Source organism: Pinus tabuliformis, chromosome J (assembly GCF_031772625.1).
Source record: "Pinus tabuliformis cultivar Carrire ecotype Pingquan chromosome J, CPIR1, whole genome shotgun sequence".
Classification (NCBI taxonomy): domain Eukaryota; kingdom Viridiplantae; phylum Streptophyta; class Pinopsida; order Pinales; family Pinaceae; genus Pinus; species Pinus tabuliformis.
The window spans coordinates 1,609,780,687-1,610,934,119 of record NC_142295.1 but is presented as its reverse complement, the minus strand read 5'-3'; the positions used below and the strand labels follow the sequence as shown (position 1 = coordinate 1,610,934,119).

Below are 1,153,433 nucleotides of genomic sequence, written 5' to 3'. Positions count from 1 at the left end.
TACAAGATGAAATAAGGTAGAATACTAGAGATGGGAATTAATCCAAGGGAAAGGATGAAGAAACAATTTCATTGGATGGAAAAGAAAAGAAGGGAAAAGAGAAGAAATCTCAATCCAAACCAAAATCTAGTTAAGGGGGTAAGAAGAACGATTGATCCAAAATTAAATGCTTCCATTGTCATGAATTCAGGCACTATGCCACGAAGTGTCCACACAAGAAGACAAGCAAGACCCTAGGAGGATAAATAGGTGAAGCCTTGGCTTCACAATTAAACCTTTAATTTACCCTCATTTCATACATGGCCAACATAGTGATGGCAAACGTGTGGTACTTGGACTTAGGTGCATCGTTCCACATGAAAAGGTGTAGAGACTTTTTCAGTGACCTAGAAGAAAGAGATTTGCAGATGCACATCAAGATGGTGGATGACGGAAGGTATAGTGCAACTAGGATTGGTGCAGTCACCTTCTAGAGGGAGTTAGGCTGTCCCCTCAGTCTCAAGGATGTCATGTTTGTTTTGGGCCTAAAGAAAAATCTTGTACTTGTAGTTTTGGAAGATCGTGATGATGACTTGATCTTCAACAAAGGAAAGGAATTCCTGAGACACATAGCCATGGCATAGGTGAAGAATATCGAGGTTCATGTGAAGAACTTGTATAAGCCATAGAAAATTTTAGGGGCTCATATTCGCAGGTGGGCTAATTTTCCATGGTTTTTGCAAAAAAAAAGATTCGCCATTTTCCCTTTTTTTCTAAAAATGTTTCGCCCAATTTTTATAATATAAAATTATTATAACCTAAAAAATCCCAAATTATATAGAGGCTATATAAAAAATCATTAGAAATTTGAATATTTTTACAAATATATCAACAAACATTTTATAGTTTGCATATTACAGACTATTGAAATTTTTCAAGGTTTCTAAACTTTCAGATAAATTTCCATCCTTAAAATTTTCCCTTGTATAAGCTAGATGTGGAAGACTGTGTTGCATTAAGCATAAAGGAGGAGAAGGTGTAGAGGCAGGATGTTGGTGAAATTTGGCACAAAAGACTTGGCCATTTGCATCATGACATCCCAAAGATTATGCAGCAGATAACCACAGGCCTCCCCGAAGGAGCACTTGAGCAGTAGGATGTACGCAAAGGATGTACTTTGGGGAAGTACACAACATCCACATTCCATGGTCATGAAAGAAAAGAACATGCAATCCTTGAAAGGATGCACTCTGATGTCTATGGACCTTTCTTGACAACCTTCATTTCCAAGCATAAATATTTTGTCATTTTTATTGATGACTTCTCACGGAAGTGTTGGATCTTATTCATGTGGAAGAAATATGAGACATTCTCCAAGTTCATAGAATTCAAGGCACTAGTTGAGAAAGAAATTGAAAATAAGGTGAAGGCTCTTAGGAGCTGTTATCACTCAGGTTGTTCCCTAAAGTCGTAAGAAAGGGAATACGGCTGAGATAACCACAGACCAATCTTTTAGATACATATTCTAGCCAATCTGCATCCAGAGAGGGCTCTCTCTTTATGATTTAGCTTTGTTTTGAGATGTATTAGGCTAGCTATGAAGTACAAGGGTTTTGTTTTGAGTTTGGTTGGAGAGATGGAGATTCAATAGAACAGTGAGGTAAACTAAATAATTCAGTCCATTGGGCATGATGGAGTCAAGGAAGGATAGCTTTCTGGGTTAAGTTTCTTAACAGAAGATGGCATTATAGAGAAAGGTGGTCAAACATGGAACAAATTTAGGCTAAAATTGGATGGAATGAATTCAAATGGTTGAAGGGCAGTTAAGAATCCTTCAGCATATCGAAAGAGGGAAAATGGATGATTACTGTTAAGGAGCAATTAAGAATTCCTTAGCCAATAGTTAAAATGAAAGAACCATGAAACAAGAGCAATTAAGAATTCACTGTTTATTCTAATTCTGAAGAAAACATAGAAAATAACAAAGACTGAAGACAGAGTGCAATCAAGCAAATTCTAAATTATTCTTTCTCTCTATTATTCAGATCATGGAACATAGATGATATAGTAACTAGATACTGTAAAACACAAGTTAGAAGGGACTTATTGATCCATAAGATGATTCAAGAATTCTGTAACATGGTCCTTAGCATCAATTCCTCATTCAGTAGGCCAGACAACAAATGATTCCAACAACCTTTTATTCCAGAGTTTCAGTATTACAGTCAAGAACTACGAATACCCACCAACCAACCCCAAATACTTCGTCTGGGGGGGTATTTATACAAAAATATCAAAATATCTTACAAAATATCTGATAGAAATAATATCTGGTGATGACTAACGCCTTTTTACAAAAAGATAGAGACAAACAGTCTCAGAAACAGGGAAACAATAAATTGCCGCTGTGCTGGCCGTTCCTTCTTTATTGGATGTACCGGAGGTAGGTTCTGCAAGTCGGCTTGCAGCTGTCTTCCACTGATATTCTACGCTGGCTGCTCCGTTGTTGCTGGACATCCTTTGACCCCAGGAGGAATTTTACAGGATCCCCAACATGTCTTCCCACCATTGTTGCTCTGGCAATTTATGCCTCTGAAGTTTTCTCAAGGTTTCATCAGCTTCGGTATATCTGATAAAATTAGGCTGGAGCTGAAACAGATGTTTTACTTCATGTTCAATATAAAATAAGCTCTCCAAATTATCATAGAGACTTTGGCCTGTAGGGAGTGCTTTTACTCCTGAAGTACTTGCTGATGAACCAGCTTGATCAAGAGCATATGTGTTCAACTTATGTACATAATCTGTGTGTTTCATAAGCCTGTTATTATTTCCTAAAAGACTTGGCAGCCCTCTATCTTGCAAAATTGTAAACCTTTGCATGAAAGAGTTAATTTCTACTTGCATATCCTGGCATCTTTTTTCCAAATTATGCATCAAAGTTTTCTTGGTTAGAACTCTTTTGATATCCAAAATGGTGCCTGTCCTGTCAGGGATGCCAAGTTGTTCTAGTTGTTCTCTATTTATGTAATTCAAAAAATGTATGAGCCGGTTGGCCTGCTCAGGCATTTGTCCTAGTAAAGCTCTTGCTTTTTTGATTTCACCATGTGCTGCATTCACCAAGTCAATCTGCTCATAAATGGCTTGGATAGATGGCCAAACATTACTTAGGGACTGATTAATGTTGGTCCGGAGAATTCCTTTGATTTCTACCAAAGGTTTATCCATAGTGAGATCCTTCTCTAATGCTCTGACTTTGTTCTCTAGTGTTTTCACCTCTCTTATCTTCTCTGCAACATTCATCTTGGATTTGTCATAATTCTTTTCTAATTTTGCCAAATTTTCCTTTACTTGCTTCAGCGCTGATACTTGGAGTTTCAATTCTTCCATGGATTTTATTAATTCTTCAATACTCATACTTGTACTGCTGCCTGGTGCTGCTCCTGCTTATGTTCCTGTACCTGTAATTACTTCTGCAATAGGTGTTGGAATATTTGGAGCTGATGCTGATGCAATTGTTGAGGGGGCTGCAATAGTAACTGCAGGAATTACCTCAGGTGGCTGGGAGGTCGACTCTCCCTGCTTCTATTTTAATGCTTTTTCAAGTGCCTGCTCTGTATCAGTTAATCTCTCATTGAGTTTCATGAGCAGGTCCATCATGTCTTCCTCTGATTTCTATTTTATAATTCTGCAGTCTGAGGGTGTCTGGAAGGAAGTAGCTTCAAATGTTTCCTCAGGGAAACGATGTCCTCTTCCTTCTTTTTGATTAGTGCCTTTATGCCTTTGGCATCTTTGGGATCATGTCCCAGTTCCATGATGATCTCCTCCAAAGATTTGATTCTATTATCTTTGGCCAAAGAAGAAGCTTTTTCCGAATCTAATTGAGCTGTTGTGTTGTCCAAAGAACTTTGTAATTGGTGGGCCAACATTGCCTTGTCAGTTAGTGTGGAGTAAACCATTTCTCCAGTCTGCTTATGAGGTTCAATATGGTCCAATGAATGAATGTCTTTGGCTAGGACCTCCAAGTTTGTTCTGATGAAATCTGCTGCTCACTGGGGTTGCTCCACCTTAGGCTTAAAGTAACTCATTATCATTTTACCTTCCTTAATGTCATAGGCAGACATTAATCTATGCTGGTTTGAGGGCGCCATCTTCAAGTATTGATTGTATATTTGAATTCTCACATGATCATTTTTGGCCTTAATTTTTGTAAAAGTCCGTTTGATGTCAGAGGGCTGTTTGTTGTGCGGCCTGGTTGATGATACTTCAACACTGTGCTGCCTTTCTAGCTCCTGCCTGTGTGAGCTAGTCGATGTATCTATTACTGGGGAAGTCTGCTGGCTGACTAACCTCTCAACTCTTAGGCTGTCTGTTGTTTCTTCTATGATTTCCTCTTCTGACAGAGGGTCCAATCTTTGCCTCTTTGCACCTGGTTGTTCTACAGGTCCACTAACAGGTGTGGCCTCTTCTTTGTCTCTTTTCCTGCCTTTTTTCTCATTTAAAGGAGTTTGTAATGCTGGGATTTCTGGTGCTGTAGATTTGGTAGGAGGAATTTGTATTTGCTCCTGTTCTTTGGACCCCCCTGGTTGATCAGTCATGATTGGCTGCTCTGTAGTTTCTACCTCTTTTCCCTTTGAGGTCCCTGTGATTGATGCGCTGGTTCTTTGTGCAGGCTACTGAGAAGTTCCAGCAGAAGATGTTCCAACTCCTGATTGTTGAGGCAGCTTGAAAGATACCTGTCCAAAAGAGTCCAGGTCAAGGGTTTTTTCAAGATCTTTCATAGCCTTTTCCATCTTTTCTTGCTCACTAATTTCTTCTATCAAGGTCCCTTCTACCCATTCTTCTTGATTTGCATACTGTTCAATTTCTGGGATCCTATGATGTATATACACTGATAGCCTGTACTTTACCCTTTTGTCACTTATGAAACTACATGGGTCATAAGGCACCCACCCAAAACTCTTCTTCAATCTAAGGTGGTCTTCTAAGATCTTTTCTGCATCTTTCCATGCTTCCCTATCATGGATAACATAAGGGCCTAACTGGTTTTTGATTCTCAGCTGAGCTTTCTTCTTTACATTACAAAAGCGAGTTAAATCTACATGGATGGTCTGCCTGAAATATTCTAATGCAAATAACCTCATGGGCACATATTTAGGCAATTTAAAAGGGCAGAGTTCACACCCATACATTCTGATCTCTGTGTGATTCTGGTAGAGGTACCAGTCACCTATTTTGTAGTTTTTGGACAGCTACAAAATCTTCCTCATGTCACCAGTGATCCTAGGAGGAGGGGCTCCTATCAACAGAGTGGAGGCTGGGTGCATAGACAAGTTAATGAATTCGCTATAAGTATAAGGGCACTCATAAGTATCATGGAAGACTGAGCTCCAAAAGATTACAGATCTCCGATTTCCTTTTGAATCTAATTTCCTGATGGGAAATGGAAAGCTGTCTGGCTGATAATATAACAACAGGTGGTATATATAAGATGTGTATTTGAAGATACCTTCCCTCTCCAAATTCATGAACTGAGCATGGATTTTGTTGGCAATGAACGTGGCATAGTCGTATTTGACAACAGGGGGCTGTCCTGGAGTAAATATTGATAACAAAACCAGGGTGATATCATCTACATATTCACTGGACCTAAATCCCAAGACTGAGGATATCATGTCAAGAATGATTTTACCAGTTTCAGTGAAAAAAGCATGCAGATAAGGAGGAGGGCCTTTAGGTTGGTGCTTTGGTGACACGACCATCTGGGCTATCCGGGTTATCTCTGAGCTAGGCAATTGAGAAGCTTTTTCCAGTAAAAATCCCATGGAAAGAGGAGCAAGAGGCTCGATGGAATGGAAATGTAGCATTTCATTGATGGATTCAGCAGTTATGGAGAAACAGACATTTTGGGAAGGTGACATGACTGCTCTAAGGATAGGATCATAGTTAGCACATCATTGGTGGATGATATCTGGGAAAACATGGACTAAGGGGAGGAAGTACATGGGAAGGTTTGATTCCCACAGTCCAAAAATATCAGAGTTGTTTAGCTAACTATCCCTAATTTGACAGAAGGCCTGAAGATGATTGTAATCAGTGGTTAAGTCCTTAATTTGAAAGTCCTTGTCTGCAAGAGGCAAATAATTCAAGTCTTTGTGAGGTGCATTTACAGGCGCGACATTCAGGGCTGCGGGGGCTTCCATGTTTGGTTCTTGTGTTTTCAAACTGGAACTTGAGTTTTCTGTGGAGGATTGGACTAACAGTAGGTCTTAGGAGTCTTTTTGTGGGCTTAAACAGATTGCTCTTGATTCGAATTTGGTTTCACAGGTAGAACTTTCAGTTGAAAAATGCAGAATTTATAGGGTTACCGGTAAAATCGATAAATACCTGAACTATGGAGGCAAGCTGAGTAACTGTAGGTTAAATGTCGGGGTGCCAAACGTGCTGCTGTGGTCTCATCGAGCGGGTGGCGGTTGAAAAACTGGTACAGTGGCTTCAGTCATTCTTTTGCATGGGAGAGTGAACAAACAGAATCACAGTGAAAATGACATTTCATCGCTTTTTAATGAAATTCTATTTGGCAGGTAATTTTTGGCATTTATTAGGTAGATGACGTCATCACGACGGGACAGTTTGTCATTTAGCAGGGGTACGGGATAGTGACAGGGAAGTGACGTCAGCGAGGGGTCAGCGGGAGGGCAGTAAGTAGTTTTGGCCCACACCGCTTATGGGCTTTCGGGAGGGCCGTGAGCAGTGTGGGAGGTCGACATGCGTCCATGGTACGGGCGCAATACCGCCAGTCTCTCGGGCGTTAAAATGCAACGGTGAAGGGGGTCGCAATATGTATATTGGCCATCCGATGGGAAGGCGCCGATCGGACGGTAGGCGCTCCTTGGAGGTGACGGAGGGTTAATGCGTGGAGGGCCCGATATAATAAACGCTAATAAATCATATCGGGGCTGTGTTTATTGGTTAGCGAAGTGATTTGTTAATTAATTAATGTGGGGTTAATTAATTTCAATACTGTGCGGGGAATGGTTATTATAAGGTTTCGAATAAACCTATAATTCCATTAAAACAATGATATATGGCTATAGTTTAGCCGGGGGCGGAAATAATATAGTAGTGGGGGGATTATATTATATGTAGTACGGGATAGGGTATCTTTTCAGGGGAATTATATAATACAAATTAGTGTTAATATGACAAATGAAAGTAAGCACTAAGTTTTAAATGTTTTAGAATTTTTACACAAAAACTTAGGCCCAAAGGAAAGAGAAGGGGTCTATACACAGAAGATAACCATTTTCATAAGTAAAATGGGAGTTTACTGAGGCAATAATGAGATGGAATGAGTAGGGGATATTGAGCAGATCTCAATATCTCTAGGGGGAGATTAGTAAGTGATTTGGGAAAAGGATGGAGGGGAGTTATTCATGCTTTGCTTGACCTGGATCCAGACACCTGCCATGATACTTGTGATAATAATAAGATGAACAACTTGAGAGACAAAAATCAATCACAAGTCTCTTTCTGCAACATCAAAACTGCCTACCCAGCCTACTTTGCCTAACATTTTTTCTTCTTTCTTGGGTGCACTTAGACTGGCAAACCCTTTTCAATTTTCTTTTCTTTACATGATAAACCTATCTAAATCTGCACTTATTTCTTCCAAGGGCTCAGATTAAACTATTGAGCTCCTTTGCTTCTCTACCTATCTATTTATCTGCCAAGTTTAAACAGTTTGGACAGATCTTATTCTCTATTTCTAAAACAAGAAATTCAAACATGAGCTGGCCAAGATTAAGCTATTTGGCCAGTCATCAACTGTGGTAAAAAGTTAGCTATACAAGATGCTTTATTTACTGAAAATGAAATAGTAGTGGCACTTTGACTTGCACACTTTGCTGGTCTTTTTGTTTGGGGTCATTTCTTTCATTTTTTCTTTTGACCATTTATCTTTTGACCATTTGATTTTTCTTTTAGGGTATACCCTCTTTACATTTTTTTTTAAATTTTTGGTCTTTTGAGAATATGGAAAACCTTTGCAATAGGAAAATGTATGAACATATTGTAGAGCTAACCAAGTCAATCATGAAATATGACACCTATTCGTATAGGAGCATAACACTGGCTCCACTTGGGGATGGCTTTTCCTGGTGAAAAGTCAAGAACAACAGGTCAGATGGCCTTATCTTGCTGTGCTCTGAAATCTTCCTTTGCTGAAAGTAGAAAACTGTACAAAGGATCATGTAAAATATACACATTTTTCTTGAGCAAAACAAAAATGGTAAAATTCCTTCACTATTTCTCAAAATTTTCTGCACATTCCTTCCTATTCTTATTGCTGTAACAAACAAGCCTATCACTATTTTCAAGCTGCAGAAACTGAACTTCCTTATGTACATGTTAGAGTCAGGATATATCAACAAACTGGATCAAAATAGTGTTTCAACATTCGGCCATTAACTGGCCCTTCTTCTGTTTCTGAATCATCCAGGTTCTTCAAAAAGTAGGTATTGTTTCCCTGTGAGGCCTGAATAATAAAAGGTCCCTTCCATAGGAAGTCAAACTTCCCATGTTTTCCTTTATCTTCTCTTCTGGAGTCCCATTTTAAAACTTTGTCTCCTATGTAAAAATCTTCTGCCTTGGTCCTCTTATCAAAGATTTTCTTGAGTTTTTCTTGTAACAGTTGGGATCTTTGGTACACCTCTTCTCTGGTCTGCTGCAAATGGATGGTCTGATTTATTCTTCTTTGAATGTCATTGGGCTGTACCTGAGCTTCTTGCAACAATTTCATTACAGGGACTCCTAAAGATGAAGGAAATACAACCTCCATACCATAGACTAGCTCATAAGGACTAGTTCCAATGGATCTCTTAGTAGTTAATCTGTCTGCCCATAGTGCATTGATAAGCTTCTTATGCCAGTTTTTCTTGTTTTCTTCCAACATTTTCTTGATGATATTAATCAGGATTTTATTGGAGGACTTAGCTAGACCATTGCCTTGAGGGTAATAGGTTGTGGAATGGCCTGAGGTGATATGGTATTTGTTACAGAAACTGATCATTCTCTTGGATTTGAAAGTAGCAGCATTGTCAGTTATAATCTTTTCAGGACAACCAAATCTAGACAAGATGTTGGTTTCTAAGAATTGTATGATTACTGAATCATTGGCTTGTCTACAAGGGATGGCTTCTATCCATTTGGTGAAGTAATCTGTGGCAGTGAGGATCCACTTGTGTTGGCCTGAAGAGGGAGGATGGATTTCCCCAATGAAGTCTAAACCCCATTGCTGAAATGGTCTTTCAGTGGAAATTGGTCTAAGGGGTAAAGGTAGAAGTTTCCTCTTGCCTTCAAAGATTTGACATTTATGGCAAACAGTGACAAACTTCTTGACATCAGCAAACAAGGTTGGCCAGTAAAATCCAACCCTTAGGATTTTGTCAGCAGTTGATTTCCAGTACAGATGTCCACCACAGTCCCTTGCATGAAATTCTTTGAGTACTTTGTCAGCTTCATCTTTTATTAAGCAGTTCAATAGAATACCTTCATGATTTTTCCAAAAAAGAGCACCATCTAAAATACAAAATTTTGAAGCTTTCATTTTCAAAAACTTTTTCTTTGTTCTGGATAACCCTGGAGGAGCCTGCAGGTTTAATAATACATGAGTTATGTCAGCATACCAAGGTGATTCTAAGAAGGCCTGACTGATTTGTGGAGTCGCCATCTGCCGTTCATTATCCAGTTCATTAATATTCAGGGCTTGGCATTTGGTTTCAGTCATGAGTTTAGCCAATCCCTGTTATTTTATAAGCTTTGTAGGCTTTATTTCGATATCATACTCCAATATAGTAGCAATCCATTTACCTCTCTTGCCTTCAATCCCCTCTTGGGTCAAGATATCTTTGACAACAACATTTGATACATAGGCTATTATATGGGAGTATAATATGTAGACTCTGAAGTCTTTAATGGCTTCCACAAGTGCATAATCCTGTTTTTCTATGATTGGGTATTTTAGTGGTGCATCTCTAAGTGCTTTACTAAAGAAGGCTATGGGTTTTTCACATCCTTGATCATCTTTCTGTAGTAAAACAGCAACAATAGTGTGTTGTGATGCAAATGAAAATATTATGAAGTCTCTGTCAAATTTTGGGCTTGTAAGGATTGGTGTTTTGGTCTAAGCCATTTTGATCTCTTCAAACACTTGTTTAGCTTCTAATGTCCATTTGACCTTGGAATCCTTTTTCAACATATTGTTCAGCAATCTGATTAATTTAGCCAAATTAGGAATGAATCTTCTTAAAAAGTTAATCTTTCCTAGGAAAGCTTGGAGCTCTTTGATATTTCTGGGGTGAGGTATTTGTAAAATGACTTCTATTCTGTCAGGATCAATTTTGATGCCATCTTTGGAGATTTTGTGGCCCAACAGTTTGCCTTCCTCTAGACCAAACAAGGACTTCTTAGGATTCAAGGAAATACCATATTTTCTGCACTTTAAAAACACTTGTCTCAAATGATCTAGATGTTGCTGATCTGATTTAGAAAACACAGTAAGATCATCTAGATATATGACTAGAAAATCGTGAATTTCTTTTAAAAAAGCTATGTCCATTGCTCGTTGGAAGGTTGCCCCTGCATTCTTCAACCCAAATGGCATTTTGACGTATTTGAAAGTTCCCCATGGTGTTGTAAAAGCAGTCTTTTCCTGGTCATCAGGATGGACTAGAATCTGGTTAAAGCCTGAAAACCCATCCAACAGTGAAATCCTAGAGGCACCTACCACCCTTTGTAAGATGTGGTCCATCTTAGGTAACGGGTAGTGGTCTTTCAAAGAAACCTTATTTAGATTCCTTAAATCAACACACAATCTGATTTCTCCTGTTTTCTTCCTAGTGGGTACTAAATTAGACACCCATTATGAAAACCTAATAGGAGCAACTATCCCAGCCTCATACATTATTTTGTTTTCTTTTTCAATTAAAGGGAGTAGTACAGGGTTAACTCTTCTTATTTTTTGCTTGAAAGGTTTCTGATTTTCTTTGAGGGGTATTGTATGTTGAATCACAGAGGTATCATAAGATTTGAGATCCTCATAACTCCATGCAAAAACATCCTGAAATTCCTTGAACAGTTCAACATATTTAAGCTTTTGGTCAAGGGGTAGAGTTTTGGATAGTTTTATCATTTTCGGATGTTCTTAAGTTCCTATGTTACAATCTTCAATGTCTGCGTTTAGAGGCTGCATCTTGGGTTTCTTTGGGATGTCATTAGAATCAAAGAAATCTTCCAAAGGAGTCAATCCCATGGGCAAATAATTATCTTTTAAATCAATAACTTCAGATTCTCCTCCAATAATCTCATCAATGTCTATTTCTTTAAGCTCTTGCAACTTTTCCTTGGTAAATTTTGTTGGGTGAAGTATTTGGGTTGCAGTTTCTGCTGAAATGTTTGTTTCAATTTTGTCTATTTGATCAACCATCACCAACAGTCTCTGTGTCTATATTAGTGTTACAAAACTCCTCTTCTAGGGTCAAGAAACTGTTAATCTGAATATCATTGTCAAACACTTGCCCATTCTTTACATTGTCTGGTATGGTTGGCCTATGTCTAATCTCAGCTGTAAACTGATGGTTGGGTTCAAATGGCAGTCTACAAGTGCTGGCAAACGTTGCCAAACTGTGAGCATGCAAATTATGTTTTCTTGGAATTTTGGCAAGCTGTATTTATAGAATGTATTTAGGATCTCAATTGCTGCTTCTCTGTAAGATCTTAATTTGGGATCATTTGTGAGGAAGTTCCCTTTCATTTGTTGAATGACTAAATCAGAATCTCCCAACACTGATATCCTGGTTGCCCCTAAACTTTTGATCAATTTGAGTCCTAGCAACAGGGCTTCATACTCAGCCATATTATTGGTACATTTGAAGTTCAATTTGTAGGCATGCCCTTCAGCATGATCATTTCCTAGATTATGTACCCAAATTCCTGCTCCTGTCCCCTAATTTATTGACTGATCCATCAAATTCTAGATACCATAGGATCTCATGTTAATAGTTAGTATCAGGAGTCTTAGAAATTTGTTTACTAGGGAAATCTGGATTTTTAGTTTCATTTGGTTTCTCTTGAGTGTCTGATATATCATTGTTCACAGAAATTTCTTGAATTTGAACACTGGAGTTTTGGTGTATAATTTCTTCTTGTCCAATCGCTAAAACCTTGACATCAATTGAAGGATTATTTTCAGCATTGTACATAATGAAGGAGTCCAAGTCAGAGTGCATGGAATAGATGGGAAAGTTCTGGGGTTTCTCCTGAGTGCTTACCACATATTTCATTAAAGTTTCTCGATACAGTCTCTTTGGCTGACCAAATACTGAAATAGTAGCATAGGACATGTCTAACTGTAAAGATCCTTGGAGCTTTGCACCCCAAGATCTAGACAACAACATGCCATATTTTGGTGAAATATCAGCTACCACTACATCCATTAAAGTCGTCTTGGCAGGGTATTGAACTAATGATACACATAAATCTTTAATCAATCCTAGACACCTAACCTGGCTCGAATCAAAAGAGAATAAGTCTTTGTATGGCCTGGTAATATCTAGGTCTAACTTCTCCATTACAGATTTAGGAATTAAGTTATGAGAAGCTTCAGAATCAAACATTGCGTTGTGAAGTATTTTATCATGAATGTTCAGACTTACATAAAAAGGAGGAACCCCTCCATCTACTGACTTTCCGTTTACCTCAGGGCCAAAAATTAATTCAGGCTGGTCATCCAAGACATTTACTGAATCTTTGTTTTCTGAAATTTGGAGTGATCTGCAGATTTGACCTCTATAGGCATCATGCTTAGCCAATTCTGACAATGGGATAGCTATCTTTAATTTTCCAATTTCGGTCTCAAGATTGAAAGGTTTTTCAGTTTGAAATTTTGTATTTGGGACCGTGAGATTGTCTTTTTCTGCTGTATTTTCAGTGCTTTTCTCTTTTTCAGGAGTGGTGTTATAAGCTGAAGTTGATTTCCGATCAATTTCTGGAGTTTCTTCTACATTTCTTTTGAGATAATTAGGGCTGGAAGATTATTTGTTAGGTTGTTGATCATCTGATACATCTTCAACTGTTAGATTATTTGGGTTAGGAGCTATTCTAGGAAAAGTTTGTACAGGGGGGTTCTTGATCTTAGCTTTGTTTGATTGCTCGGTGTCTTTTTGTTTGTTGTTTTTAGGGACATCTATCCTCTTGCTCCTCAGATTATACTGCTTGTGAACTTCATAGATCGCTATATCATATCCCTCCCTAAAATCAAATGATTCACCTGATTGAGTTTGGAATTGATTAAGAGTGTGAGCCTCTTGGTCTTCTTGGGTCAAGAAAATTTGTTGTTCACTATTGAGACCCATTAAGTTAATTTGAGTATCTTCTGTTGGTTCACTAGAAGTTGAAGCTTCAGCATAATTTTCCTGGAATGGGGGCCTAATGTTTTGGTCAGGCCCAGCCTTTCCAGTATTAGAATTCTGGTTTTTTCTAAAATTTGGATTTCTTCCAGTGTTGCTCGGTTGACCATCCCAAGAGAATTTCCTCTCAATTGTTTCTACTCTATCACCAAGTTTGTCCATTCCTTTGATAATAACATCTAATTTTTGTTCAAAGGCAAAAGGTTCTTCTTTAATAGGTATCCTCTTTTCAGCTCTGGCTCGAGTTCGCTTAGAAATCAGGTTGGCCTCAACGCTAACAGATATACTCTGCATCTCTTCTAAGTTTCGAGGAGCTCTTTCCCTAAGCTGGTATGCCATATCAGAGTCAAATGCATCAGGGAATTTGATCAAGGCCAAATCTAGACGAGGTCTGAGATTCTGAGGAATAGCATTATATACATTATTAAATCTTGTACAATAATCTTGAACGATTTCTTGTGGGCCTCTTTTCAAGTTTTCATATTCTGATAACATGTGGAGAGAATCCTTCTTCTTTTCCCATATGTTCAAGAAGGTCTGATAAAGAGCCTCTGGGTCATTGATAGTGTTTGCAAGGAGTGCTCTAAACCAGGTTCTAACATCTTCAGTTAAACTTTGAACAAAGATTTTCATTCTGACATCATCGTCATCAATTTCATAGTTTTCAAAATAATCTGTCATTTTCTTGGTATGTTGTTGAGCTGTGTAAGTGCCACTACTGTCAAAATAGGTGATTTTACTTTGATAATCTTGAGGCATGGCCCCTAGATTTGCAGGTAATTGCAGGGGAGCATATCGGTTTGCCATGTTTGCAGAGATAAGTGTGACAACTAGAAGGACATGGATAACAGTGGAAATGTATGCTGCAGGTGGAGGAGTGGGAAGGAAGGTTTGAAGTGCTGATGGTGAACTTGGAGAAGCTGCAGCAATAACAGAAAGGATTGGTACTTTTCCAGGAGTAAGCTCAAATTGGATAGGGTTTTGTAGATGTTTGTCAAGGTGTGAACTAGCAAGATGTTCTTGGCTCTCTTGGCTTCTAAGGATCTTGGGAATCTGATTAGGATTCTCAAACATAGGTGGGGGATTTGGATTAGGATTTGATTTGGTGTAACAGATCTTTTTCTTTGGAGCCAGTTTTTGAGTATATTTTTTGGTTTTTCTTGGAGTATTTTAACAATACAACTTTAACAGTGTCTTCTAGGAAATTTTAGATGTGAGAACTTTAAACTTTCCTAAAGACTTTTGAAGAAGGAACTAATCAAGAATTTGAAACAGCTGTTTTAATACATAAACTAGACTGGAGATAGAATGAAGCAACATTTATTTACTTCTGCAAATGCAAGGCAAAGGCAATTTCAAAAGCTATCTGGCAAACTTCAGGCTCCATCTGTAGCTTATGAAATAAACAACAGTAACAAACAGTTATTCAGGTCCCCAGTGGAGTTGCCAATGATGTTATCACTCAGGTTGTTCCCTAAAGTCGTAAGAAAGGGAATACGACCGAGGTAACCACAAACCAATCTTTTAGATACAAATTCTAGCCAATCTTCATCCAGAGAGGGCTCTCTCTTTATGATTTAGCTTTGTTTTTAGATATATTAGGCTAGCTATGAAGTACAAGGGTTTTGTTTTGAGTTTGGTTGGAGAGATGGAGATTTAATAGAACAGTGAGGTAAACTGAATAATTCAGTCCATTGGGCATGATGGAGTCAAGGAAGGATAGCTTTCTGGATTAAGTTTCTTAACAAAAGATGGCATTGCAGAGCAAGGTGGTCAAACATGGAACAAATTTAGGCTGAAATTAGATGGTATGAATTCGAATGGTTGAAGGGCAGTTAAGAATCCTTCAGCATATCGAAAGAGGGAAAATGGATGATTACTGTTAAGGAGCAATTAAGAATTCCTTAGCCAATAGTCAAAATGAAAGAACCAGGAAACAAGAGCAATTAAGAATTCACTGTTTATTCTAATTCTGAAGAAAACATAGAAAATAACAAAGACTGAAGACAGAGTGCAATCAAGCAAATTCTGAATTATTCTTTCTCTCTATTATTCGGATAATGGAACATAGATGATATAGTAAACTTAGATACTGTAAAACACAAGTTAGAAGGGACTTATTGATCCATAAGATGATTCAAGAATTCTGTAACATGGTCCTTAGCATCAATTCCTCCTTCAGTAGGCCAGACAACAAATGATTCCAACAACATTTTATTTCAGAGTTTCAGCATTACAGTCTAGAACTACGAATACCCACCAACCAACCCCAAATACTTTGTCTGGGGGGGGGGTATTTATACAAAAATATCAAAATATCTTACAAAATATCTGATAGAAATAATATCTGGTGATGACTAACGCCTTTTTACAAAAAGATAGAGACAAACAGTCTCGGAAACAGGGAAACAATAAATTACCGCTGTGCTGGTCGTTCCTTCTTTATTGGATGTACCAGAGGTAGGTTCTGCAAATCAGCTTGCAACTGTCTTCCACTGATATTCTGCGCTGGCTGCTCCGTTGTTGCCGGACGTCCTTTGACCCCAGGAGGAATTTTATAGGATCCCCAACATATCTTCCCACCATTGTTGCTCTGGCAATTTATGCCTCTAAAGTTTTCTCAAGGTTTCATCAGCTTCGATATATTTGATAAAATTAGGCTGGAGTTGAAACAGATGTTTTACTTCATGTTCAATATAAAATAAGCTCTCCAAATTATCATAGAGACTTTGGCCTGTAGGGAGTGCTTTTACTCCTGAAGTACTTGTTGATGAACCAGCTTGATCAAGAGCATATGTATTCAACTTATGTACATAATCTGCGTGTTTCATAAGCATGTTATTATTTCATAAAAGACTTGGTAGCCCTCTATCTTGCAAAATTGTAAACCTTTGCATGAAAGAGTTAATTTCTACTTGCATATCTTGGCATCTTTTTTCCAAATTTTGCATCAAAGTTTTCTTGGTTAGAACTTTTTTGATATCCAAAATGGTGTCTGTCCTGTCTGGGATGCCAAGTTGTTCTAGTTGTTCTTTATTTTTGTAATTCAAAAAATGTATGAGCCAATTGGCCTCTTCAGGAATTTGTCCTAGTAAAGCTCTTGCTTTTTGGATTTCACCATGTGCTACATTCACCAAATCAATCTGCTCATAAATGGCTTGGATAGATGGCCAAACATTACTTAGGGACTGATTAATGTTGGTCCAGAGAATTCCTTTGATTTCTGCCAGAGGTTTATCCATAGTGAGATCCTTCTCTAATGCTCTGACTTTGTTCTCTAATGTTTTCACCTCTCTTATCTTCTCTGCAACATTCATCTTGGATTTGTCATAATTCTTTTCTACTTTTGCCAATTTTTCCTTTACTTGCTTCAGCTCTGATACTTGGAGTTTCAATTCTTCCATGGCTTTTATTAATTCTTCTGTACTCATACTTGTACTGCTGCCTGGTGCTACTCCTGCTGATGTTCCTGTACCTGTAATTACTTCTGCAGTAGGTGCTGGAATATTTGGAGCTGATGCTGATGCAATTATTGAGGGGGCTGCAATAGTAACCACAGGAATTACCTCAGGTGGCTGGGATGTCGACTCTCCCTGCTTCTCTTTTAATGCTTTTTCAAGTGCCTGCTTTGTATCAGTTAATCTCTCATTGAGTTTCATGAGCAGGTCCATCATGTCTTCCTCTGATTTCTGTTCTATAATTTCTGCAGTCTGAGAGTGCCTGGAAGGAGGTAGCTTCAACTGTTTCCTCAGGGCAGTGATGTCCTCTTCCTTCTTTTTGATTAGTGCCTTTGTGCCTTTAGCATCTTTGGGATCATGTCCCAGTTCCATGATGATCTCCTCCAAAGATTTGATTCTATTATCTTTGGCCAAAGAAGAAGCTTTTTCCCAATCTAACTGAGCTGTTGTGTTGTCCAAAGAACTTTGTAACTAGTGGGCCAACATTGCCTTGTCAGTTAGTGTGGAGTAAACCATTTCTCCAGTCTGCTTATGAAGTTCAATCTAGTCCAATGGATGAATGTCTTTGGCTAGGACCTCCAAGTTTGTTATGATCAAATCTGCTGCTCACTGGGGTTGCTGCACCTTAGGCTTAAAGTAACTCATTATCATTTTGCCTTCCTTAATGTCATAGGCAGACATTAACCTTTTCTGGTTTGAGGGCGCCATCTTCAAGTATTGATTGTATATTTGAATTCTCATAGGATATTTTGGCCTTAATTTCTGTAAATGTCTGTTTGATGTCAGAGGGCTGTTTGTTGTGCGGCCTGGTAGATGATACTTCAACACTGTGCTGCCTTTCTAGCTCCTGCCTGTGTGAGCTAGTCAATGTATCTATTACTGGGGAAGTCTGATGGCTGACTAACTTCTCACCTCTTAGGCTGTCTGTTGTTTCTTCTATGATTTCCTCTTCTGACAGAGGGTCCAATCTTTGCCTCTTTGCACCTGGTTGTTCTACAGGTCCACTAACAGGTGTGGCCTCTTCTCTGTCTCTTTTCCTATGTTTTTCCTCATTTAAAGGAGTTTGTAATGTTGGGATTTCTGGTGCTGTAGATTTGGCAGGAGGAATTTGTACTTGTTCCTATTCTTTGGACCCCCCTGGCTGATCAGTCATGATTGGCTGCTCTGTAGTTTCTACCTCTTTGCCCTTTGAGGTCCCTGTGATTGATGCGCTGGTTCTTTGTGCAGGCTGCTGAGAAGTTCCAGCAGAAGATGTTCCAACTCCTGATTGTTGAGGAAGCTTGAAAGATACCTGTCCAAAAGAGTCCAGGTGAAGGGTTTTTTCAAGATCTTTCATAGCCTTTTCCATCTTTTCTTGCTCACTAATTTCTTCTATCAAGGTCCCTTCTACCCATTCTTCTTGATTTGCATACTGTTCAATTTTTGGGATCCTATGATGTATATACACTGATAGCCTGTACTTTACCCTTCTGTCACTTATGAAACTACATGGGTCATAAGGCACCCACCCAAAACTCTTTTTCAATATAAGGTCGTCTTCTAAGATCTTTTCTGCATCTTTCCATGCTTCCCTATCATGGATAACAGAAGGGCCTAATTGATTTTTGATTCTCAGCTGAGCTTTCTTCTTTACATTACAAAAGTGGGTTAAATTTACATGGATGATCTGCCTGAAATATTCTAATGCAAATAACCTCATGGGCACATATTTAGGCAATTTAAAAGAGCAGAGTTCACATTCATACATTCTGATCTCTGTGTGATTCTGGTAGAGGTACCAGTCACCTATTTTGTAGTTTTTGGACAGCTGCAAAATCTTCCTCATGTCACCAGTGATCCTAGGAGGAGGGGCTCCTATCAACAGAGTGGAGGCTGGGTGCACAAACAAGTCAATGAATTCACTATAAGTATAAGGGCACTCATAAGTATCATGGAAGACTGAGCTCCAAAAGAATACAGACCTCCGATTTCCTTTTGAATCTAATTTCCTGATGGGAAATGGAAATATGTCTGGCTGATAATATAACAACAGGTGGTATATATAAGATGTGTATTTGAAGATACCTTCCCTCTCCAAATTCATGAACTGAGCATGGATTTTGTTGGCAATGAACGTGGCATAGTCATATTTGACAACAGGGGGCTGTCTTGGAGTAAATATTGATAACAAAACCAGGGTGATATTATCCACATATTCACTGGATCTAAATCACAGGACTGAGGATATCATGTCAAGAATGATTTTACTAGTTTCAGTGGAAAAAGCATGCAGATAAGGAGGAGGGCCTTTAGGTTGGTGCTTTGGTGACATGAACATTTGGGCTATCCAGGTTATCTCTGAGCTAGGCAATTGAGAAGCTTTTTCTAGCAAAAATCCCATGGAAAGAGGAGCAAGAGGCTCGGTGGAATGGAAATGTAGCATTTCATTGATGGATTCAGCAGTTATGGAGAAAAGGACATTTTGGGAAGGTGACATGGCTGCTCTAAGGTTAGGGTCATAGTTAACACAACATTGGTGGATGATATCTGGGAAAACATGGACTGAGGGGAGGAAGTACATGGGAATGTTTGATTCCCACAGTCCAAAAATATTAGAGTTGTTTAGATAACTATCCCTAATTTGACAAAATGCCTGAAGATGATTGTAATCAGTGGTTAAGTCCTTAATTTGAAAGTCCTTGTCTGCAAGAGGCAGATAATTCAAGTCTTTGTGAGGTGCATTTACAGGCGCGACATTCAGGGCTGTGGGGGCTTCCATGTTTGGTTCTTGTGTTTTCAAATTGGAACTTGAGTTTTCTGTGGAGGATTGGACTAACAACAGGGCTTAGGAGTCTTTTTGTGGGCTTAGACAGATTGCTCTTGACTCGAATTTGGTTCCACAGGTAGAACTTTCAGTCGAAAAATGCGAAACTTACAGGGTTACCGGTAAAATCAATAAATACCTGAACTATGGAGGCAAGCTGAGTAACTGTAGGTTGAATGTCGGGGTGCAGAACGCGCTGTTGTGGTCTCTTCGGGCAGGTGGCGGTTGAAAAACTGGTACAGTGGCTTCAGTCATTCTTTTGCATGGGAGAGTGAACAAACATAATCACAGTGAAAATGACATTTCATCGCTTTTTAACGAAATTCTATTTGGCGGATAATTTTTGGCATTTATCAGGCAGATGATGTCAACATTGTTATCACTCAGGTTGTTCCCAAAAGTTGTAAGAAAGGGAATACGGCCGAGGTAACCACAGACCAATCTTTTAGACACAGATCCTAGCCAATCTGCATCCAGAGAGGGCTCTCTCTTTATAATTTAGCTTTGTTTTGATGTATATCAGGCTAGTTATGAAGTGCAAGGGTTTTGTTTAAAGTTTGGTTGGAAGGATGGGGACTCAATAGAACAGTGAGGCAAAACTGAAGCATTTCAGTCCATTGGGCATGATGGAGTCAAAGAAAGATGGCTTCCTGGGTTAAGTTTCTTATCAGAGGATTTATCACAGAGCAAGGTACTCAAATATGGGACAATTTATAAGCTGGAATCAGATGGAATGGAGTCAATGGGTGAAGGGCAATTAAGAATCCTTCATCATGTTGACAGAGGGATAATGGATGATTACTGCCAAGGAGAAATTAAGAATTCCTTAGCTAATATTCAAGATGAAAGAACCAGGGGAAACATGAGCAATTAAGAATTCACTGTTTATGCTAATTCTGAAGAAAACATTAATAATAATAGAGATTGAACACAGAGTGTAGCCAAGCAAATTCTGAGTTATTCTTTTTCTCTATTATTTAGATCATGAGACATAGATGATATAATAAACATAGAAACTGTAAAACACAAGTTAGAAGAGACTTATTGATCCATAAAATGATTCAAGAATTCTGCAACATGGTCCTTAGCATCAATTCTTCATCCAGTGAGCAAGACAAAATGGTTCCAACAACCTTTTTATTCCAAAATTGCTTAGTATTACAGTCATAGCTATGAACATCCACCACCAACCAACCAACCCCAAATACTTCGTCTGGGGGGGTATTTATACAAAAATGTCAAGATATTATGCAAAATATCTGATAGAAATAAATATCTGCTGACAATTAATGTTTCTTTTACATAGATAGAGACAAACAGTCTCGAAAACAGGGAGATAATAAATAGAGGTAATAAATTTGTGCTGCGCTGGTTGATCCGAATTTATGAGAAGTACTGGAGGTAGATGCTGCAAGTCGGTTTCCCAGCTGTCTTCCACTGATCCTTTGTGCTGATTTTCTGCTTTGGCTGGACTTTCTTTAATGCTGATGTGATAGGCTTTGATTTGCAGGACCGTGACTTATTTCTGTTCTGCGCATTATAACTGATGGTGCACAATTTTGTTTTGACCAATGATAAGTCTACAAGATCTCTAGCATGCTTTGCCACCACTCTGGTCCTGGTATTTTATGTCTCTGCAGCTTCCTTAAAGTCTCATCAACATCTGTGTACCTGAAGAAATTAGGTGGGATGGTGAACAAATGCTTCACCTCATGCTCTATGTAGAATAGATTTTCCAGGCTGTCATATAGGGACTGGCCAGATGGAAGGGCTTTTTCTGTTGAAGTACTTGAAGATGCGCTAGCTTGATTGACAGAAAATGTATTTAATTTGTGTATGTAGTCCTTGCGCTTCATCAAATGATCATTATCTCCCACAGGACTTGGCAAACCCTTTTGATTCAGGGCTGTAAAGTTGTCTGTGAAAGAATCTATTTCTACCTGCATGTCTTGGCATCTTCTATCCAGGTTTTGCATTAGAGTTCTTATGGTGAGAACTCTCTTGATGTCCAAAATGGTACCTGTTCTATCTCTAATATCCAGTGCTTCCAATTCTTCACTGGTTTTGGTATTCAAAAAATGTATTAGCCTATTAGCTTGCTCAGGCATTTGTTCCAATACGACTCTTGTTTTTTGAATCTCTACTTGAGCTAATTTTATCAAATCAATCTGTTCATAAATGGTCTGAATAGACCTCCATACACCACTAAGTGATTGAATGATGTTGGTCCACAAAATTCCTCTGATTTTTGCCAGAGGCTTATGCAGAGAGAGATCTTTTTCTAAGGCTCTTACCTTATTTTCCAATGCTTTAACTTCTCTTGTTTTCTCTGCCACACTCATCTTAGATTTATCATAGCTTTGCTCAATCTTTGCCAATTTTTCTTTGACTTGCTTTAATTCAGATACTTGGAGTTTCAACTCCTCCATGGCTTTTATTAATTGCTCTGTAGTCATAGCTGTACTGCTGCCTGGTGCTGTTGATGTTGATGTTGCTCCTGTGATGTTTTGTGCTGTTGATGTCGGGACAGAAGGAGGGACTGCTGTTATAACTGTGGGAGGGGCAGTTGTGGCTGTTGGAGTTACTTGACGTGGCTGGGAGGTCGACTCTCCCTACTTTTCTTGTAGTGCTTTCTCCAATGCCTGCTTTGTCTTACTCAATCTTTCATTCAACCTCATGAGGAGGTCCACCATGTCCTCCTCAGATTTCCGCTGCACAACAATCGCTGTCTGTGGATGCATAGAAGGAGGCATTTTGAGCTATTTTCTGAGGGCAGCAATGTCCTCTTCCTTTTTCCTCATTAGTGCTTTTATGCCCTTGGCATCTTTGGGATCATGTCCTAGTTCAATGATAATATCCTCCAAGGATTTAATTCTGTTGTCCTTTGCTAGGGAAGAAGCTTTCTCTAAATCTAGCTGAGCAGAGGTGTTCTCCAATGAGTTTTGCAATTTGTGAGCCAACATTGCTTTGTCAGCTAGTGTAGAATACTCCATCTCTCCTGTCAGTTTGTGCGTCTCAATCTGGTCTATTAGATGAATGTCTTTGGCCAAGACCTCCAGATTTGTCCTGATATAATCAGCTGCCGATTGTGGTTGCTACACCTTGGGCTTGAAATAGCTCATGATCATTTTGCCTTCTTTAATGTCATACGCTGAAATTAATCTTTGCTGTTTTGTGGGGGCCATCTTAAGATATTGGTCGTAAATTTGCAGCCTCAATGGATCATTTCTAGCTTTAATTTCTGTGAATGTTCTTTTGACATCAGAGGTCTGCTTGCTTGGTGGCCTTGTGGATGAAACTTCCACACTATGCTGCCTTTCTAGCTCCTGCCTGTGTGAGCTGGTTGATATATCTATCACTAGGGAGGTCTGTGGGCTGGTTGCCCTCTCACCTCTTAGGCTTTCTATTGTCTCTTCAATGATTTCCTCTTCAGATAGAGGGTTCAGTCTTTGCCTTTATCACCTGGCTGTCCATCAGGTCTAGTGATGGGTGTGGCCTCTTCTCTGTCCCTTTTATTGCCTTTTTCCTCATTTAGAGGAGTCTGTAATGCTGGTATCTCTGGTGCTTTGTTCTATACTGGAGGAATTTTCCCCTGCTGATCTGTCATGGCTTGCTGCTCTGTGCTTGCCACTTCCTTGCCCTTTGAAGAACTAGAAACTGGTTCGCTGGCCTCTTGTATAGGTTTCTGTGAAGTCCCAGCAGAAGATGTACCCACTTCGGCTTGTTGAGGCAGCTTGAAAGATACCTGTCCAAAAGAGTCCAGGTCAAGGGTCTTTTCTAAATCTTTCATAGCTTGTTCCATTTTTTCTTGCTGAGTAAGTTCTTCAACTAATGTACCCTCTATCCACTCATCCTGATTAGCATACTGTTCTACTTCAGGGATCCTATGATGTGTGTAAGCTGACAACCGGTTTTTTACTTTTCTGTCACTTATAAAGCCATTTGGGTCATATGGTACCCACCAGAAGCTTTTCTTGAATTTAAGATCTTCCCCTAATATTTTATTAGCATCTTCCCTTTTGTTAATGATAAAGGGACCTAATTGGTTTCTTATCCTCAGCTGAGCTTTTTTCTTGACATTGCAAAAGTGAGTTAAATTTGCATTAATAAGTTGCCTGAAATACTCCAGTGAAAACAGTCTCATAGGCACATATTTGGGCAGCTTATAAGGGCACAACTCAGAGCCATATATCCTGATTTCAGTGTGATCCTGGTAGAAGTACCAGTCACCTATCCTGTAGTTCTTAGAGAGCTGTAAAATCTTCCTTATGTCACCAGAGAGCCTAGGAGGAGGAGCTCCTATCAATAGAGTGGAGGCTGGATGTATAAATAGGTCAATGACTTCACAATAGGTGTAAGGGGGTTCAACAATTCTGTGGAAGACAAAGGTCCAAAAGATTACATAACTCCCCTCTCCTTTGGCATCCAATTTCCTGATGGGAAATATAAAAATGTCTGGGTGATAATACAAGAGCAGATGGTATATGAAAGTTGTATATTTAAACACTCCTTCTCTTTCCAAATTCATAAATTGACCATGGATTTTGTCAGCAATGAAGGAGGCATAGTCATACTTAATAGCAGGGGGCTATCCTAGAGTAAAGGTGGATAACAAAACTAGGACCATCTCATCCACAAATTCACTGGACCTAAATCCCAAGATTACTGATATCATGTCAAGAAGAATTCTTCCAGTCTCATTGAAGGAGACAAATAAATAAGGAGGTGGGGCTTGGGGCTGGCATTCTGGTTTCATGAATAACTTAGCAATCCGAGCTATTTCTGCACTAGAAAGTTGAGAGCCTTGCTCAAGTAGGAATCCCATGGAAAGAGGAGCAAGAGGCTAAACTGGATGAAAGTGTAGCATCTCATTGATAGACTCAGCAGTTATGTAAAACAGAACAGTTTGTGATGGAGTCACAACTGCTTTACTGACAGGGTCATAATTGGCACAGCAGTGGTGAATAATATCTGGGAATATATTGACTGAGGGAAGGTAATACCTGGGGAGATTGGATTCCCATATTCCATAGATATCAGAGTTGTTCAAATGACTGTTTCTGATTAGGCAAAAAGTATGAAGATGATTTTGGCAACCAATTGGGTCTTTTATTTGGAAATCTCTGTCGGCCAAGGGTAAATGATGCTGGTCTGTATGAGGTGCATTGAGAGGCGCGACATTGAGGGCCACAGGGGCTTCCATTGTTCAATTCTCTGTGTTTTTAACTGGAAGTTGAATTTCTGTGGAAAAAAGGACAAAAAAGCAGTTCTAAATGGGCTGGTATGGCAATTATGGACTGTTTTGGCTTGAATTTGGCTCTTATAGGTACAATTTTGTAGAGGAAAACTAAAAACATAGGTTCGGGAGGTGGGACGGGGTAAATACCTGTGTTTTGAAGCGCACAAGTGCAATTGGCAGGTTGATTGACGAGCTGCAGAGAAGGACGCTGGACTTTGCCGGTCGGGGTGGCAGACTGGAGCTTCTTCAGCTGCTGGACGTAATTTTGCATGCAACAGTCTTGGGAAACAAACGAATGAAAATGAACGAAAATGACGGTTTTTACGGGTTTTTTTAAAAAAAATTGGCTTCGCGGGGCTTTTTGGTCAGATGACATCATCGGGACGTGACATTTTGTCGTGACGCGGGGTACAGGCACTGACGTGGAGGTGACGTGGCGATGACGTCAGCGGGAAGGCGGTAAGCGGTATTGGCCCGCACCGCTTATGCGCCAAGGTGGTTTTGGGTGGAGGGGTCGTGAGCATGCCGGGAGGGCGCCGCATGTCCCCGGTACGGCAGTAATACCGCCAGCTCCCCGGGCGGTAAATATCGACAGTGGAGGGGCTTACGATATAATCGTGGGCCGTCCTATCCGCAGGCCTAGATCCAACGGTCAGTGCTCAACAGAGTTGGCGGAGGGCTACGGCGCGGGGACCCACACATATAAATAATGACTTTAAACATATCGGGGACACTTTGATTGGCCACAGGATGTTTTTAACGGTTAATTAACCTGGTGTTAATTAACCTTTGAATATTTGCGCAGCGGAGGTTTTTATATGGTTCCAGATGAACTTATAATTCCTTTGTAAACCGAAATATGGCCGTAATCGACCGGGGGCGGGATTATTAAACATTGGGGGTTTTATTGTACAGATATATTAATACGGGGGAAGGGAAATTTGCAAGGGGTTTATATAATAGTTTTTAGCAGTTAATATGGGTTTATGAAGGGTAAGCGCCAAGTTATAAAGTTTGATAACTTAGGTTGAGGGAACAAGAGGAATTTTACACAAGAAATGTGGTTTCTGTGCCTAAAGTAAGAATATTATACTTCTGAGGCTTTTTCATGAAATGGAGTGATTTAGGAATATTGAGCAGATCTCAATATCCTTAGGGGAGGTTAGTAAGTGTTTTTTGGGAGAAGAGTGAGGGGAAGTTAGACATGCATCACTTGATTTGTAGCCAAACAATTGCTATTGTACTTATGATAATAATAAGATGAACATCTTTGAGGAACAAAATTAATCATAAGCTTGCTTCTGCAATACCAAAACTGCCTACCTAGCCTATTATACCTAACATTTTTCTTCTTCTTCCATGGGTGCACTTGGACTGGCAAACCCTTACTCTCTTCTTTTCTTTTGACTGCAATCTTATCTAAGTCTGCCCATATTTCTTTCAAGGGCTCAAGTTTAATAGTTGAGTTCCTTTGCTTCTCTACCTATCTACTTATCTGTCAAGATTGAACTATTTGGACAGATTTTATTCTCTATCTCTAAAACAAGAAATTGAAACATGAACTGGCCAAGATTAAGCTGTTTGGCCATTCATCAACTGTGGCAAGAGTGAAACTAACTGCACACAATGAGATTCTTTTGCAAAAATGGAATAGTAGTGGCATTTTGGACTAGCACACTTTCATGGTCTTCTTTATTTGGGGCTCATTTCTTTTCTTTTTTGACCATTTCATTCTTTTTTCTCTTTGATCTTTCTTTTAGGGCATACCCTCTTCTCATTTTTTAATTTTTTATCTTTTGAAAATATGGAAACCTTTGCAGCAGGGAAAGGATGAACATATTTGGGATTTTAACCAGTCAATTATGAAATATGACACCTATTGGTATAGGAGCATAACAAACACGACAGGACAGTTTGTCATTTAGCAGGGGTACGGGATAGTGATGTGGCAGTGACGTCAGCGAGGGGTTAGCAGGAGGGCGGTAAGTAGTTTTGGCCCGCACCGCTTATGGGCTTAAGTAGTTTCGATCGGGAGGGCCGTGAGCAGCGTGGGCGGTCGACACGCGTGCATGGTATGGGCACAATACTGCCAGTCTCCCGGGCGTTAAAATGCAGCGGTGAAGGGGGTCGCAATATGTATATTGGCTGTCTGATGGGAAGGCGCCGATCGAACGGTAGGCGCTCCTTGGAGGTGACGGAGGGTTAATGCATGGGGGGCCCGATATAATAAACGCTAATAAATCATATCGGGGCTGTGTTTATTGGTTGGCGGGGTGATTTGTTAATTAATTAACGTGGGGTTAATTAATTTCAATACTGCGCGGGGAATGGTTATTATAAGGTTTCAAATAAACCTATAATTCCATTAAAACAATGATATATGGCTATAGTTTAGCTGGGGGCGGGAATAATACAGTAGTGGGGGGATTATATTATATATAGTATGGGATAGGGTATCTTTTCAGGGGAATTATATAATACAAATTAGTGTTAATATGACAAATGAAAGCAAGCGCTAAGTTTAAATGTTTTTATAATTTTTACACAAAAACTTAGGCCCAAAGGAAAGAGAAGGGGTATATACACAGAAGATAACCATTTTCATAAGTGAAAATGGGAGTTTACTGAGGCAATAATGAGATGGAAGGAGTAGGGGATATTGAGCAGATCTCAACATCTCTAGGGGGAGATTAGTAAGTGATTTGGGAAAAGGATGGAGGGGAGTTATTCATGCTTTGCTTGACCTGGATCTAGACACCTGCCATGATACCTTTGATAATAATAAGATGAACAACTTGAGAGACAAAAAATCAATCACAAGTCTCTTTTTGCAACATCAAGACTGCCTACCCAGCCTACTTTGTCTAACATTTTTTCTTCTTTCTTGGGTGCACTTAGACTGGCAAACCCTTTTCAATTTTCTTTTGTTTACATGATAAACCTATCTAAATCTGCACTTATTTCTTCCAAGGGCTCAGATTAAACTATTGAGCTCCTTTGCTTCTCTACCTATCTATTTATCTGCCAAGTTTAAACAGTTTGGACATATCTTATTCTCTATTTCTAAAACAGGAAATTCAAACATGAGCTGGTCAAGATTAAGCTATTTGGCCAGTCATCAACTGTGGTAAAAAGTTAGCTGTACAAGATGCTTTATTTACTAAAAATGAAATAGTAGTGGCACTTTGACTAGCACACTTTCCTAGTCTTTTTGTTTAGGGTTCATTCTTTCATTTTTTCTTTTGACCATTTATCTTTTCACCCTTTGATTTTTCTTTTAGGGTATACCCTCTTTACATTTTTTTTAAATTTTTGGTCTTTTGAGAATATGGAAAACCTTTACAATAGGAAAAGGTATGAACATATTGCAGAGCTAACCAAGTCAATCATGAAATATGACACCTATTGGTATAGGAGCATAACAGGAGCGATAATGGAGATGAGTACGTATGGAATGAATTTAAAAATTTCTATTCAAAAGATTACATTTGATGAGAATTGATAACACCCCATAACCCACAACAAAATGGGGTAACTGAGAGAAATAACCATATAATTGTGGGAGCAGTGAGGGAGATGTTGCATGACCAAGGGATACCTCTACTCTTGTGGGTCAAGGCATGCAACACAATAGTCTATTTGCAGAACCGATTTCTTCATCAAATTCTGGTTACACCAGAGGAGGCTTTCTTGGGGATAAATATGGATGTGTCGCACTTTAGGATTTTTGGGGCCTTTATTTACTGCCATGACTCCAAAGAATCAAGGAAGAAGCTAAAGTCGACAACATAATTGGGGGTATTTATGGGTTACACAAAAAATCTCAACAACTACCTTGTCTACTTGTCATCTCTCATAATGACAATTGTGCAAAGGGATGTAAAATTTGATGAGGAGAAAGCAATGCAGTGATATCTTGAGAGGGAGTTCCAGATCCCACCAAAGGAGGAGATTTTAACTCCAAAGGAAGAACCTCAATAAGTTGTGTAGCAACCAAAACTGAAGAGCAAAGAGTGGAGACAACTACTCAAGCAAAAACATCAAGAGAAGGTATAAAAAGGACCATGGAAGTTGAGAGACTTGTGCAGGATGTGAGGAAGAATGTGGGTGCTCCTTCAAATCAACGTAGGCAGAGAAGGTCACCAGATTGGTACATTGGATATGTGGCTCTAATGACTGAGATCGTAGAGACTAATCCATCCTATTTCGAGGAAGCAGTAGAGAAACATGTATGGTATGATGCAATGATGGAGGAATATGAATCCATTGTAAAAAACTATGTCCCTGAAGCAAGGTACTCATCCATTAGATCAATTCTTGCACTAGATGCATAGATGGGGTGGAAGATACACCAAATGGATGTAAAAAAACATTCCTCAATGGATTTATTGAGGAGGAGGTGTACATCGAACATTGAGAAGGCCTTGAGACTTTTGATTGGGATTATCATGTGTGTAAACTCAAGCGAGCATCGCTTTATTCACATTTTCTTTGGTTTTTGTTTATTTAACAAAAACGCGAATTTACATAGAAAAAGCCCTATTTTCGGATCTCAAAATATATAAAATATCATTCATAATTTTATCAAGTCCGGCTATCACAGTCATAGTTGCTATCGGCCCCACTCCTTTGCATAGCTCCGATGCGATATTGAGATGCGATTGATTGCAATCGCATATCGCATAGACCCCCGGGCTGTTTGTAAGCACTCCTCTGTAATCACCAATTGCGATATCACGAGTTATCTTGGGTCGTCGATCTGCATGCTTGATCAATGGTCCTCGTTGACCTGCGCTGATCGCAATCGCAATTGTCATATGATAGGCTCCGATATCCTCCGCCTGCCATCGCCGATTGCGATATTCCGATCGGATCTACACCGTTGATCAGACAGATCCGACGGCTCATGTGCGTCATTCCTTTGACCTTCGATAGCCCTTATTTCACTGTTTTCTTCATGTTTTTGCCTCCCGATAGTGTAATCCGCCTTTTAAAAGGTTCTTCTTAGGCGATAATCTTGAATGTTTGAAGATTTAGAGGGCGTTTTGGATCCATTTTGGATCACGCCTTCCCACTGAAAAGGATTTTAGACCACCAAGAGTTGGTTTTTAAGCATCAATCAAGTGAGGATACAACTTCCTCACTTGTCCAATCTCTATCCATCTTGCACTTCTTGGTTTTGAACCTTTGAGTCTGATTCTGAGGCACTCAACATCCCCTCTGCGCATAGTTCTCACGTTCTTGTCCAGAACTACATCTTCCTGCAACTCATTGAGATATTTAGGCAACAGATCATCAATAGAAGGCAACTGACTTTTCTCTTCGGGATCTTCAATCAATGAAGGTTCAAACAGTCTCAAGTTCTCTGCATTAACTACTGAATAGATGTGCATGTAAGCTGACAAATCAAGGCGAAAAGCGTTCTCACCAATTTTCTCAAGTATCTTGAAAGGCCCATACTGTATTGGCTTCAGCTTCTTACCTTCACCTTGCATTCTGTCTTTGCTGATGTACAGCCAGACTTGATCATCAACTTGGAAGCTATGCTCGATTCGATGCTTATCATGCCTTGCCTTGTACTTGGTCTGGCTTCTCTCCAGTTGTTCCTGCACTACCTGGTGAATTTCTTGGATTTGTTCAATGAACTTGGTTTCTTTGTCCACATCACTGTGTCCATCAACTGCTATGTCTTTAATAAAGACAAAATCCAAGGGAGACCTTGGTGTAAAACCAAAACAAGTCTCAAAAGGATATCTCTGTGTAGATTAGTGTTTAGCATGATTGTAAGCTTGTTGCACATAACACAAATGTTCATCCCAAAGCTTGGGATGCTTGCTGTAATAGCCTTTGAGCAACTGGATCACTGTCCTGTTGACCACCTTTGTTTGACCGTCTATTTGTGGATGAAATGTTGTGCTCTTCTTTAATCTGGTGTCCATTAACTCCCATAGACTTGACCAAAACTTCCCAACAAATCGGGAATCTCGATCAGATACAATGGAAGTGGGTAACCCAAAATGAACCCATACATGTTGAAAGAACAACTTCACTGTTTGTGCAGCTGTAATCTGCTTGTTACAAGGTTTTAAAATACACATTTTGCTGAACTTGTCCACAATAACATATAAATAATCATGACCCTTTCTAGATTTTGGCAATCCCCCAACAAAGTCCATGGAAACACTTTCCCAAGGATGAGAAGGAACTAGAAGTGGAGTGTACAAGCCTAATTTTCTATTATTGGGCTTGCTTGTAGCACACATGGTACACCCTTTAATATATCTAGAAACTGTTTCATGCATTCTTGGCCAACAACATAACCTTTGCAACTGTGCAACTGTTTTACTTACACCAAAATGACTTGATATTAGAGAAGTGTGTGCTTCTCAGATTATGTTAACTCTTTCAATTTGAGGAATGCATAAATTTACCAAATGATATAAGAGTTGGTCCTTAACATGATAATCCAATTCTTCTACTTGTTTTCCATGACTTAAAGTTGCATATACATCTTTAAAATCTACATCTTGAGCATATTGTTCAATGTAGCTTTCATGCAATACTGAATTATGCTTAAGTATAGTGGATGCATTTATGATTGGTCTTGATAACATATCTGCAACTTTATTGTGTATGCCCTTCTTATATCTGATGACAAGATGAAACTGTTGTAGAAAACCCATCCACCTATAGTGTCTTGATTGCTGCAATTTAGTTTGTGAGTGTAAATATTGAAGTGGTTGATGATCAATATGTATAACTGTTTCTTTGCCCATTAGGTAATGTTTCCACTTTTTCACACTCTGTACTAATGCATACAATTCTTTATCATATGTGGGATAATTAACTACTGCAGAATTAAATGTCTCAGAATGATAACATATGGGTTTACCATGTTGCATCAACACTGCTCCCATGGCATAGTCACTGGCATCTGTTTCAATCTCAAATGGTCTTTGAAGATCTGGCAATGCTAGTACTAGTGTTGTACTAATTTTTTCTTTCAAGGTGTCGAAGGCTTTCTGTTGTTTGCCTCCCCACTGAAACACCTTTTTCAATCTTGTTAAAGCATGTAAGGGAGATGCAATCAAGGAAAAGTTAGCAATAAAATTTCTCCAATATTGTGCTGCTCCTAGGAAACTCCTAAATTCTGTAGCAAATTTGGGTTTAGGCCAGTTCACAATGAATTCAACCTTAGAGGGATCTATCTTCAATTCACCACCCCCTACAATATGACCCAAATAATTTAAAGATGTTTTGCCAAATTCACATTTTGATAATTTCACATAGAGATTTTCTCTTTTCAAAACATCTAGAGTCTGCTTTACATGCTTCAAATGTTCTTCCCATGTTTTACTGAAAACAAGAATGCCATCTAAATATACAATTACAAAATCATCAATAAAAGGTCAGAGTACATCATTCATAACTGTCATGAAAGTGGCAGGAGCATTAGTTAGGCCAAAAGGCATAACCATCCATTCATACAACCCTTGCTTTGTTTTGAAAGCAGTCTTCCATGCATCTTGTTATGCTACTCTGACCTAATGATAGCCACTACACAAGTCCAACTTGGAAAAGTAAACAACTTCTTTCAGCTAATCTAATAGATCATCAATGCGAGGAAGAGGATAACGATTCTTGATCGTTATTTTATTCAGTGCTCTGTAATCAATGCACATCCTCCATGAACCATCTTTCTTTCTCACCAACACAATTGGAGATCCACATGGTGATGTGCTTGGCCTTATGAACCCTTTATCAAGCAGCTCCTGTACCTGCTTCTTGATCTCTACATTCTCTAAAGCGGATAACCTGTACATTTCGATGTTAGGCAATGGAGCATCTTGCTGCAAATGAATATCATGTACTATTTCCCTTTTGGGTGGCAGACCTTTAGGTTCTTGAAATAGGATATCATATTCTGAAACAACTTTATCTAAATCAGCTTTCTGTTTAGCATCACAGCCTTCAAATATATTGGTCTTATCAGGGTTCTTTTCCTTTACAACCATTAGTAAAAATTTCTTGCATGAATTTACAATTCTTTTCATCTGCCCTGAGTTAATGAGAGTGTAGTTATTTTTGAGCTGATGAGCTCTTACAATATATTCTATTCCATCTTTTGTGAGTTGATACTTATTTTCAGTTCTATAGAAAATGGCTTTTCTATCATACAAGTAAGGACTTCCTAAAACAATACCACATATATCCAAGGAAACTATATCTAACTCAACCTCATCTACAAAAGTTGACCCAATAGCAAACCTAAGTTTACATTATCTAGTCACTTGTAGCTTTGCTTTATCACATACCCAACCTAATGGATATGGCTTCTTGTGAGGTGTTTTTAGTAAGCCCAACTTATTTACAATTGTTTCAGAAATCAAGTTTACTTGTGAACCACTATCAAATAAAGTATCAACCTTTTGGTGCTTGGAAATAACTCTAATATGAAAAAGCTCATGTCTTTTCCTCTCATTATCTTCATTATCAATAGATTGTGCAGAATTACCTCTAGATGCTTTAAAATTTTTACCTTTTATACCTGTGGCTGTGACTATTGTTTCATCACCTAAGTCTGACCCCAAGTATTGCTGAATAGCAACAACAATCTTCTTCTTCTTACCACCAAACTTCTTGGGTTTCAGCTCCAGATGCAAAGACCAACAATGTTCATCCTCGTGCCCATCCTTCTTGCAGTGAGTGCATGAAGGTTTTTCTTTCTGTACAGTGTTTGTCTTCTTCTCCTTCGGTTTCTGCTTCCTCTTTTGATTGTTCTTGCTTGCAGTGGGTTTTGATGATCCCCCAATCTCTGGTTTCACATTCTTGCCTCTAGCCTCTAGATTTGTAGCCTGAACTGATACCTCATCTATGCTAGTAGAGTCAAACATGAGAATGGTGTGCCTCAAATAGCTATGCAGACCACCTATATACTTCAACAAAGTTTCAGGTGAGTCTAGAGAAATGCCTAGAATTAAAGCTCGTTTTATAAATTCCTGGGTATAGCTTTGTACACTTTTCCCCTTTAATTCGTGAAGAGTTTGCCAACTCATCATTGCTTGCTGCATATAAGCTAGTGGATAGAATTGTTTTTTAATGGTAGAAACAAATTCATTCTAGGTAGAAAGAATTTTACCATGCTTCTTCAAATCAGCTTGTGTCTTGCCTTCCCACCACACTAGGGAAGTTCCTCTAGGGTGAAGGCTAGCCAGCTGAATCTTTCTCCTTTCTGAATTGACGTTCTACACCCTACAATATACATCAATCTGTCTAATCTAGTTATCTAGCTTTTCTGCATTTAATTCACCATCATAAATTGGCAAATCAAATTTCACATCTAATTTAATCACAACAATTTTCTTCTTTTTCTTTTCAGGGCTAGTTTATGTGAAGAAGATGATGAGGATGGTGATGATGGAGTAGATTGTGGAGAAGGCCTCTCTTGTTTTCCTTTTCCTTCTGGATGGCCATCTAGAAGAGGTTCCTCTACTCCTTTTTCTGTTTAAGATGCTGAAGTGATTTCACCTCGGCCTTTCTTAAATTCTCGATACATCTCTTCCACCATGGATCTCATGGTCATGAAACTATCCATGAACTAAGAGTCTAATTTCGATGAGGTTTGTTCTGCCATCCTCCTCCTAAGATAGACTCTTCCAATTTCTTGATTAGCCTTAACAAGTTCTCCTTCTCCTAGTTTGAGCTTTGACCTAGTTAGCATTCAACAATCCAACACAAGCTTGTCTAACCTTAGCAAACCTAAAGCTCTGATACCACTTGATCTGAAAACGAGATCTTAGACAATTATTAAGGTATTATAGACTCATGTGCATGGATTTGCCTACACTACTTAGTGCAACGAATCAATAAGATTGCGAATAATATAGGTAATGAAGCAGTTAAAGAAACATAATAGACAAACACACTTAACACAACAAATTTAATATGGAGTTCACCCAAAACTCCTGGGCTACGTCTCCTGGTCCAGCCTTCAGTGGTGACCTCTCTATTATGTCTTCAAGAGCAGAGTTTTACAAAATGTGAGCTCAAATTGAGTCTCAACACAATAGATACAAAACAACAAGATTTTTTCTTGAATCCCTCAAGCCTCTCTGAGTACACAGACTCGTTCTCTCGCTCTCTGTCTCTGTCTTCCCTCTGTCTCAGCATTGCTTGCCTCTGTCTTCTGTCTTCTGTGGCTTTAAAGCCAATCAGTGTTGTCTGTTCGTTTCCCCTTCTCGGGCTCTCTGGCTCCCGGCCTCTGTCCGCTCGAATCCCCTTCTGAGCATTAGCAATCATGGCATAACATCTTCAGGGAAGGTGGCCACCTGTTCTGCAATGAAAGGGACCAACAGGCCTTTGAAATCCCCAAAAATAGCGTTCTCTATTTACACAGAGAAATATAGTAAATACACCGAAAAATTCGCCAAACTGCCGTTTATCGGACTTCAAATATCCTTAAATCTGCTCTATACTCCTATCGGGTCCACCTGTATATCTCTATCACATCTCCACCATTGATTTGAGTGATCTTGATCTAACGGTTGAGATCCATTTTGGGCAGCTCATGCGTACGGGGGTTAGTCGCCAAAAAAGGGTGGTTTTCTCTCTCCGGCGCCTGGCCACGTGGCAGCTAGTGTATGGGTTTTGGCGGAGCCCAGCCAAAACCACTTACCGCCTGTGGCCCGCCCAAAATCCCACTTGGTTCGGAACTCAAAACATATATATCTGCATGTATAGACCCTTTCGGGTCTAGTTTATCGCTTTATTCTCATTTTCTTTGGTTTTCGTTTATTTAACGAAAATGCGAATTTACATAGCAAAATCCATGTTTCCGGATCTCAAAATATATCAAATATCATTCATAATTTTATCGGGTCTAGCTATCATAGTCACAGTTGTTATCGGCCCCACTCCTTTGCATAGCTCCAATGCAATATTGCGATGCGATTGATCGCAATCACATATCGCATAGACCCCTGGGCTCTTTGTAAGTGCTCCTCTGTAATCACCGATTGTGATATCGTGAGTGATCTGATATGATCATATATTAAACACTGATGTAGAGTTGATTATCAATTATTGAATTGAATGAAAACTGAAAGCACAGAAAACGAGAAAGACTGCTGGAGCAAAACACCTTATGATAGCTAAATAACCATAAGAAATATGCAAAATTGAAATTAAAATAGCGAAAACACAGATATACCAGAGATCGATATTGATTACAGAGTTCGTCCTTGATGGACTACATCTTCGGGTCCGCTTTCAAGATGGGCGACCGTTTTATTAGGAATGAGAAGAAGAAGCGGATTACACAGTGATTTAGTCAGACTGAACTTGCACACAGGCAATTCTGACCACTGTCATCAGTTAGCTCTCTGAACTAGCTTTCCAACACTGCCTATGGTTTCTTAATCCGACTCCCGATGCTCCCGATACTCAGAAAACAAAATTCGCCTCTAACCTCCAGAAGCTTCACATGAAAACTGAAAACTCTCCTCCTCGCCTTAAATGAAGAATTCTGCCTTTATAGGCCCGCAAATGCATCATAACCACCTCTGACTGTTTGTATGATGAATTTGGTTGCTAATGGCTGACTTCTGGGTTGAGTTTTAGCCACCTCAGGGCTTAGTCATGGCATCGAATTAATTAAAAATCAATTTAATACCAAAAAAACCCAAATAACATTGGAAAATGCCCGAAAACCACAAACAGTTTGCTAACCGGGCGGAGGTGTTGACTGTGTTTGTGAAAAGGTGTATGCACTGACAGTTTGAATGGCGAAGGTTCCACTAACTCTTTACCGTAGCGGTTGGAGGTGGCGGTTATCCTGGCGCTCACATAGCGCTGCCACCGCCTAACCGTAACCGTCCACTGAAACTGCGGAACTAACCCTGGCGGCTACGTTACAGTGTTCACATGACTAGACACCTTCGATGCGGTTACCAAGCTGACCGCCGTTTGATGTCAACCCGCGGTTTATAAGGCATGGTCACATACCGCGGTTTCGACGCGGTCAGGGATTATGGTTAGGACTGTGTTGTAGTTCATTTGTAATGTTTTGTTTTATTAAAACATTTGAATAGGCCGAGAGTGTAATAAACTTATGTTTATCACATAGTTTTTGATGCGATAGGTTTAGGACTAGGTTTTAATGTTTTTCAATGTGTTTTTTAATACATAGATGTAATGTATTAGGGTTTAGCATAGGAAATAGGTTTTGGATTAGGTCTAAACAATGCGATGTTTGGATTTTTATAACCATTGGAATGTAATGGTTAGATTAGGACTAGGGTGTGAAGAACTTAGTTTTTAGTCATTAGGACTTAGATGTAGGATTAGGGTTTAGGTCTAGAATTTTGAAAACCCTTTACAATCTTTCGTCACAATATGACGTTAAACCACATGCGATGACAAAACCCTGCACACATCGTCGACTCCAGTTGTCTTTGCAACGACAACCTTGACGACGAACTTATGCTCCGGACGACACCTTTGTCGACACATCAAACCTCTGCCACGGACGACACAACCATGTTGACACCAATCCTGTTTGTCGAACGACAAAACACATGTCGTCGACCAAACCCTGGGGAACTGTCGATGAACTCAAGTCGACAACCAGGCACTAAACCATCTCTGCTGAACACCATGAAAACCTATGAACATTACCTGAACAACCTGATCCACAACCAACACTGTCGATCTGTGGAAGTTGAACTGAATTGACGACACTGAACGACACCCATGAACAATGATGACGACACTTTGAACATTTGTACATTTGGATCAATGGATCCTCCTGGATCAGCGAGTTATCCTGGGCCGTCGATTTGCATGCTTGATCAACAGTCCTCGTTGACCCGCGCTGATCGCAATCACAATTGTCATATGATAGGCTCCGATATCCTCTGCCTGCCATCGCCGATTGCGATATGCCGAACGGATCTGGACTGTTGATCGGCCAGATCTGACGACTCTTGTGTGTCATTCCTTTGACCTCCGATAGGCCTTATTTCACTGTTTTCTTCATGTTTTTGCCTCCTGATAGTGTAATCTGCCTTTTTAAAAGGTTCTTCTCAGGCGATAGTCTTGAATGTTTGAAGACTTAGAGGGTGTTTTGGATCCATTTTGGATCATCCACCGCTGAAAAATCTTGCATTGTTGTCTAACTAGTTGGAAAGTGATTGACATTTCTCAAACATTGTTGCATTAAGTAAATAGAATAAAAACTCATATATTTTAATATATGATCATGAGGATTATGATTACTTTGAAATTTAAAGTCAAAAAACTCGAACAAACTTGATGATTTTACTATATTAATGCCAAAGTTTTAGAAAGTGAGGAATCTTTACAAAAACACCATGATATATTCCATGTATACTGGGTGCCAACCCGCTTGATTTACCTATTGTAAGGATTTAACACTCATTTCGTAGATCACAAGATATTTCTCTAGAATTTCTGGGAACTGATAATCATTCCACGCCACTTTCATTTTGATTTCTCTCATAACTATCAACACTCTCTATGCTATTGTGCATCAAGTATTCACTATCTTCTTCATTACTTTTGGCACTGTTTTGCATTGTCTTCCTTAGACGGAAGCTCTTTTGGCACACTTTGTTGGTAGGAAGTCGCCATTTAATTCCTTCTTATAGATGTTCCAATACAAACAAATAAAATTATATCCCTAGTGACATATAGAAATCATGAGATGAGTTGTACTGATTTATGCTTGATCTTCCACAACCATCTCCACTATGGAAACATTTAATTTCTCGACCACCTTTTTCTCCTTTGCCACAACAAACAAAGCAATTTCATTCTATTTGGTTTCAGATTATTCACCAAAATCAAGTGAAACAACCCCTAAATTTCTGTCTATCAAATACATGATGAGTTTGATCCTTCCTAAAATAGATCCAATATCATTGGGTACTTCTATGGAGATACCTTGAGTGACCATAGAGTATGCAAGCCAAACCATCACATTTAAGAAGTTGAAGAATGGAAATAAGACTGGAGTGTACTCCATGATTTTAGTTATGATGAAAAGCCTCACAACTGAAAAAGGGGAAGCATACATGATGATGAACAAAACCACATCGACAATGTTTACTACTAGTCAAACATGGTGAGTCGCATCGTCATCACCTTCTTCTTTGGAAAAGTGAAATTCAGAAAGGATGTGAGATAAAATGTTTCCAAAAAAAAATTGTATTGTTGATTTTATATTCCTAAAGCAAATCGATAAGGTTTCGATGAAACTCAGATTCTATTCCGGAGATAATCCTGTAGTTGACTTTGGGGTTTGACCATGATATCCTGCGATCATCTTGATGAACTGATTCAAGGGGATAGGAAGGAATCCACTAGGGGACCATTCCTTATCCATCTGTATCCTTCGTCGTTGAGCTGGAGCTTCTGAACCTTCCAAACAATGGAGGCAGCTGTAGAAATCTGGATTATTTACGGAAACAGACCAATTCTATAACCAAATGCATTATTTAACAAAACAATAGAGTATATAGTCAAACATGAAGAAGAATACATGTTATTTTTTCCCTTTAACAAAACCTTGTGTCTATGGCATTATTTAGGTGGTAAGTATAGGAAAAAGAGGAAATATAGGCAAAAAGGGATGTCAAGGTAAGAAAATATTTAGACTCTACATTCCCCCATTCTAGAGGTTTTGTATGTCCTCATACACTTCATCATTGTTAGTCACTTGTGCCTTCTGTTCATCACCTCCAAGTTTCACTTTTTTCTTCTTTTTGGCAGCTACTGGCATCCTAGGTTTTCTCATGAGAATTTTGTATTTTAAGCTAATAATCTCTCTTTGCATTGTCTTGTTTTCCTTCTTCAGCTTTTTGTTCTTTTTATACCACAAACTCAAATGAAGGATGAGATTGTCACTTTTTGCAATCTGGATCTCACTTTGTGCCTTCAATGCTTGATTCTCATTCTTGAGATACCTGTTCAATGTTTCTAACTCAAAAATATCTTGCTTTAAAATGTTTGAGGTTGAGTGTTCCTATGGTTCATTTAATAGATTGATCCCTTCTCGAGGACTTTGAATTGTTTCTTTAGTTGCTGTCTCTTTTCTTTCCAATGACTCTATATAGTTGTTGGGTTGTGTTATATTCTTTCCACGTAGTTAACAGGGGGTTTGAAGGGCACCCATAACCCCACTTTATAGGGTCTGGGGCAGTGCCCCGGAAAAATTTGGTTTTGGACCCTATGTTAGGTTGGGCAAACCCACCTATGGTTTTGTGCATGATTTTCACACATGTTTTTGGACGCGATGGTTTTCGGTCCACGGTATTGGACACGATGGTTTTCGGTCCATGGTATTGGATGCTTTAGCATGTATAAATATGCATTGTAATATTGAAAGGAATATAATGAAAAATCAAGCTAGTAGTCCCAGTTTTGGGATCCAGGGGAAATCTTTGCGTATATGTGTTTTATGTGTTTTGCTCTCGCATTATTTATTTTCTGTGTTTTAGAATTCATTTGCAGGTAATTTCTGTACGGGGTTAAAACCTACAATAGTCATATATCACATGTTGAACAGGGTCAACACCTAGACTATGCACTGGGCTTCTTAGAGGTGAGATGCAAGGTGGTGGTGATACTCTCGATGATGATTTTGGTGACCCTTTTGGAGAACTTTCAGGGTTTTCAATTGGCTCGTTCTTAGCTGGCTCGTTCCTAGTTGGCTCGTTTTCCTCAAGATCAATGTATTCTGTAGCTTTCGAGATTGTTTGTTGCACTATGCTCAACCTTGTACTCCTCCTTAGCCCTAAGGTTTGTAATCCCTGTACTTTCCTACTTTTAGTCTCTTATTTTTCTTCTTGAGGAAGGGTCTTCGTTTGTGTTATTTCCTTTGATCTTTTGCTAACTTTCTTCCTTCTAAGATTTCCCTTTTTCATTCTCTGCAATATATCCACTATGGGCAGCTCTTCTTCTGATAATTCCAGGTGAGTTTGGGGTTCCTGCTCTTTTACTACTTCTATTGTTCTCTTCCTTCCTCTGAGGGTCCTACTACTGCTAGCTTGTTCTGGGGATCTTTCTTCAAAATGGTTCCTCACCAGGAAACTCTCCCAATTATCCCCCATACTCCGAATATGGAACTCAACCAATATCTTTATCAGGCCATGATGATACATGGTATTTTCTATAAACTAAATTCTCTTTTGAACGTTTGTGGACATTTTCTTGAGACTATGTAAGAGAAAATAAGGAAGATTCATCTGGTGATCTTCAAGAAAATGCATCATCATCCTAACATGGTAAAAATACATATACCCAAACCGACCCTCACAGGTGACAAATTTTTGAAGTATAAGCAATAAATTTCTCCATTTACTCTTAAGGGTTGTGCTGGGAATACCTTTCTTGAAGATAGTGGTGTCCATATTTGGATTTTTCAGGAAGACCTTCCAATATTCTCCATTAATTCCCCTGTTCTTGAACCATTTTTCCCCGCTCCTTGGTAATTCAATAGATTATGCGATCATGGACTCTGTTATTTTGATCTTAATGTCTCCTATTTCGGCTTCAGCTCCATCAAACGAGCGTGCAAATGTCTTTGTCAGTTCCTTGTGAAAACTATTGAATTTTTCAATGAATTGTAACCATTGCTTCTTTTGCAGAAGCTCCTTAGTCTGAGGGTATCCCTCCAAGAATTTATTCCCTCCTGGCTCGGTTCGAACAATGATCCCCATTATGGAGGATGCTTTGCCTCAAAGACTGGTTACCTTAACAAGAGACTGGTGTTGGTGGGGTTTTTCTAAGTGGAGGAAGGATGGAGCGGCTATTAAAGTTCAGAGGAGTGTAAAAATAGGTGGATTATAATAAGTGTTATAGGAATGAATCGGACCGTTGGGCGCATTTAAAATGATGATTCGGTGATTACTTCGACGGATTTGGAATGAGGATGTGACATGAATTCTAAGTGGTGGCTTATGATGTTTTGTTAGGCAACCATCACCCTTAATTTGTAATGATTTTGTTTTAATTTTCGGTAGTAATATGTCTTTTTAGTCATATATGAAATATATCAATCCCTATTGCTAAATTAAAGTAGTACATACCTGTGATCTAGTTTGCTAACCTTGTTTGTTGTTCTGAGATCTCCTGCAGGTACTTTGCTCTGTCAGTTGTCTTTCAATTCAAATCACCAAGTGTCCTTGTAGAAAAATTTATTTGGCTGTAGAAACTTGTCGTAGCTACAGAAACTTGTCCGAGCTGCGGAAACTTGCTGATTCTGCAGTTGAGAAAAAAACAACTTTTAATAAAGGAACTTTGTTAATTCTTTTGAGGGAAAATTTGAAGTGCCAACAAAAAATGGTTTTCACTCTAAATTTTATGTATAAACCTGCCAACAAAATGTTGGTTTTCATGTTTATACCTTTTTTTAATTATTATTATTATATGTATATATATACATATAATTTACTTATTATTATTATTATTTTTAGAGAGTAAACTGAGTAAAAAATTCTAAGGTGGAAAAGAAGAAGAATTCTTCTTGCCCATTTTCAGTTTTGAATTATCTTGGAACATTTTAACAAATTCCTTTTTTGTCAATGGATTTTGGTACAATCTGAGCAATGTCCATTTACTAATAGAGGAATTTTCTCTTCATCAATAGTCTTGATTCTAACTGCACCATTGTCAAAAATACTTTCAAATTCATAAGGTCCAAGCCAGTGGGTTTGGAATTTCCCTTGAAAAATACTAAAATTTGAATCAAAGAGTAATGCCCAATCTCCTGGATGAAATTTCCTTTCTTTAATGTACTTATAATGCCATCTAGATCTTTATTGTTGAACTAGGCTAGTTCTCTAGAGGACTTCTTGTTCGATTTCATCAAGTTCATTTAGTTGTCTCATCCTTTCCTTCTGTGCTTTTGATAAGTCAAGATCTAACTGGACTGTTGTCTTATAGGTCTAGATCTGGAACTCTATCGGAAGTAGGACTTGCTTCCCATAAACAAGTTCATAGGGAGTATGTCCTATAGTATTTCTCCATGTAGTTCTGTAGGCCCATAAAGCTTCTAGAAGCTTTTCCACCTAGTCCTTTTTGTGTAGATGTACAATATTTTTAAGGATTTCTTCAATCACCTTATTTGTGGACTCAATTTGTCCATTGGCTTGTGGATGTTATGGAGTGGACTTCCTATGTTTGATTTTGTATTGATCCACAAGCTTCTGCACTAATATGGATGTGAATTGTGTTCCTTGATTTGTTACAGTTTCTCTTGGAACACCTGATTCGGATTTAAACAAGAATGCAACAAATTACAGAGATAACCATAAATACAGAGATGCAGCGGAAATAATACTTCATTTCATGAATGTAAAATATTGAAATATGCTTACAAACAACAATGGAAATAAACCAGCTAGGGCGATAGTAGCTTATCTCTGAGAAGAGATGTGGTGGCTACATCCAAAAACCTAACCCTAGAAGATGAAACACCAAACTGTGGGCCCTGTGTGGGTAAATTGGTACATCAACTTCTCGAGGTTATAACTTTGGCATACGATCTCCATTTGATGCGCACGGTATCTTGTTAGAAAGATCTATCCGAGAACTACAACTTTGGGAAGAGAAACATAGGTCCATGGACCCATGTTGCTCTCAATTTTTCCAAAAAACGTCGTTTAGGGACTCAAAATGGCTCCAGAAGTTCACGACGCGAAAAAATACCAAAAATAGTAAACTGTGCTACAATTAAGGAAACTGAAAAGCTAAAACAAATAATGGTGGGGGTCCAAGTGGACTTGGCAGGTGGCCACCAATATCCACCTAGATCATTCCTCCCCCCTTAGGAAGCAATGGTCCCCATTGCGTTAAGTTCCTCCTTGAGATGAGGAAACTTCTGCTAAACTTGGTCCTTGGTGAGCCACTTGCCCTGGTGAAGGAGTTGGCCTACTTTAACAACTCGATGCAGTTGGATATTTTGCTAGTGAGTGTGCTTGATCTGTTTGTCCATGATCCGATTAGTTGCAACTTGTTCCATACGATCTGGATTTAACTCTGTGGGTGTGAGTTGTTCTGCAATGTCAGATGTGTCTAGTAATGGTGGAAAGTATGGCCGAAGGCGGTCCACATTGAACATTGGGTGCAGGCCAAGGAATGGGGGAATGTTAAGCTCAAATGCATTGTCTCCCACAGCCTTGGTAATGGTGTAAGGACCATATCAGAGTGGTCTGAGTTTCCGATAGGCTTCGGTAAGGTGTTCCTTTTGCAAATGCAACCAAACTTTGTCACCAACCTGAAACTTGTGTGGAACCCGTTGTTGATCATGTCGCTACTTGTACTTGGCATTTGATTTCTCCAGAATGTCATGGACCTGTTGGCGAATATGTTGAATTTGTTCAATGAAGTTGTTTGCCTTATCTGTTTTAGACTAGACATGAGCCGAATCTGCGTTAGTAGCTGCAAATGACATGGCCACATCAATGGGACATAGTGGTTGGAATCCCAAGCCCACCTAAAAAGGGTCGTGGCCAGTTGAGATGTGGAGAGCCTGGTTGTAGCTGTGCTGAACATAGGCGAGGCTCTCGTCCCATGTGCGTGGATGCTTTGAGTTGTACATGCGCAGAATGTGTACGATCATCCTATTGACAGCCTCTGTCTGGCCATCAGTTTGAGGATGGAAGGTTGTGTACTTAGTGAGTTTGGTGTCGAGCATCGCCTAGAGACTGGACCAAAATGTACTGAGGAGCTTGCTGTCTCGATATGAGATGATAGACTATGGGATCCCAAAGTGTACCCACACTCGTTCAAAGAAGAGTTTAGCAATGGCTTCTGCTGTGATATTCTTCTTGCAGGCAGCCATAATGGCCATCTTCGAGAACCTGCGGACAACCAAAAAAACATAGTCGTTTCCATGCTTAGTAGAAGGAAGGCCTAACATGTAATCCATGGAGATAGATTCCCAAGGTCGACTAGGGGTAGGAAACGAGGTATAGAGGCCTTGCTTCTTGATGGTCGATTTGGCAATGGCATAGGCAGTGCATGCTTTGATGTACTTCCTGACATCTTGTTGGAGATTCGGCCAATAGAAATACTTCTGCAGTACTGCCACCATTTTCATGGCCTCGAAATGTCCAACAGCTTGACTGTAGTGTGCTTCCCAAATCATCTTGGCACGCTCACTTGAAGGAACACAAAGGTGACCTAGGTGGCATAACAGGGCATCCTGGAGGTGAAAATCTGGAACCTTCTGACCCTCCAAGAGTGTTTGGTATGTGTGGCCGAATTCTGGGTTGCTTTTGTAGAGAAGTGACTAATTAGAAGTCTCATGCCCACAAGAGTTGAGCACAGTGGTTAACGCCATGATCGGTGGTTGACTGAGGCAATCTGCAACATTATTGGTGCTACCCTTATTATACTTGATATTCAAATGGAATTGTTGCAGGTATGTGGACCACTTATGATGACGATCATTTGAGAATTTCCCTTGGGTCTGTATGAACTGCAGGGGTCGGTGGTCTGTGTGGATGACCATTTCCTTCCCCAAAATGTAATGCTTCCATTGTCGACAGGCCTACACAATGGAATACATCTCTTTGTCATAAGTGGGATACTTCCGGACTGTGTCTGAAAGTGTCTCACTGTGATATGCCACTGGATCAGAGTGGTCTGCTTTTTATTTGTTTTTCTTTGCATGTCCCCAACGAGGTCAGGATATAAGGAGTTAGGGCTTGAACTAGTTGAATCTTTGCAAGACTAGCCTCGCAATTCCCGATGGCCTCCCATGCGGATGAAAAGAAAGACGAGGGGGCTGGAGATCCTATCAAAATCTTGCTTGAAGAAGCCCTCAAGTGACAAAGGAACGCGATGATGGACAACTTTGCCTAGATCCTTCAATGGCTACCTAGGGGTGACGCATCGGATTCCAACATCTACTCTGGAAACACCACACCGTTTAAGGTACAAGTTAATTTTGAAGTCACCATATTCGAGGGTCAGATAGATGCAAATGCCGTCGATAAATGGTTAAATCTACTAGAGGGTTATTTTCTGTTTATGATTTTTCCAGTCGGGAAAATATTATTTTCGCTCTTCTCAAAGCAACCCCCCACGTCAAGGACTGGTGGGAAACCTACTGCGAGCATAAGGATGAAAGTACAGGCTCACTATTTTCAGCCGCACCCACTTGGGATTCATTCTGGGATGCCATCAAGGAGCAGTATTACCCTGTCAGAAGCTATGAGGATCAATACATAAAATGGACCACATTGCGGCAGGGAAGGGACCAAGACGTGCCAGAGTTTACCAATATTTTCCATACCCTTCGCACAAAGGGTATCAAGGATTCAGAGCAGCATTTGGTACTCAAATAACATGGCTGCCTACACAAGTACATCCAGGAAGAAATAGAATTCCTGAACATCCCCTCGCTTGGCACGACATACCAATATGCCGTCAAGGTCGAGCAAAAGTTTAAACAAAAGAAGCAAGACTTCAGATCTGCGAATACAAAGCAAGGGAAAGGTGCCCCCAAACTGCAGAACAAAGGACAAAGCCAAGGCGAGGCGGCCCAAGACAACCCGCCAAAGCTGCAAGTAAAGAATAGCGTCATGAAGCCGAAAAAGGACACAGGAAAGTGGTGTGAGTTCCATAAGAGCTCCACTCACAACACAAGTGAGTGTCGGGCCAAGCAGTCACTGGTGGCCAAGCTAAAGGTTTCAGAATCAGATGCATGTTCTGACTCTGAGTCAGAACCCGACAAGGGAATGATAAAGGGAAGCAGATTATCGATGCGGAGCCCAACGCCACCATTACCACCATGAAGATCCAAAAGGAGGAACCTGAAGATCCAGAGGAGGAGGAGCATCTCTTCCACTCCCAGATGTGGGTAAAGGGCTCCTCGCTATAGTTCATTGTTGACAGTGGGAGCCAAAAGAACCTCATTTCGGCAAAGGTCGTGAAGCGGTCGGGCTTACCGACCATAACACATCCACAACCGTACACCATCGGGTGGCTTCACCAAGGACGGGGTCTTCGTGTGAGCTAGCAGTGTCACCTTCCATACAACATCAAGCCCTTCACGGATGAGGTATTGTGTGATTTCTTCCCTTGAAGTTTGTGATGTATTATTAGGACAACCATACTTGTGGAAGCAACATGTTGTGTATGAATCAAGGCCCCGTGCTGTTATTTTACTTTCGGAAATAAGTTGTACAGGATACCAGAGGTAGCACCGCCTATCGCCATCTCTTTGATTACTACAAAACAAATTAGTAAGCTCGTTTCCAAAACCGGGAAATTTGTTTTCCTGATGATACGCCCTCAAGGAAAGAAGAAGATGGTGGCCACGACCTCCAAACAGGGCCCCTCCGCATGACAACTACAGATGGACAAGGTCGTGGAGGAGTACGAGGACATCTTCACCTCCCCCACAGGGGTTCCTTTGCACTCTCAAGTCAAGCACTCCATCGATCTGACCCTAGGTGTGCCGCTACCCAAGATCTAAAAGATTGAAATGGATCTTGGGGGGGGGGGGCAAGATTTGAAAAATTGAAATTGTGAGAAGAAAAAGAGGGGAGAATGCCCAATAAACAAAACCACAAAGATTTTTTTTTATTAAAATGAAGAATAACTGTAAGAGCTACATTGTGGCGAACAAACTGTCCTTTTACAAAATGTGACTTGTTACTTATATTATTTTTCAGTTACAATACCATGGGTCAATTCCATAAGTGAATGAATACCATGGGTGGATGTCACAATACCACGGGTCAACTCCATGGGTGAATGAATACCATGGGTGGATGTCACAATACCACGGGTCAATTCCATGGGTGAATGAATACCATGGGTGGATGTCACAATACCATGGGAAAATACCATGGGTGAATGAATACCATGGGTGGATGTCACTTACAATACCATGGGTAAATTCCATGGGTGGATGAATACCATGGGTTGATGCCATTTTCCATTCGGATCATTCCTCCCTCCTTAAGAAGCAATGGTCCCCATTACGTGAAGTTCCCTTCTACGAAGTATTTGTTAAATATGAAGACCCACTGAAGAGAAGGGTTTTATGTGGTTAACCCATAACCATGATGAATGAAGATCCGAGGATAGAGATACCCTGTAATGCTTGTGACCAACTGTGATACTGACAGTGTGCAACCTAGAAAATGGACTTCGATGAAGTGTGGGTTTGTGGATGACCCATAACCATGATGAACGAAGATCTGAGGATAGAGATACCCTATAATGCTTGTGACCAACTGTGATACTGACAGTGTGCGGCCTAGCAAATGGACTTCGATGAAGTGTGGATTTGTGGATGACCCATAACCATGACAAACAAAGATCCAAGGATAGAGATACCCTGTAATGCTTGTGATCAACTATGATGCTAATAGTGTTCGGCCTAGCAAATGGACTTCGATGACAAGGATTTTGTGCGGCTGACCTATAACCATGATGTTGGTTATTGATGAAGTAGCAGGTGCCTACATAGCCTGAGGTGGGAGGGCACGTCTCCAAAGAACCCAAGCCGAATGCTGCTATGATGAAACTGATGAATGTGAACCAGGTGACTACTAAAGCGGGGTGGGAGGGCATGTCTCCAAAGGGAACTCGCTCCGAATGTTGCTCCAGAATTAAAATGGACATAACTTGGTCAATATAACTCAGAATATTTATTATAACCTATTTTTGGAAATAGAAGGATCATTTTGCATCTTCCCATGTGTTGGAAATCCTTATCTAGACACTTTGAAATCTCAGATTCATGTTGCAACTGTTCCGCCGTCACAAAAGTTCTGAAAAAATAGCTGATTTTAAATCAGCGATATCTCCCACATCCGAACTTCAATTCGACCCATTTTTTTTTAAATTGGGTGATTTTTCGAGAGGAACTTAGATATGTAATCATTGTTTCGAAATTCTGCATAAAAATGCAAAAAATTATAGGAGAGTCGTCATCCAACAATTGTCATTAGAAAAAAATCTACAACATTGCTGATTTTAAATCAGTGATATCTCCCTCATCCGGACTCTGATTCAGGCTGATTATTTTTTGAATTTTGGTATTTTTTCACAAGGAATCCAGATCTGGTATTTGTTTTTGTAAATTTTGTACCAAATGTTTTAGATATGATCTTCAAAGTCGCCGCCCAAAAACATTCCTGCAAAAAAATGAAAAATGAAAAATGAAAAATTCTTCCCGCTTGGCCCAAGAAAATGCTCTGTGGAGGACGTAGCACATGCTTGAAGTTTGTTGAATATTGCTGCAAAATTTGAAACCGAAATATGCATCAAATCCTCATTGCCATGGAATCATAACTTGCTCTGATACCACTGATTCAGATTTAAACAAGAATGCAACAAATTACAGAGATAACCATAAACACAGAGATGCAGTGAAAATAATACTTCATTTCATTAATGTAAAATACTAAAATATGCTTACAAATAGCAATGGAAATAAACCAGCTAGGGCGATGGTAGCTTATCTCTGAGAAGAGATGTGGCGGCTACATGCCTCTGAACTGCCTTATAATGAGGCTCTAAGGCCTATTTATTGTTGAGAAACAATGGAAAACCCTAAACATCCAAAAACCTAACCTTAGAAGATGAAACGCCAAACTGTGGGCCTCGTTTGGGTAAATTGGTACATCAACTTCCTGGGGTCGTAACTTTGGCATACGATCTCCGTTTGACACGCACAGTATCTCGTTAGAAAGATCTATCTGAGAACTACAACTTTGGGAAGAGAAACATCAATCCATGGACCCATGTTGCTCCCAGTTTTCCCAAAAAAAGTCGTTTAGGGCCTCAAAACGGCTCCAGAAGTCCAGGACTCGAAACACTGCCAAAAATAGTAAATTGTGCTACAATTAAGGAAACTGAAAAGCTGAAACAAAAAATGGTGGGGGTCCAAATGGACTTGGCAGGTGGCCACCAATATCCACCTGGATCAACACCAAAACGAGTAAAAATATCTTCAAAAGAAATGAAACTACAACATTTTCAGTAGCAAAAGGAAGTGCTTTAGTTTCTACCAATTTAGTGACATAATTAGTACATACTAGAATATACTTCTTTTGCTTTGAAGGTGGGCTGATTGGTCCAACAAAATCTGGTGCCCACTTCTCAAATGGTTTGCAGTGTCATTTCATTTGAAAGAGTGGGTTTTCCCATTCTTTGACAACTGTCGCATCTTTTAACATATTCTTTGGTGTCCCTGAAAATGGAAGGCCAATAATATCCTAAAAGAAAGATTTTGTAAGCAGTCCTTTTGTCAGAAAAATGTCCCCCACATGGCTCATCGTGGCAAGCTTTAAGTATTTCTGGTATTTCATCCTCTCGAACACATCTTCTGATGATGAGATCTAGTCTTGTCTTGTATAATTCTTCATTTATCCATGAATAAGATGTGCTATTGTGGACTATTCTTCTCTTTTCTCTAGGAGATAAATGAAATGGCATTTTTCATGTAGCTAAATAGTTAGCAATATCTGCATACCAAGGTGATTTAGTAGATACTGCAAAAAGATATTCATCAGGAAATTTATCCTCTACGGGTTGATCATTATTTTCATTTTGTATTCTAGATAAAAAGTCGACAATTGTATTATGCTTTCCTGACCTATCTAGAATGGTTATGTTGAATTCTTATAACAGCAAGAGCCATCTATTTATTCTTCCATTAGTGTCTGGTTTATTCATTAGGTATCTAATGGTAGAATGGTCTGTGTGAACAAAAGTTTCATAGCCAGTTATATAATGTCTGAATTTGTTAATGGCATGAGCTACAACTAAAAGCACCTTTTCAGTTACAGTATAATTTAACTCTAGATGAGTTAAATTTTTAGTAGTATAATAGATTGCATAAGGAGTAAGATCTTTCTGTCCCAACACAGCTCCTAATGCTGAATCTGAAGCATCCGTTGAGATATGGAAAGGTAATTTCCAGTTAGGTCCTTTTAAGATAGGTGCTTCAGAAATTCTCTTTTTCAAAGTTTCAAAGGTAGCTTGACATTTAGAATCCCAATTGAATTCACAATCCTTGGTGAGTAATTTAAGAAGTGGGGATGAAATTTTTTTGAATTTTTCTATGAATCTTCTATAATATCCAGTAAAACCGAGAAAACTTCTAACATCTTTTTGACAACTTGGCACTGATAACTTAGAAATGACTTCAACTTTAGATGAGTCTACCTTGATTCCATCTCCTAAAATATGATGACCTAAAACAATTCCTTTGTTAAACATCATGAAACATTTTCACGGATTAGCAAGAGATTTTTTTCTTTACATCTTATTAATACTTTTTCCAATTTCTCGAGTGCTTCATTAAAATAATCTTCATAAACTATGAAATCATCGATGTACACTTCCATGCAATCATGAATAAGATCATAGAAAATTCCGAGGACTGCTCTTTGGAATGTTGCTGGAGCATTGCATAATCCGAAGGGAACTACTCGGTAAGCATAAGTTCCCCATCGACAAGTGAATGTGGTTTTATCTTGATCTTCAGGATCTACTTGAATCTGGTTATATCCACTGAACCTGTCCAAGAAGGAAAAATACTTTTTTCCTGCTAATGTGTCTAAAACCTGATCTATAAAAGGTAGTGGAAAGTGGTCTTTTAATGTTGCTTTATTTAGTTCCCTGTAATCGATGCATACTCACCATTTTGCATTTTTCTTAGGAACGATTACTAGGGGTGAAACCCACTAACTATCAGATATCGAATAAATGAAATTTACATTTAACAATTTCTGCAACTCCTCAACAATTTCTTTTAATTTGGGTTCATTCTTTGTTGAGGCTGTCTAACTGGTCTTGCATTCTATTCAATCTAGATATTGTGTATGAAAGTTTTAGGATGAATCCCTCTCATGTCAGTGTATTCCCATGCAAAAGCATAAGAATGTTTCTGTAAAATTTCTATCAATTGATTCTTTTGCACTTCTTCCAGGTTTTCATTAACATTCAAGGTTTTTCCTGGAAACATTTTTATTGAGGAATTCCCAAATTTTTCCATGGAGAGCAATGATACCTATTTATATGAGAGATACTCATTACGAATACAATCATAATGTAAGGAAGATTCATTGTTTTCCAGTAGATTAATAATTTGGTCTTCCTCTCTTACTTGTTCAGTAGTAAAAATTGGTTGTATATGTTCTTCGTATTATATCCATTCTTTAGTTTCTGTATCTATTGTTTTTCTTGCACAAGGAAATAATGTAAATTTCTTTGTAGAATTTCCATCTGAGATAAACATGTCACCTGATCTATAACTGATGAAAGCATCAGATGTAGCTAACCAAGGTCTTCCTAGAATTAATGGATATCCTCCTAAATTATTATTGGGTGTTAAGACCATGAAATCAACAGGATATTCCCAAGAATCTAAGGATATGCAAACATCTTCCAACACACCATTAGGTTTAATCACAAACCTATCTGCTAATTGTAATAAGGTTGGTGTGTATTGAAGGTTAGCAGGCCTAAGTGAGTTCATAACTTGTTTACTCATTATGTTTATGGTTACTCCTAGATCAATCAGTGTGTTTGGTATTTCAGTTCCATTGATGTGAATCTTTACAATGGGGCTTCCTGGATTTGAGTATTTTTGAATTGTCGTCTTCACCATCATAATGTATGCAATTTTTCCAACTAACTGAATTCCTTTTATGTCTTTTCCTTTTCTCCCTGATCTTTGTGTACTTAGTTCCTTAATTGTTTTCGCAAAAATTGGTATTTCTTTTATGGCTTGTAATAAAGGAATCTTAATACAAACATTTCTCAATTCATCCATCATATTGTAATCAGGCAAGATAATTTGTTTTTCTACTCCTTCATCAATTTTCAACCATTCGGGGAAAGGTGGCCTGATTGATATCGAGGGTTGTTCTATGATGAGAGTGTTTATCAAAACATCCTCTGTTTTTTTTATTCTCCTTCTGAGGGGGAGAGGTCTCCCCTTCTTCTGATTGGTTTTTGTGTTTTTGAAGATCAGATCTTGTTTCTTGAATGACAACAGGGGGTTTTCTTGGTAACACTTTTCCAGACCTTAATTGGACATTATTTAGGTCTAGTGGAGTTATTACATAAGTTTGAGGATTTTGCCCCTCCATGTTATAGATAAGTTTTTGTGGTATTTTATTATTAGGATTCAAAAGTGGTTGAGTGGGTAATTGATTTGGTTTTTGTGGAAATGGTAGGGAGAGCTGTGGGTTTTGATTTTAAACTGGAATTTGTGGTAATTGGTTAGCTTGGGGAATTTGATTAGATGGTGGTAGAAATTGTGGTGGAAGGTAGGATGTCGAGTATTATTGATATTGAGCATAAGATCCATAAGGGTTTTTCCATCCTTGATTCCAAGGTTGTGACTATGGCTGAGCCCAAGGCTACCAAGTTGAATTCCAATTATTTTGTGAAGACTGAGCAAATTGTTGTGGTCTGAATCCTTGTGATTGATTTGGTTGGGGATTTTTCCATGGTATTTTGGCTATAAAGTAGAGAGGGTCTACTGGTTTTGATATTCCTTCATCATTAAATACAACCTTGAGACCTGGTAAGGATGGAAATTCCTTTGTATCATGATTATATGCACATATGACACAAGTTTCTATGGCTTTTGAATCTAAGGGAAACTCTCTTAAAGAATGTTTCTTTCGACATTTAGGACAGAAGATGGACAATGCAGTATTTTTAGAATTTTGCTTGTTTTTTATTTTAAGGGTGTCTATTTGCTCACTTAGGCTCCATAAAATATATGTTTTGAAGGTATCAAGCAAATTTCCTAATTTTTCCCTGCTGACTGTCCCACCTACAGATTTATTAATTCTTGACAAGGGAGGATCTCTAGGACTCCTTCCAACTCATGCTTTACCCCTTGAGATATGTACACATAAATCACAAATATCTGCAAATGGTAGTTGGTAAATATCTCCCTTCCCAGTTAGGTTAAGGAGATCAATCCACTCATCTTTAATAGCTCCGAGTAAGACGGATTTTAAGGTTTCCTCATCCAAATTATCCATTTTTTCTCTTTTAACATTGTAAACAAACATTTCCACTAAATCTTCAAGATTTTCATCTTCTTTTTGTGTCATTTTGAAGACTTCGTCTTTAAGGTTACTAGGCATACAATAATCTCTATATTTGCCTAAGAAAGCCGCTTTCATTTGTCCCCATGTTGTTATCGAATGCACTCCTAGACTCATGAGCCATTTTAATGCTGAGTATTTGAATGTAGCAGGGAACAATTTTAATTTTTGAGCATCATGCAGATAGTCATATGATTTGCATAATACTTGAAATTTGAAGAGAAATGTCTTTGGGTCTTCGTTTATTTTTCCATGGAAATTAGGAAGAGTTGAGCGTGATATATGTTTCATTGTGAGGGTTGTATCGTCATCAAGAATAGGAATCCAAAAGTATCTTGGTTTCCTTTGCCTCTATCCCCTCCTTTGTTCCTATCTCTACCTCTACCCCTTCTTCCAATCCTATTTTCCTCGCCATGGGCATTGTGTACCTCTCCTTCCCCTTCTTCAACCATGATAGATTCTTCGGAACTAATATAGTGTTCTTCTAATCTCTCTGGTTCCTCTATCAAAGGTTGCTCAAAATAAGTTTCCCGTTCCTCTTCTTCACTAGGAACTTCTAAATTTTCTCTCAAAATTTGCTCACTAGTGGAGGATAGAAAAATTACTCCCGTAGTTGGGGATGTATGATTTTCTTCAATTACAGCTTCAGTAGAGGAAGTGGGTGAGGTTCTCGATTGGATTTCTGATCTTGAGATTTCAGGAAGCCTTTGTCGACCTCTAAATGGAATTTGGGTTTGAGTAGGTGGTGTGGATTCTCGAAATCAAGGTGAAGTGAGTGGATTTGTGGGAATTAAACTTCTTCCTCACCCTACAAATCTACCTCTAGAGTCTCTATCCCTACACATATCATGTTTTGGTTTTTTTTTTTTTAACTTCTATTTGTACTTCCCCGATAACGACACCAAAATGTTTGGCTAATTTAATGTCTTTAAATTGTTAATCATAAATTGTCAACCAAGGTACGTATATTGATGAAGTACAGGTGCACTATATGTGCTAGAAGTTATTTCTTATGTCGTTATGTTCTTGTTAGGGTCTAAACTTAAGATTAGTATGGTGATTGTGTCATTAATTAAATTAATGTCTCAATCCCTAACGTTATCAGCTAATTTCTTAGGAGTTATTTTCTATTGAATTAGTTTATGGATGATATGAGAGTGATTCTAGATTTTACTTGTGTTAGACTGTTTTGGATTTTTGTCTTGAATTCTTATGCTGCAACTCTAATTTACTAAGTGCAAGAGAAATCTATTCTATCAAACTGTAAAGAAATATTATCTGAATTTAATTGTCAAGGAGAAGACTCTCACACTTTTACTTATTCAATTTCATTCAAAAAAGATATTCAGAACAGGAACTACGCTATGAAGTAAACATAGTTGGACTACACTAGATAAAAAGAAAATGAAATAACCATACTGTACTAGATAAAAAGCAATTCAAATAGCATATTAAACTAGGTATAAAGCAAAGGGAAGTGCTCATGCATATAACGATTCACTGGTGAACTCATCATACTGCATTTCTTCACACAAAAATAGAGTATTCAAGTAATGAAAGAAATCTAATTGCAATTGGTTAAAGACCTATCACTGGTCGTAGGGGCCCTCCATGAATCAATCCATAATCTCCAATCAACGCAGTGCATACAAACATCAAACCAAGTCTATTACTTGCAAAACGAAATTTAACAAACTGTTTCAAAAATTACATCATCCGGCGCACACCAAATCACAGTGCGGCCATAGTTTTTATAATAAGTCTTTGGCATAACAACATGAGCATTTTAAGCCTAAATATCTTTATTTCAATTAAACTATATCGCTAAACCTTCGATTTTCTATTCCAAAAGAAAATCGATAAGGTTTCAATGAAACTCAGATTCTGTTCCGGCGACAATCCTGTAGTTGACTTTGGGGTTTGACCATGATATCCTACGATCATCTTGGTGAAATGATTCAAGGGATAGGAAGGAATCCACTAGGGGACCATTCCTTATCCATCTGTATCCTTCGTCGTTGAGCTGGAGCTTATGAACCTTGTAAATAATGGAGGCAACTGTAGAAATCTGGATTAGCTGAGGAAACAGGGCAATTTTGTAGCCAAATGCATTCTTTAACAAAAAAATAGGGTATATAGTCAAACATGTGTTGGGATTGGAGCTTGATTATCTTCTTTATTTAGAGGTATCACCACATTGGACCCCAGTTTGTAATGTGGCGGCAACACCGCCTGTAAAATATATGCTGCAGGGGGGGTCCAGGGTGGGGGGTGGCTGCGACATTTGGGAGCCCCCCCTGGCGGGGGGATAGGGGCCAATGCCCCCAAAGCTAAAAATAGATGTAAAATTGCCTTGTAAAATGTTGTAATTTTGTAGTCAATCTAGGCCGTTCATTAGGTGAGATTTGACTATAGAAGTTATGTTTAATTTAGGGTTTTTTGCCCTAGAAGGCAACCCTCACTATATATGAGGGAATTGTATTGCGTCTAAGTAGATCTATATTCTAAGCGAGAATAGAGAGGAGATTGAGCAAGAGAGAAGAGGGAAGAGGGATTTACAACAGATCTACTGTAGGTTGTATCTCTTTAGTTTTCTGGATGATACAAAAGGAAGAATTGGCTGTTTCTCCGTGGATGTAGCCCAAATTGGGTGAACCACATATATCTGTGTCTCTCTTGTTTTATGCGTTTTCTGTGTTTATATTTCTGCAATATTTTATGTGTTCCATTTCTCTGTAATATATATAATTTTATAACAACATGAAGAAAAATACATGTTATTTCTTACCTTTAACAAAACCTTGTGTCTATGGCATTATTTAGGTGGTAAGTATAGGAAAAGAGAGGAAATATAGGCAAAAAGGGATGTCAAGGTAAGACAATATTTGGACTCTAAAAGTGAGCTGCAACCCCCTAATCAAAATTACCATCTATCTTTGGAAGGAAGCTTTGACTCCCTCACTAAAGGCTCCAACCCTCAACACCTATGTAGACCACGTTTCATAATATTTCATACTGGATCCACTTGACCCAAAACAACATCAAACCTGTAGGCTGCTTTTCATCATATTTTCATACTAGACCGACTTCCATCATTTTAGACCAATACCAAATAACAATTCTGAAACCAATCTCTGTGTCAAATCAACTCTACAAGTGAGCTGCAACCGCCTAATCAGAATTACCATCTATCTTTGGAAGGAAGCTTTGAATCCCTCACTGAAGGCTCCAACCCTCAACACCTATGTAGACCGCGTTTCATAATATTTCATACTGGATCCACTTGACCCAAAACAACATCAAACCTGTAGGCCGCTTTTCATCATATTTTCATACTAGACCGACTTCCATCATTTTAGACCAATACCAAATAACAATTCTGAAACCAATCTCTGTGTCAAATCACCCAATCACTGAACCAATTGAATCATCGAAGCAATCATTGAATCATAATCAATCAATACAACTAGACCAAACTAAACCAGGATAGATCATATCAATACACAACTACTCATCAATAAGTCAAGTCAAACAATGTTACCCATCACATAAACCAACTGCTACCACTGCAAACCCTGATCAACCATATGTAAAAATATATATGCTAGTGTTCTGAGTCATACCCGCGTATGTATGAGTTTCTCCTTAAGAGAACCTGTGTAAAAATCTCAAAATACTAAACAACTGAGTCTAAATAAATGTCACATTGAATCAATCACTCCATCACATACTGAACCCATCACAGATCATTGAACCAAATAAATATTGTCACACAGTAGCATCATCTCTAGTCAACATATCATTCCATAAACAATTCAACCTAAGCGGAACTGTCAAACACAAATTATCCTAAGAGAGAAATCATTTACAGACAACAAAAAACATAATAGAATTGATTAGACATCATTAACAACTCATACTTCAAAACCCTACTAGATGTATACGAATCTTATAAAGCATATTCATGTATGTACGTGTTTATCATTTGCCACACCTTCGTACAGATATGTGCATATTGTAGAATATATACGCGACTACCCAAAAGAGGATCGACGTATGTATGTAACTTCTCAATGAAAAAACCATGTACAGATCTATACTCGTTGAGACATACCTTTGCTGGAGCACAACATCTTCCAAACCTAAATCTCAGCATGCAAACTGTTACAAATACACATCATAATATCATCATCACATTTCTATCAAACTGTAAGAAGATTATTCAATATGTAGTCATTTCAGTTCTAATAGATCTGATCGATCATCAGACTCGGTGCACACCAATTTCATATCAAACCAATCATAAATAACCCAATACTTTCACACATAAAAGTTTGATCTCCATCTTCTTATATAGCTTAGGCCTTAGCCAATACCTTAGGCCAATTCCTTAGTTATGCCGATGTATTCTTTGAAGGGAAAAAATATCCATTTTTGCACTCAATACTATGGGCCAATAATATGGTAAAGATCCCTGGTATTCATAATACCATGGTGTGGAAACTATATGCGAATTCTCTTCATGATACCTGCATATGTACGCGACTTTTCTTCACAGGACCTGCATATACTTTCCTAAACTTGACCTTTATCATCTTTCTATCTCTGAACTGATATTCCTTTGTCCATATCACCTGTAGCATTTGCATAACCATCATATTGACATCTTTATCAAGTAGGTTGGCATCAAGGACAACACATTAGTCATAATGCCAACAATCTCCCCCTTTGGACGTTATGGCAACCACTTTGGTGTTTGGTTGCCACTACCTATAAATACCTACAAACACATTTGTAGACATACCAATCTTCTCTCCAAGCATTTTTCTCCAAACACCAAGCTACCCTCCCCCTTTGACATCAAAGGGAAAAGGGCTGATCAATGCTGAATGAATACTTCTTGCTCCCTTTGTAGTGAGGATCACTATAGGTCTAATCTGCTGCATATGAACATTGACCATACTCCCCCTGAGCATATGCTGGTTCTTCTAGAATATTTTCAAGGAGGTACATGACCCTATACTCAACCAAATATGATATTTTCCTATCACCAAGGACTCATGCTTACATCAATCAGCCAACATAGTGGTGTTACATATTTGAATCAACATTACATCAAATGCCCAAAATGGGATTACATACATAATTGACTTGACCCCCAATAGTCCAATCATGACTGAATATTACAATTATTTCATCATGGGTCTTTACATGACCTTTACATCTAGAGAAAAATATGACATTTATGACCAAAACCAAAGACAGGGACCTCAACCATGAGGTAACAAGATCATAATAGTCATCATAGGATCTCGCAACATAGATAACAACAATATGAACAACAACATGCACATCTTCATCATGATTACGCAAGAGAAGACAATGTAGCTTCAAAATCATCAACCTGTGACCAAGTATGCAACATTACCAAATTGTAGCAACAATATAAGATTGTAGATCTATTATCAACTCATCCCCTTGACCTCGTCAAGATCAAATTTATCTTTCCCTTTGTAGGAAGAGCCTCAATCCATGTACATGAAAGACATATAGATATTTTGCAACACAAAAACATATCTCTTCATGTATCAACAACATATGTTCATCATAAAGTAAGATATGACAATGTAGCGTCAATCTTCATCAGCATCACCATGTGACCAAATCTTTCAAGCATCAATATGTGACTAAATATGCAATGTCTCCAAGCATCACCCAATAGTTGTAGCAGTAGTATGTCAATAACCAACCTCTTGTCTTCATGTACCGTGATTTTTCTTCATGTATGAAGAATTGTAATTCATAGGCAGCAATATAATTCTCTTGGCCCATTATCTTCATGCAAGAAGAATTATCACACAATAAACAAATTCACCAATATGTAACTCAAGTAACCATCCATCATTGATAACTTATGGCATAGAGATAGAAATATGAAATAATTCATCATCATCAACCAATCATAGCATGAGATTATACAATCAAGATATGTTAGTATCCCATCTCTTTGATCTCATCCAGTTCAACCTTATTTATATTCGAAGAACCACAATCCTTAAGAAACATACCAGGTGTAGCATATCATGTACATGTATCATCACCATGTAACATATGTGAGAACAAAGAACAACACTATAGGCATCATCCATAACTACACCATATGCAACTTATGCATCATTGAAGACATAATGACAACATCATATAAGTAGTGAGTGAAACTAATCATCATCAACTAATGTCAATAAGGACCATGGAATGCATATCCTCTTCATTTAGGAGTAACTCCACTAAGTGAAACTTTATGAAAGACTTTATCATCACTAATGACAAAATAAAAACATCATATGTGTCTTCAGCAACAACAACTACGCATAATCAATGATATATATACTTATCACGAACAAGTAATTCTGAATAAATCATAATGCCAAAAATGCATTATTAGAAGCATAGAAAATGCTCCCCCTGAACCTATGCCAACTATTCACTGTCTGGTATGATCATTTCCATATTGATCAATCAATAAAGCCATCAAAGGAACCAAAGAAACAATGTCATATTGCAGCAACTCATAAACCATCATAAGACAATACTACTTCTAAGTAGTATCTAAGCATCAACAGACTGTAACCAACCAATGTCATAACCAGAAAACAAAATAATAACTAACTAAAGCATATCATAACTTCTCACTGAGTCTGTCCCATATTTTCTTCATCTTAGATAAGTATATGCGACTGCCTAGACTAAAACAAGCGTATATACGTGACTACCCTTTATGAGATCTATGTACAGAAAGTAAAATGATGAACTCTCATTGCCACAACTCCCCTCGAGCTTGCACTGTATGTTCTTGCTTCATTATTACTACATCAGATGCACTGTTAGTAATATAAGTAACATGAATATCAAATCAACATGGGAATCATCATTAAGATATACATATGTATAACTCCCCCTAAGATCATACATCATTGATCTTGAGGACCTAATAATCATCTCCTGCTCTTCATGAGGTCATGTACCTTACATCAATTATGAATTCATTGTGAGAAGTATTCTTTTAAGAACAATATATTGCAGTAGAGATCGTCTTCTTTTACTCTGAGTCTAAATCCTCCTCATTTCTGTGAGAATTCAGTTCTTTAAACACATATAATTTGTTTGGATTTCTGTATCCTCTTGCTATAAAATTTCCAGTTTCTTCCTCCGTAACCTTGTATTTAGTTGATGTAAACACAATTATATTTCCTTTATCCACCATTTGAACTACACTTAGAATATTCTACTTTAGCCCTTAAATAAAGTATCAACTGCTCCTCTATGTTTATTAATTTTGGCGCTACCTTTTCCCAAAACTTTTGTTGGAGAATTATTTCCAAGGATAACCTTACCATATTGGTTTTTCTTGAGAGGCTTCATTTTACTCTTATCTCCAGTCATGTGATGAGAGCATCCTCTATCTATGTACCATTCATCTTAATCTTCAAATGAGCAAAGAGAAAGACCACACCATATTTGTTCTTATTCTTTCTGAATATTATGAAAAATGTTGGTGGATCCATTGTCTGATTGTTTGCCATGTTGTCTTTGGCGATTCATTGATTTGTTCCCGCATTCTTTTGCTACATGTCCAAGCTTGTTACAAGCATAACATCTTATATGACTAGAAAAGGGAGTAGATCAATTATAATATTTCTATTTCATGTTTCTTCTATTTGTTGAAAATGCAACAAGATGATGGAGCTTAGTGAAAAGAAGTCGCCTTCACTAAGTGGGCCCGCAGGTTATTTTTGGCGCAACGTCTATTTTTAGACTATGTCTATTTTTAGACATATGGATAATGGTCTATGAGTTGCAGGATGTTATTTATGGATGATTGGTCATGTTGGTAAAAATAGATGGACTTCTATTTTTAGACATATGGGCGGAGTCTATTTTTAGACTGCCAGTCAAAAAATAGAACAATCGAATACTATTAGCTCTTAATAATATTTGGACTATAAACATTATCTTATCCTCTTGCAGCACTTCGGTTCGAGCTACGGATGTGGCACATGCAACTGCCAGAAGGAAATACGATTTTCCTATGGGTTAGTTGAGCTATTGCATGATGGACTTCAGTTAGAACTCAAGTGATTGAGTTTGGTGGAGTTGATTGAGGAGTTGATGGAGTTGTGTTCAGTTTGACTTAGTTGAACTAGTTGTATTTAGTCTAACTGACAAATACACTAGTGATGAGTGATGTGAATTAATTATTAATTAATTCACTAATTATTAACTCATAAATCAACTAAATAATACATCAGTTAACTGAGTGCATGGACAGTTCAGTGGAGACAAGTGTTAGAGGTGGGTGAAAGGGTGAGACTACTATCAGTTGTGAATATAGCTGTGCATGAGATTTGCAAAATCATTGATTGAGATTGCCAATGAGGATTGCACAGTACAAGCCAATGGAATTCGAACTTGGATCAAATCTATTCTCAACTTGGATTGTGCAGTAAAGGTAGGCAAACAGTGGAGGAGATTTGAACTCGTGACTTGTTCAGATCTGAGCTAGTTTGTGTGTAGCATGTGGAGATAGTATTGAGTACTTGTGAGGAGTATTGTACTATGTATTTTTACATGTTCTCTATCATTATAATATACAGATAGTTGGGGTTTTCAGCTGTATTCTTTCCCCATTACATACTGTGTTGATATGTGTGATTGATGTTTCAATGTGCGCATGCGATTGTTTTTTTTTATTTCGCAAATTGATGATCAATGGTAGAGGAGGTTATGTATTATGCATGCATTCCGCAAATAGTATATAATCAAGATAATCTCTGTGAATAAGTGTTATATTATTCAAATTTCTACATGGTATCGGAGCGAAGTTGATCATCAGATCTATTATTTAGAAAGTGATTACATTTTATTTCTTCAGGCAGAGTTTGTAATCGGGCCAGGTAGCCTTTGGATTCATCCTTCTTTTGGAAGGTGAGATATCCGGTAAATGCCCATACAGTCAATCTCTGTACAAGAAATACTTTGTTCTCACGAATTTTAGATCAGAAGTGGTTGAGTTTTGAGCTGGTGGAATTCGAATTTGCAGCAGTGTTTTCTTGGTGTCGAAGTTGAAATGTCTTTCAACGGATTGAAATTGGAGTATGCCCTTGAAGGTAGCTCGAATTATATTGCATGGAAAGACAGGATGGAGGTGGTGTTAGATGGCAATGGGTTGAAGGAGTTCATAGAGGCTGAGGTCCCAAAGCCTACTGATGTTGCTCAAGTTGAGGCTTAGCAAAAGAAGACAACAAAGAGTCGAAAGATTCTGTTGGAGGGCGTGAAGGATCACATTGTATCCAGCCTGCATGGAAAGGCTTCTCCATACTTGATGTGGAAAGCATTGACAGATTTATTCCAAAGCAAGAGAGACTAGAGGAAGTTGGCGCTCAAGGATAAACTCATAAACATTAAGTGTGAGAAAGGAGATAGTATGCCCAAGTATCTCACGAAGTTCACCCAATGCCGAGATGAGCTGGGAAGTGTGGGGGTGACTGTCGATGATGAGGACTTGGTGAGCTTGGCTCTCCTTGATCTTCCAAAGAGTTGGCATTCCTATTAGGACTCTGTCAATGGTCGGGAGAAATTGCCAGGATGGGAGAGACTTTGGTCTGATCTTGTGCAAGAGGAGATCAGGCGGAATACCAGGGATAGATCTTCATCAAAGGCATCTGATGAAGAAAATTGCGCTTTGGTTGCCAAAGCAAAGAAGAGGAAGAACAAGAAAGCTTCTCATTCTGGTGCGAAAGGCAAGAAGCAGGACATGTCCAAGGTGAAGTGCTTTCACTGTCACCAGAAATTATGCCACAAATTTTCCGCAGAAGAAGAAAAATAAGCAAGCTGCTGGATCTGCAGTGGGAGAGGCCTTAGCCTCGCAGTTTGATCTGGATTTTTCGCTGATCACATGCTTGGTATCAAGTGTGATGGGATCGGTATGGTTTTTGGACAATGGTGCGTCTTTTCACATGACAAGAGATCGAGATTTTTTTTTTGATTTGGATGAGAAAGATCTTGGAGTGCCCATCGAGATGGGCGATGATGGTAGATACAGTGAGACTGGTATCGATACCATTTCCTTTGAGAGGGAGTCTGGTAAACCCTTCATATTGAAGGAAGTGATGCATGTTCCAGGATTGAAGAAGAATCTTATCTCTGTGGCAATGTTAGAAGACAAGGGATATGATGTTGTCTTCAGTGAGGGAAAGGCTTTCCTACGCAATAAGACAACTGGAGAAACCCGGAAGATAGGGGTTCGAGTCAAGAACCTTTATCAATTGCATGTAGATGGCTGCACAACAATGGCATGCAAGGCAGAAGGATTGGTGAGCCGGGATGATGGCGAGTTGTGGCACCGGAGATTGGGCCACCTTCACCATGGAGCCTTGAAGATGCTGCAACAGATTTCTATTGGGCTTCCTAAAGGCACTCTTGCGTAGTTAGATCAATGCAAGGGGTGTACTTTGGGAAAATTTGTGAAAGCCACCTTTCACGAGAAGGATAGTTGCGCCACAACGATCCTTGAGAGAATTCACATAGACGTGTGTGGACCTTTCTTAGTAGCTTCGACAGCAAAGCACAAGTACCATGTGATCTTTGTTGATGATTTCTCTCGAAAGTGTTGGATCTTCTTCATGCAGAAGAAGAGTGAGACATACTCAAAGTTCTGTGAGTTCAAAGCACTGGTTGAGAAGGAATCGGGGAAGAAGGTGAAGGCTCTCAGGAGCGACAATGGTGGTGAATTCATCTCTGGCGAGTTCAAGGACTTCTGCAGTGCAGAAGGGATTCGAAGAGAGCTCATAGCTCCCCATAACCCACAGCAGAACGAGGTTGCTGAGCGGAAGAACAGAACGATCGTGGGTGCTGCACGGGTGATGTTGCATGATCAGGGCCTACCCCTTCACTTGTGGGCAGAGGCATGTAATACTGCAATATATGTGCAGAACCGTTGTCCTCACAAGATACTTGGCATGAGTACACCCGAGGAGGCTTATTCTGGTAAGAGGCTTGATATTTCCCATTTGAGGATTTTTGGTTCTCCTGTTTACATGCATGTGACGAAGGATGCCAGGAAGAAGCTGGAGCTGACCGCAGAGGTTGGGATATTTGTGGGGTACACTGATACACCCCACAACTATCGTGTGTATTTGCCAGACAGTCGCAAGACTGTTGTGTGACGGGATATCAAATTTCAGGAGGAGAAAGCCATGAAGTGTTCCCTTGAGAGGGAGCCACACTTGCATGCAGATGAGGAGCTATTAATTCATAAGGATGAGCTTCAGGATGTGGATCAGCCACATGATGAAGTTCATGGAGTGGAAGAGACCACTCATGTAGTGCCAACCATCAGAGGGCGAAAGTGCACTACAGAAGTTGAGCGACTGGCTCAAGATGCAGAGAAGGTTGTAGGACCACCTACAGCACAACGCAGAAAGAGACAATCACCTGATCGGTACACTGGATACATGGCTCTTGTGAGAAAAATGTGTCGTGACTGAGCCATCCTCTTTCGAGGAAGCTGTGGAGGATCCCGCATGGGTAGATGCCATGGTGGAAGAGTATGATTCGATTGTCAGAAACAGTGCATGGGAGATTGTCCCAAGACCGGAGGGGAAATCAGTGGTGGGTTTGAGATGGATCTACAAAGTGAAGCAGGCAGCTGACGGGAGTGTGGAGAAGTACAAGGCAAGATTTGTTGCCCGAGGCTTCTCACAGATAGAGGGGATCGATTATGAGGAGACCTTTGCACCTGTCACAAGGTATTCTTCCATACGGATGATTCTTGCTCTCTCAGCGCAGATGGGGTGGCACATCCATCAGATGGATGTGAAGACTGCGTTCCTCAACAGAGTCATTGAGGAGGAGGTGTACATAGAGCAGCTCGAAGGTTTCGAGATCTTCAACAACGAGTCGCATGTGTGCAGGCTCAAGAGAGCGCTGTATGGGTTGAAACAAGCACCTCGTGCTTGGTACACACAGATAGACAATTATTTCATCGGACTTGGATTCTCCAAGAGTGAGGCGGATCCTAACCTATACCAGATTGTGGTGGAGGGTAAGTTGCTGATCATTGTACTTTATGTAGATGATTTGATTTTGACGGGAGATGAGCTGTTGATACTTTCATGCAAGGAGGATCTTGCTAGAGAGTTTGAGATGAAGGACTTGGGCCTCCTTCATTATTTCCTGGGATTGGAAATTTGGCAGCGCAGTGATGGACTATTTGTTTCTCAGGGTAAGTATGCCCGGAGATACTGGAGAAGTTCAACATGCATGGCTGCAAGCCTGTTGATACTCCTCTTCCTGGAGGTTGGAGGAATGAGGATGCTACTTCAACGGAGGTAGTGGATGCCACTGTTTATCGACAGTTGGTGGGGTCGCTTATGTATCTAGTCAATACACGACCCGATAAATGCTATGCTGTTAACCAGCTTTCACAAGCTATGGTTAAGCCAACCAAGCTCTTCTGGAAGGTAGGCAAGCATGTATTGTGTTATCTCAGAGGAACATCGGGATATGGATTGTGGTACAGAAAGGAGGATGAGGTGAAGCTATGTGGCTTCACGGATGTAGATTGGGCAGGGAGCCCAACGGACATAATCGACATCAGGTACCATCATATCAGAGATTGTGTGCAACGGAGAATCATGTTACTTTCATACATTCCCACGGAGAATCAGGATGCTGATATCTTGACGAAGGCGCTCACCTTGTTGTTGGGAAAAGTATCCAATACGGAATGACCCTATCCCACTCTAAGGGTGATAGTACCTCAGCAACAATCAAAGCAAAGCTATTCGAGATTACTTCTTTATGAGATGTAAGAGAGAGGAGAAAGAGATCCACTAACCGTTGTCTTCCGCTAATGATTGATCCAATCTTCCCTCTTTGCTGCTTGCTCCCAGCTCCTTGCTCTTTCACTGGCCCAGCTACACCAAGATCCTGCAAAATGACAAGAGAGGGAAACTACAAGAAGCATACATTCATAATTGATTCAAGGATTAGAATAAATCAAATATACAAGTATCAATATGCCATTGAGACACATGCATATAGAAGAACCTCAAATGCTTTATTAATGGAAGAAGTAAAGTTCAGGAAGTGATACAACCATAAAAGGCCCAATCCAGCATCACCTCCCAGCAGAAAGAAATCTCCTCTTCACCTCCTTCAAGCAAATTACCCAATAGTTCTATACTCAAACCAACAGCACTTCCTTACATTCACAAGATTCCAGCCTCCTTAGACCTCATGAGAGAGCTCTATATATAGGAGATTTGGAGAAAGGATGAGTCAGCTTGAGGCTGGCATGAAGCTGACTAGTGTCCTCTCCCACTTCAGTTATTCTTCAGTTCTTGAGTCCACTTGGAGGTTCTTGCTTCCACTTGGAGATCTAGACTCTCTTACTCATCACAAGTCGAATTCCCTGATCCAAGTGTCATTTTGGAAGCTTCCTGGGCATTGACACCTTGAGGAATGACTGTGCCACATGTCCCAACTCTCCTAGCGCAGGTAGCCTTCTTTGCAGTTGACATTCAGCGCAGGTAGACAGTGGAGCTCTTGACATTCAGCGCAGATGCTCAATGGAGCAGTTGACATGATCCAGAATTAGCCTGTTTTTGAGTGTTTTCAGGTGGAGAACTGATATTTAGTGCTGTGGTTTGCTGACCTTGTTCCTCTAGGGGTAGGAACAACATGTTTAGGGACTTTGGATCCCTTAGATTATCGACATTTCATGCTTCATGCTGTAAGGCACAAAAATGTCTATAACAGTTGCCCCTTAAAGTATGAGGTCGTTTATCGGGTGAAATGCTTTATCAGGAGGATCCGAAGTTCATTCAATCGCTGAGAGGTGACCTGTAATAAAATACAATACAATACATTATTTTTCATTCTGCTTTCATGATCTAGCTGAGGCGGGCATTCCCATGCTCAGCTTTATAAATTCATTTTGGTACATATAACAGACGATCGTCTGATGGTAGACTGATAATTTTCTGCTGAAATTATCATCCTTTGAGTAGGATGATCATCTGCTGCAATGATGTACATATCAAATGTCTTTATATTTCCTAAATGTATATCGCAGCCCGGATGGATGAAACTAGATCCGGGGTCTTCAAACTCGTTCGATCTTCACTCTAAGTACAAGTCGATCCATGTGAGAATTGCGTTGAAGTCGAACATCGAAAGACATCGCTTGATTACCGGTCAATAATGTAAACCGTTAACAAGCGCGAGAGGAATCACCGATAATGATAATGACCCTCAAGGTACTGCAGTACAATTCACGTGGTGTGAATAAAGGACTTGGTGTCGAACACCACGCAAAATCTTCTGGTCGAAGGTCATTAATGTATACCTATCACCGGAAGTGAGAAACTTGCCATTGAGGCATGCAAGCTTCAAAGTACTGAGGGGGGTGTTCCTAGATCAACTTCTTGGATAATGAGCTGAAGTCGACAAGAAGCGATCCGTCAAAGGAGGGCCTTAATGAATCCGACATCAGTGACATGGAACAGAGCTAATGATTTTAGTGGAGGTGAAAACAATCTGTGAAATATGATTCAGGGTGGCGATCATGGGTGGATGAAGGATAATGTATGGCAGTGGATGGGACACGGTTGACTCTTTCTGAACAACATCTCTTGAACATATAACGACATTGATGCGATGGATCGGTAGCATTACCCCAAATGTGGATGGTTTGGCGAGGACCATGGTGATGAGACCGGTGAATGAAACAACCCAACCCGATGTGATACGGAGGAAAAGTGTCATGTTCAAGAGCGACTTGCTACCATTAAAGCTTTGAGGTTCTCCCAATTTTTCCCCAGTCATTTCTGACCAGTACCTCTTTATTTTTGTCAAGCTTGAGGAGGATAACATATGCTTGTTCTATAACCTGCCCTTCGGGCAAGCCCATCGCTATGTTTTAACGAGCCTAGCGATAGGGAAACTCGTTCTCGTCTAAAGACAAGTTTGTCGCTATTTAATCATTTTAACGAGTCTAACGACAAGGAAAACTCGGTCCTTTTCATTTTTAGAGAGTCTGAAAAGGTACAGAAAGTTAACTCCAAAATTCCTTTTTCGTCATCTAATCCCTTAAGTCCGAAAAAGTATAAAACAATACAGAAGGGATGAGTTTTCGATAACTTTAACGAGCCGAATAAAACAAGCGCTCGACCTTTTTGTGCAATAATCCCTCAGGTCCAAAAAGATTAAAATCTAGAGGAGGGATAGCTCTTCCGGTCACTTTAACGAGCTGGAAGGCCAAAACTCGGCAAACTTTTCATATTTTACGAGTCAGATGAAAAGAGCTCAAAGAAGACTCATCTTTTGAGGAACGAGTGATAAACAGGGATAGCAGCAGATTCCAGGTACAGGTTGGAATTTTCCAATCACGGCAGTGTCACAAGGATGGCTAGGTGAAATCACTCTTCGCAGCTGTTCCTCAAAATGGGTAAACAATCATATGGAGGTGAACGATCGGCCAAATGGAATGAAGGTGGCAGGTGCAAAACACGACCAAGGCTTTTATGGCTGATAAATTTACGATCACAGTGGTTATTTACCGGGGTATGTTCATTTTTAATGAGCTTGAATGCTCAATCTTATGTTTATTTTTTAACGAGCATGAACTATGTACTAAAACTGCTCGGTGATAAGTTTGCATGCCCCCAGCATAATAACGCAAATCGAGGTGCATGCATATTGGTCACTATTTAAGCATAGTAACGCTTGAGGTACAGCCCGTTACGGGGCTGCGCCAGTGGAATTCCGTCGTAATCCATTAACTCGTAGGCTCCTTTTGCTAACACCTTTTTAACAATATAGGGGCCCATCCATAAGGACTTGAATTTACCTGCTCCCAACTTATCGGATTCTTGGTCATAAAGCAAGACCAAATCACCTTCTGAGAAGATACGGGGTTTGACATTTTTGTCGAACTGAGCCTTGACTCGTTTCTTATGGGCTTCGTTAGCCAAAGCGGCATCACGACGGGTTTCATCCAACTGGATTAATTCCAAGAAACGAGCTTCTTCTTCTGAAGTTCCGGGGAGGAGATCAATTGCGAGTTTAAGCGACGAAATTTCGCACTGGATTGGCAAGACTGCTTCCAGGCCATACACCAGTTGAAAAGGTGTGAACCCGGTTGCATTCTTTACCGAGGTTCGGTAAGCCCACAAAGCGGAGTACAGGATTAGGTGCCATCTTCTTTTATGAACCCCGATCATCCTTTGCAACATACGCTTCAGGACCTTGTTGATTGCCTCAACTTGTCCATTGGCTTGCGGATAATATGGGGTAGAGCTGTCGTGAGATAGCCCTAGCTTGGCAGCTAATTCGACCATCATGTGATTGCGAAAATGCGACCCATGATCTGTAACTATAACCTGTGGTACGCCGAACCTGGCGACTACATGATTGAAAAAGAAAAGGGCAGCTGTTTCACCAGTGTTATCCAATGTAGGCATCGCCTCGGCCCATTTGGTAAAATAGTCAACAGCAACTATAATATACCCATGCCCCCCGGTCGAGGTGGGGTTACATTGCATGAAATCGATGCCCCACTTGGCGAAGGGCCCAACAACAACTATCAGCTATAAAGGTGCGGGTGGTCGTCTGGTTTTGCTATCAAAAATTTGACAAGCATGGCAGCTTCTGACTGCGGTTATGCAATCTTTGAACATGGTTGGCAGAAGTATCCTGCTCGTAAGATTTTTTGTGCTGTTGCATATCCAGATTGATGCCCTCCACACGCGCTTGAATGACACTCATTCAGGGCTTTTTCGGCCTCCTCATGGGTAAGGCACCTCCTCAGAACTGTATCGACACCACGACGGTAAAGTGTATCACCGAAGATCATGTAGTCTTTTGCTTGGTATCGTATACGTTTTTGTTCGGAGTGAGAGGTGTTAGGCCTGAACTTTTGGGTTTGGAGATAAACTATGATATCTCCATACCACTCATCGCTTACAGATATCAGAAACAAACTTTCGTCCACGATTGACTCTTCCGATGTTTCATCGTTGGACGACGATGGGAGATCGCATAATAATTCTGCGAAAACTAGAGCTTTCTTTGATTTGGATTTCACAAATTCCAGATCAAACTCTTGAAGGATCGCTATCCATTTTGAATATTTGCCCCCCAGCAACTGTCGCGACAGTATATAAGTCATGGGGTTGCAATCTGACAAGATGGTAGTTTTCCGAAAGAGGACATAATGTCGAAACCTTTGAATCACTTGAACAGCTGCAAGCGCTAGTTTTTCAACATAAGAATATTTACTTTCTGTATCGTTTAAGTTTTTACTTAAATAATAGATAGGATGTTCAATTCCATCGACTTCTTGAACTAAAACCATCGCAATGGTCGTATCCGCTGCAGCCAGATACAGGTTAAAATCTCTTTGATAGTCCGGGGCGTACATTAATGATGCTTTTACTAGACAATCTTTCAGAGCATCAAAGGAAGCTTGCGCCACCTGGTCCCAGACAAAAGGTACATCCTTTTTCAAAAGACGAGTATAACCCTTAGCAAGTTCTGCGTAATTTGGAATGAACCTCCTCAGAAAGTTTGCTTTCCCTTGGAGTTTCTGAATCTGAAGCAAATTTGAAGGTGGAGGCAAATTAATGATTGCCTGAACCTTGCAGGGGTCGAGACGAATCCCATATTTAGAGACTACAAAGCCAAGTAAGCGACCAGAACCGACGCAAAACACACATTTGTGTGGATTGAGTCTTATCTTGTAGTGTCGGCAACGTAGAAATATCGCTCTTAAATGCTGCGGATGATCAGTCCGCTTTCGCGAATGAGCCGGAAGATCGTCGAGATAAGGTTGAACAATGTTCTTGATGTCATGGAAGGCATAATTCATCGCCCTCTGAAACGTCGCCCCTGCGTTCTTTAAACCAAAGGGTAATTTTCGATAAGCGAATGTGCCCCACGGACAAATAAATGTAGTCTTTGACTGGTCCTGTGGTCGGATATTTATTTGATTATACCCGGCAAATCCATCCATAAATGAAAAGATTTCACATCCGGCGCATTCATCAATTATCTGGTCGATGAAGGGTGTAGGGTAGTTGTCCTTCGGACAAGCTTGGTTTACATCCCTATAATCGACACACACTCTAATCGTCCCTTGTTTCTTCATAACAGGGACAATATTCGATACCCAATCGGTTAGAGGAACCGGGTAGATGAATCCAGCATGGAGAAGTTTTTCAACTTCTGCCTTAATGGCAACGACTTTCTTGGGGTGCACCTGCCGAAGCCGTTGTCTTACTGGTTTGACATCAGGATACATTTTAATTTCATGTTCAACGATACTCGAGTCAATGCCTGGCATTTCATCATATGACCAAGCAAAGACATCTCTGAATTCGCGAAAAAGAGCGTTATATATTTCCAGTTCTGAAGGGGAACAACCTTTGCCGACATAAATATTCTCTACAACATCTGTTTTAGTCGAGATATTTATGGCTATAGTCTCTTCAATATTGGATAGGTTTCGCTCGGAATCCACCGTGTTTACAGTATTTGTTAGGAATTCAAAAACTGAAGGGTGATAAAGGTCACTTTGAGTATCTTCTTCGTATTCCGGAAGAAGGGAACGATGGTGGTGATCATTCCATGGTGCCCCCTCAATCATCATTGATTGTAAGATTCCTTCGTCAGTCCCATGTACTTTCGACCAAGGATCTAATGGGGTTCCATATTCTCTAGACCTATCTACCCAAACGCTTGACGAGCGTTGATTTGGGTTCGCCTCCCATGCTTGAAACATTGATTGCTACAATATTTCTAAAGGGCTTGGGGGCAAAACCATTGAACGATCCATGTTGACCTTCGTGGAAGATATCATGTTGTAGGTCGCTACAAACGGTACATTTCCTATATAAATAGGAGGTGGTAGCGCGAAAGTTCCCATCAATGTGGGGTCTTTCAATAATCCTACTCCGATATCTTGAATTGAATGGTTGCTTTCATGGATCATGGGAATGCTTCCTGTAACTTGTGAACCATTAGGGAGGAAGTTTTGTTGGTTGACGACCGTAATCCCTCCTTCAAACGAGAATGCGATCTTCCTAAAATAAGTTGACACAACAGCTGCCATGGCATAAATCCATGGTGTACCCAGTAGGATGTTATAGTCAAGATTTCCATCAATGACCTCAACATCAATTTCTACTGTTTTTCCTCCCAGTTCAACTTTCAAGTTATTAAGGATACCGTATGGGGTATAAGTCCTTCCGTTGAAAGCTTTTAATGTTGTCGATGATCGCGACAAGGTTGGAGATCCTAAAGTTTTCCAGCAACTCATCGACATAATACATGTCGATGCTCCCTCATCAATTATTGTTCTGTGAACAGTTTTGTTGAGGGCTTTCACTTGAATAAGGAAAGCTAATTGAGCTGGTAACTGAGGATCGTATCCCCTGTGATCAAAGGATACAAGATTGGAATCCTTAGGATCAACCCCACCAATTGCTGATAACAACGCCTGCCTTTGGGTTGGACAATTTTGTAATACCTCAAGAGTCGACATAGCGGATGGCGATTGGGCCAAATCTTCCACTATATTATAATGCTGCGCCGCTTTGGCGCGAGGATTAAATGTCGACTTGTGTACTACACCCTTTGGCGGTTTTATTGTTAATTCAGGAATGATGGGTGGTACAACTTCTGTCGAAGTTGTTGTCGAACTACTTGGTTGATCTTTACCTTTTTCGTTCGACAGCTGAGGATTCCCATAATCTTTGTTCCTCGTCGAAATCAAAGCATCATTCTGCTGTTTTGAAACCGACAACATAAGTACTTGCGACGGGGAAGCATTTCCACTATCAACCAGATTTTGACCTGGGTTGGGGAATGGATCAGTTAACACAACTGACGTTTGGGAACTTTTAAAGAACCTCTTTAACTCAGCTTTGAATGGGTAATTCTTTGTGCTATGATCCTTATCATCACATATTAGACATGGATAATTTTGTTTCCCCTTCCCAGGAGGGTTTGAAGAATTTTTTCCAGGGGATGACTCTCCCTGTTTCTTCTTCTTCCCTTTGTTTTGCTTCTTCTTGCTTCCTGGTTGATTGGTTTCTTTGCCTTTATCTTCTGATACGGCATTTACTTCCGAAGCAAGAATTTCTTCTTTTGCATTTTGATCCGAATTCTTACGGGCTTTCTTTGACGAAGCCTTTATCGATTTCGCGTTTGCCGTACCAATCACACCGTCACCGGCATGAGAGTCACTATTTGATTTAGGAGGAGGAGGAATTGAGAATTCTGGTCTAGGGGCGTCAGGTATTTTGTCGTAGAGCGTGCCGGACTGAGTATAAACTAAGTCCAAATACTGTGCATGAGCGATAACTTGCTCCTCTGTTACGACTCCCCCCTTAGCCACATCTTCCGTTATAGCAGGAAGTAATGACTTTACAAACCATTCAGCTAACAGCTGATCGGGAACGTATGTTTTCACCATCCTACGATGATGACACCACTCATGTATATGATCAGATATATGGGTGGCAGTTGTCTGCTTGAAGTTGGTTAATATTTATGTTCCTGTTTCATACCTTATCGGTAATTGAAAATGGGTTAAGAAAGTCGTGGCTAGGGAACTAAAATTGTCGAAAGAGGCTCTTGGCAATTCAATATACCATTTAGCCGCTGGACCTGTCAATGTCCTCTGAAAAAGGCGAAGCCTTATCGAATCGTCGTTTAGGGTGTTCGACGAACACCATAGATGAAAAGTCATCACGTGATTCGATGGGTCTTCACCTGGATTTCCATTGAATTTAGGAATGTCAGATGGAAGTTTATGAGGAATCGCTGGCCACCAAGGGGCATAAGCAATCGGATCGTTGGTTAACCGGTGTAAATCGGGTAACTCTAAAGTTGCCATGAATGGTAACTGTTAATTCAGGTTAGGCGAAGCATAACCAGGGTACGATGGAATCGCTTGAGCAGTGTGCCTTTGCATACCAGCATAATGTAATTGATGTTGGTATGACTGATACGGTTGGTGGACTTGACCACTGTAAAGTGGTTGGTTTTGACCGTTTTGGATATACGGTTGTCCACTGTTCGCAAAGATCTGCTGCTCGGAACCTTGGTACACTTGCTGGAATTGCGGTTGTTGGTATTGTACAAGCCATGGTTGTGAAGCCATGTTCTGTTGTGCTATGCTAACCATTGGACCAAGGTGTGGGGTAATTGTACCCATTTGGACCTGTGTCGCCCCACCAGTTGGCGATTGTGGTTGTGACCCATGTTCAAGGGGCTGTTGCACTACAACCTGAGAAATCTGAGGTTGACATGCAACAGGCATCACTTGAACTTGTGACACTGTTACAATAGCCGGTGTGGTTGGGATGTTCGTCATAGGTACACACTGTTGCATAGAATATACAACCCTTGGTTGTTGAGGTAGCATAGGTACCCAACTACTTGATGCAATTCCAGTATAACCTGAATACTGTTGTGAACTCACGTATGGGTACCCTCCCGGAGGGGGTAATGAAAGGGCATACTGCCCCCCATACGGTAGCAATCCGGAACTCATAGGGATTGTTAGTCCTTGAGGACTGGATGGCCCAAATTGACCTCCATGAGGATCAATCTGTCGAGTTTCAACATAAGAGTTGCCGGGTATTACTCCGGATGAACAAACTGGAACAGACCATACTGTCGAAATAGTCCCTTGGTGGACTCCTTCTAGCTGCTGTGAGCTAGTTGGGACAGCTGGTATGCCAGCAAACATCGTCGGAGTGACGGCAGGGGCTTCTGCTGTCGCTGTGTCATTTGACACAGTCCTAGATGATGACGGTTGTTCAGACATCTTAAGTCTATCCAATAGATTGCCTAGCGATTCTACAGGAACTTCCACTTGTGGTGGATTAACCTCTGATGAAGGAAAGAGGGTGACCCCGACTCCAAAATGAGTTGGAGTACTTGCTTGCGGATCCTCTGCAATTTCCTCTATCGCAATCAAATCCGGTGGAAGAGGAAGACCGTCAGGTCCGTAAAATATTTCTGGTGCCGAAGAAGTGGTTGCTTCGACAGCGACAGTTGTTTGAGGAACAAAATTCTCTGGACCGGTTACAGATGGAACTGGTTCAGTTATACAAGTATTTTCCCCCAGACTAGGATCAGTATTACTGTCCTTCTGTGGCTGTTGAACTTCTTCTATAGAGGCAGGGTTTCCAGAAATGTTAGGAGTAACCGGAACCTCAGATGCAGTTGGAACACTTGTTCTAACTTTTATAGGAGATTTTGAACCGGTTAAACGAGTTCGCTTTGTCCGTACTGTTTTCGATTCCGGAGACAAAGACGGTTGACTCGTAAGCCTCCGCGAACGACGGGGTTTCAATTGACTTTCTTCCACGATTGCGGATTACTCGATCAACCAAAATATTAAAAGGGGAAATTTGTGTTTCTGAATTGAATGAATTTTATTAGACGCTTTTAGACACAACTTGCTTTTTCACTTTTTAAGAGTCGAGAAAAAGCTAAAGATGACTCTAGTCTCCTTCGATGTATTAACGAGCCCGAAGTGACAAATGCTCGGTTGGACTTTTTCAATTATAGAGTTTGAAAAAGGCCAAAAGAAACTGCTCTGGAGATCTAGGCAGAGGGTGTGCCAAACCTTTCGCAAAACCACATAATACGTTTTACGGTACGGGTGGTCGATCTTCGTGAATGCTGTGTTCACTGCATTGCGATCAGTAGGGCGGCCGACACGGCTTCCTATGGATAAAAGATATATGCCTATAGGGGTCTTCCAATATATACGCGACGGTACGTGGGAGCACAAGTCCGTATTAGTGCCACCGACTCTCAGGAGGAATCACCCACCTTCGTCGAGATCGACAGTCACTACGTTTAACGACGCCGGAACACGTCTCTAGCTTAGACTTCTATGTGTTTGTGTTATGTTTCAAAGCGTTGTTAGGTTCATTCAATATATTTTAAGTTGATCTTTTTAAAGTTTGCCTTTCAAGGTTCACCACGAGATGTTTGATACAAATTCCTAAATGCAGTCTAAGATGAGAAGCAAGCTTTTTCAATCTTTTCGACTTATGAAAATCTTAACTTCTGAGGGAAAAGAAAGACAACATCTTTTCGCACAGATCAAAGAGCACACACTAATGCACTTTTTCCCTAAATCAACATACAAACTTATCAAAATGCAAAATGCAAAATGCAGGTATTTCTTTTCTCTTTCTTAATGTTGATGCAATACAAAAAGAAAGCTGTTGTATAATTTTGAATTCAATTTCAAGTGAAAGCAAACAAGCTAGTCCAAAATCAAAAGACACCTTAAGATTTACTTGTTTCGACACTAGAAATATATAAATTCAAACCATATGACGAAAGCAAAAGCTCAATCAGCTATGAACAGCAAATAAACTAACTCTTAAGATCAAAACGACACTTATCACAGGTCTAGATCTAAGAGGCCACAGCAAGACTAGTTCACTTTTCGTTATGGGAAACTGTAAATGATATAAGAAATACACAAAGAACAAATACAGTTTCTTTATACAACCGAGGCGGAATAGTGGCAAGGAAAGTTGGTTTCAGATAGGTACATTGACTGGTAACAGGTTGCAAAAACAAGGGTGAAAACAGGGCAATAAATAGGAGGGAAACCCAGTAGCACTAGGCAAAACTGGTTTAGCGCATATAGTACACTGGCAGTTTGACCTTCAGCGCAGGTAGCCCCTTCGGGAACTGCGCTGAAATGCAGACTGCCTTCACAGTGCCTGCACTGAAGATTCAAACTTTCGTTTTTCTCAGTTTCCGGGTCACAGATTGCTAAAAAATTCACAGTTTTTGGCCAAATCAGAAGCTATCAGTCAATTACACACTAAGGGATGAAAAGGAGGATGAAAAGCTATCACTAAGAGCTGTTCAGAGTCCTTTTGGATCAGCTCTTCAAATCATAAACTTGCCCAGAAACTGAGCTAGAGTAGCTGCCCTCTACTTTGCATTTGAAAGATCCAAATGCAGTTCGATTCGGTACTCCCTGTGTTTATGAAATGAATAGCAAAAACACAAACAACCAACAAGATACGATCCCCAGCGGAGTCGCCAATTTTTTGTTGGGAAAAGTATCCAATACGGAATGACCCTATCCCACTCTAAGGGTGATAGTACCTCAGCAACAATCAAAGCAAAGCTATTCGAGATTACTTCTTTATGAGATGTAAGAGAGAGGAGAAAGAGATCCACTAACCGTTGTCTTCCGCTAATGATTGATCCAATCTTCCCTCTTTGCTGCTTGCTCCCAGCTCCTTGCTCTTTCACTGGCCCAGCTACACCAAGATCCTGCAAAATGACAAGAGAGGGAAACTACAAGAAGCATACATTCATAATTGATTCAAGGATTAGAATAAATCAAATATACAAGTATCAATACGCCATTGAGACACATGCATATAGAAGAACCTCAAATGCTTTATTAATGGAAGAAGTAAAGTTCAGGAAGTGATACAACCATAAAAGGCCCAATCCAGCATCACCTCCCAGCAGAAAGAAATCTCCTCTTCACCTCCTTCAAGCAAATCACCCAATAGTTCTATACTCAAACCAACAGCACTTCCTTACATTCACAAGATTCCAGCCTCCTTAGACCTCATGAGAGAGCTCTATATATAGGAGATTTGGAGAAAGGATGAGTCAGCTTGAGGCTGGCATGAAGCTGACTAGTGTCCTCTCCCACTTCAGTTATTCTTCAGTTCTTGAGTCCACTTGGAGGTTCTTGCTTCCACTTGGAGATCTAGACTCTCTTACTCATCACAAGTCGAATTCCCTGATCCAAGTGTCATTTTGGAAGCTTCCTGGGCATTGACACCTTGAGGAATGACTGTGCCACATGTCCCAACTCGCCCAGTGCAGGTAGCCTTCTTTGCAGTTGACATTCAGCGCAGGTAGACAGTGGAGCTCTTGACATTCAGCGCAGATGCTCAGTGGAGCAGTTGACATGATCCAGAATTAGCCTGTTTTTGAGTGTTTTCAGGTGGAGAACTGATATTTAGTGCTGTGGTTTGCTGACCTTGTTCCTCTAGGGGTAGGAACAACATGTTTAGGGACTTTGGATCCCTTAGATTATCGACATTTCATGCTTCATGCTGTAAGGCACAAAAATGTCTATAACAACCAGGAGCAAATTCGAATACTACAGAGGTAGGATAGGGGTTGCAGATAATCCATATCTTGTTGAGAGGGAGTGTTGAAAATGCAACAAGATGATGAAGCTTAGTGAAAAGAAGTCGCCTTCACTAAGTGGGCCCGCAGGCTATTTTTGGCGCAAAGTCTATTTTTAGAGATATGGATCATGGTCTATGAGTTGCAGGATGCTATTTATGGATGATTGGTCATGTTGGTAAAAATAGATGGACTTCTATTTTTAGACATATGGGCGGAGTCTATTTTTAGACTGCCAGTCAAAAAATAGAACAGTCGAATATTATTAGCTCTTAATAATATTTGGACTATAAACATTATCTTATCCTCTTGCAGCACTTCAGTTCGAGCTACGGATGTGGCACATGCAACTGCCAGAAGGAAATACGCTTTACCTATGGGTTAGTTGAGCTATTGCATGATGGAATTCAGTTAGAACTCAAGTGATTGAGTTTGGTGGAGTTGATTGAGGAGTTGATGGAGTTGTGTTTAGTTTGACTTAGTTGAACTAATTGTATTTAGTCTAACTGCCAAATACACTAGTGATGAGTGATGTGAATTAATTATTAATTAATTCACTAATTATTAACTCATAAATCAACTAAAGAATACACCAGTTAACTCAATGCATGGACAGTTCAGTGGAGACAAGTGTTAGAGGTGGGTGAAAGGGTGAGACTACTATCAGTTGTGACTATGGCTGTGCATGAGATTTGCACAATCATTGATTGATATTGCTAATGAGGATTGTGCAGTACAAGCCAAGGGAATTCGAGCTTGGATCAGATCTATTCTCAACCTGGATTGTGCAGTAGAGGCAGGCAAACAGTGGAGGAGATTTGAACCCGTGACTTGTTCAGATCTGAGCTAGTTTGTGTATAGCATGTGGAGATAGTACTGAGTACTTGTGAGGAGTATTATACTATGTATTGTTACATGTTCTCTATCATTATAATATACAGATAGTTGGGGTTTTCAGCTTTATGCTTTCCCCATTACATACTGTGTTGATATGTGTGATTGATGTTTCAATGTGCGCATGCGATTGTATTTTTTATTCCGCAAATTGATGATCAATGGTAGAGGAGGTTATGTATTATGCATGCATTCCGCAAATAGTGTATAATCAAGATAATCTCTGTGAATAAGTGTTATCTTATTCAAATTTCTACACTATTTCTCAATAACTTTGTGACCAAATATGTTGCAAGCAAAACAATATCCCTTAAAGAAACTTGAGTACTTAGGAGCTGATGATCTTCCAATGAAGTGACTATTTTATTGAGATCGAAACAATCTGCTTCTACAATTGGCTGCAAGATGTCCATAATTGTGACATATAAATCATTCAACATTATTGATCAGAGGAGAGAATGATTAAAGTCTCTATTATTGGGTGAAAATGATTTCCTTTGAAAGTTCATCTCCTTTGGATGTTGATCTGGTTGACTTCTTATCTCTTTGACATGAATTTCAGATTTCATAATGTTATCTTTCAAGATTATTGTACAAAGCTATTAACTAGATTCTCCTTTAACATTTTCATGCAATCCAAGACCAAATTTAATGGAAGGAGAACTTTGACTACTCAGAATGTTATCCAAAATATTATTACTATCTTGAAATCTCAAATGTTTATCCTTTTCTTCTAATCTACCTTTTAGAATGTTTAGCTAAACCTCCATTCTGTGGAATTGATTTTCCTTTTCAAGATACTGCTTTCTCATCCCTTCTTCAAACTTTCTTCCTTCTTCCATTTGCTCCTTTAAGTTTATAATTTCTTCCTTCAATCCATTCTCTTGTTCTTCAAATTCTTGAAGTAGTTCTTCATTTTGTTTGTTTGACTTTTCAAGATCTACTTTTAGAGAGAATATATGCTTCAAGGCCTTCAAAATATTATTTAGATTCTACTGTAGCATTTACTGAATTAATATGATCCTGATTATCATATTCTTGCAACTTATCTTTAATATTATTAATCTTTTTCAAAGAAATATCAAGTTTTCTTCTAAGATTAAGAACTTCCTCTATTCCGTCTTCTTTTGATTTAGTAACATACTCATCTTTTGATGCATCATTATTTCTTTAGAAATAAGGTTAACTATTGGTTCTTCTGATGAACATTCTTCCTTTGTTCTTCCTTAATGGATTTCCTGTAGCTTATCCCATACTTTGTAGTTGCATAATGCATAACCCTATTTAATGCTGAATCGGGTATGCTATTAATGATATCACTTAATGCCTTACTATTCTTTTGCACTTCTTCATATGATGGAGGAATTTTGGTGAAGCCATTGCAAACTAAATACCAAACATCATGGATCATTAGATTAGACTTCATATTTTCTTTCCATTGTCGATAATTATCATATTTTAGCATAGGTACGCCTTCATTGTCCATTGTTTCTGACTTGCCTTGTTCTTATCCTTCTAGGGCCACCATTTTTGAATATGTTTTCTCTTTAGAATGATTAATTTCACTTTTACCCATGAGTGCAAGTTCAATTGATTCATTGTCATCTTCACTATCATCATTATTACATAGACAAGGAAATGGATCATAATTAAAACAAAACCCATACATGATAGTTCTTTGTTCCCATATTCTTCACTCTCGATTAATAGAAATCTGGGTGCTCCAAAAACTGAATATTTGCTAACATCCATAATTGTCACTGCATCTGATATATCACTGTCACTACCACAATTTTCTGACTCCCTCCTTTGATCTTTCTTCTTCTTTCCCATCGTCCTTGATCCACTCCAAGTAGTTAAGCTTCGACTGGAGTGACTTGCTCTGATACCAATTGTTGGGAAAAATACTGAGGGGGGGGGGGGGGGTGAATCAATATTTTAAAACTCACTTAAACCTTTCAATTTCTTATTTAGATTTCTGTATGCTACTTTCATTAAGTAAAATAGAGTATGTACGTGACTATTATGAAGGAAAACAACGTATATCTAGTTAGATAACTTTTCCTATATTTCATCATCTATTCTACTTTAACCAGTATGTTATTATTTCATTAGCCTTTAATTGAAAAGTAACCATGAGAAGAAAGAATAGAATAAATCATCACACATAAGAAAAACATCAACACAAGAGGACACCCAAATTTTTAGGTGGAAACCCAATGTGGGAGAAAACCATCGTTGTCGGCGTCTCTGCCTTCATCTTTTATTATAAAGGAAAACATTTTACAATCTTGTACTGGCACAAAGTCATACTAGTACGCAGACAACCACCTGTAGAAGGCTTCAACCTTCACCGTTCTCCAACACCCACTAGAAGGGAGCTCCAACCCCCTGATCTCATTTACTGGTACCCACAAGAAGGGAGTTCCAACCCCGTGATCGTATTTACCAATTATCTATGGAAGGAAGCTTCGACTCCTTCATAGTATTTAATACTGGATCCACTTGAACCAAAACATAAACAAACCTGTAGGCCACTTTTCATCATATTTTCATACTGGACCCACTTCCATCATTATCAAATCACCCAATCATTGAAGTAACTAAATCATCAAAGAAATCACTAAATATTAATCAATCAATAAAACTAGATCAAACTAAAACATGAAATATCATATCAATGCACAACTACTCATCAATAATTCTAGTCAAACATTGTTACTCATCACAGAAACCAACTGCTTCCACTACAAACCCTGATCAACCATACGTTAGAATATATACGCTACTGTTATGAGTCATACCCGCATATGTACGCACTACTCCTTAAGAGGACTTGCGTATAGATATAAAAGTACTTAACAAATGAGTCTAAATAATTGTCACACTAAATGAATCAGTGAATCACATACTAAACCCATCACAGATCATTGAACCAAATACATGTCATCACACAATAGTGTCATCTCTAGTCAACATATAATTCCATAAACAATTCAACCCAACAAGAACTATCAAACACAGATTATCATGAGGGAGACAACATTGACAGACAACAACAAACATAACAAAATTGATCATACGTCATTAACATCTCATATTGCAAAACCATAGCAGATGTATGCAGATCTTATAAAGCATATACACATATATACACATTTATTATTCACCACACCTATGCACAGATATGTCCATATTGCAAAATATATACACGACTACCCAGAAGAAGATCTGCATATGTACTTGACTTCTCAATGACAAACCCGTGTACAAATCTCTAATCACTGAGACATACCTTCGTTGCAACAAAACATTTGTCAAATCCAAATCTTAGAATGAAAACTATTACAAACAAACATCATAATATAATCATCACAGATCTATCAAACCATAAGAAAATTATTCAATATGTAGTCATTTCAGTTCTAATAGATATGATCCATCATCATACTCCTTGGTGCACACTAATTTTAGATCAAACCAACCATCAATAACCTAATACTTACACACATAGCACTTTGATCTCCATCTCCTTATATATCTTAGGCCTTAGCCAATACCTTAGGAAAATTTTGTAGTTATGTCGATGGTATTCTTTGACACAATCAAATATCTGTTGTCGTGCTCAACACTTTGGGCCAATAATATGGTAAAGACCCCCTGGTATTCGTAATACCATGGTGCAAAAACTGTACACAACTTCTCTTCATTATACCTATGTATTACGTGACTTTTCTTCAGAAGCCCTGCTTATACTTTCCTAAACATCACCTTTATCATCTTTCTATCTTTGAACTAACATTTCTTTGTCCATCTCACCTGTAGCATTTGCATAACCATCATATTGACATCTTTATCAAGTAGGTTGCCATCAAGGACAACCCATTAGTCATAATACCAACACTAAATAGTGTGAACACATATGGAAGCCCCAAGTACTCTTTCGTGGAATTGAACTTGTATATTCCCAATAATGTTTCTATATGTGATAAGTATAGTGCTAGTGATGTTTCGTTTCCTTCTCAAATCATGTTTAAAATATTTTGACGTTTAGATCATTGTTCCCATTCCATAGAGTTTGTTTTGGAATGGATACAACCAACCAATTTGACTACGTAACATCATTTCTACATTGACCTCCATTGCATACATCAAAATCATAGAGAAAACGAGTATCACCACTTGGCATGGAGGTTGAAAACCTATAGTAGTTACATGATGCACATGAAAGTATAAATTATCTGTGATACAAATCTCTTCCTTCAAAATTTCAACCCTTGCTATCTAAGTTTAATTATATGGTGATCAAAAGATAAGTGAGCTAATAATTTGATTTTGGGACATATTGAAATTATACATCACATAAGAGAGGAAGTGGGGATATTTCAATTAAGAACAAAACCTAATGCCTTGATAAATAATATTATTTTTTTCACATGGGATCCAAATTTCCAACACCAAGTACGCACTTGTAAATATCACATGATGAGGAACCCATTTAGCAATAGTTGGAATCTCTACATGATTTGTCCAACATTCTACATCAACGTCATATGCCTAATCAAAAACATCCACTTGGATCTTAGGTACAAATGGTCCTTCATTGAATATGAGTGTTGTATTCTCTGCCTCAATACCTTCAATTTTTTGTAGAATTTCCTACTGTAGATCACCAGATAATGAAATATACTTGATATACTTCCACAAACAAACTTGCAGAAGCTTAATTGATTTTGAGCAAGATCAAATAGAACACATATAACAGAGAATGAGAAAGCAATCACACATGAACACAGAAGAATACTCTGGGGAAAGCCTCAGCTAAAAAACCCCGATCTCTGTATTATCATACAAGTGGAAATATGTCTGGATTACACAAAGCTTTAGCTCACAAGCTATCCATCTCTCAGTACAATCCCTCAATGCTGCTAATAGACTGAATAGACACAACATATGCCTTCCCTCGGTCCTCCAAGCCTCCTATTTCCTTGCGCAGTTTCACCTTGGTCCTTTGGCTGCCACCTGTGTGAATTGACCTCTCACACAACTCATCAAGCTCAGAAGTAGGTACGCAATATCCAAGGAATGAATTCCTTCTGTATGCAAGTGATATCCTCAATGGAATATTCCTGCAACTGATAGTACACCGTCCCATCCTCTGATCTCAACTGGGTCTCTAACTGAACTGACATGCATGAGTTATTTATGAGAGAATATCCAGTTATCTGAAGTGCAACAGTTACATGCATGCATGCATTAACTAACTGAACTCACAATCAGTTCCACAAACTATTGGAACTAATCTAACTGGACTTAACTCAGTTAACTGAGCTAACTAGTTATAACTCAAAGTACAACTCATCCTGATCTCCTTAATCAAGGGATAACTTCCTCAATCAAAGGGGAAATTGTTGCATGTCTTCACATAGACTTCATGTTTGATTTTCTACAACTAATTAAATAAAGATGAATTAATTAATTATTTTACAAACAACTGCTAAGATCAAATTCGAATTTTAATTCTCAATTTTAGTTTAGGTACTAACTAAAATCGGAATGTATCCCAAAATGATATTTATAGCAGTGCTATTTTTAGCATTTATTGTTGCTATTTTCAACACTCCCTCTCAACAAGAAAGGGATTATCAGTCACCCCAATCCTATCCCTGTGGAACTTGAACTTGCATTTTGACAATGCCTTAGTCAAAATATCTGCATCCTGTTCATCGGTCGAAACATGCAGCAACAACATGATCCTCTTCACCACACAGTCTCGAAGATGATGATACCAGATATCGATGTGCTTGGACCTATCATGAAATACTGGATTCTCAAAGAGTTTGATACAACTCTGATTATTGCAGTAGATCACAGTTGGATCCATCCTCTGACCAAACAATCCAACTAGAATCTTCCGCATCCAAATGGTCTCACATGCTGCCTAACTGGCAGCCATGTATTCAGCCTCTGCTGAGCTAAGTGCAATTGACCTTTGTTTCCTTCTGTACCAAGAAACTGCAGCTGAACCAAGCTTAAAGATTCCTCCTGAAGTGCTCTTCCGGTCTAATGGACTCCCTGCCCAATCTGCATCTATGAAGCCTTGAAGCTTCACTCCCTCTGTCCATCTATACCGTATCCATACTGAGATGTGCCTCTAAGGTATCTCAGCACATGCTTCGCTGCCTTCCAAAACAACTTGGTAGGCTGAACCATATCTTGACTCAACTGGTTCACCACAAAGCACAAATATGGTCGTGTTCTCACTAGATACATCAATGAACCCACAAGCTGCCGATAAATAGTAGTAGCTACTACCTCACCTGAAGTAGCATCCTCCTTCCTCCAGTTACCAGCTAGAGGAGTCTGCATGGGCTTGCACTTCTCCATGTGGAATCGCCTGAGTATCTCATTGGCATACTTGCCTTAAGACACAAACACTTCCCCATCCTTCTGCCACACTTCCATGCCTAGAAAGTAGTGCATAAGACCCATGTCTTTCATCTCGAACTCTCTTGCAAGGTCCTCCTTGCAAGACTTGATCAACTAATCATCACTTGTCAATATCAGATCATCAACATAAAGAACAATGATCAATGGTTTACCTTCTACCGTGATGTGGTAAAGGTTCGCATCTGCTTCACTCTTGGTGAAGCCCAAACTGGTGAAATAGTTGTTGATCCTAGTGTACTAAGCATGAGGTGCTTGCTTCAGCCCGTACAAAGCCCCCTTGAGTCAGCACACATGTGACTCACGATCGAAGGTCTCAAAACCTTTCGGCTGCTCAATGTACACCTCTTCCTCAATCTTTCCATTGAGGAATGAAGTCTTCACATCCATCTGATGGATCTTCCAACCCACCTGACCTAATAGTGACAACATCGATATGATAGATGAGTTCCTTGCTACAGGAGAAAAAGTCTCATTGTAGTCGATCCCCTCGACCTGCGAGAAACCACGAGCAACAAACCTTTCCTTATGCTTCTCAACACTACCATCAGTTGCCTGCTTTACCTTTTAAAGCCATCGGGAACTCACCACTGACTTGTCCTCAGGTCTTAGGACAACATCCAAAACATAGTTCCGAACGATGGAGTTGTACTCCTCCACCATAGCATCAACCCAGACTGGTTTCTGCACTGCTTCCTCGAATGAAGAAGTTTTGGTCTCTACACACTCCCCAACCAGGGCCATGTAACCAGTGTACCGCTCGGGTGACCTCCTCTATCTGCGTTGAGAAGATGGCTGTCCCACATTCTCACTTGCATCCAGCATCAACCGTTCAGCTTCCCTTGAGCATTTCCGCCCATCTCTGGAAGACTCAGCATGAGTGGATGTCTCCACTCCCGGATCCTCTGCATGCTGCTGCTTCGCATCAGTCTGAGGCTCCTCTTCCTTAGGAACTAAAAGTTCCTCCTCTGCATGCAACTTGAGCTACCTCTCAAGTGATACTCACATGGATTTTTGCTCGTTGAACTTCAGATCTTTGCGTACCACTGTCCTCTGACTGGTAGGCAGGAACACCCGATAGATGTGGGGTGTATCAGTGTACCCTACAAGTATCCCCCACTCAGCTATTGGATCTATCTTCTTCCGGGAATATTTGGTCACATGGCAATAAACCGATGATCCAAAGATCCTGAAGTAACTCACATCTGTCTCTTCCCAGAAAAGGCTTCCATTGGTTTCTTCATTCCCAGTATACGATGTGGGCTTTTGTTCTCAAAGTATACTATTGTATTGCATGCGTCAGCCCACAAATGAAGTGGTAGGATTTGGTCATGCAACATCGCTCGAGCTAATCCCACAATCGATCTCTTCTTCCTTTCGGCCACCCCATTCTGCTGTGGGTTATGGGGTGCCGTCAACTCCCGTTTAATTCCTTCTGCTGCATAGAAGTCCTTAATCTATTGGGAGACATACTCTCCACCATTGTCGCTACGTAAGGTCCTTATTTTCTTTCCAGATTATTTCTCTGCCAAGGGTTTAAACTCACAAAACCTTGAGAAGGTTTGATCCTTCTTCTACATAAAGTAGATCCAACATCTACGAGAAAAATCATCAATAAAAATAACATTGTACCTTTGCTTAGCGGTGGAGGCTGTAGAAAATGGTCCACACACATCTGTATGAACTCGCTCTAGGATTTCTCCAGGTCTACTCTCTTGATCCTGAAAGGAAGATTTTGCATACTTACCTAAGGTACAAACTTTGCATGTATCCATCTGCTCCAGTTTTCCCTTGGGAAGTCTAGTAGAAATCTTCTGCATGATTTTCAAGGCCTCGTGGTGCAAGTGGCCCAATCTTCTATGCCATAGCTTGCCAACATCTTGGCTCTGCATCAACTCTGCTTTGGAACTTAATGCAGCACAGTCGTCTACCTCTAGCTTGTAGAGATTATTTACTTGAATCCCAATCCTCTTGGTCTGTCCAGTGCCAATATGCCTCAGGAATGCCTTTCCTTTACTAAAGACTACATCATAGCCTTTGTCTTCCAGCATAGTGACGGACACAAGATTCTTCTTCAGACCCGGTACATACTTTACATCATTCAGGGTGAGAGGAGCTCCATGCTCCCTCTGAAACACAACCGTACCTTCACCTGAAACATGGTACTTTCCATCATCGCCCATCTCGATCTGCATCTAGAGATCCTTCTCCTCCAAGGTACTGAAAAGATTCTTGTCGTCGATCATGTGGAATGAAGCTCCACTGTCCAGGTACTAAACACACCCCACCATCGATGAAAAAATACATGAAATGAGGGTGAAATCCAATTCGATCTATGAGGTCAGTGCCTCACCATCTGATCCCTTCGAGGATCCCTTCTTGGATTTCTTCAGTGGACAATTTGTAGCATAATGGACCACCTCATGACAATGAAAGCATCTCACTTTCGATTTGTCAATCTTCTTCCCACCATGGGAAGAACTGGATTTGGAATGGGACACCTTCCCTTTCCCTTTCCTCGCCTTACTCGCTAAGGCTAGATTTTCTTCATCATCTTGCTTTGATGAAGATCCATCTCTGGTGCTTCTTCTTATCTCCTCCTGCATCAGATCCAACCAAAGTCGTTCCCAATCTGGCAGTTTCTCTCTTCCATTTACCGAGTCTTGGTAGCTATGCTAGCTCTTAGGAAGACCGAGGAGAGAAAGAATCACCATGTCATCATCAGCTGTCGTGATCCCTACACTTCTAAGCTCATCCATGCAGGCGGTGAGCTTGTTCAGATATGTAGAGATCATGTTGCCTTTTTCACACTTTATTTTCCGAAGCTTGTCTTTTAGCGCCAGCTTCCTCTGATCATTGTTGTTTTGATATAGATCCTTCAATGTTTTCCACATTGAAAACAATGTCTCCTTCCCATGGAGACTCGAGACTATGTGGTCTCGAACTCCCTCCAGAAGGATTCTTCTCGCTCTAGCCACACATTTCTTCCATTCTGCCAATTCTTGGGCATTAGCAGCTGCTGGGTTGGGGACTTCTTGATCAATGAATTCCTTCAAACCATTTTCCTCTAATATCGCTTCCATGCGATCCTTCCAGGCTATATAATTCGAGCTACCATCAAGGGCATACTCGAGTCTCAAACCGTTGAATGCCATTGGTGAAATTTGAGATGTGATAAGAATTCGAATTCTATAATTGGGAACTTCAAACTTCAAACTTATCCCTTCTTTGTATATTGTTCTTTGCTTTGATCACCTTTGCTCTGATACCATGTAGAATTTCCCATTGTAGATCACCAGATAATGCAATATACGAAAGCAAAATACTTGATCTACTTTTATAAACAAACTTGCAGAAGCTTAATCAATTTTGAGCAAGATCAAATAGAACACATATAATAGAGAATGAGAAAGAAGTCACACATGAACACAGAAGAATACTCTGGGGAAATCCTCAACTTAAAAACCCCAATATCTGTATTATCATACAAGTGGAAATATGTCCGGATTACACAAATCTTTAGCTCACAAGCTATCCAGCTCTTAGTACAATCCCTCAATGCTACTCATAGACTGAATAGACACAACATATGCCTTCCCTCAGTCCTCCAAGCCTCCTATTTCCTTGCGCAGTTTCTCCTAGGTCCTCTAACTGCCACCTATGTGAATTGACCTCTCACACAACTCATCAAGCTTAGAAGTAACTACACAATCTCCAAGGAATGAATTCCTTCTGCATGCAAGAGATATCCTCAATGGGATATTCTTGCAACTGATAGTACATTGTCCCATCATCTAATCTCAACTGGGTCTCTGACTGAACTGAAATGCATGAGTTATTTATGAGAGAATATTCAGTTATCTGAAGTGCAGCAGTTACATGCATGCATGCATTAACTAACTAAACTCACAATCAGTTCCACAAACTGTTGGAACTAATCTAACTGGACTTAACTCAGTTAACTGAGCTAACTAATTACAATTCAAAGTACAGCTCATCATGATCCCCTTAATCAAGGGATAACTTCCTCAATCAAAGGGGAAATTGTTGCATGTCTTCACATAGACTTCATGTTTTATTTTCTACAACTAATTAACTCAAGATGAATTAATTACTTATTTTACAAACAACTGCTAAGATCAAATTCGAATTTTAATTCTCAATTTTAGTTCAGGGACTAATGAAAATTGGAATGTATCCCGAAATGCTATTTATAGCAGTGTTATTTTTAGAATTTCTTGTTGCTATTTTCAACATTTTTTTCCTTTTTTTTTTTTTTTTGATCTTGAAGAACAACTTCACCAGTATTTTGATCAACTTCACCCATCACTCTACCTCCTAGATGTGAAAAATTTCCACATAAATAGATTTATTTCAAAGGAGTCCTGCATCTTGATCACCTTTTAATTGGTTGTTGGAGAAAGGGAGAATTCAACCCCATTGCACCATGCAAGATGTTAACACCTATAATTTCAAACAACTTTTCATGGTCTGGAGGTGCTAAAATATCTTAGCAAATAATTGATGAACTAAAACCTGGGGCATATTCATCAATTAAGTTGAAACATTATTGAGAAAATTCATGTCTGATAGTTGGTTCTTGACAATCCCCTTATATGGCGTATATTGAATCAAAATATTAATAACATTCTTCCTTGGAGGAGAGATGGTTTTGTCTAAAACTAAAGGTATTTTTATCTTAATTAGAGGTGTTATTGAAGGATGGCGATTGAGTGCTTCCCTATATGCTTTATCAATTTCCTCCATGCTTTTATTACCAAGGTGTCTAACAACATTATGCTCAGGTCCAACTTCATTGCTTCTATGTTTGCATTTGTGGTAATCTATCTACAATATTTATTTTTGTGGTCCTTGAGGTGTAGTTCATCCCTTAACATCATTCACAAACCCTTCAGGTAGAAAATTTATAGATTTCAATTTCACAAAATTCTCTCATGGTGTTGCATTTGAGAGAACTACAAAGGCATTTATTTTGGCTCCATCCATGGGTTGGTCTAGTAGTTCAAAAATGTTACGGTAGTAATTTATGTGTACTAATATGCCTTAACAACAAGGACATATTTAAAAATTGGGAAGTTATTAGAGGTATATGTAAAGAATGATTATTTTTAATGCCTTAGGTGAGAGATTATAGTCAATCTAGGATAAACATTGCTGATGAGAAATGTCATCAACACATGTCATCCTACATGGAAGCCCCTTCTAAAAATAGACACATTTTAAGTAGTGACTACTAAGAATAGAAGGATCACCTAAAGGGTAGAAAAATATATAGAATATAATGTATATATACTGACAAATCTCGCACCATTTCCCTTGGGGTTGCACTAGAAATTGACTCGGCATGCCCCTTGTAGTATAATTTCCTAATATGGGGAATTCATTTCTATGGCATATTTATACACATCATATAGTACATAGACGTTATCATTTCCTACCTTTCAATTAGCAAAATCCTACTATTATGACATGAGAACAATAGTCTGTGATTGAACCTATCCCATCCCAATTGAACTTTCACCATCCCTAGGGGTAGGTTGCAAGCACATCATAATCCCCAATGCTTCTACTTTAGTTGTTACCTATTTTTGGGTTAGTGGAATTTGGATATGAGGAAAAATACTTTCATTAAACCATTCTTCATAATACACAAATTAAATCTAGATGGAAAACCTATCCAACCTTCTTATTAATATCCTTAATTGTAGAAATTTTGACAGTAGATTAACCTGATAATGCAATATAATTAAAGCAAAATACTTTAATCTACTTCTATAATCAAACTTGTGGAAGCTTAATAGATTTGAGCAAGATCAAGCAGAACACATATAACAAGAAGCAGAATAAATGCACATGAAACATAGAAGAATACTCTGGGGAAAGCCTCAGCTAAAAACCCCGCTATCAGTATTATCATACAAGTGGAAATATATCAGGATTACACACAGCTTCAGCTCTCACAGCTATCCAGCTCTCAGTACAATCCCTCACTGATGCTCACAGACAAAATACACTGCTCATATTCCTTCTCCTTTGCCCTCCAAGCTCCTATTTCCTTGTGCAGTTTCTCCCGGGTGATCCAGTTGTTACCAAGTGTAACACTGATCACTCAAACTGATCTTACACCCTGTAAAACTGCATAAATCTCAAGGCTTGAATTCCTTCTGCATGCATGAGTTTTCCTTATAGGAAAATTCTTGCAACTGATAGTACACTGTCCCTGTCTTTAGTCTCAACTGGGTCTTTCTCTGAATAGACATGCATGAGTTATTTATGAGAGAATCTTCAGTTATCTGGAGTACACTAGTTTGATGCATGCATGCATTAACTGACTGAACTCACAATTAGTTCTTCAGACTGTTTGGAACTAATTTAACTGGACTTAAATTAGTTAACTGAGCTAACTAATTACGACTCAAATATAACTCATCCTTATCTCCTTAATTTAAGGGATAACTGTTACATTACTTCACAAAGACTTCTAGCTTGAATTTCTCCAACTAATTAACTCAAGCTGAATGAATTAATTATTTTTCAAGTAGCTAGTGAGACTAAATTCGAATTTTAATTCTCAATTTTAATTCAAGGACAAATTAAAATTGGAATATTCTTGTTGCCACATTTCAACATTAATATCAATGATGCATTAGGATTTAGACTTTAGTTTTTGAAAGTCCCATAGAAAATAATTCTTTATTTCTGATACAAATTGGATAATTATATTATTTTTCATCCATATCGATGCATTCAGAGTGGAAAAAGTGGAGGAATTAGCTCGTGAGGTTGTTTTTACCGATAGGACCCAGTTTGGCGAAACGGGGTCTGAAACATTCCAGGAGGGTTTTGAGGCATCAAATGACGTTTTTTAGCATAAAAAGTGGCTACTTTAATGTGAAATATTTTCAATTTGTTCTACACATAGATATATTTCCAATGGCGCAAGAAGCATGTCAATCAGAGTCCGTATGCAAAAGTTTTGCCACTCAGAAGTTGACCTTCCTATTTTCACACCAATAGTTCGAGAGGATGTTGCATCAACCCCCATTATTCATGGAAAAGGGGCTAGCCATGTGTTTATTATGCAAAATATTCTAGAAAAGTCTATATTGTAACTCTAGTTAAGATTTTATGTAGTCAAACTTAACCACTAGTAGGCTATCAGGTTGTGTTATAACCAGGCCAATAGGAGGAAGAGGCATTCCATTTTTTCAAGAGAATTTTGTTCCATAGTTGAGAAAAGATATCCAGGAGATATAGGAGGTAGAACACACAGAGAGTATTTGTGCACTGTAGCATCCCATAGGCCATAGGCATTACTTCTTTGTATCTACAACCTTATTTTCTAGATAGAGAAAGAGAGGGAAGTGACTTCACCTTCCAGCTGAGTTTTCTCTATAAAGGGTTTCCTAGAGCATATCTTGTGTCTTATGTGTGTGAGATTATTTTTTCATTCTCTACTTTTATGCATAGTTTCCATTCCCATGCATGCACTAATTATAGTTAAATTTACAGATCTAGAGTTTTAATAAAACTGTAATAGTATAGAAATTCAGAATTTTACTATATTATTATTGCATATGTTGTGACAAACTATCTAGTGGGATATCCACGATAGTTTACAGATCAATTTATATGACCAACTAGGTTTGACTTACTGGAGATTTTGCTTTATATTCCATATAACATGTTAAGGATATGTCCTTGAATTTAATCTCTAGCTATATAATCTGAGATGCTTCTAATGTAGTTCTATCAAGGTTGACCAATGATTCCCTCTTTATCCACAATGCTTGACAAGATTACTGGTAACTGGCCCCAACTAGGGTTATACCACTTAATAAATGATTAAAAATTCCCCTTTTTAATGAATAATAGGCACTGCCCTCAATCCATCTATGGGAAATAAATCCCCTTTATAACTAAATTTCAATCATGATTGTGGAACGATAATGAGTAATAACATAACCAAAGGGAAGGATTTCAAAGTCAAGTGGGAGGAGCCAATGGGGATGAGGAATAACCATATAACATAAAACCATTGAATCCAAGACCTTATACTTTTATAACACAAAGCCACAATTCAAGAACATATAATATAAATGCCCTAATCATTTTATAAACCCAGTGAGAACCAACATATGTGCACAATCCAATTATTTACAATACAAAACCATTAATGAAGGGTTCAAGACTTTACAACATACGCCCCCATTGAAGTCATGACTGAATTCAAGAAGAGTAGTTAGGTTGGCCAACTATATAAAATATCCATCACAAATGGGGGTCGAATATGAGTCGGGGCCAACTTATCTACTACACTATTTCTTTAATCGAAGCTCCCTTTGAATGAAACCGGTGACCATGGGTATAATAATTACCATAAACCTCCCAAGACAAGAAATATCTCCATCTCTTGTAGCCTCCAAACTATGTCTCACTTAAAAAAAAAAATATCGTGACCCATTTAGCACTTCAATGTTTACACACAAAAACAATTTCCCAAGGAAAATATCCTTATGATGGGAATTCGATTCTGTAAATCGATTTCCATCAAGTAACCACTTCTTGAACATTATTAAAATTAATTCTCAAATATTTTTCTCCTATGTTATCGTTGTGTGGTTTGTTATAAAAAGAACGGTTTTGTAGCTTGTAGTTTCTATTATTGGTAAATTGATTTTGTTGTAGGCTTCTATTCAGGGGTTAACAAAAATTCAATGGGATTCTCCTTATCATGATTATTTATGATATTTCAGATCATTTATCACACCTTTTTTTATCAATAATCAATGGTATTTAATCAACCTTTCCTGTGGCAATTACATTCTTGCACTGCTCCTCTGAGTTCCCCTCCATTCAATCACAATTCTGCAACCTCTGTGTGCATTGTTGATTTTCCATGACACTCAAGAATCTAGTTTGGGTCTATTGGCTTAGGGGGTCCTAACCTACGTTCAAAGTTAGTTGCGCCAAACAAATCCCTACACTACTAGCCCTTTCGACATCAATCTGCGACGCGTGGACCGAAGTCTCGCCCGAAGCAGTATGGGGGGATGTTGGAACCAAGTTTTCGCACCTAGAGATCAGTGTGATGTCCTTCTGTGACCTAGATCTGCCTTCGTACATATCTTTAAGCGCTTATGGTTTATGGTAGTAACTTCCTTGAACCAGCTTGTAGACCTCCGCGAAGTTCTACGACTATCTTTTGCGAACCCTGAATAGGCGAATTAGCTACTTACGTGCACCATATATTACTTTTAGACCAGTATTTACTCAGATCCACCTAAGGGTTCGATAACTTTAAAAGATAGTGTTATGATATTCGCATAATCACTTAACATTAATTGTGTTCAAATAATAAGACAGATCAAGTAAATTCGTGTATCAATACATCATTATTTTATAAAGACATCATTCCATCACAACATATATCGCAATCATACATAACATAAATAAAGAGCTAAAACACAAGAATTTCTGCAATAATTGTCTTTATTGATCTTTAATATAGGTTTACAGACTCAATACTTCCCTGTGCACTCAGCTGCAGGGGTCTGCGTGTGAAAATCCTATCACTGCAGCAACTGATTTACTTTTCCTACTTATTTCATCAAATAAACATTAAAATAAATACTGCTGCAGATATCACATCTTAATACAAAAACAAAAATATGCACACATTGACACAATTATTTTTGACTAATGTCCCTATAAAAACCCAATGTGGGAAAACCGATGCAGCAAGGGAGGATTTTATTCTTTAGGAATTTTCTTGTACAACAGGGTGCCAAACTGGCTTACCCACATATAGACAAACTTCCATCACTTTCCTAAACCCAGGGTAAGCCCTACTGACCTCTGCTACAGCCCTAAACCCTCTGCGTCAGCCTAAAACCCTCTGTGTCAGCCTACTTAGGCTCTACGTAGCCTCTTTGGGCTTCTGCGTCACCCCTGTAGCCTCTGTGTGGATGGTGTAGGCCCTTCTGGCTCTGCGCAGTCTCTGCCTCTACGTGGCTTCCTCTGGCTCTGCGTTTGCCTCTTTTGTGATGATCTCCTATCTCTCTATTGCGTACTTGTTTCCTCCTGACTTCTCTCCAGATCACTAGTTCAATTTCTTAGCAAACCCCGCTCCAGAAATTGAACTGACTGATCTCCCTCAGTGTGTTCTCCAAGTTCACCTCAAGCCTCCTCTTATACTTTTTCTTTTGACATATCAACGGCTGAGATTAAGTCCCTAATCAATGACTAAGATTATATCTAGCTTGATCCATGTCTTTTTGACCATTCTAACATAGATTCATGTTAATACACATCAATATTTTATTTTCCCTAAGTTTAGACTTAGTGATTCCATTAAAAATATTAATTATTTTAATATCTCATGATCTGTTTAGAATCTGCCCAAACCCTTTCAGAGTATTGGAGATCTCATGTGTCGCAACCTCTCCACCAAATTTCGTGGCTAGATCACATCCAATGCTACCCCAAATCAACACTCCCTCTTAGCGAGGATTGTGCTCTAGCAATACTCCTCACTGAGTATTACTCTGATCATCCGGCATCGGTACCTCTGCTAATGCTAGGCCTCCCTACCCAACATGCTCTACACTATTGCATTTTGTACTGCTGCCCATGGTTCTGCCACTGTCACTGCTGCATCTGTACGACAACTCCCTCTACATCGATGCTGTTGTTGGTCCTTTCTCCCAGCACTGCATTCGCACTACACCTTCTTCTGCATCTGTGTTGTTGTTGTTCCTTTCTCCCAAAACTGCAACTCCCTCTATATCTATGCTGCTATTGGTCCTTTCTCCCAACATTGCATCTGCACTGCAACTCCCTCTTCATTCGTGCTGCTAACACACTACTTCTGAAAGGGGTTCTTTACCATCCCCATCTTTTCCCTGAAGTAGTCAAATTTTGACTTTCCAAGGGCCTTGGTGAGGATATCTACCACTTGTTCCCCTATAGGAGTGTATCTCAATTGTACAACTCCACATTGGACACAATCTATGACAAAGTGACACCGGATATCAATATGCTCTGACCTATCATGAAATACTGGATTCTCAGAGATTTTGATGCAACTCTCATTATCACACATGATCCTGGTCACCTCCATATTTCTTCTGAATAGTTTTACCAGCAGTTTTCTAAGTCATATGGCCTCACACAAAGTTGTTCTTGCTTCCATATATTCTGCCTCAAATGAGCTCAAAGCCACGAACTTTTGTTTCCTACTGCACCAGGAGGTTATTCCTGATCCAATGTTGAAATAGTACCCAGAGGTACTTTTCCGATCCACTGAACGTCTTGCCCAATCTACATCAGTAAATCCCCTCTACCTGATATCCTTCCCCTTGTTGTACAAGAGACCATAATCAACTATTCCCTATAAATACCTGAGAATGTGCTAGGATGATGCCCAGTGAGCCCTCTTTGGTTCCACCATGAACTGACTGAGGGTGTTGGAAGCGTAGCAAATATCTGGCCTAGTATTGACTAGATACATCAGGGAACCTATGAGCTGTCAGTATAGGGTGGGATTGACATCCTTGTCTTCTGATACATCAATCTTCTTCCAGTTGGTGATCATTGGCGTAGCCATAGGTCTACAATCTCCCATCTCGAACCTTTTCAGAATTTCTGTAGCATACCTTCCTTGCCCAAGGAAGATTTCTCCTTTCTGCTGCCAAACTTCTAACCCTAGAAAATAGTGCATTCGTCCCAGATCCTTCATATCGAACTCTGTGGCTAGATTCTTCTTACAGTCTTCAATGAGTCTGGATGATCCTATCAGGAAGAGATCATCCACATATAATACTAAGATAAGTGGCTCGCTCTCTATGACCAGATAGTAGAGATTTGGATCCGCGTCACTCTTGACAAACCCCATCTTTTGCAAGTAGCCATATATTCGACCTTACCACACTCTTGGTGCCTGCTTCAGCCCATACAGGACTTCCTTCAGTCTACATACATGAGACTTCTTCTCATGAGTTTCAGATCCCTTTGGTTGTTCCATGTATACTTCTTCTTCTATTACCCCATTTAGAAATGTTTTCTTGACATCCATCTGATGGATCTCCCATCCCATCTAGGCTGCAAGAGATATCATGGTCCTAATAGATGTATACCTGGCTACCAGGGCGAATGTTTCCTCATAGTCAATCCCTTCCTTTTGAGCATACCCCTTTGCCACAAATCTAGCCTTGTATTTTTCAATATTGTCGTCTGCAGCATATTTGATATTGTAGATACATCTTGAACCTACCACAGATCTGTCTTGAGGCCTTGACACCACCTCCCAAACATCATTTACCATTATGGAGTTATACTCCTCCACCATCGCATCTACCCAGACCTGATGTTGAGCTGCCTCCTTGAAGTTGGCTGGATCTCCATCCTGAGCTACTAATGCCTGATACCTGTGTGGCTGTTTTCGCTCCCTCTTACCGTTCCTTGGCTCTTCGATGAAGTTCTCTACATCACACAGAATCTAATGAAGTTCCGTGTTGGTTCTTCCTCTACCAACAGGTGCTTCTGTTTTCTCCTCTTCCTCATCTTGAGAATCTTCCTTATCCGAGGAAGGATTCTTCACTTTCTTTGGTTGAAGAGGCATGACCAATGGATCCTCTTTCAATTGCTCCTTGGAAGGCATTTCGTGAGATCTTCTGAAAGCTCTGTCCTCCATGAACTTTACATCTCGTTGTACTACTACCTTCCTACTCCCTGGAAGATAGATCCTGTATGCCTTAGCGTTCTCGCTATATCCTGCTAGATACTCCTTTTCTGCAGTTTGATCCAACTTCTTACTCTTTTCTTGAGGTATGTGACAATATGCCAAACTCCCAAATATCCTAAAATTACTGACTTCAGGTGTCTTCCTAGTGAAGACTTTCTCTGGAGTAATCTTTCCCAATGCCTGATGAGGAGTCCTATTCTAAACGTAGACAGTTGTGTTGCATGCTCCTGCCCACAGGAATTTTGGCATATCCTGATCATACAACATGGCCCTAGCTACTTCTACAATAGTCCTGTTTTTCCTTTTTGCCACCCCATTTTGCTTCGGATTGTAGGGAGTTGTCCACTCTCTTATGATGCCCTCCTTAGTGCAAAAATCAGTGAAGTCCTTGTCGAGATATTCTCCACCATTATCTGAGTGCAAGACTTTTATTTCTTACATGTTAGATTCTCCACTAGAGCCTTGAACTCCTTGAATTGACTGAAAACCTCATCCTTGGTTTTCAAAAAATAGATCCAAGTTTTCCTCGAGTGGTCATCAATGAAAGTAAGGAAACACTCAGCACCGCTGAGAGCTTTGATGGACATAGGTCTGCAGATATCTGAGTGTATCAATCCTAGTACACTCTTGGCCCTATGGTTGCTCCTAGAAAATGCTGCCTTGGCATACTTTCCTAGAGCGCATCCCCTGCATACATCATCTCGTTCCGTACTCAGATCTGGAACTCCTGTTACAGTGCTCCTGAGAATTCTCAAAGCTCCATGGTGCAAGTAACCCATCCTTTTGTGCCATAGTTTGTTCAAGTCTTTGTCCCCATGACTTCCTATTAGTGCCATTGGAGATTCTAGTTGTAATTTGTACACGATTACTTTTGATCTCGACTTGCACTTTCTTTTCCAGCTCGGGTGTTTGAAGTATACCTTTTCCTTGATGAAGTAGACGTCATAGCCATTTCCTTGTAGTTGTGAAATGGAAAGTAAGTTCTTCCCCAATCCTGGCACATGCAACACATTTGTGGCACAGAACATCTCTCCCGATTCTATCTGAAAAACTATGGTACCCTTTCCTACTGGAGTGCACTTTGGCTTGTTCTCCATGGTGATTTGAAAGTTCATCTTCTCTTCTTGATATTCTAAGAAAAACTCCCTGATTCTCATCATATTCCACGAGGCTCCATTGCCTATATACCATACTTCTGATGATGCAACACTTGTCATGCACACCACTTCTTCTTCCAACCTGGAAGCCAACATAGAGAAATCGAAATCTTCTCTCTTATGCAATCTTTTGAAAATCTGCATGAGTCCCCTGAGGTGGATGCCTCTGCATCATTTTCTCGACACATAACTAATTTTCCCTTTCTATCACTGATTACTTTCTCTGATACCATGTGAAAATTCTATCACTACAACAACTAATTTACTTTTTCTACTTATTTCATCATAAGTTATTCATGAAATTACTTCAATAAACATTAAAATAAATATTGTTGCAGATATCACATCCTAATACAGAAACAAAAATATGCACACATTGACACAGTTATTTTGGACTAATGTCCCTGGAAAAACCCAAGAGGGAAAACCGGTGCAGCAAGGGAGGATTTTATTATTCAGCAATTTTCTTGTACAACAGGGTGCCAAACTAGCTTACCCACAAATAGACAAACTTGCAACACTTTCCTAAACCTAGCGTAGGCCCTACTGATCTCTGCTACAACCTGAAACCCTCTGTGTCACCCTACTGAGGCTCTGTGTAGCCTCTCTAGGCTTCTGCGTCACTCTTGCAGCATCTGCGTGGATTCCTCTAGCTTTGCATCTGCCTCTTCTGCATTGATCTCCCATCTCTCTATTCTGTACTTACTGCCTCCTGATTGCTCTCCAGACCACTGGTTCAATTTCTCAGCAAACCCTGCTCCATAAATTGAACTGACTGTTCTCCCTCAGTGTGTTCTCCAAGTGCCCCTCAAGCCTCATCTTATACTTTTTCTGTTGACATCTCAATGGCCGAGATTAAGTACCTAATCAATGGCTAAGATTAGATTTGGTTTGATCCATGTCTTTTTGGACCATTCTAACACAAATTCATATTAATACACATTAATATTTTATTTTCCCTAAGTTTAGACTTAGGGACTCCATTAAAAATATTAATTATTTTAATATCTCCTGATCTGTTTAGAATCTGCCCAAACCCTTTTGGGTATTGGAGATCTCAAGTGCCCCAACCTCTCCATCACATTTCGTGGCTAGAGCACATCTGATGCTACCCCAAATCAACACTGCACACTCAGCTGCAGACACTACTCTAGGCCTCTACGCACTCAGCTGCAAAACCTTTCCCTCCTCTAAGACTTCTATCTTTTAGCTAGGCTTCTTTGCTCATACCCATAGGCTTCTTCTTTATTTTCTTAGACTCTCTAAGGCACACTTATTTATACAATCCCATGGTCTGCAGACCATGGATAGATCTCAAAATCTGACTCAACTTTACATAAAGGAGGGTAAAAACCCTTTTTGACTCTTAACTAGCTACGCGCTCCGCGACCACAATTTGCGGAGACTTTTAAGCTTTTTACATCAAAACTTGGGATTTTGCCCCAAAACTGACCCCAGGGGATCCCATCCCAACAGGCCGCCAACGCAAAGGTTGTCACTTTCCCTCGAGTTACTCTACTGGTGTGGTCATATTGCTGTGAAGATCCCCAACTCAACCTGTACAACTGTTACCTCAGCGCGCTCTGTGTGGCTGCCTGCTTGACTTGCTCCACAAGATGTTCTATGACTGGTCCTTCACCAGCTTGCTTAATTTTCTGATGCGTAAGTTGCAAGTTTTCCAACTTTTCTTGTATGTTGGCCGAGATTAGGTAGGCTTCATCCAACCAAGGACCCAACCTAGCCTTAAGGACTCCTTCCTTTTTCTGCGTGGCTTCCACTTATGCAAGGAGTTACTTTGCCTCTTGCAATTTGACGAGGCGTTGTGCTGTAGCAATGGTGTGCGTCGTCGCCCTTACTTCGTCGTACTATTGCTGGAGCTCGTGGATCTCAGTATTCAGTATCTACACAGTGGGATCCTCCTGCGAGCTCGTCACCACTTCCATGGCCTATTCAAACAAAGTTGTACAATCAGCCACTGCGGCATCCACAGTAGTTATCCCTTCCTTGACAACAGCTTCATGTTGTTCCCTAACTTCTAGCGGAGTCGAAGGTTGTGACTTAAGCTCCAGTTCAGTGATTTTCATATTAAGTTTGAATTGAACTTTGGCCACCTATTCCTTAGCATCGCGGATTCCTGCAACAAGTTTCTGGATCTTGGCCTCTAGCAGTGCCTCCTCAGGTATGTGCAAGTCCAGCACTATGTGGAATGCCTCTACAACAACAACCGCCAGCTGGGTGCTCTATTCCTGGATCATTTCATTTGCCTTTAGGGCCTCTATCTTTTCGGCAAACATTTTCTCATTTTTCACCCTATACCCGCTGATTAAATTGAGGGCGTGTTGCTCCCGCGCTCTCAATTATGTTGTCACACCAGTCTGCAGCGCGTGAAGATATTCGTTGGGGAGCACTGAAACATTGAGGCCGAGATTCTTTAGAGTGCTTACGATGACCTTTCCATCAGTTGATTCCGCACTTGGGGACCTTGTTGGGCGCAGGATCCCCCAAAGGTAGTTTTGGGGCTTAAAGCCCATATTTTGGTCAAATTTTGTAGTCCAAACGTAAAGACTCCGCATTTTGTGGTCGCAGAGCACGTAGTTGTTAAAGAGTCACATGATTGTCCGCCCTTATTTTGAAAATGTAATGTCGGCTGTAGAAGATCTACCCATGGTCCACGGACCATGGGATTGTATAAATAGAGCTAAGCTCTAAGTAGTTAGAGGCAATTAATTGAATTAGAGAATCAATGAAGATCGAACATGTTTGAGAGATAGCTCTGAAGTAGACGTCTAAGTTTTGGGTCATAGCATAGGTAAAGGCTCTGCAGCTGAGTGCGCAGAAGCCTAGAAGTTCGCAACTGAGTGCGCGGACCCTTGCAGCTGAGTGTACAGGGCGGGTCAAGTCTGTAATTGTCTGAAAGTATCAATAAAGAGAAGTATTCTATAATTTTTGCATCTTTATTTCCTGTTTATGCATCTAGTTATGTTTGGGTATGAATTGCACTGATAATACTTATATGATGCGTGAATATATGTAATTGTGTTGGTTAAGTGAACGCAAGTAAGAACATCTGTTTACGCGTAGCTAACTGAGATCTGTAATAAGACAAGTAAGATACTTAGCGTAGTTTGGGAAATATCATAATTTGCTGCCCTGGCAGTGTGAAAGTATATTAGCCTCAGGTTAGGGCTGTGCGAAAGCTGATTGTATCCTTTTGCGAAGGTACTGAAGGGTGGAATAGAGGGCTAAGAAACCTGCGCGCAGGAAGGTATAGCCGGGATAAACCAACATCACAACCATCTCAAGGGTGCAGAAACTTGGTTCCAACATCCCCCCATACTGCTTCAGGTGAGACTTCAGTTCGCGCTCCACGGACTGATGCCAAAAGGGCCAGTAGTGTAGGGATTTGTTTGGCTAACTAACTCTGAACCTAGGTTAGGCCCCCTCAAGCCAACAAATGGTTCTATAGCCGGGACTAGAATTTGCATAAGATATGTGTGATGTCGTATCACTGGAATCCAACTAAGAAATAAATCGAAGGCTGGTTGGACAAAAGGATTCACATGTTCACGACACAAGAAAATAGAAACCCATGACTATCAAAAGAACAGTGGTTGGACCAATACCTGTTTATGGAGATCAATAAAGTACTTTTCGCCTCTTTCCCTACTGAGCTATACAAGTGGATCGCGAAGCTAGCAGATAGCCAAGGAAGGTGGAAACTTAACGGTCCTATTGTGTGGACCCCAGAGCTAGTGCGAAGGTTGGAAGCATCAAAGGATAAGATCACACACACTGTCAATCATTAGTTCGATTGTATCATAGGAGGAGTTGTTACTGAATTCGCGGTTGACACCTCAGTCAGCTATAGCGAGGCAGAGCAACGATTTTTCAAAGGACCGCGAGGTAATTAGGTAAAATATTTGAATACTTGGATTAAAATATTGTTGTGCGAAAAATAGGTTATGCAGCTACCTTGATGTTTGGGACAATTGGAAGCAGAAAATTTTACAGAAACGAAGGAAATAAGGGTCCGGAGTATATCCCCTTGATTTCACCTCCGCGAGGGGATGAAGAAGGGATAGCGAAGGTCTCTCCGCGAAGTGCTATTCAGTTGATAAGACAAGGGTTTCCGCGAATACCACCTCCACCCACACCACCTCCGTCTTCATCGCCATCACCTCCAACTTCACCCATACCACCTCCACCTCCACCGCGATTTAGCATGGTAAACACAGAAAAGTTGCCTTTGTTCAAAGGTTTGGGAAATGAGGATCCGGACCAATTCTAGTTGTTGTGAGGGCTGTATGGGATGATCAAGGTATTACAGATGATCATATAAAGAAGGTGACGCTGGTTAGTGCTCTGCAAGATCACGCACTAACTTGGTATATTAAGTACTGCAACGATAACCCGAATGCTAGAGTAGCGACATCCAAGCATCAATGAATAGGGAATTTAGTAGGCCTAAATCTGAAGTGCAGTGGATTGTGGGATTCAAAGAGATCAGAGGCTGAAATGTATGATCCACAAAGCCAACATGAATTTGACAGATGGACAACATCACGAGTGGTTTGTGGCTTCGCTACTACCACACTTAAGGAGTGCGTTGTCACAACAAAAGATAACAACCCAGGAAGAGGCCTTGGAGATTTCCATGAGACTACATGAGACCTCGATGCAAGATCCTAATCTAGGAGTTTAGTAGATCCACGCGCAACTAAAGAATTTGTGCCTTGACATGCAAAGCTTGAAGCAAGATAGGACGGTTCAGCCAGAGGTACGCAAAGAGGTATGGTGCGTGAAATGCAAGAATCAGGGTCATGACAAAGACCATTGCTTGGTCCTTACAAATTACCTTTCAAGAGGAGGACCGATGCCTTTAAGGACGGAAGCTCAAGCAGGACCTAGCGCGGCATCTGCTTTGTGGTGTGCTATCTATCAAGTAGCCAGAAAATATGCCACAAATAATTGTCACTTGTTACAAAAGTATGTGCAAACACTGCAAACACGGCAACGGTTGTTCTACAACTTTTGCAGATCGATAGGACATGATGAGCGGACTTGCAGGAGCTATGAATTGCTGATGGATAGAACTCTTGCCTACAGGGTTCAGGCTGAAACGCGACCCCTTGACCAGAATGCAGGGATGGTGTGGACAGGATTTCAGGGGTGCGGACGAGGTCGAGGTGGAGGAGGACTTGGTAGAGGTCGCAGATAGTTGATTTGCTACAATTGCAGAGGGCCATGACACTATGCCTATGATTGCATTAATCCAATGTGCCCGTCGTGCAAGTATTGCGTGTTGTTTGATCATGAAATAGAAGATTGTCCTATGCTGATAGCTAGGATATGTGACAAAGGAGCGCTACCGCCTCCCCTAACTTAGAACCTGCAGATGATGAGGTCTGAGCCACGCGAGGAAGATCCAAACGTAAATATAGTGCTCCGAAGTGGAATCACGATAGGAGATGACAAGGGGAAACAACCGAAAGATAGTACATGGGTTTGCAAGGCCCCGGTGAAAGAGGCCGAGTTTGATTTGGAGTGCACTCATGAAGCATTCATGGAAGCTAAGAAGAGCTTCGCTGAAGCCTCCACTTCAGGAAACAAGAATAAATCAGAGTCAGAGATGGACCCTTCTATGCTCACCACTTTCCTGGAAACCTATATGAAGTTGATGCGCGATAGTAAGGCTCTAAAAGGGTTGTAGGAACTTATCAATAGATGTGCTGGGACCACGCCAGGTGAACCATGCGTAGTCCATAAGATAGGAAAGCATAAGACAAGGACGGGGCATGAAATGAGACTCACCACACAGATCAGAGAATACGAAATGGATCAAGTCATTCTGGATTTGGGATCAGATGCAAATATTCTACCAAAATAGACATGGGAGCGAAAGGGGAGACCTGCGCTGCAATGGCATCTGATTCAGTTGAGGATGGTGGACCAGCAAAAAATCGTACCCATGGGGCGGCTGTAGGGAGTGACCGTGGATATTGAGGGATCAAGCGCACTAATAGATTTTGAAGTAATAGAGATTGTTGATGATAACAATCCCTACCCTGTGCTCTTGGGAATCGACTGTGCTGCTGACATGAACGAGGTAATCAATCTGAAGAAGTGAAAGATGATCTTTGAGAGGAAATCACTGCGCGTAATAATACCCCTAGATCCTGCTGAAGGAACGTGCTATACAGAGCCGGTCTGTGATTATGAAATTGATGATGATCTAGATTGCATCTAAAAGATAACATCACGAGACCAAGAATGGGTGAATCCCACCACGGATGGATGGATTACATGGGAGCGCGAGAGTTCCTGCACTTCGGATTCCGACGAAGAGATAGAACGCTGGCAGAATCGGTTACATGAAGTAACTACGCTGAATTGCAACATGATGACCTGGTCATTGCACTGTGTGTCATCGGAGGTAATAAATTTGCCTACTTATGATGGAATAAATGAGGTAGATACCTTTTTGGATGCATTTGAAAGGGAGGTGCCATAAAAACAACGCTTCTAGGCCTTGGACTAGGCACTGTGCGCTACGCTTGCAAGATGGTGGGGTACGCACAAGATAAGTTTTGATGATTGGCACGAATGTAGGAGGATGATGACAGCATGATTTGGGAAGCCTAGGATGTGGTTGATAGATAAGTACAATGGGTAGAATGATCTGCGCATGCATCTAGCCAAATGGACGCAAGCCTATGGAGAAAAGCCCCAACCTGAGCAGGTGCACCTATACTCCGCGCTAAAGTACCTGGTCAATAAGCCTATGTTGGGGGGGTGCATCTGCAGATGGCTCTTATTGTTCCAAGAATATGATTTTGAAGTTTTTGCAAAGCCTGGATGATTGAACACGGGCCCTGACCACCTGTTGCGCATTGAGACAGGGGAGGAACCTAATAATTTGGAGGAAGGATTACTTGACATGCGGCTCTTTGCTGTGCATGTCGCGGATGGATATTTCGATGATATAATAGACTTCCTAACAACTGGAACTGTGCAAGAGGAATACTCTGTCCAGCAAAATAAGGAATTAGTGGTGGACGCGGTAGATTTTTCTGTCATTGTTGGGCATTTATGCAAGATGGGGACTGATGAGATATTGTGAAGATATGTACCTGAGTTTGAACGAAGTAGCATCCTCGCGGATGCGCATGGGGGTGCTGCTGAAGGACATTATGCAGGGAGAGCAACCGTACATAAGATTATACGCACAAGGTTGTGGTGGCCAAACCTTCATCAAGATTCAAAAGCATATTGCAAGGCGTGCGACGCATGTCAAAGAACAGGTAGACCATCATAGAGGGATGAAATGCCTTTGAATCCACAAATGATGTTGCAACCTTTCAAAAAGTGGGCAATAGATTTTGTAGGACCTATTCAGCCCCAAGGAAAGACAGGTGCGAGGTACATTATCACTGCGACGGAGTACTTGACTCATTGGGCAGAAGCATAGCCGGTGAAGGATTGCACGGGCGTGACTGCCGCGAAGTTTCTATTTGAGCATGTACTGAATTTCAGGTGTATCACCAAAAGATCACACCTTATCACCCAAAAGATAATGGGACAATGGAGGCGTTCAACAAAGTGCTCGAAACCGCACTAACCAAGGTATGCAATGCTCAACAAAGTGATTGGGACCTACGCATACCTCCAGTATTGTGGGATTATCAAACAACATGCAAGAAGTTAACGGGACATACACCATTTAGGTTGGTCTATGGTGTGGAAGTCATAATGCCTATGGAATACATCGTGCCTAGTCTGCGCATAGTAGCACTCACAGGTATGATGGATCGCGGAGCCCTGGAAGAGAGGCTCGCACAGTTGGAAGAGCTGGAAGAAGAGAGATTTTTGGCTAGATTTCACCAGCATGTATAAAAACAGTGTGAAAAAGCGTGGCATGATTGACATATTAAGCTACACACCTTTAAGGTGAATGAATTGTTGTTGTTGTATGATAGTAAGTTTCATAAATTTCTAGGGAAATTCAAAATGCATTGGTTGGGGCCCTATGTTATTTAGGAAATTACCGACAGTGGCGCAGTCTAGTTGGTTAAACTGAATGGAGATCCCTTCCCAGAAAAGGTGAATTGCAGTTGATTGAAGCCATACACATGTGGCCCAACCATCTAACTAGCCGACAGAAGCACAATCTTAGCGCTCTAGGCCACTGAAAGGAGGCATGGGACTATAAACTACATTGCCTAGTTTGGAGAGCTGAGCGATGTCAGGACTGTTTGGTCAATTTAGTGAAGTCTAAATTGCAACTTTTAAATGTCAACCCGGGGCTCGTAAGCTGATGAAGTGAGGTGTACTATATGTACTTAGATAACCGTTTTCTTAATCTTTTGTCGTTTTTAGCTTTTTTTTTTAAAGTTTGTTTTCAAATGTATCTTTCCTACTGTGATGTGATGGAAGTGTAATAAAGCAAGTGAAATGTGGATGATTGTGGTGATCTCTAAATGATTTCTCTAAAAAAATGTATTCTACAAGAAATCTTGAACAACAACTGCGATAAAATCAACTCTTAAAGGAAAATAAAGACATCAAATAAAAGACTAATGACATCGGCCCAGTATCTCTGCTGCTGAATAAAAATAAAAATGAAATCTACATTAAATCCAACTAAAAGTAAGAACAACTATCTCACACTATTTCAACTCTTCAATTTAATCTTCTCTATGAAAAGATATCATGAAATGTTAAGCAATGTGAAATCTAAGTGAAACTACATAAAAGAAACTAGTCACAACACTTTAACTTTCTCTTAACCTTTTGCCTTTCAGCTGAATTTATCATGTAAGAAACAGTTATGAATAAGTCAAGTAATGTGAGTTCTAAAGCAGACTAAATCAAGCTATACTAAGTGATATTTTTGCTCCGAATAAAGTTATTTGATTATGGAAAAGGAACCATCAATAGATGAACAACTTGATATCTAAGAGCAGAAAGTAAATATGCAAGTTAAAGAAATGACAGTAAGGAAAATCAAAATTGCAAAACAATGAAGGTCAGCAACATAGACAAGATGATCACGCATGCCACTAGTTATGAAAAGAAAAGAAGGAAAACTGTCCTGGGCTTGCCTAAGAAACCTGCATAACACACTGATCAGTCATGAACATAAAAGTGCAGAAATGTAAATCAACAGAAATCTAAGTTTATGTACAGCTAATATACATGTTGAAAAGAAATAAAAACGCAGCAATTTAAAAGACATCTGTACAGCTAATATACATGAAACAAGAAAAAGAAATGCAGGAAATTAAAGGTTACTGTACAGGGCTTCAGCAAACAGGGGCCCTCTGCCTACTTCAGCCAGTTCAAGGAGCAGTTATACGCTTAAATGCAAAACAGTCTTCTCATGTATTGACAGCAAATGTAAAAGTACAGTGGGGAGTTCAAAATTACATACAAAATGATTACAAAAACGATTAACTCTACAACGTTCAAGGACGCTTTATTTATAAGGAGAAAGCAAACTACTTTAACGAGATCTATGCTATTCAACCAGCTGTTTAAAAACACGTGAATCCTCTGCGTCCCCGGATCTAGGTAACTGTCATCGTGTTCATTCAATCTGGAGAATATGGCTGTTGGATTCGTGCTTCTAGATTGTCTCCGTGGCTGAGGATGATGCCACCTAGCTTCACGTGCCCAAAAACAGAGCAACGCAGAGCCGTGCCACCGCTGAACACTTCTGTTGACCGGTATTTGCCTCCTCGTTGACCGCGGGCTTTTATGGCTGTTCTGGGTGATCTGGAGGGACACGTACCATGTCCTTGACCCCTGGAACTTGCCCATGTGGCTCATCTTCTCGGAGGACACCTGTAACATATCGTTTAATAAAACAGCTGCGGAATCCTGTGCTGGCTGCAGAAACCTGGATCAGCTGCGGAAACTTGTGTTGGCTGCGGAAACGCAGCATTCTGAACCAAAATTCTAAACCAAACAACAGTCACTTAGCATAGTTAGAAAACCATGTAAAAAGTCCTAAAATACAATGATTTAATCAACTTGGTGGATGAAATGAGTGGGAAAAGGAGGCTGAGAGGTGTATGGGAAGGTACAGGTTCAAGGCTCTACATACCCCCACTGTGAAGGTGTTGCATGTCCTCATGCAACCAAAACTTAGTTCTTTTCCTCAATCCATGTGCTCTGATGCTTCTGCAAGAACATCCAACCTTCTTCTCTTTCTCCTTGATGCCAAAATGGTCCTTGGTTTCTTGACTAGACACCTGAACTTCAAATTAATCAATGCCCTGCTCAGCTTCTTACACTTTTTCTTCAACTTTCTATTCTTCTTCTGCCACAGTCCTAAGTGAAGCATGGTATTGTCATGGACAATCTTGTCCACTTTACTTTGCTCTTTTAATGCTTCATTTTCTTGTTTAATGTGCCTGTTTAGGACTTCTAGCTCAAACACTTCCTGTTTTAAAGACTGCACTTGTGCATCAAGTGGCAAGGTAGTGCTTGGTCCTGCAGCTGATTGTTCCAAGGACTCTAAGTAGTTATATGCTTCTTGCTGGGTGGAATCTATCTCAGGTGTTTTTCTCGGCCTGAACTCAAATTCTGGTAAAGGAGGACTGTTTTCTCTTTCCAGCTGAAAAGGACTTTCCTCACGTGGAGGACTTGCCTCAATGTCTTGCTGAGCTGGACTTTTTTTGGGTGTTCCTTCACCTAAATCAATAAAGTGTGATTGTTTTTCTTGGGTCACTTTCTTTCCTTTGAGCCTACTGCTCCTCCTCACATGTGGACTAGTGCTCTCTTTCTGGGCACTCTGTTTTTCTTTTTGTTTCTTTGCTGAGGCAGCAGTTTGAAGATGTGCTAACCTTTCTGCCAAAGTTTGAGATTATTCTTCTACAGATGGTTCAGGGGATGGATATGTCTCTTGAATAGTTACTTTACCTTTGTCCTTTTTCTGCTTCTTATTTCTAGTTCCCTCTTCTTCTTCCTCTTGAACAGTTTCCTGAGTGTCCACTGTAGGAAGGTCCTGGGTTGTAACATTTCTTTCTCTCCTCCTACTTCTTTTTGGGATTTTTGGGGAGCTGCTGGCAGAGGCTTCAGTCACTTCTTGGAAGTGATTTCTGATCAAATTTTTTTCCCAAGTATCGTTATTATTTTTCAATTGATCCTCAATGAGAATTTTGATGAGCCCGTGATGGTAAAGGTGGGATTCAATATGGCCTACATGTTTCTGAAAAGTAGAGCTCATTTTCTTCAGGCTTGCTAGCAGAAAGTAAGGTAAACTAAGGGCATGGCCTTCCATAAAATTCATCATAATCCTTGCATGATACATGTACATGGTGCCAAAACGACCCTCGCATGTAATAAACTTCTGAACAAGTAATAACAGCGCAGACCATTCTTCTTTGATTACATGCACAGGAATTCCTTTAGTAAATATAGAAGTATCCATACCTGTGTTTTTGAGCATGACTTTCCATCCTTGATCATCCAGACCTCTGTTTTTAAACCATCTGTCTCCCTGTTGTGGTAAACTGGTTGCTGCTGCTATTGTGGCCTCTGTTATTGTAAATTTCAAATCCCCTACCTCCACTACGTGTCCATTAAAGGACCGAGCAAAAGCTTTAGTGACTTCCTTATTATAACCTCTGAACTTTTGAATAAATTTCAGCCACTTTTCTTTCTTCAATGACTCCTTCGTCTGCGGATACCCCTCCAGGTATTTTTGGCCCTCAGGTTCAGCTCTGAGTAACTTTCCCATTCTCGGATTTCAACCCCAGCTGAAAATTTTACTATGTGTGGACGTTCAAGGGAAAAACGAGCTGATTACGGGATTCTTAAGGTAAGTGGAGTGGCCGTAGTCGAAATGCAAAGCGTATGCAGTGACTGTAATCAGGGTTTAGAGCAAAGATATGGAGGTTGCAGTGGAAATGGAGAGTAGAGAATGGTATGAGCACGAGGTAAACAACAGTCACGGGTTTAGCATCAAATGCATGCGGGAGTGGAGTGATAAATGGGCAGTATAACAGCTGAGTCCTTTCGAATCGGTTGGCTTATGCCACGTCTCAACGTTCGCTGCGGAAATTATGGTGGAGGAGAGCCGTAGTACAGTAGGTCACTTCTTCCACGTATGGCCAATAAATGAAAGAGCAGCCCCATTTCGAGTTTGAATTAATAGTAATTATCGGACCGTTAGAAAGGAATGAGGTGGATGGATTATCATTGTGGAAGAGGAGTGATATGGATCTTGCCGTATCAAATCATTGTATTTAGTGGAATTTCCATGATCTAATAAATATGCATACAATGACATTAAATTGTTATTTGGTAGAGATTTTGATCATACCTTTGGAAGTTTGCCATTTGTTGATTAAGGATTCTGACCCATTATTGCTTTTTGATCTTGCAGATGCCTCATATCTTTGCTGCCTTTGGTGATGATGATGCTAACCTTTGACTGTGATTTTCTTTTGAAAACAGAGTGCTGCTGGCTGTAGAGACAGAGTGATGCTGGCTGCGGAAATCGTTTTGAGTTGCGGAAACTGGTGCTAGCTGCGGAAACGGTTCCCAGCTGCGGAAACTGAAACAACATCCCTTTAACTGCACAAATATAGTTAGAAAAAGAACTAACTGGATGAAATAATCCTGAGAGGGACTTTTATTGATGGAATGGAATGAAATGAGTGGAATGAGATGGAAATGAAGTGGAGTGAAGTGGAATGGAGATGAAGATGAGATGGAGGTGAAGATGGAAATGACAAGTGAGGTGAAGGAAAGGAAGAGAGATTTTTTTTTTTGGAAAATATAGAGTGTCAGGTGTCCCTGATTTTCACTCTACATTTTCTGTATAAGACTGCCAATCTATGATTGGTTTTCAGGCTTATACAAAAGTTTTTTTTTTTTTTTCAACTGAAAGAAACAAAGATTAGGCTGATGGAGGAGAAGGATTCTTCTCCACCAGCCTCATTGCAGAATTTTCTTGAAATATTTTGACAAAGTCCTCTTTTGAGAGTGGCTTATGATAAATTTTCAATCGGTGGCCATTCACAATGAGAGGAGTTTGAAACTCATCAATAGTCTTGACTCGAACTGCTCCATTGCTAAAGACTTCATCAATCTCATATGGTCCAAGCCAATGAGTCTGAAATTTCCCTTTGAAGTATTTAAACTTGGAATCAAACAGTAATGCCCAATCTCCCTTTTGAAACTTTCTCTCTTTGATATATCTGTCATGCCACTTAGTTCTTTGGTGCTAAACTAGATCAGTCCTTAAAAGTGCATCTTGTCTTATTTCATCTAGCTCATTCAGCTGCTCCATTCTGTGCTTTTGGGCTTCTGATAGATTCATCCCCAACTGAACTGCCATCTTGAAGGTCTTGACTTGAAACTCAATGGGGAGCAAGACTTCTTTCCCATAAACAAGTTCATACGGAGAATGTCCTGTTGTGTTCCTCCATGTAGTTCTATAGGCCCATAAGGCTTCAGGAAGCCTTTCTGCCCAATCTCTTCTGTGGAGATGAACAGTCTTGGTGATGATGCTCTCAAGAACTTTGTTTGTGGATTCCACTTGACCATTTGCTTGCGGATGGTATGGAGTAGATTTTCTGTGCTTGATTTTGTATTCCTCCATCAGCTTCTCCATCAAGTTAGATGTAAATTGACTTCCCTGATCTATCATAGTTTCTCTTGGGACACCAAAACGAGTAAAAATATCCTCAAAAAGAAATTGAACAACTGAATTTTCAGTGGCAGAAGGCAATGCCTTGGCTTCTACCCATTTAGTAACATAATCAGTGCAAACCAATATATACTTCTTTTGTCTAGATGGTGGATTAATAGGTCCAATGAAATCTAAAGCCCATTTTTCAAAGGGTTCGATGAGTACCTGTGGCTGTAATGGCATTTCATTTGAAAGAGTTGGTCTCCCAATTCTTTGGTAGCTGTCACACCTTCTAACATATTGTTTTGCGTCTTTGAAGAGAGAAGGCCAATAATATCCTAAAGAAAGGATTTTATAGGCCGTCCTCTTGTTAGCAAAGTGTCCACCGCATGGTTCATCATGACATGCCTTAAGAATGTCAGGCATTTCATCTTCCCGAACACATCTTCTGATCACACAATCTAGCCCTGTTTTGAACAATTCATTAGAAATCCATGAATACTTTGAACTCTCCTGAATGATTTTCCTTTTCTCATTAGGAAATAAGTGTGGAGGTAGCTTCCCTGTAACCAAATAGTTAGCAATATCTGCATAATAAGGAGTTTTAGTAGTTACTGCAAACAAATATTCATCTGGAAACTTATCCTCTACAGGAGAATCTTCGTTAGTATTTTGGATTCTAGACAAGAAATCAGCTACTGTATTTTGTTTCCTGGTCTATCTAACACAGTAATATTGAATTCTTGTAAAAGTAAAAGCCATCTTGTAACTCTGCCATTAGTAACAGGTTTGTTCATGAGATATCTAATTGCAGAATGATCAGTATGGACAAAAGTTTCATAGCCTGTTATATAATGTCTAAACTTGTTGATTGCATGCACAACGGCTAAGAACTCTTTTTCAGTCACAGTATAATTTCACTCAGTGGGAGTCAAATTTTTACTGGTGTAGTAAATGGCATAAGGAACTAAATCCTTTTGACCCAACACAGCTCCTAGAGCTGTATCTGAAGCATCTGTAGAAATATGGAAAGGAAGTTTCCAATTTGGCCCTCTCAAAATGGGTGCTTCAGATATTCTTGTTTTTAAAGTTTCAAATGCAGATTGACAGTCAGGATCCCAATTGAATTCACAGTCTTTTGTAAGTAATTTGAAGAGCGGAGATGCTATCTTGGTGAAGTTTTCAATAAATCTTCTATAATATCCAGTAAATCCAAGAAAACTTCTAACATCTTTTTGACAAATTGGAATAGGTAACTTGGAGATGACTTCAACTTTTGATATATCAACTTTAATTCCATCTCTTGAAATGATGTCCTAAAACAATCCCTTTAGTAAACATCATAAAACATTTTTCATGACTTAATGAAAGATTTGTTTCTTTACATCTTATAAGGACTTTTTCCAAATTTTCTAATGCCTCTTCAAATGAATTACCATAAACTGTAAAATCATCCATATAGACCTCTACACAATCATGAATTAGATCAGAAAAGATTCCCAGTACTGCCCTTTGGAATGTTGCGGGTGCATTACATAATCCAAAAGGAAGTACTCGGTAAGCAAAAGTTCCCCATGGACAGGTAAATGTGATCTTGTCCTGATCTTCAGGTGCTACCTGAATTTGATTGTAACCACTAAAACCATCCAGAAATGAGAAATACTTTTTGCCTGCTAAAGTATCTAATACTTGATCAATAAAGGGCAAAGGAAAGTGATCCTTCAAATTTGCTTTGTTCAATTCCCTGTAATCAATGCAAATCCTCCATTTACCATTCTTTTTAGGTACTATAACCAAAGGGGAAACCCACCGGCTATCTGAAATGGGGTAAATGAAGTTTACATTAAGTAACTTTTGGAGCTCTTCTTTCACTATCTCCCAAAGGTTTGGATTCATCCTTCTTTGAGGTTGTCTGATTGGTCTACTGTTTTCCTCAATGTAGATGTGATGAATGCAAGTCTTAGGGTCAATACCTTTCATATCAGTATACTCCCATGCAAATGCAGTAGAATGTTTTTGCAAGATTTTGGTTAGCTCCCCCTGTTGTGATTTTTCCAAGTTTCTGTTCATATTCAATGTTTTTCCTGGAAAAATCTCAATGGCAGAACTACCAAACTCTTCCATAGAGAAAAGAGACATTTGTCTAGATGATAGACACTTAATGTCAGAATCCAACTGAAATTGTGTGTGGTCATATTCTGAAGATGGTTCAAAGTTTTCTAATGTGTTCAGAATTTGACTATCTTCACTAATCTCAGAAATGGTAAAGACAGGTTGTATAGTATCTTCATCATCAACCCACCCATTATCTCCTATTTCTGTAATTGCTTTTGCTGGAGGATACAGATTGAACTTCTTTGTCGAATTACCATCAGAAATATACATATCCCCAGACCTACAACTTATGAAAGCATCAGCTGTGGCTAGCCAAGGTCTTCATAAAATAAGAGGATGTCCTCCTAGATTACTCTTGGGAGTTAAAATCATGAAATCCACTGGATATTCCCAAGAGTCTAGGGAGACTGGAATGTCTTCTAATACACCATCTGGTTTAATAATTGATCGATCTGCCAGTTGCAATAAAGTAGGTGTAAAAAGAAGATTAGGAAGTTTTAGCTGTTCCATAGTCTGTCTACTCATGATGTTGATAGCAGCCCCTAAATCAATCAAAGTATTTGGTATTTCTACCCCATTGATATGTGTTTTGACAATTGGACTACCAGGATCTACATATTTCTGCATAGTAATTTTTCCCATCATGATATCTGCAATTTTCCCTACCAGGTGGATCCTTCTGGTATCTCTTGGTTTCCTTCCTGGTCTTTTAAGACTCAACTCCTTTATTGTTTTTGCTAGAATAGGAATCTCTTTAATGGCTTGTAACAAGGGGATCTTGATACAGACATTCTTCAATTCATCTAGAAAATTATAGTCAGGCAACCAAATTTGTTTTTCCACTCCTTTGTCAATTTGTAATCTTTCAGGAAAAGGAGGTGTGGATAAAGATGCAGGTTGCTCAACTATGGGAGTTGTGGGGGTTAATTCTTTTTCTTTTTGAGTGTTTGGGTTTTGAAGAGATGCTTCAGAACCCTTATTAGCTTCAAGAGACTCTTCCTCAAAAATGCTTTGCTTTTGAGCATTTATAGAAGGTTTATCTAGGACTCTACCTGATCTGAGTTGTACTTCATTGAGAGGAACAATCATATAGGTAGGAAATTGTGGACCTTCCATCATGTAAGCATTTTGAGGGTTTTTATTATTGGGGTTTGGCAATGGCTGAGAAGGAAGTTGATTTGACTTCTGTTGGAATGGAAGCAAGAGTTGAGAAGGTTGTTGTTGTTGTGGAAATGGCAATGATAGTTGTGGATTTTGATTTGGAAGTTGTGGAGCTTGTTGGTTTTGAAAAGATGGAGGATATTGGTAGAATTGAGCAAATCTCCCATAAGGATTTTGCATACCTTGTACCCATGATTGAAAATGATTTTGAGGTTGGGACCAAGGTTGTTGCCAAGGATTCCAATTTGGTGGAGGTTGAAAATTCATAGAGTTGCTAAACCCTTGATTTTGTTGCCCCTGCCAAGGTCTCCTTGCAACAAAACAGAGAGATTTGATTGTATTTGGATCTTCTTGAAAGACAGCTTTGAGCCCAGGAATTGAAGGACAATCCTTGGTCTCATGATTCTCTGAACAAATTACACATGTTTCTACAACTTTCGCATCCAAGGGACATTCCCTTAGAGCATGTTTCTTCCTACACTTTGGGCAAAAGATGGCCAAAGCCTCAGCTTCTGCTTTCTGCTTATTATGAATCTTAAGGGTGTCTAGTTGCTCACTAAGACTCCCTAAGATATCAGTTTTGAATTCATCAAGCATGTTGCCAATCTCAGCCCTACTTACCGATCCAGTTGCAGATTTATTTGCTCTGATGAGAGAAGGATCTCTAGGCCCTTTTTGAGTTTTAGATTTCCCCCTTGAGAGATGGACACATAATTCTGCTATATCCGAAAGTGGAAGTTGAGATATATCTCCTTTTCCCATCATGTTCAAAATATCTATCCATTCATCTCTAATGGCTTTTAATAAAAGGGCTTTCAAGGTCTCCTCATCCAAGTTACTTATTTTTGCTCTTTTCAGATTATATTGAAATCTTTCAAGTAACTCCTCCAAGTTTTCATCTTCTTTTTGCATCATTTTGAATACCTCATCCTTGTGATTGGTGGGCATACAATAGTCCAGGTACCTATCCAAAAATGCTTGTTTCATATCATTCCAAGACCTAATGGATTGAGTGAGTAATCCCATGAACCATTTCAAGGCTGCTCCTTTCAATGTTGAAGGAAACAATTTGAGTTTTTGAGAGTCTTCCAAATAATCATAAGTTCGACACACTACCTCAAACTCAAATAGAAATGTTTCAGGGTCCTCATTCCTAAACCCATGGAAGTTTGGGAGGACAGATGGTGAGATGTTTTTCATTGTGGCTCGGGAGTCCTCATCGACTATAGGAAACCCGAATGAGTTATCCCCATCCCTATTTCCCCCAATGTTACCTCTACCTCCTCCATTGTTTCCTCCTCCTCCTCTACCTCTACCTCTACCAAATCCAGTTGCTCCTTCCTCTGTCATGGTAGTTTGCCCGGAGACTTCAGAGTCTTCTGGTTCTTCTACTAAGGGTGTATGAGAAGGAATTTCTCCCTCTTCGTCAGATGATTCTACTTCTTCAATTACAATTTGTCTCTCTATAGAAGGAAGGAAAGGATCTCTTTCTAGTTCAGATTCGATGGAAGGTGTGGGAGAGTCGACTCCTGCCTTTTGAATTCCAGGAATCCTAGGGCTAGGAGTGTAAGTTGGGGATGATGGAGGTGTCTCTTGTCTATTCCTTGAAGTAGATGGAGTTGTAAAAATCGAACTTTTGGCTCTAGCTAAAAACCTTCCCCTAGAATCTCTTGCTCTATGCATGTCATTTTTTATTTTTCTTCAAGTAGGGCTAATAATTCTCTTTCTGATCTTCCAGGTCACTCTAGGTGCAAGAAGAGAGCATACTCAAGAAACTATTAAACTAATAACTTTCTCTTTTCTGATCCTCCAGATCACATTAAGTGCAAGAGGAGAGCATACTTTGAGATGTTATCAATTTTCCTTCCTTGAAATTTTCTTGTTTTTTTTTTTAAGAATTTGGCTACCTAATTTCACTTCCCCGGCAACAGCGCCAAAATGTTTGGTCAATTTAGTGAAGTCTAAATTGCAACTTTTAAATGTCAACCCGGGGCTCGTAAGCTGATGAAGTGAGGTGTACTATATGTACTTAGATAACCGTTTTCTTAATCTTTTGTCGTTTTTAGCTTCTTTTTTTTTTTAAGTTTGTTTTCGAATGTATCTTTCCTACTGTGATGTCATGGAAGTGTAATAAAGCAAGTGAAATGTGGATGATTGTGGTGATCTCTAAATGATTTCTCTAAAAAAAGTATTCTACAAGAAAGTTTGAACAACAACTGCGATAAAATCAACTCTTAAAGGAAAATAAAGACATCAAATAAAAGACTAATGACATCGGCCCAATATCTCTGCTGCTGAATAAAAATAAAAATGAAATCTACATTAAATCCAACTAAAAGTAAGAACAACTATCTCACACTATTTCAACTCTTCAACTTAATCTTCTCTATGAAAAGATATCATGAAATGTTAAGCAATGTGAAATCTAAGTGAAACTACATAAAAGAAACTAGTCACAACACTTTAACTTTCTCTTAACCTTTTGCCTTTCAGCTGAATTTATCATGTAAGAAACAGTTATGAATAAGTCAAGTAATGTGAGTTCTAAAGCAGACTAAATCAAGCTATACTAAGTGATATTTTGGCTCCCAATAAAGTTATTTGATTATGGAAAAGGAACCATCAATAGATGAACAACTTGATATCTAAGAGCAGAAAGTAAATATGCAAGTTAAAGAAATGACAGTAAGGAAAATCAAAACTGCAAAACAATGAAGGTCAGCAACATAGACAAGATGATCACGCATGCCACTAGTTATGAAAAGAAAAGAAGGAAAACTGTCCCGGGCTTGCCTAAGAAACCTGCATAACACACTGATCAGTCATGAACATAAAAGTGCAGAAATGTAAATCAACAGAAATCAAAGTTTATGTACAGCTAATATACATGTTGAAAAGAAATAAAAACGCAGCAATTTAAAAGACATCTGTACAGCTAATATACATGAAACAAGAAAAAGAAATGCAGGAAATTAAAGGTTACTGTACAGGGCTTTAGCAAACAGGGGCCCTCTACCTACTTCAGTCGGTTCAAGGAGCAGTTATACGCTTAAATGCAAAACAGTCTTCTCATGTATTGACAGCAAATGTAAAAGTACAGTGGGGAGTTCAAAATTACATACAAAATGATTACAAAAATGATTAACTCTATAGCATTCAAGGACACTTTATTTATAAGGAGAAAGCAAACTACTTTAACGAGATCTATGCTATTCAACCAGCTGTTTAAAAACACGTGAATCCTCTGCGTCCCCGGATCTAGGTAACTGTCATCGTGTTCATTCAATCTGGAGAATATAACTGTTGGATTCGTGCTTCTAGATTGTCTCCGTGGCTGAGGATGATGCCACCTAGCTTCACGTGCCCAAAAACAGAGCAACGCCGAGCCGTGCCACCGCTGAACACTTCTGTTGACCGGTATTTGCCTCCTCGTTGACCGCAGGCTTTTATGGCTGTTCTGGGTGATCTGGAGGGACACGTACCATGTCCTTGACCCCTGGAACTTGCCCATGTGGCTCATCTTCTCGGAGGATACCTGTAACATATCGTTTAATAAAACAGCTGCGGAATCCTGTGCTGGCTGCAGAAACCTGGATCAGCTGCGGAAACTTGTGTTGGCTGCGGAAACGCAGCATTCTGAACCAAAATTCTAAACCAAACAACAGTCACTTAGCATAGTTAGAAAACCATGTAAAAAGTCCTAAAATACAATGATTTAATCAACTTGGTGGATGAAATGAGTGGGAAAAGGAGGCTGAGAGGTGTATGGGAAGGTACAGGTTCAAGGCTCTACAAGGACTGCGTGAAGTAGCAAAGTGTCACAGGGTCCGTGACAATGCAAAGATAGTTGTGCTAGTGCGCATGTCCACCAGAAAGTGACCGTTAAAGTCACTATTCACGATTTGATGGGTGGTTTGAGGCCAAATAGAGTTGGTGGCAAGAATTTAAAGAGATATTTATGGGTTAGATTTTTGAAAATTTGCCGCCTATCTATCATTAATGGGCCGAATGTGGGGGGAATGATCGAATTTTAATTCAAAAGGCCCTATAAATTACAAGTGATTGTCTAGCGGAAAACACTTGGAATTTTGAGAACTGAGTTGTTGCACGCTCAAGTATACATGAACCGAGACCTATTCGAGACTCTGAAAGTGAATTCATTATTTGAGCAACTACTAGAGACACTACAAGAATTACAGAATGGTGCTATGTCAGCACCCGCAGAAGCCATGGACACAAGAGTAGTGACAGCCGAGGAAGCCGCACAGGAAATTGCGGTAGTAGAAGCCCAAAGAACGTCAGAATAATAGTTGAGGTCCCTAAATCACCCAGAACACCAAGACCTAAGAAGGATAAGCAGGCTATGATCCCGGTGCGTGTCTCACCACAAAACCCACAGAGGACCAAGCTCACCTTGCAAGCAAATGGGAAGGCCATTAATCTGGAGGCTGACAAGGAGGAATCTGAAGAAATCTTGGTGGAGGAGGAGGACGTAGAAATAGAAGTTGTAACCCGGGGGGGGACCCTATTACCCAGTTACCCAAATATGTTCCTTCGCGCAAGGGCAAATCCAAAGTTTCGAAGGACATAGATGAGAGCAAGAGTTCTTTGCAAACTCTGTTGCTCCTAGATGATATTGTTTTTGAGGGGCCGCACTTAGGATAAGTTCCTATATTGAAGTTTGAAGATTGGGACCTTGCGGATCATGAGAAATTCCTGCATTTAGTGACTGAGCAGCTAATGCACCGACGGATTGACGCAATGGCTGGAATGATTGAATTGGATCCATGCAAATGGCTCAAGGGTGTAGAGAAAGTCGGGTTGCTAAACCTGCTCTGGGTGCCACATTACCACCACGCCCCAGTGACTGTCTTCGTCATCAAGTAGCTGCTTTGCTTGGTGCATGATGGGTGTTTGTGGCTGGAGGAGCCCATTCCCATCACAGACTACTTGATTCATCGAATCACACGGTTGCCTTACTCAGGGGAGGATCCAACCAATATATCCAAAGGAAAAGGTGGTGAGTTGGCCCTTGTAGAAGCAATGGAGAAGAAGTTCAAGTTGGAGAAGAAGAAGCGAGGATATGCCATCTCCAGCATTAACAACCCCGCAGTCAAGGTCGTAACACAAATACTAGTAGGAAAAGTGATGCGGAAGTGCTGCGCAGATGAGGTGCCCGCACCTGTGGTTTCACTAGCGGCCCAATGCGCGGAAGGAGTCCAATTCAACTAGGAAAACTATCTATGCGGCGAGTTCCTTGTGAACTGTCGCGAGGCACAGGAGCAGGGAAAAATGTTTAACTACGCATGGCTCATATTGTTGATCATACTAGTGGAATGGGAATTGCCTAATGATATCCAATTCCCTTTGGTCACATCGGACCTTCCATAGATAGCGAAGTATGCTTCACTATGGGCGACTAAGGACGCGTAGCGAATAAAATTAAGCAATAACTTTTGGGTCTTAATGGAGATGAATATCTGGATGGGGATCAATCGCAAGCTGCAATTGTCGCCCATAGTATATGCCAGTTTACAGAGCTTTGCAATGTTCAAAGCGGATTTTCACCATGTCTTTATCAAGGCACGAAAGGACCCTACGAAGACATGGCATAACCTATCATACCTGGCGCCTGATGATGTAATTTTCGTAGTCCTTGAGTCTTGGTTGCCGGAGTGGCGCACTCTAGCTGGCTCCGTGGTGGAAGCGGACAAGTCCGCCGCACAACGCAAGGAGGAAGAGACTATAGGTTTTGACCCCGTATAGAAATTACTTGCATAAGAGATCTAAAACACAGAAAATAAACAATGCGAGAGCATAACACATAAAACACATATACATGGAGATTTTCCCTTGGATCCAAAAACTGGGACTACCCGCTTGATTTTTCATTATGTTCCTTTTAATGTTACAATACATATTTATACATGCCAAAGCATCCAATACCATGGACCGAAAACCATCGTGTCCAAAACCATGGACCGAAAACCATCGTGTCCAAAACCATGGACAGAAAACCATCGCGTCCAAAACCATGTGTGAAAATCATGTACAAAACCATAGGTAGGTCCGCTCAACCTAATATAGGGTCCAAAAACAAAATTTCACCCCATAGAGTAGGGTTACCTGCACCCCTCAAACCCCCTGTGACTCCCCCCGCTACGCAATCGGTGCAATGAAGGGGGGGGGGGGCTCTGTGCCCCCCAACCCCTCAGTTAACTAAGTGGGATAGTCGTGGAAAGAATATAACACAACCCAAATTTCTCCCACTTGTTGTTTTCTTTCCATAGGGGGGCACAAGAGAGCTTAGTCATTTATCTAGCCCTACGATGCCCATTGTTTCTCTACACCAAGAGAACTTCTCAGAGTTCACATATTTTGTTAATGCATCTGCAGTATTCTTCAAAGTGTCCAACTTTACAAGCAACACCTTTTTGTCTTCTATCATATCCCTCACAAAGTGATACTGAATATCAATGTGCTTTGTCTTTGAATGATATGCAGGGTTCTGTGCCAAGAAAATTGCACTTTGGCTGTCACAGTCTATCCTTATAACTCCCTATACTAACCCCATACTTGAACACAATCTCTGTAACCAAATTGCTTCCTTTCTTGCATGAGTGGCTACCATGTATTCTGCCTCTGTAGTTGATAGTGCAACTACAGATTGTTTCTTACTCATCCAACTGACTGCACCTCCAAATAGGTTAAACACATACCCACTTGTAGATTTTCTTTGATCCAGATCTCCAGCCTAGTCTGCATCAACAAAGCCACGAATATCCAACACTTTGTCCAATCCTGGTCTTCCTTGGTAGCACAAACCATAATCACTAGTGCCACAAAAATACCTGAAAGCCTGCTTCACTGCTGTCCAGTGCTCCTTCGCTGGTTTTGACATAAACCTGCTCAATACTCCCACTGCATGTGCAATGTATGGTTTAGTACATACCATTGCATACAGCAGGCTACCGACTGCACTTTCATATGGAACATGGGACATGTCCTCTTCCTCTTCTTGTGTCTTGGGACATTGTTCAGCAGATAACTTCACACCTACAGGAATATGAACCTTCACCGGTTTACTATCTTGCATATTAAACCTCTGCAGTATTGTCTTGACATACTTCCTCTGGTTTAACCAGAGCTTCCTCTTTTCCTGGTCTCTTTTAATTTCCATGCCCAAAATATAGTTTGTAGCACCAAGATCTTTCATGTCGAATTTGGAGGATAACTGGGTCTTCAAATCCTGGATAATTTCTTTGTCATTTCCAACCAGCAACATATCATCCACATACAATACCAAATAAATAACACGGTCACCAATTAATTTAAAATACACACAATGATCTTATTTGCTTCTGGTGAAGCCAAGTCCCCGTATAAATGTATCAAATTTATGATACCACATCCTTTGTGATTGTTTTAACCCATACAGAGACTTCTTTAACTTGCATACCAGTTCTTTCTTACCCTTCACCGCAAAACCTTCAGGTTGCTTCATGTAGATCTCCTCTTCCAGAACCCCGTGAAGAAATGTTGTCTTCACATCCATCTGTTCTACCTCAAAATCAAATGCAGCAACAACAGATAAAAGTAATCTAATAAAAGTTACCTTGGCAACAGGAGAAACAATATCACCAAAATCAATTCCCGGCACCTGGGAATAACCTTTCGCTACCAACCGAGCTTTGTATTTCTCCACCTTTCCTTCTTCATTTGTCTTCTTCTTGAACACCCATTTGCTGCCAATGGGTTTCCTTCTAGCTGGCAACTCCACCAGATTCCAAGCCTTATTTTTGTGCAAAGATGCCATTTCAGTAACCATGGCCTCTTTCCAGAGTTTTCCATCCTTTGAATCTACTGCTTCCTTCACAGTTTTGGGATCATCATCAGTAATAGATAAAGCAAAATTTGAACAAAAAGTAGATGGACTATACCTTTCTGGCTACCTTCTTTCTTGAACTGATCTTCTCACACCCGGAGTTTGTGGCTCTTCATCTTCTGATCCCTCCTCTGTTGTAGAGTCTGATTCTTCCTCCTTAAGCTCAAACTATATCTTCTCAAGTTCCTTTGGTTGGGTTTCATGTTTAATAACATCTTTTACCTCTCTAAACACCACATCTTGGCTGTACACAACCTTTCTTGTTACTGGGTTCCAAAGCTTATAACCCTTTAAACCATCCTTATACCCAATAAAGATGCACTTTTCAGATTTACTATCCAACTTGGTTCTTTTATCCTTTGGAACATGTACATATACTTCACATCCAAATACCCTTAGATGTGAAAGAGAGGGTTTCTTACCAGTTCATACCTCTTGTGGAGTCTTATCCTCCAACACTGATGAAGGTGATCTGTTGACCAGGTAACATGTTGTCTCTGCTGCCTCTACCCAGAATTCCTGTCCTAACTCGGCACCACTGAGCATGCTTCTTGCGCTTCCCATCAATGTTTTTTTCATTCTTTCTGCAACTCCATTTTGCTCAGGTCTGTATCGAGTAGTCTTCTTGTTGGAAATACTGAGAGGGGGGGTGAATCAGTATTTATTATTTTTTGTTCTAGTGATTTGTCAAAAGCATATATAGATATGTATATGTATACACAGAACAAAAAAATTGACAGCTGGAATAAATGCTTTTATTCAGACTCAAGACAGTGCAACGAAATAAATACAATATAAGTATATCTGACTGTGAATAGTTGCCAAGCTCCAACTTGGACTTCAGTGAGGCTCCAACCTCCATAGCACCAACTCTGTTTTGCCAAGACACCAATCTTGGACTTTAGGAGCACCAACTCCCAAGGACTTCAATCCAGTTCAGTTCTGAGGCTCCAACCTCTTGGGCTCCAACCCAACCTTGATATAAACTAGTTCTGCTGCTTCTGCCTCTACTGCTTTTGCTGCCTCTACAGTCTCTGCTGCTTCTGTTGCCTCTGCACCCTCTGCTGGTTCTGTTGCCTCTTCTTTGGTTTTTTCACCACAACAACAACAACTTCAGTTCTATGTTTTTGCTGCTTTTATACATTCTATGCCTCTGTCCATTCATTTCCTCTTTCTCGCTGGCTCTTTGGCTTCCTTTCTCCTCAGGCTCTTCGGCTTCCTCAACGCTCGCTTATTCTCTCAATTGCCTCCTCACTTGCTTGCTTCTTCAGCTTCCCAGACTTCATTTCCATCTGTCTATCCAACCGTTCCAATATTCACATGACACGTACAGGAGGAAGAGAGGCCGCATACACCCAGTTGTCATATCTTAATGGACAGCCACGTCCCAATCACAATCATTATCGCCAGAGTCAGTCTCCTGAACTATCGGGAGCATTATCGTATGCATTTTTGCCTTAGAGGCACGCGCAGGCCAAATATCAAATTACACAAGAAATATATGAAAAAACAGGCGACAGTGCTAAGGGCGGACTTCAAGGATCATTGCACCCGTATCTATAATGTATCGGGTCCGCAGCATTCATCGTAATCGGCGATCGCAAGGGGCCGATGGCTGATGGGCCAATCCACTTGTGGATGCGATATTGCATTGAACCCTGTTTTATATGCCCGTCGGGTTCGTTCCTTTCATCGCTATCGGCGATCGCAACATAACTGCAGTCACCAATGGCCAATGGCCGATGCGATGGACCGGATGCGATATATTATTCAATCAAACTTTCATATGCCATCTGGTCCGCATATATTGTTGCAATCAGAGGTAGGGCCTTTACCACTCTCGATACCCGCTCCGAAATGCCGGATGCGATATATTATTCAATCAAGCTTTGATATGCCATCGGGTCCGCGTATATTGTCGCAATCGGAGGCAGGGCCTTTACCACTCCCGATACCTGCTACGAAATTCCGGATGCGATATATTATAGACTGTTTTTAATAAGTCCATCGGGTCCATGCCTCTATCGCAATCGGCAGATTATAGCGCCATCCCTTATGACTTGCGATCACTGCGGATGCGATATGATATTAAGCCACAGTCTATATTCCCGTCGGGTCCACAGCCTTATCGCAATCGGCGATCTAGAGAGTGTCATGCCTTTGTGTATTGTTGCGATGGGCGGATGCGATATAACATTCAACCATAGCATAATTCTGTATGGGGTCCGCATTATTATCGCAATTGGAGGTTTCAGTGGTGGCACATAGCTGAACCGCCGATTAGCGATGTCGCCAATATACATATATATATATATATATATATATATATATATATATATATATATATATATATATATATATATATATATATATATAGATATATATGCCTTTATATATAAACTTCTCCGCCGATAGTGTGTTTGTAATATGTGCCCGCCGATAGTTGTGAATGCATATATATATGGTTTTTAACCGCCGATAATGTTAAAGCATGCATACATGGGTTTTACAAGCCCGATAACATATCTATATGAGTTCTGCTCCCGATGGCTCCCGATAGGCTGTTATGTGCATGTTTATATGATTTCTGGCTGCCGATAGTGTTATCTGTGGCATATATGGCTCTGTTTGCTGCATTTGCTCCTCCGATGGCTCCTCTTGCTCCGATATGTTCCGATAGCTCCTCTTCTTTGGCATATATATGGCATATATATATATATATATATATATATATATATATATATATATATATATATATATATATGTGGCTCCTCCTATAGCTCCTCTTTGCTCCAATGTGGCTCCTCTGGCTTGGTCTGCTCCTCTTGGCTCCATTTGCTCCTCTTGGCTCCGATATGCTCTGTCTCCTCCTCTTGAATATTGCCATATTGACATCAATGAAAATCTGTGTCCAACAATCTCCCCCTTTGTTATTGATGGCAATATTCTTCTGCTCTCTCCCCCTTTAACATCAACGGTAAAGGAATGCATACAGACTTCCCCTGTCAAACTGCTCCCCCTGTCCTGCTGCATCTTTATGAATGAACTTGAGTGATGATAAAGAAATAACCCCCATCTTTTGACGCAGATGTTCAAATGCTTCTCGAGGAAGAGGTTTTGTGAAAATATCAACTATCTGCTCCTTAGTACTGATATATTCCAGGACGATATTTTGTTTAGCTACTTGCTCACGGAGGAAATGATACTTGATTGGTATGTGTTTGGTTCTTGAGTGCATCACTGGATTTTTGCTAAGACTGATAGCACTTGTGTTGTCACAATAAACGGTAATTGGTTGATCTGTACATATGTCGAGATCCTTTAGAGCTTCCTTCATCCATAGTATCTGAGAACAACAGTCTGCTGCAGCAATATACTCAGCTTCGGCTGTGGATAATGATATGGATGACTATTTTTTGCTGAGCCAGGATACTAAACAGTCTCCTAGGAAGAATGCATTTCCACTAGTACTTTTCCGATCATCTATACTTCCAGCCCAATCAGCATCGGTGTATGCAGTTACCATCAGTGTTGAGTCCTTTGGGTACCAAAGACCAAAATCAGAAGTTCCCTTCAAGTATCTGAGAATTCTTTTTACAGCTAATAAATGAGATTGTTTGGGAGCAGATTGAAATCTTCCCACCATTCCTACTGCTTGCATTATGTCTGGTCGTGTAGCTGTTAAGTATAGAAGGGCTCCAATCATTGACCTGTAATGAGTTGCATCTACTAGAGGGGAGTCATCATCTTTGCTCAATTTGCAGTTTGTGGTCATAGGTGTACTCACGGGTGCACAGTCCTCCATTCCATATTTTTTGAGCATGTCTTTTAGATATTTGGCTTGAGATATACACAATCCTGCTCTGGTTTGAGATACTTGAAGTCCAAGGAAGTGGGACAGCTCTCCTATCATTGACATCTCAAACTCTTTTGCCATGCTTTGAGAAAATTCATGGCTCATTTCATCATTATTACTAGCAAAAATTAGATCATCGACATAAACAAGAGTAGCTAGTAACTTACCTTGATCTGTCTTTATGTATAGATTACTTCTAGCCACTCCCTTTTTGAAGCCTTGTTGTTGTAGATAGTGATCCAGTCTTGCATACCAAGCTCTAGGAGCTTGTTTCAATCCATACAAAGCCTCTTTCAACTTACAGACTAGGTCCTTTCCTGCTGTCAGATCAAAACCTTCTAGCTGCTCCATGTAGACTTCCTCTTTGAGTTCCCCATTTAGGAATGTTGATTTCATGTCCATTTTATAGATTTTGAATCCTTTTGAGCAAGCAAATGCTAAGAACATCCTGATAGCTTCCATATGGGCCACTGGTGCAAATGTCTCTTCAAAGTCAACTCCTTCAATTTGTGAATAGCCTTTGCAGACAAGTCTTGCCTTGTTTCTGATAACCTGTCCTTCCTCATTCATTTTATTTTTGAACACCCATTTGGTTCGTATTATGTTTTTTTCCTTTGGACGAGGTACCAACTCCCATGTCTTGTTCTTCTCAATTTGGGACATCTCTTCTTCCATTGCTTTTACCCAATGAGGATCCTTACTTGCTTTTGCAAATGTTTCTGGTTCTATCATAGATAGGAGGGCAATGAATTTTCTCTTGGGTGTTATTGATATCCTTCTTCGGGTCTGCACACCTTCATATTTATCGCCAATGATCTGCTCTTCTAGATGATTTTTTTGGACATATTTCAACTTTGAAGGGGTATTAGGTGGTTCTCTTTCCTCTTCTTCTTCTTCTTCTTCTTTCTCATCTATTTCTTCTTTTGTAGGTTCTTCTTCTTCAATGAGAAAGTCATCTTCATGTTCTTCAATTTCCTTTTCTGGAAGATCTTCATCAACCTTTACATCAATGCTTTCCACTATTTTCTTCAGTCGATAATTGTAGCACTTGTAAGCCTTGCTCCGTGTAGAGTATCCAAGAAATATCCCTTCATCAACCCGAGAATCGAACTTTTTGGGTGAGCCATCATTTATTTTTATGAAGCACTTGCTTCCAAAGATCTTGAAGTACTTCACTGAAGCAGGTATTCCTTTCCATAGCTCATAAGGAGTTTTATCACAATTTGGTCTCAATTGAGTCCGATTCAGTGTATAGACAGCTGTCCCTACTGCTTCTCTCCGAAATCTAGGCTGTAAGTCTGCTGCTAATAGCATGGTTCTTGCCATCTCTTGGACTGTTTGGTTTCATCTTTCAACTACCCCATTTTGCTGAGGTGTTCTGGCAGCCGAGAATTCCCTTTTAATTCCATGAATATTACAGAACTTACTAAACTCGTTTGATGTAAATTCTCCTCCTCTGTCTGTTCTGAGGCACTTAATTTTTGAATCTTTTTCATTTTCTACAAGGGCTTTTAGATTCTTAAAACACTCAAAAGTTTCAGATTTATACTTTATGAAATATATCCACATCATTCTAGTATAATCATCAACAAATAACACAAAGTACCTTTCTCCTTGGAGTGCTTGATTTCTAGTTGGCCCGCACACATCAGCAAGGATAATCTCCAAGGGCTTCGATGTACAGTGTTCCTTTGTCTTGTGGCTAGTCCTGGTCTGCTTTCCATGTTGACATGGACCACACACTGCTTGATTTGGTTTGAATAGCCTTGGGATGTCTTGTACAGCTTTGATCTTGCTGATATTGATCAAATTTTCGAAGCTTGTATGTCCAAGTCGCTTGTGCTACAACCAACTCTCATCTGTCTGACTCAAGTAGCATTTATTTTCCTGAATCTTGTTCAGAAAGTAAATGTTGTCTGGTGTTCTCACCCCTTTTTTCCACAAGTTTCCCTGAGGCAGAGTTCCTTATTTCACAGTCTTTGGTGCTGAAAACAACTTTATGTCCTTGATCACAGATTTGGCTGACACTCAGAAGGTTGTGTTTGAGTCCGTCAACCAGCAGAGCATCCTGAGCTTTTCCTTTTCCATTTATCAGAGTAACTGTTCCTTTTCCTGCAATTCTGCCATATCCACTTCCAAAAGATACATTCCCTTCCTTTTTGCTCAGTGAGACAAACTTCCCTCTGTCCCCTGTCATGTGTTTGGAGCACCCACTGTGTACAAACCACTGGTTTCCATTATTTTGAGCACATAGAGCCAGGTTGCATTTGTCCATGCTGGAGTTCTTGCTACTCGTCTTTCTTCCTTTGAGTGGGCAGTCTTGTTCATAGTGTCCATTATTGTAGCAAAAAGAGCAAATCAGATCAAATTTGGTCAAGGGATCAAATGCATTGAAGGTTTTGATTTTTCCCTGTCTTTTGGAGGCATATGAGTTGACTACTCGGTCCTTTTGCTTTGTCTTTTCACTTCTGCGAGCCATACAGTGTCTAGCTTGGTGACTGAAGTTTTTACAGTGAAATCAGTGTCCAAGAAAGATGGTTTTGAAGCAACCACGGTTTGAGTCGATTTCCTTCCTGGGAATTACTCCTCCCTCGTTCTTTGGATCTTTGATGGGCCCTTGGTGGAGTACAGGTTTGTATTTGCTGTAGTGTCCATGATTTGACTCCACATTCTTCTTTGGAGTAATTCTTTCTTCATTCTTGGAATATGGGATGCACTTTTGATAACATACTTTTTCATCTTTTGGATTGTAGGAAAGTGCATCGACATAGCTTTTCGCACTATTCTTAGTGCTTGAGGATTCTCCTTTGAAACCTATTCCAGACTTGTCATGTTGAGGTTTTTGATTTTTTAGAATAGTCTCAAGTATTTGAGAGCTTTTACAACCCTTTTTAATTTGCTCCAACTCCTTTCTCAGAGACACTATTTCGACCTCGCGTTCCTCACAAGTCTCTTCTTTTTCTTTAAGCTTTGCTACCAAGAGATCTTCTCTCCTTCTTATTTCCTCGTTTTCCACTTTGATAGAAATGATTTTGTTCCGTAGTTTCTCATTTTCTTCAATGGCGCTTATTAACAGTTCATCTACATTTCCTTCCAGTCCTGAGTCATCATCATCTGTGAGTGCCATGAATAATGCTTCTTGGCTTTCATCATGATCACTTTCCTCATCTGATTTCTTTTTGATGACCATAAACTCATCCTCATCAGACTCATCTTGCTTGGAGAAGAAGTTTTTCTTATTGAACCTTTTCTTTTTATGTGCCATTCTTTTAGAATTTCCTTCATCATCACTGTCATGTTTATGAGGAAATTTTGTTGCATAATGACCTATTTTACCACATTTAAAACAGATAAGAGGATACTTGCCTTTAAGCTTAGATCCTCTCTTCAGCTTTCATACATATTGAGCCAATTCGGATTCCACATCTGACTCATCACTACAATCATTCCTTTCTTTCACTTCCTTTGACTTTGAGGCCTTGAATGCTGCATCTTTGGAGCTAGGGCCACCTTTCCTCATTTCATAGGTAGTGAGAATTCCATGGAGTTCATCCATTTTGAGGGTATCTAAATCCTTTGCTTCTTCTATATCACTTATTTTGGAGTCAAATTTGTCTGGAAGAGACCTTAATACCTTTTGAACAATGGTACTTTCTTCCACCTTTTCGTCCAATCCTTTTAGGGAATTTACTACTTCAGCTACTTGAAGGAGGCATGCTACAATATCTTCTTCATCTTCCATCTTCAAACTTTCAAATTGTCTTCTGTGAGTTTGTAGCTTTGCCTTTTTTACTTTTGAGTCTCCATCGTATAAACCAACTAGCTTCTCCCACATTTCTTTGGCAGAGGTACAGTGCATGATTTTTGTAAACTCGGAATCAGTGATTCCACTAGTGATAGAGTTCATGGCCTTTGCATTTGCAATGTAGGCTTTCCTCTCGTCTTGGTCTGTTGGAAGAGTGGAAGTCGCTTGGTATTTAGTTTGACAAAAATGCCAGAATTCAGGTCCAAGGGACATTAAGTAGTAAGTCATCCTTTTCTTCCAGAAACCAAAGTTAGTGCCATCGAATAGAGGAGGTTTTCCTGATGCTTCATGATTTCTCATCATGGCTGCGGATCCTTCTTCAAGCTGTTAGGCTAGTATGAAGAACTGGCTCTGATACCAATTGTTGGAAATACTGAGAGGGGGGTGAATCAGTATTTATTATTTTTTGTTCTAGTGATTTGTCAAAAGCATATATAGATATGTATATGTATACACAGAACACAAAAATCGACAGCTGGAATAAATGCTTTTATTCAGATTCAAGACAGTGCAACGAAATAAATACAATATAAGTATATCTGACTGTGAATAGTTGCCAAGCTCCAACTTGGACTTCAGTGAGGCTCCAACCTCCAGAGCACCAACTCTGTTTTGCCAAGACACCAATCTTGGACTTTAGGAGCACCAACTCCCAAGGACTTCAATCCAGTTCAGTTCTGAGGCTCCAACCTCTTGGGCTCCAACCCAACCTTGATATAAACTGGTTCTGCTGCTTCTGCCTCTGCTGCTTCTGTTGCCTCTACAGTCTTTGCTGCTTCTGTTGCCTCTGCACCCTCTGCTGGTTCTGTTGCCTCTTCTCTGGTTTTTTCACCACAACAACAACTTCAGTTCTCTGTTTTTGCTGCTTTTATACATTCCATGCCTCTGTCCATTCATTTCCTCTTTCTGGCTGGCTCTTTGGCTTCCTTTCTCCGTAGGCTCTTCGGCTTCCTCAACGCTCGCTTATTCTCTCAGTTACCTCCTCGCTTGCTTGCTTCTTCGGCTTCCCGGACTTCATTTCCCTCTGTCTATCCAACCGTTCCAATATTCACAGGACATGTACAGGAGGAAGAGAGGCCGCATACACCCAGTTGTCATAGCTTAAGGAACAACCACATCCCAATCACAATCATTATCGCCAGAGTCAGTCTCCTGAACTATCAGGAGCATTATCGTATGCATTTTTGCCTCAGAGGCGCGCACAGGCCAAATATCAAATTACATAGGAAATATATGAAAAAACAGGCGACAGTGATAAAGGGCAAACTTCAAGGATCATTGCACCCGTATCTATAATGTATCGGGTCCGCAGCATTCATCGCAATCGGCGATCGCAAGGGGCCGATGGCCGATGGGCCAATCCACTTGTGGATGTGATATTGCATTGAACCCTGTTTTATATGCCCGTCAGGTCTGTTCCTTTCATCGCTATTGGCGATCGCAACATAACTGCAGTCACCAATGGCCGATGGCCGATGCGATGGATCAGATGCGATATATTATTCAATCAAACTTTGATATGCCATCGGGTTCGCGTATATTGTCGCAATCGGAGGCAGGGCCTTTACCACTCTCGATACCAGCTCCGAAATGCCAGATGCGATATATTATTCAATCAAACTTTGATATGCCATCGGGTCTGCATATATTCTCGCAATCGGAGGCAGGGCCTTTACCACTCCCGATACCCACTCAAAAATTCCGGATGCGATATATTATAGACTGTTTTTAATAAGTCCATCGGGTCCATACCTCTATCGCAATTGGCAGATTATAGCGCCATCCCTTATGACTTGCGATCACTGCGGATGCGATATGATATTAAGCCACAGTCTATATTCCCATCGGGTCCGCAGCCTTATCGCAATCGGCGATCGAGAGAGTGTCATGCCTTTGTGTATTGTTGTGATGGGCGGATGCGATATAGCATTCAACCATAGCATAATTCTGCATTGGGTCCGCATTATTATCGCAATCGGAGGTTTTAGTGGTGGCACATAGCTGAACCGCCGATTAGCGATGTCGCTGATATACATATATATGCCTTTATATATAAACTTCTCCGCCGATAGTGTGTTTGTAATATGTGCCCGCCGATAGTTGTGAATGCATATATATATGGTTTTTAACCGCCGATAATGTTAAAGCATGCATACATGGGTTTTACAATCCCGATAACATATCTGTATGAGTTCTGCTCCTGATGGCTCCCGATAGGCTATTATGTGCATGTTTATATGATTTTTGGCCGCCGATAGTGTTATCTGTGGCATATATGGCTCTGTTTGCTGCATTTGCTCCTCCGATGGCTCCTCTTGCTCCGATATGTTCCGATAGCTCCTCTTCTTTGGCATATATATGGCATATATATATATGTGGCTCCTCCTATAGCTCCTCTTTGCTCCAATGTGGCTCCTTTGGCTTGGTCTGCTCCTATTGGCTCCATTTGCTCCTCTTGGCTCCGATATGCTTTGTCTCCTCCTCTTAAATATTGCCATATTGACATCATTGACAATCTATGTCCAACACTTCTACCGTGCTATACCACTCTTCTTACAGAATTCTTCAAATTCCTTACTAAAAGACTCTCCACCATTATCTATCCTCAACACCTTTATCTTCTTCTATGTCTAGTTTTCCACCAGAGCCTTAAATTCTTTAAACCTATTAAACACTTCAAATTTATTCTTAAGGAAATATATCCATGTATTCCTTGAGAAGTCATCTATAAATTATACATAGTACACAGACTTACCCAGTGATGGAACCTTCACAGGTCCAAACACATCACTTTGCATAAGTTCTAATATCTGTTTCGCCCTCTTACCACCAGAGGGGAAACTCACTTGATTCTACTTCCCATATACACAATTTTCACATAAACTCAAAATCCAGAGAGCTATTACTCATACCTTCTACCATACCTTTACCATGAAGTATTCGAAGGCCCTTCTCTCCAATATGTCCAAGCCTTTGATGCCACATCATGATCTTCTCTCTAGAGACCACTAGATTTTTTGCTTCACTTTTAGGAACCACAAAACTGTTGCAACCATCAAAAACAGTTCTACCTTGCAGCTTGTACAAAGTTCCAATCCAAACTCCCCACATCAATACTAGTGCTCCCCAAACCATCTTGCAGGTATCCTTCTCAAATACTGTTTTTACACTTGCATCATCCAGCTTGCTTATAGAAATCAGATTTCTGGCCAATGCAGGAATATGTAGAACACTCGGAAGTGTTCTAATCCTTCCACCTTGCAACTTCAACTTTACTTTTCTGCGACCAACGATTCTAGCCTTCCTATCATCCCCTAAGAAGACATCACCACCATCGTATTTCTCATACTCGCAGAACCACTCTCTATGGGGAGTGAAGTGAAAGGATGCACCTGAGTCAATCAACCATGCCTCATGATCTACATGTGTACTTGAAGAAGCCAAGTACACATCCCCACCTTCATCTGAGGCTGTTTTTGCCTCTACAGAAGGAGCTTCATCAGATCCCTTTCCTTTGTCAGGAGCTTTAGATTTACAGTCCCTTTTGTAGTGCCCTTCCTTTTCGCATTTCCAGCACACCACCTTTACAAGGTTTCCTGGAGATTTAGATCTCCCTCTCGATGACTTATTTTTGTTTCTGTTCTGGGACCGTCTTTGTACAGACAAGGCATCACCATTCTGGTTCTCTATATTTTTCTGTCTCATCTCCTCCGTCAGCAAGGATGAGACTATTTCATCAAACTGCAAGGCAGTTGCATTGCTACCTATTGTAATAACCAGACTATCCCACGAATCTGGAAGAGAACACAACAAGCTGATGCACTTATCTTCATTTGAAATTTTAATATCAACAGATGATAACTGAATTACCACAGTATTAAATGCGTTCAGATGCTCTGTCACCGAGTCTCCATCTTTCATCCTCAGGTTATACAACATTTTCCGTAGGAACAATTTATTCACCAGAGACTTAAATTGGTACAAAGTCCCTAACTTGTCCCACAAAGCCTTCACCGTAGCTTCCCTTGATACATTCAACAATAATGAATCTTAGACACATAATCGTATTGTGCTCTTTGCCTTCCGATCCAAATTCTTCCATTCTTCATCAGACACTCCCGTTGGTTTAGTACCCAGATCTCCTGCGATCCATTGATCTTTATCCACCAACAGATCCTCCATCTTGAGTTTCCACAACTCAAAACTCTGACCATTACAGTTCGCGATCTCTATCTTTCCACTGCTCACCATCTTCTTTCACCACCAGAATCGATCTCACAGATCTCCCACTGAACAGGGTCTACCATAGGCTCGAGCAAAGCCTGTAGGTTTTAACCCCATATAGAAATTACCTGCATACGAATTCTAAAAACACAGAAAATAAACAATGCGAGAGCATAACACATAAAACACATATACAGAGAGATTTTCCCTTGGACCCCAAATTTGGGACTACTAGCTTGATTTTTCATTATGTTCCTTTCAATGTTACAATACATATTTATACATGCCGAAGCATCCAATACCATGGACCGAAAACCATCGCGTCCAAAACCATTGACCGAAAACCATTGCGTCTAAAAACATGTGTGAAAAACATGTACAAAACCATAGGTAGGTCCGCCCAACCTAATATAGGTTCCAAAACCAAAATTTTCCAGGGCAGCAGAGTGGGGTTACCTGCACCCCTCAAACCCCCTGTGACTCCTCCCACTACGCAATCATCACAACGAAGCGGGTGCTCCGCCCCCCTTCTAACCCCCTAGTTAACTACATGGGCTAGTCGTGGAAAGAATATAACACAACCCAACATTATCCCACTTGTTGTTTTTTTGCACAGGGGGGCCAGAAGAGAGCTTAGTCATTTATCCCGCCCTGCAATGCCCATTTTTTCTCTACTCCAAGGGAACTTCTCAAAGCTCACAGATTTTGTCAACGCATCTGTAGTATTCTTCAAAGTGTCCACCTTTACAAGCAACACCTTTTTGTCTTCTATCATATCCCTCACAAAGTGATACTGAATATCAATGTGCTTTGTCTTTGAATGGTAAGTAGGGTTCTTTGCCACGAAAATTGCACTTTGGTTGTCACAGTCTATCCTTATAGCTCCCTGTACTAACCCCATACTTGAACACAATCTCTGCAACCAAACTACTTCCTTTCTTGCATGAGTGGCTGCCATGTATTCAACCTCTGTAGTTGATAGTGCCACTACAGATTGTTTCTTATTCATCCAAATGACTACACCTCCAAATAGGTTAAACACATACCCACTTGTAGATCTTCTCTGATCCAAATATCCAACCCAGTCTGCGTCAGCAAAGCCATAGATATCCAAAACTCTGTCCAATCCTGGTCTTCCTTGGTAGCACAAACCATAATCAGTAGTGCCACGCAAATAACTAAAAACCCACTTGACTGTTGTCCAATGCTCCTTCCTTGGTTTTGACATAAACCTACTCAATACTCCCACTGCATGTGTAATGTCTGGTCTAGTACAGACTGCGCTTGCATATGGAACATGGGACATATCCTCTTCCTCTTCTTGTGTCTTGGGAAACTGTTCAACAGATAACTTTACACCTACAGGAATAGGAATCTTCACCGGTTTACTATCTTGCATATTAAACATTAAACCTTTGTAGTATTGTCTCAACATACTTCCTCTAGTTTAACCAGAGCTTCCTCTTTGCCCAATCTCTTTTAATTTCCATGCCCAAAATATATTTTGTAGCACCAAGATCTTTCATGTTGAATTTGGAGGACAATTGGGTCTTCAAATCCTGGATAATTTCTTTGTCATTTCCAACCAGAACCATATCATCCACATACAAGACTAGATAAATAACACGGTCACAAATTAATTTAAAATACACACAATGATCTTCTTTGCTTTTGGTGAAGCCAAGTCCCCGTATAAATGTATCAAATTTCTGATACCACATCCTTGGTGACTGTTTTAACCCATACATAGACTTCTTTAACTTGCATACCTGTTCTTTCTTACCCTTCACCGCAAAGCCTTCAAGTTGCTTCATGTAGATCTCCTCTTCCAAATTCCCGTGAAGAAATGTTGTCTTCACATCTATTTGTTCTACCTCAAAATCAAAAGCGGCAGCAATAGATAAAATTAATCTAATAGAAGTTACCTTGGAAAAAGGAGAAAAAATATCACCAAAATCAATTCCCGGCACCTGGGAATAGCCTTTTGCTACCAATCAAGCTTTGTATTTCTCCACCTTTTCCTCTGCATTTGTCTTCTTCTTGAACACCCATTTTCTGCCAATGGGTTTCCTTCCAGCCGACAACTCCACTAGATCCCAAGCCCCATTTTTGTGCAAAGATGCCATTTCATCAACCATGGCCTCTTTCCAAAGTTTTCCATCCTCTAAAACTACTACTTCCTTCACAGTTCTGGGATCATCATCAATAATAAATAAAGCAAAATTTGAACAAAAAGCAGATGGACTATACCTTTTTGGCTGCCTTCTTTCTCGAACTGATCTTCTTACACCTAGAGTTTGTGGCTCTTCATCTTCTGATTTCTCCTCTATTGTAGAGTCTGATTCTTCCTCCTTTAGCTCAAACTCTATCTTCTCACATTCCTTTGGTTGGACTTCATGTTTAATAACATTTTTCACCTCTCTGAGCACCACATCTTGGCTGTACACAACCTTCCTTGTTGCTGGGTTCCAAAGCTTATAACCCTTTAAACCATCCTTATACCCAATAAAGATGCACTTTTTAGATTTACTATCCAACTTGGTTCGTTTCTCGTTTGGAACATGTACATATGCATCACATCCAAATACCCTCAGATGTGAAAGAGAGGGTTTCTTACCAGTCCATACTTCTTGTGGAGTCTTATCCTCCAACGCTGATGAAGGTGATCTATTGACCAGGTAACATGTTGTCTCGACCGCCTCTACCCATAATTCTTATCCTAACCCGACACCACTAAGCATGCTTCTTGCCCTTTCCATCAACATCTTGTTCATTCTTTCTGCAACTCCATTTTTCTAAGGTGTATATGGAGTAGTCTTCTACCATGCTATACCACAATTTTTACATAATTCTTCAAATTCCTTACTGCAAAACTCTCCACTGTTATCTGTCCTCAGCACCTTTATCTTCTTCTCTGTTTAGTTTTCCACCAGAGCCTTAAATTCTTTAAACCTGTCAAAGACTTCAGATTTCTTCTTAAGGAAATATATCCATGTATTCCTTGAGAAGACATCTATAAATGATACATAGTACATAGACTTACCCAGTGATGGAACCTTCACAGGTCTAAACACATCACTGTGCACAAGCTCTAATATCTGTTTCGCCCTCTTACCACCAGAGGGGAAACTCACCCGATTCTGCTTCTCATATACACAATTTTCACAGAAATCAAAATCCAAAGAGCTATTACTCATACCTTCTACCATACCTTTACCATGAAGTATTCAAAGGCCCTTCTCTCCAATATGTCCAAGCCTTTGATGCCACAACATGGTCTTCTCTCCAGAGACCACTAGATTTTCTACTCCACTTTCAGGAACCACAGAACTGTTGCACCCATCAACAACAGTGCTACCTTGCAGCTTGTACAGAGTTCCAGTCTGAAGTCCCCGCATCAATACCAATGCTTCTCGAACCATCTTACATGTATCCTTATCAAACACTATTTTTACACCTGCATCATCCAGCTTGCTTACAAAAATCAGATTTCTGGATAATGCAAGAATATGCAAAACACCCGAAAGTGTTCTAACCCTTCCACCTTGCAACTTCAACTTTACTTTTTCGCGACCAATGATTCTATCCTTCCTATCATCCCCTAAGAAGACATCACTACCATCATATTTATCATACTCGCAGAACCACTCTCTATGGGGAGTGGAGTGAAAGGATGCACCTGAGTCAATCAACCATGCCTCATGATCTACATGTGTACTTGAAGAAGCCAAGTACACATCTGATGGCCCCATAAATGGGTAATTATATGGGCTCATTTTCCCTCCTAACATAGCTAAATCAACCATTCTCTTAGCTTATTGCATATTTTTTGATTATATTTATGCTTCTGGAGTGAGTTGAGTTAGTTATGATGCCATGTGGTCTAATATGTGTTTAATGCAGATTTTTGTTGAATTTTGAAGACAAAGTCAAAGATTCAATGGACAATTGGTAGAAATAACTTGAAGTGGACAAATGAGAGGATTTATAGGAGGGAATCCCCCTCATTTATTTCTCCCCACTTCGAATTCCCCTTCATGCAGCTCGTAGTACAAACAGCCAAATCAATGCACTAGGAGGCAACCGAACAAGTGGAGGATAACTGATGTTTATCTCGAGTTTTGGGAGCCAAGCCTCCTTGATTTTAAGGAAGCTGTTGGGAGCTTCAGTTGTATAAGTAGAGAGGCCTAGGGCCTCACTAGGGTCAAATTTTTGTCAGATTTTTGTTGTACTTTTGCTTATGTAAACTCTGCTCAACTTCGAGCTTATTTTTGGTGACAGTTTCATGTAATCTTATTACTATTTTGATAATAAAGATGAGATCCTTTTTGAGCTAGCACTGAGTTACCTCAGAGGATTGAAGCTATTGGGTTAGGGCCCAATCCAGGCAGCCAAGCTCCTCTTTGTTTGTATTTATATGCTTTGTTTCAGTTTATGGATTAGTTGCTGGTAGATGAATTTCTTTCTTGGTTAAGAATATGTTGTTTTTGATGGTTTAGTAGTTTGCTTTCATTTGTGATTTCTATAGCAGGTTAAGTAGTGATAGAAATAAGATTCAAAAGGCTAGCAACAGTGCCTTGGCCTCTCTTTCTCCCTTTGGGACTATGAATTGAGGCAAAGACCCTCTTGCTGCCTCAAAAACACATATTTTCCTTCTTCATAGGACTTGTAGTGTTTGTAGTTTGTTAGAAGGTTAATGATTTGCTTTAGATCTCTTCCATCACTTCTATATTTGTAATAAGTCTTCTTCCATGCTTTATTTTCTTGTAGCATTGCTCAACATTCACTTCCATAGATCATAGTTTAGACTAGCTTGATGCAAAATTCTGTTTTTCTAGATGCACTCATTTCATTGCTTGTTTTGATCTTATTGGTTGACTGTCAGTTCTTTTATAGCAGATCTCTTCTCATAGCATGTCAGCCTATCAACCATCACATTCTCTACCTGATCCATGCCCTACAGGTCGCCCAAAGTTCACCTCAAATCTGCCTTAGTTTTCTGCCCTTTTCCATAGAACTTCTTCCTCCCTCCTTGAGCGAACCCAATCATCCTTCTCTCTCCTAGTGATTCTTGGTGGACCCTAGGTGCTTTAACATCTCATCCAAACCTTCATCTACCTTTTCCACCCACTCTCACACCCTAAAAACCTTCAAAACTGCTCTCGTCATCCTCATGTAGACCTCCTGTAGATTCCCTGCGTCCTCTTGTAGATTTTCCTGTAGGCTTTCTTTTGAAGGCCGAATATGGAAGAAGCCTCCAGAAGGCCACCCGAGACCTCATAGTACCCTTCCACACGATCCTACATCCCCTCAAGTCCCAAAGTCTCCCTCCAACACCACCTATTCGCTTCCACCTTCACACACAATAAAATACATGCATGTCAAATTCACATAAAAATACATAAAAATCCAAAAAGATGTTTTTTTTTTTCTCAATTTCTTCGAGAAATAGTTTAAGTAGATGTTGTTTACTTCATTGAGTAGGTAATGGCATTCATTTCATGGTTTTCATAGTGCTTTCTTCAAAAGTAGGATTAGTTGGTTAATTAGGGTTTACTAGGTTTGCTTTACATTTCAGTCTTTCTCCTTTCTGCAATTAGAGTAGCCTCTGTAGAGTAATCTCTTCTTTCATCACATATAAAGCTTCTTCTAGAATCCATAGAAGTTGGCTTGAGCTTCTAGTGATCTTGCACCAACTGACCAAGTGACAACCTGCAGTAAGAACTAGTACTTGTGCATACAACACCGTCGCTTCCAAGTTTGTTACGAACTGCCCGGTTGATAAGAGTAAAGTAGGCAGCCCAGGAGTTGCAAAATTATTGCTGCAATACTGGTGCTCACCACTTTTTGGTGCCGCTGCCGGAGAAGCGTCAGAGTATTCTGTGATTACTACTTTCTTCTATTTCCTATTGCAACATTCTGCTAAATAGTTTATTTCACCAAAAATAGAATAGTCATTTCTTTCAGTTTCTGCATTTCCTTGCTTTCCTTTTCAATTCTGCAAATTTCATTTCAACAAGTTCATTTCAGGTAGTTGCAATTTTTGTTGTTCACTCAATTTTAGTTTTGCAGGTGCAATCAGTGTGAAAAAAAGAAAAACCAACAAAAAAGATTTCCTTTCATGCCTCGTAGGAATAGAGATAATTCAAGAAAATTCTTGCCCAACACCCCCGCCACATCACACAGCCAACCTTCTCTCTTCTTCGGTGGCAGTGATCAAGAAGAACTTTTAGGTGAACAATCAAAGATATTTGAAGAACCTATAGGGGAAGAAAAAGAAGAAAACATCCCTCCTGAGCCAATGGATGAAAACATAAATGCTAGGGGAAATGGAGAAAGAATAGAGGGTACCTTTCCCATTCGGGAGACCAATGGGGACACCAAAATGAAAAATATAAGCCCTTCAGCCCTACCTCATTTCCATGGTTTGACTACAAAAGATCTTGACACCTTTTTGTTTGAGTTTGCTGTCATCTGTCGAACCTATGACTGTACAGAAGACGAGCAAAAGTTGAATCTATTCCCTTCTACTCTCAAGGATGCAGCATTGCGCTGGTTCATGGGGTTACCTGGCAATAGCATCACAACTTTGGCTTAGATGCAACAGACCTTTAATGAAAAGTATCGAGACTACTGTAGGTCAAAAGATACTAAAGAAGAAATCTTCTGAATGACCATGGGAAGCAATGAATCCTTGGAAGATTATGAAGAGAGGTTCCAGCTCAGTTATAAAAGGGCTAGGTGTACACTTGACCCTGAATCTCTAAAGTTGGTCCTGCTCAGGGGAATTCCAGAAGACCTTCTAGACACCCTCCATCTATTGGCCGGGGGAGACATCTACCAACTATCTTATGAGGACATAAACACTGTTTTTAGAAACAATTCTAGAGCAACCAGAAAGAAAGGTAGGGGGAGTCAATCCATAGCCAGTACCTCCTCTTCCAATTCATCCATTAAAGGTGAAATTGGCAACATGCTAGAAGACTTCAAAAGTGAGATGCTGTAGATTCTTGCAATGCAAATGGATACCTTGCATATCAAAAGAAAACAAGAGGAAGCAGAGAGGGCTTTGGCCATCTTTTGTCCTAGATGCACCAGGAGGCATCCTAGGAATGAATGTCCATTGAACTCTATAGAGGTTTGTTTAGTCTGTGAAGAAGATCATTCTACAGATAAGTGTCCTTCCTTGCCCGGACTTAAAGCTGTATACCAAGGGGCCAAGGGAGCCACTGAACCACTCTATTTCATGAACCAAAGGAGACCGCATGGACCTAGACCATACCAGCAAGGGATGCAAGGGACATCTCAGACATACTACAACCCCAACCAAGTCACTTCCATACCTTCTTGGGGCCCTCCTGCTCATCCTTCTTGGTCCACGCCTCCTCCTTGGTCCTTCCCATCTCAATATCATGCCCAACCAGCCGCTCATTCATTTCAATCCTATGTTCAGCCGCAACCTCAGTGGAATGCATCTCATTAGGGGTGGAGGCCCCAATACAACTCTCCTCCCGCTCTTTTGCCTCCACCACCTGCTCAACCACAACCATTACCTTCTGCTCCACTAAGGCAACCCCAAATGCCTGCCCAGCCGAACCTGAACCCGAACAATAGACAGGCTCAACAAGTATATAGTGGGGAACCATCATGCCCAACTTATGCTGTGGAGATTCAGGAGATTAACCTGCAATATGGGAAGGTTCTCCCAGATAGCCAGCCTCCACCCAGAGAGGTTGAGGAAAATAAAGAGGAAAGTGAACCTAAAGCAATTCCACCCTTTCCTGAGAGACTATCCGGGACAACACAACCTACCCTAGAAGAAACTGAACTTCTGGGAGAATTGAAATAGTTATGTGTGAAGATACCACTTCTCAAAGCCATAAAAGATGTGCCTATTTACAATAGGTTGATCAAAGATAAGTGCTTTAGGCATCCAGGAAGGCGCAAGAGAGATGCCATAACCATCAATGTCATAGGACAACTGTCCAACCTAATGTTGGGGTAGGTAATCTGTTCGAAATATCTGGACCCTCGAAGCCCAGTAGTTGCTGTCCACATCAATGGCACCATGATCCCACATACCTTGATTGATTTGGGAGCTGCCATTAATGTGATGACAAAGGACAAAATGCTCAAACTTAACCTCTAGGGCTCCTTGAGGAAGACCACGTCAGTACTGCAGCTAGCAGACCCCTCCACCGTGATCCCCGAAGGGATTGTGGAAGATGTGATGGTCTCCATTGATTCTTGAGAGTACCCTGCTGATTTCTTAGTTCTCCAGCCGAAGGCAAAGCTCACTGGGTAGACTCTCATCTTGGGAAGACCCTAGTTGGCTACTGCCGACGCCTAAATCAGTTGTCGAGTTGGGAACATGACCATAAAGAACAGGCATATGTCCAAGTAGTTAATCCTATACCCTCCTGCCCAACCCTTCCTAGAATATGATCTACCTCTCTGGTTGGAGGAGGAGGATGAGGATGAAGTCTATTCTACACCGCTTTGTCCATTAGAAACCGCCATGGGGGGAAAACTGCCAGATGAGGACGATATGATTGAAAATTTGATTCAAAATCCACCCCCCAGTGTATTACCATTAGAGGACATAGTAAGAGAAACCCAAAAAAACCCCTCAACTGATCTCTATGTGGCCGACCCAACCTCTCTCTGTGTTAAGAATATAGAGTTCGGCCCAGAAAGAACCTTGAAAATCAATCCATCCCTATCCACTTCCCAGGAGAAGGAGCTGTGCAGCTTATTGAGAAAACATTTTGATGCCTTCACCTGGAGTTATAAGGAGATGAAGGGAGTGCACCCTTCAGTATGTACTCATCATATATACATTAAGGAAGATTGCAAACCAGTTAGGAAACCTCAAAGGAGGATGAATCCAACACTTAAAGATATTGTTAAGGAAGAGTTGCAAAAATTGCTTGATGAAAGATTCATCTGCCCCATCTCTAATAGTGAATGGGTCTCTCATTTGGTGCTAGTGCCACAGAAAAAAAGTAAGTGGAGAATCTGTGTCCACTATTGGGAATTGAAAAAATCCACTAAAAAGGACCATTTTCCTTTACCTTTCATAGATCAAGTGTTAGATGGTCTGGCGGGGAAAAAGTTTTTCTCCTTCTTAGATGGGTTTAGTGGGTACAATCAGATTCACATCAGCCCAGAAGACCAAGATAAGACCACTTTCACTTGCCCTTGGGGCACCTTTTCATATCGCGTCCTTCCTTTTGGTTTGTGCAATGTTCTAGCCACTTTCTAAAGAGCGGTATTGAGTATATTTTCTGAATTGGTTCATGATGCAGTGGAAATATATATGGATGATTTTACTCCTTATGGTTCTGACTTTCAGGAAGCTTTATCTAACCTAGGAAAAGTTCTAGACAAGTGTATTGAGATGAACCTATCCCTCAGTCCAGAAAAATGCAAATTTTTGATGATTGAAGGGACCGTGTTAGGTCATGCAATATCTCAACAAGGACTGCAGGTGGACCCCAACAAGATTACCATTATCCAAAGGGTCCCACCTCCTCAAAAGGTGAGAGATGTCAGAAGTTTCCTAGGCTTAGCTGGATATTACAGAAGATTCATTAAAGATTTCAGTAAGCTAACCTCTCCTTTGTTTGGCCTTTTAGGCAAAGATGTTGAGTTCATATGGTTCGAAAATTGTTAAGAAGCCCTAGATACCTTGAAGAGCAAGTTAGTAACTGCCCCAATTCTCAGAGGGCCAAATTGGGCCCTACCCTTTCACATTCACACAAATGCTTCGAAAAAAGAAATAGGAGTAGCCTTCAGACAAATTGATGAAAAGTTTCCTTATGCCATATACTTTATAATCAAAAACTTGTTAAAGGCAGAGATGAACTATACAGTGACCAAGAAGGAACTCCTAGATGTTGTGCATTCCTTAAACAAATTCAGACATTATATCACAAGCTATCAAACCTTCGTGCACACTGATCATGCTGCAATTAGATATTTGATGAACAAACCAGATGTAAATGCTCGTATTATTAGATGGTTGCTTTTACTGCTGCGGTTTGATCTGACCATTATTGATAAGCCTGGTAAAGAAAATGTTGTTGCTGACTTTTTGTCTAGAGTAAATTTGCTTGCAGGTGAAGAAGGAATGGTGGATGAACAAATGCCAGATGAACATCTGTTTGCTATTTCAGTACTCTCTCCATGGTTTGCTGATATAGCAAACTACTTGGTTTTAGCACAGTTTCCACCACACCTGTCCTCAAAGGACAAGATAAAGAGCACACCTTTCACCTGGATTGGGGGTAATCTCTTCAAAATTGGCTCAGATCAAATCTTGAGAAGATGTGTCAGGGAGGAGGAAGTCTTTGACATTCTCCTGACCTGTCATGATGGGCCTTGTGGAGGTCATTTTGCAGCAAAGAGAACTGCCTTCAAGATATTAAAAGCAGGCTACTATTGGCCCACTCTTCATCAAGATCTGAGGAGATACACCAGCCAATGTGATCGGTGTCAAAGGATGGGGAAAATTACTCCAAAGGATGAGATGCCCATGCAACCTCAAGTGACATTTGAGCCATTTGAGAAGTGGGGCATGGAATTTGTGGGTCCTATCTGCCCTCCTTCAAAATAGAAACAATACATCATAGTGTGCACCGATTACCTGACAAAGTGGGCAGAAACAAAAGCAATCAAAGTAGCGATAGAGGAAAATGTAGCTGAGTTTTTCAAAGAAAACATATTCTACAAGTTTGGGTATCCAAGAGAAATGGTCACAGATCAAGGCAGTCAGTTCACTTCCAATTTGATTGAAGACCTGCTCACATATCATAAAATCAAGTACAGGACTTCCACCCCTTACCATCCACAAACCAATGGGCAGGTGGAAGTCACTAATAGAGCTTTGGAAGGAATTCTAACCAAGGTAGTGAGCAACAACAGAAAATATTGGGCGGACAGATTAGTTGAGGCCACCTAGGCCTACAACACAACATGTAAGACCACTACAGGGTTCACACCCTATGAACTGGTCTATGGGAAGAAGGCTTTGCTGTCAATAGAATTTGAATTCAATACACTGAGGATGGCGGCTTAGCTGAACCTAGACCTCAGCCATGCACAAAAGGAAAGATTATTCCAACTCAAAGGATTGGATGAACAAATATTGTAAGCCCTTCTCCACATAGAGGTAGTTCAGCTTCAGAGGAAGATATGGCATGACAAAAATATCAAGGAGAAGCAATTCCAAGAGGGAGATTGGGCACTGCTCTATGATTCAAAGTATAAAGACTTCAAAGGAAAGCTGAGGACAAGATGGCTGGGACCCTACATTGTGGAAAAATGCAATGACAATGGTTCAGTTATGATCAAAACCGTTGATGATGAAGCCATCCCCATGCTTGTCAATGGACATCGGTTGAAAATTTACAAGAATCCCCTCTCCAAGCGAGATTTAATTGAAGATTTGAATAATATAGTGATGGTAGTGGAGCATGTCTTAGCCTCCACTTCACCCACTCACTGAAGAAAGAGAGAAAAAAAAAAAAAATAAGGACTTCAGTAAAAACCTCCATGAGGCGCTTGAGTCCCATCATTGGGCTGAAAACCTCTTCTGAGGTGGCCTAATGATGCCAAAAACAGAAAAAAGAAAAGAAAGGAGAATAAGATCCTTGGGTGAAAACCTCCCTTGGAGGTGCCTAGGGCAGGAAACTAGGGTGAAAACCTCCCTGAGGCGCCTTGGTTGTTTTCAAAAAAAGAAAGAAAAAAAACAAAACAAAAGAAAAGGAAAAGAAAATTGAATTTTAATGTGCATTGCAGATTTGTAGGAGGACCACAGGGAGCAAGATAAGATGCCATAGAGCCCTGACACTCACACGAGCACCTATTTCATCTCCTCCACACTCTTCTCCATCATTTCTGACCTTTCTTCCACCCCACTGTGCTCCTTTTTCAGAAACTGTGTGTTCTACAGGAGGCTCCTGTAGGAATTACAGAGAGCCAGAAATGGTTCCAAAAAGCAGTTTGAGGCACAAGGAAGCTTTATAAAGGACTTGTAAACACTCCTACAACTATTAACCCTCCTTTCCATCCATTCCACTCCTGCATCACATCATCATCATCATTTTTTCTTCCTGTCACAGAAAAACACAGAAAAACAATTTTTAGTAAAAAGAAAAAAAAAAAAATAAGAGAGGAAGCAACACCTTAAACCTCACCTGCAGCTTACCTATTACCTCTCCATCTCCATTTGCATCTCTGGCATCATCCTCACAGCTCCCAGCATAGAAATAAGCAAAAATTTCAAGGGGAGAAGCAACTACAGGAGCTCCTGTAGGAATTCCTATAGCAGTTGATCCCATTGAAATCAAGCCACAACAACAAAAAAGTGCAACCATGAAGATTGAAGGAGACATCTGAAGCTTAAATCCAGCCAGAGGATACTTGCACAAGACAAACAACCACACATTAGAAAGCAGATAGCATGCAACAAAGGAAATACAGGCATGTAGCAGTAGAAGGAGCCAAAATACCTCACAACACATACATTCGACTCACAGGTAAGTGACTAAATCGCTCTGTTTGCATTTATGTAATTGAAAGATATGCATGAGAAATGAGATGGTTGAGGTTGAATAAGGAAAAGGTGGCCAGTTAACTTGGCCACCCTCATCTAGTTGACTGCACTCATCCGAAGATGTCACCTACATGTGTGCATAGTCAACTCAGAGAAAGATACCAAGGACAGGTAGTGGACGGTATGTAAACTCTGATGCAATAATGAGATGTGATTGCGGGAAGGAACCATGATGACAAGGAAGGTGGGGACTAACGGTCCAAATATGGCCAACGTACATTTTTTTTAGCTCACCCCCATCATCAGAATTATCCAAAAGAAGTAATAAGTACTCCTCCTCGAGCACTCTCACCACCCTTTCCTTCATTCTCTCCTCGTAAAATTAGCTGCAACAAACTCCTTGTGCCCCCACAGCCTCAAAACCATCATTCTCCTTCGATCTCACCCATCCTCCTGCTCTCGGTGTTGTCTATAGGAGCACTTACAGGTTCTACAGGAGCACCTACAGGCAAATCTACAGGAGGGGCAGTGAGATGTTTTTAAGAAGAAAACACGGATTTTTAGCACGATTTATGGCTTGAGGAGGTAGGTTCCATGCATACCCACCTTGATTATCAGTATATACAAGAAATGATATCAACTTAAGGAGGAATTAAGTCCATAGAAGAAGGAGAAATACATAAAAATTTCTGCCTCTTTTTAAAAAAACACAACTCTCCTATGTTTTCTTCAAAATTATTGTCTCCATCTCTACATTTGGTGTTCCAAAGGGGTATAAACACAATGACAGGAGGGTTCATGACGAAGGAACCCACTAATTCCGCCAGGCTCCATGAACATCCCAAGTAGTGGCCATATTCACAAGGGCAAATTGGATGAACTTTTTTGAGAAATTCCGAGGGTTTGATGAGGAAATTGCCCAGGAATTTTCCCTCTCTTTAGTCCCTTACTCAAGAACACATGCCACTGTCACTTTTAGAGGTATTTCCATGGAGATAAATGCTGAATTTATCAGTAGGGTTACTACCCTTCCTCTTGGATTACCTTGGAGCAAAGATGAAAAACCAATTGGATAGACTGCCAAGAAAAACTTCTTCCAGAACAATGAACATCCTGTAGAGGATAAAAATGGCATTAAAAGGGCTAGCATACCATACCCTTGGTATGAAGTTAGTTACTAGATCATCAAATACATGTCTTGTGACGGGAGGTACAACATAGTCTATGGCTACCATTTTAGAATCCTTCATGAGCTAAGATATGGCATGGACACTCCAACACCCTAGAAGCTCAGCATACCTTATTTCCTCCTGCAGTCCCTCATAGACTCCAACATTAAGTTTAAGGCAGGGAATCCACATCAGCTGGCTCACCATGGGTTAATCAAAATCTTAGTGGAAGAAGCCCTCCATACATTCACACTCCCTATAGCATGGAAAGTCTTCCGAAACATGACAACAGAAGATGACATAAAGGTCCTCACCTATGGTATCAATCTTTCTGACAGTGAGGAGAAAGAGAAGAAAGGGGGAGAAGGTGAAGCAACTGATGACTCAGTAGGACAAGAAAAGGAGGAGGAAGAAACTGAGATAGAAGAGGAGAAGGGTGAAGAAACATAATAGGAAGAACTAGAGCAAACAGAGAAAGAAAAAGAGACAGAAGGAGGAGAAAAAGACGCAACAGAGGCAAAACAAAGAGAAGGGTCCTCTGAGACTCTGGAAAGGGAGACAATAGCTGCCCTCACTGCCCTGAGCACACCAATTAAACCAAAATAAAAGAGAAAAAAGCAGGCATCCCTGTGTTTGAAGGCTAGGAAAAGCACAAGGATCAAAACAAGAAAACCCCAGCCATCTTCAACAGTGCCCATTACAATTGAAGATTCGCCCACTGTCAAAGGGGAAGAATCTCCCGCTAAAACCCATATCACATATGAAAGAGGGACTCCTAGATCTTCCACCTGGAAGGAGAAAGTGCAACTACAGGACCCAAAAACAGTCCTACAGGAGGCACAAACAGTTCTACAGGAGACACTGTCAAAGCTACAGGAGACCCAACAACTTGAGAAAATAATAGAAGAACAACCAAAGGGGAAGGAGGGAGATACAGAGCCATAAGGACCTGATCCCCAACCCAACCTTGCCTCCTATTACCATCTTCTTGAAGGAGGTAGGATAATTCCACAAACATTTGCAATGCCACTATTCTTTGAATTAGAAAAGGAAAGAATAAGAACACATCGGTGGATGCAAATAACCAAATCCAAGGGAGTTGAGGATGTTGGCCATATGGAAAATAAACTTAGAGAAATGGGCAGAGAGTTAAGTGCTGTCAGACATAGGGAAGCAATTGCAAGAAGCCAACTTCAAACTGAAAATGAATTGCTAAGGAGGCAGCTAAAGGAGAAAGAGACCCAGCTGGCATGCATGGCTAGCTTATCCATGGAGGCACTGCAATGTAGAACACTAGCAACATCCTATGGCTTATACCTCAGGGACCAATGGCTACAATTTTAGATCAGACTTTGGCACAAAGAGGCACAATGTCTTTTCAAGATTACAGGCAGTTTATGGACCTGTGTGACCAAAGCAAAGTAGAAGATAAGGCAAAGATGGGAGAATTTTACCTGCATAATATGGTCCTCACAGACATGAATGTGTGGGATCCCAATGCTAGGCTAGGGGAGCTACAACTAATGGCCATGGCTTCATGGATGAACCATGAGGAGTTAAGGGCAACAGAAGTAAAAAGGTTGATGATAAGAGAGCAGAATGAGCCATTAATGATTAGATCTGAGCCATCAGATCCCATGGCTCTAATCAGCACACACCAGCTGCTTGCCAATAATCCTCAAATTGGCCCTAGATATATAAGTGATCAAACACAGGCCATTGCATATTTTGAGAACATGGAAAGGTTACTTGGGGATGACTATGTGCATGCATGTATGAGGAGATGGAACACTAAGGATGAGGATGAAGGAGGCACTAAGGAGAGTGCCAATGTACAAGCACTCAATGCAGAGGCTGCAGGTCAATTGGATTGGCCTCAAACTGAGTCCACCACTACTGTTAGGCATGCTAGAAGGAAGAATAGAAGAAGAAGAGCAGAGGCAATGGGAAGAGGTAGACAAAAAAACAGGCTTCTATGAAAAGGAAGAAGAAAAATATCAGAAGCTTGGGATGCTAGAGAGGCCACCAGGGGGGTGATGATGAGCCCCATAAATGGGTAATTATATGGGCTCATTTTGCCTCCTAACATAGCTAAATAAACCATTCTATTAGCTTATTGCATTCCTTTTGATTATATTTGTGCTTATGGAGTGAGTTGAGTTAGTTATGATGCCATGTGGTCTAATAAGTGTTTAATGCAGATTTTTGTTGAATTTTGAAGATAAAGTCAAAGATTCAATGGAAAATTAGCAGCAGTAACTCGAAGTGGAAAAAGGAGAGGATTTATAGGAGGGAATCCCCCTCATTTTTTACTCCACACTTCGAATTCCCCTTCATGCAACTCAGAGTACAAACAACCAAATCAATGCACTAGGAGGCAGCCGAGCAAGTGGAGGATAATTGATGTTTATCTCGAGTTTTGGGAGCCAAGCCTCCCTGATTTTAAGGAACCCGTTGGGAGCTTTAGTTATATAAGTAGAGAGGCCTAGGGCCTCACTAGGGTCGGATTTTTGTCAGATTTTTCTTGTACTTTTGCTTATGTAAACTTTGCTCAACTTCGAGCTTATTTTTGGTGACAACTTCATGTAATCTTATTACTGTTTTGATAATAAAGATGAGATCCTTTTTGAGCTAGCACTGAGTTACCTCAGAGGAATGAACCTCTTGGGTTAGGGCCCAATCCAAGCAGCCAAGCTCCTCTTTGTTTGTATTTATATGCTTTGTTTCAGTTTATGGATGAGTTGCTGGTAGATGAATTTCTTTCTTGGTTAAGAATAGTTTGTTTGATGGTTTAGTAGTTTGCTTTCATTTGCTCTTTCTATAGCAGGTTAAGCAGTGATAGAATGAAGATTCAAAAGGCTAGAAATAGTGCTTTGGCCTCTCTTCCTCCCTTTGAGACTATGAATTGAGGCAAAGACCTTCTTGCTGCCTCAAAAACACAAATTTTCCTTCTTCATAGGACTTCTAGTGTTTGCAGTTTGTTAGAATGTTAATGATTTGCTTCAGATCTCTTCCACCATGCTCACTTCTGTATTTGCAATAAGTCTTCTTCCATGCTTTCTTTTCTTGTAGCATTGCTTCACATTCACTTCCATATATCATAGTTTAGACTAGCTTGATGCAAAATTCTGTTTTTATAGATGCACTCATTTCATTGCTTGTTTTGATCTTATTGGTTGACTGTCAGTTCTTTTGCAGCAGATCTCTTCTCATAGCAGGTCAACCTATCAGCCATCACATTCTCTCCCTGATCCATGCCCTACAGGTCGCCCAAAGTTCACCTCAAATCTGCCTTAGTTTTCTACCTTTTTCCATAGAATTGCTTCCTCCTTCCTTGAGCGAACCCAATCATCCTTCTCTCTCCTAGTGATTCTTGGTGGACCCTAGGTGCTTTAGCATCTCATTCCAACCTTCATTTACCTTTTCCACCCACTCTCACACCCTCAAAACCTTCAAAACTACTCTCAGCATCCTCTTGTAGACCTCCTGTAGATCCCTTGCGTCCTCCTGTAGATTTTCCTGTAGGCTTTCTTTTGAAGGCCGAATGTGGGAGAAGCCTCCAGAAGGCCACCCGAGACCTCCTAGGACCCATCTACACCATTCTACATCCTCTCAAGTCCCAAAGTCACCCTCCAACACCACCTATTCGCTTCCACCTTCACACACAATAAAATACATGTATGTCAAATTCACATAAAAATACATAAAAATCCAAAAAAAAGTTTATTTATTTATTTATTTTTATCAATTTCTTCCAGAAATAGCTTAAGTAGATGTTGTTTACTTCCTTGAGTAGGTAATGACATTCATTTCATGGTTTTCATAGTGCTTTCTGGAAAAGTAGGATTAGTTGGTGTTGATGCCTCAAAAATCGCTGCAACAATAATGGGGGATCACCACCCGATCCGGACCTTAAAGCAGCTCCTTTTCCATTTGGTGTGGTGGCTCCAACTGGTTTAACTAGGTCCAGTTACCTTCTCCCTGTTGCTATTGATTTATGATGTATCTTTAACTACCAATAGATAAGGATATCAGATCACTTCTTCTTGCTGATCAGGCAAGAGAATGATCCTTAAGTTGATTTGGGTTCAGCCAAGCCACAACTAAAATTTTTCCTCTTTGAGAAGAGGACTTAAAAGAATGTATAAATTAATCTAAATGCAAACTTATTCTATAATGCAAGCAAAATAAACTAATCTTAATCCTATCTTAATTAAGCAGATATAGATCTAACCCAACCAAGAGCAAGATATTTAAAATTTGGGATTTAAATATGTCTTGCTAATAATAAATATCAAGTTAATGAAGTAGTTCAATTAACTGACATTATGGATACCAAAACACATTCTATTGAGACCTCTTAACTGAAATAATTAATCAACAACACTTAGGAAGAAATTCACAAAAATGATATTGATTGTCAAATCAATAAATCCAATAATTAAACAATAATATGTAGAAATAGTTCATAACACATCACTATTTAATAAATCAGTTTTGTAAGATAGATTTCTGAGTAAATGGTTACTCAGAAATCAGAATTTAATTCATAAGAACAGAGATACATAATAAAAATATTGAGACAAATTACCCATATTGACAAAAGTGCACAAACATGAATAAAATGACACATTCTTGTTATCATAAAAATGAAACTGATATTTGAAATAGTAGTATTAGAAATACCAATTTATTGCATCCATTTCTTTGACCCTAGTCTCCAACAGTGATTTACATTGCTTGAACTTTTGCTTTCAAAGCTAAAGCCACAATAGTGAAAACTTTGCCTATTATGCATAATTCAAGGTACAAAAGAAAAATCCTCAATATCCCTAGATCTGAGATTTTCTCTACTCCCTCCCACAACTCTAAATTCTTATTACAGAAGTGATTTTAGAAGTCCAAAATTGCAGAGGAGAGCAACCCCTTATTACATTCTGCAATCTATTATTTATAATATTTCCAAAAGTATTTTGAAAGGAGAGTTTGTTGAAGAAAAAATCTGTCCAATCCAATTTTATTTGCTAAAAAATTCCAATCTTTAATTGTTGGAGCATTCTCATTGATTGAGATCCTTTTCTCCATATCTCTTCTACTGTTTTCCTGTAAAAAGAAATAAAAAATGAAATAAGATGCAACAATAAAATCAAAATATCATTTCTGACATTAAAACAAATCCAATCAATTGCATTTGATTAAATAATTGAAAATAAAATATAAGCTTTCTATTGATGCCTGAGATGATTTAATTGGCCAAGGATATTATTGACGAATGGATCTGTATTAAGAAGAGGCTTGGACAAATGAAAATGCAGAAAATAGAACTCAGAAATTGATTTTGTTTTAAAAATTCGTAGTTTGGTTTTCTGCCTGATTTTTGACCCAATAAATAACTAAATTTGTTAGTAAAACCTCTTCAGAAATGTTCTCCTTGATTTTATCTTTCCAATAAGCTGTCCTGGGCCTCATTTGGCCAAGTAAAACTCAATCTATGAGCTTCCAAATTAGATGAGTTAATTCTCGCACAATTCTAGAATTTCTATTGTTGGACCAAAAAATCAATATTTTAATTAAAAATATAATCCTAAATTAAAATTCTAATTATGTAATAATTAATTCTAATTTAATTATTAATTATAAACTAAACTAATTGATTAATAAACTATTATTAATTAATCTTTATCTAACTAATTAATATAATTAACTATTTATAAACTAAATAATAATTAAATTAAATTATATATATAAATTATTTTTAATTAATTTAAAATTTATTATTTTTAAATTAATAAATATTAAATTTAATATTAAAATTAATTAACCTACCTACCTTCATTCACTCACGTCTGAGTGAAACTTCATAATAAAACAAACTTTATAATAAAACATATAACCTTACGCAATGCCTTTTAACCTTTCACGATCGGCGATGGGCGTCGGGGGTATGGAGGTATCAGGGGTTAAAAATGATGTGCGCTGACTAAAACTTCCGATCCGATCCAAAGCGCTGATGCGATCGATTTTTTTATTTTTTTATTTTAATTATTATTTTATTATATACATATTTTATGTATTAAATTTTATTTTAACTAAATTAATTATATATTAATTAATTTAAAATTTAACATTAATTTTAATTTTGGTTTTATTTTTATGAATTTTAATTTCTAAACTACAACTATTTTGAAAATAAAAATAAACTATAGCCACTTCGATATTCTAGGTTTTCGAGATTAGTAATCAATTTTGGAAATTGGAGTAAATTTCTAAAATCTCAATGTTTCATGATTTGGCTGTATAAGTTAAAAAAAAATGAAAAATGTTAGTAAGAACTAATTAGGGGTTAATATTTAAAATAAATGCATTATTGAATTAATTTATTTACAAAAAAAAAGATATTGTACATTTTATGCATTTTAACCTAGGCTAGATAAATGATCAGAGTTCAAGGAGTGCCATTTACAAATTAGTTGACCAAATGAGGCGAGACAAGTATCAATGAGAAGCTTGCCAAAAATCGATTTCAACAAAGCAATAAAAAACGAAAGTCTAAAAAATGAAAAACTAACAAAATCGTAGGATAATCAACTAAATAAAAATCTTAAAAGGTGTTTAGCCAAAATTTTTATAGAAAGGGTCCCTATTATTTGAAGTGAACAAATCAATAATGGGGGGTTGTGTTTTTACCACAACAGTTGGTTAATTAGGGTTTACTAGGTTTGCTTTACATTTCAGTGTTTCTCATTTCTGCAATTAGAGTAGCCTCTGTAGAGTAATCTCTTTTTTCATCACATACAAAGTTTCTTCTGGAATCCATAGAAGTTGGCTTGAGCTCCTAGTGATCTTGCGTCGGCTGACCAAGTGACAACCTGCAGTAAGAACTAGTACTTGTGCATACAACACCGTTGCTTCCAAGTTTACTACGAACTACCGGGTTGATAAGAGTAAAGTAGGCAGCCCAGGAGTTGCAACATTATTGCTGCAATACTGGTGCTCACCAACATCCCCACCTTCATCTGAGGTGGTTTTCGCCTCTGCAGAAGAAGCATCATGAGATCCCTTTCCTTTGTTAGGACCTTTAGATTTATAGTCCCTTTTGTAGTGCCCTTCCTTTCCGCATTTCCAACACACCACCTTTACATGTTTTCTTGGAGATTTAGATCTCCCACTCGATGACTTATTTTTGTTTCTGTTCTGGGACCATCCTCGTACAGACAAGGCATCACCATTCTGGCTCTACATATTTTTCTGTTTCATCTCCTCCGTTAGCAAGGATAAGACTATTTCATCAAACTGCAAGGCAGTTGCATTGCTACCTATTGCAATAACCAGACTATCCCACGAATCTAGTAGAGAACACAACAAACTGATGCACTTATCTTCATCTAAAATTTTAATATCAACAGATAATAACTAACTTACCACTGTATTAAATGCGTTCAGATGCTCTGTCACTCAGTCTCCATCTTTCATCCTCAGGTTATATAGCTTTTGATCCGGATTTAAACAGGAACGCAACAAATTACAGAGATAACCATATACACAAAGATGCAGCGGAAATAATACTTCATTTCATTAATGGAAAATACTGAAATATGCTTACAACCAGAAATGGAAATAAACCAGCTAGGGCGATGGTAGCTTATCTATGAGAAGAGATGTGATGGCTACATGCCTCTGAACTGTGTTACAATGAGGCTCGAAGGCCTATTTATTGTTGAGAAACAATGGAAAAACCCTTAACATTCCAAAACCTAACCCTAGGAGATGAAACGCCAAACTGTGGGCCCCGTTTGGGGTAAATTGGTACATCAACTTCCCGGGGTCGTAACTTTGGCATATGATCTCCGTTTGACGCGTACAATAGCTCATTAGAAAGATCTATCCGAGCACTATCATTGTTGGAACGAGCAACATCGGTCCATTCCATTCCATGGACCCATGTTGCCCCCAGATTCCCCAAAAAATGTCGTTTAGGGCCTCAAAACGGCTCCGGAAGTTCAGGACCCGAAAAACTGCTAAAAATAGTAAGTTGTGCTACAATTAAGGAAACTGAAAATGCGGAGAAAGACAATGGTGGGGGTCCAGGTGGACTTGGCAGGTGGCCACCAATATCCACCTGGATCATTCCTCCCCCATTAGGAAGCAATGGTCCCCATTGCGTTGAGCTCCTCCATGAGATGAGGAAACTTCTGCTGAACTTGTTCCCTGGTGAGCCACTTGCCCTGCTGAAGGAGTTGGCCTGCTTTGACAACTCGATACAGTTGGATATTCTGTTGGCGAGTGTTCTTGATCTGTGTGTCCATGATTCGATCAGTTGCAGCTTGTTCCATGCAATCTGGATTTAATTCTGTGGGTTTGAGCTGTTCTGCAATGTCGGATGTGTCTAGCAATGGTGGAAAGTATGGCCGAAGGCGGTCCACATTGAACACTGGGTGCAGGCCAAGGAATGGGGGAATGCTGAGCTCAAATGCATTGTCTCCCATAGCCTTAGTAATGGTGTAAGGACCATATCGGAGTGGTCTCAATTTCCGATAGGCTCCAGTAAGGCGTTCCTTTTGCAAATGCAACCAGACTTTGTCGCCCACCTGAAACTTGTGTGGCACCCGATGTTGATCATGTCGCTGCTTGTACTTGGAATTTGATTTCTCAAGAATGTCATGGACCTGCTGGCGAATATGTTGGATGCGCTCAATGAAGCTGGTGGCCTTATCTGTTTCGGACTGGACATGAGTTGAATTCATGTGAGTAGCTGCAAGTGGCATGGCCACATCAATGGGGCATAGTGGCTGGAATCCCAAACCCACCTGAAAAGGGCTATGGCCAGTGGAGCTGTGAAGAGCTCGGTTGTAGCTGTCTTGAACATAGGGGAGGCTCTCGTCCCATGTGCGTGGATGCTTTGAGTTATACATGCGCAGAATGTGCACAATCATCCTATTGACAACCTCTGTCTGGCCATCAGTTTGAGGATGGAAGGCTGTGGACTTCGTGAGTTTGGTGTCCAGCATTGACCAGAGACTGGACCAAAATGTGCTGAGAAACCGACTGTCCCGATCTGAGATGATAGACTGTGGGATCCCAAAGTGCACCCACACTCGTTCAAAGAAGAGTTTAGCAGTGGCTTCTGCTGTGATATTCTTCTTGCAGGCCACCATAATGGCCATCTTCGAGAACCTGTCGACGACCACAAAAACACAGTCATTTCCATGCTTAGTGGAAGGAAGGCCTGACATGTAATCCATGGAGATGGATTCCCAAGGTCGACTAGGGGTAGGCAACGGGGTATAGAGGCCTTGCTTCTTAATGGTCGGTTTGGCAATGGCACAGGCAGTACATGATCAGATGTACTTCCCAACATCCTGTCGAAGATTCGGCCAATAGAAATAATTTTGCAGTACTGCCACTGTTTTCTCGACCCCGAAATGCCCAGCAGCCCGACTGTAGTGTGCTTCCCAAATCATCTTGGCACGCTCGCTTGAAGGAACACAAAGGTGACCGAGGTGGCATAATAGGGCATCCTGGAGGTGAAAATCTGCAACATGCCGACCCTCCAAGAGTGTCTGGTATGTGTGGCCAAATTCTGGGTCGCTTTTGTAGAGAAGTGGCCAATCAGAAGTCTCGTGCCCACAAGAGTTGAGCACGGTGGTTAGCGCCATGATCGGTGGTCGACTGAGGCAATCTGCAACATTATTGGTGCTGCCCTTTTTATACTTGATATTCAAGTGAAACTGTTGCAGGTATGTAGACCACTTCTGATGGCGATCATTCTGCAATTTCCCTTGGGTCTGTATGAACTGCAGGGGTCGGTGGTCTGTGTGGATGACCGTTTCCTTCCCCAAAATGTAATGCTTCCATTGTCGGCAGGCCTGTACAATGGAATACATCTCTTTATCATAAGTGGGGTACTTTCGGACTGTGTCTGAAAGTGTTTCACTGTGATATGCCACTGGATGTCCATGTTGAGTAAGGACTGCCCCAATAGCATAGTCAGAGGCATCTGTCTCGACCTCAAATGGTTGTTGTAAATCTGGTAACGCGAGCACTGGTGCCGTGCAGAGGCGATCCTTCAACTCCCTGAATGCCTTCTGTTGAGATTCAGACCAAAAGAATTTTGCTTTCGCCCCTCCCTTGGTGACTTGACTCAAGGGCCAAGAAATATGAGAAAACCCCAGCACAAACCTGCGGTAGAAGTTGGCAAGACCTAGAAAGCTGCGGAGCTCTGTTAGAGTGGTTGGAGAGGGCCAATCCTGAATGACTTGGACCTTGGCTGGATCGACATGCACCCCCTGTTCATCAATGATGTATCCCAGATACTGAACCTCGGTCATGCCAAAAGTGCATTTCTCCAAATTGGCACATAGCTTGTGTTGCCGCAGTGTTTGGAGAACCTGTCGGATGTGGTGGAGGTGCTCTTCCCAACTCTGGCTGAAGATCAGAATGTCATCCAAGTATACTACTACAAAGGAGTTGGTGAATGGCCGCAAGATGTCATCCATTAGCCTCATAAAGGTTGCAGGAGCATTCGTCAATCCGAAAGGCATGACCAACCATTCGAAGAGGCCCTCCTTGGATTTGAAGGCAGTCTTCCACACATCTGAGGGTTCGATTGGTACCTGGTGATATCCTGACTTCAGATCGATCTTGCTGAAATATTTCGCCCCCTTTAGTTGGTCTAGGAGGTCATCAATCCGCGGGATCGGGTACCTATTACGGACAGTGATCTTGTTCAGCGCCCGATAGTCAATACAGAGTCTCCACGTCCCATCCTTCTTCTGTACCAACACGATCGGGCTCCCACAGGGCGATGAACTCGGACGGATGTGACCTTTCTGCAGGAGCTCCTGAATCTGCCTCTTGATTTCATTGTTCTCCAGAACGGAGCGCCGATAAATTGGTCCATTGGGTAGCGGCGCACCTGGGGTCAGATCGATGGAGTGCTTGACTTGACAGTGCAGAGGAACCCCTGCCGGGGAGGTGAAGATGTCTTCGTACTCCTCCACAATCTTGTCCATCTGTAGCTGTCGTGCAGAGGGACCCCGTTTGGAGGCCGCGGCCACTGTCTTCTTCTTCCCTTGAGGGCGTATCATCAGGAAAACAAATTTCCTGGTTTTGGAAATGATCTTACTGCATTGTTTTGCAGTAATCAAAGAGATGGCGGCAGGTGGTGCTACCTCTGGTATCCTGAACAACTTATTTCCCAATGTAATAATAACAGCACGGGGCCTTGATTCATACACAACATGTCGCTTCCACAAGTATGGTTGTCCTAGTAATACATCACAAACTTCAAGGGGAGCAATGTCACACAATACCTCATCCGTGAAGGGCTTGATGTTGTATGGAAGGCGACACTGCTGGCTCACGCGAAGATCTCGCCCTTGGTGAAGCCACCCAATGGTGTATGGTTGTGGATGTGCTGTGGTCGGTAAGCCCAACCGCTTCACGACCTCTGCCGAAATGAGGTTCTTTTGACTCCCGCTATCAACAATGAACTGTATCGGGGAGCCCTTTACCCACATCTGGGAGTGGAAGAGACGCTCCTCCTCCTCTGGATCTTCGGGTTCATTTTTCTGGATCTTTGCGGTAGCAACAGTGGCGCTGGGATCCGCATCAATGATCTGCTTCCCTTTTTCATACCCCTTATCGGGTTCTGACTCAGAGTCGGAACATGCATCTGATTCTGAAACCTTTAGCTCAGCCACCAGTGACTGCTTGGCCCGACACTCACTTGTGTTGTGAGTGGAGCTCTTATGGAACTCGCACCATTTTCCAGTGTCCTTTCTCGGCTTCGCGGCGTTGTTCTTTGCTTGCAGCTTCGGCTGGTTGTCTTGGGCTGTCCCGCCTTGGCTTTGTCCTTTGTTCTGTGGTTTAGGGGCACCTTTCCCCTGCTTTGGATTCGCAGATCCAAAGTCTCGCTTCTTTTGTTTAAACTTCTGCTCGACCTTGACGGCATATCGGTATGCTGCGCCGAGCGAGGGGATGTTTAGGAATTGTATTTCTTCCTGGATGTACTTGTGCAGGCAGCCACGGTATTTGAGTATCAAATGTTGCTCCGAATCCTTGATACCCAACTTTGTGCGAAGGGTATGGAAAAGATTGGTGAACTCCGGCACGTCTTGGTCCCTTCCCTGCTGCAGCGTGGTCCACTTTATGTATTCATCCTCATAGCTTCCGACAGGGTAGTACTGCTCCTTGATGGCATCCCGGAACGAATCCCAGGTGGGTGCGGCTGAAAATAGTGAGCCATACTTTCATCCTTCTGCTCGCAGTAGGTTTCCCACCAGTCCTTGACGTGGGGGGCTGCTTTGAGAAGAGCAAAAACAATCTTTTCCCGACTCGAAAATTCATGAACAGAAAAATAACCCTCTAGCAGATTTAACCATTTATCTACGACATCGGCGTCTATCTGACCCTCGAATATGGGGATTTCAAAATTAACTTGTACCTTAAAGGGTGTGGCGTTTCCAGAGGAGCTGCTGGAAGCTGATGCGCCGCTTCTGGGTAGCCGCTGAAGGATCTGGGCAAAGCTGTCCATCATCGCGTTCCGTTGTCGCTCGAGGGCTTCTTCGAGCAAGATTTTGATGGGATCTCCTGCCCCCTTGTCTTTCTTCTCGTCCGCCATGGGAGGCCGTCGGGATTTGCGAGGCTGGTCTTGCAAAGGTTCAACCAGTTCAAGGCCTAACTCCTTATATCCCGACCTTGTTGGGGACATGCAAAGAAAAACAGAGAAAAAGCAGACCGCTCTGATACCACTGATCCAGATTTAAACAGGAACACAACAAATTACAGAGATAACCATATACACAAAGATGCAGCGGAAATAATACTTCATTTCATTAATGGAAAATACTGAAATATGCTTACAACCAGAAATGGAAATAAACCAGCTAGGGCGATGGTAGCTTATCTCTGAGAAGAGATGTGATGGCTACATGCCTCTGAACTGTGTTACAATGAGGCTCGAAGGCCTATTTATTGTTGAGAAACAATGGAAAAACCCTTAACATTCCAAAACCTAACCCTAGGAGATGAAACGCCAAACTGTGGGCCCCGTTTGGGGTAAATTGGTACATCAACTTCCCGGGGTCGTAACTTTGGCATATGATCTCTGTTTGACGCGTACAATAGCTCATTAGAAATATCTATCCGAGCACTATCATTGTTGGAATGGGCAAAATCAATCCATTCCATGGACCCATGTTGCCCCCAGATTCCCCAAAAAACGTCGTTTAGGGCCTCAAAACGGCTTCGGAAGTTCAGGACCCGAAAAACTGCTAAAAATAGTAAGTTGTGCTACAATTAAGGAAACTGAAAATGCGGAGAAAGACAATGGTGGGGGTCCAGGTGGACTTGGCAGGTGGCCACCAATATCCACCTGGATCAGCTTTTTCCATAGGAACAGTTTACAAAGTCCCTAACTTGTCCCAGAAAGCCTTCGCCATAGCTTCTCCTGGTACATTCAGCAATACTGAATCTGAGACACACAATTGTATTGTGCTCTTAGCCTTCCGATCCAACTTCTTCCATTCTTCATCGGGCGCTCCCGTTGGTTTAGTACCTGGATCTACCACGATCCACTGATATTTATCCACCAACAGATCCTCCATCTTGAGTTTCCACAACTCAAAACTCTGACCATTAAATTTCTCAATCTCTGTCTTTCCACTGCTAGCCATCTTCTTTCACCACCAAAATCGATCCCGAAGATCTCCCACTAAACAGGGTCTACCACAGGCCCAAGCGAAACCCCTCAGCAATAAAGGTGTCCCCTTGAATCCAAAACAGCTCTGATACCAAATGTAGGTTTTAACCCTGTACAAAAATTACCTGCATACGAATTCTAAAAACACAGAAAATAAACAAAGCGAGAACATAACACATAAAACACATATACACAGAGATTTCCCCTGAATCCCAAAACAGGAACTACCAGCTTGATTTTTCATTATGTTCCTTTCAATGTCACAATACATATTTATACATGCCGAAGCATCCAATACCATGGACTGAAAACCATCACGTTCAAAACCATGGACCGAAAACCATCGCGTCCAAAACCATGTGCGAAAAACATGCACAAAACCATAGGCAGGTCCGCCCAACCTAATATAGAGTCCAAAACCAAAATTTTCTGGGGCACTACCTCGGACCCCATAGAGTGGGGTTACTTGCACCTCTCAAACCCCCTGTGACTCCCCCCCACTACGCAATTATCGCAATGAAGGGAGTGCTTCGCCCCCTTCTAACCCCTTGGTTAAATACGTGGGCTAGTTGTGCAAAGAATATAACACAATCCAACAAAAACCCTTAGCAACAAAGGCGTCCCCTTTAAGCCAAAAACAACTCCGTTACCAATTGTAGGTTTTAACCCCGTATAGAAATTACCTGCATACGAATTCTAAAACACAGAAAATAAACAATGCGAGAGCATAACACATAAAACACATATACATAGAGATTTTTCCCTAGATCCCAAAACTGGGACTACCAACTTGATTTTCCATTATGTTCCTTACAATGTTACAATACATATTTATACATGCCGAAGCATCCAATACCATGGACCGAAAACCATCATGTCCAAAACCATGGACTGAAAACCATCACATCCAAAACCCCCTGGGTTTACCTGCACCCCTCAAACCCCCTATGACTCCCCCCGTTACGAAATCAGTGCAACGAAGGGGGGGCTCCACCCCCCCAACCCCCTGGTTAACTATGTGGGCTAGTCGTGGAAAGAATATAACACAACCCAACAGAGACAAAGCTCCAAATGGCGCAGCTAGTGGAAAAGCACAGAAAGGAGGAAGCAGAGGCTAAGGCCAGACAATGCGCGATGCTGCGAAATTGGCCGAACAACAGAGGACAGGAGGGAAAGAACGCGAAAGACAAAAGTCACCTTCGCCCAGAACTAAGGCAGAAACAGGGACAGAACAAGGTGGTGTGGACTTGCAGATGACATCCACCCAACTTAAGCGTCCATGACCATGAGAGCAGGCAGTGCCACGAAAGAAAACAAAGGCATCAAAGACATATTTCGACCCAATCACCCTCACTGAGGGGGATTTGCATGAAATCAGAGAAACGGTGAGGGATGTCACCGCAGAGGCCCTCCAACAGTTCAAAGAACAACAATAGTTGTTATTGGGGGCTCTCGGGACAGAGTTGCAGGAGTTGTAGGTACGCACTCCATAGGTTGGCACAGTGTACACTAGCCTCACCATCGGCACTTCAGTTGTCGAGGAGATGTTGTGCACAAGGGTGACCAACACGATAGTGCTACCAAATGGGGCATTTACTACAGAGAAGGAGGCCGACAGGCCCACGGTTAGCAATTTGAAAGTGGTCATATTGAACATGGTCGCGCTCCCTCAGGAAACGCTCTACCTCTTACAGGATGGAGTTACCACGGAACTCAGGGCCCGCGAGAGCCGCGCTCTACAGGTGATAAGCGAGCAGCATATCAACATAGAGCAGTTGGGCCTGTAGCGCAATGAGGCAGTGGAGCAGAACAAGAAAATAATGCAGGTAGTAGAGGAAGCTTGCCAGATGGTCCCAGAGTTGGACATTCAGGCAGAAGAGCCAGTGAGGCGCGCATCCACAAGTTAGCCACAGGGGTGCGCGATGCTTGAGTGGAGGTGGCTAGGGTTTAGCTAGAGCTGAACCTCCAGATCGCAGAATTGCAGTTGAAGGTGCAGCCTTCAACTCCACCAGAAGTCAGGGAATAACGTACCGCTGCTGTTACAACAGCAATGGCGGCAGTTGACAGTGTAGTGGCAGACTGCATGTAGCTTTTCGAACAGTCATTCGAGGTCCTAACCAGCTTACAGGAGGAACCGAATGTGGAGCGCCTAGAGACAGAGGCGCTCAAGCTACAATAGAGGTATGACGAGGTAAAAGGGACCACGCAAATGGTCACCCTTACGCATAGGCTTGCATGGATGTAGGAGGCAAAGGTGCTCAAGGAACAGGTGGATGTCGCTCAGCATAAAGAAGCGGTCTTAAAAGTGCGCCTACAGCCATAGATAGATGAGGCTTATGCGATCACAACTTCCATTGAAGGAAAGCTTGTGAAACTGCAGGTAGCTCAACAGAAGATTCAGAGCAGCAGTTTAGCAGCAGTCACCCAACAACGAGTGGAAGAATTCCAACAGGCGACCACTTAGTGCGCTGCCAACATTGTGGTGATCCAAACAGAGCTGGGAGGTCTTCGCGCTAAATATACAAAGTGACTCGAGGGTGAGTCACAATGTTTATGTTGGGGGCCCTGTTGGGTGCGGGATCCCCCAAGGGCAGTTTTGGGGCTTAAAGCCCATATTTTACTCAAATTTTGTAATCCAAATGTAAAGACTCTGTGTTTTGTGGTCGCAGAGCACGTAGTTGTTAAAAGTCATAGAGCTGTCCGCCCTTATTTTGAAAATGTAATGTCGGCTATAGAAGATCTACCCATGGTCCGCAGACCATGGGATTGTATAAATAGAGCTAAGCTCTAAGTAGTTAGAGGCAATTAATTGAATTAGAGAATCAATGGAGATTGAACATGTATGAGAGATAGCTTTAAAGTAGAAGTCTAAGTTTTGGGTTGTAGCGTAGGTAGAGGCTCTGCAGCTGAGTGCGCAGAGGCCTAGAAGTCCGCAGCTGAGTGCATGGACCCTTGCAGCTGAGTGCGTAGGGCGGGTTGAGTTTGTAATTGTCTGAAAGTATTAATAAAGAGAAGTATTCTACAATTTTTGCATCTTTATTTCATGTTTATGCATCTGATTATGTTTGGGTATGAATTTCACTTATAATGCTTATATGATGCGCGAATATATGTAATTGTGTTGGTTAAGTGAACGCAAGTAAGAACATCTGTTTATGCGAAGCTAACTAAGATCTGTAATAAGACAAGTAAGATACTTAGTGTAGTTTGGGAAATATCATAGTTCGCTGCCCTAGTAGCGCGAAAGTATATCAGCCCCAGGTTAGGGTTGCGCGAAAGTCGATTGTATCCTTTCACGAAGGTATTGAAGGGTGGAACAGAGGGCTAAGAAACCTACGCGCAGGCAGGTATAACTAGGATAAACTGACATCACAACCATCTCAAGGGTGCAGAAACTTGGTTCCAGCATCCCCCCATACTGCTTCAGGTGAGACTTCAGTCCGCTCTCCGTGGGCTGATGCCGAAAGGGCCAGTAGTGTAGGGATTTGTTTGGCTAACTAATGCTTAACCTAGGTCAGGCCCCCTCAAGCCAACAGACCCTTCTGGTAGTGCATCTGTCCTGAGATCCACTGACCTAACAAGTTCTGCATCCTGACTTGTCCCTGGTGCCAGGCTCGTTTGTGGAGTGCCCACCTACCCTTCTCCCACCTTTATCCTGTTGGTCTGGATCTGCAGTTCCCACAGATCCTTATGAATAGTACCTAATGACTATAGGTGTTGTTTTTCAAATCATTATAATAGCTCAATGGTGGTGTCGCGCACTTTATCCTCGAACTCGTCAAGGTCACCCTCTGTCAGCGTAATGGGATTCAACGATGGCTTAGTCGCCTCGAGACCCCTCTATCTGCTGTTCTCTATACCTCTTGACTTGGAATGGAGTGCTTTGTCCTTCATCACCGCCACCGCCCTGCGCTGACTGCTCTTCTTCCTCGGTCATGGGCAAAGGGGATTTACCGCTTTGTTCAGAGTCGCATTGTTCTTGTTCGGCTCGCTGCTTTGTAGAGATCTCTTTTTCTAATTGGGCCTTCTCCTTGACCTCCTTTGTTCACTGCGCAGCCAACTTCTGGACCGCCTGTTTTGCTACCTCCTTCTTCTTCTTCTCTGTGGAACTCCCATGCCTTTGCTGGTACCCGCGGCCAGGTCAGATGGAGAATGCCAATCTACTAGCCACCACTTGATGACTTCTTGAATCGCATCATCTATGGCAAGATATGGCAGATCGAACCACTTCTGATTTGGATCTTTTTGCACCTTGATATACATGCAGTGGAAGTCTACCTTGAACTCCGCGTACTTTGACAACTGCTCATACAAGGTTGGGGACAACCGTGGCCACTATTTGATGGCCATGCGAATGCTTAACTCCATCAAAACACATAATTTTTTTGTCTTAGTGACCTGCGTGAGGTCCTTCTTGGCCCAAAGGGAGGAAAACTGTGCTGCCTCTGGCAAACCTTCCTCCAATGGAGAGAACTGACTATCCTCCAGCAGTTCCCAGGCAACCAACAGAATAGAGAGCAACAACCATGCATAGTGGAAGGTCTTTCTCTCATCTTGAGCCTTGCAACAATTCGTAAGGAACTCGCTACATAGATACTGTGATCAGTTGAACTGCACGCCCTCCGCACATTATGTAGCAAACGCGATTACCCACACCGGAACCTCATCTGCGCGACACTTCGTCATGACCTTACTAGCTAATATTTGCATCGCAATTTTCACTGCGGGGTTGTTGATGGATGTTATGGAGTACCATCGCGGCTTCTTGATAAGCTCAAACTTCGCCTTCATCTTCTCTGCCAAGTCCCACTCGCTTGTCTTTCCACCAAACTCCTTGGCCGGATTCAAGCCTTTTGTTGGCAGGAGCGTGATCCGGTGGATAAGCATGTTTATGATGGGGATAGGCACGTCAAGCCATAAACACCCATCATGCACCAGAGTCAGTAGTTGCTTTATGTTGGAGCAGTGATAGTGGGGCACCCATAGCAAGTTCAGCAACCCCGATTGATTTACTCTATGAATCCACTCAATTCGCTCCAACGCAGTGACAATGGATTCTTTGTAATACACCTGTTTCATGTAATTCTCTATCGCGAGGTGGGGGAACCTCTCATGGTCAGCCAAGTCCCAGTCCTCCATCTTTAAAAGGGGAACCCTCACCAAGCGTAGACCTTCAAAGGTTATATTTTCTGGCAATAGGGGTGTGTGAATGCCGAATTTCTCCACATCTGGGTCCTTGGTGACCTTCACCTTTCCTTTACGCGGAGGGATATACTTTGGCAACTTGGATATGGGCTCCACGCCCTCAGCGTCGATATCTTTAGCGCTCTTCGGCCTCCAAGTCTACAACCTTCTCAGGCTGCTTGTCCTTCTTCTGTGCCTGGGTAGCAAAGTTCTTTCTAGGCGACTCACGCACTAGCATTGGCCTCTTCTGCTTATCTTTCTTCGGCTTGTGGGTCTGGCACACTGGTGTAGGCTTCGGCCTAGGCAGCCTTGGCGCCATACACACAGGATCTAGAGCTTCCATGCTCACAACTTCTAGGGCCGCTCCTTCGGAGGCAACAGTTCCTCTGGTGCTTGTAGTCTCTCTTGGTCCTAACATAGTGTTGCAAATAAATTTCTAGGTTTCCTCGGGTAGATTATCAAACATAGAGCTTGTGACCAAATCCTCGAAAAACTTGTGTTTCATAAGCGACAAACAGAACAACGCAAAAATTCTAAGGATGTAAATTGTTCTTTGTTGGAGGGTCATGCATAATTTATAGGATATTTTGAATTCAAATTCAACGTTCCCCCCAAAATCCATCCATTAATGCTAAATTGGCGCTAGATCTCCAAATATTTCAGCCTTAAATGTCGCCCCCCTCACTCAACTATCTCCTAGCTGTCAAATCATGAACAGTGACCATAAAAATCATTTTCTAGTTGTGTTGAGTGGTATCTCCTTTCATAGTGCAGCTCCCTACGCGATGCTTCTGGCACTATGACATCACCCTCTTCCGCGCAGCCCCTCTGTCACGTAGCTCCCAAAACCGGGCAACGTAGTTTATAATCTCGCACTCCCTTGCAATTGTCTGGAGCACTAAGATTGTCTTATCGTCATGTGGTCATTGAGTTGGGTCTCTTGCATACAGCCTTAACCAGCTCCCATTTACTTTTCCTGAGAAAGGTTGTCCGTTTAGCTTTGCGAGATGAACCGCGCCCTCGTCTGTGATTTATTTGATGACATATGGTCCCAACCCATGCATCTGAAACCTTCCTGGAAATTTAGTGAACTTAATACCATATAATAAAACCAAGTCATTTACCTTGAATGTACACAGCTTGATGTGTCAATCGTGCCATGCCTTTTCACGTTCCTTTTGTACTTGCTGATGAAATCCAACCAAGAATATGTCCTCTTCGAGCTCCATCAATTGCACGAGTCGTTTTTCCAAGGCTCCACAATCTAACATCCCTATGAAGGCTGCTATGCGTAGACTAGGCATGATATATTCCATAGGCATCACAACTTCTACACCATAGACCAACCGGAAAGGTGTCTGACTTGTTAGTTTTTTGCAAGTAGTCCTGTACGCCCATAATACTGCTGGTACGCACACGTCCCAATCATTTCATTGTGCGTTGAAAATCTTTGTCAGCACATTCTCCAATATCTTATTAAAGGCCTCCACTGTTCCATTAGCCTGGGGGTGATACAGTGTACTCTTCTAATGATCACCCTGAAATTCTTCTGTCAATGCGTTGATCATTTCGTTGAGGAAGTGTGTATCGCGATCACTCATCAACACTTTTGGGCACCTGAACCTAGTTAGCATGTACTCAAACAAAAATTTAGCTATTGTAGCCCCTGTAAAATCCTTTATAGGCTGTGCCTCCACCCATATGGTCAGATACTCTGTTGTGGTGATGATGTAGCATGCACTTGTTTTCTTACCGGGAGGCTGAATCGGTCCTACAAAGTCAATAGCCCATTTCTCAAATGGTTGTAATGACACTTGAGGATTCAGAGGTAGCTCATCCCTTCACAATGGCCTGCCCTTTCTTTGACATGCATCACATGCCCTACAATATGCTTTGGAATCTTTATGCAACGTAGGCCACCACAACCCAACGCGCAAAATCTTTTGCGTTGTTTCCTTTCCTGCATAATGCCCTCCTACAGCTCCTCCATGAGCCTCCGTAAGGATGTTGTTTCTTTCGAAATCGGGCACATACCGTCAGAGTATCTTGTTTGATCCCATTTTATACAAATGTCCGGAAATTACTGAGAAATCAGCCGCGCATACTACTAATTCTTTCTTTTACTGTCTGGTGTCCCTGTGGTAAAAAAATGGATAATATCTGCAAAGTGGTTGTCCGCTACACACACCACGAAGAGCTGCGCATCGGGTAGCCCTTCCTCCAAATTAGTAGGCTCCTCCCTCATTTCAATGTGCGACAAATGGTTAGGTCCTGCATTCAACCTTCTTGGCTTGAAAATTACCTCAAAGTCGTATTCTTGAAACAACAACAACCATCTGCATATCTTCCCCCCCCCCCCCCAACAGAGGCTTATTGACTAGGTACCTCAACGTGGAGTGGTCTATGTACATCTTGAAATGTCCTTCCAACGTATAATGTCGAATTTTTTGGAGCACATATACCATAGACATTCCCTCGTGCTTTGTCATTGAGTAGTTCTTCTCAGCGTTTGATAATTTTCTTCTTGCAAATTCTATAGGGTGTTCCATCTCTCCTTCACTAGCATGTGTTAGCACTGCTCCCAGAGCAATACACGAGGCATCAATGTGCACATGGAATTCCTTCTTCCAATCCGGGAATACCAATATCGGTGTGGTGACCATATTTTCCTTCAAGACATCTAGACTGTGCTGACATTCTTCATCCCAACAAAATGTAGCATCCTTCTTTAGCAACTTCTCCATGGGCATGGTAATAGGAGCATAAGCCTTGATGGACTTTCGATAGTACCCAGTATGGCCTAGCATTGCGCACAACTGTTTAACACTCCTCGTGGCTTCCAAATTGATTATTACCGCGATCTTCACAAGGTCCACCATGAGTCCTTGCTTCCATACCACATGACCCAGCAAAATCCCAAAGGGGACACAAAACAAGCACTTCTTCAGGTTCATTGCAATCTGATACCTTCAGCACGTATCCAACATTAAGTGCAGACTAGCTACATGGCGCTTTACTAGCCCAAACACTGTCCAATCATCAAAATATACCTCCAAGAATTTGTGAATAAATTCTTTGAACACTGTGATGACTACGTGAGAGAATATCGTCGGTGCATTCTTGAGTCTGAAGGGCATCACTGTGTACTGAAAACACCCCCATTCCATCACGAAGGTTGTTTTACTCCTGTCTTCTGGTGTAATCTTGATCTGATGGTATCCAGAGAACCCATCAGTAAATGAGTAGGCCTCCTGCCCTCCAACATTTTCCAGTACCTCATTAGTAAATGGTGTCGGGAAAGGATCATGAATGCAGGCATCATTAAGATTTCTTAGATCTATGCAAATCCTTATCTCTCCCTTCTACTTCTTTTCCTAAACTACCATTGGGCTCACCCAATCAGATTCCTCCACTAGTTCAATAATACCTGCCTCAAGCATCTTGTCCAATTCCAAGTAGACCTTTTCCTTGTATTTGGGATTAAGGCGATATGGCCTCTGATTAACAGGCTTCGCACCCGGTTTCAAAGTTATTTTCCTCACTCCCAAATCGTCTATGATGCCTTTCAAATCTAAAAATTTTATAGGAAAAAGATCCTGGTACTCATGGAGTAACTCAACAACTTTATCCACTGTGGTGTCATCCCAATAATCTCCGATCTTCACGAATTTAGGCTCCGCTTCAGTACCAATGTTTACTAGCCTAGTTTTTAGTGGCATGGTGATATCTGGGTTCTCTACCTGCAGACCTCCAACCCCAAGATGGCCTTCCACTTCTGGGATATTGATATTCGTTGGATCTGCATCCTCTGCTTCAACAGTCTTATTATAGCATTCCAGCACATGGCACAGATGGGTGCTCTAATCTGGTTGAAACAATTCCAAAGGATCCTGCGGAATTTAGAAGATCACTGCCTTAACCTCCTACGTCGCTTCAGAAATGCTTTCAAACCCATCTTCAAAGTTGAAGGTCATCAAGAATCCTTCTCTTAAGATGTCCCACTCCACGGTGCCATGGCGGAGCTCCGTTTCCAAATACCAATTCATAGGGATTATATCCAGAGTGTGACAGAATAAATGCACCCATTCTGGTTGCGGCTCCGTTCCATACACCTTAGTCCATTTGGCCAAATGATCGCGCGGATCATTCCTCCCATCATACTTCTCAGTTAACTGTACTTTAGGATGACCAAATCACATCCTCATCATCCTCCTATAATCACGCCACTCATCAAAGTTGTCTTTGTGCGTACCCCACCACTGAGCGGGCGTAACACGTAGTGCCAAATCCAGCGCCTAAAAGTGGTGATCCTCTGGGACTTCTCTTTCAAAAGCATCCAAAAACTTATCTACGTCAGTTAAACCATTGTAATAAGGTAAATTTCTTACCTCCGACGACACATAGCATAGCAATTTGGTCATCATGTTGCAGCACAGTGTGGATACTTTGTGAACCCGTTTTGCTAATGTTCCAATTCTTCATCTGAATCCAAGGTACAGGAACTTTCGCGGTCCCATAAAATCTGTCCATCACCTATTGGATTCACCTAGTCTTGGTCTCGCACTGTTATTTTATAGATCTGATCCAATTCATCATCACTTTCTTCATAGTCGCGGACCGGTTCAGTATAGCGTGGTCCTTCTACAAGGTCCAATGGTACTACAACGCGGAGTGATTTTATTTCAAATGGAATTGTATGCTTATTCAAGTTAATTACCCCATTCATATCAATAGCACAGTCTATTCAAAGCAGTGCAGGGTATGGATTTTTGTCATCAACAATTTCTATCACTTTAAAATCAACCAGCGTGCAAACACCTTCTATATCTACGGTAACTCCCTGCAATCATCCCATGGGAATAATCTTTTGCTAGTTCTCCATCCTCATTTGAATCGAAGACCACTACATCACAAGTCTCCCCATTCTCTCCCACGTTTGTTTAGGCAATATGTTCGCGTCAGACCCCAAATCCAAAATAACTTGGTCCATCTCATAGTCTCCTATTTGTGTTGTAAGCCTCATCTCATGTGCTGTTCTTTCCTTATGCTTACCAATATTTCTGACTATGTGGGGTCCATCAGGAGAATTATCCTTACCGACACACTTGTTTATCAACTCCTGTAGTCCTTTCACAACCTTGCTATCGTGCAGTAGTTTCATACAAGTCTCCAAGAAGGTGGTAAGCATAGAGGGGTCAACCTCTGTAGGCACGCTGGTGTCTGGCAGTTTGTTCTGACTCCTTGAGGTAGAGGCTTTAATGAAGCTTTTCTTCGCTTCCATGAATGTTTCCTTAACGTGCTCCAGATCGAAACCAGTCTCCTTTTCTAGGGCCCTGCAAACCCATTCACCTTCTTCAAGCTGTTTTCCCTTATCCTCACCAGTCGCGATCCCACTTCGTATCATGATATTCACATTCATGTGCTCCTCGCAGGGCTCGAACCTCATCATTTGTAATTTCTTGTTAGGATGTTGAGGTTGTGCCTTCTTCTCTTGCATCTCGGTCATCAACACATGACATTCTTCGATTGTGTGGTCAAAATGAGTGCATTATTGACATGACGGGCGTGTATGATTTGTACACTCCGGTGCGTAGTGTCTTGGCATTCCGCAATTGTAGCAAATGACCTACCCATGACCCCTACTAGGTCCTCCTCCTCCTCGGCCTCGTCCACGACCCTGATATCCTTTGCGTGCTCCCCCAACACCATGATTTGGAGGCCGCGTTTTTGCTTGCATTTGATACGTAGGTGTCCTCTCCATCATTAATTCAGAGCTTCAATAGTGGCGCTCATCATGGCCATCGATTTGCAAAAATCGCAGAACAATTATTGTTGTGTCTACACAAACTTTTGCAATAAGTGACAATTATCTGTTACGTGTTTTCCCGCCACTTGGAAGATATCACACCATAGCATGGGCCCCGCACTTGGTCCTGCTTGAGCTTCCTGCCTTAGGGGCATTTTCCCCCCTCCTGTGATGTAATTCACGAAGACAGGGTAGTGAGCTTTATCATGCCCCTAATTTTTACACTTGAGACACCAAAATTCTTTGTGCACCTCTGGCCGTTCCACTTTTTCTTTTTTCAAGCTCTGCAGTTCCAAGCAAAGGTTCTATAGTTCTACATGAATTTGTTGAACCCCCAACGAAGCATCCTAATTAGGAGTTTCATGCAATATCATCGTAATTTCCAAGGCTTTCGTCTGAGTTCCTATCTTTTTTTGTGATAAAGCAATCCTTAAGTGGGGAAAGAGCGTGGCTATAAACCAATCGTGGTGTTGACAATTGTGAGATTCATATTAGCTTCGCAGATCCCACACTTCAGTCTTTGATCTAGCTTCCTGATTTGAAAATGGGGCACTTAGGCTTCTTGTCCAACTTACAAGCACCTCTCCCACTTTCAAAGCTTGAATATTCCCAAGTCTTATTGATTAACTAATGCAGAATTAAAAATGCTTGAAAACGATGGTGTATGCTTGTATTGATTTTTAATTGTTCATGTGTTGTAAATTAATGTGCTGAAACTGATATATAAATGCATATAATAGTAAATAAAACAACAGAGAAAATGTAGCAGTAAAACACACAAAGAAACAACAATTTAATTAGGATTTCACCCACAACTCTTGGGCTACATCTCCGTGAGCTCTAGTCAACTCAACTAGGTTCTCTGGGATTATGGTATAAGTCCTTTTTACAAGCTCTTGGCTTAACTCCTGCTGTTTTACATACAAACAATGGGTTCAGACACCATGTTATTCCCTGGCTCTTGAAGCTCTGGCTCTTGGCTCTGGCTCTTGGCTCTTGGTTCTGGCTCTTTGGCTCTGGCTCTGGCTCTTTGGCTCTAGCTTCTTTCTGCCCTCTATCAATTTACAACCCTCTTGGCTTTTCACTTGGCTTCCAAGTGACTCCCTTGGCTGCCTTTTTGCTTCTACGCTGCCTCCTTCACCTTAGCTTCCTGCTTTGGCTTCACTTTCGGCAACAAACAATCAACAACAGCAACCAACCACTTGTTTTTGTTGTTCTGTGGCTTTTTAAGCCAAATCGGTTCTATTGGTTCATTTCTGCTTCTTGGCTTTCTGTCTTCCAGTCACAGTCCACTCAAATCCCTTCTCTGAGCATTGGAAATCATTGCTAAATGCCCTGACATGGTGCCCACCTGTGCTGTAACGGAAGGGGCAATTGGTGCTTGAAATCCCCAAACTTTGGCATTCTCCGCTTACACAGGTAAATATACTAGACATGGGAAAAATCTGTAGAGAAAACTGTTCCCCCGATTTCAAATCTTCATAATTGTGCCCTAAACTCCTATTGGGTCCGCCCATAATTGCTGTCACAAGTCGCTTCGACCTTGTTCCAAGGTTTCCCTTTGTATTTAAAAAATATGTTAAACACATTGAAAATCTGGAAAATGGCCTTATGGGTGATTTCAAAATAAGATGCATTGGCATTTCGGAACCCTTTCGGGTTCGGTTTCATTGGATCGGTGCATTCCTTCACTTTTCGTTTATTAAACGAAATATGCAAAATACACATAAAACTGCCTTTTTAACGGACTTCAAAATATCTCAAATATCGTTTATTGTCCCGTCGGGTCCGTATATATATAGATATATATATAGATATATATATATATATATATATATATATATATATATATAGATATAGATATAGATATAGATATAGATATAGATAGATATAGATATAGATATAGATATAGATATATATATATATATATATATATATATATATATATATATATATATATATATATATATATATATATATATCGTAACTTGCGTATCGTGGAGGGGGGGGGGGACCCGGCGTAAGCCATATTGCGTGACCGATGCCAACACCGATTGCGATCCGCTAATATCGGCGACCAGCACATTGCGCGTCGCGAGGACCTGTCTTTGCCTCGTGGCATAGCCGATTGTGATCCGCCGATATCGGTGTTCGGCATATCACTTGGCTCAATCCCATCACATGTTATGCCTCTGATTGCTTCCCGACTGCCTTCGCCGATTGCGATTGCCGATCAGACCTGGATTTTTGATCGGCTGGATCCGATGACTCCTGTGCAGATTTGGTTTAAGCCTCCGATAGGCCTCATTTTACTGTTTTCTTCAGGTTTTTGCCTCTTTCCCAAAGAACAAAAAGGGAACTTCTTTTTATGATAACTCCTTCATCTGAAGTCTATTTTCACCCATTCAAGTTGCGTTGGATTTAGAATGAGGAGATATTTGCAATGAAACTATTTTCGAGAGCAGCCCGTGATTTTCATTTTCCTCTGATTTACAAAGGATTTGTGCCATTTGGCACCTTTTACCTCTTATATGAAGTCTTTTAGACTTAGAGGTTTATCCATGATCCATTTTTAGATCACGCCTTCCCACTAAGAGAAATTTTGGTCCAAAAGAATGATATACTGATATGAGCAGTAAATGAGAGTGACTCACCCTCTTCTTTTAGCCTCCCTACACTTGCCTTTGCATAGTGCCTCTGAACCAAATTTTCTGACCACTTCCCTTCTTGGATGGGCTGGTCTTCTTGGGAAGAACTATCTTCCTCCTTGCCTTCCTGTAGAACTTCTGCTGAACTGGTCATAGAAGGTGGTTTGAACTTATTTGCCTTGATCATTGATCCAAGGTGGCTCAAACAAATGTGAAGTACATCTGCTCCACAAGACTTTCATTTGTACCTGTTTGAGAAGCTTCCAACAACATCTGTTAACAACAACAGGCATACAGACAACAACTGGATGGACTAAATTCCTGCTTCAACAAGGAAACAGATTTCACATCTTGTGAACACCTCCATGTCTTACATCTGCATACAAATGATGGACTAGGTAACAAGCCCACAAAACATGCATTTAAACAAATGACCCTTCAAGTCAAGCATGTAGAAAAAGACCATTAGGACCCTTTTTCAAAAGATGAAACACTTCATCATTATCTCCATTTGGAGACCAAGTTAACTTCTCCCAAGTCAACATGGCATCACATGCATGTCAAAGCAATCAACCCTATAAGTTAATTACACATACATGTTCAAAAACAAGGAAATCATAAACATCCCTGTGTTCATGCATCTCATGCTTCTGCATGCATTTCATCCTTCAAATTTCACTTAAGCACACTATACTTTCACAACTGAAATGAAATATAATGTAGATGCATCAATAGACATGCAATCTTAATCGGATAAGAACTCTACCCGTTTCTTACCAATCCCTTTAAAAGGTACTACCTTTGTCTGCACATTAGCATCAACATGTGAATCATCTTGAGACACATCAGTCATGGAATCTTCCCTTCCATTTTTGCCATATTCTCTTTCCATTTTCTTCAGCTTTTGTGGAAGCATTGTTGGATTCAAAGTCCAACATTTTGCAGCAAGATGTCCTTGCTTATGGCAGTAAGTGCACTGCACGTGCATCCTCTTGACAGCATGATTTGCCTTGTCCAATGGACCTTTGGCTTCTTGCTTCCTTTCCTTCAAAAGTTTCCTGTGTGTGGTCATTCTCTTCCAACATCTAGAAACATGATGGTTATCCAAACCACAAAAGGAACATGCAATTCTTTTCCCATACATATGTGGAAATTTACCATGCTTTGCAAGATCAAAAGGAAAACGTTTAGAACTAGATTTATACCTGCTTCTTTCACCTTTATTGCCTTCATGAGGAGGTGAAGCAAATGAAGAAGTGGCTCCCTTTGGAATCCCATCAATATCTTCAAGGTTGTTAGAGTCTCCCCAACTCTCTGGTTCAAGTGTGTGCTTCTGAACACCTGCATCCTGCAAATGATGTTTCAAGTTATTGCATTCCTCCTGAATACAACCTTCACACTCTGAAATGTAACCCCCTCTTGGAGTTGTTTCAATGGCCTTCATGGTAGCTTTGGAAATCTCTCCATAAGCTTGTCCATATAGCCAAGACCCAAATACTTAGGTCTTTCCTCAATCATTATTGGCTCAACAATACCTTGTGCATGTCTACCCAAGCCTTTCCCTTCATATCCCATCTTGGACATTAGCTTGGAACCTATGCCTCTAGTATGTTTTTCAAAAGAACCAATATAAGCATCCTTAGAGGAATTTGAAGACAAACTGGAATGGTTTACCTCTTCTTCAAGCTGATACTTGACTAAGGCTTCTTGGGAAACAAAGAGCTATGTTTCCAACTCATGCATCCTCTTCAGGTTCATATTTGCAATATGAAGTTGCCTCTCCATTTCCTACAGTTTGTCAGCAAGCAACTGCTTCTCTTCCTTCATGGAATTTAGCTGCTTTCTAAGCATGCTGCTCTTCCTTCCATCCTCATAAATTTCTCTCACCATATCCATCATGGTGGACAATTCTTGCTTCATGTCTTCATCAAAGAATATTGTGAAGAAAGCAGAATTCGAGGACTCACTTGTAGAAGTTGTCATTATGCCAATGACTTCTTCTTTCTTCTTGTCCTTGCTGGACTGAGCTATCTATAGCTTTCTCTTCACCTCTGCAAACTCAGAAAATAGTCAGTCTGCAACAAGCATACATCAATCAGAAAATCAATCCTTGACTGCCCAAACACCTTTCAGACAAGCAATCTTTGCTCTGTCAATCAAGCATTCTGATATAACCTTCTTTGAAGGTGTGGTTAACCAAATGATAGCTCCGATACCACCTAATCTGAAAATGGGGCACTTAGGCTTCTTGTCCAACTTACAAGCACCTCTCCCACTTTCAAAGCTTTAATATTCCCAAGTCTTATTGATTAACCAATGCGGAATTAAAAATGCTTGAAAACAATGATGTATGCTTGTATTGATTTTTAATTGTTCATGTGCTATAAATTAATGTGCTGAAACTGATATATAAATGCATATAACAATAAATAAAACAACAAAGACAATGTAGCAATAAAACACACACAGAAATAACAATTTAATTAGGATTTCACCCACAACTCTTGGGCTACATCTCCGTGAGCTCTAGTCAACTCAACTAGGCTCTCTGGGATTATGGTATAAGTCTTTTTTACAAGCTCTTGGCTTAAGTCCTACTGTTTTACACAGAAACAATGGGTTCAGACACCATGTTATTCATTGGGTCTTGGCTCTTGGTTCTGGCTCTTTGGCTCTGACTCTGGCTCTTCGGCTCTGGCTTCTTTCTGCCCTCTATCAGTTTACAACCCTCTTAGCTTTTCACTTGGCTTCCAAGTGACTCCCTTGGCTGCCTTTTTGCTTTTGCATTACCTCCTTCACCTTATATTCCTGCTTTGGCTTCACTTTTGGCAACAAACAATCAACAAAAGTAACCAACCTCCTTTTTCTGTTGTTCTGTGGCTTTTAAAGCCAAATTGGCGTTGTTGGTTCATTTTCTCTTCTCGGCTTTCTATCTTCCAGTCACAGTCCACTCAAATCCCTTCTCTACGTGTTAGCAATCATTGCTAAATGCCCTCACCTATGCTGTAATGGAAGGGGCAATCGGCGCTTGAAATCCCAAAACTTTGGCATTCTCGGCTTACATAGGTAAATATACTAGACACGGGAAAAATCCGCAGAGAACACTGTTCCCCGGACTTCAAATCTTCATAATTGCGCTCTAAAATCCTATCAGGTCCACCCATAATCTCTGTCGCAAGTCGCTTCAGCTCTATTCCAAGGTTCCCTTCGTATTTAAAAAATATGTTAAACACATTGAAAATCCGGAAAATGGCCTTATGACGGATTTCAAAATAAGATGCATTTGCATTTCGAAACCCTTTCGGGTCTGGTTTCATCGGATCGGCGCATTCCTTCGCTTTTCGTTTATTAAACAAAATATGCAAAATACACATAAAACTGCCTTTTTAATGGACTTCAAAATATCTCAAATATCGTTTATCATCCCGTCAGGTCCATATCTTTCATCGGATCGACGCATTCCTTCACTTTTCATTTATTAAACAAAATATGCGAAATACACATAAAACTGCCTTTTTAACGGACTTCAAAATATCTCAAATATCGTTTATCGTCCCGTCAGGTCCATATATATATATACATATACATATATATCTATATCTATATCTATATCTATATCTATATCTATATCTATATATATATATATATATATCTATATCTATATATATATATATCTATATCTATCTATATATATATATATCTATATCTATATCTATATCTATATCTATATCTATATCTATATATATATATATATATATATATATATATATATATATATATATATATATATATATATATATATATATATATATATATATATATATATATATATATATATATATCGCAAGTCGCGTATTGGGGGGGACCCGAGGTAAGCCATATGGCGTGACCGATGTCAACGCCGATTGTGATTCGCCAGTATCGGTGATCAACACATCACGCGTCGCGGGGTCCTGTCTTTGCCTCATGGCATCGCCAATTGCGATCTGCCGATTTCAGCGATTGGGCATATTGCTCGGCCCGATCCCATCTCATGTTATGCCTCCGATTGCTTCCCGACTGCCTTCGTCGATTGCGATTGCCGATCAGATCTGGACCATTGATCGACCAAATCCAATGACTCCTGTGTAGATTTGGTTTAAGCCTCCAATATGCCTCATTTTACTGTTTTCTTCAGGTTTTTTCCTCTTTCCCTAAGAACAAAAAGGGAACTTCTTTTTATCATAACTCCTTCATCTGAAGTTCGTTTTCGCCCATTCAAGTTGCGTTGGATTCGGAATGAGGAGATCTCTGCAATGAGACTATTTTTGAGAGTAGCTTGCGATTTTAATTTTCCTCTGATTTACAAATGATTTGTGCCATTTGGCACCTTTTACCTCTTATATGAAGTCTTTTAGACTTAGAGGTTTATCCAGGATCCATTTTTGGATCACTCCCATGGCATTTCAATGGGCCTCATCATGATTTCCTTAAATCCAATTATTGATTGCGAGGAATACTTAGGCTTACCAAATTCTTTGTTTAAAGTGGTATGAGTATCTTCTAATGATGCCAATGGATTATCGATGCAGTACTTAACATACTATGTCAGCGTCCAATCCTATAGAGCGGTAACCAACTGCACCTTTTTTATATTATCATCTATAATTTGTTGTGTTGTCCACACAGCCTTCGCAACAAACCAAAACTGATCTAGATCCTCACTTCCTAAGCCCTTGAAAACTGGAAACTTCATTGTATTCGACATATTTACTAGCGGCGGCGGTGGTGGCGGTGTGGGTGAAGGTGTATGTTGTGGAGGTGAAGGTGGAGGTGGTGTGGAAAGATGAGGTATTTGTAGAAAACCCTGCCTTATCAACTTGAAAGCACTCTGCGGTGAAGCCTGTGCTGCTCCCTCGTCGTTACTCACAAGAGGTTCAATGAACATGCTATATTCAAGGCTTGATCTTCCCCTATCCCTGAAGAGCTTCCCACTTCGAGTAGCTCCAAACATCAAGGAAGTGGCATAACTTGCTTTTCACACAACAACATCTTAATCCAAGTATTCAAAGATCTTAGATACTTACCCCACAGTCCTTTGAAGAAACGTTGCTCTGCTTCACTATAACTGACTGAGGTGTCGATCACGAACTCTGTAACAAATCCTCCTATAACTCGATAAAGCCAATGGTCAATAGTGCACGCGGTCTTATCTTCAGAAGCTTCCAGTCTTCGCACTAATTCTGGATTCCACACTGTTGGACCATCAAGCTTCCACCTTGCTTGGTCGTCTGCCAATTTAACTGTCCACTCGTATAGGTCAATCGAGAAGGCGTAGAACAAAATTTCATGTATTTCAGTGTACAAATATGTTTCCAACCACCGTTCTGTTGTTAGGTGTGGATTCCTATTTTCCTACGCCACAAATTCGTGGATCATTCTATCCAACCACTTCTCAATTTCATTTTTGGTCAGATTCCAGTGATGCAACATCACACATCTCTTTATGCAGATCATGGTCCCGTAAATGGAACCATTTGTTGGCTTAGGGGGTCTTGACCCAAGTTTAGAGTTAGTTGCACCAAACAAATCCCTACACTACTGGCCCTTTCGGCATCAATCCGCGGTGCACGGACCGAAGTCTCACCTGAAGCAGTATGGGGGGATGCTGGAACCAAGTTTTCACACCCAAAGATCAGTGTGATGTCCTTCTGCAACCTAGATATTTAAGCGCTTATGGATTACGACAGTAACTTCCTTGAACCAGCCTCTAGACCTCCGCGAAGGTCTATGACTAGCTTTTGCGGACCCTGAATAGGCGAATTAGCTACTTACGTGCACCATAGATTACTTTTAGACCAGTATTTACTCAGATCCACCTAAGTGTTCGATAAATTTAACAGACAGTGTTATGATCTTCGTGTAATCACTTAACATTAATTGCGTTCAAATAATAAGATGGATCAAGTAAATTCGCACATCAATACATCATTATTTTATAAAGACATCATTCCATCACAACATATATCACAATCATACATAACAGAAGTAAAGAGCTAAAACACAGGAATTTTTGCAATAATCTTCTTTATTGATCTTTAATATAGGTTTACAGACTCAATAATTCCCTGCGCACTCAGCTGCAGGGGTCCGTGCACTTAGCTGTAAATACTGCTCTAGGCTTTTACGCAGTCAGCTACAGAGCCTTTCCCTCGTCTAATACTTCTATCTCTATGCTAGGCTTCTTTTCTCATACCCATAGACTTCTTCTTTCTTTTCTTAGACTCTATAAGACACACTTATTTATACAATTCCATGGTCTGCGGACCATGGGTAGATCTCAAAAGTTGACTCAACTTTACATAAAGGAGGGTAAAATCCCTTTTTGACTCTTAACTAGCTACGCGCTCCACGACCATAATTTGTGGAGACTTTTCATCTTTTTACATCAAAACTTGGGATTTTTCCTCAAAACTGACCCCAAGGGACCCCATCCCAATAGGGTCTTATAATATCTGATGCAAACACACCCAAATGCCACAACAATCCTAATTTACATAGCAAAATAAACACAATAGTCAATCAATGCAAATAAAATATACAGTTTTTAACTTTTTCAGCCAAACTTTGTTATATTAATAATCTTTAATACAACAGTCTAGGGCTCCCATACCAGGGATCATGGCCATCATATAATCTACCCTGATACAAGACAACTAGGGCTTGATATCACCAACTATGATAATCAAACTGCCTTGTACAAAGTAAAACTGGCCTACTCCTATCGGTGCACATCCACAATCCTTTCGGTCCATTTACCTTGAAAACTTTTGCTGGTCCTTTTGCTTCCCAATATGCAGCTCCTCAATCTGCCTCTATTAGTCAACACTTCTCCCTTAGGTCACTAAACATAGGCACAGATACTTATGTCCTTTAGCTTCTCCTTTGTCCTTTAAGGTATGCAACACATAAGGTTTTATCTCTGCTGCCTACTTCTCTCACATTGCTGCTCCAAAATGATAAGTCTAGGGAAATAGATCCTACTCTCTTTCCACTAAAGAAGTCCATCTTTACACAGTGAACTAGGGCTAATTCAATATCCCTCTTGGCTTCCCTTTATTCCTTCAAAGTTCCAACCCTTAGGCTCCAAATACTCTACCACTCCTATCAACCTTGTTTTCCTTCACAAGTATTACGCTTAGAGCTCCAAAGACACCTTCTAACATCCCTCCAACTTTAATCAATATGCCCAACAAACTAATGTTTAAAAAACCCCACACCACCTTGTAAACATCAACTAGGAAAGACAAATATCATATCTTGAGATGTGAATGTCTATCCCCAAATTAGTGGACCTATGCAAGCATCAAACTTGTAACTTTTAGCCTTAATTAGGGCTACATCTAGAAACTACTATATCCCACCAAGTCAAACTCAATCTACTATAAAACCTTCACTCTTCCCTACTTTACCAAGTACTCTCCTATGCTAAACTTTTGAGACAAGTAGATGCTTGTTTCCAACCACTATTAGGCATTATGGCCCCCTCAATCTAGGCTATGGGAGCTCAACATCCTGCACAACAATTTGTGGCCTGAACTTGAGAGAATTAGCCCCAAAACCATACATCAAACCTGCCCAAATTTTTTCTCCTTGACCTCAACTAGCATCTTCCTTCTCTTCTAGACCTATCACAATAAACAATACCAAAACTACACCTTTCATTAACTTTGACTAGGGCTCCTTAGGGTGTGACTCCCTCAGATCAAATTCTCCTTTGATATTGTGCTCTTGTGATGTGCTAAATGAGGTCTCAAGTATCTTCTATTTATATGCTTCTAAGGTATAACATCTAGCCCATTCTAGGGCTCTCCTTAAAGTCAAGTTGGCCTTAAGTTTATGTCACAAGCCCACTAACACATAAATAAAAAACTATTTTCTCCCATTTGACAAATGCTCCCTTGGTTTTCTTAGTAACCCCTTTCTCCATTAAGGGTGTGGCACATTCTACAAGGGTGATCTGTTTTTGATTGTTAGTATTTGTTGTGCTAATATCAATTACAGATTTATAAACATGTGCTTGCTTATTGCTTCTTGTACTTATTTTTCATTAGTTGTTTGTGTATGTAATTAGGTAAATTTCCGTAAGTTTAATATGACATTCATGAGAAAAATAGTTTCAAAAACAAGTACTGAACAATAGACATTCAAAGTACATAAAACCATCAAAGAGGCACTTTAACATAATGTTTTGATGAAGGAGTTCACCCCTCCTAGGCTACATCTCCTTGGTCCAACTTCCATGGCTTGGGCCTCTGTATTAGCTCAATATGGAAAATATTATGTTTACAAATCTTTATTGCTCCTGATACCTACACCAATGTGTTCAGAATGTCCAAATTAGCCTAGAATACCTCTTCTTGAGTTTAATTTTGTCGAAAATTTCTCTCTCTATGAGTCATACAGTCTTTTCCTAGAAAAGTGCCTCTAAATTTGGAATGACTCCAGTTAGCTCCGCCATTTTTGGAGTTCCCGCTGAAATAGGAGGTTTGCCAAAATTTTCGCCAGTCTAAACTTGGAGTTAACTAACTATTAAGCAGGTTTAATGGAGGCAATTAGTGCTAACCTCGCAGATTAGGCTAACTGTAGCCGAAACTGCTAGCAGTTTAGATGGGGTCACACGTCGTGGTTACCTCGTAGTTTTGGAGCTTGCCGCACTGACCATTTGGTGTAAAATCAATTGCGTTCACATGTTTCATGTTGAAATCTAAGGTGACAGTTTATGTTGCCAACCACCTAAACTGTTGCTGGTAAAAATGTTGGCATTCACATGCAGAGGGCTCGCCTGCAGGCTGGCCCTCCTAACCCCCAAACTACACGTGGTTACTCTTTAAATATTAGTGGAGAACTAATGGGGTAAGAAACACATGATATCAGAGGTGAGTAAGACATGCATAAGATATGCCGGAGGTCGTCGGTTCAGCCCTGACCTCCACCCAAAAATTTTTCTCCACTACCGAGCCCTGCCTAGGCCTTTGGGAGGTGCCACATGGCGGCCTCGCGCTTTCCACGTGGCATTCTTTCATTGGCCCATAAAATAAACCAATCACATTGTGCCACATCACCACCTGTGTAACCCAATAACAAGATGACACTTGGTGAACTGTGATTTGATATGGACCACCTTTGACCCTACCTAGTCACTTGCCACGTCAGAAGTACAGACTGCTCACTGTGCAGTGACTGGGCATTTTTTTGTTGTTGTTGCAAATTTTGCCTATTTAGCAAAGTGATCAGAACACAATAACCTTCTCATATGAACTCGGTTTTCAGTGAAACGAGTTGCGTTAGGATCGTTTTTCTAAGATGGATGTGGTCATTTAGGTTTTGAGACATTTTGAGAAATTTGACTTTTAAGCTAAATACTAAGCGCCTGATCATTCCTCCCCACTAGAAGCTGTTTGGACCCCAAAAGATACTATTATTGTTCAGCAGGTGAGGGTACAACTCCCTCACCTTCTCAATCTGCAACCATTTGGATTTATAAGGCTTTTGTCCCTTGAGTCTCACTCTAAGGTATTCGATATCCCCTCTCTTCGAAGTTCTGATTCTTATGTCAAGTATGAGATCCTGTTGAAGTTCATCAAGATATTCTGGCGAGAAATCATCTATTGATGGCAGCTAAACATTCTCTCCTTTATCATCAATCAAAGGAGGCTCAAATAATCTCAAATTCTCAACATTAAAAATTGAGTATATTTGCATATAAGGAGGCAAATCAAGCTTAAATGCATTGTTACCAATATTTTCCAGAATTTTAAAGGGACCATAATAGATTGGCTTAATACTTTTACCTTCCCCTTGAAGTCTCTCTTTGCTAATATATAACCAAGCTTTGTCACCAAATTGAAATTTGTGATCAATCCAGTGTTTGTCGTGCCTTGCCCTATAGTTGCTTTGACTTTTCTCAAGTTGTTCCTGCATTGTATGATGTATCAACTAAATTTTCTCTATGAACTTCCTTGCATTATCGATGTCACTTTGACCATCGATGGTGACATCTTTCTCAAAGATGAAGTCCAATGGCTATTTTGGAAAGTACCCATAACATGCCTTAAATGGAGATATGTATGTGGAAGAATGCTTTGCCCTATTGTATGCATGATGTATGTAATGCAACTGTTCATCCCTCAACTTGGTATGTTTGTTGCAATATCCTCTAAGAAGATGAATAATTGTTTTTTTGACCACCTCAGTTTGTCCATCTATTTGTGGATGAAAGGTTGTAACATTATTCAACTTTGTGTCCATCATGTCCCACAAATTTGACCAAAAATTCCCAACAAATCGAGAATCTTGATCACTTACAATAGAAGTAGGAAGACCAAAATGAACCCAAATGTTTTGGAAGAAAAGATGAGTTGTTTGTTCAGCTATAATTTTCTTTTTACATGGTGTTAATATGCACATCTTGTTGAACATGTCTACAACTAGATACAAGTAATCATGACCTTTCCTAGACAATGGAAGACCTCCTATAAAATCCATTGAGATACTCTCCCATGGATGTGAAGGTACTGAAAGTGGAGTGTATAAACCAAGTTTCCTATTGCTAGGCTTACTTGTAGCACATAAAGAACATCCTCTTATGAAACGAGAAACATTATCCAACATGCGTGGCCAATAATAATACCTTTGAAGATTCGCTATTATCTTGCCTACACCAAAGTTTCCATCAGGGAAAATTTTAAGAACCCCCCCTAAATTTACATGTATAATAAATGGGCGAATCTCCATGGTATATAGGAAAAGTGGAAAGCGATTTTATCAATAATATGATATGTATATATATTTTTTTGGCGAATCTCTCACCAGCATGGTGAATATTTTACTCAATTATAAAATTTTGTGTTTATTGAATACACAAATGAAATCATTGCATTTCTTTAAAATATCTTTTGAAATCAAAATTACCGAAATTACATATCGATAACTTAGTGGGTGTAGGATAAAATTCACCCGTGTCATTCACAGAAAGCATGAGAAAAAACCTAATACTATATATAAAACCAAGAAAAATTCAAATTCATCACTTCTAGGGACCTCGTAACCACCCTGCCAATACACAAGTATGTTCCTGTTTGGAATTAGAAAAATTACCCAAATTACAATCTGTTTACTCCAGCATATGTTGGAAAGTTATAGAAGGATGACTAGTGCAATCAACCCATTCTTTTTAGCCCTGGATTTGTTTCAGTTTAAAACAGAAGTATACAAATATACTTGTCCAATGTCTATGCTTTAACCATTCACCTTAAGATGTTTTTACAATATAATTTCCTAAGTTTATTTAATATCTTCATTATCATAAAAACCAACCTATATCCATCTTAACTCCACATATACCACTCTTAGGGGGATGAAATCTATTTATCCCTCTGAGCACTTGGTAGACCCAGAATTAATATGGATCTAACATGATAGAAGTTCCCCTTTAAATAGTCTATGCTCACATGAATACCATGGTATTACCATGGGTCAATACCACGGTTATCATAAACCTAGAGCTTAAAAATTACTATTAGTAATTTATAAAAATTAATAAAATTAATAGTTGATTTTTATTTTATTTTTTATTTTAACCAAGCTAAAATGTTTAACATACATTAAATTACAACATCCATTTTTACTCTTGATCAGATCAAATATTTTTCACTCTATGCTAGTTTGCATATCACGATATTTGATACCTCTCAGGGGTTAGTAGATCCAAAGTAAAGATGGATCTATGCTGGTTTAATTCCCCCATTTAAATATGCTACATTCCAGGTGAATACCATGGGTCAATACCATGTGCTATTTTGGTGAATACCATGGGTCAAAACCATGTGCCATTTTTATTTTTATTAATACTAATATTAGGGTTAATAATGTTTTTTTTCATGGTATTAATAACAATCTAGTCCATGGTATTTGTCCCATAGTATTTTTCCCATAGGTTTCACCTAAATATAATGCATTTTTTGAGTGTTCGTAAATATAAGGTGACTTATGGAGTAAATATAAAAAAATGTTTTATTTGTTTACCATACCTCCCCTTTATTCATATTTTTATTAATTTACCATACCTCTTTTACAAATATGGTATTTGGCCCATAGGATTCACTTAATAAAACGTATTTATTGAGCCTTCATAAATAGAATGAGGGTTATGGACTAAATATAAAAAGAGATTTTATTTATTTACCATGCGTCTAGTTTATTTATATTTTTATTTATTTACCATACTTTTTGAGTAAGTATAAAATGACGTTTTATTTATTTACCATACCTCCACTTTACTTATATTTTTATTTGTTTACACCCTTGCATGTATATAAGGTGACTTATGGAGTAAATATAAAAAATGTTTTATTTATTTACCATACCTCTCATTTATTTGTATTTTTATTAATTTACCATACCTCTTTTATAAATATGGTATTTGGTCCTTTAGCCCATAGGATTCACTTAAATAAAACCTATTGTTGAAAATGGGCGAGTGGATTCACTTAAATAAAACCTATTCTTGAAAATGGGCGAATGGAAGGTTGTAACTCCTAATTTCAAGGGCTAAATTTACCTTTTTTACCCTCTCCCTTAAAATAAGGTGGGCTATTTGAGGTGATTTGTAAAAATGTACTATGATACAAAATATTCGCCCACTAAAAATTTAAAACCCCTTAATTTCGCCAAAGGGCGAACATTCACCCCTAAAATTTTCTATGGTGTCCATCAATCAATGAAGTGTGTACCTCCCTTATGATATTGTTTCTTTCTCCCCGTGGAATACACAACTTGCCCAAGTGATACAACAAACTGTTATGTACATGATAATCCAACTCTTCAATTTGATTTCCTTGACTCAAGCTTGCATATACTTCTCAAAAGTCACTATCATTTGCATATTGTTCTATGTAACTTTCATGAAAAGCATAATTATGCTTGAGTATAACAGATCAATTTACAATAGGCCTTGAAATAATATTAGATACCTTTTTGTAGATTCCATTTTTATACCTGATAACCAAATGAAATTGTTGTAGAAAACCCATACATCTGAAATGTCATGACTGCTGCAACTTTGACTCTGACTGTAAGTACTGTAATGGTTGATGGTTGGTATGTATGATGGTCTCCTTCCCCATCTGTTATAGACATTTTTGTGCCTTACAACTCCAAGCCTAAAATGTCCATAAACCAAGGGCTCCTAAGTCCCTAAAAGTGTTGTTCTAACCCCTAAAGGAACAAGGTCAACAGATTACAGCTTCTCCCAGAAGTTCTCCACCAGAAACTGCTCAGAATAAGTCAAAACAGGATCATTTTAGCTGTTCCACTTGCTAGGTGCGTTGCATTGCACCTAAATACACTGGCTAGTTGCGTTGCAATGCACCTAAATACACTGTGAGGGTGCGTTGGGCGAGAAATGAAAAATGGCATTGTCATTCCGCGAGGTGGAGAGACAATGGAAGCTTCCAGAATCTTCTCCTGTGACACTTGCCTCATTGAATTCTACCAAGGATGAGTAAGAGGCCTTCAGTCTCCAAGTGGAAGCAAGAACTGACAGAGAGAAGACACTAATCAAATCACAAGCTGACTCATCCTCCTTACACATATCTATATATGGATCCCTCATCCCAGAGATCCAGAGGCTGGAATTTTGCACATTGTAAGGAATTTCTGTTGGTTTTGAGACAAACATCAGAGTATTGGGTGATCTATGCTTTGTTGGAGGTGAAGAGGGGCTTCTTTGCTGGGAGGTTGATGATGGGTCAGGGACCATCGGTTGTAACTCCTCCTGGATCTTTTCTTGTTTATCAATAGAAACTATTTGAGCTTTTCCTCCATGCTTTTGTATCATTGAGGCTTGTTACATTTGTATGGTTAACTTAAATCTGATCCTAAGTTGTTTATGAATATAGATCCATGTCTTTGTATAGTGTTCTTCTTCTGTGATCTTACAGGTACTTGGTGAAGCTGGGCAAGTAAGGGAGCAGGTAGCTGGAAGCTGTCAAAGAAGAGAGGGATTGGATCAAAGGATTAGCGCAAGACATAGGATGGTTCTTTCTATTCCTCTCTATCTATAGTTCATAAAGGAAATACAAAAGTAGTTTTTCTCTGTTTGTTTCTAAGGCAGTTGTCACACCTTAGTGGGATAGAGTAGTTCTAAATAGACACTTTTCCCGGTAACAAAATGGCAACTCCACTAGGGAGAATGTCTAATTAGTTTGTTTGTGTATCTCTTTGTTGTTTGTTTCATAAACTTATAAGTAGCATTCGAACTACATTTGCCATAACAAATGCAAAGTAGACATCTGCTGCTTCAATCCATTCACTGGATCTATTTATGATTTGAACAGCTGATTCACAAACTATCTGATTGCCCTTGTGATAGCTCTTAGACCCTCCTTAGATCTACCCCTGATTGTGCATTACTGATTGCTTTTACTCGGCCAAAAACCAAAGACTGAACTGCAAACTGTGACCCAGAACCCGGACAGATTCTCGTTTCTGGCCCAGCGCAGGTACTGTTAAGAGATCCTGAATTTCAGCGCACTTCCCGAAAGGGCAACCTACGCTGCAATGCAGTTTCTCTGTGTTACAGGTGCGCTGATCAGACTAGCCCTGTGCAGCTGAGGTTCTTGTGCTTCATTCTCTCCAGTTCTATCTCTGAATTTTGCTGCCTGTGATCAGTATATGTCTGTTTAAAACCCCTTTTCCTTGCTGTTATTCCGCCTCCTTTGTACAAAATAACTATAGATGTTTTTGTGTGTTTGTTGAGTCGTTTACAATTTTCCATTGCAAAAGTAGAATAGTCGTACTGTCGTCCTTTGATTTGGATCTATCGCAAGTGTCGATTTCGATCATAGGAGAAAGTTTGATTGCTGTTGATGGTCGATTATACTGTTACTATTGCCTTTGGTCTGAATTTGTGATTTTCTAGTGTCAAGTACAGCGTTCATTTCAAAATCGCAAGGTGTCGTAATCATCTCTATCTTTTGATTTTGAAAAGAAGCTTGTTTGTGTTTGTCGCTTGAAAGCAAATTCAGATTTGTACATCAACTTTCTTTTTAGCATCAATACTAAGAAAGTCGAAAACAAATACATGCATGTGCATTTGCATATAGACAGTCTGTTTGGCTTGATTTAGGAAAGTGCATTTACAGTGTGCTCTTTGCTCTTTGTGAAAAGATTGTGTCTTTCTTTTCCTCTAGTAGCTAGGATTTTCATTGCACAAAAGAGATAAAAATTTGTTTATCATCTTTAGATTGCATTTTAGGAATTACATCTACATCTCGTGGTGAACCCAAAAGGCAAACTTCATAAGCAAGATCAACTTAAAATAAATTCAATGAATCTAACAACGCTTTGGAACTTAACGCACAACATTTAGAGGTCTAGGCTAGAGACGTATTCCGGCGTCGTAAAGCCTGGTAACTGTTGTCCTCACTGATGGTTGGGTGATTCCTCCACTTTGAGACGATAAGTGCCAGTATGGACTTGTGCTCCCACGTACTGTCGAGTATATTTTGGGAGACCCCTATAGGATTAAATCCTTTATCCATAGGAAGCCGTGTCTGCCGCCCTATCGATCACAATGCACTGAACACAACATTCAGGAAGATTGAATGCCGTACCGTAAAAAGTATTATGCAGTTTTTCGATTGGTTTGGTACTCCCTCTACCTAGACCTCCAGAGCAGTCCCTTTCGTTCCTTTTCAGACTCCTTAACGGAAAAGGTCCATCTGAGCACTTGTCACTTCAGGTTCATTAAAAATCGAAGGAGACTAGAGTCATCTTTTGTTTTTTCTCGACTCTTAAAAACTGAAAAAATAAGTTGTGTCAAAGCGTATAAAAATTTATTTTAAACGGAATATTCATTACCCTTTCCTACGTTGATCTTGGGTTGAGAAAATGGAGTCTACCAACCAAGGAATTCCCCTTGGAGGAAATCCTAGTCCCTTCTCCTCTTGGGGAGATGTTGGTGTGCCCCATATGGCCACATTGTCGCTTCCAGGGCTGACAATTGGTTTGCCTGTATGGCTCTTCTCAACCTCCATCGTTCAGAACACCACTATTCCTGAACAATTGAATCGACAATTAGACGAGTCCAGAGTTGCCCACCAACCTTCTACTTCCTCTAATTCTTCCTCTCCTCCTTCCTCTTCGCTTGATGGGGATGGTAAAGCCAAAAGTCAAGTTCCTAAGGAGAAGAAGGAAAAGAAGAAGAAAGAGAAGAAGAAGAAGGAGCCAAAGGCGAATGGGGGAAAACGAGTGTCGTCTAACGAAAATCCACACACTGCACCGACTAGGCCTAAATCGCCATGTGTCATTTGCAAAGGAGACCACTTTCACAGAGATTGTCCTTGCATCCCTCGGATCTTAAGGGACTGGTCTCCTCATTTGCACAACCCGGTGTTGTCAACCTCTGATGATCATGTTGAAAACACACCGTCGACTAGTGAAAGTGAAACCCCAGGACAAAAAGGAAAATATAGATTTCCTTGTAAACTGTGTGAAGGCGATCATGCCGTTCACCGTTTTCCCTTCTTAGACGAAGCTAAAAGAGTTTTGGATGATCGTCCGGTTTCACCGTTACGACTTCCTCCTGGATATAAAAAACTCTTGCCGAGTCCGTCACTAGTTGAAAATCCGGCTGGCCCGCTCAGGTGGTCGGATGAAGCACTTATCACTGAAGATAAACCATCTAGATCCATACCAGATGAAAGTCAAAAGGTCGAGGTGGCAGTTGACCCGGTCTTGCCTTCAGAGGTTTCATCTTCAGATGATACAGTCACTGAAGAGAACAAGGATGACATCGTCCAAATTCTCTTCATAAACACAGATTCCGACGAACAAGGGGGAAATTTACCTGTTCCTTTACCGCAGGAAGGAAGTTCGTCAGAGCCGTACCTGGCCGTCTATTCGGTCCCACCTCCAAGCAACCTAATTGTCTCCTTCGACTGGAATCAACTAGGCATACCCCATTTACCAGCAAGCGTACCATTCCAAATTATCGTTCAAATATATAGAATGGTTATGGCTGGCACCATCATAGATGAGGGGGCTTCTGTGAGTATCCTTTCCTCAACTGCTTAGAAAGTGCTTGGTTCACCATCACTTTTGCCTGAGATGAGAAATCTGACAGGTTTTGATAAAGGAACCAGTCGACCTTTAGGGATCCTTCCCGATGTGCCCATAACATTGAGAAGGAAAACAGTTCGCATGAACGTAATGGTAGTTCAAGGACCCCTGGATTACAATCTACTCCTTGGACGAGACTATATTTATTGCATGGGAGCAATTGTCTCCTCACTCTTTAGAGTAATGTGTTTTCCACATGAAGGAAGAACGGTCAAGCTCGTAGACCAACTTTCATTTCCTGGATCACGCATAGAAAATAGTCATATACCATCCCTGAATGGTCTTTTCACGCAAGAAATGTCTCAACCTCTAGTCCGTCCTCCCGATGAATGCGAGTAATTCAGAGGGATATGACTGAAACCCAGGGGGCATGCATCCTGGTCTGCTTCGGCAGGAAAACTTCGGGTATAAGGTAGGTTTCCTCGAGAGAATATGACCTCCGTACTCCCGTCCGTGACTCGTAAAATATGAAAAGATTGCCGAGTCCTTGGCCTTCCAGCTCGTTAAAGGGACAGGAAGTGCTATCCCTCCTCTAGATTTTAATCTTTTTGGACCTGAGGGATTATTGCACAAAAAGATCGAGTGCTTGTTTTGTTCGGCTCGTTAAAACTATCGAAAATTCATCCCTTCTGTATTGTTTTATACTTTTTCGGACTTAAGGGATTAGATGACGAAAAAGGAATTTTGGAGTTACCTTTACGTACCTTTTCAGACTCTCTAAAATTGAAAAGGACCGAGTTACCTTTACGTACCTTTTCAAACTCTCTAAAATCGAAAAGGACCGAGTTATCTTTGTCGTTAAACTCGTTAAAAAGATTAATAGCGACAAACTTGTCTTTAGACGAGAACGAGTTTCACTATCGCTAGGCTCGTCAAAACATAGCGATGGGTTTGCCCGAAAGGCAAATTATAGAACACGCATATGTTATCCTCCTCAAGCTTGACAAAAATAAAGAGGTACTGGTCAGCAATGACTGGGGAAAAATTGGGAAGAAAACTCAAAGAATCTTTATTGGTAGCAAGTCGCTTTTGAACATGACACTTCCACTCCGTGTCCGAGTCGGGTTGGGTTGTTTCATTCACCGGTCACATCGCCATGGTCACACCATACCATCCACATTTGGGGTTAATGCTACCAATCCATCACATCAGTGTCACCGACATGTTCAAGAGAAGTCATCCATAGAAGCCACCTGTGTCTCACCCACTACCATACATTATACTCCATTTTTTCACGACCGCCACCCTGAACCGTATATCATCAGATTGTTTTCACCTCCATCAAAATCATTTGCTCCGTTCCATGTCATTGATGTGGGATTCATTAAGGCCCTCCTGTGACGGATCACTTCTTGTCGACATCAGCTCATTATCCAAGAAGTTGGTCTAGGAACACCCCATTCAGTACTTTGAAGCTTGCATGCCTCAATGGCAAGTTTCTCACTTCCGGCGACAGGTTTACATCAATGACCTTCGACCGAAAGATTTTGTGTGGTGTTCGATGCCAAGTCCTTTATTCACACCACGTGAATTGTACTGCAGTACCTTGAGGATCATTATCATTATCGGTGATTCCTCTCGCGCTTGTTAACAGTTTACATCATTGACTGGTAATCAAGCGATGTCTTTCCATGTTCGACTTCAGAACATTTCTCACATGGATCGACTTGTACTTCGAGTGAAGATCAGACGAGATTGAAGACCCCGGATCTAGTTTCATCCATCCGGACTGCGATATATATCCAGGGAAATAAAAACATTAAATGTACAACATTGCAGCACAGATAATCATCCTACCAAAAGGATGATGGCTCTATCAGAATCATCAGTCTACAATCAGACGATTGTCTGTCCTATGTACATGAAAATGAATTTATAAAGCTGAGCATGGGAATGCCCGCCTCAGCTAGATCATGAAAAATAGTATGAAGATAATGTATTGTATTGTATCTTATTACAGGTCTCCTCCCAGCATTGAAAGAACTTCGGATCCTCATAATAAAGCATTTCACCCGACACCAAAAGGTTAACGGCCTCATACTTTAGGGGGCAACTGTTATAGACATTTTTGTGCCTTACAACTCCAAGCCTGAAATGTCCATAAACCAAGGGCTCCTAAGTCCCTAAAAGTGTTGTTATAACCCCTAAAGGAACAAGGTCAACAAATTACAGCTTCTCCCAAAAGTTCTCCACCAGAAACTGCTCAGAATAAGTCAAAAAAGGATCATTTCAGCTGCTCCACTGGCTAGGTGCGTTGCATTACACCTAAATACATTGGCTAGGTGCATTGCAATGCCCCTAAATACACTGTGAGGGTGCGTTGGGCGAGAAGTGACAAATGGCAGTGTCATTCCGCGAGGTGGAGAGACAATGGAAGCTTCCAGAATCTTCTCCTGTGACACTTGCCTCACTGAATTCGACCAAGGATGAGTAAGAGGCCTTCAGTCTCCAAGTGGAAGCAAGAACTGACAGAGAGAAGACACTAATCAAATCACAAGCTGACTCATCCTCCTTACACATATCTATATATGGATCCCTCATCCCAGAGATCCAGAGGCTGGGTTTCGGACGAAATATATACCATTGAGTTGTAGTATTACGAGTTGTGAGTCTAGCCTGACAATTAGTCGGCGTATACCATGAGTGATGGCATCAGAGAGAAGCTCTATCAACGCGCTATACTCAGCGATGTTATTCGTTGATCGACTAATACATACACCTCTGAAACTTACTAACTCGCCGCTTGTTCCTAAGGGTTAAGATTTTGGAAAGACAATTTGATCTTATTCAATATCAACATATTTCCAAAAACTTAAACACATTAACTGACTCATTAGCAAACTATGTGTTAGATAGACATTTGCAACATTTATAAAAAAAAAGAAACACATCATCAATGTTTTGCATGTGGATCATGTAGCTCAACCAAAATAAAACTCCGAAAATCAAAAATATATATAACTGTTTATGGTTTACACATAATGTTCTGTAACCAAGACAAAATCGGTCAAACGACCCAAAAACTCAAAATGCTAGGGGACACCCTAGTCTAATGATGCTCGTGATAGCAAGTCACAGCCTGTGCGATCATGCGTAGGAGACGAGTCCATCGTCTGGGCACACCAGTAGTATTGCGCTGTAACCGCAAAGGTAGCTCGTCGCTCCTCACATATGGAATACCGAGAGTGAGGCCCTCAACCTGCTCCTGCAAAGCTGTGAGAGTCTCGGCCACATCGAGGTCACGAAGAATAGCCCTTCCGACGGCCTCTCCTGCTGGGGCAGCAGCTGGTACTCTCAGGCGAACTACTGGACGAACGGGACCAACATCTGCATGTACACATGAGTTTGATTAAAGTCTTGATAGAATAAAGCACAAGGACATTATAAACAAAAAACGATAAACAAAAATATGGTCAAAGATTTTACCAATGGCGCCCCACTGCTCGCCATCCGGCAGTACTAAATCTGGATCACCCCGGAAGTCCATGCCAGCGTATGGATACTCAGAATAAATCATCTCCTGACGATAAAACCACTTGAAGAAGGTATGAGAAAATGAAATCTGAGACTGGCCAGAATGCCTAGACATATGGTCAACCCATCTCTGCATACGTGGTTCAGTGGGAGAAGGTAAATTGAGTGCAATGTACTGCGGCTGCATTAGTGGTATCTTCTCCAAGGCAAAGGCGGTCAAAATAGAACCATACCCAAAGTTCTTCAACCTCCCGCTCTTTATCTTGGTCAGCTGTTCTTTCATCACAAGAAGTACTGCGTCGCACCAGTTGAACACCTTCGGTTGGAGGCATTCCAAGGCATGCTGCATATAAGATCAATTGGCTACATGAAGAGACGCACCACCGGCCATCCTACCAAAAGTAAACAGAATAGTCCTAAGGGACCTGTCAGTGACATCACGGATGATGATCTTGCCATCTTTACTCGGCTGAGATCCTTCTCTGCAGTACCGGCGGACATAATCTCTCACAGAATCGCCTCCTCGAGCCGAACTTGACAAAGAGATGGGGGCACCCCGCCTCGACAAGTCAGTCAAGAAATAGATGTCTACTGCAGTCAAGGGGATATATTTGCCCCTGATTTGGAAAACCTGATTGGTAGGATCCCAAGCATCGAGCAAATACTGCAGTAAGTTGATCTGCTGTCTCATGCTAGAAATGCGGAAGAACTTCAACAAGCCACAATTCCGCAGCGCGTTCACTGTAACTGGATCATGTAGGGCAAGCATGTCCTCTTCTTCATGCTCACGTTCTCGCCATGTAATGGTCATCTTACTCCAAGATCTCTGAAACAAACAAGAGAGGAGTTAGGTCCTGATTTTGGTGAGAAACAGGCAAAAATTTCATCAAAAATTGTGCATCAAATTCCCTTTTTGCGCCCAACGCACCTGCAGCAGTGTTCTAGGTGCATTGAATGTCAGATAGCCTTTAGACAGGCCAACATTCAACGCAGGTTTCGATACACTGAGGGTGCGTTGATGGCAGAACGAGTTCCTTAAACCCCAGGGGCTCAGAAAAGCTAGGAATCAAGCTCAAAATGCAAAATGGAAACCATGAAATGAAAGAGCTCAGGTTTAGCTCCTACCTGGTCCAGACGGTGCCGAGAATCGTCCACAGAATCTCCCGAAATCAACTGATGAAAATCGAGGGGGAAAAGCACCTCCAAAGCTCCAACAAACCAAGTTCAAATGAAATGGTAAAATGAGAGGTAAAAAACACTTTTTAATTACTTTTACGTAGTTCAAAGTAAAATATTAGCGTTTTAACTCATTTTCAAGCAAATATTGTTCATTTCTGACTAGTTTGATGAAGCAGTTGAAAATACAGTACGATCTTTGAAAGGACAAAGCTATTTATGGTAAAATCAAAACAAGACCATCTAATCGAGCAGTTTTAGCACATAGTTCAAGCTCGTTAAAAAATAAACATAAGACATGAGCAAATGTTTCCACCCGCGTTTAAGCTCATTAAAAAATGAACTATTCCCCGGTAAATAACCACCGTGAATGTAGTACTTCAGCCATTAAAGTCTTGGTCGTGTTTGCACCGTCACCTCCATTTTTTCATTGGCTGATCATTCACCTCCACTTGATTGTTTACCCATTTTGAGGAACAGCTGCGAAGAGTGATTTCACTAGCCATCCTTGTGACACTGCCGTGATTGGAAAATTCCAAACCTTACCTGGAATCAGCTGCTACCCGTTTTATCACTCGTTCCTCAAAAGACGAGTCTTCTTTAAGCTCTTTTCAACTGACTCGTAAAATATGAAAAGATTGCCGAGTCCTTGGCCTTCCAGCTCGTTAAAGGGACAGGAAGTGTTATCCCTCATCTAGATTTTAATCTTTTTGGACCTGAGGGATTATTGCACAAAAAGATCGAGCGCTTGTTTTGTTCGGCTCGTTAAAACTATCGAAAATTCATCCCTTCTGTATTGTTTTATACTTTTTCGGACTTAAGGGATTAGATGACGAAAAAGGAATTTTGGAGTTACCTTTACGTATCTTTTCAGACTCTCTAAAATTGAAAAGGACCGAGTTATCTTTGTCGTTAAACTCGTTAAAAAGATTAATAGCGACAAACTTGTCTTTAGACGAGAACGAGTTTCACTATCGCTAGGCTCGTTAAAACATAGCGATGGGTTTGCCCGAAGGGCAAATTACAGAACAAGCATATGTTATCCTCCTCAAGCTTGACAAAAATAAAGAGGTACTGGTCAGCAATGACTGGGGAAAAATTGGGAAGAAAACTCAAAGAATCTTTACTCGTAGCAAGTCGCTCTTGAACATGACACTTCCACTCCATGTCCGAGTCGGGTTGGGTTGTTTCATTCACTGGTCACATCGCCATGGTCACACCATACCATCCACATTTGGGGTTAATGCTACCAATCCATCACATCAGTGTCGCCGACATGTTCAAGAGAAGTCATCCAGAGAAGCCACCTGTGTCCCACCCACTACCATACATTGTACTCCATTTTTTCATGACCGCCACCCTGAACCGTATATCATCAGATCGTTTTCACCTCCATCAAAATCATTTGCTCCGTTCTGTGTCATTGATGTGGGATTCATTAAGGCCCTCCTGTGACGGATCACTTCTTGTCGACATCAACTCATTATCCAAGAAGTTGGTCTAGGAACACTCCATTTAGTACTTTGAAGCTTGCATGCCTCAATGGCAAGTTTCTCACTTCCGGCGACAGGTTTACATCAATGACCTTCGACCGAAAGATTTATAAAGCTGAGCATGGGAATGCCCGCCTCAGCTAGATCATGAAAAACAGTATGAAGATAATGTATTGTATTGTATCTTATTACAGGTCTCCTCCCAGCATTGAAATAACTTCGGATCTTCATAATAAAGCATTTCACCCGACACCAAAAGGTTAACGGCCTCATACTTTAGGGGGCAACTGTTATAGACATTTTTGTGCCTTACAACTCCAAGGATGAAATTTCCATAAACCAAGGGCTCCTAAGTCCCTAAAAGTGTTGTTCTAACCCCTAAAGGAACAAGGTCAACAGATTACAGCTTCTCCCAGAAGTTCTCCACCAGAAACTGCTCAGAATAAGTCAAAACAGGATCATTTCAGCTGCTCCACTAGCTAGGTGCATTGCATTGCACCTAAATACACTGGCTAGGTGCGTTGCAATGCACCTAAATACATTGTGAGGGTGCGTTGGGCGAGAAATGACAAATGGCAGTGTCATTCCACGAGGTGGAGAGACAATGGAAGCTTCCAGAATCTCCTCCTGTGACACTTGCCTCACTGAATTCGACCAAGGATGAGTAAGAAGCCATCAGTCTCCAAGTGGAAGCAAGAACTGACAGAGAGAAGACACTAATCAAATCACAAGCTGACTCATCCTCCTTACACATATCTATATATGGATCCCTCATCCCAGAGATCCAGAGGCTGGAATTTTGCACATTGTAAGGAATTGCTGTTGGTTTTGAGACAAACATCAGAGTATTGGGTGATCTATGCTTTGTTGGAGGTGAAGAGGGGCTTCTTTGCTGGGAGGTTGATGTTGGGTCAGGAACCATCGGTTGTAACTCCTCCTGGATCTTTTCTTGTTTATCAATAAAAACTATTTGAGTTTTTCCTCCATGCTTTTGTATCATTGATGCTTGTTACATTTGTATGGTTAACTTAAAGATTTTGCATGGTGTTCGACGCCAAGTCCTTTATTCACACCACGTGAATTGTACTGCAGTACCTTGAGGATCATTATCATTATTGGTGATTCCTCTCGCGCTTGTTAACAGTTTACATCATTGACTGGTAATCAAGCGATGCATTTCCATGTTCGACTTCAGAACATTTCTCACATGGATCGACTTGTACTTCGAGTGAAGATCGGACGAGATTGAAGACCCCGGATCTAGTTTCATCCATCCGGGCTGCGATATATATCCAGGGAAATAAAAACATTAAATGTACAGCATTGCAGCACAGATAATCATCCTACCAAAAGGATGATGGCTCTATCAGAATCATCAGTCTACAATCAAACGATTGTCTGTCCTATGTACATGAAAATGAATTTATAAAGCTGAGCATGGGAATGCCTGCCTTAGCTAGATCATGAAAAACAGTACGAAGATAATGTATTGTATTGTATCTTATTACAAGTCTCCTCCCAACATTGAAAGAACTTCGGATCCTCATAATAAAGCATTTCACCCGACACCAAAAGGTTAACGACTTCATACTTTAGGGGGCAACTGTTATAGACATTTTTGTGCCTTACAACTCCAAGCCTGAAATGTCCATAAACCAAGGGCTCCTAAGTCCCTAAAATTGTTGTTCTAACCCCTAAAGGAACAAGGTCAACAGATTACAACTTCTCCCAGAAGTTCTCCACCAGAAACTGCTCAGAATAAGTCAAAATAGGATCATTTCAGATGCTCCACTGGCTAGGTGCATTGCATTGCACCTAAATACACTGGCTAGGTGCATTGCAATGCACCTAAATACACTGTGAGGGTGCGTTGGGCGAGAAATGACAAATGGCAGTGTCATTCCGCGAGGTGGAGAGACAATGGAAGCTTCCAGAATCTTCTCCTGTGACACTTGCCTCACTGAATTCGACCAAGGATGAGTAAGAGGCCTTCAGTCTGCAAGTGGAAGCAAGAACTGACAGAGAGAAGACACTAATCAAATCACAAGCTGACTCATCCTCCTTACACATATCTATATATGGATCCCTCATCCCAGAGATCCAGAGGCTGGAATTTTGCACATTGTAAGGAATTGCTGTTGGTTTTGAGACAAACATCAGAGTATTGGGTGATCTATGCTTTATTGGAGGTGAAGAGGGGCTTCTTTGCTGGGAGGTTGATGCTGGGTCAGGAACCATCGGTTGTAACTCCTCCTGGATCTTTTCTTGTTTATCAATAGAAACTATTTGAGCTTTTCCTCCATGCTTTTGTATCATTGAGGCTTGTTACATTTGTATGGTTAACTTAAATCTGATCCTAAGTTGTTTATGAATATAGATCCATGTCTTTGTATAGTGTTCTTCTTCTATGATCTTACAGGTACTTGGTGAAGCTGGGCAAGAAAGGGAGCAGGTAGCTGGAAGTTGTCAAAGAAGAGAGGGATTGGATCAAAGGATTAGCACAAGACACAGGTTGGTTTTTTCTATTCCTCTCTATCTATAGTTCATAAAGGAAATACAAAAGTAGTTTTTCTCTGTTTGTTTCTAAGGCAGCTGTCACACCTTAGTGGGATAAAGCAGTTCTAAATAGACACTTTTCCCGGTAACACCATCAAATAGTGTTTCCATTTCTTAACACTTTGTACCAATGCATAAAGTTCTTTGTCATAGGTGGGATAGCTGTTACAACTCCATTAAAAATTTTAGAACGAAATGAAATGGGCTTACTATGCTGCAATAGAACTGTTTCCATGGCATAATGGCTTGCATCTGTTTGAATCTCGAATGGCTGTCTAAGATTCGAAAGAGACAATACCGGTGTTGAACTTATCTTTTGCTTCAATGCATCAAATGCTTTCTGTCGTACATCTCCACAATGGAAGACTTTCTTGACACTTTCCAATGCATGTAATGGAGATGCAATGGAGAAAAAAATAGTAATAAACTTTCTCCAATATTGTGTTGCCCCTAAAAAGATTCTTACCTCTGTAACTATATTAGGCTTGGACCAATTCAGAACCTTAGAGGGGTCGATCTTTAGCTCACTTCCTCCAACAATGTGTCCCAAATACACTAAAGAAGTGTTGCCAAATTCACATTTCAACATCTTTAAAAACAACTATTCTTTTCTCAAGACATCTAGTACTTTGTTTACATGCATGACATGTTCATCTCTTGACTTGTTGAGTAATAGAATATTATCTAAGTAGACAATGAAAAATTCATATAGAAATGGTCTCAATACATCATTCATTACCCTCATGACAGTAGTTGGAGCATTTGTAAGACCGAAAGGCATAACAAGCCACTCAAACAATCCTTGTTTAGTTTTAAATGCGGTTTTCCAAATGTCTTCTTCAGCTATCGTAACTTGATGATAACCACATCGTAAGTCTAATTTAGTGAAATAATTTGCATACCTCAACTGATCAAGAAAATCAACAATTATTGGGAGTGGATAACAATTCTTTATAGTGATTTTTTTTAGTGTGCGGAAATCCACACACATGTGCCAAGTTCCATCCTTCTTTGGCACTAAGACAATGGGCGAACCACATGGGGAAGTAGATGGGCGTATGATACCTTTGTTCAACAATTCTTGAATTTGTTTTTTGATTTCCATGCTCTCCATAATTGACATTTGATACATGCCAATGTTTGGAAGTGGAACATCCTATTGCCACTGAATCTCATGTTGAATTCCCCTCTTGGAAGGTAACCCCTTTGGTTCCTGAAACATATCGCCATGCTTGCTTACCACATCAAACAAATCAGATTTCAATCTATCATCACAACCTTCAAAAGATTCATAATCAATATAATTATTTTTCTTGATCATGAGAAGGACAAAGTTTTTACTTGCATTTACTAGTATCTTCATATGCGTTGCATTAACCAAAGAAATGTTCAACTTTTTGCAATGGGCTCTCACTATTTACTCCACCCCTTTCTTGAGCAATATGTATTTGTTGTCATGGAAATAAAATACTTCTTTCCTATCATACAAATAAGGACTACCCAAAATGATTCCTGAGATTTCAAGTGGAACTACATTTAACTCAACTTCATCAATGAACTTTGCAGTAATGGCGAACTTGAATAAACACTTCCTTGTAACCTATAAGTTTGCATTGTTAACTATCCAACACAATGGATATGGCTTATGATGAGGTACAGTTTCAAGGTTTAGTTTTTTAACCAAGTCCTCTGAAATCAAGTTTGATTGTGACCCACTATCGAATAATGCATCAATATTTGCATGATTTGAAATCACTCTTACATGAAACAACTCTATTCTTGACTCTTCATTTTGAGTGTTGTTTTGACTATGTGAAGAACTAGTGCTTGCAACAGTTTCTTTCCATTTTGTGACCATGGATGAAATCTTGGTCTCATCACCAGAATCTGAACCAAGGTCATGTTGTGTAGTAGTTTTTGATGTCCCAAATTGCCCTATTTTCTACCCCATTTTAACCTCTGTTTTATCTCACATAAACCTCTCTTTCCCGCACTAGTCCAAGATAACTACCTATTCCTCCACATGCTTCGTATTTTACATTAAGAATTATTAAAGTGCTTTATTAATCATTTTTGTATGGATTTCATGCCTATTATGTACCTATTGTAACTTATGTTAACTTCCTAGAAGTAATTGATGAACTTAATATTAATTATGAGTAAGTATGACTAGTGCAGGTAGATTCCTGCACTGCCACGAGGACTATCCGAGATTTCCATGAGCCAAATATTTCGATGAGGATGGGTTTGATCCTTGACTCTGAGTTTAGTTGCTAATGAATTGAAGAAGGATACCGGTGGTGCAAAATCAGGGAATGTTTTCCAAAGTTAGTCTACGACCAAGCGAGATACATGTTCCATTATAACTGCTGACCGATTTTGTAATTTCGGTTGTTAGTTTGTTCGGTCGAAAGGCCTAAATTATAAAATGTCTATAATTAATGGAAAATGGCTAAGGCCGAAAGGATGTATAAGATATAGATCATAAGTAGGACTAGCTAGCGAACCATCGACTGTAATTTCATTTTCATGTAATCTGGGTATCGCCTCAGCTATGGAGCTGGACTTGCACTGTTATGTACATTTTATGAATCGAGTAATACAAGAAATCTGCCATGATTTTCATACATCCTGTTTAATTTATCTTTGATGCATATTTGAGTGTTGATCCTTTTCGTTTCTTAGATGGGAAACAAGCTAGTTGCATGGGGTCCAGCCAACCCAACTCGTTTACCCCTTGTACTTCTATTATTAAGAAAGACAGTGTGTATATTTCCTTTTGTAGCTGCGTGGTGTGACAGTTCTGATATTTATTTCTGAAATTCTGATTTAAATCTCTTTTGTAGTTAAAGTGTGAAATGGATCCGTGACTTTGGGAGTTATCTGAGTTTATTTCGTTTATGAAATTCCTTTCTCACATTTTCTTTACTCTCAATCCTTGTCTCAATTCGCTTTCACTCGGATCGTGCAGGAAGCTCTTTCCTGCACCAATGCATGTGGTTGACGGCACTTTGGTTCAGTTCTTCATTTTGCAGTAAACATTAAATTACTTTCCTGCATATTATTTCCCGTTATTTTGCAAGCGAATGAACTGCTAACTTCATTAATTGTCTTCAGCATTAAAAGTATATCTCTAGAAGATCTGAGAACAGTTGCATGAATTTATCATAAACATATTATACTTGCATTTTATGTCTTATGAATAAAGAACATAAACACTTCGAGTGGATTACCAAAGTTAGTTGACACATGCAGATCACTTAGACTACTATCTTGATTCCTTTTAGTTGCTTTCATTTCATGAAGTTTACTTCCTTTGCAGGATTTAATTAATTAAAGCATTTCTTTTCCACAGATAATTTACTTTAGGATTTCATTTGCAGTTGCAATTCTTTTCAGCACATCTTTCAGCCCTTTCGGAATTAAGCTGGAAAATGGGTGAAGGAAACTATGCCTCGATGCAAGAGCCGGTCTCTTGTCACAGAAACAGAGTGCTCTAAGCCCTGAAGCTTAGAGCACCTTCACTAAGACATAAATCTTCAATAAGGGAGGTCAAATATACTTTTACACAGAGACACTATACCTGCACTAGTGCAAGAAGATTGCAATAGTGCAAGAACAGGTTGTTTGTGTAGAAGGAAGATCAAGAGGAAAGTAGATCTCTACAAGGGCCCAATTGTCAAATTGTTAGCCATCCATCTGAAGATGAACATATCATTTAATACCAGCATTTAATATTATTCTAGTTGTGTGAAAACTCCTTTACTTGATTTACATGCAAATTGTTCTTTTACATTCCAGCACTAGAGTTACTTTGGTGTCAATTGCCTTTACGATTGTTTTCTATCTAATTCTGCAAGAATTTCCTTTAAGTAGGATTAGGAACAGGAAAATTTCATACCACTTCTGGCATTGCCTGTGCTTCGTCTCTAAGTTTACAAAACCCCTGGGTTGAAAATTAAGTGTTGAGGAATTTGCTTAAGCGCAATTCCTGCACCCAACATTTTGGCACTGTTGCCGAGGAAGCGATTTGAATTGGTAAGAATTTTCCATTTTTTGCAATAGGGGCAAGTTTGCTATTATTTTTTCCTGCAGTGTGATTGTATTGTTTGAAGGAATTTATAGGTGTTGATTTATTTTTTGAAAATTGCAGTTTTTATTTCAATATTGTTTTGTCATTTTTTGAAATGAATGCCTAAAATAGGTAGGGGTCCGAAGACCACTAGGGGCCAAAGAAATACTGACAAATATGAAACCAAAACTCATATTAGGCCTTCTTTTGTAGGCATAAAGTCCAAACAAACTCATACTCAACACGCAGGAACAATCCACCTAGGCTTTGGTCGCAGTGGTCCAGGTGTGACACAACCCATAAAGGGGAAGAAGGGGACTGTTGGAATCCATAGTCAGGATTTTGAGCCTGTTGAGAGTGGTTCGTGTGGAAGAACAACAATGGCAGATATGGAAAACCATGCAGAAGGAAGTGGTGAAAATAAGGTAAATAAGGAAATGTCCACTTTCGGATTCCCGATTGTGAATCCTAATATACAAGTACAAATGAAAAATATTTCACCATCATCTCTTCCTAATTTCTACGGTAAGGTACATGAAGATCCAGACTCTTTATTATTTGAGTTTGATATTTTGAGTAGAAGTTATGATTACTCATCTCATGCCTAGAAGTTAAAGTTGTTTCCTGCAACTCTCAAGGATGCAACACTCTGCTGGTTCATGGGACTAGGAGGAAACACTATAAATTCTTGGGAGCAAATGAAGAGAGTGTTCTTACCAAAATATCACGAATATTGTAAAACTAGATATATTCAAGATGAAATCTTTACTATTGCGCAAAATGATGATGAAATGCTAGGGGACTACTTGGAGAGATTCCTGTACATCCTCCAAAGGTCAAAGCACAAATTTGATCTAAGTACCATTAGGAACTTGTTCCTACATGGGCTTACTGATGATGCTAGAAATAATTTAAATCTGTTAGGACAAGGGGATATTGCTCAAAAACTTTTGATCAAATCTGTGACTTGTGCAGGAAATTCTCGAGGAACCAATATAGATTCGGTAAAGGAATTTGGAATAGAAACAGGAAAACTGAATCTATTGATGCTATGATTGTTGGATTAGAAAGAAAAATGGACAATATGAAAATTGAAATAATGAATACTATTAGTAAACAGATAGACTCTTTGAAGTTTCAACAAAAACTTGTAGAAGAGCAAGATATATTGTCTATTTTCTGTCCTAAATGTATAAGAAAGCATCCTTTAAGAGAATGTCCTCTCGATATTAAAGAAACTAATAAATGTGCAATTTGTGCAGATAACCATGCTACAGAAAAATGTCCCTCCATACTTGGGCTAAAAGATATACTTGAAGGGGGACAACCTGAAGCTGAATCACTACATGCTATGGGAGCACGAATAAATTGGCCTTAGGTAAGTGCATGTATGATTCCTGAACCTCCACCACATTTTTTGGTTATAATGCATGTTATCACTCAGAGCTTTTCCCCAGAAGTTTTCAGAAGAAGGAAAGAACCGAGGTAACCACAAACCAACTTTTAAGCATAGGCACTAGCCAACCTATGGCTTAGAGAGGGCTCTCTCTATATGATTTAGCTTAGTTTGCTAGGATTTTAGGCTAGTTCTGAAGGTTCAGGGGGTTTTGATTTGTATTGAAGGTTGGATGGTGGAATCCTTAAAACAGTTGGATAGAATGATGTTTTGAACCATTGGGCTATGGATTCAAAGAAAGGCAGCAGCACTGGATTTGACTCATTAAAGGGAGTGTTCAAAGGGCAAGCTAGTAGAGTAAATTGTAGGTCTTTGGGCTAGATGGGTGAAATGATCTTAACTAGGGTGAGAGAGCACTTAAGAATTCTTAGACCGAGATTAAAATGAGGAACAAAGGATAATCATGAACAAAGGGAAATTAAGAATCCTTTTCTATATATTACAGGGATACTACCTAAATTAGGGAGCAATCAAGAATTCCTTAACTTAGATTAGGAGAAAACATTAAAATGCATAATAGTTAAAACAGAGTGCAATGAAGCAAATTTTGAGATATCATTCCATATTATAGCATTCAGATTTCAGATAGACAATAAAGATGGTGGAACAACTTTAAGAAAGATAACAACACAAGAGAAAATACTTGTCTGCACTTCGCTCTACACATGAATCCTATGAAATATCTTGTCTTTATTCATTAATCTAGCTTGTTGGTCCAATCAGTGATACAATAGCTTACAGTCTTGTGATCAAAAGGTCTATAGAAATGTCTAAGAATCCACCACACATACTTCAAATTGTGAAGTATTTATACAAAAATTATTACAAAATATCTCAAACTAACTTGAGATTTAATCTAGGAAATACAAATATCTTCTTGCAAGAAGATAGAGACAGCTATTGAACTGTTTCATGTTGTCCCTTTTATTGTGGTACTGCTGGCTTTTATGGTTGGATTTGTAGCCCTTTATGTTGGCTTGCTGTTGTGGTATTTTACGCTGGAATCTTCATTGACTTTTATCTTTCACCTGATACTCTTTGACACTAATACACTTTGGCATGCTGACCTGTTTCCATTTGTTTACCTGGTTGTTTACTTTTACTGTGCAGTGACTTTTTTACTATGAATTTCTTACAGTAAATCAATCATCTTTTCCCACCATTCAGCTTCAGGTAACTTGACATTCATCATTCGCCTGTATATCTTGTCAGCCTCAGTATACTTGGAAAAATTGGGCTTAGTGATGAACAAGTGTTTTATCTCATGCTGGAGAAAAAACAAGTTCTCAAATGTATTATACAAAAATTTTCCTGTTGGCAGTGCTTTTATTCCTGAAGTGCTAGCTTGTTCTTTAGTCAACTTCCCAAGTCTTCTATAATAGTCCTGTTGTGTCATAAGTTTATTGTTAATGACCAATGGACTAAGCAATCCTTTCTCCCTCAAAATTTGGAATTTATCCATGAATCTATCAATGGATATCTGCATGTTTTGGCATTTTTCCTCCAAGTTTAGCATTAGGTTCTTTTTTTTGTCCTTTGATTTTTGTTTTAGGACATACCCTCTTTACATTTTCTAATTTTTTTAATATGAAAAACATTTGCAGAAAGCAAAGGTATGTACAATATTACAAGTCTTACCCTTAGTCATTCAAAATTATGACTCCTATTGGTATAGGAACCTAACAGTGGCTCCACTTGGGGATGGCATTTTCTAGTGAAATGTCAAGAACTTTCTAGACCAGTAGCCTCTAGTTTGTTGCTGATGTTACCTTGCAAAGTGTTCGTCCATGAATCTGCATTATTGATACTTATGACAGTAAACCTTTGAAGCTTAGGGCCTTATCTTCGAGCTTCAACTTCAAAAATCACCATCCAATCCAAACTAGACTTTAGAAAATAGAATATGTACAAATGGGAAATGAAAATTAGTAACTAGGTTCAAAGTAGTGTTTTAGCATTTGACCATTCACTGACCCACCTTCTGCTTCTGCACCATCAATTTCTCTTAGGAAGAAAGCATTATTTCCTCTGTAAGCATAGATGACATAGGGACCTTTCCATAGGAAATCGAATTTCCCATGTTTACCTTTGTCCTCTCTCCTTGAATCCCACTTGATCACCTTGTCACCAAGGTAGAAATCTTCAGCCTTGGTTCTTTTATCAAAAATCTTTTTAACCCTTTCTTGCACAACTTGAGACCTGATGTAGACCTCTTCTTTGATTTGTTGAAGGTGAATAGTTTGATTGATTCTTATTTGGATACTATTTGGTTCAACCTGCAATTCTTGAAGTATTTTCATTACTGACACTCCCAAAGAGGATGGAAAGACAACTTACATTCCATAGACTAGTTGATAGGGAGAAGTACCAATTGACTTCTTAGTAGTCAATCTGTTTGCCCATAAGGCATTGACTAGCTTTTTATTCCAAGTCTTCTTATTGTCCTCTAGTAACTTATTGATGATGTTTACCAGCCTTTTTTTTGAGGATTCTGCCAGTCTATTTCCTTGAGGGTAATAGGCTGTAGAATGGCCCAAGGTGATATGATACAGTTGACAGGGAGAATTTTTGCTATGCCAAAAGGGGGAACTAACCCGATTGCAGACCCCAATTAGATCTGCTTTCGTTTGGAATGGCTAGTTCCAATGGGTTTTAAAGGATCCTGTAAACCGTTATAGGTGTTGAAAGATTGCTTCTCGGAGGAAGAATTCCATTAAATAAACAAAAGAAGCAACTAACATATATGTATAAATTCCTATCTACACTAATTTTAACTACTTATGCTAATCCTAACTATTCTGATCTATCCTGCAGGAGAATAACAAAAGAGATTAAACATCATATATAGATTCCAAGTCCAAATGAATCAATTACTGGTTCACATAAGAACAAGGTTGTATTAAATCCTAATTGCAATCCAATTACTTATACAGGAATACACATTCCTTTCCATACAAATAACACTTGCAACTGATGTTTAACAAAGTTTCGAATCAACAACCTTTCATGAGTTAAGCATGCTATTGAATTATATTCGAATAACCAGGAATAACCATGAACTGTATGTTATCAATATGCACAAAGCAAAACACATTTATCTTTATGCCAACAACAACACTCTGATTCTAAACACATGAAAGCAGAGGAAAATAAATTTGAAAACAAAGGCTCCTTCTTGACCCAAACAATCTTCTTTATTCACAATAAATCAAAAGTCGTTCCCTAAAAAAAAAATCCCTCCTCTCCTATCCGGAGGTAACACTTATGTCACTGGAAATGACTCTTGGTCTTCCCTTCACTTTTCGCTCCCCCCCTGTTCTTTTCAATATACAAATCACAACACACGGACGTAGAATAGTCGGTGTCAATGCTGACACGTAGAAGGCATATTTGCTAGAGCACTTCATTTCCCTAGGGAAATGAATAGATGTTGATTAGAAGAGGATGACTGTGTGTCATCTCTTCATAATGAAACCTGGGACAATTTCTCTTTCGGAATACACAAGCAACACGTGGAAACTCGACTGAGAACGCCTAAGGCTAGATCTTTAAACAAAATGCATCCGCATATATGAACTCTTCGGATCTGCTCATGTGTCTTTTACTCCTCGCCTGTAGAGATAACCAACATCAGCTATGCTTATGAAAATATGATAAGAATGCTTTAAAACACAAATCTTGCCTTCATTAAAATGTTTATAACATCAAAAGGAACAAGTGTAAAAGAATCGCCCCCTGGTTTTTAATTCATGCCTTGAATAAGTCCTGCAAGCATAAATCCGATTTACATTGAAAACCGTCACATAACACAGAATCGAATCCTAAATCCGGACTTGAGATATTATGGACGAGAACCCTATACCCTATCGAGTCTGCAAAAAACTATTGCATCGCATCGTTGATCCAGGTGGATATTGGTGGCCACCTGCCAAGTCCACCTGGACCCCCACCATTGTCTTTCTCAGCATTTTCAGTTTCCTTAATTGTAGCACAACTTACTATTTTTAGCAGTTTTTCGGGTCCTGAACTTCCGGAGCCGTTTTGAGGCCCTAAACGACGTTTTTTTGGGAATCTGGAGCAACATGGGTCCATGGACGGATGTTGCCTCCCAAAGTGGTAGTACTCGGATAGATCTTTCTAATGAGCTATCGTACGCGTCAAACGGAGATCGTATGCCAAAGTTACGACCCCGGGAAATTGATGTACCAATTTACCCAAACGGGGCCCACAAGTTGGCGTTTCATCTTCTAGGGTTAGGTTTCGGGATGTGAAGGGTTTTTCATTGTTTCTCAACAATAAATAGGCCTTCGAGCCTCATTGTAACACAGTTCGAAACAGTTCAGAGGCATGTAGCCGACACATCTCTTCTCAGAGATAAGCTACCATCGCCCTAGCTGGGTTATTTCTATTTGTAAGCATATTTCAGTATTTTACAGTAATGAACTGAAGTATTATTTCCGCTGCATCTCTGTTTTTATGGTTATTGCATCTCTGTATTTATGGTTGTCTCTGTAATCTATTGCGTTCCTGTTTAAATCCGGATCAGTGGTATCAGAGCAGTCTGCTTTTTCTCTGTTTTTCTTTGCATGTCCCCAACAAGGTCGGGATATAAGGAGTTAGGGCTTGAACTGGTCGAACCTTTGCAAGACCAGCCTCACAAATCCCGACGGCCTCCCATGGCGGACGAGAAGAAAGATGAGGGGGCAGGAGATCCCATCAAAATCTTGCTCGAAGAAGCCCTCGAGCGACAACGGAACGTGATGATGGACAGCTTTGCCCAGATCCTTCAGCGGCTACCCAGAAGCAACGCATCGGCTTCCAGCAGCTACTCTGGAAACGCCACACCCTTTAAGGTACAAGTTAATTTTGAAATCCCCATATTCGAGGGTCAGATAGACGCAGATGCCGTAGATAAATGGTTAAATCTGCTAGAGGGTTATTTTTCTGTTCATGAATTTTCGAGTCGGGAAAAGATTGTTTTTGCCCTTCTCAAAGCAGCCCCCCACATCAAGGACTGGTGGGAAACCTACTGCAAGCAGAAGGATGAAAGTACTGGCTCACTATTTTCAGCCGCACCCACCTGGGATTTGTTCCAGGATGCCATCAAGGAGCAGTACGACCCTGTCGGAAGCTATGAGGATGAATACATAAAGTGGACCACGCTGCGGCAGGGAAGGGACCAAGACGTGCCGGAGTTCACCAATCTTTTCCATACCCTTCGTACAAAGTTGGGTATCAAGGATTCGGAGCAACATTTGATACTCAAATACCGTGGCTGCCTACACAAGTACATCCAGGAAGAAATACAGTTCCTAAACATCCCCTCGCTCGGCGCAGCATACCGATATGCCGTCAAGGTCGAACAGAAGTTTAAACAAAAGAAGCGAGACTTTGGATATGCGAATCCAAAGCAGGGGAAAGGTGCCCCTAAACCACAGAACAAAGGAAAAAGCCAAGGCGGGACAGCCCAAGACAACCAGCCGAAGCTGCAAGCAAAGAACAGCGCCGCGAAGCCGAGAAAGGACACTGGAAAATGGTGCGAGTTCCATAAGAGCTCCACTCACAACACAAGTGAGTGTCGGGCCAAGCAGTCACTGGTGGCTGAGCTAAAGGTTTCAGAATCAGATGCATGTTCCGACTCTGAGTCAGAACCCGATAAGGGGTATAAAAAAGGGAAGCAGATCATTGATGCGGATCCCAGTGCCACTGTTGCTACCGCAAAGATCCAGAAAAATGAACCCGAAGATCCAGAGGAGGAGGAGCGTCTCTTCCACTCCCAGATGTGGGTAAAGGGCTCCCCGATACAGTTCATTGTTGACAGCGGGAGTCAAAAGAACCTCATCTCGGCAGAAGTCGTGAAGCGGTTGGGCTTACCGACCACAGCACATCCACAACCATACACCATTGGGTGGCTTCACCAAGGACGAGATCTTCGCGTGAGCCAGCAGTGTCGCCTTCCATACAACATCAAGCCCTTCACGGATGAGGTATTGTGTGACATTGCTCCCCTTGAAGTTTGTGATGTATTACTAGGACAACCATACTTGTGGAAGCGACATGTTGTGTATGAATCAAGGCCCCGTGCTGTTATTATTACATTGGGAAATAAGTTGTTCAGGATACCAGAGGTAGCACCACCTGCCGCCATCTCTTTGATTACTGCAAAACAATGCAGTAAGATCATTTCCAAAACCAGGAAATTTGTTTTCCTGATGATACGCCCTCAAGGAAAGAAGAAGACAGTGGCCGCGGCCTCCAAATGGGGTCCCTCTGCACGACAACTACAGATGGACAAGGTTGTGGAGGAGTACGAGGACATCTTCACCTCCCCGGCAGGGGTTCCTCTGCACTGTCAAGTCAAACACTCCATCGATCTGACCCCAGGTGCGCCGCTACCCAATGGACCAATTTATCGGCGCTCCGTTCTGGAGAACGATGAAATTAAGAGGCAGATTCAGGAGCTCCTGCAGAAAGGTCACATCCGTCCGAGTTCATCGCCCTGTGGGAGCCCGATCGTGTTGGTACAGAAGAAGGATGGGACGTGGAGACTCTGTATTGACTATCGGGCGCTGAACAAGATCACTGTCCGTAATAGGTACCCGATCCCGCGGATTGATGACCTCCTAGACCAACTAAAGGGGGCGAAATATTTCAGCAAGATCGATCTGAAGTCAGGATATCACCAGGTACCAATCGAACCCTCCGATGTGTGGAAGACTGCCTTCAAATCCAAGGAGGGCCTCTTCGAATGGTTGGTCATGCCTTTTGGATTGACGAATGCTCCTGCAACCTTTATGAGGCTAATGGATGACATCTTGCGGCCATTCACCAACTCCTTTGTAGTAGTATACTTGGATGACATTCTAATCTTCAGCCAGAGTTGGGAAGAGCACCTCCACCACATTCGACAGGTTCTCCAAACACTGCGGCAACACAAGCTATGTGCCAATTTGGAGAAATGCACTTTTGGCATGACCCAGGTTCAGTATCTGGGATACATCATTGATGAACAAGGGGTGCATGTCGATCCAGCCAAGATCCAAGTCATTCGGGATTGGCCCTCTCCAACCACTCTAACAGAGCTCCGCAGCTTTCTAGGTCTTGCCAACTTCTACCGCAGGTTTGTGTTGGGGTTTTCTCATATTTCTTGGCCCTTGAGTCAAGTCACCAAGGGCGGGGCGAAAGCAAAGCTCTTTTGGTCTGAATCTCAACAGAAGGCATTCAGGGAGTTGAAGGATCGCCTCTGCATGGCACCAGTGCTCGCGTTACCAGATTTACAACAACCATTTGAGGTCGAGACAGATGCCTCTGACTATGCTATTGGCGCAGTCCTTACTCAACATGGACATCCAGTGGCATATCACAGTGAAACACTTTCAGACACAGTCCGGAAGTACCCCACTTATGATAAAGAGATGTATTCCATTGTACAGGCCTGCCGACAATGGAAGCATTACATTTTGGGGAAGGAAACGGTCATCCACACAGACCACCGACCTCTGCAGTTCATACAGACCCAAGGGAAATTGCAGAATGATTGCCATCAGAAGTGGTCTACATACCTGCAACAGTTTCACTTGAACATCAAGTATAAAAAGGGCAGCACCAATAATGTTGCAGATTGCCTCAGTCGGCGACCGATCATGGCACTAACCACCGTGCTCAACTCTTGTGGGCACGAGACTTTTGACTGGCCACTTCTTTACAAAAGCGACCCAGAATTCAGCCACACATACCAGACACTCTTAGAGGGTTGGCATGTTGCAGATTTTCACCTCCAGGATGCCCTATTATGCCACCTCGGTCACCTTTGTGTTCCTTCAAGCGAGCGTGCCAAGATGATTTGGGAAGCACACTACAGTCGGGCTGCTGGGCATTTCGGGGTCAAGAAAACAGTGGCAGTACTGCAAAATTATTTCTATTGGCCGAATCTTCGACAGGATGTTGGGAAGTACATCCGATCATGTACTGCCTGTGCCATTGCCAAACCGACCATTAAGAAGCACGGCCTCTATACCCCATTGCCTACCCCTAGTCGACCTTGGGAATCCATCTCCATGGATTACATGTCAGACCTTCCTTCCACTAAGCATGGAAATGACTGTGTTTTTGTGGTCGTCGACAGGTTCTCGAAGATGGCCATTATGATGGCCTGCAAGAAGAATATCACAGCAGAAGCCACTGCTAAACTCTTCTTTGAACGAGTGTGGGTGCACTTTGGGATCCCACAGTCTATCATCTCAGATCGGGACAGTCGGTTTCTCAGCACATTTTGGTCCAGTCTCTGGTCAATGCTGGACACCAAACTCACGAAGTCCACAACCTTCCATCCTCAAACTGATGGCCAGACAGAGGTTGTCAACAGGATGATTGTGCACATTCTGCGCATGTATAACTCAAAGCATCCACGCACATGGGACAAGAGCCTCCCCTATGTTCAGCACAGCTACAACCGAGCTCTTCACAGCTCCACTGGCCATAGCCCTTTTCAGGTGGGTTTGGGATTCCAGCCACTATGCCCCATTGATGTGGCCATACCACTTGCAGCTACTCACATGAATTCAGCTCATGTCCAGTCCGAAACAGATAAGGCCACCAGCTTCATTGAGCGCATCCAACACATTCGCCAGCAGGTCCATGACATTCTTGAGAAATCAAATGCCAAGTACAAGCAGCGACATGATGAACGCCGGGTGCCACACAAGTTTCAGGTGGGCGACAAAGTCTGGTTGCATTTGCAAAAGGAACGCCTTACTGGATCCTATCGGAAATTGAGACCACTCCGATATGGTCCTTATACCATTACTAAGGCGATGGGAGACAATGCATTTGAGCTTAGCATTCCCCCATTCCTTGGGCTGCACCCAGTGTTCAATGTGGACCGCCTTCGGCCATACTTTCCACCATTGCTAGACACATCCGACATTGCAGAACAGCTCAAACCCACAGAATCAAATCCAGATTGCATGGAACAAGCTGCAACTGATCGGATCATGGACACACAGATCAAGAACACTCGCCAACAGAATATCCAACTGTATCGAGTTGTCAAAGCAGGCCAACTCCTTCTGCAGGGCAAGTGGCTCACCAAGGAACAAGTTCAGCAGAAGTTTCCTCATCTCATGGAGGAGCTCAACGCAATGGGGACCATTGCTTCCTAAGGGGGGAGGAATGATCCAGGTGGATATTGGTGGCCACCTGCCAAGTCCACCTAGACCCCCACCATTGTCTTTCTCAGCATTTTCAGTTTCCTTAATTGTAGCACAACTTACTATTTTTAGCAGTTTTTCGGGTCCTGAACTTCCGGAGCCATTTTGAGGCCCTAAACGACGTTTTTTTGGGAATCTGGGGCAACATGGGTCCATGGACTGATGTTGCCTCCCAAAGTGGTAGTACTCGGATAGATCTTTCTAACGAGCTATCGTACGCGTCAAACGGAGATCGTATGCCAAAGTTACGACCCTGGGAAATTGATGTACCAATTTACCCAAACGGGGCCCACAAGTTGGCGTTTCATCTTCTAGGGTTAGGTTTCGGGATGTGAAGGGTTTTTCATTGTTTCTCAACAATAAATAGGCCTTCGAGCCTCATTGTAACACAGTTCGAAACAATTCAGAGGCATGTAGCCGACACATCTCTTCTCAGAGATGAGCTACCATCGCCCTAGCTGGGTTATTTCTATTTGTAAGCATATTTCAGTATTTTACAGTAATGAAATGAAGTATTATTTCCGCTGCATCTCTGTTTTTATGGTTATCACATCTCTGTATTTATGGTTGTCTCTGTAATCTATTGCGTTCCTTTAAATCCGGATCAATCGTTTCAGTGGGGAGGAATCAGGCTTACTGGACTGCTGAACTCCGATATTGCGATGGCAGAAGTGGACCCGAAATCATATTATGTTGCATTTTAATAATCTCGGTGGGTCCATTAGGTTACAAAGTGCCTTACGTATGGGCCTTGGGTTCCGCCAATTGCGATATGCGATTGCCTGGACCCGATATATATATATATATATATATATATATATATATATATATATATATATATATATATATATATATATATATATATGTGCTGTGGTTCATAATCCCCTTGGATCCGCAACATAAGATTTCCTTTTGAAAACCCGACCACAACATATTATCACAATACATGGAAATACACAGGAAAACCCGTGGCCGACCATAAGGCCGGACTTGAAATATTATGCACCCGGGCCTATAGTTATCGTCAGGTCCGCCCATCGCCCCTTCGCATATCGCATATCGCTTTACTGTTGCCGACTGCCGATTGCGATTTGTGATTGGGCTTCGGACCCAAAATAGATATGTGTTACAATTTCATAAGGCCGACGGGTCTGGTGCATCGTGGTGTGCATTGTGTATAAGCCCCGGGCTCCGCCGATTGTGATTTGCGATTGGGGGAAGCAGACCCAAAAATATGTATATTATGGTTAATGATCCCAATGGGTCCGGCAGATCGTGGTGTGCTTTATATACAAGCCTCGGACCCCACCGATTGCGATATGCGATGGGCCCCGGACCCGAAATAGATATGTATTATGGTTAATAATTCCATTGGATCTGGAGTATAGTGGTGCACATTATGTATTAGTGTTGACTGCAATAAGCGAAAAGGGTGAGTTATGCATGTTTGTAGAGTATTATCTATTATCAAAGCATTGATATAGAAATAAAGATGCGATGGGGAGTTTTGAGGGTTGGAAAGGTCCTGATGAAAGATATGAATGAAGGGCTAGAAAGGGTTATAGATGAATCATGTGGCAGAGGTTTATTAAAGGGGGATTAACCATTAGGAATGGAAGATTTGACTCGGCATAGATTTAAAATCTCTGGGATAAAGCAGATCGTTCGGCGAGGTGAAAGATAAAACTTATAGGGGACCCATTCAAAATTGCTACCAGGGCAGGTTTTGATAGGGTGGTGGTTGTGGCCACAACAAATGGTGAACTGCTGGGTGAACCAGTTATCTCTGTTTCCAAATAAACCTTGGATCAATAGAACATCAGGGTGTTAAGATAAACTTGAAATGCAAATTGTATAGATGGACAGGCATGGGTTCCACTTCAACATTAATTGCTTCAAGTGGGATAAAGACAAATAGCTTCAACTTACTGATAGGGTTTTTACAGGAATTCTCCAATGGTAGTATTATGGGATTTATTGACCTTCCTTTACCTATTTTCTACTTTCAAAATCCTTTCGGGGCCATCACTGGTCTGCCAATACCTGTTTAGGTGTGTACCTCAGCTCTTTATTGCATCATCAAAGTTGATGTAGATATGTTTATCTGCACATTATGTAAGAATTTTCGTGCTATACTTTCGTGTGGTTGAATGGGGCGCAATCATGGATCATGCCATATTTTTAAACCGCTTAAGCAAGGTTGGGTTTGTTGTGTCAACCGGTACTCTAATTCCAGTAACAACCCCTACTCTAGCCGGCTTCCCAAACAACCTGTCCTTCCAGATTGGCACAAGGACTCAACATTTCATTTTCTTTTACATAAGTCCTTCCAGTTTTAGGCACAAGGACTAGAGCACAATTAGATTTGCCACAAGATATATGACAGTGAGCTTAACCCATGAAAGGAGGTTTACTTGTAGATGACAGGTATTGGAAAACTTAGTGTGGTGGATGGGACCAATGGAGAATAACTACAAACCTTACAGGCAAGTATAGGCTAGGTCTGAGTGGGATTTTAAAAATGCAGCGTTCCGCCATGCCAGTCTAGCTATGGCTACACATTTTTTTTTTGTTTTATAAAGATGCCCCTACATGCTCCAGGTATCCAAGTTATCAACATATCCTACCTATTTCCCAACAGATTCTAATGAGTGGCTTCGATTTAAATTCCACTGCTGATTTTCCAGTTCTCACAGGCTCATTGAAAGTTTGCTTGATTTGCAAGGTAACGATGAATTTAGGATTGGCCGACTCATCAGTAGGTTAATGAGGGAGGCAAAAGCTGAAGGTGGCGAATGAGGGAAATCTGAAGAGAGTTGTAAAGGTGAAGACGAGACTAAAGGACTGAAATCAATTGGCTAAAAAGAACTGAAATTCAAAAGGAAAATAAACTTTGCATAAAACAGGAAAGGACAGGCCGAAAATGTAACTAAGCTAACAACAAAAATAAAATGAATCCTAACCTACTCAGGAGGTAACCACCATGTGGTGGCTACTGGAAGTATCTCTTAAGATGCTGGCCATTAACAGGGAGTTTTTCAGTTTCTCTCTATAAAGTTTTCAATCTGTAAGTTCCTTGACCAATTTTCTCCTCAACTTGGAATGGGCCCAACCATAAGTGTTGGAATTTTGTGTGTTTACCTTTTGGCTCACTCAACTTGTCCCATTTCAGGACTAGCTCTCCCACTTGGTAATCTTTATCCCCTGCCAAATGGTGATCAAACCATCTCTTCACAATCATTTGGTGATTTCTAAATTTATTTATGGCTTTATCTCTCAATTCCTCCAACCTCATTAATTGGTTGATCCTTTCTTGAAGTAAGGCTAAAGGGGTCCCTCTTGAGTCTTGGGAGAGCTGTAAAGAGGGAAGGGTAACATTGGGAGGCAAGATGGCTTCCTGTCCATAGATGAGGAAGTATGGGGAGTTTCCTAAGGCCACTTTTGGGGTGACCCTATCAGCCCAAAGGGTGTTTGTTAGAGCGTTGTGCCAATTCCTCTGGTTGTTGGCGACAAATTTACGAATTATGCAGATGAGGTTTTTATTTGAGGACTCTGCAACTCCATTTCCCTGGGGGTAATAGTTTGATGCATACCTTATGTGAATTGATTTATCAATAGAAAACTCAGTCAATTTCAGTGATGAAAAGTAAGAAGCATTGTCAAATATGAGAGTGTCAGGGATGCCAAACCTGTTAATAATGAATTTCTCAATAAATGATATTACCTCGTCTTCATTTACCTTCCGAAGTGGGATGGCTTCGGTCCATCTGGTGAAGTAGTCAGTCGCAGTGAGTATATACTTAGGTTGTTGTGAAGATTTCAAAGTGATCTCGCCTATGACATCTAGGCCCCATTGCTGGAATGAGCGATAAATCATAGCGAACCTGAGGGGAATGACTGGCTTTTTTTCTCGTCCTATGACAGTTTGACATACCTTACATTTTCGAGCATAGGCATGCGAGTCTTTGAACACTGTGGGCCAATAATATTCAGCTCTTAATATTTTCTGAACAATGGTCTCCTTGCCATAGCGACCACCTGTTGGGCCATTGTGCATTTATTTCAAGACATGATCGGCATCATACTTTTCCAAACGCCTCAACCAGATTCCATCATAATTTTTTCTGTATAATGTGTCATTGTCCAAGTGATATTGATTAGATTTCAATCTGAGCACTTTCCTTTGTGATGAATCCATGTGTTTAGGACATAACCCCCATGTGAGATAAAAGCGTATGTCATAATACCGTGATTCAGGATCCAAAAGGGCTTCCGACATTTTACACTCATACATCAGCATCTCATTAATCCATAGGGGCTCCTCCCTAAATTCTACTTGTGTATTTTGCATGCTCTACGCTTCTGGTTCTTTGGATGCCCCTTCTTTATCAGCCAAGGCTTCTGCAGCTAGCCTAAACAATCCTTGCCCTCGAACTATCTTCGCCGGCTTAATCTCGAGGTTGAATTCTTGAAGTGCAGTTATCCAGTTCCCTCTCCATTCACCCAGTTCTTTTTGCACAAAGAGGGCTCTTACGACAGGATGGGGAATGATTACTTTAGTCCCGGCCTTTAATAAATAAGGGCAGAAGTGTTTTACGGCTTTAAAAACTGCAAAGCCTTGTTTCTCCATGTCTGGGTAGTTCAGTTTGGCCCCTTGAAGATTAGAGCTCATATAAGAAATAGGGACCTCATTGCTGTCATAATATTTTTGAGTGAGGATTGTGGCATATGAAACATCAGAAGCAAACGTGTGCAAGGGGAATTCCTTGTCGAAATTGGGGCTGACCAACATAGGAGCTTCCGCGATGGCCTCCTTAATTCGCTGAAACAATTTCTTAGCTTCATCGCTCCACTTATTTCTTCATCATTAGCTGCATGGGATGCACTATTTCTGTGAAACCTGAGACAAATTTCCTAAAGAAATTGATCTTCTCGAAGAAAGATTGCATTGCCCTTTTATTTGAAGGGGGTTGTATTCTCATGATGGTCTCTATTCTTTCAGGATCAATAACAATCCCTTCTTTAGAGAGGATATGAACTAGTAGTTTCCCTTCTATAACTGTGAAGACACTCTTATTGGGATTCAACGATATTCCGTATCTTCGGCACCTCTCGAAAATCTGTTTCGGGTGATAAATATGATCCCTTTTGTGATATGAATACACAGTGATGTCATCCATGTAAACCACTATTGATCTGTTAATCAACCCTTGGAAAGCTATGTCCATAGCTCTCTGGAATGTGGTGCCCGCATTAATAAGTCCAAAAGGCATTTTAAGATATGCGTAGGTGCCCCATTTAGTGTTGAAGGTTGTCTTAAGTTGATCTTCATTAGATACCAACACTTGATTATATCCTGAAAACCCATCTAATAGGGACAACATTTCAGACCCAGAAACACATTGAAGAATGTGTTCCATAGAAGGGACAGGATAGTTATCCTTTTGCGATGCTTTGTTCAGGTTTCTGAAATCGATACATAAACTGATGTCTCCATTTTTTTCTTACTAGCATGAGATTGGCTACCTAGCGGGTGTGTTTGATTGGAAAAATGATTTTGGCATCCAACATTTTGTTTAATTATTTCTTCACCAACGGTTCTAGGCTTGGATGCATCTTGCGAAGCTTTTTTTGGTAGGGCTTAGCCTCCTCTTCTAGAGGAATTACATGCTGCATAACTCTGGTATCAAAGGTTTTTAAGCCACCATATGTCCATGCAAAGACGTCCTTGTACCCTTTAAACAGATTAACAAATGCAACCTTCTCTTGTGGAGAGAACCCCAAGCCCAAATTAACAATTTTTGGGTCTTCTTTGGTTCCAAGGTTGACTGATTCATACTTCATGGATGAGCTATGCGTTTTGCAGTTAGTCGGATTCTTAAATTTATCATGTAGGTCATACAAGTGCTCCATCTTGACAACTGACTTGGGAATTATATTGGACTGATCCTTTTCCTCATCTTCCCTCTCATTCATAAGCCTGTCATGCTCTTTTTCATCAATGACTACATTCTTGAATGTCTTCTCGCAGTGCAAGAACTCAAGGATTTGCTCGTCATCTTCGAACACCTGCCAATTTGAGATGTTATCAGGCATGGATGGTCTAAAAATCAATTCAACATAACATTTATTCTTCTTTAATCTAAAATCAGGCAAAAGTTTTGCAGCCATACCAGCCATCAGATCGGCATCTTGATTTTTCCCTGGTGGTATGTATGTGATATTAAAAGAATCAAAACTGTTAATTAAGCTCCCTACCTCATGTTGGTACCTTACTAGGTGTGGAAAATTGCAGTGTATCCTTTTCCTCACCTGGGCCACAATTATCTATGAGTCACCAAAAAATTTAAGATTTTTTACCTTCATATCAATGGCTTTTCTCAGGCCCTACAGCAAGCCTTCATATTCTACCGTGTTGTTGGTGCATGCGAACTCCAACTAGCTAGCCATCAGATGTTGGTTCTCTTGCGGGTCAATGAGAATGCTCCAAGCACCTGCACCTTCAAGGAAGTTAGAGCCATCAAAGTAGAGTGTCCAAAAAATAGAATCTAATGTTACATTAAATGAACTGCTTCCTATGAAGTTGGTTCTATCATCTACTATATTACAGGGTGTTTCATCAGTTGGACTATGGGGAAGAGGTTCCAACTGTGTGTTTGTCACAATTTCTTCAATTGTCTCTGTATGGAATTCTTTGAAACAGGTTTTGAAGGCACAAATGTCAAAACTCTAATTCCTAAGGATAGAGTTGGTAAACATTACAGGTTCATTGGGACCGTTTATCTTCGTCACTACATACTTCATGTATCTTTCTCGATCAAGTCTCAACATATCACCTTTTCCCTTCTGAGGCAGCAAGAGATGGGACCAATTAGTTGAGAAATATCCATTCAGTTTTGTTGACCAGTCCCTACAAAGCAGCATTCCATAAGCCTCGGGTATGTCGACTACAACTATATCAACGACTTGTGTGTATTGTGGTTTAGTAACCATCCGAATCAACACATCTTTCAATTCCCCAAATACTTTCGCATTCGTCCTATCCAATTTCATAATTCGAGTTCTAGTTTCTCAGGTATTGCATGAAGTCTTTTAGCAACAACGTAAGGCATCACCATAAACGAGGCACCTGAGTCTAGCAAGCAATTGTGGACGTTCATGTTGAAGATTTCAAATGTGATAAGGAAAGGGGGAGTCATGGATTTTGATTTCCTTCCTATCATGGCCACATTGACATCTTGGGGGTTCGATTCATTTTGGACAGAGTGGCATCCATAGCTGATGGGGTTTGGGCTGTACTAGGTGTATTAGCAGGTCTAGACGCTGAATTCTTGGTTTGGCTGCTCGGGATGGTGGGAATTTTACAATTCTGTTCATTCATAGCTTTCAAAAGCAAGTCTCTTTGCTGCATTAACTTTAACAAATCGAAGTATGTAATATTAGCTCGAGATTTCTTAAGATCATCCACAATATTGTAATCAATGCTATACACAAGATAGGGTAGAGTAAACATACCAGTTTTTCCATTCTTATATGGGAGTTTACCATTTTGAGTCACCTTTGTTGCGGTCATGGGTGTATTATATTTCTCTGGATAGTTTGCAACTGGAATACTCTTGGAATCTCCACTAGGTTTTCCCTTCTCAACAGGAACTTTGGGAGCGGATGCCTTCAAATGGTGAACATCTTTCTTTGACTGGTCTACAGGCTTCATCACACCCACAAGTGGCCTTTTACTTCGTGTATGGATTTCATTAGTGTGGATTTCTTCCATACTATCTCCTTCGTCGTCATCGTTCTCATTTGTATAGAAATCCCACAATACGTTGATTTGAGATTCTTCATCCAAGGGCTCTTCTACTTGGTATTCTTCCTCATTTTCTTGTTCTCAATCTAGCTCCACTATAGGTTCTTCTTTGTTAAGGAGCGATCCGATAAGAGCTAGCTCTTCTGTATTTAAATTCCCTTCATTGGGTGGAGTAGGTAGCGCAAGTTGACCATGACCGCCTTCTATCTTCTTACGATAGAAAGGTTTGAAAGGTTTTCTGTTGTTATAATCTCCTCCATTCCCACTTGTACTCTCTCCAGAATTCCTTTTCATATCGATTACTGTGTTCGTCAATTTCATAATGATCCAATGCAAACCTTCCACATCTGTGGTGTCCTTTTCTTTGCCCTCAGCCACTTTGTTATCACTCCCATTATTCTTCTTGGATGACTGAGAGGCTTTCTTTCCTTCGGTTGTATGATGACATGCTGTGAGACTGATCATTTCATTCTCGACTTTTACCGCTTCATCGATAGCACCTTGTAAGGTTTGTGCGTTACTCCTCTTGACCCACATCGCAGTAGGGACAGGGAGAGCAGTGATGTAGAATTCCATGAGCACCTCCTCAGTAGGTCTAGCATTAGCTGGGATTCTGTTGAACAAAGTGTTGAACCAGATGTTAAAATCCTTGACCTTTTCTTTGGTTTCCATTTTCAAACGGGATAGTTCTAAAACTAAGGCTGTGGGTGTTTTTTCATCACCAAACTTGTCTAAAAAGGCCTCTTGAAAGGCGACCCATGAGGTGATTGATCCTATTCTCAAGCTAAAGTACCATGTGGAGGCCGCTCCAATCAGGGTAAAAGGGAACAAGCGACATACCACATCTTCATCGGCTACCCCCAACATGCGCACGACTAGGAAGAAAGAGTGAATATGGTTATCAGCAGTGTCTCCCCGCTCAGGGTCGAATTTAGGCAATACTCTTTCTGCATTCTTGGGTAAGGGATGCTGCTGCCCAGGTACTGCTATGGCATCCTAAGCGAGCCAGGGAGGGAGTGCTCCCAGGGGAGGTGGGAGTTGGTTCCCACCCGGTTGAAGCTGATTCCCACCTGGAAGAGGAACGTTAGCCATATTATGGATAGGGAGGTTCTGGTCGAGGGTGTCTTCGAGGTGTTATTTATTAGGATTCCCCAAATCAGGCCAGGGATTACCTTCAAAGAGTGGATCCTCAGGAATTTTTTCCCAAGGAGTGTCGATACTTTGCAAGGATTCTAGCACAATATCTTCAAGAGAAGGGGATGCAGATGTCTCTTCATTTATGGAACAAATCCTTGGCTTTATTTTAGTTGTCGGAGGTAAAGAGTGAAATATGGGGAGCTGAGATAGGGAACGAGCATAATCCCGAGTAAGTATTCTGACTGGTTGTTCCTGAGTGACAGGATACTCCCATAGTGTCTCTTCTTCAGGTGACCCAAGCACGAGACTTAGAGGGATCTTTGTTTCTTTGAAATGAGGGTTTTCCAAATGGGAGGAAGGATATATTCGACCTTTACAATCCATGCATTAATATTTTCAAGTCCACGTGTGACATTTATAGATGGAATCATAAAAAGTTGTGGACGGCGGTTCAGGCCCTCCTTCTAGCGCCAATTTTTTGACAGGGTGAATGTTCATTATGCCAACAAGGGAGAACTAACCTGATTGCAGGGCCCAATTAGATCTGCTTTTGTTTGGAATGGCTAGTTCCAACGAGTTTTAAAGGATCTCGTAAACTGTTATAGGTGTTGAAAGATTGCTTCTCGGAGGAAGACTTCCATTCAATCAACAAAAGAAATATCTAATCTATATGTATCAATTCTATCTACACTAATTTTAACTACTTATGCTAATCCTAACTATTTTGATCTATCTTGCAGGAGAATAACAAAAGAGATTAAACATCATATATAGATTCCAAGTCCAAATGAATCAATTACTAGTTCAAATAAGAACAAGGCTGTATTAAATCCTATTTGCAATGCAATTACTTATACAGGAATACACATTCCTTTCCATACAAATAACGCTTGCAACTGATGTTTAACAGAGTTTCAAATCAACAAAATTTCATGAGTTAAGCATGCAATTGAATTATATTCGAATAACCATGAATAACCATGAACTGTCTGTTATAAATATGCACAAAGAAAAACACATTTATCTTTATGCCAGCAACAACACTCTAATTCTAAACACATGAAAGAAGAGGAAAATAAATCTAAAACCAAAGGCTCCTTCTTGACCCAAACCGTCTTCTTTATTCACAATAAATCAAAAGTCGTTCCCTCCAAAAAAAGCCCTCCTATCCTATCCAGAGGTAATACTTATGCCGTTGGAAATGACTCTTGGTCTTCCCTTCACTTTTCGCTTCCCCCCATTCTTTTCAATATACAAATCAGAATACACAGACGTAGAACAGTTGGTGTCACTGCTGACACATAGAAGGCATATCTGCTGGAGCGCTTCATTTCCTGGGGAAATGAATAGATGTTGATTAGAAGAGGATGACTGTGTGTCATCTCTTCATGATGAAACCTGGGACAATTTCACTTTCGGAATACATAGGCAACGCGTGGAAACCTGACCGAGAATGCCTAAGGCCAGATCTTTAAATGGAACGCATCCGCATACATGAACTCTCCGGATCTGCTCATGCGTCTTTTACTCCTCGCCTACAGAGATAACCAACATCAGCTATGCTTATGAAAATATGATAAAAATTCTTTAAAACACAAATCTTGCCTTCATTAAAACGTTTATAACATCAAAAGGAACAAGTGTGAAAGAATTTCCCTTCTGGTTTTTAATTCATGCCTTGAATAAGTCATGCAAGTGTAAATCGATTTTACATTGAAAACCGTCACATAACATAGAATCGGATTCGAAATCCAGACTTGAAATGTTATGGATGGGAACCCTATACCCTATCGGGTCCACGAAACACTATCGCATCGCGTCATTTTAGTGGAGAGGAACCGGGCTCATTGGACTGCCGAACTCTGACAATGTGATGGTGGAAGCAGACCCAAAATAATATTATGTTGCACTTTAATAATCTTGGAGGGTCCGTCAAGTTACGGAGCGCCTTATGTATGGGCCTTGGGTTCCGCCAATTGCGATATGCAATTGGCCAGACCCGAACTCTATATATAGATATAGATATAGATATAGATATGTGCTGTGGTTCATAATCCCCTCGGATCCACAACATAAGATTTCCCTTTGAAAACCTGACCACAACGTATTATCGCAATACATGGGAATACACAGGAAAACCCGTGGCTGACCATAAGGCCGGACTTGAAATATTATGCACTTGGGCCTATACTTATTGTCGGGTCCGCCCATCACCCCTTCGCATATCGCATATCACTTTACTGTTGCCGACTGCAGACTGCGATTTGCGATTGGGCTCCGAACCCGAAATAGATATGTGTTACGATTTAATAAGGTCGACGGGTCTGGTGCATCGTGGTGCATATTGTGTATAAACCCCGGGCTCCGCCAATTGCGATTTGCGATTGGGGGAAGCGGAACCAAAAATATGTATATTATTGTTAATGATCCCGATGGGTCCGGCAGATCGTGGTGCACTTTATATACAAGCCTCAGACCCTGTTTATTGGGATATGCGATGGGCCCTGGACACGAAATAGATATGTATTATGGTTAATAATGCCGTTGGGTCTGGAGTATAGTGGTGCACATTATGTATTAGTGTTGATTGCGATAAGCGGAAAGGGTGAGTTATGCATGTTTGTAGAGTATTTTCTATTATCAAAGCATTGATATAGAAATAAAGATGCGATGGGGGGTTTTGAGGGTTGGAAATGTCCCGATGAAAGATATGAATGAAGGGCCAGAAAGGGTTATAGATGAATCATGTGGTGGAGGTTTATTAAGGAGGGCTTAACCATTAGGAATGGAATATTTGACTCGGAACATAGTTAAAATCTCTGGGATAAAGAAGATCATTCGGAGAGGTGAAAGATCAAGCTTCTAGGGGACCCCTTCAAAATTGCTACCAGGGCAGGTTTTGATAGGGTGGTGGTTGTGGCCACAACAGATACTTATTGCAGAAATCTATCATTATTTTGGATTTAAAGGCTGCCGCATTATCAATAAGGAGCTTAGTTGGACATCCAAATCTTGATAGAATATTGGTTTCAAGGAAGGTTATGATAACAGTATCTGTGGCTTGCCTTGAAGGTATGGCCTCTCTCCATTTTGTGAAGTAGTTTGTGGCTGTGAGGATCCATTTGTGCTAGGCAGGGGAGAGTGGGTGGATTTCACCAATGAAGTCTAAACCCCATTGTTGAAAAGGTACTTCAGCAGAGATTGGATTGAGGGGTAAAGGTAAAAGCTTTTTCTTTCCCTCAAAAATTTGACATTTGTGACAGGAGGTCACATATTTTTTGACATCAAAAAACAAGGTAGGCCAGTAGAAACTAGCTCTAAGGATTTTATCTGCAGTGGTTTTCTAGTAAAGGTGTCCTCCATAGTCACCTACATGAAACTCTTGTAAAACTATATCAGATTCATCTTTTAACAAGCAATAAAGAATAATACCTTCGTGATCTCTCCAAAATAGAGCATTGTCTAATATACAAAATTTCAAGGATTTCATCTTTAAAAACCTACTTTTAGTCCTAGATAATTCAGGAGGAGCTTGTAAGTTCTGTAAAACATAGATAATATCAGTGTACCAAGGTGATTCAATAAAGGCCTGACTGATTAGTGGAGTTTCCATCTCCTCTCCATCATCTGTTGTTGCAATAAAGTTTATATCCAAGGCCTAACAGTTCAATTCAGCCATGAGCTTGGCTAAACCTTGGCCCTTGATTAACTTAGTAGGTTTGATTTCTATATCATATTCTAAAATAGTAGCAATCCACTTTCCCCTTTTTCCATTTGGACCTTCCTGACTTAGGATTTCTTTGACTATTGAATTTGGAACGTAGGCTACTATATGAGAATATAGGATGTATACCCTGAAGTAATTAATGGCTTTGACTAAATCCAATGCTTGTTTTTCCATTATATTGTATTTTAAGGGGGCAGCTCTCAGGGATTTGCTAAAGAAAGCAATAGGTTTTTCATAGTCCTAGTCATTTTTCCGCAATAAAACTGTAGCTATTGTGTGCTCAGAAGCAAAGGAAAATAAGATAAAATCTCTATCAAATTTAGGACTGATTAACTCTGGTGTTTTAGTTAAGGCCAGTTTAATGTCTTCAAAGGATTTTTTAGCCTCAACAGTCCATTTTATGGTTGAATCTTTTTTCAACATATTGTTGAGTGATCTAATTGATTATAAATCTTCTAAGAAATTTAATTTTTCCTAAAAAAGCTTGTAACTATCTAATGTTCCTCGGGTGTTGTATTTGCAAAATGGCTTCTATTCTCGGAGGGTCTATTCTTATGCCATCTTTTGAGATTATGTGACCTAACAACTTTCCTTATTCTAACCCAAACAAAGACTTCTTGGGGTTTAAGGAGATTCCAAATTTCCTACATTTAATAAAAAATTGTCTTACATGATCCAGATGTTGATTGTCAGATTTTGAAAATACAGTAATGTCATCTAGATATATCACAAGGAAATCATGAATTTCTTTTGCAAAGGCTATATCCATAGCCCTCTGGAAAGTGGCTCTTGCATTCATTAGTCCAAAAGGCATTTTCACATACATAAATGTGCCCCAAGGAGTAGTGAAGGTAGTTTTGGGTTGGTCATCTGGATGAACCAAGATTTGATTGTAACTAGAAAATCCATCCAACAATGAGATTTTGGTTGATCCAACTACCCTTTGTAAAATGTGGTCCATTTTGGGGAGAGGGTAATTGTCTTTTAGTGACAATTTTTTGAGGTTTCTGAGGTCCACACAGAGACTGATGTCACTAGTTTTCTTCCTAGTTGGCACCAAGTTTGAGACCCAATCAGAAAATCTGATTGGTGCAATTATTTTAGCATCATACATTCTCTTAATTTCTTTTTCAATTGAAGGTAATAAGATAGGATTAATCCTCCTAAGTTTTTGTTTGAAAGGCTTTTGATTTTCTTTAATAGGAATCGTGTGCTGGATGATGTTGGTGTCATAGGATTTGAGGTCCTCATAACTCTAAGCAAAAACATCCTGAAATTCTTTCAACAACTCAATGTATTTTACTTTTTCAGTGGGAGGTAATGATTTTGAGAGTTTGATCAGTTTAGGGTTTTCACTGGTGCCTATATTACATTCCTCTATATCAGACCTTAATGGTTCCATTTTAGGTTTCCTAGGAACATCATTTGAATCAAATAAATCTTCTAGAGGGGTTAATCCCTTTGGTAAGAAATTATCCTTGAGATTAATTATTTCGGTTTCTTCACTGATTATTTCATCAATCTCAATTTTCCCTAAGTTATCTACATCTAATTTAGTAAATTTAGTTGGGTTAAATCTATCTATTTCTTCACCTTCTATCTCATTTATCTCTAACTCATCCTTAGTGTCAGGATCTATGGATATATTAGTGTCTATATTGTTATTTACAAACTCCTCTTCTGAAATTAAAAAGTTATTTATCTGTTTATCACTAGAAAATGTTTGCCAATTCTTCAAATTATCTGGAATTTCAAGTCTATGCCTAACTTCAGCAGTGTATTGATGGTTAGGTTAAGAGGCTAATATGCAAGTGTTGGCAAACATTGCTAAACTATGGGCTTGCATATTGTGTTTTCTATGGATTACTGCAAGCTTTGTTTCTAGGAAAGTGTTCAATATTTCTACAACAGTTCCTCTATAACAACTTAATCTAGGGTCCTTTGTCATATTTACAACATCTATTTGTTTTATAATTAGTTCAGAATCTCTCATGACAGAAACTCTTTTAGCTCCTAGATTCCTAACTATCTTAAGACCTAAAATTAAAGCTTCATACTTAGCCATATGCATGGCCTTCTGAGTGATTGTTCTCCAAATTATATATCCATACTCCTGCTCCTGCTCCAAACTTATTGACTGACCCATCAAATTCAAGATGCCACAAAATATCATGCTCATAATTTTCATTATCTGGTGCAACAAAATTTTCATCACTTATAGCAGTTTGACCATCTTGTTTATTGAAAAATTCTGAATTTTGGTTAGTTTCATTTTGTGTAGAAACTACAATTTCTTTTGGTTCTGTATTAATACTGTCTGAAATTTCTTTTTGTGTTTGGTCAACATTACACAAGATAAAAGAATCGATATCTGAGTGTATGGAGTAGGTGGGAAAGTTTTGAGGTCAATCCTGGCTACTTACCATATATTTCATTAAAGTTTCTCAATATAGTTTCTTAGGTTGTCCAAAAATAGAAATTGTTGCATATGACATATCTAGTTGTAAGGATACCTAAAGTTTGGCTCCCCATGATCTCGATAACAACATGCCATACTTTGGTGGGATGTCAGCAACTACAATATCAATGAGGATGCTTTTAGCAGGATATTGGACTAGAGTAACACACAAATATTTAATCAATCCTAGACACTTTACTTGACTCGAGTCAAATGAGAATAAGTCTTTGTAAGGCCTTGCAATGTCTAGGTTTAATTTCTCCATCACTGATTTAGGCATTAAGTTGTGAGAGGCCCCAAAATCCAACATTGCATTATGTAGAATTTTATCATGGATATTAAGGTTGATGTAAAAAGGTGGAACCCCTCCTTCTACTAGTTTTCCATTAACATCTGGACCAAATATGAGTTCTGGTTGGTCATCAAACAAGTTAATAGAATCCTCATTTTCAGTAATGTTTAACGTCTGGTTTATCTGTGACTTGTAAGTTTCATTCTTGATTAGTTCTGTTAAAGGGACTGAAATATTAAGCTTTGCTATCTCCACTCCCAGATTGAATGGTGAAGAAACCTTTTCTGTTTGAAGATTTTGGATTTTTGAAGCAGGGATCTGAGTAGACTTGTCTTCCTTTCCTTTGTTGGGGACCTGGTGTTTTAAGTTTTGTCCACTGGTTCCTTAGGTGGAACTGAGGTGGATGGTTTTGTTAGCACCTAAATCTGCCTTAGGCTAAAGGAAGGCAAAAATTAGGGTAACCAAAAACCACGCTCAGTCTGGTAGCTAGCCCTACCAGAGCAGGAGCAGGCTCTCTCCGAGTCACGCTCAATGAATAGATAATCGAAAACAGTCTGAGATGACCTACAATGAAATATTTACCTTAGGCTAGTAATTGAATAGGGATTCTGGAAACAATTTTCATGAATGACCAAGCTTCTGGGATGGTATGGGACCAACGGTCAGCAAAGAACAGAGAATTTAATACAAAGGCACAGATTATTCCATGAGGCAAGGTAGGCGGAAAATGTAACAATTTAGTTTGAAGTGCTGCGGCATGAATAGATTGTTGAAGAAAGTGAAAAGAGCATAGTGACATGAATCGTTTTCAACAGAAGAATAACACTGAACATGAAATTTTCCCACAGGCAGAGCAATAAAATTGAATTCTACCTAATCTCACTCAGAAAATTTCACTAGAAATGAACATGAATTGAATTATGAAACATAACGAAATACATATGAAAACATAAGAGACACATTTGCTACACTCACAACCACAAGAATCTCATGAAACAGAGCCGCTGCCTTTCATTAATTCTCTGTCAAAAATACACAGTGAAGAAACAAAGTTTCTTTCCCACAGTCTCCCAGAAGTTACAAGCCAACCAACCCTTTGCAAATAGCTTGCATACAATATATAGAATGTGTAAGGAAGAGATAGAATGCCCAAGGGTTGGGGAGTTACTCGAATCATTGCAAAATGGAGATGGAGAGCCAACCATCAGCTACAGGTGCAGCGCTACAAACATGACATTTGGCTTGGGTGACCGTTTGCCTTCCTTCGCCACTTGGATAGAAGCCAATCTGGAGAAAAAACACTTTAAATTCCACCTTTGGTTCCAAAAAACCGAAGTGTAGATGAGCGGGCCCACTTGGAGAAGTCGCGAACCGAAATTTCGCGAAACGGAAGCAAATTGGGCAATTTTTCCTTTGTGCGCCACGCTACTTTGGGGCCTGTTTTGGGGCACTTGCAGGTGTCCAAAATGTACCCAAGTGGGCTTGTTGGAAAGCATGTCCTGTCTACTTTCTAACTCCACTGGAATTTTTCAATTTGGTGCTCATTTTCCCCTCCAAATCTTCATTCTCCCAAGACTGCTTCCTGTGTGTCAAAAAAGTGGCAGAGAGGCCATTTTTGGGTGTTTTTTGACCTTTTGGAGACTCATACCTTGCCAAAATTTCTTGTCTGGACACCAGTAGTCGTGATTTTCCATGCTGAATCCAAAAATCCAAACCATTCCTCATTTGGAACCCTAGAATTTTAGCGGCACAGGGAAAAAAACCCTGTTTTTTGCCCAAAAATTTGTCATGTGACCCAAAATGCTCCAAATTTCTTGTTCGGGCACCAGTAGTCATGATTTTTCATGCTAAATCCAAAAATTCAAACCATTCCTCATTTGGAGTTCTAGATTTTTAGCGCTGCGCACAGGGAAGTGGCGCGGCGCACTGGGCTTGAGGCGCGACGCATATAGCCTGTGCGTAGCGGTTTTTGCAGGAGACCTTTGGAGGCCTTCCTAGTGTCCAAATTGGGTATAGGATATCTCATTGGAAATTTATTTGAGTATAATTTCCAACCCAACTGGAATTTTTCAATTTTGAGTTTATTTTCCCTGTCAAAAATCAAATCTCCCAAGACTGGTCAAAATGTGCCAAATGAGGCTGCCTAAAGGCAGAGTGTTGTTACAGTCAAATTTTGAATGCCTTCCTCAACTCCAAATTGAGCTCATGATATCTCATTGGAAATATATTTGTGTCTAGTTATCATTTGACTCATCAAGCAAGTCATTTGGCCAACTGAGCTAGGAGAAAATTTGATTTTCCCAAGGTCACTTCAGAGGTGCATCAATTCTCCCGAGGCAACTATATTTTTGACATTTCTCCAAAACCATGACACCTGTGTAAAACTTGAAGGAGGGTTTTATTCCTTGGCATGTTTTGGACAAAAAAATCTCTCAGTTTTCCCAAATTCATCTTTTATTGCTCAGAAACCTCATTTGAGTGAAACCTATCCCGATGTGTGGAACAAGGGATTTGTCGAAATGAAGCGAAATGAAGGGGATAGGGAGTTTCTAAATTCTTGAGGAAATTTTGGGAAGTAGGGAGGGATGTTAGGAAGTAGGGGAAAGTGTAATCTCAGGGATTGAGTGAGGGGAAGGGGTCCAAAAAGGAAAAACACAGGTCCAACCTAGAAAATTGCCAGGTTGTAGCAAGAAACTAGGGTTTGTGCGAAAATGAGGAATTTGGGGGATCTCAGTGATGGGAAGTGTTTGATAAGGTACTTTAAGGATAGGGGAAGGTGTATGAACATCAGGATACAAGTTTTGCCGATGATTTGGCCGTCCAAGAGAAATTTCCTTCAAAACCCTAGGAGAGGGAAATGACCTTACCTAGGCGCAACTGAAGCATGAACAAGGTGTAAAATGACCCAGTGGGACTTGACATGATAATGAAAACTCTCTGAATGATGGTACACTCAGCTGAATGGTGACATGGACCGACATTTGGACAACTTTGACAAGGGTAAAATCAAACCCTAGACCTAATGCCTAGTGACCAAATTTTGCTTGAAGACTCACTGAAATGACAAAATTTGACCTTGACACCTTAAAATCACTTTGTAAGAGCATATTTGATCACTAGAGGAAGGCTGAAAAGACTGACACTAACAGGTTGATCAGAGGTTATATCTACAATGGTGGGGCCAGAAAGATTTGAGTTCTGCCTAGGGAGAATTTGGAGGATCTTTGACACAGGGGATTCTTTTATTTTCTTAGGTTGATTTTGCATTGTTTTCTTGGTTTGGTCAGGGACATCAACATTCTTTCTTCTCCTTAGATTACACTGTTTATGTACTTCAAAAATGGCAGAATCATATCCCTATTTGTAATCAAATGACTCTCCAGACTGGATCTGTAGTTGTTGCAGCATATGCAGTTCCTACTCATCTTGGGTTATAAAAACAGTGACCTCATCATTTATTCCCATTAAGTTGATTTGTGTATCTTGTTCTGGATTTTTGTGCATAATTTTCTTGAAAAAGAGGTCTAATGTTCTGATCTGGTCCATTTTTCCTAATATTTTGATTTTGGTCTTTTCTAAAATTTGGGTTTCTAACTGGAGGTACTTGTTGGTTATCCCATTGGGGTTTCCTTTCTATGTTATCTATTCTATCCATTAGTATTTCCATACTTTTGGCTAAACTATCTATTTTGATGTCAGAGGGTGAAGCTTCATCGTTAGCAGTTCCTATCTTTTCATTTCTAACTCTAACCATTTTAGCTAACAAATTAGCTTCAACACTAATAGATACACTTTTCATTTCTTCTAATGTTGGGGGGTTTCTTTCCCTAAGTTGGTATGCCATATCTGTGTCAAAACCATCAGGGAACTTTATTAATGCTAAGTCGGGTGGGGGTCTAAGATTAACTGGGATGGCATTATATATACCATTGAATCTATTGCAGTAATCTTGAACAGTTTCATTAGGTCCCCTTCTAATGTTATCATATTCTGAAAGGATTTGTAGGGGATTCTTTTTCTTTTCCCATCTATTAAAAAATTACCGATGAAATGCTTCTAAACTATCAATACTATTAATAAGCAATGCTCTAAACCATTTCCTAACATCACCAGCTAAAGTTTGGGCAAAGAGTCTCATTTGAACATTACCTGTGTCAATTTCATGCAACTCAAAGTAATCTGTTATCTTGTTGACATGTTGCTGTGCAGTGTAATGTCCTGTGCCATCAAATTGAACAATTTTACTTTGGTAGTCTACTAGCATAGCACCAAGTTGGGCAGGTAAAACAAGAGGAGCATATCTATTTGCCATGGTTGTAGGCTGGGAGGGGTTAAGATGTTGATGAAGAGTAGATGAAGCACCAAGACTAGTGGGTGATGAATGGGAGATGATAGGTTGGTGAGGAAGAGTAGGTATAAATGGTGGTGAAGAATGAACTTCAAAAGGTATTATTGACGAAGTTGAAGGGAACAATGGTGAACTCAAAGTAAGGGACGATGGTTTAGAAAGCTCAGGGGCTGTGGAAGTGTTAATGGATGGTTGTGGAGATTTTAGAATGTATTCATCAATGGATTTGTCGGCCTTTTGAACTTCAAGTTCTGCAATGAATTCTGGATCTAGAACAGTTTCACTGAGTGCACTTTCAGATTTTGTTCTAAATAATGAAATATTAAATGACTCATCAAAGTAAAATTCTTCTAAAAATAACCATTCATCAGGGCATGAATTAGCTTTAACTAATGGTATCTAGCTAATTGAACTTTCTTCTTTTTTAGATTTTCTTGAAATTAGGTTGGGATTATCAACTACTGGAGCAGGATTTGGGTCTGGATTTTCCCTAGTAAAATGAGTCTTCTTGGAAGCTAGAATTTCAGATTTTTTAAATTATTTTTTGAGATTTTTTAAGAGAACTTCTGACAACTGACTTTAAGAGGCTTGAAATGAAGATTGAGGATTTTCTTAAAGCCTTATTAGGACTGAAGATTCGAAGTCCCCAGCGGAGTCACCACTATGTTATCACTCAGAACTTTTCCCCGGAAGTTTTCAGAAGAAGGAAAGAACTAAGGTAACCACAAACCAACTTTTAAGCATAGGCTCTAGCCAACCTATGGCTCAGAGAGGGATCTCTCTATATGATTTATCTTTGTTTGCTGGGATTTTAGGCTAGTTCTGAAGGTTCGGGGGGTTTTGATTTGTATTGAAGGTTGGATGGTGGAATCCTTAAAACAGAGGGATAGAATGATGTTTTAAACCATTGGGCTATGTATTCAAAGAAGGGTAGCAGAACTGGATTTAACTCATTAAAGGGAGTGTTCAAAGGGCAAGCTAGTAGAGTAAAGTTTAGGTATTTGGGCCAGATGGGTGAAATGATCTTAACTAGGGTGAGAGAGCACTTAAGAATTCTCAGACCAGGATTAAAATGAGGAACAAAGGATAATCATGAACAAAGGGCAATTAAGAATCCTTTTCCATAGATTACAGGGATACTACCTAAACTAAGGAGAAATCAAGAATTCCTTAACTTAGATAACTAGCATAAAACATGAAAATGCATAATAGTTAAAACTGAGTGCAATGAAGGAAATTCTGAGATATCATTCCTTATTATAGCATTCAGATTTCAGATAGACAATAAATATGGTGGAACAACTTTAAGAAAGATAACAACACAAGAGAAAATACTTGTCTACACTTCGCTCTACACATGAATCCTGTGAAATATCTTGTCTTTATTCATTAATCCAGCTTGCTGGTCCAATTAGTGATACAATAGCTTATAGTCTTGTGATCAAAAGGTCTATACAAATGTCTAAGAATCCACCACACATACTTTGAATTGTGAAGTATTTATACAAAAATTATTACAAAAATCTGAAACTAACTTGAGATTTAATCTAGGAAATACAAATATCTTCTTGCAAGAAGATAGAGATAGCTATTGAACTATTTCATGTTGTCCCATTTATTGTGGTACTGCTGGATTTTATGGTTGGATTTGTAGCCCTTTATGCTGGCTTGCTGTTGTGGTCTTTTACGCTGGAATCTTCATTGACTTTTATCTTTCACCTAATACTCTTTGACATTGATACACTTTGCCATGCTGACCTGTTTCCATATGTATACCTGGTTGTTTACTTTTACTGTGCAGTGGCTTTTTTACTGTGAATTTCTTACAATAAATCAGTCATCTTTTCCCACCATTCAGCTTCAGGTAACTTGACATTCCTCATTTGCCTGTATATCTCATCAGCCTCAGTATATTTGGAAAAATTGGGCTTAGTGATGAACGGGTGTTTTATCTCATGCTGGAGAAAAAAAAAGTTCTCAAATGTATTATACAAAACTTTTCCTATTGGAAGTGCTTTTATTCTTGAAGTGTTAGCTTGTTCTTTAGCCAACTGCCTGAGTCTTCTATCATAGTCCTGGTGTGTCATAAGTTTGTCGTTAATGACCAATGAACTAGGCAATCCTTTCTCCCTAAAAATTTGGAATTTATCCATGAATCTATCAATGGCTATCTACATGTTTTGGCATTTTTCCTCTAAGTTTAGCATTAGGTTCCTCTTGGAAAGGACCTTCCTTATTTTTTTTGTCCTTTGATTTTTCTTTTAGGACACACCGTCTTTACATTTTTTAATTTTTTAATATGGAAAACATGTGCAGAAAGCAAAGGTATGTACAATATTACAAGGCTTACCCTTAGTCATTCAAAATTATGACTCCTATTGGTATAAGAACCTAACATTGCACACTCATATTCGTATCCTAACACTGGTCACTCTCAACATTGGAAGCATGGGAATCAATATCGGTATGGACAACCCTCCTAATCTTGGCAACAAGGATGGAGAGGGCCAAACAATTCACATCATTCACATCATTCCTATCCTACACCTATGAAATCATACCCTCCTACATATGCACCTTACCCAATGCCTCAGCCATCATTACCTTAGTTGAGTCAACCTATGCCACCATTACCTTTACCTCCACCGTTTTGACCTTCTCAGCTACCTGCTCAAACTTTACCCAACCACAATAATAAAGTGGTACAAATGATCCATTCTATGAACCTGCTTTCTTCATCCAGATATCACACTATGCTAGTTGGAGTCAATAATCTCCAATTGAGATCAGGTTAGGTAGTAACCTCAGAAAATAAAAAGTAGCCTATGGTGATTATCAATGAGAAAGGAGAGGAGGAAACTCTTGACCATTCTAGAAAAGATGACACCATTCAGCCTATCCCTGTACATTCTGAGCCCTTATCATCTTCTTCCAACCGACCTCCCTATCCAGAGAGGTTAGTTGTGGAGAAGAAATACCCCATTCCTGAGTCTATCCTGGCTTATAAGCTTAGGAACCTTTTCATAAGGGTACCTTTGCTCCAAGCTAATAAAGTGATCCCTATATGTATAAAAATAATTAGGGAACTCTGTCTCAATAAGCCAGGAAGGAGAAGATTGGAACCTCAAACTATTCCATTTGTTGGTAGAGCAGCAGAGTTGATAATAGGATGTATGCACATGGAAAAATATACCAACCCTGGAAACCCTGTTGTCTCTGTTCATATAGGTGATGTCCTTCTCTCCAATGTACTTATAAACCTAGGGGTAGCCATTAATGTTATGACCAAGCAAACCATGGATCAACTTGGATTGGTCCATATTCATCCTACTCCCACTGTGCTTGAACTGGTGGATAGATCTAAAATCAAGCTGGAAGGGGTGTTGGATGATGTAACCGTTTCCCTATATTCTTGGGAATATCCTGCAGATTTCATTGTGCTTCAGCCAAAGAACCCTATGGAATGGAATCCCTTGATCTTGGGACAACCATGGCTTGCTATGTCCGATGCTTATATCGGATGTCGTTTTGGTGATATGTATATTTCCCATGGAGATTCCAGAAAGAAGGTCACCTTATATCCACCCGCTAGATCCATTCAGGAGATCCAAAATAATTTATGGTTAAACTACAGTATTGATGAGGAGACTCAACCTGTTTCCTTGATACACTAGAATGCTAAGTCCTCACAGGAGGGTGAGATTCAAGACTTCCTGAACAATCTAGACACCATGCCTAATTTCGAGTCATTGAGTCATATTTTTAGTCTAGAGTTTTAGGAAAGATATGACTCTCTACCTCCATCACCATCATATCTATCGATACCTTTGTGTACTCTTGAGCCTGATACTACTCTTGTTGAGATTAGTCCAGGTAAATCCTTGTATATTAGTTCATACATGGATCCTTCTCAGCAAGAGAAGCTTGTGAATTTGTTGCGAAACCATCTCGATGCCTTTGCATGGGGTTATGAATATATGAAAGGCATCCCTACTGAAACTTGTACACACCATATCTATATTCAGGATGATGACTGACTTGTTCGACAACCCCAAAGGTGAATGAATCCAGCTCTAAGAGACGTTATAAAGGAAGAATTGTAAAAACTCTTAGATGCTGATTTTATCTATCCCATTTCTAACAGCCAGTGGGTCTCTCCATTAGTATTAGTCTCAAAGAAAGATGGGAGATGGCGCATTTGTATTGACTACAGAGAATTGAATAAAGCCACTCTCAAATATTACTTCCCCCTTCCTTTCATCGATCAGGTACTCGATACCCTTGCTGGTAAGAAGTACTTTTCTTTTCTAGACGGCTTTAGCGGATATAACCAGATATAGATAGCACCCGAGGATCAAGAAAAAACCACTTTTACATGTCCATGGGGTACATTTGCTTACCGAGTACTTCCCTTTGGGCTATGTAATGCCCCGACTACCTTTCAAAGGGAAGTTTTGGCTATTTTTGCTGACCTTGAGTGCGTAGAAATCTATATGGACGATTTCTCTGTGTTTGGTGATTCATTTCAGGAAGCCCTCAAGAATCTAGAAAAATTTCTTCTTTGATGCCAAGAAGCTCATCTCGCCTTGAGTGAAAAGAAATGTAGATTAACGTGCAAGGCGGGAATGGTTCTTGGCCATCTTATTTCCGACAAAGGTATCCAGGTCGACCCTGCAAAAATAGAAGTCATTTTGAGTCTTCCTATACCCAAAACTCAACGGGAAGTGAGAGCTTTTCTAGGACATGCGGGCTACTATAGGATATTCATTGATAATTTCTCAAGGATAGCTACCCCCCTTTTATGAATTTTCGCTAAAGATAGCGAGTTTTCTTAGTCCACAACTTGCCAACAGTCCTTTGAGACATTGAAGGAAAAATTAGTCCAGGCACTAGTTTTGAGGGGACCAAATTGGTCCCTACCATTCCATATTTCCTCTGATGCCTCAGATACTGCTATTTCCGCAGCTTTAGGACAAGAAGAAGACAAACAATCTTATGCTATTTATTTCATTAGTAAAAACTTATCACCCACTGAATCAATTATACGGTTACTGAGAAAGAGTTTTTAGCTGTAATGTTTTCTATTAATAAATTTAGACATTATATTACAGGATATGAAGTCTTTGTACATACTGACCATTCCGCAATAAGATATTTGATGAATAAACCGTTAAATAGAGGTAGAATGACTAGGTGGTTTCTATTGTTACAAGAATTTAATATTACTATTGTTGATAGACTAGGAAAATCAAATGTAGTAGTAGATTATATTTCAAGATTAAATAATCATGGTGAAGCAATTCCTGTTGATGATGATTTTCCTAACGAACATATTTTTGCTGTGTCAACAAAATCCCCATGGTTTTCTAACATAGCTAACTATTTAGTCACCAGAAAATTACCACCTCACTTATCCCCTCGTGAAAAGTGGAATATCATTCAGAAAAGTGTTGCATATTCCTGGATCCAAGGAGACCTCTTTTACACTGGAGCATATCTCATTATCCGTAGATGTGTAATAGAGGAAGAAGTGTTAGATATTTTAAAATATTCCCATGATGAACCTTGTGGGGGTCACTTCGCTGATAAGCGGATTGCATACAAAGTGTTACGACTTGGCTAATTTTTTCCTTCTTTGTTCAAACATGCCAAACAATATGTCAAGCGGTGTGACAATTGTCAGCGAGTTGGCCAGCCTAATCAAACCAATGAAATGAATTTATGTCCTCAGGTTATGATTGAGCCTTTTGAAAAATGGGCCATTGATTTTGTAGGACCAATAAATCCAGCATCATCAAATAAAATGCATATTTTGGTTTGTACAGATTTTGTTACAAAATGGGTAGAAGCTAAAGTTGTTTCTTTTGCTATTGAAAGAGTTGTTGATTTTGTTTTTGCTGAAATCTTTACTAGATTTGGTGTGCCTAGAGAAATTGTTTCTGAAAATGGACCGTAGTTTATTTCTAATCTGGTACAGGGTGTGATGGAGCAGTACAAAATACGACATAGGAATTCTACACCATATTACGCACAAGCAAATGGTCAGGTGGAGTCCACAAATAAGGTGATTGAGTCCATCCTCACAAAGATGGTAAACATGCACAGAAAGGATTGGGCTGACAAATTACTAGAAGCATTATGCGCCTATCGAACCACTTGGAGAAACAACATAGGATACACACCATATGAGCTGGTGTATGGAAAACAAGTCCTCTTGCCTATAGAATTCTAGATCAAGACTTTCAGGACTGCAGTCCAATTGGGACTAGATCTCTCTAAAGCACAGTAGCAGTATATTCTACAATTAAATGAGTTAGATGAATTCTGAAGGGATGTTGTTCAACAGAACATCTTGGTTCAACAATAGTGCAAGAAGTGGCATGACAAGTCCATTTAGAATAAGTAGTTCCAACCAGGTGATTGGGTACTCCTTTACGATTCGAGATTCAAATATTTGAAAGGAAATTCCATACACATTGGATGGGACCCTATGAGGTGGTCAAAGTGTTCGAAAATGGAGCAGTAGAAATCAAAAATATTGATAGACGAAATTTTGTGTTCTTGGTAAACGAGCATAGATTGAAGGTATATTTTCAGCCCCTTACCAAAGAAGATTTTATGCAGCAAGTCCAACAACCATTTGAAAAAGAGTTGGTAGGTGGTAACACCAACCTTTTGAAGATTTGATTCCTTCTTATCCTTATTGAAAAAATAAAAAATAAAAATGAAAATGAAAAGTATAAAAAGAAAAAAAAATTCCTATAATTATGAAAATCAGTTGACTGACATGATTGCAGAAGGATCAACCTGAAAACCAGCACGCTGGCAGGAAGACCAAAATTTTAATAAAAATGGAATGTTACTTGATTTTTAGATATGCTGGTTGCCACCAAGAAGAAGTGGGTTCACGAAACTGAGCACTTACCCAAGCTTGGGGTAACTAGCATGGACATTTTTATTTTAAGTAAATGCTTACTTCCCACTGCAGTTATTTTTTCCTGCACTAGTGTAGGCAGATTTCAAGGTAAAAATGTTGTCTTTCTTCTATCTCCCATTTCGAAAATTCCCACTAGTTTCTTTTCTAAAATCCCTAATGAATTACCTTCCTCTTTCTTCTAAGAAACTACCCTTGCCCGATTTCATAAAATCCCTCTTTTCCCTTGAATTTTTTCCACATCTCATTTCGTTTATCCCTCTTGGTGATATTGTTTCTGGAATCCCTACTGTAATATTCCTTCCCATTCTAAAAATTTTTACCCCCTTCCCACTTCTTTATTCCCTCATAAATTGATTGCAGAATTTGATGTAGTCAATCTAGAAGGCATGCTCGTGAAACACCAAAGGATGGAGAATAAATTTTTCTTGTATATTGAGGAATTTTTTTTTAAGTCCAGCTATAGAAGTATGTTCTATCAGATTCTCTATTTTGGTAAAAGTCTCTGGTGCAAGATGCATATTGCAAGCAGGTTTAGTGCAGGAACACAGTTGACTGTGAAAGCAAGTAAAATTCACACAGTCCTGGAGTGCTTTATCAAGGATATTTATGGATCTGTACTTTCCTGTACATGTGTACTGATATATCATAGCATTGCATGTTTTAATTGATACTCTGTTTCATTATTTACTAACCTAGGAAAAATATTTAAAGTGCAAGATGTATAGGGTTTTGAAATCTAATATTTTTAATAAGTGCTGAAGTATGTCTTGATTAAATTATGATGCTGAATGTGGGATAGTATTGTTGTCTGATAGCCTGTATTCACCCTCCTTGAAATAATTTCACATTGCTTGTCCATTATTACCTTAGCCGTAATTCGATCATTGTAACCGTTGCGCCACCGCTGCCTACACCTCCATTGCACCTAATCATTATGATTCACCCGTAGTGGGCTGACATGAATCTGCACCTGATATGAAGGGATGTTCCATCATAACTGGGTGAGTGGGTTTGAAAAGACGGAGGGCGACGAACCTCCGGCATAAAGTTCTCGGCAAATGTTGGAGTCACTCGCAGAAATTATTTCGAGGGTGTGATTAGAAAGGGTGAAGTGCAGTTTGAAATGGCACCTGTAAGGAGTGAGCTGTTGTCTTTGCAGGAGATTGAGAAAACTGCAAAGTACAGGAACAGTCTTGCACTATTGCAAGAATCTGGGTTCCTGCCATTCCTATAGAAGTTTAATGGGTTCGACATCGCTGTGGTACTAGAGTTTGCAAGGACATTCAAAGGAGGCCGAGTCAGGATTGGATCATTGAAGTTTAAAGTTACAGAGGAGTCTATTGTGCAAGCCATAGGATTGCCACTTACATGAGAATACTGGTTTAAAAAGGAGTAGCTCACGAAGAAATGATGGCATTGATTCGTGGTTGACAAGAAGATTAAGGTTGATTGGAGGAAGGGACTTCCACAAAGTGCCATGGATGGGAAGTGGTGAGACCTATTGTTTATACTGCAGAAATTCGTAACTGGGGAGGGACATTATACATTGGTGTTTGTATATCACCTTCGGTTGTTGCTGCACTTCGAGTCGGGAAAATTGATTAATTTCCCTTACTACTTGCTCAGGAGTCTTGAGAAGATGGCGACAGACGTGCAGAGTGGAAATGCAATCCAAGTGGTGGGCTCCAGTATTGTAGCAATAATGCTGCAACTCTTGGGACACCCTTCTTTACTTTTATCAACCTGGTAGTTCGTAACAAACTTGGAAGCGATGGTGCTATATGCACAAGTACTAGCTCTTGCCGTAGGGTGTCACTTGATCAACTGGCACAAGTCCACAAGGAGCTTAAGACAACTTCTATGAGCTCTTAGAAGAAGCTTTTAACTGTGATGGATGAAAGCTAACTCAACCAGAGGCTAATCTACTTGCAAAAAGAAGTTGAAAGCTAGAAAGGAACGCAAACCCTAACAAACCCTATTTTTACCGACTAACCCTACTGGTGCAAGTAAAAGGATAAAAGCTACAGAAATGGATGCCATTGACTTATAGAAAGGTAAAATGCATGTGACTAAGCTACTTCTGAAGAGAAATATGAAGAAAACATCTTTTTGTATTTTCGAATAATATTTGTGGAATCACTTTGCAGGGGTTTTCACTATTTTGACTGTGTAGAGGTTGATTGGCGAAAGGAAATGGAGTGGACGCTTGCAGGAGGTTGGGAAGGTGAGAAGAGGGCCTAAGGGGGTCCCTAGCACCCTTCCAGAGAGGTTCACAGTGATTGGATCTCAAGAAACCGCTTTCGTGAGCTTCTACAGGAAGTCTGCAGGGGTTCTACAGGATGTTCTGAAAGGGGATTTTGGAGGGTTGATGGTGGAAGAAAGGTGAAGAAGTGGGTACGGAGGTTGGATGATGATGTGGAGGGGTCCAAGACCTGGCGAACGAAGCGGGTGAGTGATAAGGATGGTTGGATTTGTTCAAGGAGGGGTAGAGCAATGTTGCACAAAAATATGGAAATTAGGTCAAAGTGAGGGAACGTAGCAAATGTGAGGCAAGAATTAGAGTTAGAGGATGGAGCAGGTGGTATTGATGGAGTAGGGGTAGGCAAAGAGATATCACAGGTGCTTTGCAAGTTATTTTCCAAACTATTCAAACAAAGACTCGGAAAACCAAAGACCTAGCTACTTTAACCTAATCTGACTTAAATATCAACAAAGAAAATGAACAGAAGTTTATTGGCAACAAAATCATGTGAAATAGCTATGCAAACTAAGAAATCATGAACCTGAGCATGTAACCGCAACTGGTATCAACTTCCACAAATGAGAATCTAACACTAACAATTGCACGATGAAGAAAAGACAGTGTTTTTGGTGGCGGCAAGGATGCCTTGGTCCTAGCTCATGGTCCCATGGAGGGAGAGGTGAGATTAGGGGTGCTTGATAGCCCTTTTCTGAAGATCTTCTCTGTTATCAATCTATCAAACCAATCTGAACATGAAAAGCCTTTTTAATCATCAACAATGACCTAGGTAACCAAGCAATATTTTAATCTACTTAACAGAAATTATTTGATAAAGACATCAACAACACATAACAGTACACAAAGGAAGCCTTGGCACTTGGGTTGGGCCCAACCCCAAGAGCTATAGGCTCCTAAGAAGAAGCTCAGAACTGGTGCCAAATGAAATTGCTTTCCATTACTAAAAAATAACCATGTCACAAAAGAAGCTGTACAACAGAAGCTACAAAATGAGCTGAGAAACTAGCAGCACTATAGTGCAAAATACAATTGTTCAAAAAGTAACCTACGAAGGCTAGAAGCCTTCCTATTTATGCAAGGACCTCCAACAATCCTCCTTGATTTGAGGGGCTTGGCTGCCCAAACTACTAGTACTCAATCACTTCATAAAAGCTGCTCGACTGCCCTTGGGAATCAACGTTGGTGGGTTGCTAAACTCCGAGCTGATGGTGGAGAACTTGAGGAAGAGGCCATTTAGTGCAGGAGGCACCCTCCCTATGAATCCTCAGCCTTGTCCCCTTGCATTCGGCTGTCAAATGGCTCATAAATGCTTGACCTTGGTCCAAAAGTTGTCCAAAAATCTGCAATAAACACGTATTAGTCTTCATGGTCAAGTGACTATCCTCATTCGTTCAATCAACATAAATATACTCAAAAGCATGCATAAACTATGAATAATGGTGGATTAATGGAGAACAATAGGCAAAATGAGCCCAATAAGTTACCCATTTTTGGGGCTCATCATCACCCCCCTGCTAAATGGGTTTCTCATCCTCTGAGCAACTAGTCCAGCTCATCATCCTTGATTGCTTTGACTGCCCCCCTCACATCCTAGGCCTCTGCGCTAATGTCTTCTTCATAGTCATGGAATCCTGCTTTTCTTTCCACTTCCTCCCACTGCCTATGTTCCTCTTCTTCTTTGACTCCTTCTAGCAATCCTAAAAGCAAGGGAGGACTGAACTTTAGGCCGATCCAGTTGGCCTGGAGATTCTGCATTGACTGTTTGTAGAGGGGTACTCTTGCCAAGGCCTCCCTCATCCTTGTTGGGGAGTGGTATTCTCTCATTTTCAGGCTGTGGGACAGTGTGTTCCACCTCCTTGTGCAAGCATGAACGCAGTTATCCCCCAACAGTCTTTCCATGTCCTCGAAGTGAGCGATGGCTTGAGCTTGTCGTTCAATGTAATCTGGTAGGGCCTGAGAGTTGTTGGCCAAGTGCTGGTGGGCACTTATCAATGCTGAGGGATCCTCCAGCTCTGCTCTGATCATTAGTGGCTCACTGAGTTCCCTGTTCATAATATTTCGGACCTCTGCTGCCCTTTTTTCCTCATGATTCAACCAAGAGGCCATGGCCATAAGTTGCACATCTCCTACCACAGCGTTGGGATCCCACGAATTCATGTTTGGAAGGGCCAAGTTGTGTAAATAAAACTCTGATAATTTAGCCTTGTCCTCTGATGAGCTACTGTCACATAAAGCCATGAATTGATGGTAGTTTTGAAATGGAGTAGTGCCCCTTTGGGCCAAGGTGTTAATCTAGAACTGCAACCATTGATCTTTAAGGTACAAAGCGTATGACTTGGTAGGCTGCCTACACTGTACGACCTCTATTGCCCAGCTGGCCATGCAGGCCAGTTGGGCTTCCTTCTCATGTACCTGTTGCCTTAGAGACTGTATCTCCTCTGCTGCCTGCAACTCCTTCTCCTGTAGCTGTTTTGTTAGTGCCTCGATCTCAGCCTGCAGCCCATCCTTTCTTTGCTGTTCATCCAAGGTTTCTTTGTCTGTTGGAGGCTTTCCTTGTTGCTGCTGTTCTCCCAAGATGTGGGGCCTGTCTTCCTTGTAGTGTCCCTGTAGCCGCAGCTGTTGTTTCAGCAACTTGTTCTCTTCCTATAGCTTGGCCTGCCGACTGCTTTCCACATGCCTTACCATAGCCAACTCTTTTCTTGATTGCTTGAGTTGTTCTTCCAGGGGACCTATCTCCGCCACACCTTTGGACTTGGTGATCCTCATCCAAGTGTGAGTCCTCACTCTCTCTTCTTCCAGCGCAAAGAAAAGTGGCACTGCGAACTTCTGGGGAATTATCTTCCCAGCTTCTAACAGGTTATAGTAGGAACCCAAGCTAGGCTGAGGGCTTGGTTCCAATATCTTCTTAGCCTTTTCTTCTTCCTGTAATGGTTTAGCTGCCTTCTCCTCCATTTTCTCTGTCTCTTTCAGCTTAGCCAGAGTTTCCTGTAGAACCATCTCAGCTTCCTGTAGAGCTGTCTTTGAGTCCATCATTTCAATCCTTTCTCTCCAGGTGGATGTTTTTGGGCTCCCTCGTTCATAGGTGATAGATATCTTTGGGGGAGACTCCTCCTTTTGTTTAGTTGTGGCGTCCTCAATGATAATTGGCTCTTTTGACTGTGGTTGGGGTCTGCCCACTTTTATCTGTGTGCTCCTTCTTGCTTTAAAGTACATGGATGTTTCCCTTTTTCGCTTCCCTTTTTGTTTTGGAGATGTGCTTAGGGCAGCAAGCACAGCTGCTGCCTCTCTAGCCAATATCTCGGGTGATTTCTCCTCTTGCTGCTCTTTTTCCCCGCTTCCTGTAGAAATCCCTGTGCCTGTTTCTACCTGTTTTGCTGACTGTGTTTTCTCCTTTTGTTTCTGTGTGGTTGCTTTGGCTGTGACACTCTTCAGTTGGACTTTTTCAGCCCTCTCGGCTCTACTCTGCAATCGTTTTTCCCTAGGTGTTTGTGCCGTTGTTCCTCCCACTGTTTTGGGCTCAGCAATTTGGCCCTTTCCCTCTTTCTCTTTTTGTCCTGCTTGTGCTTGTTTGTCCTGTGTTTCTTTACCACTGGTTTTCTCTCCTACTTCAGTGTGTTCCCCTTCTTCACTGCTGGATGAGGTGAGCTCCTCGGCCAGAATTCTAATATCGTCATCTCTGGACATGTTTCGGAAAATTTCCCAAGAGAGGGGGACAGTGTAGGTGTGGAGGGCATCTTCCACTAAAATTTTGATGAGCCCATGATGGGCTAACTGATCCAGTGTCCCTTCATTCAATTTTGTGCCACATTCACTTAATGACTGCAGAAGAAAATAGGGGATGCTCAACTTCTTTTCTGGAGGTAAATCCATTCCATGTCTTAGTTCACTCAGCAACCTGAAATGATAGCCGTAGACAATGTTGAACCTCCCTTCACAGGTAATGTATTTCATGATTTGGAAATTGACTTCGCTCCAGAGAGGAGGTAAGCTGGTTCTTCAGACCCCGTTCTTGTCTTCTACAGGATGTTCCTCAGGCAGGAAGAATGCTTTCTTGGCTGCCTGGCCCAATGACCTTTCTTCTTTGCTCCAAGGGAGCCCTAATGGGAGACCAGTAACACGACTGATGAGCTCAGGGGTAACTTCTAGGGTCAAACCCCTAAAATTCACTGTGGCATGTGTCTTTGATTCAGGTTTTAGGGACATTAAGAATTCCTTCGTTATCTCATCGTCATGACCCTGAATTTTGTCACAAAAGGACATCCAATTGGCGTGGGTGAAGAGGTCCACCACCTCCGGATGCTCACGCAGCTTGCTGGGATCCGAAGGTTCTTTCCTGATAAACCCCCCTGGCATGGTGAGAGTGCCTTGTTTTATGCTCTGATCAGAAAAGGGAATGCTGTTTATGGATTTCTCCCCTGAACTTTGAGAAGGGATTTCAACTATCAATTAGCACCAATTCCCTGGCTTTAAGGCTATTGCTGCCCAGAACTCGGCTGTATGTTTATGAAGGAAGAAATTAGGTTTCCACAGACAGAGTACAGAGCTCAATGTTTATTCCCAGCATACATACAAACATGCAAATTCAAATTCTTCATACACAGGCTAGCCCTCACAGTTGCGTATCTTTCCTACAGGAGAATTTTCTTTTTTTAACAGGAACTGTGGAGGAGAATTTTGACGCAAAAACGACTGAGAAATATCATGCAACACACAGGCAAATTGGTATTTCCAACTCACAGGCAAAATTTTCTCGGACTCCCCAATTTGAGATAGTTCAATTCAACACCTTTTCGAAACATAACATGCATGGAAGAATGTTTTCGAGCCTACCTCTCTCGGAACTCCAAATTCGATGAAGAAAAGTCCAGGCTTCCCTGCTCCGGAAAGCTGTGTCGTACTTCCTGTAGAACTCTTGCCGGCTTCTGTAGGATGTCACTGCGCCTCTGAACGAGCCCAGTACGTGGGAGATTTTTGAAACAAGCCGAAAAACTCGATGGAGGACAACAGGTTAATAGATTTTGGAAGCAGAGGATGCGTACTTCGGCCGAGGATGTTGCAAGTGTGAATGAACAGAGGGTGGTGAGAGTCTTTAGCCGAGCATCTTTTAACTGCGGCGCAATTCATGGTGAGGGGATGAGGTGGCCGGACTGAACCGTTGATCCAACGTCACGGCCATCATTTCTCTGCATGTCTCTGACTGCCATCACCTCCCCTTCTGCCATTAACCGCTGCCACCACTGCGAGTCCCGATGATTTTCCCCGACTGGACACTCCACACGTGTTGGCTGCACATCTCTTCGGAAAATTTGAACGTAACTGAGCTTGTTCGGATCCAACGAAGCTATGTAACTGGTTGAGGGTGGCCAGTCGATCCCATTAAATCCAAACCATTTTCATAGGCATGCAGCGTTCGAAATATAGTTTATGGAATTGACGAATGGGTTTAGACACTTACCTGCGTGGCCATGGACGCATTATGCAGACTTCGGGTCTCGGGACCATTCCTTCGCTTGCTGCTGCCTCGTGCACGGGTGTTAGAACCCATTCCTTCATTCTTTGATGTTGTATGCACGGGTTTTGGAACCCGATCCTTCGGTTGTTAATGCTGCATGTACAGGCTCTGTTTGGTTTCGGCTGCCGAGGATGTTTTCACGTCCAAGAGGAGCCTTTTACATGTTCCCTTTGTTGGTTTCGGCTGTTCCTGCTTCTAGAATATGTCTCCCAGAGGGATCAGCTGCTACAGGATTCCTGTAGGATGTCCTGTAGCTGCTTATCCTCCTGGAATGCAAGCTAAACGAGCAGGGTTATATTGCTGACGAGGGATTCGGTTGATGAAGAGTCCAGATGGAGATTGACAGGTAGGGTGAGTGTTGTAGGGAAAAGTATCCGATTCGGATGACCCTATCCCACTCTAAGGGTGATAGTACCTCAGCAACAACTGTAAACAAAACTACTTAAGGTTTACTTCTTTATGAAAGCAAGAGAGAATGAAGAAATGCACTAACCGTTGCCTTGCGCTTAATGTCGAATCCAAACTCTTCTCTTTGCTGCTTTCTCCCAGCTCCTTGCTCTTTTGCTGGCCCAGCTACAATGAGATCCTGCAAAATAACAAAGAAGGAAACTACAAGAAGCATGCAATCATAACTGATTCAAGGATTAGCATAAATCAAATATACAATTATCACAATACATCATTGAAACAAGTGCATATAGAAGAACCTCAATAGCTTTTATTAATGGAAGAAGTAAAGTTCTGAGAGTGTTACAACCATTGAAGGCCCCAATCCAGCAACACCTCCCAGCAGAAAGAATTTCTCCTCTTCACCTCCTTCAAGCAATCACCCAATAGTTCTATAGTGAAACCAACAGCATATCATTACTTTGCACAAAATTCCAACCTGGCGAGCTCATAGGAGAGAGCTCAATATATAGATGAATTGAGAAAGGATGAGTCAGCTTGCAACTGATGTGTAGCTGCCTTGTGTCCTCTCTCTCTTCAGTTGATCTTCAGTTCTTGAGTCCACTTGGAGAACCTTGCTTCCACTTGGAGAAACAGAGCCTCTGACTCATCACAAGGCGAAATCCCTGATCCAAGTGTCATTTTTGGAAGATTCCAGAGCAATGACTCAATGTGCCACTTGTCCCATCTCGCTCAGCGCAGGTGGCCTTTGTTCTACCTGCTTTGCAACGCAGGTACACCATGGAGGAGTTGAGTTTCAGCGCAGAAGCCTAGTGGAGCACCTGCTTTGATTTCAGGATTGCTTGTTTTTGAGTGTTTTCAGGTGGAGAACTGATCTGAGAGCTGTTGGTTTGCTGACCTTGTTCCTCTAGGGGTAGGAACATCATGTTTAGGGACTTTGGATCCCTTGGATTATTGACAATTCATGCCTGATGCTGCAAGGCACAAAATTGTCTATAACAGATGCCCCCTAAAGTATGAGGTCGTTTATCGGGTGAAATGCTTTATTAGGAGGATCCGAAGTTCATTCAATCTGCTGAGAAGTGTCCTGTAATAAGATACAATACAATACATTATTTTTCATAGTTTTTCATGATCTAGCTGAGGCGGGCATTCCCATGCTCAGCTTTATAAATTCATTTTGGTACATAGAACAGACGATCGTCTGATGGTAGACTGATAATTCTCTGCTGAAATTATCATCCTTTGAGAAGGATGATCATCTGCTGCAATGATGTACACATCAAATGCCTTTATATCCTGAATATATATCGCAGCCCGGATGGATGAAACTAGATCCGGGGTCTTCAATCTCTTCCGATTTTCACTCGATGTACAAGTCGATCCATGTGAGAATTTCTTGAAGTCGAACATGGAAAGACATCGCTTGATTACCGGTCAATGATGTAAACCGTTAACAAGCGCGAGAGGAATCACCGATAAGGATGATGACCCTCAAGGTACAACAGTACAATTCACGTGGTGGGAATAAAGGACTTGGCGTCGACCACCATGCAAAATCTTCTGGTCGAAGGTCATTGATGTATACCTGTCGCCGGAAGTGAGAAACTTGCCATTGAGGCATGCAAGCTTCAAAGTACTGAAGGGGTTGTTCCTAGATCAACTCCTTGGATAATGAGCTGATGTCGACAAGGAGTGATCCGTCAAAGGAGGGCCTTAATGAATCCCACATCAGTGACACGGAACGGAGCTAATGATTGTGATGAGGTGAAAACAAATTGTGATGTATGATTCAGGGTGGCGGTCATGAAATGGATGAAGGACAATGTATGGCAGTGGATGGGACACGGTTGACTCTTTGCAAAACAACCTCTCTTGAACATATAACGACACTGATGTGATGGATCGGTAGCATTACCCCAAATGTGGATGGTGTGGCGAGGACCATGGTGATGAGACCGGTGAATGAAACAACCCAACCCGATGTGATACGGAGGACAAAGTGTCATGTTCAAGAGCGACTTGCTACCATTAAAGCTGTGAGGTTCTCCCAATTTTTCCCCAGTCATTGCTGACCAGTACCTCTTTATTTTTGTCAAGCTTGAGGAGGATAACATATGCTTGTTCTATAACCTGCCCTTCGGGCAAGCCCATCGCTATGTTTTAACGAGCCTAGCGATAGGGAAACTCGTTCTCGTCTAAAGACAAGTTTGTCGCTATTTAATGAATTTAACGAGTCTAACGACAAGGATAACTCGGTCCTTTTCATTTTTAGAGAGTCTGAAAAGGTACATAAAGTCAACTCCAGAATTCCTTTTTCGTCATCTAATCCCTTAAGTCCGAAAAAGTATAAAACAATACAGAAGGGATGAGTTTTCGGTACTTTTAACGAGCCGAACAAAACAAGCGCTCGATCTTTTTGTGCAATAATCCCTCAGGTCCAAAAAGATTAAAATCTAAAGGAGGGATAGCTCTTCCTGTCGTTTAACGAGCTGGAAGGCCAAAACTCGGCAAACTTTTCATATTTTACGAGTCAGGAGAGAAGAGCTCAAAGAAGACTCGTCTTTTGAGGAACGAGTGATGAACAGGGCAGCAGCAGATTCCAGGTACAGGTTGGAATATTCCAATCACGGCAGTGTCACAAGGATGGCTTAGTGAAATCACTCTTCGCAGCTGTTCCTCAAAATGGGTAAACAATCATATGGAGATGAACGATTGGCCAAATGAACGGTGGAGGTGAGACTGCAAGAACATGACCAAGGGCTTTAATATGGCTATCAAAGGTTACATTTACCAAGGTTATTTACCGGTTCATTTTTTCTGGGTGAGCTTGAACTCTAGGGGAAGATTGCTCACAACTTATGTTTATTTTTTAACGAGCATGAACTATGTGCTAAAACTACTCGGATCTTACGTTTATTTTTTAACGAGCATGAACTGTGTGCTAAAACTACTCGATTATACCAGTCATAATACAAGAAACGCCTCAGGTGAGATAGCTATTTTTTAAGGAGCTTTATCTCACGAAGCTATGCTCCTATTTGGCAAGTTTTGACTTTTGCCCCACATCCTTTCTTTATGCAAGCTGGAAACGGCTAATCCTACGAGTTTAAAGGGTTAGACCTACAGGTTTAAAGGGAGGACCTAAAAATTTTAAAAAATAAATAGTCGTCCCATGCTTGCACTCCAAAAGGTTTGCATGCCCCCAGGTATAAAGTACAATTTCAAGGTTACCCCTACTTCTTTCCGCCAAAACTTTCGTTCTACCGAGAGAGGCCTACCTCTTTCTGGTTACCCGAAGAATGGTTTTATCCGCTGCCACAAATGAAACTCTTTCTTCGGCGATATCTATCATTAGGTTACACAAGGATGGTTACAATTTGTTGCAGCAATAGAAACTCATTCTTTGGAGGCTGCCCCTACTTATCCTTTAAAACATTTGTTTTAATGGGTGAGGCTTGCCTTTTATCCAAAGACGGTTACTACTTACTGCCACAAACGGATCCCCTTCCTTGGCAGAGCCTACTTATTTAGATAAAGATGAATGACCTTTGTCAAACAAGTAACCTTGACAAAAGAATCTTATTCTAGAACAACCCCTCTTCCATGCCGGACGGGGTACGGACTAGTCATCTTCCTCCGCGGAAATTGACTTTATACCCAAGGTTTCCTCTGCCCAAGGCAGGCCAGGGTGCATGCCCCCTGGGTCCCAGTTATACCTTTCTGAATCACTCGCACTCATCGGGAAGTAGAACCGGGGGTGGAGGCATTTCTTGAGTGAATAAGCCATTCAGGGATGGTATTTGACTATTTGCGATGCGAGATCCCGGAAATGAAAGTTGGTCTACGAGCTTGACCATCTTTCCTTCGTGTGGAAAACACATTACTCTAAAGAGTGAGGAGACTATAGCTCCCATGCAATATATATAGTCCCTTCCAAGGAGTAGGTTATAATCCAAGGGTCCTTGGACGACCATGACGTTCATATGAACTGTCTTCTTCCTCAATGTAATGGGAACATTGGGGAGGATCCCTAAAGGGCGACTGATTCCTTTATCAAAACCTGATAGATTTCTCATCTCAGGTAAAAGCGCCGGGGAACCCAGTGCTTTCCAAGCAATAGAGGAAAGGATACTCACAGATGCCCCTTCATCAATGATAGTTCCAGCCATTACCATTCTATAGATTTGGACGATGATTCTGAATGGTATATTGGCTGGTAACCGGGGTCTGCCTAGTTGGTTCCAATCAAAAGACACAACCAGGTTGCTTGGTGGTGGGACCGAATACACGGCCGGATACGACCCTGACGATGTTCCTTCCTGCGATAAAGGAATGGGCGCATTGCCCTGATGCTCATCAGAGTCTGTGTTGATGAAAAGAATCTGGATGGTGTCATCCTTATTCTCTTCAGTGAGGGTGTCATTTGAAGATGAATCTTCAACGACGGTGTCATTTGAGGATGAAACCTCTGAAGGAAGAACCGGGTCAACTGCCGTTTCTACCTTTAGACTTTTGTCTGGTCTGGATTCAGTAGGTTCATTCTCAATGACCGACACTTCAGCTGACCACTTGATCGGGCCAGCTGGATTTTCAACTATCGAAGGACTTGGCACGAGTTTTTGGTATCCAGGAGGAAGTCGTAACGGTGAAACCGGACGATCTTCCAAAACTCTCTTCGCCTCATCTAAGAATGGACAACGGTGGATGGCATGATCGCCTTCACACAGTCTGCAGGGTGATCTTGGTCTCCCTCTTTGTCCTTCACTCTCGCTAGTTGACGGACTACAATCAACATGATTGTCAGAGGTTGATGCTACCGGATTGTGCAACCTGGGGGACCAGTCCCTTAGTATCCGGGGAATACAAGGACAATCATGATGGAAGTGGGTCCCTTTGCATATGACACATGGCGATTTAGGCCCGGTCGGTGCAGTGTGTGGATTTTTGTCAGATGTCTTTTGCTTGCCCCCAGTCGCCTTCGCCATAGGCCCCTTCTGCTTCTTTTCTTTCTTCTTCTTTTCCTTCTTCTCCATGGGAGGCTGACTTCTGCCGGCTCTACCTTGTGAAGATGAAGGATCAGAGGAAGAATTGTAAGAAGTGGAAGGCTGGTGGGCAGCTCTAGACTGGTCTGACTGTTGATTCGACTGCTCAGGATTTGTGGTGGTCTGAACTACATTAGTTGAAAAGAGCCATACAGGTAGGCCAATTGTCAATCCTGGAAGTGACAATGTGGCCATATGGGGCGCACCAACATCTCCCCAAGAGGAGAAGGGACTGGGACTTCCACCAAGGTGACTTCCTTGGTTGGTGGGCTCCATACTTTTCAACTGAAAGATCAACGTGGGAATAACAGGTGATTATGTTCCGTTTAAAATAAATTTTATTAACGACGCTTTAGACACAACTTTGCTTTTTCATGTTTTAAGAGTCGAGAAAAAGCTAAAGATGACTCTAGTCTCCTTCGATGTTTTAACGAGCCCGAAGTGACAAATGCTCGGTTGGACTTTTTCAGTTATAAAGTTTGAAAAAGGCCAAAAGAAACTGCTCTGGAGATCTAGGCAGAGGGTGTGCCAAACCTTTCGTAAAACCACGGAATACGTTTTACGGTACGTGTGGTCAATCTTCGTGAATGCTGTGTTCACTGCATTGCGACCAGTAGGGCGGCCGACACGGCTTCCTAAGGATAAAGGATATATGCCTATAGGGGTCTCCCAATATATACTCGACGGTACGTGGGAGCACAAGTCCGTATTAGTGCCATCGACTCTCAGGAGGAATCACCCACCTTCTTCGAGATCGACAGTCACTACGTTTAACGATGCCGGAACACGTCTCTAGCTTAGACCTCTATGTGATTGCGTTATGTTTCAAAGCGTTGTTAAGTAAATTGGATTTATTTTAATGTTGATCTTGCTTAGCAGTTTGCCTTTAAGGATCACCACGAGATGTATGTAACAAATTCCTGAATGCAGTCTAAGATGAGAAGCAAACTTTTCAATCTTTCAACTTTGAAAATCTTAACTACTGAGGAGAAGAAAGGCAAATCTTTTCACACAGATCATAGAGCACACACTAATGCAAAATTTCCTAAATCAGCATGCAAACAGTCAAATGCAAAATGCACAATGCATGTATTTTCTTTTCCCTTTCTTAATGTTGATGTATTACAAAAAGAAAGTTGTTATATAACTTTGATTTCGATTTCAAGCAAAAGTAAACAAGCTTGTCCAAAATCAAAAGACACCTTAAGATTTACTTGTTTAATCACTGGAAATACATGAAATCAAACCATAATGACGAAAGTAAAAAGACTAATCAGCTATGGACAACAAACAAGCTAACTCTTTAGACCAGCAAAATGCCTAACACAGGTTCAGATCTAAGAGGCCAAAGCAAGACTAGTTCACTTTCGTTATGGGAAATTGTAAATGATGTAAGAAATACAAAAGAACAAGTACAATTTCGTTATATAACAGAGGCGGAATGATGGCAAGCAAGGTTGGTTTCAGAACAGGTACAAGACTGGTAACTGGCTGCAAAATCTATAGTGAAAACAGGCAAGAAAAAGGGAGGAAACCCCAAATGCACAAGGCAAAATTGGGCCAACGCAGGTGCTGCACAGCCAGTCTGGCTCTCAGCGCAGGTAGCCCCTTCGGGACCTGCATTGCAAAGCAGGTAGCCTGTGTACTACCTGCTTTGGAAAACGAAAGTTGCGTTTTCTCAGTTTCCGGGTCACAATTTTCTCAAAAATTCACAGTTTTTGCTCAAATCAGAAGCTATCAGTCAAGCACACACTAAGGGATGACAAGGAAGATGAAAAGCTATCACTAAGAGCTTACAAGAATCCTTGTAGATCAGCTCTTCAAATCATGAACATGCTCAGAAATGAGCTAGAGTAGCTGCCCTCTACTTCGCTTTTGATATAGTCAAAAGCTTTTCGATTTGGTACTCTTTTGTTCAGGACATGAATAGCAAAATACTACAAACAATCAAATAGATACGATCCCCAGCGGAGTCGCCAGTTTGTTGTAGGGAAAAGTATCCGATTCGGATGACCCTATCCCACTCTAAGGGTGATAGTACCTCAGCAACAACTGTAAACAAAACTACTTAAGGTTTACTTCTTTATGAAAGCAAGAGAGAATGAAGAAATGCACTAACCGTTGCCTTGCGCTTAATGTCGAATCCAAACTCTTCTCTTTGCTGCTTGCTCCCAGCTCCTTGCTCTTTTGCTGGCCCAGCTACAATGAGATCCTGCAAAATAACAAAGAAGGAAACTACAAGAAGCATGCAATCATAACTGATTCAAGGATTAGCATAAATCAAATATACAATTATCACAATACATCATTGAAACAAGTGCATATAGAAGAACCTCAATAGCTTTTATTAATGGAAGAAGTAAAGTTCTGAGAGTGTTACAACCATTGAAGGCCCCAATCCAGCAACACCTCCCAGCAGAAAGAATTTCTCCTCTTCACCTCCTTCAAGCAATCACCCAATAGTTCTATAGTGAAACCAACAGCATATCATTACTTTGCACAAAATTCCAACCTGGCGAGCTCATAGGAGAGAGCTCAATATATAGATGAATTGAGAAAGGATGAGTCAGCTTGCAACTGATGTGTAGCTGCCTTGTGTCCTCTCTCTCTTCAGTTGATCTTCAGTTCTTGAGTCCACTTGGAGAACCTTGCTTCCACTTGGAGAAACAGAGCCTCTGACTCATCACAAGGCGAAATCCCTGATCCAAGTGTCATTTTTGGAAGATTCCAGAGCAATGACTCAGTGTGCCACTTGTCCCATCTCGCTCAGCGCAGGTGGCCTTTGTTCTACCTGCTTTTCAACGCAGGTACACCATGGAGGAGTTGAGTTTCAGCGCAGAAGCCTAGTGGAGCACCTGCTTTGATTTCAGGATTGCTTGTTTTTGAGTGTTTTCAGGTGGAGAACTGATCTGAGAGCTGTTGGTTTGCTGACCTTGTTCCTCTAGGGGTAGGAACATCATGTTTAGGGACTTTGGATCCCTTGGATTATTGACAATTCATGCCTGATGCTGCAAGGCACAAAATTGTCTATAACAGTGAGCTAGACATCATTGCTTGATTTGTCGCTGAAAAATTCTTGCTGGCAATCTGAGGAAAACAGGGTTTCTTGTATGACTGTGCAGGAACACATAACCAGGTGGGTGACGGAGGTGTAAAGAGATGGAACAGGGTGCCATATGGTGATGGGTGGAAACAGGGGTGGCTGCAGGCCTAACAAACAGATTCCAACCTTCAGATTCCCCTCCAAGATCGATTTTGGCTTGCCCGAAGGTTCTACAGGATGTTTCCTGTAGAAGACATAGACTGCCTGTAGAATAGGTAGAACTTCCTGTAGAAGGTGAAATCTGCCCCCGAATATGATCAAATCCTAGGAGAGGTGAGTGGTCATGGAGGAAGTGTTTGTGAGGGTGTCCTGTAGCCTGGTGCGGACCCCTGTCCTTGTTTTGCGCGACCTTCCTAACCTGCAATATATTCCCTACAACCTGCAATTATTCCACAGAGATTAGGCCTGTTTTTCTTTTTTCTCTCTTTTTTTTTTTGAGAGATAGCTGGGGCACCTCCATGAGGTTTTCACCCTCACTGTCTGCCCCAGGGATCTTTTTATTCCATTTCTCTGTTTTTTTTTTTTTTGATGCTCAAGGTGTGGGTGGAGTAGAGACAGGGCCCTGCTCCACTACCAGCACTGATTTGTCCAAAGTTTCAATGAACTCCTGCCTCGAAAGGGGTTTCCTGTAGATTTTCAATCAATGCCCATTGACGAGCATGGGGATGGCTTCTTCATCAATGGTCCTGATAAGGATTGAACCATTGTCATTGCATTTCTCCACTGTATATGGTCCTAACCACCTTGTCCTCAGCTTCCCTTTGAAATCCTTGTATCTTGAGTCATACAACAGCGCCCAATCTCCTGGCTGGAATTTCTTTTCATTAAGGTGTTGGTCATGCCATATCTTCCTCTGGAGTTGAACTACTTCTGAGTGGAGGAGGGCCTGCATTCTCTATTCATCTAATCCATTCAGTTGCAGTAATCTTTCCCGTTGTACATGGCTGAGATCTAGGTCCAGCTGAGCTGCCACCCTCAATGTGTTGTACTCGAATTCTATGGACACCAGAGCCTTCTTCCCATAAACCAGCTCATAAGTTGTGAAACCTGTTGTAGTTTTCCAAGTGGTGTTGTAGGCCCAGGTGGCCTCAACCAAATGATATGCCCAATCCTTCTTCCTGCTGCTCACCACTTTAGTCAAAATATCTTCCAACGATCTATTAGTAACTTCCACCTGCCCATTAGCTTGTGGATGATAAGGGGTGGAAGTTCTGTGCTTGATCTTGTGATAAGCGAGCAGGTCTTCAATCAGGTTAGAGGCGAACTGACTTCCTTGATCAGTGACTAGCTCTCTTGGGTAGCCAAATTTGTAGAAGATATTTTCCCTTAAAAACTCAGCCACTTTTCCTTCTGTTGCTGCCTTGATTGCCTTGGTTTCTGCCCACTTTGTTAGGTAGTCTGTGCACACAATGATGTAAGACCTTTGCTTTGAAGGAGGGTTGATAGGACCCAAAAAATCCATGCCCCACTTCTCAAATGGCTCGAAGGTCACTTGAGGTTGGAGGGGCATTTCATCCCTTGGAGTCGGTTTCCCCATCCTTTGACATTGGTCACATTGGCTGATGTATCTTCTGACATCTTGATGAAGAGTGGGCCAATAGTAGCCTGCTTGTAGAATTTTGAAGGCAGTCCTTTTTGCTGCAAAGTGACCTCCACAGGGCCCATCGTGATAGGTCAGGAGGATGTCGAAAACTTCCTCCTCCCTAACACAATGCCTCAAGATCTAATCTGGGCCAAGTTTAAACAGGTTGCCCCCGATCCAAGTGAATGGGGCACTTTTCCTCACAATTTTTCTCTTCTCTCTTGAGGATAGGTGTGGAGGGAACTGTGTTGAGACTAAGTAATTTGCTATATCAGCAAACCATGGAGAGAGTACTGAAATAGCAAACAGGTGTTCGTCTGGCATCTAGTCATCCACTGTCCCTTCTTCACCTGCAGGCAAATCCAATCTAGACAGAAAGTCAGCAACAACATTTTCCTTACCTGGCTTGTCCACAATGGTCAAATCAAATTGTTGCAACAAGAGTAACCATCTAATGATACGAGCATTTACATTAGGCTTATTCATTAAATATCTAATCGCAACATGATCAGTGTGTACAAATGTTTGATAACCAATGATGTAGTGTCTGAACTTGTTTAGGGAATGGACTACAGACAGGAACTCTTTTTCGGTTACAGTATAGTTCATCTCTACCTTGGACAGGTTTTTGCTGACAAAGTATATGGCATATGATAGTTTCTCCTCAACTTGTCCTAGGGCTGTCCCTATGGCTTTGTTCGAGGCATCAGTGTAGATGTGGAAAAGTAGGGCCCAGTTTGGACCTCTCAAGATCGGGGCAGACACCAGCTTATCTTTCAACTCATCCAGAGCCCCTTGATAGCCGTTAGTCCATTTAAACTCAACATCTTTCCCTAAGAGGCCAAACAATGGCGAGGCTAGCTTACTTAAATCTTTAATGAATCTTCTATAATATCCTGCTAAGCCTAGAAAACTCCGAACATCTCTTACCTTTTGAGGAGGTGGAACCTTTTAGATGATAACAATTTTGTTAGGATCCACCTGTAACCCTTGCTGAGAAATGGTATGACCTAACACGGTCCCTTCAGTCATCAGGAATTCACATTTTTCAAGACTGAGGGACAGGTTCATCTCAATACACTTGGTTAAAACTTTTCCCAGGTTAGACAATGCCTCTTGGAAGTTAGACCCATAAGGAGTAAAGTCATCCATATAGATTTCCACCGAATCGTGAACCAGCTCAGCAAATATGCTCAATACTACTCTCTGGAAAGTGGTAGGAGTGTTTCAAAGCCCAAAGGGAAGGACCCGGTGGGAAAAGGTACCCCAAGGACAAGGGAAGGTGGTCTTATCTTGGTCTTCCGGGTTGATTTGGATCTGATTATACCCGCTGAACCCATCTAGGAAAGAGAAGAACTTCTTCCCTGCCAGCCCATCCAACACTTGATCTATGAAAGGCAAAGGGAAATGGTTCTTATTGGTGGCTTTGTTAAGTTCTTGGTAATCTACACAGATTCTCCACTTCCCATTTTTCTTGGGCACAAGCACCAGAGGTGAGACCCACTCGCTGTCAGATATGGGGTAGATGAATCCTGCATCCAACAACTTTTGCAATTCTTCTTTGACAATGTCTTTAAGGGCTGGTTTCATTCTCCTCTGAGGTTGCCTGACTGGTTTGCAATCCTCTTTGATGTAAATGTGATGGGTATAGATCGAAGGGTGGACTCCTTTCATCTCCTTATAGCTCCAAGCAAAGGCATCCAAATGGTGGCTCAATAAGCTACACAGCTCCTCCTGGGAGGAAGATAGGGATGAGCTGATCTTTAAGGTTCTTTCAGGGCCAAATTCCACATTTTTAACTCTGGGTGAGGTCGGATCGGCCACACAGAGGTCCACTAAAGCGCTGGCTTGGGTACCTTCCACTAACTCCTCTAACGATAGTGCACTGGGAGGTGGATTTTGAATCAAATTCTCGATCAAGTCATCCTCGGCCAGAGAAACTCCCCTGGCGGCTTCTACTATGCACAATGGTGCAAAGTAGACTTCACCCTCATCTCCCTCCTCCAACCAGAGTGGTAAGTCATGTTCTAACAGAGGTTGGGCAGGAGGGTATAGGACTAGCTGTTTGGACATAAGCCCATTCTTGATGGTCATGCTCCCAGCTCGACAACTAATGTAAGCATATGCAGTAGCTAACCAAGGCCTTCCCAAAATGAGGGGGTATCCAGTGAGTTTTGCCTTTGGTTGAAGGACCAAGAAGTCCGCAGGGTACTCCCAGGAGTCAATAGAGACCAGGACATCTTCCACAATCCCTTCAAGAGTCACAGTGGAGCGGTCCGCTAACTGCAGTACTGTCGAGGTCTTTCTTAAGGAACTCTGAAGGTTAAGTTTAAGCATAGTGTCCCTGTTCATCACATTAATGGCAGCCGCTAGATCAATCAAGGTGTGGGGGATTATGGTGCCATTGATGTGGACATCAACTACAGGACTCCCAGGGTCCAAATATTTTGGACATATTAGTTGCCCCAACATTAGATCGGACAGTTGTCCTATGACATTGATAGTTGGGGCGTCTCCCTTGTGCCTGCTTGGGTGCCTGAAACACTTCTCCTTGATCAATTTGTTGTATATTGGTACATCTTTTATGGCTTGGAGAAGTGGTATTTTGACACACAACTGTTAAAGTTCTCCCAGAAGTTCAGTCTCCTCTGGGTTGGGTTGTGTGGTTACTGTTAGTCGCTCAGGAAAGGGTGGAATGGCTTTGGGTTCACTTTCCTGTTTCTCTTCCTCTTCCTCTGGGGGAGGAGGTTGGTGATCTGGAAGGACCTTTCCAGACCGTAGGTTGATCTACTGAATCTCCACAGCATAGGTAGGGCATGTTGTCTCTCCAGTGTATACTTGTTGGGCTTGTATGTTGTTGGGGTTTGGGTTCAGTTGAGCAGGCATCTGGGGTTGTCTTGGAGGAGCAGGAGGTAATGGTTGTGGTTGAGTCGGTGGTGGAGTCAGAATGGTGGGTGGAGAGTTGTGTTGGGGTCTCCACCCCGGTTGAGGTGCATTCCACTGAGGTTGCAGCTGGACATGTGAGTGAAACGAATGAGCAGTAGGTTGAGTATGGTATTGAGATGGATAAGACCACGGAGGAGGTGCGTACCATGGAGGATTAGCAAGGGGCCCCCAAGAAGGTATATGAGCGGATTGGTTGGGGCTGTAATAAGCTTGGGATGTCCCTTGCATCCCCTGTTGGTAAGGTCCGGTTCCTTGTGGTCTCCTTTGGTTGAGGAAGTAGAGTGGTTCAGTGGTTGCCTCAATTCCTTGGTACATGGCTTTAAATCCAGGTAAGGTTGGGAACTGGTTTGTGGGGTGGTCTTCCTCACAAACGAAACATACCTCCACTAAGTGCAATGGACACTCGTTCTTAGGATGCTTCCTTGTACATTTGGGACAAAAAATGGCCAAAGCCCTCTCAGCTTCCTCTTTCTTCTGTTGGATTTGGAAAGTATCCAGTTGCATGGCAATGGTTTGTCTCATCTCACTTTTGAGGTCTTCCCTATGATTAGCAAACTCATGCTTGGAGAAGGTGGTACTAGCTGAGAGTGGATTCCCCCTACCTCGTTTCCGGGTTGCCCTAGAGTGATTTCTAAACATAGTCTTTATGTCCTCATAAGGTAGTTGGTAGATGTCTCCTCCAGCTAGCAGATGGAGGGTATCTAGAAGGTCTTTGGGGACTCCTCGGAGTAGAACCAGCTTCAGAGATTCAGGGTCGAGCATGCACCTGGCCCATTTATAGCTAAGTTGGAACCTTTCCTTGTAGTCTTCTAAAGACTCATCACTTCCCATGGTCATCCGAAATATCTCTCCCTTTGTTTCTTTTGACCTACAGTAGTCCCGGTATTTGTTGTTAAAGGCTCGCTACATCTAAGCCCAAGTTGTGATACTGTTTCTAGGTAACCCCATGAACCAGCGTAGTGCTACATCCTTGAGGGTAGAAGGAAAGAGTTTCAACTTTTTCTCATCCTTTGCATAGTCATAAGTTCGACAAAGGACAACAAACTCAAACAGGAAGGTATTAGGGTCTTCAATGGTCAGTCCATGGAAGTGAGGTAAGGCTGAGGGACTTATGTTCTTCATTTTCATGTCTCTGTTGGTCTCCCAGATGGGAAAGGCACCTTCTATTCTCTCCTCATCTCCCATACCATTTCTGTGTTTAGCCATGGTCTCAAGAGGAATGTTTTCTCGCTCTTCTTCTATTATAGGATCATCGTATATCTCAGGAGGTTCACCTATAGGTTCTTCTAGATCACTGCCACCAAAGAAGAGAGAAGGGTGACTTAGTGATGTGGTGGGGGTGTTGGGTAGGAATTTTCTGGTATTGTCTCTGTTCCTATGAGGCATGAAATGAAATATTTTTGTTTGCTTTTGTTTTTTTTTTTGTTTTTTGTTTTTTTTTTGTTTTTTTGGTTTTGTTTTTTTTTTGTTTTTGTTTTTTTTGTTTTTTTGTTTTTTTTTTTTGCTTGTACCTACAAAACCAAAATAGATTGAATGCAACTAACTATCTTGCTGAAATGAAAATGTAGAATTGGAATGAAAGCAGGAAAGGACTAATCTATTTTGCTGAAATGAAATTGCAGAAACAAAATGCTAAGTTACGCTTGCAGAATGGAAATTGTAGAAATGAAATGCTAATCTACGCTTGCAGAATTGAAATTGCGGAATTGAAATGCTAATCTATGAAAGTGGGAAATGTCTAATCTACTTTTGTGGAAATGAAATTGCAGACTCGAAATGAAACAACTACTCTACGCTTGCTAAAATAAACTACTTAGCAGAAGGTTGTAGTAGAAAATAGAAGAAAAGCAGCAATCACAAATACTCTGACGCTTCCTGGCAACGGTGCCAAAAAGAATGGTGGGCTCCAGTATTGCATCAATAATGCCACAACTTCTGGGACTCCCTTCTTTACTTTTATCAACCTAGTAGTTCGTAACAAACTTGGAAGCGACAGTGCTATATGCACAAGTACTAGCTCTTGCCGCAGGCTGTCACTTGATCAGCTGGCACAAGTCCGCTAGGATCTTAAGCCAACTTCTATGAGCTCTTAGAAGAAGCTTTTAACTGTGATGGATGAAAACTAACTCAACCAGAGGCTAATCTACTTGCAGAAAGAAGTTGAAATCTAGAAAGGAACACAAACCCTAGTTTTACCGACTAACCCTACTGGTGCAAGTAAAAGGATAAAAGCTACAGAAATGGATGCCATTGACTTCTAGAAAGGTAAAATGCATGTGAATAAGCTACTTCTGAACAGAAATATGAAGAAAACATCTTTTTTTATTTTCGAATAATATTTGTGGAATCACTTTGCAGGGGTTTTGACTATTTTGATTGTGCAGAGGTTGATTGGCGAAAGGAAATGGAGTGGACGCTTGCAGGAGGTTTGGAAGGTGAGAAGAGGGCCTAAGGGGGTCCCTAGCACCCTTCCAGAGAGGTTCACAGTGATCGGATCTCAAGAAACCGCTTTCGTGAGCTTCTACAGGAAGTTTGCAGGGGTTCTACAGGATGTTCTGTGGCTTCTACAGGATGTTCCGAAAGGGGATTTTGGAGGGTTGATGGTGGAAGAAAGGTGAAGAAGTGGGTATGGAGGTTGGATGATGATGTGGAGGGGTCCAGGACCTGGCGAATGAAGTGGGTGAGTGATAAGGATGGTTGGATTTGTTCAAGGAGGGGTAGAGCAATGTTGCACAAAAATATGGAAATTAGGTCAAAGTGAGGGAACGTAGCAAATGTGAGGCAAGAATCAGAGTTAGAGGACAGAGCAGGCGGTATTGATGGGGTAGGGGTAGGCAAAGAGATATCACAGGTGCTTTGCAAGTTATTTTCCAAACTATTCAAACAAAGACTCTGAAAACCAAAGACCGAGCTACTTTAACCTAATCTGACCTAAATATCAACAAAGAAAATGAACAGAAGTTTATTGGCAACCAAATCATGTGAAATAGCTATGAAAACTAAGAAATCATGAACCTAAGCATGTAACCGCAACTGGTATCAACTTCCACAAATGAGAATCTAACAATAACAATTGCATGACAAAGCAAAGACAGTGTTTTTGGTTGCGGCAAGAATGCCTTGGTCCCAGCTCATGGTCCCACGGAGGGAGAGTTGAGATCAAGGGTGCTTGATAGCCTTTTTCTAAATATCTTCTCTGTTATCAACCTATCAAACCAATCTGAACATGAAAAGCCTTTTTAATCATCAACAATGACCTAGGTAACCAAGCAAGATTTTAATCTACTTAACAGAAATTATTTGATAAAGACATCAACAACACATAACAGTACACAAAGGAAGCCTTGGCACTTGGGTTGGGCCCAACCCCAAGAGCTGCAGGCTCCTAAGAAGAAGCTCAGAACTGGTGCCAAATGAAACTGCTTTCCATTACTCAAAAATAACCATGTCACAAAAGAAGCTGTACAACAGAAGCTACAAAATGAGCTAAGAAACTAGTAGCACTATAGTGCAAGGTACAACTATTCAAAAAGTAACCTACGAAGGCTGGAAGCCTTCCTATTTATGCACCATGAGGACCTCCAACAGTCCTCCTTGATTCGAGGGGCTTGGCTGCCCAAACTGCTAGTACTCAATCACTTCATAAAAGCTGCTCGGTTGCCCTTGGGAATCAACGTTGGTGGGCTACTGAACTCCGAGCTGATGGTGGAGAACTTGAGGAAGAGGCCATTTAGTGTAGGATTCACCCTCCATACGAATCCTCAGCCTTGTCCCCTTGCATTCGCCTGTAAAATGGCTCATAAATGCTTGACCTTGGTCCAAAAGATATCCAAAAATCTGCAATAAACACGTATTAGTCTTCATGGTCAAGTGACTATCCTCATTCATTCAATCAACATAAATATACTAAAAATCATGCATAAACTATGAAGAATGGTGGATTAATGGAGAACAATAGGAAAAATGAGCCAAATAAGCTACCGATTTTTGGGGCTCATCACCAAGTTGCAACCAAGCTCTACCATCATGGGCTTATCATGATTCTAGTCAAGAAGAAGCTAGAAGAAAAGGGAGTAAGTTAGGGAGAATTTCTGAAAGAATTTCGAGCAAGGGGTGCAGAGAAGCTTGATAGCATGAGTATAGGTAAGAAGAGGAAAGTAGAGACATCGTCTCTTGCCAAGCAGCGAGATGAAATTCCACTAGTGCAAGCAGAGAAGAAGACTGTTGAAAATACTCCACCCACGACTAAGAAGAGAAAGACCAAAACATCGGTGAGAAGGAAGATCGTCTCCCAAGGGACAAATTAGTCAAGCTCTCTGATCATAATCGATGAATCACCCCAAGTCTCCCCTACAGTTCATTATCTCTCGGTGCTTGTAGATGCAGTACCACACACTATGGAAGATGAAGAGAATGTGGAGGATGACGTATTGTTGTCAACTTTTATCAGTAGATTAAGGAAAAGGAAGACGACACCGAGTACTCATGAAGTCCAAGCAGAGGGTCATGAGGATGAAGAGGAACAACATGTAGATACCCTTGATAATTTCAGTGAAGTAGACATGGAAACCCTCAATGATTTCGAGGAATGAGGTACTGAAGCCCTTACTGTTTTAGAAGGAAAGGGTACTGAAGCCCCTGAAGTTTTAGAAGGACGAGGTACTGAAGCCCCTACTGTTTTAGAAGGACAGGGTACTAAATCCCCTACGGTTTTAGAAGGACAGGGTGTTGAAGCCCCTACTGTTGTAGAAGAACAGGGAACTGAAACCCCTACTGATTTGGAAAGACAGGGTGTTGAATCCCCTGAGAAACTAGAAGAACATGGTGTTAAAAGCCCTAAGGAATTGAGTGCACAAGGTACTAAAACCCTTGGCACAAATATTTTGGAGGGCATCGAAACCCTTGGTGACAAGAAAACCCTGTGTAGAAGCCCTTGGCGACATCATAATGTAGACATTCGACGGCCTTGACCTTGATGACGATGGGACCTGTTTCAATTCTGTTGCAGATAATACATTCACTCCTGAAGATTTTAGCACGAAACCCTCCACTCTCTATATCAACAGCCGAATAGTAGATTTGGAGCAGCAAGTTCATGATTTGGAGGCTTTGAACTAGGTCATGAAGGAGGAGAGTTGGCAGAAGCAGACCGAGGTGGAGTTACTTGCAGAGGTAAAAAGGTAGACGCAATAAGTAAAGGTATGGAATTATCAAGCCTCCAAATGCTAAAAATGCCTCAAAAAGGTGACTAAGTAGCTATGAAGAGCCTGAGACAAAAATCCGAACATAGTGAAAGCAAGAATAAACATTGAAGTTCAGGATTGAGGAGTTAGCCATTCATTTTTGAGGAATTTTTGCAGAAGGTAAAACATTGTGTGAGGACACACAACAACTTAGGGATGGGAGGATGTTGGTGTCCCAAATTGCCCTATTTTCTACCCCATTTTAACCTCTATTTTATCTCAACATAAACCTCTCTTTCCTGCACTAGTCCAAGATAACTACCTATTCCTACACATGCTTCGTATTTTACATTAAGATTTATTAAAGTGCTTTATTAATCATTTTTATATGGATTTCATGCCTATTACATACCTCTTGTAACTTATGTTAATTTCCTATAACTAATTGATGAACTTAGTATTAATTATGAGTAAGTATGACTAGTGCAGGTAGATTCCTGCACCACCATGAGGATTGTCCGAGATTTCCATGAGCCAAATATTTCCACGAGGATGGGTTTGATCCTAGACTCCGAGTTTAGTTGCACTGATGAAATGAAGAAGGACATCGGTGGTGCACAATCAGGGAATGTTTTCCAAAGTTAGTCTACAACCACGAGAGATACATGTTCCATTATAACTGCTAGCCAATTTTGTAATTTCAGTTGTTAGTCTGTTTGACTGAAAGGCATGAATAAGAAAATATTTGTAATTAGTGGAAAATGGCTAAGGGCGAAAGGGTGTATAAGATATAGATCATATGTAGGAATAACTAGCGAACCATCGACTGTAATTTCATTTTCATGTAATCTGGGTATCGCCTCAGCTTTGGGGCTAGACTTGCATTGTTATGTACATTTGCTTAATCAAGTAATACAAGAAATCCACCATGATTTTCATACATAGTGTTTAATTTATCTTTGATGCATATTTCAATGTTGAGCCTCTTCGTTTCTTAGATGGGAAATGAGTTGGTTGGCTAGGGCCCAGCCAACCCAGCTCATTTACCCCTTGTACTTCTGTTATTCAGAAAGACAGTGTGAATATTTCCTTTTGCAACTGCGTGGTGTGGTAGTTCTGATATTTATTTCTGAAATTTTGATTTAGATCTCTTTTGTAGTTAAAGTGTGAAATGGATTCATGGCTTTCAGATCTTGCACTTTGGTTAAGTTCTTCATTTTGCAGCAAACATTGAATTACATTCCTGCATATTATTTCCAGTTATTTTGCAAGAGAATGAATTGTTAACTTCAGTAATTGTCTTCAGCAATAAAGTATATCTCCAGAAGATCTGAGAACAGTTGCATGAATTTATCATAAACGTGTTATACTTGCATTTTATGTCTTATGAACAAAGAACAACAACACTTCGAGTGGATTAGCAAAGTTAGTTGACACATGCAGATCACTTAGACTATTGTCTTATTTCCTTTGAGTTTCTTTCATTTCATGAAGTTTAATTCCTCTGCAGGATTTAATTAATTAAAGCATTTCTTTTACACAGTGTTGGGCTTGGGATCCCCCAAGGGCAGTGTTGGGGCTTATAGCCCAGATTTTGGTCCAATGTTGTAATGTAAAGACTCCGCATTTTGTGGGCGCGGAGCGCGTAGTTATTAATGAGTCATAGGTTGGTCCACCCTTTATTGATAATGTAATGTCAGTTGTAGAAGATCTACCCATGGTTCGCAGACCATGGGATTGTATAAATAGAGCTAAGATCTAAGTAGTTAATCAATAATCTAAGGAAGAATCAATGAAGATATATGCGAGATAGCTTTGAAGTGTAAGTCTAAGTTTTTGGGTCATAGCATAGGTAGAGGCTTTGCAGCTGAGTGCGCAAAGGCCTAGTAGTTTGTAGTTGAGTGCGCGGACCACTGCAGCTGAGTGCACAGGGCGAGTCGCGTTTGTAATAATCTAAAAGCATTAATAAAGAGAATTTTTCTATAATTTCTATGTATTTATTTCTTGTTTATGTATATGTTATATCAGGTATGAAATTCACTTACAATGATTATATGATTCACAAATGTGTATAACTGTATCGGTTAAATGAACGCAAGTTAGAATATCTGTTTACACGAAGATAATTAAGATCTGTCAATAAGATAAGTACGATACTTAGTCTAGTTTTGGAAATAGTGTAGTTCTCTACCCTAGCAACACGAAATGACTTCAGCCCATTAGTAGGGTTGCGCGGAAGTCGATTGTAACACTTCGTGAAGGTACTGAAGGGTGGAATAGAGCACGAAGGGACTTGTGCGAAGGCAGGTCTAGTTGGAATAAACCGACATCACAAGCATCTCAAGGGTGCAGAAACTTGGTTCCAACATCCCCCCATACTACTTCTGGTGAGACTTCAGTCCACACTCTGTGGGCTTATGTCGAGAGGGCCAGTAGTGTAGGGATTTGTTTGGCTACCTAATGCTAAACCTAGGTCAGGCCCCCATAAGGCAACAAATGGTTCCGTTTCCGGGACCAGAATCTGCATGAGAGATGTGTGATGTTGTATCACTGGAATCCAACTAAGAAATAAATTGAAGGCTGGTTGGACAGAAGAATTCACAAGTTCATAGCGCAGGAGAACCGAAACTTGCAACTGTCAAAAGAACCGTGGCTAGACAGCTACCTACATATAGAGATCCACAAAATATTTTTCGCGTCCTTCCCTACTGAGCAATACGAGTGGATCACAACGCTAGCAGATAGCCAAGGAAGGTGGAAACTTGACGGTCCTATTGAGTGGACCCCAGAGCTAGTGCGAAGGTTGGAAGCATTGGAGGATAAGATCGCGCGTGCCGCTGATCATTGGCTCGATCGCATTATAGGAGGATTTGTTACTGATTTCACAGTTGCCACCTCAGTTAGCTACAACGAGGCAGAACGACACTTTCTCAAAGGACCGCGAGGTAAGTATGTAAAATCTTTGAATACTTGGATTAAAATGCTGTTGTGCGAAAATCTGGTTATGCAGTTACCTTGATGTTCGGGGCTACGTGAAGCAGAAAGGTTTACAGGAATGAAGGAAGTAAGGGTCTAGAAAATAGTCCCTTGATTTCACCTCCGTGAGAGGACGAGGAAGAGCTCGTGAAGGTCTCTCCGCAAAGTGCTATTCATATGATAAGACAAAGAATTCCGCAAATACCACCCCTACCCACAAAAGCACCGCTTCACCGCCATCACCTCCATCTTTGCCCATACCAACTCCACCACCACAGTGATTCAGTATGGCAAACACAATGAAGTTGCATGTGTTCAAAAGTTTGAGAAATGAGGATTCGAATGAATTGTGGTTCATTGTAAGTGCTGTATGGGAAGCGCAAGGTGTTACAGATGACCATATAAAGAAAGCAACGCTGGTTAGCACCCTGCAGGATCACGCACTGACCTCGTATATTAATTACTCCAATGATAACCCGAATGTGAGAGTCGCAGATATCCAAACAACGCTAAATAGAGAATCTAGTAGGCCTAAGTCTGAAGCGTAGTCGATTGTGGGATTTAAAGAGATCACGATGATACCAGGCGAGACTCCTTGGGAACTAGATTAGAGGCTGAAATGTATGATCCACGAAGCCAATATGAATCTAACAGATGGACATCATCACGAGTGGTTTGTAGCTTCCCTACTACCACACTTAAGAAGTGCGCTCTCGTAGCAGAAGATAACAACTCAGGGAGAGGCCCTGGAGATTTCCATGAGACTACATGAGACCCTGATGCAATATCCTAACCTAGGAGTTCAACAGATTCATGTGCAACTGAAGAATTTGTGCCTTGAGATGCAGAGTCTAAAATAGGACAGGACGGTTCGACCAGAAGTGTGCGAAGAAGTGTGGTGCGTGAAATGCAAGAGTCAGGGTCATGAAAAATCCCACTGCCCGGTCTTTAAAAATTACCTCATAGGAGGATGATCAATGTCTTTAAGGCTAGAAGCTCAAGCAAGACCTAGCACGACACCTGCTTTGTGGTGCACTATTTGTCAAATAACAGGAAAACATGCCATGGATAACTGCCACTTGTTACAGAAGTATACGCAAACTTTGCAAAAGTTGTTCTGTAACTTTTGTAGGTTGGTGGGACATGATGAGCATACTTGCAGAAGCTATGAATTTATGATGGATAGAACTCCCACCTACAAGGTTTAGGCCGAAACATGACCCTTTGACCAGAATGTAGGAATGGTGCAGATAGGATTTCAAGGGCGCGGACAAGGCCGAGGCGGAGGAGGACTTGGTAGAGCTTGCGGATAGTTGATTTGCTACAATTGCAGAGGGCTAGGACGCTATGCCCGCAATTGCACTAATCCAACGCGCCCGTCGTGCAAGTATTTCACACTATTTGATCATGAGACAAAATATTGTCCCACGCTGATAGCTAGGATACGTGATAAAGGAGCAATACCACCTCCCTCGACTCAGAACCTGCAAATGATGAGGTCTGAGCTGTGTGAGGAAGATCTGAACGTAAACATTGTGCTCCGAAGTTGAATCACGATGGGAGATGACAAAGGGAAATAGCCAGAAGACAGTACTTAGGTTCGCAAAGCCCCGAAAAAGGAAGCTAAGTTTGATTTGGAGTGCGCTCGAGAAACCTTCATGGAAGCTAAGAAGAGCTTCACTGAGGCCTCCACATTAGGAAGCAAAGATAAGCCTTAGCAAGAGATGGATCCCTCCATGCTCACAACTTTCCTGGAAACCTGTATGAAGTTACTGCGTGATTGTGAAAGTGTTACAGGAAATCATCAATAGATGTGTTGGGACTGTGCCAGGAGAACCGTGCGTAGTCCAGAATATCGGAAAACATAAAACAAGGACAGGATGTGAAATGAGACTAATCATGCAGATTGGAGAATACAAAATGGATCAAGTCATCCTGGATTTGGGATCAGATGCGAATGTTATATCGAAACAGACATGGGAGTGAATGGGGAGACCTGCACTACAGTGGTCTCCAATTTAGCTAAGGATGCTGAATCAGTAGAAAATAATACCCATGGGGTGGTTGTAGGGAATAATTGTGGATATTGAGGGAGCAAGTGCGCTGGCAGATTTTGAAGTAATAGAGATTGTTGATGACAAAAATCCCTACCCCATGCTCCTAGGAATTGACTGAGCTACCAATATGAATGAAGTAATCAATCTGAAGAAGCGAAAAATAATATTTGAGAAGAAATCACAGTGTGTAATTATACCCCTGGACCCTGCTGAAGGATCGCGCTATACAGAGCTGGTCCGTGACTATGAGAGTGATGATGATCTAGACTATATCTACAAGATAACAATGCGATACCAAGACTGGATAAATCCCACCGTATATGGGTGGATTACATGGGAGAGCGAGAGTTCCTGCACTTTGGATTCTGACGAAGAAATAGAATGATGGTAGAATTGGTTACATGAGGTAACTACACTGAATTGCAATATGATGACCAAGTTGCTGCGTTGCGTGTCGAGAGAAGCAAGAAATTTTCCTACTTATGATGGTCTAAATGAGGTAGATACCTTCTTGGATGCATTTGAAAGGGAGGTGCCGGAAAAGCAACGCTTCCATGCCTTGGATTGGGTACTCTGCGCTACGCCCGCGAGATGGTGGGGTACGCACAAGGGGAGTTTTTATGATTGGCGCGAATGTAGGAGAATGATGAGAGTACGATTTGGGAAGCCTAAGATGTGACTGACAGACAAGTATGATGGACAGGATGATCCACACGCACATCTGGCCAAGTGGATGCAGGCCTATGGAGAAGAGCCCCAACCTGCACAGAGGCACATGTACTCTACGCTAAAATACTTGGTCAATAAGCATGTGTTGGGGGGCGAATTTGTAGATGGTTGTTAATGTTGGGAAGATATTATGTAGGAAGAGGAACCACGCAGAAGATTCTATGCGCAGGGTTGTGGTGGCGAACCCTTCATCAGGATTCAAAAGCATATTGCAAAGTGTGCAACGTATGTTAGAGAACAGGTAGGCCATCGCAGAGGGACAAGATTCCTTTGAATCCACAAATGAGGTTGCAACCTTTCGAAAAATGGGCAATAGATTTTGTAGGACCCATTAAACCTCAAGGAAACACAGGCGCGAGGTATATTATCACTGCGATGGAGTACTTGACTTGTTGGGCAGACGTAGCCAGTGAAGGATTGCACGAGAACGATTGCTGCAAAGTTTCTATTTGAACATTTACTGATGCAATTTGGATGTCCGAAGGTCTTGATGAGTGATTGCGGTACACGCTTCCTCAATGAGACGATCTGTGCGCTAATGGAGGAATTTTAGGTGTATCATCAAAAGAGAACACCTTATCACCAACAGGCTAACGAGACAGTGAAGCATTCAACAAAGTACCGGCGACCGCGCTAACCAAGGTATGCAATGCACAACAAAGTGATTGGGACCTATGCATACCTGCAGTGTTATGGGCTTATCAGATGACATGCAAGAAGCTGATGGGACAGACAACTTTTTGGCTTGTTTATGGAGTGGAAGTCGTAATTCCTATGGAATGTATCATGCCTAGTCTATGCATAACAGTGCTCATAGGTATGATGGATTGTGGAGTCCTGGAAGAGAGGCTTGCGTAGTTGGATGAGCTCGAAGAAGAGAGATTTTTGGCTAGATTTCACCCGCAAGTCTAAAAGCAGCGTGAAAAGGCATGGCATGAGCGACACATGAAGCTGCGTACATTCAAGGTAAACGATCTAGTTTTGTTGTATGATAGTAAGTTTGATAAATTCCTCGGAAAGTTCAGAATGCACTGGTTAGGGCTGTATATTATTAAGGAGATTACCAATGGAGGTGCGGTGCAGCTGGTTAAGTTGAATGGAGATCCCTTCCTAAGAAAGGTGAATGGCAGTCGTTTGAAGCCATACACTGGTGATCTGGTGATGTGACTATATGAAAGTGGCACAATATTAGCGCTCCAGGAAGTTGAAAGGAGGCACAAGACTAGAAACTACTCTGCTTGGGCACTGCATGAAGTCAGGATAACGCGTAGTAGCGAAGTGTCACAGGGTCCGCAACAGCGTGAATAAGTTGCATTGGCACGCAGGTCTACAGGAAATTGACCATTAAAATCACTATTCACGATTTGATGCTTGGTTTGAGGCCAAATGGAGTGGGCGGAAGGCATTTAAGGTGAACTTTATGGGTTAAATTCTTGGAAATCTACCGCCAATCTAGCATTAACGGACCAAATGTGGGGGAAACGGTTGAATTCAAATTCAAAAGGCCCTATAAATTACAAGAGGTTGTCAAATGAACAACACTTTCCATTTTGAGAACTGAGATGTTGCACTATCAACTGTGTATGGACCTTTCGATCTTTGAGGCTTTGAGAGCAAGTTCAGCGTTTGAAACACTACTGAAGGAGATGCAGGACCTCCTAACGAGGGTGATGTCAGCACCTGAAGAAGCCATGGACACAGGAGTAGCAACAGCCGAGGAAGCCGCGCAGGAAATTTCGGAAGTGGAAGCCCCAAAGGGCGCTGAAAAAATCGTTGAGGTCCCTAAATCACCGTGAACACCAAGACCTAAGAAGGATAAGCAGGCCATGATACCAGTGTGCGTCTCGCCCAGAAATCCACTAAGGACCAAGCTCACATTACAGGAAAAGGGGAAGGCCATTAATCTGGAGGCCGATGAGGAGGAAGAGTTTGAAGAAATCCTGGTGGAGGAGGAGGATGTAGAGATGGAAGTCGAAACCCAGGGTGTAGACCCTATGACACGGTTACCTGAATATGTTCCTCCACGAAAGGGTAAAGCCAAGGTTCCAAAGGATATAGATGAGAGCAAGAGCTCTCTACAAACCCCGCTGCTCCCTGACAATATTATTTTTGAGGGACCGCACTTGGGACAGGTTCCCGTGTTGAAATTTGAAGATTGGGACCTTGCAGACCACGAGAAGTTCCCGCATTTAGCAACTACGAAGCTAATGCGCCAGAAGATAGACACATTGACTGGAATGATTGAATTGGAGCCACACAAATGGCTCAAAGGTGTCGAGAAAGCAGGGTTTCTAAACCTGCTCTGGGTGCCACATTACCACCACGCCCCAATAACCATTTTTGTCATCAGGCAGCTGCTCTACTTGGTGCATGATGGGTGCTTGTGGCTAGAGGAGCCCATCCCCATCACAGACAATCCAATTCACCAGATTACACGGCTCCCTTGCTCAGGGGAGATCTAGAAAACATTTCAGAGGGAAAAGGTGGTGAGTTGGCCCTCGTGGAGGCAATGAAAAAGGAGTTTAAGTTGGAGAAGAAGAAGCGAGGGTATGCCATCTCCAACATCAAAAACCCTACAGTCAAGGTCCCGAAACAGATATTGGAAGGGAAGGTGATGCGGAAGTGCCACGCGGATGAGGTGCCCGCGCCAGAGGTTACATTAGCGGTGCAATACGCAGAAGGGGTCCAGTTCAACTGGGCAAACTATCTATGCAGTGAGTTCCTTGCGAACTGCCGCAAGGCATAGGAGCAGGACAAAATGTTTAATTATGCATGGCTCTTGTTTACGATCGTATTGGTGGCATGGGAGTTGCCTGAAGATAACCAGTTCCCTTCGTTCGCGTCGGACCTTCTAGAGGTAGTGAAGTACGCTTCACTATGGGCGACCAGGGATGCATAACGGATCAGAGAAAGCAAGATATTTTGGGTGCTAATGGAAATGAACATCCAGATGGAGATCAATTGCAAGCTATGGTTATCGCCCATAGTCTACAATAGTATACATAGCTTATGTAGAGTTCAAAGTAGATTTCCACCATGTCTTCATTAGGGCGCGGAAGGACCCTACGAAGACATGGCACGATTTATCGTATCTGGTGACTGACGATATGATATTCGCAGTCCTTGAGTGTTGGCCGCCGAAGTGGCGCGCTCCAGCTAACACCGCGGTAGAAATAGAGAAGTCCGCTGCACAGCACAAGAAGGAAGAGACAAAACTTAGGATGGTGCAGCTGGTAGAAAAGCGCAGGAAAGAAGAAGAAGTGGCTACTACCCAGGCAGTGCACAATGCTGTAACGTTGGCGGATTAGTAGAAAATAGCAGACGAGGAGCGCGAAGGACAGAAGTCACCTTCGCCTCAACCAGAGACAGACATAGAACAAGGTGGTGTGGACCTACAAATGACATCCACCCAACTAAAACGTTCGCAACCACGAGAGTAGGTAGGGCTGCGAAAGAAAACAAAAGCCTCAAAGACATCTTTTGACCTATCACTCTCACTAAAGGGGACTTGCATGATATTAACGAAATGGTGAGGGATTGTAGGTTTTAACCCCGTACAGAAATTACCTGCATATGAATTCTAAAACACAGAAAATAAATAATGCGAGAGCAGAACACATAAAACACATATACACAGATATTTTCCCCTGGATCCCAAAATTGGGACTACCAACTTGATTTTTCATTATGTTCTTTCAATGTTATAATATGTATTTATACATGTCGAAGCATCCAATACCATGGACCGAAAACCACCGCGTCCAATACCATGGACCGAAAAACCATCGCATCCAAAAAACATGTGCGAGAATCATGCACAAAACCACAAGTGGGTCACCCCAACCTAACATAGGGTCCAAAACCAAAATTTTCCGGGGTGCTGCCCCAGACCCCATAAAGTGGGGTTACGGCTGCCCCTCAAACCCCCTGTTAACTACATGGAAAGAATATAACACAACCCAAAATTCTCCCACTTGTTGTTTTCTTTCCACAGGGGGCCACAAGAGAGCTTAGTCATTTTTCCAGCTATGAAATGCCCATTGTCTCTCTACACCAAGAGAACTTCTCAGAGCTCACAGATTTTGTCAATGCGTCTGCAGTATTCTTCAAAGTGTCCACCTTTACTAGCAACACCTTTTTGTCTTCTACCATATCCCTCACAAAGTGATACTAAACATCAATGTGCTTTGTCTTTGAATGATATGCGGGGTTCTTTGCCAAGAAAATTTCATTTTGGCTGTCATATTTTATCCTTATAGCTTCCTGTATTAATAGTGCCACTACAGATTGTTTCTTACTCATCCAACTGTCTGCACCTCCAAATAGGTTAAATACATACCCACTTGTGGATCTTCTCTGATCCAGATCTCCAGCCCAGTCTGCATCAACAAAGCCATGAATATCCAACACTCTGTCCAATCCTGGTCTTCCCTGGTAGCACAAACCATAATCACTAGTGCCACGCAAATACCTAAAAACCCGCTTCACTACTGTCTAGTGCTCCTTCCCTGGTTTTGACATAAACCTGCTCAATACTCCCACTGCATGTGCAATGTCTGGTCTAGTACAGACCATTGCATACATCAGGTTACCAACTGCACTTGCATATGGAACATGGGACATGTCCTCTTCCTCTTCTTGTGTCTTCGGACATTGTTCAACAGATAACCTCACACCTACAGGAATAGGAACCTTCACTGGTTTACTATCTTGCATATTAAACCTCTGCAGCATTGTCTCGACATACTTCCTTTGGTTTAACCAGAGCTTCCTCTTTGCCCGATCTCTTTTAATTTCCATGCCCAAAATATAGTTTGCAACACCAAGATCTTTCATGTCGAATTTGGAGGACAATTGGGTCTTCAAATCCTAGATAATTTCTTTGTCATTTCCAACCAGCAACATATCATCCACATACAAGACCAGATAAATAACACGGTAACCAATTAATTTAAAATACACTGTTATGAAACCAGCTCAAGAAAAGATAGAAAAGAAAGATCAACGCCTTAGAATTCAGCCTCTTCGAGGGGGCAACCTCCTTTACATTACATAAATGAACAATTCTTGGATGATACAAATGAAAATACTTCCTTTCTATATATAGGAGTCTAAGTGGTCCCAATACAATCAAAGCCTACATAACAATAATATTGTAGGGCACAATAGTAACAATGGTGGGCTTCTATGTGGCATAATAGTAACAATATTGGCACTACATGGGTACATCAATATAATAAGTGGGTTATACTAATAACAATAAGGGGTTACACTAGTAGTATAGGGGCCTAACATGCCCCTCTCCTTCAAAAAGCGTTGTCCTCAACGCTTGAGTAGTTCTTGATGCTTCTATATAAAATTCTTGTCCTCCCATGTGGAATATTCAGCGGGTAAGTTCTTCCACTTGATGAGATACTCTGAAATTGATCGATTTCGTAGCTGTCGGGTTCTTGTTTCTATGACTGCTCCAGGTTCCAATATGATTGTTCCTTCCTCTTCAATTTTTGGCAATATTGCTTGAATTGGGATCTTTTGCAACTTTTGAATAAGTCGCCATACTTCTTCGTTCTTCTTCCATTCATCCGTTGCTTCGTTTATCCAATTTGGTTGGATAATATAAATAGCACAAAACAATGCTTCCACATCCTCATCCTCGAAGCGTCTTCCCATTCGGTAAGGTCGCCATTTTTTAAGTGCATGTAGTATTGCCAACATTTCCTTCTCATAAATAGCTTGCTTGAGATGTAGCAGTAAAAATACCCAATCACTCACATCAAAACATTTTTCACTACGATGTTGATCTACCTGTTGTTTCATTTGATTTTGCACCGAAGTGGCGTTATCCTTTAAAAGTTGGAGAACTTGCTGTTGATGCTCGATATGGTCTTTCTCTACTTGAACCTTTTTCTTCTTGATATGTCCTATCTTTTGAGGAGTGGTAATTTCTTCCAGTCCTTTACAAGATATGGTCGGATTCATTTCTTGATGCTCGATGTGATCTTTCACTTCTTGAACATTTTTCTTCTTGATGTGTCCTTCTATCTTGATAGTTTGAGGAGTGGTAATTTCATCCATTGAATTACAAGATATGGTTGGATTCATTTCTTCTTTCTCGATGTGATCTTTCACTTCTTGCACCTTTTTCTTCTTGATATGTCCTTCTATCTTGATAGTTTGAGGAGTGGTAATTCTTGCCAAGGCTTTACAAGATATGGTCTGATTCATTTCTTCTTTCTCTGGGGTGGTGTCCTGACGTATATCCTCTTCTTTTGATGTTTCTTGATCATTTTCTTCATCCTCTTCATATTCTATGTAAAATAATTTCTTCTCAGCACACCTATGACCTTTAGTGCATTTGCTATCACAATTGTAACAAAGCCCTTTTTCTCTTTTTTCTTCCAATTGTTGTGGTGTAACCCTTGTAGGTTGTGGAAGGCTGGGAGAAACAACACTTCCATCTTTATAGTTGTGAGGGGTATGCTTCCTGGTTTCCATAATTTTGCTTTCCATTATGTCACAAAGCCCTTTTGCTCTTTCCAATTGTTGTGTTGTTGCTCTAAAGAAGGTGTTGCTCTTTATATCCTCATAATGTGCTATCATTTCCTCCGTGAAAATTGACCACGTAACAAGTTTTTTACGAGAACAAAGCCCTTTGTACCATAAAAATTGATCTGGTTCTAAATATGAAGATGCAATACATACCTTTTGTAACAGTTGTACACCATGTATATCAAAATATTGCTCCATCTGAAGTATCCAATTTACCGGATCCTTGCCATCAAACTTCCTCATCTTGCTTTTTCTTGATTTTAGGAGCTCTACCTTGAAACGACTGTAACTCTGCACTTTCAGATCTTTAAGTTCTGAACTTGTGACCTGTAGTAGCCCTCTGTGTTCTCTTTCCAATGCCACAAGTCTGATCCAAATTGGATTCTCCAAGAAAAAGTTATGCACAATCTCCCGCAGTGACCTGATTATAGACTGGTTCAGTAGAGCAAACTTGTATGAAGTGCCACGTGTCACTGTTTCAACCTTTGACTCTGAAAAATATATAAAAAGAAACTACAGTCCGTTCTCTTTCTGTACCTTCTTATGAAATTTCAATCCGATGCTCAGAAAGAAAGTTATGACGATTTTCCCCAGGTCACCTGTTTTGAGTGTAATTCAGGAGTCTGCAAAAAGACCAACTTCCGCAGATCATATCTCCGAAAATTTCGCGCGCAAAGATTTGAAATTCGGACCCAAAGTTCAGAGCCAATTCTTCTCAAATGGGTTTTTTTTGCGACTTCTGAAACATCACAGAAAAAACGTTATAGTGAAAATTCCACGATGACCTGTTTGGAGCAGCGAAACCCTAGAATCCAAAGCTCTGATACCAAATGTTATGAAACCAGCTCAAGAAAAGATAGAAAAGAAAGATCAACGCCTTAGAATTCAGCCTCTTCGAGGGGGCAACCTCCTTTACATTACATAAATGAACAATTCTTGGATGATACAAATGAAAATACCTCCTTTCTATATATAGGAGTCTAAGTGGTCCCAATACAATCAAAGCCTACATAACAATAATATTGTAGGGCACAATAGTAACAATGGTGGGCTTCTATGTGGCATAATAGTAACAATATGGGCACTACATGGGTACATCAATATAATAAGTGGGTTATACTAATAACAATAAGGGGTTACACTAGTAGTATAGGGGCCTAACATACACACAGTGATCTGCTTTGCTTCTGGTGAAGCCAAGTCCCCGTATAAATGTATCAAATTCCTGATACCACATCCTTGGTGACTGTTTTAACCCATATAGAGACTTCTTTAACTTACATACCAGTTCTTTCTTACCCTTCACCACAAAGTCTTCAGGTTGCTTCATGTAGATCTCCTCTTCCAGATCCCCGTGAAGAAATGTTGTCTTCACATCCATCTGTTCTACCTCAAAATAAAAAGTAGCAGCAACAGATAAAAGTAATCTAATAGAAGTTACCTTGGCAACAGGAGAAAAAATATCACCAAAATCAATTCTCGGCACCTTGAAATAACGTTTTGCTACCAACCAAGATTTGTGTTTCTCCACTTTTCCTTTTGCATTTGTATTCTTTTTGAACACCCATTTGCTGCCAATGGGTTTCCTTCCAGCTGACAACTCCACTAGATCCCAAGCCTCATTTTTGTGCAAAGATGCCATTTCATCAACCATGGCCTCTTTCCAGAGTTTTCCATCCTCTGAATCTACTACTTCCTTCATAGTTCTGGGATCATTGTCAGTAATAGATAAAGCAAAATTTGAACAGAAAGAAGATGGACTATACCTTTCAGGTTGCCTTCTTTCTCGAACTGATCTTCTCATAGTCGGAGTTTGTGGCTCTTCATCTTCTGATTCCTTCTATGCTGTAGAGTCTGATTCTTCCTCCTTTAGCTCAAACTCTATCTTCTCAGGTTCCTTTCATTGGACTTCATGTTTAATAACATCTTTCACCTCTCTGAACACCACATCTCGGTTGTACACAACCTTTCGTGTGACTGGGTTCCAAAGCTTATAACCCTTTAAACCATCCTTATACCCAATAAAGATGCACTTTTCAGATTTACTATCCAACTTGGTTCATTTCTCCTTTGGAACATGTACATATGCATCACATCCAAATACCCCCAGATGTGAAAGAGAGGGTTTCTTACTAGTCCATACCTCTTGTGGAGTCTTATCCTCTAACGCTGATGAAGGTGACTTGTTGACCAAGTAACATGCAGTATCCACCGCCTCTGCCCATAATTCCTATCCTAACCTGGCACCACTGAGCATGCTTCTTGCCCTTTCCATCAACGTCTTATTCATTCTTTCTACAACTCCATTTTGTTGAGGTGTATATGGAGTAGTCTTCTGTCGTGCTATACCACACTTCTTACAGAATTCTTCAAATTCCTTACTACAAAACTCTCCACCGTTATCTGTCCTCAACACCTTTATCTTCTTCTCTATCTGGTTTTCCACCAGAGCCTTAAATTCTTTAAATCTGTCAAAAACTTCAGATTTCTTCTTAAGCAAATATATCCATGTATTCCTTGAGAAGTCATCTATAAATGATACATAGTACATAGACTTACCCAGTGATGGAACCTTCACAGGTCCAAACACATCACTGTGCACAAGTTCTAATATATGTTTTTCCCTCTTACTACTAGAGGGGAAACTCACCCGATTCTGCTTCCCATATACACAATTTTCACAGAAATCAAAATCCAGAGAGCTATTACTTATACCTTCTACCATACCTTTACCATGAAGTATCCGAAGGCCCTTTTCTCCAATATGTCCAAGCCTTTGATGCCATAGCATGGTCTTCTCTCCAGAGACCACTAAATTTTCTGCTCCACTTTCAGGAATCACAAAATTATTGCACCCATCAATAACAGTGCTACCTTGCAGTTTGTACAGAGTTCCAATCCGAACTCCTTGCATCAATATCAGTGCTCCCCAAACCATCTTGCAGGTATCCTTCTCGAACACTATTTTTACACTTGCATCATCCAGCTTGCTAACAGAAATCAGATTTCTAGCTAATGTAGGAATATGTAGAACACCTGGAAGCATTCTAACCCTTCCACCTTGCAACTTCAACTTTACTTTTCCGCGACCAACGATTCTAGCCTTCCTATCATCCCTCAAGAATACATCACCACCATCATATTTCTCATACTTGCAGAACCACTCTCTATGGGGAGTGAAGTGAAAGGATGCACCTGAGTCAATCAACCATGCCTCATGATCTAGATGTGTACTTGAAGAAGCCAAGTACACATCCCCACATTCATCTGAGGTGGTTTTCGCCTCTACAGAAGGAGCCTCATCAGATCCCTTTCCTTTGTCAGGAGCTTTAGATTTACAATCCCTTTTGAAGTGGCCTTCCTTTCCTCATTTCTAGCAAACCACCTTTACAGGTTTTCCTAGAGATTTAGATTTCCCTCTAGATTTAGATCTTCCACTCGATGAATTATTTTTGTTTCTGTTCTGGGACCGTCCTTGTACAAAAAAGGCATCACCATTTTGGCTCTCCATATTTTTCCATCTCATCTCCTCCGTCAGCAAGGCTGAGACTATTTCATCAAACTGCAAGGCAGTTGCATTGCTACCTATTGCAATAACCAAACTATCCCACGAATCTGGTAGAGAACACAACAAACTGATGCAATTATCTTCATCTGAAATTTTAATTTCAACAGATGCTAACTGACTTACCATAGTATTAAATGCTTTTAGATGCTCTGTCACTGAGTCTCCATCTTTCATCCTCAGGTTATACAACTTTCTCCGCAGGAACAGTTTATTCACCAGAAACTTAGATTGGTACAAAGTCCCTAACTTGTCCCACAAAGCCTTTGTTGTAGCTTCCCTTGATACATTCAACAATACTGAATCTGAGACACACAATTGTATTGTGCTCTTTTCCTTCCAATCCAACTTCTTCCATTCTTCATCGGACACTCCCGTTGGTTTAGTACCCGGATCTACCGCGATCCACTGATCTTTATCCACCAACAAATCCTCCATCTTGAGTTTCAACAACTCAAAACTCTGACCATTAAATTTCTTGATCTCTATCTTTCCACTGCTCGCCATCTTCTTTCACCACCAGAATCTATCTCGCAGATCTCCCACTGAACAGGGTCTACCACAAGCCCGAGTGAAACCCCTCAGCAATAAAGGCGTCCCCTTAAAGCCAAATCTGCTCTGATGTCAAAGCTAGGTTTTAACCCCGTACAGAGATTACCTACATATGAATTCTAAAACACAAAAAATAAATAATGCGAGAGAAAAACACATAAAACACATATACACAGAGATTTTTCCTTGGATCCCAAAACCGGGACTACCAACTTGATTTTTCATTATGTTCCTTTCAATGTTTTAATACATATTTATACATGCTGAAGCATCCAATACCATGGACCGAAAACCATCGCATCCAATACCATGGACCGAAAAACCATCGTGTCCAAAAAACATGTGCGAGAATCATGCACAAAACCACAGGTGGGTCCACCCAACCTAACATAGGGTCCAAAACCAAAAAGTGGGGTTATGGGTGCCCCTCAAACCCCCTGTTAACTACGTGGAAAGAATATAACACAACCCAACAAGGATGTCACCGCGGAGGCCCTCTAGTAGTTTGAGGAACAACATAAGTTGGTATTGGGGGCTCTCCAGGCAGAAATACAGGAGTTACAGGTGTGCACTCCACAGGCTGGCACAGTGTCCACCAACCTCGCAGTCAGCACTTCAGCTATCGAGGAAATGTTACGCGCCAGAATGACCAACACAATAGTGCTACTAGATGGAGCACTCATTACAGAGAATGAGGCTGACAGGCCTTGGTCAGTAGTTTTAAAGGGGTCGGATTAGACATGGTTGCGCTCCCTCGGGAGATTCTCTATCTCTTGCAGGACGGGGTCATCACAAAACTTCGGGCTAGGGAGAGTCGCGCTCTACGGGTAATGAGCGAGCAACGCATCAACATTGAGTATTTGAGCCTGTAGCGCAACAAGGTAGTGGATTAGAACAAACAGATAATGCAGGTTTTGGAGGAAGCCTACCAAATGGTCTCGGAGTTGGCCATTCAAGCAGAGGAACCCGTGGAGGTGTGTGTCTGTAAGATAGCCACAGGGGTGCGCGATACAAGAGTAGAAATGGCCAGGGTTCAGCTGGAGCTGAACCTGTATATCACAGAACTGTAGTTAAAGGCTCAGCCTTCAACTTTGTTGGAGGTCAGAGAACAACGTACCACCGCGGTCACAATAGCAATGGCAACAGTTGAAAGTGCAGTGACAGACTGCATAAAGTTGTTTGAATAGTCATTCGAGTTCCTAACCACCCTGCAAGAGGACCCGAATGTTGAGCACCTAGAGATAGAGGCGTGCGAGCTACAACAGAAATATGATGAGGTAAAAGGGACAACGCAGATGGTTACCCTTTCACAGAGGCTTACAAGGATGCAACAGGAAAAGGCACTCAAGGAATACGTGGATGTTGCTTAGCATAAGGAGGTAGTCTTGAAAGCACGCCTATAGCCTGAATTGATGAGGCTTATACAATTACAACCTCCATTGAAGCAAAGATTGCACAACTACAAGAAACTCAGGAGAGGATTCAAGGCAGCAGCTCAACAACAGTAGTCACCAAACAGTGCGTGGAGGAAGTCCAAAAAGAAGCTTCCCAGTGCGTTGCCGAACTTGCAACAATCCAAACAGAGCTGGGAGATCTTTGCACTAAGATCTCTGCACCTGTAGAGTGACTCGAGGGCGAGTCACAATGTTTGTGTTGGGGGCCTGTTGGGCGCGGGATCCCCCAAGGGAAGTTTTGGGGCTTAGAGCCCAGATTTTGGTCCAATGTTGTAATGTAAAGACTCCACATTTTGTGGGCGCTGAGCTTGTAGTTGTTAAAGAGTCATAGGGTTTTTTCCCCTTATTTTGATCATGTAATGTCGATTGTAGAAGATCTACCCATGGTCCGTGAACCATGGGATTGTATAAATAGAGCTAATCTCTAAGTAGTTAATAAATAATCTAAGGAAGAATCAATGAAGATGTATGCGAGATAGCTCTGAAGTGTAAGTCTAAGGTTTTGGGTCATAGCATAGGTAGAGGCTCTGCAGCTGAGTGCATAGAGACCTAGTAGTTTGCAGCTGAGTGTGCGGACACCTGCAGCTGAGTGCACTGGGTGAGTTATATCTGGAAGCATTAATAAAGAGAAGTTTTCTATCATTTTTGCGTATTTATTTCTTGTTTATGCATTTGTTATATCGGGTATGAAATTCACTTCTAATGATTATATGATGTGCGAATGTGTATAACTGTATCGGTTAAATGAATGCAAGTTAGAATATTTGTTTACGTGAAGATAATTAATATCTGTCAATAAGATAAGTAATATACTTAGTCTAGTTTTGGAAATAGCATAGTTCGCTACCCTAGCAGCGTGAAAGGACTTCAGCCCATGAGTAGGGCTGCACGGAAGCTGATTGTAACACTTTGTGAAGGTACTAAAGGGTGGAACATAGTGCGAAGTGACCTGCGTGAAGGCAGGTCTAGTTGGAATAAGCCAACATCACAACCATCTCAAGGGTGCAAAAACTTGGTTCCAGCATCCCCCCATACTGCTTCGAGTGATACTTCAATCTGCGCTCCGCGGGCTGATGCTGAAAGGGCCAGTAGTGTAGTGATTTGTTTGGATACCTAATGTTGAACCTGGGCCAGGCCCCCATAAGCCAACAGATAGATAATTTACTTTAGGATTTCATTTGCAGTTGAAATTCTTTTTCAACACATCTTTTAGTCCTTTCGAAAGTAAGTTGGAAACTGGGTGAAGGAAACTTTACCTCGGTGCAAGAGCTGGTCTCTTGTCACAGAAACAGAGTGCTCTAAGCCCTAAAGCTTAGAGCACCTTCACTAAGACATAAATCTTTAGTAAGGGAGGTCAAATATACTTTTACATAGAGACACTGTACCTGCACTAGTGCAAGCAGATTGCAACAGTGCAAGAACAGGTTGTTTGTGTAGAAGGAAGATCAAGAGGAAAACAGATCTCTGCAAGGGCCCACTTGTCAGATTGTTAGCCATCCATCTGAAGATGAACATAGCATTTCATTCCAACATTTAAGATTTTTTCAGTTGTGTGAAAACTCCTTTACTTGATTTACTTGCAAATTGTTCTTTTACATTCCAGCACTAGAGTTTCTTTGGTGTCAATTTCCTTTACGGTTGTTTTCTGTCTGATTTTGCAAAAATTTCCTTTAAGAAGTAGGATTAGGAACATGAAAAGTTCATACCACTTCTAGCATTTCCTGTGCTTCATCTTTAAGTTTATGAAACCCCCGGGTTGACAATTAAGTGTTGAGGAGTTTGCTTAAGCGCAATTCTTGCACCCAACAATAGTGGCCATCTTTTGTTTTCACTTATTGTTTTGTTTCTTAGGCCTTAATTCAGGATGCAATTTCCAACAGTGGGCTTCATCATGCCCCTCTTTGGAACAATGTTTGCATGTGATTTTCTCCCCTTCTTTCTTCACTCTTGCATTCTTCTTTCCCTTTCATTTTCCACCCTTCTATTTCTCCTTTCCATTGAATGGCTTCCTCTTACTACCCTCTTCCTGAATGTTCTTTCCTCTAGATTCAAGGTGCGTGGCTTGCACGCATACATCATCTAAATTGTTTGGATTGAAAATAATAATAGTATGTTTCAGATACGAATGTAAACCCCTAATATATTTTAGCAGTGTATCTTGGGAATTCAAATTTACTCCTAACAACAAAGCCCTTTTCCCAAACTCCAGTGTATAATCTTGGTCTGTTTGGCCTTTGAGCTACCTAAAATTTTACCAACTCGTAATGGCTTTTTTCATATAGGCTAAAGGATAAAATTGTCTTTTAATTGCAGAAACAAATTCAACCTAAGTAATGGATATCTTACCATGGATTCACATTTCCTCTTGAGTCTTTGCTTCCCACTAGACTAATGTTGCTGCTTCTAGCCTCAATGAAGACAACTAGATCTTTATGCCATCTTCTTGAAGGTTCTGAACTCTATAGTATACCTCCAACTGTCCAATCCAATTGTCCAACTTTTCTACATTCACCTCTCCATTGTACATGGGAAGTTCAATCTTAATGTCCAATTTAAGTAAGGGAGTCTTTTCTTTTGGGGTTTTTGAACGAGTATGGGAAGTTTCAGTGGTGGTAGTGGAAGATGATGTTGTGTGACATGATGAAGATGATGAGGATGGTGGAGATGGAGGTGGATTTCAATCATTACCCTTGGAATCCTTCTTATAATCTTTTTTGTCTCCTGAATTTCCTTCTCCATGTGGAGGTTTAGAACTCTCTCCAACCATTCGAGTGTTCCTCTCTTCATAGAATACTTTAACCATATTAGTTAAAGTGAAGAAATCTTTCTTGAATTCTTCCTCTTCTGAAGAAGGACCTTCAGGCTCTCTTTCTCTAGACATAATGGCTATGGATTCAGGCTCACAAACTAGCACTGCTGGTACCTCTTCAATCTTAGGTGAAGGCAAAACTTGAGGAGTTTCAAGTGAAGATGGAATTGGAACTTTGGGTGGTGGAGATTGTGGTCTTGTGGCTCTCCTTCTTTTGGGCATTACCTCAGGATTTTCTACCAATAAATTGCCTTCTGCTTTCTGCAACTTTAACCTTGTAAGCATCACAATTTTGCAACCATTAAAACCCTACTTGCACAAACTCAAGCAATCAAGCAATTCAACCTTTCTTTGATACCAACTTGATTTGTTTTTTATTGTTAGTATTTGTTGTGCTAATATCAATTACAGATTTATAAACATGTGCTTGCTTATTGCTTCTTGTACCGAGTTTTCATTAGTTGTTTGTGTATGTAAACAACTAAATTTCCCTAAGTTTAATATGACATTCATGAGAAAAATAGCTTCAAAAACAAGTACTGAACAACATACATTAAAAGTACAACAAACCACCAAAGAGACACTTTAACACAGTGTTTTGATGGAGTTCACCCTTCCTGGGCTACATCTCCTTGGTCCAACTTCCATGGCTTGAGCCTTTGTATTAGCTCAATATGGAAAAAATAATGCTTACAAAGCTCTATTGCCCCTAATACCTACACCAATGTGTTCAGAATGTACAAATTAGCCCAGAACACCTCTTCCTGAGCTCAATTTGGTCGAAATTTTCTCTTTCTATGACTCAGACATTCTTTTCCTAGAATAACTCCCCTAAATCTTGAATGACTCCAATTAGCTCCGCCATTTTTGGAGTTCCTGCCAAAATAGGACATCCACTAGAATTTCTGCCAGTCTAAAATCGCAATTAGCTAACTATTAAAAGGGTTTAATGGAGGTAATTATCGCTAACCCTGCGGATTAGGCTAATTGTAGCCGAAATTGTTAGTGATTTAGATGGGGTCACACGTCGTGGTTACCTCGCAGTTTTGGAGCCCGCCGCACTAACCGTTCGGTGTGACATCAATTGTGTTCCCATGTTTCATGCTGACCACTGAGGTGACAATTTATGGAGCCGATCACCTAAATCGTTGACGATACAACATTGGTGTTCACATGTGGAGGGTTGGCCTACGTGTTGGCCCTCTTAACCCCCAAACTACACACGATTACCCTTTAAATATTAGTGGAGAACTAATGGGGTAGGTAACACATGGTATCGGAGGCAGTTAAGACATGCAGATGGTATGCCAGAGGTTACAGGTTCGACCTTGACCTCCACCCAAAAATTTTGCTCCATTGTCGAGCCCTACCTAGGCCTTTGGGAGGTACCACATGGCAGCCTTCGGGCTTGCCATGTGGCATTCTTTCATTGGCCCATAAAACAAACCAATCACACTGTGCCACATCACCTCTTGTGTAACCCAATAACAAGTTGACACTTGGTGAACTATGATTCAATTTTGACCACCTTTGACTCTTCCTAGTCACTTGCCACATCAGTAGTACGAATTGTTGACTGTGCAGTGACTGGGCATTCTTTTTGCAAATTTCGCATGTTTAGAAAAGCAATCAGAACATAATAACTTTCTCATACGAACTCATTTTTCAGCGAAGCGAATTGCGTTAGGATCGTTTTTCCGAGACGAGCACGCTCATTCAGGTTTTTAGCCATTTTGAGAACTTTTATTTTTGAGCTAAATATTGAGCACCTAATCAGTGCAATCAATAAAATAACTCATGGTTTCACACCCACAACTTTGGGTGCAAAGCCCACTGCTTGGGTACTTATCCCACAAATAGATTTTGTGGTTCCAACTCACACAAGCCCAATACCCAAGGCTATGGAGTAGCTCTAAAGCTACAAAAATCAACACTCCCTCTTAGCAAGGGAGGTACTTCCACCACTAGAAAGTATCTTATCATCATCATCATTTTTAGTGACACTAACCCAACTCCTAGTGCTCACAACTCCAACATACCCTGAAGAATGAAATACACTCATCTTGGTAGTGTCTATGCCACAAGAAGCCTCCTACTTCTTCTCCTGAAATGCTTCCAAGCCCTCCCACTGTTCCTTCTTACCAGTTGTGGAAGCACCCTTTCTCCCCACTAACCTCACACTCTTCTTAGGTTGCACATTCTCCCTATGAACTTGCATACTCTCACTAGAACTTGGCTCCCTCTAAGCCTCAGGATCCTACACCTGCTTCTTCTCATGATCTATAGGCTTTCCTGTTAGCCGATATAAACCATTCTTTCCTAAATATGGTGACCACTCCATCATAGTTTGAGCGTTTGGGCCTGAGATTCACTTTCCCATCCTAGAAAATCATTCCAAACCCCTTCTTCTTGATCACTAAGACATAAAACTCATTATATATAAGCTTTGGTACAAATAATACATCCTAAAATCACATTATCCAAGCTGACTCCATCCTAAATGGCACGACCCCTGATCCTATGATCTCCTTCTAATTCTTGTAACCCACCATCATGTGCAACTTTGAGTCCCACTTAGTTAGAGTCTCAAACCCATCACGTGAACATATCATATACTTCGATGCACCATTTTCCACATTCCATGTAGTCTCGTTAATGGGAGCCTTGGGAAATGAGACACTAGATAAAAATATTCACTCTCTAATATTCTAGAGATAGCATCCATCTAAGAAGAAGTGGTGACATTTGCTACCACCTTCCCCTTCTTCTTCTCATTATCTACCTTCTTCTTCTTCGGACACTTCATTGAATAATGATCATATTTTCCACAGTTGAAACACTTTAGCATGCTCACTCTCTTATTTTTCTTTCCCTTCATTCTCATTGCAAGAGCCACGTCATCATCTAAAGACTTCTTCTTTGGATGAAGATCCTTGTCTCGCAATTCTTCATGAATGAAGTCATCCCACTAATTGTTCTAGTATGACAGCCTCTCTCTAGCAATGATCCTTTTAATGAAGGGATTCCATTCCTCTATGAACACTTTCAAAGCAATCCTCATCACCTCAGAATCTGTAATAAACTCACCTTCAATGGAAGCAAGCTCGTCTCGAACTTGAGATAATTTTGTTAGATACTGTGCCACTACTTCTCCATCCATCATCTTGGTGCTCTTGAACTTGTCCTTGAATACCAATAGTTAGTTCTCATTCTTGTTCTGGAACAGATGCTAAAGAGATTTCCACATCTCATGGGAACTGCTCTTCCCTAACAAATTAGGTATCAAATGATCCTTGACATCATCTAGGATGATCAACTTGGCCTTCATATCCAACTCCTCATACACCTCCAACTCCTTAGGGATAGTTGGTTACTTGATCTCCTTGTCTACAAAATGATAGATCTTGTTGACCATCAAGTCCAACTTGATCCTTTCCTTCCACGAACTATAGTTAGAAAACCCATCCAACCTGTCATCATATTGCAGACCAACTCAGAACTTCTCCATTGCTAGTCCTTGTACAATAATGAAATCAACTCCCTCTTGGGTTGTATGTTGTGTTGTGCAACCTATGATTCACTAGCCCTTCAAAGTAGCTTTGATTCCATGTTTTTTTTCATGGCACTCATAAGTCTAGTTTGGGTCTTATAATCTCTTACACAAACACACCCAAATTCCACTACAATCCTACTTTGCATAGAGGAATCAACACAACAGTGAATCAACATGTACACAATATAATTTATTTTTCTTTTTCAACCTAGATTTGTCATATTAACAATCTTTAATACAACATTCTAGGGCTCCTATACCAGGGATCATGTCCCTCACACAATCTACACTGATACAAGACAACCAAGGCTTGATATCAACAACAACTATGATAATAAAACTGCCCAGAACAAAGTACAACATACCTACTCCTATAAGCATGCATATCCCAATCTTCCTCTATCAGTCAACACTACTTCTTTAGGTTACTAAACATAGGCCCAAATATTCTTCCCTCTAGCTGCTCCTTTGTCCTTCAAGGTCTACAACACATAGGGTCTTATCTTTGTTTCCCACTTTTGTCACACTCCTATTCCTAGATGACAAATCTATGGCAATGGAGGTCACCCTCCTTCCATTGAAGAAGTACTTATGTACATAGTGAACTAGGGCTGATTCACTAGCCCTTATGGTTGTCCTTTAGTCCTTCAAAGCATTAACCCTTAGGCTCCAAATACTATGCCACTCCTAGAATCCTTATTGTCCTTCACAAGTCCTACATTTAGGGCCTTAAAGAGACCTTCTAACAATCATCCAATTGTGCTTAGGATGCCCAACAAGATTTTTTTCAAGCAACCGTACACCACCCTGCAAACATCAACTAGGAAGGACAAATATCATACCTTGATATGTGAATGTCTGTCCCTAATTCACTAGACCTGTGCATGAATCATGCTTGCAACTTTTGACCCTGTTTACGGCTACATGTAGCAGCTGATATAGCCCACCAACTTAGCCTCCATATATTGCAAAAACTCTGCTCTTCCCTCCTTTACAAAGTCCATTTTTACGCTAAAATTTTGAGACAAATCAACCCATGTTTCCAGCTAATGCTAGGCCATATGGCCACCCCAATCTAGGCTACAAGAGCTCAAATTCCTACACAAAAATGTGCGGCTTGAACTTGAGATAATTAGCCCCAAAACCATGCATGAAATATACCCATATTTGTCCTCCTTAACCTCGTTCGACATCTTCCATCTCTCCTAGACCTGTCACAAGAAATAAGACCAAAACTACACCTTTTCTCAACTTTGGCTAGGGCTCACTCGGCTGATGCTCCCTCAGATCAAATTATACTTTGATGTTGTGCTATTGTAATGTGCCAAATGAGGTCTCAAGTTTGTTATATTTATATGCTTCTAAGGTGTAACGTATAGCTCATTCTAGGGCTCTCCTTAAATTCAAGCCGACATTAAGTTTATGTCACAAACATACTAACACATAAATAAAAAGTTATTTTCTCCCATTTGACAAATGCTCCCTTGGTTATCTTAGTAGCCCCTTGCTCCATTAAGGGTACCACACATTCTACAAGGGTTCAATCAACAAAATAACTCTTGGTTTCATGTGCACAACTTTGGGTGCAAAGCCCACTGCTCGGTACTTAGCCCACAAATATCTTTTGTGGTGCCAACTCACACAAGCCCAATACCCAAGGCTATGGAGTATCTCCCAAGCTACAAAACTCAACATGCACCCGCATTACACTCGAATCAACATGAATTTCAATAGTTCAATTCACACCATAATAGAAGTTCTAGTCACATAATGTCAAAGGTTTCACAATGAGTCCATTCAAAACCTAAATATAGAATGTTTCTTCTATTAATACATGCTCTATACATAAATTACAAAAGGCCCTCTCCTAGTCTAATTTACACATATCTGTCCCCTTTTGGCCTTGTGGCCATACTTAACCTCCCTAACTAAATCCTCTTGACTCTCCTCTCAATTTTTTTTTGATTATTTTCACTACACACATATGCATAGGATTCTTAAACCATAATCTAGTTCAGATCCATAAATCACTAAACAAACCCCTATTTCTAGGATATTTAAGATCTAGATATCTCTCTAGAGATATAATTGATCCAAAAGTCTCTCTAACTGACATTTAAACATTCTCAAGATATAGTCAAAGAGAAGATCTTATTATAATATCCTCAATCTCAATCACTCATATACAATTATTTTATAATTGTAAGAAACATATAAAAATACATTCAATTTAACTAATTAAACTCAATTAGGGAACCAAATCCCTTGGAAAAGGAAAGACCCCTAGGTCTAGTCAAAGGTACTTTTACTTGGAGGCTAGATGCTCCTACATCATACTCCCAAGATGGAAAATGTTCATGGTATCCTAATCATGAGTTTCTTTGTTAAGTCCTCCTGGATCGAAAAATTTAGTTTGAAGTTGTCCAAAAGATTTGCTACCTTGCTGCTACTATGTTGTCTCCACCTCTCCAGGATTCCATAATTTATGTTTCTACTGTCCATTTTCTTTGTTGATGCAAAGTTCTTTAGTCATCCGCACTTCCTTGTTGGTTGTCTTTATTTTTCTATTGTACCTTTTCTTGAATGTTCTCCTCGTTAGCATCCCCAATCCATCAATTGCATCATCAAGTTATTTCTTTTGTTGAACTTCATTGTTATTTTCCACAGGCTGATGCTTATGTTCCTTTGGTATAAAATCTATAAGACTCTTATTAATCTATTGATTACATTTTGTAGTCCTCTCTTCATTATCTTTGAAGAAAATTTCCGCTTATTCCAACTCTGATTTTGTATGTTGAATATGCAATTTTTGGCTTATTATCATTTCCTCCAAGAAATTGAAGTCCTCATACAATTCAACAAAATAATTTTGAATTGTATTTGTATCCTCTATAAAATATCCATTACTTATAATTTTTTCTATCCACTCCCCCAAAATCTCCATATTTTCTTACCATGTGATTCTTTTTTCTAGCATAATATTATCACTTGGTGCTCCAATGGTTGGAATTTCTTAGATTGTTCTATTCTTTCTCTCTATTGATCCATTTTGTTATGGAGTTTTGGCCACCGAGTATTGCCTCCTTATGCCATGCTCTTTGATGCAGGAGCATTCAGGCTAGTCAGCAATGTGATAGCATGGTCACATGTTGTGACTAACAAGGGGTTGGAAGAAAATAATTTTATTAATTTTATTTGTTTAAATGAGAGTGTTTATTATTGTTAAATATGAGGTTAGGGTGTATGTGGCTGAGTGATCCTCCTTGTATGGAGATCAGGCCAAATAGTTAGATTTATTTGGCTAAAATAGAGTTTTAAAAGCTTGATTTAGCATTGGTTTAGAAAAGAGTGGGTTTGAAGAGATTTTTTAGGAGAGGTTGAGAGATTTCTGGTTCAGAATCAGAATTGGTTCATGAAACCATGTATTTGTATCAATTGTGTTTTCCTTATATAATTTGAGAGAGTGAGGATAGAGGTAGTAAGAGTGCGTGAAGTCAGTCTTTAGAAGTTGAAGGGCCATCAAATGAAGATCTGGCCAAGGCGAGAGATTAGAATAGGTTTTGTGTGGAGTGTCAGTTCAGAATTCTGTGGACTGTGGTTTGTATGTTGACAGAGGTCAATTTTTGTGAATAAGTTCTGAGACGGAGACCCTGTATTGCTATTTTCTATGAATAGAATTTGTGCTGTGTGTATCATTTTCTGATGAGCGTGAACTTGAATATCAGTCTTTTTATTGTAAGATAATGTAATGATAGCGGCCTGTGTGTGTTCTTATTTTAAATTGTAAGAATCTCATGATTAAGTCAAACTCGGCATAGTGGGAATTTGCGAGTTGCAAAAGTCATTTAATATATGATTTGGTGTAAATCATCTGTTAGAACCTTTAAACGAAATTAAATTTGATGTTAATCGATTTATCGGGTCTGTGTATAGCCTTCGTGTTGGACCGGTGAGGATTCATATCACAACGTATGACAATAGGAAATGGATGCGAAAAGCTGTAAAGTTGGTTGAAATGAAATTGGATCCGGAGAATCCGATTGGGAGTTAAGCAGCAAATTCTGATCGCCGGTTGAGTCGCATTCGGGATTTTGAAAAGTGTCAAAGGTGGGAGCGCAATGCAAATTGCGATTTGCGATTTCCGAAACATCGCATCGGCAATGTGTGTAGTTGCCATAGGTGTGACATCTAATCATTGCGATCTATGATCGCCGATTGATATCACTTCAGAAACGTGGAAGGTTTGACTTGTGATTACATAGAGAAGTAATAAATCAATTTGCAGAGTTAACGCAGAGTAATTGCGTTAAATTGCAGCGAGGATAAGCTGTAGCGTTAAATGTGGAGTTCTGTAATTGCCACAGTGACAGCAGATGTATGAAAGCATCAGTCAAATTGAATAACGTGAAGACGCATTATGAGTTTGAAAATTAAATGGAAGCGTGTAATTACCAGCGAACCATACGTGGAGGTAAGTCATATTTTGTTTACCAAACATGCATTAAGCCCGTAGCCATATTTGTTATTACGTTGAATGGAATTGGAGACTTGCAAGGATCGAAAGGCGTGTAGCTTCATGTAAGTCAAATGTTGTTTTTGAATGGCGTGTGTGAAGATTGGAGGATTTGTGTAATGTTTTTAAATTGGGATTTTAATGAATGCTGTTAAGATATAAATTCGATACGGATATGACAAGGGTAGTATCCAAAAACCTGGCAATTTGCGACATCGGATTGACACTGATGCTAAACAATAAAAGTGATAGCACATCATCAGTGCGTTTTGCAAATTGATCTGAATCATCGGATCCTTCAGATCTGTGGAGCGGCAAGTGAATTTAGACTCCGTAGTTGGCAGAAAGTGAACAATATTCAATTTGGAAACTGAACATAAGGTGAGTAAGGTATCGAGAACCAGATCTGTGGCGCGGTATGAATTGCGTTCAGTTGGATGGGAGGTAAGAAATTGAGCGCTGGCTGTTTTTAATTAAAGCACATTTTTTGGCATTTTGCAAAGGTTTCTGGTCCTGAAAGGGCAAAGCATTGTTTAAAGCCTTTTCAAAGGCTTTGGGTTCCGAAGGGAAAAGGGCGTAGTTCCAATTTACAGGAATGTTCGGCGAGGTAAGGATTGTATGGGATTGAGGAGTCGATTTATGTGCAATCGATTCACAACGGAGAAGACAGGATTGTAATTTCGATTTCTGTTTATGAGTATATTATACAGTGAATTAACATTTTGAAATTGCTTGGTATGCGGATCGGAGTATTGGTAATGTGTGAATAAGCCAGATTGGAGTCTTAATTGAATTAAAGATTGGGTGAAACATTTATATGCACACAGTGTAGAGAACAGGTATGCAGGGGTGACTCTGCATCACTCTTCTAAAAACTATTCAAACTCTTTTGAGGTGAATTCTCCACCTCTATATGATCTTAGGCATTTTCTCATTAGATATTTCTCATTCTCAACCAGATCCTTGAATATCTTGAAATTCTTCAGAGCTTCTGATTTGTCTTTCAAAATCATTATCCACACGGCTCTAGTAAAATCATCAATAAATATATAAAAGTACCTTTATCCTCTTATGTTGCTACTGGAAAAGTAAAAAAAATTGGTATTCGAGTTAAAAATCTCTACAAGCTATAGGTATATTTCTCCATGCATGCAGTCATACCTCCAGGAGTGAGGTGGGGTGATGTAGAGCCTTCATCCCAGAGTTGCAAAGATTTGGGTAGGGTCCATAAGAGAGTAACAACAGTTTCAATATACTCTTCTCATGGATCCTTACCCTTACTACAGGGGCCCACAATATTTAGTAGCAGAAGGATCGATGTCAGTTTATGTAGTCAGATCTTGAGTTATAGTAGCAATGAAAGACTCAAGAGATAATTGTAGTATAATAACATATAGAAAAAATTTATTGGATGCTTCTTAGTTGCAGTTGTTTTAGTAGCAACAATAACAGTGAGGGGGAGTTTTAATTGTGTTACAATACATTCCATTGGAGCAAGATTGAGGTTTTGCGTAATCCTTTTCTTGCTAAGAAGGAGTTTTAAAATTGTAGGAAGAAAAGGTTTCATTTGACTTGTTCCTTAGTTAAATGGATAAATTCGATTTTTCCACATTGGCAGGATGACTTGGATTGCAGTTAACTGGAGTGACATGGCCTTGTCTCCTAGTTAAATCAATAAATTTGAGTTTATAGGCTAGAAGTAGAGTTGTGCATGGGTTGATTGCCAAAATATAGCAATCTAATGGAGTTATTGTTAATTAAACTCAGTTATCTAAGCTCTAGTCATTAGTAGAGGTAGTAGGAGTTCAATTGAGTAACATAACTGTTGTTAACTCACTAATCTCTCAATTGACTGATCAATTTACTAAAACTAGCCCTAGTCATGCATGGAATTCGAATTGCCTAATTGAGTGGAGGAAAAAGGCATCAATGTATTTATTATTGTATACTAGTTGAGTGTACAGGTTTTGCATTGGGGTAGGCGGTCAATTCCTTCAAGATTTGCGCAATGAAATAAGGAATTCTCCTATTTTTTAGGGGCTAACTTCCTTAAGGATTGCACAAGGAAATAGGTGGAAATAGGAGGAAATATGAGGCCTATTTTGGCTAAGTGTTGGTCAAAGTATGTAAGTTAGAAAGAGATCATAATTGTAGTGCAGGGTGTGCTTCATGTGTGAAGAATTCATTGTAATTGATCCATATTCTCATATGAATTAATGCAAAGCACTAGAGGGGTTGTTCCTAGTTGGGTTACCCTGTAAAAGCATTGTGTTCCTTGTGTTTTGATGGTTGCATGTTATTGTATGTGTTTCTATCACGTGTTTTCCTTTCTGCGGAATAGTAGAAGAAATTTGTGTCTCTTGTTTTTAATTTGAATTCATTAGTAGTAGAAAATTTCTTACAATTTATATAGAGAAAACCACCAATCTATTTGTTATTATGATGTAATTTAAGCTCCTACTTAATTACATCAATTTTTTTGTGAGAACCCACTCACAGGAGGCCCCAACCCCCTTTAAGTTTGCAAGCCACAACTTTCCAAAAGGAACCAACCTCTTATGAATGCATATCACAAATTTCTTTAGCCAACTGTTCTATTTTTCATACAGTTTTTAGAATCAGAAAATATAGGCCTATTAATATTGCATAGAAATATAAAGATCTCATCAGCTATTCCACACAAAACCTTCCTCTCTTCTTTTCAGTCCTTCTACCCTCTTCACTACTCCATCTGATTTTATCTTTGCCTTTAGTTTCTTAGTATAATCATCAGTCCTAGCTACCACATCCCTTCTATTCTCCCACACTCACTTGCAACAATCCACACTCTTCACTCGACATTCACACCTCGTTCACCATTGGAAAACTTATCATTTCAAAGTTTTTTCCCCTCCAACACAGGGAATTATGCAATCTATTTCCACCATAATTCTATTATCCACACTGCCCAAGAGTGAGTACTTTAGCATGGATATCTATTCTATTGTTGCATCAAATTTTCTGGGAACTGCAGCTACATTAAACCTGAGATTTGGAATCTGAGACTTTACCATGATGAATAGTCAATTCTCATTCCATTTGTGCACTCAACCAATTCCATTCATGCTTATTAATTAATCTAGATGTTTAACTTGTACCTTATGCATGACTCATTTGATCTATGATCAATTCTTCTGCACCCAACAATCTTTTCCATTTAATTCTCCATAGCATGCAAGGAATATCAAAGATGGCTTGCTTTTGTTTAAGTCAATCTTAATTAATTAATTCTACAAGTTGTGGTCCTCTCTGTCTCAATCCATAGCTCTCGACATTCACCATTGACTTAAATAACAATTTTAGTTGCTGACTCATTCACCCCTTGAACTCCAGAAAGCACACAACAATTTTACATTCAATCCAAAGGCTCTATTTAACACATGGCCATTTCCAATTACAATTAGCCCATAAGGTCATGGACACTAAAACACTACGAAACTTCCACAAATTGGCTCCTAGGCACCTCTCTTTACTATAGCCCCGAGGGCTTAATCACCATGCATCAAACCTTTGCGCCCTTAGTCATACAGTTGCATAGAACCCAGTCCTGGGTCAACCTTATCCTCCTGCCTACTTATCCCAACACCTTTTTCTTTGTATTTGGCATGAAGGCCCTTGGTCATCCAACACATGAAAACACCACATGACCAAGACCTGGGTGTGCCTTCTGTCATTTCATGAAACTATTAAATGTCAAAGAAATATTTGTTTCCCAGCTCTGTTATCTTGACCATATCTCTAGTGCACCTTCGTTTTCCACCAAGGTAAGCCTTATAGGCTTACATGTCTAGTGGGTCTGTCATGTGCCTATTTCCATTGGTTCTCTGTTGCCTCTCTATTTTCCACCGTGACTCGATGCTCAGTTAGCCCATAACTTCATTTCTGCATTGTATTAAAACCTTCGAGGGTCAAATCCTAGGGATGATGTGTCCCATGGGTCTGCCTAGAGAATTTTTCATCGGCTCTGTGATCTTCGCATTGGCCTAGTACCATGTTATCCCACTGCTTTCACCTGTGCGCCATTCTAAACCTATTGGGATAAAGCCGCAAGGATGACATCATGCTTATATCATTGTTACCACGTGGCACCATAAGATTGGTCCACGTGTGACACATTTTTGGCCCACTTGGGTACTAAAAAATTCTGAATTTGTATGCCACATGTCCCCTTGTACTGGCATCATGTTGATGTCACTGACCATTGTTGCTGCCAACACATCACCACGAGCCAATCACACTGTGCCATTTATCCCATTCTCATTCATCCATGTTGTTCTGGGTATGGAGACATAGGGGGTCTGAACCTTTGTTCCGTGTCAAATTCCCTTGTTATAAAATTTAAGGTTCCTGACCCATTTAATAGCTGCAATGCCCTGTCGTGCTCGCCTGATGCTTCCATCCCATGCCTCCAACTTTTATGCATGCTATGAGGCTTCCGGGGTACACTAGTTGGGATGAGTCATCCCTGACTTGCATCATCCTTGTGCTTCCCCTATGTGCTCAACATTGAACCTTTTGAGTAAGAGTCTGTTGGGATTATGTGTTCCGTGGGTACCTCCCACTACTATTGTCCTTATGCACTGACACCTGTTGACTCCTACCAATATGATGTCATCCCTGGTGCTTCACCTTTGTGCACATTATGATTCTTCTTGGGTATTCCGGCCAGGTTGAGTTGTGTAATGGTATCCGCTGCCAACCAATGAAAAATTTCTCTACTTCTGCTATGTTTTCCCACGTCTACTTGATTTTCCTTTAGTAGTTGCGCTTCCTGTTATACTACATTTGACAATGCTGCCAAACTAAACTTGCTCCAAACTAGTCCTCCAACCACTTTTAGCTCTGCAATTTTGGCTTTGGGGCACTTGACTTTGATGGGTAATAATTTATGTCTAGGAGTCCATTTGTGGACTTCAATATATTATTGGAAGGCTATTTTTGAGCACTATCCAACTATGTCATCTTGAAGAGAAACTAAGTTGATATCCTAAGGAAACAACTCCTCCAAATCCTGGACTAGCAAACCATCATAGCTATAAGATTGTATAGCTTCTTTGCATATCCTGCTACTATGATAGTTCTCTATTAAATACTACAACAACCATAGGACTCACCCTGAGTTTGGCACACCATGCGTCTGTCTACCTTTCTCATGTGACATCAATGCCAACAATGTTATGCTCAACTATATATATATATATATATATATATATATATAAACCATATAAGTTTATGTCTATTATTGTTTATGGTGCATATTGCGTATGGTGAAGAAAGCAACTTTTTGATGCCTTCTACTTTTCTTTATGTTTTCAATGAACATATGAATGCATAAACAAAACTATATTTCAATTAAAAAGTTAAATGAATGTTGCACATCCACGATGTGCACACACATTCTTTTGTCAATGCCTAAATAAAAATGAAAGTGATTAGTTAATAGTAGCCAATTTCAATCACGTGATATCAGAGAAACAAAGGAGAATAATTTTGATTTCAATGAAAAAATGAGCATGCAAATTAAAGTATTGGCATCATAATTAGTTGAATAGACTGAAATCACAATGGTCCATAATGATATTAAGAAAAGATAAAATTTACAACAATGCCAAGTCCACTTTCTCAAAATATTCAAAATCCTTTCCCAGGTTATTCTTCTATTGATATAATATCAAAAAACAATGGATAAAGTTTTTCCCCACATTTTTCCTGACCAAAAAATTATAAAATAAAATTAGAAAAGTAAAAGTATGTTTTAATGTTGAGATAAAATTAGCCTTCATCTCATTGAAGTAACACCCTAAGAAGCATGATTTGATAACTACCATCGACAATGAATCTCTAGAAGATATGCAAGTTGTGAAGAAGCATTGAGATAGACATTGACCTGACATTCATATACAACTTGTATAATTGGAAATTATTTTGTTATTATTTGACTAATTAATTTGGTCAACAAGAAATAACTCTTTGGTTTGACCATTTTTTCCAAATGGAACCCAAGTCAATTGTTTGCATTTTTCTAATTTTATTTTGATGTCCTTATTGCTATTCTTGTGCCTTGTTTCTTAGTGTATCAACTTCTTGTAAATTGTACTTTGAACCATCTGACTTTTGCTCAATATCTCTGACTACCTGCATTATATATTGCATTAATAGGGTATAAATTTGTTGTAAAATTTTTATCATTTCTTCAGAACTTTCCAAGTGAACTTTGCAAGATTTCAAAATTCTTTTCTTTTGCATCATAGTGATTTTGGGTAGGTTAGGGGCACTTCTTTTCTGTATGTTTTCCGTTAAAATCAACTCAAATAGTTTCCTTTATTTTTCATCTACCAGGATCTGTTCAACTGAGCCACAATTATCTTCTTGAAAAAATGTTCCTATATGTGAGGGAACTATTCATTTCCCTCAAGTGATTCATCCTAAAATTTTTAGCTCAATTACATTGTTCATCGTTTCTTGTATTTTCGATTAAATTTCATCCAATTGAGCACCCTACCTGTGATATGAAACATGAAATTCATGCTAAAGTCTATTGATTTCATCCTTTAATTTCTATTGTAACCCTTCTATTTTCTAGAGGTGTCATTTTTGACCTTCATGTTCTTATTGTCCAACTAGTTTTGCAATTTCTCTTCTTTCTTTGATAATTGTTGCTCCAATTGTAGGATTTTAACAACTTTTTCCTCAATAATTTTCACCAGTTTGGTGACATGGAACACATTGGCATTTGCATCAGCTCCAATGGAATGAGATGGACTCTTTGCTCATCACTTAATTGAGGGCCATCCCAAACTATTTTCCCAAGAGCCTCTATGGTTTCCTTTTCATTTTCAATTTTTTTCTTTATACTTATTTTAATCACAACCTTCTCTTGAGGACTGAAATAGAAATCTAGTGGGGGAATATATTCCATCTCAATGGTGCACAAAGAGCTGACTATCATCTCTTATTATGACCTATTACTAGGAAGTGTACTGATGGGAGTTTTCATTATCACCTCATAAGTATCTAAACAAATATCATCATGGAAACCAACATAGTTAGAAGGAATTATAAATTGTTGGTGTGCATGTTTTACAAGAGTAGAAATCTCAAGAGCTTCTATAGCCTTTTGTTTTTCAAATACTTGTCATAGTCTTTAGGGACTCATCCAATCGCTGATGTATTTTGATTCTTGTTGTAGCCTTTTTAGTAATGCATTTTTTAAGAAGTTCATTGCCAACATTCAACATCACCTTCTCAATCTCTATTGAATCCTCATATGGGATACCTATATGGGATTTGGATGAAAAAACTTATGTAGCAAGGGTTTCATCAGTTGATTGTTGCAATATGAGATATGGCATCTTAGCTAGAAATGCCAATACTCAATTGATAAAATATAAGTAACAATGCTCACAAAAATAGTCAAAATATTGACACCAAGGGAAATGAGACATAAAATAGCAGTTGGACAAAGATTTTTAATTATTGTTAAGTTTCAAAGGCCTAATCTCCTGCAAGCACATGGATTAAGTAGTCATTACATATCTTGGTTACCTATAAACATGTTTCTTGCATTACAATTTTTTAAAGTTGTTTGCATAAGCTATTCATTTATAAATATAATTTTTAAGGTGTAAAAAACCATCAAACAATGACAAATATATACCAGGAAATCTTTGTAATGACAACATGAGGTGTAGAAGAAGTTGATAGCGTTGAGTAGGAAATTGTGCGAGAAAGGGCAAATGTGGGAAAACAATTGTGTAGAGTAGTGCACATACAGAAGAAGTGATGTTCAAGATGTAGGTGTACTGAAGAAGTGTGTGGAGGTGGGAATACATACAAACTTGTTGAATTGAGGATTTGTGCCAAAGGGGAAGTGTTGTGTCACAGATGAATGTGTGGAGTTAAAGACTATGTGAATGCAAGACATGTGGCAAGGTAAAGTCTATGCGGAAGTGTTGGCCCACCAAAAACTCCCATACTTTTTTTGGTCAAAATGAAGGGACCCCTATAATAAATTTTGAAAAATTCTCCCTTCTAATTGCACTTGAATAATTGATGGTTTCCCCTATCCTAATCATCAAGCTTTTTCACTTCTTGCTCAAGGATTTGATCATGTCTTGACATCATATTTTCTTTGATCCTGGAATTTATCACTTTGATCGCTTAGTCTTGGGTGGGTTTTCATATTGTTTTTTTTATTGATTTAGGTGTATGATGATTGGCTTTACCTCTTCCATAACCTTTTGATTCTCTCAACGACTTTGATTGTTGAGCTTCTTTTGATAGTCTTCTAATAAATAGAATTTTGGCGCATTCCACTCACAATTTCAAAATTTAATTTTCTCCATCATTTTAGGACCTTCCTTCGATGACTTTTTTTTATTGTATAACCAGTTTAGTAAATATCAATTTAATTTAATTTCCACATAACATTATCATAATCCATATCTATGTAAATACAAATAAATATATATATATATATATATTATATTATAAATATATTCATATGTATATTACAAATTTCATTTATAGCAATGTGTCCACATATCTAAACTTTAATGTATTATAAAAACCCGCATTTTCATTATAATAAATACATTGTACATAATATGTTTATATTATTTATAAACTATATAGAATCAAATTCTATACACATATTTAATATTACACACCACTTTAATTATACAATACATATTTTATATTGTGTATAAATAAAATAAACATTATGTATATATATATATATATATTTATTTTATGCGGAAAAAAAAAACAAACTAAAGGGCAAAGGGAAAAATGAATCCAACCATGTGGAGATAAAGCAGTGAGTAAAGCCATCATACCAATTACATATTGTTGAACATTGAATGTATCATACGTTCACATTATATAAATGTTTTCAGTTATATCATACGTTCTTTATATTAAAAAAACACACATACGTATAACCCACGTAATATAAACTGTGAACATTGTAAAAGTGACTATATGCTATTGAAAGTGACATTCCAATAAATAATCATGTTCCAAATGACTTTCCATATTCCCTATGAACCTGCACCTCACGCCATGGACGTTGACATAATATCTATGCGTGCAACCCTTTTTCTTGCCACGTCGATTGAGGCAGACCATAGTTTGGTTATTATGGGTTAAACAGTGTTTTTTTTTTTTTTAATATTTATGAGGTTAAAAATAGTTTATGGGATATATTGTTTTTTCATCTCGTTGATGTATTAGATTATTTTTTAATTTTTCTAGTTTCTCTACAAACTCTTCACTAAATAGATTATCTCAAGAGCTAGCTGTCAGAAACAGAGAGCGCAGAACTTCAGAGATGAACACACAAAAAACTCAAAACACTTACCTTTATTCGATGGTGAATAGGTATTTATACACAACAAATAAGCTTCTGGAGTTCGGTGTGGCAGTGGCTTCCCTAGGAAGCTATCCATTGGTCAATGCATCCGCTGAATTCTAGAAGAAGTTACCTGCTGAATTCTAGAGGTGTCCAGCTACTGCATTAATGGCAGTGGTTGGAATTACCATTGTTTTCCAACACTCCCCCTTAATTCCAACCATATAACAAATATACTATAGCACAATATACAAGACACTATACTCTTAATTGTCATGCCTGCTGGTCTAAGTCTCAGCTAGGCTTACAATATAATCTTGATTTTCTACAACACATAACTTACTTCTACAAAACTCAAATTTTGCCTTCCCAAGAGGCTTAGTGAATATGTCAGCTACATTCTCATTTGTATTACAGTACATTAGAGAAATTTCTTTTGATTGGACCTTTTCTCTTACAAAATGATATTGTGTGTCTATATGTTTTGACCTTGCATGACATACAGGATTGTTCCCCAGTTTGATGGTGCTTTGATTGTCACATCTGATCACTGTAGGTTCTTGTTGACCTTCACCAACATCTTCAAGTATTCTTCTGAGCCATATAGCCTCACAGGTGCCACTACATAATGCTTTATATTCTGCTTCAGTTGATGACAAGGAAACTGTTGCCTGTTTCTTACTGCTCCATGATATAGCTCCCGATCCTATGTTGAAGACGTATCCAGTGGTGGATTTCCTGTCATCTGGATTTCCAGCCCAGTCAGAATCAGAATGACCTGTCAATTCAACATTACAAGCATTAGTATATTCAATACCAAAATTGATAGTTCCCTTTAAATATCGAAGGACCCTTTTTGCAGCTATCCAATGGCTTTCATGAGGCTTAGCCATGAATTGACTAAGTATGCTTACTGCATAAGCAATGTCTGGTCTGGTGGTAGTGAGATAATTCAGACTTCCCACTAATTGTCAATACAATGTTCCATTCACCTCTTTTGTTCCATCATCACTTCTTAATTTGATATTTTGTTCCAATGGAGTACTTACTGCTTTACATCCATTCATATGAAATCTCTTTAGTACTTCATTTGTATATTTGCTTTGTGTGATTAAGGTTCTTCCATTATTTCTCCATACTTTAAGACCTAGACAATAGTGCATCTCACCAAGGTCCTTCATCTCAAATTCCTGTGATAACTTCATTTTTATATCTGTGATTAATTTATCAACACTCCCTGTTATTATTAGATCATCGACATATATAGAAAGTAATACTATATCCCCATTTCTGTCTATCTTGACATACAAATTAGGATCATTTTTACTCCTTTTAAATCCTTGCTGAAAGAAGAATTTGTCGATTTTCTCATACCAATATCTGGGGGCCTGTTTTAGTCCATATAAGGCCTTCTTTAACTTGCATACAAGATGTTCTTGACCCTTCTTTACAAATCCTTCTGGTTGAACAAGATAAATTTCTTCTTTTAAGTCACCATTTAGAAAAGTTGACTTTACATCTAATTGATGTAGCTTCCAATCATATTTAGTTGCCAATGCTATCATTATTATGATTGTATTCATTTTTGCAACCGGAGCAAAGGTATCTTCATAATCTATACCTTCTTTTTGTGAATAACCTTTTGCAACCAATCTTGCCTTATACTTGTCTATGCTACCATTTGCATTAAATTTTGTCTTGTACAACCATTTTGATCTTATAGGGACTTTATTTTTAGGTAATTCTGTTAATTTCCAAATTTCATTTTTCATTATAGAGTCATACTCTTCTTTCATAGCTTCCATCCATTCTTTATGATTTTTGGCTTGTTCATAATTTAAGGGCTCAAAAACAGTCATTACTTGAGACATTAAAGCATAATCTTTATACCTGATGGGGGCTTGAATTTGTCACGTTGACCTTCTTAGAGGTTCATTACTTTGTGGAGTACCTTCTCCTTTTCTTCTCTGTGGAGTGCCTTCATTACTTCTTTGTGGACTTTGATTCCTTGATGTGTCTTAATGTCCTTGCGTTCTGGTTCTTGAGTTGATTCCACAACTTCTTCTTCTTCCTTAAAGCTTTCATAAGAAGACTGCCATGTATTGTGTTCATCTTCTTTTATTTGTTTATTTACATGCTCATGAAATATAACATCTCTACTTGCAAAGACCTTGTGAGTACTTGGATCATACATTTTATATGCTTTTTTATCAATGAAATATCCAATAAAGATATATTTGATGGCTTTGGCACTTTCTCCTATCCTCTTTAGGAATATGAGCAAAGGCCTTGCATCCAAATATCCTTAAATGACTAACTTTAGGTTTAAAACCATAAAATGCTTCAAATGGTGTTTTGTGTTCAAGATACTTAGTAGGGCTTCTATTTTTAAGATATACAGTTGTATTAATGGCTTCAGCCCAAAAAATATTAGAAAGTCCTTTACTTTTTATCATACTTCGTGCACATTCAACTAATGTTCTATTCTTTCTTTCAACTATTCCATTTTGTTGAGGTTTATGTGGTATTGTAAATTGTTGCATAATTCCATTTTGTTTGCAATATTTGATAAAATATCTTGAAGTGTATTCACCACCTTTATCTGATCGAAGAATTTTAATGCTCTTTCCTGTTTGCTTTTCAACTATACTCTTGAATTCTTTAAAGTATTCAAACACGTCACTTTTGTTTCTTATAAAGTATACCCAAGTGTATCTAGTGCTATTATCAATAAATATAAGGAAGTAATACGCTCCACCAAGTGACTTAGTTTGCATTGGACCACATACATCAGTATGCACTAGTTCAAGTATTTCACGTTTTCTTCTATTGTCATGCACAGGAAATTCTTCCCTATGTTGTTTTCCTAGTGCACAACCTTCACATTCAAAGTGTTCTCCCTTAATAGTTGGAAGACCTTCTACCATCAGTTTCTTTTGTAGTAACATTAGGTCATTATGATTTAAGTGTCCATACCTTTGATGCCAAAGCTCTATAGTTGACATGCCTGTTGATGCCAAAGCTTGATGCCCATTCTTCATTACATCCAACTTGTATAAACCTCCAACTCTCATTCCTTTTGCAATAACCTTGTAGTTGTCCTGCACATCCTTTACCAAACAATGTGATTTCACAAATTCAACTTTTAAATGTTGATCTGTGATAGTAGAGACTGAAATTAAGTTCTTCTTTAATCCTGGAACATAAACCACATTTTGAATTTGTTTTTCTTGTCCATTAGGCATCATAACACTTATATTACCATATCCTTTAATTTCATGTGATCTATTATCTCCTAAATAGATGTGTCCACCATTATTAATCTCATGATAAGTATCAAACCAATCTCTTTTGCATGACATATGGATTGATGCACCAGAATCTATAAACCAAGCATTATCATCATCAGTTTCTGCTGATAAAGCAGCATTGGACACAAACAATTTAAGATTGCTAACATCTTGACTAATTGCTTCATCTCTATCAACATAATTTCTTGAATGCCTTCTTTGTTTAAATTGATCAGACCTCCTTTTCATGCAATTCTTAGCAAAATGACCAGGTTTTCCACAGTAATAACACACATCATCTCTAATTGATTTGGCATTTGTCCTCGGTAAAGGGGTACCTTGAAATGATTTTACCTATGGCTTTTTTCCTTTATTTTTCTCCCACTATTTACCTTTGAAGGACTTCTTCCCTTTGACCATCAATGCTAAATCTGAATTAGGAGATTTTTTTTTAATGCTTCTTCTCCACTCTTCTTCCTGCATAAGTATACCTGCCAACTCATCAAAAGTATAATCCTTCTCTCTAGCTGAAAGACCAATTATAAACATTTGATATTCATCAAGCATTCCACTTAATGTCACAGTAACCAAGTCTGTACTAGATACTGATTCACCAATGTCACCTAGTTTATCCTTTAGATCTTTAATTCTAGAAATGAAATCACTAACACTTTCATTTTCTTCCATCTTAATTGAAAGAAGCTTACTCTTTAAATACAATATTTGATTTGTAGTCTTCGTCTCATACAAATTTTTGAGAGTGTCCCATGTCTCCTTGGATGTTTTGCACTCTCTAATATGTGGAATAATGTTGTCCTTAACCGTCATCCACAGAAGCACCTTTGCTTTGTTTTCTCGTCGCTCCCAATCTTGAATTGCAGCATCTATGGCTTGAGGGGATACTGGCTTAACTTCAGCTCCAGACACAATCGCCCATGTATTGTTGCCTTCCATCAAACTCTGCAACTTAAACTTCCAATTTGCATAATTTTCACCATCTAACTTGTTAGATTCAGATAAATAAGATTCTGCCAATATATTAGCCATTGTTACTTATTTTCACCTTACCAATCACCAAAAATTACTAATTTTTACAAATATAAATCCTCAAGCAAAAAATTTTATCCAATATATGGTTGCCTTTCCTTCTTCCTTTTTTTTTTTTTAAACTGTGGTGAAAAATTAAATTTATATTACTTAAGGTGCTGTAGTAGGGTACAACAGTTCACCATATATTAACCACCAAAAAATATCTAGCTTATTCTCGCTATCATATTTGGACTTTTCCTATATACTTTAGCAAAAGTAACAAACAATCCACCCTCGGATAAGCGATAATTGGCCAATCTATGAGCTCCCACTCCAATGCTTTTACAGTGGCACTGTTCCAGAACCTCGGCGACACTCATTCAGCATATCCAAATAGAACTGGCATTTGCCAATATCACTCCCATAGAAACAAAGAACACACACTTAAACAAAGATCAGAGATCACACAACCTCACCTCAGAGATCACAGTAAAAACACCGTTTTTCAATTTTGTAGAGATGCCATCCGCATTCACATCAGCCGGAATTGCCTCATGAATCGTCCACTCGACTGTTCCACATGATGTCCTCCTACACATCTTCTTTGTGCCTTTCTTCGCTTATTCTCAAAAAACACCTCTGCAACACTTCAGTGCATTTCCAAAAGACATTTCAGACGGCACAGAATCATCTGATTAAGTTAGTTTTGCACAAAAAAACACCATAAATAATTCATCCCAAAACCAGCAAATTAATATATCAGACAGACTGCAACTTAAAAAAAAAAATTCGCACACAATCCTTCATCTAGGATTTCCCTTCCACACTTCTGCTGCACCACAGCTCGTTCTACAGGTGAGCAGTCACCGTCACACGCGTCTCTGGTCACCGCACGACCCTCACCCCACCACGGATTTCCCAGCAACAAACAAAACACTCGGCTGCAGTCTCCAGTTCTTCATCCAACGGACCAATCTGACGGCCAGCAAGCACAAAGCAGCCTCACCAACACCAGAAAACAGAACTCTGTCGCCCATGCTCACTGCTCTTTACCAACACTCATTGAGCTGTCTCACAGCTCTTCACAACTCAATCTCACACCTGCTCTGATACCAAAACAGAGAGCGCAGAACTTCAAAGATGAACACACAAAAAACTCATAACACTTGCCTTCATTTGATGGTGAATAGGTATTTATACACAACAAATAAACTTTTGGAGTTCGGTGGGACGTTGTCTTCCCTAGGAAGCTATCCATTTGTCAATGCATCCGCTGAATTCTAGAAGAAGCTACCTGCTGAATTCTAGAGGTGTCTAGCTACTGCATTAATGGTAGTGGTTGGAACTACCATTGTTTTCCAATGGTCAACATATCTGCATAACTTTCTTTGTTGTCTTTGAAGGCCTCATATTCTAAAATGAAACTTTTTTCTATTTCCACTTTTCTAGAAAAACAAAAAATGCATACTCTTTCTTTCCACAATTCTTTTGACATTTTCCAGCACCCTCTTTCCTAAATTAATAAAAATTAATCCTTAACCGAGCAATAAAAATTTTAAATCTCTAAAATTCTATATATTTTATATTTTTTTGATTGATAAATATTAACCTCTGTTTGTTGACTACCATCTTACCTCACCAACTCTTTTGCTATGACATCCTTGACCACACCACGGTGGGTTTCTGGGTTTCTTCTTGATGTTTAATCAGCACGTGCGGCCGGACATGCCAATCCTTATTCACTTGGAAGCGTATTATATGTGGTAAATTAGGAGTGCCGCTTATGTTTATATTTCGAAACTTATGCATTATGTCAATTGAAACCACGTATCATACATTTCTTATACCTCCAAATGAACGCATCAATGTAAAAAGTCTTCATGTCGATCGTAAGCCAATGAATAACCAATTATAACAATCAATCGTATAAAATCAAAAATTTCGTTGACTCAATATAAAGTTCATTGATTTTTTTAGCCATGGATCACACATCAAGCCATCTTGAAATCCCTTTTGATTTGCCATCAAGCTTATGAACAGCATAATGTAGGGATTGGGTATAGGGATCGGGTATGGGTAGGGAAATCAATCAATTTACGGAAATAACTTTGATTATTGAGTTGAGAAGTTTATTTTATGGTATCGTTGTTTATCTATTATCAAAATTGAAATTTTGTTCAAATGAGATAAAATAAAAATTTTAAAAGATTTAAAAATTAAAAAATTAAATAACTATAAAATATCTAAATAATGTGGGTTCATAAAAAAAATTGTATGTGAAAAAATTGGATCTTTTTGGGCTCATGTTAGATTTGTATTTAAGATGGATCTATGCTGGTTTAAATGCAGTCATTTCATGCAAATCTACATGCCTTGCTCTTGAACTACAAATCCACCCTGTCAATAAGAGAAAACCTAGAAATGTTAACGCCCACCATCATGTCATCTTTAAATTCAATCTACATGATCACTTATTTATCAGTGTATAGGCTCATTAATTTGGTCCCGTGTATATGTCCACCATTAAATTTAAACAACGCACCCTTAGATTTAAACAAATATATTAGATCACTTATTTATCAGTGTATAGGCTCATTAATTTGGTCCCGTGTATATGTCCACCATTAAATTTAAACAACGCACCCTTAGATTTAAACAAATATATTAGAGCTGTATTTAGTTATGGGTATATATAGCATGAGGCATTAATGGTTCTACAGCTTGTTAGATATTAGTTAGACAACACTTATTTCCAGCTCTGTAGACCATTAATACCATAAGCTATTTACAACCACCCATAAATAAATAAACATATTATATAACAATAAACCTATACAACCTGACTACATTAACAGACGTATAAACTATTAAATATTAGTTTACACTGATCAATGCATGTCACATGGATCGCCAGATTCTACCTGCAGAGGTTATTGGATCACACATGGATAAATGAGAAGCCCAAAGTTTGCGTGTTCTATTGCCTAACCATCTGTAATACATTACCAATCTGTAAGATAAGAGAACACACATTACTAAGTGCACATTGGGAAAGGCAACCGCGTGTAATTAATTCATAGGCACAGTTCCGTCTTACACATTCTAAATACATTAACAATTTTGTATATGCTGACCCACGTTACACACAAATTTCTTTTTGACGCACCCACATCTCAAGCAATCGTGAATCTCGTCGTTGAAGAGAATAGAAGATCCACAATATCATTAAAACTTAAACTTTGAGTGATTTGCCGGTTGTGAAGAGGTCCAGGTGAAGCCGTAATATAAAAATATTTTAAAAATTTTTGTAGATGCAGTGTTTAAATCATATTTTTGATGAAAATTCAGCACCATCAAAAACGTCAAAGGCATTTAAAATTATGAATTTTGATAGTTTTTATTTGGGTTTACAAAAATCATTACAAGATTTTTTCAAAATATAGCTAAAATTTCCATAACTTTTAGGGAAAAAAAACATAATTTTTAGACTACTGCCATAAGAATTGTTATTTGATCCTTCTTGATCTTGTTAATTTGTTATGACAATGGCTTATTTTATCCTATTTTATCATCTTTTGTTTTGTAGGTTAGATTAGTATTATTTCAGTGGATTATTTATGATTCAAAAAGTTAAGTATCATTACATTTAATTTTGTGATTGTCTTTTAAGTATTATAGTCAATTTAAAATTATTTCACCTTAGTTAAATTTTTTTCAATCATTTATTGTTGATGTTTTCTATATAATCTATTTTAAATATTAAAAACAATAATTTTTGTTTTAAAATTTATGTTCATTCTTTGTTAAAGTATCATAACTTAAGATTGCATAAGATTCCAGAAAGAGGAGCAAAGACGAAGAAGTTGAAACAGAGAAAAACCCTCCATTATTTTGAAAAAGCTAATTGTGCAAAGCCGGTTCTGCGAAGAAAACGAAGAAGGTCGTTACTAAGCTAAGGCCTCGAGAAGGTTTAAAATTAGTGCCCAACGCACCCATGTCTGCGGCTCACACAGCCTCGACAGGTGAGTTGTCCCGTTAAAAGCGCTGACGTCACCGTTTCACATCACCGTTGAAGCCTAAGGTTAAAGAAGGTCAAACGAGCTCCACGAAGTCGCAATGAACGTCTTTTAACGAAGTCACACAAAGGGTGAATCCGCCTGTCAAACAAAGGTTCATGTGTTTGTGTTTTTGAACTTAAAGGCTTTCGAATCTTCTTGAAGACTCACAGTAAGGCTTTTGAAAAGGATTGTGTTTAAAGCTTTCTAAAAGATTAGAGCCTCGAGAGTTTGTTTAGGGTTTTAAAAAAAAACTTATTGGATTTTAAAGAAGTTTATTTATTTTTTTCTTGGGTTCAAATTAAAAAAATATATATTTAAAAAAGGAAGAAGAGCATATTTCATTAAAAAAGCAAAAAAAAATAATTAAGAGGTTGTGTTTGATTCAAAAGTAATAAAAAATAGATTTTTTTTTTTTTGTTGACTTTGCTTAGTAAAGATTACGAGTTTTGGTCTTTAAGGATGAAGACATTTCTGCAAGTCCAAGAGTGTTGGAAGAGCCGACCCAAGAAGCAAGAGCGACCATGACCAATAATAAGAGGAATGTAACTATTCAATTCAGAAAGAAAGAGCACAGAGCTAAATGTTGGATACAAAACTCAGTCGATGACTCTATCTTCGACAAGATAACCGGCACATCAACAACAAAAGAAGCTTGGGATATTTTGAAAACTGTGTATCAAGGTAATGATACAATGAACACTGTTAAATTGTAGACATTGAGAGCTTAGTTCGAAACCCTGGAGACGACTGACACAAAGAATGTGGACCAGTTCATGACTAGAGTCATGGGAATAGTAAATCAAATCAAATTCATTGGTGAAGCCATTACAGATCAGAAGATTGTTGAAAAAGTCCTTTGAAGTTTGCCCAAGAAATATGACATGATTGTAACAACCATTTTGGAATCCAAAGATTTTATAACTTTCTCAGTAGAACAATTGACTAGATCACTTATGGCACACGAGACAAGACTCAACTTTGCATAATACTCCATGGAACAAGCTTTCAAAGCACATCTCTCTCTTGGCAGAGGCAGAGGCAGAGGATATAGAGGAAATAGGAAGCGACACAGAGGAAGATCATAACATCATCGTGCAACAGAGCAATGGAGACCTCCACAAAACCAAACACAAAGAAGCAAAACATGGAGCAAATCTAATGTTCAATGCTATTACTGCAAGAAATTTGGGCATTATGAACATGAATGCAGAAAGAAACAATGAGATCAACAAAGAGGCAGTGTCCATATCTCCAACAATGAAAGAGAATCCTCTGAGACAATGTTTCTTTCTTGCCATCTTTCTGAAGACATTCATAGCGAGGACCTTTGGTTGCTGGACAGTGGCTACAACAATCATATGACAGGTAACAAAAATATGCTTTCTTATCTTGATGCTTCCATAACATCAGAAATTACTCTTGGAGATCGTTCCTATATTAAAGCTAAAGGAAAAGGTATTGTCCCTATTCTTACCAAACAAAATCAACAGAAATACATACCTGATGTTTATTATGTTCCATATTTGAAGCATAACCTCATAAGTGTAGGTCAATTAATGGAACATGGTTATGATGTAATATTCCAAGGGAACACATATCATATCTATGACAAACCTCCAAATACAAGACTATTAGCAAGGTTTAAAAAACCAAGAATATAATGTTTCATTTGACTCTTAGAAGTCAAAATATTTCATAGTCTTTTTCCCACAATGTGTCAAGAATAGATGAGTCTCAGCTATGGCATTCTAGGTATGGCCACATCCCATTCAAGAGTCTAAGTCTGCTTCAGAAACATTCAATGGTCATTGGTCTCCCTGTTATGAATGAAAAATATTGTAATTGTGAAATTTGTGTTCTAGCCAAGCATAAAAGAGATAGCTTTCTGACATCTTTCTCGAGAGAAAAAGAGCCTCTGGAGCTAGTCCATACAGATTTATGTGGTCCAATGCAAACACAGTCCATTAGTGGTAGTCTTTATTTTTTGACCTTCATTGATGATTATAGTAGGAAGATATGGGTGTATTTTCTCAAAAATAAATCAGATACATTCTCAAGGTTCAAAGAATTCAAAGCAAAAGCAAAAAAACAGAGTGGAAATCCTTTAAAAGTCCTCAGGTCATGCAGAGGAGGAGAGTATAGTTCCAATGACTTCAAATCTCTTTTTAACATTAAGGAATCATAATTCAAAAGATAACAAAGATATACTCCATAGCAGAATGGAGTAGCACAAAGGAAAAATCAATCAATCATTAACATGGCCATATGTATGCTCCGTGAGAAGAAGTTATCAAATGATTATTGGGCTAAAACAATTTTGACAACAATGTATATTCTTAATGGATCTCCAACAACTAGTCTCCAAGATACAATACCTCAAACAACATGGGATGGAAAAAAGGCAAATGTATCTCACTTTAGAATTTTTGGATCAGTAGCATTTGCACATGTTCCTGGACAGCTAAGAAAGAAGCTTGATGATAAGAATGAAAGATGTATTTTCATAGGCTATAGTGAGAAGTCAAAGGTCTATAGACTTTACTATCTAGTTACCAAGAAATTTATTTTAAGTAACGATGTTAAATTTTTTGAAAATAAAACTTGGTTTGATCATGTTGATGAAGCTTCAAATCAGTCTTTTTATCCACCACATCTACCAAGATTGCATGTTAAAAAAGAGCCATACCATTATGAAAACGGTACATCTTCAAGCAGTGAATTCACCAGTGATTCAACATCTTAAGAAGACATTCAAAAAACAAGAGGCGTCAGAGAAATATATGAGCAGAAGCATGACTTTGACTAGCAGAACATGTTTTCATTTCTTTCATCTCAACCAACCCATTTTGAAGAAGCAGTTAAAGAAAAGCATTAGGTTGATGTAATGAACCAAGAAATTTCTTCCATGAAGAAACAAACTTGGGAATTAGTTGATTTCCCAAGAGACGAAATAAAAATTGGTGTAAAATGGGTATATAAGACAAAGCTGAATGAAAAAGAAGAAATTGAGAAACATAAGGCAAGGTTGGTTGCCAAACGTTTATCACAACAATTTGGTCTCGACTATGGTGAAACCTTTTCTTGGTAGCAAGGTCAGACACTATCAGAACCATTTTTTCCACAACATCTCAACACAAATGGAAAGTCTATCAACTTGATGTAAAATCTGCTTTCTTAAATGGGTGAAAACGTGAAGTTGGGTTACACTTTTGTGAGAAACGCCTCCGAAAATTTCACATTCGCAATTTTTCGACTGAACAATTTTATTTTATTTTCTGAATTTCATAAATTTATTCAGTCGAACTATTTTACTAAAGTTCGGTTGAACATTTTTCCGTTTAAACTAATGTCGGACGTTAAACGAAATTTTTGCCGAAGTTGAAAAAATCGGCACAAAAATAGTTCGGCCGAAACACGTTTTATATATACGACGGGCTAGACCCTGTCGTGGAGTTTTTAGCACTGTTGATTTGTCATGCGCTATGAGGTCTGTTGATTTTTAGTTGTGTTTTCCAGCGTTGTGAGGTTTGTTGACTTGAGCTGAAGCCTTGCTGAGCACTGTGAGCTTGGTTTGAGATGAAGCCCTGCTGAGCACTGTGAGCTTGGTTTGAGTTGAAGCCCTGCTGAGCGTTGTGAGGTAAGTTAATTCAAGTTTTTTGTAATTTAAATTCTTTATGAAGTTTTTTGTCTTTTATTTTTTGTATTTTTTTGTAATTGGAATTTTTAATGATGTATTTTTAGTTTTTTTGCAACTCGGCGCGAGAGGAATTGGTTGGTTGCACTTGTCGCTGGCAACTTTCTCAGCCTCCTTGTCTAGCCTCCTCCTCCAGACCAAGTAAGTCTCTCGGACCAATTTTTATTATTGTTTTTATTATTATATATTTATCAATGGTACATACAAATGAAATTTAATGTTATATCAACCATATTAATATTTTTAACGTAGTTATATTAGTATTTATAAAATCACATTTCAATGTTAAGTCTTTGACCAACTAGATCTTTAGAGATTTTCATTTAATCTAATTATCAATTTGCTAGTCTTTTCTTTATTCTTGTTTGTATGTGGGAGCTTTGCGAGAACTGCTGAGCTCGCTTTCATGCAATTTGTGGTTCTTAATTTGTTTTAATCACCCTTCTGTGAGCCCCTTCAACTTTTATCATTGAAAAAAATCATTCATGTTTGCATTATTTCTCACTCTCACATGTAATGTATTAAGAAACTACAAGATGTTCTCACTCTTGAATGTAATGTATTAAGCAACTACAAAATGAAATATCTGATCTTTTTCAACTTTTCTATTGGATTGTTGCGGCCACTTTACTGAACATTTCCTTGCGTATATACTATCCGTTATTCAGGTTCCTTTCTGTGTGACAGGGACTGTCCCTATCTAGTTTCGATCCATGGAAAAATGGTGTGTTGCTTTAACTTGCATAATATTTTTATATCAATTTTATGAAAAAATTATATATTTTGGTTAAGAAGGTGATTTCCAAATTTTCTATAAATAATATTCATCAAGTTAGTAGGTTGGTCAAATTAATTGGGTGATTATTTTAAAGTAGATTTTATTGAAAGTTTTAATTCTAATTCAATAATGTTCTCTGTTCTTTGTTTTTTGAAAAACATTAAACTCCCCTGGGGAATTCCAGTGAGTTTTTTTACTGTTCTTGGCTCAGTGTCTCTGGCCCAAATGACGCCTCTGCCATGATTTTCGTTATTTCTCATGCATGGAGCTTACTAAGTCTAATAATATTATATCCTTATGCTTGTCATTATCCCGACCTATGAGATATTGCAATATCGACCCTTTTTTTTTCAATATAATTTGGAGGATGGTTGTGAATTATTATAGACTTTTCGAACTGGGAACATTAGTGAATGTTAGTGTCGTTGTTGTTGGCGTTTCAATTTTCTGTAATTCCTTGTTCATATTGAGCTTGTCTGCAATATCCTTATTATGGATCTATGTGACTGTCGTTGATTCACCGTCAACCAATTCACCATACAATTTAATTATGTGAATTTAAATTTTGACCAATCCACCATACAATTAGGTTCTGTGAATGCAATTTTCTTCTATGGAGGGTGTTAGCCTCCTGTTGCAACAGGTGTTCATCTTTCATGATTGACAGTTTTACATGCCAAATATGTCATACTTTGCATACTGCAATGCTCCATATTTCTTAAAGAGGCCAAAGAAGAGGCCATGAAAATGTGCCAGTCTAAATGCCATTTCTGTATTCCAATTTTGATGACTTAACCATTTTTGAAGAATGTTCTGTAAAAGGGAAGTCCAAACAGCTTAATCTTGGCTTCCTTAGGTTTCAATTTCTTGTTTTAGAATGTAGAGAATTGATATCTATCCAAATAGTTTAATCTTGGCAGATTTGTAGATAGGTAGAGAATCAAAGGAGCCCAACTGCTTAATCTGGGCCCTTGGCAAAAATAAGGGTAGATTTAGATAGGAGGGCAGTCAAAAGAAAAATTGTAAAGTAGGGACTGCAAGTCTAAGTGCACCCAAACCAAAAAGAAGAAAAAATGCTAGGTAAGTAGGCTGGGTAGGTAGTTTTTGAGGTTGCAGAATGTTGATATCTGATCAGTTTTGTGTTTTAAAGTGATATTGTACTTCAAATCACAGGTACAAGGCAGTTTTCATTTGGAGGAGCTCAAACTCGACATCTCTAACCTCCCCTTCTTCCTCTTCCCCCAAATCACTCACTAATTTCCCTAAAGAGGTCAAGATCGGCTTCATTCCTCTTAGTTTCATCATTTTCCATATCATTTGCCTCGTGAAGATCTGCTTCACTCAAAGATTTCCATTCTTCCTCTATGAGTCACTTTTCCCCCTTTGATAGCCTAAGATCCACATACTTAGCGCGTTCTTTTCATTTCCATATTAACTACTGACTCTATTATGTAAATCCCTATCTGTGTTCCCCTTCCCCTACTAAAATTATGTTAATAGCTCCCCTATATACTTATCCCCTCCCCCTGGTTGAAACATAACCATAAGTTCATTGGGAATTGCTAAGTTTATCTGAAACTCAGCAAGAACCCTCATCTCCACCCTCAAACTATCTCTTCATGCATATTACTCCAACACACAGCATAAAATTCCTTTCATGTGTATAAAAAACCATATTATTTGACTTATTTTCACCCTCCCAAGGCATAAACCCCTCGTTTTGCCTTAAAACCTTTCTCAAACTACATAAATCCATCTTTCCAGGCTTTCGGACCCCTCTCGATGCCTTAAAAAAAAAAAAAAAATCTGTTGTAACCCATAAACCCACTTCCCTAAAGTTCTCCCCCCCCCGTCGAATCAAATAAGTTAAAAAGGCGCCGCGGGCCCCGTCCCTTATCCTTCCGCCGCCTTGTCCGCCCCGCCAGCCGTTAGATTTGGCGCGCCCAAGATCTACGGTGGGCGGGTGTTTTCACGCCCGGACATGCCGAGGGTTAATGCCCGGGAGATCGGTGGTTTTGCCGTCGTACTCCCGCCACGCGTCACCCTCCCGGATGTGGCGGAGCCCCCTCTGCCGAAACCGCCTACGCGGATAGGCAGTGCGCCCGAAACCGGATACCGCTCTCTCCCCCCTCCTGCGTCAGCATCACGTCACCCTGCCACATCACCATCCCGCGTCGGCCTCCTACCGCCGTGTCCTTGCCACATAGTTGCCACCGTACCGCCACGTCACCTCCTCCGCCGTACCGCCACGTCACCTGGCCATACTGCTGACGTCATCCTGCCACGTCACTGCCGTATTGGGACCCACTGTTGACGTCATCGTCAAAAAGTGCGAAAGGCGCAAATCGCAGCCTAGGAAGCCCGGAATCAGAATCTGAGGCAGTTTTTCATGCGCGATTAGCGCCAGGCGCTAATCGTACATGGCTACGGGAAATAGGCCAAAATGGAAATCCCCTCACCGCGCGGCCCCTAGCAAGCCCGAAAGGCGCAGAATGACCCAATTTTCTTCGCGAAGCATTCCAGAAGGGGCAAACACAGTTTTTAAAGCAACAGAGGGTCGAACAACTGCCATGAAAGATCGATGGGACAGTCTAAACCACTCAAAAGATATTAAAGACTCCAGGATCAGCGCCAAAGAGTATCAGAGGGAAGATGAAGCGGCAAAGAGTATCAGTTCAACAACATCAAAGTAGGTGAAAATTAAAAACCTTCATCAAAGTCAGCAAAGCAGTTAAGGCCATTTAAAAGCCTATCTGGTCGGGATTAGTGCACATTAATGCCAGCAAACAGCAGCAAAACCAAGTTAGAGGTGGAGATAAAGGACAAATCACAGTTATTACAGGAGGACTGCACCGAGCCACCCAGGACAGACATTAACTCAGTTTTGATACAGCTGCCCTCAGCGCAGCTCAAAGATATTTTCATGCATTTATTTCTGGATAAGATTAGGTTAAAGTAATCATTTTCTTTTAGACCTGTTTAGGTTGGCTGTAATAGATTAATTTTTGGATAATTTTCCCTATTTATACTGACCCTCTGTATTGTTTAAGGGGTTGGTTGGTTGATAATCCTCATTAGAGACTCGCACTGGATATCTGAGATGTTTTACTTAATCAAAGATTGCTTAAAAGCTTTGGAGGAATGATTGTCTGCTCTGTGTCTAATGGTTTGAAGAATTGAATGCGGAATTCTTGTGCTGCTATATGAATCAATAAGTTTTCCTTACCTCTGTTATTTCAATTTCACATATGCTCAAGTCACAGAACAAAGGATTGGTTTAGAATTTGCTTGGTTGCACTCTATGCTCAGTTTCTGTGGCTTCTTAATGTTTTCCTCTTGAATTAGGCATAAATATGAATTCTGTTATGGCTCATGTTTGACCTATTTTCACATATGAATGACTGTTATCTAGGAATTCTTAACTGCTCCTAGATAGGGCTCATTTGTCTTCTCTCTGCTAACCTGAATGAGAGATTCTTAATTTCCCCTCATTCCTTAGCCTTTAATCCATCTCTTTTACCTTGAATGATTGTTTCATATGCAGCTAGCTTGCTCCATATTCCTTCTTGTGACCAAGAAAACGCACCAGCAGTCCTACTCCTTGACTCCACGCCCAATGGTTCTAAAACTTTCATGCTATCCCTGCCTCTTTACTTGAGAGCATCATCCTTCCCACCAAAAAACAAAACAAAACCCCTTGAACTCAATAACTAGCCTAAAAACCTTATCAACAAAGCTAAATCCGAAAGAGAGAACCCTCTCTGATTGCAGGTGGGCTAGAACCTGCAGTCCAAAGATTGGTCTGTGGTTACCTCAGCCATATCCTTTTGAGCTGACTAGAAGGACAACCTGAGTGATAACATAATGGCGACTCCACTGGGAAAATCCTCAGATATTTTCACAAATCAAGTTGGAAAACTCCATAGGAACAAAAATCAGTGTTGTCTATTCCTTAAAACTACAGATGAAGTCTGAATGTCAGCCAGGAAGCCTTTGAAACTATTCTTGCTTTGCAGTTACAGGAGTAAACAAATGCTGCTAAAGTCAATCTTCATGCTAGTTTCAAACTACAGATAGTTGTCCCAGAAATTTGATCAGTTCCTTGCTAATTCTAAAAACATTCGCAGAAAATACCAAAAAATTCAGAATCTGGCTCCCAAAAAGAATTCTCGTTATACTAGGTCAAATCCAGACCCAAATCCACCAGCTACTTTTAAAAATCCGAACTTAATCCCAAAAATCTTTAGGAAGCAAGAACAAAGAGAAGATTTTGCTGATAACAGTCCTGAAGCAGTTCACCCAAGCAGTGTTCCAACCCCTGTCAAAGTTTTATTTCGTTCAACCCCTGCTTCCCCTTGTTCATCATCTACTTCCCAAAGCACTCCTTCCACACCTCCATTCGCTGCACATACTCCCATTACCACTATTGTTGTTCCAGTTGTCCTAGTTGTTCCACTTATCCATGTTGTTCCGGTCGTCCCTGTAAACATGGCCAATAGATATGCACCCCTGCAATTACCTGCAAACCCTGGGGCTATGCCTCAGGATTATCAAACTAAAATCACATATTTTGATGGAACTGGCACTTGCACAGCCCTTCAGCATACAAAGAAGATGCAAGACTACTTTGAGAACTACGAAATAGATGATGATAGTGTGAGAATGAAAATTTTTGTTCAAAGTTTAACAGGTGATGTAAGAACTTGGTTCAGATCACTTGATGCAAATTCCATAACCACTCCGAATGAGCTTTACCAATCCTTTACCAATAGATGGGAGAAAAAGAAAGACCCCTTGCACATACTTGTCGAATACAATACAACAAAAAGAGGCCCTCAAGAGTCTATCCTAGATTACTGTGCAAGATTCAATAATGTCTATAATGCAATACCACAGAACCTAAGACCTCCACCTGACCTTGCCTTTTATAAATTCCCTGATGGATTCGACCCAGATATGGCCTACCAGTTAAAAGAAAGAGCCCCTCAAACCCTTGCAGACATGCAAAATGTTGCTGTTAGTGTAGAGGCCAACCTAATTGCCAAAAGAAATAAAGCTAGAATGGAGAGAAGAACCACTTTCAAAGAAGAACCCTCAGCCTTAGATCAGAAACTTGATGCTATTATCAATGGCATGCAAAGGCTGGGAGATAGAGTAGAAAGTGTCGAGAGGAAATCATCATGGGAAGGACAACAGTCCAATACCATCAGGAACCCAAATTTCAGGAAAACGCACAACACAAATGCTGGTAGGTCTAGTCCAGACCATGATATAAGACCACCTTTTCATGAAAATTATGCGGAAGCATCTACATCTAGTGAACCCCCAGAGGACACTCACATGAACCTGGTGGATTCGAGGGTTGAGCAACAAATTTTCCTAACTCAACAAGACCAAGATGAGCATGAATTTAATCAATTTCAGACTAAGTCTGGTGAGTCTTTTGATTTTAAACAAGGCTATGATACTGCTGTGTATGAAGTCCACAAACAATATAAGCTAAGAACTAGGACCATTGACATTCCTGAACCTAACAAACCAAAGGATGGCAAACAGCCCAACAAGATTAAAGGCAAGGTTGTCATAACAGAACTAGCTGATATACCTGTCCCAAACCTGCATCAAGTGACTGTAGAGGACATAACACAAATGCAGCCTTCTATTGACCAGCCTCTACCACCTTCTTCCTCGAAAGAAAATTTGAACAACATTCCGAAAAGCCCTCCTAAAACAGAAAAACCGCAATCAAACACTTCCCATAACACTAATAAACAAGACCAAGTTGCTGATACTCCAATGGAAAAAGTGAAACCTGCCTCTCACATTACTAAAACCCAATCTGAAAAATCATTTGACTTAGAGGCAGAAAAAGGTAAATTGAAGATATCCATCCCCTTATCCGAACTGGCCAAACATGATGTGTATAGGCAACAAATTCAAAGATCACTTCAAATGCAAGAGGTAAAGGATGATGTGAATGTTCGTGATGATCAACCTGAGCTGCTGTTTGGTCCAGAAGTTAATGGAAAATCAACATATGGATCTGTCTTTCCCTTTTATGTCAGTTTACATATACATGACAAAGTCCTGCACAATGCCATGTTTGACTCAGGTGCCTCACACAACCTTATGCCCAAAGCTGTAATGGAAAAGCTGAACCTTGATGTTACAAGACCCTACAAAGATCTATTCTCCTTTGACTCAATTCAAGTCAAGTGTTTAGGCCTCATCAAAGACCTGTGTGTCTCCTTAGTCCAATTTCCTAACAAGACAATCCTCATGGATGTGATGGTTGCTGACATTCCACCAAAGTATGGCATGTTATTGTCAAGATCTTAGTGAGCAAAACTCCAAGGATCCCTCCAATTAGACCTCTCTTATGCCATTATATCTGTCTTTGGGCAACCAAAGAGACTGTATAGAGAAACACTGATGAAATATGTGGTAACTAGTGAGAGCAAGCCTGAAAATTTTCCCATTTACTTAATCCATTCTGATATGGATTCTTTTATTTTATTTAATGATGAAATAAGTCCTCGCATTGATGACAAGCCGTTGGCTTTAGAACTGAACACACACATCAATGAATAATCGGTTGCCCATACTGATAAAACTGTCAAAACAATCAAGGCAACCAGCTTACAAGAAGAACCTCCTCAAACAGAAAATTCAAATCTGTCCACTGCAAGAATGACTGAAACTTTTGACACTAACCACAAGCATGAAATCACATGGTATTTAGAGTTTGATGGCTCTGTCAACAAGTTAGGAGAGAGGGCAGGTGTCTGGATTCACAATACACGTAACAATCATGTAGAAGGCCATGCCTACAGACTAAATTTTAAATGCACTAATAACATGGCAGAGTATGAGGCTCTCCTCTTAGGCCTTAAATTGCTCAAAGCTCTAGGAGCTGCAAAAGTATCCATTTTAGGTGACTCTGATTTAATCATACAACAGATGAAAGGTAATTTTGTTACCAATGACAATAGAATGAGGGCCTATAAGACTGCTGCCACTACTATACTCAATACATTCACTGAATCCAAGCTTGCCAAAATTTCAAGAGAGCATAACATTCATGCACACAACCTAGCCACTTTTTCTAGTACATGCAAGCTTCCCTTTGAGCCAAATCATCATTTTACTGTTGAGATAAAACACAGGCCCGCTGTCCCAAATAATGTTAAAGATTGGCAAGTGTTCGAGAATGATGCCCAGATTAACAATTTCCTCACTCTTGAGCATGAGTTTTCAAATATTAACATTGACATGGATGCTATGACGGATGAACAACAGCAAACGAATGAAAATCAGCAGGCTGTAACACCTATAACGGCCAAACGAATGCTGAACCCAACTGTTTTTGATAATACAAATATAGAAGAGCTGAAACTGATGCATTTGGAGGAAATAGCCGAAACAGAGGCCGAGATCATTGATCTGAAAGATAACTTACTCCCTGCTGGCCTCACTCCATTGGAAGACATGTTTGATGCTAATGATGTTCCCAAGAAACCAAAAATGCAACCCCTAAACGCTGTTATAGAAGAACATAACATCGGAACAACAGAGCAGCCCAAAATGATCAAATTATCTAAAAATTTGCCACCTGATCAAAATCCTAAATATGTTGATTTGTTCAAAGAATTCCAAGATGTATTTGCTTGGAGTTATGAGGATTTGAAATCATATGATACCGTAGTAATCCAACACACCATTCCCTTAAAACCAAACCAAAAACCCTTCAAACAGAAACTGAGGAGAATCAATCCCATGCTTCTCCATTTGATTGAAAAGGAAGTGAAAAGAATGTTTGAAGCAGGTATCATAGCACCCATCAGATTTTCTGAATGGGTATCCAATCTTGTTCCTACAAGAAAAAAGACAGGTGAGATTAGGCTATGCGTAGACCTAAGAAATTTAAAACAAGTCTCCCTAAAATACCACTACCCATTGCCCAAAATGGATCATATTCTACAGAGAGTAGTGGGATCATCTAGAATTTCTTTGCTAGATGGCTTTTTAGGTTTCAATCAAATACTGGTTCACCCGGATGACCAAGACAAGACAGCCTTTACCACACCGTGGGGAACATTTAAGTATGTGAAGATGCCATTCGGACTTAAAAACGTTGGTGCTACCTTTCAAAGGGAAATGGATATTGCATTTGCCAAAGAAATACATGATTTCCTAGTTGTATATCTTGATGATCTAACCCCTTTCTCTAAATCTGATCAAGAGCACCTGAAACATTTGAGGCAAATATTCATGACATGTAGGAAATATGGCATTTCCTTGAACCCCAAGAAATCCCTCTTTGGCCTTGAAGAAGGCAAACTCCTTGGCCATATCATATCAAAGGACGGGATTAGAATTGATCCTGAAAGAATCCAAGCCATCCTCCAAATCCCATATCCAAGAAACATAAAAGAATTGCAAGCATTCCTGGGAAAGATCAACTTCCTAAGAAGATTTATTCCAAATCTAGCTGAGCTGATAAGACTATTAAGCAATACGTTAAAAAGGGATGCCAAGGTAAGATGGTCTCTTGAAACCAAACAAGCCTTTGAGGGCATAAAATCTTCCTTAACCCAAGCCCCTGTCCTCACAAGTCCACAATTTGATAGGGACTTTATCATATTTTCTTTTGCATCTGATCACACCATAGTTGTTGTTCTTTTGCAAAAGGATGATCAGGGAGCTGAAAAGCCAATTGCATTTTTTAGCCGAGCCTTAAGAGATGCCCTTTTGAAGTACCCAATCATGGAGAAGCAGGCCTATGCCTTGGTCAAAGTAATCAAAGATTTCCGAGTGTACATTTTATATTCACATGTGATTGCCTATGTCCCAAATGTTGTTGTAAAAGACATATTAACCCAAGAGGGATTAGAGGGAAAAAGAGGCAAATGGATTGCAAATATCCTGGAGTATGACATAGAAATAAAACCAACCAAGCTCATAAAGGGAAAAGGTTTAGCCAAACTGATGTCCGAAACAAACTTTCAAGCCTTATACATTAACCAATTGGACAATGAACAGGAGCTAGCGACTCCACAGATCAGTGAAACCTTTTTGCAATCCCCATGGTATGCTGATATATGCTTTGTTTTGTTAAACCTGTTTGCTCCCCCAGGATTGTCTAGAACTAAGAAAATATTTTTAAGAATGAAGGCCTCAAAGTTTTGTGTCATAGATGGTGCATTATTTTGGAAAAATCATGAAGGTGTATTGCTTAATTGTTTAATCATGAATGAAACTAACAATGTCATGAAAGAAATCCATGCAGGTGACTGTGGAGGGCATCTATATTGGAAGTCCACTGCTGATAAAATTCTAAGGGCTGGTTTCTATTGTCCCTCTCTTTTTGTAGATGTAAAGAAGTTTGCTATTTCATGTCACAAGTGCCAAATCTTTGAGGGCAAAAGAAAGCTGTTGCCCCTCCCCCTTAAACCCATCTCAACTGAAAAGCCTTTTCAACAATGGGGTCTTGACTTCATTGGAGAAATCCATCCCTCTTCCTCAGGCTAGCACAAATGGATTTTAACAGCCACTGACTATTTCACCAAGTGGGTTGAGGCCATCCCATGCAGACAAGCCAATGACACCATCATTATCCAATTCCTTGATTGCAACATCCTTTCTAGATTTGGCTGCCCTGAGAAGATCATTAGATAACGCCGCTGCTTTTAAATCCAAAAAAATGATCAATTTTTGCCACAAATTTCACATCACCTTGGGGCATTCCACAGCTTACTACCCCCAGGGTAATGGCTTGGCTGAGTCATCTAATAAGAGCCTGATTAATATCATAAAGAAAGTGCTAGAAGAAAACAAGAAGAAATGGCATAGAAAGCTCACAAATGCCCTATGGGCAGACAGACTTTCAACAAGGAAATCCATTGGGATGAGCCCTTATGAGCTAGTATATGGCATGGAAGCCAGGTTTCCTTCATCTTTGGGCATCCCTACTATCAGTCTGTTATAAGAGATTCAGGCTTAACCAAACGACATTCAATGAAGAATCAACCAAACCATTCATCTTCAACAAACTAGAGAGAAAGTTTATGACATAGCTCAGATTTTGCAAGAAAAGCTCAAAAAGATGTTTGATAAGAGAGCTAAGGCTGAGGATTTCTATATTGGTGACAAAGTTCTAAGGTGGGATTCACGAAGAGAAGACAAGGGAAAACATGCAAAATTTGATTTTTTATGGAAAGGGTCATTGGTTATTTCTGCTGTTCAGGGAAATAACACATATTTTCTCAAATCTGTAGAGGGCAGCACGGCTGAAGAAGGCCCTGTAAATGGCCGAATGCTGAAACATTACCATGATCCCCTTTAAAGGGATATAATCTAGCTCTGTACATATCTCTTTATACATTGATATTTGTATATATCAGCGCTTTGTTTTTAGTTTTTGTTTAAGCAATCTGAGTGTTAGAGGAGCAGCAGCAATGTTTGTGAAGACACAGCCAATTGCCAGTATTCCATTTTTAAAGCTCTGTCTCTGCATTACTCTCGGTAAAACAACAATAGTAGCATTGTTATATCACAGAAATTCATGGTAAAAGAAAACAGTGGGCAGCTTGCAGTCTTCAGTCAAATAGTATCAATAAGAGCGGAGCATTTTTTTAATTTCACATCACCAACTGTTTCTAGACCAGAGCTAAAGGAAACACATCAGTTTTGATCTATGTTTATCAAAGGCACAATGCTCAAAGCAATACTATACATAACATCAAGCACGCAGAAGAAAGCAGGCGATGCTATACAGTTCACAGTAATTCAGTTGAGGAGGGAGCTGTTCATATTTCAAAGTTTCACACTTTAACAGCCAGCATAAAGAAGTTTTTCAATCTACAACAACAATAGAAGATCAAGGCAGTCTGACTTGCTGTTCTTGGCTTTTCACAAGGAAAAGCCATCCCCAAGTGGAGCCACTGTTAGCCTCCTGTTGCAACAGGTGTTCATCTTTCATGATTGACAGTTTTACATGCCAAATATGTCATACTTTGCATACTGCAATGCTCCATATTTCTTAAAGAGGCCAAAGAAGAGGCCATGAAAATGTGCTAGTCTAAATTCCATTTCTGTATTCCAATTTTGATGACTTAACCATTTTTTAAGAATGTTCTGTAAAAGGAAAGTCCAAACAGCTTAATCTTGGCTTCCTTAGGTTTCAATTTCTTGTTTTAGAATGTAGAGAATTGATATCTGTCCAAAAAGTTTAATCTTGGCAGATTTGTAGATAGGTAGAGAATCAAAGGAGCCCAACTGCTTAATCTGGGCCCTTGGCAGAAATAAGGGTAGATTTAGATAGGAGGGCAGTCAAAAGAAAAATTGTAAAGCAGGGTCTGCAAGTCTAAGTGCACCCAAACCAAAAAGAAGAAAAAATGCTAGGTAAGTAGGCTGGGTAGGTAGTTTTTGAGGTTGCAGAATGTTGATATGTGATCAGTTTTGTGTTTTAAAGTGATATTGTACTTCAGATCACGGGTACAAGGTAGTTTTCATTTGGAGGAGCTCAAACTCGACATCTCTAACCTCCCCTTCTTCCTCTTCCCCCAAATCACTCACTAATTTCCCTAAAGAGGTCAAGATCTGCTTCATTCCTCTTAGTTTCTTCATTTTCCATATCATTTACCTCGTGAAGATCTGCTTCACTCAAAGATTTCCATTCTTCCTCTATGAGTCACTTTTCCCCCTTTGATAGCCTAAGATCCACATACTTAGCGCGTTCTTTTCATTTCCATATTAACTACTGACTATATTATGTAAATCCCTATCTGTGTTCCCCTTCCCCTACTAAAATTATGTTAATAGCTCCCCTATATACTTATCCCCTCCCTTGGTTGAAACATAACCATAAGTTCATTGGGAATTGCTAAGTTTATCTGAAACTCAGCAAGAACTCTCATCTCCACCCTCAAACTATCTCTTCATGCATATTACTCCAACACACAGCATAAAATTCCTTTCATGTGTATAAAAAACCATCTTATTTGACTTATTTTCACCCTCCCAAGGCATAAACCCCTCGTTTTGCCTTAAAACCCTTTTCAAACTGCATAAATCCATCTTTCCAGGCTTTCGGACCCCTCCCGATGCCTTTAAAAAAAAAAAAAAAACAAATCTATTGTAACCCATAAACCCACTTCCCTAAAGTTCCGCCCCCCCCCGTCGAATCAAATAAGTTAAAAAGGCGTCGCGGGCCCCGTCCTTTATCCTTCCGCCGCCTTGTCCACCCTGCCAGCCGTTAGATCTGGTGCGCCCAAGATCTACGGTGGGCGGGTGTTTTCACGCCCAGATATGCCGAGGGTTAACACCCGGGAGATCGGTGGTTTTGCCGTCATACTCTCGCCACGCGTCACCCTCCCGGCTGTGGCGGAGCCCCCTCTACCGAAACCGCCTACGCGGATAGGTGGTGCGCCCGAAACCAGTTACCGCTCTCTCCCCCCTCCTGCATCAGCATCACGCACCCTCCCACATCACCATCCTGCGTCGGCCTCCTGCCGCCATGTCCTTGCCGCATAGTTGCCACCGTACCGCCACGTCACCTCCTCCGTCGTACTGCCACGTCACCCGGTCGTACTGCTGACGTCATCCTGCCACATCACTGCCGTATTGGGACCCACTGCTAACGTCATGCTGACTTCATCGTCAAAAAGTGCGAAAGGCGCAAATCGCAGCCTAGGAAGCCCAAAATCAGAATCTAAGGCAGTTTTTCATGCGCGATTAGTGCCAGGCGCTAATCGCGCATGGCTACGGGAAATAGGCCAAAATGGAAAGCCCCTCACCGCGCGGCCCCCAACAAGCCCGAAAGGCGCAGAATGACCCAATTTTCTTCGCGAAGCATTCCAGAAGGGGAAAACACAGTTTTTAAAGCAACAGAGGGCTGAACAACTGCCATGAAAGATCGATGGGACAGTCTAAACCACTCAGAAGATATTAAAGACTCCAGGATCAGCGCCAAAGAGTATCAGAGGGAAGATGAAGTGGCAAAGAGTATCAGTTCAACAACATCAAAGTAGGTGAAAATTAAAAACCTTCATCAAAGTCAGCAAAGCAGTTAAGGCCATTTAAAAGCCTATCTGGTCGGGATTAGTGCACATTAATGCCAGCAAACAGCAGCAAAACCAAGTTAGAGGTGGAGATAAAGGACAAATCACAGTTATTACAGGAGGACTGCACCGAGCCACCCAAGACAGACATTAACTCAGTTTTGATACAACTGCCCTCAGCGCAGCTCAAAGATATTTTCATGCATTTATTTCTAGATAAGATTAGGTTAAAGTAATCATTTTATTTCAGACTTGTTTAGGTCGGCTGTAATAGATTAATTTTTGGATAATTTTCCCTATTTATACCGACCCTCTGTATTGTTTAAGGGGTTGGTTGGTTGATAATCCTCATTAGAGACTCGCACTGGATATCTGAGATGTTTTACTTAATCAAAGATTGCTTAAAAACTTTGGAGGAATGACTGTCTGCTCTGTGTCTAATGGTTTGAAGAATTGAATGTGGAATTCTTGTGCTGCTATATGAATCAATAAGTTTTCCTTACCTCTGTTATTTCGATTTCACATATGCTCAAGTCACAGAACAAAGGATTGGTTTAGAATTTGCTTGGTTGCACTCTATGCTCAGTTTCTGTGGCTTCTTAATGTTTTCCTCTTGAATTAGGCATAAATATGAATTCTGTTATGGCTCATGTTTGACCTATTTTCACATATGAATGACTGTTATCTAGGAATTCTTAACTGCTCCTAGATAGGGCTCATTTGTCTTCTCTCTGCTAACCTGAATGAGAGATTCTTAATTGCCCCTCATTCCTTAGCCTTTAATCCATCTCTTTTACCTTGAATGATTGTTTCATATGCAGCTAGCTTGCTCCATATTCCTTCTTGTGACCAAGAAAACGCACCAGCAGTCCTACTCCTTGACTCCACGCCCAATGGTTCTAAAACTTTCATGCTATCCCTGCCTCTTTACTTGAAAGCATCATCCTTCCCACCAAAAAACAAAACAAAACCCCTTGAACTCAATAACTAGCCTAAAAACCTTATCAACAAAGCTAAATCTGAAAGAGAGAGCCCTCTCTGATTGCAGGTGGGCTAGAACCTGCAGTCCAAAGATTGGTCTGTGGTTACCTCGGCCATATCCTTTTGAGCCGACCAGAAGGACAACCTGAGTGATAACAGAGGGATCACTCTTCATTAATGTTTTGTTGAGTTTTTCCATGTTACCTTACAATAAATATTTTATATTTATCAGAAAATACAAATTGTTTACTAGTTGTGGTACTAGTTTGAAAAAGTCCACATCTAAAAAAGCGTGGACTTCATTGCTTCAAGATGCGGCCCTTAATGTCCTTCAGATTGAATTATATTCTTCAAATCTAAAAGATAAATAACTACTTTGAGTAAACCACAAATATATTATTGAAAGTACAGGTGAAAAGCCAATTAACAATATCAAAAGCAATTCTCACACAGTAGTCCAACTGTTTGACCATGAGAATTTATTGGAATAATAAGTTTATTTGTGAGTTCTACACAATTCGAATGCCTTGGATGTTACTCTATTATTATATTAAAAACACATTTTAAATAATAAAAAATAAAAACTAACCAAAATTTATTTAACCCAATTCCAATCAAAAACTCTGAAAGGTAGAATAATTAAACGTTGTCAATAATCCAAAATTGTTGTTGAAGATTCTGAATAACCAGAAAATGATTATAATCCATAGAATGTTCCTACGTAGACCCATTATATTGTTCAACAATGGTAGGTAATACATGTCTTTCCATGACCAACCTGATGGAAAATCTGGGAATTACATGAACTGGTCTATAATTCCGTTGGTTGATAATAGACTCTAATCAATAATACATGTGACATTCTTAATCAAATTATAAATATCCTGATCCTTATTTATGATCCATCCGGAAAAAAGGTATGGTCTCGACCCATCAGTCCAATTGTTTATTGTCCTATATTCATTATATGTATTGTTCATCCATAACATGACACTGATTGGATGGTGATTTTCCACATTTAGTATGAGATAATATGTACCATACATGTCTATATGTACCATTTTTTTTTATGAATTCAGACACCTGAAAAGCTAGGATTGTGAAGTGATTTCAAGAAATCTGATTCCAGAGAAAAATATGCTGAAAAAATTTCCAAAACTTATAATGGATAAACTATCAGTGATTGTGTTGATGTGTATTAAGAATCTTAGTAATAAATTTCCACTTAGTTTGAAAAAAAATAAACCTCCCATGGTTAAGGCACCACCTGAATTTGGGTTGGTAATTGTAGAAGGTAAACCTAGTAAAGACATGCATAGACCACCGTAAAGTGCCATGTTGAGCTAGAGGAAAATAGAACTTGGCCAAAAGTGGTATATGGTTATTAGTCTCAATAATTGAACTTGTAATTGATCTCACTAAATGAAATTGAAACTGATAAATTTCTTGAATATCTAAATCAAGTATTTAAACCCTTTTTAAATTAATTTTTTTATCAAATTGTGATTAAAAATTTGTTGCACCTATTGTTGGGTCATGATATTGGAGCTAATTAGAGTGTTGGCATTGCTTTGTCATCTATTTTTGGTGTTTCAATTTCAATGTTATTGGGTTGACTTGTTCTACATTGTTTTATCTCGTAGAACAACCTTTATGCTTCTTGGTAACATACTTTCTTTGCTTTTGTTGTTATATGTTCATTTATATTTCTTTTTTTATTATCTGTAATTCACTTTAAGCTTCCCTATTTTCTTGGAACATGGTCATATTAGCTTTCTAAAATGAGGTAGAATACACTTAATTGAAGGTTCTTGTACTTGTTCTTTTCAAGAATCAGTTTCTTTTCTAGATACATCTTTTTCATTTCTATTTTGTTGGGTGCATGAGATTGAAGCTAAGTAGAGTGTTGGCATTACTTTGTCATCTATTTTTGGTGTCTTAATTTTAATGTGATTGTGTTGACTTGTTCTACATTGATTTATTTCGTAGAACAGCCTTCATGCTTCTTGGTAACATACTTCTTTGCTTTTGTTTTTATAGGTTCATTTATGTTTCCTTTTTCATTATGTGTAATTCACTTCAAGCTTCCCTATTTGCTTCGAACATGGGTCTTATTAGCTTTATAAGATGAGGTAGAATACACTTAATTGAAGGTTCTTGTACTTGCTCTTTTCAAGTAGTAGTTTCTTTTTGAGATACGTATTTTTCATTTCTATTTTGTTGGGTACATGAGGTTGAAGCTAATTAGAGTGTTGGCAATGCTTTGTCATCTATTTTTTGTGTTTTAATTTTAATGTTATTGGGTTGCTAATTAGAGTGTTGGAATTTTTTTTTCATCCATTTTTGGTGTTTTAATTTTAATGTTAATTGGGCTGACTTGATTTATCTTGTAGAACAACCTTGATGCTTCTCGATAACATAATTTCCTTGCTTATTGTTGGGTTGTGTTATATTCTTTCCACGTAGTTAACAAGGGGTTTGAGGGGCACCTGTAACCCCACTTTTTGGGGTCTGGGGTAGCGCCCCGAAAAATTTTGGTTTTGGACCCTATGTTAGGTTGGGCGGACCCACCTATGGTTTTGTGCATGATTTTCGCACATGTTTTTTGGATGCGATGGTTTTCGGTCCATGGTATTGGATGCGATGGTTTTCGGTCCATGATATTGGATGCTTCGACATGTATAAATATGTATTGTAACATTGAAAGGAACATAATGAAAAATCAAGCTGGTAGTCCCGGTTTTGGGATCTAGTGGGAAAATATCTGTGTATATGTGTTTTATGTGTTATGCTCTCACATTGTTTATTTTCCTATGTTTTAGAATTCGTATGCAGGTAATTTCTGTACGGGGTTAAAACCTACATTTGGTATCAGAGCAGATTTGGCTTCAAGGGGATGCCTTTGTTGCTGAGGGGTTTCGCTCAGGCTTGTGGTAGACCCTGTTCAGTGGGAGATCTGCGAGATCGATTCTAGTGGTGAAAGAAGATGGTGAGCAGAGGAAAGATAGAGATCGAGAAATTTAATGGTCAAAGTTTTGAGTTGTGGGAACTCAAGATGGAGGATCTGTTGGTGGATAAAGATCAGTGGATCATGGTAGATCCGGGTACTAAACCAACAGGAGTGTCTGATGAAGAATGGAAGAAGTTGGATCGGAAGGCAAAGAGCACAATACGATTGTGTGTCTCAGATTCAGTATTGCTGAATGTATCAGGGGAAGCTACAGCAAAGGCTTTGTGGGACAAGTTAGGGACTTTATACCAATCTAAGTCTCTGGTGAATAAACTATTCTTGCGGAAAAAGCTGTATAACCTTAGGATGAAATATGGAGACTCGGTGATAGAGCATCTGAACACGTTTAATACTATGGTAAGTCAGTTAGCATCTGGTGATATTAAAATTTCAAATGAAGATAAGTGCATCAGTTTGTTGTGTTCTCCACCAGATTCGTGGGATAGTCTGGTTATTGCAATAGGTAGTAATGCAACTGCCTTACAGTTTGATGAAATAGTCTAAGCCTTGCTGACGGAGGAGATGAGATGGAAAAATATGGAGAGCCAAAATGGTGATGCCTTGTCTGTACGAGGACGGTCCCAGAACAGAAACAAAAATAAGTCATCACCCATCTCTTGAATGGTTCCAATATAAGCTATGGTTGGAGAGGCATTTCTTCGGACTAAATGAGATGCCCCATCCTTTGACAACTATCGTAGCTTTAGACATATTTGTTAAAATCTTTGAATATTGTGGGCCAAAAATAACCCATTTGTAATACGTCATGCCCAGTCATGCAGTCGGAAAAATGGCCTCCGCAAGGTTCTTCATGGCAGACTTTCAGGATGTCATAGATTTTGTCCTCTCTAATGAATCTGCAAACTTGGATATCTTCTCCTATATGAAAGAGATAGCCATCTATCCATCAGAATTGAGCACTTTGCTGAATAATGTGCTTCTTTTCTTGGGGTGATAAGTGCGATGGAAATTTTACAATCGTCAAATGGTTTGCAACATCAGCGTACCATGGTGTTTTGACAATCATGACAATCAAATATTCATCTGGAAATCTTTCTTCCACAGGTGAGGAATTGGCCACGGGTCAAATTCTAGATAGGAAATCTGCAACATGGTTCTCCTTTCCTGGTCAGTCCTTTATAGTGATGTCAAATTCCTGTAACGAAAAAAGCCAATGAGTCACTCTGTCGTTGGTAACAGGTTTATTGGCCAAATATCGAATAACATAATGATTGGTATACAAGAACCATAAATTCTTTTTATATCATAATGTAATTTAGTTCTGTAGGTGTTACTTTTTTGCTGATATAATAAATTGCATAGGGTTTCTTATCCTCTTCCTGCCCTTGAATTGCTCCTATCACTACGTTTGATGCATCTAAAGATATGTGGAATGGTAGGCTCCAATTTTGTCCCTGCATCACAGGTGTTGTTGACACTAGTTTCTTCAACTTTGCAAAAGAAATATCACACTTATCAGTCCATTCAAATTCCACATGTCCATTTAATGCATATAACGGCACTGCAATTTTTGAAAAACATGCTATAAAATGACGATAGTATCCAACATAACCAAGGAAGATACATAGATATGTTAGTGTAAAGGGACATGAAGTTTAAGGATTACCTCAATTTTAGTTGGATATATTTGAATACCTACAACAGAAATAAAGTGTCCTAAGACTACACCTTTTGTCATCAACATGTGGCATTTTTCATTACTGAGGCATAGTCTAGTAGCTATACATCTTACAAGAACCTTTTCCAAATTATCCAAAGCTTCATCAAATTTGTTACCATAAGGGGTAAAATATCCATATAACAATCAATTCCATCATTAATTAGATCAGAAAATATACTCAGAATTGCTCTTTTAAAAGTAGTTGGTGGATTAGAAAGCCCAAATGGTAAGACTCGATATGCAATCATTCCCCATGGACATGTGAACGTATTTTTATCTTGATCATACAGAGAAATATGAATATAATCGTATCCACTGAACCCAACCAGGAAGGAAAAGTATTTCTTCCCAGCAAGGGTATCAAGGACTTGATCTACAAATGAAAGAGGAAAACGATATTTCTATGTGGCCTTATTTAATTCCCTGTAATCTACACAAATCCTTCATTTTCCATTCTTTTTAAGGACTAGAACCAATGGTGAAACCCATTGGCTATCATATATAAGGTATATAAATTTGACATCAAGAAGTTTCTGGAGCTATTGTTTGACTGTGTCCCTAAGATGTGGATTCAACCTCCTTTGTGGTTGACAAATAGCATGAGCATCTTTTTAAATGTAAATGTGATGTGCACATAACTGTGGGTCAATGCCTTTCATATCTACATAATCCCGGGAAAATGCTTGTTTGTATTTTTGAAGGACTTGTATTAATTTATCACGTTGAAGGTTATCAAGACTGGAATTAATGTTCAACATTTTTCCTGGTTCAATCTCAACAAGAATATTGTTATGGACTATTGTTGTGGGTATGTGATCATTTTTGGCTCTTCCATTGGATCACCTTGGGCTTCATTATCGAGTACAACTTTCAACATTTGACATGTTGGATGTCCTACAGTGGAGGGATGATTGATAAAACTATTGATTGTGTCATCCTCAGTTAGTCTCTTGAAAATAAGAGCCTTGTCAATGGTAAGAGCATAATGTAATCTACCTTCTTCGTACTCAAAACGAAGCCATTTAATATTGTTAGATGGTATGTTGGGTTTAGCATGTGGGTACATAATAAGTTTCTTAATGGTGGTTCCTTTGGCAATAATCATGCTACCGGTTTGACACCCAATGTATGCATTAACAATGGCAAGCCAAGGTCTTCCCAATATAAGAGGGTGTCCTTCCAACTTATTTTTAGGATTAAGAACCAAAAAATCTACAGGATACTCCCAGGAATCTACTGAAACATTAATATCATCCACAGTTCCTTTTGGCTTTATCATGGATCCGTCATCTAACTCCAACATCGTTGTTGTTGTTTTTAATGTGTTTATTCCAAGGAGGGAACATGTCTCAAGTGTTATGATGTTTATAACAACTCCTAATTCCACTAGAGTATTTGGAAAGTTGAGGCCTTGGATCTAGATGGCGACCATGGGGTTTTTGTGATCATTGTACTTAATGGGTGTATTCCTTCCCAAAATAAGGTTAGAAAATTTTCTGATGACATGGATTATAGGAGGGTCTCTTGGTTTTCTTCAAGGTTTCTTGGCACATAAATATTTGATAGTTTTAATGTAAATAGGTATGTCTCTAATAACCTGGAGGAGTGGAATTTTAATACACATTTTTTTTAATTCCCCTACAAGATTAAATTCCGGGTACCTTGATGGTTTTACTATGCCCAATCTCTTTGGAAACAGAGGAGAAACATTTGTATCTTTACTAGGTTCCTGATTCCTAATGAGAATACCAAGTGATTCCATTTTAGTGATAGTCACGACCGAAGGGGTTTTTCTAAATGATGCAGCTCATTTAGGAGCACATTTAAGGCTTCCAACTCAACATATCATAGGTACCATTTTCCATCACATAACATAGGTAAATATGCAACTTAAAATTGAAACCAACAGTTATAATTACACAATTTCTGAAGAATAAAAACACATATGAAGTGATAAACAGAGATAGAAACACATACTACACATCTCAATGCTTGGAATCACTAGAAAACTTCTTCATTAATCTTAAAAAATGGTATACATCTCATAAGTCCAAAACTTGCAAAAAAATTGCAGAAAAATTACATCCTTTGTGACAAAAATTTGAACCCTTACTAATGATTCTCTCTTCCCTTTTTATAGGGAGAATCAAAACTAGAACAATTACAAAAATATCTTGAAATGCAACAACTATCTAAACTACTCAGTTGTGCAAGCATGTAGCTAGTCTAGCTATCCTAATGATTACATAACAAACTTGATTCTTTTCTTGAAAATAAAATATTTACAAAACTAAAAAATGACATGGATATGTCATGATTTCCCAAATCAAAATATCTTCACTTCTAACTCCTTTGATCTCTCGAGGTGGACCTAGGCTCCACTGTTCAGACCTGTGGTGGATTGATAAGTAGGCCATACTTCTTCTGTAATGTTCGATCTGAAGTAGGAGTGTGAATGAGTGTGTTGTAGGCCACCTTCAAATTTGTAAGCTCGGTAAAATTAGGCTTGGCAACGAACAAGGTTTTCACCAACCATAGAAGTTGAAAATCCCTTTGCAAATAATTGACTATAGTTCTACCCTTGAGAGTGGTAGTATTTTCATGTGAAGAATCCACTTTTATTTTAGCCTCAACCAACAATTTCTCATACTTCTCCCATGGAAGCAGGTTCCCTTGAAAGTCCCAACAACTAGGCAATCCTACTCTAGTTCTCTGATCAAAATTGGAATCAAATGTTGCTACCAACTTTTCCAAATCATGCAAACATTCCTCAGTTATATCCCTCGTTAAGTTTCTCTAAATAATTTTGGTAACCTGAATGATTACCCCTATCATGTTTATGATATCCATTTATATAAGGTCATTAGCTAATTTTTTTTTGAGGTACCTGATGAATTTTTATGCAGTCCTAGCATTTTTAGCATCCTCATTCTTAGGTGACAGGATGAAAAATTCAGTTTTCTTGACTACAACTCTTTGTTCTACAACTAAATTCATATGCTCCCATATGTTTTTCACCTCAGAAATAATATCATCCCATATTATTTGTCTAGCTTGAATGAGATACATGTTACCTTTCAATTTATTCTTCAGCTCTTTGATTTCATCATTTGTAGCCTATAATTTACTGTTGGCTTGCTCCACACTTTGCCTGGTTGTCTCAATTTGTTTCTCCTTGTTTGCCAGTAGGTACTTGGTATTTTCCAAGTCAATTTGTATCTTCTTGAGCTCGCTCTATGATAATTGCAAATCAGTGAGAGCCTTGGTCAACTATTCTGTAGGGTTTTGAGGGTTGTCTGGTACAATTACAACACAAATATGAGAATCAATTTTTTTTTGAAGCTCTGCAATCTTTTGTTTGAGGGCCACCACCTCATTGTTTCTTTCTATCAACTGTTTGGCCAAAATTTCCTTTTCATTCTCTACCTGGGTCAATTCCTTTGTTTGTACATGTTTTGTTGTAGGCATCTTAAGCTTTTGCCTCAACGCTTGAATTTCAAATTGAGAGCCTTGGATAATGGCATCTACAACAACTTTGTCATTTGGGTCTACCCCAAGTTTGACAATCAACTCCTTGAAGCCCTCATTTTGAAAATGAAGGGCTCTTGAATTAGCCTTCTCCTATTTTAGCTTGGTATCAACTTTCTCCAACAATTTCTCGGCCTTGCTAATAGTCAAGGCTCCTCTGCTCAATTCACTGTAGATCATTTCCCCTGCTTGCCTATGCAAGTTGATATTATCTTGCAATGGAACACTAGCCATATCCAATGAAAAATCCAATGTCCTGAATTATGGTCCAGATGGAATGGACTGCACTAAAGCATGATATAATGAAAACTTCATTTGATTTATTTCTAGGTCCATGGCAGCCAAAAGCCTGGTTTGGTATGGGACTGAATGAGATGCTAGTTGTGATAGCATTTCATCCCTAATCTTCTTTTTCTTCTCCTATATCATCTTCCCTTCCTCCCATTTAGGACATGTTGTTGATGTACTCCCTAATGAGCCAAGAATTGCTACCTCAGTTGAATTGGAGGTGGTAGCCTGTTGAGGGTCTTCTAAAAGCACCTGGAAACCTAGCTAGTCCATATTTCTCTCAGTCAATTTGACCTCAATTTCTTCATCATTTTGTTCCTGTAGTTTGTCCTTTTTGGTTGATGGTGCATCCTCCATCACCATGTCTCTAGCCTCATCAACATTCCTTTTCTAGGTTTTTATTCTTTTGTGGCTAGTGTCTCGACCTCCATTTTTGTACTGATAGGCTAGGAGTATAAGTTAGCTTTCCATTCCAACTCAATTCTAGATTCATGTTCCTAAGAAGAAGCCTAATTTCTTTCCTCTTTTTAGATATAATACTATGGGGATCATAGTGACAAACTTTTCCTATCTCAAAATTTAACTCCTCTAATATATCTTCTGGTTGTTTGAAAGCTTGTCTAGTATTTACAATGAAAGGGCCCACAATTTTTCCAAGCTTAAACATGTAACCTTTCTTAGTAGGGACAAAATGGATCTTATAAGCATTTAAACTCTAACTGATAAATTCTAAGGCAAACATCCTCATAGGCATGAACGTAGGTAATTGATACGGGGCAGCTCAGATGCATACACCCTGATTTCAGTATAATCCTCAAATAGGTACTAGTCACCTACCTTAGTATCCTTACTAAGTTGAAGGAGCTCTCTTTGGTGAGGCAAGACTCTAGGGGGAGAGACATTATTGATGATCTTATAAGCAGTAGACATAAAGGTATAAATGAATTAGGAAAACCCTTCATTGTTGGATGTCTTCTTCAAAGCACTGTTCTAGTCAACTACTGATTTTTTCTGCTTATTAGAGTCTATAATACTCAGGCCTAGGTAGTCAAAATCCTCTACATGAGTGTACATGAATAGGTAGACCAATATGGAGTAATATATGAAGTAGGAGGTAAGGTGAAAATGGTTGAATTGAAACTTGATAGCTTCAACAAGAAATGAGGGAATGTTTAGAACAATGTCAGGCTTCATAATTAAATGCAAAAATCTAGATCTGCTATGTTAGAATTTTCTATTTCATCCTCACCTAGCAGTTGAAGAGTTATGGCCAAGATAGGCTATGTAGTTTCTGAAAAACAAAGAAATGGGGAATGTCTCTAAATTTGGAGGCAATTGAGCATTGGGAGCTAAAATTTGCTGGAACAGGGCTTGTTTTTCTTTAGCTAAGAGTGTATTGTAATTAAAAAAGAGGATGGTGTTTGTGAATTTCTCTAGATTTGGGTATTTGGGTAAACAAATGTGTTTTGAATCAATTCTAGGGTGACTTCCAAAATTTTCTTCCCAGTTGACGAAATGCAACAATTATTTTCTTTGACATATGTGGCCATGAGCCAGGATACAAATTCAAGGAATGGGTAGACAATTGGGGCAATGAGGTAATACAACCCTGACTTGACAACTCAGAATGGGTCTTCTTTGCTCAGGTAATTATTGTATAGGTCAAAACGAAGGTTGGCCAGGTGTAGAGGATAGAAGGGGTCATGTATCTCTGCCTTGGTGTCCATGAGTGGTTTTGTGTGGCTCAAGGGTTTTGATTCTTTGGGTTTAGGGGGCTTAGGTGCAATTTTCTTTGTTTTATGCATTATAGTGACACTGCAAGGACACAGGGACTACAAGTTACCTGGTGACTGGAGGTTACCAGATGCTATGGGCATGAGAACAGTCTTATACTGGTTGATCGTTGGGCAAACGACGTTTGCAAACAGGGAAGACAACAGAAATGGGTAAATTTGAATTAGAACAGTCGATTTATGGATGGGTGTAGGTAGGAAAAACTAGGAGGTGACGTGGAGGTGACACGTGACATGGTGGGATTAAATGAGAGGTTAGGGGGGTATGACTAACTTTCGAAATTATGCACTCGCCCACCATGCTCACTTGATGAGTGGTCCCAATTTACTGACATAGCCACCACACTGGCATGATGGGTGGCATGTTTATTTACCACCCTCTAGTGAGGTGGCTGAACGGATTTGGGAACAGGACTCGCCCCCAAGAATTAATCGCGACTGTAGATTTGTTGCAATGTATCTTTGACCTTTGACTCTTTGGGGGGATGGCACTAGCTTAATAATTGTGCGTGTTACCTTGTTAAAGTCTTGCTGGGATTGGTTCGCTTCAGAACGGACAATGATCCACCCGAAAGGTGTTTTCTATTTAGCTATTCAATTTAAAATGCGAGGGGGCACATTCCATTACTTTGAGCGGCAGTATACATTAGGACTTAGCAGAATTTTTTTTGAAAAAATAATATTACTCCCCTTTTCATCTTCTTCTTCTTATTTTCTTTTTCTCCTTTCCCTTTTTTTTAAATATTTTCTTTTTTTCAAAACCTTTAAACATTCCCTATGTACATGAACAAAATTCCTCTGCAATAGAAGGAAAAATGAAGAGGATACAACACATGCATTGCACTATTATATATACTAATATTTGGCTATGACGAATATCTAAAGTTAGATAAATGAATTAATAACTAAAATTAAATGCCTAACTACTAATAATGTAATAAATGTATTATTTTTAACATTCTATAAATTTTAATGGATATATTAAACTAATATTACAGTTAATAAACCCATTAATTAATAGGCCCATTTAAAAAGATCATTAATCAATAAGCTCATTTAAAAGAAACTTAAGAATCGATTGAAATCATTATATCAAATTTTATGATTATAAATATAGTTTTAAAGGGGGGTGACTGCCTAATATCAAATAAAATCCATTCGTGACCACATCAGATGGCAGATGATCAAATAGAATATATATATATATATATATATATATATATATATATATATATATATATATATATATATATATATATATATATATATATATATATATATATATATATATATATATCTATATATATAGATAATGCATTCCATTTATTATGAGGAGGGGAGGATCGATGACCGATAATAAAACTTAACAAAAAATCTATGCAAAGGTGGTGAGGGGTTTTTCAATATAAGGAGGTTGAATAGGGTAAAATCGGGGGAGTTCCTTTGGATCAAAGTTGGAAGAAAAAAATTATAGAGAGAGCCATGGTGAAGGGAATTTAATGCTAGAGCGAATCTAAGGGACGATCTTTGGGTTCAAGACTCAACAAAATACTTGGAAACTTGAGCATTGTTCTTGGGGTTTTGGGCACAGGGGCTAGAAGACTTTGTTCTCGAATTCTTCTGGGTCTGGGAATAAAGAGGTTGATCTCAGATAAGTAGGGAGGAATTGGTCGGTTGGATAATGGTATAAGAGGACTTAGATTTTCCACGAAGCAACATCATCCAGTGATCAACATCAGATGGGAAAACAAGGTACATACATGTATTTAATTTGATATATTTTACGTAATTTTTTTCTTCTATGATGGAACTATAGTTTTAGATCCTACATATGAACGTAGTATTTTTGTATATATGTATGCAAGGACAACAATTCTTTTTTGTTTTCCTTTAACACCGACTACATTTCTTCAATTATTTCATCTTTATGTTTAACTTCATTCACCAACTTTGCACAAGTTGTTCCTTCTCTTGTTCCTGAATTTTAATTTGTTCTTCAAGCTAAACAACCTTTATTTTAAAGAAATTAATTTTATATGGATCAATATTTCCATATAGGAGCTGAGTGAGGTGACTGGAGCGTTGCTGGACAAACGCGCAGTACCAATGCAGAGTGCGCAGCGCCTCAGGAAAATGCGCAAAACCTTAAGGGAACACGCAACACCTTAAGGAAATGCACAGCACCAAGTAAATGCACAACGTCAGAAGAGAACACGCAGCTCTAGAAGGAAATGCACAGCGCCTGCCCTCTCTCTGTTTATTTCGCCCAGAAATGTGAAAAGGCTCTCTTGGGGTTTTCTCAATGAGTGCTAGGAGGCAAATGAAGGTGAGTTTGAAGCCAAGAAGTCCTTTATAGGTGAGTGAGTTTGATATTTTACTTTTCAAACCCACTTTCTAATGTTTCATTTGACCCCTTTTTGACCTCTTTTCTGTTTTGCTTTCTGACTTTTTCTTTACAGGTAGATGATGTTGAAGCTTTGGCAATCTTCACTTTTGACTTTTGTTTGGATGATATTGGCAATGGAGTTTGAGTAAACAGCTAAGAATAGTGACTTATTACATATGATAAACATAAAATTACATAAATAAATAACAATTATTTTGAAATAAAATTACAAACTGGAATGAATTTCTTGCTTAAAATCAATTTGGAACTTTAGTAACCATGGTTACATGCTTATAAACCCTTATCTAACTGAAAAAGGGATATTATTTTCTTCACTATTATACTATGCTTTCCTTATGCAGTGAAATGGCGTTTTATTCAACCTTGGAAAATAAAACCTAGTGGCCTAATGGGACCTTGAATGACTTCAGGTGGACTTGACTGACACAAAACATGATGAAATGAGCTTTTATAGTCAATGTATGCTCAGCAAGACACATGAAGGTGGGCCAATTTTTTTTTATTTTTGAGAGGGGATAGGGTTTTAACTTGGGCTACCATGAGCGAGTAAATTTTTACATGATGACCTAGGTGGAATGATAAAAGTTTCAACATGGGACACTAATATGATATAAAAGAGGAGTTTTGATCACTGATGGCGGTATGTAAATACTGACTCTAACATCGGCCTTATTTGGGGATGGCAGCTCCTTGGAGGTGTCAAGAGCACCGTAGACCAAGTGCCTAACCATATGGGCCAATACGGTCAAAAACTCAAACTGGAATGCATGAGTAAATGCTGACAACTAAAATAACTCATACTGACTCAAAATGGACTCAAAACTGACTCAAAAAGGATGCTCGGAATTGAGCTTATTCAATAAAACCTACTCTAACTGATCCATTCATCATCTGGTCAAGTGAAATGGAACAACCAATGCAACCATGTAAACATTTTGGCTGCTATTTGAATTCTCTGCAAGTGCTTGCTTATGAGAAAGAAGAGAGAACTACTAAAAGGCAACTCCCATGAAAACTTGAAATCAAATTGAATCTTGATGAAATTGCAAAGCATGAGCCCTCCAGCTGACCTCAAAAATGTTGCAAAAGGATCTTCATAGGAATACATATTGATTTCCAACCCATATAATACATTATTGTTCTGCTCTAGGTAGTCTTCGTGCCTTGATTTTAAAATTTTCCCAACATCCGTGATTTCTTCCCTTGATGACTGCAACAAGTTGACAAAAGGATCCTGAAACTCATGAATGACTAATTTTTCTTGATGATCAACAACAAAACAAGAATCTTCTTCATTACTATCCTGATATGACTGCAAATTTTCAAATGAGCTTTGTAATGAGACTCCTGTTGAAAATGACAAAGAAACCGGCTGTCAGATCAAGTTTATATCAACACTCTTTTCAGGCTCACAGTTAGCTAATGGAGAAGGACTTTTACCACAGATATCATCCAACACATCAGCTATAGGGTCATGAAAAACTTGAAAAGACTGTTGCAACCTATTTTCCATTGGTTCAAATGAGACTGCATGATTTTCTACAGGCTGCTCATCCTTTGTTTTAGAGATATTATGAAAATTTTCCTTTAAAGACTGAAAGGCTTCAAAACATAATGGTACAGAATCATCTTGCATCATTTGATCACATGTTTCAGCTTCCAAGCCTTCATCTGCAATTTGGGATTCAATGGAATTTGGTGGCTGCAAATCTAGAGCTAAGGAGGATTCTATGTCGCAAATGATTTCCTCAACCATTTCAGGAGAAGGTTTATCATTTATAGTGTTGACCACTCGCTTATCTGCTTTCTTATAGTTTTCTCTTATTTTTTCAAATGAGGAGAAACACAAGGGTAAGGAGCTCTGATCAAGAATTTCATTATCCTTTTGACTGTCAAGATCGAAAGTTAATGACTGCTGATTTCTGATTACATCAAAGTTGTCTCTAATGAACTGAAATCAAATAAACAAAGAGACAAAGATCATTCACTTACTTCCAAATTTTCTGCAGTTTCCTCCTCACTGCCATAGCTGATATGCATTGGCTGATCACTGTATTCGAGCTGTTGAAACTAAACTTCCTCCTCCCATAAACCAAATTTTGATTGGTCTTCAAGATTAGCTTTTGTTTGGAGAACATAATCATCGTCATACTGATCAAACTTCGACAAATCATCACAAGTAATGCCATCAAACATACACATTAGATTAGCAAATTGTTTCTCCTCAGATTGATCTATAAATCCATTTTCTAATCTATGGTAGTTGGGATTAGTAGGAAAGTGTTTAAGGCCAACAAATTTTTCTTCTTCTGGGATAAGTGGGTCATGGTGATCTTGAACGGAAAATTCATCTCTCACGGTGATCTTTTGCATCATTTGCTCCACTGCACTCACCAAAATGTTGAGCTTTACCTCTGAATATGTCAGGTGCTCTGCATCTATGTTCTCCCTCTTTTCTTCCTTCAACTTTTCCCTTCTGATCAATAGATTAGCCTCTACATCTATTGCATTGTTCTGCATCTCTTCAAGTGTTGCAAGGTTCCTTTCTCTTAGTTGAAACTCCATTTCCGGATCAAAGGCATCCGGCTAATGTAAGAGAGCTAAGCCGAGAGGAGGTCTTATATTGGAAGTTATGAAACAATAGACTTGATTGAATTTGGCAGAAAATTGTTGTACCGTATCCCCTGGCTGTCTTTTCAGCTGGTCATACTCTTCTAGAATCAGGAAAGGGTTTTCTTTGACCACCCACTTGTCAAGGAAAACTTTGATAAACTACGGGAAATCTGAGATGCTTGCAGCCGGTAGGTTTTTGAACCAACTCTTGACTTTGCCTTGCAAATAAAGAGAAAATACACTGATACTAACATCCTCTTCATCAAATTTAAAAAGGTCAAGGAAAGTATCAAAATTATGCATATGTCTCTCAGCAGTGATGTTGTCACATTCACCATCAAACCTTGGCAAATATAGGTAATGACTTTCAGGGAAAGCATGGAGTATAGGAGGTAAGATGAGTGGTTTGTATCTATCTGGAATTTTACAAGGTGTAGGAGTATGTATAGAAGTTGTAGGATCAGTCTTGATCTCTTGAGGTTCATCAATTTGAATATGGTCATCATAAGATTCAGAAAAAGGGTCTAGACCAAGATCAAAGGCATACGGGGAATTTGTATTTACAATCTTCAAATGAGAGGAATCCAATGAAGGTCCATGATCTTTTCTCAAACATAATATACCTTGGAAAACATTCTGGAAATTTTTAGGAAAGAGAAGAGATATTTCATGATAAACAACATGATGTCTTGAATAAAAGTCCAAGTTGAATACTTGATCTTCCCATGTTTTCCTTTCATATTTTTTGGTAAGGTTCATCCTCTAGTGGAGTCTTTGAATTTGATTTCGAAACAGATTTGGAGTTGCCAGGTGGATGATTTCAGCCTTCGTGTGCCTGATCATTGTCCACCATCAGCAATCAAATCTAAACTTTGTCGTACACCCAAGTAAAATGAATCTTTCATTCCCCGACAACGGCGCCAGTGTGTTATCACTCCTCCGGATCTCTAAGGCTGAGGAAGAGTCCAGCTGAGGTAACTACGGACCAATCTTTTGACTTGGTAGCTAGCCCTACCAAGCCGGAGATGGCTCTCTCCAAAGGATCACAACCAAGAGGGCTGGATGGATTAGGGTTTTAGGCTAGATATAGTAGCTCAGGGTTTGTTTGATTTTATTGGGGTAGTCACCGGATGAGTGAATTAGATGAGAGAGTGAACTAAGTCAAGGCAAAATAGAATCAGAATTGCAGACATCTGATGGTGCAAGGTAGGCAAGTTACTTTAACACTTTGTAGTATAGTGATGAAATGGTTTAGACTGATGAGGTGATAAAAAGAGAATGGAAATCATGAATTCTTTTTAAATTGAGGAAATGAAACAAATTATGATGATTTTTCCAAAACAGAGCATAGAAGATGAATTCTGCTTATCAAACCTTGAAAATCAAACATAATTATAGTGAAATGAATCATGAGAGGTACAAAACATTCATACATATGAAACTGAAGAATAAACAATATCAAAATACCATGCCACAGGAATCCCACCAAAATAGTTGCAACTCATCCAATATATTCCATGCCAAAGTCTGAAACACTAGTACAACATCCAATGGAGTCCAACCTGTAGAATGAATGAGAAATTACATAACATAGGCCTAAAACCAACTCATCCTAGCCTCAGGGGTCGAATCCATGAGAGGAGGAGAAATTGCAACAAAGGCTGAACAAATAGCTAGAGTGTAGGGTGATCAAAGTGACTCATACCTAACTTAAGCAAACTGATTCATTACAAGTCATAGAGGCCATTTATCTAATGTATTTACCCTAGGTAATAGTAAAAACATAATAATTACATCATCCTTATCAATTTCATCAGTAAAACACTAATTTCCCATAGGTAAAAATCAAATTGGAGATAAACAGTGAAAATTTGGGCTGACTGTCAAATGCGCAGCGCCAGTGTCAAATGTGCAATGCCATCTTTAAGTTGACTTTTACCTACCTTCATGATGTCCAAATCTAGCCAGGATAGCTCATTGGAAAGCTTATCCTGTCTAGTTTCTAAAACTTCCATTGGTTTTTAAAATGGGCTTTATTTTCCCCTCCAAATTTCGTTTCTCCCAAGACTGCTCAAACGCTCAGCGCCTGGTCCATAAATGAGGTAGAAACATGATTTTTAGGTGGTTTTTTGCCTTTTTGACCCACTAGTTTTGCTTTCCAGGGTTGGAAACATGGTTTTCTTTGATGTCTTGGTCCTTATAAATCCAATGGTGATGGCCATTCCTCCAAAAAGTGCGCAACGCCTAAGGCGTTGTGCGTTTGACCAAACTGTTGATATAAAAATTGCCTTAAAAATATATGAAAAGAAAGATGACAAAAATTGAGTCAAGGGTCTTCAAAATTGTTCAAGAAGCTGATATCTAAGGTGGCTAGGCATGGACTGAAGCCTTTGCAAGTATATCAAGCTTCTTCTTCTCCTCATGGTGAGTTAGGGCTTCAATTATTTCCCTAGCAGCTTTGAGCTTTTCCCTTGCTATTTGGTGTCTTCGACAATAATACTTTGCCATATTTCTCTGAATGTCAGTGTCTCTTTTGGCCTTGTCTAAGAGGCTTTCAAGATGGGTGTTCACCCTCTCAAGCCAATTCTCTCGGTTCTCATTTACCATTTTGGCAAATTGCTCATTTAGGGTGAGCTCATTAGCTAGTTCAACCTCCTTTTGTTTTTCTAGCTCCAAATCTCTCTTTAGGCATCTATTCCTTGGCCTTTTTACTGGTACGTATTCCTCCAACTGGTCACTATATTCTCCATATGCTTCATCAAGTAAGGCCTTAGTATTTTCAACCTCCCTCTTTTCCTTGATGAGCTGAATCTCCATGAGCTCATGTTTGGTCACAAACTGCTTGTTTTCCTGCTCATAGTATGAAATGATGTATTTTTCCCTTTGAAAATTTACCTGGAGCTCTCCTATGAGTGCATTCTTCTCTTTGATAACAATGGATGTGCTTTCACTGTCATCATTTTCACTTAGGTCAACTAAGTGAAAATCTTGCTCTGTCTGATGGAGGTCTTCCTCTTGTTGCTGGATCTTTGCATCTGTCACCTTTTCCTTGCCTTTCTGTACCTGCTTTATTGATGAATAAGGCAAGGCCCCTCCCATAAATCTATGGGGAAAAAACTTGCCTATGCCCTCTCTGATAGATATGTGTCAAGGTACCCAAACAAACCCCTTTAGGCCTGCTAATCTCACCATGTTCAATGTGCTCTTGCTCTCTGACTTCATCTCTGCTAGGTGAATGAATAGGCTCATGAAATGGTGGTGATGGAGGTGATGGTGGGGCTAACTTATCAGATGAGGATGCATGATGTATGGGCTGAGATGGAGGAATGGAGGTGGATGGATGAGATGATGAAGGGATGCTTTGAATATTTTGAGTAGATGCATGAGTGAATATGGGATTAGCTATGAAGGTACTCCATGCAATGTTGAGTTCCTTGAGATGGTAAATGACTATAATTTTAATGAGGGAATCATGAAATAAGCTCTTCTTTTGATCTTTGTACTCCCTCTTTTGGGCAACGTAGGCTATCTTCTCAACACTCCGGAAAAGATAGTAGGGTATATTGATATTTTTTACCCTAGTTAAATGCATTAAGAGTTGGATATGATAAGAATAGACCCTAGAGAATCTACCTTCACATGAAAAATATTTCATAATAATCTTCATCATTGGGGAATATCTGTCAAGGAGGTGTGAAAAAGGAAAATAGCCCCTTCTTTCATTTCGGTACCTTGGTTTCATGTAAGGCTCATAATAATGCCTCTCCAAATCACCTTGTTTAAACCATTTTCCCCAACATCTGGAATCCCGGTGGAAACTGATATATTGGCAGTAGATAAAGTGAAAGTTATACTTGCAAGAGTGACTTGGTTGTCTTGGAGTTTAGAAATGAAGAGCCTAGTCAACTCAGGATGATGTTGGACTGCCTGCACTTACTCACAGAAATCATAACAGCCTAGCCATTTGAAGGATGTCACAGTCATAGGGGATGCTAAGAGTTCCCTGAGATCTGTGGGTTCAAACCTATGTATCCGGCCTCCTTTGTGTGGTCTCCTATGTTCCCTATATTCTTCTCTATCTGTTTCCTCTTCCTCACTATGTGGTCTGTATTCCTCCTTTGCCATGGTGTTTAGTATCAAACCCTAGGGAGGTGTAAGGTAGGGGATTGTAGTTTTTTAGGGAATAATAAATGGGGAAGGGTAAATATGAAGATGATGGGTGATAGGATATATGTATTGGGGAGGGATACAGGGTAGTAGTATTATAGTTTGGGGATGGGGGAAATTGTTTGCAATATATGGGTTTAGGAGCCTAGGTAGTTGTATCACCTAGGACTTAGGGTTTTGGGACAAAGGGTTAGAGGGTATCTAGGATATAAAGATTTAGGGAAAGAGAAGGATGGTGGAGGGAAGTGTATAAAAGGGAATGCGAGTGGAAGGTAGTTTTTGGGGGAAATCTAGGGTTTAGATGTAACAATTAAGCTAAATCTTCAATAAAACCTTTCAAACACTTAGGAATTCACTTGAGGAGGGGGAAAATCACATCCCTTAGCTGTCATTTACTTGCATTGAGGTTGAAAGCGTTTTGGAGGAGTTGAGGAGGTGATTGGAGCGTTGCTGGACAAACGCGCAGCGCCAATGCAGAGTGCGCAGAGCCTCAGGAAAACGCGCAATGCCTTAAGGGAATGTGCTGCACCTTAAGGAAATGTGCAGCACCAGGTAAACACACAGTGCCAGAAGAGAACGTGTAGCGCTAGAAGGAAACACGCAACGCCTGCCCTCTTTCTGCTGATTTTTCCCAAAACTACGAAAAGGCTCTCCTGGGGTTTGCTCAATGAGTGCTAGGAGGCAAATGAAGGTGAGTTTTAAGCCAAGAAGTCCTTTATAAGTGAGTGAGTTTGATCTTTTTCTTTTCAAACCCACTTTCTAATGCTTCATTTGACCCCTCTTTGACCTCTTTGCTAATTTGCTTTCTGACTTTTTCTTTGCAGGTGGATAATGCTGAAGCTTTGGCAATCTTCACTTTTGACTTTTGTTTGGATGATATTTGCAATGGAGTTTGAGTAAACAGCTAAGAATAGTGACTTATTACATATGATAAACATAAAATTACATAAATAAATAAAAATTATTACAACTCTCTTTTTGAAATAAAATTACAAACTGGAATGCATTTCTTGCTTAAAATAAAATTTGGAACTTTAGCAACAATGATTACATGCTTATAAACCCTTATTTAACTGAAAAAGGGATATTATTTGCTTCACTCTTATACTTTTCTGGCCTTATGCAGTGAAATGGTGTTTTATTGGACCTTGGAAAATAAAACCTAGTGACCTAATGGGACCTTGAATGACTGGAATTCAGGTGGACTTGAATGACACAAAACATGGTGAAATGAGCTTTTGTCAATGTATGCTCAGCAAGACACATGAAGGTGGGCCAGCGAATTTTGATTTTTGAGAGGGGATGGGGTTTTAACTTGGGCTATCATCAGCGAGTAAATTTTTACATGATGACCTAGGTGGAATGATAAAAATTTCAACATGGGACACTAATATGATATAAAAGAGGAGTTTTGATCACTGATGGCAGTTTGCAAATACTGACTCTAACAGTACCAATGTCATCCTTATAAAATATTGATAAACTAACTATCCTATTTTCCAAATATTTAATCCTATTTGCTTTGCTAACAACTACCTTAACATTATTCAACTGTACTTCAACCCTGGTTAACAGAGTCTACAACCTTTTTTTTCTAGTGGTGGACTCTATTATCCTTTTAGCAACCACTTCTCTTATTTTCTTACACTATTCCACCATATACATATCAAGCACCTAACCTAAAGCAACATTAATTGAAGTAATTCTGGAACCATTGAGCTATGTTCTAGACTTGATATCTAGCCAAATAATAGTTAAAGTAAAGGTATTATGATCAAAATTAGTGGATGATAAGAACTTGGACTTGTACTGAAAGTCATTGCTTCACTAGTTGATTCTTTTGTAACCTTTATTCTCTTTGCAAATATCGTCACTTATTTATCCTTTTGCCTTGTAAAATTTTTAATATTTACATTCATGGTAATGAGCACAACTAGACTTGTCGATTATTTAGGTTGCATTTATTTCAATAAACCTTGTACCTGCTCTTATAATTCCTCATTAATCTTTTGTAACACAATTTCTTCATCATCTTCTTGTTTTCCCTTAACCACGTGATCCTATTCATTGAACTTAGTATCAGTTGCTCTTTCTTTCACGGGTAGTTGTTGATGGTTGTTGTTTAAAGCTTTCTTTATAGCATTTGAAATCTATCTAATAGATGATTTTTCTACTTCAATGTTCTTTGTAGAATTTGCTTTAACTGGTTCAATTTCCATCTCTAATCTCCCAGTTGTAACATCTTCAGATACCTGCATACTTTCTTCTTTATCATTGTCTTCAGGCCATGTATTAGTATTGGCCAACTTTTCAACCTGAAAATCAGACATATAGATATAAGAAAAAAAAAAACCTACATTTTTTTGTAAGTAAAAAATTATATACAATTGATCTTATTTCCAAGGACAAGCCTTTTCCAAACCATACAAAAATAAATCTTTTTGAATGATTTCCAAAGCAGATTTATTCCTAATAATAAAAGATAAAATTTTTAATGGACTTGTAATCATTGAATTTTTACTTTTAGAGATGAAGTGAATATCATCAACATATAAGCTTTGTCTGACTACTTCTAAAGAAAAACGTAATAGGGTTGGCCTTTAAAACCATATATTCTTATGATAATGTACTTCTAAAAAGATACCCATCCATTATACTAGTTTCCTTTTTTAATTGTAATATCTTCCTGAAATACTTTGGTATTTTTTCTGGGGCTTTATCAAGCAATTTTGATTGAATGTGAAATAGGAAATAATCTACAAATTTGAGATAACCTCCCTGTATCCTCTCTGGATATAATACTTTAGTCCAATTTTCAACTCCCTTCACTCTTTCTTGCACACCTTCAATTCCTAAGAATAGTTCTTTACTGACTAAATGCTCTGAATAATAAAACAAGACTAGATGCATGAGATATGTAACGTGTTTGAATAACTCAAAAGATGGCATAGTGTTGAGGTGAAATGTATACACTGAGCTATATAACCTTGGAAATTAATCCTATTTCAATGGGATTTTTCATTACTACCCTTAAGCACATAAGGACAACTTCATTCATAACCATGTCATTGCATTATCCTAAAATAACACTTAGCAAAGCAACCATCACCTTAATTTGTGGCTTCGATACCTTAAGCCACTAGTAATTCGATTTTCACTAATTAACTAGGGTTTTCGACCAGACTTTGTAAAAAGCTTAATTTTTCATCTTCACAAATTCCTCATTCGATTCTTTATCACTAATACTTTTTTCTTTCACAGTCATCCTCAACATTTTTGCCATAGTTTCCTTATACACTTCTAAGAAACTATGTCAATCTATAGGATGAACAATATTTCAAGTTGAAGAATCATAATGACTAGCTAAAAGAAGAATTATATTAGGGTTGAAATGAACACTCGACAATGCAACCCTAAGGAAACTAATATTTAATAGACAACTTTATGGGTTACTTGATTGGCTCAATTCATTTATAATTGAGCTCTAAGGACATGCATGCCGATGTTTTGTACATGGGTGTCATGGATTTGCACTAGTGTATTAATGAAAACCTCATTTTGGGGTTCAATATCCATTCTAAATTTGTAAAATTTATGGGCTACTATTATTGTACTACAGTAAGGTTTGGAATTTCTTAGAGACTAGAATGGTAAGCTTCAATGTTCACTCTGATTGTGAACCAGAGATTGAAAATCAATTCCTTTGACTGTACCAATCTAATAAGGAGCGTAGAATGTAGGAAAATGAGAATTGATAACCTAATAACCTCAATTATGGTGAATACTTGTCAGTTAAATTTCAAAACATGCCTCGTTTACATCACGCTACATGTTTTGGTCTTATTAATGTCATCATATTACTGATTGGGTATAATTGTAAGCTAGATCCACTTTCCATATTTTATTACATTGGCATTCCTCTAAGATCCAATGGCCCAAACTTCTTTGATCTGACGACCCACATGCACATCGAGTTCCCACTGGTACATAATTTTAAAATGGAGTTGTGCTCCGATGATATCCAACAACTAGGATATATTTGATCCAATGGCCCAACAACATATCATGCCCCAACTAGCATGAGCGCTAAAACATACTTGCACTCCTGATGAAATCCAACCCCCCTAGTTAATTGCAATCAATGACCACCATCAACTATTGGACTCCAAACCGCTCAACAATTAAGACTACCTAAAATAACACAACCTTTCGTGCCTGATGAGATCCAATAATCCGTTATCGTTCCAGATCAATGGCCTTGGTTCTACCACCTAGCTTATCATGTTTGATTGCCACCTCATCACTCACGCCATTCTGTATATTAATTTATTGGATTTCCATATCTCTCTCTCTCTCTCTCTTTATATATATATATATATATATATATATATATATATATATGTATGTATGTATGTATGTATGTATGTATGTATGTTTTAATTTAGTAGATATACCATACCTCAATGTCGGTCGCCATTGATTTAATAAGTGTGATCACTCTTCAAAATCCATAACTCACAACAATTCCACCTCCCCTTATGACTTCAGTAAGGATCGGGGGAAGGAGGGGCACTACGGGTTCCACAACAGAGTTTCACCACCTCAATCTAATGGCAAAGATTTTACTTGCAAAGACCCATGGTTCTCACGCATTGCGCGGGGGGGGTACCCCCATGATGTCACTGGGTGGGATGTAATCATGGTACTACTCTCTCCCCAAAACTCTTCCCTTGATGAAAATTCCACTATATGCTGCCGAAAATTTGATTTTATGAAGTGATACAAATTAACCAAATGGATCCTCCTACCCATAATACTTTCCCTTCATAATTTTTCATTTTATGTGATCTTAACACCTTTGTTACCAACATCTACCCATCATTCTGGTTCCGCAAAGTTCCACCCTAACTATTTTTCTTTTGCAACTAAATCCCTTTGTATCTAAAAATCTATTATCTGACGTATACCACATTTGGTGAAATAAGAAAAGTAAGCTCAATCGCCTTGAACCCATTGAGACATCCAATTTTCGACCATAGTTTTCAAAACCGGGTATTGAACCCTCCACAATGTGGTTTTGGTGCAACTCCATTAGAATCCAATATTAAATAAGGTGAGTCCACGTCAACGTAGTGGTGGGAATCAACCCACCCATCAAGTCACTTCGCACAATTAATCACCCCCCTTTTTTTCACTCGATATACATTGTCCACCATTGATTTAGAGAACATGTGTCAAGCCTTTCACATAAGATGCATTTTATTAGAACTGTGAGGGAGGAGTTGTGAGTGCAAAACCCTCCTCCTTGCTTATGTAAGGGACCTCACTCCCTTCCAACTGTCGATTTGTGTTGTGAAACCTTGTCGTTAATCCTTGTCATTAGAGAATTAACATGGACTACAGTCTCCACTGCAAATTAATCATGACAATTATGATAGCTAGTTGCTTTGACGTTTTTTTCCTTTCTAATTTATAATTATTTTCCAATGTCTGACATATATCAAAATTAAATTTCTCTCCACCAGGGGAATTATGTCACATCAATGCTCACTCAACCAATGATAAATTATAAATAAGATTCTCAAAAATTAGAAATATATATTTTTAATTTACAAAAAAAATGGAAATTATTAGTTTTTTTTTAAAACTTTGGTTAAAATTACAAAAACTTCACAACCTAATGCACAACCGATGGTCTTTGATCATGAGGTGAAAGTTATAGTCCCTAACAGAAACAAGAACTATTATCATGATATTATTAGTAACATAAATTTTAATAATAAATAAAATTTTATGTGACTTTGATTACATATTTTTTAATATTCATAATACCAATATTGATAAAATAGATATGCACATACTTCTCATTATTCAAAAATGAAGTTTGATAATATTGTCTTTTCGTTATGACAAAAGCTAATGCAGATGCAAAAGAATTAATAAAATTATTTAAAAATAAAATTCCAAAATCTAAACAGGATGAATACTAGATTGAGAAACCACCACATTTAACTCACATACAAACGATTTCTAAATAATCCAAATAAAAACTTTAATAAATTGTTTTTATACCTATTACATCAAATAAATGAAAACAAGTTTGGAAGTGATAAAATGATATCTAGAAATAATTTAGTTTTGATATTTAGATATTTTTTAAAATCAAAATCGAGTAATATATTTTTGATGTGATTATAATTTTTTATTATTTAAAATATATATTTAAATATATAAATAGATTTATTTATTTTTTTAAATTGTTAAAATATTTTAATTATACCTATTAAATAACTTAAATTTACAAATTTAACGAATTTTTATTAAAATTTAAACAAAATTCCAAAAAAAATAAAAAAATCCAATAGTCAAGAAAAATTAATTTTTACTTTAAAAAACAACCAATAATGAAAAAAACAACTTCAATTACATTTAAAAGCAACTCCCCAAAAAAAATACACCCTCCAACGCAATTTATTTATTTGAACATAACTTGAATGCACTCATATGCCTAAGCGACAAAGAGAGCTTCCAAGTGGGCCTTTCACCATTAAAATGAACAAACTATAATGAACCCCCTCCGACAATAATTTTGCCTTCCAAAGCAAAGTATCATTTATATATATATAAATAATGAAAAGTGATGCGTAAATATACAATGTTTCCTCTTTTGGCGTTAGTGCATCTCGGATCATACTCTTTTTTATTATTACGGCAGAGAAATCTGCCCGTCTTGTTCACACTAAAGATTCGCGACTTTTCTTAAGTATGAACTAAAATGGTTAGTTATATCATTTATTTCATAACATGGCATATAGTTAATGTCGTCTTATGAAGGAAAGAGAGTATGTGAGTAGAACATGAAGAGTGGGGAGCTACAAGATTAATAATTCAAAAGAGAATTATTTTGTTAGAAGATTAGTTTATTTTTAATGGAAAATTTATATGATTATGTAATAAACTTTTTATTGGGTTAAAATGGATTAATTCTGTAATAAACTTTTTGTTGGGTTAAAATGGATGATATACAAGGTTAAACTTTAACCTCTTGTATCATCATTTTAAACTAATAAAAATTTAATACATAATTATATAATTTTTTCATTAAAAATAAATTATTTTTTAATAAAATTATATATATATATATATTTATATTTTAACAAAACAATTATGGGTGTTGTTTTCTTATTTATGAACTTTGTATTATAATGACATAATTTATATATATAATTTAAAATTTAACCAAAAAAAAAGTATCGGTGTTGTTTTCTTATTTATGAACTTTGTATTATAGGGACATTTTGTTTATGTTTAAAATATTTATTGGATGTTTATTAATTTAAGGTTGAAAAGAAAGTTGGTTTGTTAGGAGATTAACTTATTCTATTTTTCTCTATTCAAGAATCCTTAAACTAATATGGGATAAGTTTGATATTTGGAAGCAATACATTTTTAACAATTTTCGGAACATTTTAAGCCAAGAGAATGTCTGCGATAAAATTTATATTGATTTTTAAGAGAAACAACATCTTCTTTTTAAGGCAAATATCTCATGAATTCTTGAAATTCTGCACATAAGAAGAGAGTATTACTGTGTAACAAAATTTCAAAATAGGGATTGTCACAAACGATATAGGGATACACTATATGTGACAAGTGAAAATGACCCACTAAACATAACACAATGGAGATATCACACATTAAGATACCCAAGCTATAAGTCAAAGAAAACCCACAATAAATAACATACCAAAACTCTCGATGATGATAAAGGAAAAAAAGAAGAAAAACGAGAGGAAGAGAGTTAATGTGGAATGAAATCCAAACATAAAAATACACTCATGTCACAATATATCATGTAACATCACTTTAACAGGGACGGTTGAAAGAAGACAACAAAGCATGACACCAAAATTGTCGATAATGTAGGTACTAGAGTGAAAAAGGATATAATCAAATCCTCAAAATTTATGCCTCCAAGCTAATTTTTCGCTTCGAAAATCTTTTGTTGTGCATGATGCCTCAGTACCAACATCTCACAATGGTTATGTATGGAGATTATTCACAACATCCCCAAATGCTAATGTTAAAAAACAAAAAATTGAAAAAATGACTATCAATATAAAACATAATTTTAACATAAAATTATGCCACTAAAACAAAATAATCTTACATTATCATATAAATAAATACACAAATTAAAAAAATACACAAAATATAACACCAAAACCCCTCTCTCTCTATATATAATTATTATCGCATAATTATTAAAATATACTTTCAAATCAATTTTCTATATAATAAACCTTTCAATATAAATAACTTATATACTCCAAAACTAATTTCCATATCAACACAAACTTTTCACATATTATATACTCCAAAAATAATTCCCATATGAAGAAGACTTTCAACCTAATATCATATACTCCAAAACCATTACCATATGGAGTAGACTTTAAAGATAAATATCATATACTCCAAAACCATTTCCATATCAATACAACATTAAATGTCTTATATACCTTTATGTCAAACAATTATATGGCTTTGGAGTAGACTCTTAAGATAAATATCATATACTCCAAAACCATTTCCATATCAATACAACATTAAATGTCTTATATACCTTTATGTCAAACAATTATTTTATATATATAACTATTCACCAATGCATTATATACCTTTATATCAAACAATTATTTTATATATATAGAACTATTGGCCACACAAAAAGACATAGCCATTCACTACACAGAAAACATTTAGGCTTTGGATATAGATGTGGCCTCTTTCTTTCCATATATAAAGAAGGCTTTAGATATTGATGTGGCTTCTTTTTTCCCATATCCAACCTCTATGGTCTATTCTAGCAATGATGTCTGTTTCCGTATCTAAGGTCCTGCCGGTCTATTTTTGCATTGATGTGATTTTATCATCCTAAAAGCCAAAGCCTATGATCAAACGAAAGGGGGCAGGTGAGGCTATAGACAAAAACACATTAAAAGCCAACCTAACCCTGTAAAAGAACCACGGTTGGCATGCGGTAGGCATCTCGGGTTGTGGATAAGATGCGATCATTTAATCCATGACTATATCCCGTGGGCCCACTGACTCTCTCTTTCTTTTTATCCCTTTACATGGTGTTTTCCCTTTCGATCAAACATCAAATATGTTCAAGTTTTGTAAAATTAATTGTCTATTATGGTGCGAGATATAATTTGATGAGATAATTTTTTAGAAGTGTAGATACAATTTTTAATAATATTTTTATTAAATTTAATATACCATGTTTAAATTTAGGTTGAAGGAGTCATATATAACCATTTTAATGATAATATTATAATAATTATATGAAAAAAGTTTGATTTTTTTTGGAATCTAATTTATCATGAATATTATTTTAAAAATGAAAATAAACATTAAATAGAAAAAACTACCTTCGGAGGAAAATAACAATAAACATTAAATAGAAAAAACTACATAGGAAGGAAAAGAACAACTATGAAATAATAATAATGGTTATTGTTTCATAAATCAACTTTGTTATTTGTATCAATTTAGATTTTATGATATAGAAAGATTGTTTAATTTTATCGATGAGGATAATTATTAATTTTTATTTATTTTTGTTTGTTAAGTTGTTTGTGGTTTTTTAAGTTTGTTGTGATTGAGGGTTATTTAATCTGTAAAAGATATCGAGGGATCGCATTTGGCTTGGACCACACTAACCCTAAATTTACTGGATTTTTTTGCATGTCTCTTCCCCTAGCATAAAGCACAACCACCCCAATAAAATTTGATCTTGAGTGGCCTTGCTAATAAGACCCATCTTAATCCCATTATGTAAATAAGACTTGACATAATTATTAATTTCTATTAAATTATAATAAAATTATTTTATTTAAAAAAAATAAAAAATATTTAAATTACTTTAAAATCTTATTTCTAAATTCACACAACACTAACAAAAACGTTTTGAGATTATCATAATGTTAAAATGACTCCGGAACTTAGAAAAATCAAAATCAATATTATAAGATAAGATATTTATATTAAAGTGTTGCTTTTGGACATATTTATGATATATTTATAACCGATGATATTTATGTTAAACTTTGCATTAATTTGTACCGTCACTAAATATTTTACACAATGCTTTAAAGTTTTATATAATTTTTTTTTTGTTTTCAATTTGAAATTCATTTCTTTGTTTTGTTTTATGATTGGTTGGTTAATTGTAAGTTTTATAATCGCTGTGATTTTCAATATTTTCGATTATTTTTTTATTTTCAATTTAATTGTCTTAACTTATCCATCACTTTATAAGAAATTTCAATTTTTTCATTAATTAATGATCAAAAATTAAATTTTAATATATTAAAAAATATAGTAGATCTAAGACTTTTGTGATCTTAATAATTACATTATTAGGATTTGGTCTACTTTCAAACCTTGTCTTGAGATAGACCACATTAAACCAAATCATAATAATGTAATTAATCCCAAAGACATTTTCTAATGTAATTAATCCCAAAAACATTTTCTATATTAAAAACACTTTATGTAATAATAACAAATAAATTAATTTTTAATTATTTAATATATTATTTTAATTAATAATAAATATTTTAAATTAACTTTTTAATTTTGTTTAACTATTTTTCATATGTTTTTTTGGTTCAACTCACTTACAATAATTCCACGAGTACTTTAATTCATAAATTTTTAATAAATTGCATTTAATATATTTTTTCAAAACAAGTATAAACTTTCATCCAACTTATATGGGAATAACTATTTTTTAACACGTAGTCTAATGAGGTAGAGGAGTTGCTCGAAAGGTTATGGAAATTCCAATGATATTTAGAGAAAATCTGGCAAGGATTTTTGTAAATCCATGTTATAGTTGTTAAACTTCAAAATTTTAGGTGTCTTAGACATTTTTGATGGTGCTGAATCCATTTCCACCATCAAAAACATGATTCAAAAACTGTTTCTCCAAAATTTTTTGAAATTTTTTACCTGGATTCTGGCCACTTTTGACTGTCCAAGCAATTCCTCCACCTCGTTAAAAGACTCCATTTTTTAATAAATTGCACTAAATACTTTCCTTAAAAATGAAAAAGTGAAAATAAACTAAACTAAATGATATAAAGCGTAATGAAAATTACATATTCCATCTCATCCCCAACAACTAAGAGTCAAGTACACTTATCTATAAAAAAAAATTCTCATAATTACCCTATAACTTCTTAGACAAAAAACATAAAGTCAAAATAATTTAATGAACGCGAAAACTACGGGTGCCCAGTAACCTGAACGTAACTCTGCAGTGCGGACAGATGCTGTGCATCAACATGACCCAAGGGCTCACAAGGGTTTGTTTAGGTATAGGCCGGCGGAGTGACTACAAAAGAAGGGCAAAGAGCCACGTTATTTATTCTTATATATTATATATATTTTTGTGTTTAGTTCGCGTCGTCCACCACTATCACCACCGCTTTTTTGTCGGATACTGAGGTGGGTGCGCGCTTTTGTCGGTTGTCGCGACATGGAAAGAAGGAGAGGGCCCCGTTGACCAGACGCTTCTCTGTCATTTCCGGTGGCGTCTCCACCAGAAACTAAGTATTCCTTCGTCGTTTTGCACGATTTATTACGGCTTAAATGCACCCCACACCGGTCCCTCTCCTCGACCGCTCCCGTCCTTTCACCTCATCGCTCCACGGTATTTCGTTTCGCTCTGTTTCTTGCTGTTGCAGGCATCCATTATCTCTGCTTCTATTATCTCTTCTTTGGACCATTCCCGTTGCCCCTGATTCTCGTCTCCTTTTCCTTTTCCTTTTGGCTCTCCACTTTGTTTTCTTGAGCCCAAGGGTTTGTCGAGGTTGAGTGATTCTAAATGGCCAGGGTCGACGAAGAGTCGCAGGATCGAATCGCAGCGGGCAAATACAAGAAACTGGCGCCATGCCAGGATGAGGTCGCCGGCAACGTTGACATGCTGAACGAGATATTCAAGCATCTGGATGCGGCGTCTTTGGCCATGGCTTCTTGCGTCAGCAAGAAATGGAAGCAAGCCTCCGACGATGAGGGTCTCTGGGAAGCAATCTGCACACGCCATTGGCCTTCCACAGCCTCGTCTCAGTGCGGGCAGTTGAAATCCGTGGTGGTGGCTCTCGGCGGATTCCGGCGCCTCTATGTTAACTGCTTGCATCCCCTTCTTTCCAGAAATAATAACAGTCTGAAATCTTGTTCAATATCCAAAGGGGGTTTGTCTTCTGGCAAGCAAAAGTGGAGCAAAGACGAGGTCTATCTTTCCCTCTCGCTCTTTTCCATCGATTGCTATGAGAGAATAATACCTCCTGTGGCTCCGCATCCACGTCGAATGACCGGAATTGCGAGGCCCTGTTTGGATGAGCAACAGCCAGGCTCCTCTTCCACCGCCTTTACATCCGATGTGCGGCGTCTTCTGGACGGGTGGAGAGGCAAATGCAGCTTTCATCCATGTAACGCAAATAACAACACTGCCCCTCATCATTCATCCAAAAAGACGGGCATTAAGGCTGAAGATGCTAACTATTGCTGGGGATCCATGGATTCACAATCCTCTCCCAAATAACCCTTACATACAGATATCTTTAAAGGTACCAGCTACTCATTTCAGAATCTTCAATTCTGTAATAGTAACGTTATTTGTCCATTATTTCACAGCGATGTATCGAAGAATGCTCTTCCTCCTCACGCTTTGCAGCGATTTACATTAAATTCTCCACTCAGCAAAACGGCATATTTATTTTGTTTGGATTGTTGTGCATATTTGGCTTCTAGTTAAAAAAAATATTCAAAGTTGGAACCAATGGATATGTACTGCGGCCGTAGATAAGATATTTAATTTGCCCCCTGTTCAAAATGGCTTTTCGAAACGCTGGGAAGCCGTGGATTGCTCCGATTGTTATCCCCATAAATTCACTTCACTGCATCCTCCTTACGGCAACGCCTCTTTTCGGATTTAATTTCATACTGTGCATCAATTCTCTTGTATTCTTCATTGTCCGAAATATATTTTGAAACTTAGAGGAAAAACCAGTGTGTCCATCGTGTTTTTGCAGATTTTTATTAATGTTATAATCTCGTCTTGCTTTACCAAATTCAATGTTGTTTTTCTTAGATATATATTTATTTGAATATTTTTATGAAACTTTGTCTGAGTTCCAGTCAGGTAAACTTTTACGATTTGAACAATAATACTTGAAAGTTTTTATTAAACTTTGTTTACAGTTCCATTATTGTAAATTTCCGGAATTTGAAAGAAATGTTTATAATATTTTATGTTTAAAATTTAATAAAAACAATATGAGAAATTGTAATATTAGTTTCAAAATTTATTGAAAATACAGGAAAACACCATTTCAAGTCATATATGCCACATATTTATTTCAATTTTTTTATTAAACTTTATTTACAGTTGAAGTGCAACTCATGTAATCCTCTTACAATTCGAAAATTCGTTTATGATGTTTTGGGTGTAAAATTTAATAAAAACAATTATTTAGTTTTAAAATTTAATAAAATTACAGGTACACCATCACAAGCCATAATAGCCATAATTGAGCAGCTTGCTAAAATAAATAGGATTATGAGTTCCCATGAAAAAAAATATAATTATTAGTTTAGACCAAAATTTTTGGATCTGAGAACTTAAATATAGTTTGGATTATTAAAATTTAATAATATATAGAAATTAATATTATTAATGAGAACTTAAATATGCAAGTTTAGATTATTAAAATTTAATAATATATAGAAATTAATATTATTGATTATTATTGTTGAATAGGTTTATTGGGTTTGGAGTATGTCTTAAAACTACTTCTCTTTAGGTAAGAGCTTGTTTTCCTCCCAAGTAAGGAAACGAGTTAAGGGCTTGTTGATGGTGTTAGACCCGCCAACATTCACGGGATCACCTCGGTATGAAGTCCTAACTAGACCTCACATCGTTTGGTGTGGAAGTCCCATCCGGTATGATGGCCCAGTTGCCACTATCTTAAAGATTTGCCTCAACTCTTACTTGTCAGCACAGGAGAGTGGTCTGCTTTGTTTTCGAGAAGTGAGGTTCGCGTGCTTGGTGAGTGTAAGTATTACTTGTGTCAATGGATCTTTCACTGTAGAGGGAGAGAGGGTGAGAGTGAGCCCCAAATTAGTTGGGAGAAGTGCCAACTCTACTAGGAACACAACACAACAGAACATGCACAGCTTCTGGCGGAGCAGTCCACACGGATGCGGCAGTCACAATACACAAGGGAAGATAACATGTATAACACTCAGTGGATTAGTTTGCACGAGTGAAACAGTGGTTATAACAAGTTTTACGTGAAAGATTTGTCTGATGTCCGGGAGAGTAGTCTACACGAGCGAGACAACTTTAACAGCATATACAACACATTTCCATTAACATCTGTGTATTACAACAAATGAATTAGTTCAAGTGTTAAACACAGGTTCAAACAACATGCATTACAAGTGTTCAAGATTAGTCTTACAACATATACAATACATGTGTGAAAACATGCTGGCTTGTTAGCAGGCTTCTGAATTAAGCGAAAGTTCCAAGACACATTGTTACATCATACATCACTAACTCCATGTGAGGGGCGTTGGAGCCACCGTTTATTCCTCAAATAAAAGATAAAAGACTCTCTTGGCTATGTGGGAGGAGCTGAGTTTGCATGTACAAATGAGGGGGTATTTATAGCCAAGGGTAAAACTGACCTTTGTGGCTGTTCGACTACCCTCATGACTGTTTGACTTCCATGACTTTTCGACTTTGCATGAATCTCCGTACAACAAGTGGGTCTCTTGGACTTCCACGTTAAATTACATTGATTGACAACATGGCCCACAGTAGAGATGCAGACGACATGACTCATGACACGACTTGACATGATAGTGTTGTTACATTCGTGCTACTGTTGAAGTGCATATTGAGCTGCAATGCTGCTGGATGGTGGATGTCTTCATGGTGTGTCATAGGTTCACCTCCACATGGCAAGGTGTGCAGAGTCTTCGATGGTCATTGGTTTGCTTGATGTTGCTTTGGCATGTTGCTCCTTGCTTGTATGTTGGAAGGCTTGACAGGTTCGTCTGTTCATGAAAGTTGCATGTTTGTCCGTTCGTCCATCCGTGAGCACATCTTGCATGTTTGCTCATCCGTCCGTCCGCGAACACATATTTGCATGATCATCTGTTCGCGAGCACATCTCTTTGCATGCATCGTTCGTTCGTCTGTTGGTGAACCTGTCCTTTTGTATGTGCTCCCTTCGTTCATCCCATTTGTCGGCGTGCTATGTTTGTTGGTGTACTTGTACCTGCAGTCACTCATGACGAGACAACATCAAATCCAAAAACCGCCTAGTCTACCATGACACATGATCATTTCAGATGCAGGTGATTGGGAGAGACAACAAGGTTGCGAGGTAGGATGATGGCTCCAGACACTACCGAGGAAAATTACACAAGGGTCATTGGGTGATCAAGATGAGCAATCTGAGTCGACAGTGACTGTCTGCGAGATATGGCTCGGCTGGAGGGAAAATTTGCGCAAATTTGGGGATGAGCAATCTAGGCTGCGGGAAAGCAGGGCAGACCAAATCTGCGCATTTTTCGGAACGAGCGGGCAGCGGGGGCTTGACAGCAAAATTTGCGCAATTTCTTGGAGGAATAGGTCAAGCTGCAGGGAGGATTGGCAGATACGATTTGCACACTTTTTTGGAGGAATTGGTCAGGAGCTTGTCATCGAAAACTGTTCAATTCCTGGAGGGAACTAGAAGCTGGTTGTTGGGTCACTGACAGTGGAAATTAAGTAATTCCCAAGGGGAACAGATAGTCAGCTGCTAGGAGCTTGGCAACATAAATTGCGCAATTCCTGGAGGGAATTGTCAGTCTGTTGCTGGCGAGAGAAATTGCACTAATGCTGGGAGCTTGGCCTGCTGATCATCTCTGTGCAATTTCTGAGCTGAGCGGACTGCTGGGCAGCAGAGGGCCTGCCTATGAAAACTGCACAATTTTCTGGATGAGCAACCGGTCGACTATCGGGAGGACTGGCTAGGAAAACTATGCAATTTTCTGAGGGAGATAGGGACGGGCACTGGGTATCTATCTGGCCTGTCTATGCAATTTCCTTAGTGAGTAGAGTGGGCAAGGTCAGCAGCCTCTGCACAATTTTTGAGGGGAGTCAGTCCCGAGGTGGATGCTGGGCCCAACTCTCTGGGTGGCCAACATGAAGGTTGATTGCACTGCTTGCGGGTAGCACAACTTGAAAAGATTTGCTTGGTGCTTCTGCACTGTTCTGGGTGACAGTCGATCAAGTCGATGGCAGGGTGATGGTTCGGCTCTCAGAGGGGAGTCCAGTCGTCAGAACTTTAACAAAATGACTAAGTGTGTGAACGAGTGAAAGATGCCACTGTAATCTTACAAACACACACCCACATGACTTGACAACGAGACGACTCAAACCAACCAGACACACATGTTCAACATGACTGACCGACGGTGCAAGCGACAAGCGCGACACTTTTGATTGATCATTGATCAACCGTGACGATGCTTGTGCGACAGTGAATGTAACTCCGTGTGTGAGTGCGACAGATGTTTTCATAGCGAACAGAACATGTGCACACGAAGCGAAGACCTTGAGCATGACCAGAACCTGGTCGCAAGCATGACATTGACACAACATGCAAAAGTTTGGCTGGAATGAACAAGCAAGGCGAACGCGAAGACTCACATGAGCTCACAGAGTGAACCCGATTGTGTGCAGTCATCAAGTGAAACTCTCAAGGGAGGATCCAAATTTGGGTGCAGGCCAAAATTTTAGAGGGTGGTTGTAACTGCTATAACACTTGGCGACACACTGGTAGGACTCCAGTTTCTTTGTTTTGGTTCATTGATGGCATAGGGCCTTGGTCTTTCGAGGAGTATTGAATCACTGTGCGAGCTACTTCGGCTTCCCCACTTACCCAATGGATATATATGGTTCACCTTTTTCCAACTCAGTCAAGCACAATCAAAAGTTCAGCTTGATTACAATGTTTCGAATTTGGGAAGGATAGTTTAGCTCGCAAGTTGAAGATTTTCATAGTATAAGTTTTCATCTCTGGTGTGGCTTTGCTGCCAGTAGGCCTGGACAGTACCTCGATGGAGTCACGTAGGATCACACACATTATACCACTGCCAGTGAGCCTGTTTAATATCCCACTGGAGTTGCATGCTTCACCTCTCTGCGCAGAAAGCCTTTCTCTTCTTTCACCTTTGTATTTTTCAAGAGGATTGTGCATAAGCACTTATTTATTTTTGGGGCAAAAGAGGGATCTCGACTTATTGAGAGCAGAAGAGGTTGTTCCTTCAGAGAAGCATGTGAGACCATTGACATAGGTTTGTTCATTTAAATTTTTCCCTTCTCTGTTTCTACTAGTTGGATGAGCTTGAATACATAAAGCAGAAGATCGAGTATGGGCATGGAGCTTCCCAGTGTGGACACCATCGGCCGAAGGTTATAACCAAGCACAGAGAAGACAGACACAAGACTGGCCAAGTGCTACAGTGTCACACGTCTCTTCAAATTCCAGCCACATACTCTATTCAAAAGCTAGAACGTAGTAGTTGGCAACACTTATTTCCAGAAAGAAAAATAGTAATATACCAAGCAAACAAAATAGACGTAAACAAAAATAGTAAGCAGAACAAACAAAGTAAAAACAAAGATAATAAGCAAAGCAAACAAGATGAAAACAACAAGCAACAAGAAGACTATGTACATGGCATGAGCGTGGCCCAACCTACTGGAAATAACGCTTCAGATCTTGGCCGTTGACAGGGAGGTTGTCAACCCTCCCGTAAAGTGATCGCAGACGGCATGTGTGTGTGCCAAGTTTCTCATGGACCAGTGTAAGTCCATCGGGTTCTGCTACTGGAACTCGGTGGTCTTCAAATGACCTTTAAGTGAAGATGACACCACTGCTTCAGATACTGTGTGCAACATAGGCTCAGATGATGGCATGGGTTAGTTGTTTTTATTCCGAGAGCGGTTCAAGTTCCTGAAATAAATGCATAAGTGGATTTCCCCAGATTTCTTACGTGCAGGATTTAAACTAGAAACCCAAGTATGATGATGAACTTTGCAAGTAATCCAATCATCCAAAATCTTAGTCAATTTTTTCTGTATAAGGAGTTCAAACGACATATGTGTTTTACCTGGCCTTTGTTGCAACGGCTTGACTCCTCCTTTACTTGGAATCTCGTGTTGGATTGCTCGCGTATAGTGTGTACTCAGGTCATCATTTGTCCATGTAGACACATCCTAATACCGTTTGATCAAACGGTCAAAGACTTGCCGTTGCTACGGTGTGTCGTTTGTACCAAGACTAGCTATCTTCGGACCGTGATTGGTTCCCAAGTTGCTCTGTTCATTCGTAGTGGTGGACCTATGGGTTCTGCTGTTTTTTGCCCCTTGATAGAAGTTTTGCAAATCATAGAGCTTGTTGAGGGAAATCACACCTTTGGGGGTGGGATTGCCTTTCTTGCCCTCAAATGTAGTTTTTAGAGGTTGCTCGTGCTTTCCTTCATCAATTGTTATGTCTTTGAAAGCATCAATACTGTCCGTGGGTTGTAGTATCACTTTGAGAGCGAGCACGTTGAGGCTGATGGTCCTTTGTAAGCTCAACATGAGTGCTTCATACTCAGCAACGTTGTTTGTGCATTCGAACTTCAAGCAGCTTGAAATCGTGCATTTTCTGTTATTTTGGGCGACTGCTATACACCTGGTCTTCGAGTTGTCATGTGTTTTTGATTCGTCAAAATCCATGGCCCACAACTTGTCTGTACATGCACTGTTTGACATGCTAGTACTGGTGCTACTACTGTTGCTACTACTACTACTAATATTGGTATTGATGTAATGTACATGTTTCATTACCATCAGTTGGGCAAGGAAGGAGTCCTAACTGCGTGTCTGGTGGGGTTGGAGTTGGCTGTGTCAGATAACACTCCAATGTTGTTTCTAGTAGGTAATTTCCAAACATGAGTTTTGTGAAGGCCAACGGTTCGTTCTCGTCGTTAAGGGGAGTGACATTGTGATTCATATACCTCTCGGACACTACTCGGATTTGGTTGCATTTGCCCTTGTACGGAAGCCACATGTGCGACCAGTCTGTAGAAAAATATCGTCCAGCTTGCTAGACCAGTCTCTGCTGAGTAGTAGACCATATGCTTCCAGTATGTCCACAACAACTATGTTGATGCATTGGTGGACTCGACCATCATGAGATAGTCAGATGATCACGTCTTGTAGTTCACCAATGGTTGGTACTGATGTTCGATCAAGTTGGATGATCCGCGTGGATTTCTTGCTCCATTGTGCATTGATTTTTTTTGCAATGGAGAGCAACATGACGTTGGTTTCTGCGCCAAAATCAACCAAGCAATTATGAACATTGTAGTTAAAAATTTCAAATGATAGCATGAATGGAGGGCAACCTGAGTTTACTTCTTCCATTCGGAGTGTGTTGAACACAATAGAAAGTGATCCCAAAGGTGTGCTTTCTCCCTTGCTAGTAGAGGCTGTGCTGTCCATTACTATCTATCCCAATGCACACAACAGGATGTCTCACTGACTCTGGAACTTAGATCACTCGAACAAACTGATGTTTGCTCATGGTTTCTTCATGTCATCTACAATGTTGTAGTCCAGAGGTGTAATACTGATCGAGGTGTTCGGGGCAAGACTGATGTTCGCGTTGTCTGGTGGAGTGTTCTGCGGTTCGCTGCTCATGGAGGTACTCTTACCCGTTGTTGTCTTCCCAAACTTGTTTTGTGTTTTCTACTTTTGGGCGGCCTGTGGATCAACCTTCCTCATCAGCAATCTCATCTTTTCTTGTACTTCACCAAGCGTAAGGGGAGCCCCTTTACTCCTAAGATTGTAATGATCATTTTGTCTTGGGGGCTGCTTCTCAGTGTTTGTCTTCAACATTGCTTGCGAGCATTGATATGCATTCAGCACATGCCCAGAAGTAACGAACGGTTGGCCTTTCAGAATCTGACGGTTCCGGCTCTAAGTCCGTTGGTTTGTCTCCACCTTCGCCTCCTCCACTGCCTCCCCCTCCGCCTCCCCCTCCGCCTCCTGTACCGGAGTCTGATCCCAAGATCACAAGGGTGTCTCTTTCATCTTGTCGGAAGATCGTAGGTTCCTCTCCATCTTCAATAGCTTCTGCCAGACCTTCAAGTGTGGCAAGGACTACTTCTTCCACTGATGATACAACAACCCCTGTAGGAGTGGCTTTTGGAATTCTTGATGCTTATGGAAGATGTATCCCTGGGATCAATCCGACTGCTTTTGTGAACTTGCAAGTGATGGGACAGACAGAGCGAAGGTGGTGATACGGAATTTCGTGTTCAGTCCTGGGAAGTGAGGAGTAACCAACTGCAGAGTCGTGCGTAGGTGGGAGGTAGTGCGAGTTACTGCCTTGACCAGATGGTTGATAAATGAGTGTGAGAGGACGTTCAACCATATACAACTAGCGGCCCTCCTTCTAGTGCCAAAAATTTTGACGGTGCTGGACCCGCCAATAGTCAGGGGATCACCCTGGTATGAAGTCCCAACTAGACCTCAGACCGTTTGGTGTGGGAGTCCCATCCGGTATGATGGCACGGTTGCCATTATTTTAAAGGTTTGCCTCAACTCTTGCTTGTTAGCATAGGAGAGTGGTCTACTTTGTCTTCGAGAAGTGAGGTTCGCATGCCTGGTGAGTGTAAGTGTTACTTGTGTTAATGGTTCTTTCACTGTAGAGAGAAAGAGAGTGAGAGTGAGTCCCAAGTCGGTTGGGAGAAGTCCCAACTCTGCTAGGAACACACAACACAACAAGATATGCACAACTTTTGACGGAACTGTCCACACGAATGCAGCAGTCACAACACACAAGGGAAGATAACACGTATAACACTCAGTGGATTAGTTCGCACGAACGTGAAAAGCTTGTCTTATGTCTGGGCGAGTAATCTACACGGGTGAGATAGCGTTAACAACATATACAAAAAATTTCCATTAATATATGTAACAATGTGAACTTTGAAACGAGAACCCCAACTGTTACCTGTTTTATAGAGATAGCAAAAAAGTGACCCGATTTTGAAAAGGGGTGATGCAGAACACACATGTTTTTTAGAGCTTAGTTTTTGGCATTATAATTTTTTATGTACATTGCTTTTTATAATGGTAGTGTTCTTTATGCTAATTTAAAAACGTCGTAATTCTACACCAGGCTCTTTTTTTAAAAGTTTTTTTTTTTTTTTTTTTTTTTTTTATTTTTTTATTTTTTGATTTTTTTTTTTTTCTAATGTATGAAATGTAAATAATTATTTTGTAAATTTAATAATTTTTGAAGTGGTCTTTTTCTTCATATTTTCTTGTTTTTATTTTAATTTTATTTTTTTTGTAGTGAGGTTTTTATTGTTTCGTATATTTAAAGAAGAAGGTTGATATTTTGAATTTTCGATATTTTACATATTTATACATCGTTCATTAAATTTTCAATCCACAAGAAATAATTGTTTCTAAAAAACAATATTTTTTAACAATGGACATAAAAATATCCATTTTTAACATAAATATAATTAAAAAACTATACGTTTTGATAATTTTTTGCTACAATTGACATGCGAAAATCACAATTTTTATACGAAAATTTTAACTAAAAATAGTTAAATAATAGTTTTTTTAATGAATTTCATGTCAAAAAAATAATAATAATTTTTTTTTCAAAAAATAATGATTAACTTAAAAATTAATGCGTAAATCACATATTACAAATATTGAACGCATAACAACCTTAATTGAGTGTATATTCTTCTCATAAAATGTCAAAGTCAAAACATTGCAAGTATAACTACTTGATAGTTACAAAAAATGAGCTTGATTTCCAAGCATAACTTAAATTTAATCAACAATGTCACGTAATCCAAACTCTTCGTTCTCTAGAGTTTCATCATTGTCTTCCTCTGCAATATTTTCTGCTTCCTTTTTCTCATTTTCGTCCTCTAATGGATCTTTGATGTCTGCGAATCTCTCAATGTATGTCTTTCCAAACATCCCATGTAATGATGGTTGAGGTTCCTTTGCCTTTTTTGCCACACGTGATTCATTAAAGTCCCCTTTCTTCAACCCAATTTCTTGCATTACATTTGGAAGATATTGAAGAGCATTAATTTTTTGCTGAATGAAATTGCACTATAATGGATCTTTTTCAATTGCAATGCAATTTCTTCCTTTTTGAAGGTAACATGCTAGTGTTGTATCTTATTATCAAACACAAAAGATATAATGAAGTAAATTAGTACAATGACATATTAATTAAAAAAATAACATATTGAAATTCAATTCTATATAATAAAACTTACTTGAGCCAGAAAATAAATCCAGAACCCAATCTCCTTCATTTGAACATATGTCTATAAGATAGTTAATTAATAATTGTGGTTTTTGATAAATGTTAACTATCTCTCCTTTTGCTTCTTTGTCTTCATATGTTAGTTTTCTCACATCAACATCATAAGTCAGTATTTGGCTATGACTCTTTCCGTCTACCCGATTAAAAATCATGGACATATAGCTATCATTTTTTGCCCAACTATCAATATGAATGAACTCACAATCATTTATAAATACTTGATTGTCACGGTTAAGAAGATTTGACTTTTGCCTGTTACATGAAATAGTAAAAGTTCAATCAACTTGTACATAAATGAATTTTTCAACATTAATCAAATATACATTTTAAACATCTTACCATGTAAGCTACATCCGTGAATTTGTTTTCCTTTTGAAGCTTGACAATATCATTTCCAATTGTGTGTCTGAATGAAATGTCACAAATCTCCATAATGGTGATGACGTGACTTCTACAAATCCCACAACCACTTTACTAAGAGCTTGATAAGTATAAGGGTCACTATCATAGTCAATGGTTGGAATATTGAAACCATGGGAAATATCTACAATAACTATGGCATACTCCCTTTTAGGTACGAGTTTAGCAATGTCTTCACAATCGCCTTGTATTACTTGATATTGAACAGTGTCTAGCCCATTCCAAATGAAATGAGTAAGAGTTGGATCAAGTTCAACATTCTTAACACGTTGCTTCCTCAGTCTTTCGATTTTTATTTTTTCAATAAAGGTTCTGAAGCTAGTTTGCGCTCCATTATCATATTTCTTCATCTTTTATAAAATAAACAAATATATGTGTAAGTTATAAATTAAAAATAGTACACAGATGAATAAAAATGAATGTGTAAATCAAGATACTTTTTTAAATGCAAGATAAAAGGCTTTTAATGTTGATGTAGAACTTGAATCTGGATAGTTGCGTACAACATCATTCCAACTATCTTCATTCAACAATCTAACCATTTGTTCTTGAATTTTCATGTAAACTTTGTGACCGCATAGATAAAGTAACAAAAAGTCAATATAATGATATGTGTAACAAATACTGCCAAAAACAACATGTTTTATCTAAAAGAAAATTTATAATCTAGAAATAAATAAAAATAATTCAACAAACTTACTTTTGAAATTCCTCAAACATTTCCTCCAATGATAATTCCTCTGACTTCATACGAGATAATATTGTTTTAATAATTTTTTCATATTTCACTCCTTGTATTGCTCTCCAAGGCGTGATAGTCATATCTTCTGGAAGCTGCTTCAATTCAAGACCTGATTTACTGCCGCCACATATCAATGGCTTAGACTTTTTGACCTTCTGGTTTTTAATGCCAATGTTTTCCCACATGCTAAAAATGTCATCAATAAACTTCCAAACATCTCCAGTTCTAAATGAAAATTGGAAAATGTTATCAACACCTGAATATATCACTAGGAAAGTTGCATTTTCCACCTTTTGAATTGGGTTTCTCTTCGTTTGATAGTCTATTTCCATACAACATTTCCTTCGGAAATCTGCAGTAACATTTATCCTATCCCCACCACATTTTTCTTGAAATTCACTATGAATAAATCTAACCCTTTGGATGAAAGTCATAGACATCTTATAGTCATTATCTGAATTATGATCCCATGCCACTAACTTTGCTTTTGTATCCGATAAACCAGCATAAATGATACATTTCACTGTTTCAAAACGTGGGTTATTAGGATATTCCTCCATCAATTGTCTTTGAGCTTCTACAGAATGGTTCCCCCAAGCACATAATAATTGTATTCAAAACATTTTGACTTATCAAATGCTTCTTTGTTGGGAACTTGAATTGGATCAACAAGAAGCACATAACTAACCACATGAGCATATGGATTGTACCTCATCAATGTTTTCAAGTTGTGAACATGTAGATGGTGTGGTTTTCTGAATTGATATTGACATTGTCCTTCACTTGCCTTATATGTTTGTCTGACATTAAGCTGAAATGCACGACCACCATCAATTAAGTTTTTCTTTGTAAAATTCTATCGAATTGCATTTTGTTTTGTTTTGATAATGCCATCCTTTAAAGCAGCTCCTGATGTAACGATTTCTCTGCTTTCTTTTGAAGTTTCACTAGGTTCTTGACTACTGGTAATGAATACTTCAAAATATTCAACTTTACTTTTCTTCGTCATAACATTCTCAACAATTTTATTCTTGGGCATTGTTACTTTTGGTATTTTATGGCTCTTCTCAGTTCCAATGTCATCTTCAGTAACGACAACATATGCTTCACTGTCAGTTTCAACTTCATCGCCCTCAAAAGTAACTTGTCTACCCTTGCTAGATTTATCCACTAGAGGTATTTTTTTCTGATCCTTTGGATGTAGTTTTGTAGCATCATCAATAACTACATTTTGCTTGTTTTCCATATCTTCTTCTGACACTGAGTAAAAACTGCTGACAACTTTCATGATATCATGCTCTATGAAATGAATGCCTCCCAACCTAATTGAAGAACTTTCAACAAAATTTTTCCAAATAAAATATCACATGTCAATAAAAACAAAATTAAAAAAATATAGTGAGACACTTTCAAGAAAGCAAAATACAAATATAAATAACAATACTTACGATGTTTTGTTTCATCTCATTTACGATTTGTTTACACAACTTTGTAGATACCTTTTTCGTGTGATACAATGAATATGCTAATCGATATTTGATCCTTTCATGTGACTTGGGAGCTTTTATAAGTATGTAAACAACTTCAGTGTCCGGTACCGAACACATATCTATGACTCTTCCCATCAGCTCAAAAATTCAATTTTCATTCCGTATATCAATATATAGATATATATTCACATTTTGTCTTTCTCTTTCTTTCACATACCAGATTCTTGATGGGAATTTACCTCTTTTGAATTCTTCCAGTCTGAAATCATCTTCTTATCATTTAAGGCACTTGAAATATTTGTAGCCATGAGCTTAGGTGGAGTTCGTTCACCAATGTTTTTTGAAGATGCACCTTTAAGAGTCTTTGGTCTAGACATATTCACAAAAATCTTCTTTGATGCCATTTTCCTGAAAAATAGAAACACATAAATCAATAAATAATGAAAACATATTAACTTAAACCACAACGAAAATATTTCATAAATTTTTAATTTGTATAATCAGATAATTGAAATTAAAAAAATATTAACACTAAGAAATGAAAGAAGCCTATCGACACCACCACATCCATCCGCGGAGTAGAGGGGTGTGGTAGGGGGGCGGGTAGAGGGGTGTGGTAGGGGGGCCGGGAAGGGGAAGGGGGTGTTGGCATTATGGCACAGGTTTGGAGCTATGGCACAGGTGTTGTCCTTAATGGCAACTCTCTTTGGTAACAGATCTTAGTTCAGGCTTTCAGAATGAAGGAAAAGACATATACGCAGGTTCATCTAGACAAAGACGCGTATACACGCGGGTTAGACATTTCAAAGGCGCGTATGCGTATACACGCACTTTCATGCACCGAGAAGCGTGTATATGTTGGAGAACTTACCTTTGGTCCGTGGTAGTTAGTCCTTGGTATTTGAACCTATGGTTTTGGACCATGGTACCTCGTTAGAAGGTTTGATCCCAAGTATTGGGTCCGTGGTATTGGTTTATTGTGGTTTTGGACCGTGGTATTGTGGAAGGCCTAAAAATATAAAAGAGGAAGGAGATCATGTGCCAAAAGATCATCTGAATTATTATTGAATATCTGATAAAGTGCTAGATCTGGAATACTGGTATTTGGGTTATGGTGTAGATCTGGATCTGAATGAAGGAGGAACCTTAGCGCAAAGAGAAGGATAAGTTCTATTGATGGGTCATAATCTTTAAGCTTGAAAGATAGTATCTTTGTATGATTTTGATCTGCTATATGTGGCGCTTGCTTGATCTACAAGTCTGATAATCTGGGTTAATTAGTATTTGAATATCTGAAAGAGCGAATTATCCTTTATAGATCTGTACGTAGGTTCAATGAAGAGAAGGCGCGTATACACGCTGGTTTAGTGAAGCGAAGGAGCATATACGTAGGTTGTTCCAACAACAGAAGCATATGTACGCAGGTTTCAGGTTATTAAAGCAGAGTATATCTTTTGAGTTGTGATCTAGCTGCTTTTGTTTATTACTGCAGTGTTCTGGGTTCAGATTTGGTGTGTGGTTACTGTTACTGTGATCTGCGTACAGTCGTCAGATAGGTGTTTATTTTGATTCAGTTTTGATTGGTGAAAAGGTGATTGGTTGATGCAGAAATTCTTGATGTTTGATGTTATTTGTGGATCCAGTCTGAAAATTTATGAAACGTGGTCCCTGAAAGAAAGAGAAGGTTGTAGCCTTCTGTAGGCTAGCACCTACATACTAGTATCTTGGCTAGTGCAAGAGTTAAGGGGGTTGTAGCTCCCTTTCAGGAGAAGATGGAAAATGAGAGAGGGTTGTAGCTCTCTGCAAGTTGCAGCCTGCGCACTGGTAAAGGACTGCACCAGTACAATTGTAAAAAGAAGTTTCTAATTAAAGAGAAGATAGAGACGAATTGCAGCAGGTGGTTTTCACCCACATTGGGTTTCCACCTTATATCTTGTGTTCTTGTGTGCGATTGTCTTTCTGCTCTACTTTACTGTTTCTGGTTACTGGTTATTTGATTCTCAAACACAGATTAACAATCAACATTAGAAAGATAAAGTAAATTAAAAGTTTGCATTGTATACGCGGGTTTCCTTCTGCATAGTTGCGTATATATGCGGGTTTAATTAACTGAAGTAGCGTATATAATTTTATTTTGAAAAAGGAATATTTGACTTGATAATAATGATTCACCCCCCCTCTCAGTATTATTTCCAACAATTGGTATCAGAGCAGGTTCTTCAGAAGAAGCTTGATCGCTTGAAGGAAGATCTTTCATCATGAGAAACTATGAGAGGGAAGCATCAATCAGAGCACCGATTTTTGATGGGACAAACTTCGTATATTGGAAGGTAAGAGTTACTGCCTATCTTCAATCTCTTGGTACAAAAGTCTGGGATATCATAGATACAGGGTATATTTTTCCATCAGCAACTCCTACAGATCCGACCGAGAAGAAGAAATATGAAACAAATGCAAAGGCGGTCAATACTCTATTAGGATGCCTATCTCAATCAGAATTTGTCAAGGTAATGCAGTTTAAATCCGCAAAAGATATATGGGACAATATTGTTCTAAGCTATGAAGGAGATGAACAGGTAAAACGAGCAAAATTTCAAACCCTTAGGATTCAGTATGAAAATCTCAGAATGCACAATGATGAAAGTGTGGCTAACTATTTCCTTTGTGTAGATGAAATTGTTAATTGTATGAAAAACTTGGGTGAAGAAATAAAAGAGGCTATTATGGTTGAAAAAGTTTTAAGATCTTTGTCCCCTAGGTTTGAATCTAAAGTTTCTGCAATAGAAGGAAAGGAGAATCTTCGAAACCTTACCATGTCACAACTACACGAGATTCTAACTGCTTATGAAATGAGGAAAGGAGGACCATCACACAGGAGAGAAGCAGCTTTCAAGGCTTCAGGCAAAGGAGACTACTATGAGTTAGGACATGCATCAGAAGAGGAAGAAGAATCAAATTTTGTCAAAAACTTTCAACGGGGGGTCGGAGGATTCCGAGGTAAGTTACCTTTCAAATGCTTTGCTTGTGGAAGAGTCGGTCACTATGCTGCCAAATGTCCTCATAAGGATAAGGCTTACAAAGGGAAGGAACCTGTTAGATGGAACAAGAAACAGAATGCAACTAAGAAAAGTTACTACACTCATGAAGACAGTGATGGCCTATCAAATAGTGATGAAGATGAACGAGGTAATGATTATAAACTTTTAATGGCTTTTGAAGATGATGATTACATGGATGCTATAGATGTAGATGGTTTTTATGAAGAAATTTCTAGACTCAAAACATGTTTAGAAGAAAAGAATATGATCATTGATACTTTGCAATTCCAACTTGATGAAAAAGAAAAATTTCTTGAGAAGTTAGAATGTGAAATTGTTGGCCTTAGAAAAGAAATTGAGAAAACAAAGGCTCTTAATCTTAAATTTGTTAAAGGATCTGAAACTCTGGATGAGATTATCAATGTACAACGTTCTCCACTAATCAAGACAGGTCTGGGGTATAATGGAGAAGCATCTCAAGCATCCACCTCAAAGAGTTATCTTGATGCAGCAAGGAGGAATGAGCAAAAGCCCAATGGAGATCACCAGGTAAAACAAGGACGAATTACATCAAGAATAAACAAAGATCACCAGGTAAATCATGGGCAATGCATCTTAAGGGTGAAAAAAGCTACAACCAGCCACAAGTAAAAACTTCTCAATTTGCTTCAAGAATGGATGACAATCGAAACTACAATCATTTGGCTAGTAGATTTGATAATCGCAAAAGTTTCTTCAATGGCCAATGTTTCTCTTGCCATAACTTTGGTCACAAAGCAGCTCAATGTGTTGCCTATAAGACAATCATGACTAGAAATGCTCAAAAGCAAAGAAGTATGACTGGAATCACAAAAAGGACCTATAACAACTTTTCCGCCCTTGAAAATGAAATTGAATGTTCTATTTGTAATAACTTTGGTCATGAATATTTTGAATGCAGGAGCGGGTTTTGGAAGACAACTCAGAAGGAACAAACCTCAAGTGCCAGAACATGGAGAATGAAAGAACCACAACCAGAAAGATGTGGGATAGCTTTTTATGTAGAAGGACAGGAAAATCTATGGTACATCGACAGTGGATGTTTGAAGCATATGACAGGTGATAAAGAAAAACTTGAATCATATAGTGTTTTAGAAAAGGGAAAGAAAGTTTCTTTTGGAAATGATACCCCTGCAGTCATAAAAGGAAGAGGCACTGCTCAGTTGAAAGAAAAGGTCAAAGCTGGAAATGTTTTGTATGATGATGGCTTGAAGCATAATCTACTGAGTGTCAGTCAGATGTGCGATCAAGGAACCGAGGTAATATTTCGATCAAATGGATGTAGTGTTCGTGATCTTAATACAGGAAAAACAGTGATCAAAGGTAGAAGAATTCAAATAATCTATACATATTTGAAGAAGGACAACAATAATGCTATTTGAGCAAGGATGATGAACACTGGTTATGGCACCGGAGGTTGGGGCATCTAAGCTTTTCACAAATAAGGAAAGCATGCAAATACCAGGCAGTTCATGGTCTTCTAGATATCAAAATTCCAAACAACACAATATGCAAATCATGTCAGTTTGATAAGCAAACCAGAACTAACTTCCCTGAGAAGGAAGGATCAGCTAGCAGGCCTCTTGAGCTAGTCCATACAGATGTATGTGGTCCATTTAGGACAAGGTCACCTCTAGGAGAAGAATACTTTATATTATTCATTGACGACTTCTCCAAGATGGTTTGGTTAGGACTTATGAAGCACAAAGATGAAGCATTCGAAAAATTCAAATCCTTCAAAGCCTTGGCTGAAAACGTATCAGATCACAAAATTAAGTGCCTCAGGTCCGACAGAGGTGGGGAGTTTACCTTAAATGAATTTTTCGATTTCTGTGAAGAACATGGAATAAGAAGGGAATTCTCTACAGCTAGGACTCCTTAGCAAAATGGAGTAGTGGAAAGGATGAACAGAACAATCCAACAAATGGCTCGTGCTATGCTTGATGAGTCTGGAACTCCCGCAACCTTCTGGGGTGAAGCTGCATTTGCTGCGGTTGTTATTCTCAACAAAACAAATGTCCGAGTGAACAGCACTCAAACTCCTCATGAGCTCTGGTATGGTGAGACTCCTTCGGTAAAGCATTTCAAAATTTTTGGAAGCAAATGCTATATTAAGAATAATGATGAACAACTTGGTAAACTTGAACCTAGAGCAGATGAAGGCATTCTCCTTGGTTATTCTCCCCACAGAAAAGCATATAAGTGTTACAATAAAAGACTTGGAAGAATTGTTGACAGCATTGATGTAGTGGTTGATGAAAAAGGATACATTCCTAGGCAAGTAAATTATGAAACTATCGAAGAGGATGAAGACTACTCTCCAAATCAGACTAATGATGAAGAAGAACCTCAAGAGGCACCAGAGGAACATATAAGGAAAGAAGAAAAGACTCCATCCAGGTATGTTCAGAAGAATCATCCAGAATCTCAAATTTTGGGGCAAAAAGAGGCAGGTATACAAACAAGAAGAACAATTGCAAAAGCCTCAAGCTATTTGGCTTTGCTCTCCTCCACTGAGCCACAAAATGTAAAAGAGGCATGCAAAGATGAATGATGGGTCAAGGAAATGAATGAAGAACTTGAGCAGATCGAAAAGAACAACACTTGGGAGTTGGTTCCTATACCAAAAGATAAGAATGTCATAGGGACAAAATGGATCTTTAAAAATAAGTTGAATGAAAATGGAGAAGTAATCAGAAACAAGGCCAGATTTGTGTGTAAAGGGTATGCTCAACAAGAAGGAATAGACTTTGAAGAAACTTTTGCTCCCGTTGCTAGACTTGAAGCCATCCGAATGTTCCTTGCTCTCTCAAGCTTTCAGAAGTTAAAAGTATTTCAAATGGACGTGAAATCAGCCTTTCTGAATGGAGACTTAGAAGAAGAAGTGTACATTGAGCAACCAGATGGTTTCATTCTTGGGAATGATCCAAATCTTGTATGCAGACTAAAAAAGGCTCTCTATGGTCTTAAACAGGCTCCAAGGGCTTGGTACTACCGTTTGGACAAATATCTTCATCAACAAGGTTTTTCAAAAGGATCAGGAGATAGAAATCTCTATATAAAAATTGAAAATGACAAATTGCTAATACTTGTTGTGTATGTAGATGATATTATCTTTGGAAGTAATGAAGAAGCTATGAGTCAAAGCTTTGCTTTGGTGATGCAGAAAGAATTCGAAATGTCCTTGCTTGGAGAACTGACATATTTTATTGGATTGCAAATCCAACAAAATGAAGGCGGTATCTTTTTGTCTCAAACCAAATATCTCAAGCAGATCTTGAAAAAATATGGCATGGAAGATGCAAAACCAGTATGTACCCCCATGGTTATAGGATGCAGCCTCAGTGCAAATGATGAATCAGCAACAGTGCATCAACCAACCTATAGATCTATGATTGGAAGTCTACTTTATTTGATAGGTACATGACCAGACATCATGCATGCAGTGGGAATAGTTGGAATATTTCAAGCAAATCCTAAGGAAACTCATCTTCAAGCAGTTAAGAGAATCTTCAAGTACCTTCAAGGAACTCAAAACTATGGCTTATGGTATCCTAGAGAAACAGATCTCACACTTCATGCTTATATAGATGCAGATTGGGCCGGAAGCGTGGATGACAGGAAGAGCACAAGTGGTTGTGCATTCTTTATGGGTTCCAGATTAGTATCTTGGTTCAGCAAGAAACAGAGTTTGATTGCTTTATCTACAGCTGAAGCGGAATATGTGGCTGCTGCATCTTGTTGCACTCAACTTCTTTGGATGATGCAAACCTTGCAGGACTTTCAAATCACTTTTACACCACCTATCTCCATCTTATGTGATAATACAAGTGCAATCAACATTTCAAAGAACCCAGTCATGCATTCAAAGACCAAGCACATACTGATCAAGTATCACTTTCTTCGGGAACAAGTGTTGGAACAAAAGGTCAAATTGGAGTATGTTCCTTCTAAGGAACAAGTTGCTGACATTCTCACCAAACCACTGCCCAGGGAGGCATTTGAGTACCTCAGACAGAAGCTGGGAGTAGTTGATGCATCATCTTGCTGTTAAAACTTGTCTGTTTCAGAGAAAAATGGGTGTACGTGAGTTGCCCGAGGAGGATCCGCGTACATACGCCAGTTTGTGTAGAGACAGTCGCGTATATGGAGGTTTGATGGATATCAGTAGGGAAAGGCTCTGGTTGAAGATATTCTGATATGGGTCTGTTAGAGACCATCCAACACAGGTTCAGGGGGAGCAGATAATATTCTAATAATGCATTGTTGGCATTATCTTAGAAGCTTTTGGTTCTAGTTCACAGCTGTTGTTGGTTTCAGGTGGAACAGAGGCAGAGGCAGAACAGAAGGACATCTTGGTGGTGATTGACAGATGCTACTGCTATCAGTTATTGGTGACTTTCATAAGTCTTGTTCTAGATATTTCATCTCTATGTCATGTATCTCTTTTATGGTGTCAAGGTCATGTAACGGCCTATTTCGGTTTCCCCACTATGCCCGGGATGAACATGTAATGAACTTGGTTGTCATATATAAATTTCTGATGTATCCCCACTTGGTTGGGTGATGGATGTATGTATTGAGTCTTTTGGTGATAGGAAGGTCTTTTATGATGTATAAGTCATGGTTCTTCTTGAAGAACATCTTTTGCAGATCTTGCCTACAATTAGGGGGAGCATGGTCAGCACAGCAGGGCAGAATTTCAGCATGTACTCAGGGGGAGCACAACCCTTTGCCCTTGATGACAAAGGGGAAGAATGACTTTGAGGATTTTGGGTTGCCATCAAGTCTAAAGGGGGAGATTGTTGGCATTATGGCACATGTTTGGAGCTATGACACAGGTGTTGTCCTTGATGGCAACTCTCTTTGGTAACAGATCTCAGTTCAGGTTTTCAGAATGAAGGAAAAGACATATACCCAGGTCCATCTAGACGAAGACGCGTATACACGCGGGTTAGACGTTTCAAAGGGGTGTATGCATATACATGCACTTTCATGCATCGAAAATCACATATATGTTGGAGAACTTACCTTTGGTCCATGGTAGTTAGTCCTTGGTATTTGAACCTATGGTTTTGGACCATGGTACCTCGTCAGAAGTGTTGATCCCAAGTATTAGGTCCGTGGTATTGGTTTATTATGGTTTTGGACCGTGGTATTATGGAAGGCCTAAAACTATAAAAGAGGAAGGAGATTATGTGGCAAAAGATCATCTGAATTATTATTGAATATCTGATAAAGTGCTAGATCTGGAATACTGGTATTTGGGTTATGGTGCAGATCTGGATTTGAATGAAGGAGGAACCTTAGCGCAAAGAGAAGGATAAGTTCTATTGATGGGTCATAATCTTTAAGCTTGAAAGATAGTATCTTTGTATGATTTTGATCTGCTATACGTGGTGCTTGCTTGATCTATAAGTCTGATAATCTGGGATAATTAGTGTTTGAATATCTGAAAGAGCGAATTATCCTTTATAGATCTGTACGCAGGTTCAGTGAAGAGAAGGCGCGTATACACGCTGGTTCAGTGAAGCGAAGGGGCATATATGCAGGTTGTTCCAACAACAGAAGCATATGTATACAGGTTTCAGGTTATTAAAGCAGCGTATATCTTTTGAGTTGTGATCTAGCTGCTTCTGTTTATTACTGCAGTGTTCTGGGTTCAGATTTGGTGTGTGGTTACTGTTACTGTGATTTGGGTATATTCGTCAGAGAAGTGTTTATTTTGATTCAGTTTTGATTGGTGAAAAGGTGATTGGTTGATGCAGAAATTCTTGATGTTTGATGTTATTTGTGGATCTAGTCTGAAAATTTATGAAACGTGGTCCCTGAAAGAAAGAGAAGGTTGTAGCCTTCTGTAGGCCAGCACCTACGTACTAGTATCTTGGCTAGTGCAAGAGCTAAGGGGGTTGTAGCTCCCTTCCAGGAGAAGCTGGAAAATGAGAGAGGGTTGTAGCTCTCTGCAGGTTGCAGCCTGCGTACTGGTAAATCACTGCACTAGTACAATTGTAAAAATAAGTTTATAATTAAAGAGAAGATAGAGACGAATTGCGGCAGGTGGTTTTCACCCACATTGGGTTTCCACCTTATATCTTGTGTTCTTGTGTGCAATTGTCTTTCTGCTCTGCTTTACTGTTTCTGGTTACTGGTTATTTGATTCTCAAACACAAATTAACAATCAACATCAGAAAGATAAAGTAAATAAAAAGTTTGCATTGTATACCCGGGTTTCCTTCTGCATAGTTGTGTATATACACGGGTTTAATTAACTGAAGTAGCATATATCATTTTATTTTGAAAAAGGAATATTTGACTTGATAATACTGATTCACCCCCTCTCTCAGTATTATTTCCAACAGGGGGTAGGGGGGCCGGGGGCCGGGTAGGAGGGTCGAGGGGGGAGGGGGCCAGATGGAGGGGTAGGGGAGTGGGGTGGAACGACCGAGAGGGGAGGGAGAAGGGGGTTGAGCTGGGATAGGGGTTGAGGGGCAGGAGGTGAGGGGGTGAGGGGTTAGGCGGGTGGAGTGGGATGGGGCTAGGGAAACAAGGTGAGGGTGGGGTGGTTGAGGGGACAAGGTGGGTGAGTTTGGGTAGGGGGCTGGCAGGGTGTGCGGAGGGAGTGGGTGGCTGGCCGATTGCAGGATGGGGGTGACCCGGGCCCACCATGCTCACGGCGGAAATATTGGTTAATTTGGTTGACAACAAAATTTTAGTTAAAAAATAAAAATCTACTTTGTTAAACTAATTTAATATGAGAATTTTCAAGGAAAAAAATTTCACTGACCTTTCAATTGCGAGAATTATTCGTTGAATATGTTGTTGATACCAATATAGTTGCTCCCCAAATTTGCTCAAAGTCTTTCAATGAACCTTGGAAAACCTTGATGTAATGTGAGTAATAGTGATAATGGAGTATATAGGTGAAATTATGGAGATGTTTTACCGTATGGTGAATGCGGGATTAATCAGTTTTAATAAATTTTAACATGTTAATTTTTTATGGCGATGAAGGAAAATATGATAAAGAGAATATTATGAAATTGTTTACAGCAGGGTGAATGTGGGATTAATTTTTTTCACAATGTATTATAAAAATTAAAAAAAAACATTTAATTGTTTAGTAAATATTATATACTTTGACTATCAAAATAATTTAGGTAGAAGTTGTAGTTTATAGTTTTAACTTTAATGATTTATTTCATAAAAAAATTTAGTTTACATTTTTCATTAAATATTAGAATAAAATAATGAAGATAAATAAATCTCACAAACTTTTAGGAGGGAATATTTTCGCGAAATTTTTTTTGGGGGAGGGGGGAATTTTTGGAGGGAAAATTTCATTTTCTAAGCTATATAATATCTTTAGGAGACTCTCCATTTGTATCATTCAACATCCTCTATTTGAAAGGGATGGATTGTCCTAATAGTGAAGTTTCGATTTATACAACATCAACATCTTAATCGCATAACAACTCTATTCATATGGATGAATATAGCAAGAATTCTTCCACTATGAATAGAAATTCAATTCTTCCATTTAGTCTTGATCCTAAGGACTATGAGAGCAGCACTGATGAAAGAGGGGATGGAGAATTTCAAATAAATAAAGAGTCACAGATTCCACTTAGTCTGAATTTGAAGGACTATGAAAGCTATAGTGATGATGAGCTTGATGACAAATTTCAAAAGAATGGAGTCTCACGGTGTCCACTTAGTCCTAATTCTAAGGACTATGAAAGCAACAGTGATGAAGATCATGATGGTGAAGTTAAAAAGAATGGAGTGTCACGATGTTCACTTAGTCCTAATTCTAAGGACTATGAGAGCAACAGTGTTGAAGAGCATGATGACGAATTTGAAAAGAATGGATTGTCATAGTGTCCACTTAGTCCTAATTCTAAGGACTATGAGAGCAGCAGTGATGAAGAGCGTGATAACAAATTTGAAAAGAATGAAGTGTCAAAGTGTCCACTTAGTCTTAATTCTAAGAACTATGAGAGCAACAGTGATGAAGTGCATGATGATGAATTTCAAAAGTATGGAGTGTCACGGTGTCCAGTTAGTCCTAATTCTAAGGACTATGAGAGTAGCTTTGATGAAGAGTGAGATGATGAATTTCAAAAGTATGGAGTGCCACAGTGTCCTGTTAGTCCAAATTCTAAGGACTATGAGAGCAGCTTTGATGAAGAGCGGGATGCTGAATTTCAAAAGTATGGAGTGCCACGGGGTCCAGTTAGTCCTAATTCTAAGGACTATGACAACAGTAGTGATGAAGAGAAAGATGATGAATTTCAAAATAATGGAGTGTCACAGTGTCCACTTAGTCCTAATTCTAAGGACTATGAGAGCAACAGTGATGAAGGCGTGATGATGAATTTCAAAAGAATGGAGTGTCACAATGTCCTCTTAGTCCTAATTCTAAGGACTATGAGAGCAACAGTGATGAAGGACAAGATGATATACTTAGTCCTAATTCTAATGAGTATAAAGTTAACAGTGATGAAGGACAGGATGATGCACTTAGTCTTAATTCTATGGATTGTGAGAGCAGCACTGAAAATGCACATGAGGAAGAATATCCAATAAACATCGAGTCAAATTTTCCATTGAGTCTGAATTCTAAGGACTATGACAGTAGCACTGAAGAAGGGGAAGATGAAGAATATCCTCTAAAAGTCAGTATTTGAAAAGCACAGTTGATCATAGTGTGGATAACATTCCTCTTAATGATGATGAAAATCCTTATACAAATGATGATACAATGATGGAGATGTTGCCAAGCAATATTGTATCGAGGAGTAGGAGCATACCTTTTTGTATCAATGAAAGATGTTCTAGTTATACAAGGGATAGAGCAGAATATTTGATAAGAAGAAGTTCTATCAGTGCACTCATTTCAAGTGAATGTTGCCAAAAAGATTACATGAAACATATGGATTTCAAATTTGCATTAGAGAGCAGCAGGAAGAGATATTTGTCAATGAATAAAAGCATGCAAAATTCATATTTAGTTGGGTGCATGCAATCTACATTGTCAGGTTATGATTATAATATTAGGACTTTATTTATCTGTAGAAAAACTTTCAAAATGCTTCATTTGATTGGGAATTTTTGTCTCTCGAGAATTCAAGAAAAGTTGGAAAAGGATCCCACATTTTATTCTGAAGTATTTCATAAAAGACAGTTTGGGCCATTATCAAATACTGCAATGTCATGGATGAAAGAATTATTTTCAAAGCATGGAGAGTCTATGCCAAATAGAGAGATAATACATATTCTAGATAATTTTTCAAGACGAGAAATCTATAACTTATACAAAGAATATGCAGAAGGTGCTGAGGGACATGGCCGGTTTATTATATATCAATATTTTGTGAAGGTATGGAAGAAAGAATTCAGCAATGTCCGTATTCCTAAGAAGACAAGGATGGGGATTTGGAGTACATGTGCTTCTCTTAAATAAAAAAGGGACAAATGTGAAGGGTCAGAAAGAGGTAGGCATTCATAACTTTAACTTTTAAAATTGTATATTCATCAAGTATGAAAACATATTTCTTAATGGCTTTCTTTTATGTTGTGTAGATTCAATTGTCAAAGAACTTCAGGAGCATCGTGAACAACAAACAAATGAAAGGAAAAAGTTGTACAAGCATCAAAAGAAGTGTAATGAAAATCTGAATAAATATTTGGGTTTGATAATTGATGGTATGGACCACAAGAAAACAATTTTACCACATTTTGTTCGCACACCCAAAAATTTACAGGAGGACAATTTTATTCAGTATCACTTGGTCGGTTGTATGGTCTTCAATGGGAAAATGGTGCCAAAGGTGTACTTCACAGCTCCAAATATTCATAATGATGCAAATCTGACCACAGCCATAATTCATGATGTGCTTTCTCATTGGTCTAGTAATCTTCTTGAAGTTTTGTATCTAGAATTGGACAACTCTTGCCGTGAAAACAAAAATCAGGTTATTTTTGGATATCTAAACATGCTTGTTGAATTGAGAATTTTTCAAAAGGTAAAGGTTGGTTTCCTTCTTGTTGGGCACACTCATGACCATATTCATTAAATGTTCAGTCGTTTTTCAGTCACATTGAGAAGGAGGAAGTTGGGAGCTTGCCATCATTAATTGAATGTATTAAGAAATCATACATGCCAGAGCCTACTTTTGATGTGTTGGAAGAAGCTATTGACATGCGAAGGTTTATTATGGGATCATATGGTAAGGGGAAATGCATTGAACAACTTAATGACATTATCTTCCAACATCAATTTCGTATCAAAAAAATTGATGGGAAAACACTAGTATGGGGCAAGAAGTATTAGACTACTGCAGAATGGACACCGTCATCAGGTTTGCAATTTCTGAAGTTTATTCCAGATCATCCAATATTTGCATCAAAAATATTATTATTACAATCATTTGGTGAAGTTCATAATGAACACAAACAAAATAGAGATATAAATTATTCTGATTGCTTAGAAGAAATTAAAAAATGTATTAGATATACATATGAGTGCTTTGACGTTGCTGATTTAGTTTGGTGGGAGTCATTTTTCAATAATCAAAGTGATATCATTTCAACAACAACAAATGAAGATATACCTTTGAAAAATCCATTTATTTGGCCAGAAAATGTGTCGAATGCACATGAGGAAATAAACATTGTTAAACAAAAACAATCTGAAGGTATTATTAATTCCTCACAGGCGGAGGAAAGAGAGATGTATATTGGTTCCAGAAGATCTCGTGCACAATGTGAAGCCATGGAAGACCTTTACAGGGGTTTAGTACAGGATATTAAGGAGGGTTGCATGATCGCAGTGCTAGCAGATGGAGATCCCAATGGCTATCCATTTTGGGTTGCTAAAGTTATAAAGGTATTTACAGAAAATGAGGATGTTACAAGTGTTGAAGTACATTGGTATGCCACAAATACACACCGATTCAATGGTGTGTATAAGCCAGAGATGGTAGCTAACAAAAAAAATGGCGGAAAGAGAAAAAGAAAGGGCACGAATATAAATCGTCACCACACAGACATATTGAAATTGGAGGATGTTGACATACTTGTTTATGACTTCAATTTAACAAAGAGAGGAACTTTTCGCTTCAAGACGATAGAGATTCTGAAAAGGTTGTTACCAGAAAGAACAATGTTGAGATGGGAGTCTGCTGAAACCAGTCGTAGATCTAGAAGAATTTTGAAACCTGAAATGATGGGCATGCATGTGGACTCAGATGGGGCACTAGTTGATGAAAGAGAAGAATATGGAACATCTTCGTCAGCATCCAGTCACTCATCTGAAGATGTGAATTCTGATGGTGTGCAAGAAAATATGAGTGATTTTGAATATAAGACAATTTATCTAATTGATGTATGCATCATATCTTGAAATAAAATTTTTGATTTCCATATGGTGTTAAATGAGAAGTTATGAGTCATTTTTATGTTGTTGGATCATTTTACTAGCATTTTTTAAAATTTTGAAGATTGACCCTAAAAAAAAATCATCATTCCAGTATAATCACTTTTTCGTTTTCTAGCTGTATTTTGCACGAAAATTTTGTTTTCACTGCCATTAGTAAAACATGTTCAAAATTGTCCCTAAAAAAAAAAAACATCGTTCCAGTATACACACTTTTCGTTTTTAGCACTATTTTTGATGTTTTTTTGGCGTTTTTTGGCCAGAGTTCCCGTTTTGAGTTTATAGTTCCCGTTTCAAAGCTTACATTGTTATGTGTATTACAACAAGTGAATTAGTTCAAGTGTTAAACATAGGTTCAAACAAAATTCATTACAAATGTTGAAGAAATACAATACATGTGTGAAAATGTGCTGGCCTGTTAGCAGGGTTCTAAATTAAGCGAAAGTTCCAAGACACATCGTTACACCATACATCACTAACTCCGCGTGAGGGGCGTTGGAGCCATTTCTTACTCCTGAAATAAAAAATAACAGACTCTCTTGGCTATGTGGGAGGATCTAAGGTGAAAACGTCCCTTGCATGTACAAATGAGGGGGTATTTATAGCCAAGGGTGAAACTAACCCTTGTCGCTGTTCGACTACCCTCATGACTATTTGACTTCGATGACTTTTCGACTTTACATGAATCTCTGTACAACAAGTGGGTCTCTTGGACTTCCACGTTACATTACATTGATTGAAAACATGGCCCACAGTAGAGATGTAGACGTCATGACTCATGACACGACTCGACATGACAGTGCTGGTACACTCGTGCTACTTTTGGAGTGCATGTCAAGCTGTAGTGCTGATGGGTGGTGGATGTCTTCATGGTGTGTCACAACTTCACCTTTGCATGGAAAGGTGCGCGGAGTCTTCGATGGTCATTAGTTCACTTGATGTTGCTTTCACACGTTGCTCCTTTTTTGTATGTTGGAAGGCTTGACAGGTCCGTTTGTTTACAAAAGGTGCATGTTTGTTCGTTCATCCGTTCGTGAGCACATCTTGCATGTTTGCTCGTCTGTCTGTCCAAGAACACATCTTTGCATGATCATCCATTCATGAGCACATCTCTTCGCATGCATCGTTCATTCATCTATTGGTGAACCTATCCTTCTGCATGTGCTCCATTCGTTCATCCCATTCATTCTCGTGCCATGTTTGTTGGTGTACCTGTGCCTGCAGTCACTCATGACGAGATGACATCAAATCCAAAAAACTCCTAGTCTACCATGAAACATGATCATTTCGGATGCAGGCGGCTGGGAAAGGAAACAAGGTTGCGAGGCAGGATGATGGCTCTGGGCACTACTGAGGAAAACTGTGCAAGGGTCATTGGGTGATGAAGATGGGAAATCTGAGTCGACAATCATTGTCTGCAAGATCTGGCTCGACTGGAGGGAAAAACTGTGCAAATTTTGGGAGGAGCAGTCCAGGCTGCGGGAAGGCAGGGCAGACCAAATTTGCACATTATTTGGAATGAGCGAGGACTTGATAGCAAAATTTGCGCAATTTCTTGGAGGAACAAGCCGGGCTGCAGGGAGGATTGGTAGACAAGATTTGCAGTTTTTTGGAGGAACTGGTCGGGAGCCTGGCAGCCAAAACTACACAATTCCTGGAGGGAACTGGAAGATGGCTGCTGGGTCACTGGTAGTATAAACTACGCAATTTGTAAGGGGAAAAGGAAATCAGCTGCCGGAAGCTTGGATGCAGAAACTGCGCAATTCCTGGAGGGAACTGTCAGTCTGCTGCTGGCGAGAGAAATTGCACTGATGCTGGGAGGTCGACTTGCTGATCATATATACACAATTTATAAGCTGAGTCGATTGTTGGGCAGCAAAGGGCCTGCTCATGAAAATTGCGCAATTTTATAGATGAGTATCCGGTTGACTGTCGGGAGGACTGGCTGGGAAAACTGCACAATTTTATGAGGGAGATAGGGATAGGCACTGGGTGTCTATCTGGCCTGTCTGCGCAATTTCTTTAGTCAGCAGAGCGGGCAAGGTTAGTAGCCTCTCTGCAATTTTTGAGGGGAGTCGGTTCCGGGGTGGCTGTCGGGTCCAGTTCTCTGGGCGGCCAACATGAAGGATGATTGCACTGCTTGCGGGCAGTGCAACGTAAAAAGACTTGCTTGGTGTTTCTACACTGTTCTAGGTGACAGTCGATTGAGTCGATGGTGGGGTGATGGTTTGACTGTCAGAGGGGAGTTCGGTCATCAGAACTTCAACAAAATGACTAAGTGTTTGAGCAAGTGAAAGATGCAACTGTGATCTTACAAACACACACCCACATGACTTGACGATGAAACGACTCAAACCAACCAGACACACATGTTCAACATGACTGACCGATGGTGCAAGCGATAAGCACAACACTTGTGATTGATCATTGATAGACCATGACGAAGCTTGCGCGACAGTGAATTTGACTCCGTGCGTTGAGTGCGACAGATGTTTTCATAGTGAACACAACATGTACACACGAAGCTAAGACCTTGAGCATGACCAGAACTTGATCATAAGCATGACATTGACACAACATGAAAAAGTTTGGGTGGAATGAACAAGCAAGGCGAACACGAACACTGGCACAAGCTCACGGAGTGAACCCAAGTGTGTGCAATCATCAAGTGAAACTCTCAAGGGAGGCTCCTAATTTGGGTGTAGGCCAAAATTTTGGAGGGTGGTTGTAGCTGCTACAATAGGACCCAAGACCTAGAAGCATTTGGAAGAAGTGAAAGCTTACCTCTTTCCGGTTGGTGTGGTTTTCCTTGAATAACAATGATGAGTCAACCTGCATTAGTGCATTGTTGCCAATGATGGTTGTCCCCACTATTGGTTTGACAATTGAGTTATGATAAGTTTTCCCACTGTATAAAAAAAGGTCTATAAAATAAAATTGAAAGTATAATTTAATTTAATTGAATTAAGTTGAAATGTAAATTTTATAAGTTTCAATGGTGGAAAGCAAGGGTTTTTCACGATTGGACAAGGTCCAATTCTCATGAGGGTCTAACCCTGAAGCCATGGGGCACTTTACACTCAAAGAAGCTATAAGTTTTCTTGACCCATCACATATAAATGGATCAAAATCATTTACAAATTCAATTGGGGTTATCTTGGATGGTTGGGTAGAATGCTTGTTAGTTTCCCCACCCAAGTTCAAATCCCCGCAAATGACATGATGAGTTATAATGCCTTAATAACTAGTTGGTTTGAGTGAGGCTTATTCTGCATCAAGTCTCAAGTTCAAACCTTATGGGGAGGGATTAAGGATGCAAGCCATTTTTGGGGAATTAAACTATCCCTGGCGGTGTTATTTTCCCTGCTAGTGATATGATGAGTTATAATGCCTTAATAAATATAGATCCATGAATGGGATTTAGTTTGTGCAAGGGCTCAGGGTCAAACCTCATGGGGAGGGATTGAGGATAGAAGCCAGTTAAACTATCTCAAGGAGCATCCAGGTTCGACCAAGCCTCAAGCCTCACACAATCGTGGTAATAACATCCCATCGTGAGTTGATCGTTCTTCTCCCATCCAATAAATGTGTTGGCCCTAGCCTAGGTTCAACCCAATCACCAAAAAATATATATTCTCTATTTATAATGCCTTAATAAATATAGACCTATGAAGTGGGTTAATCATTCTTCTACCATTCAATAAATGTGTTGGCCTTGGCCTAGGTTCAGCCTAATCACCAAAAAATATATATTCTCTATTTATAATGGCCTAATAAATATAAACCTATGAAGTGTAGAACAATTTAAATGGGGTTTAGTGAGGTTCACCCTAGTCACCAAAAAATAATCTTCTATGTGTAATGCTTTAATAACTAGTTTTTTTTTTAAACTAGCTTGGTCTACACCATACCCAATTAATTGATTTGATGGAATAACGATCTACCCATAATAAAATGTTATAACCAAAATTCAACCCAATCACCAAAAAATATATATTCTCTATTTATAATGCCTTAATAAATATAGACCTATGAAGTGGGTTAATCATTCTTCTACCATTCAATAAATGTGTTGGCCTTGGCCTAGGTTCAGCCTAATCACCAAAAAATATATATTCTCTATTTATAATGGCCTAATAAATATAAACCTATGAAGTGTAGAACAATTTAAATGGGGTTTAGTGAGGTTCACCCTAGTCACCAAAAAATAATCTTCTATGTGTAATGCTTTAATAACTAGTTTTTTTTTTTAAACTAGCTTGGGTCTACACCATACCCAATTAATTGATTTGATGGAATAACGATCTACCCATAATAAAATGTTATAACCAAAATTATATATATATATATATATATATATATATATATATATATATATATATATATATATATATGAGAAAATTGGTAATATATATATATATATATATATATATATATATATATATATATATATATATATATATATATATATATATGAGAAAATTGGTAATATTTAGGAATCAAATAAAGGTATTCCAACAACTAAATTGGATAGAATAGGATTTTTTTTAAAGCTTACATAAAGTCAAATATCATATGATGTAAATAAATATCAAATTATTAAATTGAAATTATTTTATTAACGTAGTTGTTAAGGTTAGAATTATTAATTGTGATTTATTTAGAGTAATTAATTGACGCAGGGTTACCCCTGCTTTACCCACAATATGCATGTCAAATGCATAAATCCTGTCTGTCCGAGGAATTTTAACCCTCTAAGGAGTAAAATCTTTAAACTTTAAGGTTTAAGGCCCTTTCTTAAACTCTGCGGAATTATTTATAGACTTAACAAAGTCTAATATTTAATCCATCCCATTCCTTTTCTATCAGAATTCATTCTCCTTTATAAACCTTTGTTAACCTTATTATCGGGACTCATTCACCCTTCTAAACCTTCATTTCCCTTAGCCACATATATAACTCTTCCCACTCTTTAACATTGGTTATATATGGTTAACTCATAAAACCTTCTTGTCGCGCCTTATTTCTATTATAATGCTTTATAATAGAAATACATTAATAAACATACATAGCATACCATTTCCGAACTTTTCAAAGCCTCTGCACAATTCTCAAGATTACCTTTATCGCTATCACAATATCGAGTTCTCCGCGGTCACACGACACACTCTACCTTCTGCCTCCAATATGCGATCATATTCCGGATTTCAAACACTATATAATTGCGCCTATACCCTTATCGGTTCCGCCTTCATCACATGTCACATTCATTCTCTGATCCAACTCCATATAACATTTGCGATGCGAATTAATCTCCGCCGTTGATCTTCCGCCATTTGATGGATTCTGCGCTTTAATCCAATTCCTCTGCCATATACCATGTCACACACGACATAACAATTAATTCGTTTATATTTAGATCGCCATCGATCCTCGTAGTGATCGATGGTCGATCAATACTACACACGCATACTCAGACTGTTCAAGAAATACAACACACAGGGATACAATATCAACACTGAACACACTTTTCTATTATATACAGACAATTACAAGCTAAGGCATTTCAGCCTTAGAACAAACTCCCTCTCAACTACATTGTATCTATCTCTGTTACACAATTTCTATTTGTTACTCTATATCTCACTCTGTCTATCTCACGATATATATATAGAATACATTGGATTGTATCACTAGAAGGATCCAATCAAATCCTCTCCACGATTTGCTCAACAACCCCTAAATCTCTCTATTCATATACATATGGCATATTACATTTAATTAAGTCTTCGAGAGGTTTTATCTATTCCATCATTTAAGCTCTATTTTAAACGGAATTTTCCCCCTATTTTGCTCCGATGGTCCACGTCCTCTTCCTTGCTCCGTTTGGATTCCTCATTTGATGAAGAGTGCCGGATGCTCCTGCATCATTAATGTAGACTTATTTTAATTTTTAATTTATTAAATATTAAATTAAAGTATTCAAATATTTAGATATATTTTTATTAAAATGGTGTATATTGTTATTATTTTTGGTGTCAGATTATTTTGAATTTCGATTATTTGGTTAAGGTTGTATAAGGATTTTTAATGCTTATTATTATTTTTAATTAATATTTTTATTTTTAAAGAAAAATATGTTTTTTAAATTATAAAATTTGAAATTCAGAATTTTCTATTGGATAAATAATATGACAAGACTATTTTCATTTAGTTTTAATATAAATTATCAAGTTAATTTTAAAAATTAAAAGATAAAAAATATTTAAAGATTTCACTTATCATATTTAATGTCATCATTTTTGTAAATAAATAAAAAATTCAGAATAATCAATAAAATATGGATGTCAAATTTGAAAGAACCATCTAGCAGGTTAATTTTTTAGATCTCTTTTAATGAAATATGCATTAGTCTTTATTGGAAGGTATCCCTGAATAAATATATTTGGATTCCACTATCTTAAGTCATTATCCCTAGCCCTCATTTCTTAAGTAATAGTCACACTCAGGGGCTAGGACCAGACTAGAGGACTTCACTTTCCCTCAAATTCTCTTGCACCCTTTCTCTTCTCTACAATTCACTTTGTTTGCTCTGTGCATTTCTATTTGAGAGGGATTCGCAACCCATTCCTCCATTCAATCATACAAGTAGGAAAATTAGTTGATTAAGGCCACAAGGATGAAGTCTTTGTAATTTCTTGCTTGCTTGTGGCAACATATACTTGGATACATTGAACTTAGTTACAATGGATAGGCAAGTTGGGTGACTTCGACTCTAAGTCTAGTGAATAAAGTACCTTAAGATTATGGGACACCACAATTGATGTTTAAGGTTCCTACAAAGCGCGTAAAGCATAATACTAGAATGTGACAACTTGGTTTAGTCAAATTATTGAGCTTAGCCTTGAACAATGGGCTAATTCTAGCATAACTAGTTTTCTAGGTGAAGCAGTAGCAAATCTAGATTAAATTTTATTGTTCAGACCATTGTGACTAATTTATACCGAACATATCATAGGAGACTCCCATTAGTAACACACTTAAGCAACATATATATAAGTGAAATAATTTTAAGTGGTGCATCATAAGCAATGTACATAGAAGTGACACTTTTCAAAGTGAGACACATAGTAAACACACCATTTAAGATAGCTACCATAAGTGACATAGTTAAGCATCAATGCACTGAAGCAAAACACACAAGCCATCATACAAAGTTGTAAGTCACATATATTTATATTTCATTTGGTCCAACTAAATTTTTTCATACAAAATGGAGTATTATTGCCAACATACATAATGGCAACTCATGCCCAACAATGATAAAATGGCAACTAGTGCCCTAGACACAAAATGGCATCTTGTGCCGAAAATGCCACATCATGGCTAATTTACATAATCAATCTCTCAATCACCATCACCACCCTTTCTACTTATGACGTGTTTCCAAAATCGATCTTCCTCCTCTTCAACATCGAGGGACCTCGACCCATCTCTAGCCTTGGAGTACTATGCCTCTTTGGCCTTTGAAAAGGAAACAAAAACACATTAGGTCATTTTCCCATAGTTCAATCAGTTAACACACTTAATAAATACAATTAGGATTCACATAAAAACTCACCTTAAACATGAATGTAAATTGTCGAGGGGTTATCCTCCTACGTGTTCCAAGCCTCTCAACAATGCACACCTGCAAGAATTACAAAATTCAATTAATTGAAAAAAATCAAAATGTATATAAAACCAATTTAACTCATGTGCTTAATAAGAATTATATCAAATAGTTAGTATCACTGTGAAATCTAAGGCAATGGAGATGATCTCCCTTCTTGACTTGGAGGTGGAGCACTTGGCAGGACAACATAATCCAAGACAATGATGGGGGTCGGGGAGGATGCAATTACAACAATAGTAGGTGCAACCATTGTAGATGTAGCTATAATATATGCAATACTTTTTTCTGCAATAATGGATGCACTGATAGCAGGTGGAGCACTAGGCTAAACAACCTGCTTTGAGGCAATTATGGAGGTTAGAGAGGATATAGTTGCAATAACAATAGATGCAACTATACTAGGTGTAGCTATAGTAGATGCAATATTAGTTGTTGCAACAACAAATGTGATGAGAGGAGCAGTCTGATGATGGAGTGGTGCAAGGTGAATGGTTGTGGACATGGTGGAAAGGTGTAAAGGAAAATGTACAAGGAATTAGAGGTGATAAACCTCCACTAGCTATACAATAAGAGGAACCACCCTAGGAGAAGAAATTAGAATGCCAAGTCTTGGTGGGGGATCCAATGGTCAGACTTGGCCTGAATTGTGGACTCATTGTGACAAAAGGGGATGGAACCGGGAAGAATGGCACCTACATAGAAATTTGTAATATGTTTGATTAGTACGGAAACATCAAATTCAACTAAACTAAGATAATGAAAGTTGGATTAAAAGTAGATATAATCTAACATATGATACCTCATTGGGAGGTGGTTTGGTAATCTTAAATGGAGATGTTTGTTGAGACTCTCTTGTGGATAATTATGGAAACATAACAAAATTAAGATTAATTTATCCTAAAAAACATGGATATTTATAAAACAACAAATTTTTAAATCTTTCTAAGTTATCATTGAGGTAGACTAGAATAAAGACAATTAAATACATGTGTGTGAGGCATCACAATATTGAATTTTGTAGCCAAGGGTGCAACGAGATTCGCAAAATTGACATATTTCCATCTCGATTATGTCATATCTTCTTGTAGAATTTGTACATGGAAAAAAAAACAAAAATAAAAAAGTACTTTAAAGTTACATTTGTTGAAAATTTATCAATTGTACAACTAGCTTTATAACTGATGATTTAGCATCAATTAAAAATTATACTAACCTTAAATTGCTCCAAGAAAGGACCCTCCATTGGGCCATGACAAGTATGCCACAATTAGAGCATAAATGTGGCACCATTGGACTCGAATCAGGAACATCGACCAACTTATGTGGAGTCAATGATATGTGATTAGTGTAGCTCAAAGGCCTTGCACATAGAGGTCTAAAAGACTCATTTGCTGGATCTCATCTAGAGGCCACCAAAATTGAACTAAGTTGCACTAGACTATGTGTGAGATGTGTTATCGCATTGATAGTGTTAGCAAAGAAATATGAAAGCTAAAGTGCCTGTGGGGGGGTTAGGCATATGCCTAGGAGTAGGTGGCCTTTTGATCTAGGGGATAAAAAAATGCACAAAAATCAAAGTGCTCAAAATCTCTCGAAGCCAATGCCAAATCATATAGCTTGTCGTTCTAATTCCAACGATGTTTGAATCGGCTCAATTCGACACCATATGAGAAAGTTATCGCATTTTGAAGTTTTGGGAAAACATGCAAAAAGTCAAAGTTGCAAGTTGACTGTGCAGGTACAGATGCTGAAGTGGCAGTCCATACGCTGACATGGTGTTGACATCATTTGATGACTGGGAAATACAATTTTTTAGGAGGGAGCCAATAAAATGCCGATAATTAGGCCAGTTGTGTGAGGACACGTGGCAGATTGTTATTGGGTTGAAGGTTTGGGAGATGGGCCGATCACAGAGTGACATGTGGCCCAATCATAGGGTGCCACATGGCACTCTGGATGATGCCAAAAATTGGTTAAGTTGACTGACAAGCTCCATAGAAATCGAATGTACGTCTTGTTAGTTGTGAATTGGACACTCTATCAATGCGCCAAGGAAAATGCTTATTAAACATAAGCCCCAACATTTGATTTATTATGGTTTGAGTGGATGAGTGGGGGTAATGAGTGCGCCCGATTGGCCCGACCCATGGTTTTCGTTTGGCATATGACTGTTGGTGGCGAAAGAGAGGGGTCAGGTGCATGGCATTATTTCTCACGCCCTTGGCCATTGTTTTGAACGTGATCGAGAGTGGAGGACATGGGCAAGGGCTACGACCTATTTAAATAAAAAATATTTGTTATATATTAAAAACAACATCAAAACTCCTTCCTACACTGCTGGATCAAACTCGGTACCTTTGAGTTCCTCACTAATGCGCCCAGCCAATAGGCCACGGGCCTGTTTGTTGAACAATTAGTAGAAATTTTTTGTTTTTGTTGTAGAGCTTACAAGCAGTTTTGGAAAAATGGGGTATTTTGGCCATTTGGAGACCTTTTCTAGTGCAACAAGAGCCTAGAAATTGGTTTTAAGCATTCTGGACAACATGGGAATGCTATTTTTTAGTTTGAAGCTTTGAAACTGATGTAATTAACATTTGATCATTTTAATGAAGCGGTCACCTTTGGAAGCTTGACCTGTAGACATAACCCAAGATGGGTGAAATCCCTTATCAATTTTCTGTTGTCTTATGCTGCAGTTTTGTCCTCTCATTTCTGTATATTTTCTGGAAATTGACCTATGTTTGTGTACTTGTGCAATTTCTATCCATTGCCTAAAAGGACATAAACTAACTTGCAAATTAATCAATGAAACCTTCACTTTCATTTTTGGATCAATTTGGTATTAGAGTTAGATTTTTGTGAAGGTTTGACAAAATTTGCAATGTTTGAATGCTTAAAAGGTCTATATTGAGAAGAGGAGAAGGAGCACTTGAAGAGCTTAACCCTAAATTTGGCTCAAGAAGACCACATGTTCTATAAGTCATGGCACATGAAGAAGGACAAGGATAAGAATTAATGTCTAAGGATGAGAGAGCTTTTAGAAAAGCTTTCTTTGATATGACTGAGATGGTGAAAGTGTTGTATAATGAAAGAACAACACAATTGCAAGGAGAAAGTTCTAATCAACCAAAAGGTGATGGTGGTAATGGGAGCAACCCTCCACCTCCTCCTCCTCCTTCACCTCCATCCTCACCTCCTTGTTCACCTCCTTCTTCACATAGACCAACTCCTCCAACATATCCAAGAGGACATAGTAAGTCTTCTTTTCTTAAGCTTGATATCAAGTTCTAATTGTAAATGTATAATGGTGAAGTAAATGCTGAAAAGTTGGATAATTGGGTTCATCAAATTGAAGTTTATTGTAGGATTCAAAAGATTAATGACAACGTCACGAAGATCCAACTTGCTTCTCTTCATTTGGAAGGTGCAACTCTTATCTGGTGGGAGGACAAAACTCAATAAGATTTGAAGAAAAAATGGTAAAATTATCTCTTCTTCGAATTATTTTATAGCTACATTAAGAAGGAAATTTAATCCATTAGCTTACATGCAAAAATAAATAGTGGATTGGTAAAATTTTAGACAAGATAAAGGTTAGAGTGTCCAAAGTTACATGCAAGAATTTAGAAAAAGAGCATTAATCTTGGGTGTTGATTTGACCTCACAAGATACTCTTCTTAAGTACATAGGTTGATTGCTTAGTTATTTTAGACATACTATACTTATGTTTAATCCCACCAATCTAGATGAAGTATGTGTTTAGGTTACTCATTTAGAATCAAGAGGAAAGAGTGTTCCTCAAGAGACTAGCAAGAAGCCCTTTAAATCTACATACAAAGGGAAAGGGAAAGCTAAATAAAAGGGAAAGAAGAATGGCACTACAACCATGAAAGAGGGAGATAAACGTATTTGCAAACATTGTTCAAAAGATGGCCATGATGAAGACCATTATTGAATATTACATCCAAAATTGAGACGAAAGAAGTTTTATAACAAGGGAAAACAAAAGATTTCTCCTACAACTCAACAAGATCTAGGATCTGATTCAGGTGATGAAACTAAAATCACAGCCACGGGGATGAAACATATAACTTCTAATGCAAGTACTAGTTCTTCTAACAAGCTTGTTGAATCTCAAAATGATAAAGAAATAAGTGAGATTTGTCATATCAGGGTCATTACAAAACATACAAAGGTTGATGCATTATTTGATATAAGTGGATCTCAAGTCAATCTTATTTCTTAAACAATAGTCAAGAAACTTAATTTAGAAACTACACCTCATGAAAAATATCACCCTTTGGGTTGGGTATTTCATGATGAAAAATTGCAAGTAACAAGAAAATGTAAACTCAAATTTTCCATCACTGCTACTTTTATAGATGAGTTTGAGCTTGATGTTGTACCACTTGAAATTTGTGGGATTGTCTTAGGGAGTCCATATTTATATGACCAAAAAGCCATATTCTATTTTCATGAGAACAAATATAATCCTTTCAAAGATGGAGTTGAGAATATTGTTAGAGCACATCGCAGGAAGATGAACTTATCTCTTGTTAGTACAGGACAAATGAAAAGGCTTGTGAATGCTAGTAAGAATTTTGTGTTATGATGATAAAAGCTAAAGACAGTGCTGAATTTGAAGCTTTCTAGAGAAGTGATTCTAAACTCAAGAATGAATTGGTTGAAGTTTTTAATACTTATAACAAGATGTTTTAGGAACCTGAAGGGCTACCTCTAAAAAGAGGAATCCAAGATGAAATACAATTGCAGCAGGATGCACCACTTTCAAATATTGGCATGTATAGAATGTCAATTTTGGAAAATGCAGAGATCAAGAAGAAAATTCAAGAGATGCTTGAAAAGGGGGTTGTCATACCTAATAAATCTCCTTGTGGGTCTCCTATTGGTTTGGTTCTTTTGAAAAATGAAGCAAGAAATTATCAATTTGATTTTTCCTTGATTAACTTGAGAAAATTTGAATTTTCACATCAACAGACAACATGGATATAGTTAACTTGTGTGACATGGCTTGTGTCACCTAGTTTAATTAGTAAATTTGAGTTGGAAGAGTTAGAGTTTAGTTAAGCATGTTTGATTGCTAATTTATAGCAATCAAAGTCAATTATATTAAGTTGTTTTCAATTAAACTAGTTCCAACTGTTGGAGGAACTAGTGGAAGGTCAGTTGTGTAGTGGGACTTCAATCCAATTGAGTGATCATCCAATTAATTGATAAATCAACCCAAAATAGCTAGTGCATGTAGAGAATTCGAGTTACCCAGCTGAGGTGGAGATTCTAAGGCAATGTAACATCGGTTGTAGACTAGTCTTGAGTGTACAAGTGTTGCATGCAGTCCAATGATCAACCTTGGGAACTGCACAATCCATTTTGGAGAAATTCCTAAATAATAGGGGCCTAATTTCTCAGGAATTGTGCAAGGAAATAGGGGCTCAAGTAGAGGTATAAATTGAATAAGTATGGGTCAAATCGTCTTAGTGAGCATATATATAGGTTATGTACTTTTAGGTTGTTCTCAGTTGAGCAAAGCAATTGTAATACATCTTTATTCATCAAATTAATGCAAACAAGAATTGGGGTTGTTAGCATATTTCTTAGCTCGAGAAAACTATTATATGCATGTGTGTTATTTCTTATTGCATGTATGAAATTTTTGTTCTAAATTGTGAATTAAATTATGCAAAGTAGCAGAGTAGATTTGTGTCTTGTGATTTTGATTAAAATTTCACGAGCAATTGAAAATATATACCATAAGTTCTACATGTTCCAAAGAAAGATTATACATGGCATAGCTGTGTAGATTTTCGAGCTTTGAACAAGATCACTCTAAAGAATCACTATCCTCTTCCTCACATTGATGATTGTCTAGATCAATTAAATGATGTTGTTTATTTTACTAAGTTATACTTGAGAAGCAATTATCATCAGATAAGGATTGTTGAATATGATATTTGGAAAAATGTTTTTAAGGAAAAAAAGGACTGCTTGAATGGTCAGTTATGTTTTTTTGGCTTTGTAATGCACCTGCTACATTCATGAGAGTTATGAATAATGTATTACGACCATTCCTTGATGATTTTGTCATAGTCTACTTAGACGATATTCTAATTTTTAGTAAGACTCGTGAAGAGCATATTAAGCATGTAAAGAAAGTTTTAGATGTCTTAAAAAGGAAAAGTTGTATTTGAAGATGTCTAAATGTGAATTTGGGTAAACATCTTTGGCTTACATAGGTCATATTATAAGATGTGTTGAATTGAAGATTGATCCCTCCAAAGTTGAAGTCATTGTAAATTGGCCTAAACCCAATAATGTAACATAAGTTAGGAGCTTTTCGGGAGAAACCTGTTGTGGCCACCAAAAACCCCCCTTCTTATCCAATATTAGCGATAACACTATATAAGTGGGGACCCTTAGTAAAAAATTTTAAAAAAATTTAAAAAATCAGTTAGTGTTAAAACTTACCATCATGGACTTAGGAGAATACTTTTGAAAAATCTAAAAAGCTTAAGTTTCATGATGAGGAAAGTAATGTCACTCCTTAAGGAATATCGCATCGCGCGAAGAATGATAGGGCATCTTCTTATGAGTCAAAATGACAAAATGCAAGATTGCAACGCGAACTCCATTGCATCACATACATTAATGAACACTCACGTTGGAAAACCTTAAAATCGCCGATATACGATATCGCATATCACATGTCGCAAAATTGCATAAAATACACTAAACGATTAAGCGATCTTCGATCTTGCGATATTGCGATCTGCGATATTTGTGATAGTGCGATCAAACAACCTTGCGATAGAACAACACGAAGATATTGCGGTAATGCGATACAGTGATATGCAATACTGCGATGCAAATCTTGGAAACATTCCATCGCAGATTTTCCTGGCTCAATATTCAAGAAAAAGTTTTTCCATAAACCAAGAACCGGTTACGCGCTTTAATGATAATTAATGAGTTACATGCTAGTTGTTAATAAAATATGGTTTTGTGTTTTCGAAAAGCCAGTTCACATAAGATGGCATGTTTTTGCATATTCGTGGCATTTAAAGCTTTCCTGTCATTATTTATTATCATTACTCTCTCCTCACTTATGAATTGCAGGAACGAAGAACAAAAGTTACACAAAGCAATGTGCAGGAAACTATGGGGAAAAGGGTAAAGCTTTATACTTGATAAGAGAAAGAGGCGCAAAAGGCGAAAAATGCATCAGAGAAGCCCAGATCAAAGAACAGAGGCAGTTTCTGATGCACGATTAGCGCCTAGTGCTAATCGCGCATCGCTGAGAAAACTTGCTCAAGAAGGAAAGCTTCTAACTGCTCAGTCACCTGTAAGCCCGAAAATTGCAAAAAAGCAATGATAAAAACAAACTGGAAACATAAAGCTAAAGAAAAGGCAGAAGCAATTCAAGGGTTAAACAAGTTGAACTTGGATTATTACTGGGCATACATGGTAAAGCCACATAGTCAGTGGATGACTCTCAAGTATATCACTGGTTTTGCTGAGAAGATGGTGCCAACTCTTGCCAATTCTGTTTTCTTATCTCAACTAAAAGTGAAAGATAGTTAGCCGACTCTACTCAAGCAAATACTCAATGCTTGCAACATTAAGGAGTGAATGCAGAAATAGCATAGCATTAGATTAAAGTTAGAATTAGAATATCTTAATTAGGAACTGTTAGATCAGGAACATCAAATTCTACGCACACACACTCATAGATTGGGAAACTGGTCCCATATCCCCAGTAGGACCCGCTATACCAAACGGACAAGGAGCTGCCAACCAAGGTCCGGACCGGGCGGGTATCCCCCTTGTTGTAGACCTGATTTTTGGGGCTTCAACATATTTGGTGCTAGAAGGAGGGCCTGAACTATGAATGGCAAGTAAATCTAAATTTGAATACCATTTTGAGAGCAAATCACCCTCACCATCTCCCTCGACTTCTCCATTACAATTAAATCCAGAGTTAGAAGTCCCAGGAGCATCAACCACTACTACAAACCTTGACATTTCAGAACAATCTACTATTGAACCTCCTGAAGTCGAATCTCTGATTCACAAACTTCAACGATTTTCTATATCTCCTCAAAGATCTGATAAATCTCAAGGCAGCGTGACTTCGCAATATAACCCTGCTCATCCCCTGACCAGATTAAAGAGTGAAAAGTTTGGCATTCAACCAACCAAATTACCTCTGCCCACAAGGAAAAGAGCAAGGAAATCACCTAAGGAGTCTGACAACGAGACTCTTTCATCATCATCATACATCTCAACTTCTTCACCACGAAGTCAACCATCCACTCCTCCACTTCAGATCATTGTCCATCCATCCACTGGAACCCCCACTACTTCTTCTCAATCATCTGTAATCGTAATATCTTCATCTTCCCAACCGCAGGGATCATCTTCTGCACTTTCCTCTGTTAGTAGTTCAGCAACGGCCCAATCTCCATGGAATAACCCTGGGGCAGTCTTGACGCCTGCATCCTTGAGTCAAATACCGGCCCATCCTAAGAAATGGCTGCCTAAGTTTAATCCCGAGGTAGGCATGCTAGCAGAAGAGCATATAAACAACTTTATGCTATCCATTAATCTCAATGGGGTTACTAATGGAGATGTTTTTGTTCGACTATTTCCTTATACTCTGCAAGGAACAGCCGGATCATGGTATTTCTCATTACCCTCTCGATCCATCACTAGTTGGAACATCTTCCAAGAGCAATTCCTGACCAAGTTTGGTGATGAAAGGTCTACGGAAATGCTAATCAATGACCTATCTAACCTTAGGTCCGAGTCAAGAGAGCCCATCAAAGATTTCAATTTACGTTTCAATAAAATCCTAAACAAAATTCCTACTGCTTCCTAGCCTAGCGAAGAAGTACGAAGTGAATGGTATATCACTGCTTTACCATCAAACATAGCAATCTTCGTGGACAGGGCTAATAAAATAACCTTAGCCGAAAACATGAAAGAAGCAATAGCAGTAGAGAAACGTATAATAGCCCTTGAAAAGAAATCCGCGATAGAGGAACGGAAATCCAAGAAAGTCACCTTCAAGGAAGATTCCAAAAAGAAACAAACAAAAGATCCATTCGATTTGGAAGGATTACAAAAAGTTCTGAAGACCATGTCCAATGAAATGGTCGACATCAAAAAGCAAGTAGCAGAAACTTCTTCAAAAAATCCCTACAGAGCTTTTAAAAGAGGCCCTTCAACGGATTCAAATCCACCCAATGCTATTTCAAATGTTGAATCCGAAGAAGAGGAAGAGGAAATTGCCACTGAAGGGAAAACTGATGAAGAAGAAGTTGTAGAGTTACAAGGAATGTGGGATTTCATCCTCCCACAAGAAGAAGATCAAGAAGTATTCCCAGTTAGCACACGAAGTAAAAATCAATTGGATCCTCCCCAGACTACCCCTAAGCCAAAGAGCGCAAGCTCTGCAATAAAGGATAAAGTAGCAACAAAGAAAACGACATCTAAAGCGACTCAAACTAGCCCAGTCCAAATAGATTCATCAACTCCATCTAAAATGCTGATCATTTTGGATGAAATGGAGTATAATATTATAGAAGATATGAAAAAGACTAGGGCCAACATCACTCTTTATGAATTGAGCAAGTTAAAGCATCAACAGAAGACAATGTTGAAAGAATTACATGCTGTGCCAGCTGCACCTTTTCCTGCTGCTGTACTTTCTCAAGCTTCCCATAACATGGGAATACCTCCAACTAATGCGACCAATAATATTGATCCAAATGACATCGCTCTAATTGGAGGAAGATCGAGATCTCATACTCCCCCGTTTCTCCTTACTTATGAAATTTTCAATAAAAATGTACACAATTGCTTAGTGGATTCTAGTGCTTCATCGTATATTTTTCCAAAGTCCATATGTGCCAAGTTAAACGTTCAACCACAGAAATCCGCTGTGCGCATAGTTCAGCTAGATCGATCTCAAGTCGAAGTGATTGGTGAACTAAATCAAGTAACCATAAGGCTGTCATCCAACCCAAAGGTATGTCAAGTTATTGACATTTTAGTTGCTGATATTCCAGAATTTTATGGCTTAATTCTTAGCAGGGATTGGTCAGAAAAACTTCATGGATACTTCGCAACTGATTGGTCGCATATGTGACTACCCTACAATGGTAAACCAAATCAAATAAAAGTTGAACGAGAACTACATCAGAAGTACATAGTAATGGAGCTAGAAGGGGAAAATGAACCAGTAGCATATAACAGTAGCATTATTGGCAATTACTCAGTAGATTCTTTCCTCGGAAATTTTAATGCTCATACGTCACCATACTTAGAACATTCTGTTTTGTCCCAAGTCGAAATTTTTTCTCAAACGGATAGTTCAAAATGTATCAATTTTTTAAATAGTCCTGTAAATAAATCTTTGTTTTGGAAATTATTTTTTGATGGTTCTAAATCTAACGAAGGAGCAGGAGCAGGATGCATTCTAATTAGTCCAGAAGGAGAGAAAATTATGATAACATGCAGACTCGAATTTGATTGCACCAACAATACAGCAGAATATGAGGCTTTGGTCCAAGGGTTGTACAAAGCAATCAGGTTAGACGTCAAGTACCTTCAAGTTTTCAGAGACTCGGAGATTGTAGTCAGACAGGAATGTAATACTATACATTGCTTATTAGGTCATTTAAAACATTATCAATCCTTAGTTCAAGATCTGACTGAGAATTTTATAGCATTTAATATTTCTTCAGTTCCCAGACTCCAGAATGCAAGTGCAGACCTTTTGGCTAACGTAGCTTCTAAGCTTATTCCTTCAGAAGATTTTAGTCCAGATAGATTTTCAATAGAATTAATCTTTAGACCATTTATTCCTGATAACATCACAAATTGGAGAGTATTCAACGACGATCCTGATATCGTAAATTTTCTCACATCTAAAGGATCCTACTCCAATCAAATAATTGATGAAGACCAACATGATCGACAATTGCAACAAGATAGCACTAGCAATGCTATACCTAAGTCGGTGGTCAAGTTAGAAGACTTGTACGATTTGAAAGATCGGTTTAAAAGGTCTACCAATTCAAAACTCCAAAGTTCAACTTTAAAATACGAATTAGTAAACCTAGGGACCGATGCCAAACCAAAAAACATTAATCTAGGTCTCGGCCTAGCCACTGAAGAAAAATTAGCGTATATTCGTCTTTTGAGACAATATAAAAATGTTTTTTCTTGGAACTATGATGAACTCAAAACATACGACACTTCCATCATCCAACATACTATTCCAATGATCGATAACGAAAAACCTGTCCAACAAAAGTTGATAAAGATCCACCCCAATTTAGAAAATCAGATAAGGACTGAACTCAATAAGTTATTGAAAGCCAGAATAATCTTTCCCGTCAGACATTCTAAATGGGTCTCCAATATGGTACCTGTTAGAAAGAAAAACGGAGATATTATGATTTGTATTGACTTTTGAAACCTTAACAAGGCCTGCCAAAAAGATAATTTTCCTTTACCACCTATGGAACAGATATTGCAGGCAGTGGTGGGCTCAGAATTAATGTCTTTCTTGGATGGATTTTCAGGATACAATCAAGTGTTGGTACATCCTAATGATCAATTAAAAACCACATTTATAACCAAATGGGGCACATACGCATATCGAAATATGCCATTTCGTTTGATTAATGCTGGTGCCACATTTCAGAGAGCCATGGACATCGCATTCAAAGGTTTAGTCAATAAATCAATAGTAATTTATTTGGATGATATAACAATGTACTCCAAGAAACGAAGCAACCATCTTAGAGATTTAAAACAAATCTTCCAACGTTGTTTAAGGTATGGAATTTCACTCTGTTATCTCAAAATCAGACCCTGGAAGGCTGCTGACTAGGAAGACTTCAAGTAACTGTTTCAAACCAATCTTTTGACTAAGGTTTAGCCTCCTTAGCCTGAGAGGGCTCTCTCAAAAGGTTATTGATTTTGATTAAAAAATAAGAGGGCTAACTCTTGTGAAATAACAGTGACAAATATGAAGGTTGGACAAACATTACATAAGTTTCCATTGGGCCTATGGAGTCAATAAAACCTCAGCAAATAATGATACAGCCTTTACATAGAAGTCAGGGCATGTGGCATTTAAATGTTCAAAACACAACTCTTATAAAACCACAGTTCATGAATGTGTACAGGAAATCAGAGCAGCATAAGTGAATTCTGAGTGATTACACATCTATGCAACTGTAAAATAAATCAAGGATAAAGTAAAACCACACATCTTGAACATAGAAACACTTTATGAATCCTGAGAAGAAAAGCAGTTCTATTATATTACTGAACTCTGTCTTTCTACATAAGCCAAAACAGTACTCTGTTTTATAAAATCTCCAACCCTCATTACATAGATGTTCCAGCTATATATAGAATCCTTATTCTAACTACTTCGAGCTTCCTCCTCCAGCATGAGGGGAACTCGATAACTGCCTCTAATGACACCTATTAGCTATTGAACTAACTAATAAATACAATAAGGAACTGACTGTAGTGTTTAAGAGTTCTAAATTAACTATGACTCTAACTCCATTTTGCATGCATAATGACTTCTTCTTATTCTCTGACACCTGGTCCTCTTTCGACTTGGCTGAGCTGGATGTTTAATACTCCATAGTGATCTTGAACACTGAACCTTTCAACTGCTCAGAAGTATTAGGAGATTTACCTTACTTCTTGGCTCCAGTTTTCCTCAAAATGCTCGAATGTACCAAGCATGTTTCTAGCCTTTAATAACCCATAATATGGAACACTGCCACGTTCTGGATGTGTTGTGAGCTGCATCGATTGACATGTGTGCAAGCAAAAGGTCCTTGTATGCAAAAGATTTCCTACCTCTTGAACGGTGACAACGGGGATATCACAGAACTTTAAAAATGGGTTGAAATATTCCACCTTTTTAAATCCTCCACCTGTCTTGTTTTGATTGGCTATTGTCGTTCCCGCTGATATCTTGTATACCCTTTTGGCGTTTCCTTTTCAAAATTTCCGCTCAAAATACAAAACTGCCTGTTCTGTGTTAAAATCATCACCTTCAACAGTTTCGTAGCGCGCTACAAAACTGCTGAATTATTTAAAACAACATGCCTTTACCCGAGACCTTTATCACCGAAACATTTGATTGCCAAAACTCCCTTCGACTTTTCATATGTATAGCAGGGATTTATATGTCTTCAAAAACAATAAGACTAAGCATATTTGACAAAAATTTGGAACAAAACCTCTCTTGAAGAGAAAATTCATTTAGCAAATAATTGGTACAGCTGTACCTTCAGGTCTTCAATCTTCTTCTTCAGAGCTTTATTCTCAGCCCTTAATTGCATATTTATTTTTCTAACGAACTGGGCCTGTTTGATGGCTGGTACTGTCCATGTGTGAAATTGTGCATGGCCATCAACTACTGAATTCAACTGGTTTTGAAAGGTTTCAGTTCCACCCCACAGAGCTTTACGATATTTTGTATACACATCTGCATGCTTTCTAACTGCTTTCTTCAGTTTGGCAATCTCATATTGGGCTGCTTCTAATTGGCTCTTCATGACTGCTATATTATCTTCTTGAGATGTGATGATTGTTCTGCTTGCATTATTTTGCCTAACTCTCTCGATTGCCTCTATCTTTGATAGTGCTTCTTTTACTTGCTTCCTTGTAATAGGTCTTCTGGGTTTTAAAATGAATTCTTCACCTGGCTCATCGAATTTGAGCTTTTTTGAGGCCTTAGACTTCTTGGCAGTTTCTGGTGATGACTGTGTCAAATCAATATGGACTGGTTCAAACTGCTCGAATTCGATGGCCTGTAATAAATCATTCAAGCTTGCCTTGGATGTTGGGCTCTCTTCCACAGCTATGGCTTTACCCTTTTCCTTATTTATTTGACCTCTTGTCCTTACCCTTGAGATTGCTTCAGATCTGCTTGTTTCAGGTGCAGTCTTCTTATCCTGAGTTTTTTCCTTTGTTGATTTCTGAGGTTGTTCTTGAATGATTAGTGGCTTCACTGGTTTTCTTGGCTGTGACTTGTTTTGCTTTTTGGCTCTTGCTCCTTTCTGAAGTTCAGCTATTGTGAGTTCTCTGACTGGTTGTGGAGTAAGGCCAGTCTTGCTTTGGAATCCAGCCATGAAAATAAACGAATTCCAGTCTCTGCCTATCTTTTGGAGGCCATCTAAAACTAACAACTTAACCAAACCATGATGAAATAAAGAGGTTTCACAGTCCTCTTTCCTTAACTGCACCTTGTCACACATCTTACTCAAACTGCGAAATAGGTAAAAAGGAATGTCTATGGAAACTCTCCCAGTGAAATGTAAAAGCAATTTGAAATGGTAAGAATAGACCTTATTGTACCTTCCTTCACAGGTCAAGTATTTTTGAATGCAGGTGAGAAGAAGAGCATAATGTTCCTTGACATAATTTCTGGGCACTGCTTTTGTTAAGTCTTCATTTACATATGCCTCCTTTAAAAATTCTTTACAAGGGTTCATATCAAACTTAAAATTTTTAAACCATTCTTCCCGTCCTCTTGGGATCTCTGTCACAGCAGCTATGGCTTCTGGAGAAACTTGGACTTCTAACATAGCTATCTTTGAATTTAAACCAGTGAAGTTTAGCGCAAATTCTTTGGTTACCTGCACATGTCCTCCTTGTAGCTTCTTGCAAAAGTTCCAGCAGCCGACATCTTTGAACGCTTTCTTCACGCCTTCATCCCTCAACGCTATATCCAAGCCCTTAGGTTCAGTCCTCTGGCATTTACTGGATCTGTGCTCTTTTCTCTCCATTTTCCTTTCAAAATCTTCACACACACAGAGTCTAACAGCTTCAGTTGCAATGGTAGTTCAGTTCCTTTTAATTCAGCCTCGCTTGAAATCAGGCTCGCTTGAAAATAGCCTTGCTTGAAATCCAAATTCTTTGTCACTCATGCAGCACTTACGACTATCATTAAGTACATGCACGGTAAAATCCCTTAGGAATGATATTTCTGTGCATGTTGATAGAGCTTGTAGTGGGATAGTGTCAAATGAGTGTTCAAACGTGATACGAGAGGTACAAAAACTAACATGAGTGGACACAACTGATGACTCGGATAACAGACTTGACCTTTCAGGAAAGATTCGCTGCAAAAAGCACGAATCCATGATTTCGCAGCGCTGTTAGTTTGAAATTCTAATAATGCGCTGCGAAACGGCCTAATCATGACACGCTGCGAAATTGCTAAACCATAATTGCGCTGCGAAATTGGCCAATGGGATTTATGCTGCGAAATCACTAAAAGACACGATGACTCGGACATGGATAAGACATGACTATGGAACAATGATGGATGAATTAGAACCAATGGGAGTCGAGTATGGTTTAACTTAAGAACTTTAACATTCAAATCCTAAGTAAGAAAAAAAAATGAAATCAACCTAACACAGACTTTGGCTATTGGACTAGGGTAGACGATTATATACATCAATTTTTTTTTTAGTTCTGAGTGATAACAGTGGCTCCACTTGGGATAGTGTGCTCTTGTAGTACACTAAGAACTCGTAGATCCAGTGCTTTTTCCAAAACATAAACAAAGTTGACAAGCATTCCTTTATAGCTTTATGGGCCTTCACCTCGGGCTTGAGCTTCCTGTTCAGCCTGTCATTTATTTTCAACAAGAAAGACTAATAAAACGGTTATATACAATGTTTGTGAGACACTTGGCAGAGATTCAATCAATTGTAATGCTTTAGGAACCTGCCATTAACAGGTCCTCCAGCATATGGTGTTCCATCAATCTCCTGCAGAATGTAGGTGTTATTCCCATGAAAAGCAGAAATTTGATATGGCCCTTTCCATAAATTTTCGAATTTACCATGTTTACCTTTCTCTTCAATTCTAGCTTCCCATTTCAGGACTTTATCATGAATCTGGAATGTTATCTCTTTGATCTTTTTGTCAAATGCTCTCTTGATCCTGTTCTGGTTTTGTTGATGACTGTCAAACACCTCATTTCTTTTCTCCTGCAAAGCTATTAGCTGATTGATCCTTCGCTGTATAGCATTTGGTTCCTCTTCTAATCCTTGAATCAGCTTCATTACTGGTACTCCGAGAGATGTTGGAAATATAGCCTCTGCCCCATACACAAGCTCATATGGTGATGTTCCAATGGACCTTTTTGTGCAAATCCGGTCAGCCCACAAGGCATATTTCAGTTTCAAATGCCAAGCCTTTTTATTTTCTTGCAGCAGCTTCTTAATGATTCTCACAAGACTCTTGTTTGAGCTTTCAGCTAAACCATTTCCCTGTGGATAATAAGCAGTGGAATGTCCAAGGGAAATGTGATACTGATGACAAAAATTAATCATTCTTTTGGACTTGAAAGCCTGAGAATTATCTGTAATGATCTTGATTGGACAACCAAACCTTGATAATATGTTATTTTCTAAGAAAGAAATAATCACAGAATCATTTGCTTGCCTTGTGGGTATTGCCTCTATCCATTTTGTAAAGTAATCGGTGGCTGTGAGAATCCAGCGATGTTGTCCTGATGAAGGAGGATGGATTTCCCCTATAAAATCTAATCCCCATTGCTGGAAAGGTGCTTCAACATAAATGGGAACCAAGGGCATTGGCATGAGCTTTCTCTTTCCCTCAAACAATTGACATTCATGGCATGTGGCTATCTTTTTATAAATATCTCTAAACATAGTTGGCCAAAAATAGCCAGCTCTCAAAACCTTGTTTGCAGTGGCTTTCCAATAGTGATGACCTCCACAATCCCCTTTATGAAACTCATCAATTACTTTATCAGCTTCTTCTTCAATGAGACAATTTAATAATATTCCTCCTGCATCCTTCCAAAACAGATTTTGGTCATATACAAAATATCTGAGAGATTTCAACTTGGTGAACCGAGCTTTGGATTTTGAAAGGTTATCAGGAGCTCTATTATGCTGCAAGACAAATGCTACATCCTTATACCATTCTGAGATCAAAAATTTCTCATTGATTTGGACCAACTCTTCTTCATTTTCAGAAATTTCTGAGATTTCTGTGCTTAAATTAATATCAATACAGTCCAGATTTGACTGAGTCAACAATTTGGCTAGGCCTTGACCCTTTACCAGCTTGGTGGGTTTGATCTCGATGTCATACTCCAACAGTTTTGCTATCCACTTTCCTCTTTTTCCATCTGGATCAACTTGTGTAAGAATATCTTGACCTCCTTTTTGCAGTAAGACTCCAGCAATTGTGTCTTCAGAAGCAAATGTGAAGATCAGAAATTCCTTGGTAAAATCCAGGCTAATGAGGACTGGTGCTTGAGTGAGTGCTTTCTTGATCTCTTCAAATGATTTCTTTGCTTCAGCTGTCCATTTAAAATCTGCTCCTTTCCTTAACATCTTTGTTATGTTCTTGACCACTTCAGCAAAGTTAGGAATGAATCTTCTAACAAAGTTAACTTTTCCAAGAAAGGATTGAATCTCCTTCTTACTCCTTGGTAAATCTAACTTTTGAATTGCACTAACTCTATTAGGATCAATCCTAATTCCTTCTTCAGAAATAATATGTCCAAGCAGTTTGCCAGAAGTTAAAGCAAAAATACTTTTGGTTGGGTTTAAAGAAATACCAAACCTCCTACACTTCAGTAGGACCCTTTCAAGGTGCTTTAAGTGGTCTTCTTCCTTTTTTGAAAAGACTGTGATATCATCAAGATAAACCACCATTGATTTGTCCTTTTCTTCAGCAAAAGCAATATCCATTGCTCTCTGGAAAGTTGCTCCTACATTCATGAGGCCAAAGGGCATTTTTGCATACATGAATGTTCCCCGTGGTGTAGTGAAAGCTGTTTTCTCCTGATCATCTGGGTGAACAAGGATCTGATTGTACCCTGAGAAGCCATCAAGCATAGACATCCTTTGTGAACCAACAATGTTTTGCAGAATGAAATCCATTTTTGGGAGAGGGTAGTTATCTTTCAATGAAGCTTTGTTTAAGTTCCTGAAGTCTATACAAATTCTGATCTCCCCATTCTTTTTCCTGACTGGTACCAAGTAAGCAAGCCAATTTGAGAATCTGATTGGAACAATAATTTTGGCATCAAAAAGCTTTTTCACTTCTTTTTCAATCAGTGGCATTAGAAGAGGATTAATCCTTCTTAGCTTCTGCTTAAAAGGTTTCTCATTCTGCTTAATAGGGATGGTGTGCTGTATGATTGAAGAATCATATTGTTTCAAATCAGCATAGCTCCATGCAAAAACATCAATGAATTTTTTCATCATTTCAACATATTTGGTCTTCATATCAGCTGAAAGGAACTTTGAAATCTTGACTATTTTAGGCACAACTGAGTCACCTAAATTACAGTTTTCTATTTCCTCTTCATTAGCTTGCAGCCTTGGTGCTTTGAATACATCATTTTGATCAAATAATTTTTCAAGGGGAATGAGGCCTTTAGGGATTAAGTTGTTTTGTAGCTGTAAAACTTCAGAACTTCCCCTTGACTCTGTTAACATATTCTGCTGATCTATTTGATTGTGCTCAAACTCTTCTTTTAATTCAATGAAATTCCTTACCTGTTGATCATCCTCAAAGACTTGCCAATTTATGATATTATCTGGTATGACCGGTCTATGGCGAACCTCTACTTCATAGCTTTCAGAAGAATGCTTGGGAATAATAAAGAGACTAGCTGAAACAACAAGAGAATCTGCAATAGAATTTTGATCTCTAGTTTTGATGCTGAAGGAATAGGATTGAAATTTTTCCAACAGTTCCAACACTAAATTTCTGTATGATCTCATCCTTGCATCCTTTGTTTGATATGTACCTTGTACTTGTTTAATGATCAATTCAGAATCTCCACAAACAACAATGTTTTTTGCTTTCAATTTTATCAAGGTTTCCAAACCTAAAACCAGAGATTCGTACTCAGCCATGTTATTGGTACAATCAAAGTTTAGTTTGTATGAAAGAAACTTACTTTCTTCAGTTGGACTAGTGATCCAAATGCCAGCTCCTGCCCCTTCTTTTCCTGCTGCTCCATCAAAATACAATGACCAGCAGCCCATGATATCCTTTTCATCTCCTTGCTGTCCTTCTTGACACTGATTTTCTGCATGTTCATCTTGTGATTCTTTTCCAACTGATTCATTGAAAAGGATAGCTGATCCAAGACCAGTATCACATGAGTAAATAGGAAAATTCTGAGGCTTGTCTTTGCTGCTTACCATGTAGGCCATCCTTGTTTCACGATACAACCTCCTTTGTTCACCAAACACTGGGATGGTAGCATATGTTAGATCCATTTGCATGGTACCCTTAATTTTTGCTGCCCATGACCTTGAAAGGAGCATCCCAAACTTAGGTGGAATATCTGCAACAACAATGTCCATGACAGTTGTTTTTGCTGGGATTTGTGTGAGTGCCACAACAACATCCTTTATTAAACCAATGCAATGAACTCTCTTTGAATCAAAGGAAAATAAGTCCTTGTATGGTCTGGTTACTTCTAACCCCAGTCTTTCCATGATTACCTTAGGCATGAGATTATGCGATGCCCCTGAATCCAACATAACATTATGTAGAGTCATATCATGAATATTAATGCTTATGTAAAAGGTGGGAAACTCATCATTTTGTTCATCCTCAAGTCTTGGACCTAAACAGATAATAGGATTATCCTCTTGTACATTTAGGATATCAGCCACTCCTGGTGGAGAATTAAGCATTTCAACAATCTTGCTTCTGTATTTGTCTACCTTGAGAATTTCATTGAAAGGAACTGATATTTTAATTTTTGCAATCTCATTTTCAATGTTAAAAACAGAAGTAGACTTTTCAATTTCTTTAGAAGGAGAAGGAGTTTGAATATCCTTTTTATCAAGAGGGGAATCACCTTTACCTTCAACCACCTTTGATTTTTCCTTTTTATCCTCAACTGCCTTTGAGATATTCTTCTTGGGCTGTGCTTTGTTTGCTGTAATAGGAACATCTCTATTCCTAAGATTGTACTGCTTCTGTATCTCAAATATAGCATGCTGATAACCCTTAAAGAAATATGAAGACTCTTCTTCTGATTTTATCATGCTGGACTCATCATGTTCCTCCTTAGTTAAGAAAATTCTTGAATCTTCTTCATCAAAGCAATGGATAGATTCCTCAGGGACTTCAGGTTCTTCTTCTTCATCCACCAAGTTTTGTTGGAAAGGAGGTCTCACTGGAGGATCTGCCTGCTGATTTCTGTTGTCTCTTGGCCTTTGCTGATTCTGAGGCCTTCTGAATTGAGGGTTCCTAAATTGAGGTTCTTGCTGTGCTTGGGGAGCAGAAGTATTCCCAAGAGCTAATCGGTCCATCAATTTCTCCATGGTTTTCATCATTGTTTCAAACTTGTCTTCTTGAGCAGAGGTAGAAGGCTTCTCTTCTTCCTTTATCTTTGTCTTTGCCATCTTTGATTTCTTAGCAGCAAGCATATTCACTTCTACCTTAATTGCATCATTTTGCATGTCAGCAAGAGTGGCAGACTCTCTTTCTCTGAGTAAAAGAGAGAAATCTGAATCAAATGACTCAGCATATCTCAACTGTGCCAAAGCTCCAGGAGGTTTCAAATGTGCTGGAATAGAATTATATGTTTTATTAAACCTCTTAGAAAAGTTTTGGACAGTTTCATCTGGAGCTCTTCTTAGATTATTGTATTCGGTGAGGGCTTGAACAGGGTTGGTTCTGTTTCCCCATTTCCTCAGAAAGCTATCTTCAAATTCAGCCCAACTACGAATGCTACCAGCTCCAAGGGCTTTAAACCATTTTCTGACTTCCCCAATGAAAGTTTGAGCAAACAGTCTTAATTTTACATCTTCATCATCCACTTCTTCCCTGTCAACAAAATCATTGAACCTATCCACATGTTCCTCGGCTGTAATATCTTCATCTCCTCCCCATGTTGGAATTCTGGCAGCATATTTACTAGGAAGATCATGCAAAACAATAGGGAGAGCTAGAGGGGCATACCTAGCAGGTATAGCCATAGTGAATGGAGGAGCAGTGATAACAGGTATTGTATGACCAGTGGAACCAGAACTAGTATGAGATGTTTTCTGAGGACTATTTGGACTAGCAGAGGCAGAAGATAAAGTACGGGTACGAAAAGGGCTATTTGGACTTTGTAAACCACTGACAAAAGAACTCCAATTTGGGAGAGGTAAACTAGTTTTAGATTTGAGCAAAACTTCAAAAGGGTCAAGCTCTTTGAGCTGATTCAAGTCCTCTTCCTCTAATAGCAATTCTGAAGTAACAACCTCCCAAAACTCTTCTTTATCCTTTTGTGACACTAAAGATGAAGTATCAATGCCTCTTTTTTGTAAATCCAAGATGATTCCAATAAGCTCTTCTTCATTCTCAGACCTCAACAATACCTCATGAATTTTATCATCTACAATCTTATCTTCAGGACTTCTAGAAAATTCAGGGAACAAAGATTTTGATACAGATGAGGTACCTGGTATATCAGAAAATCTTTGCCTGCTCCTTGAGATGATGTTTGGGTTATCCACAGGAGTAGGTGGATCTGGGTCAGGATTACTCCTTGTATATCTTCCTCTCGAAGCCACCTTTTAAACTTTAAGATTGAATGGAGTCACCAAGGTAGAATGCAGCCTCGAAAATCCTCTGAGCTCCTGCTACCTTCAGAAGTTCAGCTTCATAATATCGGGAATGAGTAATCTTCAGACTCCCGGCAGACGCACCAAAATGTTATCTCAAAATCAGACCCTGGAAGGCTGCTGACCAGGAAGACTTCAAGTAACTGTTTCAAACCAATCTTTTGACTAAGGTTTAGTCTCCTTAGCCTGAGAGGGCTCTCTCAAAAGGTTATTGATTTTGATTAAAAAAATAAGAGGGCTAACTCTTGTGAAATAACAATGACAAATATGAAGGTTGGACAAACATTACATAAGTTTCTATTGGGCCTATGGAGTCAATAAAACCTCAGCAAAATAATGATACAACCTTTACATAGAAGTCAGGGCATGTGGCATTTAAATGTTCAAAACACAACTCTTATAAAACCACAGTTCATGAATGTGTACAGGAAATCAAAGCAACATAAGTGAATTCTGAGTGATTACACATCTATGCAACTGTAAAATAAATCAAGGATAAAGTAAAACCACACATCTTGAACATAGAAACACTTTATGAATCCTGAGAAGAAAAGCAGTTCTATTATATTATTGAACTTTGTCTTTCTACATAAGCCAAAACAGTACTCTGTTTTATAAAATCTCCAACCCTCATTACATAGATGTTCCAACTATATATAGAATCCTTATTCTAACTACTTCGAGCTTCCTCCTCCAGCATGAGGGGAACTCGATAACTGCCTCTAATGACACCTATTAGCTATTGAACTAACTAATAAATACAATAAGGAACTGACTGTAGTGTTTAAGAGTTCTAAATTAACTATGACTCTAACTCCATTTTGCATGCATAATGACTTCTTCTTATTCTCTGACACCTGGTCCTCTTTCGACTTGGCTGAGCTGGATGTTTAATACTCCATAGTGATCTTGAACACTGAACCTTTCAACTGCTCAGAAGTATTAGGATATTTGCCTTACTTCTCGGCTCCAGTTTTCCTCAAAATGCTCGAATGTACCAAGCATGTTTCTAGCCTTTAATAACCCATAATATGGAACACTGCCACGTTCTAGATGTGTTGTGAGCTGCATCGATTGACATGTGTGCAAGCAAAAGGTCCTTGTATGCAAAAGATTTGCTACCTCTTGAACGGTGACAACGGGGATATCACAGAACTTTAAAAATGGGTTGAAATATTCCACCTTTTTAAATCCTCCACCTGTCTTGTTTTGATTGGCTATTGTCGTTCCCGCTGATATCTTGTATACCCTTTTGGCGTTTCCTTTTCAAAATTTCCGCTCAAAATACAAAACTGCCTGTTCTGTGTTAAAATCATCACCTTCAGCAGTTTCGTAGCGCGCTACGAAACTGCTGAATTATTTAAAACAGCATGCCTTTACCCGAGACCTTTATCACCGAAACATTTGATTGCCAAAACTCCCTTCGACTTTTCATATGTATAGCAGGGATTTATATGTCTTCAAAAACAATAAGACTAAGCAGATTTGACAAAAATTTGGAACAAAACCTCTCTTGAAGAGAAAATTCATTTAGCAGATAATTGGTACAGCTGTACCTTCAGGTCTTCAATCTTCTTCTTCAGAGCTTTATTCTCAGCCCTTAATTGCATATTTATTTTTCTAACGAACTGGGCCTGTTTGATGGCTGGTACTGTCCATGTGTGAAATTGTGCATGGCCATCAACTATTGAATTCAACTGGTTTTGAAAGGTTTCAGTTCCACCCCACAGAGCTTTACGATATTTTGTATACACATCTGCATGCTTTCTAACTGCTTGCTTCAGTTTGGCAATCTCATATTGGGCTGCTTCTAATTGGCTCTTCATGACTGCTATATTATCTTCTTGAGATGTGATGATTGTTCTGCTTGCATTATTTTGCCTAACTCTCTCGATTGCCTCTATCTTTGACAGTGCTTCTTTTACTTGCTTCCTTGTAATAGGTCTTCTGGGTTTTAAAATGAATTCTTCACCTGGCTCATCGAACTTGAGCTTTTTTGAGGCTTTAGACTTCTTGGCAGTTTCTGGTGATGACTGTGTCAAATCAATATGGACTGGTTCAAACTGCTCGAATTCAATGGCCTGTAATAAATCATTCAAGCTTGCCTTGGATGTTGGGCTCTCTTCCACAGCTATGGCTTTACCCTTTTCCTTATTTATTTGACCTCTTGTCCTTACCCTTGAGACTGCTTCAGATCTGCTTGTTTCAGGTGTAGTCTTCTTATCCTGAGTTTTTTCCTTTGTTGATTTCTGAGGTTGTTCTTGAATGATTAGTGGCTTCACTGGTTTTCTTGGCTGTGACTTGTTTTGCTTTTTGGCTCTTGCTTCTTTCTGAAGTTCAGCTATTGTGAGTTCTCTGACTGGTTGTGGAGTAAGGCCAGTCTTGCTTTGGAATCCAGCCATGAAAATAAACGAATTCCAGTCTCTGCCTATCTTTTGGAGGCCATCTAAAACTAACAACTTAACCAAACCATGATGAAATAAAGAGGTTTCACAGTCCTCTTTCCTTAACTGCACCTTGTCACACATCTTACTCAAACTGCGAAATAGGTAAAAAGGAATGTCTATGGAAACTTTCCCAGTGAAATGTAAAAGCAATTTGAAATGGTAAGAATAGACCTTATTGTACCTTCCTTCACAGGTCAAGTATTTTTGAATGCAGGTGAGAAGAAGAGCATAATGTTCCTTGACATAATTTCTGGGCACTGCTTTTGTTAAGTCTTCATTTACATATGCCTCCTTTAAAAATTCTTTACAAGGGTTCATATAAAACATAAAATTTTTAAACCATTCTTCCCGTCCTCTTGGGATCTCTGTCACAGCAGCTATGGCTTCTGGAGAAACTTGGACTTCTAACATAGCTATCTTTGAATTTAAACCAGTGAAGTTTAGCGCAAATTCTTTGGTTACCTGCGCATGTCCTCCTTGTAGCTTCTTGCAAAAGTTCCAGCAGCCGGCATCTTTGAACGCTTTCTTCACGCCTTCATCCCTCAACGCTATATCCAAGCCCTCAGGTTCAGTCCTCTGGCATTTACCGGATCTGTGCTCTTTTCTCTCCATTTTCCTTTCAAAATCTTCACACACACAGAGTCTAACAGCTTCAGTTGCAATGGTAGTTCAGTTCCTTTTAATTCAGCCTCGCTTGAAAACAACCTCGCTTGAAATCCAAATTCTTTGTCACTCATGCAGCACTTACGACTATCATTAAGTACATGCACGGTAAAATCCCTTAGGAATGATATTTCTGTGCATGTTGACAGAGCTAGTAGTGGGATAGTGGCAAATGAGTGTTCAAACGTGATACGAGAGGTACAAAAACTGACATGAGTGGACACAACTGATGACTCGGATAACAGACTTGACCTTTCAGGAAAGATTCGCTGCAAAAAGCATGAATCCATGATTTCGCAGCGCTGTTAGTTTGAAATTCTAATAATGCGCTGCGAAACGGCCTAATCATGACACGCTGCGAAATTGCTAAACCATAATTGCGCTGCGAAATTGGCCGATGGGATTTATGCTGCGAAATCACTAAAAGACACGATGACTCGGACATGGATAAGACATGACTATGGAACAATGATGGATGAATTAGAACCAATGGGAGTCGAGTATGGTTTAAGTTAAGAACTTTAACATTCAAATCCTAAGTAAGAAAAAAAAATGAAATCAACCTAACACAGAGTTTGGCTATTGGACTAGGGCAGACGATTATATACATCAATTTTTTTTTTAGTTCTGAGTGATAACACACTCAACCCGAAAAAATCCTTTTTCACATTAAGTGAAGGGAAACTTCTAGGATTCATAGTGTCAAAATCCAGAATTCACATCGATTCCGACATAATCAAAGAGATTTCTGAAATATCCCTACCTCACAACAAAAAAGCCATGCAATCTTTCCTTGTTGAGGTCAACTTTGTAAAGAGATTTGTTCTAGATTTTTCACGAATCATGTCTCCTTTGCAAGCCATGATTAAAAAGAACTCAAATTTTAAATGGGTCCAAGATGAACACGAAGCATTCAACCTAATCAAACAAGCTATTATTAATGCTCCATCTTTAGCAACTCTGAATTTTTTAGAGCCTTTTATTTTATATACATTTTCCTCAGATAGGTCATATGCTGCGATACTCACTTAAGCAAATCAAGAAAAAGCGGAAGCCCCAATTGCTTTTTTCAGTTCAAATTTACAGGGTGCTGAATTAAATTATTCAGATGTGGAGAAACAAGCTTATGCTGTTTTCATATTTCAGACCTTTTCTACTCAAAACCCATACTAAAATTATAGTACCGTTTCCAGCGGTAAGGAATCTTCTAGTATAGAAGGATGTGGGTGAGAAAAGGGCCAATTGGGTTACTGCCTTACAGGAATATGACATTGAGATTAAACCAACAAACATTGTAAGAGGTCAAGGCTTTTGCAAAATGTTGGCTAGAGCGTCGCAAATTTTTGAAATTCCATTTGCAGAGGTACAAATGTGCGAGGTAAGCCTAAACGATGCAGAATCACTATACGCTGATATCATTTATTATCTTAAGAATGGGTATGCTCCTTCACACCTCGATCATACTAAGAAAAGAGCTCTAAGGTTGAAAGCTAAACAATATCAGCTCATAAATGATATTCTTTTCAGAATAAATTATGATTATGTTCTTCTTAGATGTCTTGAGAAATCTGAAACTGAAAAAGTTTTGCAGGAACTCCACAATGGGCCAGCAGGCGGACACTTTGCTGGAGATGCTACTGCACATAAAATCTTGCGCACAGGCTATTACTGGCCCATGTTATTCAAAGACTCACACAGTTACGTGAGGAAATGTCAAGTCTGCCAAACTACTGCTGGAAGACAAAAGAAGCCATCCTTGCCACTACAGCCGTCAATATTGAGCAACCTTTCAGTCAGTGGGGATTGGACATAATAGGTGAGATCGTTCCTCACTCTTCTAAGCAACATAGATATATCCTTACAACAACATATTATTTTACTAAGTGGGTAGAAGCAGTTCCACTCAAGACGGCTAATGCTGAAAATATCATTGAGTTCATAGATCAATTTATAATCACTAGGTTTGGATTGCCTTCCGCTTTAATGTTTGATAATGCATCATACTTTTCTGGAAATGCAATGACTGAATTTGCACTTAAGAGAGGATTCAAACTTAAATATTCGGCCAAATATTACCCACAAGGAAATGGGTTAGCTGAGTCTACAAATAAAAACCTAATAAGGATTATCAAAAGAACAGTTGACCAAAATCATAAAAATTGGCATAAGGCTTTGATATATGCTTTATGGGCAGACCGAATAACGCAAAAAGCTTCTATCGGAACTTCTCCCTTTAATTTAGTTTATGGGAAAGAAGTGGTTCTTCTGACTCATTTAGCAATTCCCTCTTTGTCTCTAGTTCAATACATTAATGAAGTACCAACTTCCTCCTTATAGCTAAGACAAATGGAAATAATCAAATTAGAAGAAAAATGAGAACAGGCTAAGAAAACCCATGCTCATCATCAAGCACTAGTAAAATCTTCTTTTGATTCAAACATCATGACCTGAAAAGATTTTCAGATAGGAGATTTAGTTTTAAAATGGGACAAGGCTCATGAAGAGAAAGGAAAACACACAAAATTTCAAAGAATGTGGCTTGGTCCTTTTCAAATTGTAGAAGTCATAGGTCCATCAACGTTTGTGTTACAGGATTTAGTAGATAAGAGAGACACGTTGCCTGTTAACGAATATATTCTCAAGAAATATTTTCCATAGAAGATTATTCTTCTATTTTTGTAGAGTAGTTGTTTTTCTTTTCATAATAAAACCAGTTGTGAGTGGTTACATTAGGCATTTACGAATAAGACACCAATTCTCTTTTAGATTTTGAACTTTTGGCTTGTATAAATAGAAAATCTTTTGGAAAATTGATCTTTATTATTGATAGATACAGTTAAAGACTCTAGCCTAGATATGATCCTAGTTTCAACTTCATAAAGTTTGATGAAAATAACCTTTAGTGAAGAAATTGTTTTATGTCAGTACAATGAAAGATATCAATAACAAAATAAAGATTCTCTGCAGAACAACTATTTCCAAAAACTCTATTATTGTCATCCAGAGCTATCTCAAGGAAACAATGACTTCCTCCCTGCTAAGGAAATCACAACTTTCAGAGGAACAACCCAAGGATACACTTCATCTTAAAGAATAAGAGGTCTCATCACGAGCCGGCTTATCATAATCACAGATATTATAACTTGCTGACTTTGCCAATACTGCACACCACAACAGGGAAATGACTCAATATTGTTGCACTCAAAATACAAGGGGTCTAATCATGATCCAGCTTGTTCAGCAAAGTTATAAATCAAGTGAATGACTGTGTCATAAATTGGCTATCAAACCAGGAAAGAGTAAAAAGAAAATCAAAGCAATAAGTATGGATGTGGATTCTTCTTTGAGGGTTGTAGACTGCTTTAAGTAGGATACAGGATCATTGCTGGGTAACAGGTAACCCTGTCGAGGCTATAAACGCCTGCTGGTAGCAGAGGCTCTACCTACGACAAATGAGCATATTTAAAACTATTTACAGAGAAGACTTTGTTTTATCTTTATAGACCAAGTAATGACTGATGTAAATACAAGGACTAGCCCGAGGAAACAAATAATCAAAGTTGAAAATAGTTGGAACAAAATGTCATTGACAGGTTAGAGCATAATGTACTTTATCTTTCCATAATAAAGTTTAACTTTCTGAAAAATTTTCTGTTTTGGAAGTTTAGAAAATTCAATAGAAAAAATAGAGATAACTGGTTCTTCCAAGTGAATCGCCAATTGTTGTGGCCACCAACAACCCCCCTTCTTATCCAGTATTAACGATAACACTATATAAGTGGGGACCCTTAGTCAAAAATTTTAAATTTTTAAAAAAATCAATTAGTGTTAAAACTTACCATCATGGACTTAGGAAAATACTTTTGAAAAATCTAAAAAGCTTAAGTTTCATGATGAGGAAAGTAATGTCACTCCTTAAGAAATATCGCATCGCGCGAAGAATGATATGGCATCTTCTTATGAGTCAAAATGACAAAATGCGAGATTGCGACGCGAAATCCATCGCATCACATACATTAATGAACACTCACGTTGGAAAACCTTAAAATCGCCGATATGCGATATCGCATATCGCATGTCGCAAAATTGCATAAAATACACTAAACAATTAAGTGATCTGCGATATTGCGATATTGCGATCTGCGATCTTTGTGATAGTGCGATCAAACAACCTTGCGATAGAAAACACGAAGATATTGCAGTAATGCGATACAAGAATATGCGATACTGCGATGCAAATCGCAGAAACATTCCATCACAGATTTTCCTGGCTCAATATTCAAGAAAAAGTTTTTCCATAAACCAAGAACTGGTTACGTGCTTTAATGATAATTAATGAGTTACATGCCAGTTGTTAATAAAATATGGTTTTGTGTTTTCGAAAAGCCAGTTCACGTAAGATGGCATGTTTTTGCATATCCGTGGCATTTAAAGCTTTCCTGTCATTATTTATTATCATTACTCTCTCCTCACTTATGAATTGCAGGAACGAAGAACAAAAGTTACACAAAGAAATGTGCAGCAAACTATGGGGAAAAGGGTAAAGCTTTATACCCGATAAGAGAAAGAGGCGCAAAAGGCGAAAAACACATCAGAGAAGCTCGGATCAAAGAACAGAGGCAGTTTCCAATGCGCGATTAGCGCCTAGCACTAATCGCGCATCGCTGAGAAAACTTGCTTAAGAAGGAAAGCTTCTAACTGCTCAGTCACCTATAAGCCCGAAAATTGCAAAAAAGCAATGATAAAAACAAATTGGAAACAGAAAGCTAAAGAAAAGGCAGAAGCAATTCAAGGGTTAACCAAGTTGAACTTGGATTATTACTGGGCATACATGGTAAAGCCACATAGTCAGTGGATGACTCTCAAGTATATCACCGATTTTGCTGAGAAGATGGTGCCAGCTCTTGCCAATTCTGTTTGCTTAGCTCAACTAAAAGCGGAAGACAGTCAGCCGACTCTACTCAAGAAAATACGGAATGCTTGCAACATTAAGGAGCGAATGCAGAAATAGTTAGATATTAGATTTAATTTTAGAAATAGTTTTGCTTTATTTTTTCTTAGAAAAAGGACGGTCATTTAAACCATATCCTGAATTTTTGTAAATAAGTTATTATTAGATTTAGTTAGTAGTATTTAAACCCTTCTCATGCATTTAGAGAAGGGTCCATAAATTTATCAAAAACTTGTCCTCAGAACATGCACTTTTGCACCCTCCGAGGAGGTTTTGATGAATGAATGGAACAAGATTTGTTGACGTTTGCATTTGATATATGCTACTGATGTTGCACTTCTGTACTATTAGTGGATGTTAGAGGAAGGAGAGATAAATCATTGTCGCTTGAAGCTCATGAGTAGGACTAGTTATAAATGGTACTTTTATCTCTTAACCATTTCTGCTTATGTGTTAAAGTGATATACAGTTTTTAGTTGTTTATGTATTATTGCATGAATGCCTGAGTTATCATTTGGCACTTTTGTATGGTGATAGCTATTTGTTTACGCTTAATGTATGAATAGCTCATTATGCGATATGTTTTTAACAACTGTTTCGTCTAACTTTTTATGCGAAGTGGTTCATCCTTATTGATTTCTTTCTCATAATAGCTGAATGATCTTTATTACCAGTTTTTATTTGAAATATTTTTAGATCGTGTAATAGAAGAATTACATCCCGGGTTAGTATAGACTTAGATGTCGTTGTTTATTATAATAGAATAACATTATATTAGAGTTAGAATTAGAATATCTTAATTAGGAACTGTTAGATCAGGAACATCAAATTCTACACACACACACTCATAGAGTGGGAAACTGGTCCCATATCCCCAGTCAGAACCGCTATACCAAACGGACAAGGAGCTGCCAACCAAGGTCTGGACCGGGCAGGTATCCCCCTTGTTGTAGACCCAATTTTCGGGGCTTCAACACAACCCAATATTGGAGAAAATTTATCGCTAACTTCTCATCCATTGCAGCACCATTACATGCTTTGACAGGTGTAAATAAGGTCTTTTAGTGGGGATGCAAGTAGCACAAAGCCTTTGATACTTTGAAAGAGAAAATCAGTCGAACACCAGTTCTAGCACTTCCAAATCTTAAACAACCATTTGAAATTCAAACCGATGCAAGCGAATATGTTATGGGAGAAGCATTGATGAAACATGGTAAGCCAATTTGTTATCATTCTGAAACATTTTCCAATGCAGTGATTAAATATCCAACTTATGATAAAGAATTGTATTTTTTGGTACAAAGCGTGAAAAAATGTAAGCATTATTTGATGGGTAAAGAAATGATTATTCATTCTGACCATCAACCTTTGCAATATCTTTAATCACAAACCAAGCTACAACAAGCTAGACATTTCAGATGGATGGAATTTCTGCAACAATTTCATTTGGTCATCAAGTATAAGAAAGGTATTTACAACAAAGTTGCATATATGTTGTCAAGGCCTATTGTTAATGCATCTGTCATTCTTAAGCATAACTCAATCATGCATGAAATTTACATTGAACAATATGCTCAAGATGAATATTTTAAAGATGTTTATGCAACTTTGAGTCAAGGAAATCATGTTGAAGAGTTGGATTATCATGTTCATAACAAATTGTTGTATCATCTTGGAAAGTTGTGTATTCCACAGGGTGAAAGAGTTAATGTCATAAGGGAAGCCCATACTTCTCTTATTGTTGGTCATTTTGGTGTACGAAAAATAGTTTCTTAGCTACAAAGGTATTTTTATTGGCCTCATATGAATGAAACTATATCAAGATATGTAAAAGGATGTACTATGTGCGCTACTAGTAAGCCAAGTAATAGGAAATTGGGTTTGTATACTCCACTTCCTCTCCCTTATCATCCTTGGGAAAGTGTTTCTATGGATTTTATAGGGGGACTACCTATGTCTTGAAAAGGACATGATTATTTGTATGATGTAGTGGATTGTTTCGATAAAATGTTTGTGTTGATGCCTTGTAAGAAATAGGTCACAACTGAACAAACCGCACAGATCTTCTTCCAAAATGGTTGGGTTCACTTTGAGTTACTGTTGTCGCTACTACAACACCCTCCAAAATTTTGGTCTGCATCTAAATTTTGGAGCCTACTTTCACTTTTCATATTGTCATTACAAGTTTTAAGAGTCATTACATGTGTTTTCTAAGTGTTCTTGTCCCATTTAGAATAAAATCAAAGCGTCGTCTTTTAGCATGGAAAGCGTCGCACATTGCACAAGTGTGCTTTTGTTTTGTTTCAAGGGATGACCATTTTGTTAATGAGTTATTCTTATCATGTAAACATGTGTTGCAATCATTTCCAAAGTTTCAAGCATTGTTGCAAAAGTGTCGTCACTGTCATTGTAAAGTGTACCTTTAGTGTCACACTTAGAGAAAGCTATCACGATGTCATCACATTGAGGAAAGTATGTTGCTTATATTTTTTGGGTGATCTATGTTTTGTTGTCAAGTTTTCTAAGTGTGTGATCATGCTAAAGTCTTGTCATTGTTCATTTTCACCTCACTGATCACACACTTAGCAAAATCTGGAAAACTTCCTGACTGAGCAACCTGACATCACTCAGCCTTCCTAAACTATGAATTGTGTAGTCTCAGACCTTAAGCTTAAAACTTGCCTCTTGGCACTATGCATTGCGTAGTCCTTGCTTTCCAGAACTGCGAACTGCGTAGTTTCAGTGCTTAGTCCCGACCCTTGAACTCCAGAACTGCACAGTCCCTACATTCAGTCAATATACTATGTGCATTACAAAATCTCAAGCAACAAGCCTCAACCTTGAGCCCTTGAATTGTGTAATACCTTGGCCCTTGTCCCTCTGGAACTATGCAGTGGGAAACCTTAAGCCTTAAGCCTTCAACTTAACCCCTTGATCCCCTCAACTACGTAGTATGAACTGTACACTATGCAATCTCAAGGCTCAGTCCTGGCCCCTAAACTCCTAAGCTGTGCAACTGTAAAATCCTTAAGCCTATGTCTCAGTTTGCTACTAAGTTCCAACTCAATTAATGGATTATCATGAAGGATGTTAGACTAGGGGTTTATCAAACTGATGTCATCTTGTCATGAGTGGATTTAAATTACATGTATCATTTCATACCATGATGGGATGATGATGAAGGATATGAAGAAGGAGACTTTGCTAGAAGACACCTTTGTAGCTGCAAAGAAAATTTGATCAATTGAGAGAATACAAGGGACACTAGATTGTGACAACAGTTGGAAATCAAGATTACATTGAAGACTCCCTATTTTGAAGCCTCAAGAAGGAGGAAGAGAAATAACATGTACCATCTCTAATGAAGACTCAAAGATAGCAACAAAAAGAATGACTTGAAATTGCCACATCATCATGCAGTCGATGCCATCAATGTCTTGTCATTCTTGTCAAGGTGTCATGTCATTATTGGCCACATCATTTTTGGATTATTAATTTCACTGTATTAGAAATGTAATGTAAAGAGGAAGTTCAAGAGACATGTATAGAATTTGAAAAGTCATGTAGGAGTAGAAAGGTCATAGAGAAGTCAAATAGACATGAGGGTAGTCCATGAGTCACTAGGGAGGTGAATGATCACCCCATTTGTAATGTTGGGGATCCTAGAGACAACCTTTGGGGTGATAACGAGGTCAATGCCTAGGACATATTAGAGTTTTTGAAAGATATACCCGTAATGCTCTAGATTTGATGTAAGATATGGTAAGTTGGTTGAGATATACTGTCTAAAGGTAGAATTGGTTAACACACATGAAGAGTACTCTCTTTAAAATAATTAACACCCAAGTATGGTGGCCTACACATAGAAACTGTAGCTCTATAGGTCTTCACAATACAAGTGATAGATGAAAATAGATAAGGGAAATTAACATAGGGGGATAATATGAGAATCCTGTGCATTAAATTCCAACAAAAACATGGAACGATTGATGTGAATGACATTTAGAAAAAGTGGAGCACATTTTTAAGGACTTTTACCTCAAATATCATAGGCATCACACACCAAACATCACATAAATGAATCTACAATTATGAAATTAAGTCTAGCAACTACAATTCACACAATTTCTGAGAAGAAAAACACATATGAAACAATAAATAGAGAAAGAAAAACGTACTTCATATTTTATTGTTTGGAATCACCAATGATTATTTATTAATCTTCAAAATATAGCACACACTTCATGGATCTTAAAAAATTTGAACTACTCGTAGACTAGAACAACCTCTGGAACGTAAAACTCCCACCCTTTTAATGAGTTTCTTAAGCACTTTTATAGCGTCTCAAAAACAAGGACCCCTTATAGAATATTCCTTCTTGAGATTTCATGACTACCTAACCACTAAAAAGCTCAAGCATGCTACTAGCAAAATTTTCCTAATTATTACATAACAACCTTGACTCTATTCTCAAAATTAAATATTTACAAAAACATCAAAGACACAAGGTGTCATGATTGGAACAACAAAATATATTCATTGTGAGCCTATTGGTTCCTTTGGAAGCGAGCCTAGATCAATGATTCAAAGTTGAGTTGAATTAACAAATTGATCACACTTGTGCCATAGCATTGGGTTTGACAAGGAAGAATGAAAGTAATTTTGATATGATATCTTCAGGTTGCTAAGATTGGTGTAATTTGGCTTGTCAGTGAATAAAGTTTTCACCAACCAAAGTAATAGAAAGTCCGTCCTCAGAAAGTTGACTATAGTCTTCCCTTTGAGGGTGGTAGTCTTCTCATGAGAAAAATATGCTTCTCTCTTTGCTTCCACTAGCAACTGTTGATATTTCTCCCATGTGAATAGGTTCATTTTGATCGGAAAAAATTTCCTCCGTCAATATTAGGGGAGACCACCCAGTCGGGAACTTAAAGCAGCTCCTTACCCGTTGAATATGGTGGTTCCGACTAGTTAGGGTCCAGTTACCCTTAAACATAAATATAATCTAATCTAAAACTAATATAAACTAAACTAATAACTAATATATTTACACCTATATTGCATCATGTTACATTTCCTTTGCATCGATCTTTAAGATGTGGGTTAAAGAAGTAAATCGACACAAAGGTTTGAAGACCAAGGGCTAGAAGCAACACCTGAGTGGGTTCCAGATAAATACTGGTAACCTGATGGGACAGATGGAACACCATACAAGTGTGACTTAGGTGTCATAGTAAACATCGAAGAGGTTGTGACAGAAGATTCTGCTGTAGCTGTAACAGATGGTACAGTCTGGGATGTTGACTCTGCCATAGTCAAATGTCCAAATAAATTTGTTAATGAATCAACGGGTGTCTGAAAGTAATCAAGATCAAAAGGAGCAGTAAAATGAGGAGTATGAGGATACAGATAAAGTCCAGTTCCAAAATGGAATGGAGTTTTGGGTGTTTCTACCTTAGGTTCCTATTCTATAAAAGTCAAACCAGGTGGAAAGATTTCACTGTTAGGTCCGTAATAGATTTTCGATATTTGTTCCTAGGGTAAAGAGGAAGTCTCGATAGTTAAGGATGTTTGAGGATGTACCGGTCGATATTATTCCGGTATGGTAACAACTTATAATTGTTCAACCTCAAGATCCAAGTGTTCTGGTCAAAGAACAGGTTCAAGTTGGGCTTCTTGAACAAATTTTGGTTCAGAAGTAACTTTTGATTGAACAATGATAGGTTCAAGATCAATTTCTAGTTGAACAAATTAAGGTTCAGAAGTAATTTCTTGTTGAACAACTTTAGGCTGAGAATCAACTTGTTTTTGCACAACTTGGGTTACCGTTTCACTAGATTCAGTTCTAGTATCCTCAGGTAATTGTGGAGATTCCACTTCAGTAATAGATGTACCAGTAACTGTAGGAGTAACTGGGGTCACAATACTTACCGGTGTGGGTGTTTCTGGTAATTCAGATGAAGAACCAGAAGTTTGTGAAGTACTAGATTCAATCAAATGAGACTGCTTTGACTGGATAGGTGTAGCTTCAGGCGGTAAAGGCAGTTTATTCTTTGTCCTCCGCGAACAATGGGGTAAGGGTTGATGTTCCTCCTTGATTACTGATTGATTTTATTACAAAAAAGAAATAAACAAAAAGCAGTAAGCTAGGAAAAAGGTTTACCAAGCAACTGTGAACTGCAAAATACCTCCTGGTGAACTGAGAAGTACGGGCAGACAATCTCCCCCAATGCTGTGTTCGGTGTATCACAGTGTACAAGGGCCAACTCGGTTACCTAAGGATGGATAGAAACCTAGTGTTGTCCTCCCATATATACCTGAAAGTACATGGAGGCCCAATTCATATTAGCATTGTCTAATGCAAAACCGCACAGTGAGAGCATTCCTTTATACTTTACATACTGTAACACCGCCCTATATACTTGAAGGTACATGGACAAGCTACGATATAATCACACACGTGGAATGAGGTATCACACTCGGAATGTATCACAGACAAGTTAGCGACAGTTGCTATGTTTTACAATGCCAGAACATGTCTCTAGCCTAGAACCTCTAAATGTTTTGCGTTAGGTGACAATGCTCCATTAGGTTAATTGAGGTTAATTTTAAGTTGATCTTGATTAAGAATTTTCCTTTCAAGGTTCACCACGTGATGTCTTTGAAATTCCTAGAATGCAACTAATATGATAAGCATTCTTTTCATTCAATTTGAACAATGAAAACCTTAGCTAGTAGGGATAGAGCAATCATATTATTTTAATCAAAGAAAAAAGAGCACATCTAATGCAATTTCCCTAAACTATTCCTATGAGCACACAAACTTTTCCATGCACAATGCAAGTTTTTCTTTTCAACTCCCTTAATGTTGAGATGAACAAAAGGAAACTAATGCACATACAATCAATCAATCTTTTTGCAAGAACGAAGACTTTACGATAGTTCCTTTTCGAAAGAAATGAAGACTTTTATGACACTTTCTTTTGAACAAAGATTAATTGACTATAAACTAACTTTGACAAAGAATTGATAGTGATAAAGAAATCATTTAAGAAACACTAAAAAATCAAGGCCAAAGTAGGGGTTAGCAAAGGAAACACAAATTGATTTCAGAAGTACAACAATCATTGATCTTTCAGCAAGCAAAAACAAAAGGAAATTTGGTAAAAATCAAGTCAAAGATGGGATTTTTTTGACCTAAGGAGGATCAATGCAGTTCTGAATGGGAGATAGTGCACTTCAGAGCACTATCCTCAAGCTAAGGGTGATCTGCAGCACTGTCTCTTGACCAAACCTGCGCTGGTGCCAGAGAGGCCGTCTTGGGATCTTTCAAGCACAATTTTTACCAAAAAACACTTCAAAAAGGCTGAAACAAGATCAATGGAAGAAAGTAAAGTCTACTAGGGTGTACTAGGATGAAGGTAAACCACCCAGAATTGTGATCGTTCCCCAGTGGAGTCGCGAATTTGTTATGTGGAATTTTGCATCTATGGATAAATACAATCTCCCTAGGTGGGTAGCTACACCTAGAACAATAGATTTAAAGCATTTATCCTTTTTCTATAGAAGATAAATAATACAAGGGACCTACTTGTTATCTTTCACTTTCCCTTTGTCTCCTTTGTATGGCTCCCGTCTCTCCTTCTCGAATGTAATCTACTTGACAAGTACCTACAATCATAAACAAGGGACAAAAACCAATCAAAGCAAGAGATCTATCTACTATAAGCAAATGGAATCGAAAGAAATTACACATATAATCACCACACATAAAGGCAAGAATATGAGAAAAGGTGTAAAAAACTTTATTAAGTAGAAGGAAGAGTTACAACCATGAAGTCCGATCTAATGTCACTCCTCCAGCTTGAGTTCCAACCAACATCACATCAAAAGAACAACACTCAGGCAGCATAGCAATACTTTCTTATGATCTCAAACCTCACACCAACAACATCTCCTTACAAATTCTCAAAGTCCAGCCCCTGATCACTTGGATGAGTGCTCAATTTATAGGAAAATGGAGGAGGTTTGGTCATAAATGAGGGTATTGAATGGCCTTCCAAACTTAGAGTTAGTTTCCATGGAGGAAGGGATGAGAGGATAGGAGGTTACTTTACTCATTCCCTATCCAATTTCAAGCTCATAGGAGATGATAAGTGTGTGAATCTTCTAGAAGTCTCCAGAAGATAAGAATATTCCCAGAACCCTATGAGGATTTCACTCAATCTCGCCCAACGCAGGTCAAAGTGGGCCTAAGTGATCTGAAATACACCATTACATGGGCCTACCTACAGTGAAGCGCACTGACCCTTGAACAAGGTTGTGCTGGTTCCTCAAGGAGGTATTTCTGGAGGGTTTCAGGCCATGAAACTTTCAGGGAAGGAGGCATTCAAAGTAATGACTTGTCTAGGGCATGTAGAAACTAGATTAGGGTTTGATGAGCCCTAATAGTACTGATCTGAATAATGGGTGTGATGTGCCCAAATGGATCTATAACAGGCAATCTTCTCATGAGAAAAATATGCTTTTCTCTTTGCCTCCATTAGAAACTATTGATATTTCTCCCATGTGAATAGGTTCCTATTGATTGGAAAAAATTTCCTCCATCAATATTAGGGGAGACCACCTGGTCGGGAACTTAAAGCAACTCCTTATCCATTGAATATGGTGGTTCCGACTGGTTAGGGTCCAATTACCCTTAAACATAAATCTAATCTAATCTAAAACTAATATAACCTAAACTAATAATTAATATATTTACACCTATATTACATCATGTTACATTTCCTTTGCATCAATCTTTAAGATGTGGGTTAAAGAAGTAAATCGACACAAAGGTTTGATCGATTAAAAAGTTGATCAAACCAAAATTAAATGATCTATTTGCCTCTTTAAGAGACGACTAGATGTAAATGCAGAATTAATCTAAAACATTCAAAACATATCTCGAACTAGAATGGGATAGCCCTCTCCCAATCTGAGAGCAAATTAAATAAAGTAGAGGGAAGGACTAGTTTATGAATGAATCCAGAATTAATATTCAATTATGAATTCCAAAATAGTTTGTAAACTCATAAAATGTTAAAACAACTATGTAAATGAATCTACTTTAATAAATAGTTATTAAGGTAAGTCCACCTACAAGCCTAAATTCATATTAAACATAATTCATTATAAAATTTGTATTAATCAAAAGAAATAGTTCATTTCAATTAATACACATAAAAGAAAAATACACCTGTAAATGAATAATAAATAGTTATCATTCACCACAAGTATAATTCAATGAATTAAGTATGATTTCGATCTCATTCTGCCTCTTGGAGATAGCTCCTACGAGACTTCAACAACATATCACAATATGACTCAACAATAGTGTTAGAGATCAAAGAAACATACTACTTAGGATGTAGATCAAAACCAATTATAAAACTTTGACAAAAATATGAAAATTCATCATTCCGGTAATAGTACACAAGAATGGAAATTTATTAAATAATGCCAAAGCTTATTACAAAATATGCAGTCTTGGAGTAGCTCAGACCCATAATCACATTGCCTGCAATAGTGCTAAGCAATGAGAACAGAGCCAGAAACCCTCTGTTTTCTCTATAATCGGCCTTTCTGTACATAACAGTAGTGCTATTGCACAAATCAAACAACTACAGAGAATCCCCTTTATGTGGATCACGAAATCTCTTCCTCCCCTTTTGCATCGAATTTAGGGGTATTTATACAATATTTACAGAGCTAACATCCCCCCTTATAGCTCTCAACAACCGAATCTAGAGGTTTTCTTTAGCAATCCGAATATAGATTGTTTTAGTTGAATGCTGGCCAAATTTGGGAAATCATTACACTAGTCAAACCAATTGAATCTATTGCTAGCCGAAGGATCCATTAGTTGTTATTGGTCATGGCTTATTATGGAGTTTGTTACAATAGTTGAGTTAATTTCAAATAGTATTTTCCACATGGAAGGGGGTCTTTAGAAGCATGGACCAAGCACGACATTATGTCCTGTTACACAAATCATAGAGGAGATCAAAACTTTTATTAAACTCGGAGAAAAATAAAATGTAATCAAACTTAATAAAATAGACCCGTAAAATCATTCAACAAAGTGACTTTTTAATTATAATAGTGGCCCCATAAATAAGAAACAGGTGGAAAGAGCTGGTAATACCGAAGGATCCAGCCATCAAGAATTTTTAAGTGTGGCAAGATATGATATCGCGAGGCTTTGATGAGGAGTGGATGTGAAATATTTATGTAAAACTGTTAATATGCATATCGGGTACGACATATCGGAGCCTCAAAGATATCAGAGGCCTTGTATCAAAGATTTGATATCGGGGGTTGAAAAGAGTGACAACCTATTGGAAATTTCGATATGGAAGTTCTGATATAGATAGGATGGGTTTATCGGAGAATCAAAGGATTGGGAATATTGAAGATTAGCGATATGAGGATATCAGAGTATTGACGATCATATATCCTCATATCACCGGTCATGAACATTGGAATATCAGAGTGAATATTATGTCGGAGGTCGGAAGGATTGTATATCAGGGTATCGGTGGAGTGCCATATCAGAATATCAATGATCGGAGGGATATGAATATCGGAAGTTGGAGAGGCAAGGTGTATCAGAATATTGGAGCGGGAGTCATATCAGAGTATCGGCCAAGAACCATATCAAAGTTTTTTAAATGTGTCTCGAAAGTAAATCTCTGATATGCATTACCTCCAATATGCAGGAGCAGAAACAATGATGTGGAATGTGGGTCCTTTACTCCGACACTTGATTATCATATGCTTTATGGACTAACCAATTTATGATATACGTTTATTGAAAAGAGTCACATTCATATGATGGATCAGACTTTGGGTATTGGTTTATTATGACATATTAATATAGCTCAAACCTTGGGTTTATATGATTTAATATGCCTCTTTATATAGCTTAGACTTTGGGTATCAAAGATTTCCAAAAGGATTCTTCAGATATCAAAGTCTCAATGCCCAAAAGCTTCAATATATATTTAATCAATATGCCACATTGTTTAATGATTAAGCCTTAAAGCTTATGCACATATATTGGTCTTAGGGACTATTTTATTCATTAATCTAATTAACTAAGATGTTTAAAACAAAATTTCATTTACAAAGTTGATTAAAAAACAAACTTAATCAAACTTAGGAAAAATATAAAAATAAAACAAGTGTAAATAAAAAGCAAATTAGACTTGAAATGAAGCAATCACACTCAAAGTCTACATGCAATGCAAAAAGGGTCCACATGTCTATTATGATAAAATAAAATAGGGGTGTTGTGTTTTCACTACAATAATTCCCTAAGACATCCTAATAGTTGCATAATCTGGCTCCAGTTATTTTGTCAAAGTTCAAATAAAACACAACCATTGAGTTCAATGGGTCACCTAAACACTCCTCAGCTTTGGCCTTGGCTGCTTCTTTTTGAACCATCTTAGAGATCTCAATGATTGTCCCTGTCTTGTCCACACTATCCATTTTCATCAACTCACTAGTTGGTTTTTCGTTGAGGTACTTGATCATTTTCTCTGTTGTTTTGGCATTTTTTCCATCCTTCTCTTTGGATGATATGATAAAGGACTAGATATCTTTGACTGCAATCTTATTCTCTGCAACCACGGTTATATATTCCCATATGTTCTTTACCTCAGAAATAATCTCATCCCAAATTAGTTTTCCAGCCTTTAAGAGGGACATATTACCCTTTAGCTTGTTCTTTAGCTTTGTGATCTCCTCATTGGCCTTCTTCAAGTCACTACTAATTTGTTCCACATTCCCTCTAACTGTGTCTAGCTAATTTTCCTTCTGTGTGAGAGTATGCTTTCTATTCTCCATATCACTTTGCACTTTCTTGAGTTCGCTCTCATACAGTTGCAACTTAGTGAGGTCCTTGGTCACTTTCTCAGTAGTGTTCTATGGATTGTCTGGCACAATGAAAACAAATATGTGGTAATTGACATCTTTCTTAAGCTCATCCACCTTCTGTTTGAGGAATACTATCTCACTATTTTTTTCTATCAGCTCCTTGGCCAGGATCTTTTTCTCACTCTCCACATGTGCAACTTTTTGGAATATACACGCTGAGATGCAGGCATTTTTAGATTTTTCGTTAGTTCTTGAATTTTAGATTGTGATCCCTGAATGATGGCCTCCACAACAATTTATCTTCTAGATTTACTCCCAGTTTGATAATTAACTCTTTGTAATCTTCATTTAGCAAGTGAAGGGCTCTAGGTTCAGCATTTTCTTGCTTTACCCTGATGAAATTTTTTTCTAACAGTTTCTCAGACTTGATGACAATCTAGGCACTCTTACTCAATTCAATATATATAATTTCTCAAGCCTGCCTGTGCTAATTTATTTTATCCTCCAATGGGATGTTATCTATGTCTAGTGACAAGTCTACACTCTTGAATTGTAACCTTAATGGGAGGGACTGTACAATAGGGTGATGCAAAGAGAACTTCATTTTATTCCTTTCTAGGTCCATGGTAGTTAGAATCCTAGTCTAATAAGGGTTTGAGTGTGATGTCAATGGCTGCAATGTTTCTTCTCTGACTCTTTTGTTCCCCTCCTCCATCATTTGTCCTTCTTACCCTTTTAGGCCCGCTGTGGATGAACTTCCCAAAGTGCCCAAGATTTCCACCTCTATAGAAGTGGACACTGTAGTTTGTTGGGAGACCTACAGGGATACTTGGAACCCTGGTTGGTCTAGGTTCCTCTCAATCAATGGGGTTTCAATCTCTTCCTTGGTCAACTTGACTCTCTTGCTAGACGAATACTCGTCCATCTATGTGTCTTTAACTTCGTTCAGGCTTCTCTTTTGAGTCTTTTCATGTGGAGTTGGTGTCTCAATTTTCATTTATGTATTAATAGGAAAATAATCGAAATTATCCTTCCATTAAAGTGGGGGTATATACTCATGCTCATAAGCAGAAGCATTAATAGTGGTCTATACTCACGATCATAAGAAGAAGCATTAATAACCTTTCTCCTTTTTGATATAATCTCGTCGGGATCTGTTATAGACATTTTTGGGCCCTACAACCCCAAGCATGAAATGTCCATAAACCAAGGGCTCCTAAGTCCCTAAAAGTGTTGTTCTAACCCCTAAAGGAACAAGGTCAACAGATTATAGCTTCTCCCAGAAGTTCTCCGTTGGAAAATGCTCAGAATTGGTCAAAACAGGATCATTGCAGCTGCTCCATTGGCTAAGTGCGTTGCATCTCACCCAAATACACTGTGAGGGTGCGTTGCATTTCAAAATTCCCTTTTGTGGGGTGCGATGGGCGAGAAATGACAAATGGCAGTGTCATTCCGCGAGGTGGAGAGGCAATGGAAGCTTCCAGAATCTTCTCCTGTGACACTTGCCTCACTGAATTCGACCAAGGATGAGTAAGAGGCCATCAGTCTCCAAGTGGAAGCAAGAACTATCAGAGAGAAGACACTAATCAAATCACAAGTTGACTCATCCCCCTTACAGATATCTATATATGGATCCCTCATCCCAGAGATCCACAGGCTGGAATTTTGCACATTGTAAGGAATTGTTGTTGGTTTCCTGAGACAAACATCAGATTGTTGGGTGATCTAAGCTTTGTTTGAGGTGAAGAGGGGCTTCTTTGCTGGGAGGTTGATGTTGGGTCAGAACAACTGGTTGTAACTCCTCTTGGCTCTTTTCTTGTTTATCAATAAAAGCTATTTGAGTTTTCCTCCATGCTTTTGTGTCATTGATGCTTGTTACATTTGTATGGTCAATTTACATCTGACCCTAAATTGTTTATGATTATAGATCCATGTCTTTGTATAGTGCTATGCTTCTGTGATCTTATAGGTACTTTGTGAAGCTGGGCGTGCAAGGGAGCAGGTAGCTAAGGACTATCAAAGAAGAGAGGGATCAAATCAGGAGATTGGCGCAAGACAGAGGTTGGTCTTTTTGTTCCTCTCTATCTGTAATTCATAAAGGAAGAACAAAAGTAGCTTTTCTCTGTTTGTTTCTAAGGCAGCTGTCACACCTTAGTGGGATAGAGCAGTTCTAAATAGACACTTTTCCCTGTAACAAAATGGCGACTCCACTGGGGAGCTAATTAGTTTGTTTGTTTATCATTCTTTGTTGTTTGTTTCATAAACTTATGAGTAGCATTCGAATTGCATTTGCCATAACAAATGCAAAGTAGACAACTGCTACTTCAATCCATCTACTGGATCTGTTTATGATTTAAACAACTGATTCACAAACTATCTGATAGCCCTTGTGATAGCTCTTAGATCCTCCTTAGATCTACCCCTGATTGTTGCATTACTGATTGCTTTTTATTCGGCCAAAACCCAAGAACTGAACTGCAAACTGTGACCTGGAACCCGAACAGAGTCTCGTTTCTGGCCCAACGTAGGTACTGTTCAGAGATTCTGAATTTCAGCGCACTTCTCGAGTGGACAACTTGCGCTGCATTTCAGATTCTCTGTGTTACAGGTGCGCTGAACAGACTAGCTTTGTGCAGTTGTGGCTTCTGTGATTCATTCTTTGCAGTTCTATTCCTGAATTTTGCTGCCTGTGATCAATATATGTCTGTTTGAAACCCCTTTTCCTTACTGTTATTCTGCCTCCTTTGTACAAAAGAACTGTAGATGTTTTTTTGTGTTTGTTGAGTCGTTTACAGTTCTCCTTTGCAAAAGTAGCGTAATTGTACTGTCGTCCTTTGATTTGAATCTGTCACAAGTGTCGATTTCGATCGTAGGAAAGAGTTTGATTGCTGTTGATGGTCGATTATCTTGTTACTATTGCTTTTGGTCTGAATTTGTAATTTTCTAGTGTTGAGAACAAGTATTCATTTCAAAATCGTAAGGTGTTGTAATCGTCTCCATTTTTTGATTTCGAAAGAAGCTTGTTGATATTTGTCGCTTGAAAAGAAATTCAGATTTGTGCATCAACTTTATTTTTAGCATTCATATATTAAGAAAGTCGAAAACAAATACATGCATGTGCATTTGCATATAGACAGTCTGATTGGCTTGATTTAGGAAAGTGGATTTAGAGTGTGCTCTTTTCTCTTTGTGAAAAGATTTTGTCTTTCTTTTCCCTAGTAGCTAGGATTTTTATTGCATAAAGAAGATAAAAAGTTTGTTTATCATCTTAGATTGCATTTTAGGAATTACATCTACATCTCGTGGTGAACCCAAAAGGCAAACTTCATAAACAAGATCAACTTAAAATAAATTCAATGAATCTAACAACGCTTTGGAACTTAACGCACAACATTTAGAAGTCTAGGCTAGAGACGTATTCCGGCGTCGTAAAGCCTGGTAACTGTTGTTCTCACTAATGGTTGGGTGATTTCTCCACTTTGAGACGATAAGTGCCAGTACGGACTTGTGCTCCCACGTACCGCCAAGTATATTTTGGGAGACCCCAATAGGCTTAATCCTTTATCCATAGGAAGCCGTGTCTGCCGCCCTATCGATCGTAATGCACTGAACACAGCATTCGGGAAGATTGACTGCCGTACCGTAAAAAGTATTCTGCAATTTTGCGATTGGTTTGGTAATCCCTGTACCTAGATTTCCAGAGCAGTCCCTTTCGTTCCTTTTCAGACTCCTTAACGGAAAAGGTCCATCTGAGCACTTGTCACTTCAGGCTCATTAAAAATCGAAGGAGACTAGAGTGATCTTTTGTTTTTTCTCGACTCTTAAAAATTGAAAAAACAAGTTGTGTCAAAGCGTCTAAAATTTATTTTAAACGGAATATTCATTACCCTTTCCTACGTTGATCTTGGGTTGAGAAAATGGAATCCACCAACCAAGGAATTCCCCTTGGAGGAAATCCTAGTCCCTTCTCCTCTTGGGGAGATGTTGGTGCACCCCATATGGCCACATTGTCGCTTCCAGGACTGACAATTGGTTTGCCTGTATGGCTCTTCTCAACCTCTATCGTTCAGAACACCACAATTCCTGAACAATCGAATCAGCAATTAGACGAGTCCAGAGTTACCCACCAACCTTCTACTTCCTCTAATTCTTCCTCTCCTCCTTCCTCTTCGCTTGATGGGGCTGGTAAAGCCAAAATTCAAGTACCTAAGGAGAAGAAGGAAAAGAAGAAGAAAGAGAAGAAGAAGAAGGAGCCAAAAGCAAATGGGGGCAAACGAGTGCCGTCTAGTGAAAATCCACACACTGCACTGACCAGGCCTAAATCGCCATGTGTCATTTGCAAAGGGGACCACTATCACAGAGATTGTCCTTGCATCCCTCGGATCTTAAGGGACTGGTCTCCTCATTTGCACAACCCGGTGTCATCAACCTCTGATGATCATGTTGAAAACACACCGTCAACTAGTGAAAGTGAAGCCCCAGGACAAAAAGGAAAATATAGATTTCCTTGCAAACTGTGCGAAGGCGATCATGCCGTCCACCGTTGTCCCTTCTTAGATGAAGCTAAAAGAGTTTTGGATGATCGTCCGGTTTCACCGTTACAACTTCCTCCTGGATATAAAAAACTCTTGCCGAGTCCGTCACTAGTTGAAAATCCGGCTGGCCCGCTCAGGTGGTCGGCTGAAGCATCTATCATTGAAGATAAACCATCTGAATCCATACCAGACGAAAGTCAAAAGGTCGAGGCGGCAGTTGACCCAGTCTTGCCTTCAGAGGTTCCATATTCAGATGATACAATCACTGAAGAGAACAAGGATGACACCGTCCAAATTCTTTTCATAAGCACATACTCCAACGAACATGGGGGCAATTTACCCGTTCCTTTACCGCAGGAAGGAAGTTCATCAGAGTCATACCCGACCGTCTATTCGGTCCCACCTCCAAGCAACCTAGTTGTCTCCTTCGACTGGAATCAACTAGGTAGACCCCGCTTACCAGCTAGTGTACCATTCCGAATTATTGTTCAAATATATAGAATGGTTATGGCTGGTACCATCATAGATGAAGGGGCTTCTGTGAGTATCCTTTCCTCAACTGCTTGGAAAGCGCTTGGTTTGCCATCGCTTTTGCCTGAGATAAGAAATCTAACAGGTTTTGATAAAGGAACCAGTCAACCATTAGGGATCCTTCCCAATGTGCCCATAACATTGAGAGGGAAAACTGTTCACATGAATGTGATGGTAGTTCAAGGACCCCTGGATTACAATCTACTCCTTGGACGAGACTATATTTATTGCATGGGAGCAATTGTATCCTCACTCTTTAGAGTAATGTGTTTTCCGCACGAAGGAAGAGTGGTCAAGCTCGTAGACCAGCTTTCATTTCTCGGATCACGCATAGCAAATAGTCATATACCATCCCTGAATGGTCTTTTCACGCAAGAAATGTCTCAATCTCCAGTTCGTCCACCCGATGAGCACGAGTGATTCGGGGGGGCATGACTGAATCCTAGGGGGCATGCACCCTGGTCTGCTTTGGCAGGAGAACTTCGGGTATAGAGTAGGATTCCGCGAGAAAATATGACTAGTCTGTACTCCCGTCCGTGATTGGAAGAGGGGGTTATTCTAGAACAAGATTCTCTTGTCAAAGTTACGTGAGTAGAGTAACTTCCTCCACTCACCTTTGGCTATTTCGATAGACATCGCTGAAGAAGTGTTTTGTTTGCGCTGTGAATAGAGCAATCTTTGGGTAGCCTGAAAGAGGTATACCTTTCCTGATAAAACAAATGTTTTGTTAGCTCGAATAGAAGGTGACCTTGAAACTCTGTTTTATACCTGGGGGCATGCAAGCCTTTTGGTGTGCAAGCGAAAAGCGACTATTTATTTTTTAAATTTATAGGACCTCTAACCCTTTAAACTCGTAGGATTGGTCGTCTCCTAACTTGCATAAAGAAAGGATGTGGGGCAAAACTCTAAAAGTTGCCGTTTTATATGAGACATTCTTATCACACGACTGGATTAATCGAGCAGTTTTAGCACATAGTTCAGGCTCGTTAAAAAATAAACATAAGACATGAGCAAATGTTTCCCCCCGCGTTTAAGCTCGTTAAAAAATGAACTATTCCCCGGTAAATAACCGTCGTGAATGTAGTACTTCAGCCGTTAAAGCCTTGGTCGTGTTTGCACTGTCACCTCCACTTTTTCATTGGTCGATCATTCACCTACATTTGATTGTTTACCCATTTTGAGGAACAGCTGCGAAGAGTGATTTCACTAGCCATCCTTGTGACATTGCCGTGATTGGAAAATTCCAAACCTTACCTGGAATCAACTGCTACCCATTTTATCACTCGTTCTTCAAAAGACGAGTCTCCTTTAAGCTCTTTTCAACCGACTCGTAAAATATGAAAATATTGTCGAGCCATTGGCCTTTCCAGCTCGTTAAAGGGACAGGAAGTGCTATCCCTCCTCTAGATTTTAATCTTTTTGGACCTGAGGGATTATTACACAAAAAGATCGAGCACTTGTTTTGTTCGGCTCGTTAAAAATATCGAAAATCCATCCCTTCTGTATTGTTTTATACTTTTTCGGACTTAAGGGATTAGATGACGAAAAAGGAATTTTGGAGTTACCTTTACGTTCCTTTTTAGACTCTCTAAAATTGAAAAGGACTGAGTTACCTTTGTCGTTAAACTCGTTAAAAAGATTAATAGCGACGAACTTGTCTTTAGACAAGAACGAGTTTCACTATCGCTAGGCTCGTTAAAACATAGCGATGGGTTTGCCTGAAGGGAAAATTATAGAAAAAGCATATGTTATCCTCCTCAAGCTTGACAAAAATAAAGAGGTACTGGTCAGAAATGACTGGGGAAAATTGGGAAGAAAACTTGAAGAAACTTTGTTGGTAGCAAGTCGCTCTTGAACATGACACTTCCACTCCGTGTCCGAGTCGGGTTGGGTTGTTTCATTCACCGGTCACATCACCATGGTCACGCCATACCATCCACATTTGGGGTTAATGCTACCAATCCATCACATCAGTGTCACCGATATGTTCAAGAGAAGTCATTCAGAGAGTCCACCTGTGTCTCACCCACTACCATACATTATACTCCATTATTTCATGACCGCCACCCTGAACCTTATATCACCAGATCGTTTTCACCTCCATTAAAATCATTTGCTCCGTTCCGTGTCATTGATGTGGGATTCATTAAGGCCCTCCTGTGACAGATCACTTCTTGTCGACATCAGCTCATTATCCAAGAAGTTGATCTAGGAACACCCCATTCAGTACTTTGAAGCTTGCATGCCTCAATGGCAAGTTTCTCACTTCCAGCGACAGGTTTACATCAATGGCCTTCAATCGGAAGATTTTGCGTGGTGTTCGACACCAAGTCCTTTATTCACACCACGTGAATTGTACTGTAGTACCTTGAGGGTCATTATCATTATCGGTGATTCCTCTCGCGCTTGTTAACAGTTTACATCATTGACTAGTAATCAAGCGATGTATTTCCATGTTCGACTTCAGAACATTTCTCACATGGATCGACTTGTACTTTGAGTGAAGATCAGACGAGATTGAAGACTCCGGATCTAGTTTCATCCATCCGGGCTACAATATATATTCAGGGAAATAAAGACATTAAATGTACATCATTGCTGCACAGATAATCATCCACTCAAAAGGATGATGGCTCTATCAGAATCATCAGTCTACACTTAGACGATTGCCTGTCCTATGCACATGAAAATGAATTTATAAAGCTGAGCATGGGAATGCCCGCCTCAGCTAGATCATGAAAAGAGTATGAAGATAATGTATTGTATTGTATCTTATTACAGGTCTCCTCCCAGCATTGAAAGAACTTCAGATCCTCATAATAAAGCATTTCACCCGACACCAAAAGATTAACGGCCTCATACTTTAGGGGGCAACTGTTATAGACATTTTTGGGACCTACAACCCCAAGCATGAAATGTCCATAAACCAAGGGCTCCTAAGTCCCTAAAAGTGTTGTTCTAACCCCTAAAGGAACAAGGTCAACAGATTACAGCTTCTCCTAGAAGTTCTCCATGAGAAAATGCTCAGAATTGGTCAAAACAGGATCATTGCAGCTGCTCCACTGGCTAAGTGCGTTGCATCTCACCCAAATACACTGTGAGGGTGCGTTGCATTTCAAAAGTCCCTTCTGTGGGGTGCGATGGGCGAGAAATGACAAATGGCAGTGTCATTCCGCGAGGTGGAGAGGCAATGGAAGCTTCCAGAATCTTCTCCTGTGACACTTGCCTCACTGAATTCGACCAAGGATGAGTAAGAGGTCATCAGTATCCAAGTGGAAGCAAGAACTATCAGAGAGAAGACACTAATCAAATCACAAGCTGACTCATCCCCCTTACAGATATCTATATATGGATCCCTCATCCCAGAGATCCAGAGGCTGGAATTTTGCACATTGTAAGGAATTGCTGTTGGTTTCCTGAGACAAACATCAGATTGCTGGGTGATCTAAGCTTTGTTTGAGGTAAAGAGGGGCTTCTTTGCTGGGAGGTTGATGCTGGGTCAGAACAACCGGTTGTAACTCCTCTTGGCTCTTTTCTTGTTTATCAATAAAAGCTATTTGAGTTTTCCTCCATGCTTTTGTGTCATTGGTGCTTGTTACATTTGTATGGTCAATTTACATCTGACCCTAAATTGTTTATGATTATAGATCCATGTCTTTGTATAGTGCTATGCTTCTGTGATCTTACAGGTACTTTGTGAAGTTGGGCGTGCAAGGGAGCAGGTAGCTAAGGACTATCAAAGAAGAGAGGGATCAAATCAGGAGATTGGCGCAAGACAAAGGTTGGTCTTTCTGTTCCTCTCTATCTGTAATTCATAAAGGAAGAACAAAAGTAGCTTTTCTCTGTTTGTTTCTAAGGTAGCTGTCACACCTTAGTGGGATAGAGCAGTTCTAAATAGACACTTTTCCCTGTAACAGGATCATAGTGCCACACCTATCCCATTTCAAAATTAAGCTCCTTCAACATGTATTCTACCTGCTAAAAGGCTTGTCTAACATTAAAAATGAAAGGACCTACCACCCTACCCAAATTAAACATGTAGCTCTTCTTGGTAGGGAAAAATTGGATTTGATCAACATTCAAGCTCTAAGTGATGAATTCTAGGGAAACAATTCTCATGGGAATGAAAATAGGTAAACAGTATGGGGAAGGCTCTGACCCATAAACCCTGATCTTAGTGTATTCCTCAAACATGTACCAATCACCTACAATTTTATCTTTGCTGAGCTACAAGATCTCGTTTTTCTTGGGCAAGATCCTGGGAGGTGGAAGATTGTTTATAATTGTATAGGTAGTGGCCATATAAGTGGAAAGGAACTGGTAGAAACCCTCATTATTTTATTTTTTCTTAAAGGAGTTGTACTAATGAAATAATGACTTTCTTTTCTTGTGAGAATCTATGATACTTATGCCCAAGTATTAAAATTTATCTACATGAGCGTACAAAAAAATATAGACCAACAAGGAATAATATTTGAAGCAAGACATAATAGGAAAATGGTTGAAATGGAATTTTATAGATTTTTCCAGAAACGAGGACATGTCAAGGACAAGGTTTGGTTGCATCATTGTGTGTAGGAGTGCCATGGCAGATTTGGTAACATTACCAATTTCTTCTTATCCAAAAAGCTAGGCAATAACAATGAGAATGGGTTGTACTGCCTCTGAAAACATAGAAACAAGGAACCTACCTGCAATAGGGAGGGTTTGATTGTTAGGTGCTATAATTAGTTAGAGGAAGTTTGTTGTGCTCCAGCTAAGAGAAAATTATAAGCATAAAAGAGAGTTGCTTTAGTAAACCTCTTGGATTTGAGATATTTTGGGTACATGACGGAATTTTGGATTAATTTTGGTGTGATTTCCAGAATTTTCTCTTGGTTTGAGGATACAAAGAATTTTTTTTCTTTAATGTAGTAGGTTGTGAGCCAAGAGACAAATTTAGGGAAATGGTAAACGGTGGGAGTGACCTGGCGATATAACCTAACTCTACGACCTGGAATGGGTCTTTAATTTTCAAGTAGCGATCATATAAGTCAAAGGGAGGTCTGATAGGTGGTAAGAGAAAAATGGGTCACAAATTTTAGCCTCTGTGTCCATAAAAAGTTTGGTGTGATCAAAGGGTTTCATTTCTTGGGATTTGGGAGTTTTAGGTGCCGACTTTTTCATTTTAATCATAAGGGAAAATATTGAGCGATGGGGATTGTGGATTGCCTAGTGACCAGAATAAATTGGGCATGGAGGCACTAGAGGTGCTATGACCTGGATGATGGCTGAATGGAGTCGAGCACAAGAGGCATGAAAAAGGGATGAATTTTATTTCTAACAACTAACATGTGGTGAATTTAAATGCAGACAATGTGGTGGAGTGATGAATGGGTGGGGAGACAGTGTAGAGAGGTTTGAGAATGCCACATGGGGCCACCAGGTTGGATGGGAAGTGGAGGGGGAAGATTCTTAGTGTTAGACAGTTGGCATTATATGGATGGCCAGTGGCCTAGTGAAGGCATCTGTAAGGGTGTTGGCATTGATGTCAATTGTCTCGCTGAGAATATGTGTTGGGAAGTTAGGATTGCCTAATTGTTAGCAGGAGTGTTGGCATTTATTTCAACCAGACTAGCTTGAATGGTTGTTGCAACAGATGTTGGTGTAGGAATTTATAGGGTAAGTTCCTTAGATAGAACACCAAAAGACAAAGCTCACAAACAGATCACAGATCAATAAATGGTCAAAGTGGTCCATAAGATCTTTTGTGAATGTGTCCCAAGTCAAGGGCCTTCGATAGCAACGTTGATGCCATTGCCACCATTGCCGTCTTTCATTGTCCAAGTGCATTATTCCCACACTCAACTGAGTCTCATCATCCATGATGTAATTCAATCTAAAATATTTCTCCATTTGTGCTAGCCATTTGGCTGGATGAGAGCCATCAAATTTATACAAATCCCTAAAATTCTAACCTAGGGCCGCCATCACAAAAAAATGGGCGAAAATTTGAAATGGTCACGATTTCGTCAATATTGCTCATTATCCCTATTATGACCTGTTTTTGGAAATGGAACAACCATTCTGCATCTGCCCATATGATATAAATCCTGATCCAGGCACTAGAATTTCAGATCTGCGCTGCTACTTTCCTGCCGTCACCAAAATTTCTGAAAAAAGAGCTGATTTTAAATCAGTGATATCTCCCTCATCTGTACTCCAATTCGACTGATTTGTTTTTTTTAAATTGAGTATTTTTTCACAAAGAATCCAGATCTACAATTAGATTTTGTAGATCTTGTACTAGGACGCCCAGATCCATGCCGCAAACTCACTTCCCTGAAAATTGTCTGCAACCCCACTGATTTTTAGATCAACGATATCTCCTTCATTCGGACTCCGATTCAACCGATTTTTTTTTTGAAATCGACTATTTTTTCACAAAGAATCTAGATCTGCAATTATATTTTGTAGATCTTGCACCAAAATGTATAGATCTGATCTGCAACTCGCCGCCCCAGAAATCCTGCAAAAATGAAAAAAATTCTCCACTGTTTGCCCAAGAAAGTGTTCGGATACCACTTGTTATAGATCTAACCCAGAAATACTATATATTTGATATGAAAATACAATATAATGCAAATAAACCCATAAATAATATGAAATGATTTTTTTTATTGATTAAACCCTTATGGTAGGGCAACACCATACATTCACTCCTTAAGGAAGGAGAACACTCCACAAGCCATATTCCTGTTCATACAATAATCCTTGACTATATAATGTTATATAACTAGGGGGTATAATATGGGGTACCCAGGGAGGTAGCCAAGGTAATAATGTAATAATGGGATGGGTCATAGTAATAAATAAGGTGGTTAACCCATATCATGTAAGGGACCACAAGTAGTTAGTAATAATGTAATGGGCCCATGGTATTAGTTCGATGGTATGAAGGAACCATATTAAAGACCCATGGTATTGTATGTATGAGGCCTATATAGAGGCTAAAGACTCCACATGGAGGGATGTCAAGGATTATTGTATGAACATGCATATGGCTTGTGGAGTGTTCTCCTTCCTTAAGGAGTGAATGTATGGTGTTGCCCTACCTTAAGGGTTTGATCAATAAAGAATCATTTCATATTATTTCTGGGTTTATTTTCATTGTCTTATTTTTTTTTATATCAGATCTATAATATTTCTGGGTTAGATCTATAACAAGTGTTGGCATTGATTTCAACCAGACTAGCTTGGATGGTTGTTGCAGCAGATGTTGGTATAGGAATTTATAGGGTAAGTTCCTTAGATAGAACACCAAAAGACAACGCTCACAAACAGATCAGAGATCAATAAACTAGTATTATTGATGTGGTTAAAACCATTAAAGAGGGAAACAATACATGACCTAAGCCAATGCGGCCACCTCAGACAATTTTTTAATGTAAAAGAAAGAAAATTTACATAAGCTTATCTCATGAACAGTCACCTAACAAATGACCCTCCATGCTATTTAAATAGAGATCATGGACTCCAACCATAAATCGAAGTTTAGTAAACTTCTCCTCTGTGAGAGCCTTTGTAAAGATGTCTGCAACTTGATCATCGGTTGAACACTAGTGCACTTCAAGGACATTTTCATCAATGAGCTTTCTGATGAAGTGCATGTGTAGTTCAATATGTTTTCTTCGCTAATGTTGGACTGGATCTTTGCATAGTTGAATGAAACTTTGATTATCACACCAAAGTGTAGTGGGAGGCTGCTGCTGAAAACCAAACTATGATAGGATCTAACAAAGCCATAGGGCTTTCTTACTAGCTTCAATGGTGCCATGATACTTTTCTTCTACTGAAGAAAGAGAAATGGGATTTTGTTTCTTGCAATCCCATGTAATAGGTCTAGAACCAAGAGTGAAGACATAACCTGTAGTAGACTTCTAATCATCACGATCATCACCCTAATTAGAATCAGTGAAACCAACCAATAGAAGAGATGCTTATGCACTGTAATGAATCCAAAACTGAACTGTACCTCAAACATAAAAAAGTATTCTTTTAGCTACTTTCCAATGACTTTCATGTGGGTTTTGCATAAACCAAACAACAAGGCCAACAATAAAGGAAAGGGAAGGATGGGTATGTGTCAGTCCAAAAGTTTTCCAACAAGATAACAGTATAAGGTAGCATCAATTTTAGGGGCAGTACAAGCGACTGAAAATTTGGCTCCAGATTGAAAGGGAGAAGGGGTTGGATTACAATTTTCCATGTGAAAGTGGCGTAGAATATCACAAGCATACTTGGACTGGGAAAGGGAAATATCTTCTTTGGATTGCAAGAATTGAAGACCAAGAAAATAATGCAATTGTCCTAAGCCTGTCATTTCAAATTGCTTTTTAAGGCTCGAATTCACATGGTTTATAAGGTTGGGATCACTACTAGTAAGGATAAGATCATCAACATAAAGAACAATAATGATAAGTGATTTACCCACTTTCTTGGTGTAGACAGTATTGTCAGAATGACACCTAGAAAAGCTAGTATCTAAAGAAACCTATCCATTTTGGCATATCAAGCCTAGGGGGCTTGCTTGAGACCATAAAGGGATTTCTTAAGATGACATAAAAGGCTGGAGTCTATTTGTATAAATCTATGATTTTTTTTCCATATAGATTTCTTCATGCAATTCCCCATGCAGGAAGGTGGATGTAACATCCATTTGATGGAATTCCCATTTGAAAGAGGCAGCAAGGGAAAGAACAACGTGGATAGAGTTCATTTTGGCAACATGGGAGAAGGTTTCATTGTAGTCGATGCCTTCAACTTGTGAAAAACCCTTAGCAACAAGATGAGCTTTATGTTTATCAACTTTTCCATCTGCTCCAAACTTGGTTCTGTAAACCCATTTGCATCTAACAAGTTTTTGTCCCTTTGGGAGAGGAACAAGGTCCCATGTATCATTTTCCAATAATGAACGATATTCTTCATTCATATTTGTGTCCCAATCTGGATGGCCTCAAGCTTCTGCAAAGGTTTCAGGATCATAATTCACTGAAGCTTGAGCTAGTAAAGAAGAGGCTTTATCAAACTGAGAACGTGTACGACGCTGATCTGTAGGATCACCTGTAAGAGAACATGCTGCATCCCGAGTAGTGCAGACCAATTTTGGAAGCTGAGGAGTTGAAGGAGGATCCTAAGAAGGTGGGGGAGGATTGTCATCATCGTTCTCATCATCTGAAGAAGAAATATTTTCAGAAGTAGAAGGGATAGAGAGAGGTGGCACATCCGCCAAACTAGGCTTGTAGGCTGATATATTTTCAAAAAACTTTACATCTCTTCTAATGATAACATTCTTACATTTAGGTTGAAGAAGTCTATATCCTTTGACATCTTCAAAATATCCAACAAAAATACAATTTTCACTCTTAGATTCTAAGGCTTTATGTTTCTCATCTAGAATATGAGCACATGGTTCACTTCCAAAAACATGAAAGTGACTTACATTTGGTTTAATTGAGCTCCATGCTTCTTTTGGAGTGATATTGTTTAAAACCTTAGTAGGAGTGTGATTTACTATGTAATTTTCACGGTTAATTGCTTCTTCCAAAAAATTAAGACTAAGTCCTTTAGATTGAAGCATACAATTAGCCATTTCCTTTAAGGTGCGATTATTTAGTTCAGCTACACCATTTTGGTGTGGAGTATATGGAACAATATGTTGCAATTGAATTCCATGCTAAGTGAAAAAGTTGATGAATTTGTTGTTAACATATTCTTTACCATTATTAGATCTTATCTTAAGAATTTGATGTCCAGATTGTTTCTCAACAAAGGCCTTAAAGACCAAGAACATGTTAAAGACTTCACTCTTGAGTTTTAAGAAGTATACCCAAGTGTGTATGGAGAAATCATCAATGAAAGTTAAAAAATACTTGTAGCCAAGGAATGAAACAACTGGAAGTGGACCACTTAAATCACTATGCACAAGTTGTAAAGGGGTGGAGGTGTGCCAAGAGTCACATTTTCCAAAACTATCTCGATGATGTTTTCCAAGTACACATCCAAAACAAACACCATCTCTACAAGATACCATAGGAAGACCTGTCACCATATTTTATTTACATAGATTTTGAAGGGAGCGATAGTTTAAGTGAACAAATTGCTGATGCCAAAGTTTTCTCACTTCATCATTATGAGCAAAAAAAGCCGAGGGAAGAGTTGGTAACCCAAAGTTTCTAAACTCAAATAACCTTGTAGAATCATCAGAAATTCCAGTAACTAAAATTTGTCTAGGATCTCTTAGGTTCTTAATTACAACATCATGAGGTGAAAATTCAACAGTTTTACCTTCACTTGAATGAGTTATCTGATATACAGATAGAAGGTTCAAGGATAAGGTAGGAACACAATACATAATTAAATTGACCATTTTCTAGATGAATAGTTCCAGTCCCTACACCACTAAGAGATCTATCATCACCAACATATATATTTTTGGTGTTACAATCATTTAAAAAAGAAAACATGGATTTATTTTTGGCCATGTGATAAGAAGCTCCAAAATCAATGAGTCACTCATGAGAATGAGAAGAAGAAGATACATTTAGTGCATAACCAGACTGAGATGCTTGACAACCACATGCAGAAAGTGTTATTCCTGAACATGAAGTTTAAGTTGAAGAGTGCTCCAAATGGATGTTATGCTTCTTCATGGATTCTTTCAAAGCTTCCATATTCTTAAAGCATTGTGATTCTAGGTGGCCATCATGATTACAAAAGCTGCAATGTATATCAGTCTTATTCCCTTTATTTTTAGTTGCCTTGTCATTTTGTTGAGTTGATTTTTCATTGTGAGAATGAAATTTCATAGGACCCTTGTTTGGTTTAGGACCATTCTTTTTAGGATGCTTCTTCTTAGGATTATTTGAACTTGGTTGTTTTTGGGCTGCTTAGGTTTTATTAGAAGAGTTTTCAGTATTAAGAAGACCAAGTTGTAAGAGTTTTTTATTGATATCTTATTAAAGAATCACAAAAGGCATCAAAAGTGGGGGACTTGTAGGCTCGTCCTTGAGAAATAAAGGCTTCTATAGTAGAATAGAAGGTGAAAAAAAGCACAGAGTAGGCTGGTCCTAACTTAGTAAGAATGGAATAAATAAGGATACCATATTATTTCTTAACCTTAACACCTTCCAAGAGAAGTCTAAGGGTTTTGAACTTGGACCAAAAATCTTCAATAGAAGAAAAATTATTGGGGCCTAATGTAAGAAACTCATTTTCGAGCTGATGGGCTCTAATTTCATTTTTAATTCCAAAAACTTTATTGAGTTGTTTCATTGTTTCATAAGGGGTATCAATTTTTGCGATATGGAATCGAAGGTCTGGAGAAATAGACTTCCCTATCAACCCACATGATTGATCTTTTTTATTTTCCCATTTGGCTTTCTTATCTTCATATTTGGGTTTATACTCTTGGACTGAGACTATTCTATAAATACCTTTACTCCTAAGTAAATTCATGATGTAGGATAACCATTGGAAGTAGTTAGTGCTGTTGAGAATAAATAGGCATGTAATTTCCATTTTAAAAGAAACTTATACTATATATGCTAAAACTAAGTGTTCCAATGGAAATATATCGAAAAATTAAGCCAATTTAAAAAAACGGCTCTGAAAATAGCTTACAGATGAAGAAGTTATGACGTTTTAACGAAACGTTGTTGAAGATGCTAGCGAACCAGCTGAATGTTTGGAAGTGGATGATAATGTTATATTTTAAAAAAATCCCCCCCTTGCCAAACTTAATCTCATTAGCTCACTTTAAAAAAAATATTACTTTATGTGACCCACTTTTATAAATAAGTGAAAGTCACTTTTACAATGGTACTTTCTGAACTAAGTGACTGAGTTTTTATAATGGGTGAGAACACTTTTACTTAAAGTAACTTTAAAATATAAGTTACATGTACTTTTTGAAAAAGTAACTCAACAAAAAGAAAGACTTGAACCCAAGACCTCTATTCTCATAAAGTAACTTTAGACCAAGTGAGCTAGTTTAAAACGTTTGTACTTTTTGGAAAGGAGAAAGGGTTTTTTTTTTTACTCAATGAAGCTTTGGGGTGCTTGCTTACTTGAAAAACCATTTTTTTCCCTGCAAAACAAAAACAAAAACACAACCACACAAACCAAAAGAACAAGAAAAATTATCCAACTCTTACGGCTTAAATGGATATTTTCCTCAATGTTTCTTATTTTCCGAGATCACACTAAGGCGCAGCAGAAAAGAGCATACGCATGAGAAAATCCTTTCTTTATGATTTTGGTTTGCCCAGATCGCATAGAGTCACGGGGAAAAGAGCATACACATAAATGAAAGGTATATATCCGGTAATATAAAAAAATTTATAGAGGACTATAAATCGAAATAAACATAGAGATAAATAACTATAACTGCAAATAAAGATTGCATACCTCCATATCTTAAAATTGATGTACCTAGGGTTGCCAGGAACTTTTTTGCGTGAAACAAAAGGGGTTCCTCGCTAGAACATATGATCCTAACACAATAGAACAATAGTCTCAACCCAAAAGTGGTTAAAAGCAGTAGATCTAGGAAACACTAGTCAGATGCAGTTGTACTGGCTTTAGATTTGGATCACCAACGGATGCGACCCTCGAATAGTTCTGATACCATGTAGGAATTTACAAGGTAAGTTCCTTAGATAGAACACCAAAGGACACCTCTCAAAAATAGATCACAGATCAGTACACCAGTATTCTTTACGTGGTTAAAACCCTCAAAGAGGGAAACAGTCCATGGCCCGAGCCACCACGCCACTTGAGGAAATTTATTAATGTAAAAGAAAGAAAATTTACATAACCTTCTCTCATGAATGGTCGCCTAAAAAATGACCTTCCATGCTATTTAAATAGAGATCATTGACCAATCAGGTGTCAAGCCACGGATCAAGTGTCGGTAATACCGAGGAGAGAATGAACCGTCAGATCACTTCATGTCTAGAACATACCGCGACCTTCAGATTGTAAGTTACAAAAAGTACATACTAAAGAAACACACTTTACCTAACTATACACTAGACCAAGTTTACTTAATTATTTCCTATGTGTCAGAATATCCTAATAGTTTCCAGTGATGGTCCAAGAGGAATCTCATGGTAGTTGAAAGTTTCATGTAAAAAAATCATCACAATAGCAAGGTTATTGGAGAAGCCATAAAATGATGATTACATTGATGGACTAGATGGAAATCCATGATAGCTGTAGGCTTCATGAAAAGGACCACCATGGTGGATGTGATTTCAGTTTTCCAGAGAGTCAAGGAGCAGAAGAGTGGCATAGAGTTTGGAGCCATCTTAGAGGTAGAAGATGGGCTCAAATCCTACATCGTACCCTCTCCATTGGAAAGTTCTCTGGAAGAGATTTCGAACGATATGTGGAAGTCAATAAATGGATTCTTGGTTCAAAAGTTATGGCCTGCTGAAGATCAGGAATTTGAAGCCTTAGGCAGGAAGGAATATTGGCATATCGGTGATCGACAATCTAGCATAATGGATATCGAAAGGTTGGAGGTCATCATATCAGCGCATCGATGATCAGAGGCCAGCGTATCAACATATCGAATATCAAAGGACCAACATATCAACATATCGATGATTAGAGGCTAGCATATCGGTGCATTGGTGATCGAAGGTTAGCGTATCGGCATATCAGAGATCGGCAGACCAACATATTGGCATATCGGTGATCGAAGGTGAACATATCATGCATATTAGTGATTGGAGAATCAGAACTTCTGAACGTGAGAACATTTTAAAAGGTGTGATATGGGTGAAGCGTCAATAGCGTTAAAAGCCTTTGGGAACATTGATAAAGGATTAACAAAGGATTTCATTGCAAAACCAAAGGTAGGTGAGCCCTTTTCTCTCTCCTCTAGCAGGACACATGGCTACATATGATTGGCTGCAATAAGGACACATGGCAACATGTGATTGGCTCTGATAAGGACACATGGGAGGATCTGATAAGGAACAAGTGGCAGCTGGCGTTAGCATGACATGGCAGCATGTCATGACACGTGGCAGGCATATTCAACCTTATTGGGTAGGCTAATGGGCCATAATCAAGTGACACTTTTCACCGCTAAGGAGTCACCATGTGGAGTGATTAAATCATATCGGAATTCGATGATTGGAGTTTGAAGAAATCATAATTCTATAACAATTGGAGTATTAAAAAGTTTTGATATAGAAGGGCTTCCGATATTAGGCTGGCACATGGTCGCGAGAGTTCAAATGACCAAATACGCACAGTTTGGGCCAAGCACTGAGAGCTATGGGCTATATCAGAAGTGGGAATATCGCAACTCCAAAGTTAAATCCCCAATTTGAAACTTCCAATGAGAGGGGCTCCGATATTTGGCTAGCACATGGTTAGGAAGAACTTAATGAACCAAGGGAATTAAGAACTTAACAAAGGAAAAATAGCCTCTAGTAGGATAAAAAATGCTCTAGCACCTCAAGGCTAAGTGCTAGGTCATGAACCTCAATCCTATGGTGAGAAATATGGAAAGGGCTAAGCAAAAGGAGCTTGTCATATCAGAGGTCGGAAATCAGAAGATTAGAATACTGCACCACTGTGAATATTGCGATATGGAATCACTCCGATAAGGAAGTACAGGGCTTTAAAGAGAATATGGGTCAACAAATTCAAAGTTGAATGCAAGAGAAGAAGTGTTGGTCTCATGAGTAATGGCCACGGTTAAAGATCACCAGGTCAAGGAAGCAAGGATGATGATCTTCAGGAAAGAGTGTTGGGTCTGCCTTGAGATGAGACAAGCCATCACTGTGCTCTGATGCACGTCTTCAGTGAGTTAAATGGAAGTATGGGACTCATGAAGCAGTGTGTAGGTCATTTGAGAATTAATTTCTCAGCATGGAGCTCCATGCAGTCAGATAATGAAGGACTACAAGGTCGATCTCTGATTATGCACTATGACCAGAAACTGACAGGAGTCGCAATAACGACAAGGGAGGCCATTTCCAAGTACAGTTGAGAAGCCATGCCAAAGTACAACCAAGCCTTGCGAAACCATGAATAAGCATGGAGAGCCTCAGTGATCGAGAGTTGCACACAGAGAGGACTATGCCTAGTTGGTGTGAGAAAGTGGACTGAGAATTCATTCTCAGTATGGAGAAACTATTAGGTTCCCATTCTCATGGTTAATGTAGTGGTAGAGACAAAGTCAGATGCAATAGTAGAATGGAAGGGCCATGCTGAGGTAAAATCATGTAGTATGAATGTAAGACAGAGTGGAAGCATCGATCGGTGGGCAACAACGTAAGAAAACCTAGGAGCTCAGATGAGAAAACTGGGGGAAAGCTATATAGTTGCAAGAGATCTAAGTGGAAAAGCTCCATGTCTGTGCACTGTGGTGTAAGGCTGAGTGAGATCTAGTTCTACAGAGAAAGGCCGAGAGTTCTTATACAGAGGTAAGAGACCCTGAGAGCTGTGCAACTGTGAGCAAGGCTGAAGTTGTTTGTGTTGTGTGAGCAAGGCCGAAGTTGCCTGTTTTGTGTGAGCAAGGCCGAAGGCACCTATGATGTGTGAGATGTGAGAAAGGCTGAAAGTGCCTGTGTTGTGAGGAAGGCTGAAGTTTCCTGTGCAGAGAATGAAGGTTGAGAGCTAAGCCTGTGCTGTGGGGAGAAATATGTCGAGAGCTGAGTGACTGTTGATGAAGAGCAGAGATCAGAGAGTGGAATGGATAATGATGAGTGACTATTGTTGAGTAGATTAGTGGGCTACTATAGAGTGAGTAGAGTGAGTAGCGAACAAAGTTGAGATCAAGCAGAGTGGATGCCATTTATAGAGAACATTTAGTTCGTTTTTGAGCTTGGGTTGGTGCCTGCATACAGGAAGTTGGTGCTTCCATCTCTAATGGGTGCTTGAGAAAGCTTAGGGGTTGGTGCCTCCTGCAAGTTGGCTTGCAAAAATCCAAGGAGCTGCAAGATGGTGCTTGAAAAAAATCCGTGAGTTTCTCACATGGTGCTTCTAGTAAGCTGGATAGGTGTCTACAAAAATAGGGAGTTGGTGCTTCCTGCTAGTTAGTGCTAGCAAACAATCAAAGGGAGTTGGTGCTTCTTGTGAGTGGGTGCTCACAAAACAGATTGATGTAATAGAGTAGGTGCTCTTATTTACATCAATAACAACAAAAAGCTTTGGTGGGTTTTTTCCAAAAGGGTTTCTATGTAAAACCTTGTGTCTCATGTGTATGATGCTCATGGTGTGTATGCTTGTATGTTGAGTTAATGTTGCTGCCATATTACATATTGTTGCTGATTATATAGATAGTTTCCAAGCTTGAATAAAAAAGTTAAATAGGCTTAAAAAGTTAAAATTGGCCTTAATACTAATTCAACCTCCCCCCCCCCTCCTTCTCAGTATTATCATCGTTTCCAATAGTTGGTATTAAAGCTAAGTTCATTAAAATTGCTATAAGGTAGATCAAAGGGAAACAATGGCTAATCGAGTTTGGCTAATAGTAGAAGGAGTTCCATTTTTAAATTGATTAGACTATGAGCTATGGAAGGTTAGAATGTTAGACTATTTGATGGCCTTAGATTTTGATATATGGCTCTCCGTATTGAATGGAGAAAAGTTTGATAAGAATGAAGAAGCCCAGAAGATTATCATGAATGGGATATCTAAGTTTGATGCCGATAAAGTGAGGCATTGTGAGTCAACAAAGGAAGTGGTGGGAGACTACAAAATGAGGTAGTCTCATTGGGACATGACTTAGAAAAGTTAAATAAAGTGTTGTCTCATTTTGAGAAGATTGAGGGGAGCAAGAAAGTCTTGGATGAGATGCTTGGCAAGAAAATATCCCCTCTCATCAAGAATGGTATGGTTTCAAGGAAAACACTAGCTCCAATAAGGTAAAGGATGAAGGGTCAACTTCCAAAGTAAAGGAAGTCCAAGGTTCCAACAATAACAAAGAAATAAAGGTTGTTGGACAACAACAACAACATGGAAAGTAGAAAAAACAAGAGAAGGAAAGGCACCAATAGAAGGCTAAGAAGAAGAAACTGGTAGCGCAACAGAAGAGGTCTAGGAAGCTGCAAGAGAGAGTGCATGGTAGTAATGAAAACTGTCATGGAAGGCACATGAAGAGCCAACAAAGGTCCTTTCCTACTCAAGGACAAAGCCTACAAATAAAATGTAATCGTTTTCATCAAAAGCCTTTTCATGGATATTGTTTTTCTTGCAATAATTTTGGACATAAAGCCATAGACTATAGATGGCATACAAGGAAACAAGATGTATTCGGTAGTAGCAACCCAAGAATGCAAAAAAAGTCTAGGAGAAGGCATGTTGGCCATGATATGATTTTTGGCAAGAATGTTGTCAAGAATGGTAACTCCTATGCCCTGGTCTTAAGCCATGTCGAATGCTACAACTGTGGAAATCTCTGGCACAAGAGAGATGGCTGCAGAAATGAGAAGAAATGGAATGCTTCTCATCATATGCATGCGAATGCAAAATCTTGGGATTTGAAGACAAGGAGAAAGAACGGAGTTGAGAGATACACATTTGTCTTCAATAATCTGTGTCAATAGAGGAATTTGAATAGAGGAGGGAGAAATAAAAGGAATGATACTCCTACTCTTTTAGAAAACCCCTCTTTAAGGCACAAGGGCTCCAAGTAGATTTGGGTGAAGAAGAAGAGGTGAAATAGAAGTTTTGTCTATTCATGCACAGTCAAGAGAAGACCCAAACAGGCGTAAAGAAGAAGCAAGATGGTAATTTTTCTGTCAGAACTCGACCATTGAATGCCTGGAGGAAGAAGGGGGATGATCTACTCAAGGGTAGTAGATCTTATGTTTCTCTTCAATAAAGGAAGAGAAGGGCCTCAAGAGAGGCCAAATAAGTCAGATGAAGGAAGCCAAGAAGAATGAACATAAAGGTGCATTTGATTGATGAAGGTATGGCTGTGTTTTCTTGCTCATTACAAGAATGAATTGATTTATTTTGACTGTATCAACATTAAAAAGGAGGACTACAACCAGCATGAAGAGTACACAACAATATCTTATGTTGTTGGAAGAACATGGGCTGTAATGGAAGTGTTGAATGACAAGAAGCTCACAATAAAGTCAAGTCCATAGCATCAATCCCCACGCAGAGGCAATAAAGTTGTTGTAGGAGATCAAGGAGCATTGGATCGGAGGGGGGGGGTTTGTTTTTCGTTTTGGTCTTGTAGTAGCTCCGAGCTTAGAAGTTGTAGGGACCTCAGATCACCTTGGTGTCTACCAACCTTCTTATGAGTCTGACCATTTATGAAATATACCCTTGTTGAGGAATCCGCTTTGTGTTTTCTCTTTACAAAACTTCGAAAAGCTTGTGTTTAAAAGTTTGGATTTTAATTTTTAAAAAAGAAAACAAAATTGGTTGTTTTTTGACTGATTTGTGATTCTGCATAAATTGGTCCGTAGCTTATATCTAGCTAAGTAAAACATCCTTAAAAATACATCTTGTAGGCTTTGACTTCAAATAGGTTTTTATAGTTTATAGATCTCAAAGTTAGTTGTTTGCATAGTTTTGAGTGTTTTATAAAAAATAAAAAAAATCTCTTTTGGAAAAAGGTTGTTTTTGTAGTGGTTGAGTGCTTTGAAAAGAAAAGGGAAATTTTTATGAAATAACTAGTTGTCTCGTTTTCAGTGCATTGGAAAGGACAAAAGCTCTTATTTTAATTTGTGTGTTAAGAAAGATTTGTGTTTACAAAGTATTTTGCATTCTCAAACTCTTTCCTAGCTAGAAGTTCGTCGAAGAGAAAAGATTGTTTAAATCATCTTAGGTGCATTTTTAGTGATTTTGAGTAGAGTCTTCATACCACAAGTTTCATCTCTGCACCTTTTGACTTAAACAAAGACCAATAAAAATAACGCTTAAAGTAAAATTCATCTAGCAACATTTTTATTTCTAGGGCTCTGATACACCAACTTAGCTTAGGCTAGTGTCTTGGAGTAGGAGAGTAATTAACTCTCCAAGACAGTAAAAACAAACAAGTAGCTGTATCTTGTGGTAGGGAAGAAATCCAATTGTTGCATTTATGCTCTGGGAAAGCTCCTCTTAAAGGAGAAGCACAAGATCGTGTCCGAACCAGTGTGGGAATCAATCCTTCCTCATTGGGAACGACGCCAGATATTCACGTATTAAAAAAGGTAAACCTCGGATTAACCATTGTCGAGGAGCCTGGGGTCACTTGTTGGTAAACCTTGGATTATGTCAAGGAGCCTTCAAGGGGATTGAGCTTGCTACTCCGCCCTTGCGTGCGTATCGGATCGTAGACTGTTCCCCCAGGTATATTTGTTTCAGTTGGTAACCTTAGTGGCCATATTCTTTAGGATTCTTCCTAAGGTGACATTGGTGGGAAGATCCCACTGTACCTGGAACAGACGTCGACTAGACTCACTTGGATTTTCCGGGGGGTTCTCTTCACTCGAGACGGTTAAATGGAGGAACTTGTGTCAGACTATTCATTAAGCAGGTTGCCGGGGTAACTGTTCCAACCGCCATTTCTGTATTGAACTCTGCGACGTTGGATTTCATCACCAACTAGTGTTTTCAGTACGGAAAGTTACTGTTTGTGTGTGTTTTATCTCCTAGATTCTTTAGGTGTGTGATTCAAATTTGTTTGGTTCTTTAGAGGCTTTAGGTGGTTTTCATTGAGATTTTACTTTGTTTGTGTGTGAAGTAGTTAAAAGTTTTTTAACCGTGGCTGAATTACCAAGGAAGTCCCGTAGACTTCGGGGCCAACCTCCTAAGTTTTCACCGAGCCAGCTTGAAGGTTTGAAAGTCGTCGTAACTCATAAAGACAGTAGAGTTGGGTCACCTGAAGAAGGAGAGTATTCTTTGGTGGTACATCCTAATTTTCAAGCTTTAGTAGCAGATTATAATCCAAAATCAGTGTCTGTTTCCGAAGTTACTGGTAGCTTTTCGTCTACTAGTGATATAGGCGAGGAACTTGAAATATCTAAACCTGAAAGTGAATTTTCTGCTACTCCGACATCAGGGTTTGCTTCTCCATCTTCTAGTGGTCCTGGTTCACCTAGGGTAGAAAAAGTAATCACCCAAGATATTCCTTCTGGACTTATAGCTATTGAAGAACTTGCTACTCCGAAAGAAGAAGTAGGCATCCCTATCCCTGAAAATTAACCTATTACTGAGTGAACCTCGTTAAAAAATGAATCAGGTTTGAGGACAGTTCTTTTCCTGTGTCAACCTCGTTAAAAAATGAATCAGTGGTTTTGAGGATAGTTCTTTTACTGTGTCGACCTCGTTAAAAAATGAATTAGTGAGTATGAGGACAGTTCTTTTCATGTGTCAACCTCGTTAAAAAATGAATCAGATGGTTCGAGGGAAGTTCCTTTTACTGAGTCAACCTCGTTAAAAAATGAATCAAGTGCGAGGATAGTTTTTTCCTATATCAACCTCGTTAAAAAATGAAACAGGTTGTCACGAGGATTGTTATTTTCTCAACCTCATTAAAAAATGAATTAGTTGGTCATAGGATAGTTCCTATTACTGAGTCAACCTCGTTAAAAAATGAATCAGGTTTGAGGACTGTTCTTTTCCTGTGTCAACCTCGTTAAAAAATGAATCAGTGGTTTTGAGGATAGTTCTTTTACTGTGTCGACCTCGTTAAAAAATGAATCAGTGAGTATGAGGACAGTTCTTTTCCTGTGTCAACCTCGTTAAAAAATGAATCAGTGTTTTCGAGGAAAGTTCCTGTTACTGAGTCAACCTTGTTAAAAAATGAATCAGTTGGTCAGAGGATAGTTCCTGTTACTGAGTCAACCTCGTTAAAAAATGAATCATGTTTGAGGACAATTCTTTTCTTGTGTCAACCTCATTAAAAAATGAATCAGTAGGCGAGGATAGTTTTGTTCCTGTGTCAACCTCGTTAAAAAATGAGACAGGGTGTTAGAGGATAGTTCCTGTTACTGATTCAACCTCATTAAAAAATGAATTAGGTAGATCATAGGTTATATAGGTAGACTGTAGAGAGTAGTTATGAGCATAGTTCCTTGTCTTGTGTCAAGCTCGTTAAAAAATGAATCAAGGATTTTATGAGCATAGTTCCTTGTCTTGTGTCAAGCTCGTTAAAAAATGGATCAAGGATTTTAGAGCATAGTTCCTTTTCTTGTGTCAAGCTTATTAAAAAACGAATCAAGGTTTTTTAGAGTATAGTCCCTTGTTAGGTAGATTGTAGAGAGTAGTTATGAGCATAGTTCCTTATCTTGTGTCAAGCTTGTTTAAAAAATGAATCAAAGGTTTTGAGGATAGTTCTTTTCCTGTGTCAACCTCACTAAAAAATGAAACAAATCCCACGAGTCTTTCCAAGATTTTTGAAGTAAACCTTCATTTCATCCACCTGGTTGAATGCAATGAAGCTTGGGGGGCATGTACCTTGATATGCGTCAATATGCTGGGGGCATGCGAACTTATAACAAGCATAGTTTTTCGTTTCAAGCTTGTGCAAACATGAAACCGAATCCGAGCATAGTTCTTTTCCTGTGTCAAGCTCATTAAAAAATGAAACAAATTCTCCTATAATTGAGTCGAGAGTTTGACTAGATCTCATAAATGTTAAGTTGTATATTTAGGTTAGTTATTTCAGTTTTTTGCATAATTTTCTTACAGTTGTAGGTCAAGTATTTCAAATGATCTCGTAACTGAACCTTCATTCCATCCAGCTATTAATTAATGTACTTAGTTGAATGAAATGAAGCTGGGGGGCATGCGCTCTAGTAGTTATGCTTAGGGGGAATCAAGCACAATTTTCTCTCTGTTTCAAGCTTGTGTAAAAATGAAACTACTTTGAAGCATAGTTTTTCTCTGTTTCAAGATTTTGTAAAAATGAAACCTATCTCGAGTCAATTTCAGTTATTTTCAAGACTCGTTAAACTCATGAAAATCCCGAGATTATTTTGCTAACTTTCATTGTCATAAAACAAATGAAAATGCCGAGTTCTTTCCGTCTTTTCCTGCTCGTAAATTAAATTGAAAGTCGGCCATATGAGTATATTTTTATCATTTTTTCGAACTCATTAAAACTTACGAAAAAAAGGAAAACCATGAGTACATTTTTATCATTTTTTCGAACTCGTTAAAACTTACGAAAAAGTGAAACATTAGAGTCACCTTTAAGCTCTTTTCTGACTCCTAAAACATGAAAAGATCGCCGAGTTTTTCTTTTTAAACTCGTTAAAACAGAACTAAAAAGACGATCCCCTTATAGCTCTTTTCTAACCGTAAAAACATGAAAAGATTGCCAGATTTTTGTCGTTTCAAATTCGATATTGGTTATAAAACGATGTGTCATTGATCACTTTTTTACTTTTTCGGATTAGGGACACTAATTACGAAAAGTACTCCTTTGTCGTAAAGATCAAGCGGTTCTCTCAAGTATTATTTTATACTTTTTCGGGCTTGGGAGACACAAATTTACGAAAAAGGTCAACCCTGGAGTCTTCTTAAGTTTTTCAGACTCTCTAAAATTGAAAAACGCCGAGTTTCTCCTATACTGGACTCGTTAAAATTTCACAGTAAAGGACCTGTTCAATTACATACAGGAACGAACCACTCCTTCTTAGGGTTCGAATTTAAACTAAGTTGGACTCATCCGAAGGATGAGCTTATAATCAAGCAAATGTTATCCTCCTCAAGCTTGTCAAAAATGAAGAGGTACTTGTTAGAAATGGTGGGGGGAATGAGAGAAAAATGAGCCTGTTTGTCATACTTTGTAACCACTCTTGAACACGACACTGTTATTCACCTGGGTTGGGAAATCCTTTGCCTAATAGTTGATCAAACCACATTGAAAGTATTCAGCTGGTTTTTGGGTATTAACTTTGGGTCAATTGTCACCAAGCCATCTGTTGTGTCGTTACGTGTTCAAGAGGTCACTGCCAATAAGCCATTCATCTGCAAAATATCTGTCATCCATCTTGACCATCCCTGTGTCAGTCCTTGCAACTAAATTTCTTCAACTTGATCTATGATTTCGTGTTGTGGGATTGCCTGCGACGGATCGCTTTCTATCGACTTTAGCTCATTATCTAGTAAGATGATCTAGAAATCGTCAGTACCTTGGGATCTACATGCCTCAATGGCAGGTTTCTTGCCTTCGATGACAGGTTGCATCATTGACCTTCGATCTAAGGATTCCGTGACATGTTTGACATCAGCACATTTATTCACATCTCATGGATTGTACTGGGTACTTTGAGAACCATTGACATCACTGGTGGTTTCTCTCACACTTGTTAATAGTTTACATCATTGACTGGTAATAAAGTGGTTTCTACCATGTTCGACTTCAACACATTCATTCGCATGGATAGAATCGTACTGTTTTGGGAAGTAGAAATGAAGACCCTAGATCTAGTTCCCACAATCCAGGCTGCGAGGAATTTTGTATTCATTATATAATGGACTATTCATAAACAGATGGCTACGTCCATACTGTGTCCACATCAGTCTATACTTGTGATGTATTACAAGATCATTCCTATATCAGAGCAGTAGTTAGTTTTCTAAGTCAGTTTTGATCTGAGTATGGGAATGCCTACCTCAACGATGATATGATCTCATATATATATCTTGCATTGAATGTTTTTACAGGTTCCAACTGGGCTCTCCACAAGATGATCCTTGAAATGATAAAGTACTTCACTCTTCCTAAATGATAAATGAAATCCTCATCTACTACAGACTTCACACTTTAGGGGGCAATCTGTTACACAAAGATATCGTCACCATGATTATTTGCAGTCAGTATGGGTCTATCATCACTTGTACTGTCCTCCTAAGCAAGTCTCAGGCCTCAGCTCTTCAAGTCAAGCTTTGAAAATGAGAGAAAGACATTGAAAATCAATGAAACTCTGGTTCAACACTTTCTCTCACTATTACTGCGGTCCCGCATTTTCTGTTTACAAAAACTATGGACCTGTCTGCTCTGTCCCTAAAGGTGTGGGTGCAGACCCCTGTGAAAGTAAAAAAGGCACAAGTTTATTCTAAAAAACTCACTTTGGGTTAATTCTAGATTATTCTAGAAGGAATTTTGATGTGGATTTGCCGCTATTAGGTGGTTCATGCATCCCAAAAGAGAAGGAGCTAATCCCTTGATGAGAGGAGCTATCCCTTTGAAGGAGGACCTAGTAACTTCCCTCCATTGCACTATAAATTCAGGCATTGGGCTGGTTGCTGGGGAGGTTAGAAGCTGAACATTTTTGAGGGTAAATGATGGTGAAATTAAGACTTCCTCGCTGAGCTTAAGAGGAGAGATCACCAGGGAAAATTTTAAGAACCCCCCCTAAATTTATAAATATAATAAATGGGCGAATCTCCATGGTATATAGGAAAAATGGAAGGCGATTTTATCAATAATATAATATGTATATATAATTTTTTGGCGAATCTCTCACCAAGCATGGCGAATATTTTACTCAATTATAAAATCTTGTAAGATCTTGGCGAGTCTTTCACTAAATAATAAAACTTTGTAAAGTCCTAGTGAATCTTAGCATAGGCTACATGCTGGTTTAATTCCCCCATTTAAATAGTCTACATTCCAGGTGAATACCATGGGTCAATACCATGTGCCATTTTGTTGAATACCATGGGTCAATACCATGTGCCATTTTTGTTTTTATTAATTCTAATATTAGGGTTAATAATGGTTTTTTGCATGGTATTAATAACAATCTAGTCCATGGTATTTGTCCCATAATATTTTGGCCATAGGTTTCACCTAAATATAACCCATTTTTTGAGTGTTCGTAAATATAAGGTGACTTATGGAGTAAATATAAAAAAATGTTTTATTTTTTTACCATACATCTCGTTTATTTATATTTTTATTAATTTACAATACCTATTTTACAAATATGGTATTTGGCCCATAGGATTCACTTAAATAAAACCTCTTTCTTGAGCCTTCATAAATAGAACGAGGGTTATGGACTAAATATAAAAAGAGGTTTTATTTATTTACGATACGTTTATTTATATTTTTATTTATTTACCATACCTTTTGAGTAAGTATAAAAATACGTTTTATTTATTTACCATACCTCCACTTTACTTATATTTTTATTTGTTTACACCCTTACATGTATATAAGGTGACTTATGGAGTAAATATAAAAAATGTTTTATTTATTTACCATACCTCCACTTTACTTATATTTTTATTTGTTTACACCCTTACATGTATATAAGGTGACTTATGGAGTAAATATAAAAAATGTTTTATTTATTTACCATACCTCTCATTTATTTATATTTTTATTAATTTTCCATACCTCTTTTATAAATATGGTATTTGGCCCATAGGATTCACTTAAATAAAACCTATTCTTTAAAATGGGCGAATGGATTCACTTAAATAAAACCTATTATTGAAAATGGGCGAATGGAAGGTTGTAAGTCCTAATTTCAAGGGCTAAATTTACCTTTTTTACCCTCTCCCTTAAAATAAGGTGGGCTATTTGAGGTGATTTGTAAAAATGTACTATGATACAAAATATTCTCCCACTAAAAATCTAAAACCCCTTAATTTCGCCAAAGGGCAAACATTCTCCCCTAAAATTATCCTTGGAGATCACATACCTTTTTGGCTTCATTTGGAAGAGAGTGAAACTTGTCAAAGTAGAGGAGACTTCCTGCTGGACCCTGGGAGGAGCTTGTACAGCGTCAAGGCACAGGTTGTAAAGTTATTCTTCTTTTGAATTAATACAATCAAACTCATTTTTCTCAACAAATGGTCTCATGTTATTTGTTTCATGAATTCCTTGACTTTCATGTTAAATATTTTTTATGATATTGGCTTTTCAGGTGCTATTTAATTTGTTTGCTTGTTTGTGTTTGCAGATTCGCGACAAGGGAGCTCATTTGGATCGAAGGAGCGAGGGCATCCACAAACTTGCGTTGGACCTAAGGTAGGCCTAAAACACTTGTTTGCCTTTGTTTAAAAAAGCATATTTAGAGAAAGATAGTGTGTGATTGGTTTGAATGTCATTAGGTCTTCTTTAGATCCTAGGAAGGTCTATCTTGTCCGCAAGATCGACTTATTCCATGTGACAAAATGAGTACATTTTTATCATTTTTTCGAACTCATCAAAACTTACGAAAAAGCGAAAACCATGAGTACATTTTTATCATTTTTTTGAACTCGTTAAAACTTACGAAAAAGTGAAACATTAGAGTCACCTTTAAGCTCTTTTCTGACTCCTAAAACATGAAAAGATCGCCGAGTTTTTCTTTTTAAACTCGTTAAAACGGAACTAAAAAGACGGTCCACTTACAGCTCTTTTCTGACCGTAAAAACATGAAAAGATTGACGGATTTTTGTCGTTTCAAATTTGATATTGGTTATAAAATGACGTGTCATTGATCTCTTTTTTACTTTTTCGAATCAGGGACACAAATTACGAAAAGTACTCCTTGGTCATAAAGATCAAGCGGTTCTATCAAGTATTATTTTATACTTTTTCGGGCTTGGGAGACACAAATTTACGAAAAAGGTCAACCCTGGAGTCTTCTTCAGTTTTTCAGACTCTCTAAAATTGAAAAACGCCGATTTTCTCCTATACTAGACTCGTTAAAATTTCACAATAAAGGACCTGTTCAATTAAAAACAGGAACGAACCACTCCTTCTTAGGGTTCGAATTTAAACTAAGTTGGACTCATCCAAAGGATGAGCTTATAATCAAGTAAATGTTATCCTCCTCAAGCTTGTCAAAAATAAAGAGGTACTTGCCAGAAATGGTGGGGGAAAAGAGAGAAAAATGAACTTGTTTGTCATACTTTGTAACCACTCTTGAACATGACACTGTTATTCACCTTGGTTGGGAAATCCTTTGCGTAATAGTTGATCAAACCACATTGAAAGTCTTCAGCCGGTTTCTGGGTATTAACTTTGGGTCAATTGTCACCAAGCCATCTGTTGTGTCGTTACGTGTTCAAGAGGTCACTGCCAATAAGCCATTCATCTGCAAAATATCTGTCATCCATCTTGACCATCCCTGAGTCAGTCCTTGCAACTAAATTTCTTCAAATTGATCTATGATTTCATGTTGTGGGCTTGCCTGCGACGGATCGCTTTCTATCGAATTCAACTCATTATCTAGTAAGATGATCTAGAAATCGTCAGTACCTTGGGATCTGCATGCCTCAATGGCAGGTTTATAACCTTCGACGACAGGTTGCATCATTGACCTTCGATCTAAGGATTCCGTGACATGTTCGACATCAACACATTTATTCACATCTCATGGATTGTACTTGGTACTTTGAGAACCATTGACATCACTGGTGGTTTCTCTCACACTTGTTAACAATTTACATCATTGACTGGTAATCAAGTGGTTTCTACCATGTTCGACTTCACCACATTCATTCGCATGGATAGAATCGTAATGTTTCGGGAAGTAGAAATGAAGACCCTGGATCTAGTTCCCACAATCCAGGCTGCAAGGAATTTTTTATTCATTATATAATGGACTATTCATAAATAGATGGCTGCGTCCATACTGTGTCCACATCAGTCTATACTTGTGATGTATTACAAGATCATTCCTATATCAGAGCAGTAGTTAGTTTTCTAAGTCAGTTTTGATCTGAGTATGGGAATGCCTACTTCAGCGATGATATGATCTCATATATATATCTTGCATTGAATGTTTTTACAGGTTCCAACCAGGCTCTCCACAAGATGATCCTCGAAATGATAAAGTACTTCACTCTTCCTAAATGATAAATGAAATCCTCATCTACTACAACCTTCGCACTTTAGGGGGCAATCTGTTACACAAAAATATCGTCACCATGATTATTTGCAGTCAGTATGGGTCTATCATCACTTGTACTGTCCTCCTAAGGAAGTCTTAGACCTTAGCTCTTCAAGTCAAGCTTTGAAAATGAGAGAAAGACATTGAAAATCAATGAAACTCTGGTTCCGCACTTTCTCTCACTGTTACCTGCAGTCCAGCATCTTCTATTTACAAAAAATACAGATCTGCCCGCTCTGTCCCTAAAGGTGTGGGTGCGGAACCCTGTGAAAGTCAAAAAGGTGCAAGTTTATTCTAAAAAACTCACTTTGGGTTAATTCTAGATGATTCTAGAAGGAATTTTGACGTGGATTTGCCGCTATTAGGTGGTTCATGCATCCCAAAAGAGAAGGAGCTAATCCCTTGATGATAGGAGCTATCCCTTTGAAGGAGGGCTTTATCCCTTTGAAGGAGGACCTAGTAACTTCCCTCCATTGCACTATAAATTCAGGCATTGGGTTGGTTGCTGGGCAGGTTAGAAGCTGAACATTTTTGAGGGTAAATGTTGGTGAAATTAAGACTTCCTAGTTGAGCTTAAGAGGAGAGATCACATACCTTTTTGGCTTCATTGGGAAGAGAGTGAAACTTGTCAAAGTAGAGGAGACTTCTTGCTGGACCCTGGGAGGAGCTTGTACAGTGTCAAGGCACAGGTTGTAAAGTTCTTCTTCTTTTGAATTAATACAATCAAATTCATTTTTCTCAACAAATGGTCTCATGTTATTTGTTTCATGAATTCCTTGAATTTCATGTTAAATATGTTTTATGATATTGGATTTTCAGGTGCTATTTAATTTGTTTGCTTCTTTGTGTTTGCAGATTCGTGACAAGGGAGCTCATTTGGATCGAAGGAGTGAGGGTATCAACAAACTTGCGTTGGACCTAAGGTAGGCCTAAAACACTTGTTTGGCTTTGTTTACAAAAGCATATTTAGAGAAAGATAGTGTGTGATTGGTTTTCTTGTCATTAGGTCTTCTTTAGATCCTAGGAAGGTCTATCTTGTCCGCAAGATCAACTTATTCCGTGTGACAAAATGAGTACATTTTTATCATTTTTTTGAACTCATTAAAACTTATGAAAAATTGAAAACCATGAGTACATTTTTATCATTTTTTCAAACTCGTTAAAACTTACGAAAAAGTGAAACATTAGAGTCACCTTTAAGATCATTTCTGACTCCTAAAACATGAAAAAATCGTCGAGTTTTTCTTTTTAAACTCGTTAAAACGGAACTAAAAAGACAGTCCACGTACAACTCTTTTCTGACCGTAAAAACATGAAAAGATTGCCGAATTTTTGTCGTTTCAAATTCGATATTGGTTATAAAACGACGTGTCATTGATCGCTTTTTTACTTTTTCGGATCAGGGACACTAATTACGAAAAGTACTCCTTGGTCGTAAAGATCAAGCGGTTCTCTCAAGTATTATTTTATACTTTTTATGGGCTTGCGAGACACAAATTTATGAAAATGGTCAACCCTGGAGTCTTCTTAAGTTTTTCAGACTCTCTAAAATTGAAAAACGGTGAGTTTCTCCTATACTGGACTCGTTAATTTTTTTATTTTTTTATTTTTTTTCTGAGTAAAGACTAATTCTATTAAGAAAAGAAGAGTATAGTACAATCAAGCTTGCAAGAAAGCAAAGAAGAAAAGCAAGGGATCCCAAGGAGATAGGCTCCACCTTGCTCCTTGGCGAAGAATCAGGAGAGGGCTATAGAGAGCATGGAATAACAAAGAACTGGAACTAAGCAGAGAGAACTACCCTGAGGGGGCTGTTACTGTCACACGACTTTTTTTTCCTTTTTTCTTGCTTACTTTGACCCATTCAGTGGAGTTTGGCTGAGCCGAAACAAGTTGAAGACTGTTCTGCTCTGGCGGCGGAATATCCTTCTCAGAGTCTGAGGATGAAGTGAAATGAGAACGTTTCTGGGATATCTGAGAGACCGAGGGGTTTGCCGGATCGTCCAAGGGAGCATCCAGCGGAATCTCAACATTCTGCCCATCTGCAACAATTTCCTCCTCATCCGAACTGGAGGAATCTGAATCGTCCATAGGGGGAGGGGGCGCACAGGGGTTCCAACTTTTGGACTTGGGCTTGCGCTTTGGAATCTTCTTTTTGTCGAGGTACTGGGGACAGGAACTTTGGAGGTGTCCTGTCTGATGACAATGGCGGCAATGGAAGGCTGTATTCTCTGGACTCGTTAAAATTTCACAGTAAAGGACTTGTTCAATTACAAATAGGAACGAACCACTCCTTCTTAGGGTTCGAATTTAAACTAAGTTGGACTCATCTGAAGGATGAGCTTATAATCAAGCAAATGTTATCCTCCTCAAGCTTGTCAAAAATAAAGAGGTACTTGCCAGAAATGGTGGGGGAAAAGAGAGAAAAATGAGCCTGTTTGTCATACTTTGTAACCACTCTTGAACATGAAACTGTTATTCACCTGGGTTGGGAAATCCTTTGCCTAATAGTTGATCAAAACACATTGAAAGTCTTCAGCCGGTTTCTAGGTATTAACTTTGGGTCAATTGTCACCAAGCCATCTGTTGTGTCGTTACGTGTTCAAGAGGTCACTGCCAATAAGCCATTCATCTGCAAAATATCTGTCATCCATCTTGACCATCCCTGAGTCAGTCCTTGCAACTAAATTTCTTCAACTTGATCTATGATTTCATGTTGTGGGCTTGCCTGCGACGGATCGCTTTCTATCGACTTCAGCTCATTATCTAGTAAGATGATCTAGAAATCGTCAGTACCTTGGGATCTACATGCCTCAATGGCAGGTTTCTCGCCTTCGACGACAGGTTGCATCATTGACCTTCGATCTAAGGATTCCGTGACATGTTTGATATCAACACATTTATTCACATCTCATGGATTGTACTGGGTACTTTGAGAACCATTGACATCACTGGTGGTTTCTCTCACACTTGTTAATAGTTTACATCATTGACTGGTAATCAAGTGGTTTCTACCATGTTTGACTTCAACAAATTCATTCGCATGGATAGAATCGTACTGTTTTGGGAAGTAGAAATGAAGACCCTAGATCTAGTTCCCACAATCCAGGCTGCGAGGAATTTTGTATTCATTATATAATGGACTATTCATAAACAGATGGCTGCGTCCATACTGTGTCCACATCAGTCTATACTTGTGATGTATTACAAGATCATTCCTATATCAGAGCAGTAGTTAGTTTTCTAAGTCAGTTTTGATCTGAGTATGGGAATGCCTACCTCAGCGATGATATGATCTCATATATATATCTTGCATTGAATGTTTTACAGGTTCCAACTGGGCTCTCCACAAGATGATCCTCGAAATGATAAAGTACTTCACTCTTCCTAAATGATAAATGAAATCCTCATCTACTACAGACTTCGCACTTTAGGGGGAAATCTGTTACACAAAAATATCGTCACCATGATTATTTGCAGTCAGTATGGGTCTATCATCACTTGTACTATCCTCCTAAGCAAGTCTCAGACCTCAGCTCTTCAAGTCAAGCTTTGAAAATGAGAGAAAGACATTGAAAATCAATGAAAATCTGGTTCTGCACTTTCTCTCACTGTTACCTGCGGTCCCGCATATTCTGTTTACAAAAACTATGGACTTGCCCGCTCTGTCCCTAAAGGTGTGGGTGCGGACCCCTGTGAAAGTCAGAATGGCGCAAGTTTATTCTAAAAAACTCACTATGGGTTAATTCTAGATGATTCTAGAAGGAATTTTGACGTGGATTTTCCGCTATTAGGTGGTTCATGCATCCTAAAAGAGAAGGAGCTAATCCCTTGATGAGAGGAGCTATCCCTTTGAAGGAGGACCTAATAACTTCCCTCCATTGCACTATAAATTCAGGCATTGGGCTGGTTGCTGGGGAGTTTAGAAGCTGAACATTTTTGAGGGTAAATGCTGGTGAAATTAAGACTTCCTAGTTGAGCTTAAGAGGAGAGATCACATACCTTTTTGGCTTCATTGGGAAGAGAGTGAAACTTGTCAAAGTAGAGGAGACTTCTTGCTGGACCCTGGGAGGTGCTTGTACAGCGTCAAGGCACATGTTGTAAAGTTCTTCTTCTTTTGAATTAATACAATCAAACTCATTTTTCTCAACAAATGGTCTCATGTTATTTGTTTCATGAATTCCTTGACTTTCATGTTAAATATGTTTTATGATATTGGCTTTTAAGGTGCTATTTAATTTGTTTGCTTGTTTGTGTTTGCAGATTCGCGACAAGGGGGCTCATTTGGATCGAAGGAGCGAGGGCATCCACAAAATTGCGTTGGACCTAAGGTAGGCCTAAAACACTTGTTTGCCTTTGTTTACAAAAGCATATTTAGAGAAAGATAGTGTGTGATTGGTTTGCTTGTCATTAGGTCTTCTTTAGATCCTAGGAAGGTCTATCTTGTCCGTAAGATCGACTTATTCCATGTGACAGCTAAGGAAAAAGCATTAAAATGCAAAAAGAAATTTTTGGCACATTTATTAATGAAAAAAGAAAAATTGGAGAAAAGGAAGGTAAAAGGTCATAGGTTGCATGTGAGGAGGATATTGAAGGAAAATAATGGAAAATGAAGAAAACAAAGGCCTCATTAATAAAATGGCTTATGAGGATAAGTTGGTAACCTTTTGTTAGTTCAAGTTTTGAGCTCTCTCATTATTCTCTCTCTCTCACTCTTGGTCACTTAAAGTTTTCTTGGATAACTCTAGCTTTGGATCAAGGAAGGAAAAGAAAACAAAGGGAAAAGAAGGAAAGAAAGGATCAAGGAAGAAGAGAAGGATCAAGTAGCTTTAGTAGGAATACTTGCAGGTAATCCTTTGCATGTTTGATTTCCTAGTTGGTTTGGGCATGGATGGCTTTTCATGTTGGTGTATGGTTCTCTTGTTTTCGGTGGCAAGGTTTTTCCAAATTATGATAGTGGTTTTCAGCTTAGCCTTGCCGTTTTCGTGATTCCATGGTGTTGGGATGTTTATTTCAGTTTCAAGCTTTGGTTTTCCAGATGGATTTCAGAATCTGGGGTGGAGGTGGTTTCAAGTTTCATTCCCAAAGGCCTAGGAGTCCCTTGACCAGTTTTGGTGGGATACATGGCAAATCCTGAGGGAGAAGTCTCGGTTTAGGGCCTAGTGATCTGGGTTTGGATTACGATAAAGCTTGAGAGACTGGTCTCGGTTTAGGGCCTAGAGATTCGGGATCCTTCTGGTTATGTTTCATAAGTTCTTTAGGTCATTTATGCTTTGTCTTGTATCCTAGACCTATAGGTTGCATTGATGCTAAGTGTTTGACAGAATTTCAATCTCAGTTTGGCAAGCTCAGGCCTAGTCCTAAGGTTGATTTTTTATTTATCAACATTATTATCACGTCTTTGATGGATTATGAAGGTTGTAGTAAGTTCTGGGTAGAGGCCAAGATTCTGGGCTAGAAAAGTGGCTTAAATCTCTAGGTCGCTGGCATAGGTCTACTTAGAAAAGTCCACAATCACTGGCACAAAGGCCTATGAGAGCAACTCTAGGTTAAAAGGCTTAAATCATTAGTGTGACTTAGGGACAGGATGTCTGAGTGGTTGACATGTCTTCTAGGGGTCTAATTGCTAATATGAATGGCTTTGTTTGATGAGTTCCATTGATTCAATTTCCTTAAGGTCACCAAGAAGATTGAATCCCTTATCGTAACCTCTCTCATCACATGCTTACCTAACTAGTTGGCTACTTGGGCGGACCTGGGAGGAGGGGGTGTTATATATTGGTATCAGAGCATGGTTGTGCTCTCTTTGGGTGAAGGTGATTTCTCATGCATGCATGTTAGTTTCGTTTGTTTCTCTGACACTTTCATTCCATGTTCTTGTTGTATTGCATCATGTTGATCATGGTTGTAATAATGTTGTCATGAGGAGCTTGATGTGATTTTGTGGGATGCATCATCATAATTTTATGACTAGTTTAATATGGTTATATGTCACTTACATGTTGATTACATATTTCTTGACTAAATCCTTGTCTGTAAGGTGCATTCTTGAATTTTTTGATTACATGTATTAGTCTTGTAGGTTGATTACAGGAATTGATCACTTATGCTCGACTACATGTGTTCATACGTATGTGTAGTTTATTAGGAATTGCTTATGCATGTTGATAGTTGCATGTGGCAATGTGTGCAACAGAGCGATGGTTTTTGTCATGCATGAGGTCACAACATGCATTTTTGATATGGCCTTGCATTGATGGTTGGACCCCAGATAGAATGGTGTTTATGCGTTGATACATTTATTTGATATATGTCTATATGATGTTATGATTATGTTATACATGTATCACATTGATATGATGATCTTGCATACAAGGTATCCTCCCCGAATTATGCTAAGGTACATTGGTTTATTGTGATTTGGCTTAGCTCACATAGTATGCCTTGTAGGAAAGAGATCAAATGGCTAGCAAGGTGGTAGACTACATAGAATATACCTATGCATCAGATGGGTAGGGCGGTGTGGGGCACTATTATGACTTGGCAAACACATTGAGAAGCCCGAAGGAAGAAATAATGAGTTTCAAAGTAGACAATGACAAAATCATGCAAGCACAAGAGAAACAAGTAGAGGTGAATGTGATACTACTTCAGAGTTTGTCATATTTGTAGCGACAGGGACCACTCCAGATCAACCATGGACATGAGGAAAGAAGTAATGGGGCATATGGCAATAGGTATCCTAGTAGACACAGGTCAGATAGATTGGACATGATTAGAAATGGCACGTTGTTGGACACTCTAGATAGGAGAGGTGATCGACATTGGTACTATTTCAGTTCTGGTTCTAATAGACATCATCATCATCATCGTCGTCATCATCCTTACAGGAGTAGTGATAGGGGGTACTTTCTGGATGATTTTAAGAAGGAAAACCCACCTAACTTTGATGGAGAGATGAAGAAATCATAAGATGCATAAGCATGGTTGCTTGGTATGAAGAAATTATTCTGATTTCATGATTATTCAGAAAACATGAAAGCAAAGATAGCCACTTTCAGTCTCAAAGGTCAAGCGAATATTTGGTGGGAAGACGTGAAGAATTTCAAAGGTATACATGAGGAGGATTTTACTTGGCATGCATTTGAAAGGCTCTTTAAGAAGAAGTACTTATCTGAGAGGTACTATGATGATGGAGCTAAGGAGTTTTATGAGTTGCGGATGGGTTCTATGACAAATGATGAGTATACTAGAATATTTTTGGAGCCATTGAGATATGTGCCTTACCTCATGGAGGAGAAGGACAAGGTTTAGAGATTCATCAGTGGATTTCCAATTGCATATAGAGATCGAATTGAGTTCGATGAGCCTAGATCATTGGAGAGGCCAACCAAAAGTTGAAGCATTGTGATGAGCAGTCGAAGCGCAAATTTTAGCATAAGCATGACTTGAAAAGAAATGAAAAAGCTAAAATAAAATGGCCACCAAAGAGAGGAAGACCTCAAGATGCAAGTGAGGAAGAAAATACAGTTCCTTACAAGAGATTCAATACAATTGTGAAAGGACATGGAGAGAAGCAAGGTGGAGGCGGTGGTAGAGAACCATTGCAGTGTTGGATATGTGGTAAGGATCATCATAAGAGGGGTTTTCCATAGTATCAGAGTGGTGGTAGAACCCAGATCTATAGTGCTCAGGAAGCGCATACATTTGGTGATGTTGGTCATACCATTCCTTGGATCTATGCAGTTGTGGACAATAGGCAAGTGGATCATTAGGAATCAATCATTGAAATGGATGGTAAGATTTGTGATCAGGTTGTTTATATTTTGGTTGATCTTGGATATAACTATATTTATATTAATCCTGACTTGATGGATAAGTGTGGTTTGAGAAAAGAAATGCATGCAGCATCTTGGTTGGTATAGTTGGCTACATCTACAAAGACATGAGTTCACCATTGGGTAAGAGCTTGTGCATTTGAGTTAAATTTTATGCCTACAACAACACATTTGAATGTATTGCCATTGCGTTTGTATAGTAATGTTTTGGATATGGATTGGCTATACCTCATAGAACCAAAGTGGATTTCTCTGATAAGGCCATTGAGTGTGTAGATGATAGTGGGGAAAAGAGGACTTTTCAAGGGAAGAAGAAGCCTACATTAGTGAGGATGGTTACCGCTATGCATGCTAAGCGTAGTTGCACAAAATGTTATGTGATGTTTGCAATACACATTTCTAGTGACAAGGGTAAGGAGGTTGAGGATGCATATGTGTTAAGAAGATAACCAGTTTTGTAGTAGTTTTAGGATGTATTTCCTGAGGAAATTACAGAGTTTCCACCTCACAGGGAGGTATACTTTTCTATTGAGTTGGTGCTAGGGGCAGCTCCAACATTAAAATCACTTTACGAGATGAGCACACCTGAGTTGGTTGAGTTAAAGTTGTAGCTGAAGGAAATGTTGGACAAGGGTTACATTAGGCCGAGTGTATCGCCTTGGGGCACAAAGATGTTGTTCGTGAAGAAGAAAGATGGTACTCTTAGATTGTGCATTGACTACAAGGAGCTAAAAAAAGTAACGATCAAGAATAGGTACCCTTTATCGAGGATTGATTATTTGTTTGATTAGTTGAAGGGAGTAGCAGTGTTCTCTAAGATCGACTTGAGATCGAGATACCATCAGGTACGCATCAAGGAAGAGGATATCTTCAAGACTTCATTCAAGACCATGTATGGGCTTTATGAGTTTGTTGTTGTTTCATTCAGTTTGATTAATGCTCTAGCTACATTTATGTGTTTGATCAATGGTGTGTTGTTTCCTTATCTGGACAAGTTTGTTATTGTATTAATTGATGACATACTTGTATATTATAAGAATGAGGAAGGAAATGTCGAGAATTTAGCAACAGTGTTGAGGTTGCTAAGAGAGAATATGTTGTATGCTAAACTTAGCAAGTGAAACTTCTTTAAGATGAAGGTACATTATTTGGGGCATGCTGTCTCCAAGGATGGCATAACAGTGGATCCAGAAAAGATAAGGGCTATTATGGAAGGGGCAACTCCTAAGAATGTGGATGAGGTGAGATCATTTATGGGATTGACAGGCTACTACAAGAACTTCTCACGCATTGCATATCCTATCACATCATTGCAGCAGAAAGGTAAGAAGTTTGAATTGACAAAAGAATGTAAGGGTAGTTTTGAGCAGCTTAAGCAGTTTTTCACACATGCATTAGTGCTAAAGATTGCGGATCCAGACAAGGAGTTTGTAGTGTGTATAGATGCTTGTGAGAGAGGACTTGGTTGAGTTCTCTTGCAAGAAGCGTAGGTAGTGTGCTATGAGACACAAAAATTGAATTAGTATGAGCAGAACTATCCAACGCACGATCTTGAGTTAGAAGCGATTATACATGCATTGAAGATGTGGAGGCACTATCTTCTTGGCAGGAGGTTTAAATTGATGAGCGACCCCGGTGGGTTGAGATATTCATTTGATCAGCCGAATCTGAATGTTAGGCAAGCTAGATGGTTGGCTACCCTTAGTGAGTTTGACTTTGAGATAAGATACATCAAAGGGAAGGAGAACTGGGTTGCGGATGCTCTTAGCTGGAAGGTACATGTTAATCATATAGTAGCTATGAGCTATGATGGGACAGTATTATATGATAGGATCTTGTAGGTAGGAAAGAGGAATCACAAATACATGGAGAGCATGCACAAGTTACAATAGAGCACAAGTACAGGTATAGGTATAGGTCTAGGTACAGGTATAAGTGCAGGTACAGGTATAGGTGATCAGGATAAAGACTATCATCTCACGACAGATGGTTTGGTGAGGTTTAGAGACAGGATCTATGTATCGAATTGCAATGAGCTCAAGAATCTTATCTTGAGGGAGTTTCACGCCAATCCATACTCAGGTCATCTAGGATATCAGAAGATGTTGATGGCGGTAAAGAAGTTGTACTATTGGCCGAATTTGAAGAAGGAAGTGGTAGAGTTCGTGGTTAGATTTTTAGATTGTCAGCATGTCAAGGGAGAATGAAAGCATCCAAGTGGTTTACTACAACCTATAGCGATTTGAGAATGGAAATGGGAGGTCATTTCCATTGATTTCATTACAGGTCTTCCGAGGACAGTAAAACAACATGACTTTATTATGGTCATGGTTGACAGGCTGAGCAAGTTAGCTCACTTCATTCTAGTAAAGACTACATATTCAGCTAGTGAGGTAGCAGTGGTGTTCATCAGAGAGATAGTGAGACTGCATGGTGTTCCAAAGAAGATTGTGTTGGATATGGATACAAAGTTCACTTCCAAGTTTTGGAAGCAGCTATTTGCAGGCTTGAGTAGCGAGTTGGCCTTTAGCACAGCTTATCATTTCAGAGAGATGGATAGACCGAGATGGTCAATAGGATCTTAGACGATATGTTGAGGATGTATGTGATGCACCAACAAAAGAAATGGGAGAAGTATCTTCCATTGATTGAGTTTTCACAAAACAATGGTTATCAAGAGTAATTGAGGATGAGTCCTTTCGAGGCATTGTATGAAAGGAGTTGTAACACTCCCATTAGCTAGAGTGATCCAGTGAACATGGTACTTATTGGACTAGACATGTTGGCAGGCATGGAGAAGGAAATATAGGTTATAAAGAAGAATCTAAAGGTAGCACATGATAAACATAAGATTTATGCGGATCAACACAAGGTGTTAAAGGATTTTTAGGTTGGGTAACATGTTTATCTAAGCCCAAGAAAATCTCTTTGAGGATTGGTTCATGTGCCAAGTTGGCAACACGATATTGCGAGCCTTTCGAGATCCTTGAGAGGATTAGACCAGTGGCATATCGACTTGCAATTCTTCCAATAGTGAAATTCCATGATGTTTTCCATATTTCATTTCTTATGAAGTATATAAAGGATGTTGATCATGTTATTGATTGGTATGTATTGCAGGTGGAGCAAGAAGGAGAGTTCTAGCTGGAGCCTCAGTGCATATTGCAGTGGAAGCATCACATGCTCAGGAATAGAGCCATATAGAAAATTAAAGTGTAGTGGAAGCACTTTGGGTCTGAAGAAGCTACATGGAAGATGGCGGATCAGATGCATGCCATGTATCCTTCATTGTTTGCTAGGTTAGGAAAAGCAGTTTTGGTTTGATGTTGGTATATATTTGGCATATGTTTTGGTATATGTAAGTATATGTATATGGATGTAAATAACACCATGAGCTAAGTTATAAAGCTCCAATAAGTGATATGGGTGTCATATTATTATGGTTGTTATATTGTCATGTTGTCATTATGTTTTGCTTTTAAGTAGGTCTTTCATTGTAAATATTGCAACGAGCTTAGTTATAAATCTCCATGGGCAATATGTTTCCTTTTTAGTGGTTTTTCTGAGGTCTTGGTGTGGTTTAACACCAAGGATGGTGTTCCCCAAGGGGGAGGGTTCTATAGCAACCCTGGTGAAAAGTTCATGTAATAAAATTTAATAAAGGAAAAATAAGACCACGGTTAAGGGACACTTATTCCAAGCTGAATGTTGGGAAAATATATCTTGGTGGGAATCATTAGATGTGTGTTTTGGGTAAGGAAAATTGGAAAAGGCTAAGGAAAAGGCATTAAAAGGAAAAAATGCATTTTGGGCACATTTACTAATGAAAATAAAAGAAAATAGGAGAAAAGGAAGGTAAAAGGTCACAAGTTGCATGTAAGGAGGATATTGAAGGAAAATAATGGAAAATTTAGAAAATAGAGGCCTCATTAATAAAAAGGCTTTTGAGGATTAGTTGGTAACATTTTGTCAGTTCAAGTTTGGAACTCTCTCATTATTCTCTCTCTCTCTCTCTCACTCTTGGTCACTTAGAGTTTTCTTGGAGCACTCTAGCTTTGGATCAAGGAAGGAAAAGCAAGGATAAAGGAAGAAGAGTAGGATCAAGCAACTTTAGCAGGAATACTTGTAGGTAATCCTTTGAGTGTGTGATTTTAGAGCTGGTTTGGACATGCATGGCTTTGCATGTTGGTGTATGGTTCTCTTGTTGTCGTTGGCATGGTTTTGTCGGGTTATGATAGTGGTTTTCAGCCTAGCCTTTCCTTTTTCTGAATGCCATGGTGTTGGGATGTTTATTTTGGTTTGAGCTTTGGTTTGTAGGATGGATTTCAGAATCTGGGGCAAAGGTGGTCTCAATGTTCATTCCCAAAGGCCTAGGAATGCCTTGATTGGTTTTGGTGAGATACACAGTAAATATTGAGGGAGAATTCTTAGTTTAGGGCCTAGTGATCTGGGTTTGGATTGTGGTAAAGCCTGAGACTGGTCTCAGTTTAGGCCCTGGTGATCCAGGATTGGATTACGGTAAAGCTTGTGAGACAAGGAGATGAAAATTTCCTCAGGGATAGTGATGGATTCCAGATGGCATTCCAAGTTCGGTTCAGTTGTGATTGGACACCAGTTTTGGTGTGATCACAGTTTGGTGAGGGTGGAGGTGGTTTAACCTCTAGATTTCCTTTGTTGTTCTTCAATTGATTGTACTATGAGATCCCACATTCATTCTCGGAATATGGCATGAGGGTGACTAGGTGAAAGAGATATTTGGTTCAGCCGTGTCTATGGTTAGGTGGTATGTGGAAGTCCCGAACCTGGTCGAATTTTCCTATGATTAATAAAAGATAAGCTCTATTACTTTTTCACTGGAATATATGTGGATTTAGTGGCTGTCATATCTGTGATATTTATATCATTTAATGATGGTTATAAGCGTGGTTAAATGATTGTTTCATGTCATGGTTATTTCATATATTTACTTGTAATTGTTAAATGGATGGATGCAAGACCTAATTAATTATATAATAGTCCAATGGAGAAGGAGGTGATCCTTATGGATATGTTTCATAAGTTATTTCAATCATTTATTCTCTGTCTTGTCTTAGACCTGTAGGTTGCATTGATGCCAAGTGTTTGACAAAATTTCAGTCTTAGTTCAAGATGCTCAGGCCTAGTCCTAAGGTTGATTTTTGATTTATCAGCATTTTTATCATGTCTTTGATGAATTATGAAGGTTGTAGTAAGTTCTGGGTAGAGGCCAGGATTCTGGGCTAGAAAAGTGGCTCAAATCTCGAGGTTGCTGACACAGGTCTGCTGAGAAAAGTCCACAATCTCTGGCACAGAGGCCTATGAAAGTGACTTTGAATTGCTGGTCATTGTCTTTCCTATAGCATGAGAGCGACTCTGGGTTAAAAGGCTTAAATCATCAGTGTGACTAAGGGACAGGATGCCTGAGTGGCTGACATGTCTCATGGGGGTGTAATTGCTTATGTGAATGGGTGTGTTTGATGCATTCTGTCAATTCCATTTCCTTAAGGTCACCAAGGAGATTGAATCCCTTATAGTAATCTCTCTCATGACATGTTTTCCCGACTGGTTGGCTTCTTGGGTGGACCTAGGACGAGGGGGTGTTACAGTGATGGCCCATGAAGAATCTCATGGTAGCTACAAGCTTAATGTAGAAAATCGTCACAGTAGTAGGTTTATTGGAGAAGCCATAAAATGATGATTATAGTGATGGACTAGATGGAAGTCCATGATAGATGCAAGCTTCATGAAAATGACCACCATAATGGGTGTGATTTCAGTTTTCCAACGATTTGGAGTAAAAGAGTGGCAGAGAGTTTAGAGACATCTAAGAGGTAGCAAACCTTTTCCATTTGAAAGTTCTTTGGAAGAGATTTCCAACGATATGTGGAATTCCAGAAATGGATTCCCGGTTCAAAAATTATGGCTTTTTGAATTTCATGGATTTGAAGCCTTAGGCAAGAAGGAATATCAACATATCTAAGATCAGCGATCCAACATATAAGATATTGGAAGATTGAAGGTCAACATATTGGTGCATCGACGATTAGAGGTCAACGTATTGGCATATCAAAGATTAGAAGACCAACATATTGACATGTCAATGATTGGAGCTCAGCATATCGACGCATCAATGATTGAAGGTCAATGTATCAGTATATCGGAGATTGGCGGACAAGAATATCTACATATCGACAATTGGAGGCCAGCATATCAGGCATATTGGTGATCAGAGAATCGAAACTTCTAAACGTGAGAACCTTTTAAAATTTGCAATATGGGTGAAGCGCTGATAGTGTTAAAATCAAACGGGAACGTTGATAAAGTATTGACAAATTATTTCATCACAAAACCAAAGGTGGGCGAGCCCTTTTCTCTCTCCTCTAGAAAGACACATGTCCGCATATGATTGGCTCTGATAAGGACACATGGTAGCATGTGAATGGCTCTGATAAGGACACATGGCAGGATCTGATTGGCTCCGATAAAGGACAAGTGGTAGCTCACGTTAGCATGACATGGTAGTACGATAGGAAATGTGGCAGGCATATTAAACCTTATTGGGTAGGCTAATGGAACAGAACCAGGTGACACGTGTCACCACTAAGGAGTCACCACATGGAGTGATGATGTCAGATCAGAAGTCGACAATCGAAGGTTGAAGAAATCAAAACCCTATAATAGTTGGAGTATTGAAAACTTTTGATATAGAAGGGCTTCTGATATTGGGTTGGCACATGGTCGCGAGAGTTGATAGGACCAAAGGCATAGAGCTGGGGCCCAGCACCAAGAACTATGGGCTATATCGGAAGTGGAAATGAGAGGGGATCTCATATTTGGCTAGCGCATGGTCAAGAAGAACTTTAAGAACCAAGGGCTTTAAGCACTTAACAAAGGAAAAATGGCCCCTGGAAGGATAAAAATTTCTCTAGCACTTCAAAGCTAAGTGATAGGTCACGACCCTCGATCCTATGGTGAGAAATCTAGTAAGGGATAAGTAGAAGGAGCTTGTCATATCGGAGGTTGGAAATCAAAAGATTAGAGTACTGCACCACTGTGGAGATTTTGATATGGAACCACTCTGATAAGGAAGTACAAGGCTTTAAAGAGCGTATGGGTTGGCAGTTGCGAAGTTGAATTCAGGAGCAGAAGTGTTGGTCTCAAGAGTAATGGTGAATGCCAAATATTGTTGTGTTAAGGAAGCAAGGACCACAATCTTTAGGAAAGAGTGTTGGGTCTACCTTGAGATGAGACAAACCATCATCATTCTCCAATGCATGTCTTCAGTGATTTAAATGGAAGTATGGTACTCATGAAGCAATGTGCAGGTCATCTGACAATTAATTTCTTAGCATGGATCTCCATGAAGGACTCAAGTTCGATCTCTAATTCTGCACTATGACCAGAAATTGATAGGAGACGCAACAATGGAGAGGGAAGCCATGCCTGTGTATAGTTGAAAATCCATGCTAAAGTATAGCCAAGCCATGCGAAACCATGAATAAGAATGGAGAGCCTTAATGATGGGAGAGTTGCACACATAGAGGACTGTGCCTAGTTGGTTTGAGCAAGTGGACTGAGAATTCATTCTCAATATGGAGAAAATGTTAGGTGCCCATTCTCATGGTTAGTGTAGTGGAAGAGACCAATTCAGACGCAGGAGTAGAATGGGAGGGCCATGGTGAGGTACACTCATGCAGTGTGAATGCAAGACAAAGTGGAAACATTGATCAGGGGGAAACAAAGGAACAAAGCCTAGGATCTTAGATGAGAAAACTAGGGGAAAGGAGTATAGTTGCAAGAGGTCTAAGTGGAAAAGATATGTGTCTGTACACTATTGTAAAGAGCCGAGTGAGAGCTAGTTTTGAGGAGAAAGGCCGAGAGTGCCTATGCAGAGGTAAGAGACCATGAGAGCTGCACAACTATGAGAAAGGCCAAAGTTTCCTGTGCTGTGTGAGCAAGGCCAAAGTCGCATGTGCTGTGTGAGAAAGGATGAAGTTGTTTGTGCTATGTAAGAAAGGCTGAAAGTGCCTATGCTATGAAGAAGGCCAAAGGTGCCTGTGTACAAAAACAAGGCCGAGAGTTGATCCTGTGCTATGGAGAGCAAGAGGCCGAGATCTGAGTGATTGCTTATGAAGAGAATAGATCAAAGAGATGCGTGGACAATGATGAGTGACTTTTGTTGAGAAAATCAATGGGTTGTTGCAGAGTGAGCAGGGTGAGTAGCGAAAAAACTTGAGATCAAGCAGATTGGTTTCCATTTACAAAGAAAATTCAGTTCCTATTTGATCGTGGATTGGTGTCTGCATATAAGAAGTTAGTGCTTCCATCTCTAGTGGGTGCTTGAGAAATCTTGGGGGTTGGTGCCTCTCACAAGTTGGCTTGCAAAAATCCAAGGAGCTGCAAGTTGGTGCTTGCAAAAAATTTGTGAGGTCAGTGCCTCACATGGTGCTTCTGGTAACTATATAGGTGTCTACAAAAACAGGGAGTTGTTGCTTCTTGCTAGTCGGCGCTAGCCAACACTCAAGGGGAGTTAGTGCTTCATGTGAGTGGGTACTCACAAAACATATTGATGTAATAGAGTAGGTGATCTTATTTACATCAATAACAACAACAAGCTTTGGTTGGTTTTTCCCAATAGGGTTTCCACGTAAAACCTTGTGCTCTTGTGTATGATGCTTATGGTGTGTACACTTGTATGTTGAGTTAATGTTGCTTCCATATTACATATTGCTACTGATTATGTGGATGGGTTCCAATATTGAATAAGAAAAATTAAATAGGCTTAAATTGTTAAATTAGCCTTAATAATGATTCACCCCCCCTCTGAGTATTATCATTGTTTCCAACACTCGGTCCTACAAAAATTGCACTCACTTGTTGACGTTGCTATTGTGCTAGTGCATTGGTGGCAGGAGTGGTCCCCCTACTCCAATGGGGTGAATGAACAAGGTTGGAAGTGGGGCTTGAACCCCCTAGAGTTGATCCTAGATGTTGATCGGCCAAATCCTGACGCTTAAATTTGTAAACTCTTAACATTTCATCGGGGTAACTTCAGCGAGTTAAGCTCATCAGGTGGGTTCTCCCTTTATCCAATAGAGTATCTTTTTGCTGCTAACATGTCGGCCATGTCCACCTAGAGCTTCACATAGAGGCTATGCTGACGTTGCTGTTGGTCTTGAAATCTAACCCTACTTTTTGTATGTGCTAAATTCTTACCCAAACACTTTTTATTTCTACAATATTTGCACCATTCCTTTTGGTCTCTATGTAGATTCCACCTTAGATCTTTTGCGGCCTTGGTTTCCTTTTTAATCTCTTTTTTCTATTATGGAGTTTCCAATCCTTCCCTGCATAAGAGAACAAATCTCTTCTGCTATATGCAAAATAAGAGAGAAAATGAGGATGGTAAAACATGTTATATATACATCCTCATTGCTCATGTAAAGGAATTTTCACCTTGGAGCTAGTGGTGTTCTTTGTACTGATTTATCTTGGGACTATTTCTTAATTACAAAGTTCGTTGAACGAACACACTTTACCGCATATGTCGTAAATATTGTAAGACTATTCTTTGAATGTTTGCAATGTATGTTGTTTTAATTTGTACTAAGGAAATTGAACTATATAGGTGGCTTTGGTACTTATCTTGTTGAAAGTGTGTTGTATTTGTTTTAGCAATCATTACTTCCATGTGATCTATTTCATTGGTTGATCAATGATTCATTCTTATTTATATGATCGTGTGTCTTTATCAGAACGATACTATTACTCCTCTTTTAAAGGTTCACTTTTCCTCTCCCTTTTAGTAGAAGAACCTTGATACATTCTGCAGTTGAACATACCACAAGGCGTATCCACTTGTTCATTTGAAAGCTCATGTACATTGCTCTCTTGTGCTGAAATTTGTAGCCAAGTCAAATCTATGAGAACATATGGCAGTCGAGCCTTGATTCTAGAAGGGATCCCACCACATGGTGTGAATTCTAATTGGGAATTTTCATTGGGGAGACCCCCTTACATGTTAGCGGTGTCCAGCACCATCAACATTTTGGTGCTAGATGGAGGGAAACCACCTTTTTCCAGATGAAAACTCACTACATCCCTACAGAAAAAAAATTGTACAAGGAAGTAACATTCCTACCACCACTCTCGCTCGTACTCGTGAAAATGAAGGAACTATCCAAACTAGTATGGGACAAGCCTTTGAATTTACTTATGACCAAATCTAGGTTATTGATCATATTACTCATCGGTTTGCTAGATCTCTTGGTTTGCTCCTTGTTGCTACCTCATAAGACTTTGAAGAAAGAAGTCACACCTAGTGGCATACTGGTTTCATTGATGGAATATTTAATTATCGCAACCCTTGCAGATCTGGTTGAACTTACAAAAAACCAAGGGGAACTTTCACCTGTTGAGGAGAATCTAGATAGTGAAGGGGGAGATTTTCATATTTCGGACGAAGAGCACCCTAATCACAACGTAGTTCTAAATGGTGAAGGAGAATAATTTTCAAATTCAAAAGAAGAGGAGGAGGACAAAGACATAGACATGGCTGACACAGATTTGGATTGGATGGACCATGGGCCACTCACTCTTCTAGACAATCTCCATAAGATTCCAAACATTGGGAAAAGTTGTTGTGAAAGTTTGATCCAGACAAGAAGACTAAATCTTAAGACCATATAGACGAGTTATATATGCATCCATGGATATTAGAGGTATGTTTCAACGATGTTTCTTGTAGACTCTTTTCGTATATTTTAGAGGGTAGAGCGTGTTAGTGCCTGTCAGTCATGTCAGTCACCGATGATCAAATGTGTTGTTACAAAGTTTTTTTTTACTAGGGTCTTAGGTCAAATTTTTATGGTTTCAAATAGTTTTTCAATAAAAATTTGGTCACTGGTTAGGGAGGTTTAGTCTTTACTACTCTTTTCAGACTCATGGTCTTCATCAATCATCATGGTCATTGTCTTCTTCGAGGTATCATATCTCATGAAATGGTTAAATTCCCTATTTTAGGTCATGGTATAGGGTTTTCACTCCATGTGTCATCATGATACCATATGTCAAAACAAAAAACATGTCCATCATGTGAGTTAGTGGGTAAATGGATTTAGAAGCTTAGGGAAAGAAAAATAAAGGTAAAGGTAAATGTTTTATTTTAAATAAGACAATGTTGCAGTACACTACCTCATCTCATCATTTCTCAAAGGGACATATGATGTCATGCCGCTACCAAAGAAAAATCAAATTTCAAGCTACAAAGGACCATCCAAACCATCAAATGGTTTCATTTCATATTTCACAGGTTTAATAATCTCCTTTTAAAGTAAGTAAACATTTGGCACCTCTTATGCATCCTTCATTTTGAAGAACTCAATGAAAATCCCTCTCCTAGGGTTTCACTATGCTTTTGGTCTCCAAATATTTTTGCTCCATTGCAGCGATAAAAATACTAGTTTTTATGTTCCATAAAACCCACACATACCTTATATACCCCTCCCAACCATTTCCCATACCAATTCCCTTCATTTCCCCTCATTTTCCCTAAACCCTAGATCAATGCCGCATTTTTGCAAATTTCTAGGCTAGGATTTTGTTTAAGAATTTTTCACACCTTTACCTCACTATTTTAAAGAAATTACACCTACCTACACTCCCTAACATCTATCCATAACCCAATAAAATTTCCCAATAATTTAGACACCCTTAAACCCCTTCATCTCCCTCCATTTTCAAAACAATCCCTTTTCTCTTTGAGGCCATTTGCTGCAGATAGGGAAATTTTTGGTTCAAAATATGTTTCTGACCAAATGGAGAAGAATTTTACAAAAGATAAAGATTTTTTTGTCAATTATAGGCCAAGGAACAAACAAATTCTTCCATTTATGCACAGGTGTTATGATTTGAGAGAAATGCCCAAACTACACTTGCTACGGGAGAGTTGTTGCACTTCTGGACAACTTGACTTCAAGACAATTTTTCAGGGATTTGGAGCATGTTTTGGAAGTGATTAATGACCATATTGTGTAACAGACATCATAATATATCCAACAAAAAACTTTCAGCCCAAAAATCCTCCAGGAAGGCAGTTAAAAGTTATCTGAAATTTGGCACTGTGCTTTTGTCAGAGACACCCTGCGTTTTTTGAGTGACCTTGGGAAAGTCAATTTTTCTCCCTACTTAAGTGTCCAAATTGCATTCCTAAGGCATCCATATTCTATCCAAATTCAATATATTTCCAATGCACTATCCAATTCCCAATTTGAAGTAGTCTAAGGAATCCAAAACCGGGTTGGAAGACAGTGCGCTGCGTTCAGGAGGCCTTCGCTGTGCACTTGGAGACACCTTGGGAGAATGGCCATATCTTAGCCACAAATGGGTCATTTTGAGTGCAAAAAGACTCTAAAGACATAAAAACTCCCCCATGTTTCCAGAACATGCTTCATATCTGGATATGGAATTTAGAAAGGCACTCAAAAATGGCCTCCAATAGCTCGCTGTGCACCTAGAAATTTATGATATTTTTGTAAAATTTTCACTGTGTATTTTTGTTTTTTGTAATTCCTAGTTCGACTTTGGTAAAAGTCAAAATGGTGAAGTGGATGAATGTGAGGGTAAGATGAAATCTTAATATGATGTATTAATAAATGGTTATTATTTGTTTGATGTAAATTTGGCCTCATTTATGAGAGAGGTTGCAGTCAAAGTTAATTGTAGAAGTTGTTTTTAACTTCCATAGACATTAGGGTTTGGTTCGAACACCTCATGGAAAAATTCCTAGAGTCATGGATTCGACCCCTGAGAGTGGGGAGAGGTTGTTTTGGTATTTATGTATCAGTTTCTCAATCATAAAATGGGTTAGAAATTAGAGGAGAAAACTATTGTAGCTTGTACTTGGACATTTATGGAAATCAATGGACACATTTTGCAGCTATTATTTAGGAATTCATGTGCAGTAAGTTTGTGATGTTTTTTTTCTCTGTTATAGATTTATATAAAAGATATTAGTCTTCTTTTTCCATTCATCATTTCCTCAATTGTTTTCCTTACAGTTTATAAACAGATTTCTTTGCATAAAGCTTTGTTTTAATGGAAAAATCATTATGTGTTACTTTCTCTCTTGCTTAATGAATTCATGTTTTATTCTCATTGAGACCTTTTGCTTCTCCTAAAAACTACACTACACCGAAAAACCCTAAGATCCATCACAAAAGTATTGCTACCTTTCTCCTTTATATCTTTGCTGCTATAACCCTTTGATCCTCTAACCTAGCTACCTAGTTTTTTTCCCTTATCCAGCAAAAAAACCTTAAATTTTCCAAAACCTACCTAAACCTACCTATCTAGCCTAAAATACTTTATATCCTAGTCATCTCTTGGCTGTGATTTCATAGAGAGAGCCCTCTCTGGTTTGGTAAGGCTAGCTACCAAACTAAAAGCTTGGTCTGTGGTTACCTCCATTGATCTCCTCGTCAGCATGGGACATTGTGGAGGATAACATTTTGGCGCTGTTTTCAGGGAAACGAGAGATCATATATTCCCTGGGAAAGAACAACAAGGATATGATCTGATCGTTGATGGTGGAAAATGGTGAGACACATATTAACGCTGAAATCATTCACTTGGTGACTCCAAATCACTTTCAAATTTAATTCAAAGACTCCATTGGAGGATGAATCTTACCAACAGAAACATGAAAGGACAATATGGGAAGAACAAATATTCAAATTGGACTTTCATCCAAGACTTCATGTTCTTTATTGTAAATTATTTCTTCTCTTTTCCTGAGAATTTCAAGAAGGTTTTCTAGAGTATAATGTATTTGAGAAAATATCCTAGACCCGCATTTGATTCCTTTCCTTTGAAGATTGTGAATACAAATTCTCCGTACGCCTTTGATGTTGGTAAATATCCTTCTTCTGAATCTTATGATGACCATATTCGACTTGATGAGCCTCAAGACATCAAGAATATTCCTACAACCTCTGTAGATACTCCTATACCTTGTAAAATTCTAGATAGATACAAGCCACTCATCTTACCTCCTATACTCCATGATTTCCCTGAAAATTACTACAAATATCTTCCCAGGTTTGATGGAGAATATGGTAACATCACTTTTGAGAAACACATTCAGAATTGTGAAAATTTTCTCGACCTTTTTGAGGTTGAAGAAGATGATGCCCTATCAGGATTTTTTCTTTACCTTTGCAACGTGAAGCTAAGAAATGGTTCAAGAGCTTGCTGGTTGCAAGCATTTTCGATTTCCATTAGTTTGTGAAAGTCTTCCTTGATAGATGGGTGATCAAGAGAAATCCTTTTCTGATTTTAGAAGAATATAATCATTTGGAAAGACAACTAGGAGAAACAATGCAACACTTTTCATCTAGATTCAATCAAGTATACCATTCAATCCCTGCTAATATCAAACTGCCACCCGATTTTGCACTCTTACACTACCCGGATGCTTTTGACCCGTAAATGGAATTTCAATAGAGAGAAAAGGATCCTACCACACTCAAATAAATGCAGGACAATGCAATAGTTTTGGAAGCTAATTTGTTGGTCAAAAGGTCAAAGTTGAAAGAATAAACGTGGGAGAACATAGAGAAGGAACACCTCACATCTTCAGAAGTGAAGCTTGACATTTTGGTAAGCACAATGGAATAAATGATGTAAAATATCATCATGAGAGATGAACTTTCTGTTCAAAAAAACCATGTCCCACTTATTGCAGATGAAGAAGAAGAGATTGCTTGATGCTAACCATTATCCTACTCATTCCAGTTACCATAGATCAGAAAATGATTGTTTCATGTATTCATTTATGGACAGTCATGAAGATAGACTTCTAGATCAACCCATGGAGGATCAATCTCCTGATCTAATGTGTATGTTTGATTTCATTCGTTATAATGATGAGTTACCCAAGTATGATTAGTATGATGGTGATTATGTTGTTTAAATAGAGGCTGACTCTACAAGGAAATCAATGACATGTTTTTGGGAGGAAGAATCATCATTATAGCAGCTCAGAAGTAGCACTCAACTTATGCATATCAATCATGACAGCAATGAAGAGAATCCAGAAAATTTCAAAGCAGGTGAAAGGTCTTTTTCTTTATGTTTTAATTCATTTCAATTACTGAGAGAAAAATTTCCCAAGATTAGAAATTAGCAGTCTTTTAGTTGTGATATTTAGCACAAAGATGCCAATGAAAATCTTGATCAGGACTTCTTACCCTTGTGTTTCTCCTCATTTCAAAAAATAAGAGAAAACTATAAGCAAGCAGATAAGCAAGTTATCAATAGCATAAATGGGCAACATTCTCATGAATCGGTTGAGGAGGTCACTTGTGATATGGAAGCTTCTTTCGCTCTAGGATCACATCCACTGAGTTACATTGAGTTTCAAATCACAAATGAAAGTTCATAATTTGAAACATATTATGAAATGATGCAGGATAATTCTATACAATTAAGTTTTGATTCATTTAAGTTTTTGAAGAAATTTTTTGATAATATTTCTGAAACAAAGAATGACGAGGTTATAGAAAATCATGTAGTCTCATTGGAACCAATGTATGACAAGTTGAAATAGTCCTCTCAAGTTCTCCTTGATCCAGTAGCTGATGTTGTGGATGGTATATGTAGTCAATGTCCTTCTCCATTAGTTAACTATGAGATTCAAAACAAAGATGACATGAATTTGATCAGGCAACTGACTTCATTGTCTTTTTCTGTAGGAGTCCCATTGCAAAGTTCATCCAAAAATTTGTAGTCTACATATGTTTCGCTTGAGAATGACAAACTTCATTTTATAAAACAACCAATGTCTGAAAAGGAAGAATACTTGTCTCGTTGTTGATCATCAAGAAAAGGTAGTCATTCACGAGTTTCAGGATCCTTTTGTTAAGTTGCTACAGTCATCAAGGGAGATGAGTTTCATTATATTTATGGGTCATGAACACATGTTCAGTGGACACTTGAAGTGGCCAATCTTTTGTTTTTTTATGCATGCTCGAGGAAAGTGTGAGCATGATTCAAATAAGTAGCCATTTACTAGATTGGTTACATTGGAGGGATCACATCGCATGATTGTATATATATATATTCATAAAGTGGGTGGTTATCATCTAGATTTGAAGTCCGCAGTGAAGGCCTTAAGATCCCGATGGTATGCTTCCATAAGTAAGTTTAGTTAGTATGTTTTTTATAGTCAAGTCAGTTCAGTTAGTCAGTCAATTTTCAGTTTTGAGTTTAGTCTTTTTGCATTTTGACTCCATGCCTAATGAATAGGTTACCTGGTCTACGGTGTTCTTGACACCTCCAAGGTTCTTCCATCCCTAGCTGTAGCCAATTTTAGTGTCTTTCAGTCATTGGTGATCAAATGTGCTCTTACAATTTTTTTTTACTAGGGTCTTAGGTCAAATTTTTATGGTTTCAAATAGCTTTTCAATAAAAATTTGGTCATTGGTTAGGGAGGTTCAATCTTTACTACTCTTTTCAGTCTCATGGTCTTCATCACTCATCATGGTTATTGTCTTATTCAAGGTATCATATCTTCATTCAAGTGTTTTGGGTCATGAAATGGTTAAATTCCTCATTTTAGGTCATGGTCTAGGGTTTTCACTCCATGTGTCATCATGATACCATATGTCAAAAAAAAAACATGTCCATCATGTGAGTCAGTGGGTAAATGGAGTTAGTAGCTTAGGGAAAGAAAAATAAAGGTAAAGGTAAATGTTTTATTTTAAATAAGACAATGCCGCAGTACACTACCTCGTCTCATCATTTCTCAAGGGGACATATGATGTCATGCCACTACCAAAGAAAAATAAACTTTCAAGCTACAAAGGACCATCCAAAACATCAAAAGGTTTCATTTTAGCATTCATTGGTTTAAGAATCTCCTTGGTAGGTAATTAAACATCTAGCACCTCTTCTACGTCCTTCATTTTGAAGAACTCAGTGAAAATCCCTCTCCTAGGGTTTCACTGTGCTTTTGGTTTCCAAATACTTTTGATCCATTGCAGTGAGAAAAATCCTACTTTTTATGTTCCATAACCCCCAAACATACCTTATATACCCCTCCCCACCATTTCCCATATCCATTCCCTTCATTTCCCATCATTTTCCCTAAACCCTAGCTCAATGCTCCATTTTTGCAAGTTTCTAGGCTAGGATTGTGTTTTTGATTTTTTCACACCTTTCCCTCACTCTTTTCAAGAAATTCCACCTCCCTACACTCCCTAACATCTCTCCATATAAAAAAAAAATCCAAATAATTTAGACACCCTTAAACCCTTCATCTCCCTCCATTTGCCATCTCCCTCCATTTGCAAAACAATCCCTTTTCTCTTTGAGGCCATTTGTTGCACATAGGGACATTTTTTCTTCAAAATATGTTTCTGAAAAAATGGAGAAGAATTTTACAAAAGTGAAAGAGGGTTTTGTCAATTATAGGTCAAGGAATAAAACCTTCCATTTATGCACATGTGTTACGATTTGATAGAAATTCCCAAACTACACTTGCTACGTGAGAGTTGCTACACTTATGGAGAACTTGACTTCAAGATATTTTTTCATGGATCTGGAGTTTGTGTTGGTAGTTATCAAGGAATCTATTGTGTAGTGTACATAATAATATTTCGAAAAATACCACTTTCAGCCCAAAAATACTCCAGGAAGGTAGTCTGAAGTGCTCTGCAAGTTGGCATTGTACTTTTGTGAGAGACACCCTGCATTTTTGGAGTGACCTTGGGAAAACCAATTTTACTCCCTGCTGGATTGTCCAAATTAAATTCGTGAGGAATCCATTGTCTAGAAGGCCTCAATATTGTTCCAATGAGCTATCAAGTTCTTAGTGCGGAGCAGTTTAAGGCATCCAAAAGCGGGTTGGAAGATAGCACGTTGCACATAGGAGGCCTTCGCTGCGCACCTGGAGAAAGCTTGGGAGAATGACCATATCTCGGCCCAAAATGGGTCATTTTGAGTGAAAAATACTCTAAAGACATATAAACTCTCTCCTATTTCTAGAACAGGCTTCATATATGGATTTGGACTTCAGAAAGGCACTCCAAAATGGCCTCCAACAGCTCGCTTTGCACCTGGAAATTTATGATATTTTTGTAAAATTTTCACTATGCATTTTTTGTTGTTGTAATTCCTAGTTCGACTTTGGTAAATTCAAAATGGTAAAATATATGAAAGTGAGGGTAAGAGGAAATGTAAATATGATGTATTAATGAGTGGTTAGTCTTTGTTTGATGTAAATTTTGCCACATGTATGAGAGAGTTTGCCGTCAAAGTTAATTGTAGAAGTTGTTTTTAACTTCCCCAAACATTAGGGTTTGGTTAGAACACCTCATGGAACAATTCCTAGAGACATGGATTCAACCCCTGAGAGTGGGGAGAGGTTGTTTTGGTATTTATTTACGAGTTCCTCAGTCATAGAACGGGTTGGATATCAAAGGAGAAAACTATTGTAGCTTGTACTTGGACATTTTTGGAAATCAAAGGACACAGTTTGCAGCTATTATTTAGGAATTCATGTGCAGTAAGTTTTTGATGTTGTTTTTTCTATGTTATAGATTTATATGAAAGATATTAATATTATCTTTCCATTCATCATTTTCTCAATGGTTTTCCTTATAGTTTATAAACATAATTCTTTGCATAAAGCTTTGTTTTGATGGAAAAATAATTATGCTTACTTTCTCTCTTGCTTAATGAATTCATTTTTCATTCTCATTAAGACCTTTTTCTTCTTCTAAACACTACACTACATCGAAAATCCCTAAGATCCATCACAAAAGTATTGCTACCTTGCTCCTGTATATCTTTTCTACTGTAACCCTTTGATCCTCTGACCTAGCTACATGGTTTGTTTCCCTTATCCAACAACAAAACCCTTCCAAAACCTACCTAAACCTAGCTATCTAGCCTAAAATCCTTTATATCCCAGTCATCTCTTAGCTGTGATTTCATAGAGAGAGCCCTCTTTGGTTTGGTAGGGCTAGCTACCAAACTAAAAGCTTGCTCTGTGGTTACCTTTGTCGATCTCCTCATCAGCCTGGGACATTGTGGAGGATAACAGAGCGTATGGATAGTATCATAGCCTTACAACCAATTTGATCTGAAACTAGAGGGAGTTTAAGAAGTTGTTTCCTGAAAAGTTTGTTGATGATAAAACTCCTGCCATGTTATTGAAAGAACTCAGGAATTTAAAACTGGGGGATAAATAAAGAATGAAATATTTTAATTAGATATTTATGCATTTGTTGAACACGTTCCCCACCAATGTGAAACCTCATGATGATATCACTAAAGACTACTACATGTCAGACTTATTGACTAACATTTCTGTTTTCGTAAAGAGAGATGTGAAATAAACTTTGGACTTTACAAAAGCTATTGCTGGGGAGAAATATTTGCGATCCATTGGAATCATTGTAGATGATGAGGATTGCAAGGAATCCAAACAAGCTGGTAAGAAAAACCAAGCCTCTTCCAGTAGAACTAAAGGAAAATATTTGATTGATATGGAAGGCTTGACCAAGGCTCTAAAGTTGCTCATGAACAAATTATCACAATTGAGGAGACGGTCAAGCTAGATGTCCACTACTAACAACAAGTATTTGAGGCCACTATTCTTCAAAATAAATAACAACTCTCAACCGACCAATTATGCTCAGAGTTCTAACATGGTGTTCAATATCGAAAGCTTGGGCATGGATAATTTTTTCACCTTTCATCAAGAAAAACATTTTGAAAATACATGATCATAGTGGAACCACAACATGAACACCATGATGGTGAATCTCGTTGACATCATGATTAATGGAAGAGAAACCTTAGCAGAATGAAGAGACCAATGAACTTTCTGCGACTGAAGAAAGTATGGGTGTTGGATATTTAGTGAATATGTTTAGTATCATATATAACACTAACAAACAGAGTGTTGATCAACTAACAATGAGTGAAGCTCCACCTAAGCAGTCATATGAATGATACAATTTGAGGAGCAAGGGACCTATTTCTGAGTAAGATATTAAGAAGCAGTTATTGTGCAGAATTATTTTTCCTTCCACCCCAGCTCAGAATTCATAGAATAAGTCTAAAGGCACTCCTTCTCTCAAGAACACTTCCCGAAATAACAAAAACAATTCCATCACTTCTACTGCAGCGGATAAAGTTACACCACAAGACTCATTAGCACAACTCATTACAATAGTAATAATTTATTACAACATTATGGAAGATATGAAGAGAGACCGCGCTAACACTTCACTATTCTAGCTCACAATGACAATAGTACAACAAGAATTGATTCTCCAGGCACTCTCATCACACACTCTGATAGGTAACGACGTTTCTTCTACTCAAGTAATGTTAGGTAATTCTCACGATATCCTCGAATCTGTTGTAAACATTATAAATTTAAGTTCTAACACTCTCTTCCCACTATTTCTATTAACATTTAAAATTTTTAATTATAATGTTCACAATTTTTTGGTCGATTTTGGCACAACCGTAAATGTGATTCCATTGTCGATTTCCAAGAAAATAAATGCACAATGGGATAAAACTGATGCACAAATTATACAACTAGACATATCACTTTTCTAGGCCATTGGTGAACTCTAAAATGTTCTTATTCGACTATGATTTGATAACTGAGTTCACCAATGTATTAATATTGTAATTGTAGACATTACCAAAGCATATGGTTTACTGCTAAGTAAATATTTGTCCAAAAAACTCCAAGGATACTTTTCGACGGACTAGTCTCACTTATGGCTTCCATACAAGGGAAAAAATAATAAGATTCGAGTTGAAATTCAACCCTACATCAAGTGTACAGTGACACAACTTGAGGAAAAGAATAAACCAATGGGCTTCGTAGAAGTGATCTTCGGAAATTATTTCCTTGAAGTGGATCACAGATGTTACCTAGTTCAACCTTCACCAGTCCCACCAGACACAGTTGGAAATCCTTCCTAGAAATCCAAATGGTGATAATGACATTTATACATTAGATGTAGGTAGTACTAGTGTAGGACGCAACTCTATTTTTTCTAATACTTGGATTTTATATTTTGATGGTTCAAAAATGTAGAAGGTCTCTGAAGCTGGTTTCATTTTATTAGACCTGCAAAAGAGAAAAAATTTGATCTCCTGTCGCTTATAATTTGAGTGAAACAACAATATCGTAGAATACAAAGCACTCACCTTGGGTTTGAAGAAATATATCGAACTCAAAGTTAAGGTACTCAAATAAATAGGTGAATTTGAAATCGTCTTACGACAGGTACAAAATTCTATACATAGTGTGTCACTTAGTCTCAAAATTTATCAACAAGAAATTTAATTTCACAATTCTAGGATTTCAATATTGTTTATGTTCTTAGGATTTGTAATGTTGTTGCTAATACATTAGTAAATTTTGCTGCTAGGTTGTCACCGCTTAGAGATGGATTTTCTATTGAAATTATTTATAGGCCAAATGCATATGATAATATCACTAACTTTCATGTTTTCAATGATGACTAGAAGATAATGGATTTTATGGAGAACATTGATGTGTTCAAGGATGAAACCATTGATGAAGACAAGCATGATAAAGCATTTCATTATGCAGCAAAAGTGAGCAAAGGGAACCCCATGCCCAGGGGTGTGGTGTCACTTGAAAGTCTATATGACTTGCAAAATTGCTTCAAGGGACCAGTAAAATTGAAGACTCGTAGCTCCACCCTATGACATGAGAAAATAAATCTTGGTACAAAACAAGATCCGAAGTTTGTTGATCTCGGTACTTGCTTCACACCTAAAGAGTGACAAGATTTCATTTTCCTTTTCAAGCAATACTAAGATGTTTTCACATGGACATACATTGATCTCAAAACTTATGACACAAATAATCCAATATTTAATTCCAATCAAGGAAGGGGCCACACATTTTCAATAGCAGTTGTATAAAGTTCATCCGACAATTGAGCCCCTAATTTAGAAAGAGTTGCAGAAGTTTTTGGATGCTCGAACCATCTTCAAAGTGTGATATTCAACCTAGGTATCAAATTTGTCCCGGTGAGAAATAAGTCTAGGGAAATACATTTGTGCATATATTTTCGTAATCTTAATCGCACCTCAAAAAAGGATAATTATTCAGTGTCGTCGATGGAACAGATCCTATAGAAAATATTAGGGTTTGAGATGCTTTGCCTTGCTATATAGATTTTCTAGCTACAATGAGGTTATTATTAGAAATTAATTAATGGAGCAATGACATACATAAATTATGGTAGAAACACAAATACGAAAACGCATAAAATAAGAGAGACACAAATATACATGGTTCACCCATAAATATACTAGTGTAGACCCCTTATTGTTAGTGTTATTGTTGTGCCCATGTAGCACCCATATTGTTATTGTTGTGCCCCATAGAAGGCCATTATTGTTATTGTTGTGCCCTTACATATTTTGTTATGTAGGCTCTAATTATATTGTGACCCCTTAGACTCCTATATATACCAAGGAGGTCTTGTCATTTGTATCATCCAAGAATTGTTCATTTATTTGATGTAAAGGAAGTTGCCACCTCGAAGAGGCTATTTCTAAAGTCATTAATTTATCTCTTATTTTATTTTTGTGAGTTGGTTGCATAACATTCAAAATATCCATCAAAAATATATTTCTCATTTTTAGGTTGTAAATCATTCCTTTTTTCATTAGTAATGTGAGCCCATGCTATAATACCAAAGATATAGAAGTGGTTTACATCTGTCTTGATCTTATTCCATGCTTCTTATACTGTTATATTTGTTAAATCGTTTCTATGAGTGTGATTTATGGTGAATTTGCACGATTGATTGTGTCTTCACAGTAACAAAAACTTAATCGTTTAGATTTATCATACAATTAGCCATTTCCTTTAATGTATGATTCTTTATTTCAACGACACAATTTATTGTGATGTATATGGAATAGTCTGTTGCATTTGAATGCCCTGTATAGTGTAGTAAGTTGTCAATCTTTTATTGATGTATTCACCTCCATTATCTATTCTTAAATTTTGTTGTTGATGTCTAGATTATTTTTTTATAAGGGCCTTGTAGGCCAAGAACAAGTCAAAAAATACACTCTTAAGCTTTAATAAATAAACAAAAATGTGTTTAGAGAAGTCATCAATGAAATTTAAGAAGTACTTGAACCAAAAGAAAGAAGGAGAAGAAAGTGGATCTTTGATCCAAATTTATGAAGGGAACAAAATGAAATATATATTTATAACCAAAACACAGAGATACAATGAAACTTGACTTCAATTAATAAATGGAAAATGTTGAAATTGTATACATGCAAAATGAAAGCAAACTAGCTCGAATGTTGCTAACTTATCTCTGAGAAAAGGTATGATAGCTACACACCTTCTTGAATTATATTAAAATGAGGATCAGGGGCCTTTTTATCACCAAGAAGCAATGATAAACTCTAAACATCCAAAATCCTAACCTTAGGAGATGAAGTTCCAAAGGATTATGGGACATGATGGGGTAAGTTAGAACATCAAATTCTCGGGGTTGTAGCTTTGGTATACAATATTTGTTTGATGTGCATGATAACCCATTGGAAAGGTCTATTTGAGGAGTAAAATTTACTACTTTTGATGGAAAAATATGACTACAATTGGCTCATTTCCCCTAAAAAATTATTTAGGGCCTCAAAATGGCTCCAAAAATTTAGGACCTGAAAATTGCCAAAATAGGAAATTAGGAAATTCGTGTTCTGAGCTAGTGGAATAGGTGGGTGGTCATTGATATATACCTAGATAAGTATCCCCCCTTAGGAATCAATGTTATCCATTTCGTTGAGTACCTCCATGACATGGTTAAAATTTGGTTAAACTTGGCCCTTGGTCAACCATTTACCTTGATGCAAGAGTTGCCCTGCTTTGAAAACCAAATATAGCTAGACCCTCTATTGGAAGGTGCTCTTAATTTGTGTGTCCATGTTGTGATCAATGGTAGCATGTGTTAGGTATTGTCATTTGTATCATCCAATAATTTTCCATTTATGTAATGTAAAGGAGGTTTCCCCCTCAATTAGGATAACTTTTAAGTCATTGATCTCTCTTTTCTTCTATTTTGTGAGATGGTTTCATAACATTTGGTATCAAAACTTTGGAATTCTAGGGTTTTGCTTATTCAAATAGGTCATATTGGAATTTTCGTTATAATTTTTTTTCTACAAGGCTTCATAATTTGTTGTGACCACGGGGATAGAAAATCTTGATGAAATTCATGTACAAAATTCAGATCTTGGTTCTTTATATTTTCAGAGATATGATCCGAGGAAGTTAGGGTTTTTGCAGGCTCCAAAATTAAGTCCCAAACATGTGATTGAGGGAAAATCGTCATAACTTTCTCTTTGAACAGCAAATTAAATTTTCAAAAAAATTACTAAAAGTGCATGGACTGTAGTTTTTCATGTATCATTTTCTGGGCCGAAGGTTGCAATAGTGACACGTGGCATCCAATACAACTTTTCTCTACCGAACCAATCCATAATCAGGTCAATGTGGGAGATTCGACATAACTCTATATTGAAGAATCCAGTATCAGTCTGACTTGTGTCATTGGAAATAAGATTCAGAGGGATACCACAAGACCGAATTTTAGACCTTGGATATCCAAAATTATAGAGTTACAACTGTTCCAAGATCGATCTCCTAAAAACCAAGAAAAAGGTGTGTAATTTTTTAAAATTTTGCGTAACTTTTGTTTGAAAAAATCAGCTTGAAGTGGTTTAAAGAGCATAGAGAAGTAGAGATATCATTGTTTGATTCCAAAATTCCTCGAAACAAAAAAATGGACACACCTAGTAAGCAACCAGAAATCTCTTCTATGATGCATCAAAAAGAGGAAGAAATGCAAAATGATGTATCAAAATTATGAGACCAAGTGCAAAAAAAATCACTCTCACAAAGAGTAACCAAAAATGAAATAAAAGTGTTGATGAATGTTAAGATGGATGGTTTAAAAGGGAACATGGATGATTTAGAATAAAAAATGGAATGTTTGAAGGACGGTTTAAAAGCAGAAATGGAAGGTTTGACAAAGTTGCTACAATAAATTCTTCCTAATGGCGAGAAGGTGTTAGATGAAAATCATGATGAGAAAAAAAGAATGTTAATCATGATTTCATGGACTATAAATTTATATTGAAGACCCACCATATTCCAAAGTTCAATATGAAGAATTTTCATGGGAAGGATCCGTTAACATGGATACTACATATGGAGCAATATTTTTATCTCCATAATGTGCAACACATACAAAAGGTATGCATTGCATATTTATACTTAGAACCCAATGAATTTGAATGGTATCGATGAATTTGTTCTAGTAAACCACTTGTCACTTGGTCAAATTTTTACTGAGGAAAAGATAGCGCATTATGAGGATAAAAAGAGAAACACCTTCCTTAGCCAATTGATAAATATCAAACAAAAGGGTTCAATGGCGGAGCACATTGAGGATTTCCAAAAATTGAATATCAGGGTAAATGATATTGTAGAGGAGCATAGGATTGATGTCTTCATAGGGAATTTAAAGGATAAAATTTAACATGAGGTTCGCCTTTCAGAACCTAATTCATTAGAGAAGGCATTAAGGGTGGCAAGAAAAGTTGAAAGAAAAATTATGGCAAGAAGGAAGTTTACCACTCACAACTATAAATATAGAAATGTTGTTGCTCCTAGTCTTCTACAACCTACAAGGGTGACACCACAACAATTGGAGGAAAAAAGAGAAAAAGGGATTTGTTACATTCGTGATAAAAAATACACTAAAGGTTAAAAGTGTGCTGAGAAGAAATTATTTTACATAGATTGTGAAGAAGAGGAAGAAAAGGAACAAAAAATGTTAAAAGAACAAGATATACACCAGGAACCAACCTCGAAGAAAGAAGAAATGAATCCAACCATATCTTGTAATTCATTGGTAGAAATCACCACTCCTAAAACTCTTAAGATAGAAGGACATATCAAGAAGAAAAAGGTAATATTATTGATTGATTTAGGTAGTACCCATAATTTTATTCATTATAAGATAGCCAAGGAATTGAATTTCTTCCTATATCCAATGATAGAGTGTCAAGTGATGGTTGCAAATGTAGGAACTATAAATTGCTTTGGAAAGTGACATAATATTAAGCTATCCATGGGGGAATATGTCTCAGATAATCCTATGCTTTCCATTCCAGTGGGTGGTGTTGATGTTGTACTGGGAGTCCAATGGTTACAATCTATGGGGACAATAGCTTTTATTTTTCAAGAACTTTTCTTGAAATTGTTTTGGGAAGGAAAGAAAGTTGAATTAAGGGGTATCAGAGGGAAACCTGGAAAGTTAATTAGCTCTAATGGCATGAAAAAGATTCTAAAGAAAGAACAACGAGGTGTAATTGCACAATTATGCTCACTAGAGGTTCAAACATTGAAATAATTTATTTCTCTAGGTCTCCAAAAATTATTGGAAAATCATTCCAAGGTATTTGAGACTCCCAAAGGCCTCCCACCTATTCGTGATCATGACCATGTTATTCATTTGTTACCAGTAAGTGTTCCTCCAAAAATAATTCCTTACAGATATCTCTATGCCCAAAAGCGTGAAATTGAACATATGGTTCTAGATATGCTAGAGGCTCGTATAATTCAACCTAGTTGATGTTGTTTCTATGCTCCAGTAGCATTGGTGCACAAGAAGGATGTATCATGATGCATGTGTCCAAATTATAAGGAGCTCTACAAGCTCACTATTAAAGATAACTTTCCCATCACTATCATTGGTGAATTGTTTTTTTTGGTGTAAGATTGGTAGATCCCTTTTTCTATTAATATTTCATAATAACAAGTTTGATTTCAACAAAATTGTAGGTGGCCTCAACCTGCCCGCAGGAAACCATGTCTATTGGCCACCTGTTTGCATCAAACACTGTCCAAAATTTAAACAAAGTTTTTCTAATCATCCATGCTACATTTGCGACTTTATCTTCTATGTAATTCTTGCTAAAAAAGTAAATGCTAATCGTCATCAAGACAAAAATAAACTAGCAGGGATACTTCATTCATCTAAAGAATCAACTGGGGCTCGGGCTTTTGTGCTTGATCCTGGAACTTCACTTCGCATCGTTTTCTGGAGACTCTGTTCAATCCTATTTAGGCAGAGTTTGTTTTGATACAACTGCATTTGGACAGATTGTATCTCCCTCTCTAGATCCTTCAGACTTGGCTCTTATGGCCTGTCCTCTTCTAGGTCTTCTCTTTCCTTATAGTTTGTCATAGCACAAGACAAGATGCTTTTCATGACCCAATACTGCTGGATGGTCTGGTGAAACAAATTTTGGTGACCTCTGGTATTACCTGGATGTTTGAATATTGTCTCCCATTCCTCTGCCTAAATCTCTTCATTTTCAATGTTTGCGGTTAGTTCTCTTTCCCATTTAGAGATGACATCTTTCACCTCATCTGGGGTTCCTATGTAGCATGAGTTGATAAGGTTATGCATACTCTCCTTCCTTGTTTTCCTGCCTCTTTTTCTCGGTCCTTTGCTTGTAGTCAGTTCCAGGCCTTTCATCTTTTTCTTTGCCTTTCCCGGTCTTCTGTTTCCTTTCCTTCCCTATTGGTTGCCTTCCTTTGCCATCCATCTCTTCTTGTTGATTTTTACTTTCCTATCCAAATGACTCATCTGGACCCGGGCTTGGTACTCACTGGCATGGTTCAAGTTTCGAGCCGTCAGAGTCCTCTACACCCTAGTTTTTAAGCTACCTATAACAGAAACCAGAATTAAAACATTATGAACTGTCATCAAATTTACCATAGTGAACACATAATATTTTATGCTCTGTAAGTTGGTCTTGAATTTGAAAGCATTCCTTATATTCTTATTTTGATACTCAACCTGAGATCTGGCCTCGATCCTTTCAGGATTCCCCACATACTTCCCCCAGTCCGGATGAGACTACTCAGGAGCAATCTCTTTCATTCGCTCTATGCCCTGATGACTGTTTTGACCCCCATCTACACCTAGGTTCCACAAAATCCCCACAAGGTTTTGCAGGATAATGATAACACCATCTTCCAAGTTGCTTCCCATGAAACATTGAATATCCCCTTTGTCCGGCCCCCACAAGACCACCCTGCACCTCCAACATTCTATACTCCCGACCCTGCCAACCCTTTTCCTAGGGTTCTTTCTTTCCTGGGTTTCATCACCTAGAGGGAAAGATAGTGCTTCTCACTCTCCCACTAGACTATAATTCTTTCCCTGAGCCACAAAATTCCCAACCTTCGCCATTTGATCCTCTCAGAGGAGATGAGCCAAATCCCCATTTGGACGTTCTCCCTTCCCCAATTACGGGCCCAGTTACTGCACCTGCTTCTGCCTTCCCTTTCTAGGTCATGAATTGAAACTGGACTAAGGAGTTGCAGGTAGGCTAATCGATGAGGGTGTCACCAAGGTCAAATAACACTTTAGGCCCATTGCAATTTTCCTTGAATCCTTCCCTCTCGATCCACATACCCATCATTAACTGCCAAAAGAAGTTTTTCCTATAGACACAATTAAAATCGCTTAGGATGACGCTGCTGGCATCAATTTGACTAAGCCTTCTTCTTTAGTCCTAGAAACTATCTAGCTTGAGGCTAAAATCAGATGTCCCAACCCCCCTTTCCCAGATAGAAAACTAGTCAATCCCACCCGAGTTTGACAGGCCAATTACCCAAGAATATCAGGAGGCCTCAACTCTTAAATTGACAGGGAACACCATAATTATTAACTAGTGTTCTTCTTCCAGATTCATTACAGTGCCTCTTTCTAATTGAATTCTTCACAGGATCAAATTCATATTTTCCGAACCAACACAAGTGAAGAAAGGGAGCACATACCAGGTTTTAGAGTCGAAAATCAAACAATGCTCGACATCCTACAACACTCAACTCTTACCACCTCCAGCTGCACGTCCTACCTTTTCTTTTTGCATTCAAATGCTTCTCATCCTTACCACCTTTCCATTTTTTTTCTCATCCACCTGCCCGACATCCCTTCCGAGAAGCCCGCCACATGATCAACTCCACTTTCCACCGCCCTTCCTCTTGTGTAAGGGTCTCGGGATGGGAGTCCACTTACCTTCCCATAAATTTCGATCATTAATCCTTTCCTACCACCAGATGCTCTTGTCGTGAGGTTCCTGCTTCTCCCTCACTCCTTGCCAGCTCTCGTGCCAACTGTCCATGCCTTCGTCCCTCTGCCTGTTGTGCCATGTGGCTGGCTTCTCTTGCCTCTACCCTCCTTGATAGTTGTTCCTGTTGAAAATAATACTGAGAGGGGGGTGAATCAGTATTATCAAATTCTTTTCAATATATCTTCCATATTTATACTTTAAATTATTCTTCAGATATTGTTCATTAGTTTATATGTCAGTACCATATAATAATGAGCAAGAATAAGAAAAGCTGATAATCACACCAAGGAACACCAGATATAAGGTGGAAACCTAATGTGGGTGAAAACCACCTGCTGCAATATGTCTCTATCTTCTTTCAATTAGAAACTTCGTTTACAATGGTTTTGTACTGGTGCAGTCCTTTACCAGTACGCAGGCTGCAACCTGCAGAGAGCTACAACCCTCTCTTGTTTTCCAGTCTCTCCTGGAAGGGAGCTACAACCCCCTACTTTTCTTCCAAGGACCACTTTTCATAAATTTTCAAACTGGATCCATGAACATCAAATAATCATCAAGTATATGTGAATCACCCAATCAACCAATGAATCAACCAATAACTTCTCAGAATGCAGTAACCAGATCAGCAATACCAGTAATCTAACCCCAAAACTCTTCAGCAATAGATAAAAGACAGCCAAAAAATGTTTCAAGAAAGGTCCACAACTTCACCAAATAGAAGCTTGCGAATATCCGCAGCTCTTCTGTGTCTAAAATACGCAGATCCGCACCTGGTCCTTCTTCTGCTCTGCGTACTTCCATACCTACTCCTTCTGCTACCCTGCGTACCTCTGCTTAGATCCGCACCTGCACTGCTTGCCTGACAGCGTACCTCCGCACCTAGTCCTTCTGTGCGCCTGCATACCTCCACACTGTGCCTTCTTCTGCGCTGCGTACCTCGCACTGCGCCTTCTGCTGCACTGCGGATCCCCGCACCTGCGCCTTCTGCTATGTTGTGAACCCCCACACCTGCGCTGTGGATCACATGCGGACCTCTGAATAGAGCCAAGTTAACAGTCCTCTAATGTGCCACAGACAGTCAGATCCACAGATCTGATCATGCGCCCGAGAGATCACGACCTATCAATAGATTCGCCTTAAAATTCACCTTGATTTAGATCTAGCTTTTAAAACCAATCACCCAAAATTTTAGATCTTAAGATATTCAATTTTCACAAGTGTCTAGCCAAGTGATCTCCTTTCCTTTTTATAGGCAAGCCCTTATTCACACCATGGGACAAAACCATCGAAGACCAATACAAGGGATCCAAACCGGGGTTCAATACTTTAGATCCTATACCACGGACCAAAACCATAGGATCATGATCGACGGGCTAAATACCAAGGGCAAAACATAAGAAACCCCATGTGTGCGTGCTTCTCTGCAGTGGAGTGAGTGAACTGGGGTCCGCACCTTCTGAATGGAGCACCTGCGGATATGTCCGCACTTCTTGGTCGGCGTACCTGCGGGTCCGCACCTTTTGAACGGTGAACCTGCGAACCCCTTATTTTCCATCATTTTGAGAGCGTGAACAGAGTTTTGCCACTTGAATGAGTTACCATCAAGTACAACACCTGTGCCATAGCGCCAAACCAGAATCATAATGCCAACAATCTCCCCCTTTGGACTTGATGGCAACCCCAAGATCCTCAACGTCATTCTCCCCCTTTGACATGAAGGGCAAAGGATGGGCCAAGATATTCTCTTCCTTTGCTATCCATACTCCCCTTGAGTGCTTGCTGAAATTTTTGAATGAGCTCCCCCTGACTATATACCAGATCTACAAAAGAAAAATTCTTCAAGAAGAACCATAATCTACTATACACCATACATGACCTTGATAAGAGAGATAGAGACATATTAGCAACAATATTCAGATCAACATCCATGTTCTCCTTCTATACTTTCTCCTCCAAGATCTTCTACCATAATGCCAACAATGCATTATTAGAAGAATATATGCTCCCCCTGAACCTGTGCCATTCGATCTTCGACCAATCCATAAACCAGCAAATGTACGCGTATACCCAATATGAATCTTGCTTACAACCAACAATCTCTGAAATAGATAAGATGATGCATCAACTACCCCCAGCTTTTGCCTGAGGTATTCAAATGTTTCCCTGGGCAATGGTTTGGTGAGAATATCAACAACTTTTTCCTTAGAAGGAACATGTTCCAATTTGACCTTTTGTTCCAACACTTGTTCCCGGAGAAAGTGATACTTGATCGGTTTGTGTTTGGTTTTTTGAATGCATGACTAGGTTCTTTGAAATGATGATTGCACTTGTATTATCACATAAGATGGATATAGGTGGTGTACAAGTGATTTGAAAATCCTGCACAGTCTGCATCATCCAAAGAAGTTGAGGGCAGCAAGATGCAACACCCACATATTCTGCTTCAGCTGTAGATAAAGCAATCGAACTCTGTTTCTTGCTGAACCAAGATACTAATCTGGAACCCATAAAGAATGCACCACCACTTGTGCTCTTTCTGTCATCCACGCTTCCAGCCCAATCTACATCTGTATAAGCATGAAGAGTGAGATCTGTATTTCTAGGGTACCATAAGCCATAGTTTTGAGTTCCTTGAAGATACTTGAAAATTCTCTTCACTACCTGAAGATGAGTTTCCTTTGGATTTGCCTGAAATCTTCCAACTATTCCCACTGCATGTATGATGTCTAGTCAGGTACCTTTCAAATAAAGTAGACTTCCAATCATAGATCTATAGGTTGGCTGATGCACTACTGTTGATTCATCATTTGCATTGAGGCTACATCCTGTAACCATGGGGGTACATACTGGTTTTGCATCTTCCATGCCATATTTCTTCAAGATCTGCTTGAGATACTTGGTTTGAGACAAAAAGATACCGTCTTCATTTTGTTGGATTTGCAAACCAAGAAAATATGTCAGTTCTCCAAGCAAAGACATTTCAAATTCTCTCTGCATCACGAAGGCAAAGCTTTGACTCATAGCTTCTTCATTGCTGCCAAAGATAATATCATCTACATACACAACAAGTATTAGCAATTTGTCATTTTCAATTTTTATATAAAGATTGCTATCTGCTGATCCTTTTGAAAAACCTTGTTGATGGAGATATTTGTCCAAACGGTAGTACCAAGCCCTTGGAGCCTGTTTAAGACCATAGAGAGCCTTTTTCAGTCTGCATACAAGATTTGGATCATTCCCAAGAATGAAACCATCTGGCTGCTCAATGTATACTTCTTCTTCTAAGTCTCCATTCAGAAAGGCTGATTTCACATCCATTTGAAATACTTTGAACTTCTGAAAGCTTGAGAGAGCAAGGAACATTCGGATGGCCTCAAGTCTTGCAACATGAGCAAAAGTTTCATCAAAGTCTATTCCTTCTTGTTGAGCATACCCTTTACAAACAAGTCTGGCCTTGTTTCTAATTACTTCCCCATTTTCATTCAACTTATTTTTGAAGACCCATTTTGTCGCTATGACATTCTTACCTTTTGGTCTAGGAACCAACTCCCAAGTGTTGTTCTTTTCGATATGCTCAAGTTATTCATCCATTGCCTTGACCCAACATTCATCTTTGCATGCCTCTCTTACATTTTGTGGTTTAGTGGAGGAGAGTAATGCCAAATAGCTTGAAGCTTCTGCAATTGTTCTTCTTGTTTGTACGCCTGCCTCCTTTTGCCCCAAGATTTGGGATTCTAGATGATTCTTTTGAACACACCTGGATGGAGTCTTCTCTTCTATCCTTGTCTGTTCCTCTGGTGCCTCTTGAGTTTCTTCTTCATCTTCAGTCTGATTTGCAGGGTAGTATTCATCCTCTTCGATATTTTCATAATTTACTTGCCTAGGAACGTTTCCTTTTTCATCAACCACCACATCAATGCTATCAACAATTCTTCCAAGTATCTTATTGTAACACTTATATGCTTTGTTGTGGGGAGAATAACCAAGGAGAATGCCTTCATCTGCTCTAGGTTCAAGTTTGCCAAGCTGTTCATCATTATTCTTAAAATAGCATTTGCTTCCAAAAATTTTGAAATGCTTTACTGAAGGAGTCTCACCATACCAGAGCTCATGAGGAGTTTGAGTGTTGTTCACTCGGACATTTTTTTTGTTGAGAATAACAACCACAAAAAATGCAGCTTCACCCCAGAAGGTTGCAGGAGTTCCAGACTCATCAAGCATAGCACGAGCCATTTGTTGGACCGTTCTATTCATCCTTTCCACCACTCCATTTTGCTGAGGAGTCCTAGCTGTAGAGAATTCCCTTCTTATTCCATGTTATTCACAGAAATTGAAAAATTCATTTGAGGTAAACTCCCCACCTCTGTCAGACCTGAGGCACTTAATTTTGTGATCTGATTCATTTTCAACCAAGGCTTTGAAAGATTTGAATTTTTCAAATGCTTCATCCTTGTGTTTCATAAGTCCTAACCAAACCATCCTGGAGAAGTCGTCAATGAATAATATAAAGTATTCTTCTCCTCGAGGTGACCTTGTCCTAAATGGACCACATACATCTGTATGGACTAGTTCAAGAGGCCTACTGGCTGAACCTTCCTTCTCAGGGAAGTTGGTTCTGGTTTGCTTACCAAATTGACATGATTTTCATATGGTGTTGTATGGAATTTTGATATCTGGAAGACCACGAACTGCCTGGTATTTGCATGCTTTCCTTATTTGTGAAAAGCTTATATGCCCCAACCTCCGGTGCCATAACCAGTGTTCATCATCCTTGCTCAAATAACATTGTTGTTGTCCTTCTTCAAATATGTATAAGTTATTTGGAGTTCTTCTGCCTTTGATAAGTGTTTTTCCTTTTATGACTGTAGGGGTATCATTTCCAAAAGAGAATTTCTTTCCCTTTTCTAGAACAATATATGATTCAAGTTTTTCTTTATCACCTGTCATATGCTTCGAACATCCGTGGTCAATGTACCATTGATTTTCCTGTCCTTCTGCATAAAACGCTATCCCACATCTTTCTGGTTGTGGTTCCTTCATTCTCCATGTTCTGGCATTTGAGGTTTGTTCCTTCTGAGTTGTCTTCCGAAACCTGCTCCTGCATTCCGACCTTTCATGACCGAAGTTATTACAAATAGAACATTCAATTTCACTTTCAAGGGCGGAAAAGTTGTTATAGGTCCTCTTCGTGATTCCTGACATACTTCTTTGTTTTTGAGCTTCTCTAGTCATGATTGTCTTATAGGCAACACATTGAGCTGCTTTGTGACCAAAGTTATAGCAAGAGAAACATTGGCCATTGAAGAAACTCCTGGGATTATCAAATCTATCATCCAACGATTGTAGTTTCTACTGACATCCATTCTTGAGGCAAATTGGGAAGATTTTACCTGTGGCTGGTTGTACCTTCTGTTTGTCCTTAAGGTAGCTTGCCCCCGATTTTCTTGATATTCTTTGTTCGTTCTTGAGGTAAACTATCCCTGATTTACCTGATGATTTCTATTAGGCCTTTTCTCGCTCCTCCTTGCTGCATCAAGATAACTTTTGGAGGTGGATGCTTGAGATGCTTCTCCATTATATCCCAGACCTGTCTTGATTAGTGGAGAATGCTGCACATTGATAATCTCATCCAGAGTTTCAGATCCTTTAACAAATTTAAGATTAAGAGATTTTGTTTTCTCAATCTCTTTTCTAAGACCAACAATTTCACATTCCAAGTTTTCAAGATGTTTTTCCCTTTCAGCCAGTTGACATTGCAGAGAATCAATAATCACATTTTTCTCTTCTAAGAAAATTTTGAGATTAGAAATCTCTTCATAAAGACCTCCTTCATATATAGCATCCATGTAATCATCATCTTCAAAAGACATTAAAAGTTTATAATTATTACCTCTTTCATCTTCGTCACTATTTGAAAGTCCATCACTATCTTCATGAGTGTAATAGCGTTTCTTATTTGCATTATGTTTCTTGTTCCATCTAACAGGTTCCTTCCCCTTGTCAATCTTATCCTTATGAGGACATTTGGCAGCATAGTGACCGACTCTCCCACAAGAAAAACATTTGAAAGGTAACTTATCTCTGAATCTTCCAGTACCCCGTTGAAGGTTTTTGACAAAATTTGATTCTTCTTCCTCTTCTGACACATGTCCTAAGTCATAGTACTCTCCTTTGCCTGAAGCCTTGAAAGCTGCTTCTCTCGTGTCTGATGGTCCTCCTTTCCTCATTTCATAAGCAGTTAGAATCCCATGTAGCTGTGACATGGTAAGGTTTCGAAGATTCTCCTTTTCTTCTATTGCAGAAACTTTAGATTCAAACCTAGGGGACAAAGATCTTAGAACTTTTTCAACCACAACAACCTCTTTTATTTCTTCACCCAAGTTTTTCATACAATTAACAATCTCATCTACACGAAGGAAATAGTTAGACACACTTTCGTCATTATGCATTCTGAGATTTTCATACTGAATTCTGAGGGTTTGAAGTTTTGCTCATTTTACCTGATCATCTCCTTCATAGCTCTGTACAATCTTGTCCCATATTTCTTTTGTGGATTTATACTACATAACCTTGACAAATTCTGATTGAGATAGACATCGTAATAGAGTGTTGAACGTCTTTTCATTTGTTTCATATTTCTTCTTCTCAGCCGGATTTGTAGGAGTTGTTGATGGAAAAGTATACCCTGTATCTATGATATCCCAGACTTTTGTACCAAGAGATTGAAGATAGGCAGTAACTCTTACCTTCAAATATATGAAATTTGTCCCATCAAAAATCGGTGGCCTGATTGATGCTTCCCTCTCGTAGTTGCTCATGATGAAAGATCAAGCAATCAAGCTTCTTTTGAAGGACCTGCTCTGATACCAATCGTTGAAAATAATACTGAGAGGGGGGGTGAATCAGTATTATCAAATTCTTTTCAATATATCTTCCAGATTTATACTTTAAATTATTCTTCAGATATTGTTCATTAGTTTGTATGTCAGTACCATATAATAATGAGAAAGAACAAGAAAAGCAGATAATCACACCAAGGAACACCAGATATAAGGTGGAAACCCAATATGGGTGAAAACCACCTGCTGCAATATGTCTCTATCTTCTTTCAATTAGAAACTTCTTTTACAATGATTTTGTACTGGTGCAGTCCTTTACCGGTACGCAGGCTGCAACCTGCAAAGAGCTACAACCATCTCTCGTTTTCCAGTCTCTCCTGGAAGGGAGCTATTGTAGGAATTTACAGGGTAAGTTCCTCAGAAAGAATACCAAAAGGACACCGCTCACAACCAGATCTCAAATCAATACACCAGTATTTTTGACGTGGTTAAAACCCTCAGAGTGCAAGGAGGGAAACAGTCCACGGCCTGTCCCAACGTGGGTACAGACAATTTATTAATCAAAGAATGAAAATTTACATAAGCTTCTCTCATGCACGGATTACACGAACAATGACCCTCCATGCGCTTTAAATAGAACTCATGGACCAATCGGGTGTCAAGCCACGGATCAAGTGTCGGTAATACCGAGGTGAGAGTGAACCGTCGGATCACTACATATCGTGACCGTCGGATTGTAAGTTACAAAATGTACAACGGTAAAGAAACACACTTTACCTAACTCTAACCTAACTCTATGCTAGACCAAGTTGAACTTAACTATATCCTATGTGTCGGAATATCCTAACATCCCCCCTTAAGAACAACTTGGGATAGGATTGAAGGATTTACAAATATGACACAATAGGAGAAGGAAGGAGGCACTAGAGCCTATCCCCCCTTAGTGACAACTTCCTGAACTCCAAGCATATATCGAAGTTTAGTGAACTTCGCCTCTGTGAGAGCCTTTGTGAAGATGTCTGCAACCTGATCATCCGTTGGACAATATTGCACTTCAAGAACATGGTCATGAATGAGCTTTCTGATGAAGTGCATGTGTAGTTCAATGTGTTTGCTGCGCTGATGCTGGACTGGATCTTTGCATAGCTGAATGGCACTTTGATTATCACACCAAAGTGTGGTTGGATGCTGCTGCTCAAAGCCAAATTCTGATAGGATCTGACGAAGCCACAAGGCTTCCTTACTAGCTTCCACGGCACCACGATACTCTGCTTCTGCTGACGAAAGAGAAATGGCAGCCTGTTTCTTACAAGCCCATGTAATAGGTCCTGAACCAAGAGTGAAGACATAACCGGCAGTAGACTTCCGATCATCAAGGTCACCAGCCCAATCAGAATCAGTGAAACCAACTAACAGAGGAGCTGCTTTGGCACTGTAATGAATCCCAAACTGTACTGTACCTCGAACATAACGAAGTATTCTTTTAGCTGCTTTCCAATGACTTTCACGGGGGTTTTGCATAAAACGAGCAACAAGGCCAACAGCAAAGGAAAGATCAGGACGAGTATGGGTTAAATACAAGAGTTTTCCGACAAGTTGACGGTATAAGGTAGCATCAACTTCAGGAGAAGTACAAGAGACTGAAAGTTTGACTCCAGACTGAAAGGGAGAAGGGGCTGGCTTACAGTCTTCCATGTGAAAATGACGAAGAATATCACAAGCATACTTGGACTGGGAAAGGAAAATACCTTCTTGGGATTGCAAGACTTGAAGACCGAGAAAATAGTGTAAGTGTCCTAAGTCTGTCATTTCAAATTTCTTTTTAAGGCTGGACTTCACATGGTTTATAAGGTTGGGATCACTACCAGTAAGAATAAGATCATCAACATAAAGAACAAGGATGATAAGAGAGTTGCCCACTTTCTTGGTGTAGACAGTGTTGTCAGAATGACACCTAGAAAAGCCAGATTCTAAAAGAAAGCTATCCATTTTGGCATACCAAGCCCGAGGAGCTTGTTTGAGGCCATAAAGGGATTTCTTAAGTCGACAAACGAGGCTGGAGTCTGTTTGTATGAAGCCAATGGGTTGTTCCATATAGATTTCTTCCTGCAAGTCCCCATGCAAGAAGGCAGATTTAACATCCATTTGATGGACTTCCCATTTTAAAGAGGCAGCAAGGGAAAGAACAAGGCGGATAGAGTTCATTTTGGCAACTGGAGAGAAGGTTTCAGTGTAGTCAATGCCTTCAACCTGTGAAAAGCCCTTAGCAACTAGACGAGCCTTATGTTTATCAACTTTCCCATCTGGTCCATACTTGGTTCTGTAAACCCATTTGCATCTAACAAGTTTGCGTCCCTTTGGTAGAGGAACAAGATCCCATGTATCATTTGTCATCAATGAATGATATTCTTCATTCATAGCTGCTTCCCAATGTGGATGGCCTGAAGCTTCTGCAAAAGTGTCAGGATCATGATTTACTGGAGCTTGAGCCAGTAAAGAAGAGGCTCTTTCAAACTGAGAACGTGTACGTCGCTGATCTGTAGGATCACCGGCAAGATCACCTGCTGCATCCCGAGTAGCACGGACCCATCTTGGAAGTTGAGGATCCTGAGAAGGTGGGGGAGGATTATCATCCTCGCTTTCATCATCAGAAGAAGAAATGTTTTCAAAGATAGAAGAGATAGGAAGAGGTGGCACATCCGCCGGACTAGGCTCGCAGGCCGATTTATTTTCATCAAATTTTACATCTCTTCTAATGATAACATTTTTGGACTTAAATGGAATAAGTCTATAACCTTTTACATCTTCAGAATATCCAACAAAAGTACATTTCTCACTCTTAGGTTCTAAAGCTTTATGCTTTTCATCTGGAATATGGGCCCATGCTTCACTTCCAAACACACGAAGGTGACTTACATCTGGTTTAATGGAACTCCAAGCTTCTTCTGGAGTGATATTCTCTAGAACCTTAGTAGGAGTGCGATTGATTATATAATTTGCACAATTAATTGCTTCGGCCCAAAAACTAAGACTGAGTCCTTTAGATTGCAGCATACAATTAGCCATTTCCTTTAAGGTGCGATTTTTCCTTTCAGCTACACCATTTTGTTGTGGAGTGTATGGAACAGTATGTTGCATTTGAATTCCATTTTCGGTGCAAAAGCTGATGAATGCGTTTTTAACATATTCTCCACCATTATCAGTTCTTAGCTTAAGAATTTGATGTCCAGATTGTTTTTCAACAAATGCTTTGAAGGCCAAAAAAGTGCTAAATACTTCGCTCTTGAGTTTTAAGAAGTATACCCAAGTGCGTCTAGAGAAATCATCAATGAAAGTTAAGAAGTACTTGCAGCCAGAGAATGAAGCAACAGGAAGAGGACCACATAAATCACTGTGCACAAGCTGTAAAGGGGCTGAGGCGTGCCAAGAGGCACGTTTGTCAAAACTGTCCCGATGATGTTTTCCGAGTACACATCCGGAACAAACACCATCTTTGCAAGATACCATAGGAAGACCTGTCACCATATTTTCTTTACATAGATGCTGAAGGGAGCGATAGTTTAAGTGACCAAACCGCTCATGCCAAAGTTTGCTCACTTCATCATTATGAGCAACAAACACTGAGGGAAGATGGGATGACCCAAAGTTGTGAAACTTATACAACCTTTTGGAATCATCAGCAAGACCAGTAGCTAGAATCTGTTTAGGATCTTTTAGATCCTTGATTACAACATCATGAGGTGAAAATTCAACAATTTTACCTTCACCTGAATGAGTTATCTGATAGACAGATAGAAGGTTGCAGGATAAGTTTGGAACACATAATACATCATTGAACTGACCATTGTCTAGATGAACAGTTCCAGTCCCTACAACATTAAGAGATCTATCATCACCAACATATATATTTTTGGTGTTACAATCATTTAAAGAAGAAAACATGGCTTGGTTTTTGGCCATGTGACAAGAGGCTCCAGAATCAATGAGCCACTCATGAGAATGAGAAGAAGAAGAAGATACATTTAATGCATAACCAGACTGAGATGATTGACGATGACATGCAGAAAGTGCCGTTCCGGAAGTTGAAGTTGAAGTAGGCTCCAGATGGATGTTATGTTTCTTCATTGCGGCTTCCAAGGCTTCCATCTTCTTAAAGCATTTAGATTCTAAGTGGCCATCTCGATTACAAAAGTTACAATGTCTGTCAGTCCTCTTCCATTTGTTTTTATTGGTCTTGTCATTTTGCTGAAATGATCTTTCATCTTGAGGCTGAGTTGGTTTAGGACCATTCCTTTGAGGATAAGACTTCTTAGGATTCTTTGAATTTGGTTGCTGCTAGGCGGCTAACGCTTTCGAGGAAGAGTTTCCAAGATTAAGAAGACCAAGGTGTAAGAGTTTTTCTTGTTCTCTTATTAAGGAATCACAAAAGGAGTCAAAGGAAGGGGGTTTGTAGTCTTTGCCTTGACAAATGAAAGCTTCCCTTGTAGAATGGAAAGTGGAAACAAATACAGAGTAGGCTGGTCCCAACTTAGTAAGGATGGAATAAATAAGGTTACCATCTTCTTTCTTAACTTTAACACCTTCCAAGAGATATCTAAGGGTCTTGAATTTGGACAAGAAATCTTCAATGCAAGAAAAATTATTAGGATCCAAAGTAAGCAACTCATTCTCAAGTTGATGGGCTCTAATTTCATTTTTAATCCCAAAAACTTTAGCAAGTTTTTCTAATGCTTCATGAGGAGTTTCAATTTCTGCAATGTGGAATCTAAGATCAGGAGAAACAGACATTCCTATCAAACCACGTGCTTGATCTTGTCTATTTTCCCATTTTTCGGCCTTGTCTTCATCTTTGGGTTTCTTCTCTTGGTCTGTGGCTATTCTGAAGAGACCTTTACTTCTAAGTAAATCTCCCATGTAGGCTACCCATTGGAAGTAGTTAGTGCTGTCAAGAATGACTTGGCATGGACTTTCCATTTTTTGAAAAAAACCTGAAGCTGAAGATGCTGAAAGTAAGTGGTCCAATGGATAGATCTCGAAAAAATAGGCGGTTTTAAAAAAAACGGCTCTGAAAAAGGCTTCCGGATGAAGAAGTTATGGCTTTTTGAAAAAAAAATTGTTGACGTTGCCGGCAAAGTGCGCGAATGTGCGGGAATGAAAAAATCCGCCCCCACAAAATGGAGACTTGAACCCAAGACCTCTACTCTCTTAAAAAGTCTTTGAACCAATTGATCTATACAAAATATTTGAGAGAGAGAGAGAGAGAGAGAGAGAGAGAGAGAGAGAGGGGGGGGGGGGCCTCGATTTGCGTGCTTGCCTTGGGAAGGCTCTTTTCCCCTACAAAACACAAAACACAAAACCCAACACGAATATGCAAAGAAAAACGAACCTTACGGCTCAAAGTTAGCTTTAGCCAAAAAACTAGAATTTTAAAAAAAATCTCAAAGTTAGCTTTTAACCGAAAAACTAAATATTTTTCTCAATGTTTCTGATTTTCCAAGATCACACTAAGGTGCAGGGAAAAGAGCATACGCATGAGAAAAATCCTTTCTTTCTGTTTCTGATTTGCCCAGATCGCACAGAGTCGCAGGGCAAAGAGCATACGCAGAAATGAAAGGTATAGATCCGGGAAAAAAAAGGCTAAATAAACCGAAACCGAAATAAGCAGAGAGAAAATGACAGTAAACTGCAAAAAAACACTGTATACCTCCCGATCTGAAAAATGACGCAGCTAGGGCTACCGGAAACCTTTTCGCGTGAAACGAAAGGGGTTCCTCACTGAAACAGATGCTCCGAACGCAACAGAGCAGTCCTCTCGGCCCGAAAGCAGTCAGAAACAGCAGATCTAGGAAACGACAGCCGCATGCAGTTCTACCGGCTTCAGATTTGGATCACCAACGGACGCGGCCCTCAAATAGCTCTGATACCATGTAGGAATTTACAGGGTAAGTTCCTCAGAAAGAATACCAAAAGGACACCGCTCACAACCAGATCTCAAATCAATACACCAGTATTTTTGACGTGGTTAAAACCCTCAGAGTGCAAGGAGGGAAACAGTCCACGGCCTGTCCCAACGTGGGTACAGACAATTTATTAATCAAAGAATGAAAATTTACATAAGCTTCTCTCATGCACGGATTACACGAACAATGACCCTCCATGCGCTTTAAATAGAACTCATGGACCAATCGGGTGTCAAGCCACGGATCAAGTGTCGGTAATACCGAGGTGAGAGTGAACCGTCGGATCACTACATATCGTGACCGTCGGATTGTAAGTTACAAAATGTACAACGGTAAAGAAACACACTTTACCTAACTCTAACCTAACTCTATGCTAGACCAAGTTGAACTTAACTATATCCTATGTGTCGGAATATCCTAACAGCTATAACCCCCTACTTTTCTTCCAAGGACCACTTTTCATAAATTTTCAAACTGGATCCATGAACATCAAATAATCATCAAGTATATGTGAATCACCCAATCAACCAATGAATCAACCAATAACTCCTCAGAATGCAGTAACCAGATCAGCAATACCAGTAATCTAACCCTAGAACTCTTCAACAATTGATAAAAGACAGCCAACAAATGTTTCAAGAAAGGCCCACAACTTCACCAAATAGAAGCATGTGAATATCCGCAGCTCTTCTGTGTCTAAACTACACAGATCCGCACCTGGTCCTTCTTCTGCTCTGCGTACTTCCGCACCTACTCCTTCTGCTGCCCTGCATACCTCTGCTCAGATCCGCACCTGCACTGTCTGCCTGATAGCGTACCTCTGCACCTAGTCCTTCTGTGCCCCTGCATACCTCCGCACTGTGCCTTCTTCTGTGCTGTGTACCTCACATTGCACCTTCTGCTGCGCTGCGGATCCTCGTACCTGCGCCTTCTGCTGCGCTACGGACCCCCGCACCTGCACTGTGGATCGCCTGCGGACCTCTGAATAGAGCCAAGTTAACAGTCCTCCAAGGTGCCACAAACAGTCAGATCCACAGATCTGATCATGCGCCCGAGAGATCATGACCTATCAATATATTCACCTTAAAATTCACCTTGATTTAGATCTAGCTTTTAAAACCGATCACCCAAAATTTCAGATCTTAAGATATTCAATTTTCACAAGTGTCTAGCCAAGTGATCTCCTTTCCTTTTTATAGGCAAGCCCTTATTCACACCATGGGACAAAACCATCGAAAACCAATACAAGGGATCCAAACCGGGGTTCAATACTTTAGATCCTATACCACGGACCAAAATCATCGGGTCAAGATCGACGGGCTAAATACCAAGGGCCAAACATAAGAAACCCCATGTGTGCACGCTTCTCTACATTGGAGTGAGTGAACTGGGGTCCACACCTTCTAAACGGAGCACCTGTGGATATGTCCGCACTTCTTGGTCGGTGTACCTGCGGGTCCGCACCTTTTGAACGGTGAACCTGCGAACCCCTTATTTTCCATCATTTTGAGAGCCTGAATAGAGTTTTTCCACTTGAATGAGTTGCCATCAATTACAACACCTGTGCCATAGCGCCAAACCAGAATCATAATGCCAACAGTTCCTGCCCTGAGTTGCTCATTCCTCCACTTTTTTTTTAGCTCCTGTGGCCCTTGAACAACCTCTCTTCCCTCTTCTTGCCATTCCATTTGGTCGGCTTCTCTTTCCTCAGCCCGTCGTGACCTTTGGCTGTCCTCTCTCCCCTCTAACTTTCATGGTTCGTTGCACCCCAATTGGGGATTTTCTCCTTTTTCCTTATCTATTCTTAGGATTTCCTCTAGACTAATCATTTCTCCCATTTGACTTAACTCGTCGCCCCTTATATCAAGGTTTCTTCCTCTGTGTCCACATCCCCATTTGGCTAAGTTGTTTGCTGCCACGTTCCCCGATCTACGGATATGCGTCGGGACAATGTAGTCTATCCTTTGTATTAGATTTCCTATTTCTTGGACCAACCGTGTCATCCTCCAACTTTGGCTTATCTTCTCCCATCTGGTTCCTTGCTGGAGTTTTTTAACCATTTCTATTTCCAGGCTCAAGTCTCCTTCCACCTATATTCTCTGAAACCTCTCTCCTTGCAATATCTATTCCCTACTTTAACTCATAGAGCTCGACTTCATTATTACTCACTATGCCACAATCCATGGCATACAGGCGAATGGTGTTGCCTTGGAAGTCTCGGAACACCCCTCTGGAGCTTGCAGCCCCCGAGTTTCGTTTCACTGCTCCATCAAAATTTAGTTTGAAGAAATATTCCTGGGGAAAGACAAAGAGGTTTGGGGAGCTACTGGGAGGAGTTTTTTGTTTCCATGAGTTATCATTCAGCATGTTGGGATTCAGGCTTAACCTTTCCAGTATACAACATTCTTTAGGGTTGGTTTCCCAATCATCTGGGTACCAATTATCTACTAAAATAATTTCTTGGATGTTTTGGACTATCATTCCCCCATAATTATACTGTTGTTCTCTTTTCCCCTTTGAAAATTATTTTGTTTCTTTCCTTCCACACTGCCCAGAGTAGGAATCCAATGGATATCTACCAGGCTCGGTTCATAATGGGACTCTGGTAAGGCTTCCTTCTCCATTTTTCCATTGTTAATTTCGTACTAGTCTGATCCCTGTCTCTAAGGCCGAATAGTTGCTCATGATCCTGCCATAGAAGCTCACTGTAACTGCAGGTGTTTAGTAAATGTTCCATTGATTCTGATTTAATTTCACATGTACAACAGGCTGATGGTCCTTGGATCCCACATACTTGTAGCTGGTCCCAAGTGAGTGCTCTACCATGCGAGACTATCCACAGGAAAAAATCTATTTTAGGCCATAGTTTGTCCTTCCAAATTCGATCCCATATGGATGACCCTTAGTATTGATGGTGTGATGCTTGCACACGGTATCCTTCTTGGATGGTGAACATCCCTTTTATTCTGTATCCCCATATTATTATTTCTGATCATTTTGATATCACTATTCTTCTGGAATCCATCTCCTTCTCATAGGTTTCCAACTGAATCGACTCTGGTGCATCCGACCAATCTTTTTCTGCTTCCATTTCCTCCAATATTTCCCTATGTACGATCCCCAATAATTTTTCATCATCTGATTTGTAGGGTTATTGGTAAAATGGTATATTTTCGCTAGGTCTGGATTACTATGTATTTCTCTCTCTGCTGACATGCCTCTTTCCAGAATCTGGCTTTGTCTCCTCCTGGTATTTCTCAGTTCTCTCTTTTCTGATGCTAGATTCCATATGGCCGACCTCTTTATGTTTTGATGAACTCTTAGTCTTCCTTCTGTCGATCGTGGCATTCCATATTTTCTCCCCCATATTTATTTCCATAGGTTTGTTCCTCCCTGAATCCATCTCAACCATAGCTTGGCCCCCATGACCTGGTTTAGAATATATGGGTCTCGAGGCCCAACCCTCCTACTTTGATCAGTTTGCTTAGCCAATTCCAAGATGAAAGTGCCCATTTTTTAGCAGTGTTTGGCCCCTACCATAGGAATTTCTTGAATATGTCAATAATCCCTTGGCACACTGTTTTAGGTATAGCTTGACTTGATAATTGGTATATCGGGATTGACTGAAGCACTACTTTCAAAAATATTATTCTACTCGCCATGTTGAGAGTCATGAAAGTCTAGTTCTGCAGCCTCCCTTGGATTTTCGCCAAAAGAGTCTTCCAGTTTTCCACTTTGATTGGGTGAAGACTTAGCGGGATCCCTAAGTATTTCAAGGGTAGATTATTTATGTAGAAGCCCATGATTCTTACTAGAAAAGCTTGGGATTGGGTTGTTGTATTGAAAAATAAGATGCCTGACTTCTCTTTATTAATCTCTGTCCCTGAGGCACTCATGAAATTGTTTAATATTTCCATCAGGGCTCTGGCTTCCTTGAGGGTTTCTTGCCCAAACATCATTATGTCATCAACAAACTGTTGATGTGTTAACGACAGATCATTACCCCACATTTGCAGACCTGTAAATTGATCGCCTTGCACTTTTTCTTTTACATATCTTCCTAGTCCTTCAACAACCAATATGAACAAGAACGGGGACATTGGATCACCTTGTCTTAGCCCCCTTGTTGCATTAAAAGCCTCTGTCAGAGCTCCATTGAGAAGGATTGAGAACACAGGGGTAGATATCATTGAATAGATCTAGTTTATCCATCTGGGATCAAAGCTGAATGCTTTTAGGATTCCTTGTAGGTAAGTCCAGCTCAGGTAATCATAAGCTTTTGATAGATCTAGTTTTATCATCATTCCTTTAGCTTTTTGGATTTTCAGGGAGTGAATCACCTCTTGTGCCATGACTATTCCATCCATGATTTGCCTCCCTTTGACAAAGCTAGTCTTCTCTTAAGAGATTAATCCAAGTAGGATAGGTTTGAGGAGGTTTAGCATGATTGTGGCCATAATTTTATATATTACATTGGAGAGATCTATTGGTCTAAACCCTTGAGGCTCTTTCGAATGGTCTGTTTTGGGGATAAGAGCTAGGAAGGTGGATTTCAGGGCTGGATGCATCCTTTTATTGCATCGTGACTCCTCCACTACTACCACGATAGCTTCTCCTATAATCGAACAATTTTTCTAAAAGAACTTTGTTGTAAAACCATCCGGGCCTGGAGCTTTGTTCTTTGCTAAACCTTTGATTACTTCTTCCACCTCAGACTTAGTGATTTCCCTTAATAGGGCTAGGCTCTGATCCCTACTCACCAAAAATTCTCCATATCTTCCTTTTGAGTGAGGTGATTTCCTTCCTGGTCCACTAGGGAGAAGATCCTAATATGCAGGTGATGTTGAATCATTGCTTTATGAAAAAATATAGTGTTCCTTCCCCCCTCTCTCAGCCACTAAATTCTTGATTTTTGTTTCCACGGGATCTCTTCCTACTCCCTCTTTTCCTCCATTCTATTTAATAGTTGTCATTCTTCCTCCACTAGGGTTTCAGTTATTCAATCATTTATTATCTATTGTTGCACCTTTTTTTATCTTTTCCTCTAGTAGTTCCTGTTCCTATTGGATATTACCAAACTCTTCCTTGTTCCATCTTTTTATTTTGTCTTTAGTTTTTTAAGATGGAGTTGGAATGTATGCATTAGGTTTCTTCCTTCTTTCTCGCTTTATTTCCTCCATTCCTTTAGTTTTCATAGGAAGGTGGGATCTCTCAATCAAAATGCTTCAAACTTGAAGGGTCTCTTAGTTTTCCCTTGTTTCATATCCAATTCTAGTCTAATCAGCCAATGGTCCAAACCCATACATGGCGAGATGGATGCCTCATAGTATACCTATCTATTGATTAAGTTTTAGTTTCCAAGAATTTGTTTAGGCGAGACAATATTTTCCTATTTCCTCCTCTTCTATTATTGCACGTGTACATTCCATTGATTATCAGGATAACAACTAGCTGTGTCTCTTCTTAGATGTCCCTAAATTGTTCCATTTCAAGTTCCTCCCTTCTAATCCCTCCTTTTTTCTCCTCCAAAGTTGTTATTAGATTAAAGTACCCTACAATCAGCCAAATCTTTTCATCATGAATTTGGTTTAGGGTCCTTATGTTTTGTATGAAATTTTCCTTTTCTATTGGAATATGCGGTCCATAGACTGTTGAGAGCATAAACCATTTTTTGGCCCCTATGTTTTGGAAGCTGTGAGGATTCATTGCATCCCTATCTAATAATCTACCTTTACCTCTACTGTGTTCCAAATTATTGTTATACCTCCTGCAATTCCTTTCACATCCACTGCTACTACCTCGTACCTTGGTTTCATATTCCTTAGAATCTCTTCTATATTTTCTCTTGTTATCTTGGTTTCTTGGAGAAGCATTATTTGCGGTTTTTCCTTTTTCAAGTGATTCATTAAATATCTTTGTTTTCCCCAGATGTTTAGGCCTCTTATGTTCCAGGATATTACTACCATTTGGTAACTTTGTTCAGTAGTTGGAAGACCGTTGATAGTGGTACCACACTGCCAGTGTTTACTAACATCTCTCCGATTTATATGGATCAATTCTTGTAGGTTTCTCCTTCCCCTTTTCTTTCCTCCTTTTGTTATGTTTTGAAATTCTTGGGAGTTTTCTTGTTGCATACCAATTTTCTCTGCAATCTCTACTTGTCTCTGTCTTTGGTTGGCCTTATATTGTTGGAAGGTATCCTTGTACAATTTCTTTTGGTCCTCTGGGATAAATCTTTTGTCTGGATGCCTCCATTCATTTAACAATTTCATTAGAACTTCCTCTTTCATGCTTAGCTTCTCCCCCTTGCTTGGGTCAATTTCCATTGTAGTTGAGATTGGTTAATTGTTTCTTGGTTGTGGGGTCCCTTTGGTGGCCTTCTCTTGTTCTTAACTTCTTGGAACCCCTTGTTTCCTTCCTGTGGTGGTTTCGGTTGTTTTTATTTTAGCTCTGTCCCGTCCTGGTTCAATGGGTATTCTTTGAAGAAGTGGCCATATTCATGGCACCTTCGGAATCGAAATGGGATATTCTCATAGTCTAGGGTCTATTTCTAGATGTATTCATGGTATTATAGCTCTTCTGATTTAGGGATGGGCTCTTCTATATTCATATGCATGCAGATTCTAACATATGAAGTATAGTGACCTCTTTTGTGGTTTCAGCTCTTTTAACAAATTTTCCTATTGTGTTCCCTATTCCTTCTAATATGTCTGGATCCTGGAAGTCCATTGTTATCTGAAAGAGTCGTACCCAGATTGGGGCTACCAGGAATTTCTCTTTATCCGGGTTGTAACATTCTTCCTAGTATCACATGAACATGCCTGCATTATAATGAAAATAGGAACCATTTTCAAATATTATTTCCTTAGCTTGCAAGTTTTAAAAGATTACCATGAAGAATCCTCTGGCTCCCAGCTTGAGTTTGATATGGCCTTTGGGATGCCATTTCTATTGTATCCACTTGATCAAGTCCTTCTCTGTCGGCCATACACCTACGAACTTGCAGATCATTGCATGGTCCTTCATGAAGTTGTGGTATCTTTCCAGTTTGTTCATCGAGATTACAAATCTGGGTTTCTCTGTTGGACATGGCAAACACTGCCTTTGCTTCTTGCCTACCATCGCGCTCTGAGGATTGGGCCACTTGTTGTATTAGCCATTTCTTGGAAACTCGACTGGTGTTTGGTTTTCTAGCTTGATTCTCCATCCACTGTGTCCCGGTAGGAGGGGATCTCCCCCCCCCTGTCTGCTATCATCTTGTTCTATCTGATGGTTTTTTGTTTGTCATTCCTACTATGTTTGTAAAAAAATGCAGGTTTCATACCTTAGGGTTTGGACATTCCAATGGCACAGAGCTCCTAGGGTTTGCAGCATCCCTTTTATAGAAAGAATGAATTTAGCACTTGATAAAATTTTGATGCATAGCAATTTTTTCTTTTAAATTGATATGTCATTGATGAATTGTTGGATGCATTACATGGAGAAATTTACTTCACCAAGCTAGATCTTTGTTCAAGATATCATCAAATTAGAATGAAGAATGAAGACATTCTGAAAAGAACATTTAGAACTCAAGAGGGTCATTATGAATTTTTGGTCATGACTTTTGGCCTTACTAATGCACCTTCCACATTTCATGGTTTGATGAATTCCATTTTCAAACCCTTCCTTAGAAAATTTGTGTTCGTATTTTTGGATGATATACTAATATATAACAATTCTTGGAAGGATCATGATGAACATGTTGACATGGTTCTCAAACTACAAGAGGTGGAATATTTGAGTCATATTGTATCTCATGAGGGTGTTAAGGTAGACCCTAACAAAATTAAATCTATTAAGGAATGGAAAATCCCCACAAACATAGAGCATCTTCGAGGATTTCTCCGGTTAACAGGGTATTATCGCAAGTTTGTTAATAATTATGGGAGAATAGCATCCCCTCTGTAACAACCCTAGTGAAAATTCCATGTAATGAAAGTTAAAAAAATAATAACCACAGTTGAAGGGATACTTATTCCAAGCTAAATGTTTGGCAAGCCATCTTAGGGGGTGTTCATTTTTTTGTTTATGGCTAAGGAAATTGGAAAAGGAAATGGCTAAGGATTTCGAAAGGCAAAATGGCATTTTTTGCACATTTATTTATGTAAATAATGGAAATTAGGAGAAAATGGAGGTGGAAGGTCACATATTGCATGTGAGGAGGAAAATGAAGGAAAATAATGGAAAATGAAGAAAATAGAGGCCTCATTCATAGAAAGGCTTATGAGGACCAATTAGGAACCTTTTTTCAGTTCAGTTCTGGAGCTTTCTCATTATTCTCTCTCTCTCTCTCTCTTATTCTTGGACACTTAGAGTTTTATTGGAGCACTTTGGCATTGGAAAAAGAAATGCAAAGAAGGCAAGAGAAAGTAAATATCAATAAGGGAAAGGCAGGATCAAGAAACTACAATAGGATTCATTACAGGTATCGATTTTCATGTGTATTTTCTTTGCTAGATTTGGCATGCATGGTGTTGCATGTGGTTGTTTTCTTTCATGGCATGGGTTTTTCCAGGTGTGACAGTGTTTCCAGCCTAGTCTTTCCATTTCTTGATAGCCTTGATGAGATGTGTTCTCATATTTTGGTTGAGTTGGATTGGGTTCTCATAATCCCTAGATTAGACTGTGGATTATGATAAAGCCTAAGAGACTAGAAGGCACTCAAATTCCTCAAAGTGTAGGCTGAGAACTCTGGTAGCATCCATGCTTGTTTGGTTCTTTTCGGTTGGTTATGGATCCCACACTCATACTTGGAATATGGCATGTGGGTGATTGGCTGAAGAGAGACTTGGTTCAGCCCATCTATGGTTGGGTGGAACGTGTAGTCCCATCTTTGTTTGGTTTTTGTACTCATTAATGAGAAATTCATTCCCTTGGTTTTCATGTGTAAATGTACTAGTTTATATGTGGACTTTATGGCTGGCATATTTATGGTATTTTTGTTGTTACTATGCTAGTTATATGTATTTTTTATGATAGTAGCTATGTATATCCCTTAGTATTTTTCACTTGTAAATGAATGGAAAATATATCCATGACTTAATAGATGATAATGCAGAAAAATACATGAGGGAAGAATGGTTCTTAGTGATTCTCATATAAGTATGATATCCCTATGCTTAATTATGTTGTTTACACCTGTAGATTAGATGTTTGCGATATGTTTGACGAAATGTTTGTCAAGGCTATTAGCGGTTTGGTTAAGGCACAAAACTGGACGGATTGATCCCTGGACATTGGCATGCAAGTCTATGAGAGAATCGAGAGGTCCTTAGATGCTGGCATTCCCATAACATGAGAATGTCTAGAGGGTAGGTGACCAGAAGTTTTAGAGGGACCCAAGGGAAAGCTTCTTGAAGTGTTGGCATGGTTCTCAGGGTTCCTGTAGCTAATGTGGAAGGCTTGTTTGTTGTGTTTCCATCAATTCCATTTCCTTAAGGTCGCATAGGAGGTCTAATCCAACCATAGTAGCTTCTCATTGCATGTTTACCCCTGTTGGCCGGTTACTTGGGTAGATTTGGGAGGAGGGTGTTATAGAGTGGCATCAAATCATGGTTCATCCCTTAGACTAGATGGGTTGTGTGTTGGTCTAAAATGCATGTCAGTTGCAAGTGTGTCTCTTACCCTTGCATTCCATATGCTTGTTGCATTGCATAATGTCAATCATGATTGTAGTGGTGTCATGAGGAACTTGATGTTGTTATTATGGAGTGCCTCAGCATGAGTGTATGACTGGTTACATGTTGTTATATGTCGCTTACATGTTGTTATATGTCTCTTGGTTACATTCTTGTATGTTAGGTTGCATTCTTGTATGTTTGGTTACATGTATTAGTCTTATAGGTTTGGTTACAAGTATTGTTCTCTAATGCTCTATTACATGAATCCATGTGTGTGTGTGGTTTCTTACGCATTACTTATGCATGTTGATGTTGGATGTGGCCATGTGTATAGTGGTGTAATAATTGTTGTTGTCATGTGTAAGGTCATGGTATGTGTAGTCGATATGGTCATGCACTGATGACTGGACTCTAACTAGAATGATGTTTATGTGTTGATGCACTTATTTGTATATGTCTATATGTTGTTATGATTATGTTATACATGTATCGCGCTGATTTGGATGATCTTGCAGATGAGGTAACCTCCCCAAATTATACTAAGGTACATTGGTTTGTTATGATATGGTTTATTTGACATATTATGCCTTGTAGGGAAGAAGTTAAAAATGAATAGTAAGATGGTAGACTACAAGGACTCTCCCTATGAATCAGATGAGAAACGTGGTGGACACTCTCTCAATTTGGCAGACACATTGAGAAGCTTGAAGGAAGAAATAAGGAGTTGTAAGTGTTAGAGAATTATATATTACAGAGCAATGGAACACATAAAATATTGTAGAAATATAAACACAGAAAATGCATAAAACAAGAGAGACAAAAATATACGTGGTTCACCCTGTTTGGGCTACATCGACGGAGAAACAACCAATCCTTCTTTTTATATTATCCAGCAAACTGAAGAGATACAACCTATAGTAGATCTGCTGTAATTCCCTCTTCGCTCTCAATCTCCTCTCTCTTCCTCACTTAGAGTACATATATACATAGACCCAATACAATTCCCTCATATATAGCGAGGGGTTTCCTTCTAGGGAAAAAAACCCTAAATTAAACATAACTTCTACCGTCAGATCTCTGCCTAATGAATGGCCCAGATTGACTACGAAATTACAACATTTACAAGGCAATTTTACATCTATTCTTAACTTCGGGACCCCCACTGGACCCCCCCTGTAGCGAATATTTTACGGGCAGAGTTTATGCCCCATTACGAACTAGGGTCCAATGCGGCGATACCTTTGAATATAGAAGATAATCAGGCTCCACACCCAATAGTAAGGTAGATAATGACAGGATCGTACATGCATAAAAGAAACAAGTGGAGGTTAATGAAATACTCCTTCAAAGTTTGTCCCAACTGCAGCAACAAGGGCCACTTCAGATCAACCATGGATAGGAGGACATATCTAATGGGGCATATGGCAGTAGGTCTCCTGGTAGACACAAGTCTGATAGAGCAAACACAGTGAGAGATGGATGGTTGTTGGACAATCTAGATAGGAGGGGTGATGAGTACATGTACTATTCTAGTTCTGGTTATGACAGACATAATGATCATCATTGTTAATATCCTTATAGGAGGAGTGATGGGGATACTTTATAGATGAATTTAAGAAAGAAAAACCACCTACTTTTGATTTAGATATGAAGAAGCCAAAAGATGCAGAGGCTTGGATACCCTGAATGAACAATTATTTGATTTTCATGAGTACACAGATAACATGAAGGCCAGAATAACTATCTTCATCTTGAAAGGTAAAGCAGACATTTGGTGGGAAGATGTGAAGTGGGTTAGAGACATCAGGATGGATGACTTGAGTTGGCGGGAGTTCAAGAGGCTTTTCAAGAAGAAGTACTTGTCAGAAAGGTACTACGATAGCAAGGCCAAAGAATTCTATGAGCTAAAGATGGGGTCAATGACAAATGAAGAGTACACGACCAAGTTTCTAGAGCTATTGAGGTATGTACCATATCTTACAGATGAGAAGGCTAAAGTTTAATGATTTGTCAGTGGTTTTCCATTAGCATTTAGAGATCGGATTGAGTATGATGGGCCTCAGATACTTGAGGAAGTCATTGGGAAATTAAAGCATTTATATGAACAGTCAAAGCATAAGAATGAATCTCAGAAAGGATGGAAAGGGAAAGACTAAGGTAAGGGTAAATGGAAGCCTAAGAGAGAAAGGCCTTAAAATGCAAATGGGAAAGAAAATATGGCACCATAAAATAATTTTAATGTAGCTAGATAGGGACATGGGTCACAGTAGCAACATAGAGGTGAGGGCACTATTCAGTTGGAGCGTTGGACATGTGGTGAGGAACACCTTAGGAGAGATCATCGGTAGAATAAGGGTGGTAAGCCTAGATATACAATGCACATGAGGCACAGACTGTTGGGGATGCGGGGAAAAGTATTCCTCGTATATATGCAGTCGTGGACAATAGACAGACAGAGCACCAGGTATGCACCATTGATATGGACGGTAAGCTTTGTGGTCAAGTTATTTCTATTTTGATTGACCCTAGATCTAATTATGGTTATGTTAGTCCTAACTTGGTGGATAAGTGTGGTTTAAGTAAGGAATTGCATGCAAAATCTTGGTTAGTGCAGTTGGCTACAGGTACAAAGAAGTGAGTTCACCATTGGGTAAGAGTTTGTTCATTTGATTTGAAGGGTATGCCTACCACAACACATTTGAATGTATTACTATTGGGATCATACATCATGTTGTTGGGCATGGATTGGTTGTATCTTCATAGAGCTAAAGTGGATTGTTATGACAATTCCATTAAGTGTGTTGATGACAATGGAGAACCAAGAGTCTTGGAGGGTAAGAAGAAATCCACATCAGTTAGGATGATGACAACTATGCAGGCAATGCGTAGTTAGAGGAAAGGGTGTCTATTATTCTCAGTGCACATTTCTAGTGATAAGGGAAATGAGGTTGAGGATGCAGATGTGTTGAGAAGGTACCCAGTTCTGCAACAATTTCAAGATGTATTTCCTTAGGACATTACAGATTTTCCACCTCACAGGGAGGTAAAATTTTCTATTGAGTTAGTGCTAGGGGAATCTCCAGCATCAAAAGCACCTTATAGGATAAGCATGCCTGAGTTGGTAGAGTTAAAGTTGTAGATGAAGGAAATGTTGGATAAGATATACATTATGCCAAATGTATCACATTGGGGCACACCGGTATTGGTTGTGAAGAAGAAAAATGGAACTCTTAGATTATGCATTTACTTCAGACAATTGAACAAAGTGACCATCAAGAATAGGTACCCTTTACCGAGGATTGATGACTTGTTCGATCAGTTAAAGGGAGGAGCAGTGTTCTCAAAGATTGATATGAGATTTGAATACCATCAGGTAAGCATCAAAGAGGAGAACATTTACAATACAACTTTCTAGACTAGGTATGGACAATGTGAGTTTGTTGTAGTTCCATTTGGCCTAACTAATGCTCCAACTACGTTTATGTTCTTGATGAATAGTTTGTTGCATCCATATTTGGATAAGTTTGTTATTATGTTCATTAATGATATATTAGTATATTCTAAAAATGAGGTAGAGAATGCTGAGCATTTAGCAGTAGCGTTGAGGATGTTAAGGGAGCATCATTTGTATGCTAAGCTCAGCAAGTGTAGTTTCTTTCAAATTGAGGTACATTACTTGGGGCATGTTGTCTCCAAGGAGGGCATTGCAGTAGATCTAGAGAAGATAAGGGCCGTCATGGAGTGGGTAGCTCCTAAGAGTGTGGATGAGGTGAGATATTTCATGGGGTTGGTAGGTTATTACAGGAGGTTCATCAGGAAATTCTCACAGCTTGCTTATCTTATCACATCATTTCAGACGAGAGGTAAGAAGTTTGAATGGACAGAGGAGTGTGAGGCCAATTTTGATCAGCTCAAGAATTTGTTGACACATGCAAGAGTGTTAAAGATTGGAGATCTAGATAAAGAGTTTGTAGTATGCATAGATTCTTACAAGAAAGGACTTGGTGGAGTCTTTATGCAGGATGGACAGGTGGTATGATATGAGACATGAAAAGTGAATGAGTATGAACATAAGTACCCCACACATGATCTTAAGTTAGTAACGATCATACATGCATTGAAGATGTGGAGGCACTATCTTCTTGGTAGGAGATTTGTATTGATGAGTGATCATATTGGGTTGAGGTATTTGTTTTTCCAAATGAATTTGAATGCCTCACAGGCTAGATGGTTGTCCATGATCGATGAGTAAAGAGAACAGGGTGGAAGATGCTCTTAGTGGGTGGGTATAGGTAAATCACTTGGTAGCTATGAGATCCTATGGGATAGGCTTATAGGATAGGATCTTGCAGGCATGTCAACAAGATGTCATGTATATGGAGATTGTGCATAGGTTGCAGCAGAGTACTGGTATAGATACAGGTGATAGTATATGTATCAAGTGATAGTACAGGTGAAGGTACAAGTGGTAGTACAAGTACAGGTATAGGTACAAGTCCAGGTGCACAACATGTAGATTATTGTCTTACAACAAATGGATTGGTAAGATTTAGAGATAAGATATATGTGTCGGATAGCAGTGAGCTCAAGAAGGTGATCTTGAGAGAGTTTCATGTCAAACCTTATTCAGGTCACCCAGGTTACCAGAAGAAATTATGTACAATGAAGAAATTTTATTATTGGCTGAATCTAAAGAGGGATGTAGCAAACTTTGTGGCTAGGTGTTTTGATTGTTTTAAATTTCAGAGAATTCCTAGGTTTTGCCTTTGATGGTTGAAAACACTCGAGCTCACCCCATGAGCTCCTGTGAATTACTTTTCAACTTTTTCTTGCTTGACCAACGGTCATCTTTCAGCATGTTGATTGCTTTTTCATGCTTGCAATCTTATTCTGGTGAGTTTGAAGGTTTGTCTTTGTCTGTTTGGGTTGTCTTCACTATGTGAACACTCATCGTACTCACACACAAAGTTGTAAGCACTGTCGCGCAAGTTTCATCACGGTCGTCCGAAGGTCTATCACAAGCATCATGCTTGTTGCTCTTAGATCTAAGACAGTCTCATCGAGGCCATGTTTTGTCTTGTTCTCATGGTGGTGTATGTTGTCTCATCATCAAGTATGCTAAGTGTATGATCACAATGTAAAGTTCGCATAAGTTCACTTGCTTTCGACACAACCATTTTCCTGAAAATCTACCTGATCGAGCAACCCTCTTCCACTGAACCCCGACTAAGATGCACTATGCAGTCTCAACCCTCAGTGACTCTCCTCTACTACCCAGAACTGCGTAGTTCTTGAGGCTATCCACCAAATCAGCTGCACTACGCAATCCTGAAGGTGAGTAGCTTGTATGCTTCCTAGAATTGCGCAGAGATTGCCTCAATGTCCCAACTGAACTGTGCATTTCTCAAGCATAGTCATCAACCCTCCTTCTTTCCTTCTGGAAGCCTACACTACTCTGATACCTGGGTTTTCATTGTTCCCCAAAATGTCGTAGACATCCCAGTTGGTCCTCTACTGCCTTACCCTGCACTATTCTCAGAAATTGCACAGAACTGCCTAGTTGACCCTTACTGCCTTGCTCTGTATTATCTTCAGAAATTGCGTAGACATGTCTAGTAGTTCCCGTGCTACCTATCTTGCACTATTCTCCAAGACTGTAGAATCAGGATTAACAGGTCTCTCTACAGTACTGCTCTATCTTCCATCTATAAATTGCGCAAAACTGCCTTGTTTTCCCTTGGCAGCTCCGCTCTGTCTTCCCTCTGGAAACAACACATCATTGCCAAGTTTTCCCTCTATAGCCCCGCTCTTCCTTCCCTATAGAAATTGCGCAGAGGTGCCCCCCCTCAAGGTCCCACCTTGCAGTTTACACCAATGACTTTCACTGCACAATTTTTCCTCCCAGTGGTCACTACACAATTGTTTTCCTGGTAGTGCAGGTTGTCCTCCCGAAATTCCTCATTCCAGCCTGAGCTGCACTCTACACTGTCTTAGTGAGTTGTCCTCCCTCCCTATCACCCAGAACATGAGAACAATGCATCATTCTAAACTAGGAGGTTTTGGATTGGATGTCTTCCCGTCATGAGTGAATTGCAGTAACAGGTACACTAGTAGATCATGGCAAGATGATGGACATGATGAAGAAGAAGCACACATGCTAGAATACTTACTTGCATCTAGACAGACATACCAAGAATATCAAGCAACAAGCAAAAGGAACACATGCATTGAACCATCAAACAAGACCAATACCATCGAATACCATGCAACATTATGCCATGTGGAGGATAAGATAAAGCACACCAAGAGTACATCCATCACTCAGGAGTGCAAAAACTTGACATGGACATGACAATCATCTCGTACATGCCAACAGTGTCATGTTGAATTCTGTTATGAGCTATCTCGGCCACATTAGCATTATGGGCCATATCCGTTGTAGCTAAATGTAATGCAAAGTGAATTCCAATGGAAACAAACAAGAAGTCGAAGAGTCATGTCAGTTAAAAAGTCATGGGAAGTTGAATAGTCACGAGGGTAGTTCAAGAGTCACAAGGGTCAAGAATCACCCTTGGCCATATACACCCCTCCCATTTTATGAGCAAGCACTTTTCACCTTGGCTCCTCTCACATAGCCTCGAGACTCTATAGTATGTTCTTTGAGGAGCGAGGAGTGGCTCCTGTTAGAGTTGGTTTGTTCAGCCCTCCGTCAAAGATCAAAACCTCTTTTGTTGCATTTCATTTTAGGTGTCTCATTCAGCTCGATCATCTGCATTCCATTAGGAGCATCGATCTTCTGACAGAAGGGTCTTGTCTTCATACTTCCCTCATGTCATGTACCTGCTGTTTCGTGTCTGATCATTAAAGTTCATCAAATTCAATTTTATAGTCATTATGGATGGTCTTTTGGTCAGCCAAGAGTCATGTCAGCCAGTAGGTCTAGGGTTTCATTAGGGTTTTGTCAATAAATGCTTCAAACTGTTCAATAATTACCAGCAGGCACATGAGGGAGGTTCGAAATAAGTTTTCATGATATAAATTTCATCGTCAATATGCTTGATCATGATTCTTCTTCAAAACTTTGTTTTGAAGAAAAATCGTCCATTTTATCTTTGTAATAAATATGTAATTCTCAAAGCTCCTTCAGTTGTGAAATTCTTCAAGCGCAGCCCTGGTCTCCTTTTCCGAATCCAATGATAGCCATCCCTGTAAAAAAATACAAGAGTTTCATCGTTTAGCTCAAAAAATCATAAAGGAAACAAAAACAGAGTTTCAGAGTGAAGTGTCAAAGTTTGCAACATGACAATTTGGTTTTTGAAATCAAGAGTTAAATCCTTGGCATATATATCATTTTTGTGTTCCAAGAGTTCATTTGCATAATAAATACATCAAAGAGCTAAAGTGGAAACGTGGAGAAGCAACATAGAGCAATTTTGGTAAGCTAGTGAGGTTATTGGGTGAAAATCGTTCCAATTCAGGAGGCGCAGTGCAATAGACAAGAGGCGTAGCGCACCCACCAGGCGCGGTGCATTGGGCTGCATTTCAGAGTGTAAAACAACACTAGAGCGGTGCACTGGGGAGGTTTGGCACATTGGGCGTCCTGCGCGACGCATACACTTAAAGGCCCGAAACTGCTCAAAATTCCTCCAAATTGCCAATAATTCGCACGGATTTTCCAGATAGAGCCTCAATCATTGCATTTCATTCAAATTTTTCCTATGATATGGTGATTTATCAATGGTGATGGTCTAAACCCTACCATGTCAAAGTTCTCATATAAAAATGGCTGCCTAGGGTTTTATCAACTATTTGCCACCAAGTTTGCTCTTTCCATCATTATCTTGTCTCCCTTATTCATTTTGTCTTTGATTTCATTGTTCCCTACCCCCCTAAATTACGAAAACCCCATCCCATATCCCAAATTCCCTTTCACAAAATTTCCCAATGTAAAACCCCAGAATTCTAACCATAAATCCCCAAACCCTAATTTCCTCTCCCACTGAGCAAGCGTTGGCTATGGGATCAGAGATATCTGAGTAGAGGAGGTGTAAGGGATATCAGAAGGTATGATGTCATTTCATATCATTGAACATCAGATCTCCATCATTTGTCAAGAAGTCATTCCAAGGAGCAAGCCATTCATCACACAAAAGGGATGGTTTTTCTTAAAATTGTGTTTCTAAGCTAGAAAGGATGAATTTGGAAAAGGCGAGAGAGGTTTTTGTCCTTAAATGACCCAAGAAGAAAAGCCTCTTTCAGTTTTTACACAGCTATTATGGTTTTAGAGAAATGTCAAAATACAGTTGCCTCGGGAGAATTGATGCACCTTTGAAGTGACCTTGGGAAAATCAAGTTTTGTCCTAGCGTGGTTGGCCAAATGACTTGCTTGATGAGTCAAAAGATAACTAGACACAAACAGATTTCTAATGAGATATCATGATCTCAATTGGGAGTTGAGGAACACCTTCAAAAGTTGACTGCAACAGCACTCTGCCCTTAGGCAGCCTCATTTGGCACATTTTGACCAGTCTTGGGATATTTGACCTCTGACAGGGAAAATGAACTCGAAATTGAAAAATTCAAGTTGGGTTGTAAAGTAGACTCAAACACATTTCGAACGAGCTATCCAACACCCAACTTGGACACCGGAAAGGTCCTCAAAACTGGTCTGCAAAAGGGTGCTACGCACAGAAATTCTTAACATAGGGTTTTCCCCCCTATGTGCCGCGCCACGTGGCGCGCGCTTTTGCTAGGGAGCTCCAAATTGCAAAACGTTTACATAATTGGATTTTTCATGAAAAATCATGACTTTTGGTGCATGAGTAAGAATTTTGGGCAAGTTTTGAGTCCTCAGGAGGTCAAAAACACTCAAAAAATGACCTCAATGCCCCTATTTTGACACACAGGAAGCAGTCTTGGGAGATTGAAGTTTTGGAGGGGCAAATGACATTCAAATTGAAAAATTACACTTGGGGTGGAAAGTAGACAGATAGGGATTTCAAATGAGCTATCTTGGGCTCAATTTGGACTTCAGGAAGTGCCTCAAACTCATTCTCAAAGTGGCGCAATGCATAGAGGATTTGGCGCGGTGCATAGAGGATTTTTGCTCAATTTTTCACCTTCCAGCTTAGAAATTCGACCAGTTTGACTAGTTTTTATTTTTGATGTAATTTTTTATCTATCTTAATGTAATTGGATAAACATGATGTAATTTTGGCACTTATTTACTTGTTCTAGAGGATTCATTCACTAAAAAGTGAAAATTTAATGAATGAATCAGTTTCCTACCTTATAGAGGCAAGTTGTTTTGATTGCCTAGATTTTAGTGCTTTGTTTAGAATTGGTTGAAACAGCTCCTAGAATGATGATCTCGACCCCTAGAGGTATGGGAAGGAGTTAGGCTTGTATATATTGTGTAATTTCTCAGTCATTTTCAGGGTTCGACACTTGAGATTGCTTGGAATATCATTGTACATTCTATCTCTGCACTTTTGGCTAAGGAAAGACCAGGGTTTTGCAGCATTGTTTGGGATCCATGTGGCTTTATGTTTTGATGGTGTTCTTCTCTAAGTAATTGTAAGTTCATTAGTGTTATGTGTATCATTTTCCTATCTCTTCTTCTGAATTTGAACAAATGAGTGATTAAGGTAGAATCCATTAACTGCTATGCTCTGCCTTTGAATTTGTTTAAATTTCCATGTTTTCATCTGTTGAAGGAGAATTCTTGAGACTCTCTTGCTCTCCTTAGATCCTAACTAGTCTGATCTATCCATTCACTCACTTTAAAGCATCAAAACGATTTCCTTCTTTTCCCCAATCAGAACTCTGCAGAAACTGTGCCTCATCCCCGAGCCCAATTTTCCTTTTCCTGTTTCCAGCACAGAACCCCCAAAAACTCAAATCAAACCTTTGTACTTCATACCCAGCCTAAAATTAGCTTTTATTTCAGTCATCTTGAGCCCCATCGCTTGTCTTTTGTCGAGATCGACCCGGAGAGAGCCCTCTCCTGTCCTTGTAGGGCTAGCTACGAGGCTGAGCGTGGTTTGATGTGGACCTAGAACTTTTCCTTTTCAGCCTGAGGCAAATCTAGGCTCTAACAGCTCCAATGTCCCACTACTAGGACTAGTGATGTATGGTGTACAAATGTGTCTTGGGACTTTTTCTTAATCCAGAAGATTGTTAAGGCCAACACATTTTCACACATGTTTTGTAGATGTTTGTAAGACTACTCTTTAAACATTTGTGATGCATTTTTTCTTAACTTGTACTAATATAGTTGAACTACTTTGGTTATTTTAGTACTTACATTGTTGAAGATGTGTTGTATTTGTTGGCATTATGTTTTCTGGTATGACTGTATGTTACAGATGTTGTACTTGATGGCAACTCCAGTGGTAAGGCTCTCAGTTTGTTGAAAATTAAGAAGGACGCAGGCAATTGGTTTAGAAAGTGCGTCCCCGCAGGTATACCATGCAGAACCCGCGTCCAGGGACGTCGGCCAGCCGTTCCGGGGGTGCGTCTACCCAGTGCACACATTTCAAGGCAGAGAAAAGCACGTGGGGGTTTCTTGTGTGGTATCTAGCCGATGGTTTTGTGTTTCTATGGTGTCGGCTCGTGGTATTGTTCCATGTTTTGGGGAGGAGCTTGGCTATATAAAGCAAAGGAGTTCATTTGGATGGTGCAATTGTCTTGGGTTGAATATCTTATTTGGTGAGATCTAGTCCAGATCTAAGAGGGCGAATCTTTTAATGGACTGTGATCTCTATGGCGCATGATCAGATTTGTAGATCTGACTGATTGGGTTTGTCTTGAAGCCTTCATATCATTTATATCTGAAGGGTCGCAGGTTCAGTGAAGGGAAAGTGCGCCGGGACGCAGGTACTGTAAAGGGAAAGTGCGCCGAGACGCAGCACAGTAGAGAGAAACCTGCATGTGGACGCAGAGCGATCAAGGTTCAGGTGCGTCTCTGAAGCAGAAGGACGCGGCGCGATAGTGTTTTCAGGTGCGTCTCTGTAGCGAAAGACGCGGCGCGATAATATATTTGGGTGCGTCCCTGAAGCAACAGAACGCAGAGCAGTCAAAGGAACAGTGCGTGGACACGCAGCAGAGCAGAAGGATATCTGCGTGCGGACGCAGAGTAGCAGAAGGTTAACGGCGTCTGGTCGCAGGCCACAGAAAGAAAATCTGCGTCTTTGTTTTAAGATGTTCTGTTGATTGAATTTCTCTGTTGATAAGGTGTTCTGGGTTGGTTCTGTTATTGCTGATCTAATATCTGTAGTGGTCTATATCTGTTATGTACTTGTTGATCATCTGATGCTTTATGAAAAGAAGTAGGGGGTTGTAGCTCCCTTCCAGGAGTAGACTGGAAAACGAGAAAGAGAGAGAGTTGTAGCTCTCTTCAGGTTGCAGCCTGCGTACTGGTAAAGGACTGCACCAGTACAAAATCATTGTAAAATAAGTTTTCTAAATTGAAAGAAGATAGAGACATATTGCAGCAGGTGGTTTTCACCCACATTGGGTTTCCACCTTACATCTTGTGTTCTTTGGTGTGATTATCTTTTTTTCATGCTCATTATTTTATGGTACTGACATGCAAAAATAATTCAAAGATCAAATAAGGAAGACTTATTAAATTGCTTGATAATACTGATTCACCCCCCCCTCTCAGTATTATTTCCAACAGTATTATTCATCGTTGTTGTCTCATCCATGTGGACTACTCCACACGACATTAGACATACCATTCTTGTTTATTAGTTATAATGATATCACCTTCATGTGGACTACTCTACTGGATGGTGTGCATGTTTTCCCTTGCACTTTGGTTTTAATGACTACCACATCTATTGTGGACTACTCTGCTAGATACTGGACAGACCCCTGTTGGTTTGCATGTGTCTCTCCCTAGGTGGTACTATTACCTATCATCTAAAGGCTCTCTTTAATCTCTCCCTTTACAATAAGAGAACCCGGACATAAGTTACATTACACGCTCACCATGCATACTCACCTTGCATTTTGAAGATACAAATGTAACACTCTCATGTGTTGAATAGCAAGAGCTAAGGAAAATCTCTATGATAATAGCAACCGGGCCATTGTACTAGATGGGACTCCTACGCCAAACAATGTGAGGTCTAGTTGGGACTTCATATCGGGGAGATCCCCTGAATGTTGGTGGGTCCAGCACCGTCAACATTTATGGAGCTAGAAGGAGGGCTACCAATAGTTTATGGCTAAGTTCCCTACCAACCTCACTCATTTATCATCTGGTCAAGGAAGTAACACACACTCCCTCTCCCCTATGCGAAACTCTGAAGTTGGTTATTCCTCACCTCCCAGACCTGAACAAGAAATCTCATATTAGCACATCTGTGCTATTCATCCCATCACCTATAAATTTTCTAAAGTTTTTGGACTGATTCCAAGAGTGCACACTCTTCCTTGTTCGTAGAAGAAGCAAAAGGCTACTCCCACAGGAGTGGTAGTCTCATCAGTTGAATAAGAAATCCTTACCAATCTTCAAGAGCTCACAGAAGCTATTGAAAATGAAGAGGAACCTCTTGTCTTTTGAGAGGGGGAGGAATATAACCTCTTACTCTTGGGCTCAGGTTCTGATAGAGGAGGCAGAGGGGAAGGAAATGGAGGAGGAGGAGATAGAGACAAACAAGTAGATTTAGAGTTAGAACCATCAGATTCATAAGAAGAGGAGGAGGGGGAAGAATAGGACAACATGGCTAACCAAAATCTAGAATGGCTGACCTAGGGCCCATTGGCACTCCAGGGTGTCTTGCACAAGATGCCAATACATGCAAAGAAGTTATTAATGAAGTATGACCCTGACAAGATAGTGAAGGCGGAAGATCACTTAGAGACATTCTACCTACATGTATAGACACTCGAGGAACATTATGACGATGTTGCATGTAGACTATTTCCATGTACCTTGGATGGAAGAGCATCTGTATGGTACCATAACCTTCCTATGAACTCCATTCAGAATTGGGGGGGTGTTCAAGATAATTTTCCTTGAGAAGTTTGCTAAAGACAAAATCCCCTCCATATTGCTAAAAGAGTTGGGCAGTCTCAAGATGGAGCAGAAAGAAAAAGTCAAAGATTTTAACTAGAGGTTTAAATACATCTTGAGAAAGTTCACAATAGACACCAAAACTCATGACTCCATCACTATTGACTACTACACGTCTACACTACTGACCAGCATTGCAATTCATCAAACGAGCTGGGAAAACAACACTAGAAAATTTCCAAGAGGAAATTGTTGCAAAGAAAGACCTGCGTGCTATCGGAGTCATTGTATATGATGAATTATCTAAGGACTCCAAAGACACGGGTAGGAGGTCTCAGACTACTATGTGTAAGGCAAAGGAAAAGGAAGCAAGTGAAATTGAGAGGCTTACTCGTCTCATCAAATCCTTGACAACCAAAGTTTCTGAACTCAAATAATGGATGAGCGAGACAACTGTGAGAAGTAGGTCTCCCAAGTTTGCACAAAGGAAGAGCATGATTGTAGGGAGCAATAGTAACCACCCAGGAAAATCTACACAGTGCTCTAACCTTGTGCTCAACGTGGATGTGATCGCGATAGATAATTACTATGAGTTCCATAGCGAATGACATTCAAAAAAGACTTTCCCAGAATGGAACCAAGGAATGAGTGCTCTGGCTACACAGTTAACCGACGAATTCGTGACCAGTGAGAACACTCAGCCTAAGGATGAAGACAAAGAATAATTTGCTGCATCTGATGAAGATCCAAGTGTTTAGCATGTAATCAACATGTATCAATGCGCTCGTACTGCCCAGCAGACGACCACCGAGAAGGAGCCTCCGAGCGACTGTCCAGCCCCAAAGAAAAATAATCGATAAAACTTGAGAAGTTCAGGGGGCCCCACTATGTTTGAGATACCAAAATAAAAAGTGAGACAACATCTGCTAAGAGCAGTTGATCTATCGATCAAATCAACACAAAAAATGCAACGGAAGTCCAGGAAGAACAGAAAAAAGTACGTTCATGAGCAGCAAAGACAAGTGTAGCCCACCAGACAACACGAACATAGGTCTACACCTGAACATCTTGGTGAGTCTTCCCCCTCTGGACTATAACATTGTTGAAGACATGAAAAAGACCCGTGCAAACATATCTCTGTATGAATTAACCAATATCACAGGTCAACGGGATATTCTTTTGCACGCACTGGGGCAAACCGCCACAAAATGTGTTGGCTCTTCTAGCAAGGGACCAATTAAGTCTCTCAATTCACTCACATCCATGCTCAACGCGCTCTGTATGGAGGAAGACAACTCGCTTTTCCCACCATTTTTGTTGTCATTCAAAATATTCAACTTCAATGTTCACAACTATTTGGTTGACTCTGGCACATCAGTCAATGTCATGCCACTCTTCATTTTTAAGAAGATCAATGCTCAATGGAGTAGCATAACTACATAGATCATCCAACTTAATAGAACATGTGTGACAGCCATTGGTGAACTTCGGGATATGATCATCCAGTTATCATCCCACAGACGAGTTCATCAGTGCATTAATATTGTGATTATGGACATCCTGGAAGCATATGGCTCATTTCTCAGTAGAGACTGGTCTAGCAAGCTGAAAGGATACTTTGCTACGGATTAGTCACACTTATGGATTCCTCACAAGGGAAGAAACAACCAGATCCGTGTGTTCTTGGAAAGATATATGAAACACAACGTAGCTCCCTTGAATGGTGAAAATGAACTATTGGGTTTTGTAGAACTCATGTTTGTAAATTTATTTCTGGAAACACAACTGGGGTGTTATCTTGTACAGCCAACCCCCACCCCACCAAACACACATTTGGGTCTCCTTCCTTACCTAACTGGTGAAAATGAAAAATGTATAGTAGATTGTAACAATAATAATAGTAGAGTTAGTAGTACTAGTGTGGCAAGCGGTCCTTGTACAAATAATATGTGGACCTTATATATTGACGGATCCAAGGCACAGGGGGGTTTTGGAGTTGGTTGTGTCTTGACAGACCCATTGCAAAGGAAACATTTAGTCTCTATCCACTTGGAGTTTGAGTGCATGAACAACATTGCCGAGTATGAAGCACTCATTTTTGGCTTATAGAAAGCCATCAACCTCAATGTTGTTGTGATAAAATTGGTAGGTGACTCATAGATAGTGGTGCATTAGGTACGTAACACTATACACTGTGTGTCATCCCGTCTTAAGAGTTATCAACAAGAGTTATGGTGACTTGTCTCTAATTTCCAAGTTTTCAATATTATTTTTGTACTAAGAATGCACTGCGAAGCTCCAAATTCTATGGGGAATGAAGTTGCTAGGATGAAACCATTGAGGGATAGATTTTCAGTTGAAATTTTGTAAAGCCATCTATCCCTGATAACATCACTAATTTAAATGTTTTTGATGATGACCAACATATACTGAATTTCATGGCTAACACTAACGTCTTCAAGGGTGCATTAATAGATGAAGACGAGCACGAGAAGTCTTTGAAAAGTGCAGCTAATGACATTGAAGGAAACCTCATTTGCAAGGGTGTGGTATCACTCAAAAATTGTACAAAGTACAAAACCACTTTCAAGGGACTGTGAATTCCAAAACACACAGTTCCACATTTCTATACAAACAGATAAACCTGGGAACAGACAAAGATATGATGTTTGTGAATCTTGGTACATGTTGCACACCACAAGAGCTAAAAGATTTTGTTTGCCTATTTAAAGAGTATCATGATGTGTTCGCATGGACGTACGATGACTTGAAAACATATGACATGCGAATAATCCAACACGTCATTCCAATCAAGGAAGGGCCCAAGCCATTTTAGCAGAAGTTAAGGAAAGTGCATCCATCACTTGAGCCCATCATACAGAAAGAATTGAGTAAGTTGTTGGATTCTCAGATCATTTACAAGGTTCATCATTCCATGTGGGTTTCAAATTTAGTTCTTGTCAGAAAGAAGTCTAGGGAGATCCGCCTGTGCGTTGATTTATGAAATCTAAACCATGCCTTGGAAAAAGATAACTACCCAATGTCATCTATGGAACACATATTGTAGACAGTATCTGGAGTAAAGATGTTCTTTTTGTTAGACGGTTTCTCAGGACATAATCAAGTTTTGATAGCAGAGCTTGACAGACTGAAGACAACATTGCGTACCAAGTGGGGTACGTTCTCTTACTGTAGAATGTTTCTTGGTTTGGTAAACAGATGTGCTACATTTCATGGTGCAATGGACATTGATTTCCGTGGGCTCATCAGATAGAGTGTAGTGGTCTACCTTGACGATGTGACAGTCTTCTCTGGACAACAGTTAGACCAGATGTGCCATCTTAAAAAAATATTTGAGCGATGTCAGAAGTACGGGATATCCTTGAATCCCAAGAAGAGAGTTTTCATAGCGTCTAAGGGTAACCTCCTTGGGCACATCATTGCCAAGAGTGTGATCAAGGTAGATCCGAATAGAGTTCAGACCACCACACAAATTTCTTATCCCACGAGCAAGAAAGCCATGCAGTCCTTCCTAAGGAAGATCAACTTCCTCAGAAAGTTCATCTCAGATTATGTGAAGATTGTCAAATCCATTCAAGAGATGACCAAGAAGGACATAGTGTATAGTTGGGGAAAAAAGGAAAAGGAAGTGTTTGCCCAGATCAAGCAAGTTATAGCAGAGGAACCTGCACTGTACAACCCAAACTTCAACAAAGATTCCTTGCTCTACATGTTTTCTTCTAACACTTCATTCGATGTTGTGCTCACTCCGAAAGACGATCTGAACAATGAACGCCCCATCTCTTTCATGAGCACGAGCCTGCAAGGACCTAAACTGAACTATCCTACCTTGGACAAACGAGCATATGCAATATACAAGGTGGTTAAACACTTCAAACCCTACCTCTTGAAAAATCATTGCATTGTCTTTATGTCGCATCCAACAATTAGATCACTACTTGTTTAGAAAGAGCTGGGTGAAAGAAGGGCGAACTAGATGACAAGACTGCAAGAGTATGATCTTGACATCAAGCTAGTTCACACCATAAAGGGTCACAGTATTTGCAGACTAGCAGTGGAAGCAATACATGTGCAAGAGGAAGAAGAAGAGCTCATTGGCTGGGAGAAAGAAATTGAAATGTATAATGTCGAGCGAGCCCCCCGCACTTCGCACAGAAAATCTTGGTACATGGATGTGTGCCAGTACCTTGAGCATGGCACTGTGCCCTCTCACTTCTCTATGCCACAGAAGAGGGCACTCAAACTAAAAGCTCTATCTTACCAGTTGGTGCATGGAGTACTTTACAGTAAACATCACAACGACGTTTTTCTCAGGTGCCTGGAGGCACAGGATTCAGATAGGGTGTTATGTGATCTCCATGATGGACTAGTCAAGGGTCATTTTGCGGGAAATACAATAGTGTACAAGGTCATGCCGACTGGTTTCTACTGGCCTACATTATTCAAAGACGCACATGCATATGCCCACAAGTGCTCGATCTATTAGAGATGTGCTAGCAGAAAACAAAGGTTAGTAGCCCCATTGTAGTAGACCAACCATTCCAACAGTGGGCTTGGACATCATCGGGCAGATTTTCCCACATTCATCAAAGAAGAACCACTACATCTTAACTGCTACAAATTATTTTACATGGTGCACAGAAGCAGCTCTACTAAAACAATTGAATGACTAGGAAGTCATCATATTCCTAATAAAAATCATCATCTCGAGGTTTGGCATTCCTGTATCACTTGTTTTTGAGAATGCAATGTACTTTTCTTCGTTAAAGCTTTATTACTTTGCATTGAAAAATGGTATTTTGTTAAACCATTTTTCTAACTACTACTCGTAAGGAAATGGTCTTGCCGAGTCCATAAACAAAAATCTTATCTGCATCATAAAAAATACCATTTACTCTTAACAACAAAATTGGCACTCCACTCTAGTGAATTCTCTATGGGCTGATTGAGTCACACCCAAACCATATTTGAATACCTCCCCCTACTTCCTGGTATATAGAAAAGAATCCATCCTCCCACCACATATCTACTTGGTTTCTCTTCAATTGTTCGAAGAATATAAAGGAAAGCCATGTCTATTAGTTCAGCATAAGATGGACACAATACACAAGCTACATGAATAGAGGGTGAAATCAAAAGAAAAGTTTACACTTCACCAGAACCATATCAAGAGATGGTTCGACAGAAAATCTGCAGGGAGTACAAGCTTCACTGGGTGACATAGTCTTGAAGTGGGATAAACCCCACGAAGACAAAGGCAAACAAATGAAGTTACAATCGATATGGATTGGCCCATTCAACACTCACAAGAAGCTTGGCCAATACACATATCAATTATAATTACTTGACGGGAAGATTAACACTCTCCCTGTTAATGACCAAGACTTAAAATATCATTTTCAATGATCTGGGGCCGTTCCCTACACTGTGTACATACTCCTTTCATTGTTTTTCCGTTATTTTCTTTGCTTGATTGTTTTGTTCTTTTCTTTATTGTTTTTCTTTGCTTTACTGTTATTTTTTTTTGTTTTGTAAATAAATGTTGTCCCGCACTGCGTTCTGCTTTTGAATGTGCATGTGGCTGAAGTTCAAAGAGTCTTGTGACATCATAGTACTTGGCAAGTCCCATGTCTGTCTTCTTTATGATTGGTTAAACTTTTGGTCGATGAAGTTTTGATAGAAAATATGATCCGTCTGTAAGGAACGTTTTGGTCAAACCATGAACCCGTGTCCAGCCTGGGAAACCTCATGCTTATACTCAGTTTTCTGCTCTGGTGTGTTCAAGCTTATCCAACTAGTAGAAATGGAGAAGGGGAAATCTAAATGAGAAAAACTGAATCAGAGGTCTTTACATGCTTCTCTGAAGGAAAAACCTCTTCTTCTCTCAAGAAGTCGGGATCCCTCTTCCGTCCAAAAAATAAATAAGTGCCTATGCACAATCCTCTTTCAAAAACGAAGGTGAAAGAAGAGAAAGGCTTCGTTTGTAAATCGGTGAAGCAAGCAACTCCACAGGGGTATTGTCTAAGCTTGTTGGAAATGGAGCAATTTTTGTGTTCCTACATGACTCCGTCGGGGTACTATCCAAGCCTGCTGGTAGTGGAGCAATATCAGAGATAAAATAATTTACTCTAAAAATCTTTAGCTCGAGAGCCAAATTACCCATCCTTCTTTAAAACATTGTGATCTGGCTGAATTTTGTGTTGTGCTAAGCTAAGTCGATACAAGGGAACCATGTCTATCTATGGGGTAAGTGGGGAAGCCGAAGTGATCTGCATAATGAATCAATAATCCTAAAAAGGCCAAGGCCTTGCGCTGAAAATGAACCAAAACAGAGAAGCTAGTATTCAACAAGTGTGTCACCAAGTGTTGTAGTGGTTGCAACATACTCCCAAATTTTAGCTTGCATCCAAATTTCATAGCCTTCCTTGGTTTTTCCTTTGATGGTTGCAAACATGTGAGCTCACTACATGAGCTACTGTGAAGTATTTTTCAACCTTTACTTGTTTGACCATCGGTCATATTTTGACATGTTGATCTCATTGTGTTTGGCATGGAATCCCCCCCAAGGCATGTTTTGGGGCTTAAAGCCCAAGTTTTGATGAAATCTTATTGTAAAAGCTCCGCGAATTGCAGGCGTGGGGCGTGAAAGTATGATAGAGTCACAAGGTTGTCCACCATAGTTTTGTAATGTAATGTCGGCTGGATAGACCTACCCATGGTCCGCGGACCATGGGATTGTATAAATAGAGCGAGGCACTAAGTGTAGAAAACAAGGGAATAACAAAGAGAATAGAAGTAAGAGAAGTCTAAGTGATTGAGTTGAAGTGTAAAGTGTGTCTGTGGGTCGTAGAGTAGGAGAAGGCTTTGCAGCTGAGTGTGTAGAGGCCTAGTAGTACGCAGCTGAGTGCGCGGACCCCTGCAGTTGAGTGCATAGGGCGGGTCGAATCTGTAACCATTGGAGAATCAATAAAGAGAAGTTTTGCTATAATTCTGTGTCTCTTTTCATGATTTAGTGCATGATTGGATATAATTTGCAAATATACTATTTATTTGCGTGAACCTGTATGAATGTTTTGTATTGTTAAGTATAACTTAAGACATTTAAGTAGGCGAAGGTACTTAAATAATATTGGAAGATAAATAAGATCTTGGGCAATAGCGCAGAGTGCAGCACAACCCTAGTTAGCGCTGCATGAAGGCAGGGCATCAAGCCACAAGGAGCGGAAGGTGCACGAAGCCACCTGCGTGCAGGAACAAACAGTGGACCAGTCGAACTCATCAAACATCTCCAGGGTGTGGAAACTTGGTTCTAGCACCCTCCCATACTACTTTGGGTGAGACCTCAGTCCACGCTCTGCGGGTTGTTGCCGAGAGGGCCAGTAGTGTTTCCAGGAAAACTAGTGTCCATTCAAAGCTGCTAGTCCCACTAAGACGGGTAGCTATCTTAGAAACAAACAATTCAAAGTAACTTGTGTTTTCCTTTATGAGAGATAGATGAGAGAGAAGCAGAGAGTACCAACCTCATTCTTTCACTTGGATCCTTGCTTGTTTCCTGTCCCCTTTGATAGAGCTTTGCCACTCACTTCTCACTTGTATCGCTTCAAAGAACACTTGTAGAGTCAAAGCAGCAAAATACCATCAAAGCATAGAGATCTATAACCATAAAAAATGTAGAATCAGATGTACATTAACCATACAAATGCATACACAAATACAAGATTCAGAAATATACAAGTATATGGAGGAAAAATCAAATATCTTTATTGATAGAAGTAGTAGAAGAGAGGATTACAACCCAGCTGTCTGATCCAGCATTATCCTCCCAGCATGAAAGCCCTCTTCACCTCATGAAAAGCTATATCACCCAACTATACAATGTCTCAAAGAGAAACCAACAACACTTCCTTACAAATTACAAAATTCCAGCCTTTGGATCTCTAGGATGAGGGATCCATATATAGATATTTGTAGATTGGTGAGTCGGCTTCTGGGATTTTGATTAGTGTCATTTCACTGATAGCTTTTGGTTCCACTTGGAGATTTCATGATCTCTTACTCATCCCTAGGTGAATTCAGAGAGGCAAGTGTCATATGAGCAGTTTCTAGAAGATTCTCAGGGTTTCCACCTAGAAAACTGCCTCTACCATTTGTCTGCTCTCACTCATCACACCCTACAGAAGGGATTTTCAGTATGCATCGCACACTTTGTGTGCTGCAGGTGAGATGCATCGCACCCTCAACATGGAGCAGTTTGTATGGTCCAATTTTGACCAATTCTAAGCAGTTTTTCAAGGAGAACTTCTAGGAAATGATGTAATCTGTTGACCTTGATCCTTTAGGGTATGAAACAACACTTTTAGGGGTTTGAGAGCGCTTGGTTTATTGACATATGTGATTGGGGTTGTAGTGCCCAAATATGTCTATAACAGTTTCCCCCTAAAGCATGTGGTCGTAAATCCTCTGAAGTCAGGTGAAATGCTTTATCATGAGGATCCGAGGTTTTTCGAACTAGAAGGTGACCTATAATAAGATATAATACAATACATTATCTTCATAATATTTTCATGATCTATCTGAGGTGGGAATTCCCATGCTCAGCTTTATAAATTCATTTTCATGTACATAAGACAAACAACCGTCTGTGTGGCAGATTGATGATTTTGGTAGAGCCATCATCCCTTAGCTTGGATGATTATCTGTGCAGCTATGGTATACATTTGATGTCTTTATTTTCCTGAATATATCGCAGCCTGGATGGATGAAACTAGATCCGGGGTCTTCAAACTCATTCAATCTTTGCCCGAAGTACAAGTTGATCCATGTGAAAAGATGTTCTGATGTTGAACATGGAAAGACATCACCTGATTACCAGCCAATGATGTAAGCTGTTAACAGGCACGAGAGTAATCACCGATAATGATAATGACCCTCAAGGTACTGTAGTACAATTCACATGGTGTGAATACATGAGTCGATGTCGAACACCAGGCAAAATCTTTCGGTTGAAGGCCATTTATATAAACCTATTGCCGAAAGTGAGAAACTTGCCATTAAGGCATGCAAGCTTCAAAGACTGAAAGGGTTGTTCCTAAGTAAACTTCTTGGATGATAAGCTGATGTCGACAAGAAGTGACCCATCATAGGAGGGCTTTAATGAATCCCACATCTACGACATGGAATGGAGCAAATGATTTTGTGGAGGTGAAAAACGATCTGATGATACAAGGTCCAGGGTGTCAGTCATGAAAGAATGGAGCGTGAAGGTATTGCAGTGGATGAGGTGTTAGCTAGGTTGGTGAATTCTCTGAGTGACTTCTATTGAACATTACGGAAACACTGGAATGGATTGGTAGTGTTAACCCCAAAATGGATGGTACGAAGGACCAATGGTGATATGACCAGTGAATAGAATAACCCAACCCGACTCAATCATGGTGATGGAGTGAAAGTGTCATGTTCAAGAGCGACCTGCTACCAATAAAGTTTTTCAAGTTTTCCTCCCTTTTTCCCCAGTCATTGCTAACCAGTACATCTTTATTTTTTTGAAGCTTGAGGAGGATAACATATGCTTGTTCTATAATTTTCCCTTCGGGCAAACCTGTCGCTATGTTCTAGCGAGCCTAGCGACAGTGAAACTCGCTCTTGTCCGTATGGAAAAGTTTGTCGCTATTGTTTTAACGAGTTTAACGATAAAGATAACTCGGTCCTTTTCTGTTTTAGAGAGTTTGAAAAGAGACGGAAAGGAAACTCCAGTAGTCCTTTTTCGTAGTATAATCCTTTAAGTCAAAAAAGTATAAAATAATACAAAAGGGATGACTTTTCCGATCACTTTAGCGAGCCAAAAAAGACAAGCGCTCGATCTTTTTCTGTAATGATCCCTCATGTCCAAAAAGATTAAAATATAGAGGAGGGATGGCACTTCCAATCACTTTAACGAGTTGGAGAGGCCAATTGCTCGGCAATATTTTCATATTTTACGAGTCTAAGAAGAGCTTAAAGGAGACTCGTTTTTGAGGAACGAGTGATGTTTTCGAATAGCAACTAGTTCCAGGGAAGTTTGGAAATTTTCAGTCACAGTAGTGTAAATACGGTGGCTTATAGAATCACTCATCGCAGCTGTTTCTTAAAAGGGAAAACAAGCAAGTGGAGGTGTATGATCGGCTAAAAAAGAGTGGAGGTTATGGTAAGAACACGACCAAGGCTCAAAAGCTGATAGTGATCCGATCACAAAGGTTATTTACCGAAGGTGGGTTCATTTTTTAATGAGCTTGAACTCTGGTGGAACATATGCTCATTGCTAGGTTTATTTTTTAACGAGCTTGAACTTCGCGTAAACCTGCTCGTGATAATATTCAAAGATGTTCAATTCATCATTAACACTATGTTCTTTTGATGGTCATACTGCCTGTTCAATTGCTCCATCAAATTGATTAGAAATGTAAATATATGCTTAAAAAATGAGTTAAACACTAACATGTTACTTGAATTACGTGAATAGTAACATAAAAGTAGTTTTTACCTCTCATTTTTACCATTTCATTCAAATTTGGGATTGTTGGAGCTCTGGAGGTGTTTTACCCCTTGATTGTCATCAGCTGATTCTAGGAGATTCGGTGGACTATTTTCGGCGCTGTTTGGACCAGGTAGGAGCTAACCCTAAGCTCTTCAATTGAGTTCTTTCCTTTTTTATTATGAGCATCTTTTCCTATTTTTCTGGGCCTCAGGGGTTGGAACGATTCGTTCTCTCCCCATCGCACCTAGTATACATCGAAAGGTGCAATGCATACTGAGTTGGCCATTGGCCATTCAGTATGCATCCCACCCAATACACAACTAGGGTGCGATGGACGCAAGGAGGAAAGTTTATGCAATATTTTTTCATGGAAATTTTGCCTGTTTTTTCCCAAATCAGGATCCTAATTCTTCTATTCTTTGTTTTTCAGAGATTCATCTGATCAAGATGGTCATTACATGGTGTGAATGTGAGCATGAAGAAGAGGATACGATTGCCTTACATGATCCCGGTATGGTGATTGCATTGCGGAACTGTGGCTTGCTCAAATTCTTCTGCGTATCCAGCATGAGGCAACAAATAAATTTGTTGCAATATTTTCTCAATGCATGGGATCCTACTAACCAAGTGTTCCAGGTTCGAGGTAAATCCATCCCTTTGATAGTTGAGGATATCTACTTCTTGATCAGTTTATCGAGGCGTGGTGCCCCCCTCTCACTATCAGGATCCGCCCATGGGGGTGAATCCATGAGGGATTATATTTTCCGTTTCTGTAGATATGGATCTTAGCCGAGCAGGGATGACAAGATCAGTATTCGAGATGTCACTGACCGGTCCTTTGCTAGATTGGCTGGTAGTGCGGCTCTTCACTTGGCTAACAGGTCCTATATTCAGTATGCCTTGGAATGCCTTGAACCAAAGGTATTCAACTGGTGTGATGCAGTACTTATGGTTATAAAAGAACAACTTAACAGGGTGAAGAACATAAGATCTAATAACTTTGGTTATGGTTCTATTCTAACCACTTTCACCTTGGAGAGGATCCCACTGATGTAGCCACAGTAAATTTCACTTGGACTGCCAGCACTGACGGAACCACAGATGCAGAGATGGGTTGATCTCATGGCCAAATACGTTGGTCAGTCGCAGATTTCATTCTCTGATGCCTTCTTTGAGTGGTTTGACCATCAGGAGATGGTCCTTGCCGAGTACCCATATGTTGGGATGGATTTCCGGGGTGACCCAGATTTGGTGCTGCCGGCTGGCTAGCAGTGGGGTGTTATAGGTAAAAATATCTAACCATATCTCTGTTTATTGTTTTTATAATGTTCTTGTGTTTTTTAAATGTTATCAAGACTAAACAAACTCATATGTTCATGCAGATATTGGACCAGTACGACTAGCAGTGCACCAAAGGGTAGCAGCTGCCATTCCAACAGGAGAGGCTGTAGGGAGGGCTGTCCTTCGCGATTGGGACATAGCCGAGACCCTTGTAGTATTGCAGGATCAGATCGAGGGTCTCACCCTTGGTATTCAGGATGTGAGGACCAACGAGTTACCTCTGAGATTACAACGCCATACCATTGGCGTGTCGAGTCGATGGACTAGGCTCTTATGTATCATCGCACAGGAGGTGACTTGTTATCACCAGCACCATTAGCCTAGGGTGCTTCCCTGCATTTTTGAGTTTTTGGGTCGTATGACCGATCTTTTCCTGGACATAAAACATTTTGTAAAAGAATATAAATAGTTATATATATATTTTTGATTTTCGGAGCTTTATTTTTGTTAAGTTATATGATCCTGATGCAAATGTTGATTGACATGTTTTTATTTTATAAATACTGTAAATGTCTATCTAACACATAATTTGCTAATGAATCAGTTAATGTGTTTAAGCTTCTGGAAATGTGTTGATATTGAATAGAATCAAACTGCCTTTCCAAAATCCTGACCCTTAGGAACATACGATAGATAGTTGGATTCCAAATGGAATAGATGCCAATAAGCTGTAGGATGACGAGTTGTGAGTCTAGGCAGACAACAAATCGTCGTATGCCATGTGCGATGGCATCAGAGAGAAGCTCTATCAATGTGTTGTATTCATCGATGTTGTTAGTTGATCGACCAATACATACCCCTATGAAACTCACTAACTCTCCGCTTGGATCAAAAATGGCCCAGGCTACAGAAGATAGGTTCCGCGTACTACGACTAGCTCCATTGGCATATCCAACAAATGATTCCAATAGGTTTTACATCTGCAACAAATGAAAAAGTGGATTACCTAACCAAAACAATCACTCTTGATGAAAATAAAAAACGTAACAAAAGAATATAAAGAGATTACTACACTTAGTCACGCATAGTAACACTTAAGGTACAACCTGTTTCGGGGTTGTGACAGTGGAATTCCATCGTAATCTACTAGTGCGTAGGCTCCTTTTGCTAATACTCATTTAACAATGTAGGGGCCTATCCACAATGATTGGAACTTACCTGCTCCCAATTTATCGGATTCCTGATTGTAGAGTAAGACCAGGTCACCTTCTGAGAAGACACGGGGTTTGACATTTTTGTCAAATTGCACCTTGACTCGTTTCTTATGAGCTTTGTTAGCCAAGGCGACGTCACAATGGGTTTCATCCAGTTGGATTAGTTCTAAGAAACGAGCCTCTTCCTCTGAAGTTCCGGGGAGAAGGTCGACTGCGAGCTTGAGAGATGAAATCTCACACTGAATCGGTAAGATAGCTTCCAGGCTGTATGTTATCACTCAGGTTGTCCTTAAACTCCTTAAAGGATACGACCGAGGTAACCACAAATCAATCTTGGGATTGTAGGTTCTAGCCCACCTGCAATCAGAGAGGGCTCTCTCTTTCTAATTTAGCTTAGTTGATGATGATTTTAGGCTAGTTATTGAGTTCAAGGGGTTTTGTTTTGATTTTGGTGGGAAGATTGATGCCTTCAAGTAGAGAGGCAAAGCATAGTGTGGTAAGTTTCAAACCATTGGGCATGGAGTCATGGAGTAAGACTGCTAGTGTGTTTTCTTGATCAGAAGAGAGGAAAATGGAGCAAGACAGTTGCATATGAAACAATCATTCAAGGTAAAGAGATGGATTGAAAGGCTAAGGAATGAGAGGCAATTAAGAATCTCTCATTCAGGTTAGCAAGGGGAAAATAAATGAGCCCTATCTAGGAGCAGCTAAGAATTCCTAGATAACAGTCATTCATATGTGAAATAGATCAAACATGAGCCATAAAAGAATTCATATTTATGCCTAAACCAAGAGGAAAAACATTAAGAAGCCACAGAAACTGAGCATAGAGTGCAGCTAAGCAAATTCTAAACCAATCCTTTGTTCTGTAACTTGAGCATATATGAAATTGAAATAACAGAGGTGAGGAACACTTATTGATTCATATTGCAACAAAAGAATTTTAAATTCATCCTTTAGAAACCATTAAAAACACATCAAACAGTCCATTCTCCAAGCTTTCAGCAATCTTTGATTAAGAAAAACATATCAGATATACAGCGTGAGTCTCTCATGAGGATTATCAACCAACCAACCCTTTAAACAGTGAATTAGGGTTGTTTATATAAGAAAAATATCTACACTAATCAGATCTCAGACAGATCTGCTGTAATAAATGTCCTAAACCTAACACATGTTTGAAATAAATGCAGGAAAATATCCTCGATCTGCGCAAGGTGCAGCTGTAACAAAAAGGAATTAATGCATTGCCTTTATGGCTCTGTGCTGATCACTTAGCCATAACTGTGCTTTGGGTTTTGATCCATGCACTTGAGTAGTTCTGAGGTGCATTAACTGTGATGGGAGAGCCTTGATTAGAGCTTCACCATTTTCTTTGACTTTGTTGGAGGTCATTTAATGTTCACCTGCATCAGGAATGAAAGTTTTCATTAAAAACATTTGACTGATACTCTTTGCCGCTTCCTCTGGTACACTTTGGCGCTGAACCTAGCCTCTTTAACGTCTTCTGAGTGCTTTAGACTGTCTCATCAACCTTTCATGGCAGCTGTTTGGCCCTCTGTTGCTTTAAAAACTGTGTTTTCCCCTTTCTGTATGCTTCGCGAAGAAATTCTAGTCGTTTTGCACCTTTCAGGCTTGCTGGAGGCTGAGTCACGAAGGGGCTTTCCATTTTGGCCTATTTCCTGTAGCCATGCGTGATTAGCGCTAGGCGCTAATCGCGCATGAAAAACTGCCTCAGATTCTGATTCCAGGCTTCCTAAGCTGCGATTTGCGCCTATCGCACTTTTTGACGGTGACATCAGCATGACGTCAGCAGGCGGGTCCCAGTATGGCAGTGACGTGGAAGGGTGATGTCAGCAGTACGGCCGGGTGACGTGGCGGTACGGTGGAGGAGGTGATGTGGTAGTACGGTGGCAGCTACGTGGCAGGTTCACGGTGGCAAGAGGCCGACGCAGGATAGTGACGTCAGCATGACGTGGTGCTGACGCAGGAGGGGGAAAAAACGGTATCCGGTTTCGGGCGCACCGCCTTTGAGCAGAAGTGGTTTCGGCAGAGGGGGCTCTGCCAAAGGCAGGAGGGAAACGCGTGGCGAGAGTACGATGGTAAAACCGCCCATCTCCCGGGCGCTAACCCTCGACTGGTTCGGAGGGGAAAGGACCCACCCACCATATATCTCGGGCGCAAGCGATCGGATGGCTGGCGGAACAGATGAGGCGACGGAGGGATAATGGACGGGGCCTGCGCGAATATTCGAATTTGTATAATGCCGCCGGGGGGGGGGGGCGCTAGACTTTGGTTTAGTGGTTTTTTTGTGGGTTTTTCATGGTTTGAGCACCGGGGTCATAATTTAATCAAATATTTTTAAACAAGCCCGAACCTGTGAGCGCGAGAGGTTAAAAAAGGATGAAATGTTATGGGTAAAGGGGTGAGAAAAAGGTTATTAACTTAACCAGATATCAAGTTAATCCCAGGGTTAGGACGCAGAAGGCTAATGCTGAGTCCTAGATGAACTCGGCATTTTCCAAACTGATATTTATAGGGCTAAAATGCCAGGGGATGGGAATATGTACATAGGGAAGTTATTAACATAGTTTTAGTAGGGGAAGGGGAGACAGATAGGGAGTTACATAGTAAAATTAGCAGTTAATATGAAGTGATAAGAAAGCGCTAAGTATGTAAATTCTTAGGCTATTTTTGGGAAAATGATTCATAGAGGAAGTATGAAAACTCCTTGAGTAAAGCAGATCTTTACCAAGGCAAATGATATGAAAAAAGAAAAAAAAAAAGAAAATGATGAAACTAAGAGGTATCAAGCAAATCTTGACCTCTTCAGGAAATTAGTGAGTGATTTGGGGAATGAGAAGAAATGGTAGTTAGCCATGCCTCGCTTGAGCTCCTCCAAATGAAAACTGCCTTGTACCTGTGATCTGAAGTACAATATCACTTTGAAACACAAAATTGATCACAAATCAACATTCTGCAACCTCAAAAACTACCTACCCAGCCTATTACCTAGCATTTTTTCTTCTTTTTGGTTTGGGTGCACTTAGACTTGCAGACCCTGCTTTACCATTTTTCTTTTGACTGCCTTCCTATCTAAATCTACACTTATTTCTTCCAAGGGCCCAGATTAAGCAGTTGGGCTCCTTTGTTTCTCTACCTATCTACAAATCTGCCAAGATTAAGCTGTTTGGACAGATATTCATTCTCTATATTCTAAAACAAGAAATTGAAACCTAGGGAAACCAAGATTAGGCTGTTTGGAGTTCCCTTAACAGAAAATTCTTCAAAAATGGTTAACTCATCAAAATTTGGAATACAGTAGTGGCATTTATACTGGCACACTTTCATGGTCTCTTTTTTGACCTCTTTCTGGAAATATGGAGCATTGCAACATGCAAATTATGACATAATTGGCATGTAAAACTGTCAATCATGAAAGATGAACACCTATTGCAATAGGAGGCTAACAGTGGCTCCACTTGGGGATGGCTTTTCCTTGTGAAAATCCAAGAACAGCAGGTCAGACTGCCTTGATTTTCTATTGTTGCTGTGGATTGAAAAAACTTCTTTATGCTGGCTGCTAAAAGTGTGAAACTTGGAAATATAAACAACCCTCTACTCAACTGCATTGTCATAAAAAGTGAAGCACTGCCTGCTTTCTTCTGCGTGCTTGATATTATATACAATGTTGCTTGAGCATTGCCTTTGAAATAGATCCAAAACATGGATCAAAACTGATGCATTTCCTTAGCCTCTGATCTGGAAACAGTTGCTGATGTGAAACTAAAAAAATTGCTCCTCTCTTATTGATATTGTTTGACTGAAGACTGCAAGCCGCAAACAGTTTCTTTTTACCATGAATTTATGTGATATGACAGTGCTATTCTTGCTGTTTTGCTGAGATTAATGCCGAGACAGAGCTTTAAAAAATGGAATACTGGCATTGGTTGTGTCTTCACAAACTTTGTTGCTGCTCCTCTAACACTCAAACTGCCTATACAAAAAATAAAAACAAAGTGCTGACATACACAAATATCGATGTAGAAAGAGATATATACAGAGCTGCATTGTATCCCTTAAAAGGGATCATGGTAATGTTTTAACATTCAGCCATTTACAGGGCCTTCTTCAGCCATGCTGCCCTCTACAGATTTGAGAAAATATGTGTTATTTCCCTGAACAACAGAAATAACGAATGGCCCTTTCCATAAAAAATCAAATTTTGCATGTTTTCCCTTGTCTTCTCTTCGTGAATCCCACCTTAGAACTTTGTTGCCAACACATAAATATTATGCCTTAGCTCTTTTATCAAACATCTTTTTGAGCTTCTCTTGCAAAATCTGAGCTCTGTCATAAACTTGCTCTTTGGTTTGCTGAAGATGAATGGTCTGATTGATTCTTTGTTGAATGTCATTTGGTTCAGCCTAAATCTCCTGTAACAGTTTGATAGTAGGGATTCCCAAGGATGAAGGAAATCTGGTCTCCATGCCATATACTAGCTCATAAGGGCTCATCCCAATGGATTTCTTTGTTGAAAGTTTGTCTACCCATAGGGCATTTGTGAGCTTTCTATGCCAGTTCTTCTTGTTTTCTTCTAGCACTTTCTTTATGATATTAATCAGGCTCTTATTCGATGACTCAGCCAAGCCATTACCTTGGGGGTAATAGGCTATGGAATGCCCCAAGGTGATGTGAAATTTATGGCAAAAATTGATCATTTTTTTGGATTTAAAAGCAGCGGCGTTGTCAGTAATGATCTTCTCAGGGCAGCCAAATCTAGAAAGGATATTGCACTCAAGGAACTGGATAATGATGGAGTCATTGGCCTGTCTGCATGGGATGGCTTCAACCCACTTGGTGAAATAGTCGGTGGCTGTTAGAATCCACTTGTGCTGGCCGGAGGAAGAGGGATGGATTTCTCCAATGAAGTCAAAACCCCATTGTTGAAAAGGCTTTTCAGTTGAGATGGGTTTAAGGGGCAGGGGCAAAAGCTTTCTTTTGCCCTCAAAGATTTGGCATTTATGACATGAAATGGCAAATTTCCTTACATCTGCAAAAAGAGAGGGCCAATAGAAACCAGCCCTTAAAATTTTATTAGCAGTGGACTTCCAATATAGATGTCCTCCACAGTCACCTGCATGGAATTCTTTCATGACATTGTTAGTTTCATTCATGGTTAAACAATTAAGCAATATACCTTCATGATTTTTCCAAAATAAAGCACCATCTATGACACACAACTTTGAAGCCTTCATTCTTAAAAATCTTTTCTTAGTTCTGGACAATCCTGGGGGAGCAAACAGGTTTAACAATACAAAGCATATATCAACATACCATGGGGATTGCAAAAAGGTTTCACTGATTTGTGGAGTCGCAAGCTCCTGTTCATTGTCCAATTGGTTAATGTCTAAGGCTTGAAAGTTTGTTTTGGACATCAGTTTGGATAAACCTTGTCCCTTTATCAGTTTGGTTGGTTTTATTTCTATGTCATACTCAAGGATGTCAGCAATCCACTTGCCTCTTTTTCCCTCTAATCCCTCTTGGGTTAATATGTCTTTTACAATAGCGTTTGGTACATAAGCAATCACATGTGAATATAAAATGTAGACTCGGAAATATTTGATTGCTTTGACCAGGGCATAGGACTGCTTCTCCATGACTGGGTACTTCAGAGGGGCATCTCTTAAGGCTCGGCTAAAAAATGAAATTGGCTTTTCAGCTCTCTGGTCATCCTTTTGCAAAAGGAAAATGACTATGGAGTGCTCTGATGCAAATGAAAATATGATGAAATCTTTGTCAAATTGTGGACTGGTGAGGATAGGGGCTTGGGTTAAGGCAGTTTTGATACTCTCAAAGGCTTGCTTGGTATTAAGAGACCATTTTACCTTAGCATCCTTTTTTAACATGTTACTTAACAGTCTTGTTAGCTCGGCTAGATTTGGAATAAATCTCCTCAAGAAGTTGATTTTTCCAAGGAATGCTTGCAACTCTTTTATGTTTCTTGGATATGGGACTTGGAGGATGGCTTGGATTCTTTCAAGAACAATTATAATCCCGTCCTTTGATATGATATGGCCAAGAAGTTTTCCTTCTTCGAGGCCGAAGAGAAACTTCTTGGGGTTCAAGGAAATGCCATATTTCCTACATGTCATGAATATTTGCCTCAAATGTTTTAGGTGCTCTTGATCAGATTTAGAGAAAGGGGTTAAGTCATCAAGGTAGACAACTAGGAAATCATGTATTTCCTTGGCAAATGCAATATCCATTTCCCTTTGAAAGGTAGCACCAGTGTTTTTTAGTCCGAAAGGCATCTTCACATACTTAAATTTTCCCCATGGTGTGGTAAAGGCTGTCTTGTCTTGGTCATCCGGGTGAACCAGTATTTGATTAAAACCTGAAAAGCCATCTAGCAAAGAAATTCTAGATGACCCCACTACTCTCTGCAGAATATGACCCATTTTTGGCAAGGGGTAGTGGTCTTTTAGGGAGACTTTATTTAAATTTCTTAGGTACACACAGCCTAATCTCACCTGTCTTCTTTCTTGTAGGAACAAGATTGGATACCCGTTCGGAAAATATGATGGGTGCTATGATACCTGCTTCAAACATTCTTTTCACTTCCTTTTCAATCAAAGGGAGAAGCATAGGATTGATTCTCCTCAGTTTCTGTTTGAAGGGCTTTTGGTTTGGTTTTAAAGGAATGGTGTGTTGGATCACTAAGGTGTCATAAGACTTCAAGTCCTCATAACTCCAAGCAAATACATCTTGGAATTCTTTGAACAAATCAACATATTTGGGCTTCTGATCGGGTGGCAAATTTTTGGATAATTTGATCTTTTTGGGCTTCTCTGTCGTCCCGATGTTATGTTCTTCTATAGCAGTGTTTAAGGGCTGCATTTTTGGCTTCTTGGGAACATCATTTGCATCAAACATATCTTCTAACGGAGTGAGGCCAGCAGGGAGAAAGTTATCCTTTAGATCAACGATCTCGGCCTCTGTTTCGGCTATTTCCTCCAAATGCATTTGTCTCAGCTCTTCTATATTGGTTTTGTCAAAAACAGTTGGGTTTAACATTTGTTTGGCTGTTACAGCAGTTACAGCCTGCTGATTTTCGTTCGTTTGTTGTTGCTCATCTGTCATGGCATCCATGTCAATGTTAATATTTGAAAACTCATGCTCAAGAGTGAGGAAGTTGTTAATCTGGGCATCGTTTTCGAACACTTTCCAATCTTCAAAATTATTTGGGATAGCAGGCCTATGTTTTATCTCAGCAGTAAAATGGTGATTTGGCTCAAAAGGTAGCTTGCATGTACTAGCAAAAGTAGCTAGGCTGTGTGCATGAATGTTATGCTCTCTTGAAATCTTGGCAAGCTTGGATTCAGTAAATGCATTGAGTATATTAGTGGCAGCAGTCCTATAGGCCCTCATTCTATTATCATTGGTAACAAAGTTACCTTTAATTTGTTGTATGATTAAATCGAAGTCACCTAGGATGGACACCTTTGCAGCTCCTAGAGCTTCGAGCAGTTTAAGGCCTAAAAGGAGAGCCTCATACTCTGCCATGTTGTTGGTGCATTTAAAGTTCAGTCTGTAGGCATGGCCTGCTGCATGATTGTTATGTGTATTGTGAATCCAGACACCTGCCCCTGCTCCTAACTTGTTGACAGAGCCATCAAACTCTAAATACCATGTGATTTCTTGCTTGTGGTTAGTGTCAAGAGTTTCAGTCATTCTTGCAGTGGACATATTTGAATTTTCTGTTTAGGAAGGTTCTTCCTGTAAGTTGGTTGCCTTTATTGTGTTGACAGTTTTTCAGTATGGGCAACTGTTTCTTCATTGACGTGGGTGTTCAGTTCTAAAGCCAACGGCTTGTCATCAATGGGAGGACTTGTTTCATCATTAAATAAAATAAAAGAATCCATGTCAGAATGGATTGAGTAAATGGGAAAATTTTCAGGCTTTCTCTCACTAGTTACCACATATTTCATCAGTGTTTCTCTATACAGTCTCTTTGGTTTCCCAAAGACAGATATAGTGGTGTAAGAGAGATCTAATTGGAGGGATCCTTGGAGTTTTTCTCCCCAAGATCTTGACAATAACATGCCATACTTTGGTGGAATGTCAGCAACCACCACATCCATGAGGATTATCTTGTTAGGAAATTGGACTAAGGAGACACACAGGTCTTTGATGAGGCCTAAACACTTGACTTGAATTGAGTCAAAGGAGAATAGATCTTTGTAGGGTCTTGTAACATCAAGGTTCAGCTTTTCCATTACAGCTTTGGGCATACGGTTGTGTGAGGCACCTGAGTCAAACATGGCATTGTGTAAGACTTTGTCATGTATGTGCAAACTGACATAAAAAGGTATAACAGATCCACATGTTGATTTTCCATTAACTTCTGGACCGAACAGTAGTTCAGGTTGATCATCAAGAATATTCACATCATCCTTAACCTCCGGCATTTGAAGTGACCTTTGAATTTGTTGCCTATACACATCATGTTTGGCAAGTTCAGATAAGGGGATGGATATCTTTAGTTTACCTATTTCTACCTCTAAGTCAAATGATTTTTCAGATTGGGTCTTAGTATTTTGAGAGGCAAGCTTCCCTTTTTCCATTGGAGTATCAGCAATTTGGTCTTATTTATCAGTGTTATGGGAAATAGTTGTTGCGGTTTTTCTGTTTTAGGAGGGCTTTTTGGAACGCTGTTTGAATTCTCTTTTGAGGAAAAGGGTGGCAGATGCTGATCATTAGAAGGCTGCATTTCTGTTATGTCCTCTACAGTCACTTGATGTAGGTTTGGGACAGGTATATTTGATGGTTCTGTTATGATAGCCTTTGCCTTTAATCTTGTTGGGCTGTTTGCCATCCTTTGGCTTGCTAGGTTCAGAAATGTCAATGGTCCTAGTTCTCAGCTTATATTGTTTGTGGACTTCATACGCAGCAGTATCATAGCCTTGTTTAAAATCAAAAGACTCACCAGACTTAGTCTGAAATTGATTCAAGTCATGCTCATCTTGGTCTTGTTGAGTTAGGAAAATTTGTTGCTTAGCCCTCGAATCCACCAAGTTCATGTGAGTGTCCTCCGGGGGCTCACTAGATGTAGATGCTTCCACATAATTTTCATGAAAATGCGGTCTTATATCATGGTCTGGGCTAGACCTACTAGCATTTGTGTTTTGCGTTTTCCTAAAATTTGGGTTCCTTATGGCATTAGGTTGTTGTGCTTCCCATGAAGACTTCCTCTCAACACTTTCTACTCTGTCTCCCAGCCTTTGCATGCCATTGATAATAACATCAAGTTTCTGATCTAAGACTGAGGGTTCTTCTTTGAAGGTGGTTCTTCTCTCCATTCTAGCTCTATTTCTTTTGGCAATTAGGTTGGCCTCTACGCTAACCGCAACATTTTGCATGTCTGCAAGGGTTTGAGGGGCTCTTTCTTTTAACTGGTAGGCCATATCCGGGTCGAATCCATCAGGGAATTTATACAAGGCAAGTTCAGGTGGAGGTCTTAAGTTTTGTGGTATTGCATTATAAACATTGTTGAATCTTGCACAATAATCCAACACGGACTCCTAAGGGCCTCTTTTTATTGTATCGTATTCAGCTAGTATGTGCAAGGGGTGTTTCTTTTTCTCCCATATATTGATAAAGGATTGATAAAGCTCATCCTAATTGGTTATGGAATTTGCAGCAAGTGCTCTGAACCAAGTCCTGACATCACCTGTCAGACTTTGGACGAAAATTTTCATCCTCACACTATCATCATCTATCTCGTAGTTCTCAAAATATTCTTGCATTTTCTTTGTATGCTGAAGGGCTGTGCAAGTACCAATTCCATCAAAATATGTGATTTTAGTTTGATAATCCTGAGGCATAGCCCCAGGGTTTGCAGGTAATTGCAGGGGTGCATATCTATTAGCCATGTTTACAGGGATAAGTGGAACAACTGGGACAACAGGGATAAGTGGAACAACTGGGACAACAGGGATAAGTGGAATAACTGGAACAACATGGATAAGTGGAACAATTGGGACAACAGGGACAGTGGGAACAACTGTAACAACAGTGGTGGTAGTGGTAGTATGTGTAGTGAATGGAGGTGTGGAAGGAGTGCTTTGAGATGTGGATGATGAACAAGGGGAAACAGGGGTTGAATGAAATAAAACTTTGACAGGGGTTGGAACACTGGTTGGGTGAACTGCTTCAGGACTATTATTAGCAAAATCTTCTCTTTGTTCTTGCTTCCTAAGGATCTTTGGGATTAAGTTCGGATTTTCAAAAGAAGCTGGGGGATTTGGGTCTGGATTTGTCCTTTTATAACGAGAATTCTTTTTGGGAGCCAGATTCTAAATTTGTTTTGGTATTTTCTGTGAATGTTTTTTAGAATTAGCAAGGAACTGATCAAATTTTTTGGGTCAGCTATCTGCAGCTTAAAACTAGCATGAAGATTGACTGAAGCAGCATTTATTTACTCCTGTAAATGCAATGCAAGAACAGTTTCAAAGGCTTCCTGGCTGACATTCAGACTTCATCTGTGGTTTTAATGAATAGACAACACGTGAACAACTGATTTTTGTTCTCATGGAGTTTTCCAACTTGATTTGTGAAATTAACTGAGGATGGTCCCCAGTGGAGTCGCCATTATGTTATCACTCAGGTTGTCCTTAAACTCCTGAAAGGATACGGCCGAGGTAACCACAAACCAATCTTTGGACTGTAGGTTCTAGCCCACCTGCAATCAGAGAGGGCTCTCTCTTTCTGATTTAGCTTAGTTGATGATGATTTTAGGCTAGTTATTGAGTTCAAGGGGTTTTGTTTTGATTTTGGTGGGAAGATTGATTCCTTCAAGTAGAGAGGCAAAGCATAGTGTGGTAAGTTTCAAACCATTGGGCGTGGAGTCATGGAGTAAGATTGCTGGTGCATTTTCTTGGTCACAAGAGAGGAAAATGGAGCAAGATAGCTGCATATGAAACAATCATTCAAGGTAAAGAGATGGATTGAAAGGCTAAGGAATGAGAGGCAATTAAGAATCTCTCATTCAGGTTAGCAAGGGGAAAATAAATGAGCCCTATCTAGGAGCAGCTAAGGATTCCTAGATAACAGTCATTCATATGTGAAATAGATCAAACATGAGCCATAAAAGAATTCATATTTATGCCTAAATCAAGAGGAAAAACATTAAGAAGCCACAAAAACTGAGCATAGAGTGCAGCTAAGCAAATTCTAAACCAATCCTTCATTTTGTAACTTGAGCATATATGAAATTGAAATAACAGAGGTGAGGAACACTTATTGATTCATATTGCAGCACAAGAATTCCAAATTCATCCTTCAGAAACCATTAACAACACATCAAACAGTCCATTCTCCAAGATTTCAGCAATCTTTGATTAAGAAAAACATATCAGATATATGACGCGAGTATCTCATAAGGATTATCAACCAACCAACCCTTTAAACAGTGAATTAGGGTTGTTTATATAAGAAAAATATCTACATTAATCAGATCTCAGACAGATCTGCTGTAATAAATGTCCTAAACCTAACACATGTCTAAAATAAATGCGGGAAAATATCCTCGAGCTGCGCTGGGTGCAGCTGTAACAAAAAGGAATTAATGTATTGCCTTTATGGCTCTGTGCTGATCACTTAGCCATAACTGTGCTTTGGGTTTTGATCCATGCTCTTGAGTGGTTCTGAGGTGCATTAACTGTGATGGGAGAGCCTTGATTAGAGCTCCACCGTTTTCTTTGACTTTGTTGGAGGTCATTTAATGTTCACCTGCATCGGGAATAAAAGTTTTCATTAAAAACATTCGACTGATACTCTTTGTCGCTTCCTCTGGTACACTTTGGCGTTGAACCTGGCCTCTTTAACGTCTTCTGAGTGCTTTAGACTATCTCATCGACCTTTCATGGCAGATGTTTGGCCCTCTGTTGCTTTAAAAACTATGTTTGCCCCTTTCTGTATGCTTCGCGAAGAAATTCTGGTCATTTTGCGCCTTTCGGGCTTGCTGGAGGCTGAGTCACGAAGGGGCTTTCCATTTTGGCCTATTTCCCGTAGCGATGCGCGATTAGCGCTAGGCGCTAATCGCGCATGAAAAACTACCTCATATTATGATTTCAGGCTTCCTAGACTGCGATTTGCGCCTATTGCACTTTTTGACGGTGACGTCAGCAAGCGGGTCCCAGTATGGCGGTGACGTGGCAGGGTGACGTCAGTAGTATGGCCGGGTGACGTGGCGGTACGGCGGAGGAGGTGACGTGGTAGTATGGTGGCAGCTACGTGGTAGGTTCACGGTGGCAGGAGGCTGACGTGGAATAGTGACGTCAGCATGATGTGGTGCTGACGTAGGGGGGGGAAAAAACGGTATCCGGTTTCGGGCGCACCGCCTTTGAGCAGAAGTGGTTTCGGCAGAGGGGGCTCCGCCACAGTCGAGAGGGCAACACGTGGCGGGAGTACGACGGTAAAATCGCCCATCTCCTGGGCGCTAACCCTTGACAAGTTCAGAGGGGAAAGGACCCGCCCACCGTAGATCTCGGGCGCAAGTGATCGGACAACTGACGGAACAGATGAGGCGGTGGAGGGATAATGGACGGGGCCTGCGTGAATATTCGAATTTATATAATGCCGCGGGGGGGGGGTGGGGTAGACTTTGGTTTAGTGGGTTTTTTATGGGTTTTTCATGGTTTGAGCACCGGGGTCATAATTTAATCAAATATTTTTAAACTAAGCTCGACCCTGTGAGCGCGAGAGGTTAAAAAAGGATGAAATGTTATGGGTAAAGGGGTGATAAAAAGGTTATTAACTTAACCAGATGTCAAGTTAATCCTAGGGTTAGGACGCGGAAGTCTAATGCTGAGTCCCAGATGAACTCGACATTTCCCAAAATGATATTTATAGGGCTAAAATGTCAGGGGATGGGAATATGTAAATAGGGAAGTTATTAACATAGTTTTAGTAGGGGAAGGGGAGACAGATAGGGAGTTACATAGTAAAATTAGCAGTTAATATGAAGTGATAAGAAAGCGCTAAGTATGTAAATTATTAGGCTATTTTTGGGAAAATGATTCATAGAGGAAGTATGAACACTCCTTGAGTAAAGCAGATCTTTACCAAGGCAAATGATATGAAAAAAGAAAAAAAAAATGATGAAACTAAGAGGTATCAAGCAAATCTTGACCTCTTTAGGAAATTAGTGAGTGATTTGGGGAATGAGAAGAAAGGGGAGTTAGCCATGCCTCGCTTGAGCTCCTCCAAATGAAAACTATCTTGGCCCTGTGATCTGAAGTACAATATCACTTTGAAACACAAAATTGATCACAAATCAACATTCTGCAACCTCAAAAACTACCTACCCAGCCTACTTACCTAGCATTTTTTCTTCTTTTTGGTTTGGGTGCACTTAGACTTGCAGACCCTGCTTTACCATTTTTCTTTTGACTGCCTTCCTATCTAAATCTACACTTATTTCTTCCAAGGGCCCAGATTAAGCAGTTGGGCTCCTTTGTTTCTCTACCTATCTACAAATCTGCCAAGATTAAGCTGTTTGGACAGATATTCATTCTCTATATTCTAAAACAAGAAATTGAAACCTAGGGAAACCAAGATTAGGCTGTTTGGAGTTCCCTTAACAGAAAATTCTTCAAAAATGGTTAACTTCTCAAAATTTGGAATACAGTAGTGGCATTTATACTGGCACACTTTCATGGTCTCTTTTTTGACCTCTTTCTGGAAATATGGAGCATTGCAGCATGCAAAGTATGACATATTTGGCATGTAAAACTGTCAATCATGAAAGATGAACACCTGTTGCAACAGGAGGCTAACACCGTACACCAACTGAAAGGGTTTAAACCCAGTCGCATTTCTTATTGAGGTTCTGTATGCCCATAGAGTTGAGTACAGGATTAAATGCCAATCCCGCTTGTGGGATCCAATCATTCTTTGCAGCATGCGCTTGAGGACTTTGTTGATTGCTTCAACCTGTCCATTAGCCTACGGATAATATGGAGTAGAACTATTGTGGGATAGTCCTAATTTTACAGTCAATTCAACCATCATGTTATTACGAAAATGCGATCCATGATCTGTGACTATAGCCTGTGGAACACCGAACCTAGAGACTACATGATTGAAAAAGAAAAGAGCAGTTGTTTCGCCACTGTTGTTTAATGTAGGAATCGCCTCGACCCATTTTGTAAAATAGTCAACTGCGACTATGATATACCCATGCCCCTCGGCCGAGGTGGGGTTACATGTCATGATATCTGTGCCCCATTTTGTGAATGCTCCAACAACAACTATTGGATGCAGAGGTGCAGGTGGTATTCTAGTTTTGCGGTCGAAGATTTGACAAGCATGACAACTTTTGACTGTGATTATGCAATCTTTGAACATAGTAGGCCAGAAGTAACCTGCTCGTAATTTATTTTGGGTCGTAGCATAACTAGATTGATGCCCCCCACACACGCCTGAATGGCAATCATTTAGGACTTTTTCGGCCTCCTCATGGGTGAGGCACCTTCGCAGAACTGTATCGATACCATGATGGTAAAGTGTATCACCGATGATCATGTAGTCTTTTGCTTGGTATCGAGTACGTCGTTGTTCGGAGCGAGAGGTATTAGGCCTAAATCTTTGGGTTTGGATATAGATCAATATATCTCCATACCACTGATCGCTTGATGATATTAGAGACAAAGATTCATATACAATTGATGCTTTGGATGTTGAATGGTTGGATGACGATGGTAAGTCACATAGTAACTCCATGAATACTAGAGATTTATTTGATTTCGATTTTACGAATTCCAGATCAAACTCTTGCAAAATGGCTATCCATTTCGAATATTTTCCCCCAAGTAACTGACGCAACAGAATGTAAGTCATAGGGTTGCAATCTGACAAAATGGTGGTTTTGCGAAAGAGGATATAGTGTCAAAATATCTGTACTACTTGAACAGCTGCAAGAGCCATCTTTTCAACGTAGGAGTACCTGCTTTCTATATCATTTAAGTTTCGACTTAAATAATAGACAAGATGTTCGATTCCATTGTCTTCTTGAACTAAAACCATTCTGATGGTCGTATCTATTGCAGCTAGATACAGGTTAAAGTCCTTTTGATATTCAGTAGCGTACATTAATGATGCTTTTATTAGGGATTCCTTTAGAGCATCAAAGGAAGCTTGCGCAACCTAATCCTAGTTAAAGGGCACTTCTTTTTTCAAAAGACGTGTATAACCTTTAGCAAGTTCAGCGTAATTTGGAATGAACTTCCTTAGAAATTTTTCTTTCCCTTCGATTTTCTGAATCTAAAGCAAATTTGAAGGTGGAGGCATGTCAATGATTGCCTGAACCTTACATGGGTCGAGTTGAACCCCATCCTTAGAAACCATGAAACCAAGTAAACGACCAGAATTGAAACAAAACACACACTTGCGCAGATTGGAGTCGTATATTGTAGTGTCGGCAACGTCAAAATATAGCTCTCAAATGCTACGGATGGTCAGTCCGCTTTCGCGAATGAGCCGCTAGATCGTCGAGATATGGTTCAACAATGTTCTTGATGTCATGGAAGGCGTAGTTCATAACCCTCTGAAAAGTTGCCCCTGCATTCTTTAAACCGAAAGGTAGTTTGTGGTATGTGAATGTGCCCCACGGACATATAAATGCAGTCTTTGACTGGTCCTATGGGCGGATATTTATTTGATTATACCCAGAAAATCCGTCCATAAATGAAAAGATTTCGCATCCGGTGCATTCATCAATTATCTGGTCGATGAAGGGTGTAGGGTAGTTGTCCTTTGGACAAGCTTGATTTACATCCCTGTAATCGACACACACTCTAATCGTTCCTTGCTTTTTCATCACAGGAACAATATTTGATACCCAATCAGTTAGAGGAACTGGGTAAATGAAACCAGCATGTAAAATTTTTTCAACTTCTACCTTGATGGCAGCGGCTTTCTTTAGGTGTACCTGTCGAAGCCGTTGTCGTACCGGTTTGACATCTGGATACATCTTGATTTCATGTTCAACTATACTCGAGTCTATGCCTGGCATTTCTTCATATGACCATGCAAAGACATCTTTGAATTCGCGAAAGAGAGCGCAATATATTTCTAGTTTTGCATAAGAACAAGATTTGCTGACATGAATATTCTCTACAACATTAGGTTTGGTTGAGATATTTATGGCGATATTTTCTTCAATATTGGACAGATTTCGCTTTGAATCCACCATAATTACAGTATTTGATAGAAAATAAAAAACTGAAGGATGATTAAGGTCGTTGGAATAATCTTCGTTGTAATCCAGAAGATGGGAAGAATGGTGGTATTATTCCCATGGCGCCTCTTCTATCATCATCGACTGAATAATTCCTTCGTCTGTAGAATGTACATGCGACCAAGCATCTAAAGAGGTGCCATATTCCTTAGACCTATCTATCCAAACACTTGATGAGCATTGATTTGGGTTTGCCGCCCAGGCCAAGAAAATTGATTGCTACAAAATTTCTATTGGGCTTGGAGGCAATACCTGTTGATGATCCATGCTAACAAAATGTTCAGAAATCTTCTGAATCTGTGTAGATATGGAAGATATCATATTGCAGATTTTCACTGTGGCCACTTCCGCCAGATTACCCAGAGGCGGTAGGGCAAAAGTACCCATTAAAGCAGGGTCTTTTAGGAGGCCTACTCTGACATTTTGAAGTGAATGAGAGCTTCCATGGATCATTGGAATGCTTCTTGTAACTTGTGAACTGTTGGGGAGGAAGGGTTGTTGATCAACAATTGTAATTCCTCCTTGAAAGGGAAATTCAATCTTTCTAAAGTACGTTGACACAATAGCAGCCATAGCATAAATCCAGGGCCTTCCTAGTAGGATATTGTAATCGAGGTTTCCATCTATAACTTCGACGTCAATTTCTACTGTTTTTCCCCCCAGTTCAACTTGCAAGTTACTTAAAATCCCGTACGGGGTGTATGTTCGTCCATCGAATTCTTTTAATGTTTTTGATGATCTTGACAAAGGTGGTGAGCCTAAATTTTTCCAACAAATCATCGACATAATGCAGGTAGATTCCCCCTCATTAATAATTGTTTGATGAACAGTTTTGTTGAGGGCTTTCACTTGTGTGAGGAAAGTGAGTTGAGCTGGTAATTGAGGTTCGTATCCTTTATGATTAAAGGCCACAAGATTGGAATCCGCTAGGTCAATCCCACCTATTGCTAATAATAGAGCCTGCTTTTGGGAGGGGCATTTTTGTAGTACTTCAAGCATCGACATAGCAAATGGCGATTGGGCCAAATCCTCTACTATATTATAATTCTATGCTGCTCGAGCATGAGGATTAAATGTCGATTTGTGTACTACTCCCTTTTGCGGCTTTATTGTTAGCTCAGCAATGATGGGTGGCACAACTTCTATCGAAGTTGTTGTCGAACTACTAGGTTGATATGTAGCCTTGTTGTTCGACGTCTATGGATTCCCATAATCTTTATTCCTTGTCGATATCAAAGCATCATTTTGTTGTTTCGAAATGGACAACATAAACACTTGCGATGGGGAAGCATTGTCGCTAGCAACCAGATTGGTTTCTGGGTTTGGAAACAGATTAGTCAACCCTGCTAAGGTATTTGAACTCTTAAAGAACTTCTTAATCTCAACTTTATGCGGAAAATCTCTCGTCCAGTGGTCTTCATCGCATATGTGACATGGCTGACTAGGATTCTTTTGCCCAGAAGGGTTTCCAGAAGATTTTTCAGGAGTCAAATCTTCCTGTTTCTTCTTTTTGTTTTTCCCTTTCTTCTTGCCCCCTAGTTGCTTCGGTTCTTTGCCTTTGTCAGTCGACATGGCATTAACCTCCGAGGTAGGAAGTTTGTCATTTGCCTTTTTACTGGAAACTGTAAGGGATTTACCAGATGGGGCCTTTGCGGTTTGCGTACTTGAGGTGCCAATCACACCATCACCGACATGAGAGTCCCTGTTCGATTTAGGAGGAGGAGGAACGGAAAATTATGGTCTAAGAGCATCAAGAATCTTGTCATAGAGCGTGCCACACTGAGTATAGATCAAGTCTAGATATTGTGCACAAGCAATGACTTGCTCTTCAGTGACGACTCCTCCCTTGGCCACATCTTTTGTAATAGAAGGTAACAATGATTTAATAAACCATTCAGCTAGGTTGATTAGGAACATATGTCTTTACCATTCGACGACGACGTCGCCACTCATGAATATGATTAGATATGTGAGTGGCTGTTGTTTGTTTAAAATTGGTAAGGAGTTCCGTTCCTGTTTCGTACCTTATGGGTAACTGAAAATGGGTTAAAAAGGTGGTGGCGAGGGTGCTGAAGTTATCGAATGAAGCATTAGGCAATTCAATGTACCATTTCGCTGCCGGACCAATTAGCGTTCATTGAAAAAGTTGAAGCCTAATTGAATCATCATTGAGGGTGTTGGATGAACACCATAGATGAAATTTTATCACCTGATTCGATGGATCTTCACCTAGATTTCCATTGAATTTAGGAATATCTGACGGAAGTTTATGAGGAATCCCTAGCCACCAAGGGGTGTAAGCAATTGGATCATTTGTTAGTCGATTCAGATCTAGTAATTCTAAAGTTGCTACGAAGGGCAATTGTTGATTCAGGTTTGGCGAAGCATACCCAGGATAAGATGGGATCGCCTGAGCAGTGGGTCTTTGCATACCAGCATAATGCATTTGATGCTGACAACTTTGATAGGGTTGATGGGCATAACCATTATAATATGATTGTTGGTAAGCGTTTTGAATATACGGCTGCCCATTACTTGCAAAGCTTTGCTGCTCAGGTCCTCGGTAAGCTTGTTAGAATTGTGGTTGTTGATATTACACCAACCATGGCTGTGAGACCATTTTCTGTTGTCCAATACTGGATGTTTGACCAAGATGAGGGGTGATAGTACCTGTTTGAGCTTGAGTCACTTTAGTTAAGGAGCCACTAATCGGTAGTTGTGATTGGGTCACAGGGACAAAAGGCTGTTGTATTACAACCTGAGAGACTTGAGGTTGACATACAACAGGCAACACCTGTACCCGCGACATTGTCACAATAGCTGGTGTAGTGGGAATGTTCGACACAGGTTGATTTTGTTGTTGAGGCAGTATTGGCACCCAACCATTGGATGTAATTCCAACTTGACCCGAACTTTGTTGTAAACTCTCATATGGTTGCTTCCTCGGAGGGAACAATGAAAAGGCATACTGCCCCCTATATGGAGGCAATCAAGTGTTCAAAGGGTAAATTGGTCACTGGAAACTATACTGCGCAAATTGATACTAATGTGAAGGATCAATTTGCTGAGTCTCAACATAAGAAACTACATATAAGATTCTGAATGAACAAATAGGAACATACCATGCTGTCGAAACAGTCCCTAGGTGGACTCCATCTAGTGATTGAGAACTAGTTGGGATAGATGGTATACCAGCGAACAATGTTGGAGTAGCGGCGGGAATTTCTGCTGCTGCTGTATCAGATGACACAGTCCTAGATGTCGATGGTTGTTCAGACATATTGAGTCTATCCAAAATATTTCCTAGCGATTCGACAGGAACTTGCGATGAAAAAGAACTAACTTCTGCAGTAGAAGGATGTAAGTGGATACCAGTTCCAAAATGCACTGGAGTATTGGGTGAAAGATCCTCCACTATCTCTTCTATAGCAATCAATCCGAGTGGAAGAGGTAGACCGTCAGGTCCGTAAAATATTTCTGGTGCCGAAGAGGTATAGAGTCTGTAGCGACAGATGTTGGAGGGGTGACACTTTCTGAATCAGCCCTAGATGGAGCTGGTTCAGGAATAGAAGTGTTTAACGTTACACTAGGATCAGTTTTAATGTCCTCTTGTAACTGTGGAACTTCTTCTGTAGAGGCAGGGGTACCAGAAATAATTGGAGTAACTGGAGTCTTTAAGGATGTTGAAACACAAGTTTCAAATAAACTAGGAGACTTCGACCCAGTTAAACGAGATCACTTGGCCCGGAATGGTTTCGTTTCCGGAGTCAAAGAAGGTTGACTCATTAGTCTCCGCGAATGATGGGGTTTTTATTGAATTTCTTCCACGATTGCAGATTAGTTGATCAACTCAAAATAAAAAGGGGAAAATGTTATTCCGAATTAAATGAATTTTATGACGCTTTGACACAACTCTCTTTTTCAATTTTTAAGAGTAGAGAAAAAGCTAAAGATGACTCTAGTCACCTTCGATTTTTAATGAGCTTGAAGTGACAAGTGCTCAAATGGACCTTTTCTTTTAAGGAGTCTGAAAAGGAATGAAAGTGACTACTATGGAAATCTAGACAGGGGGATTACCAAACCAATCGCAAAATTGCAATATACACCTCGGTGGTAAATTATAGAGAAATTACCGAGGACTTTACGTATGGCAGTCAATCTTCCCAAATGTTGTGTTCAATGCATTGCAATCGATAGGGCGACAGACACGGTTTCCTAAGGATAAAGGATATCAGCCTATTGTGGTCTCCCAATATATACTTGACGATACATGGAAGCACAAGTCCGTACTGGCACTTGTCGTATCAAAGAGGAGGAATCACCCAACCTACGATGAAAACGATAGTTACCAGGCTTTACGACGCTGGAATACGTCTCTAGCCTAGACTTCTAGATGTTGTGCGTTAGGTTCCAAAGCATTTTTATGTTCATTGAGGTTTATTTTATAGTTGATCTTTCTTAAGAAGTTTTCCTTTCAAGGTTCACGCGTGATGTAGATGTACAACTCCTAAATATTGAATCAAAAATGATAAACAGTCGATTATTTTCTTTTAGCAATGAAAATCCTAGCTACTAAGGAAAGGAAAATATGATTCTTTCAACATAGAGCAAAGAGCACACACTAGATGCACTTTTCCTTAATCAATTTCCACATGCAGCCTGAATGAAAATGCACATGCATGTATTTGTTTTTTAGTTCCCTTAATGTGAGAATGACAAAAAGAAAACTAAGTACAGATCTGAACTATTTTCTTTCAAAGCGACAGTACTAACAATTTTCTCTTTTCAAAATGAAAGGAAGACTAAGACGACACTTTGTGATTTCAAATTTAAAACTGCTTTTGACACTTGAAATACTAATAATTTCAAAATCAAGTACAATGGCAAAAGTGTAATCGACTATCTAAAAGAGGAAGACTTTACGACACTCTTTTTCTTGAATGAAAATGACAGTTGCGACACTTTCGAATCAAAAGATGGCAGCTCGATTAAGCTACTATTTGCAAAGGAGGACTGTAAATGATGAAAAATACATAAAAAACATTCAAAATTCCTTATCAATGGAGGTTGAATAATGTGAAGGAAGAAGATTTCAATAGTGATATACTGATCATAGACAGCAAAACTACTGAATAGCATTGAAAACAATGAAGAAAAAACCAAAATCTGGAGGCAGAAATAGTCTCATTCAATCATCGCACCTGTCCTTAAGGAAAACACAGATGCATCTCACCTGCAGCACACGGGAGGTGCGATGCATCCAGACTGCCAATGAGAGACAGTGTGATGGTCCAGGGACGAGACTGAGGTTGGTTTTCACCCATAGTTTGTAGCTAAGTTCAGGGATTTAGGCTAAGCTTATGATAGATAGTAAACACAAAGTATAGGGGCTGACCTAATGAGGTTATTGAGCTACCACCAGGGCACTTAGGATGTTTGCAAGTTAGATGTTCAGTTCATAAACCAACCCGGAGATTGACTAAAGTAGCGTTGATCTACTTTGCAGTTGCATAGCAAAAGTAGTTCGAAGGCTAGCTGGCTTAACTTCAAGCTCCGTTTGTAGTTTATAAACCAAACAACAGTAACAAACAAACAAACTATTCTCTCCCCAGTGGAGTCACCATTTTTTTTGTTGGGAAAACTACTGTCCATTTAGAGCTGCTAGTCCCACTAAGATGGGTAGCTATCTTAGAAACAAACAATTCAAAATAACTTGTGTTTTCGTTTATGAGAGATAGATGAGAGAGAAGCAGAGAGTACCAACCTCAGTCTTTCGCTTGGCTCCTTGCTTGTTTCCTCTCCCCTTTGATCGAGCTTCGCCACTCACTTCTTACTTGTCCCACTTCAAAGAACACCTGTAGAGTCAAAGCAGCAAAATACCATCAAAGCATAGAGATGTATAACCATAAACAATGTAGAATCAGATGTACATTAACCATACAAATGCATACACAAATACAAGATTCAAAAATATACAAGTATATGGAGGAAAACTCAAATAGCTTTATTGATAGAAGTAGTAGAAGGGAGGATTACAACTCAACTGTCTGATCCAGCATCATCCTCCCAACATGAAAGCCCTCTTCACCTCACGAAAAGCTAGATCACCCAACAATACACTGTCTCAAAGAGAAACCAACAACACTTCCTTACAAATTACAAAATTCTAGCCTTTGGATCTATAGGATGATGGATCCATATATAGATATTTGTAGGGGGGTGAGTCAGCTTTTGGGATTTTGATTAGTGTCATTTCACTGATAATTCTTGGTTCCACTTGGAGATTTCATGATCTCTTACTCATCCCTTGGCGAATTCAGAGAGGTAAGTGTCATATGAGCAGTTTCTAGAAGATTCTTTGGGTTTCCACCTAGCAAACTGCCTCTGCCATTTGTTTGCTCTCACTCATCACACCCTACAGAAGGGATTTTTAGTATGCATCGCACCCTTTGTGTGCTGCAGGTGAGATGCATTGCACCTTCAACATGGAGCAGTCTGTATGGTCCAGTTTTGACTAGTTCTAAGCAGTTTTTCAGGGAGAACTTCTGGGAAATGATGTAATCAGTTGACCTTGATCCTTTAGGGTATGAAACAACACTTTTAGGGGTTTGAGAGCCCTTGGTCTATTAACATATGTGATTGGGGTTGCAATGCCCAAATATTTCTATAACAAGTACTACAGGGATTTGTTTGGCTAATTAACTATGAACCTGGGTCAAGCACCAACAAGCCAATAAATGGTTCCGTTGTCAGGACTGGGATCTCCATAGAGATGTATGATGTCATATCACTGGAATCTGACAAAGAAAGGAATTGAAGAGTGGTTGGATAGAAAGATTCACGAGTTCGCGGTGTAGGAAAATAGGAATCCACGACTGTCAAAGGAACAATGGTTAGATTGCTACTTGTATATGGAGATCCACAAAATTTTCTTTGCATCCTTCCCCACTGAGTTGTACAAGTGGATCATGAAGCTAGCAGATAGCCAAGGAAGGTGTAAACTCGACAAACCTATTGTGTGGACTCCAGAATTGGTACGTAGACTGGAAGCATAGGAAGATAAGATCGTGCATGCTGTCAATCACTGGCTCGATCGAATCATAAGAGGGTTCATTACCGAATTCACGGTAGATACTTTAGTCAGCTATAACGAGGCAAAACAATGCTTCCTCAAGGGACAACAAGGTAAGTACGTTAAATATTTGAACACTTGGATTAAAATGCTACTGTGTGAAAAATGGGTTATGTGAATAAATTGATGTTTGGGGCTACGCAAAGTGGGAGAATCTACATAAACAAAGGTAGCACAGAACTAGAGAATAGCCCCTTGATTTCACCTCCACGAGGAGGTGAAGAAGAGCTCACGAAGGTTTCACCAAGAAGTGCGATCAATCTGATAAGGCAGAGAATTCCGCGCATACCACCCCCACCCACACCACCACCAATTTCACCATCTTCACCCCCGACTTCACCCATACCACCTCTGCCACCACCGCGAAGTAGTATGGCCAGCGCAATAAAGCTACCAGTGTTCAAGGGAGTAGGGAATGAATATTCGAACCAATTTTGGTTCGTGGTAAAAGTTGTACGGGAAGCACAGGGTGTCACGAATGACAATATAAACAAGACAATATTGTTTCAGCACTTTGCAGGATCGCGTGCTAACCTGTACATTAAGCATTCCAATGACAATCCGAATGCGGGGATAGTAGATATCCAAGCTATGCTAAACAAAGAATTTAGCAGGCCAAAATCGAAGGCACAATCGATTATTGGATTCAAGGAAATCACAATGCTACCAGGCGAAACCCCATGGGACTTGGATCAAAGACTGAAGTGCACAATTCATGAAGCAAACATGACATTAATAGATGGGCAACACCAAGAATGGTTTGTAGCATTGTTAACACTGCATCTACAGAACCTGCTGTCGCAACAAAGGCTAACCACTCAGGCTGAGGCTTTAGAGGTCGCGATGACATTGCATGAGACTCCGATACAAGATCCTAACCTGGGAATCCAATAGATTCACGCACAGTTGTAAAATTTGTGTCTTGATATGTAGAGTTTGAAACAAGACAGGACATCCTGTCCAGAAGCGTGCGACGAGGTATGGTGCATAAAGTGGAAGGGCCAGGGGCATGACAAGGACCACTGCCCAGTGTTCGCAAATTACCTCACAGGAGGAGGACTAATGCCATTGAGACCAAAGGCACAAGTAGGACCAAGCACAGTGCCTGCATTATGGTGTACAATTTTTCAGATAGGAGGAAAGCATGCTACAGATAACTGCCATCTATTATAGAAGTATACGCAAAATTCACAGCAGTTGTTCTATAATTTTGGTAGATCAGTAGGCCATGATGAGTGCACCTATAGAAGTTATGAGCTGACGATGGATCAGACTCCTACCTATAGTGTTCAAGCTGAAACACGGCCCCTTGACCAGAACGCAGGGATGGTGCAAACCGAAGTTCAAGGGCGTGGACGAGGTCGAGGTGGAACGGGACCAGGAAGAGGTCGCAGACAACTGATATGTTATAATTGCAGAGGGCCAAGACATTATGCCCGCGATTGTATGAATGCAACGCGACCATCATGATTGTATTGTACATTGTTTGATCATGAGACAGAGGACTGTCCAACACTAATAGCGAGGTTGCACGATAAAGGAGCACTCCAACCTACCCTGACTTAGAACTTACAAATTATGAGGTCTGAGCCGCGTGAGGAAGACCCTAATGTAAATATCGTGCTCCAGAGTGGTATTACGACAGGGGATGACAAAGGCAATTAGCCTAAAGAAAGTACATCGGTTCACAAGGCTCTAATGAAGGAACCCGAATTTTATTTGGAGCGCGCTAAGGAGACCTTCATGGAAGCAAAGAGGAGCTTCGTAGATGCCTCCACTTCAAGATGTAAAGACAGTCTAGAGCCGAAAATGGACCCATCGATACTCACTATGTTCTTAGAGACATGCATGAAGCTGCTAGGCGATAGTAAGGCTATAAAGGGGCCACAAGAACTCATAACTAGATGTGCTGGGACTGCGCCAGGAAAACTGCATGTAGTCCGTAAGCTCGGGAAGCACACGATGCAAATAGGAAGGGAGATGAGATTGACCATGCAGATCGGGGAATATGAGATGGATCAAGTGATTTTGGATCTAGGATTGGACACGAATGTCCTGCCAAAACAGACATGGGAGCGCATGGGCAGGCCTGCGCTACAATGGTCTCCTATCCAAATTCGAATGGTGAAGCAGCAAAAGATCCTACCTATGGGGAGATTAGAGGGAATCACAGTAGACATTGAAGGAGCAAGCGTGCTAGTGGATTTTGAAGTGATAGAGATTTTTGATGACAAAAATCCCTACCCCGTGCTATTGGGAATAGATTGGGCCACTGACATGAATGGAGTGATAAATCTAAAGAAGTGCAAGATGATTTTTGAGAAAAAGGCTCTACGCGTAGTGGTATTGTTAGACACTGCAAAAGGATCGCGCTACATAGAGCCAATGCACGACTATGATAGCGACGATGATCTGGACTACATCTACAAGATAACCGCATGGGAGAAATATTGGGTAAATCCAACCACAAACGGCCGAATCTCATGGGAGCATGAAAGCTCCTGTACATCATATTCTGACGCAGAGATAGAAAAATGGCAGAACTGGTTACACGAGGTAACCACGCTCAACTATATCATAATGATGAGATCATTGCACTGTGTACCAACAGGGATAAGGGATCTGCCTACGTATGACAAGTTAGGTGAGGTGGATGATTTCCTAAACAAATTTGAAAAGGAAGTACTGGAATAGCAACATTTCGATGCTCTGAAATGGGTACTGCAAGCTACGCCCTCAAGATGGTGGGGTACAAACCAACAAAGTTTGGAAGACAGGTGCGAATGCAGAAATATGATGCGCATGCAGTTTGGGAAGCCTCAGATGCGGTTAAAAGACAAATATGACAGACGGGATGATCCATGTGTACACCTTGCAAAATAGGCAAAGCTCTATGGGGAAGAGCCACAACCTGAGTGGGTGCACCTATTTTGTCATACCCTAGACATTATACCCATGAATTAGTATATAGAAACGGAGCTCCGCCATGGCATGAATAAATGGGATATCCTGCATGAAGGATTCCTGTTAACTTTCATGTTTGAGGATCATTGCTAGGATACTATTGATGATGCGCTACAAGTAGTAAAAGCATATATCTTTAAAATACCCCAGGAACCAATGGAAGCGCTTCAGCCTGAATGGGCGACCCAGGTGAGCTGCACACTCGAGTGTTACAACGTAAACATTGAAGAAAACGACGAAGATCTGCGAAAAGTTAACATTCTAGAAACTAAAGGCTATTGCGAGGTTCAAGGACCATTGATTGAAGACCTTGACATTACTGCGCTGGTACAAATGAAGCAGGTGAACATTGGTACGGAGGCCAAACCAAAGTATGCAATGCTGAGTGACTACTGGGATGATGCCACGTTGGATAAGGTCACTGAGTTACTCCAGGAGTACCAAGACTTATTCCTGACCAGGATCACGAACTTAAAGGGGATCATTGGCAATGTAGGGATGATGAAGATCACCTTAGAACCCGACGTGAAGCCGGTTATGCAACGACCTTACTGCTTGAACCCAAAGTACAAGGAAAATGTCCGCATATAATTAGACAAAATGCTCGCAGTTGGAATTATTGAGTCGGTGGCAGAATTCGACTGGGTAAGCCCTAGGGTGAGATAAGAATATGTGTGGACCTCAGAAAATTGAATGATGCCTATCTGCACGACCCATTCCCAACCTCATTCACAGATGAAGTATTGGAAAATGTTGGTGGGCAAGAAGCATATTCTTTCACCGACGGGTTCTCAGGGTACCACCAAATCAAAATCGCGCCGAAAGATAGTGTTACACTAAAAAATGTCACCATGACTATTTACAGTTAGTATGGCTCTATCAACAGTCATGCTATCCTCTTAGGCAAGTCTTATGCCTCTGCTCTCCATGTCAAACTCCAAAAAGAGAGAAAGCCTTTATAAATGTATTTATCTCTGGGTACGCAGGTTCTCTCAACCTTACCTACGGGTACGCACCCAATGTTCACAAAAGCTGCGTCTTTGGACGCTCTGTATGTAAAGGGGCCGGTGCGTCCCCCTGTAAAGGTCAAAATGCGCAAGTTTCATCTTTAAAAAGTTACTTGTGGTCATTTCTAGAGCATTCTAGAAGGTTGTTCGACGTGTATTGAGCGCCTCCAGATGGTTCATGTACCCCTACCAAAGAGGAACTTATCTCATCAATAAGGGAGCTATCCCATCCAAAGAGGGGATTATCCCATTGATGGTGGACCTGAATAACTTCCTCTTGAGCACTATAAATACAGGCATTGGGCCAGAAGGAGGAGAGGTTGGAAGCTATACATTCCTAAGGGTAGATGCTGCTGGAATTAGGACTCCCATTTAGAAGCTTGTGAGGAGAGATTGCCATCTTTGCTTGTTCTATTTGGAAGTGGGTGAGCTTTGTCAAAGTAAAGGAGAACTCTTGATGGACCCTGGGAGGGACTTGCACAACACCAAGGCTCAGGTTGTATTTGTTCCTTTTGTTACCTATTAATGCAAATGAGTCCATTCTTCTCAATAACTTGTTATTTATGAGTTTTTTCATGTACTCCTTGGTCTATGTGTTAAATATGTTTTATTCTATGAGATTATCAAGTGCTATTTAATCGTTTGATTGTTAGTGGATGCAGGTTTCAAAGTGAAGGAGGAGCTCATCCGGATCAGCGGAGCTGGACTGCTACAACAGCGTTGGACTACAGGTAGGATCTAAACACTTGATTTCTTATATAGTAAATGCATGTTTAGAGAAGGATTGCTCTTGTTTGTCTTGTTTGTCACTAGAGAGTCTTAGGCTCCTAGGGAGGTTGGTTGTGTCCGCACAATCGACTCTTTCCGCCTGACAAATTGGCGACTCCGCTGGGGACTCCATTGATGTGAAATTCTTTTCCTTTGTATGCAACTTTGCTCTGAGAAAAGTCATTTATTTTCTGGTTTTTGGCTCTGTGACTTTGTTTTTGGGTGGGTTAGCTTAGGGTTAGATTCAATTTAGTTTTTCTTGAATTTTTCAGTAGGACGCACCCTCTGAGTATTGCACAGTGCGTCCCCGGACGCACTGTCGCTGTGTGCACAGAGCGGGCCTGCACCTGTCTTAACGGGTTGCCTGCGTCCCCTGCTAAAATTTAAGAAAATTCCATTTTTTACATTTTTCCTCTTAGATTTTGCTTTTTCTTAGTTTTTACTGCCCAGATCCATTAGTCTCCTGTCAAAGATCTTCACCTAAGCTTGTTTGATTGGCATTCCTGCTTTAAGCTTTCATCAATTGGGTGTTTTGAGTCTCTTTTTTGAGAAATTCTTGATTTGATTTCCTTTGGTCATTACTTGGAGGTTTCTCTCAGTCCTTTCACAATTTTGCATCTTTTTGCTTTTGTTTTTGCAAAAAAATTTCCCCCTCATTCGCCGGGGGGGGGGGGGGGCTAAATTGTGTATGAGTGTTAATCGCCTTTGAGTGTTTTTATTTTTGATCTTTGGAACTCTCACCCAATTTTCTTGACTTGCACTTGATTGATTCTTAGACTACATTAGAATCGTCTTGTGTTTGAGAATTCTCTTGCATAGATCACATTTGCATAATTAGAATTCTCATTTTCAGAATATTAATGAAAAATGTGCATAGATTACATTTGCATACTGTTCAAGTGAATTGTGCATAGATTACAATTGCATAGTTTACATTCTGAAAAATCAATCGTAGATTTAGATCAGCTTTCTTTGATTTGAATTTACACAAAAAATAAAAATGAAAAAATGGTTTGGAATTGATTTGCATTAGTTTTTTCTTGATAAAATTAGTGCATTAGAGAATTTGTTATATTTTCTCTTAGTGATCAATTTTTTGCATTGTTGGAAGTGAATGGAAACTCTCTCCTTACTTTAGTTAGGATTCATCGAATTGAAAAGATTACATTATCATATTTGATTGCATTCAGTTGAGTCGGGTCATAACACCATTGGTTTCGTATCCATTTACCCATTTGAGTAATAACAGCCTTAATAACACAGCGCTTAATTAAAATTCATCTAGTAATTTTTACATTTCTAGGGCTCTGAAACACCAACATAGATCAGGCTAGTGTCTTGGAGTAGGAGAGTAATTAACTCTCCAAGACAGCAAAACCAAACAAGTAGCTCATCTTGTGGTAGGATAAATCCAATTGTCTCATTTGTACTCTGGGAAAGCTCCTCTTAAAGGAGAAGCACGAGCTCGTGTCCGAACCAGTGAGGGGATCAATCCCCCCTCGTTGGGAACGATTCCAGACACGCACGTATTACAAACGGTAAACCTCGGATTAACCATTGTCGAGGAGCCAGGGGTCACTTGTCGGTAAACCTTGGATTATTGTCAAGGAGCCGGCAAGGGGATTGAGCTTGATACTCTGTCCTTGCGTGCTGTCGGAGTGTAGACTATTCCCCCAGGTGCATTTGTTGCTGTTGGTAACCTTAGTGACCATTATCTTTAGGATTCTACCCGAGGTGACGGTGGAGGGAAGATCCCACTGTACCTGGAGCAGACGTCGGCTAGACTCACTCTGATTTTCTGGGGGGTTCACTTCACTCGAGATGGTTAAAGTGGAGGAACTTGGTCCAGTCTATTCATTAAGCAGGTTGCCGGGGTAACTGTTCCACCCACCACTTCTGTACTGAATTCGGCGATGTTGGGCTTCATCACCAACTAGTGTTTTCGGTCCGGAAGGCTACTGTTTGTGTATGGTTTGACTCCTAGATTTGATAGCGTGTGTTAATTTGTTTGTTTTTACTTTTAGAGACCATAGGTGTGAATTGTGAATTTTAATTGTTAGGTGTGAATTGTGAATTGTTAATTTTAGTTTTGAATTGTTAATAAAATTCACAGAAGTTGAATATAATGGCAAATGTTCCGGAATTTACCAACCTAGGAACCCCTCCTAATGAGAATCCTAGTACTTTTCCTTACTTTGGAAATGTTGGTCCTCCTTATATGGCTACTTTGTCATTACCTGGATTTACAATAGGATTACCGATATGGTTATTTTCGACTTCGTTGGCCCAAAATACTCCAATTGTTCCATCTCAACCGGATGCTTCACCTCAGCAGAGTTCACCATCTCAACATCACCAACCTTCTGTTGACCCTTTACCTTCTTCGCCTAATTTTTCTTAATCCATTTCTTCCTCTTCGCCTGGTAAAAGCCTTGATGCTAGTAACCAGGAGGCTAAGAAGAAGAAGAAAGGGAAGAAGAAGAAGAAGAAGAAGAAGCAAGATAAGAAAGAAGTCAACCAACCAACCGTGGCTGTGAATGTTAGTTGTGTTGAGGAAAACTCCGACATGCATCGTAAACCCAAATACCCTTGCAGGCTTTGTAAGGGTGACCACTTCCTTGTCAATTATCCTGGTATTCCAAAGGTCTTGGAAGTATGGTCAGAAAAATCTCATCAACTTTCTATTGATCCATCAACCAGTGATAGTCAGGTTCCTGGGAAAAAGGGTAAAGTTAGGTTTCCTTGTAAGTTATGCAAAGGGAGTCATCAAACTCACATTTGCCCTCACATGGATGAAGCCTCAACATTGTTGGAAAAACTTACTGTTCCACAGCAAGAATTTCCAACTGGTTACCGTAAACTTTCTCCCAACCTACCATCAACTGACGGAGTGATTGATCTAAATTCAAGTACAGTCGATCACACTCTTCCATTGAAGAGTGAAACTCATGTCACTCAGGTTGATGATCCAGTAGTTGATCAAGTGGTCGATTCAATTTCACATTCGGTCGATCCCACTTTCCCTTTAGAAAGTGAATTTCATACCGCTCAGGTTCTTCTTGTTACATCAGATTCTTTTACGCCAGGGGGCATTTCACCTGTTTCTATAGAACCCCCTCCAAGCACTGAGGTCTTTTCATTTGATTGGAATAGACTGACAGAACCTCGTCTTCCTTCCTCCATCCCTTTCCAAATCATTGTCAAGGCTGGTGGTAGGGACATTCATCGTACTCAGGTAGATGAAGGTGCTTCTGTTAGTATTTTATCCTCAACTGTTTGGAAAGCTTTGGGTTCCCCTCAGCTTGCACCTATTACGCAGAATCTGAAAGCTTTTAACAGAACCATTAGTGAACCTTTAGGAATCCTTCCTAAGTTTTCTATTACCTTGGAAGGTAAAACTGTCTGTATTGATCTTATGGTAGTTCGAGGTCCCTTGGATTTCAATTTACTCCTTGGGCGAGACTATGTTTATGCAATGAAAGCTGTCGTATCGACACTCTTTCGCGTGATGTCTTTCCCTCACAATGGCAGTATTGTGACTGTAGACCAGCTTTCGTTCCCTAGTCTTTTTTCAACTACCAATAATATGACATCCCTAAATGTTCCTGATTCTAAAGTGGTATCTACCCTGCCACGGGTTAATTATGTGGCAACTGGTCCCATGTTTTCAGTTACCGATGTACGTGAGCCTCCCATTGTTTGCTCATCTTCCTTTGATTTAGATCCGGTAATTGACATGGAAAACTCTATGGGATTACTTGAACACGATGTTCTTATCCCTTTTGAGTCCCTTGACATGTGTTCCTTCCAAAGCACTATTCTTCCTTCGGATGAAGACCTCTTGGAAGCCATGATCAAGGTGTGTCCACTGAAATGTCTTTCTTCCAGTTGGAAGCCATGATCAAGGATTGCGAGGATAGTTTTTTCTTGTATCAACCTTGTTAAAAAATGAAACAAGGAGTGTGAGGATAGTTTTTTCTAGTCTCAACCTCATTAAAAAATGAAACTGGAAGTCATGAGCATAGTTCCTTGTCTTGTGTCAAGCTCATTAAAAAATGAAACAAGGAGTTGTGAGGAAAGTTCCTTTTACTGTGTCAACCTCATTAAAAAATGAATCAGTGTGTACGAGGAAAGTTCCTTTTACTGTGTCAACCTCGTTAAAAAATGAATCAGCTAGATTTTAGGATATGTAAGTAGATTGTAGAATCAGGTTAGAGGATAGTTCCTGTTACTGAGTCAACCTCGTTAAAAAATGAATCAGGTATGAGGATAGTTCTTTTCTTGTGTCAACCTCCTTAAAAATGAAACAACTCCCTTTTCAAGTTAAATATTGAAAGTAAACCTTCATTCCATCCATCTGTTTGAATGCAATGAAGCCTGGGGGGCATGTACCTCGCTTTGCATCGTTATGTTGGGGGCATGCGAACTTTTAGAGCATAGTTCCTTGTCTTGTGTCAAGCTCGTTAAAAAATGAAACAAGGAGTCTTGAGCATAGTTCCTTGTCTTGTGTCAAGCTCTTTAAAAAATGAAACAAGGGTAGGTTAAGTAGGTAGATTGTAGAACGTAGTCATGAGCATAGTTCCTTGTCTTGTGTCAAGCTCATTAAAAAATGAAACAAGGATTTTAGAGCATAGTTCCTTGTCTTGTGTCAAGCTCGTTAAAAAATGAATCAAGGTTTTTAGAGTAGAGTTTTTTGTTAGGTAGATTGTAGAGAGTAGTTATGAGCATAGTTCCTTATCTTGTGTCAAGCTCGTTTAAAAAATGAAACAAGGCTTTTGAGGATAGTTCTTTTCCTGTGTCAACCTCACTAAAAAATGAAACAACTCCCACAAGTCTTTCCAAGATCTTGAAAGTAAAGCTTCATTCCATCCACCTCATTGAATGCAATGAAGCTTGGGGGGCATGTACCTCATTTTGCGTCATTATGCTGGGGGCATGCAAACTTATAACAAGCATAGTTTTTCGTTTCAAGCTTGCGTAAACATGAAACCGAATCCGAGCATAGTTCTTTTCCTGTGTCAAGCTCGTTTGAAAATGAAACAAATCCTCCTCTACTTGAGTCGAGAGATTGACTAGATCTCGTAAATGTTAAGTTGTATATTTAGGTCAGTTATTTTAGGTTTTTGCATAATTTTCTTACAGTTGTAGGTCGAGTCTTTCAAATGATCTCATAACTGAACCTTCATTTCATCCACCTAGTTGAATGAAATGAAGCTGGGGGGGCATGCGCTCTAGTAGTTATGCTTAGGGGGCATCAAGTACAGTTTTCTTTCTGTTTCAAGCTTGTGTAAAAATGAAACTACTCTGAAGCATAGTTTTTCTCTGTTTCAAGCTTTTGTAAAAATGAAACCTATCTCGAGTCAATTTCAGTTATTTTCAAGACTCGTTAAACTCATGAAAATCTTGAGATTATTTTGCTATTTTTCATTCTCGTAAAACAAATGAAAATGCCGAGTTCTTTCCGTCTTTTCCTACTCGTAAATTAAATTGAAAGTCGGCTATGAGTACATTTTTATCATTTTTTCGAACTCATTAAAACTTACGAAAAAATGAAAACCATGAGTACATTTTTATCATTTTTTCGAACTCATTAAAACTTACGAAAAAGAGAAACCTCAGAGTCATCTTTTAAGCCCTTTTCTGACTCCTAAAACATGAAAAGATTGCCGAGCGTTTCTTTTACACTCGTTAAAACGGAATTAAAAGATGGTCCCCTTATAGCTCTTTTCTGACCGTAAAAACAGGAAAAGATTGCCGGGTTTTTGTCGTTTCAAACTCGATACGGAAATAAAACGACGTTTCCTTAATCGCTTTTTACTTTTCAGGTCAGAGGCATTAATCATGAAAGTACTCCTTGGTCGTAAAAGATCAAGCGGTTCTCTCAAGTATTATTTTATACTTTTTCGGGCTTGGGAAACACAAATCTACGAAAAAGTTCAACTTGGAGTCTTCTTAAGTTTTTCAGACTCTCTAAAATTGAAAAATGCCGAGTTTCTCCTATACTGGGCTCGTTAAAATTTCACAGTAAAGGACCTGTTCAATTACAAACAGGAACGAACCACTCCTTCCTAGGGTTCGAATCAAAACTAGGTTGGACTCATCCGAAGGATGAGCTTATAATCAAGCATATGTTATCCTCCTCAAGCTTGTTAAAAATAAAGAGGTACTTGCTAGAAATGGTGGGGGAAAAGAGAGAAGAATGAGCCTATTTGTTATCTTTTGTCTCAGAAGAAACTTTATTACCACTCTTGGACACGACACTTTTCATTCACCTGGGTTGGGAAATCCTTTACCTCACAGTTAATCAAACCACTTTGAAAGTCTTCAGCGAGGTTTCGGGGATTAACTTTGAGTTATTCATCACCAAGCCATCTGTCGTGTCGTTATGTGTTCAAGAGGTCTGCAAGCAAAACTTTCATCTGCAAAATACTTGTCATCCATTTGACCATCCCTGAGTCAGTCCTTACAGCAACATTTCTTCAACTTGAACAAATGATTTTGTGTTGTGGGCTTGCCTGCAACGGGTCGCTTTCTATCGACATCAGCACATTATCTAGAGAGATGACTTAGAAATCGTCAGTACCTTGAAGTCTGCATGCATCAATGGCAGGTTTCTCGCCTTTGACGTCAGTTTACATCATTGACTTTCGATCGAAGGATTCCGTGAAATGTTCGACATCAACTCATTCATTCACATCTCATGGATTGTACTGGGTACTTTGAGAACCATTGACATTACTGGTGGTCTCTCTCACACTTGTTAACAGTTTACATCATCGACTGGTAATCAAGTGGTTTCTACCATGTTCGACATCAGCTCATTTATTCGCATGGCTAGAATCATACCAATTCGGGAAGTAGAAATGAAGACCCTGGATCTAGTTTCCACCATCCAGGCTGCGAGGAGTTTTGTATTCATTATCTAAGTAGACTAATCATAAACAGATGGCTGCGCCCATACTGTGTCTACAAAAGTCTATGATTATGATGTACTGCAAGATCATTCCTGTATCAGAGTAGTTAGTCTGTTAGTTAAAGTTTTGATCTGAGTATGGGAATGCCTACCTCAGTGATGATATAATCTTATACATGTATTTTGTGTTGAAAATTGCAGGTTCTGACCAGGCTCTCCACGAGATAATCCTTGAAATGATAAAGCACTTCACCCTTCCTAGATAATACAAAACCCTAATCTATTACAGGCTTCGCACTTTAGGGGGCAATCTGTTACACTAAAAAATGTCACCATGACTATTTACAGTTAGTATGGCTCTATCAACGGTCATGCTATCCTCTTAGGCAAGTCTTATGCCTCTGCTCTCCATGTCAAACTCGAAAAAGATAGAAAGTCTTTATAAATGTATTTATCTCTGGGTACGCAGGTTCTCTCAACCTTACCTGCGGGTACGCACCCAATGTTCACAAAAGCTGCGTCTTTGGACGCTCTGTATGTAAAGGGGCCGGTGCATCCCCCTGTAAAGGTCAAAATGCGCAAGTTTCATCTTTAAAAAGTTACTTGTGGTCATTTCTAGAGCATTCTAGAAGGTTGTTCGACGTGTATTGAGCGCCTCCAGATGGTTCATGTACCCCTACCAAAGAGGAACTTATCCCATCAATAAGGGAGCTATCCCATCCAAAGAGGGGATTATCCCATTGATGGTGGACCTGAATAACTTCCTCTTGAGCACTATAAATACAGGCATTGGGCCAGAAGGAGGAGAGGTTGGAAGCTATACATTCCTAAGGGTAGATGCTGCTGGAATTAGGACTCCCATTTAGAAGCTTGTGAGGAGAGATTGCCATCTTTGCTTGTTCTATTTGGAAGTGGGTGAGCTTTGTCAAAGTAAAGGAGAACTCTTGATGGACCCTGGGAGGGACTTGCACAACACCAAGGCTCAGGTTGTATTTGTTCCTTTTGTTACCTATTAATGCAAATGAGTCCATTCTTCTCAATAACTTGTTATTTATGAGTTGTTTCATGTACTCCTTGGTCTATGTGTTAAATATGTTTTATTCTATGAGATTATCAAGTGCTATTTAATCGTTTGATTGTTAGTGGATGCAGGTTTCAAAGTGAAGGAGGAGCTCATCCGGATCAGCGGAGCTGGACTGCTACAACAGCGTTGGACTACAGGTAGGATCTAAACACTTGATTTCTTATATAGTAAATGCATGTTTAGAGAAGGATTGCTCTTGTTTGTCTTGTTTGTCACTAGAGAGTCTTAGGCTCCTAGGGAGGTTGGTTGTGTCCGCACAATCGACTCTTTCCGCCTGACAGATAGGAGCAAGACTACCTTCTCGATTGAGTGGGGCTACTTTCAATACACCGTCATGCCATTTTGGTTAAATAATGTGCCATCCATCTTTCGTGCATAGTTGTTGTCGCATTCAAAGAATATATCGACAAATTCCTGCAGGTCTATCTGGATTATTGGACTATATTTGGATTGGTTAAGCATCACATAACAAGCTTATGCTTGATGCTGGATACTTGCCGACGACACCAAATCGTTCTGAACCTTAAAAAGTGTACATTCCTCATTCCCTTTGGGAACATGTTGGGACATCTGGTCTGCAAACAGGGACTAATGGTAGACCCTGTGGAGATTGCAGTAATTATGAATTTGGAAGCACTGCGCAGTGTTAAATAGTTGCACACTACCTTGGACATACGGGGTACTACAGGAAGTTCATCGGAATCTATGTTCAGATCACCATGCCAATGGAGAAACTATTGAAAAAGGATGTCACGTTTTGCTGGAATGATGACTGCATGAAGAGCCTGGATGTACTAAAAGAGAAATTGGACTCCGCCCCAATTCTGGTCTTCCCAAAATGGGATGTGAAGTTTCATGTCCATGTTGACGTGTCATGTATAGCACTAGGAGTGGTGCTAACATAAGAGGGTGGAGAGGGCTTGGATCACCCTATCGCTTTCACAAATCACAGGTTGTCCAAAGCGGAAAAGAACTATTTCATATTCGAATGTGAGGGGTTAGCTATGGTGTACGTGCTCCAAAAATACCAGCACTATTTGCTAGGAGGACATTTCAAGATGTATACAGACCATTCCATGCTAAAGTACTTGGTCAATAAGCCTGTGTTGGGGGGGCGCATATCCATGTGGCTCTTATTGTTCCAAGAGTATGACTTTGAGGTCATGGTAAAACTTGGACACCTGAACGCAGGACCGGATCACTTGTCGTGTATTGAGACGGGTGAGGAAACTGCTAGTTTGGAGGAAGGATTACCTAACACACAGCTTTTTGCTATGCATGTCGTGAACGTAAACTTTGAAGATATAATCCAATTTCTGACAATAGGGACTGCATCAAAGGAATACTCCGTCCAGCAGAAGATGGAACTGGTGGTGCGTACGACTGATTTTTCTGTCGTCGCGGGGAACCTATACAAAATGGGCAATGATGAGATACTACGAAGGTACGTACCTAAATTTAAATGAAGTTAGATCCTCACAGAAGCACATGTGGGCACTACAGGAGAACACTATGTAGGACGAGTGACCATGCAAATGATTCTCCGCATAGGGTTGTGGTGGCCAACCCTTCACGAAGATTCAAAAGCACACTACAAGGCCTATGATATATATCAAAGGACAAGTAAACCATCGCGGAGGGACGAGATGCCTTTGAATCTGCAAATGACACTGCAGCCCTTTGAAAAGTGGGAAATCGACTTTGTAGGACCTATCAAACCTCAAGGAAAAACGGGCGTTCGATACATCATCATCGTGACGGAGTACCTGACTCATTGGGCGGAAGCGCAACTGCTCAAAGACTACATGGCCGCCACAACTGTGAAGTTTTTTTTTTAACACATGTTGACTCGATTTAGCTGTCTGAAAATCTTATTGAGTGATCACAGTATACATTTCTTGAACGAAACCATCAGCGTGCTAATAGAAGAGTTCCAGGTGTATCATCATAAAATCACACTGTATCACCCACAAGCTAATGGGATAGTAGAAGCATTCAACAAAATACTGGAGACTGCGCTAACCAAAGTATGCAATGTGCAGTGGAGTGATCGTGACCTCTGCGTACCTACAGTACTATGGGCTTATAGGACAACATGCAAGAAACTGACGGGACAGGCACTTTTCCGGTTAGTTTATGGCATGGAAGTTGTCATGCCAATGGAGTATATTGTACCTAGTCTGCACATACAAGTGCTCACAGGTATGACAGACCATGAAGCTTTGGAAGAAATACTAGCACAGTTGGTAGAAATCGAGGAGGAATGGTTCCTCGCTGGATTTCATCAACAGGTGAAAAAGCAATGTGAGAAGGCCTGACACGATTGCCATATTAAGTTGCGCACCTTCAAGGTAAATGATTTATTGCTGCTATATGAAAATAAGTTTGATAAATTCCTGGGAAATTTCAAAATGCATTAGCTGGGACATTACATTGTTATGGAGGTCACAGATGGAGGCGCGGTATAGCTATTCAAACTAAATGGAGAGCCTTTCCTAGGAAAAGTGAATGACAATGGCTTAAAGCCCTACACGAGTGGCCCGACTATCTGACTAATTGGTAGAAGCACAGTCTTTTCGCTCCAAGGATCTAGATAAAGGCGCAGGACAATAAACAAATGCAAGGGATACTGGCATAGATGCAGAGAAGTAGTTCTAACACAGAGATCTCGGAAAAACATATGCAGCATATCCAGCAAGTAGCAGCTCAGTGTTCTGTTGACCTTGCCGTAGTTCGAGAACAGTTGGAGGGACTCCGTGTCGACAGAGTGACTCGAGGGCGAGTCACGATGTTTGTGTTGGGGACCTATTGGGCATGGAATCCTTCCTAAGGCATGTTTTGGGGCATAAAGCCCAAGTTTTGACCAAATCTTGTTGCAAAAGCTTTGCGAATTGCGGGCGCGGGGCGCGAAAGTATGATAGAGTCATAGGATTGTTCGTCCTAGTTTTTTAATGTAATTTCGGCTGGATAGACCTAACCATGGTCCGTGGACCACGGGATTGTATAAATAGAGCGAGGCTCTAAGTTTAGAAAAAAGGGGAATAACGAAGAGAATAGAAGCAGGAGAAGTCTAAGTGATTGAGTCGAAGTGTAAAATGTGTCTGTGGGTCCTAGAGTAGGAGAAGGCTCTGTAGGTGAGTGCGCAGAGGCCTAGTAGTCCACAATTGAGTGCGCAGACCCTTGAAATTGAGTACGCAGGGCGGGTCGAGTCTGTAACCATTCGAGAATCAATAAAGAGAAGTTTTGTTATAATTCTATGTATCTTTTCTTGGTTTAATGCATGATTAGATATAATTTGCAAATATACTGTTTATTTACTACGCGAACCTATATGAATGTTTTGTATTGTTAAGTATAACTTAAGACATTTAAGTAGGCGAGGTGCTTAAATAATACTAGAAGATAAATAAGATCTCGGGTCATAGCACATAGTGCGGTACAACCTTGGTTAGGGCTGCGCGAAGGAAAGGCATCAAGCCACAAGGAAAGGAAGGTGCATGAAGCCACCTGCGCATAGGAACAAATAGTGGACTAGTAGAACTCATCAGACATCTCCATGGTGTGGAAACTTGGTTCTAGCACCCTCCCATACTACTTTGGGTGAGACCTCAGTCCTCGCTCCACGGACTGTTGCCGAAAGGGCCAACAGTACAGGGATTTTTTTGGCTAATTAACTTCGAACCTGGGTTAGGACCCAACAAGCCAACATTTTGTCATGCTTTCGATCTTATTCTGGTGAGTTTGAAGGTTTTTCTTTATTTCCTTGGGTTTTCTTCACTATGTTAACACTCATCGTACTCACACACAAAGTTGTAAGAATTGTCACGCAAGTGTTGTCCCGATCATCTGAAGGTCTATCACAAGTGTCACACTTGTCACTCTCATCTCTAAGAGAGTCTCACAGAAGGAATGTTTTGTCTTGTTTTCATGGTGGTATATGTTGTGTCTTCATCAAGTATGCTAAGTGTATGATCATAACGTCAAGTCCACACAAGTTCACTTCTTTCAACACAGCCGTTTTCCTAAAAATATGCCCGACCGGACAACCCTATTCCATTGGACCCTGACTGAGTTGCACTACAAAGTCTTAAAACTTAGTCATTCTGCTCTCATTCCTCAAAATACGCAGTGCTTGAGGTTGTCCACTAGGTCAATTGCACTACGCCATCTCGGAGGTGAGCAGCCTGTCTACCTCCTAGAATTGCACAGAGACTACCTCCATGTCCCAACTGAATTGCGCATTTCTCAAGCACATTCATCAACCCTCCTTTTTTCCTATCGGAAGCCTACACTTCTCTGAGACCTGGGTCTACAATGTTCCCCAAAACTATGTAGACATGCCCAGTTGGCCCTCTGCTAACTTGCTCTACACTATTCCTAGAAATTGTGCAGAAATTCGCACCTGACCCTTGTTGCCTTACTCTACACTGTCTTCGAAAATTACATAGACATGTCTAGTAGTTCCCCTGTTTCCTGTCTTGCAATGTTCTCCAAGACTGCACAGTCAGGCTCAGCAGGTCTCTCTGCAGCCCTGCACTATCTTCCCTCTAGAAACTACGAGGAAATGCCCAGTTGTCCCTTTGCATACCCACTCTGTATTCCCTCTAGAAACTACATAGAACTGCCCAGTAATCCCTCTACAAACCCTCTCTTCCTTCCCTCTGGAAACTGTGTAGAGGTGCCTCCCCTTAGGGTCCCACCTTGCAACTGACACTGGTGACTTTCACTGCGCAATTATGCCACCCAGTGGTCACTGTGTAGTTTCTTTTCCCAACAGTACAGGTTTTCCTCTCAAAATTCCTCATTCGATCCTGAGCTGCACTCTGTGCTATCTTAGTTAGTTGTCCTACCTCTCTGTCACCCGGAACATGAGAAAAATGCATCATGCTATACTAGGAGGTTTTGGATTTGATGTCATCCTGTCATGAGTGAATTGCATGAATAGGTACACTGGTAGATCATGGTGAGACAATGAACGGGATGAAGGCGGAGCACACATTCTAGAAAACTTGCTTGCAGTTCGATAGACGTACCAAGCAAATCAAGCAATAAGAAAAATGAACACATGCAATGAACCATTAAGTAAGACCAAGACCATTGAAGACTCCACAACACTATGCCATGCGAAGGAGAAGACAAAGCACACCAAGAGTACATTCATCACTCAAAAGTGAAACAACTTGACATGGACAACACATTCAGCCAGTACATGTCAACAGTGTCATGTCGAGTTGTTATGCTCTTAACCTGCAAAATGATACACAAATACAGAATATGTGAAGAAAAGATACCCAGAACACAGAATAGCAATGATTTTATTATTCAGAGAGTAATGTTCACTTGCCTCTTCGAGGGGGCAACCTCCAATAGAGCAGAGCTCGATTACAAAATAAGACACGATGCTCCTTGCAGGGAGTCTCTATCCTTTATATATGACTCATACATGCAATACCACGGGCCAATACCATGGGTTTTATTAATACCATCTATTTAATACTACGACCCATTTGCAACTAACTGTGGTTCCGTCATTAATTGCGGATTAACCACTTACAATTATTAATATGGGCTTTATTGACTCTTGACTATGACGTGATCCCATTACATAAATAAGGGGGTTAGGGTGGGACCCTAACATGCCCTCCCCCTTAAGACGAGCCTTGTCCTCAAGGCTAAAGTTGCGGAAACTGCTGAAGAATAGTGGCTGGTTCCCAAGTTGAATCTCCCTGAGAGGTGTCTTTCCATTTGATGAGGACTTCCTTAATCATGCGGCCGTGCAGTTTCCTGTCTCGTGTGTCTAGGACCTGTTTGGGTTGAAGCCAGATGGACCCTTCTTCGTCCAATTCAGGTAGACTGGTCTGAATTCTACAATTGTTGCCAATCACTTTCTTGAGGCATGAGACATGGAAAACTGGATGGATTTTTACAGTAGGTGGCAAGGCCAACTTGTAGGCCGCTTCTCCAATGCGATGAAGTACTTGATATGGTCCATAGAATTTGGGAGAGAGTTTCTGACACCCCTTGTCCTTGAGTGATGTTTGCTTATATGGTTGTAGCCATAAAAAGACCTGATCCCCTTCTTGAAATTGGCGCTCTGAGCGATGCTGGTCTACTTGTTGCTTCATGCGATTCTGAGCTTGATGAAGATTCTCTCGAAGATGGGCGAGCATGGTTGCGCGGTGTTGTAGGAGTTGATCCACTGCTTGTACTTTTGAGCATCCCTTGAGATACGAAGTAGGTGAAGGCGGGAGTTGACCATATACTGCTTCATAGGGAGTCATTTTGGTGGTGGCATGATAGTTGGTGTTATACCACCATTCAGCCAGAGGTAACCACTGTACCCAAAGGTGTTTCTTTTCTAAAGTGAAACACCTAAGGTAGGTTTCTAGACATTTGTTGACGGCTTCAGTTTGACCATCTGTTTGTGGATGATAGGAAGTACTGACTTTGAGTTGAGTGCCTTGTATTCTGAAGAGTTCCTGCCAAAAATTACTGGTGAAGATCGGGTCGCGGTCGGACACAATAGAAGTGGGCATGCCATGCAATTTGAAGATCTGATCCATGAAAGATTGAGCAACCAAAGTTGGTGTAAATGGGTGGGGTAGGGCGCAGAAATGAGCATACTTCGACAGTCGGTCCACAACCACCATGATGACTGACTTGTTCCCTGACTTTGGAAGACCTGTAATGAAATCCATAGAAACCTCCGTCCAAATTGATGCTAGAATGGGCAATGGTTGTAACGTGCCTGGTGTGTTGACGGTTTCCCCTTTGTGGCGTTGACAGACATCACATTCTGCTACGAAAGTAAGGATGTCGTTTTTCATGCCTGTCCAAAAAAATGATCTTCTGGTGCGAGCATACGTCTTCTGAAAGCCCGAATGTCCTGCAATGGGAGATGAGTGCAATTCTACCAAAATGCAACTTTTGAGGGTGGATGTTGGTGATATTACAACTCTGTCCTTGTAGCAAAGAATATCATCCTGCCATGAGTATCCCTTGGTGGAATTTGGATCTACTTGCAATTGAGAAATGAGTTGGGAGAGCCCGGGGTGTGAAAACCATTCCCTGCAAGCCTCTTCAATCCATTCTAGAATGGGGAGGGAAATTGCTAGCAGAGTACTTTCCTCCTCAAATTGGCGAGATAATGCATCTGCTACACTATTGTCTTTCCCTTTCTTGTAAATGATCTCATAATAATATCCCAGCATTTTGGCTAGCCATTTATTTTGTTGTGGGGAAAATAGGCATTTCTCCAAAAAATATTTAAGACTGTGATGATCTGTGCGGATTTGGAAACGTCGCCCCAATAAGTAAGGTCGCTAGGTCTCAACTGCATGTAAGATGGCCATCATTTCCTTCTCGTAGGTAGATTGGCCCAAATTCCTCCCACTGAGTTGTTGGCTTGTGAAGGCCAACGGTCGCCCTTCCTGCATTAAGACCACCCCAATACCTGTACCCGAAGCATCACATTCAATGAAAAAAGATTTGGTGAAGTCAGGTAGTGCTAAGACTGGAGTGGAACACATGGCATTTTTTAGAGCTGTAAAGGCCTGTTGTGCTTCCTCATTCCAGAAGAATGAATTTTCTTTCGGAGTTGGGTGAGGGGCTTCGCTATGCGACCATAGTTGCGGAAAAATTTACGATAATAGCCTGTGAGACCCAAAAATCCTCTCAAGCTCTTCAAGGTCTTAGGTTGAGGCCATTCCTGCATTGCCTGGATCTTTTTGGGGTCCACCTTGACACCTTCACGCCCCACAATGTGGCCCAAATACTCTACTTCTGCCATTCCAAACGAACACTTGGACATCTTGACAAATAATTTATGCTTGCGGAGCAGTTGCAAGAGTAGATCTACATGCTTAAGATGTGTGGCCCAAGTGCAACTATAGATGAGGATGTCATCGAAGAAGGCAAGGTCAAATTTCTTGAGATATGGTTTGAGAATGTGGTTCATAAGGCTCTGAAAAGTAGAGGGGGCATTACAAAGACCAAATGGCATGACCAGGAATTCATAATGGATTTCATGAGTTCTGAAAGCAGTCTTGGGGATGTCGAATTCCTTCATGCGAATTTGGTGGTAGCCTGAGCGAAGATCCAGCTTAGTGAAGAATTGAGCCCCATTGAGTTCATCCAGCAAATCATCAACCACCGGGATGGGAAATTTATCTTTGACTGTCAACTTATTGAGGGCCCTGAAGTCGGGACACATCCGCCACTCCCCATCTTTCTTGAGCACCATGACCACTGGGGATGAATAAGGACTAATGCTGGGAAGAATGACACCTGCTTCCAAAGTTCCTTGATGATTTTTTCTATTTCATTCTTTTGGGTGAACGGATATATTTATGGGTGCATGTTTGGGGGTTGGGCCCCTGGAACCAAGGTGATGCTATGATCATGTTCCCCTCGCGAGGGTGGAAGCTCATGAGGCTTGTCAAAGACCGGTAGATGGTTATTTAAAATCTGTTGCATCTCAGGATGAATTGGCAGAGGCTTTGTTTCGACTGCCTGGATGGCATTAAATTGAGCTACAACTCCATGATTGCCCTTTTTTAACAATTTTTCCATCCTATGCGAGCTGATGATAGAGGGGGCTCCTGCCTGGAGTCCACAGAGGGTATGTGTGTAGTTGTTCTGCTTAAAACTCATATATAACTCCTGGAAATCCATTGTGATTGGCCCAAGAGTGCAGAGCCATTCAGCGCCAAGGACAATGTCGCAACCCCCCATGTGTATGGCAAACATGTGGGTTTTCAACTGATAATCCCCCATTTGAAGTTTGACATTTTCACAGCGGCCTTCACATTTCATTGTGCCTCCATCTGCAATTTGAACTTGGAAGTTAGAAACTACTCGTACAAAACAATACAGTGCTTCTGCGACTTTTTGATGGATGAAATTATGTGTACTTCCACTATCAATCAAGACTACTATTGGGCGATGTTTAATAAAACCTCTGATTTTGAGAGTTTGAGGGGAAGAAATCCCTACCAAAGCATGCAACGAAATAACTGGTTCATCAGAGACATTGTCCTTTTGGTTGTCTTCTTCTAGCGGCTCCTGTTCCTCCGGTGGTGGATCTTCCTCTGTTGAGCTGTAGTCAGTGGCATCAATTTGAAAAAAATTGGGCTCCTTGCATTTATGACCTGGGGAGTATTTTTCATCACAGTAGTAACATAGGCCTTGCTTTCTTCTTTCGGCCATTTCCGCAGGTGACACCTTTTGGACCTTAAGTGTTTGAGTCGTGTTGTGAGCCTGTGGGGGGCGACTTTTAGAGGAGAAATTTGGGCGACTATATTGGGCTGCTAATGCACGTTCCACGTTACGAGCTACCTTGCAAGCCTCCGTCCATGTGGGAGGGTGGTGTAGTAGGACTTGGGCTTTGATAGCTTCTTTAAGAGCGCTAATAAAACATTCCGTGTAGAACACATCTGAGAGACCCCAAGTGTGGAAGGCTAATGCTTCAAAAGCTGTAATATATTCATCCACTGTACCAGTCTGTCGGAGCTTAGTAAGACGACCCAAAAAGGATGATTCCTGGTCAAAGCAGTCTTGAAGAGCTTTGGTGAATTTGGTCCAAGTCCTAAAAGGTCCAGTGCAACGCTGATGCCATTCCCACCATTGCCACCTTTCATTGTCCAAGTACATGATCCCCAACATAAGCTGAGTCGCATCATCGAAGATGGGATTTAGTTTGAAATACTGCTCCATTTGTGCTATCCAAGCCGACGACTGAGAACCGTCAAATTTATGCATATCCAACTTGGGAGGTCGCTGACTGGGTGGTGGGTGGGTGTGCCAGACGTGAGGAGAGTGGCTAGACTCACCCTCATTGTGTTCAGTGCCATTATACTCCTCCTCGTGGGCTTGCTCCTTGCCCTTTGGGACTATTTTCTCGACCATGCTACATAGTCCAGTAAGCTAAATGTGGAGGTTGTGCATTGATTCTTCAAGTTTGTCCATCCTTTCATTGGCCATCGCTTGAGCTCTAGTTTCTACCATACACCAACCAGATTTTTTTAAAATTGGGACCGCCTAAAAAATTTTCACTAAGAAGTGAATGGTACCACCGTGCTCAACTCGTCGTCCTGATTCTGATGGGCTAGATCACCAATAAGCACCACGAGGATTTTTTTTTTTTACTGAAAACTCCTAACGGAGGTTTACTCCTTCCTTATCAATACTGCAGTGGCCAAATCCTCAAAATGTCAATGCGGCCAAAAGTCCTGCAAAAATTATACCCCAGTATAGGAACCCTTCACAACGACTCCGATCTGGTGGATCTGAGAGATCTGAATGGCAGATCTGATGGCGGAACAAACTGCTTCTGCGGATCTGATGGATCTAATAGATCGGAATGGCTGATTTGCGAACTCGAGACTGTGGAACTGATGTCTGCTGCTGCTACACCCCTTTGCACAAGCAGATCTGGAAGAGATGCTGTGTGATCCCCCGATAGAAAAGGGAACTATGGTCTTGAGGAGTGTCAGGTGCTACAGATCGCAATATACATAAGGGTCTGGCAGTAGTACTCGGCCCAATGTTTCAGGGCTCTAACTAAGGAGGATCGACCGTACCCTTAGCCGTACAACCCGACTACCCTATCGTACGGGTGAGTAATCTCCTCGAGTGCTATTCTCGGTGTACTGTAGCCACAAGACGGCTGACGGTTTATCTATGGCGAGGTTTAAAGGGAGCCTAGGGGGCTTTCGATATAGGCAGAGGGTACGTGGAAGACAATCCGTGCGCGATTCTGTCTAATGCGCTACTACTCGAAGGGGTACCCACAGGGGTTACAAGGGAGTCCAACAGAAGTGACCACCTCTTGTATTTCCTGCGTGCATGCCTCCCCAAATCCACAGGCTTATGTGCTCAACGATAGATCCCGTGGTTTAAAGATGTCGAAACACGTCTCTAGCCAAAAAAAAAATTGCTAAGAAATGGAGATCCCACCGGCCCTGGAAAGTGCTCTGATACCACTTGTTATGCTCTTAACCTGTAAAATGATACCCAAATACAGAATATGCGAAGAAAAGATACCCAGAACATAGAATAGCAATGATTTTATTATTCAGAGAGTAATGTTCACTTGCCTCTTCGAGGGGGCAACCTCCAATAGAGCAGAGATCAACTACAAAATAAGACACGATGCTCCTCGCAGGGAGTCTCTATCCTTTATATATGACTCATACATGCAATACCACGGGCCAATACCGTGGGTTTTATTAATACCATCTATCTAATACTACGACCCATTTGCAACTAACTGTGGTTCCGTCATTAATTGAAGATTAACCACTTACAATTATTAATATGGGCTTTATTGACTCTTGACTATGACGTGATCCCATTACATAAATAAGGGGGTTAGGGTTGGACCCTAACACGAGTTGTGTCATGAGTTGTCTCAGCCATATTGCCATTATGGGCGATACCTGTTGTAATTGAATGTAATTTCAAGTGAAGTCTAATGGACACACACAAGAAGTCGAAGAGTCATGGGAAGTTGAACAGTCACGAGGGTAGTCCAAGAGTCACACAGGTCAAGCATCACCCTTGGCTATACATAGCCCTCCCATTGTATCAACAAGAACTTTTCACCTTGGCTCCTTCCACATAGCCTTGAGGGTCTGTATTTTGTTCTTCGAGGATTGAGGAGTCCCACTATTGGGACTAGTGATTTATGGTGTATAGATGTGTCTTGGAAATTTTGCTTAATTTAGAAGCCTGTTAAGGCCAACACATTTTCACAGATGATCTGTAGATGTTTGTAAGACTACTCTTTAAAAATTTGTAATGCATGTTTGCTTAACCTGTACTAAGATAGTTGAACTACTTTGGTTATTTTAGTACTTACATTATTGAATATGTGTTGTACTATTCATCACTTCTATCTCATCCATGTGGACTACTCCACAGGACATTAGAGATACCATTCTTGTTTATTGGTTATAATGACCATCACCTCCATGTGGACTACTCTGTTGGATGATATACATGTTTTCCCTTTCACTTTGGTTTTAACAACTGCCACATCCACTGTGGACTACTCCGTTGGATGTTGGACAGGCCCTTGTTGGTTCGCATGTGTCTATCCCTGGGTGGTACTATTACCTCTCATCTAGAGGCTCACTTTAATATCTCCCTTTATAGTAAGAGAACCTGGAAACAAGTTACATTATGCACTCACCAAGAATACTCACCTTGATTTTTGAAGTTACAAGCATAACACTCTCATGTGATGAACAAAAAGAGCTAAGGAAAATCTCTAAGATAATGGAAACTAGGCCATTGTATTGGATGGGGCTCCTACACCAAATGGTGTGAGGCCTAGTTGGGACTTCATATCGGGGAGATCCCCTAAATGTTAGCGGGTCCAACCACATAAAAAAAAAAGGCAATGGCTAAGGCTTTGTAATTTAGGAAAATGGAATTTTTGGCACATTTATTTATGAAAATAATGGGAATTAGGAGAAAATGTAGGTGAAAGGTCACATGTTGCATGTGATGAGGAAAAAAAAAAAAAATGAAGAAAATAGAGGCATCATTTATAAAAAGTCTTATGAGGATCAGTTAACCTTTTAGCAGTTCAGTTTTGGAGCTCTCTTATTCTTCTCCCTCCCTCTCTCTCTCTCTCTCTCTCACACACACACACACATAGCCTTGGACATTTAGAGTTTCCTTAGAGCACTTTAGCATTGGAGCAAGAAAAGCAAAGAAGGCAAGAGGAATCAAAGTTCAAGTAGGGAAAGGTAGGATCAAGCAGCTACAACAGGATTCATTACAAGTATCGATTTGCATATGTAATTTCCTTACTAGATTTTTTATGCATGGTGTTGCATGTGGTTGTTTTCTATCATGGCATGGAGTTTTCTAGGTGTGACTATGTTTTCAGCCTAGACTTGCTATTTCCTGATAGCCTTTATGAGATGAGTTCTCATACTTTGTTTGAGTTGGATTATCGAATGGATTCCAAGCTGAGTGGGGTGGATTTTCAAAATGACAAACACATGGCCAAGTGGTCCTTGAATTGTACTGTGGATCACAATGAAGCCACTAGCCTAGTAACCATTGAGCCAGATTTTGGGTTTTTGGAAATCCAGGATTGTGTGCCTCAGTGGGTCTAGGAATCTTTATTGGTGAATGGTGGGATATACGAAAAAACCAAGAGGTTGATTTCTCTCCGTTGGGCATAGTAGTCTTGGGATGGGATGTACGGTAAATCCTGGAGAGTGGGTCTCTGTGTAGGGCCTAGTGATCCCTGGATCAAACTATGGATTACAATAAAGGCTAAGAGACTAGGAGGCACTCAAATTCCTCAAAGTGTAGGCTAAGAACTATGGTAGAATCCATGCTTTTTTGGTTCTTTTCGGTTGTTTATGAGTCCCACATTCATGCTTGGAATATGGCACGAGGGTAATAAGCTGAAGAGAGACCTGGCTCAGCCAATCTATGGTCAGGTGGAATGCGGTAGTCCCATCTCTGGTTAGTTTTTTCAATCATTAATGAGAAATTCATTCCCTTGGTTTTCATGTGTAAATGTACTAGCTTATATGTGCATTTTATGGCTGATATATTTATGGTATTTGTATTGTTACTATGTTAGTTATATGTATGTTGTATGATAGCAACTATATATGGCCCTCAATATGTTTTTACTTGTAAATGAATGGACAATGTATCAATGACCTAATAGATGATAATGCAGCAAAAGACATGTTGGAACAATGGTTCTTAGCAATTCTATAAGTATGAGATTCATATCCTTAATTCTATTGTTTACACCTCTAGATTACATTTTTGGGATATGTTTGATGAGATATCTATCAAGGGTAGTAGGGGTTTGGTTAAGGGCTTGTTTAATTCATTGCTTATACTTCATTTTTTTCTTGTTATTTTACTTCTCTTAAGATATCATTCCATTCTAGGCAGTGACCTGGGCTCTGGGCCAGAAAAATTGACTCAAATCCCAAGGACGCTAGCACAAAACTATTTAGATTGATCCCTAGACACTAGCATGTAGGCTCGTGAGAGCGTCCATAGGTCCTTGGTTGTTGGAATTTCCATAGCATGAGAGTGTCCAAAGGGCATGTGATCAGAATTTTCATTGGGACGTAGGGGAAAGCTACCTAAAGTGTTGGCATTTTTCTCAGGGGTATTGCAAGCTGATGTGGAAGGTCTGTTTGTTGTGTTTTCGTCAATTCCATTTGCTTAAAGTCACATAAGAGTTAGAGTCCAACCATAGTGTCCTCTCGTTGCATGTTTACCCCTGTTGGTCGATTGCTTGGGTAGATGTGGGAGGAGGGTGTTACAACCTCTAACATCATTAGTGAAGAAAGATGCATTTTCTTGGACTCCAGAAGTAACTAAGGCCTTCGAACATCTTAAAGATGCAATGTGCCAAGCACCAGTGTTAGCTACTCCAGACTTCACAAAACCCTTTATTGTGGAATGTGATTCCTCGGGAAATGGAACTGGTGTTTTTTTAATGCAATAAGGAAGACCCATTGCTTTTGAAAGTCGTCCAATAAAAAGAAATTATTTACACAAACCTATTTATGAGAAGGAAATGTTGGCAATACTACATGCACTAAACAAATTACGACCTTACCTAATGGGAAGAGACTTCAAGGTAAAAAAAGATCATGATAGTCTTAAATAGTTTTTGGAACAAATATTATCTTCAGAAGAGCAGAAAAAATGGGTCAGAAAGATGTTGGGTTATGACTTTGAAATCATCTACAAAATAGGGAAGCAAAATGTTATTACAGATGCACTCTCAAGAAAGGATGAGGATGTGGAAGCATTGCTTTGTTCCATTTCTATTATCCAACCTGAGTGGATAAAAGAAGCAAGGGATGAATGGAAGAATGATGAAGAGGTGTGGAAACTCATTCAAAAGTTGTAGCAAGATCCCAGTACATATGATACATTCAACTGGAAAAATGATTCATTATGGTACAAAGATCACTTATATATTTGTAAGACTCCGAAATCAAACAAAATATTATTTTGGAATTTCACACCTCTCCCTTAGGAGGTCACTCATGTTTTTTAAAAAATTACCAAAGGATTAAGAAGGATTTTTTTTGGGCTAGCCTTAAATATGATATTCAGATGTTTGTGGTAGAATGTTTGGTTTTCCAACAAAATGAAGTTGAGACAATTAAGACCCCAGGTTTATTACAACCTTTAGCCATTCCAACTCAACATTGGGAGGAGGTATCAATGGATTTTATCACAGGTTTACCCTAGTATGAAGGAAAGAGTGTCATCATGGTGGTAGTTGATAGACTTACCAAGTATGAACACTTTTGTGCATTATCTCATCGTTTTAAAGATAGTACAATTGTTACTGGATTTATGGAAACAATTAAAAAGATTCATGGAAACCCAAAGATTATTGTAAGTGATAGAGATCCCATTTTCACTGGAAATTTTTAGATAGAATTATTTTCTTGTTTTGATACTCAATTAGCTCATAGCTCATCTTATCGTCCTCATTCTGGTGGGAAAACTGAGATCGTGAACAAATGTTTGGAGGATATCTTCATTTCTTTGTATACGATAAACAAACATAATGGGTCAAGTGGTTACCTCTAGTTTAATGGGGGTATAAAACTTCCTTCCATACTGCAAAAAAGATGACCCCGTTTATGGCACTTTATGGATATCGTCCACTATCCATCACATCTTCTTTAAGATAAAATTCTAAGGTTCAAGCAGTGGAAGATCACATCAAGCACCAACCACAAGTTTTCCAACCCTTAAAAGATAACCTCACTCTAGCACAAAATCAAATGAAACAACAGGTTGATCAACATCACAGTGAAAGAAGTTTTGAGGTAGGTGACTAGGTATTTTTACAGCTACAGCCATACAAAAAAATGTCCCTCAAGCAAGCTAATAAGGATAATAAATTATCACCCAAGTACTACGGCCCTTACAAGGTGAGCAAAATATTTGTACTATGGCATACATATTGGAGCTGCCTACATCTTCTCGAGTACACCCAGTTTTCAATGTTTCATGCTTAAAGAAGGTTATCAGTGACAAGCTTCTAGATCAAACAATGTTTCCAGAACTTGACGAAGAAGGAAAAATAATATTTAATCCTGAAGCAGTCACAGAAAAAAGAACCCACAATGATGGAATCAATCAATTTCAGAATATCTCATTAAGTGGAAGAACTTACCTGCTGAAGATTCCACATGGGAGGATGAAAATTTTATATAGAAGCATCCAAAACTACTCAAGTGTTGAGGAAAAAAAAAAAATTGAAGGAGAGGGGCATGTTAGGTACCTATAAAACTAGTGTAGCCCCCTTATCGTTATTGTTGTGCCCATGTAGCCCCCATATTGTTATTGTTGTGCCCCACAGAAGCCCACTATTGTTATTATTGTGCCCTTACATTATTATTGTTATGTAGGTTTTGATTATATTGTGACCCCTTATACTCTTATATATTCAAAGGAGGTTTTCTCATTTGTATCGTCCAAGAATTGTTCATTTATGTAATGTAAAGGAGGTTTCCCCCTCAAAGAGGATAATTTTTAAGTCGTTGATATATCTGTTCTTCTATTTTGTGAGTTGGTTGCATCACAACATGTTCAATGAAATTTGGGTTGAGCTCTATTAGTGTCAGTTTCTCTATAATTTTTTATGTGTCCAATAATGGTGGAAAGTGTGGCCGAAGACAATCCACATTGAACACTAGGGGCAAGCCAAGGAAGAGGGGATACTTAGCTCAAATTTGTTGTCAACCATAGCCTTACTGATGGTATAAGGTCCATAGCAGGGTGATCGAAGCTTCCAATGGAGTCATGCAAGACATTCCTTCTGCATATGAAAGAAAACCTAATCTCCTACTTGAAACTTGTGTGGCACCGGGTGTTGATCATGGCATTTCTTATACCTAGTATTGGATTTTTGGAAGATATGATGGAAAAGATGGTATATGTGGTGAAATCATTCAGTAAACTTGGTATCTTTATTGGCTTAATATTGAACATGTGCAAATCATGTTTGTGTAGTTGCAAGGGGTTATGCAACATCAATGGGACCTAATGGTTGAAACCCCGAGCCCACCAAAAAGGGGTTATGTCTAGTTGAGATATGGAGAGACATGTAGTATTTTTGATGAACATATGCTGATAATTTCATCCCATGTGTGTGGATTCATGGATTTTTACATGTGCATAATCATCCCATTGACAACCTTTTTCCGACCATCAATCTGGGGGTAGAAGGAAGTTGATTCGGTGAGATTGGTATGCAACAACGGCCAAATGCTCAATTAGAACTCACTTAGGAACTTAATATCCCAATATAATATCATGGTACGTGGGATCCAAAATGTACCCGCACACATTTGAAGAAGAACTTGTCAATTATTTCTATTATGATACTCTTTTTTCACGCAGTCAAGATGGCCATCTTAGAAAATATATCAACAACTACAAACACATGTTAGTCCATTGAGATAGATTCCTAAGGTTGATTTGGAGTAGGCAGAGGGGTGTATAGGTTTTTATTCTTAATGGTTAGTTTGGAAATGGCACAGATAGTGTAGGACCTGATATACTTGCAAACATCAAGTTGAAGTTTTGGCCAATAAAAATAATTCTACAGTACTACCACTATCTTCTCCGCACCAAAATTCCTTACTACCTGACTGTAATTTTCCTCCCATATCAACTTACCACACTCGCTTGAAGGAACACAACGATATCCTAGGTAGCATAATAGTGCATCCTAGAGGTGGAAGTATAGAACCTGCTTTACTATGATACATTTGGTATGTGGTAGAAAAATTATAGTCATTTTTGTATAACTGTGTCCATCTACAGGTCTCACTCCCACAAGAGTTGAGAACGGTGGTCAGTGCCACAACTAGGGGTTGACTAAGATAATTTTTGGTCTAACTGGTTCTACCCTTCTAGTTTTTAATGGTCAAATGGAGGTTGTAGACATGTGGACCATTTATGGTGGTGGTTTTTCTATAACTTCCATTATTTCTACATAAATGGAAGAGGCCTATGATCCATGTGTATGATTTTCTCCTTCCTAATAATCTAATGTTTCCATTATTGATAGGCCTGCATGATAAAATGTAACTCTTATAATAGGTGGGGTATCTTTGAATAGTATCATAGAGTCTCACTATGACAGTGCGTTGAATGTCCTTGCTGAATCAGACTGCACCAATGGCATAAGTGGAGGTATTTGTCTCAATATCAAATGGTTATTATAGGTACGATATGGTGAGGATTGGTGCAAATAAAAGGAAAATTATGTTTCAATTCATCGAATGCCATTTATTATGACTGAGAAAAAAATATTTTTGATTTTTCTTTACCCTTAGTAACTGAAGGGCCAAGAAATATAAGAGAAACCTGACACAAATATTTAGTAGAAAACAGCAAGGCCCAAGAATTTTTGAATCTATGTTATAGTTTTCAAGGCCGACCAATCTCGATGACTTGGATCTTGGTTGCATCTGCATGCACACTTTGATAACCAATAATGAAACCTATATATTGGACCTTTTCCATGTCGACAAAGCATTTTTTCAAGTTATCACATATCTTGTGTTGTCACAGAGCGTGAAGGACTTACCTAATGTGTTGCAAATGGTATTCCAAACCCTTGCTAAAGATGATGATACCATCTAGATATGCAACCACTAAATAGTTGGAAAAATGATGCAAGATGTCATCCATTATCCTCATGAAAGTTTCTAGGGTATTTGTCAAACCAAAGGGAATGACCGACCATTTAAAATGACCCTCCTTAGACTTGAAATGGTATTCCACATATTAGTTGGTTCTATTGGGACTGAGTGATAGTCAAACTTCAAATAAATCTTACTATAGTAATCAACCCCCTTCAGCTAGTCAAGAAAATTGTCAAAATGGGGAATAGGGTACCTATTCTAGACTATGATTTTGTTTAGATCCCGATAATAAATGTAGAGTCTCCAGGTCCCATCCTTTTGTAGGAGTACAATTGGTCTTCCATAAGGTGAGGAACTTGGTCCAAGGTGCCCTTTTCATAGTATCTCTTGGATTTTCCACCCGATTTCATCATTTTCTAGAAGTGATAGATGATGTATTGGGCCATTAGGTACAGGTGCACTAGGGTTAGATCAATTGAATGTTTGACCTGGCAGTGTAGAGGTACCCTGGTAGGTGAGGAGAACAAGGATAATTTTAGGGGTGAATGTTGGCCCTTTGGCGAAATTAAGGGGTTTTAAATTTTTAGTGGGCGAATATTTTGTATCATAGTACATTTTTACAAATCACCTCAAATAGCCCACCTTATTTTAAGGGAGAGGGTAAAAAAGGTAAATTTAGCCCTTGAAATTAGGACTTACAAACTTCCATTCGCCATTTTCAAGAATAGGTTTTATTTAAGTGAATCCATTCGCCCATTTTCAAGAATAGGTTTTATTTAAGTGAAGCCTATGGGCCAAATACCATATTTATAAAAGAGGTATGGTAAATTAATAAAAATATAAATAAATGAGAGGTATGGTAAATAAATAAAACATTTTTTATATTTACTCCATAAGTCACCTTATATACATGTAAGGGTGTAAACAAATAAAAATATAAGTAAAGTGGAGGTATGATAAATAAATAAAACGTCTTTTTATACTTACTCAAAAGGTATGGTAAATAAATAAAAATATAAATAAACTAGACGTATCGTAAATAAATAAAACCTCTTTTTATATTTAGTCCATAACCCTCGTTCTATTTATGAAGGCTCAAGAAAGAGGTTTTATTTAAGTGAATCCTATGGGCCAAATACCATATTTGTAAAATAGGTATGGTAAATTAATAAAAATATAAATAAACGAGAGGTATGGTAAACAAATAATTTTTTTTTTTTATATTTACTCCATAAGTCACCTTATATTTACGAACACTCAAAAAATGGGTTATATTTAGGTGAAACCTATGGCCAAAATACTATGGGACAAATACCATGGACTAGGTTGTTATTAATACCATGCAAAAAACCATTATTAAACCTAATATTAGAATTAATAAAAATAAAAATGGCACATGGTATTGACCCATGGTATTCACCAAAATGGCACATGGTATTGACCCATGGTATTCACCTGGAATGTAGCCTATTTAAATGGGGGAATTAAACCAGCATGTAGCCTATGCTAAGATTCACTAGGACTTTACAAAGTTTTATTATTTAGTGAAAGACTCGCCAAGATCTTACAAGATTTTATAATTGAGTAAAATATTCGCCGTGCCTGGTGAGAGATTCGCCAAAAAATTATATATACATATTATATTATTGATAAAATTGCCTTCCATTTTTCCTATATACCATGGAGATTCGCCCATTTATTATATTTATAAATTTAGGGGGGGTTCTTAAAATTTTCCCTGGAGGAGAATATGTCTTTGTATTCTTCCACAACCTTATCCAATTTCGTTTACTACATTGAGGAACCCTATATGGAGGCCATCAATGTGGCCACAATCTTCTCCTTAATTTGGGAGTGAATCAGGAAGAAGACAAATCTATCTTCCTAAAAGATGACCTTACTACATTTCTTAATAGAGATCAGAGAAATGGAAGTAGGAGGGGCTACCTTTGGTATCATGTATAGTTGTATTCCCAATGTAATAATAACACTACGAGATATAGATTCATACACACTATGACACTTCCAAAATCATGGTTGGCTTAACAAAACATCACAAATTTCAAGGGGAGAAACATCACACAATACCTCATCCCAAAAATTCTTGATGCCATAGGGCAAGTGGAATTGTTGGCTAGTGTAAAGATCTTGCCTTTGGTGGAGGCCTCGATGGTGTATGGTTGTGAGTGTGATTTTATCAACAGGCCCAACCACTTAACGAGATCTACTAAGATGAGTTTCTTTTGACTCCCATTGTCAATAATCAAATGGGGTGGATCACACTTCACCCACATTTGTGAGTGAAAGATATGCTCACCTTCCTCCATATCTTCATATTCATTTCACTAGACGTTGGTGGTGGCAATGGTGGCACTATGTTCCACATCAATGATTTATTTCCCCTTGTGTAGGTCTGGTTTAGAGTCAGAATCTGTGTCTGACTCTTAAGGTTTTATCTCAGCCACCAACAACTGCTTTGTGTGGCATTCATTAGTGTTATGAGTGCGGCTCGTATGGAATTGACACCAATTTTCTATGTATTTTTTCATCTTCCTATTACCATTATTTGATTGCAGCTTTGATGGGTTGTCATAGGGTTTTCCACCCACGCTTTATGCTTTTTTGCGGTTTGGGGATGACCTAGCCCTAATTCTATTGTGAAGGGTTCACAGATCTAAAGTCTCACTTCTTTTGTTTAATTGTGTTCTCGATTTTAACACCATATAAATATGCTACATCGAGCAAGGAGATGTCTAAGAACTCCATTTTTGTCTAGATGTATCTATGCAGAAAACCACGTATTTGAGCATCTTGATACCCAAATATATTTGTGAACTCTGGCACTGCCTTGTCCTTTTCCTCCTGTAGTGTGGTCCATCGCATGTATTAGTGTTCATATCTTCTAATAGGGTAATATTATTCCTTAACAACATCCCTAAAAGAGTCCCAAGTCGTTGTGACTAAAAGTAGTGTGGATACCTTCGTGGCCCTTTTATCAAAGTAAGTTTCCCACCTGTCCTTGACATGGGGGTGGCCTTAAGGAGTGCAAAGGTTTTTCTATCAGAAAAAAATTGACTGAAAAATATCATTCTAGCGTATTTAACCATTTGTCTAGAGAATTTGCATATAACTGTCCTTTAAATATAGGACTATTAAAATTAACTTCTACATCAAAGGGTATGGCATCTCCAAAGTTCCCACCAGATGAAGAAGCGTCACATATTGGTATCTGTCGAAGGATTTGGGAAAAATTATCCATCATATCATTCCTTTGTTGCTCTAGGGCTTCTTCGATCAATAGTTTGATAAGATCTATTTCTCCCTGATCTTTCTTATCTTTCACCATGGGAGGTCATTGGGGTCGACAAGGATGGCCTTATAAGGGCTCAAGCATTTCAAGTCCCAACTCCTTATACCCCAACCTCATTAGGGACATGAATATAAAACAAAGAAAGAGAAAACCTCTTTGATACCACTTTTCCAAATTTATGAAAGGAATGAAATGAAATACATATTTATAACCAAAACAAAAAGATACAGTGAAACTTGACTTCAATTAATAAATAGAAAATGTTGAAATTGTATACATGCATAATGAAAGAAAATTAGCTTGAACGATGATAGCTTATCTCTGAGAAGAGATATGAAGACTACACACCTTCCTAAAATGTGTTACAATGAGGCTCAAATTCCTTTTTATCATAAAAAATAAATGAGAAACCCTAAAAGTCCAAAAACCTAACCCTAGGAGATGAAGCGTGAAAGGCCTATGGGTCTCGATGGAGTAAGTTGGAACACAACTTCCTGATGTTGTAACTTTGGCATACAATATCCATTTGGTGTCCACGATAGGTCATTGGATAGGTCTACCCAAGTAGTAAATGTTTTGACTTTTCATGATATTTATGATTTTCATTGCCCCTTTTCCCCAAAAAACACCATTTAGGGCCTCAAAGTGGCTCCAAAAATTAAGGACCTAAAATCTACAAAAATAGGAAAATTATATTATCAGCTAGTGGAATATGTGGGTGGCCACCGATATCCACCTTGACCAATATGAAAAATAAGTGTGAATAAGCTGCAAAGATAATAAGGCATGAAAAGAGGCACTCTTGTCAAAAATTGTCATGATGATGTTTACCAATAACACAATTGGCACAAAAAACAAGTCTGCAAGAAATGAGAGGAAGACTAGTCACCATATTTTGATTATATAGTTGCTGCAGTGAGAAATATTTTAGATGACCAAATCACTCATGCCAAAGTTAAATCAACTTATCACAATGAGCAATAAATTCTAAGCGAAAATGTGATGGCCCAAAGTTGTCAAACTTGTACAACTTGGTAATATCATCAACTATTCTAGTGGTAAGGACATGCTTAGGATATTTTAAATCATTAGTTACAAGTTCGTGAAGTGAAAACTATTGTTTTACCTTCACCTGAATGAGTGATTTGATAAATTTAAAGAAGGTTGCAGTAAATAATTGGAACACTTAATACATCATTGAAATTACCATTATCTACTTGAACCCTTCTAGATCGACAACAATGAGAGATCTATCATCGCCAACAAATATTTGTTTGGTGTTACAATCAATAAGAATATAAAAATGCCTTTGTTTTTTATCCATATGATAAGATTCTCTGGAATCAATAAACCAATCATTAAAATAAGTAGAAGTTGTTTAAAGGAGAAACTAGAAGCATAAAGTGTATGTCCATGAAAAGACATGTTAGAAGAAATATAAATATTGATGTTGTGCCTATTCATTGTTTATTACAAGGTCTCCATTTTTTTAAAATGTATACACTCCATATGGCTACCTTTCTTAGATAATTGTAATCTATATCATTGTTCTTACTATCTAATTTTGATCCTTTGTTTCCATTGGGAGTAGAAGTTGTTTGAGAGGGTTTGAGACCCCTATTTTTCTTCTTGTTGTGAGGATGCCACTTCTTTGGAAGCTTGGTTTGATATTTATATCGGGTCCATTTAGAAGTACCTAAATGTTAATCACTTCAATATACAACACTTATATTTTTATGTAATCAAAGAGTCACAAAAAGATTCACGAGAAGGATTTTTGTATGTAGCACCTTTAGCTTCTATAGTGGCATAAAATGTAGAAGTAAAAATGGAATATGTAGCACCCAACTTCTAAATAATAATACATATGTAGCACTCATCAATTAGATCAATTTGATAATATTTAAGTAAATTCTTATTTATTTTGTGTAGGTTTTAACCCTTTATAGTTAATTGTTGCAAATAGATTCTTCGTAAAATAAAAAAGCTGCAATCACGAACACGCACATTAACATAGATATTTTTCCTTGGGAACCCAAACTGGTAAAACTAGAAAGTTTTTTTAGTATGTTATTCTTTGCAAATATATCTATATATATATATATATATATATATATATATATATATATATATATATATATAGATAGATATATATATCCATAAACCACCAATCCATTTACCCTAGATTTGAATACAACCATAGTTCCTTTATCAAAACTATAAATCCATGGGCTAAACCACCATTTTCCAGAAAACTACTAAAGGTGAAAATCATGTACAAAAAAATACCAACAATGGATAGAAAAAAACCGCCCAGTTCTTTTTTTTGGGGCAGGGGACATTGCCCCCAAAGCTCCATCTAATGGTGCTTCCTCGCACCCCCACCGCGCGCCCCCCCGCCCCCCCTCCCAATCCTTGATGTAACATACAATGTGTGGTGATAGTCATGGATGGAATATAACACATACACAACATTTTGAGCTTAGATAAATAATATTCAATGAAAGAGAAATCATTAGGATTTAAAATCATGATCTGATTTTGAATTAGTTAATGAAATCTAATAACATTACATTGAACAAACATATTTTTCAATTTTTCCTAAACTTCAACTAAGTCATTGGTTCCTTGAATGTGAAATCACAAATAAGGATAAATTGACATTCTAATGCACCACATGCTTTATCATTCCTATTATCCCATTTGGTTCTCTTATTAGCATCAATGGGGCCTTTTTCTTTTCCTAAGGTAATCTGATACAATCATTTACTTCTTAGTACATCTTCTAATGGGGTTTCCATGAGAATAAATTGATACTAGTAAGCTAAAGTTCACTTGTAGTGGCCATATTAAAATATGCAGATAGTGTGGCTTCAAAAGTCGAAGGTGACTATCTTGATGGAAAACTCTTGAAAAAATGGACTATTTCATACAAAATTGGCACTAAAAATGAATTTTGGATGTGAAAGTTATGCCATTTTTAAAAAAGGCATTAACAATAAAAAAGAGCCACATGATAGGTAGAAGTTGGTCCATGTGGTGATGAATGTTGCTGAAAAAAAAAAAAAAAAAAAATTTCACTCGCTAGCTTTTCCTATAAGCTCACTTTTACAAATAAGTTCCTTTATGAAGTGACCCACTTTTTTCACCGAGAGGCACTCTACAATCTAGTATGGAAGGGATGATGTCTTGTAATATTACATTAAAATAATAATAATAATACCTACATAAAAACAATTAAAAAATGATAATGACAAAAAAGTCTTTCAATAAGGAACATGAGAAAAATATTTCAATGTCCACTATAAATTAAATACTTTCATGTTCACCTTAAATAATGTAATTTTGCATGAAATTTATATATCAATATATAAAGTTATAAGTGCTTTCTACATTTTCGTATGCGTGAATGTGCAATTTTTCATTGGAAATTTTATTTATTTCATCCGTTTTTCTTGGTGTATTGTTCAAAATCAAGGATATACAAGATTCGTTTAATGTGCAACAAGGAGTTGGCATGCATACATACATACATACATATGTATCTATGTGTGGAGCAAAAATCGGTATAGATACATCTTAAGCACGAATCATGCAGAGAGATGGATCAAACCTCTCGAGGTGCAAACCTTATTTCAAAATTTTCACTTTAAAAGAAGTTTGCACCTTGGGAGATATGTTCTCTCTCGACGCTTAATAGATATAAGATCATGATGGATTTATGCCAGTCCAAAACAAGTGAGAATAACTTTTATAATGAAGTTATTTTATAAATGAGAGCTATAAGAAAAAAATAACTATATATATTATTTTATAGTAATTCACTTTTATAATAAAAGTGAGATATTATTTACAATGAAGTTATGAAATAACTTGATTTGAACTCGATACCTCTTTCTAAATAAAGTAACTTTTAACCAACTAAGCTACTGTAAAACACATAACAATAGTAGTGGAGGTGGTTGTTGTCATTGTTGTTGTTTCACTTCAAGGTCCATTCTTATGAGAAAAAATGATCATAAAAAAAACAATAGTTTGAAAAAAAATTCCAAAACTCAAATAACAATTGCCTTACATATCAGTTACCTTACATGGAAAATGCAAGCTTTCACTCTATTTTTGATTTTCCAAGATCACACAGAGCATACAAAAAATAGCATACACGGTCAATAAAACACTTTATGTTTTATTTATATTTTGTTGAGATTGCACAAAGTGTAGGGAAAATAGAATATGTAGAGTAGAAAGAGTAGCGAACCTGGAATATAGATGAAAAATTGAAAAATGAACTTTGAAAAGAAAAAAAAAAACATATTTAGACTGTATACCTCCAGATCTAAAAAAAACATACACCTTTTTGGATGAAGTGAAAGTAATTCCTAATTGAAAGTAGTGTTTTCGACATAATGGAACAATATGTCAAGGCTCAGATTGTATAGAAATAATATATCTCATAAATCAATGACACAAGCTCAAGATATCAATCAATAATGTGAGTAACTCTTCAAATGGGCTCTAATTCCATACAGGATGAACACCTTCAGTAACCACTCATACAAGCAGATCAAAAATAATAGTGCTCATATTTTTATGTAGCTAAAACCCTCTAAGAGGGAAATAGTCAACGACCCTACCCAATGTGGTCACTTGAAGCAATTTTATTAGTGCATTTTTTTTTTTTTTATTTGCATAAAATAGTTCTCATAATCAATCATTAGTCATGACCCTTTGTGCTCTTTAGATAGAGATCATGGACCAGACAATTGGAAATCCATGGATCAATAACCATTAGTTTCAAGGAGAATATGAGCCTTTGGATCACTCTATATTTATAATATATCATGACTATTATATTACAATGCAACTAATGCATACTAAAACAACATATTTTTACCTAATAGTCACATTAGACGAAGTTGAACTTAACTAACTCTTAAGTGTCTAAATATCCTACTATGGGAAAGATTTATTGGGTCTTAAGAAAAAGGAGAGTTAGGTGTTATGGAACTTTGATAAACATGAAAGATCCAACAATAGTACTTGACCCATTCTAGTCACTAACTAGGGAGGCTCAATTATTCTCTTAGTCATAGTACCTCACTACCCAAGTACTAAAGAGTGGTCTCCCGAAGTGTTGTTTTTGTTGTACTATAAAAAAAAAGATAGATTAATAGCTTATTAAAGCTTGTTTTGGGTATATTTAGGGAACTCCCTATATACCAAAAGGTATGTTGAAGTGAACTTCCCTATATAGTGACCATGATGCAGTACTACTCTAAGGGGAACCAAGTGGGGTTACAAGGGTTGCTAAAAAGGTGAAATCATGTGTCATTTATGGATTTATTCTTACCCAAACCTAGTTTAACCCATTGAATGATTTATACTATGTTATTTAAAGATGATCGAAGATATTTAAAATAAAAATAAAAATGAGCTTGTTAACCCCCAAAAAAGATCTCAAAATCACCCAAATTTACATAAGAAACATGTCATCAATTATTCAAATTTAGAATCTAAAATTTTTATCACATGTCACTCACAAGGTCTCCTTGGGATTTTTAGAATTTTAGAACATGAAACTTCACCAAAATTATTTTATAGAAAAAAGTCCTAGATGGCTCTTTTAGAATGATTTTAAGATTACTAACATTCATTTCCTCCATAGACCATATCTCCAAAATTATAATGAATCAAAATTTGAAATGATGACTACATCTGATTTAATATTTCTACTTAATGTCCTTGAAATTTCATTATCTTAAATGTCCAAGGAGAAAAGTTATAGCAAAAATAATAGCAAAAGTTATAGCAAAAATGTCCAAGGATTAGTCACAAACCATAACTTCCAAATGATGCATCTATGGAAGTAGAGCGAACAAAAAAATGAAATTTTAAAAACTTGTACTTCTCTAAATCTCCTTCATCTTCTCAAAATTTCACTATTTGAAGCTTCCCCAAAAAAGGATATAATAAAAATACCATGAAATATTGATTAAAGGATAAAAACCCCAGGATCGTATGTCTAATACCAAATCTTATGAACCAATCACCTTAAACGAGAGAAAAAGTCAATGAATATAATACATTTTAAGGGAGAAACCTGATTTTACAATGAATCCAGTACAAAGACAAGATATGATAATCCTACGACTAGGTCTCCTTAGTGTATACATATAAGAAAGAAAGGGTATAATGAAAGGTTCTAGTTGACCTACTAATGTAACAAATACACTTATAATGAATACTTATTAGGAGTTTGGGGGCTTGACCCAGGTTCAGAGTGTGCAATGCACCAACAAAACCCTCAACCACTGGCCCTTTCAGCAATAACCTGCAAGCAGGTCGTAGTCTCACTTGAAGCAATTATGGGAGGCTGCAGAACCAGGTTTCTGCAACTAGATGGATATGCACGTTGCTAAGTCCGTGTATTTACTTATGTTTCCTACATTCATACAACTTCACATAAATGAATAAATTCACGATGATGATTAACTTTACATAATTACTCTTATCGCATCAAATAACAGGAAACAATATAACATGCATTCTTTCGCACAATTCAGTAAAAAGCATGCACAACTATAATATCACATGAAAGAATGGACACAGAAAGATACACAATATTTCGCCAAAATTCTTCTTTATTAATGAAAATCTTCAATACATATACTTCTTTGACCTGCACACCCAGATGTAGGTGGTTTGCGCACTCAGCTACAGACTCTTCTCGGCCTCCGCACACTCAACTGTGGAGACTTCCAAAAAAATACAAACTCAAAAATAGAGAATACGGACAATCTATGTTTCTATAATTACATCATTACAAAAACCATGGTCCACATACCACGGATTCAACAAAACCATGACTAATACACAAAACCATTACAAAACACTAAACACTGCGCGATGGATAAAACTTCACCAGCTCCGCGTCCTACGATCCTCAAAATGTGGAATCTTTGGCCCAAACCTTTGACCAAGTTGGGTTGTTCCCAACAAGCCCCTAACACTCACCTGTGATTCATCCTGAGTCACTCCACTGCGGTTCCTTTAATATTCACTACAATTCTGTTGTATACTGCATTATACTATTGTAGTGTCTCTGCCATTTATTTCTCCTATTTGTGTGTCTCTTCCAGCAATGCCTCTGTGGTTTAGCCAATAGCCTTCTGCAGTATCTCTTCCTCCCTTTTCTTTAATTCTTTGAGCTTTTCGTCCACTACTTGAGCCAGTTTGAGTGCCTCATCCTACCATGGATGATTCCTTGCTTGCAATATCTACTTCTTCCTCCAAAGATCATCTATCTACTTTTGGAACTTCTTCCCTTCAATAATGCTCGTGAGTCTCTGCAAGACTAGTAAGGTATTTATAGTTGACAAGATCTCGTCATGCTACTTCTACTTCACCTGTAAATCTTCCTTGACTTTTTGGATCTTTGGATCCTCTTGTAGTCAGGTCCAAATTTGCATCATGTCATCCAAGAGCTTCCTGTAGTTCACCACTATGTCAGATATTCCTTTCAACGTTTCCTTTAAATATTTCTGCCTCTACTCCCATACTTCTAGTGGTATGGCTGTTTGCAACCTTATTTTCAGCTCTGATATTCGCACTTCATACTCGAATTTGATCTATGCCAATGTATTATTTGATTCATTGATTGTGAGGGCAAGCTTCACAACCTTTTCTGCTGGTGGTTCCTCATCACCGATCTTCATATCAAATACTGTGCTACAACTCTCTTGGATGTCCTTTTCCAAATGCTCTTTTCATTGAATTTCATCATATCTGTGGTTATCCATCTCCTCCAGCTGCTTCTTCTATGCAGCTTTCTCCTTTTCTGTCTACATTGTCATCATCGAGGTTCGCTACTCCCACTCCTTCAACTTAGTTGTTAAACTTTGATGGAATTCATGCAACATTTGAATGGGCATCATGACAATATTTATGCTAACATTCTTCCATGATTTGGTTCATTCGTTGTCCTCTAGTGGGTACTAATCATGTGCCCCAGTTGGCACCTTCACAATTCTAACACCGAATTGTGTTTCTATCCTTTTCTCTCCTTGTAGTGACTAAGCTCTTTCTTTTGGTTGTTTTGCTACTTGCGAAAATTGCTTTAGCTCAGCAATGCATTTCTTTACTTTAGTCAAGATCATTCTATATCAAACATCAATTCTATCCTAGGTGTCCATCGTGATCTCCTAGACCTTTTCTCTGATCTCGTCGATGTCCCGATCAGTGAGGGCAAGCATTTCTATGCCCTTGCACTTAACCACCTTTTGCTTTTTCCGCTTGCCTGCCACAGTTGTGTCTCTCCTTTTGACAATGAAAGGAGACTCCTATGATACTCTTGCATCACTGAGGGGTTCCTCATGCTTCTACTTCGTTTCCTCTATTTCCGCCTCTGCATTCTTTGTTTCAAATTCTCGACGAAGTGGAGTCATCCATTCTTCCAGCTATTGGTGTACTACGGCAAGAAAATTGTCTTTAGTTACTAAGTATGGCAATGGGTGCCATGTCTTAGTTGGGTCCTTCGTCACCTTCACATAAGCTCTGTGGAAGTCTTCTTTGAAATTTGTAATGTGACAATACTGCTTATACAAACTAGGTGACAACCTTGGATGTTGATTCACCACCATGTGTAGATCCATTGCCATCACCACAAAGAAAATCATATTTTTTGTTGCACACGTTATCTCCTTAGTAAACTAGAGGGAGGCATACCTTGCTACCTCACAAACAATCACCTCGACAGATGGAAATTACAAGTCTTCTGGTTCTTTCCACATGATCAATACAATGAGTATTAACAACCAAGCATAGTGGAATGGCTTCCCTTCTTCTTGTGCTTCCCTACAGTCTATCAAAAATTCCTCGCATAGATAGGCAATCCAGTTAAATTAGAATCCTGTACTACAGTGCGTAGCCAAAGATACTACTGCTGCAAGCACCTCATTGGCCCTGCACTTCCTCATTATATTTCCTGCCAAGATGTGCACATAAAAACACACTCCTTGGTCATCAATTGAGTTGATGTCATATCCCCATGACTTCTTCACTAAGCCAAATTTTTCCTTCATCATTTGTGTCATTTCCTTATCCTTATTCTTGCGAAAAATTCTTCTGTGGGGTCTTTTCCCTGATGAGGAAACATTGTGATTTTGTTGATTAACATCTCATCATCAAGATCCTCATACCTAGCCAAATGCATTTGTCATGTACTAGTGCGAGGAGATGGTGCACATAGATTGTACTAGCTGTGATTTGACTAAAGTGTGGCATATTCAACATGTTCAAGAGGCCCACTCTCTGCAATCCTGCAGCCCATTGGAATGGTTCTAGCCTCGTCACTCCACTATTTGGGTACCAAACTTGCTTTAGACACCTACCTGGTTCAAATTGAGGGTATTTGCATCGATTGTTAAAGTCCCAATCTTCCATCTTTAGCCGGGGGATCCTCCCCAACACTTTGCCCTCAAATGACACTTCTTCTCACAGCAACAAAGTGAACACATCCAATTTTCCATCCTTTGGCTCCTTAACTAACTTGGTGCTTGGGTTTCTTGGTGGCATGTAAGGTGGGAGCACAATGGGAATTTCTTCGTCCTCTGTCTGCATGCATTGAAACTCGGCCTCCTCTTCACTATCGTTGATCTAATGTTCACCTTATACTATATCAAATTATTTCCTTTCTACATCGTCTTCTTCCCCTTATCTTCTTTGTTCTTCGTACAATATTTTGTCTGTGTTTTCTTCCTTGAGGATGTTCCAAGTTCCACCGCAGAGACCTCAACTAGTCTGTTCTACTACCTCTTCTATGGTTGTCGTTCTATGGGCACCTACTTTCTTGATGACCTCTGACATCTTGGGGACATGGGTACCTTCGCTCCTTGTGCCTCCATAATACCCACTAATCCTCTTTTTGCAAATATTCCAACAAGTTCTTGAAAACTCCTCTTAGACATACAATAGCTCTCTGCTATGCCATTTCTTAATTTCTCCAGAAACAAGGTGTCAAATGTGGCATGTATGTAGTTTTTATAACAAATTTGAATTCCAACCTCATGATTGCTTCAATATTTTCTCATTTAATGTAGGTATGGGGCTAGATACAACCAGTTGTGCTTCATAAATTCTCTTTTCCCACGTCCCTTAATGGAAATTTCCTTTTAACGGTAGACTTTTCCTTCGAACGGTAATATTTATGGCCAACTTCGACAAACCATTCCTCATGGCATAGTCACCTTTTATTTGTCACAGTTCCTTCAGACTTCATCATATTCCTAAATATCGCGCAGTAATATTCTTTTAGCGAAGTCCCTTTCTGCAGAGTAGTTTATAGTCTCGTGCCCACTTTCAACTGCAAGTGTCACTAAGAATTCCTTCCCTTCATTTTTTAGTGTGAAGTTCCAAGGACACCGTTGTCCCTGTATATCTTTAATATACTTCCATTCACTCATCCTAGAATCAGCTGACCATTCAACTTCGCAAGTTGAACTGCACCACCATCAGTGATGTGATTGATGATATATAGTCCTAACCAATGTGTTTTAAATTTTCTTGAGAACTTCATGAATTTGCTGTCATATAGTAATACAAGATATCCTTCTTTAAATGTCTTCTTCTTGATATGCCTATCATGCCAAGCTTTCTCCCTTTCTTTTTTTACTTGTTGATGGAACCCTGCTACGAAGCTGTCTTATTCTAGAGCTAGTATCGGCGAAATTCTCTCCTTCATAATGTCAAGGTATTCCATATCTATGACAACTATAATTCTCAAGATTGGAACAATGTATTCCATAGGCATAATTGCATCTTGTCCATATACCAACCTAAACGGTGTCTTCCCTATCAATTTATTGCATGTTGTTCTATATGCGCACAACACCACCGGAATTCTCAAATCCCAGTCATCTTTGTTTACATTGCATACCTTGGTCAATGCATCCTCCATAATCTTATTGAAATCTTCCATTGTTCCATTTGATCGGGGATGATAAGGAGTGCTCTTCTGGTGATAAATATGGAATTACTCAGTTAGTGTATCAAAGGTCTTGTTCAAGAAATGTGTGACTTGGTTACTCATCAAGATCTTCGGACAACCAAACCTGGACATTATATATTCAAAGATGAAATTTGGAGCAGTTTTTGCACTACAATCCTTCATTATTTGTGCCTCATCCCATCTTGTCAAATAATCAGTTGCAATGATTATATACTTCACACCAGTCTTCTTTCCTGGAAGACTGATAGGTCCAATAAAGTCAATTGTCCATTTGTCAAAAGGCTGCGAAGTTACTTGTGGTACTAGCAGTATCTCGTCTCTTCTAGATGGCTTTCCTATTCTTCGACATACATCACATGCTTGACATAATTCTTTTGCATCCTTATGTACTATGCGCTACCATAACCCAGATCTCAAGATTTTATGCGCAGTGGCTTTTCTTGCATAGTGCCCTCCTATGACTCCTCTGTGAGCTTCTATCAGAATACTCTTTCATTCATGTTCAGGGACGTATCTGCGTAGTACTTCATCCGATCCCATTTTGTACAAGTGTCCAGCAATCAATGAGAAATCAGCTGCTTGAACACCAAACTCCTTCTTTTTCTTATTAGTGTACTCCGCAAGCACCATTCATATGGTCAAAAACTGAATAATATCCACGAAATGGTCATCTATGACTCTAATTGCAAATAGTTGTGCATTAGGTAGGATATCTTTAATATTTGTGGGTTCTTCTCCTGTCTCTATTCTTGATAGATGATTAGGTCCAACATTCAATTTCCCTCACTTTACTATAACTTCAAGGCCATATTCCTGGAATAAAAACAACCATCGACAAATCTTTCCTCCTAAAATAGGCTTATTCACCAAATATATTAGCGCAGAGTGATCAATGAACATTTTAAAATGTGTCCCCAATAATTAGTGCGTGAACTTTTATAATGCATACACCATATCTAATCCTTCTCTTTTTGTCATGCTATAGTTCTTTTCTGCGTTGGACAGTTTCTTGCTTGCAAATGCTATGGGATGATCAATTTCCCCTGCTCCTAGTTGCGCTAGCACTACACCCAATGCTATGCAAGATGCATCAACATGTACATGGAACTCCTTCTTCCAGTCCAAGAAAACTAGAATAGGCACAATTACCATCTTCTCTTTCAGTACATCCAAGCTCTTTTGGAACTCTTCGCTCCATTGAAAAGTCACGTCTTTCTTCAGCAATTTATCAATTGGTGCAGTTATTTGCACGTATAAAGTTCATGTAGTAGCCAGTGTGTCCAAATTTCATGCACAATTGCCTCACTATTTTTGGTGCTGGCAGGTTCACAATAACTATGATCATCACGGGATCCACCATTAATCCCTATTTACAGACTACATGTCCCAACAGTATACCAAATTGTGCAAAAAATATGCACTTCTTCAAGTTCAATGAGATCTAGTGCTGCCTACATGTATCCAACATCAACCTTAAGCTTACCACATGCTTCTTTAAGAGACCAAATACTGTCCAATTTTCAAAGTATACTTCCAGAAACTTATGTATATATTCTTTGAAAGGTACAATTACAACTCTGGAAAATATAGCAGGCACATTATTTAATCCAAAAGGCATCACCATGTACTATTAAGAGCCCCACTCTATCCTAGAAGTCTTTTTATGTTTATCATTTGGCACAATTTTGATATGACGGTATCCTGAAAACTCATATGTCAAAGAGTAGGCCTCCTGTTCTCCTACATTGTCCAATACTTCGTTTGTAAATGGTGTAGGGAAGGGGTCATGTAGGCATGCATCATTCAAATTCCTTAAGTCAACACAAATTCTGATTTCCCCTCTTGCCTTCTTTTCCTGGACCACCATGGGACTTACCCATTCAAACCCTTCGACAAGTTCAATTATCCCAACTGTTAACATTTTGTCTAATTATTCTTTCACCTTCTCCTTGTATTTTTCGTTGAATCTATAAGGTCTCTACTTGACAGGCTTCACATATGGCTTCGAAGGAATCCTCATTACTCCTAAATATCCTTATATTCCCTTCATATCTGAAAACTTAGTAGGGAACAACTCCTGATATTCATGCAAGAGATATGTTATATTGTTGATTGTGTCTTCCTTTGAGTAATCTCCTATTGTTGTGTACTTCATTTTAGCCGCTAATCCTGTATTCACCTTCCTTGTCTTCAATGGCTTTGTTATATCAGGCATCTTTATCTCATGTCCATTTACTTCGCGATGAAATTTTGACTCTTTAGTTTCAATGTTGCGAGGATCTTCATAATCTTCTCCACTGAGATTATAAAATTCCATTACATTACCTATCTGCGCAGCCCAATCAGGTTCGCAGATAACTGGAACTTCCTTTTCAAAAATTTTCTTCTTAACTATATTCAGAGTTGCATCTATATATGGACATTCATGTTCAAATCTGAATGTCATTATGAATCCATCAACCATCTCTTCCCAGCTAATAGTTACCATGTCAAAGCTCGGTTTCCAAATACCAATTATGAGGAATTGTCTCCAAGCTATGGATGAAGCCATGCATCCATTTTTCTCATGGAATTTCTCCCAAAGTTGCCATACAGAGTTGTATGTGGTCCCTAGGATCAATCTGGACATCATACTTGTCTATGAGCTATGTTTCTACTTGACCAAATCTTACCCACATCAACCTTCTACATTTTTTCCAATATCCTATATTCTTCTTATAAGTACCCCACCATCTAACATGAGTAGCCCTTAGTGCTTGATCCAGATCTAACCGTCTCTAACATTCGGGTGCCCGTATTTCATAATCTCTAAATAAAGTATTTAAATCACCTAAACCATCATATAAAGGTAAGTCATTTACCTTAGTTGTCATACAACGCACTACTTTAGTGATCCTTGCACATCACCTTGTAGACACTGCATGCAACCTATTCTGCCAATTTTCTAATTCTTCTTCTGAATCTAAAGTGCAAGAAATATCTTTCTCCCAAGTTAGTTTTCCATCCGTAGAAGGGTTGATCCATTCTTATCCTTTTGATGTTATCTGATAAATGTTTTCGATGTAATCCAAACTGTATTATTCTCTGACAGGTTCAATATATCTGGCTCCCTCTGATGGATCTAATAGCACAATAGCTCTCATAATTTTAAATAATGAATCCATACAGATGAGGAGAATATTCAGTAGTGGAGGAATGACCTGCTATATAGTTTTATGAATCCAACGTTTCAGACTACCAAGTGAGTCCATCATCAGGGATGCGTCAATAGATTTAAGAAGATATTAATGAAGTATCCAGGAGCTAGTCATGAGAGTATATATATGGATTGCGAAAAGGAATATTGTCAGAGATTTAGTAGGCCAAATTCTAAATAATTTGGTAGTATATTGACCAATTAGAAATTAAACCATTAGGGTTTAATTAATTATAATCTATTTGTAAATTCTCTTGTTAATTAGTAATGGTTTAATTTTTAATTCTGAAAGTTTTTAAATTTTTAAATTAACCTCCTGAATTTCTTATAAGATTATTATTAATAAAATGTGCTTAGAATGTAATAATTTTTTTAAAGTGTTCTTGATTTTAGGTTAATAAATGACTGGTTATGAAATTTAATTAATCTTGTGAATTAATATTGATGTCAAGTATTGAATTTGCAACCATAGGGAATTTAATTAGATAATTCATTATAAATGTAAAGTCTAGTGTTAAATATATTTTATTTATTTATTTTTTAAGTGTTCTTGATCTTAGGTTAATAAATGACTCGTTATGAAATTTAATTAATCTTGTGAATTAATATTGGTGTCAAGTATTGAATTTTGCAACCTTAGGGAATTTAATTAGTTAATTCATTATAAATGTAAAGTCTAGTGTTAAATATATTTAATTTATTTATTTATTTTTTCTTAAGTCATGATTTACTTTTGAATTAAGAAAGCTAAATTAATTTTCATCACTTATAAGATTATTATTAATCAATTATTGTCTTATATTGAATTTGCAACATTTAGGGGTTTGATCAGTTAATTTGCTATAATCTAATATGTAGATTCTAGTGTTAAATTAGTTTTTATGAAATACGAAAGCTTTATTATCCTCTTTGGTTTAAATTCCTATAATACTTATAAGATTGTAATTAATGAATTATGATTTAGAATGTAAATTTTTATTTTTATTTATTTTTATTTTTTTATATAAGTGTTCTGATCTAGATTAATTCATGTAAGAGGGATTAAATCATTCAAAGGGATATGAGTTAATTATTGTTTTTTTAGGATTTCAAATTAAGATTTCCAGGTATTACTTAGTCTTAATCCATCATCACGATTCAGGTTGTTCTTTCTTTTTTCTATTTCGATGGCTTCTTTGATTTTTCTTTTAAGATAGCGGTCCTCTTTTTTAATGAATTTGGCTTCTTCCATGTGTTATGATCCTATACCAATAGGTGTCATATTTGATGATTGACTTGATGAGCTATGAATATGTTCATACCTTTCCTTGTTGCAAATGTTTTCCATATTTTCAAAAAAATCAAAAAATTTAAAAAATGTAAAGAGGGTATACCCTAAAAGAAAAATCAAAGGGTGAAAAGAATAAGATGGTCAAAAAAGTGAAAGAAAATGAACCCCACCAAAATAAAAACCAAGGAAAGTGTGCAATTCTAAATGCCACTACTTCTTACTCTTATGCAATAAACAATTGTGTGCAGCTTGTAACTTATGCTACAATTGATGAATAGTCAAACATCGTAAGCTTGGCTAGTTCATATTTGAATTTTATGTTTTAGATATAGAGAATAAAATCTGACCAAACAGTTTAATCTTGGCAGATAAGTAGATAGGTAGAGTGAACAAAAAGAGCTCAACAGTTTAACCTGAGCCCTTGCATATAATAAGGCTAGATTTAGATAGATTTCTCCATGTAAAAGAAAAGAAAAGTTTGATAAAGGTTTTCCAGTTTAAGTGCACCCAAATAAATAAGGAAAAATGTTAGGTTAAAGTAGGTAGGGTAGGTAGATGATGTTGCAGAATTACATGTGATGGATAATGACTCTAAATGTGTTAATTTTTACTTTCATCACAAGTGCAAGGCAGACATTACATTGGAAGCATTTTAAGCAAGGCAAGATCAAATAATTAACTCCCCTTCTAATCTTTCCCTAAATTTTTACTAATTCCCCCTAAGTACTAAGGCATTTGAAAATTAGAGGGGCTTAGAGAATTTCTCTAACTTCTGGAGGGACCAGACCCTCGGCCCAATAATTTAAAAGCCTAAGCACTTAAAACCATTCATAAGTCATTCATTTACTTTTATAAGTCTTTTCCTAAGTAAAATCCTATTTTACTTAGGAAAATTACACAATACCCTATACAAACCCTTTTTTCATTCAAGCCTAAGTTAAATACACAATTCTAATGTTTTTTACTTGGCGCTTTTCATTACAATACCATATTAATTTATAACTTATTTTATATAATTCCTTTATAAAATTACCCACACCCATATTATATTATTATACAAAATCCCGAGAAATGACATATCCCGCCCCGATGGTTAAATATAACCATAAATCAAACAATAAAATGAGATTAATTAACTAATCCGTAGTTAATTAAGAGCACAACTCCGCCACCATTTAATGAGGATTAATTATGTCATTTGGACAAATTCATAAATCTAATAACCAATCGCATCACCCCCGATATGATTAAATCCTTTAATATATATCAGGCCCGCCCTCCTCTAACCTTCCGCCACTTCACCTCCCCATTGACCATCCGATCAGGTCCTCCAGATCTGATGGCCTTAATGAATATCACGCACCCCTTTGTGACCGTGTGTTAGCGCGCGATCATTAAGAGGTTTTCTCCTCGTACCTCTGCCACACGTCACACATCTTATGGAATCACTTGCTCCCGGCTAGTTACCGCCCATCCCCAAAAGCGGTGCGATACAAAAACACTTACTGCTTTCCTGCATACGAAAAAAATGTCACTTCACTCTCTGCTAATGTCATCCGCCTGAAAACCAAAAACCCCCGCCAACCCTTGAATTTGTAAATAAAACAAACAAATTGTCGTTTTCATTGCTTTTTACCATGAACCTGTGCTCCCATGCAAAGAATGTCGAGGTCAACTACCCAAGGTTTTCAACCACAAACTTGCTCAAAAAACTTGCAGCTGACGTAGCCCAGAACTTGTTAGCCACTACCAACACCTGTTATTTCACTATTCATCCCCCGAACACAGGCATTTGTCCAAATTCCCAATAAAACCCTACAACTTCTCGTTTTCCACTATAATTCGATAGAAAAAGCCCAAATTCATTGCAATTCAGTCTTTGTTTTCATTATATAATTTCCCAGACCCGCTGTTTGCCCAGTTTTTATAGAGAAACGTTGTTTCCATCTGAATCCACAAGAACTAGACATGGAAACCCCAATGGCCATAAGTGTTGCACCCTTAAATGCTCCCCACAAAGATTTATACTATCTACCTTTGGCAGATAAGGACTTCCAGATAAAAGACCTCATCACTAACAAAAATCACCTGAAAGTTTTTTTCCAAAGCAGAGATAACTACCTAAATGGTTTTGATATCATAGGATTGTGGGAATCCAACCTTCCTATGTATTTTCTACCCTCAGTTCGTATTTTCCCATAAATAATTCATCATTGTCATGCCAATTACGACCCTAATCGCCGAGCAGTCATGTCCCCGAGCCAAACAGTCCTTTTTCCAATAACTGCTGAGTCAATTAATGAAATGTTACAGTTTCATCCCAGTCAAGCCCTGACTCCCCTTTCCATGGGAGATTTACTTGAGAAATTAGTTAAATTATCCCAAGAGGAACTCACTCACCTCTGTCAAATTTTCATGTCACCAAAGCATCAGCCTGATGGCCCACCTCCTTACATGCAAACTTTCTTCACAGATATGGGACAACTCATAATTGACATGATATCATCAATAATGGGTTTCAATACTAGTGAATTTGTTGATGAGTTAACCCTAGTACTGTTGTCAATTTTTACTCCTGGACAACCCCTTGCTATCAAATATGACTTTGCCTCCTACATTGCTGACAAGATTCATGACCAATTCATAAGACTAGAAAATGAAAGAGTTTTCAAGTACTCCACCTTTATATACCATCTTATGCTCTTTTATCAATCAGACAATTTCCCATTCCCTGTCTTGAAACTTAACACCAGAGGAAATCCAAGGTCTGTAATCTTCTGGACTACAGTCTTCCATGATTCTTTTGAAACCCCTTACTCCTATAATGAATTCATTGACATATTTGTTCACCCAGCAACCACCTTGTTGACAGGGGTTCCCCCCCCCCAGGATCAATGGTGATATTAAAAAGACCCTTCAACTTTCCAAGTAGTACAAATTGGGAGACTGGTATCTATACCATAACTTCACAAAATTGAAAATATATGGCTGTGAGCTTGCCCCCTTCAAGTTACCAAAGTATGTTCCAATGCGACTATTTGCATTGGAATACTATAGGCAGATGTGTAATGCTGATTTGATCCATTTTACTAAAGCCAAAAAGAAAGCACAACTAAGGATCAAACATCAAATAGGCCCTTTTGTATGCAACAATAGAGAAGCGGGAGAAGCAGCAAAAAGAATTGTAGAAGACTACCTTAGATACAAAAGAGTTTTGGTTGGGCCCCATATGACCCTCAGGGCTTTATCTGTGATAGAAGAATGAAGAATAGGTTGTCCCCTTATATGCATCATAGGATCCCAGAAATTGAAAAATTTGCCAATATGGATGAATGGAGATAGGGGACCTTAGTAGCTGCTGACAGTGAACAGGTTAATATTGAAAATGTAATGAGAGATCTTGAAAAGACTCTTGAATTAGATTCGTTTGGGCAGGTACATGTTAGTTCTTAGAGATCAGTATCAGGATTAAGTGCCTCAGCAGCTGGGACCTTAGAAAGGCACTCACAGTAGACTAATACACCAGCCACAAAGACCTCCAAGGGCAAAGAAATATAGACTAGTACACAGGCCACTGAGCAATCTACAATGTCAAAACAGCCTGAAACTTCCAAGGAACAGGCCCAAATGAAAACTCTCCCAACTCAGGGTAATGTGGGAGAACCTCCAATTTTGCAGACTGCTCTGAATGAGAAAAGGAATAAGAAAAGAGACAGGGAATTAGCTACCCCTACCAGTGGACCCTCAGTGAAGCCTGGTGCAAAAAGACAAAGGTTAAATCCTCTTTCAGAGGAAGAATTTTTTGAAGAGAATACTAATAGTCAAAGGAAAGAAGGAAAAGATAGTCATCAAACATTCCTAGTAGGTGGAACATCTACTAGCTCACAAAGACAGAAGCTAGAGAGACAACAAAGTGCAGAGGTATCATCTTTCATACCACCAGGAAAGGACACTTCAAATATCAAGAAGACATTTATGGAAATAAAATATAGAAATGATCCATTGAAACAGATTGATGTCAACCTATGACATCAAGAAAAGTAAGATGATAATGAGTTATTTCAAACCTAAAGTGCAATAGCCTCAATCAGTAGCAGACTATCTTAGAACCAGTTTTGAGGTCATGGCAAAGGATATTCATCCTTTGGATCAAATTGAAATGCACAAACAAACTAGAGAGATGATTTATTCCACCTTGACTGGTAAGGCTATGATGGCCCAAAGGCTGGAAAATTCTTTGAATAACACAACTACCCAACTATAGCTGGAGAAAGCCTCTTCACAGGCTAAAGACAACATTGTCAAAACATTAGAAGAATTGATCATTGGGTTGGGTCATGATCCCAAAGATGTGAAGGCTGTAGAAGCCTTAATCAAAAAGAAGGATGAAGACATTATTGCTTTGAGAAAGCAATTGAAATTTCCACCTTCAAGACACCCACAAACAGCTGAGGTAATACAACAAAGAACTGAAGAAGAGCTGATGGACTTAGTCCTGAAACTTAATGAGCAGCTAAAGGAAACTGAACAAGAATTGGAGAAATCAATGAAGGATAAGCAGGGAGAGGTGACCTCTTAGCCTCCTACTGTGATTCCAGTAGTTTCCACTGCAGTCCCTTCCACCCTTGGAACAGCTCTAGCACTTAATGTTCCAGTACTCACAGCAGAGGCAGTAACAACAACAATAGTAGGTAAAACACAAGCAGGAATTACAGGTCTTAGCCCAGATGAATTAGTAAAATCAATGGAGGAATTGAAGCTCCAAGTTACAAAGCTGCAAAAGGTAAAAGAACAATATGATACGTTGGAGCAAAGGTATGATCTCTCAAAGATAAATGTTGCAGAAAGGACAAGGGAAATTAAAGGATTAGAACAAAGAGTGAAATCATTAGAAAAGGATCTCACATTTGATAGAAATTAGGAAAATTCTTTGGGCCAACATCACTCAGTCAATAAATTATGTTTGGCCATCAATCCAAATAATTTTTTAGCAAATTGATTTAGCAAAAGCAGCTCGAGAAGAGGTTCAAAAGAAAAGAGCAGAGTTAGGAAATATGCCTGAGGAAGCCACCAGGCTCATACAGTTTTTGAATACCAAGAATAAGTACCAGCTTGAAGAATTGGGCATTCAAGACAGAATAGGAACAATTATAGAAGTCAAAAGGGTTTTAACTAAAAGGACTCTGATGCAAAATTTAGAAAGAAGATGCCATGACATGCAAGAAGAAATGAATGCTTTCATGAAGAAATTTGATATTTTGTAGAGTAAGTTATTAATGACAGATTGATGAGGCATATAGACTACGTGGAGAAATTGAATCAATATCCAAGCAACCAGGCAAGTTCATAAACAAGTGCATCAGCATCAAAAGCGTTGCCTACAGGCAGAGTTCTCTATGACAATCTAGAGAAATTATTCTATGTCGAGGATGAAATAAAGCACTTTTTTCCAATTCAACCTACCTTTTTCAGGTACACCGAAACTGATGAGACCCTGAGAAAACTTCAAAGAATCAGAATACCAGAACCACAATGGTGGGAAGAAATGTTAGAAATTTTGTAAATTATCCTTGGTAAAATGTAAATTTTGGTTATTTACTATAGTAAGTAATGGTAAAAAGGATAAACAAAGATCAAACAGGTCGAAGAGTATCAGAGTAGGTAAAGAGTATCAGTGAAAACAGGGTAGCCAGCACAGAATTACCAAGAAGACAGCAGCAAGCCAAAGCATAGGGCCTGCCTCCAGCACACTCACAAGAATAGGAACAACATAACATCATTTTACCTCTTCTTCTATCTACGAGACCATCTGTCTCTACTTTTCTTGTAACTTATTTTTCAGGCCAAGAAGTAACTCCATTAGGCAAAAATGATTCGTGTGTTCTATTCCATCAGGTAGGTCTTCATTATATACATGAGGGAGAGACTGTTCAGTTCATCTCTCGATGACTATTTATATTTGCTATTTATCTATTTACATAAATTCACCCAATCACAAGGATTAGGTGTCAACATTCCCCCCCTTAATCTGAAGGGATGTTGGTGAGTCCAAGCATCATTCTAAATCATTCAAGCTTTTCTCTTCCAAGCGCTTTGGTGAAGATGTCTGCAATTTTCTCATTTGTGGAACAATGACGGAGATGGATTGTTTTGGCCTCAACATGATGTCGAATCAGATGATATTTAGTATTGATGTGCTTTGTTCGATCATGGAACTTTGGGTTCTTGGCCAACTTTATTGCAGAGGTATTGTCAATCATGAGTGGAGTTGATTGTACTTGTTCTACCTGGAAATCTTCAAGAATTTTCTCAAGCCACACAATTTATTTTGTTGCTTCAGCTGCTGCCACGTATTCTGCATTTGTTGTGGAATCTACTAGAACTGATTGTTTGTGTGATCTCCAGGAGACAGCTCCTGATCGAAGACTCATAGCAAATCCTGAAGTTGATACCTTAGTTTCTTTGTCTCCATCGAAGTCTGAATCAGAGTATCCAATCAAGTTGAAGTCGTCCACCTGTGTATACTTGATTCCAAAGTCTTGAGTTCCCTTCAAGTACCTTAGAACTCTTTTTGTAGTAGACCAATGTCCCTCACAAGGCTTTTGCATAAACCTGGAGAGGCTTCCAACATCAAACAAAATGTCTGGTCTGGTAGTAGTTAGGTAGTTGAGACTTCCTACAAGTTGTCTATACTTTGTTGCATCCTCAAATTATTGTCCTTCAATAGATGTGAGATTTAAGTTTTGTTCCATTGGAGTAGTAAGAGGATTGCACTCTATCATTCCAAACCTGTTCAACAGATCTCCAATGTATTTCTTTTGAGAAAGAAATATGGACTTTGGATATTGGGTTACTTCAATGCCAAGATAGTAATGAACATAGCCCAAATCAGTCATTTCAAAACTTTTCCCCAATTCCTTCTTTATGGATGCAATGTAGCTTTCATTGTTCCCTATCATCAAAAGATCATCTACATATACCACAAGATATACAATTGTTTTGAAACTTTCTTGACAAATAAAGTTGCATCATCAAGATCAAAATGTTTGAAATTGAGTTTTAGAAGATGCTCAATTAGTTTTTCATACCAGGCTCGTTGTGCTTGTTTGAGGCCATACAAGGACTTCACAAGTTTGCATACTTTATGTTCATGTCCTTTCATAGCAAATCCTTCAGGTTGGGACATAAAAACATTCTCTTCTAGATCTCCATTCAAGAAAGCAGTTTTTACATCCATTTGATGGACTTTCCAACCGTTCTGAGCTGCTAGTGCAAATATTGTCCGGATGGTAGCCCATTTTGCTGCGGGGGAAAAAGTCTCCTCATAATCGACCCCTTCCTTTTGTGCAAAACCTTTTGCCACAAGCCTAGCTTTGTGCTTGTCAAGTGAGCCATCAGCTTTATACTTGTTCTTGTAGACCCACTTGCAGCCAATTGATTTGGTTCCTAATGGAGGATCAACCAGCTTCCAAGTGTCGTTCTTTATGAGTGAATCATACTCCTTTTGCATGACTTCTTTCCATTCATCATGAGAAGTAGCTTCTTTGAAGGAATTTGGTTCAAAATCTGTAGACAAGTTCAATTCACAATGATAAGAAACATCCATATCAACAGGTGAATTAGAGTCATCTACATCACCTCCATTCTACCGGTTTGAATTTCTGGTTCCTGTCTTTCCAACTTCATCAGGGTGTACAATTTCAAGTGTCTTTGTCAGCCACTTTGGGGGACCTTTTTCAGATGGTCCAGGTTGCTCTGTTGATTGAGTTGGGACTGAATCAAGATTGAGTCTCCCAATTCTATCAATTACATCACTTAAAGCATCATCCGTTGTTGGAGTTTCATGTGGGGGAGAGTGTTCTTTAGAAGAAGATTCCACATGTTGATCTAGTATAGGAATCCCCCCTTCAAGAGGTGGAATTTGATTATCAAATTCTTGAAATGATTTTTCTTTTGAGATCTATCCAAGTGATCAAGTTGCCGCTCAAAAACATTGTCAGTTTTGGATGATTCAAGAAAAAATACATCTCTAGATAGAACAAACTTTTTATTTACTTCATCATAGAGACGGTATGCTTTGGAGGTGTTTAAATATCCCAGAAAGATACACTTATGACTTCTAGCACCAAGTTTGTTTCCATGGTCCTTTGGTATCAAGGCATAACAGGTGGAACCAAAGACCCTGAGATCCTTTACTGAAGGAACATGTCCATACCACATTTCATATGGAGTCTTGTTTCTTATAGCGTTATATGGACATCTATTCTTTATACATGCAGCACATAGAACAGCGTCAACCCAAAACATTATCTTTATATTTTTGAAGAAGAGCAAGGATCGTACCATATTTAAGATTGTCCTATTCATTCTTTCAGCTACACCATTCTGTTGGGGATTATAAGGCACAGTTTTTTGATGTTTGATCCCATGTTGGCAAAGATAGTTTTCAAATTCATTTGATGTGTATTCTTTTCCATTATCAGTGTGAATAGACCCAAGATGAGATTGTGCATCATTTTCAATCCATTTATGAAAATTCTTGAATGTTTGAAAAGCATCAGATTTGTTCTTCAATAAATAAACCCAACACATTCTGGTGTAGTCATCAATAAATTTCATGATATATTTATTTCCATTTGCAGAAGGAACAGGCATTGGACCACATAAATCTGAATGAATGAGTTCAAGTTTTCTATGTGCTCTTGAATGTGAATCATGAAAAGACTGTTTTCTATGCTTTCCTAGAATGCAAGCATCACATTGCTTAAGTTTCCTAGGAATTGTAGGCAAACCAGCAACACCATTTTTCGTCAATAAGCGAAGACTGTCATAGTTCAAATGTTGAAATCTAGCATGCCATAATAAACTTGATGGAAGTGTACCTTCTTCATGATGAGAATTGTATGAGAAATGTTGTGCATGAGCAGAGGTTCCTTGCAGCTTGAGAAGCCTTTCTTCTTCTATTCCCCTCATGACAAGTGAGTGGTCAGATGCTTTTCTTACCTCAAGCTTGCCATCAAACATATGAATGGAGTGACCTTGCTGGTGGATGTGGACCAGGGACAACAAGTTTCTCTTGAGTTGTGGGAGATATAGAACATGATGCAGAAGAAAGTCTGGAAGACCAGGCAGTTTAAGCCTGATTGTGCCAAGCCTTGATGGCTTGATTTTTTATTGGTCTGCAAAGTATACTGCTCCATCAACATTGTCAGTGAAATATTCAAAAAAATCTTTTCTATGAGTCATGTGGCAGGTTGCTCCTGAATCAAGCAACCAATCATTTTTCCAAGAAGCAAGTGAAGCATTAAATAAATCTTCATTTACTCCAATGTTACATTGTGCCACAACATAGTGAGTGGATTCAGGTGCTTTACCTTTGTCTGTATCATTAGTTTTACCTTTCCGTTGGTTTATTTTCTGCTCAATTTTGTCCCATGGTAGCTTGCATGTAGAGGCATCATGTGATCCATTTCTTTTGTAGCGTATGCAGTGCAAATCTACCTTTTCTCCTTGAGAATGTTTGCCCCCCTGCCTCTGAAATATCTTCCTCTTCCTCTTCGATCACCTCTTCCTCTTGTAGAATCTTGAGCAGGATGCTTTTCTTTATGAGCAAGGCACACAGCCTCTTCAGAAGATTCAGGGGCTGCCTTCTTTCCAAAAGCTTTGTCTCTTTCAGCAAACTTTTTCACAAGAGAGTCAAAGGTTATATCTTTCAGATTTCCATTTGCTTGCAACGACTCAAGATAATTGGAGTAAGTAGGATAAAGTGCCTTGAGAAAAGCAATAAGAGGAATATCCAATTCAACTTTAGTGGATTTGATATCATGCATTATAGACTTTACTTCAGATGTAAGAGCAAGAGGATCATTATTTTGCAGTTCAAGAGTAAAGAGTTTGATCATGAGTTGAACAATTTCGAGTGCAGAATGTGAGTCATAGAGTTCTTTCAGCTTTTGTAAGGCTTCAAAGGCAGTTGAATATGACTAAATATGGGGACTAACCTCTTCATTTACAGATGCTGCGATTAATGCATAAGCTTTGTTGTTCTTGTTTCCCCAAATGACGAGCTCTTTGTCTAAGGTAGGCTGTATTGGTTCATTGTCTCTGTCTCCGACACACACTCCTTTCCACAACTCATTGAAAATGAGGGTGTGTTTTATCATCTGGGACCATTTAGGATAGTTCTCCTTGCCAGTGAGAACTATTCCCACCATGGATATGATTGAATGCATTCTGTAACAAACACTTATGCTGCAAAATTTTACTCCTGATAGGAAAAAATATACATCTGATATGATGGGACGGAAAATTCAAATATCAATTTGCATTCATCTGCACAATGTTAAAGTATAGAATATGGTAGTATACTAAGTCCAAAAAATACCCTCAACAGCATAAAGCACTGCGTCCACTAAAAGGCCGAAGAACGTAGTCCAGACGTATTTGGACTCTCAATATCACATATATGAACAAATGGCATGCCACCTTTTCTTGCTTGATTTAGAATTACTAGGTTTGGATGGGATACCAATAAGTATATAAACCCCACAACGATTGTAAGGATGGACGTTTAAATATTTGTATGCCCATGTTTCCTCATGAAGAATTTAGAATTGCCAACTTTAAACTCAGGCGCATTACTTAATACAGAACTAGAGTGAACAGAGTTAAAAAGTATGAAGTCTTCATGTGAACAAAAGAGAATTCTAATCCGTAGACAAGTTCAATACCATATAGACTATCAACGCACGTGATTCATATGGCATTCAATATGGGTATTCAGTATGCTATGTCAAACCAACACAGATACCATATAAAACTCGAACACAAGAGAACACACCATATATGCACATACCAGTGCTCAAATTAACCATAGTAGATGCGCCACCATACATGGTCGCAACACTCAAACCAGCTGCAACGCACACCATACGACTCTCTGTAATCGACCATTCAATGCACCACCATTAAAAAAGGAACTTGCAACATTTACAACCATACACACAACTTGCAGGCCTCTCCACACATCGCACTTAAACAATGCTCAACAGAGGTTCCAGCGTACGCAGGACTACCAATAATAATTATTTTGTAATTCTTTCAAGAATCGAAACCAACATAGCTTCATACACAAAGGACCAACGCTTGTGACAGTGGAATTTCGGCATGGTCTGTAGCTCTGGCCCTTCAAAAAAATTTAATGCACATGGACAGTATGGACAGCATGGACAGCGCTGGACAGTGGGGCAGTATGGACAGTGCATTTTTTTTTATGAAATGTTTAAAGCAGCGTTTAGACCTGGCAGCGACAATGCTAAATACATGGAATATGGCTGACAGAAGGCACAAACACTGTAAGGCAGCAACATTCAGGTGATAGCGTGGAGCAGGCTACCAACATTTATGAATAGGAAACATTTTTTGAATGGAGAGCAGAGGAGCAGTGGAGCAGAATAGGGAGTTACAAAGGGCATAAAAGCTAAAAAAAGGAGTTGGCTCTGATACCATGTCAGGCCAGGCAGCAACTCCATTAGGCAAAAATGATTCGTGTGTTCTATTCCATCAGGTAGGTCTTCATTATATACATGAGGTAGAGACTGTTCAGTTCGTCTCCCGATGACTGTTCATATTTCCTATTTATCTATTTACATAAATTCACCCAATCACAAGGATTAGGTGTCAACATTATTCATAGTCATCCTAGAATATATCTCACTTTGTTATGAGATATTTTTTGTAAATTTTTTGTATAAATACTCCCTCAATTGGAGTATTGAGGGTGGATTCTTAGACATTGTTGTAATACTGATTATCTTGGAATAAAGTGTTGTTGGACAAAATTTTGTATGGATAGCTAGATGAAGAATTGATGCAAAGGACTTTTCACAAGATTCATGAGTCAGACACCGGATCAATAATTCTTTTATATCTCATGTTTTAAAGTTTTCTTGTTTATTATATCAACTGTGTTTCATATTCGAATGATAAACGAAAAAGAATAATTCAGAAAGTGCTTGAGTGCAATCTGTTTTCAATCGTTTTTGTTCTTAATGTTTTCCTTTAAACTGGCATAAACAGTGAATTCTTAATTGCTCCTGTTTCCTAGTTTATTCACTTTGATTATTTAGTAAAGAATTCTTAATTGCTCTTTATTGGTAATCATCTAAGTTCCCTCTCTTAAAATATGATGAAGGATTCTTAATTGCCCTTCATCCCGTTTGAGTCCATTCCATTTTTTTTTAAAGTCTCTATTTGTTCCCTGTTTAACTATCTTGCCTTGTGAAACCATCCCTTGTTAAGAAACCAAATCCAGTTAAGCCATCTTCTTTGACTCCATTAGCCCAATGGCCTAAACACAATCAAAACCCCTAAACTTACATAACTAGCCTAATATCTTTCAAAACAAAGCTAAAACTTAAAGAGAAAGCCTTGTCTGGGTACAAATTGGCTAGATTTTGTACCTAAAAATTGGTTTGTGGTTACCTTGGACCCCTTTCCTCTTCCCCAACAACTTCAAGGAAAATCTGAGTGATAACACCATGCAAATATAATGTGAGGAAGAGTGAACATGTTCCACTAAGGCCAATTTTGATGTCCTTTCTCTTCTTAAGTCTGCTGAGTGCTCTTTAATTCTGATGTTGAAAGACCTTCTTATTTCACCTATGTATTCCTTACCACATGAACAAGGAATAACATAAACGTCTTTTTGAAGGTTAGGGTTTATGGGATCTTTAACTAAGTTGAATAAACATAATATAAATGTAGTCTTCTCCCCTCCTAACACCATCAGACAACTATTCAACTCGGTTAAAGATCCCATAAACCCTAACCTTCAAAAAGGCGTTTATGTTATTCCTTGTTCATGTGGTAAGGAATACATAATTTTTGGAAATAATACTGAGAGGGGGGGTGAATCAGTATTATAAAATTCTTTTCAATATTCTCTCTAGATTTATAATTTAATTTATTCTTCAAATGTTTACCATTAATTTGAATGTGAGTACCATATAATAATGAACAGGAACAAGAAAAACAGATAGTCACACCAAAGAACACCAGATATAAGGTGGAAACCCAATGTGGGTGAAAACCACCTGCTGCAATATGTTTCTATCTTCTTTCAATTAGAAACTTCTTTTACAATGATTTTGTACTGGTGCAGTCCTTTACCAGTACGTAGGCTGCAACCTGCAGAGAGCTACAACCCTCTCTCGTTTTCCAGTCTCTCCTGGAAGGGAGCGACAACCCCCTTAGCTCTTGTACTAGCTAAGCTACTAGTATGTAGGTGCTAACCTACTTCTTTTCTTCCAAGGACCACGTTTCATTAATTTTCAGACTGGATCCATGAACATCAAATAATCATCAAGTACATGTGAATCAACCAATCTCCTTTTACAATCAACTAATGAATCAACCAATAGCTTCTCAGAATGCAGTAACGAGAAAAGAAATACCAATAATCTAAACCCAAAACTCTGCAGCAATAGACAAAAGGCAGCCAACTAATATTTCAAGAAAAGTCTGCAACTTCACCAATAGAAACCTGCGAATATCCACAGTTCTTCTGTGTCTAGCCTGCGTAGCTTCGCACCTGCTCTGTCTACTCGATAGCGTACCTCCGCACTTGATCCGTCTACTGAACTGCGGACCTCCGCACGTACACCGTTTACTGGACTACGAATCTCTGCACCTGATCCATTTGCTGGACTGCGCACCTCCGCACCTACAGCTTTTGCTGAACTACGCACCTGCGCCTTCTACTGGATTGCGCACCTCCACACCTGCACCTTCTACTAGAAGGCCAATTTTGATGTCCTTTCTCTTCTTAAGTCTGCTGAGTGCTCTTTAATTCTGATGTTGAAATACCTTCCTATTTAACCTATGTATTCCTTACCACATGAACAAGGAATAACATAAACGTATTTTTGAAGGTTAGGGTTTATGGGATCTTTAACTAAGTTGAATAAACATAATATAAATGTAGTCTTCTCCCCTCCTAACACCATCAAACAACTATTCAACTCGGTTAAAGATCCCATAAACCCTAACCTTCAAAAAGGCGTTTATGTTATTCCTTGTTCATGTGGTAAGGAATACATAATTTTTGGAAATAATACTGAGAGGGGGGGTGAATCAGTATTATAAAATTCTTTTCAATATTCCCTCTAGATTTATAATTTAATTTATTCTTCAGATGTTGACCATTAATTTGAATGTGAGTACCATATAATAATGAACAGGAACAAGAAAAACAGATAGTCACACCAAAGAACACCAGATATAAGGTGGAAACCCAATGTGGGTGAAAACCACCTGCTGCAATATGTTTCTATCTTCTTTCAATTAGAAACTTCTTTTACAATGATTTTGTACTGGTGCAGTCCTTTACCAGTACGTAGGCTGCAACCTGCAGAGAGCTACAACCCTCTCTCGTTTTCCAGTCTCTCCTGGAAGGGAGCGACAACCCCCTTAGCTCTTGTACTAGCTAAGCTACTAGTACGTAGGTGCTAACCTACTTCTTTTCTTCCAAGGACCACGTTTCATTAATTTTCAGACTAGATCCATGAACATCAAATAATCATCAAGTACATGTGAATCAACCAATCTCCTTTTACAATCAACTAATGAATCAACCAATAGCTTCTCAGAATGCAGTAACCAGAAAAGAAATACCAATAATCTAAACCCAAAACTCTACAGCAATAGACAAAAGGCAGCCAACAAATATTTCAAGAAAAGTATGCAACTTCACCAATAGAAACCTGCAAATATCCACAGTTCTTCTGTGTCTAGCCTGCGTAGCTTCGCACCTGCTCTGTCTACTCGATAGCGTACCTCCGCACTTGATCCGTCTACTGAACTGCGAACCTCCGCACGTACGCCGTTTATTGGACTGCGAATCTCTGCACCTGATCCATTTGTTGGACTGCGCACCTCCGCATCTGCAGCTTTTGCTGGACTACGCACCTGTGCCTTCTACTGGATTGCGCACCTCCACACCTGCACCTTCTACTAGACTGCGTACCTCCGCACCTGATCTTGTCGCTGAGCTGCGTACCACCGCACTTGTGCTGTGGATCGCCTGCGGACCTCTGAATAGAGCCAAATTATCAGTCCTCCAATGTGCCACAGACTGTCAGATCCATAGATTTGATCATGCGCCAAAGAGATCACGACCCCTCAATTGATCTGTCTTCTCATGCTCATGTTCAACTCTAACTCACCAACTGATTACAATTATTTCAGATCTAGTTCCTGTTAAGATATTGATCACATAAGTGCTTAGCCAATTGTTCTCCTTTCCTTTTTATAGGCAAGCCCTTACTCAAACCATGGATCAAAACCATAGAAAGCCAATACAAGGGACCCAAAAACGGTGTTCAATATTTTAGATGCAATACCACGGACCAAAACCATAGGATCAAACACGTCGGACTAGATACCATGGACCAATCATAAAAATTCCCACGTGCGTGCGCTTTTCTGCATGAAAGTGAGTGAATTTGACGTCCGCACCTTTTGTTCAGAGAACCTGCGAGTATGCCCGCACTTCTTGTTCGGGACACCTGCGGGTCCGCAAATTTTGTTAGGCTCACTTGCGGGTATCACATTTTCTATTATTTTGAGAACCTGAATAGAGATTTGCCACTTGAGTGAGTTTCCATCAAGGACAACACCTGTGCCATAGCGCCAAACCTGAGTCATAATGCCAACACCTCGGACCCCTTTCCTCTTCCCCAACAACTTCAAGCAAAATCTGAGTGATAACACCATGCAAATATAATGTGATGAAGAGTGAACAAGTTCCACTAAGGCCGATTTTGATGTCCTTTCTCTTCTTAAGTCTGCTGAGTGCTCTTTAATTCTGATGTTGAAAGACCTTCCTATTTCACCTATTTATTCCTTACCACATGAACAAGGAATAACATAAATGCCTTTTTGAAGGTTAGGGTTTATGGGATCTTTAACTGAGTTGAATAAACATAATATTAATGTAGTCTTCTCCCCTCCTAACACCATCAGACAACTATTCAACTCGGTTAAAGATCCCATAAACCCTAACCTTCAAAAAGGTGTTTATGTTATTCCTTGTTCATGCGGTAAGGAATACATAGGTGAAACAGGAAGGCCTTTCAACATCAAAATTAAAGATCACTCAACGGACTTAAGAAGAGAAAGGACATCAAAATCGGCCTTAGCAGAACATGTTCACTCTTCCTCACATTATATCTGCATGGAAGAAGCCAAACTAATTAAAAAAGAGGACCACTATATTAAAAGAAAAATCAAAGAATCCATCAAAATATAAAAAATAAAGAACAACCTAAATCATGACGATGGATTAAGACTAAGTAATACCTGGAAACCTTTATTTGAAATCCTAAAAAACCAATAATTAACTCATATCCATTAGAATGATTTAATCCCTCTTACATTAATTAATCTACCAGAACACTTATATATAAATGAATAAATAAATTACATTCTAAATAATATTTCATTAATTACAATCATATAAGTATTATAGGAATTTAAACCAAAGAGGGTAATAAAGCTTTCATATTTCATAAAAACTAATTTAACACTAGAATCTACATATTAGCTTATAGAAAATTAACTAATCAAACCCCTAAATGTTGCAATTCAATAAAATTCAATAAAATACAATAATTGATTAATAATAATCTTATAAGTGATGAAAATTAATTTAGATTTCTTAATTCAAAAGTAAATAATGACTTAAAAAAATAAAAAATAAGAAATAATTAAATATGTTTAACACTAGACTCTACATTTATAATGAGTTAACTAATTAAATTCCCTAAGGTTGCAAAATTCAATACTTGACACCAATATTAATTCACAAGATCAATTAAGTTTCATAACGAGCTATTTATTAACCTAAGATCGAGAACACTTAAAAGAATAAAAATAAATAAATAAATAAAATATATTTAACACTAGACTTTACATTTATAATGAATTAACTAATTAAATTCCCTATGGTTGCAAATTCAATACTTGACATCAATATAAATTCACAAGATTAATTAAATTTCATAACCAATCTTTTATTAAATTAAAATCAAGAACACTTAAAAAAAATAAAAAATAAAAAATATTACATTCTAAGTGTTAGAGTCGGTATGGTCAGCCCTCCGTCAGAGATCAAAACTCTTTGTGCATTTCAATTTTAGGTGTCCCGCTCCATTCACTCAACTGCATTTCGCTAGGGACATGCCCTGATCTGATGGAGAAAAGTCATGCTAGTCATTTTCCCTCATGTCTGGCTCCTGTCGGTTCAGGTCTTGATCCATAATCACTTAAATTCATGATAGTCAAGGTCTGGTCCTATTACAGGACAAAGTCATCTTTTATATTTGGGTGTAGGAAATCATCAATGTGGTCTTTAAAAAACATGTCCAGAACAAGCCATGCAGGCCAAAGGGAGCCCTTATACAGCTATGGTTCTGAAAGCTTCATCATCAGACATCGACTCTTCTTCAAAACTCTGTTTTGAAGAAAAGTCAAACAAGGTCAACTATGACAAAATTTTCCAAAAATTCGCCAGTTGATTTTTTCAGATGCAGTCATGGTTTCCATGGCCAAATGCCTAGTCACACAGTCCCCGCAAAGAAATTCCGAAAATTTCATTATTTGAACCAAAATTTCAAAGAAAAATGAAAATCAGGGTGCTTTAATGTCAATGAAAAAAGTGCAAAACACAAACATTAGAAAGTGGGTTTTCAAGGAAGAAAAAATCAAACCAATTTCTCTCAAGCCTATATATATGCTTGTTGTGGCCCAAAGCAAAGCCATTTGTGCTCTTGCAAGCTTGGGAGAGACATTGTTAAGGTAAAAGAGTGCAGTTTTAGGAATTCGAGTGAGTGAGAGCCGGTTTCAAGGAGCGCGGCGCATACACCAGGGAGCGCGGCGCACACGCAACCTGCTCGCCATTCAAATTTTACAAGGGCAAGACATAAAACCAGCGCGCGGCGCACTAGGCTTGGCGCGCGACGCACACAGCCAGGGGCATAAGAACATTGCAAATCATTTCAAATGTCGATGAAGGCCAGCAAATCAAGAGGTAGGCCCTGTTGACACCTCTTCTCCATCACTTTTATCATTAATATGGGGTTTGTAAGATATTTAAATGGTACCCAAAAGCACAATGGCCATCCATGGAAAAAATCACCAAGGAAAGTGAAAAATGGGGTTGCAAAATGTGATGATAAGCACCAAGGTTCTGCTCCCGTCCCCTTGTCCCCTCACTCCTCATCATTCCTGCCTCCATTTCATCATGTTTCCTAAAGAAACCACCCTAAAACTGCCCTAAAAACCTCTCCCCCATTTTTCAAGCAAGTCTGGGTGACTTTTACAGTGCGCGACACACACACAAGGTGGCGCAGCGCACTCAGGGCGCGCGGCGCACTGGGAGCCTGGCCACAGTGCAAAATCGCCATTGGCGCGGCGCATACCTGGTGCATGGCGCACAGACTTATAATCCCAAAAATGTACTAAATTGCCCAAAATGTTTGTGAATAACCCTCAAGGTTGGAGAGGTAGCCCAACTACCTTCACCATTGACATTTAAACTTGAAAAGGAATGTGATTTTGATGACCATGAATCAAATGTAAAAAAAAATTAAAAAGTAAAGCAAATATGACACAAAGAAGGTCAAGAAGCTAGGGTTTTTCTATAGTGACATTTTTGCTAAAGTAGCTACTACCCTACCTCTATTAGCTAATTCCCCTGTAGCAGTTTCCCCTAATAATCACCCTAGCTCCACTGTAATCATATCCATTCGTTCCCTTTATTCCTATGGCTCAAAATATCCAAACCCTACCCCATCAAACACCATACCCAAAACGCTCCCAAATCCCTAATAAACTTCTCCTTTTAAACCCATATTCCCCTTTTCATCATTCCCCTCCTAACACTCCCTGTTTTATTGTCCCCTTGGTGACAAATTTTCAGAGCATCTATCAGTTTCATTGGATTCAGAGGGCAGCATAAAACTCAGGGTACAAACAGCAGTAATGGCATCAGAAAATTCATCAGAGTATGAGGAGGGGACCCACAGTGACACATCTTCAGGAGAGAGGGCCCATAGGAGACATCACCGGAGCGACAAACATCTTAGAGATGAGCCAAACACCCTCACTGAGCTGCAGGCATGCCCACTTGCCATGTCTTGTTTCCAGCACTTGGCATGTTATGAATTTTGTCAAAGGGTGGCAAATGTCAAAGTCCATCATGAGTTGGCCCACCTTTTTGCACTTCATCTATAGGGAGGTCAATCTATCCTGGCTAGGGTCACTTTCACATTGACACCAGAAACCATATCAGTGGCAACAGGAATACCGAACATTGGGGAAAAGTGGCATAAGAAAATGAAGGTGGAGAGGCATCATTATGAGCCTTACATCAAGAACAACTGCTTGAACCAACTCACCAGAGTTTTTCCATTCATATTTTTGAGAGATGAGTATGCCCCACTCATGAGATTGATCATGAAGTATTTCAGTTGCGAGGGGAGGTTCTCACGCCTTTATGCATATCACATCAGGTTGCTCATGCACGTCACCCAGGTGCGGATGATGAGCCTCCCATTTTTCATTTGCAACAACATTGAGAAGATGAAAAACTTCATGCAGCGCAAAACCCCTCGACAGCAACTAAACATTGTCTATCATTTTGCGATCATCCAGATTTTGGTGGACCATTAGTTGGGATTGCAAGGTATTGCTTGGGAGGACTGCATCTCCCGTGATTTCTTCAACGCTCCACCAGTGGTATCAGAGGCAGAGCATGAGGTGGGGTGTCCTTCACGTCAGTTTGAGCACCATGAGACTGCCCCCATGCCAGTATACATCACATACCAGAAGGGCAGTAGACTGTTGTTTGCAGCAACAAAGCGAGTGTTATCTCTACCTGGGGTGGAAGGGGCCTCGCTTCCGATATCAGCACCACAGGAGCAGGGTAAGGGCAAGGAGCCAGTGCAGGAGGAAGGGCCATCAGGTGAGCAAGAGACCGAGTTTGTTCTCCTCTAGGATGATGAGATAGATGCAGAACCTACATATGCTGAACTGGGAGAGATCATTCAGGAGAAGCAATCAGTGATTGAGAACCTGTCCCTGGACTTGGAGAGGGCCAAGTGGAACATGCAGTATCTAGAGCAGAGGAACAAGCAACTTGAGGATCAACTAGCTGAGATAGAGTTGCAAATGATCAAGGAAAACCGGCGACATATCCTGGCATTACAAGGCAGACCTATGGAGCAAAGAGACGAGGACCGGGAGTATGTGTTAGAGAAAGTGAACGTTCATTTGGAGCAGAGTTTTGATAAGGCTAATAGGGAGAAATACATGCTGAGGTGCATGACTCATCACTACCAGGCCCGAAACATGAGCTCCAAAGCAAGAATCAGAAACCTAAAGGCAAAATTGAGCAAAGCGACAAAAGAGGCAAAGGAGGCAAAGGAGAAAGATCGGCTTCGAATCTTGGCTGAGGCTTCCTTGGCATAGCATAGCACTTCATAGGGAACCTCTAGCCCAAATTTCAAAAAATTTGGGCAAATTTTGGTCATAGGAAAATTTTTTGGACACAAAATAGGAAATTCCTCCCTGTGCGCCGCGCCATTGGCGTGAAGCTAAAATTCTAGGGCTCTAATAGAGGAACAACTTGCATATTTGGATTTAGCATTGAAAAATATGACTACTGGTGTCCAGGCAAGTAATTTTGACAAGATCTAGGTCTCCTAAAGGTCAAAAAACACCCAAAAATGGCCTCTTTGCCACTTTTTTGACACACAGAAAGCAGTCTTGGGAGAATGAATATTTGGAGGGGAAAATGAGCACCAAATTGGGAAATTCCAGTGGGGTTAGAAAGTAGATAGGACAGGCTTTCCAACAAGCCCACTTGGGAACATTTTGGACACCTAAAAGTGCCCCAAAATAGGCTCCAACGTGGCATGATTCACAAAGAATTTGGCGCGCCGCACAGAGGAAAAACTGCCAATTTGCTCCCGTTTCGCGAAATTTCTGGTCGCGACTTCTCCAAGTGGGCCCAGTCATCTACACTTCGGTTTTTTGGCACCAAAGGCAGCATTTAAAGAGTTTTCTCTCCAGATGGGCGTCTATCCAAGTGGAAAAAGAATGCAAAGGGTCACCCCAGCCAAATGTCATTCTTGAGAGCGTTGCACCTGTTATCACAAAATCAAGCACTGAAGGCTGCCAATCAGCAAGACTCTGTGTAACTGTTTCAAACCAGGCTTTTAACTAAGGCTTAGCCTCCTTAGTCTGAGAGGGCTCTCTCATAGGTTATTGATATTGAGCAAGATGGCTAACTCTTACAAGACACATGAAAAATGTACTGGCTGGACAGAATTGCTTCCCATTGGGCTTATGGAGTCACTAATATCTCAGTAAACAATAACACTATCCTTTCATAGAAATTAGGGCACTTTACATCTAATGTTCAAACATAACTTACATGAAACACAGTTTGCCTAGGCATACAGGAAGTCAGAGCATGATTCATGAGTTCTGAGTGATTATGCATTAACCAAACTGTAAAAGAACATTAAAGAGAATAAACCATCATACATTTGAACAATAAGATCTATTGTGAATCCTGAGAAGAAACAACAGTCATTTGCATTACTGAAATCTGCTATACATAAACCAAAACAGTCTTCTCCAAAAACATCCCACCCCTATTACATCCAAGTCTGATCTATATATAGGGATACATTCTTAACCACCTTGAGCTTCCTCCTCCAGCATGAGGGGAGCTCGAAGACTGCTATTAACTACTCCTATCTACTGTTTAACTAATTCATTAAATACATTAAGTGCTGAACTGTAATTACAAAGAGACCTAATTTAATCAAAACTCAAATTCTGTCCTCCTCGTAGCATGATTCCTTCTTGATTCTTGACACCTGTCTTCTTTCTGTTTTGGCCGAGATAGCTTAGAGGAGAATGCAATGAACAAACTGGCTTTGGATACTTGATGCGTTGATGGTTCATTAATCATCAAGATAAGTCCCCTGTTTTCCCGGTCCTTGTCTCCCATCATTCTTCACAAATTAAGTAACATGTTCCCAGCTCTTTAATTCCTCAAAAACTACGAGCATCACCATATTCCCCAATGTGCTGGAAGCCTTGTTGATTGAACAGGTGTATAACCAAAATCTCCGTATGCATTTCCTATCAGAACCCTAACAACCGGTAATAAAGTACCTTTATCAAAGCTTTCACTTAAGACAAAACATTTCACCTTTTCAAAAAGGTACACTTGTCATTATCTGAATGGCTATGCTAGCCTCATGTGGTCTCCTAAATGTCCCTTAGGCATTTCCTTCAAAAATTTGCTGATCTTACCATCAAACTGTTTGTCTTCATCATAAAACAACACCTACAGCAGTTTCGTAGCGCGCTACGAAACTGCTGTTTTTGCTAAAACAATGTTTATTTGCCCTGTTTTATTTCATTCATGATGGATTGAATCCAGAACCTTTACCAAGCCGCAGAAGAATGTTTGTTACTGGAATCCAAAACCGATTATCAAATGCTGAGAGTAATGCGCTAGGCATCCTCAACTTCCTAGAAGGACTGTTCAACTTACACCATTACTTTTGTTTGGTCTCGACAGGAAGCTCAATATCCCCATTTTCTAAAAGTCTTCCAGGCAAACAGGCTTTGAATGCAGTCATGGTAGCTACAGGTTCAGCTGATACTGGACATGGGGCAATTGTAAGCACATCAGGAACCAAAGGCACTGGTCTGGCAACCCTAGGTGCCACAACAGTTGGCGGATTTATCTGCCCTGATCCAGCTACAAGTGGTTCAGCCTTGACAGCCTCTGAATATTGGGTGGCTCTCCATTTTCCAACTGTCACAAGCTCTTGTTTAGCATGATCAGTATGTGAGAAAAAACAGCTATTCCCCCTTTTACATATTCCCTTGGCAAAGAACTTGCTTTCTCAATGACAGCTTTTGCATCGCTGGCTTTTCATATTTATCAAAACTATCAAACAAATGCCGTGAAACCAGTCGGAAAACCTGACCATCACATGTACGGCCTGTCCTTCCTTTGCGTTGATCTGCCTGAGATTTTGACACCCAAACCAGATGTGGCACATGTCTTTTGTTGTCGTCATTCCAAAATATGTCTAATGAGCGGCATGAATCAATAACGTAAGATAGCCCAGGTATGGTCACAGAAGATTCTGCAATATTTGTTGCAAGTATTACCTTTCTATAAGAATGGCAAATTTGCATAGCTCTTGTTGCTTGTTCAATATCAATGCTACTGTGAAGAACGTGGACCTTGAAACACATCCTAGAATGTCTTACAAGCAGCCACTGCTGCTCCAGGGACCGATATGTTGGTAGGAAAACCAAAATGCTATTCTTTAGGTCTTGCTCCTGTTCATGCATATGCATCACCAGATCTCGAATCAGGTAGTGCACTTCATCATTTATATCAGCTTCATCACGGCCTTCTTTAGATGATTCCAAATCTGATAGACATTCAGGATTCTTTTTAAGAAGTTCAAGTACCTGTTCAAGGTACATCACTTTGCATTGAAAAATAGAACGTTGCACTAAGGAACTCGGTAGTGCAATCACTTCAACCCTTTCATTCTTACCAAGATCCTTAAAGTAGTCCCTGTATCTTGTTATATCTGCACCTTTGGGGATTAGGTTGTTTTGCGGCTGCAACACTTCAGACTTTTCCCTTCAGATTCAGAACTGATGACAAGCATACACGCAGGAGCTTGAGAACATGCCACCTGTAAAATGCATCCACCCCAGAGCTATTTTGCATGACAGTTGCTATGGATTCGAACAAATCCCCAATTTCGTAGCACGCTACGAAATCACTAAAACAGGTTGCGCTGCGAAACTGCTAAAGGATTTATGCGCTGCGAAAACACTTTGTCCTTAAGCTAGTCTGAGCAATTTTGGCAACAGAATTTTCAGTGATAACAGCACCTATAGCTGATGGTTGGCTCTCCATCTCCTTTTCGTAATGATTTGAGTAAATTACCAACCCTTGGGCGTTCTATCTCTTCCTCACACATTCTATATATTGTATGCAATTTATTTGTAAAGGGTTGGGTGGCTTGTAACTTCTGGGAGACTGTGGGAAAGAAACTCTGTTTCTGCACTGTGTATTTTTGACAGATAATTAATGAAAGGCAGCGGCTCTGTTTCATTAGATTCTTGTGGTTGTGAGTGTAGCAAATGTGTTCTTGTGTTCCATATGTATCTTGTTATGTTTCATAATTCAATTCATGTTTCATTTCAGTGAAATTTTCTAAGTGAGATTAGGTAGAATTCAATTTATATTACTCTGCCTGTGGGAAAATTTCATGTGTAGTGTTATTCTTCTATTGAAAAGGATTCATGCAACTATGCCCTTTTCACCTTCTTCAACAATATTTCCATTCCACATTACCTTAAACCGAAATTGCTGCTCTTTCCGCCTACCTTGCCTCACGGAATAATCTGTGCCTTCATATTCAATTCTCTATTCTTTGCTAAGCGCCAGTCCCATATACATCCCAGAAGCTCGGTCATTCTTAAAATTGTTTTCAAAATCCCTTTTCACTTACTAGCCTAAGGTAAATATTGCATTGTAAGTCATCTCAGACCACTTTTTCTTATCCATTCATTGAGCGTGACTCGAAGAGAGCCCTTGTTATGCTCTTAACCTGCAAAGCAATACCCAAGCGAAGAAAAGATACCGAGAACACAGAATATGCGAAGAAAATATACCCAGAACACAGAATAGCAATGATTTTATTATTCAGAGAGAAATGTTCACAGGCCTCTTCGAGGGGGCAACCTCCAATAGAGCAGAGCTCGATTACAAAACAAGACACACTGCTCCTCGCAGGGAGTCTCTATCCTTTATATATGACTCATACATGCAATACCACGAGCCAATATCGTAGGTTTTATTAATACCATCTATCTAATACTACCGCCTATTTACCATCTATCTAATAATTCCGCCCATTTGCAACTAAATGTGGTCCCGTCATTAATTGCGGGTTAACCACTTACAAATATTAATATGGGCTTTATTGACTCTTGACTATGACGTGATCCCAAGACATAAATAAGGGGGTTAGGGTGGGACCCTAACAGCCCTCTCTTGCTCTGGTAAGGCTAGTTACCAGACTGAGCGTGGTTTGTGGTTACCCTAATTTTTTCCTTCCTTCAGCCTGAGGCAGATTTAGGTGCTAACATAGTGGCGACCATACTGGGGACAAGTTGAAAATCAAATCCCCTTGTTTCATAAGAATTCTAGGCTTCCAGATGATGAGCTTAGGATTGGAAAGGTTGAGTAAGTTGGTTGTGTCTCGTAATTTCTCCCAATAGCACGCTGGCTTCAAGACGATATACCAGAGCGAATCCAAACCCGGACCCTCCTCGTATTTACGAAAACCCCAACTTTATCCCAAGACTCCTTCGTCAAGAAAGCACCATAAATCCCGTGTTCAAATCCCATTCATGTCTCGATATTTTTGAGTATCTTGAAGAGCTTGAGTTTGACGAACGATTTGAGATATCACTGTTTGAATCTAAATCCGAAAGGGCTGTCGATTATACCGTCCCCAATCCGCAATTTCTTGTAGACCTTGAAACGGAAAGAGCCAATAGGCTAATTGATAATTACGTTGCAACACAGCCCCAGACTCCAAGTGCAAGCCCCTTGCAAACTGTGCACACTCCTCCAACACCTCCAAGGCCAAATCCACCGAGAATGATGGCTGCCCGTTTCACACCCCTTGTTCTGCCCTATGTCCTAGATGACATGCCAAATGATTATCAGAGTAAAATCCCATTTTTTGATGGCACTCCTAACAACATTACTGCTTAGCAACATGTGGACAAAATGGCAGACTTCTATGAACTTCATGAGATCGATGCGGAGAACGTGGCAATGAGGCTCTTTGTACAAACTTTTGTAGGTGATGTGAGGAAATGGTTCAGAGGTTTCATGGCTGCAAGTATCACTACCTTGGCTGAGCTACAAAGAAAATTTTTGAACCGGTGGGAAGTGAAAAAGAATCCCCTTCAAATTCTGGACGAATACGAGCAAATCAAACAGAATGCCAGTGAGTCGGTCCAAGATTATTGTGTTAGATTTAATGCAGTCTACAACAAAATTCCAGACCATCTAAAGCCACCTGTGGGACTGGCGATGATGAAGTTTCTAGATGGTTTTGATGCTAACATGACATACCAATTAAGAGAGAGAGAACCGGCTACAATGGAAGACATGCAGAAAATTATGGTCAGCGTTGAGGAAAATCTGTTGTCCAAAAGAGCTAGAGCGAAAGCAGAGAAGAAAACCACGGTGAAAGAAGAATATTCTTCAATGGATCAGCTTCTCAAAAAGGTAGAGCAGATGCTTGAAAGGGTAAAACTTGACAAGCCAGAGCCACAAGTTAGGAATCCTAACTTTCGTGGCCAACAACAGCCACAATATAGAATAAGACAAAGAGATCAGCGAACTCAAGAGCAGACAGCACAACAACCGGTACAAACACCTTTGCAGCAGAATTTTGTGCATGGACCGGAGTCAGATGAGGACGAGAATGTAATAGGCGAGGAAAACCATCTCTTCACTCTAGATGAGCTGCCTACTTACATCACCGAAGAGGAAGAATGTGCAGTAAATTCAGCTACACACCAAGACACTGATTTTATTCTAGCTAGCAACACCGTGTTGGAGGAAGAGTCAGAAGAATATCAAAGGGGGTATATGAATGCTTTGTCCACACAACAACAGCGATATTCCCTTAGAAACAGAGATGTGCCGGCCAAACCAATTCAGAAAAAGAAGGAGGGTGAAATGACAAAGAATGATCCATCAGCTACACAAAGAAAGGGAAAGGAGGCGGTTGGTCCGAAGAGCAGCAAATCAAAATCAGCAGAACAATCACAACAACCAGCCACATCAAAAGAGAAGGAAAGGAGAGAGATCCCAGTCAAAGAGGTAGAAAAAACTCCCACTTTCAGCCTAGAGAATGAGATTTCTAAACTAAAGGTATCCATCCCTTTGACTGAAATCATGAAGAATAGCAGTTATAGAGGACAGATTTCTAAAATGTTGAATTTGGACCCAATGTCCGACATGGTAAATGTAGAAGATGATCAGCCTGAAATGATTTCTGGGCCAAAAACGAATGGTGAGTCTCCCGATAGCGATGTGCCACCCTTCTACATCAGTTTGCAATTGCATGATTTTGTGTTACACAATGCCATGTTCGATTCCGGAGCTTCTCACAATCTCATGCCCAAGGCTATCATGGATAAGCTTGGTCTGGACATCACCTGGCAATATCATGATCTCTATTCATTCGATTCCAGTAGAGTAAGATGTATAGGACTCATCAAAGACTTGGTTGTGATTTTGGATCAACTTCCTATGAAAAATGTTCTGATGGATGTGGTGGTAGCGGATATTCCTCCAAGGTTTGGCATGCTTCTTTCCGGGTCATGGGTAGCGAAATTGAAAGGGACACTACAACTGGATTTCTCCTATGCAACCATCCTGGTGTTTGGACAAATGAGGAAGTTATACCGAGGACAAAAGATGAAATATATGATCACAAGCAAGGAGAAACCGATAAATCATCCTATCAACTATGTACATACAGATTTAGAGTCTTTTGTTTTGTTTTCAGATAGTTTAAATGAGATAGATATTCAGATAGTAGAAGCAGACGAAATTTCGGAAATAACAGAAAATTTCAGAGAAATCTTGAAGAAAGAAGGACAAGAAAAGCAGCGAAAGATTGGGCAATCAGCTGAAAATGATGGATAGCAAGCAGACAAAGCACGACAAACAGATTTTCAGCACTTGCAAGAAGACGAAGAAGGCTTGTGGACCATGGATTTTGATGGAGCAGTAGGGAATGATGGCGCTGGTATTGGTATTTGGGTACGTAGTCCTTTCTCCGCCCCAAACAAAGTGCCTAGCAGCGTGAGAGTTTTCTCTTACAAGCTAGCCTTTGAATGTTCAAATAATGACGCTGAATATGAAGCTCTGATTGCTGGCCTGAAAATTCTTAGAAATCTAAATGCAAAGAGGATTTCGGTATATGGCGACTCCGAGTTGGTGATAAAACAGGTCAAAGGTGAATATCAAGAAAAACATCCTAGGATGCGGGCCTATCGTAATGCAGTTTTAGACATCTTGAAGCTATTTTCCGAATACACCTTGACATGTGTACCATGTATACAAAATAGTATTGTTGATGCTCTTGCCAAAGCAGCGAGCAGCTTGAAGATCCCCATGAACTCCAGCAATAAATTTGAAATCCATGTCAAGCATCGTCCAACCATTCCGGACAATCAGCGACATTGTCAAGTGTTCCAAGATGATGAGGAGATTAAGGATTTTCTACTCAACAAAGGCAAGTTCAAAGAAACCTTAATTGATGTAGAAAACAATGAGGGCAAAGGGAATTGTACAGATGAAGTGTGGATCAATCAAATGGATGTGTTTCAGCTGAAGAATAACATCATTCCTAAAGGCTTGATACCCCTAGAAGAAATTTTTGATCAGGATGATGTAGCCCGCAAGCCAACATTGCAGCCGATAGAGAAGGGTGTAGAAGAGGTCAACATTGGTACAACTGCAAATCCAAAGTTGGTAAAATTGTCCAAAGCATTACCGCCAAAGATCAAGGACAAATATATCAGTTTGATGGCTTCATTTGCAGATGTATTTGCTTGGGATTATTCTGATTTAAAGACCTATGATACGAATATCATTCAGCACACAATACCCATCAAGCCCAACCAAAAACCATTTAGACAAAAGCTGAGAAGGATAAATCCAAAGTTGCTGCCATCCATCGAAAAGGAGGTAAATAGGTTGTACAAGTCAGGTATCATTGTGCCTATCAGATTTTCAGATTGGATATCTAACTTAGTGCCTATACCCAAGAAGACCGGTGAGATTCGCCTATGCATCGATTTCAGAAATCTAAACAAGGTCTCATTGAAGGACAACTATCCGTTGCCCAAGATGGACCGTATACTTCATCGAGTAGTGGGGGCATCTCGTATGTCGCTGCTTGATGGTTATTCTGGATATAACCAAATTTCCATCCATGAAGATGATAGAGACAAGACAGCATTCACCACTCCATGGGTAACCTTTCACTATGCCAAAATGCCCTCCGGTTTAAAGAATGCAGGTGCCACATTTCAGTGGGAAATGGACTTGGCATTTGTGAATGAGAAGGATGTGTTTTTGGTGGTGTACTTGGATGATTTGACAGTGTTTTCAAAGTCTGATGAAGAACACATGCATCACCTAAAAATTGTCTTTCAAAGATGCAGGAAATATGGTCTATCGCTGAATCCTAAGAAGAGCTTGTTCGCCATGGAGGAAGGAAAATTACTTGGGCACATCATTTCAAAGGATGGCATTCGTATAGACCCAGCACGTGTGCAAGCAATTCAACAAATCGATCTGCCCAGGAACAAAAAGGAGATACAATCATTCAATGGTAAGATGAATTTTCTGCGTTGCTTTGTACCTAATCTTGCAGAACACTTGAAAGAAATGACCAACATGCTTAAGAAGGACAACCAAGTGAAATGGATAGAGGAGGCTGTAAAATCTTTCAACTTGGTCAAATTGGCCCTTTCTTCAGCTCCAGTTCTAGTTAGCCCGGACTACACTCAAGATTTCCTATTGTTTTCATTTGCGTCTGAGCACACTATGGCAACGGTATTATTGCAGAAGAGGGATGATCATGAAAGACCCATTGCATTCTTCATCAGGGCTATAAGGGATGCAACTTTGAAGTACAACATCATTGAGAAGCAAGCCATGGCATTGGTGAAGGCATTGAAGGATTTCCGGGTGTATATCCTACATTCTCACATTCTAGCCTATGTTCCTAATAGTGCTGTGAAAGATGTTTTAGTGCAGACCGATCCGGAAGGGAGAAGAGGAAAATGGATCGCAACCTTGCTAGAATACGATGTGGAGATAAATCCTACAAAGCTGGTCAAAGGACATGGGTTGGTGAAGCTAATGGCTGAATCAAATTTGCATGCATTGGACATAAATCTGATCACTGCCATGTCTGATGAAAATGAGGAAGGAACGTCAATTTAGGTATCCGAAATGTTTGCTTTGTCCCCATGGTATTCTGATATAGTATATGTGCTGAAAAATCTATCACCACCACCCGGCATGACTAGAAACATAGCGAGAACACTCAAATTGAAAGCTGCCAAGTTTGTATTTTGAATTCCGCACTGTATTGGAAAGATCTCGGTGGCATTTTGTTAAATTTCTTGGTGGAAGAGGAGGCAAAGAAAGTCAAGGAGGATTTCCATGGAGGAGAATGTGGAGGTCATCTTTTTTGGAAATCAACAAAGAACAAAATTTTGAGAGCAGGGTACTACTGGCCTACTTTGTTTGTTGATGTGCATAAGATGATCAAGCATTTTCATAAATGTCAGATTTTCGAAGGAAAACAGAAATTACAGCCTTTGCCACTTAAGCCTATTGAAGTGAGCTCTCCCTTCCAGCAGTGGGGGTTGGATTTCATTGGGGAAATTCATCCCGCCTCTTCCGGACAGCATAGGTGGATCCTTACAGCGACGGACTATTTCACAAAATGGATTGAGGCAGCCCCTACTAGAAAAGTGACGGACACGGTAATCATTTCATTTATCAAAAATAACATCTTGTCTCGCTTTGGTTGTCCAAACAAATTAATCACTGATAATGCAGTAGCTTTCAAATCGAAAAGGATGGTAGAATTTTGTCATAAATATCATATAATTTTGGGTCATTCAACTGCCTATCATCCACAAGGAAATGGATTGGCGGAATCTTCGAATAAATCTTTGGTCAACATCATCAAGAAGCTGCTGGAAATAAATAAGAAGAGCTGGAACAAGAGGTTGGTCCATGCGCTTTGGGCAGATCGGATCATTAAGAAAAAGTCTATTGGTATGTCACCATTTGAGCTGGTTTATGGAGTGGACACAGTATTTCCCGCTTCCCTTGCTGCCCCTGTGGTCAAACTTCTTCAGGAGGCTGGCAGTGAGGAAGATCCCATGCAGAGAAGGCTGAATCAAATGACCCACCTGCAGCAAACAAGAGAAGAAGTTTTCAAAAACACATCCAACTTGCAGGAGAAGATAAAGAAAATCTATGACAAAAAAGCAAAAGCGGATAAATTTCAGTTGGATGATGTGGTGCTGAAGTGGGATGCAAGGAATGAAGAGAAAGGCAAGCACGAAAAGTTGAAAAATCTGTGGAAAGGTCCTTTCAAGATCGCAGCATATAGGGGTCAGAATGCCTTTCTTCTTAAGGAAATGAACGGGGAAGACTGTCCTGGAGGGCCGATCAACGGTCAGCTACTCAAGCGATATCACTGTTGATCTATTAATGTTGCTCCCACTGTCATTGTAAATACCATTTTTATTTCAGTTTGGTTTCAGTCTGTAAAGTCAGTTTTTGAGTTATTCCAATTGTCAAGTTTGAGTCAATTTCTTGGTTATTCCAGTTTTATAAACGAGTCAGAGTCCTGTGTTGTTTATCAAAATGATGACTCCATAGCCCAATGGACAAAAGGCACTGTCTAGCTCCTCCAGAGATCTGCTGTTCTTGGCACCTCCAAGGAGCTACCATCCCCCATTGGAGCCAATGTTAGAGTCGGTCTGGTCAGCCCTCCGTCAGAGATCAAAACTCTTTGTGCATTTCAATTTTAGGTGTCTCGCTCCATTCAGTCAGCTGCATTTCGCTAGGGACATGCCCTGATCTGACGGAGAAAAGTCATGCTAGTCATTTTCCCTCATGTCTGGCCCCTGCCGATTCAGGTCTTGATCCATAATCACTGAAATTCATGATAGTCAAGGTCTGGTCCTATTACAGGACAAAGTCATCTTTTATATTTGGGTGTAGGAAATCATCAATGTGGTCTTTGAAAAACATGTCCAGAACAAGCCATACAGGCCATAGGGAGACCTTATACAGCTATGGTTCTGAAAGCTTCATCATCACCTGAAGAGACATAGACCCTTCTTCAAAACTCTGTTTTGAAGAAAAGTCAAACAAGGTCAACTATGACAAAATTTTCCAAAAAAACGCCAGTTGATTTTTTCAGATGCAGTGATGGTTTCCATGGCCAAATGCCCAGTCACACAGTCCCCGCAAAGAAATGCCAAAAATTTCATTATTTGAGCCAAAATTTCAATGAAAAATGAAAATCAGGGTGTTTTAAAGTCAATGAAGAAAGTGCAAAACACAAACATTAGAAAGTGGGTTTTCAAGGAAGAAAAAAATCAAACCAATTTCTCTCAAGCCTATATATATGCTTGTTGTGGCCCAAAGCAAAGCCATTTGTGCTCTTGCAAGCTTGGGAGAGACATTGCTAAGGTAAAAGAGTGAAGTTTGAGGAATTCGAGTGAGTGAGAGCCAGTTTCAAGGAGCGCGGCGCACACGCAGCCTGCCCACCATTCAAATTTTGCAAGGGCGTGACGCACACCCAGTGTGCGGCGCACTGGGCTTGGCGCGCGACGCACACAACCGGGGGCATAAGAACATTGCAAATCATTTCAAATCTCGGTGAAGGCCAGCAAATCAAGAGGTAGGCCCTGTTGACACCTTTTCTCCATCACGTTTATCGTTAATATGGGGTTTGTAAGATGTTTAAATGGTACCCAAAAGCATAATGGCCATCCATGGAAAAAATCACGAAGGAAAGCGAAAAATGGGGTTGCAAAATGTGATGATAAGCACCAAGGTTCTGCTCCCCTCCCCTTGTCCCCTCACTCCTCATCGTTCCCGCCTCCATTCCATCATGTTTCCTAAAGAAACCACACTAAAACTGCCCTAAAACCCTCTCCCCTATTTTTCAAGAAAGTCTGGGCAACTTTTACAGTGTGCGGCGCACACACGAGGTGGCGCGGTGCACTCAGGGTGCGCGGCGCACTGGGAGCCCAGCCACAGTGCAAAATCGCCACTGGCACAGCGCATACCTGGTGCGCGGTGCACTGAGCAAAGCACACGACGCACAGACTTATAAACCCAAAAATGTACTAAATTGCCCAAAATTTTTATGAATAACCCTCAAGGTTGGAAAGGTAGCCCAACTACCTTCACCATTGACATTTAAACTTGAAAAGGAATGTGATTCCGATGACCATGAATCAAATGTAAATTTTTTTTTAAAAGTAAAGCAAAGATGACACAAAGAAGGTCAAGAAGCTAGGGTTTTGCTACAGTGACATTTTTGCTAAAGTATGCTCCTACCCTACCTCTATCAGCTAATTCCCCTATAGAAGCTTCCCCTAATAATCACCCTAGCTCCACTGTAATCATATCCATTCATTCCCTTTATTCCTATGGCTCAAAATACCCAAACCCTACCCCATCAAACACCATACCCAAAATGCTCCCAAATCCCTAATAAACTTCTCCTTTTAAACCCCTATTCCCATTTTCATCATTCCCCTCCTAACACTCCCTATTTTATTGTCCCCTTGGTGACAGATTTTTAGAGAATCTGTCAGTTTCATTGGATTCAGAGGGCAGCATAAAACTCAAGGTACAAACAACAGTAATGACATCAGAAAATTCATCAGAGTATGAGGAGGGGACCCACAGTGACACATCTTCAGGAGAGAGGGCCCATAGGAGACATCACCAAAGCGGCAGACATCTTAGAGATGAGCCAAACACCCTCACTGAGTTGCAGGCATGCCCACTTGCCATGTCTTGTTTCCAGCACTTGGCATGTTATGAATTTTGTCAAAGGGTGGCAAATGTCAGAGTCCATCATGAGTTGGCCTGCCTTTTTGCACTTCATCTATAGGGAGGTCAATCTGTCCTAGCTAGGGTCACTTTCACATTGACATCGGAAACCATATCAGTGGCAATAGGAATACCAAACATTGGGGAACAGTGGCATAAGTAAAATAAGGTGGAGAGGCATCATTATGAGCCTTACATCAAGAACAACTGCTTGAGCCAGCTCACCAGAGTTTTTCCATTCAGATTTTTGAGAGATGAGTATGCCCCACTGGGAGAGATCATTCAGGAGCAGCAATCAGTGATTGAGAACCTGTCCCTAGACTTGGAGAGGGCGAAGTGGAACGTGTAGTATCTAGAGCAGAAGAACAAGCAACTTGAGGATCAGCTAGCTGAGATAGAGTTGCAAATGATCAAGGAAAACCTGCGACATATCCTCGCAGCACAAGGCAGACCTATGGAGCAAAGAGACGAGGACCGGGAGTATGTGTTAGAGAAAGTGAACGTTCATTTGTAGTAGCGGTTGGATAAGGTTAACAGGGAGAAAGACATGCTGAGGCGCATGACTCATCACTACTAGGCCTGAAACATGAGCTCCAAAGCAAGAATCAGAAACCTAAAGGCAAAATTGAGCAAAGCGACAAAAGAGGCAAAGGAGGCAAAGGAGTCAAAGGAGCAAGATCGGCTTCGAATCTTGGCTGAGGTTTCCTTGGCACAACATAGCACTTCATAGGGAACCTCCAGCCCAAATTTCAAAAAATTTGGGAAAATTTTGGTCATAGGGAAATTTTTTGGACATAAAACAGGAAATTCCTCCCAGTGGTGCAGCGCTAAAATTCTAGGGCTCTAATCGAGGAACGACTTTCATATTTGGATTCAGCATCGAAAGATACGACTACTGGTTTCCGGGAAAGAAATTTTGACAAGATATGGGTCTCCTAAAGGTCAAAAAACACCCAAAATGGCCTCTCGACCACTTTTTTGACACACAGAAAGTAGTCTTGGGAGAATGAAGATTTGGAGGGGAATATGAGCACCAAATTGGGAAATTCTAGTGGGGTTAGAAGTTAGACAGGACAGGCTTTCCAACAAGCCCACTTGGGCACATTTTGGACACCTGCAAGTGCCACAAAATAGGCTCCAAAGTGGCGTGACGCATAGAGAATTTGGCACGACACACAGAGGAAAAAACTGCCAATTTGCGCCCGTTTCATGAAATTTCATGTCGCGACTTCTCCAAGTGGGCTCGGTCATCTACACTTCGGTTTTTTGGCACCAAAGGTGGAATTTAAAGAGTTTTCTCTCCAGATGGGTGTCTATCCAAGTGGCGAAAGAATGCAAAGGGTCACCCCAGCCAAATGTCATGCTTGAGAGCGTTGCACCTTTCGCTGATGGTTGGCTCTCCATCTCCTTTTCGTAATGATTTGAGTAACTTACCAACCCCTGGGCATTCTATCTCTTCCTCACACATTCTATATATTGTGTGCAAGTTATTTGAAAAGGGTTGGCTGGCTTGTAACTTCTGGGAGACTGTGGGAAAGAAACTCTGTTTCTGCACTATGTATTTTTGACAGAGAATTAATGAAAGGCAGCAGCTCTGTTTCATGAGATTCTTGTGGTTGTGAGTGTATCAAATGTGTTCTTATGTTCCATATGTATCTTGTTATGTTTCATAATTCAATTCACGTTTCATTTCAGTGAAATTTTCTAAGTGAGATTAGGTAGAATTCAATTTATATTGCTCTGCCTGTGGGAAAATTTCATGTGCAGTGTTATTATTCTATTGAAAAGGATTCATGTGACTAGGCCCTTTTCACCTTCTTCAAAAATCTTTCCATTCCGCATTACCTTAAACCAAAATTGCTGCTCTTTCCGCCTACCTTGCCTCACGGAATAATCTGTGCCTTCATATTCAATTCTCTATTCTTTGCTGAGCGCCAGTCCCATATACATCCCAGAAGCTCAGTCATTCTTAAAATTGTTTTCAAAATCCCTTTTCACTTACTAGCCTAAGGTAAATATTGCATTGTAAGTCATCTCAGACCACTTTTGCTTATCCATTCACTGAGCGTGACTCGGAGAGAGCCCTCTCCTATTCTAGTAGGGCTAGCTACCAAACTAAGCGTGGTTTGTGGTTACCCTAATTTTTGCCTTCCTTCAGCCTGAGGCAGATTTAGGTGCTAACACTAAGCACATTTTATTAATAATAATCTTATAAGAAATTCGGGAGGTTAATTTAAAAATTTAAAAGCTTTCTGAATTAAAAAATTAAACCATTACTAATTAACAAGAAAATTTACAAATAAATTATAATTAATTAAACCTTAATGGTTTAATTTCTAATTGGTCAATATACTACCAAATTATTTAGAATTTGACTGACTAAATCTCTGACAATATTCTTTTTCACAATCCATATATATACTCTCATGACTAGCTCCTGGATACTTCATTAATATCTTCTTAAATCTATTGACGCATCCCTAATGATGGACTCACTTGGTAGTCCGAAACGTTGGATTCATAAAACTGTATAACAGGTCATTCCTCCACTACTAAAAAAGCTCTCATATTATTATTTTCAAATATCATTCACATTTTCTTCAAGTTAATTATAGCCATGTTATCAAATTCCCAATCCAATCCAAGAAACGTGGGGTAGGGATTTCTATCATCCACAATCTCAATCACTTCGAAGTTAGTGGTAGTGTGCACTCCAGCAATGTCTACTATGATTCCTGACAATCTTCCTAGAGGAACAATCTTATGTTGATTCGCCATCTGCAGCTGGATAGTTGACCATTACAACTTCGACGTGCCCATCAATTCCCAAGTTTCCTTCGATAATACATTAACATCAAATCCTAGATCCAAGATAACCTGATCCATGTCGTATTCCCCAATCTACACTGTGAGCCTCATTTCCTTCCCATTCCGCTTCTTGTGTCTATGTAGATTATTCACTGCGTGCATCTCACTTCATGGTACTTCTTTAGGAGCATAAGAATCTATCAATTCCTACAATCCCTCTACGACCTTCTGATTTCTTCATAACTTCATGCAAGTCTGTAGAAAAGACTTCAAAATATTCAGATCCACATCTTGTGCTGCAACTGGTATTATCTCACAGTTATCCTTTTGAGTCAGTTGTGTAGTAGAGGTCAAGGTTCCATCATCCATAAAGCTTCACCTTGCCTCCATGAATGATTGATTTTCCTTCAAGATATCAAATGTTGGAGCTTTTTTAGTAGTTATTCTTACCCATGTACGTTCAAATTCCTTTTTCCCATTGGCTTTATCATTCCTAGTCGCAACTCTGCTTCTTATTACAATGCCAATGCGTTGTTGATATTCCCTTGAGTCAGTTGTCATCATTTGAATATTTGCTACAGGCTTCTAGTTTCTTTTCTCATGTATCTTCGTAATAAGAATGGAGCATTCTTCTATCGCATGATCAAAATACTTATAGTAATTGTAGGTTGTTGTAGGGTTATGACAGTCTCTTGTGAAGTGTCCAACCTTTCCACAGTTGTAACAGATAATTTGGCGGCATCCTCGACGAGCTCCTCCTCCTCCTCAACTAGTGTGCTAGCCTTGCTCTTAATGTGTATGTCCTTCAACTTGCAATCTATAACTATAAACAATGCGCTCCATCATTATTAAGTCATCAATTCAGAATTTTTTCTCATCATGGCCTACTGATCTATAGAAGTTACAAAATAACTACTTCGGGGTTCGTACATAATTCTGTAATATGCTTCTACAACCATTCTTTAGTTGATAATCGAGGGTTTCTGTTCTCTTTTTCCCAAAATTCTCTTTCTTTCTGTTCAACCCACTCCTAGATTTATTTCTTCGATGGATGCCAAAACATATCCCTTAAGCAGATCCCGGTCTCGACAACATAACCATTTGTTTGTTTAAGGGGGCTTGACCCAAGTTTAGAGTGTGTTGTGCACCAACAAAACCCCTAACCACTAGCCCCTTTTGCAACAACCTGCAAGAATATCGCAGTCTCACCCGAAGAGATTATGGGAGGATGCGGAACCAGGTTTCAACAACCAAAGGGATATGCGCGTTGATGTGTTCGTGTATTTACTTATGTGTTCTTCCTTCTTACAACTTCACATACATGAATAACTTCGTGTTGATCATTAAATTTACAAAATTATTCTTATAGCATCAAATAACAGGAAACATTGTAACATGTATTCTTTTGCGCAATTCCGTAAAAAGCATGCATAATGATAATAACACAACAGAGAATGAACATAGAAAGATTCATAATATTTTTCCAAAATTCTTCTTTATTAATGCATATATTCAATATATATACTTCTTCGACCTGTACAGCCAGCTGCAGGTGGTCTGTGCACTTAGCTATAGACTCTTCTAGGCCTCTGCACACTCAGATACAAAGCCTTCCCAAAAATACAGGCTAAAAGACAAATAATATGAAAAATATATGCTTCTATCATTACATCATTACAAAAACCATGGTCCACATACCACAGATTCAACAAAACCATGACTAATACCCGAAACCCATTACGAAACAAGGGGCTTTTGACCCACTCCAAAACCTCTAAACATTGCATGATGAATAAAACTTCGCCAACTCTGCTCCTCGAAATGTAGAGTCTTTGACCCAAACCTTGGACCAAGTTGGGTTGCGCCCAATAGGGCACAAGGGGAATCAATAGTACATTAGCTTGTGGTATAGAGGGTGTATTTTTCTAGAGTATAATTCCCATTTAAAACAAAAGGTATTAGAGGAGTTGCATTCATCCCCTATAGTCAGTCACTTAGGATTTCAGAAACCTATGAGCAAGTTATCAACTCATTCTTTTACAAAAAAGGCATGAGAAAATAATTTCATATTTTTCTCACTAAATGTGAAGCTTTTGAAAGGAAAAAAGGTTAAACAATGAAGAATCTTAGTGTATTGTATCCATTTCCAATATGTCCCACTATTTTCATTTACATTTCCATGAATTTTATATTGGACCACCTAGAAGTCAACAACAAACTAATCATTAGAGTAGTAGTTCACAACCTTTCCATATATGTTCATTTTTGTTCCTCATATCACCCATTTATGCCCTTCACATTAACCAAGTCTTCATGGATTAGATTTGAAGTTAAATGGGATGTCCTTTCCATTGTGTCGAATCATTATCATTCAAGAGAAAATTCTTGTAGGAGTTGTTTAAAATCTATGATACACAATTGAATATGAGAACAACTTATCATCCCCAAATAGATGGTCATAATGTGGTAGTCAAAAATGCTTTAAAAACCTACTTACAATGCTTTGTAGTGGATTGAAAACACAAATATTTTCAATAGCTACCTCTTGTTGAATGGTGGTATAACACCACTAACTATGTCGCTATAATTTCACCATATGAAGTCGTTTATGGCCAAAACTATCTATATAAATTGCTTCATATCCATTAAGCACATCCAAGGTTTAGGAAATGGATCACACACTTAGCACCAAAGTAGTTGTGGTTAAGCACAATTTGGTTTTGGCTAGGAATAGAATGAAGCAATAAGCAACTCAACATTGCCCCAAGAACTCTTTTGAAGAATAGTGGTGAGCTCTAGTATTGCAGCAATAATGCTGCAACACCTGGGGCTGCCTTATTTACTTTTATCAACCCGGTAGTTCGTAACAAAGTTGGAAGCGACGACGTTGTATGAACAAGTACTAGCTCTTACTACAAGTTGTCACTTGGTCAACTGGGAGCTCAAGCCAACTTCTATGAATTCTCAGAAGAAGCTTTTAACTGTGATGAAAGAAAGCTAACTCTAAAGAGGCTATTCTACTTGCAGAAAGAGAAGGAAAACTGAAATGTAATGCAAACCCTAGCAAACCCTAATTTACCCACTAACCCTACTATTGTAGGAAAAGAGATCAAAACTGATGAAATGAGTGCTATTGACTACTGAAAAGGTAAATTGCATTTATTCAAGATACTTCTAAAAATAAATGAGAAGAAAACATCTTTTTGTGCTTTTGAGTGTTTTTATGTGAAATTATTATGCTTGTGATTTATCTGGTTGTGACTGTGCAGAGAGTTGGTGGCAAAGGAAGATGGATTTGGCTTATGAAAAGGGTGAGGAAGGTGTGGAGAGGTCCTAAAAAGCCCCTAGTACCCTTCTAAAGACTTCCCTTGTGATCAGATTTTGAAAAATCACTCACAGGAAATTCTACAGGAGGCTGCAGGGAATCTACAGGAGGTTCTAGAGGAGGATCTATAGGAGGAGGCCGAGAGCTAATTGTGGAGTTTTGAAGGTAGGAAAATGATGGGAAAGGGGAAAATGAAGGCTAGATGAAGGTGTTGAGGTGTTTAGAACTTGTCAAGGAAGATCAAGAATGAATGTGATGGTTGGATTTGTTCAAAGGGCAAGAAAGAAGTTTATGGAGAAAACGCAGAAATTAGGGCAGATTGGCAAAATGTTTTGAATGACTTGGGAAATCTATGAGAAGTGAGCTAGTGTTGGCTATTTCCTGGATGGATGGTGAGCTAAGATGTCCCAAAAGAGATCTGCACATTTACTTATCAAAACTGATCAAAGAAAGAACTAACTATGTAATGAAAACAAAACTTTTTCTAGCTTGACCTAATTTCTGACCTACAAACAGAAAATGCTGAATAGTAACTTGTGAACAGAAAAGCATGCAAAGAGAACTATGGTAAAAGAACAAAAAATGATCTAAGCAGTTGAATCTGAACCAATATATCAATCTTCCCAAATCAAGTTATCACACTAGCAGTTGCATGGAAGAGAAAAAACTGTGTTTTTGGTGGCAGCAGAAGTGCCTTGACCTCAAATCATAGTCCCAGGAAGGGAGAAAGAAGATCAAGGCCTGTTGTTGGCCTTTTTGAATCTTATTTTGTCACTGCAGTGACCTACTTGAGCAACTGAAACAAAAAAAAACTATACTAACCATCAAAAGCAACCTAATCTAACAAAGTAAAATGAATCTATGCAACAGAAATTAACTGATGAACTGAAGCAAAACCATATAAGTACACAGTAGGAGGTGATGGGAAGCTTGGGTTGGGCCCTAAACCAAGAGCTTCAGCCCTCTGAAAGAGATCAGTACTTGCTCAAAAACTGTTTCATCTTCATTATCAAAAATAGCAATTACATTACATAATCTATTCTCAAAAGGAACTCGAAAATGAGTTGAACACAATGCTGCACAAAAGTGTGAAAATCAACTAATAACTGGCTAACCTACTGAGGCTCTAAGCCTCCTTATTTATACAAATGGAGTCCTCCAACATTCCTCCTAAAATCAAGGAACTCGGCTTCCTAGAACTTGAGATAAACAGCAGTCCTACTTTACTTGCTCGGCTACCCCTTGCAATCATCAATGTGGACCTTTGTGCTCCGAGTTGCTGATGGAGGATTCAAGGAAAGGGGCCATAAATGAAGGAGACACACCCCTACAAATCCTCTTCCCTGTTTTCCTTGAGTTTTGGCTGCTATTTTCTCATAAATCCCTTGACTTTGTCCAAAACTAGCCAAAAAATCTGCATACAACACACATTAGACTACATGGCAAAGTGACTAACCCAATTCACTCTATTAGCATAAATATATTCAAAAACATGCATTAAACTAATGAGAATGGTGGATTAAGTTGAAATAAGAGGCAGAATGAGCCCATATAATTACCCATTTCTGGGGCTCATCATCACCCCCCTGCTGAATGGGTTGCTCATCCTCTGAGAAACTAATCTAACTCTTCATCCTTAATAGCTCTGACAGATTCCCTGACATCCCAAGCCTATGATGTGATGTCTTCCTCTTTATCATGGAAACCTGCTTTCCTATGCACTTCTTCCCATTGTTTTTGTTCTTCCTCTTCTTTTACTCCTTCCAGCAGTCCTAGCAACAATGGAGGACTGAGTTTAAGGCCAATCCAGTTGGCCTTCAAATTTTGCATTGAGTGCTTATATAGGGGCACTCTCCTCATGGCTTCCCTCATCCTATTTGGGGAGTGATACTCCCTGATCCTTAGGTTGTGTGGCAAGGTATTCCACCTTCTCATGCAGGCATGAATGCAGTCATCTCCGAACAATCTCTCCATGTCCTCGAAGTGAGCAATAGCCTGGGCCTGCTTATCAACATAGTCTGGGACAACTTGAGGATTAGCTGCAAGGTGTTGGTGGGAATAGATGAGAGCTAAGGGGTCTGTTGGTTCTGCTCTAACCATCAGGGGCTCACTTAGCTCCTTTTCCATCATTTTCTAGATTTCCATTTCCCTTTTCTCTTCATGGCTCATCCAAGATGCCATAGCCATCAGCTGCAAGTCTCTCAACGCAACATTTGGATCCCACAAGTTCATGTCAGTAAGTTCTTAATCTGAAATTGGAGCCACTTATCTTTAAGGTACAGTGCATATGATTTGGCTAGTTGACTACACTGCAATGCCTCCATTGCCCAGCTAGCCATGCAGGCTAACTAGGCTTTCTTTTCCTGTAGCTGCCTTTTCAAAATCAACACTTTACTATCTGCCTAGGATTATTTTTCCTATTGTTGTTTCATCAATGTCTCACTGTCTGTCTGGGGTTCCTCTTCTTGTTGCTGTCCTTTGAAGATTGAAATCTAATTTCCTCCTTGAGGTTCCCTTTCTTGTAGCTGCTTTTTCAACATTTAATTTTCTTCCTCCAATTGAGCTCTTTTCATGCTTTCTGTATGCCTTACCATGCTCAATTCTTTGCCCATCTATATCAACTTGTTTTCCATATGCCCAATGTCTTCTACCCCTTTTGATTTTGCAATCTGCATCCATTTACGGGTCCTGAGTCTTTCCTTTTCCAGCTCGAAGAAAAGAAGCACTGCAAACTTTTGTGGGATGATCTTCCCACCTTCCAGAAGGTTGTATTAGGAGCCTAAGTTAGGCTGAGGTCCAGGCTCTGGTATCTCTTTTTCCTTATCTTCCTCCTGGGTCTGTTCTTCTACCTTCTTTTCAAGTTTTTTAGTTGCTTTGAGCTTTGCCAATGTTTCCTATAGAGAGGTCTGCGCCTCCTGTATGACCGCTTTAGAGTCCATTAATTTTATCCTTTCTTTCCAGGTAGAGGTCTTAGGACTTCCTCTCTCGTAAGAGATGGAGATTTTGGAGGGAGATTCCTTCTTTATTATAGTAGGTACATCCTCAATGATGATGGGTTCCTTTGAAGGTGGTTGAGGCTTCCCCATCTTGATTCTGGTGCTCTTTTGAGCTTTGAAGTACATAGATGGTTGTCTTTTTCTTTTCCCTTTTTGCTTGGCTGGAGTACTAAGTGCAGCAAGAACAACTGCTGCTTCTCTTACTAGTGTCTCAGGAGACACTTACTCTTGCTGTTTTTCTTCTTCTTCATCTGTTGTTTTTCCTGTGTCTACTGTATATGGTGTTGTTTTTTCCTCTACTTGTTGAGTTTCTGCCCTTCCTGTGGAAGCCTTCTTCTGAGCTGTCTTGGGCTTCTTCTTTTCAATTCTTGTCCTTTTCCTTTTCTATGCTGTGGTTTTCCCTTTTTCTGCTTTTGATGCTTCTTTCTTTTCTGCTTTAGGTTCATCTGTGGTGCTAGTGTCATGTTTCTCCTCTCCTCTCTATTTTTCTTCTTTTTCTTCTTCCAATGGAATATTCTATGCTTCTTCATAGATTTCTTTCTCAGGTTCGTCTTTCTGTTCCTCCTCTTCACTGCTAGATGGACTAAGGTCATCAGTGATAGTTTTTATGTCATCCTCTTTAGTCATGTTCTTGAAAATCTCCCAGGCTATAGGGATTGTGTATGTGTGGAGGGCATCCTTCACTAGCAATTTAATGAGCCCATGGTGAGCCAGCTGGTCTGGAACCCCTACATTCAATTTGGTGCTACACTCTATCAAGGATTGGAGGAGAAAGTATGGAAGACTGAGTTTTCTAGATACAGGCAGGTCCATGCCATATCATAATTCATGTAACAGTCTGAAATGATAACCATAAACGATGTTGTATCTTCCTTCATAGGAGATATACTTCATGATCTGATAGCTGACCTCACCCTATGGATAACGTATACTTGTCCTTTTGATCCCATTCTTATCCTCCACATGATGTTCATCAGGCTAGAAAAAGGTCTTCGTAGCAACCTATCCTAGTGGTTTTTCTTCCTTGTTCCAGGGGAGCCCAAGTGGAAGACTTGTAATTCTGTTGATGAACTCTGGTGTAAGTTCTATGGTTATACCCCTGAAACTGACTCTAGCATGGGTTTTTGAGTGGGGTTTTAAAGAAAATAAAAATTCCTCTGTAACTTTCTCATCATACCCATGAAATTTCTCAAAGAAAGGCATCTAATTTTCCTTGGTAAAGAGGGCTACCAATTCTAGGTGTTCATGCAATTTGGTGGAATTCAAAGGCTCCTTTCTCATAAAACCCCCTGTCATGATGTTTTAAAGACTGCTGGAAATTCTCAGGTGAGGAGGAAGGCAACAAATTTTCAAACCTGAAAATAGAGGAATAGCTGAGGTTTTTCCTTTCTGGAACCAGAGAGGTAATTTTTCGTTTTTCTTTTTTTAACAAAAACAATTTTTAATTTTCCTTCCCTTCAAACTTGGTTCTCAAAATTAATTTACTTGTCAGTCTGTTTGAGGGAAACAATATCTTTAAAAGAAATAGAGAGTATACGAGACAACGTTTCTCCCTTTTCACAAAATAAGCAAGACACCCAATGCAAATTCACTGTCTTACAGTCTTAATTTCCTATGGTTGTATCACTTCTTTACACAGCAGAATACCACGGAGGAGAAAGAGACAGAATTTTGGTGCAGAGAGTAAAATGGAGAGACTATGTATATTTCAAAAAAACACAGGCAGACTTCTGTTCTCACTTTTTCTTTCTTTTCAACTCAATACTTTGCTTCAAATCCCACCACCTTTTGTAGATATATGAAATGCAAAGTGGGTTTTCTGAGCCTACCTTTTTCTGAGCTCAAATTTGGCATAAAACCTGAGTTTTCCCTCTGCAGAGCCACTCACTGGCCTTCCTGTAGAAAGGCTCCTGTAGGCTGTGTTTCTGCTCCTGTAGAGTGCGATAATGCTCCTGTAGAGCCCGATAAGCGGAAGGGTTTTGAAACTGACAGAGAGCGACTGCTTCAAGGTTCTGGAGGTGGTAGATAGGTTGCTACAGCCGAGAACTCATCGATGCAAATGAAAACAAAGGTGGTGAAGGCGTCGACTGCAGCGTACTTAAGCTTACAAGAGCTTACAGGCATGCCCTGTAGTGATGAGGTTAGGTGGTAGGAAGGGTACTCTGCCTTCATCTAGACTGTTGGTTCCCACTCCAGTGCCATTATGATACTTCATGCCACCTGCCCGCAATCACTTCTGTTATTCCCGTTATATGCCACCACCACTACTTGTTTTGAGTATTTCATCCCGAATTGACTGAACATACGTGCCGATTGCACCCGCTGAATGCTGTTTGAATTGGACGAGGCACTGGTTAGACTGGACGAGGGGTTCTGTTTGAACTGGACGAGGGTGGCCAGTGAGCTAGCCACCGATTACATTTAATCTCGACCATCTCAATTTTTCATGCATTTTCTAAATTATACTCATGCAACAGAGGAACAAGTTTTGTCACTTACCTGTTAGTCGCTACCGTGTTGTTGCATGCTCAGACTTTGATACTATGTTCATGTATTGCTGCTGTTGTTGGTGCCCGTGGCTTTTGAACTTGTGACTTGGCTACCTCATGCTGGTGATCTTCTAATCAGGAACGACCCTGCCTCTGGAGCTTGTTTTTTTAAGGGGATAAGTTGTTACAGGAATCCTGTAGGATTTCCTGTAACTGCTTCTCCCTCTGAAATTTCTGGCTGATGCTTGAGTAGGGACTGGAGAGATAGTTGAGGAAGGTTCTGAAGAAAAAGGAAAAATAGCTAACATGCACTGGGTAAGTGTTAAATTTAGAGTGCTGCTCGTTTATTCTTCATTTTTTTCTTTTTTTTGCTTTTAAAAAAAAAAAACAAAAGAAATAGGATTTTGAATTTTCTGTGCAGGGAGAAAAGAAGTGAGTGAAAATGCAGTGGTGCAGCTATGGAATGGAGAGTGGGGAGGATGGCTGGTGGCAGGGAGGTCCACAGGTCTTCTGGATAGATTTCTAGCCCTTTGATTCTTTTCTGAACTTGATTTCGAGCTCTTTGTGGTTTCTACCGGATCCTCTTGTAGAATGCACAAAGCTTCCTGTAGGATGCATAATTTTCAAAACAAATGAGACCAGGGCATGGGAAAAGACAATGTCGATGGAAGAATGATCTATCAGGGGTGTATTCAGCTTGCCCATGTTCCTTTTTTCTTCTGTGACCCTCCTGCAATGCATTCAAAAGAAGTTACTTTTATTGTTTTTTTTCGCTTTTTCTCTATTTTTTTCCCTTCTTTTTTTTTGAGACATTTGGGGCACCTCCAGGAGGTTTTCACCCTCATTGCCTACCCTAGGTGCCTCCAGGAGGTTTTCACCCAGGGATATATATATATATATATATTTTATTTTTTTTTGGTTTAGGGTGTGGGTGGAGTGGAGGCAGAGACCTGCTCCACTACCAACACTGTTTTACTCAGATTCTCAATAAATTCTTGCTTGGAGAGGGGCTTCCTGTAGATCTTCAATCTATGCCCATTGATGAGCATGGGGATGGCTTCTTCATTGATGGTCTGGATCAGAACTGAACCATTTTCATTGAACCTTTCTACTGTGTATGGTCCTAGCCATCTTATCCTCAGTTTGCCCTTGAAATCTTTATATCTTGAATCATACAATAGTGCCCAATCTCCTTCCTGGAATTTTTTCTCTTTGAGGTGTCTATCATGCCATATTTCCCTTTGAAGCTGGACTACCTCTAAGTGGAGAAGGGCCTACAGTCTCTATTCATCCAATCCATTTAGCTGAAGTAACCTTTCCTTTTGTGCATGGCTGAGATCTAGGTTCAACTGAGCTGCCATCCTTAGTGTGTTATATTCAAATTCTATTGACAGCAAAGCCTTCTTCCAATAGACCAGCTCATAGGGTGTGAACCCTGTGGTGGTTTTCTAGGTGGTGTTATAGGCCCAGGTGGCCTCAACCAATCAATCTACCCAATCTTTCATGCCGCTACTCACTACCTTGGTCAAAATCCCTTCCAAAGCTCTATTAGTGACTTCCACCTATCCATTTGCTTGCGAATGATAAGGGGTGGAAGTTTTGTGCTTGATTTTGTAATGTGTGAGCAGGTATTCAATCAGATTGGAGGTAAACTGACTCCCTTGATCTATGACTAATTCTCTTGGATAGCCAAACTTGTAGAAAATATTTTCTCTCAAAAACTTAGCTACTTTTCCTTCTGTTGCTACCTTGATCACCTTTGTTTCCACCCATTTTGTCAAATAATCAATGCACACAATGATGTAAGATTTCTGCTTTGAAGGAGGGTTGATAGGACCCACAAAGTCCATGCCCCACTTCTCAAATGGCTCGAAAGTCACTTGAGGTTGCAGGGGCATCTCATCCCTTGGAGTAGGTTTCCCCATCCTTTGACATCAGTCACATTGGCTGATATATCTCCTGAAATTTTGATGAAGAGTGGGCCAATAGTAACCTGCTTGCCGAATTTTGAAGGCAGTCCTCTTTGCTGCAAAATGGCCCCCACGGGGCCCATCGTGACAGTCTAGGAGAATGTCAAAAACTTTCTCCTCCCTAACACATCTCCTCAAAATCTGATTTGGGCCAAGTTTGAAGAGATTGCCTCCAATCCAGGTGAATGGGGCACTTTTCCTCATGATCTAGCTCTTCTATTTTGAGGAAGGGTGTGGCGGAAACTGTGCTGAAACCAAGTAATTTGCTATATCAGCAAACCATGGAGAGAGTACTGAGATAGAAAATAGGTGTTCATCTGGCATTCGATCATCCACCATTCCTTCTTCACCTGCAGGCAAATCTAGTCTAGACAGAAAATCAGCAACAACATTTTCCTAACCCGACTTATCAACAATGGTTAAATCAAATTGCTACAATAAAAGTAACCATCTAATAATACGAGCATTTACATCTGGTTTGTGCATTAAATACCTAATTGCAGCATGATCAGTGTGTATGAATGTTTGATAGTCGGTGATGTAGTGACTGAACTTATTTAGGGAATAGACTATAGTTAGGAGCTCTTTTTCGGTTACAGTGTAGTTTAATTCTGGCTTGGACAAGTTTTTACTTACAAAATATACAGCATAAGGAAACTTCTCATCAACTTGACCTAAGGTTGTTCCTATCGCTTTGTTCGAGGCATCTATATGAATGTGAAAAGGCAGGACCCAGTTTGAACCTCTCAAAATTGGTGCAGTCACTAGTTTACTTTTCAAGGTATCCAGAGCCTCTTGATAGTTGTCAGTCCATATGAACTCAACATCTTTTACCAAAACACCAAACAGTGGAGAGGCTAGCTTACTGAAATCCTTAATGAATCTTCTATAATACCCTACTAAGCCTAGGAAACTTTGAACATCTCTTACCTTTTGAGGAGGTGGAACCCTTTCGATGATGGCAATTTTGTTGGGGTCCACCTGTAATCCTCGTTGAGAAATTGTATGACCTAGCACGGTCCCTTCAGTCATTAGGAATTTGCATTTTTGAGAACTGAGGGACAGGTTCATTTCAATGAACTTGTCTAAAACTTTTCCCAAGTTAGTCAAAGCTTCCTGGAAGTTAGAACCATAAGGGGTAAATTCATCCATATAGATCTCCACTGAATCATGAACCAGTTCAGCAAATATACTCAGTACTGCTCTCTGGAAAGTGGCGGGAGCATTGCACAACCTAAAGGGAAGGACCCGGTATGAAAAGGTACCCCAAGGACAAGTGAAAGTGGTCTTATCTTGGTCTTCCGGGCTGATTTGGATCTGGTTGTACCCGCTAAACCCATATAGGAAGGAGAAGAACTTCTTCCCTGCCAGGCCATCTAATACTAGATTTATGAAAGGCAAAGGAAAATGGTCCTTCTTGGTGGCCTTGTTTAGTTCCCGATAATCGACACAGATTCTCCACTTCTCATTTTTCTTTGGCACTAGCACCAAAGGAGAGACCCATTCATTGTGAGAGATAGGGTAGATGAATCCTACATCCAACAACTTTTGCAGTTCTTCTTTGACAATGTCCTTAAGGGCTCGATTCATCCTCCTTTGAGGCTGCTTGACTGGTTTACAATCTTCTTTAATGTAAATATGATGAGTAAACACTAAAGGTTGGACTCCCTTCATCTCCTTATAGCTCCAAGCAAAAAAATCCAAGTGGTTTTTCAATAAGCTACACTGTTCTTTCTCCTGAGAGGTGGATAGGGATGAGTTGATCTTCAAGGTTCTTTCTGGGTTGAATTCCACATTCTTAACTTAGAGAGAGGTTGGATCAGCCACATAGAGATCAACTAAAGGATTGGCTTGGGTTTCTTCCACCATCTCTTCTAATGGCAACACACTAGGGGGTGGATTCTGAATCAAGTTTTCAATAAGATCATCCTCGGTTTGTGGGCCCCCCATGGTAGCTTCTACTGCACACAGTGGTGTGGAATAGACTTCATCCTCATCTTCCTCCTCCAACCAGAGAGGTAAATCATGTTCTAACAAAGGTTGGGCAGGAGGATATAGGACTAGCTGCTTGGACATATGCCCATTCTTAATTGTCATGTGCCCAGCTCGACAACTGATGTAGGCATCTGCAATAGCCAACCAAGGTCTTTCCAGGATGAGAGGATACCCAGTAAGCTTTGCCTTTGGTTGAAGAACCAGGAAATCAGTGGGGTGCTCCCAAGAATCGATGGAGAGCATTACATCTTCCACAATCCCCTCAGGGGTCACAGTGGAGAGGTCTGCTAATTGCAGTACTATTATGGTCTTTCTCAGGGAACCCTGAAGGTTGAGCTTGAGCATAGTGTCCTTGGTCATCACATTAATGTCAGCCCCTAGATTAATCAGGGTATGGGGGATTACAGTGGCATTGATGTGGACATCAACTACAAGAATTCCAGGGTCTAGATATTTCAGACAGATTACCTGCCCCAACATCAGGTTGGACAACTGTCCTATGACATTGATAGTTGGGCCATATCTCTTGCACCTGCCTGGGTGTCTGAAGCACTTCTCCTTGATCATTTTTTTGTATATAATAACATCCTTTATGGCTTGGAGACGTGGTATATTTACACATAATTTTTTCAATTCTCCTAGAAGTTTAGTCTCCTTTGGGGTAGGCTGTGTTGTGCCGGTTAATCTATCAAGAAAGGGTGGAATGGCTTTCTGTTCACTTTCCTATTTTTCTTCCTCATCCTCCTTAGGTGGAGGTTGGTTGTCTAGGAGAACCTTCCCAAATCGTAGGTTAATCTCCTGAATCTCCACAGCATAGGTCGTGCATGATGTTTCTCCACTATATACCTACTGAGCCTGTCTGTTATTGGGGTTCGGGTTCGGTTGAGCAGGTATTTGAGGTTGACTTGGTGGAGGAAGAGGCACTGGTTGTGGTTGAGCAGGTGGTGGAGGCAAAAGAGCAAGAGGAGAGTTGTACTGGGGCCTCCACCCCTGATGAGGTGCATTCCACTGAGGCTGTGGCTGAGCATAAGAGTGAAACGAATGAGCAACTGGTTGAGTATGGTATTGAGATGGATATGACCAAGGAGGGCGTGTGGACCAGGAAGGATGAGCAGGGGGACCCCAAGAAGGCATGGAAGTGGCTTGATTAGGGTTGTAATAAGTCTGGGATGTCCCTTGCATTCCCTACTGGTAAGGTTTGGGCCCATGTGGCCTCCTTTGATTCATGAAATAGAGTGGTTCAATGGCTCCTTCGGCCCCTTGATATGCAGCTTTAAGTCCAGGCAAGGAAGGGCACTGATTCGTAGAATGGTCTTCTTCATAGACTGAACACACTTCTATAGAGTTCAATGGACATTCATTCCTAGGATGCTTTCTAGTGCACCTACAACAAAAGATGGCCAAAGCCCTCTCGAATTCCTCTTGTTTCCTTTTGATATGCAAGGTATCCATTTGCATGGCAAGAGTCTACCTCATCTCGCTCTTGAAATATTCCAGTCCATTCTCAAATTCACTTCTAAGAGATGAACTAGATGAGGATGTACTGGCTAAAGGTTGACTTCCCCTACCTCTCTTTCTGGCTACCCTAGAATGGTTTCTAAACATAGTCTTTATGTCATCATAAGGTAGTTGGTAGATGTCTCCCCCAGCCAGCAAATGGAGGGTATCTAGAAGGTCTTCAGGGACTCCTCTGAGCAGGACCAACTTCAGAGATTCGGGGTCAAGTGTGCACCTGACCCTTTTATAACTGAGCTGAAACCTCTCTTCATAGTATTCTAAGGATTCATCACTTCCCATGGTCATTCGAAAGATTTCTTCCTCGGTATCCTTTGATTAATCTATAGTAGTCCGGGTATTTGTTGTTAAAGGCTTGCTACATCTGAGCCCAAGTTGTGATGTTGCTTCTAGGTAACCCCATGAACCAGCGCAATGCTGCATCCTTGAGGGTAGAAGGAAACAGCTTCAACTTTTGCTCATCTTCTGCATAGTCATAGGTTCGACAGAGAAAAGAAAATTCAAACAAGAAGGTATTAGGATCTTTGGTAGTCAATCCATGGAAGTGAGGTAAGGCTGAAGGACTTATGTTTTTCATTTTAGTGTTCCCATTGGTCTCTTGGATAGGACAGGTATCCTCTATTCTTTCCCCATTTCCTCTAACGTTTCTGTTTTCAGTCATGGTCTCAAGAGAAATGGTTTCTTGCTCTTCTTCTGCTATAGGATCTTTGTATATCTCTGGTCCACTTATAGGTTCTTCTGGATCACTACCACCAAAGAAGAGAGAAGGGTGACTTAGTGACGTGGTGGGGCTGTTGGGTAGGATTTTTCCTGAATCGTCTCTGTTCCTACGAGGCATGAAAGGAAATCTCTTTTTGGTTGATTTTTGTTTTTTTTTTCTTATACCTAAAAAAATGAAAGGGATTGAACAACAAATTTCAACTACTGAAATAAACTTGCTGAAATGAAATTGCAAAATTGAAATGAAAGCAAGGAAATGACTAATCTACTTTGCTGGAATGGAAATTGTAGAATTGAAATGAAAGCAGGAAATGACTAATCTAAGTTTTCTGAAATGGAAATTGCAGAATTGAAATGAAAGTAGGAAATGCCTAATCTACCTTTGCTAAAATGGAAATTGCAGAATTGAAATGAAAGCAGGAAATGCCTAATCTACTTTTTCAGAATTGAAATTGCAGAATTGAAATGAAACAACTACTCTACTTTTGCTGAAATAAACTACTTAGCAGAATGTTGTAGTAGAAAATAGAAGAAAAGTAGTAATCACAAAATATTCTGACGCTTCCCCAGCAATGGCACCAAAAATATGGTGAGCTCCAGTATTGCAGCAATAATGCTGCAAGTCCTGGGGTTTCCTTCTTTACTTTTATCAACCCGGTAGTTCGTAACAAACTTGGAAGCGACGGTGCTATATTCACAAGTACTAGCTCTTACTGTAGGCTGTCACTTGGTCAACTGGTGCAAGATCACTAGGAGCTCAAGCCAACTTCTATGAATTCTCAGAAGAATCTTTTAACTATGATGAAAGAAATCTAACTCTAAAGAGGCTATTCTACTTGCAGAAAGAGAAGGAAAACTGAAATGTAACGCAAACCCTAGCAAACCCTAATTTACCCACTAACCCTACTGTTGCAGAAAAAGAGATAAAAAACTGATGAAATGAGTGCCATTGACTACTGAAAGGGTAAATTGCATTTATTCAAGCTACTTTTGAAAAGAAATGAGAAGAAAACATCTTTTTGTGCTTTTGAGTGTTTTTATGTGAAGTTATTATGCTTGTGATTTATCTCGTTGTGACTGTGTAGAGGGTTGGTGGCAAAGGAAGATTGATTTGGCTTCTACAGAGGGTGAGGAAGGTATGGAGAGGTCCTAAGAATCCCCTAGTACCCTTTTAAAGACTTCCCTTGTGATTGGACTTCGAAAAATCACTCACAGGAAATTCTACAGGAGGCTGCAGGGGATCTACAAGAGGTTCTACAGGAGGAGGCCAAGAGCTAATTTTGGAGTTTTGAAGGTGGGAAAATGATGGGAAAGGGGGAACTGAAGGCTAGATGAAGGCGTTGAGGTGTTTAGAACTTGTCAAGGAAGATCAAGAATGAACGTGATGGTTGGATTTGTTCAAAGGGAAAGAAAGAAGCTTATGGAGAAAACATAGAAATTAGGGAAGATTGGAAAAATGTTGTGAATGACTTGGGAAATCTATGAGAAGCGAGATGGTGCTAGTTGTTTCCTAGATGGATGGTGAGCTAAGATTTCCTACAAGAGATCAACACATTTACTTATCAAAACTGATCAAAGAAAGAGCTAACTATGTCATGAAAACATAACTTTTTCTAGCTTGACCTAATTTTTGACCTACAAACAGAAAAGCATGTGAAGGGAACTATGGTAAAAGAACAGAAAATGATCTATGTAGCTGAATCTGAACCAATATATCAATCTTCCCAAAGAAAGTTATCACACTAGCAGTTGCATGGAAGAGTAAAAACTATGTTTTTGGTGGCAGCAGAAGTGCCTTGACCTCAAATCATAGTCCCAGGAAGGAATAAAGGAGATCAGGGCCTACTGTTGGCCTTTTTGAATCTTATTTTGTCATTGTAGTAACCTACTTGAGCAACTAAAACAAAAACAACTATACTAACCATCAAAAGCAACCTAACTGATGAACTGGAGAAAAACCATATAAGTACATAGTAGGATGTGTTGGGAAACTTGGGTTGGGCCCTAACCCAAGAGCTTTAGCCCTCTAAAAGAGATCAGTGCTGGCTCAAAAACTATTTCATCTTCATTATCAAAAATAGCAGTTACATTACATAAACTGTTCTCAAAAGGAACTCGAAAATGAGTTGAACACAATGCTGCAAAAAAGTGTGAAAATCAACTAATAACTGGCTAACCTACTAAGGCTCTAAGCCTCCTTATTTATACAAATGGAGTCCTCCAACAGTCCTCCTAAAATCAAGGAACTTGACTTCCTAGAACTGGAGATAAACAACAGTACTACTTTACTTGCTCGACTGCCCCTTGGAATCATCAATGTGGACTTTTGTGCTCCGAGTTGCTGATGGAGGATTCGAGGAAAGGGGTTATAAATGAATGAGACACCCCCTTACAAATCCTCTTCCCTATTTTCCTTGAGTTTTGGCTGCCATTTGCTCATAAATCCCTTGACTTTTTCCAAAATTGACCAAAAAATCTGCATACAACACACATTAGACTACATGGAAAAGTGACTAACCTAATTCACTCTATTAGCATAAATATATTCAAAAACATGCATTAAACTAATGAGAATGGTGGATTAAGTCAAAATAAGAGGCAGAATGAGCCCATATAATTACCCATTTCTGGGGCTCATCAAATAGGTCATGGGTTTATTCACCTCTAGTGCTATAAGTAGACCTGTATCAAAGACACATGCCCCCAAAGACCAGTGAAAATTTTCTTTGGATCTTATTAGATACTCTAGCACAATGGTCTTGTTTCTTTTTGATTGATTCTTCCAACCCACTCCAAGATTCACTTACTCTTTCATTGGTCATGTTTGAATAAGGTAGTGGGGACAAATTGTCAAGTTAAGATCAACCTTACAAAACTTGATGAACAAGGTTCCATTTGTTTACAACTTGAGGCAGTATTAAATTGAGGGGTACTTAAGAGTTAGAAATTAATGTATGAGTTCATATTTTATGAATAAGGTCTATTAGGTAGTTAATAGTTAGTGACTCTGTTATGAGACCATATCACAAAAAGATAGAAAATATAGATCAATGCCTTAGAATTCAGCCTCTTCGAGGGGGCAACCTCCTTTACATTACATAAATGAACAATTCTTGGATGATACAAATGAAAATACCTCCTTTCTATATATAGGAGTCTAAGGGGTTATAATATAATCAGAGCTGACATAACAATAATAATGTAAGGGCACAATAATGGCAATAGTGGGCTTCTATGGGGCACAATAATAACAATATGGGGACTACATGGGTACAACAATATAATAAGGGAGTTGTACTAATAACAATAAGGGGTTACACTAGTACTATAGGGGCCTAACATGTCTCTCTCCTTCAAAACGTGTTGTCCTCAACGCTTGAGTAGTTCTTGATGCTTTTGTATAAAATTATTGTCCTCCCATGTGGAATCTTTAGCGGGTAAGTTCTTCCACTTGATGAGATACTCTGAAATTGATCGATTTCGTAGCTGTCGGGTTCTTGTTTCTATGACTACTCCAGGTTCCAATATGACTTTTTCTTCCTCTTTAAGTTTTGGCAATATTGTTTGAATTGGGATCTTCTACAACGTTTGAATGAGTGGCCACACTTCTTCGTCCTTCTTCCATTCATCCCTTGTTTCGTTTATCCAATCTAGTTGGATAATAGAAATAGCACAAAACAATGCTTTCACATCCTCATCCTTTCTTGAGAGTGCATCTGCAACAAAATTTTTCTTCCTTTTTCTGTAGATGATGTCAAAGTCATAACCCAACATATTTATGACCCATTTTTTCTATTCTTCTAAAGATAATATTTGTTCTAAAGAGTATTTAAGACTATCATGATCCATTTTTAGATTGAAGTGTCTTCCCATTGGGTAAGGTCACCATTTCTTAAGTGCATGTAGTATTGCCAACATTTCCTTCTCATAAATAGCTTGCCTGAGATGTAGCCATAAAAGTACCCAATCACATACATCAAAACTTTTTTCACTGTGATGTTGATATACATGTTGTTTCATTCGATTCTGCACCAAAGTGGCATTATCCTTTAAAAATTGGAAAACTTGTTGTTGATGCTCGATGTGATCTTTCACTGCTTGAACCCTTTTCTTCTTGATATGTACTTATATCTTGAGAGTTTGAGGAGTGGTAATTTCTTCCAATGCTTTACAAGATATGGTCAGATTCATTTCTTGATGCTCAATGTGATCTTTCACTTCTTGAACATTTTTCTTCTTGATATGTCCTTCTATATTGATAGTTTGATGAGTGGTAATTTCAGCCAATGCATTATAAGATATGGTTGGATTCATTTCTTCTTTCTTGATGTGATATTTCACTTCTTGAACCTTTTTCTTCTTGATATGTCCTTCTATCTTGAGAGTTTGAGGAGTGGTAATTCTTGCCAATGCTTTACAAGATATGGTCGAATTCATTTCTTCTTTCTATGGGGTTGGTTCCTGGTGTATATCCTCTTCTTTTGATGTTTCTTAATCCTTTTCTTTCTCCTCTTCATAATCTATGTAAAATAATTTCTTCTTAGCACACTTATGGCCTTTAGTACATTTGCTATCACAATTGTAACAAAGCCCTTTTTCTCTTTTTTTCTGCCAATTGTTGTGTTGTAAACCTTGTAGGTTGTGGAAGGCTAGGAGAAAAATCACTTCCATAATTATCGTCATAAGTGGTGGGATTCCTTGTTTCCATAATTTCACTTTAAATTTTTCTTGCCCACCTAAATGCCTTCTCCAATGAATCATATTCCCAAAGACAACCCTCATGTTGAATGTTATCATTTAAAGTCCCTATGGGGACATCAATCCTCTGCTTCTCTGGAATATCATTTTCCCTTATATTCAATTTTGGAAGTCCTCAATGTTCTCTGCCATTGAACACTTTTGTTTGAGATTTATCAATAGGCTAAAGAAGGTGTTTCTCTTTGTATCCTCATAATGTGCTATCATTTCCTCTGTGAAAATTGACCACGTAACAAGTGGTTTACGAAAACAAAGCCCTTTATGCCATAAAAATTAATCTAGTTCTAAATAATTAGATGCAATACGTACCTTTTGTAATAGTGGTATGCCATGTAGATCAAAATATTTCTCCGTCTGTAGTATCCAATTTACCAGATCCTTGCCATCAAACTTCCTCATCTCGCTTTTTCTTGATTTTAGGAGCTCGATATTGAAACGATTGTAACTATATAATTTCATATCTCCAAGTTCTCAAATTTTGTCCTGTAGTAGCCCTCTGAGTCCTCTTTCTAACCCCGAAAGTATGATCAAGATTGGATTCTGTAAGGAAGCGTTATGTCCAATCTCCCACGATGACATGATTTTCCCAAGGTCACCTGTTTAGGATGTAATTCAGGAGCCTTCCAAAACCCTAAATGTCTCATTTTATATCTCTGAAAATATAGCGAGACTAGATCTGAAATTCAGACCCGAGCTTCACCAAGATTTCGGTTCAAATGGGTTTAAATTTCAGAGTTTGAACCTTTGTAGAACAAATATGATAGCGAAAATTCCACGATGACCTGTTTGAGATGAAATTCTGGAGCTTACAAAAACCCTAACTTCCTCAGATCATATCTGTGAAAATATAGCAAGACAAGATCTCAAATTCAGACGCGAGGTTAACACCGATTTCGTCTCAAATGGGTTTTTTTTTGGCTTCTGAAACTTCGTAACGAAACAGTTATAGTAAAAATTCCATGATGACCTATTTGGAGCAGCGAAACCCTAGAATCCACAGTTCTTATACCAAATGTTATGAAACCATCTCACAAAAAGATAGAAAATATAGCTCAACACCTTAGAATTCAGCCTCTTCGAGGGGGCAACCTCCTTTACATTACACAAATGAACAATTCTTGGATGATACAAATGATAATGCCTCCTTTCTATATATAGGAGTCTAAGGGGTCATAATATAATCAGAGCTGACATAACAATAATAATGTAAGGGAACAATAATAACAATAGTGGTCTTATATGGGGCACAATAATAACAATATGGGGACTACATGGGTACAACAATATAATAAGGGGGTTGTACTAATAACAATAAGGGGTTACACTAGTAGTATAGGGGCCTAACAGACTCAATGTAAAAGTGTCATCTTTCTTAAGGCACACTATGTGGTTGGAACTAATTAATAATAGTACCACAAGTCATTATGGTTTTTCTAAAGAAAAAATATGTATAGAACTAGTAGGCTATGTGAGATATTTTTTAAAGTGTTATTGTATTGAAGTTTCAAGTAGGTTACATTTTTTAAAAGTCTTGTAAACATTTCTTTCTCTTTTCTAATTACTAATATAAAAGCTATTGCATTGAGAGGCACTCTCTAGGTTAGTATGGAAGAGATGTTACAATTTCTTGTTCTATCTTGTTATGTAAACATTTCGACTTGGATAAATTTTATAAAAATAAAATAAAATACAATACAATTTAAAATAATAAGATAAAGAAAAATTAATAATTAAAATAAAATTGAGATAAAACAATCAATTTAACGTTGGTGGTTTTTGGGCTCCAAGTTTTGAAACTCGTGGTTTTGCTAATGGTATTATTATGTAAGAAGAACACACACATACACACATATAACTAGCCTAGATCCATTTTATCTTTGGATCTACCGAGAAGGATCAAATCTCTTTTCACTCTAAAATAGATTTGTTCCTCAAGATATTTCATCCCTCTCAATGCTTAATAAATCTAGATTGATATTTATTAAATTCTATCTAATTATTTATTTTATTTACTTTTCTATAATTTATATTTCTTAAATTATTATTTGATAATGATTATTTCTATTAATAAATTAGATTATGTATCATCTGAACTTTTATTAAATAAAATACCCTAAATAAATATGAACTAAATTTTTATTCCTTCATAATTAGGTCGTAAGGCGTTCCTCTGGGAAGAACTCTCCTCACGTTCCATTTTGTACCTTCTTGCACCATTTTGGTGTTAGACGATGGAATTATTATTAGTCATTGGTTCATAGTTAAAAATGTTAAAAATTTTAAGTGGAGATAAGTTGGGCGGTTTCTTAAATGGTTTGGCAGTTTGAGAGAGAGAGTACGACTTGGGAAAAAGACCTTTGATATGGCTATTGAAGGACGTTGAGCTGAGGGTGGCATCAGATGAAGGAAAATCATGGCATCTCTCATAAGCCTGGTTGGCATGGTCGTCTGGATACTTGGGTTCGTAGTTATATTAATTCACAAGCTCCTTTTATACGATGTGTGCAACATTAGAAAATTAATACTATATGTTCTTGAGTGAAGAATCAATATTATATTTGCTGATGGTTGTGTTGTTTTTTGTTATGTTTCAGGATGTTGGTTATGTTGATATGCCTGGGCATTATGCACCATGTAATATTGGTAGAGGTTTCTACAGAGCTTGTCAAATCTTCTCTTTACACAATGGAGATGAGACATCGATGGCAGCTCCAATCCATCCACAAGAAGATGAATTATCTGCAAAGACACCACAAAAGTGATACGAGGGATTGGTGACAGTGTGCACTATGGAAAATTAAAGGAAAAGGAACATGGTAATAGATACACCTTCAACCTATTTTGTTTCAAAATCAAGGTATTGGAGTTTACAATGCTGTGAAGTTGGGTCCGGATAAACGTAGACTCACTTCTGGACTTTTGTGGTAGGTCTCTTTAACAACTTCCATTGAACCTTATGTTGATGCCTCTGCATCTATAGATTTTGATCCCTTTGGAATCCATGTTTTCATATCTCACAAACATATATGTGAGATTCCATTAGAGTCATGGGCAACATTGCCACCACTTTTGCATTGAGATCCACAAATACATTAAAACAACTCAATATCCTAGTAAAATATTTTGAAGTATAAAGCCATGGCTAAAAGCAAAGGCGATTCTTGCTACCATACTAGGTGTTCTTGCTGGATGACATTTCGTTTGTTGTTGTTGTTCTTGTTGGAAAAGATGGGAAATGGGGACAAAGCTTGGAGCGACGAAGTATGAAACCCTGAAACAACTTGAATGTGCATAGATATTCCATAGAGTGAGGCAAAAGTGTCTGAACTAGAGGTCATATTTGATAACGAAGAAAAAGTAGCAACCTCTTCATATTTGGGGTTTACAAAGAAACATAACTTATGAACTATTGCAGTCATGCATGTGCTTAGAGAGACTCCATCACACACTTTGATTGCAGCAAATACACTATGATTACAACTTTTTCTTTTATTTACTATCTTGGTTAGAAACATCCACATATAATCCATAAAAAGTAGTATTCCTTATCCTCATGCATGTTCCCAATATTGTTCATATTTTAGCATTTAAAAAAGGCTCACATGTCTAGCTGATAATAGATCATCATATAATAACAAAAATATCCATTAACTATTCCTTGTCCCTAGCTGGAGATAAAAATGATAGATTAGATGTTGAGGGCTGACCCAAGAGCACCTGAATTTGCCCTTGCCCAAGTGCAATTTAATTTTGAATAAATTTTATTTTTAATCGTAGTTAATAGGTGATAAGAGCAAAAGAAACTTTTATTTTTTCATCACATACATTTTTTAAATTTTATTTTCTCATTATTAGTAAGATTTCAAACTTTTCCAAATATGGTAAGCATTTTATTATAAAATATAAAAAAATTATAAAAAATAATAAAGCCAATATTTTTAAGAAGTTTATTGGTTAGTAGACAACTTATTTTTGGAATTAAAGTCATATTTATGATTAGTTTTGAATAAGTTTCCTTTAATTAAAGTTCAAATAAAAGAAATAGAAAAATTGGTATAATAGTTCATTAATATGTGTTAATATATTATTATGAAGAAGTTTAAAAGATGGACATAGGCATGTAGTACATTCTTCAATTGTTGGAGCATTTGGACATAATTTCAACTATACCAAGAAGAGGGAGATCCTTGTAATTGTTTAGCCTCATTTTCTTGCTTAAGATAGTGTTAGTATGACTATAAAAGTTAAGAGACAAAATTAATCTAATTGTTGACACCTAATCATTGGGATTGGGTAAGTATATGTAAATAATGTAAATAGTAAATAATGGAGAATAGGAATATGAAGAGACACTAAGAGGTGAAGCCCAAGATTCTCTCCCTCCTTGTATATATCCATGAGAAATCTTAATGAAAAAACACAATTTCATTTGAGGAGTTACCTCTTGGTTTGACATGGTATCAGAGCCAACTCCATTTTTAGCTTTCCTGCCCTAGTAACTCCCTTATGTAATTTTTGCAATCAATCCCATTTTTTCAATCTTCCATATTCTCTGTCCTTTTGTATCTGCCTTAGTTTTGTTGAATGCACATCTCTGTGGCATTCAAATCGCACTGGATGAATATGGGAGTGTTGTTGTCATGTGAGGAGGAGAATCGCCATCTAAAGAAATTAGTAAGCCAATGAAACCTTGTTATTTGACTATGTTAATCTTGCTATTGGATTTTTGTGGGCTGGAACGTTGGTCTCATCTCACAGTCAGCCTATGCACCTCGACCTCCAGTGGTATCTTGACTATCATCTCCAACTGAAAATAATACTGTGTTACCACTCCCGGTTCTCACCGTTCACAGTCACACTCTTATCACACAGGTCCCTCGACTCCTCTCTCTCCCCTCGGCACATTTAACAATTTTTATATCACCTGGAACACTGGCTTGTATTTCTCATGCCAATACCACTTCCTAGTAACTCCCTACAACCATTTCTGTAGTCAATCCCATTTCTGTAGTCTGCCATATTCTATGTCCTTTTGTATATCTTAGTTTTGTTGAATGCACAACTCCATGGCATTCAAATCGCACTGGATGAATGTGGGAGTGTCACTATCATGTGAGGAGGAGAATCACCAGCTAAAGAAATTAGTAAGCCAACAAAACCTTTTTATTTGATTGTGTTAATATTTCTATTGCCTTTTTGTGGGCTGGAACGTTGGTCTCGCCTCATAGTCGGCCTATGCACCTCGGCCTCCAGTGGTATCTCGAATGTCATCTCCAACTAAAAAAAATATTGTGTTACCACTCCCGGTTCTCATCGCTCACAGTCTGAATCTTATCACATAGGTCCCTCAACTCCTCTCTCTCCCCTCTATGCGTTTAACAATTGTTATATCACTTGGAACGTTGGATTGTATTGATCATGCCAATACCACTCCCACCACTCTAGTCCACTCGAATACCACTACACATTGCGTACTGGTTCACAACTCATATCACTTACTCCCACTACTTCCTTGGTATAAACTCCTGGTTTTCTTGAATGTTGTATAGACCACGTCGGCCTCGGCCCTCTATACACATCAACCTCAGTTTCATGTCTGCTCATGACCTCATGACCTCAGTCCTCTCCCTCAACCTCGGTCCCTCAACCTACCTAATGTGCTTCCACACCATACATGACCTCACACCACTCCTCATTGCACTGCCACACCATACGCGGTCCTCTCTCTCCCCCATCCACTCCTTTTTATCCCATACCTCTCTCCCAAACACAGTTACATTATTGTGTTAGTTATAGCAGTCTTTTGTTGTATGCATTTTTTTAAACTCGCATATCATAATCTACCTCCTTCATATAAGCCCTCGCCCATATACTCCCTATCCCATATAAAAAATACCCCATATATTACCCCTATCCCATAAATATCAGATTGCATTTTTTTTACACCAGAAGTGCAAAACTGCATTTTTTTTGCCATCAGAAGTACATTTTTTTTGTATTATACATTTTTAAATGCATTCATTGATCTCTATACTTGGAGCAGTTCTCTCTGGGAAAGAGAACTATCCATAATGGTCGCAGAATATAAAACACATTCTAATTTTCAATGAGTTGTGGAAAGGAGTTTGTGTAGGAGAAGGAGATAATGAACTTGAAAAGCCCACCACATATAAGGAGATCACCATTTGGGAAAACAAGAACAATGAGGCCTATACCTTGATTGTAACATATGTAAATGAAGAGGTGAGTCTCCATATTTCACCATTTTCAAATTCTTTTGAAGCCTTGCAGAAGTTGAAGGAACACTATGACTCACACTCTGAACTTGAAGTTGTCCAATTGATGATTAAATTGTCCAGTCTTGAATTGAAAAATGATGATCCTCTTGCCTTAACATCAGAAGTAAGATATATTATGCATGATATCAAAACCACTAATGTTCAACTAGAAATTCCTCTCATAGATTTTGTCAAGGCACTATATCCCACTTATTCAAATTATCTTGATCCATTGCAAGGAAGTGGAAACCTCAAGGAAATTACCTTTGACTCCCTTGTGAAGAAATTTGCTGAGAGAGAGAAGGCTTTTGGGAAGAATACAAATCCTCAGTCTTCTGAAGAAACTATGTGTCTTGCACATAGAGAAAAGGATCATGCTCAATATTCTTCTAGAGGAAGAGTTGGTTGAAGAGGAAGAGGAAGAAGAAATTTCAGATGCAGGGGGGCCATACACTCTCAAGGAGAAAATCTTGATTTCCAATGCATACGTTGCAATAGAGAAGGACATGATGCATCTACATGTTAGTTGCCTTGGGATAGAATTGAGCAGGAAAGAAATCAAACCAAAGGTAAAACCAATGACAAAGAGAAAGGTAAATCACCTGAATCTACTCACTATGTTGTCACACATTGTAATATTGGAGTAACTGAAGACTTGTTCAATGCTTCACTTGCTTCTTGGAAAAATGATTGGTTTCTTTATTCAGGGACAACTTGCCACATAACTTTTAGAAGATTTCTTTTGAATAATTTACTGACAATGTTTATGGAGAAGTATACTTTGTAGACAAATAAAAACTCAAGCCATCAGGGCTTGGCATAATCAGGCTCAAATTTCCTGGTCTTCCAGACTTTCTTCTACATGATGTTTTATATCTCCCAGAGTTGAGGAGAAACTTGTTGTCCTTGGTCCATAGCCACCAATAAGGACACTCCATTCATATGTTTGAAGGCAAGGTTGAGGTCAGAAAATCATTAGATCACTCACTTGTCATGAAGGGGATAGAAGAAGAAAGACTTCTGAAGCTGCAAGGTACCTCTGCTCATTCATAAAATTTCTCATACAGTTCTCATTATGATGAAGGTACATTTACATCAAGTATTTTATGGAATGCTATATTTGGACACTTGAATTATGACAACCTCCATATGTTGAAGAAAAGTGGTGTTACTAGTTTTTCTACAATTCCTAGGAAACTTAAGCAATTTGATGCTTGTATATTAGGAAAGCACAACAAACAATATTTTCATGATTCACATTCAAGAGCACAGAGGAAACTTTAACTTATTCATTCAGACTTATGTGACTCAATGCCTATTCCTTCTACAAATAGAAATAAATATATGATGACATTTATTGGTGACTACACCAGAATGTGTTTTGTTTATTTATTGAATAACAAATATGATGTTTTTCAAACATTCAAGAACTTTCATGCATGAATTGAAAATGATGCACAATCTCATATTGGCTCTATCTGCACTGATAATGGAAAAGAATACACTTCAAATGAATTTGAAAACTATCTTTGCCATCATGGGATCAAACATCAAACAATTGTGCCTTATAATCCCCAACAGAACAGAGTAGCTGAAAGAATGAATAGGAAAATCTTAAATATGGTACGTTCCATGATGTTTTTCAAGAATGTAAAATTGATGTTTTGGGCTGATGCAGTTCTATGTCCTGTGTATGTAAAGAATAGATGTCCATCTAATGCTATTAGAAACAAGACTCCTTGTGAAATGTGGTATGGCCGCATTCCTTCGGTTCCACCTGTTATGCCTTGATACCAAAGGAACAAGGAAACAAACTCGGTGCAAGGAGTCATAAGTGTATCTTCTTGGGGTATTCAAATACCTCCAAAGAATATTGTCTCTATGATGAAGTTAATAAGAATTTTTTTGTATCTAGAGATGTAATATTTCTTGAATCTTCCAAAGTTGACAATGTTATTGAGCAGTGGCTTGATCGCTTGGATATATTTAGACATGCAAATAATTTCAAGAATTTGATAATCAGATTCCACATCTTGAGGTAGGGATTCCTATAATGGATCAATCTGTGGAATATTCTTCTGAAGCACTCTCCCCCCCACATGAAGCTCCAACCACTGATGATACTTTGAGTGATGTGATTGACAAAATTAGGAGACTCAATCTTGATTCAGTCCCAACTCAGTCAACTGAGAAGCCTGGGCCATCTTAGAAAGGTCTTCCAAAATGGTTGACAAAGACACTTGAAAGTTTTCATCTTGATGAGCTTGGAAAGATAGGAACAAGAAATTCAACCAGGCAAAATGGAGGTGATGTAGACGATTCTGATTCACCTGTTGATATGGACGTTTCTTATGATTATGAGATGAATTTGTCTACGGATTCTAAACCAACTTCCTTCAAACAATCTGCTTCTCATTATGAATGGAAAGAAGTGATGTAGAAGGAATATGATGCCTTGATAAAGAACGACACTTGGAAGTTGGTTGATCTTCCATTAGGAACCAAACCAATTGGTTGCAAGTGGGTCTACAAGAACAAGTATAAAGTTGATGGCTCACTTGACAAGCACAAAGCCAGGCTTGTGGAAAAAGGTTTTTCACATAAGGAAGGGGTCAATTATGAGGATACTTTTTCCCCCACAACAAAATGGGCTACTGTCCAGACACTATTTTCCTTGGGAGCTCAGAACGGTTGGAAATTCCATCAAATGGATGTAAAAACTGCTTTCTTGAATGGAGATATAAAAGAGAATATTTTTATGTACCATCCAGAAGGACTTGTTGTGAAGGAAAAAGAACACAAAGTATGTAAACTTATGAAATCCTTGTATGGACTCAAGCAAGAACTGCGAGCCTGGTATGAAAAGTTAACTGAGCATCTTCTGAAACTCAACTTTAAACATTATGATCTTGATGATGCAACTTTATCTGTCAAGAAATTTGGAAAAATAATTGTATATATTGTGGTATATGTAGATGGTCTTTTGATGACAATGAATAATGAGACCTACATTGCATCCATAAAGAAGGAATTGAGGAAAGGTTTTGAAATGAATGACTTGGGCTATGTTCACTACTATCTTGGTATTGAAGTAACTCAAAATATGAATTCTACATTCCTCTCTCAAAATAAGTATATTGGAGATATTTTGAATAGGTTTGGCATGGCTGAGTGAAATCCTTTGACTACTCCAATGGAACAGAACTTGAAGCTCACATCCATTAAAGGAAAATAATTTGAGGATGCAACAAAGTCTAGACAGTGTGTAGGAAGTCTCAACTACCTAACCACTACCAGACCAAACATTTCATTTGTTGTTGGAATCCTCTCCAGGTTTATGCAAAAACCTTGTGAGGGACATTGGTTTGCTACAAAAAGAGTTCTAAAGTACTTGAAGGGAACTCAATACTTTGGACTCAAGTATACACAAGTGGGAAACTTCAGCTTGATTGGATACATTGATTTAGACTTCGATGAAGACAAAGAAACTCGGGTATCTTCTTCATGTTATGCTATGAGTATTGGAATAGGAGTTGTCTCCTGGAGATCATGTAAACAATTAGTTCCAGCAGATTCCACAACAAAGGCAGAATATGTGGCATTAGCTAAGGCAACAAAGGAAATTGTGTGGCTCAGAAAAATTATGGAATATTTCAAGGTGAAATAAGCGCATTCAATTCCACTCATGATTGAAAAGACCTCTACAATATAGTTGGCCAATAACCCAAAGTTCCATGATCGAACAAAGCATATCAATACAAAATACCATCTGATTTGACATCATGTTGAGGCCAAGAGAATCCATCTATGCCATTGTTCCACTAATGAGTAGATTGTAAACATCTTCACCAAAGCGCTTGGAAGAGAAAAGTTCAAAAGGTTCAAAATGATGTTTGGACTCACCAACATCCCTTCAGATTAAGGGGAGGAATGTTGACACCTAATCATTGGGATTGGGTGAATATATGTAAATAATGGAGAATAGGAATATGAAGAGACACTGGGAGATGAAGCCCAAGAGTCTCTCCTTCTTTATATATATCCATGATCAACCTTAATGAAGAAAACACAATTTCATTTGAGGAGTTACCTCCTGGCCTGACACTAATAGTGTGGGGACTCATATGGAAGCACCATAATTAACATTTCATCTATGGTGGACTTTCATAATCTTTATGCTAACAATTTAAGAGAATGCAAAGGGGATTAATAATAATTATTATTTTTTTTCGAAGGAAAAAATTGAAAGCCTTTCAATAAAAACTAAGAACAAAATTTTGGGAGACAAAAATAGCTATAAAATAGAAAAAACATAGAAATCATCATTTGTAATCATGAAGATTTAGTTTTTTCCCTTTATTTCTATGCACTTTATGTCAGTTACCACCCCTAAGATTCCATCAGAATGATTACCAGATCCAAACTTGGCTCCACTTGGGGTCGGTCTTTGTTCAAATCTAAATTTTTCGATTCATGAGCTCTCTTTGTTTTTGCAGCCCCGTTTGCTTGTCTTACGATTTGTCTTAAAGGAATTCCATCCTGAGTCCTCTCCCCATTATGGTCAATCTGTTCTAACTGGTAAGTACTTACCATGTTATGATTATCCTTAGTATCCTAAGAAGGGATATCTTCCATCTTCCTCAAATTCCTCCATTAATTCTGTAAAGTCAATGTGTTTTAGGTTTTCTTTTTTGAGTTGCCCCCTTTTTCTTCTTCATAAGTTTTTTGACCTGTGGACATGAATACTGTAGGTTTCATGTTTGAAAACAAGTACGACATTTCAATGGTGTGTTTTGATAATCCAAACTTTGGTTCCATTCATATTTTCCATTTTTCAACAATATGTTGTCTAGTAAGCCTTTGCTCAAATCTATCTCTATACAAATTTGAGAAAAGGTAAAAAAACCTTCTTGTATCCAATAACGTTTTTTTGTAAGTCCCCAAATTATTCCCTATATCTTCCAGGACCTAATAATGCCAAAATGGTAGTGGGAGGTTTGGTAGCCTCACCCACACCGACATCGTTGACACGAACATCATTACAAGGTCAAATTTAGGGAACCAATGGGTCATAAAGAGCCCAATGCATCTAACAAAAATATCGAGTAACTATTCACTACCCCTAGTTGGAGATAAAAAGGATAGAATAGATGTTGAGGGTTGACCCAAGAACCCTGAATTTGTCATTGACCAAGTGCAATCTAATTTTGAATAAATTCGATTTTAATTGTAGTTAATAGGTCATAAGAGCAAAAGAAAATTTTAATTTTTCATTGCATAAATCTTTGAAAACTTATTTTCTTAGTATTAGTAAGATTTCAAACTTTTCCTGGTGTGTGATTATTATTATTATTATTATTAAGATATTTTTATTTTTTTTATTTTTGTAGTGAGACTCTCAACCATGTAATATAAGAAAGATGTTTATAAAAAATATGATAAGTTAACTTTTACAGATCTGGTAAGCATTTTATTATAAAATAGAAAAAAGAATTACAAAAAATAATAAAGTTGATTTTTTAAAGAAGTTTATTGGTTAGTAGACAACTTGTTTTTGGAATTAAATTCATATTTATTATTGGTTTTGAATAAGTTTCCTTTAATTAAAGTTCAAATAAAAGAAATAGAAAAAATTGTATAATAGTTCATTAATATGTGTTAATATATTATTATGAAGAAGTTTAAAAGATAGACATAAACATGTAGTACTTGCTTTAGTTGTTGGACTCCCTCTTTGTGGTTGTTTAGTCTCATTTTCTTTCTTAAGATAATCTTAGCATGACTATAAAAGTTAAGAGACAAAATTAATCTAATAGTGTAGGGACATGTAAGGAAGCAACATTATTAACGTCACATCCATGGTGGACATTAATAATTTTTATCTGAACAATTTAAGAGAGTTTAAGAGAATGCAAAGGGGATTAATAATAATGATTGAGGTGTTATTTTTTTCCCAAAGAAAAAATCAAAAGCCTTAAAAAAATACCAAGATCAAAATTTTGGGAGACAAAAACATCTAGAAAACAGAAGAAAAAAACAAAGAAATAATCACTTGTAATAATCATGAAGATTCCTTGTTTTCCATTTCTTTTTATGCACTTTATGCCATTTATCACCCAAATATTCCATCGTAACGATTTCCATATGCAAACCTAGCTCCACACAGGGTTGGTCTTTGTTCGAATCTGAATTTTCCTAATTCACAAGCTCTCTTTGTTCCCCAACCCCATTTGCTTGGCTTACCATCTATGTTGAAGGAATTCCATCATGAATCCTATCCCCATCATGGTCAATCTATTCTGACTGGTAAGTACTTTGCATGATCTGATTATCCTTAGTATCCCGAAAAGGGATGTCTTCCTCAACTTCCTCTTCTGATTTTGTAAAGTCAGTGTGCTGCCATACTTTATTTTTTTGAGTTACCCCCTTTTCCTTCTTCGGGTGTTTTTTTTCTTGTGGACATGAATATTCTAGGTGACTTGTTTCAAAACAAGTACGACATCTAAATGGTGTGTTTTAATATTGAAAACTTTGGTTCCATTCATATTTTCCATTTTTCAACAGTATGTTGTCTGGTAAGCCTTTGCTCAAATCTATCTCTATACAAATCTGAGCAAAGGTAAAAAAACCTTGTTGTATTTGATCATTATCTATTTTTTTGTAAGTCCCCAAAGTATTCCCTATATCTTCCAGGACCTAATAATGCCAAAATGGTAGTGGGAGGTTTGGTAGCCTCACCCACACCGACATCGTTGACACCAACATCATTACAGGGTCAAATTCAAGGAACCAATGGGTCATAAAGAGCCCAACACATCCCCAAAACTAGGGGTCTTCGTGAAAACCCTTTTGAACATAGGTAAATCTCACAATTTTTTGACCACGAGGTGTAGATCCATTGATGCAAAGCATCTGATTTGTGCCAAAACCCATTAAATTTATAAATGAGGGCATTAGAATGAAGAACTGAAAAATATCAATTACCTGATGATTTTGGACCTCTAATGTTGGCTTGTTCTCCAATTTCTTTGACCCCAATCCCCCTTTTCCCCACATGTGCAAAGCCAACTTGTACACCTACGAAAACCCTCAATCTCACTCACGCAATTCCTCTGCCAAGAGTTCAACTTATGGTAAGTATGTTATTTACCAAGTTGTTGATGAGTTGCAAGGAAGAAAACAAAAGTTTCTCATTTGCAAGAAAATAATAGACAAAATTTGATTGAGGTGTTATTGTTTCTAATGCATATTTTATTAATGATGAGTAGAACTCTATCTTGATTGTAAAAGCTATAGATTTACCACGTTTTCTTTGCAACATGTGTAATTTCTACTTTATACATAATTTTAGCAATACTTAAAGACATGGAAAACACAATTTCCTCTATGTTGACAGTAACAATTAGAAATGAATATATATATATATATACCAAATATAAAGTATTTATTGTTGCCATTAATACTATTAATTTAACAAACAAAAGATAACTATAATCTGTAGCATTGTTGTACCTGTCTCTTATGCAGTAATAATTTTAAATAATAATAATAACTTTATTGATAATTTTAAATTTATATAAAAGTTAACATAATAAGAGTTTAATAAACTTTATATTGCACTTGTTTACATCTTGTTCTTATCCATTTTTTATGCAACTACATTCTTAAATTATGGTGGGCAGCTATCCACATGGTATTTTGTTGTGCAAAGACTGCAATACCAATCATTATTATAACACTTGGGAAGAGAATGCAATACCAATCATTATTATAACACTTGGGAAGAAAAAAACAGTTTACATTTTTTTTTTGTAAGCTGAGGTGGTACTCTTTCTATTACTGGATAGAAAATAAAACATTACATCGTATCAAAAATATTGAAGACCCGCCCACATGGGGAAACCGGGTAATTACTCCATCTATAGTTTTTGATGGCCGCCCAAAAGTAAAAGGCCCAAAGTCTGATAATCTTAGCCAAATAGACAAGGCAGTCTTGAGAATTCCTAATACTACTAGTCTGCAAGAAATATATATCTCTATCTAAATCATGCAAAAAACTGTAACTAAAAAGACTATGAGTTTTCCTGCACATATCTCATATCAAGCATTGTCCATTGCTGGTTTCTGACTTGCTCCTTTCTCTGCATCTTGATGATCTCCCTTCAGCAGCTGATGAATTGCGTCCAGTTTCTCCTCTTGCCTCTCCATGGCAATGCGGATGAAACTTAATTCTCTGCGCATGTCAGGGTTCCCCTGGGCAAGCTTAACCATCTCCTTAGCCACTTGCTCTAGGGCCTTTGACAGCAGCCCTTTCATAACCCAGTATATGTGCAAAGACTGTTTAAACAGGGACATTCTTCCCCTGGTATGTCCTGGATCATGAAACAGGAACTCCCAATCCTCCATTTCATCTTTAGAATGTTCCTGGAGAGACTCCTCCTCCAGGTACTGCATAATTCTTCTAACTGCTGGGTTGGTGTTGCGTTGGTAGGCCCTTTCTGCCCGCCGGACCCTGTGATTCACCGTCCTTCTTGCCTTTTTAACAGGATTCGTATCCTGCCTGGAGTTCTCTCCTTTTTCCTGCGTCCTCCTATTCTGTCCCCGACCCTTTTTCCTGCTCGAGTCCGCACCTCTGTCGGGACCCCTCTCTCGTTTTCTCATACCATAACGACGAACCTTCACCTCCTGCGGAGCAGGGTGGTCATTTTCCATCTACTGGTGCTCGTCATCTGCTAACCTGTCCTGAGGAAAAGACCACACATTCCCCTCGCCATGGGGCAACTCCTCCTCAGACTCATCCTCAATCTCCCAGATCTCATTTGGTTGATCGTCATTCATAACTCCCTTTCCTTTCCGGCTCTTATTCTCAGCAGCTGAATTATACTGCTCCTCAATCTCCCTAGCTCTCTGCCTTGTTTCCATGTTGCCCGCTGATCTGACGCAGAGAAATCTCTGGTGCCCGGAAACTTTTATCCTAAAATGCTATCTCTCAGCAGCAATGTCCGCGCCTCTCCAAATTAGGAAACAGTTGAATAACTGATCTTCCTTCCCTGTTTGGGTATATATCGAATTTCTGTCCTCATCGTACACCTTTGGTTCGAATTTCGTTTGCCATCGGTAGCTTTCCGGGATGACATTTCCTTTGGCCATCATTCCTTGATTAATATCCGCTGTCAAGAGGTCTGACAGACTGCTCCACCCTCCTCTAAGATCTCAATCATTTATTGCTTCACCTTGGATGTAATCCTGGGCCGTTCTCCACTCACGCCGCCACTGTACTACCCTATATCCTATGATCTATCTCTTCTCTGCCCCGGCTGATCTAGGTTCATTACTCAGGACCTCCACGTCCTCTCATTGCTCCAGCTCATTGATCCTCGTGTTTCCGCTTGTAGCTTGATCATGGTCTGTATTAATTATTTCTGCCAGGTCCTTCCACTCCCTGTTCCCGCACACCGCTCTCCATTGATTATCCACCGTGCTGCCACGACCTCTACATCCCCAGTTTGCCATGAAATCGGCCGCCTGATTCCCCTTCCTCAAAAACAGTTTACATTTTTAAAAAATAAAAAAATATTTTTTAATTTTCAAAATATTCAATCTAATATTTATTTTTTTCAAAATTTTTATAAACTTTAACGATCATTATTATAACATTAACAAAGAAAAAAACAGTTTACATTTAAAAATAATAATAATAATAATAATAATAATAATAATAATAATTTTTAGTTTTCAAAATATTCAATTTAATATTTATTTTTTTTCAAAAATTTAATAAACTTTAGTAACACCCAAGAGAATACGAAGGTCCATCTTATTATCACAAGAAGTATAATCTTTTAGTTTTCAATCTCGTCCATTGATTTAAACAAAAATAATTTTTTTGCAAGTCTACTTCGCCTTTTTCATTGGAATTCTCAATATAATTTCAAGCAAGATTGTGAATTTTTGTTGTTTAAAATACATTTTTGAATGCATAAATGGATTCAACACCTTTAAAAACCCCGAGGACACTTGAATTCTACATATTAAACAACTTAAACTCAAGTTTTTAAAAATCTCTCTGAATTTTGACATTTTCCTAGGAAGTGATACAATCTCAAACAAGATTGGGATTTTTTGTTGTTTAAAATACATTTTTGAATGGATAAATAGATTCAACACCTTGAAAAATCCCTAGAATACCCAAATTCTACAGATTAAACAACTTAAACTCAAGTTTTTAAAAATCTATGTGACTTTTAATCAAACTTTATTAGAAAATACTATAAAAGAAAACATTTCGTGTGTATATATATATATATATATAATTTCTACTTTTAAAAACTAAATATACCATTTTCCCACATTTTATGTTTTAAGAATTGATTGATGTATCTCCCTTAAACCCTAAACCCCCAACTTTTATTAAATAAAATAGTAATAAAAAAATTACAAAACGTAAAATTCTTGAACTTATTTTTTTTCAAACCTTCTCCTTTTTTTTGAAAGTCAACATTATCCATATTAAATATGTTAGTTTATAATATATATTACATAGATAATAACACGAAAGGTAGGATGTTGTAGAGTAAAAAACAAAAAAAAGCATGTTTCTAACGCTTATTTTGTGGATATTAAGAATGGTTTTTGGGTTTTAGGTTTTGAAAATTTATAATTTTGTCAATGATATTTTAATAATTTTAGATTTTACAATCAATAAAAGGTATCAAATTTTATTTTATTTCAGTCTTTTCAAAAGAGTTTTAGTCCAAAAACTAGCCCTGTTGACTATATCTAGAAGTCTAAAAAATGTAACTGGGCCTCTAGGGCCTGTAAGGAAAGCCCCAGGTGTGATTACTTGTTAACATGTCTGAAGAAGTTCTATCTACAAGAATTTTAATTTGCGGCAATGGCCTGATATTAACCAAATGTATATTGATAACCGTCAACATTGAGGGAGCCCCATTGGCCTTAAGCTATACAGGCTGAGTTTATTTGGAACTGAAACTACCCATAACGGGTTTATTCTACTATGCTTCTGTATAGATTCTGAGTTTTGTTTCTTGATTATTGAATATACTTAAATAGGATTTCATCCTTTAAATTATCACAGTTGAAAGGCACTTTGTTTATGGTTTATGCTATGCTCATAAGGAAAAATTAGTCTTCTATTTCTCTTGATTTAATGTAGTATAGCTATCTTGTTTCTGAAATTTTCACCTTTTAATAAACATAACTCTGCTATTTTTACTTCCAGTCACCGAGGGCAATGGAATGTCGTGGCGGCAAGTCTTCAGCCCAACCCACAGCATTTCAGTTCTTAATTCAAACTCACATAATCATTTTTATACTGGTACCGACTCTATGACAGTTGTAAAGGGGCGTCAACATTTCATTCTGAGTACAAACCCATGAGATTACGTTCCTCTTCCATCGAAAATGACGCATATCCATTTCAGAATCATGGTGGCAAACCCTCAAACGAAGAAGTCATGGAGAATAGAAGTAATGAGTGCTTAGTGTCAGGCCAATTAGACGGAAGGGCTTTGCAGGGGTTTAAGCGCTGTTCCGATGTGGTGGGCAGGGTTGGGAAATGGTTCGAGGGCAGGACTGAAGACAAGGGAATTTGAGAAAATGAACAGTTCTTCAGGGACTGGTCTTCTGGAAAAATCTTTCTAGGAAATACTACAAATGTTTGTTCATCTAAACCAGAGCCTGATCGACAGCAACCGAAGGATAACATAGGGTTACATTTTAGTGTTGATACAGTCTTCCATTGGACAGGCCCAACCAGATACAAAATTTCAGTCTTTTCAAAAGAGTTTTAGTCCAAAAACTAGCCCTGTTGACTATATCTAGAAGTCTAAAAAAGGTAACTGGGCCTCTAGGGCCTGTAAGGAAAGCCCCAGGTGTGATTACTTGTTAACATGTCTGAAGAAGTTCTATCTACAAGAATTTTAATTTGCGGCAATGGCCTGATATTAACCAAATGTATATTGATAACCGTCAACATTGAGGGAGCCCCATTGGCCTTAAGCTATACAGGCTGAGTTTATTTGGAACTGAAACTACCCATAACGGGTTTATTCTACTATGCTTCTGTAGAGATTCTGAGTTTTGTTTCTTGATTATTGAATATACTTAAATAGGATTTCATCCTTTAAATTATCACAGTTGAAAGGCACTTTGTTTATGGTTTATGCTATGCTCATAAGGAAAAATTAGTCTTCTATTTCTCTTGATTTAATGTAGTATAGCTATCTTGTTTCTGAAATTTTCACCTTTTAATAAACATAACTATGCTATTTTTACTTCCAGTCACCGAGGGCAATGGAATGTCGTGGTGGCAAGTCTTCAGCCCAAACCACAGCATTTCAGTTCTTAATTCAAACTCACATAATCATTTTTATAGTGGTACCGACTCAATGACAGTTGTAAAGGGGCGTCAAAATTTCATTCTGAGTACAAACCCATGAGATTACGTTCGTCTTCCATCGAAAATGACGCATATCCATTTCAGAATCATGGTCGCAAACCCTCAAACGAAGAAGTCATGGAGAATAGAAGTAATGAGTGCTTAGTGTCAGGCCAATTAGACGGAAGGGCTTTGCAGGGGTTTAAGTGCTGTTCCGATGTGGTGGGCAGGGTTGGGAAATGGTTCGAGGGCAGGACTGAAGACAAGGGAATTTGAGAAAGCTGAACAGTTCTTCAGGGACTGGTCTTCTGGAAAAATCTTTCTAGGAAATACTACAAATGTTTGTTCATCTAAATCAGAGCCTGATCGACAGCAACCGAATGATCGACAGCAACCGAAGGATAACATAGGGTTACATTTTAGTGTTGATACAGTCTTCCATTGGACAGGCCCAACCAGATACAAAATTTCAGTCTTTTCAAAAGAGTTTTAGTCCAAAAACTAGCCCTGTTGACTATATCTAGAAGTCTAAAAAATGTAACTGGGCCTCTAGGGCCTGTAAGGAAAGCCCCAGGTGTGATTACTTGTTAACATGTCTGAAGAAGTTCTATCTACAAGAATTTTAGTTTGCGGCAATGGCCTGATATTAACCAAATGTATATTGATAACCGTCAACATTGAGGGAGCCCCATTGGCCTTAAGCTATACAGGCTGAGTTTATTTGGAACTGAAACTACCCATAACGGGTTTATTCTACTATGCTTCTGTATAGATTCTGAATTTTGTTTCTTGATTATTGAATATACTTAAATAGGATTTCATCCTTTAAATTATCACAGTTGAAAGGCACTTTGTTTATGGTTTATGCTATGCTCATAAGGAAAAATTAGTCTTCTATTTCTCTTGATTTAATGTAGTATAGCTATCTTGTTTCTGAAATTTTCACCTTTTAATAAACATAACTCTGCTATTTTTACTTCCAGTCACCGAGGGCAATGGAATGTCGTGGCGGCAAGTCTTCAGCCCAACCCACAGCATTTCAGTTCTTAATTCAAACTCACATAATCATTTTTATACTGGTACCGACTCTATGATAGTTGTAAAGGGGCGTCAACATTTCATTCTAAGTACAAACCCATGAGATTACGTTCCTCTTCCATCGAAAATGACGCATATCCATTTCAGAATCATGGTGGCAAACCCTCAAACGAAGAAGTCATGGAGAATAGAAGTAATGAGTGCTTAGTGTCAGGCCAATTAGACGGAAGGGCTTTGCAGGGGTTTAAGTGCTGTTCCGATGTGGTGGGCAGGGTTGGGAAATGGTTCGAGGGCAGGACTGAAGACAAGGGAATTTGAGAAAGCTGAACAGTTCTTCAGGGACTGGTCTTCTGGAAAAATCTTTCTAGGAAATACTACAAATGTTTGTTCATCTAAACCAGAGCCTGATCGACAGCAACCGAAGGATAACATAGGGTTACATTTTAGTGTTGATACAGTCTTCCATTGGACAGGCCCAACCAGATACAAAATTTCAGTCTTTTCAAAAGAGTTTTAGTCCAAAAACTAGCCCTGTTGACTATATCTAGAAGTCTAAAAAATCTAACTGGGCCTCTAGGGCCTGTAAGGAAAGCCGCAGGTGTGATTACTTGTTAACATGTCTGAAGAAGTTCTATCTACAAGAATTTTAATTTGCGGCAATGGCCTGATATTAACCAAATGTATATTGATAACCGTCAACATTGAGGGATCCCCATTGGCCTTAAGCTATACAGGCTGAGTTTATTTGGAACTGAAACTACCCATAACAGGTTTATTCTACTATGCTTCTGTATAGAATCTGAGTTTTGTTTCTTGATTATTGAATATACTTAAATAGGATTTCATCCTTTAAATTATCACAGTTGAAAGGCACTTTGTTTATGGTTTATGCTATGCTCATAAGGAAAAATTAGTCTTCTATTTCTCTTGATTTAACGTAGTATAGCTATCTTGTTTCTGAAATTTTCACCTTTTAATAAACATAACTCTGCTATTTTTACTTCCAGTCACCGAGGGCAATGGAATGTCGTGGTGGCAAGTCTTCAGCCCAACCCACAGCATTTCAGTTCTTAATTCAAACTCACATAATCATTTTTATACTGGTACCGACTCTATGACAGTTGTAAAGAGGCGTCAACATTTCATTTTGAGTACAAACCCATGAGATTACGTTCTTCTTCCATCGAAAATGACGCATATCCATTTCAGAATCATGGTGGCAAACCCTCAAACGAAGAAGTCATGGAGAATAGAAGTAATGAGTGCTTAGTGTCAGGCCAATTAGACGGAAGGGCTTTGCAGGGGTTTAAGTGCTGTTCCGATGTGGTGGGCAGGGTTGGGAAATGGTTCGAGGGCAGGACTGAAGACAAGGGAATTTGAGAAAGCTGAACAGTTCTTCAGGGACTGGTCTTCTTGAAAAATCTTTCTAGGAAATACTACAAATGTTTATTCATCTAAATCAGAGCCTGATCGACAGCAACCGAAGGATAACATAGGGTTACATTTTAGTGTTGATACAGTCTTCCATTGGACAGGCCCAACCAGATACAAAATTTCAGTCTTTTCAAAAGAGTTTTAGTCCAAAAACTAGCCCTGTTGACTATATCTAGAAGTCTAAAAAATGTAACTGGGCCTCTAGGGCCTGTAAGGAAAGCCCCAGGTGTGATTACTTGTTAACATGTCTGAAGAAGTTCTATCTACAAGAATTTTAGTTTGCGGCAATGGCCTGATATTAACCAAATGTATATTGATAACCGTCAACATTGAGGGAGCCCCATTGGCCTTAAGCTATACAGGCTGAGTTTATTTGGAACTGAAACTACCCATAACGGGTTTATTCTACTATGCTTCTGTATAGATTCTGAGTTTTGTTTCTTGATTATTGAATATACTTAAATAGGATTTCATCCTTTAAATTATCACAGTTGAAAGGCACTTTGTTTATGGTTTATGCTATGCTCATAAGGAAAAATTAGTCTTCTATTTCTCTTGATTTAATGTAGTATAGCTATCTTGTTTCTGAAATTTTCACCTTTTAATAAACATAACTCTGCTATTTTTACTTCCAGTCACCGAGGGCAATGGAATGTCATGGTGGCAAGTCTTCAGCCCAACCCACAGCATTTCAGTTCTTAATTCAAACTCACATAATCATTTTTATACTGGTACCGACTCTATGACAGTTGTAAAGGGGCGTCAACATTTCATTCTGAGTACAAACCCATGAGATTACGTTCCTCTTCCATCGAAAATGACGCATATCCATTTCAGAATCATGGTGGCAAACCCTCAAACGAAGAAGTCATGGAGAATAGAAGTAATGAGTGCTTAGTGTCAGGCCAATTAGACGGAAGGGCTTTGCAGGGGTTTAAGTGTTGTTCCGATGTGGTGGGCAGGGTTGGGAAATGGTTCGAGGGCAGGACTGAAGACAAGGGAATTTGAGAAAGCTGAACAGTTCTTCAGGGACTGGTCTTCTGGAAAAAGCTTTCTAGGAAATACTACAAATGTTTGTTCATCTAAATCAGAGCCTGATCGACAGCAACCGAAGGATAACATAGGGTTACATTTTAGTGTTGATACAGTCTTCCATTGGACAGGCCCAACCAGATACAAAATTTCAGTCTTTTCAAAAGAGTTTTAGTCCAAAAACTAGCCCTGTTGACTATATCTAGAAGTCTAAAAAATGTAACTGGGCCTCTAGGGCCTGTAAGGAAAGCCCCAGGTGTGATTACTTGTTAACATGTCTGAAGAAGTTCTATCTACAAGAATTTTAATTTGCGGCAATGGCCTGATATTAACCAAATGTATATTGATAACCGTCAACATTGAGGGAGCCCCATTGGCCTTAAGCTATACAGGCTGAGTTTATTTGGAACTGAAACTACCCATAACGGGTTTATTCTACTATGCTTCTGTATAGATTCTGAGTTTTGTTTCTTGATTATTGAATATACTTAAATAGGATTTCATCCTTTAAATTATCACAGTTGAAAGGCACTTTGTTTATGGTTTATGCTATGCTCATAAGGAAAAATTAGTCTTCTATTTCTCTTGATTTAATGTAGTATAGCTATCTTGTTTCTGAAATTTTCACCTTTTAATAAACATAACTCTGCTATTTTTACTTCCAGTCACCGAGGGCAATGGAATGTCGTGGTGGCAAGTCTTCAGCCCAACCCACAGCATTTCAGTTCTTAATTCAAACTCACATAATCATTTTTATACTGGTACCGACTCTATGCACTCCCGGAGGTCTTGATTATTTCTTGTATTTTTTTGGCTTTCGTCCATGGTAGTTTTAAAGAACACACAGTATATATATTTATTCTTTTTAAAAATAAATTACTATTTCGATGGCGTTATTTTAGAAATAATACACACGGTTCTTTCTTTTCTTCACTTTTTAGAACTATTGTTCAGTTTCTTTAAGAAAATATATTACACCTCTTACAGAAAATATTATACAGTTTCTTTTAAAGAAATCATTACATAGTATCCTGTCACTTAAAGGTTTGGATTTGTCACAGACTCCAATAAAATCATTGCCTGAGAACTTTTGTAATCTATCTAGTCTTCAAGTTTTGAATCTTAATTCTTGAATGTTACATTCCTTAACTCGCCATTCTGGAACATACATCCAGTCTATTGCAGGTTGGTAATTAATAAAAAAAAATTCGAGTGTGAGAGTTAAGCAAGTTTTGTGTTGATTTGTATTTGTTTGCAATAAGAATACATTGGAATAGATGTTGTTCTTATTCACAGCATTTCTCCTACATACTGTCCTGCAGGAATGTGGTAATAAAACATGTGACCATATTGGCTCCCCTTGATGCCCCATTGATCCAGGTAGTTTTCGCTGCTAACAAAGTTTTATTAGTGGTTCTGTTTGCATGCTTTGATGAACTCACTCCTAGTTCTATCTCATTTTCTAGATACTTTCTTTTTGTCCAATTATCATGAATGTTGTTTAGAATGTTGCCTAGGGCTAAATTGCTGCCTAACAGAAATGATGTGAAAAGTACAAAGAATGTGGATTCAATCAAGGGATGAACTATAGGATTTCTGTTTATCAACTTAAGTTTTGGTGATTTCTCCCACCTAATTTCTAGTATGTTATGTATTGTTATGATCTTGCTCTATTTGGTGAATTTATGGGGTGCATCACTGTGAATATACTTGATAGCTAATGGAAACATATGAATCCAAATAATAGATAGCCCATGACAGGATGCCGTGATATCAATTTTAAGTTTCTCAAGCTGGAACACAACTTACAGTTCAGATCTTTCTCTCTCTACCAAAGAATGATTTGTTTTGAGGAAATTTATCTGAAGATTTCTTAAATTATGGGGAATGTCAAGCAAAAGAGTAATGAAAACCAATCAAAGCTTCTCTTTGAAGATTGCAACTCTTTCCATAGATAGCTTTTTCAAAATGCTCTATGTTTTTTCTACTGAAATGGATGTCGTTGATACTACCTTGGTAACTATCTCTTTATATCGATTCCTCGTTGAAACTGCTTTGGGAACTGTGCTTTATTTGTTTTTTAGATCTCTGATTTCCCCTGTGTATCTAAAAAAAATGAAATTTACATTCTTGTTAAATGCATTGACAGAATCAGAGACCTTATGGCTGTGATGATAGTTTATATTAGCAGTTTCAGACAATATTTCGGGTAGCTAAAGACCCTCGTAATGACGGGCTACAATTTGATTTCAAATGAACTTTAGGGTACATAAGCGGCTGTGTCATGATTCTCTACAATTTGGTTTGAGTCTTCACTTCTGAAGACATTTTAGAAGGTAGGTTCTATCCCTCTCTTCCAGGACTTGAAATAAACCAGGACTTCTCTTGTTCATTTATTCGAATGCTCTAGGATTGACAACATGGCCTTAGCAATAACAATGGTAGATGAAGATCTGTTAATCGTTACGGGAGAACCTTACTTGATGGAGGATTTTGAATTTTCACATTTCTCTGAAGGCCACCGGAGCTTTCGTTCATGACTGAGATTAACAAATGCTATTTATCCTTAGGTTTCAGGGGTCATCCTTATCATGTATATTTGGGCCATCAGAGGGCCCAGACACAAATCCAAACTGAGCTTTCATTCACAACTGAGAATAACAAATGTTATTTATCCCTAGGTTTCAGGGGTCATCCTTATCGTGATTGTAGATTCGGGTCATCTGTGCCTTGCGATGACCCCAAGCTACAATGGCGTTACAGTCGGGGAGTTTGAAGTAGGATGAGTAAAGGATTCTACTGTCATGTTTAAAGCTTAGTAAAGTCTAGTGTACACACAGTCGGACATTAATCGATTGACAATTGGATAGTAAGAACAGGCTGCAAATCTGACAAGTACCCTTTGTTTATTGAAAACCTGCCATAAGTCTGGTCAAAATAACCTCAGTTTGGATAGTTTCAAATATAAAGAAGCATATACTAGGACCATAAGAATTCCACGTTAATACTGGACATATGCTCTGACGCTTCTTTCCTCTGATATTCTCTAAACAATGGACCATCATGAGCATTGCTATAGTATGCATCAGGTTATCATGAGCTCGAAGTTCATTTTGCATTTTTTCTGTATATTATCCATAAATTTATGTGGCTATATAACATCCTACATATTCTCAAATAGTAATTCTGCTTTTGGGGTATTAACTCTTGACCTCACTAACTTTTACCAGAAACTTTCAGTTTTATCTCCAAGGCAAAATCTGAGATACGTCAGACACTTCTTCCTTGTATCCATTCCGCTAAAAGTTTCCTGAATGTAGTTGATGTTTTCATCTCCCGTGAGAAGAAGCTTCTGTTGAATGATGTATCTTGCGTCAAGGTTTTTGCAAGTGATCTTTCTCCAATTCAATGATCTATCTTTCATAACCTGAATGAATATGGAATCATCCTTATCAGTCATGGTGTAAAAATCTTCTAATGAAACTGACTAGTGATGTCATTATTTGACTTTCTTGACATGTAAACATTGCTAAGGTCACCTTAACCCTGTTGTTCTTTTCTATTTCAATGATTTACTTGTCCTTAATCACTTGATTTCTTTGTGCCAATTGGGTTTTATGTGCTTTGCAAGAACCAAATTCTTCTTTTTCATTAGATGATGTGGAATTAGATATTTCATGGCAAGTTTTTGGACTTATCAAATCTGAAAATTAAGAGTATGGAAACACTGACTTGCTCTTGCGGCTCAACGGAGGACATAGAAAGCAGGATGCATAGTTGGGGTCACCAATTTGGATTCGTCTCTCTTAGGAGCTTCCATCTCTAACACCAAAGTAAGCCCAATGACAAGATAGAGTTTGATGGTTATTAGTTAGGAGGATGACCATCAATAATTTTCACCATATTCTCATTCCTAGGGCCAGAAGTGAAAAGGTATCACCTTATTCCTTTTTGTCTTGTGAAGTAAATATTTCTATTGCCTGATAACATAGGGTTACATTTTAGTGTTGATACAGTCTTCCATTGGACAGGCCCAACCAGATACAAAATTTCATTATTTTCAAAAGAGTTTTAGTCCAAAAACTAGCCTTGTTGACTATATCTAGAAGTCTAAAAAATGTAACCGGGCCTCTAGGGCCTGTAAGGAACTAAAACAAACAAAAATGTTGCATGAGGATAAACAAACTAATTGAGAAAACCATCATGAGGAGTGATCAGATTCATTGGCTTTTACTTGTATGGGCTACTTATTGCTTCCTAGAGAGCAACTTGGTTTTGGAGGGATGACCATGTGCCTTTCAATGTGTCAAAGCCTTCGATCTATTGCTGCCAATTGTCTTTACATACGATCCAAGGAGAGAAGCTGCCTGGAGAGCAATCTGGTTCTAGAGGGATGCCCATGTGCCTTTCAATTTGTCCAAGCCTCTGAACCATAAACACTAATTGTCTTCGCATACGATCTAGGGAGAGAAGCATGTCCTCTCTGGTTGCATTTTTTCAAGGAGAACCCTACCAAGGAAAAATTTCAGGTGCCAGTGGATGTCCACAGTGTACATATATTGGTTGTATCTTCCTCGAGTATGACCAATGTTGGTCATCCACTATGCAACCTCAGCCAAAACTTCGGAATCAGTGAGGGTGCACTGCTCATTTGCCAACTCTCGTTTCAGCTGAATCAATTCATCTTGAATTGGCTGCAGTGTAAGTTCCCTAAACCTGGCTGCTGAGCTTTCTACTCTCATTTGGGCCTTGGCGAAGCCACGCTCCTGTTAATGAGTCGCACCTAAGCGGACTTAGCACGTTGATGCAACATGTCTTGCTGCTCAAACAGAGTAGGGGAGTCCGCTGGAATGGAAAGTGTTTTTGACTCGAGGTTGGACCTCCCAAAGTGTCTTGGGATGGGTTGTGAAGATCCAAGGATGATCGTCATTGGCTTGGGCGGGGGGCGAAGGGGAGCTAATAGGCCCATATCTAGGGGCAAGCCTTGTGCTACTGCTAACCCCTTGACTGAAATCTACAGACCACTCAAAAACGACCACAGTGAGAATTTGAAAAAATGTCGTAAAGAAAAGACCCTAGACATGCAAAATGTGGCACAGACACATTCCATCATTGGAAGAGAGTGAAATTTGGAATGAGTGCTCCTACTGGCATGGCTAATTCCATCCCCTTCCTCACTAAGATTCAGGAAAGCCTAACAATGGACTAGGAGGTCGCTAGGAAATCACTGAGGCAGGCCAGAGGTCTCAGCCTAAACGTCTGACTCCACTGCCAATGTGTGCATTATCCCAATGTGTGCATTATCCCAAAACAACCACAAGACACAAAACCATAACAACATAATCCCGAATTCACTCTCCACAACAACTAAAAGACAATGAAATTGCAAGAGCCAAGGACGAGCATTTTCTTGATAAACATCCTGAGACTTGAGAACTGTCCAGAGGCTTTCCAATATACAATGCATAATAAAAGCTTGGAGAAAAATGCAAAAGCTAAGTGCCTTTGCCTGCCCTTGAATAAATGTCGAATTGATGGGGCAGAGCAAAATGACAAAGCTCTTGATTGAGCTGAAATCCATCAAAAATACAAAATAAAGTTGGATGGTGCTACGTCTCATTGAGCAGTGGATGGTGTAATGAGGGAGGAGCTTCATGTGTGCGTTGGAACTCCCATGCTTGTTCCATGTACCTTTCAATCCTCTAGAGGGGCGTGCTCCCACGTCCCCTGGGCGTGTTGATTGGTGGGATGGTGGCATCCCGTCCCCCACCCTCTCATGCTTCTGGCATCCCATTCAGGGAGTACTACCTTATTCCTTTAAGGTAGTCGTGTATCATATTTTGTCCCAATAAAATTTTATTGTTAAATAAACATAGGTTTGAAGTCTATCTTGCAAGTGCATTACTAATTAATAAATGATCATAGTTCCAAACTTACACGCATCAACTGGGAAATGGTGTGCAGCGCACGCATCAACTGGGAAATGGTGTGCAGTGCCATTACATCCATATCCTTGAGAGCTTGTGTTATCCATGTTGATGTAATTAGATGTAGCCTTAAACCTATTTATTTAAGGAGAAGCACCATTAGGAAATTTTAGGAAGCTTCTCTCAAGAGTAGCAAGTTCCCACAAATTCTTTTTTGTATTATTTTCGAATAAGAATTGATGTTTATCTTCTTTTTTTATTTAGTGACCTTATCTTCTTTAGCACATCTCTAAACATATTTAACTACTCTCTAAAATATCTTAATATGTTGTTAACAGGAAATCTATATAGGATTCTTTATAAAAGCTGTTACTACACTTTTCCCAAGCTACCTTATCCTGTTCATTAGCAAGCATCTCTTTTGTAACATTGAGTCGTTTGTGGACATTAAAAGCATTTTCCTCTGTCTTTCTTTCTTTGATATTAAGTTTTTTCTACTCATTGGAGATCATATTACATGATGCATGATTAACAAATGCTTCTTATTTGTAAGAAAAATACACTGGAGATATAAAAGACTTAAGACACATGATAAATGAAGAGTTTGGTTTTATTTATCTAGATCACAATATCACGCATATGAAAATTATCACCATTTGAAAAACTTATTATTTCTTTATCCACTCACTATATGAGCTCCATTGGGAATGTAGAGCCTTACAACAATAATATATTAGTGCAATTTTCATAATTTCATATAATCTACTAATTATCAGCACTAAACTCTTTATAAATGAAGTTGAAGCACTAAAAAATGATGCTTGCCTTTTAATTTAAAAGAGAATTATCATGGTAAATTGGTATAAGAATATTAGTGGAAAAAATCACCTAGTCATATTAAGCCTAAAAATTGGCAAAGGCTAATTCTTCATGTGGCATAATCAACTAACCATGTGATCTTGCTACATGATGCAAAAAAAATGACCCATGGATCCTAATACTTTTTAGGGTTCTTTTTCAATTCAATAGGCTTTTTTCTTCTTCTTCTTCTTGAGATGGTAAAGATAATGACTCAAGAATGACTCTAAGCTTACTAGATAACCAAATTCTCAACATACCTTGCAATTTCCACACTAACCACTTACGGATTTTCAATCAATGTTTAGATAATAAATAATGGATGGGCATAAAAAAACATAAACAATAACACCAAAAATAATAATAATCACATGAACCCACTGAGAAAGTGGAAACACATAAGATATCATCTTCACATTGGATACTTTGGAGAAAGGCAATCTTGAGTACCATGATCAAATAAAGAAACACGGAAACACATAAGATATCATCTTCACATTGGATACTTTGGCGAAAGGCAATCTTGAGTACCACGATCAAATAAAGAAACACCAGACTACGGGAGAAGTGAGTGTTAATTTTTAAAATTTTGATATAAACATTGGTTTTCAAGAGAGATTGCAATTAACAATGTACAAATTACTGAATAAATAATTACCAATTAAACTTTTAAGTCGCGTTTTAAAGGTGCAATTAAGTTGAGCTTTCATCTTGTCATTCAATTGATGGACACTGAATATTAAATATAACATAAATATATAGGAGAAGCATGTGAGTGTCAGCGTTATAAAGAAGATTCTTTTTATTATTAATAAAAAAATAGGTAGTCAGTTTCATTTTAAAGGGTTATAAATATGAGCTATAAATACAAGACTTAAAAGGTTGTAAATATTTAAAGGGTTGTAAATATGAGTTATTAATTGTTTTTACTCAAAACCTGATAAATAGAAATTTAGCAATTTCTTTTTAATTGAGTGACTCAAATTCATGTTTCTTTAGGTTGAAGGTAAACCCACTAAAGTGGAAAAAAATGTGATGCCAATAATTAGAGGGATTGTCATCATGGCGTGATAAGAAATTTGATATTCCAAGAAGAAGAGGTAGTAGTAGATTCTAAATAAATTAGAAATGCAACAACATAAATGTTTGCAAGGAATTTAGAGAGATCCACCTTGTTGAATAATGCACACACTACATGGATGATGGATTTCCGCACTTTATGCCTTACGGCGTTTTCTTTGCAACATCTGGTGCAAATGCTAGTTTATAATATATATTACATAGATAATAACACGAAAGGTAGGATGTTGTAGAGTAAAAAAAAAAAAAAAGCATGTTTCTAACGCTTATTTTGTGGATATTAAGAATGGTTTTTGGGTTTTAGGTTTTGAAAATTTATAATTTTGTCAATGATATTTTAATAATTTTAGATTTTACAAGCAATAAAAGGTATCAAATTTTATTTTATTCTAAAAAAATATGATTTTCAAGAAATTTGATCTTCTCAATTATTATTCTATATTATTATTTTTTTTATTTTTCAGAAAAATATCATTATTTTTTATTTGCTTTTATATAATTTTATTTCTTAAATTATTATTTAATAATTATTCTTTTTATTAATAAATTACATTGCATATTAACTAAACTTTTTATTAAATAAAATACCCTTAACAAACTAAACTTTTATTAAATCCTTTAAAACTTATACATAATTTTAGTAATACATATAAACATGGAAAACATAATTTGTTTTAAGTTGGCAATACAACAATGGAGTTGTCTTTAGTGCGACTTTTTGAACTTTCTGATAATGGAATCGGGCGAAAAATTTGACGTGAAATCTTGATTTGTGTTATTTAAATTGGTTTTTTGATTGTATATATGGATTCCTATGGCACTTGGATTGTGCAGGGGTTACCCATCAAATTTATGGTTTCAATAAATTATTGCCAGATTTTAGAGAAATTACGTAGTAAAAACCTCCAAAAAATCGCACTAAAAACAAATCGATACAACAATTAATAATTTTAAATAATAATAACAATTTATATATATATATATATATATATATATATATATATACAACATACTTTAATATAATTTTAAATTATTATAATATAAAAAACTAAAAAAAAATAGTACTTAGCATTGTGTTGTGCAAAGACTACAATAACCATCATTATTATACCATTTGGGAATATATATTTTTTTATATTTTCTATTTTTTAATATAATTTTTATATCTCATAATTAAAAGTACATAAAATTAGTTAGCAATCAACTAGAAAAAAATTATTTACATTTAAAAAATATTTTTTGGTTTTCAAAATATTTAATTAAATATATACATTTTTTAAACTTTAATAAACTTCATAAAAATTCTTTAAAATTTTCAAAAATAATTAAAAATCAAAATTTTTTAATCAAAATAAAAAACAATACAGCCTTCTCTTCCATAGATATAATAAATAATAATATAACCAACTCTTCAACAAATAGAATAAATAACATTAAAACACAGTTAAACAAGCTAAACAACAAATAGTTGAAAACAAAGAGATTACAACATATAAAATTACAAACTGCATTTTGTTATATATATCTTAAAATAGAAAAATGGAATATCTTATACATCGGTTTACTTTTAGCAACTAAGTATTTTGATGCAAGAGCATCCAGCTAAGGGCATCATGAGCGGGTGGCTAAGGGCATCATGAGCGGGTGTTGGTCTTAGCGAAGAAGGATAGGTTCAGAAACTTTAATTTCATTTACGTTTGATGAATAAAACAGTGTCTAGGAATTAGTTTGTTTTATTATTAATTAGTTAAGAAGCATTAGAAATAATAGAGTTAGGGTAGTGTCATAACAGTTACATTGTTTTGTCATTTTCTTAGTCTATCTTACAGATGTCCGTTCATGAACAAAAAAAAAAGTATAATATTGTAACTCCTACAATACAAGAAAACCCAACAAGATTATCAACTATGTAACTACAAAGGGTAATTGTATGGTAACCGAGAACAGTTTGAGTAACTGTTCCAACACAATATAAAAATCAATATAATACAATCATGGAGGGGTTCAGCACATGAGAACAGAAATATAATACAGAGAATAATTTATTTCATCCAAGAACATTCAAGTCCATTTGTAACAGTTCACTGTAATATTCATTTACTTTTCCCTTCATCATTGAGTAAGCCAAACTAAGCAAACACTGTGGATTCCTATACTTTCCTTTTATTTTTCTTTCTTAAAGAACAGAACACAAACAAAGTTACTTTTCCCTTAATCATTGAGTAAGCCAAACTAAGCAAACACTGTGGATTCCTATACTTTCCTTTTATTTTTCTTTCTTAAAGAACCGAACACAAACAAAGAAATTGCACGAGTATTTTCCAGCACGAAGGCTGGCAATCAACATACAGAGTTCACGAATGAAAGCCAAGCACATTACGAACAGTTCGACCAAGAACGAGAATATAAATGTTGAGTAACAAAACCCAGGACAAAGGTAACAAAGTATAACCAAATACACTGTTATTTCTTTTGATTCCAACAAAAAAAAAAGATATTTGTATACATATAACAGTCCAGGGATAACCCTTCGAACGGTGGAAGAACCAAACGAACCAGCAGAACCCTAAGGGCGAGGGTTTTGGACAACCACCCTCCAAACAGTGTTTTACAATTACAAAATTGCAAGAGCACAAATGAGGGTTTGTACAAGACTAACCCAGGTCGCATAGCGACAACAAAGAAGTTCAAGTGGACGAGGACTGGGACTTTGCCCAGCAAACTGACAGAGACCAACTATTAAAAGCAAATTGATAACAGTGGCAGAGCCTACCGGGACAAGCCGTAGTGCTTACATCAACCATGCCAAAGAACGAACCCCCAACTACGCAAGTAAAACAGGGCAGCATTGTTAGCCCAAAGGTCAACGGAGTGAAAGGCGAGAAGCAAATGAAGAGCAAGGAATTGTATGTACAGTGAACAAATTGCTTACCTGAAGGTTTAGTCGCGCAAAAAGAATGCAAGCCCACTGAGTCACAATCCACGGTGATACGCTGAGACCAAGGACCCGTTTTTGTTAGAACCGGAGGAAGACAGAGAGGGAAAATGAATCATGGAAAGACAACATACCTGAAGAGAACTGCGAGCATAGGAGACCACCGCGATTGTGACCTGTAGCATGCAAACCCATTAATCAAATTCAACAACCAGAAGAACCTCAATAAAATGAGAACAGTGGAGCAAAAACAAGTTTAGCAACCAAACAAACAAAGACAGTAGCCATTCTCTTACACAGACGAGCAGAACCGTCACACTGTGCCCAAGGAACCGAGCAACGAAGCCACCAGAACAAACAAAGGTGCCATACCAACAAGCAGCACAACCCATAGTTGGGTGCACGCAGAGCTCGTGGCTCACCTCCATACATTTGCAACATGAAACCTCACTTCCAGACCAAACCCTCAGCGCAGCAAAGTCGCAAGAGAAAAAATGAAGAAATGACATAGAAGGTAGGGTTTTGGCATAAACCAAAGAGCGGGAAACAATAACCGAGGTAAGTGCCGCTAGCACAACAGAATTAAAGTTTGTCATAAAGGCCAACCAACGCAATCTAGAACCATCCTATGATTAAACCCTAATCACAAGAGTTAAGTCCCAAATCATTCTTTAAATCATTTAATTGTTGATTAGAGCATTCATATATTATTGTCAACCATTATAATGTGGAATTGCTGGCTGGTCCCATCATATTCCATTTTCTCATGTTTTATGGATTGATTGATTGATTGATGTATCTTCCCTAAACCCCCAATTTTTTATAGGAGTTGTCTTTAGTGCGACTTTTTGGACTTTTCAGTGCGGCTGATGGAAAAATTTGAGGTGAAATCTTGATTTGTGTTATTTAAACTAATTTTTTGACTCTATATATGGATTCAACACCTTGGAAAACCCCTAGGGTACTTAGATTGCACAGAATTACCCATCAAACTTGTCATTTCAATAAATTCCTGACGGATTCTAGAAAAATTACAACAGAAAAACCAACCATAAAAAATTTCAAAAAATTACACTAAAAACAACTTCCTTGGCAAAATGTAAAATTCTTGTTATTTTTTTAAATATCCTTCTCCCTTGAAAGTCAACATTATCCCTATTAAATATCTTAGTTTATATATATCACATAGATAATAACACGAAGAGTAGGATGCTGCCGAGTTGAAAGAAGAGGCATGTCTCCACCACCGCTATTTTGTCGGATAGTGAGGTGGGTCCGCCTTTCCGTCCGTTGGCGTGACGTGGAAAGAGCAGGGAGTGCCCTGGTCACTAGACTCTCTCTGTCGATTTTAGTGGCCTCTCCACTCGTCTACTTTTGCTTCCATCATTTCTTTTTTTGTTGGAAAAAAAACGCTGGTTTATATAATATATCAGTATATATTAAGCAAAATATATCCTATGATAGTGTATAAATTCAAAAAAAAAAAATTGTAAAAAGTTAGTGCAGAAATTGTAAATATAGATGCCGACAGTCTCAGAATTACATCCATTTTCAATTTTTTCAAAAAGGCATTTTACTAACCCTGCAGCAACCTATAGAAAAGACAAGTAATAAAACAAAAGCTAGGGGAAGGGGATAGAGCCCTCCCCTCTGGTGATATCGTGTTACAGGTAAATGTAGTGCATGTGACCAGCATAGTCTTAGAGGATTTTTTTGAAAAGGGAGTCCGCCATCATATTAGACTCCCCATAAATGTACTGGAAAGTGATTAACAGAAAGACCGCTTCAGAAGTAGTATCTGAGATATCTAACCATTAAAATGAGGGGAAAAAAGTTTGTGTTGGCCAACATCCCATTAATAAAGAAGACTAGAGAATCCTCATAGACATGTAAAATGTCAATGGACAATCTTTGGAAAACCAAAAAACCCAATCAATTAAAAAAAATAGAATTTCTGCCTTCATGTTAATGCCAAATCCTCCCTTCCAAAGAAATCTTATAATTTGGACAATGATCCACCCTTAGTCACACTCCACAGTGCATAGTTTGACAGTCGGAGCAGTAAGCTTTCTCGCACCCCGACGGTGTTCAATTCCCTATAATTCCCTATAATATCGCTGCGTCTCAGCTTATGATGTATCATCGTGATTGTATATCAGTTTGATGTGATGGATATGATTGATGTATATATTGTAACATCGTGATTGTATATCAGTTTGATGTGATGGATATGATTGATGTATATATTGTAAATAACGTTCACTGCACCTAATATAACATATAACTTCTTCAGGAGACTAGCCCCCATTAATTTAAACAGCACAGTCCAAAAACCCAGCCAAGTAATCTTCAATTCTGTAATATTCTAATTACCTGTTACTTCTAAATCTTTTAATCACAGAGATGTATCAGACTTTATTTTATACTGTGCATCGATTCTATTGTTTCGTTTTGTCCGAAATACAGATGAATTTAGGTGAGAGAATAATGGCATCCATATCCTCTTTAGATCTGTACTGTCTCTTTTGTGTCAGCTTGATGCACCAGATTCAATGTCTTTTTTCTTCTCGCTCACCACGTATTTGAAAGCCAAACCTGGTTTGCAGTTCAATCCATGTAAACTTTAACAACTGGCAAAGCTGTCCATAATATTTCTGTTTTTTATGTGTTTTAAAATTCAATAAACACATAGAATAATAATGCTATGACCCCTTATCGCTGAGCAGGTTTTTCGAATAAAGAGTAATCGTTAAAATAAAAATAAATTGGAGGGCAATTGAGATGCTTTTTAGTTACCAAGATGGGTGTAAACTAATTCCGTTGGGATATTTTTTACCTTTTTTGACGCTACGTCCGAGTTAGACTTTGTTGTATGTGCTTGGCAATTGCGTGAGCGAACTCTATTTATTTTATAGAGTTAAATGTTAAGTCTTTTTTGTAATGGAAATATAAATGCCAGAATTGGTATTATTCGCCAATCCAAACCGCCAAATGGATGGATTTAGAGGTAAAGTTGATGGGATTTATTTACTTTATTCTCTTAAATTATTTTATTTAAAAATGAATGTTACTTATACTTCGATTGCTGGAATACAATAACACAAAATGTCAGAATTCTTATCCACAGTTTTTTTTGGAATATGCGTTAATGTTTTTATTTAAAAAAAATCAACGTTAAATAGGAATACAATAATACAAAAAGTCAGAATTCTTTAAGTTATTATAAGAAGGTCATCAACCCCACCTTTGAAGATCAAAAGTATCTCTCTATTCTAACTAGCTCAAAAAAGAAAATTAATATAGCAAAGATTAGAACGAATTCTCATGAGCTCCATAGTGAGACTGGCCGCTGGGTAGTTCCTAAAACGCCATGGATGGAAAGGATCTGCCATATTTGTGAGAATAAGAGCATCGAGGATGAAAACCACTTCCTCTTAGAGTGCCCTGCATACAACCACATTAGATCTCAATTTCACAACCTTTGCTACAATACTGACCTTTCTAGACTTTTACAATGCCAAAATTATAGTGAACTCGGGAGGCTTCTCTCCAAGCTTTTTGAGCATCGGAATAAAATCTTAAATCAAAAATAAATAATTTGTCTTTTTAGGTCCGATAGATCATTATTTGGTCTCAGTGGACGTTAACAATCATCATCATCATCATCATCATCATCCAGTTTTTGTTGGAATATGCATTGTTTCAGTTTTTTTTGTAATATCTGATTTTAGTGACTATTAATATCCAAAGAGGAAACTAAAATTTACCGTTGATATATATTGTAGCATTTTGTTTATTGTTGCAGTTAAAAAAGTTTGTGTTTATATAACTAGTATTGATTCATTTTAAATAAGGATTTAATATGAGTATAGAGGGATCCAATTTTTTTATGCACAATTTTTTTTATGAATTACATTATTTAAATATTTTGTATAGTTATATAATATTTTTTATTTTTAAAATTTTTATTTCGGCTCACATGAGTAAAATTTCAACTTTGATAACAAATGGACATGGTTACACATCATACTGGGTTGTAGAATGAGCCTCTCGGCTCAACCAGAAGTCATTGTTGTTCTGCCTTTGAGTAAAGGCATGAGTACATGTTATTATATATAACGACCACACTAAGTTAACTGAGTGACACAACAAGCTCATTATTGGAACAATACAATATACATAACAAGCTCATTACTGGAACAATACAATAGACATAACATAACACATAAGAAACAAACTTAGAAACCAAGTAGTGGAAAGGCACTAATAGTAGAAATGGCACAGGAAAATCATTCATCAAGGATGATCACTGGCTAGTTTGCTGAGGTATTATCGCTAACCATACTGACTAGGGTGGCATCATGATTGCTTCTCCATTTTGAGGTGTTTAGTAGTCGGATGTCTGAATCTGAGAAAATGTAGCACTCAATTTTATTCAACCGAACCACAATGTCATCCATATCATATCTAATATCTTGTAGTATACGCTCGAGATCCTCCTGACCCACAAACAACTTATAATTGTCAACTTGTTTGTCCTGCGGCACCATATGCATCAGCGATGCCATCTGTCTATGAGAGAAGATTAAATGCAAGAAGTGGAGGTGGTGCTTTCTCCATTTACCTAGGTTTGGCACCCACTCTGTTTTCCGATCGCACACCTCAAAATCTAAAAGATATTCTTGTTCATCGAATTATTTTACCTCGAGAGATCGAATTTCCTGTCCAACTTCCAAGGGTACATCATCATAAAAATTTGCCAAGGACTCCCAACCGAAGAGGTAGCGTTATGTAGAGGAGGATGTTGCAGATGAGCCTCCTCTTTTGCTAATGAGTTGTTGTCATGGTGCCATTGAACAAAAGGACCTACAACAAATGTGGACTGACAAAAATCGATCACCCACAAGGAACTTGAATTAAAACAATAGGGATAGCGAAGACAAAAATCTCTTGAAGCCCCGACTACCAGACACAACTAACAAGGATACAAAGATAAAGAAACTATGTAAACATCATCAACATACCTACACCCATAAATATGCCAATCAAACTGGACTGTAAACTTGGGATCACTGTAAACCACATACACATACACCTCATGAGCTAGCTTAACTATCCAGGGTTCACAATGTTGAGAAAAAACCATTTACCTACTGGATAGTTAAAGGATAACCTAAATGGTTCAAAAGATTGTAAATCCACCAGACTTTATTATCACTCATATGTGAACTCATATAACTTTATATTATAAAAAAAATTATTTTATTGTTTTCATTTTCAGATTAGGGTTGTCTCACAACACATAATGACTGGTTACCCTCAAGTAGCGTTAATGTGTGTTTCGGGGGTTTAATTCAAGGTTACGACTCTACTATTCATTGAGTATGAGTATATTGGCATGTATATGTCATTATTATGAGTATGGTTGCATGTATTTATTTCATTATTTAATAGTTTAAGTATTTAATGAACTTAAGAAATCTTGGTAAGTAAACTATCTATTGGTAGGAAATTTTGAATCATGAATAGTTAAATCACAATTCAATTAACTACATTTTTAAGAAGCATACGAAGAAGGTGTTTGATATATAACGTATACAATAAGTCAAGAATTTCCAGTGTTATATGTTTAACTTTTATTTTTATATGTTTACATGTCTACCCAAAGTTAAGTAAATATTAATGTGAATGCAAGCTAATCAACTTTATCCCACTTAAAGTGATTATGGAGATTGGTTAAGTCTCTAAAATTTATACATGGGTTATCAACCCTTGATGTCACAAGTTTAAATCCTATCTCCACGTTTTGCAAAACTACTTTGAAGCATCAAGTCGATTTTTTTAAGTGTTATGATTATATTTGGTCACCCTTGACCATTTATAACATGAGCAACATACACATATGAACACATATATTTAACGTGGAAACCCAAAGTGGAAAAACCACCAATCTTTGTTTTATGATGTGAATCTAAGCTCCTACTTTTTTCCATCAATTTCTTTGTGAGCTACCACTCATAGGAAGCATCAACTCCCTTAGAATGCCTTTGCTAGCCACTACTAGCAGGAAGCCCCAACTCGTTTCTTTGTAGACACATGTTCAACTTATCTGAAATACCAACTTGTAGGAGGTACCAACCTCCAATCTATATTTAGATACCTACTCAAATGTAATCCCTAATGTCCTGTTTTGTAATCAGCAACCTACAATTAATAATAAAATCAATTTCTCACTATTTTGGCACCCACTCAGCGTGATTTCAGCTTTGTGTTCTTTAATCATTGGCCCTCTAAACTGGAACTAACTTTTCCTGTTGTTATTCTCTTCTCTTCACCAATTATCGGTCGTCTATAATTCTTAATAGCATACACTTAGCCTTCTCCTCACTCTTCCCATTCTACAAAAACACTTTGTTCTATGCTATTGGTCCCCATACAGTCATCATAACATCTCTCGTCTTTTATTCTCCTCAGGTACACTCAACCTTTCTTAGAAACACTCTCTCAAAGAGCTCACATGCACATAAGCCTATTGCATACCCCACTATCTCAATCTACGTTTCAAACTTTTGTCCCTCTACAACTTGGGGAATGATGCAATTTCTTATGTCAATTACATTGCTCGAGTGTACTTCAGCACAAAACACCATTCTCTTGTTACATCGTATTACTCAACCACTGCAATAATATTAAATCTGGAATGGGCTCTTGATATTTTTCCATGTTGAGAATTAATTCTCAATCCAACTGTGCATTCGAGGAGTTCTTCACCTTATTCAATCAACATGTTTTGTCCTATTTCCTTAATCCTTGCAAGTGATTTCGATTCAAGGAATGGGATCTTGACATAGTTATTCTACACCACGCCATCAACATTATTAACTTCTAAGCATGAATTCTCACAAAAGGCATAGCTCCATCAAGTCTCTGTGCAATTCATGGTCCTTGATGTCTCAGTCTCTTGGCCTCAACAGTTTCCATTAATGGCAATTTTACTGTTGACACCAATTCTTTCAAATCCAGTTTCCAAACGGTTTAATCATATTAAATATGAAATAGAAGGGATCCAATTTAGTAGAACTATAAAATGCACATGAGCTATGCCAAAGTGGTCAACCCATTCATGAACACAGGCGCTAAGACCTCAATGCTACGCACTTAGGCCTAAGCCTTTTGTATATTCGAGCCTGCAACATTTCTAACTGTAATATGGCCATAGGCCCTTTGTCACTTAATACGTACAAACACCACAAAACCATGACCTAGGTACCCTTTTGTCAATTAATAGGACGTTAAGTGTTGTGAACATCTCCATCCCTTGGGCCCATTACCCTGGCCTTTTCATAATGCACCTCCTTTGAGAATCGCAGGGGAAAAACTTTTAGGGCACCTCCATTCAATAACGTCAGGGTAGGGTGACGTCACTCCCATGTCACATCAATGCCAATTGTCTACCACCTGTGCGCCCACCAATCTACTACTACCACATGTTGCTTCCTAGGAAGTACACATGTCACTCATTTTCAGTCCACACTAAGTTAACTGAGTGTCACATGTTATTATATATAACGACCACACTAAGTTAACTGAGTGACACAACAAGCTCATTATTGGAAAAATACAATATACATAACAAGCTCATTACTGGAACAATACAATAGACATAACATAACACAAAAGAAACAAACTCAGAAACCAAGTAGGGGAAAGGCACTAATAGTAGAAATGGCACAGGAAAATCATTCATCAAGGATGATCACTGGCTATTTTGCTGAGGTATTGTCGCTAACCATATTGACTAGGGTGGCATCAATGATTGCTTCTCCATTTTGAGGTGTTTAGTAATCGATGTTTGAATCTAAGATAATGTAGCACTCAATTTTATTCAACCGAACCACAATGTCTTCCATATCATATCTAATATCGTGTAGTATATGCTCGAGGTCCTTCTAACCCACAAACAACTTATAATTGTCAACTTGTTTGTCCCGCGACACCATATGCATCAGCGATGCCATCTGTCTATGAGAGAAGATTAAATGCAAGAAGTGGAGGCAGTGCTTTCTCCATTTACCTAGGTCTGGCACCCACTCTGTTTTCCGATCGCACACCTCAAAATCTAAATGATATTCTTTTTCATCGAATTATTTTACCTCGAGGGATCGAATTTCCTGTCTAACTTCGAAGGGTATATCATCATAAAAATTTGCCAAGGACTCCTAACCGAAGAGGCGGCGCTGTCTAGACGAGGATTTTGCAGATGAGCCTCCTCTTTTGCTAATGAGTTGTTGTCATGGCGCCATCGAACAAAAGGACATAAAACAAATGTGGACCGACAAAAATCGATATCACCCACAAGGGACTTGAATTAAAACAATAGGGATGGCGAAGACAAAAATCTCTTGAAGCCCCAACTACCAGACACAACTAATAAGGATAAAGGAACTATGTAAACATCATCGACATACCTACACCCATAAATATGCCAATCAGACTAGACTGTGAACTTGGTATCACTAGGAACCACATACACATACACATACACCTCCTGAGTCAGCTTAACTATCCATTGCTCAAGTCGAGGCTTCACAATGTTAAAACCAAATTGAGAAAGAACCATTTACCAAATGTCAACAAACAAGACTGGATAGTTAAAGATAACATGAATAGTTCAAAAGATTGTAAATCCGCCGACTTTATTATCACTCATATGTGAACTCATATAACTTTATATTATCAAAAAAGTTATTATTTTATTGTTTTCATTTTCAAATTAGGGTTGTCTCACAACACATAATGACTTGTTGCCCTCAAGTAGCGTTAATGTGTGTTTTGGGGGTTTAATTCAAGGTTACGAATCCACTATTCATTGAGTATGAGTATATTGGCATGTATATGTCATTATTATGAGTATGGTTGCATGTATTTATTTCATTATTTAATACTTTAAGTATTTAATGAACATAAGAAATCTTGGTAAGTAAACTATCTATTAGTAGGAAATTTTGAATCATGAATAGTTAAATCACAATTCAATTAATTACATTTTTAAGAAGCATATGAAGGTGGTGTTTGATATATAGCGTATACAATAAGTCAGGAATTTCTAGTGTTATATGTTTAACTTCTATTTTTATATGTTTACATGTCTACCCAAAGTTAGGTAAATATTAATGTTAATGCAAGCTAATCAACTTTATCCCACTTAAAGTGATTGTGGAGATTCGTTAAGTCTCTAAAATTTATACATGGGTTATCAACCCTTGATGTCACAAGTTTAAATCCTATCTCCAAGTTCTGCACAACTACTTTTAAGCATCAAGTGGATTTTTTAAGTGTTATGATTATATTTGGTCACCCTTGACCATTTATAACATGAGCAACATACACATATGAACACATATATTTAACGTGGAAACCCAAATCGGAAAAACCACCAATCTTTGTTTTATGATGTGAATCTAAGCTCCTACTTTTTTCCATCAATTTCTTTGTGAGCTACCACTCATAGGAAGCATCAACTCCCTTAGAATGCCTTTGCTAGCCACTACTAGCAGGAAGCCCCAACTCGCTTCTTTGTAGACACATGTTCAACTTATCTGAAATACCAACATGTAGAAGGTACCAACCTCCAATCTATATTTAGATACCTACTCAAATGTAATCCCTAATGTCCTGTTTTGTAATCAGCAACCTACACTTAATAATAAAATCAATTTCTCACTGTTTTGGCACCCACTTAGCGTGATTTTAGCTTTGTGTTCTTTAATCATTGGCCCTCTAAACTACAACTAACTTTTCCTGTTGTTATTATCTTCTCTTCACCAATTATCAATCGTCTATAATTCTTAACAGCATACACTCAGCCTTCTCCTCACACTTCCCATTCTGCAACAACACTTTGTTCTATGCTATTGGTCCTCATACAGTCATCATAACATCTCTCGTCTTTTATTCTCCTCAGGTACACTCAACCTTTCTTAGAAACACTCTCTCAAAGGGCTCACAACACATAAGCATATTGCATACCCCACTATCTCACTCTACGTTTCAAACTTTTGTCCCTCTACAACTCGGGGAATGATGCAATTTCTTATGTCAATTACATTGCCCAAGTGTACTTCAGCACGAAACACCATTCTCTTGTTACATCATATTACTCAACCACTGTAATATTAAATCTGGAATGGGCTCTTGATATTTTTCCATGTTGAGAATTAATTCTCAATCCAACCATGCATTCAAGGAGTTCTTCACCTTATTCAATCAACATATTTTGTCCTATTTCCTTAATCCTTGCAAGTGATTTCGATTCAAGGAATGGGATCTTGACATAGTTCTCCTACACCACGCCATCAATGTTATTAACATCTAAGCATGAATTCCCACAAAAGGCATAGCTCCATCAAGTCTCTGTGCAATTCATGGTCCTTGATGTCTCAGTCTCTTGGCCTCAACAGTTTCCATTAATGGAAATTTTACTGTTGACACCAATTCTTTCAAATCCAGTTTCCAAATGGTTTAATCCTATTAACTATGAAATAGAAGGGATCCAATTTAGTAGAACTATAAAATACACATGAGTTATGCCAAAGTGGTCAACCCATTCATGAACATAAGCGCTAAGGCCTCAATGCTACGCACTTAGGCCTAAGCCTTTTATATATTCGAGCCTGCAACATTTCTAACTGTAATATGGCCATAGGCCCTTGGTCACTTAATACATACAAATACCACAAAACCATGACCTAGGTACCCTTTTGTCAATTAACAGGATGTTAAGTGTTGTGAACATCTCCATCCCTTGGGCCCATTACCCTGGCCTTTTCATAATGTACCTCCTTTGAGAATCGCAGGGGACAAACTTTTAGGGCACCTCCATTCAATAACGTCAGGGTAGGGTGATGTCACTCCCATGTCATGTCAATGCCAATTGTCTAACACCTGTGTGCCCACCTATCTACTACTACCACATTTTGCTTCCTGAGCAGTACACGTGTCACTCATTTTCAGTCCACATGTTTTCCTGAAAGTGCCAAATTTGCATACCAAGTGTCACTGTCCTAGACTGCCACATCACAATGACATCATCATAGGCCTTTGAACTGCTTATGACATCGACCGCTTGTGCTTCCATATCAGTTTTGTTGTCCAATGACATTTCATCATTTGTCATAGAGCCATGTCATCAGTGTGAAGAAAGGGGGGGTCTAAGCCATTGGTTTTTCAAACATATTCTTTAAAAAATATTTTAAGTTTGGGATGTAAATTATTCTCAAAAATAACAATACGACACTAGACGTGAATATTATTGTCTCTCAGACCCTGGAACCTTGGGACTTTGGACTTGAACATTGCAATGAAAACGTCGAGGTTGATCCACCAGTGTTACATGTTTCAGGCAGGATCAAGACAATTTATCCTAAGCTTTGATTGGTTAACTCTGCAAGCTCACTTGGGTCCATGTGTTCATTCATTCCTATGATCTTGTCCTCAAGATTTTGGATGTGGGCTCGCTTTGGAACCCCTAGGATTATTCACCAGGGTTACTTGTCAAGGGTGGACTCACGCAACCCTCTTAAGCTTACCACACACCAATCGAATATTTCCTCTTATCCATCAAGTGCCACTTGTATGCAGAATAGACTGATGGGCCCACATGGCCAAAACAAAAAATTTGACCTTGAAGGTCAACCAACTTTGACCAACCATAACTTTCGCTCCTAAGGGCCAAATTCAAATTTCAACATACTGTTGGAAAGCGCTTTCTGAGCACTATCCAAATATGCCACTTCTAGGAACATATAATCTAATCTCCTCAGGAAAAAAATGCTCTCAAATCCTGGGTTACATAACCACCATAGCTATAATATTTATAGCTTATTTAGTTGACTTTCTATTGTGATGGTTCTCTAGTAAAGAATGCAACAACCAGAAGACTCCCCCTAACTTGAAACGCCATGCATCTGCCATCCTAACCCAGTTGACATAAATTGCAACACACTTGATGCCACATATCATCATAACAATGCCAACTGTCCAACATGTCTTCCTTTTGATTTGTTCTCAAATTAAGGGGAAGATCGCGACCACATCCATTTCCTCCACATAGGGCTCCTCTACGTGGAAAAATCAAGTGGATAAGGTGATGAAATACTATAGAGACATCTTCTCCTCACCCACAAGGGTACCTTTATACTATTAGGTCAAGCATTCCATTGATCTGACCCCCAACACACCTCTACCTAATGGGCCAATCTACCGCCACTTTCTTCTGGAAAAAGATGAAATAAAGCAGCACATCAAGGAGCTACTATAAAAAGGGCACATCGAACCAATTTCCTCATCCCATGGGAGCCCAATTGTATGTGAATTATACTCCTGAAGAAGAATGATGGGACTTGGAGGCTCTGAATTGATTATTGAGCCCTAAATAAAATCACATTTAGGAACAGGTACCCGATACCATAAATTAACAACTTTTTTATCAACTCAAGGGAAGGGGGGGGATTTTAGTAAGATTGAATTGAAGTATGACTATCAGCAAGTTCCAATAGAACCCATGGATGTGTGGAATACTTCTTCCAAGTCCAATGAGGGTATTTTTGAGTGGTTGATCATGCCCTTCGATGTGAAAAATGCCCTCACAACGTTTATGATATTGATGGATGACATCTTGCGGACTTTCATCAACTTGTTCGTGGTTGTATATCTCAATGATATCCTCATCTTAAAAAATATTTTGGAAGAACACTTGCAACATATTTAGCAGGTCCGAGATACTCTACGGAAACATAAGCTATGTGCGAACTTGGAAAAATGCTCATTTGGCATGGACAAGGTCCAATATCTGGGTTACATTATTGATGAGAAAGGTGTGCATGTGTGATCCAGGTGGATATTAGTGGTCACCCATCTATTCCACTTGGACCCTCACCTTTGTACCATTATTTCTTTCAGTTTCCATAATTGTAGCACAATTTACTATTTTTGGTAGTTTTTCGGGTCATGGAATTTTGTTATGCTCTTAACATGCAAGACGATACCAGAATACCAAATATGCGAAGAAATATACCCAAAACATAGAACAATGAGAAATAACAGCAAGTATTTTATTATTTAGAAAGAAATGTTCACTTGCCTCTTCGAGGGGGCAACCTCCAATAGAGCTGAGCTCAATTACAAAATAAGACACGATGCTCCTCGAGGGGAGTCTCTATCCTTTATATAGGATTCATACATGCAATACCATGGGGCAATACCATGGTTCTTATTAATACCATCTATCTAATACCATGGCCCATTTGCAACTAACTGTGGTCCCTTCATTAAATGCGGGTTAACCACTTACAATTATTAATATGGGCTTTATTGACTCTTTACTTAACTATAACTATGACTCGATCCTATTACATAAATAAGGGGGTTAGGGTTAGACCCTAACATGCCCTCCCCCATAAGAATAGGCTTGTCCTCAAGGCTAAAACTGCAGACACTGCTGAAGGATAGTGGCTGGTTCCCAGGTTGCATCTTCCCGAGAGGTGTCTTTCCACTTGACGAGGACTTCCTTGATCATGCGGCCATGCAGGTGTTGCTCTCGTGTGTCAAGAACCTATTCAGGTTGGTGCCAAATTGACCCTTCTTCATCCAGTTTAGGTAGACTGGTTTGAATTTGCAATTATTCCCAATCACTTTCTTGAGGCATGAGACATGGAATACTGGATGGATTTTTGCAGTGGGTGGCAAAGCTAGCTTGTAGGAAACTTCTACAATGCACTGAAGTACTTGATACGGTCCATAGAATTTTGGAGATAATTTCTGACAACCCTTGTCTTTGAGTGATGTTTTCTTATATGGTTGTAGCCTCAAAAATACATGATCCCCTTCTTGAAATTGGTATTCTGAGTGATGTTGATCTACATGTTTCTTCATGCGGTTTTGGGCTTGATGAAGATTCTCTCTAAGGTGGGCCAGCATGGTTTTGCGGTTCTGTAGGAGTTGATCCATTGCTTGTACCTTCGAGCATCCCTTGATATAAGAAGTAGGGGAGGGAGGGAGTTGACCATAAACTACTTCATATGGAGTCATTTTGGTGGTGGCATGATAGTTGGTGTTATACCACCATTCAGCTAGAGGTAACCACTATACCCAGAGATGTTTCTTTTCTGAAGTGAAACACCTAAGGTAGGTCTCCAGACATTTGTTGACTGCTTCAGTTTGACCATCAGTTTGTGGATGATAGGAAGTACTGAGTTGTAGTTGGGTACCTTGTAGCTGGAAGGGTTCCTGCCAAAAGTTACTGGTGAAGATTGGGTCATGATCATACGCAATCGAAGTGGGCATGCCATGCAATTTGAAGATCTAATCCATGAAAGATTGAGCGACCAAATTCAGTGTAAAAGGGTGGGGTAGGGCGCAAAAATGAGCATACTTAGAAAGTTTGTCCACAACCACCATGATGACTAACTTGTTTCTTGAATTTAGAAGACCCGTAATGAAATCCATAGAAACCTCCGTCCAGATTGAGGTCGGGATGGGCAATGGTTGTAATGTGCCTGGGGATTTGACTGTTTCTCCTTTGTGGCAATGATAGATGTTGCATTTAGCTACAAAAGTAAGAATGTCCTTTTTCATGCCTATCCAAAAAAATGATCTTCGAGTGCGAGCATATGTCTTCTGAAAGCCTGAATGTCCTGCAGTGGGAGATGAGTGCAACTCCACCAAAATGTGGCTTTTGAGGGTGGATGTTGGTGATATTATGACTCTGTCCTTGTAGCGAAGAAGCTCATCCTGCCACAAATAGCCCACTGTGGAATTTGGATCTGCCTGCAATTGATTAATGAGTTGGGAGAGCCAAGGATGTGAAAACCATTCCTTGCAAGCCTCTTCAATCCATTCTGGAATGGGAAGGGAAATTGCGAGCAGGGTACTTTCCTCCTCAAATTGGCAAGATAACGCATCTGCTACAATATTTTTGTGCCCTTTCTTGTAAATTACCTCATAATCATATCCCAGCATTTTGGCGAGCCATTTATTTTGTTGTGGTAAGGATAGGCGTTGCTCCAAAAAATATTTAAGGCTTTGATGGTCTGTGCGGATTTGGAAACGTCGCCCCAATAAGTATGGTCGCTAGGTATCTACTGCATGTAAGATGACCATCATCTCCTTCTCATAGGTAGATTGTCCTAGATTCTTCCCACTTAGTGGTTGGCTCGTGAAGGCCAAAGGTCAACCTTCCTACATTAAAACCGCCCCAATACGCATACCAGAAGCATCACACTCAATCACAAAATATTTTGTGAAGTCGGGTAGTGCTAAGACTGGAGTGGAACACATGGCATGTTTGAGAGCTGTAAAGGCCTGTTGTGCTTCATCATTCCAGAGGAATGATTTTTTCTTGAGGAGTTGAGTGAGGGGCCTAGCCATGCGACCATAATTGCGGACAAATTTCCGATAGTAGCCTGTGAGACCCAAAAATCCTCTCAAGCTCTTCAAGGTCTTTGGTTGAGGCCAATCCTACATTTCCTAGATCTTCTTGGGGTCCACCCTGACACCTTCACGTCCCACAATGTGGTCCAAATACTCAACTTCTTCCATGCCAAAAGAGCACTTGGAAATCTTGACAAATAATTTATGCTTGCGGAGCAGTTGCAAGAGGAGATCTACATGCTGAAGATGTGTGGCCCAGGTGTGACTATAGATGAGGATGTCATCAAAGAAAACAAGGACAATTTTTCTGAGATATGGTTTGAGCAAGTGGTTCATAAGGCTCTGAAAAGTGGATGGGGCATTACAAAGACCAAATGGCATGACCAGGGACTCATAATGGCCTTCATGAGTTCAAAAAGAAGTCTTTGGAATGTTTACTTCTTTCATGCGAATTTGGTGGTAGCTCGAGTGAAGGTTGAGCTTAGTAAAGAATTGAGCCCCATTTAGTTCATCCAGCAAATCATTGACAACTAGGATGGGAAATTTATCTTTGACCGTCAACTTATTGAGGGCCCTGAAGTCTAGACACATATGCCATTCCCCATCTTTTTTGAGCACCATGACCACTGACAACGAATAAGGATTAATGCTAGGATGAATGACGCCTGCTTCCAAGAGTTCCTTGATTATTTTTTCAATTTCATTCTTTTGGGCGAATGGATATCTATATGGGCACACGTTTTGTGGTTGGGCCCCTGGGACCAAAGTAATGCTATGATGATGTTCCCCTCTCGAGGGTGGAAGCTCATGAGGCTTGTCAAAGACTGGCAGATGGTTGTTTAAGATTTGTTGCATCTCAGGATGAATATGAAGAGAATTGGGTTCGAAGGCCTAGATGGCATTAAATTGGGCTATAACTCCATGGTGGCCCTTTTTAACAATTTTTCCATCCGTGAGCTGATTATAGAGGGAGCTCCCGCCTGGAGTCCATGGAGGGTATGTGTGTGGTTGTTCTGCGTAAAGTTCATATATAACTCCTGGAAATCCATTGTGATTGGACCAAGTATGCGAAGCCATTAAGCACCTAGGACAATGTCACACTCTCCCATGTGTATGGAAAACATGTGGGCCTTTAACTTATAATCCCCCATTTGAAGTTTGACATTTTCACAGTGGCCTTCACATTTCATTGTCCCCCCATCAGCAATTTGGACTTGGAAGTTAGAAACTGCTCGGAAAAAACAATGCACTGCTTTTGCGACTCTTTGATGGATAAAATTATGTGTACTGCCACTATCAATCAAGACTACTACTGGGTGATGCTTAATAAAACCTCTGATTTTGAGAGTTTGGGGAGAAGAAATCCCTACCAAAGCATGCAGTGAGATAACTGGTTCTTCAGGTACACTGTCCTGTTGGTTGTCCTCTTCTTCCTCCTTTGGTTCTGTTGTGGTCACCAACAACCCCCCTTTCTTCACTTGACATTAGCAATAACGTCAAGCGAAGAGGGGACCCTGAACGAAAATCCCAAAAAAAAATATTTTTTCTAAAGTTTTTGTATTTTTCTCCCTAAGGTTCAAATCGCATCGCAAGGAAAGGCCAAAGCATAACTCGAGCGCGAAAAACAAATACTGCGAAATTGCGATGCGAAGTTCATCGCATCGCATACCTCACACACGCCCCTTAAAATAAAAACCTTCGAGCAATGCGATCGCCGATATGCGATATCGCAAATCGCAAGCATTACGCTATACAACGTAACCATTAAACGAGAACTTGCGATATTTGCGTTTTGCGATTTGCGATCTGCGATGGCATCAGTCTGCGATCTGCGACCTGCGATCTGAAAAGACTTACCATACGATAGACCCATGCATTAAGCGCGCGCCTTGAAAGAATTTAATGACCGCATGCTTAAGTATCTAGGAATGATTGTGTTACATTTATCGAAGAGTCAAGTGATGATGGATGTCAGAATTATGCGTTCATTAGAGATTAATGCTTTCACGTCAAGTCTTTTCATTTCACTTCTCCTTTGCGTAAACTGCAAGACACGCAACTGATATAAGTTTATATGCAGGAAACATCTGAAGGAAAGAGGAAAGCGCCAATCAGCAAAGAGAGAATGCTTTCGCAAAATGGATGCCGCATGCAGCAGAACCGCGGATTCCAGGCTATCAGCCAACCGGCACTGATGAAATTAGACTATCCAGGACTCAGAGTCAAAGGCGCACAAAAGCAGCGTATTCAGAAAAGATCCTGAAGCTAAGACTTAGTGAAGCAGAGAAAGAAGCGCATGAGAAGGAGAACGCTTCAGGAAAACCTGGAACAAAGAACGGAAGAAATTCTCGACACAGGGAGTTGCCCATGCAGCACGACTCTTAACCCACTCAGTCATTCGCACGACCGGAAACCGAAAACGGCAACAGCAAAATCAGTTCGAGAAGAAACTGGGACACGCTAAGTATACACACGGCGAATACACCCAGCTAGAGAAAGGTTTTCGAAAATATCTTCTGGTCTGCCGGAAGGAAGTGCCAGCTCCTGCTATTTCCACTTTTATCTCCCGAGCGAAACAAGAAGGCGGCTAGCTGACTCTTCCCAGGAAAGCATTACACTGTTGACAGCACTAAAGAGAATATACAGAAACGGTCAGAAATTAGATTTTAAATTTAGAAATAAAGTTGCTTTTAGTAAAAGGGCGGTCATTTGAGGCCGATTCCCTAATTTCATGTAATTAATATTGATTAGTTAGTAGTATTTAACCCTTCTCATGGTTTTTGGAGAAGGGTCCGGAAATCTGTCAAAAAACTTATCCTCAGAACATGCACTTCTGCACCCTCAGAGGAGGTTTTTGATGAATGGATGGATCGAGATTTATTTATGTTTGCATTTTAATATCTGTTACTGATGTTGCACTTCTGTACTCTTAGCAGATGTTAGAACAAGTAGAAATAAATCATTGTTACTTGAAGTTTATTAGTGAACTTAGTCATAAATGGTACTTTTATCTCTTGGCTAGATTCTGCTAGTATTCCTAAAGTGATATGTGGCTGAGTTCTTTGTATGTTATTGCATGAATGTCTGTATTACCATTTGGCACTTCTGTACGGTGGGGTCATTTATTTATGTTTAACATATAGAAAACTGATTATGCGATATGCTGTTCACAACTACTCTGCCTAACTTCTTATGCACAATGGTTTATCTTTATTGATTTATATTCTGATATCAGTTGAATGATCTTTATTACCGGATGCTGTTGGAAATCTTTCTAGATCGCATAACAAAAGAAAAACACCCTGGGTTAGTGTAGATTAGATGTATTTTTCTTCATTAGATTACATTAGCATAGAGTTAATTTAGCAGTTAGAATTAAAACTAGATTAGAAGAACCCCCCCCCATTCCTTAGATTAATACCATCAGACTCTACGCACACACACACACCCATCACATTGGGAAACTGGTCCCATTACCCCCAGTCGGACCCGCTACTCCAAACGGGCAAGGAGCCGCCAACCAGGTTCCGGACCGGGTGGGTATCCCCCTTGTTGTTGACCCGACCTCGGGGCCCTCAACATTTCTGGCGCTAGAAGGAGGGCCATAGCTATGAATGGCACATAATTCAAAACCCAAATACCATTCTAAGAGCAAATCACCCTCACCAACTTCCCCGACTTCCCCAATACGACTAAACTCGAAACTGGAAGTCGCTTGGACATCCACCGCTGCTATACATCACGATACATCAGAAAAACTTATTATCGATCCCCCTGAAGTTCAAACCTTGATCCGTAAACTCCAGGGATTCTCTATTTTTAACCAGAAATCTGATAAATCTAAAAGCAGCTTGACTTCGCAATACAACCCTGCTCATCCCCTGACCCGATTGAAGAGTGAAAAGTTTGGCATTCAGCCAACTAAAATCCCTATCCCCACTAGGAAAAGAGCAAGGAAAACATTTCAAGAGTCTGACAGAGAGACTCTTTCATCCACCTCATCCATTTCAACTCCCTCTCCGCGAAGTCGACCACCCACATCTCCACCTCAAATCACTCATCCATCTTCCGCAACTCTTCCTCCACAATCGTCAAAGATCATAACATCTCTATCTTCTCAACCTCAAAGATCATCTTCTACACTTTTACTAACCAGCAACTCAGCGATGGCACAATCTCCATGGAACAACCCTGGGGCGGTTCTAATGCCTCCACCCCTGAGTCCAATACCTGCCCATCCCGAGAAGTGGTTACCAAAGTTCAATCCAGAAACTGGAATGCTAGCTGAAGAACATATCAATAATTTCATGCTTTCTGTTAATCTCAACGGAGTTACCAATGAAGACGCCGTGGTCCGACTCTTCCCCTATACGATGCAAGGGACGGCCGGGTCATGGTACTTCTCACTACCCTCCGGATCTATCACCAGCTGGGATATTTTTCAAAATCAATTTCTCACTAAATTCGGCGATGATAGATCGACAGCGACACTGATCAATGATCTGTCCAATCTTAAAGCTGAGGCTCGGGAACCCATTAAAGATTTTAACTTACGGTTCAACAAGATCCTCAATAAAATCCCCGCTGCTTCCCAACCCAGCGAGGAAGTAATATGCGAATCGTACATCACCGCCTTACCTTCAAAGTTGGCCATCTTCGTAGATAGGGCAAGCAAGACAACCTTAGTCGAAAATTTGGCTGAGGCATTAGCAGTCGAAAGACGCGTAGTAGCCCTAGAAAAGAGGTCTACAATCGAAGAGCGTAAATCTAAGAAAATCTCTTTCAAAGAAGAAACCAAGAAGAAGCAAACGAAGGATCCTTTCGACATGGAAGGATTACAAAAGGTATTAAAGGCCATGTCAAATGAGATGATTGATATCAGGAAACAAGTAGCAGAATCGTCCCCAAGAAAGCCTTTTAGGAGTTTTAAGAGAAATCCTCCTATGGAGATGAAGCCACCCAACATGGTCTCTAACGTGGAATCTGAAGAAGAAGAAGAAGAGAACACCGTTGAAACACATACCGACGATGAGGAAGTGGTGGAACTGCAAGGAATGTGGGATTTCATCCTCCCACAAGAGGAAGATCAAGAAGCACTTCCCGTTAGCACAAGAAGCAGAAATCAACTTGATCCTCCCCAGACTACCCCAAAACAGAAGGGCGCAAGCCCTCCAGCAAGAGAAAAGGTCGCAACAAAGAAGACAACCCCTAAGGCGACCTCATTTAGCCCAGTCCAATCAGAGCAATTGCCTCCATCAAAGACACTAATAGTGTCGGATGAAATGGAGTATAACATCATCGACGACATGAAGAAGACTAGGGCTAATATCACCCTGTACGAGCTGAGCAAATTGAAACACCAACAGAAGATCATGATGAAAGAGTTACACGCCGTACCTACTGCGCCTCTACCTACAGCTATAGCTTCTCATAATATAGGAAGACCCCCAATCAACGCGATCAATAAAATCGATCCAAATGACATCGCCTTGATTGGAGGGAGGTCTAGATCTCACACTCCCCCTTTCCTCCTCACTTACGAGATCTTTAACAGAAACGTGCATAACTGCTTGGTTGATTCTGGTGCTTCAACCAATATTCTACCTAAGTCAATATGTGCCAAACTTAATGTTCAACCGCAAAAATCCGCAGTACGTATAGTTCAACTTGATCGATCACAAGTCGAAGTGATAGGCGAACTAAATCAAGTGAACATAAGACTATCGTCCAACCCCAAGGTGTGCCAGGTCATCGATATTCTAGTTGCTGACATCCCTGAATTTTATGGTCTAATTCTTAGCAAGGATTGGTCCGAGAAGCTCCATGGATATTTTTCGACTGACTGGTCGCACATGTGGTTACCCTTCAACGGGAAGCCAAATCAAATAAAGGTTGAACGAGAACTGCACCAAAAGTACATAGTGACGGACCTGGAGGGAGAGAACGAAGCCATAGCATACAACAGCAGCATCATAGGCAACTATTCGGTAGACTCTTTCCTTGGAAATTTCAATGCTCACATATCACCATATTTAGAAAATTCAGTCGTGTCCCAAGTAGAAAACTTTTCCCAGACTGATGATTCAAAATGTGTTAGTTTCTTAGATAACCCTGTAAATACTTCTTTATTTTGGAAATTATATTTTGATGGCTCTAAGTCCAACGAGGGAGCAGGAGCAGGATGCGTCTTGATTAGCCCAGATGGAAATAAGACCATGCTCACATGCAGACTGGAGTTCGATTGCACGAACAACACAGCTGAATACGAAGCCTTGGTGCAAGGCCTATACAAAGCAATCGGCTCCAACGTCAAATATCTTCAAGTCTTTGGAGATTCCGAGATCATCGTCAAACAGGTACGTAACACCATACACTGCCTGTCTAGTCATTTAAAGCACTACCAATCTTTAGTGCAAGATCTCACTGCGCATTTAATATTTCATCAATCCCAAGACTTCACAATGCAAGCGCAGACCTGCTAGCAAACGTAGCCTCCAGACTCATTCCCTCCGAAGACTTTAGTCCAGATAAGTTTTCGATAGAATTAATTTTTAAACCGTCTATTCCTGACAACATCACCAACTGGAGAGTATTCAACGACGACCCAGACATCATAAGTTTCCTTACGTCCGAAGGATCCTATTCAAACCAGATAATCGACGAGGACTGTCACGACCACCAAATACAACAAAGTGGCACTGATAACGCTATACCCAAATCAGTGGTCAAATTGGAAGATTTGTATGACTTAAAAAGTCGGTTCAAAAGGTCAGCTAATGCCAAACTTTATAGTTCAACTCTAAACTACGAATCAGTGAACTTAGGAACCGACGAGAAACCCCAAAACGTCAATCTAGGCCAAGGCCTAGCTCCTGAAGAAAAATCAGCATACATCCGTCTTCTACGACAGTACAAAAACGTCTTTGCCTGGAACTATGATGAGCTGAAAACTTATAACACTTCTATCATTCAGCACACTATCCCTATGATCGATAACGAGAAACCTGTCCAACAGAAGCTCAGAAAAATTCACCCCAACCTGGAAAATCAGATAAAAACTGAGCTGAATAAGTTGTTGAGAGCCAAAATAATTTTCCCGGTCAGACATTCCAAATGGGTATCCAATATGGTACCTGTTAGGAAGAAAAACGGAGATATTAGAATCTGCATCGACTTCCGGAATCTCAACAAAGCCTGTCAGAAGGACAATTTTCCCCTCCCACCTATGGAGCAAATATTACAGGCTGTAGCAGGCTCAGAATTGATGTCTTTCCTGGATGGATTTTCAGGATATAATCAAGTGCTGGTACACCCAGACGATCAACTAAAAACCACCTTCCGAACTAAATGGGGTACCTACGCGTATCGAAAGATGCTGTTCGGTCTGATCAACGCCGGCGCTACTTTTCAAAGAGCTATGGATATTGCGTTCAAAGGGTTAATCAATAAATTAGTTGTGATTTACCTGGATGATATAACTGTGTACTCCAAAAAACGAAGCGACCATCTCAGAGATTTGAAGCAAATCTTTCAAAGATGTTTAAGGTATGGAATCTCGCTTAACCCGAAGAAAGCTTTTTTCGCGTTGAGTGAAGGAAAATTGCTAGGATTCATAGTGTCCAAATCGGGCATTCACATCGAATCTGTCAGAATCAAAGAAATTTCCGAGATATCCATGCCCCATAACAAAAAGACCATGCAATCTTTCCTAGGACAGATCAATTTTGTGAAAAGATTTGTCCGAGATTTTTCACGTATTATTTCTCCTTTACAAAAAATGATAAAAAAGAATTCAAACTTTAAATGGGGTCTAGACGAGCACGAAGCGTTTAACTTGATCAAACAAGCCATCATCGACGCTCCATCCCTAGCAACCCCAAATTTTTTAGAACCATTTGTCTTATACACGTTTGCCTCAGAGCATTCTTATGCTGCGATCTTGACCCAGGCAAACAAAGAAAAGGCAGAAGCCCCAATCGCATTCTTTAGCTCAAACTTACAAGGTGCTGAGCTGAAATATTCGGACGTAGAAAAACAGGCATATGCCGTCTTTAAAGCAGTCAAATATTTCAGACCCTTCTTGCTAAAGGCCCATACCAAGGTCATAGTACCATTCCCGGCGGTAAGAAACCTCCTGATTCAGAAAGACGTGGGCGAAAAGAGAGCGAATTGGATCACCGCCTTGCAAGAATACGATCTGGAAATCAAGCCGGCACACATCGTAAGAGGCCAAGGCTTCTGCAAGATGTTAGCTGGAGCATCGCAAATCCCCGAAGAGTCACCTGAAGAGGTGCACGCGTATGAGGTAAGCCTAAACGACGCAGAATCATTTTATGCCGACATCATTTATTTCCTAAAGAACGGATATGCTCCATTTCACCTGGATCACATAAAAAAGAGAGCCCTGAGGTTAAAAGCTAAACAATACCAGCTCGTAAATGATGTCTTATTTAAAAGAAACTATGATACTGTGCTTCTTAGATGTCTTGAGAAAACTGAAGCCGAAAAGGTTTTGCAGGAACTCCACGATGGACCAGCAGGTGGACACTATGCTGGAGAAGCCACCGCACACAAGATCTTACGTGCAGGATACTACTGGCCCACGCTGTTCAAAGACTCGTACAATCACGTGAGAAAATGCCAAGTCTGCCAAACTGCTGCAGGAAAACAAAAGAAGTCATCCATGCCACTGCAGCCGGTTAACATCGAACAGCTGTTCAGCCAATGGGGCCTGGACATAATAGGTGAGATCGTTCCTCACTCCTCTAAACAGCATAGGTATATCCTCACTGCAACCGACTATTTTACTAAATGGGTAGAGGCAGTTCCACTCAAGACAGCTAATTCTGAAAACATTGTTGAATTCATAGATCAGTTTATCATTACTAGGTTTGGATTGCCAACGGCCTTAATATTTGATAATGCTTCATATTTTTCTGGAAATACCATGACTGAGTTCGCGCTCAAAAGAGGGTTCAAACTGAAGTATTCTGCCAACTACTATCCGCAAGGTAATGGGTTGGCTGAATCAACGAACAAGAACCTAATCGGGATTATCAAAAAGACAGTTGACCAAAACCAAAAGAATTGGCACAAAGCGCTGGTAAACGCCTTATGGGCAGACAGAATTACCAAGAAAGCCTCTATCAGGACTTCTCCCTTTAATTTGGTTTACGGGAGAGAAGCAGTTCTTCCTACTCACTTACTCATCCCCTCTTTGTCCTTAGTACAATACATTGATGAAGTACCTACTTCTCCCTTACAACTAAGGCAAATGGAGATAATCAAGTTAGAAGAACGACGAGAACAGGCCAAGAAAACTCATGCTCACCACCAAGCGCTGATAAAATCCTCTTTTGACTCGAACATAAAGACCAGAAAAAACTTCCAGATGGGTGATCTAGTTTTGAAGTGGGATAAGGCTCACGAAGAGAAGGGCAAACATACGAAATTCCAGAAGCTATGGCTTGGTCCTTTTCAAATCATAGAGGTCATAGGCCCGTCGACTTTTGTGTTGCAGGACTTGACAGGCAGGAGAGATTCTCTGCCTGTAAACGGACAAATCCTCAAAATGTATTTCCCATAGAAGGTCATCCTTCTGTTTTTGTAGGGTAGTTTTAAATTTTCATGTTAGTTTCATTTTTCATAGATAGGGCTGGTTGTAAATGATCATAAATAGTATTCATGAAGAAACATACCATTTCTGTATCAGATTTTGATTTCACTTGTATAAATAGCAAAACTTTTCGAAAAATCTAACTTTTATTATTGACAAATAGAGTTAACTTTAACCTGAATATGATGTTAGTTTCAAACTTCACAAAGAAACCTGGGATGAGAGTAACTTTTGGCAAAAATTGTTTTATGCCAATGCTATGAAAGGTATCATCGATAGCAAAATAAGCATTCTCTGCAAAACTGCTGTTCTTAAAACTCTATTATTGTCGTCCAGAGCTTTCTTAAGGAAAAACAATGACTTCCTCCCTGCTAAGGAAAATCGCAGCATCCAGAGAGACAATCCAAGAAAACACTATATCTCAAAGAATAAGAGGTCTCATCACGAGCCGGCTTATCATGATCACAGATATTATAACTTGCTGACTTTGCCACTACTGTCTACCAAAACAGGGCAACGACTCAAGATTGTGCAATCGAAAGACAAGGGGTCTCATCACGAGCCAGCTTGTTCAGCAAGAAGTATAAATCAAGTGAATGACTGTGTCATAATTTGGCCACCAAACCAAGACATTGTTCTTTAGAGAATAAAAAATCAAAAAAGAAAGAAAAAGTGTCAAAAGGATTTTTCTCTGGAATGTTGTAAATAACCTCAAGCAGGAAAAAGGATCATTGCTGGATAACATGGTAACCCTGTCGAGGCTATGGACGCTTGCGGGCAGCAGAGGCTCTACCTGCGACAAATGAGCATACTTTACAAAGCCAGTATGCAGAGAAGACCTTATTTTGTCTTTGAGGAGACTGAGTAATGACTAGGTATGAATACAAAAAATAACCCAGGGGAAACAAACAATCAGAATCAAATAAGAAGTTGTGACGAAGCATCATTGACAGGATAAAAGGTAATACTCTATCTATCCATAACAAAATTTAGGCATAAGAAAACTTTTCTGTTTTGGAAGTGAAAATGAAATAGAACAAGCAGAGATAACTGGTTCTTCACAGTGAATCGCCATTGTTGTGGTCACCAACAACCCCCCTTTCTTCACTTGACATTAGCAATAACGTCAAGCGAAGAGGGGACCCTGAACGAAAATCCCAAAAAAAAATATTTTTTCTAAAGTTTTTGTATTTTTCTCCCTAAGGTTCAAATCGCATCGCAAGGAAAGGCCAAAGCATAACTCGAGCGCGAAAAACAAATACTGCGAAATTGCGATGCGAAGTTCATCGCATCGCATACCTCACACGCGCCCCTTAAAAGAAAAACCTTCGAGCAATGCGATCGACGATATGCGATATCGCAAATCGCAAGCATTACGCTATACAACGTAACCATTAAACGAGAACTTGCGATATTTGCGATTTGCGATTTGCGATCTACGATGGCATCAGTCTGCGATCTGCGACCTGCGATCTGAAAAGACTTACCATACGATAGACCCATGCATTAAGCGCGCGCCTTGAAAGAATTTAATGACCGCATGCTTAAGTATCTAGGAATGATTGCGTTACATTTATCGAAGAGTCAAGTGATGATGGATGTCAGAATTATGCGTTCATTAGAGATTAATGCTTTCACGTCAAGTCTTTTCATTTCACTTCTCCTTTGCGTAAACTGCAAGACACGCAACTGATATAAGTTTATATGCAGGAAACATCTGAAGGAAAGAGGAAAGCGCCAATCAGAAAAGAGAGAATGCTTTCGCAAAATGGATGCCGCATGCAGCAGAACCGCGGATTCCAGGCTATCAGCCAACCGGCACTGATGAAATTAGACTATCCAGGACTCAGAGTCAAAGGCGCACAAAAGCAGCGTATTCAGAAAAGATCCTGAAGCTAAGACTTAGTGAAGCAGAGAAAGAAGTGCATGAGAAGGAGAACGCTTCAGGAAAACCTGGAACAAAGAACAGAAGAAATTCTCGACACAGGGAGTTGCCCATGCAGCACGACTCTTAACCCACTCAGTCATTCGCACGACCGGAAACCGAAAACGGCAACAGCAAAATCAGTTCGAGAAGAAACTGGGACACGCTAAGTATACACACGGCGAATACACCCAGCTAGAGAAAGGTTTTCGAAAATATCTTCTGGTCTGCCGGAAGGAAGTGCCAGCTCCTGCTATTTCCACTTTTATCTCCCGAGCGAAACAAGAAGGCGGCTAGCCGACTCTTCCCAGGAAAGCATTACACTGTTGACAGCACTAAAGAGAATATACAGAAACGGTCAGAAATTAGATTTTAAATTTAGAAATAAAGTTGCTTTTAGTAAAAGGGCGGTCATTTGAGGCTGATTCCCTAATTTCATGTAATTAATATTGATTAGTTAGTAGTATTTAACCCTTCTCATGGTTTTTGGAGAAGGGTCCGGAAATCTGTCAAAAAACTTATCCTCAGAACATGCACTTCTGCACCCTCAGAGGAGGTTTTTGATGAATGGATGGATCGAGATTTATTTATGTTTGCATTTTAATATCTGTTACTGATGTTGCACTTCTGTACTCTTAGCAGATGTTAGAACAAGTAGAAATAAATCATTGTTACTTGAAGTTTATTAGTGAACTTAGTCATAAATGGTACTTTTATCTCTTGGCTAGATTCTGCTAGTATTCCTAAAGTGATATGTGGCTGAGTTCTTTGTATGTTATTGCATGAATGTCTGTATTACCATTTGGCATTCTGTATGGTGGGGTCATTTATTTATGTTTAACATATAGAAAACTGATTATGCGATATGCTGTTCACAACTACTCTGCCTAACTTCTTATGCACAATGGTTTATCTTTATTGATTTATATTCTGATATCAGTTGAATGATCTTTATTACCGGCTGCTGTTGGAAATCTTTCTAGATCACATAACGAAAGAAAAACACCCCGGGTTAGTGTAGATTAGATGTATTTTTCTTCATTAGATTACATTAGCATAGAGTTAATTTAGCAGTTAGAATTAAAACTAGATTAGAAGAACCCCCCCCCCCCCCATTCCTTAGATTAATACCATCAGACTCTACGCACACACACACACCCATCACATTGGGAAACTGGTCCCATTACCCCCAGTCGGACCTGCTACTCCAAACGGGCAAGGAGCCGCCAACCAGGTTCCGGACCGGGTGGGTATCCCCCTTTTTGTTGACCCGACCTCGGGGCCCTCAACAGGTTCCTCAAGTGGTGGGGCTTCCTCTGATGAACTGTGATCAGTAGCATCAATTTGAAAGAATTTTGGCTCCTTGAATTTATGCCCAGGGGAGTATTTCTCATCACAGTAGTAACACAGTCCTTGCTTTATTCTTTCCGCCCATTTTTCTAGTGACACCTTTTGAATCTCTAGTGTTTGGGTAGTGCTTTGAGCCTGTGTGGGGCAACCCTTGGCGATGAAATTTGGGCGATTGGATTGGGCCGCTAACACAGGTTCTACTTCACGAGCTATCCTGCAAGCATGCAGCCATGAGCTAGGGTGGTGCAGTTCGACGTGGGCTTGTATGGCTTCTTTAAGACCACTGACAAAACATTCCATGTAGAACTCATCTTGTAGACCTCCAGTGCGGAAAGCTAAGGCTTCAAAGGCTGTAATATATTCGTTCACTGTTCCTATCTGTCGAAGCTTAGTGAGATGACCCAAAAAATCAGGTTCATGGTCAAAGTGATCTGTAAGAGATTTTTTGAATGTCTGCCAAGTCAAAGGCCTTCCATAGCAACGTTGATGCCATTGCCACCATTGCCATCTTTCATTGTCTAAATACATGATACCCACACTAAGCTGAGTCGCATCATCCAGGATGTAATTCAGTATGAAATATTGCTCCATTTGTGCTATCCATGAGGCTAGGTGAGAGCCATTAAATTTATACATGACTAGCTTGGGTGGTCACGGATGGGATTGTTGGTGGGTGCCAAAGAGGTGAAGAGAGTAGCTAGACTCTCCCTCAATGTTTTCATTGCCAATAGATGGCTCCGTGCGTGCCTCCACCTTGCCCTTAGAGAGTGTTTCATTTAAGGTCTTCAGCTACAAAATGACATCTTGCAATTGTGATTCAAGGTTGTCAATCCTCTCATTGGCCATAGCTTGAGCTCTAGTTTATACCATGCACCGATCCGATGTACTGGAAATTTGGGACCGCCCGAAATTTTTGGCCCTAACAATTGAATGGTACCACCTTGCTCAGCTTGTCAACCTGATTCTTATGGGCTAAGTCACCAATAAGCGTCTCAGGGGGTCTCAGACTCGTTTTTTTTACTCCAAACGGAGTTTTACTCCTTGCTTAGGCATAATGTAGTAGCAAAATCCCAGAAATGTCAATGTTGCCCAAAGTCCTGCGAAAATCACGCCCAGGTACAGGAACCCACACAATTAGTTAGATCTGAATGGCGGATCTAATTTTTGCGACTGCTACATGTTGTGGGGAAAAATGCCTATGCAGGACGATCCTATCCACCTAAGGTGTGACAGTGCCTTAGCAACAAACAGAGACAGCTATTCTAGTATTCTTCCTTTATGAATTAAGAATGAAGAGAGAGATGGATGGACTAACCGGTGTCTTCCGTTTGTCCCTCGATCCGGCTTCTGTTCTCTTGGAGAGTTCCCAGCTACTTGCCTTCTCGCTCGCCCAGCTTCAAGAGGTTTCTGCAAGATCACAAGAAGAGAACTCTACACAAGACATGGATTCATATTCATAACTAGTTCAGGATTAGAAATAAACTAAACATACTAATGCAATCATACATCAAGAATACATCAGTATATAGGAGAAACCAAGATAGCTTTATTGATGAATAACAAGGTTCAGGAAGAGATACAACCCAGAGGGCTCCAATCCAGCATCTCCTTTCCAGCAAATGGAATTCCTATCTTCACCCCCTTCAAAGCATTAAGCACCCAATGATTCCAATCTCAAACCAACATCAATTCTTTGCAATAACAAAATTCCAGCCTCTAGATCTCATGGAGGAGAGATCTATATATAGATGTTTGGAGAGAGGATGAGTCAGCTTAAGATCTGACTAGTGTCCTCTCCCTCTGTCAGTTCTTGATTCCACTTGGAGATTTGGAACCTCTTACAAATCACCATTCGAATTCCCTGAGGCAAGTGTCATTTTGGAAGCTTCCTGGGTTTTGACACCTTGAGAAATGAGCTTGCCACATGTCCACTCTCGCTCAGCGCAGGTAGCCAGTGTTCCCTTTGACATTCAGCGTAGGTAGCCAGTGTTGGTTTTGACATTCAGCGCAGACAGCTAGTGTAGCCACTGAAATGATCCTGAATTGACTTGTTTTTGAGCAGTTTCTGGTGGAGAACTTCTGTGAATTGCTGTGGTTTGTTAGCCTTGTTCCTCTAGGGGTAGGAACAACATGTTTAGGGACTTTGGATCCCTTATATTATGGACATTTCATGCTCAATGCTGTAAGGCACAAAAATGTCTATAACACTACAGAGCCCAAACTGCTAGATCTGGATGGCGGATCTGATGGATCTGAGAGATCTGAATGGCAGAACTGATTGCTGCTGCGGATCTAATGGATCTGAATGGCTAATCCGATAGATCTGAACGATGGAACTGATTGCTACTACTGGGACAAAACCCCACTTTCAAGATCAAATATTATGCGTGATCCAGAGATAGAGAAGGGAACTATGGTCTCCAAGAGTGTCAGGTGCTACAGATCGCAATATACATAAGGGTCTGACAGTAGTACTCGACCCAATTTTTCAGGGCACTAACCAAGGAGGATCAACCGTACCCTTAGCTATACAACCCGACTACCCTATCGTACGCGTGAGTAATCTCTTTGAGTGCTATTCTCAGTGTACTGTAGCAGCAAGACGGCCGACGGTTTATCTATGGCGAGGTTTCAAGGGATCTAGGGGGCTTCCGATATACCCAGAGGGTACTTGGAAGACAGTCCATGAACAGTTCTGTCTAATGCACTACTACTCGAAGGGGTACCCACAAGGGGTTACAAGGGAGTCCAACAAGCATGACCACCTCTTGTATTTCCTGCATGCATGCCTCCCTAAATCCGCAGGTTTATGCGCTCAATGACAGATCATGTGGTTTAAAGACGTTGGAACACGTCTCTAGCCAAATTTTTTTTGCTAAAAAATGGAGACCCCACCAGCCCTGGAAAGCACTCTGATACCACTTGTTATGCTCTTAACCTGCAAGTTGATACCAGAATACCAAATATGCGAAGAAATATACCCAGAACATAGAACAATGAGAAATAACAACAAGTATTTTATTATTCGGAAAGAAATGTTCACTTGCCTCTTCGAGGGGGCAACCTCCAATAGAGCTGAGCTTAATTACGAAATAAGACACGATGCTCCTTTAGGGGAGTCTCTATCCTTTATATAGGATTGATACATGCAATACCATGGGGCAATACCATGGTTCTTATTAATACCATCTATCTAATACCATGGCCCATTTGCAACTAACTGTGGTCCCTTCATTAAATGCAGGTTAACCACTTACAATTATTAATATGGGATTTATTGACTCTTTACTTAAATATAACTATGAATTGATCCTATTACATAAATAATGGGGTTAGGGTTGGACCCTAACAAATCCTGGAGCCGTTTTGAGACCCTAAACGAAGTTTTGTTGGAAAATGGGAAAATGTGAATCTTGGACTAAACTTTGTAGTCAAAAGTTGTATTCCTCAGATAGATATTTCCAACGAGGTATATCCACATCAAATGGAGATCATATGCCAAATTTATGACCCCAGGAAGTTGATGTACCAATTTACCCAAACGGGGCCCACAGTTTTGGTGTTTCATCTCCTAGTGTTAGGTTTTTGGATGTTTAGCATTTTCCATTGTTTCTGAATAATAAATAGGTCGTCGAACCTCATTGTAATGCAGTTCAGAGGCATGTAACCATCACATCTCTTCTCAGATAAGCTACCATCGACTAAGATAGTTTATTTCCATTTTGTATGTAAGCATATTTCAGTTCTTTGATATTAATGAAATGAAGATTTATTTTTGTTGCATCTTGTGTTTAAATTTATATCTGTATTCTTTTGTCTTCCTTCTTAAGTTTCGATCAATGGTATTAGAGTGGTCTTCTCTTTCTCTATTTTTCTTTGCATGTCCTCAACAAGGCCGGGGTATAAGGAGTTAGGGCTTGAAATGGTTGAACCTTTGCAAGATCATCCTTGCAAACCTTGATGGCCTCCCATGGCAGAAGAAAAGAAAGATGAGGGAGTAGGAGATCCATTAAAAAAATTGCTCGAAGAAGCCCTCGAGTGATAAAGGAATGAGATGATGGATTAATTTTCCCAGATCATTCGGCGCCTACCCACAGATGATGCATCTTCATCTAATAGCCACTTTGGAGGCACTACTCCCTTTAAGGTACAACTCAATTTTGAAATTCCCATATTTGTAGGCCAGATATAAGAAAATGTCGTAGATAAATGGTAAAATATATTTGAAGGCTATTTTTTGGTTCATGATTTTTCCAATAGGGAAAATATTACTTTTTCACTCCTCAAATTTTCCCCCCACGTCAAGGATGGGTGGGAAAACTACTCTGAGATGAAGGATGAGGAGGAACTCTCACTGTTTTCAGATGCATCCAATTGGAATTATTTATGAGATGCCATCAAGGAGCATTATTACCCTATTAGAAGCTATGAAGATAAGTACATAAAGTGGACCACACTATGGTAGGGAACAGACCAAGACGTTCTAGAGTTCACAAATATTTTTAATACCCTTCGCATGAAGTTGGGTGTCAAATATTCTAAGTGACATTAGGTACTCAAGTACCACGATTGTTTACATAAGTACATCTAGTACAAGATGGAGTTCTTATACATCTCCTCATGGGGCATTGCCTATCGATACATTGTTAAGATCAAGCATAAATTTAAATAGAAGAAGTGAGACTTTGGATCTGTGAATCTGAAGTAATGGAAAGGTGCCGCCAAATCACAAAATAAAGGACAAAACCAAAGCAGGGTGACCCAAGACAACCCGTCAAAGCCACAAGCTAAGAACAACACCATGAATACAAATAAGGACACAAGAAAATGGTGTGAGTTCAATAAGAACCCCACTCACAACATAAGTGAGGGTTGAGGTAAGTAGTCACTGGTGGTCGAGATGAAGGCTTCAGAGTCAGATGCATGTTTTGAGTTTGAGTCAGAACCCGAAATGGGGAATGAAAAAGGGAAGAAAATTATTGATGCAGAGCCCAATGCCACTATTTCCACCACCAAGAGCCAAAAGATTGAGCCCAAATATTTAGAATAGGGGGAGCATCTCTTCCACTCGCACATGTGGGTGAAGGGTTCTCCACTACAATTCATTGTCGACGGTAGGAGCCAAAAGAACCTCATTTTAGCATAGTTCATGAAGCATTTGGGCCTGCCAACCATAGCACACCCATATTCGTACACCATTGAGGGATTTAACCAAGGAAAATATCTTCGTGTTAGCCATCAATGTCGCCTTCCCTACAACATCAAGCCCTTCATGGATGAGGTATTTATGTGATGTTTCTCCTCTTGAAGTTTGTGATGTATTATTAGGCCAACCGTACTTGTGGAAGTGTCATGGTGTGTATGAGTCTAGGCCTCTCACTATTATTATTTCTTTAGGAAATGAGATATACAGGATACTGGAGGTAGCACTGCCTACCGCCATTTCTTTGATCTCCACTAAGCAGTGTAATAAGATCATTTTCTAGACTAGGAAATTTGTTTTCATCATGATTCACCCTCAGGGAAAAAACAATATCATGGTCACGTTTGCAGCCTCTAGACAGGGCTCCTCTACACGACAACAATAGATGGACAAGTTCATGGAGGAGTACAAGGACATCTTCACCTCACTCACAGGGGTACCCCTACATTCTTAGGTCAAGCACTCCATCGATATGATCTTGGGGGTGCCGCTACCCAATAGTTCAATCTGTCGATGCTCTCTTCTAGAAAATGATGAAATCAAGAGGCAGATTCAGGAGTTGTTGTAGAAAGGGAACATCAGGCCCAGTTCATCACCCTGTTGGATTTGGATTGCATTGGTACAAAATAAGGACAAAACCTGGAGGCTTTGTATTGACTATCGGGTGTTAAATAAGATTGTTGTCTGGAATAGGTATCTAATCCCACAGATTGATGATGTTTTGGACCAACTCAAGGGGGGAAAGTATTTTAGAAAGATTGACTTGTAGTCCAGTTATCACCAGGTACCAATCGAACTCTCCTATGTATGGAAGACTGCCTTAAAATCCAAAGAGGGCCTTTTCAAATGGATGATCATGCCTTTTGAGTTGACGAAATCCATTGTAACCTTCATGAAGTTGATGGACCACATCTTGTAGCCCTTCACCAACTCATTTGTGGTATTATATTTGGACGATATCCTGATCTTCAACCAGAGTTGGGAAGATCACCTACACCATTAATGAGCAAGGTATGCATGTGGAGCTAGCCAAGATTCAATTTATTCGGGATTGACCAGCCCCAACCACTCTAACAGAGCTCCACATCTTTCTGGGTCTTACCAATTTCTATCACAAGTTTGTGTTGGGATTCTCCCATATCACTTGGCCCTTATTTCTAGTCACCAAGGGTTGAGAGAAAGAAAATTTCTTTTGGCCTGAATCCAAATAGAAGGATTTTGTCGAGTTTAAGCATTTCCTCTACTCTACACCAGTGCTCACATTACCGAACCTATAGCAACTATTTTAGATTGACAGAAATTCCTCCAACTATGTTATTAGTGTAGTTCTTACGTAACATGGGCATCCAGTGGAATATCACAATGAGACACTTTCTGATACAGTCTGAAAGTTTCCAACCTATGACAAAGAGATGTATTCTATTGTGCAAGAATATCGACAATGGAAGCATTACATGCTGGGGAAGGAATCAGTCATCCACATAGATCATTAACCCCTCTAGTTCATACAAACACAAGGTAAGTTGTAGAATGATTGCCATAAAAAATAGTCCACATATCTACAACTGTTCCATTTGAACATCAAGTACAAGAAGTGAAACACCAATAATGTTGTAGACTGTCTCAGTCTACTTATGGTTATGACATTAACCACTGTGCTAGAATCTTGTAGACACGAGACTTCTGAATGGCCACACCTTTACAAGAGTGATCCATAATTTGGCACCACATAGAAGATTCTCTTGGAAGGTAAGAAAGTTCTATATTTTCACCTCCAGGACACTATTATGCCTCTTGGGACACCTCTGTGTTCCATCAAGCAAGCGTGCCAAGATGATTTGGTAGGCACACTACAATCAAGTTGCTAGACATTTTGGGGTAGAAAAGACAATGGTAGTGTTGTAGAAGTATTTTTATTGGCCTAACCTTCGACATGATGTTGGGAAGTACATTAGATCCTGCATTGCTTGTGCCATTTCCAAACCTACAATCAAGAAGAAAAAATTGCATACTCCTCTTCCTACTCCTAGCCGGCTCTAGGAATCCATCTCCATGGATTACATGTTGGGCCTTCCTTCTACCAAGTATGGGAACGATTGCGTTTTCATGGTCGTCGATAGATTCTATAAGATGGCCATTCTGGTGGCCTGCAAAAAGAGTATCATAGTAGAATCCACTGCAAAAATATTCTTTGAACTAGTATGGGTAAACTTTGGGATCCCATAATCCATTATCTAAAATCGGGACAACTGGTTTCTAAGTGCATTCTAGTTAATCCTATGGTCATCGTTGGATACCAAGCTCACTAAGTCCATGACCTTCAACCCCAAAATTTATGGCCAGACAAAGGTCATCAACAGAATGATCGTGCACATCTTGTGAATGTATAAATCAAAGTATCCATGCACATGATATGAGAGCCTCCCCTATGTCTAACACAGCTACAACATAGCTCTCCACATCTCAATTGGACACAAGCCTTTTCAAGTGGGACTGGGATTCCAGTCACTATGTCCCATTGATGTTTCCATACCACTTGTAGTTACTCAAGAAGATTCGACTCATGTCCAGTCTGAGGTTAACAGGGCTAATAGCTTCGTTGAGAACATTCAACACATCTGCCAGCAGGTTCATGACATATTGGACAGAGAAAATGTTTAGTACAAACAACACAATGATCAACATCAGGTAGCACATAAGTTCTAGGTGGATGAAAAAGTTTGGTTACATTTGTAGAAGGAGCACCTCGCTAGGGCCCACTACAAGCTTCTCCCACTCCAATATGGGCCTTACACCATCACTAAGGTTTTCAGAGACAATGATTTTGAGCTTAGCGTTCACCCATTCCTTGGCCTACACCTAGTGTTCAATGTGGACCGCCTTCAGCCATACTTTCCACCATTACTAGACACATTAGACATTGTAGAAAAAATCACAACTGTAAGAGAGCTAAACCTAGACTAAATGGAAAGGCCACAATTGATCAGATTATGGAAACGCAAATCAAGAACATTCACCATTAATCCAACTGTATCAGGTTTTCAACACTGACCAACTCTTGCACCAAGGCAAGTCGCTTATTAGGGACCAAGTTCAGCAGAAGTTTCCCCATCTCATGGAGGCAGAAAACACAATGGGGACAATTGCCTCCTAAGGGGGGAGGATTGATCCAAGTGGATATTGGTGGCCACCTGCCTATTCCACTTGGATCCCCACCATTGTACCATTATTTCTTTCAATTTCTATAATTGTAGCGCATTTTACTATTTTTGGCAGTTTTTTTGGGTCCTAAACTTCCGGAGCTGTTTTGAGGCCCTAAACGACATTTTGTTGGAAAATGGGAAAACATGATTCTTTCACTATTGTTTTTATTCGAAATTTGTACTCCTCGAATAGATATTTCTAACGAGGTACCATGCGCGTCAAGTGAAGATCGTATACCAAAGTTACGACGTGGGGAAGTTGATGTACCATTTTACCCCAACGGGGCCCACAGTTTTGGAACTTCATCTCCTAGGGTTAGGTTTTTGTTTGGTTATGGTTTTCCATTATTTCTCAATAATAAATAGGCTTTCAAGCCTCATTGTAACATAGTTCAGAGGCACGCATCCACCACATCTCTTCTCCAAGATAAACTGCCATTGCCTGAGCTAGTTTATTTCCATTCTATATGTAAGCATCTTTCAGTTTTTTGATATTAATGAAATGAATATTTAATTTTGTTACATATCTAGGCTTATGTTTATATATTTATTCTATTGCGTTCTTTCATAAGTCCAAATCAATGTGGATCCAGCTAAGATCAGAGTCATTTGAGATTGGTCGGATCTTCCGAGTCTCACAGAGCTTCTCAACTTCTTGGGCCTTGCTAATTTCTACCACAAATCTGTGTTGGGAATCTCTCATATCAATTGGCCCTTAAGTAAAGTCACATAGGGTGGAGCGAAAGTTTTTTCTTTTGGCGTGAATCAAATCATAAGACATTCATTGAGCTAAAACACCACCTTTGCTCTGCACCAGTCCTCACATTGCCAAACCTATAACAACCATTTGAGATTGAGACATATGCCTCTAACTATGTTATTGTCATGTTGTGGCCACAACCATCACCCTATTAAAATTTTCCCTAAAGAAATTTTGAATGGGTCCCCTAGAGGTTGATCTTGCAATCCTTCGAATGATTCGTTTTATCCCAAGGATTTTAACTCTTTGCCAAGCCAAATCTTCAATTCCTAAATGGTTAAGGACCCCTTTATAATCTCTATTGCATAGTTTATTCGTAACCCATCCTAGCCCTTTATTCAGTCCCTTCATGAGGGGTTTCAATATTCATAAGTATTCATGGTACATTTATGCCCGCACATATAATCGCCCCTACTGTTACTATGGTCGTGCATGTACTTAACACGCAAAACCTTCTATCGCATCTTTATCCCCCTTTTAACTCTTCACAAGGGAAATGCTTCATAAAACACGTTTAACATACCCATTTATCACTTATCGCACGTCGCCTTGATTAAGGGCAAAGGCTTGTTTATCAAGAATAATTGCGATGCGATTAAGTCTTCAATCACATTACATATCACAATCGGCAAGACCTAAGGGTTATTCATAACGCAACCACAATGCACTGGATCCGCCGGGGTCATTAACCATAGCGTATATAATTTCAGGTCCGGAGCCCGAGATTATATAAAAAACACAATGTGATATGGCGGACCTGCCGCGTTAATAAATACAACCTATATATATATATATATATATATATATATATATATATATCTATATATATATATATATATATATATATATATATATATATATATATATATATATATATATATATATATATATATATCTATATATATATATATGTATATATATATATATATATATATATATATATATATATATATATATATATATATATATATATATATATATATATATATATATAGATATCGGGTCCGGACGAATCACATATCGCAATCGGTGGGGTCTTAGGCCTGCGCACATTGCGATATGCGATTTGGTGGACCCGCCGATCTTATTAAACGGAACATATATGTTATCAGGTTTTCCTCCCCCATCGCTAAATCACTATTGGCGAGGTTTAGCGCTTATGCATACGGTCCAATTCGATGAAGCGGACTCGCTGATAACTATGCATCCGGGCTTATAAATTTTGAAATCCGACCTTGTTGTCAAATGTAGTCTTTTCCATGTATTCCTGTGTTTTCTATAAGATGTCATGATCCGGGTTCTCAAAGGAAATCTGGTAGGGGTGATATGGCACATGATTTCCTGTTGAGATGTGTGATTGTGACTTGGTCACATCATGACGTTGGCTAATCCAGGGGCCGATTCTTTCACACTCACTCCTTTTGATTTCATTACGCCTTATCATTTAAAGTTTCAATGATGACGAGAGGTGTTATTGGGCGTTTTTATCATATTTTCATAATCACAACTAATATGAATTATCTCTGCAAGCGAATTTGAGTGGATCTGGTAGTAGATAAAGGCGTTGTATGTCAAGATGACACCTCTGCACCCTAGGTGTCGATACTACAAAAGTGTAGTCTGCAGGAAGGGGGATGAACCGCCACAATGCATAATGAAGGCACGCTCTGTGTCAAAAGGGAAGCATAGTGCTGATCCACCAAGATGTCACTCCCTCCAGATAAACCTCAAGGCATGCCAGATGTGGGATGATGAGCGCAACATATTCAGTTTCCTTCAAGAAATGACATGGAATAATAGCCATCCCACACGAGTGCAACGAAATGATACGCAGTCATTCTCTGTCCCTCCCCTAGGAAGTAGAACGCTCTAGCAAAGATGACTTCGACGTGTCAATAGCCTCATCGACCGTTCTCCTCTGTATGTTCGAATCTATTTAATGAAAAGAAAGGAGGTGAAAAGTCAGGAGAGGAGGGTCATTTTGAGCTGTGTAAGTATTACCTCCGGATAGGAGAGGGTATTTTTTTATTTTGAGAAGGACAACTTTGATTATTGTGAATAAAGAGAGATTGTTTAGCTCAATAAGGAGCCCGTGTTTTAGATTGATTTTCCTCTTTTATCATGTGTTTTGATCGGAATGTTGTCACTAGTATAAAAGAAAATGTAAATTTGTTTTGTGCATATTGATGACTTTCAGTTCATGGTTATGCCTAGTTATTTGAATATGATTCAATATCATGGTTAAAAAATGAAAGGTTTCTGACTCAAAACTTTGTTGGACATCAGTTGCAAGCTTCCATTCCATAAAATGGAATGTGTATTCCTGTATGAATGATTGGATTGTAATTAAGTATTAATGCAACCTTGTTCTTATATGAACCAGTAATTGATTCATTTAGACTTGGAATTCATATATGATGTTTAACCTCTCTTTGTCATGCTCTTGCAAGATAGATTAGGATAGTTAGGACATAGACTAGAGTAGTTAGAAGAAGTGTAGATAAGATTTAATACATAGCGGTTAGTTGTTTCATTTTTTTGATGTAATTGAAGCATTCTTCCCAGAAGCATCTTTCAACTCATTTAATAGTTTATGGGGTCCCTTAAAACCCGTTGGAACTAGCCATTCCAAACGAAAGTCGGTCTGATTGGGCCTTGTGATCGGGTTAGTTCCCCTTGTTGGTATAGCGAAAAGTTTCCATGTCAATAAATTGGCACTAGATGGAGGGCCTGAACCGCTGTCCACAACTTTTCAAGATTTCATCTATAAGTGCCACGCATGGATTCAAAAGGATTAATACATGGATTGTGAAGGTCGAAAAGACCCTTCCTCTCATTCAGAAAAGCCTCATTTTGAAGAAGAAACACTGTGGGAGTATCCTGTCACTCAAGAACAACCAGTTAGAAGAATTACTCAGGCTTACGCTCGTTCCCTATCACATCTCCCTATCTTCCAATATTTACCTCCGACAGCAAAAAGAAAACCAAGGGTCTATCACATAAATGAAGAAACATCTACAACCCCTTCTCTTGAAGATATTGTGCTTGATCCTTTACAAAGTATCAACTCTCCTTGGGAAGAAATCCCTGAGGATTCCCTGTCTGAAGGCAATCCCTGGCCTCATTGGGAAAATCCTAACGAAGAAACCCTCAACCAGAACATCCCTATCCTTAATATGGCTAATATTTCTCAATCGGGTGGGAACCAACTCCCACCTCCTTCAGGAGCATTGCCTCCCTGGCTCGCTCAGGATGCCATGGCGATACCTGGGAAGTAGAATTTCTTACCCAAGAATGCAAAAAAGGTACTGCCTAAATTCGACCCTGAGTGGGGAGACACCACTGAAAACCATATTAATTCGTTCTTCCTGGCCGTGCACATGCCGGGGGTAGCTGAAGAAGATATAGTTTGTCGCCTATTCCCTTTTACCTTGATTGGTGCAACTTCCACATGGTACTTTATCTTGAGAACAGGATCAATCACTTCGTGGGCTGCCTTTCAACAGGCATTTTTAAACAAGTATGGCGATGACAAAACCCCTGTGGCTTTAGTTCTAGAACTATCCCTTTTGAAAATGGAAACTAAAGAAAAGGTCAAGGATTTTAACATTTGGTTCAATACCTTGTTCAACAAAATCCCAGCCACCGCTAGACCTACTGAGGAGGTGCTCGTGGAATTCTACATCACTGCTCTCCCTGTCTCTACTGCAATGTGGATCAAGAGGAGTAATGCATAAACCTTACAAGGTGCTATCGATGAAGCAGTAAAAGTTGAGAATGAAATGCTCAGTCTCACAGCATGCCACCCTACAACCGGAGAAAAGAAATCCTCTCAAGCATCCAAGAAGAATACTGGGAGTGATAACAAGGGAATTGAAACCAAAGAAAAGGATACCACAAATATAGAAGGTCTGCATCGGATCATTAAGAAGCTGACAAATACAGTCATCAATATGAAAAGGAATTCTGGAGAGAGTACAAGCGGGAGTGGAGGAGAGTATAACAACAGAAAACCTTTCAAACCTTTTTATCATAAGAAGGCATAAGGTGGTCATGGTCCACTTGCACTGCCTACTCCACCTAATGAAGGGAATATAAATACAGAAGAGCTGGCTCTTATCGGATCACTCCTTAACCAGGAAGAACTTGAGTTAGAGCCAGAACAAGAAGATGAGGAAGAATACCAAGTAGAGGAGCCCTTGGAAGAAGAATCTCAAATCAATGTATTGTGGGATTTCTATACAAACAAGAACAATGATGACCAAGGAGACAATATGGCCGAGATCCACACTAATGAAATCCACACACGAAGCAAGGGGCCACTTGTGGGGGTGATGAAGCCTGTAGATCAGACCAAGAAAGATGTCTGCCCTTTGAAGACACCCACTCCCAAAGTTCCTATTGAGAAGGGTAGACTTGGTGGTCATTCCAAGAATACCCCAGTGGAAAACCATCCAGACAAAGAAAATGCATCTCCCACTGCAATGAAGGCGACTCAAAATGGTAAACTCCCACCTAAGAATGGAAAACCAGTATGTTTACTCTTCCCTATCCTATGTACAACATTGATTACAATATTGTGGATGATCTTAAAAAATCTAGGGCTAATATCACATACTTTGATTTGCTGAAATTAACGCAGCAAAGAGATTTGCTGTTGAAAGCTATGAATGAGAGAAATTCCAAAACCCCCACCGTCTCAAGCAACCAAACCAAGAAGTCAGTGTCTAGACTTGTCAACACCTCCATTGTAGCCCAAATGCCATCAGCTATGGAAGCCACTCTATCCAAAATGATTCGAAACCCCCAAGATGTCAGTGCAACCATGATAGGGAGAAAATCAAAATCCATGACCCCACCTTTCCTTATCACATTTGAAACCCTCAACATGAATGTACACAATTTCCTAGTAGATTCCAGTGCCTCATCCACTGTGATGGCTTATGCTGTTGCTAAAAGACTACATGCAATACCTGAGAAAATCGGGACTCGAATTATGCAATTGGATAGGACAAATGTGAAAGAAATTGGAGAATTGAAAGATGTGTTGATTCAGATGGCTACTAAACCACAGTACACACAAGTCATTGATATAGTGGTAGTTGATATACCCGATGCCTATGGAATGCTGCTTAGTAGGGATTGGTCTGCAAAACTCATTGGATATTTCTCAACTGATTGCTCCCATCTCCTACTGCCTTAGAAGGGAAAAGGTGATATGCTGAGAGTTGATCGATAAAGATACATGAAGTATGTGGTAATGGAACTAAATGGTCCTAATGAGCCTGTAATGTTTACCAACTCCATCCTTGGGAATTATAGTTTCAACGTTTGTACCACAGAAACCTGTTTTGGAGAATTCCATGCAGAAACAGTTGAAGAAACTTTGACATACACATAGTTGGAAATTCCCTTCCATAATCCAACTGATGAACCATCATGTATTATAGTAGATGATAGGACTAATTTCTTAGATATTAGTTCAATTGATGTAACATTACATTATATATTCTGGACACTCTATTTTGATGGCTCTATCTGCCTTGAAGGTGCAGGTGCTGGGAGTATTCTCATTAACCTGCAAGGGAACCAACATTCAATGGCTAGTCGGTTGGAGTTTGCATGCACCAACAACACAGCAAAATATGAAGGCTTACTGCAGGGCTTGAAGAAAGCCATTGATATGGAGGTGAAAAATATTAAAGCTTTTGGTGACTCATAGATAATTGTGGATCAGGTAAGGAAAAGGATACACTACAATTTGTCACACCTGGTAAGGTACCAGCATGAGGTATGGAGCTTAATTGACAATTTTTATTCCTTTAATATCATGTACATTCCTCGAAGGCAAAACCAAGATGCTGATCTAATGGCTAGTATGGCTACTAAACTTTTGCCTAATTTCAGATTAAAGAAGAATAAACGTTATGTTGAATTGATTTTCAGACCATCTGTGCCTGATAACATCTCAAATTTGCAGGTGTTCAAAGATGATGAGAAAATCTTGGAGTTCTTGCATTGTGAGGAGACATTCAAGAATGCAATCATTGAGGAGAAAGAACACGACAGGCTTATGAACGAGAGGGAAGATGAGGAAAAGGATCATCCCAATGTGATTCCCAAATCAGTTGTTAAGATGGAGAACTTGTATGACTTGCATGATAAATTCAAGAAACTGATTAACTGAAAAATTCATAGCTCATCCATGAGGTATGAAACGGTCAACTTTGGTACCAAAGAAGACCCAAAAAATGTCAATCTAGGCCTTGGGTGCTCTCCACAAGAAAAGGTTGCATTTGTCAAGCTATTTAAAGACTACAAGGACGTCTTTGCGTGGACATATGAAGACCTAAAAACCTTTGATACCAGTGTTATGTAGCATGTAATCCCTTTGGAAAAGGAGGCCAGGCCCTACCAACAAAAGCTACATAAGATGCATCCAAGCTTAGAACAGTTGGTGAAGAAAGAATTAAACAAAATGCTGGATGCCAAAATCATCTTCCCGGTTAGACATACGTGCTGGGTAACCAATCTCATGCTAGTAAGAAAGAAAAATGGAGACATCAGGAAGTGTATTGATTTCAGAAACATAAACAACGCATCTCAAAAGGATAACTATCTTGTCCCTTCTATGGAACACATCCTTCAGTGTGTTTCTAGGTCTGAACTGTTGTCCCTATTAGATGGGTTTTCAGGATATAATTAAGTATTGGTATCTCATGGGGATCAGCTTAAGACAACCTTCAAAACTAAATGGGGCACCTACACATATCGTAAATTGCCTTTTGGACTCATCAACGTGGGCACCACATTCCAGAGAGCTATGGACATAACTTTCCAAGGGTTGATTCACAGATTAGTAGTGGTTTACATGAGTGACATCACTGTGTATTCATATCACAGAATGGATCATATTTATCACATGAGACAAATTTTCAAAAGATGCCGAAGGTATGGAATTTCATTGAATCCCAAGAAGATCATCTTTGCAGTCACAGAGGGGAAATTACTGGGTCATATCCTCTCTAAATAAGGAATTGTTATTGATCCTAAAAGAATAGAGACCATCATGAGAATACAACCCCCTGCCAATAAGAAGGCCATGCAATCTTTCTTCGGGAGGATTAATTTCGTTAGAAAATTTGTCTCAGGCTTCGCGGAAAGAGTGTGCCTCATGCAGCTAATGATGAAGAAGGACATTGTGTATAAATGGAGCGACGAAGCCAAGAAAGCATTTCGGTGAATCAAGGAAGCCATCGCTAAAGCTCTTGCATTAGTCAGCCTCGATTTCGATAAGGAATTCTTCTTGTACACTTTTGCTTATGATGTTTCATATGCCGCAATACTCACTCAGAAAAATAACAAAGGCAATGAAGTCCCTATTTCTTATATGAGCTATAATCTCCAAGGGGTAGAACTCAAATACCCAGAAATGGAGAAACAGGGCTATGCAGTTTTCATGGTCGTAAAACATTTCCGCCCTTATTTACTAAAGGCCAGGACCAAAGTAATCATCCCCCATCCTACTGTAAGAGCCCTCTTCGTGGAGAAGGAAATGGGTGAACGAAGAGGGAATTGGATAACCACCCTTCAAAGAGTTCGACCTCGAGATAAAGCCGACACAGATAGTTTGAGGGAAAGGACTTTGCAGGCTAGCAGCAGAAGCCTTTGCGAACAAAGAAGGGGTGTCCGAGGAACTAGAAATGCTGAGCATGCAATATGCACAAATGGAACTCAGGGAGGAGCCCTTATGGATTAACGAAGCGCTGATGTATGAGCAAGAAATGTCAGAAGCCTTTTTGGACCCTGAGTCGTGGTACTATGACATACGCTTCTATCTAGTACGGGGATCGTGTTCTGAACACATGGATGCATCACAGAGGTGAGCACTCAGATTGAAATCCAATCAATATCATTTGGCCAATAACGTCTTATACAGAAAAAATCATGATGGAATCTGGGTGAGGTGTTTGGAAAAGGATGATGCCGACCATGTATTGAAAGAAATGCACAATGGCCTAGCAGGTGGTCACTACGACGGAGAGACCATTGTTCACAAAATATTAAGAGCTAGGTATTATTGGCCCACAGTGTTCAGAGACTCGCACACCTACGCTCGCAAATGCAAGGTGTGTCTAACCATCGCAGGATGAGAAAGAAAGCTTGTTGTTCCCCTCAGGCCTGTTATGATTTATCGATCATTCCAGCAATGGGGCTTAGACATCATAGGCGAGATCACTCCAAACTCTTCATAGCAACATAAGTATATACTCACAGCGACTGACTACTTCACCAGATGGATCGAAGCCATCCCTCTTCAGAAGGTGAATGAAGATGAGGTAATATCATTCATTGAGAAATTCATTATCAATAGGTATGTCATCTGTAGAATTGAGGCTTCAGTGATCCATATCAACTTTACGAGAGATTTTTCGGTGAAAATCACATGAATTTCATCCCTGACGCTCTCATATTTGATAATGCTTCTTACTTTTCATCATTGAATTTGACTGAGTTTGATATTGATAAATCAATCCACATAAGTTATGAAGCAAACTATTACCCCCAGGGAAACGGAGTTGCAGAGTCTTCAAATAAAAACCTTATCCGCATAATCTGCAAGTCTGTCATTGACAACCAAAGGAACTGGCACAACGCCCTAAGAAATGCTCTTTGGGCCGATAGGGTCACCCCTAAAGTGGCCTTAGGAAACTCCCCATACTTCCTCGTCTATGGACAAGAAGCTATCTTGCCTCCAAACATTACCTTTCCCTCCTTTCAGCTCTCCCAAGCTTCAAGAGGAACCCCTTGAGCCTTGCTTCAAGAAAGGATCAACCAATTGATGAGGCTAGAGGAATTAAGAAGAATTAAATTCAAAAATCACCAAATGATTGTAAAAATATGGTTTGATCATAATCTGGCAGGAGATAAAGACTTCCAAATAGGAGATTTAATCCTGAAATGGGACAAATTAAATGAGCCAAAGGGTAAACACACAAAATTCCAATACTTATGGTTGGGACCATTCCAAGTTGTGGAAAAAATTGGTCAAGGAACTTACAAGTTGAAAAATTTACAGGGAGAAACTGAAAAACTCCCTGTTAATGGCTAGCATCTGAAGAGATACTTCCAGTAGCCACCACATGGTGGTTACCTCCTTAGTAGGTTAGAATTCATTTTAGTTTTGCTGTTAGTTTAGTTGCATTTCTGCCTTTTTCTTTTTGTTCCCTGCAAATTTTATCTTCCTTCTATTTTGAATTGTAGTCCATTTCAGTCAGCTGATTTTGGTCCTCCAGTGTCATTCTACCTTTTAGATTTGCCCTCATTCACCACATTCTGCCTTTCCCTTCCTCATTAACCTGCTGATGATTCTGATGTTCCTAAATCCATCATTACCCTGCAAATGAAACAAACCTTCTATCAACTCATGAGAACTTGAAAATCAACTGTAGAATTCAAACCAAGCCACTCATTGGCATCTGTTGAGAACCGGGTAAGATCTGCTGATAACTTGGATATCTGGAGCATGTAGGGGCATCTTTATAAAACAAGAATGTGTAACTATAGCTGGACTGGCATGGAGGGATGTTGCATTTTGAATAAATCCCACTCAGACCTAGCACATACTTACCTATAAGGTTTACAGTCATTGTCCATTGGTCCCATCCACTACACTAAATTTTCCAATACCCGTCATTTACAAGTAAACCTCCTTTTAGGGGCTAAACTCACTGTCATATACCTATGGCAAATCGAATTGTGCTCTAGTCCTTGTGCTTGAAACTGGAAGGAAAGGTTGTTTGGGAAGCTGGTTAGAGTAGGGACTGTTGATGGGCTCAAAGTACCGGTTGATACAGCAAGCCCAACCTTTCTTAAGCGGTTTAAAAATATGGCAAGATCCATGAATGTGCCCCATTCAATCATATGAAAGTATAGCACTAAAATTTCTATATAAAGTGCAGATAAACATATTTACATCAAGTTTGATGAGCAATAAAGAGCTAAGGTACACACCTAAACGGGTATTGACAGACTAGTGATGGCCCCGAAAGGATCTTGAAAGTAGAAAATAGGTAAAGGAAGGTCGATAAACCCCATAATATGACCATTGGAGAATGCCGGTCAGAACCTTATCAATGAGAATAAGCTATTTTTCTTTATCCTGCCTGAAACAATTAATGTTGAAGTGAAACCCATGCCTCTTCATCTGTACAGTTTGCATTTCGAGTTTATATTAACACCCTGATGTTTTATGAATCAAAGGTTTATTTGCAAACAGAGACAACTGGTTCGCCCAACGGTTCGCCATTTGTTGTGGCCACAACCACCACCCTATCAAAATTTTCCCTAGTAGTAATTTTGAATGGGTCCCCTAGAGGTTGATCTTGCACTCCTCTGAATGATCTATTTTATCCCAAGGATTTTAACTCTTTGCCAAACCAAATCTTCAATTTCTAAATGGTTAAGGCCCCCTCTATAAATATCTGATGCATAGTTCATTCGTAACCTAGCCTAGCCCTTTATTCAATCTCTTCATCAGGGGTTTAAATCGTCATAAGTATTCATGGTATATTTATGCCCACACATGTAATCACCCCTACCATTACTATGGACGTTTGTGCACTTAACACACAAAAACTTCTATCGCATCTTTATCCCCCTTTTAACTCTTCACAAGAGAAATGCTTCACAAAACACATTTAACATACCCATTTATCACTTATCGCACATCGCCTTGATCAACGGCAAAGGCTTGTTTATCATGAACAATTGTGATGCGATTAAGTCCTCAATCAAATCGCATATCACAATCAGCAAGACCCAAGGGTTATTCATAACGCAACCATAATGCACCGGATCCACCGGGGTCATTAACCATAATGTACATAATATCGAGTCCAGAGTCCCCACCGCATATCACAGACACAGACACAGACACAGACACATACACATACACGTACACGTACACGTACACGTACACGTACACGTACACACGTACACGTACACATACACATACACATACACATACACATACACATACACATACACATACACATACACATATACATATACATATATATATATATATATATATATATATATATATATATATATATCTATATCTATATCTATATCTATCTATATATATATATATATATATATATATATATATATATATATATATATATATATATATATATATATATATATATATATATATCGGGTCTGGTCGAATTGCATATCGCAATTGGCGAGGTCCTAGGCCTGCGCACATTGCGATATGCAATTTGGTAGATCCGCTGATCTTATTAAACAGAACATATATGTTATTAGATCTGCTTCCCCCATCGTTAAATCGCTATTGGCGAGGTCTAGTGTTTATGCATAAGGTCCAATTTGATGAAGTAGACCCACCGATAACTATGTGTTCAGGCTTATAAATTTTGAAATCCGGCCTTGTGGTGAAATACGGTCTTTTCGTGTATTCCTATGTTTTCTATAAGATGTCATGATCTGGGTTCTCAAAGGAAATCTGGTGGGGGTGATATGGCACATGATTTCCCGTTGAGATGTACGATTGAAACTCGGTTGCAGCACGATGTTGGCTAAGCCAAGGGTTGATTCTTTCACGCTCGCTCCTTTTGATTTCATTGTGCCTTATCATTTAAAGTTTCAATGATGAAGAGAGCTATTCTTGGGTGTTTTTATCATATTTTCATAATCACAGCTAATATGAATTATCTCTACAGGTGAATTCAAGTGGATTTGGTAGCAGATAAAGGCGATGTAGTCAAGATGACACCTCTGCACCCCCGGTGTCGATACTGCAAAAGCGTAGTCTGCAGAAAGGGGGATGAACTGCCACAATGCATAATGAAGACACTCTTTGTCTCAAAATCGAAGCACAACACTGATCCACCAAGATGTCACTCCCTCCAGATAATCCTCAAGGCATGCTAGATGTGGGATGATGAGCGTGGAATCTTCAGTTTCCTTCAAGAAATGACATGGAATAACAACCATCCCACACAAGTGCAACGGAATGATACACATTCATTCTCCGTCCCTCCCCTGGGAAGTAGAATGGTCCAGCAAACATGACTTTGACGTGTCAACAACCTCACCGACCGTTCTCCTCTGTATGTTCAGATCTATGTAATGAAAAGAAAGGAGGTGAAAAGTCAGGAGAGGAGGGTCATTTTGAGCTGTATAAGTATTACCTTTGGATAGGAGAGAGGGGCTTTTTGATATTGAGAAGGACAACTTTGATTATTGTGAATAAAGAGAGACTATTTAGCTCAATAAGGAGCCTGTGTTTTAGATTGATTTTCCTCCTTTATCATGTGTTTTGATAAGAATGTTGTCGCTAGTATAAAAGAAAATGTATATTTGTTTTGTGCATTTTGATGAATTTTAGTTCATGGTTATGCCTAGTTATTTGAATATGATTCAATATCATGGTTAAGACATGAAAGGTTGCTGACTCAAAACTCTGTTAGACATCAGTTGCAAGCTTCCCTTCCATAAAATGGAATGTGTATTCCCGTATGAATGATTGGATTGTAATTAAGTATTAATGCAACCTTGTTCTTATATGAACTAGTAATTAATTCATTTAGACTTGGAATTCATATATGATGTTTAACCTCTCTTTTTCACGCTCTTGCAAGATAGATTAGGATAGTTAGGACATAGACTAGAGTAGTTAGAAGAAGTGTAGATAGGATTTAATACATAGTGGTTAGCTGTTTCATTTTGTTGATATAATTGAAGCCTTCTTCCAAGAAGCATCTTTCAACTCATTTAATAGTTTACGGGATCCCCTAAAACCCATTGGAACTAGCCATTCCAAACGAAAGCCGGTCTGATTGGGGCTTGTGATCGAGTTAGTTCCCCTTGTTGGTATAGCAAAAAGTCGCCATGTCAACATGTCACAATCCTCGATCAGAGAGGGCATCTAGTGCCCTATCACATTGAGAAACTCTCTAATACTATTCAGAGATACCTCACCTATGAAAAGGAGATGTATTCCATTGTGCAGGCCTACCAGTATGTAACAACCCTGGTTGAATTTACATGTAAAAAATTATTAGACCAAGGCCATAGGACATGTATTTGAAATTGAATGGTGGGAAAAATATCCTATTGGGTGTTCATTTGGCTTATTATGGATAAGGAAATTGGAAAAGGCATTGAAAAGGAAAAGAGGCATTAATTGTCATTTTATTTATGGAAATAACAGAAAATAGGAGAAAAGGAAGGTGAAAGGTCATATATTTGCATGAGAAGTAAAATAAAGAAATTAGAAGCCTCAATGATAAAAGGCTTCTAAGGATCAGTTCATGGCTTTTCTCAGTGTTAGCCTCTTGACGAATTTGAGTTGAGCACACTCACATTCTCTCTCTCGCATCCTCTTGCACCCTTAGATTATTCTTGGTGCATGTTTGGAGCACTCTAACATTCACTTGGATTGGAAAAGAATATAAAGAAAAGTAGAAAAGAACAAGGGAATAGTTGGATCAACAACTACAACATGATTTCTTTGTAGGTATCAAGTTGCATTTATAGTTTTGTTACTAGTTTTGGCATGCATAGTACATGCACGTGGTCATTTGTTATGATCTATAATTGGCATGGATGATTGCCTGGATTGACAATGGTTTTTCCTATCCTTTACGTTTCCTAAATATCCATCCTGTTGTGTGTTTTCCCATTTGTTTTCTAATTGGTGCTCATGTTCCTCATGGCTATGGGTTGAGTTACTAGTTCCTGGAGCCGTAGTGAGACAAATGCTCTGGAGCCCTGCGAAATTTGTGGGTTGATTTACTAGTCCTGGAGTTGGGTTGGAACAAACACTCTGGAGCCTTAGATAGTTTGGGTAGAGACTGATATAGTGATTTTTAGTGATGTCTAACCATGAGGTGGAATCATTGGTTGAGGGTTGAGGTGGTTCTGCCTCTCGAAGCCCTGGTTTGGTTTTGTTTCATTTATTCCATGAGATCCCACATTCATGCTTCGAATATGGCGTGTGGGTGATTGGATGAAAGAAAGAATTGGTTCAACCCAATCTATGGTCGGATGGTATGTGCAAGTCCCTGACTTGGTTGAAAATTTCATATGTTAATACAAGTTATTATTCTATTTTGCTTCATGTATACATGTATTGATTATGATGGTAATATGATGGTTGAGTTCCCATGGTTTATATGTTGGTTATATGGTGTATATTGCCTATGGCTCTTGACATGATTGATGAATATATGAATGGTTGATGAATGCATGGGATGAAAATTGTTATTGAAATTATTAGGAGAGGGTATTATACCTTCTTTATGATTCTCAGATAAGTATTAGACCCCTATGTTTAAATATGCATTTATGACCTGTAGATCACATGTTTGCCATATGTTTGACGAAATTTCTATCATGGTTAGTCTTGGTTAGGTCAAATCCTTGATCAAGTTTTATGTTAGAGGATTTGTCTTGGTGTCATTCATTGTTCCATAAAGTCTCATCATGTTTAGGGCAGTGACCTGACATCTAGCCTTGAAAAGGTCGTACGGATTTCACGGTTGCAGGCACATAACTGGTAAATTGTGACTACAGTCCCTCCCTTGTAGCAATATGCATGTGACAGGAGGCCTATAGTGGCATGGATGCAGGCTTGTGTATGTGACTGGGAATTCAGGTTTGTGAAAAATAAATTTAACTCAGGGTTTGGGTAACTGGAGTGATTGTTTATCTCTTGGGGGTCCTGTCACTCCCGAGGAAGGTCAGTAAAGTTTTAGTTTGTCGATTCCAATTCCTTAATTGTACTTATGAGGTTTATTCATATCATGGTAAACCGATGAACTTGGGTAAATGTGGGAGGATGGTGTTACAAATTGGTATCAGAGCATGGTTCAACTGTTGGATTGAATGAGAAGAATGTGTTTGTCATGCATGGATGCTAGTTGTCTATGTGATTGTCATGCATGCATTGTGATATTCATTGTTGCAATTTGTGTCATAATGATGCTGATATGTTGGCTGAGATAGAGCATGAGAAGAAGATTATTAAAGCGAGGTTGCAACACTAAACCTCGGGGTAAGATCATATCGTTGTACAAGTTTGTGTGTTTGGAATGTAAGTATGTTGGTTAATTCTTTTTATAAGAATTATGGCTATGTACATGCATGTCAATATATTTTTGTTGTGGTTATGTGTATGATAGATGCTAGTTGTTTAGTGCAGTCATAAACACATGCGTCAGATAGTCATACATGGTAGTAACTTGTTGTTATATGCATTGTAGTCTATGCATGATGGTTATGGTCATTGAATTTAAGATCTTGATGTTATTATATATATCATGTTAATCTATATTGGCCTATACAGATGGTTGTGGTTATGATATTCATGTATTATTTGACATGCTTATGATATTGTGTCATACTAATTTGGACTGACTTGTGCAGATGTGATAGCCTCCCCTAATATACATTGAGGTGTGAGTTTGATTATGTCATCTATTTGGTTTATCTAGCACGGTATGTTTATAGGTTGTTTGAATGTCTGACTAATTGCATGATATGAACATGTGTCTATAGGTTTGCATGAAGGAATGATTTTGTTTTAAGATGCATGTACTAACACAATATATGTTGAGACAACTGATATGTACTTGAGTGTAAGTGGGTGCTAGTTGTAGTATAATGACTTATGACTTTGAGTTGATTATTGATTATGACATGGTTGTTAGTCTTGGTAAAGGTTGATTTCAACTTAATAGATACAATGTCTTGATCTTTGGAACATGTTGCTGAAATGTGTGAGCAGTTTGCAAGGAAACATGCTTGGTATTAGCGTGATAAGGTAATAGTTGATTTGTGTTAGGCGGACTAATCCTTCTTGCAAACAGAATAATGTCCCTATATTTCAAACAAAACCTAGTAAAGACCATCAAAACAATTGATACCTTTCCTTATATTATGACTAAAACATGAAACATTTATTATGCGAAGAATCAATTACCTATTAGCGAAGTGGTTGTTGAAGTCCTTTAGTGCTTTCCATAGCAAACTTTTCCTCAATGCCTTAGAGGCTTTCCCAATGCTTTCCACAATTTCTCCATGATGCTCCAAAATAGATCTGCATAGACAAAAACATTCAAAGTGATCAAAGCAACTCGAATATAAAATAAAAGGTAAATGAAGTTATTAACTTAACATACATGATATAATTGAATCAATAATCAGTTATAAACCATGTGAGTGATCAAGGAATCTCATAAATAACATCAAAAGAGACATAATTAGGAAAGAACAATTGCTTGTTTGCCTTGACGTCACAAGCCTCTTCCCATGATCTCCAACCTTCTCCTTGGATGACAAGCCTTCTAGCCCCATTTCAGAAGCATAAGTCTACTTTCAGTGGTCCTCCCCAACCCTCTAATTTGTCTTTGATTTATAGGCCAAGAGGAGGAGGTTTGAGATCCTCTTCCTACGGGATGAGATCCTCAAAAGTTGGGATTAGGGATCCAAAAAGAGAAGGAATTAGATCCATGAAGAGAGGGATAAGGCTTGAGTAAGCATCAACTCGAAGCTTTCAATTGGGAAATATTTTCCCAACAAAGCTTCTAGAATTTACTTTTTTATTTTTACTTGCATTGAGTCATGTGCATCATCTACAGTGGAAGACAGAGCGCACGTTTCCGCTGACTTTAATCATCAATTCTGTGTATGCACTGGCTAGGGAACCATCAGGTACTCAAAAATAGCTTTTTAGACCATGTAATACAGAATTCTCATTCTCTTTGGGATTGTTTAGCTTCTAGACTTGTAGGGGAATTCTTTAGAACACTTAATGGATAACGAAAGATCTATATTGATGGTCATTTTCCTAATGGTGACAAAAATACATGTAACAGATTACCCCTAAAGTTCAAAGTCAGAAAAATGTTTGAAGACTGAATCACTTTATCATGCTAAGGTTTAGGTTAGAGACCATGGTTGGAGACTTGAAACAATCAGTCAAATGTTACAATACAATATATAATCATCACTGAGGCATGCATTCCCATACTCAAAGCACAAATATATCAAAGAATAAGTATGGAAATACATTTGAAGATCCATTTCAATAGAGGACACAGTATGGGCGCAAACATCAATGGATCTATGTTTACAATTATGAATATCTAATAACTCCACACAACCTAGATGGATGAAGCTAGATCTAGGGTCGTGATCTCCATCTCTCGATCTGTAGTATGAATTAACCATGTGAGTTAATGTCTCATAGTCGAACATGGTAGAAACCACTTGATTACTAGCCACTGATGTGAATAATTAACAAGTGCAAGCGAAACTACCAATAATGACAATGGTTCTCAAGGTACTTCCAGTACAATCTATGAAGTGTGAAAAGATGTCCTAAAGTCGAATACTCATAGACCCATTCAATCGAAGGTCAATGATGAGAACCTGGCATCGAAGGTGAGAAACCTACCATTAAGGCATGTAGTCTCCAAGGTACTAAAGAAGGTTTCTAGATCAACTTCCTCGATAGTGAGCTGAAGTCGATAGGAAGTGACCCGTAATATGAGGGCCTATGACATGAAACTCATGTCAAGTTTTGAAGAAAAAATTTGGAGTGATCTAGGACTGACTCAGGGATGGTGAATGTGATTAAGGGCTACAAATTGCAAGGTAATTTTGATTGAGGTTGGACTTCTCTTGAACATATCGGTGACACGACATTTTGACTTGGCAACATTTGACTCAAAAATAGGACCAGAAACCAGTTTGAAGACTTTCAATGAGGTATGGTCAATTGAGAGACAAATGGATTTCCCAACCTGGACACAAAGGTGATAGAGTGTCATGTTCAAGGGCGACATACCGCCTTTTGTAATACAATTTTTTTTTTTTTTCCCAATTTTCCCCCACCATAACTGGCAAGTACCTCTTTAGTTTTGTGCAAGCTTGATGAGGATAACATATGCTTGTCCTTTAAGCTCATCTTTCGTATGAGTCCTTCGGAGTATTTTTAAAAAACCCTAGGAAGGAGTGGTTCGGTCTCATCATGATTAATGAAACCTACACTATTTATGTTTAATGATTCCATCAAAGGGGTAACTCGATGTCGTTTTCACATTTAAAGAGTTTGAAAAGACACAAAAAGGAAACTCATTCAGTTCTTTCAACATAGGGTTTTAACGAACCCGAAGAAGGTAAAGCTCAGTGTTTTTCATTTTTAGGGAGTCAGAAGAAAAACATAAGTAAACTTCGAAATGTCCTTGTTTGTAAATTTAGTCTCTCAAGCTCGGAAAAGGTTAAAATAATGTAGGAGAGAACTCTATTGACCATGATTAGTCAATATATAAATTTTTCGTAAATAGTCTAGTTTACTCTATAAAAGGGTTAAACTTATATTGAATAAACGACTCTTCATTTACTTTTACGAGTTCGAATAGTCAAATACTTGACGATCTTTTCATGTTTAGGGAGTATGAAAAGGGCTTAAGGAGAAATCCAGCATTTCGCTTTTTTGTAAGTTTTAACGTGTCTGAAAAAAGTGATAAAAATGTACTCATCACCAAAATGATTCATTTTCATAATTAAACTTGTGTTCTGCACATTTAAACTCAAAACATTATCGTAACTACTAAAAAACACATTAAAAACATTAAGAATTTGAACTTTTAGAAGCAAAAGGAAAAAAATAATATTTTAATTGGCCTAAAAAGCTTATAAAAGTCCAAAAAGTAAAAAAAATATTACCATTTGTGTTTTTACCATTTGAGAGTCATTGAGAATGCATTTTTACCAAAAACTTTAGAGGTGGATTCTGACCAAACTAGTGGACCAAATCATGAACCACTTTCTCTATATAAGACATCTTTCCATTATCTTCGTTTTGATTGCTTTTATTTTGCATTTCACCGTGAATTTAGCATTTTTAGGGGGTTTTATTTAATTCAAATTACATCCTTAGTGTGCGTAGTTCCTCTCAGTTTGGTCTGTGCACACTAACTCTTTTTTTAAAGCACGATTTGTGTAGTTTTTCAATCTAGAACCATGCAAATTGGCTTTGTTTGTAAAAGAGGCCCACACACAACATAGAGGGTATTGAAAAAAAATGATAAAACAACCATATTTTTTTGTAAAAATTATCACATTGTTTTCTAGTCATCCTCCATTTTTATTTTTAGGGTTTTGATCTGCAAAAATGGAGTGGAGGGAGAGAGACCACGAAGATCAAGATGATGCAGCTTTAAATAACTGAGAAACACCACAGGCCTTGAGACATTCTAGTCTTTAATAATTTTTCATGATCTTAGTTATGAAGGCTCAACTATATTTACTAACATGGATGGTAAGAAAATGGAATGTTCAAGAAGAGCATTTCTAGATTGGAGACCATAGACTTACCATAGATGTAGATGACATCTATCTTTTGACTGGGCTTTCACACTATGGGGTTGATATTTATTTATATGGCCACAAACGAGGTGGAGAAACAATGACAACTTACCTACAACAACATTGTTTTCAAGGGGCCCAACTCAAAGATGGATAGATTGACATCAAAACTATTGAGAGGCTTCCATTGAGGACCATTTATTTCACTGTTTAATGATTGTGTGGAAGTGCAACACTTCATTTTCTCACTAAGGCTCAAATGCATATTTCTGTGGAGTGTTCGCAAACTACCATTTTCAACTTGTGTGAAAGGGTTTTTTCCAATCTCAAAGGGCAACTAACTAGAGTAAAGACTGTTAAACTCAAAAACTTTGGGTATGGTGTCATCATGATCCCATTTTCTCTAGAGAGGTTTCCCCTTCTTTCCCCATAGGTATCTATAGATGTAGGAGGACCTCGAGATCCTCGTATGCTACAATGGGTTTCGTTGATGGCACGCCACGGAGGTGGTGATGACCCAATTGTTAGATACACTCCTGACTTTTTTGGGTGGCTGGAATACTAGATCATCATGATTGAGAACTTCCCATATGTGAGCATGGATTACATTGGTGATAAGATATCCCACTTCTTTCTGGAATGTAGTGGGGTGACATAGGTAAAAATTTCACATTTTACTTATTTTGTGTTTTTCGATTTTTGTTTTTGTTTTTTGACATCCAAATATAACTATATAATATAATCATGCAGATGTGGGCCCAGTAAAACTAGCAGGATTACATCAATTTGAAAGACGTGGTGAGAAACTAGCAACTCCTGTGGTATAGAATCCTGATGCAACAAAGGCTTTAATTGAGCTTGAGCACAACCTGGAGAAGTTAACTCTAGATACCTGATGTTGGGATTGATGATTTTCCTCTCCATTATCAGAGGATCCCATATGTTGGGATCGATGATTTTACTTTCCGTTATCAGAGGCATACCGTGGGATTTCCTAGGTCGACCAGTTGCTTCCTATGACAAGTAGATCGCACCATCATCTACTACCATGATAACCATGCTTAGATGCTAGTCATAGAGCTAGATTTTTTTTTTTGATATATTGACATGTTTGGATAATAAAGGCCATGGGGCATCATATGTCTTGGATGACATTTTGTAAAGCCACACTTTTTATAAACATTTTGATTAATGAAAAAAACTACTATTATCTCAGTTTATCTTGTACAATATGTGGATGGATATTTTTTTATTTCTTACATATGTTACAAATGTCAATTTAACACATAATTAGCCAATGCATCAGTTAATGTGTTTAAATGTCTTAGAATGTTTTGATATTCAATGTAATCAAATTCTTTTTCCAAGAGATGAACCTGCAAAAAATCCTTAACATTCTAGAACTTCTTACTGAATAGACACCATTTACATGTCATACTATGAGTTGAGAATCTAACCTAATGATCAGTCGATGAATACCAAATGAAATGGCATTAGATAATAGCTCAATACTTGCACTATATTCTGCAATGTTATTCGTTGTTCGACCAAGGAATATTCCATGAATACTAACTAACTCATCAGTGGGTGAATAAATAGCACAAGTTGAGGAAGACAAATTCTTAGTACTATGACTAGCACCATCAGCAAAGCCAATGTAAGTTTGAGGGAGTGTCGACATCTGCAAATCAAGTGTAACATAAGATAAGTAGGAGAAGTAGTAGAAAATCATAAAAAGATGCTAAAATTTCCACATACACATAAAAAATATGATACAACAATGTACAAAATATTCATGGAGTGAATTAAGCATAGTATTTCTTCAGGTAAAGACCAATTCTGGGCTTTCCTAAAGAAATATCATCATAATAAACTAGTTCATAAGCCCCTTTTGCAAGTACATGTTTTACAATATAATGACCATGCCACATGGGATCGAATTTACTAGCACCTAATTTATCGTGCTTTTGATCATAAACAAATACTAGGTCACCTTCTGAGTATGAGCGAGGATTTACATTTTGATCAAAATGTGTTTCAACTCGTTTCTTATGAGTCTCACTAGCTAATGAAACATCACAACGAGTATCATCTAATTGTGCTAAGTATAAAAAAACATTCCTCCCTGCCTAGTTTTAATGACCTAATTTCACATTCAATAGGAAAGACTTCTTCCAGGATTGTAAAAACTAGTTGAAATGTACGATATGCCCACAAGGCTTAATTAGATGTCAAATTTAATTCTGACAATTTGTTTAATCATGGGTTTTGACTTCTACTTGGCCATTTTCTTGTCGGTAATATGGATTAGAAATGTCATGATGCAAGCCTAGATTCGCAGTAAGTTTGATCATCATAAAATTTCGAAAATGGCTACCATGGTCCATGACGATGGCTTGTGGAACACCAAACCTAACAATCACATAATTGAATATGAAAATGGTTTTTGTTTCACCCTCATGCTTATATTTAGGCATCGCCTTGGCCCATTTTGTAAAATAATCCACTGCTAGGATAATATACCCATGCCCCCCGACCAAATGAGGGTTACACGTAAGGAAATTGATGCCCCATTTTTCAAAAGGACTGACAACAATGATTGGGTGAAGAGAAGATGGAGGTGCATGAGTTTTTCAATTGTAAATTTGGAAATCGTGGCATTTCTAGACCGCATTTATACAATCTTTGAACATCAAAAGCAACAAATACTTAGCGCGGAAGATTTTTTGGGAAGTGGAGAACTCCAACATATGGCTACCACAAGTTCTAGAATGCCAATCATTCAATACTTTTTCGGCCTCTCCATGAGTCAAACATCATCTAAAGATAGAACTAGCACCACAACGATAATCTGTATCACCAATAATAGTGGATTGTTGGGATTGGTACTGAATACGAAAATGGTTGGTTCAAGTTAATTTTGGCCAAAACGTCTGGGTTTAAAGATACACAAAAATATCTCCATACTAAGGGTCTACAATATTGATAAAAAAAAGTATTCATCTGGAAGAGAATTGTCTACCATGATTTCGTCTCAGTATAGGGAAAGTCACATAAAAATTTGGAAAACACCAATGGTTTCTTGAACTTAGATTTTATGAATTCTAAATCAAATTCTTGCAGGGTAACTATCCATTTAGAATATTTCCCCCCTATAAACTGTCTCGTAAGAATCTAAACCATAGGGTTGCAGTCTGAAATCACTATTGTTTTACGTAAGAGAATGTAGTGACGAAATATTTGGATAGTTTGAAGAGATGCAAAGACCAATTTCTTCACATGTGCGTATTTTATCTCAGTTTTTGCGAAATTTCTACTCAAATAATATATCGCATGCTCATCGTTCAACTCATCTTCTTGAAATAAACCTGCCAATGGTGACATCAGATGCAACTAAATACAAAAATTAGTCTCGATGATAATCGAGTGGATGCAAAAATTGTCTGAGTCAACGCGTGTTTGAGTGCATCAAAATATTTTTGAGAAAATTCATCCCATGTAAATGAGATTACCTTTTTCAAAGTCAAGTAAAACCTTTAGTTAGCTCAGCATAGTTAAGGATGAATCGACATAAAATGGTTGATTTCCCTTGTAACTTTTGGAGTCTGTGCAAGTTGGAAGGAGGAGGTAAATTCATAATAGCCCTACCTTAAGTGGATCGACACAAACGCCTTCTTTTGATACGAAAAATCCTAGTAAGTGACCAGATTGTACACAAAAAACACATTTGTGAGGATTCAAGTGTATATTATAATGTCAACATCTGATAAAAATAGAAATGCATTGGATGATCTTCCCATTTAAGTGAGTGAGTTGGTAAATCATCTAAATAAGTTTGTACAATATGCTTGATATCGCAAAAAGCGTAAGACATATCCCGTTGAAAGGTTTCATCAACATTATTTAATCCAAATGGGATTTTTCAATAAGAAAAAGTTCCCCATGGTGCTGATCAGTAGGGAATATGTTGATTTGGTTGTATCCAAAAAATACATCAATGAAAGAAAAAATTTCATTACCGGCACAATCGTCATTGTTTTGGTCGATATAGGGGGTAGGATAGTTTTCTTTGAGACAAGACTTATTAATATTCCTATAATATATGCATACTCTGATAGTCCCTTGCTTTTTGTTAATAGGAACAATATTAGAAACCCAATCAATCAAGGGAACATGATAGATAAAACCTGCTTTAAGTAGTTTTTCAACTTGAGCTTCGATAGCGGCAGCCTTTCGTGGATGTAATGGATGTAATATTTGCCTAATAGTTTTAGCATCCGGGTAAGTCTTAATTTTGTGAACAACAATACTTGGGTCAATTCCTGGCATTTCCTCATGAGACCAGGCAAAAATTTAATGAAATTCTTGAAATAGGGCTTTGTACATTTGAATTTCTTCAAGTGAGCATGAAGCGCCTATGTGAATGTTCTCGATAGTTCCAGACTTGGATGAGATATTAATTGGAATGGTTGTAGATATATTTCCTAAGTTATTTTCAGATTCAAATTGAAGAATTGAGAAAGGAAATTCACAATGATCTAATATCATAGGAAAAAATATGGTAAAAAATCATTCTTGATTTTATCAAGGTTAGGAAGAAAAGATGAATGATGATGATATTCATCCCATGAAATTTCATCCAAATTCGTAATATCCATAATAGCTTCATCGGTTGGAAACATATTATCAAAAGGATCAGGAAATGATATTGGTTCTAACCAAGATAATTGAGAATAATCATCAGTGATCACATTCACTTGATCAATTTCAGAGGGTTGTGGATTAGAAAATGTTTGAACTTCCTGATAAGCTAATTTGAATGGGATTAAAGTCATCTCGTTGCCATATGAGGTCAATTTAGATGCTAAAGGCACGATCCAAGGATCATAAGATTCCATAGTGCTTGATGAGATGATGTTAACTTGGGAAACATTAGAAGGAAATTTCAGTGGAGGGAGTGAAAAAGCTCCCATCAATGATGAATTCTTAAGCAAACCAACACCAATATCCTCAAACAGAGTAATAATTTTCCCCACAAAAGGTACACTATTTGTAGGGTTAGGGTCAGAAGTATAATAAGATAACTAGTGTACTTTTACTATTTTCCCTTGATGAAAAAATAGTATCATGCGGAAAAGTGATGAGACCACTGCAGACATAGCATAAGTCCAACTTCGGCCTAGTAAAAGAATGTAATCAAGTTGGGAATCAATGACTTCAACTTCAATTGCAACTATCTTACCTTCTAACTCAATTTGTAGATCATTTAAGATATCATAAGGATGAAAACCTCTTCCATCAAATGCTTTCAGAGTTGTAGGAGATTGTTTGATAGTTTGATAATCCAAAGAATTCCAACAAGAAATAGACATGATACACATAGAGGCTCCTTCATCAATTATTGTGCAAAACACTTGTTTAGTTTTGACAAAAACTAGTAGTTGGAATTTGAGTTGACGTGGGAGTCTACATATATGAATTTCAAGATCAAAGATGATAAGATTAGAATACTGAAGATCAATTTCTCCTAATGCTGATAAAAGTAACTTCCTTTGTGCTAGACATGTTTGCATCATTTCAAGAGCTGACATTGTTGAAGGAGACATTGCCAAGTCTTCAACAATGTTGTAGTTCTGAGTAGCTCTAGCATGTGGGTTGAAAGCTGGTTTTCGAACAACACCTTTGGGAGGTGTTCGACCATGTTAGAGTTTGGTTTCTCAATTTGTAATGGTTCAGAAGGAGGAACTGAAGTGGAAGGTTGACTAGATGGACAAACATCCTTTCCATTTACTATAGGACCCTTAGATCCAAAATATTTAGATCTTGTTGCTACCATAACCTAATAAGAAATCATCATGATATCTACCAATGTGGAAGAAGAATATTGATTATGTGAAAACATTTTACTGTCTTGAGAAGGAAAAGGATCCTTCAAAATAGCAGGAGTCGGAGAACCTTTTATAAATTTGGTAACCTCTGCCTGATGTTGGCATTCGTTTGTATAATGATCTTCATTAGAGATCAGACAAGGATAACGAGGTTTATTTTTCTCATCAGAAGGTTCATTTATGGTTGGCTTCTCTTTCTGAGAATCATTCTACTTTTTTTACCTTTCCCATTCTTTTTATCTCCGCATGGTTGATTCTTGTGAGTAGATGATTCTATGACATTAATTTCAAAAATAGTTTCTGGAGAAATGTTTTCACTGGGTGAATCTTGTATAGCCAAAGTATGAGCGTTTTTAGAATTATTTTTTTTACCCTTATAATGATGGCTAACAAAACCAATTACACCATTAGTGGTGTGATATCCTGTAGGATTTGAGTTTGGTTGAGCTAAAATCGTTGGGCAAGATAGATTTGGGATTTTCTTGTATTAAGTGCTAGATTGTGTAGCGACAAGGTCTAGGTATTGGGCATGAGAAACTACCCACTCTTCTATTACAACACCTCCTTTAGAAACATCCTCGGTAATATCATGAAGTAATGATTTTGTGAACCATTCAGCCAAAATTTGATCTAGAATATAAACCTTGACTAAATGACGCTTACGTATCCATTCATGTATATGATCTAAAATGTAAGTACATGTCAATTGTTTTAGGGAATTCAAAAGTTTAGTATCGTTGTCATATCGAATTTGTAGCTGAAAATGTGTCCAAACTATTGTTGCTAAAGAGTTGAAATTATGGAAGAGGCATGTGGTAACTCAATGTACTGTTTTTCAGCTGAATCAATTAAAGTTCATTGGACAAGGCATAATCTAATAGAATCATCAATCAATGAATTTGATGCGCACCAAAGATGATATGTCATAATACAATTTGATGGGTCCTCTCATTATTTTCCTTCAAACTTTGGTATATCGCTTGGTAACTTAGTAGGAGTTTCCGACCAAAATGGATAATAATAGATAGGATCATTTGTCAACCAAGATAAATCTAGAAAATCTAAAGTTGTGATAAATGGTAACTGTCGGTTAGAGTCTTATTGTGGATTTTGATAACCCTAAGGGTTAAGTACAACCCCTGGAGGAGGATACCCCATATATCCTGGAATTACTTGTGCAGTTGGTATTTTCATTCCTTCGGGGTAACTAGGGTGAGACATACCAGGTTGTAGTTGAAATGGAATTTGAAAAGTATGATGAGGGTATGGCTGACTTTGAAAAGGTGGATTTTGAACAATTTGACCCAAGTAATATTGCCCCTGTGAAGGTTGAGTTTTCAAAGGTTGACCTTGAACAAATTGACTTTGAAAAGGATGGCCTTGGAAAAATTGAGCTTGTAAAGGCTGGCTTTGAAAAGATTGACCTTGAAAATGATGGCTTTGGAAATCTTGACCTTGATACGGTGTTTGCATTATCCCTATACTAGGTTTTATTATAAGAATCTGTGTTGTAGACTGGAAAGTAGGACCAATTTGATAAGCATGTGCTTAAGGGATAGCGTGTGTAGGTTGTGAACCAGTATTTGAGGTGTAACTTGGACAATCGTTTGTGATACTCTCGGGATAGGTTTTTGAGGTGAACTTGGAACTGGTTGTTGACCATATGTTTGAATGGAAGACTGAATAGGTGTTTGAGGATGACCCTGAATAGGTTGCTGAACAAGTTGTTGAATAGGTGTTTGTGGAATTCCTTAGACATGCTTTTGGACATATGTTTGTGAAATCCCATGGACAAGTATTGAAATACTTTGAATAGGTATTTATGGAATAGATTATCTAGTAGGCTAAACAAGTTGATAAACTGACACTGGTGGAGCAACTTGAATAGGATGTTGAGAAAAATCAGGGTTCTAAATAGTATTCATCCCATGGAAAGGAGCATCAATCAAGGGTCGAGACACAACAGGTTGACTTCGACCAACCTGAGGTACCTGACCAAAATTTTCATAAGTTCCAGCATAAGGTTGTCCTCTAACCGTAGGATATGACCTGACAAGAGGTTTTCCTCTAGGTGGAGGATAAGGTAGTTGCCCCCCAGTAGGATAATTAACACTAGTTAAGGTTACTTGAGGATTACGTAAATTACTAGATACCATGTTAACATATTAGTTTGATGCCAAAGGTACTTCAGACATGGAAGTCATGCCCTGAATAGTAGTGGTAGATAAACTAGATGACCAAGTAGAAACTTGAGGGGCAAGAGTGGCTCCTCAAAAATTTCTAGTAAGTGATTAGTACCTAGCAAGAATCAATGGACCACCATATAATAATGGCTTCAGAGAGCTTATATACATAGAGGTATCAGTAGGTTGACTACTAGGAGGAATTTCTGACATGTTTCATCTTGGTGAAAAGTAAAAAGGAGTGCGGTAACATGGAATACCTTGACCTAAAAATTCCAACGAGGTGGAATACCAAGGATCTGGTTAGAAAGGATCAAAAGGAAGTCTTGGAAAAATTGTTGTTCTACCAGTAGTAACAAGAGTACTTGGTGATTCTTCCTCCTCTTCTGCAGCGATAGCTTCAATACTAATTATACCAAAAGGTAGACCAGATGTAATTATAAGTCTCCTTCGAGGTGAAGGTGATGTAATAGAGGCTATAACAGATGAAGGTGATTCGGGTTTAGAAATATCAGATTCAGGTTCTTCAATGTCTGGTTTAGTTAGTTATGTGTTTGGAATTTCTCTGGTATCAGTTTCACTTTGAGTAACTATGGTAACTGCTAGCTGATGCAGGAGCATCGGACCTGGCTAGCAATGTGGAAAATTGTCCACATGTTGTGGCCTAACAGGGTGAAATTCATTGCTATGTGTTAAAGTCCAGTTGCTAAAGAGGTCGATTTCATAAATAATTAGTTATTATTGTAATAGGTGTGTCTATCTTATTGATAAGATTGTTACAACAGGTGTAAGTGAGCTACTAGTTAGGAGTTTTATTTGTTAGAATTTTAAATTAGAAGGTTGTGTATCGATTAGTTAGTAGACAATGTAATAAAAAAACGGAGAGATTTTCTTCGTGGGAGAGTTAGTTTTTGGTGTGATCTTGGAGAGCGCGAGCTCAGAAGATAGTGTGAACCGTGTGTTGTGTGTAATAGAAGTCAGTTTTTATGCAATTTGAGTAAACACAGAGTTTCTGTTTATTAACAAGTTCATATTGTGCGCAGTGATGTATGAGGATATGGGAAAAGATATGTGTTGAATTCTGTGTTTAAATTGTTGATTAATGTGATTGTGAATTAGTTTTAATTTTAAAAATCGTCTTACACAAGGACCAGGAGCTTACACGAGAAGATTCTGTAAATTTTATTGGGAAAAACTGGATCAGAGGCGCCAGATCAAGTGTCAAGAGGCACTTTGTGAAATAGCAATTGATGCTTGCCGATTTCGATTTCGGATCGGAATTCTGAATGCAGAGTTGAGAACAGTTGAAATGTGATCTCCGATTAGATCGGATCGGATCAGAACACCGAAATTTTGTAAACGTAGATCCCCGAAATCGCGGCATCGGAGTTTGATGTGGAGTGTTAGTTGCGGTAATTAAAGGTTCAGTGAATTGAAATCCTCTGCCAGTTCATGCGTGGGAGCGTATTGATTCCAGAATTCTCGTGGGAGATGCCGATTAAAGTTGCATAGAATCGGATGAAACAATATATTTCTATGTTTGTGTGACCGCCGATTGAAGAGATGTCGTTGTAACGTGTCGAATGTCGGTCAATAGATATTCACAAATATTATAACCATGTTAATTGGTAAATGCAAATATATCGCATTGGGATTGCATCAATCTAATAATGTATAGTGTTCTCTGTTAATGGCAACGGAATGCAACGTAGATATGTGGCAAATATGTTTGTTCTTGTTAAAGAAAAACAGTGGTTTGTACCTGTTAGAGAGGCGATCCAAAACGGCGCATGCGTTGATGTTAGGGCAGACAAAATCTTGGTGAATCAGGATTCTGTATATCACGTTCTAAGCCATTGAAATGAAACCGCAGATCTCCTATGTTATGCAGAATTTCCACAAAAAAGAGATTTAGATCCCGTGTTAATGTGAAACAGGATTTCTATTTCGACATTCCAGCGTTTTAGAAGTCAACAAGAGCTTTTTGTTTGTATTTCCTGAAAGCTATTGCTTGTAATACTATAGGAGTGCGCTAAGAGCTACAGGTACATTACTAGCCCACATTGAACTAAGCTTGATTCTACTTTGTGAAGTTGAATCACTTCAATTTCTGTTGTCTCAGATTGATTCGATTTTCTGAATCTTGTTGATTTTGACTTCTCAGTTTTAATATTTTCCAATTGACTAGGTGTATATTGACGGGGTAAGCCTTACATTCTACATGAATGCCTCAGTGAATCAGCCACAATGAATTTTTATTAAGAATTCAAATAATATTCACGATCCACTCCTAAGGTCTGTAAAAAGTAAAAATAAGAAAATAACACACGCTAGTAAATATAAGGAGTCAAACCATGCAAATAAAATTTTCATAGCGAAATCACTAGTTGGTGATGAAATCACGTCGTGGAGATCAATGTGAAAAGTGAATAAACATAGAGCAGGTGGAACTAGTTACATTGAAAATATTCTTAATGTACACGATCTGGTGCAAGTAACTTCACTTATGCCATCTCGAGTGAAGAATACCCTCCAAAAAGGTCAAAGTCAGTCTAGCCAACATCTATTCCAAGTACAACAGAGACTTCCCCTCCACCGTCACCTTGGGTAATAACCCTAATATTATGGTCTCTAAGGTTACCACTTAAGACAATTTAACCTGGGGGGACAGTCATAGATCAGATGTACACGCAAGGAAGAGTAACAAAGCTCAAACCCCTTGAATGTTCCTCAACATGGTTAATTTGATGTTTACTTCCAAGTGGCTTCCAAGCACCTTTTGATCATTCCAATAGGTCTGATATGATATCATGCTTAACTCCTTCGTAAGGGGAGCTTCCCAAAGCCTAATTGCAATAAAAGGATTTATTCCCTATCGCAAGATTCTAGTGTTTGTTTGCAGCTTTGGAAAGTTAAGTCACTTCCCTATTCCAAAGCCCTACAACCTGATCTAATGTAGGTGAAAAGAGCTCTAAAATAATAAAAATCTAAATTGATTTTATTAGAAGTATTTTTTAAAGTCGTTACTTAATGGGTAAATGGATGTTGGATGTGAAACTAATGGTGTTATGACCTGACCCAAAACCTTAATGCAATCGAACATGATATTTTGATATTTTTATTTCGATGAATTTATAATTAAGGTAAAGAGAGACTTTTCAAATTTTCAAAGAAAATACAAAAGCTCCTAATTTCCACACATCCCTTTTCATGAATGCAAATTTTTAGTTTCGAATGACCCAAATGTAGAAATTAACCTTTAATATTTCAATTCGCCCAATAACTCAAAAACCATGAAACTTTCCTTTAACATACAATCACTCAAAATTTTCAAAATGCATAAGGAAACCAATCAAATCCTTTAAATGAATTTCTTCCAATGAATGTTATAAATTTAATGTTGTCTAGAGTACAATTTTGAAAAGCTTCATCACTGAAAGAAGAATAGTTGTTGTTTCAAGTTCCACAAAAGAAACACTTTCATAAAAATACTCATTCTTGAAAAACATTGCTTTTCATTAACGAAATAATCTTTCACAAACAAGTAAAATAAACACTAGATTTGATTTGTTTGAAAGAAGAAAGACAGGAAGACAGAAAATCAAGACCAACCAATCGTTCTTTTGATAGATCTACAAAATGCCAGATGAATCTTTTACCCTAATTCATGAAAACAAGAAATTTTCAAGAGGACTCTTTCACAACACTCAATTGAATTGACCGAGAATTTCTGAAGGTGTAAACAAGTGTAATCAAGCATAAAAAACAAAAATTCCTGGACTTAGTGAAAGGAAAAGTTCAATTTTCAAAAATTTCAACTATATGTGTAGGAAAATAGGTTTATCGAGTGCACATATGCACTGTTGCTAAAGGCACTTTGCACAGAAATATGCTCTATTGATAAAGATAAAATGTGCACTTTGGGAAAATTTGAGAAAACATAAAAATAAAACCAAACAAATCACAAAATCCAAAATTTTGATATCTTTTAGACACTCAAACAAGGCTATGAGAAAAAAATAAAAAGTCAAAACAAGGAGATGATGGAGAATGAGACATTCCCCAATGGAGTCACCAATTTGTTAGGTGGACTAATCCTTCTTGTGGACAAGAAGAATCTCCCTAGATTTCAAAGAAAACCTAGTAACAAGCATCAAAATAATTGCTACTTTTCCTTAGCGCATGACTGAAACATGAAACATTTAGTATGCGAAGAATCAATTACCTACTAGTGAAGTTCTTTTTGAAGTCCTTTCAACGCTTTACACAGCCATCTTTTCCTCAATACCTTAGAGGTGTTCGGTTGTGTTATATTCTTTCCACGACTAGCCCACGTATATAACTAGGGGGTTAGAAGGGGGGCGGAGAGCCCCCTTCATTGGGCCGATTGTGTAGTAGGGGGAGTCACAGGGGGGTTGAGGGGTGTAGGTAACCCCACTCTATGGGGTTCTGGGTAACGCCCCAAAAATTTTTGGTTTTGGACCCTATGTTAGGTTGGGAAGACCTACCTATGGTTTTGTGCATGATTTTCGCACATGGTTTAGGATGCGATGGTTTTCGGTCCATGGTATTGGATGCTTTGGCATGTATAAATATGTATTGTAACATTGAAAGGAACATAATGAAAAATCAAGCTGGTAGTCCCGGTTTTGGGATCCAGGGGAAAATCTTTGTGTATATGTGTTTTATGTGTTATTCTCTCGCATTGTTTATTTTCTGTGTTTTAGAATTTATATGCAGGTAATTTATGTACAAGGTTAAAACCTACATTTGGTATCAGAGCTATTTTGGCTTCAAGGGGACACCTTTGTTGCTGAGGGGTTTCGCTCGGGCCTGTGGTAGACCCTGTTCAGTGGGAAATTTGTGAGATCGATTCTGGTAGCGAAAGAAGATGCGAGTATTGGAAAGATAGAGATCGAGAAATTTAATGGTCAGCGTTTTGAGTTGTGGAAACTGAAGACGGAGGATCTGTTGGTGGATAAAGATCAATGGATCGCGATAGATCCACATACTAAACTAATGAGTGTGTCTGATGAAGAATGGAAGAAGTTGGATCGGAAGGCAAAGAGCACAATACAATTGTGTGTCTCAGATTCAGTATTGCTGAATGTATCAGGGGATTCTACGGTGAAGGGTTTGTGGGACAAGTTAGGGACTTTGTACCAATCTAAGTCTCTGGTGAATAAATTGTTCCTACAGAAAAAGTTGTATAACCTGAGGATGAAAGATGGAGACTCGGCGACAGAGCATCTGAATGCATTCAATACTGTGGTAAGTCAGTTATCGTCTGTTGATATCAAAATTTCAGAAGAAGATAACCGCATTAGTTTGTTGTGTTCTATACCAGATTCATGGGATAGTTTGGTTATTGCAATAGGTAGCAATGCAACTGCCTTGCAGTTTGATGAAATAGTCTCATCCTTGCTGACGAAGGAGATGAGACAGAAAAATATGGAGATCCATAATGGTGATGCCTTGTCTGTACGAGGATGATCCCAGAACAGAAACAAAAATAAGTCATTAAGTCAGAGATCTAAATCTAGAGGGAGATATAAATCTCCAGGGAAACCTGTAAAGGTGGTGTGCTAGAAATGCGGAAAGGAAGGGCACTACAAAAGGGACTGTAAATATAAAGCTCCTGAAAAAGGAAAGGGATCTGATGATGCTCCTTCTACAGAGGCAAAAACCACCTCAGATGAAGGTGGGGATGTGTACTTGGCTTCTTCAAGTACACATGTAGATCATGAGGCATGGTTGATTGACTCAGGTGCATCCTTTCACTTCACTCCCCATAGAGAGTGGTTCTGTGAGTATGAGAAATACAATGTGGTGACATCTTCTTAGGGGATGATAGGAAGGCTAGAATCATTGGTCGCGGAAAAGTGAAGTTGAAGTTGCAAGGTGGAAGGGTTAGAACACTTCCGGGTGTTCTACATATTCTTGCTGATCTAAAAATGAGATATTAGACAATTATTAAGGTATTATAGACTCATGTGCATGGATTTTCCTATATTACTTAGTGCAATGGATCGATAAAATTGCGAATAACATAGACAATGAAGCAGTTAAAAAAACATAATAGACACACACGCGCATAACAGAGGAATATAATCCAGGATTTCACCCAACACTCTTGGGCTATGTCTCTTGGTCCAATCTTCAGTGGTGACCTATCTATTATGTCTTTGAAAACAAAGTTTCACAAAAGTGAGCTCAATTTGATTCTCACATAATAGATACAAAAGGACAAGGCTTTACTTGGATCCCCCAAGTCTTTTTGAGTACACAGACTCTCCTCACTGACTCTCTATCTCAACACTGCTTGTCTCTGTCTTCTGCCTTCTGTGGCTTTTAAACCAATTGGCACTGGCTTTTCATTTCCTCTTCTCGGGCTCTCTGGCACCCGACCTCTGTCCACTCGAATCCCCTTCTAAGCATTAGTAATCATGGCGTAACCTCTTCAGGGAAGGTGGCCACCTGTTCTACAATGGAAGGGACCATCGGACCTTTGAAATCCCCAAAAATAGCATTCTTTGTTTACACAGAGAAATACACTAAACACTTTGAAAATCCGCCAATCTGTCATTTATCGGATTTGAAATATTATAAATTCTACCTTATAACTCCTATCGAGTCCGCCTTTATATCACCATCGCATATCCACTGTTGATCTGAGAGATCTTGATCCAACGACTAAGGTTCATTTCAGGCGGCTCATGCGTGCAGGGGTTAATCGCCCGAAAAGGGTGGTTTTCTCTCTCCGGCGCCTGGCCACCTGGTAGCCAGTGTATGGGCTCGAGCGGAGCCCAACCAAAACCACTTACCGCCTATGGCCCGCCCGAAATCCCACTCATTTCGTGGTTTCTCTTTGTATTTGAAAAATACATTAAAACATTGAAAATCCTGCAAAATGGCTCATATTGGACTTGAAATAATATACAACTACATTAACAAACCCTTTCGGGTCCAGTTTCATCGCATCGGCGCATTTCCTTTCTATTTCATTCATTTTAGTAGAAATGTGAAATACACAGGAAAATGTTGTTTTCTAGATCTCAAAATATATAAAATATCATTTGTAACCTTATCGGGTCTTGCAAGTCTATCGCAAGTCACATTTGTTATCGGCCCTGCTCCTTTGTAATGCTTTGATGCGTTATTGCGATGTGATATATATCGCAATTGTACATCGCATAGTCCCTAGGCTGTTGTAAGCGCTCCCTTATAATCTGCCAATGCAATATGGGGGGTTAACCTGGGTCGTTGATCTGCGCACTTGATCTATGGTCCTCGTTGACCCCGTTGATCGTTGTCACAACATTTATATGGTCACCTTCGATAGCCTCCGCCTGCCTTCGTCGAATGCAATATTGGTGAGCTCCAGTATTGTAGCAATAATGCTACAACTCCTGGGGCTTCCTGTCTCTTAATTTTATCAACTCGGTAGTTCGTACAAACTTGGAAGCGACGGTGCTGTATGTACAAGTACTAGCCCTTGTCGCAGCTGTCACTTGGTCAGCTGGCACAAGTCCGCTAGGGCTTAAGCCAACTTCTATAGGCTCACAGAAGAAGCTTTATCAATGATGGACGAAAGCTAACTCAAAGGAAGGCTACGCTGCTTGACAAACTGAATCAAAAGCATGTAAATCCATGAAACCCTAATTTAACTAGTCTATCTTCTATAATGCAAAGAATGTGGATGCAACTCCTATGAATGCTGTCATTACCTCTAACAAGTGTAAATGCATGGGTCTAAGCTACTTGCATCATGAGAAATGTGTTTTTGTGTTTTTCCTTTAGGTGTGTGGAATGAGTGTGAACTTGGCCTAATTAGGGTTTGATTGTGCAGGTGGGATGGAGAAGGAAGGAAAGTGTGGGGCAGGTTGGGGAGGCTAGGAGAGGTTCCTAAGGATCCTTAGCACCCATCCACAGAGGTCCCTCACGTTCAGAAGCTCGGCAACGAAGTGAATGGCCTCCTACAGGAAGGTTGCAGGGGATCCTACAGGATACTCTGTTTTCTACAGGATGGTTGTGCACGTCTACAGGATGGTTGGCCGTGGAGGTTTTTAGGAGTTGATGGAGTGTTGAAGTGGTGTGGGAGGCTAAGGGAGATGGAGATGGACCTAATGATGTCTTAGGAAATGGCAAGTCAGACGAAGGAAGGGTGCATGCAATTGGTTGATGTTTTGGAAGGGTGGAATCAACGAGAGTGAAGGAGATGGAGCTGTACGTGAAATGAGAGAGTTGGAGGGCACGTGAGTGAGATAGAGGGTGAATAGAACTTGCAGGTGGATGAAGAAAACGACGAAGGAAATCGCTTAAGCAAAAGCAGTGTAAATAAAACAAATGACCTATGCATGAAAACAAGGAATTCATTAACCAATTATGCCATGAAACCTATAAATCCAAAATTGAAACCAAGCAATAAAACTAATGCGTGAGAGTGCAGTATGGATCAATGTCGAGAATGTATGAATAAATCCTTAATGAAAAACGTTCATGTGGCAACTTGCGTGGAGATGAAACGACTGTTGTTCTTTTTGGTGGCTGATCATGGTCTACACCCCAATCCCAAACAGTGAGATGGCAGTGAGCCTTTACAACCTGTTTTTGTTGGAGCTCCAAGAGGTTTATTCTACCAACCTATCAAACTTGAATACTGAAAGCAAAGCATCATACCAGTCCTATCTATGCTAATGAAAACAATTAAACTAACAAGCTGGAAATCCGAATTGCATAGGAAACTAAACAAACTCAAGTGCTGGACCTAATTGTAAATGCATTACAACACTGAGGAGGTCTATGGCTCTCAGGTTGGGCCCTAACCTGAGAGCTATAGCTCCTTGAGAAAACTCAGAACTAACTCAAAAGCAAGGAAAATTTTAAGGATGGAAAATTTTCTTGAAGTTTAAAAACATTGGCGAATCTCACTAATCCCTAATATGAAAACTATAAAAATTTATTGATATATTTGTAAAATTATCCAAATTTATAATGATTTTATACGTAATCTCTATATAATGTTGGCGATTTTTAAGGTAAAATAATTTTATATTCTAAAATTTGGGCAAATCGTCTTTTGTAAAATTGGAAATTGGCGAATATTTTTTGTGGAAAAATCATGGAAAATTAGCCCATTGGGCGAACATTAGCCCCTAAAATTATCCATGCTCAAAAGTGGCCTTCTTTATTCATAATCTGATAACATGCCAAATTGGCTTACAAAAGAGAACGAAACTTGAGCTATGCTCCAAAATTACAATAGTAATACGAGAGTTTCAACAACCTAACCAAGTCTAAGGCCTCTATACTTATACAAAACGATGATCCAACAAGTATCCATGATTCTAGGAGCTCGGCTGTTTAATCTAGAGTTTAACTGCTGATCCTGTAGGATGGTCATAAATGTTGTTTCCTGTAGAGCAGTTTTGAACTACTGTTCCTGTAGAACAGCTGGCCTTGTATTAAGCTCGGAGGGAGGATGGAGTGGGGCTCGGAGTTCTTGGTGAGGATCACGAGGAATGTCCCCCAAGACCGTGGACAACCTCTCCTTACGTCAGCAGTGCCAACTCGTTGTCTCCTTGCCACCTTTTCGTTGTCTTTTGCTCCCTTTTAATGCCAAAACCTGGAATCACAATGCATTAGCTACGTAGATAAAGTGCCTATCCTTTCTCCTACAAACAACATGAATAAACTAAGAAGTGTATGCATAAACAATAAAAATGAATGGTTTGAGCAAGAAGAATAGGCCAAAATGAGCCCAAATTGTACCAAAATTGGGGTTCATCATCACCCCCCAGCTGAACCATTTGCTCATCCTTGAGCAACCTTGCTCCTGCTTCTCGTCCTTGGCTGAGGACTCGGGACCGGAACAGGCTCTTTCTTTTCTGCTTTTGATGGCCCTGCCTTCTCTGCCCCTGGTGGTGATGAAGGTGACGCTTCCTTCCCCTTTTCCATTTCCTTGAGTCGGGCTTCGGAAGGTGACTGGCCTATCTTTCGAGTCCAAGAGGTTATTTTTGGGCTCCCCTTTTCTGGGGTGGCTGATGTTTTAAAGGGGGTCCTTGGACTGGGTGAAGTAGGTACATCCCCTGAAGTGGTTTGGCTACTGGGTGGAGGCTGTGGCTTGCCCGTGGTCATCCTTTTGCTCCTCCTGACTTCAGGTGGTAGAGGGGTCTCCATCTCCCTTTTCTCTTTCGGTTTTGGAGGTGTGCTTAGGGCAGCCAGTGCCACTGCTGCCTCCTTCTCAAGAATGCCAGCCTTCTCTTTCTTGCGATTTGCTCTCTCAGAGCTCCTTGTAGAAGGCCTCTCCTTTTTAGATTTCGGGCTTCTTGTGGAAGACCCTGCTTTGCCTGCTTCCGAGCTTCCTGTAGAAGACTCTTTCTTTGTCTTCGGACTCTCTATAGGAGGCTGTTTCTCAATGACCTTCGGGCCTCTTGTAGAAGCCCCTCTTTCCAATCTTGGGCTTCTTGTAGAAGCCCCTGTCTCTGTCTTCGGGCTTCCTGTAGAAACCCGGGGTTGCACTTTCGGGTTTCCTGTAGAAGCCTCTTTCTCCGTTTTTGGGCCTCCTGTAGAAGCCTGTCCTCCAATGATTTTCGGGCTTCCTGTAGAAGCCTTGGTTGTTGCTCTTGGGCTTCCCGTAGAAGCCTACTCCTTATTGATCTTCGGGCTTCCTGTAGAAGCCTTTGTCTTTGTTTTCGGGCTTCCTGTAGAAGCCTGTTTTTGTGTTTTCGGGCTTCCTGTAGAAGCCTGCGCTTGCGTTCCTGTAGATGCAACTTCCGCCACCTTTTCTTTCTTGGCTGCATGGATTTTGCTTTTGGTTTTGCCTGCAGGAGCTGACGAGGTGCTTGGGCTGGCAGGGACCACCTCAGTTTTGACTGCCCTGCTTTTCAACCTCTGTTCCCTTGCTGACAGGATGGGGGTGTCTTCTTTTGCTTCGTCATCCTCTCCCTCCTCCTTCTCTTTTCGTTCTTTCTTCTGTGATGGAGTCGGGGCCTTTTTGCTTTTCCCTTTCTTTTTCTTGGCTACGGGCTCTTCTTCTTCACCGCTAGAGGACCCTGTCTCTCCAAGCAACATTTTTATGTCCCCTTCTCTTGTTAAGTTCCTAAATGATTCCCATGCGAGGGGGACTTTATATGAGCGGAGAGCATCCTCCACGAGCAATTTTATCAGCCCATGATGGGATATCTGATCAGGGATTCCGTCCTTGAGCTTTGTAGAGCACTCTATCAAGGACTGCAGTAAAAAGTAAGGAATGCTCAGCCTCTGTGCTGCAGGGAGGTCAATCTGGTGTCGTAGTTCGTTGAGAAGCCTGAAGTGATACGCATATATGATGCTGTAACGACCCTCACAGGTGATATATTTCATAATTTGAAAACTGACTTCGTGCCACGGTGGTGACAGGCTGGTCCTTTTCACCCCATTCTTGTCCTCTGTGAATGATTCTTCAGGCGGGAAGAACTCCTTCTTTGCTTGCTGGCTCTGCTTCCGCTCTTCTTTATCCCACGGCAGACCCATGGGCAGTTTCGTGACTCGACTGATGTGCTCTGGGGTGAGTTGGAGGCTGAGGCCTCGGAATCTTACAGTGGCCAGTGTCAGGGATTTAGGCTTCAAGGCCTGCAAGAATTCCTCGGCTACTTCATCATCGTAGCCCTGTAGTTTATCACAGAAAGGCATCCATTGTGCTCTAGTGAAGAGCTCAACCACTGCCGGGTTTCTCCTTAATGCATTTGAATTAGTGGGCTCTCGCCTGATAAACCCGCCAGGCATGATGAACACAGTGGTTTATACCAGAGGTGGTGGATACACAAGAAATTCGGTCTTAAAGACAGAACATGCAATGAATTTTTAGATCACAGTTTGATTATACAGCTATCCTGTAGGAGCGATAGTATAGGCACGGCAATCCAATTCTTTATGACCACACTGTGACTAATGGCCTTGCCACCTTTAAAAACCAATTGCGGAAGGAGTTGCAGGGTTACCTCTTTTCTGCCACCTTTTTTTTACGTGAAGACTTCACCTTCCTGTAGAGCCGCGTTCCTGTAGGACGGCGTTCCTGTAGAAACTGTTCCTGTAGGAGCAGTGCGCAGGCTTCGGGAAGAGCTTTAGTTGGCTGGCGGTCGAGAGGTGCTTTACCAGCGTTCAGGTAGCCGAGAGCTCGGCGTATCAACATGCAGAGGTAAGCAGAGGATCTACTCGAGTTTTGAAGTGAGGTTGATGGAGATACACGCTTAATTGAGCCGATTAGATTTTGAATCAGCGCAGCTCATGGCGCGGGGGTGAGTTGTCCCCGCCGGACCGTTGGGTGACGTCACCCATCATCCGCCTGCACATTCGTTTGTTGCCGCATTCATTCCCACAGATCTGCTGCCGCCCTTTTCGGTTAAACTTCACTTCTCGGTTGACGGGACTGATCTTCACGTGCTTGCTGCGTGTTTCTTTCGTCGTGGCTGCCACCTCGTCCTCTGACTAACCCTTTACTAACCGACGTGGCCAATCACTGGCCTTTAGGCTGCTCAACCATTCACCTTTATGCCATGCAAAACAAATCGAAGTAATAATCATGCAGTTTGATGGAGAGAAGGATTAGAACACTTACCTGCGCGCGGCTGCACATGATTTCCAGTTTTTTTGAGCGATGGATCTACCTGCCGCCTGTGGCTGCACATTCCTGTAGGCTCGTGGTTACAGGATGCTGGCGATGGAGTGAATGGTTCTGCGTTCATGCGCCCATGTTTGATCTCAGATGGCGGTGCTGTGAACGGTCTTCACTTGAGCAGGTTGAACTGTTACAGGATCCCCGCGAGGGGTCTTGTCACCGTTCTTTCTCCTCGGTGTATGCTGCATGCTAGCGGTTCTGGCTTCTCGATCACGATCCCAGCGCTTCTGATGTATCAACGTGGATGTGGTATGGTTCTCGGTGCTTAGTTTTTCTTTGACAGATGCTTCCTCACGAGAACTGATTACTTTGTTGTGCTACTGCAGGGATCTTGGTTGCATGGCGACGAGGATGGTGGAGGATGATAATGGCAATGTTCAGGGGTGCCATCATTGGCATGCATGCATTCAATCCACTCCTCAGTCGCTAGATCTTCATTTGAAACACATTTCGGCCATCGTAACCTTTTACAGGAAGTTTCCTGTAGAACACAGAGTTTCCTGTAGAAATTTGGCATTTTCCTGTAGAAGATCCGCGTCTTCCTGTAGGAGGACTGTCTGTTCCTGTAGAAAAACTGTATCCTCCTGTAGAAGATCCAAAGCATGATAATAATTGCACATACCTTAAAAAAAATTGCTGTTCTTGGAGGAGGTGCTGATGACATCCTTTGCTAGCATGATGAAGGCCCCTGGCTTGGAGTGGAGAGGCTTCTTCTCCTCCATAAACATCTGCATGCAAACCTTTTATTGTGCTGATTGCTCTTTCCTGTTTTCTTTCTTTTTTTTTTTTTTTAGAAAGACAATAAGAGCGCCTCAATGAGGTTTTCACCCCTACTGCCTGCCTTGGGCGCCTCAGAGAGGTTTTCACCCAAAGATATTTTTCTCTTTTCTCTTTTTTCCAACCCATTGACCGCCTCATGGAGGTTTTCAATCAATGAGCCAATCTAAGGCGCCTCCGAGGAGGTTTTCACCTTAGATTTCTATTTTCCTCTTTTTTTTTTCATTTTTTTTCTTTTCCTTTTTTCCCTTTTTTTTTCTTTTTTCTTTTTTCTACCCTACCCTACTTGAAAAACAAAATCATTTTCAAGTATAAGAATACTTCCAATGGAGCCATGTGCACATCGAGATTAGAGACAAGATGATGTAAAGGCTCGGAATGCATGCTTTGACAACTATCCAACTTTCAGAGACAAAATGATCTGACTTTGAAAGTACAAAACATAGCTGAGGAGGAAAGTACTGCTGCAACTTAGTGACCTTCTGAAACCATATCTCAATATAGCTTTGATATCCTTGGTTCTTTTGCTGATCTGGATCATTCTTCATGTCACCTTTCATCATGACCTTCTGATCTTCCTCTTTTTGTTGATCTTCCTCTTGAGTACATGGAGGATCTGATGATAACCCTGAGGGAACTCTCTTGATCTCTGATTCTGATCTCTTCTCTTCATCAAGTGCAGCCCATGGTTCTTTGATCTCATCACTTGAATCTTCTTTTGCTGGATGTGATCCTTCAATGCTTTCAAGATGATCTCTTTTTTGCATTACTTTCCCTGAGCTTTGGTGAACATCATTGAGCTCACGAGGAATCATTTGCACATGTTGTGCCTCAGATTTGCAATGGGGTTGAGCTGCTCCATTGCATGGTTTTGGAAATGGTACGGGTAGTTGAGTGGAGGTGTGAAATTGAGATGGAGATAGATGGCATTGTGGTTGGGTAGGCATTTGGGGTTGCCTTGGTGGAGGAGGAGGCGATGGTTGTGGATGAGCAGGTGGTGGAGGAAAATGAGCTAGATGAGAGTTGTACTGGGGCCTCCACTCCTGATAAGGTGCATTCCACTGAGGCTGTGGCTGAGCATAAGAGTGACATGAATGAGCAACTGGTTGGGCATAATATGGATCTGTGAAGGAACAAGGAGAATATGACCAAGGAGGAGGTGTAGACCAGGAAGGATGAGCAGGGGGATCCCAAGAAGGCATGAAAGTGGCTTGATAAGGGTCATAATAGGTCTCGAGTATCCCTTGTAGTTCCTGCTGGTAAGGTATGGGTCCATGTGGCCTCCTTTGGTTCATATAACAAGGTGATTCAGTGGCTCCCTTGGCTCTTTGATATGCAGCTTTGATTCTGGGCAAGGAAGGGCACTGATCTGTAGGATGGTATTCTTCACATACAAAACACACTTCTAGGGAGTGCATTGGACATTCGTTCCTAGGATGCTTTTTAAGGCACCTAGGACAAAAGATGACCAAAGCCCTCTTGGCTTCTTCTTGCTTCTTTTGGATCCGCAAGGTATCCAGTTGCATGGCAAGAAACTGCCTCATATCTCTCTTGAAATCTTTGATCTGATTTTCAAATTCATCTTTGGACAAGATGTTGCTCCCAACATCTCTACTTGTAGCCATTTGCTCAAGAGGAATGTTTTCTTCTTCTTCTCCCCTAGAGGTTCTTCAGATATGTCTTGATGTCCACCCAGGGGTTCTTTAATCACAACCATCGAAGAAGAACGAAGGCTGTGTGAAGCAGTGGGGGTGTTTTGCAATCATTTTTCTAACTTATCTCTACTCCTACAAGGCATGAAATGAAATCTTTTTGGTTGATTTTTTTCTTTTTTCTACTTCTACTTGCAAAACTAAAATAGATTGAACTGCAACTAACTGTCTTGCGAAATTGAAATGAAAGCAGGAAAGGACTACTCTATTTTGATCAAATGAAATTGCAAGAATGAAATGCTAGTCTATGCTTGCGGAATTGAAATGCTAATCTACGCTTGCAGAATTGAAATGCGGAATTGAAAGGCTATTCTAGGAAAGCAGGAAATGCTAATCTATGAAAGCAAGAAATGCTAATCTATGAAAGCAAGAAATGCTAATCTACTTTTGCATAAATGAAATTGCATAATGGAAATGAAATAAACTACTTAGCAGAAGGTTGTAGTAGAAAATAGAAGAATAGCAACAATCACCAATACTCTGCCGCTTCCCCGGCAACGACGCCAAAAAGATGGTGAGCTCCAGTATTTTAGCAATAATGCTACAACTCCTGGGGCTTCCTGTCTCTTAATTTTATCAACCCGGTAGTTCGTACAAACTTGGAAGCGACGGTGCTGTATGCACAAGTACTAGCCCTTGTCGCAGCTGTCACTTGGTCAGCTGGCACAAGTCCGCTAGGGCTTAAGCCAACTTCTATAGGCTCACAGAAGAAGCTTTATCAATGATGGACGAAAGCTAACTCAAAGGAAGGCTACGCTGCTTGACAAACTGAATCAAAAGCATGTAAATCCATGAAACCCTAATTTAACTAGTCTATCTTCTATAATGCAAAGAATGTGGATGCAACTCCTATGAATGCTTTCATTACCTCTAACAAGTGTAAATGCATGGGTCTAAGCTACTTGCATCATGAGAAATGTGTTTTTGTGTTTTTCCTTTAGGTGTGTGGAATGAGTGTGAACTTGGCCTAATTAGGGTTTGATTGTGCAGGTGGGATGGAGAAGGAAGGAAAGTGTGGGACAGGTTGGGGAGGCTAGGAGAGGTTCCTAAGGATCCTTAGCACCCATCCACAGAGGTCCCTCACGTTCAGAAGCTCGGCAACGAAGTGAATGGCCTCCTACAGGAAGGCTGCAGGGGATCCTACAGGATACTCTGTTTTCTACAGGATGGCTGTGCACGTCTACAGGATGGTTGGCCGTGGAGGTTTTTAGGAGTTGATGGAGTGTTGGGGTGGTGTGGGAGGCTAAGGGAGATGGAGATGGACCTAATGATGTCTTAGGAAATGGCAAGTCAGACGAAGGAAGGGTGCATGCAATGGGTTGATGTTTTGGAAGGGTGGAATCAACGAGAGTGAAGGAGATGGAGCTGTACGTGAAATGAGAGAGTTGGAGGGCACGTGAGTGAGATAGAGGGTGAATAGAACTTGCAGGTGGATGAAGAAAACGACGAAGGAAATCGCTTGAGCAAAAGCAGTGTAAATAAAACAAATGACCTGTGCATGAAAACAAGGAATTCATTAACCAATTATGCCATGAAACCTATAAATCCAAAATGGAAACCAAGCAATAAAACTAATGCGTGAGAGTGCAGTATGGATCAATGTCGAGAATGTATGAATAAATCCTTAATGAAAAACGTTCATGTGGCAACTTGCGTGGAGATGAAACGACTGCTGTTCTTTTTGGTGGCTGATCATGGTCTACACCCCAATCCCAAACAGTGAGATGGCAGTGAGCCTTTACAACCTGTTTTTGTTGGAGCTCCAAGAGATTTATTCTACCAACCTATCAAACTTGAATACTGAAAGCAAAGCATCATACCAGTCCTATCTATGCTAATGAAAACAATTAAACTAACAAGCTGGAAATCCGAATTGCATAGGAAACTAAACAAACTCAAGTGCTGGACCTAATTGTAAATGCATTACAACACTGAGGAGGTCTATGGCTCTCAGGTTGGGCCCTAACCTGAGAGCTATAGCTCCTTGAGAAAACTCAGAACTAACTCAAAAGTGGCCTTCTTTATTCATAATCTGATAACATGCCAAATTGGCTTACAAAAGAGAACGAAACTTGAGCTGTGCTCCAAAATTACAATAGTAATACGAGAGTTTCAACAACCTAACCAAGGCTAAGGCCTCTATACTTATACAAAACGATGATCCAACAAGTATCCATTATTCTAGGAGCTCGGCTGTTTAATCTAGAGTTTAACTGCTGATCCGGTAGGATGGTCATAAATGTTGTTTCCTGTAGAGCAGTTTTGAACTGCTGTTCCTGTAGAACAGCTAGCCGTGTATTAAGCTCGGAGGGAGGATGGAGTGGGGCTCGGAGTTCTTGGTGAGGATCACGAGGAATGTCCCCCAAGACCGTGGACAACCTCTCCTTACGTCAGCAGTGCCAACTCGTTGTCTCCTTGCCACCTTTTCGTTGTCTTTTGCTCCCTTTTAATGCCAAAACCTGGAATCACAATGCATTAGCTACGTAGATAAAGTGCCTATCCTTTCTCCTACAAACAACATGAATAAACTAAGAATTGTATGCATAAACAATAAAAATGAATGGTTTGAGCAAGAAGAATAGGCCAAAATGAGCCCAAATTGTACCAAAATTGGGGTTCATCAAATATGACGATCAGATCTGGACCGTTAATCAACCAGATCCGACGGCTCCTATACAAAGTTGTTTAAATCGTTGATACTGTGTTTTTCCACTATCTATTCATGTTTTTTCACTCCCAATAGTGTAATTCGCCATTTCTAAGAATTCTTCTTTTGTGATAGTTTTGATCTTTAAAAGACTTAGAGAGTTTTCAAGGATCCATTTTGGATCACGCCTTCCCGTTGAAAAAGCTTTTGGACCCCAAAAGTTGGTTTTTAAGCATCAATTAAGTGAGGATACAACTTCCTCACTTGTCTAATCTCTATCCATCTTGCACTACTTGGTTTTGAACCTTTGAGTCTGATTCTAAGGTACTCAACATCCCCTCTACGCGTATTTCTCACCTTCCTTTCCAGAACTGTATCTTCCTGCAACTCATTGAGATATTCATGCAACAGATCATTAATGGAAGGCAACTGACTTTGCTCTTTGGGATCTTCAATCAATGAAGGTTCAAACAGTCTCAAGTTCTTTGCATTAACTACTAAATAGATATGCATGTAAGCTGGTGTTGTGGCCAGCAACAACCCCCCTTCTTTTTTAGTTTTGTCACTAATACTAAATAAGTGGGGACCCTTATCCATAAAATTAAAAAAAATAAATTAGGACTTGTATTCCCTTTTTGAATTAATCTTACTATCATAAACTTAGGAGAATACCCGGAAAATCTAAAAATACTTAAGTTTTATGATAAGTTTGAACAAAACCGTTCTCTCAATAAAAAGATTCGCATTGCATCGCAAAAGGGTAATAGATGCTTTCCTACAAACAGAATCCTAAGATTGAGAAATCACGATGCGAGATCACATATTAAAGAAATTCATCGCATCGTAGTTTTCATGTGCTTCAAGTATCACTTAAAGTGAAATACCTTAAACTGCCGATATGAGATGGCGCGTCTCGCAAAATTCATTTCGTAGAAAACATATGGTAATGGATGATTGCCACACATAACGGATCAACGATATTGTGATCTGCGATATTGTGAAGCAAATCACAAAATCGCCTTATCGCAAATCTGCAAGGATCGTCGTTCGAAAAAGCTTTTCCATAAACCGATGCCCAGTTATAAGAATTAATGTTAATTTAATGAGTTAGTTGGTAATCATTAATAAAATATGGTTTTGATCTGATCGAAGAGCCATTTCACGTAAGGTGATATATTTTATATGATTTCGGAATTTAAAGCTTTCCTGTCACCTTTTTCTTATCATTACTCTTTCCTCATTTGCAAATTGCAGGAGTGAAAAGCGAGGTATACATAGCAGTGTTCAGAATATTATGGGAAAGAAAGGAAAGGCTCTGAGTTTTGAAGACAAAGAAATGACGCCATTATACACGGACACCATCTGTAATAGAGATGTCGGAGTTACTGCATGGGAAGGCATGCACAGTTTACTCGAGGAAGAAAATCCCAGAATAATGAAGGTTACAGCTACTGCAGACTCACGCGGGTCATCTGAGGTGTCATTTATAGAACTAGCATGCTCGTTTTGGCACCGGATACCAACGAGGCCCAAGATTCTTCCATACACAGACATGGTCAAATGGGTACTGGATAGAGCTAAGATAACAAATAGACAGTTTAAGACTCAGAGCCAAGGAATCATTGGCTCATTCACTACGCAAGATTTGAGGCTCATGTATCATCTACCAGAGCCACAGGTGACCTATACCAAACAGTTCATGGAGAATTTTGCTAAAGAAAATGAAGATTTGGCACAATGCACTAAGGACTGGTCGAGAAGGGATGAACCACTAAAAAAGGATAAGCATGGTATGTATAGTACTGGTTCTCTCACCTCTCCCTATTGCTTTGCTGCTGCTATGCTTTGTAGACTTTTTGGAAAGCCTGACGTTAACAAATTTTCATCTGAATGGCTACCATTATTAGATGTCGCCACTAATGCTACTATTGTGGATTGGGCTAAAATATTGTCTGACAATTTAGCCACAGCCATTTTGAATTATCGGTCCAAAAGAACTGCTCAGAGGATTTATCCCCCTTTCTACTTATCTGCTTATGTAATGGATGCAATTTGTTATGATTCCAAGTTTTCTCTGATGGGTTGGAAATGGACTACTCAGGACCCCTTACCCATTCATGTTTATCACAAGGAATTATGGGATTCCAAGTTCATTCCATATTTTTATAAGATCTGTCATAGGGTCATGCTACCTCTAGACAAGATTTTGTATAATAAAGACGCGCCAAGATTTTCTCCCGAAGCGGAGGTCAATATGCTCCCTGTCGCAAGATGGTTTGGAGAAGAAATTTTCACCTATGTTAGAGTATTTGAAAGTCTCATTTCCCATCATGTCCTAGCTTTATATGTCCCTGATAAACTACTAGCACGAGAGATTGAGTTACTGAATATCTGGTTTGGCAGGAATCAGATGAAGGGAAAAAGGCAAGCACACCCATAATCAATGAAGCCCACAAAGAAATGCTCCTTAATAAGTGGGATGCACAGATCAGGAAAGCAGAACAAACGATAGAAGAAGCAGCCACTGCAGCAAACAATTTCATCGACTGTGTCAATGAAAAATTACACAGGGCAAATCTCATATCAGAGACCACTCCAGGATTTCTACCAAATGTGCAGCATCTACAGACAAGCTAGAAACAAAAGGCTCAAGAAAGAGCAGAGTCCATCAAAAGGTTAACCAAGTTAAACTGGGATGCTTACTCGCAATACTTGGTTAAACCACACATCAGTATATGACTCTCAAGTGTCTCACTAACTCTGCCGAGAAGATGGTGTCAGCACTTGTCGATTCTGTTTTTGCAAGATAGCTAAAGTTTGAGGTCGGCCAACCAACTCTGCTCAAGCCAATACTAGATGCTTGCGACTACAAAGATCAGATACATAGATAGTTAATTGCCAGTTTTACTTTTAGATTCAGTTTTAGTTTTAGTTTTGCTTCATTTTTTCCTGAAATGAGGACGGTCATTTAAACTGCCTCCTATATTTTTGTAATAAACTATTTTTAGATCTAGCTAGCAACATTTAAACCCTTCTTATGCATTTAGAGAAGGGTCCTGAAATTTGTCAAAAACTTGTCCTCAGAACATGCTCTTTTGCACCCTCTTGAGGAGGTTTTGATGAATGGATGGAACAAAATTTATTGACATCTGTGTTTAATATCTGCTACTGAAATTGTACTTTTGTACTCTTAGTAGATGTTGAATTAAGAAGAGATAAATCATTATTGCTAGAGCTCATGTGTAGAACTCGTTATAAATGGTAATTTTATCTCTTAACAATTTCTGCTTATGTGTTAAGGTGATATTTATGTTTAGTTATTTATATGTGAATGCCTGAATGCTTGAGTTATCATTTGACACTTATGTACGGTGATAGCCATTTATTTATGCTTAATATATGAATGACTTATTATGTGATATGTTTTCATAACTGTTCGGCTAACTTTTATACGAAACAGTTCATCTTTATTGAATTCTTTTCTTATAGCAATTGAATGATCTTTATTACCAATTGCTGTAGAAACTATTTTAGATCACATAATTGAAAGATTAAATCTCGGGTTAGTTTTAGAATTAGATATTTCTGTTCATTATAATACAATTGCATGTGGTTAAATTAGATTTAGAATAAAAGCATTTTACTTAGAAGCTATTAGGAAAGAAATATCAATTCTCAACACACATACACATAAATTTGGAAACTAGTCCCATATCCCAGTCAGACCCACTATACTAAATGGAAAAAGAGCTGCTAGCCAAGGTTCGGAATGGGTGGGTATCCCCCTTGTTGTAGATCCAATTTTCGGGGCTTCAACATATTTGGCGCTAGGAGGGCCCCAAACTGTGAATGGAAAGTAAATCTAAATCTAAATACCATTTTGAAAGTAAATCGCCCTCACCATCTCCCCAGACTTCTCCATCACATTTAGAATATTTAAATATTGAGCGAGAAGTCAATAAAACAACAACCACTGCCAAAAACTCGAACATTTCAGATAAATCTACTATTGAACCTCCTGAAGTTGAATCTTTGATCCATAAACTTTAGCGATTTTCTATATCACCCCAAAAATCTGAAAAATCTCAAGGTAGTGTGACTTCACAATATAACACTTCTCATCCCCTTACCAGATTGCGGAGTGAAAAGTTTGGTATTGAACCAACTGAATTACCTCTACCCACAAGGAAAAGAGCAAGGAAATCACCTAAAGGGTCTGATAGTGAGACTCATTCGTCATCATCATCCAACTCAACCTCCCCATAGTGAAGTCAGCCATCCACTCCTCCACTTCAAATTATTGTCCACCACACCACTGTAACTTAAACATCTCCTTCTTAATCATCTAGAACTACAATATCCTCATCTTCCCAACAGCAAGGATAAGCTTTTGTGCTTTCCTCTATTAGTAGTTCAACAATGGCCCAAACTCCATGGAATAACCTAGGGGCAGTCTTAATCCCTGCACCCTTGAGTCAATTAGCAGTCCATCCTGAAAAATGGTTGCCTAAGTTTAATCCTGAAACAAGCATGCTAGCAGAAGAACACATAAACAACTTTATGTTATCTATAAATCTCAATGGGTTTACTAATGAAGACACTGTCGTCTAACTCTTTCCTTACACTTTGCAAGGAGCATCCAGAACATGGTATTTCTCATTACCATCCATATCTATCACTTGTTGGGATATTTTCCAAGAACAATTCTTGACTAAGTTTGGTGATGACAGGTCTACTGCGACACTGGTCAATGACCTATCTAACCTTAGGACTAAATCAAGGGAACCTGTCAAAGATTTTAACTCGCATTTCAATAAACTTTTGAACAAAATTCCTACCACCTCCAAGACTAGTGAAGAAGTTCAAAATGAATGGTACATATCTGCTCTACCATCAAACATAGCAATCTTTGTTGATAGAGCTAACAAAACAACTTTAGCTGACAATATGAAGAAAGCAATAGTGGTAGAGAAATGTATCATAGCCTTAGAAAAGAAAAAAGCCATTGATGAATGAAAATCTAAGAAGGTTACTTTTAAAGAAGATCCAAAGAAAAAATAGTCCAATGACCCATTCGATTTAGAAGGATTGTAGAAAGTTTTGAAAACCATGTCTAACGAAATGGTTGACATTAAGAAACAAGTAGCAGAGACTTCTTCTAAAAAGCCTTACAAGCCTTATAGAAGAAATCCTTCAACTAATTCAAAACCTCTCAATGCTATCACAAATGCTGATTCAGAAGAAGAAGAAGAGGAAATTTCCAATGAAGAGCCTACTAATGAAGAAGAAGTTGTAGAAGTACACGGAATGTGGGATTTCATCCTCCCAGATGAAGAGGATCAAGAGGCATTACCAATCAGTACTAGAAGTGGAAATCAACTCGATCCTCCTCAACCTACTCCTAAGCCAAACAATGCAAGCTCAATGTCTAAGGATAAAGTTGCAGATAAGAAAACGTCACCCAAAGCGACTCAAACAAGCCCAGTCCAAACAATTTCACCAACTCCATCTAAAACATTAATTATTTCTGATGAGATGGAGTATAATATCATAGAAGACATGAAGAAGACTAGGGCTAACATTGCCTTCTACGAATTGAGCAAGTTAAAACATCAACAAAAGCTACTTTTGAAAGAGTTACACGCAATACCAGTTGCACCTCTGCCTATCGCTGTAATCTCACAAGCTTCTCATTAGATGGGAAGGCCTCCAACTAATGTGACTAGTAAAGTTGATCCAAATGATATCACTCTAATTGGAGGAAGGTCAAGATCTCATACTCCTCCATTTCTTATTACTTATGAAGTTTTCAACAAAAAATTGCATAATTGTTTAGTTGATTCAGGAGCTTCTTCTAATATCTTACCTAAATCAATATGTGCAAAGCTAAATGTTCAACCTCAAAAATCTACAGTACGCATATTTCATCTAGACTGGTCGTAGGTTGAAGTGATTGGTGAACTGAATCAGGTTACCATAAGGCTGTCATCTAATCCCAAGGTATGTTAAGTTATTGATATTTTAGTTGCAGACATTCCAGAATTTTATGGCTTAATTCTTAGCAGGGATTGGTCTGAAAAGCTTCATGGATATTTTGCAACCGACTAGTCGCATATGTGGCTCCCTTACAATGGTAAACCAAATCAAATAAAGGTTGAGAGAGAAAGGCATCAAAAATATATAGTAACAGAATTGGAATGAGAAAATGAACCTGTAGCATACAGCAACAATATAATTGAAAACTATTCTGTTGACTCTTTCTTAGGAAATTTCAATGCTCATACTTTGCCTTACTTAGAACATTCTATTTTATCTCAAGTAGAAAACGTTTCTCAAATAGATAGTTGTAAATGTGTTAATTTCATAGATAGTTCTGTAAATAATTCTTTATTTTGGAAGTTATTTTTTGATGGTTCTAAGTCTAATGATGGAGCAGGAGTAGGATGCATATTAGTTAGTCCAGAGGGAAACAAAACTATGCTAACCTTTAGACTCGAGTTTGATTGCACCAATAATACTGCAGAATACGAGGCTTTAATCCAAGGATTATACAAAGCAATCGGACTAGATATCAAGTATCTACAAGTTTTTGGAGATTTTGAAATTGTAATTAGATAGGTACAAAATACTATACATTGTCTATTAGGTCATTTAAAGCATTATTAATCTTTAGTACAAGATCTGACTGAACATTTTATAACATTCAATGTTTCATCAATTCCAAGACTCCAAAATGCTAGTACTGACCTCTTGGCAAACGTAGCTTCCAAGCTCATTCCCTCAGAAGACTATAGCCCGGATAGATTCTCAATTGAATTAATCTTTAGACCCTCAATTCCTAATAACATTACCAATTGGAGAATTTTCAACGATGATCCTGATATTGTAAGCTTCCTCACATCAGAAGGATCTTACACTAATCAGATTATAGATGAAGACCAACATGAAAAACAGTTGCAACAAGATAGCACTAATAATGCTATGCCAAAATCAGTAGTCAAATTGGAAGACCTATATGATTTGAAAGATCGATTCAAAAGATCTACCAATTCAAAACTTCAAAGTTCAACTCTGAACTATGAATTAGTAAATCTAGGAACTGATACCAAGCCGCAGAATATCAATCTAGGTCTTGGCCTAGCCCCTGAAGAAATATTAGCGTACGTTCGTCTCCTGAAACAATACAAAAGTGTCTTTGCCTGGAACTATGATGAACTTAAGACTTACGACACTTCTATCATTTAGCATACTATCCCAATGATAAACGATGAAAAACCTGTCCAACAAAAGATGAGAAAAATCCACCCTAATTTGGACAATCAGATTAAGTCTGAGCTTAATAAATTATTGAAATCCAAAACCATTTTTCCTGTTCGACATTCTAAATGGGTTTCTAATATGGTTCCCATTAGAAAGAAAAATGGAGACATTAGAATTTGAATTGACTTTCGAAATCTTAACAAAACTTGCCAAAAAGATAATTTTCCTTTACCCCCCATGGAGCAAATATTACAAGCAGTTGCAAGATCATAATTAATTTCCTTTTTGGATGGTTTCTCCGGCTACAACCAAGTTTTGGTCCACCCTAATGATCAATTAAAGACGGGTACTTACACATATCAGAAGATGCCTTTTGGTTTGATCAACGCTGGCGCTACATTTCAAAGGGCCATGGACATTGCATTTAAGGGATTAGTAAACAAATCGGTAGTAATCTACTTGGATGATATAATTGTATATTCCAAGAAATGAGGTAATCATCTCAGAGATTTGAAACAGATCCCCCAATGTTGCCAAAGGTATGTAATTTCACTTAATCCACAAAAATCTTTTTTTTCATTAAGTGAAGGAAAAATTCTTGGATTTATAGTGTCAAAATTTGGAATCCATATTGATCCCAACAAAATCAAGGAGATTTCCGAAATACCCTTGCCTCATAACAAGAAAGATATGCAATCCTGCCTTGGCCAGATTAATTTTGTAAAGAGATTTGTTCTGGACTTTTCAAGGATCGTATCTCCCTTACAAGCAATGATTAAAAAGAATTCAATCTTTAAATGGGGCCAAGAAGAATATGAAGCATTCAATCTGATTAAACAAGCGATTGTAAATGCCCCAACTTTAGCCACTCCAAATTTCTTCGATCCCTTCATTTTGTATACATTTTCCTCTGATAGATCATATGTTGTGATAATCACTCAAGCAAATCAAGATAAGGTGGAAGCCCCAATTGCCTTTTTCAGTTCAAATTTACAAGGGGCCGAATTAAATTATTCTGACATCGAAAAGCAATCTTACGTTGTTTTCAAAGTGATCAAAAATTTCAGACCCTTCCTACTTAAAACCCATACAAAAATCATAGTGCCATTTCTAGCGGTAAGAAATCTCTTAGTACAGAAAGATGTGGGTGAAAAGAGAGCAAATTGGGTTACGGCCTTACAAGAATACGACGCTAAAATTAAACCAGCAAATATTGTAAAAGGTCAAGGCTTTTGTAAAATGTTGGCTAGAGCATTGCTTATTTCCGAAATACCATCTTCAGAAGTACAAATGTATGAGGTAAGCCTAAACGATATTGAATCATTATACGCTAATATCATATTTTATCTAAAGAATGGATATGCTCCTTCAAACCTAGATTATACAAAGAAAAGAGCCCTAAGGTTGAAGGCTAAGCAATATCAACTCGTAATGATATACTTTTTAGGATGAATTATGATTTTGTTCTCCTTCGATGTCGTGATAAATATGAAGCTGAAAAGGTGTTGCAGGAACTCCATGATGGACCGGCAGGTGGACATTATGCTAGAGATACTATAGCACATAAAATTTTGTCCACGGGGTACTATTGGCCTACACTATTCAAAGATGCGCATAGCTACATAAGGAAATGTCAAGTTTGTCAAATTTCTACTGGGAGACAAAAGAAACCATCATTTCCTTTGCAACCAGTCAATATTGATCAACCTTTTGTTCAATGGGGATTGAATATAATAGGTCAGATCATTCCTCATTCTTCTAAACAGCATAGGTATATCCTTACAGCTATAGATTATTTTACTAAATGGGTAGAAGCAGTTCCTCTTAAAACAGCTAATGCCGAACACATCATTGATTTCATAGATCAGTTCATAATCACCAGGTTTGGTTTACCCTCCGCCTTAATGTTTGATAATGCATCGTATTTTTCTAGCAATTTTATGACTGAATTTGTGCTCAAAAGAGGTTTTAAGCTTAAATACTCTGCCAGTTATTACCCACAGGGGAATGGTTTAGCTGAATCAACAAATAAAAACTTAATCAGAATCATTAAGCAAACCATTGCTCAAACTCATAAGAATTGGCACAAATCCTAACATATGCTCTATGGGCTAACCGAATAATGCAGAAAGCCTCCATTGGCACTTCTCTCTTTAATTTGGTTTATGGGAAAGAAGAGGTCCTTCCAACTCATCTAGCAATTCCCTCATTGGCCTTAGTTCAATTTATTGACAAAACACCAACTTCTTCCTTGCAACTAAGGCAACTGCAAATCCTTAAGCTAGAAGAGCAACAAGAATAGGCTAAAATAACTCATGCGCATCACCGAGCATTAGTAAAGGCTTCTTTTGATTCAAACATGATATCCAGAAAGGACTTTCAGATTGGATATCTAGTTTTAAAATGGGATAAGGCTCACTAGGAAAAGGGAAAACATACGAAATTTCAATGAATGTGGCTTGGCCCTTTCCAAATCGCAAAAATCATAGGTCCATCTACCTTTATGTTATAGGATTTAACAGGAAAAAGAGAATCTTTGCCTGTTAACAGTCATATCCTCAAAAAATATTTTCCATAGGAGATCATTCTTTTATTTTTGTAAATTATCTTTTCCTTTATTTTGATAATAAAACCAGTTGTAAATGGTTACATTTGGAATTCACGAAAAAGACTAGAATTTCTTTTAAATTTTGTTTTTTCGCTTGTATAAATAGGATTGATTTAGAAAATTGGATATTATTATTGAAAGATACAGTCAAAGGCTATCAACTTGAAAATGATACTAGTTTCAACCTTGTAAATTTTGATAAAAAATGACCTTTAGTGGGAATTTGTTTTATATCAGTGAAATGAAAGGTATCAATAACAAAACGAAGATTCTCTGTAGAAAAGCTCTTTCCAAAAAACTCTACCATTTTCATCCAGAGCTATTCTTAAGGAAACAATGACCTCCTCCCCACCTAGGGAATTACGAGCTTAAAGGAATAATCTAGTGATACACTTTAACTTAAAGAATAAGAGGTCTCATCACGAGCCAACTTATCATGATCATAGATATTATAGCTTGCTGACTTTGCCAAAACTGCATATCATAACAGGGCAATGACTCGAGATTATTGCAATCAAAAGACAAGGGGTCTCATCATGAGCCAGCTTGTTCAGCAAAGTTATAAATCAAGTGAGTGGCACTGTCATAATTTGGCTACCAAACCAAGGCATTGTTCTTTAAGAATTAAAAAAAAAAAACAATAAGTGTGGATATGGATTTCCCTTTGAAAGTCGTATATTTCTCTAAGTATGATACAGGGTCATTGCTAGGTAACAGGTAACCTCGTCGAGGGTATAAACGCCTGCTGGTAGCAAAGGCTCTACCTACAACAAATGAGCATATTTAAAACTGATTTACAAAGAAGACTTTGTTTTTATCTTTATAAACCAAGTAGTGGTTGATGTAAATACAATGACTAGCTCTAGGAAGTAAATAAACAAAGTTAACATAGAAGAAACAAACTATCCTTAATAGCTGAAAGCATGATGTACTTTATCTTTCTATAATAAAGTTTGATTCTCTAAAAAACCTTTTGTTTTGGAAGTTTAGAAAATTCAAAAGAAAAGCATAGATAACTGGTTCTTCCAAGTGAATCGCCAATTGTTGTGGCCAGCAACAACCCCCCTTCTTATTTAGTTTTCTCACTAATACTAAATAAGTGGGGACCCTTATCCATAAAATTTTAAAAAATAAATTAGGACTTGTATTCCCTTTTTGAATAAATCTTACTATCATAAACTTAGGAGAATACCTAAAAAATCTAAAAAGACTTAAGTTTTATGATAAGTTCGAACAAAACTGTTCTGTCAATAAAAAACATCACATCGCATCGCAAAAAGGTAATAGATGCTTTCCTACAAACAGAATCCTAAGATTGTGAAATCACGATGCGAGATCACATATTAAAGAAATTCATCGCATCGCATTTTTCATGTGCTTCAAGTATCACTTAAAGTGAAATACCTCAAACTGCTGATATGCGATGGTGCATCTCAGAAATTGCATTTCGCAGAAAACATATGGTAATGGATGATTGCCACATGTAACGGATCAACGATATTGTGAAGCAAATCACAAAATCACCTTATCGCAGATCTGTAGGGCTTGTCGTTCAAAAACGTTTTTCCATAAACCGATGCCCAGTTATGCGCGTTAATGTTAATTTAATGAGTTAGTTGGAAATCATTAATGAAATATGGTTTTGATCTGATCGAAGAGCCATTTCACGTAAGGTGATATATTTTATATGATTTCGGCATTTAAAGCTTTCCTGTCACCTTTTTCTTATCATTACTCTTTCCTCATTTGCAAATTGCAGGAGCGAAAAGTAGAGAGGTATACATAGTAGTGTTCAGAATATTATGGGAAAGAAAGGAAAGGCTTCGAGTTCTGAAGACAAAGAAATGACGCCATTATACATGGCCACCACCTGTAATAGAGATGCCAGCGTTACTACATGGGAAGGCATTCACATTTTACTCAAGGAAGAAAATCCCAGAATAATGAAGGTTACAGCTACTGGAGACTCACGCGGGTCATCTGAGGTATCAATTACAGAACTAGTGTGCTCGTTCTTGCACCAGATAGTAGCGAGGCCCATGATTCTTCCATACATAGACATGGTCAAATGGGTACTAGGTAGCATTGAGATAACAAATAGACAGTTTAAGACTCAGAGCCAAGGACTCATTGGCTCGTTCACTACACAAGATTTAAGGCTCATATATCATCTACCAGAGCCACAGGTGACCTACAACAAACAGTTCATGGAGAAATTTGCTAAAGAAAATGAAGATTTGGCACAATGAACCAAGGACTGGTCGAGAAGGGACAAACCACTAAAAAAGGATAAGCATGGTATGTATAGTACTGGTTCTCTCACCTCTCCCTATTGCTTTGCTGCTGCTATGCTCTGTAGACTTTTTGGAAAGCCTGATGTTAACAAATTTTCATCTGAGTGGCTACCATTATTAGGTGCTGCCACTAATGCTACTATTGTGGATTGAGATAAAATATTGTCTGACAATTTAGCCACATCCATTTTGAATTATCAATCCAAAAGAACTGCTCGGAGGATTTATGCCCCTTTCTACTTATCTGCTTATGTAATGGATGCAATCTATTATGAGTCCAAGTTTCCTTTGATGGGTTGGAAAAGGACTATTCAGGACCCATTACCCTTCATGTTTATCACAAGGAATTATGGGATTCCAAGTTCATTCCATATTTTTATAAGATTTTTCATGGGGTCATGCTACCTCTATACAAGATTTTGTATAATAAAGACACTCCATGATTTTCTCCTAAAGCGGAGGTTGATATGCTCCCTGTCGCAAGATGGTTCGGAGAAGAACTTTTCACCTATGTCAGAGTATTCAAAAGTCTTGCTTTCCCTCATGTCCTACCTTTATATGTCCTTGATAAACTACTGGCATGAGAGATTGCCTACCAGACTTGTGGAGTAGGAGGAATGAGTAAAGAGCTGAAGGACAAGAAGAAGGCCATTTGGCCACAATTTCCTATGGCCTATGGGTCCTTTTCACTATTTGATGTAGGTCATGCATTCAAAGAAGTAGACAACATGTTATGTTTATGATTGTTCAAAATTCCAGGAAGACAATTTGACCCTTATGATATTGTTAAGAATTTCACTACTGCGGTCAAAATAAAAGTGTTCTCTAAAGAAGATGATCTTTTTGATGATACATTTCAGCAGAAAAGTACACTTAAAGAAATTATTCATTCGGCAAAAATGAAATTTCCTCCAGCAGAATTTCAAGAATTCAAAATATATAGAGAAAGGAGATTAGCCAATATCCCTTTGGATAAATTACGCTTTGAACCAGTGAGGGAGCCAACTCCCAATATCAGTCTCAGTGGAAGTTCAGGCACAGACAGGTCTAGATCTAAGTCTAGGAGAGAAACACCAGAACACTCTAAGAGGTCTGAGAGTGACCATAATAAAAGCGAAGGGTTGGTAAGGGATACTGCTCAGTCTAAAGAGTGCCCAGAACAACAAGTTTTGACCACTCCACAAGTAAATCCTCCCCCTCTCATCATCTAGCCACCACCAGTGAGAACAGAGTTGGATAAAGAATGGGAGACATTCAATGACTTAATCAATACTGAGGGGCAGAGCACAAAGACACCTGAGAGTAATGTGCAGACAGTGGATGATATAGTCACTGGAACAATCAGCAATGTCCCAGAAATGGAGCATATTCCCATTACCCCATCTTTTGAAATTATGCTCAAAATAGAGGAAATTCCTCCTCTCGATGTATTTTATAGTCCGTAGCATAAGGTGGTGGTGAGAAGACAAAGAAAGAAAAGGAAATTGGAAAGTGTGCTCTCTTCTGATGCAGAGCAATTAGACATCCTTTGGCAAGATCCTACCACTGACCCTACTGAAAATCTCACTAAATTATCTCAGATCGCAGGAGCATATGCTTCTGCAACCATTGATAAAGCATCCGAGGTACAAAAATTATTGAAAGAAAAAGAGGATCAAATATAGATTTTGCAACAATAGCTACACCAAGCCAGCATCAACAGCGAGGCAGAGAAAAAGCTAGAAAAATTACAGCAAGACTTTCAACAAATGCAGCTAGGATACCAGAATAGTTTGGCCGAAAGAGAAAAATAGCTACAGGTTATGCAAGAGATGCATAAGGACGATCCTAAGCTTACAGAGTTTGTCACAGAATCCATTTCCTTAAATGATCAACTCCTACAGCAGCAAGAAACATTGTGCCAAAGGATATCGCAGTGGAGCTCTTATTGCGAGATAAGCGATAGAATTACTAATCAAGTCGTGGACTTGCGACATGATTATGATTTAATTGATAAAATAGTTACTGAATATTTGGTTTGGCAGGAATTAGAGGAAGGTAAAAAGGCAAGCGCACCCATAATTAATGAATCCCACAAAGGAATGCTCTTTAATAAGTGGGATGCACAGATTAGGAAAGCAGAACAAATGATAGAAGAAGCAGCCATTGCAGCAAACAATGTCATCGACTGTGTCAATGAAAATTTACACAGTGCAAATCTTATATTAGAGACCACTCCAGGATTTCTACCAGATGTGCAACATCTACAGACAAGCTGGAAACAAAAGGCTCAAGAAAGAGCAGAGTCCATCAAAAGGTTAACCAAGTTAAACTGGGATGCTTACTGGCAGTACTTGATTAAACCACACAGTTAGTGCATGACTCTCAAGTGTCTCACTAGCTCTACCGAGAAGATGGCACCAACACTTGTCGATTCTATTTTCATAGGACAGCTAAAGTTGGAGTTCGGCCAGCAAACTCTCCTCAAGCTAATGCTGGATGCTTGCGACTACAAAGATCAAATACATAGATAGTTAATTGCCAGTTTTACTTTTAGATTCAGTTTTAGTTTTAGTTTTGCTTTATTTTTGCTTGAAATGAGGACGGTCATTTAAACCGCCTCCTATATTTTTGTAATAAACTATTTTTAGATTTAGCTAGTACTATTTAAACCCTTCTCATGCATTTAGAGAAGGGTCCTAAAATTTGTCCTCAGAACATGCACTTTTGCACCCTCCAAGGAGGTTTTGATGAATGAATGGAACAAGATTTATTGACATCTGTGTTTAATATCTACTACTGAAATTGCACTTTTGTACTCTTAGTAGATGTTGAACTAAGAAGAGATAAATCATTATTGCTGGTGCTCATGAGTAGAACTCATTATAAATGGTACTTTTATCTCTTAACAGTTTCTGCTTATGTGTTAAGGTGATATTCATGTTTAGTTATTTATATGTGAATGCCTGAATGCTTGAGTTATCATTTGGCACTTCTGTACGGTGATAGCCATTTATTTATGCTTAATATATAAATGACTTATTATGCGATATGTTTTCATAACTATTCGGCTAACGTTTTATACGAAACAATTCATCTTTATTGAATTCTTTTCTTATAGCAATTGAATAATCTTTATTACCAATTGCTGTAGAAACTATTTTAGATTGCATAATTGAAAGATTAAATCTTGGGTTAGTTTTAGAATTAGATATTTTTTTTCATTAGAATATACATGTGGTTAAATTAGATTTAGAATAGAAGCATTTTACTTAGAAGTTATTAGGAAAGAAATATCAATTCTCAACACACACACACATAAATTGGGAAACTGGTCCCATATCCCCAGTCGGACCCACTATACCAAATGGAAAGGAGCTACTAACCAAGGTCCGAACCAGATGGGTATCCCCCTTGTTGTAGACCCAATTTTTGGGGCCTCAATAGCTGGCAAATCAAGACAAAAAACATTTTCACCAATTTTCTCAAGTATCTTGAAAGGCCCATACCTTATTGGCTTTAGCTTCTTACCTTCACCTTGCATTCTATCTTTGTTGATGTATAGCCAGAGTTGATCACCAACTTGGAAGCTATGCCCAATTCAATGCTTATCATGCCTTGCCTTGTACTTGGCTTGGCTTCTTTCTAGCTGTTCCTACACTGCCTAGTGAATTCTTGGATCTATTCAATGAACTTGGTTGCTTTGTCCACATCACTGTGTCCATCAACTGCTATGTCTTTACTAAAGACAAAATTCAAGGGAGACCTTGGTGTAAAAACAAAACTAGTCTCAAAAGGAGATCTCTGTGTAGAAGAGTGTTTATAACGGTTGTAAGCATGTTGCACATAACATAAATGTTCATCCCAAAGCTTGGGATGCTTGCTGCAATAGCCCCTGAGCAATTGGATCACTGTCCTATTGACCACCTCTATTTGGCCATCTATATGTGGATGAAATGTTGTGCTCTTCTTCAATTTGGTGTCCATTAACTCCCATAGACTTGTCCAAAACTTCCCAACCAATCGGGAATCTCGATCAGATACAATAGAAGTGAGTAACCCAAAATGAACCCATACATGCTGAAAGAACAACTTTGCTATTTGTTCAGTTGTAATCTACTTGTTACAAGGTATTAAAATACACATTTTTCTAAACTTGTCCACAATAACATATAAATAATCATGACCTTTTTTAGATTTTGGCAATCCCCCAACAAAGTCCATGGAAACACTTTCCCAAGGATGAGAAGGAACTGGAAGTGGAGTGTACAAGCCTAGTTTTATATTGCTGGGATTGCTTTTAGCACACATGGTACACCCCTTAATATATCTAGAAACCGTTTCATGCATTCTTGTCCAATAACAGAATCTTTGCAGCTTTGCAACTGTTTTACTTACACCAAAATGACCTGATATTATAGAAGTATGTGCTTCTCGGATTATGTTGACTCTTTCAGTTTGAGGAATGCATAACTTTTCCAAATGATACAAGAGTTTGTCCTTAACATGATAATCCAATTCTTCTACTTGTTTGCCATGACTTAAAGTTGCATATACATCTTTAAAATCTACATCTTGAGCATATTGTTCAATGTAGCTTTCATGTAATATTGAGTTATGCTTAAGTATAGTAGATGCATTTATGATTGGTCTTGATAACATATCTGCAACCTTATTGTGTATGCCTTTCTTATATCTGATGACAAGTTGAAATTGTTGTAGAAAACCCATAAACCTATGGTGTCTTGATTGCTGCAATTTAGTTTGTGAGTGCAAATATTGAAGTGGTTGATGATCTGTATGTATAACTGTTTCTTTGCCCATTAGGTAATGTTTCCACTTTTTCACACTCTGTACTAATGCATACAATTATTTATCATATGTGGGATAATTAACTACTGCAGAATTAAATGTCTCAGAATGATAGCACATGGGTTTACCATGTTGCATCAACACTGCTCCCATGGCATAGTCGCTGGCATCTGTTTGAATCTCAAATGGTCTTTGAAGATCTGGCAATGCTAGTACTGGTGCTATACTATTTTTTCTTTCAAGGTGTCGAAGGCTTTCTGCTATTGCCTCCCCACTAAAACACCTTGTTCAATCCTGTCAAAGCATGTAAGGGGGCTGCAATCAAGGAAAAGTTAGCAATAAACTTTCTCCAATATTGTGCTGCTCCTAGGAAGCTCCTAACTTCTGTAGCAGATTTGGGTTTAGGCCAGTTCACAATGACTTCAACCTTAGAGGGATCTATCTTCAATTCACCACCCCCTACAATATGACCCAAATAATTTAAATATGTTTTGCCAAATTCACATTTTGATAACTTAACATAGAGATTTTCTCTTTTTAAAACATCTAGAGTTTGCTTTACATGCTTCAAATGTTCTTCCCATGTTTTACTGAAAACAAGAATGTCATCTAAATATACAATTACAAAATCATCAATAAAAGGTCTGAGTACATCATTCATAACTCTCATGAAAGTGGCAGGAGCATTAGTTAAGCCAAAAGGCATAACCAACCTTTCATACAACCCTTGCTTTATTTTGAAAGCAGTCTTGCATGCATCTTGTTTTGCTACTCTGACTAGATGATAGCCACTACGCAAGTCCAACTTGGAAAAGTAAACTGCTTCTTTCAACTGATCTAATAGATCATCTATGCGAGGAAGAAGATAATGATTCTTGATCATTATTTTATTAAGTGGTCTGTAATCAATGCACATCCTCCACGAACCATCTTTCTTTCTTACTAACACAATTGGAGATCCACATGGTGATGTGCTTGGCCTTATGAACCCTTTATCGAGCAGCTCTTGTACCTGCTTCTTGATCTTTGCATTCTCTAAAGCGGATAACCTGTACATTTCAATGTTAGGAAATGGAGCATCTTGCTGAAAATCAATATCATGTACTATTTCCCTTTTAGGTGGCAGACCTTTAGGTTCTTGAAATAGGATATCATATTCTGAAACAACTTTATCTAAATCAGCTTTTTGTTTAGCATCACAGCCTTCAAATACATTGGTTTTATCAGGGGTCTTTTCCTTTACAACCATTAGTAAAAATTGCTTGCATGAATTTACAATTCTTTTCATCTACCCTAAGTTTATGACAATATAATTATTTTTGAGCTGATGAGCTCTTACAACATATTCTATTCCATCTTTTGTGAGTTGATACTTATTTTCAGCTCTATAGAAAATGGCTTTTCTATCATATAAGTAAGGACTTCCTAAAACAAAACCACATATATCCAAGGGAACTATATCTAACTCAACCTTATCTACAAAATTTGACCCAATAGCAAACCTAAGTTTACATTGTCTAGTCACTTGTAGCTTTTCTTTATCACGTACCCAACCTAATGGATATGGTGTCTTGTGAGGTGTTGTTAGTAAGCCCAACTTCTTTACAATTGTTTCAGAAATCAAGTTTACTTGTGAACCACTATCAAATAAAGTATCAATCTTTTGGTGCTTGGAAATAACTCTAATATGAAAAAGCTCATGTATTTTCCTCTCATTATCTTCATTATCAATAGATTGTGCAAAATTACTTGTATATGCTTCAGAATTTTTACGTTTTATACCTGTAGTTGTGACTGTTGTTTCATCACCTGAGTCTGGCCCCAAATATTTCTGAATAGTATCAGTAGTCTTCTTCTTTCTACCACCAAACTTCTTGGGTTTCAGCTCCAGATGCAAACGCTAGTAGTGTTCATCGTTGTGCCCATCCTTCTTGTAGTGAGTGCACGAAGGTTTGTCTTTCTTTACAGTGTTTGTCTTCCTCTCCTTCCATTTCTGCTTCTTCTTTTCCTTGTTCTTGCTTGCAGAGGGTTTTGATGATCCCCCAATCTCTGGGTTCACATTCTTGCCTCTAGCCTCTAGACGTGTAGCATGAACTAATACATCATCTAGGCTAGTGGGATTAAACATGAGAATGGTGTGCCTCAAATAGCTATGTAGACCACCTATATACTTTAGCAAAGTTTCAAGTGAGTCTAGAGAAATGCCTAGGGTTAAAGCTCTTTTTTTAAATTCCTGGTTATAGCTTTGTACACTTTGGCCCTTTAGTTGGAAAAAAGTTTGCCAACTCATCATTTCTTGTTGCATATAAGCTAGTGGATAGAATTGTTTTTTAATGGTAGAAAAAAATTCATTCTAGGTAGAAAGAATTTTACCATGCTTCTTCAAATCAGCTTGTGTCTTGCCTTCCCACCAGAATAGGGCAGTTCCTCCAAGGCGAAGGTTATCTAGCTGAATCTTTCTCCTTTTTGAATTAATTTTCTACACCCTGCAATATACATCAATCTGTCTAATCCAGTTATCTAGATTTTCTGCATTTAATTCACCATCATAAATTGGCAAATCAAATTTAATATCTAATTTGTCACAACAGTTTTCTTCTTTTTCTTTTCAAGGCTAGTTTTATGTGAAGAAGATGATGAGGATGGTGATGATGGAGTAGATGGTGAAGAGGGCCTCTCTTCTTTTCCTTTGCCTTCTAGATGGCCATCCAGAAGAGGTTCTTCTGCTCCTTTTTCTGTTTGAGATGCTGAAGTGCTTTCACCTCGGCCTTTCTTAAATTCTCAATACATCTCTTCCACCATGACCCTCATGGTCATGAATCTGTCCATGAACTGAGAGTCTGATTCCGATGAGATTTGTTCTACCATCATCCTCCTAGGATAGACTCTTCCAATTTCTAGATTAGCCTCAACAAGTTCTCCTTCTCCTATTTTGAGCTTTTACCTAGTTAGCATTCAACAATCCAACACAAGGTTGTCTAACCTTAGAAAACCTAAAGCTCTGATACGACTGAACTAAAAATGAGATCTTAGAAAATCATTAAGGTATTACAGACTCATGTGCATGGATTTGCCTATATTATTTAGTGCAATGGATCGATAAGATTGCGAATAACATAGACAATGAAGCAGTTAAAGAAACATAATAGACACACACATGCATAACATAGCAAGATAATCAAGGAGTTCACCCAACACTCCTGGGCTACGTCTCCTGGTCTAGCCTTCAATGGTGACCTCCATATTATGTCTTCGAAAGCAAAGTTTTACAAAAGTGAGCTCAATTTGAGTCTCACACAATAGATACAAAACGAGAAGGCTTTACTTGGATCCCCCAAGTCTTTTTGAGTACACAGACTCTCCTCATTAACTCTCTGTCTCTGTTTGCTCTCTATCTCAACACTGCTTGTCTCTGTCTTCTATATTTTGTGGCTTTTAAATCAATCGGCATTGGCTGTTCGTTTCCTCTTCTTAGGCTCTCTGGTTCCCGGCCTCTGTCCGCTCGAATCCCCTTCTGAGCGTTAGAAATCATAGCATAATTTCTTCGGGGAAGGTGGCCATCTATTCTGTAATGGAAGGGACCATTGGGCCTTTGAAATCTCAAAAATAGCGTTCTCTGTTTCCACAGAGAAATACACTAAAAACTATGAAAATCCGCCAATTTGTCGTTTATTGGATTTGAAATATTATAAATTATGCCTTATAATTCCTATCAGGTCCACCTTTATATCGCCATTGCATATCCACCGTTGGTCTGAGAGATCTTGATCCAATGGCTGAGGTTCATTTTGGGCAGCTCATGCGTATGGGGGTTAACCGCCTTAAAAGGGTGGTTTTATCTCTCCAGCGCCTGGCCACGTGGCAACCAGTGTATGGGCTCGGGCAGCCTGGCCAACACCACTCACTGCCTATGGCTCGCCCGAAATCCCACTCGTTTCATGGTTTCTCTTTGTATTTGAAAAATACATTAAAACATTGAAAATCCCATGAAATGGCTCATATCGGACTTGAAATAATATACAACTACATTAATAAAACCTTTAGGGTCCGGTTTCATCGCATCGGCACATTTCCTTTGTATTTCATTCATTTTAGCGGAAATGCGAAATACACAGGAAAATGTTGTTTCCCGGATCTCAAAATACAAAAAATATCATCTGTAACTTTATCGGGTCTGGCTATCGCAAGTCACGTTTGTTATCGGCCCCAATCCTTTGTAATGCTCCAACACGATATTGTGATGTGATATATATCGCAATTGTACATCTCATAGTCCTCGGGTCGTTGTAAGCGCTCCCTTGTAATCTACCGATGCGATATGGTGGGTTAACCTGGGCCATCGATCTACGCTTGGTCGATGGTACTCATTGACCCCATTGATCGCTATCACAACATTTATATGGTCGCCTCCGATAGCCTCCACCTAACTTCACCAATTGTGATATGCCGATTGGATCTGGGTCGTTGATCGGCCAAATCTTACGGCTCCTGTACAAAGTTGTTTAAACCACCGATACTCTATTTTTCCACTATCTCTTCATGTTTTTTCATTCCCAATAGTGTAATTCGCCATTTCTAAGAGTTATTCTTTTGCGATAGTTTTGATCTTTAGAAGAATTAGAGGGTTTTCTAGGATCCATTTTGGATCACCTGCATTGGCCAGAAATCTGATTTCTGTAAGCAAGCTGGATGATGCAGGTGTAAAAACAATGTTCGAGAAGGATACCTGCAAGATGGTTCAGATGGCACTGGTATTGATGCGGGGAGTTCGAATTGGAACTCTGTACAACTGCAAGGTAGCACTATTGTTGATTGGTGCAACAGTTCTGTGGTTCCTGAAAGTGGAGTAGAAAATCTAGTGGTCTCTAGAAAGAATACCATGCTATGGCATCAAAGGCTTTGACATATTGGAGAGAAGGGCCTTCGAATACTTCATGGTAAAGGTATGGTAGAAGGTATGAGTAATAGCTCTCTGGATTTTTTTTCTGTGAAAATTGTGTATATGGGAAGCAAAATCGGGTGAGTTTCCCCTTTGGTGGTAAAAAGGCGAAATAGATATTATAGATTGTGCACAGTGATGTGTTTGGACCTGTGAAGGTTCCATCACTGGGTAAGCCTGTGTACTATGTATCATTTATAGATGACTTCTCAAGGAATATATGGATATATTTCCTTAAGAATAAATTTGAAGTCTTTGACAGGTTTAAATAATTTAAGGATTTGGTGGAAAACCAGAGAGAGAAGAAGATAAAAGTGTTGAGGTCAGATACTCGTGGAGAGTTTTGTAGTAAGGAATTTGAAGAATTCTGTAAGAAGTGTGGTATAGCACGACAGAAGACTACTCCATATACACCTCAACAAAATGGAGTAGCAGAAAGAATGAACAAGACGTTGATGGAAAGGGAAAGAAGCATGCTCAGTGGTGTTGGGTTAGGACAAGAATTCTGGGCAGAGGTGGTGGATATAACATGTTACCTGGTCAACAAATCACCTTCATCAGCGTTGGAGGATAAGACTCCACAAGAGGTATGGGCTAGTAAGAAACCCTCTCTTTCACATCTTAGGGTATTTTGATGTGATGCATATGTACATGTTCCAAAGGAGAAATGAGCCAAGTTGGATAGTAAATCTGAAAAGTGCATCTTTATTGGGTATAAGGATGCTTTAAAGGGTTATAAGCTTTGGAACCTAGTAACAAGGAAGGTTGTGTACAGCCGGGATGTGGTGTTCAGAGAGGTGAAATATGTTATTAAACATGAAGTCCAACCAAAGGAACCTAAGAAGATAGATTTTGAGCTAAAGGAGGAAGAATCATACTATACAGCTGAGGAGGAATCAGAAGATGAAGAGCCACAAACTCCGGGTGTGAAAATATCAGTTCGAGAAAAAAGGTAGCCAGAAAGGTATAGTCCATCTTCTTTCTATTCAAATTTTGCTTTATCTATTACTGATGATGATCCCAGAACTATGAAGGAAGCAGTAGATTCAAAGGATGGAAAACTCTGGAAAGAGGCCATGGTTGATGAAATGGCATCTTTGCACAAAAATGAGGCTTGGGATCTGGTGGAGTTGGTAGCTGGAAGGAAACCCATTGGCAACAAATGGGTGTTCAAGAAGAAGACAAGTGTAGAAGGAAAGGTGGAGAAATAAAAAGCTCGGTTGGTAGCAAAAGGTTATTCCCAGGTGTCGGGAATTGATTTTGGTGATATTTTTTTTTCCTGTTGCCAAGGTAACTTCTATTAGATTACTTTTATTTGTTGTTTCTTCTTTTGATTTTGAGGTAGAACAGATGGATGTGAAGACAACATTTCTTCACGGGGATTTGGAAGAGGAGATCTACATGAAGCAACCTGAAGGCTTTGCAGTGAAGGGTAAGAAAGAACTGGTATGCAAGTTAAACAAGTCTCTGTATGGGTTAAAACAGTGACCAAGGATGTGGTATCAGAAATTTGATATATTTATACGGGGACTTGGCTTCACCAGAAGAAAAGCATATCACTGTGTATATTTTAAATTAATTTGTGACCGTGTTATTTATCTGGTATTGTATGTGGATGATATGTTGCTTGTTGGAAATGACAAAGAAATTATCCAGGATTTGAAGACCCATTTGTCCTCCAAATTCGACATGGAAGATCTTGGTGTTGCAAACTATATTTTGGGCATGGAAATTAAAATAGATCGAACAAAGAGGAGGCTCTGGTTAAACAAGAGGAAGTATGTCGAGACAATATTGCAGAGGTTTAATATGCAGGATAGTAAACCGGTGAAGGTTCCTATTCCTGTAGGTGTAAAGTTATCTGTTGAACAGTGTCCCAAGACACAAGAAAAGGAAGAGGACATGTCCCGTGTTCCATATTCAAGTGCAGTTGGTAGCTTGATGTATGCAATGGTTTATACTAGACTAGACATTGCACATGCAGTGGGAGTATTAAGCAGGTTTATTTCAAAACCAGGGAAGGAGCATTGGACAACAGTGAAGCGGGTTTTAAGGTATTTGCGTGGCACTAGTGATTATGGTTTGTGCTACCAAGGAAGACCGGGATTAGACAGAGTGTTGGATATACATGGCTTTGTTGATGCAGACTGGGTTGGAGATCTGGATCAGAGAAGATCTACAAGTGGGTATGTGTTTAACCTATTTGGAGTTGCAGTCAGTTGGATGAGTAAGAAACATTTTGTAGTGGCACTATCATCTCCAGAGGTAGAATACATGGCAGCCACTCATGCAGGAAAGGAAGTAGTTTGGTTGCAAAGATTGTGTTCAAATGTGGGGTTAGTATAGGGAGCTATAAGGATAGATTGTGACAGCCAAAGTGCAATTTTCTTGGCAAAGAACCCTGCATATCATTTAAAGACAAAGCACATTGATGGTCAGTGTCACTTTGTGAGGGATATGATAGAAAACAAAAAGGTGTTGCTGGTAAAGGTGGATACTGAAGAATACTACAGATGCATTGACAAAATTTGTGAGCTCTGAGAAGTTCTCTTAGTGTAGAGAAACAATGGGCATTGCAGGGCTGGATAAATGACCAAGCTCACTTGTGGTCCCCTATAGAAAGAAAACAACAAGTTGGAGAATGTTGGGTTGTGTTATATTCTTTCCACGACTAGCCCACGTAGTTAACTGGGGGGTTAGAAGGGGGGGCAGAGCCCCCCATTCGTTGGGTCGATTGCGTAGTAGAGGGAGTCACAGGGGGTTTGAGGGGTGCACGTAACCCCACTCTATGGGGTCTGGGGCAGCACCCCAAAAAATTTTGGTTTTGGACCCTATGTTAGGTTGGGCGGACCTACCTATGGTTTTGTGCATGATTTTCACACATGGTTTTGGACACAATGGTTTCCGGTCCATGGTATTGGATGATTTGGCATGTATAAGTATGTATTGTAACATTGAAAGGAACATAATGAAAAATCAAGCTGGTAGTCCTGGTTTTGGGATCCAGGGGAAAATATTTTTATATATGTGTTTTATGTGTTATGCTCTCATATTGTTTATTTTCTGTGTTTTAGAATTCGTATGCAGGTAATTTCTGTACGGGGTTAAAACCTACAAGAGGCTTTCCTAAAGCTTTCCACTACTTCTCCATGATGCTCCAAAAGAGATCTACATAGACAAACACACTCAAAGGAATCAAAGCATATCGAATATAAAATCAAAGGTAAATGAAGTTATTAACTTAACATACATGATATAATTGAATCAATAATCAATTATAAACCATGTGAGTGATCAAGGAATCTCACAAATAACATCAAAAAAGACATAATTAGGAAATAACAATTTCTTTGTATTGAATTCAAAGGAGAACAAGCTTACAACCTAGTTTCCTTGATGTCACAAGCCTCTTCCCATGATCTCCAAACTTCTCCTTGGATGACAAGCCTTCTAGCCCTATTTCAGAGCATAAGTCTATCTTTAGTGGTTCTCCCCAAGCCTCTAGTCTATGTTTGATTTATAAGCCAAGAGAAGGAGGTTTGATATCCTCTTCCTAAGGGATGAGATCCTCAAAATGTGGGATTAGGGATCCACAAAGAGAAGGAATTAGCTCCACTTAGAGAGGGATCAGGCTTGAGTAAGCGTCAATTCAAAGCTTTTCGTTGGGAAATATTTTCCCAATAAATCTTCTATAATTTACTTTTTTATTTTTACTTATGTTGAGTCATGTGTGTAGTCCACAGTGGAAGATAGAGTGCAATTTTGCACTGACTTTAAACGTAAAGTTTGTGTATGCATGGAAATTGGCTAGGGAAATGTGGAGGTACTCAAAAATAGATTTTGAGGCCATGTAATCCAGAATTCTCATTCTCTTTGGGATTTTTTATCTTCTAACCTTGGAGGGGAATTCTTTGAAACACTATTATGGATAACGAAAAATCTGGATTGATGGTCATTTGCCTAATAGTGATAAAATGATGTGTAACAATTTTTATATATAGCTAACAACTGAGTGATGTGATAGCACATAATAAGGCTCAATTATAGCAAGGTAAAAGGTAAAATAAAGGAATTGGGTGAGAATTCCTTTGGCTATGTTTGGAAACCACAATTCCAAATGAATGAGTGCTTTGCATGAATACATGAAGTCTTCTTAATCTTGATTTTTTATGGAATTATTTGGATATGTACTAGATTCATGAACATGTATTTGATAGGTATAATAATTGGTTTTCAGTTATGGATGGATTTGCCAAGGAATGAGAGTCCCTTAAGAGATGATATATGTACGTGTTTAGTTACAAGGCCGCGTGTTGGGTGCAATAAGGTAAGATAACCGGTATATTACTATATTTATTTATACACTGATAGTTATGTGATTATTGTAGTATGATGCACGTGATTGCATGGAAAAAGAGAGTACCATGGAATTTTGGATAAGGTTCAAGTTGAGCCTTCCCTTGGAAGCACTGGGGACCCATAGGGTTGAGTCAGGTGTCTATTATTTCTAGTTTTGTGCCTTCAATATTTATTTTTATTTTTTTGCACTTGATTTTGAGTTTTGTTTATGTTTGACGCATGGCCATGCCACTTTGTTTGTGTTGTCACATTGCTATTGGTTTTTCATGGTTTTCTTCTTGTTTATTTATTGTTCTTTCCTTTTATGTTTGGAGGGCTTGGGAATTGGTTTTGGAAAGAGGAAGTTAAAGGAGTTCGGGGAGATTTGAATGAAACCCAACATGTAATGAAAGACTTGGATGAAGCCTGGTGCATGAGTAAAGGGCAGTTGAAGGCAAGAGTATGACATCCAAATGGATAGGTTGGGTCCATTGGAGTAAATGGAAAATGGCAAGATAATCATGAGAAAGGTAACATGAAAGGTAAAGTAAGTGAATTTGAGGTATCTGATGCCTTGGTTATGTTGGGAACTACTGTTCTCAATGTTGTGCATCTTGTGCATGGATTAAGGGAGTTATCTAAAGCAAACAAAGTTCGTTCTTCAAGTTAAATACTCCAAAAGACTTGAAATATAAAGATATCCATTGAGATAATATATATATATATATATATATATATATATATATATATATATATATATATATATATATATATATATATATATATATATATATATATATATATATATATATATATATAATATATATATAATAAGAATGATGATACAAATGAGAATGAGGGGCTTGCTTATATACTAGGCAGGTGCCTCTTCATGGAAAGTCATGTCCCATTTAGACATGCCTCTTCAACCTAATTACTAATTAACTAATCACTATTACAATTATCATTTTATATTTAATATATTTTATTCATAACATTGCCTTCCTCTTCAAAAAGCTTTGTCCTCAAATATTACTGAGGAAAGGATTTATCTCTTTTCTCTGCTTCGAATGTCTTCTTGTCTCGAAACTATCATCTTCATCGAAACAAGACAATATGATGCTCTAAGTGATAAACAAAATTGTTGCACTGAGAATGGATCTGACCATCCTAAATTAATCTTCTGTGGAATCTTGCGGTGATTGTAAACTTATGATGAATTGTTATCACATGAATGGATTGCACTGACATTAGTATTCTTCGGAACATTAGTTTGTTGTTTCTGTTCTAAATGTGTAGCTTGATTGAGTTTTCTACTCTCGTGATTCAAATGTTGATAAGGAATTCTAGGGATTTGATTTTCCCTTATCTTGTTTGTGTCATTTTCTTCAATTATTTGAAGTACCCGATTTCCTTTAGCTATGGAAGTTGAATGGTTAATTTCTGGAACTTTACTTGAACCTTTTGTTGCTAGAACTGCAGCTTTTGAGTACACCTTTACTTCAACTAGTTTGTCCTCTTCTTGAGTTGTGTTATTGACTGGATCAGTATTTGTTGTCTTTTCTCCAACTTGAATCTCTACATTTGATGCTTCCTTTTCGATAAGTTGTTGTACCTTGTTTTGTAATAACTTCTTGTCCTTCTTAAGTTTCTTAATTTGTGTTAGTAATTTTTCACTATGGTCTTTAAGTCACAAAACTTCTTCATTTTTTTCAGTAGTGATCTTGTCAACTTCTCTTTACATATTTGTAATACCTTTTTACCTTCTTGAAAAATTACTTTTGAGATACCTAATATGTCTTCTGGTGTTACTGAATTTGGCTTCACTATAACATCCTATAGCATTATTTTTTTTATTTTTGTATGAAAATGTCAAAAGCTTCTTTTTCGTATTTAGGATGAAGGAACCAAGGGTTTCCATTGAGGGTGAACCTAAAATAATATCACCTTGATCACTCCATAGGGTTTGAACTAATAATTGTGATACGAATGTATAATCTCCAATGTTTAATTGTAAATTGGTTATGTCATATATTTTGTTGTCAAAATAGTCTAATTTTTCGATTATATTTGACTCGGGAATCACTAATTGGTTTGTGATTTTAGGTTTTATATATTTTTTATCTTTGGATGGAGAGATAGCAATAGTAACATATTTTCCCATAATAGACCCTTTAATTCTAAATAGCACTAAAGCATAGTTATATTCAGTTTCTGGAAATCTTCCACTATTGATTTCCATTTTATTTTAATTTTAATTTTTTTGGAATGAGCTAGGGTTTCAAGGGTAACCCTTTTAACCTTTATACTAATACTTTTTAATACTTTAAATACCTACTTTTACTTTTCTATTTTAATTAAAGTATTTGTTTATTTACTTAAGTATAATTCCCCCCTTTTTTTCCTTTTGAATTTTTAATTATACTTTTTTTTTTTACCTTGGTATACTATCTACTTATCTTCAATGTTATTATGGTACCCTTTTTTTCTTTTTTTTCTCCCTGCTTTAATTTATTAATTATTCACTCCAATATATAAATATGTTATTATTTATATTTTAATTATAATATTCTATCAATAGTATAATCATATATAATTACATTATATAGTTTAATATAATAATTATTATATACTATATAATGAATTTATAGATATGATTAACTATAGCAGTATACCTATATTTTCAATGATGGTGATTGCTGATAATTAAAGTGAGCTATCATAAAGAAGGAAATGATTATTGATTAGAGGGCATGATTGTTGGGAGGAGACAACACTTGTGCACCAACATCGTTATGGAAAATCCCAGAGATATAGTGGATAGGGACACGATGGAGTGCGATGCCAGATTTGGATTGTGGCATGGTACTGTAGAGCGGATGAGATCAATCAACAATGGAAGAGTGGTGGATCGAACAGTGGCTGGTTGAGTGGGCACAATGAATGAGAAGAAAAATGCGATGGGGAAGAAATGTAACGTGAAGGCAGCTGCAGATGGACTATTCATATGTCATACAGATCTGCAGGGTCTAGGGAAACGTAGAAGGAAGGTACGATGAAACAAGTAATTTTACAATAGATTCACTAGATGTGGTGGTGGCTTGACAATTTATTGTATGGCCTTAAGTGGCTACAACTAAATCGGTGACTGCAATCCAATAGCGACTAAATTTGTGAGTAGCAGGAGTGGTGGCATTCCATAGACAACGTATGTGGGGCCGATGGTCGATGACTCTTCAGACGTATTTTGAGTGTGGACCTCGACGGAGATGGAGACTGCAATGGAGGGTGCAAGTAATATTTTATTTTTTTATATATATATATATATATATATATATATATATATATATATTTTGTTTTTTAAATCAATTTCTTTTTACACAATTTTTTTGTTTTCTTTTTTTTATATAATGTTTTTTCCTTTTATTGTTATATATATATATATATATATATATATATATATATATATATATATATATATATATGATAATGATATTTTTTTTAAATGGCAAAGGGCCTCTGACAAAATCAATGATGGAGAACCTCCAAGTTCACTGTATAAAATTCTTCACTCACGATGGCAAAAAGTTGTCGATTTTTATGGCCAAGGACTTGGATCGGAGAACGAAGTTCTTGCAGCAGTGGAGCGACCGGAGGATCGAACAACTCTGATACCAAATGAAGTGAACAAAGTTCGTTCTTCAAGTTAAATACTCTAGAAGACTTGGAATATAAATATCTCCATTGAGATACAATCTATATATATATATATATATATATATATATATATATATATATATATATATATATATATATATATATATATATATATATATATATATATATATATATATATATATCTATATCTATATCTATATCTATATCTATATTAGAAAGTATGAATAAGAATGATGTTACAAATGAGAATGAGGGGCCTGCTTATATACTAGGCAGGTGCCTCTTCAAGGAAAGTCATGTCCCATTTAGACATGCCTCTTCAACCTAACTACTAATTAACTAATCACTATTACAATTATCATTTTATATTTAATATATTTTATTCATAACATTCTCTTAACCTAGACCTTATGATATATGGTAATTAGGTTATGATCTTGATTATGCTGATGTGTATATATGTATACATGTATGTATGAATGTCGTTGTCTGACAGGGTCTTCAGGGATCATGATTGTTTTATGCTAATGTTTATATATGTGTATGTATGTATGTCATTATATGACAAGGTTGTAAAGGATCATTCTTAAGGAAGAGTGATTGCTTATGCAAGTGAATGGCATGAAGAGGTTCCTGGATATGAGGAATCAAGTGAGAAGAGTAGCCCTGAAAGATCTATAAGGCTAGTATCATGTGGATATGATTTTATATTATGTGTTTATACTATGTGAATGTTTATGCTATGACAAGTAATGCTGAAGGATACATTAGTGGAATGAAAGCCGTGCAATTTGTGGCATGTTGGGATAAGCATGGTGGAAAGACACTAGAGGCAAGGTTGCTTGGCAACGTCAGTGTGGTCTCTTGATAGTGTCATGTGCATGTTGTATGTGCGGTACATGTTGTATATATAGTGTTTTCTGAATGTTTTAGGTGCGGTATTGTGTGCATATAGTGTTGTGTGCATGTTATATGTGCGGTATTGTGGACATATAGTGTTGTGTGTGTGTTTTATATGCGGTACTGTGTACATAAAATGTCATGCGCATGTTGTATGTGCAGTGTTGTCTACATATGGTGTTGTGTGCATGTTGTATATATGTGGTGTTGTGTAGATATGGTACATGCGGTGTTGCATACATGTTGTGTTGTGTACACATTATGCAGGGGTTGTGTACACATGGTGTTGTGCACATGTTGTGCAGGTGGTGGTGTGTACATGAGGTGTTGTGTAGGTGGTGTTGTGTATGTATGGTACATGTCATGCTGTTGTACATGTGGTATTGTCTACATGTCATACATGTTGTTTTTTGTATATGTTTTTTTGTGTTACGAGTATTATGTAATCATTGCATCGCAACATGTGTATTTGTTTTGTTGTACTTTGTGTACACATATGTATTGTGTTTTATACCAAATGTAGGAGTATGTATTGTGTTGTGTTGTGCACTAGTTGTAGGTGTATGATTTGTTATGTATACTGAGTGTAGGTGTGTGTATTGTGTAGTGTCATATTCCATATATGGATGTATGTGTTATGATGTACATTGTATGTATGTGTATGTGATTAAAGAGCAATAGGAGGTATTGGGTTCTTGCCAGGTTTGGAAACCGATCAGTGTGTGTACAGAAAGGACAAAGAACAAAGGTAGAAGCAAAGGACTGATTGAAAGATAAGTATTGGTATTTTATTTCATTTTTATTATGCATGTGATCTATGAATCTGATTTATGATGGTTACATGTGATTTATGACTCTAATTTATGATGGTTACATGTGATTTATGATTATGATTTATGATGGTTGTGTTTTGAGCTAACCAGATGTGATATGCTTATACATGATGGTTTGATCAAACAACTAGCTTTTGTTATGACAAGAAGTAAACATAATTGTGAGTGTACCTTATTAATGTGCCACTAATGAGGTATGATTTGAATTTATTTCAATTTGTGTTGAGTCTAATGGAAATTATGTGCTTGGTACAAGAAATCATGGAAAATGACCAAGCTGGGTAGTTGAAACTTACTACAAGCATTAGTAGTAGCAACAAAAGGAATTGGAACAAGCAGTAGTATGTTGGTAAAGCACTTTAGGAGTAGGGCCATTGTGGGACACTGGTACCCAATAGTGTCCATTAATTTCCATGAGCATGTTATGATCGATATGATGGTTTTGAGGCAGGTATACGCCTTGGTTTTTGAAACTTCCAATGAGAGGACACCTTTCCAAGGGAGGGGTCACCCAAGGGACTATTTAGTAGATAAGGGGGTGCCCGCGAGACTTGGAAGGTGTGTGACTGCGTAGAAAGGGGTTATTAGATTGCTCGAGGGACTGTGTAGCAAAGAAGGGAAGGTTGGGGAATGAAATTATTATGGTCATTAGCATTTCCAGATGGAATCAAAAGTACATTGACAGTGTGCCCTAGAATAATGAGATGGTAATCGTTAATTGAGGGAACAAGTAGCGCAACAATTGTAGCATTGAACATTGGATGCAGACTTTGGTTTTGAAAGTAGATTCTAGACTTCCTGGGAAGGATTGAATCCTGGTACAACTTTTGAGGGTGGATTTGTGAGGCTCTGGATTCCTTTGTTGTTGATGCATGCATCGTATCCTTTTATTTGTTGGTTGAGCAAATGTGCATATGTGTATGTGTAAATTATTGTAAATATTATTCGAGTTGTGTTGATAAAGCTCCATAGACAGTATGGTTATTTTTTAGTTGAAGCAAATGTGCATGAGTGTGTATACAGTTGTGATTGTAAAATACCATCACGAGTTGTGTTATAAAGCTCCATAGGCACTATTTTTTGTTTTTAGTAGTTTTCTTTTCATAAGTGTCATTGAACATAGAGGACGGTGTTCCCCCAAGGGGGAGGGTTATGTAACAGACCTAGTTGAATTTCCATGTAAAAAATATAAGACCAAGGTCATGGGACATGTATTCCAACCTGAATGGTGGGAAAGAAATCCTAGTGGGTGTTCATTTGATTTATTATGGCTAATGAAATTGGCAAAGGCATTGAAAAGAGAAAGAGGCATTAATTGGCATTTTATTTATGGAAATAACGGAAAATATGAGAAAAGGAATGCAAAAGGTCACAAATTTTCATGAGAAGAAAATTGAAGGAAAAAAATGAAGGAAAATGAAGAAATTAGTGTAGACATTATTGTGGATATCTGAAACTTCTCACAAAATTTACTAAAACACAAGACTCAAATCTACACTACTATTTTGCAAAATTCAATCCACAATTGAGCACAAAAATCATAAACATGCAATAAGAGTTTTCACACATGCACATAGATTTATCTAGGGAAAATCAATTGTTCAAAACGCCTTCCTATCTGTATTTCATTAATCAAAGAATAGAGATGAATACATATTCTTTCTCAGGCCTGAACAAAACCTGCAAGTGTATAGTCTATCTCTCTTCCTGACTGATTGACTCTGGCCAACACTTATCCAATTTTCAAGCCCTCCAAGTTCTTATTTCCTTGGGTCGTTCCTTGAGGAAATTATCCCCTATTATTTAGAAAATTCCCTCAATTGGATTGTGCAATTCCTCTAGGATTATCCTTTGACTGCATGCACCACCTATACACTTTGAAATAGTCGACAACTGATAGTACACTGCCTTGGAATCACCATCTCAACTGGGTAGCTAAAATTCTCTTCATGCATTAATTATTTTGGTTGATTGATTGGTTAACTACTTGGTCATTGAGTGTGGTTGAAGTGACACTTCCACAACTTGACCTCCATTAGTTCCTTCAATAGTTAGAAGTAATTTAATTGACCATGACTCAATTTAATTGAAATAGATTGCTACAAATTAGAATTCAATCATACTTAATTGAACTCAAGCTTCCCCAACTCAAATTAACTGAGTTAACTGAGTGACAAGTGCCATGTCGCTTCAGTTAGCTACCTCCATGATTTTTTCTAAAATGGAAATTTGAATTTTCTCTAGTTTGACCAAGGCAAAGTCAAACTGATATTTTATTGCTGCATTTTCAATAAATAGAGGCCTCAATGATAAAAGGCTTCATAGGATCATTTCATGGATTTTTTCACTGTTATAATTTTGAGACTTTTGAGTTGATCACATTCCCATTCTCTCTCTCATCATCTTTCTCCCTTAGAGTATTCTTGGTGCATGCCTGGTGATGAGCCCCAATTTTTGGTACAATTTGGGCTCATTTGGCCTACTTGCTTTGCTCAAACCATTCATCTTTTATTGCTTATACATTCATTTCTTGGTTTATTCATGTTGTTTGTAGGAAGAAGGGTAGGCATTCTATCTACGTGACTAATACATGATGATTTCAGGTTTTTGGCATTAAAAGGGAGCAAAGACCACGAAAAAGGAGACAAGGAGACAGTAAGGTGGCACTGCTGGTTTTTAGGAGAGGATGTCCACAGTCTTGGGGACCTTCCTCGTGATTCCCACCATAGCTCCGAGTTCCAACCAATCTCCCCACCGAGCTTAGAGGCAGCCAACCGTTCTACAGGAACAACAGTTACAACTATTCTACAGGATCAACAGTTTAACCTTCAGTTGGACAGCAGAACTCCACAAATCAAGGAAACCTGTTGGATTATCATTTTGTATAAATATGAAGGCCGTAGCCTTTGCTAGGAGCTTTTTGAACTTTTGCATTACTATTGTAATTTTGAAGTACGAGCTACAGCTCGGTGTTGGTTCTTTCTGTAAGCCAGTTGTGGCATGACATCATATTTTTGGTTATGAATAAAGGCAGGCAGATTTTGATCTCATTATGAGTTTCTAAGGGAGCTATAGCTCTCAGGTTACGGCCCAACCTGAGAGCAATAGACCTCCTCTGTGTTGTAATGTTATTTGCCTTTCATTCTAGCACCTTGTTTCTTTACTTTGACATGCAATTCGAATTTACAGTCTGCTGATTTAGTTTTCGTATGATTGAGTAGGATTAGCTTATGGTTACTTTGCTTTCAGTTGCTTAGATTCGATAGGAGGTTTGTAATACACAGGAGCTCCAAGAAAAAGGTTGTTAGAGATCACTGCCATCTCTGTTTAGGGATTGGGGTGCAGTCTATATCAACCACCAAATAGAAACGCAGTTCTTTTCACGTCTATGCAAGCTGCAACAGTTACTTTAGTCGTAGATCCATCCATGCACTTTGGTCTTGATCATTACTTCTTCATTCCACTTCCATGCACGAGTTTCTTTTACAAATTGCACTGCTGTTCATTGGTTCAAAATAGCACAGTTAACATAGGTTAAAGAGTTCTCGTTTTTGGTGACATTCATAGACAATTTGTTTCATCTACACTGCTCCACACCATTCCATTACCTTCCTCTTCTTGTCAACCACGCCTAAAGCCACTCAACAGACCTCTGTTCAGCTCGTTTACCTTCCAGCTCTTCCATTACTCACGTAGCTCCATTTACTTAACCTTCCGTTGATCCCATCCTTCCAGCCATCAACCCACTGCATGCACTCTTTCTCCATCTGACTTCTCTGCTCCTGAGCCATCACCAGTTCCATCTCCATCTCACCTATCCTCCCATACCACTCCATCACTTCACCATCTCCCAAAACTCCCACGGTCGAACATCCTGTAGAATTCCACAGACTTCCTGTAGAACCCCTGAGTTTCCTGTAGGATCCCCTGCAGACTTCCTGTAGAAGCCTGCAAACTCGGTTGTTGAGCATCCGAACGTGGTGGACTTCTGTGGACTGATGCCAGAGATCCTCGAGGGCCTCTCCTAGCCCCCCTGACCTTGCCCATGCTTTCCTTCCATTCGAACCACCCCTGCACAGTCAAACCCTAATCAAAAGCATCATCACAATAAATCCAACCACTTAATGAAAAAATACAAAAACATGTCTTTTCAGATGCAAGTAGCTTAGATGCATGTATTTCAGCTCACTGCAAGTAATGGCATCATTGGTAGAAGTTTCATTCACAGTTTTGCATTGTAAGGGCCTCGCTAGTCCAATTAGGGTTTACTAGGGTTTTCATGCTTTGTTGGCTTTCAGTTTCTTTCTGCAAGTAGATTAGCCTCCTTTGAGTTAGCTTTCATCCATCACTCATAAAGCTTCTTCTGTGAGCATATAGAAGTTGGCTTGAGCCCTAGCGGACTTGTGCCAACTGACCAAGTGACAGCTGCGACAAGAGCTAGTACTTGTGCATACAGCACCGTCGCTTCCAAGTTTGTACGAACTACCAGGTTGATAAAATTAGAGATAGGAAGCTCCAGGAGTTGTAGCATTATTGCTACAATACTGGAGCCCACCATCTTTTTGGCGCCGTTGCCGGGGAAGCATCAGAGTATTAGTAATTGTTGCTTTTCTTCTATTTTCTTACTCTTGCCTTCTGCTAAGTAGTTTATTTCATTTCCATTCTGCAAAAGTAGCATAGACATTTCCTGCTTTCATAGATTAGCATTTCCTGCTTTCATAGATTATCATTTCCTACTTTCATAGATTAGCATTTCCTTTCTGCAAGCGTAGACTAGCATTTCCATTCTTGCAATTTCATTTGAGCAAAGTAGATTAGTTCTTTCCTGCTTTCAGTTTAATTCTGCATCTTTCATAGTTAGTTGTAGATCAATCTGTTTCAGTTTTGTAGGTACCAAAGGAAAAAAGCAAAAACAATCAAAATAAAAAGAAAGTCTTTTCCATTTCATGCCTCGTAGGAACCGAGATAGATCAGGCAAATTCCTACCAAACACCCCCACCACATCACTGAGTCACCCTTCTCTCTTCTTTGGTGACAGTGACCCAGAAGAACCTATAGGTGAACATCCAGAGATATACAAAGATCCTATAGTAGAAGAAGAGTTAGAGACCACTCCATCTGAAGCTATGACTGACAATAGAAGAGAAGATGAGAGAATAGAAGGTGCCTTCCCCATCCGAGAGACCAATGGAGAGATGAAAATGAAGAACATTAGCCCCTCTGCTTTACCTCACTTCCATGGGCTGACTACTGAAGATCCTGATACCTTCCTATTTGAGTTTGCTGTCCTTTGTAGAACCTATGACTATACTGAAGATGAGCAAAAGCTGAAACTCTTCCCTTCAACTCTTAAAGATGCAGCATTGCGCTGGTTCATGGGCTTACCTGGGAATAGTATCACCACTTGGGCTCAGATGCAGCAAGCTTTCAATACCAAGTACCGGGATTATTGTAGGTCCAAGGAAACAAAGGGGGAAATCTTTTGGATGACCATGGGAAATGATGAGTCCTTAGAGGATTATGAGGAAAGGTTCCAACTTAGCTATAAGCAGGCCAGGTGCACACTTGACCCCGAATCCCTCAAGTTGGTCCTGCTCCGAGGAGTCCCTGAAGACCTCTTAGATACCCTTCATATGTTAGCTGGGGGGGACATTTACCAACTGCCTTATGAGGACATCAAAACTGTGTTTAGAAACCACTCCAGGGTAGCTCGAAAATGAGGTAGAGGAAACCTCCCCTCAACTAGTGTCCCTTTCTCCAAACATGAGCTTGCAAATCAATTAGAAGATCTCAAGAGTGAGGTGAGACAGACCATTGCCATGCAGCTGGACACATTCAGAATCCAGCAGAAGAAAGAAGAAGCTGAGAGAGCCTTGGCTGTCTTCTGCCCTAGGTGCACCAGGAGACACCCTAAGAACGAATGCCCATTGCATTCGGTTGAAGTATGTTTTGTTTGTGAGGAGGACCATCCCACAAATCAGTGTCCAACCTTACCTGGGTTTAAAGCCATGTACCAAGGGACAGAAGCTCCCACTGAACCTCTCTATTACCTCAACCAAAGGAGGCCACAAGGATCTAGACCTTATCAGCAGGGGATGCAAGGGGCACCTCAAGCTTATTACAGCCCCAACCAATCGACTCCTATGCCTTCCTGGGGTCCCCCTGCTCATCCTTCGTGGTCCATGCCTCCTCCATGGTCTTATCCACCTCAGTACCCCACTCAACCTACTTCTCATTCATATCATTCACATGCCCAGCCACAGCCTCAATGGAATGCACCTCAGTCGGGGTGGAGGCCCCAATACAACACTCCTCCTGCCATCTTGCCTCCACCACCAGTTCAACCTCAGCCATTACCTCCTGCTCCTCCAAGGCAACCTCAAATGCCTGCTCAACCAAACCCGAACCCCAACAATAGACAGGCCCAACAGGTATACACTGGGGAGACCTCATGCCCTACCTATGTTGTGGAGATCCAGGAGATCAATCTTCAATCTGGAAAGACTCTACCAGATCGCCAACCTCCTCCCCCAGAGGATGAGGAAGATAAACAGGAAAGTGAACCAAATGCTATTCCACCCTTTCCTGAGAGACTAACAGCCACCACACAACCCAACCCAGAGGAGGATGAGCTTCTGGGTGAGCTCAAGCAGTTGTGTGTAAAAATACCACTTCTCCAAGCCATCAAGGATGTGCCAATATACAACAAATTGGTTAAGGAGAAGTGTTTCAAACACCTAGGCAGACGGAAGAAAGATGCTTCAACTATCAATGTCATAGGACAACTGTCTGACCTTATGTTAGGACAAGTCATCTGCCCAAAGTACCTAGATCCTGGAAGTCCTGTAGTAGATGTCCTCATCAATGGCACCATCATACCTCACACCTTGATTGATCTGGGGGCTGCCATTAATGTGATGACCAGGGATACCATGCTCAAACTCAATCTTCAGGGTTCCTTGAGGAAGACCTCGACAGTACTGCAATTAGCAGATCGCTCCACCGTGACTCCCGAAGGGATTGTGGAGGATGTCTTGGTCTCTATTGACTCTTGGGAAAACCTTGCAGACTTCCTGGTTCTGCAACCAAAGGCAAAGCTTACTGGATATCCCCTCATTTTGGGAAGGCCTTGGTTAGCTACTGCAGATGCTTACATAAGTTGTCGTGCAGGAAACATGACCATCAAAAATGGTCCTATGTCCAAGCAGCTAGTCCTATACCCTCCTGCCCAACCCTCCTTAGAGCATGACTTACCTCTCTGGTTGGAAGAAGGAGAGGAAGACGAGGTGTACTCAGCACCTCTGTGCACCTTAGATACCACTAGAAGAGACCCCCCAACCGAGGATGACTTGATCGAGACCTTGATCCAGAATATACCTTCCAGTGCACTACCCTTAGAGAAATTGGTGGAGGATGCCCAAGCTAGCACCTTAGTGGATCTTTGTACAACCAACCCTGTCACTCCCAGAGTTAAGAATGTGGAGTTCGGCCCTGAGAAAGCATTGAAGATCAGCTCCTCCCTATCTCCTTCCCAGGAAAAGGAGTCGTGTAGTCTGTTGGCCAACCACCTAGATGCTTTTGCTTGGAGCTATAAGGAAATGAAAGGAGTCCATCCTTCGGTCTGTACCCATCATATATACATCAAAGAGGATTGTAAACTGGTTAGGCAACCCCAGAGGAGAATGAATCCAGCTGTTAAGGACATTGTCAAGGAAGAATTGCAAAAACTGTTGGATGCAGGATTCATCTACCCCATCTCAGATAGTGAATGGGTGTCCCCTCTGGTGTTGGTTCCCAAGAAAAATGGGAAGTGGAGAATCTGTGTGGACTACCGAGAATTGAAAAAAGCTACCAAGAAAGACCATTTCCCTCTACCTTTCATAGATCAAGTGTTGGATGGACTGGCAGGGAAGAATTTCTTCTCTTTCCTGGATGGGTTTAGCGGGTACAACCAAATCCAAATCAGCCCGGAAGACCAAGATAAGACCACCTTCACTTGTCCTTGGGGTACCTTCGCCTACCGAGTTCTTCCCTTTGGGCTATGCAATGCTCATGCTACCTTCCAGAGAGCTGTCTTGAGCATCTTCTCGGAGCTGGTCCATGATGCAGTGGAACTCTATATGGATGACTTTACTCCTTATGGGGGCAACTTCCAGGAAGCATTGTCCAATCTGGGAAAAGTCCTAACCAAATGCATCGAGATGAACTTGTCCCTTAGTCCTGAAAAATGTGAATTCCTAATGACTGAAGGGACCGTGCTAGGCCATACCATTTCTTGCCAAGGGTTGCAGGTGGATCCTAACAAAATTGCTCTCATCAAGAGGGTTCCACCTCCTCAAAAGGTAAGGGATGTCCAGAGTTTCTTGGGATTAGCAGGATATTACCGGAGATTCATTAAAGATTTCAGCAAGCTAGCCTCGCCATTGTTTGGCCTGTTGGCAAAAGATGTGGAGTTTTATTGGACTGACGATTGTCAGAGGGCTTTAAATGAATTGAAGGACAAGTTGGTGTCAACCCCAATCCTGAGAGGTCCAAACTGGGCCCTACCTTTCCACATCCACACTGATGCCTCGAACAAAGCCATAGGTGCAGCTTTAGGACAGGTTGAGCAAAAAATTCCATATGCCATTTACTTTGTTAGCAAGAACTTGTCCAAAGCTGAGCTGAATTACACTGTAACCGAGAAAGAATTCTTGGCTGTGGTCCATGCACTGAATAAGTTCTGACATTATATTACTAGTTACCAGACCTTTGTACATACAGACCATGCTGCAATTAGATATTTAATGAATAAACCAGATGTGAATGCTCGTATTATTAGATGGTTACTTTTATTGCAGCAGTTTGATTTGACCATTGTTGACAAAACAGGTAGAGAAAATGTTGTTGCTGACTTTTTATCTAGATTGGATTTGTCTGCAGATGAGGATGGAACAGTGGATGACCAGATGCCTGATGAACATCTGTTTGCTATTTCAGTACTCTCTCCATGGTTTGCTGATATAGCAAACTACCTTGTTTCAGCACAGTTCCCTCCGCACCTATCTTCCAGAGAGAAGAGCAGAATCATCAGAAAAAGTGCCTCATTTACTTGGATCGGGGGCAATCTGTTCAAGCTTGGACCCGATCAGATCTTAAGGCGTTGTGTAAGGGAGGAGGAAGTCTTTGATATCCTCCCCACTTGTCATGATGGGCCTTGTGGAGGTCGTTTTGCAGTAAAGAGAACTGCCTTCAAAATCCTGCAGGCAGGCTACTATTGGCCCACACTTCATCAAGATGTCAGAAGATATGTCAGTCAATGTGACCAATGCCAAAGAATGGGGAAACTGACCTAAAGGGATGAGATGCCTCTCCAACCTCAAGTGACTCTTGAGCCATTTGAGAAGTGGGGCATGGACTTTGTGGGCCCAATCAACCCTCCTTCGAGGCAAAGGTCTTACATCATTGTGTGTACCGACTATTTGACAAAGTGGGCAGAGACTAAAGCAATCAAAGCAGCAACAGAAGAAAAGGTGGCCGAGTTCCTAAGAGAAAACATCTTCTATAAGTTTGGCTATCCAAGAGAGCTGGTCACCGATCAAGGGAGCCAGTTCACATCCAACCTGGTTGAAGATCTACTAGCTCATCACAAGATCAAGCATAGGACTTCCACCCCCTATCACCCTCAAGCAAATGGGCAGGTGGAAGTCACCAATAGAGCATTAGAAGGGATCTTGACTAAGGTGGTGAGCAGCAGCAGAAAGGACTGGGCAAATCGCCTGGTTGAAGCCACATAGGCTTACAACACCACTTGGAAGACCACCACCGGCTTCACACCTTATGAGCTGGTCTATGGGAAGAAAGCTTTGCTGTCCATTGAGTTTGAATACAACACTTTGAGGATGGCAGCTCAGCTGGACCTAGATCTCAGCCATGCACAACAAGAAAGGCTATTGCAGCTGAATGGCCTAGATGAGCACCGAATGCAGGCCCTTCTTCACTCAGAAGTGGTTCAACTTCAGAAAAAGGTATGGCATGACCAACATCTCCATGACAAGCAATTTCAGCCGGGAGATTGGGCTTTGTTGTATGACTCCAGATACAAAGATTTCAAAGGGAAGCTGAGAACCAGATGGCTAGGGCCATATTCAGTGGAGAAATGTCATGACAATGGATATGTGCTTATTAGGACCATTGATGAGGAATCCATCCCCATGCTTGTCAATGGGCATCGATTGAAGATCTACAGGAAGCCTCCCTCAAGACAAGAGTTCATCAAAACTATGGAGAAATCTGTATTGGTCATAGAGAAGGGTTCTGCCTCTGCTTTTGGCATACCCTGAAGGATAAAAAATAATAATAATAATAATAATAATAATAATAATAAAGATCCTTGGGTGAAAACCTCTCTGAGGCGCCCAAGGCAGGTGGTAGGGGTGAAAACCTCATTGAGGCGCCCCTATTGTCTTTCAAAAAAAAAAAAGGGAAAAGGTTTGGAAAAGATCCTTGAGTGAAAACCTCTCTGAGGCGCTCAGGGCAGATGGCACGGGTGAAAACCTCTTTGAGGCACCCCTGTTATCTTTCAAAAAAAAAGAGAAAAAAAGAGGAAAAGAAAAAAAACAATAAGCAAAATATGGTAAAATTGCATGCAGGTTGCAGATGTTCTACGGAGGAGAGGAAGCCTCTCAACTCAAAGCCAAGGGTCCTTATCATGCTGTCAAGGGACCTCACTAGCACCTCCTCCAAGGATACCCATGTTTTTTTCAGGGTATGTGCAATTTTATCATGGTTTGAATCTTCTACAGGAAGATGCAGTCTTTCTACAGGAAGACGCAGATTTTCTACAGGAAAGTGTAGACTTTCTACAGGAAGCCCGAACTTTCTACAGGAAGCTCTGTGTTCTACAGGAAACTTCCTGTAGAAGTTTGGGACGGCCCAGAATTCATTTTAAAAGGAGATCTAGCGACTAAGGATCGGTTTGGACGCATGCAAGCCTCTGTTGGCACCCTTGCACATTGCTGTTACCTTGCTCCACCATCCTTGTCGACATGCAACCAAGTTCCCTGCACTAGCAAAGCAGATCGATGAGTTCTCGCGGGAAAAGCCATTTTCAAAGATAAACAAGTGTTGAGATCTCATACCACAGGTGTCAGAAGCTCCGGGAGCATGATCGAAAGGCTAGATCCTCCGTCGTGCAGCATGCACCCAAGGAGGAAGAACTGTTACGAGACACCCCGCGGGAATCCTGTAACAGTTGAACCTGCTAGAGTGGATACCATTCACAGCACCACCATCTACAATGAAACGCGGGCGCATGCAACCAAAGCATCCACTCCATCGTCGGCAGCCTGTAACCATGAGCCTCCGGGTCTGTGTAAGTTCACATGCAGCAGGTAGATCCACTCACCATTGTCCAAAAACTGGAAAAATTGTGTGCAGCCACGCAGGTAAGTGTCTCGACCCTTCCTTCCATCAAATCGCATGAATTTTACTTTGAATTGTTTGCACAACGTAAAAGTGAATGGTTGAGCGGCCGTATGGCCAGTCGACTAGCCATGTCGGCTAGTTATGGTATAGTTGGATGTTCGGGTGGCGGCCACGACAAAGAGAATGAGCAGCACGCACATGAGAACAATCTCGTCGGAAGCAATGAGTTTAATCAAAAGAGGCGGTGGCAGATCTGTGGGAATGGATGCGGCAGCAAGTGAATACGCAGGCGAATGATGGATGACATCGCCCAACGGTCCGGCGGGGACAACTCACCCCCCGTGCCACGGATTGCGCCGATTCAAAATCTAATCGGCTAGATTGTACGCATGCATTTATCAACCACCACTTCAATCTCGAGTGGCTATTATGATCTCTTCTGCACTTTGATACGCCGAGCTTTTGGCTACCAGAACGCCGGTGAAGCACACCTCGAGCGCAGACCAACTACAGTCCTCCCCGAAATTTGCGCACTGCTCCTACAGGAACACAGTTTCTACAGGAATGCAGTCTCTACAGGGACACAGTTCTACAGGAAGGCGGGTTCCCCACGTAAAAAAGGTGACAGAAAAAGGTAACCCTAAAACTCTTCATGCAATTGGTTTTCAAAGGTGGCAGGATCATCGTCCACAGTCTGGTCATAAAGATATCGGTGAAATTGCTGTTTGCTGTGCCTATACTGTCGTTCTACAGGATGTCAGTGTAATTAGACTGTGTTGAATTTTGTGGATTATGTGCATGCTCTGTCTCAATAGACCAAATCTCTTTCGCATTTGCCACCTTTAGTTAAAACAACCGTGTTCATCATGCCGGGTGGGTTTATTAGACGAGAACCCACTGATTCAGCCAAATTAAGGGAAAACCAGGAGGTGGTAGAACTCTTCACACGGGTTCAATGGATATCTTTTTGTGATAAGTTGCAGGGTTACGATGATGAAGTGGCCGAAGAATTTCTGCAAGCTTTAAGGTCGAAATCCAAAACACTAGCTACAGTAACCTTCAGGGGCCTAAGCCTCAAGCTCACCCCACAGTATATCAGTCGGATTACAGAACTTCCTATGGGTCTGCCGTGGGATAAGGAAGAATGGAAGTTGAGCCAGTAGGCCAAGAAAGAATTCTTTCCACTTGAGGAGGAATTCTCGGAGGACAAAAATGGGGTGCGAAGAACGAGTCTGTTGCCACCATGGAATGAAGTCAGTTTGCAAATCATGAAATATATAACTTGTGAAGGCCGTTTTAGCATCGTGTATGCATATCACTTTCGGTTGGTCACTGAATTAAGGCACCGGATTGATCTTCCTGTAGAACAAAAACTGAGCATCCCTTATTTCCTATTGCAGTCTCTAATGGAGTGTGCTACCAAGCTAAAAGAGGGCATACCAGATCAGATAGCCCACCATGGGCTGATAAAGCTTCTTGTGGAGGATGCGCTGCATTCATATAAGGTTCCCCTCTCATGGGAATCCTTCCGGAATTTGACAAGAGATGGAGACATTAAAATGTTGATCGAAGAAACAGGGTCCTCTAGCAGTGAGGAACAAGAAGCAGTGACCGAGGAAAAGAGAGTAAAAGGCCAGAAGACCCCGACCATAGTGCAGAAGAAAGAACAAAAGAAGAAGCATGAGGAAAAGGATGACAAAGAAAAAGGTGGCACACCTATCTTGTCAGCAAGAGAAAAGAAGCTGAAGAGCAGAATGGACAAAGCTGAGGTGGTCCACGTCAGCCCAAGTACCTCATCAGCACCTGCAACCAAAGCAAAAAGAAAAACTCAGGCAGCTAAGCAAGCAAAGGTGGAGACAGCCGTGTCTATAGGAAAGCAGAAACAGGCTTCTACAGGAAGCCTGAAAATAGAGACAAGGGCTTCTACAGGAAGCCCGAAATTGGAAAAAGGGGCTTCTACAGGAAGCCCGAAAATCATTGAGAAACAGGCTTCTACGGGAAGCCTGAAGACAGAGAAAGGGTCTTCTACAGGAAGCCTGAGAGTGGCTAAAACTGGGTCTTCTACAGGAAGCCCAAAATTGGTAAAGAAAGGATCTTCTACAGAAGGCCCGGAAGTGGGCAAAGCAGGGTCTTCTACAGGAAGCCCGAAATCTGAAAGGAAGGGGCCCTCTACAAGGAGCTCTGAGAAAGCAAAACACAAGAAAGAGAAGGCTGGAATTCTTGAAAAGGAGGCAGTAGCTGCGCTGGCCGCCCTCAGTACACCTCCCAAGCCGAAGGAGAAGAGAGAGAGGGAGACCCCTCTACCATCTGAAACCAGGAGAAGTAAGAGGATAAACACGGGCAAGCCGCAGCCTCCACCCAGCAGCCAAACCATTTTAGGGGATGTCCCTACTTCACCCAGTGCAAGAACCCCCTCTAAAACATCAGCCACCCCTGAGAGGGGAATCCCAAAAATAACTTCCTGGACACGAAAAATAGGCCAATCGCCTTCCGAAGCTCGGCTCAAGGAAATGGAAAAGGGGGAAGAAGCGCCACCCTCGTCACCACCAGGGGCAGAAAAGGCAGGGCCACCAAAAACAGGAAAGGAAGAGCATGCTCCGGGCTCTAGTTCTCGGCCAAAGACGAGGAGCCAGAGCAAAGTTGCTCAAGGATAAGCAAATAGTTTAGCTGGGGGGTGATGATGAGCCCCAATTTTTGGTACAATTTGGGCTCATTTGGCCTACTTTCTTTGCTCAAACCATTCATCTTTTATTGCTTATGCATTCATTTCTTGGTTGTGTTGTTTGTAGGAAGAAGGGTAGGTATTCTATCTACGTGACTAATACATGATGATTTCAGGTTTTTGGCATTAAAAGGGAGCAAAGACCACGAAAAAGGAGACAAGGAGACAGTAAGGTGGCACTGCTGGTTTTTAGGAGAGGATGTCCACAGTCTTGGGGACCTTCCTCGTGATTCCCACCATAGCTCTGAGCTCCAACCAATCTCCCCACCAAGCTTAGAGGCAGCCAACCGTTCTAAAGGAACAACAGTTACAACTGTTCTACAGGATCAGAAGTTTAACCTTCAGTTGGACAGCCGAGCTCCACAAATCAAGGAAACCTGTTGGATTATCATTTTGTATAAATATGAAGGCCATAGCCTTTGCTAGGAGCTTTTTGAACTTTTGCATTACTATTGTAATTTTGAAGTACGAGCTACAGCTCGGTGTTGGTTCTTTTTGTAAGCCAGTTGTGGCATGACATCAGATTTTTGGTTATGAATAAAGGCAGGCAGATTTTGATCTCATTCTGAGTTTCTAAGGGAGCTATAGCTCTCAGGTTAGGGCCCAACCTGAGAGCAATAGACCTCCTCTGTGTTGTAATGTTATTTGCCTTTCGTTCCAGCACCTTGTTTCTTTACTTTGACATGCAATTCGAATTTACAGTCTGCTGATTTAGTTTTCGTATGATTGAGTAGGATTAGCTTATGGTTACTTTGCTTTCAGTTGCTTAGATTCGATAGGAGGTTTGTAATGCACAGGAGCTCCAAGAAAAAGGTTGTTAGAGATCACTGCCATCTCTGTTTAGGGATTGGGGTGCAGTCTATATCAACCACCAAAAAGAAACGCAGTTCTTTTCACGTACATGCAAGCTGCAACAGTTACTTTAGTCGTAGATCCATCCATGCACTTTGGTCTTGATCATTACTTCTTCATTCCACTTCCATGCACGAGTTTCTTTTACAAATTGCACTGCTGTTCATTGGTTCAAAATAGCACAGTTAACATAGGTTAAAGAGTTCTCGTTTTTGGTGACATTCATAGACAATTTGTTTCATCTACACTGCTCCACACCATTCCATTACCTTCCTCTTCTTGTCAACCACGCCTAAAGCCACTCAACAGACCTCTGTTCAGCTCGTTTACCTTCCAGCTCTTCCATTACTCACGTAGCTCCATTTACTTAACCTTCCGTTGATCCCATCCTTCCAACCATCAACCCACTGCATGCACTCTTTCTCCATCTGACTTCTCTGCTCCTGAGCCATCACCAGTTCCATCTCCATCTCACCTATCCTCCCATACCACTCCATCACTTCACCATCTCCCAAAACTCCCACGGTCGAACATCCTGTAGAATTCCACAGACTTCCTGTAGAACCCCTGAGTTTCCTGTAGGATCCCCTGCAGACTTCCTGTAGAAGCCTGCAAACTCGGTTGCTGAGCATCCGAACGTGGTGGACTTCTGTGGACTGATGCCAGAGATCCTCTAGGGCCTCTCCTAACCCCCCTGAACTTGCCCATGCTTTCCTTCCATTCGAACCACTCCTGCACAGTCAAACCCTAATCAAAAGCATCATCACAATAAATCCAACCACTTAATGAAAAAATACAAAAACATGTCTTTTCAGATGCAAGTAGCTTAGATGCATGTATTTCAGCTCGCTGCAAGTAATGGCATCATTGGTAGAAGTTTCATTCACAGTTTTGCATTGTAAGGGCCTAGCTAGTCCAATTAGGGTTTACTAGGGTTTTCATGCTTTGTTGGCTTTCAGTTTCTTTCTGCAAGTAGATTAGCCTCCTTTGAGTTAGCTTTCGTCCATCACTCATAAAGCTTCTTCTGTGAGCATATAGAAGTTGGCTTGAGCCCTAGCGGACTTGTGCCAGCTGACCAAGTGACAGCTGCGACAAGAGCTAGTACTTGTGCATACAGCACCGTCGCTTCCAAGTTTGTACGAACTACCGAGTTGATAAAATTAGAGATAGGAAGCTCCAGAAGTTGTAGCATTATTGCTACAATACTAGAGCCCACCACCTGGAGCACTCTACATTCACTTGGAATGGAAAAGAAGGCAAAGGAAAGTAGGAAAGCACAAGGGAACAGTTGGATCAACAACTACAACGAGATTTATTTGAAGGTATAGAGTTACATGTATGGTTTCCTTGTTAGTTTTGGCATTCATGATGCATTCATGTGGCTATTTGGTTATGATCTGTCATTGGCATGAAGGATTGCCTAGATTGAGGGTGGTTTTGCCTAGTCTTGCCATTTCCTTGATAACCATGATGTTGTGGGTTTTCCCATTGTTTTCTAATTGGTGCTCATGTTCCTCATGGATGTGGGTTGAGTTACTGGTTCCTGGAGCCTTAGCTGGAAAAACTCTCTAAAGCCCTGGAATAGCTTGGGTTGAGTTACTAGTCCTTGAGCCCTGGTTGGAAAAATGTTCTAAAGCCCGGCAGTAGCTGTGGGTTGAGTTACTAGTACTAGAGTCAAGTTGGAAAAATACTTTGGAGCCTTGGATAGCTTGGGTAGAGATCAATCTAGTGATGGTTAGTAATGTCCAACCATGAAGTGGAATCATTAAGGGCTGAGGTGGTTTGGCCTCTAGAATCCCTAGTTTGGTTTTTTTTGGTTTATTCCATGAGATTTGATATTCATGTTTGGAATTTGGCACGGGGGTGATTGGTTGAAAGAAAGATTTAGTTCAACCCAATCTATGATCGGGTGGTACATGGAAGTACCTAACTTGGTTGGAAATTTGATATGCTAATAAAAGTTATTCTTTCTCTTGACATGTTTGATAAATATATGAATGGTTAATGAATGCATGGGCTAACAAATGTTATTGCAACTATTAGGAGAGAGTACTGGATCTTATTGATGATTCTGAGATAAGTATCAGACCCATATGTTTAAATATGAATTCATGACCTGTAAATTACATGTCTTTCATATGTTTGACGAAATTCCTATCATGGTTAGGCTTGGTTAGGTGATCTATATTTTCTGAGGAATGAGACCAAAGAAAGTGACAAAATAATAAGAACTAAAAATTTCATAGCAGGTCAATCATCACACTACTATTCTAGTCCAAGTGTGCTTAACTATAGAGTTCTCATGAGTAATGACCCATTAATGTTGATGAAATCCAAGTTATTCATGAAATGAAACTTAATGGATGAAAAATGAATATATCACCATGTAAAAATAGCTAAGAATATGACACATTATGTAAGAGAAAAATTTCAGAAGAAACACATAAAAATAATAAAACTATTTTTATTGAATGTGAAATATAGCATAAGACTACATTAGGACAAAAAGGTTTCTTTACTCCATGGTGAAGTCCCATATTTATACCTTTTACATAAATATTTCATTAAGATCCATGCCTCTCATTACATTTCAAATACCATGGTTTACAAAATCCATGGGTAAATACCATGGGTAAATATAATAAATTACAGTACCATGAGTAAATACCATGATTTACAAAATCCATGGGTGAGAACCATAATTACGATGGTAAAATTGATTGCGATGGTAAAAATCATCGTGTGATTAGATTCTCACTTTAAAATTATGATTTATTTTATTTATTATCATGCATCATCCATGGTTTTAAAAGTTACATTGATCTATAAAAATAATTATTGACTATGGTAATTATTATCCACCTCGATCAATCCTCCCCCTTAAGAAGCAATGGTCCCCATTGCATAAAGTTCCCTCATCACATGAGGAAATTATTGTTGAACTTGGTTCCTGGTGAACCCCTTTCCTTGGAGAAGAAGTTGTTTTGATTTAACAACTCAAGAGAGTTGCATGTTCTGCTAGTGAGTATCCTTCATATCGGTGTCCATAATCTCATTATTTGTACCCTAAAACTTACACATAAAATGTTGTTGGTCATGTCATTGTTTGTACATGGCATTGGTTGCTGGTAGGGCACCATCGACCTGTGGTCGAAAGTGTCAAAATCGTTCAACAAATTTGGCTCCTTGAGGGGAGGACTTTGTTAGTGAGGATGTAGTTCAAAAAGAGACATCCATGGCGATTGTTAGTTGGAACCATGAACATGTTTGAGAATACTTAATGGATTTGTAAAGAGATCTATTATAGCCACACTGAACATATGGAAGGTTGTCATCCAATTTAAGTGGATGTAGGGGCACCTTTGTATGTGAGGTGAATATATCTTTGGACCCTTCTATAATCTTGTCCAACTATTTGTATTCTCTAGAGAGAGCTTGTACTGAAGCTGTGGTGGTTGCAGTGACCTGTGGTTCACCTTCAGAATGAATTGTGGAAAGGACAAACCTATAAGTGTGAGAGACTACCTTCTTGCATTTTTTTGCTAATATCATAGTAGTTGGAACTACCTTTAGCATCCTGTAGAGTTGATCCCCTAGAGTAACAGTGACAATATGGGGTTGAGACTCATATAAGGTTGTCCTAAAATAACATCACAAAATTCAATTGGGGAAACATCACATAATACCTCGTCTATAAAGGGCTTGATTCTGTAGGAAAAATGACACCGATGGTTGAAACAGATGTCTCTTCCATGGCTCAACCAACCAATGGTGTATGGTTAGGGGTGTGGAACTATTGGAAGCTTCAATCTCTTGATGACCTTGGCTGATATTAGGTTCTTTTGGCTCCCACTGTCAATGATGAAATGTAGTGGGGCCCCTGTCACCCACATTTATGAATGGAAGAGGTTCTCCCCCTCCTCAGAGTCTTCTGACTTTACTGGTTGGATATTCATAGTTTCTATGGTAAAATTTGTTTCTACATCAATGTTCGCCTTTCTTTTATCCTGCTGAGAATCAGAATCAGAACTAGATTCTATTTTTTCTCTTTAAACTTTGCTAAGAAATATTTCTTTAAACGACATTCATCAATGTTGTGTGAGGGACTTTTGTGGATACTACACCAATTCCTAGTTTCTTCCTTTGAATTTCCATTACCATTCTTTATTTTTTGATTGGGAGTGTCATTTCCCTACTTATATTGTGAAGGATTTGTAAATCCAAAGTCTCACTTCTTCTGTTTAAATTTCTACTCTATTTGGACAACATATTGATATGTTACACCAACTTGTGAGGAGATGTCGAGGAACTCCATTTATGTTTGTATGTATCTTTGTAGACAACCATGGTACTTGAGTACCAAATGTCATTCAAAGTCTTTGATACCTAGCTTGGTGCAAAAGGTATGAAAGATATCTGTAAACTCTAGCATTGTTTCATCCCTTTCCTGTCATAGTGTGGTCCATCTCATGCATTGGTCTTCATAGTATCATACAGGGTAGAATTACTCCTTGAAGGCATCAACAAAAATGGCCCAAGTGGGGCCTGCCTTATATACCCCAGACTCATCTTCATTGTGTCTCTCCCAGTAACCTTCCCACCAATATTTGACATGGGGAAAATAGTTTAGGAGTGCGAAGGTGATTTTCTCATTGTCAAAAAAATTATAGACTAAATAATAGCCCTCTAGTAGATTCAACCATTTCTCTAAATCTTTTGCATCTCTTTGTCCTTCGAATAAGGGGATATCAAAGTTAACTTGTATCTTGAAGGGTGTTGAGCTTTCAAAATATCTATTGATTGAAGGTTTCTTGGCCATTGTTGAGAGTCTCCAGAGGATCTCAGAAAAATTGTCCATCCTATCATTATTATGTCGTGTAAGTGCTTCCTCGAGTAACAATTCAACAAGATCTCTTGCTCCATCATTTTTCTTTTCTTTTTCCATGTGAGGTTGTCAGTGCCAATGAAAATGGCCTTGCAAAGGTTGTAGTATTTCAAGTCCCAGCTCCTTGTGCCCTGACATCATTCGGGACATGTGCAAAAAAATAGATAAGAGTAGACCACTTTGATACCACTAATATGGACAGTCCGAGGAATGAGACCAAAGAAAGTGACAAAATAATAAGAACTAAAAATTTCCCAACAAGTCAACCATCACATTATTCTATCCCAAGCGCGCTTAACTATAGATTTTTCATGAGCCCTGATGCATTAAAGTTAGTACAATCCAAGTTATTGAAGAAATGAAACTTAATGGATGAAAAAGGAATATATCACCATGTAAAAATAGCTAATAATATGACACATTACGTAAGAGAAACATTTCAAAAGAAACACATAAAAAGAATGAATAATTTTATTGAATGAAACATATAGAATAAGACTACATTAAGATAAAAAGCTTTCTTTACTCCGGGGTGAAGTCTCAGTGTTGAGCGCATCCCAACTTGGTCCAAGTTTTGGGTCAAAAACTCCGCATTTTAAGGAGCTGAGCACGCTGAGCCGACAAAGTTATATTCATTGCATGATGTTTTAGGGTCTTTAGGACAAGTCAAAGCCCCTTATTTTATAACGGTTAGTGGGTTTGAGTCATTGTTTTGTCGAATCCATAGTATGTGAACCATTCTTTTGTAGTATCGAAGTCTATATAAAGAAGATGTAATACTTTGTCGAATAATATATAGAAGAACTAAGCATAGATTGTTCATATTCCCCGTCTTGAGTCTATATTTTCGGGGAAGGCTTCGCAGTTGAGTGCATGAAGGCCTTGAAGAGTCTGTAATTGAGTGTGTAAACCACCTGTAGCTAGTTGCATAGGTCAAGGAAGAGCATGTATTGAAGATCCTTATTAATAAAGAAGAAGTTTGGCAAAGTATTGTGTATATTTCTATGTTGATTCTCTATTGTTATTGATATTGTTATGCGTGATTTTTACTGAATTATGTGAAAGAATACATGTTATATTGTTTTCTATTATATCTATGTGTTAAGTACCAATCTGTAAGGTTAATCATCAATGCGAAGTTATTCATGTATGCAAAGTTTTAGGAAGATATAAGACATAAGTGAACACACAGATGCAACAACGTGCATATCCCTCTGGCTATAGAATCCTAGTTCTGCAACCTCCCATAACTACTTCGGGTGAGACTATGATCTACTTGCAGGTCATTGCCCAAAGGGCCAGTGGTTGAGGGTTTTATTCGTGCGCGATACACTCTGAACTTGGGTCAAGCCCCCTTAAGCCAACAAATTATTCCATTTTCGGGACTGGAATCTTCTTAAGGGATATGTTTTAGCGTCCAATGAAGAAAGAAATCCAGGAGTGGGTTGAACAAAAAGAAAGATAATTTGTTGAAAAAGCAAACAAAAACCCTTGATTATCAGTTGAAGAATGGTTGCGGAAGTCTATCTTCTAAGAGCAATAAAAAATATTCTTTATTTCAAATCACATTGAATTGTATGAGTGGGTATCGACTTGTTTCAAGAACAATGAACGTAAGGAGTGGAACCCTGAATTGATACAAAAACTGAAGAATGTCAATAGCATTATCTCAAGGGTTGTTGATTTCTGGATCGATAACATTTTCGGAGGATTTATCACTGAGTTCACGATAGATGTGATTGTGTCCTATAGTGAAGGTGAATGAAAAATTTTCAAAGGACCACGAGGTAAGTGTTGGGTTTTGTTATACTCTTTCCACGACTAGTCCACGTAGTTAACTGGCGGGTTAGAAGGGTGCAGGTAACCCCACTCTATGGGGTTCGAGGTAGTGCCTTGGAAATTTTTTTTTTTGGAGCCTATATTAGGTTGGGCGGAACTACCTATGGTTTTGTGCATGATTTTTTGGGCATAGTTTTGGACGCAATGGTTTTCTGTCCATGGTTTTGGATGCGATGGTTTTGAATCCATGGTATTGGATGCTTCGGCATGTATAAATATGTATTGTAACATTGAAAGGAACATAATGAAAAATCAAGTTGATAGCCCCGGTTTTTGGATCCAGGGGAAAATCTCCGTGTATATGTGTTTTATGTATTATGCTCTCACATTGTTTATTTTCTGTGTTTTAGAATTTGTATGTAGGTGATTTCTATATGGGGTTAAAACCTACAGTAAGTTCTTAATATATTTTAATCTATGGATTAATATGTTATTGTGTGAAAAATGGATTCTGCGAATGCAATCAGATTAATGTTTGAATGAAGAGGAAATAAGTTTGAATTAGGGCCTATGCGAAGTGGAAAATGATACAGAACAGATCTAAAGAATTTTGTTGAGATTGACTATAGCCTCTTGTTAGGAGGATCTGAGAGCGAAGATGAAAGAAGTACTCCTACAAACCCACAACATTCCCCTTCCCATCTTGAAGGTGCGTCAAAGTTAGAAGTTGAGAAGAATTAGGGCATCTTTGGGATTTTCCATCCATCCACCCCCTTTACACCCGACCCCCCTCCACTTAGCCCCCGAGAAGGAGAATGATCGATGACATTAAGCTGCCTATTTTTAAAGGATTGGGATTAGAGGATCCTGATCAGTTCTGATTTGTAGCTGATGTAGTATGGAATGCAAGACAGATCACTAGTGATGATGTAAAGAAGGTGCAACTCATCATGTCATTACGATAAAAATCACTAACACGGTATATTGATGCAAGAGCATTCAACCCAAGAGAAAATCATTGTAATTAAGTAGACATAGGGGGTCATGTATTTTTAGGAAGTTGGATTCCTAAGTGATAAATTGATGTAATATTAGGTTTTTGAGTGCATAAAATAGAAATTAATTAGATAGTGAGAGGAAGTTGTAAATGCTCTCAAATAAATGAGAACATGAGTGGTGAATAAATGACAAGAGTTAGAAGTCAATCAGAACTCTTAAAACAGTTTCATGATTCGAGGGACAAGGGAGAGTTTTAGGAATTAATTGAAGTAGAAATGGACGGAGTATTTAGGAGTCAGTTCAGAGGATTTAGGAGTCGAACCAGGATTAGTTCAACAAAACTTTCTGGCATAAATGTAAGCCTATGGGTAGATCACAAGAGGATGCCATGATATTGAATAACATGCCTGTGCGAGACATAGAGTCCTGAAATTAATGAACTACTTGTGAATTCGTAGGCTCTGTAACAGGTTGTAGACAGAATTCTGAAGGCCATGGAGGAACAGAATGATTCAGAAGAATCATGAATGGATCTTTGAATCTAATTGAGGAAATAGAGGGGAGCTCTAGGGTGAAATGGCGAAGTGAGATTTCGCAGAAGAGTAGAGCTCAGAGGTAGCTGAGCAGCGGAAGCAGAAGGCGGAGTTTTGAAGAACTACACAAGAGAAGAGTGATACAGAGGACCATAATGGGTCGTTGAATCCATTAGAGGGATTAAATCTAAGCTCAAGAGGAATCACACAGTAAAACAACAGAAAGGTCAAAACCTTTGAAGAAGAGAAAAACCACAGAAGAACTGAAGACTTATCGTAAAAACTAAGTAAAATGGAGGAACGAAGGAGTAAAGTGTCAATGCTCAGTAGCCGTTGGATTTGGAAGATCAATGGTCCAGATGATGTTGCTGAGGAGCAAAGCGAAATATTGCATCGACGGATTTTATTACATAGTTTAAGTCCCACAAGTGAAAAACCCAACTTACACTAAGAATCGTCGTAAAACATAGTCGGATTTGAAATCCGGACTTGAAATCCTATAAAGAGTGGCTTATATCCATATCGGGTTTGTAAGGATATTGGATCGGTGCATGGAAGTAGAAGGGGTCTAGCCTTGAGGTTGAGTGAAATGCGATCGCACGAGTTAATCACAACTGTCGGATCGCGAACCAGATCGACAGTTGTGATTTGATCGCTAATTCGCAATTGGAGGAGTTAAGGGCTAGCGGACATAGTGATATTCCAATATGCTGACAGTGATAAAACGTTGATCGGTGATCAGAGGTCGGGGTGATCTGAGTGGCGGAAGGATTTAATACAAATGAGTGGACCCGATGATAGTTATGAATGCGGGTGCATAGAATTTGAGATCCGATATATGTGTTCGGAGCGAGATTTCAACGTAATTCCATGTAATTATTATAGATGTGTTGCCGAGCCTTTTTAAGGCTAAAACATATATTAACGATTTCGATAGTCGCATATCAGAGTCGGAGGGGTGATGAGGCATGTATGTATGACCCGCAAAGGAAGCGATGCCCGATTGCAATAAAGGTAGCCTCGAGGATTGTGTAGAAGCCGTATAAAGGCGTAAAAAGGTGTGTTTTTGTATGTTTTCCTTTGTAAATGGTTTATTAAGGAAATAGTGCTGATAAAAGGTTTTGTGGGTTAAATATATATATATAACCAATGATAAGAGGGAAAAGATTTACATGCATACTGTGGGTGTAAGTGGGGGTAACCTTGCATCATTAGCGGTATCAGAGCTAGGTTAAAGGAGTTCTATGTGAACATTTCTTGAAAGAATTGAGAACAGAGTTATGTATTAAGGTGTTTATGCAGGCAAGAGTAAGGATCAAATTCTAATATGACAGAAATTAGACACACAGAGGTGATGTGTAGAAGAACTTGTAGATGCAAGAGACAAAGGAAATCCATTCAAGATACAGGTGGAATGATGAAACAAGATCATGCTGAGATCTTGAAGGTGAGATGACATGTTTGTTTTAATTTGATTGAAGATTGTGATTGCAGATGAAGCATCTCAACAAAGGACAGCAAGAGAAGCTTTGAGAAGAGAACCAGATGTGTTCTTGAAGATAGAGTAAAGAAAACACTCTGAAGGAGAAGTGGTAGTGAACCTGAAGAATCCAACAAGAGGTTGGACAGAGAGACAGGATAGATGAAGTGTTCTCAAGAGATTGCAAAAACCTAGAAGGAGCCAAGGTGTTGCTCAAGAGGAGGTTCCAGACAGAGGACCCGTGCTTACCAAAAGACTAATTGAGGAGAGCTTAGTGAGGTAATATTGCAGCGAGGAGGACTAGTTGTTGAAGAGGCTTGTTGTAGATGAGTGAGGAGCTCATGAAGAAAGAGGAGAAGAAGATGACTACTGATAGTCATAGTAGAGGTTCAGAGAGAAGCCACATCAGAAGAAAGATAAAGAAAGAGGATGCAAAGGCAAATTGCAAGAGAATGAGTCAAGAGGAAATTGACAAAGAGATTACAAAGTTAAAAGAACAACTCAATGCATTAAGGAGAATACTAGAGGAAAACTAAAGACTAGGTTGGGTCTTGAGGAAGAAGCCAGTGAAGTGGCATATGTTGCAGAGAAGGCTACTGATGAGCCCCAAAAATGGGTAACTTATTGGGCTCATTTTTCCTATTATTCTCAATTAATACACCATTCTTCATAGTTTATGCATGCTTTTGTGTATATTTATGTTAATTGAATGAATGAGGATAGTCACTTTGTTGGAATTTACAGGGTAAGTTCCTCAGAAAGAACACCAAAAGGACACCACTCACAACCAGATCTCAAATCAATACACCAGTATTTTTGACGTGGTTAAAACCCTCAAAGAGGGAAACAGTCCACGACCTGAGCCAACGTGGCCACTTCAGGCAATTTATTAATCAAAGAATGAAAATTTACATAAGCTTTCTCTCATAGACGGATTACCCGAACAATGACCCTCCATGCGCTTTAAATAGAACTCATGGACCAATCGGGTGTCAAGCCACGAATCAAGTGTCGGTAATACCGAGGAGAGAGTGAACCGTCGGATCACTACATATCGTGACCGTCGGATTGTAAGTTACAAAATGTACAACGGTAAAGAAACACACTTTACCTAACTCTATACTAGACGAAGTTGAACTTAACTATTTCCTATGTGTCGGAATATCCTAACACCCCCCCTTAAGAACAACTTGGGATAGGATTGAAGGATTTACAAATATGACACAATAGGAGAAGGAAGGAGGCACTAGAGCCTATCCCCCCTTAGTGACAACTTCCTGAACTCCAAGCATATATCGAAGTTTAGTGAACTTCGCCTCTGTGAGAGCCTTTGTGAAGATGTCTGCAACCTGATCATCTGTTGAACAATATTGCACTTCAAGAACATGGTCATGAATGAGCTTTCTGATGAAGTGCATGTGTAGTTCAATGTGTTTGCTGCGCTGATGCTGGAATGGATCTTTGCATAGCTGAATGGCACTTTGATTATCACACCAAAGTGTGTTTGGATGCTGCTGCTCAAAGCCAAACTCTGATAGGATCTGACGAAGCCACAAGGCTTCCTTACTAGCTTCCACGGCACCACGATACTCTGCTTCTGCTGACGAAAGAGAAATGGCAGCCTGTTTCTTACAAGCCCATGTAATAGGTCCTGAACCAAGAGTGAAGACATAACCGGCAGTAGACTTCCGATCATCAGGGTCACCAGCCCAATCAGAATCAGTGAAACCAACTAATAGAGGAGCTGCTTTGGCACTGTAATGAATCCCAAACTGTACTGTACCTCGAACATAACGAAGTATTCTTTTAGCTGCTTTCCAATGACTTTCACGGGGGTTTTGCATAAAACGAGCAACAAGGCCAACAACAAAGGAAAGGTCAGGACGAGTATGGGTTAAATACAAGATTTCCTACAAGTTGATGGTATAAGGTAGCATCAACTTCAGGAGAAGTACAAGAGACTGAAAGTTTGACTCCAGACTGAAAGGGAGAAGGGGCTGGCTTACAGTCTTCCATGTGAAAATGACGAAGAATATCACAAGCATACTTGGACTGGGAAAGGGAAATACCCTCCTTGGATTGCAAGACTTGAAGACCGAGAAAATAGTGTAAGTGTCCTAAGTCTGTCATTTCAAATTTCTTTTTAAGGCTGGACTTCACATGGTTTATAAGGTTGGGATCACTACCAGTAAGAATAAGATCATCAACATAAAGAACAAGGATGATAAGAGAGTTGCCCACTTTCTTGATGTAGACAGTATTGTCAGAATAACACCTAGAAAAGCCAGATTCTAAAAGAAAGCTATCCATTTTGGCATACCAAGCCCGAGGAGCTTGCCTGAGACCATAAAGGGATTTCTTAAGTCAACATACAAGGCTGGAGTCTGTTTGGATGAAGCCAATGGGTTGTTCCATATAGATTTCTTCATGCAAGTCCCCATGCAAGAAGGCAGATTTAACATCCATCTGATGAACTTCCCATTTTAAAGAGGCAGCAAGGGAAAGAACAAGGCGGATAGAGTTCATTTTGGCAACAGGGGAGAAGGTTTCAGTGTAGTCAATGCCTTCAACCTCTGAAAAGCCCTTAGCAACAAGACGAGCTTTATGTTTATCTACTTTCCCATCTGGTCCATACTTGGTTCTGTAAACCCATTTAGATCTAACAAGTTTGCGTCCCTTTGGTAGAGGAACAAGATCCCATGTATCATTTGCCAACAATGAATGATATTCTTCATTCATAGCTGCTTCCCAATGTGGATAGCCTGAAGCTTCTGCAAAAGTGTCAGGATCATGATTTACTGGAGCTTGAGCCAGTAAAGAAGAGGCTCTTTCAAACTGAGAACGTGTACGTCGCTGATCTGTAGGATCACCGGCAAGATCACCTGCTGCGTCCCGAGTAGCATGGACCCATCTTGGAAGTTGAGGATCCTGAGAAGGTGGGGGAGGATTTTCATCCTCACTTTCATCATCTGAAGAAGAAATGTTTTCAAAAGTAGAAGAGATAGGAAGAGGTGGCACATCCGCCGGACTAGGCTCGCAGGCTGATTTATTTTCATCAAATTTTACATCTCTTCTAATGATAACATTTTTGGACTTAAATGGAATAAGTCTATAACCTTTTACATCTTCAGAATATCCAACAAAAGTACATTTCTCACTCTTAGGTTCTAAAGCTTTATGCTTTTCATCTGGAATATGGGCCCATGCTTCACTTCCAAAAACACGAAAGTGACTTACATTTGGTTTAATGGAACTCCAAGCTTCTTCTGGAGTGATATTCTTTAGAACCTTAGTAGGAGTGCGATTGATTATATAATTTGCACAATTAATTGCTTCGGCCCAAAAACTAAGACTGAGTCCTTTAGATTGCAACATACAATTAGCCATTTCCTTTAAGGTGCGATTTTTCCTTTCAGCTACACCATTTTGTTGTGGAGTGTATGGAACAGTATGTTGCATTTGAATTCCATTTTCGGTGCAAAAGTTGATGAATGTGTTTTTAACATATTCTCCACCATTATCAGTTCTTAGCTTAAGAATTTGATGTCCAGATTGTTTTTCAACAAAGGCTTTGAAGGCCAAAAATGTGTTAAATACTTCGCTCTTGAGTTTTAAGAAGTATACCCAAGTGCATCTGGAGAAATCATCAATGAAAGTTAAGAAATACTTGCAGCCAGAGAATGAAGCAACAGGAAGTGGACCACATAAATCACTGTGCACAAGCTGTAAAGGGGCTGAGGCATGCCAAGAGGCACGTTTTTCAAAACTGTCTCGATGATGTTTTCCGAGTACACATCCGGAACAAACACCATCTCTGCAAGATACCATAGGAAGACCTGTCACCATATTTTCTTTACATAGATGCTGAAGGGAGCGATAGTTTAAGTGACCAAATCGCTCATGCCAAAGTTTGCTCACTTCATCATTATGAGAAACAAATACTGAGGGAAGATTTGATGACCCAAAGTTGTGAAACTTATACAACCTTGTGGAATCATCAGCAATACCAGTAGCTAGAATCTTTTTAGGATCTCTTAGATCCTTGATTACAACATCATGAGGTGAAAATTCAACAATTTTACCTTCACCTGAATGAGTTATCTGATATACAGATAGAAGGTTGCAGGATAAGGTTGGAACACATAATACATCATTAAACTGACCATTGTCTAGATGAACAGTTCCAGTCCCTACAACATTAAGAGATCTATCATCACCAACATATATATTTTTGGTGTTACAATCATTTAAAGAAGAAAACATGGCTTTGTTTTTGGCCATGTGATAAGAGGCTCCAGAATCAATGAGCCACTCATGAGAATGAGAAGAAGAAGATACATTTAATGCATAACCAGACTGAGATGATTGACAACGACATGCAGAAAGTGCCATTCCTGAAGATGAAGTTGAAGTTGAAGTTGAAGAATGCTCCACATGGATGTTATGTTTCTTCATTGCGGCTTCCAAGGCTTCCATCTTCTTAAAGCATTTAGATTCTAAGTGGCCATCTCGATTACAAAAGTTACAATGTCTATCAGTCTTCTTCCATTTGTTTTTATTGGTCCTATCATTTTGCTGAAATGATCTTTCATTTTGAGGTTGAGTTTGCTTAGGACCCTTGTTTGGTTTAGGACCATTCTTTTTAGGATATGACTTCTTAGGATTCTTTGAATTTGGTTGCTGTTGGGCGGCTAACGCTTTCTTGGAAGAGTTTCCACGATTAAGAAGACCAAGGTGTAAGAGTTTTTCTTGTTCTCTTATTAAAGAATCACAAAAAGAGTCAAAGGAATGGGCCTTGTAGTCTTTTCCTTGACAAATGAAAGCTTCCCTTGTAGAATGGAAGGTGGAAACACGAATATGCAAAGAAAAACAAACCTTACGGCTCAAAGTTAGCTTTAGCCGGAAACTAAATATTTTTCTCAATGTTTCTGATTTTCCAAGATCACACTAAGGTGCAGGGAAAAGAGCATACGCATGAGAAAAAAAACTTCCTTTCTGTTTTTGATTTGCCTAGATCGCACAGAGTCGCAGGGAAAAGAGCATACGCAGAAATGAAAGGTATAGATCTGGTAATAAAAAAAACTAAATAAACAGAAACGGAAATAACCAGAGAGAAAATAATAGTAAACTGCAGATAAACATTGTATACCTCCAGATCTTAAAAATGACGCAGATAGGGCTACCAGAAACCTTTTCGCGTGAAACGAAAGGGGTTCCTCACTGGAACAAATGCTTCGAACACAACAGAGAAGTCCTCCCGGCCCAAAAGCAGTCAGAAATAGTAGATCTAGGAAACGAAAGCCGCATGCAGTTCTACCGGCTTCAGATTTGGATCACCAACGGACGCGGCCCTCAAATAGCTCTGATACCATGTTGGAATTTACAGGGTAAGTTCCTCAGAAAGAACACCAAAAGGACACCGCTCACAACCAGATCTCAAATCAATACACCAGTATTTTTGACGTGGTTAAAACCCTCAAAGAGGGAAACAGTCCATGGCCTGAGCCAACAGGGCCACTTCAGGCAATTTACTAATCAAAGAATGAAAATTTACATAAGCTTTCTCTCATAGACAGATTACCCGAAAAATGACCCTCCATGCGCTTTAAATAGAACTCATGGACCAATCGGGTGTCAAGCCATGGATCAAGTGTCGGTAATACCGAGGAGAGAGTGAACCGTCGGATCACTACATATCGTGACCGTCGGATTGTAAGTTAAAAAATGTACAACGGTAAAGAAACACACTTTACCTAACTCTATACCTAACTCTATACTAGACCAAGTTGAACTTAACTATTTCCTATGTGTCGGAATATCCTAACACACTTGACCATGAAGTCTAATACATGCTTATTGCAGATTTTTGGACATCGTTTTGACCAAGGTCAAGCATTTATGAGCCAGTTGATAGCCAAATACGAGGGAACAAGGCTAAGGATTAGTAGGAAGGGTGTCTCCTGCACTAAATGGCCCCTTCCTCGAGTTCTCCACCATCAGCTCAGAGTTCAGCAACCCACCAAAGATGATTTCCAAGGGCAGCCGAGCAACGTTTGTGAAGTCGCTTATTACTTGCAGTTTTGAGCAGCCAAGCCCCTCAAGTTAAGGAGGGTTGTTGGAGGTCCTCGTGGTGCATAAGAAGGAAGGCTTCAAGCCTTGGTATTTTAGCTCTTGAATAGTTGCTTTTTCACTTTGGTGTTGCTCTTCCTTTCAGCTCATTTTCGAGCTTTTGTTGTAAACATTTATGTGACATGGTTATTTTTTGAGTAATGGAGATACATTTCACTTTGCACCAGCTCTGAGATTTTATTAGGAGGCTGTAGCTCTTGGGGTTGGGCCCAACCCAAGTGCCAATACCTCCTTTGTGTACTATTATGTTTTTTCTTTGCATTCATAGAATAATTTCTGTTATTTAGGTTAAAATCTTGCTTTGTTACTTAGGTTGTTTTTGATGATTAAAATAGCTTTTCATACTTTAGGTTGATTTGATAGTTTGGTAAAGGAAAATATTTGCAAAAAGGCCATCAAGCAATCCTTGATCCCATCTCTCCCTCCTTGGGAACATGAACTGAGACCAAGGCATACTTGCTGCCACAAAACTGTTTTTTCCTTTCCATGCAATTGCCACTGTTAGATTTTTAGTTGGAAAAGTTGATACTAGTTGTACTTGCATATTTAGATCTATTCTTTCTTAGTTTCCATAGCTCTCTTTCATGATTTCCTGTTTATACACTATTGTTCATCATATTTCTGGTTTTTACGAGTAGATTAGGTTGACATAGATAGATCTATGATTTTTTAGTCTTTCTTTGATTAGTTTTGAGAAAGTAATGTGCAGAACACCTGTAATACATCCCTACCTACCCTTCCTCCATCATCCAACCTATTTCAGCCCCTAATTCAAGATTCCTTTCCTTCATTCACCACGCTTTTCCAACTTGACCTAATTTCCATATCTTTATGCAACCTTGCTCCTTCCATACTTGAATGAATCCAACCACCTTAATCACTTCTTAGCTTCATATAATAGGTCTTAGACCCCTTTTTATCTTCATCCATACTCCATTTCCAATTTCCCACTTTTTTTCCTCCATCAACCCTCAAAAATCCTCCCTCGGCTCTTCCTGTAGAACATCCTGTAGAACCCTTGCAGACTTCCTGTAGAAGATCACGTGAGCAGTTTCTCGAGATTTGATCGTTGTGAAACTCCCTGGAAGGATGCTAGGGAGCCCTTAGGCTCTTTTCTCACCTTCCCACCCTCCTGCAAATTCGCACTCCATTTCCTTTTGCCAATAAACCCCTGCACAGTTAAACATAGTTAAAGCACATGCATAATAATCCTGCAAAATTACTCAAAAATACAAAAAGATGTGTTTTCCATGTTTTCCTTTAGAAGTAGCTTATTCACATGCATTTCACTATTCTAAGAGTCAATGGCACCCATTTCTGCAACTTTCATGTCTTTACTTGCACCAGTAGGGCTAGTCGATAAAACTAGGGTTTGTTAGGGTTTGTGTTTCCTTTCAGCTTTCAGCTTCTTTCTACAAGTAGATTAGCCTCCTTTGAGTTAGCTTTAGTCCATCACAGTTAAAAGCTTCTTCTAAGAGCTCATAGAAGTTGGCTTAAGCTCCTAGCAGACTTGTGCCAGTTGATCAAGTGACAGCCTGCGGCAAGAGCTAGTACTTGTGCATACAACACCGTCACTTCCAAGTTTGTTACGAACTACCGGGTTAATAAAAGTAAAGAAGGGAGTCCTAGGAGTTGCAGCATCATTGCTGCAATACTGGAGCCCACCATATTTTTGGTGCCATTGCCGGGGAAGCATCAGAGTATTTGTGATTGCTGCTTTTCTTCTATTTTCTACTACAACTTTCTGCTAAGTAGTTTATTTCAGCAAGAGTAGAGTAGTTGTTTCATTCCCATTCTGCAATTTCATTTCTGCAAAAGTAGATTAGACATTTCCTGCTTTCCTAGACTATAATTTCAATTCTACAAGTGTATATTAGCATTTCCATTCTGCAATTTCAATTCCACAAGCGTAAATTAGCATTTCCATTCTGTAATTTCAATTCCTCAAGCGTAAATTAGCATTTCAATTCAGAAATTTCCTTTCAGTAGCATAGATTAGTCCTTTCCTGCTTTCATTTCAATTCTGCATTTTCATTTCAACAAGATAGATTTTAGTTAGTTGCAGTTCAATCTATTTCAGTTTTGTAGGTACAAGCAGAAAAAAGCAAAAATCAACCAAAAACATTTCATTTCATGCCTCGTAGGAATAGAAACCATACAGGAAAATTCTTACCCAACACCCCCACCACATCACTAAGTCACCGTTCTCTCTTCTTTGGTGACAGTGATCTAGAATAACCTATCGGTGAACCACCAGAGATATACAAAGATCCTATAATAGAAGAAGAGCAAGAAAATGTTCCTCTTAAGACCATGGCTGAACACAGGAACGGTATAGGGAATGAGGAGAGAATAGAAGGTGCCTTTCCCATCCGAGAGACAAATGGGGACACAAAAATGAAAAACATAAGTCCCTCAGCCTTACGTCACTTCCATGGATTGACCATTGAAGACCCTAATACCTTCTTGTTTGAGTTTGTTGTCCTTTTTCGAACTTATGACTATGCAGAAGACGAGCAAAAGTTGAAACTCTTTCCCTCTACCCTCAAGGATGCAGTACTACGCTAGTTCATGGGGTTACCTAGAAACAATATCACAACTTGGGCTCAAATGTAGCAAGCCTTTAACAACAAATACCAGGACTACTCTAGGTCAAAGGAAACGAAGGGATAAATCTTTCGAATGACCCTGGGAAGTGATGAGTCTCTGGAAGACTATGAAGAAAGGTTCCAACTCAGTTATAAAAGGGCCAGGTGCACACTTGACCCCGAATCTCTGAAGTTGGTTCTACTCCGAGGAGTCCCTGAAGACCTTCTAGATACCCTCCATTTTCTAGCTGGAGGAGACATCCACCAACAACCTTATGATGACATAAAGACTGTGTTTAGAAACCATTCTAGGGTAGCCTAGAAAAGAGGTAGGGGGAATCCACTTTCAGCTAGTGCCACCTTCTCCAAACATGAGTTTACAAATCAGATGAAAGACCTTAAAAGTGAGGTGAGACAGACCATTGCCATGCAATTGGATACTTTCCGAATCCAATAGAAGAAAGAGGAAGCTAAGAGGGCTTTGGCCATCTTTTGTCCCAGATGTACAAGGAAGCATCCTAAGAACAAGTGTCCATTACACTCAATGGAGGTATGTTTCGTTTGTGAGGAAGAACACTCTACAAACTAGTGCCCAACCTTACCCGGACTTAAAGCTGTGTACCAAGGGGCTGAAGGAGCCATTGAACCACTCTACTTCCTCTACCAAAGGAGGCCACATGGATCCAGACCTTACCAGAAGGGGATGCAAGGGACATCCCAAATGTATTACAACTCCAACCAATCCACTCACATACCTTCTTGGGGTCCCCCTGCTCATCCTTCCTGGTCCATGCCCCATCCTTGGTCATATCCACCTCAATACCATACTCAACCTGTTGCTCATTCGTTTCATTCTCATGTTCAGCCACAACCTCAGTGGAATGCACCGCAACAGTGTTATAGACATTTTTGGGCCCTACAACCCCAAGCATAAAATGTCCATAAATCAAGGGCTCCTAAGTCCCTAAAAGTGTTGTTCTAGCCCCTAAAGGAACAAGGTCAACAGATTACAACTTCTCCCAGAAGTTCTCCATGAGAAACTACTCAGAATTGGTCAAAACAGGATCATTTCAGCTGCTCCACTGGCTAGGTGTGTTGCATTGCACCTAAATACACTGTGAGGGTGCGTTGCATTTCAAAAGTCCATTCTGTGGGGTGCGATGGGTGAGAAATGACAAATGGCAGTGTCATTCCGCGAGGTGGAGAGACAATGGAAGCTTCCAGAATCTTCTCCTGTGACACTTGCCTCACTGAATTCGACCAAGGATGAGTAAGAGGCCTTCAATCTCCAAGTGGAAGCAAGATCTGACAGAGAGAAGACACTAATCAAATCACAAGTTGACTCATCCTCCTTACAGATATCTATATATGGATCCCTCATCCCAGAGATCCAGAGGCTGGAATTTTGCATATTGTAAGGAATTGTTGTTGGTTTCTAGAGACAAACATCAGATTTTTGGGTGATTTATGCTTTGTTTGAGGTGAAGAGGGGCTTCTTTGCTGGGAGGTTGATGCTGGGTCGGAACCACTGGTTGTAACTCCTCCTGGATATTTTTTTGTTTATCAATAAAAACTATTTGAGTGTTCCTCCATGCTTTTGTATCATTGATGCTTGTTACATTTTGTATGGTTAACTTAAACCTGATCCTAATTTGTTTATGAATATAGATCCATGTCTTTGTATAGTGCTCTTCTTTTGTGATCTTACAGGTACTTTGTGAAGCTGGGTAAGCAAGGGAGCAGGTAGCTAGAGACTATCAAAGAAGAGAGGGATTGGATCAAAGGATTAGCACAAGACACAGGTTGGTTCTTTCTATTCCTCTCTATCTATAATTCATAAAGGAAATACAAAAGTAGTTTTTCTCTGTTTGTTTCTAAGGAAGCTGTCACACCTTAGTGGGATAGAGCAGTTCTAAATAGACACTTTTCCCTGTAACAAACAGGGGTGGAGGCCCCAGTACAACTCTCCTCCCGCCATTTTTCCTCCACCACTTGCTCAACCACAACCATTACCTCCTGCGCCTCCAAGACAACCCCAAAAGCTTGCTCAACCAAACCCGAACCCCAATAACAGATAGGCTGAGCAGGTATATACTAGAGAGACAACATGCCTTACCTACATTGTGGAGATTCAAGAGATCAACCTTTTATCTGGGAAGGTCCTCCCAGATAGCCAACCTCCTCCTAAGGAGGATGAAGCAGGGAACAGGAAAGTGAACCAAAAGCTGTTCCACCCTTTCCTGAGAGACTAACTGGAAACACGCAACCAAACCCAGAAGAGACTGAACTTCTGGGAGAACTTAAACAGTTGTGTGTAAAAATACCACTTCTACAAGCCATCAAAGATGTACTAATATACAACAAACTGATCAAAGAGAAGTGTTTCAGGCACCCAGGAAGGCGCAAGAGAGATGCCCCAACTATCAATGTCATAGGACAACTATCCAACCTAATGTTGGGACAAGTAATCTATCCAAAATATTTGGACCCTGGGAGTCCTGTAGTGGATGTCCACATCAATGGCACCATAATCCCCCACACCCTGATTGATCTAGGGGTTGCCATTAATGTGATGACCAGGGACACTATGCTCAAACTTAACCTTTAGGGTTCCCTGAGAAAGACCTCGACAGTACTGCAGTTAGCAGACCGCTCCACCATGACTCCTGAAGGGATTGTGGAAGATGTCCTGGTCTCTGTTGATTCTTGGGAGTACCCTGCAGACTTTTTGGTCCTTCAGCCAAAGGAAAAAATCACTGGATACCCCCTCATTTTGGGAAGGCCTTGGTTAGCTACTATAGATGCTTACATCAGTTGTTGAGCTGGGAGCATGAGCATTAAGAATGGGCCAGTGTCCAAATAGCTAGTCCTATATCCTCCTACCGAACCTTTGCTCAAACATGACTTACCTCTCTGGTTGGAGGAGGAAGATGAGGATGAAGTCTACTCTACACCTGTGTGCACTGTGGAAGCCACCAGGGGGGGTCCTCAAATCGAGGATGACCTTATTGAGAATTTAATCCAAAATCCACCTCCCAGTGTACTGCCATTAGAAGAGTTGGTAGGAGACACCCAAGCCAGTGCTTTAGTGGTCTCTATGTGGCTGATCCAACCTCTTCCTGAGTTAAGAATGTGGAATTTGGCCCTGAAAGAACCTTGAAGATCAACTCATTACTATCTCCCTCTCAAGAGAAGGAGCTGTGTAGCTTATTGAACCGTAATTTGGATGCTTTTGCTTGGAGCTACAAGGAGATGAAGGGAATCCACCCTTCAGTCTGTACCCATCACATTTACATTAAAGAGGATTGTAAACCAGTTAGGTAGCCTCAGAGGAGAATGAATCCAGCCCTTAAGGACATTGTCAAAGAAGAATTGCAAAAGTTGTTGGATGCAGAATTCATCTATCCCATCTCTGATAGCAAGTGGGTTTCTCCTATGGTGCTTGTGCCCAAGAAAAACGAGAAGTGGAGAATCTATGTAGATTATCGAGAACTTAATAAAGCTACCAAGAAGGACCATTTCCCTTTGCCTTTCATAGATCAAGTGTTATATGGCCTGGCAGGGAAGAAGTTCTTTTCCTTCCTAGATGGGTTTAGCGGGTATAATCAGATCCAAATCAGCCCGAAAGACCAAGATAAGACCACTTTCACTTGTCCATGGGGTACCTTTGCCTACCGGGTCCTTCCCTTTGGGTTATGCAACACTCCTGCCACTTTCCAGAGAGCAGTACTAAGCATACTTGTTGAGCTGGTTCATGATTCGGTGGAAATCCATATGGATGACTTCACTCTTATGGGTCTAACTTCCAAGAAGCATTGACTAACCTGGGAAAAGTTTTAACCAAGTGTATTGAGATGAACCTGTCCCTCAGCCCTAAGAAATGTGAATTCTTGATGACTGAAGGGATTGTGCTAGGTCATACAATTTCTCAACAAGGCTTACAGGTGGATCCCAACAAGATTGCTATCATCCAAAGGGTTCCACCTCCTCAAAAGGTAAGGGATGTTCAGAGTTTTTTAGGCCTAGCGGGATATTATAGAAGGTTCATTAAAGATTTCAGTAATCTAGCCTCTCCATTGTTTGGTCTTTTGGGGAAAGATGTTGAGTTTATATGGACTGACAGCTGTCAAGAGGCTCTAGATGTGTTGAAGGATAAGCTGGTAACTGCCCCAATCTTGAGAGGTCCAAACTGGGCCCTACCTTTCCACATTCACACAGATGCCTCGAACAAAGCTATAGGAGCAGCCTTAGGACAAGTTGAATAGAAGCTACCGTATGCCATATATTTTGTCAGTTAAAACCTGTCCAAGGCAGAATTAAACTATACTGTAACCGAGAAAGAGCTCCTAGCTGTAGTCCATTCCCTAAACAAGTTCAGACACTGCATCACTGGTTATCAAACATTCATACACACTGATCATGATGCAATTAGGTATTTGATGAATAAACCTGATGTAAATGCTTGTATCATTATATGGTTACTTTTATTGCAGCAATTTGATTTGACCATTGTTGACAAGCTAAGGAAAATATTGTTGCTGATTTTTTGTCTAGACTAGATTTTCCTGCAGGAGAAGAAGGGGTGGTGGATGATCAACTGCCAGATGAACATCTGTTTGCTATTTCAGTACTCTCGCCATGGTTTTCTAATATAGAAAATTACTTGGTTTCAGCATAATTCCCGCCACACCTATCCTCAAAAGAGAAGAGCAAGATCATGAGGAAAAGCGCCCCATTCACTTGGATTGGGGGCAACCTATTCAAACTTGGGCCAGATTAGATTTTAAGGCGTTGTGTTAGGGAGGAGGAAGTTTTTGACATCCTCCTGACCTGTCATGATGGACCCTGTGGAGGCCACTTTGTAGCAAAAAGTACCGCTTTCAAAATTCTACAGGCATGCTACTATTGGCCCACTCTTCATCAAGATGTCAGAAGATACATCAACCAATGTGACCGATGTCAAAGGATGGGGAAACCGACTCCAAGGGATGAAATGACCCTCCAACCTCAGGTGACTTTCGAGCCATTTGAGAAGTGGGGCATGGACTTTTTGGGTCCTATCAACCTTCCTTCAAGACAAAAGTCTTACATCATTGTGTGCACAGACTACCTAACAAAGTGGGCAAAAACAAAAGCAATCAAGGCAGCAACAGAAGAAAAAGTGGCTGAGTTTTTAAGGGAAAATATATTCTATAAGTTTGGCTACCCAAGAAAATTAGTCACAGATCAAGGAAGCCAGTTTACCTCTAACCTGATTGAAGACCTTCTTTCTCATCATAAGATGAAGCACAGAACTTCCACCCCTTATCATCTACAGAAAATGGGCGGGTGGAAGTCACTAATAGGGCTTTGGAAGAGATCTTGACTAAAGTGGTGAGCATCAGCAGAAAGGATTGGGCAGATCACTTGGTTGAGGCCACCTGGGCCTACAACACTACTTGGAAAACTACAACAAGTTTCACACCTTATGAGCTGGTCTACGGGAAGAAGGCTTTGCTATCCATAGAATTTGAATACAACACATTGAGGTTGGTAGCTCAGCTAGACCTAGATCTCAGCCATGCACAACAGGAAAGATTGCTTCAGCTGAATGGACTAGATGAACAAAGAATGCAGGCCGTCCTCCACTCACAAGTGGTCCAACTCCAAAGAAAAATATGGCATGACTAGCACCTTAAAGAGAAGCAATTTCAGCCAGGAGATTGGGCACTATTATATGATTCAAGATACAAGGATTTCAAAGGGAAGCTGAGGACAAGATGGTTGGGACCATATACAGTGGAGAAATGTAACGACAATGGTTCAGTCCTTATCAGGACCATTGATGAAGAAGCCATCCCCATGCTCGTCAATGGGCATTGATTGAAGATCTACAGGAAACCCCTTTCTAAGCAGGAGTTCATTGAAACTCTGGATAAATCAGTGCTAGTAGTGGAGCAGGCCCCTGTCTCCATCCCATCCACATTCTAAGCACGAAAAAAAAAATAATAATAGGAAAAGAATAAAATACCCTTGAGTGAAAACCTCTTAAAGGCGCCCAGGGCAGGCAGTGAGGGTGAAAACCTCGTGGAGGTGCCCCGACTGTCTCAAAAAAAAAAAAAAAAATCACAGAAAAATAAACCTAACTTCTGTTGAACAATTTGCAGGTTGCAGGAAGGACATTGCAGGTTAGGAGGATCGCACAAAGAGAGGATAGAGGTCAGCACCAGGCTGCAAGCATCCCTCCCAATCAATTCCTCCATGACCACCACCCTTTCCTAAGATTTGATCTCATTTGGGCCAAAATTTCACCTTCTACAGGAAATTTTGTGCCTTCTACAGGAAGGATTCTACAGGAAAGGCAGAATAGCTTTACGGACCAGGAAAACCTGGGATTTTCGTTGAATTTGGATCTCCAAACGAGGTAGGATTGAACAAATTCCTCTATGCCTGATGTGTTTGTGCAAGGTGGTGAATTGAATGGCATCATATTGAAAAATCAGAGGAAAAGTTTGCCTATGTATTGGAAGTAAAACATTTACCTGCATAGTGCACTAAATTTCCCCAGTTCATCTGCATTAAAAATCTCCTTCACGTTTTCTTTTTAAATTCTCCTATAAGGAAGATATATACAGCTGTAGAGGCTAGCCTGTGTGTGAAAAAATTTGAATTTGCATATCTATGTGTGTGTTGAAGAGGGAACCTGATCCTTATGCTCTGTCTGTAAAAACAAAATTCTTCCTTTCATAAATAGACAGTCGAGTTCTGGGTGACAGTGGTTTTCAAACAAGGGAATTGTTGCTAGTTGATCTTGAACATGAGAAATTCCTTCTTGAGTTCAAGGGAAACTAAATTTAGCTATCCTCCATTTCAGATTGACTGTTTGGTTGCCTGAGCATCTCCTTTTCTGATTAAAACATAAAAAAACACTCTCACCATGCCAGGAGGATTTATAAGGGAAGAACCATCGGACTCTAGCAAACTGCACGAGCACCTTGAGGTGGTGGACCTTTTCACTCGAGCAAATTGGATATCCTTCTTTGACAAAATTCAGGGTCATGTTGAGGAGATAACTAAGGATTTTTTAATGTCCCTGAGACCACAGTCAAAAACACATGCCATAGTTAGTTTTAGGGGGTTTGACCCCAAAACTCACCCCTAAGCTCATCAGTGCAATTACTGGTCTACCATTTGGGCTCCCTTGGAGTAAAGAAGAGAGATCATTGGGCCAGATTACTAAGAAGTCATTCTTTTTGCGCACGGAGCATCCTGTAGAAGACAAAAATGGGGTTAGAAGAACCAGCTTGCCTCCTCTTTGGAGTGAAGGCAGTTTCCAAATTATGAAGTACATCACATGTGAAGGGAGGTTTAGCATCATCTATGGATATCATTTCAGGTTACTGTGTGAACTAAGGCATGGGATTGACTTGCCTCCAACCAAGAAAATAAGCATCCCCTATTTCCTTCTTCAGTCACTAATTGAATGTGGTACAACGCTCAATGAGGGGATCCCAGATCAATTCGCCCATCATGGGCTCATCAAACTATTGGTGGAAGATGCTTTGCACACCTACACTGTCCCCATATCTTGGGAAATCTTTTGAAACATGTCCAGGGATGACAACATTAGAACTTTGGCCGAAAACATCACACCATCCAGCAGTGAGGAGGGAGAACACACTGAAGAAGGTGAGAAAAACAATGATGAAGGAACACAGGACACTCAAGCACAGAAAGAATAGAAAGAAAAAGGGGAAATGGGCCAGATTGCTGAGCCTAAGACAGAGGAAGAAACAACAGCAAAAACACCAAGGGAAAAGAGGATGCAGAGTAGAACAGAGAAGGTCGAAAAATCCCAAATGAAGGCTGCCACAGCCAAAGCAGGCACACAGAAACAAAAGGAAAAGACACACCCTGAAATCTCAGCAACACAAACAGAAACAGTTGACACAGGGATTTCTACAGGAAGCAAGGAAAAAGGACAACAAGAGGAGAAATCACCTGAGATATTGGCAAGGGAGGCAGTAGCTATGCTTGCTGCCTTAAGCACACCTCCAAAACAAAAAGGGAAGAGAAAGAGGCAAACCTCCATGTACTTTAAAGTAAGGAGAAGCACAAGGATAAAAGTGGGCAGACCCCAGCCACATTCAAAGGAGCCAATTGTCATTGAGGACACAACAACTAAACCAAAAGAAGAGTCTCCTTCAAAGATGTCTATCACCTATGAATGAGGAAGCCCAAAATCCTCCACCTAGAGAGAGAGAATTAGGATGATGGACTCAAAGACAACTCTACAGGAAGTCGAGACATCTCTACAGGAAACTCTCGCTAAGGTAAAAGAGACCGAGAAATTGGAGGAAAAGGCAGCCAAATCATCACAGGAAGAGGAAAAGACTAAGGAGATAGTGGAACCAAGCCCTTAGCCTAGCTTGGGCTCATACTACAGCCTGTTAGAGGGTGGAAAAATCATCCCATAGAAATTTGTTGTGCCACTCTTCTTTGCATTGGAACAGGAGAGGATCAGAACACACACATGGATGAAAATTGCCAAATCTAAGGGAATTGCGGACATAGGCCACATGGAGGAGAAGTTAAAAGAGTTAAGAGGAGAACTCGCCATGGTCAGCCATGTAGAAAGCTGCAAAAGGGCCCAGCTGTAGGAGGAGAATGAGATGCTAAGAAAATAGTTGCAGCTACAGGAAGTCTACAAGGAAGTTAACCCATCCATTTTGGGAGGGCAACAGCAGCAAGAAGGAACTCCAACAGATAAGGACACAACTGAGAAACATCAGAAGGAGGCAGAGCTACAAACTAATGTGGATATGCTCATAAAACTGTTGCAAGAACAGGAGTCTCAGGCAGCAGAAAAGATACAAGGTTTAAAACAACAGTTGCAAGAAAAAGACGCCGAGACGGGCAGTAGAAGCCTTACAATGTAGGCAACCTACCAAGTCATATGCCTTATATCTTAAAGATCAATGGTTGCAATTTCAAATTAACACCTTGGCCCAAAGGGGCACCATTCCATTTCAGAATTACCATCAGTTTATGGACTTGTGTGACAGTAGCTCAACAAAAGATAAGGCCAAGTTATCAGAGTTCTATTTACACAATTTGGCCCTTCCAAACATGAATCTGTGGGACCCCAATGCTTCATTGGGAGATGTGAAACTCATGTCCATAGCCTCTTGGTTAAACCATGAGGAAAAGAGGGTAGCATGAATTTGGAATGTTATGGATAGGGAGCTACGAGAGCCACTCATGATCAGAGCAGAACCAGGAAATCCCTTAGCTTTAGTATCTACCCATTAGCACCTCGCCAACAACCCCGAGGTTCACCCAGACTACATTGAAAGACAAGCTCAGGCCATTGCTCACTTTGAGGACATGGAAAGACTGTTGGGGGATAACTGCATTCATGCTTGCACAAGGAGATGGAACACACTGTCCCACAGTCTGAAAATCAGAGAATACCACTCCCCAACAAGGATGAGGGAGGCCTTGGCAAGAGTACCACTCTATAAATAATCAATGAAAAATCTGCAGGCCAACTGGATCGGCCTAAAGTTTAGTCCTCCATTGCTTTTAGGACTGCTGGAAGGGGTCAAAGAAGAAGAAGAGCACAGGCAATGGGAGGAAGTAGAGAGAAAAGCAGGGTTTCATGACCAAGAAGAGGACATCACCTCAGAAGCCTGGGATGTTAGAGAGGTAGTCAAAGCAATCAAAGATGATGAGCTGGATTAGTTTCTCAGAGGATGAGCAACACATTTAGCAGGGGGGTGATGATGAGCCCCAAAAATGGGTAACTTATTGGGCTCATTTTTCCTATTATTCTCGATTAATTCACAATTCTTCATATTTTATGCATGATTTTGAGTATATTTATGTTAATTGAATGAATGAGGATAGTCACTTGACCATGAAGTCTAATACGTGCTTATTGCAGATTTTTGGACATCTTTTGGACCGAGGTCAAGCATTTATGAGCCAGTTGATAACCAAATACGAGGGAACAAGGCTAAGGATTAGTAGGAAGGGTGTCTCCTACACTAAATGGCCCCTTCCTCAAGTTCTCCACCATCAGCTCGAAGTTCAACAACCCACCAAATATGATTTCCGAGGGCAGCCGAGTAGCTTTTGTGAAGTGGCTGATTACTTGTAGTTTTGAGCAGCCAAGCCCCTCGCGTTAAGGAGGACTGTTGGAGGTCCTCATGGTGCATAAGAAGGAAGGCTTCAAGCCTTAGTAGTTTAGCTCTTGAATAGTTGTTTTCGCACTTTGGTTCTGCTCTGCCTTTCAGCTCATTTTCGAGCTTTTGTTGTAAACATTTCTATGTCATGGTTATTTTTTGAGTAATGGAGATACATTTCACTTTGCACCAGCTTTGAGCTTTTCTTAGGAGGCTGTAGCTCTTGGGGTTGGGCCCAACCTAAGTGCCAGTACCTCCTTTGTGTACTATTATGTGTTTTCTTTGCATTCATAGAATAATTTCTGTTATTTAGGTTAAAATCTTGCTTTGTTACTTAGGTTGTTTTTGATGATTAAAATAGCTTTTCATACTTCAAGTTGACTTGACAGTTCGGTAAAGGAAAAGATATGCAAAAAGGCCATCAAGTAATCCTTGATCCCATGTCTCCCTCCTTGGGACCATGAGCTAAGACCAAGGCATACTTGCTGCCACAAAAACACTGTTTTTGCCTTTCCATGCAATTGCTAGTGTTAGATTTTTAGTTGGAAAAGTTGATACCAGTTGTACTTGCATATTTAGATCTGTTCTTGCTTAGTTTCCATAGCTCTCTTGCATGATTTCCTGTTTATACACTGTTGTTCATCATATTTCTGGTTTTTAAGAGTAGATTAGGTCAACGTAGACAGATCTCTGATTTTTTAGTCTTTCTTTGATTAGTTTTGAGAAAGTAATGTGTAGAACACCTGTAATACATCCCTACCCACCCTTCCTCCATCATCCAACCTATTCCAGCCCCTAATTCAAGATTCCTTTCCTTCATTCACCACCCTTTTCCAACTTGACCTAATTTCCATATCTTTGTGCAACCTTGCTCCTTCCATCCTTGAATGAATCCAACCACCTTAATCACTTCTTAGCTTCATCTACCAGGTCTTAGACCCCTTTTCATCTTCATCCATCCTCCATTTCCACTTTCCCACCGTTTTTCCTCCATCAACCCTCAAAAATCCTTCCTCGGCCCTTCCTGTAGAACATCCTGTAGAACCCCTGCAGACTTCCTGTAGAAGATCACGCGAGCAGTTTCTTGAGATCTGATCACTGTGAAACTCTTTGGAAGGGTGATAGGCACCCCTTAGGCCCTTTTCTCACCTTCCAACCTCCTGAAAATGCCCACTCCATTTCCTTTTGCCAATAAACCCTTGCATAGTTAAACATAGTTAAAGCGCATGCATAATAATCCTGCAAAATTACTCAAAAATACAAAAAGATGTGTTTTCCATGTTTTCCTTCAGAAGTATCTTAGTCACATGCATTTCACCATTCCAAGAGTCAATGGCACCCATTTTTGCAACTTTCATCTCTTTTCTTGCACTAGTAGGGCTAGTCGGTAAAACTAGGGTTTGTTAGGGTTTGTGTTTCCTTTCAGCTTTCAGCTTCTTTCGACAAGTAGATTAGCCTCCTTTGAGTTAGCTTTCATCCATCACAGTTAAAAGCTTCTTCTAAGAGCTCATAGAAGTTGGCTTAAGTTCCTAGCGGACTTGTGCCAACTGATCAAGTGACAGCCTGTGTCAAGAGCTAGTACTTTTGCATACAACATCGTCGCTTCCAAGTTTGTTACGAACTACCGGGTTGATAAAAGTAAAGAAGGGAGTCCCAGGATTTGTAGCATCATTTCTACAATATTGGAGCCCACCAGCTACAATAAAAGCAAGTAAGGTGGCTAATGGACAAACTCAAAGAAGTTGAGTTGGAAATGGAAGAATACATTTGCGAACCAGAACAGGGAGAAATTCTAGGAGAAAGTGAAGACTACACTGGAGATGAAGAATGGAGATCAAGTGAAGATCTCATGGACTATTGGGATAGTTCAAAACAACCTGAGGAGATGCTAACTGAATATGAAGACTTGAACACTGAAACTTCAAGTGAGACCAAAAGGTATGATGATTTTAAATCTGACAATTTGTGTATGCTTGTAGGTGAAACATGTAAAGGACAATTTGTTGATATTGTCATAAAGGAGGAAGAATACAAGCAGAATCTAAATTCTATTCTAGAAGAATATGAGATAGATAGATCTCATGTACAGTTGGGAAAAGATATCAAGCAACCAAGTGAAGGGCTTGAGGAGATTGAAGAGGAGACCATCGAAGAATTTCTAAATCATATGAAGGATTTAGAACAACAAGGAGATATGATGGCTGAAATATCAAGTGGGATCAAAGGGTCTTATGTTTTTAAGACTGATAGTTTGTCTGTGGATGAAGAACAAATTCAGGAGAATATTAATGCAGATGGTGAGGTAAGTATAGCTCTTGAAGAAGGTAAACAACAAGAGATTAAAAGAAAACTTGAAGAAAAGACTATGTTAGCTGAAAAAATAGTAAATGATCATCAATTCACTATGATGATAGGCACAATGGAAATAGCCATGGAAGCTATTGAGACAGTTATTAAGAAAGGACATCTACTGAAAGATGTTAAGAAGGAAGAAACCTATGCAAAGGATTAAACTTGAGAGAAGGAACACTAACAAAGGAGTGTTTTGTAGAGGATGAGCAATATTTTGAAGCTATCAGAAGTATGGAGAAGTATCTTCTAGAATATAAAAACTCTGAAGTAAAGGAGGATGGAGAATGTCTCTTAAATGAGAGAAGCAGTGACTTATTGCATCAGAAAGAACTTAGGATTATAAGTGATGATGAAATACTTGTGAAGTGTCATAGAGAAATTGCATTGGTGGAATATTTGCTGGAAGATTCAGAGTATGACAATGTGATTGTAGAAGAAGAAGCTCACTACAGTGAACAAGAGAAGGAAGACATCATTAGAGAAGATGATGTGGAGGAGAGACTAGTTTAAAGTCTCATGAATTCTTTTAAGAATTCAAATCAGTGTACTGATGTGCTAACAGAGGAGAAAGAAACAGAGTAGCAAATCGAATTGTTGCCAAAGGAAAATAAGGAAAAGAAGCCTTATGTCTTTTATTTTAACAAGTGTTTTGTGAATGCAGGTTTTGTTGCAGATACTGAAGGAAATTTGGCACAGATGAGCAGCCAAATAAATATGAAAGAAGAAGATTCTATGGAAGAAATTTATCCATGGAACGGAGATGTGCAATTGCTAGAGAGAATGTTGGAAAGTCATGATTCAGTACATGAAGAGATAATCATGAAAGAGGGTAAGGAAGATAGGGAGGTAGTAAGCTCAACAAGCATAAAAAAGTTGGAGCAAGAGAAAAAGTGGAAGAAAAAGTAGACCAACAACTACAAAGAGAAAGTAACCAGCATCACTTTGAAGAATTAGTGGACAACAACAACAACTTGAAGCAAAGAGAAAGAGAAAGAAGTAAGTGGTTGAGTATAGACCAGTCCAAGAATATGCTGGAGATAGAGATTGAAGAAATGTAGCAACCGATGATGAAGCAGCCCAAATGGAGGAAAATGATAGCAGCAGGAAGCATGATAAATCAGAGTTTGAACCTAATTGACAAGAAGAAGAAGATGGAGCAAAAGACAACAGAAGTGTAGCAGCAACAAAAGAACAAGAAATTTGGACAGATACAACACAAAGTGTTGGATCCAGGAAGACAAAGATCAGAAGACACATGATCAGGAGATCATGAATATTTTCTACTTTGGGATTCTGATGCAGGAGCATTCAACCCAAGAGAAAATCATTGTAATTAAGTAGACATAGGGGGTCATGTATTTTTAGGAAGTTGGATTCCTAAGTGATAAATTGATGTAATATTAGGTTTTTGAGTGCATAAAATAGAAATTAATTAGATAGTGAGAGGAAGTTGTAAATGATCTCAAATAAATGAGAACATGAGTGGTGAATAAATGACAAGAGTTATAAGTCAATCAGGACTCTTAAAGCAGTTTCATGATTCGAGGGACGAGAGAGAGTTTTTAGAAATTAATTGAAGTAGAAGTGGACAAAGGATTTAGGAGTCAGTTCAGAGGATATAGGAGTCGAACGAGGATTAGTTCAAAAAACTTTCTGGCATAAATGTAAGCCTACGGGCAGAGCACAAGAGGAGGCCACAATATTGAAGAACAGGCCTGTGCGAGACATGGAGTCTTGGATATGTAATTGACTATTTATATTTATATATATAGATTTTTATTCCTGACTGTGTCAGTATGTTGAAGAGTATTTCATTAATGAACTACTTGTGAATTTGTAGGCTCTGTAATAGGTTGCAGACAAAATTCTGAAGGACACAGAGGAACAGAATGATTCAGAAGAATAATGAATGGATCTTTGAATCTAATTGAGGAAACAGAGGGGAGCTCTGGGGTGAAATAGTGAAGTGAGATTTCGCTGAAGAGTAAAGCTCAAAGGTAGCTGAGCAGCGGAAGCAAAAGACAAAGTTCTGAAGAACTACGCAAGAGAAGAGCGATTCGGAGGACCATAATGGGTCGTTGAATCCATTAGAGGGATTAAAGCTAAGCTCAGGAGGAATCGTGCAATAAAATAGTAGAAAGGCCGAAACCTTTGAAGAAGAGAAAAACCACAGAAGAACTGAAGACTTAGCGTAAAAACTAAGTAAAAAGGAGGAGTGAAGGAGTAAAGTGTCAGTGCTCAGCAGCCGTTGGATTTGGAAGATCAATGGTCCAGATGATGTTGCTGAGGAGCAAAGCGAAATATCGCATTGGTGGAGTTTATTACACAGTTTAAGTCCCACAAGTGAAAAACCCGAATTACACTAAGAATCGGCATAAAACATAGTTGGATTTGAAATTTGGACTTGAAATCCTATAAAGAGTGGCTTATATCCATATCGGGTCCGTAAGGATATCGGATCGGCACATGGAAGTAGAAGGGGTCTAGCCTTGAGGTTGAGCGAAATGTGATCGTGCAAGTTAATCACAACCATCGGATCACGAACCAGATCGACGGTCCTGATTTGATCGCTAATTCACAATCGAAGGAGTTAAGGGCTAGCGGACATAGTGATATGCTGATATGCCGACAACGATAAAGCGTCGATTGGTGATCGAAGGTTGAGGTGATCGGAGTGGCAGAAGGAGTTAATGCTGAGGAGCGGACCTAAAGATAGTTATGAATGGGGGTGCATGGAATTTGAGATCCGCTATATATGTTCGAAGCGGGATTTCAACGTAATTCCATGTAATTGTGATAGATGTGTTGCTGATCCTTTTTAAGGCTAAAACATATATTAACAATTCCGAGAGTCGCATATCGAAGTCGGAGGGGTGATGAGGCATGTATGTATGACCTGCGAAGGGAGCGATGCCCGATTGTGATAAAGGTAGCTTCGGGGATTGTGCAAAAGCCGTATAAAGGTGGGAAAAGGTGTGTTTGCATATGTTTTCCTTTGTAAATGGTTTATTAAGGAAATAGTGCCGATAAAAGTTTTTTTGGGTTAAATATATATATAACCAATGATAAGAGGGAAAATATTTACATGCATACTGTGGGTGTAAGCGGGGGTAACCCCACATCATATATGAAATACTTTGTGACTAACCTGATTGCTTCATTGGGTGATATTAAGAAAGAATTGGTATCATAATTCAAGAAGCTGAAATCAAAATCATAGTGCATGACATAGCTAAATGAAATCAAACAAACAACAACTGAATCTATGTGTGTTGGGTGTGGAGCCTGATTATCTTCTTTATTCAAAGGTATCACCGCATTGGACCCCAGTTCGTAATGTGGTGGCAACACCGCTCATAATATTTGCGCTGCAAGGGGGGTCTGGGGGGGGAGGCTGTGATTTTTGGGAGCCCCCCCGGGGGGGGGATTGGGGGCAGTGCCCCCGAAGCTAAAAATAGATGTAAAATTGCCTTGTAAAATGTTGTAATTTCGTAGTCAATCTAGGCCGTTCATTAGGCGGAGATCTGACGGTAGAAGCTATGTTTAATTTAGGGTTTTTTCCCCTAGAAGGCAACCCCTCGCTATAAATGAGGCAATTGTATTGCATCTATGTAGATCTGTATTTTGAGTGAGAAAGAGAGAGGAGATTGTGTGAGAGTGAAGAGGGAATTACAATGGATCTATTGTAGGTTGTATCTCTTCAGTTTGCTGGATAATATAAAAGGAAGGACTAGCTGTTTCTTTGTGGACATAGCCCAATTTGGGTGAAACACGTATATATGTGTTTCTCTTGTTTTATGTGTTTTTTGTGTTTATATTTCTGCAATATATTTTAGGTGTTTCATTGCTCTGTAATATATAATTTTCTAACATTGTGGGAGTTGGATCAATGATTCAAGGTGTTTATGGGTCACGTAAGCTTTAATATACCCCCAGAACAACATAAAGAGTGATTCATCATCGTGCTACTGCCACATATTAGGTTACCTTTGACACAGCAGAAGATCACGACTCAAGCTGAAGCATTAGACATTGCGGTGAAGCAAGGAGCTTCGCTAATTGGAGATACTCATGCAGGGGTACAACATATATAGAGTCAGCCAGCCAATTTAACCTTGGAATTGTAGGATATCAAGAAAGGTAAAGAGACCAAATCAAAAGTATGGTGTCCAAAATGAAAAGAAAAGGGTCATTATAAGGATCAATGCCCTGTGTTCAGATATTATTTGGCAAGTGGAGTGCTTAATCTAGTAAACCTAGGTCTGTGGTGCAATATTTGTGGAACAAGAGGCCAACATCACTCTAAAGACTACTACCTATTAAAGAAGTATTTGCAGACCCCGAAGCATCTGTTTTGTAACTTTTTTAGATCAATAGGTCATGATGAGAAAAAATTCTGAAGATATGAGTTAATGATGGAGTGCACTGTTGATACTTATAGATTGAAGCTGAAGGACATACACACTAAGAGCCAAGCCAACAAACTGGTCGAGTAGGATTTCAAGGACGAGGACGAGGAGCTGGTCGAGGATGTAGCCAAATTATCTATTACAACTATGGATAGGCCTGACACTTCATAAGAGACTATCAGAACCCTACGACAACCTGCAGTTACTGTAAGTATTTTGATCATGTGATAGAATAATGCCCTGTCCTTATTACGAAGATGCAAGAGAAAAGAAACAGGCAGCCTACAAAAAATATCCAAATGATATCAACTAAGCCAAGGGAGGATCAACCGTGCATTGACATTGTAACAAGAAGCGAAGCTGCGATTGGAAATGATAAAGCCAATGGGAAAAAGGAAGTTGAAGCCACATGGGTAAGAAAAACTACTGAAAAAGCTCTTGCATTTGATATCCTGAAGGAAAATAAAGTATTCATGGAGGCAAGGCAAAGCTTTATGGATGATGGGGCCTCAACCTCTACCACACAGCCAACTTAGAAGGATAATTGTGAGATAGTACTGGTTGTGACACAAGATGTGGATCTGAATATTTTGAAGTCTTTTCTATAGACTTGCATGAAGTTGTTGAGAAATCAGAAGGCCGTAGAGGGATTGCAGGAATTGATAGACTCTTGTGCTCCTAAAGAGGTACCACAGAGTGAGATGCACGCAATGAATAATATACATAGACATAAGAAGCAGACTAGAAAGGAAATGAGGCTTATAATGCAAATTGGGGAATACAACATAGATCAGGTTATCTTGGATCTAGGATCAGATTCCAATGTTTTTCCAAAACAAACTTGGGAATTGATGGGTAAGCCAAAGCTACAATTTTGAACTATCTAGCTGAAGATGGAGAATTAGCAGAATATTGTCCCTCTATGAAGATTGTTAGGTATGACAGTAGAAATTGATGGAGTGTGCACTACCAATGACTTCAAAGTGATTGAGATTGTGGATGAGAGCAATCCCTATCCCACATTGCTTGGATTGGATTAGACATTTGATAACATGTCTATAATTAACTTGAAGAAAAGGCAAATGGTATTTGAAAGAAATAATATGAGAGTTATTGTGCCATTAGATCCATCATCATGAGTCAGATATACAGAACCTATCAGAGAAGAGTAAAACGCAGATGACATCAACAACATTTATCAAATAACAGAAAAAGAAGAAGAATGGATTAACGCTACTGCAAATGGAAAACTGACTTGGGAGAATGATAGTTCCTGCACTTCAGATTCAGAAGAGGAATTAGAAAACTAGAAGAATAGGTTGCATGAAGTGATTACAAGGTGATGTGCAAGGATCACTAAAGTAGTGTGATGTATGATAGTTGAGGTATGTGATTTACCTTTGTATGATGGTTTGGGTGATGTAAATACTTTCTTTGGAGATTATGAAAGGCATGTACCCAAATGTTAGAGATTGTTAGCTCCAGATCAAGGACTAAGGGCTACTCCTTCTAGATGGTGGGGTATTCATAAGAAGAATATAGGAGACTCAAAAAAATGTAGAAGTTTGATGTCGGTAAGATTTGGTCAAGTAGAAACAGAGCTCGTAGACAAGTATGATGGCCAGAATGATGCTAGAGACCACATACAACTTTGTATGACAGCTTGGGGATAAATTCTGTGAGAAGAATCGATGCATGGCTTCATCCATACCTTGGAGACAATTCCTCAAAATTGGTATCCAGAAACCGAGCTTGAACATGGTACTGCTAGCTGCGTAAAGATGTTGGCATTATGATTCAGGTGTTGTACTTGATGGCAAACTCTTTCAGATGGTAAATCAAGAAGGACGCAGGAAATTTTGTTCAGCAAGTGCGTCCCCGCAGGTATTCCATACAGAACCCGCGTCCAGGGATGCTGGCCAGCCGTTCAGAAGGTGCGTCCGCCCAGTGCACACATTTCAAGGTAGAGAAAAGCTCGTGGGGGCTTCTTGTGTGGTATCTAGCCGACGGTTGCGTGTTTCTATGGTGTCGGCTCATGGTATTGTTCCACGCTTTGGGGAGAAGCTTGCCTATATAAAGCAAAGGAGTTCATTTGGATTATGTATCATCTTGGTTGATCATCTCTTGGTGTGATCTAGTCCATATCTTTAAGGGTAAATCTTCTAATGGACTACGATCTATATGGCGCATGATCAGATCTGTGGATCTGAGTGTTTGGGTTGGTTCTGAAGTCCTCTTATCTTCTATATCTAAAAGGACGCAGATTCAGTGAAGGGAAAGTGCGCCGGGACGCAGTACAGTAAAGGATCAGGTGCGTCTCTGAAGCGAAGGACGCGGCGCGACTGTGGTATTGGGTGCGTCTCTGAAGCAAAAGACGCGGCGCGATAGTGTTGATGTGTGCGTCGGTCGCAGACAAGCAAAAGTAACAGTGCGTCTGCATGCAGAACAGCATAAGGTATACTGCGTCCAGTCGCAGGCCACAGAAAGAAAATATGCGTCCCTGTCTCAAGATGATCTGTTAACTGTATATTTCTGTTCATAAGGTGTTCTGGGTTGTTTCTGTAATTACTGATCTGATATCTGTAGTAGACTGTATCTGTTGTATACTTGTTGATCTTTTTGAAAAAGAAGTAGGGGGTTGTAGCTCCCTTCCAGGAGAAGTCTGGAAAACAAGAAAGAGTTGTAGCTCTTTGCAGGTTGCAGCCTGCGTGCTGGTAAAGGACTGCACCAGTACAAAATCATTGTAAAAAGAATTTCTTGAAAGAAGATAGAGACATTATTGCAGCAGGTGGTTTTTCTCCCGCATTGGGTTTCCACCTTACATCTTGTGTTCTTTGGTGTGACTGTCTATTTTCTTTATTCATGCTCATTGTTTTATGGTACTAATATGCAAGAATATTTCAAAAGATCAAATAAGGAAGATTTGGTAAATTGCTAGATAATACTGATTCCCCCCCCCCCTTCAGTATTATTTCCAACAATTGGTATCGGAGCAGGTCCTTCAGAACAGCTTGATCGCTTGAAGGTAGATCGTTCATCATGAGCAACTACGAGAGAGAAGCATCAATCAGGCCACCCGTCTTCGATGGAACAAACTTCAATTATTGGAAGGTAAGAGTTACTGCATATCTTCAATCTCTTGGTACAGAAGTTTGGAACATTGTAGAATCAGGCTATGCCTTTCCTTCAGTTACTCCTACAGATCCAGCTGAGAAAAAGCAGTATGAAACAAATGCAAAAGTAGTCCGTACTCTATTAGGAAGTATATCTCAAACAGAGTTCATGAAGGTCATGCACTTCAAATCAGCAAAAGAGATATGGGACAAAATGATCACTAGCTATGAAGGAGATGAACAGGTAAAAGAAGCTAAACTTCAAACTCTCAGGATTCAATATGAGACTCTCAAGATGTATAATGATGAAAGTGTGGCTAATTATTTTCTTCGAGTAGATGAGATTGTTAATTGTATGAAAAATTTGGGTGAAGAAATAAAAGAGACTATAGTAGTTCAAAAGATTCTAAGATCTTTATCTCCCAAGTTTGAATCTAAAGTATCTGCAGTAGAAGAAAAGGAAAATCTCCGTGTTCTCACTATGTCTCAGCTGCATGGAATTCTAACTGCTTATGAAATGAGAAAGGGAGGTCCATCAGACAGAAGGGAAGCTGCTTTTAAAGCATCAGGCAAAGAAGATCACTATGAAGCATGTCATGTTCCAGAAGAAGAGGAAGAAGAATCAAACTTTGTCAGAAATCTTCAAAGGGGTTCTGGAAGGTTCAGAGGTAAGCTACCTTTCAAATGTTTTGCTTGTGGAAGAGTAGGTCATTATGCTGCAAAATGCTCTTATAAGGATAAAGGAAAGGAACCAGTTAGATGGAACAAGAAACAGGGTACAAATAAGAAAAGCTACTACACCCATGAAGATAGCGATGGCTTATCAAACAGTGATGAAGATGAACAAGGTAACAAATATAGATTGTTAATGGCATTTGAAGATGATAATTATGAGGATGCTATAGATGTGGATAACCTTTATGATGAAATTACTAGACTCAAGAGATGTATAGAAGAAAAGAACATGATTATTGATACTCTACAATTTCAGATTGATGAAAAGGAAAAACATCTTGAAAAATTAGAAGGTGAAATTGTTGGTCTTAGAAAAGAAATTGAGAAAACAAAAACTATTAATCTCAAGTTTGTCAAAGGATCTGAAACGTTGAATGAGATTATCAGTGTGCAGCGATCTCCTCTAAATAAGACAGGTCTGGGCTACAATGGAGAAACTTCTCAAGCTTCCACTTCAAAAAGTTATCTTGATGCAGCAAGAAGAAATGAGCAAGAACACAAGGAAGATCATCAGGTAAAGCAGGGACAAACTTCAAACTATCAGGGGCAATCCAGCTTAAGGGTGAACAAAAGCCACAACCAGCCACAGGTAAAACCTTCTCAATTTGGTTCAAGAATAGATGAAAATAGAAATTACAATCAGTCGGCTGGTAGATTCAATAATCGCAGAAACTTCTTCAATGGACAATGCTTTTCTTGCCATAACTTTGGTCACAAAGCAGCCCAATGTGTTGCGTATAAAACAATCATGACTAGGGAAGCTCAAAAACAAAGAAGCATGACAGGGAATACAAAAAGGACCTATAACAATTTTTCAGCTCTTGAAAATGAAGTTGAATGCTCTATTTGCAATAATTTTGGACATGAAGATGTTGAATGTAGAAGCAGGTTTCCGGAAAGAAAGGTACAAGAACAAAAAAGGGAACAAACCTCAGGCACCAAAACATGGAAAATAAAGGAACCTCAAACAGAAAGATGTGGGATAGCATTCTATGCAGAAGGACAAGAAAATCTATGGTACATTGACAGTGGATGTTCAAAGCACATGACAGGTGATAAAGAAAAACTTGAATCTTATTCTAATTTAGAAAAGGGAAAGAAAGTCTCTTTTGGAAATGATACTCCTGCAACTATAAAAGGAAAAGGTATTGCTCCTTTAAAAGAAGATGTTAAGGCTGGAAATGTTTTGTTTGTTGATGGACTAAAGCATAATCTTCTAAGTGTAAGCCAGATGTGTGATCAAAGAACCGAGGTTATATTCAGATCAAATGGATGTCTTGTTCGTGATCTTGATACAGGTAAAACAGTTCTCAAAGGAAAAAGAACTTCAAATAATCTATACATTTTTGATGAAGAACAACAACAATGCTATTTAAGCAAGGATGAAGAGCACTGGTTATGGCATCGAAGATTGGGACATCTAAGCTTCTCACAAATAAGGAAAGCTTGCAAATATCAGGCAGTTCGCGATCTTCCAGATATCAAAATTCCTGACAACACCATGTGCAGATCATGTCAGTTTGGAAAACAGACTAGAACTAACTTTCCAGAGAAAGAAGGATCAGCCAGTATGCCTCTTGAGCTAGTACATACAGATGTATGTGGACCATTCAGAAAAAGAACACCTAGAGGAGAGGAATACTTGATATTATTTATTGACGATTTCTCCAGGTTTGTTTGGTTAGGACTTATGAAGCACAAAGATGAAGCTTTCGAAAAATTCAAATCCTTCAAAGCCTTGGCTGAAAATGAATCAGGTCACAAGATTAAGTGCCTCAGATCCGACAGAGGTGGAGAATTTACTTCAAATGAATTTTTCGATTTCTGTGATGAACATGGAATAAGGAGAGAATTTTCTACAGCTAGAACTCCTCAGCAAAATGGAGTAGTGGAAAGAATGAACAGAACAGTCCAGCAAATGGCTCGTGCTATGCTTGATGAATCAGGAACTCCTGCAACCTTCTGGGGTGAAGCTGCACATGCGGCAGTTATTATTCTCAACAAGACAAATGTCCGAGTGAACAGCACTCAAACTCCTCATGAGCTCTGGAGTGGTAAAACTCCTTCAGTAAAGCACTTCAAAATCTTTGGGAGCAAATGCTATATCAAAAATACTGAGGAGCAGCTTGGCAAACTTGATCCTAGAGCAGATGAAGGAATTCTTCTTGGCTACTCTCCACATAGCAAAGCATACAAATGCTACAATAAAAGACTTGGCAGAATTGTTGAAAGCATTGATGTAGTGGTTGATGAGAAAGGATACATTCCTAGGCAAATACATCGTGAAGACATTGAAGAAGATGAAAGCTACCCTCAAAGACAGAATGATGAAGAAGAAGAACCGCAAGAACAATTTCAAGACGGACCTCACGAAGAAGCAGAAGAAAGAACAAGAATAGAAGAAAAGACTCCATCCAGATATGTTCAAAAGAACCATCCAGAATCTCAGATCATGGGACAAAAGGAAGCAGGTATACAAACTAGAAGAACAGTTGCAGAAGCTTCAAGTTATTTGGCATTACTCTCCTCTACTGAACCACAAAATGTGAAAGAAGCATGCAAAGATGAATGTTGGGTGAAAGCAATGGATGAAGAACTTGAGCAAATCGAAAAGAACAATACTTGGGAGCTGGTTGCTAGACCAAAGGATAAGAATGTTATCGGAACAAAATGGGTTTTCAAAAATAAATTGAATGAAAATGGAGAAGTAATTAGAAACAAAGCCAGACTTGTTTGTAAAGGGTATGCACAGCAAGAAGGAATAGACTTTGAAGAAACTTTTGCTCCTGTTGCAAGACTTGAGGCCATCCGAATGTTTCTTGCTCTCTCAAGTTGTCAGAACTTCAAAGTATTTCAAATGGATGTGAAATCAGCTTTTCTGAATGGAGACTTGGATGAAGAAGTGTACATTGAACAGCCAGATGGTTTCATTCTTGGAAACGATCCAAATCTTGTATGCCGATTAAAAAAGGCTCTCTATGGTCTCAAACAAGCTCCAAGGGCTTGGTACTACCGGTTGGACAAATATCTTCATCAACAAGGTTTTTCAAAAGGTTCAGCAGATAGCAATCTTTATATAAAAGTTGAAAATGACAAATTACTAATACTTGTTGTGTATGTAGATGACATTATTTTTGGCAGTAATGAAGAAGCTATGAGTCAAAGCTTTGCCTCAGTCATGCAGAAAGAATTTGAGATGTCCTTGCTAGGAGAACTGACATACTTTCTTGGTTTGCAAATCCAACAAAAGAAAGGAGGAATCCTTTTATCTCAAACCAAGTATCTCAAGCAGATTTTGAAGAAATATGGCATGGAAGATGCAAAACCAGTATGTACACCCATGGTTACAGGATGTAGTCTCAGTGCAAATGACGAATCTGCAGCAGTTCATCAACCAACCTACAGATCTATGATTGGAAGTCTACTATATTTGACAGGTACCCGACCAGACATCATGCATGCAGTTGGAATAGTTGGAAGGTTTCAGGCAAATCCAAAGGAGACTCATCTTCAAGCAGTAAAGAGAATCTTCAAATATCTTCAAGGGACTCAAAATTATGGCCTATGGTATCCTAGAGATACAGATCTCACTCTTCATGCTTATACAGATGCAGATTGGGCCGGAAGCGTGGATGACAGGAAAAGCACAAGTGGTGGTGCATTCTTTATGGGTTCTAGACTGGTATCTTGGTTCAGCAAGAAACAGAGTTCAATTGCCTTGTCTACAGCTGAAGCGGAATATGTTGCGGCTGCATCTTGTTGCACCCAACTTCTTTGGATGATGCAGACTTTGCAGGATTATCAAATCACTTGTACACCTCCTATTCCTATCTTATGTGACAACACAAGTGCAATCAGCATCTCAAAGAATCCGGTTATGCATTCAAAAACCAAGCACATACCAATCAAGTACCATTTTCTCCGGGAACAAGTACTTGAACAGAAGGTCAAGTTGGAGTATGTTCCTTCTAAGGAACAAGTTGCTGATATTTTCACCAAACCGTTGCCCAGGGACACTTTTGAATACCTCAGGCAAAAGCTGGGGGTTGTTGATGCATCATCTCACTGTTGACCATCTTCCTATTGATGGTATAGGCTCAGGGGGAGCACATAATGCATTGTTGGCATTATGGAGAAGGAGATCTTGGAAATAGCTGCAATATGTCTCTGTCTCCTTCATGATGGATTTCTGGTTACAAATCTGGAGAAGCATGAGCATAGGGGGAGCATACCCTTTGCTCTTGATGTCAAAGGGGGAGAATGATGAAGCTGAAGATTATGTGGTTGCCATCAAGTCCAAAGGGGGAGTTTGTTGGCATTATGATTCAGGTGTTGTACTTGATGGCAAACTCTTTCAGATGGTAAATCAAGAAGGACGCAGGAAATTTTGTTCAGCAAGTGCGTCCCCGCAGGTATTCCATACAGAACCCGCGTCTAGGGACGCTGGCCAGCCGTTCAGAAGGTGCGTCCGCCCAGTGCACACATTTCAAGGTAGAGAAAAGCTCGTGGGGGCTTCTTGTGTGGTATCTAGCCGACGGTTGCGTGTTTCTATGGTGTCGGCTCGTGGTATTGTTCCACGCTTTGGGGAGAAGCTTGCCTATATAAAGCAAAGGAGTTCATTTGGATTATGTATCATCTTGGTTGATCATCTCTTGGTGTGATCTAGTCCATATCTTTAAGGGTAAATCTTCTAATGGACTACGATCTATATGGCGCATGATCAGATCTGTGGATCTGAGTGTTTGGGTTGGTTCTGAAGTCCTCTTATCTTCTATATCTAAAAGGACGCAGATTCAGTGAAGGGAAAGTGCGCCGGGACGCAGTACAGTAAAGGATCAGGTGCGTCTCTGAAGCGAAGGACGCGGCGCGACTGTGGTATTGGGTGCGTCTCTGAAGCAAAAGACGTGGCGCGATAGTGTTGATGTGTGCGTCGGTCGCAGACAAGCAAAAGTAACAGTGCGTCTGCACGCAGAACAGCATAAGGTATACTGCGTCCAGTCGCAGGCCACAGAAAGAAAATATGCGTCCCTGTCTCAAGATGATCTGTTAACTGTATATTTCTGTTCATAAGGTGTTCTGGGTTGTTTCTGTAATTAGTGATCTGATATCTGTAGTAGACTGTATCTGTTGTATACTTGTTGATCTTTTTGAAAAAGAAGTAGGGGGTTGTAGCTCCCTTCCAGGAGAAGTCTGGAAAACAAGAAAGAGTTGTAGCTCTTTGCAGGTTGCAGCCTGCGTGCTGGTAAAGGACTGCACCAGTACAAAATCATTGTAAAAAGAATTTCTTGAAAGAAGATAGAGACATTATTGCAGCAGGTGGTTTTTCTCCCGCATTGGGTTTCCACCTTACATCTTGTGTTCTTTGGTGTGACTGTCTATTTTCTTTATTCATGCTCATTGTTTTATGGTACTGATATGCAAGAATATTTCAAAAGATCAAATAAGGAAGATTTGGTAAATTGCTAGATAATACTGATTCCCCCCCCCCCCTCAGTATTATTTCCAACAAAAGATGGTTGATGGATTTATAATGACATTCATATTTGAAGATGACTATCCACATATAGATGAAACTTTGGATATAGTTAAGAAGAAATTTTTTGAGAAAGAAGTTCTAGTTATCTGGAAACTTGGTTGGGTTGCATAGATACATAATGTAATGGAATTCTATAATCTCACTCCGAAAGAGGATGAAGATCCTCGCAACATTGACATCAAAGAATTGGAAGGTCATCATGAAGTAAATGGGCTTGAGATAGAGATGCCTGATATAACAAAGTCATTGAAGACAAGGAAGGTGAATATAGGGTTAGAGGCTTAACCAAAGTACACAAAAATATGATATTACTGGGACGAAGACACAGTCAACAATATAAAAGATCTCTTGCATGAATATTAGAAGTTGTTCTCTACTAATTTTTCAAATATGAAGGGAATATTAGGAGATTTGGGATTCATGAGGATTCCTCTAAAGCCTGATGCGAATCCTGTCAAGGGGAGACCTTATAGATTGAATCGAAAATACAAGGAGAAGGTGAAAAAAGAATTAGACAAAATGTTAACAGCTGGGATAATCGAACCTATTGAAGAATCTGAATAGGTAAGTCCCATGGTGGTTTAGGAAAAGAAGGAAAAAGGGGAAATTAGAATTTTCGTTGACTTAAAGAAATTGAATGATGCATGCCTGCATCACCCCTTCCCTACACCATTTATAGATGAATTATTGGGCAATGTAGGAGGACAAGAGGCTTATTATTTCACAGATGGCTTTTTAGGATAGCATCAGATCAGAATCGTGCCAGAAGATACACCTAAATTGACTTTTGCAATAGAGTGGGCCTCTTATTAGTACATGGTGATGCCTATTGAATTAAATAATGTGCCCACTATATTTTGCAGAGTTTTAATTGCGGCCTTCAAAGAATATATAGATAAGTTTATGGAAGTATACTTCGACAATTGGACAGTCTTTGGTCCATTAAAGAAGCATGTGGCAAGCTTGAGGTTTATGTTGGATATCTGTAGGCATTACCATATCTTTTTGAACTTGAATAAGTGCATATTTTGTGCACCATTTGGCATACTATTTGGACATGTAGTTTGTAAATATGGATTAATGGTGGATCCCATGAAGATCGCAATTATTGTGAACCTGTCAGCACCAAAAACAGTGAGACAAATGCACATGACACTAGGACACACTGGCTACTACAAAAATTTTATAAAGGGGTATGCATAGATAACTGCGTCGATGGAGAAATTTCTAAAGAAAGATGTGAATTTTCAATGGAGTGAAGAGTGCAGGAAGAGCTTGGATGTACTAAAAGAGAAGATGGAAACTGTGCATATTCTAATTTTCCTGGATTGGAAGAAGGAGTTCCATGTACATGTTGATGCATCTTGTATAGAATTGGTTGTAGTGTTAGCGTAGCTAGGAGTAGGGGAAATTGATCATCCCATAGCATTTGCAAGCAGGAAATTGTCTAACACAGAAAAGAACTATAGCACAACGGAAATATAAGGACTAAATATGGTGCATGCATTACAAAAGTGTAGGCAATATTTGTTGGGGGCACATTTCAAAATGTTCACTGATCACTTCACGCTGAAATATTTAGTGAATGAGTCTGTTTTAGGAGGAAATATTTGTCGATTTTTGTTATTATTCCAGGAGTATGACTTTGAAGTTATAGTAAAGCCAGGGAAATTGAATGTTGGACCTAATCATCTATAAAGAATAGAGATAGGAGAAGAACCCACAAATATCAAAGATAACCTAGCCGATGCACAAGTATTCACAATTAGAGTCATAAATGATCACTTCGTGGATATTATTCAGTTTCTGACCATAGGAATGGCACCCGCAGAGTACTCTATAAAGAAAAAGAAGGATTTGTTCGTTTGAGTAGCTGATTTCTCATTGATTGTTATACACTTGTACAAAATAGAATCGAATGAAGTACTGTTGTTTCTATGAAAACTAGTGTCTTTTCAAATGACTAGCCCTCTAAGTTTGGCAGCTGTTGAGCCCTGAAACTACATCTCTTCTACACACTTTTCTAGACTTTTTCCCCTCACCAGTGCCCCACAAGCTATCAAAAATCATTACATATTGATTCTGAGAGTGCATTTAAGTGGTTTTCTAACTATATTTTTGTGTTTTCTATTTGACTTAGATTTTGCTCATCAGCTGTGGAATGTAGCCACTTTCCACAGCTGACTCGACTTTCCGCAATTGTTTTTGTTGATCTCTAGGTTACAGGTGTCATCAAGAAAAATGAGGCACGTGGGCAGTTCAGAAATGATCTAGACATGGACCAGGTCCTATTGGTTTAGCCAGATTCATAAAGGAAAGCCTTGGTCAAACGGTGGTCAAACGAGGAGTTCTACGGCAAGTAGGTCTCTATTTTTCAACACGTGAAGGGTCCGAGACCATTCCTAGATCCATGGCTACATTTTGACAGCTGTAGACTGTCCCCACAACGTAAATCCAATAGCCACCGTTTGGTAGATTGAATGATCCTTGCAACCATCATGCTAAGCTCACGGATGCTGTCTTTTTATGTGTCTTCTACTGAAGGAGTTCCATAGGAAAAATAGTGATGTAATTTCCCTTATAAATAACGTGTTTGCAAACACATGTAGCTAGTTAGTTTTTGTTGATGTAATCTTGCTGTTAAGTTTATGTACTGTGATATGACACTGGTCCTGCTGTGATAATGAGAGGATCCTTCCTCTGTTTTTCAATATAATAAGACTCTGTTTTATATGATTGTGTGAGCATAATCTCAGACTGACAGCGTGTTAACCAAGGCTATACAGAGGGCCCCTGCTGGCTAAGGTTTCATTCTTTTATTTCTATAAAGTTTTCATATGCTGTTGTTTTACTTCCATTGTAGATATTTCGTAGTTCTCACATTTCAGTTATGGTGTTAATGTTTCATTCCTATACATGATTTTCCAAATGTTGCATATTTTTGCTAACACTGATCAGTGTGTTTCAGGTTAGGATAGGCCCGGGCATTTTCATACAATTTTTGAAGTAAATAGTGACATGAGATTTTCCTCTCTGCTGACTTTGTTTTCTTAGCTTTCAATTTCAATTATGCTTTGATTTCAGTCTTATTCATTTGCTATTGATAGTTAGTTTAGATATCAAATTCTTCATGTCATTTAACGTTATCTCCAGAGCCATGGCTTAACCCCAAAAAGCTACTTGGCGAGCTATCGGATTTTGAGTGAAGTAATTTGATTCTTCATGTTATTGACGTTATCTCCAGAGCCATGGCTTAACCCGGAAAAGATACTTAGCGAGCTATCAGACTATAAGTGAAGAGACTTGATTTTATTTTCATTTGCAAGTAGATAATTTAGATATCAATTCCTCATGTTATTGACATTATCTCCAGAGCCATGGCTTAACCCAGAAAAGCTACTTGGCGAGCTATCGAACTATAAATGAAGTGAAATGGTTTTCCTTTTATTAGTTTGCAATTTTTGATTTGTTTGAGTGCAATAGCTTAACTTTTATTTCTGTATTTAGGTGAGCAGTAGAGATAGATATTTCATGATCAATAGTTCATCACTTGTTTGATTCAAATAGCTGCACATTTACATTCTTTTTCAAGTATTAATTTCATCATTAGCACGTTTTGAGATCCTCTGAAGTGTTAAGTTCTGGAAGTCATCATAAAGGACATAATTGCCTTAAAATCTATACCCATACTTGCCTTCTAAAGTATTCTTAAAACTTAGGAATAGGATTTCCATTTGCATTAGGAGACAAACCAAGATAAAATCCCCAAAAACAAGATAAAATTGAAAACAATAAAAAGTAATAAAGAGGTTTACACTTCATCAGTTTACGACGCCCAGATTGATAATTAATGTAGCAATTTAGGACATACTAAATTGACTAAACAACAGCTACCCTAGAAAAAACAGTTTAAATCAATTCAAAGATTTCTTCTATGTGTAATGGATAAAAGAAAGATAGTGGGACCAACTTGGAACTTTCACTTAGTCCCTTGCTTGATCTCTCTCCCCCTTGACAGAGCTTGAAGCTCCTCCCCGTACTTATCCTGCTTGGAGAGTACCTGTAGAAACACAGTAACAAAGAACCATCAAAGCATCTTGATCTATTACAACATACACATTACAGAATCAGATATATAATGAACATATAATAGCATTCACAAAGGATAACATTCACAATTGCATAATCATATGGAAGAAAACTTGAAGAACTTTATTAAATAGAAGGGAGAATTACAACCCAGTTGTCTAATCCAGCATCATTCTCCTAGCATCAAGCCCTCTTCACCTCATGAAATATCAAGATCACACTAACAATACAATGCTCTTTCCTCAATTATAGACTATCAACACTTCCTTGCAATTCACAACATTCCAACCTCTTGATCTCTTAGATGAGGGATCCATTTATAGATGTGTGCAAGGGTGTGAGTCATCTCTGGGGTTTTGATTAGTGTCACTCCACTTGTTACATTTGGTTCCACAAGAGAAGAGATAACTGAAGTTTAGATCCCTTACTCATCCTTGGGCGAATTCAGAGAGGTAAGTGGCAGAGGGGAAGTTTCTATAAGATTCTATGAGCATCCACTTAGCAAACTGTCCCAGACATTTTTCCATCCTCGCCCATCCCACCCTATAGAAGGCCTAAATAGTATGACTCATAGCTTAGTAGTGTATCACTCAGTATGCATCGCACCTGGCCAGTGTCGCAGTCAGTATGGTTCAGTTTAGGCCAATTCTGAATGGTTTTTCAGGTGGAACTTTTGGGGAATGATGTAATCAGATGACCATGTTATTTTAGGGTATGAAAAAAATATTTTAGGGGTTGATGAGCCTTATTTTATATACATATAGGTTTGGGGTTGATGTGCCCAAATATGTCTATAACAGTTGCCCCCTAAAGCATGAAGTCGTAAATCTTGATGTCGGGTGAAATGCTTTATCATGAGGATTCGAGGTTTCGAACTGGAAGGTGACCTATATAAGATACAATACAATACATCATCATAATATAATTTTCATGATCTAGCTAAGGAGGGAATTCCCATGCTCAACTTTATAAATTTATTTCATGTACATAGATCAAATAGTCGTCGGCAGATGCAGACTAATGCTTCTTCAGATGTAGAGTCATCATCCTTGGTTCGGATGAATATCTGTGCAGCGTCTTTGTATATTTGATGTTTTTATATCCCTGAATATATTGCAGCCCGGATGGATGAAACTAGATTCGGGGTCTTCAAACTCGTTCAATCTTCGCCCTATGTACAAGTCAATCCATGTGAAGAGATGTCCTAAAGTCGAACATAGAAATACATCGCCTGATTACCAGCCAATAATGTGAGTTGTTAACAGATGCGAGAGGAATCACCAATAATGATAATGACCCTAAAGGTACTACAGTACAATTCACGTGGTGTGAATATATGATCCGATGTTGAACACCACGCAAAATCTTTCGGTCGAAGGCCATTGATGTCAACCTGTCATTGGAAGTGAGAAACTTGCCATTGAGGCATGCAAGCTTAAAAGCATTAAAAGGGTTGTTTCTAAGTCAAATTCTTGGATAATGAGCTAATGTCAACAAGTAGTGACTCATCGTAGGAGGGCCTTGATGTATCCCACATCTACGACACGAAACGAAGCAAATGGTTTTCTGGAGGTGAAAACGATCTGGTGACACAAGGTTCAGGAATGGCAGTCATGAAAAATGAAAGCTAAAGGTATTGCAGTGGATGAGGCATTAACTGGATTGTGGTTTCTCAACTGAATGACTTCTCTTGAACATGTCGGCGACACTGAGATGGATTGGTAGCGTTAAACCCAAAAGAGGGATGGTGCGAAAGACCAATGGTGAGATGATTGGTGAATAGAATAACCCAACCCGACTCAATAATGGTGATGGAGTGAAAGTGTCATGTTCAAGAGCGACTTGCTACCATAAAGTTTTCAAGTTTTCTTCCCTTTTTTCCTAGTCATTGCTGACCAGTATCTCTTTATTTTTGTCAAGCTTGAGGAGGATAACATATGCTTGTTCTATAATTTTCCCTTTGGGCAAACCTATCACTACGTTTTAACGAGTCTGGCGACATTGAAACTTGGTCTTATCTAGAATGGACAAGTTTGTTGCTATTGTTTTAACAAGTTTAACGATAAGGATAACTCGGTCCTTTTCATGTTTAGAGAGTTTGAAAAAGGAAACTCCAGAAGTTCTTTTTCATAAAATAATCCCTTAGGTCCGAAAAAGACTAAAATAATACAAAAGGGATGACTTTTCTGATCACTTTAACGAGTTGAAAAAGACAAGCACTCGAAATTTTTCATGAGATAATCCCTCAGGTCCAAAAAAGATTAAAATCATACAGGAGGGATGACATTTCCAAGCACTTTAACGAGTTGGAAAGGCCAGTTGGTTAACAATCTTTTCATATTTAATGATTCCGAAAAAGGTTTAAAGGAGACTCGATTTTGAGGAACAAGTGGTTTCTAGGATAGAAACTGGTTCCGAGTAAGCTTGGAACTTCTCAAAACATGGTGATTTCTGTGAAGAGACTAGCTAATAAGACCACTCGTTACAACTGTTCCTCAAAAAGGGTAGAAAACCAAGTGGAAGCGTATGATCGGTTAAAAAAATGGAGGTGATGAGAGGTACACAAGCAAGGTTCAAAAGGCTGATAGCATGGAAATCACAAAGGTTAATTACCCGAAGGTAGGTTCATTTTTTAACGATCTTGAACCATGGGGGAACTATGCTCGGATTTATTTTCATTTTTACTCAAGCTAGAAATGACAAAACTAAAAAGCTAGAAATGACAAATCTAAAAATAAAAATGAAATTGAAAAAGGAAATGGAAAGTTTGCATGCCCCCAGCATGATGAAAAGGAGAGTCTCCAGTAGCCATATGGAAACTTACTGAGGTTAGGTAGGACGATTTCGTCCAAAATACAAAACACTTCCTTGGCTTCATCCACAAAATAGATAAAGGTGAATGGTGTGTCAAACCAATCACGTAACCTACAGGGAAACATATCTTTTCAACTGGGTTTGTCTATAGAATAGACAAGGGTGCATGCCCCCTAAGCTTCGTTACATTCACCAGACTACTCATGGCAATTAGGTGGATGGAATGAAGGTTCAAGAGATACAACTGATGTAAAAGGACCATTTAGGGATGATGATTGACTTGGAGCTATGCTTGAACCGGGAAATGAAAGCTAGTAAATGGTGACAATTTTGCCTTCATGCGGTAAACACATCACTCGGAAGAGTGTTGAAACAATAGCCTCCAGGTTATAAACATAGTCACGTCATGTTATAAACATAGTGTTGGAAGGTGACCTGTATAAGATACAATACAATACATCATCATAATATAATTTTCAAGATCTAGCTGAGGCAGGGATTCCCATGCTCAGGTTTATAAATTCATTTCATGTACATAGATCAAATTGTCATCGGCATATGCGGACTGATGATTCTTTAGATGTAGAGTCATCATCCTTGGTTCATATGACCATCTGTATAGTGCCTTTGTACATTTGATGTTTTTATATCCCTGAATATATCGCAACCCGGATGGATGAAACTAGATCCGAGGTCTTCAAACTTGTTCAATCTTCGCTCGATGTACAAGTTGATCCATGTGAAAAGATGTTCTAAAGTCGAACATGGAAAGACATCGCCTGATTACCAACCAATGATGTAAGCTGTTAACAAACGCAAGAGGAATCACCGATAATGATAATGACCCTCAAGGTACTACAGTACAATTCACGTGGTGTGAATATATGATCTAATGTCGAACACCACGCAAAATCTTTCGGACAAAGGCCATTGATGTCAACCTGTCGCCGAAAGTGAGAAACTTTCCATTGAGGCATGCAAGCTTAAAAGCACTGAAAGGGGTGTTTCTAGGTCAAATTCTTGGATAATGTGCTGATGTCGACAAGAAGAAACTCATCATAGGAGGGCCTTGATGTATCCCACATCTACGACACGAAACAAAGAAAATGATTTCTAGAGGTGAAAACGTTTTGACGACACAAGGTTCAGGAATGGCGATCATGAAAAATGAAGGTTGAAGATATTGCAGTGGATGAGGCATTAACTGGATTTTGGTTTCTCAACTGAATGACTTCTCTTGAACATGTCGGTGACACTGAGATGGATTGGTAGCATTAACCCTAAAAGATGGATGGTGCGAAAGACCAATGGTGAGATGACCGGTGAACAGAATAACCCAATCCAACTCAATAATGGTGATGGAGTGAAAGTGTCATGTTCAAGAGCGACTTGCTACCATAAAGATTTCAAGTTTTCGTCCCTTTTTCCCAGTCATTTCTGACCAGTACCTCTTTATTTTTGTCAAGCTTGAGGAGGATAACATATGCTTGTTCTATAATTTTCCCCTCGGTAAAACCTATCGCTATGTTTTAACGAGTCTAGTGACAGTGAAACTCGGTCTTGTCTAGAATGAACAAGTTTGTCGCTATTGTTTTAACAAGTTTAACAACAAGAATAACTCAGTCCTTTTCATGTTTAGAGAGTTTGAAAAGGGACGAAAAGGAAACTCCAAAAGTTATTTTTCGTAAAATAATCCCTTAGGTCCAAAAAAGATTAAAATAATACAAAAGGGGATGATTTTTCAATCACTTTAATGAGCTGAAAACGACAAGCACTCAAACTTTTTCCTGAGATAAACCCTCAGGTCCGAAAAAGATTAAAATCATACAGGATAGATGACATTTCCAAGCACTTTAATGAGCTAGAAAGGCCAATTGCTCGACAATTTTTTCATATTTAATCAGTCTAAAAAGGGTTTAAAGGAGGCTCAATTTTGAGGAACGAGTGGTGTCTAGGATAGCAACTAGTTCTGGGTAAGCTTGGAACTTCTCAAAACATAGTGATTTCTGTGAAGAGGATGGCTAATAAGACCACTTGTCCCAACTGTTCCTCAAAAAGGGTAAACAACCAAGTGGAAGCGTATGATCGGCCAAAAGAATGGAGGTGATGAGAGGTTCACAAGCAAGGTTCAAAAGGCTGATAGCATGGCAATCACAAAGGTTAGTTACCCAAAGGTAGGTTCATTTTTTAACGAGCTTGAACCATGAGGGAACTATGCTCGGATTTAGCTTCATTTTTACACAAGCTAGAAATGACAAAACTAAAAAGCTAGAAATGACAAAAAATGAAATTGAAAAAGGAAATGAAAAGTTTGCATGCCCCCAACATGATGAAAAGGAGAGTCTCCAATATCCATATGGAAACTTATTGAGGTTAGGTAGGATGGTTTCATCCAAAAGACAAAACACTTCCTTGGCTTCGTCCACTCATGAATGGTGTGTCAGACCAATCACGTAACCTACAGGGAAACTTATCTTTTCAGTTGGGTTCGTCTGTAGAATAGACAAGAGTGCATGCCCCCTAAGCTTCATTACATTCACTAGACTACTCATGGCAATCAGGTGGATGGAATGAAGGTTCAAGAGATACAGCTGATGTAAAAGGACCATTTAGGGATGATGATTGACTTGGAGCTATGCGTGAATCAGGAAATGAAAGCTAGTCAATGGTGACAATTTTTCCTTCATGCAGGAAACACATCACTCGGAAGATTGTTGAAACAATAGCCTCCATGTTATAAACATAGTCACGCCCAAGGAGTAGATTGCAATCTAACGGTACTAGGACTACCATCACGTTTAGATGAATGGTTTTCCCTCCCAAAATGATCAGTAACTTAGGAAGGATCCCTAACGGTCGACCGGTTCCTTTGTTAAAGCCTAACATCTTCTATATAACAGGCATAAGCGATGGAAAACCAAGCGCTTTCCAACCAGTTGAGGAAAGGATACTCACTGATGCCCCTTCATCTAGAATAGTGCCAGACACAATCATTTTATGAACTTGTACTATGATCTGGAAAGGTACATGATAAGGAAGGCGGGATCTTGCTAGTCGATTCCAATCAAAGGAAGTGACTAGCCTACTTGGAGGGGTACCGAATAAATGGGTGAATTAACCTCTTGACTTATGATAACTAGAGGATTTTCCTCTTGTTGTGAAGGAATAGTTGGATTGCCCCAAAGTTCATTAGACTCTGAAGTAACAAAAAGAATTTGAACAGTATCATTCTCAATCTCTTTTGGAAGGGTATGATTATCTGAAGATGAACTTGGGTCAACTATCACCTTGACCTGTTGACTTTGGTCGCGTATAGACTCATAAGATTCACTTTCAGAGATAGTGGTTTCGACCGACGATTGATTTAGGTCAATATGCTTTTCAACTAGTAAAGGACTTGGGGAGAGTTTCCTATGGCCAGATGGAAGTTGTTGTGGTGAAGTAGGACGATTATCCAACACTCTTTTGGCTTCATCCAAAAAGGGACAAAGGTGAAGGGCATGGTTCCCTTCACATAACCTACATGGAAACCTAACATTTCTCGTCTGTCCATGAACTTTACTATCACTAGTTGGAGGTGTGTTATCAACATGATCTCCAGAAGTTGATGACACAGGATGGTGCAAATGGGGAGACCATTCTCTCAAAATCCGAGGAAAGCAAGGATAGTCTCGAGAAAAATGGTCACCTACACAAATTACGCATGGAAATTTGGCTTTGGAAAGTCTAATGTGTGGGTTCTCACCAGACGATGTATTCAAAGCAATGGTTACTTGGTTGCCCCCTTGCTGAATTGGCTTCTTCTTCTTCTCCTTCCCTTTCTTTTTCTTCTCAGCCACCTGGTTACTAGCGTCACTACTTTCACCAAGCGAAGATGAGGAAGGAGAGGGAGAAACAAACGAAGAAGAAGGCGAAGGGTCAACTTCAGTATCAACTGGAGTTTGATTCGATTGCGAAGGAATCACGGCATTTTGAACCACAGAGGTTGAAAACAGCGATACTAGCAGGCCAATGGTTATTCCCGGAAGGGACAATGTAGCCATATATGGAGCACCAATATTTCCCCAAGAAGAAAAAGGACTAGGATTCCCTTCAAAAGGGATTCCTTGATTGGTGGATCCAGGATTTGTCTCCATATATCTCAACCTAAGATCAACTAAGGAATAGGGATGTTATTCCGAATTCAATTAATTTTAATGACTCTTTAACACAACTTTTCCTTTTTAGTTTTTAAGAGTCGAGAAAAAGCTAAAGATGACTCTAGTCCCCTTCGATTTTTAATGAGCCTGAAGTGACAAGTGCTCAAATGGACCTTTTATTTTAAAGAGTCGAAAAGGAACGAAAGTGACTACTCTGGAAATCTAGACAAAGGGATTACCAAACCAATCGCAAAACTACAATATACACCTTGGTGATAAATTAAAGGGAAATTATCAAGGACTTACGTACGACAGACAATCTTCATGAATGATGTGTTCAGTGCATTGCGATCAATAAGGTGGTAGACTCAACTTCCTATGGATAAAGGATATAAGCCTATTGTGGTCTCCCAATATATACACGACGGTACAGGGAGCACAAGTCCGTGCTAGCACTTGTTGTATCAAGGAGGAGGAATCACCCAACCTTCAATGAAAATGATAATTACTAGTTTTTATGATGCCGGAACACATCTCTACCCTAGACCTCTAGATGTGTTGCGTTAAGTTCCAAAGCGTTGTTAGGTTCATTGAAATTTATTTTAGAGTTGATATTGTTTAAAGTTTGCCTTTCAATGGTTCACCACATGATGATGATTTGAAATTCATAAAATGCAATCTACAATGATAAACACTCTTTGTTTATTTCGATCAATGAAAATCCTAGCTACTAGGGAAAGAAGATTACAATTATTTCAATAAAGAGGAAAGAGCACACACTAGTGCATTTTCCTAAATCATTTTTCGCACACAAACCAAAGATGCAAAATGCAAATGCATGTATTTGTTTTCATTCTCCTTAATGTGAAAAATTCAAAAAAGGAAAACTAAATGCAGCAAAGATCTAAAATATTTCTTTCAAAATGGCATTTCGACAATTTCTTCTTCAAAAGAGAAAGGAAGACTAAACGACATTTTTCAATTTTGAATAAAAACAATGCTTTCGACAAAAAATGAAACCAAATACATGACGAAAAGTTCAATCGACTATTCAGGGAAGGAAGAATCCATGACACTTCTCTTTTCGACACAAAATGACAATTACGACACTTTTTTCATCAAAGCGACAAATCGATTTAAACAACTTTTTCGACAAAGGATTGTAAATGGTGAACAAATACAAAAAAAATTCACTAATCCTAATCAATGGAGGCTGATCTATGTGATGCAAGCAGGCTTCAGTAAGGAGGCATTGTTCATAAGTAGAAAAACAACTAAACAAAACTGGAAACAAGGACAAAAACCCCCAAATTCTAGAATGGAAATAGGTTCAGTCAGTCATCACACCTGGGCTTCACAGAAACAGGGATGCATCATTCTTTACACACTCGGGAGGTGCGATGCATACTGGTTTATAGTGACAGATAGTGCGATGGACCAGGGAGCGCAATTGAAGTGGGTTTTGGCTCAGATGTGCAGCTGTTTTTAGTGAGTTAAGCTGAGCTATGATGGACAGTAAAGAGCAAAGTACATAGGAATGTCTTGGGAGGTTACTAAGCTACCAAAAGGGCATCTAGGATGCTTGTAAGTCAAATGTTTAATTCATAAACTAAAACAGAGATGGACTGAAGCAGCATTCATCTACTATGCAATTGCAGAGCAAGAGAAGTTCGAAGGCTACCTGGCTGACTTCAGGCACTGTCTATAGTTTATAAAACAAACAATAACAACAAACAAACATCTAATCGATCCCCATTGGAGTTGCCAATTTTTTTCTAGTAAAACTGATGTTTTTTCAAGCAACTAGCCCTCTAGGTTTGGCAGCTACCCTAGAAACAACAGTTTAAAGCAATTCAACGATTTCTTCTATGTGTAATGGATAAGAGAAAGATAGTGGGACCAACCTGGAACTTTCGCTTAGTCCCTTGCTTGATCTCTCTCCCCCTTGACAGAGCTTGCAACTCCTCCCCGTACTTATCCCGCTTGGAGAGTACCTGTAGAAACACAGTAACAAAGAACCATCAAAGCATCTTGATCTATTACAACATACACATTACAGAATCAGATATATAATGAACATATAATAGCATTCACAAATGATAACATTCACAATTGCACAATCATATGGAAGAAAACTTGAAGAACTTTATTAAATAGAAGGGAGAATTACAACCCAGTTGTCTGATCCAGCATCATCCTCCCCGGATCAAGCCATCTTCACCTCGTGAAATAGCAAGGTCACACCAACAATACAATGCACTTTCCTCAATTACAAACTATCAACACTTCCTTGCAATTCACAACATTCCAGCCTCTGGATCTCTTAGATGAGGGATCCATTTATAGATGTGTGCAAGGGTGTGAGTCATCTCTAGGGTTTTGATTAGTGTCATTCCACTTGTTACATTTGGTTACACAAGAGAAGAGATAACTGAAGTTTAGATCCCTTACTCATCCTTGGGCAAATTCAGAGAGGTAAGTGGCAGAGGGGAAGTTTCTAGAAGATTCCATGAGCATCCACTTAGCAAACTGTCCCAAACATTTTTCCATCCTCACCCATCGCACCCTATAGAAGTCCTAAATAGTATGCATCACACTTCAGCAGTGTATCACTCAGTATGCAACACACCTGGCCAGTGTAGCAGTCAATATGGTTTAGTTTAGGCCAATTCTGGATGGTTTTTCAAGTGGAACGTTTGGGGAATTATGTAATCAGATGAATATGTTCTTTTAGGTTATGGAACAACTCTTTTAGGGGTTGATGAGCCCTAGTTTATCGACATATAATTTTGGGGTTGAAGTGCCCAAATATGTCTATAACAACTGCATAGATACGTCCCTGAACATGAACGACAGAGTATTCTGACAAAAGCTCATGGAGGAGTTGCAGGTGGGCACTATGCAGGAAAAGCCACTATACAAAAAAATATTGAGAACGGGGTTATAGTGGCCCACAATACATAAGGATGCAAAAGAATTATGTTAAGCATGCAATGTATGACAAGGAACAAGAAATCCATCTAGAAGAGATGAGATGCCACTAGTGCCACAGGTAAATTTGCAAGCTTTTGACAAATGGGTGATTGACTTTGTTGGACCTATCTGTCTCCCAGGAAATAAGACTGATGCAAGGTATATAATCACTACAGCTGATTATTTGACAAAATGGGCTAAGGCACAATTAGTGAAGGATTTCAGTGTGGAAACTGTTGTGAAGTTCATCTTTGAATATACACTTTCCAATTTTGGATGTCTGAAGATCTTGATGAGTTATTTAGGCACACATTTCTTGAATAAGACCTTTGAAACACTAATTGAGGAATTCTAGGTTTATCACCAGAAGAGCACTCCTTATCATCCTCAGGAAAATGGAACAATGGAAGCTTTCAATAAGATTATGGAGAATGCATTGACCAAGGTATGCAATGTGAACAAAGATGACTGGGATTTGAGAATTCCAGTGGTGTTGTGGGCATATAGAACAACATGCAAGAAATTGATAGGGAAGACATCGTTTAGGTTGGTATATGGACAAGAGGAAGTTATGCCTATGGAATACATGGTGCCAAATTTGAGAATTACAACTGTCATAGATATGGCATATTCTGACATTATAAAGGAAAGAATGTTGTAGATACTAGCTCTGGAAGAAGACAGGTTCATAGCAAGATTCCATTAGCAAGCACAAAAATAAAGGGAGAAAGCCTGGCATGAAAGGCATATCAAGAAGACATTCCAGGAAGGAGATATTGTATTATTATATGACAACAAATTCACGAAGTTCCCAGGAAAATTTAAAACACATTGGTTAGGACCATATATCATCAAGCACATCTCTGATGGTGGTGTATTTCAGCTCGCGAAGTTAAATGGTTAGTTGATTCCGGGACAAGTGAATGGTAGCAGATTGAAGATATACATGGACGACTCTGTCCCTGGTGCTTCACACTAAAAATTGAAGGGAAGGAATTCTTAGTGCCACCTGCAATTGGAAGTGGGCATGGGATTATAAACTACTCTGCAAAAAGGGACTTTGTCGAAGGAATATTATTTCACGATACTTAGGAGTATGGCAAAGTCCAAAGGAACTACAAAAAAAGAAAGGGTGATTGTGCCATGAGGAAAGGTTTGTCAAAGATATCCATAAATATGACCGTTGGAAGGAAAAAACTACCTTTAAATGGAAATTATCATTAAGGGATGCAGGAAAAGAGAATTTATGAAGCACAACTGGTTGTACCTAGCTCCATACCTGCATTAAATGAGGAAATCTTGAAGCAATCATGAGATGGGAATTTAAATTTATTATAAAAACCATATCCCATGCCACATTTGACACTTTACTATCTAAAGAAGTTGAGAAATTACATAGAAGAGAGCTACTATATGTCTGAGAGGAGTTTTGAAGAAATTTTTGGAATATTTGTAGAGAAAGGATTAGCGGGTATTATGGAGACACAAGGAGCGAAAATACACTAGAGGTCACCAAGAAAGCAAGTACCCATAGAACCACATCCACAAAAGTAGCAGGAGAAGAGACCAGTTGAGGTCTCTGGGGCGGACTTCAAAACATCCCCGAGGAAGAAAACACAAACAGATGTCTGCATAAAGAACAAAGAAGATAAGGGAAGAAGCTGGTGCAGAAAGGAAAGAAGTTGATACAATAGAAGGCACCTTAGCAGATCAATGATAGTGAAGAGGAGGCCAAATTTCAACACATGAAGATAGAGAACGAAGATATTTCCGTGTGCTCCCACCTTACATGCCACCAAGAAATCGAAATGCCAAGCAGGTTAAGAGGCCAAAGGATGGAAAGTTTGACTTCTTCACTTCTTTTTTGCTAGAGGAAGATTCATTTGATGGAAAAGTGTTGGGGAGGATCCCTTAGCTAAAGATGGAAGATTAGGATTTTAACAATCGAAGAAAATACCCTCAATTTGAACCAAGTAGATATCTGAAGCAGGTTCAGTACCCAAAAAGTGGAGTCACAATGCTGGAGCCATTCTGGTGGGCTTCAGGATTACAAAGATCAGGCCTCTTGAATATGTTGAATGTGCCACACTTCGGCCGAATTGCATCCAGTATAATCTATGTACGACAGCTGTTCACACTGGTACATGATGGATGCATCTGGCTAGGGACGAGGATCCTAATTGATGAGGTGTTAATCAGAAAAATCATAGCATTGCCTCATTAAGGAAAAGATCCCTCAGAATAATTTTTGGGAAAGAATAAGGATAAGGAGATGGCACAAATGATGAAGGAAAATTTTTGATTAGTGAAGAAGTCACGAGGATATGACATCAATTGCATTGATGACTAAGGGGTGCATTTCACAATGCACATCTTGGTAGGTAAGATAAGAGGAAGTGCAGGGCCAATGAGGTGCTTGCAGCTGTAGTGTCTTTCACTGCACAGTGCAATGCAGGAGTCTAGTTTAACTAGGCTACCCATCTGTGCAAAGAATTTTTGACAGATTGCAGGTGTTGTGGGGAAAAATGCCTATGCAGGACGATCCTATCCACCTAAGGTGTGACAGTGCCTTAGCAACAAACGAGTACAGCTATACTAGTTTCTTCCTTTATGAAATGTGAAAGAAGAGAGATCAATAGACTTACCGGTGTCTTCCGTTTGTCCCTCGATCCAATCTCCCTTCTCTTTGGATGTTCACAGCTACTTGCCTTCTTGCTTATCCAGCTTCACCTTCCTGCAAGATCACAAGAGAACAGCTACTTGCGACAAGAGAACAGCTACTTGAGACAAGAGAAGAACACTACACAAAGACAGATATTCACATTCATGACTAGTTTAGGATTAGAAATAAACCAAATACACTAATACATTCATACATCAAAATACATCAGCATATAGGAGAAACCAAGATAGCTTTATTGATGAATAACAAGGTTCAGGAAGAGAAACAACCCAGAGGGCTCCAATCCAGCATCTCCTTCCCAGCAAATGGAATGCCTCTCTTTTCCCCCTTCAAAGCATTAAGCACCCAATGATTCCAGTCTCAAACCAACAACAATTCTTTGCAATAACAAAATTCCAGCCTCTAGATCTCATGGAGGAGAGATCCATATATAGATGTTTGGAGAGAGGATGAGTCAGCTTGAGATCTGACTAGTGTCCTCTCCCTCTATCAGTTCTTGAGTCCACTTGGAGGTTCTTGCTTCCACTTGGAGATTTGAAACCTCTTACTCATCACCAGTCGAATTCCCTGAGGCAAGTGTCATTTTGGAAGCTTCTTGGGTTTTGACACCTTGAGAAATGAGCCTGCCACTTGTCCACTCTCGTTCAGCGCAGGTAGCCTTTGTTCCAGTTGACATTCAACGCAGGTAGCCAGTGTTGGCTTTGAAATTCAGCGCAGACAGCTAGTGTAGCCACTGAAATGATCCTGAATTGACTTGTTTCTGAGCAGTTTCAGGTGGAGAACTTTTGTGAATTGCTGTGGTTTGTTAGCCTTGTTCCTCTAGGGGTAGGAACAACATGTTTAGGGACTTTGGATCCCTTAGATTATGGACATTTCATGCTCAAGGCACAAAAATGTCTATAACAATTGCCCCCTAAAGTATGAGGCTGTTTATCGGGCGAAATGCTTTATCAGGGGGATCCGAAGTTCATCCAATGCTGGGAGGAGACCTGTAATACAATACAATACAATACATTATTTTTCATACTGCTTTCATGATCTAGCTGAGGTGGGCATTCCCATGCTCAGCTTTATAAATACATTTTTCTGTACATAAAACAGACAATCGTCTGATGGTAGACTGATAATTTTGATGAAATTATCATCCTTTGAGTAGGATGATTATCTGCTGCAATGATGTACATGTCAATGTCTTTATCTTTCCTGAATATATATCGCAGCCCGGATGGATGAAACTAGATCCGGGGTCTTCAAACTCGTTCGATCTTCACTCTAAGTACAAGTCGATCCATGTGAGAAATGTTCTGAAGTCGAACATGGAAAGACATCGCTTGATTACCGGTCAATGATGTAAACCGTTAACAAGCGCGAGAGGAATCACCGATAATGATAATGACCCTCAAGGTACTGCAGTACAATTCACGTGGTGTGAATAAAGGACTTGGCGTCGAAGACCACGCAAAATCTTTCGGTCGAAGGTCATTGATGTATACCTGTCACCGGAAGTGAGAAACTTGTCATTGTGGCATGCAAGCTTCAAAGTACTGAAGGGGTTGTTCCTAGATCAACTTCTTGGATAATGAGCTGATGTCGACAAGAAGCGATCCGTCACAGGAGGGCCTTAATGAATCCCACATCAGTGACACGGAACGGAGCTAAATATTTTAATGGAGGTGAAAACGATCTGTGACATATGATTCAGGGTGGCGGTCATGAATGGATGAAGGATAATGTATGGTAGCGGATGGGACACGGTTGACTCTTTCTGAACGACTTCTCTTGAACATATGGCGACACTGATGCGATGGATTGGTAGCATTGCCCCAAATATGGATGGTATGGCGAGACCATGGTGATGTGACCGGTGAATGAAACAACCCAACCCGATTGTGGTACGGAGGAAAAGTGTCATGTTCAAGAGCGACTTGCTACCATCAAAGTTTTCTTTAGTTTCTCCCAATTTTTCCCCAGTCATTGCTGACCAGTACCTCTTTATTTTTGTCAAGCTTGAGGAGGATAACATATGCTTGTTCTATAACCTGCCCTTCGGGCAAGCCCATCGCTATGTTTTAACGAGCCTAGAGATAGTGAAACTCGTTCTCGTCTAAAGACAAGTTTGTCGCTATTTAATGATTTTAACGAGTCTAACGACAAGGATAACTCGGTCCTTTTCATTTTTAGAGAGTCTGAAAAGGTACATAAAGTCAACTCCAAAATTCCTTTTTCGTCATCTAATCCCTTAAGTCCGAAAAAGTATAAAACAATACAGAAGGGATGAGTTTTCGATAGTTTTAACGAGCCGAATAAAACAAGCGCTCGATCTTTTTGTGCAATAATCCCTCAGGTCCAAAAAGATTAAAATCTAGAGGAGGGATAGCTCTTCCGGTCGCTTTAACGAGCTGGAAGGCCAAAACTCAGCAATCTTTTCATATTTTACGAGTCAGTTGAAAAGAGCTTAAAGAAGACTCGTCTTTTGAGGAACGAGTGATAAACAGGGATAGCAGCTGATTCCAGGTACAGGTTGGAATTTTCCAATCACGGCAGTGTCACAAGGATGGCTAGGTGAAATCACTCTTCGCAGCTGTTCCTCAAAATGGGTAAACAATCATATGGAGGTGAACGATCGGCCAATAGAAAAGTGGAGGTGACGGTGCAAACACGACCAAGGCTTTAATGGCTGATGATATTCATAGTGGTTATTTATCGGGATAGTTCATTTTTTAACGAGCTTAAACGTGGGTGGAAACATTTGCTCGATCTTATGTTTATTTTTTAACGAGCATGAACTATGTGCTAAAACTGCTCGGATCTTGTGTTTATTTTTTAACGAGCATGAACTTTGTGCTAAAACTGCCCGATGATAATTTTGTATGCCCCCAGCATAATAACGCAAATCGAGGTGCATGCATATTGGTCACTATTTAAGCATAGTAACGCTTGAGGTACAACCCATTACGGGGTTGCGCCAGTGGAATTTCGTCATAATCCATTAACTCGTAGGCTCCTTTTGCTAACACTCGTTTAACAATATAGGGGCCCATCCATAAAGAATTAAATTTACCTGCTCCCAATTTATCGGATTCTTGGTCATAAAGTAAGACCAAGTCACCTTCTGAGAAGACATGGGGTTTGACATTTTTGTCGAACTGCGCCTTGACTCGTTTCTTATGGGCTTCGTTAGCCAAAGCGGCGTCGCGACGAGTTTCATCCAATTGGATTAATTCCAAGAAACGGGCCTCTTCTTCCGAAGTTCTGGGGAGGAGATCAATTGCGAGTTTAAGAGACGAAATTTCACACTGGATTGGCAAGACTGCTTCCAGGCCATACACCAGTTGGAAAGGTGTGAACCCGGTCGTGTTCTTTACCGATGTTCGGTAAGCCCACAAGGCTGAGTACAGGATTAGGTGCCACCTTCTTTTGTGAACCCCGATCATCCTTTGCAACATACGCTTCAGGACCTTGTTGATTGCTTCAACTTGTCCGTTGGCTTGCGGATAATACGGGGTAGAGCTGTCGTGAGATAGCCCTAGTTTGGCAGCTAATTCGACCATCATGTGATTGCGAAAATGCGACCCATGATATGTAACTATAGCCTGTGGTACGCCGAACCTGGCGACTACATGATTGAAAAAGAAGAGGGCAGCTGTTTCACCAGTGTTATCTAATGTAGGCATCGCCTCGGCCCATTTGGTAAAATAGTCAACAACGACTATAATATACCCATGCCCCCCAGTTGAGGTGGGGTTACATTGCATGAAATCGATGCCCCATTTGGCGAAGGGCCCAACAACAACTATCGGCTGTAAAGGTGCGGGTGGTCTTCTGGTTTTGCTATCGAAAATTTGACAAGCATGGCAACTTCTGACTGCGGTTATGCAATCTTTGAACATGGTTGGCCAGAAATATCCTGCTTGTAAAATTTTCTGTGCTGTAGCATATCCAGATTGATGCCCCCCACACGCGCCTGAATGACACTCATTCAGGGCTTTTTCGGCCTCTTCATGGGTGAGGCACCTCCTCAGAACTGTATCGATACCATGACGGTAAAGCGTATCACCGACGATCATGTAGTCTTTCGCTTGGTATCGTATACGTTTCTGTTCTGAGTGAGAGGTGTCAGGCCTAAATTTTTGGGTTTGGAGATAAATTATTATATCTCCATACCACTCATTGCTTGCAGATATCAGAAACAAACTTTCGTCCACGATTGACTCTTCTGATGTTTCATCGTTGGACGACGATGGGAGATCGCACAATAATTCTGCGAAGACTAAAGCTTTCTTTGATTTGGATTTTACAAATTCCAGATCAAACTCTTGAAGGATCGCTATCCATTTTGAATATTTTCCCCTCCAGCAACTGTCGCGACAATATATAAGTCATGGGGTTGCAATCTGATAGAATGGTAGTTTTCCGAAAGAGGACATAATGTCGAAATCTTTGTATTGCTTGAACAGCAGCGAGTGCTAGCTTTTCAACATAAGAATATTTACTTTCTATGTCATTCAAGTTTTTACTTAAATAATATATAGGATGTTCAATTCCATCGACTTCTTGAACTAAAACCATCGCAATGGTCGTATCTGCTGCAGCCAGATACAGGTTAAAATCTCTTTGATAGTCTAGGGCATACATTAATGATGCTTTTACTAGAGAATCTTTCAGAGCATCAAAGGAAGCTTGCGCCACCTGATCCCAGACGAAGGGTACATCCTTTTTCAAAAGACGAGTATAACCTTTAGCAAGTTCTGCGTAGTTTGGAATGAACCTCCTCAGAAAGTTTGCTTTCCCTTGGAGTTTTGAATCTGAAGCAAATTTGACGGTGGAGGCAAATTAATGATTGCCTGAACCTTACAAGGGTCGAGCCGAATCCCATCCTTAGCGACTACAAAGCCAAGTAGACGACCAGAACCGACGCAAAACACACATTTGTGCGGATTGAGTCTTATCTTGTAGTGTCGGCAACGTAGAAATATCGCTCTTAAATGCTGCGGATGATCAGTCCGCTTTTGCGAATGAGCCGGAAGGTCGTCGAGATAAGGTTGAACGATGTTCTTGATGTCATGGAAGGCATGATTCATTGCCCTCTGAAACGTTGCCCCTGCGTTATTTAAACCAAAGGGTAATTTTCGATAAGCGAATGTGCCCCACGGACAGATGAATGCAGTCTTTGACTGGTCCTGTGGGCGGATATTTATTTGATTATACCCGGAAAATCCATCCATAAATGAAAAGATTTCACATCCGGCGCATTCATCAATTATCTGGTCGATGAAGGGTGTAGGGTAGTTGTCCTTTGGACAAGCTTGGTTTACATCCCTATAATCGACACACACTCTGATTGTCCCTTGTTTCTTCATAACAGGGACAATATTCGATACCCAATCAGTTAGAGGAACCGGGTAGATGAAGCCAGCATGGAGAAGTTTTTCAACTTCTGCCTTAATGGCAGCGGCCTTCTTGGGGTGTACCTGCCGAAGCCGTTGTCTTACTGGTTTGACATCAGGATACATTTTAATTTCATGTTCAACGATACTTGAGTCAATGCCTGGCATTTCATCATATGACCAAGAAAAGACATCTCTGAATTCGCGAAAAAGAGCGTTATATATTTCCAGTTTTGAAGGAGAGCATCCTTTGCCGACATAAATATTTTCTACAACATTTGTTTTAGTCGAGATATTTATGGCTATAGTTTCTTCAATATTGGATAAGTTTCGCTCAGAATCCACCATATTTACAGTATTTGATAGGAATTCAAAAACTGAAGGGTGGTAAAGGTCATGTTGAGTATCTTCTTCATATTCCGAAAGAAGGGAACGATGGTGGCAATCATTCCATGGTGCCCCCTCAATCAACATTGATTGTAGGATTCTTTCGTCAGTCCCATGTACTTTCGACCAAGGATCTAATGGGGTACCATATTCTCTAGACCTATCTACCCAAACGCTTGACGAGCGTTGATTTTGGTTTGCCTCCCATGCTTGAAACATTGATTGCTACAATATTTCAATGGGGCTTGGGGGCAAAACCATTGCATGATCCATTTTGACATCGTCTTCTGAGATCTTCGTGGAAGATATCATGTTGCAGGCTCTTATGAATGCTACTTCTCCTATATAGAATTGAGGTGGAAGTGCGAAAGTTCCCATTAATGTGCGGCTTTTTCAGTAGGCCTACTCCGATGTCTTGAAGCGAATGGTTGCTTCCATGGATCATGAGAATGCTTCCTGTAACTTGTGAACCATTAGGGAGGAACTCTTGCTGGTCGACGATCTTAATCCCTCCTTCAAACGGGAATGCGATCTTCCTAAAATAAGTCAACACAACAGCTGCCATGGCATAGATCCATGGTCTTCCTAGTAGGATGTTATAGTCCAGATTCCCATCGATGACTTCAACATCTATTTCTACTGTTTTTCCTCCTAGTTCAACCTTCAAGTTATTAAGGATACCGCACGAGGTGTATGTCCTTCCGTCGAAAGCTTTTAATGTCGTCGAAGATCGCGACAAGGTTGGAGATCCTAAAGTTTTCCAGCAACTCATCGACATAATACATGTAGATGCCCCCTCATCAATAATTGTTCGGTGAACAGTTTTGTTGAGGGATTTCACTTGAATAAGGAAAGCTAGTTGAGCTGGTAACTGAGGATCGTATCCTTTGTGGTTGAAGGATACAAGATTGGAATCCTTAGGATCAACCCCACCAATAGCCGATAACAAAGCCTGCCTTTGGGATGGGCAATTCTGTAGTACTTCAAGAGTCGACATAGCGGATGGCGATTGGGCCAAATCTTCCACTATGTTATAATGCTGCGCCGCTCTGGCGCGAGGATTAAATGTCGACTTGTGTACTACTCCCTTTGGCGGTTTTATTGTTAATTCAGGAATGATGGGTGGTACAACTTCTGTCGAAGTTGTTGTCGAACTACTTGGTTGATCTTTACCTTTGTCATTCGACAGCTGCGGATTCCCGTAATCTTTGTTCCTTGTCGAAATCAAAGCATCATTCTGCTGTTTTGAAACTGACAACATAAGTACTTGCGACGGGGAAGCATTTCCACTATCAACCAGATTTTGACCTGGATTGGGAAATGGATCAGTTAACACAGCTGACGTTTGCGAACTTTTAAAGAACCTCTTCAACTCAGCTTTGTATGGACAATCCCTTGTCCAGTGATCCTCATCACATATTTGCCATGTATATTTCCTATTTCCAGGAGGGTTTGAAGAAGTTTTTTCAGGGGATGACTCACCCTGTTTCTTCTTCTTCCCTTTGTTTTGTTTCTTCTTGCTCCCTGGTTGCTTGGTTTCTTTGCCCTTATCTGCTGATACGGCATTTACTTCCGAAGCAATAATTTCATCTTTTGCATTTTGATTCGAATTCTTACGGGCTTTCTTAGACAAAGCCTTTGTCGATTTCGCGTTTTCCGTGCAAATCACGCCATCACCGGCATGAGAGTCACTATTTGATTTAGGAGGAGGAGGAATTGAAAATTCCGGTCTAGGGGCGTCAGGTATTTTGTCGTAGAGCATGCCAGACTGAGTATAAACTAAGTCTAGATATTGTGCATGAGCAATAACTTGCTCCTCTGTTACGACTCCCCCCTTTGCCACATCTTCTGTTATAGCAGGAAGTAACGACTTTATAAACCATTCAGCTAACAGCTGATCGGGAACGTATGTTTTCACCATCCTACGACGACGACGCCACTCATGTATATGATCGGATATATGAGTGGCAGTTGTCTGCTTGAAGTTGGTTAATATTTTTGTTCCCGTTTCATACCTTATTGGTAATTGAAAATGGGTTAAGAAAGTCGTGGCTAGGGAGCTAAAATTGTCAAACGAGGCTCTAGGTAATTCAATATACCATTTTGCCGCTGGACCCGTTAACGTCCTCTGGAAAAGGCGAAGCCTTATCGAATCATCATTTAGGGTGTTTGATGAACACCACAGATGAAAAGTCATCACGTGATTCGGTGGGTCTTCACCTGGATTTCCATTGAATTTAGGAATGCCAGATGGAAGTTTGTGAGGAATCGCTGGCCACCAAGGGGCGTAAGCAATCGGATCGTTGGTTAACCGGTGTAAATCGGGTAACTCTAAAGTTGCTACGAATGGTAACTGTTGATTCAGGTTAGGTGAAGCATATCCAGGGTACGATGGAATTGCCTGAGCAGTGGGCCTTTGCATACCAGCATAATGTAATTTATGTTGGTATGACTGATACGGTTGGTGGACTTGACCACTGTAAAGTGGTTGGTTTTTACCGTTTTGAATATACGGTTGTCCACTGTTCGCAAAGATCTGTTGCTCAGAACCTTGGTACACTTGTTGGAATTGTGGTTGTTGGTATTGCACCAGCCACGGTTGTGAAGCCATGTTCTGTTGCGCTATGCTAACCGTTGGGCCAAGGTGTGGGGTAATTGTACCCGTTTGGACCTGTGTCGCCCCACCAGTTGGCGATTGTGGTTGTGTCACAGGGTCAAGGGGCTGTTGCATTACAACCTGAGGAATCTGAGGTTGACATACAACAGGCAACGTTTGAACTTGCGACACTGTCACAATAGCCGGTGTGGTCGGGATGTTCGGCATAGGTACACACTGTTGCATAGAATATACAACCCTTGGTTGTTGAGGTAGCATAGGTACGCAACCACTTGATGTAATTCCAGTATAACCTGAATACTGTTGTGAACTCCCGTATGGATACCCTCCCGGAGGGGGTAACGAAAGGGCATACTGCCCCCCATACGGTAGCAATCCGGAACTCAAGGGGATTATTTGTCCTTGGGGACTGGATTGCCCAAATTGACCTCTAAATGGATCAATCTGGCGAGTCTCAACATAAGAGTTGCCGGATATTATTCCGGATGAACAAACTGGAACAGACCACACTGTCGAAATAGTCCCTTGGTGGACTCCTTCTAGCTGTTGTGAGCTAGTCGGGACAGATGGTATGCCGACAAACATTGTCGGAATGACGGCAGGGGCTTCTGCTGTCGCTGTGTCGTTCGACACAGTCCTAGATGCTGACGGTTGTTCATAAATTTTGAGTCTATCCAATAGATTGCCTAGCGATTCTACAGGAACTTCCACTTGTGGTGGATTAACTTCTGATGAAGGAAATAGAGTGACCTCGACTCCAAAATGGGTTGGAGTACTTGCTTGCGGATCCTCTACAATTTCCTCTATCGCAATCAAACCCGGTGGAAGAGGAAGACCATCAGGTCCGTAAAATATTTCTGGTGCCGAAGAAGGGGTTGAATCGACAGCGACAGTTGTTTGGGGAGCAAGACTCTCTAAACCGGTTACAGATGGAACTGGTTCAGTAACGCAAGTATTTTCCCCCAGACTAGGATCAATATTACTGTCCCTCCGTGGCTGTTGAACTTCTTCTATAGAGGCAAGGTTTCCAGAAATGTTTGGAGTAACCGGAATCTCAGATGTGGTTGGAACACTTGTTCTAACTTTGATAGGAGATTTTGAACCGGTTAAACGAGTTCGCTTTGTCCGTACTGTTTTCGATTCCAGAGACAAAGACGGTTGACTCGTAAGCCTCCGCGAATGACGGGGTTTCAATTGACTTTCTTCCACGATTGCGGATTACTCGATCAACCAAAATACAAAAGGGGAAAGTGTGTTTCTGAATTAAATGAAATTTTTTAGACGCTTTTAGACACAACTTGCTTTTTCAGTTTTAAAGAGTCGAGAAAAAGCTAAAGATGACTCTAGTCTCCTTCGATGTTTTAACGAGCCCGAAGTGACAAATGCTCGGATGGAATTTTTCCGTTATAGAGTCTGAAAAAGGCCAAAAGGAACTGCTCTGGAGTTCTAGGCAGAGGGTGTGCCAAACTTTTCGCAAAACCGCAGAATACTTTTTAGGGTACGGGCAGTCGATCTTCCTGAATGCTGTGTTCAGTGCATTGCGATCAGTAGGGCGGCCGACACAGCTTCCTAAGGATAAAGGTTTTATGCCTATAGGGGTCTCCCAATATATACGCGACGGTACGTGGGAGCACAATCCGTGCTGGCGCTATCGTCCCTCAGGAGGAATCACCCACCATCCACGAGATCGACAGTCACCAGGCTTAACGACGCCGGAACACATCTATAGCCTAGACCTCTATGTTGTGCGTTATGTTGCAAAGCGTTGTTAAGTTCATTCAATTTATTTTAGGTTGATCTTTTTAAAGTTTGCCTTTCAAGGTTCACCACGAGATGTATGATACAAATTCCTAAATGCAGTCTAAAGATGATAAGCAAGCTTTATATCTTTTCAACTTTGAAAATCCTAGCTACTAAGGGAAAAGAAAGACACCATGTTTTCTCAAAGAGCAATCAGCACATTCTAATGCACTTTTCCTAAATCAATCATGCAAACTATCAAATGCAAATGCACAATGCAGGTGTTTGTTTTCCGCTTTCTTAGTATTGATGCCTACAAAGAAAGCTTTTTGTACAACTTTGAATTTGCTTTTAGATGACAAATACAAGCAAGTTTACTTTTTCGAAACCAGAGAAGATAGAAGAGATTACAACACTTAACGATTTTCGAAATGAATACTTGTTTCGACACTTAAAAGAGACAAACTCAAACCAATAAGCAAGAGTAAATGTATAATCAATCTGCAAACAACCAATGAACTCTCTTCTAAGATCATAATCAACAGATCTGAATCAAGGGCTACAGGATGACTATTTCACTTATGCAAAGGAAAACTGTAAGTGACGCCACAAACACATAAAAACACTCACAGTCTTTTTGTACAAAAGGAGGCAGAATCTAAGCAGAGAAAAGGAGTTATCAGACTGGTACCTATGCTGGTTACAGGCTGCAAAAATCAGAGATCAAAACAAGGCAAAACAGAGCGAACCCCAGCTGCACAAGGACAAACCGGTTCAGCGCAACCTCAACACAGGGGTTTTGACATTCAGCGCAGGTAGCCTTCACGGGACCTGCGTTGAAATGCAGAATCCCTTCACTGGGTCTGCGCTGAAGGAGAAACTCTCGTTTCCCTCAGGTTCTGGGTCACAGATTGCTATTTAATTCACTGTTTTAGGCCAAATAAAAGCAACAAGCAAGGTGTAATCAAAGGGATGCTTTGAGAGGCTACTAAGATCTATCACAAGGATCATCAAATCATTTGTGAATCCATTGTTAAGATCATAGACAAGTCCAACAATTGGATCAAAGCAGCAACTTTCTAGTTTTGCATCCGGGAAAGATGCAGTTCGACTGTTGCTGTCAAGTCTATGATGCAAACAATGATAGAAACACAAATAAAATGACTAAACAAATTTCCCCAGTGGAGTCGCCAATTTGTTGTGACAAAAAATTCCTATGCAGGACGATCCTATCCACCTAAGGTGTGACAGTGCCTTAGCAACAAACGAGTACAGCTATACTAGTTTCTTCCTTTATGAAATGTGAAAGAAGAGAGATCAATAGACTTATCGGTGTCTTCCGTTTGTCCCTCGATCCAATCTCCCTTCTCTTTGGATGTTCACAGCTACTTGCCTTCTTGCTTATCCAGCTTCACCTTCCTGCAAGATCACAAGAGAACAGCTACTTGCAACAAGAGAACAACTACTTGAGACAAGAGAAGAACACTACACAAAGATAGATATTCACATTCATAACTAGTTTAGGATTAGAAATAAACCAAATACACTAATACATTCATACATCAAAATACATTAGCATATAGGAGAAACCAAGATAGCTTTATTGATGAATAACAAGGTTCAGGAAGAGATACAACCCAGAGGGCTCCAATCCAGCATCTCCTTCCTAGCAAATGGAATTCCTCTCTTTTCCCCCTTCAAAGCATGAAGCACCCAATTATTCCAGTCTCAAACCAACAAAAATTCTTTGCAATAACAAAATTCCAGCCTCTAGATCTCATGGAGGAGAGATCCATATATAGATGTTTGGAGAGAGGATGAGTCAGCTTGAGATCTGACTAGTGTCCTCTCCCTCTATCAGTTCTTGAGTCCACTTGGAGGTTCTTGCTTCCACTTGGAGATTTGGAACCTCTTACTCATCACCAGTCGAATTCCCTAAGGCAAGTGTCATTTTGGAAGCTTCCTGGGTTTTGACACCTTGAGAAATGAGCCTGCCACTTGTCCACTCTCGTTCAGCGCAGGTAGCCTTTGTTCCAGTTGACATTCAACGCAGGTAGCCAGTGTTGGCTTTGACATTCAGCGTAGACAGCTAGTGTAGCCACTGAAATGATCCTGAATTGACTTGTTTCTGAGCAATTTCAAGTGGAGAACTTTTGTGAATTGCTGTGGTTTGTTAGCCTTGTTCCTCTAGGGGTAGGAACAACATGTTTAGGGACTTTGGATCCCTTAGATTATGGACATTTCATGCTCAAGGCACAAAAATGTCTATAACAGCAGGGAAGCACAGGAAGAGGGGAATATGTTCCACTACACTTGGTTGATAATACTATTTGCATTGATTGAGTGGAAAGACCCAGAAGACTCGCAGTTTCCATCTATCGAGGTGGATGTTTGTGAGGCAGTGATGTATGCCTCCCTCTAGTTTACTAAGGAGCCGACGCACACAACAGAGAATAGGATTTTATTTGTGGTGATGGAAAGGGATCTACACATGGTGGTGAATCAGCTTCTAGTGTTGTCACCTAGTTTATATAAGTAGTATTGTCACATTACACACTTCAAAGAAAACTTCCATAGAACCTATGTAAAGGCAATGAAGGACCCAACTGGGACATGGCACCCATTGCCCTATGTAGTAACTAAAGACGATATGCTCACCATAGTGCAACAATGGTAGAAAGAATGGATAACTCCACCTGGTGGAGTTGTTGGAATAGAGAAGGGTACCCTACATGATGTAGGTACAAGTGGAAAGGATGAAGAGGTGGAAACAAAGGAAACAGATTAGGAGCATGAGGAACCCCTCAGTGATGTAGGAATATTAGAGGAGTCACCTTTTATTGTCAAAATGAGAGACACAACAACTATGGCAGGCAAGAGAAAAAAGCAGAAAGCGAATAAGTCCAAGGGCACAAAAGCACTTGTCCTCACTAATGGTGACATTGAGGAGATCAGAGAGAAGGTCCAGGAGATCATGATAGAGACCTGGGAAAAAATCAATGATCGATATAGAAAGATCATAAATGAAGTACAGAAGGGAATCAAGGAGCTGAAGGAATTTACACAAGTAGAAAAACAACCAGAACAAAGAGGTTAGCCACTGCAGGTAGAGAAAAGAATAGAAACAAAATTAAATGTTAGAATTTTGTAGCTGCCACCTAGGGCACTTCACTGGTATTCACCGGAGGAAAAAGAACAAGCTAAAGCATGGAAGAATGTCATCATAAATATGTTCACGTTGCCCATTCAGATGTTGCACGAATTCCATCAAAGTTTAACAACCAAGCTACAGGAGCAGGAACAATGAACCTGATGCATGTGGAAAAGGAGAAAGTTGCACTAAAGAAGTAGCTGGAGGAGGTGGCTAAGAAAAGAGACAAAGCATATTAGCGACAAGAATAGTTGGAAAAATCCATCGAAGATAGTTGTAGCATAGTCCTGGTTATGAAGGTCGATGAGGAGGAACCACCAGTAGAAAAGGTCTCGAAGCTCACCCTCACAATCAAGGAATCGAAGAACAGACTGGTGAAGATAAAATTCTAGTATGAAGTGCAGACATCAGGGTTGCAAATAAGGTTGCAGCCAACCACACCACCAGAAGTGTGAGAGAAAGGGCAGAGAGACTTAAAGGCAACATTGAAATGGATCTCCAAAACCTGCGGGAAATTATTGGATGACATGATGCAGATTTGGACCTCATTGTAGGAGGATCCAAACATCGAAAAGATTGAGGAAGAATTATATACAAATCAGAAGTAGTGTGATGAAATCTTGGCAGCTGTAAATATCCTACCAGTATTACAGAAACTCACCAATATTACTGAAGGGAAGAACCTCCAAAAGCAGATAGATGATCTTCAGAGGAAGAAGCAAATTTTGAAAGCAAGGACTCACTTATGGAAAGATAACGCCCTTAAACTATCTCAGGCAGTGGATGAAAGGCTCAAAGAGTTGAAGAAAAGGGAGGAAAAAATACTGCAGAAGGTTGTTGGACAAACCACGAAGGCATTGTTGGAGGAAGTGTGTAAATAGGAGAAACAAATGGCAGAGATAGTCCAACAATATAATGCAGTATACAACAGAATTGCAGCGAAAATCAAGGGAACCGATGTTGAGTGACTCAGGACAAGTCCCAGGTGAGTGTTGGGGGAAAGTTGGGCACAACCCAACTTGCTCCAAGTTTTGTGTCAAAGACTCCACATTTTGAGGAGCGGAGCATGCGGAGCCGATGAAGTTATATTCATCACACAGTGTTTTAGAGGCTTTAGGATGGGTCAAAGCTCCTTATTTTGTAATAGGTAGTGGGTTTTAGTCATTTTTTTTGGATCCATAGTATGTGGACCATTGTTTTGTAATATCGAATTCTATATAAAGAATATGTAATACTTTGTCGAATAAGATATAGAAGAACTAAGCATAGATTGTTCGTATTCTCTGTATTGAGTCTACATTTTTGGGGAAGGCTCTGCAGTTGAGTGCATGGAGGCCTTGAAGATTTTTTCGTTGAGTGCACATACCACTTGTAGTTGGGTGTGTAGGCCAAGGAACAACATGTATTGAAGATCCTTATTAATAAACAAGAAGTTTGGAAAAGTATTGTGTATCTTTATGTGTTGATTCTTTGTTGTTATCGATATCGGTATGCGTGCTATTTACTAAATTATGTGAAAGAATACATGTTATATTATTTTTTTGTTATGTCTATGTGTTAAGTACGAATATGTAAGGTTAATCATCAACGTGGAGTTATTCATGTATGTGAAGTTGTAAGAATATATAATACATAGGTGAACACACAGACGCAACAACGCACATATCCCTCTGGCTGCAGATACCTGGTTCTGCAACCTCCCATAACTGCTTCGGGTGAGACTGCGATCTGCTTGCAAGCCATTTCCAAAAGGGCTAGCGGTTGAGGGCTTTGTTGGTAACGCCCCCTTAAACCAACACTCGTATGTATAGTTTTTAAAAGGATCTTTCACTGAGATACATGCCTCTCATTACATTTCATATATCATGGGTAAATACCATGGTTTACAATATCCATGGGTGAATACCGTGGGAAAATATAGTAATTATGATACCATGGGTAAATATAATAAATTGCAATACCATGGTTTACAAAATCTATGGGTGAGAACCATAATTACAATGATAAAATTGAAATCATCCTGTGATTAGATTCTCACTTTAATATTATGATTTATTTTATTTATTATCATGCATCATCCATGGTTTTAAAAGTTACATTGATATATAAAAATAATTAATAACTACGGTAATTATTATCCACTTATATCATTAGGTCAAGTCCATGCTCAAGTTTTATGTTAGAGACTTTGTCTTGGTGTCATTCGAAAGTCTCATCAAGTTTTGTGTTATGCAACTAGCTCACTTAAAAGATAGATCAATGACTTAAAAATTATCCTCTTCGAGGGGGAAACCTCCTTTACATTACATAAATGAACAATTATTTGATGATACAAATGAAAAGACCTCATTTTTATATATATGAGTCTAAGGGGTCACAATATAATCAAAGCCTGCATAAAAATAATAATGTAAGGGCACATCAAAAACAATAGTGGGATTCTATGGGGCACAACAATAACAATATGGGGGCCACATGGGCACAATAATAACAATAAGGGGGCTATGTATAACAATAACAATAAGGGGGCTATGTATAACAATAACAATAAGGGGGTTACACTAGTATTATAAGGACCTAACATGCCCCTCTCCTTAAAAAAAGTGTTAACCTCAACGCTTGAGTAGTTCTAGATGCTTCTGTATAAAATTCTCATCCTCCCGTGTGGAATCTTCAGTGGGTAAGTTATTCCACTTAATGAGATACTCTGAAATTGATCACTTCCATAGTTTTTGAGTTCTTGTTTTTGTGATTGCTTCAGGTACAAATATTAATTTTCCTTCTTCGTCAAGTTCTAGAAAACTATTTGAACTGGAAGCTTGTCACCGATAACCTTCTTTAAGCATGAAACATGGAAAACTAGATGTACTCGAGAAGATGCAGGCAACTCTAATTTGTATGCCATAGTACTAATATTTTGCAACACCTTGTAAGGAAAATAGTACTTGGGTGATAATTTATTATCCTTCTTAGTTTGCTTGAGAGACATTTGTTTGTATGGTTGTAGCCATAAGAATACCCAGTCACTTACATCAAAACTTCTTTCAATGCGATGCTGATCTGCTTGTTGTTTCATTCAATTTTGCGCCAGAGTGAGGTTATCCTTTAAGAGTTGTAGAACTTGTTGTTGATGCTTGATGTGATCTTCCACTACTTGAACCTTAGAATTTTATCTTAAATATGAAGTGATGGATGGTGGATGATATCCATAAAGTTCCATAAATGGGATCATTTTTTCTGCAGTATGGAAGAAAGTGTTATACCACCATTCAGCTAGAGGTAACCACTTGACCCATTGTGCTTTTTTATCAGATACAAAGAAACGAATATATCCTTCCAAACATTTTTTCACTATCTCAGTTTTCCCATTAGATTGAGGATCATGAGACGAGCTATGAGATAATTTAGTACCAAGATAAGAAAATAATTCCATCCATATATTTCCAGTGAAAATGATATATTTTTCACTTACTACAACCTTTGGGTTTCCATGAAGCTCTTTAATTGTTTCCATAAATGCAGTAGCAATTGTACTCGCTTTAAAAGGATGAGATAATATACAAAAGTGTGCATACTTGGTAATCCTATCGACTACCACTATGATGACACTCTTTCTATCATACTTGGATAAACTTGCGATAAAATACATTGAGACCTCGCAACAACATTGGCTTGGAATGGATAAAGGTTGTAACAAACCTGTGGTCTTAATTGTCTCAAATTTTTTGTTTGCAAACCAAACATTCTACCATAAACTTATGAATATCAAATTTAAAGCCATCCCAAAAAAATTCCTTCTTAACCCTATGGTTGATATAAATAGAAAATGGCATCAACCCATGGTATTCATCCACCCATGTTATTAATCCACCCATGGAATTTACCCATGGTATTGTAAATAAAACCACAAAGATACTTTTTCTTAAAACCGATAATAACTATAAAGGCCACATTATGGCAGACAATCTGTCCTTTTACAAAATGTGGCTTGTTACTTATAGTCTTTTTCAGTTACAAAGAAACTTTTTATTAAAACAGATAATAATTATAAAGGCTACATTGTGGCGAACAATCTGTCCTTTTACAAAATGCGAGTTGTTACTTATAGTCTTTTTCAGTTACAATACCACAGGTCAATTCCATGGGTGGATGTCACAATACCATGGGTCAATTCCATGGGTTAATGAATACCATAGGTGGATGTCACAATACCATGGGAAAATACCATGGGTGACTGAATACCATGGGTGGATGAATATCATGGGTTGATGCCATTTTCTATTCGGATCAATGGTAAGATATTAAAAGTCTTGAGTGCCCTCCTAAGGGAGAGGTGTGCAATTCCAAAAGAATCTTTTGTTTGAGTTGGGAATTATTACAAAGGTATAACCGATCTTTGTACCATAATGAATCATTGTTCCAGATAAATGTATCATATGTACTGGGATCTTGCTGCAACTTTTGAATGAGTGTCCACACCTCTTCATCATTCTTTCATTCATCCCTTGCTTCAGTTATCCACTCAAGTTGGATAATAGAAATGGCACAAAGAAATGCTTCCACATCCTCATCCTTTCTTGAGACTGCATCTGCAACAACATTTTTCTTCCCTTTTTTGTAGATTTCAAAGTCATAACCCAACATCGTTTTTCACCCATTTTTTTTGCTCTTATGAAGATAATATTTGTTGCAAAAAGTATTTACAACTATCATGATTTTTTTTTACCTTGAAGTATCTTCCCATTAGGTAAGGTCGCCATTGCTTTAGTGCATGTAATATTGCCAAAATTTCCTTCTCATAAATAGGTATGTGTAGATAATTTCATTTGATTGGACGACTTTCAAAAGCAATGGGTCTTCCTTCTTGCATTAAAACAACACCAATTCCATTTCCTAAGGCATCACATTCCACAATAAAGGTTTTGTGAAGTCTAGCGTAGCTTAGACCAGTGCTTGGCACATTGCCTCTTTAAGATGTTCAAAGGCCTTAGTTCCTTATGTAGTCCAAGAAAATGCATCTTTCTTCAGTAATGATTTTAGAGGTGCCACTATTCTCCCATAATTCTTAGCAAACTTGCGATAATACCCTGTCAACACAAGAAATCCTCGAAGATGATTTATGGTTGTGCGGATTTTCCATTCCTTAATGGCCTTAATTTTTTTATGGTCTACCTTAACACCCTCATGAGATACAGTATGACAAAAATATTCCACCTCCTGTACTCCAAAGAAACATTTAGAGTTTTTTAAATATAATTGTTTCTCCTCCAATAGTTTGAGCACCTAAAGGTGAATTAGTAAGGCCAAAAGGCGTGACCAAAAATTCATAATGACTCTCATGAGGTTTGAATTTTTTTTCAGAATGTGTTCATTCTCCATTCTAATTTGATGATATCCGAAATGAAGATCCATATTGGTGATGAAGTAAATTTATCCATGTAATTCATCCAACAATTCATCAATGACATGAATGGGAATTTATCTTTAATAGTGAGCTTGTTGAGCTCCCTATAATCTGAACACATGCACCATGATCCAACCTTCTTGTGCACCAATACTACTGGAGCAGAGAAAGAACTTTGACTAGGTTGAATTAGACCTACCTCTAGCATTTCTGCAACCATACATTCAATTTCACTCTTTTGGGCATAAGGATATCTATAAGGTTTGATGTTTGGAGGAACACTTCCTGGAATCAAATTAATAGTATGATCATGATCACGAATAGGTAGGAGGCCTTTAGGAGTCTCAAACACCTTGGAATGATTATCCAAGACCTTTTGGAGATATGGAGAAATATATGATTTCGATGTTTGAACCTCTAGTGAGCATAATTATGAAATTACGCCCCATTGTTCTTTCTTCAGAATATTTGTCATGCCATTAGAACTTATTATCTTTCCTAGTTTCCCTGTACCCATTAATTCAATTTCCCTTCCTTCCCAAAAAAAAATAATTTTTTTTTATGAAAATTGAAAGTTATTATCCCCAAAGATTGTAACCATTGGACTCCTAGTACAACATCAGCACAATCCATTGTTATGGAAAGCATTGGACTATTCAATACATATTCTCCCATGGTTAACTTGATATTATGGAACTTTCCTAGGAAATTTATTGTTCCTCCATTTGCAACCATCACTTGACACTCTGGTGCTGGATATAGGAAGTAATTCAATTCCTTGGCTATCTTACAATGAATAAAATTATGGGTGCTACTCGAATCAATCAACACTATTACATTTTTCTTCTTGATATATCCTTCTATCTTGCGAGTTTGAGGAGTGTTAGTTCCTTCCAATGCATTACAATACATGGTTGGAATCATTTCTTCCTTCTTTGGGGTTGGTTCCTGGTGCATATCCTCCTCTTTTGATGTTTCTTGTTCCTTTTCTTCCTCCTCTTCACAATCTATGTAGAATAATTTCTTCTCATCACACTTATGACCTTTAGTGTATTTTCTATCACAACTGTAACAAATCCCTTTTTCTCTTTTTTCTTCCAATTTTTGTGGTGTCAACCTTGTAGGTTGTGGAAGACTAGGAGAAACAACACTTCCATATTTATAGTTGTGAGTGGTAGACTTCCTTGTTGCCATAATTTTTCTTTCAACTTTTCTTGCCACCCTAAATGCCTTCTCCAATGAATCAGGTTCCTAAAGTTGAACCTCATGTTGGATATTATCATTTAAAGTCCATATGAAGACATCAATCCTATGCTCTTATAGAATATCAGTTACCCTAATATTCAATTTTTGGAAGTATTCAATGTGCTCCACCATTGAACCCTTTTTATTGAGATTTATCAATAGGCTAAAGAAGGTGTTGCTCTTTGTATATTCATAATGTGCTATCATTTTCTCCATAAAAATTGATGAGGTGACAAGTGGTTTACAAGATAAAATCCATCTATACCATACAAACTAATTGGGTTATAAATATAAATATGCAATACATATCTTTTGTGAGAGTTGCACATCCCATATATCAAAATATTGCTTCATTTGTAGTATCCATGTTACTAGATCCTTTCCATAAAATCCCTCATATATATCTTTGGAATGTGGTGGTTCTTAAACCCCACATTAGAGTCTCTAAAATCATAATTCATATTCCTTTTGTCCTCTTCATGATTTTCATGGATTACCTTGTCACCACTGGGAAGCCTTTCTTACTACAACTTTGTCAACCCTTCCAACTTGACATTCATCATATCCATGTTTACTTTAAAAACCTCCACATTGCCTTTTACACCATCAATGTCCCCTTTTAGTTCATCCATGGTTTCTCTTTGTGAGAGTGAAATTTGTTGCACTTGGTCCCGTAATTTTGATATATCATGCTACAATTCTTCCTCTTCATGTGTCATAGTAGAGATTTTTTAGAGCTTAATGGGTGTAGAATTAATTTTTTTGTGAGGAATTTTAGAACAAAATACTTATATCTATGCTTCAATATTCCCTTTGAATTACTTCAAACTAATTTTTGAAACAAAAGTTATGAAAAATTAACAAATACACACATTTTTCTTGCTTTTTAGGAGATCTATATTGAAACTGTTGTATCTCTATAATTTTAGATCTCCAAGGTCTGAAATTTCTTCCTGTGGTAGCCCTATGATTCTTCTTTCTAACCCCACAAGTCAAACCAATATTTGATTCTTCGAGAAAACGTTATTTTCGATCTCCCACAATGACCTGATTATAGACTAGTTTGGTAGATTGAACATGTACGACATACCATGTGCCATTGTTTGGACCTTCAATTCTAAAAACATTATAAAATAAACTAGAGTCTGTTATGTTTCAATCAATTTTTACAAAATTCAAATCCAATGCTTAGAGTGAAAGTTATGACGATCTTCCCTAGGTCACCTGTTTGAAATTGATCTTTGGAGCCTACAAAAACCTTAACTACCTCAGATCATATCTCTAAAAATATAGCGAACCAAGATCTGAAATTTTTACATGAAGCTCAACATGATTTTGGATCCATGTGGAATTTGTTTTTAACTTTTGAAGCCTTGTAGAAAAAAGTTATAGCGAAAATTCCAAGATGACTTGTTTGAAGAAGCGAAACCCTAGAATCCAAAGCTCTGAAAACCAAATGTTATGCAACTAGCTCACAGAAAAGATAGATCAACGACTTAAAAATTATCCTCTTCGATAGGGAAAAATCCTTTACATTACATAAATGAAAAATTCTTGGATGATACAAATTACAATACCTCTTTTGTATATATAGGATTCTAAGGGATCACAATATAATCAAAGGCTACATAACAATAATAATTTAAGGGAACAACAATAACAATAGTGGCTTCTGTGGGGTACAAAAACAACAATATGGGGGCTACATGGTCACAAAAATAAGAATAAAGAGGATACATTAATAATGAAAATAAGTGGGTCACACTAGTATTATAGGGATCTAACATTTTGGGCAGTGACCTAGAGTCTAGCCCTAAAAAGGTGGCACAAATTTCATGGTTGCGGGCACATAATTGGTAAATTGGGATTGCAATCACTCCCTTGTATGATTATTCATGAAATTGGAGGCCTACAGTCACATGGATGCAGGATTGTGCATGCAACTAGGAGTTTAGGTTAATGAAAAATAAAGTTAACTCATGGATTGGGCACTTGGAGTGATTTGTTAGCTCCTGGGTGTCCTATAGCTCCTGAGGAAGGTTAGTAAAGTTTTTGTTTGTCAATTCCACTTCCTTAACTATACTTAGGAGTTTGAGTCATATCTTAGTAACCCTTAGTCACATTTTTATCTCAGTAGACCGTTGAACTTGGGTAAATGTGGGAAAAGGGTGTTACACGGTAGTGGATCATTATATTCTGGGGAAGGAGACAATCATCCACATAGATAAAAAAACACTCTTCAATTTATGCAGATAGAGGGAAAGTTACAAAAATATCGGCATTAGAAATGGTCCATATATCTACACAAATTCCATTTGAACATTAAATATAAGAAGGTGAGCACCAATCACGTTGCAGAGTGCCTCAGTTGGCCCTCAGTATGGAACTGACCACTGTTATCAACTCTTATGGGAACGAGACGTATTGATGGCCATAACTATACAAAAATAACCAAAATTTGGCACCACATATTAGATGTTGATGGAAGGAAAGCAATTTCCACACTTCCACCTCCAAGATGCATTGCTTTGCTACTTGGGTCACCTTTGTGTTCCTTCAAGCGAGCGTGCCAAGCTAATTTTCGAGGCGTATTATAGTTGGGTAATAGGGAATTTTGGCATGGAGAAGATAGTGGTAGTACTGCAAAAATATTTTTATTAGCCGAAGCTATGAAATGATGTTTACAAATATATCAGATCTTGCATTGATTATGGCATAGCCAAGGCAACCATTAAGAAGCAAGGCTTGTACACCCCTCTCCCTACTCCTAGTTGGCCTTGGAAATAAATATCCATGGAATATATGTCTAGCCTTCCTTCTACCAAGCATGGTAATGACTTTGTTTGTGGTTATTAATAGATTTTCTAATTTGGCCATATTGGCTGCTTGCAAGAAGAGTATCATAGCAGAATCCATTTCCAAGCTCTTCTTTGAATGGGTGTGGCTACATTTTGGGATCTTGTAGACCATCATATCATGTTGGGATAGTAGGTTCCTAAGAACACTTTGGTCGAGTCTTTGGTCACTATTGGATACCAAGCTCACCAATTCGATTGCCTTCCACCCCTAGACTGATGGCCAGACAAAGTTCGTCAACAAGATGATAGTGCACATTCTACGCATGTACAACTCTAAGCATCCATGAATATGGGATGATATCCTCCCCTATGTTCAATAAAACTACAAAATATCTCTCCATATCTCAATTGGCCACAATCCCTTTCAAGTGGGCCTAGGATTTCAACTATTGTGTTCCATTGATGTTGCAATGCCTCTTGCAACTACACAGGAAAATTATACACATGTTCAATCCAAAGTTGATATAACCATCAAGTTTATTGAACACATTGAACACATCCACCGCCAGGTTCATGATATCTTGGATAAAACCAAAACTAAGTATAAACAATGTCATGATTAACATCAGGTGCCACATCAATTTCAGGTGGGCAATAAGGTTTGGTTGCATTTACAGAAGGAATGCCTTGTAGGAGCCTTTAGTACGGGCCTTACACCATCACCAAGGATGTAGGTGACAACAATTTCGAGCTAAGTATTCCCCCATTCCTTGGCTTGCACCCAATATTCAATGTGGACCACTTTCAACCATAATTTCCTCCATTGTCGGACTGTCAGGCGGAAAGAGTCGATTGTGCGGACACAACCAACCTCCCTAGGAGCCTAAGACTCTCTAGTGACAAACAGGACAAACAAGAGCAATCCTTCCCTAAACATGCATTTACTATATAAGAAATCAAGTGTTTAGATCCTACCTGTAGTCCCACGCTGTTGTAGCATTCCAGCCTCGCTGATCCGGATGAGCTCCTCCTTCACTTTGAAACCTGCATCCGCTAACAATCAAACGATTAAATAACACTTGATAATCTCATAAAATAAAACATATTTAACACATAGACCAAGGAGTACATGAAACAACTCATAAATAATAAGTTATTGAGAAGAATGGACTCATTTGCATTAATAGGAAACAAAAGGAACAATTACAACCTGAGCCTTGGTTTTGTGCAAGTCCCTCCCAGGGTCCATCAAGAGTTCTCCTTTACTTTGACAAAGCTCACCCACTTCCAAATAGAACAAGCAAAGATGGCAATCTCTCCTCACAAGCTTCTAAATGGGAGTCCTAATTCCAGCAGCATCTACCCTTAGAAATGTTTAGCTTCCAACCTCCCCTCCTTCTGGCCTAATGCCTGTATTTATAGTGCTCAAGAGGAAGTTAATCAGGTCCACCATCAATGGGATAATCCCCTCTTTGGATGGGATAGCTCCCTTATTGATGGGATAAGTTCCTCTTTGGTAGGGGTACATGAACCATCTGGAGGCGCTTCATACACGTCAAACATACTTCTAGAAGCCTCTAGAAATGACCACAAGTAACTTTTTTAAAGTCAAACTTGCGCTTTTTGACCTTTACAGGGGTACGCACCTGCCCCTTTACATACAGAGCGTACAAGTACGCAACTTTTGTGAACATTGGGTGCGTACCCGCAGGTAAGGTTGAGAGAACCTGCGTACCCAGAGATAAATACATTTACAAATACTTTCTCTCTTTTTGGAGTTTGACATGGAGAGCAGAGGCATAAGACTTGCCTAGGAGGATAACATGACTGTTGATAGAGCCATACTAACTGTAAATAGTCATGGTGACATTTTTTAGTGTAACACGGACACATCAAACATTATCGAGCAGCGAACACCAAAAAATATTAACCCAGATTAAATTGAACAAACCACAACTGATTAGATCATGGACACACAAATTAAGAAAAATTTCCAATATATGATCCAATTGTATCAAATTGTTAAAGTTGGTCAACTCCTGCACTAAGGAAAGTGGCTCACTAGGAACCAAGTTCAGTAGAATTTTTCCCATCTCATGGATGCATTCAACACAATGGGGACCATTGCTTCCTAAGGGGGGAGGACTGATGCAGGTGGATATTGTTGTCCATCCTTATATTCCACTTGGACCCCCAACACTGTTTCCTATCAGTTTCCTATTTTTGAGCTCAATTTCTTATTTTGACAGTATTTGGTAGTTTTTTGGGTCTTAAACTTTGGAGCCGTTTAGAGGCCCTAAACGAGATTTTTAGGGGAAAGGGGAAAACATGAGTCAAAGGCTCATGTTTTTATTCAAAATTTGTTTTCCTGGGATAATCCTTTCTAACAGATTATTGTGTGCACCAAATGAAGATCATATGCCAATGTTATGACCTGTAGAAGTTGACATTCAAACTAATCCCATCGAGGCCCACAAGCTTTTGTCACTTCATCTCCTAGGGTTAGGTTTTGGATGTTTATGGTTTCTCATTGTTCATTCATGGTAAAAAGGCCTCAAAGACTCACTGTAACACAATTAAGAAGGATGTAGTGATCACATCTCTTCTCAAAGATAGGCTACTACTACTTGAGCTAGTTTGTTTTCATTCTGCATGTAAACAACTTTCAACATTTTCTATTTATTAATTGAAGCTTAGTTTGATAATATCTCTATGTTTTTGATTTATATATGTATTTCATTTCATTCCGTCATAAATATGGATCATCGTTAATGTAAAAATCATGTAGGAGTTGTTTAAAACACAAGATATACAACTGAATATGTGCATAGCTTATCATCCCCAAATAGATGGTAGAATGAGGTGGTCAAAAAATGCTTAAAAACCTACTTACAATTTCTTGTAGTGGATTTATAACATAAATTTATTCAATAACTACCCCTTGTTGAATGATGGTACAACACCACTTGTTATAGTGCCATTGAAATTTCATTGTATGAAGTTGCCTATGGCCAAAACCCTTTGTATAAATTACTCCATATCCATTAAGCACATCCAAGGTTTAGGAAGTGGATAACGCACTTAGCACCAAAGAAGTTGTGGTTAAGAAAAATTTGGTGTTGGCTAGGAATATAATGAAGCAATAGGGAACTCGACATTGCCCCAAGCACTCTTTTGAAGACGAGATCATGGTTTTATTCACCTCTAGTGCTATAAGTAAACCTGTATCAAAGACAAGTGCTCCAAAAGCTTAGTGCGAGATTTCTATGGACCTTATTGGATACTTTATCACAATGGACTCATTTCCTTTTGATTGACTCTTCCAACCCACTCCAAGATTCACTTACTCTTTCATTGGTGTTGTTTCAAGAAGGTAGTGGGGACAAATTCTCAAGTTAAGGTAAACCTTCCAAAATTCGATGAACAAAGATCCATTTGGTTATAGCTTGAGGTAGTATTAACGACAAGAGAAGGTCAATTGTGCCAAGACACAATTCAAGAAATTTTAACATAATGGAAGGATACATAGTCAAACAATGCTACTTGGGAACCAAAAATGATTTTATATCAATTTCTACTTCTCCAACCTCGAAGAAAACATTGCTTTTCAAGGTGGAGGGCATGTTTGAGCCCTACACTAACCTTCCTACTATGGGTTACTTAATAGTTGTATATTAATATACGAGGTCATATTTTATGAATAAGGCCCATTAAGTAGTTAATGGCTAGTGACTCAATGTAAAAGCATCATCATTCTTAAGGCCTCCTAAATGGTTGGCACTAATTAATAATGGTAGCACAAGTCATTATGGTTTTCTAAAGAAAAAATATTTATAGAACTAGTAGGCTATGTGATATATCTTTTAACTCAGTTATTGTATTGAAGTTGGTGGGCACTAATTAATAATGTTAGCACAAGCCATTATGCTTTTTCTAAAGAAAAAAGTGTTTATAGAACTAGTAGGTTATGTGATAGATTTTTTTAAGTGTTATTCTATTGAAGTTTCAAAGGAGGTTAATTTTTTGAAAAGTCGTGTAAACATTGTTTTCTCTTTTCTAATTACCAATATAAAAGTTATTGCACCAAGAGGTGTTCTCTAGCCCATTATGGAAGAGATGTTGTAATGTCTCATCCTGTCCTATTATGTAAACATTTTGACTGGGTTAAATTAAATAAAAATAAAATAAAATTTAAAATAATAATAATAATAATATTTTAAAAAATAAAAAACAAAGTAGGGATATCATCCATCTGGAAGGCTGTGCTTCATGCTCTGCCTCTCATCAGGAATAACATTGTTTGGAGAATTAAAAGTGGGGACAGAGCACGAGTTGGTCTAGACCCTTGGAATGGTAGTGGGGGGAGACACATATTGCCACAGGACCTGGTCGACTTCCTATCTGCACATGACATCAAAGTAATTGCACAGATTGCGGATCAGGACCTCTCAGACATTTTTCACCAAGCCTGGAAGACTGCTCACCAACTCAACCTCCCAGCGAGATGGCACACGACCTGGCAAGATTATTGTGCTGCCCTGACTGAATCCCATATCAGAATTACTGAGGGTCCGGATGAACTGATATGGTTTCAAGCTGACAGCGGAATGTACACTCCAAAGGAGGGATACACACATCTTATCATCCAGAAAAAGCCCGAGGTTCTTGACAGTTGGTGGCGGAAAATTTGGAAGCTCGCAGCCTCTCCCCGGTCAAAGCTATTTTCCTGGTGTGTCCTGCGAAACAAGGTGCCCACGGGTGACTATCTAATGCGACGAGCATTTCATGGTCCGACGAGATGTGCACTCTGTAAATCGGACACGGAATCCACTGCTCATCTATTTCTGCACTGCACTTCTGTACAACAAATTTGGACCAACATAAAGCCTTTCATTCCTTTCAATGGGGACTGGGGAGGTCCCGACCCAATCAGTGCTTGGATTGATTGGGATAAGAGGCACAAAGGAACGAAGGCAGCAAACCTCCCTATTATTGTAAACTGGATTGTATGGAAAGTCAGGAACAGCCTGATCTTTGATGATAAGGTCCCTCGATGGCCGCTCATTGAAGCGGGCATTATCACAGCATACAAGGAGCTACCTGACCCGCCCCCCTCAAAAGCCCGTCGACCAAACCCTCCACCAAATATTGATCTAAGCACTCCATGGGCATATTTCGATGGAGCTGCAAATGCTCAAAGCTGTGGGGGTGGCTTCATTCTGCACCTAAACTCAAATCACTCCTACCATATCAAAGCGGGCTTGGGCGCTGGAACAAATAATTATGCTGAGCTAATCACTTTGCGTCACCTCTTGCATTTTGCTCTTAGTCATCATTGCACTAGCATCAACATATATGGGGACTCACAGATCATTACAAATTGGTTCAATGAGATTTCTTCATGTCACATGCACACACTCAGAATTATTATGGATGAAGTTCGACAGTTCAAAGAGGCTTTTACTCATATCTCTGTTGCTCACATTTACAGGGAGCATAATATGGAAGCTGACAAATTGTCCAAGGAGGCCGCGCTGATGGATCGTGGCACTTGGGAGATCACTGAAATTTTGGATCAGCAGGAACGAAAATTCTACCATCGGCCCTATATAGACCCGGGTTATCCAACAGCGGGTCTACCCCATACATAACTTATCAAATCGGCAGCAGTTTTCACATACTACAGTTTTTTGAAACAGACCTTTTATTTTTGAACAACTGAAGGTTGCTGAAAGGCAACAAATCTATTTACAGATAAAGCAGGAATGCACAAGTGTTTATATCAGACAAATGAACAATGTAATTATTTTGAAAATGTACAGATCCACAACGATCATGGCATATGCGTAATAGCATCTACATATGTAATCTTTTCATATTAATGAAAACTTTATGGATTTTTCCAGGGGAAAAAAAAAATATTTTAAAAAAAAAAAAAAAAATTGAGATAAAATAGTACCACTGGGGTTTTTGTGCTCCACGGCCCATGGTTTTGATATATATATATATATATAACCAACCTAGATCCATATTAATTCTAGATCTATGAAGCCCTCAGTGGGATCAAATCTATTTTCATTTTAAATGAGGTTTGCACCTCGAAAAATTTAATCCTTCTCGACACTTCATAAATACAAAATTAAAATGAATATAAAATAATAATTATTAAAGTTGTTTCTTTTATTCATTTATATATAATTTATATTTCCTAAACAATAATTTAATAATTATTAATCATTTTAATAAAATACATTACATATTAACTAATTTTTTATTAAATAAAATACTCTTAACAAATACTAGCTAAACTTTTATTAAATCCTTCCTAATTTATAGATAATTTTATTAATACATATAGACATAGGAAACACATTTTCCTTTATGTTAGCAATAACAATTATAATTTAAGGGAAAAAATATGTACCTCAACCATTCACAACCCAAAACATAAAGTAGTTAAACAACATTGTTTTGTGGGGATTTCGTGTGGAGAGGCCTTATAAATTCAATCGTACATGGGCTGAAAGATAAGGAATCTAATAAAATGGTTCGGGATTTTTGGTCGGTGTCTGTCAATCTATCTGACTTAAAGTGGCTTGTCAAGGCTTGGGAACGGGGTAAAAAGTGGTGCCCTATAAAGGAATTTAGGGATATTGATATGAGAATTCTCTGGGTATCTGATCCATCTTCACTATATTAATTTTCAAAGGATCATAAGGAATTAATTTTGGCTATTAAAGGCTGCAAGGGTGACATATATTATTGTTACATCAAGAAGAAGGATGACTTAAGATTCATGCCATATGGTTGACTTGAGGGGATAAAAACACGAAGTTCTATTATCAACCTGACTTAAGATTCATGCCATATGGTTGACTTGAGGGGATAAAAACACGAAGTTCTATTATCAACCTGCCACAAATAGGCGGAGGTAGAGCACCATATGGGGATGAGATATGAAGGGCGTCGACATATAGTATATCTTGAGAAATTATCCCAGAATTACATTAAAGGGTCGTTGATTATTTTGGGAAGATGTATAAAGCCAAGGCCAAAGTGGATCTTGTCAATCAATTGGATAACATTCATACTAAGGAAAATTTCAAGGATGGAAATTTATCTTAAAGTTTAGAAACCTTGGTGAATCTTACTAGTCCCTAATATACAAATTGTAAAATGTTTGGAAATATTTTTGTAAAAAATTATATTTCTAACGATTTTATATTAGTTTATATAAAATTTTGGCAATTTTTAGGGTACAATAATTTTATACTATAAAATGTGGGCGAATATTTTTTAGAAAAAAAGGAAATTGGCGAATTTTTTTTTTTTGGAAAAAACATGGAAAATTAGCCCACTTGTGAATATTAGCCCCTAAAATTTTCCTTGATTCATACATATCCAAATATGTTTAATGTAGATAAAAATCTAAGTATTGGGAGGCCTATTACCATTGAGGAAGTGGCAATGGTTTTAAAATGGTTTGCAAAGTATAAAAGTTTGGGTCTAGATGGATGGATGGCGGAACTACTTCTCCATGTCATGGATATTATGGGGTGAGACCTACTGCTTATGGCGAAGGAGTCTTTGTCTATGTTCAAATTTTTTTGGCACAATCAATTCCACTTTCTTTGCACTAAATCCTAAAGTTTCATTGGCAAAATCGTTCGCGGACTACTAACCCATATCACTATGCAATATTGTCAATAAGATGATATCCAAGATTATTTATCTGCACATTAAAAATGCATTGACAAAATACATCTTTGTTACACAATTTGGGTTTTTGGAACACCGAAAGATTCAAGATGTGGTGGTGATTCCATCAAGGTAAAGAAAAAAACATGAATTATATATGATCTCATGAAGGCGCCTTTTGTTATGTCTGTTAGAGTCGGTCTAGTAGCCCTCCATCAGCAATCAAAACTCTTTGCATTTCATTAGTAGGTGTCTCATCAGTGTCCTCTTATTGCATTCCATTAGGCATGCCATAACCCTAATGGAGGAGCTTATGTCTTTTATTCCCCTCTTGGCACTGCTGGGTTAAGTTTGTTTCAGTCAATAAATTCTTTACAGGGTCATTGGTCTTGTCTTGAAGTCAAAGTACTAAGTCTAGGGTTTAGTCCAATTTGTCTTTGAGGTCAAGTTTTTAAGGTCAATAAATGCCCAGCAGGCCAGAGGGATGTCTATCAAAGCATCACTTCAAAGGATTTCATATTGTACAGCTAATTTTTACCTTGAATTCAAAAACCCTGTTTTTGAAGACAAGGTCATTTTCTCATTTTTTGTAAAATTGGTAAAAATTCAAACTCTTCGGAAGTCAGCATGTGGCCCTGGTCCCCTTTGCCAAGACTCCTCAGAAGCTACCTCTGCAAAAATTTTCAAGAAAAAGCATCATTTCAACCAATTTCAGGACAAAAAGGAAACCATAAGTCAGCAGCATTTAAATTTTGAAAAGTGTCATGTTATAAACATTAGAAAGTGGGTTTGAGGGGAAATTAATTCAAATCAAGTTTATAAAAGCCCCCTCCATTCATTTTATCATTATTTGCCTCCAAGACTCTAAGAGCAAGTGTGAAAGGCGACTTAGTGAAAAAACTGGGCGAAATTGTTGTGAGAGCCCGCGCGCTACGCATTAAGACCTGCGCGCTACGCGTTGGTCAGGCGCTACGCGTCGGGGCAGTCATCACAGTGGGAAAAAGACACAGGCGCTACGCGTTGGGCGCGCGCTACGCGTCAGGACCCGCGCGCTACATGTTGGGGTTTACACACAGAAAAATTGCCTTCAAACCTCAAATCGACCCCAAATCTCTTCAAGGTTGTAGGTAGGCCTCCAAGCATCAAAGTATATTGCTTGCTAAAGCTTGAATGAGCATTTAAATGTCATCATTTTGAAATGAGAAGTTCATGTGTATTTTGCTTACAAATGTCAAAGTGCAAGTAAGGCTAGGGTTTTGCTCTTGCTGCTTAAGGTCATCCCTTTTCACCCCCATTTTTTCCCCACATCCCATTACCATCTCCCTTGTGTTATTTGTCCCCTTGAAGTAGCATTTCAACAGTTAAAACAATAGGTTTTTGAGCAGAAGCAGCAGTACATTTCAGCCACTTTGCTCTTGAAACCATGTCAGAAACCGAAACCGACTATGAGCAAAGTGATGATCGTGAGTCAACACCAGAGGTTGAGGTACAAAGGAGGCCTCACAGGGGTGGTAAGGGTGGTCACCATGTGAGAGAGGAGCCCACCTCTTTGACCTATTTACAGGCTTGTCCACTTGCAGTCACATGTTTCCGCCATCAATCATGTTATGAATTTTGCGAGAGGATTTCTCAAATTCAGCACCATAGGGAATTGGTCCGCTTGTTTGTTTTGCATTTGCATGATGGGCATGTGAATCTTGCAGGGGTGGATTTTACATTGTCACCTGAGATTGTTGCTCAAGCAACAGGGATACCCAATGTTGGAGAAGAGTGGAACAAGCGCAAACTGTTGGACAGATTTCAGTATGAGCCCTACATTAAACCTGTGTACATGAGGCACATGACTGGTGTATTTCCTTTCAGATTTTTGAGGGATGAGTATGCTCCCTTGATGAGGCTCATCATTCGCTATTTCACCTGTGAGGGCAGATTTTCACGTTTGTATTCGTACCATATCCGCTTGTTGATGCATTTCACACGGGTACGGATGATGAACATACCATTTTTCATGTGCCAGAATATTGAGAGGATGGTACCCTTGATGTAGAGAAAGAGCCTAGCACAGCAACACAGGAGCATCTATCATTATGGTTTGATCAAGCTTGTGGTCATACATCAGTTGGCCCAGCAGGGCCTCCCATGGGAGGATTTCATCTCTCGATATTTCTTCACAGCACCACCACCCCCTGAGGTTGTTCATGAGGAGGGAGGACCATCACAGCAGTATGACATCCCCGAGCCCAGACATGTGAGCTCCCCTCCATTGGTCACATATCAGAGAGGCCACAAGGCCTTATTTTCATCAGCTCGGCGAGTATTTTCTCCACACCAGGTGTAAGGGGTCTCGCCATCTTCATCAGCACCGCGAGTGTTATCTCCACATCAGGTGGAAGGGGCCTCGCTTCCGATAGTAGCACAGGTATCAGAGAGGGGCAAGCAGCCCATGATTGAGGAGGGATTGTCAGGTGATCCAGATATCAACATCATTGATCTTGACACCCGTTCTCCTAGCACGGAGCTTCACAAGATCATTCAGCAAAAGGAGGCTGAAAATTGCTTGTTGCAAGAAAAATTAGAGATGGCACAATGGACGATTACATATTTGGAGCAGCGCAACAAGCAATTAGAAGATGAGCACACTCTTGATGAGTTGCGGAGGATCCATGAAGACCGCAACTTGGCTCGTAAGAGACCCGGTGATTTGGTACCCATTGAGCGAGAGGCTATGCTTCTCCGGGTCAATGCTCATTTGGAGAGGTTGCTGGCCAAGGCCAACAAAGATAAGGACCTACTCCGAAACATGAAGAACCACTATTGGGCCCAAATGCAAGTATGCAAGGCGAGAATGAAGGTGCTCCAAGGATGGTTGGCCAAAGCACTAAAACGAAGAAAAAGGCCTGATCCCCTCCACATCTTGGCTAAGGCTTCCTTGAAGGACCATGATGCTAAATGACTCAACTCCAGCACAAGTTTCAGAAAATTTTGAGCATTTTTGGTCACTTGTGAATTTTTTGGGCTAAAAACAGGTTTTCTTCACCAACGCGTAGCGCACCGCGCGCGACCCTTAAGATGGGCAGCTCCATTTCAGGAAAACTCAGCATTTTTGGATTTTTCATGCAAAAATACACCTTCTCAGCAATTGCCAAGAAATTTCACCAAGTTTTGAGCCTCCAGAAGGTCAAAAAACATGCAAAAAATGACTTTCTGCCACTTTTTTGACACACAGGAAGCAGTCTTGGGAGATTGCCATTTTGGAGGGGAAAATGGAAACCAAATTCAGTAATTCCACTTGGGTTGGAAAGTAGACATCCAGACCTTTCCAACAAGCCCACGTTTTCCTCATTTGGACACTTGGAAGTGCCTCAAAAGTTGTTCCAAAGGCGCGCTACGCGTTCAGAATCAGGGCGCTACGTGTTGGGCAATTTTCACAGAAATGCACCTACAACTCAGCAAAACGCAGTTTTGACTGGATTTGACTTTTTGGAGTGGATTTTGATCCTCCTTTTTGTAAATGATGTAATTTTATGATATTTTGACACTCATTTATCTCTTCTAGAAGATTCATTCATGAGATAGGCAAAAATTTAATGAATGAATTGGTTTCCTAGCTTATAGAGGCAAGTTGTTTTGACTGCCTAGTTTTCAGTGCTCAGTTTAGAATTGGTTGAAACATCTCCTAGGATAGTGAGCTCGACCCCTAGAGGCAAGGAAAGATGTTAGATTTCCTATATTATGTACTTTCTTGGTCATTTTCATGGTTGGACTCTTGAGGGAGAAGCTTCTATTGTATTACTCATTGTATCTCTGCAATTTTTGGCAAAGGAAGACCAGGGTTTTGCAGTCCTTTTTGGGATTCCTGTGGTTACATGTATTGATGGTGTGTTTCTCTTTGTACTTGTAAGTTTTTTATGTGATTCATATTCTTACTTTTCCTTCTGCAAATTAGGAAAATGAAGTGTTAAAGTAGAATTCATGATTTCCATGCTTTGCTTTTAAGTTTGCTTAATATCAATGTTTTCATCTATTTAAGGAGAACTCAAGGTGTTTACTTGCTCTCCTTAGCTCCTCACCAGTCATTCTTGCCCATATGACTCTTTCAAAGGCATCAATACAGTCTCCTACCTTGCCCCAAAGAACACCCTGCAAAAACTGTGTCCAATCCCCACACCCAAAATTGCCTTTCCCCGATTTTCCACCAAAATCCCAAAAATCTCAAATCAAACCTTTTATCAGTTTACTAGCCTAAAATCAGTGTTCTTTATTGGTTATCTCCGTCCTTTGAAGATTTTTGCTGAGATATACCGGAGAGAGCCCTCTCCTGCCCCGTAGGGCTAGCTACGAGGCTAAGTGGTTTGATGTTGCCTTGGAGTTTGCCTTTCTCAGCCTGAGGTGAAATTTCAAGCGCTAACATATTGGCGACCATACTGGGGAGAACAAAATTGTTTGCTGACTGATGTGTTTATTTCATAAGTCTTAGACGGAGTTTGAAGATACGCCAGGTAGCCTTCAAAAACACTCTTGTTTTGCATCAGCGCAAGTAGATAAACGCTGCTTCAGTCGACCTCCGTGAGCTAGTGAATGTAACACTTCATTTGCATTTCACCCCAGTATATTTGCAAACTCTGAACTTTTGGATGATTAGTTAAGAGTTTTCACAGGCTAATTGGTTATTTGTTCCTTGATATCCAAACTGGCTTTAGATTCTGGTCATATATTCAAATCTCATTCATGTCCAGCTGTTTTTGAGTATCTTGAAGACATTGATTTTGACGAGAGTTTTGAGTTGTCCTTGTTCAAAACCAAATCTGAAAGTGCACTTGATTCTCTAGTTCCCAACCTGATTTTGCAGCTGCCCTTGAAATTGAGAGACACAATAAATTGGTTGACAATTTCATCCTACAATCTCTTCAGTCAAATATTCATGCTATTAATCTTGCTGAGTTCATTGAAACTATATCTGTTCATATTGGATCCACTATCACGGCGCATGAGCAGTCCAATCCTCCTTTTATTTATGTTTCTCCTATAATCACTTATCCAGAATCTACAGTTGGTTCACCCTCTACATCCCATACCACTTCTCCTCCTCATACTCCTCATACTACAGCTACACCTACTCCACCTGCTACTCCTAGACCCAATCTACCTAAAGCAATGGCTGCCCGATTTGCTCCTCTTGCTCTTCCCCAAAATCTGCATGATATGCCAGCCGATTATCAGAGTAAAATTCCCATGTTTGATGGCACTCCACAAAGTATCTCTGCTCAGCAACATATTGACAAAATGACGACTTTATTTGATCTATATGAGATAGATGAAGAGGATGTAACTATGCGTTTGTTTGTACAAACATTTGATGGAGAAGTAAGAAAATGGTTCAGAGGTTTGACAGCTAGAAGCATACCCACCTTGGAAGCACTTTAGAGGCAGTTTCTAGATCGATGGGAAATCAGAAAGGATCCACTTCAAATTAATGCCGAGTACAACAACCTCAAGCGTAATCATGGTGAGTCAGTCCAAGATTACATTATCAGATTTAACACAGTTTACAATGCTATTCCAGATGATTTAAGGCCATCTAGAAAATTAGCACTTCTCAAATTCCCGAATGGTTTTGATCCGGAGATGGCTTATTCATTGAGAGGTAGAGATCCGCCTACCTTGGAGGATATGCAGAAAATTGTTGTTAGTGTTGAAGCGAATTTGAATGATAAAAGAGCAAGGATGAAGGTGGAAAAGCGAGTCACAATCAAAGAGGAAGCTTCTACATCAGATCAGCTCCTCCTCCGTAAGGTTGAAAAGATTGAAATGGCACTTGAACATACTCATCTCAGCAAGCCGGAGCCTCAGATTCGCAATCCAAATTTTCGAGGTCCGCAGCAGCCGCAATATAGAATCAAACAGCATGAAACAAGGGCACAAGAGGCAACAGTTCAGCAGCAAATTAAACCTCCTTTTCAACAGAATTTTGTTAGCCAAGAATCCGAGGATGAAGGTGATACGGTGGGAGAGGAAAATCATTTCTTCACTCCTGATGATCTGCCCACTTATATTACAAAAGAAGAAGAGTTGGTGAGAAACTCCATCGTCCCTTAGGATGAGCATTATATCCTGTCAAATGATGCAGCGCTTGAGGAAGAATCAGAGGAATACCAAAGAGGATATCTCAATGCTTTGTCTGCTCAGCAGAGACAGTTAAGAAACCGAGCTGTTCCCATAAATCCCATTCAGAAAAGGAAAGATACTTCAGCAAAAAATGATTCAGCTGCCCCACAGACAAAAGGAAAAGACATAATTGATCCCTTAGCAGGTCAATCATCATCAACAAGCAAGATAGATCAGCCATCAAGTACACCGAGAGATAAAGTTGAAAAAAGAGAAGTTCCGGCCAAAGAAGGTGAGAAGGTTTCAGCTTTCAGTTTGGAGAATGAAATTTCAAAGTTGAAAGTGTCCATTCCTTTGACGGAAATCATGAAGAATAGCACTTACCGAGGCCAAATCTCCAAGATGCTGAATTTTGATCCAATGCTAGACACAGTGAATGTAGAAGATGATCAGCCGGAATTGATTTTTGGGCCCGCTTTAAATGGTGAGTCTCCTGAAAGTGATGTTCCTCTATTCTATATCAGTTTGCGATTGCATGAGTATGTTTTACATAATGCTATGTTTGACTCAGACGCTTCGCATAATTTGATGCCGAAAGCAATCATGGAAAAGCTGGGACTAGACATCACGAGGAAATATCATGATTTGTATTCATTTGATTCCAGTCGAGTAAAATGTATTGGTTTGATCAAAGACTTGGTAGTGAGCCTAGATCAAATCCTAGCAAAGAATGTTTTGATGGATGTGGTGGTGCCGGATATTCCTCCGCAGTTTGGTATGTTGCTTTCGAGATCTTGGGGAGCTAAGCTCAAAGGTACACTTCAGCTCGATTTTTCCTATGCTACAATTCCGGTCTTTGGTCAGATGAGGAAATTATATCGAGAACAAAAGATGAAATACATGATCACTAGTAAGGAAAAGCCAGTTAATCATCCTGTAAATTATGTACATACAAATTTAGAATCATTTGTTTTGTTTGCGGATAATTTTAATGAGATAGATAGTCAGTTAGTTCAAGCAGAAGATATACCAGACATTACAGAAAATTTTAGAGAAATTTTGAGAAAAGAAAGTGAAGAAAGGTCTGCTGTCATGGAGCCAACAGCTGAAATCAATGGACAGCCAATAGAAAATGCAGAGACAACACATTTTCAGCACTTAGAGGACGATGAGGATGGTCTTTGGACCATGGATTTTGATGGCGCTGTGGGCAGTGATGGTGCTGGTATAGGTGTGTGGATTCGAAGTCCATTTTCTGTCCGAAACAAAGTCCCAAGCAAGGTACGAGTATGTTCTTACAAATTGGCATTCGATTGTTCAAACAATGAGGCGGAATATGAGGCTCTCATTGCTGGCCTGAAAATCCTTCAGAAGCTGAAGGCAAAGAAGATAGCAGTATATGGCGACTCTGAGTTGGTTATAAAGCAAGTGAAAGGTGAGTTCCAGGCCAAGCATCCTCGTATGCGAGCATATCGAAATGATGTCCTAGATATCTTGAAACTGTTTTCTGAACATACTTTGACATGTGTGCCCCGCATTCAAAATGGTGTTGCGGATGCGTTGGCTAAGGCAGCAAGCAATCTAAAAATCCCCATGAATTCCAGCAATAAGTTTGAGATTTATGTGAAGCACCGTCCTACAGTTCCAGACAATCAAAGATGTTGGCAAGTTTTCCAAGATGATGAAGAAATCAAGGATTTTCTACAAGTTGAAGGTGAGTTCAAAGACATCTCCATAGACACAGAACCTGAGGAAGTAAATCAAATGGATGTATTGCAACTTAAAGATAATTTCATTCCTAAAGGATTAATTCCTTTGGAGGAGCTGTTTGATCAAGATGGCGTGGCCTGCAAACCACCCTTGAGGCCAACGGAAGAAGGTGTCGAAGAAGTGAATCTCGGAACAGCTGAAAATCCAAAGATGGTGAAGCTATCGAAGGCATTATCGCCAAAGGTAAAGAAAGAATATGTCAGATTGTTGTCTTCATTTTCTAATGTTTTTGCATGGGATTATTCAGATTTGAAAACTTATAACACAAGTATCATTCAGCATACCATTCCCATAAAGCCAAATCAAAAGCCTTTCTGACAAAAGTTGAGAAGAATTAATCCTAAGTTGCTGCCATTGATTGAGAAGGAAGTCAACAGGTTGTACAAGTCTGGAATTATAGTGCCAATCAGATTTTATGACAGGATTTCCAACTTGGTGCCCGTGAGAAAGAAGACCAGTGAGATCCGCTTGTGTATAGACTTCAGAAATCTGAATAAGGTGTCACTAAAGGACAATTATCCGCTGCCCAAGATGGATCATATATTGCATTGGGTAGTTGGGGCATCTAGGATGTCGTTACTTGATGGGTATTCCGGGTAAAATCAGATTTTGGTGCATGAGGATGACCGCGACAAGACTGCATTCACTACTCCACGGGGGACATTTCATTATGCCAAGATGCTGTTTGGATTGAAAAATGTAGGTGCTACCTTTCAGCGGGCTATGGACATGGCCTGTGCTAATGAGAAGGATGTCTTTTTGGTCATTTATCTTGATGATTTAACTGTGTTTTCTAAATCTGATGAAGAACATTTGTATCATTTAACAATGGTGTTTCAAAAGTGCAGAAAATATGGTATCTCATTGAATCCGAAGAAGAGCCTTTTCGCCATGAGTGAAGGCAAGCTGTTGGGCCACATCATTTCCAAAGATGGCATTCGTATAGATCCTGCACGTGTGGAAGTTATTCAGCAATTAGAGCAGCCCCGAAACAAGAAGGAGATTCAGTCCTTTAATGGCAAGTTGAATTTTCTACGTCGCTTTATTCCGAATCTTGCCGAACACCTCAGAGAAATCACTAGCATGCTAAAAAAGGACAACCAGCTCAAATGGACCGAAGAGGAGGTAAAGTATTTCAATTTGGTAAAGTTAATTTTATCTTCAGCCCCAACTCTAATTAGCCCGGATTATACACAAGATTTTATTTTATTTTCATTTGCTTCTGAGCATACATTGGCAGCTGTGCTGATGCAAAAGAGAGATGGAGTTGAGAAGCCCATTGCTTTTTTCAGTCGTATTATAAGGGATGGAGCGCTGAAGTATAATATCATTGAAAAACAAGCATTGGCACTGGTAAAAGCCTTGAAAGATTTCCGTGTGTACATATTGAATTTTCACATTTTGGCATATGTTCCTAACGCAGCTGTTAAAGATGTTTTGGTACAAGCAGAACCAGAAGGAAGGCGGGGTAAGTGGATTGCTGCACTATTAGAATATGATGTGGAAATTAAGCCTACCAAGCTGATCAAGGGTCAAGGTCTCGCTAAATTGATGGCTGAAACAAATCTCCATGTTCTAGACATTAATTTGATTGCTGCCCTATCCGATGAAGACGAGGAGAATTCAGCACTACAGGTATCTGACATCTTTGTTTCTTCTCCTTGGTATGCTGATATTGTATATGTGCTTCAAAATTTGTCTTCACCTCCCGGAGTGCCTCGAAACAAAAGTAGGACATTGAAATTAAAGACTGCCAAATTTTGCATCATCAAATCTGCACTATATTGGAAAGACCCCGGTGGAATATTGTTGAATTGCTTGGTCGAGAAGGAAGCTAAGAGAGCTGTAGAGGATTTTCACAAAGGTGATTGCGGGGGCCACTTGTTTTGGAAGACCACGGCAAACAAGATCCTAAGGGCAGGTTTTTATTGGCCTTCATTGTTTTCAGATGTGTATAAAGCAGTAAAGAGTTGTCATGAATGTCAAATTTTTCAAGGAAAGCAGAAATTACAGCCCTTACCTCTCAAGCCCATTGAAGTCAGCACACCATTTCAGCAGTGGGGCTTGGATTTCATTGGTGAAATTCATCCAGCATCTTCCGGACAGCATCGATGGATATTGATAGCCACTGATTACTTCATGAAATGGATTGAAGCCATTCCTACTCGGCAGGCCACGAACTTGGTAATTATTTCTTTCCTTGAAAATAACATATTGTCACGTTTCGGCTGTCCACATAAGTTGATTACAGATAATGCAGCAGCATTTAAATCAAAGAAGATGGTTGATTTTTGCTACAAATATAATATCAGCTTGGGGCATTCGACCGCCTATCATCCGCAAGGAAATGGGCTGGCTGAATCTTCGAATAAATCTTTGGTAAACATCATAAAGAAGTTGCTGGAAATCAATAAGAAGAGCTGGCACAAAAAGTTAGTAAATGCATTATGGGTTGATCGTGTAAGTCAAAAAAAGTCAATTGGTATGTCACCCTTTGAACTAGTTTACGGGACAGATGCGGTGTTTCCTACTTCACTTAGTATTCCGGTAGCAAAGTTGCTTCAAGAAGCTGATGGTGAGGAGGATCCAATGCAAAGGCGGATTAGTCAAATGATTCATTTACAGCAGACACGGGAGGAGGTTCTTCAAAATACTCTTAAATTGCAAGAGCGCATAAAGAAAATCTATGACAGGAAAGCAAAACCGGATGATTTCCAAATAGATGATGTTGTTTTGAGGTGGGATGCCCGAAATGAAGACAAAGGGAAACATGGAAAGTTTGACAACTTATGGAAAGGTCCTTACAAAATTGCGGCATACCGTGGTCCAAATGCCTTTCTTCTCAAAGAAATGAACGGTGATGATTGTCTTGGAGGGTCGGTCAATGGCCGGCTGCTTAAAAGGTACCATGTATGAGCATTTTCTGCTCTAGGCATTATCATTGTAATTACCATTTTACTTTTATTTCACTGCAAGTGTGAACTGATCTTTCATCTTTAGTCTGGGGCCCGCGGTGAAGGCTATAATTCTGAAGATGGAGATTAGTTGGTGTGAGTTTTTCATGTTGTTTTTATCAGTCCATTTTCTGTCCAAAAGTTGAGTTAGTTTGGGTCAAAATTAGTCCAATTTTCAGTCAGTTGTCAAAGTCAATAAAGTTGTTCCGGTTTGGGTCACATGTGTAAATAATGACTCCATTGCCCAATGATTGTAAGGCACTGGTCTGCTCTCCCAGAGGTCTAAGGTTCTTGGTACCTCCAAGGAGCTACCATCCCCATTGGAGCCAATGTTAGAGTCGGTCTAGTAGCCCTCCATCAGCGATCAAAACTCTTTGCATTTCATTAGTAGGTGTCTCATCAGTATCCTCTTATTGCATTCCATTAGGCATGCCATAACCCTGATGGAGGAGCTTATGTCTTTTATTCCCCTCTTGGCACTGTTGGATTAAGTTTGTTTCAGTCAATAAATTCTTTACAGGGTCATTGGTCTTGTCTTGAAGTCAAAGTACTAAGTCCAGGGTTTAGTCCAATTTTTCTTTGAGGTCATGTTTTTAAGGTCAATAAATGCCCAGCAGGCCAGAGGGATGTCTATCAAAGCATCACTTCAAAGGATTTCATATTGTACAGCTAATTTTTACCTTGAATTCAAAATCCCTGTTTTTGAAGACAAGGTCATTTTCTCATTTTTTGTAAAATTGGTAAAAATTCAAACTCTTCGGAAGTCAGCATGCGGCCCTGGTCCCCTTTGCCAAGACTCCTCAAAAGCTACCTCTGCAAAAATTTTCAAGAAAAGGCATCATTTCAACCAATTTCAGGACAAAAAGGAAACCATAAGTCAGCAGCATTTAAATTTTGAAAAGTGTCATGTTATAAACATTAGAAAGTGGGTTTGAGGGGAAATTAATTCAAATCAAGTTTATAAAAGCCCCCTCCCTTCATTTTATCATTATTTGCCTCCAAGACTCCAAGAGCAAGTCTGAAAGGCGACTTAGTGAAAAAACTGGGCGAAATTATTGTGAGAGCCCGCGCGCTACGCATCAGGACCTACGCGCTACGCGTTGGGTAGGCGCTAAGCGTCGGGGCAGTCATCGCAGTGGGAAAAAGACACAGGCGCTACGCGTTGGGCGCGCACTACGCGTCAGGACCCGTGCGCTACGCGTTGGGGTTTACACACAGAAAAATTGCCTTCAAACCTCAAATCGACCCCAAATCTCTTCAAGGTTGCAGGTAGGCCTCCAAACATCAAAGTATATTGCTTGCTAAAGCTTGAATGAGCATTTAAATGTCATCATTTTGAAATGAGAAGTTCATGTGTATTTTGCTTACAAATGTCAAAGTGCAAGTAAGTCTAGGGTTTTGCTTTTGCTGCTCAAGGTCATCCCTTTTCACCCCCATTTTTTCCCCACATCCCATTACCATCTCCCTTGTGTTATTTGTCCCCTTGAAGCAGCATTTCAACAGTTAAAACAACAGGTTTTTAAGCAGAAGCAGCAGTACATTTCAGCCACTTTGCTCTTGAAACCATGTCAGAAACCGAAACCGACTATGAGCAAAGTGATTACCGTGAGTCAACACCAGAGGTTGAGGTACAAAGGAGGCCTCACAGGGGTGGTAAGGGTGGTCACCATGTGAGAGAGGATCCCACCTCTTTGAACTATTTACAGGCTTGTCCACTTGCTGTCACATGTTTCCGCCATCAATCATGTTATGAATTTTGCGAGAGGATTTCTCAAATTCAGCACCATAGGGAATTGGTCTGCTTGTTTGTTTTGCATTTGCATGACGGGCATGTGAATCTTGCAGGGGTGGATTTTACATTGTCACCTGATATTGTTGCTCAAGCAACAACGATACCCAATGTTGGAGAAGAGTGGAACAAGCGCAAACTGTTGGACAGACTTCAGTATGAGCCCTACATTAAACCTGTGTACATGAGGCACATGACTGGTGTATTTCCTTTCAGATTTTTAAGGGATGAGTATGCTCCCTTGATGAGGCTCATCATTCGCTATTTCACCTGTGAGGGCAGATTTTCACATTTGTATTCGTACCATATCCGCTTGTTGATGCATTTCACACGGGTACGGATGATGAACATACCATTTTTCATGTGCCGGAATATTGAGAGGATGGTGCCCTTGATGCAGAGAAAGAGCCCAGCACAGCAACACAGGAGCATCTATCATTATGGTTTGATCAAGCTTGTGGTCATACATCAGTTGGCCTAGCAGGGTATCCCATGGGAGGATTTCATCTCTCGAGATTTCTTCACAGCACCACCACCCCCTGAGGTTTTTCATGAGGAGGGAGGACCATCACAGCAGTATGACATCCCCGAGCCCAGACATGTCAGCTCCCCTCCATTGGTCACATATCAGAGAGGCCACAAGGCCTTATTTCCATCAGCTCGGCGAGTATTTTCTCCACACCAGGTGGAAGGGGTCTCGCCATCTTCATCAACACCGCGAGTGTTATCTCCACATCAGGTGGAAGGGGCCTCGCTTTCGACAGCAGCACAGGTATCAGAGAGGGGCAAGCAGCCCATGATTGAGGAGGGATTGTCAGGTGATCCAGATATCGACATAATTGATCTTGACACCCGTTCTCCTAGCACGGAGCTTCACAAGATCATTCAGCAAAAGGAGGCTGAAAATTGCTTGTTGCAAGAAAAAATAGAGATGGCACAATGGACGATTACATATTTGGAGCAGCGCAACAAGCAATTAGAAGATGAGCGCACTCTTGATGAGTTGCGGAGGATCCATGAAGACCGCAACTTGGCTCGTAAGAGACCCGGTGATTTGGTACCCATTGAGCGAGAGGCTATGCTTCTCCGAGTCAATGCTCATTTGGAGAGGTTGCTAGCCAAGGCCAACAAAGATAAGGACCTTCTCCAGAACATGAAGAACCACTATTGGGCCCGAATGCACGTATGCAAGGCGAGAATGAAGGTGCTCCAAGGACGGTTGGCCAAAGCACTAAAACGAAGAAAAAGGCCTGATCCCCTCCACATCTTGGCTGAGGCTTCCTTGAAGGAGCATGATGCTAAATGACTCAACTCCAGCACAAATTTCAGAAAATTTTGAGCATTTTTGGTCACTTGTGAATTTTTTGGGCTAAAAACAGGTTTTCTTCACCAACGTGTAGCGCGCCGCGCGCGACCCTTAAGATGGGCAACTCCATTTCAGGAAAACTCAGCATTTTTGGATTTTTCATACAAAAATACACTTTCTCAGCAATTGCCAAGAAATTTCACCAAGTTTTGAGCCTCCAAAAGGTCAAAAAACATGCAAAAAATGACTTTCTGCCACTTTTTTGACACACAGGAAGCAGTCTTGGGAGATTGCAATTTTGGAGGGGAAAATGGACACCAACTTCAGAAATTTTACTTGGGTTGGAAGGTAGACATCCAGACCTTTCCAAAAAGCCCACGTTTTCCTCATTTGGACACCCGGAAGTGCCTCAAAAGTTGCTCCAAAGGCGCACTACGCGTTCAGAATCAGGGCGCTACGCGTTGGGCAATTTTCGCAGAAATGCACCTACAGCTCAGCAAAACACAGTTTTGACTGGATTTGACTTTTTGGAGTGGATTTTGATCCTCCTTGTTGTAAATGATGTAATTTTATGATATTTTGACACTCATTTATCTCTTCTAGAAGATTCATTCATGAGATAGGCAAAAATTTAATGAATGAATTGGTTTCCTAGCTTATAGAGGCAAGTTGTTTTGACTGCCTAGTTTTCAGTGCTCAGTTTAGAATTGGTTGAAACAGCTCCTAGGATAGTGAGCTCAACCCCTAGAGGCAAGGAAAGATGTTATATTGCCTATATTATGTACTTTCTTGGTCATTTTCATGGTTGGACTCTTGAGGGAGAAGCTTCTATTGCATTACTCATTGTATCTCTGCAATTTTTGGCAAAGGAAGACCAGGGTTTTGCAGTCCTTTTTGGGATTTCTGTGGTTACATGTGTTGATGGTGTGTTTCTCTTTGTACTTGTAAGTTTTTTATGTGATTCATATTCTTACTTTTCCTTCTGCAAATTAGGAAAATGAACTGTTAAAGTAGAATTCATGATTGTCATGCTCTGCTTTTAAGTTTGCTTAATATCAATGTTTTCATCTGTTTAAGGAGAACGTTTACTTGCTCTCCTTAGCTCCTCACCAGTCATTCTTGCCCATTTGACTCTTTCAAAGGCATCAATACAGTCTCCTACCTTGCCCCAAAGAACCCCCTGCAAAAACTGTGTCCAATCCCCGCACCCAAAATTGCCTTTCCCTGATTTTCCACCAAAATCCCAAAAATCTCAAATCAAACCTTTTATCAGTTTACTAGCCTAAAATCAGTGTTATTTATTGGTTATCTCCGCCCTTTGAAAATCTTTGCTGAGATATACCGGAGAGAGCCCTCTCCTGCCCCGTAGGGCTAGCTACGAGGCTAAGTGGTTCGATGTTGCCTTGGAGTTTTCCTTTCTCAGCCTGAGGTGAAATTTCAAGCGCTAACAATGTCCACCCATGAAGTATTACAAAGTTGTCCAATACATCTCTACACTCACACCAACTTGCATTCCAAGTGCATGTTCATACGAAAGGAAAATCCATTCACCTTACTGTCATTGATGATGGTGCATATAATTGTGTAATGAATACCTCTTATTGGCTCGCCCTACGCTCACCCACTCTTACTCCACCATCAAATTCCCTTCAATATTTTGATGGCCATACTTCCATCCCTAAGGGATATATCACTACTTTTCCCATCATTGGAGGGAGAATAGTTTTGGTTGATATTGAAGTTGTTGAGTACCCCCTCAATTGCAACCTTTTGTTGGGGCATAGTTGGACTTACGCCATGAAAGCTATTGTCTCGTTAGATTTCCAACCTATCTCTTTTCCTTACCAAGGAAAATTGTGACATTAGACCAATTGTCTTTCTATGCCCCTTACTTTCAACCACTAACTTCTAACAATTTTCCCTTAGTAGGTGGTACTCCCAATACTTTCGTCAGTATTGGTACCAACCTTTTGAAAGACTACACACTTCTAGGGTGTTTTCCTCTTCCCGCACCCCAAGTTTCTCTAACCATTTATATAGTATCTACTATATCTGTTGGATCTACAGATCCATGGATCATACCTACCCCTTCTTCCATTGAACCCTTTGGAGAATAGTGTTACACAGTAATTTGTCACTATCTTCCTTCCAGTCCTTCTACTATGTCATGTGTCCAAGTCAAAAATGCTCACATTAGACAAATTCTCTCTGATGCTGCCAAATGACCCACTTTTCCTAGGTTATCTGCCTCATCACGACTATGGGATAAATAAACACGCTGAAGGGTGCTCCTAAACAATCCAAATGCGTTATCAGCGTGGAAGTACACATGATTCCCGCGATGGTCCGATTTCATGTCCTAACGCGAGGTTGTTTATAATCTTTGGCAATGACCTGACTAGCTACGTTATTCAAAATCGATGTCAGCGTTGTAGATCAGTTATGCCACCAGTGATGATCCAGATTGGGTGAATTTGTTCCAACAGTCAGCCTTCCAAATGACTCCAGACCTGGTTGTTGGCATAGTTTGTATCGCCCTCCTTTCTCTAGCGTGGTTGTTCCTTCATTTGTGCTACTTTCCTTGGAGATAAGCTTACTTTTCCACCTTTCATGGAGACTCCTTCTCCTATTTAAACCCTCACCATTGCTATGCATTGCTAGTTTTCGGATAGTTGGCTAGTTGAGCAGTGTTGTTAGTGCTTGTGAGTTTGCTAGATAACTGGTGTGAGTGTGACAAGTGTGGGATTGTTGATAGCTTGTGGAAGGTTGTGAAGTTCCCTTAATCTTGTGTAAAACTTGTGAGTGAGAGAGACTTGTGTATTGGGAGATCCATCTTCAAAGAGTGAATGATTGAAGAAAAGGTTGGCTGGATCCCTCTGAGAAGGCTTGTGACATCAAGACTTTGGTTGTAAGCTTACTCTTATTTCATTAATTAATGCAATCAATGATGTTTTCCTATGACTTGTATGTAATTTACTTGATAGCTCATGACTTCTTGACTTTGTGAGTAAATAGATCATTGTTGTTCTGGTTACGTGTTTTGTTGTATTTCCTTTGCATTGTTTCAGGTTGATCACTCGTTAGGAGAAGGAAGTGGAAGCTGGAGCAGCGCAATGGAACTCTATCGACCACCAGTTGAGGTAGGCCTCCAACTATGACTATTTAAGGAAAGCTATTGTTGATCTATCCTTGTTTGTGACTAGACCCACTCTAGGGCTAGAGGGGTTGCCTCTGTCCATAGAGGGAACACTTTCCTGCATCACAAATTGGTGACTCCACTAGGGAAATTTGTGATGCAGGAAAGTGTTCCCTCTTCGGACAGAGGCAACCCCTCTAGCCCTAGAGTGGGTCTAGTCACAAACAAGGATAGATCAATAATAACTTTCCTTAAATATTCATAGTTGGAGGCCTACCTCAACTGGTGGTCAATAGAGTTCCGTTGCACTGCTCCAGCTTCCTCTTCCTTCTCCTAACAAGTGATCAACCTGAAATAATGCAAAGGAAATATAACAAAACACGTAACCAGAACAACAATGATCTATTTACTCACAAAGTCAAGAAGTAATGAGCTATCAAGTAAATTACATACAAGACATAGGAAAACATCATTGATTGCATTAATTAATGAAATAAGAGTAAGCTTACAACCAAAGTCTTGATGTTACAAGCCTTCTCAGAGGGATCCAGCCAGCCTTTTCTTCAAGCATTCACTCTTTGAAGATGGATCTCCCAATACACAAGTCTCTCTCACTCACAAGTTTTACACAAGATTAAGGGCACTTCACAACCTTCCACAAGCTATCAACAATCCCACACTTGTCACACTCACACTAGCTATCTAGCAAACTCACAAGCACTAACAGCACTACTCAACTAGCCAACTATCCGAAAACTAGCAATGCATAGCAATGGTGAGAGTTTAAATAGGAGAAGGAGTCTCCATGAAAGGTGGAAAAGTGAGCTTATCTCCAAGGAAGGTAGCACAAATGACGGAACAGCCACGCCAGAGAAAGGAGGGTGATACAAACTATGGCAACAACTAGGTTTGGAGTCATCTAGAAGGCTGACTATTGGAACAAATTCGCCTAATCTGGATCATCGCCAGTAGCAGAGCTGATCTACAGCGCTGACATCGCTTTTGAATAATGTAGCTAGTCAGGTCATCGCCAAAGATTATAAACAAACTCATGCTGGGACATGAAATCGAACCATCGCGGGAATCAGGTGTACTTCCGCGTTGACAGTGCATTTGGATTGTTTAGGAGCACCCTTCAGTGCGTTTATTTATCCCATAGCCACGATGAGGAAAATAACTTAGGAAAAGTGGGTCATTTGGCAGCATCGGAGAGCATTTGTCTAATGTGAGCATGTTTGGCTTGGACACATGACACAATAGAAGGACTGGAAGGAAGACAGTGACAAATTACTGTGTAATAGATGCCCCCTAAAGTATGAAGTCCGAGAGAGTGGGAGGGGTGAAATGCTTTACGAAACTAACTGAGCTAGAACCTCATCTAGAAGAACCTGCACACAAGTACAATTGATATCTCTGATAATGACGTACATGTAGTCTAGGCATGGGTGCTTCTATCCAAAAGACATACAAAATAGGTCTGTGGTATGGACGCAGCCATCCAGTTAACGAGACCGTGATAATGATAAAGGTATGGTTGCAGCCAACCATGAAGACTCAAGTATGGTCGCAGCCATCCATCAATGAGTCATGCAATCATAAACCAATCCACACATCCCAAAAATTTGTAATCTGAGTTCGGGACCTTGAACCCATCCGATCATAGTACAAATTCTAACATGCGAATAGATGTGCTGGGGTTGAGCATGATAGAAAATCACTTGATTACCGGCCAATGATGAAAACCGTTAACAAGTGCGAGAGAAACCACCAATAATTCCAATGGTTCTCAAGGTACTGTCTAGCACAATCCATGAAGTGTGAAGAAGGAGCTGAAGTTGAACACTCGTGGAATCACCCAATCGACGACCAATGATGAAAGTCGACCGTCAGGTGTGAAGAACTTGCCATTGAGGAATGCAAGCTCTAAGGTACCATAAGGGGATCTCTAGATCAGTCTCCTGGATAATGAGCTGATGTCGACAGGAGACGACCCATCACAAGAGGGCCATAATGTTTCCCCCATCAATGACACGAGATAAAGAACAAGTGGTAGATGGAGAGGGTGTAAACTACAAAAAGATTATACTCTTGAACATGTTGGCGACACGACTCCGGAGGGTGGCAGCATTCAGGTACCAAGGGATTAGAGGCTCGATAGAAATGGCATGAATCAAATGGAATGAGGCTGAATGATAACCCAAACCCACAGAAGGCCAAATGACGATGTGTGGATATCCCAACCCGACAAGAAGCAAAAGTGTCAATGTTCAAGAGTAACTAGCTGCCATAGACAATCAATGATAAACCTGTTGTTGAATCCAACCTAGTGATAGTTTAACGAGCCCTAGGAAGGAGAAGCTCGAGTCTCATCATGGTGATGAGTCTAATGTCGTCAGAGTTTAACGACTCTGACACAGGTAAAACTCGGAGTCTTTTTCATGTTTAGGGAGTTTGAAAAAGACATGGAAAAGAAAACTCCAGGGGGGTCCTTTTTTGTAGATTTGTGTCTCTCGAGCCCGAAAAAGTATAAAACAATACTTGAGAGAACTACTCGATCATTACGATCGATGAGTACTTTTCATAACTAGTGCCTTCGACCCGAAAAATTAAAAAAATGGTTGGAATCACGTCGCTTCGGAACCGATAACGAGCTTGAAACGACAAAAGCTCGGTAACCTTTTTGTGTTTAAACAGTCGGAAAAGAGCTTAAAGGTGACCGCCTCTTATTTCTTTTAACGAGTCAAGAGGAACAACTCAGCTATATTTTCTTTTTCAAGTTGGAAAATGGCATTAAAGACGACTTTAGATCAAGTGTACACAAAGCTGTCATAGCTCCACTACCTGTAGCGCTGCACAAAGCACATCAAACATAAACCCATTCAAGATAAAATGAACAATATACATAAAAACATAGTTAAAAGTCAAAATTTTGATTAACCATGTGACAAAAAATGAGAAAAAATCCACATTTATAAAATATCATTTTTTAATTCGCAAAAATTACTATAAAAAGGGCTTTAATCCATCCATTTTTACCATGTTACTGTTCAATCCACTGTGGAGCATTTGGAGCACCAAAGTTGGCGAGCTAAATTCGGTTTCGTTCATCCACCATTTACTCTGAAACCTATTCCAGGTAAACAAACCTCGCCCTGCGCTTCAATTCCATACCTTTTTCATGCATTTTGAATGTTAAATGTGTTAGTTTAGGCAGTTTATTGGACCGAGCTCCGCTGTTCGGTCATTGCGGGTATAGCTCTCGGGTTCGCGATGACCGAAAAAATTGACACATACGTGCTTTGATCATCGTGGAAAAGTGGTGTACTTCTGCGATGACCGTGAAAAAAACGAACTAGAGGCCTTGCGTCATCGCGTCTGTTTTAAAATCAGACGTGATGACGACGCGGACTTATTTTTTTATGCAAATTACGCATTGAATTTGGTGAACGAAGTGCTAATTCAATTTTTCTCATCATGCAGGCCATAATGGCGTTTGTCTGGCAAGAACAAACACATGATGACAATGATGTAGAAGCTTTTGCTGATATGGGGTGCTGAAATGCATTGCGGGCATGCGGATTGCTCAAATTCTTCCTGACTCCACACCTTCGGTCACAACCTGACTTGCTGGAGCTACTGATTTGGGCCTGGAATCCCACAGATGGGAAATTTATCATCCGAGGCCAAGATATCGAGTTTGACGCTACAGACATTTATTTTTTGACCAGGCTATCCCATCGTGGTGAGAGGCCCATCCTAGAGGGGTAGCGACCTGGGGGCGATTCCTTAGAAATGCTGATGGCTCAAGTGTGCCCGCGGGCACACAAATCGAGGAGCAGGAAGGTGGCAATCCCGACAGTGGAGGATGTAGTCCTTCGTGCTATTCTTTTCATGGTGACACGGGTAGCGGGCTCCCAAGCCCAACATGAGGCTTCGAAGACCCATCTCTGGCTGGCTCTCGAATGTCTCAATCCAACCATGTTTAACTGGGCAGAAACAGTGACAACAAACATGAAGAGGCAACTCACCAACTGCCGTCGAGGAGAGATGAAGCAGTTTGGTTATGGATCCATCTTAGTCTTGCTCATGCTGGAGTGGGTGCCGGCACTGCAGTTACAAGACATCGATCTGGATTTGCCTAGACCACGTGAGCCCAGGGCTACACGCTGGGCACATGTCATGCCACGAGGAGGTGGTGGACGACCAGTGTCATGGGGGACACTGTTTCGAGAGTGGCTGGAGCGCCAGACGATCTTCATGGAGGATTGGCCATACGCAGGCATGGATTTCCGTGGAGATCCGGACATGCAGCTGCCCGCTGGAGAGTAGTGGGATGATGGTGGTAAGACACTTGATCACATTTTCTTAAATTTTTATTTTTTATGATGTTTTTGATTTTTCATGTATATGTCCTAATGGCGAACGCTATGGTATGCAGATGTAGGACTGGTGAGACCTATCGAGCTAGCTCCAGAGGCGCGGAGGGATGCGTAGGGCATTGCAGCACTAGCCTTGGCTCCCCCAACTAATGATACGGTGGAGATAGTGGCCCAGAACATGGAGGGCCTAATAGCAGGGATCCCAGATTACATGGGGATCGAGTAGGTCCCCGTAGTGTTTCAGATCCACACAGTAGGAGTGGAACCCAGGGTGCACCACATGTTGAGGTGGGTGGCACGAGTGGTGGTGTGCTATAGAGAGCACAACCCACCTCAGTAGTCACCTAGGTTTTATTTCCTGCTGTTGATTTTTTGAGAGACTTGTGTCTCGGATGTCTGGAGAACACGGACTCTATTTGGACATGTACACTTATTTTTTTAGTGCCTCGGTGCGCCACACGAGATATATATATATATATATATATATATATATACATTCCTATGGTTCATTATTGTGTTTTACATGCTTCTTGTATGTTGTTCTGATTACATGTTACGCAAATATCTGTCTAATACATGGTTAGCCAATGCATCAGTTAACGTGTTTAATCTTTGTGGAATATGCTGATATGTGATGAAATCAAAATTCCTTTCTAACAATTTAACACATAAATACAACCTTAAAATTCGATGGTCTCTAATGGAGTATCACCCATTGAGCTGGTGGACGACAAGCTGAGAGTCCAGGTTCACAACCAATGTACGAATATCGAGATTGATCGCCTTGGCCAGTAACTCAATAATAGCACTATATTCAGCGACATTGTTCATGGTACAACCTAGAAAAACACCTTAGAGGTCTATCAACTCACCATGAGGATCGTAGATCACCCACGCCGCATATGACAGGTTACGTGTACTGCGGCAGGCACCATCAGCGAAACCAACATAAGGTGCACCAGACATCTGCACAAGAAGCAAAAAGACACAATAAGCGGTAATCACGCCTGCACACCAAGCTAAAACATGAAAACACACACACACAACACACTTGCTAAAAACACACGTATGTACAAATCAGAGTGCATCGATTGGCTGGGTTTGCGTGATGTTTCCCATGTTCCCTTTAGAAGACACTTGATAAACTTGAATGGGTGTCTGAAAGGGTTGGGATGGGAGACAAGGAGAAAACTGCTCGAGACAGGTAAGCATTTCTCGGTGGACAAGGAGAAACGAGGAACGATGGTGATGATCGAACCAAGGGGGTTCCTCGAGGGACATGGTCTCGATAATGGCTTCATGAGAAGGAAATATTTTCTTTAATGGGTCCGAAGAAGCGTTGTCTCCAAGCCAAGGGGAATGAGCATACGAGTCAAGAGCTCTGTTCGAAGAAGTAGATTCAGAAGATGGAGTTGATGCAGTAAAAATTTCGACATAGTTGAGCTCGGAAGGACTCAATGGCATCTCATTGCCCCATGACTCTATTTGATCAGTGGGGGGAAGAACCCAAGGATCAGAACAAACATAAATCATGTTGATAGGAGCGACGTTGGGAGGTGGGAGTGAAAAACACCCATCAGGGCAGGATCTTTAAAAAGTCCAGCTCCCACACTTTCACATGGGATGGAGGTATGCTCCACAAAGGGCACATTGCCTTTGGAAGAGGAGGCAAAGAAAGACAGCTGGTCTACTATGACGATCTTCCCCTGATGAGGGAAACGAACGACACGAAATAGAGATGAAGCCACAACTCGCATGGCGTATGTCCAGCTTCAGCCCATAAGGAGGTTGTAAGTAAGATTGGCATCAATAACTTCAACTTCCACTTCGACTGTCTTCCCTTCCAAAGTAATAGGCAAATGTTGGAGTATACCATAAGGGCAAGACTCTCTTCCATCAAAGGCTTCCAAGGTCGTAGGAGATTGGCTAAGAGTCGGAGAACCAATAGCCTTCCAGTAAGAAACAGACATTATACAAGTCGAAGCACCTTCATCAATGACGGTACGATGAATCATTTTAGAATTGATGATGACCTAGATAAGGAAGGTGATTTGGTGAGGCAATCTCGGTATATGGCTCTCTAGGTCAAAAGTAATCAGATCTGAGTCAGTCAGGTCAATGCCACCGATGGCCGATAGCAAGGACTTCCTCTGAGAAGGGCAGCTCTGGAGAACTTCTAGAGCATACATAGCTGATGGAGCCTGGGCTAAGTCCTCAACAATTATATAGTGCTAAGAAGCACGAGCATTAGGATTGTAAGAAGATTTCCGGAGTACACCTTTAGGAGGGGGTCAGACGAGCATCTCAATGCTAGGTCTCGATATGGAGCGGACCAGAACTGGACAGAGGAGTGCTAGAGGGGACCTCAGGATCTTTCCCAGCAGGCGACAGATACTCTTTTGCCCGAGTACTAATGTAGACGGGAATCGTCCCAGCCGTAAACACTTGAGAACCAAAGGGAGAAGAGGATTGGGTTGGATCAGCCACCATTTGAGTTTGCTGTGAGGGAAAAGGCTCTTTGAGCATAGCAGGGGTCCCGGGAGCACCTTTCAACAAACAACTAACTTTAGACCACCTCGGGCAGTCTTTAGTATAGTGATCCTTGTCACAGATAAGGCAAGGATACTTGGGTTTGCGTTTGGCACCTTCCTCGGGTGGAGGTTTAGGGGAATCCTGCTTAGGTTGATCAGCTTTATTCTTTCCTTTTCCCTTCTTCTTTCCTTTCAAGGCTTTATCCACCATGGTGGACTGGACGATGTTAACCTCGGAAGTATTACTACAATTGGATACAGCCTGAGAAGTATTTTCATTTGGAGCATTCGAATTTTTCTTCCCAAGGTTCGGGAAAGATTTCTTAGAAGGCGGATTAACCGACCCAATAATGCCATCAACGGATGGTGTTGGCGGGGCTTTGGAAGTTCTGGGTCTCGGGGCATCGAGCAAATAATCATATAGCATACCGGACTAGGAGTAAATCAAGTCAAGGTACTGAGCACGCGCGATAGCCTGCTCCTCAGTCACACATGGCCCCATAGCAATGTCTCACGCTATCAGACCGACAAATGAGGTCGTAAACCAGTCGGTCAGAAGTTGATCGAGAATCCAAAACTTAATCAAATGGAGACATTGTCTCCATTCATGGATATGATCGGAGATATGTGTAGCCATTGTCTGTTTTAAGGATGTCAGGAGGTGTGTGCCCATTTCATATCGAATCGATAACTGAAAATGAGTTAAAAATGCCATAGCCAACGAGTTAAAATCGTAAAAAGATCTGCAAGCTAACTCAATATACCATTTAGCAGCAGAGCCAATGAGGGTCCTTTGAAAAAGGCGGAGCCAGATTGAATCATCAAGCCACAAATTTGATGAACACCATAGATGATAAGTCATAACGCGAGCTTGGGGATCTTCTCCAGCTTTACCATCAAATTTGGGACAGTCACCAAGAATCTTAGTTGGAACTGGTGGCCAATACGGGTTATGAAGAATAGGATCATTGGTCAGTTTGGACACATCCGGTAATTCCAACGTTGCTAAAAAGGGTAATTTATGGTTAAAGGACATTTGAGGCCACGAGTAGGAGGTAGCATCAGAGTTCCAGCCAGCCGCTTGTTGCCCCCATTGATTCTATCTAGATGGATTTGGCCCAGTAGGGTTTTGTCCGTAGGGATTTTGTCCATAGGGGTTAGAGGATGGCTGACTCTGGATTTGCCCCCCAACATTCCATTGATTACCAACTTGACCTGCAGGAGCAACATAGGGTTGCTGGTAATTCTGATAAGGACTCACCTGTAGTTGTTGATAATTTTGGTATGGGGAAAATTGAGTTTGCCCCTGGGATTGCTGGAAACCATAAGGTTGTTGTGCTCCAAACTGAGCTTGGGAACCAGGCTCGTTTGATAGGCAGGTTGAGATTGGGACCCAACTTGCATTTGAAGACCGGATTGGGTCTGGAGCCCAGACTGGGGCTGAAAACCGAGTTGAGCTTGAGAGGCAACAATCATTTGAGTGCCCAATTGAGTAGGCCCAGATGGATGTCCTTGAGAGAACTGAGACTGAGCCACCTGGCCAAAAGGTTGACCTAGTTGAGATTGGCCCATTTTCCTAGAAGGTTGAGCTTGCTAGGTATTGGGTTCTCCTTGCACAACTGAGGGTTGTCCTGATGGATCGGATGGTTGAGCAGACTGGACAGTTGGTTGACCTGATTGGATTTGAGGCTGACCAACTTGCCCAGACAGTTGACCAGACTGGACAGTGGATTGGCCTTGCTAAACATAAGGTTGACCGAATTGCCCAGAAGGGTAACCTTGCTGGACACCAGGTTGGCCTTGTTGCATGCAAGGTTATCTTGGATTACTAGAAGGTTGCCCAAAATAGGTAAAAGATGAACCACCAGAGGCTGAAGGTTGTCCCTGGAAGGGTTGTCCTTGTGGGCCTCCAGGTTGCCCTGGATAAGTCTGTCCGTAATACTGCTACCCATAGGAGGGTTGCGTGTAAGACGGCTGACCTTGATAATGTGGTCCTTGAAAATTTGCAGGGGATACTTAGCCACTGCCATAACTAGTGGTACCCCAAGCAATAGATAACGAGATCGTGACCTCAACCGTAGGCTGAGATGGAAAAGGTCCGCGGTGATAGATATGAGCTCCTCAAGAATCATAATAATGAAACGGATTTTGAGGGTCCATATTCTGAAGAGCGTACAAATATTTATTGTATGCCCCCCCTGTTGGAATGGGACCAGAAGAAGGTGGGGTACCTAGTGTAGGATCAACAACTCCAGGTATAGATGTTGATGGGCCACTATTTGCTGATCTGGACGAAGGTCTAGCAACAGTGGTGACAACTGAGGATGCAGAAACGACAACAACAATGGGGGTTGAAGAAGCCTTAGAGACAGTTGGAATAATTGGGATAGAAGTGACAGACACGTCGTGAATTTGAGAAATAAAAGACTTCGAGGTCGGAGTGACGGTGTGAGACCATATGGAACTCGTAAGAGAGGTCCTAGAACCCATAACATCCCTCAAAGCCTTATAGCGTAAAGGCAATGTGACACTGAGAGGGGTGATATGAAAAGGTGTAGTTTCTATTGAGATGGGAATTTCACCACTCGTCACAACGGATTCTTCACTCATGACAAGGGATGTGTCCTCCATGTCAGAAGAAGACATTGGGACCGAAACACTAGGAGGAGTACCGGGAATATCTTCTTCAGAAGGCTCCCAAACGGGGTTCTAGTGAATATCGTAAGTCTCATCTTCTGGAGCGCGAGAGTTAATCGGCTGGATACTCGGAATAATAGGGAGAGTATCACTAACAACCGGTACCTCAGGAGCAACAGAAGAAGGAGACCCTTTGTTAGGGTCCCACCCTAACCCCCTTATTTATGTCTTGGGATCACGTCATAGTCAAGAGTCAATAAAGCCCATATTAATATTTGTAAGTGGTTAACCCGCAATTAATAACGGGACCACAGTTAGTTGCAAATGGGCGGAAGTAGTAGATAGATGGTAAATAGGCGGTAGTATTAGATAGATGGTATTAATAAAACGCACGATATTGGCTCGTGGTATTGCATGTATGAGTCATATATAAAGGATAGAGACTCCCTGCGAGGAGCATTGTGTCTTGTTTTTTAATCGAGCTCTGCTCTATTGGAGGTTGCCCCCTCGAAGAGGCCTGTGAACATTTCTCTCTGAATAATAAAATCATTGCTATTCTGTGTTCTGGGTATATTTTCTTCGCATATTTTGTGTTCTCGGTATCTTTTCTTCGCTTGGGTATTGATTTGCAGGTTAAGAGCATAACAAGTGGTATCAGAGCACTTTCCAGGGCTCGGTGGGATCTCCAAATTTTAGAAAAAAAAATTTAGGCTAGAGACGTGTTCCGGCGTCTTTAAACCACGGGATCTGTCGTTAAGCGCATAAACCTGCGGATTTGGGGAGGCATGCACGCAGGAAATACAAGAGGTGGTCACGTCTGTTGGACTCCCTTGTAACCCCTGTGGGTACCCCTTCGAGTAGTAGCGCATTAGACAGAACCACGCACGGACTGTCTTCCACATACCCTCTGGGTATATAGGAAGCCCCCTAGCTCCCTTGAAACCTTGCCATAGATAAACCTTCAGTCGTCTTGTTGCTACAGTACACTGAGAATAGCACTCGGAGAGATTACTCGCCCGTACGATAGGGTAGTCGGGTTGTACGGCTAAGGGTACAGTCGATCCTCCTTAGTTAGAGCCCTGAAACATTGGGTCGAGTACTACTGTCAGACCCTTATGTATATTGCGATCTGTAGCACCTGACACTCCCCAAGACCATAGTTCCCTTTCTATCAGGGGATCACACATCATCTATTCCAGATCAGTAGTAGCAGTTGTTCCACCATTCAGATCTCTCAGATCCACCCGGTCGGATATTCCAGATCAGCAGCAGCAGTTGTTCCACCATTCAGATCTCTCAGATCCACCAGATCGGATATTCCAGATCAGCAGCAGCAGTTGTTCCACCATTCAGATCTCTCAGATCCACCAGATCGGATATTCCAGATCAGCAGCAGCAGTTGTTCCACCATTCAGATATCTCAGATCCACCAGATCGGAGTAGTTGCGAAGGGTTCCTGTACCTGGATATGATTTTCGCAGGACTTTTGGCGGCATTGACAGTTTGAGGATTTGGCGACTGCAGTATTGATCAGGAAGGAGTAAAACTCCGTTAGGAGTTTTCAAAAAAAAAAAAAAAAGTCTGAGATCTTCCGGGGCGCTTATTGGTGACCTAGCCCATCAGTATCAGGACGACGAGCTGAGCAAGGTGGTACCATTCAATTTCTTAGTAAAAATTTTTAGGCGGTCCCAATTTTTCATCAGGTTGGTGTATGGTAGAAAATCGTGCTCAAGCGATGGCCAATGAAAGGATCGACAAAATTGAAAACTATGTCAACTCCCTCCAAACTGCGGTGGACAAGATAGCACTTAACCTTCAAGGAATGAGTGACCACATAGAACTTGAGCTTAAAGGAATGAGTAACCAGATACAGGAGGCATTCTCAAAGGGCAAGAAGCCAGCCCACGAGGAGGCGTATAATGGCCATGAATACCATGAGGGTGAGTCTAGCCACTCTCCTCACGTTTGGCACTCCCATCCACCACCCAGTTAGCAACCTCCCAAGTTGGATATGCAGAAATTTGACGGTTCTCACACGTCCGCATGGCTAGCACAAATGGAGCAGTACTTCCAATTGAATCATATCACAGATGAGGGGACTAAGCTTATGGTTGGCACCATGTACTTGGACAATGAACGATGGCAATGGAAGGAATGGCATCAGCGTTGCAATGGACATTTTTAGAATTGGGCCCAATTTGCCAAAACTCTTCGCAGTCGCTTTGAACAGGAAGACTCTTTTTTGGGGTGTCTCACTAAGCTCCGACAGACGGGTACAATGGAGGAATATATTACTGCTTTTGAAGCCTTAGCCTTCCGCACTCAAGGTCTCACAGATGAGTTCTACAGGGAATGCTTTATCAGCGGTCTTAAAGAAGCCATCAAAGCTCAGGTTCTACTCCACCACCCTCCCACATGGACAGAGGCTTGCCAGGTAGCCCGTAAGGTGGAGCGTGCATTAACAGCCCAATCCATCCACCCCAACTTCCCCGCTAAAGGTCGTCCCTCACAGGCTCCCAATATGACTCAGACACTTAAAATTCAAAAGGTGTCACCTGCGGAAATGGCCGAAAGAAGGAAGCAAGGACTATGTTACTACTGTGATGAAAAATATTCCCCTGGTCATAAATGCAAAGAGCACAAGTTTTTCAAATAGATGCCACTGACTACAGCTCCACAGAGGAAGATCCACCACTTGAGGAACCGGAGGCGATAGAAGAAGATAACCAACAAGAGATTGTATCTGATGAACCAATTATTTCGCTGAATGCATTGGCAGGAATTTCCTCCCCTCAAACTCTCAAAATCAGGGGTTTTCTTAAACATCGCCCAGTAATAGTCTTGATTGATAGTGGAAGTACCCATAATTTCATCCACCAAAAGATCGCTGAAGCAGCACATTGTTTCGTCTGGGCAGTTTCTAACTTCCAAGTCCAGATTGCAGATGGGGGCACAATGAAATGTGAAGGTCGCTGTGAAAATGTCAAAATCCAAATGGGGGATTATCAATTGAAAACCCACATGTTTGCAATACACATGGGGGGTTGCGACATTGTCCTCGGCGCGGAATGGCTCCGCACTCTTGGGCCAATCACAATGGATTTCCAGGAGTTATATATGAGTTTTAAGCAGAACAACTCCACACATACCCTCCGTGGACTACAGGCGGGAGCCCCCTCTATCATCAGCTCGCATAGGATGGAAAAATTGTTAAAAAAGGGCCATCATGGAGTGGTAGCTCAATTTAATGCCATCCAGGTAGTCGACACCATGCCCCCGCCAATTCATCCTGAGATGCAATAGATTTTAAATAAACATCGGACTGTCTTTGACAAGCCTCATGAGCTTCCACCCTCGCGAGGGGAACATGATCATAGCATCACATTGGTTCCAGGGGCCCAACCCCCAAATGTGAGGCCATACAAATATCCGTTCACCCAAAAGAATGAAATAGAAAAAATCATCAAGGAATTGTTGGAAGCAGGTGTCATTCGTCCCAACATTAGTCCTTATTCATCTCTAGTGGTCATGGTCCTCAAGAAAGATGGGGAGTGGCAGATGTGTCCAGACTTCAGGGCCCTCAATAAGTTAACAGTCAAAGATAAATTTCCCATCCCAGTGGTTGACGATTTGCTGGATGAACTCAATGGGGCTCAATTCTTCACTAAGTTGGATCTTCGCTCAGGCTACCACCAAATTCGCATGAAGGAAGTCGACATTCCCAAGACAGCTTTCAGAACTCAAGAAGGCCATTACGAGTTCCTGGTCATGCCATTTGGTCTCTGTAATGCCCCCTCTACTTTTCAGAGCCTTATGAATCACCTCCTCAAACCATATCTCAGAAAATTTGTCCTTGTCTTCTTCGATGACATCCTCATCTATAGTGGCACTTGGGCGGCACATCTTCAGCATGTAGATCTACTCTTGCAACTGCTCCGCACGCATAAATTATTTGTCAAGATGTCTAAGTGTGCGTTTGGCATGGAAGAAGTTGAGTATTTGGGCCACATTGTGGGGCGTGAGGGTGTCAAGGTGGACCCAAAAAAGATACAGGCAATGCAAGAATGGCCTCAACCTAAGACCTTGAAAAGCTTGAGAGGATTTTTGGGTCTCACAGGCTATTATCGTAAATTTGTCCGCAACTATGGCCGCATAGCGAAGCCCCTAACGCAACTCCTAAAGAAAAATTCCTTCTTCTGGAATGAGGAAGCACAACAGGCATTTACCGCTCTAAAAACCGCCATGTGTTCCACTCTTGTCTTAGCACTACCGGACTTCACCAAATCATTTGTCATTGAATGTGATGCTTCGGGAACAGGTATTGGAGCGGTCTTAATGCAGGAAGGGCGACCATTGGCCTTCACCAGCCAACAACTAAGTGGGAAGAATCTGGGCCAATCTACCTACGAGAAGGAAATGATGGCCATCTTACATGCAGTCGAGACCTGGAGACCTTACTTGTTGGGGCGACGTTTCCAAATCCGCACAGATCATCACAGTCTTAAATATTTTTTGGAGCAACGCCTCTCTTCCCCTCAACAAAATAAATGGTTAGCCAAAATGCTGGAATATGATTATGAGATCATTTACAAGAAAGGGAAAGACAACAGGGTAGCAGATGCATTGTCGCGCCAATTTGAGGAGGAAAGTACTCTGCTCACAATTTCCCTCCCCATTCCAGACTGGATTGAAGAGGCTCGCAGGGAATGGTTTTCACATCCAGGGCTCTCCCAACTTATTTCTCAATTGCAGGCAAATCCTAATTCCAGCAAGGGCTACTCGTGGCAGAATGATATTCTTCGCTACAAGGACAGAGTCGTAATATCACCAACATCCACCCTCAAAAGTCGCATTTTGGCAGAATTGCACTCATCTCCCATTGCAGGACATTCGAGCTTTCAGAAGACGTATGCTCGCACCAGAAGATCATTTTTTTGGACCGGCATGAAACAGGACATCCTTACTTTCATAGCAGAATGTGACGTCTGTCAACGCCACAAAGGGGAAACCGTCAACACACAAGGCACATTACAACCATTGCCCATTCCGGCATCAATTTGGACAGAGGTTTCCATGGATTTCATTACAGGTCTTCCAAAGTCTGGGAACAAGTCAGTCATCATGGTGGTTGTGGACCGACTATCGAAGTATGCTCATTTCTGTGCCCCACCCCAACCATTTACACCAACCTTGGTTGCTCAAACTTTCATGGATCAGATCTTCAAATTGCATGGCATGCCCACTTCTATTGTATCCGACCGTGACCCAATCTTCACCAGTAATTTTTGGCAGGAGCTCTTCAGAATACAAGGCACTCAACTCAAACTCAGTACTTCATATCATCCGCAAACAGATGGTCAAACCGAAGCTGTCAACAAATGTCTAGAAACCTACCTTAGGTGTTTCACTTCAAAAAAGCAACACCTTTGGGTACAGTGGTTACCTCTGGCGGAGTGGTGGTATAACACCAACTATCATGCCACCACCAAAATGACTCCCTATGAAGCAGTCTATGGACAACTTCCGCCTTCCCTACTTCTTATCTCTCGGGGTGCTCCAAAGTACAAGCCGTGGATCAACTCCTACAACACCACGCAACCATGCTTGCCCATCTGCACGAGAATCTTCATCAAGCTCAGAACCGTATAAAGCAACAGGCTGACCAACATCGCTCGGAGCACCAATTTCAAGAAGGGGATCAGGTCTTTTTGAGGCTGCAACCATATAAGCAAACATCACTCAAAGACAAGGGTTGTCAAAATCTCTCCCCAAAATTCTATGGACCATACCAAGTACTTCAGCACATTGGAGAAGTGGCTTACAAGTTGGCTTTGCCACCTACAGCAAAAATCCACCTAGTTTTCCATGTATCGTGCCTCAAGAAAGTGATTGGGAACAATTGCCGAGTTCAAACCAGTCTACCTGAATTGGACGAAGAAGGGTCAATCTGGCTTCAACCTAACAGGTTCTAGACACAAGAGACAAGCACCTGCGCGGCCGCATGATTAAGGAGGTCCTCGTCAAATGGAAAGACACCTCTCCGGAAGATGCAACTTGGGAACCAGCCACTATTCTTCAGCAGTTTCCGCAGCTTCAGCCTTGAGGACAAGGCTAGTCTTAAGGGGGAGGGCATGTTAGGGTACCACCCTAACCCCCTTATTTATGTCTTGGGATCACGTCATAGTCAAGAGTCAATAAAGCCCATATTAATATTTGTAAGTGGTTAACCCGAAATTAATAACGGGACCACAGTTAGTTGCAAATGGGTGGAAGTATTAGATAGATGGTAAATAGGCGGCAGTATTAGATAGATGGTATTAATAAAACGCACGATATTGGCTCGTGGTATTGCATGTATGAGTCATATATAAAGGATAGAGACTCCGTGCGAGGAGCATTGTGTCTTGTTTTGTAATCGAGCTCTGCTCTATTGGAGGTTGCCCCCTCGAAGAGGCCTGTGAACATTTCTCTCTGAATAATAAAACCATTGCTATTCTGTGTTCTGGGTATATTTTCTTCGCATATTTTGTGTTCTCGGTATCTTTTCTTTGCTTGGGTATTGATTTGCAGGTTAAGAGCATAACACCCTTGGTCACTTGGAATGGGAGACGGGATTGGTGATTCCGCCAGGATGATGATTCAAAAACCCTAGGAAAACTAACGAGAAAGGACCCTACTCAAGCTAATGCAAACAAGATCTAACCAGGTAAATGTGAACGTGGCCAAATAAATTTTAAGACACAAGAACAAAACTTGACCTTTTCATCTTTAAAGAGTCGAGAAAAGGACAAAAGATGACTCTAGTCGCCTTCGAATATTTAATGAGCCTGAAGTGACAAGTGCTCAGATGGACCTTTTCTTTTAGGGAGTCCGAAAAGGAACAAAAGTGACTACTTTGGAGAACTAGGCAAAAGGTTTACTAGACAAATCCGTAAAACTGCATATACACCGTGGCAGTCATATGAAAACCAAGGACTTTCCGTATGGCATTGAATCTTCCCGAATGCTGTGTTCGGTGCGTTACGGTTTGTAAGGCGACAGACACGGCTTCCTAAGGATAAAGGATGATAACCTAGTGGGGTCTCCCAACATATACTCGACGGTACATGGGAGCACAATTCCGTGCTAGACCACTATTGAGTCACAGAAGGAGGAATCACCCAACCTTGAGTGGAAACAAAAGTGACTAGGTTTAACGACGTTGGAGCACGTCTCTAACCTAGACCTCTAAATAGTGTGCGTTATGTTCCAATGCGTTGTTAGATTTATTCAGTTCATTTTAGAGTTGATCTTGGATTATGTTTTAGTTTTCAAGCCTTATCGTATGTATATAACAAATCCTAGGATGCAGCTAGAATGAATGAAAAATATCCTTTTTCTTCGATGAACACCTACCTATGGGAGGGTAGAGAGATCATTCCCAAACCAAGAAAACCAAGACAATAAGGCAGTCACTCAATGCATACAGACATCAATTCCTAAAGTGCTTGGATACTACTAATGAGAGATTTAAACATTCGCTTTCCAATATGCAAATTTGAAATGCAAATTTACTTTCACTTTCATATACTAAATGAATGCAATCTTTTTTATTTTGATGTCTTTAATCTAGAAGAAATAAACAGGCAACAAGCAAGTGTGGAAAAACGGTTGATCCAAACAATTGTGATCTATGTTTGGGTAGTGAGGAGAGATTGAATCAATGCCAAAGATTGGTCCAATAATAGTCACTAAACAATCAACCAAAAGCAAGCGAAGGGGAAGGCTCAATCAAACCAACACCAAGCTGCAAACGAACCTTGAGCAATCAAGCAACCAAGCCAAACTGATCCAAGAGACTTGAAACAATGAAACTAGGTCACATAAGCAAGAAAAAAAGATTCATTCGACAAAGCTCACAAGAGAGTGCCTCAACCTATAAACAGTGAAAAACAAGTTATCAAACAAGTGAGAACAGCAAGGGACTAGCAAGACTGATGGACTTAGGAAGCAGAATTGAGAAAATCAATTCTACAGCAATCAGCGCGGATAATACACAAGAAACAAGTGCTGATAAAGCACTAGCCGCAGCAACAAGGTGATGTCAGCGTGGAAGTACACGACTTTTCCGCGATGGTCCGGTTTTAGAACCGCTGCGAATGTAAGGCGTAATTACGCGATGAACAGGATACTACAAAAGGGTGAGTGTGATGATAGCACGACTATTAAAATTAAATCCGCGATGACTTTCAAAACAATAACAAGCGAACCAAAACTCCCAAATAAAAAACAATCAAATCTTCAATCAAATAAGGGCATTTCCCAGATCAAGCCAGGAAACTTAGAAGACTGGTAACTAATCCACAAAACTTCAAAAGAGACCAAACCAAAAAATCAAGACAAGAGTAAACAAAAAGAACAAAGGCCAAAACTCCCCAGTGGAGTCACCAATTTGTGATGCAGGAAAGTGTTCCCTTTGCGGACAGAGGCAACCTCTCTAGCCCTAGAGTGGGTCTAGTCACAAACAATGACAAATCAACAATAGCTTTCCTTAAATAGTCATAGTTGGAGACCTACCTCAACCGGTGGTCGATAGAGTTCCGTTGCACTGCTCCAGCTTCCGCTTCCTTCTCCTAATGAGTGATCAACATGAAACAATGCAAAGGAAATACAACAAAACACGTAACCAGAACAACAATGATCTATTTACTCACAAAGTCAAGAAGTCATGAGCTATCAAGTAAATTACATACAAGACATAGGAAAACATCATTGATTGCATTAATTAATGAAATAAGAGTAAGCTTACAACCAAAGTCTTAACGTCACAAGCCTTCTGAGAGGGATCCAGCCAACCTTTTCTTCAAGCATTCACTCTTTGAAGATGGATCTCGCAATACATAAGTCTCTCTCACTCACAAGTTTTACACAAGATTAAGGGCACTTCACAACCTTCCACAAGCTATCAACAATCCCACACTTGTCACACTCACACCAGCTATCTAGCAAAGCAAACTCACAAGCACTAACAACATTGCTCAACTAGCCAACGATCCGAAAAATAGCAATGGTGAGAGTGTAAATAGGAGAAGGAGTCTCCATGAAAGGTGAAAAAGTGAGCTTATCTCCAAGGAAGGTAGCACAAATGACGGAACAGCCACACCAGAGAAAGGAGGGCGATACAAAATATGCCAACAACCAGGTCTGGAGTCATGTAGAAGGCCGACTATTGGAATAAATTCGCCCAATTTGGATCATCGCCGGTGGCATAACTGATCTACAGCACTGACATCGCTTTTGAATAACGTAGCTAGTCAAGTCATCACCAAATATTATAAACAACCTCACGCTGGGACATGAAATCGGACCATCGCGGGAATCAGGTGTACTTCTGTGCTGACAGCACATTTGGATTGTTTAGGAGCGCCCTTCAGTGCGTTTATTTATCCCATAGCTGCGATGAGGCAGATAACTTAGGAAAAGTGGGTCATTTGGCAGCATCAGAGAGCATTTTTCTAATGTGAGCATGTTTGACTTGGACACATGACACAGTAGAAGGACTGGAAAGAAGACAGTGACAAATTACTATGTAACAAATAGATGCCACTTTCACCAGTGGAATTGGTTTATCAATCTACTCCATCTATATCGGAATCTCCTTCTTCCTTATTTGGGATCCATGGTCCTACTAACTCTTCCACTGCATCTTCCTGTATTGATATTCTTAACACTGCCTTTTCCTCTGATGAGGCTATTATAGAGATCATTTCTCTAGATGAGCAGCCTTGGGATGAGTCCCACAATCATGCATCAGTCTCTCTTCCATTTACATTGAACACGAATCCCCTAAAAATATGATAACTCGATCAACCTCAAATTGTCCCTTCCTTTTTAAAAATTGTTCAAGAGTTTTACTCAGAATGAAACTTAGGAAATCTCTTGGTGGAAGGAACCTTTCCACCCATCTGGCTTGGTCCTTACACTATTACTCGACTACTTTCTAAAGGGGCTTATGAACTTATAGACTATGATGGGGACCCACCCAAAAATGTACTACGCCTAGCACCATGCTAGCATGTGATTTGTAACTTTATGTTCAAAGTTTTGTTTTTTTCGGTGTGCCTCTTTCCCTTTTGGTTGATTTTCCTTCTCTTTAGATCAAATCAAGTATTTAGTACATAAAAAATCTCAAGTTTTTTCTTTCTTGTTCGTTAATCCAAAAAACCTTAACTTTACTTCTTCGGGCTCGTTAACCTCCCATGAAGAAGGTTGAGCCATTATTTTTCTATTTCCATGGATTGACGATTTTTTTTTTCAACTCAAGGGGGGGAATATTTTAGCAAGATGGAATTCAATTATGACTATCAACAAGTTCCAATATAACCCATGAATGTATGGAAGACTACTTTCAAGTCCAATGAGGGTCTTTTTTAGTGGTTGGTCATGCCCTTCGGTTTGAACAAATACCTCGCAACTTTTATGATACTGATGGATGACATCTTGCATCCTTTCACCAACTCATTTGTGGTTGTATATATCGACGATATATTCATCTTCAACAAGAGTTGGGAAGAACACTTGCAACATATTCAACATGTCTTAGATACTCTACGTGTCAAACACAAGTTATGTGCGAACTTGGAAAAATACTCCTTTGGCATGGACAAGGTCCATTATCTAGGTTACATTATTTATGATCAAGGTGTGCATGTGTTATCCAGGTGGATATTAGTGTCCACCCACTTATTCCACTTGGAACCCCACCATTGTACCTTTATTTATTTCAGTTTCCATATTTGTAGCACAATTTACTATTTTTGGCAGTTTTTGGGTCCTGAAATTTTGGAGCTGTTTTGAGGCCCTAAAAGACGTTTTGTTGGAAAATGGGAAAATGTGAGTCATTCATTGACATTTGTAGTTGAAATTTTTAGTCCTCAGATATATATTTCTAACGAGTTATCGTGCATGTGAAATGAAGATCATATGCCAAAGTTACGACCCCGAGAAGTTGATGTACCAATTTACCCCAACGTGGCTCACAGTTTTGGCACTTCATCTCCTACGGTTAGGTTTTTGGATGTTTAGGGTTTTCCATTGTTTCTCAATAATAAATAGGCATTCCAACCTCATTGTAACACGGTTCAGAGGCATGTATTTTCCACATCTCTTCTCAGAGATAAGCTACCATCACCCTAGCTAGTTTATTTCCACTTTGTATGTAAGCAACTTTCAGTTCATTGATATTAATGAAATGAAGATTTATTTCTGTTGAATCTCTTTGTTTGTGTTTATATCTATGTTCTGTTGTGTTCTTGCATAACTTTAGATTAGTGGTATCAGAGTGGTCTCCGCTCTCTATTTTTCTTTGCATGTCCCTAACAAGGTTGGGGTATAAGGAGTTAGGGCTCGAATTGGCTGAGCCTTTGCAATACGAACCTCGCAAACCTCGATGACCTCCCATGGCAGAAGAAAAGAAAGATGAAGGAGCAGGAGACCCCTTCAAAATATCGCTTGAAGAAGCCTTCGAGCAACAAAGGAATGTGATGATGGATAACTTTTCCTAGATCCTATGGCGGCTACCCACAAGCAATGTGTCTTCATCTAGCAACCACTTTGAGATGCTACTCCCTTTAAGGTACAAGTCAACTTTAACATTCCCATATTTGAAGGTCAAATAGATGCAGATGTCATAGATAAATGGTTAAATCTGTTGGAAGGATATTTTTCAGTTCATGATTTTTCCAATAGGGAAAATATTACTTTTTCACTCCTCAAAGCTGCCCCCCACATTAAGGACTGGTGGGAAACCTATTGTGAGAAGAAGGACGAGGGGGGAACCCTCACTGTTTTTAGCCACACCCACTTGGAATTATTTTCAAGATGTCATCAAGGAGAAGTATTCCCCTGTCAGACGCTATGAAGATAAGTACATAAAGTGGACCACATTGTGGTAGAGAAGGGACCAAGATGTGGTAGAGTTCACAAATATTTTTCATACCCTTTGCATGAAGTTGGGTGTCAAGGATTCTTAGCGACATCTAGTACTCAAGTATTTCATATGTCTACACAAGTACATCCACGACGAGATGGAGTTCCTAGACATATTTTGTTGAGCACTTCCTATCGATACGCTATTAAGATCGAGAAAATTTTTAAACAAAAGAAGCGAGACTTTGGATCTGTGAATCTGAAGCAAGGGAAAGGTGCCCTCAAACCATATAAAAAAGTACAAAACCAAGGCAGGGTGACCTAGGAAAACCCATCGAAGCTCACAAGCAAAGAACAACACCATGAAGACAAAAAAGGACATAGGAAAATGGTGTGAGTTCCATAATAGCCCCACTCACAACATAAGTGAGTGTCAAGCCAAACAATCACTAGTGGTTGAGCTAAAGGCTTTAGAGTCATATGAATTTTTTGAGTTTGAGTTAGAAATTGACAAGGGGAATGACAAAGGGAAGTATATTATTGATGTGGATCCCAAGGCCACTATTTCCACCACCAAGATCTAGAAGATTGATCCCGAAGATATAGAGGAGGGGGAGTGTCTCTTCCACTCACACATGTGTGTGAAGGGTTCTTCGTTGTAGTTCATTGTCGACAATGAGAGCCAAAATAAATTCATTTTCTCATAGGCTGTGAAGAGTTTGGGCCTACCAACCACACCATACCCACAATCCTACACTATTAGGTGACTTCACAAAGGACAAGATCTCTGCATCAACCATCAGTGTCGCATTCACTACAACATCAAGCCCTTCACAGATGAGGTATTGTGTGATGTTGCTCCTCTTGAAGTTTGTGATGTATTATTAGGCCAAACATACTTGTGGAAGCATCACGTTCTGTATGATTTTAGACCTCACATTGTTATTATTTCTTTGGGTAAAGAGTTACATAGGATACCAGAGGTAGCACCACCTACATCCATTTCTTTGATCTCTGTTAAGCAGTGTAGTAAGATCATTTCTGAGACTGAGAAATTTGTTTTACTTTTGATTCGCATTGAAGAATATCATTTCCACATCTGTAGCATGTAGACAAATCTCCTTTGCATGACAACAACAAATGGACAAGGTCATGGAGGAGTACATGGAAATCTTCACCTCACCCACAGGGGTACCCCTACATTGTTAGGTCAAGAACTCCATCGATTTGACACCATGAGTGATGCTACCCAATGGACCGATCTACCAACACTCTGTTCTAGAAAATGATGAAATCAAGAGGCAAATTCAGGAGTTTTGCATAAAGGGCACATCAGGCCAATTTCATCACCTTGTGGGAGCCTGATCGTGTTGGTATAGAACAAGGATGAAACCTAGAGGCTTTGTATTGACTATCGGGCATTAAATTAGATAATTGTCTGGAATAGGTATCTAATCCTACAGATTGAGGAACTTTCAGACCAGCTCAAGGGGGCCAAATATTTCAGCAATATTGATTTATAGTCTAATTATCACTAGGTACCAATCGAACCCTCTAATGTATGGAAGACTTCCTTCAAATCCAAGGAGGGCGTTTTCGAATGGATGGTCAGGCCTTTCGGGTTGACGAATGCCCCCGCAACCTTCATGAGGCTAACGTATGACATCTTGCAACCCTTCACCAACTCGTTCATGGTAGTATATTTGGATGAAATCCTGATCTTTAGCCGGAGTTGGGAAAAGCACCTACACCATATTCGACAGGTCCTCAAAACCCTGCAACAACACAAATTGTGTGCCAATTTGGAGAAGTGCATTTTTGGTATGAACTAGGTTCAATACATGGGGTAAATCATTGATGAGCAAGGTGTGCATGTGGAACTAGCCAAGATTCAATTTATTCAAGATTGGCCAACCCCAACCACTCTAACAGACCTCTGTAGCTTTCTAGGTCTTGCCAATTTCTATCAAAAGTTTGTGTTGGGATTCTCCCATATCACTTTACCCTTGACTCTAGTCACCAAGGACAGAGCAAAAGAAAAGTTATCTTGGTATGAATCCCAATAGAAGGAATTTTTCAAGTTGAATCATCGCCTATGTGTTGGCCGGATAAGTCGTCCTTGCGGACAAGACCGACCTCCTTAGTATCTAATGATATCTAGCAACAAGCAAACCAAACAAATTCTATCTTTATCTAAATATGTAATTTATAGATAAAGGAAAACAAGTGTTTTATGCCTACCTCGGGTCCAGTGCTAGTTTGTGGAAGCCACGCTCCGTTGATCCAAATGAGCTCCCTTGTAAAGAATCTACAAACACAAACAAGCACACACATTAAATAGCACCTGAAAAGGCAATATAATAAAGCATCTTTATCATGATGATCAAGGAATTCATGAAACAAACCATATAAGACAATTTATTGAGAAAAATGAACCTGATTGTATTAACTTTAATCAAAGAAGAACTTTACAACCTTGGTTCCTTGATGTTGTACAAGCTCCTCCCAAGGTCCAGCAAGAATCTCCTCTACTTTGACAAGTTTCACTCTCTTCCCAATGAATCCAAAAGGTATGTAATCTCTCCTCTCAAGCTTAACTAGGAAGTCTCAATTCCAACAGCATTTACCCTAAAAAATGTTCAGCTTCTAACCTCCCTAGCAACCAGCCCAATGCCTTAATTTATAGTGCAATGGAGGGAAGTTACTAGGTCCACCTTCAAAGGGATAAAGCCCTCCTTCAAAGGGATAAGCTCCTATCATCAAGGGATTAGCTCCTTTAGTTTTGGGATGCATGAACCACCTAGGAGCGAACCATCCACATCAAGATTCCTTCTAGAATCATCTAGAATTAACCCAAAGTGAGTTTTTAAGAATAAACTTGCACCTTTTTTACTTTCACAGGGGTCCAAACCCACTCCTTTAGAGACAGAGTGGGCAGTTCCACAAGTAACATGAACCAGGGGTGCGGGACCACAGGGAACAGTAAGAGAAAGTGTGGAACCAGAGCTTTATTGATTTTTAAGGACTTTCTCTCATTTTTAAAGCTTGACATGAAGAGCTGAGGTTTGAGACTTGCTAAGGAGGATAGTATGAATGATGATAGACCCATACTGACTGTAAATAGTCATGGTGACAATATTTTGTGTAACAGATTGCCCCCTAAAGTGCGAAGTCTATAGTATATGAGGATCTCATTTATCATCTAAGAAGAGTGAAGTACTTTATCATTTCGAGGATCATCTTGTGGAGAGCCTGGTTGGAACCTATAAAAACATTCAATACAAAATATATATATGAGATCATATCATCGCTGAGGTAGGCATTCCCATACTCAGATCAAAACTGACTAGAAAACTAACTACTACTCTGATATAGGAATGATCTTGTAATACTCACAAGTATAGACAGATGTAGACACAGTATGGACACAGCCATCTGTTTTATGAATAGTCCATTGTATAATGAATACAAAATTCCTCGCAGCCTGGATGGTGGAAACTAGATCCAGGGTCTTGATTTCTACTTCTCGAAATAGTACAATTCTATCCATGTGAATGAATGTGTCGAAGTCCAACATGGTAGAAACCACTTGATTACCAGTCAATGATGTAAATTGTTAACAAGTGTGAGAGAAACCACCAGTAATGTCAATGGCTCTCAAAGTACTCAGTACATTCCTTGAGATGTGAATAGATGTGTTGATGTCGAACATGTCACGGAATCCTTCGATCGAAGGTCAATGATGCAACCTATCGTCGAAGGAAAAAAACCTGCCATTGAGGCATGCAGATTCCAAGGTACTGACGATTTCTAGATCATCTTTCTAGATAATGAGCTGAAGTCGATAGAAAGCGATCCGTCATAGGCAAGCCCACAACACGAAATCATAAATCAAGTTTGAAGAAATATAGTTGCAAGGACTGACTCAGGGATGGTCAAGATGGATGACAGATATTTTGCAGATGAATGGTTTATTTGCACTGACCTCTTGAACACATAACGACACAGCAGATGGTTTGGTGATAACTGACCCAAAGCTAATACCCAGAAACCGGCTGAAAAATTTCAATATGGTTTGATCAACTGTTAGGCAAAGGATTTTTCAACCCAAGTGAATAAAATTGTCGTGTTCAAGAGTGGTTAAATGTTTTTATGAGACACAAAGTATGACAAACAGGCTCATTTTTCTCTCTTTTCCCCCACCATTTCTGGCAAGTACCTCTTTATTTTTAACAAGGTTGAGGACGATAAAATTTTCTTGATTATAAGCTCATCCTTCGGATGAGTCCAACTTAGTTTAAATTCAAACCCTAAGAAGGAGTGGTCCGTTCCTTTTTGTAATTGAACAGGTCCTTTACTGTTAAATTTTAACGAGTCCAGTATAGGAGAAACTCGACATTTTTCAATTTTAGGGGGTCTGAAAAAACTTAAGAAAACTCCATGGTTGTCCTGTTTCGTAAATTTGTGTCTCCCAAGCCTGAAAAAGTATAAAATAATACTTGAGAGCCCACTTGATCATTATGACCAAGGAGTACTTTTCATAAGTAGTGTTTCTGATCCGAAAAAGTAAAAAAGCGACCAATGACACGTCGTTTTATAACCAATATCGAATTTGAAACGACAAAAATCTGGCAATCTTTTCATGTTTTTACGGTCAGAAAAGGGTTGTAAGTGGACCGTCTTCTTAGTTCTGTTTTAACAGGATTAAAAAGAAAAACTCGGCAATCTTTTCATATTTTAGGAGTCAGAAAAGAGCTTAAAGGTGACTCTAATGTTTTTTGTCAAAAATGATCAGTTTTGCCTGAAAAATCCGTTATCCTGCACAAAAACTGAAACATTACTCATACCTATTTAAAATAGATAAAAATGCTTCAAAAGTTACCTCTTTAAAGTGAAAAATAAACAAATTAAAAATTCATTTATTCAAAAAAGCTTATAAAAATGGCTTTTGTAAATTCATTTTTACCGTTTGACTTCAGAGTGAGAAAAGAGAGCTTTTGGTCAAAAACTTCCAGTGAAGATTGTGGAAAATCCGTCCGTTGGAATCGAACACCGTCTCCTCCAAGTAATCCACATCATCTTACTCTTTTATTTCATCCGTTTGAAAGTTGTTTTTAGGGCTTTATTTTGCTTTTTAGGTTAAAAACCCGCGCGCGGGGATCCGCAGGCATAGCATAGGAAACCTGCGGACCTCGACTTTTTCGTAAAAGGAAAAAAGTCAGGGGTCCGCACCTGCCGTGAAGGCAGAGTGCAAACCTACGCACTGTCTCTAACTTAAAATTTTCAAATTTCACCCAAAAATTTTGATTTTAAATATTCTATCTGCCTTTTTATTGAATGTAGGGTATACATCATGCTTGATTGGCGGGAACATGAGCACGAGGATGTAGATCTTGCTGTGATTAATCATCAACCTTCGATTGATGCATTGAAGGCATGCGGTTTATACAAATTCTGGGCCATACCTGGCATGAGGGCCTAGGTGGACTTTTTGCAATGGCTGATAGACAGGTGGAATATACAGGACCATTGTTTCTTTATTGGTGGCCACCAGCTCGAAATGGAGCCGGAAGACATTTAATTTTTGACTGGTTTGCCTAAGAGAGGTGAACATTTGACTCTATTCGGGACTAGGCCAGGTGGCCAGTCTGTCGATAGCCTCCGGCTAGAGTTTTGCAACGACCGAACTAGAGACAAAGGGATTGATATCAAAACCATATCTTGTCATGAACTCAAAGTGATTGTGTTTACTGTTACCAGGCTCTGCGGAAGTGCAGCACTACATGTGGCCATTGGATCCCAAATGCGGATGGCAGTAGACTGCTTTCGAGGCACCATCTTCAACTGGTGCGAGGCTGTGTTGGCTAATGTAAAAGGCCAACTGGCTAGAGCAAAGAACGAACAACTGGAGACCTTTGGATATGGTGCTTTAGTTGTGAGCTTTGGTCTAGAGAGGGTCCCAATGTTGGTCCCACAGCATCTTACCGTTGGAGTTGGACTTCCCCAAGAGCCCAAACTGATGCGTTGGGTTGCAGTTATGGCCCGTCATCCTGAGGAGGAAACAAAATTCGTTTGATTTACTCCTGAGTATTTTCATTGGTTGGAGAACCAAGTATTTGCTATTCAGGATTTTCCTTATGCTGGGATAGATTATCGTGGTGACCCAGACATGGCTCTTCCACCAGGAGAGCAATGGGATGACTCAAGTAAAATCATTTTCAACATTTTCTATTAATTTTTTTTTTTGTTTTTAAGTCGTCCCAAAATTGATAGTAAAAGTTTCAAATGTAGATGTAGGTCCACGGTGACCAGCCACTCTCCGGCCCTATGAGAGGAAATATCTAGCTGCAGCAGCACCAGCCCTATAGGACGAATCTATAGAGACTTTGGCCGAATTGGAGAGCCATCTAGAGCGTTTGACAACAGACATTCCAGAGACCAGCATAGATGACTTTCCTCTTAGGCTACAGCGCTATGTGATTGGGGTCCCAACACCTTTCAAGAGGTTCCTTTGTAGGGTGGCTTGTACAGTGGTTTCTTATCATGATCATCACCAGTGATAGGATGATCGCCTGTTGTAGACTCATATGACATTTTTTTCTTTTTGTACTATCATTTTTGTCGATCATAAGGTGTTTTTCAACCTATGATCGAAGACGATGTATATTTGACACACTTCTACGCTATACTATATCACTATTACCAACTTATCTTGTAAAACATGTTATGGAATGTTTTTAAATTTACTTGTATGATTATTGCAAATGTCTACTTAACATTCGAGAAGCAATTGCATCTGCTAATGTATTTAAATATCTTGGAATATGCTGATATTCAATATAGTCAAATTCACGTTCCAAGATATGAACTCTCAAAAATAATCTCAATAACACTGGATTTCTAATGGCATATACTCTATTAAGCTGTAACACAACGAGTTCAGAATCTAACCTCACAATCAAACTCCGAATCCCAAATGAGATGGATTCAGATAATAACTCAATCACTGCACTATACTCTGCAATGTTGTTCGTTGTTTGACCGAGGCTTACCCCATGCATAGATACCAACTCATCAGAGAGCGAATAGATAACCCAAGCTGCGAAAGAAATGTTCCGTGTATTACGACAAGCACCATCAGCAAAACCAATGTATGTTTGGAGAGACGTTGACATCTACAATATCAAGAGTAAAATCAAGATAAGTAGGAATAATGACAAAAACACTCTCTAAGCTAAGCACAAATTTTAATCTAAAACACACCAGCTAGAAATAAAACTAACCTAACTAAAAATCTCCACACCCAGATTTAAGCATAATATCTCTTCAAGTAAAGACCATTTCTGGGTTTACCTAAAGAGACCCCGTCAAAGTCTACCAATTCATAGGCCCCTTTTGCCAGCTTTCGCTTAACAACATAAGGACCATGCCACATGGGTACAAATTTTCCAGCGCCTAATTTATCATTTGCTTGATCGTACAGTAAGACTAGGTCTCCTTCCGAAAAATTACGAGGTGTAACATTTCAATCATACTGAGCTTTAATACATTTGGCATGAGTTTCGATTGCTAATGTAGCATCATGTCGATTCTCATCTAGCTGATCCAAGTACAACAAACATTTTTCCTCTTCAGAAGTGACTGGAAGTAATTCTATGGCCATTTGCAATGATGGGATTTCGCATTCAATGGGTAACACAGCTTCCAAACCATAAACTAGTTGGAATGGAGTGAAACCGGTTGACGTTTTTACTGAGGTTCGATATTCCCAAAGCACTGAAAATAGCATGTTATGCCAATTCGACCTATGAATCCAAATGATTCGTCGGATCATGATGACTAGAACTTTGTTGATAGCTTTAACCAGACCATTAGCCTGTGGATAATATGGAGTTGAACTATCATGATGCAGGCCAAGTTGGTTTGTAAGTTCAGTCATCATAACATTTCGAAAATGATGCCCATGATCAGTGATAATCGCTTGTGCAACACCAAACCTAGCAATTATATGATTGAACACAAAAATCGCAAAAGTTTTTCTGTCTGCCTCAAATGTAGGCATTGCCTCGGCCCACTTGGTAAAATAATCTACCGCAAGGATGATATACGCATGCCCCCCGGCTGAGTGAGGGTTACATGTAATAAAATCGATACCCCATTTCGTAAAAGGACCGATGGAAATTATAGGGTGGAGAGGAGCAGGTGGAGTGCGCATCTTTCGATCAAAAAATTGGCAGTTGTGGCATTTTTGGACCGCGTTAATACAGTCTTTAAACAAAGACGGCCAGAAATAGCCAGTGCGCAATATCTTTTGGGCTGTGGAAAACCCAGACATATTCCTGCCACACACTCCAGAGTGACATTCATTTAGAACCCTTTAAGCTTCCTCATGAGTTAAACAACGTCGGAAAATAGAGTCCACCCCACGACGATAAAGGGTATCTCCAATAATTTTGAATTGTTGGGACTGGAATCGTATTTTTCGATGCTCTAATCTTGAAATTTCTGGCTGAAAGGATTGGGTCTAGAGATAAACTATGATATCCCCATACCATGGATCTAAATTGCTGATTAGAAACAAGGATTCGTCCATAATGGGCTCCTCCGCCACAGTTTCAGTGTCAGCACGCAGGAAGTCACACATCAACTCCACAAAACTAAAGATTTCTTTGACTTAGACTTTTCAAATTCCAAGTCGAACTCCTGCAGGATCAAAATCCATTTGGAGTACTTGCCCCTAGCAATTGTTTGGTCAAAATATAGATCATAGGGTTGCAATCGGAAATTACTATAGTTTTGCGTAGTAAAATGTAATGACGAAAACATTGGATAGCTTGCACAGCTGCCAATGCCAATTTCTCCACATGTGAATATTTTAGCTCAGTTGGATTTAAGGTTCGACTAAGGTAATATATCACATGTTCACTACCAAATTCATCTTCCTGAACTAACACCATTCCAATGGTGGAATGCGAGGCGGCGAGATATAAGAAGTAGTCCTGGTTGTAGTTGGGAGGATGCAATAACGGTGCATGGGTCAACGTGTGTTTTAGTGCATCAAAAGATTTGTCAGCTATCTCATCCAAAAAGAATGGAGTATTATTCTATTTCAACAACTGGGTAAAACCCTTTGTTATCTCGGCATAGTTAGGAATGAATCTGCATCAAAAGTTTGCTTTCCCTTGCAAACTTTGGAGTTGGCGAAGACTCGAAGGAGGAGGCAATTTGACAATAGCTTCAACCTTCGAGGGATCGACGTGAATGATGGCTTTCAAAACAACAAACCCCAGTAACCGACCTGTTTCTATATAGAAAACACACTTATGTGGATTCAACCTAATTCGATAATGCCTACACCTCATAAAGATTGCTCGTAAATGGATGAGATGATCAGCTCGATGTAATGAATGAGCAGGTAAATCATTGAGATAGGGTTGCACAATGTGCTTGATGTCATGAAATGCGTAAGTCATGGCTCTTTGAAAAGTTTCCCCGGCGTTCTTAAGCCCAAAAGGTAATTTGCAATAAGCAAATGTCCCCCATGGACAAATGAAAGCCGCTTTTGGTTGATCAGCAGGTAGAATATTTATTTGATTATATCCGGAAAAACCATCCATGAAGGAGAATATTTCACTGCCAACACAATCATCAATGATTTGATCGATATAGGGAGTTGGGTAATTGTATTTTGGACAGGCTCGATTAATATCCCTATAATCGATACATATTCTTATTGTTCCTTGCTTTTTGTTAACAAGAACAATATTCGATACCCAATCCGTTAACAGACTTGGATAAATGAAACTTGTTTTAAGTAATTTTTCAACTTCTGCTTTAATAGCAGCAGCTTTTCGCGGGTGGATCTAACGCAAACGTTGCCGGATGGGTTTTGCATCCGGGTAAGTTTTGATTTCATGAACAACAATTGCTGGGTCAATTCTTGGCATTTCCTCATATGACCAGGCAAACACGTCGCAAAATTCTTGAAATAGGGCCTTATATGTTTGAATTTCATCTTCCGTACAAGAGGCATCTATATGAATGTTTTCAACAATTCCAGGCTTAACCGAAATGTCAATAGGAATAGTTCGAAAAATGTTTCCCAAATTTAACTCAAAATCAGGATTTTTCATTGGATTCTGAGGTTCCTTGACATAATCAGTCGTACAAATAGATGAAAAATCATTTTCAAAGCGATCAATCTTAGGTAAAAATGAAGATCTATGATGAAGATCTTCCCATGGTAAATCATCAACACACAGGATTTCACAAATTTGCTCATCAGTGTGAACAAGTTCGGAAAACGTTGTTGAATTTGAGTTTGATGTTGAAAGTGATTCTTCATAGACCACATTCATTAAGTCAATTTCGGTTGAAGAAGGGTCGGAAAACGACTGCACGGCTTGACACGCAATTTCATATGGACTCAAAGGCATAGCATCACCAAATGAATCTATCTCATATTCGGAAGGTACGATCCAAGGATCATCATAAACAATAGTGTCTGATGAAATCATATGAATGGTTGCAGTAGAAGATGATGCGTTTGGAGGAGGAAAGGAAAAAGTTCCTAATAAACTAGAATCTTTAACTAATCCTACTCCAACATCCTTATAAGGGATAGTTGTTTTACCAACATGTTGTATACTTTCAGAAGAGGCTGGATCGGATGAAAAGTAAGTTAGCTAGTCTATAGTTACGATCTTCCATTATGAGGGAACTTTATAAGCCAAAAGACTGATGAAACAACAGCTGTCATAGCGTAAGACCAACTACGACCCAAGAGAAGGTTGTAATCTAGAGGGGCATCAACCACCTCCACATCTAGATTAACAGTTTTGCCTTCAACCCCTATAGGTAAATCCTGTAGAATGCCAAAAGGATGGAACCCATGGCCATCAAAGGCCTTTAGAATCGTCAGGGATTTATTAAGTGTAGGAGAACCAAGCGATCTCCAACACTGGATCGAAATAATACACGTTGAGGCTCCCTCATCAATCACAGTCCTATAGCAAGGTCTATTTTTGACTAACACTGGAATCTGGAAAGCCATTTGATGAGGTAAGCGACGTGTACTATTTTCTAGATAGAAAATTATAAGGTTTGAGTCCTGAATGTCAACAGCTCCTATAGCCGACAATAGCAATTTACGTTGTGCTAGACATGATTGCAGCACCTCCAAAGCCGACATTGCTGAAGGTGAAATAGCCAAATCTTCAACAATGTTATAGTTCTCAGCCACTCATGCATGTGGATTGAAATCTGAATTTCGAAGTATACCCTTGGCGGGCGGTTTGATTACTAAGTCTAGGTTAGGTTTCTCGATCTGTAGTGGATCGGAACCGAGAGTTGAAGTTGATGGGTTCGAATTAGAATATTCTGCTTCCTTACCACCAACAGGACTTTTACTTCCATAATCTTGCGATCGTGTCGCAATCCTAACATGGGACATCATCATTATGGGTTCTTCAGAGGCATTTGAGGAAGAACCTATCATCTTACTGTCTTGACTAGGAAAAGGATCCTTCAAAACAGCAGGCGTTTGGGAACCTTTGACGATTTTTGCAACCTCAGCACGATGAGGGCAGTCTCTTGTAAAATGTTCTTCGTCACAAATGAGACAAGGATAACGAGGTTTGTGTTTCTCATCAGTAGATTCCGTTTTTCTGGTTTCTCTTTTGAATTTTTATCTATTTTATTTTTCTTCTTCCCTTTCTTTTTACCACCGGATTTTGATTTGGCTGTAGATGACTCTACAACATGAATATCGGCAGAAATTTCCGCAGAAGAATCTCCTGTCGAGGAATCTGGTAAAGTTATGATAGGAGAAGAATTCTTGGAAGATTTCTTCTTACTTTTGGTATTAACCGTACCAATCATACCATCAGGGGCATGAGACCCTGAAGGAGCTACAGTTATTTGATTTTGTTTAGGAAGGTCGGGGATTTTCTTGTGTAACGTACCTAACTGCATATAAACTAAGTCAAGGTACTGAGCATGAGCAATTACTTGCTCTTCAATAACGACTCCTGCCTTAGCTACATCCTCAGTGATTTTCGGTAATAAAGATTTGACAAACCATTCTGCTAAGATCTGATCCTGAATAAAAAAATTCACTAAACGTCGTCGACGTCTCCATTCATGAATGTGATCTGAAATGTAAGTGGATGTTGAATGTTTTAATGAAGTTAATAATTCCGTTCCATTGTCATATCTGACTGGAAATTGAAAATGATTTAAAAACGAAGTAGCTAACTGACTAAGGTTATAAAAAGTGGCTCGTTGTAACTCAACGTACCACTTGGCCGCAAGACCAATTAGAGTGCGTTGAAAAAGCCTTAAATGGATTGAAGCATCTAAAATGGAGTTAGACGCACACCAGAGGTGATAAGTCATCACATGGTTCGACGGGTCCTCTCCTGATTTGCATTCAAACTTAGGAGTATCACTAGGCAACTTATTCGGCATTGGCGGCCAAAACGGAAGATAGTTAATTGGATCGTTTGTAAGGCGCGACAAATCAGGCAAGTCCAAAGTTGCAATGAACGGTAACTGATGATTAGGGTCCCTAAAACCCTGGGTCATGAGACCAGCCCCAGGAGGAGGATATCCAGGATAACTAAGAATTGGAATTTCATTTGGGATATTATATCCTCCTGGAAAACCAAGATTAACCGGACCGTACTGGGATTGTTGAGGTGGACGATATGTATATCCAGGGTATGGTTGATACTGATAGACTGGTTGCTGCACAGCAAGACCGAATTGGTACTGTCCCTGGTACGGTTGATAAGTAAATTAAGGTTGACTTGTGACAACCGTACTTGGAACAGGTTGTCCTATAGGCATTTGAACTGAAGTCTGAATTGTGGGTCCAGACTGAGGTAAAGATGCTTGAGGAGTTGATACAGGAACAATAGAAACCGAAGCTGTAGATACTCCAGAAGTAGGTGGGGTAGATGGAACAGATGTTGCAATAGTCTTTTGAGGCGGAGTTCAAGGCGAACTAGGCCCAGGCTGAGAAGCTACAGAAGGTGCAGAAGTTTGAATAGTAGACTGGACAGGTTGGTGGGTTGAACCAGAAACCAAGGGTTGTTCATATCGAGATGACAACTGCACATTCAGTTGCAAGATCTGTTGTGATTGAGATGGATCCCACACTAGGTTCATTCCGGGGTATGGACCCATAGAAGGTTGATCATATTGAGGACCATAACTGGGTTGAGGGTAGGATTGATAATTCAAAGGTACATTTCCAGTTCCTTGGACAAATGACTGACCGGAAGGTGGTTGGAAACCTTGGGTTGGGTACTAACCTTGAGGTTGATAACCTTGAGGCACGTATTGATACTGGGGTTGACCTTGAGGTACATATTGATACTGGGGTTGACCTTGAGGTACATACTGAGTCTGGGGTTGGCCTTGAGGAATGTACTATCCCGTAGGTATGTACTGTCCTTGAGGTTTCCCCCCAAGCAGTATTTGGGAATCTTGAGGTTGCCCCCCAGGTGATAATTGAGGACCATGAGGCTGCCCCCCAGGCGGTAACTGGCCACCTTGAGGTTGCGGATTTAGAATGGTACCTGACATCATAAGAATATCTTCTACACTCAACGGCTTAGTTCCATTATTACCAGTTAATAACCCTTGTTCAATAGGTTGAGGAGATACTCCCGAAAAAGTACCAATAAGTGACTGATACCCAGAGGGAACAAAAGGACCGCCATATAAAAAGGTTTCTGGAGATTGAGAAAACATGGATGACTGTCTCAACATATTTAACGAAGGATAATAACCCCTAGGTGTTGGATGAAAAGGAATGCGAGGTGGAGAAAAACTTAGTCCTGGGTTTTCCAAAAAATTGGTCAATGAAAGATACCAAGCGTCCCTCCTAGGTGGACTATAAAAGATCGATTCACGCTCCCTAAGTTCTATAGCTGGTTGATTTTCAGGGATAGGTATACCTTCTTCCGGAGTAACAAGTTCTTCAATAGCAATAAGTCCAGAAGGAATATTTTGGGTAATGACTCTTTCTACCCTAGTGAACCAAGACCACTGGAAGTTGGATAGGAAAATCTTGATGTTGGAGCAGCAGCAGGTTCGGTTTCAGGTTCAGATATTTCAGGTTCCTCAGCTAAATCACTAGTAGAAGAAAAACTACCAGTAACTTCGGAAAAAGAAACAGGTTCTAAAATATACTCTGGTGCTTGAACTTGGTAATCATGATGTACAACCAAAGAAGACTCTCCTTCTTCAAGTGACCCAACTCTACTGTCACTAGGAGTTACAAGGGTTCGTAGCCCTTCAAGCTGGCTCGGTAAAAACTCGGGAGGTTGGCCCCAAAGTCTACGGGACTTCCTCGGTAATTCAGCCACGATTAAATATTTTAACTACTTCACACGCAAACAAAGAAAAATCTCAATGAAAACCACCTAAAGTCTCTGAAGAACCAAACAATTTTGAATCACACGCCTAAAGAATATAGGAGGTCAAACCACACACAAACAGTAACTTTCTGTACTGAAAACACTAGTTGGTGATGAAATCCAACGTCGTAGAATTCAATACAGAAATGGCGGTTGGAACAGTTACCCATGAAACCTGCTTAATGAATAGACTGGCACAAGTTTCTCCACTAAACCATCTCGAGTGAAGAGAACCCCCCAGAAAATCCAAGTGAGTCTAGCCGACGTCTGCTCCAGGTATAGTGGGATCTTCCCTCCACCGTCACCTTAGGACAGAATCCTATAGAATATGGTCACTATGGTTACCAATGGAAACAAATATCCCTGGGGGAACAGTCTGTGATCCGATACACATGCAAGGGCAGAGTAGCAAGCTCAATCCCCTTGAAGGCTCCTTGACATAATCCAAGGTTTACCAACAAGTGACCCCAGGCTCCTCAACAATGGTTAATCCGAGGTTTACCATTTTTAATACGTGTATATCTAGTATCGTTCCCAATGAGGAAGGATTGATTACCCCACTAGTTCGGACACGATCTCGTTCTTGACTCCTATAAGAGGAGCTTCCCAGAGCATAGATGTAACAATTGGAATTTATCTCCTACCGCAAGATATAACTACTTGTTTGTTTTACTATCTTGGAGAGTTAATTACTTCCTACTCCAAGATACTAGCCTAAGCTATGTTGGTGATAAAGAGCCCTAGAAATAAAAAGATTACTAGATAGATTTTACTTTAAGCGTTATTTTTATTGGTTTTTTCTTAAGTCAAAAGGTGCGGAGATGAAACTTATGGTGTGAAGACTTGACTCCAAATCACTAAAAATGCACTTAAGATGAAAAACAATTCTTTTTCTTCAATGAATTTCTAGCTAGAGAAAGAGTTGAGAATGCAAATGCTTGTAAAAACAAATTTTTCCTTAACAAACAAATAAAAAGAAGAACTTTTTGTCTTTTCCAATGAACTCAAAAATGAGACAACTAGTTATGCTCACGAAAATTTCCCTTTCTTTTCAAACACTCAAATACTACTAAAACAAAACTTTTCAAAAGAGATTTTTTTTTATTTTTATAAAACACTCAAAACTATTGAAAAGTCTAATCTTGAGATCTATAAATTCTAAAAAACTATTTGAAGTAAAAGCTTACAAGATTTCTTTTCAAGGATGTTTTACTTAGTTATGAGAAAACTAAGGACTAATTTGTCGAGAATCACAAATCAGTCAAAAAACAACCAGCTTTTGTTTTCTTTTCTAAAAATGAAATCCAAAACTTTCAACACAAGTTCTTTCGAAGTTTCGCAAAGAGAAAAACAAGATGGATTCCTCAACAAAGGCGGATTTTACAAAACGGTCAGACTCATAAGAAGGCCAGCAAAAACCAAGGTGATCTGAGGCTTCTAAGGCTTCTAAGCTCTGAGTTACTACAAGACCAAAATGAAAATCAAGCCCGACACACAAAACTTCTAGGAATTTCACCTAAAACCCTAATGCCAATGGAATTAACCTAAGAAACATTCCTGACAAGTCACGTGCAGATCTGGGCAGAGGCTAAAAATACATAAACAAATCCTAAGCTGACTGAATGAGAAAATTTCAAGTTTTTCAAAATTTTGACAGGGTCCGCAGGCCCCCAGTATACCCAGGTGTGGTACCACTCTATGTGTAAAACAAAAGTGCGGGGATGTCCACACTGTGTTACAAGAAGAGGGTGTGGTCCTCTTCCAAAAGTACAAAAAACAAAAAATAATTCAAGATCTACTAAACCTACCAAATCCCACACACATCAAGTTAAAAACCAGAAACAAAGACACAGTTTCTCAAGTCAAAGTAAAAGCAAAGGAAAAAATAAAAAATTCAAGTCCCCAATATGGTCGCCATTTTGTCGACCGGATAAGTCATTCTTGCAGACAAGACCGACCTCCCTAGTATCTAATGATATCTAGCAACAAGCAAACCAAAAAAATTCTATCTTTCTCTAAATATGCAATTTATAAATAAAGGCAAACAAGTGTTTTAGGCCTACCTCGAGTCCAGTGCTATTTTGTGGAAGCCACGCTCCGTTGATCCAAATGAGCTCCCTTGTAAAGAATCTGCAAACACAAACAAGCACACACATTAAATAGCACCTGAAAAGCCAATATAATAAAGCATATTTATCATGATGATCAAGGAATTCATGAAACAAACCATATAAGACAATTTATTGAGAAAAATGAATCTGATTGTATTAACTTTAGTCAAAGAAGAACTTTACAACCTTGGTGCCTTGATGCTGTACAAGCTCCTCCCAGGGTCCAGCAAGAATCTCCTCTACTTTGACAAGTTTCACTCTCTTCCCAATGAAGCCAAATGGTATGTAATCTCTCCTCTCAAGATTAACTAGGAAGTCACAATTCCAAAGGTATTTACCCTAAAAAATGTTCAGCTTCTAACCTCCCTAGAAACCAGCTCAATGCCTTAATTTATAGTGCAATGGATGGAAGTTACTAGGTCCACCTTCAAAGTGATAAAGCCCTCCTTCAAATGGATAAGCTCCTCTCATCAAGGGATTAGCTCCTTAAGTTTTGGGATGCATGAACCACCTAGGAGCGAACCATTCACGTCAAGATTCCTTCTAGAATCATCCAGAATTAACCCAAAGTGAGTTTTTAAGAATAAACTTGCACCTTTTTGACTTTCACAGGGGTCCGAACCCACTCCTTTAGAGACAGAGCGGGCAGGTCCGCAAGTAACATGAACCAGGGGTGCGGGACCACAGGTAATAGTAAGAGAAAGTGCGGAACCAGAGCTTTATTGATTTTTAAGGACTTTCTCTCATTTTTAAAGCTTGATATGAAGAGCTGAGGTTTGAGACTTGCTAAGGAGGACAGTATGAATGATGATAGACCCATACTGACTGTAAATAGTCATGGTGACAATATTTTGTGTAACAATATGCTTTGCACCAGTGCTCAAATTACCAGATCTGTAGCAACCAATTGAGATTGAGACAAATTCCTCTGACTATGTTATTGGTGTAGTTCTTACACAACAAGGGAATCCGGTGGCATATCACAGTGAGACACTTTCTGATACAGTCTGAAAGTATCCCACCTATGAAAAATAGATGTATTTCATTGTGTAGGAATGTCGACAATGGAAGCATTACATTATGGGGAAGGAAATGGTCATCCACACAGATCATTGACCCCTGGAGTTCATATAGACACAAGGAAAGTTACAGAATGATCGCCATAAAAAATAGTCCACATATCTACAACAGTTCCATTTTAACATCAAGTACAAGAAGGGAAGCACCAATAATGTTGCAGACTATCTCAGCTGACCACCAGTTATGGCGTTGACCACTGTGCTAGACTCTTATGGACATGAGACTTCAAAATGGCCACATATTTACAAGAGTGATCCAGAATTTGACACCACATACAAGATTCTCTTGGAAGGTAAGAAAGTTCCAGATTTTCACTTCCAGGACGCACTATTATGTTTTCTAGGACACCCTTTTGTTCCTGCAAGCGAGCGTTCCAAGATGATTTTGGAGGCACACTACAATTGAGTCACTAGAGATTTTGGGGTATAAAAGATTGTGGCAGTGCTGTATAAGTATTTTTAATTTCCGAACCTTTGACAAGATGTTGGGAAGTACATTATATCCTTCACTTCTTGTGCCATTTACAAACCTACAATCAAGAAGAAAAGATTGTATACTCCTCTTCCTACTCCTAGCCATCTCTAGGAATCCATCTCCATGGATTACATATCGGGCCTTCCTTCTACCAAGTATGGCAACAACTTAGTTTTCATAGTCCTCAGCAGATTCTCTAAGATGACCATTCTGACGGCCTATAAAAAGAGTATCATAGCATTATCCACTACCAAACACTTATTTGAATGAGTATGGGTAAAATTGTGGATCCCACATTCCATTATCTCAGATCAGGACACAGGTTTCTAAGTGCATTCTAGTTAAGCCTCCGGTCATTGTTGCATACCAAGCTCACTAAGTCCATGACCTTCCACCCCCAAACTAATGTCAAAATAGAGGTCATCAAAAGAATGATTGTGCACATCCTACACATGTACAACTCGAAGCACCCATGCATATGGGATGAGAGCCTCCCCTATGTCCAACACAATTACAATAGATCTCTCTATAGCTCAACTGGCCACAAACATTTTCAGGTGGGACTGGGATTCCAACCACTATGTACCATTGATGTTGCCATACCACTTGAAACTACTTAGGAAGATTCAACTCATGTCCAGTCTCAAGATGATAGGGCTAACAGCTTCATTGAGTGCATTTAGCACATCCACCAGTAGGTCTATGACATATTGGATAAAGCAAATGCCAAGTACAAACAACATCGTGATCAACATCAGGCACCACACAAGTTCTAGATGGGCGACAAAGTTTGGTTACATTTGTAGAAGGAGTGCCTTGTTGGGACCCACTCAAAGCTTCGCTCACTCTGATATGGGCCTTATACCATCACTAAGGTTTTTGGAGACAATTCTTTTGAGCTCAACATTCCCCCATTCCTTTGCCTACACTCAGTGTTCAATTTGGACCGCCTTCGGCCATACTTTCCACCATTACTAGACACATTAGACATTACATAACAACTCACAACAATAGATTTAAACCTAGATTGCATGGAAAAGGCCACAACTGATCAGATCATGGACATGTAGATCAAGAAAACTCGCCAGTAGAAGATCCAAGTATTGAGTTGTCAAGGCTAGCCACCTCTTGCACTAAGGTAAGTGGCTTACCAAGGACCAAGTCCAGCAGAAGTGTCCCCATCTCGTGGAGGCAGTAAACACAATGGGGACCATTGCTTCCAAAGGGGGGAGGATTGATCCAGGTGGATATTAGTGGCCACCCACCTATTACACTTGGAACCCCGCCATTATGTTGGGTTTGGAGCCTGATTATCTTCTTTGTTCAGAGGTATCGCCGCATTGGACCCCAGTTCATAATGGGGCGGCAATGCCTCCCGTAATATTTGTTCTGCAGGGAGGGTCTGGGGGGGGGACGGCTGCCTTGTAAAATGTTGTAATTTTGTAGTCAATCTATGTCATTCATTAGGCGAATATCTGATGGTAGAAGTTATGTTTAATTTATGGTTTTTTGCCCTAGAAGGAAACCCCTCGCCATATATGAGGGAATTGTATTGCATCTATGTAGATCTGTAGACTATGTGAGGAAGAGAGAGGAGATTGAGAGCGAAGGGGGAATTACAGTGGATCTGCTTTAGGTTGTATCTCTTCAGTTTGCTCGATAATATAATAGGAAGGACTGGTTATTTCTCCGCAGACGTAGCCCAAACTGGGTGAACCACGTATATCCGTGTCTCTCTTGTTTTATGTGTTTTATGTGTTTATATTTCTGCGATATTTTATGTGTTCCGTTGCTTTGAATATATAATTTTATAACACATTATACCATTATTTATTTTAGTTTCCATAATTGTAGCACAATTAACTATTTTTTTGGTAGTTTTTTGGGTCCTTAACTTTTGGAGCCGTTTTGAGGCCCTAAACAACATTTTGTTGGAAAATGGGAAAACATGAGCCTTTGATGAACGTTTCTAGTTGAAATTTTTACTCCTCAGATATATATTTCTAATGAGGTATCATGTGCATCAAATGAAGATCGTATGCCAAAGTTACAACCCCAAGAAGTTGATGTACCAATTTACCCCAACATGGTCCACAATTTTGGTGCTTCATCTCCTAGGGTTAGGTTTTTTGATGTCTAGGGTTTTTCATTTTTTCTCAATAATAAATAGGCCTTTGATCCTCATTGTAAAACTATTCATAGGCATGTATTTTTGACATCTCTTCTCAGAGACAAGCTACCATCACCAGAGCTACTTTATTTCCATTTTGTGTAAGCATATTTCAGTTCTTTGATATTAATGAAATGAAGATTTATTTCTGCTACATCTCTATGTTTGTGTTTATATCTTTATTCCTTTGAATTCTTGCACAAGTCCGAATCAATGTGGATCCATCTAAGATCAGAGTCATTCGAGATTGGTCATCCCTGATGAGTCTCACAAATGTTCGCAAATTCTTCGGCTTTGCAAATTTCTACCATAGATCCATGTTGGGATTCTCTCATATCACTTGGCCCTTAAGTCAAGTTACAAAGGGTGGATCGAAAGAAAAGTTTTTTTGTTGCGAATCAAATTAGAAGACATTCATTAAGCTTAAACACCATCTTTATTCTACACCAACCCTCACATTTCCAGACCTACAACAACCATTTGAGATTGAGACAGATACCTCGGACTATGATATTGTCACAATCCTCAATAAAAAAGAGCATCCGATGCCCTATCACAATGAGACACTCTCTAATACTATTCAAAGATACCCCATCTATGACAAGGAGATGTATTCCATCATGAAGGACTACTGGTATGTAACAACCCTGGTTGAACTTCCATGTAAAAAATATAAAACCAAGGTCATAGGACACGTATTCCAAGTTGAACGGTGGAAAAAAAATCCTATTGGGTGTTCATTTCGTTTATTATGGCTAAGGAAATTGGCAAAGGAATTAGCAAAGGCATTGAAAAGGAAAAGAGACAGTAATCGGAATTTTATTTATGGAAATAATGGAAAATAGGAGAAAAGGAAGGTGAAAGGTTAGAGATTTTCATGAGAAGGAAATTGAAGGAAAAAAATGAAGAAAAATGAAGAAATTATAAGGATCAACAATAAAAGGATTCTAAGGATCAATTCATGGCTTTTGTCAGTGTTAACCTTTTGACAATTTTGAGTTGAGCACACTTACATTCTCTCTCTCACATCCTCTTTCCCCCTTAGAATTTTCTTGGTGCATGATTGGAGCACTCTAGGATTCATTTGGATTAGAAAGGAAGGTAAATAAAAGTAGCAAAGCGCAAGGGAACAATTGGATCAACAACTACAATGGGATTGCTTTGCAAGTATCAAGTTTCATGTATGGTTTCCTTACTAGTCTTGGCATGCATGGTACATGCATGTGGTTATTTGGTTATGATATTTCATTGGCATGGATGATTGCCTAGATTGATAGTGGTTTTGCCTAACCTTTCCATTTCCTAGATAACCATGATGTTGTGGGATTTCCCATTTGTATTCTGATTGGTGCTCATGTTCCTCATAGCTATGGGTTGAGTTACTAGTTCCTGGAGCCTTAGTTAGACAAACAGTCTGGAAGCCCTGGAACAAATTGGGTTGAGTTATTAGTCCTAGAGCCTTGGTTGGAAAAACACTCTAGAGCCATGCAATAGTTGTGGGTTGTTAGGGTCCCACCCTAACCCCCTTATTTATGTCAGGGGATCACGTCATAGTCAAGAGTCAATAAAGCCCATATTAATATTTGTAAGTGTTTAACCTGCGATTAATGACGGGACCACAGTTAGTTGCAAATGGGCCGTAGTATTAGATAGATGTTATTAATAAAACCCACGGTATTGGCCCGTGTTATTACATGTATGAGTCATATATAAAGGATAGAGACTCCCTGCGAGGAGCATTGTGTCTTATTTTTTAGTCGAGCTCTGCTCTATTGGAGGTTGCCCCCTCGAAGAGGCAAGTGAACATTACTCTCTGAATAATAAAATCATTGCTATTCTGTGTTCTGGGTACCTTTTCTTTGCATATTCTGTATTTGGGTATCATTTTGTAGGTTAAGAGCATAACAAGTGGTATCAGAGCACTTTCCAGGGCCGGTGGGATCTCCAATTCTTAGCAAAAAAAATTCGGCTAGAGACGTGTTCTGGCGTCTTTAAACCACGGGATCTGTCGTTAAGCGCATAAACCTGCGGATTTGGGGAGGCATGCACGCAGGAAATACAAGAGGTGGTCACGTCTGTTGGACTCCCTTGTAACCCCTGTGGGTACCCCTTCGAGTAGTAGCGCATTAGATAGAACCGTGCACGGACTGTCTTCCACGTACCCTCTGGGTATATCGGAAGCCCCCTAGGCTCCCTTGAAACCTCGCCATAGATAAACCGTCGGCCGTCTTGTGGCTACAGTACACCGAGAACAGCACTCGGAGAGATTACTCGCCTGTACGATAGGGAAGTCGGGTTGTACGGCTAAGGGTATGGTTGATCCTCCTTAGTTAGAGCCCTGAAACATTGGGCCGAGTACTACTGCCAGACCCTTATGTATATTGCGATCTGTAGCACCTGACACTCCTCACGACCATAGTTTCCTTTTCTGTCAGGGGATCACACATCATCTATTCCCGATCCACGAGTGCAAGGAGGTGCAGCAGCAGCAGACATCAGATCCATCAGATCCACCGCAGCAGTTGTTCCGCCATTCAGATCTCTCAGACCCACCAGATCGGAGTTGTTGTGAAGGGTTCCTATACCGGGGTATACTTTTCGCAGGACTTTTGGCAGCATTGACATTTTGAGGATTTGGCGACTGCAGTATTGATCAAGAAGGAGTAAAACTCCATTAGGAGTTTTCAAAAAAAAAAATGAGATCTCTCGAGGCGCTTATTGGTGATCTAGCCCATCATAATCAGGACGACGTGCTGAGCAAGGTGGTACCATTCAATTTATTAGTCAAATTTTTTTCGGCGGTCCCAATTTTTCATCAGGTTGGTGTATGGTAGAGACTAGAGCTCAAGCGATGGCAAATGAAAGGATGGACAAACTGGAAGAATCCGTGCAATCCCTCCAAAAGGAGTTTCGAGGACTAAGTCTCCAGATACAGCAATTTCTTCCGAAGGACAAGGAGCAAGCCCACGAGGAGGAGTATAATAGAAATGAATACAATGAGGGTGAGTCTAGCCACTCTCCTCACATCTGGCACACCCATCCACCACCCAGTCAGCGACCTCCCAAGTTGGATATGCATAAATTTGACGGTTCTCACCCGTCCACATGGCTAGCACAAATGGAGCAGTATTTCAAATTGAATCATATCCCAGAGGATGCGACTAAGCTTATGTTGGGGAGCATGTACTTGGACAATGAACGTTGGCAATGGTGGGAATGGCATCAGCGTTGCAATGGACCTTTTAAGACTTGGACCCAATTTACCAAAGCTCTTCGAGATCGCTTTGAACAGGAAGACTCTTTTTTGGGTCGTCTCACTAAGCTCCGACAGACTGGTACAGTGGATGAATATATTACCGCTTTTGAAGCCTTAGCCTTCCGCACTAGGGGTCTCACAGATGAGTTCTACACGGAATGTTTTATCAGTGGTCTTAAAGAAGCCATCAAAGCTCAAGTTCTACTTCACCACCCTCCCACGTGGACAGAGGCTTGCCAGGTAGCTCGTAAGGTGGAACGTGCATTAGCAGCCCAATACAGTCGCCCAAATTTCCCCGCCAAAGGTCGTCCCCCACAGGCTCACAACATGACTCAAACACTTAAGGTCCAAAAGGTGTCACCTGCGGAAATGGCCGAAAGAAGGAAGCAAGGACTATGTTACTACTGTGATGAAAAATACTCGCCAGGTCATAAATGCAAGGAGCCCAAATTTTTCCAAATAGATGCCACTGACTACAGCTCAACAGAGGAAGATCCACCACTTGAGGAACATGAGGCGCTAGAAGAAGACAACGCAAAGGAGAATGTCTCTGACGAACCAGTTATTTCGCTGCATGCGTTGGCAGGGATTTCTTCCCCTCAAACTCTCAAAATCCGAGGTTTTCTTAAACATCGTCCGGTAGTACTCTTGATTGATAGTGGAAGTACCCATAATTTCATCCATCAAAAAATCGCAGAAGTAGCGCATTGTTTTGTATGAGCAATTTCTAACTTCCAAGTCCAAATTGCGGATGGGGGCACAATGAAATGTGAAGGCCGCTGTGAAAATGTCAAACTTCAAATGGGGGATTATCAGTTGAAAACCCACATGTTTGCCATACACATGGGGGGTTACGACATTGTCCTCGGCGTTGAATGGCTCCGCACTCTTGGGCCAATCACAATGGATTTCCAGGAGTTATATATGAGTTTTAAGCAGAACAACTCCACACATACTCTCTGTGGACTCCAGGCGGGGGCCCCCTCTATCATCAACTCGCATAGGATGGAAAAATTGTTAAAAAAGGGCCATCATGGAGTTGTAGCTTAGTGTAATTCCATCCAGGTAGTCGAAACCATGTCTCTGCCAATTCATCCTGAGATGCAACAGATTTTAAATAACCATCGAATGGTCTTTGACAAGCCTCATGAGCTTCCACCCTCGCGAGGGGAACATGATCATAGCATCACCTTGGTTCCAGGGGCCCAACCCCCAAATGTGTGGCCATACAGATATCCGTTCACCCAAAAGAATGAAATAGAAAAAATCATCAAGGAACTATTGGAAGCAGGTGTCATTCGTCCCAGCATTAGTCCTTATTCATCCCCATTGGTCATGGTGCTCAAGAAAGATGGGGACTGGCGGATGTGTCCCGACTTCAGGGCCCTCAATAAGTTGATAGTCAAAGATAAATTTCCCATCCCGGTGGTTGAAGATTTGCTGGACGAACTCAATGGGGCTCAATTCTTCACTAAGTTGGATCTTCGCTCAGGCTACCACCAAATTCGCATGAAGGAAGTCGACATTCCCAAGACGGCTTTCAGAACTCATGAAGGCCATTATGAGTTCCTGGTCATGCCATTTGGTCTCTGTAATGCCCCCTCTACTTTTCAGAGCCTTATGAATCACATTCTCAAACCATATCTCCGAAAATTTGTCCTTGTCTTCTTCGATGAAATCCTCATCTATAGTGGCACTTGGGCTGCACATCTTCAGCATGTAGATCTACTCTTGCAACTTCTCCGCAAGCATAAATTATTTGTCAAGATGTCCAAGTGTTCGTTTGGCATGGAAGAAGTTGAGTATTTGGGCCACATTGTGGGGCGTGAAGGTGTCAAGGTGGACCCCAAAAAGATCCAGGCAATGCAAGAATGGCCTCAACCTAAGACCTTGAAGAGCTTGAGAGGATTTTTGGGTGTCACAGGCTATTATCGTAAATTTGTCTGCAACTATGGCCGCATAGCAAAGTCCCTCACTCAACTCCTAAAGAAAAATTCCTTCTTCTGGAACAAGGAAGCACAACAAGCATTTACCGCTCTCAAAAACGCCATGTGTTCCACTCCAGTCTTAACACTACCTGACTTCACCAAATCCTTTGTCATTGAATGTGATGCTTCGGGTACAGGTATTGGGGCGGTCTTAATGCAGGAAGGGCGACCATTGGCCTTCACAAGCCAACAACTAAGTGGGAGGAATCTGGGCCAATCTACCTACGAGAAGGAAATGATGGCCATCTTACATGCAGTAGAGACCTGGCGACCTTACTTATTAGGGCGACGTTTCGAAATCCGCACAGATCATCACATTCTTAAATATTTTTTGGAGCAACGCCTATCCTCCCCACAACAAAATAAATGGTTAGCCAAAATGTTGGGATATGATTATGAGATCATTTACAAGAAAGGGAAAGACAATAGTGTAGCCGATGCATTATCTCGCCAATTTGAGGAGGAAAGTACTCTGCTCGCAATTTCCCTCCCCATTCCAGACTGGATTGAAGAGGCTCGCAGGGAATGGTTTTCACACCCCGGGCTCTCCCAACTCATTTCTCAATTGCAGATAGATCCTAATTCTAGCAAGGGCTACTCGTGGCAGAATGATATTCTTCGCTACAAGGACAGAGTCGTAATATCACCAACATCCACCCTCAAAAGTCGCATTTTGGCAGAATTGCACTCATCTCCCATTGCCGGACATTCGGGCTTTCAGAAGACGTATGCTCGCACCAGAAGATCATTTTTTTGGATAGGCATGAAAAAGGACATCCTTACTTTCGTAGCAGAATGTGATGTCTGTCAACGTCACAAAGGGGAAACCGTCGACACACCAAGCACATTACAACCATTGCCCATTCCAGCATCAATTTGGACGGAGGTTTCTATGGATTTCATTACAGGTCTTCCAAAGTCAGGGAACAAGTCAGTCATCATGGTGGTTATGGACCGACTGTCGAAGTATGCTCATTTCTGCGCCCTACCCCACCCGTTTACACCAACTTTGGTTGCTCAATCTTTCATGGATCAGATCTTCAAATTGCATGGCATGCCCACTTCTATTGTGTCCGACCGCGACCCGATCTTCACCAGTAATTTTTGGTAGGAACTCTTCAGACTACAAGGCACTCAACTCAAACTCAGTACTTCATATCATCCGCAAACAGATGGTCAAACCAAAGCCGTCAACAAATGTCTAGAAACCTACCTTAGGTGTTTCACTTCAGAAAAGCAACACCTTTGGGTACAGTGGTTACCTCTGGCTGAATGGTGGTATAACACCAACTATCATGCCACCACCAAAATGACTCCCTATGAAGCAGTATATGGTCAACTTCCGCCTTCCCCTACTTCTTATCTCAAGGGGTGCTCCAAAGTACAAGCAGTGGATCAACTCCTACAACACCGCGCAACCATGCTCGCCCATCTTAGAGGGAATCTTCATCAAGCTCAGAACTGCATGAAGCAACAGGTCGACCAGCATCGCTCAGAGCGCCAATTTCAAGAAGGGGATTAGGTCTTTTTGAGGCTGCAACCATATAAGCAAACATCACTCAAAGACAAGGGTTGTCAAAAGCTCTCTCCAAAATTCTACGGACCATACCAAGTACTTCAGCGTATCGGAGAAGTGGCTTACAAGTTGGCTTTGCCACCTACGGCAAAAATACATCCAGTTTTCCATGTATCATGCCTCAAGAAAGTGATTGGGAACAATTTCCGTGTTCAAACCAGTCTACCTGAATTGGACGACGAAGGGTCAATCTGGCTTCAACCCGAACAGGTTCTAGACACACGAGACAAGCACCTGCGCGGCCGCGTGATTAAGGAAGTCCTCGTCAAATGGAAAGACACCTCTCCGGAAGATGCAACTTGGGAACCAGCCACTATTCTTCAGCAGTTTCCGCAGCGTCAGCCTTGAGGACAAGGCTAGTCTTAAGGAGGAGGGCATGTTAGGGTCCCACCCTAACCCCCTTATTTATGTCAGGGGATCACGTCATAGTCAAGAGTCAATAAAGCCCATATTAATATTTGTAAGTGGTTAACCCGCGATTAATGACGGGACCACAGTTAGTTGCAAATGGGCGGTAGTATTACATAGATGGTATTAATAAAACCCACGGTATTGGCCCGTGGTATTACATGTATGAGTCATATATAAAGGATAGAGACTCCCTGCGAGGAGCATTGTGTCTTATTTTGTAGTCGAGCTCTATTGGAGGTTGCCCCCTCGAAGAGGCAAGTGAACATTACTCTCGGAATAATAAAATCATTGCTATTCTGTGTTCTGGGTACCTTTTCTTCGCATATTCTGTATTTGGGTATCACTTTGCAGGTTAAGAGCATAACATGGGTTGAGTTACTAGTCCTAGATCTAGGTTGGAATAAACGCTCTGGAGCCCTAGACAATTTGGGTAGATAATGATATAGTGATGGTTAGTTATGTATGATCATGAGGTGGAATCATTGGTTGAGGGTTGAGGTGGGTTGGCCTCTAGAAGCCCTAGTTTGGTTTTGTTTGGTTTATTCCATGAGATCCCACATTCATGTTATAGACATTTTTGTGCCTTAAAGCTCTAAGCATGAAATGGCCATAAACCAAGGGATCCTAAGTCCCTAAAAGTGTTGTTCCTACCCCTAGAGGAACAAGGTCAACCAATTACAGCCTCTCCCAGAAGTTCTCCACCAGAAACTGCTCAGAATCAGTCAAATCAGGATCATTTCAGCTACTCCACTAGCTAGCTGCATTGCATAGCACCCAAGTACACTAGCTAGGTGCATTGCAACGCACCTAAATGCACTACCAGGGTGCGCTGAGTGGGAAATGACAAATGGCAGTGTCATTCCGCGAGGTGGACAGACAATGGAAGCTTCCAGAATCTTCCCCAATGACGCTTGCCTCACTGAGTTCGACCAAGGATGAGTAAGAGGCTCTCAGTCTCCAAGTGGAAGCAAGAACTGACAGAGAGAAGACACTAGTCAAATCATAAGCTGACTCATCCTCTTTGCATACATCTATATATGGATCCCTCATCCCAGAGATCCAGAGGCTGGAATTTTGTACATTGCAGAGAATTGTTGTTGGTTTTGAGATAGAGATTAGTGTATTGGGTGATTTATGCTTTGTTGGAGGTGAAGAGGGGATTCCTTTGCTGGGGGGTTGATGCTGGATCAGGAATCATCGGTTGTAACTCCTCCTGGACCTTCTTGCTATATCAATAAAACTATTTGAGTTTCTCCTACATGCTTGTGTACCAATGATGTTTTGTTATATTTGCATGTTTAGCTTAAATCTGATCCTAAGCTATTTATGAATATAAATCCATGTCTTTGTGTAGTTTTCCTCTTTTGTGATCTTGCAGGAACTTGGTGAAGCTGGGCAAGTAAGGGAGCAGGTAGCTGGAAGCTGTCAAAGAGGAGAGAGATTGGATCAAAGGACTGGCGCAAGACACAGGTTGGTTCATCCTATTCCTCTTCATTTATAGTTCATAAAGAAGAATACGAAAGTAGTTTTCCTTGTTTGTTTCTAAGGTACTGTCACACCTTAGTGGGATAGGGGCGTTCTGAGTAGACACTTTTCCCGTTAACAAAATGGTGACTCCACTGGGGAACATGTCTAGTTAGTTTGTTTGTGTTTCTCTTGTTGTTTGTTTCATAAACACAGAAGTAGCAATCGAACTGCATTTGCCATTATCAAATGCAAAGTAGACACCTGCTACTTCAATCCATTCACTGGATTTGTTTATGATTTGAACAGCTGATTCACAAATGATCTGATCACCCTTTGTGATAGCTCTTAGACCTCCTTTAAATCCACCCTCTGATTGTGCATTACTGATTGCTTTTACTCGACCAAAATCCATAGGTTAAACTGCAAACCGTGACCTAGAACCCGGAAGGAATTCTTGTTTCTGCCCCAGTGCAAGCTCTGTGAAGAGATTCTGCATTTCAACGTAGTTCCCGAGAGGGCTACCTGCGCTGCAATTCAGTTTCTCTGTGTAACAGGTGCGCTGATCAGCCTAGCCCTGTGCAGCTGAGGTTCTTTGCTTCATTTTTTCAGTTTTGTCTCTGATTTTGCAGCCTGTGATCAGTGTGTGTCTGTTTAAAAACCCCTTTTCTTTGCCTTAATTCTGCCTCCTTTGTACAAAAAGACTGTAGATGTTCTTTGTGTGTTTGTTACATCATTTACAGTTTTCCATTGAAAAAAGTAGAATAGTCATATTGTCATCCTTGGATTTAGATCTGTCGTAAGTGTCGATTTTGATCTTAGGAGAAAGTTTATTTGTTGTTGACAGTCGATTATGCTTTTACTTTTGTCTTTGGTTTGAATTTGTCACTTTCTAGTGTCGAAACGAGTGTTTATTTCAAAATCATAAAGTGTCGTAATCTTCTCTACCTTTTGATTTCAAAAAGAAGCTTGTTGGTGTTTTTCACTTGAAAGAAAATTCAGATTTGTACATCAACTTTCTTTTTAGGCATCAATATTAAGAAAGTGAAAACAAATACATGCATATGTGCATTTGCATATTGATAGTCTGTTTGGCTTGATTTAGGAAAAGTGCATCTATAGTGTGCTCTTTGCTCTTTGAGAAAAGATTGTGTCTTTCTTTTCCCCTTGTAGCTAGGATTTTCATTGCTGAAAAGAGATAAAAGCTTGCTTATCATCTTTAGATTGCATTTTAGGAATTACATCTACATCTCGTGGTGATCCCAAAAGGCAAACTTCTAAGAAAGATCAACTTAAAATAAATCGAATGAATCTAACAACGCTTTGGAACTTAACGCAAAACATTTAGAGGTCTAGGCTAGAGACGTATTCCGGCGTCGTAAAGCCTACTAACTGTTGTCCTCACTGATGGTTGGGTGATTCCTCCACTTTGAGACGATAAGTGCCAGTACAGTCTTGTGCTCCCACGTACCGTCAAGTATATATTGGGAGACCCCTATAGGCTTAAAACCTTTTATCCATAGGAAGCCGTGTCGGCCGCCCTACTGATCGCAATGCACCGAACACAGCATTCGGGAAGATTGACTGTTGTACCATAAAAAGTATTCTGCAGTTTTGCGATTGGTTTGGTACTCCCTCTACCTAGATCTCCAGAGAAGTCCCTTTCGTTCCTTTGCAGACTCCTTAACGGAAAAGGTCCATCTGAGCACTTGTCACTTCAGGCTCATTAAAAATCGAAGGAGACTAGAGTCATCTTTTGTTTTTTCTCGACTCTTTAAAACTGAAAAAACAAGTTGTGTGAAAGCGTCTTAAAATTTATTTTAAACAGAATATTCATACCCTTTTCCTACGTTGATCTTAGGTTGAGAAAATGGAGTCTACCAACCAAGGAATTCCCCTTGGTGGAAGTCCTAGTCCCTTCTCCTCTTGGGGAGATGTTGGTGCACCCCATATGGCCACATTGTCACTTCCAGGACTGACAATTGGCTTGCCAGTCTGGCTCTTCTCAACCAATGTCGTTCAAAACACCACCATTCCTGAACAATCGAATCGGCAATTAGACGAGTCCAGAATTGCCCACCAACCTTCTACTTCCTCTAATTCTTCCTCTCCTCCTTCCTCTTCACTTGATGGGGCTGGCAAAGCCAAAAGTCAAGTTCCTAAGGAGAAGAAGGAGAAGAAGAAGAAAGAGAAGAAGAAGAAGGAGCCAAAGGCGAATGGGGGAAAACGAGAGTCGTCTAACGAAAATCCACACACTGCACCGACCAGGCCTAAATTGCCATGTGTCATTTGCAAAGGAGACCACTTTGACGGAGATTTTCCTTGCATCCCTCGGATACTAAGGGACTGGTCTCCTCATTTGCACAATCCGGTGTCATCAACCTCTGATGATCATGTTGAAAGCACACCGTCAACTAGCGAAAGTGAAGCCCCAGGACAAAAAGGGAAAGCTAGATTTCCCTATAAACTGTGCAAAGGCAATCATGCCATCCACCGCTGTCCCTTCTTAGACGAAGCGAAAAGAGTTTTGGATGATCGTCCAGTTTCACCATTACGACTTCCTCCTGGATATAAAAAACTCTTGCCGAGTCCGTTGCTAGTTGAGAATCCAGCCGGCCCGCTCAAGTGGTCGGCTGAAGTGCCTATCATCGAAGATAAACCATCTGAATCCATACCAGACGAAAGTCAAAAGGTCAAGGTGGCAGTTGACCTGGTCTTGCCTTCAGAGGTTTTATCTTCGGATGATACAGTCACTGAAGAGAACAAGGATAACATCGTCCAAATTCTCTTCATCAACACAGACTCCGACGAACATGGGGGCAATCTACCCATTCCCTTACCGCAGGAGGGAAGTTCGTCAGAGCCATACCCAGCCGTCTACTCGGTCCCACCTCTAAGCAACCTAGTTGTCTCCTTCGACTCGAATCAACTAGGCAGACCCCGTTTACCAGCAAGCATACCATTCCGAATTATCGTTCAAATATATAGAATGGTCATGGATGGTACCATCATAGATGAGGGGGCTTTTGTGAGTATCCTTTCCTCTATTGCTTGGAAAGCACTTGGTTCGCCATCCTTGTTGCCTGAGATGAGAAATCTGATAGGCTTTGACAAAGGAACCAGTCGACCTCTAGGGATCCTTCCCAATGTGCCCATAACATTGAGAGGGAAGACAGTTCAAATGAATGTAATGGTAGTTCATGGACCCTTGGATTATAACCTACTCCTTGGACAAGACTATATTTATTGCATGGGAGCCATCGTCTCCTCACTCTTTAGAGTAATGTGTTTTCCGCACGAAGGAAGAGTGGTCAAGCTCGTGGACCAGCTTTCATTTCCCGGATCACGCATAGCAAATAGTCATACACCATCCCTAAATGGTCTCTTCATGCAAGAAATGTCTCAATCCCCAGTCCGTCCTCCCGATGAGCACGAGTAATTCGGAGGGATATGACTGAAACCCAGGGGGCATGCGTCCTGGTCTGCTTCGGTAGGAAAACTTCGGGTATAGGGTAGGTTTCCGCAGGAGAATATGACTAGTCTGTACCCCGTCCGTCGGTGGAAGAGGGGTTATTCTAGAATAAGATTCTCTTATCAAAGTTATGGGAGTTGACAGAACTGAGTCACTCGCCTTTGTTTATCTCGGTAGACATCGCCGAAGAAGTGTTTTGTTTGCACCGTGAATCGAACAGTCTTTGGGTGACTTGTAAGAGGTAGGCCTCTCCCGGTAAAACAAATGTTTTATTGGACTAAAGAAGGGGTAACCTTGAAACCATACTTTATACCTGGGGGCATGCAAACCTTTTGGAGTGCAAGCGAGGGGCGGCTATTTATTTTTTAAATTTTTAGGACCTCTAACCCTTTAAACTCGTAGGATTAGTCATCACCTAACTTGCATAAAGAAAGGATGTGGGGCAAAAATCTAAAAGTTGTCGTTTTATATGAGACATTCTTATCATATGACTGGATTAATCGAGCAGTTTTAGCGCATAGTTCAAGCTCGTTAAAAAATAAACATAAGACATGAGCAAGTGTTTCCACCCGCGTTTAAGCTCATTAAAAAATGAACTATTCCCCGGTAAATAACCACCGTGAATGAAGCATTTCAGCCATTAAAGCCTTGGTCATGTTTGCACCGTCACCTCCACTTTTCCATTGGCCGATCATTCACCTCCATTTGATTTTTTACCCATTTTGAGGAACAGCTGCGAAGAGTGATTTCACTAGCCATCCTTGTGACACTGCCATGATTGGAAAATTCCAAACCTTACCTGGAATCAGCTGCTACCCATTTTATCACTCGTTCCTCAAAAGACGAGTCTTCTTTAAGCTCTTTTCAACCGACTCGTAAAATATGAAAAGATTGCCGAGTTTTGGCCTTCCAGCTCGTTAAAGCGACTGGAAGTGCTATCCCTCCTCTAGATTTTAATCTTTTTGGACCTGAGGGATTATTGCACAAAAAGATCGAGCACTTGTTTTGTTCGGCTCGTTAAAACTATCGAAAATTCATCCCTTCTGTATTGTTTTATACTTTTTCGGACTTAAGGGATTAGATGACGAAAAAGGAATTTCGGAGTTACCTTTACGTACCTTTTTAGACTCTCTAAAAATGAAAAGGACCGAGTTATCTTTGTCGTTAAACTCGTTAAAAAAGATTAATAGCGACAAACTTGTCTTTAGACAAGAACGAGTTTCACTATCGCTAGGCTCGTTAAAACATAGCGATGGGTTTGCCCGAAGGGAAAATTATAGAACAAGCATATGTTATCCTCCTCAAGCTTGAAAAAAATAAAGAGGTACTGGTCAGCAATGACTGGGGAAAAATTGGGAAGAAACTCAAAGAATCTTTATTGGTAGCAAGTCGCTCTTGAACATGACACTTCCACTCCGTGCCTAAGTCGGGTTGGGTTGTTTCATTCACCGGTCACATCACCATGGTCACGCCATACCATCCACATTTGGGGTAAATGCTACCAATCCATCACATAAGTGTCGCCGACATGTTCAAGAGAAGCCATCCAGAGAAGTCATCCGTGTCCCATCCACTACCATACATTACACTTCATTCTTTCATGACCGCCATCTTGAACCATATATCATCAGATCGTTTTCACCTCCATCAAAATCATTTGCTCCGTTCCGTGTCATTGATGTGGGATTCATCAAGGCCCTCCTTTGACGGATCGCTTCTTGTCGACATCAGCTCATTATCCAAGAAGTTGATCTAGGAACACCCTATTCAGTACTTTGAAGCTTGCATGCCTCAATGGCAAGTTTCTCACTTCCGGCGACAGGTATACATCAGTGACCTTCGACCGAAAGATTTTGCGTGGTGTTCGATGCCAAGTCCTTTATTCACACCACGTGAATAGTACTGCAGTACCTTGAGGGTCATCATCATTATCGGTGATTCCTCTCGCGCTTGTTAACAGTTTACATCATCGACTGGTAATCAAGCGATGTCTTTCCATGATCAACTTCAAAACATTTTTCACATGGATCGACTTGTACTTCAAGTGAAGATAGGACGAGATTGAAGACCCCGGATCTAGTTTCATCCATCCGGGCTGCGATGTATATTCAGGAAAAATAAAGAAATTGACATGTACAGCATTGCAGCATAGATAATCATCCTACCGAAAGGATGATGACTTCATTAGAATCATCAGTCTACCATCAGATGATTGTCTATCCTGTGTACATAAAAATGAATTTATAAAGCTGAGCATGGGAATGCCCGCCTCAGCTAGATCATGAAAACAGTATGAAGATAATGTATTGTATTGTATCTTATTACAGGTCTCCTCCCAGCATTGAAAGAACTTCGGATCCTCCTAATAAAGCATTTCACCCGATAAACGGCCTCATACTTTAGGGGGCAACTGTTATAGACATTTTTGTGCCTTACAGCTCTAAGCATGAAATGTCCATAAACCAAGGGATCCTAAGTCCCTAAAAGTGTTGTTCTTACCCCTAGAGGAACAAGGTCAACCAATTACAGCTTCTCCTAGAAGTTCTCCACCAGAAACTGCTCAGAATCAGTCAAATCAGGATCATTTCAGCTACTCCACTAGCTAGCTGCGTTGCATAGCACCCAAATACACTAGCTAGGTGCGTTGCAACGCACCTAAATGCACTACCAGGGTGCGCTGAGCAGGAAATGACAAATGGCAGTGTCATTCCGCGAGGTGGACAGACAATGGAAGCTTCCAGAATCTTCCCCAATGACACTTGCCTCACTGAGTTCGACCAAGGATGAGTAAGAGGCTCTCAGTCTCCAAGTGGAAGCAAGAACTGACAGAGAGAAGCCACTAGTCAAATCATAAGCTGACTCATCCTCTTTGCATACATCTATATATGGATCCCTCATCCCATAGATCCAGAGGCTGGAATTTTGTACATTGTAGAGAATTGCTGTTGGTTTTGAGATAGAGATCAGTGTATTGGGTGATTTATGCTTTGTTGGAGGTGAAGAGGGGATTCCTTTGCTGGAGGGTTGATGCTGGATCAGGAATCATCGGTTGTAACTCCTCCTGGACCTTCTTGTTATATCAATAAAACTATTTGAGTTTCTCCTACATGCTTGTGTACCAATGATGTTTTGTTATATTTGCATGTTTAGCTTAAATCTGATCCTAAGCTATTTATGAATATAAATCCATGTCTTTGTGTAGTTTTCCTCTTCTGTGATCTTGCAGGAACTTGGTGAAGCTGGGCAAGTAAGGGAGCAGGTAGCTGAAAGCTGTCAAAGAGGAGAGAGATTGGATCAAAGGACTAGCGCAAGACACAGGTTGGTTCATCCTATTCCTCTTCATTTATAGTTCATAAAGAAGAATACGAAAGTAGTTTTCCTTGTTTGTTTCTAAGGTACTATCACACCTTAGTGGGATAGGGGCGTTCTGAGTAGACACTTTTCCCGTTAACAATTCATGCTTGGAATATGGAACTAGGGTGATTGGACGAAACAAAGATTTGGTTCAGCCCAATCTATGGTCAGATGGTATGTGGAATTCATTGACTTGGTTGGAAATTTCATATGTTAATAAGAGTTATTCTTCTATCGTGATTCCATGTATATATGTATTGATGGACCATCATGTCTAGACATGATATCTACCCATCGTATCATTTGTGGTGCTCTGGGATCTAGAAGATAAAGTGAGATAGGTTGTGGATGGAGAAATGGAATCCTTTCCAAAGTGAATGAGATCAAAAGGGAAACATACCCAAAGTTTTTCAATCACCCATCATTTTCTTTGGTGAGTTGTTCCTTCATTTTTGCTAATAACCCCTCGCTCCAGTTGAATAATGTTGGATCTATGCATTCTAATGCGTATTGCATTTGGGACCTATTAGTCAACTGCAAGGTAGTGTTATCGAAAAATATAGAAATAATGAATAGGATTGTCCTGATAGGCAAACAAACCACATCCTTTATCTTGATTTTCCCATATTTTGTTGGTTGGGATCGAGGTCTACAATGTGCAGCAATATAATCCTTGACATTTTCTTTGCCCCCTCTCGAACTAGATAGTGAGATAGGATCACCTCTCCTTGATAAATCTGTCAAGAAATAGATATCTTCGGACTGTATGATGAGAATATGTGCTCAAATCCTGAAGGATTGTGCCTGCACATCCCATGCTCTGACAAGATACTCCAATTGTTCCATCTGTTGTCTCATCCTAGGAAGCCAAAATAACTTGAGAAGACCATATTTTCTCAATGCCTAGATGGTTATTGGATCATTGACAGAATCCATGTCTTGGATTTCATGTTCTCTTTCTCGCAAAATCAAATCCATTTCATTCTGATGGATGCCTGGAACATGACAAGAAAAATCATGAGAATAAATCCCATGCAAAAATTTGAGTGAAAGAAGTAAAAACAAAATTTCAAATGCACCCAACGCGCCCTACTAAAGGGAGAGAGTGCGTTTCAATTCTCTCCACATTTATTTTTTTCCTATCCCAACGCACTTTTTGACATTGCTAGCGTGCACTGGAGCTAGGATGCAAAATTTTAGCCCTAGATACTTCAAAACTTGAAAATTTTTGCATGAAATGAAAAACTGGAATGAAAAAAGAAAGAGGAAGGTAAGATCTCCTACCTAGAAGTGATGAAACCAAAAATTATCCATCGGATTGGCCGCAATCAGCTATTGAAGATTAGGGGAAAAATGCACTCAAAGATCACCCACCAAGAGGTAAAATGTGAAATGGTAAAAATGAAATTACTTTTCACCTATTTATGGTCATTTTTATGAAGTATTTTATTATATTTTATTAATTCGATCTAAATTTGACCTAATTTTATCATGTATCATATATTTTTAATCTTTTCATGACGTGCTAAGTAGGTTAACAGTTATTTGAAGGAATTAATGGTGTTTGAAGTTAAAATAAAACATTTTGACTATGGAGCATACTTTTATCACTTTTTTAGGCTCTGTAAACTCATGAAAAAGGAATCCTTCGAGTCCTCTTTCGGCTCTTTTCTGACTCTCTAAACATGAAAATATTTCTTAGCATTTGTCTTTTCAAGCTCATTAAAGTAAATGAAAAGAAGTCTGCCTAGTATAAGTTTAACCATTTTTCGGACTGGGATAGAATATTTACAAAAATGAATACCTTAGTCGAACATGGCTAAGAGTTTCTCCTAGGTATTTTTTTCTGCCTTTCTGGACTCAAGAGATTATTTACAAAAAGGAACCTTTCAAGTTTTATTTTTCACCTCTTTTTCAAACTCTCTAAACATGAAAAAGGAGCTGACTTACACCTCTACTGGACTCCTAAAAGCATAAAACAATGTTGGACTTGTTGAACATGATGGGAGTGAACCACCCCTTCTCAGGGCTCATTAAATATACTCAAAGCGATTTATCTAAAGGATGAACTTGCAAATCAATAATATGTTATCCTCCTCAAGCTTGTCAAAAAATAAAGAGGTACTGACGAGAAATGGTTGGGGAAATTGGGAAAATATGCTACTTGACCTATTAATGGTGGCGAGTCGCTCTTGAACATGACACTCTGTCACTTCATCTTCATGATTGTTGGGTTGGGAAATATGTTTGTCCTTTGGCATCACACCATATCAAAGCCTCCACTTTGGTTTTGGATCAATGCTTTCAACTCCATAAAGTGTTGTTGATATGTTCAAGATAATTCATTGAGTTAATATCTACTACAATACTCCTAAGCCTTCATTCATGTCTACCATTCCTGAACCGGTTCTACATCAACATCATTTTGTCTCCAAAATCTTGATGCTTGTTTTGTGTTGTTGATGGGGGATACATCAAGGCCCTCTTGTGATGGGTCACTTCCTATTGACACTAGCTCATTATCGAGGAAGTTGACTTAGAAACTCCCTTCAGTACCTTGGGACTTTCATACATCAATGGCGAGTTTCCTTGCTCTCGATGATAGGTATTCATTATTTGCCTTCGACCAGAAGATTCTATGTGGTTTTCAACTTCAACTCATTTATTCACACCATACAAATTGTACTATGGTACCTTGAGATCCATTAACATCATCGGTGGTTTCTCTCATGTCTATTAATGACTTACATCATTGGATGATAATCAGATGGTTTCTTCCATGTTCAACACCATCTACTTTATTCGCATGGTTATACTCATATGTTGGATGATCAAGTGAATGAGATAGAAGACCCTGGATCTAGTTCCATCCATATGGGTTGCGATTTTAGGATTAATGAAAAATTACCAAGCATGATGACCATGATCATACAGTCATCCAAGCATGGGTCCACTCTCTCGTGGAAAAACTTCTTGATCACTGTACATGTAATGTTAGCTTATATTTTGAGCATGGGTATTCCTCCCTCAAAAAAGATATCATGATGAAAATGTATTGTAACAAATGATGATCTCGACCAGTTGTTATTGATCTAGACTTGTCACAAGGTAAAGCACTTTAGTCACCAGTTGTCGTTTCAACGTTTGTACTTTAGGGGGAAATATTTTATAGGAATTTTTGTCACATCTAGTCAATAGGCTTGCAAACTGGATAAATCAACATTCGTGAACATGTTTTCATCCATTCACAAAACCCTAAGCATGAACTTTTCAAAAATTCTGAGTTTTTGGGATTAATAGCTCAAAATAAATGTTTTAGCCCTAGCACACCTTGTCCCTTTAGCCACCTGCATTCAATGTTGATTTATCCTTTCTGCAACAACATTGATCAACACTTGTTTCTCCCTTCTGCAAGTGTTTTGATTCTATAATTTAGGAAAATTAAAAAATATTCTTAAGCTTCCTCTTCCAAAAGATTCCAAGGGTTGCTTTAACTATTTACCATGGATAAGAGCTCAAATCCTATTTGATCCTACCTTGGATACTTCATCTCTTATCCCTTGAGTTCATCCTCTCATCATATGTGGATCTCAAGCCTATAATGGTAAATCCTAAACTACCATCCTTCTCCTATAAATTTATAGCCATCCATAGCATCAGGGTTGGCTTTTGGAGATTGATTTTTTCCTTATGCTACTCCATTTAACCTAAAGGATTCATCATGTTCATGCATTAGAGTTTATATTGAGGTGTTCTTTGTGGAAAGGAAGGACAAGTCAACTTGGGGAGACTTCTACAAGATCAGCTAATATTTATGGTTGTAAAACTCTCTCCTATTTATTATATTACAAAGAGTATCTTGTTTTTCTATATGTGTTGTATTATGTTTGCACTCATGTATTTCAATTCCTTGTTGATTCATTGAATAAATATATTATATTATGCTACTTGGTTGTTTTATATCCTTTGCTTGTTTCAGTCGTGTGTGCCGGTTCTAATTATAAAACTTGGAGCTACAATTAGATATTACAAGAAAGGAGGAATGAGAAGCTTGCTACAGATTCAAGGTAGACTTCTCTCCATTCTCTAACTTCTCTATGGAAAATTCTATGTTCTTTGTCTTCCATTTTTTTAGATCAATCCACTAGGACTAGGGAATTCACCTTTGTCCACAATTGTAGATCCTGCATAAAACTTTGTATATTCATATACCGAAGGACAAGAGAAATAAGTTGGATCCTACTAGTGTAAAGGGAATCTTTGTTGGGTATAGTGCTTCATTAAAGGAATATAAATCTATATAAAGGAGGATCGATGAATTGAAATAAGCAGGGATGTCATCTTGGATTAAAGTATAGCTTACAAGAAATCAAAGGATATTCTAGTTGACTCTAATGAAGAATAGATACCTATCTTTGAGGATATACCAAGGGAAAATGATGGTCAAGATCAAACATCTACTCAAGAAGATGTTGAAGGTCCTAGTGAGCCTATACAAGAAGTGATTGTTCCATAAAATCGAAAGAGGCTTCTTGATTGAGAACTATTCTACAAGAAGTAGAAGGACATACAACATTAGGGACCTTTAGGGAAAGTAAAATACCAAAAAGGTATTCTAGGTATGATGCATATATGAAAATTTTTATTAAAGCACAACCTTCCTAATATGAAGATGCAACTAAACATCAAGAATGGAGGAATGCTACGCAGGAAGAATATTAGTGCATAATGAAGAATGATGTTTGGGAAATTTTCCCTAGGCAAAGTGACAAATCTATATTCACTTCAAAATGGATTAACAAGGTAAAGAACACTACAAATGCGAGAATTGATAAATACAAAGAAAGGTTTGTAGAAAGAGGCTTCTCGCTTAAATAAGTGATTGATTACAAGGAAACCTTTTCTCCCACAACTAGATATACAACAATAAGATCACTTGTTTCATTGGCTGCTACTATGGGATGGAACATCCATCAAATAGATGTTAAGACAACTTTCGTGAATGGGACCATTGATGAGGAGGTTTAAATTGATAAACCTCAAGGATTTGATAAATTAGAGGGAGACTCATGTCAACAGGTTATATGGCTTAAAGTAAGCACCTAGAGCTTGATATGCAAGAATGGATGCATACTTATTGAGACTTGGTTTTATCAAAAATTATACAGACCCTAATCTATACTTCAAGGTGGTCCAAGGTGAAGTATTCATCATACTTTTGTATGTGGATGATCTACTAGTCAGAGGTGCAGAGCATCGAATTCAAGAATGTAAGAAGAAGTTAACAGTCAAGTTTGAAATGAAGGATCTTGGGATTATGCATTATTACTTGGGACTAGACATTTTCCAGAAGTCAGGTGAGATATATCTTGGTTAAGGTAAATATGTGATCAAGATACTTTAGAAGTTTGGCGTGATAGATTGCAAACCTATGATGAATCCTATTATTACTAATCTAAAGAAGTTGAGTAGTTAAAAATATAGTCCAGTGGATCCTACTTGCTACAGACAGTTGATTGGGTCCTTAATGTATCTGGTAAATATGAAACTGAACATTTATTTTGTAGTGAATGTCCTTAGTTAGTTTCAGATGGATCCAAAACATCATCATTATATTGCAGCCAAGCATATCATAATATACTTGCATGGAACCATACAAAAATACCTCTGGTATACTGGCAATAAAATCTAACTCATGGGATATACAGATTTAGATTTGGATGGAAGTGAGACAAACTGAAGAATCACAACTGATGGATACTTCAAACTAGGGTCTTCCAAGGACTCATGGATGAGTAGAAAGCAGGATATAATTGCTTTAAGTAGTGTCGCAGATGAATATGTTGTTGCAAGTGACATATTTTGAGAAGAAGTTTGGCTAATTTATTATCAGATTTGTTTGAAGGACCACTTAGCCCTAAACATATACATTGTGATAATGAAAGTTTCATAATATTGAAGGAAGATCCAATGTTTCATGCTAAGACGAAGGATATAAACAAAAAGTACCACTACATCAGAAGCATAGTACGAGATGGGGTCATGGATTTTCACTATCTACTTACAGATGAATAGGTAGCAGATATTTTGACTAAAGTGTTTTATATTTTGACTAAAGTGTTACCAAACAAGAAGCTTGGGTACCTAAGAAACAACCTTGATTTGGTGGATATCTCTTCGCTAATTGAGAGGGAGTGATATTGGATATTTCTTGTCTTTATGGGTTGGGAAATAGACTAGGACAAACAACCATAAGTCTTATTGAGGGCCATAAATAAATAAAGGAGTTTGAAGGATTGGATAAGCATCTAAAGATTGTAACTTCTTATGGATTAGAGAATCTACGAAAAACAATTTATTGACCAATACTCTTTGAGGATGAGGTAGCGCATCCAAGATAAGAGTAGTCGAAGAGGACCAATATTCTTTAAAGATTTAGGAATGGAAATCCAAGATAAGAATAGTTTTAAAAGGAAATGCTTGGTTAACATCCAGATGAGGTATGTGCCTTACAGGTAGTGTGGTAGCTTACGTAAAGCCTTCCAGCATAATGATCTTGAACAAGGATGAGCTTGTCTAGTTAAGGCCTTTAATGATAGTGTTGGTTATGATAAATTTGATTGACAAAGATGGTCTACTTATGATAATGCTTCAAGATTGAGATTCATTGTACCATGTAATGAGATTATGAATACCTCCCTAGTAAAGAGGGAGTATTAAAAATTGTAACTAGGTTCAATCTTCATAATGACCTAATTGTAATCATGACATTGTATATTCTTTATAAAGAAAGAAAGATAAATAAATATAGATTGTATTTTATTTTAGAGTATGGGTTTCATATTCAATTTCAATTCAAAAGCATGTTCTTCATGCTTTTAGGTTTTCTAGCTCTTTTAGGTCTTTCAACGATAAATAATAATACTGTTCATGTGTCATATTCCCATTCAGACTCTTTGTAATAAAGAAATATATTTGTTTTCAAGAAAAACTCATTTTGTATCCCAAGACCAAGTCAGCCCAACAGAAAATCAAGTTGGCCTAAGGAACAACTATTCAACCCTTCAAGAAGGCTATAGATACAAGGAGCTTGACCTCATTTGAGATAGTCATACAAGTCAAGTTCAATCTACAATAGTGAAGGAGAAGAAGAGATAGAAGGGCAAGGAAAGAAGGAAGAATCGAGTTTCTTAGGATAAATATCTCTCTCTCTCTATCCACACGTGCGAATTTAGGGTTTTTGTGAAGTTGGAATTGCAGGAGGTCGAAATTGTCGGGTTGAAATTATGAGGAGAAGTTACAGGGCCAAAATTCTAGAATAAAGTTGCAGTAGGTCAAATTTTGAAGCTTCCTTGGACAAGATCTTGCTAGGGGGTGACTTGGTGCTTGTTAGGGTTGTTTTCTTTGGTATTTGGGTCTTGGAAGTCGCTTTGTAAATAGATTCTATATAATAAGAGAAGCATTTTCTGGGTTTTCCCCTAGCTTCAAGCCTATATCTTGTGTACTTTGTCTTCTTGTGATCTTCATTGTTTTGGTAATTTCCTGATGAAAAAGATCTAATAAATTAATAAAAGGGAAATATATATCACAAGTAATTATCAAGTTAAGTAAAATAATTTATAATACATAAGTCACCTGATTTTCCAATAAAGAGTTTGAATCACTGTAGTGGAAAAATTATCATTTCAAAACATTTTATCAATAATTAACCATGTAGTAGGGTATCATATTGATTTTCATCATAACAATGAATGAAATTATGCATCAGTAACCCAACATCACTTCAATGCAAGAGCACATAATATTTTATGTGGAAACCCTTGCAGGAGAAAACCACAAATTATTTTTGTCTTCTTCTTCAATTCATTTACATAGATTTGCAAGAACCAACTTGTGGGAGGCACTTACCCCTAAGATATGCAATGAAATACTCACAATAGGATACAACATGATTGAGGCACCAACCTCGAAAATGTGCAAGCACCCACTTGCAATAGGCTACAACTTAATTGAGGCAATGACCTAGAAAATGTGAAAGCACCCACTTGCAATAGGATACATCTTGGTTAACGCAACAAAGTTTGTGGAGGCACTCACCTCCTTCTTCAACCTAATGTGGAAAATTTTTAACAATATTTCAAACTAGATTCACATGCCCCTCAAACAATATAGGTATTCAAAAATTGATCATACTATTGTTGACATAATGTTGTCATAACCTTCTCTGCTCATTACAAAAATATCTTCATAAATCTAGTACCATGATACTTTTCCCAATCTTAATTTGGTCATACATACACCATATATTACAACTTGCTCATGAACTCTTAAGCATCCCAAAAGAAAGATTATAAGTTATGGACATAAGAAATATACCATCAAGGCTCTTTGTTCCCCCTGGACTAATCACAATAGTATTTCGATCATGATATTTCTTCCAAAAATTAATTTGGCTTCATAATGACTACAAAAATCATATAAAGCAAAAAAATTAAATTAAAGGTTCAAAAAAGTAGCACAATTTGGGCGTGCTCTACAAAATGGATTTTACGGGCTCAACAAAATGATAATTTAAGGGCTCTATAAAATGAATTGAATCGATGCGCAATTATTCCTTACAAAAAATCAAACCAAGTTTGACAAGACTCGAACTCATAACCTCCATTACACAAAATGAGTTGCATAACCAACGAACCAAAGTGCTAAGTTGTGATAGGATTACACCTAAAAGTTCTTTATTTAGTACTTCACTCATATAATGAACATGCCCAATGAGCTCAAACCCTAGGTATATTGCGATCCAACAAATGATATTGTATTTTGAATAGCCTCACCAACCCATGAGCTTACAATGTAACAAAATGATTAGCTCCACAGATTAAACAATATAACACTACAATGAGCCCCCTTTAGGCCACATGCTTAAAGAATATAACATTGTGGTGAGCTCCCTCTAGTTTGTAGGATTATTATATAACACTAGGATGAGCTCCCTCTTGGCTATGGCCTTATGATATAACACTATGACAAGCACATGGACTTAACCAATATAATATTGTAGTGAGCTCCCTCTGGGTCATAACCTCAAACAATATAACATTGTAGGGAGCTCCCTTCGAGCTACATTCCTAAGATATAACATTTTAACAAGCCTATGGGCTTAACCAATATAACACTGTGGTGAGCTCCCTTCGTGCCACGGGTCAAACAATACAACATTGTAGTGAGCTCTGTTGGGTTATGTTATATTCTTTCCACGACTAGCCCACGTAGTTAACCGGGGGTTAGAGGGGGGGAGGTCACAAGGGGTTTGAGGGGCACCCGTAACCCTACTTTATGGGGTCTGGGGCAGTGCCCCAGAAAATTTTGGTTTTGGACCCTATGTTAGGTTGGGTGGACCCACCTATGGTTTTGTGCATGATTTTCGCACATGTTTTTTGGACGTGATGGTTTTTCGGTCCATGGTATTGGACGCGATGGTTTTTCGGTCCATGGTATTGGACGTGATGGTTTTTGGTCCATGGTATTGGATGCTTCGGCATGTATATATATGTATTGTAACATTGAAAGGAACATAATGAAAAATCAAGCTGGTAGTCCCAGTTTTGGGATCCAGGGGAAAATCTCGGTGTATATGTGTTTTATGTGTTCTGCTCTCGCATTGTTTATTTTCTGTGTTTTAGAATTCGTATGTAAGTAATTTCTGTATGGGGTTAAAACCTACATTTGGTATCAGAGCAGTTTTGGCTTCAAGGGGACGCCTTTGTTGCTGAGGGGTTTTGCTTAGGCCTCTGGTAGACCCTGTTCAGTGGGAGATTTGTGAGATCGATTCTAGTAGTGAAAGAAGATGGCGAGCAGTGGAAAGATAGAGATCGAGAAATTCAATGGTAAGAGTTTTGAGTTGTGGAAACTCAAGATGGAGGATTTGTTGGTGGATAAAGATCAATGGGTCATGGTAGATCCAGGTACTAAACCAATGGGAGTGTCCAATGAAGAATGGAAGAAGTTGGATCGGAAGGCAAAGAGCATAATACGATTGTGTGTCTCAGATTCAGTGGTGTTGAATGTATCAGTGGAAGCTACAGTGAAGGATTTGTGGGACAAGTTAGGGACTTTGTACCAATCTAAGTCTCTGGTGAATAAATTGTTCCTGCAAAAAAAGTTGTATAACCTGAGGATGAAATACGGAGACTCGGTGACAGAGCATTTGAATGCATTTAATACTATGGTAAGTCAGTTAGCATCTGTTGATATTAAACTGTCAAATGAAGATAAGTGCATCAGTTTGTTGTGTTCTCTACTAGATTCGTGGGATAGTCTGGTTATTGCAATAGGTAGCAATGCAACTTCCTTGCAGTTTGATGAAATAGTCTCAGCCTTGCTGATGGAGGAGATGAGACAGAAAAATATGGAGAGCCAGAATGGTGATTCCTTGTCTATACGAGGACGGTCCTAGAACAGAAACAAAAATAATTCATCGAGTGGGAGATCTAAATCTCCAAGAAAACCTGTAAAGGTGGTGTGCTGGAAATGCGGAAAGGAAGGCCACTTCAAAAGGGACTGTTAATCTAAAGCTCCTGACAAAGGAAAGGGATCTGATGAGGCTCCTTCTGCAGAGGTCAAAACCACCTCAGATGAAGGTGGGGATGTGTACTTGGCTTCTTCAAGTACACATGTAGATCATGAGGCATGGTTGATTGACTCAGATGCATCCTTTCACTTCACTCCCCATAGAGAGTAGTTCTGCGAATATGAGAAATATGATGGTGGTGATGTCTTCTTGGGGGATGATAGGAAGGCTAAAATCATTGGTCGCAGAAAGGTAAAGTTGAAGTTGCAAGGTGGAAGATTTAGAACACTTCCGGGTGTTCTACATATTCCTACATTGGCCATAAATCTAATTTATTTAAGAAAGCTGGATGATGCATGTGTAAAAACAGCGTTCGAGAATGATACTTGAAAGATGGTTCGGGGAGCACTGGTATTGATGTGGGGAATTCATATTGGAACTCTATACAAGATGCAAGGTAGTATGGTTGTTGATGGGTGCAACATTTTTGTGGTTCTTGAAAGTGGAGCAGAAAATCTAGTGGTCTCTGGAGAGAAGACCATGTTGTGGCATCAAAGGCTTGGAAATATTGGAGAGGAAGGCCTTTGAATACTTCATGGTAAAGGTATGGTAGAAGGTATGAGTAATAGCTCTCTGGATTTTGGTTTCTGTGAAAATTGTGTATATGGGAAGCAAAATTGGGTGAGTTTCCCCTCTGGTAGTAAGAGGGCGAAACAGATATTAGAACTTGTGCACAGTGATGTGTTTGGACCTGTGAAGGTTCCATCACTGGGTAAGTCTGTGTAATATGTATCATTTATAGGTGACTTCTCAAGGAATACATGGATATATTTCCTTAAGAAGAAATCTGAAGTCTTTGACAGGTTTAAAGAATTTAAGGCTCTGGTGGAAAACTAGACAAAGAAGAAGATAAAGGTGCCGAGGACAGATAACGATGGAGAGTTTTGTAGTAAGGAATTTGAAGAATTCTGTAAAAAGTGTGGTATAGCACGGCAGAAGACTACTCCATATACACCTCAGCAAAATGGAGTTGCTGAAAGAATGAATAAGACGTTGATGGAAAGGGCAAGAAGCATGCTCAGTGGTGCCAGGTTAGGACAAGAATTCTGGGCAGAGGTAGTGGATACTGCATGTTACCTGGTCAACATGTCACCTTCATCAACGTTGGAGGATAAGACTCCACAAGAGGTATGGACGGGTAAGAAACCCTCTCTTTCACATCTAAGGGTATTTGGATGTGATGCATATGTACATGTTCCAAAGGAGAAACAAACCAAGTTGGATAGTAAATCTGAAAAGTGCATCTTTATTGGGTATAAGGATGGTTTAAAGAGTTATAAGCTTTGGAACCCAGTCACATGGAAGGTTGTGTACAACTGAGATGTGGTGTTCAGAGAGGTAAAAGATGTTATTAAACATGAAGTCCAATGAAAGGAACCTGAGAAGATAGAGTTTGAGCTAAAGGAGGAAGAATCAGACTCTATAACAGCGGAGGAATCAGAAGATGAAGAGCCACAAACTTTGGCTGTGAGAAGATCAGTTCGAGAAAGAAGTCAGCCTGAAAGGTATAGTCCATCTACTTTCTATTCAAAATTTTCTTTATCTATTATTGATGATGATCCCAGAACTGTGAATGAAGCAGTAGATTCAGAGGATGGAAAAATCTGGAAAGAGGCCATGGTTGATGAAATGGCATCTTTGCACAAAAATGAGGCTTGGGATCTGGTGGAGTTGCCACCTGGGAGGAAACCCATTGGCAGCAAATGGGTGTTCAAAAAGAAGACAAATGCAGAAGGAAAAGTGGAGAAATACAAAGCTTGGTTGGTAGCAAAAGGTTATTCCTAGGTTCCGGGGATTGATTTTGGTGATATTTTTTCTCCTGTTGCCAAGGTAACTTCTATTAGATTACTTTTATCTATTGCTACTGATTTTGATTTTTATTTTTAGGTAGAACATATGGATGTGAAGATAGCATTTCTTCACGGGGATTTAGAAGAGGAGATCTACATGAAGCAACCCGAAGGCTTTGCAGTGAAGGGTAAGAAAGAACTAGTATGCAAGTTAAAGAAGTCTTTGTATGGGTTAAAACAGTCACCAAGGATGTGGTATCAGAAATTTGATACATTTATACGGGGACTTGGCTTCACCCGAAGAAAAGCAGATCACTATGAGTATTTTAAATTAAATGGTGACCATTTTATTTATCTGGTCTTGTATGTGGATGATATGTTGCTGGTTGGAAATGACAAAGAAATTATCTAGGATTTGAAGACCCAATTGTCCTCCAAATTCGACATGAAAGATCTTGGTGCTACAAACTATATTTTCGGCATGGATATTAAAAGAGATCAGGAAAAGAGGAAGCTTTGGTTAAACCAGAGGAAGTATGTCGAGACAATACTGCAGAGGTTTAATATGCAGGATAGTAAACTGGTGAAGGTTACTATTCCTGTAGGTGTGAGGTTATCTGCTGAGCAGTGTCCCAAGACACAAGAAGAGGAAGAGGACATGTCCCATGTTCCATATGCAAGTGTAGTTGGTAGCCTGATGTATGCAATAGTTTGTACTAGACCAAACAATGCACATGCAATGGGAGTATTGAGCAGGTTTATGTCAAAACCAAGGAAGGGGCATTGGACAGTAGTGAAGCAGGTTTTTAGGTATTTGTGTGGCACTAGTGATTATGGTTTGTGCTACCAAGGAAGACCAAGATTGGACAGAGTGTTGGATATTCGTGACTTTTTTGATGCATACTGGGCTGGAGATCTGGATCAGAGAAGATCTACAAGTGGGTATGTGTTTAACCTATTTGGAGGTGCAGTCAGTTGGATGAGTAAGAAACAATCTGTAGTGGCACTATCAACTACAAAGGCAGAATAAATGGCAGCCAATCATGCAAGCAAGGAAGCAGTTTGGTTGCAGAGATTGTGTTCAAGTATGGGGTTAGTACTGGAAGCTATAAGGATAGACTGTGATAGCCAAAGTGCAATTTTCTTGGCAAAGAACCCTGCATATCATTCAAAGACAAAGCACATTGATGTTTAGTATCACTTTGTGAGGGATATGATAGAAGACAAAAAGGTGTTGCTGGTAAAGGTGGACACTTTGAAGAATACTGCAGATGCATTGACAAAATCTGTGAGCTCTGAGAAGTTCTCTTGGTGTAGAGAAACAATGGGCGTTGCAGGGGAGGATAAATTACTAAGCTCTCTTGTGGGCCCCTGTAGAAAGAAAACAAGAAGTGGGATAATGTTGGGTTGTGTTATATTCTTTCCATGACTAGCCCACGTAGTTAACTGAGGGTTAGAGGGGGGGAGGTCACAGGGGGTTTGAGGGGCACCCGTAACCCCACTTTATGGGGTCCGGGGCAGTGGCCAAGAAAATTTTGGTTTTGGACCCTATGTTAGGTTAGGCAGACCCACCTATGGTTTTGTGCATGATTTTCGCACATGTTTTTTGGACGCAATGGTTATTCAGTCCATGGTATTGGACGCGATGGTTTTCAGTCCATGGTATTGGATGCTTCGGCATGTATAAATATGTATTGTAACATTGAAAGGAACATAATGAAAAATCAAGCTGGTAGTCCCAGTTTTGGGATCCAGGGGAAAATCTCTGTGTATATGTGTTTTATGTGTTCTGCTCTCGCATTTTTTATTTTCTGTGTTTTAGAATTCGTAGGCAAGTAATTTATGTACAGGGTTAAAACCTACAAGCTCAATTGTGATTTGTGCAAAACAACAAACAAACAAATAAAAAGAATTTCCAAATGGACCTACATAATATAACATTGCGAAAAGACTCCTTGCAGAATTGAACCAACAACCTTTTCTACCAAACAATCCATGTACATTCACATAACCACAAATCCACATTGATCCACACTTCTTTTCCATTCCACTAAGACTTATACTCTTTGCTTGGGGTAAATTGTTCCATTGTTTGGCCATGAACTAACGTTAAGTGTTAGCCTCACTCTCTTAAAAATCAATAATAAATCCAATTATTAAATTAAATTAATAAAATCATGAGAACTCCTCAAACTAAGGAGTCTAGTTTTGGATGAGAGATTCTCTCCAACTAGCTTTCCTAAATTAGTGCATAAGTTGAGAAATTGTCTCAACCAAGTGAGTCTAAGATAGACACACTATCTTAAGACCACTTGCTCATGTATTTAAATGTATTATTAAATTATTTGAATAAGAGAGAGAAATACATGAGCATGAGAAACCACATGATGGCTCTCTGCCTTTTCCGCCAATTTGTCTTTTGTGTGTTGCTGGTTTATTTTCTGTGAGTTAATTTGGGATGAATACGGTTTTATGGCTGTGTGATTTTCCTTCATGTGGTATGAGAGCTATGTTAGACCTGTGTGAGGCTGCATACCTATATTGACTGCCTGAGATCTACATGAAGCTGTGTACTTGTATTGGCATGAGAACCGCGTGAGAGATATTGCTAGGAAGGAGGTTGCATTCAAAGCCATGAGACTGCAAGTTATTTGTAAGGCGGTTTTTGTAGCGTGAGCATTAACCTGTAACAAAAATGCCAAAACCGTTGAGGAGCTAGAGGAATGAATCAGAATATATATTGGCCTGAATGAGTCATGGGATGAATATCAAGAAGAAATCCCGATGCAAGGAGTGAGTTATTTAAGGGACTTATCTTCAGTATCTATCAAGTACAAGCACAAGTTGGAGACCTGGATTTCCTTGTTGCAGACAAGGGCAGAATGCCTGCATAAGAAGAAAAGCTATCAATTGATTGGACCAAGAAACAGATCTTGTGAGACGTGGTTTCAAAATATTTTTATCTTCTTCCAGAGAGATCATTCCCAAATGAGAAGGGTCCTCTAGCATCATTTTGGAAACAAGATACCCAGCAACAGACCAGGTTTGGTGTTTTCGAGCTTGTTTCCCTATATATGCACCAGTCTTGCCATCATAATATTCTGGCCAACCATCTTTAGCCAGTCATTGTTCTACAAGGTCAATTTCCTTACGAGTGATCTGTGGTCATCCTCACTTAATGCATGCTATTGTCAATAACCATAGCAAAATTGGCTAAGAGCCACCATTGTGGTAGCTCCATCTTATATTTTTAGGATCACAACCTGTCACAATGAGCCATTCATGAATTTTCAAAGCTAATGGTTTTCTCTTTGGGAGCGAGAGAGAAATGATCAATCGAGTTTCTTTGAAGAGTCCAACCACTGTGTTAATAAGCCTTTTTGTAGGTGAAACAGAATTTACTGAGTCACTCAGCAGTTCTACTATTGATGAAACAGAAGATGTTTGCGATGGAGTTCCCTTACAATTCCAGGACTCGAAAATATTATTGATTCTATAGATTTGCAAGGTGGGGTCATCGCCAACAATGTGGATGCTTGAAAAAAAGAAGAAGAAAAAGTCCAAGAAATCGAATAAATTCCTGTTAGGGATGCTTGATTATATAGTCTTAAGTCCCGTTTGTGTTTGCCAATTTCGTACTAGTTCTATACTTCTGACAAGGAAATTATCTACAGTTTGTGTATTTGCTATGACAATTTGATGTCTGGCAATACTGCGCTCTAGTTAACTCCTATGGATATAAGACATGTTTTGAATTTGATGTTTGGCATTTGAATGCCTGTTTTTTAGATAATTCGAGCCATTCATAATATTTAAACAAAAATGTTTGCTAGTTGAATCATGTGCATGGAGCAAGAGCTGGAATGTAGAGGTGTGACCAATATTGGATTGTTGAAGAGTAGCTGCCAGAACTTTAAAGTATGAAATTGGAGCTACGTAGAGCCAGTATGGGCTTCACTCCCTCTGGGAGAGCCTAGAGAAATTGATTTAATAAATGTTATCTTTTTTTTGTTAATTAACTTGTTTCTCTAAACTCTGCATCATTTAGGTATCAAATCTCGAAGGAACTTGTGCCCATGTTGAAGAAATTCTATCAAAAGAATGAAATATGAATTATTTTTTTGTTTAAAGGGATAAATACAATGGAGAAATTGTAAATCATTGCAAAATGAAGGCATGAAGAGACCACTACCAGAAGATAATGTTCTTCAGCGTATCTTAATTGCTGGGGAGATAAGCCTCTGTTAGTAGGAGGAAGATATCATTGACATCTGCGTAACGATTTTTAGTGCAATCTACTTGTATTGCAGATCATTGGTTGAGGAGTCGAGATCATTGTGTGAGGACATTTAAAACGTAAATGGTGGAATTTTCCAGAGAATATAATTAGATGTGCAGAACTCTAAGATTGGTTGATGTTGCATGTTGAATATGGTAGAAAACATATTGTTGGAGAGTGTCATCATTTCCAGAGTTGTAATGTGTAAGCCATAATAATCGTAGGTCATTTGAGATTGTTGGATCGTGCATTGTCAGATATCTGGCGAAGGGCTTTGCGACACGATTTGATCATGTCCACTCCAGCCATAGTGGTGGATAATTTAGCATCCAACATTCGCAAGTAGCCAAGAATCAAATATACAATTGGGACCACACTGGTTTTCATAGTCAGGAGTCGTTAAGCCTTTCTTGAAAGAAAGAAGGATATCATTTCATTCACAGAAGTTGCATGAGGCTGAAAAGAAGCTCGCCACCGCTTACAAGCATGATGATTTTCCACAGAACACCGATTTTCATTCTTGCCAATGGAGCTTCTAACACTGTAACTTGTGGTTTGAAAACTTCCTTTTATTTTTTGAAGAAAAGTTGCTTCAAGCATTTGTGAGCTTAGCATTCTCATTGTTGGAGAAATTTCATTCATGATGTTGTGAAGGTGAAGGTTGATGTAATTCACTATTTAATAAAGACATTGTTTTTGTGGTGTTTGTGTCCTAGATCCGCCTGAAATTGAATAAGGGGATCTTAGTTACATGGTGTGTAATGAATGCATGTGCATGACTTGTGATCAAATTATCTCTTTGTCTTATGCTTAAAATAACTACATGCACATAAGTACACAAGCACAAAGCATCACATCATCAACTTGATAAGATGATCTTCCAAGTAAGCACATTTCACATTATGTAATCAAAGAAATAAAGTTAAGGACGCTACATAATCAAGTTGTCAAAGATGATTCTACATCAACATCCAATTAAGTTGTCATCTACATCAACAACAATTTTTTGGCAATTGCAGTTGCACCATTTTTTAATAAGCTCAATACAAAACTGTAACTTGCAAATCATCATTTGTAAGTTGGATTGTAATCAAAGCCAAATTAAGTTAAATTGTAAGGTTGCATTCTCAGTTGAAACTGACACTCACGCTTTGAATTGATAGGGAATCAATTAAACCAAGTGAATCCATTGTCTTCAATTGAGTCATCAAGATTGAACTTGTCATTTGTGTCTTAGGTGCATTTTCGACATTGTTCGACACCCTTTCATTTTTTACAAATCATCACATTCAGTGAGTACATTCAAGAAATCACAAGTGTCAGTAATCCATCAAGCAAGTTCAAGTGAGCATCAAATGAAGCCATTGTTTAAAGCAATCATCATTCAAACAATCAAAAGCAAGCAAGTGTGAAAGCAGGCGAGCGTGCAATAATCAACCAAACATCAAGCGAGCGAGTTCTACAAATTCAGCAAGTATTAAAAGCAAGTGAGCCTGTGTAAAGTTCATTACAACATTCATCTTCATCAAGCAAGCGTCAAGTCAACAATTTAAGCAAGTGTTTAAAGCATCAACAATCAGCAAATAGTACAAGCGAGCCTGTCATTTCAATGATCAACTCAAGTGTGCAATTTTCAAGCATGACTTCTACACCAAGTGAACCTGCCTTCAAAATAAGCAAGACAACATGGCAACACACATTCATTTGTCTCAAATTATTCACAATTTGATGTTATCATCAGTTGACGCCATGGTGCACATCAGCGAAACCATTCTTGTTGACATTCTAGTGCATATTCAACATGCACATGAAACAATTGAGTTCCTTCAACTGGAGTCGCAACTGCAGAGAACATAATTGCAAGAGAAGCATGTTGCTTCTAAGTCTTTGACCAATCCAAATACAGCTGATCATTCGACTTCATTCATCCAACCAGCTTCAAGTGTTAGAGTTGTTCCAGTTCAACTTTCTTCCAAACCCATCATCGAGCCATGGGAAGAAATCCAAAGTAATTGAAATCGACGTGGCTTAGGATATGTCGAAGATGATGACAACTTACATATCCCTGATTACGCAAAGCCCATTCAGTTCGCCAGTGCCGGATTACTTGAACATATCACCTCAGCAAGTTCTCCGCAAGTTGCAGATAGACATCAATGCACACAAACTGAAAGTGCAAACAAACTGAAATTCATGCAAACTCAAGTTGCAAATAAACCAAAATGTTCTCATTGTCAAAGAAATAGTCATCTAGAAGATCAGTGTTTTGATCTCCATCCTTGTCACCATTGTGGCAAGCAGAATCATTCATCAGAGAAATGCTGCAAATAAGACCAACCCGGTAGATTGAATATAAATTATTCATGGATTGATCCATGGGAATGGTCATCCACAGCCAGAATATTGTACAAGTTTTACAATTGGATTCTTTCACACATATTGCAGCCAACAGTCAAATGATGATGGTACTATTGTGTAGTTGAACAGGGGAGTACACCAGTGAAACACTCCTACACTTGAAGAGGGGGAGTTCCACAATAATTTGAAGAATATTGTTTCTCCTTTCAGCTGACAAAGGGGGGAAAATGTCAATGAAATTGGCAAGTGGTTGTCAGACTGAAAGTCTCGACAACATCAACAAAGCAGCTAGTGGGCATCTTCATCATCCAGTGGGAATTTTTCATCAGCAGTGAGAATCAACAAATTCGTTAGTGGGAGATCGACAGCAAAAGCAGTAGTGAGCAGCTTTCATCATAGAAAAAGAAACATTGAGTTGTTTTTTGACATCTTATGCCAGTGGGAGATCATCATCAGCAAATACACCAGTAGGCGTTCATCAAATTGTGTCAGTGGACACCGGATGTTGTTTTCAAGCAAAGGACAATTGGATCCTTTTGTAGCATGGCACGTGATGGAGTTGTCAAGAGACATTCAGAGATTAATTAGACATGCAGCTGATTCATTTTCTCTTCAAATTTGAGTTTTTTCTAGCATCCAGCTTTGGCGGTTTTTTGAGGCAAATGTTTTTTGAGGATCAACTTGAGAATTTGGAAGATGGTTCCTTGTTCATTTTGGATTTATCATTGAGGGGGGGAATGTTAGCCTCACTCTCTTAAAAATCAATAATAAATCCAATTATTAAATTAAATTATTAAAATCATGAAAACTCCTCAAACTAAGGAGTCTAGTTTTGGATGAGAGATTCTCTCCAACTAGCTCTCCTAAATTAGTGTGTAAGTTGAGAAATTGTCTCAACCAAGTGAGTTTAAGATAGACGCACTATCTTAAGACAACTTTCTCATGTATTTAAATGTATTATTAAATTATTTGAATAAGAGAGAGAAATACATGAGCATGAGAGACCACATGATGGCTCTCTGCCTTTTCCGCCAATTTGTCTTTTGTGTGTTGTTAGTTTATTTTCTGTAAGTTAATTTTGTATGAATATGGTTTTATGGCTATGTTATTTTCCTTCATTAAGTTCCTTAGCCAACCATAGAACCTTTCCACGTGACCCTGGTCTTAAGGGCCATTGGGAGCCCATGTGCTGGCACCATCATTCCATGTGGCATCTTGTGATTGGGCCACATGTCACTTCAATTTGTGCTTATTGGATAACCAAAAATGCCATGTTGGTATGCTATATGATAGGATTCCACATCATCATCAGTGTGCCACATCATCCTTCACTATCATGTGGACTTGTCACAAGTCTCCATGTGTCCTTGTGCTACCACTTGGATATGTCACATGTACAACCATTGGATTCCTGCCATGTGTCAATGTCTCATTAGTTCAATGGGGGAGGTTATATATCATGCATCTCTACATACCACCCACCAAACAACATTTTCACCATCATCATATTAGTCAAAAGGTACGTGTTGTTTAACTGCATTAAACAATCCACATGTTCATGCACCTAGAGCCATTGATTAATTTGATAATGGTGGTATCTTCCATCAACATGTGCAATCTTTAACAAATTTGGTGACTTACATAAATTTGGTGTTTTTGGTCTTTATCACTAGTTCCAACATTAAACAATCATAACTTCTCAACCAGGAGGATTTTTTCCAAGTGTGATGTATCATTGAAAAGGCCTTAGAGAGGAATATCCAACCATACCATCCATAGATGCATTAGGACATCATGACTTTGAAAAGAATGCAACAAACTTCAAACAACTTTGACTTCATTTGATAAGATCATGCAAGAGATTGGACGATCACTTTGATTCATGAATGATATTATGGCTCTCTTTAGGCATCCCCTTTTCTTCTTTGTAGGAACCAATCAATCGAAGCCACCAATTTTGTATGTTTCTTTGTAGGCATGAACCTATAGGAGACATCAATCCCTACTACTATGAATATTCGTAGGCACCAACCTACTTCAATGAGTCTACTTTATGCTTCACAATGCCTATTAGCTACTTCTTCTTTAACCAAGTTTTCTTGTTGCTTCTACCTTCACCAGGTCTATTAATTTCTTATGATTTTAGTAGGACTGCTTGCTACTTCTTCCTTCACCAAGTTTACTTCTCCTAAAAATTGTTGCTTTTGAATTCTTCCTAAGACTGAACTTATACAACATGCCATGTATCAAATTCTACAATTCTACTACTGAAACTTCTACCATAGGTACCTAGTGCTCTCTTCCTTATCTCCTCCAAATTTCACAGTCTAAAATATATTAAAAGAATGTTATAGCGAAATTTTCATGATGACCTGTTTGAATCATGTTTAAAGAGAATTCAGGAACACTAAATCCCCTATATCATATCTCTAAAATTACAATGAAACAAGGTTTGAAATTTTTACCACACATACATTGACATATGTTCTTTGTCTCCTCCATATTTCATAGTAGGAAACATCTTAGAAAGAAAGTTGTATAAAAAATGCCAATATGACATGTTTGAAGCATGTTTTAGGGGCATTCAGGAACACTATCTCCTTTAAAAAAGGTCTGAATCTACCACAAGTACCTTGAGATCGCTTCTCTATCTCCTCCAAATTTCATAGTTTTAAATGTCATAGAAAGAAAGATATAGTGGAAATACCAAGATGACCTATTTAAAGTAGATTTTAGGAGCATTTAGGAAGCATATCTTCCTTAGACCATATATTTGAAACTACACTGAACTGAGGTCCAAAATTTTAACCAAAGGTACATGAATATATTCTTTTTGTAACCACCAAGTTTCAAGTTCCAAAATATCCCAAAATAAAATTTATAGAAAAAATACCAAATTAACATTTTTTAAGAAGATTTCAGGATCATTCAAAAGAACTAATTTCCTCAGAGCATATCTCCTAAATTGTATTAAAATAAGTTCTAAAATTTCAACCATGTGTACATGAATATATTCTCCTTAGAACCTCCAATATTCATCATCTGAAACATTCCAGAAGAAAAGTTGTAGAAAATTTTTTTAGATGACTCGTTCACCTCATAAATCACATTTTTGCTTCCACCTTTAGACTCCAAGAATCACCCCAAAAATTATTCCTCATCTCTTCTTACAGTATTATATCTCTTCTTTCTTAGATGGTGTTCAAATTCACTCATATTCCCTTTATTTATCGCATTTTTACATTCACTCATGGGGTTGAATTGAAAATTAGTTAGATTGTCCTAATTGTATTTTGGTTGGGCCATCATGACAAAATCTTTCATATCTCCTTATTCCTAGGGAGTTATAGGGAGTGAAATATACCGTTGGAAATTTCTTAGATGAATATTTCCAACCATATATCCCATGCTCCGATTTGAGATAAATTTAGAGTACAAATTCTTTCAAATATCTGGTATCCAAATTGGGCATCAAAAGTCCAAAAACAATATTTCCAACAATATTCATTTTCCAATATTTATCTTGGAAAATATGTTCTCTTCCTTTGTAGTCTTCCCTTCTCTTTGAAATTAATGACAAAATTATTTCCAACAATCTCCCCCATTTTAATTGATGTCAAACCTTAGTCAATTTTGCAATAATATTGAAGAACTCATCCTTTTTGAAATTTTCCATGTGCCTGCAACTTCTCCCCCTTTGACATCAATGGCAAATGAATGACCCCCCTGAACTTGTACTTATCCTTATATATAACTCTTCTTCTAGTTTATGCAACTTTTTTTAGTGTCTGCAAATTTTGTTGTATCTACAATTTCTCTAAGTAACTACTAATTCTCCCTTTGTCTGTTATCTTTCCTTATGTATGCATATTATCCTCCTTTGACATCAATTGCAAAGGGTTGTTTTTACCCTTTTCTACAATTATCCCCTTAAGATCTCAATAAAAAACAATTACTTCCTTTGATTTCTTAATTTTCCTTTGTCTGAAACTACGCTCTCCCTGTCAAGGTTATGTCTATTTGTGCCTATATGCAACATTTCTTATTTCGTAGCTCTATCTTAGAATTACTTCCCTTATGCTTGAACTTCCTTTTAATTCTTCATTTTGGGACTTCTCCCCCTAGAATTATGCTTCCTTTTGTCTATAAATTAACTCTTTTGACATCAAAGGGTTTCTCCCACAAAACCGATGCTTCTCTGTATTTGCAACTCTCCCCCTTTTGATTTTATTTCCAAATGAATTTCACCATCCACTTCACTTTAAACTGCTAAATCATATCCTGCAAAATTCCTTTTCATCATCCTTCTCCTGTAGCTCACTCTCTCACATCTTCTTAATGTGGTCTAAGGTGTTGTAATATCCCACTTATCTTATATTTTTCTTTTACTAATGATTTGTTAGGGATACTACTCCTATAGATAAGCTTATCTTTCTTTTAATCTCATTCAAAACATATACAATGTTTGGAGACATGATTGAATTTGTTACTTATCTTCCTAAACCTACTTTTCTTATTTCACATCCTTTAGAATGCAATCTACTATAATACCCTTGATCAACCATTTGGCTTATGCTCAATAAGTTTTTCTTTAACCCTTCAATAAGTAGAACATTCTCAGTTTTTGTCCTTCCATCACTAATAGTTAATGTGCCTTTTCCAATTATCCTTTGTGAACTATTATTTCCAAGGGTGACATTCCCTCCTTTAACTTCCTTTAGAGAGAGAAATTTGTTTTTATCTCCTATTGTATGATTTGATCATCCATTGTCTATATACGATTGGTTATCTTTTCTTTGAACATGTCGAACTAGATGGCCACATTATACCTACTTTTATTGCTTCCTTCTCGATACCATTGTTATTTTATTTCTATTTCTGACAATATCTTCCTCTTATTTTATTTGGAAGCTTAAATACGTTGCTTCTACAATCATGAGCTTTGTGCCCAAACCTATTGCACTTGAAACATTCAACATGATCTAATAAGTGGGAAAATGAATTTCAGTTTTACAACATTCTTATTAAAACTTCTAGGATTGTTGTTCACACAACCATTCTTTAATATTTTATATGATCCCCTATTTATATTCCTCATATAATCATTTCTTACATAGGATCTACAATCTATTGCATTATGAACAAAATTATTTCATGAAAAGTAATATCCATAAAAGAAATTTCAACATATTGATGTGAATAACCCTCTTGGTGGAGTAATTCTTATGAATCCATTCCTAGGTTTTGTTTGGTCTTCACTTTCTTTCCTACTTTTTTTTTTTGTTGCCCATAGGGTCATGCATTTTTTTATCCTTAGCTTTATTTTTCACTATGTTTGGATTACTTCTAGATCCTTTAAGCAAATTTGACATAACTTTTACGTTCTTCTTTGTTTGTTATCATTGAGCTTGATTCTCCTTTGAACATATCATGATATTATTTGTAGCCAAGACTTATTTTAATATATGGATATCTCTTGTAGCTAAGAATTTTATTTGATGATTTATTCCCTTTTTCAAACTTTATGTTCAAATTCAACTCAGCATTTTCCTTCTCTAGATCGTTTCTTAAGGATGCAACCTCTACATCTAGCTTCTCATAATTTCTTTAATTTTGTTTCAGCGAACTTATTACTGTATCCTCTATTTCCTTGGCCTCTTTTAGTTCTATCTTTAGGAGGATGATTGATGCTTCATCAAAATAATGATCATTATTTTCATGTTTCAACCAATAAATGTAAAAATTGGATCTTTATTGGAAAATGAAATTCCTTTTGGGTCGCACCATCCTGGACAAACATGAGAAACAAATTAATGTTCTCCATTCCTTGGAGCACCTTCACCAGCATTTAAGAGACTTGGAGCAGAGAATGGAGAGAATTGAATAAAATCTTAGCATTTCTCTGTTGGCTAGGAAAACACATAAGGGCTCTAAGGAGCCCATCCAAGTTGTAGGTTCTTATTCGAATCACTCTACCTAATATAGTTTATTTGCTTTGTTTCCTATGGTGTAGACTCAATTCTATATATATGTTTTGGACAATGTATCTAGTTTACGATGTTTACTTTAAGCTCACCTTGTATTCAAATGACTCTCTCTTCCTTGAGAAGAGTGAATTTTTAGATTTGGTCAAGTCTCCCTAGTGAGGGACTGACCTGAAGTATTTTTAGTATCTTTTTCAAACTCTTATTTTCGAAGGCAATAAAAAATTTCACCTTACAAAAAAATATTAATGCTAATATTAAAATTAACATTAGTGTTAGTGTTAATATTAATACTAAGACACTTGGTTATGCGTTTTGAAATCAAAAAATGATTAACATTAATTCTGATATTGTTAATGTTAATATTAAAATTAACATTAACGTTGGTATTGATTTATTAATATATTAATATTCTCTTTTATATTGTGTTATTATTTTAATTTAAATAATAATAATATGTTTTTAATATTAATATTAATGTAATGCTAATAAAACATTAAATTAATTATATAGAGTTGTAGATATAATACTGTAACTATTGATATGAATAAGTGTTAATATCAGATATATTGTTTCAAACCATCATACATTTTTCTCCAAAATGTTATGTATGTGTTATATTCTTTGCATGACTAGCCCCAAACATTGTTAAATTGCAATGGGCATAGCGAGGGGGTCACCCTCCTTATTGGGGGGTTTGGAGTGGGGTGGTAGCCCCCTTGCATAGGGTTCAGGGTAATGCCTTGATTTATTTTTTGGGCGAAATCACCCATGTTTTTACACATGATGGTTTTTCCCATGGTATTTTGTAGATTCGGTCAAGGGAATTATGATTATGTTCTAATCCATTGTTAATGGATTTAGAGTTTATAAATGCTTCAACATGTATATAATGTATTGTAACATTGAAAGGAATATAATGAAAAATCAATCTGGTTTTCCCAGTTTTGGGTTCCAGGAGAAAAATATATGTGTTTATTTTTTGTTCTTGCCATTGTATATTTGTCTATTTTTTTAAGAATTCATTTGCACGTAACTTTTGTATAGGGTTAAAACCTTCACAAAATAAATGATTTTTTTTAAAGGACATTTTTTTCCTTTTTGAGTTAATATCAATATTATCTCAATAATCCAGAATGGTAGAAACTTCCAAATGTCTTGATACATAAGGAAACAAATGGATTTCCTAGTACCAAAATAAATATTGACTATTATATAATGAAGATGAAAAGTATTAACATAATTGAGATGGTAAAGAATATGAAACAACAATCATAAGGTTGTTAAACATTATTTATTATGTTAAAGATGTTAATCATGCCTCATACATATTAGCATTAAATGTTAACATTAACATTTAACATTATTTATCATGTTAAAAATGTTAAACATTATTGATACTAAATAGAACGTAATATTAAATGTCAAGGCAATGTGATGATAAAAAAATCAATGTCTCATTACGTCAAGCAAAAAAAATAAGCATTGTTTTTTTATGAACAAAAACCATCATCAAAATGTCACATTACAAAATTAACCTTTCAATGTGATTATGCAAAAAAATGGTTTCAAATTGTCATGAAAACAAATGTTAGGACAATGTGATGAAAAACACCAGCATGACATAGTGAAAAATAAATCAACATCACCATTGTCACAAACAAAATAATAGAAATTTCATTTTTATGAATATTACACATCATCACAACGTGGTTGTGCAAATAAAATGACATGAACATTCAATGTGACATTACAAAACTAACAATGTAATGTGCGTGTGTGAAAACAAATGTGTGAAAGTGTTATGAAGATAAATTCTTGGACAATGTGATGAAAAAATCTAGTATCACATTGTGACAAATGAACTAATGTGACAAACAAGCCAACCTCACATTGTGACAAATATGTTGTGACATTGGAATGGTACAAAAATTTATTCAATGTCGTAATGTGACAAACATTATCACAATGTTACATTACATTGCAATTTATCCAACATCACAATGTGACATTACAAAACTAGCAACATGATGTGGTTGTGAAAAAAAAATGTGTGAAACTATTATGAAAATAAATGCTTAGATAATGTGATGAAAAAAGTTTGCATAGCATTGTGACAAATGAACTAACATGACAGACAAACCAACATCACATTGTGGCAAACATGTTGTGACATCAGAATGGTACAAAATGTATCCAACATCACAATGTGGCAAACCACAAGAAACACATGGTCAAACATGGGCATCCATGGTCAATCATAGACAACCATATTCAACCATAGAGAACATGGACAACCAAGGTCTACCATGGTGAAAATTGTCAACCGATGGTCAAACATAGTCGAAATCCCCAACAATGGTCAACCATGATCAAGATGATCAAACATAATGAACCGTGTTCAACAATGGCTCATCGTGGTTGACTATAGTAATCATGGTTGACAATGGTCAGCAAAGGTCAACCAACCATAGGAAACCATAATAAACAAAGGTCAACCATGATCTATCCTCTTTATCCTTGATCAACCATGGTAATCATAACAAATTATGACCAACCAAGGTCAACCATAAGCTACCTCAATCAACAATGGTCAAATCGCTTCAAATGTGGTCAACCTTTTCATCCCTCTTCAACCATTTTTGTAATATTAATGTAACATTAACATTACTCTAACATCCATTGTGGTCAACCATGATTGAGAATGGTCAACCATGCTCAACATTAATGTAACAATGTAGAAATTATCAACATTAATGTTACATTGTTAGATTAGTGTCACATAAATACATTGTTATATATATGTTTGACCATGTTTAACCATTGTAAAAATATAATTAACCATAGATCTATAGTTATATTTTGACAATCGTGTTCACTCATTGTAAAGCATAGGTGACCATAGTCAACCATGGTCAAATAAACTCAGGGATGGGAAAAAATTCTCAACATGGTCAAACATGGGAAACAAGTTAGACGATGGTCAAATCATCTCAACTATAGTCTAGCATGGTCACCATGCTTGTCATGTACTTTACTTTGCTAACCATGGCCAGCCATGTTTGATAATTTTTTAAGAGGTCAACATTTTCATTCATTATTAACCATAAACATGTATAGACAATATGGTCAACCATGATTTGTTTAAAGGATACTTGGCTATGGTTGACATGGCCAACATAATGAACCATGGTTAGTCATGTTCAACCATATCCCACATGGTCAACAATATTCATCTATCTAGTTAAACATTGATAACCATGGTTAAATGTGTTCCCCATAATCACCCATAGTTTACCATAGTTAAATTTTGTCTAACAAGTTCAACCATGGTTGAACAAGCTCAACGTTGGTTATACATGGTCACCAAGCCGTACTTTAATTGACCATTCTCAAGCATGATCAAACTAGTTAAACAATGGTCAACCATGGTGACCATGCTCATCCATGCCCAACCATAGTCAACCATGGACACCATATTCAAACCATACCCATCCATGGCCAACCATCCTCGACATGGTCATCCATGGTCATGCTTACTAAACCATAATATATCCTCTTCATTCTTGGTCAACTAAGGTTAACCATGGTCGACAATGGTGAACCAAGATGAACCATAACTAGGCATTATCAACCAAGGTCAACCATAATATTTCTTCCAACCATAACCAACCATAACCACATAAACAACCAAACATAACCAACCATGGTCAATGTTATCAACCCTCCTCAATCATTAATGAAACTATTTTTATAACATTAATGTCACATTAACCATGGTCAACATTAATGTAACAATGTAATAATTATCAACTTTAGTGTTACAATGTTATATTAATGTTACATAGCAGTGTTATATTTATGGTTGACAATGGTGAAACTCAATCAACCATGTTCATCGATAGTCAACACTCTTCAACTTCAGTCAACCTCATAAGCCATGGTAAACAAAGGTCAACCATAATATTCTCCTTAATCCCTGGTCAATAATGGTAATCATTGTCAGTCATGGTCAATTGAGGTCAACAATGGTGTGCTCCATGGTTCACCTCAGTCTGTCAAATGATAGACTAGCACAAGCACATTAGTAAATGTGGTTGATATGCGCCAATATGGTCAATCATGGTCAAATTAGTCAAACCACATCATTGGCATATATCAACTATATTTACTAATGATATGGTCAACCATGGTAAAATTGGTGAAACCATGTTCACTCATGGTCAACATCATCAACCATGGTTAACATACCCAACCATAGTCAACCATGGGCAACCATGGTGAAACATAAACAACCAAGGTCAACCATAGTCTATCTTACCCAACTATGATTAGTTTTGGACAACCATGGTCATCCATAGTCAACTAAATATTAAATATGGTAAAAATGGTCAAACACAGTGAACCATGTTCAACTCTGTTGGCCATGGTCAACCATGGCAAATCATTTTCAATTATGGTCTTTGTTGTCACCTACTGCAAAATGTGTTTTCAGCTGCCCAAAGTGTGCAAAAGAGTAGAGATGTTTGCAGTCATATTCCAATCCATAGAAGCACTCAAAGCTAAATCGTACCCTCTCAATTGGATAGTGCTCGGAATAAGATTTCCAACAGTATGTGGAAGTCCAAATATGGACTTCTGGATCAGAAGATATGGTCCGTTGAAGTTAAGGGGTTTTGTTCCCTTTGAAAGGAAAGAAAGAAGAGCATATCGGAGGTCTGAGACATCGACAATCGCAATATCAGAGGTCTCACAAATCGGAGGTCATGGAATATCGACAATCTCAAACAGTGTGATATTGGCATTTCATAGAGGAGTGTATCGGGGTTTCTTTAGATATGCATATCGGAGAAACACCCAATACTGTGGGCCAAAAGCAATGCAGATAGGTGGCATAAGGTGGGTGACATAAATATGTTTGTGCTGTGTGTTTCGACCAATGGTTGGGTGGAAGGTTAATAAAAGTTTTTATAAACTGGGAAAATTTTATCAAAGGTTTTTATGTGTTCAAGCTTTAGCACGGGCCCTCCCTCATTCCCTCTACATGTGGATTGGGCCACATCACGCATTGCAATCGCAAGTTTTTCAAGGGTGAAACCAAATACAATGTATGAAATTGCCGATCGCCGAGTTACGATATTTCAAATGGGCCCAAGCGCTTAAGTGTGTGGTCCCATGTGTTACACATGGGGACCATTAGTGATATAATGTTTCGAAGAATCGACCCCCATCCCAGCTACTGGACTTTTAGCTCCTTAAACCTTAGCCCTTAAGTCCACATGCCTCTATCCTATAGTTTCCACCTAATCCCCTGGGGCTAAGGCAGAAGGGGCCAATCAAAGATCGATGTTTCGCAATTTTATAAAGCATGTTCAATTTAAAGTTCTTGAATGGCCAAAGCTCTTACATGCTTGTGTGATTGTGTTACTGGGCATTTCATGGCTCCTATAGTGTTATACAATATGTCTAGAGGGATGGATGAGATGGAAGTTGCGATTCACGAGAAACACAGAGTCCACCACTATTAATCGCTCCCAGCTCTAGAAAGTGGGAAGTTCATTGAATTCACATGGTTAAAGAGGAAAGCGACACGCGGACTGGCCAAATCATTGAGGCAGAGACATGGCTTGAGCAGAGGCCATAACAGGAATGACGTGGAGATATTTTCCTCCCATCATCATTTAGTTTTTCCTTTTTCTTTTATTCTGCAATTTTTGTATTTCAAGAAGGGAATCAAATCTATTGTTATCAACTGGGCAGCTGAGCTATCGCACTAGACAGCTAGTCGATCAAACAACTGGAGCTCTGATTGAGATATTTTGTAACTGATTTTCAAAGCTCTCCCTCTCCTTATAAAAAGAGGGAAGAAACACTTAATAGTGGTTCTATAATTCTACACCTGTGGGGTCCAAATTTTGTGATTCCACTTTTGGTTCTATTTTCCTGTTCATGAGGGACTTGAGCTATGTATTGCTAAATGTAATGGACTAGTGAATTGGACTCATTTTGAGGATTAATGAAACTCTTTGGTGATTCCAATCAGATCAATGCACAATATGTTTTTCTCCTCTGTATATCACTTCATGTATGTTCTTTCTCCCTCTGAAATAGTGTAATGAAGTTGTCGGTTTCACTCTTATTCATGGTTGTATGTTTGTTGCTAAGTAGTGAGAAGTACCTTTGTAGTTACAAATTTACTTGTGTTATTTGATAGCCTACAGTACCTGTAATGTGCACTGATTTACTAATTATTATTTGGTGATACATGTATCCATGATGCATATAGTTTGGGACCTTAATTAGTGCTCCATTGTTTCTCCCATTCCACCTCTTCAGTCTTCCATACTTCTACCGGAACATTGTTTCTTAGGATTTTGTCTTGTTTCCAGCCCCATGCATCGAATTCCCTCCTCTATTTCCTCCTCTTCATTTTACTACAAATTCAAGATTAAGCTGCCTATTGTTGTGTGTCATCCACCAAAACCAGACATTTCTCTTTGAGATTGGCCTGATTTACCCCCTGTGCATTTAGATCCATGTATTGGTTTGAACTCACCTTGATGAAATATTATTGAACCAAGCCCCCTTTATTATGTTTTCAAACTACGTGACAATTGGAGTGAAGTAGAAAGCCCTACTCATAATATACAAAAGCACTCCTCTCTTTAAGATGTCCTAGGCACTGGTCTACAATCAACCCAGAGGTTGTCTCTAGGAAGCTTTCTATATCTCCCGAAGAATTTATGCTATAGGTGCTATAAAAAGTGACAATATATTTTTGGTGGCATTGTCGGGGAACGAATCAAAATATTTTTCCCTGGGTACAACAAATTTTTACATTCCCTCTGTCAGGTGAGCAAGGGAAGCGTGGGTTGAATATCTCTCACCTTGGCAACTCCATTGTCTGAATTTCATTATAAACATCCTGGCGACTCCACTGTCTATATATTTATTTGATCATCTTGGATTTCAAGAGGCCTCATACTCGCTTTGATGCTAAACAGCTAAAAATTTTCCCTACTTTGAACTTGAGATCACTCACCTAAAGGGGTTTTCAAAATGGCCATTCCTGCATTCTTCGCTAACTAATTTTCCCCACTAGATTTTTCTTCTATTGTTGGTTATCCCAAACATGTCCCTTCATTTCATGAATGGAATACCTATTTGCCTAGATTAAGTGGAAACACAGATAGAAGGTCGGACCAACACCTTAAGAATTTTCATGAATGCACAAAACAACAGGGCATTGTTTTTGAAGATGCCCAAATGAAATTGTTCATGTACTCTTTAGAAGAATATGTTAGATTTTGGTACAGAACAATACCTCGTGGCATAATATCTCCCTTAAAAAGTTTTCATATAGCATTCAATCATTATTGCAAAAGATTATATCCACTGAATGCTCTGTTTGAAGATTGTTGCGTACATTTTAATGTTGAAAATATTCCTGAGGTTAATGACCCTAATGAAGATGTTTGTGAGACTACATTCCAAGAAGATATCTACTCACATCAAGAAGAATTGCCCAGTGATCAAGAAAGAAAAGAAGGAAACACCATCGAGCTACAAATAAACCCTCAGAGATCTTATTCAGCCGAATTTAATGACTCTCCTTCCTATGATGAGTATGAATCTGATGGGAAGTCGAGTGATGCAGAACTACAAGAATCCCAGTCATGGGAAGATGCACAGAAAGAAGAGGCTCCAGTTTACGATTCACATCCTTCACCTGGAGAACAAGTTCAAGAACCTCCTCCGATTTATGATTCATATGATTCTTAGGAGGATGAGATGGTCATAGATTGTCAAAGGGATCTACTTACAAAAAATTGGAGAGAGGGCTTCCAGCGAATCTTTTTTCAAGAAGAGCCCAAAGTTGAAGAGCCAAGCAAAGTCTATGGCTACCTGTTTCAGAAATATTCCTCCCTGAAAACTGTTCAAGAAAGGGAGACAACTACAAATTTTCCTCATCAGTTCCATGATCCAGTAGCTGACTACATGGTATCTTTCTTTGGCCTGCAACAATATACATCTATTCCAAGGTATGTGTCAAACCTTTGGTCTGAAGCTCTTATGGGGTGCATGCACATGTTAGCCACTGATTTTCAAGAACACAACCCCATTAGAAGGTTCATGGAGGAGATTAAAAGAGTTGAGCATCAACTACCAAGTTGGGGGCACATATCAAAATTTTTGTCCAAAGCTTTTATGTGGTACATGCCTATTTTAATTGTTGAATTCCTAGAGAACGATGGCATAAGGTCCAGTGCCCTAATGTTGAGATGGTATCATTGGAAGGTTGACTTCACTTGGGTGAACTGAGCCTTGTACATAAATAAGCTCACTAGGTAAGCATTTAATTTCCAATTGTTAGAATTTATTTTTCAGCATTTTAGTTTGATGAGGAAAGGACTCCCTGTGAATAAATTTCCATGGAGATTTTTTGATTATATAAGTTCGTTATATTTTTAACTCCATGCCCAAGGGTGAAGGCTTCTACTCGCAACACCTTTCCAGTAAAGCACTATCCCCAGTTGGAGCCAATGTTGTCACCTACTACAGAATGTGTTTTTAGCTGCCCAAAGTGTGCAAAAGAGTAGAGATATTCTCAGCCATCTTCTAAGCAACATAAGCACTCAAAGCTAAATTGGACCCTCTTTGTTGGATAGTGCTTAGAATACGATTTCCAATGACATGTGGAAGTCCAAAAATGGACTTTTGGATCATAAGATACGGTGAGTTGAAGTTAAGGGGTTTTGTTCCATTTGAAAGGAAAGAAAGAAGAGCATATCGAAAGTCCGGGAGACATCGACGATCGCAATATCAGAGGTCCTACAAATGGGAGGTCATGGAATATCGACAATCGCAAATAGTGTGATATGGACATTTAATAGAGAAGCGTATCGGGGTTTCTTCTTATATGCATATCGGAGAAACACCTAATACCATGGGCCCAAAACAATGTGGACAGGTGGCATAAGGCAGATGACATAAATATGTTTGTGTTGTGTGTTTCGACCAATGGTTGAGAAGAAGGTTAATAATTTTTTTTATAAAGCAAGAAAATTTTATCAAAGGCTTTTATCTATTTAAGCATTGGTGTGGTCCCTCCCTCATTCCCTCTACACACGGATCAGGCCACGTCACGCATCACAATCACAAGTTTTGGGAGGGTGCAACCAAATACAATGTTATGAAATCTCCAATCGCTAAGTTGCGATATTTCAAATGGGCCCAAGCGCTTAAGTGTTTGGTCCCATGTATTACACATGGGGACCATTAGTGATATAATGTTTTGAATAATCAGCCCCCATCCCAACTAAAGGGCTTTTAGCTTCTAAAGGCTTAAGACTCGAGTCCCCAGGCCTCTATCCTATAGTTTCCACCCAAGCTCCCAGGGCTAAGACAAAAGGGGCCAATCAAAGATCAATTTTCACAGTTTTGTAAAGCATGTTCAGTTTAAAGTTCCTTAATGACCTAAGCTCTAATACGCTTATGTGATTGTGTTACTGGGCATTTCATGGCTCTGATAGTGTTATATAGGAAGTATAGAGGGATGGATGAGTCAACAGCTACGATTCACGAGCAACACAGAGTCCACCACTATTAATCGCTCCCAACTCTAGAAAGTGGGAAGTTCATTGAATTCACACGGTTAAAGAGGAAAGCGACGGGTGGACTGGCCGAATCATTGAGGCAGAGACATGGCTTGAGCAGAGGCCATAACAGGAATGACGTGGAGATATTTTCCTCCCATCATCATTCAGTTTTTCCTTTTTCTTTTATTCTGCAATTTTTTTATTTCAAGAAGGGAATCAAATCTATTGTAATCAGTTGGGCAGTCGAGCTATCACACGCCAAGATAGCTAGTCGATCAAATAGTTGGAGCTTTGGCTGAGATATTTTGTAATAGATTTTCAAAGCTCTCCCTCTCCTTATGAAAAGAGGGAAGAAACACTTAATAGTGGTTCTATAATTCTACACCTGTGGGGTCCAAATTCTGTGATTCCACTTTTGGTTCTATTTGCCTGTTCATGAGGGACTTGAGCTATGTATTTCTAAATGTAATGGACTGTTGAATTGAACTCATTTTGAGGATTAATGAAACTCTTTGGTGATTCCAATCAGATCAATGTGCAGTATGTTTTTGTTACACAGTAATTTGTCACTGCCTTCCTGTCAGTCACCCTGCTGTGCCCAGAATTCACAATCACCAAGTTCCTGCTTCCTGAACTGGCCCAATAACCCATTTTCCTAAAGTTTTGTTCATCAGCGCGTCTGTTTACAAAATACCCGCGATGACTGGCGCTCCATAGTGTATCTCGCGCGCTGCCAGCTCGGAATGACATCACTTTTCCGCGCTGGTCGCCAGCGCGCCTTTCCCGTGTCCTTCCGCGCTGACATGACTGTCCTAGTTATGTAGACGCGGCGCCATCGCGTCAGTTGCCTCATAATCCGCGCTGATCCAGTTTGGGCGAATTTGTTCAAACAACCAGCCTTCCAGATAACTTCAGGCTTGGTTGTTAGCTTTGTGAATGTCGACTCCCTTCTATGGCATGTCTGTTCGACCCTTTGCAACCATTTCCCTCAAGGATAAGCTCATCCTTCCACCCTTTTAGGAGGCTCCCTCTCCTACATATACTTTCACCATTACCATGAGCAGCTAGTTAGACTTAGCTTGGAATAGCTTGGATTGTACAGAGCTTGTAGTGCTCAGATTGCTACTATAGGTATTTGGTGTGCTAGGTGTGGAAGTGATTGATTGCTTAGGGAAGGTTGTTTTGTGTTGCTTGTGAGAGAGAGAGTTGTTTGTCTTGGGAAAATCATCCTCAAAGGTGAATGCTTGAGATACATGCTGACTGGCCCCTCCTGAGAAGGTTACCGACGTCAGAACATTTGGTTGTACTCTTCTCTATTCTGATTAATAATAGATGGCTGCTATTATTGTTCCATTCTCATTTGTCTATGCAATGGTTAAATGTGAATTACATCTTTTCTGACTGATGTATGGTTGCTTTTACTAGATTTCACGCTTGCGTTTGTTTCCTCTTCGTGTGTGCAGGTATCTATTCGCGGAGATCGCGGAGGATTGTGACCAGCTGAAGCGAAGGAGCGAAGGCAACATCTCTTCGTCAAACGACAGCGCAGGAATCCAAGTAGGTGCTTTTTACCTCTTGTTTAATTGTAATTAGGAACATGCGTAGCAGCATTGTGTGATTGTTGCTAGACCCCTGCTGGGCTAGTAGGGATCGCCTCTATCCGTAGAGGGGATTTACCTCTCCAACAATTTGGCGACTCCGCTTGTTCCTGGTGGTGTTCCAGTTCGGCGTGTGTTGTAAAGCATTTCACCCCTCCCACTCTCTCGGTCTTCATGCTTTAGGGGGCATCTGTTACACAGTAATTTGTCACTGCCTTCCTGTCAGTCACCCTGCTGTGCCCAGAATTCACAATCACCAAGTTCCTGCTTCCTGAACTGGCCCAATAACCCATTTTCCTAAAGTTTTGTTCATCAGCGCGTCTGTTTGCAAAATACCCGCGATGACTGGCGCTCCATAGTGTATCTCGCGCGCTGCCAGCTCGGAATGACATCACTTTTCCGCGCTGGTCGCCAGCGCGCCTTTCCCGTGTCCTTCCGCGCTGACATGACTATCCTAGTTATGTAGACGCGGCGCCATCGCATCAGTTGCCTCATAATCCGCGCTGATCCAGTTTGGGCGAATTTGTTCAAACAACCAGCCTTCCAGATAACTTCAGGCTTGGTTGTTAGCTTTGTGAATGTCGACTCCCTTCTATGGCATGTCTGTTCGACCCTTTGCAACCATTTCCCTCAAGGATAAGCTCATCCTTCCACCCTTTTAGGAGGCTCCCTCTCCTACATATACTTTCACCATTACCATGAGCAGCTAGTTAGACTTAGCTTGGAATAGCTTGGATTGTACAGAGCTTGTAGTGCTCAGATTGCTGCTATAGGTTTGGTGTGCTAGGTGTGGAAGTGATTGATTGTTTAGGGAAGGTTGTTTTACTTGTGTGAGAGAGAGAGTTGTTTGTCTTGGGAAAATCATCCTCAAAGGTGAATGCTTGAGATACATGCTGACTGGCCCCTCCTGAGAAGGTTACCGACGTCAGAACATTTGGTTGTACTCTTCTCTATTCTGATTAATAATAGATGACTGCTATTATTGTTCCATTCTCATTTGTCTATGCAATGGTTAAATGTGAATTACATCTTTTCTGACTGATGTATGGTTGCTTTTACTAGATTTCACGCTTGCGTTTGTTTCCTCTTCGTGTGTGCAGGTATCTATTCGCGGAGATCGCGGAGGATTGTGACCAGCTGAAGCGAAGGAGCGAAGGCAACATCTCTTCGTCAAACGACAGCGCAGGAATCCAAGTAGGTGCTTTTTACCTCTTGTTTAATTGTAATTAGGAACATGCGTAGCAGCATTGTGTGATTGTTGCTAGACCCCTGCTGGGCTAGTAGGGATCGCCTCTATCCGTAGAGGGGATTTACCTCTCCAACAGTTTTTCTCCTCTATATATCACTTCATTTATGTTCTTTCTCCCTCTAAAATAGTGTAATGAAGTTGTTAGTTTCACTCTTATTCATGGTTGTATGTTTGCTACTAAGTAGTGAGAAGTACCTACGTAGTTACAAATTTACTTGTGTTATTTGATAGCCTGCAGTACCTGTAATGTGCACAGATTTACTAATTGTTGTTTGGTGATAAATGTATCCATGATGCATATAGTTTGGGACCTTAATTAGCACTCCATTGTTTCTTCCATTCCACCTCTTCAGTCTTCCATACTTCTGCCAGAACATTGTTGCTTAGGATTTTGTCTTGTTTCCAACCCTATGCATCGAATTCCCTCCTCTCTTTCCTCCTCTTCATTTTACTACAAATCCAATATTAAGCTGCCTATTGTTGTGTGTCATCCACCAAAACCAGACATTTCTCTTTGAGATTGGCCTGATTTACCCCCTGTGCATTTAGATCCATGTATTGGCTTGAGCTCACCTTGATGAAAGATTATTGAACCAAGCCCCCTTTATTATGTTTTCAAACTACGTGACAATTGGAGTGCAACAGAAAGCCCTACTAATAATATCCAAAAGCACTCCTCTCTTTAAGATGTCCTAGGCACTGGTCTACAATCAACCCAGAGGTTGTCTCTAGGAAGCTTTCTTATCTCCTAAAGCACTTGTGCTACAGGTGCTAGAAAAAGCAACAACAGTCTCCATGGTAAACCATGGCCAATTATTGTCAACTATGAGCCCCATGGTCAATCATACTCAACATGGTCATCCATGGTCACCCATTGCCCACTTTAATCTATCTTATAATCTTGGCTCAACCATGGTAAACATGGCCAACCACTATTGACTATGGTCAATAATGATCAACCATCCAACCATGGTGAACCATAGACAACCAATGTTAACCATGGTCAACTTGGTCTTCTATGGTCATGTTTAGTCGACCACATTCTCTCTTCTTAATCCCTAGTTAACCATGGTAATCATGGTCAACCATGGTAAGCTATTGTTCACCATAATCAACAAAAGCCAACCATTGTAATTTTGGTCAACTATTGTCAACCATGGTCAACCCTTGGTCAGCCTTAACCTTGCCAATCGTGGTCAATCATTGTCAACCATGGCTGATGTATGCTCACCATTTTTAACCATAGTCAACCAATGTCAACCATAGTCAATCATGGTCAACAAATACACCACATGCATGCCAGTTGTCAACTAACACAACCACATTAGTAAATGTGGTATATATACACTGATCAACGTCATTTTCCACCCTTTATGTGCCAATCGACTTTGAAAATAACGCCCATCAACATATCTCAACCATATTTACTAATATGGTTATGTTAGTAATATTATTCTATATTTTTATTAAATTTTAAATCACTTCAAAACCAGAAACATTATGGACAATTCTGCAAATCGTGAAAATTTGCATTACTTCAACCATAAACAAAGTTGTCAGACACCGACATGGTCTGTAAGAAGGATAAATATTGAAGACTCTAGTCCATTCAGCTGACACGGGCGGGACTACTTGCAAATCAATTCCAAACACCAAAACTCGAGAGGCCGGAGTTGGTGATGGGACTTGCATCTGTATTACTTGTATCCTCCTACACTACGGGCATATAGATGATGCCTCTAAAGATTTGAACATGGATAAGACTACTTGAAAATCGATTCCAAACACCAAAACTCCAAAAAAAAAAAAACAATGGACAACATTAGTTTCTTCTCTAAATCCCTCTGTATTTTGAGCACTAATGGATAAATAAAAAAAACAGAATTGATGCCTGAAAAAAACAGAATTGATGCCTAAAATAAAATCTAGAAAGAGGCTTGTACAATATTATGCCCCCATAGGAGAGGAAGGGAGAATGCAGTGAATTTATGAGAAGTAAAACCGGGAGCAGTCCACGGCTTCAATATTTTGAACAGTAGCAAATTCAATAACATTATTTGTGGCCGTAATGCATCTCCAAGGTTCCAACTTTTAAAAAGTTTTTAGCTAATGGCCAGATATGCACAACAGCACTAATTAATTAAACCATTTGATAGCCGACGCTAAATTGGCGGAGAATTTAGCGTGGTGTGAGTGCAAAGAACAAACCCTCCTCTTTCCATGTCGCGACAAACGAAAAAGACGCGGACCCTGACAAAAGAGCGGCGGTGGCAGTGATCAAATTTGAACACATCAGAGCCCTTCAAAGGGCCTCTGGCACGTCACAGAAGTAGGGAGAAAATTTTACTAGTCAAAAAAAATTTAAAATTTGAATTTTGCCATTTTAAAAAGAAATTGGAATAATATTATAAAATTTTTTAAGAAGGGCTGTTAAGTTGTCAACTCGTCTAATTTTTTTTTTAAATTTCATTTTTTCTGAAATCCAGACTTTGAGAATTTCAATTTCCAACTGATGTGCCTCTATCACAAATTACAATAGTTAAACTTGTAAATTTCCTTAGAATAGTTAAACTTCTAAATTTCCTTTCTCAACTGATGTTAAATCCCATTTCAGAAATGACAGTTTCCAAGTTGCTCCAATTTCAAAAACAGCAGTTTCCTTTTGAATTGCATTTTCTAATTTGGGCTAAAGCTTTCCATGCTAGCTTCAAATGAAATAAAACTAGATTCAAATGGAATAAAGCTTTCCATGTTAGCTTTTATAGAAAGTCAGTGACGATCGAGATTAGGGCCAACCAGTGCAGAACGAAGAGGAAAACATTTCGGAAACAAAAGTATTTCAATGAAACACATTAGGTTGTTCCTATGTTGAATGGATGGATGAATTAGCTCGTTTCTCTGTTGAATGGATGCATAAGGTACGAGAGATCTGAACTTTCTTCATATTATTATGAATAGCAATTGGAATCTCTAATTTTTCTGGTTTCTGTTTCAGTAATTCATTTGTTATTTGTAGGTGTTTCTGGATTAACATTTCTTTGTCAATTTGTTTTTAATTTCTTTATTCCAGCGTCGAGGGCAGAGCATTGGGTGAAAAGCACCTAGTGAATAGTAACAATACTACTGTAATTTCTTGATTCCAGCGTCTAGGGCAGAGAATTGGGTGCAAAGCGTCTAGTGAATAGTAAGAATACTACTACAGAGTCATACTTTTTTAAGGTATTATATAGTGTGGTGTTTATGGATTTGATTTCTTTGTGAACAATAATTCATCTAATTATTTTCAAAATTGGTAAGGTGATTTGTTTGTTCATTTATTGTTTTCAGTGACTTTGTTAAGTGTGTAGGGTGGAGAGTTTCCTGTACAAAGGTTCCGGTGAGCACTGTTTCTCTCAAGCAATATCATTCTCAGGTACCTTCCCAACTTGTCTAGACTTTTCTCTAGACTTCTGCTCCTATTCTTCGTGATTCCGCTCTTGTTGGTGCAGTCTATTCAATGAGCAATTATCTCACGAGAGAGCTGCATTTTTTTCAAATTATGTCATTATTATTTTTTATCTATTACTGATAAAAACCATTAAGGCTTAATAGCTTTCTATTTCATAATGGTAAAAATCACCGCTGCTTAATAGCTTTTCATTTATAAGTCTATGTGCTCAGCAATAGCAAGGTGTGGTTATACTATGTTTTAGAGTTTTTAGTTGAGATTTGGTAAAAATATTTTTGTTGGATTATGTTATTTCAATGATCCATGTTGTTATATCATGTTTTGGAATTTTTAGTTAGAATTTAGCAAAATCATTTTTATTAGATTATATTTTTTATTTATATATATATATATATATCAATGAAAAATCAAACTATGATTCTAATAAATTTCTGCCAAACAAATTTGATAGAAAATATCATAAAAACCCTGATAACATAGAATAGTTACACCAACGCTTCACAATCAATAGTTGCAAGTGTGAGATGTTACAACAGATTCGATTTTGACAATTTTACTTGTATGGAATTGGAAGAACTGAGGTATTGAATTAAACATTGTACTAAATACTGATATAGTGAAGTTATAAAAGAAACTTTGGTATGCACAGGAGAAACAATCTATCATAAACATCTTACAAGCCAGAATGAAAGTTTGCCATACAACATTGTTGGAATTGGAGGTATTGTATTGAACAGTGTACTACATACACACACACACAAATATATATATATATATATATATATATATATATATATATATATATATATATATATATATATCTGTATATATATAGATATATATATATATATACATTGTGTGCTCAGTGGAAAGATTCTATCATTAAGTAAAACTGTTAATCTCACAAAGTCTCAAACAAAAAATCCATAAACAATACACATTAACCTCACAAATTCTCAAACAACATATAAGAAACGACATGCTAAGCATTGGAGAATTATTACATTCGAACTTGGAACTGTTGTATAAAAGAAAAGTTCAATATATAAAAAACTGAAGCCTTTCAAATGCTGGCAATTGAATATTTATAGAAGATCAAAAAGCATGCCTTGAGTTTAGATTAATTACCATATGCAACAATTATATATTCTATTGTAAATGCAGATCAATAGGTCTTCAAGCTATTCTTGTTGGAAGGGAAGTCTAGTGAGAGGAAACACCAATTCCTACTCCAAATAGATTAGTACAAGTTCCTTCTCTAGGTGAATTAGTACAAAGACCAGGAAGTAATGATATAGCAAGATAAATGTCAAACCACAAAAGCAAAGGCAGCAAGACATTACAAAATATGAATGATAGAAATTAGTTGTGGTAAGGGAATTCTTGGCCCGCAAGAGTGGAATTGTAAGTTGTTGAAATGAAACAGATAAAGAAGGGCAGAACTGCCATTTGCATGAAGTCCAGACAACAGAGAATGCAACAAACATGTTAAAAAGGGGCCATTCTTGATGTTGTAAGGCAAGGGAGAAGAGTTTCTTTTATCAAAGAAAAAAAATGCTTTGATGTGGTAAGCATGTTTTTCTTAACTTTGTGAGTATTATCATAAAGTTTAGTTTAGTTGAGTAACATTTAAGGAATAACTCTTCAGCTAAGGTGCTGAGTGTGGGTGAAGGTATTTATTCCACCAAAGATACTCGGTTAATCCCAGAAACTATTGGAAACCTGTTTATATGAGCAAAATGGCCTTGTTACTCTTAGAAACTTGAAGAAATCTGGCTATCTGAGCAAAATGGCCCATAGATGGCAAACATGTCCTATTGGGGAAGTTGAATTGATGTAAAATATAACCATTCCTTAGAGCAACAAGGAGTTCCATCTCCTTAGATACTTTATTCAAATGCCACATCTATTTTACTCATCGCTTGAAAACTACCAAAAGCACTCTTTCAGTCCAATGTAGCATGTTTGTTATTACAAATCCCATTAACCATAGTTTGATCATGCATCGAAACAATTTCCTTTTACTGTTTGGATAACATTGTATTTCTTACACATATTTTCTTCACTACTCATATCAATTTAATATGGCAATTTCCCATACCACATCAAATGACTCTTGGCATAGTGGAATTTGTACTGTGAAATCATCTTATTGAGGCTCTTCTGCCCCATGTTTTCTTCAACTGCATGTTGAGATGTAAAGTTTTTCTTTCATCTCAAACTAATTCTTTTTTGGATGTCCTTACACCAATCTCTGCGTAATATAACAGTAATTCAAAGACAGAAAACATAACATTTGGTGAACATAAATGTTATGAACACAGTTGCCCTATCACTTGTTAGTTACAATGCGTATGAATTGTATGATGAATATTAGACTTGCAGATGTGTTGGAAGGGGTTATTGTTCTTGATAAACTGAGGAATATCTTGTAGCTTGCAACATTGTAAAGGCATTGGAAACCAATAATATGTTGTCTTCAAACTCAATATTAGTTCCAAACTATTACCAATTCACCATGTGTTAAAAAAAGAAATTTGAAGATAATTTATTGTTGTCAATTGAATTGCTTCTTTTTTTTATGCTTTTCATTATGGAAGGGCACCCTAAATGTGCACCCTTCTAAATAAAATTAAGTCTTGCCCTTCAAATTTGATCACTGGGCGGTGGTAGTTGTGGACGGCCCAATCACTAAACCATTAATAAAACATTTTAAATTTGTAGCATCTGCCGTACTCACTTGGTCACCATTCGCATCGTCTTTCGATGCTACTTTGTGATCTGGTTTTATTTAATATTTGGATTCGGTGTTGTCTATTATAAATTAAATTAATATATTTAATGTGTGTAATGTCGAGTTAAAAAGAAAGAGCTACAGCTGAAGATATTTTTTTATATTATTTATCGTATTTAGTGATATTCTCTAGTTTTGAAAGAGATCTTGTTTTTTTTATGTAAATATTTTGACTTAGTTAAATTATATAAAAATAAAAATTAAATCACATAAATTATAATCAATATAGATCTATTTTAAATACAGGGATCCAATTTCTTTACGTGTATTTTTTTTTTTTTATGAGTTGACATTATTTAAATGTTTTCTATAGTTATTTAAAAAAATTTATTTTTAGGTTTTTCATAATTTTTATTTTGGCAGATATGAGTAAAATTTCAATTCAATTTTGATGACATACAGATAGCGTTACACATCACACTGAGCTGTAGAATAAACCTCACATGTCAAATTACATAAAAATAAAAATAAAAATTTAAAATAAAATAAAATAAATAATTATAATTATAATCATTAATTAAATCAATTTAAATCTATCTTAATTTTATATGTACCAAGTTAAAAAAAATAAGTTTAAAGTGTGAGTTTCTTAAAAACAAATTATCTCAATACTTAATAAATCTAGAACTAAAATAAATATAAACTAATTTATAAATCTAGAACTAAAATAAATATAAACTAATTTATAAAAAATAAAAAATTAATAATAATGAAGGAAAAATTTTAAATGTAAAAAAATTAAATACAATCCCTAAAAATATAAATAATTTTTTTGCTAAGATATTCCATTTTCCTATTAAGGAAATTTCTGTTTCACATGTTTACATTACATTTGTCCTTTGAATCAAACCATATACTAAAAATATAAATATTTTTTTGTTAGGATATTCCATTTTCCTATCAAGGAAATTTCTTTTTTCACATGTTTACATTACATTGGTGCGTTGAATCAAACCATATAAATTTTATATGTTTTTTTCTTTGTGGATTTATCTATTGATTAATCCTTGCCTTAAGTAAGGAGTATAGGTTTTCCTTCCTGCTCAAAGCGTTTTGACATTGTATTGTATGAATTCAATGGAATTCATAACTCTACTTAATTTTTTTGCGAAATTTGATATTATATATAATTTAATATGTTTATGGGTTAAGAATTATATGATATGGTATTATTTATGTATGTTATTATTTTTTTTCAAATATTAGAGTTAATAAATTAATTAAAATAAGCAAAGTATTTTCGGATAATGTATTTGATTATTCTGAAATATTGTATTGACAGATTTTGACAATTCATAATGCATTTGACTTTCTAATGAGCATGCATGTCGTGCAAATTTCTTTTATATATTATTATGCTTTAGCAACGAAACCATAAACACCACGTTGCATATTATTTCACAAAGACCATGCTCCATGCCACCTCCTCACCACCTCATCTCACTATTGTCTTTGTACATAAAACATTATGCTCTAAGACCATCAATAAACCTTAAATTATGAAGTTGAGGATTTCCTTATCCCTTCACATTAAGGTATGCCACTGAAGAATGACCCTACAGGGACTAACTATTATCAAACATAGCAAAAGAAAAGAGGTGGGAAAGTAGGGATTTACTTATTACTTACTTAGAGAGAGATATATTGCTTATAGGTTTCCTCTCTGTACAATGCCCCGATATTATTTTCAATATCTTTTGTGCCAAAACCATCAAGATTTCGTTGTAATTTTCCACAATTTCCCTATGAATACATTAATAACAATTTAGTGTTGAATTAAATTGTTTAAATTTGATGAATACGTAACTGTCCCTTTCCTTTTTTGTGTATATGAGACACTATATTTTGTAGTTTGGAATGTTTAAAAGAGCATGGATGATGACCACATTCACTCACCACTCCCATGGCATCAATGATGACTAGATTCACTGACACGCTCCTATAACATCGATGATGACCAAGAGTCACCTTCGAGGCCCTTAAAAGAGTAGATCCATGAGTGATGCCCCTTTCATGAATGGTCTCTTGGGAACAATATAAATGTGTGAGAAGTTGGAATAGGGATGGATGCAAGGAAATAAACTAGACTAGATCCCCTACTATGGGCAACATATAAATGATTGCTTTTAATCAATATATATTGTACTATGACTAGCACAAGTAGCTTTGTGACAACCCCTCACTAGTTCCCCTGTTACAAACATTGTAACCATTTTGTTGTAATAAAAATGGATGAGAATTGGGAAACAAATTTTAGAGCTTGGGGAGGGAGATTACTTGAGAATATGAAGGAATATGGTTATTAATTACAATTGTGGAGGTTTATTGGTATGCCTTCAACGGGATGACTACCCGATTAATTTTGGTTGAAGAAAAAGGATGAGTACCATACCCCTTGGAAAAATCTACAAGAAAAGAGAACAAAAATTGAATGAGGGAGAGTCGTGCTGGCATGGAGGTCAGCCAGGGCAAGTGCATGACATCACAACCAAACATGGTTACAATGACATCATGAAGGGTTGTAGAGACACTTCTTAGGAAAGGGATAACATGGCAAAGGTAAAATGGGCTAGTGGAAAATTAGAGGCCAAACAAACAAAACCAAAATTCAAGCAAGTGTGGGTAGGGGATTCATTCATTAATAAGGGTACTAGAGTCGATCAATGAAGGGGGGCATGGAATTTCAATGAAGGAGAGGGGGTCCTCATTTGATCTTGATCATAGGTTTCCTTGTCGTATAAGGGTTGTTGATCAGTCGAGAATATATATATATATATATATATATATATATATATATATATATATATATATATATATATATAAATATATATATATATATATATATATATATATATATATATATATATATATATATATATATATTGTTATGGAACCAGCTCAAGAAAAGATAGAAAAGATAGATCAACGCCTTAGAATTCAGCCTCTTCGAGGGGGCAACCTCCTTTACATTACATAAATGAACAATTCTTCGATGATTCAAATGACAAAACCTCCTTTCTATATATAGGAGTCTAAGGAGTCACAATATAATCCAGCCGACCTAAAAATAATAATATAAAGCCACAAAAATAACAATAGAGGAATTCTATGGGCACATTAATAACAATATGGGGGCAATGGGGGCACAACAATATAAATAAGGGGTATAACTACAATAGTAATGGGGTAATCACTAGTATTATAGGGACCCAACATGCCCCTCACCTTCAAAAAAGTGTTGTCCTCAACGCTTGAGTAGTTATGGATACTTCTGCATAAAATTCTCATCCTCCCATGTGGAATCTTCAGCGGATAAGTTCTTCCACTTGATAAGGTACTCTGAAATTGATCGATTTCGTAGCTGTCGAGTTCTTGTTTCTATAACTGCTTCCAGTTCCAATATAATTTTTCCTTCCTTGTCAAGTTCTGGCAATATTGTTTGAACTGGGGGCTTGTCGCCTATAACCTTCTTTAAGCATGAAACATGGAAAACTGGGTGCAATTGAGAAGCTGCAGAAAGCTCCAATTTGTATGCCATAGTACCAATCTTTTGCAACACCTTGTACGGACCATAATACTTTGGTGATAATTTATTATCCTTCTTAGCTTGCTTGAGGGACATTTGCTTATATGGTTGTAGCCGTAGGAATACCCAATCACCTACATCAAAACTTCTTTCACTGCGATGTTGATCTGCCTGTTGTTTCATTCTATTCTCTGCCAACACGAGGTTATCCTTTAAGAGTTGGAGGACTTGTTGTTGATGTTCGATGTGATGTTCCACTGCCTGAACCTTAGAATTTTCTCTTAAATATGATGTGATGGATGGTGGTTGATACCCATAAAGTGCCATAAATGGGGTCATTTTTGTTGCTGTATGGAAGGAAGTGTTATACCACCATTCAGCCAGAGGCAACCATTTGACCCATTGTGTTGTTTATCAGATACAAAGCAACGAAGATATCCTTCCAAACATTTGTTTACTATCTCAGTTTGCCCATCAGATTGAGGATGATAAGATGAGCTATGAGCTAACTGAGTACCAAGACAAGAAAATAATTTTGTCCAAAAATTTCCAGTGAAAATGGGATCTCTGTCACTTACAATAATCTTTGGGTTTCCATGTAGCTTTTGAATTGTTTCCATAAATGCAGTAGAAACTGTACTGGCTTTAAATGGATGTGATAATGCACAAAAGTGTGCATACTTGGTAAGTCTGTCAACTACCACCATGATGACACTCTTTCCCTCAGACTTGGGTAAACCTGTGATAAAATCCATTGAAACCTCCTCCCAACGTTGGCTTGGAATGGATAAAGGTTGTAATAGACCCGGTGTCTTAATTGTTTCAACTTTATTTTGTTGGCAAACCAAACATTCTGCCACAAACTTTTGAATATCTGATTTAAGGCCATCCCAAAAAAATTCCTTCTTAACCCTGTGGTAAGTTTTTAAAAATCCTGAGTGCCCTCCTAAGGGAGAAGTGTGCAATTCCATAAGAATCTTTTGTTTTAGCTGGGAATTCTTACAGAGGTATAAGCGATCTTTGTACCATAACGAATCATTTTTCCAGCTAAATGTATCAGACGTACTGGAATCTTGTTGTAGCTTTCGAATAAGTGCCCACACTTCTTCGTCATTCTTCCATTCCTCCCTTGCTTCATTTATCCAATCTGGTTGGATAATAGAAATGGCGCACAACAATGCTTCCACATCCTCATCCTTTCTTGAGAGTGCATCTGCCACCACATTTTGCTTCCCTTTTTTGTAGATGATTTCAAAGTCATAACCCAACATCTTTGTGACCCACTTTTGTTGCTCTTCAGAGGATAATCTTTGTTCTAAAAAGTATTTAAGGCTATCATGATCCGTTTTTACCTTGAAGTGTCTTCCCATTAGGTAGGGTCGCCATTTCTTAAGTGCATGGAGTATTGCCAACATTTCCTTCTCATAAATAGCTTTGCTTAAAAACTTTCCCTTGATTGGACGACTTTCAAAAGCAATGGGTCTTTCATCTTGCATTAGAACAACACCAATTCCATTTCCTGAAGCATCACATTCCACAATAAAGGTTTTTGTGAAGTCCGGTGTAGCTAAGACCGGTGCTTGGCACATTGCCTCTTTAAGATGTTCAAAGGCCTTTGTTGCTTCTAGAGTCCATGAAAATGCATCTTTCTTTAATTCGTTATAGGTGCTGCTATTCTCCCATAATTCTTAACAAACTTGCGATAATACCCTGTCAACCCAAGAAATCCGCACAGATGCTTTATGGATGTGGGGATTTTCCATTCCTTAATGGCTTTAATTTTGCTAGGGTCTACCTTAACTCCTTCATGAGATACAATATGACCCAAATATTCCACCTCCTGGACTCCAAAGAAACATTTGGATCTTTTTGCATATAATTGTTTCTCCTCCAATAGTTGTAGCACCCTGTCAACATGTTCAACATGATCCTTCCAAGACTTGCTGTAGATTAGTATATCATCAAAAAATACTAACACAAATTTTCTAAGGAATGGTTTGAAAATTGAATTCATCAAACCTTGAAATGTTGAAGGTGCATTGGTAAGGCCAAAAGGCATGACCAAAAATTCATAATGACCCTCATGAGTTCTAAATGCCGTTTTCGGAATGTCTTCAATCTTCATTCTGATTTGATGATATCCTAAACGAAGATCCAACTTGGTGAAGTAAATTGATCCATGCAATTCATCCAGTAATTCATCAATGACAGGAATGGGGAACTTATCTTTAATAGTGAGCTTGTTGAGCTCCCTATAATCCGGACACATGCGCCATGATCCATCCTTCTTGTGCACCAATACTACTGGAGCAGAGAAAGAACTTTGACTCGGTTGAATTATACCAGCCTCTAGCATTTCTGCAACCATACGTTCAATTTCACTTTTTTGGACATAGGGATATCTGTACGGCCTGATGTTTGGAGGAACACTTCCTGGAATCAGATGAATAGCATGATCATGATCACGCATAGGTGGGAGACCTTTGGGAGTCTCAAATACCTTGGAATGATTGTCCAGGACTTTTTGGAGATCTGGAGAAATAGATGATTCCAATGTGGAAACATCTAGCGAACATAATTGTGCAATTACACCCCTTTGCTCCTTTTTTAGAAGCTTTGTCATACCATTAGAGCTGATTATCTTTCCTGGTTTCCCTGCAATACCCCTTAATTCAACTTCCTTTCCTTCCGTAGAAAATTTGATGAAAAGTTCTTGAAAATTAAAAGCTATTGTACCCAAGGATTGTAGCCATTGGACTCCTAGTACAACATCAGCACCTCCCATTGGAATGGAAAGCATTGGGCTAGTCAATACATATTCTCCCATGGATAGCTTGATATTATGGCACTTTCCAGAGCAATTTATTGTTCCTCCATTTGCAATCATCACTTGACACTCTGGTGCTGGATATAGGAAGCAATTCAATTCTTTTGCTACCCTACAATGAATAAAATTGTGGGTGCTTCCTGAATCAATCAACACTATTACCTTTTTCTTCTTGATTTGTCCTTCTATCTTGATGGTTTGAGGAGTGGTAATTCCCGCCAATGCATTACAAGATATGGTCGGATTTATTTGTTCTTCATCTAGGCTTTGTTCCTGGAGTATATCCTTTTCTTTTGACCTTTCTTGCTCCTTTTCTTCTTCCTCTTCACAATCTATGTAGAATAATTTCTTCTCAGCACACTTATGACCTTTAGTGTATTTGCTATCACAACTGTAACAAAGCCCTTTTGCTCTTTTTTCTTCCAATTTTTGTGGTGTCAACCTTATAGGTTGTGGAAGACTAGGGGCAACAACACTTCCGTCTTTATAGTTGTGAGTGGTATGCTTCCTGGTTGCCATAATTTTGCTTTCCATTTTTCTTGCTAACCTGAATGCCTTCTCTAATGAATCAGGTTCCCAAAGGCGAACATCATGTTGGATATTATCCTTTAAAGACCCTATGAACACATCAATCCTATGCTCCTCTGGAATATCTTTTACCCTTATGTTCAATTTTTGGAACTCCTCAATGTGCTCCATTATTGAACCCTTTTGTTTGAGACTTATCAATTGGCTAAAAAAAGTGTTGCTTTTTGTATCCTCATAATGTGCTATCAATTCTTCCGTAAAAATTGCCCAAGTGATAAATTGTTTACGAGAACAAAGCCATTGATACCATACAAACTGATTTGGTTCCAAATATAAAGTTGCCATACGTACCTTTTGTGTGTTTTGCACATTATTGAGATCGAAGAACTGCTCCATCTGTAATATCCATGTGGCGGGATCCTTGCCATCAAACTTCCTCATATCGATTTTTGGAATATGGTGGGTCTTCGATCCAACATTAGAGTCTATGGAATCATGATTAACATTTCTTTTGTTCACATCATGAGTTTCCTTTACAACCTTTTCACCATTAGTAAGTATTTCTTGTAGAAAATTTGTCAAATCTGTCTTCAAATCTGCCATGTCTGTCTTCAAATCTGTCCTCAAATCTGTCTTCAAATCATCCATATTAGCTTCCATGTCCTTTATCTTAGATTCCACGCCATTTATCTTAGCTTCTGTTAGCTTTTGTGAGCGTGACATTTGTTGCACTTGTTCTTGTAATTTTGATATATCATGTAGCATTTCTTCCTCTTCTTCATGAGTCATGCTAGAGCTTTCAGGTTCCTTACTAGGTGTTTGCATTTTCTTTCCTCGGGCATCAGTTACCGATAATAATGCTTTACTATGCCCTTTGAATTCCTTCAAACCAAGCTTATGCAAAAATAAAAAAAAAAAACTACACACCTTTTTTCACTTTGTAGAAACCTGATATTGAATCTGATGTATCTCTGTAATTTCGGATCATCCAGTTCTAAAATTTTGACCTGTAGTAGCCTTCTGAGTCCTCTTTCCAATGCCACAAGTCTAACCCAAATTGGTTTCTCCAAGGAAGAGTTATACGAAATCTCCCACAGTGACTTGCTTATAGACTAGTTCAATAGAGCAAACTTGTACGACGTGCCACGAGTCATTTTTTCGACCTATGGATCTGAAAAATGCATACAAGAAACTACAGTCCGTCCTCTTTCTGTACCTTCTTATGAAATTTCAATCCGATCCTCAGAGAGAAAGTTATGACGATTTTCCCCAGGTCACCTGTTTTGAATGTAATTCAGGAGTCTGCAAAAAGACCAACTTCCTCAGATCATATCTCCGAAAATATCACACGAAAAGCTCTGAAATTTGGACTCAAGGTTCAGCACGATTTATTCTCAAATGGGTTTTTTTTGCGACTTCTGAAACATCACCGAAAAAAAGTTATAGTGAAAATGCCACGATGACCTGTTTGGAGCAGCGAAACCCTAGAATCCAAAGCTCTGATACCAAATGTTATGAAACCAGCTCAAGAAAAGATAGAAAAGATAGATCAACGCCTTAGAATTCAGCCTCTTCGAGGGGGAAACCTCCTTTATATTACATAAATGAACAATTCTTCGATGATTCAAATGACAAAACCTCCTTTCTATATATAGGAGTCTAAGGAGTCACAATATAATCCAGCCGACCTAACAATAATAATATAAAGCCACAAAAATAACAATAGAGGAATTCTATGGGAACATTAATAACAATATGGGGGCAATGGGGCACAACAATATAAATAATGGGTATAACTACAATAGTAATGGGGTAATGACTAGTATTATAGGGACCCAACATATATATATATATATATATATATATATATATATATATATATATATATATATATATCATTGACGAAGGGAATTCCAATAAAAAACATGCGATAGAGGGTTGTGTCCATCATACTAAATCCTGGTCCCCGACGTTTAAAACCACGCAAACTTGAACCTTGAACCAAAACTCGGAGGATATTTACATCCCAAGGTATTCACGTCACAATACAGGAATCATTACCATTAGTTGAGAGAAATTCAATTAGGACTCAAAGCCAAGAATCCGGTGGGACCCAGGCCATGTGAGCATTGATGTGGACTCAAGCTATCATGGCATGCCACGTAGCAGTTGTATTCGACCTTTTGGAGAGGCAAAGTGGGCCAAAAATGGGTGACACATGTCACACATAGAGGTGGCCATGTGGATAGGATGACATGACCCCGACAGTTTTAGAAGGAGGGCTACGAGGAAAAGGGTTAGGGGAAATGTTACAGGACATGTCGCCATGACAAGGGAATGACATCACCCTAGTATTAGTGTCACCCTAGAGGTTGTTAGAAACATTGGAAACTAGGACACTACTAAGAGGGGAGTGAATCAATGGTGTGACCAAATTATACAACTCTTAACAATTTTCACTTTTTAATCACTTCAAAAACCACTCATGCAATCAACATCATAACTCAATCATGTAAAACATAACATCATAATCATTGTTATACACGTGTGTTGGGTATGTGTTATATTCTTTCTACAGCTAGATTTAGGTGTTGTTATGTTGCGACGAGTTTAGTGGGGGGATCGTAGGGAGGGGTAGGCAGCCCCGCCCTGTCGGGGGGTTTATAGGGGGGCGGTTTCCCTCCTGCACGAGGGCTGAGGTAGAGCCTCGAGATTTTTATTTTATGTGGAACCAATAATGGTTGGGTGGACCCAAAGATGGTGGACGAACCTACCCATGGTTTTTTCTGCATGGTTTATATGCATGGTTTTGGGCATGACAATTTTTTCTCGTTGTATTTTGTAGAGTCAGTCAAGGTAACTATGATTATGTTCTAATCTAGGGTTAATGTATTGGGGTTTATGAATGTGTTGTAGTGGCTACAACCACTCTCCAAAATTTTGGCCTACGCCCAATTTTGGAGCCTCCCTTGAGAGTTTCACTTGATGACTGCACACACTGGGGTTCACACGTGAGCTCTTATGAGTCCTTGCATCTACCTTGCTTGTTAATTTCATTCAAGTTTCTGCATGTTGGTGTCTAAGTCATGCTTGTGACCATGTTCTAGTTAAGCTCAAAGTCTTCGCTTCGTATGTGCTTGTTTTGTTCGCTATTAAAGCATCTGTCGCACTCACACACGGAGTCACATTCATTGTCGAGCAAGCTTCATCTCGATCAATGAACGGTCAATCGCGAGTGTTGCACTTGTCACTTGCACCGTCGGTCAGTTATGTTGAACATGTGTGTCTGGATGGTTTGAGTCATTTCATTATTGAGTCATGAGAGTGTGTGTTTGCATGATCACCTATGCATCTTTCGATCGTTCACACACTTAGTCATTTTTGTTGAAGTTATGACGAACAAAATCCCCTCTGACAGCTGGACCATTAGCCCGCCATCGACTCGATCGACTGTCAACCAGAACAATGCAGAAGCATCAAGCAAATCTTTTCAAGTTGCGTTGCCCGCAAGCAATTCAATCCACTTTCATATTGACCACCCGGATAGTCGAACCCGATATTTACCCGGGGATTGACTCCCCTCAAAAATTTCTCAGAGGCCGCTGACCTTACTTGCTCAGCTGACTGAGGAAATTGCACAGACAGGCCAGACAGACACCAAGTTCCCGTCCCTGTCTCCCTCAAAAAATTGCGTAGTTTCCCAATCAGTCATCCCGGCAGTCAACTGTTTGCTCATACAAGAAATTGAGCAAGCCTTCTACTTCCCAAAAGTTTGCTTAGCTCATAAATTGAGCAGAGATGATCAGCAAGCCGGCCTACCAGCCTCAGTGCAGTTTCCTCTACTAGTAGACTGCCATTTCCCTCCAGGAATTGCGCAGTTTCTGCTACTAGTGACCCCAGCAACCAACTGCCAAGCTCCTGGGCAGTGCCTCCTAAAAACTGTGCAATCTCTCCCTGTTGATCCTCCTTGCAGCATGACCTATTCCTCCAAAAAATTGCGCAAATTTGGCCTTCCAGACCCTACTGCCTGCTTGTTCCGGAAATTGCGCAGATCCTGCCTACCTTGCCTTCCTGCAGCCCGAACTGTGCCTCCCAAAATTTGTGCAATTTTTCCTTCTAGCCAAGCCAGACCTCATAGACAGTCACTGTCGACTTGGATTGCCCATCTTCATCACTTAGTGACTCTTGTGAAGTTTTTAATCAGCAGTGCCTAGAGCCATCATCCCTCTTCACAACCTTGTTGCCTCCCTCAGTCACCTGCATCCGAAATGATTATGTGTCATGGTATATTAGGAGGTTTTGGATTTGATGTCATCTCATCATGAGTGACTGCAAGTATAGGTACACCAACAAACATGGCAAGATGACGAATGGGATGAACAAAGGGAGCACATGCAAAAGGACAGGTTCACCAACAGATGAATGAATGATGCATGCAAAGGGATGCGGTTGCGAATGAATGATCATGCAAAGATATGTTCGCAGATGGACAGACAAGAAAACATGCAAGATGTGCTCACGAATGGATGAACGGATGAACATGCACCTTTCACGAATAGATGAGCCTGTCAAGCCTTCCAACATGCAAGCAAGGAGAAACATGCCTAAGCATCATCAAGTGAACCAAATACCATCGAAGACTCCACACACTTTGCCATGCGGAGGTGAAGCTGTGATACACCATGAAGACATCCATCACCCAACAGCACTATAGCTCGACATGCACTCCAGCAGCAGCATGAATGTACCAACACTGTCATGTCGAGTCATGTCACAAGTCATGTCGTCCACATCTCCACTATGGGCTATGTTGTCAATCAATGTAATGTAACGTGGAAGTCCAAGAGACCCACTTGTTGTACAAAGAGTCATGTAAAGTCGAAAAGTCATGGAAGTCAAACAGTCATGAGGGTAGTCGAACAACCACAAGGGTCAGTTTCACCCTTGGCTATAAATACCCCCTCATTTGTACATGCAAAGGACTTTTTCACCTCAACTCCTCCCACATAGCCAAGAGAGTCTGTAATCTTTCCTTTGAGGAGTAAGTAGTGGCTCCAACGCCTCTCACACGGGGTTAGTGATGTATGGTGTAACGATGTGTCTTGGAACTTTCGCTTAATTCAGAAGCCTACTACCAAGCCAACACGTTTTCACACATGTATTGTAATTGTTGTAAGACTAATCTTTAACACTTGTGATGCATGTTGCTTTAACCTATGTTCTACATTTGAACTATTTCACTTGTTGTAATGCATAATCTATTAATGGGAATGTGTTGTATATGCTGTTAACATTGTCTCACCCTTGCAGACTACTCTCCCAGACATCAGACAGACCTTTCACATGAAACTTGTTGTAAACTACTGTTGCACTCGTGTGGACTAATCTGTTGAGTGTTATATGTGTTATCTTCCCTTGTGTGTTGTGATAGCTGCATCCATGTGGACTACTCCGCCGGAAGTTGTGTATGCCCTGTTGTGTTATGTGTTCCTAGCAGTGTTGGGATTGCTCCCAATCAACCTGGAGCTCACTCCCACCCTCTCCGTTGACAGTGAAAGAACCATTGACACAAGTGACACTTGCACTTACCAGGCACGCGAACCTCACTTCTCAAAGACAAAGCAAACCACTCTCTTGTGCTGACAAGCAAGAGTTGATGAAAATCCTTAAGATAATGGCAATCAAGCCATCGTACTGGATGGGACTCGCACACCAAACGGTGTGAGGTCTATTTGGGACTTCATACTGGGGTGATCCCCTGACGTTGGCGGATCCAGAACCGTCAACAGAATGTTTCAACATGTATATAATGTATTGTAACATTGAAAGGAATATAATAAAAATCAATCAAGTTTTCCTAGTTTTGGGTTCCAAGAGAAAATATCTATGTATAATTTTTATGTTCTCACCATTGTATCTTTTTCTATTCTTAAGAATTCATTTGTAAGTAATTTTGGTATAGGGTTAAAACCTACATTTGGTATCAGAGTTGTTTCAGCTTCAAGGGGACACCTTTCCTTCTGAGGGCTTTTGCTTGGGCTTGTCGTAGACCCTGTTATAGTGGGAGATCTGCAGGATCAATTCTTGCAGTGAAAGAATATGGTGAATAATGAAAATCTAGGGATCGAGAAAGTCAATGGACAAAGTTTTGAGTTGAGGAAGCTCAAGATGGAGGATTTGTTGGTGGAAAATAATCAATAGATTGTTGTAGATCTCGATACGAAATCAACAAGAATGTTGGCAAAAGATTGGGCAAAGTTAGTTCAGAGGGAAAAGAGCACAATATGATTATGTCTCTTGGAGTCAGTATTGTTGAATGTATCAGTGAAAGCTATGACAAAGGATTTGTGGGACAAGTTAGGGACTTTGTATTAATCTAAGTCTTTGGTGAACCATTAGAGAAATTTTGAGGTCTAAAATGGGCCTCATAAGGAATATTATAAAATAATAGTAGAAATAATAAAATAATATTAGATTAAATCATCAAATTTTAGATGGAAAAAAGAAAAAACTAGTTTTTCAACACATATTTTAAACTCATCTCCCCACGATTTTACTCAAATTTTGAGCAGCATCACTTGTTGGATGCAAAATTTAATTCCTTGTCCAAGGAGTATCCATGTTGTATAATTTTGATGGACCTTGCTACACCAAAAATGAGAAATACATGAAAAATATGATTGCAACATGGGTACTCCTTGGATGAGGAATTAAATTATGCATCCAATGAGTGCTCCTGCTCGAAATTTGAGTAAAAAAGTAGGGAGATAAGTTGAACATATGAGTTGAAAAAGTTTTTTTAATTTTTAATCTTTTTACCTTTTTACTCCAAAAATGGTGAATCATCCCCCATGGTTGACATCATTATCTTGAATCCTATTGGTTCTTATAAAGTTGATTTTGGTTGTACATTTTTGTCTTGAGGCCCATTTTTTTACCTCAAAATTTATCTAATGAAACTATTCATGTGGAAAAAGTTGTAATACCTGAGGAAGAAGGAAAAAGACTTAGTGATAGAGCATTTAAACACCTTCAATATTTTTCCAAGTCAGTTGTTATCTATTGATATTAAAATTTCATATGAAGATAAGTGCATTCGTTTGTTGTGTTCTCTACCAAACTCGTGGGATAGTCTTGTTGTTGCTATAGGTAGCAATACAACTACCTTGAAGTTTGATGAAACAGTCTCATCCTTATTGTCAGAGGAGATGAGACAAAAAAATATTGAGAGCCATAATGGAGATGCCTTGTTTGTAAGAGGATAGTCCCATAATAGAAATAGAAATAAGTCCTCGAGTGGGAGATCTAAATCTAGAGGGAGACCTAAATCTCCTAGAAAAGATGTAAAGGTATGCTGGAAATGTGGAAAAGAAGGGCACTACAAAAATAACTGTAGATCAAAAAATCCTAAGAAAGGAAAGGGATCTGATGATGGTCCTTTTGTAGAGGCGAAAACCACCTCAGATGAAGGTGGGGATGTGTAGTTGGTTTTTTCTTCAAGTACACATGTAGATCATCAAGTATGATTGATTGACTTAGGTGCAACCTTTCATATGACTCCCCATAGGGAGTGGTTTTGTGAGTAAAAGAAATATGATGGTGGTGATGTATTCCTAGGGAATGACAGGAAGACAAAAATCATAGGATGCAGAAAATTCAAGCTAAAGTCACAAGGTGGAAGGATTAGAATTCTTCCTTATGATTTGCACATTCCTTCATTAGCTATAAATCTAATTTAAGTAAGAAAGATGGATGATACAAGCATAAAAACAACGTTCGAGAAAGATACCTGTAAGATGGTTCGGGGAGCACTGTTATTGATGTGGGGAGATCAGATCAGAACTCTGTACAAGCTTCATGTTAGCATTGTTATTGATTGGCGAAACAACTATGTGGTTCTTGAAACTGGAGCATAAAATCTTGTAGTCTATGGTGAAAAGACTATATTGTGGCATCAATGACTGAGACACATTAGAGAGAAGGACCTTCAAATATTTCATGGTGATGTATGGTAGAAAGTATGTCTAATTTCTCTTTGGATTTTGATTTTTGTGAACATTGTGTATATGGTAAGCAAAATTGGGTGAGTTTCCCCTCTAGTGCTAAGAGGGAAAAAGGGATATTAAAGCTTGTGCATAGTGATGTGTTTGGACCTGTGTCAGTTCCATCACTGGGTAAATTTGTGTACTATGTCTCATTTATAGATGACTTCTCGAGGAATAAATGGATATATTTCCTCAAGAAGAAATCCAAAGTCATTGATATGTTTGAAGAATTAAAGGATCTGGTGGAAAATCAGACAAAGAAGAAGATTAAGGTCTTGAGGACAAATACTGATGGAGAGTTTTTCAAGAATGAATTTGAAGAGTTCCATAAGAAGTGTGGTATAACACGGTAGAAGACTACTCTTTACACACCTCAAAAAAATGGAGTTGTAGAAAGAATGAACAAGAAATTGAGGGAAAAGGCAAGAAGTATGTTCAGTGGTGTTGGATTTGGGCAGTAATTTTGGGCAGAGGCAATGGATACTGCATGTTACATGTTTAACATATCACTTTCATCAATGTTAGAGGATAAGACTCCATATGAGGTATGGAGTGGTAATAAATACTCTCTCTCACATCTCGTTGTATTTGGCTACGATGCATACGTATAAGTTCCAAAGAAGAAAAGAACCAAGATGAACAGTAAATATGAAAAGTGCATATTTATTAGGTTTAAGGATGGTTTAAAAGGTTGCAACCTTTGGAACTTAGAAACAAGGAAGGTTGTGTACAACTAGGATGTGGTGTTTAGAGAGGTGAAAGATGTTATTAAACATGAACTCCTAGCAAAGGAAAAGGAACCAATGAAGATAGAGCTTGAACTAAAAGAGGAAGAATCATACTCTATAGAAGAAAAAGAATAAGAAGAGGAAGCGTCACACACTCTAGTTTTGAACAGATTAGTTCGAGATGGAAGGAAACTAGATAGGTATAGTCCATATTATTTCTGTTAAAAATTTTATTTATCTATTATTGATGATGATCCCATAACTATCAATTAGGTAGCGGATTTAGAGGATGGAAAAACTAGAAGAAGGTCATGGTTGAAGAAATGGCATCTTTGGACAAAAATGAGGCTTGGGATATAGTAGAGTTGTCAGATGGAAGGAAACCCGTTGGCAACAAATGGGTGTTTAAGAAGAAGATGAATGTAGAAGCAAAGGTGGAGAAATATAAATCTCAGTTGGTAGCAAAAGGTTATTCCCAGGTGCTAGGAATTCATTTAGGTTATATATGTTCTCCTGTTTCCAAGTTAGCGTCTGTTATAGCTCCAAATCTCACTCTTGATGTTTGTGATGATGCACTCATGGCCTAGGGCAACCCCTCCTTCCAGACCTGATCCAAATACTTAAAAAACAGTGTTTTACTCCATGTACGCGACATTGCCCTGAGCTAAACACGTTTGTATGCCGGTCTGTGTATACCCAGCCCACGTATATGTCTTAAAATAGTTTAAAAAAATTAAATCTCCTTAATTTCGGGTGGAGATCGCGGGCTTTACCTGTTGATTACCTATTAGTGCCCGTGGCCCAACTATTCCCAGCGAATTCCCAACTAAAAAACTACTTTGGGAGAAGTACAAAAAGGCTTCAATGGGAAGGCCTATAGGAGGAGAGAATAGAGAGAAAAATCACTATGTTGAGATTATCCTAGATCAGGTCTGAAGATCCTTGTGCTTCCAGCACTTTCCCCATTATAGGTGTTAGAGTCGGTATTTTCGTCCCTCCGTCAGAGATCAAATCCTCTTGTTGCATTTCATATTAGGTGTCCCGCCCAGTCATTTTCATTCCATTAGGTGCATAGATCATCTAACGGTAGTGGCATTCCTCCAGTTTCCCTCATGTTATCTACTTGCTGGCTCATATTTGCTCATTAAAAAGCATATACAGTCTCCTTTTTATCCTAAAAATTGCAAAGGTTGTATTTAGGGTTTCATGGTCAATTAGGTCTAGGGTTTAATAAAAAATGTGTCAAAATGTCCAATAATTACCAGCAGGCCATGAGGAGATTTCAACATCAATAAATTTCATCGCCAAGTGTACGAAAATGTTTTGAGGAAAAACAGAGTATTTAGCTTTTATTGTAAAAAATCATGAATTTTTTTTTTCCTCATTGTAAATTTCTTCGTCTGTAATCCTGGTTTCCTTCCTTAGCCCTAGAAGCTCCATCACCTGCAAAACAAGCAAAGCTCAGGTCATTTAGTTCATCACAAAACTCAAATGAAGTGAAAAAGTGCAAAAAATAGAGTTTGAAGATAAAGTCATTTGCAAAACATTATGAAAGTGGGTTTTGGCAAAATAAATTTAAAAGCTCCATGTATAAATCATTCCTCCAAGTGTTTGAAATTCATTTGTACTCCAAGAGCGAAGAGAAGCAAGAAAAAACGATTTTGGTGAGTGAGTGATAAGTTTGGGTGAAAATCGACCGGCGCGGCGCACTCACCAGGCACAGCGCATTGGGCCTCGTTTTGCAATGTAAAACAACACGGGAGCGGCACATACGGAGGGCGCGACGCATTGGGTTGTATGTGTGGTGCACATAGCCAGAGAGCCTGAAACTGCTAGCATTTGCTCCAAATCGCTAAAAATTGCACAGATTTGCCAGGTAGAGCCTCCATCATTGTGTTTCATCCAAGTTTGTGCTTATATTATGGTGGTTGATGAATGGTAATGGTTTTAAAAAAAACATCAAACCCTACCATTTGAAATTCCAAGAAACTTGCTGCCTAGGGTTTGATTAACTATTTTGCTACCAAGTCTATCATCCCTCCATCACTCCCTTATCCCATTTTTCCCTTGATTTCATTGTTCCCTAAGTTCCCCTACCCCCTAAATTCATTAATCCCCTATCCCAAGTTCCCTTTCCCAAAATCCTAATTGTAAAATCCCAAACCCTAACCCTATACAAAAACTCCCAAAACATCCCATATTTCCCTAACTAAATCTATCCCAACAGTCCCTAAATTCCCATTATTTTTCCCTTCCCTTATAGTCCCTCATTTCACTATTTTCCCTTGGTGGCAGAGGTCAAACAATCATCAAAGGCAGTCCAACACAGTTTGACACATCAACACCTATTTCTCCAAGGCAATTTGTCTACCAGCAGCTATGGCATCTGATCCTTCATATGATTATGAAGAGGAGACCCAAAGTGACTCACCCACGGAGGGACATGCACCCAGGAGGCCTCATAGAGGTGGCAGACATATCAGAAGTAACCAACCACTCTCACTGAGTTACAAGCCTGCCCCCTTGCTATCTTCTGTTTCCAGCATCAGTCATGTTATGAATTTTGTGAGAAGGTTGCTAATATTCAGTTTCATCATGAGTTGGCCCGCTTATTTGTGTTGCATTTACATGGTGATCAAGCCACTCTTGCTGGTGTCACTTTCACATTAACACCAGAATCCATTTCATTAGCAACCGACATACCAAACATTGGAGAACCATGGAACAAGAGGCAGAAAATTGACCGGCAGCACTATGAACCGTACATCAAGCCCGACTTTTTGAGACAGCTCAAGAGAGTGTTTCCTTTTCGGTACCTCAGGGATGAATATGCTCCTTTAATGAAACTCATCATGAAGTATTTCACTTGTGAGGGCCGATTCTCCCACTTGTATGCTTATCACATCAGGCTACTGATGCATTTTACTCGGGTACGGATGATGAATATTCCTTACTTCATATGCCGAAACATAGAGAAGATGACCACTCTTGTGCAGCAGAAGACCCCTCAGCAGCAGTTCAACAGTATTTATCATTTTGCTCTCATCAAAATTGTGGTCGTTCATTAGCTTGGTTTACAGGGCATCACTTGGGATGACTTCATCTCTCGTGAGTTTTTTAGAGCTTCACAGGGACCTTTAGAGGCTGGGCATGAGATAGGTGGACCTTCTTATCAGCATGAGGGCCATGAGACCGCTAGTGTGCCGGTGTTCATCTCCTATCAGAGGGGCACTAGACGGTTGTTTGCAGCAGCAAAGCGAGTGTTATCTCCACCCAGGGTGGAAGGGGCCTCGCTTCCTTCATCAGCACAATAGGTTCAGGACCGAGGCAAGAGGCCACTACAGGAGGAAGGACCATTAGGTGAGCAGGAGACTGATTTCATCCTCATTGAGGGTGATGGCACTGATATGGGCTCGCAAAGTGCAAATCTTAGAGAGATCATTAAGGAGAAACAGGCAGACATTGATGCCTTGTCTACCAACTTGGATAGAGCCCAATGGACTATACAGTACTTGGAGCAGAGGAATAAACAGCTTGAGGATCAACAGGTGGTTATGGAGTTGCAAAACATTCGGCAAAACCGCCAAGCTGCCCGAAGGAGGAGGGTGGAGTTCACTTCATTGGAGCAAGAGATCAATGCCGATAGGGAGTCATGGCTCGAAAGAGTCAATATCCACTTGGAGAGGAAGCTAGAGAAGGCAATAAATGAGAAGAATATTCTTAGAAACTTGTCATATCATTACTTGTCCCGGAACTTGGTGTGCCAAGCAAGAATCAGGAATTTGAAAGCAAAGTTGAAGAGAGCATCAAGGAGGCAAAAAGAGGATGAAGGAATTTTGGTCTTGGCTGAGGCTTCCTTGGCCAATCACAGCACTTGATAGAGAAGACTCAGCCCAAATTTCAAGAAATTTGGAGCAATTTTTGCATTTTTGCAAATTTTTGGCACAAAAAACAGGTTTTTCTGCCCTATGCGCCGTGCCACATGGCGCTCGCTTTTGCTAGAGGCCTCCAAATCTCAAAAACTCAGCATTTTTGGATTTGTCATGCAAAATTACACTTGTCTACCTATGGCCAAGAAATTTGGGCAGGTTTTGAGCCCTCAAAAAGGTAAAAAACACTCAAAAAATGACCTCACTGCCCCTATTTTGACACACAGGAAGCAGTGTTGGGAAAGAGCCTCCAAATCTCAAAAACTCAGCATTTTTGGATTTTTCATGCAAAATTACACTGTCTACCTATGGCCAAGAAATTTGGGCAGGTTTTGAGCCCTCAAAAAGGTCAAAAACACTCAAAAAATGACCTCACTACCCCTATTTTGACACACAGGAAGCAGTGTTGGGAGAATGGACTTTTGGGGGGGCAAATGGAGGCCAAATTGAAAAATTCCACTTGGGTTGGAAAGTAGACAGGCAGAACTTTATATCAAGCACATCTAGAGCTCATTTTGACATTGAGAAGGTCTCCAAAAGTGGGTCCAAACAGGCGCTACGCATAGAGAATCAAGCGCGGCGCATAGAGGAAAAATTCCCAGTTTGACCAAGTTTTGCTCTGTTTTTCGCCCAGCTTCACCTAGTTTGACTTTTTCACTTTCCTAATGGAAAATTTATGATGTAATTTGATGAGAATTGATGGATTGTGAAGTAAATATGTTATATTTTCACTTGTAGAGGTAGATTCATCAGTTTAGAGGTTGTTTGAAACTGAATGAATCAGTTCCCTTGTTTCTAGAGGCATGCTGTTATCTTGCCTTGTTTCTAGTTCTCAGTTTAGAATCAGTTGGATCAGCTCCTAAACTTGTGATCTCGACCCCTAGAGGCAAGGATGAGATGTGTTTTTCTATATTATGTTATTTTTCAGTCATTAGCATGGTTGGACTCTGGAGAAAGCCTTGAGCTTCATTGTACATTCATTTTCAGTATTTGGGCTAAGGAATTGAGACCAGGATTTGCAGCACTCTTTGGGATTCATGTGGTAATTTTTCTTGGTACAATGCTTCTCTTTGTGATTGTGAATTTGTTTATGTGATTGCATTATCTATCTTATTTCTTGTGAACTAAACAAAAAAGAGTGTAAGTAGAATTCATTGAAAGTGCAATGCTCTACTTCAAGTTTGCTTTAGTTGTTTGATGTTTTCAGCTAGTTGGGGAGGATTCATGATTTCTCTTGCCCTCTTCAACACCTCACCTGTGTTTTCCTTCCATCTCACTAAAATTTAAGTGCCAAAATGATTGCCTACCTTGCCCCATTGAGATCTCTACAAAACTGAGCCTCAATCCCCGCACTCTAAAATGTGCCTTTCCCTCTGAGCCAACAAAACTCCATTTTATCAAATCAAATCTTTTGCACATATACCTAGCCTAAAATCAGAAGATATTTCAGTCATCTCAAGCCCCATAGATCATCATTTGCTGAGATTGACCTGGAGAGAGCCCTCTCCTGACCTGGTAGGGCTAGCTACCAAGCTGAGCGTGGTTTGATGTTGGCCCTGGATCCTACCTTCTTCAGCCTAAGGTAAATCTAGGCACTAACATAGTGGCAACCATACCGGGGAAGAAATTTTTTGTTTGTTAGTGTTCTTCATTTCATAAACTACAGACAGAGCCTGAAGTTATGCCAGGTAGCCTTCGAAACGCTCTTGTTTTGCATTAGCAAAAGTTGATAAACGCTGCTTCAGTCAATCTCTGGTCTAGTCTTATAAATGGAAACATCTGACTTGCAAATTTCCTCAGTAAAATGTAATCAAGTTCAGATCTGATTGTTGATGGTGGACAACGATCAGGCATCGGAAGGCTGAAATCATTCACCTGGTGACTCAGTGTCGAAAATCCTAAGGTTCAGGCTTTTTATGGCAACTCTACTCTTCCAGAACCAGTAGCCTGAAGGATTTCTTGGTTGATTCGTTGTTATCAAAATGGTTTCGTTGGATTGAAGATATGCTCCCATGAGCCGAAATCACATTCCAGGTTTTCCTTATAAAATTCCAAAGGTAGATTGGCAAAGGAATTTGCCTACGTTTAAAGATGATGATAGGAAGGACGCTGCTTTACATCTGGTTAGATTTCACATACATATTCGCAAGTTGAAGGTTGATTTTCTTGAAGATTGCTTGATGAGGAAATTCATGGCAACTCTGGAAGGTGAAGCCCGATCTTGGTATGAAAGTTTGCCGCCTGCTTGTATTTACTATTTGAAGGATTTTCATACCATGTTCTTTGAAAGGTACAAAGAATCTTATCCATCATTAAATTTAGTTCAGAACTGTAGTAGCCATGTTCATAGTTTTATTGAAAATCTTGAAAAAGTTTATGAAGATGATGACTTCATGGATGATTAGATCATGGAATCCCTGTATGAAAATCCATTTCAGCAGCATAAAGAGAACTTAGAGGATACTCATCAAGATGCTCAGGAAACTTTGGAGCAGGATCAAGATCTTAGTACAATGGAAAATGATGAAAGAGAAGGTTTTATTTCAGATCTGTCCATAGAAGAAAACAATGTGCAAGAAAGTCAAGTTTCAATTTCAGAATGTGATAGAGTCAAGTCGGCTATTTCACATCTAGATTCAGATCGTGATGATCAAGAATACCTTGTTTTGAATCCCATGAAGGAGAGCTCTGTTGTTGAGATCATCAGGAATGAAGAAAGATTTATTGACCCAAGTGCTCTCATTTCATTAGAACAAAGCCTTCATGAGGAGGTAATCCAATCATTTGATGAAAAACAAGATGAAACCTTTGTTCAAGTAAGTGAAAAATCTTCTTTTGATAACTTAGTGGTAAATGATAATTTGGATAGTTTGATTGCCATGTCATATGAAGATGATCAACAATGTTTTCAAATTTCAGAAGATCAGGGAAATGAGGATTGTCATTCAGGTTTTTCATGTTTTGAAATGTTATTTCAAGAAGACAATACTTGCTTGAGCGAAAGGAAACAAAAAGTCTTATCTCCTCTATCTGAACATGAGATAGATCAACTCCTAAAAGGTCATATTACAGCCCAAGCTAATGCAGATCTGTAGTGTGCACATGGTCAAAAAGGTGTTGGTGAAACTTTTTCTTCTTTTGAAAATGCTGACAATCTTGAAATTAGAGTTATAGATTAGCGAACAGATAATATTTTATTTCATGAAGATGATAAGGCTGTCATGTTTGATAATCTTGAAGATTGTTTTCTATTTAAGAATGACCTACACCATGAAGTTGATGAATATGAGCTTGAGAGAGACAATATGCCAGAATTTCTCATGGTCAAGGAATTTACAGCTAACACTCAGATGGCAGAAGCTTATACCTCTCTGTGCCTTCCTATCGCTTAGCAACTAGTTGTTCTTTCAGATCAGAGTAAAGGGAGTACTTGTATTTTTGCTGCTGGATCTCAAGACAAGCTAGTGCTTCAGGATTTTCAAGATCCCTTTGGCATTCTTTTGCAAGCATTAGAGAAGATGGATGTTGCCTAGTTCATTATTATAAGCCTTGGTTTCAGTGGTTATTGTGAGTTGCCTATATGTACATCGTTCTACATGCTCGGGAAAAGTGAGAGCAGAATTTCAGTATGTAGCCATCTACTGGATTGGTTACATTGGAAGGCTCACTTCACATGATTGTACATATTTCATTAGTAGGCAGGTGGTTGTCATCATGATTTGAAGCCCTCAAATCTCGATGGTCTACTGCCATTTGAAAGCTTTGTAAGTACTTGTTTCAGTTAAGTCAGTCTTGAGTCATTTTTTGTTTTCGTCAGTTTTGAGTGTCTAGTTTCAGCTGCTGAATGTCTAGTTGCAGCTGCTGAATGTCTAGTTTCAGCTTTTGAGTGTCTTGTTTCAGTTTGAGTTAGTCTTACTCATTTCAGTTATGAGTCTTGAGTCTTGTATTTTGTTGTCAAGATATTAAATTTAATTTGCTGAAGTTATTGACTCCATAGCCCAATGGACGAAGGCATTGCCTACTTTCCTAGAGATCTGTAGTTCTTGGCACCTGTTATAGACATTTTTGTGCCTTACAGCATTGAGCATGAAATGTCCATAATCTAAGGGATCCAAAGTCCCTAAACATTTTGTTCATACCCCTAGAGGAACAAGGCTAACAAACCACAGCAATTCACAAAAGTTCTCCACCTGAAACTGCTCAAAAACAAGTCAATTCAGGATCATGTCAACTGCTCCATTGACCATCTGCGCTGAATGTCAATGGCTCCACTGTCTACCTGCGTTGAATTTCAACTCCAACACTAGCTACCTGCGCTGAGCGAGTTTGGACAAGTGGCAGACTCATTCCTCAAGGTGTCAATACTCAGGAAGCTTCCAAAATGACACTTGCCTCAGGGAATTCGACTGGTGATGAGTAAGAGGTTCCAAATCTCCAAGTGGAAGCAAGAACCTCCAAGTGGACTCAAGAACTAAGAGAGGGAGAGGACACTAGTCAGATCTCAAGCTGACTCATCCTCTCTCCAAACATCTATATATGGATCTCTCCTCCATGAGATCTGGAGGCTGGAATTTTGTTATTGTAAAGAATTGCTGTTGGTTTGAGACTGGAATCATTGGGTGCTTAATGCTTTGAAGGGGCTGAAGATAGGAATTCCATTTGCTGGGAAGGAGATGCTGGATTGGAGCCCTCTGGGTTGTATCTCTTCCTGAACCTTGTTATTCATCAATAAAGCTATCTTGGTTTTCTCCTATATACTGGTGTATTTGTATGATTGCATTAGTGTATTTGATTTACTTCTAATCCTGAATCATTTATGAATATGAATATTTGCCTTTGTGTTGTGTTCTTCTCTTGTCACAAGTAGTTGTTCTCTTGTGATCTCGTAGGAATCAAGTAGCTGTTCTCTTGGGCGAGCAAGGAGGCAAGTAGATGTGAACACCCGAAGAGAAGAGGATCTAGATCGAGGGACAAACGGAAGACACCGGTAAGTCTATTGATCTCTCTTCTTTCATATTTCATAAAGGAAGATACCAGTATAGTTGTACTCGTTTGTTGCTAAGGCACTGTCACACCTTAGGTGGATAGGATCGTCCTGCATAGGCATTTTTCCCCACAACAACACCTCCAAGGAGCTACCATCCCCATTGGAGCCAATGTTAGAGTCGGTATTTTCATCCCTCTGTCAGAGATCAAATCCTCTTGTTGCATTTCATATTAGGTGTCCCGCCCAGTCATTTGCATTCCATTAGGCGCATAGATCATCTGATGGTAGTGGCATTTCTCCAGTTTCCCTCATGTTATCTACCTGCTGGCTCATATTTGCTCATTAAAAAGCATATACAATCTCCTTTTTATCCTGAAAATTGCAAAGGTTGTCTTTAGGGTTTCATGGTCAATTAGGTCTAGGGTTTCGTAAAAAATGTGTCGAAATTTCCAATAATTACCAGCAGGCCATGAGGAGACTTCAACATCAATAAATTTCATCGCCAAGTGTATGAAAATGTTTTGAGGAAAAACAGAGTATTTAGCTTTTATTGTAAAAAATCATGAAAATTTTGTTTTCCTCATTGTAAATTTCTTCATCTATAATCCTGGTTTCCTTCCTTAGCCCCAGAAGCTCCATCATCTGCAAAACAAGCAAAGCTCAGGTCATTTAGTTCATCACAAAACTCAAATGAAGTGAAAAAGTGAAAAAAACAGAGTTTGAAGATAAAGTCATTTGCAAAACATTATGAAAGTGGGTTTTGGCAAAATAAATTTAAAAGCTCCATGTATAAATCATTCCTCCAAGTGCTTGAAGTTCATTTGTACTCCAAGAGTGAAGAGAAGCAAGAAAAAATGATTTTGGTGAGTGAGTGACAAATTTGGGTGAGTTTGGGTGAAAATCGACCGGCGTAGCGCACTGGGCAGGAGGCGCGGCGCACTCATAGGGTGCGGCGCATTGGGCCTCATTTTGCATTGTAAAACAACACGGGCGTGGTGCATATGGACGGCGTGGCACATTGGGTTGCATGCGTGGCGCACACAGCCAGAGAGCCCGAAACTGCTAGCATTTGCTCCAAATCGCTAAAAATTGCACATATTTTCCAGGTAAAGCCTCCATCATTGTTTTTCATCCAAGTTTGTGCTTATATTATGGTGGTTTATGAATGGTAATGGTTTAAAAAAAAACATCAAACCCTACCATTTGAAATTCTGAGAAACTTGCTGCCTAGGGTTTGATTAACTATTTTGCTACCAAGTCTATCATCCCCCCATCACTCCCTTATCCCATTTTCCTTTGATTTCATCGTTCCCTAAGTTCCCATACCCCCTATATTCACTAATCCCCTATCCTAAGTTCCCTTTCCCAAAATCCTAATTGTAAAATCCCAAACCCTAACCCTATACAAAAACTCCCAAAACATCCCATATCTCCCTAACTAAATCTATCCCATCAGTCCCTAAATTCCCATTATTTTTCCCTTCCCTTATAGTCCCTCATTTCACTATTTTCCCTTGGTGGCATAGCTCAAACAATCATCAAGGGCAGTCCAACACAGTTTGACACATCAACACCTATTTCCCCAAGGCAATTTGTCTACCAACAGCTATGGCATCTGATCCTTCATATGATTATGAAGAGGAGACCCAAAGTGACTCACCCACGGAGGGACATGCACCTAGGAGGCCTCATAGAGGTGGCAGACATATCAGAGAGGAACCAACCATTCTCACTGAGTTACAAGCCTGCCCCCTTGCTATCTTATGTTTCCAGCATTAGTCATGTTATGAATTTTGCGAGAAGGTTGCTAATATTCAGTTTCATCATGAGTTGGCTCGCTTATTTGTGTTGCATTTACATGGTGATCAAGCCACTCTTGCTGGTGTCATTTTCACATTAACACTAGAATCCATTTCATTAGCAACCGACATACCAAACATTGGAGAACAATGGAACAAGAGGCAAAAAATTGACCAGCAACACTATGAACCGTACATCAAGCTCAACTTTTTGAGACAACTCAAGAGAGTGTTTCCTTTTCAGTACCTCAGGGATGAATATGCTCCTTTAATGAAACTCATCATGAAGTATTTCACCTGTGAGGGCTGGTTCTCCCACTTGTATGCTTATCACATGAGGCTGTTGATGCATTTTACTCGGGTACGGATGATTCCTTATTTCATATGCCAAAACATAGAGAATATGACCACTCTTGTGCAGCAGAAGACCCCTCAGCAGCAGTTCAATAGTATTTATCATTTTGCTCTCATCAAAATTGTGGTCGTTCATCAGCTTGGTTTACAGGGCATCACTTGGGATGACTTCACCTCTCGTGAGTTTTTCAGAGCTTCACAGGGACCTTCAGAGGCTGGGCATGAGACAGGTGGACCTTCTTATCAGCATGAGGGCCATGAGACCGCTAGTGTGCCGATGTTCATCTCCTATTAGAGGGGTACTAGACGGTTGTTTGTAGCAGCAAAGCGAGTGTTATCTCCACCCGGGGTGGAAGGGGCCTCGCTTCCTTCATCAACACAACAGGTTCAAGACCGAGGCAAGAGGCCACTACAGGAGGAAGGACCATCAGGTGAGCGGGAGACTGATTTCATCCTCATTGAGGGTGATGATACTGATATGGGCTCGCAAAGTGCAAATCTTAGAGAGATCATTAAGGAGCAGTAGGCGGACATTGATGCCTTGTCTACCAACTTGGATAGAGCCCAATGGACTATACAGTACTTGGAGCAGAGGAATAAGCAGCTTGAGGATCAACAGGTGGTTATGGAGTTGCAAAACATTCGGCAAAACCGCCAAGCTGCCCGAAGGAGGAGGGTGGAGTTCACTTCATTGGAGCAAGAGATCAATGCTGATAGGGAGTCTTGGCTCGAAAGAGTCAATATCCACTTGGAGAGGAAGCTGGAGAAGGCAATAAATGAGAAGAATATGCTTAGAAACTTTTCATATCATTACTTGTCCCGGAACTTGGTGTGCCAAGTGAGAATCGAGAATTTGAAAGCAAAGTTGAAGAGAGCATCAAGGAGGCAAAAAGAGGATGAAGGACTTTAGGTCTTGGCTGAGGCTTCCTTGGCCCATCACAGCATTTGATAGAGAAGACTCAGTCCAAATTTCAAGAAATTTGGAGCAATTTTTGCATTTTTGCAAATTTTTGGCACAAAAACAGGTTTTTCTGCCCTATGCGACATGCCACGTGGCGCTCGCTTTTGCTAGAGGCCTCCAAATCTCAAAAACTCAGCATTTTTGGATTTTTCATGCAAGATTACACTTTTCTACCTATGGCCAAGAAATTTGGGTAGGTTTTGAGCCCTCAAAAAGGTCAAAAACACTCAAAAAATGACCTCGTTGCCGCTATTTTGACACACAGGGAGCAGTGTTGGAAAGAGGCTCCAGATCTCAAAAACTCAGCATTTTTGGATTTTTCATGCAAAATTACACTTGTCTACCTATGGCCAAGAACTTTGGGCAGGTTTTGAGCCCTCAAAAATGTCAAAAACACTCAAAAAATGACCTCACTGCCCCTATTTTGACACACAGGAAGCAGTGTTGGGAGAATGGACTTTTGGGGGGGAAAATGGAGGCCAAATTGAAAAATTCCACTTGGGTTGGAAAGTAGATAGGAAGAACTTTCCAGCATGCACACCTAGAGATCATTTGGACATCAGTAAGGTCTCCAAAAGTGGGTCCAAACAGGCGCTACGCATAGAGAATCAGGTTCGGCACATAGAGGAAAAATTGCCAGTTTGACCAAGTTTTGCTCTGTTTTTCGCCTAGCTTCACCTAGTTTGACATTTTCACTATCCTAATGGCAAATTTATGATGTAATTTGATGAGAATTGATGGATTATGATGTAAATATGTTAGATTTTCACTTGTAGATGTATACTCATCAGTTTAGAGGTTGTTTGAAACTGAATGAATCAGTTCCCTTGTTTCTAGAGGCATGTTGTTATGTTGCCTAGTTTCTAGTTCTCAGTTTAGAATCAGTTGGATCAGCTCCTAAACTTGTGATCTCGACCCCTAGAGGAAAGGATGAGCTGTGTTTGTCTATATTATGTTATTTTTCAGTCATTAGCATGGTTGGACTCCCGAGAAAGCCTTGAGCTTCATTGTACATTCATTTTCAGTATTTGGGCTAAGGAATTGAGACCAGAATTTGCAACACTCTTTGCGATTCATGTGGAAATTTGACTTGGTACAGTTATTTTCTTTGTGATTTTAAATTTGTTTATGTGATTGCATTATCTATCTTATTTCTTTTGAACTAAACAAACAAGAGTGTAAGTAGAATTCATTGAAAGTGCAATGCTCTACTTGAAGTTTGCTTTAGTTGTTTGATGTTTTCTACTGTTTGGGGAGGATTCATGATTTCTCTTGCCCTCTTCAACACCTCACCTGCGTTTTCCTTCCATCTCACTAAAATTTAAGTGCCAAAATGATTGCCTACCTTGCCCCATCGAGATCTCTGCAGAATTGAGCCTCAATCCCCGCACCCTAAAATGTGCCTTTCCCTCTGAGCCAACAAAACTCCATTTTATCAAATCAACTCTTTTGCAAATATACCTAGCCTAAAATCAGAAGATATTTCAGTAATATCAAGCCCCATAGATCATCATTTGCTGAGATTGACCTGGAGAGAGCCCTCTCCTGACCTGGTAGGGCTAGCTACCGGGCTGAGCGTGGTTTGATGTTGGCCCTGGATCCTACCTTCTTCAGCCTAAGGTAAATCTAGGCACTAACAACAGGAAACCCTTGTTTCCTTGAGTTATGATGTCTTTCCATTTGTTGAGATATCCTTGAGTGAGTTATGGAAGGAGCTTGTTGAAGGCTTGAGATTGGACGAATCCAGAGGACGGTTTCGCTTGGAGCCTACGAAAGGAAGACTTAGGTGAAATCATTCCTTTTTGTACTTTAGTTATCTATAATAAAAGAAACACTTGTCTTATTCCTAATTTTAATCTTATTCATGTTTATGATATCAATGTTATGATTTACAAATGAATGATTATTTCAATTGCATAACTAACTTTCAATATGATATGAAGTTGATTTCTTTATGATGTTTAGTCCATATACTGTTGTGCTTTCTTGAATTGATTGTTTTGCAGGTTGAAGGAGCAAAAGGAACTCCAAGAGGGTTTGGACCCTAGTTGGATCTTCCCAAACGAAGGACCCCCAGGTGCACCTCTCTTCGTGTAGTTTGTTTATATTAGCATCATGGTTGTGTGGAATGCTTGTTTTTCTTTATAGATAACCCCCGCTCTGCTAGGGTATTAACCCAAGACCCTAGGGGACACTCTCCCTTAACAGAATTGGCGACTCCATTGGGGACAATAGTATTGTTATTCCTAGTCTGGGTTTGTTCAAGCCAATCAGGGCTCGACTGTTTATTTACTTGCTGTGACTGAGTAGTCTGTTCCTGTAGGAACTTGAATTGTAAGTTTGATCAGTTTCTTTAGACTGTTTTTTGTTTTTTCCTTGTAATCTGTTATATACGCTGTTTTTCTAGTTTACAGAAGCATATGTATGCAAGTTTCCTCAAGTCAACGCATGTATACACAGGTTTCCTTGGGCTAAATAGCATATACATGCAGTTGTGCACTAACACAGTCGCGTATACCCTAAATTTTTCAAGAATTTTCAAATATTTTTGTTTCTGAATATCTGTCTGTTGATTTGAATCAGTCCTGAACAATTACCTTTTTGTGTCAGTCTTTATTTTTACAACAAGTATATTATTTCAAACTCTCTCTGATTGTGGAAAGTGTTGGTCTTGTTTTGTTTTTTTGCAAGCATCATCATTTTTGTTTAAGCACACAAGATTTCTTGCTGGGAGTCTTGGCTGCTCTGGTCTTCCAAGGTAGAAAGATTGATCTCAATCTTTGTGTCAAATCTTGTTTTGGTGACTTTTTGTTTGCATATGAAAACTACGTCTTTGTGACCATCTGCTTTTCTTACTTTCCGAAAGTTGTTGATTCACACTTTCTTGAAAGTTGTCTTTTCAATCTTTTTGGTCTTTGTTGCCAAGCTCTTGTTGCTGCTTTTGATTGTTAAGAGCATCTTGAAACACATTTTTTTTGAGTTGTCACCCGTTTTGTGTTGTTAACTTGCAAAGTGTTTCGTTGCCTATTCTTCGATCATAAAGTTTCAATCTTGTTTAGAGCACTTTTGAAAAGACATTTTTTTTTTTGCTTTTGAAGAAAACTTGGTTTTGCTTTCTTGAACTTTGTTTTGATTTAGTTTCTTTTTGCGAGTGAAAGTGCATTTTTGTTTGTCTTGAAACTTTCTTTTAGTGTTTGGACGAAAATGAGCATTAGCAACTTATATTCTATCTAAACATCTTAAGTGGCAAAGTAGAATTGATAAACAAGTTACTTTCATTTCTTGATTTAGAGTAGTCTTAAGTTTTGCATCAGCATGTACTCATTGCATTAGGACAATTTTGTGCATCTTTTTAGGGTATCCATAGTTTTATTAATTTTTGTGAGTGTGAAGCTTGAGTAAAAGAAAAGAGAAGAAAAATTTGTTGCTTTCTTAGAAGTTCCTTTGAACCTAGTAGAAATTTCTTTCATCGAAGAACAAAACGAGTGCATTTGCATATAGTTTGGTTTTTATTAATTTCTTTTGTGTCAAAACACCACAAGTTTCACGTCCGCTTATCCCTTGACTTAAATAACAACCCATTTAAAAACAAGCGCTAATTAAAATACACTAAAACATTTTTATAATTGTCAAGTTAGACACACCAACAAGTTTTAGGATATTTAGGGCCTTGGATTAGGCGGGTGGAGAGAAAACTCTCCAAGGCCATTTAAACTGTCAAACATAGGAGTCTGAATAGTGAGTGCAAATCCAATAGCATTAGGAAGACCAGGAAAGCTCCGGATCTGGGAGTTAAGCACGAGGGCTTTTGAAGATAAGGAAGAGAGATACTTCCTCTCCTACTTGTCGGATCTTACCTCAAGACTATTCCACCTGGCTTCTGACACGAGTTGGTAACCTTAGTTGATTCTCCTAGGGATCTACATAGGTGGCTACGGAGGGGAATCCTGTGGCACCTGAGGTCAACGTTGTATCACTCTCAACGGTACTACTGGAGGGCACCCTTGTGAAGCTTGGGGGCTTGCACCAGTGCAGGCTGTTATTAGGAGGTCAGCGTAACTTCCTTTGTTACCTTTGCTGGTAGGACTGAACTGTCATTATCCCAGAATATATTTGAAAGGCCCCTTACTTCACTTTCTTGTATTTTGGTGTCCGGTCCTCATCACCTGGAGTGGAAATACTTGAAAGTTGTTTGACTGGCTGACATCTTTTAGGGACTTTTTAGTGTGTGCTCTATGCTCTTAGTTGGCCTAGCTTTCATTTTTTCTTGAGTGTTTAATTAGATCTTAATAAAAAATTCAAAGTGGCTGATCGATCGCCTAGACAATCTCGAAGACTTCGTGGTCTTTCACCACCAAGTTTAGAGCCTTCTCTTAGAAGGCGTAGAGGTAATACTACCGGTCGGTTTCATTCCGTGGTAGCTAACGCATTGGGGATTGATCCTCCCCTCGGGGGCATTAGTGTTTAGGACAGGCCTGGTACTTTTGCAGAACAAGAGAGGAACACTCTAGTTCTTTCTCGAGTTCTCTTTCAATCAGAAGATAACATAGAGGTAGAAGAACTCCTAGAGTCGTCAGCGGCTCCAAATTCTCCCCTACCTTCTAGCCATCCAGACGTATTACAATACGTTGGGACTCCGACGCATAGACCATCAAGTCCAGGTCATATTATGCACTTACCATCGATGACCACTACTGGAAGCATGGCTTCTACCACAAGTGCTACAACTATGCAGACTCCAACATCTGTACAAGGGGGAGGAACTATTTCCATCCCCTCTACATCTTTATTTGGGTCTTTTGCTAGCACATCTTTAGTTGGGTCTACCTCCATTCCTTCTACGAGTGGAAATTCCCAAGCCAATGCTTTTAGTTCTGGATTCTTCCCATTTGGCATCCATTCACAGGGTATTCTGTCAGTTCCTTTCAGTGCCTCCACATCCATAATGGATGGCTCAGCTTCATTTTAGGGTTTTCCTTTTGGAAGTGGTCATATACCACATTCCAACCTGACGATAGGATCTATGCCTTTTTCCGCTACAGGACAAAGCAGTAATCCCTTTCAAGGTTGGACTAACCCTGCGGTTAGCGGCATGGGAAATGGGAATCCGTTTTTCGGCCAACAAAGGAATAGGCCGTACTCCATAGTTAGCACGTTTTGAAGTATTCCTCTCTTAGCTTCTGCTTGGAATCCTTATCAAGGGTTATTATCTCCTTATAATACTTTAGGAGGAAGCTTCACCGATTATGGAGGTTTTTCGGCCGGAGTTGGTCAAACTCTGAGTTTTGCTGGATCGCAAGGTCTACCTTTTGGTTCAGCTGGTTCTATGGGTTACTTCGAGCAGCCTGGTGCCTTTCAAAATCCAGGCCAATATTTTCAGAACTTTGGGAGCTTCGCCCAGTCTGGGTGGAATCCCCAAGGTCCTCCTAGGCTTCCTTTTCTGGCAACGTTGAATTTGCCAGATCTCACGAAATTAACAAACGATCCAATCAAATACAATCCGGCCTGGCCTTTGGTCCCAACCAAACTCCCTTCAGACATTCCAAAGTTCGAGGGGAAGGGAAACGAAGACCTGGGCGACCATGTAACCACATTACATTTGTGGCACTTATTAAACTCCCTTATCGATGATTCGGTTAGGTTGAGACTTTTTCAATGCACCTTGACTGGTAATGCAGCCAAGTGGTATATAGAGTTGCCAGGGGGTAGCTTTACATATTTCACCAACTTAGCTAATATTTTCCTAAATCATTTCCAGTTGCCCATCTGTTATGATGCCGAAACTGAACTTCTGGCCAATTTTCGTCAGGATACGGCAACTCACATTTCTGATCACATTCAGGAATGGAGACGGAGAAAGAGGCTCATTAAAGCTGAAATCCCTCTGGAATACTGTCTCGAATGGTTTTTGAAATCTTTACAACTTGAAATCTCTAAGGATGTCTCCTTGTCCAGAGTCTATTCTGAGGAGAAAGCTATTTTTAGGGCCCAACAATTAGAATTGATTTATTCTCAGTCTGGGATTCTACAAAAAATCTTGCCTGATGCTCCCAGGACTAAGGTTGATATAGCCAAGTCGAAGCCAGGTCCCCATGCAGATGGTATCGTTGGATCGGTAGACACAAATGCAGTGAACCTGTTGACCCAATTGCAGCAGTTGTCTTTACAAACTACTCCTAACAACCAGGTCACATCGTCTAACCCTTCGTCTTCCCAACCCTCTTCGGTTAATGCCATCCAATCTGCCAACCCCAAAGGAAATAAAAATTCCAATGGGAAAAAGAAAGGACGAGGTAAGAAAAAGAGTCAAGATGGGAATACTGATGCAAATAAATCCGACAATAATGCTGGTGGTGGTGGAAATGAGTCTAAAAAGAAAGTCAAGTTTCCATGCAAGTTATGCAGTGGAGACCATTTAACTCATCTCTGCCCAAAGATTCAAGACGCTTAGCGCTTGTTAGGATAGAAAGGGACTTCTAGTTCTCAAGTTGTGTTAACCAACCCTTTTCTCGAAGGGCAGCAACTACTTGCTGGCGTGAATTCAAACCCTGGTACCTCTGCAAGGGGCAACCAGGAAGGGGAGAAATCATCAAATGTTTTCATGATGGAATCTGATGTCCATGTGGCCACTCAGTTGCGGGATTACGGTGAAGCTGAAACATCCAAGGAAAAAACTGCTCTCGAAAGTACTGAACTTCATATTGAGCGACCCCCTGTCGAGACTATACCATGGATACTGAAAGGTTTCGTTAAATGCACAACTATCAATCCAAATGCTAGGGCCGCCCAGAACTACTCCATTGTTGAGGATCTGGCTCAGAGTCCATGTGCTATGTCTGCTTTAGAGGTTCTCCAGTCGTGTCCAGCTCAACGAGGTTCTCTACTTTCGGCCATAGGGGCATTTGATCCAAATAACTCTTTAGTGCTCACTTTCGACATGCTGAATGTCAAAAAGCGACTCCCTCATCCCATGGCTTTTCAAATAATGTCTACATACCAAAAAATTAACATTTTTTGTACCGTTATTGATGAAGGAGCTTCCACGTGCTTCATGTCGATGTCATGCTGGATGGCCATCGGATCGCCTTCGACTGTTCCTTCACCCACCCTAGCCTTTCCCATATGTGTTGGGGGAAAAGTTGTTAATGTTGAAGTAGAAGTCATTGATGCTAACCTAGACTACAATCTCCTCTTAGGAAGGAACTGGGTATACGAAATGGACGCCGTTGTTTCAACTCTGTTTCATGTCATTTGCTTTCCTCATGAAGGGAAAATCGTTAAGGTTGATCAATTGGATTATTTTCCAGTTGATCCTTGAGAAACTTTGGACTCTACTATTCCTTTAGTGGATAACCCTTATCTGCCTACCGAGAATCTAGGAGTTGGGATGTATTCTCCATTGATGGGTACCTTTGATCTTCCCTCTCTTATCGCTAGAATCAATTTTGTTTCATCAACCAAGGGATCTCCACAAGGAGGGTTCTTTTGAACTCATTACTTTTCAGACCCTTGGACCTTGCCTTCACCTACGACCACATTAGCTGAAGGAAAATTTGGTGGAATGGCATTTCCTATGTCTGCAGCAGAGCTTAGATATCAGTCTATTGTCAACTCTGCAGACAGCCTGTCTACTCCCTTCTCCGAGGATGAGTTAGATGATGATGTGGCCCCGACCTGGACCCTTGATTCTACCTCCACTATGGACTGTTTAGACACGGTTTTACCATCCGAGGAAGCAATCTTAGAAGTAATGATGGGTGTACATCAACCTTGGGAAGATTTACACCATCGTTCATATTTTCTTCCTCCATTGCAGGAAGTAGAATCTAGGTTCTCCGAGCTCTTTACTAGTGATGTTTGTACGGTATTAAATCCTTTGGCTCCAGCACACTTTCGTGCCGAAGGTAATATGTCATTAATTTCAAAAACGATATCCATAAACATCTCTAGGAACCCTAGTGTGATCGTGAAACACTTCATCGGAGCCGAATGTTCCCCTAAAGAAATCCAAATTTACACCGACCTATACAAGGAATTTCAATATGTATTCGGCGCTTGGTCTTATGAAGAAATGCCTGGAATTGATCCATCCATAGTTCAACATGACATCAAGACGTATGAAAACACCAAACCGATTCGTCAAAAGCTTCGGTCGGTTAATCCTAGGAAAGCAGCAGCCATTAAAGCTGAAGTAGAGAAGCTGCTCAAGGTAGGTTTCATATACCCTGTTCCTCTTACGGATTGGGTTTCTAATCCAATCCCTATGGATAAAAAGCAAGGAACAATCCGAGTGTGCATTGACTTTAGGGACCTAAATAAAGCTTGTCCCAAAGATAATTACCCCATGCCATTTATTGATCAGATTATTGATGAGTGTGCGGGCAATGAGATTTTCTCCTTCATGGACGGTTTTTCCAGTTATAATCAAATCTCTATCCATCCTGAAGATCAGCATAAGACAATTTTTATATGTCCCTGGGGTACCTTTGCATATAGAAAGATGCCTTTTGGTCTTAAAAATGCTGGTGCTACTTTCCAGCGGGCCATCTCATATGCTTTCCACGACATTAAACATATCATCGAAGCGTACTTGGACGATCTAGCTTCTTGTTCTTGAAAGATAACTGATCATCCTAGTCACCTTCGATTGGTTTTTGAGCGATGTCGATTTTACAAGATCCGGTTGAATCCCAATAAGTGCGTTTTCGTGGTTACATCTGGTCGGTTATTAGGGTTCATTGTGTCAAATGAAGGGATTCGGGTTGATCCCTTCAAGGTAGAGGCAATAATTTAGTTGCCTCCCCCGTCCTCAATTCAACAACTTCAAAGTCTTCAAGGGAAAGCTAATTTCTTAAGAAGGTTTATAGCGAACTATGCCGAGATCACTAAAGGATTTATGTGTTTGCTACGTAAAGGAGTTCCATATGTGTGGGATGACTTTGTGCAGCGGTCATTCGATGCCTTGAAAAAGGCATTAGTCTCTGCCCCACTTTTGAGTCCACCAGATTATGGTAGGGACTTCATTTTATATCTCGCTGTGGTAGAATCAACCATAGGTATGGTTCTCATTTAGGAAGACGATGTTCTCATAGAGCATGTGATTTATTATTTGAGCTGAGGCTTGATAGGTCCTGAACTTCGCTATTCCCCTACTGAGAAGTTGGCTTTGGCAGCTGTCCATGCTGTCCAACGGCTCCGCCATTATATTTTGCTACGTAAAACTTTTGTCTTAGCAATGGTCAATCCATTCCAATTTGTCCTCAGTAGGTGAGTGATTGGAAGCAAATATAATCGATGGATAGTCATTTTACAAGAATTCGATCTCGAGTTCCTGTCTGCCAAGTCTAAGAAATCTATGGTTTTTGTGGAGTTAATCTCAGAGCTGCCTTGTGGAGAGGATACTGTTTATGAGGAAAGTTTACCCAATGAACATTTATTAGTCATCTCTTCACTCGACCCTTAGTATGGAGATATCATTGTCTATCTCTAGACTTCAAAGTTCCCCTCTACTTTCTCTAAGGATGAACGCCGAAAATTACGTCACCTGGCTAAGAACTATCTCATCATCAGTGACATATTATATCGTTGAGGGGTTGATTCAATCCTTCGGCATTGTTTAACCCTAGAGGAAGCAGAGTCAGTGCCTAATGATTGCCACAGTGGAGCTTGTGGTGGTCATCTTTTAGGGCTTGCTACAGCCCAGCGTATCTTGCGTGCCGACTATTTTTGGCCTTCGCTCTTCAAAGATTGTGTTGAAGCGGTCAAACACTATCACCCCTATCAAATCTATACTCGAAAGATGTGTTATAGACATTTTTGTGCCTTACAGCTCTAAGCATGAAATTTCCATAAACCAAGGGATCCTAAGTCCCTAAAAGTGTTGTTCCGACCCCTAGAGGAACAAGGTCAACAAATTACAGCTTCTCTTAGAAGTTCTCCACCAGAAACTGCTCAGAATCAGTCAAATCAGGATCATTTCAGCTGCTCCACTAGCTAGCTGCGTTGCATAGCACCCAAGTACACTAGCTAGGTGCGTTGCAACGCACCTAAATGCACTACCAGGGTGCGTTGAGCGGGAAATGACAAATGGCAGTGTCATTCCACGAGGTGGACAGACAATGGAAGCTTCCAGAATCTTCCCCAATGACACTTGCCTCACTGAGTTCGACCAAGGATGAGTAAGAGGCTCTCAGTCTCCAAGTGGAAGCAAGAAATGACAAAGAGAAGCCACTAGTCAGATCATAAGCTGACTCATCCTCTTTGCATACATCTATATATGGATCCATCATCCCAGAGATCCGGAGGCTGGAATTTTGTACATTGCAGAGAATTGCTGTTGGTTTTGAGATAGATATCAGAGTATTGGGTGATTTATGCTTTGTTGGAGGTGAAGAGGGGATTCCTTTGCTGGGAGGTTGATGCTGGATCAGGAATCATCGATTGTAACTCCTCCTGGATCTTCTTGTTATATCAATAAAACTATTTGAGTTTCTCCTACATGCTTGTGTATCATTGATGTTTGTTATATTTGCATGTTTAGCTTAAATCTGATCCTAAGCTATTTATGAATATAAATCCATGTCTTTGTGTAGTTTTCTTCTCCTGTGATCTTACAGGAACTTGGTGAAGCTGGGCAAGTAAGGGAGTAGGTAGCTGGAAGCTGTCAAAGAGGAGAGAGATTGGATCAAAGGACTAGCGCAAGACACAGGTTGGTTCATCCTATTCCTCTTCATTTATAGTTCATAAAGAAGAATACGAAAGTAGTTTTCCTTGTTTGTTTCTAAGGTCACTGTCACACCTTAGTGGGATAGGGGCATTCTGAGTAGACACTTTTCCCGTTAACAAAATGGCGACTCCGCTGGGGATCGTGTCTAGTTAGTTTGTTTGTGTTTCTCTTGTTGTTTGTTTCATAAACTGAGAAGTAGCGATCGAACTACATTTGCCATTAACAAATGCAAAGTAGACATCTGCTACCTCAATCCATTCACTGGATCAGTTTATGATTTGAACAGCTGATTCACAAATGATCTGATTACCCTTTGTGATAGCTCTTAGACCTCCTTTAAATCTACCCTCTGATTGTGCATTACTGATTGCTTTTACTTGGCCAAAAACCATAGATTAAACTGCAAACCGTGACCCAGAACCCAGATAGAATTCTCGTTTCTGCCCCAGCACAGGCTCTGTGAAGAGATTCTGCATTTCAACGCAGTTCCCGAGAGGGCTACCTGCGCTGCAATCCAGTTTCTCTGTGTAACAGGTGCGCTGATCAGCCTAGCCTTGTGCAGCTGAGGTTCTTTGCTTCACTTTTTTAGTTTTGTCTCTGATTTTTGCAGCCTGTGATCAGTGTATGTGTCTGTTTAAAAACCCCTTTTCTTTGCCTTAATTCCGCCTCCTTTGTACAAAAAGATTGTAGATGTTCTTTGTGTGTTTGTTACATCATTTACAGTATTCCATTGAAAAAGTAGAATAGTCATACTGTCGTCCTTTGATTTAGTCATCTGTCGTAAGTGTCAATTTTGATCTTAGGAGAAAGTTTATTTGCTGTTGACAGTCGATTATGCTTTTACTTTTGCCTTTGGTTTGAATTTGTGACTTTCTAGTGTCGAAACGAGTGTTTATTTCAAAATCATAAAGTGTCGTAATCATCTCTACCTTTTGATTTCGAAAAGAAGCTTGTTTGTGTTTGTCACTTGAAAGCAAACTCAGATTTGTACATCAACTTTCTTTTTAGGCATCAATATTAAGAAAGTGAAAAACAAATACATGCACATGTGCATTTGCATATTGACAATCTGTTTGGCTTGATTTAGGAAAAGTGCATTTACAATGTGCTCTTTGCTCTTTGAGAAAAGATTGTGTCTTTCTTTTCCCCTTGTAGCTAGGATTTTCATTGCTGAAAAGAGATAAAAGTTTGCTTATCATCTTTAGATTGCATTTTAGGGATTACATCTACATCTCGTGGTGAACCCAAAAGGCAAACTTCATAAGAAAGATCAACTTAAAATAAATTGAATGAATCTAACAACGCTTTGGAACTTAATGCACAACATTTAGAGGTCTAGGCTAGAGACGTATTCCGGCGTCGTAAAGCCTGGTAACTGTTGTCCTCACTGATGGTTGGGTGATTCCTCCACTTTGAGACAATAAGTGCCAGTACGGACTTGTGCTCCCACGTACCGTCGAGTATATATTGGGAGACCCCTATAGGCTTAAATCCTTTTATCCATAGGAAGCCGTGTCGGCCGCCCTACTGATCGCAATGCACCGAACACAGCATTCGGGAAGATTGACTGCCGTACCGTAAAAAGTATTCTGCAGTTTTGCGATCGGTTTAGTACTCCCTCTACCTAGATCTCCAGAGCAGTCCCTTTCATTCCTTTTCAGACTCCTTAACGGAAAAGGTCCATCTGAGCACTTGTCACTTCAAGCTCATTAAAAATCGAAGGAGACTAGAGTCATCTTTTGTTTTTTCTCGACTCTTAAAAATTTAAAAAACAAGTTGTGTCAAAGCGTCTAAAAATTTATTTTAAACGGAATATTCATACCCTTTTCCTACGTTGATCTTAGGTTGAGAAAATGGAGTCTACCAACCAAGGAATTCCCCTTGGTGGAAATCCTAGTCCCTTCTCCTCTTGGGGAGATGTTGGTGCACCCCATATGGCCACATTGTCGCTTCCAGGACTGACAATTGGCTTGCAAGTATGGCTCTTCTCAACCAATGTCGTTCAGAACACCACTATTCGTGAACAATCGAATCAGCAACCAGACGAGTCCAGAGTTTCCCACCAACCTTCTACTTCCTCTAATTCTTCCTCTCCTCCTTCCTCTTCGTTTGATGGGGCTGGCAAAGCCAAAAGTCAAGTTCCTAAGGAGAAGAAGGAGAAGAAGAAGAAAGAGAAGAAGAAGAAGGAGGCAAAGGCGAACGGGGGAAAACGAGTGTCGTCTAACGAAAATCCACACACTGCACCGACCAGGCCTAAATTGCCATGTGTCATTTGCAAAGGAGACCACTTTCACAGAGATTGTCCTTGCATCCCTCGGATTCTAAGGGACTGGTCTCCTCGTTTGCACAATCTGGTGTCATCAACCTCTGATGATCATGTTGAAAGCACACCGTCAACTAGCGAAAGTGAAGCCCCAGGACAAAATGGGAAAGCTAGATTTCCTTGTAAACTGTGCGAAGGCAATCATGCCGTCCACCGTTGTCCCTTCTTAGACGAAGCGAAAAGAGTTTTGAATGATCGTCCGGTTTCACCGTTACGACTTCCTCCTGGATATAAAAAACTCTTGCCGAGTCCGTCACTAGTTGAGAATCCAGCTGGCCCGCTCAAGTGGTCGGCCGAAGTGCCTATCATTGAAGATAAACCAACTGAATCCATACCAGATGAAAGTCAAAAGGTCGAGGCGGCAGTTGACCCGGTCTTGCCTTCAGAGGTTTTATCTTCGAATGATATAGTCACTGAAGAGAACAAGGATGACACCGTCCAAATTCTCTTCATCAACACAGACTCCGACAAACATGGGGGAAATCTACCCATTCCCTTACCGCAGGAGGGAAGTTCGTCAGAGCCATACCCGGCCGTCTACTCGGTCCCACCTCCAAGCAACCTAGTTGTCTCCTTTGACTGGAATCAACTAGGCAGACCCCGTTTACCAGCAAGCATACCATTCCGAATTATCGTTCAAATATATAGAATGGTCATGGCTGGTACCATCATAGATGAGGGGGCTTCTGTGAGTATCCTTTCCTCTATTGCTTGGAAAGCGCTTGGTTCGCCATCGCTGTTGCCTGAGATGAGAAATCTGACAGGCCTTGATAAAGGAACCAGTAGACCTTTAGGGATCCTTCCCGATGTGCCCATAACATTGAGAAGGAAGACAGTTCAAATGAACGTAATGGTAGTTCAAGGACCCTTGGATTATAATCTACTCCTTGGACGAGACTATATTTATTGCATGGGAGCCATCATCTCCTCACTCTTTAGAGTAATGTGTTTTCCGCACGAAGGAAGAGTGGTCAAGCTCGTGGACCAGCTTTCATTTCCCGGATCACGCATAGCAAATAGTCATATACCATCCCTAAATGGTCTCTTCACGCAAGAAATGTCTCAATCCCCAGTCCGTCCTCCCGATGAGCGCGAGTAATTCAGAGGGATATGACTGAAACCTAGGCGGCATGCATCCTTGTCTGCTTCGGCAGGAAAACTTCGGGTATAGGGTAGGTTTCCGCGGGAGAATATGACTAGTTTGTACCCCGTCCGTCGGTGGAAGAGGGGTTATTCTAGAATAAGATTCTCTTGTCAAAGTTATGTGAGTTGGCGGACATCGTCACTCACCTTTGTTTATCTCGGTAGACACCGCCAAAGAAGTGTTTTGTTTGCACCGCGAATAGAACAATCTTTGGGTAACCTGTAAGAGGTAGGCCTTTCCTGATAGAACAAATGTTTTGTCTGCAAATTGAGGGGTAACCTTGAAACCATATTTTATACCTGGGGGCATGCAAACCTTTTGGAGTGCAAGCGAGGGGCGGCTATTTATTTTTTAAATTTTTAGGACCTCTAACCCTTTAAACTCGTAGGATTAGTCGTCACCTAACTTGCATAAAGAAAGGATGTGGGGCAAAAATCTAAAAATTGCCGTTTTTATATGAGACATTCTTATCATATGACTGGATTAATCGAGCAGTTTTAGCGCATAGTTCAAGCTCGTTAAAAAATAAACATAAGACATGAGCAAATGTTTCCACCTGTGTTTAAGCTCGTTAAAAAATGAACTATTCCCCGGTAAATAACCACCGTGAATGAAGCATTTCAACCATTAAAGCCTTGGTCGTGTTTGCACCGTCACCTCCACTTTTCCATTGGCCGATCATTCACCTCCATTTGATTGTTTACCCATTTTGAGGAACAGCTGCGAAGAGTGATTTCACTAGCCATCCTTGTGACACTGCCGTGATTGGAAAATTCCAACCCTTACCTGGAATCAGCTGCTACCCATTTTATCACTCGTTCCTCAAAAGATGAGTCTTCTTTAAGCTCTTTTCAACTGACTCGTAAAATATGAAAAGATTGCCGAGTTTTGGCCTTCCAGCTCGTTAAAGCGACCGGAAGCGCTATCCCTCCTTTAGATTTTAATCTTTTTGGACCTGAGGGATTATTGCACAAAAAGATAGAGCGCTTGTTTTGCTCAGCTCGTTAAAACTATCGAAAATTCATCCCTTCTGTATTGTTTTATACTTTTTCGGACTTAAGGGATTAGATAACGAAAAAGGAATTTTGGAGTTACCTTTACGTACCTTTTCAGACTCTCTAAAAATGAAAAGGACTGAGTTAACTTTGTCGTTAAACTCATTAAAAAGATTAATAGCGACAAACTTGTCTTTAGACGAGAACGAGTTTCACTATCGCTAGGCTCGTTAAAACATAGCGATGGGTTTGTCCGAAGGGAAAATTATAGAACAAGCATATGTTATCCTCCTCAAGCTTGACAAAAATAAAGAGGTACTGGTCAGCAATGACTGGGGAAAAATTGGGAAGAAACTCAAAGAATCTTTATTGGTAGCAAGTCGCTCTTGAACATGACACTTCCACTCCGTGCCTGAGTCGGGTTGGGTTGTTTCATTCACCGGTCACATCACCATGGTCACGCCATACCATCCAACTTTGGGGTAAATGATACCAATCCATCACATAAGTGTCACCGACATGTTCAAGAGAAGTCATCCAGAGAAGTCATCCGTGTCCCATCCACTACCATACATTATACTTCATTCTTTCATGACCGCCATCCTGAACCATATATCATCAGATTGTTTTCACCTCCATCAAAATCGTTTGCTCCGTTCCGTGTCATTGATGTGGGATTCATTAAGGCCCTCCTTTGACGGATCGCTTCTTGTCGACACCAGCTCATTATCCAAGAAGTTGATCTAGGAACACCCCATTCAGTACTTTGAAGCTTGCATGCCTCAATGGCAAGTTTCTCACTTCCGGCGACAGGTATACATCAATGACCTTCGACCGAAAGATTTTGCGTGGTGTTCGACGCCAAGTCCTTTATTCACACCACGTGAATTGTACTGCAGTACCTTGAGGGTCATCATCATTATCGGTGATTCCTCTCGCGCTTGTTAACAGTTTACATCATTGACTGGTAATCAAGCGATCTTTCCATGTTCGACTTCAAAACATTTCTCACATGGATCGACTTGTACTTCAAGTGAAGATCGGACGAGATTGAAGACCCCGGATCTAGTTTCATCCATCCGGGCTGCGATATATATTCAGGAAAATAAAGACATTGAAATGTACAACATTGCAGCACAGATAATCATCCTACCAAAAGGATGATGGCTCTATCAGAATCATCAGTCTACCATCAGACGATTGTCTATCCTATGTACATGAAAATGAATTTATAAAGCTGAGCATGGGAATGCCCGCCTCACCTAGATCATGAAAATAGTATGAAGATAATGTATTGTATTGTATCTTATTACAGGTCTCCTCCCATCATTGAATGAACTTCGGATCCTCCTAATAAAGCATTTCACCCGATAAACGACCTCATACTTTAGGGGGCAACTGTTATAGACATTTTTGTGCCTTACAGCTCTAAGCATGAAATGTCCATAAACCAAGGGATCCTAAGTCCCTAAAAGTGTTGTTCCGACCCCTAGAGGAACAAGGTCAACAAATTACAGCTTCTCTCAGAAGTTCTCCACCAGTAACTGCTCAGAATCAGTCAAATCAGGATCATTTCAGTTGCTCCACTAGCTAGCTGCGTTGCATAGCACCCAAGTACACTAGCTAGGTGCATTGCAATGCACCTAAATGCATTACCAGGGTGCGTTGAGTGGGAAATGACAAATGGCAGTGTCATTCTACGAGGTGGACAGACAATGGAAGCTTCCAAAATCTTCCCCAATGACACTTGCCTCACTGAGTTCGACCAAGGATGAGTAAGAGGCTCTCAGTCTCCAAGTGGAAGCAAGAACTGACAGAGAGAAGCCACTAGTCAGATCATAAGCTGACTCATCCTCTTTGCATACATCTATATATGGATCCATCATCCCAGAGATCCGGAGGCTGGAATTTTGTACATTGCAGAGAATTGCTGTTGGTTTTGAGATAGATATCAGAGTATTGGGTGATTTATGCTTTGTTGGAGGTGAAGAGGGGATTCCTTTGCTGGGAGGTTGATGCTGGATCAGGAATCATCGGTTGTAACTCCTCCTAGATCTTCTTGTTATATCAATAAAACTATTTGAGTTTCTCCTACATGCTTGTGTATCATTGATGTTTGTTATATTTGCATGTTTAGCTTAAATATGATCCTAAGCTATTTATGAATATAAATCCATGTCTTTGTGTAGTTTTCTTCTTCTGTGATCTTACAGGAACTTGGTGAAGCTGGGCAAGTAAGGGAGCAGGTAGCTGGAAGCTGGAAGCTGTCAAAGAGGAGAGAGATTGGATCAAAGGACTAGCGGAAGACACAGGTGGGTTCATCCTATTCCTCTTCGTTTATAGTTCATAAAGAAGAATACGAAAGTAGTTTTCTTTGTTTGTTTCTAAGGTCACTGTCACACCTTAGTGGGATAGGGTCGTTCTGAGTAGACACTTTTCCCGTTAACAAGATGTGCACACATCTATCTCCTCTTTTCCCCGTTGTCACTATCGGTCCTTTTACTAAGTGGGGTATTGATTTTACAACTTGTAATCCGCCTTCAGTAGCGAATCACAAGTACATTATCGTGGCCGTAGACTACTTCACGAAGTGGGATGAAGCCATGCCCACTTATAAAAATGATAGTGAAACATTGGCATTGTTCCTTTTTAATCACATTATCTCAAGGTTCAGTATCCCGAGAGAGATTGTCACTGACCATGGCAGTCATTTCCAGAACCAACTAATGTCTGAATTGGCTCTTAAATTGGGTTTCTGGCAAGAGAACTCGTCTCCATATTATCCTCAGGCTAATGGAGAGGTCGAGGCAATGAAAAAAACCCTTAAGACGATCCTATAAAGGATGATCAACAAAAATTGGTCCAATTGACATCTTATGTTGTATCCGACTCTTTGGGCATACCGAACCTCTGTAAAGACTACTACAGGTTTTACAGCTTTTTAGTTAGTTTATGGGATGGAATCTATCTTTCCTGTTGAATGTGAAACTCCATATCTTAAGTTAGCTATTGAGCTCCTCCCAGAGACCTCTAGTCTCGAAGAGCACCTCCTTCATTTGGAGCATCTTGAAGAGCAGCGTCGAGATGCTACCAAAATCAATGAGGCTCATAAGAAAGCGGTTAAAACTCAGTATGATAAAGCTATCCATCCTCGAGTTTTTTTTGAAGGAGACCTTGTCTTGGTCTATGACCAAGATAAAGATGCCTTGGGGGCAGGCAAGTTCAAACCTATGTGGTATGGTCCCTTTATAATTAAACGAGTTTTAGAAAAAGGGGCATATGAGTTAATCGATTTTGAAGGAAACAAGTTGGCGAAGCCCCGAAACGGGCTCTACCTCAAGAAGTACTTTGCTTAAGTAGCAGCTAGGCAATGACTTCTTTGTACATTTTGTATATTTGTACATATCTCATCGAGAGTTTTTTGATATCGACACTTTTTGGTCTGCTGTGGCAGGTGTTGATGGATGACTTGGTCTATTTTGGATTCGCCGATGGTGCTAGTCGGCACACTCGGAACCTTGCTTCCGTAGCTTGGGTAATCTACTATCCAACTGGTCAATTGATGGTGTCAAGAGGAGTATGCATTGGTCCTGCTTCAAATAATATGGCTGAGTATACTACTATCATTAATTTACTATCCGAAGCAATTTCTTATGAAATTGATTCATTGGTAGTCTATCTTGATTCACAATTGATAGTGTCACAACTGAATAACATTTATCGGGTAAGGGATCCATGTTTATATCGCCAGTATTTAAGGGTGAGGTTGTTGCAAAGATCATTTACTTACATTAATTATTTGCACATTCCAAGATCTCATAATTGGTTAGTTAATTCTATCGCTAATCAAGCATTAGACTGGCATATCATTCATTCATCACAATAAAATCAAGCATCAAAAAGTCAGAACTGTATATATATATATATATATATATATATATATATATATATATATATATATATATATATATATATATATATATCATAAAACATCTCGAGTGTACATAAGTGTGTCCAAAATAATATACAAAAATTGGGACTCAAATGCCCATAATCATGTCCAGTACATCTAATGCCCCGGTTCAGGATGCACAGCTAAGCATGCAACTATTGCTTTAGCCAGACGCCTAAGAGTGCGAACCTAGTCTCGTGGCATGCCAACCACATGACGCTGCATATCTATAGGGAGATCCTCTACGACCTCCATTGGTACTCGGTGAGTTAGTCTCACCAAGTGCCGCTGAACAGTGTGTAGAAGTCGCTCTGTGTCTGCAGCCACCTCTTCGGCCCCTCGGCCACGACGTCCATGTCATGGGAACCCATCTGGTCGCACTAGCCCAATATCTGGAACATGATCATCATATTAGTCATTTGAATCCTATCAAAAATATTTTTCAAAATTCATTATTATATTTGAAAAATCACAAAAAATCGTAAAATCAAAAATATTTGTTACCTATGTCACCCCATGTTGTGGTTGGTGGTAATGCTAGATCAGGATCTCCTCAGAAATCCAACCTAGCATAAGGGTAGTCATCTATGGCGATGATCTGCTGCTCCCACCAGGAGAAGAAGTCATCGTCGAAAGCAGTCCGTGGGACGTCCCCACCTCCTAGACATTTCATCAAGTCAACCCACCTGCCCATTCGTGGATCTCGTGGGGTGCTGATCAAAACTGGTACTCTAGGACGAAGTGCTGGGACCCTCTCAAAGAAGAAAGAGCACAAGATAGTTCCATATCCAAAGTTTTTGTTCTGTCCCTTCTTGATAGAAGTAAGCTAGCTCTTTAGGTTAGCAAGAAGAGTACACCAATCAAAGACGGTGGTGAGGCACTCTATCACCAAGCTCATGGCTAGTCGTGATGCCTGGTGTAAAGAAGCTGATCCGTTCACTCTAGCTATGGTGAACAAGATTATTCTCAAAGATAAACTCTCCACATGTTTGATTGGAATTTGACTTCCAACCTTTTCAGGATGACCCGAGCAATAGATATGTACATAGTCCTCGATAAAGAGACTGCCTCGTGACCTGCCTGTGGAATGTACTACCTCTCCCCTCCGGGAAAGGCCAGTGATGAAATAAATATCTTCAACCTCTATCTTGAGCGGCATCTGATCAATCATAAACGCGTCATCCTCAATGCTCCAGTAATGAATGAGCATGTCGAGCAGGCGAGTGTTTGCTTTCATATTTGGCATTTTAAAGAACTTTAGCAAACCACATCCTCGTAAGGCATCCAAAGCATTAGGATCATTCATAACCTCATCATCCACTAAGGTATGCTCTCTTTCTCTCCAAGTGACTGGCATCCTGAAGAAAAAATGAATTTAGACCGTTAGATTTTTTGTTTGAAGTTTTTGCGGCGTATACACGGGTCCATTTTACACAAAATCACGTGTAGGGCCTGTGTATACATGGGTTTAATGTATCCAACCCGCCTATATGCCACGACAAAATTTTTGACAATAATTCAATGGTAAAACTTAAATTAAAAATTCTAAAACCAATCACAATTAAATGCAAGATAAGTTTAAGGGTTACCTGGTGATTTTGAGACAATTTGAATGGTCGGTTTTGGCAAATGGCAACGCTTGCTCCTTTCACTCCACTTCTTTTCTCTCAAACCAAATGGTGATAATGGTGAGTCAAAAAACTATTTTATAAGCTTTCAAAATGATTTTTTTTTTCAAATCTTGATTTTATTTTGTCTCATGTAAATTTTAACTTGGGAGCTTGGAATGTCGAGAATGGTTTGATTTTCACAACATTTTGGACACTTTTTCGATAGTTTCGAGATGGTTCCATGACTGCTGACCCATCATTGCAGGTATCGTTTTTTACTGGCATATAGATTAGGGAAGCCATTTTTTTCATTGCATTATGCATACTAGCTTCCATTTGCCAATAGACTTGCCATAGGGTCGATCCCATCATGTTGTGGTTCGTAAACCACCTTCACTTGCCGATTTTTAAATCATGACATGATGGTAGAGCCATCCTTTTCATGGGCGTCGTAGTTAGCACCTAACTGACATTTGTTGCCCATGTTGCTTCGATCTGAGTAGGCTCAGGAGTCCTCTGTAGTCCCGCCATGACTTATGTGTTGAAGACTCATTCCTCTTTGCTTCTATGCTTGATTCTGGCCTTATACCCTAGAGGCTCCTTTGTGATGAGTTGTACTACTGCATTACATTTTGACCATTTTCACATTTTGGCCTTGATCTGGCTTCACTTGGACTCGTGTTTAAGCCAACTTTTGACCATGACGATTGAAAAATCAAACTTGCATGCCCTTGACTTCTGTAACTTGACACACCTTGACCCGTGGAAGGAACACACCTTTGAGTGTCTTTGACCAGTTTTCACCTCCCTGCATTGAGAATAGGAATGTTCCAATCCCAGGAACTAGATCATCTGTTTCACTGACACTCGTTCTTTCCACTGTACTATAGCATTCTTTTATTCCTTTTCCAGCTTAAAGAAACAGACAAAAAACTTATATATTCCAAAAAGAGCGGGAACGGGACAATATTTCCACTTGTTATTGGCAGCTATAGTCAGTTGTGTCGCCCTTGAACAAAGCACTCAAAATAAAGTCTCCTCCATTTGGGCAAGATTCAGTTTGACTTAGGTATGCCTCAACCTTGTTATTGAGTCAGTTCTCCCCCGATTGGTTATCTCTTCCAATCATATGGAGGGTTCGTTCGTGCCTCCTGCATGGCGAACTTATACAGAGTCATCATATGCTGCCACATAGTCATATTGAGTCGTGCTTTTGTTTAAGGGAAGTTAGCCTGAGTCAGCCTCTCTGCGGTGTCTCATGACTCATTTTTCAGTCGGCCATCCCTGGTTGTCAGTATCTTATCTATCATCACATCAGTTATATTGTTCCTTTACTCGTGCCAGTTTGAGAAGGTCCCCATTGACTTCTTGCTGGCAGGCCTTGTCCTTATCGACGACGACATCTTGCTCTAAGGACAGGCCTAGAGCCGCACCCTGGCCCTATTTTCATTATTGATAGGTCACCTTGTGCTCAACATCGATCAGTATCATGGGTCTTTGACTGAGTGGTTTCCCTTGTGTTCGACATCAACGTACACTGTCACAAATTGGGATTCGTGTAGTGCCTTGGTTTCCATTTGACCCTATTGATGGATACCTCGCCTCTGTGTCAGATTTCATTATTGGTTGGTTCAGAGGGTTTCTGTCATGCGCTAGCCACATCTTGTGTACGCTGGAAATGTGCTTTGGTCAGGTTACTAGATCTTTTTTCGTCTGATTCCTTCCACATTATTGGCCTATGGGTTACACTCGTGCTAGATTGATAAAGGATGCCTTAATGCCTTCCTTCTAGCAGATCTTTCCCTATTGACTACGACTCATTGCTCTGGGGCAAAGGTCTAGAGTCCATTTGGCAGTACCTTGGGGTTTGCAATCATTAGTGGCAGATCCTTCACTATTGACAGTGGGAAACCATCATTGTCTCCTGATTGATAGATTCTTACAGGTGCTCGACTCCAGCTCATCTATTTACACTTGTTAGATTGTACTGGGTACCTTGACGCTCATTATCATTATCGGTGAGTAGTCTTGTGTTTGTTAATGGTATACATCAATGACCGGTAATCAAACGATTTCTCACATAGTCGACTTCAGATCATTTATTCCCATGGTGTAGAAATGTACCATGGTGGTCGGTGAATACCTTAGGTTGCATCAACATTCATTGGTTCACTTGACAGTTGCTCCTGTTACTGCTAGTTGATAACACTCCACCTTATATGTTGCAGTCGTTCATGGCAACATTCTATATGCTGGCACCTGAGTTTGCAGTGTAGTACCATCTTATTCCATCATGTTCATTTGGTACTTTTGGGATCAGTCTTTGATATCAGTGATCTGCTTCATCCTTCAGCATCATTGACATTCTTATATTGATATTCAAACATGTACTTATTCGATCGTGATCAGATGATCCATTATGTATTTTCCAGTGCTTTATACTTGTATACCTAGTGGATCCACTTGTACTTGATATGCGGACATGCTTTACCTTCTCTGAGCATGGGTATGCCCGCCTCAGAGAGTGTTTCTTTCTGATCTCCTTTTGTGGCTTGGCAGGCTAAACTTTGGTGAAGTCCTTCTCAATTTTTGACAGGTTTCCTTTGCATGCACTTACATAATATATTTCGGCCATCATGTACCCTTTCTAACCTCATATATTAGGGGGCATCTATTATAGCTCCAAATCTCATTCTTGATGTTTGTGATGCTGCACTCATGGCCTAGGGCAACCCCTCCTTCCAGACTTGATCCAAATACTTAAAAAACAATGTTTTACTCCCTGTACGTGACATTGACCTGAGCTAAACGCATGTGTACGTGGGTCTGTGTATACCCAACCTGCGCATATGTCTTAAAACACTTAAAAAAAATTAATCTCCTTAATTTCAGGTGGAGATCATGGGTTTTACCTGTTGATTACATATTAGTGCCCATGGCCCAACTGTTCCCAACGAATTCCCAACTAAAAAACTACTTTGGGAGAAGTATAAAAAGGCTTCAATGGGAAGGCTTAATGGAGGAGAGAATAGAGAGAAAAATCACTCTGTTGAGATTATCCCAGATCAGGTCTGAAGATCCTTGTACTTCCAGCACTTCCCCCATTACAGGAAACCCTTGTTTCCTTGAGTTATGATGTCTTTCCATTTGTTGAGATATCCTTGAGTGAGTTATGGAAGGAGCTTGTTGAAGGCTTGAGATTGGACGAATCCAGATGACGGTTCCGCTTAGAGCCTGCGAAAGGAAGACTTAGGCGAAATCATTCCTTTTTGTACTTTAGTTATCTATAGTAAAAGAAACACTTGTCCTATTCCTGATATGAATCTTATTCATGTTTATGATATCAATGTTATGATTTACAAATGAATGATTATTTCAATTGCATAACTAACTTTCAATATGATTTGAAGTTGATTTCTTTATGATGTTTATTCCATATACTGTAGTGCTTTCTTGAATTAATTGTTTTGCAGGTTGAAGGAGAAAAAGGAACTCCAAGAGGGTTTGGACCCTAGCTAGATCTACCCAAACGAAGGACCCCCAGGTGCACCTCTCTTCACGTAGTTTGTTTATATTAGCATCATGGCTATGTGGAATGCTTGTTTTTCTTTATAGATAACTCCCGTTCTGCTAGGGTATTAACCCAAGACCCTAGGGGACACTCTCCCTTAACAACATCTATTAGATTACTTTTATATGTTGTTGTAGCTTTTTATTTTGAGGTAGAACAAATGGATATGAAGACAACATTTATTCATGGGGATATGGAAGAAGAGATGTACATGAAGCAACAAGAAGTCTTTGCAATGAAGGGTAAGAAAGAACGGGTATGCAGGTTAAAAAGTTCTTTATATGGGTTAAAGCAGTCACCAAAGATGTGGCATTAAAAAGTTGATACATATATGTGGGAACTTGGCTTCATAAGGAGAAATCAAAATCATCGTGTGTATTTTAAAATAATTGGTGGCCATGATTTTTATTTGGTCTTGTATGTGGTTGATATGTTTTTGATTGGAAATGACAAAGAAATTATCCAAGATTTGAAGACCCAATTGTCCTCTAAATTCGACATGAAGAATCTTGGTTCTGAAAAATATATTTTGGCTAGGGAAATTAAATGAGATTAGGCAAAGAGGAAGCTCTAGTTAAACCATAGGAAGTATGTCAAGACAATATTGTAAAGGTTTAATATGCAGGATAGTAAAATGATGAAGGTCCCTATTCCTGTAGTGCAAAGTTATCTATTGAATAATGTCCCAAGACAAATGAAGAGGAAGAGGACATGTACGATGTTCCATATGTGAGTGCATTTGGTAGCCTGATGTATGAAATGGCCTATACCATACCAAACATGGCAAATGCAGTGGGAGTATTGAATAAATTTATGCCAAAACCAAGGAAGGAGAAATGGACCACAGTGAAGTGGGTTGTTATGCATTTGTGTGGTAGTATTGATTATGGTTTATGCTACCAAGGAAGATCAGGATTGGATAGTGTTGGATATATGTGGCTTTGTTGATGCCGACTGGGCTAGAGATATGGATCAGAGAAGATATACAAGTGGGTATATATTTAACCTATTTGGACGAGCAGTGAGTTAGATGAGAAAGAGACAATCTGTAGTGGCACTTTCAACTACAAAGGTTGAATACATCAAATCGACTCATGCAAGAAAAGAAGCAATATGGTTGCAGATGTTATGTTCATGAGGTTGGTATAACAAGCTATAAGGATAGATTATGATATCCAAAATGCAATTTTCTTGGCAAAGAAACTTGCTTATCATTCAAAGACAAAGCATATTAATGTTCAATATCACTTTGTGAGGGATATGGTTGAAGAGAAAAATGTGTTGCTAGTAAAGGTGGACACTTTGAAGAATTTTGTAGATGTGTTGAAAAAGTGTATGAGAATTGAGAAGTTTCCTTAGTGTAGAGAAATAATGGGCATTCTAGCTTAGGAACAATGCCTGTGCACTCCTGTGACACCCTATGTGGAAAGAAAACAACAACTGGGAGAATGTTGGGTATGTTTTATATTCTTTCCATGACTAGTTCTAGGCATTGTTGCATTGTGTCGGGCACAAAAACCCCCCTTGTTGGTGGTTTTGCAAGGGGACAGTAGCCCCTTTGCATGGGGTCTGTGGCAACACGCTGGGAATTTTTTTTATTATGTAGACCCAAGGTGGGGGTTGGATCCAAGGATGGTGGGAAGGCCTACTCATGGTTTTTTGTGGATGGTTTTTGCACATGGTTTTGGGCATGATGGCTTTTTCCCATGGTATTTTGTAGATACAGTCAAGGGAACTATGATTATGTTCTAATCCAGGGTTAATGGATTTGGGTTTATGAATGATTCAACATGTATATAATGTATTGTAACATTGAAAGCAATATAATGAAAATCAATATGGTTTTCTCAATTTTGGGTTCCAGGAGAAAATATGTGTATAATTTTTATGTTCTGGGTATTGTATATTTTTCTATTTTTAAGAATTTGTTTGCAGGTAATTTTTGTACAAACTTAAAACACACAATGTGAAACATATTTACTAGACATCATTCTTCTTTTTATTACTTTGGAAAATAAAAGCTTCAACTTTCTATTACATCACTGTCCCACAAGCTCCCACTTGTAGGTTTATCAACTACTACTGAAAGGAACTTCTGTCCCTACTCGTTTATCAACTACCACTGAAAGGGGTTGTTGCCCCTGCTCATTTATTAGCCATTGATGAAAGGGAATGTTGCCCCTACTTGTTCATTAGCCACTACTGAAAGCAAATCCCCCCCCTACTCATTTATCAACCACTATTGAAAGGGAATTTTGCACCTACTCGTTTATCAAGTACTACTGAGAGGGAATATGGCCCTTGGAATGAAAGCTACCACTTTCTAGCCTTGATAATCCATCTTTCATCCATTTTCAAAATTAGATGAATAGGCCACTTTATTTCATAAACAAATAAATTTCTCACCTCATCCACTCACCACAAACACCATATAAACACCTTCAACAATATCTGATTCATCCCTCAAGCATACTAACATTATGCATCAGATTTCTCCAACAACCACTCACACCAGCATAACCAACACAATTGCATAGTTATACACTTATTACAAATTCGATTATGCTTAGAAAGGAATTTGGAATGATATTTTGGAATAAAAACTTTAGTTAAATTTTTCTCTTTAATGACTGCATGAATATTTCTATCATTAATTCATCTAAATATGCTTTGCAAATCATTAGTCATTGATTACCTGTCTCTACAAGAAATTATGAGTTAAACTATTGTTTTCCTCCATTATAGTAAGTTACAAGATTTAGTTGAAAATTTATAAATTTGGTTGAGTGCCAAAGTTATCCAATTTTCCAAATCTATCTCCAATTCTATCCATTCTGCTATTTTCACTGCCAACTAGTTCATGCATTTTATATGCCAAATTTTAGAACTGTGCTTTATATGGTGTAAATGTCAAATTTTAAGTTGGAAACTCATTATTACATTAGCCTTCAAACATAGGCCCAAAGTGATTGAACACTAGCACTGCCAAAAACACTGCCATATTTAACTTTGTGGGCCCATTTCTCTTTAAGCCCCAAGGGCTTATTTTATTTTTCATTCATCTATGCCCTCAGTCACAAACTCCACATGTACTAGTCCTTAATATTTAGCCCTCGACGCTTTTATAAATTCCTTTAGGGATGCCAGTCAGGGGTGATGTGTCGTCTGGGTTTGCCTGCTCTTTGCATGTGATCATACCATTGGTCCTCTGTTGCTGCCCTATACACTACCATGTCCCAAAGCTAATTCAGCTTAGAGAAACTCCCATGCGCCCTTTTCATTTCCATCTGGTGCAACGCGTCTAGGGTGACATGCCTTAGGTATCTTCTTATTGGTTCTTAGCTCCAACTTCATATGCCACCATTGGCTGATGTTGAATTGGCCCATAGCTTCCTTTTTTACGCTAACTTAAAACCTTCCAAGATCCTTGTTCTGGGATGATGTGTCCCGGTGGTAACCACTGCCACACTGTAAACCAATCAATGACTTGTTGAGGTGATCTGTTTGTCACATATATCCAATGCCTAGTCAACCCAGCAAAAATTTAGATGCACACCTTATAAGCCTTCCGAGGTGATGTTATGATTACTTCACTAATGCCACATGGTGCCATCTGAATGGTGATTGGTGCAACTTAGATTTGGCCCACTAGGTCACCCAAAAATGATGGAAATGCATGTCATGGTCCTCCTTTTACTAACATCATGTTGACTTCGTCATACTATTGTGCCTCCATATTATCACCTTGAGCCAATCAAATTATGCTATCTTCCACCTTTTAATTCATTCATATGCCAAGAATACAGAAGAAAAAGGGGTCTCAGGCCTTTGCTTTGCAACAATTTATTCATTAATATTTAAAACTTAAAACCACCAGATTCAATATTTTATAACATTGAGCATCACGACTGCCCGACTTTCTTTCTATTGGTCTTATGTTTCTGCTATGCCACATCCACTTGATCTTACATGATCCATGTTGCCTCTCCTTTGCGCATGGCTTATAACTTCTAGGGAAATCCCTCCAGGATGTGTTGTCCCATATGGCCCACCACTATAGATATTCCACCAATCAATGTTTATTGAATCCTCTTGGTCTCATGTCATTCAGACATTGCTCCTTAGTGCATAATTTTGGTTCTTCCAGGGAATCCCTCCCGGGATGATGTGGCTGTGGGATCTCCATGCTCTTAACTCTACCTATGAACATTTTTTCCACCTGTTCCATGGATTTTCCACCTTTTCCTAGACCTACATCATCCTAGGCACTCCCATTTGTGTGCACCTTTGATCTTTTCAGGGAAAACTCTACCAAGGTAAGCTGTCATATGGGCTCCATTACTGACTAATAAACATTACTTTCATCACTCTGCTACCCATCTCTTTCTTTAACGACTCTACCATAAGCTTGCTGGGTGTGTGTTATATTCTTTCCATGACTAGCCCCACGTGCTATGTAGGACCCTATATTAGGTGGGCGGACCTACTTACGGTTTTGTGCATGCGTTTTGCACATGGTTTTGGGCATGATGGTTTTCTTCCCATGGTATCTTGTAGATTTGGTCAAGGGAACTAGGGTTATGTTCTAATCCAGGGTTAATGGATTGGGTTTTATGAATGCTTTTGCATGTATATATATGTGTTGTAACATTGAAAGAAATATAATGAAAAATCAATCTGGTAGTCACGGTTTGGGATCCAGGGGAAAATATCTGTGTATATATGTTTTATGTTCTCACCATTATTTATTTTATATTTTTAGAATTCATATGCGGGTAATTTTTGTACAGGGTTACAACCTACACATCTCTATTATACTGTGCTTGACTTCCAACTCTGTCAAAAACTAGCTATTGTTCGAACATTATCTCTGCAATTTGACTTTTGGGGTATTATACTTTGACTAGGAATAACTTGTGATCTAGGAGGCCATTTTGGAACTTATATATACCACTGGAAATATAATTTAGAGATCTATCCACCTGAGTGGGTCCCAAATACATTTGAAGTGATATTATAAGCTAAAAATGAATTTAAATTCACTGCACCTTCAAAATTCTTTGTCTTTCCCATTCTTATGTCGATCTTCATTCTTCTTGCAATCCTATCTACTTTTTCCATTTCATTACCTTTGATTTGGATGAAACACCATTGGTTCCTATGGCATCAATGACCTAATTACAACACATTTTTCAATACTTATCATCAATGAGCACCTCCTTTGACAACATATTTCAACAATCTCCCATCATCTTAATTTCCTTTACCATCAATGACAACATATTTCTAATAGAGGTTTCAAAAATGGACATCAATAAAGGCTTGGGGAATTTATGTCTCGGTAGATAGATAAATCCTCGGTAATTGACAAAGATGGGTTATGTCTTGAGAGATTTAGAAGAAGACGTTACAATGACATTAGTGAGACTTGTAAGCCCGAGACAAAGAAATTCTTGGCAATTCACAAAGATAGGATTTTGTCCGAAGAGATTTAGAAGGTGACATTAGCGAGGTGTCCAAGCCTAAGATGGGAAAATTTCTATGGTGAATGATGGAAATAATTCTATCTCAGCATATTCATAAGGGGAAACTATATTATGTTTTCATAAATTGTCGGGGTTAGGTGGTGAGCCATAGGGGCATGCCACGACAGAACTATCATTAGAGAAATTTTGAGGTCTAAAATGGGCCTCCTAAGGAATATTATATAATAATAGTGGAAATAATAAAATATGATTAGATTACATATTCAAATTATAAAGGACAAAAAGAAAAAAATACTTTTTCAACTCATATTTTCAACTTATCTCCCTACGGTTTTACTCAAAGATTAAGTGGGAGCACTCGTTGGATGCAAAATTTAATTCCTCATCTAGGGAGTACCCATGTTCCATACTTTTGATGGACCTTTCTACATGAAAAATGAGAAATACATGAAAATATGTGATTGCAATCACGTTTTTCATGTATTTCTAATTTTTCATGTAGTGGGGTCCATAGAAATTATGCGACATGGGTACTCCCTGGATGAGGAATTAAATTATGCATCCAATGAGTGCTCTTGTTAAAAATTTGAGTAAAAACGTAGGGATATAAGTTGAAAATTCAAGTTGAAAAAGTAGGTTTTTAATTTTTTTACATATTTACTCCAAAAATGGTGAATCATCCCCCACAGTTGACATAATAATCTTGAATCCTATTGATTCTCATAATGTTGATTTTGGTTGTGCATTTTTGTTTTGAGGCAAATTTTAGACCTCAAAATTTCTCTAATGATAGGCCATGTTACAATATAGACTATGTATAGGGACGACATTGCAATGAAATGGGTTACCACATGGATACCATGCATGTGCCACGTGGTAGGACATGATGATGTGGCAAGAGGTCATTAGCAAAGCCTTTGAATGGATGTATCTTTTAATTCAGGAGTTGGACTAGAAAAAAATTTACATCGTTGGAAAGGTCTCAATGAGATGAACACAATGGCAATGTTTGTATTGGATTTCGATGCATTCCAAGAATGATGAAAATTTTACACCCCATTTCCATGATAGAACTATGGAGGTCAGATCAATGATAATAATTCCTCCTTCTACCATAGTATGGGTTGTGGGATGGAAGGGGGTATGTTACAAAGTGATATCAAAGTAAAGGTTCAACACTAGGCCTTTGGGAGTAAATATTGGACCTCTATTATAGAGTAATGATAGAGGTGGGGGTTCAATCCTTAGACCTTTGGAGTTGAAGTGGAGATCTAGCTCTTAGTGTAGTGGTTTAATGTGAATGTGGTTGTGTGCTTCTTACAACATTTGATGGTGAATTTCTTGTTGATTGCAATGATGATTGGATTATTTTGATAATTGTAATGGCATTGTATGTGTTTGTTATCAGGCATCTTGAAGGTTTGGAAAACCTATTGTTGTGACCTGGGATGCTTGTCATTTCCTTAATTCTTGCATGAATTCCTGCATGGGTGTGTGTATGGTTATTTGCAGTGTACCAACATTGTTGGTTAATTAGTGTGCCTTTATAGAATTGGAATAAAATGTGCATGAAAATGTTCATATGATATGAGGGATTTGGGGAAATCCTTATGTTTCTTATATTTTCATAGCATTGCCTCTTTCGGATGAATGTTAGATTGCTACATATATGATGATTTTGATGTGAGAATATTATGGTCTATATGTTATGTGGCAAAGAGCCTCTGTAGATTGAGACATGATATTTTGTGACTCTATTAGAGAGTGATGTGTTTCGATGATTGCTTGCTTGTACAAGTGGGTGTTGGTTGTAGCATTATGATTGTTGGTTGTATGTCAATTGCTTGCTTGTGTAAGAGGGTGTTGGGTGTAGCACTATGACTAAATGGATTATGTGTTGGTTTTATATTGAATGCATGTCCATGATTCATTTCAAAATATCATAATTATACATTATAAAGATGGAATATGATTATGTGTTAGATGGTTTTATAACTAACCTTTTGAGATTACATATGCCATGATTGTTGGCCTTAGCAAGAAGGCCAATCTTTAAAATTGATAATTCTAGCTGATAAAGAAATCGTACTTCAAAATTTTTAAAAGGGTTGATTTTCTTTAAATTTTGAAATGGTGGCCTCGGTACAGAGGTCAGTTTTAATTAATGTTGATGGTCTTGGTAAAATGGTTGCTTTCTAAAATTTGTGATGGTATGATGGTAAACATGTTGCTATATACATATATGTATTTCTGATTTTCAAAACCATGTTGATGTATATGTTTAAATTAAGTCATGGCTTGAGACATGTGATTTATAAATTTTTTGAATACGTGTGAGAAGTTGCAGGGTAACATGCAAGACACAGCACAATAGGATGACAACTAGTGAAAACACACACACACACACACACACACACACACACACACACATATATATATATATATATATTTCCACTGGAAAAATCCGTAACTTTTAGTATATATATATATATATATATATATATATATATATATATATATATATAGATATATATATATATATATATATATAATTCGTTATTAACACACTAATTCTGAAATATGTATGTAAGTGCATGGAAAGTTCAGTACAATAAGAGAAATGAGGAGGGAACAATCCTAAAGGGCCTTTGATAAGAATTAAAGGATCCCTCCTTGGAGAAATTGGAGGGGCATTGCAATTTTAAAAGGTCACCATGAAACTTTGGAGAGGGCTCGAGTTGAGCTATTACATATGGCACATTGAAAATACTAGAACTCATGGAAATGAGTTGATATGGAAGCATTAGATGTTTCACTTGTTTTGCGCCTTTTTGTTGGCTTCTCATCTTTGTTTTATTTTCAAATTTTTATTATTATTGAATGAGTACATGTCCATGCTACCTTTTGGTTGTGATTTATGTTGTTGTAATGGCTTTTATTGTTTCCCTTGATCTATTTTGATCTTTCCTTTCATATTTCATGCTTTGGGGCCTTTGGAAATTTCGTTAGGTGTGGCAGGAAGCCACAAAGCTTTGGGAAAAGGGCTAAGGGGAACCCAACAAAGTTATGTGACCTGGGTGAGGCCCTATGTGTAGATAAAGTGCAGTGAAAGGTGAGAAGGACTTGAGTTAGGCAGATGGAAAAGGTAAATGCCATTGTTGTTATATTTTAGAGCATCACTCCTAAATGTGATAACAAGTTGAAAAGGTAAAGGGATGAATTCATATAAAATAATTTCTTTGGCCACATTGACAATTGATGTTGAAATCCTATAAAGGAAGTTCTCTAAACATTGATTCTATTTGACATGTGTTAATGTGTATTATGTCCATGAATAAGTGGATAGTAGTATGACAACTAAGTGGGTTGGTTGGGTCCATGGGAGTAATGGAAAGTGATATGGAAACCATGAAAATGGCACAAAAGGAATGTTTTATTAACCTTGATCTTACTTTGAATAACTAATTATGTGTATGTTTTGTATTCATGATATAATCATATGTTTAAATGAATATATGAAATGGCATTGTGTGTGATAGGGTCTTATCAGGGATCATTCTTAGGGAAGAATGATTTTTTAAATCTATTTGATGCATATGTGAATGGATTGTTTGCGATAACATAATTGTTATCCAAATAATATTCCTAGTTATGTGAGGAATCAAAAGAGAAAGCCTTGGTTGAATTATGATTTTATAAAATTATGGCACTCTTTCTATGTCATGGTTATGAATAGGGAATGTTGAGGGTTATGTTAGAAAATAAATAACAGTGTGGTTTGCAGCATGAGATGAGAAAGTCATGACTAGTACCTTGACTATGAGACTCCTAGTGAGCACCAGTATTTCAGCAAGAATGCTGCAACTCCTAGGCTACCAGCTTTACTTTATCAACTCGGGGTTTGTACAAACTTGGAGGTGACAGTGTTGTATACACAAGTAAAAGTGATGGTTCTACCTTTTGTCACTTGTTCATCTAGCGAGAGACCACTGGGGGTTTTCAAGCTAGACTTATATGGATTCAGAAGAAGCTTGGTTTCTTGATGAAAGAAAGGGAAATCTACTCTAAGAGAGACCTTATCTATTGCAATAATGAAAAAGACTGAAATTCAATGCTAAATCACACCATTTCCTAATTAACTACTAAGAAACTATGCTTTGCAATAATTCTAAATTAACATGAACCAAATTCTATTGTCAAAGTGTGGAAGTTCAAATCATCAAACATCGCTATTGTGCAAGTAAAGGGATTGAAATAACTCTATTTTGTCTTTTTGTTCTTTTAATGCAAAATCAAATATGCAAACTAATCTCTTCTGGTGATGTGGCAGGTGGTTTAGGGATGTTTGAGGATGGATGGAAGGTTTAGGAGATGGTTGGATGGTTCAGAGACTCTTGGGTGACCTTTGGGGGCTTCCTAGAGGTTTTCCCTCAATTCGGCCTCAAAACAAGCCACTACAGGAAAACCTACAGGCTGTACTAGAAACCTATAGGATTCCCTGTATTTCTACAGGATGCAATTGAGAGCAAAACAAGAGGTGTTGGAGGTGATGGAAGGCTTAGGGAAGGTGGTTTATGGGTGGAATAGAGTGAGAAAAGGCCTAGGGGCACTCAAAAGTCAACATCAAGGTTAGGAGATGGTTGGATTCACTCAATGTGCTTGGACGAATTTCTATGTAAAATGATGAAATTAGTTAAGGAAATGTTGAAAGAAAGGAATGATTATGGTGGATGAAGTGGAAGGTGATTGCTGGCTATGAGGTCTCTATCTTCTCCTAAAGCACCTACTCTATATCAAACATGTATAATTTCCAAAAAGTCATGTAAACATGAAGCATTCTCATAAGCTAGGAAAGCATAATTAATGAACTAATTGTCTACCTTATGCGTGAGGAAAATAGCTGAAAGGAATGGAATCATAGATGAGACATACTACAAGAATGAAGAGAGAAGAGATGGAAATGCAATCCTACTTTGCACAACTGATCAAATGCTAGCTTAAATACAATAAACTCTTAAAGCTTATGAAAGAAATAGAAATATGTGTTTTTGGGGGCATAAGGGTCCCTTCCTCAAATCATGATCCTAGAGGGAAGAAGTGAGGCCAAGACACCTGCTGATAGCCTTGTGGTGCTTCTTTTATCCATGCCAACTTGCTACTGAAGTAAGGCACAAATGGAAGAAAACTAGTAAACAACCAATCCAATCTACACTACTTTGCAATGAAAATACCTCTAAAGACAAATTAACAATGAAGCTATGAAACTCAGCTAAACATATAGATACAAAAAGAGAAGTCTTGGATACTAGGGTTGGGCCCTAACCCAAGAGCTTCAGCCCTCTGAGTTAACTCAGTGCTAGCTCAAAACAAAACTCATTCTTATTACCAAAACAAAAAATTACATCAAAATCTTCCTAATGAGGGTTGAAAATAAATTAGAGTTTTTCAACAAAAATTCGAATCCTAATGAGGCTCTAGGCCTCTCTACTTATACAACTCAAGTCCCCAGTGACTTCCTTAAAATTAGGGAGTCTCAACTCCTAAACTTGAGATAAAATAAATCTTTGTCTCTCACTTGCTCGACTGCCTTCTAATTCTGATGACTTGGTTGCTTGCACTCCGAGCTGGTGTGATAAATGGAGGAATATTTGAATGGGGGAGAAGTAAATGAGGAGGATTTACCTCCTACAATCCCTATCCCTTTCCTCTTTCGAGTTTCAACCTTAGTCTTTGCCAAAATTGCTTGATTTCCTCCTTCAAACCCGCATTCAATGCATATTAGTCCACTAGGCATGATACCCCACTCTAACTCATCTAATAAACAAAATATAATAAAAAAAATGTAATAAGTTGTGAGAAAATTTGGTTTGACTAAGCTAGGAGGTGAATTAAGGCCCATATAATTACCCAATGATGAGGCTCATCATCACCCCTGATATGAAATGAGGGTTTAACATCTTGTTATACCTTCAAGAACCTCCCACTCCAAAGCTTAACAAATATATGATCTAGCTTATGTTGACAATTGCAGAATTAAGTACTTGAAACAGGTGTATGTCTTTGTTTGTTTTAAAATGTTTTAGTGCTTTAAGTGTTTATGCTGATATAAAACACATATAACAGTAATATAATTGTAGAAAATAAGAAACACACACATAACAACAAATTTAATATAGGATTTCACTCAAATATCGTGGGCTACGTCTCCTTGAGCTTTTGTCATCTTGTCTTGGCTCTTTGGGATTATGGTAAAGCTTCTTTTACAAGTTCCACACTTAACTCCAAAGGTTACTGAACTGAACCAATGGGCTTAGAATACCATCTATATCCCTGGTTGTCCTCACTCTGCAAACAAATCTAAGCTTCCTTGGACTTGATTCCTTCAATCAATGCTCTGAGCTGTCCTGAGCTTCTTGATGGCACTAACTCCCTCATAATTCTTCAATTGTCTCTGGAACTTCTTCTTCTATCTCCAACACATATCAGACACCTACAACAGACTGATCATTTGATAATTTGCTGCCTGAAACTTCCCTGTATCTTCCTGGACCTTAGAAGTCCCCAAATGCTTTTGAAAATCCCTACAATGGATTCAGAAGGTTCTTTACAGTCAGAATTGACTATTGGATCATTGAGAATGATTACTGGTAGCTCCTAAAATTGCCTCCAACCTCTGGTGGCTTTTGAGCTCCAAATCAACCTTCCTGGATGAAATTATCCATGAAAATGACTTCTTCAGCTTCTCTAGATTATTCCATTGGCTTCAGAAGGCTCTAATTAGCCTATCAAGCCTCTTGTTTCACTCTCGCCGGTCTTTTGAGCTTCTCCATCTCTTCTCTAGACTCTCTCTATTTTTTGCCTTCTCTGTTTAAAAACTGCTCCTGAAGTGTATTTATGCTTTATCCTCTAGGGATACTCCACAAATTTTTGTGACTGCACTTATCTCCAGCTAAAATTAGCATATCCACTAAACTTTAGCCACTCCGCTAGGCTGACTGTCGAAGGTAGCCATTAGCATTACCGTAACTATTGAGCGCACATATGTGCGGTATAATCTTGACGGTTAGGGATAATCCTCCATAGAGCTTGCGATCAGGTTAACTCTCAACCGCCAATCTATCCCATCCATCCAATGGCTATCGCATCGTTCATTGGCCGACTAGCCTAAATGATCTCCACCATTGATGTGACCTCGCTTGATCCAATGAACATCGTGCAATCCCGTGCAGATTTCTGCACGACTGATATCAAATCGAGGGCGCACGAGAAAAGTAGTTTTGCCCTACTACGTGTCACCTGTTGAGGCTAATCGGGTGCTTTTGGTAGAATACTGCTTCCAGCCTTTCTCCCGCGCGAGAAACCATTTACCGCCTTTCGAAGACCACCCACATGCTTAATTCATATTTTAAGAAAAAGGCGCTTAATAAAGGTTTTAACTCTTAAAGCCAATATTAACCTTTTAACGCTAATTCACATAGGACTGGTGATCATGTGAACTACAACTGCATGTACATTTTTTGAAACCTTGTTTGCAACCTTATTCTTAACTATGGTTAAGGTCCTTGATCAATATCTGATCACTCCTCCCCATTGAGAATCTTTTGGACCCCAAAAGACTGATATACTGATCTATACAGTAGATGAGAGTACAACAACCTCTTCTTTCAACCTCCATACACTTGCCTTCTATGGTTAGTGCCTCTGAACCAAAACTCAAAGGTATTCAACACTTTCCTTTTTGAATGCGCTTTCCTCTTGTTAATAATGGTTTTCCTTTAGAATTTTTGTTAAGAAGTTTTCAAAAGGTAGCTGAACATCGCTTTCTTGATCATTGATCCAAGGTGGCTCAAACAAACGTTCTTCTGACATCTTGTCAAAAACAACATAATACAAGAAGAAAACTTGATGGCATAAAATCTTGCTTCCTCAAAAGAAACAAATTTCACATCATGTGAATCATCATCATGTCTTTACATCTTGTATACAAATGATCGACTAAATAACAAGTCGACAAAAACATACCTTTTCAAACAACTGACTTTTCAAGTCAAGCATGTAAAGAAAGAATTCCACCTCTTGTGAAACACTTCATCATTATCCCCCTTTCCCAATCTTGGAGACAAAATCAACTTTTCTAAGTTGACATGACATTGCATGCATGTTTAAAAAAAGCAATTGACCATCAAGTCAATTACACATACATGTTCAAATACAAGGAAATCATCAACATCCCTTTGTTTATACATACCATTCTCATGCATGTATTACATTCTTCAACTTTCTCTTAGGCACAATCATAAGTACAAGATCCTCAATCATATGTACATGTACTTACAAAACTAAAATGAATATAATTTTGCTACAATAAAGCGAGTTTCATACTCAACTTTTTCTATTCACCTTTTTTGGTAAAACCCTACAACTTGCATTCCATTAGAAAAGAAATGCATCAAATCAAAAGACATGCAACCTTAATTGGATAAGAACTCTAACCATTTCTTACCAATCCATATCAAAGGCACTTCCTTTAACTGCACATTGACATCAATATGTGGATCATCCTAAAACACATCAATTATGGAAACTTCCTTTCCTTTCTTGCCATTTTCTCTTTCCACCTTCTTCAAATTTTGTGGAAGCATTGTTGGATTTTAGAGTCCAACACTTTTCAGCAATATGTCCTTGCTTACGGAAATAAGTGCAACGCATGTGCATCCTTTTTACAGCATGATTTGTCTTGTCCAATGGACCTTTAGCTTCTTGTCTCCTTTTCTTCAAAAGTTTCTTGTATGTGGCCATTCTCTTCCAACATCTAGAAACACTATGGTTATCCAAACCACAAAAGGAACATGCAATTTTTTACCAACGCTTATGTGGAAATTTACCAGGATTTACATAATCAAAAGAAATATGATTGAAATCAGATTTATACCTTTCTCTTTCACCTTTGTTACCTTCATGAGGAGGTGAATCGAATGAAGAAGTGGCTCCCTTTGGAACACCATCAATCTCTTCAATGGTTTTAGAGCTTTCACAACTCTCTTGTTTGAGTGCATGCTTATGAACACCTTCTTCTTGCAAAGTATGTTTCAAACTATTGCATTCCCCATGAATACAATCTTTACAAACTTGAGGTAGAGAACCTGAAATGAAACTCCTTCTAGGAACTGTTTCACTTGCCTTCATGGCTTCTTTGGAACTTTCTCCATAAGATTGTCCATAGCTAAGACCCAAATACTTAGGCCTTTCATCAACCATTATTGGCTCAACAGTTCCCTGTGCATGTTTTCCCAATACTTTTACTTCATAGCCCATTTTTGACATCAACTTGGACCTTATGCCTCTTGTATGTTTTTCAAAAGAACCAACATAAACATTCTTAGAGGAAATTGAAGACAAACTAGGATTTTTTACCTCTTCTTCAAGCTGATACTTGACTAAGGCTTCTTTGGCAACAAGGAGTTGTGTCTCCATCTCATGCATCCTTTCCAGGCTCATATTTGCAATATGAAGTTGGCTCTCCATTTCTTGCAATTTGTTAGAAAGAAACTGCTTCTCTTCCTTCATGGAATTCAACTACTCTCGAAGTTTTGTGCTCTTCCTTTCATCCTCATACATTTCTCTCACCATATCCATCATGATGAACAAGCCTTGATTCATGTCTTCATCAAAGGATCTTGTGAAGGAGGAAGATTTTGAGAACTCACTTGTAGAAGTTGTCATTATAGAAATGAACAAAAGAACTTCAACAAAATTCACAAAGAGCTTATTCAAGTAGCCTTTTTGTTATAGACATTTTTGGGCACTGCAACTCCAATCATAAATGTCAATAAACCAAGGGCTCTTAAGTCCCTAAAATTTTTGTTCCGACCCCTAAAAGAACAAGGTCAATTGATTACATCTTCTCCCAGAAGTTCTCCATGAAAAACTACTCAGAACTGGTCAAAACTGGACCATTTCACCTGCTCCATAGGCAAAGTGCGTTGCATCCCACCTGAATACACATAGTAGGTACGATGCATGTCAAAAAGCCCTTCTATGGGGTGCGATGGGAGAGAAGGGACAAATGGCAGGGTCAATCCACAAGGTGGAGGAGCATGGAATCTTCCAGAAACTTCTCCTGTGACACTTGCCTCTCTGAATTTGACCAGGGATGAGTAAGAGATCATCAATCTCCAAGTGGAATCAAGAACTATTAGAGAGAAGACACTAATCAAATCTCAAAAGCTGACTCACCCCCCTTGCAAACATCTATATATGGATCCCTCATCCCAGAGATCCAGAGGCTGGAATTTTGTATCTTGTAAGGAGGTGCTGCTGGTTTCTTGGTGCAATATCATAATGTTGGGTGATCTAAGCTTTTCATGAGGTGAAGAAGGGCTTCTTGCTGAGAGGATGATGCTGGGTTAGAACAATTAGTTGTAATTCTCTTGGCTCTTTCTTGATTATCAATAAAGCTATTCAAGTTTTCCTCCACATGTTTGTATGATTAATGTTTTATGCATTTGTGTGGTCAATGTACATCTAATCCTATATTGTTTATGATAATAGATCTATGTTCTTGGATAGTATTATGCTGCTTTGATCCTACAGGTACCCTGTGAAGCTGGGTGGACAAGGAAGCGAGTAGCAAAAGATCTATCAGAAGGGAGAGGAATCGAACAAGGAACCAAGCGCAAGATAGAGGTTGGTCTCCTTTATTCTTCTCTCATCTATCTCTCATAAAAGAAAACAAAAGTAGTTTTAGTTTGTTTGTTTTTAAGGTAGCTACCAACCTTAGTGGGATTAGCAGCTCTGCATAGACACTATTCCCGGTAACAAAATGGCGACTCCACTGGGGAGCGAGTAGATTGTTTGTTCATCTACATTTGTTTACTTTATAAACTTACAGACAGAGCCTGAAGTCAAGCCAGCTAGCCTTCGAACTGCATTTGCTATGCAAGTGAAAAGTAGATCAACGCTGCTTCAGTCAATCTCTGGGTTTTGTTTATGAATTCAAAAATTGATTTACAAGCTCTCTAATTACCCTCGTGGTGGCTCTAGTAACCTCTTTAGATCTACCCCTGTGATTGATTTACTGATTGCCACTTGCTCGGCCTAAATCCCTGAATTGAACTGCAAACTGTGACCTGGAACCCCATCAAAGTCTCGTCCTTGGTCCAGTGCACTGTCTGTTCTGTGAACTTCAAATGCAGCGCAATTCCCGAGTGTAGTAGGTGCATTGCATTTCAGTTTCACTGTGTTACAGGTGCGCTGATCAGACAAGGCCTTGTTCCTAAATTTTGGTTTCTGTGTTCACTCTTTTCAGATCTATTTAGGAGTTTTGCTGCCTGTAGTTAGTACACCTCTGTTTGAAACCCCTTTCCTTGCTGTTATTCCGCCTCCATTGTGCAAAGAACTGTAAATGTTTTTATGTATTTTTTTGAGTCATTTTCAGTTCTCCTTTACAAAGAAGTAGCGTAATTGTACTGTCGTTTCTTGATTTGAAAGTGTCGCAAGCGTTGTTTTCAGTCATAGAAGAGAATCTGATTGTTCTTGATAGTCGATTACACTGTTACTGTTGTATTTGATCTGAATTAGTAGTTTTTTCTAGTGTCAAAAGCAAGTTTTCAATTCCAAATCGCAAAGTGTTGCCATTGTCTTCATTTTGTCTTGAAAAGAAACTTGTTAGTAATTGTCACTTTGAAAAATAATTCAGATTTGTGCATTAGCTTTCTTATTATCATTCACACATTAAGAAGGCTGAAAACAAATACATGCATGTGCATTTGCATTTAGACTGTTTGTCAGTTCGATTTAGGACAGTGCATATAATGTCTGCTCTTTGCTCTTTGTTGAAAGAACGCCATCTCTCTTTCCTTAGTAGCTAGGATTTTCATTTGCAAAAAGAAGACTAAACGACTGTTTATCATCTTAGATTGCATTTTAGGAATTTTACATCTACATCATGCGGTGAACCTGAAAGGCAAATTTCTTAAGCAAGATAAACTATAAAATAAATTTAATGAATCTAAAAACGCTTTGGAACCTATTGCACAACATCTAGAAGTCTAGGCTAGAGACGTATTCTGGCGTCGTAAAGCCTGGTAACTGTTGTTTTAACTGTTGGTTGGGTGATTCCTACACTTTGAGACGATAAGTGCCAGTATGGACTTGTGCTCCCACGTACCGTCGAGTATATTTTGGGAGACCACAATAGGCTTAATCCTTTATCCATAGGAAGCCGTGTCTGCCGCCCTATCGATCGCAATGCACTGAACACAACATTCAGAAAGATTGAATGTCATACTGTAAAAAGTATTCTGTAGTTTTCGATTAGTTTGGTAATCCCTCTGTCTAGATTTCCAAAGCAGTCCCTTTCGTTCCTTTTCAGACTCCTTAACGAAAAAGGTACATCTGAGCACTTGTCACTTCATGCTCATTAAAAATCGAAGGTGACTAGAGTCATCTTTTGTTTTTTCTCGACTCTTAAAAATTGAAAAAACAAGTTGTGTCAAAGTGCCTAAAATTCATCTAATTCAGAAACATACTTCCCCTTGATTTTTAGTTGATCGAGTAATCCGCAATCGTGGAAGAAAGTCAATTGAAACCCCGTCATTCGCGGAGGCTTACGAGTCAACCATCTTTGTCTCCGAAATCGAAACTGTTACGGACAAAGTGAACTCGTTTAACCGGTTCCAAATCCCCTAGTAATGTTAGAACAAGTGTTCCAACACCATCGGAGACTCCGGTTACTCCAAACATTTCTGGTATCCCCGCCTTTACAGAAGAAGTTCAGCAGCCACTGAAGGACAGTAGCACTGATCCTAGTGTGAGGGTAAACACTTGTATTACCGAACCAGTCCCATTTACAGCTGATTCGGAGGGTGTTATTCCCCAAGCATCTGTCGCTGCAGATTCTATACCTTCTTCGGTACAGAGATATTTTACGGACCAGACGGTCTACCTCTTCCACCTGGTCTGATTGCTATAGAAGAGATTGTGGAGGATCCTCCATCTAGTACTCCATCGCAATTTGGAGTCGGGATCACTCTGTATCCTTCTTCATCAGAAATTAGTCTACCACCATCGGAAGCTCCTGTAGAATCACTAGGCAATCTTTTGGATAGACTAGAAATGTCTAAACAACCGTCAACATCTAGGATTGTGTCATCGAACACAGCGATGGCAGAACTTCCTGCTGTCACTCCAACAATGTTTGTCGGTATACCATCTGTCCCAACTAGCTCTCATTCGCTAGAAGGGGCCCACTCATGGGCTATTTCGACAGTATGGTCCGTTCCTGTTTATTCATCCGGAATAGTATCTGGAAACTCTTATGTTGAGTCTCAGAAAATTGATCCTTCAGGGTGTCAATTTGGGCAGTTCAGTCCTCAAGGGCAAACAATTCCTTTAAGTACCGGACTACCGCCGTATGGGGGGAAATATACCCTTTCATTGTCTCCTACGCGAGGACAACCATACGGGAGTTCACAACAAAATTCAGGTTATGCTGGAATTACATCTAGCGGTTGGGTGCCGATACTGCCTCAACAACCAAGAGTTGTATATTCGATGCAACAATGCTTACCTATGTCAAATATACCGACTACACCAGCTATTGTGACGGTGTCGCAAGTACAAGCGCTGCCTGTTGTATGGCAACCTCAGGTTTCTCAGGTGGTAATGGAACAGCCTCTTATCCCTATGACTCAACCACAATCGCCAACTAGTGGAATGACACAGGCCCAAACGGGTACAATTACCCCTCATCTTGGTCAAACAGTCAGTATTGGACAACAGCACATGGCTTCACAACCATGGCTAGTGCAATACCAACAACCGCAATTCCAACAAGTATACCAAGGATCTGAGCAACAAATCTTTGCAAATAGTGGGCAACCGTATATTCAAAACGGTCAAAATTAACCATTCTACAATGGTTATGCCCATCAACCTTACCAAAGTTACCAACATCAAATGCATTAGGCTGGTATGCAGAGACCAACTGCTCAGGCAATTCCATCTTATCCTGGGTATGCTTCGCCTAACCTGAATCAACAGTTACCCTTCGTGGCGACTTTAGAGTTACCGGATCTAAATCGGTTAACAAATGATCCAATTGCTTATGCCCCTTGGTGGCCAGCGATTCCGCATAAAATTCCGTCAGATATTCCTAAATTTAATGGAGATCCGGGTGAAGATCCATCAAATCATGTGATGACCTTTCATCTATGGTGTTCATCAAACACCCTAAATGATGATTCGATTAGGCTTCGCCTTTTTCAGAGGACGTTAACTGGTCCGGCAGCAAAATGGTATATCAAATTACCCAGAGCTTCATTTGACAACTTCAGTACCCTAGCCACAACCTTTTTAACCCATTTTCAGTTACTGATAAGGTACGAAACGGGAACAGACTTCTTACCAATTTCAAGCAAACAATGGCCACTCACATATCCGACCATATTCATGAGTGGCGAAGTCATCGTAGAATGGTAAAAACGTATGTTCCTGATCAGGTTTTAGCTAAATGGTTTATTAATTCATTATTGCCTTCCATCACAGAAGATGTGGCAAAAGGAGGAGTCATCACCGAAGAGCAAGTTATTTCTCGTGCGCAATATTTAGACTTGATTTATACTCAGTCTAGCACGCTCTACGATAAAATACCTGATGCTCCCAAACCGGAATTTTCGGTCCCCCTTCCTCCTAAATCGAACAATGACTCTCATGCCGGCGATGGCATGATTGGCGCGACAGACACGAAATCGACAAAGGCTACATCTAAAAAGACCGGTAAGATTTCCAGTCAAAATGCGAAAGAAGAACTTCTCGCCTCGGAAGTAAATGCCATCTCGACTAATAAAGGCAAAGAGACCAAGCAACCAGGAGGCAAGAAGAAAAACAAAGGGAAGAAGAAGAAATAGGAGGAATCATCACCTGAAAAATCTTCTGCAAACCCTCCTGGAGATAGGAAACCAAAAAATCCATGCGTAATATGTGATGAGGATCATTGGACAAGAGATTGTCCACATAAGGCTGAGCTTAAAATATTCATCAAGAATTCAAAAACCTCGGCAGTATTGACTGATCCATTTCCAAATCCAGGAACAAATCTAGTTTCTAGTGAAAATGCTTCCCTGTCCCAAGTACTGATGTTGTCGATTTCGAAACAACAAAATGATGCTTTAATATCGACAAGGAACAAAGATTATGGGAATCCATAGTTGTCGAACAACAAGGATAAAGATCAACCTAGTAGTTCGACAACAACTTCAACAGAAGTTGCACCGCCCATCCTTCCTGAGCTAACAATAAAACCGCCAAAGGGAGTAGTACACAAGTCGACATTTAATCCTCGTGCCAAAGCAGCACAACATTATAATATAGTGGAAGATCTGGCCCAATCACCATCCGCTATGTCGACATTTGAAGTACTGCAAAATTGCCCATCCCAAAAGCAGGCTTTATTATTAGCTATTGGTGGGATAGACCCAAAGGATTCTAATCTTGTGTCCTTTAATCATAAAGGATATGATCCTCAGTTACCAGCTCAACTAGCTTTCCTCATTCAGATGAAAGCCCTCAACAAAACTGTTCATCGAACAATTATTGATGAGGGGGCATCTACATGTATTATGTCGATGAGTTCCTGGAAAACTTTAGGATCTCCAACCTTGTCGCGATCTTCGACAACATTAAAAGCATTCGACGGACGAACGTATACCCCGTATGGTATTCTAAGTAGCTTGCAAGTTGAACTAGGGGGGAAAACAGTAGAAATAGATGTTGAAGTAATCAACGGAAACCTCGATTACAACATCCTATTGGGAAGACCATGGATATATGCTATGGCTGCTGTTGTGTTGACCTTCTTTAGGAAGATTGCATTTCCCTTTCAAGGAGGGATTACAATCGTCGATCAACAAAATTTCCTCCCCAATGGTTCCCAAGTTACAGGAAGCATTCCGATGATCCATGGAAGCCCCCATTCGCTTCAAAATATCGGAGTAGGCCTACTAAAAGACCCTATATTAATGGGTACTTTTGCCCTCCCACCTCCAATCAACCTGGTGGAAGTGGCAGCGATAGGAACCTGCAATATGATATCTTCTATTAACAAGATCTCAGAAAACGATATTAACATGGATCATCCATTGGTGTTGCCTCTAAGCCAAATGGAAATATTGTAGCAATCAATGTTCCTAGCATGGGTGGCAAACCCAAATCAACACTCATCAAGTGTTTGGATAGATAGGTCTAAGGAATATGGCACCCCTTCAGATCCTTGGTCACAAGTGCATTACACCGACAAAGGAATTGTTCAATCAATGGTAATTGAAGGGGTGCCATGGGAAGATTACCACCATCGTTCCCATCTTCCAACTTGTAAAGAAGATACTCCTGATGAACTTCATCATCCGTCAGTTTTTGATTTCCTATCAAATACTGTAAACACGGTGGATTCCGAGCGAAACTTGTCCAACATTGAAGAGACTATCGCCATAAATATCTCGACCAAAACAGATGTTGTAGAGAATATTTATGTTGGCAAATGTTGTTCCCCTTCAGAACTGGAAATATATAACGCTCTTTTTCGCGAATTCAGAGATGTCTTTGCTTGGTCATATGATGAAATGCCAGGCATTGACTCGAGTATAGTTGAACACGAAATTAAGATGTATCCAGATGTCAAACCAGTACGACAACGGCTACGGCAGGTGCACCCCAAGAAAGCCGCTGCCATCAAGGAAGAAGTTGAAAAGCTTCTCCATGATGGTTTCGTTTACCCAGTTCCTCTAACCGATTGGGTATCGAACATTGTTCCTGTTATGAAAAAACAAGGAACGATTAGAGTGTGCATCGATTATAGGGATGTAAATCAAGCTTGTCCAAAAGACAACTACCCTACACCATTTATTGACCAGATAATTGATGAATGCGCCAGATGTGAAATATTTTCATTCATGGATGGATTCTCCGGGTATAATCAAATAAATATCCGCCCACAGGACCAGTCAAAGACTGCATTTATTTGTCCGTGGGGCACATTCGCATATCGCAAATTACCCTTTGGTTTAAAGAACGCAGGGGCAACGTTTCAGAGGGCAATGAATTATGCCTTCCACGACATCAAAAACATCATTCAACCATATCTCGTCGACCTTCCGGCTCATTCTCAAAAGCGGACTGATCATTTGCAGCATTTAAGAGCGATATTTCTACATTGCCGACACTACAAGATACGACTCAATCCACACAAATGTGTGTTTTGTGTCAGTTTTGGTCGTTTACTTGGCTTTGTAGTCTCAAAGGACGGGATTCGTCTCGACCCATGTAAGGTTCAGGCAATCATTAATTTTCCTCCACCTTCAAATTTGCTTCAGATTTAGAAACTCCAAGGGAAAGCAAACTTTCTGAGGAGTTTTATTCCAAATTACGCAGAACTTGCTAAAGGTTATACACGTCTATTGAAAAAAGAAGTACCCTTTAACTAGGATTAGGTCGTGCAAGCTTCCTTTGATGCTTTAAAAGAATCCCTGATGAAAGCATCATTAATGTATGCTCCTGATTATCAAAAATACTTTAACCTGTATCTGGCTGCAGCAGATACAACCATTGCAATGGTTTTAGTTCAAGAAGACAACAAAATAGAACATCCTATATATTATTTAAGTAAGAACTTAAATGATACAGAAAGCAAATATTCTTATGTTGAAAAGCTAGCGCTCGCAGCTGTTTAAGCGATACAGAGATTTCGACATTATGTCCTCTTTCGAAAAACTACCATACTGTCAGATTGCAACCCCATGACTTATATATTGTCGCGGCAGTTGCTGGGGGGAAAATATTCAAAATGGATAGCAATTCTACAAGAGTTTGATCTGGAATTTGTAAAATCCAAGTCAAAGAAAGCCCTGGTTTTCGCAGAATTATTATGCGATCTGCCATCGACGTCCAACGATGAAACATCCGAAGAAACAATCGTGGATGAATCTTTGTTTCTGATATCTTCAAGCAATCCGTGGTATGGAGATATAATTATCTATCTCCAAACCCAAAAATATAGACCTAATACCTCCCACTCCGAACAAAAACGTGTTCGATACCAATCAAAAGACTACATGATCGTCGGTAACACACTTTACCGTCGTGGTGTCAATACAGTTTTGAGGAGGTGCCTCACCCATGAGGAAGCCGAAAAAGTCCTGAATGATTGCCATTTAGGCACGTGTGGGGGGCATCAATCTGGTTACGCTACGACGCAAAAAATTTTACGAGCAGGATACTTCTGGCCAACAATGTTCAAAATTCGCATAACCGCAGTCAGAAGTTGCCTTGCCTGTCAAATTTTCGATAGCAAAACCAGAAGGCCACCTGCACCTTTGTAGCCGATAGTTGCTGTCGGGCCATTCGCCAAATGGGGCATTGATTTCATGACATGTAACCCCACCTCGACCAGGGGGCATGGGTATATCATAGTTGCAGTGGACTATTTTACCAAATGGGCCGAGGCGATGCCTACATTAGATAAAACTGGTGAAACAGCTGCCCTTTTCTTTTTCAATCATGTAGTCACCAGATTCAGCGTTCCATAGGCTATAGTCACAGATCATGGATCGCGTTTTTGCAATCACATGATGGCCGAATTAGCTGCCAAATTAGGGTTGTCTCACAACAGCTCTACTCCATATTACCCGCAGGCCAACGGACAAGTTGAAGCAATCAACAAGGTCCTGAAGCGCATGCTCCAAAGGATGATTGGAGTCCACAAAAGGAGTTGGCACCTGATCCTGTACTCGGCCTTGTGGGCATACCGAACATCGGTAAGGAATGCAATCGGGTTTACACCTTTCCAACTGGTATATGGCCTAAAAGAAATCTTACGAGTTCAGTGTGAAATCTCGTCCCTCAAACTCGCAATTGACATTCTCCCTGGAACTTCAGAAGAGGAGGCTCGTTTCTTGGAACTAATCCAATTGGATGAAATGCGTTGTGATGCCGCTTTGGCTAACAAAGCCCATAAGAAATGAGTCAAGGCGCAGTTCGACAAGAATGTCAAATCCCGTGTCTTCTCGGAAGGTGACTTGGTCTTGCTTTATGACCAGGAATCCGATAAATTGGGAGCAGGTAAATTCAAGTCTTTATGGATGGGCCCCTATATTGTTAAGTGAGTGTTAGCAAAAGGAGCCTACGAGTTAATGGATCATGACGGGATTCCACTGGCACAACCTTGTAACGGGTTGTACCTTAAGCGTTACTACGCGTGATTCAGTGTGGTAACCCATATGCTTTTGTTACATTTTTGTTTTCGCTAAAGTATTTGTTTTGGTCAAGTAAATCCACTTTTTACATTTGTCGCAGATGTCGAACCTATTGGAATCTTTTGTTGGATATGCCAACGAAGCAAGTCGTAGTTCGCAGAACCTATCTTCTGTGGCCTAGGCCATTTTTTATCCAAGCGGCAAGTTAATAAGTTTCAGAGGGGTATGCATTGGTCGATCAACAAATAACATCACTGAATGTAGCGCGTTGATAGAACTTCTCTCTGATGCCATCACACATGGCATACGCCAACTGGTCGTCAGACTAGACTCACAGCTCGTCATACTACAACTCACTGGTATCTACTCCGTCCGAAATCTAGCTATCTATCGCATGTTCCTAGGGGTCAAGATTTTGGAAAGGAAATTTGATTTTATTCAATATCAGCATATTTCCAGAAGCTTAAACACATTAGCTGAGTCATTGGCAAATTATGTGTTGGATAGACATTTGCAACATTTATAAAAAGAAGAATTTCATCAATATTTGCATTCGAATCATGTAACTTAACCAAAATAAAACTCCGAAAATCAAAAATATATATATAACTGTTTATGGTTTACACATAATGTTCTGTAACCAAGACAAAAATTGGTCAAATGACCCAAAACTCAAAATGCTAGGGGGCACCCTAGTCTAATGATGCTGGTGATAACAAGTCACCACCTGTGCAATCATGCATGAAAGCCTAGTCCATCGACTTGGCATGCCAGTAGTATGTCGTTGCAGCCTCAGAGGCAGCTCGTTAGTGCTCACATCTAGAATACCGAGAGTGAGGCCCTCGACCTGATCCTGTAATGTTGAAAGAGTCTTGGCCACATCAAGGTCGCGAAGGATAGCCCTTCCCACAACCTCTCCTACTGGAGCGGCAGCTAGCACTCTCAGGCATACTATTGGCCGAATGGGGCCAACATCTGCATGAGTACATGAGTTCTGATTAGTCTTGACAGAATAAAGCACAAGGACATTGTAAAGAGAAACGATAAACAGAAATATGGTCAAAGAATTTACCAATGGCACCCCACTGCTCGCCAGTCGGCAGTACCAAATCCAGGTCACTCGGAAATCCATACCAGTATATGGATACTCAGAATAAACCATCTCCTGACGATCGAACCACCCGAAGAAGGTATCAGAAAAGGAAATCTGAGATTGACCAGCATGTCTGGACATATGGTCAATCCATCTTTGGATCCATGGCTCATTCGGTGGAGGCAAACCAAGTGAAATATACTGCGGCTGCATCAGCGGGATCTTTTCCAAGGCGAAGGTGGTCAAAATAGAACCATATCCAAAGTTCTTCAATCTTCCATTTTTCACCTTGGTCAACTGTTCTTTCATCACAAAGAGTACTGCATCACACTAGTTGAACACCTTCGGTTCGAGACATTCTAAGGCATACTACATATAAGACAGGTTGGCCACATGAAGAGCCGCACCACCAGCCATCCTACCAAAGGTGAACAGAATGGTCCTCAGGGACCTGTCAGTGACATCTCAGATGATGATCTTGTCGTCTTTACTCGGCTGAGATCCCTCTCTGCAATACCTGTGAATATAATCTCTCACATATTCACCCCTGCGGGCCGAACCTGATAAGGAGATAGGGGCACCCTGCCTCGATAAGCCGGTCAAAAAATAGATGTCCACGACAGTCAAGGGGATGGATTTTCCCCTAATCTGGAACACCTGGCTGGTAGGGTCCCAAGCATCGAGCAAATACTGCAACAAGTTGATTTGTTTCCTCATGCTAGAGATGCGGAAAAACTTGAACAGGCCACAGTTCCGCAGTGCGTTTACCGTAACCGGATCATGTAAAGCAAGCATGTCCTCTTCTTCATGCTCACATTCTCGCCATGTAACAGGCATTTTGCTCCAATGAATCTCTGAAAACAAACAAGAGAAGAGTTAGATCCTGATTTGGTGAAAAACAAGCAAAAAATTTCCATTAAAATCTGTGCACAAATTTCCCTCCTTGCGCCCATCGCACCCCCAGCAGTGTTCTGGGTGCGTTGCATGCTAACTGTCCAGTGGGTAGGCCAACATGCAACGCACCTTTCGATATAGAAAGGGTGCGATGGAGCCAGGGCAAGTTTTTCAAACCCCAGAGGCTCAGAAAAACCAGAAATCAGGCTCAAAATGAAAAATGGAAAAGATGAAATGAAAGAGCTCAGGTTTAGCTCCTACCTAGTCCAGACGGTGCTGAAAATCGTCCGCAAAATCTCCCGGAATCAGCTGGTGAAAATCAAAGGGGAAAGCACCTCCAAAGCTCCAACAAGCCAAAGTTCAAATGAAATGGTAAAATGAGGGGTAAAAGCACTTTTAAATTACTTTTTTATGTAATTCAAGTAAAATATTAGTGTCTTAACTCATTTTTCAAACATATATTGTTCATTTCTAACTAGTTTGATGAAGCAATTGAGCATGCAGTACAATCTTTGAAGGAACAAAGCTATTAATGGTAAAGTCAAGAAATGACCGCTAAATCGAGTAGTTTTAACGCGGACTTCAAGCTCATTAAAAAATAAACATAAGCAATGAGCAAGTGTTTCCCCCAATGTTTAAGCTCATTTTAAAATAAAAAATGAACGAATTTTCGGTAAATAACCGTCGTGAATGTAGTACTTCAGCCTTTAAAGCCTTGTTCGTGTTCTCATCATCACCTCCACTCTGTATTGGCCGATCATTCACCTCCACTTGATTGTTTACCCCTTTTGTGGAACAGCTGCGAAGAGTGATCCTATTAGCCATCCTTGTAACACTGCCGTGATTGGAAAATTCTAAACCTTACCTGGAATCAGCTACTACCCGAATTTATCACTCATTCCTCAAAGACGAGTCTCCTTTAAGCTCTTTTAAACTGACTCGTAAAATATGAAAAGATTGCCGAGCCATTGGCCTCTCCAGCTCGTTAAAGTGACCGGAAGTGCTATCCCTCCTTTAGATTTTAATCTTTTTGGGCCTGAGGGATTATTACACAAAAATATCGAGCGCTTGTTTTGTTCGGCTCGTTAAAAGTACCGAAAATACATCCCTTCTGTATTATTTTATACTTTTTCGGACTTAAGGGATTAGATGACGAAAAGGGATTTTTGGAGTTTCCTTTACGTCCCTTTTCAGACTCTCTAAAATTGAAAAAGGACCGAGTTATCTTTGTTGTTAAACTTGTTAAAACCTAATAGCGACAAACTTGTCCATAACAGACAAGAACGAGTTTCACTATTGCTAGGCTCGTTAAAACATAGCGATGGGTTTGCCCGAAGGGAAAATTATAGAACAAGCATATGTTATCCTCCTCAAGCTTGACAAAAATAAAGAGGTACTAGTCAGCAATGAATGGGGAAAAATTGCGAAGAAAACTTGAAGAAACTTTGTTGGTAGCAAGTCACTCTTGAACATGACACTTTCACTCCGCATCCAAGTCGGGTTGGGTTGTTCCATTCACTGGTCACATCACCATGGTTCCATCACACCATCCACATTTGGGGTTAATGCTACCGATCCATCATGTCAGTGTCGTCGATATGTTCAAGAGAAGTCGCTCAGAGAATTCACCTGTGTCTCACCCACTGCAATACATTTATGCTCCATTCTTTCATGACCGCCACCCTGAACCTTATATCACCAGATCGTTTTCACCTCCATTAAAATCATTTGCTCCATTCTGTGTCATTGATGTGGGATTCACTAAGGCCCTCCTATGACGGATCGCTTCTTGTCGACATCAGCTCATTATCCAAGAAGTCGATCTAGGAACAACCCTTTCAGTACTTTGAAGCTTGCATGCCTCAATGGCAAGTTTCTCACTTCCGGCGACAGGTTTACATCAATGGCCTTCGACAGAAAGATTTTGCATGGTGTTCGACGCCAAGGCCTTTATTCACACCACGTGAATTGTACTGTAGTACCTTGAGGGTCATCATCGTTATCGGTGATTCCTCTCGCGCCTATTAACGGCTTACATCATTGGCTGGTAATCAGGCGATGTCTTTCCATGTTCGACTCCAGAACATCTCTCACATGGATCAACTTGTACTTTGAGTGAAGATCGAACGAGATTGAAGACCCCGGATCTAGTTTCATCCATCCGGGCTGCGATATATATTCAGGAAAATAAAGACATCAAATGTACATCATTTCTACATAGATAATCATCCAATATAAGGGATGATGGCTCTACCAGAATCATCAGTCTACACTCAGACGATTGTCTGTCTCATGTACATGAAAAATGAATTTATAAAGCTAAGCATGGGAATGCCCGCCTCAGCTAGATCATGAAAATATTATGAAGATAATGTATTGTATTGTATCTTATTACAGGTCTCATTCCAGCTTGAAAGAACTTCAGATCCTCATGATAAAGCATTTCACCCAACATCGACAAATTAACGACCTCATGCTTTAGGGGGCAACTGTTATAGACATTTTTGGGCACTGCAACCCCAATCATAAATGTCAATAAACCAAGGGCTCTTAAGTCCCTAAAAGTGTTGTTCCGACCCCTAAAAGAAGAAGGTCAACTGATTACATCTTCTCCCAGAAGTTCTCCATGAAAAACTACTCAGAACCGGTCAAAACTGGACCATTTCACCTGCTCCATAGGCAAAGTGCATTGCATCCCACCTGAATACACACAGCAGGTGTGATGCATGTCAAAAATCACTTCTATGGGGTGTGATGGGTGAGAAGGGACAAATGGCAGGGTCAATCCGCAAGGTGGAGGAGCATGTAATCTTCCAGAAACTTCTCCTGTGACACTTGCCTCGCTGAATTTGACCAGGGATGAGTAAGAGATCATCAATCTCCAAGTGGAATCAAGAACTATCAGAGAGAAGACACTAATCAAATCTCAAAAGCTGGCTCATCCCCCTTGCAAACATCTATATATGGATCCCTCATCCCAGAGATCCAGAGGTTGGAATTTTGTATCTTGTAAGGAGGTGCTACTGGTTTCTTGGTGCAATATCATAGTGTTGGGTGATCTAAGCTTTTCATGAGGTGAAGAAGGACTTCTTGCTGAGAGGATGATGTTGGTCAGAACAATTAGTTGTAATTCTCTTGGCTCTTTCTTTATTATCAATAAATCTATTCAAGTTTTCCTCCACATGTTTGTATGATTAATGTTTTATGCATTTGTGTGGTCAATGTACATCTGATCCTATATTGTTTATGATAATAGATCTATGTTCTTGGATAGTATTATGCTGCTTTGGTTCTACAAGTACCCTGTGAAGCTGGGTGGACAAGGAAGCGAGTAGCAAAAGATCTATCAGAAGGGAGAGGAATCGAACAAGGAACCAAGCGCAAGACAGAGGTTGGTCTCCTTTATTCTTCTCTCATCTATCTCTCATAAAGGAAAATGAAAGTAGTTTTAATTTGTTTGTTTCTAAGGTAGCTACCAGCCTTAGTGGGATTAGCATCTCTGCATAGACACTATTCCCAGTAACACTTTTGAAAACAAACCTTCTTGTGTTTCAAAGATTTCCTTGAGGTCCTTGGGATAAGGAGAATGCCTTCAGCCCTTCTTCCTTCTTGTCCTCTCCTGGACTTAGCTATCTGTAGCTTTCTCTTCACCTTTGCAAACTCAAGCAATAATCAGTTTACAAACAATCAAACAGTCAAATCCTTTGTATTGTTTAAACACCCATCAAGTCAAACAAGCAATCTATCGCTCTGTCTATCAAGCATCCTATTGCTTTGTCATTCAATAAATTATGCTCTGTCAATTAAGCATCCTATTGCTCTATCATTCAAGCAACTATGCTTTGTAAATCAAGAAATCATGCTTTGTCAATCAAGTAGCTAGCTCTGATACCACCTGATCTGAAATGAGGGTTTAACATCTTGTTATACTTATAAGAACCTCCCACTCCAAAGCTTAACAAATATATGATCTAGCTTATGTTGACAATTGCAGAATTAAGTACTTGAAACAGGTGTATGTCTTTGTTTGTTTTTAACTGTTTTAGTGCTTTAAGTGTTTCTGTTGATATAAAACACATATAACAGTAATATAGTTGCAACAAATAAGCAACACACACATAACAACAAATTTAATATAGGAGTTCACCCAAATATCATGGGCTACATCTCCTTGATCTTTTTTCATCTTCAGTTGGCTCTTTGGGATTATGGTAAAGCTTCTTTTACAAGTTCCACACTTAAATCCAAAGGTTACTGAACTAAACCAATGGGTTTCGAATACCATCTATATCCCTGGCTGTCCTCACTCTGCAAAAATATTTAAGCTTCCTTGGACTTGATTCCTTCAATTAGTGCTCTGAGCTGTCTTGAGCTTCTTGATGGCACTAACTATCTCAGAATTCCTCAACTGTCTCTGGAACTTCTTCTTCTGTCTCCAACACATATCAAACACCTACAACAAACTGATAAGTTGATCATTTGCTGCCTGAAACTTCCCTGTAGCTCCTTGGCCCTTAGAAGTCCCTAAATGCTTCTACTAATCCCTGCAATGGTTTCAGAAGGTCCTTTACAGTCAGAATTGACTATTGGATCACTGAGAATGAGTACTGGTAGCTCCTACAACTGCCTCCAACCTCTGGTGGCTTTTGAGCTCCAAATCAACCTTCCTGGATGAAATTCTCCATGAAGATGACTTCTTCAGCTTCTTTGGATTATTCTATTGGCTTCAAAAGGCTCTAATTAGCCTAGAAAGCCTCTTGTTTCACTCTAGCTAGTCTTCTGAGCTTCTTTGTATCTTCTCTGGACTCTCTCTGTTTTCTGCCTTCCCTATTTTGAAAACTTCTCCTGGAGTGTATTTATGCTTTATCCTCTAGGGATACTCCACCAATTTTGGTGACTGCACTTATCTCCAACTAAACTTAGCATATCCTCTAAACTTTAGCCACTCTGCCAGGCTGACCATCAGAGGTAGCCGTTAGCATTACCGTAACTGTTGAGCGCACATATGTCCAGTATAATCCTGGATGTTAGGGATATTCCTCCATAGAGCTTGCGATAATGTTAACTCTCAACCGTGAATCTATCCCATCCATCGAATGGTTGTCGCATTATCCACTAGCCATCTAGCCTAGACGATCTCCACTGTTGATGTGACCCTACTCGATCCAATGGACATCGCGCAATCTCGTGCAGATTTCTGCATGACCGATATTAAATTGAGGGCACATGAGAAAAGCAGTTTTTCCCTGCTATATGTCACCTGCTGCGGCTAATCGCGTGCTTTTCGTATAATACCGCTTCCAATCTTTCGGCCGTGCGAGAAACCATTTACTGCCTTTCCAAGACCACCCACATGCTTAATTCATATTTTAAGAAAAAGTAGCTTAATAAAGGTTTCAGCGCTTAAAGCCAATATTAACCTTTTAATGTTAATTCACATAGGACTGGTGGTCATGTGAACTACAACCGCATGTACGTTGTTTGCAACCTTATTCTTAACTACGGTTAAGGTCCTTGATCAATATCCGATCAACCCCCTATTGAAAGTGTTGATCATCCTCTCAGCAAATCAATCAATATCCATATCCTTCATAGATCTAGTGACCTCCCTAACATCCCATGCCTTTGCTATGGTTTCCTCATCTTGTTCATAGAAAACTGCTTTCTTTTCTACCTCCTCCCACTGCCTCTTTTCTTCTTCTTCCTTCCTTCCTTATAACATTCCTAAGAGTAGTGGTGGATTGAGTTTCAAGCCAATCCAATTGACTTTGAGCCTTTGTATAGATTGCTTGTACATGGGTGTCCTGTTCAGTGCTTCTCTCATTCTTTGAGGAGAGTGGTACTCTCTTATCTTTAAGTTGTATGGCAATGTGTTCCATCTCCTCAGGTAAGCATGTACGCTTTCATCCCCTAACAACTTGAACATGTCCTCAAAATGTGAAATTGTTTACTCTTGTGTAGCAAGATACCTGGGTGCAAGCTGAGGATCATTTTCAATTAAATTATGTGTGTTGATGAGAGCCATTGGATTGGACTGCTCAGCTCTGATCATAAGAAGTTATTTTTGTTCTCTCACTAATATCCTTTTCATTTCTACAACCCTTTCTTCGTCATGGTTCATCCATGATGCCAAAGCCATCAATTGTAAATCTCATAGCTTGGCATTATAGTCCCATACATTCATGTCTATTAAGGCCATATTATGCAAATAAAAGTCAGACATCTTGGCCCTATCTTCTAGTGTGCTCTGATCACAAAGATCAATTAACTTCCTGTAGTCCTGAAATGGCATAGTGCCCCTATGTGCTAAGGTCTTAATTTGGAATTTCAGCCACTATTACTTAAGGTATAGGACATAGGATTTAGTTGGCATCCTCCATTGGATCACTTCCAGAGAGAAACTGGCCATACATGCCAATTGGTTCTCCCTTTCTTGCAAGTGTCCTTTCAACCATGCATTTTTTGTCTCTAACTGATTTCTCAGTATGGCCTCTCTGTCTCTCAAGCTACTTAGTTCTCTGCCCATCTCCTTAAGCTTCTCATCCATGTGACCAATGTCTTCCACCCCTTTGGGTTTGGAAATATGCATCCATCGATGAGTTCTGGCTCTCTCCTTCTCAAGCTCAAAGAATAGTGGAATAACAAGTTTTTGTGGAATGACCCTACCCCCTTCAATAAATCTTTAGTAAGATTCAAGGTTAGGTTGGGGGCTAGGTTCCTTTAACTCAGGGTCCTCTTCTTTGGTTTAATGTTGTAGGATTCCCTCCTTATCCAATTTTTGAGTTTCCTATAGGTTTAACAGAGTATCCTTTAGGACTGCTTCAACTTCCTGTAGGTCTTGCAGTGTATCCTATAGGATTGCTTTTCCTTTGGATGAGGTGGATCTAGTTATAGGCCTTCTCACATATGTGATAGGAGACTTAGGAGGAGGCATTTTCTCCTGCTATTTAGGTGAGTCCTCAATCACAATGGGAATTTTGGTTGGTGTTTGGGGTTTCTCCTGTCTTATGCTTGTGCTTTTCCTTGTCCTGAAATAAGGGGGTTTGCCTTTGTCTTTTGCCTTTCTGTTTGATAGGGATGCTAAGAGCAGTGAGGGAAACTATTGTTTCTCTCTCAGTGGCCTTTGGAGATGTTATCACAAAATCGTGTACTAAGGGCTGCTACTTAGCAAGATCTCATGCAACTATTTCAAACCAGGCTTTAGACTAAGGCTTAGCCTCCTTAGTCAGAGAGGGCTCTCTCACAGATTTTTGATATGGATTAATAACAAGGAAAGATGGCTAACTCTTCAAACAGTACATGAAAATAAGCTGGTTGGAACAACAAAATAACACTTCTTCCATTGGGCTCATGGAGTCAAACACCTCTGCAGTAAACTATAAACTACTCAATCATGGAAGCCAAGGCATATAATGTTTAAACACTCAGAACATTTCTCAAAAAGAACCTCAACTCATAAACATACACAAGGAAGTCTGAGCACTAGGTGAATTCAGAGTGATTTCATGTCTATTGAGCTGTAAAACAGAAAGGATAAAGACAAAACCACATATATTCTGAGCCTTTGAACACAAGATGAATCTTGGGAAGAAAAAGTAATCTTTCTATTACTGTCAAAAGTCTTTTACCTTAGCCAATATAAAAACTCTGTTTCTTTTATAAATCTCCAACCCCAATTACATCAGAGTTTCTCCTATATATAGGAAAACAAAACTAAAACTACCTTGAGTCTCCTCCTCCAGCATGAGGGGAGCTCGATGGTCTATCATTAACTAACCTTATCTATTTTTAAACAAACTTATTAAATACATAAAGTATTGTGCTGTAAATACATAGAGTCCTAATCACATTGAAATTCTAACTCTATCTCCTCGTATGCATGATGCCTTTCTTGAGCTTTGACACCTGTACATTTTCTGTTGTGGCCGAGATATGTTGGAGGAGCATTCAATGAACGAGCTGGCCTTGGATACTAGATGTGTAGATGGCTCATTAATTAGTAAAGATGAGTGCCCTGTTTTCACGGTCCATGTCTTCCATTATTCTTTATTACTTAAAGACCACGCTCCAAGCTCTTTAATTCTTCAATAACAACGCATAACACCATATGCCTCATGATCTGGATGCCTTGTGGACTGAACAGGTGTACAAACCAAAAATTCCGGTAACCCTACCAGAACCCTAGTAATTCAGTCATAAAGTACCTTTAAGAAAACTTTAGCAAAAAACAAAATATTTCACCTTTTCTCCAAAACTCACACCTGTCATTGTTTGAATTGCTATGATAGCTTTGTATGGTCTCCCTCCTATCCTCGAGGCATTCCTTTCAAAATTCGCTGACCTCATCATCAAATTCATTGTTTTCTTATAAAACAGCATCTACAGCAGTTTCGTAGTGCGCTACGAAACTACTGTTTTTGTTAAAACAAAGAGTATTTGTCTTGAAGCGTGGTTTGCTTAGACTCATAATCTCAGACATCACCATGCCATGAGCCTGAACCAAGCCTTTTAGACTCATAACCCCTGCAACCAGTAGCTCCATGAAACATTCTTGACGATTAGCCCTTGCACATAGCATCAGTGCAATTTCACCAGTTTCTGTTCTTGCATACAAATTGCATTTATGTTCTATGAAATGTTTTAAGATTATATGACAGCCCATCCTGGCAGCCATGTGAAAAGGGCGGAATTCATGT

At 39.3% G+C, this 1,153,433-nt stretch overlaps 2 protein-coding genes across 4 annotated transcripts; one reads left to right on the top strand and one right to left on the bottom strand.

The window, feature by feature from the left end:
- The first annotated feature begins 367,896 nt into the window (after positions 1 to 367,896).
- Positions 367,897 to 369,301, top strand: LOC149233650 (uncharacterized). The gene has a single exon (XM_089379810.1). The coding sequence runs from the start codon at positions 368,121 to 368,123 to the stop codon at positions 368,835 to 368,837; it is 717 nt and encodes a 238-aa protein (XP_089235936.1). The 5' UTR covers positions 367,897 to 368,120; the 3' UTR covers positions 368,838 to 369,301.
- A 357,084-nt stretch (positions 369,302 to 726,385) lies between these two features.
- LOC149233649 (uncharacterized) lies at positions 726,386 to 727,327 on the bottom strand. 3 transcript variants are annotated; one of them, XM_089376793.1, is made up of 4 exons: positions 727,077 to 727,327; positions 726,915 to 726,956; positions 726,778 to 726,838; positions 726,386 to 726,669 (listed from the first exon to the last, which is right to left on the bottom strand). In XM_089376793.1, the coding sequence occupies exons 1-4, from the start codon at positions 727,287 to 727,289 to the stop codon at positions 726,533 to 726,535; spliced, it is 453 nt and encodes a 150-aa protein (XP_089232919.1). In that variant the 5' UTR covers positions 727,290 to 727,327; the 3' UTR covers positions 726,386 to 726,532. The 3 variants fall into 3 exon arrangements, with proteins under 3 accessions (XP_089232919.1, XP_089232921.1, XP_089232922.1); XM_089376795.1 differs by having other exon boundaries at positions 727,153 to 727,327; XM_089376796.1 differs by having other exon boundaries at positions 727,203 to 727,238.
- Positions 727,328 to 1,153,433: the final 426,106 nt, after the last annotated feature.

Bases quoted from the DNA above. Each gene is read 5' to 3' on its own strand.
- LOC149233650 (XM_089379810.1), top strand. From the start codon at position 368,121: ATGGCCAGGGTCGACGAAGAGTCGCAGGATCGAATCGCAGCGGGCAAA.
- LOC149233649 (XM_089376793.1), bottom strand. From the start codon at position 727,289: ATGTCATTTCTTCATTTTTTCTCTTGCGACTTTGCTGCGCTGAGGGTT. The intron at 726,839-726,914 runs GTATGTTGTCTT...CCTTGGTCTCAG, and splicing joins ATGCTCGCAGTTCTCTTCAG to CGTATCACCGTGGATTGTGA. The intron at 726,670-726,777 runs GTAAGCAATTTG...TTACTTGCGTAG, and splicing joins TTGCGCGACTAAACCTTCAG to TTGGGGGTTCGTTCTTTGGC.